The sequence below is a fragment of the Pseudophryne corroboree genome, chromosome 5 (genome assembly GCF_028390025.1).
Source record: "Pseudophryne corroboree isolate aPseCor3 chromosome 5, aPseCor3.hap2, whole genome shotgun sequence".
NCBI lineage: Eukaryota > Metazoa > Chordata > Amphibia > Anura > Myobatrachidae > Pseudophryne > Pseudophryne corroboree.
Genome location: NC_086448.1, coordinates 536,452,106 through 537,322,105, shown reverse-complemented (window position 1 = coordinate 537,322,105; position 870,000 = coordinate 536,452,106). Strand labels below are relative to the sequence as shown.

The 870,000-nt window shown below is 46.1% G+C and overlaps 1 protein-coding gene and 1 long non-coding RNA gene across 7 annotated transcripts; both read right to left on the bottom strand.

Annotated features, from left to right (window-relative positions):
- Positions 1-35,175: 35,175 nt before the first annotated feature.
- Positions 35,176-841,878, bottom strand: PHACTR1 (phosphatase and actin regulator 1). Of its 6 annotated transcripts, none has more exons than XM_063923183.1 (15): positions 841,787-841,878; positions 813,982-814,081; positions 724,363-724,509; positions 356,481-356,645; positions 212,722-212,802; positions 124,009-124,170; positions 115,607-115,804; positions 103,717-104,029; positions 94,213-94,445; positions 70,822-70,978; positions 58,083-58,138; positions 50,961-51,022; positions 46,128-46,268; positions 37,538-37,614; positions 35,176-36,291 (listed from the first exon to the last, which is right to left on the bottom strand). In XM_063923183.1, exons 2-15 carry the CDS (start codon positions 814,040-814,042, stop codon positions 36,276-36,278), a joined length of 1,869 nt encoding a protein of 622 aa, XP_063779253.1. In that variant the 5' UTR covers positions 814,043-814,081; positions 841,787-841,878; the 3' UTR covers positions 35,176-36,275. The 6 variants fall into 6 exon arrangements, with proteins under 6 accessions (XP_063779253.1, XP_063779252.1, XP_063779255.1 ...); XM_063923182.1 differs by lacking the exon at positions 841,787-841,878 and adding an exon at positions 840,839-840,955; XM_063923185.1 differs by lacking the exons at positions 115,607-115,804; positions 841,787-841,878 and adding an exon at positions 840,839-840,957.
- LOC134927994 (uncharacterized) lies at positions 477,253-477,614 on the bottom strand. Its single transcript, XR_010177800.1, has 2 exons — positions 477,538-477,614; positions 477,253-477,354 (listed from the first exon to the last, which is right to left on the bottom strand). It is a non-coding gene; the product is annotated as an uncharacterized LOC134927994 (long non-coding RNA).
- Positions 841,879-870,000: the final 28,122 nt, after the last annotated feature.

The window sequence follows — 870,000 nt, the reverse complement described above, 5'->3', positions numbered from 1 at the left end:
AAACAATAGCCATCAGCAGTGCATGTACAGGTGACAGTATATACAATAGCCATCAGCACTGCATGTACAGGCAGCAGTATATACAATTGCCATCAGCAGTGCATGTACAGATGGCAGCATATAAAATAGCCATCAGCGATGCATGTACAGGTGACAGTATATACAATAGCCATCAGCACTGCATGTACAGGCGGCAGTATATACAATAGCCATCAGCAGTGTATGTACAGGCGACAGTATATACAATATCCATCAGCAGTGCATATGCAGGTGGCAATATATACAATAGACATCAGCACTGCATGTACAGGTGGCAATATATACAATAGCCATCAGCAGTGCATGTACAGATGGCAGCATATACAATAGCTGTAAGCACTGCATGTACAGCCATGGCCAAAAGTTTTGAGAATGACACAAGTGTTGGTTTTTACAAAATTTGCTGCTTCAGTGTTTTAGACCTATTTGTCAGATGTTACCATGGTATACTGAAGTAAAATGATAAGCATTTCATAAGTGTCGAAGGCTTTTATTAACAATTACATTAAGTTTATGCAAAGAGCCAATATTTGCAGTAGGAAATAAATAATTAGAAACTGCTGCTGCAGGGACTGTATGAAATGTGAGCACATAATAAAATGTATAAACTATAACTTGTGTGGTGAAACCTGTGATGAGAACACAATACCTGTAAATAAAAAATTGTTAATAATGTTTAAGCTCTTTATTGCACATTTGAAGTAGTCAGGTCCTGCCGGTGGGTTCCGTTAACTGCCGCTGCGATGGTGGTGGGCGTTAGGTGTCCAGCACTAACTGTCCCTATTTTACCCACCTCGTGTCCGGTGCTCTCCATCTTTCACATACTCCGGCTGGTCCCCACTGTGGCCACGGCTGGCATACGCTGTTAGGCGTGCTGTGACAGTATCAGCCTCGGTCTCCTGTTTAATTATAGGTATTGCGTTCTCATCACAGGTTTCATCACACAAGTTATAGCTGATACATTTTAACAAGCGCTCTGCAACTATATATATATATATATATATATATATATATATATCAATATTTTCAGTGTTGACTCTTCTTTTTTAAGAACTCTGCAAATCGCCCTGGTATGCTTTCAATCAACTTCTGTGCCACACACTGACTAATGGCCACCCATTCTTGCCTAATCAATGCTTGGAGTTTCTCAGAAATTGTGGGTTTTTGTTTGTCCACCCGCCTCTTGAGGATTGATCACAAGTTCTCAATCGGATTAAGGTCTGAGGAGTTTCCTGGCCATGGACCCAAAATGTCTATGTTTTGATCCCCGAACCACTTAGTTATCACTTTTACCGTATGGCCAGGTGCTCCATCATGCTGGAAAAGGCATTGTTTGTCACCAAACTGTTCTTGGATGGTTGGGAGAAAATGCTCTGGGAGGATCTTTTGGTATTATTTGTTATTCATGGCTGTGTTCTTAGGTAAAATTGTGAATGAGCCCACTCCCTTGGCTGAGAAGCAATCCCACACATGAATGGTCCCAGGATGCTTTACTGTTGGCATGACACAGGACTGATGGTAGCGCTCACCTTTCCTTCTCTGGACAAGTGTTTTTCCAGATGCCCCAAACATTTTGAAAGGGGATTAATCAGAGAAAATTACTTTACCCCAGTCCTCAACAGTCCAATCCCTGTACTTTTTACAAAATATCAATCTGGCCCTGATGTTTTTCCTGGAGAGGAGTGGCTTCTTTGCTGCCCTTCTTGACACCAGGCCATCCTCCAAAAGTCCTCGCCTCACTGTGCGTGCAGATGCACTCACACCTGCCTGCTGTAATTCCTGAGCAAGCTCTGCACTGGTGGTGCCCCGATCCCGCAGCTGAATCAACCTTAGGAGACAATCCTGGCACTTGCTGGACGTTCTTGGGTGCCCTGATGCCTACTTCACAACTATTTAACCTCTCTCCTTGAAGTTCTTTATGATCCGCTAAATGGTTGATTTAGGGACAGTTTTACTAGCGGCAAAATCCTTGTCTGTGAATTCCTTTTTGTGCAAAACAATTATGACTGCACTTGTTTCCTTGCAGGTAACCATGGTTAGCAGAGGATGAACAATGATTTCAAGCACCCCTCCCCACTTTTAAAGCTTACAGTCTGTTATTCTACCTCAATCAGCATCACAGAATGATCTCCAGCCTTGTCCTTGTCAACACTCTCACCTGTGTTAACGAGAGAATCACTGACATGATGTCAGCTGGTCCTTTTGTGGCAGGGCAGAAATGCAGTGGAAATGTTGTTTTTGGGATTAAGGGGCTAATTCAGTAAGCCCTGCAGAAGTGTGGAAATCGCTATTTGCCGATGTCTGCTCTCTTTCGCATCTGCACATAGGAGTGAGCACAGGCACGAGGTCTTAACCTGCGATCGCAGTTTAAGAGCTGGGTGGGGGGTGGGGGGGTGCGGTCTGGACAACGGGCCATTTGCGGGGCGGCAGCACCGGCTGCGTGACATCACATGCAGCCGCTGCGACCCAAAGGATGGATTCACTCCGACTGCCTTTGTAGGAGGCAACCCTCATCATGTGAGTGCATCGCTGCATAGCAATGCGCTCGCATGTTAGCGCGGCGGGGGGGGCATGCCCTGTGCTGGGTGGCCCCCCGCATACTAGCAAAAAAACATTGCAATTTTGCTGCTTTTAGCAATACTACAACTCATGCTGAATTGGGCCCTAAATTCATTGTCAATGCAAAGAGGGACTTTGTAATTAATTGCAATTCACTAGATCACTCTTCATGACATTCTGGAGTATATGCAAATTGCCATCATAAAAACTGAAGCAGCAATTTATATTTATTTCATTCTCATGGCTATACAGGTGGCAATATATGCAATAGCTGGCAGCAGTGTACGTACAGGCGGCAATATATGCAATAGCTGGCAGTGGTGCATGTACAGGCGGCAATATATGCAATAGCTGGCAGTGGTGCATGTACAGGCGGCAATATATGCAATAGCTGGCAGTGGTGCATGTACAGGCGGCAATATATCCAATAGCTGGCAGTGGTGCATGTACAGGCGGCAATATATGCAATAGCTGGCAGTGGTGCATGTACAGGCGGCAGTATATGCAATAGCCATCAAAAGTGCAAGTACAGACAACCGTATATTCCTGACGTCAATTCTGGTCCCGAACAGGCTGATGTGATCGCAGCGGCTGAGTAAGTCCTGGGCTGCGCAGAGACTGCACAAAATCTGTTTGTGCAGCTCTACTACACACGCGATCGCACACTTGCACAGCTAAAATACACTCCCCCCATAGGCGGCGACTATCCGATCACAGGGCTGCAAATATCGCTGCCCAGCGATCAGGTCTGAATTACCCCCTATATGCAATAGCAGTCAGTAGTGCACGTACAGGCGGCAGTATACGCAGTAGCCGTCAACAGTGCATGTACAGGCGGCAGTATATACAATAGCCGCAGAGGTGTAACTTAATCCCAGGCACTCAGAGGCAAGATAGATTTTGGTGCCCACCCCCACACATGCACACTCGCAGGGGGACATGGAAAGGAGGGGATATGGTGGCATACACTGTGGGCTGGGGGGATGGGTGAGATGATGATAATCATACTGGGAATCCAGGGGATATGGAGACATACACCTTGGGGTCTGTGAAGACAAGGATACATATTTATTGGGGACTGGAGGGGACATGGAGATATACACATTGAAGCCTGGGGACAACATGGTGACACACACTGCAGCATGAGGGGAGGGACATGTAGACACACATTGGGGTGTGGGTGGAACATGATGACACGTACACTGGGACCTGGTGGAGACATAGTGATGCACACGCTGGTGCCTGAGGGGATATGGAGACATTCACACTGAGGCCTGGGGGCGACAGGGTGACACACACACTGTGGCCTGAGGAGTTCGGGGTGACATGGTGTCATTCAAACTGGGGTCTGGGAGGCCATAATGACACATATACTTGGTTGTGGGAGACACACTCTCTCTTTCTATACACTAAAGTTTGGGTGGGGAGCGGAAATCTAGATACCAGTATAAACACTGAGAAAGAAGGGCAGAGCAGGTGGAAGAGGGGGAGCAGAGCATTGGAGGTGCAGCATTTTCACAGGAAGAGCTGTACCTGGTATGGATAAAGAGATCAGGGCCCAGGGTCCTCTCTCCTCTGCCTGCAGAATCTGGCCACCTGTTTGTGCTGAATAGGGATGTGCCCGTTGGTGCTCCCCATCTGTTCTGACTCAGAGCTGTCCCGTTGTCTTGGATTGGAGAGAAAGATGATGAGTGGGCAGGGCAATCACTGCTAGCACCCGCCTCCACTCCCTGTAGACAATCCCGACTGCCACTCCACCCATAACATGCCCCCACATGCAGGCACCAATCACTATGGTGTTAATCCTGGGTGATCGGCACTGCAGTGCATCACACCTCCAATCTGCGCATTCCCAACAGGCTGCTGTATGACCCCTTAGCCGCTGCCCCTATGCCCTTTGATGTGGCATAGGGGGGCTGAGGAAGCCGGGACAATGGAGGTGCCCCCTTCAGTGCTGGAGCACAGTGACAACCAATTCCATTGTCTATGGTACTTCCACCCCTGATCTCCTATGATACCCCCCTCCTATTATTCTGGGTGCCAGGAGAAAATGCTTTCACTAAGGAGGAGTGCCGGGCCAAGGTACACTGCTTTACTATTATATCTATAGATATGTCAACTGGATTTCATTTAGAAGCACTGGAGGTGTACCTAATCTGTCATAAAGACATTATTACACTATCTTGCTCCTTAAATATATGACTCTGTCATGATATACAGTATTTAAAGCAAAAGATAGTGTATTAATATATTTATGATGGTATAGATGCACCTCCAGTGCTACCAAATTAAATACATTTAAATAAATAGCCATCAGCAGTGCATGTACAGGTGGCATTATATACAATAGCTGTCAGCAGTGCATGTACATACAGTAGCCATCAGCAGTGTATGTATATACTGCCGCAGTGCATCTACAGGCGGCAGTATATACAATAGTAAGCAGTGCAGGTACAGGCGGCAGTATTTACATTAGTAGTAAGCAGTGCAGGTACAGGCGGCAGTATTTACATTAGTAGTAAGCAGTGAAGTTACAGGCGGCAGTAGATGCAATAGCCATCAGCAGTGAATGTACAGGTAGCAGTATATACAATAGCCATCAGCAGTGAATGTACAGGTAGCAGTATATACAATAGCCATCAGCACTGAATGTACAGGTAGCAGTATATACAATAGCCATCAGCAGTGAATGTACAGGTAGCAGTATATACAATAGCCATCAGCAGTGAATGTACAGGTAGCAGTATATACAGTGCCTTGCTAAAGTATTCACTCCCCTTTGCATTTTTCATGTTTAGTTGCATCACAACCTGGAATTAAAATGGATTGTTAGAAGGTTTACATCATTTAATTCACAGAACATGGCTACAACTTTGAAGGTTTTTTTTTTATTTATTGTGAAGCAAACAACAAATAGGACAAAATAACAGAAAACGTCAGCGTGTATAACTATTCACCCCCCTAAAGTCAGTACTTTGTAGAGCCACCTTTTGCGCCAATTACAGCTGCAAGTCGCTTTGGATAAGTCTCTATGAGCTTGCCACTGGTATTTTGCCCATTTTTCAAGGCAAAACTGCTCCAGCTCCTTGATGGTTTCCGCTTGTAAACAACAATCTTCAAGTCTGTCCACATCTTCTTAATTGGATTGAGATCTGGGCTTTGATTAGGCCATTTCAACACATTTAAATGTTTCCCCTTAAACCACTCAAGTGTTGCTTTAGCAGTATGCTTCGGGTCATTGTCCTGCTGGAAGGTGAACCTCCGTCCCAGTCTCAAATCACAGGTAGACTGAAACAGGTTTTGCTCAAGAATATCCTTGTATTTAGCACCATCCATCTTTCCCTCGACTCTAAACAGTTTCCCAGTCCCTGCTGCTGAAAAACATCCCTACAGCATGATGCTGCCACCACCATGTTTCACTGTGGGGATGGTGTTCTTGGGGTGATGAGATGTGTTGGGTTTGCGCAAGACAAAGCATTTTCCTTGGTGTTTCATCTGACCAGAGCACCTTCCTCCATACATTTGGGGAGTCGTCCACATGCCTTTTGGCAAAATCAAAAATAAGATTTTACTTACCGGTAAATCTATTTCTCGTAGTCCGTAGAGGATGCTGGGACTCCGTAAGGACCATGGGGAATAGACGGGCTCCGCAGGAGATAGGGCACTTTAAGAAAGCTTTGGACTCTGGGTGTGCACTGGCTCCTCCCTCTATGCCCCTCCTCCAGACCTCAGTTAGGGAAACTGTGCTCAGAGGAGATGGACAGTACGAGGAAGGATTTTTGTAAATCTAAGGGCGAGATTCATACCAGCCACACCAATCACACCGTATAACTTGTGATAAACTTACCCAGTTAACAGTATGAACAACAACATAGCCACGGTTCCACCGAAAAACTATAACATAACCCTTATATAAGCAATAACTATATACAAGTCTTGCAGAAGCAGTCCGCACATGGGACGGGCGCCCAGCATCCTCTACGGACTACGAGAAATAGATTTACCGGTAAGTAAAATCTTATTTTCTCTAACGTCCTTGAGGATGCTGGGACTCCGTAAGGACCATGGGGATTATACCAAAGCTCCCAAACGGGCGGGAGAGTGCGGATGACTCTGCAGCACCGATTGAGCAAACAGGAGGTCCTCCTCAGCCAGGGTATCAAACTTATAGAACTTTGCAAAGGTGTTTGTCTCCGACCAAGTAGCTGCTCGGCACAACTGTAATGCCGAGACCCCTCGGGCAGCCGCCCAAGAAGAGCCCACTTTCCTAGTGGAGTGGGCCTTAACCGATTTCGGTAACGGCAATCCTGCCGTAGAATGCGCCTGCTGAATCGTGTTACAGATCCAGCGAGCAATAGTCTGCTTTGAAGCAGGAGCGCCAACCTTGTTGGCCGCATACAGAACGAACAAAGCTTCAGTCTTCCTGATTCTAGCCGTTCTGGTCACATAAATCTTCAAAGCCCTGACTACATCCAGGGACTCGGAATCCTCCAAGTCCCGTGTAGCCACAGGCACGACAATAGGTTGGTTCACATGAGACCACTTTTGGCAGAAAGTGAGGACGGGTCCTCAACTCTGCCCTATCCACGTGAAAAACCAAGTATGGGCTTTTATGTGATAAAGCCGCCAATTCGGAAACACGTCTTGCCGAAGCTAACGCCAACAACATGACCACTTTCCACGTGAGGTATTTCAACTCCACAGTTTTGAGTGGTTCAAACCAAGGTGACTTGAGGAAACATAACACCACGTTAAGATCCCAAGGCGCCACCGGAGGCACAAAGGGAGGCTGAAATTGAAGCACTCCCTTCAGAAAGGTCTGTACTTCAGGAATAGAGGCCAATTTTCTTTGAAAGAAAATGGATAAGGCTGAAATCTAGACCTTTATGGACCCTAATTTTAGGCCCAAAGCCACTCCTGTATGAAGGAAGTGAAGTAGACGGCCCAAATGGAACTCCTCCGTAGGAGCAGCTCTGACCTCACACCAAGAAACATATTTCCGCCATATACGGTGATAATGTTTTAACGTCACGTCTTTTCTAGCCTTGATCGGGGTAGGAATGACCTCCTCCGGAATCCCTTTTTCCGCTAGGATCCGGCGTTCAACCGCCATGCCGTCAAACGCAGCCGCGATAAGTCTTGGAACAGACAGGGCCCCTGCCGCAGCAGGTCCTGCCTTAGAGGAAGAGGCCACGGATCCCCTGCGAGCAACTCTTGCAGCTCCGGATACCAAGTCCTCCGTGGCCAATCCGGAACAATGAGTATTGTTCTGACCCTGCTTCTTCGTATTATTCTCAACACCTTGGGTATGAGAGGAAGAGGAGGAAACACATAGACCGATCTGAACACCCAAGGTGTCACCAGAGCGTCTACCGCTACTGCCTGAGGGTCCCTTGACCTGGCGCAATACCGCTTTAGCTTTTTGTTGAGACGGGATGCCATCATGTCGATTTGAGGCAGTCCCCAACGATCCGTGATCTGTGCGAAGACTTCTTGATGAAGTCCCCACTCTCCCGGATGCAGGTCGTGCCTGCTGAGGAAGTCCGCCTCCCAGTTGTCCACCCCAGGGATGAACACCGCTAACAGCGCGCTTACATGGCCTTCCGCCCAGCGTAGAATCCTGGCCGCTTCTGCCATGGCCATTCTGCTACTTGTTCCGCCTTGGCGGTTTATATGAGCCACTGCCGTGACATTGTCTGACTGAATCAGAACCGGTTTTCTCCGAAGCAATTCCTCCGCTTGACGCAGGGCGTTGTATATGGCCCTCAACTCCAGGACGTTGATGTGGAGACAAGACTCTAGGCTTGACCAGAGACCTTGGAAATTTCTTCCCAGTGTCACTGCTCCCAAGCCTCGGAGGCTTGCGTCCGTGGTCACCAGGACCCATTCCTGAATGCCGAACCTGCGACCTTCTAGTAGGTGAGCACTGTTCAGCCACCACAGGAGAGATACCCTGGTCCTGGGAGACAGGGTGATCCTTTGATGCATTTGTAAATGGGACCCGGACCATTTGTCCAAGACGTCCCATTGAAAAGTCCTCGCATGGAACCTGCCGAAAGGGATGGCCTTGTAGGAAGCCACCATCTTCCCCAGGACCCGCGTGCAATGATGCACTGAAACCTTTTTTTAGTTTTAATAGGTTCCTGACCATGGCTATGAGTTCCTGAACCTTTTCGATCGGAAGAAAAACCTTTTTCTGGTCTGTGTCTAGAATCAGCCCCAAAAAGGTCAGACGCGTTGTAGGGACTAGCTGGGACTTCGGTATATTGAGAATCCAGCCGTGTATCTGCAACGTCTTCATGGACAGAGACACGCTGTCCAGCAACCTCTCCCGAGATCTCGCCTTTATGAGGAGATCGTCCAAGTATGGGATAATTGTGACCCCCTGCCTGCGCAGGAGCACCATTATTTCCGCCATTACCTTGGTGAAAATTCTCGGGGCCGTGGAAAGCCCAAACGGCAACGTCTGAAATTGGTAGTGACAGTCCTGCACTGCAAATCTCAGGAACGCCTGATGCGGGGGGAATATCGGAACATGAAATTAAGCATCCTTTATGTCCAGGGACACCATCCAATCCCCCTCCTCCAGGCTGGCGATGACCGCCCTGAGTGATTCCAGTTTGAACTTGAACCTCTTCAAGTACAGGTTCAGAGAATTCAGGTTTAAAATAGGTCTGACCGAACCATCCGGTTTCGGGACCACAAACAGGGTTGAGTAATATCCCTCTCTTTGCTGGAGATGAGGAACTGTGACAATCACCTGTTGAATATACAATTTTTGGATTGCTGCCAACACTAGCTCCCTCTCTGACGGGGAAGCCGGCAGAGCCGATTTGAAAAATTGGCGAGGAGGCAAGTCTTCGAATTCCAGCCTGTTTCCCTGAGAAACAATCTCTAATGCCCAGGGATCCACCTGCGAGTGAACCCAGATGTGGCTGAAAAACCGAAGACGAGCCCTCCCCTCGGAAAGCCCCAGCGTCATGCGGTGGACTTTGCAGACGCAGGGGAGGACTTCTGCTCTTGGGAACTAGCTGTGTGCAGCTTTTTCCCCCTGCCTTTCCCTCTGGCAACAAAGGATGATCCACGTACCTTCTTGTTTTTATTGGAACGAAAGGACTGCATTTGATAATGAGGTGCCTTTTTTGTATGCTATGGGGGGACATAAGGTAAGAAATTTGACTTACCAGCCGTAGCCGTAGAGACAAGATCCGAGAGGCCGTCTCCAAACAACTCCACCCCTTTGTAAGGCAAGGACTCCATATGCCGCTTTGAATCGGCATCTCCCGTCCACTGTCGGGTCCACAAGAGCCGCCTAGCAGAAATAGAAATAGCATTTATTCTGGAGCTTAATAAACAAATGTCTCTCTGAGCATCCCTCATATACAAGGCAGCATCTCTGATATGCTCTATGGTCATTTGAATGGCGTCCCTATCTAAGGTGTCAATTTCCGTAGATAAGGAATCTGCCCATGCCACAACCGCACTACAAACCCAAGCCAACGCCATAGCCGGTCGAGCAATAGTACCGGAATGATTGTAAATGTGCTTTAAGGTAATTTCCTGCCTGCGATCAGCAGGTTCCTTGAGGGAAGCCGTATCCTGAGAAGGCAGTGCCACCTTTTTAGACAAACGTGTCAGCGCCTTGTCAACTTTTGGCGAAGATTCCCAGCGTATCCTATCAGTTTATGGAAAAGGATACGCCATGAGAATCCTTTTGGGAACTTGTGGTCTCCTATCCGGAGATTCCCAAGCCTTTTCGCACAAGTCACTTAATTCAAATGAGGATGGAAAAGTGACTACAGGCTTTTTCCCTTTATACAGGTGTACCCTCTTGTCAGGGACAGGGGGTTCCTCAGTAATATGCAAAACCTCTTTAATGGCAATAATCATGTACCGTATACCCTTAGCCACCTTCGGCTGTAATTTTGCATCTTCATAGTCGACACTAGAGTCAGTATCTGTGTCGGTATCTGTGTCATTGATCTGGGATATGGTGCGCTTCTGAGACCCTGAAGGACCTGGCGCCCCAGGGACAGGCATGGACTGGCTACCTGACTGATCCCTAGCTTCTGCCTTGTCTAATCTTTTATGCAATAGATTGACATTTGCATTCAAGACATTCAGCATTTCCACCCATTCCGGTGTCTGCGTTGCCGACGGCGACCTGACATTCAAGCACTCCCCCTCCACATTAAGCGAGCCTTCTTCGTCAAACATGTCGACACACGCGTACCGACACACTTCACACACACACAGGGAACCCCTTTCCTGAAGACAGTATCCCTGTCAAGGCCCTTCGGAGAGACAGAGAGAGAGTATGCCAGCACACACCCCAGCGCAACAACCCTGGAGACCAACACAAAAAGTTTTTCCCCAGCAGCGCTGTATAATATGTAAACCGCCAATTATGTGCCCCCCCCCCCTCTCTTTTAAGCACCCTTTCACCGTGTGTAAGCAGGGGAGAGTCCGGGGAGCTTCCTCTCAGCAGTGCTGTGGAGAGAAAATGGCGCTGGTGAGTGCTGAGGGAGAAGCCCCGCCCCCTCAGCGGCGGGCTTCTGTCCCGCTCAAACTTAGTAAAATATGGCGGGGGCTCTTTTATATACATGTACAGAGCCCGCCTGTACATGTATATAGTCTTGTTGCCATGCAGAGGTTTATATTGCTGCCCAGGGCGCCCCCCCCCCCCTGCGCCCTGCACCCTTACAGTGACCGGAGTATGTGAGGTGTATTGGAGCAATGACGCACAGCTGCAGTGCTGTGCGTTACCTCAGTGAAGCTGATGGCTTCTGCCACCTGACGACTTCTGTCTTCTGTACTTCTAGCTCTGTGAGGAGAACGGCTGCGCGGCTCCGGGGGTGGACGCCCAGTAAGAACCTGCGTTCACCCCCTCTGGAGCTAATGGTGTCCAGTAGCCGAGGAAGCAGAGCCTATCTTTGACAAGAAGGTCTGCTCCTCTCTCCCCAGTCCCTCGATGCAGGGAGCCTGTTGCCAGCAGTGCTCCCTGTGAAAAAGTAGTAAAAGGTAGAAAAAAAAAAAATCCAAACAAAAATGATTCTAGGCAGAGAACTCTGGAGAGCTCTCTGCAGTGCACCCATCTTGCTCTGGGCCCAGTGTAAAACTGAGATCTGGAGGAGGGGCATAGAGGGAGGAGCCAGTGCACACCCAGAGTCCAAAGCTTTCTTAAAGTGCCCTATCTCCTGCGGAGCCCGTCTATTCCCCATGGTCCTTACGGAGTCCCAGCATCCTCAAGGACGTTAGAGAAATGTGCCTTCTTATTTTTAACACTAAGTAATGTCTTTTTTCTGACCACTCTTCCATAAAGCCCAGCTCTATGGGGTGTACGGCTTATTGTGGTCACATGTGCAGATACACCAGTCTCTGCTGTGGAACTCTGTAGCTCCATCAGGGTTACCTTTGGTCTCTGTGCTGCCTCTCTGATTAATGCCCTCCATGCCCGGTCTGTGAGTTTTGGTGGCTGGCCCTCTCTTGGCAGGTTTGTTGTGGTACCATGTTCTTTCTATTTGAAGATGATGGATTTGATGGTGCTTCGGAGGATCATCAAAGATTTGGATTTTTTTTATAACCCGACCCTGGGGTATATTTACTAAGATTCGTAATTGTAGGGATTTGGTGAGAGATTAAACACGAATGACATCGGTAGTGTGAATTTGCAACTTTTTTTTTTTTTTTATTACGTGGCATTTACTATGCTGTAGTATTCTGCATTTTCTTTTTTCCCGATGTCGATGTCATTCGTAATGTCAGGCAGTGTTTTACGGGAGTGATTAGTAAAACACTGCCGACTTAACACAATGAATCCCAGCCGGACCAGTGTGATCCGTGCAGGGCTTCATTGTGTACCTTAAAAGAAGTCTCTAAAGTGTTAAAAATCCCCAAATTAACTCGCGGTTAACTGCAGACCGCAAAGTTCCCATCATTGGTTACAATGGAGCGCCGCTACGCTACATTGTAACCAGTGCGCTCCTCATGATTGACAATGCAGGAGCGCACAGCCAATCAGGAGAGTGCCATGACGTGGCGCTCCCTGATTGGCTGGCGGGACCTTCACTGACAGCAGTCACAGGGGGGCGCGCCAGTCGGGGAAAGGGCTTCTATGTGTAAACATGGGACCCCTTTCAGTTCGTGGGTCGGGTTGTTCGTTTTTTTTATTTTAACAAGTCCCTGGATTACAAACTTAAAGAAGAGGACCGATCTACACCGGATTGTTTGTAAGTATATTTTTTATTTACAGGTACCCCGTGGATTCTACTAGAGAAGAGGACCGAGGGGCTCCGTGTCAACATAGGTATGTGTGTATGTAAGTGTGAATGTATGTAAATTAAAGTTTTACTGTCATGGTGTGTGTGTTTTGTTTTTATATGGGTATTTTTTTGTAGAAGAACTACAGGTACCAACGGGCCCGTTTCCCCCCGCATGCTGGTACTTGTAGTTCTCCATGTACCAGCTTGCGGGGGAGGCTTGCTGGGACTTGTAGTTCTGCTACAAAAAAACAATATTCTTTTCTTACACAAAAGGCTATCAGCCCCCCAAAATAGCATCATTTGTGCTCGCCACGCTGTCGGTATGCCGGCGGTCGGGATTCCGATGCTGGTATGCTGGTCGCCGGGAGCCTGGCTGCCGGCATACAATACTACACCCGTGGCAGTATATATAATAGCTGTCAGAACTGCATGTACAGGTGGCAGTATATATATATATATATATATATAATAGCCGTCAGCAGTGCATGTATAGGTGGCAGTATATATATTAGCATTCAGCAGTGCATGTACAGGTGGCAGTATATACAGTAGTAGTCAGCAGTACATGTACAGGTGGCAATATATATAATAGCTGTCAGCAGTGTACGTACAGGCGACAGGATATACAGTAGTAGTCGGCAGTACATGTACAAGTGGCAGTATATATACACTGCTCAAAAAAATAAAGGGAACACTTAAACAACACATCCTAGATCTGAATGAATTAAATATTCTTATTAAATACTTTGTTCTTTACATAGTTGAATGTGCTGACAACAAAATCACACAAAAATTATCAATGGAAATCAAATTTATTAACCCATGGAGGTCTGGATTTGGAGTCACACTCAAAATTAAAGTGGAAAAACACACTACAGGCTGATCCAACTTTGATGTAATGTCCTTAAAACAAGTCAAAATGAGGCTCAGTAGTGTGTGTGGCCTCCACATGCCTGTATGACCTCCCTACAACGCCTGGGCATGCTCCTGATGAGGTGGCGGAGGGTCTCCTGAGGAATCTTCTCCCAGACCTGGACTAAAGCATCCGCCAACTCCTGGACAGTCTGTGGTGCAACGTGGCGTTGGTGGATGGAGCGAGACATGATGTCCCAGATGTGCTCAATTGGATTCAGGTCTGGGGAACGGGCGGGCCAGTCCATAGTATCAATGCCTTCGTCTTGTAGGAACTGCTGACACACTCCAGCCACATGAGGTCTAGCATTGTCTTGCATTAGGAGGAACCCAGGGCCAACCGCACCAGCATATGGTCTCACAAGGGGTCTGAGGATCTAATATCGGTACCTAATGGCAGTCAGGCTACCTCTGGCGAGCACATGGAGGGCTGTGCGGCCCCCCAAAGAAATGCCACCCCACACCATTACTGACCAACTGCCAAACCGGTCATGCTGGAGGATGTTGCAGGCAGCAGAACGTTCTCCTTGGCGTCTCCAGACTCTGTCATGTCTGTCACATGTGCTCAGTGAGAACCTGCTTTCATCTGTGAAGAGCACAGGGCGCTAGTGGCGAATTTGCCAATCTTGGTGTTCTCTGGCAAATGCCAAACGTCCTGCACGGTGTTGGGCTGTAAGCACAACCCCCACCTGTGGACGTCGGGCCCTCATACCACCCTCACAGGGGTATATTTACTAAAGTCACGATTTTGACCGATTTGGTGTTTTTTCTTCAAAGTGTCATCTCGGGAATTTACTAAACTAAAATCTCGCCAGTGATGAGGGCATTCGTATTTTTTTGGAAGTCAAAGAAAAAAAATACGAATGAATACACCATCGGTCAAATGCGCCTGTTATTTTATACAACTCGGTAATTTACTAAAAATTCTAATTCACAAACACTGCCGGTAATAGCCAAACACTGCCGTGAAAAAATACAAATCGTAAAAACAAACAGTTTTAAAATAGACCTGCTTTTTTTTTACCGTGTTCTGATAGGCATGCACGGATCCGTGAGATCCGTGCATGTTTATCAGTGGGAAGGGGTGTGAAAGGGTTAAAAATCAGAAAAAAAAATTGCGTGGGGACCCCCCTCCTTAGCATAACCAGCCTCGGGCTCTTTGAGCCGGTCCTGGTTGTAAAAATATGGGGGAAAAATTAACAGGGGTTCCCCATATTTTAACAACCAGCACCGGGCTCTGCGCCTTGTCTTGGTGCAAAAAATACGGGGGACCTCTACGCTTTTTGTCCCCCGTATTTTTTGAACCAGCACCGGGCTCCACTAGTCAGAGAGATAATGCCACAGCCGGGGGACACTTTTGTCTTGGTCCCTGCGGCCCTTGCATTAAATCACTAACTAGTCACCCCTGGCCGGGGTACCCTGGAGGAGTGGGAACCCCTTAAATCAAGGGGTCCCCCCCTCCAGCCACCCAAGGGCCAGGGGTGAAGCACGAGGCTGTCCCCCCATCCAAGGGCGGCGGATGGGGGGCTGATAGCCATAGTGTAAAAAAAAATAATAGTTTTTTGTAGCAGTACTACAAGTTCCAGCAAGCCTCTCTCGCAAGCTGTTACTTGGAGAACCACAAGTACCAGCATGCGGTGGAAAAACGGGCTCACTGGTACCTGTAGTTCTACTACAAAAAAATACCCCCCAAAAAACAGAACACACACACCGTGACAGTAAAACTTTATTACATACATGCACACCTACCTACACACATACTTACCTATGTTCACACGAGGCTCGGTCCACTTCTCCACGTAGAATCCATGGGGTACCTGTAAATAAAATTATACTCACACAATCCAGTGTAGCTCCGTCCTCTTTGTAATCCACGTACTTGGCAAAAAAACAAACCGAAAAACCCGATCCACGCACTGAAAGGGGTCCCATGTTTACACATGGGACCACTTTCCCTGACTGCCGGGACCACCCGTGACTCCTGTCAAAGAGGGTCCCTTCAGCCAATCAGGGAGCACCACGTCATGGCACTCTCCTGATTGGCTGTGCGCTCCTGAGCTGTCAGTCAGGCTGCGCACTGAAGATACAATGGAGCGCATAAGCGCTCCATTGTATCCAATGGTGGGAACTTTGCGGTCAGCGGTTGAGGTTACTCGTGGCAGTATATACAATAGCTGTCACCACTGCATGTACAGGCGGCAGTATATAAAGTAGTAGTCAGCAGTGCATGTACAGTTGGTAGTATATACAATAGCTGTCAGCAAGGCGGCAGTATATATAATAGCAGTCAGCAGTGCATGTACAGGCGGCAGTATATACAGTAGTATTCAGCAGTGCCTGTACAGGCGGCAGTATATACAGTAGTAGTCAGCAGTACATGTAGAGGTGGCAGTATATATAATAGCAGTCAGCAGTGCATGTACAGGAGGTAGTATATATAATAGCTGTCAGCACTGTATGTACAGGTGGCAGTATATATATATCATAGCAGTCAGCAGTGCACGTACAGGTGGCAGTATATATAATAGCAGTCAGCAGTGCATGTACAGGTGGCAGTATATATATAATAGCCGTCAGCAGTGCATGTACAGGTAATATCTAGGAAAGGAAGACGAACCTCTGGCGCTACTGGATAGTGTTCATAAAAATAAACTGAAGTTTTTCTTTCTGTGCAAAAAAGTGTCCTATTGTGAATTCATATATATGTCAATCATATATTAGAGTAAACAGTATATAAATAGTTATGCAAACAAATGAGTATGATGAATAAATGAATGAATGTACAGGTGGCAGCATATATAATAACAGTCAGCAGTGCATGTACAGGTGGCAATATATATAATAGCAGTCAGCAGTGCTTGTACAGTTGGTAGTATATACAATAGCTGTCAGCAAGGCGGCAGTATATATAATAGCAGTCAGCAGTGCATGTACAGTTGGTAGTACATACAATAGCTGTCAGCAAGGCGGCAGTATATATAATAGTCAGCACTGCATGTACAGGTGGCAGTATATATATATATATATATATATATAATAGCAGTCAGCAGTGCTTGTACAGGTGGCAGTATATATAATAGCAGTCAGCACTGCATGTACAGGTGGCAGTGTATATATATATATATATATATATATATATAATAGCAGTCAGCAGTGCTTGTACAGGTGGCAGTATATATATATATATATATATATATATATATAATAGCAGTCAGCAGTGCTTGTACAGGTGGCAGTATATGTGTATATATATATATATATATATATATATAGCAGTCAGCAGTGCTTGTGCAGGTGGCAGTATATATAATAGCAGTCAGCAGTGCTTGTACAGGTGGCAGTATATATAATAGCAGTCAGCACTGCATGTACAGGTGGCAGTATATATATATATATATATAATAGCAGTCAGCAGTGCTTGTACAGGTGGCAGTATATATATATATAATAGCAGTCAGCAGTGCTTGTACAGGTGGCAGTATATATAATAGCAGTCAGCAGTGCATGTACAGGTGGCAGTCATCACTGCATGTACAGGTGCCAGTATATACCGTAGTCAGCATGTACACAATGCACCTGATTCAGAGTTGCATGTGAATACGCCCTGCAGATTTAGCTTGTGATTTCTAGCAACCACTTCTGCATTGTAGCCTGCACACATATCTATTAGCAACTATGGGCTGACTGGATTTGTACACTTGCAGCTGATTGGCTTTCACTGGGCGGAAATGGATTGTTTGGATAAGTGTACAGAGGTTATGTGATGGACATATACTGTAGACAGAGAAGGTGTAAAAGTTGCAACTGCCCCGGTGCCACTACTGGACCTGCTAATAATGGAGTGTGGTTTGAAGAGGCCCTGTCCCCACATACAAGCTTCATGTGGCATAATCTTCTCACATGGGGCGGCTGTTTGACAAGCTGACAGAATGCACTGCTTTCATTTAAAAAGTAAATAAGTTAGTCAACCCATAACGTTCTTACAGATGAGTCCTTATATACTGTGGCTTCAGTGTTGCCAAATAACACTTCTCAGTGCGCCCGATTTTTTTTAAAGCAGCAATCATTTACAAGGCAATCCCAACCTGTGGTAAATGACTGATGCTTTAAAAAAAATGGGCAGACACACAAAATTCTGGCACATCCAGAATTCGGAGGCTATTACATATAGCCGCATGAGTCTCTATCTGAATGCAAATTGCTATGAAGCAGTAGCCGCAACGTTTCCTCATGCCAAGTTCCATTCTGCTTTACACCTCTAGTGGTGTTTCGCTGTGTCTGTGATACAGTACGCTACACCTTTCGAATCAGCTGAGTCGTACTGGGGGTCTCATTCCATATGGCACATAGACACTACGAGAACACATCTGTACATAGTAAAATTAAAATGTTTATTTATTTTTCAGAAATCACTATTCATTTGAAAATAAAATAATGTATCAATGTAAAATAAAATATGATAAAATTCAAATTCACAAAAGGAAAAAATACAGTATGTTATTCCTTGATAACTACAGTAGTTAAAAACATTCTATCATTTATATTCAACATTAAAAACCTTTTTTGAATATTTAACTTGACTAAATTTAAATTGATCCAAGCTGCAGGCAGTCTTGCGGTAATGCAAAATGCCGATAGCACGCTGTATCCTGAGATGGCATGGCGGGAGAATGGTTAGTAATGTTAGCGTCTATGGATTCTTGCCAAGGGCTAAATATTCTCCCTAGATTACGGTTGGATTTCTAGCAGGTGTGTCAGTTTTCTCCCAAAGTCTAAAAACATGAAAAGGATCATCGTGTTTGGACTACATTAGCCTTGTTTGTTTGCGTTTGGTAGGGAAATCAGATTGTAAGAGCCAATGGTACAGGGACTGAAATGCCTAAATGCATTTCTATGAATACAGTACTGTGAAATGCATTGGTACTATTTAAATAAAAATAGGATTTTATATACCTACCGGTAAATCCTTTTCTCATAGTGCGCAGTGGATGCTAGGGTACAATTTAGTACCATGGGGTGTAGACGGGTCCACTAGGAGCCACTGGCACTTTAAGAGTTTAATAGTGTAGGCTGGCCCCTCCCTCTATGCCCCTCCTACCAGACTCAGTCTAGAAACTGTGCCCGAGGAGAGAGACATACTTCGAGAGAAGGAAATACACAGACAGTGGTGAGATTCACACCAGCTCACACATGACAAAAGGAAAACCAAGCTAACCAACGTGAAATGATTCAGCAGCGGCTGAACTAACAATACTTAACCAAGTAACAATGCAGGAAATTGAAGCACTGGGCGGGCGCCCAGCATCCTCTACGGACTACGAGAAAAGGATTTACCGGTAGGTATATAAAATCCTATTTTCTCTTACGTCCTAGAGGATGCTGGGGTCCAATTTAGTACCATGGGAATGTACCAAAGCTCCCAGTACGGGAGGGAGAGTGCTGAGGTTACTGCAGAACAGATTGACCAAACTTTAGGTCCTCAGAGGCCAAAGTATCGAACTTGTAGAACTTAGCAAACGTGTTCGACCCAGACCAAGTAGCCGCTTGGCAAAGCTGAAGAGCCGAGATACCCCAGGCTGCCGCCCAGGAAGAACCCACTTTACGGGTAGAGTGGGCCTGAACAGATTTTGGAATCGGCAATCCTGCCGTAGAATAAGCATGCTGGATAGTAAGGCTGATCCAGCGAGAAATAGTCTGCTTAGAAGCAGGACACCCAATCTTGTTGGGATCATAAAGGACAAACAGTGCATCCGACTTCCTGTGACGAGAGGTTCTCTTCACATATAATTTCAAAGCCTGTACAACATCCAAGAACTTTGAGGTAATCGAGGTGTCAGTAGCCACTGGCACCACAATAGGTTGGTTGATATAAAAAGCTGACACAACCTTTGGAAGAAATTGGTGAGGCGTTCGGAGCTCAGCTCTATCCTCATGGAAAATAAAGTAGGGGCTCTTGTGCGACAATGCACCCAATTCTGACACACGTCTTGCCGATGCCAGTGCCAACAGCGTGACCGCCTTCCAAGTAAGAAACTTTACGTCTACCTCCTGTAAAAGTTCAAACCAATCTGACTGCAGGAACTGCAACACCACGTTAAGATCCCAAGGTGCCGTGGGATGCACAATAGGTGGTTGGATGTGCAGAACTCGTTTCAAGAATGTCTGAACCTCAGGGAGAGCAGCCAGTTGTTTCTGGAAGAAAATGGACAAGGCCGAAATCTGGACCATTATGGAGCCCAAGCGTAGGCCCACATCCACACCCGCTTGCAGAAAGAGGAGAAAACGTCCTAGTTGAAACTCCACCGTTGGAAACTTCTTGGATTCACACCAAGACAAATACTTCTTCCAAATCTGATGGTAATGTTTAGACGTTACTCCCTTCCTACCTTGGATTAGAGTAGCAATTACCTTGTTTGGAATGCCCTTCCGAGCTAAGATCTGGTGTTCAACCTCCATGCCGCCAAACGTAGCCGCGGTAAGTCTTCATAGGCGAACGGCCCCTGTTGTTGAAGGTCCTCGCAAAGAGGAAGGGGCCTCGGATCCTCGAGCAGTAATTTTAGAAGATCCGCGTACCAAGATGGTCTTGGCCAGTCTGGAGTGATGAGGATTGCCTGAACTCCTGTACGCTTTTTATTAGTTTGAGAATCTTTGGGATGAGCGGAAGTGGAGGAAATACATACACCGACCAGAACACCCACGGAGATACCAGGGCATCCACCGCCACTGCTTGTGGGTCTCGTGACCTGGAACAGTACCTCCGAAGCCTCTTGTTGAGGCGAGAGGCCATCATGTCTAATTGAGGTATGCCCCATCGGCTTGCTCTCTCTGCGAATACCTCCGGATGGAGGGCCCATTCTCATGGATGGAGATCGTGTCTGCTGAGGAAGTCCGCTTCCCAGTTATCCACTCCCGGAATGAAGATCGCCGACAACGCCACTGCGTGTCTTTCCGCCCAGAAGAGGATTCTTGTTACCTCTGATATCGCAACTTTGCTCTTTGTTCCGCCCTGCCTGTTTATGTAGGACACCGCTGTGTCCGACTGAACTTGAATGGCCTGAGAAGATGTGCCGCTTGTAGAAGGCCCTCCGTTCCAGAACGTTTATTGGAATGAGAGATTCCTGACTGGACCACCTTCCTTGGAAGCTTTCCCCTTTGGTGACTGCTCCCCAACCTCTGAGACTTGCATCCGTGGTTAGAAGAATCCAATTCTAAATCCTGAACCTGCAGCCCTCTAGTAGGTGAGAAGTTTGGAACCACCAGAGGAGTGAAATCCTGGCTTTCGGCGACAGGCGCATCCGCTGGTGCGTGTGAAGATGTAATCCTGACCACTTGTCCAGGAGATTCAGCTGGAAGAACCGTGCATGGAATCTTCCGTACTGGAAAGCCTCGTAGGAGGCTACCATCTTTCCCAGAAGGCGAATGCATTGATGAACCGATACCCGGGCCGGCCTCAAGACATCCCGGACCATTGATTGGATCACCAATGCTTTCTCCATTGGTAGAAACACCCTCTACACTTTCGTGTCGAGTATCATCCCCAGGAAGGGCAGTCTCCTTGTCGGTTCCAAATGTGACTTTGGAAGGTTCAGGATCCACCCATGAGCCTGGAGTTAGTTGAACTGAGAGAGCAATACTCTGCAACGCCTTTATCAGTAAATCGTCCAGATACGGAATTATCTTCACTCCCTGTTTGCGGAGGAGGAGCATCATCTCTGCCATGACCTTGGTAAACACCCTCGGTGCAGTGGAGAGGCCAAATGGCAATGTCTGGAACTGATAGTGACAGTCCTGTAGTGCAAACCTTATATAGACCTGGTGAGGCGGCCAGATCGGAATGTGAAGGTACGCATCCTTGATATCCAGGGATACCAGGAATACCCCCTACTCCAGACTTGAAACCACCGTTCTCAGAGACTCCATCTTGAACTTGAATACTTGCGAGAATGGGTTCAAGGACTTTAGGTTCAATATTGGCCTTACCGAACCGTCCGCTTTCGGTACCACAAACAGGTTTGAATAATAACCCGATTCTTAGATGAGGTGGAACTGGAACAATGACATTTGTTTGTACCAATTTGTGAATGGCTTCCTGTAGGATAGCTCTTTCTGTCAGCGAAGCTGGTAAGCCTGATGTAAAGAATCTGTGAGGCGGGAGTTCCTGAAACTCCAGTCTGTACCCCTGGGTAACAATATCTTTCACCCAGGGGTCTAGGCATGATGATGCCCAGACGTGACTGAAATCTTTTAGTCTCTCTTCCACCTGACCCGAAGCCCAGGCTGGGAGGTCCACCATCATGCTGAAGACTTGGAGGAAGCAGAACCTGGTTTCTGTTCCTGGGAACCTGTGGTGCAGGTTTTCTGGGTTTACCCCGACCTCCTCTAAAGAAGGTTGTGGGGCTCTTGGAGTTTTAAAATTTTGCAGTCCGAAAGGACTGCAGTGTAGACGTAGGATAAGATTTCTGAGCCGGTGCAGCTGCGGAGGGAAGCAAGGTCGACTTACCCGCAGTTGCCGTGGATATCCACACATTCAGTGCTTCCCCAAACAGGGCCTGACCTGTGAAGGGTAGATTCTCCACGCTCCTCGTGGATTCTGCATCCGCAGTCCATTGGCGTAGCCAGAGTCCTCTGCGTGCCGAGACTGCCATGGAAGTAGCCCTCGCATTAAGCAGGCCAATGTCCTTCATGGCTTCCACCATGAAACCTGCCAAATCCAGTATGAGACGTACAAACAAGTCAATGTCACTCCTATCCATTGTATCGAATTCCTCTAGTAATGTGCCTGACCACTTTAATATGGCTTTAGACATCCACTCACAAGCAATAGTGGGCCTTAAGGCCACGCCTGCAGCAGTGTATAGTGATTTGAGCGTAGTCTCAATTTTGCGGTCAGCCGGTTCCTTTATGGCGGTTGAATCAGGGACAGGTAAAACCACCTTTTTTGATAACCTAGATACAGAAGCGTCGACTATAGGTGGATTTTCCCACTTTTTCCTGTCCTCTTCCGGGAAAGGAAAAGCAATGAGAATTATTTTAAGAATTTGGAATTTTTTCTCTGGGTTTTCCAAGGATTTCTCAAACAAGGAATTTAACTCCTTAGAAGCAGGGAAGGTAATCGAGGATTTCTTATTTACAGTAATATAAGAATCCTCTTCCTGTTCAGGTACCTTTTCAGTAATGTGCAAAACATCCCTAATTGCTTCAATCATCAGCTGCACCCCCTTAGCAAGGGATGCATCCCCCCCGTGCATATCCCCATCACCGTCCCCTGTAACAGAGTCGGTATCAGTGTCAACTTGCATTATCTGGGCAAGTGTACACTTTTGAGGGTATGTAGATGGGTCTTTTGATGAAGTAGTGGGGGTTGAATATTGTAAACCCTCCACAGATTTCCTCAAAAACTACGTCTTTTTCTCATTATGTGACATCCTGGTAGAAATCTGGGATATCATTCCCCTTAAAGAATCCACCCATGCAGGTTTGGATTCGGAAGGCTGAGAAAGTATATTGCAGTCCTGAGTACATGGAATAGACTCCTCAGGAGAAGATAAACACTCTGCAGCACAGGACACAGAGTCCTTAGACATGGTAATGTGGAATATACACACACACAGGAAAATGTCAGACAGTTTCCCCTAGAGCACCTTCAGAGAGTCACAGAGTATAAGGAGCCAGCCACACAGCACCTCTGAGCCATTATTATGATAAAAGCCTAGCGCTGACTAACTATCCTTAATAGTGTCTATAACACCCTGGTACCGCAGAGTACTTGTGGAGTTATGTGGAGGGCAGCGCTCCCAGTCAGCGTTTCTGTACGATCTGCAGGGAGAAAATGGCGCTGGTGAGTGCTGGATCCGCTCTGAGAGGAAGCCCCGCCCCCTGTAATGGCGTGCGGCTTCCCGCACCAAGTGATTATACTGGCTTGAGGCTTTTGTAGTGTTAACAGTGGGATTAGCCGCTGTTAACTAGCGTGACCAGTGTAAGGTAATATGCTGGCCCAGGGCGCCCCTCAAGCGCCGACATAATGCATGTCGCTGGACCTTCCAGGAGCACAGCCCCTCAGAGCTGCGATCCAACCCTTGTGCCGCCATACCCATGGCGACTCGCTAACAGGGACGTTGGCGCTGTACTCACCACTCTTCTATCTTCTGGCTGTTAGGGGGTGGCAGCCGTGCTGCGGGAGTGTGCGGTTGCCTCGTGGGCTTGCGATCATCACCCTCAGGAGCTCAGTGTCCTGTCAGCGGAGTAGAGAACCATTAACTCTTCAGGAAGTTGGTTCCTACTACCCCCCTAAGTCCCACAAAGTAGGGAGGCTGTTGCCAGCAGCCTTCCTGTAAAATAACAAACTCTAAACATTTTAAAAATAAAATAAAACTAAGAAAACGCCTAGTAGCTCCCCTAGCTGTGACCGGCTCCTCCGGGTACATTTTCTAAACTGAGTCTGGTAGGAGGGGCATAGAGGGAGGAGCCAGCCCACACTCTCAAACTCTTAAAGTGCCAATGGCTCCTAGTGGACTCGTCTATACCCCATGGTACTAAATTGGACCCTAGCATCCTCTAGGGCGTAACAGAAAAAAAGAATATTAACTCATAATAGTGTTTTATTGCATCCAACAAGGCTGTTATCAATATGAGGTACAGTAGAAAATATCACACCTGGGAAATTAAATAACCAATATTAAAGAGAGAATGTTAGATAAGTAACATTTTGGACTGAATATAACAGTGCCAAGCCTACCATTAAATAAAGCTTAGTGCAGGGAGCAGAAATTGGGTTATGTAAGGGATATTGGGGGTCATTCCGAGTTGATCACTAGCTGCCGTTGTTCGCAGCGCAGCGATCAGGCTAAAAATCGGCATTTCTGCGCATGCGTATGGGGCGCAGTGTGCACGCGTGACGTACTTTCACAAAAGTTTCACACAAGGCCGAGCGACTCTTTTCAGTTGACCGGTGAGTGATTGACAGGAATGGGGTGTTTCTGGGTGGTAACTGACCGTTTTCCGGGAGTGTGCTAAAAAACACAGGCATGTCAGATAAAAACGCAGGCGTGCCTGGGGAAACGGGGGAGTGGCTGGCCGGACGCAGGGTGTGTTTGTGACGTCAAAACAGGAAATAAATAGACTGAAGTGATCGCAAGGTAGGAGTAGGTCTGCAGCTACTCTGAAACTGCCTGAAAAAATTTCAGCACTGTTCTGCTAACCTTTCGTCCGTACTTCTGCTAAGATAAGATACACTCCCAGAGGGCGGCGGCTTAGCGTTTGCACTACTGCTAAAAGCAGCTAGCGAGCGATCAACTCGGAATGAGGGCCATTGCTAGAAGTAGAAATAAGCTCTTGGGTAGAAAGAAGTTTTAGTCTAGAATTCATTTTCAATACTTGCAACATATCATTCATTACACTTTAGAGCAAGTGGTCCCTTCATTCTACCACTTACCACCTGATGTTGTTCGTGTGTCTATTCACACTGTAGAACTGTATGTACTTGATATTTTAGCATATATAAATATATATACTTTTATATTGTACTTATACAGCGTGAGGTAAAACCCCCCCAGATTTTAAAGGTTAACAAAAAAGGCATGGTAAATGCTATTCATACTGTTAGTACATAATCTAATAGTGCATGGAATACACTTTATTTTCTTTTGGTTTTGAATATGATATTGGGGGTAATTCAGAGTTGATCGCAGCATCAAATTTGTTAGCAGTTGGGCAAAACCATTTGCACTGCAGGTGTGGCAGATATAACATTTGCAGAGAGAGTTAGATTTGGGTGGGGTGTGTTCAAACTGAAATCTAAATTGCAGTGTAAAAATAAAGCAGCCAGTATTTACCCTGCACAGAAACAAAATAACCCACCCAAATCTAACTCTCTCTGCAAATGTTATATCTGCCCCCCCCTGCAGTGCACGTGGGGGTAATTCCAAGTTGATCGCAGCAGGAAATTTTTTAGCAGTTGGGCAAAACCATGTGCACTGCAGGGGGGGCAGATATAACATGTGCAGAGAGAGATAGATTTGGGTGTGGTGAGTTCAATCTGCAATCTAAATTGCAGTGTAAAAATAAAGCAGCCAGTATTTACCCTGCACAGAAACAAAATAACCCGTCCAAATCTAACTCTCTCTGCAAATGTTATATCTGCCCCCCCCTGCAGTGCACATGGTTTTGCCCAACTGCTAAAAAAATTCCTGCTGCGATCAACTTGGAATTACCCCCATGGTTTTGCCCAATTGCTAACAAAATTCTTGCTGCAATCAACTCAGAATTACCCCCATTGTCCAGATGGTGGCCTTCATTCATGATAGACATTTGTAGCACATTTCTGAAGTTTTGCATCACTCTGCGGGTCATTTCCTACATTATCCCTGCCATTTCCTGATGAAGATCACTTTCATTTGTCTGGCTACATTTTCATTGCTAGGCATAAAACAATCCTCATCAGCTTCATGAAAGGCCTCTACGCAGCCACCATCTGAGAGCTGAGGTCTACAAACATCAACCAAGAACCATTAATGAACTGAAGGCTGCTATATGCCAAGAAATGACTATATTATATTCAAAACCGATTGAAAATAAACTGTATTCCATGCACTTTTAGATTATGGGGGTAATTCCACGTTGATCGCAGCAGGATTTTTTTTAGCAATTGGGCAAAACCATGTGCACTGCAGGGGAGGCAGATATAACATGTGCAGAAAGAGTTAGGTTTGGGTGGGTTATTTTGTTTCTGTGCAGGGTAAATACTGGCTGCTTTATTTTTACACTGCAAATTAGATTGCAGATTGAACACACCACACCCAAATCTAACTCTCTCTGCACATGTTATATCTGCCTCCCCTGCAGTGCACATGGTTTTGCCCAATTGCTAACAAAAATCCTGCTGCGATCAACTTGAAATTACCCCCTATGTTCTAAAAATAAGATTTTACTTACCGATAAATCTATTTCTCGTAGTCCGTAGTGGATGCTGGGGACTCCGTCAGGACCATGGGGATTAGAGGCTCCGCAGGAGACAGGGCACAAAAATAAAGCTTTAGGATCAGGTGGTGTGCACTGGCTCCTCCCCCTATGACCCTCCTCCAAGCCTCAGTTAGGATACTGTGCCCGGACGAGCGTACACAATAAGGAAGGATATTGAATCCCGGGGAAGACTCATACCAGCCACACCAATCACACCGTACAACTTGTGATCTGAACCCAGTTAACAGTATGACAACGTAGGAGCTTCTGAACAGACGGCTCACAACAAGAACAACCCGATTTTTTTGTAACAATAACTATGTACAAGTAATGCAGACAATCCGCACTTGGGATGGGCGCCCAGCATCCACTACGGACTACGAGAAATAGATTTATCGGTAAGTAAAATCTTATTTTCTCTAAACGTCCTAGTGGATGCTGGGGACTCCGTCAGGACCATGGGGATTATACCAAAGCTCCCAAACGGGCGGGAGAGTGCGGATGACTCTGCAGCACCGAATGAGAGAACTCCAGGTCCTCTTTAGCCAGGGTATCAAATTTGTAGAATTTTACAAACGTGTTCTCCCCCGACCACGTAGCTGCTCGGCAGAGTTGTAATGCCGAGACCCCTCGGGCAGCCGCCCAGGATGAGCCCACCTTCCTTGTGGAATGGGCCTTGACAGATTTAGGCTGTGGCAGGCCTGCCACAGAATGTGCAAGTTGAATTGTGCTACAAATCCAACGAGCAATCGTCTGCTTAGAAGCAGGAGCACCCAGCTTGTTGGGTGCATACAGTATAAACAGCGAGTCAGATTTTCTGACTCCAGCCGTCCTTGAAATATATATTTTCAATGCCCTGACAACGTCCAGCAACTTGGAATCCTCCAAATCGCTAGTAGCCGCAGGCACCACAATAGGCTGGTTCAGGTGAAACGCTGACACCACCTTAGGCAGAAAATGAGGACGCGTCCGCAGTTCTGCCCTGTCCGAATGGAAAATCAGATATGGGCTTTTATACGATAAAGCCGCCAATTCTGACACTCTCCTGGCTGAAGCCAGGGCCAGTAGCATGGTTACTTTCCATGTAAGATATTTCAAATCCGCCGATTTGAGTGGCTCAAACCAATGGGATTTGAGAAAATCCAAAACTACATTAAGGTCCCACGGAGCCACTGGGGGCACAATCGGGGGCTGTATATGTAGTACTCCTTTTACAAAAGTCTGGACTTCAGGAACTGAAGCCAATTCTTTCTGGAAGAAAATCGACAGGGCCGAAATTTGAACCTTAATGGACCCCAACTTGAGGCCCATAGACAATCCTGTTTGCAGGAAATGTAGGAATCGACCCAATTGAAATTCCTCCGTGGGGGCCTTCCTGGCCTCGCACCACGCAACATATTTTCTCCAAATGCGGTGATAATGTTGTGCAGTCACCTCCTTCCTGGCTTTAACCAGTGTAGGGATGACCTCTTCCGGAATGCCTTTTTCCCTTAGAATTCGGCGTTCAACCGCCACGCCGTCAAACGCAGCCGCGGTAAGTCTTGGAATAGACACGGTCCCTGCTGAATCAGGTCCCGTCTTAGAGGTAGAGGCCACGGATTTTCCGTGAGCATCTCCTGAAGTTCCGGGTACCAAGTTCTTCTTGGCCAATCCGGAGCCACGAGTATCGTTCTTACTCCCCTTTGCCGTATAATTCTCAGTACTTTGGGTATGAGAGGCAGAGGAGGAAACACATACACTGACTGGAACACCCACGGTGTTACCAGAGCGTCCACAGCTATTGCCTGAGGGTCTCTTGACCTGGCGCAATACCTGTCCAGTTTTTTGTTGAGGCGAGACGCCATCATATCCACCTTTGGTTTTTCCCAACGGTTCACAATCATGTGGAAGACTTCTGGATGAAGTCCCCACTCTCCCGGGTGTAGATCGTGTCTGCTGAGGAAGTCTGCTTCCCAGTTGTCCACTCCCGGAATGAACACTGCTGACAGTGCTATCACATGATCTTCCGCCCAGCGAAGAATCCTTGCAGCTTCTGCCATTGCTCTCCTGCTTCTTGTGCCGCCCTGTCTGTTTACGTGGGCGACTGCCGTGATGTTGTCCGACTGGATCAACACCGGCCGACCCTGAAGCAGGGGTTTTGCCAGGCTTAGAGCATTGTAAATCGCTCTTAGCTCCAGTATATTTATGTGAAGAGACATCTCCAGGCTTGACCATACTCCCTGGAAGTTTCTTCCCTGTGTGACCGCTCCCCAGCCTCTCAGACTGGCATCCGTGGTCACCAGGACCCAGTCCTGTATGCCGAATCTGCGGCCTTGTAACAGATGAGCACTCTGTAACCACCACAGAAGAGACACCCTTGTCCGTGGCGATAAGGTTATCCGCTGATGCATCTGCAGATGCGATCCGGACCATTTGTCCAGCAGATCCCACTGAAAAGTTCGTGCGTGGAATCTGCTTCGTAAGAAGCCACCATCTTTCCCAGGACTCTTGTGCATTGATGCACAGACACTTTTCCTGGTTTTAGGAGGTTCCTGACAAGTTCGGATAACTCCCTGGCTTTCTCCTCCGGAAGAAACACCTTTTTCTGAACCGTGTCCAGAATCATTCCCAGGAACAGCAGACGTGTTGTCGGGGTCAACTGAGATTTTGGGAAATTCAGAATCCACCCGTGTTGTTGCAGCACTACTTGGGTTAGTGCTACTCCGTCCTCCAGCTGTTCTCTGGACCTTGCCCTTATCAGGAGATCGTCCAAGTAAGGGATAATTAATACGCCTTTTCTTCGTAGAAGAAACATCATTTCGGCCATTACCTTGGTAAAGACCCGAGGTGCCGTGGACAATCCAAACGGCAGCGTCTGAAACTGATAATGACAGTTTTGCACCACGAACCTGAGGTACCCTTGATGTGAAGGGCAAATTGGGACATGCAGGTAAGCATCCTTGATGTCCAGGGACACCATAAAGTCCCCTTCTTCCAGATTCGCTATCACTGCTCTGAGTGACTCCATCTTGAACTTGAATTTTTGTATGTACAGGTTCAAAGATTTCAGATTTAGAATAGGTCTTACCGAGCCGTCCGGCTTCGGTACCACAAATAGTGTGAAATAATACCCCTTTCCCTGTTGTAGGAGGGGTACCTTGACTATCACCTGCTGAGAATACAGCTTGTGAATGGCTTCCAATACCGTCGCCCTGTCTGAGGGAGACGTTGGCAGAGCAGACTTTAGGAACCGGCGAGGGGGAGACTTCTCGAATTCCAACCTGTAACCCTGAGATATTATCTGCAGGATCCAGGGGTCCACCTGTGAGCAAGCCCACTGCGCGCTGAAATTCTTGAGTCGACCCCCCACCGTTTCTGAGTCCGCTTGTAAAGCCCCAGCGTCATGCTGAGGGCTTTGCAGAACCCGCGGAGGGCTTCTGTTCCTGGGAAGGAGCTGCTTGCTGCCCTCTCTTACCCTTTCCTCTGCCTCGGGGCAGATATGACTGTCCTTTTGCCCGCTTGTTCTTATAGGACCGAAAGGACTGCGGCTGAAAAGACGGTGTCTTTTTCTGTTGGGAGGGGGTCTGAGGTAAAAAGGTGGATTTCCCGGCCGTTGCCGTGGTCACCAGATCCGATAGACCGACGCCAAATAATTCCTCCCCTTTATACGGCAATACTTCCATATGCCGTTTGGAATCCGCATCACCTGACCACTGTCGTGTCCATAAACTTCTTCTGGCAGATATGGACATCGCACTTACTCTCGATGCCAGAGTGCAAATATCCCTCTGAGCATCTCGCATATAAAGAAAAGCATCCTTTAATTGCTCTAAAGTCTGTAAAATACTGTCCCTATCCAGGGTATCAATATTTTCAGTCAGGGAATCCGACCAGATCACCCCAGCACTGCACATCCAGGCTGAGGCGATGGCTGGTCGCAGTATAACACCAGTATGTGTGTATATACTTTTTAGGGTAGTTTCCAGCCTCCTATCAGCTGGATCCTTGAGGGCGGCCGTATCAGGAGACGGTAACGCCACTTGTTTTGATAAGCGTGTGAGCGCCTTATCCACCTTAGGGGGTGTTTCCCAGCGCGCCCTAACCTCTGGCGGGAAAGGGTATAATGCCAATAACTTTTTTTGAAATTAGCACTTTTCTATCTGGGTTAACCCACGCTTCATCACATACATCATTTAATTCCTCTGATTCAGGAAAAACTACAGGTAGTTTTTTCACCCCCCACATAATACCCCTTTTTGTGGTACTTGCAGTATCAGAGATATGCAAAGCCTCCTTCATTGCCGTGATCATATAACGTGTGGCCCTACTTGAAAATACGTTTGTTTCTTCACCGTCGACACTAGATTCAGTGTCCGTGTCTGGGTCGACCGACTGAGGTAAAGGGCGTTTTACAGCCCCTGACGGTGTCTGAGACGCCTGGGCAGGTACCAACTGGTTTTCCGGCCGTCTCATGTCGTCAACTGATTTTTGTAATGTGCTGACATTATCACGTAATTCCATAAACAAAGCCATCCATTCCGGTGTCGACTCCCTGGGGGGTGACATCACCATTATCGGCAATTGCTCTGCCTCCACACCAACATCGTCCTCATACATGTCGACACACACGTACCGACACACAGCAGACACACAGGGAATGCTCTATTGAAGACAGGACCCCACTAGCCCTTTGGGGAGACAGAGGGAGAGTTTGCCAGCACACACCCAAGCGCTATAATATATATGGGAACAACCTTATATAAGTGTTGTATCCTTATAGCAGCTTAAATATATAAAATATTGCCCAAAAAAGTGCCCCCCCTCTCTGTTTTACCCTGTTTCTGTAGTGCAGTGCAGGGGAGAGTCCTGGGAGCCTTCCTCACAGCGGAGCTGAGCAGGAAAATGGCGCTGTGTGCTGAGGAGAATAAGCCCCGCCCCCTATTCCGGCGGGCTTTTCTCCCGGAGTTTGAGATATCTGGCAGGGGTTAAATACATCCATATAGCCTCAAGGGCTATATGTGATGTATTTTTTTAGCCATAAAAAGTATTATACATTGCTGCCCAGGGCGCCCCCAGCAGCGCCCTGCACCCTCCGTGACCTAATGGTGTGAAGTGTGTGACAACAATGGCGCACAGCTGCAGTGCTGTGCGCTACCTTCATGAAGACTGAAAAGCCTTCTGCCGCCGGTTTCTGGACCTTCAATCTTCAGCATCTGCAAGGGGGGTCGGCGGCGCGGCTCCGGGACGAACCCCAGGGTGAGACCTGTGTTCCGACTCCCTCTGGAGCTAATGGTGTCCAGTAGCCTAAGAAGCCAATCCATCCTGCACGCAGGTGAGTTGAACTTCTCTCCCCTAAGTCCCTCGATGCAGTGAGCCTGTTGCCAGCAGGACTCACTGAAAATAAAAAACCTAAAACTTTTTCTAAGCAGCTCCTTAAGAGAGCCACCTAGATTGCACCCTGCTCGGACGGGCACAAAAACCTAACTGAGGCTTGGAGGAGGGTCATAGGGGGAGGAGCCAGTGCACACCACCTGATCCTAAAGCTTTATTTTTGTGCCCTGTCTCCTGCGGAGCCGCTAATCCCCATGGTCCTGACGGAGTCCCCAGCATCCACTAGGACGTTTAGAGAAAGTTTGAATAGCATTTAACATGTCATTTTTGTTAACCGTTAAAATCTGGGCAATTTTTTTTTTTTTTGCCTCACCCTGTATTTATAAATTATATAAATCTTTGATTTAATGTTTTTGTGTTTTATTGGTACATTTACATTTATGCGGATTATCTTGACATAATATAACAGATTGATAACAGGCGCTGAGAGTATTCTGTGTATTACTAATGGTGAGAAGACCTGCTCAGATATCACAGGCACGTTGGTAAAGGCAGTTGAAGAAGACCACAAATTATCACATTTTTCCCTCTTTGTTCTGACTAACCAGACTTACAGGCCTCAGTTATGTTGATGGTGGACCAGTCTCTCAGCCTGAGTAACCAAACTGCTGGATCTCATCCTATTTTTCCACCTATGTTTATGACCAAATTTCCCAGCTCCTGCTGTTTGGCATAAGGAGCAACCAGTGAATCAGCTCCACGCAGTCAGTCTTAGCTACTCGTCCCTTTTATTCAGCGTCGGACTGGACCACAGTTGTAACAGTGAAACCTCTGGTGGTCTCCACTGCCTGAGAGTCCCAGCAGCTACTATTGAGATGGAGCAGGATTATGGATGAACTTGGGTGCTTGGTCTGTTTCTCTGAAACACCAAAATTAGTCATGCTGCCTATCAAAGTCGATGGTCCTGACACACCCCTGCCATCTCTATTATAAAGGGTCCCTGTTCTTTGCATGCTCTCTCTACTAACTGGCCAAGTCCCTCTGTGGTGGCTGATACCCCGTAAACTTGGGCCCCTACCACTGGGGGGCTCTTTATGCTCCAGATATTAGTATCATTTCTCTGCTTAGGTAACAGTCCCTCTCTTTTACCAGTGTCATTTTAAGAAAGACAGAACTACACCTTTGTTTCTGTATGTATTCTGGATGTTCCTAGCAACTAGGATGCTGGCTGTTACATGCAGCAGCACACTTGTTTGGAATGCCTTGCAACCCGACGTCTCTTGTGATTGGTATTGCTCCATTTCATTAGGGATTCTGACCAGTTCCTGTTGCTGGTGATATTCCCTAGCTCCTATTACCTGTTCTCAAGCTACAATTTAGCCACTGTGTGTTATTTCAAACTGCAGCCAGTCAAGCAGTTCATCTAGCAAGTCTCTCTGCTTCTAGGTTAACGCTCTTAGAACTCTGCTTTCAATCAGTACACACCCAGCACCCGACTCTTCCAGCAGTTAACCACCACCTGGCTAAGTTTCCTGCAACTTACACCTCATTGCTTCAGTTACCATAGTCCTTCAAAGAATCCTGCACACTCCTTGTTCAGTAGTCTTCAGTCAGCATATTCTGTTAAGTCGGCCTACCATTAACTCCTGCTTTGCTGTGTATTCGGTTTTCATCAAGTCCTGCTGTCTTCAGTTACACAAGCTTAGTCTGCATAACCTAGCCAAAGTCTGTTGGTGGTTAACCCCAGCCTTGCCAAGTCATCCTGCTGCTACACTCCAGATTATTACCTTGTGGTCACCAGCCTATTATGTGAGCCCCTACTGCTAGAGGTTTAAGCCCAGGCGGCCCCCTAAGTACCTGTGTGTATGTCATGCCCTAAGGGAACAGCGGGGGGCTGTTATTGGCAGAAAACCCTACCACTGGCTCTAGGGATCTCACACAGATAGCGCTAGAGTTCCCTAACAGCTTTATTTATCACGTTTTTCAATTTTAAAGAAAGATATCTGTGTTATTTCTAGTAGACAAAAAAAGGCACTTGTCATCAACAGGGTCTAAGGCTGTGAAGTAATATCTTACCTGAATTTTCAAGTGTTTTTTCTTCATGTTGAGCAGAAGAGGACATTATTTATGTGAAGCTGATACTGTAAGGATAACATGTAAGCACATTTTGGTAGGATACTTGTGTGGTGATGTTATGTATATCCAATGGTCAGCAGAGAGATACAAGATACCTACGCATTGCTATTATCATAGCACAGCAACTGTGTCAACTGGCACCGAGAGCGGTGGGTACTAATTACTCAGGGTCGGGCTGGCTGGAGGGGCCTGGATCAAACCCCCCCCCCCTCCCCCCTTCCCCCGTCCTCCTCCTGAGTGTACTCTCCTTTGACCCGGGAAGCAGAAACCCTCCTCCTTAACAGTGTCATCATCCCAGTGACAACTTTGGGAAGATGGCACTGCACAGTGAAAGCAAAGACTCTGGCACTGTGCCACAGTGTTTGCTCCCTAGTGCACATGCGCCACCTTCCCGAAAATCAATGGGGAGATGGCACCAGATGACAAGGAGGGACCCGTTTCTCAGAAGGTAAGATGCCTACCCCTGCTCTGCCTCCTGACCTGAAAGGTGACCCACTGTGGAGCACAGAAGTGGTCCCGCAGTTAAGGTTTTTTTTATATGTATTTTTTATAGGGACCGTGGACATGCCATCTATTAAGGCCACAACCCCTTGCTGTACTAGGGCCCGCCGCTGCTCTCTATGGCCTTGACTGTGTGTTCTAATATAGAAGGACCTATCCCTGCTGCCCTGCAGTAAGGTGGTCATCCATCTTTTGATTAAAGTATATAATATTTTTGTAATGACTTCTTGTATGAAATAATTAAGCAGTCTCAGCATACAGATTGTTGCTTTATAATAATGCACCTGTGATTGTGAAGTGTTGTTTGATGAAAAGCATTAACTAAATTTGCAGAACTCTTTTGTGGTTCTCCCATTCCAGTATGTCATTAAATTAACCTTGAATCCAAATTATGGTCAGACATAATCACAAGCATCCTAACCAATATTATGATTTTCCCGGTTGAAACCATGAATAACACTGCAGTCTGCCAGAGCTATATGTATAAATACAAGGAAGATTTTAAAAAATATTCTTGTTTATTTCTTCATTTCATTTACAAGAAAACTCCATGTTAATATTCACAGGTTCAATCAATGGAGATTTCTAACCTGGCATAACGGTTGAGTTTGTCTTCACCAATCCATTCCTACTCTATACAGAACAGGCACAATATAATGACACCACATTCCCAAAGACAAACACAATCAATATCTGCCTTTAGGAAAATATTTTCCTTGATGTAGAATGAAAGTAGGACTGATCAAGACTGTACCTGCTGATCCAGAACTGTAATGAGTGGTGGCCCATTTATCTGAAGAACTGTACACTGAGAGATCAGACAATGAAATGCACAGTGCAACTTACACGGAACCATGTATGTAGAATCCCAGCCTAAGTACATATAGGCCACATTACTTTGGAATTTATAGAAATGTTTTGTTTGTTCAAATGGGTAGCTGTCTCTGTATTGTTTTACTAACTGATCTAAGATAATGTGTAAAAAAAACTAATGGTGGTGTTGGTGCCACGAACCAGTTGCAAAGCTACATGACGCTGGCCATTCCAGCCCTGTCTATACATCTCACAGAGTGAGCGCATAATCCGTTTTGTATTCGGAAAACAACAACCAGTGGCTTGCATGGAAGATATGACACGTAACTCGGAATGCTTTACAAAGAAAAAGTAGTGCAGGTCTCTCTCCTTTGCTTACACATCCCATATAGATTTGGCTGAAATGCATCAAGCTGCTCTGACATAGGCTTTAGAGGTCTCCATACTTGGGATCTCCTCGCACGGTCGTCCAAGTGGACCCCCACTGACACTGAGCTGTACCATGTTCACACCCGAGCACTTGAGGAAGAACAAGCACGGCTCAGTCTGTACATTCAGGACAGGTCCACACATTGTTTGCTGACATTTTTCTTTGCACAAACTTCACATTTTAAGGTCTAGTGATGATGGAGATCATCTATGAAGATTATGCAAATGACATTTTCTTCTCTTGAAAAAACAAGGCAGTTCCAAAGATTTACATTTAAGTATAAGAGAAAATAAAATATCCCAGCACTTGTGGTTCCCTTTTTGAAAACAGTAAAGTATTCAAGTAGAACTTTAATGCTAGGGTCTGTGAAACCTGCAGGAGAGAGAAATGTCATGAATGAAAGAACACTGTACTACATGTATGAATTATATCATTCTCTTGGGTATTCTTATACCTATTCTGTTACTAGCAAATAATAGCATTTTATTTTAATGTAAGCATTTGTCATGATCACCAAATAATGAAGTACATATTAATGAGCACATAATATTATTATTATTATTATTATTTATGTCCAATTATTTTGGAAACAACAGCATTAAGTCATTAAATAAATTGATAACTATACCACAAAAATCTGTACTGCATTAAAAAGGTAGCTGGCCCAAATTTAATTGTTTGGTCAGAAACTTTCCCCATTAGTCTGTACATCACCATCAACACTACAATTGCAACTATTTGTTCTCCCTCCAGGGGTGTCGTGGACACACTGCGCGGCTGGATCCCGACAGCCGGGATATCGAATGCTTCCCGATACAGCCAGTATTTTGCTGCAGAAAGCGGGGAATACAGCCAGCATCTTGCAGCAATGGGAGGATCCAGTCAGCATCTTGCAGCAAGGTGGGGGGACACAGCCAGTATCTTGCAGAACTGGGGGGTAGATACAGCCAGTATCAAGCAGCAAGGGAGGACGGGGCAATACAGTCAGTATCATGAAGCAAGGGGGAAGGGGACAGCCAGTATATTGCAGGGGGGGGGGGGAGGGGGGGAAGGGGGCAATACAGTAATTATCTTGCAGCAAGGGGAGGATACAGCATGTATCTTGCAGCAAGGAGGAGGGTGGGTGGTACAGTCAGCATCTTACACCAAGGGCGGAGGGAGAAAGTGGAGAAAGCCAGTAGCTTGCTGCAAGGGGGGTGAAGCCAGTATCTTGCAGCAAAGGTGGGAATGCAGTAGAGATGAGCGTGTTCGGATTTACCCGGATCTCAAAATGGAATCTTATAGGCTCTCGGATGTCACATGTTTTGGTTAGACAATAAAAAAAATCCAGATAAATCCAAACTTGCGTCAATTCTGGCGTTAAGAACCGAGTAAATCCAATTCTGCACATCTCTAGAATGCAGCCAGTATCTTACAGCAAGGGGGGATACAACCTCAACAGTTGGGTCTCCTCAGGTGCACAAATAAACTCTTACTGTACTTGGGAAATGTCAGCCTGCCCCATTTCTCCCCCGCAACATGGAGAAGCGTCTTAGTCTACATACAGACTAAGACATACGTCATTTTATTGAACACTATAATACTAAACCAAGTCAGCAGAAACACTGTATATACAAACCTTGTTAAATGCCTACTTAATTCATGGACCTCCATTTCTGTACTTTTAAACTCGTTCAGCTCTTTACGTATAGCTGCCTGGAAAAATAACACATGACAAATGAAATTACATCTTACTATATGGTTGACATACTGCTATATGGTTAACATACGGAATAAAACCACACTAGAGACAATTAGACTGTTTTATTTAAAATAATAATCTACTACATTTAGGGGGTCATTCCGAGTTGATCGCACGCTGCCGATTTTCGCAGTGCAGCGATCAGGTAAAAAAATGGCAAAACTGCGCATGCGTATGCACCACAATGCGCATGGGTACAAACAGCATCGTTGCTGTGCAATGCTTCTAGCGACGAATCCATTCGCACAGCCGATCGCAAGGAGATTGACAGGAAAGGGCATTTGTGGGTGTCAACTGACCGTTTTCTGGGAGTGGTAGGGAAAACGCAGGCGTGTCCAAACGTTTGCAGGGCGGGTATCTGACGTAAATTCCGGTACCTCCGTTGCTGGAATCATCGCACAGGATAAGTAACTACAGAGCTGGTCTTGTTTTGCACAAAATGTTTTTGTACCGCTCGGCTGCACATGCGATCGCACACTTGCAAAGCGAAAATACACTCCCCGTGGGCGGCGACTATGCGTTTGCACGGCTGCTAAAAGTGGCTAGCGAGCGATCAACTCGGAATGAGGGCCTTAATATCTATTACTGCTGATGTGTAAAACAGAGAAACCAACCTTGCTATGTGGCTGAAATATTGGGTCCTAATAAAACACAATTTCTTTTTTTGTATAACCCCCTTTAGTGCACTCATTACTATGCAATGGCTAGGATAATTTGCTTTCATTAGGCCTCAATTACAAAGTGTTCTATGGGGGTAATGTAATACAGAAAAATGCAAAAATCATAATCAAAGCAAAATCTTCCTTATTACTGATTGCTGCTTTCAATTTAATGATGAACTCACCTAAATAACACCAGCTCCTTCATCTCGGAACCTATTACAGGACCCCTGAGAGACCACTCAGTACATTAGATGTGTAACTACAGTAGGTGGTGAAGAGGTGTGCTGTGTTACATCAAAGTCCAACCTCCTATAGCACGCTTTTTATTAAAATAAGATTTTACTCACCGGTAAATCTATTTCTCGTAGTCCGTAGTGGATGCTGGGGACTCCGTAAGGACCATGGGGAATAGCGGCTCCGCAGGAGACTAGGCACAGCTAAGAAAGATTTAGGACTACCTGGTGTGCACTGGATCCTCCCACTATGACCCTCCTCCAGACTTCAGTAAGGATACTGTGCCCGGAAGAGCTGACACAATAAGGAAGGATTTTGAATCCCGGGTAAGACTCATACCAGCCACACCAATCACACCGTATAACTCGTGATAATATACCCAGTTAACAGTATGAACACAACAGAGCCTCTCAAAAGATGGCTCAACAATAACCCTTGTAGTTAACAATAACTATATACAAGTATTGCAGACAGTCCGCACTTGGGACGGGCGCCCAGCATCCACTACGGACTACGAGAAATAGATTTACCGGTGAGTAAAATCTTATTTTCTCTGACGTCCTAGTGGATGCTGGGGACTCCGTAAGGACCATGGGGATTATACCAAAGCTCCCAAACGGGCGGGAGAGTGCGGATGACTCTGCAGCACCGAATGAGAGAACTCCAGGTCCTCCTCAGCCAGGGTATCAAATTTGTAGAATTTTGCAAACGTGTTTGCCCCTGACCAAGTAGCAGCTCGGCAAAGTTGTAAAGCCGAGACCCCTCGGGCAGCCGCCCAAGAAGAGCCCACTTTCCTCGTGGAATGGGCTTTTACAGATTTAGGGTGCGGCAGTCCAGCCGCAGAATGTGCAAGTTGAATCGTGCTACAGATCCAGCGAGCAATCGTCTGCTTAGAAGCAGGAGCACCCAGCTTGTTGGGTGCGTACAGGATAAATAGCGAGTCAGTCTTCCTGACTCCAGCTGTCCTGGAAACATATACTTTTCAGGGCCCTGACTACGTCCAGTAACTTGGAATCCTCCAAGTCCCAAGTAGCCGCAGGCACCACAATAGGTTGGTTCACATGAAAAACTGATACCACCTTAGGAAGGAATTGGGAACGAGTCCTCAATTTCGCCTTTCCCATATAAAATACAGATAAGGGCTTTTGCCAATTCTGATACACGCCTGGCCGACGCCAAGGCCCACAGAATGACCACTTTCCACGTGAGGTATTATAGCTCCACGGATTTAAGTGGCTCAACCCAATGCGACTGCAGGAAATCCAACACCACGTTGAGATCCCACGGTGCCACTGGAGGCACAAACGGGGGCTGACTATGCAGCCCTCCCTTAACAAAAGTCTGAACTTCAGGCAGTGAAGCCAGTTCCATTTTGGAAGAAAATCGACAGAGCCGAAATCTGGACCTTAATGGAACCCAATTGTAGGCCCATAGTCACCTCTGACTGTAGGAAATGCAGAAATCGACCTAGCTGAAATTTCCTTCGGGGCCTTCCTGGCCTCACAGTACGCAACATATTTCCGCCATATGCGGTGATAATGGTTAGCGTTCACTTCTTTCCTAGCTTTACATAGCTTTACATAGTGTAGGGATAACTTCCTCCGGAATTCCCTTTTCCTTCAGGATCCGGCGTTCAACCGCCATGCCGTCCAACGCAGCCGCGGTACGTCTTGGAACAGACAGGCCCCCTGCTGCAGCAGGTCCCGTCTGAGCGGCAGAGGCCATGGGTCCTCTGAGATCTTTGTAACTTTTAGTTGAGGCGGGATGCCATAATGTCCACCTGTGGCCTTTCCCAACGGTGTACAATCATTTGGAAGACTTCTGGATGAAGTTCCCACTCTCCCGGGTGGAGGTCGTGTCTTCTGAGAAAGTCTGCTTCTCAGTTGTCCACCCTGGGAATGAACACTGCTGACAGTGCTAACACAAGATTTTCCGCCCATCGGAGAATCCTTGTGGCTTCTGCCATCGCCATCCTGCTTCTTGTGCCGCCCTGTCGTTTACATGAGCGACCGCCGTGATGTTGTCTGACTGGATCAGCACTGGCCGGTGTTGAAGCAGGGGTCTAGCCTGACTTAGGGCATTGTAAATGGCCCTTAGTTCCAGAATATTTATGTGTAGGGAAGTCTCCTGACTTTTCCATAGCCTTGGAAGTTTCTTCCCTGTGTGACTGCCCCCCAGCCTCGAAGGCTGGAATCCGTGGTCACCAGGACCCAGTCCTGTATGCCGAATCTGCGGCCCCCTAGAAGATGAGCACTCTGCAGCCACCACCACAGCGACACCCTGGCCCTTGGAGACAGGGTTATCCGCAGATGCATCTGAAGATGCGACCCGGACCACATATCCAACAGATCCCACTGGAAAATCCTTGTATGGGACCTGGCGAATGGAATTTCTTCGTAAGAAGCTACCATCCTTCCCAGGGCTTGCGTGCATTGATGCACCGACACCTGTATACGTATTAGGAGGTCTCTGTCTAGAGACGACAACTCCTTGGACTTCTCCTCCGGGAGAAACCCTTTTTATCCTGTTCTGTGTCCAGAACCATACTCAGGAACAGTAGACGCGTCGTAGGAACCAGCTGCGACTTTGGATATTCAGAATCCAGCCGTGCTGTTGTAGCACTTCCCGAGATAGTGCTACTCCGCCGAACAACTGCTCCCTGGACCTCGCCTTTATAAGGAGATCGTCCAAGTACGGGATAATTATTTCGGCCATTACCTTGGTAAATACCTCGGTGCCGGGGACAGACCAACGGCAACGTCTGGAATTGGTAATGACAATCCTGTACCACAATTTTGAGGTACTCCTGGTGAAGAGGGTAAATAGGGACATGCAGGTAAGCATCCTTGATGTCCAGTGATACCATGAAATTCTCCAGGGTTGCAATAATCGCCCTGAGCGATTCCATTTCGAACTTGAACCTTCGTATATAAGTGTTCAAGGCTTTCAATTTTAGAATGGGTCTCACCGAACCGTCTGGTTTCGGTAGCACAACATTTTGGAATAGTAACCCCGGCCTTGAAGGAGGGGTACCTTGATTTCACCTGCTGGAAGTGCAGCTTGTGAATTGCCGCCAGTACTACCTTTCTCCGAGGGCAGCAGGCAAGGCTGAGGTGAGGTAACGGCGAGGGGGAGTCGCCTCGAACTCCAGCCTGTATCCCTGTGATACTATTTGCAGAACCTAGGGATCCACCTGTGGGCAAACCCACTGGTCCCTGAAGTTCCCGAGACGCGCCCCTACCGCACCTGTCTCCACCTGTGGAGCCCCAACGTCAAGCGGTGGACTCAGAGGAAGCGGGGGAAGATTTTTGATCCTAGGAACTGGCTGCTGGTGCAGCTTTTTCCTTCTTCCCTTGTCTCTGTGCAGAAAGGAAGCGCCTTTGACCCGCTTGCTTTTCTGAAGCCGAAAGGACTGTACCTGAAAATACGGTGCTTTCTTAGGCTGTGAGGAAACCTGAGGTAAAAATTTTTTCCTTCCCAGCTGTTGCTGTGGATACGAGGTCCCAGAGACCATCCCCAAACAATTCCTCACCCTTATAAGGCAGAATCTCCATGTGCCTTTTATAGGCAGCATCACCTGTCCACTGCCGGGTTTCTAATACCCTCCTTGCAGAATGGACATTGCATTTATTCTGGATGCCAGCCGGCAAATATCCCTCTGTGCATCCTTTATATATAAGATGACGTCTTTAATATGCTCTATGTTAGCAAACTATTATCCCTGTCTTAGAGTATTAATATTATCTGACAGGGTATCAGACCACGCTGCAGCAGCACTATTTATGCTGAGGCAATTGCAGGTCTCAGTATATAACCTGAGTGTGTATATACAGACTTCAGGATAGCCTCCTGTTTTTTATCAGCAGGCTCCTTCAAGGTGGCCGTATCCTAAGACGGCAGTGCCACCTTTTTTGACAAACGTGTGAGCGCCTTATCCACCCTAAGGGATATCTCCCAACGTGACCTATCCTCTGGCGGGAAAGGGTACGCCATCAGTAACTTTTTAGAAATTACCAGTTTCTTATTGGGGGAACCCATGCTACTTTACACACTTCATTCATTCATCTGATGGGGGAACAAAACACTGGCTGTTTTTTCTCCCCAAAAATAAAACCTCTTTTATGTGGTACTTGGGTTCATGGCAGAAATGCGTAACACATTTTTCATTGCCGAGATCATGTAACGGATGTTCCTAGTGGATTGTGTATATGTCTCAACCTCGTCGACACTGGAGTCAGACTCCGTGTCGACATCTGTGTCTGCCATCTGAGGTAACGGGCGCTTTTTTGAGCCCCTGATGGCCTTTGAGACGCCTGGGCAGGCGCGGGCTGAGAAGCCGGCTGTCCCACAGCTGTTTTACGTCATCCAGCCTTGTAAGGAGTTGACATTGTCGGTTAATACCTTCCACCTATCCATCCACTCTGGTGTCGGCCCCACAGGGGGCGACATCCCATTTATCGGCCTCTGCTCCACCTCCACGTAACCTTCCTCATCCCACATGTCGACACAGCCGTACCGACACACAGCACACACACAGGGAATGCTCTGACTGAGGACAGGACCCCACAAAGTCCTTTGGGGAGACAGAGAGAGAGTATGCCAGCACACACCAGAGCGCTATATAATGCAGGGATTAACACTATAACTGAGTGATTTTTCCCCCAATAGCTGCTTGTATAAACAAGATTGCGCCTAAATTTAGTGCCCCCCCTCTATTTTTAACCCTTTGAGCCTGAAAACTACAGGGGAGAGCCTGGGGAGCTGTCTTCCAGCTGCACTGTGAAGAGAAAATGGCGCCAGTGTGCTGAGGGAGATAGCTCCGCCCCTTTTTCGCGGACTTTTCTCCCGCTTTTTTATGGATTCTGGCAGGGGTATTTATCACATATATAGCCTCTGGGGCTATATATTGTGATATATTTGCCAGCCAAGGTGTTTTTATTGCTGCTCAGGGCGCCCCCCCCCCAGCGCCCTGCACCCTCAGTGACCGGAGTGTGAAGTGTGTATGAGGAGCAATGGCGCACAGCTGCAGTGCTGTGCGCTACCTTGGTGAAGACTGATGTCTTCTGCCGCCGATTTTCCGGATTCTTCTTGCTTCTGGCTCTGTAAGGGGGCCGGCGGCGCGGCTCCGGGACCGAACACCAATGGCCGGTTCCATGCGGTCGATCCCTCTGGAGCTAATGGTGTCCAGTAGCCTAAGAAGCCCAAGCTACCACCAGTTAGGTAGGTTCGCTTCTTCTCCCCTTAGTCCCTCGCTGCAGTGAGTCTGTTGCCAGCAGATCTCACTGTAAAATAAAAAACCTAAAATATACTTTCTCTCTAGGAGCTCAGGAGAGCCCCTAGTGTGCATCCAGCTCAGCCGGGCACAGGATTCTAACTGAAGTCTGGAGGAGGGTCATAGTGGGAGGAGCCAGTGCACACCAGGTAGTCCTAAATCTTTCTTAGCTGTGCCCAGTCTCCTGCGGAGCCGCTATTCCCCATGGTCCTTACGGAGTCCCCAGCATCCACTAGGACGTCAGAGAAATTAACCTTAAAGGGTTGGGTATGATATGATGACAGTTGTAATATCATCATGTAACTGTCGATATTGTTATTGTTGACTACATACCCATCTTAAATACATTTCAGTTTAGCCTCATTTGGTGTATGGTTTAAATCCGTGGTTACAAAAATTGGATTGTGTAGTGCTATGAGGCAATGGGGTAAATTTGATGTTTAGGGGAAGATGTATGAAGCAGTGAAAAGAGTGGAGAAATGAGCCAGTGGAGAAGTTGCCAATGGCAGCCAATCAATTGCTACGTATAGTTTTATAGCATGCACTTGATAAATGTTACCTCAAAGCTGATTGGTTGCCATGGGCAACTTCTCCACTGGATCACTTCTCCACTCTTTTTGCTGCTTTATACATTTCCCCCTTACTGTTTTATGTTATCTTCAAAACAACGGGTCAGGGTGCCACTGGGAACCACTGGTTTCAATTATGAGGGTAAGAGGACATAAGGACAGTTTTCATTATGTGTCACTTTGTGTGTGTTGCACTTGCAATGGGCCTGATTCAGATATGGTCACAATGCTGATGCAACAGCAATCTTTTTTAGTGGCAGAACTGCAATGCATCAAAAGTGTAGCAGCTGCCCACAAGTGAACAAAGATGCCCACAGAATAGCTGCGGGAGCTGCAAGGGTGGCACCATATTTTATGTATATGAGATCGCAGTTGCACCCCGCAAGTGGCCACGATACATTTGCGTTTTTGCAGACACTCCCTGTTACCTTCCCCAAATGGCCTCTTCCTGCCAATCACTCTGCACATGATTCCTCACTGCGAGCAGCATCGCAAGGTACCTTGGCGCATGCACACTGTCGCTCCGACGCATGTGCAGTCTGTCAATAATCACTCAGTTGCGACACCATCGAAGCTGAGACTGCATCTGAATCAGCCCCCATGTGCCTAAAATGTACTTCTCCACCATACTACTATGTGAAAGGAATAAAATGTAGGACGACACACAGAGATCACCAGCTCTGAGCAGGTCCAAAACTCGGCCAAAATCTTTTTTTTTAAATGGCTGTATGCTCTTCCAAAGTCAAGGGACATCGGGCCTAATTCAAACCTGATCGCTGTTGTGCCAAATTGCAAAGCGGACGATTATCAAACGACTGCGCATGCGTACGGATTGTAATGCGCAGGCGCGAGGCCAAACTGCGAAAAAATCCTGTGTCTTTTTGGATCGCTAATCGTACGCAGATTGATTGACAGGAAGAGGACGTTTGGGTGTAGTAACTGTTTTCTGGGAGTGTCAGGAAAAACGCAGGAGTTCCAAAGTGTTTTCAGGGAGGGTGTGTGACGTCAGCTCCGGCCCAATCAGTCTGATTTTATTGTACTGCAGGAGTAAGTCCTGGGCTGCGCACAGACTGCACACACTGGAAAAACCATTCGATGGTGAGTGAGTTGTGGACGGATTTGCAGCTGACAGGCGTACGAACACTTGCACATGGGGGATTTTCACTCTGGCTGGGCGGCGACTATCCAATCGCAAACGTCTGCAAATTTGCAGAGGTGCGATCAGGTCTGAATTAGGCCCATCACTCAGTGCTTAGTAATCAACATGTGCATCCATTTGTGAGCAGTGTACTTTGCACTGAGATAGTGTACTTTGCACTGAGATATTACAGCTCTCTAGTGCAGTGTGACCCTAAATAGCCTGCTCTGTGGTGATATCATTATGATTACGGAAGGTAGCGCTAATGTATATAATGTCTCATCCTACTAACAAAATGAAATGTGAGCAGACATTTGTCATCACAGTGTTTATAAAAGCTCAGCGCAGTACAAAGCTCTTAGACAACACAGAATAGGTCTGAAGACAAATTGGTGCCGTTGTGTAACAAATGGCTTTGTTAACAAACAAGTCCAAGGGTAATGCTGCCAGGTTTACCTTGGAGACTACAGTCATTATATTTTATAGGCTGCACTGCTGAATAGTTTCCTCTTATCCCTATGGCAATTTTCTGTTATGCAAAAAACTCTACGCCTTGTTAATGTAAAATAATTAATATGCCAAATTTACAAACTTTGTCAGCGGCTGTAAGACGAGTCCACGGTTTGTCTGCTCTCCTGTCGTAGTCCTGTGCATCAGCCAACTCCACGTAATCACTGAAGCGAATTAGGATTTTCTTTTCACGCAGCTCCTCAACAGTGGGTCTTTGACTGAGCTGTGCACAAATTCAAGAAGAAAATAAGACACTACAGCACAAAGCTGGTCTGTGAAAGCTGTAAATGAACAGAGACTAGCTTATCAAATCTAGCAGTATGACCTGGAACAGCTTCCTCAATCTGACAGGCTGCAACATCATCTACTGTACGGTGTGCAATAAGTTTCCGGATGCAGTTGTTTTATATTTACAAACAAGGTGAACATTATATTTTTTAAAGTATTCGCCAGAAGAGTCTATGCAAAGTTGCGTGCGCTCAAACCACTTGGTGAAGCAGCTGGACCAGTATGTCTTCTACTGTACATGAGTGAAGCAGCTGGACCAGTATGTCTTCTACTGTACATGCTGGATGAGGTCTCCACTCCAGCTTCCGGTGACTCAAAATGAATCCCACACATCTTGCGCTTGATTTGTGGGAACACGAAAAAGTCGCAGGGTGCCAGGTCTGGACTGTATGGTGGATGACCAAGATCCTGGATGATTCATGAAAATCCACCACTTTCCTTGACTTGTGGACAGATGCATTGTCATGATGGAAAAATGCACCATGAGCGCGAGTTCATAGCCACCATCTGCTTGCCCACGCTGCACTCACATTGGAACTTCTGTGACGGCGCACCTCCAATTGTGGTCCGCTGGGCCGACTGTTGTTTGGTAGTTTAAGCAACCGCCATCAAACCTGGCCAGCATGTTGCGGCACTAAGTCACTCGAGCCTCCGTCTGTTCTCGAGTCAGCTGATGGGGCATCTAGTGTGTAGAAACCTTGCTCATGCCAAGCTTTTCATGGAGTTTCAAGTGGATGGATCCCGTAGAGATGCCTACCTCTATCTCTAACTGGACCACGGTCAACCAGGTGTCCACCTCAACTATGACCCCCACGGCAGCAACACTGTCCTATGTGACGGTAGACACAGGTTGGCCGCTGCACTCCTTGTCTTCTAAGGACCGTCTCCTGTACCGAAATTCTGCAACCCACTCAAACACAGTGGTTCGGGGCGGTGCTTTCGCCCCAAAAGCAGCTTGCAGTTGGTCAAAACTCTCCTGCCTGCACAGACCACTGTTATAGATGTAGAAGATCATGGCTCTCCAGTGGCCTCTGTTGAGCTCCATAACGAGTTTGTGAAGGAAGTGAACATGCAGACTTATTTGGAGTGGTGCTTATGGGGGTAATTCCAAGTTGATCGCAGCAGGAATTCTGTTAGCAATTGGGCAAAACCATGTGCACTGCAGGGGAGGCAGATATAACATGTGCAGAGAGAGATAGATTTGGGTGGGGTGTGTTCAATCTGCAATCTAATTTGCAGTGTAAAAATAAAGCAGCCAGTATTTACCCTGCACAGAAATAAAATAACCCACCCAAATCTAACTCTTTCTGCACATGTTATATCTGCCTCCCCTGCAGTGCACATGGTTTTACCCAACTGCTAAAAAATTTCCTGCTGCGATCAACTTGGAATTACCCCCCATATACGGTTCGGTGCGTTGATATTTCACAAGAACTTTAGTCAAAGACTACAGCTCACAACCAGACTGTCAGATTGTGTCTACTCTACCTATGCACTGCACATCTGGAAACTTATTGCACACCCCTATTATGGCGCACACTCACGTTTGTATCATCATTATTATTATTATTATTATTGTGTGGCACAAGCGATATTTAGCCCTCTAAAGTATATGAAATAATATTTACTGTTTCTGTTTATGATGCTTTACTTTTACCTGATTATATGTAGAACAGGACTGAAACAAGTATCATATCTGTGTGAAGTACAGTATGTTCGACAAAGAAGAAATATTAAGGGTGTCGTACGGTATGCCGGCGCTCGGGCTCCCGGCGACCAGCATACCGGCGCCGGGAGGCCGACCGCCGGCATACCGACAGCGTGGCGAGCGCAAAGGAGCCCCTTGCGGGCTCGCTGTGCTCGCAACGCTGTGCTCGCAACACTGCAGGCACGGTGGCGCGATGCGCGCGCCACACTATTTTATTCTCCCTTCAGGGGGTCGTGGACCCCCACGAGGGAGAATAGTTGTCGGTATGCCGGGTGTCGGGATTCCGGCGCCGGTATACTGTGCGCCGGTATCCCGACATTCGGCATACAGAAGATCACCCAATATTAACACCCCATTATGTCTGTGTACAGCGAACTTAATCATGCTGTGGCTCTTGTGCTGCCAAACATGCTGGAACTTGGGTCTACATTCAGTAATCAACACCTTTCAAAGCCACCACGTGTTTGGCGGTTTTGGATGCTGGATTTAAGAAGAGTAAAAATATTAAATAAAAAGCAGGTAATTTAATATTATTACCCCATGACATCTAGCACTACTTAGTTAATTTACACCTTGGAGTATGGTATTAGAAACTTGGGGGTCTGTGTACTAAGCCTCAGAGAGAGTTAAAGTGAACAGAGACAAAGTACCAGCCAATCAGCTCATAACTGCCATGTTATAGGCTGTGTTTGAAAAATGACAGTAAAGCTCCGTACACACGGGGAGAGATGTGTGCTGAGCGATCTAGCACAGACCGCTCAGCACACATCTCTCCCCTGCTCAGCACTCAGCCTGTGAAATGAGCGACCTGCTAGATTGTGCCTGCATGCAGGCCAATCTAGTACCAGCGATAGCGATGCGCGGGGCCGCGCATTGCTATCACTGTGGGGCACAGACAGTGTAATGGTTAGGATTACTGCCTCACAGCACTGGGGTCATGGGTTTGATTCCCACCATGGCCCTAACTGTGTGGAGTTTGTATATTCTCCCTGTGCTTGCGTGGGTTTCCTCCGAGTGCTCCGGTTTCCTCCCACAATCCAAAAATATACTGGTAGGTTAATTGGATCCCTATAAATTAACCCTAGAGTGAGTGTGTGTGTGTACATGTGGTAGGGAATATAGATTGTAAGCTCCACTGGGGCAGGAACTGATGTGAATGGGCAAATATTCTCTGTAAAGCGCTGCGGAATATGTGTGTGCGTTATATAAATAACTGGTAATAAATAATAATACACACGGAGAGATCCGTGCTTAACTTCTAAGCAATCTAGTCAGACTGCTTATAATTTAAGCACGAATCTCTCTGTGTGTAACCACCTTAAGTAGCTGGTTGGTTGGTACTTTTTCTCCATCCACTTTATTACTCTCCAAAGCGTAGTATATAGACTTCTAAAGGGGCATCAGCAATCAATTGGAACAATCTGACGTTTTGCAGATGATTGTGTCAATAAATCTGCAATGTATGGAGTTCACAGATCGCAGATTTCGGCCACAAATCCATTGGGATTGTTAAATCAGATTTTCCAACATGTTCAATGTCACAGATCAATAGGGACTGTAGACTGCTAGTATATGGGTAACAATCAGCAGATCTGCAGACTGTTTCTAGTAAACTGATGAGTCTTTCAAGATTGGCAGATCTGTTTATCTGAAAATGATCTGCAAATTATTGAAACATATCTGTAATGGGGTATGGGTCATTAGGTCGACAGCCATTAGGTCGACCACTGTTGGTCGACATGCATTAGGTCGACATGAACAAGGTCGACATGGAAATAGGTCGACATGAGTTTTTTCAGCTTTTTTTGGTGTTGTTTTCTTTGTAAAGTGACGGGGAACCCCAATTAGTGCACCGTGTCCCCTCGCAGGTGCCTCGCTCCGCTACCGCAGCGCTCAGCAAAGGTTACTATTCCCAATCGTAGTCCACGTGGATCGTAAAGTAAGAAAAGGTTCAAAAAATAAAGAAAAAAGAAAAAACACTGAAAAACGAATGTCGACCTACTACATGTCTACCTAGTGACCATGTCGACCTAATGACTGTTGACCTAAGTGATGTCGACCTAATGACCGTATCCCCTGTAATGTATGGGCAAAGTCAGATAGATTGAGGGAACAATATATATGGGGGGAAAACATCACAGGATCTGTAAAACAATAAATTGTGATTGCTGATGCATGAGGGCCTTTTAGTTCCATGATCACCTGATGCTTTCTTACATTTTTCTGTTTAGACTTATATGGTATTGTCCTTCCATACAGGGTAAGTATTCTGTATGGGATTATACATTTCTGTCCAAGTTTACTGATTTGTTTAAATTTTTTGTACTTCACATGTTAAGTATTATATTTAGAGCTAAATTTATCTTCACATGTATAGTTTGGAGCAGAGAAGGGAAAGGGAGGACTTGATAGAAACTTTCAAATATATCAAGGGTCTTAACAAGGTCCAGGAGGGAGACATTCTTCAAAGGAGGAGACGTATACGAGGACATGCACTGAGACTGGAGGGGGGGAGGTTCAGGGGAAACTTGAGGAAAAATTACTTCACAGAAAGGGTAGTGGATAAGTGGAATAGCCTCCCATCAGATGTGGTAGAGTAAGACTGTAGAGCAATTTAAACATACATGGGATAGACATAAGGATATCGTTACAAAGAATAAGGATCTAATAGGGATTGAGGCTACAATATGGTTAACAAAGGAGCAGACTAGCTGGGTCAAGTGGTTCTTATCTTCCGTCACATTCTGTTTCTATGTTTATTATTTCCCATAATGATCAAGGCTGATATAACTATCCTTCCTTCCCCCCTCCTGTTTTAGAGTCTCAGAAATATGGCTAATGACTGATAACGGTTTGTTGGTCTTTATAACTGTTTTAGTTCAACCCCTTTCCTATGCACATGAGCAGCTGCAGTCTCACCTTACGTGTAAGTCTCCGTTTAATCTCTCGTTTTTCCTCCTGCTCTTCTTGTTCATTGCGAGCTGTTAATTACAAAACGTTTTAACAAGGTCAACAATGTTACTGCCTTCTAAAATAAAACTTTCTATTGTAGCTTAAATAATTGCTGTTTTAGGTTTATTAGTAGTTGTAGAGAGCTGCTGGCTATCTGCTTGGAGCCATTGCTCTGTAATAGGGGAGTGGGTTGGACTCTATGAAAGCCCAGAATTATCACTGGGTGGCTTTTAGGTATATAGGGCCTAATTTAGCACGGATCACTATTGCTACTAAAACTGTGATTTTTTTTTTTGCAAACTCAATTGCAAAGAATCGCACAGGTAGTTGCCGCCCAGAAATGGAAATAGACGCCCACTGCAGTTTTGCAATGCATACGCAGTTTTACGTATACATCGCAATCCATCCGCCAAAATTGGGAACATCGAAGCAGTATATTCTATCTGCACCAAGCCTGAGCATCCACAAATCTTCACATGCTGTTGCATTCAAGTGATCGTAGATGATGTCAGAGACCCACCCGGCAAACGGCCATGACACGCCAAAGTTTTGCCATCACTCCCACAAAACACCATGTTACCACCCCTAAACGCTTGCTTCCTGTCAATCACTTTAAAATTGTGAATGCAACGCAATCTGTACCAGGGATTACTACATTGATGTTTGAACAATAGGCTTCCCCAACATGGGTTACCTTTGGTAGCACCCCATTAAAATATAAACTAGTGCAAATAATAAGAATTTACTTACCGATAATTCTATTTCTCGTAGTCCGTAGTGGATGCTGGGGACTCCGTAAGGACCATGGGGAATAGCGGCTCCGCAGGAGACTGGGCACAAAAGTAAAGCTTTAGAACTACCTGGTGTGCACTGGCTCCTCCCCCTATGACCCTCCTCCAAGCCTCAGTTAGGATACTGTGCCCGGACGAGCGTACACAATAAGGAAGGATTTTGAATCCCGGGTAAGACTCATACCAGCCACACCTATCACACCGTACAACTCGTGATCTAAACCCAGTTAACAGCATGATAACAGAGGAGCCTCTAGAAAAGATGGCTCACTACAGCAATAACCCGATTTTTTGGTAACAATAACTATGTACCAGTATTGCAGACAATCCGCACTTGGGATGGGCGCCCAGCATCCACTACGGACTTCGAGAAATAGAATTATCGGTAAGTAAATTCTTATTTTCTCTAACGTCCTAAGTGGATGCTGGGGACTCCGTAAGGACCATGGGGATTATACCAAAGCTCCCAAACGGGCGGGAGAGTGCGGATGACTCTGCAGCACCAAATGAGAGAATTCCAGGTCCTCCTCAGCCAGGGTATCAATTTTGTAGAATTTTACAAACGTATTTGCTCCTGACCAAGTAGCTGCTCGGCAAAGTTGTAAAGCCGAGACCCCTCGGGCAGCCGCCCAAGATGAGCCCATCTTCCTTGTGGAGTGGGCATTTACAGATTTTTGGCTGTGGCAGGCCTGCCACAGAATGTGCAAGCTGAATTGTACTACAAATCCAACGAGCAATAGTCTGCTTAGAAGCAGGAGCACCCAGCTTGTTGGGTGCATACAGGATAAACAGCGAGTCAGATTTTCTGACTCCAGCCGTCCTGGAAACATATATTTTCAGGGCCCTGATAACGTCTAGCAACTTGGAGTCCTCCAAGTCCCTAGTAGCCGCAGGCACCACAATAGGTTGGTTCAGGTGAAACGCTGAAACCACCTTAGGGAGAAACTGAGGACGAGTCCTCAATTCCGCCCTGTCCGAATGGAAAATCAGATAAGGGCTTTTACAGGATAAAGCCGCCAATTCTGACACGCGCCTGGCCCAGGCCAGGGCCAACAGCATGACCACTTTCCATGTGAGATATTTTAACTCCACAGATTTAAGTGGTTCAAACCAATGTGACTTTTGGAACCCAAAAACTACATTGAGATCTCAAGGTGCCACTGGAGGCACAAAAGGAGGCTGTATATGCAGTACCCCTTTTACAACATCTGAACTTCAGGGACTGAAGCTAGTTCTTTTTGGAAGAAAATTGACAGGGCCGAAATTTGAACCTTAATGGACCCCAATTTCAGGCCCATAGACACTCCTGTTTGCAGGAAATGTAGGAATCGACCCAGTTGAATTTCCTCCGTCGGGCCTTACTGGCCTCGCACCACGCAACATATTTTCGCCAAATGCGGTGATAATGTTTTGCGGTTACATCCTTCCTGGCTTTGATCAGGATAGGGATGACTTCATCCGGAATGCCTTTTTTCCTTCAGGATCCGGCGTTCAACCGCCATGCCGTCAAACGCAGCCGCGGTAAGTCTTGGAACAGACAGGGTCCTTGCTGGAGCAGGTCCCTTCTTAGAGGTAGAGGCCACAGATCCTCCGTGAGCATCTCTTGAAGTTCCGGTTACCAAGTCCTTCTTGGCCAATCCGGAGCCACGAATATAGTGCTTACTCCTCTCCATCTTATCAATCTCAGTACCTTGGGTATGAGAGGCAGATGAGGGAACACATACACTGACTGGTACACCCACGGTGTTACCAGAGCGTCTACAGCTATTGCCTGAGGGTCCCTTGACCTGGCGCAATACCTGTCGAGTTTTTCCCAACGGTTTATAATCATGTGGAAGACTTCTGGGTGAAGTCCCCACTCTCCCGGGTGGAGGTCGTGTCTGCTGAGGAAGTCTCCTTCCCAGTTGTCCACTCCCGGAATTGCTGACAGTGCTATCACATGATTTTCCGCCCAGCGAAGAATCCTTGCAGCTTCTGCCATTGCCCTCCTGCTTCTTGCGCCACCCTGTCTGTTTACGTGGGTGACTGCCGTGATGTTGTCCGACTGGATCAACACCGGCTGACCTTGAAGCAGAGGTCTTGCTAAGCTTAGAGCATTGTACATGGCCCTTAGCTTCAGGATATTTATGTGAAGTGATGTCTCCAGGCTTGACCATAAGCCCTGGATATTCCTTCCCTGTGTGACTGCTCCCCAGCCTCGCAGGCTGGCATCCGTGGTCACCAGGACCCAGTCCTGAATGCCGAATCTGCGGCCCTCTAGAAGATGAGCACTCTGCAACCAACACAGGAGGGACACCCTTGTTCTTGGTGACAGGGTTATCCGCTGATGCATCTGAAGATGCGACCCGGACCATTTGTCCAGCAGGTCCCACTGGAAAGTTCTTGCGTGGAATCTGCCGAATGGGATTGCTTCGTAGGAAGCCACCATTTTACCCAGAACCCTTGTGCATTGATGCACTGAGACTTGGCTCGGTTTTAGGAGGTTCCTGACTAGCTCGGATAACTCCCTGGCTTTCTCCTCCGGGAGAAACACCTTTTTCTGGACTGTGTCCAGGATCATCCCTAGGAACAGAAGACGAGTCGTCGGAACCAGCTGCGATTTTGGAATATTGAGAATCCAATCGTGCTGCCGCAACACTACCTGAGATAGTGCTACACCGACCTCCAACTGTTCCCTGGATCTTACCCTTATCAGGGAATCGTCCAAGTAAGGGATAACTAAAATTCCCTTCCTTCGAAGGAATATCATCATTTCGGCCATTACCTTGGTAAAGACCCGGGGTGCCGTGGACCATCCATACGGCAGCGTCTGAACTGATAGTGACAGTTCTGTACCATAAACCTGAGGTACCCTTGGTGAGAAGGGTAAATTTGGACATGAAGGTAAGCATCCTCGATGTCCTGAGACATCATGTAGTCCCCTTCTTCCAGGTTCGCAATCACTGCTCTGAGTGACTCAATCTTGACTTTGAACCTCTGTATGTAAGTGTTCAAAGATTTTAGATTTAGAATCGGTCTCACCGAGCCGTCCGGCTTCGGTACCACCACAGTGTGGAATAATACCCCGTTCCCTGTTGCAGGAGGGGTACCTTGATTATCACCTGCTGGGAATACATCTTGTGAATGGCTTCCAAAACTGTCTCCCTGTCAGAAGGAGACATCGGTAAAGCCGACTTTAGGAAACGGCGAGGGGGAGACGTCTCGAATTCCAATTTGTACCCCTGAGATATCACCTGAAGGATCCAGGGGTCTACTTGCGAGTGAGCCCACTGCGCGCTGAAATTCATTGAGACGGGCCCCCCACCGTGCCTGATTCTGCTTGTAAAGCCCCAGCGTCATACTGAGGGCTTGGCAGAGGCGGGAAAGAGTTTCTGTTCCTGGGAACTGGCTGATTTCTGCAGCCTTTTTCCTCTCCCTCTGTCACGGGGCAGAAATGAGGAACCTTTTGCCCGCTTGTCCGCGAAAAGACTGCGCCTGATAATACGGCGTCTTCTCATGTTGCTTCCAAATGCCGTTTGAAATCCGCATCACCTGACCACTGTCGTGTCCATAACCCTCTACTGGTAGAAATGGACAACGCACTTAGACTTGATGCCAGTCGGCAAATATTCCGCTGTGCATCACGCATATATAGAAATGCATCTTTTAAATGCTCTATAGGCAAAAATATACTGTCCCTATCTAGGGTATCAATATTTTCAGTCAGGGAATCCGACCACGCCAACCCAGCACTGCACATCCAGGCTGAGGCGATTGCTGGTCGCAGTATAACACCAGTATGTGTGTAAATACATTTTAGGATACCCTCCTGCTTTCTATCAGCAGGATCCTTAAGGGCGGCCATCTCAGGAGAGGGTAGAGCCCTTACAAGCGTGTGAGCGCTTTATCCACCCTAGGGGGTGTTTCCCAACGCACCCTAACCTCTGGCGGGAAAGGATATAATGCCAATAACATTTTAGAAATTATCAGTTGTTATCGGGGGAAACCCACGCATCATCACACACCTCATTTAATTTCTCAGATTCAGGAAAACTACAGGTAGTTTTTCCTCACCGAACATAATACCCCTTTTTGCTGGTACTCGTATTATCAGAAATGTGTAAAACATTTTTCATTGCCTCCATCATGTAACGTGTGGCCCTACTGGAAGTCACATTTGTCTCTTCACCGTCGACACTGGAGTCAGTATCCGTGTCGGCGTCTATATCTGCCATCTGAGGTAACGGGCGCTTTAGAGCCCCTGACGGCCTATGAGACGTCTGGACAGGCACAAGCTGAGTAGCCGGCTGTCTCATGTCAACCACTCTCTTTTATACAGAGCTGACACTGTCACGTAATTCCTTCCAACAGTTCATCCACTCAGGTGTCGACCCCCTAGGGGGTGACATCACTATTACAGGCAATCTGCTCCGTCTCCACATCATTTTTCTCCTCATACATGTCGACACAAACGTACCGACATACAGCACACACACAGGGAATGCTCTGATAGAGGACAGGACCCCACTAGCCCTTTGGGGAGACAGAGGGAGAGTTTGCCAGCACACACCAGAGCGCTATATATATACAGGGATAACCTTATATAAGTGTTTTTCCCCTTATAGCTGCTGTATCTTTAATACTGCGCGTAATTAGTGCCCCCCCTCTCTTTTTTAACCCTTTCTGTAGTGTAGTGACTGCAGGGGAGAGCCAGGGAGCTTCCCTCCAACGGAGCTGTGAGGGAAAATGGCGCCAGTGTGCTGAGGAGATAGGCTCCGCCCCCTTATCGGCGGCCTTATCTCCCGTTTTTCTATGTATTCTGGCAGGGGTTAAATGCATCCATATAGCCCAGGAGCTATATGTGATGCATTTTTTGCCATCCAAGGTGTTTTTATTGCGTCTCAGGGCGCCCCCCCCCAGCGCCCTGCACCCTCAGTGACCGGAGTGTGAAGTGTGCTGAGAGCAATGGCGCACAGCTGCAGTGCTGTGCGCTACCTTGTTGAAGACAGGACGTCTTCTGCCGCCGATTTTCCGGACCTCTTCTGTCTTCTGGCTCTGTAAGGGGGCCGGCGGCGCGGCTCTGGGACCCATCCATGGCTGGGCCTGTGATCGTCCCTCTGGAGCTAATGTCCAGTAGCCTAAGAAGCCCAATCCACTCTGCACGCAGGTGAGTTCGCTTCTTCTCCCCTTAGTCCCTCGATGCAGTGAGCCTGTTGCCAGCAGGTCTCACTGAAAATAAAAAACCTAAAACTAAACTTTTCACTAAGCAGCTCAGGAGAGCCACCTAGTGTGCACCCTTCTCGTTCGGGCACAAAATCTTAACTGAGGCTTGGAGGAGGGTCATAGGGGGAGGAGCCAGTGCACACCAGGTAGTTCTAAAGCTTTACTTTTGTGCCCAGTCTCCTGCGGAGCCGCTATTCCCCATGGTCCTTACGGAGTCCCCAGCATCCACTTAGGACGTTAGAGAAACAAGTTTTCTCCTGCATAAGAGCATTGCACTCTATGATAAAGGACTGAGACTACATTTAAATGCAGGGAAGATACTTACAGACCAGTGCCTTGTGCTTGCCCCCAGGCTAAAACTTTCCAGCCAATCCCTGCACATATACATAGGGGAAGTTGTATCAAACCTTGGAGAGATAATGTGGAAAGAGATACAGTACTAATCATTTAACAGGCTGTGTTTGAAAAATGACAGCTATACTCTATTCAGACCCAGGTCTGAGCTGGGTTAATGAACGCGATTTCAACCCACGTTACAGCTGCTGAAACCCCTTATACACCACACATTAGACTTGGCTTATACCCGGGTCCTCGCCTTTCACACTGCATCCGTGTCGGCCCTGCAAAACTGTGTGAGTTATTAAAAGTGGACGTAACAGACTCATAAAGATGATTAATGAAAACCAATGAGCACCTTTTAAACATAACCGGGTCGAGTAACCTGGGTCCCCCATTTCACACCGCAGCGTTATCAGCTCGGACCTGGAAATACCCCATGGTCATGGACCTGGGGACATTTAACCAGCCCTTTCACACCGACACATGCCCCAGGTTTACCTGGCAATTTCCTGGGTCAAATGCTTGGTATGAAAGGGGTATTAGAAGCTGATTTGTTGGTACTTTATCTCTCTCCAAACGTTGATACATCTTCCCATAGTATATATAAGTACATATACACACATATGTACATACTGTATATACACACACATATGCATTTTGTATTATCACTGACATCTGACAGATTCCATGACACAAATGCTGCTAAGTTGCCCATCAAAAATGACATACATTTAGGAGCCAAGTATTATAAACTTACGTTTCAGGATATTTCTTTGTTCCAACTCTTCAGCTGTTGGCCTTTGGCTCAATCGTCTGCGAAAAAAGATTGTGATCGTTTGAACTACTGTACATTTTGCTCAGAATATAACTTCTGGAATCATTATTAGACTTATGTGTAATCGGTGCTTTTACAAAATCCATTGTAGCACCCTCAAGATATGGCCACCAGGCAGGCAGTTGACAACATTAACAAATCAGAAAGAAAGCAGGACTTGTTCTTTGAGCCACTATGAGAATACTGTTTTACGTTATTTCCCTTCAATGACACAGGCTCTCTGACTTTCCCAAGTACTGCAATGCTAGAACTGTGCTGCACAAAATAAATTGGTATATTGGCACACTGCAACACCGACCTATGAGTATAAATACGACACAGCTCCTATAATGTGCAATAGATGTGTTACAGAGAATGGTGACAACCAGTGGCATAACCACTGAGGGTGCAGCTGCTATGGGGGCCGAGATACTTCCAGGGTCCGCAGCTGCCCCTGCACCCTATGCTCTCTATGTAGGCACGCAGGGTCAGGGGGGGTGGGGGTGGCTTACGGTGTGTGTGCTCCCTATGCAGGTACGCAGGGGAGGAGGGGGGGAAGGTGGTGGTGGTGGAATTAACTCCCTATGCCATGTGTGTTCCACTACCATGAAAGATGAAGAGTCAGCAGTAATTCAATGTGTAATAGTATAATTAATGTATTATTTAACATGATTGTCTGGACCATATCTATAATTATAAAACAGATATATACACTCCCTGCTGCCTCTTTCTCTGTCCCTATGTCCCTGCTGCCTCTCTTTCTCCCTACGTCCTTGCTGTCTCTCTCTGTCCCTACATCATTGCTGCCTCCCTCTTTCCCTACATCCTTGATGCCTCTCTCTGTTCCTTTGTCCCTGCTGCCTTTCTCTGTCCCTACATCCGTGCTGTGACGTCATGCAGCCGCTGCGGCCCGCCCCCGCATGGTCCGGCCATGCCTGCTTTGGCCGGGCTGCGCCAACAAAACGGCGGGCAAACGCCGCCATGCCGCCCCCTCCCACCCAGCGATCACCTCTACCTGTCAATCAGTCAGAGGAGATCGCTTGGCAACGACAGCCATCGGCTGTCAGCCATGCGCCGACGCCACAGTGGCTCCGGTGCATGTGCAGTTCTGACCTGATCGCTGCGCTGCGATAAACTGCAGTGAGCGATCAGGTCAGAATGACCCCCTATGTCCCTTCCGCCACTCTCTCTGTCTCTATGTCCCTGCTGCCCATCTCTATCTGGAGACCTGAGTTGGAAGGCCCCTTAAAAATGTTACTATGGGGCCCATAAAGTTCTAGTTACGCCCCTGGTGACAACACTGTCATGCAAGTAACATGCAAGTACATGCAAGTAACATTTATAAACAGTTCTTACTGTGTTTTGAGATTAATATCAGTAGTACAGCCCAACCTGATCCTACAGCGGCCTATCACACATATTGAATACATATTCTTTTGACAGTGTTAAATGAGGACAGCAATGTTTGGAGGAGGCAAGGAATAACAACTGTACTGAAACATTATAGAGTATTGCAGCAGCATGCAAGCCAATTTGCAAGCAGACGTGTTAAAGTACAAATTTAATATATTATGTAATTTATTTATTTTACCAACGGAAACAAGACTATACTAAAGAACATTTCAAATAAACATTAGAAATTTATTTATAGTGCAGGACAATAAGCAGACAGGCTAAATGGGCTTGGGTGTCTGTAACTGTTGCCATCTGTACATTGGTTTTCACTGCCCTACTTTTACTCTCATTAGTTTATTTTATGGATTTTTATGGATCTATTGCTTTTGTGGCACCAAAGAGTATGTCAGTCTCTTTTTATTGCTGTAATCTTTAGAGTTCTGTTATATCTGAGAAGCACATGGTCGACACCCAAAAAAGGTCAACATGACAAAAAGGTCGACACACAAAAGGTCGACAAAGTACAAGGTAGACATGAGATTTGTAGGTTTGTTTTTCTTGGTGTTGTTTACTCCATAAAGTGACCGGGAACCACAATTAGTGCACCGCGAGCGAGCTCGGGCAAGGTTACTATTCCCAATCGTAGTCCACGTGGATCGTAAAGTATGAGAAAGGTCAAAAACATTTTTAACAAATAATAATAATAATAAAAAAAAAATAGGATTTTAATACCTACCAGTAAATCCTTTTCTCTTAGTCCGTAGAGGATGCTGGGGACTCCGCAAGGACCATGGGGTATAGATGGGATCCGCAGGATCTTGGGCACACTAAAAAGACTTTGACTGGGTGTGAACTGGCTCCTCCCTCTATGCCCTCCCCCAGACCTCAGTTTTAGCAACTGTGCCCAGGAGAGACGGACATTTCGAGGAAAGAATTTATTGTTTAAACATAGTGAGTGTCATACCAGCTCACACCACGAACATACCGCAAAACGTGGCATTCAATAGAATACCAGCGAACGGCATGAACAATGTACACAGCCACATGCTGAGAGAAGATGCAACACAACCTGTGTGTCAACACAACCAATAATAAGACACCGCATGCCATGACATGCACAACATCAGCAACAGGCTGACAGAAAAGAAACACCACAAGAGTGTAACCATAACCAATAACTGCAGACACAGTACGCACTGGGACGGGCGCCCAGCATCCTCTACGGACTAAGAGAAAAGGATTTACCAGTAGGTATTAAAATCATATTTTCTCAAACGTCCTAGAGGATGCTGGGGACTCCGTAAGGACCATGGGGTTTATACCAAAGCTCCAGACCAGGCGGGAGAGTGCGTACGACTCTGCAGCACCGAATGAGCAAACATGAGGTCCCCATCAGCCAGGGTATCAAACCTGTATAGCTTAGCCAAAATGTTTGAACCCGCCCAAATATCCACTCGGCAAAGATGAACCAACGAGACTCCCCGGGCATCCGCCCAAGAAAAGCCCATCAACCTAGTAGAATGGGTCACCACCGACTTCGGTAACGGCAACCAGCCGTAGAACGAGCACGCCGAATCGTAACACAGATCTAGCGTGTAACAAACTGCAGAGACGCAGGCGCCCCAATCACACTGGGGCCTACCGGACAAACAGAATCTCTGAGTCCCCAATCTGAGCCAACTTGGCGACATAAATATTCAAATCCCTAACTACATCAAGAGACCTTGAATCAGCCAATGCTTAAGCAACCACAGGCATCAAGTAGGCAGGTTTCTGCGAAACACCGAAACCACATTTGGCAGAACTATTATCCAAGTTCTCAATTCCACACTATCCACCTGGAAGATCAAACAGGGCTCTTGCGAGACCCAGCCGCTATTTCCGACATCCGCCTTGCGGACACCAAAGCCAGAAGCATGACCACTCTTCAAGAGAGAAACTTTAACACAACCTGTCATAAAAGGTTCCAAACCTTTTGACACAAGAAACCGCAACACCACGTCATGGTCCAACGGTGCCAATGGAGCACAAATTGAGATTGGATGTGCAGTACTCCTTCCACTAAGGTCCGAATTTCCGGAAAGGTTGTCAATACTTTCCCGAAAGAAATATTTACAAGGCCAAAGCCGCACTGAAATGGAGCCTAACTTTAGGCCTGAACCCACATCTGCTTGCAAAGAATGGAAAAGAACGACCCAGTTGAAAAACTTCCCTAGTAGCCTACTAGGAGTCACCAATACCCACATTTTCTCCAAACATGGTGTTGAGGCTTCACCGTTACTCCTTTTCTAGCCCGAAGAAATGTGGAGATGACTTCACTGGGAATATCTTTTCTGGTTAGGGTATGGTGTTCGACCACCACGCCGTCAAACGCAGCCGCGGTAAATATAGATACACGCCCAGATCTTGTTGTAACAGTTCCTCACGTAGAGGAAAAAAGGCCAGGGATCTTCTATGAGTAAATCCTGAAAAACTGGATACCAAGCCCTCCTCGTTCAGACCAGAACAATGAGAATCACCTGAACCTTTGTTCTTCTTACGTTTATCACCTTTCCGAAGAGTTAAACCGGAGGGAACATATAGACCGATTGAGAACACCCAAGGTGTCCTGAGAACGGTCCCTGCTATAGCTTGAGTGTCCCCTGACACGAAACAATATCCCTGAGAAGTCTCGCGGTGAGATTCCAACATGTCCACTTGAAACACTCCTCAAAGACTTGTCACTTCAGTGAAAACTTCTCGACGACGACGACCGTATTTCTCCCGGATGGCGGTCGCGTCTGCAGAGGAATCTATTTCCCTGTCATTCACATCCGGAACGAAGACTGATAATATAGAGTTCACCAGTCCTTCCACCTAGCTGAAACCGTTTTCGGCTTCTGCCATTGTCGCTTTGCTCCTAGTTCCGCCATAGCGGCTTACTTACACCACTGCTGTCAAGTCTTCCGACAGAATTAACACGGGCAGATCACGAAGCATAAGTTCATTGAAAATAGCTCTTAAGTCAAGAAAGCTTATTGCAGACAAGCTTCCCAGCTTGACCTTTTCCTCTGGAAATACCTCCCTTGCAAGGACTGCTCCCCAGTCCCGGAGAACTGCATGTATGAACACCAGGAACTCATCCTGGATTCCGAACCTTCGTCCCTCTAGGAGGTGAGAACTGAGCAGACACCACAGGAGTGATATCCGTGCCATTAGGATTATATTCCGGCGCATGTGCAAGTGAGACCCGGACCACATTTCCAACTGGCCCCGTGAAAACCACTCTGGCATTTGACCTGCTCACCGAAAAAGCCTCATAGTCCGCCCCCGTCTTCTTCATCAACGGAACATATTGATGGATTGTTACTGCAAAGCTGATCCGACTCCGGATCCCCAGAACTCTGTCCACAGGAACACACAGAGCTTCAACCATTCCGTATCTACTCTGATACCCACCTCCGACGATTGCGGAGCCTTCCCCTTTGTTGAAGAACGGTCAGGGAGAAAACAACAATTTTCACCATTTGTGTCTTGACCTCGCCTTAACCAGGAGAGTGTCCCAGTACAGAATAACAATGGCTCTTAAATTGAAAGAATACCATCATACTGCCATCACTCCGCTGCAATGGTAAAGACAATCCTGGGTATCAACCCAGGTAAGCTGAACGCGGGGAAAAACACATTTAACCCCTTTTCTACCCTTACGTGCTGGAGCTCCCATCGTAAGTAGAAATCTTTTTTTTTTTTTTTAGGGACTGCAGGACGAAGTCCTGAACCTGACACAACTCTGGTATGGCGTCGCTCACTACCTCCCCTTCCAGAGGGGAATCGGAGGAACTATTCAAAAAATTAGTGAGGGGAATCTGTAAACTCCAGCATGTCCCCTTTATTTTTGATTCCATTATTAACTCACAGTGCCAAGGCCTTTCTCGGACAGACTGAAGAGTAGAAGACGAGCTTCCACCGAAGTGGGCTCCAGCCAGAAAGACCCTGCGACCTGCGGTGGATGTGGTAAAACAGAAAACGACATCTTGTTCCGCAAACCTAACAAGGCTGCAAAACTCTTACCTTTTCACCTTCCACGATCTGCACCGAAAGGGAAAAAAGAACAGTATCAAAACGGTTAAAACGACTGCATCCCACAACAGAATGCGTCACCAACCGTTATGAGGAAATCCAACTCACGAAGTTAGACCCATCAGTGGTATCCACCGAGAGTGACTGAACAGAGGCCTCCCCACCCAGCGGTACACCGTCCCAGGGAAACACTCCAGTATCTCTCGGAGTCCTCCTTAGCATTCCTTGCCATGTTATAGAGAAGACTCAATATAAGGAACCTCCCATTCTCTTTAGGGTAATACTATCGGATACTTTTCCGAATATCAACACTCCCCCATGTGCATATAATGCAAATAACGCCAAAGCATAGAAATAAAATATCACTTAGCTTCCTGTGTACGATACTTTGTGACAGGGCCCCGTGTTGACCAGGAGTTGACTTTCACCCTATTCTATCTGCAGCGGGAAAAGAATAAACATTCGGACTCCTTGTGAGGAACTGCTCTTCACGGCCGACCTAGGGCTTTATCAACAGAGCGACCAGTACATGAGAAAGAATAGTTTTATTTCCATAGTCATTATAAGTCATAATGTAATACACAAATACACACATATCCCATATCTATCTATCTATCTATCTATCTATCTATCTATCTATCTATCTATCTATCTATCTATCTATCTAAAACATACATATAAGAGGACTGTCCCGAACTTATTGTGTTCTGAATGTGTATGACCATGTACAGAAAACCCTAGTTGTGGATTAAACAGGAAACCTTATGGTCGACAGAAAACCTAGTATTCGTCGACAAACCGGGAGTAGTAACCAGGCAAATAACCATCTGGTGTACCCCGAGAGGTCCGAGGGGAGTATACCTATATAATCTTTATAACACTCTCCCACACCCACTACCATATCTGTGCTCGAGCTACAGGGACAAGGAACCGTACCATACATATACATACGAATATATATATACATATATATAAATACAGGCATAATGCAGTTACAGCATGTTAAGTTACTCTCAGTAATAACAGTTGGTGCCGACAGGGTCACCCGCATACGACTGTGTCACCCATACAGTGTATACCTTAGACAAGCAAACCACTACCGACCTGCTGACACTGCATCAACTGCATCAAGGACCAACAGGCATCGGCGATGCCGACAGCGATCCCCGTTTGTGACAGAGCACTGATGCCTGTCGACATATGTCGACTAAAAAGCTATAGTGGGTATTCCGACCAGGGAAACACAGGGTATATGCACAACACCCTGTATTAGAAGCCCATTTAACCAACTCAGAGTTATATAGTCTGTATCCACTAACCCTGTGCCCCCCCACGATTGCTTACATTGCTATGGCGGGGACATGTAGGAAAATGGCGCTGAAAGCTTCGTGAGGGCTAAGCCCCGCCCCTTCTCAGCGCGCTTCAGCCCGCTATAAATACATATTTCTCTAAACCAGCGGGGGTCCCTATACAGTGTATACACACTGTATAGTACATAATCACCCTTAAAAAAGTTATACATTGCTGCCCAGGGCGCCCCCCCTGCGCCCTGCACTCTTGTAAGCCGACGGTGCGGGAGCAAATGGCGCGCAGCGCGCCTCGTTATGCTGGCGGGGATATGGGACACGGTGCCGAGGCACCGAAAATGCTTTTATGCCAGCCGTTTAAAAAGACCAGTAACTTTCTGCCCAGGGCGCTCCCCCCCAGCGCCCTGCACCCTGAGAGTGCCGTTGGTGTGTGGGAGCACGGAGCGCAGCGCTACCGCTGCGCTTACCTCTGTTACTGAAGTCTTCTGCCGTCACTGAAGTCTTCTGTTCTTCACATACTCACCCGACTTCTGTGAGGGGGGTGACGGCGCGGCTCCGGGAACAAGCAGCTAGGTGAACCAAGTGATCGAACCCTCTGGAGCTAATGGTGTCCAGTAGCCTAAGAAGCAGAGCCCTTGAACTAAGAAGAAGTAGGTCTGACTTCTCTCTCCTCAGTCCCACGATGCAGGGAGCCTGTAGCCAGCAGGTCTGCCTGAAATAAAAAACCTAACATAAAGTCTTTAGAGCTCCCCTAGTGTGTGTCCATTCACTCCTGGGCACAAAGTCTAACTGAGGTCTGGGGGAGAGGCATAGAGGGAGGAGCCAGTTCACACCCAGTCAAAGTCTTTTTAGTGTGCCCAAGCTCCTGCGGATCCCGTCTATACCCCATGGTCCTTACGGAGTCCCCAGCATCCTCTAGGACATTTGAGAAAAGAAAAAAAATAATAATAATATATATATATATATATATATATATATATATATATATATATATATACCAACAACTCTAATCCATGCAGCGGCACTCGGAGGCTTGAGCAAACTTGTAAAAAATGCTTTTAATGAATCATACTAACAATTTGCAAATTGTTCGTATGATCCATTAAAAGCATTTTTTACAAGTTTGCTCAAGCCTCCGGGTGCCGCTGCATGGATTAGAGTTGTTGGTAAAAATGGATTTCCAGAGGGCACCGGAGCATGATATCACCAGTTAGGTGAGTGCCGATCCGTTTGTAGCAACTATATATATATATATATATAAGTAATGTCGACTTTTTCCTATGTCAACTATTCACATGTCGACCACTAGTGGTTGACCTATTTACTGTCTACCTTAGCCATGTCGACCTAGCAACCGGATACCCTGAGCGGTTGGTTTAATGGTTAGCATTACTACCTTATAGCACTGAGGTTGTGGTTCAATTCCCACCATGTCCCTAACTGTGTGGAGTTTGTATATTCTCCCCGTGCTTGCATAGGTTTCCTCCTGTTTCTCTGGTTTTCTCCCACAATCCAAAATATACTGGTACAGAAGCTTAACCCTATTATGTATGTGCGTGTACATGTGATAGGAAATATAGATTGTAAGCTCTACTGGGGCAGGGACTGATGTGAATGGCAAAATGTTCTCTGTAAAGTGCTGCAGAATATGTGTGTGCTATATAAATAATAATAATAATCTACTATATAGTAGCCCAGGTCTGTGACTCTGTGACTGTGTTTATAACGCCGGGTGGAGTCACAATGCTGGGCGTAGTCACAGTCATAAAGTTACCGATCTCGGCAAATACCTCTCCGCCATCTTCCCAGCCGGACGCGTCGTCCTCCCCGCCGTTCCCGGGTCCTGTGCTGGGGTTAGGAGGGCGGCTGAGCCTGGCCACGAGGCGTAGGATGAGGCTGCCTCCTGCCGTTGCTGAGGCGGCCACGGAGGATCCCCGGACCCCCTCTCCCGAGTCTCTGTCACCCGCCAGGGCCGCGCCATGCACGTGTCACTGTCCGGCGCGCTCCCGCCTGTCACCTGCTGCTGCTGCAGCCTAGGCACGACCCCGACTCCGAGCCCCCGCTACCCGGACAGCAGGAGCAGCAAGTGTCTGGGAGAGCGCATGCGGTTCACTACAGCACTGCTGCTGCTCCAGCAGATTGTGTGTGTGGTATATTGTGTATAGTGTGTACATGGGGTATGTGTACAGTGTATCATGTGTGAATGGTATGATGTATATACAGTGCCCCTCCCCCACCCGCGGCACCACCGCACCTGCCCCTCCACCACCCGCAGGACCCCCGCACCCACCCCTCCACCACCCTCTGCGCCCCCTCCCCCATCCGTGGCAACCCCGCACCCACCCCTCCCCCACCCACGCCGCCTCCGGACCACCTACCCCACCAGCGGCACTCCCACACCCGCCTCTCCACCACCCGTAGCACCTCCGGACCCCCTCCCCCGTCCGCAGCACCCCCTACCTGCCCCTCCCCCACCCGCGGCACCCCGCCCCTCCCACACCCGTGGCGCTTCCGGGACCCCCTACCCCACCTGCGGTGCACCTACCCCTTCCCCATCCCCAGTGCCTCCGGACCCCTCCCCCATCCTCCGCAGCCCCGCACCTACCCCTCCCCCACCCACCCACGTCACGCCCGCCCCTTCCCCACCTGCAGCCTCTCCGGACCTCTTCCCCCGACCCTATCCCACCCGCAGCACCTTCCGCCCCCATCCGGACACCCTCCCCCATCTGCAACACCCCCACAACCGCCCCTTCCCCATCAGCGTCTCCCCCGCACCTGCCACTCCTCCAACCACAGCACCTACTAGGTGATTCATCGTGCCCTGTTCACTCCGTCGCAAACGCCCTTTGTCCATGCAATATTTCACCACTCACAAAATTATGATTGGCGGTAATACTCCATATAATAAAAATGTTGCAAGCCCCACGGGCGTGAAAGGGTTAAGGGGGCGTAGTCCCTTCCGACAGTGTGAAGAGCGTCCGTAGGGCGCGATGAGTCACCTAGTAATAATAATAATAACAACAACAAACTGTCTGTGGTTCTATAGAGTAAGCTGTAACTCATTAAGCTCTACAAACACTTTCATTTTTGTCAACGCATCTGCTTGAAAGGAAGATAAGAACGTCAGTGTAAATGGTCCAAGCACAGAACAATGGGGGTCATTCCGAGTTGTTCGCTCGCAAGCTGCTTTTAGCAGCTTTGCACACGCTAAGCCGCCGCCTACTGGGAGTGAATCTTAGCTTATCAAAATTGCGAACGAAAGATTAGCAGAATTGCGAATAGTCACTTCTTAGCAGTTTCTGAGTAGCTCCAGACTTACTCGGCATCTGCGATCAGTTCAGTCAGTTTCGTTCCTGGTTTGACGTCACAAACACACCCAGCGTTCGGCCAGACACTCCTCCGTTTCTCCAGCCACTCCCGCGTTTTTCCCAGAAACGGTAGCGTTTTTTCGCACACACCCATAAAATGGCCAGTTTCCGCCCAGAAACACCCACTTCCTGTCAATCACATTACGATCACCAGAACGAAGAAAAAACCTCGTAATGCCGTGAGTAAAATTCCTAACTGCATAGCAAATTTACTTGGCGCAGTCGCACTGCGGACATTGCGCATGCGCAGTAGCGACTAATCGCTCCGTTGCGAGAAAAAAATAAAGAGCGAACAACTCGGAATGACCCCCCATATCCACATTGGTGGCTCTGTGTGCCTCTATCTGCACAGGCACACCCTGATTTCCACCGCAGCACACGGGAGTGGCAGCAATAATGAAGGAGCACCAGAGGTGTTGGGTGGATGAAGCAGACGCATTGTTGCTCCTAGTTGTTTGGGTCAGTGTTATAATGAAATTTCATCTTGCTGAACTAGATTCCCAAGATGAAATAATAGAGGGGAGGGGATACTTATTTACGATGCTCCTTACTTTGTGGGACGGTGCACAGCTGTTTTCTCCCCACAAAAAAACCCCTAGAACTTTATATCAGCTGTGTGCTGAACTTTACAGCGATGTAGTTTGTTCCTACAGCTGCACTTTGGTGGAGAAGAACATTTCTAGGCACCCAAACTAAAAATGGCGCCTACACATGATGCACGAGTCCACACTGCAGTGTGGGATGAGTTGTTGTCGGCTCCATGTGCTGAACTCTCTCCAAGTCTTCCCCTCCTTTGTTATTAGGGGGCAGATCTAGTATTGGGCACTGATACTGCTGGTAATTTATTACTTATAGTTACTGCTGATATATTACTACTATTCATGATTGGTCAGTGAGCATTACTATGTGTTACTGTAGACATTGTGAGGGACTGATGTACAGGTGTAGTGTTTCTATAATCATTACCAAGAAACCTAGGCAATAACTCTTTCAAACTGCTCTTACTACTAGCATACTGCTATACACTACTTATATAGTGGTGTATACTCCATAGTTGGTGGGATGTAGCGGGATTTCCTGCTCTACTGCTACAGCAGTTACGAACCCCCAGGCCCCACCCCCGGCCAACATTCAGGAGACTCATGGACATTCTGGAAGAGCAGACAAGTGTGCTATTACTGCTGGCTTATTACTGAGCAGATTAGTACTGTTGTAGGAAATAGATTCTTTTAGTCAGTATGCCAGCAGCTGGTTAGAGAGGGAGAAGACAGAAATATGTAAGGGGGCAGAGATGAGAGAGAGAGACAGAGGGAACAGATGAGAGAGAGAAGGAAACAGACAAGGTGGGAGACGTGACAGATATGGCGAGAGAAAGGAAGATGGGGGAGAAGGACAGATAAGCAAGAGACAAAGGGCCTAATTCAAACCTGTTCGCTCGGTAGGGTTTTTTTGCAGTCCTGTGTTTGCATAGTCGCCGCCCATAGAAGAGTGTATTTTCGCTTTGTAAGTGTGCGAACGCATGTGTAGCAGAGCTGTACAAACAGATTTTGTGCAGTCTCTGCACAGCCCAGGACTTACTCAGGCGCTGCGATCGCTTCAGCCTGTTCAGAACCGGAATTGACGTCAGGAACCCTCCCTGAAAACGCTTGGACACGCCTGCGTTTTTCCAACCACTCCCAGAAAACGGTCAGTTGACACCAACAAATGGCTTCTTCCTGTCAATCTCCTTGTGAATGCCCGTGCAAATGGATTCTTCGCACAAATCCATCGTTAAGCGGCGATCCACTCTGTACGCATGCAACGCGCCTGCACACTGCAGGGCATACGCATGCGCAGTTTAGACCTGATCGCAGGCTGTACGAAAACACAACCTAGCGATCAGGTCTGAATTAGGCCCAAAGACAGGGAGAGGGACAGAGATGAGAGAGAAAGACAAATGGGGTGGTGTTGGGGGTGGAGATGGGACAGATATGGTAAGGTTGCTGAAAAGAGACAAAACCACAATGCCAGACACAACTGCTTAGCAAACTGGCAAAGTTAAAAATACTGGTATATAGGGCCTAATTCAGCATGGAACGCTGCTGCGGCAACTCACATCAGCGAACGCCTCTGCCTGATTGATAGGCAAAGTCGTTCATGGGGCGGGATGGGGTGGTCGCGGAGGTGTTGGGGGGGGGGGGGGGGAGGGGGCCTGGTCTGGACAACGCAGGCGTGTTCGGACCACTGACGTCATGAAGCCGCCACAACCCAACACATGGCGGGCAGCCGTCTGCCTTCTCAGTTAGGCTGCAAAGACAGAGGGCTACCCTAAACATGCGGAAGCATCGCCGCCGTGCGATGCTTTGTCATGTGAGCGGAGGGGCTGGATTCAGCATGCAGGGCGGGCTTGCACTGTGCTGGCCGTCCCTCCGCTAGTGTAATGGATTGTAGATGTGGGATTTTTCGCACATCTACGATCCATGCTAAGTCGGGCCCATACCACGGTAATTCAATCATATTACTTGTCATAACACATTACTTTAAAATAAGAATAGCAGTATTGACTGTATATACCTAGTAAGTTTAGTCCCAATCTGTTGCCTCAGTTCCAGCCTCTCTTCATCCGTCTGCCTGGGGAGGATGTTCTTCTCCTCCAATTCTCTCTTGGATGGTCTGTTGCTTAACTTTATCGCCAAGGAATCCTTCCGGAGGACTTTTAATGTTAGGGAGCCTTGGAAAATACAATACAATACAATACACTTTTATTGTCATTACCTAAACAACAACAAACAACGAAAATCAAATGAAACACTCTAACACATTAAAACAAGCAAATACATATTTCCATCAGACTCAGATCGGTGCATTTTGACAATTCCTATGAACAGCTGCATGTATGTACACTCCTAAAATGTTTATTAGATGGTAATCTCAAAAAATCATAAAATTTGGATGACTAGGATCAGCTAGGATATCTCCAGCGCTCTTTAATACTCTACTCTCATAAAGATCCTGAATTTGAGGCAGTTTCACAACGACCACACGTTCAAGAGCAACCCACAACCCACTGCCATACAATAAGTGAATAATCCCAAAGGTCAGGACACTCTATTATGCAACAATAATAGCTTAAGAGCGTCTCCTTACACAAACTAGCTGCCCTTAGGGGGTAATTCAGAGTTTATCGCAGCAGCAAATTTGTTAGCACTTGGGCAAAACCATGGGGGTAATTCTGAGTTGATCGCAGCAGGAACTTTGGGGATCATTCAGAGTTGTTCGCTCGTTATTTTTTTGTCGCAACGGAGCGATTAGTCGTTAATGCGCATGCGCAATGTCCGCAGTGCGACTGCGCCAAGTAAATTTGCTATGCAGTTAGGTATTTTACTCACGGCATTACGAGGTTTTTTCTTCGTTCTGGTGATCGTAATGTGATTGACAGGAAGTGGGTGTTTCTGGGCGGAAACAGGCCGTTTTATGGGTGTGTGCGAAAAAACGCTACCGTTTCTGGGAAAAACGCGGGAGTGGCTGGAGAAACAGAGGAGTGTCTGGCCGAACGCTGGGTGTGTTTGTGACGTCAAACCAGGAACGAAACTGACTGAACTGATCGCAGATGCCGAGTAAGTGTGGAGCTACTCAGAAACTGCTAAGAAGTGTCTATTCGCAATTTTGCTAATCTTTCGTTCGCAATTTTGATAAGCTAAGATTCACTCCCAGTAGGCGGCGGCTTAGCGTGTGCAAAGCTGCTAAAAGCAGCTTGCGAGCGAACAACTTGGAATGAGGGCCTTTGTTAGCAGTTGGGCAAAACCATGTGCACTGCAGGGGGGGGCAGATATAACATGTGCAGAGAGAGTTAGATTTGGTGGGTTATTTTGTTTCTGTGCAGGGTAAATACTGGCTGCTTAATTTTTACACTGCAATTTAGATTGCAGATTGGACACACCACACCCAAATCTAACTCTCTCTGAACATGTTATATCTGCCTCCCCAGCAGTGCACATGGGGGGTAATTCCAAGTTGATCGCAGCAGGAAATTTTTTTAGCAATTGGGCAAAACCATGTGCACTGCAGGGGGGGCAGATATAACATGTGCAGAGAGTTAGATTTGGGTGGGTTATTTTATTTCTGTGCAGGGTAAATACTGGCTGCTTTATTTTTACACTGCAAATTAGATTGCAGATTGGACACACCACACCCAAATCTAACTCTCTCTGAACATGTTATATCTGCCTCCCCTGCAGTGCACATGGGGGGTAATTCCAAGTTGATCGTAGCAGGAAATTTTTTAGCAGTTGGGCAAAACCATGTGCACTGCAGGGGAGGCAGATATAACATGTGCAGAGAGAGATAGATTTGGGTGTGGTGAGTTCAATCTGAAATCTAAATTGCAATGTAAAAATAAAGCAGCCAGTATTTACCCTGCACAGAAACAAAATAATCCGCCCAAATCTTACTCTCTCTGCAAATGTTATATCTGCCCCCCCTGCAGTGCACATGGTTTTGCCCAACTGCTAAAAAATTTCCTGCTGCGATCAACTTGGAATTACCCCCATGTGCACTGCAGGGGGAGCAGATTAACATGTGCAGAGAGAGTTAGGGTGTGTACACACGGTGAGATTCGGGCTATGCCCGATTCTCACCATGCGACAGGGGCCGGGTCGGCACTTAGCCAGTATCGCAAGCACATAATGAGTGTGCTTGCGATACTTGCTATGTGCGATTTTGGCTAAGTCCCGATTTTGACTATCTCTTCTATAGAGATAGCCAACATTGACTTGCCTGCACAGTCTATTTTTTCTTTCGATGCCGACCGCGCGGGACCGCGCATCGGCATCGAATCGGGATCGCAAGGTGACTGTCACCTTGCGATCTGCACTAACTTTTCTTCCGATTCTGACTATATAGTCAGAATCGGAAGAAAAAATCTCACCGTGTGTACACACCCTTAGATTTGGGTAGGTTATTTTGTTTCTGTGCAGGGTAAATACTGACTGCTTTATTTTTACATCGCAATTTAGATTTCAGTTTGAACTCCCCACACCCAAATCTATCTCTCTCTGCACATATTATATCTGCCCCCCTGAAGTGCACATGGGCCCTCATTCCGAGTTGTTCGCTAGCAAGCTGCTTTTAGCAGCTTTGCACACGCTAAGCCGCCGCCTACTGGGAGTGAATCTTAGCTTATCAAATTGCGAACGAAAGATTCGCAATATTGCAAAAAGACTTCTCTGTGCAGTTTCTGAGTAGCTCGAGACTTACTCTTCCAGTGCGATCAGTTCAGTGCTTGTCGTTCCTGGTTTGACGTCACAAACACACCCAGCGTTCGCCCAGACACTCCTCCGTTTCTCCAGCCACTCCCGCGTTTTTCCCAGAAACGGTAGCGTTTTTTCAAACACTTCCATAAAACGTCCAGTTTCCGCCCAGAAACACCCACTTCCTGTCAATCACACTCCGATCTCCAGAACAAAGAAAAAACCTCATAATGCCGTGAGTAAAATACCAATCTTCATAGCAAATTTACTTGGCGCAGTCGCAGTGCGAACATTGCGCATGCGCAATTAGCGGAAAATCGCTGCGATGCGAAGAAAATTACCGAGCGAACAACTCAGAATGACCACCATGGGGGGTAATTCTGAGTTGATCGCAGCAGCAAGTTTGTTAGCAAATGGGCAAAACCATGTGCACTGCAGGGGGGGGGGGGGGGGGGGGGCAGATGTAACATGTGCAGAGAGAGTTAGATGTGTGCGGGTTATTTCGTTTCTGTGCAGGGTAAATACTAACTGCTTTATTTTTACACTGCAATTTAGATTTCAGTTTGAACACACCACACCCAAATCTAACTCTCTCTGCACATGTTATATCTGTGCCCCCTGCAGTGCACATAGTTTTGCCCAACTGTTAACAAATCTGTTGCTGCGATCAACTCAGAATTAGGCCCATGGGCCCTCATTCCGGGTTGATCACACAAAGCAACTTTTTGCTGCTGATGCGATCAACTAATCTCCCCGGCTATGGGGGAGTGTATTTTAGCATAGCAGGGCGAACGCTTGTGCAGCCCTGTTATGCTAAAAGTTTCACACAAAACAAGACTAGCCCTAGACCTACTTACCCTGTGTGAAGGATCTAGCGATGCAGGTCCAGGCTTTGACGTCAGACATCCGCCCTCCGTTCGCCTGGATACGCCTGCGTTTTTCTTACCACTCCCCGAAAACGGCTGGAAACGATGAGTATCCGTCCTCGAACGCCTCCAGCCTGTCCATCTTCTTGCGATCGCCGCTGCGACTACATTTGTCGCTGGTGGCGTCGCTGCGCTTGCACAAAGCGTCCGCCACGTATGCGCATTTCCGACTCGTTCGCACCGCAGCGAAGAACTGCTGCATGAGAACGGGTCGGAATGACCCCCATGGTTTTGCCCAACTGCTAACAAATGTGCTGCTGCGATCAACTCTGAACTACCCCCTTAGTCTCCTCAAAATGAAAAGGTGTTGTTGCACCAGAGACCATGTCAAATCCCTCAAAATTTGAATTCCCCAAAATTTAAAGGATCCCACCTCCTCAATAATCATACCATTTAAAACCCTTGGTGACTTGGGTCCTGTTTTTCTTCCTAAAATCAATTACCAGCTCTTTAGTTTTAGACATATTTAGCAGTACGCTTTACTCCACTTAGCTAATTTTAAAACCTCACACCTGTATGCTTCCTCGTCTTCATTACTTATCAGGCCAAGAACAGCAGTACTAACGGTAAATTGCACAATCTTAACCGACAGTGAGGTTGATTACAATTGTAAGTAAGAAATGACTATAATAGCAAGCTCAGGGCCTTATTCAGCTTCAGTTGCAAAATCGCAAATCATTCGATTATCGGACGACTGCGCATGCGGCCGCATTGTGCAGATATGAAGGCCAAAATGCGTTAACAATGCAACTGCAGGGCCAGCAAAGTGTAATCGCATAGTGATTGCCAGGAAATGACCGTTAGAGGGTGGTAACATGGCGTTTGTGGGAAGTGGTTTGGAAAACGCAGGCATGTCATTGCCATTTTCAGGGCGTGCATTTGACATCAGCTGCGACTTAAAACATGGCGCCCAGTGTGACAGCATTCTTATTATTCTGAGCAGCCTTGGGTCATCAGCAAGTGTCGATGGTGCTCGATTTCTACGTATGCATAGCATTTATGTGACTCCATATGCAATTTTACGTTTGCAATTGTGACCATCTTTTAACTTTCTGGGCGGCTCTTCACATCTGATTTTTAGCTGAAGCAGGATTGAGAAAATTGCTCAATAGCGATCCACGCTGAATAAGGCCCTCAGAACGCACCCCTGAGGTGCACCTGTTTTAGCAAAACTTCTCCTGAAATAAGTTCCTGCAACTTGAAAACTTTGGGGCCTATCTGTCAAGAAGTTTAAAACATATTGCACAGTCATATACTTATTTAAGCCTAAATAAAACAGCTTGGAATCCAAAGAAAATAGGATTTTAATACCTACCGGTAAATCCTTTTCTCTTAGTCCGTAGAGGATGCTGGGGTCACTTAAAGAACCATGGGGTATAGACGGGATCCGCAGGAGACATGAGCACTTTAAGACTTTCAAAGGGGTGTGAACTGGCTCCTCCCTCTATGCCCCTCCTCCAGACTCCAGTTATAGGAACTGTGCCCAGGGAGACGGACATTTCGAGGAAAAGGATTTATTGTTAAACTAAGGTGGGATACATACCAGCTCACACCTCAAGCACGCCGTACAACATGGCATTCAACACAACGCAAGTCAACGGCATGAACAACATTAGCAACAGGCTGACTATAAACGTAACACAACATGTGTGTAACCATAACTAATAACTGCAGATACAGTACGCACTGGGACGGGCGCCCAGCATCCTCTACGGACTAAGAGAAAAGGATTTACCGGTAGGTATTAAAATCCTATTTTCTCATACGTCCTAGAGGATGCTGGGGTCACTTCAAGAACCATGGAATTTATACCAAAGCTCTAGAACGGGCAGGAAAGTGCGGATGACTCTGCAGCACCGATTGACCAAACATGAGGTACTCTTCAGCCAGGGTATCAAACTTGTAGAACTTCGCAAAGGTGTTTGAACCCGACCAAGTAGCCGCTCAGCAAAGTTGTAATGCCGAGACCCCCCGGGCAGCCGCCCAGGATGAGCCCACCTTTCTGGTAGAATGGGCCTTCACCGATTTCGGTAACGGCCATACAGCCGTAGAATGAGCCTGCTGAATCGTATGACAGATCCAGCGCGCAATAGTCTGCTTGGAAGCAGGAACCCCAATTTTGTTGTGAGCATACAGGACAAACAGAGCCTCCGTTTTCCTAAACTGAGCCGTTCTGGCCACATAAATTTTCAAAGCTCTGACTACGTTGAGAAACTTCGATTCCAGCAAGGCGTCAGTAGCCACTGGCACCACAATAGGTTGGTTCAAGTGGAACGACGAAACCACTTTCGACAGAAACTGCTGAAGAGTCCTCAACTCTGCTTTATCTTCATGGAAGATCAAATAAGGGCTCTTGTGAGACAAGGCCGCCAATTCAGACACCCGCCTGGCGGATGCCAAGGCCAACAGCATGACCACTTTCCAAGTGAGGAATTTCAACTCCACCTTTTGTAAAGGTTCAAACCAATGAGATTGAAGGAATTGCAACACCACGTTAAGATCCCACGGTGCCACAGGGGGCACAAAGGGAGGTTGGATGTGCAACACGCCTTTCACAAAAGTCTGAACTTCTGGAAGGGAGGCCAATTGTTTTTGGAAGAAAACCGATAAGGCTGAAATTTGTACTTTAATGGAGCCCAACTTTAGGCCCGCATCCACACCGGCTTGTAGAAAATTAAGAAAACGTCCTAACTGAAATTCTTCCGTAGGAGCCTTCTTGGATTCACACCAAGACACGTATTTTCTCCAAATACGGTGGTAATGTTTAGACGTTACCCCTTTTCTGTCCTGAATAAGAGTTGGGATGACTTCCTTGGGAATACCCTTTCGGCTTAGGATCCGGCGTTCAACCTCCAAGCTGTCAAACGAAGTTGCGGTAAGTCTTGGAACACGCACGGCCCCTGCTGTAACAGATCCTCCCTTAGAGGAAGAGGCCAGGGATCTCCTATGAGTAATTCCTGAAGATCTGGATACCAAGCCCTCCTTGGCCAGTCTGGAACAATGAGGATCGCTTGAACCTTTGTTCTTCTTATGATCTTTATCACTTTTGGAATGAGTGGAAGCGGAGGAAACACGTACACCGACTGAAACACCCACGGTGTCACTAGGGCGTCCACTGCTATTGCTTGAGGGTACCTCGACCTGGACCAATATCTCTGAAGTTTCTTGTTGAGGCGAGATGCCATCATGTCTATTTGAGGAATTCCCCAAAGACTTGTCACTTCTACAAAGACCTCTTGATGAAGACCCCACTCTCCTGGATGGAGATTGTGTCTGCTGAGGAAGTCTGCTTCCCAGTTGTCCACTCCTGGAATGAAGATCGCTGACAGAGCGCTTGTATGCCTTTCCGCCCAAAGGAGCACCTTTGTGGCTTCTGCCATTGCCGCCCTGCTCTTATTCCGCCCTGGCGGTTTATGTACGCTACTGCTGTTATGTTGTCCGACTGAATCAAGACGGTCCGATTGCGAAGAAGATGCTCCGCTTGCAAAAGGCCGTTGTGAATGGCCCTTGACTCCAGAACGTTTATGTGTAGACAAATTTCCTGGCTTGACCATCTTCCCTGGAAGCTTTCCCCTGCGTGACTGCTCCCCAGCCTCGGAGACTCGCATCCGTGGTCACCAAGATCCAGTCCTGGATCACGAACCTGCGTCCCTCTAGGAGGTGAGAGCTGTGCAGCCACCACAGGAGTGAGATTCTGGTCTTGGAAGGAAGGGTTATCCTTCGGTGTATGTGCAGATGGGACCCGGACCACTTGTCCAACAGGTCCCACTGAAACACTCTGGCATGGAATCTGCCAAACTGAATGGCCTCGTAGGCCGCCACCATCTTCCCCAGCAACCGAGTGCATTGAAGGATCGATACTCTTGCTGGTTTCAGCATTTGTTTGACCAGGTTCTGAATTTCCAGAGCCTTTTCCACTGGAAGAAAAACGCTCTGTAATTCTGTATCCAGAATCATTCCCAAAAACGACAGCCATCTCGTCGGAACCAACTGTGATTTTGGCAAGTTTAGGAGCCAACCATGTTGCTGCAGAATTGTCAGGGAGACCGTAATGTTCTGCATTAATTGGTCCCTGGATTTCGCCTTCATCAGGAGTTCGTCCAAGTACGGGATAATTGTGACTCCTTGCTTGCGTAGGAGAACCATCATTTTAGCCATTACTTTGGCGAAAACCCTCGGAGCCGTGGACAGACCATACGGCAACGTCTGAAATTGGTAATGTCAATCCTGAACTGCAAACCTCAGGTAAGCCTGATGCGGGGGATAAATGGGAACATGTAAGTAGGCATCCTTTATGTCTACCGACACCATAAAATCCCCCTCCTCCAGACTGGAGATCACTGCCCGGAGAGATTCCATCTTGAATTTGAATTTTTTTAGGTAGAAGTTGAGGGATTTGAGGTTCAGGATCGGTCTGACTGAGCCGTCTGGCTTCTGGACCACGAACAGGCTTGAGTAAAAGCCTTCTCCCTGTTGCGACGGGGGAACCCTGACAATGACTTGATTGTGACACAATTTTTGTATTGTGGCGCATACCACCTCCCTGTACGGAAGAGAAGCTGGTAAGGCGGATTTGAAAAAATCGGTGAGGGGGAACGTCTTGAAACTCCAGTTTGTACCCCTGGGACACTATTTCTAAAACCCATGGGTCCAGGGCTGAACGAGCCCAAAACTGACTGAAGAGCTTGAGACGTGCCCCCACCGGTGCGGACTCCCGCAGAGGAGCCCCAGCGTCATGCGGTGGATTTGGCTGAAGCCGACGAGGACTTCTGCTCCTGGGAACCGGCCACGGCCGGTTATAGTTTACCTTTTCCCTTTCCTCTAGTAGCAAGGAAGGAAGACCCTCGGCCCTTTCTGTATTTATAGGGCCGAAAGGACTGCATCTGATAGTGGTGTGCTTTCTTTTGTGGTGCAGGCACATAAGGTAAAAATGATGACTTACCCGCGGCAGCCGTAGATACCAAATCAGCGAGGCCGTCACCAAACAATACACCACCTTTATACGGTAGAGACTCCATAGCTTTCTTAGAGTCAGAATCAGCATTCCATTGATGAATCCACAATGCTCTCCTAGCTGAGACTGCCATGGCATTGGCCCGTGATCCCAAGAGGCCAATATCCCTCGCAGCTTCCTTTAGGTAGACTGCAGCGTCCCTGATATGACCTAGTGTCAAAAGAATGCTATCCCTATCCAGGGTATCCATTTCAGATGACAAGTTATCTGCCCAGTTTTCGATAGCACTACTCACCCACGCCGATGCAATGGCTGGTCTGAGTATCGTACCCGTGGTCACATAAATGGATTTCAATGTATTTTCCTGTCTACGATCCGCATGATCCTTTAGGGCTGCCGTGTCAGGGGACGGAAGAGCCACCTTTTTGGACAGCCGTGACAGAGCTTTATCCACAATGTGGGGTGACTCCCATTTTTCCCTATCCCCGGAGGGAAACGGATACGCCACTACAATCCTTTTGGGAATCTGAAACTTTTTGTCAGGATTTTCCCAAACCTTTTCACAGAGCGTGTTCAGTTCATGAGAGGGAGGAAACGTTACCTCAGGTTTCTTCCCCTTATACATACAGACCCTAGTATCAGGAACAGCAGGGTCCTCAGTGATACAGTTGTGCTCATAAGTTTACATACCCTAGCAGAATTTGTGATTTTCTGGCCATTTGTCAGAGAATATGAATGATAACTCACAAACTTTTCTTTCACTCATGGTTAGTGGTTGGGTGAAGCCATTTATTGTCAAACAACTGTGTTTACTCTTTTTAAATCATAATGACAACAGAAACTACCCAAATGACCCTGATCAAAAGTTTACATACCCTGGAGATTTTGGCCTGATAACATGCACACAAGTTGACACAAACGGGTTTGAATGGCTACTAAAGGTAACCATCCTCACCTGTGATCTGTTTGCTTGTAATCAGTGTGTGTGTATAAAAGGTCAGTGAGTTTCTGGACTCCTGAAAGACCCTTGCATCTTTCATCCAGTGCTGCACTAACGTGTCTGGATTCTGAGTCATGGGGAAAGCAAAAGAATTGTCAAAGGATCTGCGGGAAAAGGTAATTGAACTGTATAAAACAGGAAAGGGATATAAAAAAATATCCAAGCAATTGAGAATGCCGATCAGCAGTGTTCAAACTCTAATTAAGAAGTGGAAAATGAGGGATTCTGTGGAAACCAAATCACGGTCAGGTAGACCAACAAAAATTTCAGCCACAACTGCCAGGAAAATTGTTCGGGATGCAAAGAAAAATCCACAAATAACTTCAGCTGAAATACAGTACTCTCTGTAAAAAGGGGTGTGGTTGTTTCAAGATGCACAGTAAGGAGGCATTTGAAGAAAAATGGGCTGCATGGTCGAGTCGCCAGAAGAAAGCCATTACAACGCAAATGCCACAAAGCATCCCACTTACAATACTCCAAACAGCACAGAGACAAGCCTCAAAACTTCTGGAACAAAGTCATTTGGAGTGATGAAACCAAAATTGAACTTTTTGACCACAACCATAAACGTTACATTTGGAGAGGAGTCAACAAGGCCTATGATGAAAGGTACACCATTCCTACTGTGAAACACGGAGGTGGATCGCTGATGTTTTGGGGATGTGTGAGCTACAAAGGCACTGGAAACTTGGTCAAAATTGATGGCAAGATGAATGCAGCATGTTATCAGAAAATACTGGAGGAAAATTTGCACTCATCAGCCCGGAAGCTGCGCATGGGACGTACTTGGACGTTACAACATTGACAATGATCCAAAACACAAGGCCAAGTCGACCTGTCATTGGCTACAGCAGAATAAAGTGAAGGTTCTGGAGTGGCCATTTCAGTCTCCTGACCTTAATATCATTGAGCCACTCTGGGGAGATCTCAAACGTGCAGTTCCTGCAAGACAGCCCAAGAATTTACAGGAACTGGAGGCATTTTGCCAAGAAGAATAGGCAGCTTTACCACCTGAGAAAATAAAGAGCCTCATCCACAACTACCACAAAAGACTTCAAGCTGTCATTGATGTTAAAGGGGGCAATACACGTTATTAAGAACTGGGGTATGTAAACTTTTGATCAGGGTCATTTGGGTAGTTTCTGTTGTCATTATGATTTATAAAGAGTAAACACAGTTGTTTGACAATAAATGGCTTCACCCAACCACTAACCATGAGTGAAAGAAAAGTTTGTGAGTTATCATTCATATTCTCTGACAAATGGCCAGAAAATCACAAATTCTGCTAGGGTATGTAAACTTATGAGCACAACTGTATGTAATACGTCTTTTATTGCCACAATCATGGCGCGCTTCAGATCCGCTCTTTTTAAACACATTTTTATACTGGCGGGGGTCCGGACAGTGCCCTGGCACTTAGTCCGCTCTTGCCAGGTAGTTATTGAGGCTAGATATGCTGCCCAGGGCGCCCCCTCCCCCCCCCCCCCCCAAGCCCTGCACCCTGTAGTGCCGCTGTGTAGTGGGAGCATGGCGCGCAGCGTGCGATCGCTGTGCGGTACCTCAAAGCCGCCACTGAAGTCTTCTGATCTTCTTCTACTCACCTGTCTTCTGACTTCTGGCTCTGCAAGGGGGGTGACGTCTATACCCCATGGTTCTTGAAGTGACACCATCATCCTCTAGGACGTATGAGAAACTGGGATTATAGTGTTAAAAGCAGAACTAAAATCAGCAAATATAATTAACATAGGAACTCTGCTGTTCTAAGTGAGTCTGCACCTGGTGTAGAACAGTTAAAACAGCGTCATCTGTAGAATGATTCGCCCTGTAAGCAAACTGAAAGGGATCGAAGTCAGTAGCACAATAAGATTTGATATGTCTTGTTTAAGCATTTAGGCACACCACTCTTTGGGACAGGTAGAAAGGTTGTTGCCTTAAAACATTTAGGGACCAGATAGTCAGCAAGGGACACGTTAATTATCAACATAAAGATCCCGAGATCAGAACACTCTGTAAGAACTTTCCCTTGGATCCCATCTCGGGGTATAGTAGGGTATGCCGGCGGCCGGGCTCCCGGCGGCCAGCATACTGGCAACGGAATCCCGACTGCCGGCATTACGACAGCTGGGTGAGCGCAAATGAGCCCCTTGCGGGCTCGCTGCGCTCGCCACGCTGCGGGCACGGTGGCACGCTATATGCGCCACGCTATCTATTCTCCCTCCAGGGGGGTCGTGGACCCCCAAGAGGGAAAAAAAGTGTTGGTATGCCGGCTGTCGGGATTCCGGCGCTGGTATACTGTGCGCCGGGATCTCGACAGCCAGCAAACTGAAGACCACCCCCCATCTGGACCTGCAGCTTTACCATGATTAACACTACGCAGACATTCCAGGACTGTTAATCCATCCTACACTAAGGGGTCTATTTACTAAGCCTTGAATGGAGATAAAGTGTATGGAGATAAAGTACCAGCCAATCAGCTCCTAACTGCCATGTCACAGGCTGTGTTTGAAAAAATAAGAATTTACTTACCGATAATTCTATTTCTCATAGTCCGTAGTGGATGCTGGGGACTCCGTAACGACCATGGGGAATAGCGGCTCCGCAGGAGACTGGGCACATCTAAAGAAAGCTTTAGGACTATCTGGTGTGCACTGGCTCCTCCCCCTATGACCCTCCTCCAAGCCTCAGTTAGGATACTGTGCCCGGACGAGCGTACACAATAAGGAAGGATTTTGAATCCCGGGTAAGACTCATACCAGCCACACCAATCACACCGTATAACCTGTGATCTAAACCCAGTTAACAGCATGATAACAGAGGAGCCTCTGAAAGATGGCTCACAACAATAATAACCCGATTTTTGTAACAATAACTATGTACAAGTATTGCAGACAATCCGCACTTGGGATGGGCGCCCAGCATCCACTACGGACTATGAGAAATAGAATTATCGGTAAGTAAATTCTTATTTTCTCTAACGTCCTAAGTGGATGCTGGGGACTCCGTAAGGACCATGGGGATTATACCAAAGCTCCCAAACGGGCGGGAGAGTGCGGATGACTCTGCAGCACCAAATGAGAGAACTCCAGGTCCTCCTCAGCCAGGATATCAATTTTGTAGAATTTTACAAACGTATTTGCTCCTGACCAAGTAGCTGCTCGGCAAAGTTGTAAAGCCGAGACTCCTCGACCAAGATGAGCCCACCTTCCTTGTGGAGTGGGCATTTACAGATTTTTGGCTGTGGCAGGCCTGCCACAGAATGTGCAAGCTGAATTGTACTACAAATCCAACGAGCAATAGTCTGCTTAGAAGCAGGAGCACCCAGCTTGTTGGGTGCACACAGGATAAACAGCGAGTCAGATTTCCTGACTCCAGCCGTCCTGGAAACATATATTTTCAGGGCACTGACAACGTCTAGCAACTTGGAGGCCTCCAAGTCCCTAGTAGCCGCAGGCACCACCAATAGGTTGGTTCAGGTGAGACGCTGAAACCACCTTGGGGAGAAACTGAGGACGAGTCCTCAATTCCGCCCTGTCCGAATGGAAAATCAGATAAGGGCTTTTTCAGGATAAAGCCGCCAATTCGGACACGCGCCTGGCCCAGGCCAGGGCCAACAGCATGACCACTTTCCATGTGAGATATTTTAACTCCACAGATTTAAGTGGTTCAAACCAATGTGACTTTTGGAACCCAAAACTACATTGAGATCCCAAAGTGCCACTGGAGGCACAAAAGGAGGCTGTATATGCAGTACCCCTTTTACAAACGTCTGAACTTCAGGGACTGAAGCCAGTTCTTTTTGGAAGAAAATTGACAGGGCCGAAATTTGAACCTTAATGGACCCCAATTTCAGGCCCATAGACACTCCTGTTTGCAGGAAATGTAGGAATCGACCCAGTTGAATTTCCTCCGTCGGGCCTTACTGGCCTCGCACCACGCAACATATTTTCGCCAATTGCGGTGATAATGTTTTTGCGGTTACATCCTTCCTGGCTTTGATCAGGATAGGGATGACTTCATCCGGAATGCCTTTTTTCCTTCAGGATCCGGCGTTCAACCGCCATGCCGTCAAACGCAGCCGCGGTAAGTCTTGGAACAGACAGGGTCCTTGCTGGAGCAGGTCCCTTCTTAGAGGTAGAGGCCACGGATCCTCCGTGAGCATCTCTTGAAGTTCCGGTTACCAAGTCCTTCTTGGCCAATCCGGAACCACGAATATAGTGCTTACTCCTCTCCATCTTATCAATCTCAGTACCTTGGGTATGAGAGGCAGAGGAGGGAACACATACCCTGACTGGTACACCCACGGTGTTACCAGAGCGTCTACAGCTTATTGCCTGAGGGTCCCTGGACCTGGCGCAATACCTGTCGAGTTTTTAATCATGTGGAAGACTTCTGGGTGAAGTCCCCACTCTCCCGGGTGGAGGTCGTGCTGAGGAAGTCTGCTTCCCAGTTGTCCACTCCCGGAATGAATACTGCTGACAGTGCTATCACATGATTTTCCGCCCAGCGAAGAATCCTTGCAGCTTCTGCCATTGCCCTCCTGCTTCTTGTGCCACCCTGTCTGTTTACGTGGGTGACTGCCGTGATGTTGTCCGATTGGATCAACACCGGCTGACCTTGAAGCAGAGGTCTTGCTAAGCTTAGAGCATTGTAAATGTCCCTTAGCTTCAGGATATTTATGTGAAGTGATGTCTCCAGGCTTGACCATAAGCCCTGGATATTCCTTCCCTGTGTGACTGCTCCCCAGCCTCGCAGGCTGGCATCAGTGGTCACCAGGACCCAGTCCTGAATGCCTAATCTGCGGCCCTCTAGAAGATGAGCACTCTGCAACCACCACAGGAGGGACACCCTTGTCCTTGGTGACAGGGTTATCCGCTGATGCATCTGAAGATGCGATCCGGACCATTTGTCCAGCAGGTCCCACTGGAAAGTTCTTGCGTGGAATCTGCCGAATAGGATTGCTTCGTAGGAAGCCACCATTTTACCCAGAACCCTTGTGCATTGATGCACTGAGACTTGGCTCGGTTTTAGGAGGTTCCTGACTAGCTCGGATAACTCCCTGGCTTTCTCCTCCGGGAGAAACACCTTTTTCTGGACTGTGTCCAGGATCATCCCTAGGAACAGAAGACACGTCGTCGGAACCAGCTGCGATTTTGGAATATTGAGAATCCAATCGTGCTGCCGCAACACTACCTGAGATAGTGCTACACCGACCTCCAACTGTTCCCTGGATCTTACCCTTATCAGGGAATTGTCCAAGGAAGGGATAACTAAAATTCACTTCCTTCGAAGGAATATCATCATTTCGGCCATTACCTTGGTAAAGACCCGGGGTGCCGTGTACCATCCATACGGCAGCGTCTGAACTGATAGTGACAGTTCTGTACCATAAACCTGAGGTACCCTTGGTGAGAAGGGTAAATTTTGACATGAAGGTAAGCATCCTTGATGTCCCGAGACATCATGTAGTCCCCTTCTTCCAGGTTCGCAATCACTGCTCTGAGTGACTCAATCTTGAATTTGAACCTCTGTACGTAAGTGTTCAAAGATTTTAGATTTAGAATCGGTCTCACCGAGCCGTCCGGCTTCGGTACCACAACAGTGTGGAATAATACCCCGTTCCCTGTTGCAGGTGGGGTATCTTGATTATCACCTGCTGGGAATACAGCTTGTGAATGGCTTCCAAAACTGTCTCCCTGTCAGAAGGAGACATCGGTAAAGCCGACTTTAGGAAACGGCGAGGGGGAGACGTCTCGAATTCTAATTTGTACCCCTGAGATATCACCTGAAGGATCCAGGGGTCTACTTGCGAGTGAGCCCACTGCGCGCTGAAATTCATTGAGACGGGCCCCCCACCGTGCCTGATTCTGCTTGTAAAGCCCCAGCGTATACTGAGGGCTTGGCAGAGGCGGGAGAGGGTTTCTGTTCCTGGGAACTGGCTGATTTCTGCAGCCTTTTTCCTCTCCCTCTGTCACGGGGCAGAAATGAGGAACCTTTTGCCCGCTTGTCCACGAAAAGACTGCGCCTGATAATACGGCGTCTTCTCATGTTGAGAGGCGACCTGGGGTACAAACGTGGAATTCCCAGCTGTTGCCGTGGCCACCAGGTCTGAAAGACCGACCCCAAATAACTCCTCCCTTAATAAAGCAATACTTCCAAATGCCGTTTGGAATACGCATCACCTGACCACTGACGTGTCCATAACCTTCTACTGGTAGAAATGGACAACGCGCTTAGACTTGATGCCAGTCGGCAAATATTCCGCTGTGCATCACGCATATATAAAAATGCATCTTTTAAATGCTCTATAGACAAAAATATACTGTCCCTATCTAGGGTATCAATATTTTCAGTCAGGGAATCCGACCACGCCAACCCAGCACTGCACATCCAGGCTGAGGCGATTGCTGGTCGCAGTATAACACCAGTATGTGTGTAAATACCTTTTAGGATACCCTCCTGCTTTCTATCAGCAGGATCCTTAAGGGCGGCCATCTCAGGCGAAGGTAGAGCCCTTACAAGCGTGTGAGCGCTTTATCCCCCCTAGGGGGTGTTTCCCAACGCACCCTAACCTCTGGCGGGAAAGGATATAATGCCAATAACATTTTAGAAATTATCCGTTGTTATCGGGGGAAACCCACGCATCATCACACACCTCATTTAATTTCTCAGATTCAGGAAAACTACAGGTAGTTTTTCCTCACCGAACATAATACCCCTTTTTTGGTGGTACTCGTATTATCAGAAATGTGTAAAACATTTTTCATTGCCTCAATCATGTAACGTGTGGCCCTACTGGAAGTCACATTCGTCTCTTCACCGTCGACACTGGAGTCAGTATCCGTGTCGGCGTCTATATCTGCCATCTGAGGTAACGGGCGCTTTAGAGCCCCTGACGGCCTATGAGACGTCTGGACAGGCACAAGCTGAGTAGCCGGCTGTCTCATGTCAACCACTGTCTTTTATACAGAGCTGACACTGTCACGTAATTCCTTCCAACAGTTCATCCACTCAGGTGTCGACCCCCTAGGGGGTGACATCACTATTACAGGCAATCTGCTCCGTCTCCACATCATTTTTCTCCTCATACATGTCGACACAAAAGTACCGACATACAGCACACACACAGGGAATGCTCTGATAGAGGACAGGACCCCACTAGCCCTTTGGGGAGACAGAGGGAGAGTTTGCCAGCACACACCAGAGCGCTATATATATACAGGGATAACCTTATATAAGTGTTTTTCCCCTTATAGCTGCTGTATAGTTAATACTGCACCTAATTAGTGCCCCCCTCTCTTTTTTTAACCCTTTCTGTAGTGTAGTGACTGCAGGGGAGAGACAGGGAGCTTCCCTCCAACGGAGCTGTGAGGGAAAATGGCGCCAGTGTGCTGAGGAGATAGGCTCCGCCCCTTTTTCGCGGACTTTTCTCCTGCTTTTTTATGGATTCTGGCAGGGGTTAAATGCATCCATATAGCCCAGGAGCTATATGTGATGCATTTTTTTTGCCATCCAAGGTGTTTTTATTGCGTCTCAGGGCGCCCCCCCCCCAGCGCCCTGCACCCTCAGTGACCGAAGTGTGCTGAGAGCAATGGCGCACAGCTGCAGTGCTGTGCGCTACCTTGTTGAAGACAGGACGTCTTCTGCCGCCGATTTTCCGGACCTCTTCTGCCTTCTGGCTCTGTAAGGGGGCCGGCGGCGCGGCTCTGGGACCCATCCAAGCTGGGCCTGTGATCGTCCCTCTGGAGCTAATGTCCAGTAGCCTAAGAAGCCCAATCCACTCTGCACGCAGGTGAGTTCGCTTCTTCTCCCCTTAGTCCCTCGATGCAGTGAGCCTGTTGCCAGCAGGTCTCACTGAAAATAAAAAAACCTAATCTAAAACTTTCACTAAGAAGCTCAGGAGAGCCCCTAGTGTGCACCCTTCTCGTTCGGGCACAGAGATCTAACTGAGGCTTGGAGGAGGGTCATAGGGGGAGGAGCCAGTGCACACCAGATAGTCCTAAAGCTTTCTTTAGATGTGCCCAGTTTCCTGCGGAGCCGCTATTCCCCATGGTCCTTACGGAGTCCCCAGCATCCACTTAGGACGTTAGAGAAATGACAGTTAGGAGCTGATTGGCTGGTACTGTAACTCCGTCCACTTTATCTCCATCCAAGGCTTAGTAAATAGACCCCTAAGTGTTATTCCCCAGGCCAAGTCTCCAAGGTCTTAATACTTGACGGACTTTCTTTATCAAACGGAGAATAAAATGTATTTAGGTCTTCCACCAGGGCACTATTTATTACTCCACCTAAACTCTACCTTTTGGGGTTTATAATCAGTAATATCTTGCCACATACTCTCCAGATCCTTACACCGATTGAAGTAATCCTCCATCCTAACTGAAAACTCCATTTTACCCCTTCTAATACATTTCCTCAATTCAGACCTAGCTAATTTATATACTTCTTTATTTACAGATTGAATACAGCACCTTATATAGCTTAGAACTATAGTGGCAAGAAGATAAACATTAATATATAGTTCTTGCATCGATTAACATGTCCCAGTTCATAAATAAACTGTTCTGCTACCTCTCCATAGCCGCTTCAGGCCAAACTAAGACAAATCTACTAGTAGGCCTAACACTATGTTTATGATACCTACATATAGGAATATATGTGCCCCGCCCAGGAGCCCTGCCACAAGCAACATACATAGCCGCAGTCACATGACCACCTAAGTTGCGGCCCGGAAGGACCAGGAGACAGACTCCAGCAGCGGCATGCAGTGTGGAATTCTAGCTGCAGACGAGGAATCAAGAAACAACAGGACAACCTGGGAGAGGAAGACTGAAGTAAGACTCTGTAGTGGAGGGGATGATCAGCAGCAGGTTTTACAAAACCTTAAGCTGGTAACATCCCCTCCCCAGACTATGACTGCATCCAGGCAGGTATAGACACCAGGGAACTCCTGTACCAGGGCGGACCTTGGGAGCTTACCCTAAAAGGAGGGCAGATAGTCCCACTAGATATTCCAACCAGTGACTTGCCAGCCACTTGCACAGCCAGGGGTACCCCACTATTACAACTTTTACCAACATCAGGAGTTAATTTCTCCCTGTGCAGCCTGCATTTCCATATTTAAAAGGCATTTTATCGACTTTGCAATAGAGTTGCGGGACGCCGCTCTCTAGGGTCAATTGAGTATAGATTTAGACCTTCTTGCGCACATATACCAATACTGCCATGTATTCAGTATGTATCATTTTAATTATATCGATATACTAATAGCAGAAGGAAGACTTTTATGAATGACACATTTCTATGATGCTGTTGCTGAGCTGGGTACATCATATAACAAATTAAATGTCTTGGTCTAAAGATTTGCAGAAAAATCTTGGCGTTGTAATTGGCTGCTTCGTTTCGGAGTTATATGGCAAATCGTTCTCCTGCCATTTAAAAAATGCATCACCGTTGTACTCTGGAAAATGTGCCAGTTGGTGAACTCTCCCTGTGCACCTGCTGGGTAACCTGGAACATGTGACCTGCTGGGTGGTCTGGAAACTGTGACAGATATTTGCAGCCACCCACTAGCAAGGATTGAAATTCTACTCCTAAGAGGTGAAAAGGGGTAAAATGTTCCACCCAGCAAACCTTTGCCGGGTTGAAACCTGGGCACATCAGCTAGTTTCAATTATTTTTGCTTTATTATTATTATTTTTTTATTTAGGTTTGTTTGACTTTGGCTCTTTAATTATACTCATTTTCTATGCATCTCCCTGATTGTGACACATGGTTTTAGCATAACCAGAGATTCTCTGATACTGTAATTTATTTAACTGCTCTCAGAAATTAAGTAAAAACCTTTATTTTTATATACATTCTATGATAATGTCAACTTAGTTGACTGCTGCTACACAAATTCAGTCACAGATTACACATCCTTTGTTGTATTATACTGTAAGGTCACTGGGGACCCTTTTTATTGTAATCCTGTTGCACTGGTAATTCCTGGTGAGTGCGAGTTTATCCATTGATATAAACCCTTGCAAGCTGGTTAGAAGAACAGCTGCGGAAGACAGAATACCCCCATCGCAGCTGCTGCTGATTGCACCGACCCCACCGCTGGAAGATGGGTATGAGCCCCAGTGCATTGCTTTGCCCATGGGCCTACACTGCTGTTAAGACGGCCCTGGATCACATCAGTGGTTTCTAACTTATACTGTGACACATCTGCTGATGTCTTCTACAGAAATATTGTTTTATGTATTAATGTAGTGCAATTCATATAATCATAATCGACAAATATTTGAAAAGCAAAAACAAATCGTGGCTGAATATTATTATGATCAATTGGTTTGGATATTATGGTATTATTATTATGTGTTTATTCACTTTTCTTTTCTTTTGTGCGGCTCACTGCTGTATACAGTTAGGTATATATTAGTGTCTCGTCCGAGTAACAGTTTCTATGTATATTAGATCCACTGATAGCGCTGCTCTTCCATTCAATATTTGCTTGTTGCTAGGTAACAAATCAATTACAGTGGTGTTGTCACTTGCACATGCTGTAGGATTCAATGGGGTAAATTTACTAAGGTCCCGATTTTGACCGAGATGCCGTTTTTTCTTCAAAGTGTCATCTCGGTAATTTACTAAACTCAAATCACGGCAGAGATGAGGGCATTCGTATTTTTTTGGAAGTAGTTGTAAAAAAATACGAATGAATACACCATCGGTCAAAATACACCAGCAAATTAGTAGAACTCGGTCATTTACTAAAAAGTGCAAATCTCCAAAGAGGAAAACACTGCCGTGAAAAATTACAAATCGCAAAAAAGTGCTAAAAAAAAGCAGACCTGCTTTTTTGAGCCGTGATTGCATAGGCATGCAGGGATCCATGAGATCCGTGCATGTCTATCAGTGGGAAGGGGTGGGAAAGTGGTTATTTTCACAAAAAAAAATGCGTGGGGTCCCCCCTCCTAAGCATAACCAGCCTCGGGCTCTTTGAGCCGATCCTGGTTGCAAAAATATGGGGGGAAAAATGACAGGGGTTCCCCCATATTTAAGCAACCAGCATCGGGCTCTGCGCCTGGTCCTGGTTCCAAAAATACGGGGGACAAAAAGAGTAGGGGTCCCCCGTATTTTTAAAACCAGCACCGGGCTCCACTAGCTGGACAGATAATGCCACAGCCGGGGGTCACTTTTATATAGTGCCCTGCGGCCGTGGCATCAAAAATCCAACTAGTTACCCCTGGCCGGGGTACCCTGGGGGAGTGGGGACCCCTTCAATCAAGGGGTCCCCCCCCCCAGCCACCCAAGGGCCAGGGGTGAAGCCCGAGGCTGTCCCCCCCCCATCCAATGGGCTGCGGATGGGGGGGCTGATAGCCTTTGTTGTAAATGAAAAGATATTGTTTTTAGTAGCAGTACTACAAGTCCCAGCAAGCCTCCCCCGCATGCTGGTACTTGGAGAACCACAAGTACCAGCATGCGGCGGAAAAACGGGCCCGCTGGTACCTGTAGTACTATTACTAAAAAAATACCCAAATAAACACAAGACACACACACCTTGAAAGTAAAGATTTATTACATACATGCACACAAACATACATACATACTTACCTTATGTTCACACGCAGGTCGGTCCTCTTGTCCAGTAGAATCCATGGGGTACCTGTAGAAAAAATTATACTCACAAAATCCAGTGTAGATCGGTCCTCTTCAAATCCATTTGTAATCCAGGTACTTGATTAAAATAAAAAAACGGACACACGAGCCACGAACTGAAAGGGGCCCCATGTTTTCACATGGGACTCCTTTCCCCGAATGCCAGAAACCCACTCTGACTTCTGTCTAAGTGGGTTTCCTCAGCCAATCAGGGAGCGCCACGTTGTAGCACTCTCCTGATCGGCTGTGTGCTCCTGTACTGAGTGACAGGCGGCACACGGCAGTGTTACAATGTAGCGCCTATGCGCTCCATTGTAACCAATGGTGGGAACTTTCTGCCCTGCGGTTGACCTAAAGTGACGTCACCGCTGAGCAGAAAGTTCCCAGCATTGGTTACAATGGAGCGCATAGGCGCTACATTGTAACACTGCCGTGTGCCGCCTGTCACTCAGTACAGGAGCACACAGCCGATCAGGAGAGTGCTACAACGTAGCACTCCCTGATTGGCTGAAGAAACCCACTTAGACATCAGTCAGAGTGGGTTTCTGGCATTCGGGGAAAGGAGTCCCATGTGAAAACATGGGGCCCCTTTCAGTTCGTGGTCGGGACTCCGTTTTTTTATTTTCACAAGTACGTGGATTACAAATGGATTTGAAGAGGACCGATCTACACTGGATTTTGTGAGTATAATTTTTTCTACAGGTACCCCATGGATTCTACTGGACAAGAGGACCGACCTGCGTGTGAACATAAGGTAAGTATGTATGTATGTTTGTGTGCATGTATGTAATAAATCTTTACTTTCAAGGTGTGTGTGTCTTGTGTTTATTTGGGTATTTTTTTAGTAATAGTACTACAGGTACCAGCGGGCCCGTTTTTCCGCCGCATGCTGGTACTTGTGGTTCTCCAAGTACCAGCATGCGGGGGAGGCTTGCTGGGACTTGTAGTACTGCTACTAAAAACAATATCTTTTCATTTACAACAAAGGCTATCAGCCCCCCCATCCGCAGCCCATTGGATGGGGGGGGGGACAGCCTCGGGCTTCACCCCTGGCCCTTGGGTGGCTGGGGGGGGGACCCCTTGATTGAAGGGGTCCCCACTCCCCCAGGGTACCCCGGCCAGGGGTGACTAGTTGGATTTTTGATGCCACGGCCGCAGGGCACTATATAAAAGTGACCCCCGGCTGTGGCATTATCTGTCCAGCTAGTGGAGCCCGGTGCTGGTTTTAAAAATACGGGGGACCCCTACTCTTTTTGTCCCCCGTATTTTTGGAACCAGGACCAGGCGCAGAGCCCGATGCTGGTTGCTTAAATATGGGGGAACCCCTGTCATTTTTCCCCCCATATTTCTGCAACCAGGATCGGCTCAAAGAGCCCGAGGCTGGTTATGCTTAGGAGGGGGGACCCCACGCAATTTTTTTTTAAATTTTACACTGTTTAATTTAAAAAAAAAAAAAAAAAAATGAACCCCAGCACGGATCACACTGATCCGGCCGAGATTCATTTTTAAAAAGTTGGCAGTGTTTTGCTAATCACTGCCGTAAAAATAGAAAAAAAAACACGAATGACATCGACATCGGAACAAAAGAAAAACCCGAATACGACAGCTTAGTAAATTAGTCGTAATCAATTCAAAAAGTTGCAGTTTTACACTTTCGATGTCATTCGTGATTGAACTTTGACCTTTTTCCGAAAATTACGAATGTTAGTAAATTTACCCCAATATGTCTGTCTTAAGGTGGATACACACTTTGTGATAAATTAAACGATTTCGCTCATTTTGACCCTTCCTGAGCGACATTATTTAATTTATTGCTAAGTGTGTATGTCCCCGCCGCCGCCGAGCGATGCTCGCCCCCACGGGATGTTGACGAAACTCGTTGTCGGCCATGCATGCAGCTCAGTTTGGACTGTTGTCCATAAACTGCATGCACGGCCCCGCAGCGGCGTGATGTCACTGAGCGATATGGTTTGCATATCGCTCAGTGTGTACGCGCTGCTGACGACCGCCCTGGCCCGGGAGGGGAAACCCGAGGCGGCAGCGCTCATAGAGCACATCGTCTAGTGTGTACCCACCTTCACAGTTCTCATTCCTGTCATTTACATTCTGGATACAAGACCAAGGATTAGTCTGCAAGCGATATAAAGTATACATGATTTAACAGATTGCAGATGCAATTATCAGACTGCATACTTGTGTATAGTGAACTATCATCATCATCATCTTCATCATCATCATCGTCGTCATCATCATCATCATCATCATCGTCATCATCTCTGGAGTAGCGGCATGAAGAGTCTTCATAATTTGTATCATGAGGCACATTTTCTTTATCATCTTCACATTCAATAACAACAGTTGGCACTTGTCTCATGTCAGAATATCCACCAAGCTTTGACATGCTGTCTCCTCCATGCAACCCCGAGCTTAAAAACAAAACAGAAACAAATCAACTTTCATCTTGTCTTAGTGAGATATTGTAACACATAATGATTGATGATCTAGGTAGACTTGAGGAATGGTCAAGAACGTGGCAACTACAGAAAGTGCAAGATCACGCACTTGGGTCTCAAAATCCCAAAGGCTAAATATAGTATCAAGAATACTATTATGGAAGCTACTGAGGAGGAAAGGGAACTAGGAGTAATTATTTCAAGTGACTTAAAGGCAGGGAAGCAATGCAACAAAGCAATGAGAAAGGCAAGTCAGATGCTTAGCTGTATATGGAGAGGAATCAGTAGCAGGAAGAAAGAAGTAATAATGCCACTGTATAGGTCATTGGTACGGCCTCATCTGGAATACAGTTCTGTAGACATTATCTTCAGAAGAATATGAATACATTAGGGACTGTACAAAGAAGGGCATCTACAGTAAAATGGTGCATGACCTACATCACAAAACTTACCTGGAAAGACCAGTGTACGCAAATAGCGCGTATTTTACCCAGTTCTGTGGTCCGGGGACTCACTTTTCTAAACTGTGTGGGTCCCCGGGGACGTGCTCCGCTGAAGCTGGTTGTACTGGCTGTCTTAAGTTTAAGCTTCCTGTAACAGAAGACGGAGGCGGAGCCTTACCAGTCCTCTTGCGGCCTCCCCCCCCTGCCGATCACCTGCTGCAGCTTTACGGGGGCCGGACAGAGAGTGAGGACGGCTCTGCGGCGCGCTACACACTGTGCTGCGGGGGGAAGTGAACGCCGGTGACCGCAGACTGTAAGTGCTGTGAGGAAGGGTGAGCTGGACTTGCGGTGGCGGCTGGGGGGCTGCTCATATCGGTGGGAAGGCGGAGATGGGGGCTGTATGGTGCCGGCAAACAGGTGTTAAACGCCACAAAAATGTTGCATGGGGTGGGGGTGAGGCAAGAGGGTGACAGTGCTGCTGGTCTGCGCACCATACAGGACACTTGGTACAACCACTGGATTCGAGTCTTGCTTCCTGTAATTTATGTGCTGAGTGATCAACTTCAGTGACACTCACTGTGCTGGCTGTCTTTGTTGGTTACTGCTGGTTACTGTTGGTTGCTGCTGGTTACTGTAAAGACAGCCAGCACAGTGAGTGTCACTGAAGTTGATCACTCAGCACATAAATTACAGGACTCGAATCCAGTGGTTGTACCAAGTGTCCGAAGTCGGCGGTCAGGATGTCAGCATTCAGTATACCGACACCAGCATCCCGATCGCAGCAATGGGTGCAGAGAGTACCCTAACCTGCCCTAACCTCCCACTCCTAACCCTCCGTTTCCCGCAGCCTAAACCTAAACCTCCCCCTTAGTGCCTAACACTTATCCCCCTCTCTGCAGCCTAATGCGCCCTACACACTGGGCAATAACACTGAGATACCGTTCATATCTTTCAGTGTGGAGGCACAAGCGATGAACGATGCGCGGCCCCGCGCTCGTTCATCGCTGGTGCCCCGTCGCCTGTGCATGCAGGCCAATGTGGACGATCTCGTCCATATTTGCCTGCATTGCTATGGAGCCGGGTGACGGGGGGGTGCCCCGTCGCCTGTGCATGCAGGCCAATATGCCTGCATTGCTATGGAGCCGGGTGACGGGGGGAGTGAAGAAACTTCACTCCCCCCGTCACTGCCCCCCTGCCGCCGGGTCGCCCATCTGCCGTATCGGTGGCGTATCGCCGTGTCTGTAGGGCCTATAACCCTAACCTCCCCAACACCATATCCTAACTCCCCCCCCCCCCCCCCCCCCTACACACACACACTCCCCACACGCTAAACCTGTGGTGGGACTGTCAGGATATCTTTGCTGGGATCCTGATCTCCTCGGGATGCCAGCGTCGGTATTCTGGCGGCTGTCAGGATTTCGGCGTCGGTATTACGGCTGCTGGGATCCCGACACCTGGGATCTTGAACGCATACTTCCGATATGATAACAGCCCAGCAGCATTGTCACCCTCTCGCCCCTCCCTCCCCCACAACACTTTTGTAGTGTCTAAATCCAGTCTGGGGCTCCTATTATAGCGGCACCATAAACCCATTACATATATAAAATGTATTATTTAATAATGTTGTCCTGTTTTTTAATCATATAATTATTAAGTACTCTACCTGGCGCAATGTGCATAATGTGCTCTGCCTGGCGCAATGTGTATAATGTGCACTGCCTGGTGCAATGTGTATAACGTACTCTACCTGGCGCAATGTGTATAACGTGCTCTACCTGGCGCAATGTGTATAACGTGCTCTACCTGGTGCAATGTGTGGCGCAATGTGTATAACGTGCTCTGCCTGGTGCAATGTGTATAACGTGCTCTCCTTGGCTCAGTGTGTAAAGGAGGTTCTACCTGGTGCAATGTGTATAAGCGGCACTACTGTGTGTAGTAATGTGAATTGGTACTATTATGTGACCAAGCCCCTTCCCCATAAAAAAATTTGGCGCGCACTGTCGCAATTTTCAGTGTTAGTGGGGGAGCACCAATTCCCTTTCTGCCACAAGGGCACCAAAATGTCTAGTTACATCTATAGTGCGGGGTGTCCTGTATGCTACACACCCCATCCTCCCACTTGCACCACTTTTGTAGTGTCCAAATCAAGTTTGTGTTTTTATATTTGAATCATTAATAAGACTAATTAAAACTTTCATTCCGATGGGACCCAGAAAAGGACAGGTAGAACCCCAATTTTTAAAAGTGAGGGGTCCCTGGGACCCACTTTTTTTTGGTCTCAGCGCGATCACTGAAGACTAAAATATATTAACATGTATAGTTTGGAGCAGAGAACAGAAAGGGGGGACATGATACAAACTTTCAGATATATCAAAGGTTTTAACAAGGTACAGGGGAGAGACATTCTTCAAAGGAAGAGAAGTATTAGTGTGACAGGGGAGGAACAGGGAAATGTCTCTTCCCCAGGAAAGGAAGTCAGATATCGTGTGGCCATACACTGTGAGATATCTGACATTTTATCTGACAATATATGTCCAGCATTAATAACACATCAATGTATTAAGAATTGTCCAGGCATTTCAGGTAGCTTCATACAGTACATGTAACCTGTAACTGATGACTTGCTGGAGGAAGAATCTGTTTGTTAGGTCTGGTAAAGGTTGGATGGTGCACATACCTCCAGTATATGAGAGGACAAAACCATAACACAGCTCCCACCTACCACTATACGACTGGCTGCTAACACCTGTCACTCAGAACATACAGTAGTTTCCTGTATATGTAGCTAGGATACAGTTGCTTAAATCCCAGAGTCTAAACACTGCTGCCAAACATTCCGCCGTAACACAACAAAATGAATGGAAATATTTCCAAGGAGAGACACAAATTCATCATATGATTCATATACAATATGTTTATACATATCTGTATAATCTACAGCCTGCTATTTCTGAAAGTGCATACATTTCTGGCCTAAATTCACAAAACCAGACAGACTTACCGTACTATTATAGGTTTGTGCCATCTGGGGCAGCAGTACAGTATGTTTCCATGTAACAGAACTTCAATTACAACCTTAAGATTACTGCACTGTAATGTATAACTTGCTCACCACACACACTGCACACCACATTTTAGAACTATATTAAGGATCTATATAAATGTAACAGCTTTGTTCATAGAATCAGCTTCATAACAGGCAAGACTATCACTGTAGTGTTATCTTTGCGGAAGCCCAATACTCATCAAGTTACTGCACACAGACCATAAATGATTTTCTGATATTCTGAATACATCTGCTTCATCTTTCTTTCTGAATATCATTGCTAAATGAAAGGGTAGATTCAGCTACATTTCTATTGCTACAAATAGTTCAACAAGGCACGCTAAGGCAGGGGAATGGTAATTGGTCAGCAGCACTTGCTAGAGGCATATATAAAAGAAGTGCTGACACAATCCAATTCAACACACTGGCAATGCGACAAATGGATAGAAGGCACGCTGATTGCTTCATAATTCACATCTCCGTCACCCCCTAAACTCACATAGAAAGCTGGGGAAATTGTAGAGGAGCACTCTCGACTGAAAGCCATAATACAAAATGCCTTGTTATAGAAATCTACTTGTGACGTATTCACTGAGGAAAAGGTCTGCCACTCTTCCTGTAAAACTGGCCAGCTTTAAAGAAGTATAAAATGGTTTTGAAACGTATATATGTTAGGAACATATGTTAGATACTGTACATATTATTTTCCTATGTAGAATATAATCGCTGCCTGATAACAGGACACCTTTTCCAAGTGACCCATGAAATGTAAATGCAGCATAAAGAATATAAAGTTTTTTCATGTGAATATTTACATATAACGTACTGTATACCTGTAACTGTATTTCCATATTGCACCAATGTGTAAATTAGGCTCACTGGACTGAAGGACTCAGTTAACATGATTTATAGTGTCTTTTGTCTCTAGAAATCGTCATACTCCATTTTAGTTTTTATACCGACTAGTGTGAGTTCACAGAGGATGACAAACCATAGACAATAGTCACACAATGTTGATGTTATAGCACTGCTCATTGCTGGGGTAACGGTACAACCAGCATTCGTGGTGTCGGGTATAATCCGTAATAGACTTGCCTTAACAGCTAAAAGGCAGAAAGGAGAAAAAGAGCACACTTTTGTGTAGTAATCTCTGCATTCAAATGGGAAATATCGTGTCCTACTGTACTATGAATATGTTTTAACATTGTACGTTATTCAATAAACGTATCTTACTGCACTATGAGGAGAACCTTTTACTTTGTTTGAGGCATACCTGTATTGGGACTGGAGATTAAAGACCCTTATTAGCCTCTGATATGCTATGATGGAAGAGATGCTGTTACCAGACTGCATTGTGTTACTATATTTTCTAGTGGTGAAGGTGATCACCAAGTGGTATCAGCAGCAACTGAATTGCAAGCGCAGGATTACTACCTTTCTCCCAACATACATTCTATTCGTTTTACTGATGGTTATGGAACAGTACCTGCTGTCACTTCCAGAATGAATTTGTTTTAAATAGGATTATATAGGATATAATAAAATATTTTGGAATAGGCAACAAAAAAACTTACAATATTGTATGTTAATTAATTTTACCATGTAATATTCTGTTTGAAGGACAGTAGGGCACTTTTTACCATGCTGGGTAAACTGCGTGTAGGAATGCCCCAGGGGTATAAAGCAATAATGCATATTCACACATGTAAGGTATTTTATTTATAGTATGTAACATGTGTGCATGTTATGGTATATTATTTACATTATATATAGGTGCGGGCAAGCAGTGCCTGCGCCCGGGGCGCTGCGGCCTGGGGGCGCGGCCACAGTCACCCCGCAGGTGCCCGCCACCTACCCACATCCCACTCCCTGGCTGCAGCAGACGCCATAACACTTACAAATGAACTGATGGTTACACTGAGGACTGAGTCCTAGCCAGAAGCGGTACACAGTTTACCTATTGAGTGGGATTTATGTGGTTATTCATGTGATATTGTTTTTAGTACAGTTGGAGAGTCACAATACCTTTTTATCTATATTATTTTTTATATGTGGAATAAATTGCTGAATATTTTATTCAAATTGTTTTACTGTACCCCTGATTTGGATTAACAGCCAGCACCAGTATATCCTTTATCTTTAGGCTTACATATTTCCAGGAGTTGACCTCCCCTATACAGGCTGCCGTTGACCGTGCACTCATAAAATGTATTTAAATGTATCCATGCTTGGCCACAGGTGACTTAATTAGCACCTAAGTCAATTTGATTTAACTGTCTTTTCTGAGCCATGGCTATACCTAAATCCTGGACTGTTGGGGTGCCGTTTGGGAACCTCTGCCCTAGAGGTAGAAAATTCCTCAAAGGTCTGCCATGACCTCACACATTTCCAGACAACAAACATATATAGAAATCAGTCCCAATATATAGAAATTGCTGCCTGTATGGGTAACTTTAGCGACTGGTCAATTGCTGAAGTTAAGTAATTATATTATTTCCTTTCCACGAGGATAAAACTCCATTAATGTCCCCAAAACACCACATGGTATGAATTGAGAAATATCTCTGAGGACCCTCCAGTTCCACTATCCTGCCTATAGGCCACTTACTTGGCTGGTTGCCCTCTCCGTAGCCTTTACCTTGGCTTATGGTGGGAAGGTTGGTCCTGTGTGGTCAGATAGGATAATACTAATTTAGATCTGTGTCTACATTTTGAAACCAACAGATTTAGTGATGATTTAACATGGTTTAATAGATATTAATGGGCCTGATTCATAGTTGTACGCTACTGCACAGCCACAGAGAAGCAGCTGTGCAATACGAGCACCCGTTTCCAGGAATGCAGGCCAACCCTCCCTCCCCGCTATTCCACCCCTTTAAATGACGGCAGCATGGCAAACCTGCTGTGACTTGGGGGAACTGCGAGTGACAATGCAGGACACGTTCTGTGAATACACAGACCCACAACAATCGGAGTAGTGCACAAACCATCGGGTTTATGTACTTCTCTGAATCAGGCCCACTCTGAATATTGCTATTTCTCTAGTTAGTGTGGTCCGTTTGCAGTGCTTTGGAACTACTGTATAGTAAAAAAAATATATAAAATATAACTTTTATTAGAATGTGTTTAAAAACATGTTGTTTGTGAAATAGAACAGTCATACATATAGTGATGTGAAATAAAGTTATAATTAAAACCTTGTGCCTCACTGTATTTTTATTTTATATTTATTATATATATGATTATATTTGTTTGTACCTTTGTGTATATATATATATATATATATATATATATTGTATTGTTTTATAGTACAATATAGGGTAATATATTGTACTATAAAACAATATAAAATATATATATATATGCATATATATATATGAACAACAAATATAATCATATATAATAAATATAAAATAAAAATACAGTGAGGCACAAGGTTTTAATTATCACTTTATTTCACATCACTATAGGTATGACTGTTCTATTTCACAAACAACATTTTTTTAAACAAAATGTAATAAAAGTTATATTTTATTTACACTCAGGTCCATATATATTGGGACATCGACACAATTCTCATATTTTGGGCTCTGTACACCACCGCAATGGATTTGAAATGAAACAAACAAGATGTGCTTTAACTGCAGACTTTCCGCTTTAATTTGAGGGTATTTACATCCAAATCTGGTGAACGTTGTAGGAATTACAATGGTTTCTATATGTGCCTCCCACTTTTTAAGGGACCAAAAGTAATGGGACAAACTAAACATTCCTAAATCAAACTTTCACTTTTTAATACTTTGTTGCAAATCCTTTGCAGTCAATTACAGCCTGAAGTCTGGAACGCATAGACATCACCAGACGCTGGGTTTCATCCCTGGTGATGCTCTGCCAGGCCTCTACTGCAAATGTCTTCAGTTCCTGCTTGTTCTTGGGGCATTTTCCCTTCAGTTTTGTCTTCATCAAGTGAAATGCGTGCTCAATCGGATCCAGGTCAGGTGATTGACTTGGCCATTGCATAACATTCCACTTATTTGTCTTAAAAAAACTCTTTGGTTGCTTTCGCAGTATGCTTCGGGTCATTGTCCATCTGCACTGTGAAGCGCCGTCCAATCAGTTCTGAAGCATTTGACTGAATATGAGGAGATAATACTGCCCGAAACACTTCAGAATTCATACTGCTGCTTTTGTCAGCAGTCACATTATCAATAAATACAAGGGAACCAGTTCCATTGGCAGCCATACATGCCCACGCCATGACACTACCACCCCCATGCTTCACTGATGAGGTGGTATGTTTTGGATCATGAGCAGTTCCTTTCCTTCTCCATACTCTTCGCTTCCCATCACTCTGGTACAAGTTAATCTTTGTCTCATCTGTCCATAGGATGCTGTTCCAGAACTGTAAAGGCTTTTTTAGATGTTGTTTGGCAAACTGTAATATGGTCTTCATGTTTTTGTGGCTCACCAAAGGTTTACATCTTGTGGTGAACCCTCTATATTCACTCTTGTGAAGTCTTCTCTCGATTGTTGACTTGGACACATATACACCTACCTCCTGGAGAGTGTTCTTGATCTGGGCAACTGTTGTTAAAGGGGTTTTTCTTCACCAGGTAAATAATTCTTCTGTCATCCACCACAGTTGTTTTCCGTGGTCTTCCGTGTCTTCTGGTGTTGCTGAGCTCTCCGGTGTGTTCTTTCTTTTTAATAATGTTCCAAACAGTTGATTTGGCCACACCTAATGTTTTTGCTATCTCTCTGATGGGTTTTTTATTTATTTTTCAGCCTAATGATGGCTTGCTTCACTGATAGTGGCAGCTCTTTGGATCTCATATAGGGCCAGATGTACTAAGCTTGAAAAGTGATAAATATCACTGTGATAAAGCACAAGCCAATCGGCTCCTAATTGTCATTTTTCAAACACAGCCTGTGACATGGCAGTTAGGAGCCGATTGGCTGGTGCTTTATCACAGTGATATTTATCACTTTTCAGGCTTAGTACATCTCCCCCATTGAGAATCGACAGCAACAGATTCCAAATGCAAATGTCACACCTGGAATCTACTCCAGACTTTTACCTGCTTAATTGATGATGAAATAATGAGGGAATAGCCCACTCCTGTCCATGAAATAGCTTTTGAGTCGATTGTCCCATTACTTTTGGTACCTTAAAAAGTGGGAGGCACATATAGAAACCATTGTAATTCCTACACCGTTCACCTGATTCGGATATAAATACCCTCAAATTAAAGCGGAAAGTCTGCAGTTATAGCACATCTTGTTTGTTTCATTTCAAATCCATTGTGGTGGTGTATAGAGCCCAAAATATGAGGATTGTGTCGATGTCCCAATATTTATGGACCTGACTGTATATATTTTTTTATTAGTGCGCCATCATAAAAGACAACTCTTTTCCTATTCTCTTTTGTATTCTGGCATACATGTTATCTAGGGCAGCATCCCCGTTGTGCAAACAGACTAAAATATGTCTCTATAAATAATTGGGGTTATTCAAACAGACGGAAGAATATTTACTGGTGCAGAAGAATTGCCCCTATCCCCTATTTCCCTTTGTTCTTCATGAACTACTGCATAGCCATACTTGTTGATGTATGTACTCTGTGTTTGCATCTTAAATACAGTACATTTAAAATAAACACGTGAGAACATATGAATATATTTAAATAAAGAACACATATTTATCATCATCTAGCCATATGTAAAGTGCAGCATACTACACAGCTCTGTACAGTACCTTTCCAATCTTTGCATGGTCATGGCAAATGTCTTGTTTAGCTCCTCAATTACCCTGCATCCTGGGGGTATGGACGGATGAATGGGCACTGAGCTGGATCCAGTTGACAGGTGCTGGCTGCCATACTGAAGTTGATGCTGGTGGACGGCTAATTGGGAAGGTAGGATGGTGTGGTGATGCTGGGAGTTTTTCTGATTAGAGTAGGAGTGGGAGTAATCTGCTCCCAATGGCATGCATATCATGACTTTCTTTGGAGGTAGTGGAGGAGACATCTTCCCTGGCATACAAGGCAGTTTCATAGGTACTCCGGAGTCTAGAGAAGAAGAACACACATCAAATCTTGTACTGTAAATGGAAACTATTTTGTAAGGTTTTAAAAAAATTGACGTAGGGCAATGATAGTGTATTGACAATGATAATGTACCGGTATGAATGGTCGACAATGTTAAGGTCGACACTCATTAGGTCGCCCACTATTGGCCGACATTGACATGGTCGACGTGGACTAATGGTCGACACATGAAAATGGTCGACACATGAAAGGGTCGACATGCGTTTTTTTACTTTTTTGGTGTTGTTTTCTGCGTAAGGTGACGGGGAACCCCAATTAGTGCACCGCTTTGCTCGCCATGCTTCGGGCAGGTTACCGTTCCCAATCGTAGTCCACGTGGATAGTAAAGTATGAAAAAGTTCCCAAAAAGATTTTCTTTAAAAAAAACAACCCATGTCGACCTTTTCATGTGTCGACCATTTGTCCATGTCGACCAATAGTGGTCGACCTAATGAGTGTTGACCTTAACATTGTCAACCATCTGACCGGATACCGTACTGGCATAGTGCATATGTGTAGGACTCATAAATACAAGTTTTAAAATCATAGCTTTATGATCAGTGAGGAGGGAAACAAAATATTATACATCTGAAATTGTTGAAAGATATTCTATATATTTCATTACCCAAAGAGACCAAAAATAGGTAACATGTTATTAACCCCTGAAGTGCAGGTCCTATGCTACTGCAGTTATTTCAGACTTTACTAGTTTTTAATTGCCTGTGATGCCTGCATAAGAAATGCAGAGGGTAAAGTAATCTAGACAACAGATTCATCTTTGGTTGAGATTTATCCAATCAAGTAAACAAAATCTGCTCGAGAGAACTCATCTTCAAAGCTGTCCAACAAGCACTCCAAGGTACTGCATAGCATAGCATGTTGCACGATACACAGGAGATCCCTCCAATGGAACACTATACACAAAAAAGTGTACACACACAATAGTGAACATACTGTAGGACCTCATTCAGATCTGATCGCTGAGCTGCGATTTTTGCTGTCCTGCATCCAGATAGTCGCCGCCTCCAAGGGGAGTGTATTTTCGTCGTGCAAGTGTGCGATGATATGTGTATGCAGAGCTGCTAAAATTCAGTCTGTGCAGTCTCTGCGCAGCCCAGGACTTACTCCTCCAGTGCGACAGAATCAGGCTGATCGGGGGCCGGAGCTGACATCAGACACCGTTCCTGAAAATGCTTGGGAAAGCCTGCATTTTCCCGAACACTCCCAGTAAATGGTCAGTTACCACCCAAAAGCGGCTTCCTCCTGTCAATCACCTTGCGAACGCCCGTGCAATCTGATTTTTCACACCATCCCGTCGCTGATCGCTATGCCCGTTGTTGTTGTCCGACGCACATGCGCATTGCAGTGCATACGCATGCACTGTTACGACCTGATCGCCCGCTGAGCGAAAACGCACAGCAGCGATCAGATGAATGATCCCCATAATAAGGCAAATGCATTAAACTGTGGATCATGTGACATGCACCCATAAGATATAGGGTAAATCTGAAGACAAAAGAAGCATTGTGTTGAAAGATCAGTATAATGTGTTCAGATTTGCATAATCTGTATCTAGAGTACTTTAGGAGAAACATACACTTGTACAGTATATACAGATGATGGCACATACAGAGCTGTAGAGATCAATGACAGGCCTGGATATTGGGAGAGGCATGGGCAATTCCTTAGTGCATGGCCATGCCCACCCAAAAGAAAAACAAAGACTGCACAGCTGGCCTGGATCCCTGCTGGGCCCTTTAAACAAACCTGGGCTTGTTTAAGGGTCTGGCCAATGGGCTCCCACCCCTCTCTGCACCACTGAGCACGCACTGTATATACTTTACTCATTTATAGACACACATGGCGCTGTCTGGTTGCTTAGTGGGTTCCTAGCTCTTATATATACTTTGGACCATAGAACTATCATTAAGCAGGGACGGAACTGCCGGAGACAACGGAGCCAGTTGCTGCTGGGCACCAGCCCTGAAGGGTGCACCTCCTCCATTGTCCACTGTTCCGTGCCCTTTCTGCTGTAAAAGAGGAGCCTTTGAGTGAAGAGCGGCATTGGCAGTTACCCGGACTCGGAACATGACTGAGGAGCCAGTCAGGAGCCAGTGCGGGCGTGCAGAGAGAAGAGCGGTGCGGCTGTCACCGAGTCTGATTAACTTTCTGGACAGTGCAAGCCGAATTGGGGGAAGGGATGCTGAAATGCTGGGGGATTCCATATTCCTGGTCACTTTTGAAGAGTGAGTGATATATAAAAAGCACAGTACAGTGTATATCACTCTGTCATGATATATTTAAAGATAGTGTATTAAGGTCTTTAAGATACACTTCCAATGATATATATATATATATATAAATAATCTAACTAGTCTCTGGGTGACTAAGATGAACTTACACCACTGTCATTAGGTAGGGCAGAGTTTAGTACATAGCATGTTTAAAGTAGAGAATACATTTAGCTGTTTAAAAGATCCCACAGCCCATAGTTCATCTGCTACAGTGACTGTCTAAAGAGTCATAGGGGTATATGCAATTGTGGTCGAATTCCCGAAATTGGCGAATTTCGGGTCATTTTCGACCAAAAAAAAAAATTCGCCTATGCAATGCAGTGCTTTCCGACCAAAAAACGGACTTTCAAAATTCGACTTTTTGAAATTCGACTTTTTGCAAATTCGACTTTTCTGCAATGATACAAGTGCTGCAATTCGACCAAAGCATATTCAATTCAAGTTTGGAAATTCGACAGCAGTGCTTTTAGACAGCAAATTCGTCATTTTCAATCCGCCACACTTTGGAGGGTGAAAACAAATAAAAAAAATTTAAACATGTTTTTTTTGGTGTTTTTTTTTGGGGGAATAGCAGATCTATTTATATTAGAAGGGATTAGGTACTTTTTTTTGGGGGGGGGGGAGGCACAAATATTATTTATATATTTTTTAAAATATTATTTTTTTTTTTTTTTTTTTTTTTATTGCTGGAACGGTGCCCCCTCCAAAGCATAACCAGCCTCGGGCTCATTGAGCTGGTCCTGGTTCTAAAAATGCGGGGGGAAAAATTGACAGGGGATCCCCCGTATTTTTAAAACCAGCACCGGGCTCTGCGCCTGGTGCTGGTGCCAAAAATACGGGGGACAAAAAGAGTAGGGGTCCCCCGTATTTTTAACACCAGCATCGGGCTCCACTAGCTGGACAGATAATGCCACAGCCGGGGGTCACTTTTATGCCGTGCCCTGCGGCCGTGGCATCAAATATCCAACTAGTCACCCCTGGCCGGGGTACCCTGGGGGAGTGGGGACCCCTTCAATCAAGGGGTCCCCCCCCCCCCAGCCACCCAAGGGCCAGGGGTGAAGCCCGAGGCTGTCCCCCCCCATCCAATGGGCTGCGGATGGGGGGGCTGATAGCCTTTGTGATAAAAAAAAGATATTGTTTTTTCCATTAGTACTACAAGTCCCAGCAAGCCTCCCCCGCAAGCTGGTACTTGGAGAACCACAAGTACCAGCATGCGGGAGAAAAGCGGGCCCGCTGGTACCTGTAGTACTACTGGGAAAAAAATACCCAAATAAAAACAGGACACACACACCGTCGACAGTAAAACTTTATTTCACACTACCGACACACACATACTTACCTATGTTCACACGCCGACATCGGTCCTCTTCTCCATGTAGAATCCACGGATACCTGAAAAGCAAAGTTCAATATACTCACCTCAGGGTCCAGAGATAAATCCACGTACTTGGCAAAAAAAGAAAACGCAAATACCCGCTCCAGAACGGACTGAAAGGGGTCCCATGCTGACACATGGGACACCTTTCCACGATTGAGACCTGTCAGTGACAGCTGTCACTGACAGGTCTCTAAGCCAATCAGGAAGCGCAACTTCGTTGCGCTCACCTGATTGGCTGATCGCTGTGACAGCGCATCGCACAGCTCCCTCCATTATATTCAATGGTGGGAACTTAGCGGCTAGCGGTGAGGTCACCCGCCGGTCAGCGGCTGACCGGCGGGTGACCCCACCGCTAGCCGCAAAGTTCCCACCATTGAAAGTAATGGAGCGGCTTTGCGAGGCGCTGTCAGAGTACAGACGGCGTCCAGCCAATCAGGTGAGCGCCACGGCAGTAGCGCTTCCTGATTGGCTGAAGGGACATCAGTGACAGGAGTCACGTGATGTCCCGGCATTCGGGGAAAGGAGTCTAATGTGAAAACATTGGACCCCTTTCATTAGTCCGGTGGATCGTGTTCGGTTTGTTTTTTTACAAAGTACGTGGATTTACCTCTGGACCTGGACCTCTGGACGCTGGAAGGTGAGTATAATTTTTTGACAGGTACCCTCGGATCGTCGGAGATCGTTGCAGTCGGCGTGTCAACACAGGTAAGTATGTGTGTGTCGGCGTATGAAATAAAGTTTTACTATCAAGGTGTGTGTGTCCTGTTTTTATTTGGGTATTTTTTTCCCAGTAGTACTACAGGTACCAGCGGGCCCGTTTTTCTCCCGCATGCTGGTACTTGTGGTTCTCCAAGTACCAGCTTGCGGGGGAGGCTTGCTGGGACTTGTAGTACTAATGGAAAAAACAATATCTTTTTTTTTATCACAAAGGCTATCAGCCCCCCCATCCGCAGCCCATTGGATGGGGGGGGACAGCCTCGGGCTTCACCCCTGGCCCTTGGGTGGCTGGGGGGGGGGGACCCCTTGATTGAAGGGGTCCCCACTCCCCCAGGGTACCCCGGCCAGGGGTGACTAGTTGGATATTTGATGCCACGGCCGCAGGGCACGGCATAAAAGTGACCCCCGGCTGTGGCATTATCTGTCCAGCTAGTGGAGCCCGATGCTGGTGTTAAAAATACGGGGGACCCCTACTCTTTTTGTCCCCCGTATTTTTGGCACCAGCATCAGGCGCAGAGCCCGGTGCTGGTTTTAAAAATACGGGGGATCCCTGGCCGATTTTTCCCCTGCATTTTTAGAACCAGGACCAGCTCGATGAGCCCGAGGCTGGTTATGCTTTGGAGGGGGGACCCCACGCCATTTTTTTTTCGGGTTTTTCCCCGTTTTTTCCCGTTTTTTAAAATCGCGGCAAAATCCGCCAAATCGGCCGATTTTCGCCCGCGACTCTGGCGAATCCGTTTTTCATTGCATATGGTGAATTCCGGAAGCCACCTTCCGGAATTCACCTGGCGAATTTGGTCGAATTGAAAAAACGGCGATAATTGCCGCGAATTCGCCCGCTATTGCATATACCCCAAAGTGTTTTCAACAAAGGAAGGTTTTTTTTTCAACTTTTGTAAATTTAACAGCAGGTTAACCAGAGGCACCTAATGGAGCCAGGGATTGCTGAATATGGGCGCAGCTTAAAACTGTACTGGTGCGGAAAGCGGCGATACATATTTACAGTATGCACAGGATCTACATAAACAGACATCTAAGTTAGCAAATAACATGCATTATGGAACAGGTACATATGCTTCATTATCATTTCTAGATGTATGGTACTTATTGTACAGGGTAGTGCATATAGAACCAATAAAAAATAAGAATTTACTCACCGGTAATTCTATTTCTCGTAGTCCGTAGTGGATGCTGGGGACTCCGTCAGGACCATGGGGATTAGCGGCTCCGCAGGAGACAGGGCACAAAATTTAAAAGTTTGACCACTAGGTGGTGTGCACTGGCTCCTCCCCCTATGACCCTCCTCCAAGCCTCAGTTAGGATACTGTGCCCGGACGAGCGTACACAATAAGGAAGGATTTTGAATCCCGGGTAAGACTCAAACCAGCCACACCAATCACACCGTACAACTTGTGATCTGAACCCAGTTAACAGTATGATAAACGTAGGAGCCTCTGAAAAGATGGCTCACAACAATAAACAACCCGATTTTTTTGTAACAATAACTATGTACAAGTATTGCAGACAATCCGCACTTGGGATGGGCGCCCAGCATCCACTACGGACTACGAGAAATAGAATTACCGGTGAGTAAATTCTTATTTTCTCTGACGTCCTAGTGGATGCTGGGGACTCCGTCAGGACCATGGGGATTATACCAAAGCTCCCAAACGGACGGGAGAGTGCGGATGACTCTGCAGCACCGAATGAGAGAACTCCAGGTCCTCCTTAGCCAGGGTATCAAATTTGTAGAATTTTACAAACGTGTTCTCCCCTGACCACGTAGCTGCTCGGCAGAGTTGTAATGCCGAGACCCCTCGGGCAGCCGCCCAAGATGAGCCCACCTTCCTTGTGGAGTGGGCATTGACAGATTTAGGCTGTGGCAGGCCTGCCAGTTGAATTGTGCTACAAATCCAACGAGCAATCGTCTGCTTAGAAGCAGGAGCACCCAGCTTGTTGGGTGCATACAGTATAAACAGCGAGTCAGATTTTCTGACTCCAGCCGTCCTTGAAATATATATTTTCAATGCTCTGACAACGTCCAGCAACTTGGAATCCTCCAAATCGCTAGTAGCCGCAGGCACCACAATAGGCTGGTTCAGGTGAAACGCTGATACTACCTTAGGAAGAAACTGAGGACGCGTCCTCAATTCTGCCCTGTCCGAATGGAAAATCAGATATGGGCTTTTATACGATAAAGCCGCCAATTCCGACACTCTCCTGGCTGAAGCCAGGGCCAGTAGCATGGTTACTTTCCATGTAAGATATTTCAAATCCACCGATTTGAGTGGCTCAAACCAATGGGATTTGAAAAAATCCAAAACTACATTGAGATCCCACGGTGCCACTGGGGGCACAACCGGGGGCTGTATATGTAGTACTCCTTTTACAAAAGTCTGGACTTCAGGAACTGAAGCCAATTCTTTTTGGAAGAAAATCGACAGGGCCGAAATTTGAACCTTAATGGACCCTAATTTGAGGCCCATAGACAATCCTGTTTGCAGGAAATGTAGGAATCGACCCAGTTGAAATTCCTCCGTCGGGGCCCTCCTGGCCTCACACCACGCAACATATTTTCTCCAAATGCGGTGATAATGTTGTGCAGTCACCTCCTTCCTGGCTTTGACCAGGGTAGGGATGACCTCTTCCGGAATGCCTTTTTCCCTTAGGATCCGGCGTTCAACCGTCATGCCGTCAAACGCAGCCGCGGTAAGTCTTGGAATAGACACGGTCCCTGCTGAAGCAGATCCCTTCTTAGAGGTAGAGGCCACGGATCTTCCGTGAGCATCTCCTGAAGTTCCGGGTACCAAGTCCTTCTTGGCCAGTCCGGAGCCACTAGTATCGTTCTTACTCCCCTTTGCCGTATAATTCTCAGTACCTTGGGTATGAGAGGCAGAGGAGGGAACACATACACTGACTGGTACACCCATGGTGTTACCAGAGCGTCCACAGCTATTGCCTGAGGGTCTCTTGACCTGGCGCAATACCTGTCCAGTTTTTTGTTGAGGCGGGACGCCATCATGTCCACCATTGGTCTTTCCCAATGGACCACAATCATGTGGAAGACTTCTGGATGAAGTCCCCACTCTCCCGGGTGAAGATCGTGTCTGCTGAGGAAGTCTGCTTCCCAGTTGTCCACTCCCGGGATGAACACTGCTGACAGTGCTATCACATGATTTTCTGCCCAGCGAAGAATCCTTGCAGCTTCTGCCATTGCCCTCCTGCTTCTTGTGCCGCCCTGTCTGTTTACGTGGGCGACTGCCGTGATGTTGTCCTACTGGATCAACACCGGCTGACCCTGAAGCAGAGGTTTTGCCAGGCTTAGAGCATTGTAGATTGCTCTTAGTTCCAGTATATTTATGTGAAGAGACGTTTCCAGGCTTGACCACACGCCCTGGAAGTTTCTTCCCTGTGTGACCGCTCCCCAGCCTCTCAGGCTGGCATCCGTGGTCACTAGGACCCAGTTCTGTATACCGAATCTGCGGCCCTCTAACAGATGAGCACTCTGCAACCACCATAGCAGAGACACCCTTGTCCTTGTCGACAATTTTATCCGCTGATGCATCTGCAGATGCGATCCGGACCATTTGTCCAGCAGATCCCACTGAAAAATTTGTGCATGGAATCTGCCGAATGGAATCGCTTCGTAAGAAGCCACCATTTTTCCCAGGACTCTTGTGCATTGATGCACAGACACTCTCCCTGGTTTTAGGAGGTTCCTGACGAGTTCGGATAACTCCCTGGCTTTCTCCTCCGGAAGAAATACCTTTTTCTGAACAGTGTCCAGAATCATCCCTAGGAACAGCAGACGTGTCGTCGGGATCAGTTGGGATTTTGGAAAATTCAGAATCCACCCGTGCTGTTGGAGCACTACTTGGGTTAGTGCTACTCCGACCTCCAGCTGTTCTCTGGATCTTGCCCTTATCAGGAGATCGTCCAAGTAAGGGATAATTAATACGCCTTTTCTTCGAAGAAGGATCATCATTTCGGCCATTACCTTGGTAAAGACCCGGGGTGCCGTGGACAATCCAAACGGCAGCGTCTGAAACTGATAATGACAGTTTTGTACCACGAACCTGAGGTACCCTTGGTGTGAAGGGCAAATTGGGACATGAAGGTAAGCATCCTTGATGTCCAAGGACACCATAAAGTCCCCTTCTTCCAGATTCGCTATCACTGCTCTGAGTGACTCCATCTTGAACTTGAATTTTTGTATGTACAGGTTCAGAGATTTCAGATTTAGAATAGGTCTTACCGAGCCGTCCGGCTTCGGTACCACAAATAGCGTGGAGTAATACCCCTTTCCCTGTTGTAGAAGGGGTACCTTGACTATCACCTGCTGAGAATACAGCTTGTGAATGGCTTCCAATACCGTCGCCCTGTCGGAGGGTGACGTTGGCAAAGCAGACTTTAGGAACCGGCGAGGGGGAGACTTCTCGAATTCCAACCTGTAACCCTGAGATACTACCTGCAGGATCCAGGGGTCCACCTGAGAGTGAGCCCACTGTGCGCTGAAATTCTTGAGGCGACCCCCCACCGCCCCTGAGTCCGCTTGTAAGGTCCCAGCGTCATGCTGAGGCCTTTGCAGAAGCCGGGGAGGACTTCTGCTCCTGGGAAGGAGCTGCTTGCTGCAGTCTCTTACCCTTTCCTTTGCCTCGGGGCAAATATGAATGTCGTTTTGCTCGCTTGTTCTTATAGGAACGAAAGGACTGCGGCTGAAAAGACTGCGTCTTTTTCTGCTGGGAGGTGACCTGAGGTAAAAAGGTGGATTTTCCGGCTGTTGCCGTGGCCACCAGATCCGATAGACCGACCCCAAATAATTCCTCCTCCTTATACGGCAATACTTCCATATGCCGTTTGGAATCCGCATCACCTGACCACTGTCGCGTCCATAAACTTCTTCTGGCAGATATGGACATCGCACTTACTCTTGATGCCAGAGTGCAAATATCTCTCTGTGCATCTCGCATATATAGAAATGCATCCTTTAAATGCTCTATAGTCAGTAAAATACTGTCCCTATCCAGGGTATCAATATTTTCAGTCAGTGACTCTGACCAAGCCACCCCAGCACTGCACATCCAGGCTGAGGCGATTGCTGGTCGCAGTATAACACCCGTATGTGTGTATATACTTTTTAGTGTATTCTCCAGCCTCCTATCAGCTGGATCCTTGAGGGCGGCCGTCTCTGGCGACGGTAACGCCACTTGCTTTGATAAGCGTGTGAGCGCCTTATCTACCCTAGGGGGTGTTTCCCAGCGCGCCCTAACCTCTGGCGGGAAAGGGTATAATGCCAATAACTTCTTTGAAATTAGCAGTTTTCTATCGGGGGTAACCCACGCTTCATCACACACTTCATTCAATTCCTCTGATTCAGGAAAAACTACCGGTAGTTTTTTCACACCCCACATAATACCCCTTTTTGTGGTACTTGCAGTATCAGAGATATGCAAAACCTCCTTCATTGCCGTGATCATATAACGTGTGGCCCTACTGGAAAATACGTTTGTTTCTTCACCGTCGACACTGGATTCGGTGTCCGTGTCTGGGTCTGTGTCGACCGACTGAGGTAAAGGGCGTTTTACAGCCCCTGACGGTGTTTGAGACGCCTGGACAGGTACTAACTGGTTTGCCGGCCGTCTCATGTCGTCCACCGACCTTTGCAGCGTGCTGACAGTATCACGTAATTCCATAAATAAAGCCATCCATTCTGGTGTCGACTCCCTAGGGGGTGACATCACCATTACAGGCAATTGCTCCGCCTCCACACCAACATCGTCCTCATACATGTCGACACACGCGTACCGACACACAGCAGACACACAGGGAATGCTCTGATAGAAGACAGGACCCCACTAGCCCTTTGGGGAGACAGAGGGAGAGTTTGCCAGCACACACCCAAGCGCTATAAATATATAGGGACAACCTTAAATAAGTGTGTTCCCCTTATAGCAGCTCAAATATTGTTAATATCGCCAAATAAGTGCCCCCCCCTCTCTGTTTTTACCCTGTTTCTGTAGTGCAGTGCAGGGGAGAGCCTGGGAGCCTTCCTAGCAGCGGAGCTGTGTAGGAAAATGGCGCTGTGTGCTGAGGAGAATAGGCCCCGCCCCCTTTTCGGCGGGCTTCTTCTCCCGGTTTTTCTGAAAACCTGGCAGGGGTTAAATACATCCATATAGCCCCAGGGGCTATATGTGATGTATTTTAGCCAGAATAGGTATTTCTCATTGCTGCCCAGGGCGCCCCCCCCAGCGCCCTGCACCCTCAGTGACCGTTGGTGTGAAGTGTGACGAGAGCAATGGCGCACAGCTGCAGTGCTGTGCGCTACCTCATGAAGACTGAGAAGTCTTCAGCCGCCGGTTTCTGGACCTCTTCTCTTTTCGGCATCTGCAAGGGGGTCGGCGGCGCGGCTCCGGTGACCCATCCAGGCTGTACCTGTGATCGTCCCTCTGGAGCTAGTGTCCAGTAGCCTAAGAAGCCAATCCATCCTGCACGCAGGTGAGTTCACTTCTTCTCCCCTAAGTCCCTCGTTGCAGTGAGCCTGTTGCCAGCAGGACTCACTGAAAATAAAAAACCTAATAAAACTTTTTCTAAGCAGCTCTTTAGGAGAGCCACCTAGATTGCACCCTGCTCGGACGGGCACAAAAACCTAACTGAGGCTTGGAGGAGGGTCATAGGGGGAGGAGCCAGTGCACACCACCTAGTGGTCAAACTTTTAAATTTTGTGCCCTGTCTCCTGCGGAGCCGCTAATCCCCATGGTCCTGACGGAGTCCCCAGCATCCACTAGGACGTCAGAGAAATAATGTATACTGTAAATGAGTGGTTTATTGCCATGATGTCGAACATCTAACCCTAACCCTAGTCCCTAAATCTAACCTTGATGGTAATGTCGACATTTTTACTATGTTATATGTCAATGTCAACATTTTCCAGATTTCAAAATGTGAATCGACTTAATAAAGCACGTGGCCGAATGCAGATGCAGTTGTTTATCGCTTAGGCCAAACACCTACATCTGCCCATGAGTGGGCAGATGTCTCCTCAGTACATCCATGTACTGTATTGTAATACTTCCTAACAAACTGTAATGCTATTCATAAGCTAAGTCTGGCTGGTACACCTGCAGAACTCAGGAAGGAAGAGGCAAACAAGGTTCATTCACTGTCTCTTACCTGCTATATGATTGGCAATTCTGGAAATAGGTTTAGGAGGCAGGGCAGGGGGCTGCTTGAGGAGAGTTAGTGGTTTCACAGGGGTGTCCTCATGGTCTACGGGGAAAGCGGATGATTTTTTTGGGGGAAGTAGCAGGGTTGGCTTGTAGGATGGATCCTGGGATAATAATCCTGGCTCAGACGGGAGATCTTCAGACACTGAGGAACATAAACCACATGACAGACATAACACTGTTACATGTGAAGTAGCAAACAAACGTGTGGCAACAGCATGAAAAGCAATGGGTTATTTCACAGACTTGCTACAAATATGGCACGGACAGATCAGAATGTAATTCCCATACTTGTCTCAAACTTGTACTATTACAGCTGTACATTTTTAAACAAATAATTGCTCATTTATTGTAAATTTCAGCAGAAATGTGCTATTCAGTTGAAAGTAACTAACGTGTGTTTTCCCACCTGGTACAATATTCTCTACAAGTCATTTGTATTGTAGAATCTGATAAATACAGTGAATAATCAAAGTGATATAGTTTAGCTGTTATATGACGAGTACTACTTCAATGTATTTAGTAGAATTACCATAAATGTAAAACTGAGCATTTTCACTCTGTACTCCTGGCACATTTGATATTTAAACATACTGTATCCTTTAAAAATAATTTTTAGGAACAAAATATAAATGATGATCATTTGGAAGGCACTGGGGTAGACTCAATTAACCGCAATCTAGGTCACGCAACTTTAACCATGGGTAAAAGATGGGGTCAATACTTTTTGTTATTCAATTAGAATCTACATTAACATATGGGATTTAATGCGACTTTTACTTTGCACCTCCAGAGCAAGTGAAAAGTAGGGAAAGATCCTTGTTTTAATGAAATGTCAGGGGGCAGTGCAGCACCCCTGGGATAGTTCTCCCAATGAATAATTAGACTTTTTAAATGTGAAAATATGGACAATAAAGACATGTCGTTTTTCATGTATGTGATTGTCCCGTAAGACACATCTCACTGCGTCATTTTAGTCACCCCCTGTTACCTTCCAACCACTGTCCAGGATCCCCCTTACATTTCTGCTACTGTGTGTCTACATCACTGCTGCGACTCAGTACATACAAATTCAGGATGCATGCGCTGTGCGACTCAGACGCACATACAGATGAAAAACATGGCTCTACTACGTCCAACATCGCTGAATGAGGCCCTTGGATTGAACATGTGTAAGGCACTGACAACACAGGCATTTCTCCACATGACATTTTACATGCTAGTAGCTGCATCTAACTCATTATGTAGTTAAATGGGATTTAAATACCTACATGACCTGATTTAAAGTTAGGAGCAAACAAAATAAGAGCAATTTGCTCCTGGAGCAGATGCATTTATTTATTTATTTGCATGCATGGAAAAAGGGGCTGATTTTTCATACAGTAAACAAATGTCAGACTTTGCTTTTACAATGAGATTTAGGGGTCAATCCAGTTACCTGCTAAGGGTATGAGTTGCCGTTGCTGCGGCGTTAAAACGCCAGCAACGGCACCACATCTCGCACCTCTCGCAGCCCGAATTTGTAAAAAATTGCTCGCAGACCTATGGGGCTGCATGCAGTTTTGTGAGAGTTCAGACTTCCGTAAAGTGCAGCTGTTTCCACGTTAATTCGCAGTCCAACATGATTTTACCTTTTTCTATTTGCTTTTTCTACTTCCTTGCAGACTTGAACTGCTCATGAATAGCTCCAGAAGGGATCATTACACTGATAAATTATCTAACACAAAATTAAACCCTAGGAGGTTTTCATGATGTCTGCCCCCGTACTGCGCTGGAAATGTAAGACAGTTATTACTGTATTGCACTGAATCAACCTAGACCCCATGCAAGAGGTTGTTTTCTTAGGGGGTCATTCCGACCTGGTCGCACGCAGGCTATTTTTTGCACTGCTGCAACCAGGTAATCGCCGCCTACAAGGAAAAGGGTTAGGGCTGTGCAGGGCTGCAATTGCTTGTGCAGAGAGCTGCACAAACAAAAAGTTTGTGCAGTCTCTGCACAGCTCAGGATTTACTCACCCGCTGCGATGATCCAGCTTGGAGCTGACGTCAATGGCTGGGCATGCCTGCATTTTTCCGGACACTCCCCAAAAACGGTGAGTTGCCGCCCAGGTCCGCCTTCTGCCTGTCAATCTTCTTGCGTTCGCCGCTGCGAACGGCTTCTTCGTAAGGTCCATCGCTCCGTGGCGATGCCTGGCGACCGAAGCATCTGCGCATTGCCGTCCACGTGCATTTCACACCCGTTCGCACGGCTGCGAGAAATTGCAGCATGCGAGCGGGTCGGAATGACCCCCTTAGTCTTGTCTTACGTCATCCTAAACTAGTATGTGTTCCAGGTAAACCTACAATATGCTTATGATACGGAAGCCGGGATCCTGACTGCTTCTCTATGATACAATATATAATTGAATATTGTCTAAACCTTTGAAATGTGGCATTGCATACAGATAACAGTTCTACTTAATTACAAATTAAGCAAGTATGAAATTGGAACATATGCTTTCAGACACCAAATACTTGGGATAGCAAGCATAGAAAAATCACAGCTGATTCTGGTATTACTCACAGGCTGTGGGACACCTTCCGAGGCCAGGCTTTGTACATTAGTACCACTTATACCTCCCTGCATATAGACATCCTCTAGTGGAGAAAGCGGTGCTGGAGAAAAAGGCCAGCAGTGACTTTTCTGTTTAGTAATACCTGCATTGTTTTTGCTTCTTATCTCCACTTAGAACATGTACACCATTATTTCCAGTTACTGAGGGAAACAGCTGTGTTGCAGGAGTGCTTCTGCCATGGCCCCTTCATCACCAAGCTTTCTTCATAATTCAGCTCCCATTTCCACATTCTGAACTGCTGACTCAAACTGCCAGTGCACGCTGCTTTCTCTCTCCTCTGCCCAATTATTGTAATCTTCCTTTCTGCCCTGTGGCCCACCTTACATCAGGGAGATGAGAGTGATCAGAAACCAGGGTCTGGAACATTTCCACCCAGATAGATCTATGCCTGCTCCACCTTAACTTGGTGGCTACTCCTGGAGCTGCATTGCATCGTGGAGGGATGGGCTGAGATGACGCAATTTGTAGCATCTCATATCCACCCATCCAACCTTGACCTGACCCTCCATGGACCAATCGGAGGACGGTGGATAAAAGTTGGTATGTCTTAGTGTTTTATACTAACTTATAGTCACTTCAGAAATTAGTGGTGTTTGTTGTACATTGGTTTGTAGCCACTAGCTGCTAAACAAGGTGCACTACAAAACTCTTATTTGTTGCTTTAGCTAAGTGCTTCCCAACTGTGGGGGGTATCCAATTAGGTACAATAAAACATCGGGTGAGAAAAACGTCCACGGTTTTTCACCAATATTTTTTTACAGGCTATCCAATTAGATCGCCCGTAAAAAAACCCACACATTTTCTCACGAAAACACACAGGTTCAGTGAATCCTCTAAAGGAGCAACAGACAGTGGTTAAAGTATATACAGCAAAGAATACTACACAATATACACCCATGTTCCCAAATGACTAAAGCGGCCTACACACTTTGCGATTCTGCCTAAACACCGATTTTGACTTTGCGTTTTCCCTTGAACTCCCCGGAGCCCAGAACCACCGACTATACACACGGTGCAATTTTGGCTATGTACAATTTTGACTATATACAATTTTGACTATACTAGAAACTAGATTGTACACTTTCTAGTCAAAATTGATCTGCCTGCACAGTCTATTTTTTCTTGCGATGCCGACCCTGCAGGACCGCGCATCAGCATCGCAAGATGTATACACACGGTGCGATATGCACTATGTTTTCTACCGATTTGGACTATATAGTCCATATCGGTAGTTATATCACACTGTGTGTATGCGGCTTAAAGCAGCTATGATTGTGCCTGTTTAATTAAGGTGGGTACACACTGATAGATATATCTGCAGATCAAGTGATCTGCAGATATATCTATGGACAGATCGGGCAGTGTGCTCTGCATACACACTGCCCATCGGGGACTGACGTCATGCACTGGGCGGGCGTGTACACACGCCCGCCCAGTTCAGCTGTCAATCACCGCCGTCAGCCACAGCATGTGTACGGGGGGGGCGGCTGGTCTACCGTACACACACAGCGATGCGCCAATATTTTGGTAGATATATTGGCTGTCGGCTGTGCTGCGGGGCCGACGCGATATGTCTGTGAACGACGGAGTTCACAGACATATTGCCTGTACACACTGGCCGACAGACCCGCGATATATCGGCCGTACAATAGAACGGCCGATATATCGGCCTGTGTATACCCACCTTTAGACTGCAGGTACTGTACATTATTTCTTTTTATGAGTAAAGTAACTGGATATAGAGTTTCATTTAGAGTTATAAATAATTCTTGTTAGAGCAGATTACTGAGAATCACACACAAGTCACCTGCAGATGTGCCACATTGTGCGCTTGTAATTAAATGTGTCTCTCCCTCTGCATCTGGCCACATGTGAAAGTAGCCACTATCACTATCAATGCACAACTGTGGCAGCGATATCCTTGATGCCAGTGATCATACTATAATTGGATATATTTCTGCCTAAACTCACCTGTAACCGCCAGTCCATCTACATGCCAATGACATGTCCTCTAAACACTTAGCCTATGTGTACGCCCAATTGTTGCCCTGTTACTCCCACTCAAGTGGAGATATGGCTGAGATGCGTACAACTCTGACCTGCTCAACGTTACATATGTTTGGCCAGTGCTAAAATTCTCAAATGTCATCCACAAAACAGACTCTGTATAAACCCCAGAAGGTGCAGCTTTCCACCTTGGTAAAAGCATGTGTTTATGAGAATGCAACATATTTAAAATATGTAGATATGGAGTAAGGAGGGGCAGCATCTTATACTTGTGACTCCTCTTATGGCAAGATGGGTCAGACCAGCATAGTCCAAGTAGAGTAAGAGCAGGTTCATGTAATAGCGATGAGGTAGACATCAGTGCAGATGAAAATACACTTGCCAAGAGCTTGTGGGAGCTGGACGGCTGGTACACTGGTATGCAATGATAATGATTTTCAGTTGATAGTACTTAATTCATTATGTGAAGATCCGTCGGTCTATCTACATTACTTAATTCATATTTATTTATTTTAAGGAGAAAATAACAGATGTTTGTATTTCATTCCATTCCCCCTAATTTAACTGAATTTAAATTTGATTACTTGTGTACTGTAATCCTAACAGGCATTACTATCACTGTATATCATTTTGCAAGCTATGTGTAATTCCAAAGCTGTACACCAGATGTCCACACTGATTTAAACAAATGCAGAACATTATTGATTGCTTTTCTAAAACTAACATAATAAAAAAATCAATGTTTGCATGCTGAATAATAGTGATTGTTGCGCAAAGTAACATAAATTGTAATATATAATATAAATTGTAATATATATATATATATATATATATATACGAAACAAAAACAAAATCGTTGTTATAATTTTTTCGTACCATTCTCTTTATGATCTACATGTTCATTTGTACACAAAATATTAATCACCATATTGAGGGTGAAGGAGAGAGAGAATTCAATTAGCCGCAGTAAACTACAGTGGGCTAATTGATCCCCAGCTCTATCCAATTAGCCCCGAAGCCAGCATCCATCAGGGTTTAGTTTCACCTGCTGGAGACAGGAGAAAAAATCCCTGATAACTCTTCACAGATTATGTGAGTTAACGCCGATTAACACATTGGAAGGGATGCCGGCCAAACTCAGACATTTTTTTTAAAGGGGCAATCACTTACAAGACAAAACCATGCTTTGTAAGTGATTGCCCTTTTAAAAAAATATCCGATTTCGGCCAGCATCCCGCAGGGCATCCTGAACTTGGCATTACATCCAGCCCCTTAAGTTATGGTGCCCACACACGGTGAGATGTGTGCTAGGTGCGATTTAAACTTATACAATGTGTGCTATACGATTTGGACTAAGTGGGTATGCTATTTAACTACATGCGATTTGAACTACACTACAATATGTAATGTATATGATGTAGTACAAAAATACCTGATTGCACATACTATTTTGCCTTGCAATATTGACTACGCGGGAGCGCGCATCGCATCGCAAGGAAAAATAAATACGGTGCGATTTGAACTAGACGTGATGCGATTTTAATTAAATTGCATGCTATAATCGCACCGTGTGTGGGCACCATTAACTGGCATTAACAAGCCTATAGGGTTAAGTCGGGAGGCTAATTGAATAGCCTTGGCTATCTCCCATTATTACCCACGGTAACGAATTGTGGGAAATTAAACCAAGTCAAGTGGCTAAGTGGTAACCACTCTGATAGAACTGATAGCCCAACCAGGGCCTCAGCAATGATGATTATCACACATGTATCGTTGGGCCAACACTTACACCAATAGTTACTGTGTCCTATCACCCAACTAAAATAATAGAACAATATACAAAATTCAATTAGTCCACTGTGCTGTCATGTGATATCATTATTACTTTCATTTGTAAAACACCATAGTGCTCACAGTCCAGACAGTGGGGAAACCAGGGCATACATAAAACAGGGACATACAAGGTAGACAAAATAAGTTTTAACATGAAAACAAGGGTTGGGAGGGCCCTGGGAGCTTACAATCTAATAGATACGGGAGATCTGAGATAAGTGAACTGTATATGAATGAGGATTCAGACAACAGAAAGGCTTCACCTGTGAGTAAGGCAGACTTTACTAGAGATGTGGGTTTTCAGACAGCATTTAAAGATCTGATATAGGGCCTAATCCAGCATGATAGGAAAACCCTTAACGGTTAGCGGCAGAGCAAAACGATGTAGGTGGGAGTGAGCGGTGGTTACTAGAGAGAAGGCAACCCTCAGCTCAGACACAGATCTAAGAGGATCTAAGAGGACATGAGGAAGAGTCTTTAAGGTGGGATTTGAGATGCATGATGTGGTAGTGTAGTTTATAGGTTAGGATAAGTTGAGTTGGATTCTGGACAATATAGTGAGTTAGAGTGGTGTGAAGTATGCGGTCATCCATTCCACTGCTCTGGGTCCCGGAAGCTCAAGGGGCCCATGTATATTAGCCTAGGGTTCATTGCACTCTAAGGGGGGAATTCAAATGTTTGAAAAGTCGGTTGGGTGTCTGTTTTTTCCTGTCTATTAGATAGGGAAAAAAACAGACACCCAACTGACTTTTCAAACAATTGAATACCCCCCTTAGACTATACTTTCCTGTACATACTGTAGCAAGCAGCTTACGTGCTAGATTCCTGATACACAAGCACTGTTTCCTCTGTGGACACTACCAATATGACTCATAGAAAGGATAAGGGTTCATGTGTTAAGAAATAAGAGCTTACGCGTCCTGCTGTGTATACATTTATGTGGTTCACTTCCTTTTTCTGTACAAGCTTTATGCTACAGGCAGGAACATAGCATATAGTAACTGAGTTACCTAGGTTAAAAACCATATCCACTCAAAGTTCCCGGATGCTGTTAAACTACGCAATAAGCACTCTGTGGAAATGGTTCCTGCCATTTTCAGGTTCTCTGGACCAGCTGACTGTTTGGGACTTTTTCTGGGTGTCATGTGGTGTTGAAGTAGCTTAGTAGTCCCTAGTTATGCCAATGGATACAGACATTCTGTTGCCTTAACCGCTACTCATGAAAATGCGTCATGTTCATTCGCTAGGATATCATTGTGATGGTTTATGGTTCACGGTGCTCAATTTATCAGTAATATCACAACTACAAATAAGATTCATAGGGGGAATTTAATTGTTATCGCCCCCGATCTCCCATCTAAGATCACAGGGAGATCACAGGGCGATATTCAATTGATGTCCCCTATCCCACTGATCGCGCCCATTAGTGTCTGGTTTTAGCCACGTAAAGAGGCTAAACCCGACTAAACTAATTGGCACGATCGGGAAAAGTGCAGTTTAGGTGCCCAAGCGGATCATTTTTCACACATTTCAGCTCACCACCCCTGGGGGTGCGGGCTGAAATGCAGATGCCGGCAGCCGATCGCACTCGGAGCTACAACTGAATATTCCAATTGTAAAGCGCAACGGAATATGCTGCGCTATATAAGAAACTGTAAATAAATAACTGCTCTGTTCGGCGCCATCTAGTGGCTGCCGGCGGCAGTAACATTTGAATCTCGCCCATAGGGTGCATTTTCTGACTGCAAAATATATACATCCACTTTGTCTGGACCACTGCTGAACTTAATTCTTCTTAATGAACTTATATGTATCACATTATCACTAACGCTATGACTCCAGCATATAGCATTCCATAGACATGGAGTATCAATATATCAGATGATAATAGTCACCTGTCCCATCCATGAGCTCAGAGGTTGGAAGTACTTCATATGCACAAGTGTCACCTGAAACAGAATTGGATTCTAGTTCGGTTATAACTGGAAGTGAGGATGACCCAGTTCCAATTGGCTGCCCATTTTCCATCATTCCTTCTTCATTTTGTAAATCACCATCTGGAAGTATAAGAAGGTATAGAATTTAGAAAGACATATTTTAGCCAACTAGTCTTATATATTAAAACGGTAGAGGTACAGAATCAATTATTCCTAGGACAACCTTTTGTTTTTCACACATAGGTCACCATCAGGGGTGGCCAGACTCTAGGGGCATTCAGTTATGTTTGGCCACATGGCCAGTTCTGCCTTGGAGATATGTAATGTTTTCATTTTATTTTAAAAACAAAAAGTCAGACATTTGCCATTAAGTAAACTGTTATTCATGAAGACGCCATCTGACTAACTAGCACAACAACATAATCTCCATTCTTGGATTCCAATGCTTAAAGCCTGCTCAATTCCAATTTAATGACTAATCTTCCAGGTGTGATCTTGGAGAATTTTGAATACAACTGTCAGGTTGTCAGAAAAAAGGACATGACCTCTCTACTAGTCAAGTAGTGCTTGGTATTCCTCCTTAACTAATGTACTAATCCAGTATGAAAGAGGACCCAAACAGCTGAAGGCTTACTATCTATTGAAAGCTATTGCATGTACCGATCACCTACAATAAATGACAGCATTTTGTGGGTTAGATATATTCAATGAGAATGAAGCTTCATGACTTTATGGTGTCACTAGTTCCTAGCTAATTGTTTTGCTGCATTCTTCTGAACATTGGTTCATCTCTCAAAATGGCTACATCCATATTGCACAGGAGGCACATATATTTTTAAATGTTCAGTGACTCACAATGGGTTGTCCAATGTGGTGTCATTTAAGCTGTAGCTCCTTTGTCATCTCCTGTACCTCTGTTGCTGTACTTGGTGTTCCTAAGCTTGGGTCTAATAGAAATGCAGTTGATCTACATCCAGAGATCTGACTCATCACCTCCCCTCTACAAGCTGGTGTTACCAAATGGGAATAAGTCAAGTCCTGAGCTTCAAGACTTAAGAGTGCCATTCTGGAAGGTAGAGTCCAACAAGCTCATTTCACAACAGCACAGCGGCGATGCTTTTGTACTTGAAGAGTAACTCCCAGCCATTGCAGCTCCTGTGGCTTACCGGGAGTTACTCGTCGCTGCCCTGGTCGCAACGGTTGCGTGTGACGTCACGCAGCCGAAGCGGGCGCCCCCCCTCACGGTCCGGCCACGCCTGCGTTGGCCAGACCATGCCCACAAAACGGCGTCCAAACGCCGCCGTGCCGCCCCCTGCCGCCCAGGCAGAGGCACCTGTTAATCAGGCCGAGGCGATCGCTAGGCAACGACAGCTGTCGACTGTCAGCCATGCGCCGGCGCATGCGCAGTTCTGACCTGATCGCTGCGCTGCAATGACCTGCAGCGAGCGATCAGGTCAGAATGACCCCCATAGGATGCTGCAGTAAAAATATTTTTTTTCCCTATCTACAGCACAGAGACTTGCTGCAGATGCAGTGGCATACCCCCCAGCTGTACCTTTTTGGCAGGTACAGTACCTTTTTTTATGGTCTGTACTGATTTTTGGCTCTCCAAACTTCCATTGAAAGTATAGGAAGAGGGGCGTGGCCACACCACTGTACCCATGGCTACGTTCCCTTTTCGAATTTGACCCAATTTTTAAGTGTAAATTGTTGGAGGGTATGTTGCTGCAGATGCAGTGGGCCTATTTTGGGGTGTGGACCTGGAGCTGCAGCTCCATCAGCCCCATTGTTAATCCTGCTCTGGGAACACACAGCAGCCAAAGGACAGAGCCTCCCATTGGATGTAACCTGTGTGGGAGGGCGTTTCTCGCCCAATGAGCTATGGACTGGGTGTGATAGACCTGCTGCTAACTGTCACGATCCGGGTATCTGGACGCCATTTCTTACCCATCAGATGCCTCCCAAGGCTGGCTCAGCGCTCCAGGACCGGATCCCATCTGTTATCCTGATGTGTACATTCCTGTATCCTCTCCTGTCACTCTGGGACGCTGTCACAGTAAACGCCATATTACACCTGGCATGGCGTCTCCCGCGGCCTCCGCCGCCGTCCCTGAACTTCTGCATGCAGAGTGTCTGAGTGGCGATTGCGTCAGCCGCGGCCTCCGCTGTGTCCGCGTGGTTGGATGTGCATCTGTCGGCCTGGCGCCTCCTGTCTCCGGTGGTCGGCGCCGCCATTACTGTTTTCATTACCACATGGATTACAAACCAAACTTCCCTCCAAGTGTCTGCATGGGCGCAGCCATCTTGGATTCTGTCAGCTGATCATTTCCACCAATCTGTTCTCAGTATTGATAATCTGCATAATTGCCTAGCCAATCCCTTCCTTGCTGCAGGTATAAATACACTGTGCCTGAGCAAGGAAGGCGTCAGTGCTTTGGTTGTCAAACCTAGTTCCTGTTTGTCTCTCTCCTGTGATTGTCTTCCAGGTTCCAGCTCCTGTCTCAAGACTTCCACCATAGAGACCCGCACCAGCATTCCACCTGCGGTGTAGCCTGACTCTCCAATCCATTGTGGATTCATCTGTTTCCAGCTACAACATTACCTGCTTCCAGCTCAGCTTCCAGCAGAGTACAGCTTCCCTTAAAGGGCCGGTGTCCTTTCTACACTTTACCACTCTCCACCGGTATTATTATTTCTCCGCTCTCAAGTTCTACATTTCAGTTCATATTTCATCGCTCCCAAGTTCATTTATTATTTAACTGGTTCCAGCCAGTATCCACTCCGTGCTAACAACAGTCTGGTTCCAGCCAGTATCCACAGCAGCTGTTTTATCTTCAGCAACCCAGCTTTTCCTGGAACACCAGCTGGCACAATCCTGGGTTATCTCCATTGCTACAGTCGGGCCTGGTAAGGACTTTCCATCTAGAAGATCATAAGAACTATCTCACACTACCAGTGCCCTGTGGCTCCTGCCATCCTGTAGTACCCAGGAACTGTATTTATTCTTTGCTGACTTTTACGTTTTCTTTTACTGCTGCTGTGTTGCGGAGTTGTCATAATAAACATCATTGACTTTTATCCAAGTTGTCGTGGTCACGCCTTCGGGCAGTTATTATTCATGTTACTTACATGTCCAGGGGTCTGATACAACCTCCCAGGTTCCGGTACATCTCAGCCCCTACAACTGAGGCTGCCTCCCGTCAGCTCAGGCCCTCAGTTGTGACACTAACCCAATGAGAGCTCCTAGCCACTCCCAGCATTATACACACAGGCACAGAGTCACAGATCTGGCCTATTATATAGGAGATTTTCATCGCATATCTACAAGTATTTTAGTAAATAGACTACCAAAATAAGGATACTATATGTACATATGTTACCATTGCAGACCCAGTAGAACTGGTAATATTGAGTTACCTGATTTAAATTAATCATCAATGTTTGCATCCAGAAGTCACTGTCCATTAGACAAGCTCATATGGAACAGGTGGTCTTGATGAGTTATTCATTTCAGTGAATCAAGGTCATAGCTTGGACTATTTTTTTTTTTTATTATTATTATTATTATTATTATTATTATTACTACAACAGAGTATATAAACAAATAAGCAAAACAAGAAGACAGTGGCTTATAGTTCAAGACAATATAGGACAAGTACAGTGAATATTAACATAACCGCATCAGCAGACAACACTGAAATAAGTATCAGAGTGGTAGAAAACCAAGGGATTTGCTGCCATGCTCATGAGAGCTTACATTCTAAAGGGGAGGGGCAGGCAGGGATGACAGATGGGGTAGACAGTTGAGTGTGGGACAGAGGGTTAGGATGAGAGTTTTCTGGGATTGGTGAAGAAGTGGGTCTTGAGAGCCTGTTTGAAGTTTTGTAGAGAGGTGGAGAGTCTGAGGGGAAGAGGTAGAGCATTTTAGAGAAAGGGAGCAGCATGTGCAAAAGAGGTAGGAGTGGGAGGAGGTCAGTAGTCAGGAGAGGTGTCATACATTAGCAGAGCACGGGCAGGAGTGTAAAGGGAGCTAAGGTCAAAGATGTAAATGGAAGAGGCGTGGGTGAGGGCTTTGTAAGTGAGTGTGAGAAGCTTGAATTGTATTCTCAAGGGGAGCCAGTGAAGGTCTTGTAAGAGAGGGGAGGTAGATGTATTACGTTTGGTGAAGAAAATGAGCCAGGCAGTGGACTGATTGGAGTGAAGAGAGGGATTTGTCAGGAATGCCAGAAGAAGATTACAGTAGTCCAGTCTGGAGATGACCGGTGAGTGGATGAGGGTCTTAATGGCATTCTGGGTGAAAACAGATCTGATCCTGGAAATATTTTTGAGATGAAAATGGCAGGTTTGTGAGAGGTATTGGATGTGTGGTTTGAAGGAGAGGGAGGAGTCAAGGATTATTCCAAGACAGTGCCCTTGGGGGCTAGAGGAGAGAGTAGTGCCATGAATAGATAATGAAATTGTGGGAGTTGAGGTTGTGTAGGAGGAAGGGAAGATGATCAGCTTAGCCTTAGACAAGTGCTGGGACATCCAGGAAGAGATAGCAGAGAGACGGTTAAAGATACGAGTGAGGAGAGCAGGGGAGAGGTCAGGGGAGGAAAAGTAGATATGAGTATCAGCAGCATAGAGATGGTATTGTACAAGAACCCGCCATACACATAAAACACCCTGTGCTGGCTCCTAATAGTAGCGGCCAGCGTCAGAACCGCTTCATGCTACTTATGATGGCTGCCCCCCACTTGGTGCATATACTGGTAGCGGTACACAATGGCACGCCATGCCGCGATCTATAGCCCATAGGTGTAAAGGGATACATCTGTAAATGGTTGAAAGAAAGAAAAAAAGTGTGTAGCTTACGCGGAGTCAGGTAAGCACTGTGTATAACATATATATATATATATGAGTGTATCAAGCAGATACACTCTAAGATTTACAGTATGATATACTGTACATATCCACTCTGCTCTACTTCATCCACATTTAGGCGTTTATTCTGGCTTGTTAGCAAACTAAAAGCGTCAGCAACTGGGCAAAACTATGTTGCACTGTAGGTGGGGCAGATGTAACATGTGCAGAGAGTTAGATTTGGGTGGGTTATATTTTTTCTGTGCATGTTAAATACTTGCTGCTTAACTTTTACACTGCAATTTAGATTTCAGTTTGACCACACCCCACCCAAATCTCACTGCACGTTATATCTGCCGTAACTGCAGTTCAACACGGTTTTTTTGTTTGCTAACAAACCTGAAAAACCTACTTAGACTTCAGTACCATGCACCACACCTAACAAAGACCAAGCAGGAGGGACTATCCTGCAATGCCTGTAAAATAAGGTGAGCAGATACATATTGGAAGTATTTATACCTTGTAGCTATGTGTGAATGGATTACACTATTTTCTGCTTTTGTCTTTTTATCTACAACGAGGGATAAACTGTCTTTTCACATCTAACCATCAAGCAGGGTATACATCTGATATAAATGTCATGACAGAGATATGAATTAGTAAATTTTAAAAGTCCCTATCAGCTGTGTGACGGGTCTCACACAGTTGTTTCTTCCTATGACAATTGCTGGCTTATAGGCCCTACACACTGGGCGATTTTCTGAAAGATATGAACGATCTCGTTCATAAATGAACGAGAACTCGTTCATATCTTTCAGTGTGGAGACTCCAGCGATGAACGATGCGCGTCCCCGCGCTCGTTCATCGCTGGTCTCCCGTCGGCTGTGCATGCAGGCCAATATGGACGATCTCGTCCATATTTGCCTGCACTTCAATGCAGCCGCGTGACGGGGGGAGTGAAGAAACTTCACTCCCCCCGTCACTGCCCCCCCGCCGCCGGGTCGCTCGTCGGCCGTATCCGCCGTCGGGCAGCTCGGCGGCGGGTCGGCCAGTGAGTAGGGCCCCTTAGACTCAAGAGTCAACTAATTAATGATGGGTCTGCTTTAAGGAGATGTGAGAATCAGCCAAAATGTGCACCATATCATGCGAATACTTTCCCAATTTCTCCTCCTGGATGCTGAGGCAAGACCTAATAAAAAACTGTCTACTTTTATACTGCTGTGAAATAATTCTGTAGCTATAGGGGTAAATGTATGAAGCAGTGATAAGAGTGGAGAAGTGTGCCAATGGAGAAGTTGCCCATGGCAACCAATCAGCATTGAAGTAACATTTATAATTTGCATACTATAAAATTATACAGAGCAGCTGATTGGTTGCCATGGGCAAATTCTCCTCTTGCTCACTTCTCCACTCTTATCACTGCTTCATACATTTACCATAGTGTCTAGGAGAGCAGAGAGCGGGCATATGTGATGCATGCCCAGGTTCAGCTGGAAGAGCAAGTATGGTAGCCTTGTGTGTTGACCTGGGCGTGTAAGATGATCAAGAAAAACTGTCAAATGACTGAATCAAATTATTTTGCTGTAAGCCAGGATGTCAATATAAAACTCAATTAGCCAGAGATTTCATGAGAAAATTCTAATGGTGCCCATACACTAGGGCGATATCGGTTTCAATCATGCGATTGCGACTGCACTGGTGCAATATATTGCATGTCAACTGCATGTGTCCCCCGACGCGATGCGCGGGCACGATGGTTGAATCTCACATCTCAAGATATTATGTGCTACACTTAATATTTATCGCATCGCATGTGCGATTGCATGTTTTTTTAAGCACTGCGATTTGCGATCTGTGTTGTTTCGAGCTCACTTCCTGGACACTCCCCTCCACCCATTGTGATTGCGACTTCAGGTCGCAAGGGGCATGCAATTTATTGCATGATCGCACGCACATCGAATGTTCCCCCCCCCCCCCCCCAAAAAAAGCACTTCAAATGCAAATTATCGCAGCCTTGCCTGTCGGGGAAATTGCAGCGCGGCCAATCGCACAAGTGTAAGGGCACCATACTGTCCTATTATACCAATCTAGTATTTATTGCTGAGTATCTTCCAGTGTCAAATCTCATTTGGTCGGGCTTTATAACACAGCCTGTTCAGGTGCATGCATTACATTTCGGTATGTTTTTATACTTCGATACTGAGCAAAGAAATTGGTCTCTAAGTAGTAGAGAGATGCGGACTAGCCGAAGCTTGAGAAGTAAAACTATCAACGCTTTAGGGCCCTACACACTGGCCGATTTTTTGAAAGATATGAACGATCTCGTTCATAAATGAACGAGAACTCGTTCATATCTTTCAGTGTGGAGACTCCTGCGATGAACGATGCGCGGCCCCGCGCTCGTTCATCGCTGGTCTCCCGTCGGCTGTGCATGCAGGCCAATATGGACGATCTCGTCCATATTTGCCTGCACTTCAATGCAGCCGCGTGACGGGGGGAGTGAAGAAACTTCACTCCCCCCCCGCCGCCGGGTCGCTCGTCGGCCGTATCCGCCGTCGGGCAGCTCGGCGGCGGGTCGGCCAGTGAGTAGGGCCCTTTTGCCGAATGCAAAGGGAAACTATCTACCCATCTTCTATATTTCTTAGGGGTAAATTAACTTGTATTATTTAGATGAATTCAAGTAAGTGATCCAGTAAATAATAAGAAATGGTCCAGAGTGCTGCAACATCGCACATATTTAAAAATAAAACTATTTTTTTTAAAGATAATAAAGCGGATTCCACTAGTTTCAAACAATAAAAACAAAACAATGAACTGATCAAACCAATATTTTCTCACCCGTTCTTATTGTGTGCAGTTTGATATGTGTAGTTATTACACTGGCTGTTATTTATTTATGTGCTCAAGCTGTGTTGAAACTGTAGACGCTGCATTGAATGATGTCTCACAGAGGTCAGACAAGGCTAATTACATTTCTTCAATCAAAATAACTACACACAAATATACACACAAAGCTTGCATCGTGTTGTCTGACCTTGCTTAGGTGCAGAATCATTATGTGTTAATTAATAAGAGCAGCATATGAGTGCATACAGTCATACACTATAAAGTAATTACAGCTTGTTATGTGATCAATGACATGCAAAATTATGAAGTGAGGAGCCTGCAGAGATGGCTAATCAATACAAATGGAACAAGTAACCCGAGGACAGCAGTGTGCTGTCAGGATACACTGGGTCCGTCATGGACATTCCACACAATACACCCACACCTCATTCATCATACAGCCATGTGGGCCCACCATCACACAGGCAAGCATTTCAACCATCACAAAATATTTGTAGCATCTCCCAATAGATTTGGCTAACACAAACAACTCAATACATTAGAGCATACATTGAGAAAACACATTGATGACAAATAATTTCCAGGTACAATTCCAGATTTACAAAAATAATAAATATATATGTAGCTAAATTAATATAAATATACGTGAATGTAAAGCTGGGTACACACTGGAGCGATGGGCATTAATTCCGCTATCAGAACGAATGCCCTTGAGCCCAGTTTGAGTGTATTCACTGTAACGAGTTTCTTCATTAGCATACACAAGATCCTTCATTAGCATAAACAAGGTCGCTAGCGATATCGCTATGTTTGATGTGCATTACATCAAACCCAGGTTCTACCACTAGCATCTGCGGGAGCGTGCAATCACCCGATCACACGGAGCGTTGGAGACGATTTATTGTTCCGAAACGGCAAATCGAACCGACATCGCTCCAGTGTGTACCCAGCTTAATGTTTTTATATACTTTTTAGATTGGTCTCGATATGGATTATTTTTTTCGTTTAGTTAATACCACAGTGTCTGTTTAGCAAGCCAAAATTATTTCTGTTTCTCTATGTACGTTTAAAAATCTGACATTACAAATGTCTCCAATTTTTACCACTGACCATCTGTACAGTAAAATGTATCCTCTCCTACCGAATGCGATTTTCTCAATTCGTTATTACGGTATTACAGCTTGGACTTTTTTTAAAATAAAATTATTGAAGACTATTTCAAATGGAAAAACAATGTAAATGTAAAATAATTAAGTTAAGCTAGTGTGTTAGGGTCGCAGTACATGAAGGTCCATATAGACAACATAGCGTAACATGCATTTCCTGTACGCACCTGTCCTGATCTAATGTAAAACAACCTGGTGATATACTATTAAATAGGGACACTAGACACAGTGGGCGGTATTCAAATGATATATCACGCCGAAACTCCTTTCTAAAGTGATCCCCGTTATCGCGCATATTGCTCCCATAGTGATCAGGTTTAGCTGCATAAAGGGTTGGGCGCCCTCGCTACCCCAGTGGTAGTAAGCTGAAATGATTATACCATGCCCATCAGCAGAAACAAAGTGGGTGTGAAAGGGGGTGAAAAGAATTAAAAACTGCCCATAGACTCTTATAGGGGCTCCTCCCTGCTTTTAGAATGTATCTAAAGGAGCATAAGCCGGTCCCCAGTTCCCTTCCACTAGGTTCTTGGTCTCAGAGCATCCTACACATTTACATGATCTTTATAAAGAATTCCCTGTCTCAGTCTATCAGATTCTGCTGCTCTTCCACACAGGAAGTGGAGGATGTTGCTGACAGACTGAGGAGGGTATACTATTACCCACGATAAAACATTGGGCACGAAAAACTTAAGTTTTTTGCGATTTTTCCCGGTGTTTCGCCATTTATTTATTTTTTACAGGTTATGCTATTAGATCGCCTATAAAAAAAAATGCCCTTTCTCCCGAAAAAACGCACAGGTTCAGTGAAAACTGTGTGTTTTCGTGAGAAGCAGCCCGTTTTCTTTTGAAAACGGGGCTGTTTCTGGGGATTTGGTTTCACCTGCCTCAAAATCCCCGATGACCGCAGACAACCTGCAGTGCAGCAGCAGTAGGCTGGGACTGCAGGCATGGCGCCGCGGCCCGGAAGCTGCCACTCAGCCGGTGACCACCGGCGGGGAAGTCGGAGCAGCTCCGTGACCCGCATCCCCCCACTCTCCCCCGGCAGTGGTCACATGACGGGGGAGCAGCCATGTGACCAAGGGGAGCCGGAGGAGCAGCACTACACCTGGAGCTGTCAGCAGGCAGCACCCGATGCAGCAACAGGTAACCCCTGAAAAGCCACCGCTCGTGCTGTCTCACCGGGGCTAATTGGATATCCCCCTGAATCGTACAATACTGAAATATGGAATATAAACTAGACAAAACAGCTCAGACTGGTGTTGGAACGATAGTCGGCCCCAGGTGCTGCATATACTGTATACTCTGAGATTACAAGAGCAAACAGTTTAAAATAATTTGTTCTTCCAGATTATTTTATAGTGTGTATCTAGCTTCACAGAGAAAAACGCTTATCTTTACCACATTCCTGCCCTTTCACTAACTGCTGTCTTGCAACCCCAACTCAAACCCCAAAATTCCACAATGAGATTATTTTCATTTGGAAGTATGAAGATTAATGTAATGCTAAAAGATACATAAAACAAAAAAAATGTACAGAAACAAAGAAAAATGTATGTAATCTATTTTAAATGTTTCCCTAAGAATTTAGGAATGAGTAGGAAGTAGACTATAACAAATCCTTCCTATTCTGTCTGATTTATATATACAAATTAGCTGTTCTACATATTCTTCGTACAGGATTTTCTAACGGTTGTAAATATAAATGAGTGTTAAAAATTTGGTAAATCCATAGAGATGCAAATTTGAGACGTCTTAATGTAAGTAAATATTAATCCATGGTTCTTGGCGTTACCCGAGGAGCACCCATAGCAGATACGGTAAAAAGTGGCAGGACCATTTATGTAGTTTATTAATTTCTACCCACTAGAGATGCAATCCAAATTTTGATCCGATTGTCCGTTTGGGCGTTATCGTTCACGCAACGCAAGCCATGCAGAGACTGCACTGGTGGGTAGAATTAGCTATGAAAAAACAATGCCACATGTTATGTACAAGAAAATTAGGAATCCCTTCTGCGCTCATCCAACAATAATAAACAGTAATGAAGTATTGTAAGTTCTCAATCAATCAGTCTATGATAAAGTTCTGGTCTCTGCTTCAGTTCTTTTTCAAAACGGAAGTGCTAGGTACAAGAAGACTCGATGCGTACCGTACTCACATAGAGTCGTGGTATGTCCCTCGTATAATGGTATCTTTGATTTCTTAGTTCTTTTTTCTCCCACTTCTCCGAGGTAGGAAGTTCTTATCCTCGCGGTTGGAGAAAGGAAAAAAATGGGACAGAGGAGCAACTGATAGTGTAATAAGTTCGTGAAGGCAGGAGATCACTGGACAAAAATAAGTGATGGAGTATATTCAACGTGGCTCTAGGGGTTAGTGATCCGGAATTTTCATCCTTTCTACAGGTAATGGTGTAGGAGTGGAGGTGCTCGGAATGGGTGGTGATTTGACGTGTACCTTACTCACGTTAAGTCAGGGTCGTCTTGCATGTAAAGGTATCTTTGATCCTTCGTTGTTCGTCCTCCTTCTTTCTTCCTTTTATCACAGAGATAGCGCTGGATCGGTGTTTTATTCTCAGCGATGAGGAAAAAGAGAACGACTGATAGTGTAGTACGTAGGTAACAACACGTGGTCATGTGACTGTTAGAATGATGAGTGACCTTTATGCTAAACTGATAACTTGGTGCGTACCATACTCACATCCATACAAGGAAGGCAAAAGTGCATAAAGGTATCTTTCCTTTGGACTGGTATTTTTATGAATCCAGTTATATCACTCAGAGTCACTCACACTTAAACGAGACAGATGATACATGAGAAATGGGAGTACCCAACTCACACTCAAAGGTGTTGAGACCTGTATATAAAGGTATCTTTGGGATGGTCCTAGATGTCCCGAATCCCCAATTCCACTCCTCTCGTGGGTGGCGGTGTACGTGTGGGGAGGAAAGCCGAGTGTCAATAATTCAGAAATGAAGTATTAACACACAAAAAATTTTATTGAACACAAAAAATTAAAAAAACTGGCAAAGGACCTGTGTTCAAAACAGGGGAGGTTTTTGCAAAGATGAGTGCAAGATGTAAAAAAGGCCGGATTATCCTCACCTTAGCTAATACCGTCCTGATTGATCACTGGTGGTCCTGGCCCTCACATCAACGTGTTTCGACAGAAATGTCTTTTTCAAGGTGTGTAGTGAGGGCACTAGTACAGATATTTATACCCCCCAACAGGAAGTCATGTGGTGGGGGTGGGGTTACATCATTGTACAATTACATACATAAAACCGATTCTAATAACCTGTATATAACATACAAAAATAAATTCTTAGCAAGTAAGCATTAATATGATAATAATATACCGTGTTTAAAACTTATTTAAAACGTTTTGAAAGGTTTGGAAAGGTAGATGAGTCACTTCCTGTCCAGTGGAACGCATGAAGTGCCGGAAGTGACGCTCATGCGTTCCACCCCGGACAAAGGAACCCACTGAACCGTATAAAAACATGGCTAAGAATCCCTACACAGCCCACGTTGGCTACCTTAAACTGACATTATGCACATTAAGTGTTTTAGTATGTATGAGAACGCAAGCAAGCAGCAGTCCTCTATCGTCCCTTTTCATAAATGCCACATGTTAGAATGCTCTGTACTTTACTCATAATAAAAAAATAATAATTACTGGAACAATTCAAAGTGTAGGAGACATCACAGTGATTTTCAGCTGGGAACATTACCACTTATTAGGCAATCTACACTCATGTGCACCTCTATAGGGTCAGAGGAAAGTGAGCGGAGATGTGGGCTGCGGAGTGTTTTTTGCCTAACCACTGCGTAGGTGCGCAGCACACATATTGTGTTAGACTGAACCAGGGCCTAAGGGGAAGCTGGCCTTAGCATTGCTGTGTTTCCTGGTGGCTGCCTCCTCCCCAAGTCCAGCCACCTGACTATATGCGCCACAGGTCACCCCCTTGCCATGACTGGTAGGGGAAATGGTTGATCCTTTCCTCAGTTCCCTTTCATTTCCTCTACAACCCGCCCCTCTGTGCATGTGGGGTTGGTGCTAGCTCTCTACATGGGCAAAGACCACAATAGAGGACCATAGGGGAGTCTGCCTCCCACATCATGAATGCGATGATTACAGCCTAATTAAGCTTATTATGAAATGAATGATAATTTGTCAAGATCTATTCTAACATCTTAAGTTACTTTAGTCAAAAAAAAGTCAGCAAATCACACATTAATGAACTCTTCTAAAGCAAGCTTCCTATCACCTTACCCTAATTATTTACTCACAGATGTGCTGTTATCACAGATGAGCAATCAACTTTATATAGCCTTTATATAGCCTTGTTCAGAGTTGTGACTAAATGTCCTTTTTCCTTGAAAAATCATATTTGGATCAATCTAAGTTCAATGTATGTTCCTTCTAAGAGACAAAATGGATAGAAACTAAAGGGCCCTATACACTAGAACGATAATGCCCGATTTCATCTGATTTCGGCCATTCAGGCCTATATATCGGATGAAATCGGGCATTTCGGATGTGTTTTACATCCGATCCGACGCGTGGTCCCGTGAGCATCGGATCGGATCCCCTAGATCGTTAGTGCTGCACTCGTGATATGTCGGACCTCGCAGGCATGGCTGGGATCACACAAGATACATCATAAGCAAAAGGACTGCATACAATGTATCTTATGCGATCCTGCCCCCCGGGAGGCTGCCGGGACAATCGCCTGTAACATGAGGGTCCGACATGTCGCATTAGTGTATGGGGCCCTTAAATATTGAATTTTTTATGATGGTGAAGACCAGTGTATAAATTTGTGACCTCTGGAAGTCATACTGCATAACATGTTTCAATGACAGGCCGTATAAGTAACCTATAGGGATAACACATCTACCATAGGATTCAATATAAAAATCAAGTTTCATACGAGTATTTGTTCAGACATTTATACCATGTATAGTGGAATTAATGTCATATCTCTCCCTCTGGTCCAGAAGAGAGCTGTGGTATAGCTATTACTACAACTTTTTTTGTACAGTAGGGCAATACATTGGTTGTAAAACAAATTAGCATACCTGCATACTTCATCATGTGATGTCACAGTGTGTGTGTGTGTGTGTGTGTGTGTGTGGGCAGGGCAGTTGAGAGCAGGGCTGGGCCCAGGTACTTTTCAAGGGGTGTGGCCTGACCACAGGAGGTGTGGTCATGTACCCTTAGAAAAAAAATACTGGAAAAAAAAAAGTATTTTAAGTACCTTCATTGCCACACTGCAGCCCAGTACACAGCAGCGTGTGCTGGGCTGAGAAGAAGAGCTGCAGATGCTGGTGAGAGGTAAGGGGGAGGGGGCCTCAGAACCTAATGGCCCCTCAATGGGCCCCTCCATCAGACCTGGGCCTGGGTAATTTGTACCCTCTCCCCCTCTCTCAGCACCACTGTGTGTGTGGGGGAGGGGGAGAGAGAATAGGTAAGAAAGGAATAAAATGAGACCTTTAGTTTTTGGGGATCACTCTGCCCTCTGGTCTTTCCTCAAGTGACAGATCACGTGAAGGGGTATGTGAGTCAGGAGGTGTGTCCTGCTTTGAGGTTCTCTGTTTGTGGAAGGAGAGCCATGTCCTCCTGATAGTTGTGAACGCAGCAATGCCAGTGTGTTTAAAGAGAAATGGGTATGAGAGGATAGCGGTTGCAGGGCAGCCTAGTGCTATCTAATAAGAAAGGCCTGCCTACACATACCTCCCAACTGTCCTGATCTTGGTGGTACAGCAACGTTATCCCAGCGGCGGTCCGCAATGTCCCATGGTGGTGGGGTGAGAGTTGGGAGGCCCCCCCAGTGAACAGATGCTGTTCACATGCGTCTATTCCATTGAGAGAGGTACTTGGGGCATGTCCAGCAGCTCCCAAAGTGCTCACAATCACTGCTTTTCTTGTACAGCCACTCCCCAGGACATAGGACCACTACCCCCTTTTTGGGTGCGCGGCAGGGTCCCTATTTCAAGTTTAAAGAAGTTGTGAGGTATGCCTACAGTATACGGACCAATTTCACACCTACATGCATTGTCATGCTTATTTAACCCTATCTACTGACACTTTCAAATACAACATGAGGTTATTTGTGTCATTTTTTTCGACTAACTTCCCAATCAGCACCTGGTAAGAACAATTTAGTATCTAATATTAACTTGTTGAACTACACTAAAATGTAAATGATCTTCTAATATTTGTCTACAAAAGACAGTCCGTCATATAACAACTGGAAACTATTTGAACATAAACATAATGCAGAGATGCGGTAGTTATGAGAATGAAGCAATATTATGTATTATTACGTGAGAACAGATACAAATTCCAATTTCCACTACAGAATTCTTGCTGGTGAGTAATTTATAATGTTGCATCTTTCACTCTTCCTGCATTTTACATGGTAATACAGTATTGTTTTTATGGAAATATATTTGCATCATCTTCTCTACTACAATCAGCAAAGAATGTGGATAAAACACTACTAAGGACAACAATTGAGATAAGAAGGCAATCACAGCCTCAAGCTGTTGTGGAGGTTTAAGTTCTCGCATGTCATGCCAGCTACAGGAAACATCTGGAGAGTGACAGGTTGCCTATGGAACATGACAGCTTACACAGAAATGACAACACATGTTCAGAATATTTCCCATAATTCCTCCTTTCTGGGGAGCAGTTCTCTTTTTGAGAAGCACCTGTGGATGTGTGTATGCATTAGGGTTCCAAAACATAAATCCTCAATGTATAGCCTATTATGCAATTGATCATATTATCCAATGTAAGATGAAATGAAGCAAAACACTAATTTAGTCAAACAAATTAAGTTTTACTTTTTGAAGAACGAATGACCAGAATACTCTAATGATTTCTCGATAAGCAAAAGAGAAAACAGAATGTGTACTTTATGCCAGCTCTCCAGTTATGCCACAGCAATGCCAAGCCATACACCACAGCAATGCCAAGCCACGCACTACCACAATGTCTCAGGAGACATCTGACTGACTTTTACCAAATCTAACTCCCTCTGCATATTATATCTGACCCCCCTGCAGTGCACATGGTTTTGCCCATTATAGCAAAAATGTGCTGCTGCGATCAGGTCTGAATTAGGCCCCTAGTGTGTACACACTGGACGATATTGTGAATGGTGTGTCGGAATTGGGCATATTATCTAGGCTGGGTACATACTAGGATGACGGGCATTCGTTCCAACATCAGAACAAATGCCCATCATCGGGGACTGCCCGTACACACTGCAGCAATGTAAGGAAGGCACACCTATGTTCCGTCCTACATTAGCATAAACAAGGACTTGGCGATATCGCTAGGTTTGACGTGCAGCACAAATGACAAGCGACAGTCGCTAGCGACCGGTGGGAGCGCACAATCATGCATACACACTGAGCAATGTAGGCAGGGGCGTTCACCTCAGTCGCCCGGGGAGTATGGTGCCCCCTCCCCTCCTTAATAAAAAATGGAAAACAAAAACGGTGTCTGTGTTTTGGTTTACAGACCGGAACCTACAGTGAATTGGCAGGGCTCCAGCTACAGTACTCTGTCATTTAGTCAGCAGTGGTGTGTTAACCATCACTTGTTGCAGAGCAGGCTGAGCGGTACCAAGCAGGGGCCGTTCCTGTCCCCTACTGCAGGTGTTAGCAGGGCTCTTGGGACAGAGCCTAGTAACTCTGCAGCAGCAGGTGCACCACAGAGCTCCATTGGAAGAGCAGCAGTCACACTTAGATCCTGCTGTGAACCACACAGGTGCTGATGTACATGCAGGTGCCCATTCAGAGCTTACACCCCTGGATGTAGGGGATAATGTCGATACAAAATGGCATACAAGCTCCACAACGCTCCACGGTGTACCCAGCTTAAGATTCTATTTTACTTCTTAATTCTATACTTTTTTAGCGTTGTTTTTTAATTTCGTTTTAACCCGTTATAGTGTTATGTCTAGACACCATGTTTATGCAGTACATAATTAACAAGACACGCTAAGCGCCCTCAGAGCTGTAAGAGTTTTACACCATTTTTCACATAGTATACACACCGTCCGCTTCTATACTTATGACGATTGCATATTATTAACTATTACCTTAGCAATCCTCATATTTTCAATAAAAATACCTTACTTAGGAGGGTATCCAATTAGCTGTGATAACGTAGTTTCGCAATAAAAACAGGGCTTATTATCGCATTTGCGATAACTTGGTGTCCAATTAGCTACGAAGTCTCCATAGGGTTTATCGCAAATTTCACTTCACCATCTCTGAGCAGGTGATAAAGTAGTGCAAAAACGAGATTTCTGGTAAGAACTTACCTTTGTTAAATCTCTTTCTGCGAGGTACACTGGGCTCCACAAGGATAGACATTGGGATGTAGAGTAGGATCTTGATCCGAAGCACCAACAGGCTCAAAGCTTTGACTGTTCCCAGAATGCACAGCGCCACCTCCTCTATAACCCCGCCTCCCTGCACAGGAGCTCAGTTTTTAGTTAACCAGCCCAATGCAGTAGCAGGAAAAGAGACAACAACGGTTAGTAGCCACATACACCACACTCTCACGACAGGAAAAGTGTCAGCGGCTAATGCCATACCAACCCAAAGAAGCTAAGTGCGTCAGGGTGGGCGCCTTGTGGAGCCCAGTGTACCTCGCAGAAAGAGATTTAACAAAGGAAAGTTCTTACCATAAATCTCATTTTCTGCTGCGGGGTACACTGGGCTCCACAAGGATAGACATTAGGGATTTCCTAAAGCAGTTCCTTATGGGAGGGGAAGCACTGTAGCGAGCACAAGAACCCGGCGTCCAAAGGAAGCATCCTGGGAAGCGGCAGTATCAAAGGCATAGAACCTTATGAACGTGTTCACTGAAGACCACGTAGCCGCCTTGCACAATTGTTCAAGGGTCGCACCACGTTGGGCCGCCCAAGAAGGTCCAACAGACCGAGTAGAATGGGCCGTAATGTGAGCAGGAGCCGACAGACCAGCCCTCACATAAGCATGTGCAATCACCATTCTAATCCATCTGGCCAAAGTCTGCTTGTGAGCAGGCCAGCCCCATTTGTGAAATCCAAATAGTACAAAGAGAGAATCAGATTTCCTAATAGAAGCAGTTCTCTTCATATAGATACGGAGAGCCCGTACCAGATCCAAAGACTTCTCTTTGGGAGACAGATCAGGAAAAACAAGTGCCGAAACCACAATCTCCTGGTTAAGGTGGAACGAGGAAACCACCTTAGGTAAATATCCGGGACGAGTCCTAAGAACCGCCCGGTCAGGGTGAAATATCAGATATGGGGAACTACAGGACAAGGCACCCAAATCCGCAGAAACACCACCTTAAGGGAAAGCCACTTAAGATCAGCTGAACCAAGAGGTTCAAACGGAGACTCTTGTAATGCCTCCAAAACCACCGACAAGTCCCAAGGAGCCACAGGCGGGACATAGGGAGGTTGGATACGCAACACACCCTGAGTAAAGGTATGCACATCAGGTAAGGTCACAATCTTTCTCTGAAACCACACCGACAAGGCAGAAATATCAACCTTGAGGGAGGCCAGACGTAGGCCTAAGTCCAGGCCCTGCTGAAGAAAAGCCAACAACTTGGCTATACTAAACTTGGAAGCGTCATAATCGTTAGATGCGCACCAAACAAAGTAAGAATGCCAGACCCTATAGTAAATCCGAGCCGAAGCCGGTTTCCGGGACCGCAACATAGTTTGAATGACCGTCTCAGAAAACCCTTTAGCCCTTAAGACGGAAGCTTCAAGAGCCACGCCGTCAAAGACAGCCAGGCTAGGTCCTGGTAGACACAGGGACCCTGAACGAGGGGGTCTGGGCGTTGTGGAAGTAGAATTGGATGCTCTGACGACAGGCCCTGCAGGTCTGAGAACCAGTGCCGTCTGGGCCACGCTGGAGCTATGAGAAGCAGAATTCCTTTTTCTTGCTTGAACTTCCGAATTACCCTGGCAGGAGTGACACTGGAGGGAACACGTACGGCAGCCGAAACCTCCACGGCACCGCCAGCGCATCCACGAATGCTGCTTGAGGATCCCTTGTCCTTGCTCCGAAGACTGGAACCTTGTGATTGTGTCGAGACGCCATCAGATCTACGTCTGGAAGACCCAACATTTCCACTAGGAGTTGAAACACTTCTGAATGGAGGCCCCGCTCGCTGGCATGTACGTCCTGACGACTGAGAAAGTCCGCTTCCCAATTCAGGACTCCCGGAATGAAGATTGCCGATATGGCCGGTAGATGGCGTTCCACCCAATGTAGAATCCGTGAGACTTCCTTCATTGCCAGACGGCTTCGAGTGCCGCCTTGATGATTTATGTAAGCCACTGTGGTGGCGTTGTCCGACTGCACTTGAACAGGACGGTTGTGAATTAAATGCTGGGCTAGGTTCAATGCATTGAAGACCGCCCACAATTCCAGAATGTTGATTGAGAGGAGGGACTCCACCATAGTCCACCGACCCTGAAGGGAGTGTTGCTCCAGCACCGCGCCTCAACCTCTTAGACTGGCATCTGTCATCAACAGGACCCAGTTGGATATCCAGAAGGGACGGCCCCTGCACAATTGTTGGTCCTGGAGCCACAAGAGCAGCGACAGACGGACCTCCGGAGTCAATGAGATCATTTGAGACCTGATCCGGTGAGGCAGGCCGTCCCACTTGGCTAGAATCAGCCTCTGGAGGGGGCGAGAATGGAATTGAGCATTCCACCATGTCGAATGCTGATACCATGAGGCCCAGCACCTGCATCGCCGAATGTATCGACACTTGCGGACGAGAAAGGAAGCAACGAATCCTGTCCTGAAGCTTCAGGACTTTCTCCAGACACAAGAACAACCTCTGCTTGTGAGTGTCCAATAGTGCTCCCAGATGCACCATGCTCTGAGCAGGGATCAGGGAGGATTTCTTCCAGTTGATGAGCCCCCCGTGGGCTTGTAGAAACCGGACCGTCATATCTAGATGACGTAGGAGAAGTTCTGGGGAATTTGCCAGGATCAACAAGTCGTCCAGATACGGCAGTATCCTGACCCCTTGATGGCCGAGTACCACCGTCATCACCGCCATAACTTTGGTGAAGACTCGCGGAGCCGTTGTTAAACCAAAAGGTAACGCCCGAAACTGGTAATGGAGGTTGCCAATAGTAAACCTCAGGTATTGCTGATGTGACGCTGCTATAGGAATATGCAGGTAAGCATCCTGTATGCCAAGGGAGACCATGTAGTCCCCAGGTTCCAAAGCCAGAACTATAGAGCGAAAGGTTTCCATACGGAACTTGGAAACCTTCACAAACCTGTTCAATGCCTTGAGGTTGAGAATGGGCCGGAAGTACCCATTCGGTTTCGGGACTAGAAACAGCGGAGAATAGTACCCCCGGCGCCTCTGCGCAAGAGGCACCTGTACTACGACTCCTGTATCCAGGAGGGTCTGTACCACCGAATGCAGTGTGTTTGCCTTTGTCTGGTCCAACGGGACGTCTGTCTGGCAAAATCGATGAGGGAGTCGGTTTTTGAAGGCTATGGCGTAACCTCGAGTGACGACTTCCCGTACCCAGGCATCTGAAGTGGTCTTTAACCATTGCTGGGTATACCCTAGAAGCCGGCCCCCCACCCTGGGATCCCCCAGGGGGAGGTCCGCCCGTCATGCGGCAGACTTATCGGCCTTGGTAGCTGGCTGATGGGCCGCCCAGGCTCTTTTTGGCTTTGGCTTACCAGGTTTGGAAGTGCGGGCCTGCTCGCCTGACCTTTTGCTTTACCTGAAGGACGAAAGCGGCGAAAGGAAGTACCTTTAGCCTTCGACACAGAAGGAGCGGTACTTGGCAGACAGGCAGTTTTGGCAGTAGCCAAGTCAGCCACTATCGTATGTAAGTCCTCCCCAAACAGAATATCTCCCTTGAAAGGGAGTACCTCCAGGGTTTTTCTAGAGTCCAGATCGACAGACCAGGATCTCAGCCACAATATCCGGCGAGCCAGGACTGACGTAGTAGAGGCCTTGGCTGCTAGGATACCGGCATCAGAAGCCGCCTCTTTAATATAGCGAGAAGCTGTGACAATATATGACAAGCATTGTCTAGCATGGTCAGAAGAGATTTCAGCTTCTAACTCCAAGGCCCATGCTTCAATAGCCTCTGCAGCTCATGTTACTGCAATAGTGGGCCTTTGTGCAGCACCTGTGAGGGTGTAAATCGCTTTAAGACAACCCTCCACACGTTTATCCATAGGCTCTTTTAGAGACGTGACGGTAGTGACAGGTAGAGCTGAGGAAACCACCATCCTAGCCACATGTGAGTCTACTGGAGGAGGCGTTTCCCAATTCTTAGACAGCTCTGGTGCGAGGGGATAGCAAGCCAACATCTTCTTTTGAGGCACAAACTTCGTACCCGGGTTTTCCCAGGGTTCCTGACGTATATCCACTAGGTGATCAGAGTGAGGTAAAACTTGTTTAACCACCTTCTGATGCTTGAACCTATCTGGTTTCTTAGGAGGGACGGATAGCTCGGGATCATCCGTAATCTGTAGAATTAACTTAATAGCCTCCAAAAGATCAGGAACATCCACATGTGAACTACACTCCCCATCAGCAGTATCTGAGTCAGAACCTGTGGGGTCAGTGTAAGTGCCGTCTTCATCAGACGAGGTGTCAGTGACAGCAGTGGATTGTGAGGAGACAAGCGCTCGCTTAGAGGACCCCTTGGACTTAGGCGAGCGATGGTCAGACTTTTTAGTAGTCAGGGACTGGTTCAACTTCTTCAATTGAGCAGATAAATCGTCCGCCCACGGCGGGTTAGCTGCAGGGACCACATACGGTTGTACCGGCATTGGGGGTCCCATAGGGGGTGTTAGTTTATTAACTAGCGTATGTAGAAGCGTGGAAAAAGCGGCCCACGGTGGGTCATTATGTACCTCCGTTGCCACAGTCCCACTGGGGGGCAAGGAGCCCCCAGAACCAGAGCCCACAGCTGCTATATTCTCCTCATAGGGATCTGTGGCTTCAGCAACACCGGCAGTGTGTTCAGCCCCAGAACCGTTACCCTCAGAAGCAGACATGATATAACTTGCAGTATCAGGTAACACAGTACAATTGGCAGCAGCACAATACCTCTTATCCAACCCCCTGCGCAGTGTATTCAGCATTAGCAGAGATAAAGGAGAGATATGGTGACTGAATCACAGAGAAAAATACGTATTAAAGTATATCTTTGTGAAAATCCTATATCAATATAAAACCTGACGCACCAAGCCCCCTCAGGTTATAGAATATAGGGATAGCAAGTTGAGTGAAAGACACGAAATGGACACCACTCAGCTATCTAATGCACACACAGATAGTCACAGTTTGTACAATGCAGAGGTTATTACTAACAATAATACTGCACTGGACTAGCTTATATATATAGCTATATAGTCAATAGATATAACACTGCACAGTAAGAACTGGATGTATATCACAGGGTAATTGTACTACGGCTTTACACAGGATGATTTGCCCAAGCAGTCCCAGGAACAGTGAAGCTGAGAGATAATGGCGCCCAGACACTGACAGGGAGTGAGGGAGAGACAGATATGCAGCTCCAGGGCGGGAACATTTGTGGGAAATGGCGCCCTGGGGCTGGGGGAGGGGCTTCAGGTCTAAGCCTTATCCCCCTGCTGGCAAAACCACCGGGTACTGTGGGCTACTGAAAATGGTTTAGAGAGAAAACCTGACCTGCACCCATGCCCTGGTGATCTAGTGGGATCGCCTGTACTGCCACAGTGTCTACCGCCAGCGCGCGCGGCCCGCCTCCCACTGACCGCGCCGGATCGCGATAAAGACCATGTCCCGCAAGCGGGACCCAATCACCACCCCCCGAAGCGCGGCCACTCGATCCTGGAGAGCCCCCGTCGTGTGTGCCTGACGTGAAGAAAACCGGAGCCTCCTGCTGTAGTTACCCGGCAACCAGGGCTCGGGAGTGTACAGCGCCGCTGGGGAGAGCTGGAGCTGCAGCAGTGAATGTCTTCTGACATTTACCACCGCTGCTGCCCTTGAAGTCTTCACTTTTTTCTTCAAAAAAAGCTCTTCTTAGGGCTGCCTGGAGCAGCCCCTCTGTTATGTGCCTGCTTACTGCAGCACCAACTACAAAACTGAGCTCCTGTGCAGGGAGGCTGGGTTATAGAGGAGGCGGCGCTGTGCATTCTGGGAGCAGTCAAAGCTTTGAGCCTGTTGGTGCCTCGGATCAAGATCCTACTCTACACCCCAATGTGTATCCTTGTGGAGCCCAGTGTACCCTGCAGCAGAAATCCCTATTTTAAGGTAAAAATATGGGTATTTGGTTCAGAACCCCTGGGACACCCTTACAAAGAACTAAGGTTCAAAAAGGGTTGAGATTGCCTAAAGGATAAAAAAGGGGCAGACTTGATGGGCCAAGTGGTTCTTATCTAACGTCAAATTCTATGATTCTGTGTTAAGAGGCAGGTAGGATCAGCGCTGTATAACCTGGCCCTGAGGAGAGGTATACAGGGAGACTGAACCCGATTCTCCTGAGACCTGCTGCAGCTGGAGCCTGTGAGAAAATGGCCACTGAGCATCTCACTGTGGGAGGAGGGTAAGGAGAGATCAGCATGGAGGGGTCATCGGGGGAAAGCTGATCTCCCCTGTGCTGATGTTATGCTCCGGGGCAAGCTGGCCTCAATAAAGTGCCTATGGTGTCCTGGTGGCCCAGTGGGGTTGCAGATGAACCGGACGCCCACATCAGCACCTCCTGTAGTCTCTGTCACCGGAGGTTAAGGCTGCAAAAGACACGATTCCCCGAATCGCCTAACCTGATCCCTCCGGTATCTGGCTGCAGCCTGGGTCCCCACAGGAGCTTGTGCTAGCAGAGCCCTGGTGGTGCCCACTGAAACATTGGACCACTTAACAGTGTGGCGGCATGGGAGGTTGGAAGAGCAGAAGCGTGGGTGCCCTATAGGACTGGCCAGTGCTGCTTGCTCTGAAGAAATATTCTAAAAAGAAAACAAATCATAAAAGAAAGCTTTGGGCTGTTTAAAAGCAGCAGCCCTGTATAAAGGTGCATCTGGCTCAAGCCGGCACCAAACTAAAACTGGCTAGCTTGGGTGTATAAAGGTGCATCCGGCTCCAGCCGGCACCAAACGAATACTGGCTAGCCTGGGGCAAGATGTAAGGGAGAAGGACCAGCGCATCCTGGGAGCAAAGGATTTAACTGTTTAGTGCCCGGTCAGTCTCCAACCACCTACACACCCAGGTCAGTCTCCGACCACCAACACCCCTGTGGACCCTTATGAAAGACTGTTAACAGTTATATACATCTTCTAACTCTGCAGCTGGGTATATTGGGACTTATTCAGTCATTCTTCAATGCATTTTGAGACTGTTTGCAGTCTCAAAATTGCTATTTAAATTACTTTGCTACACATCTTTTTACAATATGCGTCTTATTTCGACTCAAGTCTGAATTTAAACTCACTGCGACGGTATCCGTTTGTATGGTCGACCATGTTATGGTCGACAGTTATTAGGTCAACCACTATTGGTCGAAACTGACATGGTCGACATGGACACATGGTCGAGACATGAAAATGGTCGACACATGAAAGGTCGAGACGTGAAAAGGTCGACATGAGTTTTTCTATTTTTTTTCATTTGTGGAACTTTTCCATTCTTTACGATCCACGTGGACTACGTTTGGGAACGGTAATCTGGGAGCGAAGCGAGCCATGCGAGGGGACGCAGTGCACTAATTGGGGTTCCCAGTCACTTTACGCAAAAAATGACACCAAAAAAAGTAAAAAAAAAAAAATCATGTCGACCATTTTCACGTGTCTACCATGCCTATGTCAACCAATAGTGGTCGACCTAATGACTGTCGACCATAACATGGTTGACCATTCATACCGGAACCCACTGCGACTAGGGGGCTGAGAACAGAGCTGGAATTGGCGTGAACTTGCAGAAAGTGGGCACCAGTGAGCATGCAGTCACAACAAAAGTACAGAAAGGGCAAGTTCTGGGCATGTAGCCTCAAGCTGAGACAAATTTGACCACTGAAAAGTCACAAATGCAGCCTCCTGCATATATCAGCTGTGTCAGCTCTGATGCTGGGTACACACTTATAGATATATCTGCAGATCCATTTATCTGCAGATATATCTACAGGCGGATCGGGGTCCCGCCGCCATATTTCCATATGCAGGAAATACAGGCGACGTCATAGGCTGGCCCCGAAAATGGCCAAGACTCGTCTGCGTTTTCTGATCGCCGCTGCCCCTAATGCTGCATCACCTACCGGGATGCCTGTCAATCACCTATAGAGGCACTAAGCGCCATTAGGAGGATTTAGGACTAGTCGGACTGGAGCTGGAGCACTGTGTTGTACTTGTTGTAACTGCCAGTAAAGGCAGGGGCACTGTGTACTTTAACAACGCCATTAGGACCATTGTGTTTAATGTAATTTAGTTGCAGTGTTTAACTTAAAGGGGTCATTCTAAAAAAAAAAAAACCAAAGGTTGTCATTCAGCTTGGATCACTACTGAGACAATCCTGCTTCTGCTAAAAATCGCATGTGAAGAGCCCCCCAGAAAGGTAAAAGACACCCACCAATGCAGTCGCAAAATTGCGTATGCAATCGCAAAAATGGTATGCATCCACAGAAATCGAGTAGCATCGACAATCGTGGTTGACCAAGGGCTACTCAGAATATTGAGAATGCAGTCGCACCCACACCATGTTTTTAGTCGCAATCCATTGCAACTGTTGTCAGATACATGCCCCGAAAACGTCCATGCCACGCCTGTGTTGTTTCAACCACTCCCCACAAACGCCAAGTTACCACCCACAAACGGACACTTCCTACCAATCAAACTGCGTTCGCATTAGCCTACGGGCATGCGCAATGCATTCACAGCACATGCGCAGTCTGACAATAATCGCCTGATTCGCAATTTTGGAACTGAAGCTGAATAAGACCCAAAATACACAGAGGCGCTGTGTACTGTGGGCTGCATCACTGTGTTAAAAAATAATGTTCATTAGGTGCCACCATCACTAGAAGCGATGTGAGTCGCAGTGTGTAAAAATAAAAAAATAAAACTTTTGTGTGTTCAGGTTCAGGCACTGTGTTAAAAAATAACGTTCATTAGGTGCCAGGGGACACAAAGTTTAAGAAAGGGCATCCTAAATCTAAACAATATATTTTTTTTTTTTAAATATTTTTTATTGAATAGATCTTAGTGTACAACAGGGACCAACATATTCACATTGCAATATTACAGATAATAGAACAAGCGTCCGGTATGTATACAGTTAAACATTAATATGAACCATTTTTAAACCGTAATTCAATTACGGAAGAGAGAGAAAGTATGTCGGCCTTTGCAAAGGTAAGACAGGTTGGAGGAATGTAAAGAGAAAACATCTTGAAAGGAAAGAAACGGAAGAGAAGAGGTGAGAGAGAGGAGGTGAAGCTCTGGGATGGGTCTACAGACTTGACCAAGAAAAACAAGAAATCTATATGTAGAGTTGGCTATTACAATGCAAATGGGGACGCTGCATTTTGAGACACTAACCACGAGCTCCATATTTTATGAAATTATTTGGAGAAATTAATAATGATATTAGTCTTGTACTGCATGCGACAGACGTACCAGATGCGGGATAAAATAGACCATGAAACGGTAGAAATGTAAAAACATAGGGGGGAATACCAATCGTAAGGGTCTGAAAAAGATAGAGGACCAGAGGGAGTACCTTCACCTTTACTGAATTCACTCTGCCAATCCATGAGATGAAATGGGTAGACCAGGAGGTCAAGTCTGATTTAATTTGATCTAAAATAACGGTGGAAGTTAGATTGGAATAGCTGGTGATGATTGTGCATTAGGAAAATGCCTAAATATTAAATGTTTGTGCCACTTAAATGGGAAAGAGGCCTCCAGGGAAATCTAAACAATATTTCACAATGTTAAAGAAAACATCACCTCTAAAGGGAACATTTATTGACGAAAACTGTAAAATTGGCAACATGCCATACACCACACACAGTGGCAAGGAAAGGCCCAGGCCACGGCCTTTGTTTGCAAATGACGGTTCTGCTACTGCTGTTTCATGCACTAGAAGAATGCCTATTGCGAAAGCTGGGGCCAAACACAGTCAGGCATCTTCTTCTGTAACCTCATATGATAATGCAACACCTTCTTGCTCTGAGTCTAGTACAGTAAACAAGCAAATTTGTGCAGAAACCGCCCACTTTTGCTGAAGAAACTGTGTATTCGCAAAACTTCGCAAATCCCTGAGGAGAGTCTAAGGGTATACACAAGTGCTATGTGTGAGTATGACATTTCTGACACCTTATGACACCATTTCTGCAACCTCTGCAAATGTGGGAATGAGCAGCAGTAAAGATGATGACATAGTAATTGAGGATGCTACTGTAGAAAGTGCAACAGGATGAGGGGGATATTTGTGTTTCTGATGCTGAGGATGTTGATAATGTTGTTTGTGTCAAAGTATGTTAGTTCTTGTCCATGACAAAAAGAAGGCCATTGTCATGCTTTGGCATAAGACCAAAAAAGTCACCTCTTGTGTTTGGAATTCTTTTTACGCAAATCCTGACAACATTTGTGATGGCATTTGTACCATTTGTGAGGCCAAAGTTAGTAAAGGTAGTGACGTTAACCATCTAGGCAGCTCCTCCCTGTTATGTCATTTGCAGTGAATTCATGCAAGTTATCAAAATCTGAAAAAATCTGTAAAATAATAAGAAGCAGTATCAGCTAACAGCAGTTTGGATCACCACATGCAATCTCCACTGCAAACACCTTCATCATCAACCTCCTCATTAATGATCGAAGGTAGTCCTTCTAAAAAATTGTTTTGTGGGGGTCCAAACAAACCAAGCTACAAAAGTATTAGTTCATCACTGAAGTGCTTGGTTTGTTAAATGGTGCAAGTCCTTTTTAATGTACAACATAAGGGTGTGTGGAAGGGCCCAAGGATAATTCCATTTTGCACCATTTGTGAACTAAATTTAGGAGGAAATAATATGGTATCATCCCTCATAAACCTCATATATCGGATGTGTAATAAAATCAGGAAGGAAGATGGGGGATGGGGGAGGGGTGTATGGCATGCAGGTCAGCCTCCTAATATTCTTTTGTGTAAGATAGGCTTATTTGGAGTTTGCAGCTCTGCAGTGCAAATATTAATTGTATTGGCTTAGTTTTTTTCAACCCTTGGCTATTAATATTGTATTCTATTATGGCCTTTTCTTTTTTTTTTTAAATAAACACATTTTTTAAATTAAATTAATCAATTTCAATCTATGTGAATGAATCCACACTGCAACCGTTACTGCAAGACCATCACGGCAAATGCGCAGTGCGACTGCAACGCATGAGCAGTGGCAAAGAAACGCTACAGATTCTCTATAGTAGTTAGAAATCAGCCAATCTCAAAAAAAAAAAAAAGTTTTTTAAATCCCAGCATCTCCTTCAACATCGCAAAGATGAGGAGGGTTTTGTTGGTGTCACAACTGAGGGCCTGAGCTGACGGGAGGCAGCCTCAGTTGTAGGGGCTGAGATGTACCGGAACCTGGGAGGTTGTATCAGACCCCTGGACATGTAAGTAACATGGATAATAACTGCCCGAAGGCGTGACCACGACAACTTAGATAAAAGTCAATGATGTTTATTATGACAACTCCGCATCACAGCAGCAATAAAAGAAAACGTAAAAGTCAGCAAAGAATAAATACAGTTCCTGAGTACTACAGCATGGCAGGAGCCACAGGGCACTGGTAGTGTGAGATAGTTCTTATGATCTTCTAGATGGAAAGTCCTTACCAGGCCCGGCTGTAGCAATGGAGATAACCCAGGATTGTACCAGCTGGTGTTCCAGGAAGAGCTGGGTTGCTGAAGGTAAAACAGCTGCTGTGGATACTGGCTGGAACCAGACTGTTGTTAGCACGGAGTGGATACTGGCTGGAACCAGTTAAATAATAAATGAACTTTGGGAGCGATGAAATGTGAACTGAAATGTAGAACTTGAGAGCGGAGAAATAATAATTCCGGTGGAGAGTGGTAAAGTGTAGAAAGGACACCGGCCCTTTAAGGGAAGCTGTATTCTGCTGGAAGCTGAGGCTGGAAGCAGGTAGTGTTGTAGCTGGAAACAGATGAATCCACAATGGATTGGAGAGTCAGGCTACACCGCAGGTGGAATGCTGGTGCGGGTCTCTATGGTGGAAGTCTTGAGACAGGAGCTGGAACCTGGAAGACAATCATAGAAGAGAGACAAACAGGAACTAGGTTTGACAACCAAAGCACTGACGTCTTCCTTGCTCAGGCACAGCTTACTTATACCTGCAGCAAGGAAGGGGTTGGCTAGGCAATTATGCAAATCAACAATACAAACAGCAGATTGGTAGAAATGATCAGATGACAGAATCCAAGATGGCTGCGCCCATGCAGACACTTGGAGGGAAGTTTGGTTTGTAATCCATGTGGTCTGGGAAACAGTAATGGCGGCGCCGGCCACCGGAGACAGGAGACGCCAGGCTGATAGATGCACATTTAACCACGCGGGCACAGCGGAGGCCGCGGCTGATGAAAACACCACTCTGACACTCTGCATGTGGAAACTCAGGAACAGCGGAATCTGGTCCTGGAACGCTGAGCCCGCCTTAGGAGGCATCTGAAGGGTAAGTAATGGCGTCCAGATACCCGGATCGTGACAGCACCCCCCCCTTTAGGAGTGGCCCCAGGACACTTCTTAGGCTTTAAAGGAAACTTTGCGTGGAAATTTCGGACCAAGGCAGGAGCATGGACGTCAGAGGCATTGGTCCAAGAGCGTTCTTCAGGACCATAGCCCTTCCAGTCAATGAGATACTGAAGTTGACCGTAACGGTGACGTGAGTCCAGGATCTTGGCCACTTCATACTCAACGCCTCGTTGAGTTTGGACTTTCGGAGTTGGTGGAAGTGAGGAATGAAACCGATTCAAGATTAGCGGTTTCAACAGGGAAACATGGAATGTCCTGGGTATTTTTAAGAAGGGAGGTAACTGGAGTCTGTAAGCAACAGGATTGATGACTTGATCAATTTTAAAAGGACCGATGTAGCGAGGTGCAAACTTCATACTGGGAACTCTTAACCTCAAATTCTTCGTGGATAACCATACCCGATCACCCACCTTGAGAGCAGGAACTGCTCGACGCTTCTTATCCGCAAACTTCTTGTACCTGAACGATGCCTTGAGCAGAGCTGATCGTACGCTCTTCCAGATATTGGCAAACTGATGCAAGGTGATATCCACTGCGGGAACAGAAGTTGCTGGAAGCGGTTGGAACTCAGGGACTTTAGGGTGGAATCCAAAGTTGGTGAAGAATGGTGTTGAAGAAGATGAAGAATGATACTGGTTGTTATGACAGAACTCGGCCCAGGGAAGTAATTGAACCCAGTCATCTTGAGAGGAGGACACATAGATGCGGAGGAAGGCCTCCAAGTCCTGATTCACCCTCTCAGTTTGACCATTGGTCTGAGGATGGTAAGCCGTGGAAAACTTTAACTTGACTTGGAGGACTTGACATAAACTTCGCCAGAATTTGGCTGTGAATTGAACTCCTCGATCTGAGATAATTTCTTCTGGAAGACCGTGGAGTCGGAAGATCTCTTGTATGAATACTTGAGCCAACTTGGAAGCTGACGGAAGACCGGTGAGAGGAATGAAGTGTGCCATCTTGGTGAACCGGTCAACTACCACCCAGATGGTATTGAACTTGTTGCACATGGGCAAATCTGTAATAAAATCCATCGACAAATGGGTCCATGGTCGACGGGGAACAGATAGTGGAACCAGTTGCCCCGCAGGCGACTGGCGGGATACTTTATGTTGAGCACACTTTGGGCAAGATGCAATAAACTCCAAAACGTCCTTTTTCAGAGTTGGCCACCAATAGGACCTAGAGATAAACTCCAGGGTTTTTTGGATACCTGTATGTCCGGCAAAACGGGAAGCATGGGCCCAATGCATGAGCTTCTTCCTTAGTGTCGGCTTCACAAAACTTTTCCCTGATGGGGGCGTAGAGTCCATCCCTACCGTGGAGAATGCCAACGGATTTATAATAGGATGCTTGTCTGAAGACTCTGACTCATTTTCTTGCTCCCATGAGCGGGAAAGGGCATCGGCCTTGCGATTCTGAGAGCCCGGACAGAACTGGAGTTTAAAGTCGAACCTGGAAAAGAAAAGTGCCCATCTGGCCTGACGAGGGTTGAGACATTGTGCGCCTTTTAGATATAGAAGGTTCTTGTGGTCTGTAAGGATGGTGATTGAATGAGAAGCTCCCTCCAACAGATATCTCCACTCCTCTAGAGCGAGCTTGATGGCTAGCAACTCCTGGTCGCCAATGGCATAGTTGCGCTCCGCTGGGGAGAACTTCCGTGAGAAGAAACTGCAAGGATGTAAATGACCATCTTTAGCCCTCTGAGATAACACCGCTCCTACTCCAACGGAGGAGGCATCCACCTCTAAGATAAAAGGAGAGTCGACGTCAGGCTGTTTCAGGACAGGTGCAGAGATGAACCTCTGTTTTAAAAGATGAAAAGCTTGCATGGCTTCTTCAGACCACTTGGACGGGTTAGCACCCTTCTTGGTGAAAGCAGTAATAGGCGCCACAATGGTGGAAAAGTCTCGTATAAACTTTCGGTAATAATTGGCGAACCCTAAGAACCTCTGGACCCCTTTGAGGGTTAAGGGTACTGGCCAATTCTGGATTGCTTGTAGTTTCTCAGGATCCATCTCTAGTCCGGAACCGGACACAATGTACCCTAGAAACGGAATGGACTTGACTTCAAAGACGCATTTCTCTAATTTGCAGTAAAGATGATTGACACGGAGACGGGACAGAACCTCCTTTACCCAGAAACGATGTTCCTCTAAATTGTTGGCAAAAATGAGGATATCATCTAGATAGACCACGACATGACGGTATAGAATGTCTCTGAAGATCTCATTGACGAAATGCTGGAAGACAGCTGGAGCATTGCTCAATCCGAAGGGCATGACGAGGTACTCATAATGTCCGTCACGGGTGTTAAATGCGGTCTTCCACTCGTCACCCTCACGGATCCGGATGAGATTGTATGCACCTCTCAGGTCCAGCTTTGTAAAGATGGTAGCTCCGCTAACTCTGTCAAAGAGCTCAGTAATCAGGGGTAAAGGATAGCGGTTCTTGATGGTAATGTCGTTCAAACCTCTGTAGTCGATGCACGGCCGCAGACCACCATCTTTCTTCTTTACAAAAAAGAAGCCTGCACCGGCTGGAGAAGAAGAAGGTCGAATGAACCCCTTTGCTAGGTTCTCTTTTATGTATTCCTCCATAGAATGCGTCTCGGGGAGAGACAACGGATAAGTTCGGCCTCGAGGTGGAACCTTCCCTGGAACGAGATCAATCGGGCAGTCCCATTCTCTATGAGGGGGAAGGATATCAGCAGAAGCTTTACTGAACACATCCGTGAAATCTTGATATGGAGGAGGTGGAACATCAGACGACCTGGGGGAGGAGGAACAGACAGGCAACACTTTAAACAAACATGTCTTAGTACAGGAGGAACCCCATGCCAGGATTTGCGTAGTCGTCCAATCAATTGTAGGATTGTGAAGACGGAGCCATGGAAGGCCCAGGACCACAGGATGTGTGGCTCTTGGAATCACTAAAAGTGAAATAAGTTCGGAATGAAGAACTCCCACTCTCAGACGAACTGGTAGAGTCCTTAGAGAAATAACTGTATCAAAAATTTTACTGCCATCCACAGCAGTTAAGGAAAAGGACGAAGGAAGTCTCTCGGTGGGTAGGGACCACCGTTTAACATAGGCTTCGGTAATAAAGTTCCCAGCTGCTCCGGAATCCAGGAGGGCAATGACGTTCTGATAACGTTGAGCAACTTGAAGCGAGACTGGGAGGTTACAATCTTGAGGAGATGGAGAGGAGATCATTACTCCTAGCCGGCCCTCTCCTTGGCGAGCTAGGATTTGGAGTTTCCCGGACGTTTGGGACAGGCATTAATGGTGTGAGACGGAGCTGCACAGTACAAACAGAGAAACTCGGAGAGACGTCTTCGGCGCTCAGCAGGAGTTAAACGGGAACGGCCAATTTGCATGGGTTCATCTTTAGTTGGTGACAGTTGGCGAGGAGGAGGAGCAGAAGATTTTGGAGCAGATGATCTTCCACGCTCAGTTGCTCTCTCTCTGAAACGTAAGTCAACTTTCGTACAAAGTGAGATTAACTCATCTAACTTGGAGGGTAAGTCTCTGGTAGCTAACTCATCTTTAATACGCTCGGATAAACCATGCCAGAATGCAGCATACAGGGCCTCGTCGTTCCATGCCAGTTCGGATGCCAGGATCTGGAACTGTATAAGATATTGTCCTACAGTACGTGATCCCTGGCGTAAACGGAGAATCTCAGACGAAGCTGAAGTTACCCGGCCTGGCTCGTCGAAGATGCGCCTGAATGTTGACACGAATGCAGTGTAAGAAGATAGCAGGGTGTCGGACCTCTCCCATAACGGTGATGCCCAATCGAGGGCTGAGCCACTGAGAAGAGAAATAATGTAGGCAATTTTTGTACGGTCACTGGGGAAATTGCCAGGTTGTAGCTCAAACTGAATCTCACACTGGTTGAGAAATCCCCTGCAGAATCTTGGAGATCCGTCAAATTTTGCTGGCGTTGGAAGATGAAGACGTGGAGCAGGAATGGGTAAGGTGGGTGGGGTTATAGCTGGAGTCACTGTGGTTGACGTACCAGACGCGCCTGATCCACGGAGAGTGGTCTGAATCCCATCCAGCCGAGTAGAGAGATCCTGGAGACAGCGGATGATGTGGCCCTGTGCAGCCTCCTGATGTTCTAGTCGGGCTGCCAGTTCTTGCATCGGCCTAGCCGCTTGATCCTGGTCTCCGGCTGGATTCATTAGGTCAGTGCTTACTGTCACAACTGAGGGCCTGAGCTGACGGGAGGCAGCCTCAGTTGTAGGGGCTGAGATGTACCGGAACCTGGGAGGTTGTATCAGACCCCTGGACATGTAAGTAACATGGATAATAACTGCCCGAAGGCGTGACCACGACAACTTAGATAAAAGTCAATGATGTTTATTATGACAACTCCGCATCACAGCAGCAATAAAAGAAAACGTAAAAGTCAGCAAAGAATAAATACAGTTCCTGAGTACTACAGCATGGCAGGAGCCACAGGGCACTGGTAGTGTGAGATAGTTCTTATGATCTTCTAGATGGAAAGTCCTTACCAGGCCCGGCTGTAGCAATGGAGATAACCCAGGATTGTACCAGCTGGTGTTCCAGGAAGAGCTGGGTTGCTGAAGGTAAAACAGCTGCTGTGGATACTGGCTGGAACCAGACTGTTGTTAGCACGGAGTGGATACTGGCTGGAACCAGTTAAATAATAAATGAACTTTGGGAGCGATGAAATGTGAACTGAAATGTAGAACTTGAGAGCGGAGAAATAATAATTCCGGTGGAGAGTGGTAAAGTGTAGAAAGGACACCGGCCCTTTAAGGGAAGCTGTATTCTGCTGGAAGCTGAGGCTGGAAGCAGGTAGTGTTGTAGCTGGAAACAGATGAATCCACAATGGATTGGAGAGTCAGGCTACACCGCAGGTGGAATGCTGGTGCGGGTCTCTATGGTGGAAGTCTTGAGACAGGAGCTGGAACCTGGAAGACAATCATAGAAGAGAGACAAACAGGAACTAGGTTTGACAACCAAAGCACTGACGTCTTCCTTGCTCAGGCACAGCTTACTTATACCTGCAGCAAGGAAGGGGTTGGCTAGGCAATTATGCAAATCAACAATACAAACAGCAGATTGGTAGAAATGATCAGATGACAGAATCCAAGATGGCTGCGCCCATGCAGACACTTGGAGGGAAGTTTGGTTTGTAATCCATGTGGTCTGGGAAACAGTAATGGCGGCGCCGGCCACCGGAGACAGGAGACGCCAGGCTGATAGATGCACATTTAACCACGCGGGCACAGCGGAGGCCGCGGCTGATGAAAACACCACTCTGACACTCTGCATGTGGAAACTCAGGAACAGCGGAATCTGGTCCTGGAACGCTGAGCCCGCCTTAGGAGGCATCTGAAGGGTAAGTAATGGCGTCCAGATACCCGGATCGTGACAGCTGGATTTGAACCAGACATACTTTACCACCCATCGCTAAAGATGTTAGATTTTACCCTCCAAACCTCTAGATCAGTGTTTTTCAACCACTGTGCCGTGGCACACTACTGTGCCCTGAGCAGTCTCCAGGTGTGCCGCCATAGAAGCAGAGCCAGGCCCGTCAGTGTTTTGCCGCTACTGAGGCCCTGGAACGATCAATACTGGTGGGTTTAGTGGTTGCTGAGCCAGTTCTAATTTTGGGCCCGGGCAGTGTTGGGCTCTTCTGGCTTTCTCAGATGTGGCTCAGGCGTTACCTATGGAGAAGCTGCGACATGACACCCTAGGACACGCAACTGCACCATGCATCACCATTATATTTGAGTGTGCCTTGGCAATATTTAAATCTTGTTCAGTGTCCCACAAGTTGTAAGAGGTTGAAAATCTCTGCTCTAGATAATAAATTTGCAGTGAAATACAGCCATGTATGTTATGGTGCCCATACACTTGTGCAATACCCCGCAACGCAACATCACGGGGCATCGCACTGACAGTTCAGGTGCGATGAAATCGTGCCTGAACTGCCAAAGTGATTACCATGCGATCATGTGATAGATCACATGGTAATCACGTTATGGGCACGTCACCGCTGAGTGGGATCGGCGAGTGCCTATCGCGCATCGCAGTGCGCTATATCGCATGTTTTTTTAAAAACACATACGATCGCACTGCGATGCGATAAATATTAAGTGCAGCACATACTATTATGAGACACGATATTCAAGCGGCGTGCCCGCGCATCGCATGGTACGTTATATGTGCATACAATCTTTCTATTTCTCTCTCAGATGCGGTCGACATCGAAGGATTGTATGCCATATCTCACAAATGTATGGGCTACATTAGACTACAAACCGCACACAAAAAACACTGTTAGATAAATCTTGTCCTGGATCTTCATTTGGTGTAAAGGAGAGGAGCTATGAAGATTAGCTTCCAGGAGTGAGCTACTGTAGGTTAAGTCGGGTACACACTAGCCGATATGTGTACCCGGCGATATTGGCCGCGGCGGGAAGCCGGCATCGGCAAGTACATACACACTTGCTGATGCCGGCGTGAAGGGAGCGACGGCCGGGGCCATGCTGCAGCTACAGCATGGCCATCGTTAATGAGGCCCTCCCTCTGCTGGACTGTTCAGACGAGGAAGGGGGTCATTAACGATGCACGGGAGAATAGCCCTTCTGGGCAATGTCTTTTACTTTCTCGTCTAGTGTGTATGGGGCTTCAGAATAGAAAAGCTGTACCAGTCTTTCACACGTAGAGAAATGATACAGTTCAGAAAAGAAGTGCAAGGAAAGGAAACACTGGAGGGTTTATGAATAGCAGTACTTTAATACCCCTTCTTTCTCCTGTTGCTGCCGCTAGTGAAAGCTTTGCAAAACCAATCAATAGTCTTGTGTAGTTGCTATTTATAATTCCAAAATACAAAGCGCCCAGAAAGATGTTTGCTTACAGACCATACTTCAATGAATAGCTTCCTTTTGTGTTGGAACAGAAGAGACTGTGAGCGCTGAGTCACACATAACAATGAAAGGCTTAGCAATGAATGTTAACACTGCGTGACAAACTAGGGTTCATTTTCTTCCACACCAGCGGAGTGGCCATATTTACTACAGCACTCACATTTACCATACATTCCTATAATGTTAATGCAGTAAAAAAAAATGTTTATCATAAACCTTATCTGTCTTCATCTTACGCTTCTGCATTGATGTTAAGAACAAGTAACATCACAGTTTGACATATATGTATATGAAAAGTATAGAGCATAGTGTATGAGTGCTTATAAGGTAAAGTACTGTATTACCCACACTACAGGAGAACATATCTACACGTGATATACAGTATTAATGGGTACATTATACAGATATACTGTATATTCTTGCACAATTGCAAAATAATAATTGTAAAAATGCAGTGTCGGACTGGGGAATGTAAGGTCCACCGGGGGAATGCAGTGGTAGGGGCCCATGTTAGGGGTGTGGCCAGTCTGCAGAGGGGGTGTGGCCTGCCACCTCATTGATATGACTAACCATTAGAGAGTGCAACGTCTGGGCCCCTTCATAAATATATACAGTAAATTCAGCGGCTGCATGCATGATAATATCAGTGACGTGCGGTGGGGTGAGGCAGAGCCTTTCCTGTCATACTAACGTTTGTGCCAGAGTTTTGACTGCGTAAAGTATATGAAAAATACAAAAAATATGTATGAAATATCTTCTTTGCATTATTCTAATCATTTTTATAGCCAAAACTCTGGTGTAAAAAGTCTATGGCAGGTGAGTCAGTGCCTCACCTGGCTAACTGTTCCGCACATCTCTGATCAAAACCTACCAAATTTCCAGGAGTTTATACTGCTGCACCTGTGTATAATGCCCAGATGTACGTTTTGGCTCATATATTGCATGTAAATCTGGCTCTGGTGCTAGTCAGTGCCTCCTGAGCTATTTAGCTCACTGCACATCCCTGGATAATATACCAGATTAATAACATATTAATAACAGCAATGCACTGTAGAAAATACACCATAGTCCAGTATAAGGTAACATATGTATAATGTATAATTCAAGTGCACAGTCTGGAACCTGATCCTTAGAGCAGGAGGTGGGCCCCCAGGCAGTAGGGCCCACCGGTGGTTCCCCCCTGTATCCTGTAGGCCAGTCCAAGCCTGTAAAAATGTATTCATCACAAAACAACCATAAAAACACAGAAATAACATGATATTAGACTTCACTTGAAAAATGTCTTAAAAATATATGCCTCTTAAGATAGCACCTCTGCTGTGGGTGTGAGATAGGAGAAAACATACATATAAAATGAACATGTACAAATGACCTCAGTATATTGTAACTACAAAATATCACAGAAGTAGACAGTATGAAAATGTCCCACCAACTTATTCTATGGAGGACTCCTGGTGAATGAATGATGACAACACTGTATTTGTCAGTAACTGACAGAAAATCATTTGGTCTAATGCTGGGCACACACTGTAAAATGTCAGTGAGACAGACAGAAATGTTATCTGACAACCTGACACCCAGCAGATATGGAGTACGGACGGAGTAAGCGTAGCTTCCTTGGAAGCTGCAGCGATGTTAGCAGGGTTGGGTATGGGTGACCGGCGTTTGGGATCCCGCCGGTAACCATACCGATGCTGGAATCCCAATGTTCAGAATGCCGGGGGGGAGGGGGGGGGAGCACAGCGAAGCACCTTGCGGGCCACAGGTTCTATTCCCACTCTATGGGTATTATGGACACCCGCAAGTTGGACTGTTGGGATTTTGAGGGGTTGGGATGCTGGCGTCGGTATTGTGGCAGGCGTCGGTATTGTGAACTACATCCCATGCTAGCATATGCTAATGGTACAAGAAGATGCCTCCTGCATGCACATGTGATCCACTGTGGTGACCTCGGATGAAGCAACGGATTACTCTACAACACCATCGGCCAGCTAAGTAACCCTCATGATATGCAGACCTGCCGCCACTGCTCCATAATAGCGAAGGTTGGAAAATCTCCATCAGAGACCCTAGCCTTGGCACTCCCACAAAACAGAGGTTATCACCTGACATCTGCAGGCTCACTGTGTGCGATGACGCGGAACCCATACTGCACCTTTGCAGTATTAATCCTGCGTATGCGCGGTTTTCAGATTATCTAAGTTACTACACTAGCCGCACCTAAATTAGGCTCACTGAGAGATACATCACAGTGTATGGCCTAGATATCTGGGTTCCTCTCTTGGGGAGGAGAAGAAATATTGGGAGGTTGACTGTGGCAGTGCATACACTGCCAGATGCGTCTGACCAGTGATCGCATCAGATGGAAAAAGATAGGCTGAGGAGGCACTGCCTCACCCGCCATAGACTTTTTACTCCAGTTTTTACTATAAAAATTATTAGAATAATGCAAAGAAAATATTTCTAATATATTCTTTGTATTTTTCATATATTTTATATAGTCAAAATGCTGGCGTGTACATAAGTATGACAGGAAAGGCTCTGCCTCATCCCACTGCACTGCTAAGGGTAGATTCAGAAGCGTCACAAGGGGGAAGCCACACCCTGGTGTCACCCTTTAATTGGGTGACACCATAATGCTCCTCCACAGTGACAAGAGCCGGGTGCTGCAGCGTGATATTATCCTGCAGCACTTGGCTCCTATCACTGGGCATGCCCCCAGAGTGATGTAACTGTGTGTGTGTGTGTGTGTGTGTGTGTGTGTGTGTGTGTGTGTGGGGGGGGGGGTACTTCCCATGAGGCCATGCCCCCATAGTGACGCGATTGGGGGCTTCTGTGAGGCCATGGCAGCTATCTGCCATGCCTCGGGTGCGCGCAGGGGGGCTCTTGGCCTCCCGGCGTGCTCACTGACCCCGGGGCTGCCAGTGGTTAGGTTATCTCTGAAGATTACACACAATGAGATGATTATTATAAAATCTTGTTAACATCGATGACCTAGTAGAAACATATATCAGTCTTAAAATAGTTGTCAATAATAGGTGCGTATTTACTGTTGATAAATCCAATTCTCTATACTTTTGAAATAAATACGAGTCAAACAGTGGAGTCACTTGCTCTTAGCATCAATAAAGAACGCATAAGCTGAAGAAAACAAAGTTTATGATAAGATATACATTTGCTTTAATATTCTCTTGTTCTTTTCTTATCTAGATATATGCCTATTAGGAGCTGCAGTTAATCTGCATGGTATTTAGATAAATTAATTTAGGTTTATTCTTGCACCTAGCTTTTTTTTGCTTCATATTTATGTCAAATGCTGTGTATTTCTGGTGCCGAATGGTATAACTTCAAGACTAAGGGGTATATTCAATAAAAGTCGGGTCCATTCCGACATGCAGTTTTTGGGAGGAGACGGAGCGGACGGCGGAGGAGATGGGGGAGCAGCGGCTGCAGCAGTGGAGGCTCACGGCAGCGTCCAACCGGCTCCAGCAAGCGGGACGTCGCTTGCTGGAGCCGGGTGGACGCTGCCACTGGGTCCCTGCTCTCCCCGCTGCTCCCCCGTCTCCTTCTCTCAGATCACATATCTCAATCCGACTTTTTTTAAAGTCGGATTGAGATTGTCGGAAACAGGGCTAAAACCTGTCGGGTTTGGCCCCGTTTCCGACAATGCACGCTGATCTCAGCGTGCATTCCGACAGCATTCTGACAAGTCGAAAAAAATAGGGCCGTAATGAATAGGTCGGAACCCCTTCCGACCTAAAACTGTCGGAAGCTGCCGTCTTTCCGACAAGACGGCAGCTTCCGACAGTTATTGAATATACCCCTTAGAGGCAGGGGCGGATCCAGAAGAAAATGAAAGGGGGGGCACCTTGATAGGGTAACGGTAATAGCTATATTTACATGCACCTAAGGCACGCGTGCTCCCAGAGAAGATGTGTGGTATCACAGGGGGCGTGGCCTCACAGAATACGCCATCAGCTAATGATTGGTTGTAGGAGTGCATCCTGGTTTATTGCCAATGTTTCACCCTGATGAAAAGGCTGATTGGGCCTTGAAATGTTGGTCACCGGTTCCAGTAGTTATGGGAGGCTGGAAGGCACCCCAGCACAAAATAATTATTAAAGTTTTTAGTTGGTGGTGGCAGATGCAGCATACATTGTTTTTGGCACTGCACTGAGACTCAGACTGCAGGACACGAACTGCCCATCTTTGATTAGCAGAAGCAGCCAGCTGGATCTCCAAAAAGCAGCATAAGACATCTGCAGGACAGCCCTGTCACAATCACACGGGCCGCCTTCTCAAAGCTGAGGCTGAGTTTGACTGTACCTAGCATGGTGGTAAAGGAAGTGGAGGAGGAAGTGCTGGGAAACTGTGCGGTGCAGTGAGGGCTAATGAAGCCTTCTGCGCCGTCATAAGTAACAGTCTTACTCGATGCTGGCATTTGAACCCCGCGCCTGGGCTGGACTCTGGACAGCTGGCAGTGGGGGAGGTAGGTTACGGTGTGAGCAGCTCCAGCCTCCCCATTGGTTACCACACGGACTTGCTGTTAGAGCCGTGACGGGTCCTAGTGCCTGCCGCCTCTTTTATCAAATCTGACTGACGGAAATAGCAGTAGTGCTGCTGCTGTTCTCCTTTTGAAAAAAATAAGATTTTAAACCTACCGGTAAATCTATTTCTCGTAGTCCATAGAGGATGCTGGGACTCCGTAAGGACCACGGGGAATAGACGGGCTCCACAGGAGACATGGGCACTTTAAGAAAGAACTTGACTCTGGGTGTGCACTGGCTCCTCCCTCTATGCCCCTCCTCCAGACCTCAGTTAGAGAAACTGTGCCCAGAGGAGATGGACAGTACGAGGAAAGGATTTTTGTTAATCCAAGGGCAAGATTCATACCAGCCACACCAATCACACCGTATAACTCGTGATAAACTACCCAGTTAACAGTATGAAAACAACCACATAGCATCAGTCCAAGACCGATGAGCTTTAACAGAACCCTTATGTAAGCAATAACTATATACAAGTCTTGCAGAAGTAGTCCGCACTTGGGACGGGCGCCCAGCATCCTCTACGGACTACGAGAAATAGATTTACCGGTAGGTTTAAAATCTTATTTTCTCTAACGTCCTAGAGGATGCTGGGACTCCGTAAGGACCATGGGGATTATACCAAAGCTCCCAAACGGGCGAGAGAGTGCGGATGACTCTGCAGCACCGATTGAGCAAACAGGAGGTCCTCCTCAGCCAGGGTATCAAACTTATAGAATTTTGCAAAGGTGTTTGAACCCGACCAAGTAGCAGCTCAGCACAGCTGTAGTGCCGAGACCCCTCGGGCAGCCGCCCAAGAAGAGCCCACCTTCCTAGTGGAAGGGGCCTTAACCGATTTTTGTAACGGCAATCCTGCCGTAGAATGCGCCTGCTGAATCGTGTTACAGATCCAGCGAGCAATAGTTTGTTGGCTGCATACAGGACGACCAGTGCTTCTGTTTTACTGATCCTAGCCGTTCGGGCCACGTAAATTTTCAAAGCCCTGACCACATCAAGGGACTCGGAATCCTGCAAGTCACGTGTAGCCACCGGTACGACAATAGTTTGGTTCATTGACCACCTTCCAGGGGAGATATTTCAACTCCACTGTCTTAAGTGGTTCACACCAATGTGACTTAAGGAAACTTAACACCACGTTAAGGTCCCAAGGCGCCACCGGAGGTACAAAAGAAGGCTGAATATGCAGTACTCCCTTCACAAAAGTCTGTACTTCAGGTAATGAGGCCAATTCCTTTTGAAAGAAAATGGATAAGGCCGAAATCTGAACTTTTAATGGAGCCTAATTTTAGGTCCAAATTCACTCCAGTTTGTAGGAAGTGAAGAAAACGGCCCAGGTGGAATTCTTCCGTAGGAGCATTCCTGGCCTCACACCAAGAAACATATTTTCTCCATATTCGGTGATAATGTTTAGATGTCACGTCCTTCCTAGCCTTTATCAGCGTAGGAATGACCTCATCCGGAATACCTTTTTCCGCTAGGATCCGCCGTTCAACCGTCATGCCATCAAACGCAGCCGCGGTAAGTCTTGGAACAGACAGGGACCTTGTTGTAACAAGTCCTGCCTTAGAGGAAGAGGCCACGGATCTTCTGTGAGCATTTCTTGCAGATCCGGATACCAGGTTCTTCGTGGCCAATCTGGAACAATGAGAATTGTTCTCACTCCTCTTTTTCTTATTATCCTCTACACCTTGGGTATGAGAGGAAGAGGAGGAAACACATATACCGACTAGAACACCCACGGTGTCACTAGGGCGTCCACAGCTACCGCCTGAGGGTCTCTTGACCTGGCGCAATACCTTTGTAGCTTTTTGTTGAGACGGGATGCCATCATGTGTATTTGGGGTAGTCCCCACCGACTTGCAAACTGCGCGAAGACTTCCTGATGAAGTCCCCACTCTACCGAATGCAGAGCGGGTCTGCTGAGGAAGTCTGCTTCCCAGTTGTCCATTCCCGGAATGAACACTGCTGACAGAGCGCTTACATGATTCTCCGCCCAGCGAAGAACTCTGGTGGCTTCCGCCATTGCCACTCTGCTCCTTGTGCCGCCTTGGCGGTTTACATGAGCTACTGCGGTGATGTTGTCTGACTGGATCAGAACTGGTCGATTGCGAAGTAAGATCTCCGCTTGACGTAGGGCGTTGTATATGGCCCTTAGTTCCAGGATGTTGATGTGAAGACAAGTCTCTTGACTTGACCAAAGTCCTTGGAAATTTCTTCCCTGTGCGACCGCTCCCCAACCTCGGAGGCTCGCGTCCGTGGTCACCAGGATCCAGTCCTGAATGCCGAACCTGCGGCCCTCTAGAAGGTGAGCACTGTTTAGCCACCACAGGAGAGATACTCTGGCCCTGGGGGACAGGGTTATCCGCTGACGCAATTGCAGATACGACCCGGACCATTTGTCCAATAGGTCCCATTGGAAGGCCCTTGCCGTATGGAATGGCTTCGTATGTTGCCACCATCTTTCCCAGAACTTGAGTGCAATGATGTTGTTTTGGTTTCAACAAGTTCATGACTAGAGTCATGAGTTCCTGCGCTTTTCCCTTCGGAAGAAAAACCCTTTTCTGGTCTGTGTCCAGAATCATGCCCAAGAAGGGCAGACGTGTTGTAGGATTCAGCTGCGACTTTGGAATATTGAGAATCCAGCCGTGTCGCTGTAACACATTCAGTGAAAGTGATACGCTGCACTGCAACTTCTACCGTGATCTCGCTTTTATGAGGAGATCGTCCAAGTACGGGATAATTGTGACACCCTGCTTGCGCAGGAGCACCATCATTTCCGCCATTACCTTGGTGAAAATTCTCGGGGCCGTGGAAAGCCCAAACGGCAACGTCTGAAATTGGTAATGACAATCCTGTACCGCAAATCTCAGGTACGCCTGATGAGGAGGATATATGGGGACATGCAGATATGCATCCTTTGTGTCCAGAGATACCAAAAAATCTCCCCCTTCTAGGCTTGCGATGACCGCCCTGAGTGATTCCATCTTGAACTTGAACCGTTTTAAGTAAAGGTTCAGGGGTTTTAAATTTAAATGGTCTGACCGAACCGTCCGGTTTCGGAACCACAAACAGAGTTGAGTAGTACCCCTGCCCTCTTTGAAGCAGGGGAACCCCTACCACCACTTGTTGCAGACACAATTTTTGAACCGCATGTAACACTATCTCCCTTTTCAGGGGTTGTTTCGTTAGGGCCGATTTGAAAAACCGGCGAGGAGGCACTTCTTCGAATTCCAGCTTGTAACCCTGGGAAACAATTTCTATTGCCCATGGATCCACCTGTGAGTGGACCAAGACGTGGCTGAACAGTCGAAGACGTGCCCCCACAGGAGCTGACTCCCTCAGGGGAGCCCCAGCGTCATGCAGTGGATTTAGCAGAGGCCGGGGAGGACTTCTGTTCCTGGGAACTAGCTGTGTTGTGCAGCTTTTTCCCTCTGCCTTTACCTCTGGCAAGAAAGGACGAACCACGAGCTCTCTTGTTTTTATTGGAACAAAAGGACTGCATTTGATAATGAGGTGCTTTCTTAGATTGTGAGGTAATATATGGCAAAAAATTTGATTTACCTGCCGTAGCCGTGGAGACGAGATCAGAGAGGCCCTCTCCGAACAATTTCTCACCCTGTCTTGAGGAAGGCTCCTGCTGAGCCGAAACGCGTCGACAACTTTGGGCACTGTGCAACTCCTAAAAAAACAACCTTCAAGGTATTTTTTATCACTTGATGCACCTTATACAGAATACAAGACTTTTTAGAAAAAAAATAATTGTTTTTGTGGCTGCAAATTCTAGCTCTCATATTTTTATTCTCCTTCTGCGGAGTGTTTTTACTTGTATGTATCCTTCTCCCAGCTATGGGATTTTGTATCAATTAAAACCCTTTTTTTAAAAAAATGGATTGATTGGCACCATTTTTTTCTTTTTGGATTTATAACTGTTCAACTACGCACTGGCACCTTGAGGCCTGAAACAGCTGCGGATCCAAAAGATACCTTGATAGGAACATTTCCACACTTCATTCTGTGAGTGTGGTACGCACCTTTTATTTGACATAGAAATATATGTGAAAGATACCTTTACACACTTGTCTCATCTTCACTTTAAAGTGAGTTTAGGTATGCTCATCTATGCATACTTTTTGGTGGAGGACACACAGAAAGGGTGAAGAGTTTTAAAAGAAACCTTTATGTGCACACATTTGTTCTTCCCAGTGTGAGTTGGGGTACGCACTCTATACAGACCCCCCATTCATGTTACTGCTTTCCTGTTATGCTGATGGGATAAAAGGACTTTCTTTGAATACCATATAAAAAACAATAGTACACATTGTATGTTCTGTTTTTTTCCATGTAACAATGACTGGACACTAATTACATCAACTGAGAACTTTCGCTGAACTACTGAGGATCACCATTTTGAATACCCTCAAGGGACGTATATTTTATATTTTATTTTTCATTTGATATCTACATTGGGCGCTTATACTGAGAAAAAATTGTCTTCTTTCTGTATTGAATTCCTCACCCTTGTAAGGCAACAACTCCATATGCCTCCTTTAGTCGGCATCACCTGTCCATTGCATGTGCCACAGGACACGTCTAGCAGAAATCGACATAGCGTTGACTCTAGAACCCAGTAGACTAACGTCTCTTTGGGCATGTCTTATATATATATATATATATATATATATGAGACAACATCTTTTACATATAAATATATATACGTACATATATATATATATATATATATATATATATATATACTAGGGACAATAACATGGTATCCTTATCTAGGGTTTCAATCTCCGCTGATAAGATATCTGTCTACGCTGCTACAGCGCTATAAACCCATGCCGACACAATCGCCGGACTGAGTAGTGTACCAGAATGTGTGTAAATGGACTTCAAAGTACTTTTACTGCATGCTATCTGCAGGATCCCTGAGGATAGCTGTAAAGTCAGCGCTACCTTTGTGGGTAAACGTGTCAATGCCTTGTACACCCTAGGGGAAGATTCCCATCGTATCCTGGCCCCATTAGGGAAAGGACACTCCCTGAGAATTCTTTTTTGGGAAGCTGCAGCTTCTTGTCTGGAGATTCCCGCTCTTTTTCTTCATGAGAGGAGGGAAATTTACCTCAGCTTTCTTCCCCTTAAACATGTGTACTCTCGTGTCAGGGACAGAAGAGTCATCAGTGATAAGCAAAACATCTTTTATTACAATAACCATATATTGAATACTTTTCTGCCAGTTTGGCTGTACTTTGCATTATCGTAGTCGACACAGGAGTCAGACTCCGTGTCGATATCAGTGTCTATGATTTTGGATAGTGAGCGTTGTGAGACTCTGAAAATCTCTGTGACATAGGGACAGACATGGGTAGATTCCCTGTCTGTTCTCTAATCTTTTGTGTAATAATTCATCTTAGCCTTAATTTCACATATCCAATCAGGCGTCGGCGTTGTCGACGGAGACACCACACACACACACATTTGCTCCATCTCCTCCATAGGAGAGCCTTTTACCTCAGACATGTCGACACACATGTACCGACACACCACACACTCAGGGAATGCTCTTCTGAAGACAGTTCCCCCACAAGGCCCTTTGGAGAGACAGAGAGAGAGTATGCCAGCACACACCCCAGCGCAATATGACCCAGGAAAAACACAGCAATTTAATGTTTACCCCGTAGCGCTGTTATTATTATCTGCGCCGAATTATGTGCCCCCCCTCTTCTTTAAAACCCTCTCTTCTACCGTGGTATAAGCAGCGGAGAGTCCGGGGAGCTTCCTCTCAGCGGTTCGGTGGAGAAAAACATGGCGCTGGTGAGTGCTGAGGGAGAAGCCCCGCCCCCTCGGCGGCGGGCTTCAGTCCCGCTAAAAGTGTAAAATTGGCGGGGGCTCATGCATATATACAGTGTCCAGCTGTATATATGCTCTCTTTTGCCAAATAAGAGGATTATATTGCTGCCCAGGGCGCCCCCCCTGCGCCCTGCACCCTTACAGTGATCGGAGTATGTGAGGTGTATGGGAGCAATGGCGCACAGCTGCCGTGCTGTGCGTTACCTCAGTGAAGCTCACGAAGTCTTCTGCCGCCTATTGAAGCCTTCTTTCTTCTCATACTCACCCGGCTTCTTTCTTCTGGCTCTGTGAGGAGGACGGGGGCGCGGCTCTGGGACGAACGTCCAGGACGAACCTGTGTTCCGACTCCCTCTGGAGCTAATGGTGTCCAGTAGCCTAAGAAGCAGAGCCTATCATTTAAGTAGGTCTGCTTCTCTCCCCTCAGTCCCTCGATGCAGGGAGTCTGTTGCCAGCAGTGCTCCCTGAAAATAAAAAACCTAACAAATATACTTTCTTAGCAGGAAACTCAGGAGAGCTCCCTGCAGTGCACCCATCTGCCTCTGGGCACAGTCTCAAACTGAGGTCTGGAGGAGGGGCATAGAGGGAGGAGCCAGTGCACTCCTGTGGAGCCCGTCTATTCCCCATGGTCCTTACGGAGTCCCAGCATCCTCTAGGACGTTAGAGAAAAGAAGAAGTCAGAAACGACAGGGAGGGGGGAGGGGCACGGGCCCGAGTGCCCCCCACCCGGATCCGCCTATGCTTAGAGATAATGTGTCTGACTCTTAATGAGTGACACTAGTTTCAAAATTTTTGGGGTTTACTTATGCAGAAAAACTATTTTTTTTAATTTCTTAGTCTACACAGAATAATTATACTATAAAAGTATATAGAGTATCTGATTGGTTGCAATGGGCAACTTCTCCACTGGCTCGCTTCTCCACTTTTATCACTGCTTAGTCCATCTCCCCCTTAATCTCTGAAAGTGTTTTTGTTTTTTCTCTCTAAATATAGAGGTTGATGTATGAAGCAGGAAAAAGAGTGGGGAAATGAACCAATGAATTAGTTGTCCATAGAAACCAATAATCTTTAAGGTACAATTTATTGAGTCCATTCTATAAAATTATTGGTAGAAGCTGACTAGTTAGCTATGGGCAACTGCTTCACTCTTTTCATTGTTTGATTCATCAACTTCTTATATCCTTTTCATTAATTGTAACTTTCTAGATAATTCAGAGAAAGAGATCCTATACTTGTAGTTATATTATATGGATGTGATTCATTAGATCGAACATAATTAGGCCAACAGTCAATAAGTCGACAACATACGGTTGACATACATAAGATCGACATGGTCAAAAGATTGACAGAGTCAAAAGGTTGACATGGAAAATGTAGACAGTACAAAAGGTCGATAGGTACAAAAGGTTGACAAGGTGAAAAGGTCAACATGGAAATCGCCGACACAAGTTTCTTTTTGTGGCATCTTGTATTTTTAACCAAATGTAAGCCAACTTAGTGGAAACGTGTACCCTTGCGGCAAGATGCCTTGCTCCGGTGCCGATGCGCTTGGCACAGGTTACTATTCCCAACCGTAGGCCACATGGATCATGAATGAAAACCCCCAAACAAACTTGTGTTGAACATTGTCATGTTGGCCTTTTAAGCATGTCGACCGTAAGCACAGTCGACCTTTAACATGTTGACCTTTGCCCATGTCAACCTTTTGTACCTGTCGGCCTAATGCATGTCGACCATATGGTATTTTGACTGTTGATTTATCATTGGGAACACATATTATATATACAACAAAAGCACAGTACGTGGTAAAACAGACCATAAAATGCACCTCTCCATAATTCTCCCAAGTTGCTTCCATGTACTTTGTGTAAACTGAGAGATTTAAGATCTTTTGAGTATAGTAATCCCAAAATATATACAAATAATTGTAGGCCCGATGCAGTTATAGATAAAAACATAATCATAATAAATGTAATTATATGTTTTTACCCAATAGCACTTACATTTGCAGAATAAAAACACGATTCACATTAAACACATAAAAAATGAAACAGAATACAGAAAAGATACTTAGCATTAGGTATTATGAAAATAGAGGTGCAATAATTAAATATTTGAGTAAACACGCAAGTCTCAAATCTGTGTTTAAAGGTTTCTAGAGAGGAGGCCTCTTGGAATGTGCAAGACATCAAGTTCTAAAGAGCAAGAGCTTCGGGACCCATATGAAGTGTAATAGATTATAGGTACTGTTATTAATATTAATCTGAGAGACTGACAGCAAGGGAATCAGAAGCTGCTTCAAGTATTTTAGACAATTTTCTCAATAACCATCCGTAGATATTACAGATTTGATTCCGGCACCGACTGTACTGTAGTTAAGCCCCCCCACACATCTGAAAGACCATCGGGCCGAAGCCCCCAATAACGATATATTGGATCGATATATTGTTAGTGAAAGTGCAAATTGTTTGCACTTCACTAACGATGATGATCCGATGCGTGGTCCCGAAGGTCGTATGCTGGATCCTCTGATCTAATGTGCTGCACATAAGATCAGGCGATCTGGGTAGCGGTCATTTACAGGTTGTACGATAGATCGTTATGTACTTTTCCTGACCTAACGATCTATCGTACTCCTGGAGCTGCCGGTAGAGCTGTGGGGGAAATTGTAAGGTTGCTGGTCATCCTAATGTATGGCCACCCTTAGTTTTGAAGTTTGGGTTGGAAAATTTTTTATTTATAGAAGAGGTCTCCCAACTGCTTTATTTAGTGGTTATAATAAAATAATATAAAATGCCTGTCTGCAGACAGAATTATACTAATTTGGCCACACTGGAATAATTCATCCAGGAGGTCAAAGCTAGTCTGATGAGCAGTATAAAGGTTCCAGCTCATATGGAGGAAATCTTATCAACATGAAAGACTACCTGTACATACAAATTGAGCTTTGACTAGGATAGTGCCGCATCCGGCTGCAGACATTAGGTCCTGCAAAGTCTCTCCACCGTACACAAAGGCTGAGCTGGTTTGTTGTCTTCTGTCATAATCTCTCTTGGGGGGAGATGTATCAAGCTTTGCAGAGAGATGAAGAGGAGTAGTTTCCCAATGTAACCAATCAAAATCTAATTGTCATTCCAAAGACTGTGCTAGATAAATAACAGAAGCTGTTTGGTTGCTTTGCACAACTTCTTCACTTTATCTCTCTTCAAACTTTGATAAATCTCCCCCTAGGAAGCAAATCTTATGGGTGAATGTAGACTGGTGTACTTGCTTGATTCGTGTTGGATTATCTTGTATTATGCAAATCTTGTAGTTTTGCTTTCACTTTATTTTAAAGGCTGTAAACCCTTTGAGGGTACCCTTAGTTTCTATGTTTGTTTGTTGTTTTTGATTTTTTAAAGCAGACTGCCGCTCCACTTCCCACGTGGACATGCCTTGAACTGTGGATCACAGAGTAATTGGTTAAGACAGCAGCTTCCATAATAGGGGCTGCATTCTGTCTAGCCAGCTCACTGTATACATGCTAGATGTGATGTTTCAATAAGGTCAGAGTAGGACTAACTCACAGTGCTATGACCAGGATCTTCTGCCTGTCCGTTGTATGCCAGGACAATGGGGGTCATTCCGAGTTGATCGATCGCTCGCTAGCTAGTTTTAGCAGCCGTGCAAACGCTATGCCGCCGCCCACTGGGGAGTGTATTTTAGCTTAGCAGAAGTGCGAACGCATGTGCAGCCGAGCTCTACAAAAACAGTTTGTGCAGTTTCTGAGTAGCTCTGAATCTACTCAGTGCTTGCGATCACTTCAGCCTATTCGTGTCCGGATTTGACGTCATACACCCGCCCAGCGTACGCCCAGCCACGCCTGCATTTTTTCAGACACGCCTGCGTTTTTGCAAACACTCCCTGAAAACGGTCAGTTGACACCCAGAAACGCCCCTTCCTGTCAATCTTCTTGCGGCCGCCAGTGTGACTGAAAACTTCGCTAGAACCTGTGCACAACCACAACGGGCTTTGAACCTGTACGTCGCGCATGCGCATTGCGGCCCATACGCATGCGCAGAAATGCCGAATTTTAGCCTGATCGCTGCGCTGCGAACAACGGCAGCTAGCGATCAACTCGGAATGACCCCCAATGTCTCTGCACCAGCTCCCACACATACAATAGGCATCACTAGTGCAGAGAGCAGAGAAACACTGAATAGCCTTAACATACACGGACAAGCAAAAACCTCACAAATCCTTATAGAGCAAATCACATAAACTAAGTGAGCGATATTTATTTTAAAGTTTTAGATTTCATATTTTCTTCCACATTACTATTATTCATGAATTTATTATTTATGTATTTTTTTATTAGGGCAGTCCTTTGAGCTGCATCCAAAGCACCAACATGTTTTGAATTCTACTATCTCTATAAAAAAGGAGATTTATGGTACACTTACCGTTGTTAAATCTCTTTCTGCGCGGTACACTGGATTCCACAGGGAATAACATCGGGGATGTCCTAAAGCAGTTCCTCATGGGAGGGGACGCACTGTAGGGGGCACAAGAACCCTGCGTCCAAAGGAAGCATCCTAGGAGGCGGAAGTATCAAAGGCATAGAACCTGATGAACGTGTTCACCGAGGACCACATAGCCGCCTTGCACAATTGTTCAGCGGACGCGCCACGGCGGGCCGCCCAAGAAGGTCCAACAGACCGAGTAGAATGGGCCTTGATAGCAGCAGGAGCTGGGAGACCACCCTGCGCATAAGCTTGAGCAATCACCATTCTAATCCATCTAGCCAAAGTTTGCTTATTCGCAGGCTAGTCATGTTTGTGAAAACCAAAAAGGAAAAAAATAAGATTTTAAACCTACCGGTAAATCTTTTTCGCCTAGTCCGTAGAGGATGCTGGGGACTCCGTAAGGACCATGGGGTATAGATGGGCTCCGCAGGAGACATGGGCACTCTAAAGACTTTAGAATGGGTGTGCACTGGCTCCTCCCTCTATGCCCCTCCTCCAGACCTCAGTTAGAGAAACTGTGCCCAGAGGAGACGGACAGTACGAGGAAAGGATTTTTGTTAATCTAAGGGCAAGATTCATACCAGCCCACACCATCCACACCGTATAACCTGGAATATACGCAACCAGTTAACAGTATGAACAAAACAGCATCAGCCAAAGACTGATCTTAACTGTAACATAACCCTTATGTAAGCAACAACTAGATACAAGCCTTGCAGAAATATGTCCGCACTGGGACGGGCGCCCAGCATCCTCTACGGACTAGGAGAAAAAGATTTACCAGTAGGTTTAAAATCTTATTTTCTCTTACGTCCTAGAGGATGCTGGGGACTCCGTAAGGACCATGGGGTTTATACCAAAGCTCCAAACCGGGCGGGAGAGTGCGGATGACTTTGCAGCACCGATTGAGCAAACAAGAGGTCCTCATCAGCCAGGGTATCAAACTTGTAGAATTTTGCAAAGGTGTTTGAACCCGACCAAGAAGCTGCTCGGCAAAGCTGTAACGCCGAGACGCCTCGGGCAGCTGCCCAAGAAGAGCCCACCTTCCCAGTGGAATGGGCTTTTACCGAATTTGGTAACGGCAAAACGGCCGTAGAATGAGCCTGCTGAATCGTGTTACAGATCCAGCGAGCAATAGTCTGCTTAGAAGCAGGAGCGCCAACCTTGTTGGCCGCATACAGGACAAACAGTGCCTCTGTTTTCCTAATCGGAGCCGTCCTGACTACGTAAATTTTTAAGGCCCTGACTATATACAGGGACTTGGAGTCCTCCAAGTCTCCTGTAGCCGCCGGCACCACAATAGGTTGGTTCATATGAAACGATGAAACCACCTTAGGCAAAAATTGAGGACGCGTCCTCAACTCTGCTCTATCCACATGGAAAATCAAATAGGGGCTTTTGTGAGACAAAGCCGCCAATTCGGACACCCGCCTTGCAGATGCCAAGGCCAACAACATGACCTCCTTCCAAGTGAGAAATTTTAATTCAACTGTTTGAAGAGGCTCAAACCAGTGACATTTTAGGAACTGTAACACCACGTTAAGATCCCAAGGTGCCACTGGGGGCACAAAAGGAGGCTGGATGTGCAGCACTCCCTTTACAAAAGTATGGACTTCTGGGAGAGAAGCCAATTCCTTCTGAAAGAATATAGATAGGGCCGAAATCTGTACCTTAATGGATCCTAACTTCAGGCCCATATCCACTCCTGTCTGTAAAAAGTGGGGAAAACGGCCCAGATGGAAATCTTCCGTAGGAGCATTCTTGGCTTCACACCAAGAGACATACTTCCTCCAGATACGGTGATAATGTTTCGCCGTCACCTCCTTCCTAGCCTTTATCAGAGTAGGGATGACTTCCTCTGGAATACCTTTCCCAGCTAGGATTCGGTATTCAACCGCCATGCCGTCAAACGTAACCGCGGTAAGTCTTGGAATACGCAGGGCCCCTGCTGCAACAGGTCCTCCCTGAGAGGAAGAGGCCATGGATCTTCTGTGAGCATCTCCTGAAGATCTGAATACCAGGCCCTTCGAGGCCAATCTGGAACAATGAGTACTGTCCGAACTCTTTTTCGTCTTATGATTCTCAATATTTTTGAGATGAGAGGAAGAGGAGGGAACACATAGACTGACTGAAACACCCACGGTGTCACCAGGGCGTCTACCGCTACTGCCTGAGGGTCCCTTGACCTGGCACAATACCTCTGAATCTTCTTGTTGAGGCGTGACGCCATCATATCTATTTGAGGAAGTCCCCAAAGACTTGTTATCTCTGCAAAAACAACTTAATGAAGTCCCCACTCTCCTGGATGGAGATCGTGTCTGCTGAGGAAATCTGCTTCCCAGTTGTCCACTCCCGGAATGAAGACTGCTGACAGAACGCTTACGTGATTTTCCGCCCAGCGAAGAATCCTGGTGGCTTCCGCCATTGCCACTCTGCTCCTTGTCCCGCCTTGGCGGTTTACATGAGCCACGGCTGTGACGTTGTCTGATTGAATCAGAACCGTCGCGAAGAAGATTCTTCGCTTGTCGTAGGCCGTTGTATATGGCCCTTAATTCTAGAATGTTGATGTGTAGACAAGCCTCCTGGCTCGACCATAGTCCCTGAAAATTTCTTCCTTGTGTGACTGCTCCCCATCCTCGGAGGCTCGCGTCCGTGGTCACCAGAACCCAGTCCTGAATGCCAAACCTGCGACCCTCTAGAAGGTGAGCACTCTGCAGCCACCACAGGAGAGACACCCTGGCCCTGGGGGACAGACTTATTTTCTGATGAATTTGAAGATGGGACCCGGACCACTTGTCCAGAAGGTCCCACTGAAACGTCCTCGCATGAAACCTGCTGAAGGGGATCGCCTCGTAGGTCGCCACCATTTTTCCCATTACTCGAGTGCATTGATGAACTGACACTCTGTTCGGTTTTAACAGGCCTCTGACCATGTTCTGGAGTTCCTGGGCTTTCTCCATCGGGAGAAAAACCCTCTTTTGTTCTGTGTCCAGAATCATGCCTAAGAACTATAGCCGAGTCGTTGGAACCAACTGTGACTTTGGTAGATTTAGAATCCAGCCATGCTGCTGGAGCAATCTCAGGGAGAGCGACACGCTTTTCAGCAACTGATCTCTCGATCTCGCTTTTATCAGGAGATCGTCCAAGTATGGGATAATTGTGACTCCCTGCCTGCGCAGGAGCACCATCATTTCCGCCATTACCTTGGTGAAAATCCTCAGGGCCGTGGAAAGCCCAAACGGCAACGTCTGAAACTGGTAATGACAGCCCTGTACAGCGAATCTCAGGTATGCCTGATGAGGGGGATATATGGGGACATGAAGGTATGCATCCTTTATGTCCAGTGACACCATAAAATCCCCCCCTTCCAGCCTGGAGATAACTGCCCGGAGCGATTCCATCTTGAATTTGAACTTTTGCAAGTACAGGTTTAGGGATTTTAGATTTAGAATGGGTCTGACCGAACCATCCGGTTTCGGAACCACAAACAGGGTTTAATAGTACCCCTTCCCCTGTTGAACTAGGGGAACCCTGACAATCACTTGCTGTTGACACAGCTTTTGAATTGCAGCTAAAACTATCTCCCTTTCTGGGGGAGAAGCTGGTAAAGCCGATTTGAAAAATCGGCGCGGAGGCACCTCTTCGAATTCCAGCTTGCAGCCCTGGGATACAATTTCCATCGCCCAAGGATCCACGTCTGACTGAACCCAGACGTGGCTGAAGAGTCGAAGACGTGCCCCCACCGGCGCGGACTCCCTCAGTGGAGCCCCAGCGTCATGCGGTGGATTTAGTAGAAGCCGGGGAGGACTTCTGCTCCTGTGAATTAGCCGTGGCAGGCATTCTTTTCCCTTTACCCTTACCTCTGGCGAGGAAGGAAGAGCCCCGACCTCTTCTGGATTTATGCGACCGAAAGGACTGCATCTGATATTGTGGTGTTTTCTTTTGCTGTGGGGGTACATAAGGCAAAAAAGTAGATTTACCCGCGGTAGCTGTGGAAACCAGGTACGCGAGACCTTCCCCAAATAACACCTCACCCTTATAAGGCAAAACTTCCATATGCCTCTTTGAGTCGGCATCACCCGTCCATTGGCGGGTCCACAGGGCTCGCCTAGCAGAAATCGCCATGGCGTTGGCTCTTGAACCTAGTAGCCCAACGTCTCTCTGAAAGTCTCTCATATATAAGACTGCGTCTTTAATGTGACCTAAGGTCAATAAAATGGTATCCCTATCTGGGGTATCAATGTCAGCTGACAAGGTATCTGTCCAAGCTGCTACCACACTACAAACCCAAGCCGATGCTATTGCCGGTCTGAGCAAAGCACCCGTATGTGTATAAATTGATTTTAAGGTAATTTCCTGTCTGCGATCAGCAGGATCCTTGAGGGCCGCCGTGTCTGGAGACGGTAGCGCCACCTTCTTGGACAAGCGCGTTAAAGCCTTTTCCACCCTGGGTGAGGATTCCCACCGTACCCTGTCCTGTGCAGGGAAAGGATACGCCATAAGAATCCTCTTGGGAATCTGCAATTTTTTGTCTAGAGTTTCCCAAGCTTTTTCAAATAACGCGTTCAGCTCATGAGATTGGGGAAAGGTTACCTCAGGTTTCTTTTCCTTAAACATGCATACCCTCGTGTCAGGGACAGAGGGGTCATCTGTGATATGTAAAACATCTTTTATTGCAATAATCATATAATGAATACTTTTGGCCACCCTTGGGTGTAACCTCACATCATCGTAGTCGACACTGGAGTCAGAATCCGTGTCGGTATCAGTGTCTGCTACTTGGGACAGGGGACGTTTTTGAGACCCTGAAGGGCCCTGTGACACAGTCAAAGCCATTGATTGACTCCCTGTTTTATCCCTGGACTCTGCTTTGTCCAATCTCTTATGAAATAAAGCCACATTTGCATTTAAAACATTCCACATATCTAGCCAATCAGGTGTCGGCGTTGCCAACGGAGACACCACAATCATCTGCTCCACCTCCTCCTTAGATGAGCCTTCCGCTTCAGACATGCCGACACACATGTACCGACACTCCCACACACTCAGGGATATATCTATATGGAGACAGTCCCCCAATAAGGCCCTTTAGAGAGACAGAGAGAGAGAGAGTATGCCAGCACACACCCAGCGCCACCAGACACTGGAATAAAATCCCAGTTAGTACAGCGCTTTTATATAAATATATAAATACACTCACTGCGCCAATGAAATGTGCGCCCCCCCCTCTTTTTTGCCCTCTGTAACCTTGTTCAGCAGGGGAGAGTCCGGGGAGCCAGCTTCTCTGCAGTGTGCTGTGGAGAAAATGGCGCTGGTCAGTGCTGGAGGACCAAGCCCCGCCCCCTCACCGGCGGACTTCGGTCTCGCTCAAATTATTTATACTGGCGGGGGTTTATTAATATACTGCCTCCGCAGTATCTACTTTATATGCCAGTGTCCCTAGAGGTTTTTATTGCTGCCCAGGGCGCCCCCCCTGCGCCCTGCAGCCTTACAGTGCCCGCTGTGTGTGTCTTTGCGCGTTACCTCAGTGAAGATCTGAAGTCTTCCGCCGCCTGTGAAGTCTTCTTTTCTTCTTAATACTCACCCGGCTTCTATCTTCCGGCTCTGTGAGAAGGACGGCGGCGCAGCTCCGGGACAAACAGCGAGGGTGAGACCTGCGTTCCGGCCCTCTGGAGCTAATGGTGTCCAGTAGCCTAAGAAGCAGAGCCTATCATTCAAGTAGGTCTGCTTCTCTCCCCTCAGTCCCACGATGCAGGGAGCCTGTTGCCAGCAGTGCTCCCTGAAAATAAAAAACCTAACAAAAAGTCTTTTTCAGAGAAACTCAGGAGAGCTCCCCTGCAGTGCACCCAGTCTCCTCTGGGCATAGGATCTAACTGAGGTCTGGAGGAGGGGCTTAGAGGGAGGAGCCAGTGCACACCCATTCTAAAGTCTTTAGAGTGCCCATGTCTCCTGCGGAGCCCGTCTATACCCCATTGTCCTTAAGGAGTCCCCAGCATCCTCTAGGACGTAAGAGAAAAAGAGTCTGACATACTGATGGAGGCAGTCCTCTCCACATATTACGGAGAGCTCGTACCACATTCAAAGACCGCTCTTTGGAGGACAAACCAGGAGAGATAAAGGCCGGAACCACAATCTCTTGGTTAAGGTGGAAAGATGACACCACCTTAGGTAGATAACCAGGGCGTGTTCGAAGAACAGCCCGGTCACGGTGAAAAATCAGAAAGGGTGGACGACAGGACAAGGCACCTAAGTCCGAAACCCTCCTAGCAGAGGCAATAGCCAGCAGAAACACGACCTTAAGCGTAAGGCATTTAAGGTCCACAGACTCCAGAGGTTCAAATGGGGACTCTTGTAGGGCATTTAAAACAACAGACAGATCCCATGGAGCTACTGGAGGGACATAGGGAGGCTGAATCCGTAAAACACCCTGAGTGAAAGTATGAACGTCAGGAAGAGACGCAATTTTTCTCTGAAACCACACCGACAAGGCAGATATATGAACCTTGAGGGAGGCCAAACGAAGAACCAAATTCCAGGCCTTGTTCCAGAAAAACCAAAAGTCTGGCAGTGCTGAACTTGTATGCATTGTAATTTTTATTAGCACACCACTTGTATGCATTGTAATTCTTATTAGCACACCAGACCCTATAATAAATCCGAGCCGAAGACGGTTTACGGGCTTTCAACATAGTTTGAATGACCGCCTCAGAGAATCCCTTGGCCCTCAGGAGTGAAGGTTCAAGAGCCACGTCGAGTCAGATCCTGGTAGACACAAGGGCCCTGAACGAGGAGGTCTGGGTGTTGAGGAAGTAGAAGACGACGCTCTAGCGAGAGACCCTGCAGGTCTGAGAACCAATGCCGTCTGGGCCACGCTGGAGCGATTAGAAGTAGTATTCCTCCTTCATGTTTGAACTTCCGAATTACCCTGGGCAGGAGTGACACTGGAGGGAACATGTATGGCAGCCAAAAGTTCCATGGAATTGCCAGTGCATCCACGAACGCTGCTTGAGGATCCCTTGTCCTTGCTCCGACAACCGGAACCTTGTGATTGTGTCGAGACACCATCAGGTCTACACCCGGTAGTTCCCACTTGTCCACTAGGACTTGAAAGACTTCCGGATGAAGACTCCACTCCCTGGCATGTACGTCTCGACGACTGAGGAAGTCCGCTTCCCAGTTGAGGACCCCCGGAATGAACACTGCCGATATGGCTGGCAGATGGCGTTTCGCCCATTGAAGAATTTTTGACACTTCCATCATTGCCATGCGGCTTCGAGTGCCGACTTGATGATTTATGTACGCCACCATGGTGGCGTTGTCCGACTGTACTTGAACAGGCCTGTTCTGTACCAGAGGTAGGGCAAGTTTCAGAGCATTGAACACCACCTGCAATTTCAGAATATTTATCGGAAGGAGAGATTCCTCCCTGGTCCACCAACCCTGGAGAAAGTGTTGCTCCAACACCGCGCCCCAACACCGCAGACTGGCATCCGTCGTCAGGAGGACCCAGTTGGAGATCCAGAAGGGACGACCCCTGCTCAATTGTTGGTCCTGTGGCCACCAGGTCAGTGACAGACGAACCTCCGGAGTCAGGAGATCATGTGAGATATGATCCGGTGAGGCAGGCCGTCCCAATTGGAAAAGATTAACCTCTGCAGAGGGCAGGAATGAAATTGAGCGCACTCTACCATGTCGAAAGCCGACACCATGAGGCCTAGTACTTGCATCGCCGAGTGTATTGACACTCTTGGGCGAGAAAGGAAGTATCTTATCTTGTCCTGAAGCTTCAGGACCTTCTCTGGAGACAAGAACAAACGACGGTTGTATGTGTCCAGTAATGCCCCCAGGTGCACCATGCTCTGAGCAGGGACCAGCAAGGATTTCTTCCAATTGATGAGCCACCGGTGGGCTTGTACGAATTGGGCCGTCAGTTCCAGATGACGTATGAGAACCTCTGGGGAGTTCGCCAGGATCAGCAAGTCATCTAGATACGACAGGATCCTGATACCTTGATGACGGAGAATGGCTATAATGACTGTCATGACCTTGGTGAAAATCCGAGGAGCTGTAGTCAGTCCAAAGGGCAAGGCTTGGAATTGATAATGAAGGTTGCCAATAGCAAACCGCAGATACTGCTGATGCGACATAGCAATAGGTATGTGTAGGTAAGTATCCTGTATGTCCAGGGATACCATATACTCTTTGGGCTCCAAAGCCAGAACAATAGAGCGAAGAGTTTCCATACGGAATTTGAATACCTTCACAAATTTGTTTAAAGATTTGAGGTTGAGAATGGGCCGGGAGGATCCATTCGACTTCTGAACTAGGAACAGCGTTGAATAGTACCCCCTGCCTCTCTGAGACAGAGGCACCGGCACTATCACTCCTGTGTCCAGGAGGGATTGTACAACCAAATGTAGAGTTTGTGCTTTTAACAGATCCAAAGGGAAAATCGTAGAGCAAAACTGGCGAGAGGGACGTTTCTTGAAAGAGATGGCGTATCCGTGAGAGATCACTTCCCGCACCCAGGCGTCTGAAGTGGTCTTTAACCATACCTGGGTGAACTGTAGAAGTCGGCCTCCCACCCTGGGGTCCCCCAGGGGCTTGTCTGATTTGGAAGCAGGCTGATGTGCGACCCAAGAACGTTTAGATTTGGGCTTAGAGGTTTTGGTACGCCTCACCCTTCGCTTTACCTGGAGGTCGAAAGGAACGGAAGGTGGTACTCTTAGCCTTTGGAGCCGAATGATTAGTACTTGGGAGACACGCAGTCTAGGCAGACGCCAAGTCAGTCACAATCTTGTTCAAATCTTCCCCTAATAGTATATCTCCCTTAAAAGGGAGCACCTCCAAGGTCTTCTTAGAGTCTAGGTCCACTGACCAGGAACGTAACCACAGAATCCGTCGAGCCAGGATGGACGTAGTAGACGCTTTGGCCGCCATAACACCTGCATCAGAGGCCGCCTCCTGAATGTAATGGGAGGCTGTGGTAATATATGATAGACATTGTCTGGCATTGTCAAAAAAATTCAGAGGTAGCTCTGCCTCAACAGCTTGAACCCAGGCTTCAATACCTTTTGCGGCCCAAGAGGCTGCCATAGTGGGTCTATGTACAGCACCTGCAAGAGTGTAAATAGACTTCAAGCAGCCCTCCACACGCTTATCCGTCGGTTCATTCAGAGAGGTGACGGTGGTGACAGACAGAGTAGATGATACCACAAGACGGGCTACATGTGAGTCCACTGGTGGCGGGGTTTCCCACTTGTTACTTAACTCTGCAGAGATAGGATAACGAGCTAGCATCTTTATAGACAGGGAAAATTTCTTTCCTGAAGACTCACAGGATTCCTGACGTATGTCAATTAAATGGTCAGAACGTCGTAAGACTAATTTAGTAACCTTCTGACGTTTGAACTTATCAGGTTTCTTAGACGTATCTGGAGGGTCAGTCTCGTAATCAATCTGAAGAATCAGCTTGATAGCCTCCATTAGGTCAGGAATATCAACCTGTGTCATAGATTCCTCATCAGAAGCAGCTGTATCAGTGTCTGATGGATCACTATATTCCCAATCCTCATCGGATGAAGTATCCGAAACATGAGTGGATTGTGAAGAAGAAATGGCCCGCTTAGATGTCCCCTTGGTCCTAGTGGGGCCAGGGTTAGGCTTTTGTTTAACCAAGGACTGATTTAATTGCTGTAACTGAGTTGACAGAGTGTCCGCCCATGGCGGATTAACTACAGGGACAATATGTGGCTGTAATGGCACAGGAGGTCCCACAGGGGGCACAAGTCGTGTTACAAGCGTAGTCAGCATATTTGAAAATGCAGCCCAAGGTGGGTCTTGGTTTTCCGCCGGTGCTGCAAGCTGACTGGGGTATGCAGAACAAATATTTATATTTATACAAATATTTATTTTCCACAAGAATATACAAGTAAATTGTTTAAAAATCATACAATGGGATTTCCTGTTTATTTTTTTCAGATTCTGTCTCTCACAGTTGAAGTGCACCTATGATGGAAATGAAAGACCTCTCTCATCTGTTTAAGTGGGTCAACTTGCACAATCGGTGGCTGTCCAAATACTTTTTCCCCCCACTGTATATATATATATATATATATATATATATACATATATATGTACAATTCTGGTCGGCACTCTCCAATAAAGATATCAACATGCCCTGGTGCCCTCCTAGGTGTGTCACACCAATGATACGGAATGTAGGCTGGCGGCACTCACGGGACTTGTTACCACAAATTACACGGGACTGCCCCCGTAGATATCAACGTTTCGATTGTTTAATCGTCTTCAGGATAATAAGATTTTACTCACCGGTAAATCTATTTCTCGTAGTCCGTAGTGGATGCTGGGGACTCCGTAAGGACCATGGGGAATAGACGGCTCCGCAGGAGACTGGGCACATCTAAAGAAAGATTTAGGACTATCTGGTGTGCACTGGCTCCTCCCCCTATGACCCTCCTCCAAGCCTCAGTTAGGAACTGTGCCCGGAAGAGCTGACACAATAAGGAAGGATTTTGAATCCCGGGTAAGACTCATACCAGCCACACCAATCACACCATATAACACGTGACAGGAACCCCGGTTAACAGTATGATAACAATTGGAGCCTCTGAAGAGATGGCTCACAACAAAACCCGATTTTTGTAACAATAACTATGTACAAGTATTGCAGACAATCCGCACTTGGGATGGGCGCCCAGCATCCACTACGGACTACGAGAAATAGATTTATCGGTGAGTAAAATCTTATTTTCTCTGACGTCCTAGTGGATGCTGAGGACTCCGTAAGGACCATGGGGATTATACCAAAGCTCCCAAACGGGCGGGAGAGTGCGGATGACTCTGCAGCACCGAATGAGAGAACTCCAGGTCCTCCTCAGCCAGGGAATCAAATTTGTAGAATTTTGCAAACGTGTTTGCCCCTAACCAAGTAGCTGCTCGGCAAAGTTGTAAAGCCGAGACCCCTCGGGCAGCCGCCCAAGATGAGCCCACCTTCCTTGTGGAATGGGCTTTTATTGATTTAGGCTGCGGTAATCCTACCGCAGAATGCGCCAGCTGAATAGTGCTACAAATCCAGCGCGCAATAGACTGCTTAGAAGCAGGAGCACCCAGCTTGTTGGGTGCATACAAGATAAACAGCGAGTCAGTTTTTCTGACTCCAGCCGTCCTGGAAACATAAATTTTCAGGGCCCTGACTACGTCCAGCAACTTGGAATCCTCCAAGTCCCTAGTAGCCTCAGGCACCACAATAGGTTGGTTCAAGTGAAAAGCTGAGACCACCTTCGGGAGAAACTGAGGACGAGTCCTCAATTCTGCCCTATCCATCTGGAAAATCAGATAAGGGCTTTTTCAAGACAAAGCCGCCAAATCTGAAACCCGCCTGGCCGAAGCCAGGGCCAACAGTATGACCACTTTCCACGTGAGATATTTTAATTCCACAGTCTTAAGTGGTTCGAACCAATGTGATTTCAGGAATGCCAAAACCACATTGAGATCCCAAGGTGCCACTGGGGGCACAAAAGGAGGCTGAATATGCAGAACTCCTTTGACAAAAGTCTGAACTTCATGCAGTGAAGCCAGTTCTTTCTGGAAGAAAATCGACAGAGCCGAAATCTGGACCTTGATGGACCCCAATTTGAGGCCCAACGTCACCCCTGCTTGCAGGAAGTGTAGGAATCGACCCAGTTGAAATTCCTCCTTCGGGGCCTTCATGGCCTCACACCAAGCAACATATTTCCGCCAAATGTGGTAATAATGTCTTGCGGTGACATCCTTCCTGGCTTTGATCAGGGTAGGGATGACTTCCTCCGGAATACCCTTTTCCTTTAGGATCCGGTGTTCAACCGCCATGCCGTCAAACGCAGCCGCGGTAAGTCTTGGAACAGACAGGGTCCCTGCTGCAGCAGGTCTTGTCTGAGCGGCAGAGGCCAAGGGTCCTCTGCCAGCATCTCTTGAAGTTCCTGGTACCAAGCTCTTCTTGGCCAATCCGGAACCATGAGTATGGTTTTCACTCCTCGCATTCTTATTATTCTCAGCACCCTGGGTATGAGAGGTAGAGGAGGAAACACATAAACCGATTGGTACACCCACGGTGTCACTAGAGCGTCCACAGCGATCGCCTGAGGGTCCCTTGACCTGGCGCAATATCTTTTCAACTTTTTGTTGAGGCGGGACGCCATCATGTCCACCCGTGGTCATTCCCAACGGTTTACCCGCATTTGGAAAACTTCTGGAAGAAGTCCCCATTCTCCCGGGTGTAGGTCGCCCATCGGAGAATCCTTGTGGCTTCTGCCATCGCCATCCTGCTTCTTGTGCCGCCCTGTCTGTTTACATGGGCGACCGCCGTGATGTTGTCTGAATGGATCAGTACCGGCTGGTTCTGAAGCAGGGGCCTTGCTTGGCTTAGGGCATTGTAAATGGCCCTTAGCTCCAGAATAATTAAGTGAAGCGAAATCTCCTTGGAAATTTCTTCCCTGTGTGACTGCACCCCAGCCCCGAAGGCTGGCCTCCGTGGTCACCAGGACCCAGTCCTGTATTCCGAATCTGCGGCCCTCTAGTAGATGAGCCCTCTGCAGCCGCCACAGCAGCGACACCCTGTTTCTTGCCGACAGGGTTATCCGCTGTTGTATCTGTAGATGGGACCCGGACCATTTGTCCCACAGGTCCCACTGGAACGTCCTTGCGTGGAACCTTCCGAATGGAATTATGCTTCGTACGAAGCTACCATTTTTTTTTCAGAACTCGTGTGCTTCCACTGGAAGAAACACTCTTTTCTGGTCTGTGTCCAGAATCATTCCCAGGAACAGAAGACGTGTCGTCGGGACCAGCTGTGACTTTGGAATATTGAGAATCCAGTCGTGCTGTTGTAGCACTTCCCGAGAGAGTGCTACCCCTACTACCAACTGTTCTTTGGACCTCGCCTTTATCAGGAGATCGTCCAAGTACGGGATAATAAAAACTTCCTTCTTGCGAAGGAGTATCATCATTTCGGCCGTTACCTTGGTAAAGACCTTCGGTGCCGTGGACAACTCCAATGGCAGCGTCTGGAACTGATAGTGACAGTCCTGTACCACACATCTGAGGTACTCCTGGTGAGGAGGGTAAATGGGGACATGCAGGTACGCATCCTTGATGTCCAGGGAGACCCTGTAATCCCCCTCGTCCAGGCTCGTAATAACCGCCCTGAGCGATTCCATCTCGAACTTGAATCTTCTGATATAAAAGTTCAAGTATTTTAATTTTAAGATGGGTCTCACCGAACCGTTCTGTTTCGGTACCACAACCATTGTGGAATAGTAACCCCTTCCTTGCTGAAGGCGGGGCACCTTGACAATCACTTGTTGTGATTATAGTGTTGAATAGCCACCAACACCGCCTCCCTGGCAGAGGGAGGTGCCGGTAAGGCAGATTTTAGGAAACGGCGGGGGGAAGAACGTCTCGAACTCCAGCCTGTACCCCTGAGATACTACTTGAAGGACCCAGGGATCCATGTGAGAGAGCCCACTGGGCGCTGAAATTTCTGAGACGGGCCCCCACCGTACCCGGGTCCGCCTGAGCAGCCCCAGCGTCATGCTGTGGACTTACCGGACGCAGGGAGGACTTCTGCTCTTGGGAACTAGCTGTGCGCTGCAGCTTTTTCCTCTACCTTTGCCTCTCGGCAGAAAGGATGAGCCTCTAGCCCTCTTGCTTTTCTGGGGCCGAAAGGACTGTACTTGATGATACGGTGCTTTCCTTTGTTGTGGGGTAGCCTGTGGCAAAAAAGTCGATTTCCCAGCAGTAGCTGTGGAAACGAGGTCTGAAAGACCATCCCCAAACAGTTTTACCCCCTTATAGGGCAAAACTTCCATGTGCCGATTCGAGTCGGCATCGCCTGACCATTGCCGAGTCCATAACCCCCGTCTGGCGGCAATGGACCTAGCGCTTATATTTGATGCCAGCCGGCAAATATCCCTCTGTGCATCACGCATGTATAAGACCACGTCTTTTATATGCTCTATTGTCAGCAAAATATTGTCCCTATCCATAGTTATTTTCCGACAGGGAATCTGACCACGCAGCGGGAGCACTGCACATCCATGCCGAAGCAATGGCTGGTCGCAATATAATGCCCGAGTGTGTGACAATATCTTTCAGGGTAACCCCCTGCTTTTTATCAGCAGGTTCCTTCAGGGCGGCCGTATCCGGAGACGGTAGTGCCACCTTTTCTGATAAGCGTGTAAGCGCTGTATCTACCCTATGGGGTGTTTCCCAACGTGACCTATCCTCTGGCGGGAAAGGGTACGCTGCCAATAACCGTTTAGAAATTATCAATTTCTTACCGGGGGAAGACCACGCTTCCTCACACACCTCATTTAATTTCTCAGATGCAGGAAAAACTACTGGTAGTTTTCTGTCACCAAACATAATACCCTTTTATGTGGTACCTGGGGTATTATCATAAATGTGTAATACATTTTTCATTGCCTCAATCATGTAACGGGTGGACCTATTTGGAGGGTACACTAGTCTCATCGTCGTCGACACTGGAGTCGGTATCCGTGTCGACATCTGTTTCTGCCATCTCAGGTAGCGGGCGTTTTTAGAGCCCCCCATGACATTTGAGACGCTGGAACAGGCACGAGCTGAGTAGCCAGCTGTTCTGTGTCATCGACCTTTTGTGTAAGGAGTTGACACTTTCACGTAATTCTTCCATAAGTCCAACCACACCGGTGTCGATCCCGCAGGGGGTGACATCACATTTACAGGCATTCGCTCCGCCTCCACATCATTATCCTCCTCATACATGTCGACACAGCCGTACCGACACACAGCATACACACAGGGAATGCTCTGACAGAGGACAGGACCCCACAAAGCCCTTTGGGGAGACAGAGGGAGAGTATGCCAGCACACACCAGGGCGCTATATATCACAGGGATATCACATATAAAGAGTGTTTTCCCTTATAGCTGCCTATATATATTGTATACTGCGCCTAAATTGTGCCCCCCCTCTCTTTTTAACCCTTTCTGTAGTGTATTGACTGCAGGGGAGAGCCAGGGAGCTTCCCTCCAACGGAGCTGTCAGGGAAAAATGGCGCCAGTGTGCTGAAGGAGATAGCTCCGCCCCTTTTTCGCTGACTTTCTCTTGCATTTTTATGGATTCTGGCAGGGGTTAAAAAGCACCTATATAGCCTCTGGGGCTATATATGGTGCCAGTTTTGCCAGCCAAGGTGTCAGTATTGCTGCTCAGGTCGCCCCCCCCCAGCGCCCTGCACCCATCAGTGACCGGAGTGTGAGGTGTGCATGAGGAGCAATGGCGCACAGCTGCAGTGCTGTGCGCTACCTTGGAGAAGACAGAAGTCTTCAGCCGCCGATTTTCCGGACCACCTTCTTGCTTCTGGCTCTGTAAGGGGGACGGCGGCGCGGCTCCGGGAACGGACGACGAGGTCGGGTCCTGTGTTCGATCCCTCTGGAGCTAATGGTGTCCAGTAGCCTAAGAAGCCCAAGCTACCACCACTTAGGTAGGTTCGCTTCTTCTCCCCTTAGTCCCTCGATGCAGTGAGCCTGTTGCCAGCAGGTCTCACTGAAAATAAAAAACCTAACAAACACTTTTTTCCTAGGAGCTCAGGAGAGCCCCTAGTGTGCATCCAGCTCAGCCGGGCACAGAAATCTAACTGAGGCTTGGAGGAGGGTCATAGGGGGAGGAGCCAGTGCACACCAGATAGTCCTAAATCTTTCTTTAGATGTGCCCAGTCTCCTGCGGAGCCGTCTATTCCCCATGGTCCTTACGGAGTCCCCAGCATCCACTAGGACGTCAGAGAAAATACATAATACAAAAAAATAAGATTTTACTTACCGATAAATCTATTTCTCGGAGTCCGTAGTGGATGCTGGGGTTCCTGAAAGGACCATGGGGAATAGCGGCTCCGCAGGAGACAGGGCACAAAAAGTAAAGCTTTTCCAGATCAGGTGGTGTGCACTGGCTCCTCCCCCTATGACCCTCCTCCCGACTCCAGTTAGGTACTGTGCCCGGACGAGCGTACACAATAAGGGAGGATTTTGAATCCCGGGTAAGACTCATACCAGCCACACCAATCACACCGTACAACCTGTGATCTAAACCCAGTTAACAGTATGATAACAGCGGAGCCTCTGAAAGATGGCTTCCTTCAACAATAACCCGAATTAGTTAACAATAACTATGTACAATTTATGCAGATAATCCGCACTTGGGATGGGCGCCCAGCATCCACTACGGACTCAGAGAAATAGATTTATCGGTAAGTAAAATCTTATTTTCTCTATCGTCCTAGTGGATGCTGGGGTTCCTGAAAGGACCATGGGGATTATACCAAAGCTCCCAAACGGGCGGGAGAGTGCGGATGACTCTGCAGCACCGAATGAGAGAACTCCAGGTCCTCCTTAGCCAGAGTATCAAATTTGTAAAATTGTACAAACGTGTTCTCCCCTGACCACGTAGCTGCTCGGCAAAGTTGTAATGCCGAGACCCCTCGGGCAGCCGCCCAAGATGAGCCCACCTTCCTTGTGGAGTGGGCCTTTACAGATTTAGGCTGTGGCAGGCCTGCCACAGAATGTGCAAGTTGGATTGTGCTACAGATCCAACGAGCAATCGTCTGCTTAGACGCAGGAGCACCCATCTTGTTGGGTGCATACAATATAAACAACGAGTCAGATTTTCTGACTCCAGCTGTCCTTGCAATATATATTTTTAATGCTCTGACAACGTCCAGTAACTTGGAGTCCTCCAAGTCACTTGTAGCCGCAGGCACTACAATAGGCTGGTTCAGATGAAATGCTGACACCACCTTAGGGAGAAAATGCGGACGAGTCCGCAGTTCTGCCCTGTCCGAATGGAAAATCAGATATGGGCTTTTGTAAGATAAAGCTGCCAATTCTGATACTCTCCTGGCAGAAGCCAGGGCTAGAAGCATGGTCACTTTCCAAGTGAGATATTTCAAATCCACCTTTTTTAGTGGTTCAAACCAATGAGATTTTAGAAAGTCCAAAACCACATTGAGATCCCACGGTGCCACTGGAGGCACCACAGGAGGCTGTATATGCAGCACTCCCTTAACAAAGGTCTGGACTTCAGGGACTGAAGCCAATTCTTTTTGAAAGAAAATCGACAGGGCCGAAATTTGAACCTTAATAGATCCCAATTTGAGACCCATAGACAATCCTGATTGCAGGAAATGTAGGAATCGACCCAGTTGAAATTCCTCCGTCGGAGCACTCCGATCTTCGCACCACGCAACATATTTTCGCCAAATTCGGTGATAATGTTGCACGGTTACTTCCTTCCTTGCTTTAATCAAAGTAGGAATGACTTCTTCCGGCATGCCTTTTTCCTTTAGGATCCGGCGTTCAACCGCCATGCCGTCAAACGCAGCCGCGGTAAGTCTTGAAACAGACAGGGACCCTGCTGAAGCAAGTCCCTCCTTAGAGGTAGAGGCCACGGATCTTCCGTGATCATCTCTTGAAGTTCCGGGTACCAAGTCCTTCTTGGCCAATCCGGAACCACTAGTATCGTTCTTACGCCTCTTTGCCGTATAATTCTCAATACTTTTGGTATGAGAGGCAGAGGAGGAAACACATACACCGACTGGTACACCCAAGGCGTTACCAGCGCGTCCACAGCTATTGCCTGCGGATCTCTTGACCTGGCGCAATACCTGTCCAGTTTTTTGTTGAGGCGAGACGCCATCATGTCCACCATTGGTCTTTCCCAACGGGTTACCAGCATGTGGAAGACTTCTGGATGAAGTCCCCACTCTCCCGGGTGAAGATCGTGTCTGCTGAGGAAGTCTGCTTCCCAGTTGTCCACTCCCGGGATGAACACTGCTGACAGTGCTATCACATGATTCTCTGCCCAGCGAAGAATCCTTGCAGCTTCTGCCATTGCACTCCTGCTTCTTGTGCCGCCCTGTCTGTTCACATGGGCGACTGCCGTGATGTTGTCCGACTGGATCAACACCGGTTTTCCCTGAAGCAGAGGTTCTGCCTGGCTTAGAGCATTGTATATTGCTCTTAGTTCCAGAATGTTTATGTGAAGAGACGTTTCCAGACTCGTCCATACTCCCTGGAAGTTTCTTCCTTGTGTGACTGCTCCCCAGCCTCTCAGGCTGGCGTCCGTGGTCACCAGGATCCAATCCTGTATGCCGAATCTGCGGCCCTCCAATAGATGAGGACTCTGCAACCACCACAGAAGAGACACCCTTGTCCTTGGAGACAGGGTTATCCGTAGGTGCATCTGAAGATGCGACCCTGACCATTTGTCCAACAGATCCCTTTGGAAAATTCTTGCGTGGAATCTGCCGAATGGAATTTCTTCGTAAGAAGCCACCATTTTTCCCAGGACTCTTGTGCATTGATGTACAGACACCTTTCCTGGTTTTAGGAGGTTCCGGACAAGCTCGGATAACTCCTTGGCTTTTTCCTCCGGGAGAAAAACCTTTTTCTGAACCGTGTCCAGAATCATCCCTAGGAACAGCAGACGAGTTGTCGGCATTAACTGGGATTTTGGAATATTCAGAATCCACCCGTGCTGTTTTAGCACTTCTTGAGACAGTGCTAATCCCATCTCTAGCTGTTCTCTGGACCTTGCCCTTATTAGGAGATCGTCCAAGTATGGGATAATTAATATGCCTTTTCTTCGAAGAAGAATCATCATCTCGGCCATTACCTTTGTAAAGATCCGAGGTGCCGTGGACAATCCGAACGGCAGCGTCTGAAACTGATAGTGACAGTTTTGTACAACGAACCTGAGGTACCCCTGGTGTGAGGGGTAAATTGGAACGTGGAGATACGCATCCTTGATGTCCAAGGATACCATAAAGTCCCCCTCTTCCAGGTTCGCTATCACTGCTCTGAGTGACTCCATCTTGAACTTGAACTTCTTTATGTACAGGTTCAAGGACTTCAGATTTAGAATAGGCCTTACCGAGCCATCCGGCTTCGGTACCACAAAAAGAGTGGAATAATACCCCTTCCCTTGTTGTAGAAGAGGTACCTTGACTATCACCTGCTGAGAGTACAGCTTGTGAATGGCTTCCAAAACCGTCTCCCTTTCGGAGGGGGACGTTGGTAAAGCAGACTTCAGGAAACGGCGAGGTGGATCTGTCTCTAATTCCAACCTGTACCCTTGAGATATTATCTGCAGGATCCAGGGATCTACCTGCGAGTGAGCCCACTGCGCGCTGTAATTTTTGAGACGACCGCCCACCGTCCCCGAGTCCGCTTGAGAAGCCCCAGCGTCATGCTGAGGCTTTTGTAGAAGCCGGGGAGGGCTTCTGTTCCTGGGAAGGAGCTGCGTGTTGCTGTCTCTTCCCTCGACCTCTGCCTCGTGGCAGATATGAATAGCCCTTTGCTCTCTTATTTTTAAAGGAACGAAAGGGCTGCGGTTGAAAAGTCGGTGCCTTTTTCTGTTGGGGAGTGACTTGAGGTAGAAAGGTGGATTTCCCGGCTGTAGCCGTGGCCACCAAATCTGATAGACCGACTCCAAATAACTCCTCCCCTTTATACGGCAAAACTTCCATATGCCGTTTTGAATCCGCATCGCCTGTCCACTGTCGCGTCCATAAAGCTCTTCTGGCCGAAATGGACATAGCACTTACCCGTGATGCCAGTGTGCAGATATCCCTCTGTGCATCACGCATATAAAGAAATGCATCCTTTATTTGTTCTAACGACAGTAAAATATTGTCCCTGTCCAGGGTATCAATATTTTCAATCAGGGACTCTGACCAAACTACCCCAGCACTGCCCATCCAGGCAGTCGCTACAGCTGGTCGTAGTATAACACCTGCATGTGTGTATATACTTTTTTGGATATTTTCCATCCTCCTATCTGATGGATCTTTAAGTGCGGCCGTCTCAGGAGAGGGTAACGCCACTTGTTTAGATAAGCGTGTTAGCGCCTTGTCCACCCTAGGAGGTGTTTCCCAGCGCTCCCTAACCTCTGGCGGGAAAGGGTATAATGCCAATAATTTCTTTGAAATTATCAGCTTTTTATCAGGGGCAACCCACGCTTCATTACACACGTCATTTAATTCTTCTGATTCAGGAAAAACTATAGGTAGTTTTTTCACACCCCACATAATACCCTGTTTAGTGGTACCTGTAGTATCAGCTAAATGTAACGCCTCCTTCATTGCCAAAATCATATAACGTGTGGCCCTACTGGAAAATACGGTTGATTCGTCACCGTCACCACTGGAGTCAGTGCCTGCGTCTGGGTCTGTGTCGACCGACTGAGGCAAAGGGCGTTTCACAGCCCCTGACGGTGTTTGAGTCGCCTGGACAGGCACTAATTGATTGTCCGGCCGCCTCATGTCGTCAAACGACTGCTTTAGCGTGTTGACACTATCCCGTAGTTCCATAAATAAAGGCATCCATTCTGGTGTCGACTCCCTAGGGGGTGACATCCTCATATTTGGCAATTGCTCCGCCTCCACACCAATATCGTCCTCATACATGTCGACACACACGTACCGACACACAGCAGACACACAGGGAATGCTCCTAACGAAGACAGGACCCACTAGCCCTTTGGGGAGACAGAGGGAGAGTTTGCCAGCACACACCAAAAGCGCTATATATATATCAGGGATAGCCTTATAATAAGTGCTCCCTTATAGCTGCTTTGTTATATCAAAATATCGCCATAAATTTGCCCCCCCCTCTCTGTTTTACCCTGTTTCTGTAGTGCAGTGCAGGGGAGAGACTTGGGAGCCGTCCTGACCAGCGGAGCTGTGAGAGGAAATGGCGCCGTGTGCTGAGGAGATAGGCCCCGCCCCTTTTCTGGCGGGCTCGTCTCCCGCTATTTAGAGAAATCAGGCAGGGGTTAAATATCTCCATATAGCCTCTAGGGGCTATATGTGAGGTATTTTTAGCCTTTATATAGGTTACATTTGCCTCCCAGGGCGCCCCCCCCCAGCGCCCTGCACCCTCAGTGACCGCGTGTGAAGTGTGCTGAGAGGAAAATGGCGCACAGCTGCAGTGCTGTGCGCTACCTTTAGAAGACTGCAGGAGTCTTCAGCCGCCGATTCTGGACCTCTTCTGACTTCAGCATCTGCAAGGGGGCCGGCGGCGCGGCTCCGGTGACCATCCAGGCTGTACCTGTGATCGTCCCTCTGGAGCTTGATGTCCAGTAGCCAAGAAGCCAATCCATCCTGCACGCAGGTGAGTTGACTCCTTCTCCCCTCAGTCCCTCGCTGCAGTGATCCTGTTGCCAGCAGGAATCACTGTAAAATAAAAAACCTAGCTAAACTTTTTCTAAGCAGCTCTTTAGGAGAGCCACCTAGATTGCACCCTTCTCGGCCGGGCACAAAAATCTAACTGGAGTCTGGAGGAGGGTCATAGGGGGAGGAGCCAGTGCACACCACCTGATCTGGAAAAGCTTTACTTTTTGTGCCCTGTCTCCTGCGGAGCCGCTATTCCCCATGGTCCTTTCAGGAACCCCAGCATCCACTAGGACGATAGAGAAACAAACATTTATAACCCACCCGGTGAATAGACGCCGTCTCACGCTGCCGGGCTCCGGGCGTCCGTCGTCCCCTGATGACGTCACACATCGGCGACGTGCGCTCTCCAGCGCTCGCACCAAGTTCCGTGCTGGACTCCCGTTGCCTGGCGACAAGAAAGGGCATAATCATGTGACTTACATCCTCCACCACAATACATGTACACAGAAGTTTAAAAAGCAGTTTAACATGCCCACCAATCTGCATTAGGGTTTCATAATCGGACATATCAATAACTCATTAATATACTTGTATACATAAATGCCAAAGTATTTTGTTATAAGAACCGGAAAAAAGGACCCTATTCCTCTCACCTGTCATATACATTGCTTTTCTAATGGATGACCGATGCATATCCATCCGTTCCTTGAATTGCCTGGTGGTCTTCCCTACATAGAGAAGACCACACGGGCACCGGATGAGGTACACTACATGAGTACTTGTGCATGTTAATACTTTCTTTATGGGGATCCGTTTGCTGGTATGTGGGTGTGCAAATGTATCACCTTTTTCAGATATGTCATTTTTTACAAGCCACTGTTTGAGATTTTTACTTCGTTTGAAGCTAGGCATTAATCTCGCTTTTCGGAGTACCTTTACGGAACTTGGTGCGAGCGCTGGAGAGCGCACGTCGCCGATGTGTGACGTCATCAGGGGACGACGGACGCCCGGAGCCCGGCAGCGTGAGACGGCGTCTATTCACCGGGTGAGTTATGTTTGTTTTTTGTATTGTGTATTATCCTGAAGACGATTAAACAATCGAAACGTTGATATCTACTGGGGCAGTCCCGTGTAATTTGTGGTAACAAGTCCCGTGAGTGCCGCCAGCCAACATTCCGTATATACATATATATATATATATATATTTAAATACAGATATAACAATGCACAGTAAACACTGGATGTATACCACAGAATTCTTGTACTAAATATTCATATAGTTATGCACTTGTTCTTAACTAACGCTGTCTAAACGACATGTAGAATACTTAAGTGTCCTGTAAATGCACAGCGCTGATGAGACAGGCGGCTTTACAGAGGAGACAGTGCCCAGCAGTCCCAGGATCAGCGCAACTCTGTGAAATGATGCCCAAACACTGACAGGGAGTGAGGGAGAGAGAGTGATGCAGCTCCAGGGTGAGAACATCTGCTGTAGATGGCGCCTGGAACTGGGGGAGGGGCTACAGGTCAGCGCCTTATGCCCTCTGCTGGACTTCACCACCCGGTAACTATGGAGTCTATAGTAAACGGATTTTAGTAAATCCGACCTGTGCTCCTTGCCCTGGTGGATATAGTGGGGTCCCTGCACGGCCACAGTGTCCACGCCAGCGGCGCGGTCCGTCTCCTGGAGGACCCTCTTACCTCCTTCCTGAAGTGCGGCCACGCGATCCAGGAGAGCAGCAGCGGTATATGTGCCTTTGATAACTGGAGCGCCTCCGCTGCAAGTATCCGGCAACCAGGGCACGGGAGTATGCAGCGCCATTAGAGGAGGTGAGGGAGCCGCATTACAGAATGTCAGCATGACATCCAGGTCATCTAGCGCCCGTGTTACGGCCCTTGAAGTCTTCTTTCTTCTCAGAAAAACTCTTTTCAGGGCTGCCTAACGCAGCCCATCCTGTTTGCTGCCTGAACTGCAGGCACCAACTTACAAACTGAGCTCCAGTGCCTGGAGGCAGGGCTATAGAGGAGGCGGTGCAGTGCATCCTGGGAACAGTCATAGCTTTAGCCTGTTGGTGCCTCGGATCAAGATCCAACTCTACACCCCCGATGTTATTCCCTGTGGAATACCAGTGTACCCCGCTGCAGAAACACTGGCTTTAAAAGTAACTAATATCCATTTAGTATTTGATGCATGTGAGCATGTATCTGATATTAATGCCTGGTTGCAGGTCTCATGTGCAACTGCACAACTGCACTAATCCCACACTTAGTAGGTAGTGCTATTGAATGAAATGCTGGTGTTCTGCATTCCTTTTTATAGAGTTTTATAGTAACAACTTGAAGTGGGTATATTTCTTGCTACATAATTATAAATTTAAATAATTAACCAGCGATGAAACATTAACATTCACTGGCAATTTGGTAGTGTTATGGTGTCAGTTTTCACACTGCTACTTGGCTTTTGCCATGGTTACAATAAATGTAAAATAAAAAAAATGCTAGTAAAACGCATCTCATAGACTGGAGGGATTCTGTATTTTATGTTGGCATTCACCACGTCGACATGAGAATGTCAACACAGTCATAATGTCAACAGAGAACATGTCAACTTTCACCATGTTGACACCAATGAAATGTTGACATGGTTAGAATGTTGACTCTTTAACATAAGCCTAGCCCTACTGCTAACCCTAACACCTAAACCTAACAATTTTAGCTTAACAATTCCCCTTGAATTTACCCGGAGTCCAGAACCAATGATATTGACTATATACATGGAACAATTTTGGCTAAGAACAATTTTGACTATGTATAGTCTAGTCATGTCTAGTCATGTTTCTAGACAAAATTGTATGTGCATGCACAGTCTACTTTTACTAATATTGACGATCCGCAGGAGCATGCATCGTTCATTCTATTCACACGGAACAATATGCACTAGTTTTTCAAACGATATAGACTATATGGTCCATATCGTTAGCTCATATCGTTCCGTGTGTATGTCCCTTAAACCCTTTCCACATTTTGACATTTTCACAATATTGACATTTCATATGTTGAAATTCTGTCCAAGTGTAGACAGTTATGATGTTGACATTGTAACCATGTCAACATTCTGGTGTAAACACTGTGAATGTCGAGTTGGTGATTGCATACACTGGTAGAAAAGAGCAATAACTACAATGAATAACCATGGCTAATACTGCTCACTGCTGGGCCAGAATGAATATACTCTGCGTATACCCTAGAGAAATTTGAGGAGGGTGTGCAGAGATTTGCCTGGTAAAGAAGTATAAAGAGAGACCATGTGGGAATTGCACACTTCTCAGTTTGCTCTGCATGGAAAATGATATTGTACAGCACAAAATGTCAGCAAGGATCCTATCTCTTAGTTTGAGCTGCAACATCATCCTTCAGCACAAAATGATATTTAATGAAACTGGAATGGAAAGGCTGCAGGGCAAAAATGTAGTGACTCGTTTCAGTGGGAATTATCTTATTTAACATCGACATTAGAAAAGAAATGAAGATACTTATTCCCCCAGATCCCTGACCTACTTGATCAATTATAACATTTGAAAGACAGAAATTGGACCTTTTATAGGTCTAGCTATGATCTTGCTTAAAAAGAACACAGACTCACAAAACGCATCCATAGTATTAGCAATTGCCTTTTACTGAATGCTGCGTTGCAGAGTTTTCTAGAAAAACACTATAGCATAGAATTTTGTATGCAGATACAGGCACGGTCGCAAACAAAATATAGGCATGACACATATCATTTTAATCAGCATAAGCTGTGTATGCGTCTTGTTCTCATTGTTTTGCAAATAACAGGATTTTGGTACTTACCGATAAATCCCTTTCTCTGAGTCCATGGGGATGCTGGAGCTCAGTACCATGGGGTATACATGGGGTGATCAGCTGTGCCGGCACTTTAACATTGTCAATGTGTGTGACTGGCTCCTCCCCCTCTATACCCCTCCCCAGACCAGTTAAGAAACTGTGCCCGAGGAGAGATGGCAACCCGACCAATAGAGGAGGAGGCCAGCAAGACAGCCAGAAAGAGAGATCTCCGTAAAACAGGAACATCAGAAACACACATATATACCTATAACTATACAAAATGACAGTAACGCAAGGAAACCTTGCAACTAGGTCCTAAGGACGCCCAGCCATCCAGAACCACAGGGGCAACCAGGTATATAACTACACCGCCGGAAGAGAGCAGTGCAGGGTGGGCGTCCAGCGTCCCCTATGGACTCAGAGAAAGGGATTTATCGGTAAGTACCAAAATCCTGTTTTCTCTATCATCCATAGGGGACGCTGGAGTTCAGTACCATGGGGATGTCCCAGAGCTTCCTAAACGGGTGGGAGAGCGCTGAGAGTTCCGGAAAACTGCACAGTGAAGACGAGACTCAAGGCCACAACCAAGAGAGCTTTGGAATGTGACAAAAGGATGTCAGGCAACCTAAGACGCAGTATGACCCAGAGGCAACTGATACAGTGCCCCACTCAGACAACTGGGATACATATATCGTACCAAACACTGGGATACATATATTGTACCAAACACTGGGATACATATATCATACCAATAGCTCTGCCAACGAGCCAGACATCATGTCAAGACTGGCCAGACAGGAATCAAAATAAATGTGGAGCCATCATGGTTTCGCAAAGACTAAAGCCACAATCATGCCCTAAAAGACATAGAGACCGCAGGGGTTAGTAAGAAAGATTGCAACACTACAATATAGATCGAGATCCGAAGGATTTAGGCGGAACGTTGAAGACCAACAACGCCCTGAGCAAACAGCTGAGTGTCCGGTAGGATGCGTCATAGAGAAGACCGACAAGGAAGTCTTTACCTTAAAGAAGTGCATTAAGAGACCTGCTGTGCACCCCAGGCAACATATGCCGTCCGATAGGTGAGGGATACCTGGACTAAAGGCGGCATGCGTCCACAGATATGGCACAGTAAACACCACGGAATGCAATATGTCCGTCCCAGGAAAGTACTCCGGTATGTCGCATAAAATGAGAGACCCAACATATTGAGCCACCAGAGTATACACTGCGTGAGTAAACAGGGAAGGAGCCGAAAAGTCAGTTAACACCCAAGCTAACTGGCAAACTAAGGAGCAGACAAGGTCTCCCCAGATAAATAATATAAAATAAAAAAAAAGGAGGAGGACCCCACCAATCCACTACTATTATAAATTTTTGTATGGAAACCCCCTCTCACTTAAAATAAGAATTTACTTACCGATAATTCTATTTCTCGTAGTCCGTAGTGGATGCTGGGGACTCCGTAAGGACCATGGGGGATAGCGGCTCCGCAGGAGACTGGGCACATCTAAAGAAAGCTTTAGGACTAACTGGTGTGCACTGGCTCCTCCCCCTATGACCCTCCTCCAAGCCTCAGTTAGGATACTGTGCCCGGACGAGCGTACACAATAAGGAAGGATTTTGAATCCGGGTAAGACTCATACCAGCCACACCAATCACACCGTATAACTTGTGATCTGAAACCAGTTAACAGTATGACAACAGAGGAGCCTCTGAAAAGATGGCTCCCAACAATAATAACCCGATTTTTGTAACAATAACTATGTACAAGTATTGCAGACAATCCGCACTTGGGATGGGCGCCCAGCATCCACTACGGACTACGAGAAATAGAATTATCGGTAAGTAAATTCTTATTTTCTCTGACGTCCTAGTGGATGCTGGGGACTCCGTAAGGACCATGGGGATTATACCAAAGCTCCCAAACGGGCGGGAGAGTGCGGATGACTCTGCAGCACCGAATGAGAGAACTCCAGGTCCTCCTCAGCCAGGGTATCAAATTTGTAGAATTTAGCAAACGTGTTTGCCCCTGACCAAGTAGCTGCTCGGCAAAGTTGTAAAGCCGAGATCCCTCGGGCAGCCGCCCAAGATGAGCCCACTTTCCTTGTGGAAGGGGCTTTTACAGATTTTAGCTGTGGCAGGCCTGCCACAGAATGTGCAAGCTGAATTGTACTACAAATCCAACGAGCAATAGTCTGCTTAGAAGCAGGAGCACCCAGCATGTTGGGTGCATACAGGATAAACAGCGAGTCAGATTTCCTGACTCCAGCCATCCTGGAACATATTTTCAGGGCCCTGACAACATCCAGCAACTTGGATTCCTCCAAGTCCCTAGTAGCCGCAGGCACCACAAAAGGTTGGTTCAGGTGAAAACGCTGGAACCACCTTAGGGAGAAACTGAGGACGAGTCCTCAATTCCGCCCTGTCCGAATGGAAAATCAGATAAGGGCTTTTACAGGATAAAGCCGCCAATCCTGACACGCGCCTGGCCTAGGCCAGGGCCAACAGCATGACCACTTTCCATGTGAGATATTTTAACTCCACAGATTTAAGTGGTTCAAACCAATGTGACTTTTGGAACCCAAACTACATTGAGATCCCAAATTGCCACTGGAGGCACAAAAGGAGGCTGTATATGCAGTACCCCTTTTACAAACGTCTAAACTTCAGGGACTGAAGCTAGTTCTTTTTTGGAAGAAAATTGACAGGGCCGAAATCTGAACCTTAATGGACCCCAATTTCAGGCCCATAGACACTCCTGTTTGCAGGAAATGTAGGAATCGACCCAGTTGAATTTCCTCCGTCGGGCCTTACTGGCCTCGCACTACGCAACATATTTTCACCAATTGCGGTGATAATGTTTTTGCGGTTACATCCTTCCTGGCCTTTGATCAGGATAGGGATGACTTCATCCGGAATGCCTTTTTTCCTTCAGGATCCGGTGTTCCAACGCCATGCCGTCAAACGCAGCCGCGGTAAGTCTTGGAACAGACAGGGTCCTTGCTGGAGCAGGTCCCTTCTTAGAGGTAGAGGCCACGGATCCTCCGTGAGCCTCTCTTGAAGTTCCGGTTACCAAGTCCTTTTTGGCCCATCCGGAGCCACGAATATAGTGCTTACTCCTCTCCATCTTATCAATCTCAGTACCTTGGGTATGAGAGGCAGATGAGGGAACACATATATTGACTGGTACACCCACGGTGTTACCAGAGCGTCTACAACTATTGCCTGAGGGTCTCTTGACCTGGCACAATACCTGTCGAGTTTTTTAATCATGTGGACGACTTCTGGGTGAAGTCCCCACTCTCCCGGGTGGAGGTCGTGCTGAGGAAGTCTGCTTCCCAGTTGTCCACTCCCGGAATGAATACTGTTGACAGTGCTATTACATGATTTTCCGCCCAGCGGAGAATCCTTGCAGCTTCTGCCATTGCCCTCCTGCTTCTTGTGGCACCCTGCCTGTTTACGTGGGTGACTGCCGTAATGTTGTCCGACTGGATCAACACCGGCTGACCTTGAAGCAGAGGTCTTGTTAAGCTTAGAGCATTGTAAATGGCCCTTAGCTTCAGGATATTTATGTGAAGTGATGTCTCCAGGCTTGACCATAAGCCCTGGATATTCCTTCCCTGTGTGACTGCTCCCCAGCCTCGCAGGCTGGCATCCGTGGTCACCAGGACCCAGTCCTGAATGCCGAATCTGCGGCCCTCTAGAAGATGAGCACTCTGCAACCACCACAGGAGGGATACCCTTGTCCCTGGTGACAGGGTTATCCGCTGATGCATCTGAAGATGCGACCCGGACCATTTGTCCAGTAGGTTCCACTGGAAAGTCTTGCGTGGAATCTGCCGAATGGGATTGCTTCGTAGGAAGCCACCATTTTTACCCAGAACCCTTGTGCATTGATGCACTGAGACTTGGTTCGGTTTTAGGAGGTTCCTGACTAGCTCGGATAACTCCCTGGCTTTCTCCTCCGGGAGAAACACCTTCTTTCTGGACTGTGTCCAGGATCATCCCTAGGAACAGAAGACAAGTCGTCGGAACCAGCTGCGATTTTGGAACATTGAGAATCCAATCGTGCTGCCGCAACACTACCTGAGATAGTGCTACACCGATCTCCAGCTGTTCCCTGGATCTTACCCTTATCAGGGAATCGTCCAAGTAAAGGATAACTATAATTCCCTTCCTTCGAAGGAATATCATCATTTCGGTCATTACTTCAGTAAAGACCCGGGGTGCCGTGGCCCATCCCTACGGCAGCGTCTGAACTGATAGTGACAGTTCTGTACCATAACCTGAGATACCCTTGGTGAGAAGGGTAAATTTTTTGACATGAAGGTAAGCATCCTTGATGTCCCGAGACCTCATGTAGTCCCCTTCTTCCAGGTTTGCAATCACTGCTCTTAGTGACTCAATTTTGAATTTGAACCTCTGTATGTAAGAGTTCAAAGATTTTAGATTTTAGATTTTAAAATCGGTCTCACCGAGCCGTCTGGCTTCGGTACCACAATAGTGTGGAATAATACCCCGTTCCCTGTTGCAGGAGGGGTACCTTAATTATCACCTGCTGGGAATACAGCTTGTGAATGGCTTCCAAAACTGCCTCCCTGTCAGCGGGAGACGTCGGTAAAATAGACTTTTGGAAACGGCGAGGGGAATACGTCTCGAATTCCAATTTGTACCCCTGAAAATATTACCTGAAGGATCCAGGGGTCTACTTGCGAGTGAGCCCACTGCGCACTGAAATTCATTGAGAACGGGCCCCCACCGTGCCTGAACTTGTAAAGCCCTAGCGTCATACTGAGGGCTTGGCAGAGGCAGAAAAGGGTTTCTGTTCCTGGGAACTGGCTAATCTCTGCAGCCATTTTCCTCTCCCTCTGTCACGTGCAGAAAAGAGGAACCCTTTTGTCCGCTTGCCGACCAGGACTGCGCCTGATAATACGGCGTCTTATTTTGAGAGGCGACCAGGGGTACATCCCCTTTTTTTTGTAAGGCAATACTTCCAAATGCCGTTTGGAATCCGCATCACCTGACCATTTTACTGGTAGAATTGGACAACGCACCTATACTTGATGCCAGTCGGCAAATATTCCGCTGTGCATCATGCATATATAGAAATGCATCTTTTAATTGCTCTATAGGCAATAATATACTGTCCTTATCTAGGATATCAATATTTCCAGTCAGGGAATCCGACCACGCCAACCCAGCACTGCACATCCAGGCTGAGGCGATTGCTGGTCGCAGTATAACACCAGTATGTGTGTAAATACATTTTAGGATACCCTCCTGCTTTCTATCAGCAGGAACCTTAAGGGCGGCCATCTCAGGAGAGGATAGAGCCCTTGTTCTTACAAGCGTGTGAGCGCCTTATCCCCCCTAGGGGGTGTTTCCCAACGCACCCTAACCTCTGGCGGGAAAAGGTATACTGCCAATAACTTTTTAGAAATTATCAATTGTTATCGGGGGGAAACCCACGCATCATCACACACCTCATTTTATTTCTCAGATTCAGGAAAACTACAGGAAGTTTTTCCTCACCAAACATAATACCCCTTTTTTTTTTTTTTTTGGTGGTATTCATATTATCAGAAAAGTGTAAACATTTTCCATTGCCTCAATCATGCAATGTGTGGCACTATTGGAAATCACGGTTGTCTCTTCACCGTCGACACAGGAGTCAGTATCCGTGTCGGCGTCTGTATCTAAGGTAACGGGCGCTTTAGAGCCCCTGTATGAGACGTCTGGACATGCACAAGCTGAGTAGCCGGCTGTCTCATGTCAACCACTGTCTTTAATACAAAGTTGACACTGTCACGCAATTTCAACAGTACAGCCACTCAGGTGTCGACCCCCTAGGGGGTGACAACACTATTACAGACACTCTACTCCGTCTCCACATCATTTTTCTCCTCATACATGTCGACACAAACGTACCGACACACAGCACACACACAGGGAATGCTCTGATAGAGGACAGGACCCCACTAGCCCTTTGGGGAGACAGAGGGAGAGTTTGCCAGCACACACCAGAGCGCTATATATATACAGGGATAACCTTATATAAGTGTTTTTCCCTTTATAGCTGCTGTATTGTTTATACTGCGCCTAATTTGTGCCCCCCTCTCTTTTTTAACCCCTTTCTGTAGTGTAGTGACTGCAGGGGAGAGCCAGGGAGCTTCCCTCCAACTGAGCTGTGAGGGAAAATGGCGCCAGTGTGCTGAGGAGATAGGCTCCGCCCCTTTCTCGGCGTCCTTATCATCCGTTTTTCTGTATGTTTTGGCAGGGGTTAAATGCATCCATATATCCCAGGAGTTATATGTGATGCATTTATTTTAGCCATATAAGGTTTTTATCGATTTATTGCGTCTCAGGGCGCTGCCCCCCCAGCGCCCTGCACCCTCAGTGACCGGAGTGTGAAGTGTGCTGAGAGCAATGGCGCACAGCTGCGGTGCTGTGCGCTACCTTATCTGAAGACAGGATCGTCTTCTGCCGCCGATTTTCCGGACCTCTTCGCTCTTCTGGCTCTGTAAGGGGGCCGGCGGCGCGGCTCCGGGACCCATCCAGGCTGAACCTGTGATCGTCCCTCTGGAGCTAATGTCCAGTAGCCAAGAAGCCCAATCCACTCTGCACGCAGGTGAGTTCGCTTCTTCTCCCCTTAGTCCCTCGATGCAGTGAGCCTGTTGCCAGCAGGTCTCACTGAAAATAATAAAACCTAAACTAAAACTTTCACAAAGAGCTCAGGAGAGCCCCTAGTGTGCACCCTTCTCGTCGGGCACAGAAATCTAACTGAGGCTTGGAGGAGGGTCATAGGGGGAGGAGCCAGTGCACACCAGTTAGTCCTAAAGCTTTCTTTAGATGTGCCCAGTCTCCTGCGGAGCCGCTATCCCCCATGGTCCTTACGGAGTCCCCAGCATCCACTAGGACGTCAGAGAAAGTAAGATTTGTCTGCTGCAAGGACTATGGTCGATAAGACGTCCGGTGGATAAAAAGCTGAAGGTGGTATAGCACAATCTGTCGACTCCATACTTGATATGTGTGCAGCAGCTGCAAATCTGTCAAGTTTTGCTTTCAGCCTTAATCAGCACCTGGAAGCTGCTGCTGCTACTGTACCTTCTGCTGTTCATGCTGTTTCCTAGCAACTGATCACCTGGACCTCATTACCTGTAATCCAGCCTAATTCTCCTGTTATTGGTCAGCCGCCCAGTAAGACTGATGTCTGGGTACTCCACCTTGCCAGTGATAAGAGTTTCAGTATCAGAGATAGTCAGAATCTAGTCTGGACTTAGGCCCTCATTCCGAGTTGTTCGCACGCAAGCTGCTTTTAGCAGCTGTGCACACGCTAAGCCGCCGCCTACTGGGAGTGAATCTTAGCTTATCAAAATTGCGAACGAAAGATTAGCAAAATTGCGAATAGACACTTCTTAGCAGTTTCTGAGTAGCTCCACACTTACTCGGCATCTGCGATCAGTTCAGTCAGTTTCGTTCCTGGTTTGACGTCACAAACACACCCAGCGTTCGCCCAGACACTCCTCCGTTTCTCCAGCCACTCCCGCGTTTTTCCCAGAAACGGTAGCGTTTTTTCACACACACCCATAAAACGGCCAGTTTCCGCCCAGAAACACCCACTTCCTGTCAATCACATTACGATCTCCAGAACGAAGAAAAAACCTTGTAATGCCGTGAGTAAAATACCTAACTGCATAGCAAATTTACTTGGCGCAGTCGCACTGCGGACATTGCGCATGCGCATTAGCGACTAATCGCTCCGTTGCGAGAAAAAATAACGAGCGAACAACTCGGAATGACCCCCTTAGAGCCTGTTTCTGTGAGCTCAGCACGTGGCCACTGCATGCTGCGCAAGTTCCAGGTCTCTGTGTCCTGGTAACTGGTCCCAGTATTCCTGCCAGTCCTGCACCCAGTTCATTTTGGACCTGTATCTACTACAATTATATATCCAGTGTGTCCATCTGCCTTGGAATCCCTGCTTCAAGTTATCAGTGCACCATTCCAGCCAGTTCTGCACCTTGCCTCAGTAATCCAACACCTGTCCAGTTGTGCAAACAGCAGTCCAATTACACAGACCTTTTCTGCAAGATTATCTCCATTCAGTACCTGTAATTGTGTTTCCAGACTCCAAAAAAAATTCATGTGAATCCTGCCAAATTCCAGCTCTAATTTCCAGAATTTACAGCCTGCAAATTTAAGTTTTCCTCTGTAATCCAGCTCATCTCTCGTCAAACCTGTCTGCCATTATATATATAGATATATGTATATACAGTATATAGATATATACATACCAACACATCTGCACATACATACTGCATACTTATCCAGATGTTTGAAAAACGGGCGGTCCAGACAAACCTCCTTGTTGGACAGGAGACGGAATACTACCATAGCGTAGTCTTCCATCCATAAATAGGGGAGAAGACTGGAAACCAGCAATGGATGGCAGAACCCTGCAGAAGTTTCTGTCAACATTCTTCATTCTCCCTAACCTGTAGGAATAGGAGGTACACATATACATATATATTGTGCGGCGGCGGGACTGCCACACATGTGTGGGCGCCTGCACAGGCGCCCATGTGCGGTCTCCTTGCGGACAAGCAGGTTCGCTTGGCCGCTATGTGCGGCCATAGTCTAATACTGAGCTGCTGCTCTGCGGGCAGGACATACCCGCTGTGGTCCCTGCCTGTGCCCTGCACTGAGCAGTCCCGCTCCTGCATCTACATGTCTACGGAGCTTAGCTCCACCCCCACCCGCATGGCACCTAAATTTAAAAATGCTTTTGCCAAGGCACGTTGTTTTAAGGTACTGTCGGCTAGCAGCCGCGTGCGTCCATTATTCAAGACTGAACCGCCCCCGCTTGCAACCTGAGCTCCGACGCTCCTTGTACTAGGGGTGGGGACCCTCGGTGCTCAAAAAGGCGTGCTGCTTAATACCCCCTTGCTTTGAACAGCCGCCATGGCGCTGATGCCGCGCACTGCCCAGGCGGCAATAGGCGGGCGTCCACCAGAAGGGAGCCGATCCGGCGCCCCTCTTCAGCATGGGAAGTGGGTCCACCAGCCGTCCTCTGCTACAGTAGCAGTGTGCGGCTAAGACTTTTACATGCCGCACCCGAGCAGAACTGGAACAGCAGGGTATCTCACTAAGGTGCTGTGCTGCCACAGCTCTTTTGTAACAGTCACCGCTGCGGAGGAGAAATAGAGCACATAGCAGTGCCTTTTCTACTCTGTTGTAGACTAGCCAGTTGACCCGGGAACCCCGCTAACGGGGTCCCGGGCTATACATACCCAGCTTCGTTTTTCAGCCATGCTGCCGGTGGCGGCGGGCTGCTTGGGGCTACATTCCAGCAGTGAACTGTTGGACCTTAGACACCCAGGGACTGATGTCCCTGCAGCCGAGGACTCGGGCTCCAAACCCCGCAGGGTGAGACTGAGCCCCTCCCCCCCACGGGCAGCTCCCACGTAGGGGAAAACTGCCAGACTGTCTTTAAAAGATATAAATTAAATAAATAAATAAATATATATCTGGAGCTCCACAGGACGGCTCTCCCGGGCACATTTCTAAAACTGGTCTGGGGAGGGGTATAGAGGGGGAGCAGCCAGTACTGGCTCACCTGATCACCCCATCTATACCCCATGCTACTGAACTCCAGCGTCCCCTATGGATGATAGTGAAAAAACATTCTAATGGAAAAAGCCACATGAAAATACACTCAGCGCTACCAAGTGAAGCCACAACATGGCGTAACTAGAAGGGCTGTTTAACGTGCAGGAAGGTTAGATGTATGTGGACACATCTGTATGACCACATCCCAATTACCTGTACATTTTCATCAGATGGTAGTTATAGTGCATTAGCAGGGACTGATTGTTGCACAAACACACACATTGCTACATGACCAAACTGATAGACTGAATTTATCGTTAATCCCATCAGACAGATTTGTATGAGATCTTGATTGACAGTCTATATGTGCTCATACAAGCAGCAATTTATGGACAGTTCTATTTGTCTATAATGTGTAGAAGCACACTGTAGGAGATAAGAAAGACAAACAACATACAGATGTGTCCGCTTACGTTTTTTTATTTGCATTTTTTTTCTGTGAAAATGTGTCTTAGACGCAAAGTAATGTAATACTATGCACTGATTAAAATGATATGCAGCATGCCTATATTCTGTGTGTGACTGCGACTGTATTTGCATACAAAATGCAATGCTACAGTGTTTTCATGGAAAACTGTAACGCAGCATTTCTGAATCCTTTCAGTGTGGCACACCAGCAGCTGGTGTGTGCAATGCTGAAAGGATTTTGTAAGTGAGAGCAGGTGATGGAAGACGCTTTAGAAGATGTGACATGTCCTAAAAATGCACAAGTAATTCACTAAATGGCGGTACTTGTAAATTGACCTAAATCCCCACATGGAAAAGTGGTAATGTATGCTGACAAGAACCAATATGGAACATTCACAAGTGCAAACTAAACTAGTAACACCAATATATGTGTGTATGAATGCAATATGACATAAAGAATATAAAATGAGAGACATTACAGACAAGCCAACTTGTGGCACAACTACATCTTCAGAGGGGATGCAGTTAATTTGCCGGCGTTCAGGACACCGACGCCAGAATCCTAACCGCTGACAATACCGACAGCAGGAATCCCAGCTAACAGGGGCTATTCCCACTCGTGGGTGTCCACGACACCCATAGAGTGGAAACAGAACCTGTGGCGAGCGCAGCGAATTACCGAGCCCGCAGCGTGGCGAGCTCAGCGACCCTGCAAGGGGAGTCTTTGCACTCGGCCCGAGATGCCGTTGGCGGTATACTGACGGCCGGCATCCAGACCGTCGGTATATCATACTGATCCCCTTCAGAGGTCGTGGAAACTTGATTTCAGGGGTGTTCCAACTTAGGTTGGGTATAATAATGGTGTTTGTGGAGATTGCAAACAAATACAAACCTGAAGACAGAGGGATACTGGCCTTAGAAAGCAGTATTATTATGTGTAGGGACTGAGAGACAATCTTCTTATGTATGATAGGCTGCTTGGAAATACACCTTTGATGGCGATTGGTGCTTTCATTATAGTTCAGGCATATATTATGCTTTAGTGTTAAGAAAATGTTATTAGAATGTTTCACTTGCGTAGGAACAAGTTATTTCTGATGTATTAAACAAGTATTTACAATTGTATAGATACCGAATAGCAAACACATATTTAAAAAACAGAAAGTCTATAAACATGAGCCTATGTGTATATGATGTACAGATGTGTCCTCATACATCCTTGCTGCAGTCAAGCTAAACAGCCCTTCAAGTCGCACTATGAGGTGGCGAGACTCAGTAGCGCCTAGCGCCTTTCTTATGCATTTTCCCCCCGCAAAAAATGTGTCTTAGTCACAAAGTAATGCAATAGCATGCACAAGCAGATCTTGCTGATTAAAATGATATGCGGCATGCCCATATTCTGTGTGTAACTGCGGCTCTATCTGCATCCGAAATGCCACGTTACAGTTTTCCATGAAAACACTGTAGCATAGCATTTTGTATGCAAATACAATCGCAGTCACACACAGAATATAGGCATGCTGCATGTAATTTTAATCAGCAGAAGCTACTTGTTACTGTCACGGAAAAAAATGCAAAAAAGACACTCAGCGCTACCGAGTCAAATGGCACTCACCCGTTATGTGTAACGCGACTTGTAGCGTTCGGAGCAAAGATGTAAGAGGACACATCTGTATGCCTAACACTACTGATACTTATCTGCAGGCATACTATGATAGTTGCTGCTTTGAAATCACACACAATTCATTATACAAAAACAAGAACAGTATGGAGGGTAAGGAAGACAGGGGATAATGAACAAATTGATGATGGTCCACCCAAAATTGGAACATTTGGGAAATATTCTAATGGTGTTACATGGTTCCTGTATCTTCTATATTACTATTACGACTTTAGTAAATGCTGTTCCAGAATAGTTGAACATGGCCCTAGAGATTGTGGCACACAGGCCTGGGTCACACATGAATCAATTATAAATGCCCTGGACTTGGACACAAGGCCTATGTCAACTGTGACGTCGTCACCTGCTACATGACATTTGGAAATGTTAGTGGCAATATATAAAATACATTTTACCTTTGTCATAGATGTCCTTTAAGACTCCCCTCTTGATGAGCTCCTCTCTGCTCTGTCTCATTGAGATCTTTCTCTCCAGCGCTGTGATGACAAAGAGCACAGAAGATTTAGGACAAAGCAAACACATGATCATTCAGTTCATCATAACAAAAACAATGGTCAAAACATCATATAATGGATGGTTAAACTTCAATAATGAAGGAGGACGAATTAGATAGCTAAGAAATGGTCACTTTCGCATCTACAGATATGTCCTCATATATCTTTGCTACAGTCAACTCGAACAGCCCCATTTGGCACTCCAGGTTGTGCGAGAATCTTCTAGCGCCGGGTGTCGCATTTGCAAAAAAGACGCACAACGTTATCAGACTTGCACGGGACCTGGCGGCTCTCTCATGCCAGGCATCTCGCACTGCATGGCGTATTGGGGCTAGATGTATGAGTACGCATTTGTAGATAGCTATACAAACTTTAATGCGTATTAATGATCAAGATAAGGCCTTTCAATCATGTGGTTCAACAAAGAGGAATTAGTAATTTAGTGAAGGTAAAACAAGATGAAGTAGTGTGATATATAGCTATAGGGAAAGAACTTGCAGAGCAATAGAAAATAACTTTAGAGTACAAGCGGTTTATCCTAGTACAGTAACAAATAAACCTCTACTGCATTGCTTAGTGCTAAAAGGATACACTGCTTTGGCGTATTATGTGTTTTTACTTGCTATTTCAGTGACTCCGCTGCACTCTGGCAGTCATGGCTCTGTTATCCAGGGAAATGAATGACGGCAGCTGTAGCAGTATAGAGGTGTAATTGAATTACAAATAACTGTAACAACAGGGGTTCCTTGTGGAATAGCCAGTGGACCGTAGCTCAAAGTGCTGTGGTACTGTGGTAAACCCTGGAAGAACTAGAAGAACTGTGTTTTTATTGCATATATTCGGCGGGATGTAAAGTCGTACAAGATTGCCAGAGGTATGGGATGCCGGACGATCTTGGACTTTTGTAAAAAAGCGTCTGAGATTGGCCGGCATCCCGCACCTCAGGCAATCTCAGACCCGATTACTTATCGCCCCTTGGGTGTGGTGTCTCACAAAAGAAATATAGCAACTTTTGCAGCACACAGCTTCATCACATGATCATATTTTCCATAAGCTGACTACTTCAGTGATCCAAGGTCAACGTATTGTATCAGTGACTATATCTGACCAACCTCTACGCCATATTGGGCCAACCGATAAGCTCACTCATAAGTCTCATATTGATTTTTAAGGATTTTTGACAAGCTAAGGTGAAACTGAATTGTGTTGACTATAGCCAGCACTGCATAGTTAAATCATTTTAAAATTCAAGAGGGCTGATCCCCAGATCACCTGCCGAGGCTTCGTCCCTGAACCAATTAGGGGCAGTCATTCCCCCAAACACCCTTTGTCAGTTTATATTTTCCCTTGTTTTAGGCCCTGACTGGGCATGTCAGTGGTAAGGAAGTAAAATGCAGAGTAATTGCAACATGTTGCGTTCCAATTTAGTACTGAGTGACAAGAAGCGACGAATAGTAGAATGAGTGGATCAGCAAAACATTTTTCTTTCTTTGATTGCCTTGTTATATTTCAAAACCACTGAGCACTAATCAGAGCTATTTAAACCACCTCCTCCACTCACAGCTGTATCCAGTTACATACCATTGACTCATTAAGCAGACTGATTTAGCACACTGCTGCTACTATTGGGTTTACTACAATATGCTATAGATAATTGTAGCTTATTCATTCAGCTTCGCCTTAAGCCGGGTGCACACTATTCAAGTATCAGGCCGATCAGCTGATGATTGGATAGTGTATAGTGTATACAGGAACATTAGAGCGTTTGCAGCTGTTAGACGGCTACAAATGCTCCTGCAACAGATTGGGAGGACAAAATGCCACACACATTATATCGTTCCCGACCTCCCGATCCCATTAAGGAGATCAAATGAAAGCAAACACTGACCAAGAAATGACTCATTGGGGGAGATTCAAATGTTTGAAGTGTCGGTTGGGTTTCTGTTTTTCCTGTCTATTAGGAAAAAACAGACACCCAACTGACTTTTCAAACATTTGAATCTCCCCCATAGTGTACTGGTGCCCTCCGATCCGATAATCGCTCCGTCTAATTGGAGTGTTTATTGGATCGGGACACACTAACTGATGTGTATTCAGCTTTAGTCTTCTCATCTGTTTTTTTCCTCTTATAAATCACTCCCGCACACAATTTCTTTACCAAAACCATATAGATGACTATAGGTGTGGATTATTAGAGCTACACTAAAAAGGTCTACAGTCAATAGGTCCACTACTATTGTAGACATGCATAAGGGTGACAGGGTCAAAAGGTTGATAGGGTTAAAAGATCGACATGGAATAGGTAAGGGGGGTACACACGGAGAGATCAGTGCTTAAATTCTAAGCAATCTGGCTAGATTGCTTAGAATTTAAGCACGGATCTCTCCGTGTGTATGCCACACAGCGATAGCGATGCGCGGCCCTGCATGCAGGCACAGTCTAGCAGGTTGTTCCCCCTCCCCTCGCTCAGCACACATTGCACTGTGCTGAGTGGGGGGAGAGGTGTGTGCTGAGCAGTCACTGATAGATCGCTCAGCACACCTCTCCCCCCGTGTGAATGGGGCTGTAGACAGTAGAAAAGGTAGACAGAGTCAAAAAGTCGACATGGAAATAGTCGCCACAAAAAAGGTGCACACAATTAGTTTATTTGTTTTTGTTTTTTTTGGTCACTTTTCTGCCACAAATAAGCCCCATTACTGTACCGCATCTCCTCGCATGACTTGTTTCGCTCACCATGCTTCAGGCAGGTTACTATTTCCAGTTGTAGTCCATGTGGATGGTAAAGCATAAAAAAGTTTGTGTCGACCAGTCATGTTGACCTTTTGACCCTGTCGACCTTTTGAACTGTCTGCCTTTTATATGTCGACCTTTTGACCCTGTCATCCTAATGCATGTTGACTATTAGTGGTCTACCTATTGACTGTAGTCCTTTTTAGTACTGATGGCTACTATGGGCCTGATTGATGGTTGTTACAGTATTGCACAGCTGCAGAGAAGAGGCTGTGCAATACTGTGTAACTAATATGCTAATGCCGCAGAAGGCGTCTGAGGAGAAAAGACCCCTCTAGACAGCTTCACAGATCCAAATGTTTCCAGCATCTGCGTAACTCCTGTCTGCTAATGAGACCAGGGAATCTGTATCCTCCAATGAAGAGCTTGGCCTCGTCACTCCCACAAAACAGGGGTGACATGCCCCCATTCAAAGCCATGTCAAAGCCAACCACTTCCCCGCTCTGCTCTCAAACGGCTTGGGTGAACTGCAAGCGACGACACAGGACCTGTTCTGCACATGCGCAGAATGGGTCCAGTACATGTGCAAAACCACAACAATCAGAGAAGTACACAAACCATCAAGAGGTCTAAAAATGGGGACGGTATCGGGATCCCGGAACTTGAGATGCCGGTGGTCAAAATACCGACAGGGGCATCCCAAAGCGCAGAATCCCAACATCAGCTAGTTAGGTATTCTAACCATCCCCTTCTCCACCCCTAACCCCCCCCCCCCCCCACACACACAGCCTAACCCTCCCCACTTAGTGCCTAAACCTAACCCTCCCTCCCTGCAGCCTAACCCTCCCCCTTCTTTTTTAGTGACTAACCCTCTCCCTTCTTTTTTAGTGACTAACCCTCTCCCTTCTTTTTTAGTGCCTAACCCTAACCTTCTCCCCTCCCTTGCAGCCTAACCCTAACCCTCCCTGTAGTGCCTAAACCTAATCCCCCTCCAGCCTAAACCTAACCTTCCTCTGCATACTTACGAACATGGGCCCTCATTCCGAGTTGATCGGTCGCAAGGCGAATTTAGCAGAGTTACACACGCTAAGCCGCCGCCTACTGGGAGTGAATCTTAGCTTCTTAAAATTGCGACCGATGTATTCGCAATATTGCGATTACTAACTACTTAGCAGTTTCAGAGTAGCTTCAGACTTACTCTGCCTGTGCGATCAGTTCAGTGCTTGTCGTTCCTGTTTGACGTCACAAACACACCCAGCGTTCGCCCAGGCACTCCCACCGTTTCTCCGGCCACTCCTGCGTTTTTTCCGGAAACGGTAGCGTTTTCAGCCACACGCCCCTGAAACGCCGTGTTTCCGCCCAGTAACACCCATTTCCTGTCAATCACATTACGATCACCGGAGCGATGAAAAAGCCGTGAGTAAAATTACTTTCTACATAGCAAAGTTACTTGGCGCAGTCGCAGTGCGAACATTGCGCATGCGTACTAAGCGGATTTTCATTGCGATGCGATGAAAAATACCGAGCGAACAACTCGGAATGAGGGCCATGATGCCGTCAGTCAGGATTCTAACAGTGGCACTGTCATCCATGTTGGTCTGACCTGTGTTGGGATTCCGACTGCCGGCATCCTGAACGCCGGTATGCTGACCTGGGCACCTAAAAAGACCTCTAGAAAACCTACATTAAAAAAAACTAAATAAAAAATAAGTCATTTCACTACCTTTTAGAGTGAGAACCAACTACTGTATAAAATATCAAAGACACAAAACCTTTAATGCAAAGAAACAATATATAAATTATTCATTCATAGCCAACCTAAATCAATTGATGTTTTATCATTTTAAATGTTTGATTTGAACTTCTTGTGACGTTTTGATAACAAGACGACACTGACAAAAGTCCTCTGCAAGTTCTCTATGATCTTCTGTCCATGGAGAATTTGAATAATACATTTACTATTTTAAGACTTTAATGTGGGTTGTGCAGCTGTAGCTATTTTTCCATCCTACCAGCTTACACACTTGTAACAGCTTTCAGTGTTCAGAATTAAATGGTAGGAAGATTACTCCTTCACCTCATCTGTCATCCACTCTACAATATCTTAAGCAATCCCCATCATACCACTGTTGCAATCAGTCCAAGTCATACCCAGTTCCATTATAGAAACTTTATTTAAGGGCAGTTTCAACCACAGACTATAAAAAGAAAACTATGTACTGTGTTAAATCAAAGTGCCACCTAGAGCAACACAACACAACACAACACAACACAACACAACACATAGCTATTCTCCAGGGACCTTACACAGTCATGGTTTACCTGTTAACATAGGTTTAGCATACAACAAATTCAATGAATAAAGGTGGCATTTAATATGTGCAAAGTTACACTGAATGTCTACTTCATTAAACAAGTGGCTGCTGCTTACTGCTTTCTAAAATATTTGTATTTAGAATGGGGTGTGGATCATTAGATCGACAGTGTCTAGGTCGACAATATTTAAGTCGACCACTATAGGTCGACAGTCACTAGGTCGACAGGGTCAGAAGGTCGACAGATCAAAAGGTCGACATGAGTTTTTATGCTTTTTTGGTGTTGTTTTCTTCGTAGAGTGACCGGGAACCCCAATTAGTGCACCATGTCCCCTCACATGGCTCGCTACGCTCGCCATACTTCGGGCAAGGTGCCTCGTTTCGCTCGGCACAGATTACCGTTCCAATCGTAGTCCACGTGGATCGTTAAGTATGAAAAAGTAAAAAAAAAAGATTTTTTTTAAAAACTCATGTCGACCTTTTGACCTATCGACCTAGAACAAGTCGACCTTCTGACCCTATCAACCTTCTGCCCTGTCGACCTATAGTGGTCGACCTAAACATTGTCGACCTAGACACTGTCGATTTTCAGACCGGATCCCTTTAGAATGGATAATAATTTCACATAATGGATTTATAGTTATTACAATGCCTACAGTAAATATGGTAGAATTTTTTAATACAAAAGAAATTAATTCATATATTTTACAGGCAGAGAATCTGAGTCGCATACAAAAGTGCTCACAGCAGTGGACTGAGACATCCACAATCTGTAATACCCTATAGCAGGTGCAGTTTCTCTGTCTGACCACTGCAAGGCCCCTGTCCCTACCCCTTACAACGGGCATTCCCAACCACGGTCCTCGAGGCACACTAAAGGGCCCTACTCACTGGCCGACCCGCCGCCGAGCTGCCCGACGGCGGATACGGCCGACGAGCGGCCCGGCGGCGGGGGTGGGCAGTGACGGGGGGAGTGAAGTTTCTTCACTCCCCCCGTCACGCGGCTGCATTGAAGTGCAGGCAAATATGGACGAGATCGTCCATATTGGCCTGCATGCACAGCCGACGGGAGACCAGCGATGAACGAGCGCGGGGCCGCGCATCGTTCATCGCAGGAGTCTCCACACTGAAAGATATGAACGAGTTCTCGTTCATTTATGAACGAGATCGTTCATATCTTTCAAAAAATCGGCCAGTGTGTAGGGCCCTTAACAGTGCAGGTTTTAGTGATATCCAGGCTTCAGCACAGGTGATTTAATTAGTAGCTCAGTTATTTTGATTTAACCATCTGTGCTGCAACCTGGATATCACTAAAACCTGCACTGTTAGTGTCCCTCGAGGACCGTGTTTGGGAATGCCTGCCTTACAATGTAAGCTCTCATGAGCAGGGCCCTCTCACCTCCTGTGCTTAGTGTCTGTGTCACCCCTATTTGTCCCTCCCCTTTAGAATGGCCCTCTCCTCTCTCACCTTTCCTTCTCCTACTTATACTATCATTATTATTAACTATTATTATTACCAGTTATTTATATAGCACAAACATATTCCGAAGTACTTTACAGAGAATATTTGACCATTCATAACAGTCCCTGCCTCACTGGACTAACAATCCCTACCACATGTACACGCATACACACTAGGGTTAGTTTTTGTTGGGATCCAATTAACTTACCAGTATATTTTTGGATTGTGGGAGGAAAACAGAGTGCCTGGAGGAAACCCACGCAAACACGGGGAGAATATACAAACTCCACAGATAGGGCCATGACCCATGACCTCAGTGCAGTGAAGAAGTAATGCTAACCTTACACCATCCGTACTGCCTACTCCATCCTCTCTACAATGGCACCTAACCCTTGGTCATAAATCCCAACATGACCCTCTCCAGGGGGGACAGAATGCTCTGCTTCTGGACTTTTCTCTTAATTTATGATTGCCATCACCAGTGCTGAACAGGTTAATAGATAAGAAAGGTGTTTTCCCACAGGTGAGGGCAATCATACATTAGTTGGAAAGTCCAGAAGCAGAGCATCCTGTCCGTCCTGGAGAGGGTCATGTTGGGAGGTATGCTTGGTTGCTGCCGCCCTGCTGCTTGAGTGTTATGACCACTGATGCAGAAATGTTTATATACCATGTATATGTCCTGCACTGTCTTGTACTGTAAGTCACTGTTTTCTTGATCTGCTCATTTGTTTATGTACCTTGTTACGAGCTGTGGAACCCTAGTGACGACATATAAATAAAGTATAAATAATAGTAATTTCTATGGAGAGTGACCAGGTGTGACCCTGTCTTTCTACAGGGCATGTTTGTCATGTTGTTGTATTGCCAAGACCGTAGATGTACACGCACTAAAGAGGACCTGATTCCAGCATTTTGTAAGTAATAAAATGGTGAAAGAGGGATATACTGTACGTGTGTGTGGGGAGAGGGTTATTTAATAATATAATACAACATACACTGCATGTGTGTACTGTCTTTATTTGAAATATTTCACAGATGGAATACAAGTATCAGCTAGTTTTTTTTGTCCAGACAAGTGTCATCATGCCGGGGTAGACTTGCTGGGTCTTGTAGTCCACCTGTACAAAAACAATATTATGTAACTCTTGGTTGTCCTTGTGGACAGGGTGAACCCCTTTTTTGTGTGTGGGTATGTGGAGGAGGGGGGTAACCTTACTTCCCTAGGGATTCCAGACTGGGGGTGGACCAGTTTGGGGTTGGTTGCCATTATGGGTGGTGTCCCACTTCTATAGTATCATTCCCCTGGCCGGTTCATCTTGGTGCTGGCTATTGGAGAATAGGGTGAACCCCACACAGTTTGTTCCCCCTGTATTTCAATACCAGACTAGGCTCAGAGTTCCGGGGCTGGTTATGGAGCGGGACCACATGCTAAAGTTCTAAAGTCAGGTTTTTGGTCATTTTGCCATCTGTTCTGACTTCAGTAAATGGTTGTTTTGCAAAAGCAACCTTTAGTACATTCACCCCCAGGTCTTTGTAGGTAGCAAATGATTATATAGACAGACAAGACAGGAATCATAATCAAAATACAAGTCAGGGTTGGGGTAAGTAGAAACTGTTCAGAACAGGGGCGTTTTAAGAGAGGAGGGGTTCCGAATGCAGCCTCCATTGCGGACCCCCTCCACTCCGGCAGCAAGTTGACTCTGGCAACTGCGCATGCGCAGGTCTCCTGGAACATGGCGCCTGAGAACAGGCTAATTAGTAATTGTACCTGTAAGAGGCAAATAAAGTTTTCTTAGGGTTTTGACTCAGGGTCTCACTACATGGGTGAATAGGCAGCAGGTTTGTTCAGAAACACTGTGATCTACTGACCGTGAGTACTGTGCATATGCCCATGTTTGTGGTGGGGACATCAGGTCCTGCCACTCTGAGAGTATTCATTTATATTACTTTTTTGTTTTTGTACTGCACAATAAACCTAGCCATGGCTAGATTGCACAAAATCTCTGGACTGGTGTGCTGCTTCCTGGCTGCTGTTTGGAAGTGCCCATCTACCCCAAGAGAGAGCCCCACTATTTTGATCTCCTCATATCTCTCTCTCTTTATATAATATACATATATATATATACAAACAGAAAATTCAGCACTCACCAGAGCAAGCTCACTTATCCTCACAACATCAATAAATAAATAATGGTTTAATGTGCACCTGCCACATACCTTATGGCTTTTAAAGGTAAGGGGGGTACACACGGAGAGATCCGTGTTTAAAATCTAAGCAATCTGACTAGTGTCAGGTGACTAGTGTACCTTTAAAAGCCATAAGGTATGTGTCAGGTGCACATTAAACCAAGTAGGCATATTTGCAGTTATATTACATATGATACAGTTGCCAGGTTTTAATTTTTAAGACTCTCTGTGATAGTGTAGGACCTGAATGAAGGTGGGGTACCTTTATGATCGGTTTGCAGGCTTCCGTGCATTGGCCAATTCACTAACTAAACCCCCATCATTTATTTACCGATGCTGTGAGGATAAGTGAGATTGCTGTGGTGAGCGCTGAATTTTTTGTTTGTATATATTTAAGTAGGTGGCCATGGGCTACATGCACCCCACCCTATGAGTGGTGAGTGCAGATATTGTACCCCGCTCCTGGGGTGGCGAGTGCTGTGGTTTTATATTTCTTTTATTATAATAAGAATTTACTTACCGATAATTCTATTTCTCGGAGTCCGTAGTGGATGCTGGGGTTCCTGAAAGGACCATGGGGAATAGCGGCTCCGCAGGAGACAGGGCACAAAAAGTAAAGCTTTCCGATCAGGTGGTGTGCACTGGCTCCTCCCCCCATGACCCTCCTCCAGACTCCAGTTAGGTACTGTGCCCGGACGAGCGTACACAATAAGGGAGGAATTTTGAATCCCGGGTAAGACTCATACCAGCCACACCAATCACACTGTACAACCTGTGATCTGAACCCAGTTAACAGTATGATAACAGCGGAGCCTCTGAAAAGATGGCTCACAACAACAATAACCCGATTTAGTTAGCAATAACTATGTACAAGTATTGCAGATAATCCGCACTTGGGATGGGCGCCCAGCATCCACTACGGACTCCGAGAAATAGAATTATCGGTAAGTAAATTCTTATTTTCTCTATCGTCCTTGTGGATGCTGGGGTTCCTGAAAGGACCATGGGGATTATACCAAAGCTCCCAAACGGGCGGGAGAGTGCGGATGACTCTGCAGCACCGAATGAGAGAACTCCAGGTCCTCTTTTGCCAGGGTATCAAATTTGTAGAATTTTACAAACGTGTTCTCCCCCGACCACGTAGCTGCTCGGCAAAGTTGTAATGCCGAGACCCCTCGGGCAGCCGCCCAAGATGAGCCCACCTTCCTTGTGGAATGGGCCTTAACAGATTTAGACTGTGGCAGGCCTGCCACAGAATGTGCAAGTTGAATTGTGCTACCAATCCCACGAGCAATCGACTGCTTAGAAGCAGAAGCACCCAGCATTGTTGGGTGCATACAGGATAAACAGCAAGTCAGATTTCCTGACTCCAGCCAACCTGGAAACTATATTTTCAGGGCCCTGATAACATCCAGCAACTTGGAGTCCTCCAAGTCCCTAGTAGCCGCAGGTACCACAATAAGCTGGTTCAGGTGAAACGCTGACACCACCTTAAGGAGAAACTGGGGACGAGTCCGCAGCTTTGCTCTGTCCGAATGGACAATCAGATATGGCTTTGTGAGATAAAGCCGCCAATTCTGACACTCGCCTGGCCGAGGCCAGGACCAACAGCATGGTCATTTTCCATGTGAGATATATCAAATCCACAGATTTGAGTTGTTTAAACCAATGTGATTTTTTAGGAATCCCAAAACTACGTTGAGATCGCCCAGTGCCACTGGAGACATCAAAGGGGCTGTATATGCAGTACTCCCTTAACAACTTCTGGACTTCAGGAACTGAAGCCAATTTCTTTCTGGAAGAAAATCAACAGGCCGAAATTTGAACCTTAATGGACCCAATTTGAGACCCATAGACACTCCTGTTTGCAGGAAATGTAGAAATTAACCTAGTTGAAATTCTTCCGTGGAGCCTTCCTGGACTCACACCCTGGCACATATTTTCACCTAAGTGGTGATAATGTTGTGCGGTCACCTCCTTCCTGGCTCTGACCAGGGTAGGGATGACCTCTTCCGGAATGCCTCTTTCCCTTAGGATCCGGCGTTCACCCGCCTTGGCGTCAACGCAGCTGCGGTAAGTCCCGGAACAGACACGGTTCTTGCCGAATCAAGACCCTTCTTAGTATCTCTTGAAGTTCCGGGAACCAAGTCCTTCTTGGCCAAACCGGAGCCACGAGTATAGTTCTTACTCCTCTCCTTCCTATCATTTTCAATACATTGGGTATGAAAAGCAGAGGATGGAACACATACACCGACTGGTACACCGACGGTGTTACCAGAGCGTCCCAGCTATTGCCTGAGTGTCTCTTGACCTGGCGCTTCAGGTGGGACGCCATCATAACCACCTTTGGTCTTTCCCAACGGTTTACAATCATGTGGAAACTTCCAGATTAAGTTTCCACTTTTCCGGGTGGAATTCATTTATGCTGAGGAAATCTTCCCAGTTGCCCACTCCCGGAATGAACACTGCTGACAGTGTTATCACATGATTTTCCGCCCAGCGAAGAATCCTTGCTGTCATTGCCCTCCTGCTTCTTGTGTCGCCCCGTCTGATAACGTGGGCGACCGCCATGATGATGTCCTACTGGATCAGCACCGGTTGACTTTGAAGCAGGAGTCTTCCTAGGCTCAGAGCATTGTAAATTGCCCTTAGCTCCAGTATATTCATGTGGAGAGAAGTCTCCAGACTTGACCACACTTCCTTGGAAATTTTTTTCCTGTGTGACTACTCCCCAGCCTCTCAGGCTGGTATCCGTGGTCCCCAGAACACAGTCCTGAATGCTGAGTGTGCTGCCCTCTAAAAGATGAGCACTCTGCAGCCCCCACAGAAGAGACACCCTTGTCCTTGGAGACAGGATTATCCGCTGATGCATCTGAAAATGCGATCCGGACCATTCGTCCAGCAAATCCCCTGAGATCTGCCGAATGGAATCGCTTCGTAAGAAGCCACCATTTTTCCCAGGACTCCTGTGCATTGATGCACTGATACTTGGCCTGGTTTTAGGAGGTTTCTGACTAGGTCGAATAACTCCTTGGCTTTTTCCTCCCGGAGGAACACCTTTTTCTGGACTATGCCCAGAATCATTCCTAGGAACAGCAGACGTATCGTCGGAAAACAGCTGCGATTCTTGGAATATTTAGAATCCAGTCGTGCTGTCGTAGAACTACTTTAGATAGTGCTCTTCCGACCTCCAACTGTTCTCTGGAACTTGCCCTTTTCAGGATATCGTCCAAGTAAGGGATAATTTAGATGCCTTTTTTCTTTGAAGAAACATCTTTTCGGCCATTACCTTGGTAAAAGGCCCGGGGTGCCGTGGATAATTCAAACGGCATCGTCTGAAACTGATATTGACAGTTCTGTACCACGAACCAGAGGTACCCTTGTTGAGAAGGGCAAATTTGGACATGGAGGTAATCCTTGATGTCCAGGGACACCATATAGTCCCCTTTTTTCCGGTTCGCTATCACTGCTCTGAGTGACTCCATCTCGATTTGAACCTTTTATGTAAGTGTTCAAAGATTTCAGTTTAGACTATGTCTCACCAAGCCGTCTGGCGTCAGTACCACAATATAGTGTGGAAAAATAATACCCTTTTCCTTGTTGTAGGAGGGGTACTTTGATTTATCACCTGCTGGATATACAGCTTGTGAATTGTTTCCAATGCTGCCTCCCTGTCGGAGGGAGCCGTTGGTAAAGCAGACTTCAGAAACCTGCGAGGAGAAGATGTCTCGACTCTCCCATCTGTACCCCTGGGATAATACTTGTACTATCTAGGGGTCAACCTGCGAGTGATCCCACTGCGCGCTGAGACTCTTGAGACTACCCCCCCACCTTGAGTCCGCTTGCATGGCCCCAGCGTCATGCTGAGGACTTGGCAGACGCGGTGGAGGGCTTCTTTTCCTGGGAAGGGGCTGCCTGCTGCAGTCTACTTCCCTTACCTCTATGTCTGGGCAGATATGACTGGCCTTTTGCCTGCATGCCCTCATGGGAAAGGAAGGATTGAGGCTGAAAAGACGGTGTCTTTTTCAGCTGAGATGTAACTTGGGGTAAAAAGGTTGGATTTCCCAGCTGTTGCCGTCCGATGGACCGACCCCAACTAACTCCTTCCCTTTATACGGCAATACTTCCATGTGCCGTATGGGATCTGTATCACCTGACCACTGTCGTGTCCATGACATCTTCTGGGTGATATGGACAACGTACTTATCTTGATGCCAGAGAGCAAATATCCCTCTGTGCATCTCACGTACATATATATAGAATGCATCCTATTAAATGCTCTATATGAATAAAATATTTTCAGTCAGGGAATCCGACCAAGCCAACCCAGCACTGCATCTCCAGGCTGATGGCGATCGCTGGTCGCAGTATAACCACCGTATGTGTGTATATACTTTTTAGGATATCTTTCCAGCTTCCTATCAGCTGGCTCCTTGAGGGCGGCCGTATCTGGAGACGGTAACGCCACTTGATAAGCGTGTGAGCGCCTTATCACCCTAAGGGGTGTTTCCCAACGCGCCCTAATTTCTGGCGGGAAAGGGTATAACGCCAATATTTGCTATCGGGGTAACCCCACGCATCATCACACACTTCATTTTATTTTATCTGATTCAGGAAAAACTACAGGTAGTTTTTTCACTCCCACATAATACCCTTTTTTGTGGTACTTGTAGTATCAGAAATATGCAACACCTCCTTCATTGCCCTTAACGTGTGGCCCTAATGAGAAATACGTTTGTTTATTCACCGTCGACACTGGATTCAGTGTCCGTGTCTGTGTCTGTGTCGACCGACTGAGGTAAATGGGCGTTTTTAACGCCCCTGACGGTGTTTCTGAGACGCCTGGACCGGTACTAATAGTTTGTCGGCCGTCTCACGTCGTCAACCGACCTTGCAGCGTGTTGACATTCTCACGTAATTCCCTAAATAAGCCATCCATTCCGGTGTCGACTCCCTAGAGAGTGACATCACCATTACAGGCAATTTCTCCGCCTCCTCACCAACATCGTCCTCATACATGTCGACACACACGTACCGACACACAGCACACACACCGGGAATGCTCTGACAGAGGACAGGACCCACACTAGCCCTTTGGGGAGACAGAGGGAGAGTTTGCCAGCACACACCAAAACGCTATAATTATATAGGGACAACCTTATATAAGTGTTTTCCCTTATAGCATCTTTATATATATCTCAATATCGCCAAAATCAGTGCCCCCCCTCTCTGTTTTAACCCTGTTTCTGTAGTGCAGTGCAGGGGAGAGCCTGGGAGCCTTCTCTCCAGGCTTTCTGTGAGAGAAAATGGCGCTGTGTGCTGAGGAGATAGGCCCCGCCCCTTTTTCGGCGGGCTCGTCTCCCGCTATTTAGTGAATCTTGGCAGGGGTTAAATATCTCCATATAGCCTCTGGGGGCTATATGTGAGGTATTTTTCGCCAAAAAAGGTTTTCATTTGCCTCCCAGGGCGCCCCCCTCCCAGCGCCCTGCACCCTCAGTGACTGCCGTGTGAAGTGTGCTGAGAGGAAAATGGCGCACAGCTGCAGTGCTGTGCGCTACCTTTAGAAGACTGCAGGAGTCTTCAGCCGCCGATTCTGGACCTCTTCTTACTTCAGCATCTGCAAGGGGGCCGGCGGCGCGGCTCCGGTGACCATCCAGGCTGTACCTGTGATCGTCCCTCTGGAGCTGATGTCCAGTAGCCAAGAAGCCAATCCATCCTGCACGCAGGTGAGTTCACTCCTTCTCCCCTAAGTCCCTCGTTGCAGTGATCCTGTTGCCAGCAGGACTCACTGTAAAATAAAAAACCTAAGCTAAACTTTCTCTAAGCAGCTCTTTAGGAGAGCCACCTAGATTGCACCCTTCTCGGCCGGGCACAAAAATCTAACTGGAGTCTGGAGGAGGGTCATGGGGGGAGGAGCCAGTGCACACCACCTGATCGGAAAGCTTTACTTTTTGTGCCCTGTCTCCTGCGGAGCCGCTATTCCCCATGGTCCTTTCAGGAACCCCAGCATCCACAAGGACGATAGAGAAATATATATATATTTATATATATATATATATATATATATATATAGGTAGTACTTTATTTGCCTTCTTTAAAGAAAACCACTGCCTGCTTTCCCCCATGTTTCTGTGACAAATTGGCCACAACTTAGCAGTTACAGTAAGGAACACTGGCCCTCATTCCGAGTTGTTCGCTCGCTAGCCGCTTTTCGCAGCAGTGCACACGCTAAGCAGCCGCCCTCTGGGAGTGAATCTTAGCTTAGCAGAATTGCGAACGAAAGATTCGCAAAATTGCGAATAGACATTTCTTAGCAGTTTCTGAGTAGCTCGAGACTTACTCTGCCACTGCGATCAGTTCAGTCAGTTTCGTTCCTGGTTTGACGTCACAAACACACCCAGCGTTCGCCCAGACACTCCCCCATTTCTCCAGACACGCCTGCGTTTTTCCCGGAAACGGCAGCGTTTTTTCACACACACCCATAAAACGGACAGTTTCCGCCCAGAAACACCCACTTCCTGTCAATCACACACTTCCTGTCAATCACCAGAACGAAGAACAAACCTTGTAATGCCGTGAGTAAAATACCAAACTTCTTAGCAAATTTACTTGACGCAGCCGCAGTGCGAACATTGCGCATGCGCAGTTAGCGGAAAATCGCACCGATGCGAAGGAAAATAACGAGCGAACAACTCGGAATGAGGGCCATTATCCACAGCCTCTCGTAGCCTACAGCACAATGACTCCATGCACACAGCAGATAGAGAGCAATCCATCAACATGTCAGTATTTCCTAGAAAAAGGAAGAAATTCATTCTACATTGTTTAAACAGAAAATGCTGCCTAAGGAAATCATATTAGATTTTATTGCTTTAATATAGATTAAAAAAAACAAAATTAAGAAAGGATGCAAACACCTGTAGCAATGAGAACAAAGGACAATGTTGCAGATGCCCAGGTAGAACCTTCTGTTATCAATCATTTCTTTATAGAACAAAGGGTATGAAGACGAAACTACTGTGGTCTCTTTGTCACATGCTGCTGCTATATAAACAATCGCAAGTAAAATTCAGAAATACACATATAAGTTTCAGGACCTTAGTAGGGCTGACGTTATCTGAACTAAAACTGATCAGCTAAGACTCCCTAAGGCTGGGGCCACACATCGCGCTTTAGCAGACCCGCTTGGCAGGAAGGAGCCTGACAAGACATAGAGGGCCTGATTCAGAGATGGAGGCAGCTGCATTTGCTCTTGGGTCTGTAGCCAGAGTCGCGGCTGCAAGTATATGTAAATGCTAGTATCAGCCCTTCCTTTAGTGTACAAGCGTACGTCTGCATGTGTAAAGACTGATACGCCACTTTCAGTGTATCTGCACGCTGTAATGCTACTGGTGTTTCTATAGACACCACCATCGCTCGCGTCATCACCGCTTGCACAAGCCCTATGGCAGATGCAATTTCTCCGTCTCACCGTGGACTCCATTGTCTCTGGCTGTGTATCTGTGAATTCATCCACTTTCACTGACCCGCCTGCACAATCCCATTACACGCGTAGTGTTCACGCTAGGCTGTTTTAGCAGGGCGCCGCGCCCTGCCTGATTTTTTTAAAGGCAAAACCTGCCCTGCCCTTTCTGTGGCGCCCTGCTAAAGCAGCCTGCCCGCTTCCTGCTCTCCCAGCGTGTATAGATGCCGTGCGCATGCATCCATTCACGTTACGGGAGAGCGCTTGGGGGAAGCCCAGCACCTCCAAAGGTGCTAGGCACGCCCCCTTTAGTGACGCTGCCGGCCGCCCTATGATCCTTTTAGTGACGCTGCCGTCCGACCATGCCCCCTTTACTGACGCCGCCGGCCACCCACACCCCCTTTAGTGACGTCTGTTGGGGCCGCACTGCCCGCTCTACAGACGTCTTAGAGCCACGCCCCCAATTTGCATAGCCACGTCCAGTTTTCAAACGCACGCACAAGTGCTTCCACAGATCGGCACCCTGCCCTAAAAAATTCCTAGGGGAAACACTACACGCCCATGAGAAGGATACTTCTGGCCACTTCCCAGTCACCGCCCAGGGACAACTATCACTTTTCTGCACCAATTCTGATTCCATTGGTCTCAATTACAACAGTGCCGCTGGAAGGGGGGGCAAGGGGGCGACTTGCCCCCCCCAAATATTCGAGAGGCACCAGTCTTAGGTTGGAGAAGTGGCAGCCACAGATGGTCAGGGGTTGTGCATTATAGGAATAGGCTACACGGTCCCTGCACTGCACAGAGGAGGAGGTGTAATGTTCGTCCTTTTAACTTAATAGACCCCACATTACATTACCTCCTCTGTACAGTGCAGGTCTTGTGCAGCCTATTCTTATAATGCACACCACAGCCCCTGCCTCCTGCTCAAGTGTGGTGCCACCTACTCCTCCCTGATGATCCTGCCCTCCTCTTCTTCTGGGACAGCAGCCTCCTCCTCCCCTGTGGTATCACCTCCGCCTCCCCAGTAGTCCCATCCTCCTACTCATCCATGGCACTAGCCCCCTTCCCCCATGGTACCGCCTCAACAAGAGAGAAGACCCAGGACCAGGAGCGTCACCGTGACAACAGGCCAGTTGAAAATGGGGAGGAGTGCTAAAATGATATGATATCTTGCCCCATTAACATAAAAACGTTCTGACACCCCTGCGCCTATGTGCGAACACTCTGCACAATGCCTTTGCCGCAGATTTCAGATAGTTGCAAAAAAACAACTCAACTACGTGAACACTGGCATTGCATGTGGGTTGCATACAACTCAGAAATGTATGTGGCAAAGAGGGTACTTTACCACGTTTGGTATCTAGAAGAGGACTTGCACCTTAGAACAAGGGGCACACAGGGTTAAGGATCCTGCTGTCTCCTACAGGAAAGATTTCACACACAACTGCATTACCTGTGTGTGATTGCTCTGGAGTGTGTGAAGGGATCAAAAGATTGTGGGTTCCAGTGGGCGGCCTTTTCAACGCAGACAAGCAGCTGGATGATAGCTAGGAATGGTGGGGGAAATCTAGTGTCAGGAAGTCATCTCATGTATTCAAATGGGGATCCGGTCTGAAGATCGACAGTGTCTAGGTCGACAATGTTTAGGTCGACCACTATAGGTCGACAGTCACTAGGTCGACATGGATGGAAGGTCGACAGGGTTTCTAGGTCGACATGTGCTAGGTCGACAGGTCTAAAGGTCGACATGAGTTTTTCACATATTTTTTTTTTTTCATACTTAACGATCCACGTGGACTACGATTGGAATGGTAAAGTGTGTCGAGCGAAGCGAAGGCACCATGCCCGAAGCATGGCGAGCGAAGCGAGCCATGCGAGGGGACGCGGTGCACTAATTTGGGATCCCGGTCACTCTACGAAGAAAACGACACCAAAAAAACCCAAAAAAACCCTCATGTCGACCTTTAGACCTGTCGACCTAGCACATGTCAACCTAGAAACCCTGTCGACTTTCCATCCATGTCGACCTAGTGACTGTCGACCTATAGTGGTCGACCTAAACATTGTCGACCTAGACACTGTCGATTTGATGAACCACACCCATTCAAATGTGCTGTTATAACATTTGTGATGAGTAAAGAAGCCACCTGACTAAGCCAACCGATGCGTATAATGATTAGTTTGTAAGCAGATCTTTATTATTATTATTATTATTATTATTATTATTAACAGTCTCTTATATAGTGCAGCAAATTCCATTGCTACAACTACTTTTTGGATATTAACTATGTTGTAATGTCGCATCTCTATATTTTAACAGCTCATTATGCAAGGCAAAAATACCTGCTAGGTGTAAATTAAACTGGAAATATACTGTGGTTTTCTTTCAGTATACACGTCATCAATACCACAAGATCCCTATGTAATGATCCTACGGAAATTACAGAGCTTTTTTCCACCCTTCTTGTCTTCCAACCTTTACAGATAAGATCCATTTGTCACTGACAGGAACAAAGCAATTCTTAAGTTCTCTTGTTTTAACAAGTCTACAGTGGAGGAAACAAGCAGTATCAATTTTCTACCTGAGGCTTAACTTTATTGTTGACTTATTTTCTCTATCCACTATCCTGTATAAGGTATGCAGTCACATTCATAATGCTGACACCAGAATGTCAACATTGTTAAAATGTTAATATCATAAATATCAACAACTGGAAATGTCGACAAGGACAGAATGTCAACACTGAAAACATTGCGTTGTGACTATAGGGCCCCATACACTACGATATGTCTGAGGCTGAAGTCGGAGGCGATTTCCCTTGAACTCTCCCGGGAGCTTCCCAGGAGCGGTTCCATACGATTTGGTACATTTTGCATGCGATATATCTTATGCGATCCCAGCCATGCCTGCGGGAACCGACATATCACGAGGGCAGCACTAATGATCTAGGGGAGCTGATCCGACCCTCACAGGAACGCGCATCTGATCGGATTGGTTACACCTCCAAAATGCCCGATTTCACCCGATATATCGGCCTGAATGCCCTAAATTGGCTGAAATCGGGCATTATCGTCCTAGTGTATGGGGCCCTTAAGACATTTTTTAAGTGAAAAAGATGCAAAAAAGCTTGTGATGCTAGCAAAGTTGCCAGTTCACTTGTGCTAGGCATCTCACTCTGCATGGCATATTGAGGGTGGATGTATGAGGACATATCTGTATTGTGGAGGTGGAAACAGTAGGATTATGAAAGTTGATGTTTTTTTGAAACTTGTTCAGGAAACATTGGGCTATCCAGGGTGAGATAGCTGACAGACAGGAGGCGACAGGAAGGGAGAGATGAAGAGGGAGCTGGGGCAGAGATGGGAATGTGGGTATCATATATTATATAATTCAACAGAATAGAGAATTATATTGCAAAACAAGCACTAAACTTGTCCTACACTGAACCGTATAGGGTAAAAGCTGCACTTTATGTTTTCTTATTTTTTAATCATGTGTAATATCTGCTACAACAGATCCCAGCTACGGAAAACTAACCTTCTGAACTCATCAGGTCCAAAGACTTTCTGAACACAATTAACACGCCTGTCGGCATGTTTCACCAATGTTTGTGGACACAGTTGTTTTGCAGACTATATATAGGTATGGTTAGCCAGCTTGAAGCAGGATGGCCAAATACATCTAGAAATATTGCCAACAAGAGGCTAACATATTGTGTAAGTGTAATGACCACACAACAGGTGCAGCATTGTCACTGCTCAAGGATTCCGCAGATCACACACGTAATAACATGCAGGCTAATATATGTGCAATTAGTGAATAATTACAATAAACAGTTTAATTGCTGTATCCAAAAGAAGAGAAATATTTTTGTTTGTTATATATATTGAACATGAATTTTTAAACTAATAAAACAAAAATAATCTTCTCTTCTCAACTGGGTAAAGATGAAGGATGTCTTGTGGTTTGTATCATTTCTGTTTTTCTTGTAACGTCGGTATTACACAATAGATTTATATACATAACACCACCAGGGCCATTTTAAGAGAGGAGGATGCCCATGTGCAGCCTTCTCTGTCCAGGCTCTCTCTGCCGGGCGCCGGCAGCGGCACAGCCATGTAGAGTCTGAGCACCAGGGTGCTTAAACCCTAATACGTATGCGCCTATCTTAGGGAAAATAGCGCGGTGGACATAGTCCCAGTGATTTCTGCAGCGCTGCTGCCATTGACGCCGGAGTCCTGAGTGGTATTAAAAAATGGGTGCAGTTATAAATACACCAATGAACACCACTCTGTGATGGAAGAAAGGAAATAGAATTGTCTGTATTACTAGAAGAGAGTAAAGGTGACTTGTAACCAGGATTGACTGCTGGGAGGAAATTTACTAAGAATTCATTTAAGGTGAGATTACAAATCGCCCTTTATTGCACCTTATTGCCGGAACAAAATCAGACATTAACTAACAAGCGTTTTCACTTGTATGTTTGTCTTTCAATGGTGCATGTTGTTGCTTTTTGGCGTGAGCGATTTATGGCGATTTTGCCGCTTCGGCATGGGAAATCGCATATGAAAGCGCTATAAGTCGCACTACAATGCTTCAGATGTCACACCACAAGTCGCATTTAAGTGAATACATTTCCAAACGTATTCTGACCTGCTGGTTCCTCTGTTTTATGCTCCTGGACCCTTTCAGTCAGCTGGTGCAGGGCACATGAAATCACTGCCTGCATCCATGCTACTCCAAGACCTGCCTCTGCCATGGCTGAGAGCAGAAAGTGAGTGCTGCAGTTGACTTGGTGGGCTTTTATTAGCATTCTGATTAGTTTACCCATAATTAAATGGTTGCTTTTTGGAAGTCGTGCACTGTTGTGCAATTTTGGTGGAGCTTTTGATGGAACTTAGTGAAAACATGGAATTCACATGTCAAGACGCTCAAAAAAAACAGTGCGTTTATTTTGTGCAAATTTTATGTGATGTTGGTGCGATTTCATTTGCATAGACGATTCTTAGTTAATGTGTAATTTCCACTAATACCAATGTTATTTTGATGATGTTTGTACCAATGATGATTTGTTGTAATTTGGAGTGCAAATGAATCCTTAGTAAATGTAATACTCGCAAAATCGCAGCTTTTCACAAAAACGGCAAATCACACAAAGTTGACCTTTAGTAAACATCCACCCTGTTATCATTTTATTAAGGAATACATAATGAAGGTGCTGTTGCAATTGAAGCACACTGTATCCAAAGGGTCTTGGAAATATGCTGGCCGTATCACTGTACTCGTTGTGAACACATTACAACTTATACTCTGCACCTAGCATAGGGCTTGTGCAAGTTTAAAATGTTCAACCAATGGCTGCGTCTAAAGATTCACAGAGCAGTATTTCAGTTTCCAAAGATGAACCAAGTGGTATTTCAGCATCCAAAGATGCACCCAGCTGTATTTCAGTGTCTAAAGATGCACCCAGCTGTATTTCAGCGTCTAAAGATGCACGCAGCTGTATTTCAGTGTCTAAAGATGCACCCATCTGTATTTCAGTGTCCAAAGATGCACCCAGCTGTATTTCAGTGTCTAAAGATGCACCCAGCTGTATTTCAGCGGCTAAAGATGCACCAGCTGTATTTCAGTGTCCAAAGATGCACCCAGCTGTATTTCAGCGTCTAAAGATGCACCCAGCTGTATTTCAGTGTCCAAAGATGCACCCAGCTGTATTTCAGTGTCTAAAGATGCACCCAGCTGTATTTAAGTGTCTAAAGATGCACCAGCTGTATTTCAGTGTCTAAAGATGCACCCAGCTGTATTTCAGTGTCTAAAGATGCACCCAGCTGTATTTCAGCATCTAAAGATGCACCCAGCTGTATTTCAGTGTCTAAAGATGCACACAGCTGTATTTCAGCATCTAAAGATGCACCCAGCTGTATTTCAGTGTCTAAAGATGCACACAGCTGTATTTCAGTGTCCAAAGATGCACCCAGCTGTATTTCAGTGTCTAAAGATGCACCCAGCTGTATTTCAGTGTCTAAAGATGCACCAGCTGTATTTCAGTGTCTAAAGATGCACCCAGCTGTATTTCAGTGTCCAAAGATGCACCCAGCTGTATTTCAGTGTCTAAAGATGCACCAGCTGTATTTCAGTGTCTAAAGATGCACCCAGCTGTATTTTAGTGTCTAAAGATGCACCCAGCTGTATTTCAGTGTCTAAAGATGCACCAGCTGTATTTCAGTGTCTAAAGATGCACCCAGCTGTATTTCAGTGTGTAAAGATGCACCCAGCTGTATTTCAGTGTCTAAAGATGCACCAGCTGTATTTCAGTGTCTAAAGATGCAGCCAGCTGTATTTCAGTGTCTAAAGATGCACCCAGCTGTATTTCAGTGTCTAAAGATGCACCCAGCTGTATTTCAGTGTCTAAAGATGCACCCAGCTGTATTTCAACACCAAAAAACGCTCACAGAGGGCATCTTAGTCCTTCCGCATAAAGTCGCATACGTTACACTGGCAAATGACAGACAGAGTGTCATTTTAGTACTCTCAACTTGTCATATACATCTAACATAATTCTAGCTGTATTTCTGCATAAAAATCACTTCATAAAGCTATATTTTTCATAGAAAACAGATTTTAGTTTGTGCCTGTATCATTTCTACAACACAAGCTCCGAACATCAAGGCATATCAGAGACTCATCACTAGCAGACTTGGATGATATGAACAAGGCGATAATTGCCTGAATTCCTGGCCTGCAACTGTAAGCACTGTATACATTTCATTTTTAACTGTGCAAGTACTGAAATAGGAAGCCAAAAATAAGAATTTACTCACCGGTAATTCTATTTCTCGTAGTCCGTAGTGGATGCTGGGAACTCCGTAAGGACCATGGGGAATAGCGGGCTCCGAAGGAGGCTGGGCACTCTAGAAAGATTTATGACTACCTGGTGTGCACTGGCTCCTCCCACCATGACTCTCCTCCAAGCCTCAGTTAGGACACTGTGCCCGGACGAGCTGACATAATAAGGAAGGATTTAGAATCCAGGGTAAGACTCTTACCAGCCACACCAATCACACCGTACAACTCGTGATACTATATCCAGTTTGACAGTATGAAAACAACTGAGCCTCTCAACAGATGGCTCAACAATAACCCTTTAGTTAACAATAACTATTTACAAGTATTGCAGACAATCCGCACTTGGGATGGGCGCCCAGCATCCACTACGGACTACGAGAAATAGAATTACCGGTGAGTAAATTCTTATTTTCTCTGACGTCCTAGTGGATGCTGGGAACTCCGTAAGGACCATGGGGATTATACCAAAGCTCCCAAACGGGCGGGAGACTCTGCAGCACCGAATGAGAGAACTCCAGTTCCTCCTCAGCCAGGGTATCAAATTTGTAGAATTTTGCAAACGTGTTTGCCCCTGACCAAGTAGCTGCTCGGCAAAGTTGTAAAGCCGAGACCCCTCGGGCAGCCGCTCAAGATGAGCCCACCTTCCTTGTGGAATGGGCATTTACAGATTTTGGCTGTGGCAGGCCTGCCACAGAATGTGCAAGCTGAATTGAACTACAAATCCAGCGAGCAATAGACTGCTTAGAAGCAGGAGCACCCAGCTTGTTGGGTGCATACAGGATAAACAGCGAGTCAGATTTTCTGACTCCAGCCGTCCTGGAAACATATATTTTCAGGGCCCTGACAACGTCTAGCAACTTGGAGTCCTCCAAATCCTTAGTAGCCGCAGGCACCACAATAGGCTGGTTCAGGTGAAACGCTGACACCACCTTAGGGAGAAATTGGGGACGAGTCCTCAATTCTGCCCTATCCATATGGAAAATCAGATAAGGGCTTTTACATGATAAAGCCGCCAATTCTGACACTCGCCTGGCTGAAGCCAAGGCCAATAACATGACCACTTTCCACGTGAGATATTTCAGATCCACGGTTTTTAGTGGCTCAAACCAATGTGATTTTAAGAAACTCAACACCACGTTGAGATCCCAAGGTGCCACAGGAGGCACAAACGGGGGCTGAATATGCAGCACTCCTTTCACAAATGTCTGAACTTCAGGTACTGAAGCTAATTCTTTTTGAAAGAAAATCGACAGAGCCGAGATCTGTACTTTAATGGAGCCTAGTTTTAGGCCCATATTCACTCCTGCTTGCAGGAAATGCAGAAATCGACCTAGTTGAAATTTCTCTGTTGCGCCCTTTTTGGCCTCGCACCATGCAACATATTTCCGCCATATGCGGTGATAATGCTTTGCCGTAACATCTTTCCTGGCCTTAATAAGCGTAGGAATGACTTCTTCCGGAATACCCTTTTCCTTTAGGATCCGGTGTTCAACCGCCATGCCGTCAAACGCAGCCGCGGTAAGTCTTGGAACAGACAGGTCCCCTGCTGTAGCAGGTCCTGTCTGAGCGGTAGAGGCCACGGGTCCTCTGAGAGCATCTCTTGAAGTTCCGGGTACCACGCTCGTCTTGGCCAATCCGGAACCACGAGAATTGTGTTTACTCCTCGCTTTCTTATTATTCTCAATACCTTTGGTATGAGAGGCAGAGGAGGGAACACATAAACCGACTGGTACACCCACGGTGTCACTAGAGCGTCCACAGCTACCGCCTGAGGGTCCCTTGACCTGGCGCAATGTCTTTTTAACTTTTTGTTGAGGCGGGACGCCATCATGTCCACCTGTGGTTTTTCCCAACGGTTTACCAGCATCTGGAAGACTTCTGGATGAAGTCCCCACTCTCCCGGGTGGAGGTCGTGTCTGCTGAGGAAGTCTGCTTCCCAGTTGTCCACTCCCGGAATGAACACTGCTGACAGTGCTAGTACATGATTCTCCGCCCATCGGAGGATTCTTGTGGCTTCTGCCATCGCCATCCTGCTTCTTGTGCCGCCCTGTCGATTTACATGGGCGACTGCCGTGATGTTGTCTGACTGGATCAGCACCGGCTGGTGTAGGAGCAGGGATTTTGCTTGACTTAGGGCATTGTAGATGGCCCTTAGTTCCAGAATATTTATGTGAAGGGAAGTCTCCTGACTCGACCATAGTCCTTGGAAGTTTCTCCCCTGTGTGACTGCCCCCCAGCCTCGAAGGCTGGCATCCGTGGTCACCAGGACCCAGTCCTGTATGCCGAACCTGCGGCCCTCTAGAAGATGGGCACTCTGCAGCCACCACAGTAGAGACACCCTGGTTCTTGGAGACAGGGTTATTAAGCGATGCATCTGAAGATGCGATCCGGACCACTGGTCCAACAGGTCCCACTGAAAGATTCTGGCATGGAACCTGCCGAAGGGAATTGCTTCGTAAGAAGCCACCATCTTTCCCAGGACCCGCGTGCAGCGATGCACTGATACCTGTTTTGGTTTCAGGAGGTCTCTGACTAGAGATGACAACTCCCTGGCTTTCTCCTCCGGGAGAAACACTTTTTTCTGGACTGTATCCAGAATCATACCCAGGAACAGTAGCCGTGTCGTCGCAACCAGCTGTGACTTCGGGATATTCAGAATCCAGCCGTGCTGGTGCAGCACCTCCTGAGATAGTGCTACTCCCACCAACAACTGTTCCTTGGACCTCGCTTTTATTAGGAGATCGTCCAAGTACAGGATAATTAAAACTCCCTTTTTTCGAAGGAGTATAATCATTTCCGCCATCACCTTGGTAAATACCCTCGGTGCCGTGGACAGTCCAAACGGCAGCGTCTGGAATTGGTAATGGCAATCCTGTACCACAAATCTGAGGTACTCCTGGTGAGGATGGAAAATGGGGACATGCAAGTAAGCATCCTTGATGTCCAGGGATACCATGTAATCCCCCTCTTCCAGGCTCGCAATAACCGCCCTGAGCAATTCCATCTTGAACTTGAATTTTTTTAAGTATGTGTTCAAGGATTTCAAATTTAAAATGGGTCTCACCGAACCGTCCGGTTTCGGTACCACAAATAGTGTGGAATAGTAACCCCGGCCTTGTTGAAGTAGGGGTACCTTGATTATCACCTGCTGGGAATACAGCTTGTGAATTGCCGCTAGCACCGCCTCCCTGTCTGAGGGAGCAATCGGCAAGGCAGATTTTAGGAACCGGTGGGGTGGAGACGCCTCGAATTCCAGTTTGTACCCCTGAGATACTATTTGAAGGATCCAGGGATCCACCTGTGAGCGAGCCCACTGATCGCTGAAATTCTTGAGGCGGCCCCCCACCGTACCAGGCTCCGCCTGTGGAGCCCCACCGTCATGCGGCGGACTTGGCAGAAGAAGCGGGGGAGGACTTTTGCTCCTGGGAACCTGCTGTTTGTTGCAGCCTTTTTCCCCTACCTCTGCCTCTGGATAGAAAAGACCCGCCTTTTCCACGCCTGTTTTTCTGGGTCCGAAAGGACTGAACCTGATAAAACGGCGCCTTCTTAGGCTGTGAGGGGACATGGGGTAAAAATGCTGACTTCCCAGACGTTGCTGTGGAAGCTAGGTCCGAGAGACCATCCCCAAATAATTCCTCACCCTTATATGGCAACACTTCCATGTGCCTTTTAGAATCTGCATCTCCTGTCCACTGGCGAGTCCATAAGCCTCTCCTAGCAGAATGGACAATGCACTAACTTTAGATGCCAGTCGGCAGATTTCCCTCTGTGCATCTCTCATATATAAGACTGAGTCTTTTATATGGTCTATGGTTAACAGGATCGTGTCTCTGTCTAATGTGTCAATATTTTCTGACAGTTTATCTGACCACGCAGCGGCAGCACTGCACATCCAAGCTGACGCAATAGCTGGCCTAAGTATAATGCCTGAGTGTGTATATACAGACTTCAGGATCGCCTCCTGCTTTCTATCAGCAGGTTCCTTGAGGGCGGCCGTATCCGGTGACGGTAGTGCCACCTTTTTAGACAAACGTGTGAGCGCTTTATCCACCCTAGGAGGTGTTTCCCAACGTGACCTATCCTCTGGCGGGAAAGGGAACGCCATTAGTACCTTCTTAGGAATTACCAATTTTTTATCAGGGAAAGCCCACGCTTCTTCACACACTTCATTTAATTCATCTGATGGGGGAAAAACTACGGGTAGTTTTTTCTCCCCAAACATAATACCCTTTTTAGTGGTACCTGTATTTATATCAGAAATGTGTAACACCTCTTTCATTGCCTCAATCATGCAGTGAATGGCCTTAGTGGGCATCAGATTAGACTCATCGTCGTCGACACTGGTGTCAGTATCAGTGTCGACATCTGGGTCTGCGGTCTGAGGTAGCGGGCGTTTTAGAGCCCCTGATGACCTGTGCGACGCCTGGACAGGCACGAGCTGAGAAGTCGGCTGTCCCACATTTGGCATGTCGTCAAATTTCTTATGTAAGGAGTCTATACGTGCACTCATTTCTTTCCATAAGCTCAACCACTCAGGTGTCTGCCCCGCAGGGGGTGACATCCCTTCTAAAGGCACCTGCTCCATCTCCACATCATTATCCTCATCAAACATGTCGACACAGCCGTACCGACACACCGCACACACACAAGGAATGCTCCAACAGAGGACAGGACCCACAAAAGCCCTTTGGGGGGACAGAGTGAGAGTATGCCAGCACACACCAGAGCGCTATATAATGCAGGGACTAACTGAGTTATGTCCCCTATAGCTGCTTTTTCTATATAATTTATACAGCGCCTAAATTTAGTGCCCCCCCTCTCTGTTTTTACCCTTTTCTGTAGTGTAGACTGCAGGGGAGAGCCAGGGAGCTTCCTTCCAGCGGATCTGTGAAGGAGAAATGGCGCCAGTGTGCTGCAGGAGATAGCTCCGCCCCTTTTCAGCGGCCTATTCTCCCGCTTTTTTCTGGATTCTGGCAGGGGTATTTTCCACATATATAGCCTCTGGGGCTATATATTGTGGTATTTTTGCCAGCCAAGGTGTTATAATTGCTTCTCAGGGCGCCCCCCCCCCAGCGCCCTGCACCCTCAGTGACCGGAGTGTGAAGTGTGTGTGAGGAGCAATGGCGCACAGCTGCAGTGCTGTGCGCTACCTTGGTGAAGACTGATGTCTTCTGCCGCCGATTTTCCGGACCTCTTCTTGCTTCTGGCTCTGTAAGGGGGACGGCGGCGCGGCTCCGGGACCGAACACCAAGGACTGGGCCTGCGGTCGATCCCTCTGGAGCTAATGGTGTCCAGTAGCCTAAGAAGCCCAATCCGGCTGCAAGCAGGCGAGTTCGCTTCTTCTCCCCTTAGTCCCTCGCTGCAGTGAGCCTGTTGCCAGCAGGTCTCACTGAAAATAAAAACCTAAATCTATACTTTCTTTCTAAGGGCTCAGGAGAGCCCCTAGTGTGCATCCAACCTCGGCCGGGCACAAAATCTAACTGAGGCTTGGAGGAGGGTCATGGTGGGAGGAGCCAGTGCACACCAGGTAGTCATAAATCTTTCTAGAGTGCCCAGCCTCCTTCGGAGCCCGCTATTCCCCATGGTCCTTACGGAGTTCCCAGCATCCACTAGGACGTCAGAGAAATTATATTATAAAATGATAATAAATACATTATAATAATACCTCTGGAATCCTCCACCTCTCCCAATCAGACTGTCCATCTGTCTGCAAAACTTTAAATAGGCTCTGCAGACCCACTTCTTCATCAAACCCAACTGTCTGTCACATATTAATTTCTTCCCCGTCTGTGTCACCCCTGTCTATCAACCCCTCCCATTCATAATGTAAGATCTTAAACTAGGTACACACTATACAATTATCTGGCAGATAATCTGCCAGATCTAGCTGGTTGAAATGAAAATTTGGTAGCCGATGAGAGCAAATGACAATTGACCATTTGCTCCTAAATAATGGAAAACGAACAAAACCTGTTGTTCATATAAATTAGTTAAACACAAAAACTTGGATGATCAACAGTTTTTGTCCGTTTTCCACTGTTTGGGAGCAAATGGTTGATTGTCATTTGTTCTCATACATTACCAGATTTTCATTCCAACCTGCCAGATCTGGCAGATTATCTGCCAGATAATTGTATAGTGTGTACCTTACCTTATGGTGCCCATATACTTGTGCGATGCCCTGCAACGTGACATCGATGAAATCGCACCTGAACTGCCAAAGTGATTACCATGCGATCATGTGATAGATCACACGGTAATCACGTGATGGGCACGTCACCGCCGAGTGGGAGCGGCCTCTGACCGCTCCCAGCGGGTGCCCATCGCAGTGCGATATATTGCATGTGTTTTGAAAAACATGCGATCGCATTGCGATTCGATAAATATTAAGTGCAGCATATACTATCTTGAGATGCGAGATTCGACCGGCGTGCCTGAGCATCGCGTCGCGTCGCACGGTACCTAAAATGTGCACAGATCCGGTCGAAATCGAAGGATAGCACCGATTATTTCACAAGTGTATGGGCACCATTAGATGCAGGGCCCTCTCTCCTCATATGTGCTTTCCCTCTCTTAGAACATTTAATACACCATACTCCCTACAACGACACATAGCCCTCGATCTCTGCCACCTTGAAGATTATTTCAGTGTCATGTCCGCTGATGTAGCAATGTCTATATACCATGTACTTGTCCTACATTGTCTTGTACTGTAAGTCACTGTTTATTGTCTTGCTCATTTGTTTATGTACTTTGTTAGGTGCTGCGGAATCCTTGTGGAACCATATAAATAAAATATAATAATAATAACAATAATAATACAAGGAAATAGTTAAGACCACCAAGAAAAGGTTTTCTATACCGGTAAGGGGTGGTCTTCTGTTTGCCGGCGGTCGGGCTCCCGGCGCTCAGTATACCGGCGCCGGGAGCCCGACAGCCGGAATACCGACAATTATTTTCCCTCGTGGGGGTCCACGACCCCCATAGAGGGAGAATAAAATAGTGTGGCGCGCGTAGCGCGCCACCGTGCCCGTAGCGTGGCGAGCGCAGCGAGCCCGCAAGGGGCTCATTTTCGCTCACCAAGCTGTCGGTAAGCCGGCGGTCGGGCTCCCGGCGCCGGGATGCTGGTCGCCGGGAGCCCGACCGCCGGCCAGCCGTAGTGAACCCCCGGTAAGAGTACATGGGTTCAGGTGACTCAGAAATAACTATGCACTCTTTTACAAGGTCCATTTGTTTACAACTGATTTCAGAAATAGCCAATAAAGATAAATGTAAATATGATCATACACAGAGCCGGCCCTAACCAATATGATGCCCTAGGCAAGATTTTGGCTGGTGCCCCCAAGCACCACTGCTGGTTCCGCCTCTGACCTTGCACCTCTTTCCCAGCACCATTACCCCTCATCTATAGCAGTCCTTATTTTGGGGTTTGTGACCCCTATATTTTAAACAGGAACAGTTAGCACATTTGGTGCACAGCCCAAAAAGGGGTGTGTTTTTGCTGGCAAGGGGCATGGCCACACAATAGTAACCCCAATTCCAATTACGCCACACAGTACTACAACTTTATTCACATTTGATCATGCGATAGTGTCCATAATTCATATTACATCCCACAGTGGTATCACTTTACCTTATAAACGTTACTCCTCACAGTAGAGCCCCTTATTCACATTACATAATGTGCCTTAAACATTATGACAACCTTTATTAATGCCTTTTACACGTAATGTCCCTTACACATATGCCGCACATTATTAATGCCCTTATACACATAATGACACACATAGTACCCCCTACACATTTGCTGCACATTATTAGTACCCTTATACACATAATGACACACATACAGCAGTACCCTGTTACACATATGCCGCACATTATTAATGCCCTTATACACATAATGACACACATAGTTCCCCTTACACATATGTTGTACATTATTAATGCATTTTTACATGCATTACAATGCTCCTTACACATATTCCGAACACTACTGCACAATCAACCTACTCACATGCATACAACACTCACACTGCCACTAACACTGTGACCTCTGCCTCTGCTTGAATACAGATGTGTCCTCATAAATCTTGCCTCAATGCTAACGTCGGGCACTTTTTTTTATGAAAATGCATCTTATTTGCATTGCTATGTGGCTAGGATGCACAAGCGGCTTCTGCTGATTAAAATTATATGCGGCACGCCTATATACTGTGTGAGACTGTGACTGAATCTGCATACGAAATGCTACACACAGAATATAGGCATGCCGCATATCATTTTAATCAGCAGAAGCTGCTGATGCCCCTAGGCATATCAAATGCCCTAGGCAATTGCCTAGTTTGCCTATGCCTATGGCCGGCTCTGATCATACACCCTGGAGTTATGTTGCTGTGTGTGCAGGTTATGTCTACAGTATGTCCTGCCTGTTCTGTGTTAATAAGACATCTCACCACACATCAGCAGTCAGTCTTGGGCTTACAGCAGGCACAATGATTTATTTTCTGCACATGCAGCACCTACGCCATTAGGGTCGGATGGCGAGCGAGTGTTACGCCAGTTGGCATGCCCATAAAGCTGGTCGCATGCATATGAGCCCATGCGTGATTCCACTCCTTGTGACAGGACAGGCAGTACATGCACATTCTAACGATGGGTGAGTACAGTAAGCGTATGTTTACTGTAAACAGGGACATACCAGAAAAAAAACTCTCAGGGGGAGTTATTCCCACACATGAAAGAGCCATTAGAAAGAATGGAATCAGCTGCCTTGTCTCTGGAATAAATGTCTAATAGCCATATTGCTTATTTTTTTTCTTCAAATAATTACTTAATTTACTAATATTTTGTATATGTGAGAAAGATGTATGCTAGCTTTCTCTCTGTCAGATTGTACAGACTTCTACTGCTAATGGGCTGAGCGGGATCCGGTCTGAAGATCGACAGTGTCTAGGTCGACAATGTTTAGGTCGACCACTATAGGTCAACAGTCACTAGGTCGACAGGGTTTGAAGGTCGACAGGGTTTCTAGGTCGACATGTTATAAATCGACAGGTCAAAAGGTCGACATGAGTTTTTTAAAAAAATATATATTTTTTGAACTTTTTCATATTTAACGATCCATGCGGACTACGATTGGGAATAGTAACCTGTGCCGAGCGCAGCGGTAGCGGAGCGAGGCACCTTGCCCGAAGCATGGCGAGCGAAGCAAGCCATGCGAGGGGACACGGCGCACTAATTGGACTTCCCGGTCACTGTACGGAGAAAACGACACCAAAAAAACATGAAAAACTCATGTCGACCTTTTGACCTATCGACCTAGAACATGTCAACCTATAAACCCTGCCGACCTTCAAACCCTGTCGACCTAGTGACTGTCAACTTATAGTGGTCGACCTAGACACTGTGGATCTGATGATCCACCCCCGGGCTGAGCATCTTAAGGTGGGTACACACTGGCCGATATATCGGCCGTTCTATTGAACGGACGATATATCGCTGGTCCTTCGGCCAGTGTGTACGGGCGATATGTCTGTGAACTCCGTAGTTCACAGACATATTGCGTCGGCCCCGTGGCACTGCCAACGGCCAATATATCTACCGATATGTCGGCGCATCGCTGTGTGTGTATGGGTGACCGTACACATGCTGCGGCGTCCGGCGGTGATTGATAGCTGAACTGGGCGGGACGGATCGGGCAGTGTGTATGCAGAGCACACTGCCCGATCCGTCCATAGATATATCTGCAGATCAAATGATCTGCAGATATATCTATCAGTGTAGATATATCTATATCAGTGTTGCTATACCTATAGTAGATATAGCTATCAGTGTGACCTTTAGTCTCATTTTACAAGCCCAGATTCACCGACTCCTAACTCCTCACGCCAAACCATATGTATTCATATAGTTATCCAAGCTTTTTAATAAGTAAAATGGCATAGCTCCCAGCACTCTGAAATTAGCGAAAAGTGACCCACTTTTTGAGCTGCCAAACAGCATTTTGGTCTGGTTTAAACCCAGGCTGTCTAGGCAGGATCAGTGCGCCCCCCAACATTTTTTTGAATACCCTGCCACTCCCATCTCCTGTCACTTTATGGGAGATCGGGCGCAAGAAAGAATTGAATTCCACCATATAACTTTAAACGGTGTCCAGCAGATGTGCTTTCCGTAAAGCTGACAAAGTTGTTGGCAAACAATCTTAGTGCATGATGAATAATATTCAAAGAACTGTAGAGCAAATTGTACATTACAGTCTGCCAGTGCAAATCCTTGGTGATCACACCTAGCCACTCATCATTAACCATCCTGAAATTTTTTATGTATCTCAGCATTTTAAGAACATATGTAAAAAAATCCGCTGAGGTATGCTTTAAACCAGTGGTACTCAAACTCAGTCCTCAGGACTCTACACGGTTCACGTTTTCCATGTCACCCGGCAGGCGCACTGTGTATCACCAAATGTCACATTTGAAAAATCTACAGGTGACCTGCAAAACATGAACTGAATGGGGTCCTGAGGACCGAGTTTGAGAACCTGTGCTTTAAACAAAGAACTGCAACTATTTGTAAAACTACAACAACTTTATTTAAAAAAAGTTAATTAACATTTAACAAAAATGAATTTAACAAAAAGTGATATTGCTTACAAACATTTTAGTAATGGGTCTATACAACAGAAAATGCATCACTGGATATAAATTTTGGATTGTAAGAGGAAGTGTTAAAAACTCACTGCACAATGGCCCTCATTCCGAGTTGATCGCTCGCTGCCGTTTTTCGCAGCACAGCAATCAGCGAAAAAGCGGCAATTCTGCGCATGGTACGCAGCGCGCATGCGCTAAGTACTTTCACACAAAACGTTATAGTTTTACCCAAGCTCGAGCGACGTTATTCAGTCGCACGAGTGTTCGTAGTATGAATGACAGGAAGTGGGTGTTTCTGGGCGGCAACTCTGCGTTTTCAGGGAGTGTGCTAAAAAACGCAGGCGTGCCAGGCAAAAACGCAGGAGTGGCTGGAGAAACGGGGGAGTGGCTGGCCGAACGCAGGGCGTGTTTGTAATGTCAAACCAGGAACTAAACAGACTGCAGTCATCGCAAGATAGGAGTAGGTCTGGAGCTACTCAGAAACGGCATGACATTTTTCACGCGCAGTTCTGCTAATCTTTCGTTCGCACTTCTGCTAAGCTAAGATACACTCCCAGAGGGCGGCGGCTTAGCGTGTGAACTGCTGCTAAAAGCAGCTAGCGAGCGATCAACTCGGAATGAGGGCCTATATCAATAAGACTATTGTGTTGTACACACTAGGCTAACGGATTGGCCAGACCATATAATCAGTAAGTGCATATATATTTACCGATTGCCGGCTCGATGTGTTATGCCTGATGTCAACACTGGATGGGCATGTACATTTGCCTGCCAGTTGTGATGTCAGTTACCAGTGGCCTCTGCAGCAAGTGTAAGGGAGGTCTGCAGACCACCCATATACACAGCACGATGCGCCAATATATCTGCAGATATATAGGCTATGCTGCACAGCCGACGCAATGTCTGTGAAGGACGTCGTTCACAGACATATCAGGGGCACACACCGGCTGACGCGGTTACGATATGTCAGCCATTCAACTGAACAACCAATATATCGGCCAGTGTGTACCCAGCATAAGAACAGAGATAATAAAAGTTGTGGCAGAATGTTGCAAACTTTTCCTGATGGATTGCTTTTAATCAGCTTCACACTCATCTGAAGTTATAGATGTTCACAACCTATATCAGTTCAAGGATAATTATAAAACATAGAAGAAAATATAATTCATTTAAAATAAAACTTTTGCTAAGGCTTTATATGGGGCCTAATTTCTGTTTGTACACAGTAGCCGATGTTCACGCAATGGAGCGATAATCAGCAGACTGCGCACGTGTTGCGATAGCAATGCACACGCGCCAAGGAAAATTTGTGATCGCGCTCGCAGTAAGGATTTCTTCGCAGAGTGATTGATAGGAAGTGTACAAGGGCGTAGCTACCATAGATGCAGGGATTGCAGCTGCTATGGGGCCCAGAGCTGAGAGAGGCCCACTTTCCCTGTCAAAGTTACACGTATTATATACATTTTTCACTATTGTGAGGCACATAGAGGCCTTTACAAATGTTTTCCTTGTGGCCTATATTTGTTATGCCCCTGTACCTGCTCATTGTAATGTGGTATATAAATGAACAGAAGGGCATTATAATGTTACATAATATGAACTGGGGCACTGTGATGTGGCACAATATGAAGTGGAGGCACTATAGTATAGCATAATATGAACTGGGGGCACTGTAATATGACATAATATAAACTGGGGACACTGTCATAATGTAAATTGGGGTACTCTGTTGCATAATGTGTTCTAGCAGCCCTACAATTTGACATAACGTGAACTAGGGCACTACTATGGTTCATAAAATAAACAAGGGACACTATTATGGTTCATAGAATAAACTAGGGCACTATTATAGGGCATAAAATGAACAACTGCTGCAGAGTGGTGTCTCTCTAGAAGCATTGGGACAGGGGTCCTTCAAATGTTGCTATGGGGCCCACAAAGTTAAGGCTACGCCCCTGGAAGTGTCCTTTTGGGGGCGTTAACTGTGAGTAGCAGCAAAAATGTAGGCGAGTCATGGCCGTTTTGAGGGCATGTATTTCCATTCAGTTGCAATCATGTACTTATGCTAGCCATACATCAGACCAACTTTTCTCCAACACGCCAAACTTCCAACCATCCAACTTGTCTATTCAACTAAAACAGTGCTCCACACATCTAAACAACTTTTCATCAGTGCTCCAAACATCTAACCAACTTTTCATCAGACCAACCATCCTGCCAACTTCTGTCCAACTTGTGATGTCACCGAAGTAGGCGGAGAGTGCCTGCCTACAGTACTTCAGTTTTGTTTTGTTTTTCATTCAAAACATGCAGAAGTGTCTTTATTTCAGTGAAACTGGGCTTTTCTTTCACCACCATACAGTTATTAAATTGACTTATTCTTATAGTGCACTATGGATCCCAGCATGGTTGGGCTGCCAAGGCAAGTTGGAACTTGGAGAACCACAAGTACCAGCATGTGAGTCATTAATGGGCCCGCTGGTACTTGTAGTTCCACAGTAAAAGAAATACAGAAATAAACAAACACACACACACACACACACACACACACACACACACACACACACACCTTGAAAGTATAAGTTTATTTACACACTTACATATACTTACCTACATCCCACGCCTCCATTCATGTCCCCTTGTCCAGTAGAATCCATTAGGGTACCTGCAAAAATAATAATAATAATACAAAAAAATACCCATTTCCAGTGAATATCGGTTCTCTTCAGTCCATGTAGGCATCCAGGGGTTAAAAATAAGATTTTAAACCTACCGGTAAATCTTTTTCTCGTAGTCCGTAGAGGATGCTGGGGACTCCGTAAGGACCATGGGGATAGACGGGCTCCGCAGGAGACATGGGCACTTTAAGAAAGACTTTAGGTCTGGGTGTGCACTGGCTCCTCCCTCTATGCCCCTCCTCTAGACCTCAGTTAGAGAAACTGTGCCCAGAGGAGACGGACAGTACGCGGAAAGGATTTTTGTTAATCCAAGGGCAAGATTCATACCAGGCACACCAATCACACCGTATAACTAGTGTATCTACTAAACAGTTAACAGTATGAAAAAACAACTTAGCATCAGTCCAACCTGATGAAACTATAACATAACCCTTATGTAAGCAAAACTATATACAAGTCTCGCAGAAGTAGTCCGCACTTGGGAGGGGCGCCCAGCATCCTCTACGGACTACGAGAAAAAGATTTACCGGTAGGTTTAAAATCTTATTTTCTCTTACGTCCTAGAGGATGCTGGGGACTCCGTAAGGACCATGGGGATTATACCAAAGCTCCCAAACGGGCAGGAGAGTGCGGATGACTCTGCAGCACCGAATGAGAAAACCTTAGGTCCTCCTCAGCCAGGGTATCAAACTTATAGAACTTTGCAAAGGTGTTTGAACCCGACCAAGCAGCAGCTCGGCACAGTTGTAGTGCCGAGACCCCTCGGGCAGCCGCCCAAGACGAGCCCACCTTCCTAGTGGAATGGGCCTTGACCGATTTTGTTAACGGCAATCCAGCCGTAGAATGCGCCTGCTGAATCGTGTTACAGATCCAGCGAGCAATAGTCTGCTTCGAAGCAGGGGCACCAACCTTGTTGGCTGCATATAGGACAAACAGTGCTTCTGTTTTCCTGACTCTAGCTGTTCTGGCCACATAAATTTTCAAAGCCCTGACTACATCAAGGGACTCGGAATCCTCCAAATCTCGTGTAGCCACAGGCACCACAATAGCTTGGTTCATATGAAAAGGTGACACCACCTTAGGCAAGGACGGGTCCGCAATTCCGCCCTATCCATATGAAAAACCAGATAGGGGCTTTTATGAGACAAAGCCGCCAATTCCGACACTCGCCTAGCCGAAGCCAAGGCTAATAACATGACCACCTTCCAAGTGAGATATTTTAACTCCACCGTTTGAAGTGGGTCAAACCAGTGCGACTTAAGGAAACTCAACACCACGTTAAGGTCCCAAGGTGCCACCGGAGTTATAAAAGGAGGCTGAATATGCCGCACTCCCTTCACAAAAGTCTGTACTTCTGGGAGAGAAGCCAATTCCTTTTGAAAGAAAATGGATAAGGCCGAAATCTGAACCTTAATGGAGCCTAATTTTAGGCCCAAATTCACTCCAGTCTGTAGGAAGTGAAGGAAACGGCCCAGATGGAATTCTTCCGTAGGAGCATTCCTGGCCTCACACCAAGAAACATATTATCGCCATATACAGTGATAATGTTTCGCTGTCACGTCTTTCCTAGCCTTTATCAGAGTAGGAATGACCTCATCCGGAATTCCCTTTTCCGCTAGGATCCGGCGTTCAACCGCCATGCCGTCAAACGCAGCTGCGGTAAGTCTTGGAACAGACATGGGCCCTGTTGTAACAGGTACTGCCTTAGAGGAAGAGGCCACGGATCTTCTGTGAGCATTTCCAGCAGATCCGGATACCAGGTCCTTCGTGGCCAATCTGGAACAATGATAATTGTTCTCACTCCTCTTTTTCTTATTATTCTCAACACCTTGGGTATGAGAGGAAGAGGAGGAAACACATAGACCGACTGGAACACCCACGGTGTCACTAGGGCGTCTACTGAGGGTCTTTTGATTTGGCGCAATACCCCTGTAGCTTTTTGTTGAGGCGGGACGCCAACATGTCTATCTGGGGCAGTCCCCACTGACTTGCAGTCCCGTGGATGCAGGTCGTGTCTGCTGAGGAAGTCTGCTTCCCAGTTGCCCACTCCCGGAATGAACACTGCTGACAGTGCGCTTACATGATTTTCCGCCCAGCAAAGAATCCTGGTGGCTTCCGCCATTGCCACTCTGCTCCTTGTGCCGCCTTGGCGGTTTACATGAGCCACTGCGGTGATGTTGTCTGACTGGATCAGAACTGGTTGGTCGCAAAGTAAGTTCTCCGCTTGACGTAGGGCGTTGTATATGGCCCTCAGTTCCAGGATGTAGATGTGAAGACAAGTCTCTTGACTTGTCCAAAGTCCTTGGAAGTTTCTTCCCTGTGTGACTGCTCCCCACCCTCTGAGGCTCGCGTCCGTGGTCACCAGGATCCAATCCTGAATGCCGAACCTGCGGCCTTCCAAAAGGTGAGCACTCTGCAGCCACCAAAGGAGAGATACCCTGGCTCTGGGGGACAGGGTGATCAGCTGATGAGTTTGTAGATGTGACCCGGACCACTTGTCTAATAGGTCCTATTGGAAAGTCCTTGCATGGAACCTGCCGAAGGGAATGGCTTCGTATGTTGCCACCATCTTACCCAGGACTTGAGTGCAATGATGCACAGACACTTGTTTTGGCTTCAATAGGTTCTTGACTAGAGTCATGAGTTCCTGAGCTTTTTCTATCGGAAGAAAAACCCTTTTCTGGTCTGTGTCCAGAATCATGCCCAAGAAGGTCGTAGGATCCAGCTGTGACTTCGGGATATTGAGAATCCAGCCGTGCTGCTGTAACACCTTCAATGAAAGTGACACGCTGTTCAGTAACTTCTCTCGTGATCTCGCTTTTAGGAGGAGATCGTCCACGTATGCGATAATTGTGACACCCTGCTTTCGCAGGAGCACCATCATTTCCGCCATTACCTTGGTGAAAATCCTCGGGGCCGTGGAAAGCCCAAACGGCAACGTCTGAAATTGGTAATGACAATCCTGTACCGCAAATCTCAGGTACGCCTGGTGAGGTGGATAATTGGGGACATGAAGGTATGCCTCCTTTATGTCCAGAGATACCATAAAATCCAGGCTGGCGATGACCGCTCTGAGCGATTCCATCTTGAACTTGAACCGTTTTAAGTATAGGTTCAGGGATTTTAAATTCAATATGGGTCTGACCGAACCGTCCGGTTTCGGAACTACAAACAGGGTTGAGTAGTATCCCTTCCCTCTCTGAAGCAGGGGAACTTCAACCACCACTTGTTGAAGACACAATTTGTGAATAGCATTTAACACTATCTCCCTTTCTAGGGGAGAAGTCAGTAGAGCCGATTTGAAAAACCGGCGAGGAGGCACCTCTTCGAATTCCAGCTTGTATCCCTGAGAAACAATTTCTATTGCCCAGGGATCCACCTGTGAGTGAAGCCACATGTGGCTGAAAAGTCGAAGACGTGCCCCCACTGGGGCGGACTCCCTCAGCGGAGCCCCAGCGTCATGCGGTGGATTTTGCATAGGCCGGGGAGGACTTCTGTTCCTGGGAACTAGCTGTGCTGTGCAGCTTTTTACCTCTGCCCTTACCTCTGGCAAGAAAGGACGATCCACGTACTCTTTTGCTTTTATTTGAACGAAAGGACTGCATTTGATAATGTGGCGCTTTCTTAGGTTGTGAGGGAACACAAGCCAAAAAATTCGATTTACCTGCCGTAGCTGTGGAGACCAGGTCCGAGAGCCCTTCCCCAAACAATTCCTCACCCTTGTAAGGTAAGACCTCCATATGTCTTTTTGAGTCGGCATCACCTGTCCACTGCCGGGTCCAGAGGACTCGTCTAGCAGAAATTGACATAGCGTTTATTCTGGAACCCAGTAAACTAATGTCTCTTTGAGCATCTCTCATATATAAGACAGCATCCTTTATATGGCCTAGGGTCAATAAAATGGTATCCTTATCTAGGGTCTCAATTTCCGCTGATAAGGAATCAGTCCATGCTGCTAAAGCGCTACAAACCCAGGCCGACGCAATTACCGGTCTGAGTAACGTACCAGAATGTGTGTAAATGGATTTCAAGGTAACCTCCTGCTTGCGGTCAGCAGGATCCTTGAGGGTAGCTGTATCTTGGGATGGCAGCGCTATCTTTTTTGACAAGCGTGTCAACGCTTTGTCCACCTTAGGGGAGGATTCCCACCGTATCCTGTCCGTTGGCGGGAAAGGATACGCCATAAGAATCCTTTTGGGAATCTGCAGTTTTTTGTCTGGAGATTCCCACGCTTTTTCACATCATTCATTCAACTCATGTGAGGAGGGAAAAGTTACCTCAGGCTTCTTTCCCTTATACATGTGTACCCTCGTGTCAGGGACAGGGGGTTCCTCTGTGATATGCAACACTTCTTTTATTGCAATAATCATATATCGAATACATTTAGCCACTTTTGGCTGTAACTTTGCATCATCGTAGTCGACACTGGAGTCCGAATCCGTGTCAGTATCTGTGTCTCCTATCTGGGATAGTGGGCGCTTCTGAGACCCTGAAGGTCCCGGCAACATAGGGACAGACATGGGTTCACTCCCTGACTGTTCCTTAGCTTCAGCTTTGTCTAATCTTTTGTGCAATAAGTTCACACTAGCACTTAAAACATTCCACCCAGTCAGGTGTCGGCACCGCCGACGGAGACCTCACATTCATACGCTCCCCCTCCTCCCTAGGTGAGCCTTCTACCGCAGACATGTCGACACACGTGTACCGACACACCACACACACAGGGAACCTCTTATCTGAAGATAGTTTCCCCACCCGGCCCTTTGGAGAGACAGAGAGAGAGTATGCCAGCACACACCCCAGCGCTATATGACCCTGGAAAAAAACACTAAATGTTTATCCAGTAGCGCTGTTTATACTTTATATCCGCCAAATTTGTGCCCCCCCCCCCTCTTAAAACCCCTCTATCACCGTGTATTAGCAGGGGAGAGTCCGGGGAGCTTCCTCTCAGCGCTGTGCTGTGGAGAAAAATGGCGCTGGTGAGTGCTGAGGGAGAAGCCCTGCCCCCCTCGGCGGCGGGCTTCTGTCCCGCTTAAAATTCCTGAAAACTGGCGGGGGCTCTGTTATATACATGTACAGTGCCCATCTGTACATGTATATACTTATTTTGCCAATGGAGAGGTTTTATTGCTGCCCAGGGCGCCCCCCCTGCGCCCTGCACCCTTACAGTGACTGCGGTGTGTGAGGTGTATGGGAGCAATGGCGCACAGCTTTACTGCTGTGCGTTACCTCAGTGAAGATCATGAAGTCTTCTGCCGCCTCTGAAGTCTTCTTTTCTTCTCATACTCACCCGGCATCTATCTTCCGGCTCTGCGAGGAGGACGGCGGCGCGGCTCTGGGACGGACGGCGAGGGTGAGACCTGCGTACCAATCCCTCTGGAGCTAATGGTGTCCAGTAGCCTAAGAAACAGAGCCTTGAAACTCACAGAAGTAGGTCTGTTTCTCTCTCCTCAGTCCCTCGATGCAGGGAGTCTGTTGCCAGCAGGCTCCCTGAAAATAAAAAACCTAACAAATATACTTTCTGACAGGAAGCTCAGGAGAGCTCCCTGTAGTGCACCCATCTCCTCTGGGCACAGTATCAAACTGAGGTCTAGAGGAGGGGCATAGAGGGAGGAGCCAGTGCACACCCAGACCTAAAGTCTTTCTTAAAGTGCCCATGTCTCCTGCGGAGCCCGTCTATCCCCATGGTCCTTACGGAGTCCCCAGCATCCTCTAGGACGTTAAGAGAAAAAGGATTTTAATTACCTACCGGTAAATCCTTTTCTTGTAGTCCGTAGAGGATGCTGGGGTCCACGTTAGTACCATGGGGTATAGACAGGTCCCTTGGGAGCCATGGGCACTTTAAGAGTTTAATAGCGTGGGCTGGCTCCTCCCTCTATGCCCCTCCTACCAGACTCAGTCTAGAAACTGTGCCCGAGGAGACGGACATACTTCAAGAGAAGGAAATACACATATAGTGGTGAGAGTCGCACCAGTTCACACATAACAACGCATCCAAGCTAACCAGCAACAGCTGAACAACAGTACTTAACCAAGCAACAATGCAGTACTTAACCAAGTAACAAGGCAGTACTAAACCAAACAACAACTGCAGGATAACGAAGCTCTGGGCGGGCGCCCAGCATCCTCTACGGACTACGAGAAAAGGATTTACCGGTAGATAATTAAAATCCTATTTTCTCTTACGTCCTAGAGCAGAGATTTTCAACCTTTTACAACTCGCGGCACACTGAACAAGATTTAAATATTGCCAAGGCACATTCAAATATAATGGTGATGCATGGTGCGGTTGCTTGTCCTAGGATGTCATGTCGCAACTTCTCCATAGGTAACGCCTGAGCCACATCTGAGAAAGACAGAGGACCCCAACACTGCCCGGGCCCAAAATTAGAACTAGCTCTGTAACCACTAACCCCACCAGTATTGATCGTTCCAGGGCCTCAGTAGCGGCAAAACACTGACGGGCCTGGCTGTGCTTCTATGGCGGCACACCTGGGGACTGCTCAGGGCACACTAGTGTGCCACGGCACAGTGGTTGAAAAACACTGTCCTAGAGGATGCTGGGGTCCACATTAGTACCATGGGGATGTACCAAAGCTCCCAGTACGGGAGAGAGAGCGCGGAGGCTCCTGCAGAACCGATTGACCAAACTTTTTTTAGGTCCTCAGAGGCCAAAGTATCGAACTTGTAGAACTTAGCAAACGTGTTCCACCCGGACCAAGTAGCCGCTCGGCAAAGCTGTAAAGCTGAGACACCCCAGGCAGCCGCCCAGAAAGAACCCACCTTACGAGTAGAGTGGGCCGTAACAGATTTTGGACACGGCAAGCCTACAGTAGAATAAGCATGCTGAATAGTAAACCTGATCCTGCGATAAATTGTCTGCTTAGAAGCAGGATACCCAACCTTGTTGGGATCATAAAGGACAAACAAAGCGTCCGACTTCCCGTGACGCGGAGTACTCTTCACATATATCTTCAAAGCCCTCACAACATCCAAGGACTTAGAGTGAATTGAGGAATCAGTAGCTACTGGCAAAATAGGTTGGTTGATATGAAAAGTCGACACAACCTTTGGAAGAAAATGCTGACGCGTAATGAGCTCAGCTCTATCCTCATGGAAAATCAAGTAGGGGCTTTAAAAGCCCCCAAGCCTGACACAGGTCTAACAGATGCTAACGTCAACAGTGTGACAGCCTTCCACGTGAGAAACTTTACCTCCATCTCCTGTAAAGGCTTGAACCAATCCGATTGCAGGAACTGCAACACCACATTAAGATCCCAATGTGCCATAGGAGGCACAAAGGGAGGATTGGTGTGCAGAACCCCTTTCAAGAAAGTCTGAACCTCAGGGAGGGCAGCCAATTGTTTCTGGAAGAAAATGGATAAGGCCGAAATTTGGACCGTTATGGATCCCAAACGCAGGCCCACATCCACACCTTGTTACGTTCACTGTACTTGGTACTCCTGAAACCAGGCGGTTGAGCCCCAAGTACAGGAACGTGATGCTGGAGTGGGAACTGAGTTCAGCAGCAACCCCTACGGAAACCCTGACTCCGTTGTCTCACCCACGTGGTCAGTCTACGCCTGTGAGACTATGTTTGCTTGGGCCCACGGCAGCCGCGTTTGAAGGGCGGATTAGGTCTGCCCAACTCCGATGCCCCCGGTTTTAGTTGGAGACAAGGCGTAAACTGAGACGGGGCGAGAACAAGGGGAACCTCTAACTAAACAGAAACACTGAGTTAGGGGCTACTACAAAACTCTAACAAAAGGTATGTGCGGCGCGGCCGCCAAGACAAAAGGCAACAAAAGGCAATGCTGTCCACACTATATCAAATATAAAAAAGAGAAGAACAGAGAGGTGCGCTATCAATAGCAGCTGGTATGGGGATGGTAAGTCTTTCTTTTTAATGCTGTCCACACGCCTACACGACACCGTCGTATACCGGCGAGGACAGCTAACGCGGAGACCTCCGCAGAAAACACCAGAGCCAAAACAAAGAGAATAATATGGCCAAGGCCGTAAGGCGCGGCAAAGCCGCTACTCACAACACCGGTGTAGATACACACAGGTGGACAGAAACCTCAAGGCCGCAGACACTGGCACACAGGACAGGAAAGCTGGACAGATATCAATGACAGGCTCCAGACACCAGGACTCAGGACTCTGGACTCAGGGCTACTGGATCACAGGAACACACCAGGGTAGGAAGCAGCTCACAAGAAGCTGACAGGTTCTCACTGAAGGTAGGAATGCAGGTGGAGAGTAGTAAACTCCAGATTCTGCTAGAACTGAGTACGCAGGATTCCACTATCAAACAGGGCCTGGACACCGATACAATATTGGACATGAAACAAACCAGGAACATACAGGTATCTTAACAGAACGTCTATCACCAGCTCAGAACTGCAGAGCACGCTAGGTAATAAGGGAACATGCCCCAATCAGGATGGCTGGAAGCCAGGCACAAGATAATGACCAAAATAGCTGCAGGTGAGACTAACACATAGAAACAGGCTGCAGTAACACAGACTCACCACCGGCGGCCAACAAGAGTCTTCTAAAAAAATACAATGGAAATCCTGGCATGCGAACAGAACTATAATACAAAACACATAAACGGAAAGCAAACAGGAATGAACCACTGCTTGTGGTTCATAACACACCTGCTTGCAGAAAGAGTAGAAACCGTCCAAGTTGAAACTCCACTGTAGGAAACTTCTCGGATTCACACCAAGACACATACTTTGTCCAAAGCCGATGGTAATGTTTAGACGTTACTCCCTTCATAGCCTGTATCAGGGTAGGAATAACTTTGTTTTGAATGCCCTTCCGAGCTACGATCTGGCGTTCAACCTCCATGCCATCAAACATAGCCTCGGTAAGTCTTGATAAGCGAACAACCCTTGTTGCAGAAGGTCCTCTCGAAGAGGACGAGGCCTCGGGTCTTCCAGCAGTAACTCCAGAAGATCCGCGTACCAAGCTCTTCTTGGCCAGTCTGGAACAATGAGGATCGCCTGAACTCTTGCCTTCTTTATGAGCTTTAGAATTCTTGGGATGAGTGGCAGTGGAGGAAACACATACACTGACTTGAACACCCACGGAGTTACCAGGGCATCCACTGCCGCTTCCTGTGTATCCCGCGACCTGGAACAGTACCTCCGAAGCTTCTTGTTGAGGCGGGAGGCCATCATGTCTATTTGAGGTACACCCCAAAGATTTGTTACTTCCGTGAACACCTCTGGATGGAGGCCCTACTCTCCCGGATGGAGAGCGTGTCTGCTGAGGAAGTCTGCTTCCTAGTTGTCCACTCCCGGAATGAAGATTGCTGACAGCGCCACCGCATGCTTTTCTGTCCAAAGGAGGATCCTTGTTACCCCCGACATCGCCGCCCTGCTCTTCGTTCCGCACTGTTGGTTTATGTAAGCCACCATCGTTACATTGTCCGACTGCACCTGAATTGCCTGATCTTGTAGAAGATGTGCCTTTTGTAGAAAACCGTTGCACACGGCCCTTAGTTCCAGAATGTTTATTGGAAGAATGGATTCCAGACTTGACCACCTTCCCTGGAAGATTTCCCCTTGGGTGACAGCACCCCAACCACTGAGATTTGCATCCGTGGTTAGAATGATTCAGTTCTGAATCCCGAACCTGCAGCCCTCGAGAAGGTGCGGCATTTGTAGACACCACAGGAGCGAAATCCTGGCTTTCGGCGACAGCCATATTCTCTTACTTTGGAAGATTCAGGATCCATCCATGATCCCTGAGCAGTTGAGTCGTGAGAGCAATGGACTGATACAACCTCTCCCTGGATGACGCCTTTATCAGCACACCGTCCACATATGGAATTATGTTCACTTCCCATCTGCGGAGTAGCACCATCATCTCTGCCATCACCTTGGTGAACACCCTCGGTGCCGTGGAGAGGCCGAATGGCAGTGCCTGGAACTGATAACGACCGTCCAGCAGTGCAAATCTTACATAAGCCTGATGAGGTGGCCAGATTGGAATGTGAAGGTACGTATCCTTGATATCCAGGGATACCAGGAATTCACCCTCCTCCAGACCTGAGATCACCGCTCTCAGAGACTCCATTTTGAACTTGAATTCCCTCAAATAAGGGTTTAGCGACTTCAGGTTCAAAATTGGTCTGACCGAACCATCTGGTTTCGGAACCACAAATAGGTTTAAATAGGAACCCTTGCATTCCAGATGAGGTCCAACTGGAACAATGACATTTGCCTTTTCCAATTTTTGAATGGCTAACTGTAGGGTAGCCCTTTCTGTCAGCAAAGCTGGTAAGCCTGATTTGAAGAATTTGTGAGGTGGGAACTCTTGAAATTCCAGTCTGTACCCCTGGGACACAATATCCTGTACCCAGGGATCCAGGCCGGATGATACCCAGACTTGACTGAAAAGTCTGAGTCTCGCTCCCACCTGCCGGTTCTCCAGGCTGGGAGGTCCTCCGTCATTCTGAGGATTGTGAGGAAACAGAGCCAGGTTCTGTTCCTGGGAACCTGCAGGAGCAGGTTTTCTGGATTTTCCCCGACCATGTCTGACGAAAGTGGTAGGGGTCTTGGACATCTTAACCTTCGCGGTCTGAAAGGACTGCGTTGTAGATGTAGAAAAGGATTTCTTTGGTGTCTGAGAAAGGTTGACTTACCCGCGTTTGTCATGGAGATCCACGCATCCAAAGAGCCTGACCTGTGAAGGGTAGGTTCTCCACACTTCTCTTGGATTCCGCATCTGTAGACCATTGGCGCAGCCAGAGTCCCCTGCATGCTAAGACAGCCATGGAAGAAGTCCTTGCATTCAGATGACCCAGGTCCTTCATGGCCTCCACCATGAAACCCGCAGAATCCTGTATGTTACATAAAAACAATTCAATGTCACTTCTATCCATAGAATCTAATTCCTCTAGTAATGTGCCTGACCACTTTACTATGGCTTTAGATATCCATGCACAGGCAATAGTAGGCCTTAACGCCACGCCTGAAGCAGTGTATATGGATTTGAGCGTAGTTTCAATCTTGCGGTCGGCCGGTTCTTTCAAAGCGGTAGACCCAGGGATCGATAAAACCACCTTTTTTGACAGTATAGATACAGAAGTGTCAACTATAGGTGGGTTTTCCCACTTTTTCCTATCATCCTCAGGGAAAGGAAAAACAACGAGAACCCTTTTTGGGATCTGGAATTTTTTCTCTGGGTTTTCCCAGGATTTTTCAAAATGCGTTTAAGTCTTTAGATGCAGGGAAGGTCAGGGAGGCTTTCTTATGGTCTGTAAAGTAAGCCTCCTCAACCTGCTCAGGTGGTTTGCCAGTAATGCGTAACACATCCCTAATGGCCTCAATCTTGAGCTGCACCCCTCTTGCAAGGGAAGCCTCACCCCTCCGCATATCCCTATCACCGTCTGCCGTGCCAGAGTCGGTATCCGTGTTGACTTACATAATCTGGGCAAGCGCACGTTTCTTTGGGTATATACAAGGGGATTTTGAGGTAGTGAGAACAGAACCAGATAAAACCTCCACAGATTGTTTTAAAACCTGTGCTTCAGTCTTATAATGCGCAATCCTAGTAGAAATCTGGAATATCATTCCCATAATAGAAGCCACCCACTGGGGTTCGGATTCGGAAGGCTGAGATATGATATTACATTCCTGAGTACATGGAATGGATTTCTCTGGTGAAGATACATACTCTGCAGCACAAGATACAGAGTACCTGGACATAGTAATAATAAGATTTTAAACCTAAAGGTAAATCTTTTTCTCCTAGTCCGTAGAGGATGCTGGGTACTCCGTAAGGACCATGGGGTATAGACGGGCTCCGCAGGAGACATGGGCACTATAAAGAACTTTTAGTATGGGTGTGCACTGGCTCCTCCCTCTATGCCCCTCCTCCAGACCTCAGTTAGAGAAACTGTGCCCAGAGGAGATGGACAACATGAGGAAAGGATTTTGTTAATCTAAGGGCAAGATTCATACCAGCCCACACCAATCATACCATATAACCTGGAAAATACGCAACCAGTTAACAGTATGAACAAAAAACAGTATCAGTCAAAGACCGATTCCAACTGTAACATAACCCTTATGTAAGCAACAACTATATACAAGTCTTGCAGATTTAGTCCGCACTGGGACGGGCGCCCAGCATCCTCTACGGCCTAGGAGAAAAAGATTTACCGGTAGGTTTAAAATCTTATTTTCTCTTACGTCCTAGAGGATGCTGGGGACTCCGTAAGGACCATGGGGTTTATACCAAAGCTCCAAACCGGGCGGGAGAGTGCGGATGACTCTGCAGCACCGACTGAGCAAACGCAAGGTCCTCATCAGCCAGGGTATCAAACTTGTAGAATTTTGCAAACGTGTTTGAACCCGACCAAGTAGCTGCTCGGCAAAGCTGTAATGCCGAGACGCCTCGGGCAGCCGCCCAAGAAGAGCCCACCTTCCTAGTGGAATGGGCCTTTACCGAATTTGGTAACGGCAATCCAGCCGTAGACTGAGACTGCTGAATCGTGTTACAGATCCAGCGAGCAATAGTCTGCTTAGAAGCAGGAGCGCCAACTTTGTTGGCTGCATACAGGACAAACAGAGCCTCTGTTTTCCTAACCCTAGCCGTCCTGGCTACATAAATTTTTAAGGCCCTGACTACATCCAGGGACTTGGAGTCCTCCAAGTTCCCTGTAGCCACAGGCACCACAATAGGTTGGTTCATATGAAATGAAGAAACCACCTTAGGCAAAAATTGAGGACGAGTCCTCAACTCCGCTCTATCCACATGGAAAATCAAATAGGGGCTCTTGTGGGACAAGGCCGCCAATTCGGACACCCGCCTTGCAGATGCCAAGGCCAATAACATGACCACCTTCCACGTGAGAAATTTTAATTCAACCGTTTGAAGAGGTTTAAACCAGTGAGATTTTAGGAAACTTAACACCACGTTAAGGTCCCACGGTGCCACTGGGGGCACAAAGGGGTGCTGGAAGTGCAGCACTCCCTTCACAAACGTCTGGACTTCTGGGAGAGAAGACAATTCTTTCTGGAAGAATATAGATAGGGCCGAAATATGTACCTTAATGGAGCCTAACTTCAGGCCCAAATCCACTCCTGTCTGTAGAAAGTGGAGAAAACGGCCCAAGTGGAAATCTTCCGTAGGAGCATTCTTGGCTTCACACCAAGATACATACTTCCTCCAGATACGGTGATAATGTTTTGCCGTCACCTCCTTCCTAGCCTTTATCAGAGTAGGGATGACTTCCACCGGAATACCTTTCCCAGCTAGGATTCGGTATTCAACCGCCATGCCGTCAAACGTAACCGCGGTAAGTCTTGGAACACGCAGGGCCCCTGCTGTAACAGGTCCTCCCTGAGAGGAAGAGGCCACGGATCTTCTGTGAGCATTTCCTGAAGATCTGAGTACCAGGCCCTTCGAGGCCAATCTGGAACAATGAGTATTGTCTGCACTCTTTTTCGTCTTATGATTCTCAATATTTTTGAGATGAGAGGAAGAGGAGGGAACACATAGACTGACTGAAACACCCATGGTGTCACCAGGGCGTCCACCGCTACTGCCTGAGGGTCCCTTGACCTGGCACAATACCTCCAAAGCTTCTTGTTGAGGCGTGACGCCATCATGTCTATTTGAGGAATTCCCCAAAGACTTGTTATCTCTGCAAAAACTTCTTGAGGAAGTCCCCACTCTCCTGGATGGAGATCGTGTCTGCTGAGGAAGTCTGCTTCCCAGCTGTCCACTCCCAGAATGAAGACAGCTGACAGAGCGCTTACGTGATTTTCCGCCCAGCGAAGAATCCTGGTGGCTTCCGCCATCACCACTCTGCTCCTTGTCCCGCCTTGGCGGTTTACATGAGCCATGGCTGTGACGTTGTCTGATTGAATCATAACCGGTAGGTCGCGAAGAAGATTCTCCGCTTGTCGTAGGCCGTTGTATATGGCCCTTAATTCCAGTATGTTGATGTGTAGACAAGCCTCCTGGCTTGACCATAGTCCCTGAAAATTTCTTCCTTGTGTGACTGCTCCCCATCCTCGGAGGCTCGCGTCTGTGGTCACCAGAACCCAATCTTGAATGCCGAACCTGCGACCCTCTAGAAGGTGAGCACTCTGCAGCCACCACAGGAGAGACACCCTGGCCCTGGGGGACAGGGTTATTTTCTGATGTATTTGTAGATGGGACCAGGACCATTTGTCCAGAAGGTCCCACTGAAATGTCCTCGCATGGAACCTGCCGAAGGGGATGGCCTCGTAGGCTGCCACCATTTTTCCCAGAACTCGAGTGCATTGATGAACAGACACTCTTTTTGGTTTTAGCAGGTCTCTGACCATGTTCTGGAGGTCCTGGGCCTTTTCCAATGGGATAAAAACCCTATTTTGTTCCGTGTCCAGAATCATGCCTAGGAATGATAGCCGAGTCGTTGGAACCAATTGTAACTTTGGCAGATTGAGAAGCCAACCGTGCTGTTGCAGCACTCTCAGGGAGAGCACACGCTCTTCAGCAATTGATCTCTCGATCTCGCCTTTATCAGGAGATCGTCCAAGTATGGGATAATTGTGACTCCCTGCCTGCGCAGGAGCACCATCATCTCCGCCATCACCTTGGTGAAAATCCTCGGGGCCGTGGAAAGCCCAAATGGCAACGTCTGAAACTGGTAATGACAGTCCTGTATAGCGAATCTCAGGTACTCCTGATGAGGGGGATATATGGGGACATGAAGGTATGCATCCTTTATGTCCAGTGACACCATAAAATCCCTCCCTTCCAGGCTGGATATTACAGCTCGGAGCGATTCCATCTTGAATTTGAACTTTTTCAAGTACAGGTTTAGGGATTTTAGATTTAAAATGGGTCTGACCGAACCATCCGGCTTCGGGACCACGAACAGGGTTTAATAGTACCCTTTTCCCTGTTGGACCAGGGGAACCTTGACAATCACTTGCTGTTGACACAGCTTTTGAATTGCAGCTAACACTACTTCCCTCTCCGGGGGTGAAGCTGGCAAGGCCGACTTGAAAAATCGTCGAGGGGGCACCTCTTCGAATTCCAGCTTGTAGCCTTGGGAAACAATTTCCATCGCCCAAGGATCCACGTCTGAAAGAACCCAGATCTGGCTGAAAAGTCGAAGACGTGCCCCCACTGGTGCGGACTCCCTCAGTGGAGCCCCAGCGTCATGCGGTGGATTTTGTAGAAGCGGGGAGGACTTCTGCTCCTGGGAACTAGCCGAAGCAGGCGTTCTCTTTCCTCTACTCTTACCTCTGGCAAGGAAGGAGGAGCCCCACCCTCTTCTGGACTTATGCGACCGAAAGGACTGCATCTGATACTGTGGAGTTTTCTTTTGCTGTTGGGAAACAAAAGGTAAAAATAAGAATTTACTTACCGATAATTCTATTTCTCGTAGTCCGTAGTGGATGCTGGGAACTCCGTAAGGACCATGGGGAATAGCGGCTCCGCAGGAGACTGGGCACAAAAGTAAAGCTTTAGGACTACCTGGTGTGCACTGGCTCCTCCCCCTATGACCCTCCTCCAAGCCTCAGTTAGGATACTGTGCCCGGACGAGCGTACACAATAAGGAAGGATTTTGAATCCCGGGTAAGACTCATACCAGCCACACCAATCACACCGTACAACCTGTGATCTGAACCCAGTTAACAGCATGATAACAGAGGAGCCTCTGAAAAGATGGCTCACAACAATAATAACCCGATTTATGTAACAATAACTATGTACAAGTATTGCAGACAATCCGCACTTGGGATGGGCGCCCAGCATCCACTACGGACTACGAGAAATAGAATTATCGGTAAGTAAATTCTTATTTTCTCTGACGTCCTAGTGGATGCTGGGAACTCCGTAAGGACCATGGGGATTATACCAAAGCTCCCAAACGGGCGGGAGAGTGCGGATGACTCTGCAGCACCGAATGAGAGAACTCCAGGTCCTCCTCAGCCAGGGTATCAAATTTGTAGAATTTAGCAAACGTGTTTGCCCCTGACCAAGTAGCTGCTCGGCAAAGTTGTAAAGCCGAGACCCCTCGGGCAGCCGCCCAAAATGAGCCCACCTTCCTTGTGGAATGGGCTTTTACAGATTTTGGCTGTGGCAGGCCTGCCACAGAATGTGCAAGCTGAATTGTACTACAAATCCAACGAGCAATAGTCTGCTTAGAAGCAGGAGCACCCAGCTTGTTGGGTGCATACAGGATAAACAGCGAGTCAGATTTTCTGACTCCAGCCGTCCTGGAAACATATATTTTCAGGGCCCTGACAACGTCTAGCAACTTGGAGTCCTCCAAATCCTTAGTAGCCGCAGGTACCACAATAGGCTGGTTCAGGTGAAACGCTGAAACCACCTTAGGGAGAAATTGAGGACGAGTCCTCAATTCTGCCCTGTCCGTATGAAAAATTAGGTAAGGGCTTTTATAGGATAAAGCCGCCAATTCTGAGACACGCCTGGCTGAAGCCAGGGCCAACAGCATTACCACTTTCCATGTGAGATATTTTAAGTCCACAGTGGTGAGTGGTTCAAACCAATGTGATTTTAGGAACCCCAAAACTACATTGAGATCCCAAGGTGCCACTGGAGGCACAAAAGGAGGCTGTATATGCAGTACCCCCTTGACAAACGTCTGAACTTCAGGAACTGAAGCCAGTTCTTTCTGGAAGAAAATCGACAGGGCCGAAATTTGAACCTTAATGGACCCTAATTTTAGGCCCATAGACAGTCCTGTTTGCAGGAAATGCAGGAAACGACCCAGTTGAAATTCCTCTGTAGGGGCCTTCCTGGCCTCGCACCACGCAACATATTTACGCCAAATACGGTGATAATGCTGTACGGTTACATCCTTCCTGGCTTTGATCAGGGTAGGGATGACTTCATCCGGAATGCCTTTTTCCTTTAGGATCCGGCGTTCAACCGCCATGCCGTCAAACGCAGCCGCGGTAAGTCTTGGAACAGACAGGGTCCCTGCTGGAGCAGGTCCCTTCTTAGAGGTAGAGGCCACGGGTCCTCTGTGAGCATCTCTTGAAGTTCCGGGTACCAAGTCCTTCTTGGCCAATCCGGAGCCACGAGTATAGTCCTTACTCCTCTCCTTCTTATGATTCTCAGTACCTTGGGTATGAGAGGCAGAGGAGGGAACACATACACTGACTGGTACACCCACGGTGTTACCAGAGCGTCCACAGCTATTGCCTGAGGGTCCCTTGACCTGGCGCAATACCTGTCTAGTTTTTTGTTGAGGCGGGACGCCATCATGTCCACCTTTGGTTTTTCCCAACGGTTCACAATCATGTGGAAGACTTCTGGGTGAAGTCCCCACTCTCCCGGGTGGAGGTCGTGTCTGCTGAGGAAGTCTGCTTCCCAGTTGTCCACTCCCGGAATGAACACTGCTGACAGTGCTATCACATGATTTTCCGCCCAGCGAAGAATCCTTGCAGCTTCTGCCATTGCCCTCCTGCTTCTTGTGCCGCCCTGTCTGTTTACGTGGGCGACTGCCGTGATGTTGTCTGACTGGATCAGCACCGGCTGACCTTGAAGCAGAGGTCTTGCTAGGCTTAGAGCATTGTAGATGGCCCTTAGCTCCAGGATATTTATGTGAAGTGATGTCTCCAGGCTTGACCACAAGCCCTGGAAATTTCTTCCCTGTGTGACTGCTCCCCAGCCTCTCAGGCTGGCATCCGTGGTCACCAGGACCCAGTCCTGAATGCCGAATCTGCGGCCCTCTAGAAGATGAGCACTCTGCAACCACCACAGGAGAGACACCCTTGTCCTTGGTGACAAGATTATCCGCTGATGCATCTGAAGATGCGACCCGGACCATTTGTCTAGCAGATCCCACTGGAAGGTTCTTGCGTGGAATCTGCCGAATGGGATTGCTTCGTAAGAAGCCACCATCTTTCCCAGGACCCTTGTGCATTGATGCACTGAGACTTGGCCTGGTTTTAGGAGATTTCTGACTAGTTCGGATAACTCCCTGGCTTTCTCCTCCGGGAGAAACACCTTTTTCTGGACTGTGTCCAGGATCATCCCTAGGAATAGAAGGCGTGTCGTCGGGATCAGCTGCGATTTTGGAATATTGAGAATCCAACCGTGCTGGCGCAGCACTATCTGAGATAGTGCTACCCCGACTTCCAACTGTTCCCTGGATCTTGCCCTTATCAGGAGATCGTCCAAGTAAGGGATAACTAAAACTCCCTTCCTTCGAAGGAGTATCATCATTTCGGCCATTACCTTGGTAAAGACCCGGGGTGCCGTGGACAATCCAAACGGCAGCGTCTGAAACTGATAGTGACAGTTCTGTACCACAAACCTGAGGTACCCTTGGTGAGAAGGGTAAATTGGGACATGTAGGTAAGCATCTTTGATGTCCAGAGACACCATATAGTCCCCTTCTTCCAGGTTTGCAATCACTGCTCTGAGTGACTCCATCTTGAATTTGAACCTTTGTATGTAAGTGTTCAAGGATTTTAGATTTAAAATTGGTCTCACCGAGCCGTCCGGCTTCGGTACCACAAATAGTGTGGAATAGTACCCCTTTCCCTGTTGTAGGAGGGGTACCTTGATTATCACCTGCTGGGAATACAGCTTGTGAATGGCTTCCAATACTGCCTCCCTGTCTGAGGGAGACGTCGGTAAAGCAGACTTTAGAAAACGGCGAGGGGGAGACGTCTCGAATTCCAATTTGTACCCCTGAGATACCACCTGAAGGATCCAGGGGTCCACTTGCGAGTGGGCCCACTGCGCACTGAACTTCTTGAGACGGGCCCCCACCGTGCCTGAGTCCGCTTGTAAAGCCCCAGCGTCATGCTGAGGACTTTGCGGAGGCGGGAGAGGGCTTTTGTTCCTGGGAACTGGCTGTTTGCTGCAGCCTTTTTCCTCTCCCTCTGCCACGGGGCAGAAATGAGGCGCCTTTTGCCCGCTTGCCCTTATGGGACCGAAAGGACTGCGCCTGATAATACGGCGTCTTCTTAGGTTGAGAAGCTACCTGGGGTAAAAATGTGGATTTTCCAGCAGTTGCCGTGGCTACCAGGTCTGATAGACCTACCCCAAATAACTCCTCCCCCTTATAAGGCAATACTTCCATGTGCCTTTTAGAATCCGCATCACCTGACCACTGCCGCGTCCATAAACCTCTTCTTGCAGAAATGGACAGCGCGCTAACTCTTGATGCCAGTCGGCAAATATCCCTCTGTGCATCACGCATATATAGAAATGCATCCTTCAAATGCTCTATAGTCAGTAATATACTGTCCCTATCTAGGGTATCAATATTTTCAGTCAGGGAATCCGACCACGCCACGCCCGCACTGCACATCCAGGCTGAGGCGATTGCTGGTCGCAGTATAACACCCGTGTGAGTGTATATACATTTTAGGATATTCTCCAGCTTTCTATCGGCAGGTTACTTTAGGGCGGCCGTATCAGGAGAGGGTAGTGCTACCTATTTAGACAAGCGTGTGAGCGCTTTATCCACCCTAGGGGGTGTTTCCCAACGTGCCCTATCCTCTGGCGGGAAAGGGTATGATGCCAATAACCTTTTAGGAATTATCAGTTTTTTATCGGGGGAAACCCACGCCTAATCACACACTTCATTTAATTCCTCGGATACAGGAAAAACTACAGGCAGTTTTTTCTCACCAAACATAATACCCTTTTTAGTGGTACTTGTATTATCAGAGATATGCAATACATTTTTCATTGCTTCAATCATGTAACGTGTGGCCCTAGTGGAAGTCACGTTTGTCTCCTCATTATCGACACTGGAGTCAGTATCCGTGTCTGTGTCTGCCATTTGAGGTAACGGGCGTTTTAAAGCCCCTGATGGCGTTTGAGACCCCTGGACAGGCACAAGCTGAGTAGCCGGCTGTCTCATGTCGTCAACTGTCTTTCGTAAAGAGCTGACACTGTCACGCAATTCCTTCCATAAGCTCATCCACTCAGGTGTCGACTCCCTAGGGGGTGACAACTCTATAATAGGCAATTGCTCCGCCTCCATCTCATTTTCCTCCTCAAACATGTCGACACAATCGTACCGACACACCGCACACACACAGGGAATGCTCTGATAGAGGACAGGACCCCACTAGCCCTTTGGGGAGACAGAGGGAGAGTATGCCAGCACACACCAGAGCGCTATATATAGACAGGAATACCACTATAAAATGTGCTTTTCCCTTTATAGCTGCTGTTATTATTAAAACTGCGCCAAATTAGTGCCCCCCTCTCTTTTTTACCCTTTTCTGTAGTGCAGGACTGCAGGGGAGAGTCAGGGAGACGTCCTTCCAGCGGAGCTGTGATGGAAAATGGCGCCCGTGTGCTGAGGAGATAGGCTCCGCCCCCTTCTCGGCGGCCTTTTCTCCCGCTTTTTGGTGAGTTCTGGCAGGGGTTAAAATACATCCATATAGCCCTGGGGGTTATATGTGGTGTATTTTTGCCAGCCAAGGTGTTTACATTGCTGCTCAGGGCGCCCCCCCCTAGCGCCCTGCACCCTCAGTGACCGAAGTGTGAAGTGTGCCTGAGTAACAATGGCGCACAGCTGCAGTGCTGTGTGCTACCTTGTTGAAGACTGATGTCTTCTGCCGCCGATTTTTCCGGACCTCTTCTTGCTTCTGGCTCTGTAAGGGGGCCGGCGGCGCGGCTCTGGGACCGAGCTCCGAGGCTGGGCCTGTGTTCGGTCCCTCTGGAGCTAATGGTGTCCAGTAACCTAAGAAGCCCAAGCTGGCTGCAAGCAGGCAGGTTCGCTTCTTCTCCCCTTAGTCCCTCGATGCAGTGAGCCTGTTGCCAGCAGGTCTCACTGAAAATAAAAAACCTAAAACTAAACTTTCACTAAGAAGCTCAGGAGAGCCCCTAGTGTGCACCCTTCTCGGCCGGGCACAAAAATCTAACTGAGGCTTGGAGGAGGGTCATAGGGGGAGGAGCCAGTGCACACCAGGTAGTCCTAAAGCTTTACTTTTGTGCCCAGTCTCCTGCGGAGCCGCTATTCCCCATGGTCCTTACGGAGTTCCCAGCATCCACTAGGACGTCAGAGAAAAGGTAGATTTACCCGCAGTAGCTGTGGAAACCAGGTCCGCGAGCCCATCCCCAAACAACACTTCACCCTTGTAAGGTAAAACCTCCATATGCTTCTTTGAGTCTGCATCACCCGTCCATTGGCGGGTCCATAGAGCTCGTCTCACAGAAATAGCCATGGCATTGGCTCTGGAACCCAGCAGCCCAACGTCTCTTTGAGCGTCCCTCATATATAAGACTGCGTCTTTAATGTGGGCTAAGGTCAATAAAATGGTATCCCTGTCCAGGGTATCAAGGTCAGCTGACAAGGTATCTGTCCACGCTGCAACTGCACTACACACCCATGCCGATGCTATTGCCGGTCTGAGCAAAGCACCTGTATGCGCATAAATAGACTTTAAAGTAGTTTCCTGTCTGCAAAAACCAAAAGAACCTCTCTTCACTCAAAAGAGTGGGTGTACTGACGAAGCCTGCGCAGACAGGCGAAACTAGTTGATCTGAGAGCACCTTTACACGTCTGCCGGCAGACACGGAATGCTTTGGTTCCCTCTGACATATGGACTTATAAGGGTGATTTTTACAGAGAGCACTTACCTTTGATAAAGCTGCCCCCTGAAGACAGCGAAACGCGTAAGAACTTACCTGTTGGACACTGGGACATAGACCATCCAGTACCATTTGGACGGTGGACCTTTAAAGAAGCTTGGAACCATTTTTCCACAACCATCCTACTGCTAATGGAGGACTAACCCACTTCCCTCAACTGATGTGCTGCCATCCTCATTTGCTGAGAAATCATCAGGGAAGTCTGCAAGTGTACCTCCAGGATTGGTAACTATTTGTGGAGAGACGTACATCCTTTATGGTAAAAGGAAAATTGAGGTCCACCAACCACTGGATATTAGAAAATCCCTGTCCTGTTGCTGATTCTATTTGGCTGTCCTAAATGAGCCATGGCTTTTTAACTGCTCTCGATGTGTATTAATTGTCATTTAGACATTATTATACCCATTTTCTAATTTTAATTTATATTCAATTGTTGATTAATCCTTTCCACCTGTCTGCAACAATTATTCTCAGCGCTGTATTGGTACTTCTAGTACTATTGTGTTTTATTTTCCTGTCTGCGATCAGCAGGATCCTTGAGGGCTGCCGTGTCCGGAGACGGTAGCGCCACCTTCTTGGACAGGCGTGTTAAAGCCTTGTCTACCCTGGGAGAGGATTCCCAACGTACCCTGTCCTGTGCAGGGAAAGGATACGCCATAAGAACCCTTTGGGAATGTGCAGTTTTTTATCTGGAGTTTCCCAAGCCTTTTCAAATAACTCGTTAAGCTCATGGGATGGGGGAAAGGTTACCTCAGGTTTCTTTTCCTTATACATGCGCACCCTCATGTCAGGGACAGAAGGGTCATCAGTGATATGCAAAATTTATTTTATTGCAATAATCATATACTGAATACTTTTTGCCACCCTTGGGTGTAAATTTGCATCATCGTAGTCGACACTGGAGTCAGAATCTGTGTCGGTACCAGTATCTGTTATTTGGGATAGGGGACGTTTCTGAGACCCAGAAGGGCCCTGTAACCCAGTCCAATCCGTGGATTGACTCCCTGCTTTTTCCCTGGACTCTGCTTTGTCCATTTTCTTATGTAATGAGGTCAAACTTGCATTTAACATATGCCACATGTCCATCCAATCATGAATCGGCGTTGCCGACGGAGAGACACCACTCATCTGCTCCACCTCCTCCTTGGACGAGCCTTCCGCTTCAGACATGCCGACACGCACGTACCGAAACCCCCACACACACAGGGATATATCTATAAGGGGACAATTCCCCAACAAGGCCCTTTGGAAAGACAGAGAGAGAGTATGCCAGCACACACCCAGCGCCAACTGACACTGGAATAAATGCCCCCCTCTTTTCAGCCCTCTGTCACCGTGTTCAGCAGGGGAGAGTCCGGGGAGCCAGCTTCTCTGCAGCGTTCTGTGGAGAAAATGGCGCTGTTAGTGCTGAGGGATCAAGCTCCGCCCCCTCCAGCAGCGGGCTTCGGTCCCGCTCCAATATACAAAAAATGGCGGGGGATTTTTTCATTTACTGCCTCCGCAGCCTAATGTACCCTGTTGCCAGTCCAGAGGTTTATATTGCTGCCCAGGGCGCCCCCCCTGCGCCCTGCACCCATCAGTGCCTTCAGTGTGTGTGTAGTGTGTGGGAGCAATGGCGCGCAGCGTTACCACTGCGCGCTTACCTCAGTGAAGATCTGAAGTCTTCTGCCGCCTTGAAGTCTTTTTTTCTTCTTATACTCACCCGGCTTCTATCTTCCGGCTCTGCGAGGAGGACGGCGGCGCGGCTCTGGGACGAACGGCGGGGTGAGACCTGCGTTCCGACTCCCTCTGGAGCTAATGGTGTCCAGTAGCCTAAGAAGCAGAGCCTATCATTTAAGTAGGTCTGCATCTCTCTCCTCAGTCCCACGATGCAGGGAGCCTGTTGCCAGCAGTGCTCCCTGAAAATAAAAAACCTAACAAAATTCTTTTTCAGAGAAACTCAGGAGAGCTCCCCTGTAATGCACCCTATCTCCTCTGGGCACAAAATCTAACTGAGGTATGGAGGAGGGACATAGAGGGAGGAGCCAGTGCACACCCATACTAAAAGTTATTTATAGTGCCCATGTCTCCTGCGGAGCCCGTCTATACCCCATGGTACTTACGGAGTCCCCAGCATCCTCTAGGACGTAAGAGAAATGAGATTTGCATAAACACACACACAGGAAAATGTCAGACAGTTTCCCCAAGTACCTTCAGAGAGAGACAGAGTTAATGGAGCCAGCACACACAGCGCCCCACAAGACAGGTATAAAATAAATGTCTGGCGCTGACTGTGTACCCTTAATAGACTACACCAATATAATGCACTGATGCACTCTCGGGTGGACGCTGCTGTGAGCGGCGGCTGTGACATCCTCCGGCGACGTTGCCCGCTGCTGTAGCGCCGTTCTCCCCGTCTGCCCGCGGCTCTCCCCGTTTCCTCCCTCCGTCTCCTCCTCTCCCCCGTCTCTGCTTCCGCATCACAGCCGTCGCTCGCGGCAGCGTCCACCTGGCTCCAGCAAGCGAGATCTCGCTTGCTGGCGCCGGGTGGACGCTGCTGTGAGGGGCGGCTGTGACATCCTCCGGCGCTGCTCTCCCCCGTCTGCCCGCGGCTCTCCCCGTCTCTGCTCACGCATCTCACTTCGACTTTTTTTAAAGTCAAATTGAGATGGTAAAAAAGGGGGCCAAAACTTGTCGGTTCCACCGATCCACGTGCTTTTCGACAGGTCGAATTCCTCGACTTCTCCCCTCACTCTCCATCACGTCTCTCTCACACCCCCACATCTGGCTCTCCATCACGTCTCTCTCACACCCTCACATCTCGCTCTCCATCACGTCTCTCTCTTGTGATGTCACAGAAGTAGGCGGACAGTGTCTGCCTACTTCTGCATGTGGAAACAAAAAACTTTTGCATGTTTATTTTAATAAAACTGCGCTATTTTTTAAATAAAAGTAGAGGATTTGGCATGGGGGCAGGTAACTGTAAGGGTTAGGGGTGTTGGGTGATCGCAGTGAGTAGAATGCAGGAAGGGGACGCCATAGTGCTGCTGCCGGAGCTGGTGATCGCAGGGCGCTAGGGGTGCCGGGTGATAGTGGGGTGCAGGATGGGGGAAGGGGACACTATGGTGCTGCTGTTGGAGCTGGTGATCGCGGGGGGGCTAGAATACCGGGTGATAGTGGGGGGGCAGAATGGGTGAAGGGGACACTATAGTGCTGCTGCCGGAGCTGCTGCTGGGGGCAGAGGGCAGGAGAATCTGTGCTGCCACTCTGAGTTGGGTGCAGGCAGGTGAGACTGTTCTGGGGGATGCAGGCATGGGAGTCTATGCTGCGGTGGGTGATGCGGACAGGTGATTCTTGGTATTCTTGGGGTGGATGCAGGCAGAGAAGGAGCTAGATGTTACTCTATATATATATTTGCTGGCAGGTTGTGTCACTATTCTATGGGGGGGGGGGTAGAGGTGTGGGTGCCAGCAGGTGAGACAGGGTGCCACCTATTCCCCACGATTCAAAAATGTCCTCCACTTGATGGGCTGGATTCAGCTCCTGGTGGCCACCCCTGTGTCACAGCACACAGTGCAGGGGGGGGGGGGGGGGTGTACGGAGACGGTCACTGCCGTTATGTGACATATAGCTGCCCGCTGTGCCCTCACTCACTCATCCACCTCCTCAGTGACAGCCCCCTCACCCGCCATCTCTGTCCCTCCATTCTCATTGCGTGTGGGGTGCCGCGATCGCGCGTGGTGGGGCAGTGACCGCGGGTGGGGTGCCGCGATCGTGGGGGTGCAGTGATCTCAGGTGCGGGTAGGGAGCCGGCCACTGTCTTTATGTGACATATAGCTGCCCACTGCGCCCTCACTCACTCATCCACCTCCGCCTCCTCAGTGACAGCCCGCCTCGCCCCCGCCGTCTCTCCATTCTCATCGCGGGTGGGATGCGGGGGTACCGCCAATGCTGGGGTCCCGGTGTGACCCCTGAACCTGTTCCTGCTCCACAGTACCGCCGCCGCTGCCAGGATCCTGGGATGACAGAGTCAACCCAGCCGGCAGTGATTTTGACAGTAGCAGGCAGACACCTATCGTTCAGTTGGGGGGAAAGTTCCCCCTACACCTGAATTATTAGTTGGGAAAATCAAACAAGTTTGATTCTCCCAACTAGTTGGACCGTTTCTGGACATTTTTAGCGTGTGGAAGCAAACGGCTGATAATCGTTTGCTCCCACACACTGCCAGATTATCATTCCAACCAGCCAGCTAGTTGGCAGATTGGAACGATATCTCCCTGATGTATGGTTAGCAAAAGATGGCGCCAGAGTCGCTACTGCTGCGGCCAGCTCAGGAGTGAAGTATAAAATAAAGAAAGAGGTAATCTAAATGGAAATTGCTCTTTAAAAGAGCTATTTTATACAGTAGTCTATAATAATAAACATACTCATTAAAAGGCAGTAACACCATCCCCCAAACTCGTTGGGCACTCAAAGGAACCTGTCGGTAATGTTAAATGAAACCATCTGGCACTGCTTCCACTCACTAAAAATCTATTAAAGTGCAGTTTGGAGGGAGCAGTTTATAGTAAAAAAAATAAATAAAAAAAATTAATAAAATAACTTCCAAGTCATGCAAAATTGTCTTTTTAAAAAACACTAGCTTCAAAACATTTATGTAGATTCCACAAATTGTTACCATGTGTGGCAGTGAGCTGCCCTTGTCACAAGTGATTTTAAACAGCAAATAAACTGTCCAGTCCCATATCTGAAATGAGATAATTTCTTAGAAGGTAGTAGAGAGTAGAGGTGCCATGCAAACAAGCTCCCACTTATATACATTTGCAATTATTCTAATGTTTCCTACATTATATTAGGGAACATTCAATTAAGCACATTAACTAACTTTCTCATCTTTTCTGTGATTTCTTTTGACTGTGGCATACTGTGCTACTTGTTGGGACCTTCCAGCCAGCTTCACATTGCTGGAAAGGTTCTATTTTCTGCAGCAAAGGCCTGGCTAGTTTCGGCGGCAGCTGCTTCATTTTTGGGGGGTCCCGTGCCCTAGATTTGTACCCCCCAAAATGTTAGGGACTTGCCCGACTAATGAGGTCACCTGGACGCGGTGGGCAAGCCGTTACTTATGGCCATAACTATGCGAAGAACCTCGCTCAAAATGCAACATTTATTAATACATTGGTAATGTTTTAATTGTGCACCTGCAACCTTTTTCTTTGTATGCAGTTCTACTGAAAGGTCTCCGCAGGGTCGACCTCTCATTACCGGTGTGCACCCCAGGACCCCTCCCCTGTATACTGGATGACAATGGGGGTCATTCCGAGTTGATCGCACATAGCAACTTTTTGCTGCCCGTGCGATCAACTAGACGCCGCCTATGGGGGAGGGTTTTTTTGCATAGCAAGGTTGCTAACACTTTTGCAGCTGAGCTATGCAAAAACATTTTGTGCAGTTTCTGAGTAGCTCTGGAGTTACTTATCCGCTGTGATGTCTTCAGCCTGTCAGGTCCCGGAACTGACGTCAGACACCCGCCCTGCAAACGCCTGGACACGCCTGCATTCGCCGCACCACTCCCAGAAAACGGTTAGTTGACACCCCGGAACGCCTTCCTCCTGTCAATCTTCTTGCGATCGCAGCAGCGATCGCTTTCTTCGTTCTTCTTGTCGTTGCCCAGCGACGGCCGTCGCTGGACAATGGCGCGCCTGCACATTGCGGCCGCCGCGCATGTGCAGAACCCACCAGTTCGCACCGCTGTGAAAAACAGCAGCGTGTGAACGGGTTGGAATGACCCCCAATGTCACAGGGCTGCTTAATGCGGTATGGCCAAATGCGTAGACACACAGCTCAAAATACTGCCAATCCATGCGGACAGCACCACTGCGATTCCTATTGTGGTCGTTAACCTTGTGATATTGTTTCCTGAGTGCCTTCAACTTATTGACCACCTGCTGTTGGGACCTAATAAATCCAGATGCCGCAAGCATTTTACTGATGTTGCGATATGTTATCGCATCCCTGACTGTACCTGTTATCTGTCTACGTATTTCTTCTTCACCCCTTATCTGCAGCAACTCCCTGACTTCCTCATCACTCCAGTTTGCCATGGCTAATGAGGTCCAAAGGAGTAAAGAACTAGGGGGTTCATTCCGAGTTGATTGCTCACTAGCTACTTTTTGCAGCCGGCCAAACGCATAGTTGCCGCCCACTGGGGAGTGAATATTTGCTGTGCAAGGGTGCAATCGCATGTGCAGCTGAGCGGTACAAAAATAGTTTGTGCAGTTTCTGAGTAGCTCAGAACCTACTCAGCCCTTGCGATCACTTCAGCCTGTCCGGTCCCAGAATTGACGTCAGACACCCGCCCTGCAAACACTTAGACACGCCTGCGTTTTTCCAAATACTCCCAGAAAACGGTCAGTTGATACCCACAAACGCCTTCTTCCTGTCAATCTCCTTGCAATCGGCCGTGCAAATGGTTTCTTTGTTAAATACATCGCACAGCAACGATCCGCTTTGTACCTGTACGTTGCGCCTGCGCATTGCGGTGCATACACATGCGGAGTGGTGACCTGATCGCTGCGCTGCGATCAGGTCGGAATGACCTCCTAGGTCCAAAGGAGTGCAGGGAACTGTGCTGATTGCTTTCCAAACGTGTGCTCACAGTGCAGTACAGTAAACAGGCCTCAGCTGACTGAAAACAGCCAATCAGCACTATTTCTTCAGAGGCGGGTCGAATATCTGTGGACTGTAGCTTTTTAGTGCACAATAATCCGAGTCCGACACGTGTTTGACCCATCTTTTAACCTGGGTTGAAATACCGGGTTGGACGTCCCTGGATATTCACTTTGGCGTTTTCACTCCACACCTCGACCCGGGTCGACTCGGCAACAACACGGTAAAAAGCCGGGTTAATTTGGCGATGTTAAAGGGGTATAAGTGAAGTTTTTAGATCAACAAGGCTGGCAGCAGTAATCAAGTCTGATTGTGTCAAGTCTAATTGTATCCAATTGTCAATTGAATTTGGTTAATTGGTTGAATGAGTAAATAAGGAGGCAGTTAGTATTTCACACAGGGCCAGTTGGTAATGGATAACTTTTCCCCTTCAATAAATGAAATGATCGTATAAAAACTACATTTTGTGTTTACTCAGGCTTTGCCTTATATTCAGTTTTGTTTGAATATCTGAAACAATTGTGTGAAAAATATGCAAAAATATAGAAGAAATCAGTTAGGGGGCAAAAAGGTTTTCATGCTATTGTACAGCAGAAAAGATACTGCTGGCTGTCTATGGCGGTGTGAGCTGAATGTGCCAGTCACAGCTGGCAGATTTTGCGTAGCAAGTCTGAAGGCGCTTTCTCCATCCATGCTGCTGCCTCATCATAGTATGCTTAAACATATCTTGAAGTACTGTAACGTTTGTAACTTCTATAGGGAATATGTCCAGCTGTAAATGAGCCTCTCAGTGTACACCTAGGTGGGCAGGGCTTAATAACGCAAGATTCATAATTACAGCACAGCCCATGTCCGCGTATGTTTATGAATGAAACTTAATATGGTGATTGGGGTACCATTGATTTATTCAGTGAGGACACTTTAACAACAATGTTCATATGTTGAAAATACTACATCAAAAATAAGAATTTACTTACCGATAATTCTATTTCTCGTAGTCCGTAGTGGATGCTGGGGACTCCGTCAGGACCATGGGGAATAGCGGCTCCGCAGGAGACAGGGCACAAAAGTAAAAGCTTTAGGATCAGGTGGTGTGCACTGGCTCCTCCCCCTATGACCCTCCTCCAAGCCTCAGTTAGGATACTGTGCCCGAACGAGCTCACAACAATAATAACCCGATTTTTGTAACAATAACTATGTACAAGTATTGCAGACAATCCGCACTTGGGATGGGCGCCCAGCATCCACTACGGACTACGAGAAATAGAATTATCGGTAAGTAAATTCTTATTTTCTCTGACGTCCTAAGTGGATGCTGGGGACTCCGTCAGGACCATGGGGATTATACCAAAGCTCCCAAACGGGCGGGAGAGTGCGGATGACTCTGCAGCACCGAGTGATACCCCTTTCACACCGCAGCTTATACCCGGTATTTTGCCGTTTTAACTGGCTTCCTAAACGGGTCAAGCTGCGATGTGAAAGGGTCCCCTTCAATTTACCGTTTTCAAAATACCTGTATTTTGAAACGGTAAAAAAGAAGGGTCCTACCCGTTTCAGTCCCATTTCACTGTGCAGTGTGAAAGGGTCTGAAACGGTATTTGCAAGCCCCAGCAGGTCATAGGCTGTCTCCATGTGTGATGTCAGCAGCCACAACCAGGAAACAGCTTGGAAAACACAGGAGACACATGTGAGAGTGGCTTTATAAACGTTTAGACTGCAAAGCCATTATAAAATGTCTAATTGGAGTGATGAAGAGGTGAGGGAGCTGCTTTAGGATCAGAGGGGATGAGGAAATCTGCTGCCAAATTACTGGGACAGTCAAGGATACCCTCATATATAAAAACATAGCAAAAATGCTTCAAGCTGCTGGGTTCCATCGTACGACTATCCAAATTATTAATAATAAATTAATTAATAATTATTAATAATGTGTGGGCTAGAAAAGTCCATTTATAATGACAACCACTGTTTTCTATGGGTGAAACGGGTTCAGTGTGAAAGGTACCAAAACGGTAATGAAATGGTAATTTACTGGTTACAACATGAGATGTGAAAGGGGTTTAACTGCTCAGACCCGTTTTAAGAACCGTTTCAAATACCATTTCAAAAGCAGGTTTTGCAATGTGAAAGCAGCATGAGAGAACTCCAGGTCCTCCTCAGCCAGGGTGTGCCCCTGACCAAGTAGCAGCTCGGCAAAGTTGTAAAGCCGAGACCCCTCGGGCAGCCGCCCAAGATGAGCCCACCTTCCTTGTGGAATGGGCATTTACATATTTTGGCTGTGGCAGGCCTGCCACAGAATGTGCAAGCTGAATTGTACTACACATCCAACTAGCAATCGTCTGCTTAGAAGCAAGAGCACCCAGTTTGTTGGGTGCATACAGGATAACAGCAAGTCAGTTTTCCTGACTCCAGCCGTCCTGGAAACCTATATTTTCAGGGCCCTGACAACATCTAGCAAATTGGAGTCCTCCAAGTCCCTAGTATCCGCAGGTACCACAATAAGCTGGTTCAGGTGAAAACGCTGACACCACCTTAGGGAGAAACTGGGGACGAGTCCGCAGCTCTGCCCTGTCCGAATGGACAATCAGATATGGGCTTTTGTGAGACAAAGCCGCCAATTCTGACACTCGCCTGGCCGAGGCCAGGGCCAACAGCATGGTCACTTTCCATGTGAGATATTTCAAATCCACAGATTTGAGCGGTTTAAACCAATGTGATTTGAGGAATCCCAGAACTACGTTGAGATCCCACAGTGCCACTGGAGGCACAAAAGGGGGTTGTATATGCAGTACTCCCTTGACAAACTTCTGGACTTCAGGAAGAAATTCGACAGGGCCGAAATTTGAACCTTAATGGACCCCAATTTGAGGCACATAGACACTCCTGTTTGCAGGAAATGTAGGAATCGACCGAGTTGAAATTCCTCCGTGGGGGCCTTCCTGGCCTCTCACCATGCAACATATTTTCGCCAAATGCGGTGATAATGTTGTGTGGTCACCTCCTTCCTGGCTCTGACCAGGGTAGGGATGACCTCTTCCGGAATGCCTTTTTCCCTTAGGATCCGGCGTTCAACCGCCATGCCGTCAAACGCAGCCGCGGTAAGTCTTGGAACAGACATGATCCTTGCTGAAGCAAGTCCCTTCTTAGTATCTCTTGAAGTTCCGGGTACCAAGTCCTTCTTGGCCAATCCGGAGCCACGAGTATAGTTCTTACTCCTCTCCTTCTTATAATTCTCAGTACCTTGGGTATGAGAGGCAGAGGAGGGAACACATACACCGACTGGTACACCCACGGTGTTACCAGAGCGTCCCAGCTATTGCCTGAGGGTCTCTTGACCTGGCGCAATACCTGTCCAGTTTTTTGTTCAGACGGGACGCCATCATGTCCACCTTTGGTCTTTCCCAACGGTTCACAATCATGTGGAAGACTTCCAGATGAAGTCTCCACTCTCCCGGGTGGAGGTCGTGCCTGCTGAGGAAGTCTGCTTCCCAGTTGTCCACTCCCGGAATGAACACCGCTAACAGTGTTATCACATGATTTTTCGCCCAGCAAAGAATCCTTGCTGCCATTGCCCTCCTGCTTCTTGTGCCGCCCTGTCTGTTTACGTGGGCGACTGCCGTGATGTTGTCCGACTGGATCAGCACCGGTTGACTTTGAAGCAGAGGTCTTCCTAGGCTCAGAGCATTGCAAATTGCCCTTAGCTCCAGTATATTTATGTGGAGAGAAGTCTCCAGACTTGACCACACTCCTTGGAAATTTCTTCCCTGTGTGACTGCTCCCCAGCCTCTCAGGCTGGCATCCGTGGTCACCAGGACCCAGTCCTGAATGCCGAATCTGCTGCCCTCTAGTAGATGAGCACTCTGCAGCCACCACAGAAGAGACACCCTTGTCCTTGGAGACAGGATTATCCGCTGATGCATCTGAAGATGCGATCCGGACCATTCGTCCAGCAGATCCCACTGAAAAATTCTTTCGTGAAATCTGCCGAATGGAATCGCTTCGTAAGAAGCCACCATTTTTCCCAGGACTCTTGTGCATTGATGCACTGACACTTGGCCTGGTTCTAGGAGGTTCCTAACTAGCTCGGATAACTCCCAGGCTTTCTCCTCCGGGAGAAACACCTTTTTCTGGACTGTGTCCAGAATCATCCCTAGTAACAGCAGACGTGTCGTCGGAATCAGCAGCGATTTTGGAATATTTAGAATCCACCCGTGCTGTCGTAGAACTACTTGAGATAGTGCTACTCCGACCTCCAACTGTTCTCTGGACCTTGCCCTTATCAGGAGATCGTCCAAGTAAGGGATAATTAAGACGCCTTTTCTTTGAAGAAGAATCATCATTTCGGCCATTACCTTGGTAAAGACCCAGGGTGCCGTGGACAATCCAAACGGCAGCGTCTGAAACTGATAGTGACAGTTCTGTACCACGAACCTGAGGTACCCTTGGTGAGAAGGGCAATTTGGGACATGGAGGTAAGCATCCTTGATGTCCAGGGACACCATATAGTCCCCTTCTTCCTGGTTCGCTATCACTGCTCTGAGTGACTCCATCTTGATTTGAACCTTTGTATGTAAGTGTTCAAAGATTTCAGATTTAGAATAGATCTCACCGAGCCGTCTGGCTTCAGTACCACAAATAGTGTGGAATAATACCCTTTTCCTTGTTGTAGGAGGGGTACTTTGATTATCACCTGCTGGGAATACAGCTTGTGAATTGTTTCCAATAATGCCTCCCTGTCGGAGGGAGACGTTGGTAAAGCAGATTTCAGGAACCTGCGAGGGGGAGACGTCTCGAATTTCCAATCTGTACCCCTGGGATACTACTTGTAGGATCCAGGGGTCCACTTGCGAGTGAGCCCACTGCGCGCTGAAACTCTTGAGACGACCCCCCCCACCGCACCTGAGTCCGCTTGTACGGCCCCAGCGTCATGCTGAGGACTTGGCAGAAGCGGTGGAGGGCTTCTGTTCCTGGGAAGGGGCTGCCTGCTGCAGTCTTCTTCCGTTCCTCTACCCCTGGGCAGATATGACTGGCCTTTTGCCCGCTTGCCCTTATGGGGACGAAAGGACTGAGGCTGAAAAGACGGTGTCTTTTTCTGCTGAGATGTGACTTGGGGTAAAAAGGTGGATTTTCCAGCTGTTGCCGTGGCCACCAGGTCCGATGGACCGACCCCAAATAACTCCTCCCCTTTATACGGCAATACTTCCATGTGCCGTTTGGAATCTGCATCACCTGACCACTGTCGTGTCCATAAACATCTTCTGGCAGACATGGACATCGCACTTACTCATGATGCCAGAGTGCAAATATCCCTCTGTGCATCTCGTATATATAGAAATGCTCTATAGTCAATAAAATACTGTCCCTGTCAAGGGTATCAATATTTTCAGTCAGGGAATCCGACCAAGCCACCCCAGCGCTGCACATCCAGGCTGAGGCGATCGCTGGTCGTAGTATAACACCAGTATGTGTGTATATACTTTTTAGGATATTTTCCAGCCTCCTATTAGCTGGCTCCTTGAGGGCGGCCGTATCTGGAGACGGTAACGCCACTTGTTTTGATAAGCGTGTGAGCGCCTTTAATTTTCTATCGGGGGAAACCCACGCATCATTACACACTTCAATTAATTTATCTGATTCAGGAAAAACTACAGGCAGTTTTTTCACACCCCACATAATACCCTTTTTTGTGGTACTTGTAGTATCAGAAATATGTAACACCTCCTTCATTGCCCTTAACATGTAACGTGTGGCCCTAATGGAAAATACGTTTGTTTCTTCACCGTCGACACTGGAGTCAGTGTCCGTGTCTGTGTCGACCGACTGAGGTAATGGGCGTTTTAAAGCCCCTGACGGTGTTTGAGACGCCTGGACAGGTACTAATTGGTTTGCCGGCCGTCTCATGTCGTCAACCGACCTTGCAGCTTGTTGACATTATCACGTAATTATCTAAATAAGCCATCCATTCCGGTGTCGACTCCCTAGAGAGTGACATCACCATTACAGGCAATTGCTCCGTCTCCTCACCAACATCGTCCTCATACATGTCGACACACACGTACCGACACACAGCACACACACAGGGAATGCTCTGATAGAGGACAGGACCCCACTAGCCCTTTGGGGAGACAGAGGGAGAGTTTGCCAGCACACACCAAAATGCTATAATTTTACAGGGACAACCTTATATAAGTGTTTTCCCTTATAGCATCTTAATATGTAATAATATCGCCACAAAAATGCCCCCCCTCTCTGTTTTAACCCTGTTTCTGTAGTGCAGTGCAGGGGAGAGCCTGGGAGCCTTCCCACCAGCAGTTCTGTGAGGGAAAATGGCGCTGTGTGCTGAGGAGAATAGGGCCCGCCCCCTTTTCGGCGGGCTCCTTCTCCCGTTTTTCTGACAACCTGATGTGATGTATTTTTAGCCAGCATAGGTACTTTCATTGCTGCCCAGGGCGCCCCCCCAAGCGCCCTGCACCCTCAGTGACCGTTGGTGTGAAGTGTGCTGAGAGCAATGGCGCACAGCAGCAGTGCTGTGCGCTACCTTAAGAAGACTGGGAAGTCTTCAGCCGCCGATTTCTGGACCTCTTCTCTCTTCAGCATCTGCAAGGGGGTCGGCGGCGCGGCTCCGGTGACCCATCCAGGCTGTACCTGTGATCGTCCCTCTGGAGCTAGTGTCCAGTAGCCTAAGAAGCAAATCCATCCTGCACGCAGGTGAGTTCACTCCTTCTCCCCTAAGTCCCTCGATGCAGTGAGCCTGTTGCCAGCAGGACTCACTGAAAATAAAAAACCTAACAAAACTTTTACTCTAAGCAGCTCTTTAGGAGAGCCACCTAGATTGCACCCTTCTCGGCCGGGCACAAAGATCTAACTGAGGCTTGGAGGAGGGTCATAGGGGGAGGAGCCAGTGCACACCACCTGATCCTAAAGCTTTTACTTTTGTGCCCTGTCTCCTGCGGAGCCGCTATTCCCCATGGTCCTGACGGAGTCCCCAGCATCCACTTAGGACGTCAGAGAAATGGTGTTGTTACAAGCGTTTTCAGGATGACTATAGGACAGTGGTTTCCAAACTTTTTTGAATCACGGCACCCTAGAATTTCAGAATTGTTTTCACGGCACCCCTAGGCCAAAAATGTCCTGTTGCTGCAGGAATACAAGCAATCAACAGTACTCAACTGTGTATAGTATATACCTTTTTTTTGTCTTTTCAGATGTTTGACATTTATTACATATATGGTATGTTTTCTTAATGTTAGGAAAACGCTGCGGCTCCACAGCATAATTACTATAAATCAATGTAGTCTTGTGCTACGAGACTAAAACAGATGACACTTTATTGCTGAACAGACATGTGCATATCATTATTCTGAATATGTATTTTCTTCATAATCCTTACAAATTTCCTCTATTTGTTTTGTAGAATGAGTTTGCATATAAATAGTTGTAGCCCATAAAGGACATGGAAATTTGGCAAAATGTGAGAATCCATTAACTGCACTTCAAAATCAAATTACTTTGAATGCTATTTCCAAATGTACCTTATAAACTGTAACATAAACTTCCTACATCTGGATGGAAACATTGCAATGGTTAGAGATCTATATTTGCAATGTCAGTGTTGTTTTTCTACATATGTATTGGTATCCAGTCTCTAGGTCGACCACACTTAGGTCGACAATGTCTACGTCGACCACTATTGGTCGACAGTAACTAGGTCGATAGGATTTCTAGCTCGACAGGGTCTCTAGGTCAACATGTTCTAGGTCGACGTGAGTTTTCACAATTTTTTCTTTTTCTACTTAACGATCCACGTGGACTACGGTTGGGGACGGTAACTTGCCAGAAGCATGGCAAGCAAAGCGAGGGGACATGATACACTAACAGGGGTTCCCGCTCACTGTACGGAGAAAACGACAAAAACCAAATAAAAAAAACACACACTCATGCCGACCTTTTGACCTGTCAACCTAGAAACCCTGTCGACCTAGAAACCATGTCGACCTAGAAACCCTGTCGACCTAGCTACTGTCGAACAATAGTGGTCGACCTAGACACTGTCGACCTAAGTGTGGTTGACCTCTCATACCACACCCATGCAACTGTCTGCTGATAAGAATTATGTCATCACATTGGCATTCAATGACAGTTGGTTTGAACTCTGACCCCTCCCACCAGTGTTAATGTTGTTACTTTCCAGGAGTACCAGCATAGCACACATACTGTATACAGTCTCCTATACATCCTTTGTAGGGCGAAGAGACAGGAGGAAAAGAGAGGAAAAGAAATCCCAGACAGTGGTGGGGACAAAAGCTAGTATGGAATATTGGCAAAATGAGAGATTCCATTAACTGCGCTTCATCCTATCAGCACTTTATTTTATTATACAATACAGTATATACTAACGGAGGTTCAGCTGTCTGCATCATTTAGTATTAAAGGGCATATATATTATGGGGTCCTAGAACCAATAATTCTAAGTCATTATCTGTGCTATTTGCGGCAATAAGAAAATAAGATTTTAAACCAACCGGTAAATCTTTTTCACGTAGTCCGTAGAGGATGCTGGGGACTCCGTAAGGACCATGGGGATAGACGGGCTCCGCAGGAGACATGGGCACTAAGAAAAGACTTTAGACTATGGGTGTGCACTGGCTCCTCCGTCTATGCCCCTCCTCCAGACCTCAGTTAGAGAAACTGTGCCCAGAGGAGATGGACAGTACAAGGAAAGGATTTTAGCAATCCAAGGGCAAGATTCATACCAGCACACACCAAACACACCGTATAACATGGAACACAAGAACCAGTCAACAGTATGAAACAAACTTAGCATCGGGACAAAACCGATGAAACCATAACAGAACCCTATGTAAGCAAAACTATATACAAGTCTCGCAGAAGTAGTCCGCACTTGGGACGGGCGCCCAGCATCCTCTACGGACTATATGAAAAAGATTTACCGGTAGGTTTAAAATCTTATTTTCACTAACGTCCTAGAGGATGCTGGGGACTCCGTAAGGACCATGGGGATTATACCAAAGCTCCCAAACGGGCGGGAGAGTGCGGATGACTCTGCAGCACCGAATGAGCAAACCTTAGGTCCTCCTCAGCCAGGGTATCAAACTTGTAGAACTTAGCAAAAGTGTTTGAACCTGACCAAGTAGCAGCTCGGCACAGCTGTAATGCCGAGACCCCTCGGGCAGCCGCCAAAGAAGAGCCCACCTTCCTAGTGGAATGGGCCTTAACCGATTTAGGCAACGGCAATCCAGCCGAAGAATAAGCCTGCTGAATGGTGTTACAAATCCAGCGGGCAATAGTCTGCTTTGAAGCAGGAGCGCCAAGCTTGTTGGCAGCATACAGGACAAACAGTGATTCTGTTTTTCTGACTCTAGCCGTTCTGGCCACGTAAATTTTCAAAGCCCTGACCACATCAAGGGACTTGGAGTCCTCCAAGTTACGCGTAGCCACAGGCACCACAATAGTCTGGTTCATATGAAAGGATGATACCCCCTTTAGGCAGGAATTGAGGACGTGTCCGCAACTCCGCTCTATCGACATGGAAAACCAGATAGGGGCTTTTATGTGACACAGCCGCCAATTCCGATACTAGCCTAGCCGAAGCCAAGGCTAATAACATGACCACCTTCCAAGTGAGATATTTTAACTCTACCGTTTTAAGTGGTTCAAACCAGTGTGACTTAAGGAAACTTAACACCACGTTAAGGTCCCAGGGCTCCACCAGAGGTACAAAAGGAGGCTGAAAATGGAGCACTCCCTTCACAAAAGTCTGAACTTCTGGGAGAGAAGCCAATTCTTTTTGAAAGAAAATGGAAAGGGCCGAAATCTGAACCTTAATGGAGCCTAAGTTTTAGGCCCAAATTCACTCCAGTATGTAGGAAGTGAAGGAAACGGCCCAGATGGAATTCTTCCGTAGGAGCATTCCTGGCCTCACACCAAGAAACATATTTTCGCCATATATGGTGATAATGTTTAGATGTCACGTCCTTCCTAGCCTTTATCAGCGTAGGAATGACCTCATCCGGAATGCCTTTTTCCGCTAGGATCCGGCGTTCAACCGCCATGCCGTCAAATGCAGCCGCGGTAAGTCTTGGAACAGACATGGGCCCTGTTGCAACAGGTCCTGCCTTAGAGGAAGAGGCCACGGATCTTCTGTAAGCATTTCCTGCAGATCCGGATACCAGATCCTTCGTGGACAATCTGGAACAATGAGGATTGTTCTCACTCCTCTTTTTCTTATTATTCTCAACCCTTGGGTATGAGAGGAAGAGGAGGAAATACATAGACTGACTGGAACACCCACGGTGTCACTAGGGCATCTACCGCTACTGCCTGAGGGTCTCTTGACCAGGCGCAATAACTCTGCAGCTTTTTGTTGAGGCGGGACGCCATCATGTCTATCTGTGGCAGTCCCCACCAAACTGCAATCTGTGCGAAGACTTCCTGATGAAGTCCCCACTGTCCAGGACGTAGGTCGTGTCTGGTGAGGAAGTCTGCTTCCCAGTTGTCCACTTCCGGAATGAACACTGTTGACAGTGCTCTTACATGATTCTCCACGAGCGAAGAATTCTGGTGGCTTCCGCCACCGCCACTCTGCTCCTTGTGCCGCCTTGGCGGTTTACATGAGCTACTGCGGTGACGTTGTCCGACTGGATCAGAACCGCTTGGTCGCGAAGTAAGGTCTCCGCTTGACGTAGGGCGTCGTATATGGCCCTTAGTTCCAATATGTTGATGTGAAGACAAGTCTCATGACTTGACCAAAGACCTTGCAAATTTCTTCCCTGTGTGACTGCTCCCCAGCCTCGGAGGCTCGCGTCCGTGGTCACCAGGATCAAGTCCTGAATGCCGAATCTGCGGCCCTCTAGAAGGTGAGCACTCTGCAGCCACCACAGGAGAGATACCCTGGCCCTGGGGGATAGGGTGATCAGCTGATTAATCTGTAGATGTGACCCGGACCACTTGTCCAGTAGGTCCCATTTGAAGTCCTCGCATGGAACCTGCCGAAGGGAATGTTTTTCCCAGCACTCGAGTGCAGTGATGCACTGACACCTGTCTTGGTTTCAATAGGTCCCTAACTAGAGTCATGAGTTCCTGGGCCTTCTCTATCTGAAGGTAAACCCATTTCTGGTCCGTATCCAGAATCATACCCAAGAAGGGCAGACGAGTCATAGGAACCAACTGTGACCTCGGGAAATTGAGAATCCAGCCGTGTTGCTGTGACACCTTCAGCGAAAGTGACACGCTGTTCAACAACTGCTCTTTTGATCTCGCCCTTATTAGGAGATCGTCCAAGTATGGGATAACTGTGACTCCTTGCTTGCGTAGGAGCACCATTATTTCCGCCAATTACCCTGAAATTGGTAATGACAATACTGTACCGCAATTGTCAGGTACGCCTGATGGGGTGGATAAATGGGAACATGAAGGTATGCAGCCTTTATGTCTAGATACACCATCAAATTCACACCCTTCCAGGCTGGCGATGATCGCTCTGGGCGATTCCACTTTAAATTTGAACCTTTTCCCGTATAGGTTCAGAGATTTTAATTTTAAAATAGGTCTGACCGAACCGTACGGTTTCGGGACTACAGCCAAGGTTGAGTCATATCGCCTTCCTTGTTGCAGGAGGGGAACCTTGAGCACCACCTGTTGGAGATACAATGTGTGAATTGTATTTAATATTATCTCCCTTTCTGGGGGAGAAGCCGGTAGGTCCGATAAGGAAAAACCGGCGAGGAGGCACCTTTCGAATTCCAGCTTGTAACCCTGAGAAACAATTTTTATTGCCCCGGGATCCACCTGTGAGTGAACTCAGATGTTGCTGAAGAGTCGAAGACGTGCTACCACTGGGACGGACTCCCTTAGCGGAGCTCCAGCGTCATGCGGTGGATGTAGTAGAGGCCGGGGAGGACTTCTGTTCCTGGGAACTAGCTGTGCCTTGTGCCCTTACCTCTGGTAAGAAAGGACGCTCCTCGTACTTTCTTGTTATTCTGCGACCGAAAGGACTGCATTTGATAATGTCGTGCTTTCTTAGGTTGTGAGGGAATATAAGGCAAAAGATCAGAATTACCAGCTATAGCTGTGGAGACCAGGTCCGAGAGCCCTTCTCCACACAATTCCTCAGCCTTGTAAGGTAAACCTTCCATATGCCTCTTTTAGTCGGCATCACCTGTCCATTGCATGTTCCACAGGACACGTCTAGCAGAAATCGACATAGCGTTGACTCTAGAACCCAGTAGACTAATGTCTCTTTGGGCATGTCTTATATATATGACAGCATCTTTTATATATGTGTATATATATATATATATACTAGGGTCAATAACATGGTATCCTTATCTAGGGTTTCAATCTCCGCTGATAAGGTATCTGTCTACGCTGCTACAGCGCTATAAACTCATGCCGACACAATCGCCGGTCTGAGTAGTGTACCAGAATGTGTGTAAATGGACTTCAAAGTACTTTTACTGCATGCTATCTGCAGGATCCCTGAGGATAGCTGTTAAGTCAGCGCTACCTTTTGGGTAAACGTGACAATGCTTTGTCCACCCTAGGGGAAGATTCCCATCGTATCCTGGCCCTAGTAGGGAAAGGATACTCCCTGAGAATTCTTTGTGGGAATCTGCAGTCTCTTGTCTGGATATTCACGCTCTTTTTCTTCATGAGAGGAGGGAAATTTACCTCAGCTTTCTTCCCCTTAAACATGTGTACCCTCGTGTCAGGGACAGATGAGTCATCAGTGATATGCAAAACATCTTTTATTACAATAATCATATATTGAATACTTTTCTGCCAGTTTTGGCTGTACTTTGCATTATCGTAGTCGACACTGGAGTCAGACTCCGTGTCGATATCAGTGTCTATTATTTTGGATAGTGAGCGTTGTGAGACCCTGAAGGTCTCTGCGACATAGGGACAGACATGTGTAGATTCACTGTCTGTTCTCTAATCTTTTGTGCAATAAATTTACCTTAGCACTTAATTTAACATATCCAATCAGGTGTCGGCGTTGTCGACGGAAACACCACTCACACACACATTTGCTCCATCTCCTCCTTAGGAGAGCCTTTTACCTCAGACATGTCGACACACATGTACCGATACACCACACACTCAGGGAATGCTCATCTGAAGATAATTCCCCCACAAGGCCCTATGGAGAGACAGAGAGAGAGTATGCCAGCACACACCCCAGCGCTATATGACCCAGGAAAAAACACAGCAATTTAATGTTTACCCAGTAGCGCTGTTATTATCTGCGCCGAATTATGTGCCCCCCTCTTCTTTAAAACCCTCTCTTCTACCGTGGTATAAGCAGGGGAGAGTACGGGGAGCTTCCTCTCAGCGGTGCTGTGGAGAAAAACATGGCGCTGGTGAGTGCTGAGGGAGAAGGCCCGCCCCCTCGACGGCGGGCTTCTTTCCCGCTAAAAGTGTAAAATTGGCGGGGGCTCATGCATATATACAGTGTCCAGCTGTATATATGCTCCTTTTGCCAAATAAGAGGTTTATATTGCTGCCCAGGGCGCCCCCCCCCCCCTGCGCCCTGCACCCTTACAGTGACCGGAGTATGTGAGGTGTGTGGGAGCAATGGCGCACAGCTGCAGTGCTGTGCGTTACCTCAGTGAAGATCATGAAGTCTTCTGCCGCCTCTGAAGTCTTCTTTTCTTCTCATACTCACCCGGCTTCTATCTTCCGGCACTGCGAGGGGGACGGCGGCGCGGCTCTGGGACGGACGGCTAGGGTGAGATCCTGCGTACCAATCCCTCTGGAGCTAATAGTGTCCAGTAGTCTAAGAAGCAGGACCTAGCTTCAGAGAGTAGGGCTGCTTCTCTTCCCTCAGTCCCACGATGCAGGGAGTCTGTTGCCAGCAGTGCTCCCTGAACATAAAAAAAAATACTTTTCTCACAGAAACTCAGGAGAGCTCCTGTAATTGCACCCATCTCCTCTGGGCATAGTAATAAACTGAGGTCTGGAGGAGGGGCTTAGAGGGAGGAGCCAGTGCACACCCATAGTCTAAAGTCTTTTTTTAGTGCCCATGTCTCCTGCGGAGCCCATCTATAATGGCTAATGCCACCTTCAGATGATTGGTGAACTCTGCAAAAAAGCAGCCTCCATAGGTGGGCTGCAGCAAATATCTCCAAGAAGCAGCAGCGGCTGCAGATCAGTCAATTATCAGCCTTCTGATTAGCCCTATGGTGGAGGAGCATGGCCGCAGATAGTGAGATGCCAGACCTGCTATTATTGCGTACGGGACGCAGTCTGAAACACTCCCCAAAACTCTCTGTGATATGCTGCATTTTTACTGCCACTCCCTGTAACCATCCCCAAACTGCCCCTGACTGTCACTCACTATGCAAATAAATCCTCGCCCTCACTAGATTATTGTGGCACAAGCACAGTGTGACGTAAATCACTTGCGCTGTCGGGTGATACGTGCTTAACTGCAAAAACACTGGGTTTGTATACAACTCTGATTCTGGCCCCTAGTCCTTTGTCGTCCTAGTACTTAGTTATTGTGAAGAAAGCCACACAATAGGCCCAAACGCAGAGTGGCTGCATCGCTGTCAGATATTCCGTATTTATACATATATTTAAGGCCAAATCTGAAAGTTTCAGGGCCTTCCATCACACAAGCCGAGTTACTGGATCTGGCAGGTGTCATTAAGGTATTCTGATGATGAAGGCCATGAACTGTCTGCTCCAATGGAAATGGAATGTCTCCCTAACAAGGGCCCATTGGAATGGACGGTCTGTCCACCAGTTCTATGTCTAGAGCAGTCTACTTGCCATCCAAATAGCAGGGTTTATGGGTACCTTTGGCCTGTGGAGTAGCACACATATAAAAAAAAGTATCCAGTCACATGGTCGACAGAAACCATGCTGACATTCACAAGGTCAAACTGATGACTGTCAACATGCATACTGTCAACAAATGAACAATCAATCATTCTATTGGATAGTGACTTCTTTTTCTATTAACATCTGCACGAACTTCAAAAGAGTCAGACTATACAAGATATACTAATGTTACCAATAACTAGAGATTGACAATACCCTGTAGCAACTTGTTTAATTAGTTTTCACCACTAAAAGACCTTTTAAAAAGTCTCAAGTTAACGCCAAAACATTAGGCTGTCTCACTGCATCTCAACTTTCTGAGAAATCTTAGCAAACATGAAATGTCAAGTGTGCTCTACCATTCATGTGAAAAAGAAAGACAAATTGGAGAAGACGGTGAATTTAAACATTATAGAGATGCCTCAGTGACTATGATAATAATAATAATAATAATAATTTTATTTATATAGCGCTCTTTCTCCAATAGGACTCAAGGCGCTTAACAGATATATAGCATAATATAATACAGAAAATAATGAAGTACATTTTCATAAAATACAGAAGCATGAAGATGCTAAAAGGGACATTATGGAAATGCTTGAGTAAACAGGAAAGTCTTGAGTCTACTTTTGAAGGATTCTATAGTTGGGGCCTCTCGCACTGTGCGGGGAAGTGAGTTCCATAGAGTCGGAGCCGCATGACTAAAAGCTCGACCCCCAGATGAATTACGGTAGATTCTAGGTACAGCTAAAAGTCCTTCATCTACAGATCGCAGTAATCGAGTGGGGCAGTATGGGGTCAGAAGCTGTTTCAGGTACCTTGGGCCTTGGTCATGTAATGCTTTGAAACTCAGTAAGCCAATCTTGAAGATGATTCGCCATCTTACAGGCAGCCAGTGAAGGGAGTAGAGGATGGGTGTTATGTGGCTAGAACGGGGCTGGTTGGTTAACAGCCTGGCAGCTGTGTTTTGCACCAGCTGTAAGCGTTGCAATTCTTTTGCTGGTAGACCAAGGTAGAGGGCATTACAGTAGTCTAATCGAGATGATACAAATGTATGAATGACTTTTGGCATGTCATCTGAGGGAATTAAGTGCTTGATTCTGGCTATGTTCCTCAGGTGAAAGAATGAGGATTTGATTGTGGCTGATATCTGATGTTTAAGTGTCAAGCCACCATCCAGGACAACGCCAAGATTCCGCACACGATCACTGGTCTGTAATTCTGAATCCCCGAGTGTAAGTCCAGTTGGTTGGCTATGCTGCAGTCCTGTCCTTTGATGTTGCGGTCGTATTATAAGGACCTCTGTTTTATCCGGGTTCAGTCGCAGCCAGCTGGCGCTCATCCACTCCTGTAGTTCAGCTAGACAGCCATTTAGGGTTGCTATTGGGTTATCAGTGCCCGGAGCAAAGGACAAGTACAATTGTGTATCATCTGCATAGCAGTGGTAGACCAGGCCATGGCGCCTGATTATTTCGCCCAGTGGGAGCATGTATACTGCAAAAAGCATGGGGGATAGTATAGAACCTTGTGGGACACCACATGGCAATGGCACTGGTGGTGATGAGTATAATCCAGATGATACTCTCTGTGACCTGCCTGTGAGAAATGATTTGAACCAGCTTAGGACTGTGCCATCCAAACCACAGAAATGTATCAGTCGCTCAATCAGAAGCCCATGGTCCACGGTATCAAATGCTGCCGAGAGATCCAGAAGGATTAATATTGAACAGTCACCTCTGTCTTTTGCCATCAGAAGATCATTTAACACACACACCAGGGCTGTTTCAGTGCTATGTCTTCTCCTGAATCCTGATTGAAATGGATCATAAATATCATGGGTTGTCAGGCGGGTTTCCAGTTGATTTGCCACCACTTTCTCAATAACCTTTCCTAGGAAAGGAAGGTTTGATACCGGTCTGTAGTTGGTCATGCAGTCGGGATCTAAATTAGGTTTTTTAAGAAGCGGTCTAACAATTGCTTCCTTTAGGGGTCCAGGAAAAATGCCTGTCTGCAAAGAGCATTGAACAATTTTTGCAAAGACAGGACCAATTATATCCATACAACCTATTAGAAGCTTTGTTGAGGCTGGGTCCAGACCACAGGTGGTGGGACGCAAAATCCGAGCAATTTCAGCAGTGTCCTTTACATCCACTGGGTCAAAGCTGGTCCATGAAGGCAGGTAGCTTATATTGGCAGGCTTTGTAGTTTGGCACTCCTTTGATGGCACTGTGGAGATTCCAGCCCGGATGGTGGATATTTTATCTGCAAAGAAGTTTGCAAACTCGTTGCATCTTGCCTGGGAAAGGGTCTCATCAGTCTGCAGGCATGCTGGCTTGCAAAGCATCTCCACTGTGCGGAAAAGTTGAGCTGGCCTATTGTTTGCTGCTGTGATCTCATTTGACAGGAACTGTGATTTCTTACGAGTGATTGTCGATTGATATTCTTCGTTATGCTTTATTAGTTTTATTTTGTCATCCACTAGGTTAGTCTTCCTCCATCGTCTTTCCAGTCTACGCCCCATTTTCTTGAGCTCACTAACACTGTTGTCGAACCATGGAGCTTGACGTTGTGGTTTGCGAGGTCTTATACGCACAGGGGCGATAATATCAATTGCAGCCATAACATCCCTATTATAATAACGGACTAGGGAACAGGGATCTTCACAGGCACCCAGTATAGCAGAGAGATCCAGATTTGCTGCAAGAGCCTGGGGAGTCATACCCCTCCTTGGACGATACCTGGTCAACTCCACGGGCAGAGATCTTATTTGAGGGGTTGCAACTGAGAACCAGAGGGAGTAGTGGTCTGACCAGATGACTGGGTTTATTTTTAGGTCAGTGACTTCTAATCCAATCTGAAAGACAAGATCAAGAGTATGACCACTTTTATGTGTGGCAGAGGGAATGACCTGTGTGAAGCCCAGACCATTCATTGTGCACAGGAGGTCTTGGCCAAGGCGTGAGAGCTCATCATCCACCCATGCATTGAAATCCCCGAGGATGAGCCATCTTTGATGTTCCAGAACCAGGCCAGCAACAGTGGCCATTTTATTATACACCAATGAATGAAATGTTGAATGAAAAAGGCACTGTTCCAAACACTGACAGCCAGGTGCTGAAGGACCACCATTATAGTGGGGCATAGATCTACGTATTGTAAGACTAAATACATTCTTCATATGGCATACTGTACATAGGGGGCAGCCAGCATTTGCTGTGGCAACATGCAACCTCTTTTAACGTTTAAATAAAATGTGAAATTTTGTCTCAGTTGGAGATACTGACTAGGTAACTTATACATATGTTGAAAGCAGCATCATATTTGGGTGCCAGCCCGCCCTGTGCAACCCGCACCCAACCCCCTGAGCACATACTATCATAAATCTGTGCCTGTTAGGGTTGCTGGGCAGATCTGCCATCTACGGACCACTACTGCACTGCTTCAAGCATCCTTAGGATGCTCAGAGCTGCTGTACAGCCTGCAGGGTGTGTGGTCGGAATGCCAAAAGGACATGCCGACCGTCATTGTAGTATTGAAACTGGCTGCAGGGTGCTGAATGGCACCCTGCTAGTAAGATGCACAGTCAGCGAGGGTGCGCCCCCAGAGCATTCTGCTCCGCACCTCTTCCCTTACGGCCCTGGTTGAAAGCATGTATTCATGTAACTAAATGTGACTTGCACCATGTCACGACCACCGGACAATTCTCCAGATACACCAATCCGAGAATCGCCATCCGTGACTACTGGATTACTTTAAACCCAAATCTGCCACCAGCAAGAAGATTTTAGTGACTAAACGCAAGGCCGTCTTTGCTTTGGCCTACACACACAATTATTAATACGTCACAAAATAATAGCATGGACCATGAGGCCTTTGGGCATAAGAACACAGACCAGAGCTAAAAATTAGATGTTTAATTTCAAGAATATCTTCAGAGCTTCAGTTACAAAATAGAGTTACAAAGATTATGAGAACTATTTAAAAGTACACACCGATTAGGATACAATTTCAAATAAAACATACTGAGCAGTAGGTGAGCCTTCTGTGTGGAGGGATTTCACAATGTAAGATGTATGGTGCATTCCCAGCTCTTGGCTGTTCCCTCAGGAATGAACAACCCAGTGTGGGTGAGAGAAGTCTATGTCGATCCTTTTTCTTATGATTAACTTTAATAAACGTTAAGTTTTAACATATTTCATATTTCCAAAGTGTGCCCCAACACAGTCTTTCTTTTTCCTTCCAAAACTACCACTTGTATCACTGACTCTGGGAGCACCACCAACATATACATATACACAATAGATACCCATAATAGGGATCATTTATTTGTTACACATTGTTGGTCTCTGCGAAGGCATATGCAAAACCCTCCGCAAACAGAAATCCAGTGCGGTGTCCAACCCCACTAAGCCTATATTGTAAAAGTATACAGAGCAGCTGATTGGTTGCCATGGGCAACTTCTCCACAGGCTCGCTTCTCCACATTTATCACTGCTTAGTACATATCACCCAGTGTCTTATTCTAATGGCGCCACCTACTAAGACTACACCTCCCAACATGACCCATTCCAGGAGGGACACAATGCTCTGCTCCAGGGCTTCCCTCTAAATGTATGATTGCCATCACCTGTGGTGAACTACAGTAGTTACTTGATAAGAAAGGTGTTTCCCCACAGGTGATGCCAATCCTACATTAGGAGGGAAATCCGGGAACAGAGCATTGTGTCCCTCCTGGAATGGGCTATGTTGGGAGGTATACTGAGACACCCACTGGATGCAGCGGAATTCCACCTGGGTGCGTTTTTAGATGCACCATACTTGTACTGGCTCTATGGCAGGTGCAGTGACATCTGAACACGTGCTGCGGTGTGAGCGGCTCTGGATCTTTAGATGCAGCTCCAGTCAGCAACACGCCTACTTCTGGCTATCAACCCCTATGTTACCTCCCAAGGAATGCCCACTGAAATTCACTCTCTCTGCCCCCAAATTCGTTCTTCATCACCGAGCGGTAACCATGGTCGGGCGCATGCACAGACTGAGAACACTGGCTTCTTGCATCCGACATCGCCACTACGTACACCTCTGGAATCAAGCCCTTGAGCGTATATTTCCTGAAAGTCCATTTTGGACGATGTTTGATCGATTTTGTGTTTCAGGGTCTAATTTACACATTTACTAGATGATTTTTGACATTGTTTTAGCCCCTGAAATACAAAATCACCTAAACATCGCCCAAATCGATTTTTAGTAAATATACCCCTAAATCCCGCATTTACTAACAGATGATTTTTTACTTTTTTTTTTTTTTAAAGGCTGTCAAAAAACATCTGTTAGTAAATGTGTGATTTAGACCCTGAAACACAAAATCGATCAAAAACGACCCAACATTGACCAAAAATTGTTCCAAATCGACTTTAGTAAATATACCCCTTAGTGTAGATTTCCAGCATGTTGTACTGGAACCTGAAGATCAATTTCAAAGTTTAGGCAACATTTGGGTGTTTGCTCTGTTGTTATATTTATCAGTTATTTAAATTTATTGAATTAGAATGCACCCATACACCCTTGAATTAAGTAAATAGCGATCATAATCCTATATACTTGGAATACCACCTTAACTTAAATGAAACAAGTGTAAATCTGAAATGTATATAGGTTGCGGTGACGGGGAATGTTCCAGAAAACAGGAGCGCATCAGCCCCATTTTCTGGACGTGCCGAAGCCAGTGGATGTGTCCTTGGATTCAGCTTCACTCGCCCCGGCAGTGTGGTTTTGCCAGACATCCTAAGCAACCTGAGGGTTACTCAGATGTCTGATGGCCATGCAGATGATCCAATGCTGCGTCTTTGGACGCAACAGCAGATCACAAAAGCCAGCAGTAGGTGTCTTTTTATTTAAGATGCCTCCTGTAGCTTTGCGTAAGTCATACAAAAACGCAGCAGTGGGGCCATCAGCGTCCACCTCTGTATCAGCCCAATACCGTGTGCTTACATAGGTCTATAAAATCTGAAGAAAACAGAAATGACAGCTGATTGCTCTGAAGAGCTATTTTGTATCTGGAACACAAAAATCCTTAAAAGCAACCCTTCAGATGTGTAGTTGGAAATCAAAGCAATTTTGTGATGTGATGTTTTGTTTGTAGCACTTAAGGCAGATCTTGTTTTATTTCACACAGAGAAGAACAAAATAAGATGCTGTGCAGATTCTGATATTGAGACTGAGATTGGTTGGTTGAAATAAGAAAAAAAGGACCAAGTGAAAACAAGAGTTAAATGTGCGAAAGCAGAACATCAGCCTCTGTGAAAATCTTTCAAAAATAAGATTTTACTTACCGATAAATCTATTTCTCGTAGTCCGTAGTGGATGCTGGGACTCCGTAAGGACCATGGGGAACAGCGGCTCCGCAGGAGACAGGGCACAAGAATAAAAGCTTTAGGATCAGGTGGTGTGCACTGGCTCCTCCCCCTATGACCCTCCTCCAAGCCTCAGTTAGGATACTGTGCCCGGACGAGCGTACATAATAAGGAAGGATATTGAATCCCGGGTAAGACTCATACCAGCCACACCAATCACACCGTACAACTCGTGATCTGAACCCAGTTAACAGTATGATAAAACGAAAAGGAGCCTCTGAAAAGATGGCTCACAACAATAATAACCCGAATTTTTGTAACAATAACTATATACAAGTATTGCAGACAATCCGCACTTGGGATGGGCGCCCAGCATCCACTACGGACTACGAGAAATAGATTTATCGGTAAGTAAAATCTTATTTTCTCTGACGTCCTAGTGGATGCTGGGACTCCGTAAGGACCATGGGGATTATACCAAAGCTCCCAAACGGGCGGGAGAGTGCGGATGACTCTGCAGCACCGAATGAGAGAACTCCAGGTCCTCCTCAGCAAGGGTATCAAATTTGTAGAATTTAGCAAACGTGTTTGCCCCTGACCAAGTAGCTGCTCGGCAAAGTTGTAAAGCCGAGACCCCTCGGGCAGCCGCCCAAGATGAGCCCACTTTCCTTGTGGAATGGGCTTTTACCGATTTTGGCTGTGGCAGGCCTGCCACAGAATGTGCAAGCTGAATTGTACTACAAATCCAACGAGCAATCGTCTGCTTAGAAGCAGGAGCACCCAGCTTGTTGGGTGCATACAGGATAAACAGCGAGTCAGATTTTCTGACTCCAGCCGTCCTGGAAACATATATTTTCAGGGCCCTGACAACGTCAAGCAACTTGGAGTCCTCCAAGTCCCTAGTAGCCGCAGGTACCACAATAGGTTGGTTCATGTGAAATGCAGAAACCACCTTAGGTAGAAATTCTGCCCTGTCAGAATGAAAAATTAAGTAAGGGCTTTTATATGATAAAGCCGCCAATTCTGACACACGCCTGGCTGAAGCCAGGGCTAACAGCATCGTCACCTTCCATGTGAGATATTTTAAGTCCACAGTGGTGAGTGGTTCAAACCAATGTGACTTTAGGAAACTCAACACAACATTGAGATCCCAAGGTGCCACTGGAGGCACAAAAGGAGGCTGTATATGCAGTACCCCTTTTACAAATGTCTGAACTTCAGGCACTGAAGCCAGTTCTTTCTGGAAGAAAATCGACAGGGCCGAAATGTGAACCTTAATGGACCCTAATTTTAGGCCCATAGATAGTCCTGTTTGCAGGAAATGGAGGAAACGACCCAGTTGAAATTCCTCTGTAGGGGCCTTCTTGGCCTCACACCACGCAACATATTTTCGCCAAATGCGGTGATAATGTTTTGCGGTTACGTCCTTCCTGGCCTTGACCAGGGTAGGGATGACTTCATCTGGAATGCCTTTTTCCCTCAGGATCCGGCGTTCAACCGCCATGCCGTCAAACGCAGCCGCGGTAAGTCTTGGAACAGACAAGGCCCCTGCTGGAGCAGGTCCTTTCTCAGAGGTAGAGGCCACGGTTCGTCCGTGAGCATCTCTTGAAGTTCCGGGTACCAAGTCCTTCTTGGCCAATCCGGAACCACGAGTATAGTTCTTACTCCTCTCCTTCTTATGATTCTCAGTACTTTTGGTATGAGAGGCAGAGGAGGGAACACATACACTGACTGGTACACCCACGGCGTTACCAGAGCGTCCACCGCTATTGCCTGAGGGTCCCTTGACCTGGCGCAATATCTGTCTAGTTTTTTGTTTAGACGGGACGCCATCATGTCCACCTTTGGTTCTTCCCAACGGTTTACTATCAGGTGGAAGACTTCTGGGTGAAGTCCCCACTCTCCCGGGTGGAGGTCGTGTCTGCTGAGGAAGTCTGCTTCCCAGTTGTCCACTCCCGGAATGAACACTGCTGACAGTGCTATCACATGATTTTCCGCCCAGCGAAGAATCCTTGCAGCTTCTGCCATTGCCCTCCTGCTTCTCGTGCCGCCCTGTCTGTTTACGTGGGCGACTGACGTGATGTTGTCCGATTGGATCAATACCGCCTGACCCTGAAGCAGGGGTTTCGCTTGACTTAGGGCATTGTAAATGGCCCTTAGTTCCAGAATGTTTATATGAAGAGATGTTTCCATGCTTGACCACAAGCCCTGGAAATTTCTTCCCTGTGTGACTGCTCCCCAGCCTCTCAGGCTTGCATCCGTGGTCACCAGGATCCAATCCTGAATGCCAAATCTGCGGCCCTCTAGTAGATGAGCACTCTGCAGCCACCACAGAAGAGACACCCTTGTCCTTGGCGACAGGGTTATCCGCTGATGCATCTGAAGATGCGATCCGGACCATTTGTCCAGTAGATCCCACTGAAAAGTTCTTGCATGGAATCTTCCGAATGGAATCGCTTCGTAAGAAGCCACCATTTTTCCCAGGACCCTCGTGCACTGATGCACTGACACCTGGCCTGGTTTTAGGAGGTTCCTGACTAGCTCGGATAACTCCCTGGCCTTCTCCTCCGGGAGAAACACCTTCTTCTGGACTGTGTCCAGAATCATTTCTAGGAACAGTAGACGTGTCGTTGGAATCAGCTGCGATTTTGGAATATTTAGGATCCACCCGTGCTGACGTAACACTACCTGAGATAGGGCTACTCCGACTTCTAACTGTTCCCTGGACCTTGCCCTTATCAGGAGATCGTCCAAGTAAGGGATAATTAAGATGCCTTTTCTTCGAAGAAGAATCATCATTTCGGCCATTACCTTGGTAAAGACCCGAGGTGCCGTGGACAACCCAAACGGCAGCGTCTGAAACTGATAATGACAGTTTTGTACTACAAACCTGAGGTACCCTTGGTGAGAAGGGTAGATTGGGACGTGGAAATAAGCATCTTTGATGTCCAGAGACACCATATAGTCCCCTTCTTCCAGGTTTGCGATCACCGCTCTGAGTGATTCCATCTTGAATTTGAACCTTTTTATGTAAGTGTTCAAGGATTTCAGATTTAAAATTGGTCTCACCGAGCCGTCCGGCTTCGGTACCACAAACAGCGTGGAATAATACCCCTTTCCCTGTTGTAGGAGGGGTACCTTGATTATCACCTGCTGGGAATACAGCTTGTGAATGGCTTCCAAAACTGCCTCCCTGTCGGAGGGAGACTTTGGTAGAGCAGACTTCAGGAACCGGCAAGGGGGAAACGCCTCGAATTCCAGTTTGTACCCCTGCGATACTACCTGTAGAATCCAGGGGTCCACTTGCAAGTGAGCCCACTGCGCGTTGAAATTCTTGAGACGGGCCCCCACCATGTCTGAGTCTGCTTGTAAAGCCCCAGCGTCATGCTGAAGACTTGGCAGAAGCAGGGGAGGGCTTCTGCTCCTGGGAAGCGGCTGCATGGTGCAGTCTTTTTCCTCTTCCTCTGCCCCGGGGCAGAAAGGAGTGGCCTTTAGCTCGCTTGTACTTATGGGAACGAAAGGACTGAGTATGAAAAGACGGTGTCTTTTTCTGCTGATGTGAAGTGACCTGGGGTAAAAAGGTGGACTTTCCAGCCGTTGCCGTGGCCACCAGGTCCGATAGACCAGCCCCAAATAACTCCTCCCCTTTATACGGCAATACTTCCATATGTCGTTTGGAATCCGCATCCCCTGACCACTGTCGCGTCCATAACGCTCTTCTGGCAGAAATGGACATAGCACTTACTCTTGATGCCAGGGTGCAAATATCCCTCTGTGCATCACGCATATATAGTAATGCATCCTTCAAATGCTCTATAGTTAACAATATATTGTCCCTATCCAGGGTATCAATATTTTCAGTCAGGGAATCCGACCACGCGACTCCAGCACTGCACATCCAGGCTGAAGCGATTGCTGGTCGCAGTATAACACCAGTATGTGTGTATATACTTTTTAGGATATTTTCCAGCCTTCTATCAGCTGGTTCTTTGAGGGTGGCCGTATCAGGAGACGGTAACGCTACTTGTTTAGATAAACGTGTGAGCGCCTTATCTACCCTAGGGGGTGTTTCCCAACGCGTCCTAACCTCTGACGGGAAAGGATATAGTGCCAATAATTTTTTAGAAATTTTAGAAATTAGCAGTTTTTTGTCGGGGGAAAACCACGCTTTATCACACACCTCATTTAATTCATCTGACCCCACATAATACCCTTCTTTGTGGTACTTGTAGTGTCAGAAATGTTCAATGCCTCCTTCATTGCCGTGATCATGTAACGTGTGGCCCTACTGGACATTACGTTTGTCTCCTCACCGTCGACACTAGACTCAGTATCTGTGTCTGGGTCTGTGTCGACCCACTGAGGTAACGGGCGTTAAAGGGCCCCTGACGGTGTCTGAGACGCCTGGACAGGCACTAATTGATTTGCCGGCTGTCTCATGTCGTCAACCGTTTTTTGCAAAGTGCTGACATTATCACTTAATTCTTTTAAATACGATCATCCAGTCAGGTGTCGACTCCCTAGGGGGTGACATCACTAACCCAGGCAATTGCTCCGCCTCCACATCATTTTCCTCCTCATACATGTCGACACACACGTACCGACACACAGCACACACACCGGGAATGCTCTGATAGAGGACAGGACCCCACTAGCCCTTTGGAGAGACAGAGGGAGAGTCTGCCAGCACACACCAAGCGCTATATATATATACAGGGATAACCTTATATAAGTGTTATTCCCTTATAGCTGCTGTTTATATTATTTTTAGCTGCCAATAGATGCCCCCCCTTCTCTTTTTTACCCTGATTCTGTAGCAGGTCTGCAGGGGAGAGTCAGGGAGCCGTCCCTTCAGCGGAGCTGTGAGGGAAAATGGCGCTTGTGTGCTGAGGAGATAGGCTCCGCCCCTTCACGACGTCCTTATCTCCCGCTCTTTTCTGTAAAAATGGCAGGGGTTAAAATACATCCATATAGCCCAGGAGCTATATGTGATGTATTCTTTTGCCAACCTAAGGTATTATCTGTTTATATTGCGTCTCAGGGCGCTCCCCCCCCAGCGCCCTGCACCCTCAGTGACCGGAGTGTGAAGTGTGCTGAGAGCAATGGCGCACAGCTGCGGTGCTGTGCGCTACCTTAGTCTGAAGACAGGACCGTCTTCTGCCGCCGATTTCACATGACCTCTTCGCTCTTCTGGCTCTGTAAGGGGGCCGGCGGCGCGGCTCCGGGACCCATCCAGGCTGAACCTGTGATCGTCCCTCTGGAGCTAATGTCCAGTAGCCTAAGAAGCCCAATCCACTCTGCACGCAGGTGAGTTCGCTTCTTCTCCCCTTAGTCCCACGATGCAGTGAGCCTGTTGCCAGCAGGACTCACTGAAAATAAAAAACCTAAAATACACTTTTATTCTAAGCAGCTCAGGAGAGCCACCTAGCCTGCACCCTTCTCGTTCGGGCACAAAAATCTAACTGAGGCTTGGAGGAGGGTCATAGGGGGAGGAGCCAGTGCACACCACCTGATCCTAAAGCTTTTATTCTTGTGCCCTGTCTCCTGCGGAGCCGCTGTTCCCCATGGTCCTTACGGAGTCCCAGCATCCACTAGGACGTCAGAGAAAATATTATTGTTTTTTTTAACCACTTTTCTGTATTTTTTTATTTTAGGTGTATTTTAAGCCACACATATTGTATGTAGCGTAAAATAATTGGTTTTATGTGCTGCCTTCTTGTACACGGTTTGTATTAGTGATTACCTATTTTGTTACATTACAACCTATAATTACATTTTTTTTTTTATCTGAATTTTATGTGATGGATCTGCACATAATAGTCTAAGTTGGTGAAGTGAAATGAGAAAAATTGCCATGTGCATATGTATCCACCCCCTTTGTTATGAAGCCCCTCAAAAGTTCTGGTGCAACCAATTACCTTCAGAAGTCACATAATTAGTGAAATGAAGTCCACCTGTGTGCAATTTAAATGTCACATGATCTGTCAGTAAAAACACATCTTTTCTGAAAGGCCCCAGAGGCTGCAACACCACTAAGCAAGAGGCATCACACCATGAAGACCAAGGTGCTCTCCAAATAAGTCAGGGACAAAGTAGTTGAGAGGTACAAGTCAGGGTTGGGTTATAAAAAAATATCCAAATCTTTGATGATCCCCCGAAGCACCATCAAATCCATCATCTTCAAATGGAAAGAACATGGTACCACAACAAACCTGCCAAGAGTGGGCCAGCCACCAAAACTCACAGACCGGTCAAGGAGGGCATTAATCAGAGTGGCAGCACAGAGACCAAAGGAAACCCTGAAGTAGCTGCAGAGTTCCACAGTAGAGACTGGTGTATCTGCGCATGTGACCACAATAAGCCGTACACTTCATAGAGCTGGGCTTTATGGAAGAGTGGTCAGAAAAAAAGCCATTACTTAGTGATAAAAATAAGAAGGCACGTTTTGAGTTTGCCAAAAGGCATGTAGACGACTCCCCAAATGTATGGAGGAAGGTGCTCTGGTCATATGAGACTAAAATTTAACTTTCGCCCACCAAGGAATATGCTATGTCTGGCGCAAACCCAACACATCCCATCACCCCAAGAACACCATCCCCACAGTGAAACATGGTGGTGGCAACATCATGCTGTGGGGGGATGTTTTTCAGCAGCAGGAACTGGGAAACTGTTTTGAGTCGAGGGAAAGATGGATGGTGCTAAATACAGGGATATTCTTGCGGAAAACCTGTTTCAGTCTGCCTGTGATTTGAGACTGGGACGGAGGTTCACCTTCCAGCAAGACGATGACCCAAAGCATACTGCTAAAGCAACACTCGAGTGGTTTAAGGGGAAACATTTAAATGTGTTGGAATGGCCTAGTCAAAGCCCAGATCTCAATCCAATTGAGAATCTGTGGTCAGACTTGAAGATTGCTGTTCACAAGCGGAAACCATCCAACATGAAGGAGCTGGAGCACTTTTGCCTTTAGGAATGGGCAAAAATCCCAGTGGCAAGATGTGGCAAACTCATAGAGACTTATCCAAAGCGACTTGCAGCTGTAATTGCTTGCAGCTGTAATATATGGATGATATATTTGTAATATGGACAGGTACTAAGGATGTTTTCGAAACATTCATTCATGACCACAACAGTACCAATAGATCTATAAAATTAACGTATACCATCGATTCTAATAAGGTTAATTTGTTAGATGTGTGTATAAGTCTAGATCGGGGGATCATTAATACTGATTTGTTCTGCAAACCGACAGATAGGAACACACTCCTTCATGCGGGCAGCTTTCATGTGAAATCTTTGAAGTACGGACTTACGTACTTTCAATTTATCCGAGCGATCAGAATTTGTAGTGATAGAAAACAGGCTTTACTACATATTGATAATATGATTGTTAAATTCTTACACAGGGGATATACATTATCCAACCTTAAACAGGCCAAAGAACAAGCATTTATGGTACCACGTGATCAGCTATTAACTAAAACCCCAAAGAAACCCAAATCAAATCGTATACCTTGGGTCAATCACTTTAATAAAGCTAGTGGTACTATTAAGAAAATTACCACCAATCTGTGGCCAATTGTAAGTTTGGATCCTGATTTAAATTTAAAAGATAAGAGCATTATGTCATGTTACACCCGGGGTCGCAATATCCGTGACTGGTTGGTTCGCGCGGATATTAGTGATCAGGGTGATACAGAACACAAACACTTTCTCTCTACCAAGAAAGGTTGTTTCAAGTGTCTTGGCTGTGTGACTTGCAGCTATTTGGTACCGGGCAGAGCCGGATTATAGCAGGGGTGACAGGGGCGGTCATCCCGGGGCACCCACACATTAAGGGCCCCTGTATGCTGTTGTCCAGTATAACCCACTTGGCTGTCTCACTCTCTGCCTCCGGACCCCCCGATGCCACCTCTCACCAGAAGACATGGAACCTCTGTGACCGTGTCTTCTGGAAGCAGAGAGTCAGGCTGCCAAAGCGGGGTATACATCCCTAGACACAAACACACACAGGCACCGCCAGCTGGACTCCGGATGTGCGGCATCCTTCCTCAGCAGCCGCCAGGCCAAGCACTGCCCGGGGATCCTCCGTTCTATACAGTGTGTGCACAGGAGAAGAGGCCAGCTCCGCTCCGCTCTAACAATCACTTCAGCCAGTAAGTGAGATTAAGCAGGTGGGGGAAGCAAGGGGGGATGGCGGGCAGCAGTACTGTGTTGCATAAAAATTGATTGGGGGCCCCCACAAGTTTGTTGCCCAGGGGCCCCTCACAGACATTAATCCGGCCTTGGTACCGGGTAATTCATTTTTCCACCCCCATAGTGGGAAAAAATAAGAAATTACTTACCGATAATTCTATTTCTCGTAGTCCGTAGTGGATGCTGGGAACTCCGTAAGGACCATGGGGAATAGCGGCTCCGCAGGAGACTGGGCACAAAAGAAAAGCTTTAGGACTACCTGGTGTGCACTGGCTCCTCCCCCTATGACCCTCCTCCAAGCCTCAGTTAGGATACTGTGCCCGGACGAGCGTACACAATAAGGAAGGATTTATGAATCCCGGGTAAGACTCATACCAGCCACACCAATCACACCGTACAACTTGTGATCTGAACCCAGTTAACAGCATGATAACAGAGGAGCCTCTGGATAGATGGCTCACAACAACAATAACCCGATTAGTTAACAATAACTATATACAAGTATTGCAGATAATCCGCACTTGGGATGGGCGCCCAGCATCCACTACGGACTACGAGAAATAGAATTATCGGTAAGTAAATTCTTATTTTCTCTGACGTCCTAGTGGATGCTGGGAACTCCGTAAGGACCATGGGGATTATACCAAAGCTCCCAAACGGGCGGGAGAGTGCGGATGACTCTGCAGCACCGAGTGAGAAAACTCCAGGTCCTCCTCAGCCAGAGTGTCAAATTTGTAAAATTTCACAAAAGTATTTGACCCTGACCAAGTAGCAGCTTGGCAAAGTTGTAAAGCCGAGACCCCTCGGGCAGCCGCCCAAGATGAGCCCACCTTCCTTGTGGAGTGGGCTTTTACAGATTTTGGCTGTGGCAGGCCTGCCACAGAATGTGCAAGCTGGATTGTACTACAAATCCAGCGAGCAATAGTCTGCTTAGAAGCAGGAGCACCCAGTGTTATGATTCCCGTACTCCAGACCAGAAGAGATCTTATGGCAGAGGTCTGAGTACTGGGAAGATATGCTGGTTGTGGGAGCAGGAGAGCCTAGTAACCCCTGGCGCCCTAACTCCGTTGTCTCGCCCGTGTTATCAGAAATCCCTTGCGAGACTATGGTTGCTTGAGCCCATGGCAGCCGCGTTCGAAGGGCGGATTATGTCTGCCCAACCCCGATGCCCCCGCAGGTCTTAATGGGAGACAAAGGGAAATCCGAGACAGGTTGATAACAAGGGGCCCTCTGACTAAGCAACCAGGCCAGGGGTTACAAGCTAACTAACTTTAACCAAAGGTATGTGCGGACTAGCCGCCAGGGAAAAGGACAACCAAAGAACCACTGATCCGTTACTCCTATCCAGCACCGCTGGATACCAGAGTGGATCTGTGGGAGCGGAATCCTCCGCAAAAGCTCCAGAACACAAATTAACTAAATAATAAACAGTAAGCGGACAAGCCGCAACACACGGCTGAGCCGCGACTCACGAACACCACAGGATGTTAAAAGGTGTTCGGTCAGACTCCAGGAATAGATGGCAAACTTCCGAGTACAGGATCTCTGAGGACAGGAATAACCGGATTGAGCAGGACTGGAAACTCTCTGTAGCAGACACAGGCAAACAGGAAGCTATCACCGGCGTCTGTAAGAAGTCCTGAGGGTGCCTTTATTCAGGAACCCTCCAATCAAGATCCAGACAGGACAGGGTAATCAATGGAAATGCCGTGCAGCTTGCATGCTGCACGGCCAGCACATAATCAGGTAATTTAGGACAGGCCCAGCAACGGGGAACGCGGCTGAACGTGGCGTCCCCGTTGCTAAGGTCAGAGCGGCTCTGTGCGCCCGGCGTCTAGCGTTGCCAGGGAGCCGGCGGCTGAACGCGCACGGCGTCCCTGGTTGCTAGGCGCCGGGCCGCACCGACGAGCGGACCCCGGCGCCTAACAGTACCCCCCCCTTGAGGAGGGGTCAAGGAACCCCTAAAGCCAGGTTTCTGAGGAAATTCTCGAAAAAATGCCCTTTTGAGCCTTGGGGCATGAAGGTCCTCATCCAGGACCCAAGACCTTTCCTCTGGCCCATAACCTCTCCAATGTACCAAAAAATAAAGCCGACCCCGGGACAACTTGGAATCGAGAACCTTCTCCACCAAGAACTCCTGCTGACCCTGTACATTTACTGGAGATCTCCCCTGAGATATTCTACGAGGAAATCTACTGGACGAAACATAAGGTTTAAGCAATGAGCAATGGAAGGTATTTCCGATCCGTAAAGTTTTTGGTAAGCGTAACCGGAAAGCAACTGGATTGACTTTTTTGATAATGAGAAATGGTCCAATAAATCTAGGACCCAATCTGGCTGAGGTTTGTCGGAGTTTAATGTTGCGAGTCGACAACCACACCCTGTCTCCTACTTTAAAAGTGCACGGCCGCCGGAGTCTGTCAGAAAATTTTTTTTCCCGGAATGCTGCTTTTCTGAGAGCCAGGTGCACTTTTTTCCAAATAAGTTTAAGATGAGAGGTCAGGGCCAGAGAGGAGACAGAGGAATGTTGAAAAAATGAATTAGCTCTGGGGTGAAAACCAAAAACTGCAAAAAATGGAGACACATTGGTGGAGGAATGACAGGCATTATTATAAGCAAACTCCGCCAATGGAAGAAACTCAGACCAGTCATTTTGGAGTTTGGCCGAGTACAAACGCAAATATTGTTTAAGAGATTGGTTAACTCGCTCAGTCTGTCCATTGGATTGGGGATGATAGCCGGAGGTTAATGATAATTTCATCTTCAACGAAGCACAAAAGGACTTCCAAAATTGTGCAATGAATTGTGGACCCCTGTCAGAGACAATATCAGTGGGTAAGCCATGGAGTCTGAAAACATGGCGGAGGAACAAGACTGCCAATCCCTGGGCAGATGGCAATCGGGGAAGAGCAATGAAATGGGCCATTTTGCTAAAACGGTCCACTACCACCCATATGACTCGGCATCCGGCTGACAGAGGGAGGTCCACCACAAAATCCATGGAGATATGCGACCATGGCCTAAGGGGAACATTCAAGGGCATAAGTTGACCTATAGGCAAAGAACGGGGAACTTTATGCTGTGCACAGACCTGACAAGAAAAAACAAACTCTTTAATGTCTTTGGAAAGACCAGGCCACCATACTGAGCGGGAGACTAATTCCAAAGTCTTAGCGATTCCCGGATGCCCGGCAACCTTGCTATCATGAAACTCCGCCAAAACAGTAGCTCTCAAAAACTCAGGGACAAAAAGACGACCAGCAGGAGTATTTCCAGGAGCTTGATGTTGAAGCAGCTTTAACTGGGTAAATACATCCTGTGTGAGGCCTGCCCGAATGACTGAAGACGGAAGTATGGGAGTAACAGGACTGTTGTCTTGAACTGGAAGAAAACTGCGTGACAGGGCATCTGCCTTAGTATTCTTGGAACCTGGCCTGAAGGTGATAATGAATTTGAAACGAGTAAAAAATAAAGCCCAACGAGCCTGCCGGGCATTCAGTCGTTTGGCAGATTCAATGTATTGAAGATTTTTGTGATCAGTCAAAACTGAAATGGTATGGGTCGCTCCTTCAAGCCAATGCCTCCACTCCTCGAAAGCCCATTTAATAGCCAGCAATTCCCGGTTACCAACATCGTAGTTGGATTCTGCAGATGAGAATTTCCTGGACATAAAGGCACAAGGATGTAATTCAAGGGAATCTGGATCCTTCTGAGAAAGGATAGCCCCTACTCCAACCTCCGAGGCATCAACCTCAACAATGAAAGGCAATTCTGGGTTGGGATGTCTAAGGACAGGGGCTGAGACAAAGGCTTGTTTCAAGGCCTGAAAAGATAACTCAGCTTCACATGACCAATTGGTAGGATCTGCTCCCTTCTTAGTAAGTGCCACAATGGGAGCAACTAGGTCAGAGAAAGAGTGAATAAATCTTCTATAGTAGTTTGCAAACCCTAAAAAGCGCTGAATTGCTTTTAAATTGGTGGGTTGCGCCCAACTAAGGATGGCTTGGAGCTTCTTCGGTTCCATACGGAATCCCCGAGGGGAAATAATGTACCCTAAAAAGGATACCTCCGTGACATGAAATTCACACTTCTCCAGTTTGGCATATAGGTGATTTTCACGTAATTTCTTTAGCACCTGACGCACCTGGGTAACATGTTGTTCTTCAGAGTCAGAATATATCAAAATATCGTCTAAGTAGACTACAACGAATCTTCCAAGAAATTCACGGAGCACATCATTAATGAGATCCTGGAAAACTGCCGGAGCGTTTGACAGGCCGAATGGCATAACCAGATACTCATAATGGCCTGATTGAGTACTGAATGCCGTTTTCCACTCATCCCCTGACTTGATTCTGATGAGGTTATATGCTCCTCTAAGGTCAATTTTGGAAAAAATCACAGCCGAACGTAGCTGATCAAAGAGGACAGAGATCAGCGGCAGAGGGTAAGTATTCTTTACTGAGATTTTATTCAAAGCTCTAAAGTCAATGCAGGGTCTGAGTGAACCATCCTTCTTCTCTACGAAGAAGAAACCTGCACTTAATGGGGATTTAGATGGCCTGATAAAACCTTTCCCAAGGCTTTCTTTCACATACTCATTCATGGCCACAGTTTCAGGACCAGACAATGCATATAACCTTCCTTTAGGCAACGTGGCACCAGGAATTAGCTCAATGGCACAATCGTAAGGCCTATGGGGAGGCAGAATATCCGCATTGCCCTTGGAAAACACGTCGACAAAATCCTGATATTCCTCAGGAATGGGTGCAGGAACGGCGGCAGCTACTCGGATAGGAAGCGTAATACATTCTTTCCTACAGATGGTACCCCATTGTAAGATCTCCCCCGACTGCCAATCAATGATGGGATTATGAAAGGCCAGCCAAGGGTGACCCAGAACCACAGGAACTGCTGGACAATGAGTAAGGAAAAACTCAATCTTTTCAGAATGCAGGGCACCCACCGAGAGTAAAACAGGAGGTGTACCTAGAGAAATAACCCCATTGGACAAGGGACTCCCATCTAAACCATGCATGGTGACACACCTACCCAAGGTTAACTGAGGAATACCTAAGGCCTTGGCCCATGTTAAATCCATAAAGTTCCCTGCAGCTCCACTGTCCACAAAAGCAGAGACCGAGGAACAGAGGCTGCCAAAGGAAACTTTAGCAGGAACTAACAGTGAATTATTTGAGGAGATGAGCTGCAGACCAAAGTGAACGCCCTCACAACTCACTTGGTCAGGAAGTTTCCCGATTTGTTCGGACAACTACGGGCAAAATGTCCCTTACCTCCACAGTATAAACAAAGACCAGAATTTTGCCTCCTGGTTCTTTCTTCAGGAGACAATTTGGAGAGACCTATCTGCATAGGCTCCTCCATGTCTACAGGAATGGAAAGCACACAAGGAGAAGACCCGACAGATGCCCCTTTTTCAGCCCTCCGCTCTCTGAGCCGACGATCTATCTTAATAGAGAGCTCCATGAGTTTATCGAGAGTCTCAGGAGCGGGATACTGAAGGAGACTGTCTTTTATAGATTCAGATAAGCCGAGGCGAAACTGACTGCGCAGGGCTGGGTCATTCCATCCACAGTCGTTCGACCAACGGCGAAACTCCGTACAATAATTCTCTGCGGGATTCCTACCCTGTCTAAGAGCACGCAACTGACTCTCAGCGGACGCCTCTCTATCAGGGTCGTCATACAATAGCCCTAAAGATTTTAAAAAGGCGTCTACAGACGATAAGGCCGGATCGTCTGTCTTTAAACCAAAAGCCCAGGTCTGAGGATCCCCCTGAAGCAGAGAAATAATAATTCCAACCCGCTGAGCCTCCGTACCTGAGGAGACTGGTCTTAAACGAAAATAAAGTTTACAAGACTCTTTAAAATTAAAAAACTGTTTTCTATCCCCAGAAAAACGGTCAGGCAGATGCATTTTTGGTTCAGGGATGACCCTCGGGGAAGTCCGTAACAGATCTTCCTGTGACCTCACCCGGAGGGACAGATCCTGAACCATCTGAGTAAGTTCTTGAATCTGACTAACTAGAAGCTGGCCAGGATTTGGCCCAATACCGGCGGGATTCATGAGGCCGACAAAATCTCCCAACTGAATAAGTGAAAAAATTAACTCCTGTTAATTTAAATTTTTTCTTTTGTCTGGCCGGTGATAATGTTATGATTCCCGTACTCCAGACCAGAAGAGATCTTATGGCAGAGGTCTGAGTACTGGGAAGATATGCTGGTTGTGGGAGCAGGAGAGCCTAGTAACCCCTGGCGCCCTAACTCCGTTGTCTCGCCCGTGTTATCAGAAATCCCTTGCGAGACTATGGTTGCTTGAGCCCATGGCAGCCGCGTTCGAAGGGCGGATTATGTCTGCCCAACCCCGATGCCCCCGCAGGTCTTAATGGGAGACAAAGGGAAATCCGAGACAGGGTGATAACAAGGGGCCCTCTGACTAAGCAACCAGGCCAGGGGTTACAAGCTAACTAACTTTAACCAAAGGTATGTGCGGACTAGCCGCCAGGGAAAAGGACAACCAAAGAACCACTGATCCGTTACTCCTATCCAGCACCGCTGGATACCAGAGTGGATCTGTGGGAGCGGAATCCTCCGCAAAAGCTCCAGAACACAAATTAACTAAATAATAAACAGTAAGCGGACAAGCCGCAACACACGGCTGAGCCGCGACTCACAAACACCACAGGATGTTAAAAGGTGTTCGGTCAGACTCCAGGAATAGATGGCAAACTTCCGAGTACAGGATCTCTGAGGACAGGAACAACCGGATTGAGCAGGACTGGAAACTCTCTGTAGCAGACACAGGCAAACAGGAAGCTATCACCGGCGTCTGTAAGAAGTCCTGAGGGTGCCTTTATTCAGGAACCCTCCAATCAAGATCCAGACAGGGTAATCAATGGAAATGCCGTGCAGCTTGCATGCTGCACGGCCAGCACATAATCAGGTAATTTAGGACAGGCCCAGCAACGGGGAACGCGGCTGAACGTGGCGTCCCCGTTGCTAAGGTCAGAGCGGCTCTGTGCGCCCGGCGTCTAGCGTTGCCAGGGAGCCGGCGGCTGAACGCGCACGGCGTCCCTGGTTGCTAGGCGCCGGGCCGCACCGACGAGCGGACCCCGGCGCCTAACACCCAGCTTGTTGGGTGCGTACAGGATAAATAGCGAGTCAGATTTTCTGACTCCAGCCGTCCTGGAAACATATATTTTCAGGGCCCTGACATCGTCCAGCAACTTGGAGTCCTCCAAGTCCCTAGTAGCCGCAGGTACCACAATAGGCTGGTTCAGGTGAAACGCTGAAACCACCTTAGGGAGAAATTGAGGACGAGTCCTCAATTCTGCCCTGTCCGTATGAAAAATCAGGTAAGGGCTTTTACAGGATAAAGCCGCCAATTCTGACACACGCCTGGCCGAAGCCAGGGCCAACAGCATGACCACTTTCCATGTGAGATATTTTAAGTCCACAGTGTTGAGTGGTTCAAACCAATGTGATTTTAGGAAACCCAAAACAACATTCAGATCCCAGGGTGCCACTGAAGGCACAAAAGGAGGCTGTATATGTAGCACTCCCTTAACAAACGTCTGGACTTCAGGCACTGAAGCCAGTTCCCTTTGAAAGAAAATCGACAGGGCCGAAATCTGGACCTTAATGGATCCTAATTTTAGGCCCATAGACACTCCTGCTTGCAGGAAATGCAGGAATCGACCCAGTTGAAATTCCTCCGTCGGGGCCTTTTTGGCCTCGCACCACGCAACCTATTTCCGCCAGATGCGGTGATAATGCTTTGCGGTTACATCCTTTCTGGCTTTTATCAAAGTAGGGATGACTTCGTCTGGAATGCCTTTTTCCTTTAGGATCTGGCGTTCAACCGCCATGCCGTCAAACGCAGCCGCGGTAAGTCTTGGAACAGACAGGGTCCCTGCTGGAGCAGGTCCCTTCTCAGAGGTAGAGGCCACGGGTCCTCTGTGAGCATTTCTTGAAGTTCCGGGTACCAAGTCCTTCTTGGCCAATCCGGAGCCACGAGGGTTCTTACTCCTCCCCGCCGTATAATTCTCAGCACCTTGGGTATGAGAGGCAGAGGAGGGAACACATACACTGACTGGTACACCCACGGTGTTACCAGAGCGTCCACAGCTATTGCTTGAGGGTCCCTTGACCTGGCGCAATACCTGTCCAGTTTTTTGTTGAGGCGGGACGCCATCATGTCCACCTTTGGTTTTTCCCAACGGTTTACAATCATGTGGAAGACTTCTGGGTGAAGTCCCCACTCTCCCGGGTGGAGATCGTGCCTGCTGAGGAAGTCTGCTTCCCAGTTGTCCACTCCCGGAATGAACACTGCTGACAGTGCTATCACATGATTTTCCGCCCAGCGAAGAATCCTTGCAGCTTCTGCCATTGCCCTCCTGCTTCTTGTGCCGCCCTGTCTGTTTACGTGGGCGACTGCCGTGATGTTGTCCGACTGGATCAGCACCGGCTGACCTTGAAGCAGAGGTCTTGCTTGGCTTAGAGCATTGTAAATGGCCCTTAGCTCCAGGATATTTATGTGAAGTGATGTCTCCAGGCTTGACCACAAGCCCTGGAAATTTCTTCCCTGTGTGACTGCTCCCCAGCCTCGCAGGCTGGCATCTGTGGTCACCAGGACCCAGTCCTGAATGCCGAATCTGCGGCCCTCTAGAAGATGAGCACTCTGCAACCACCACAGGAGAGACACCCTTGTCCTTGGGGACAGGGTTATCCGCTGATGCATCTGAAGATGCGATCCGGACCATTTGTCCAGCAGGTCCCACTGGAATGTTCTTGCGTGGAATCTGCCGAATGGGATTGCTTCGTAGGAAGCCACCATTTTTCCCAGGACCCTTGTGCATTGATGCACTGATACTTGGCCTGGTTTTAGGAGGTTCCTGACTAGCTCGGATAACTCCCTGGCTTTCTCTTCCGGGAGAAACACCTTTTTCTGGACTGTGTCCAGGATCATCCCTAGGAATAGAAGACGTGTCGTCGGGATCAGCTGCGATTTTGGGATATTGAGAATCCAACCGTGCTGCCGCAGCACTACTTGAGATAGTGCTACTCCGACTACCAACTGTTCCCTGGATCTCGCCCTTATCAGGAGATCGTCCAAGTAAGGGATAATTAAAACTCCTTTCCTTCGAAGGAGTATCATCATTTCGGCCATTACTTTGGTAAAGACCCGGGGTGCCGTGGACAATCCAAACGGCAGCGTCTGAAACTGATAGTGGCAGTTCTGTACCACAAACCTGAGGTACCCTTGGTGAGAAGGGTAAATTGGGACATGGAGGTAAGCATCCTTGATGTCCTGAGACACCATATAATCCCCTTCTTCCAGGTTCGCGATCACCGCTCTGAGTGACTCCATCTTGAATTTGAACCTCTGTATGTAAGTGTTCAAAGATTTTAGATTTAAAATGGGTCTCACCGAGCCGTCCGGCTTCGGTACCACAAACAGCGTGGAATAATACCCCTTTCCCTGTTGCAGGAGGGGTACCTTGATTATCACCTGCTGGGAATACAGCTTGTGAATGGCTTCCAATACCGCCTCCCTGTCGGAGGGAGACGTCGGTAAGGCAGACTTTAGGAAACGGCGAGGGGGAGACGTCTCGAATTCCAATTTGTACCCCTGAGATACTATATGAAGGATCCAGGGGTCCACTTGTGAGTGAGCCCACTGTGCGCTGAAATTCTTGAGACGGGCCCCCACCGTGCCTGAGTCCGCTTGTATAGCCCCAGCGTCATGCTGAGGACTTGGCAGAAGCGGGAGAGGACTTCTGTTCCTGGGAACTGGCTGTTTGCTGCAGCCTTTTTCCTCTCCCTCTGCCACGGGGCAGAAATGAGGAGCCTTTTGTCCTCTTGCCCTTATGGGGCCGAAGGGACTGTGCCTGATAATACGGCGTCTTCTTATGTTGAGAGGCTACCTGGGGTAAAAATGTGGATTTCCCAGCAGTTGCCGTGGACACCAGGTCTGATAGACCTACCCCAAATAACTCCTCCCCTTTATAAGGCAATACTTCCATATGCCTTTTGGAATCAGCATCACCTGACCACTGCCGCGTCCATAACCCTCTTCTGGCGGATATGGACAGCGCACTTACTCTTGATGCCAGTCGGCAAATATCCCTCTGTGCATCACGCCTATATAAAAATGCATCTTTTAAATGCTCTATAGTCAGCAATATACTGTCCCTATCCAGGGTATCAATATTTTCAGTCAGGGAATCCGACCAAGCCACCCCAGCACTGCACTGCACATCCAGGCTGAGGCGATTGCTGGTCGCAGTATAACACCCGTGTGAGTGTATATACATTTTAGGATATTCTCCTGCTTTCTGTCAGCAGGTTCCTTAAGGGCGGCCGTATCAGGAGATGGCAGTGCCACCTGTTTAGACAAGCGTGTGAGCGCTTTATCCACCCTAGGGGGTGTTTCCCAACGTGCCCTATCCTCTGGCGGGAAAGGGTATGATGCCAATAACCTTTTAGGAATTATCAGTTTTTTATCGGGAGAAACCCACGCTTCATCACACACTTCATTTAATTCCTCAGATGCAGGAAAAACTACAGGTAGTTTTTTCTCACCAAACATAATACCCTTTTTAACGGTACTTGTACTATCAGAAATGTGTAAAACATTTTTCATTGCCTCAATCATGTAACGTGTGGCCCTACTGGAAGTCACATTCGTCTCTTCATCGTCGACACTGGAGTCAGTATCCGTGTCGGCGTCTGTATCTGCCATCTGTGATAGCGGGCGTTTAAGAGCCCCCGATGGTCTTTGAGACGCCTTGACAGGCACAAGCTGAGTAGCCGGCTGTCCCATGTCATCAAACTTCTTTTGTAAAGAGCTGACACTTTCACGTAATTCCTTCCATAAGCCCATCCACTCAGGTGTCGACCCCCTAGGGGGTGACATCTCCACTACAGGCAATTGCTCCGCCTCCACATCATTTTCCTCTTCATACATATCGACACAGCCGTACCGACACACAGCACACACAGGGAATGCTCTGATAGAGGACAGGACCCCACTAGCCCTTTGGGGAGACAGAGGGAGAGTATGCCAGCACACACCAGAGCGCTATATATATACCGGGATAACACTATACAAAGTGTTTTTCCCTTTATAGCTGCTGTTTATATTATACTGCGCCTAATTAGTGCCCCCCCCCCTCTCTTTTACCCTTTTCTGTAGTGCAGGACTGCAGGGGAGAGTCAGGGAGACGTCCTTCCAGCGGAGCTGTGAGGAAAAATGGCGCCAGTGTGCTGAGGAGATAGGCTCCGCCCCCTTCTCGGCGGACTTTTCTCCCGCTTTTTTCTGGAATCTGGCAGGGGTTAATATACATCCATATAGCCCTGGGGGTTATATGTGATGTATTTTTGCCAGCCAAGGTGTTTATATTGCTGCTCAGGGCGCCCCCCCCCCCCCAGCGCCCTGCACCCTCAGTGACCGGAGTGTGTGGTGTGCATGAGGAGCAATGGCGCACAGCTGCAGTGCTGTGCGCTACCTTGGCGAAGACTGATGTCTTCTGCCGCCGATTTTCCGGACCTCTTCTTGCTTCTGGCTCTGTAAGGGGGCCGGCGGCGCGGCTCTGGGACCGGACTTCGAGGCTGGGCCTGTGTTCGGTCCCTCTGGAGCTAATGGTGTCCAGTAGCCTAAGAAGCCCAAGCTGGCTGCAAGCAGGCAGGTTCGCTTCTTCTCCCCTTAGTCCCTCGATGCAGTGAGCCTGTTGCCAGCAGGTCTCACTGAAAATAAAAAACCTAAAACTAACTTTTTCTAAGAAGCTCAAGAGAGCCTCCTAGATTGCACCCTGCTCGGTCGGGCACAAAAATCTAACTGAGGCTTGGAGGAGGGTCATAGGGGGAGGAGCCAGTGCACACCAGGTAGTCCTAAAGCTTTTCTTTTGTGCCCAGTCTCCTGCGGAGCCGCTATTCCCCATGGTCCTTACGGAGTTCCCAGCATCCACTAGGACGTCAGAGAAAGTATGTTATCCATCACAGAGTTACCTGCACTACTAAGTTCATTATATATTTGATCACATGTCCCTGTGGACTTAGTTATGTAGGAAAGACAGATAGAACATTATGTAAGCGGATGGCTGGGCACTGATGTCTATCCGTGCAGCCATTGAAAATGGCAGGAGTGATCAACCAGTTGCCAGACACTTCTTTCAAGCAGGCCATAGTTTGGCCTCTCTGAGGTATAAAATAATAGATCACATTCCAGAAACACATAGGGGAGGTGATCGCTCTGTTAAATTATTTAAATGTGAATCTAAATGGATATTTAGATTAGGAACATTATCTCCTAAAGGACTTAATGAACATCTTGGCCTTCATTGTGTACTATAGATTCGTTCAATTCAAATGCAATATTTTTTTGTATTCTTTGTTTATGGTTTACTATTGCATCTGTGCTGCCATTGCGGGTAATTCTGAGTGGATCGCAGCAGCAAGTTTGTTAGCAATTGGGCAAAACCATGGCCCTCATTCCGAGTTGTTCGCTCGCAAGCCGTTTTTAGCAGCTTTGCACACGCTAAGCCTACGCCTACTGGGAGTGAATCTTAGCATCTTAAAATTGCGAACGATGTATTCGCAATATTGCGATTACACACCTCGTAGCAGTTTCTGAGTAACTTCAACCTTACTCGGCATCTGCGATCAGTTCAGTGCTTGTCGTTCCTGGTTTGACGTCACAAACACACCCAGCGTTCGCCCAGACACTCCCCCGTTTCTCCGGCCACTCCTGCGTTTTTTCCGGAAACGGTAGCGTTTCTTCCCACACGCCCATAAAACGGCCTGTTTCCGCCCAGTAACACCCATTTCCTGTCAATCACACTACGATCGTCAGAACGATGAAAAAGCCGTGATTAAAAATCCTAACAGCATAGCAAATTTACTTGGCGCAGTCGCAGTGCAGACATTGCGCATGCGCATTAAGCGGAAAATCGCTGCGATGCGATAAAACTTACCGAGCGAACAACTCGGAATGAGGGCCAATGTGCACTGCAGGGGGGGGGGGGGGGGCAGATATAACATTTGCAGAGAGAGTTAGATTTGGGTGGGTTATATTGTTTCTGTGCAGGGTAAATACTGGCTGCTTTATTTTTACACTGCAATTTAGATTTCAGTTTGAACAAACCCCACCCAAATATAACTCTCTCTGCACATGTTACATCTGCCCCCCTGCAGTACACATGGTTTTGCCCAATTGCTAACAAAGTTCCTGCTGCGATCAACTCAGAATTAGGCCCATTATGCGATAATGTAACGCTTTTGTTGCAATATATGCTGAACCTGTGATCCCTGTGTAATATCTTATTATGTAACAATATATTTCTTTATTATGATATTTATTGCTTTATTCCTGTAATCCATGTCTCCATAGGAATTTCAGATTATTTTCTATCTTGTTAAGTGTTATGGGTTTCCATGGTACCGGTCAGTAGGTGATGTTGTCATTTGTATGCATCTGATCCTGAGATCCGGTAGCCGTGTTTGCATGTGGGATGGTGAGAGTATAAAAGGGTGAGTGTGTTTTATACTTTTTATCCTGATGACGGGTTTTATAATAAACTCGAAACGTTGATTAATATACCTGTACTCCTACTACATTTATTTCTGAGTGCCGCTGCATCCGTATGCTATATATATATATATATAGAAGCATACACACAATATTAGACATAATGCTGAATTCAGTGACAGCTTATCGGTAGCTGCCCATGTACTGTAGCATGTTTATATCTTTTACAGGGAAAATACCCAGTTTCACTTAATTTGTATGCAACATGGCTCTGAGGTTTGTGTAGCTCCGTTGAAGACAATGACTAATGAGTGAATAGAAGGACTGATAAAAAAAAAGTCGACTAAAAGGAATCAAAATGAAACCAGTAACAAGAACAAAGAAATGTGAAGACCAAGTTTTCTAGTGACCCATATATAGAATTTCATATCCCTTGAATGATCCCTGAATAATCACTTTCTGTAAAAATACCACCTGTCGTCCCCATTCACACTTAGAGTTGCTTTAAACATGAAATAACAACTCAGTGCTCCATTATATTATATTATGGAAAGCAGCAATTATCTCAGACCAATGCATTCTATATAAAGCTGTGATACTTTACATATATTACCTAGTAAGATATAAAACTTTGTTCTAATTTTAAGTAACAACATCACAAGCAAAAATGAATATTGCCTGGTGTAAAAAAAATGTGTATCCTATAATTCATGCATTATAATTTCAGTTAGAAGACATAGTGACAGCAACCCAAAAATGTGAAGTGTTCAATTATGTATAATAATAGCTTTTATTTGCATTCACTAAAATCTGCAGTTAAAATTAAAGATTGTAGTATATTTAGACTTTAGCAGAAGTTTATATTTTGTTGCCAGTAACTCGGGAAAAGAAGGATGTATGCAACTAATCATGGCAATATAATTATCTAAAAATAATAACACTAACAAGACATCAAAATAAGTAACAAACACAATGTATTAACTAATATAACAAAAGAATCAACACAATGCATAAAAATGTCTGTAACAAACATATGACCCTAACAAATACATATAAAAATGACTTTCTAAAGTCGTGTTATGAGATAGCAGATGCCATTAGAAGGATTATGCTAAACAAGTAACCATTCACTATGTCAACAAGCTACAAATTAGAAATTACAATGATTTGTGATTTTCATGTCAGACACAAGTGAAGCCTCGTACCCACTGCCATGTATTCCATGGAATACATTTACTATACAAGCATTTTTAACACATCTTCTTAAATTCACATAAATTTACTATGAGTAAACGTATTCTGGAAACCTACAATAAGCTCTAAAAGGGCTATGCAACAGACATGTCACGAGCTGTTCTCTTCTGGCCAGAATGCAATTAGCCCCAACCATTTTTGTCACAAAAAAAAAAAAAATTAACCAATGGGTATTATCGGTCTACCCAATTGAAGCCTGTTTTTTTTTTTTTTTTTTTTTGGGGGGGGGGGGGGGGGATAAAAATGGGTCTAATTCAGATGTGGTTAGAGCAGTGCCCTGTGCCGCAAGTACCGATTATCAGTACTTTGGGGGTCATTCTGAGTTGTTCGCTCGTTGACGATTTTCGCTATGCTGCGATTTGTTGCTAATTGCGCATGCGCAGGGCATGCAGGGCGCATGCGCATGGTTATTTAACTAAAAACTTAGCAGTTTTGCTGTGGATCCTGCGGCGCTTTTCAGTCGCACTGCTGATCGGTGAATGACTGACAGGAAAGGGGCGTTTCTGGGTGGTAACTGAGCATTTTCCGGGAGTGTGCTAAAAAACGCAGGCGTGTCAGGGAGAAACGCGGGAGTGTCTGGAGAAATGGGGGAGTGGCTGGCCGAACGCAGGGCGTGTTTGTGACGTCAAACCAGGAACTAAACGGACTGAGCTGATCGCAATCTGTGAGTAGGTCTGGAGCTACTCAGAAACTGCAAGGAATTATTTAGTAGCAGTTCTGCTAATCTTTCGTTCGCTATTCTGCTAATCTAAGATACACTCCCAGAGGGCAGCGGCCTAGCGTGTGCATTGCTGCTAAAAGCAGCTAGCGAGCGAACAACTCGGAATGAGGGCCCTTGTGCATGCGCAGGATCTGTTCTGCACATGCACAAACGGGTTCTGCAACACAGGATGGTAGAAGATTGTCAGTGATTGACAGTTTGCTGCTGTCTGGGGGTCAGGGAGGCAACTGCCTATGTTTGTGAAAACAGAGCGCGTTGCTGCCAGTTAGGGTGAGGCCAGGAATCTCTGTTCATGGACGGAGATTTACTGGCCTCTGCGATAAACGGCTTGTGGGTGCCGCAAGCCGTCCGATGGTGAGTGATCCTATGCCTGTGTCCTAAGACGCAGGTCGGATCACTACTGCAGCAGGAGTCTGCTTGCAATAGACGCCTCTTGCTGCATCACCATACAGCACTATCACTGCTGCTTCGTGACAGCAACTCCAACCACTACTGAATCAGACCCAATGACCCGCTTTCATGCGATAACACATGGGATCAGGGATAAGTATCCGGACCCATGTTTTATCACAGCTTTGAGGTGTATTTAGGCCTTAGGCACCCAAAGCATAATCCCCAATAAGTGCCGGGTATCAGGGGTAATTTGATAGTCCTCAATAAACAATTAGCTGTGGTAAATTCACCAACTAACTGAATACCAGTCTCTGACTATTCTCTCAGCTGCTGTACAAATATTTTATATAAAACACTCTAAAACAGTATATGAAAGTATGCTAAAAATGTATTATCCAAACAGTAAGCAACCTCTTAACACTGCCCATTCACTACTCCGACTTTCATCTAACCATCCTACAACTAACTGTCCAACTTTCCAGTGCAACTAAAATGGTGGTCCATACACCAATCAACTTCATCAGACCAGTCAACTTCTCTCCAACTTGAGATGTCACCGAAGCAGTGGCTCCCTACTTGTCATGTCACAGAAGCAGTGGCTCCCTACTTGTCATGTCACAGAAGCAGTGGCTCCCTACTTGTCATGTCACAGAAGCAGTGGCTCCCTACTTGTCATGTCACAGAAGCAGTGGCTCCCTACTTGTCATGTCACAGAAGCAGTGGCTCCCTACTTTTGCATGTTTAAAATATATATTTGTTAAAAAAAGAAACAGAAGCTGTGCATTATTTTTATGACTTGTGCAGTGTCACTGACCTAGGTTGGAGGTGTTGTGAACTCGGGGGTTCTCCCGATGGTAGGGGAGAGGAACCACAGTTGGGTCGGAACAGGGATGGCTTAATATAGGTCTTCCTCATACAGGACTCTGACAGTAAAGCTTGGTGAAAATATTAAAGAACTTTATTGCAGGAAGAGAGCAACACAATGTCACATGGCAGAAAAGGAACGTATGGGGAAATGTCCAGGCCTATAGGAGAACTTGTAAGCAATGCTAAGGATTCCAGGAAAAGAAGTACTTGTGAGTGTTGGTACAAGATAATAATGACTGAAGAACTTGTAAGTGATGTTTTTAAAAATACAGATGATTTGAAGAACTGGTGAACGGTGGTTAAAGACTCTGACGATTTGAAACACTTGTGAGCGGTGGTTAAAGACACTGATGATTTGTAGAACTTGAGAACGGTGGTTAAAGACACTGATGATTTGTAGAACTTGAGAACGGTGGTTAAAGACACTGATGATTTGTAGAGCTTGTGAACGATGGTTAAAGACACTGATGATTTGTATGACTTGAGAGCGGTGATTAAAGACACTGATGATTTGTAGAACTTGAGAGCGGTGGTTAAAGACACTGGCAACTTGCAAAACTTGGGAGCGGTGGTTAAAGACACTGATGATTTGTATGACTTGAGAGCGGTGATTAAAGACACTGATGATTTGCAGAACTTGAGAGCGGTGATTAAAGACACTGATGATTTGTAGAACTTGAGAGCGGTGATTAGCCCGCAGCACACGCTGACTCCAAGAAGCACTGGTGACTGGATTGCAGAGAAACCCACCAGCCGCAATATACGCTGAACTGTGCAGCAACTGGCACCTGGAAGTGCCGGAGACACTGGGGTACGACTGCAGAGAGATACGTCGGGAACAAGAGCACTGGCATCCACGCCAGGGGAAAAGACGATACTCAGGCGCCGAGGCTCTGCCCACCGCTGGATCTCGCGCCACCGCTGGATTGGCGGAACAGTCCGATGACGTCACCTGCTCCCCGCCCACGTGATGCCGGGTGTCATGGCTGCGCCCCTGCCCCGGGGAACCGCCGGGAGCCGTGCCAGCCAGACGCCGGAGCCCGTGGACCACCGAAGGCGGAGGCCGCAACACAGACCAGCAGGCACGCAGGGGTAAGCGCGGTGAACGTGACATGAACAAAGTTTAATAAATAATTACCTTTGTTTTTAGATGGCTATGAATAGACGCTAGACAATAAACTCATGTTGGCAACATCAGCACTGTAACCACTCTCTCTTACTTGACACTCTCCCCTCCCATGGCATTGGAGACACCGCCCAGTCTTCGTTCATCTCCTATCTCTCTGATCACTCCGCCTGTGTCTCCATCTCTCACTCACCTGCTCTTTACCCCTCTTTCTGTTGTTACAAGTCTGTCCGGGCTTTATTCGTCTCTCTCTCTATACTACCTTTGCAAGCTCATTTGGCCTACAATACCGCCTATACAGTGACAGTGCTCATGTCTACCTTCTTCTCACATACATCCCTCTTTCTATTTTAATACATGACCTATAGGATCAAATACACATCATTGTCAATACCTCAAAAGATGAGCTCATCATCCACTTAACCTGCACTCCGCCACTGCCTCCCTTCTCCGTCACTGTAGACACCACTCTCTCCCAGTCATGTACACCCATTGCCTTGGTGTGCTTACTGACTCCACCCTCAGCTTCTCTCCACACATCCAGTCCCTAAATCTGTCCTGTCACCTCTTCCTCTTCAAAACGGCCAAAACCTAAATCCCTGGCCCATTCACTAATCACCTCTTGTCTTATTTTCATAAGTAAGTGGGCAGGTTTATAGAGGGTTTAAGATGGCATGAGGTTTTGCCAACTACTTTCATATACCTCAATTTACTTTGCTTTCATATCATCCTAACATTTTTTTCCATCAATAGTCATTCAGTTTATCATTATAACCATGATGCACATTGGGGCCCCATAGTGTGTGACTGGACAGGTTAGCTCCAATCAACCTGTATTATTATTTTTATTTTATTTTTTAAATGTATATGTGGCTCATTTTGTTTCCTTCTGATAAGTATAAAAATAACAGGTGTTCTGGAATCAAAAGTCCAAGCCAAATAAAAAATACTTGGAATATTCACCCCACAGACAATATTTAGTGGGTTAGTCCACTACAGGTGAGTGTCACAGGTGTCGTACACTGGAAACAGATCTCTTTCACTGCTTCTGGAAATGTCCATTGCTCTGTAACTTTTGATTGCAGGTCCGACGCTACACTACAGAACATTTAGTGAATTATTTGCCTTTTACCGAAGAATGGCCAATTTTGGGGATTATCCCACAAGCCAGAGGGTCGCCAAGGGTTGTAGGAAGTTGTTATTGGCCATTAGTGTGGCAGCCTGCAAGTCTATCTTACAGACAATGATCCTTCCTCACCCTCCTTCTCTAACTCTTTTCAAGGGGAAATTGCACAACCTCTACAGATGGACTGGTTGGCGACAACTTTAGAAAAGAAGAAAATGGTCTCAACATTTTTTGATACCTGGGAAAGCTATGTGACTACCCTCCCAGTACATTTTCAAAGGAGGATTACAGACACCCTCAGACATACGGAGTGGTATGAAATTAGGCTGCTGTTGGGAGATCCCCCTATAGTACTTAATGATTAACTTTCCTGGGATACTGGGGCCCCCCTGGACTCTGGACTCATCCTGTTCCTATTAGAGGGAATCTCATGACAACTGTTCGGACCTTGCGGGCTCTAGCTGATTTCTCAATGTGTGTTCCTGACATGTACACGGGTACTGCTGAGATTTGCATTAACTTGTGCTGCTCTTGCCTTTTGTGAACAGGACTTTGTTCTTATAAATGTACTGTTCTACTCCAAATCAATATAATTTATATATGTGATGCTTTAATAAAAAGTTTATAAAATAAAAAATCTTTGGAATAACAAGTTAATTTCATTTTTTTTTTTAAATATACAATTACTATCAATATGCAATCAAAATGCAAGTGCTGAATAATTATAGGACACTTTAACATCACAATCAAGAAGAAGTAGTATAACATTTGTAGGCTAATATCAGTAAGGACCACTGCATAAGAAATGCAAATGCTAAAGCCAGCAGGTAGCAATGTTTTGCATTGAGGTATTTCATGTACTATTCATTAAACATACTGCTAGCTCTGAAATCTTGTGTGAAAAATCATGTTTAGGATGCTGGCTGGTACTGGCTTATCCGGTCTATGTGATGTGCCAGTTGGGTAGGCAGATGAGTTACACCAGCCAAAATCACTAGCTATTCAAATAGAAATATTCTTTGTTTTCTCAGGCTGATCAAATAAATGATATTCCATGGTACTATTGGAGTGTACTGAATCAAATCTGACAGAGGATGCACCCAGAGACATCAGAAGCAGGTTCACGGTTCCTTTCCATTGTATCATAATTAGATGTGTAGTCCGTCCTGAAACCATTGTTTAAAGTTTTTATACAGTATGTCTCTATAAGCAGGTAAAGATATGTTTTGGATTTATAATTTACTTTATCATAGTGTGATGGTGAAGACCAATAAACCTAAAATATAAGACACTACAAGTATGTTATTCTGTAAGCACTTGCAGAAAAATGGGTGTGGAGGCTTACTTTCTCAGTTGCCTTCATTCAGACTGCACCCAGTTTGGGACCAGCACAATCTCACTGCAGTACTCATTCACATCTTATAATAACTTCAATACTCTTAAGAAACTAGTGATTTGTTACAAAGACTGGTTACAAAGTGCATCAGATTCATAGTGACTTGGTTCAGCTCATAAGCTGGCTCCCTCCACAAGGTTTAGGCAAATGCTGATCTATAATGGCCACATATTAATTGCTGACTCTTTATTGTATGTGACAAAGCAATAATTATTACAATCAGTAAAAATGAAAAGGTACAGGAGAATGAGTTGCAGAGTAGTAGGACAGACATATACTGTATATATTAGCAATGCCTTTAGTCTTACAGCATTACCTTGTAAATATTTTATTCAGGTAAATGCAAAATTTCATTATTGTATAGTGTTGATATGCCACTGTACACAAGCCCAAAGACTTTACATGCCAGGTATTAAGGGAATTTTAAATGGTCTGACAATGCTTGAGAAAACGAGATTTATGGTAAGAACTTACCTTTGTTAAATCTCTTTCTGCGAGGTACACTGGGCTCCACAAGGATAGACATTGGGGTGTACAGTAGGATCTTGATCCGAGGCACCAACAGGCTCAAAGCTTTGACTGTTCCCAGAATGCACAGCGCCGCCTCCTCTATAACCCCGCCTCCCTGCACCGGAGCTCAGTTTTTAGTTAACCAGCCAATGCAGTAGCAGGAAAAGAGACGACAACGGTTAGTAGCCACATACACCACACTCTCACGACAGGAGAAGTGTCAGCGGCTAATGCCATACCAACCCAAAGAAGCTAAGTGCGTCAGGGTGGGTGCCTTGTGGAGCCCAGTGTACCTCGCAGAAAGAGATTTAACAAAGGTAAGCTCTTACCATAAATCTCGTTTTCTGCTGCGGGATACACTGGGCTCCACAAGGATAGACATTGGGGATGTCCTAAAGCAGTTCCTTATGGGAGGGGACACACTGAAGCAGGCACAAGAAACCAGCGTCCAAAGGAAGCATCCTGGGAAGCGGCAGTATCGAAGGCATAGAACCTTATGAACGTGTTCACTGAGGACCTCGTAACCGCCTTGCACAATTGTTCAAGGGTTGCACCATGGCGGGCCGCCCAAGAAGGTCCAACAGACCGAGTAGAATGGGCCGTAATGTGAGCACGAGCCGACAGACCAGCCCTCACATAAGCATGTGCAATCACCATTCTAATCCATTTGGCCAAAGTCTGCTTGTGAGCAGGCCAGCCACGTTTGTGAAATCCAAACAGTACAAAGAGAGAATCAGATTTCCTAATGGAAGCAGTTCTCTTCACATAGATACGGAGAGCCCGTACCACATCCAAAGACTTCTCTGTGGGAGACAGATCAGGAGAAACAAATGGCGGAACCATAATCTCTTGGCTAAGGGGGAACGAGGAAACCACCTTAGGTAAATATCCGGGACGAGTCCTAATAACCGCCCGGTCACAGTGAAATATCAGATATAGAGAACTACAGGACAAGGCACCCAAATCCGACACTCTTCTAGCTGAAGCAATAGCCAGCAGAAACACCACTTAAGATCAGCTGAACCAAGAGGTTCAAACGAAGATTCTTGTAACGCCTCCAAAACCACCGACAAGTCCCAAGGAGCCACAGGCGGGACATAGGGGGTTGGATACGCAACACACCCTGAGTAAAGGTATGCACATCAGGTAAGGTCACAATTTTTCTCTGAAACCACACCGACAAGGCAGATATTTGAACCTTGAGGGAGGCCAGACGCAGGCCTAAGACCAGGCCCTGCTGAAGAAAAGCCAATAACTTGGCTATACTAAACTTGGAAGCGTCATAATCGTTAGGTGCGCACCAAAGTAAGAATGCCAGACCCTATAGTAAATCCGAGCCGAAGCCGGTTTCCGGGCCCGCAACATAGTTTGAATGACCGCCTCAGAAAACCCATTAGCCCTTAAGACGAAAGCTTCAAGAGCCACTCCGTCAAAGACAGCCGGGCTAGGTCCTGGTAGACACAGGGGCCCTGAACGAGGAGGTCTGGGCATTGTGGAATTAGAATTGGACGCTCTGACGATAGGCCTTGCAGGTCTGAGAACCAGTGCCGTCTGGGCCACGCTGGAGCTATGAGAAGCAGAATTCCTTTTTCTTGCTTGAACTTCCGAATTACCCTGGGCAGGAGTGACACCTGAGGGAACACGTACGGCAACCGAAACCTCCACGGCACCGCCAGCGCATCCATGAATACTGCTTGAGGATCCCTTGTCCTTGCTTCGAAGACCGGAACCTTGTGATTGTGTCGAGACGCCATCAGATCTACGTCTGTAAGACCCCACCTTTCCACTAGGAGCTGAAACACTTCTGGATGGAGGCCCCACTCGCCGGCATGTACGTCCTGACGACTGAGAAAGTCCGCTTCCCAATTCAGGACTCCCGGAATGAAGATTGCCGATATGGCCGGTAGATGGCGTTCCGCCCAGTGTAGAATCCGTGAGACTTCCTACATTGCCAGACGTCTTTGAGTGCCGCCTTGATGATTTATGTAAGCCACTGTGGTGGCGTTGTCCGACTGCACTTGAATAGGACGGTTCTGAATTAAATGCTGGGCTAGGTTCAATGCATTGAAGACCGCCCGCAATCCAGAATGTTGATTGAGAGGAGGGACTCCTCCTTGGTCCACCGACCCTGAAGGGAGTGTTGCTCCAGCATCGCGCCCCAATCTCTTAGACTGGCATCTGTCGTCAACAGGACCCAGTTGGATATCCAGAAGGGACGGCCCCTGCACAATTGTTGGTCCCGGAGCCACCAGAGCAGCGACAGACGGACCTCCGGAGTCAATGAGATCATTTGAGACCTGATCCGGTGAGGCAGGCAGTCCCACTTGGCTAGAATCAGCCTTTGGAGGGGGCGAGAATGGAATTGAGCATACTCCACCATGTCGAATGCTGATACCATGAGGCCCAGCACCTGCATCGCCGAATGCATCGACACTTGCGGACGAGAAAGGAAGCAACGAATCCTGTCCTGAAGCTTCAGAACTTTCTCCTGACACAAGAACAACCTCTGGTTGTGAGTGTCCAATAGCGCTCCCAGATGCACCATGCTCTGAGCAGGGATCAGGGAGGATTTCTTCCAGTTGATGAGCCACCTGTGGGATTGTAGAAACCAGACCGTCATATCTAGATGACGTAGGAGAAGTTCTGGGGAATTTGCCAGGATTAACAAGTCGTCCAGATACGGCAGTATCCTGACCCCTTGACAGTGGAGTACCACAGTCAGCACCGCCATAACTTTTGTGAAGACTCGCGGTGCCGTTGTTAAACCAAAAGGTAACGCCCGAAACTGGTAATGGAGGTTGCCAATAGCAAACCTCAGGTATTGCTGATGTGACGCTGCTATAGGAATATGCAGGTTAGCATTCGGTATGTCCAGGGAGACCATGTAGTCCCCAGGTTCCAAGGCCAGAACTATAGAGTGAAGGGTTTCCATACGGAACTTGGAAACCTTCACAAACCTGTTCAATGCCTTGAGGTTGAGAATGGGCCGGGAGGACCCATTCGGTTTCGGGACTAGAAACAGCGGAGAATAGTACCCCCAGCCCCTCTGCGCAAGAGGCACCTGTACTACGACTCCTGTATCCAAGAGGGTCTGTACCACCAAATGCAGAGTGTGTGCCTTTTTTCTGGTCCAACGGGACGTCTGTCTGGCAAACTCGATGAGGGGGTCGGTTTTTGAAGGCTATGGCGTAACCTCGAGTGACGACTTCCCGTACCCAGGCATCTGAAGTGGTCCTCAACCATTCCTGGGTATACCCTAGAAGCCGGCCCCCCACCCTGGTATCCCCCAGGGGGAGGTCCGCCCCATCATACGGCAGGCTTATCGGCCTTGGAAGCTGGCTGATGAGCCGCCCAGGCTCTTTTTGGCTTTGGCTCACCAGGTTTGGAAGTGCGGGACTGCTTGTTGTACGCCTGACCTTTTGCTTTACCTGAAGGACGAAAGGGGCGAAAGGAAATACCTTTAGCCTTCGACACAGAAGGAGCGGTACTTGGCAGACAGGCAGTTTTGGCAGTAGCCAAGTCAGCCACTATCTTATTTAAGTCCATCCCAAACAGAATATCTCCCTTGAAAGGGAGTACCTCCAGGGTTTTTCTAGAGTCCAGATCCACAGACCAGGATCTCAGCCACAATATCCGGCGAGCCAGGACTGACGTAGTAGAGGCCTTGGCTGCTAGGATACCGGCATCAGAAGCCGCCTCTTTAATATAGCGAGAAGCTGTGACAATATATGATAAGCATTGTCTAGCATGGTCAGAAGAGATTTCAGCTTCTAACTCCAAGGCCCATGCTTCAATAGCCTCTGCAGCCCATGTTGCTCCAATAGTGGGCCTTTGTGCAGCACCCGTGAGGGTGTAAATCGCTTTAAGACAACCCTCCACACGTTTATCCGTAGGCTCTTTTAGAGACGTGACGGTAGTGACAGGTAGAGCTGAGGAAACCACCATCCTAGCCACATGTGAGTCTACTGGAGGAGGCGTTTCCCAATTCAGAGACAGCTCTGGTGCGAGGGGATAGCGAACCAGCATCTTCTTTTGAGGCACAAACTACGTACCCGGGTTTTCCCAGGGTTCCTGACGTATATCCACTAGGTGATCAGAGTGAGGTAAAACTTGTTTAACCACCTTCTGACGCTTGAACCTATCTGGTTTCTTAGGAGGGACGGATGGCTCGGGATCATCCGTAATCTGTAGAATTAACTTAATAGCCTCCAAAAGATCAGGAACATCCACATGTGAACTACCCTCCCAATCAGCAGTATCTGAGTCAGAACCTGTGGGGTCAGTGTAAGTGCCATCTTCATCAGACGAGGTGTCAGTGACAGCAGTGGATTGTGAGGAGACAAGCGCTCGCTTAGAGGACCCCTTGGGCTTAGGCGAGCGATGGTCAGACTTTTTAGTAGTCAGGGACTGGTTCAACTTCTTCAGTTGAGCAGATAAATCGTCCGCCCACGGCGGGTTAGCTGCAGGGACCACATACGGTTGCACCGGCATTGGGGGTCCCATAGGGTGTGTTAGTTTATTAACTAGCGTATGTAGAAGCGTGGAAAAAGCAGCCCACGGTGGGTCATTATGTACCTCCGTTGCCACAGTCCCACTGGGGGGCAAGGAGCCCCCAGAACCAGATCCCACAGCGGCTATATTTTCCTCATAGGGATCTGTGGCTTCAGCAACACCGGCAGTGTGTTCAGCCCCGGAACCATTATCCTCAGAAGCAGACATGATATAACTTGCAGTATCAGGTAACACAGTACAATTGGCAGCAGCACAATACCTCTTACCCAAACCCCTGCGCAGTGTAGTCAGAACTAGCAGAGATAAAGGAGAGATATGGTGACTAAATCACAGAGAAAAAATAAGAATTTACTTACCGATAATTCTATTTCTCGTAGTCCGTAGTGGATGCTGGGAACTCCATAAGGACCATGGGGAATAGCGGCTCCGCAGGAGACTTGGCACAAAAAGAAAAGCTTTAGGACTACCTGGTGTGCACTGGCTCCTCCCACTATGACCCTCCTCCAAGCCTCAGTTAGGATACTGTGCCCGAACGAGCGTACACAATAAGGAAGGATTTTTGAATCCCGGGTAAGACTCATACCAGCCACACCAATCACACCGTACAACTTGTGATACAAAACCCAGTTAACAGCATGATAACAGAGGAGCCTCTGAATAGATGGCTCACAACAAGAACCCGATTAGTTAACAATAACTATGTACAAGTATTGCAGACAATCCGCACTTGGGATGGGCGCCCAGCATCCACTACGGACTACGAGAAATAGAATTATCGGTAAGTAAATTCTTATTTTCTCTGACGTCCTAGTGGATGCTGGGAACTCCGTAAGGACCATGGGGATTATACCAAAGCTCCCAAACGGGCGGGAGAGTGCGGATGACTCTGCAGCACCGAATGAGAAAACTCAAGGTCCTCCTCAGCCAGAGTGTCAAATTTGTAAAATTTTACAAAGGTATTTGACCCTGACCAAGTAGCAGCTCGGCAAAGTTGTAAAGCCGAGACCCCTCGGGCAGCCGCCCAGGATGAGCCCACCTTCCTTGTGGAGTGGGCTTTTACAGATTTTGGCTGTGGCAGGCCTGCCACAGAATGCGCAAGCTGAATTGTATTACAAATCCAGCGAGCAATAGTCTGCTTAGAAGCAGGAGCACCCAGCTTGTTGGGTGCGTACAGGATCAACAGCGAGTCAGATTTTCTGACTCCAGCCGTCCTGGAAATATATATTTTCAGGGCCCTGACAACGTCTAGCAACTTGGAGTCCTCCAAGTCCCTAGTAGCCGCAGGCACCACAATAGGCTGGTTCAGGTGAAACGCTGACACCACCTTAGGGAGAAACTGAGGACGAGTCCTCAATTCCGCCCTGTCCGAATGGAAAATCAGATAAGGGCTTTTACAGGATAAAGCCGCCAATTCCGACACGCGCCTGGCCGAAGCCAGGGCCAACAGCATGACCACTTTCCACGTGAGATATTTTAAATCCACAGATTTAAGTGGTTCAAACCAATGTGATTTTAGGAACCCCAAAACTACATTGAGATCCCAAGGTGCCACTGGAGGCACAAAAGGAGGCTGTATATGCAGCACCCCCTTGACAAACGTCTGAACTTCAGGAACTGAAGCCAGTTCTTTCTGGAAGAAAATCGACAGGGCCGAAATCTGAACCTTAATGGATCCCAATTTGAGGCCCATAGACACTCCTGTTTGCAGGAAATGCAGGAATCGACCCAGTTGAAATTCCTCCGTCGGGGGGCCTTCCTGGCCTCGCACCACGCAACATATTTTCGCCAAATGCGGTGATAATGCTTTGCGGTTACATCCTTTCTGGCTTTTATCAAAGTAGGGATGACTTCTTCTGGAATGCCTTTTTCCTTCAGGATCCGGCGTTCAACCGCCATGCCGTCAAACGCAGCCGCGGTAAGTCTTGGAACAGACAGGGTCCCTGCAGGAGCAGGTCCCTTCTTAGAGGTAGAGGCCACGGGTCCTCTGTGAGCATCTCTTGAAGTTCCGGGTACCAAGTCCTTCTTGGCCAATCCGGAGCCACGAGTATAGTTCTTACTCCTCTCCGTCTTATAATTCTCAGTACCTTGGGTATGAGCGGCAGAGAAGGGAACACATAAACCGACTGGTACACCCACGGCGTTACCAGGGCGTCCACAGCTATCGCCTGAGGGTCCCTTGACCTGGCGCAATAACTTTTTAGTCCTTCTTGGCCAATCCGGAGCTCTAGTTTTTTGTTGAGGCGGGACGCCATCATGTCCACCTTTGGTTTTTCCCAACGGCTTACAATCATGTGGAAAACCTCCGGGTGAAGTCCCCACTCTCCCGGGTGGAGGTCGTGTCTGCTGAGGAAGTCTGCTTCCCAGTTGTCCACTCCCGGAATAAACACTGCTGACAGTGCTATCACATGATTTTCCGCCCATCGGAGAATCCTTGCAGCTTCTGCCATTGCCCTCCTGCTTCTTGTGCCGCCCTGTCTGTTTACGTGGGCGACCGCCGTGATGTTGTCCGACTGGATCAACACCGGCTGGTCCTGAAGCAGAGGTCTCGCTTGGCTTAGGGCATTGTAAATGGCCCTTAGCTCCAGGATATTTATGTGAAGTGAGGTCTCCAGGTTTGACCACACTCCCTGGAAATTTCTTCCCTGTGTGACTGCTCCCCAGCCTGTCATCCGTGGTCTGGCATCCGTGGTCACCAGGACCCAGTCCTGAATGCCGAATCTGCGGCCCTCTAAAAGATGGGCACTCTGCAACCACCACAGGAGAGACACCCTTGTCCTTGGTGACAGGGTTATCCTCTGATGCATCTGAAGATGCGATCCGGACCATTTGTCCAGCAGGTCCCACTGGAAAGTTCTTGCGTGGAATCTGCCGAATGGAATTGCTTCGTAAGAAGCCACCATTTTTCCCAGGACCCTTGTGCATTGATGCACCGATACTTGACCTGGTTTTAGGAGGTTTCTGACTAGATCGGATAACTCCCTGGCTTTCTCCTCCGGGAGAAATACCTTTTTCTGGACTGTGTCCAGAATCATCCCTAGGAACAGAAGACGTGTCGTCGGGATCAGCTGCGATTTTGGAATATTGAGAATCCAACCGTGCTGTCGTAACACTTCTTGAGATAGTGCTACCCCGACTACCAACTGTTCCCTGGATCTCGCCCTTATCAGGAGATCGTCCAAGTACGGGATAATTAAAACTCCCTTCCTTCGAAGGAGTATCATCATTTCGGCCATTACCTTGGTAAAGACCCGCGGTGCCGTGGACAATCCAAACGGCAGCGTTTGGAACTGATAGTGGCAGTTCTGTACCACAAACCTGAGGTACCCTTGGTGAGAAGGGTAAATTGGGACATGCAGGTAAGCATCCTTGATGTCCAGAGACACCATATAATCCCCTTTCTCCAGGCTCGAGATAACCGCTCTGAGTGACTCCATCTTGAATTTGAACTTCTTTATGTAAGTGTTCAATGACTTTAGATTTAAAATGGGTCTCACCGAGCCGTCCGGCTTCGGTACCACAAACATTGTGGAATAATACCCCTTTCCTTGTTGCAGGAGGGGTACCTTGATTATCACCTGCTGGGAATACAGCTTGTGGATAGCTTCTAATACCGCCTCCCTGTCGGAAGGAGTCGTCGGTAAGGCAGACTTTAGGAAACGGCGAGGGGGAGACGTCTCGAATTCCAATTTGTACCCCTGAGATACTACCTGAAGGATCCAGGGATCTACTTGTGAGCGAGCCCACTGTGCGCTGAAATTCTTGAGACGGGCCCCCACCGTACCTGAGTCCGCCTGTAGAGCCCCAGCGTCATGCTGAGGACTTGGCGGAAGCGGGGGAGGACTTCTGTTCCTGGGAACTGGCTGTTTGCTGCAGCCTTTTTCCTCTCCCTCTGCCACGGGGCAGAAAAGAGGAGCCTTTTGCCCGCTTGCCCTTATGGGGCCGAAAGGACTGCGCATGATAATACGATGTCTTCTTTTGTTGAGAGGCGACCTGGGGTAAAAACGTGGATTTCCCAGCAGTTGCCGTGGAAACCAGGTCCGACAGACCTACCCCAAATAACTCCTCCCCTTTATAAGGCAATACTTCCATATGCCTTTTAGAATCGGCATCACCTGACCACTGCCGAGTCCATAACCCCCTTCTGGCGGAAATGGACATAGCACTTACTCGTGATGCCAGTCGGCAAATATCCCTCTGTGCATCACGCATGTATAAAAATGCATCTTTTAAATGCTCTACAGTCAGTAATATACTGTCCCTATCCAGGGTATCAATATTGTCTGTCAGGGAGTCTGACCAAGCCACCCCAGCACTGCACATCCAGGCTGAGGCGATTGCTGGTCGCAGTATAACACCAGTGTGTGTGTATATACACTTCAGGATAGTCTCCTGCTTTCTGTCAGCAGGATCCTTAAGGGCGGCCGTATCCGGAGACGATAGTGCCACCTGTTTGGACAAGCGTGTGAGCGCTTTATCTACCCTAGGGGGAGTTTCCCAACGCGCCCTATCCTCTGGCGGGAAAGGGTACATTGCCAATAACTTCCTAGGAATTATTTGTTTTTTATCAGGAGAAACCCACGCTTCATCACACACTTCATTTAATTCCTCAGATGCAGGAAAAACTACCGGTAGTTTTTTCTCACCAAACAGAATACCCTTTTTAGTGGTACCTGTGGTATTATCAGAAATGTGTAAAACATTTTTCATTGCCTCAATCATGTAACGTGTGGCCCTACTGGAAGTTACATTTGTCTCCTCGTCGTCGACACTAGAGTCAGTATCCGTGTCGACGTCTGTATCTGCCATCTGAGGTAGCGGGCGTTTTAGAGCCCCTGATGGCCTTTGAGACTCCTGGACAGGCACAAGCTGAGAAGCCGGCTGTCCCATGTCATCAAACTTCTTATGTAAAGAGTTGACACTTTCACGTAATTCCTTCCATAAGCCCATCCACTCAGGTGTCGACCCCCTAGGGGGTGACATCTCCACTACAGGCAATTGCTCCGCCTCCACATCATTTTCCTCTTCATACATGTCGACACAGCCGTACCGACACACAGCACACACACCGGGAATGCTCTGATAGAGGACAGGACCCCACTAGCCCTTTGGGGAGACAGAGGGAGAGTATGCCAGCACACACCAGAGCGCTATATATATACACAGGGATATCACTATATAGAGTGTTTTCCCTTATAGCTGCTGTTATCTGTAATACTGCGCCTAATTAGTGCCGCCCCTCTCTTTGTTACCCTTTTCTGTAGTGCAGGACTGCAGGGGAGAGTCAGGGAGACGTCCTTCCAGCGGAGCTGTGAGGGAAAATGGCGCCAGTGTGCTGAGAGAGATAGCTCCGCCCCCTTTTCGGCGGACTTTTCTCCCGCTTTTTTGTAAAATCTGGCAGGGGTTAATGTACATCCATATAGCCCTGGGGGCTATCTGTGATGCATTTTTGCCAGCCAAGGTGTTAATATTGCTGCTCAGGGCGCCCCCCCCCCCCCAGCGCCCTGCACCCATCAGTGACCGCAGTGTGAGGTGTGCATGAGGAGCAATGGCGCACAGCTGCAGTGCTGTGCGCTACCTTGATGAAGACTGATGTCTTCTGCCGCCGATTTTCCGGACCTCTTCTTGCTTCTGGCTCTGTAAGGGGGCCGGCGGCGCGGCTCTGGGACCGGACTCCGAGGCTGGGCCTGTGTTCGATCCCTCTGGAGCTAATGGTGTCCAGTAGCCTAAGAAGCCCAAGCTGGCTGCAAGCAGGCAGGTTCGCTTCTTCTCCCCTTAGTCCCTCGATGCAGTGAGCCTGTTGCCAGCAGGTCTCACTGAAAATAAAAAACCTAAAACTAACTTTTTTCTAAGAAGCTCAGGAGAGCCCCCTAGATTGCACCCTGCTCGGTCGGGCACAAAAATCTAACTGAGGCTTGGAGGAGGGTCATAGGGGGAGGAGCTAGTGCACACCAGGTAGTCCTAAAGCTTTTCTTTTTGTGCCCAGTCTCCTGCGGAGCCGCTATTCCCCATGGTCCTTACGGAGTTCCCAGCATCCACTAGGACGTCAGAGAAATACGTATTAAAGTATATCTTTGTGAAAATCCTATATCAATATAAAACCTGACGCACCAAGCCCCCTCAGGTTATAGAATATAGGGATAGCAAGTTGAGTGAAAGACACGAAATGGACACCACTCAGCTATCTAATGCACACACAGATAGTCACAGTTTGTACAATGCAGAGGTTATTACTAACAATAATACTGCACTGGACTAGCTTTTATATATATATATATATATATATATATATATATATATATATATATATAGCTATATAGTCAATAGATATAACACTGCACTGTAAGAACTGGATGTATATCACAGGGTAATTGTACTAGAAACCCTGACTAAATGCACTCTTTCTTAACTAGCACTGTCTAAAAATGCAGGTAGAATACTTAAGTGTCATGTAAAGTCACAGCACTGACAACCAGGCGGCTTTACACAGGAGGATTTGCCCAAGCAGTCCCAGGAACAGTGAAGCTGAGAGATAATGGCGCCCAGACACTGACAGGGAGTGAGGGAGAGACAGATATGCAGCTCCAGGGTGGGAACATTTGCAGGAAATGGCGCCCTGGGGCTGGGGGAGGGGCTTCAGGTCTAAGCCTTATCCCCCTGCTGGCAAAACCACCGGGTACTGTGGGCTACTGAAAATGGTTTAGAGAGAAAACCTGACCTGCACCCATGCCCTGGTGATCTAGTGGGATCGCCTGTACTGCCACAGTGTCCACCGCCAGCACGCGCGGCCTGCCTTCCACTGACCGCGCCGGATCGCGATAAAGACCGGGTCCCGCAAGCGGGACCCAATCACCACCTCCTGAGCGCGGCCACGCGATCCCGGAAAGCCCCCGTCATGTGTGCCTGACGTGAAGAAAACCGGAGCCTCCTGCTGTAGTTACCCGGCAACCAGGGCTCGGGAGTGTACAGCGCCGCTGGAGAGAGCTGGAGCTGCAGCAGTGAATGTCTTCTGACATTTACCACCGCTGCTGCCCTTGTAGTCTTCACTTTTTTCTTAAAAAAAAGCTCTTCTTAGGGCTGCCTGGAGCAGCCCCTCTGTTATGTACCTGCTTACTACAGCACCAACTACAAAACTGAGCTCCGGTGCAGGGAGGCGGGGTTATAGAGGAGGCGGCGTTGTGCATTCTGGGAACAGTCAAAGCTTTGAGCCTTTGGTGCCTCGGATCAAGATCCTACTCTACACCCCAATGTCTATCCTTGTGGAGCCCAGTGTACCCCGCAGCAGAAAATAACACTCTAGTGTTGCCTGTATTTGGTCCCTAGGTACATACTCAATAGCCTCTGGCAATAACTAACCTGGAATATGTGCAGTAGTTGGTATGATGACAGTGGACCATACCTGTCACATGCCATATAGGCATAACTACACACAAAAAATGAAGTTCTTCTAATGAAGTTACACAATGCAAGAAAGCTTCCCATGCCAAATGCTTTTTTATACATATACATTTATCCAAACTGAATCCCGCAATCCCACAATATATTATGACAAAGCACAGACCTAAACTTTTACCAGGATCCAACAAAGATGATGATATGGGGGGAAGGGGGTGGGCCACCTTGGACTGCACACCCGAATTCTAAACATAATGAGGTGCTACCATGCTGAGACTTGTAATTCCATTTAGTATTTAGAGTGTAGAGAAAATGCAGGTGCACACTCTAAATACTAAACACTGCTATTCCGAATAATTATAATAAACTCTGCAATGTATCATAGAGTAAATTTCAGATGCTTAGCACAATTTTGGCCAAAAATATGGGCCCATCAATCAAGATGTTGCTGATATATATATGCTCAGTTCTGATCAATTATATACAGATAATTGAAAATAATTTGAAGCAATGAAGTATTAAAAACAGACATATCCCTGGGACAATGACAGCAAATAAGCTATTTTGAAAATATAAAAGACAGCAATGTCCAAACTGTATAAGAATAATAGCTTTTACTCTTTGCAAGAAAAAAAAACCATAATAATTAGTGAGGGACACACATAAGAAAATGTTGTCACTACTAGGCTGCCCATCACATACCTTCTGATTTGTGAATTGGGTCAAGGTGCACCAACCCATACCACAAAGGGGCTATGGCACACTCTCAAGAGTGTATTGTTGCAAAGTACTAGTCTGTCCCGTACTGACCTCCAAACCTATTCATTGCTGCCCGCTGACAGGTAAGCACGCCATTTATTCAGTGACTGGTAGCTACCTCCCAGCTTTCTCACTGCGAGACAAAGCTGTCTTGACGGGAGGACACTGGGACAGTTGGAAGGTATGCTATGATATATATATATGTATAATATAAAAATGAAAATTTGTCCTTCTGTCTTTTTATACAAATCCACAGTTTACGAGCGTATTAAAACTCGGCGGAGGCAACTAAAACAATTTGAAATCCCTAGCACCCCTAGGGGGGCAGACAGCAGCACAGAGTATATCAGGAGACAGCATAACTCCGGAATTGCTGGAGCAATGTACTCAAAAATTGGTACACATATGCCTTACAATCTGGGAACAAACAATGTGGGGGGAAGACACCCCTAGCACCCCTAGGGGTGAGGCATCAGCACTGAGTATTTCAGCAGACAGTATAACTCTGGAATGCCCGGACCAATTTACAACAAACTTGGTACACATATGACTTACACTCTGGAAACAAACACTGTGGGGGTAACACACCACTAGCACCCCTAGGGGTGGGCCAGCAGCACAGACTATATCAGGACATGCATAATATGTCAGTGATGACAGGGCTGCATGTGACAGGGCTAGTGACATGATGTGAGGAGGGGAATGCAGGTAGCACAAACCCACACACTGAGAGTTATATAGTGGTAGTAGCACGGTCCCCCAGCAGCACATAGTATATCAGGAGATACATAATGTGCTGCGCTATATAACAAAATGTAAAAAAATGTATAATTTCACAGGGTCACTGACATGATGTGAGGAGGGGAATGGAGGCAGCAGGAAGCCACAGACTGAGAGCTGTATAGTGGAAATAGCAGGGGCCCTTGGGGGACTAAAAAGGGGTCCGGCCACTAAGTGCGTCAGGGAAGCAAGATATGTCTATATACTAGATCTCCAACAAACGTAAATTTACAAACAACTGTCATTCTAATTTACCATCCTCATCCCGTAGCGAAGCACGGGTATTCAGCTATCTACAATGTTATTTATACTGTGTGTCTAAGGTTTAAATTTATATTCGGAAACAGACATTCTTAAAATCCCGGGCAACGCCGGGTACTCTAGCTAGTATATATATATATATATATATATATATATATATATAGTGGTGAGACAGGGTTAGTTTCACCAGGAAATGCAGTATTTCCCTGGTCACAACTTCCCTGTAGAGGGTTAAAGAAAAGCCGTCCAGCCTCAGAGAAATTGCTTTGCAGCCAGGTAAAATAACCTGGTTCGGTGCAAAACCCAGATAGGTACTCTGATGTTTGGTTGAGGGAGGGAAGAGTGGGCTCTCAACCCACGGCTCTGGTCCAGGTTTTCGGACCTTCCCAGCCACAGCATGGAATTGGTCTAATTATACTGGCAGGGATTTAAACCCTGCTAAGTCTACAGCTCAACACACTGGTGCCAATAAGCGGCCAGCGAGTAGAGAACGTTTCCACTAGTGCTAGGGACTTGTACCATCAGTGCCCGGAGGCACTGAGAGACTGTGCATACGGTCAGCGGATTGGACAATGTAATTCTTTTGTTTGGTGCAAAGTTTGTTTGCTGCTGGTATGCCATTAAATACTCACACAAACTCTGTATACTGCCCGCTGTGTCCTGACTTTGACGGCGACCTTGTTACAATGCATGTATATATATATATATATATATATATATATATACACACTATGACTAATGAAACACAGGTCAGGTCACAAATAATTTGGTAACATGCTTCACAACATTTTGGACCTCCCCCGGGAGATCCTGCGGAAAGGATCAGAGCGCAATAAAGCTAGCGACCGCAGCATGTGTAATGAAGGAAGGAGCGATATGATGCTCCGACCTTCATTACATCAATCAAAGTACCCTTCAGGCCAACATATCGGCTGGGGACACATTGGGGCAGATGTACTAACCTGGATAAGGCATAAGGAAGTGATAAACCAGTGATATGTGCAAGGTGATAAAGGCACCAGCCAATCAGATCCTAACTGTTAATTTACATATTGGAGCTGATTGGCTGGTGGCTTTATCACCTTGCACATATCACTGGTTTATCACTTCCTTATGCCTTCTCCAGGTTAATACATCTGCCCCATTGTCCCAGTGTGTACCCAGCTTAAGATGCCCATTGTGACAATGAAATACCTCTCAGTATGTCTTCAGACGCAACCATCAGTCACTCCATGGAAGCTTGGAAAAAATACACTTAGCGCGCCTTGCTGATGAAAGGGCTGCTGGAATTAGAGGTGGATATCACCAATCCACAAAGACAAACAAGACAATATACAAGGATGATTTCTGCGCACTTTTCCAAAGGTAAATTTATACGTAGTAACTCCAATCCGGAATAAATTTAAATGCAGTTATGCAATAGCAGGCGAGTACACAGTTCCAAAAAACCCTGCTGGGTCAGAATCTTCCACCTTTGTTCTATCGACCTCTTAGGGTGAATTTATGCAAAACAAAAGGTGGAGAGACCATAGTGTATACCATAAAACATTTATTTTTTAAAAAGAGATATAAAATGCCAAAGACATGTGTACCAAAGGCAACCTTCTAGGGAAGGCACATAACAAAGCATACAGGGGTATTTTTAGAAGCTCCCCCCTACTAAGCTGTACCTCCTTCAGGTCCCAAGCAGTACTGGCAGTCAGAACACCAACGCGTTTCAACCTTAATAAGGTCTTTTTCAAGGTCTTTTTGTTTTGCATAAATTCACCCTAAGAGGTCGATAGAACAACGGTGGAAGATTCTGACCCAGTGGATGAATTATCAAGATTGAAGGAACCAGAAAATAGTGTGAATTAAGTGACTGCTACTGTCGGCTGACTGAACTGGCTTATGGACACAGCTAGTGGGGTTTTTTGGAACTGTGTACTCGCCTACTATTGCATAACTGCATTTAAATTTATTCCGGATTGGAGTAACTACGTTTAAATTTACCTTTGGAAAAGTGCGCAGGAATCATCCTTGTATATTGACTCCATGTAAGCTTGCTTAATCTACATGGTAGGAGCAGAATCTCTGTATCCAATGTGAGCAATTAAGTGCCTGAGATCACAAGCAGTTCAGTAACACTCCCATAACTCGGTACATCTCTGTGCATCTACATTGCCACCTCCCAGTCTCCACCCAGGAACACCCAATACATTTCCGAGAGCGTGCTTCTTCATAATTAATACGCTTCTCTGTGGCATTGCGGGCAAATCAGAATCAGGCCCTAAAGGCACTTTTGCTTTTATACTTTTAGAATGCTTTATTTCAATCATTATTATTTTATTTTATTAGATGAATTGGTAGCCCAAGTCCAGGCTTTCAGTTCCTGTGTGTATGCACAATATGGTCACACGTGCTCATATTCCCTGACCGATCTGTCAGTGGAGTTAAGTCTTACCGCTCCCGGACAGTATCGCCAAGGTAGCCGCATATCACTTTGCTCACCCACCAATAATCTTATATAATAAAAGGCTCACACTGCTCCTCAACTCTCGGGATTCAACTGTTTTGCAAGCCAGCGGCCACTAGATGGCGCCTGACAGAGCAATTCAGGTGTTGCTCCATTCAGTGGCTGTTATGTTGTTGCGTCATTTTGACAGGTTGGTAACAAGTTTGAAATATTACCAATAAGCGATTCTCTATCACTTATTGCTTATTTCTGAAACATTTTTCATTACTGCTGATTAATAGTCCCATAAGAGACAAAGCAATAGGCCTCTAAGATGTTTGAATAATTAAATAAAGTCAGGTCCATAAATATTGGGACATCGACACAATCCTCATATTTTGGACTCTATACACCACCACAATGGAAATGAAACAACAGACTTTCAGCTTTAATTTGAGGGTATTTACATCCAAATCAGGTGAACGGTGTAGGAATTACAACGGTTTCTATATGTGCCTCCCACTTTTTAAGGGACCAAAAGTAATGGGACAATCGACTCAAAAGCTATTTCATGGACAGGAGTGGGCTATTCCCTCATTATTTCATCATCAATTAAGCAGGTAAAAGGTCTGGAGTAGATTTCAGGTGTGACATTTGCATTTGGAATCTGTTGCTGTCGACTCTCAATATGAGATCCAAAGAGCTGCCACTATCAGTGAAGCAAGCCATCATTAGGCTGAAAAATCAAAACAAACCCATCAGAGAGATAGCAAAAACATTAGGTGTGGCCAAATCAACTGTTTGGAACATTCTTAAAAAGAAAGAACGCGCCGGAGAGCTCAGCAACACCAAAAGACCTGGAAGACCACGGAAAACAACTGTGGTGGATGACACAATAATTATTTCCCTGGTGAAGAAAAATCCCTTCTCAACAGTTGCCCAGATCAAGAACACTCTCCAGGAGGTAGGTGTATATGTGTCAAAGTCAACAATCAAGCGAAGACTTCACAAGAGTGAATATAGAGGGTTCACCACAAGATGTATAACATTAGTGAGCCACAAAATCAGGAAGACCAGATTAGAGTTTGTCAAACAACATCTAAAAAAGCCTTTACAGTTTGCCAAACAACATCCTATGGACAGATGAGGCAAAGATCAACTTGTACCAGAGTGATGGGAAGAGAAGAGTATGGAGAAGGAAAGGAACTGCTCATGATCAAAAACATACCACCTCATCAGTGAAGCATGGTGGTGGTAGTGTCATGGCGTGGGCATGAATGGCTGCCAATGGAACTGAAGAAAAATAAGTAATTGAAAATATCTTTGGCGCTACCACCTTTATATTAGTTAATGATGGAAAAGTCTATAGGATTGTCCCATAAGTTTTCTCTGTAACTGAATTTTGATCTTGCTGTCTTCCAAATTTCTTCAGATCTTACGATTCCTTATGGATAGGTATACATATAAACAGAGGAAAGAAGAATATATAGTGTAGTATTTTTTTTTTTTTTATTAAAATAAGTTCAAATTTATTTTAGATAACACAAATGATAAAAAGCATTTAAAAAGAATTTTTCTTCCATCCAATAAAATTCTGTGTTTTTTGTATATGATTGGAACCGTACCGTGTCAAGCTCCCAGCATGGAGCAATGGAAAGAGCACAAAGTTGGAGTCTCCGGAATTCCTCCTTACTCAATTCAATAGCCGCCAACGCGTTTCGAGTTCTAATAAACCCTTCCTCAAGGCAGATTCTGAGGAAGAGTTTATTAGAACTCGAAACGCGTTGGAGGCTATTGAATCCATCTACCTGCATCCAAATTTGGAAGGGAGCCTGCCTGGTCCAGCTGCCGGTGTTTTGCCTGGAGGGAGTAAGGAGGAATTCCGGAGACTCCAACTTTGTGCTCTTTCCATTGCTCCATGCTGGGAGCTTGACACGGTACGGTTCCAATCATATACAAAAAACACAGAATTTTATTGGATGGAAGAAAAATTCTTTTTAAATGCTTTTTATCATTTGTGTTATCTAAAATAAATTTGAACTTATTTTAATAAAAAAAAAAAAAATACTACACTATATATTCTTCTTTCCTCTGTTTATATGTATACCAATCCATAAGGAATCGTAAGATCTGAAGAAATTTGGAAGACAGCAAGATCATAATTCAGTTACAGAGAAAACTTATGGGACAATCCTATAGCCTTTTCCATCATTAACTAATATAAAGGTGGTAGCGCCAAAGATATTTTCTATTACTTATTTTTCTTTAGCATTATATTGGTGATTGGGAATCACTAGAATATATCTAGGCTGCTTTTTTCCATCAAGCGCTATTTTTTATTCCTTTCTGTTTTTGTTATTATTGCCAATGGAACTGGTTCCTTTGTATTTATTGATAATGTGACTGCTGACAAAAGCAGCAGGATGAATTCTGAAGTGTTTCGGGCAGTATTATCTGCTCATATTCAGTCAAATGCTTCAGAACTCATTGGACGGTGCTTCACAGTGCAGATGGACAATGACCCGAAGCATACTGCGAAAGCAACCAAAGAGTTTTTTAAGGCAAATAAGTGGAATGTTATGCAATGGCCAAGTCAATCACCTGACCTGAATCTGATTGAGCATGCAATTCACTTGATGAAGACAAAACTGAAGGGAAAATGCCCCAGGAACAAGCAGGAACTGAAGACATTTGCAGTAGAGGCCTGGCAGAGCATCACCAGGGATGAAACCCAGCGTCTGGTGATGTCTATGCGTTCCAGACTTCAGGCTGTAATTAACTGCAAAGGATTTGCAACAAAGTATTAAAAAGTGAAAGTTTGATTTAGGATTGTTTAGTTTGTCCCATTACTTTTGGTCCCTTAAAAAGTGGGAGGCACATATAGAAACCGTTGTAATTCCTACACCGTTCACCAGATTTGGATGTAAATACAGCAAAATCCCACATTTTTGGGTCCCCTACTGAGATAATGACATATATATGATATATTATGTGTATATATAGATATATTATATAGATATATAATATAATATACATATATATGTGTCATTATCTCAATAGGGGAACCAAAAATGTGGGATTTTGAATTTTGGATAAGGGATAATCAACCTGTACCCTCAAATTAAAGCGGAAAGTCTGCAGTTAAAGCACATCTTGTTTGTTTCATTTCAAATCCATTGTGGTGGTGTATAGAGCCCAAAATATGAGAATTGTGTCGATGTCCCAATATTTATGGACCTGACTGTATAAGATATAACAATGCACAGTAAAGACTGAATGTTTATCACAGGGTACTTGTACTAAATATCCCTGAAGTTATGCACTTGTTCTTAACTAACACTGTCTAAACGACATGTAGAATACTTAAGTGTTTTGTAAATGCACAGCGCTGATGAGGCAGGCGGATTTACAGAGGAGACATTGCCCAGCAGTCCCAGAATCAGCTCAGCATGTGTGTAATGGCACCCAAACGGGAGTGAGGGAGAGAGAGCGATGCAGCTCCAGGGCGGGAACATTTGCATTAAATGGCGCCTGAGACTGGGTGAGGGGCTACAGGTCAGAAATTCGACCTGTGCCCCTTGCCCTGGTGGTTTAGTGGGGTCCCTGTATGGCCACAGTGTCCACGCCACCGTGCCGGATCGCGATTTGAGCGGGTCCCGCCTGGGGGACCCTTTTACCTCCTCCCGAAGATGCGGCCACGCGAACCAGGAGAGTAGCGGCGAGTGTGTGCCTGAAGTGACCGGAGCCCTCCGCTGTAACTACCCGTCAACCAGGGCGCGGGAGTATACAGCACCGCTGGGGGAGATGAGGGAGCCGCAGCATGATATGTCAGACTGACATATAGCCCTTCTAAGTGCCTGTGCTGCGGCCCTTGAAGTCTTCTTTTCTTCAAAAAGTTCTTTTGAGGGCTCCCTGTTAGCTGCCTGCACTGCAGGCACCAACTTACAAACTGAGCTCCAGTGCCTGGAGGCGGGGCTATAGAGGAGGCGGTGCTATGCATCCTGGGAACAGTCAAAGCATTTAGCCTGTTGGTGCCTCGCAAGATCCAACTCTACACCACAATGTAATTCCTTGTGGATTCACAGTGTACCCCGCTGCAGAAATAGATGTTTTCTTGTTCCATCACTGCTAAAGAAATTATTATAATTTTTTTTCAGCTAAATGCTGTAGAAATCTAGTCTACAGATGGTGTATGGTTACAGGCTGCTTGTATAACTGCATTATTATCTCTGAGGGCTATGAGTTTTACAAACTCCTTTGAAGCACACTATCCCTTGGGCAGGATGCCCTATGCACACTTTACTTTGCCAAAAGCTAAGATACTTTCTTAAACATATCTCTGTTCAGCGTTTTAAACCTATTATTTAAAAAATATCAATGTATGTACTTTACAGATGTCAACAACTATTTTGTATTAGTGCAGAAACTTTGCCAAGACCTTTATAAAATGTGCACTTTTGTTCTTCAAATTGACTTTAAAAGTCTACAACAATTTCTAAAGAACAGTCCACAAAATAGATTTGTGTCCATTTCTGGCTATTGCTCAGTAACTGGTCTCATAAGAAACTTAATCACTTTCTTTTGCACACAACTTTCTGAGAAACAAAGCTAATAAGTTCACTTTCAATCAGAGCTATAGTAAAGGGCCCTACACACTTGGCGATTTCAGCGATTTTACATTGGCCGATTTTTTTTCTTCAACGATTTTTGCCTACACACTGGACGATATCGACGGCCGATTTGGATGATATGACAGTACATACATCTATATCGTCAAAATTGACTTGCATGTATAAATGAAGATAGATCAACGATGAACGACTGCGGGGCCACGCATTGTTCATCGTTGATGCTTACACATTGAACGATATGAACGATTTATCATTCATTTTTGAACGATATCGTACATATCTATCATCGTTATCGTCAAGTGTGTAGGGCCCTTAAGACTTTTGGAGGCTTGAGACACTTAAAACAGGAGAGCTCCCAAAGGTTGAATATTAAAAGCATAGTGTTATCATGCACAAGAATTTTAAAAGTAGTGGGTAATTATAATTTAAAAGGAATATATGATACCAATACAGATAATCCTCAGTGACCACCATATGGGATGTGTGCGTGGCAAAAAAAAATACAAATTCTTTACTACAGCAAAGCTGGTCATTGGAAAAGCTGGTTCAGTAATCAGTTTCCTGGGCTTTACATAGGTGAAGTGGCAGCTAATTTAGGAGCATATTTAATAGCAAGTAGCACTGCTAACAGGATACTGCCCGTAGTTGGGAGTCACAGCATGTAACAATAACAATAACCACAAGCAATGAGTGATAAAATACATTCTAAAACAGACTTGGTTTAGTTAATTATAGACTTGATGGCGGGAATTCAATTGTTTTCCCCCGCGGCTGTAACTAGATGACGCCCAAAAGAGCAATTTAATTGTTGCTCTGTTCGGGCATTACTGCTGTGGGGGAACACTCTTTTGCTGAGGTTGCTAGCAGAAATGTGCTATGGGGGAACACTTTTTCCTTGAGGTGGCTATCAGAAATGTGTGAAAACTCTGTGGTTTGGGTGCCCTAACCAAGAGTTTAGAGGGGCTGAGCCGCTAAACATGGCTATATCAAGTCTAATTGGGCGCAACTTGCAAGATGGCGAGTGGAACAACTGAATTGCTCCATCGGGTGCCCATTAATTATAGTGGCAACAATTGAATTTCCCCTGATATGACTTCTCCCTTTATTTTCTAACATCTACTCTCTAACACCCATTACCTGGCATTTTGTGAAAAACATATTCAGTATATATTCTAGATATGTAAAACCAGAAGTTCTGAAGTGGCGGTAAGGAAAATGCAAATTAATGGATTTTAGAAGTGGCAGTGTGTCATTCTAATATATAATAAGATTTTAAACCTACCAGTAAATCTATTTCTCCTAGTCCGTAGAGGATGCTGGGGACTCCGTTAGGACCATGGAGTATAGACGGGCTCCGCAGGAGATAGGGCAACTAAAAAGAACTTTGACTATGGGTGTGCACTGGCTCCTCCCTCTATGCCCCTCCTCCAGACCTCAGTTAGAGAACTGTGCCCAGAGGAGATGGACAATACAAGGCAGGATTTAGCAATCCAAGGGCAAGACTCATACCAGCCCATGTCCAGACTTTTGTAAAGGGAGTGCTGCACATCCAGCCTCCTTTTGTGCCCCCAGTGGCGCCATGGGGCCTTAACGTGGTGTTACAGTTCCTAAAATGTCACTGGTTTGAACCTCTTCAAACAGTGGAATTAAAATTTCTCACTTGGAAGGTGGTCATGTTGTTGGCCTTGGCATCTGCAAGGCGGGTGTCAGAATTGGCGGCTTTGTCTCACAAAAGCCCCTATCTGATTTTCCAATCATACCATGTAACCTGGAACATACATAACCAGTTAACAGTATGAACAAACGACAGTAACGGTCCAAGACCGATGTCAACTGTAACATAACCCTTATGTAAGCAACAACTATATACAAGTCTTGCAGAGTTTCCGCACTGGGACGGGCGCCCAGCATCCTCTACGGACTAGGAGAAATAGATTTACCGGTAGGTTTAAAATCTTATTTTCTCTTACGTCCTAGAGGATGCTGGGGACTCCATAAGGACCATGGGGATTATACCAAAGCTCCAAACCGGGCGGGAGAGTGCGGATGACTCTGCAGCACAAATTGAGCAGACATGAGGTCCCCATCAGCCAGGGTATCAAACTTGTAGAATTTTGCAAAGGTGTTTGAACACGAACAAGTAGCAGCTCGGCAAAGCTGTAAAGCCGAGACGCCTCAGGCAGCCGCCCAAGAAGAGCCCACCTTCCTAGTGGAATGGGCATTTACCGAATTTGGTAACAGCAATCCAGACGTAGAATGAGCCTGCTGAATCGTGTTACAGATCCAGCGAGCAATAGTCTGCTTAGAAGCAGGAGCGCCAACCTTGTTGGCTGCAAACAGGACAAACAGTGCCTCTGTTTTCTTAACCCGAGCCGTCCTGGCTACGTAAATTTTTAAGGCCCTGACTACATCAAGGGACTTGGAATCCTCCAAGTCACTCGTAGCCACCGGCACCACAATAGGTTGGTTCATATGAAACGATGAAACCACCTTAGGCAAAAATTGAGGACGAGTCCTCAACTCTGCTCTATCCTCATGGAAAATCAGATAGGGGCTTTTGTGAGACAAAGCCGCCAATTCTGACACCCGCCTTGCAGATGCCAAGGCCAACAACATGACCACCTTCCAAGTGAGAAATTTTAATTCCACTGTTTGAAGAGGTTCAAAACAGTGTGATTTTAGGAACTGTAACACCACGTTAAGGTCCCATGGCGCCACTAGGGGCACAAAAGGAGGCTGGATGTGCAGCACTCCCTTTACAAAAGTCTGGACTTCTGGGAGAGAAGCCAATTCCTTATGAAAGAATATAGATAGGGCCGAAATCTGTACCTTAATGGAGCCTAACTTCAGGCCCATATCCACTCCAGTCTGTAGAAAGTGGAGAAAACTGCCCAAGTGGAAATCTTCCGTAGGAGCATTCTTGGCTTCACACCAAGATACATACTTCCTCCAGATACGGTGATAATGTTTCGCCGTCACTTCCTTCCTAGCCTTTATCAGAGTAGGGATGACTTCCTCCGGAATACCTTTCCCAGCTAGGATTCGGTGTTCAACCACCATGCCGTCAAACGTAACCGCGGTAAGTCTTGGAACACGCAGGGCCCCTGCTGCAACAGGTCCTCCCTGAGAGGAAGAGGCCATGGATCTTCTGTGAGCATCTCCTGAAGATCTGAATACCAGGCCCTTCGAGGCCAATCTGGAACAATGAGTATTGTCTGCACTCTTTTTCCTCTTATGATTCTCAATATTTTTGAGATGAGAGGAAGAGGAGGGAACACATAGACCGACTGAAACACCCATGGTGTCACCAGGGCGTCTACCGCTACTGCCTGAGGGTCCCTTGACCTGGCACAATACCTCCGAAGCTTCTTGTTGAGGCGTGACGCCATCATGTCTATTTGAGGAAGTCCCCAAAGACTTGTTATCTCTGCAAAAACTTCTTCATGAAGTCCCCACTCTCCTGGATGGAGATCGTGTCTGCTGAGGAAGTCTGCTTCCCAGTTATCCACTCCCGGAATGAAGACTGCTGACAGAGCGCTTACGTGATTTTCTGCCCAGCGAAGAATCCTGGTGGCTTCCGCCATTGCCACTCTGCTCCTTGTCCCGCCTTGGCGGTTTACATGAGACACTGTTGTGACGTTGTCCTGTTGAATCAGTACCGGTAGGTCGCGAAGAAGATTCTCCGCTTGTCGTAGGCCGCTGTATATGGCCCTTAATTCTAGAATGTTGATGTGTAGACAAGCCTCCTGGCTTGACCATAATCCCTGAAAATGTCTTCCTTGTGTGACTGCTCCCCATCCTCGGAGGCTCGCGTCCGTGGTCACCAGAACCCAGTCTTGTATGCCGAACCTGCGACCCTCTAGAAGGTGAGCACTCTGTAGCCACCACAGGAGAGACACCCTGGCCCAGGGGAACAGGCTTATTTTCTGATGAATTTGAAGATGGGACCCGGACCACTTGTCCAGGAGGTCTCACTGAAATGTCCTCGCATGAAACCTGCCGAAGGGGATGGCCTCGTAGGTCGCCACCATTTTTCCCATTACTCGAGTGCATTGATGAACTGACACTCTGTTCGGTTTTAACAGGTCTCTGACCATGTTCTGGAGTTCCTGGGCTTTTTCCATTGGGAGAAAAACCCTCTTTTGTTCCGTGTCCAGAATCATGCCTAAGAACGACAGCCGAGTCGTTGGAACCAACGGTGACTTTGGTAGATTTAGAATCCAGCCATGCTGCTGGAGCACTCTCAGGGAGAGCGACACGCTTTTCAGCAACTGATCTCTCGATCTCGCTTTTATCAGGAGATCGTCCAAGTATGGGATAATTGTGACTCCCTGCCTGCGCAGGAGCACCATCATTTCCGCCATTACCTTGGTGAAAATCCTCTGGGCCGTGGAAAGCCCAAACGGCAACGTCTGAAACTGGTAATGACAGCCCTGTACAGCGAATCTCAGGTATGCCTGATGAGGGGGATATATGGGGACATGAAGGTATGCATCCTTTATGTCCAGTGACACCATAAAATCCCCCCATCCAGCCTGGAGATAACTGCCCGAAGCGATTCCATCTTGAATTTGAACTTTTGCAAGTACAGGTTTAGGGATTTTAGATTAAGAATGGGTCTGACCGAACCATCCGGTTTCGGAACCACAAACAGGGTTGAATAGTACCCCTTCCCCTGTTGAACTAGGGGAACCTTGACAACCACTTGCTGTTGACACAGCTTTTGAATTGCAGCTAAAACTATCTCCCTTTCTGGGGGAGAAGTTGGTAAAGCCGATTTGAAAAATCAGCGCGGAGGCACCCCTTCGAATTCCAGCTTGTAGCCCTGGGATACAATTTCCATCGCCCAAGGATCCACGTCTGACTGAACCCAGACGTGGCTGAAGAGTCGAAGACTTGCCCCCACCGGCGCGGACTCCCTCAGTGGAGCCCCAGCGTCATGCGGTGGATTTAGTAGAAGCCGGGGAGGACTTCTACTCCTGTGAACTAGCCGTGGCAGGCATTCTTTTCCCTTTACCCTTACCTCTGGCGATGAAGGAAGAGCCCCGACCTCTTCTGGATTTATGCGACCGAAAGGACTGCATCTGATATTGTGGTGTTTTCTTTTGCTGTGGAGGAACATAAGGCAAAAAAGTAGATTTACCCGCGGTAGCTGTGGAAACCAGGTCCGTGAGACCTTCCCCAAATAACACCTCACCCTTGTAAGGCAAAACTTCCATATGCCTCTTTGAGTCTGCATCACCCGTCCATTGGCGGGTCCATAGGGCTCGCCTAGTAGAAATCGCCATGGCGTTTGCTCTTGAACCTAGTAGCCCAACGTCTCTCTGAGCGTCTCTCATATATAAGACTGCGTCTTTAATGTGACCTAAGGTCAATAAAATGGTATCCCTATCTAGGGTATCAACATCAGCTGACAAGGTATCTGTCCAAGCTGCTACAGCACTACAAACTCAAGCCAATGCTATTGCCGGTCTGAGTAAAGCACCCGTATGTGAATAAATTGATTTTAAGGTAGTTTCCTGTCTGCGATCAGCAGGATCCTTGAGGGCCGCCGTGTCTGGAGACGGTAGCGCCACCTTTTTGGACAAGCGCGTTAAAGCCTTGTCCACCCTGGGCGAGGATTCCCACCGTATCCTGTCCTGTGCAGGGAAAGGATACGCCATAAGAATCCTCTTGGGAATATGCAGTTTTTTGTCTGGAGTTTCCCAAGCTTTTTCAAATAACGCGTTCAGCTCATGAGATGGGGGAAAGGTTACCTCAGGTTTCTTTCCCTTAAACATGCATACCCTCGTGTCAGGGACAGAGGGGTCATCTGTGATATGTAAAACATCTTTTATTGCAATAATCATATAATGAATACTTTTGGCCACCCTTGGGTGTAACCTCGCATCATCGTAGTCGACACTGGAGTCAGAATCCGTGTCGGTATCAGTGTCTGCTATTTGGGACAGTGGACGTTTTTGAGACCCTGAAGGGCCCTGTGACACAGTCAAAGCCATTGATTGACTCCCTGTTTTATCCCTGGACTCTGCTTTGTCCAATCTCTTATGTAATAAAGCCACATTTGCATTTAAAACATTCCACATATCTAACCAATCAGGTGTCGGCGTTGCCAACGGAGACACCACAATCATCTGCTCCACCTCCTCCTTAGATGAGCACACTCTCAGGGATATATTTATATGGAGACAGTCCCCCAATAAGGCCCTTTGGAGTGACAGAGAGAGAGTATGCCAGCACACACCCAGCGCCACCGGTCACTGGAATGAAATCCCAGGTAGTATTCAGCGCTTTTTAGATAAATACACTCACTGCGCCAATAAAATGTGCCCCCCCCCCTCTTTTTTGCCCTCTGTAACCTTGTTCAGCAGGGGACAGTCCGGGGAGCCAGCTTCTCTGCAGTGTGCTGTGGAGAAAATGGCGCTGGTTAGTGCTGGAGGACCCCCCCTCAACGGCGGGCTTCGGTCCCGCTCAAATTATTTATACTGGCGGGGTTTTATTAATTTACTGCCTCTGCAGTATCTACTGTACATGCCAGTGTCCCTAGAGGTTTTTATTGCTGCCCAGGGCGCCCCCCCCTGCGCCCTGCACCCTTACAGTGCCCGCTGTGTGCGTCTGTGTGGGAGCAATGGCGTTACCTGAGTAAAGATCTGAAGTCTTCTGCCGCCTGTGAAGTCTTCTTTCTTCTTAATACTCACCCAGCTTCTATCTTCCGGCTCTGTGAGGAGGACGGCGGCGCGGCTCCGGGACGAACGGCGAGGGTGAGACCTGCGTTCCAACCCTCTGGAGCTAATGGTGTCTAGTAGCCTAAGAAGCAGAGCCTATCACTTAAGTAGGTCTGCTTCTCTCTCCTCAGTCCCACGATGCAGGGAGCCTGTTGCCAGCAGTGCTCCCTGAAAATAAAAAACCTAACAATAAATCTTTTACAGAGAAACTCAGTAGAGCTCCCCTGTAGTGCACCCTATCTCCTCTGGGCACAGGATCTAACTGAGGTCTGGAGGAGGGGCATAGAGGGAGGAGCCAGTGCACACCCATTCTAAAGTCTTTAGAGTGCCCATGTCTCCTGCGGAGCCCGTATATACCCCATGGTCCTTACGAATTCCCCAGCATCCTCTAGGACGTAAGAGAAAAAGGGAGTACAAAAAGTCCCTCCGCAGTGACTGTGAGCTAAGCAAGTTTCCCTGCAAAGAATGTGTTCTAAATAATATGTCAACATAAATGTATTTAAACACTTCATTTACATGAAATAAAACAGAATTTAATATGTACTTATCTACATATACAGCAGGTTAAGGGGTCCATTTACTAAGCCTTGGATGGATATAAAGTGGGCGGAAATAAAGTACCAGCCAATCAGCTCCTAACTGTCATGTCACAGGTTGGGTTTGAAAAATGACAGTTAGGAGCCGATTGGCTGGTACTTTATCTCCGTCCACTTTATCTCCATCCAAGGCTTAGTAAATAGACCCCTAAGTACTTATCCATAGGCTTTGTGCCTCTCTGCCCTCCCACGGCTGCAGCCAGAGATGGTGCCCACAGCAGAAGGACTTTTTGAACTCCATGTATAATATGAACACTATGTAAGATCTTAAAAAATAGAAGGGAATAAGGTAATTTTCAGCGACCAATGGTGTCCTATAATTTGGCGGAGACTCAGTAAAAAAAAAAATTTTATATAAAAAATTAAAAATTTAATATACTGTAATTATCACCAACATAAAAATAAAAGCGAGTGGCCCTATACTAGGAGCCAGCAATTAAATGAGAAATCAATGTAACTAATTAAAAAGGTGTATAAAAAGTGCATACAATTAATAAAGGACAGGAGAATACATCCCTAACAATAAAAAATTGGAAGTAAGATCAACATAAAAAAAGTATGAAAAAATGGTTCTTAGCTTTTTTGAGAGGATATATATCGTAACACTTTCCCCTATTGCAATCACTATGTAAGATCTTACCTGCAGATGTTTGTTTAAATTTTTCACTTTTCTTCTTTCTCCATTTCCATGGCTTAAATAGTCTTCCTAGAGTGGCAAATTTACTTCTTCTTCTGATAGGTGGAGTGTGAGTACCAGGTACTAAAGACTCAGAGCGCATTGCAGCCAGTCTCTCCACTTCCTCAGCTGAAAAATACAATCATACAGTACTGTAAGTATGGCTCTCACATGATCAGATCCTGAACTAAATGGTAACAGAAGTAAGTAGTCAGACTTTAGAAGGAAAGCAAATTTTAATTGACACAATGAAAATCAAAATGAAGGCAACTCATCAGACACTGGCCCTCATTCCAAGTTGTTCGCTCAGTAAAAATCTTCGCATCGCAGCGATTTTCCGCTTAATGCGCATGCGCAATGTCCGCACTGCGACTGCGCCAAGTAAATTTGCTATGCAGTTAGAATTTTTACTCACGGCTTTTTCATCATTCTGGCGATCGTAATGTGATTGACAGGAAATGGGTGTTACTGGGCGGAAACAGGCCGTTTTATGGGCGTGTGTGAAAAAACGCTACCGTTTCCGGAAAAAACGCAGGAGTGGCTGGAGAAACGGGGGAGTGTCTGGGCGAACGCTGGGTGTGTTTGTGACGTCAAACCAGGAACGACAAGCACTGAACTGATCGCAGATGCCGAGTAAGTCTGAAGCTACTCAGAAACTGCTACGAGGTGTGTAATCGCAATATTGCGAATACATCGTTCGCAATTTTAAGATGCTAAGATTCACTCCCAGTAGGCGGCGGCTTAGCATGAGCAAATCTGCTAAAATTCACTTGCGAGCGAACAACTCGGAATGAGGGCCACTGTACTGATTTTGAAGACCAAAACTAATTTCCTCAAGGACACTGTACCTCCCGTGTCTTATTTATGCCAATGTGTCATCAGTCATGATAATAAGAAAAGGGGGTAAAACAGTGCTGACAGGTTAAGGAGTACAGGAGACAAAGGAATGCAGATATGCAGGCAGAATGATGGAAATGTATTTATGCAACCTAAAAACTGATGTGTTAGCAAAACCATGCAGTGGACAGGCAGCCAAGTAAGTCGTTTTCTATCTCACAATGTATTCAGCTGCAAGAGTAATGCACATGATTTAATAAACAGCACTCAGCAAAAAAATTATTATAATAATGTGTATTTTATCTGTTTTTTTTCTATAGCAGGTTTGATACATTTATGTTTACTGTGACATAAATTAAACGAGGACCCATACTTTTAATTTAATTTTTAAACACATAACATTGACTTTCTACCGTCTTCCGCAACCACTAGCCTAAAATCACTTTGGCTTCCCCAGCTGTTTTTTCTGGCTCGTAGGGTGATGCTGCCGCAAGCAGAATAAGAAGGTAACTGGACAGGTGTGGTTCTAGGTCGACATGAGTTTTTTATGTTTTTTTGGTGTCATTTTCTTCGTAGAGTGACCGGGAAACCCAATTAGTGCACCGTGTCCCCTCGCATGGCTCGCTTCGCTCGCCATGCTTCGGGCAAGGCAGATTACCGTTCCAATCGTAGTCCACGTGGATCGTTAAGTATGAAAAAGTAAAAAAAGTCAAACAAAAATCATGTCGACCTTTTGACCTGTCGACCTAGAACATGTTGACCTCCTGACCCTGTCGACCTAGTGACTGTCGACCTAGTGACTGTCGACCTATAGTGGTCGACCTAAACATTGTCGACCTAGACACTGTCGATCTTCAGACCGGATCCCAACTGGACAGCAATGGGAAATAAGTGGCCGATGAGGTCAAGGTTATTCCAATCATGTGAACCTTGCTTCACATCCAATACCTCTTTGGTGAGGTACATTTCACTAGGTGGTCTTCAGTTTGCCAGCTGTCGGGATCCCGGCGCACAGTATACCAGCGCCGGAATCCCGACAGCCACCATAGTACACCCCATTTCATTGTGTGCTATCTAGTCCACCATCTGCATTACAATGAGTGTTTTGCAGTAGATGGCAATTTCCTGCCTTTCTTTAAACATTTTTTTACAGCATTCAATGATAATGACATATTTTTTTAAAAGCCTCTACCAGCCATGTTTTGCAGTATAATCAACCACATTTTGCAGCATAATCCCTGCGTGTATTAGAAATCTATCCGTCGTCTATTGGGAATGGCAGTCTCAATTTGTGTACAGTCATTTAACAAGAGCACTAACTGCCCTAATTGTGCAATAATCAGTTAAAAAAGACAGCTACAGTACATGTCCTAGTAACCAAATTCTGTAATTAGAACCTTTTCCCATGTATCTGTCAGTGAAATGAATCTTTTCATAATACATTTAAATACATTTCCTGTAAGTAGGCATAGCTTTCCTTCTTACCACATCTCTCTCTATCTATCTATCTATCTATCTATCTATCTATCTATCTATCTATCTATCTATCTATCTTCCTGATTGAAATAACTGGTACTGTTTGTCATATGGGCCCTACATATAGCGCGATCCAGCGCCGAGCTGCCCGACGGCGGATACGACCGATGGGTGACCTGGCGGCGGGGGGGAGGGGCAGTGACAGGGGAGTGAAGTTTCTTCACTCCCCCCGTCACCCTGCTCCACAGCAGTGCAGGCAAATATGGACGACCTTGTCCATATTGGCCTGAATGCACAGGCGACGGGGCACCAGCGATGAACAAGCGCGGGGCCGTGCATCATTCATCGCTGTGGTGCCTCCACACTGAAAGATATGAACGGTATCTCGTTCATGTCACGCCGCCGCCCCGTCCGCCTTACTTACCTCTCCGGGCGCGCTGGTCCTCCCTGCGGCTGTCCTTGCTGGCGGCTCCCGGCTTCCGTCGCTCGGCCCGGCGTCTGGGCGGGTGACGTCATCAGGCACTTCCCACTAACCAGATGGTGGTGGGAAGTATAAATTCAGGCGTCAGGCACTGCATCAGTGCCTGAGTATCATCTATTCTGCCTACAGAAGTTGTGATCTCCAGTGCTCCCGCATTCCTGTGGTTTCCAAGCACCTCCGTGCCTTCAAGCACCTCCGTGCCTCCAAACACCTCCGTGCCTCCAAGCATCTCCGTGCCTCCAAGCCCCTCCGTGCCTCCAAGCATCTCCGTGCCTCCAAGCACCTCCGTGCCTCCAAGCACCTCCGTGCCTCCAAACACTTCCGTGCCTCCAAGCATCTCCGTGCCTCCAAGCGCCTCAGTGCCTCCAAGCACCTCAGTGTCTCCAAGCGCCTCAGCGCCTCCAAGCACCTCAATGCCTCCAAGCGCTTCAGCGCCTCCAAGCACTTCAGCGCCTCCCCGCACCTCAGTGCCTACAAGCACTTCAGCGCCTACAAGCACTTCAGTCTCTCCAAACCCCAGTGCACTTTAGCGCAGTTTGTGCCTCCAGCACCTGGTATTCCTCACTGATTCATCAGCACCTTTCAAGTTCTGTCTTTCAGGAGACCTTCAGCGTCCACGCGTGCCTCCTGTCTGCCGACCTGATCCTGCATGAGGAAAACTTACATTCGGCCATCTCTGCTGCGGCCCAGTTGCGGTTCCTCTTCCCGGTCACCGGAAGAAACCCCGAGTCCACAACACTCCCAAACCAGGTCAGTGATAGTATACTCAGGCCTCATGGACCCGGGGGATCGGAACACGGACTCAAGTGCCATCCAGAATCTGGCTTCCCGAGTACAAAGTCAGGAAGCGGCACAGGGTCAGGTGATGCAGTACCTCCAGGAGTTGTCTGGGCGTCTGGATCAGATTCAGTTGTCCCTAGCCTCGGTAATTCCAGCACCAGTTCCAGTAGCCGCACCAGTTGCCGCTTCCAGCAATGTTCAGCCATCGGCCGGTGCCACTCCGCGCCTTCAGCTGCCTACTCCGTCCCGTTATAATGGGAATCCTAAAAATTGTCGTGGTTTTTTAAACCAATGCGAGGTACATTTCGAGCTACTTGCACATAACTTTCCTAAGGTGGCATATATTATTTCTCTGCTGGAAGGATCTGCCTTGGATTGGGTGTCTCCATTATGGGAACGTTCTGATTCACTGGTTTCCAATTACTCCGAATTCATCACGTCTTTTCGACGAATTTTTGACGAGCCCGGCAGGATGACTTCGGCCTCTTCTGACTTGCTCCGCATCCGTCAAGGCTCCCGATCCGTGGGTCAGTATGTGGTTCATTTTCAAACCATTGCCTCTGAACTTCGCTGGAATAATGAGGCTCTGAGAGCTGCTCCCTGGAACGGTCTCTCTCTGATCGCCTGAAGGATGAGTTGGTCACTCGGAAGCTTCCGGATTCTTTAGAGGAATTGATCTCTCTCTGTGTCAAGGTAGATCTCCGGATGCAGGAACGTGGAGGTGAACGTAGTCGATCGGATCGTTCTAGGTTCCTGCTTCCCCCTGCAAGGCAAGCGGTGGTCCCAAGTCCGGACGAACTCATGCAGATTATCCAATCCCGATTGTTCCCGGAGGAGCGACAGCGTCGTCATGAAGGTAAACTCTGTCTGTACTGCGGAGCTGCGGGTCACTTCATCAAGTCCTGCAAATCCCGTCCAGGAAACGGGCAGGCCTAGCTTGTTCCGGAGGAGTCAAGTTGGGGGTTACGACCAAATCTTCTCCGACTTCGGACTGTTTGCTTCCTGTAACGTTAACCACCAAGGTTACTTCCAAGTCTTTTGAAGCCCTGTTGGACTCCGGGGCTGCGGGGAATTTCGTTTCTTCCCATCGAACGGCCTATTTCCTTGACAGCTATCAATGGTACTAGGATATCTAAGGGTATCATAACAGAGCGCACGGTTCCAGTTAAATTACAGGTCGGGGCTCTACATCAAGAATATTTGGCGTTCCTGGTGATTCCGGAAATGCATCACGATCTGGTTCTCGGAATGCCTTGGCTCAAAATTCACAATCCCCATATCGATTGGAAGACCGCACAGATTCGGTCTTGGAGTTCTTTTTGTCATGCTAACTGTCTCACCCCTGTCTGTCCGCTTCGTGTTTCTACTAAGGCGGAGGAAGAACTTATCCCGGAGGCGTACCAAGAGTTCAAGGATGTGTTCTCGGAACAGGCGGCTGACCAGTTACCACCCCATAGGTCTTAGGACTGCCCCATTGACCTCATCCCAGGGAAAATGCCGCCCCGGGGTCGCATTTATCCTCTGTCCCTTCCAGAGACACAAGCTATGTCAGACTATATCAAGTCCAATCTTCACAAGGGATTCATTCGCTCCTCTATCTCCCCGGCTGGAGCGGGCTTCTTCTTCGTGAAAAAGAAGGACGGGGGGTTAAGACCATGTATCGACTACCGCGGCCTAAATGATATTACCATCAAAAATAAATACCCCTTGCCTCTAATCACAGAGCTATTTGATAGAGTTCGTGGTGCCCACGTTTTTTCCAAGCTCGATTTGAGGGGGGCCTATAACCTTATACGCATCAGAGAGGGAGATGAATGGAAGACCGCCTTCAATACCCGGGATGGGCATTATGAGTATCTGGTGATGCCGTTCGGTCTTAGCAATGCTCCCGCTGTCTTCCAGGGATTCGTCAACGAAATCTTCCGAGACATGTTATACCTAAGTGTCGTGGTATATTTGGATGACATACTGATTTTTTCCAAAGACCTTGCTGAACACAGGATACAGGTCAAAGAGGTACTCCGCCGTCTACGTGAGAATCATCTCTATGCCAAGATATCCAAGTGTACCTTCGAAGTAACATCAATACCGTTCCTCGGTTATATCATCTCGGGGATGGAGCTTCGCATGGACCCGGAGAAACTTTCCGCCATTCGGGACTGGGCACAGCCACTCCTTGAAAGCAATACAAAGATTCCTGGGTTTTGCGAACTATTACAGAAAGTTCATTAGAAGTTTCTTCACCATTGTTGCACCCATTACCGCCTTGACGAGAAAGGGTTCCAACCCGGGTTTGTGGCCTACCGAAGCCATAGAGGCTTTTTCCCACTTGAAATCGGCTTTTATGTCCGCTCCAGTACTCCAACAACCAAATTTCGAGGAACCTTTCTTCCTAGAAGTTGACGCATCCTCGGTCGGAGTTGGGGCCGTTCTTTCTCAGTACTCCTCAGATAAGAGATTACATCCGTGTGGTTTCCACTCTCGTAAATTCTCTCCGTCTGAACGAAATTACACTATTGGAGACCAGGAACTCTTGGCAATTAAATCTGCCTTGGAAGAGTGGAGATATCTCTTAGAAGGGGCCAAACATGTCATTACCATTTACACTGATCACAAAAATTTGTTGTACATCAAAACCGCACAGTGCTTGAATCCTCGCCAAGCTAGATGGGCACTCTTCTTCACTCGATTCTCTTTTGTTATCAAGTACCGAGCCGGGACTTTCAATACTAAAGCGGATGCACTGTCCCGTTCACAAACTCCCACAGATGAAGAGGATTCTTTTGAGCGGAGTTTAATTCTGAATCCAATTTCTGTCTCCGCTGCCTCAACTACTCCAGGTCCTCCCCCTGGAAGAATGTCCGTACCAGCTAAATTCCGGTCGAGGATACTACAGTGGGCCCATATCTCCAAGTTTTCCGGTCATCCCGGCGCCCAGAAGATGTACAAGTTTCTGCAAAGATCCTACTGGTGGGATTCCATGAGGAAGGATGTACAGGATTACGTTAATTCTTGTCCACAGTGTACACAGCATAAATCTCCTCGCCTACCTCCTGCTGGGTTACTTCGTCCTCTGTCCATTCCTATGAAACCCTGGACTCACATTTCCAGGGACTTCGTCACCGACTTGCCCTGTTCCATAGGTTTCAACACTGTCTGGGTGATCGTCGACCGTTTTTCGAAGATGACACACTTCGTTCCATTGACTGGTCTGCCGACAGCTCCTAAATTAGCTCTAATATTTGTCCGAGAACATTTTCGGTTGCATGGGTTACCTCAAGAAATAGTCTCTGATCGAGGGGTACAGTTCACCGCAAGGTTTTGGAAAGCTCTCTGCTCGGCCTTACAAATTAAACTTAAGTTTTCGTCCGCTTATCACCCCCAAACTAATGGACAAACGGAACGAGTCAATCAAGACCTGGAGACTTTCCTCCGCCTGTATATCTCCCCTTCACAGGACAACTGGGTAGAGTTATTGCCTTGGGCAGAGTTTGCACATAACCATTCATTTCATTCCTCCACTGGCGAATCTCCGTTCTTCATCAACTATGGCTTCCACCCACAAGTTCCGGAATTACCAATTCTTCCAACAGGAGAGGTTCCAGCTGTGACTTCCACTCTACTACATTTCAGACAAATTTGGAGTAAGGTTCATGCTAGTCTTAAAAAGGTTTCTGTCCGATACAAGTTCTTCGCGGACAAGAAACGGCGAGCCGCTCCTCAATACAAGGTTGGTGACAGGGTATGGCTCTCCACACGTAACCTCCGGCTAAAGGTACCCACCATGAAGTTCGCCCCAAGGTTCATCGGTCCTTACCCTGTGCTACAAATCTTGAATCCTGTGGTCTGCAAATTGGGATTACCTTCTCATCTACGCATACCAAATGCCTTTCATGTTTCTCTCCTTCGTCCTCTCATCCTTAATCGTTTTCATTCTAAGCCCTCAAGCCCCACTTCGGTAGAAACTGAAACTGGGACAGACTTCGAGATCAAAACTATTCTGGACTCTCGTTATCTTCATAAGAACCTGCAATATCTGGTAGAATGGAAAGGTTATGGTCCTGAGGAGAGAAGTTGGATAGGAGCTTCTGAGGTCTCAGCTCCTCGACTAATCCGAATCTTCCATGCTAAGCACCCTCCGAAACCTGGGAAGTGTCCAGGGGCCACCCCTAGAGGAGGGGGTACTGTCACGCCGCCGCCCCGTCCGCCTTACTTACCTCTCCGGGCGCGCTGGTCCTCCCTGCGGCCGTCCTCGCTGGCGGCTCCCGGCTTCCGTCGCTCGGCCCGGCGTCTGGGCGGTTGACGTCATCAGGCACTTCCCACCAACCAGATGGTGGTGGGAAGTATAAATTCAGGCGTCAGGCACTGCATCAGTGCCTGAGTATCATCTAATCTGCCTACAGAAGTTGTGATCTCCAGTGCTCCCGCATTCCTGTGGTTTCCAAGCACCTCCGTGCCTCCAAGCACCTCCGTGTCTCCAAGCATCTCCGTGCCTCCAAGCCCCTCCGTGCCTCCAAGCATCTCCGTGCCTCCAAGCACCTCCGTGCCTCCAAGCACTTCCGTGCCTCCAAGCATCTCCGTGCCTCCAAGCACCTCAGTGCCTTCAAGCGCCTCAGTGCCTCCCAGCACCTCAGCGTCTCCAAGCGCCTCAGCGCCTCCAAGCGCCTCAGTGCCTCCAAGCGCCTCAGTGCCTCCAAGCGCCTCAGCGTCTCCAAGCACCTCAGCGCCTTCAAGCACCTCAGCGCCTCCAAGCGCTTCAGCGCCTCCCCGCACCTCAGTGCCTCCAAGCACTTCAGCGCCTACAAGCACTTCAGTCTCTCCAAACCCCAGTGCACTTTAGCGCAGTTTGTGCCTCCAGCACCTGGTATTCCTCACTGATTCATCAGCACCTTTCAAGTTCTGTCTTTCATGAGACCTTCAGCGTCCACGCGTGCCTCCTGTCTGCCGACCTGATCCTGCATGAGGAAAACTTACATTCGGCCATCTCTGCTGCGGCCCAGTTGCGGTTCCTCTTCCCGGTCACCGGAAGAAACCCCGAGTCCACAACACTCCCAAACCAGGTCAGTGATAGTTCATATCTTTCAGTATTATCTGCCAGTGTGTAGGGCACATTAGGCCACTAATGAGAGGAAAATTCACTGTTTCTCAGTATGAAAGAATGTGAAACCTTACATGAAATGAGAGGTAACAACTGTGAAGGCTGAACATATGACTTTGTCTGCTGATATGACAGCTCAGGGTCTAAGGCTGGGTACACACATGGCGTTATGCACCCAATATATCGTCCGATATGGCTGATCAGACGATATATTGGTCAGATCGTCCTGTGTGTATTCACTATATCGTTAACGATGCACGCTCCCGCGGGTCGTTAACGATGTACAATATCTTTAGTTTTTACTTTGAAATCTAAAGATATTGTACTGACAATATAGTAAACGATATTGTTCAGTGTGTATAAACGATATCGTTTGTGGGGGGAAATCTTGCACGATGTTAGATTTGTGTACATCAGCATGTGTGTACCCAGACTAAGGTAAGCTTGTTTTCACCTAAATGCATCACTGATGATTTTATTGAGTGGGGGCTGAAGCTTGAATTAAACCACCATGGCCGTCACAGAGTACAGTACCTACCTGATACACTATTTCCCTAGTGATACAAGCCAGCGCAACAAATAGTGAAAACTCGGTGAGATTTATCAAAGTTTGGAGAAAGATGAAGTGGTGAGAGATGGAGAACTGTAAAATGACAGTTAAGAACTGACTGATTGATACTTTATATCTCTCCACCTCATCTTCCTCTAAGCATTCATAAATACCCTTCTCAGTCAACTATCTTGTGGAATTGCTCAACTCTCTCAGCCCTACACTGGTAACAGGCAAGCAGGCTGAGATGAAAAATCGGAGTAGGCTGATCATGTGCCTGACTGACAGCCTTTGTGATGTCACTTGGTCCACTGATATGTCATCTCAAATCAGAACTACATATCGGCCAGATCATACAGTGTGTACCCATAATCTGCAAGCATGTGATAGTGTCCCCGCTAGGATTGTAAGCGGGCAGGGCACAGTTGTGGAGGTAGTGCTTTCGCACATGCCGAAGGGGGACATGGCCAGTCAGGGAGGGGGGTGCAGCCAAACCGGCATCACTACTGGGAGCGGGCCGGCCCCATCAACATCACTAATGGAGGCATGCCAGCACCTACGGAGGCCCCAAGCTCTCGATTTAACGTGAATAGATGCCGTCGTAGCAACACAGAGCGGGCAGGCTGTTTTAGCAGGGAATCAACAAAGTGGCAAAGTGAATTTTGCAGGGCACGGCTAGCGTGAACACTAAGTGATATCTTCTGGTCGGCCATGCTGCACGGCCAACCGGAAGATATCGCATGAGACCTGGTGCATATTAATTAAGCATAGAACAGTGATTGTTCCATCCTTCATTACATCAATCTGATGTGTACCACATATATGATATATTGGCCCGTCGGTAGGTACACATCGTGGTGATGTGTTGCTGACATAAGGCTGGGTACACACTTGCAGATATATTGTTTGTACATAGACGAAAGATATATTGGATAGACCTTCGGTCAGCGTGTATACCCAATATATCCATAAACCACGCCGTTTACAGATATGTCACATAGGCCAAGCAGTATGGCGGATGCAGATACATCATTACATCTGCTGTGACTGTGTTTGTTGACATGACATCGCAGAGTTTAAGGCAAGACTATTTTGACGTAAATGTAATATGAAATGTTAAAATTAATGTTAATCATACATGTGATACATGTGTGAGGGAATACTGAGCGCAGCACCCCGATGATCAGAATCCCGACAGGGTAAGGTAAGTACACTAATCTCCCCCCCCCCCGGCAACCTAACCCCACCTTCTAGCAGACTAAACCTAACCCCCCTTGCGCAGCTTACCTCTCCGAAGACCCGGCGGAGTCGGCATTCCGAGTGGTGTCGGTATTCTGACTGCAAGGATCCCAACCACCGGGATCCTGACCGTATCCCACGTGTGATAATGTAGTTGATACCTTCATCCTAATTGGGAAATTATCACATGACTAAGCTTAAACTGTTCTATTAAATATTGTGAAGTTTCTAACACCAAAGAATAAACCCTCAACGGTCAACACGGAATACCTGTATTTCCCTGGCCATGATGTACAAGCCAGGGCAATGAATGTTGAAGACACAGTCAACTATCTTGAGGCATTCCTCAACACTCTCAACACTCCAGATATACAGTACTGGTGACATGCAGAAAGGCTGAGGTATAACCGCTGAGTAGGCTGATTGATGACACCGACTGATATCATAAGCAGCCTTTGTGATGTCACTCAGCTGGTATAAAAATAACTGCTTGATCACAGTCACTTACCAGATGAGTATGAGCTGTATATTATACACATACTGTATGTACACATACATTATTAATTACTGTGACGGTTTATATGAAATCTTATAGTGTAATGTAAGCACATCTTAATCTACATGTTATATGAAAGTAATGTTAAAATTAACACCAGTCACACATTAGCAATAATTATGAAAATTGAATCTAATACCTTCATCCTGAAGAGAAGACTGCCAAATTATTAGGCTTAAGCCAGCGGTTTCCAAACTTTTTGAATCACGGCGACCTAGAGTATCAGAATTTTTTTCACGGCACCCCTAGGCCAAAAACTTCTTATTGAGAAATTTAGAAAGAAATATTAAACTAAATAGATCGCGTTTATATGTCATCCTTAGGGTCAGCTGTGTGGTGAGGGACAAGATTTGCTTCTGTTTGTCCCCATATTTTATGACTGGCAGCCACCAGCACTGGTTTTGCCTATTGACCATAAATAATTTGAATTGGTCCTGGACCACCAATCCAAGGCACCCCTGCAAGTGTCCCGAGACACCCCAGGGAGCCACGGCACACAGTTTGGGAACCACTGTCTTAAGCAATTCTATTAAATATTGTGAAGTTTTAAACACCAAAGAATCACCACACCACCACCACAGCAATAAATGGAAATCAGCAATGATAATCTCCGGCCGAGGTCAGTGCACATACATACAAGTCAGTGGACCAATCAACCAATGATGAAGACTCAGTAATAACCCAGTGTAATGTCTCAACTATCTCAACCCTACAGAAATACTTTCTAAATAACAAGCTCCACAACTCTGAGCTAAACAGAGCCTGACTGCAAGTGCATGCTTTGAAACCCTGCATCATAGTGACTTCTATACTGGCAGGTTGTGTCAAGGAACAGTGTATCTTTATACAACACATACCACTCAAGTCCACTGACTACCTTATTGATTTCAATCACCTGCAGCTCCTACCATCCCTGTACCCCTAGAACTGAGAGGAGACAGAAAGGAGCACTTGCAGACCAGACATTGGTATCTATTCATGAAACAATGAAAAATGTGGAGAAGCAAGCTAGTGGAGAAGTTGCCCAAGGCAACCAATCAGCATTGAAGTAACTTTTCAAATTTGCATACTATAAAATTATACAGAGGAGTTGATTGGTTGCCATGGAAAACTTTTCCACTGGCTCACTTCTCCACTCTTTTCACTGCTTCATGAATAGACCCCATAAGGGATCATTCTGACCCGATCGCACGCTGCTGTTTTTCGTAGCGTAGCGATCGGGTCAGATCTGCGCATGCGCCGGAGTGTGCTGGCGCATGGCCGCCCGTCGCTACACTACGATCGCCTCTGCCTGATTGACAGGCAGAGGCGGTCGATGGGCAGGAGGGGGCGAAACTACAGCGTTTGGCCGCCGTTTGGTGGGCGCGGTCCGGCCAATGCAGGCATGGCCGGACCGTGCAGGGAGTGGCCCGCAACGGCTGCGTGACATCACACGCAGCCACTGTGGGCCGGGGAGCGAAGAGTAGCTCCCGGACAGCACTCTAAAGCTGCGCTGGCCGGGAGTTACTCTTGAAGTGCAAAGGCATCGCCGCTGTGCGATGCCTTTGCACTTCTGCGGGGTGGCCGGCACTGACATGCGGGGCGGCCTAGCCCTGTACTGGACATCCCCCCGCATGTCTGAGTTCAGGATCGTAGCTGTGCTAAATTTAGCACAGCTACGATCAACTCGGAATGACCCCCATAGTCCAGTGGCTGCAGTGCTTAGGTGCATGGCAGGTTAACCCTTTGCACACAGTCGGTAAGAGGTGGAGCCCAGCGCTGAATGCTGAGCACTATGCAGGATATTATGTGTGCTGGGGTCTGGGAAAGTAGCTCCCAGCAACGCCAGCATGGCATAAGTTAAAGTCCCAGTGGGAATCAGCCGACACCACTCAGGATGTGTGGCAGCAGCATGTCGACGCATGCACAGAAGCAAGCAGTTCCAAGTGCTGATTGTAGGAGCAGTGGGTGGAGTAAGAAACAAACGTTTACTGATGGGAAGAAGGAAACCCCTAACAGCCCAAATCCTGTGGGAGCAAACACATATGTGATTGCCTGTCGCAGCAATGTGCATCTGGTCACACAAACGTAATATTATTTCTCTTTCTTGCATACAATCCATTATAGACATACTACAGATGTGTCCTCTTACATCCTTGCTGCAGTCACGCTAAACAGCTCTTCAAGTCACGCCATGACTTTGCAGGACTCGGCAGCGCCAAGCGTCGTTTTTGTGTTTTTTTTCTGTATAAATGCGTATTAGACGCAATGTAATGCAATAGGACGCACAAGCAGCTTCTGCTGATTAATATTAATATGCAGCATGCCAATATTCTGTGCGGAATTGCGTCTGTATCTGCATCTGAAATGTCACATACAAAAAGCATAGCATTTGTATGCAAATACAGTCGCAAGTAACACAGAATATAGGCATGCTGCATCTCATTTTAATCAGAAGCTGCTTGTGCGTCCTATTGCAATACATTACGTCTAAGACACATTTTTCGCGGTAAAAAACACAAAATAAGATGCGTGCGCTACCGAGTCACGCGGCACTCACGCGTTATGTGTAACGCCACTTATAGCGCACAGAGCAAAGATTTAAGAGGACACATCTGTATGTGGCAACATAACTTCCTGACTAGCCAGTAAAGCTAAGGTACTGGTGGCACAATTAGACAGGAAACTTTATTGTGAGGCAAACTGTATTGTGTGTAATATTGTCCTGTGTCTAAATGTTACCAACTGTATAGAAACTATTCTTAAGATATTGCAGAAGATTACCCTGTAAGACTAAAGTGCTGCTCCAGAGGTGTGGCTGCAGCACAGTCCAAAATTCAAATAGGGGGGACACACCAACTGCCAGTGAACCCCGACTGGCGATGTTTGGAGTGGCAGTTGGTGTGGCTCCCCATACAGCCCCACCTGTATAGCCACCACTGGACTCATCACCGTGCTATCTTTCCCTTCTCCATCTCAGTCCTACTGCTCTCTGACCACAACATCTTTTTCTCCTACCTCACTCTGGGGGAGCTGTACCAACCCTTGGAGGGAGATAAAGTGACGATAGATAAAGTACCAACCTATCAGCTCCTAAATGTCATTTATCAATCAGGCTGCAGGAGCTGATTGGCTGGTACTTTATCTCTCTCCAAGGATTGATACATCTCCCCATTGCCTCCTGCACATCCACCTGCACCCAAAACTATATGCATATACAGCCTTGACCCAATCTTTTTAACCGCTCCTCTTTTATTTCTATCCTGTCCTCCCTGATGCTAGTTCCTTCTTACTCTCTGTGGCGATAGATAAGTCACTCCACCACACATTTCAACAAGCAAACCGTCAGCACACTGACAGATGAAATGCATTGAAATCAAATGCCTATCCCTTTGCCAGCAGCTACTAGCACTAGCAGCTTCAGTTCTACTGCCAGTATGACAATGCAGCACACCACCTAGACATCACATCTACAATTATGGTAAAGCTTTCCAGACCAAGATTGTAATTACAGCTACAGACAGACGTGCTGAAGAGACACTCCTGATTCTTCAGACATTTATACCACGAAACTCCCAAGAACTATTCACCCTACTGATGGGCCGAACCAACCAGGAATCAAGACCTGCCACAGCATTGTTGAAGCGGATTTTTCAGCACTGAATATGCGACTTTAGTTTAGACATATTACACCTATAAAGTAAGAGTCACTTTTAGACCACAGAAGATTGTAACTGACTGGAGCATCTTTTATGTAATAATGGGGGTCATTCCGAGTTGATCGCTAGCAGATTTCAGGTCACTGTGCAGCGATCAGGCAAAAAAATCGTCACTTCTGCGCATGCGTATGTGTCGCAATGCGCACACGCGTCGTACTATTACAACGAACTATGTAGTTTCACACAAGGTCTACCGAAACTTTTCAGTCTCACTGCTGGCCGCAGAGTGATTGACAGGAAGAGGGCGTTTCTGGGTGTCAACTGACCGTTTTCAGGGAGTGTTCGGAAAAACGCAGGCGTGCCAGGAAAAACGCAGGCGTGGCTGGGAGAACACAGGGCGTTTGTGACGTCAAAACAGGAACTGAACAGTCTGAAGTGATCGCAAGCGCTGAGTAGGTCTGGATCTACTCTGAAACTGCACAACATTTTTTTGTAGCCGCTCTGCGATTTTTTTGTTCGCACTTCTGCTAAGCTAAAATACACTCCCAGTGGGAGGCGGCATAGCGATTGCACGGCTGCTAAAAACTGCTTGCAAGCGAACAACTCGGAATGACCCCCCATATTGTATGTTTCACACTCACGTTATAATGTGTACCCCCCAATGTGACAGACAATCCGAGGGCCGACATATCGGGCGGCCATACACACAGAGCGATCCGGGACACGACAGTCCGTATGAACCTCCCCGAGCGCATAGCGGTGCAATGGGATTGTCAGCCACACCCCGATCTTTTGAACATGCAGAAAAAATTTTGGGACGCAACGGACCACCCCACGGGAGTGCGCCATGATCAATACACGGAACAATTGGTCGTGCAATCGTTTGGGAACGCCCACATCGTATGACAAATCGTTCCATGTGTATGCACCTTAACAGCGACGGTTACTTTCATTATCAATTGTTTATAAAACGCTTTTTAATAAACAAAGAATTTATTATGACTGTATACTTTTCTTACCTCAACACTTTGTTTGTGCTTGCATCACCTACACTGTACATACATATGCAAATTTATTCCAATGTTAACCACATTTAGTTTCCCAATTTAACACTAATTACTGCTATATAACTCAGAGGGGCAGATATATTAAGCCTGGAGAAGTGATAAAGCAGTGATAGGTGCAAGGTGATAACGCACCAGCCAATCAGCTCCAAAATGTAAATCGACAGTTAGGAGCTGATTGGCTGGTGCGTTACCACCTTGCATTTATCACTGGTTTATCACTACTCCAGGCTTAATACATCTGCCCCTCAGTCTGCATCTTATGCTCAAAATAATTGTTGTCCCCAGTGCTAGTGTGACCCCATCATCCCAAAGTGCTAGATTAAATGTTTGTGCTTTAGTGTTGTGGGAATGCCTGAAACTACCACTTCATACTTTAAAGGTTACAAGATAAAGTAGACAAAAACATGTAAATGTATTAACCATCCCTAAATTTTCCTGTAAGTGAATTTTGTTTTCATTAAAACTGATTATTTCTTTGAAACCTTGATGTCATCATTTCTCTTACAAATCATTAGGAAGATACTAAACACTAAGCACTTCTTATCCTGAGAGCCATCCAATTTCCCATCATCTAATTGCCAGATTCATTTTTTAAATTAGACAATCAACATAATTTTTCATCATGTATCCAAAATGAAGTACAATAGTTAAAGTAGGAAATTGTTGTTCACAAGAACTCCTTTTAACTGCTAAATAATAATGATCTTTTCCATATAAATCCAAAAATAAAATAAAAACGAACAAAAAAAATCCTACAACAAATATTTATCTGAAAACCTGCTAAAATTGACAAAATTTAGATCAAAGTCTATAAAGAAATTGTTCTGTACAAGTGAATTAAATAACAAAATATCATGAGACATTCACCAATATTCACCAATTTTATGACAGTTTCTATGCCAAACAATTGGAGATAGTAGGTGGGGTACAATTTTCATCACTCCGGGGGCATACCCAGCATTCCTGAAGACTCATCTGTCTGCACTGCCAGCTCCTCCTCAGTGACAAGACCCGGATGCTGCATGAGAATGTCACAGTGTAGCACCCGCCTCCCTGTCACTGCGGAGGAACCAGCATTTTGGTGTTATCCCCTCTGAGGAGTAATGGGGCAGATGTATTAACCTGGAGAAGGCATAAGGAAGTGATAAACCAGTGATATGTGCAAGATGATAAAGGCAGCAGCCAATCAGATCCTAACTGTTAATTTACATCTTGGATCTGATTGGCTGGTGCCTTTATCACCTTGCACATATCACTGGTTTAGCACTTCCTTATGCCTTCTCCAGGTTAATACATCTGCCCCACTGTTCCCAAAGTCAGTATAGACAATGCTACTCCCAATGCCAATATAGGCAGTACTGCTCCCAATTTCAGTATACACATTACTGCTCCCAATGTAACCCCCCTGTGCATTGCAGTGCAAGGTACATTCGGAGTGATACGCCTTCTCACTGCTCCAGGCTAGCTCTCCAGAGGGTATGCAATACATGAGAAGGGGAGCCCTGCCCATGTGGGCTTTATAAAAGTCACAAATATAACCACAATTATAGACATATATATAGCACAAAAAAAATGGAAGCGCTGGTATTTACTTAAAATAGATTTTTATTTTTCTATTAATACTATTTTTTTATTATGTATATATGGATATATTTCTTACTATTTCACTAAAAAGAGAATAAGATTTCACATATACTCCACAGTAAATATTTTCCCATGACACAAAATTTACCATTTAAAATTTACAAATACAACAATCGAGAGAAATTAATTTGTGTGTGTGTGGTCACAGTTCTTTGGCCAATGGTGGTCATTCCAAGTTGATCGCTAGCTGCCGTTGGTCGCAGCGCATCGATCAGGCTAAAAATAGGCATTTCTGCGCATGCGTACGGGGCCGCAGTGCGCACGCGCGACGTACTTTCACAAAAAACTATGCCTTTTTACACAAGGCCAAGCAACGCTTTTCAGTCGCTCTGCTGATCGGTGAGTGATTGACATGAATGGGGCGTTTCTGGGAGGTAACTGACTGTTTTCCAGGAGTGTGCTTAAAAACGCAGGCGTGTCAGGTAAAAACGCAGGCATGCCTGGGGAAACGGGGGAGTGGATGGCCGGACGCAGGGCGTGTTTGTGACGTCAAAACAGGAACTAAACAGCCTGAAGTGATCGCAAGGTAGGAGTAGGTCTGCAGCTTCTCTGAAACTGCTGGAAAAAATGTCAGCACTATTCTGCTAACCTTTCATCCGCACTTCTGCTAAGCTAAGATACACTCCCAGAGGGCGACTGCCTAGCGTGTGCACTGCTGCTAAAAGCAGCTAGCGAGCGATCAACTCGGAATGAGGGCCAATATCTACGTATAGGAAGATTTTATATATGGTATTCACACACACCCAAATCAACAGCTCCTCCTTTAAGATCTTAAATCTCACATAAAAATATACAATCGCAATAGTTCTATATCATATAACAAAACATTTCTACATGCATGTGTAGTATTATTCTCTAGACAAAGTATCAATGCAGACACACACACAAATTCATTTCTCTCTTTTGTTGTTTTTTAACATTTTAAATTGTACATTTTGTGTCATGGGAAAATATTTACTGTGGAGTATATGTGAAATCTTATTCTCTCTTTAGTGAAATAGTAAGAAATATATCCATACAGTATATACATAATAAAAATTAAATAGTATTAATAGAAAAATAAAAATCTATTTTAAGTAAATACCAGTGCTTCCATTTTTTAAAATATTTTTTTCTGGTATATGAAAAGGGAGGTGAGTAACTCCCTATATTGGGAGCTGCAGGTAATTTACTAAAACGAGTATAAAGTCAGCGCCAGGTAAAAAGAAATTGTCTTTTCTTTTTCTGGTTTTTACATATATACCAAGTTTGAGTGCCAAACATTCTCTTATAGAGAGCCAATTAGAATATGATGATCTTTTGGATATAGGGGGTCATTCCGAGTTGATCGCTCGCCTGCAGTTTTAGGCAGCTGTGCAAACGAATTAACTTGCGGCCGTCAGTGCAACTGAAAACTTCGCTACAACCTGTGCACAACCACAACAGGCTTTGTACCCGTATGACTCGCGTGCGCATTGCGGCCCATGCGCAGAAATGCCGCTTTTTAGCCTGATCGCTGCGCTGCGAACAACGGCAGCTAGCGATCAACTCAGAATGACCCCCAATGTACAGAAAGGCTCACACTTCAGTCTGCCTTCCTCTGCTCCCTAAGGAACAGCAATACACAGATGGTCACATACACTTATGCCTCTCTTTGTCATGTAGTATGGTATGCCGGCTGCCGGGCTTCCTGCGACCAGCATACCAGCGCTGGAATGCCGACCACCGGGCGAGCGCAAATGAGCCCTTTGCGAGCTCGCTGCGCTCACAACGCTAACTATTCTCCCTCCAGGTGGGTCGTGGACCTCCAAGAGAGAGAAAAGGTGTCGGTACGCCGGGTGTCGGGATTCCGGTGCCGGTAAACTGTGCGCCGGGATCCCAACAGCCGGCAAACCGAAGACAACCCTCTCTTTGCACCCACTAAATCACATGGGACAGCAGTATACAGACTCCTACCACGAAGCTATCACCCTCTCAGCAGTACACGTTCAGCTGCAGCCCACCTCTCTCCTACAGAAATGCTTCCTCTTTCCACACTGCTCCAACAGTGACCCCCTTCACCCCCACCTTACAGCTACCGGTGTCTTTAACACAGGGGTGGGGAACCTCCGGCCCGTGGGCCGTACAAGGCCCACAAAGCCGTTTGTTCCAGCCTGCTGCTGTGTGTCAGCGAGACACGCCGCCCCTCATTCCAGTGGCACCGTTTCCCAGCTGTCAGGGCAGACAGGAGAGCGCAGCTATGTCCGGCGGCAGCGGCGAGTAGGATCTCAAACCAGCCGCCAGTTCATGAGCCAATCAGAGCTCGCAGACCGGCAGCCAATCAGGAGCCGCAGCTACCGGTCCGCGAACTCAGATTGGCTCACGAACCGGTAGCTGGTTTGAGGTCCTACACGCCGCCGCCCGACATAGCTGTGCTCTCCTCCCTGCCTGGTCCCTGACAGATGACACACGCCGCTGACGAACTGAGCACTAAGGGGCAGGAGAGGCGCACGCTGCGCTCTCCTCCCCAGACGCGCAGCAGCGGTGTGTAGCACAGTGGGGTGGGGGGGGCATGTGTGTGGCAATGTGTATCTGGCACTGTGGGCATAGGTGTGCGCAGGGTGGGTGCCTGGTGCGCACAGGCACCCCCTAATGTCTGGCACCCCGATCTCACATGTCTGATGCAGCGATCGCCGAGCAGGCTGATTACTGTCCACTCTGTCTACCCTGTCAGGACTGCATTATTGACCGGACGCCTGGGTTAATCAAAGATGCCACCGCCCACCCGCCACAAGCCCACCTCTCTCCTTCTATGCTATGCCAACGCCAGCCACTCATGAGAAGCAGCATGCAGCCAACATTCCTCTTAGGAAGACAAATTCAATACTGGCAGGCAGTTTTGACACGTCACTCGTGTTTCCAGCAGCAGCAGTACTAGTCTACGACTGTCAGAGTCAATGAGTGACTGACTAAGTAAGTTGCTGCAGCTTGCAGGGGAAAGAGAGGGGCAGCCAGACCAGGCTGAGGAGGAGCAGTGTAATTGCAGTGAGTGCCATCAGATGTGTTTGTTTGGTGCACGCCACAACATCTGACAATGTATCTGCTTTATTAGGATTGGCACAAGGGTGGATATTTTATATTGCATTGACGTCAATAGATGGTGCTAACACGCCCAAAAGGTGGTGCTAGACACACCCCTCCGACGGTGCACCCCCTAATAAAATGTGCTGCGCACGCCTATGACTGTGGGGCAATGTGTATCTGGCACTGTGGGGCATTTGTGTATCTGGCACTGTGGGGCATGGGCATTTGTGTATCTGGCACTGTGGGGCATTTGTGTATCTGGCACTGTGGGGCATTTGTGTATCTGGCACTGTGGCGGCATATGTGTATCTGGCACTGCACTGGCATATGTGTATCTGGCACTGCACTATTGGGGGCATATGTGTATCACGCCCCTTTTAATTGGCCACACACATTTATTGGCACGCGCGCGCCACTCAGTACCACTTAGGGGCATAACTACTGGGGGAATAACTACTGGGGAGCAGGCTAATTATTACATTGATAATTTTGTATGGCCCCCGTAGGATTTTATAAATATTGTGACAAGAACACTGGGATAGTGTTTGAGGGCAGGTATGTTTGTCCCAGGTTCTTGTCTTACATGTTTTAGAAAATGAAAACTTCTAGGAAAATGCTTTTGTTTTGTTAAAACCTTTTCAGTTTGCTGGAAAAGCTGGATAAGGGCCCTGAGAGAGAGATAAGGCGAGTTCCAGACATTGGGCTCAGTTTGGATCTTTGGCCTCACAGAGGGCTAATCAGGGCTTTCAGCTGTGCAAGAGCCTTATAGGGCTTCTAGCTTGATTAATGTGTGCAGACTGCCTGGGAAGACTGCAGGATCTCTGTGAGAGAAACACGCTTCCTGATACAAGTGAGCTATACAGTGTTACTGGAGAACTCTGTGTTTTTGTTTAGTGATAGTTAGGAACATCTTGTGTTTAGTTAGTGCCGGACAGGCAAGGTATTTTCTTTTGGTGTTTGTTTTATTTTCTGTATAATAAAACTGGCTGGGGCCAGTTGTACCAGAAACTGGACTTGTGTGGTTCCTCAGCTCCTGCGTGCTGCCATTTACCCCAGGAAACGGCACCTTGCACCCTTACAGTGTTACAATATCCAAATGGCCCTTGGTAGAAAAAAGGTTCCCCTCCCCTGCTTTAACGCATAGGGTACTCCTCTTCACCCTTAAAAGTAAAATTCTGGTACCCTCATCTTCTCCTTCTCACCAATACATACAGATTGTGGTTATGCTACATATGCTATGAGAGGGGAAGGTAGTTACATAACTGGCAGGGTCATAATACTGACGCTGAGTCCCAACAAACTTATGTCTGGGTGTCCACAACAGATGTGTCCATTTACAACATTGTAAATGGACACATCTGTATACTTGCAGCTCATACCATTCTAATGGGGGGATGCAGTCATGTGACTGGCACTCGGGATCCCGGCAGTCACCATGCCGACACTGGAATACTTAACAATCATAATGCCGCCCGACGGAATGCTGACACACAGGGTCTATTCCCACTCGAGTGTGTCCACGACACCCATAGAGTGGGTAATAGAACCTGTGGCGAAAACAGCAAGTCCCTAAGCCCGCTGCGTGGTGAGAGCAGGGAGCCCGCAAGGGTCTCTGTTGCACTCGGCCCCCCCGGCATTCTGTTACCAGGATCACTCTGGTCGGTATGCTGCCGCCGGGATCCCGGGCACCGTCAACGCGTAACCAACGCCTCATGGGTGCTCAATGATGGGGATTTCACTGGGCTGCTCCCACTGCTTCCAGCACTTTTTTTGTCTCTCACTTTCTTTATCTCTGTTGTCTCTCTCTCCTCGGGAATTAAATGAACATCGTGTCTAGCCCCATGACTCTGCCCTTCTTCCCTTTCAGCAGAGAGCAGGAGCTTCCAATCCATCCCCTTTTATATATTAAGATTCCACTCCCCCTTTGATGATGTTTCCTGCTTGGACACGTCCCTTTCCTGGGTCCCACAGTTTGGCCATGCACCTTTTCTGCAAAGCCCTCCCAGGGTCTCAAGCATGCAATATCTGCAATAGGCAGCTATATCTGACAATGAGAGGGGTGTTATTACAAATAGCATCCCCTAGAGAGTATTACACCAATACAGTACTACTCCTAGAGCCAGTATAAACAACACTGTTCCCAATACCAGTATTGCCTTTATTCAGAGGTTTAAATAGCATTTCTCATCAAGGGCAGGTTTAGGAGAGGGTCCGTGTGCAGGCTCCGTTTGGGCCCTCACCTGTATGACAGGGCCCTCACCTGTATGACAGATTTAGTTGGAAACAGCATCTCTGCAGCTTACTTGGAAGCAGCAGTGATGCTAACATATGTTAGTGCAGTAGGAAGCGTCTAGTATAATTTTATGTCTCCTGCATGCATGTGTGATCCCCTACTGCGTCTGAGGATACAACATCGGGTCTCTTGCGACACCGTCAGCCATCTGAGTAACTCATGAGGTTACAGATCGGCAACCACAGCTCCGTCGCGAAGGCCAGGAAGTCTCCATCTCTACTGCGCACGTGCAAAGCACTGGTAATATGGCTGCCCTGCCAAGCCATTGTCCCGGTGATTTCTGCTGCCGTACAGCGCTGGCCGAATCAGGACTCTGGAGAGGTAAGTGTAATTATATGGGTGCAGGGTGTACGGTGTGGGTCGTGCTGGAATCATAAGTCAGGGAAAAAATTATGTTGGAGTCCTCCGATTTTTCAGTTACCAGCATTAGGCTTGCCACCCAGAGTTATATAACCATAGAGAGGAGACTTGCAGTGTCCCCACCAGCCAATGGGGCCAAGTTGATTTGTTTCCTGGGGGAACTAGCTAGCTGGTACAGGCTGGTGGAATGATGGGGGGACTGGGCCCCCCACATTCTGGCTCTTTTCTCTATGGTTCCACTGACCCTGGCTGGTTGACCCTAGTGCTGGTTTTGGAAAAATCAGAGGGGCCATGTGCAATTCTTTCCCCCCATTTTTACCATATCAACTTAGGCACAAACACTAGGGCTACTAAGCTTAGAGGAGGGACCCCATGTTTTTATTTTTTAAAACTGTATTTCCTAATAAGGAGCAAAGCAACATTGCTCCATGTCTCTTCTCGGGATGCAGACATCCTCGCCAGGGCTATTGCCACTTGTGGGTGTCCACAACACCCACAGAGTGGGAATAGAACTTGTGGCGAGCGCAGTGAGCCACCGTGCCCACAGCGAGGCGAGCACGCATTCTGGTGGGCGGGATGCAGCTGTCGGGTTATTGACAGCCAGCATCCCGTCCGCCGGGATTTCCTATCCTACCTCTGCTCTCTCCATCTCCGATTTTGTATGTGCAGTACAGCAATGTCTCACTACCCCCTATCCTCCCTAATTATTGGTGTGCCTCTTATAGGTTCTTGTTCCATTTTGCTCTGGTAATGACTATGTTCATTCATTCTGAAAAGCTACAATTGCACCACCCAGGACATGCAGCTCTTTTCACATTTGGTAAAAGAAAAGAAAATCTAACACCATACAAGACAGAAACAAAACAAGTATGATTGTCATATAGCCATACTGATTGGGTATATAACTTCTGCAAAAGATCAATATTTTGGTTATGCACAGAGAGGACCAAAGTCATTGCAACTTTAATTGTGAACTTACATTAGTTTCTCATAATATACAACAACAAGATCTGTAACTGTTCTGTTATTGTAAGCTGTCCTTAAACTGAAATCTAAGTAATAATTTTTTATAAAACGATTTTCCTTTTGTATTTATTTCCATAATAACATTCTACTGAGAGCCAGTTAATATTTGGGTAGAAAGACAGAGTACACTTCATGATGTGGTGTTAACATTAATAAGCCACTCAGAGAACATAGGTCATCTCAGGATGAATTGTTTCATGGAAATGTGATTACAAATCTTTCCCACTACATACACTTACTTATTTCTCTGGATTTTAAGTGATTGAATTGTTATATCAAATTAAATGACTCATCACACTCATCTAATGGCTACCAAGATCCCATCAGTACAATAGTTATACCAGAATCAAGGCATTAACCATTGCTGGACTCTGTCAATGGTTGTTCCTGGTAAAATGTACCTTTAATGTCAGTAATATATTTGGGTCCATTAACAAATGTGAACATTATAGGGTGCTACATACTTTTAATGTTGACTTACAAAAGCTCATTGTTAAAACAGAAGGTTTTATGTAAAAATGTTGGAATTATAGCAGTAGTATTATAAGCTACCAGCAACAGATGATTATCCAAGACTAGTGGTATGGACAAGTATGACTATAATGGTGTGTACACACGGTGAGATATTTTCTTACGATTTTGACTGTATAGTCAAAATCGTAAGAAAAGTTAGTGCAGATCACAAGGTGAAAGTCACCTTGCGATCCCGATTTCATGCCGATGCGCGGTCGGCATCGCAAGCCTAGATAGACTGTGCAGGCAAGTCGATTTTGACTATCTCTATAGAAGAGATTGACACTTAGCCAAAATCACACATAGTCAGTATCGCAAGCACAGTCATTATGTGCTTGCGATGCCGACTTAGCCCCTGTCGCATAGTGAGAATCGGGCTTAGGCCGAATCTCACCGTGTGTATGCACCTTAACTTACAGTATGAGGTTTCCCAACTCCAGTCCTCAGGAACCTATAAAGCTAGCAACACATCTAAAGACTCTCTTTCCAAACAGCTAACTACAGATGTGTCCAGCTACGGCCTTGCTGCTTATAGCAGTGCACTGTAGTAGGATCGCGATGCATACATATCGTGACATGCCGCTACATACTGTACGTATCATTAGGCGGCTACCATTAGAATGAATGTGCGCTGGGAGCGTGCATATGCACGCCACCGACAGCTCCTATTCAAAAGCCGGCGTAGTGTACGCAAGCTATGCCAGGAGTTGTGAGCACCACAATGTTTAGGGACACATCTGTAGTTGAAAAGTTCTATTTATGTATAGCATACCATAATAAATGATCTGTTTCTTCATTCTCTCCACCCCCAACACATACATTGTCTAGTTCCAGCTAGTGGATTTGGCCAGGGCTATCCAATTAGCTCTGATACGCAGAACTTATCAGGAATTATGCTCTGGGTGCTTCAGGCTCCTAAAGCATAATCTGCAATAAGCAGCCAGGATACATGGGATCGGGATCTTATCCTGTTTCGGACGATAAAAACGGCATATAATTGGATAGCACGATAATGACCGTCGGCCTAAAAAGGATCGCACCAAATAGGATACTGGCCTATGTGTTGTACATAGTAATAATAAGATTTTACTCACCGGTAAATCTATTTCTCGTAGTCCGTAGTGGATGCTGGGGACTCCGTAAGGACCATGGGGATTAGCGGCTCCGCAGGAGACTGGGCACAACTAAAGAAAGCTTTAGGACTACCTGGTGTGCACTGGCTCCTCCCACTAAGACCCTCCTCCAGACCTCAGTTAGGATACTGTGCCCGGAAGAGCTGACACAAATAGGAAGTATTTTGAATCCCGGGTAAGACTCATACCAGCCACACCAATCACACCGTATAACTCGTGATACAATACCCAGTTAACAGTATGATAACAACTGAGCCTCTCAACAGATGGCTCATAACAATAACCCTTTAGTTAGGCAATAACTATATACAAGTATTGCAGACAATCCGCACTTGGGATGGGCGCCCAGCATCCACTACGGACTACGAGAAATAGATTTACCGGTGAGTAAAATCTTATTTTCTCTAACGTCCTAAGTGGATGCTGGGGACTCCGTAAGGACCATGGGGATTATACCAAAGCTCCCAAACGGGCGGGAGAGTGCAGATGACTCTGCAGCACCGACTGAGCAAACTCAAGGTCCTCCTCAGCCAGGGTATCAAACTTGTAGACTCTTGCAAGAGTGTTTGACCCCGACCAAGTAACAGCTCTGCAAATTTGTAAAGCCGAGACCCCTCGGGCAGCCGCCCAAGAAGAGCCCACTTTCCTCGTGGAATGAGCTTTTACAGATTTAGGGTGCGGCAGTCCAGCCGCAGAATGTGCAAGTTGAATCGTGCTACAGATCCAGCGAGCAATAGTCTGCTTAGAAGCAGGAGCACCCAGCTTGTTGGGTGCATACAGGATAAATAGGAGTCAGTCTTTCTGACTCCAGCCGTCCTGGAAACATATATTTTCCAGGGCCCTGACTACGTCCAGAAAACTTGGAATCCTCCAAGTCCCAAGTAGCCGCAGGCACCACAATAGGTTGGTTCACATGAAAAACTGATACCACCTTAGGAAGGAATTGGGAACGAGTCCTCAATTCCGCCTTATCCATATAAAATACAGATAAGGGCTTTTGCATGACAAAACCGCCAATTCTGATACACGCCTGGCCGACGCCAAGGCCCACAGCATGACCACTTTCCACGGGAGGTATTGTAGCTCCACGGATTTAAGTGGCTCAACTCAATGCGACTTCAGGAAATCCAACACTACGTTGAGATCCCACGGTGCCACTGGAGGCACAAACGGGGGCTGACTATGCAGCACTCCCTTAACAAAAGTCCGAACTTCAGGCAGTGAAGCCAGTTCTATTTTTGGGAGAAAATCGATAGAGCCGAAATCTGGACCTTCATGGAACCCAATTTTAGGCCCATAGTCACCTCTGACTGTAGGAAGTGCAGAAATCGACCTAGCTGACATTTCTCCTTTGGGGCCTTCCTGGCCTCACAGCACGCAACATATTTCCACCATATGCGGTGATAATGGTTTGCGTTCACTTCTTTCCTAGCTTTAAATAGCGTAGGGATAACTTCCTCCGGAATTCCCTTTTCCTTCAGGATCCGGCGTTCAACCGCCATGCCGTCAAACGCAGCCGCGGTACGTCTTGGAACAGACAGGCCCCCTGCTGCAGCAGGTCCTGTCTGAGCGGCAGAGGCCATGGGTCCTCTGAGATCATTTCTTGGAGTTCTGGTTACCAAGCTCTTCTTGGCCAACCCGGAACAATGAGTATAGTTCTTACTCCTCTCCTTCTTATTATTCTCATTACCCTGGGTAAGAGAGGCAGAGAAGGGAACACATACACCGACTGGTACACCCACGGTGTTACCAGAGCGTCCACAGCTATCGCCTGAGGGTCCCTTGACCTGGCGCAATATCTTTGTAGCTTTTTGTTGAGGCGGGACGCCATCATGTCCACCTGTAGCCTTTCCCAATGGTGTACAATCATTTGGAAAACTTCTGGATGAAGTCCCCACTCTCCCGGGTGGAGGTCGTGTCTTCTGAGAAAGTCTGCTTCTCAGTTGTCCACTCCGGGAATGAACACTGCTGACAGTGCTAACACATGATTTTCCGCCCATCGGAGAATCCTTGTGGCTTCTGCCATCGCCATCCTGCTTCTTGTGCCGCCCTGTCGGTTTACATGAGCGACCGCCGTGATGTTGTCTGACTGGATCAGCACCGGCCGGTGTTGAAGCAGGGGTCTAGCCTGACTTAGGGCATTGTAAATGGCCCTTAGTTCCAGAATATTTATGTGTAGGGAAGTCTCCTGACTTTTCCATAGCCTTGGAAGTTTCTCCCCGTGTGCGACTGCCCCCCAGCCTTGAAGGCTGGCATCCGTGGTCACCAGGACCCAGTCCTGTATGCCGAATCTGCGGCCCCCTAGAAGATGAGCACTCTGCAGCCACCACAACAGCGACACCCTGGCCCTTGGAGACAGGGTTATCCGCCGATGCATCTGAAGATGCGACCCGGACCACTTGTCCAACAGATCCCACTGGAAAATCCTTGCATGGGACCTGGCGAATGGAATTTCTTTGTAAGAAGCTACCATCCTTCCCAGGGCTCGCGTGCATTAATGCACCGACACCTGTATACGTATTAGGAGGTCTCTGTCTAGAGACGACAACTCCTTGGACTTCTCCTCCGGGAGAAACCCTTTTTATCCTGTTCTGTGTCCAGAACCATACCCAGGAACAGTAGACGCGTCGTAGGAACCAGCTGCGACTTTGGAATATTCAGAATCCAGCCGTGCTGTTGTAGCACTTCCCGAGATAGTGCTACTCCGCCGAACAACTGCTCCCTGGAACTCGCCTTTATAAGGAGATCGTCCAAGTACGGGATAATTATTTCGGCCATTACCTTGGTAAATACTTCTGTGCCGGGGACCGACCAACGGCAACGTCTGGAATTGGTAATGACAATCTTGTACCACAATTTTGAGGTACTCCTGGTGAAGAGGGTAAATAGGGACATGCAGGTAAGCATCCTTGATGTCCAGTGATACCATGAAATTCTCCAGGCTTGCAATAATCGCCCTGAGCGATTCCATTTTGAACTTGAACCTTCGTATATAAGTGTTCAAGGCATTCAATTTTAGAATGGGTCTCACCGAACCGTCTGGTTTCGGTACCACAACATTTTGGAATAGTAACCCCGGCCTTGTTGAAGGAGGGGTACCTTGATTTCACCTGCTGGAAGTACAGCTTGTGAATTGCCGCCAGTACTACCTTTCTCCGAGGGCAGCAGGCAAGGCTGATGTGAGGTAACGGCGAGGGGGAGTCGCCTCGAACTCCAGCCTGTATCCCTGTGATACTATTTGCAGAACCTAGGGATCCACCTGTGGGCAAGCCCACTGGTCCCTGAAGTTCCCGAGACGCGCCCCTACCGCACCTGTCTCCACCTGTGGAGCCCCAACGTCATGCGGTGGACTCAGAGGAAGCGGGGGAAGATTTTTTAATCCTGGGAACTGGCTGCTGGTGCAGCTTTTTCCTTCTTCCCTTGTCTCTGTGCAGAAAGGAAGCGCCTTTGACCCGCTTGCTTTTCTGAAGCCGAAAGGACTGTACCTGAAAATACAGTGCTTTCTTAGGCTGTGAGGAAACCTGAGGTAAAAAAAATTCTTCCCAGCTGTTGCTGTGGATACGAGGTCCCAGAGACCATCCCCAAACCATTCCTCACCCTTATAAGGCAGAATCTCCATGTGCCTTTTATAGGCAGCATCACCTGTCCACTGCCGGGTTTCTAATACCCTCCTGGCAGAATGGACATTGCATTAATTCTGGATGCCAGCCGGCAAATATCCCTCTGTGCATCCTTTATATCTAAGACGATGTCTTTAATATGCTCTATGTTAGCAAACTATTATCCCTGTCTTAGAGTTTTAATATTATCTGACTGGGTATCAGACCACGCTGCAGCAGCACTATTTATGCTGAGGCAATTGCAGGTCTCAGTATATAACCTGAGTGTGTATTTACAGACTTCAGGATAGCCTCCTGTTTTTTATCAGCAGGCTCCTTCAAGGTGGCCGTATCCTAAGACGGCAGTGCCACCTTTTTTGACAAACGTGTGAGCGCCTTATCCACCCTAAGGGATATCTCCCAACGTGACCTATCCTCTGGCGGGAAAGGGTACGCCATCAGTAACTTTTTTGAAATTACCAGTTTCTTATCGGGGGAACCCACGCTACTTTACACACTTCATTCATTCATCTGATGGGGGAACAAAACACTGGCTGCTTTTTCTCCCCAAAAATAAAACCCCTTTTATGTGGTACTTGGGTTCATGTCAGAAATGCGTAACACATTTTTCATTGCCGAGATCATGTAACGGATGTTCCTAGTGGATTGTGTATATGTCTCAACCTCGTCGACACTGGAGTCAGACTCCGTGTCGACATCTGTGTCTGCCATCTGAGGTAACGGGCGCTTTTTTGAGCCCCTGATGGCCTTTGAGACGCCTGGGCAGGCGCGGGCTGAGAAGCCGGCTGTCCCACCGCTGTTTTACGTCATCCAGCCTTCTATGTAAGGAGTTGACATTGTCGGTTAATACCTTCCACCTATCCATCCACTCTGGTGTCGGCCCCACAGGGGGCGACATCCCATTTATCGGCCTCTGCTCCACCTCCACGTAACCTTCCTCATCCCACATGTCGACACAGCCGTACCGACACACAGCACACACAAAGGGAATGCTCTGACTGAGGACAGGACCCCCCAAAGTCCTTTGGGGAGACAGAGAGAGAGTATGCCAGCACACACCAGAGCGCTATATAATGCAGGGATTAACACTATAACTGAGTGATTTTTCCCCAAATAGCTGCTTGTATAAACAATATTGCGCCTAAATTTAGTGCCCCCCCTCTCTTTTTAACCCTTTGAGCCTGAAAACTACAGGGGAGAGCCTGGGGAGCTGTCTTCCAGCTGCACTGTGAAGAGAAAATGGCGCCAGTGTGCTGAGGGAGATAGCTCCGCCCCTTTTTTGCAGACTTTTCTCCCGCTTTTTTATGGATTCTGGCAGGGGTATTTATCACATATATAGCCTCTGGGGCTATATATTGTGATATATTTGCCAGCCAAGGTGTTTTTATTGCTGCTCAGGGCGCCCCCCCCCCAGCGCCCTGCACCCTCAGTGAACGGAGTGTGAAGTGTGTATGAGGAGCAATGGCGCACAGCTGCAGTGCTGTGCGCTACCTTGGTGAAGACTGATGTCTTCTGCCGCCGATTTTCCGGACTCTTCTTGCTTCTGGCTCTGTAAGGGGGCCGGCGGTGCGGCTCCGGGACCGAACATCAATGGCCGGTTCCATGCGGTCGATCCCTCTGGAGCTAATGGTGTCCAGTAGCCTAAGAAGCCCAAGCTACCACCAGTTAGGTAGGTTCGCTTCTTCTCCCCTTAGTCCCTCGCTGCAGTGAGTCAGTTGCCAGCAGATCTCACTGTAAAATAAAAAACCTAAAATATACTTTCTTTCTAGGAGCTCAGGAGAGCCCCTAGTGTGCATCCAGCTCAGCCGGGCACAAGAATCTAACTGAGGTCTGGAGGAGGGTCTTAGTGGGAGGAGCCAGTGCACACCAGGTAGTCCTAAAGCTTTCTTTAGTTGTGCCCAGTCTCCTGCGGAGCCGCTAATCCCCATGGTCCTTACGGAGTCCCCAGCATCCACTTAGGACGTTAGAGAAATAATCATTAAAATAATAGTACAGACTACTTCCAAATTTTGTTGGCGGTTGTGTCACTCCGAAGGCACTATTTACCATGTTTTTTGGGATTGTCCAGCTCTACGTGCCTTTCGGAATAAAGTATTTGAGCTCATTCCGGAAGTTGTAGGACTTACTTTAACTCAGGATTCCTCATTAACTCATTTCAATTGCTATCCTAGTTCTGTCCCTAAACCCTCCTGCTATGTTCTTGGTCACATTTTAATATCAGCAAGAGCTACTATTGCTCAACACTGGAAATCTCCTCCCCTCCCCCTCCCCTTTAGAAAGTAATTTCCAGAACCCAATTATATTTTGAAATGTAGACCAGAGAGGCCGCATACTCCTCTGCCCCTTCTTCACCTATTATGAAGTAGCTTCCATGGCACTTACATATCACAGACGGTAAGGGTACCTAGTGTTCACTCTAGGCTGTTTTAGCAGGGCGCCGCGCCCTGCCCGTTTTTTAACAGGCAAAACCCGCCCTGCCCCTTTTGCGGCGCCCTGCTAGAACAGCCGCCCGCTCCCTGCCCTCCCGGCGTGTATAGATGCCGTGCGCATGCGCGCGACATCCATTCAAGCATTGGGAGAGGGCTGGGGGAAGCCCAGCACCGTCGGAGGTGCTGGGCACGCCCCCAACAGTGACGTCGCCGGCCACAGACGCTCTCTATAGTAGCGTCTGTGGGCCGCACCGCCCCCTAAAATGACGGATGCATGGCCACGCCCCCTAATTTGCGTGGCCGCGCCCCCATTTCGGACGCGCGCGCGCTCATGTGCCCCCGGAGTCCGGCGCCCTGCCCCTTTTCACTCCTAGAGTGAACACTAGGTACCCCCCTCCCCGTCCCCCTCACCTCTCTGAGCCCTCCTTTTGACCTTTCAATAGAGACTGGCATCCCATGCAGCTGCCATGGTTCACCTGTGGGACTAAGCAGTCTCTATTTCTCATACAAATTAATAGATTTGAGTTCAGAAAGTTTGTACAGTCCCAGAAATCAATGTTAAGGGATGGGAATAAAAGTTTGCTGATGTTTATATAATAACTAAATAAAGCAGGCATTTGACATGTTTCTCTACCAATCTGGTGATTTCTTCACAAATGTGTATCTAGAGATGTGGGTACTGGCAGTATTTAAAGTGATGGCACCCTTTAAGCATCCACATGGTTATCTAATAAATTGAAATCACCCTCTCTACATTGCAACTTTGCTCCTTCTAGCTGTATGAATCGATCCCATATTGGGGGTTATTCCGAGTTGTTCGTTCGCTAGCAGTTTTTAGCAGCCGTGCAAACGCATTGTTGCCGCCCACTGGGGAGTGTATTTTTGCTCTGTTGAAGTGCGAACTCTTGTGCAGCAAAGCGCATGCAAAATCTTTTTGTGCAAAACAAGCCCGGCCCTGTAGTTACTCTTCGTGTGCGTTGATTCTAATGATGGAGGGATGGCTTTTGACGTCACACACCCGCCCAGCGTTCGCCCAGCCACGCCTGCATTTTTACTGGCACGCCTGCGTTTTTTGAAACACTCCCAGAAAACGGACAGTTGCCACCCAGAAATGCCCTCTTCCTGTCAATCTCCTTGCGATCGGCTGTGTGATTGAATGCTTCGCTAGAACCTGTGCAAAACCACAATGTTATTTGTACCCGTACGTCGCGCGTGCGCATTGCATTGCATACGCATGCGCAGATTAGCCATTGTTTCACTGATCGCTACGCAGCGAATGGCAGCTAGTGATCAACTCGGAATGACCCCCATTGTCCTCTACTATATTTACAACTGAATATTTTAACATAAATTATTAAGACCTATAGTTTTAATGCAGTGACGTGCAGTGAGGTGAGGCAGAACCTTTCTTGTCATACTAACGTTTGCGCCAGACTTTTGACTGTATAAAGAAATATCTTATTTTTATTATTATTATTATCATTTTTATAGTCAAAACTGTGGAGTAAAAAGTCTATGGCGCCTACCTTGTCTGCAGATCTCTGATCAATTTTCACTAAATTTTCAGGAGTTTATACTGCTGCACCTGTGTATAATGCCCACATGTGCCCTTTGGCTCATATATTGTATATAAATCTGGCTTTGGTACTAGCCAGTGCTTCCTGAGCCATTTACATCAATGCACATCTCTGTTTTAATGAGACCATCTTGATATAAATAATAGGAAAAATCCAGTATGCCTCTGTTTAGTACTGTCTTAACCACTTAACTGACAATTTCCCCCCCAAAAAAACACTCAGAAATTGTTGTTTTTTGTTTTTTTATTTGACAAAGTTTAAAATATTTATATTTATACTGTATTTACCTAGGCTGATTTGCACCCCCCCCCCCCCCCTTCCCCAATGTCCATAAGCACCCATTATATAATCACTCCTTAAACCCCACTGTGATCGGGACAAATTGGGGGAGGAGCCACAGAAGCAGAGGGTCCGGGAGGTCCCTCTGAGATTGGCGGCTGTGGCAAGATTACTTTCCCACAGCTGCCCAGTGGACGTTCCCGAATGGTCGCATCAGATGTCAGGTAAAACGCAGCCTGGTGTGGTCGCATCTGATGTGACCATGCCAAGCAAGTGGTTAAAAATGAATCTTCTGCAAGGAAGGATCACCATTATGCAAAAAAGTGAAATATTTGGTGTGCTATGTTTCTTCTACACTATAAACAATGTATATTTTAAACTCCTTGTAGGTAGCCCACATATGGCAGGTGCCAAATACAATATTAAATATTTGCTCTTACAATATTTGATGACAAATTTGTGAAAAATAAAATGTGGAGGGTTAACATGATTCTTCCATTACTAACACAACCACAAGATTTAGACAATAAATTTGTATTCATACCAGTGCTTTATCCCTGGAGTTTTGTGGGCTTATGTAATAGCCTGCGAGCTACACGCTGTGCGGAAATTCCAGCCAGTCTGCCTGCATATTTCAAGTGCCAATCATTTAAAAGGCATTGGTTTTGCTTTTTAAATGATTGCCGCTTTAAAAATCTGAACAAACTCCCCGGAATTTCCACACAGCGTGCAACTCGCAGGCTATTACAGAACCCCCTTCAACTGTGTGTACACTCTGAGCTTCCATTTTGTGTAGGTATTTATTTATTTATTTTTGAAGGTTAATAATGATCTTTTTGGTAGTTAGTAAAGTATCTTGTCACAAAACAAAAGTGTTTCCCTGTTATGTTTTTTTTATATTCTATTGCAGGTATATTAAACATGGATATAGAGGACAGAGATTCATTGATTTTATTCTTTGTGGATTCCAAGGACTTTGTTGACTTGGCTTTTCTCTATTTAATGCCTCCTCTAAAAAGTCCTTCAGGATAACCCTCTAAAAGAAGAATCATGCATCTGTTTTGATTATTCTTCAAAGTCTTTTTCAAGTGAGCAATTGCATCTTATTCCTCCAAACTGACCCCAGGTTATACTATTTATCCATGGTTTATAACAATAACTTTTATCATGCAAATTACTAATTTATTTTACAGATTTATAAAATGTTTTGCAGAATAGTGTGGTCTGAAACTGATTGAGATATGTCCTAAAAATGGGGAAAAAAACAGTATATAAAATAGTGCTAATGAAAGAAATATTGTGGTAGTTTGTGCATCACCATCGGAAATAAACAATAAACTGTCAGTATAAGTAGCAATAGAGCATTAAATTAGCATCATATTATCTACAAATATACTCATATTATCTACTTACACCTGTGCCCTAAAAACACTGTGTGGTGGAGATTCAATTGTTTCAAATGTCATTTGGGTGTCTGTTTTTTCGTATCTCATAGACAGGAAAAAACAGACACCCAACCAACTTTTCAAACATTTGAATTCCCCCCTTTGAGTTGTTGTACTGGCGTAGAGCCTACAGTATAGTGAAAGATTTCGCTATCACTATAGTTCTGTGTACGGATACAGCCGGATTAATATTCATTAATCTAGCTACATGCATCCCTTTATAATATGTTAGTAGTGCTGCATTCAGGGATAAGATATAGGAGGAGCATGCAGCCTGTCTGGGAGGGATCAGAAAATCCCTCTCTTGCCGAGATTTCACTATAGAAGGAGTGGGTGAAGCTACCTTCATATGGGTTCAGTATGATTTACCGACGGTCATAATCCCAACAGCCATTGACCGACGGTCAAAATACTGACACGATCAAAATACAGACATTCATTATGCCGACATGTTCAAAATGGCGACATAGTCAGAATGCTGACATTTGAAATGCTGACATGTCAAAAGACCGACATGAGTTTTTCTGGGTTTATTTGGTGTCAATGTGGATATGGGTCGACATGGACACCGTGTAAGTGTACCACGCCCCGTAGCATGCTTCGGGCACGGTGCCTCGCTGCACTCGGCACACTATTATATTCCTCCTCCAGGTCAACTGGGATGGTGAAGTATGAACAAGTCTGTTTCGGGGCAAAAATTCTTTAAAAATGCATGTCGGCATTTTGACATGCCAGCATTTCAAATGTCAGTATTATGACTATGTCGGCATTTTGAACATGTTGGTATTTTGACAGTCGGTCAATGGCTGTCGGGATTATGACTGTCGGTATTGTGTATGTCGGTAAATCAACTGATACCCCTTCATATGGCATTAGCTATCAGAGATAAGCTGATAAATACTCCTCTTCTGCTGTCCATAGAGAAATATGGGGATGGCGGTACTGTATAAGCCATTTTGCACTGAGGGCTTTATTTCTTTATCTATCATCATTCAGCATTAGCTTATTTCTTATTATTTATTAACAGTTTCTAATATAGCGCAGCATATTCTGTTCTACTTTACAATTGGAACAACTTGAACAAAACTGGGTAATAGCAGACAGACAGACATAGAGGTAGGAAGGCCCTGCTCGCAAGCTTACAATCTGTAGGGAAATAAGCACTGATACACAAGGGTAGATGCTACCTATTACATAATGGTCCTTCCAGATTGCAAAGGTTCTTAAAGATATGGTCACTCAGCAATGTTAGCCAAGGGTCATATGATGTGAAAGTGAAGAAAGACAAAATATGAAAGGTTATCTGTGGACTGTACAGAGCGTATGTAATTAAGATAGGGAGGTATTGAAGATTATTTGGGTGGGTCCGGAATTTGATAAGCTTATCTGAAGAGGTGATTTTTCAAGGAACACTTGAAGGTTTGGAGACTAGGGGGTCTATTTATACCCTTTTCACATCACACAAATAACCCGGTATCGACACGGCATATTGCCGTGTCGACACGGCTCAGTGTGCAATGTGAAAGCACTTTCGGCGAATTAGCGGGTCGCCTGACCCGGTAATTCAACCCGGTATAAAAGAAGGATTATACCCGGGTTGAATACCGGGTCAGGCGCAGTGTGAATGGGAGCAGCGTCGATGCGACACTGTTCCCATTCACAGAATAGGGAGAGGCAGCGCAGGAGATGAGCTCATCTCCCAGCGCCGCCTCCATCCCTGCCCTGCTGCTGCTGCCCCCCCCCCCCCCCCGCTGCTATGGCAACCGACCCGGTATATTGCCGGGTCGGAAAGACATCAATGGAGAGCAAATGCCGGATCTCACCCGGTAAGGACACGTTTTTCTTACCGGGTGGGATCCGGCATTTGCGATCTGAAAGCGGTATTACTAAGCTTTGGATGGAGATGAATTGGACGGAGATAAAGTACCAGCCAATCAGCTCATAACTGTCATTTTTCAAACACAGCCTGTGCCATGGAAGTTAGGAGCTGATTGGCTGGTACTTTATCTCCATCGACTTTATATTCATCCAAGGCTTAGTAAATAGACCCCTATAGGTGAGTTGTATTGTGCGTGGGAGGGCATTCCACAGAGTGGGTGCAACCCGTAAATAGTCCTGTAACTTTGAGTGAGTGCGAGTAATGCGGATGTGGATGAGAGACGCAGATCTTGGGCAGAGCGGTGGAGATATTTTGAGATGAGCGAAGAGATGTATGTTGAGCATGAGTAGTCATGTTGCATCACATAATAATGCCACAATAGTGGCCTCATTTCAAAGCATCTCTCAGACTTGAGAACCCAGTAACTGGCTTTATGTGTTCTGCTCCCGGTTCAGAATCCACCTAATAGTTTTTTGCATGTAAAATGACATGGCTCTTTCCCTCTTCATACATAATAAATAATTAAGTAGAGGGTCCATAAAGTGTAGTTTAAAGGTGATGTGTCCATTTGGGAGAGATGTTGGTTTGTAAAAACCATTCCCCCTGACAATTAGGACAGACAATAAGGTCTTGCCCAGGAAGTCACCACCGCCCTAGTGGAATATGATAACATTCATTCTTGTGCCAATCACCCTGCACTAGTATAGGCTCGAGTGATGACAGAGCAGATCCAACACGCAATGGTCTGCTTTGTAGCCAGCCAAACGCATCTGTGTGCATTGTGAAGAACAAGCAGAGAATTACAAATAAAACATAAAATTAACTATCTATGAAAGTCTATGTAGCAGCCTCCCACACCGTCTCCTACTCCTTGAGGCACCTAAAGAACACCGCCATGATGGGGTTGCAGGGGGAGGAGCTCACAATTTAAAGCTACAGTAGTTTAAATGCCAAACTCCAGCCCAACCTGCAATCCCTTATTCCAGTGTCGCCCAGCTTTGCTGCAAGAGAAATCTCTTTTAGAATAATGTTTTGTGAACCATAATGACCCATCTTGCCACAGATACTGTATCACTAATCGAGTGGTCTTCAGTTTGCCGGATGTCGGGATACCCGCGCACAGTATACCGGCGCCGGAATCCCGACACCCGGCATACCGATGCCTTTTCTCCCTCTTGGGGGTCCACGACCCCCCTGGAGGGAGAATAGCGCAGCGAGCCCGCAAGGGGCTGATTTGCGCTCGCCCAGCTGTCGGTATGCCGGCGGTCGGGATTCTGGTGCCGGTATGCTGGCCGCCGGGAGCCCGGCCGCCAACATACCATACTACACCCTCACCAATCAGTACCATACAGTTAACTACATGAATTTGTACTGATAAACATAGCAATTAATTTAATGTACAGAAAGAAATGTCTGAAATTATTTTAACACAAAGATTTACAGTAAAGACATCTATATTGTTTCCATGTATTCTTTTTAACGTGATCAGATTATTTGAGTGACATACAGTATCAGAGAGGAATCCAAGCACTTCCCCTGCCTCTTAACAGAATGATATCCAAACAATGGGCCTAATTCTGAGTTGATCGCAGCATCACATTTGTTAGCAGTTGGGCAAAACCATGTGCACTGCAGGGGGGGCAGATATAACATGTGCAGAGAGAGTTAGATTTGGGTGGGGTGTGTTCAAACTGAAATCTAAATTGCAGTGTAAAAATAAAGTATTTACCCTGCACAGAAACAAAATAACCCACCAAATCTAACTCTCTCTGCAAATGTTGTATCTGCCCCCTCCCCACCCCCACCCCTGCAGTGCACATGGGCCCTCATTCCGAGTTGATCGGTCGCAAGGCGAATTTAGCAGAGTTACACACGCTAAGCCGCCGCCTACTGGGAGTGAATCTTAGCTTCTTAAAATTGCGACCGATGTATTCGCAATATTGCGATTACTAACTACTTAGCAGTTTCAGAGTAGCTCCAGACTTACTCTGCCTGTGCGATCAGTTCAGTGCTTGTCGTTCCTGGTTGACGTCACAAACACACCCAGCGTTCGCCCAGGCACTCCCACCGTTTCTCCGGCCACTCCTGCGTTTTTTCCGGAAACGGTAGCGTTTTCAGCCACACGCCCCTGAAACGCCGTGTTTCCGCCCAGTAACACCCATTTCCTGTCAATCACATTACGATCGCCGGAGCGAAGAAAAAGCCGTGAGTAAAAATACTTTCTTCATAGTAAAGTTACTTGGCGCAGTCGCAGTGCGAACTTTGCGCATGCGTACTAAGCGGATTTTCACTGCGATGCGATGAAAAAGAACGAGCGAACAACTCGGAATGAGGGCCATGGTTTTGCCCAGTTGCTAACAAACTTGCTGCTGCAATCAACTCAGAATTACCCCCAATATGTAAACTGCACCTGCTAAAATCCTGCTGGAATTAAGACTGTTGTAGTTATATGCTAGCATTCACTCAATTATTTTTACGTATTAATTATTCCAGCTGCAACCCTTTGTAATGTGTTACTATTGCTGCTTCCAAGTATAAATGAATCATTCTTAAAACTGCAAATCACTTATTGGCTGCTGTTCTGTAAATCTCTATTTAATTTCCTGAGAGCTGGCTGTCAGAAACAGTGGAGTCTACACACACCAGTAATAATAAACATACTGCGCAATTGATTAGCTACTTGGTTCTTCATGATTTCCACCTTCACTTGTGGCCTCTTACTTTGATAATGAGGGGATCCACAGCATGGACTGAGACCAGGTGACAATGTAGTCACTCTAATGGCAAATCGGAGCCAGATCCTGCAAACTTCATTTGCTCTGCAGAGGAAATTAAGCCTTCAAGATAGTGCTTTGTCAGAAATCAATTGCTATCTTGTAATTTTGACTTGCCAACATTGCACACAGTTGTAAGATCTCGAGGACTTCATCTATCATCCATCGCCAGACATAATTATGCCTGAAGCAGCTAGGACATAGAACACTATATAATATAAACAGATATGCTATTAGCAATCCAAAAAGAAAAAAAAAAAAACATTTTGTAAAAATTTTTTATTAGATCCCGCCAGCAAAGTGAGGCGGACTGAAAATGACGAAATTGCTGTCGAAAAGCACCGTTGTCGAATCGTCATTCTTCAATTGAATATACTTTTGTCGAAAAGCCGCATTTTGACCATTGCAGACATATCGAATTTTGAAAATGTCGATTTGCAAAAAGTCGAATCTGAAACGGAAGGTATTTTGTCGAAAAGTACTGTATTGCATAGACGAATCCAATTCGACATGTTTTTTTTGTCGAAAATGTCCCATTTTTCGACTTTCGCGTCAATTCGACCGCAATTGCATATACCCCTATGTTGGAGGTAAACCCCTGAGACACCTCCTTCTGACCTTTAAAACTCCCATCTCCAGGTCCATCCTCTCCCTATATACAACTGACACATAATAGTTCTACCTGTGCATGTCTCTGCACACAGCAATATACTAGTGTAACAGTACACTCTAGCTCAACTTCAGTCCTTATCTGATAAATACCCATGTCCCACAAATGAAGGGTGATGTACTCACTCTGCCCAGCAGAGTGGGCACTGGGCACACAAGCAGTAGAATCCTGAGGTGACAGAGTCCATGACATGGGGCACTGCCTGCATTCATAGTCACAACAATACAAACATACCCTAGGCAGTTTATAATAATGACATGTCTCATTCTAATATCACAGGCTATGGAGTCATACACATGTACACAGTATCACAGCAGCACTATAAGGTAACCTAGCCTTGTCACTATGTTACCCACACTGCCATCCCCTGTACCCACATTCCGTCCCTACTCTGTACCAACATTGCTCTCTCAGTCCATACTATGTAATTACACAGGATCCAGTCAAGATGCTGGCTGTCGTGATCCCAAACCTGTCAGAATACAGATGCCTGAATCCCAAAAAGGTCAGGATACTGACGCCGGAATCCCGTACGTGAATACAGCGGGAGTGTTGGATTTAGGGCCGGGGGCCGCCACTCCGGAAGGTTAGGGTTAGGCTGCGGAAAGGGAGAGGTTAGGGTTAGGCTGCGGGGAGGGGGGATTAGGGCTAAGCACTAAGGGGGAGGGTTAGGCTTATGCTGCGGGAAAGGGGGGGGGGGGGTTAGGTTTAGGCAACAATGGGGGGAGGTTAGGGTTAGGCACCAAAAGGGGAGGTTAAGGTTAGGCTGCTGGAAGGGGAAGGGGGGTTAAGGAAGAGGGGAGAACAAAGGCAGCTCACCTCTGTCGGGAGTTCAATTGTCAGGATGCTCGCGTCTGGACGCTGCAATCCCGACCACCAGAAACTACTTAACCCAACTACACTGCCCTCCCTCCTCTGTACCTACACTGCACCTATACTGGCCTCATTCCTCTGTACCTACACTGCACCTATGCTGGCCTCATTCCTCTGTACCTACACTGCACCTATACTGGCCTCATTCCTCTGTACCTACACTGCACCTATACTGGCCTCATTCCTCTGTACCTACACTGCACCTATACTGGCCTCATTCCTCTGTACCTACACTGCACCTATACTGGCCCCATTCCTCTGTACCTACACTGCACCTATACTGGCCTCATTCCTCTGTACCTACACTGCACCTATACTGGCCTCATTCCTCTGTACCTACACTGCACCTATACTGGCCTCATTCCTCTGTACCTACACAGCACCTATACTGGCCTCATTCCTCTGTACCTACACAGCACCTATACTGGCCTCATTCCTCTGTACCTACACTGCACCTATACTGGCCGCATTCCTCTGTACCTACACTGCACCTATACTGGCCTCATTCCTCTGTACCTACACTGCACCTATACTGGCCTCATTCCTCTGTACCTACACTGCACCTATACTGGCCTCATTCCTCTGTACCTACACAGCACCTATACTGGCCTCATTCCTCTGTACCTACACTGCACCTATACTGGCCGCATTCCTCTGTACCTACACTGCACCTATACTGGCCTCATTCCTCTGTACCTACACAGCACCTATACTGGCCTCATTCCTCTGTACCTACACAGCACCTATACTGGCCGCATTCCTCTGTACCTACACTGCACCTATACTGGCCTCATTCCTCTGTACCTACACAGCACCTATACTGGCCTCATTCCTCTGTATCTACACTGCACCTATACTGGCCGCATTCCTCTGTACCTACACTGCACATATACTGGCCTCATTCCTCTGTACCTACACAGCACCTATACTGGCCTCCCTTCTCAGTACCTACATTTTTCTCCCAGTCCATTCAATGTAACTACACTGACCTTCCTCCTCCTCTGTACCTAGACTGGCTTCATTCCTCTGTGCCTCCTCTAAACCTACTGTACACTGGACTCCCTCTGTACCCACAATAGCCTCAGTCATTTGTACCCACACTGGCCTCCCTCTGTACCCACACTGGCCTCCCTCCTCTGTACCCACACTGGCCTGCCGCTTCTGTACCCACACTGCCCTCCCTCCTCTGTACCTAAAGTACACTGGCATCCCTCCTATGTACCCTCACTGGCCTCCCTCCTCTGTACCTACAGTACACTGGCCTCCCTCCTCCTCTGTACCCACACTGGCCTCCCTCCTATGTACCCACACTGGCCTCCCTCCTCTGTACCTACAGTACACTGGCCTCCCTCCTCCTCTGTACCCACACTGCCCTCCCTCTGTACCTAAAGTACACTGGCCTCCCTCCTCTGTACCTACAGTACACTGGCCTCCCTCCTCCTCTGTACCCACACTGCCCTCCCTCTGTACCTAAAGTACACTGGCCTCCCTCCTCTGTACCTACAGTACACTGGCCTCCCTCCTCCTCTGTACCCACACTGGCCTCCCTCCTATGTACCCACAGTACACTGGCCTCCCTCTTATGTACTCACAGTACACTGGCCTCCCTCCTCCTCTGTACCCACACTGGCCTCCCTCCTATGTACCCACACTGGCCTCCCTTCTTCTCTATACTCACACTGGCCTCCCTCCATTGCTGCATTGCACGTTAATACATGCATAATACTGTTATGTTACATGAGCAGGTACCGCCCTGCCCGACACAGAGCCCCGTACCCCGAGCTCTCATTAGCAGGCAGAGTACCACGCAGCCCCCGGGCACAGAGCCGCCCCGCACTCACCCTCTCGAGCTTCCTCCCCGCGGCTGCAGTTGCTGCATATGTGCTTGATCTCCTTCCCTATGTGACAGTGGATGACAAAGGACACGTTGTTGTTCGTGGGCTCTTTCAGCGGCTTCATCCTGACTAAATATAAGGACTTCTTCCTCTGCTTGTCGCCTCTGCCAGTGCCAGCCAGTACAGAGCCCTCCCTGCAGCCGAAGGAAGGCAAAGAGAACATCCCAGGCTGCCTGATGCTGCTGCTGCTGGAGTGTGTGAGATCCGCCATCCGTCCCCGCTGCTCCCAGCAGCAGTCACCTCACACACACACACATTGCCAGGGCTGGAGGGAAGGAGAGCAGCCCCCTAAGCCTTGTGACCTCTGGAAACTGCTTTCATCAATGCAGACACATCTTCCCGTGTGGACGCCGGAGATGCTCTAGCACAGCATTCCTCTGCCTGTACCTGCCATGCCAGCATCCCATTCTCACATAAATCACAGCAGCAGCTCCCTCCCCCTCCCCTAGCAGTTTGTTGTCCTGTCTCCACCACTCACCAGCTGACCTTTCTCCTCATTACATTCATAAGGGCTGCTCGCACAGTTTGTGGCAGATCTACTGTAGAATGCACATGTCAAACATATTTAGGCTAGATTAAAATGAGTATTACTAAACTAGATATCACAACGTTGGTACAGTGGTACTATATTACACTGATGCTGTAAGCCCGATGTTGTTTTGAAAGTTGAGGTTGGAAAGAATTGAGGGACGTATACTGCTAATCAGCTTTTGCCAGAAATTGGCATTAGTTAAACTATATCTCCATCTGGACTACTGTCTTGATAGCCCATCGCCCGCCCACCTAGGGTCAAGTAGGTTTGTTGTTACACATGCTCATGGTAGGCCATTATTAATTATATCCAGGCAATATGGTGGACTCTTGTTAAAACCCCAGTGCAGTAGTCTACCCCTTTCACATCGCAAACCCGGGTCCGACCTGGTATTTTGAACCTGGGTCCGACCCAGGTCGGACACGGATCAGACCCTTTCGCACTACACTTTCAACCCGGATTATTGCAGGGTTGGCTCCTTTTAACTCACTTGTGTCAGCAATTAAAACACCATAGATGTAATTTTAAATTGACTTTTTTTGGCTCAGAAAAATGAGGTGTCAGCAGGGGACAAAAGGAGAGGGTGGGGACAGCTCACAGCATTGTAGGAATCATGGCTGACAGAGCTATGTTTTTATACACAATTGCATCTTTAACTGTTCCAGTAACATATCTCCCAACTGTCCCGTTTTTCACGGGACAGTCCCGTTTTTATGGGACTGTCCCGCTGTTCCATCCACGGGCCGCAGTGTCCCGTGGGGGGGGGGGGGGGGGGCAGTTTGGAGGCTCCTGTCACTGCTGCTCTGCACAGCGTCTATTCACAGGTGACAGAGGGGGCATGCCAGCAGCTTAGAGAGTGCTGGGCATGCCCCTTCAGTGATGGTACAAGATCACAGCTCTGCCACTAGACCACACCCCTTTCATATAGGTCACACCTCCTTTTCGGGCACGCATGCGCGTGGCACGCCCCAGGGTCCCTCTTTGTACTTTTAATAAGTTGGGAGGTATGCCGTAAGCTGCCTAGCAATCTCCGCCTCACCCCTAATTCTTAATGCTCTCTGTTCTCTCAGGCCGCTGACATCATCAAGCCACACAAAGAACAGTCAATCACCACTTTTACATGAATGAAGGGTTGAATAACCCGGGTTGGACACTTTAGAGTGCACATTGACCCGGGTCCAACCCGTGTATAACACTGCTTTTATACCGGGTTGAAATGCTGGCTCAGCCCGGCAATATCCAGGGATATATTTGCGGTGGGAAAGGGGTATTAGCTTGTGGTAGATTTATCCAAACTTTGAGTGGAAAGATATAAAGTACCAACTAATCAGCTTCTAACTGTTATTTTAAAGGCTGTTGCCCAGATTTATCGAGCCTTGGAGAGTGATAAATTGCACGGTGATAAAGTATCAACCAGCCAGCTCCTAACTGCCATGCTACAGGTTGTGTTTGAAAAATGTCAGTTAGGAGCTGATTGGTTGGTACTTTATCACCGTGCAATTTATCACTCTCCAAGGCTTGATAAATCGGGGCTTGTGTTTGAAAAATGACAGTTATGAGCTGCTTGCTTGGTACTTTGGGATCGATTTACTAACCCCTTCATGGAGATAAAGTGGATAGATATAAAGTACCAGCCAATCAGCTCCTAACTGCCATTTTTCAAACAGCCTGTAACATCGCAGTTCGGAGCTGATTGGCTGGGACTTTATCTCCGTCCAAGGCTTAGTAAATAGACCCCTTTATCTTTCTTCATGCCTTGATAAATTTGCTGCTCTAATTTCTGGGCACAGCCAGATCAAACACCGTTTTCTAAATAACAAGTGTCAACCGCTTGCTAAGTACAGCAAACTTCTTTTTACTTCATATTTATCAATTATTATTAATTATTATTATTATTATTATTATTATGATCCTTCCTTATATACCACATACATATTACACAGTGCCATAACAGATTATTTGACCACCATTTCATGTCACCTGCACTTACACTGTTGCTTAGCTACGCCACAATTTTTGAAGACAACACACTAATTATTTTCCATCCCTTCCACCACAATTATACTGTATATATTGCTTGCTTTACCACAAATACACAGCACTTGAATTTAGCTGACTGTCCCAGTCAACATTTTAATAATGTCAACATTATAATTGTTGAAATTCTGGTGTCGACATTGATAATGTCAGCATAATGACCCAATTTAGTTTATAGCCCTTTATAACTTTTCTACTTTGGATGACATCTTTGGACTTTTTACTTCATGTTCTGGTAGGCAGGACATACATTAAATTCTAAAACCAACTAACCCAGAGTTTTCTGTTACCTTATGTGAGAGAAGGGAATAGTATTAAACTAATGTAACAGGACTTTGCAATTTTCCTTTCCTTGATATTGTACTAATGTTCTTATTGAATTCTTAAAATAAATCACAGCATCCTTGTTATTGCAATTCCATTGTGCATACATGACACATTTTAGTATTTCAGGTCAGCGTAGTTTACTCCACATGGAAAATTATTCTCAAACTTTGAGTAGGATATATTTAGTAGACATATGTAGGGGTCCCGTACTGTACATATGTATTTTGTATCCCCTCAGTCCGTCAGCCAGATCAAAGTTCTGGAATACTACTGCCAGGGTGATGACTCAAACAGCCTTCCAGTTATTGTGGTATTTGAACAATGTAAAGATTAGTTACAGGAATGTAAAAGTAAACAATATGCAGTTGTAGCCAACAAATACTTTCCACGCTCTACCCAGAGAAACGTTGGACGATCTTAAGGAAATGGCTTAAATGGCTTTATATTTCTTGACACTTTCAATTACATTGCATTTATATGAATATAAATGTATGCCCTCTAAACTGTATCTGCCCACTTTTCTACAGATTACATTGTCTTGCTGTTAAGCGGAATGACATAAGGGACCTTATGGTTTATGCATTCTCAATTTAGAAATAAATCAGAATTAGAAGCTAATAAATTCATTTCTTGTATCTCTGTCAGTGACCTAAATGCATTAAAACACCCTCAACATAACAGACATTTACCCTGACTCCTATTAGCTTTCTGCATTTTAATTACCAGTACTTACAGTATTTTTACAATTCACTTTCAACCAGCCTGCAACTCACTTATATATAACTGTTGTCGTTCTGCCTTTTGATGGTAAGCTGACATTACTAGGGCACTCTACTCTCTTTACATTTGGTTTAAAGATACCCAAGCCTCAGGATTCCTTTCTAATATGCTGCAGATTATCCAATGGTAACATTGCTACGTTTGTGGAAAACAAAAGCAATCAGTCCCTTTTCGTGCAATGTTATTGTTATCTATGGTACAGATGTAGCCATGCTCATCTTAATGCGTTGCTGCACGCTGCATGGTGTGCCAGGCTGCAACTATTCGTAGCCGTCGATCGATGCATTAATTCCTTTAAGAATTTATGGAGTGATCAACACCTGCGAATAGTCGTAGCCATGCACGCCATGCAGCAAACAGTGTTACAGCAATGCTGCATTGCAGCAAAGGTAAGCATGGCTGCATCTGTATATAAAGCACCTTAGGTATTTGCAAATAATTGTAAACATTTGTAAAGAATTTGCAGGGACACATTCTTGTTGGGAAGATGAATTTGTACGGGGTACTGTATGTACGGGATACGATTACGTTGTCACCACCCGAAAACACTCACAATGCCGCCAGCCATAATCCCGGCACACAGGGCTATTCCCACTCGTGGGTGTCCACAACACCTATAGAGTGAGGATAGAATCTGTGGCAAGCGCAGTGAGGACGGGATCCCGGCTGCCGGCTACGTATACCCAATGTGTATGTACAAACACAATATGCTGGCTAGAAAACAACAGCTACAGATGTGTTCTCACACATCTTTGATCACATGCGCAGCATAGCATGGCGTTCGCGGGAATGAGCACCGCCACGCTTTCTATTGTCAACTATGCACACACCCGTGATTGCTGCTGTGGGAAACCTCATCCAACTTACAGGCAGCGGGAGCATATATTCCTGCTGCCCGTGCTCATGCTGTGCTGCGGACTCCCCCCCTCTCCCCCCCCCCCCCCCCACCACACACACTATGTAGGGCAGCAGGAGCGTCTTACTCCCACTGCCTGTCTGCCTTGCATTCGGTCACGGATGCATGCATATGCACACATCCGCGAACGCCACTCTATGTCAGGAATCCTTGCCTGCAATTCATTCGCATCTCAGGTAAGGATGTATGGAGACACATCTATATGCTACTTAATATAACCAGGTGATATACAGTAGTGTGCAAAAGTTTTAGGCAGGTGTGTAAAAAATGCAGCAAAGTAAGAATGCTTTCAAAATAATTTATGTTTATCAATTAACAAAATGCAAAGAGAAAGAACAAGAGAAATCTAAAACAAATCAATATTTGGTGTCACCACTCTTTGCATTTAAAACAGCATCAGTTCTTCTAGGTACACTTGCATACAGATTTTGAAGGAACTCGGCATCTTGGAGAACTAACCACAGATCTTCTGTGGATGCAGGCTTGCTCAAATCTTTCTGTCTCTTCATGTTATCCCAGACAGACTCGATAATGTTGAGATCAGGGCTTTGTGGGGCCATATCATCACTTACAGGACTCTGTGTTCTTTTTTATGCTGAAAATACCGTTTTTCTTAATGACATTGGCTGTATGTTTGGGGTCGTCGTCCTGCTGCAGAATAAATTTGGAGCCAATCAGACGCCTCCCTGATGGTATTGCATGATGGATAAGTACTGGGCCCCTCCAACATTCCAGTGTATTAGTACCCACTCCCCCTCTGAGTGTTGTACTGATATGGGGACAATTATGGCAGTGTTGGAAAGGGCAGTTATATTATTTATACAGCCTTAACACATTAATGGAAAAACACCATCATCTTAATTCAAAGGTTAAGATATATTTTTGTTATGAAGAGAGACTGCCAACACCTGAAATTGCCCCATGATCTTGCCTATGTTTCATGCACTAAAACTGTATTTTGCTTTTGTATAAAGTATTAATTAAGCTAAAAGATAGTAAGCATGACGCAGCAAGCATTGCATTTTGCTTGCGATGCATCCTGCCATTCTTCTCATGCAGATCAGTGTTTACTAACGCCATACGCATGAATAAAATCAAAAAGGGAAGCTTTTGCGGTAAGAGCTGTCCTTTGTGATGATATTATGACCTGGAGCCATATCTACGCATGCATCGGATGAGGTGCGTGCCGTGGGGGGTGCTGGGAAGGATCTGATTGGATCCCTCTCAGTGAGGAGGTGCGATAGAAGCCCATAGGTTTCTATTAGACAATGCCATTGCCCACCGCATCCAAGCCCCGGAATCTATCACATTCGGTGCTTGGTGAATATGTGATACATGGCCAAACCTCCAGAAACAGCATTTTCAGAGGTTTGGCCAAGATTTCTGCTTGCTTGCTGCATCTCACCCATTGTGATAAGACAGATACAGCATATCAAACAGTGCTGGAGTCAATTGACATAAAACTATAATATTGACATAATCAACGAGGTTGGGCCCAATTAGGTGAATTCATTTTATCCTCAATTGTATTAAAAATAACAAACTGAGCGAAGCAGCAGTATTTGAAGGGTTAAATATATCAAGCCGTGAAGGATGATTTTGCCAGCAGCCATTTTCATTAAATGAGATGTGCTACCTGCTAGGATTGTTTAATGGACAAAAATAGCTGATGCTGGCCTGGGGACAGTCAATGGTTTCCTTCTGAATATTATACGCACTATCCTGTGATTTTAATTAAGAGAATTAAGTATATATTATTGTTGCATTTACGTAAAATTTTGTAAGGAACATTATTATTAATTAGAGTTTAGCTGGCCTGACATGCATGTGAATCTTGTCATTGCACAGTATAAAACAATTTTCTAATGCAAAATTTCTTTTCAAATCCCTTTATACAGTATATGAGGAGTGAGGAGATGGTAATGTACAAATATAAAATAGAAATCTACACAAAGTGGCATTCTTAAAAGCACTAGAACATTGCTTTGGCCTGCAGACAAGATGAGTGGATGATGGACTTCTCATAGTTTAGTAAGCAGTAGCTGTGCTCTACTATGCAGCTGCTTTATAACAAGTGTAAGCAATTTATTCAGTGTTCCTACTTCTACATGCTAGAAACTGGCAAGCTGAATCAATTCAATAAGCTTTATTTGTATTACAGTAGCAGAAAATGCTAATTCATGGACACATACTGTATTACATTAGAAAAGAGAATAGTTGGGCTGAACTTGAACCCAAAGATGGGCAATGTGCACAGTGGAATGCTGGGAGAAATGAACTCATATTTACCTAGCCAGCAACTTGCAGCTCTGCACCACATCCAGCTCTAGGCTGACAGAATCATAGGCGCTGTAAAAACATATACATTTTTGTCTCCATGGTCTGCTGTGAACAAGCAAAATTACAGGGCTACATCAGGTTTGTTTTCTCGCTTGGCCTAGGCTTTAATTGGTGAATCAGGATTTGGGCAACATAATGGCTAGGAATAACATTATTATGTTAAAATAGAGCTTAAATCAAGCAAGTAATTTAGAAGAGGAAGCTCTCCACTTTGAATTACTGCATGTGTCTCTCATCTACAGTACTTAGGCCAACAATGTAGGGCTGAAATAGAAGATTTAGTACCTTCGGGACCAGACTCCATTGCTAAAAAGTCTAATGGTGGTCTCTTTTTCTTTCTGGCGGTCGTGATCCCGTCAGTCGAAATACAGACACCGGCATCCCAACACTACTCGGAATGCCGACACTGTCATCCCGAAGAGGATCACCTGTTTGGCCCCGGAATCCCGACCACCGGGAGCCTGAACGAACAAGTGTCCAGACTCTGAAAAGGTTAGCCACAGGAGGGATGGAAGGGTTAGTGTTAGGCTGCGGCCTGGGGGAGGGAGGGAGGGGGGTTAGGGTTAGGTACCCTCCCCCCCTTGGAGGGTTAGGCTGTGGGGGGGGGGGGGTAGGTTTAGGCTGCTAGAGTGGGGGATTAGGTTCCAAGGAGGGTTAGGGTCAAGAAGGGGGAAGATATGTTTAGGCTGCGGGGAGGGAGGGTTAGGGTTAGACATCCATGTGGGGAAGATCGGGATTCTGATTGTCGAGATGCCGCGGTCTGGATTCTGACCGCCGACATTCACTACCGAACCCCCTTACTGGGCCTAGGGTAAATGCCATTTTATTAGAACAGTCCTGTGTGGCACAGACACTGCTGGAAATGCTAGCCTGGTAAGTAGGATTAAAACTTAAATCATGTGGGAGGAGATTTTCAAATGATTGTTGGATTGGTGGAGGAAGATGATCATTCCCTTGTTTAGCAATTTTTAGCTCATTTATTTCCATATTGAGGGGGGAGGGGGGGGGGAGAAAACACACACATCAAATAGACAATATATACAAGAATATGACAACATCTACAAAACACAAAGCTCACTACACTTAGCAATCACTTTGTATCCTACTACATTCCTATACCTTCACTTAAATTCCTCACAAACCCACGAAGTGAAAGTAACTAGCTGTCTGTTTCTATGATGGCAATTGAATGTTGTTTCAAAAGCACAATTAACCCCTTCTGTGGTGACTTTATTTTTACCATGTCACACCTCCCAGGGTGGGTTTTTAAATTAATTAATTGCTCGTTTCCAGGGGTTTCATACGCTGGGTGTCATGCTCTTTGCCGGGGGTTTCAAGCGCTGGGTATCATGCTCGTTGCCAGGGGTTTAATGCTCTGGGATCTATGCTTGTTGCCAAGGGTAATGCTCGTTGCCAAGGGGAATGCTCGTTGCCATTGGGGTGTTTATTTGCTCTGGGGCACTGAAATCCCTTTCCCCTCCTCCATCGTACTCCGATTGCAGGGGAGGGCGGAGGTGGAGTTTCAACAAGGTCAACAAGCCCCTTCCGGTCTCAGTGGTGATCTGCGGTCCCCATGGGTTCTGTGGGTGTCGTGCATACCCACAAGTGGGAATAGTCCCTGTTGGTCAGCATACCGACCGTCGGGATTGTGAGGGCGCGGGATGTTGGGGGAGGTAATGTGACCAGCCGGTCACATAACTACATCCCAGTTGGTTTACCCTAGTTCAAGTGCAGCTATCTCGCAGGCCACAGACCATTCTTTTGTTTTGCTATTTAGTTTTTTTACATTTTAAAACTTGTACCCTATTACTGCACACCGGATGTCTTGTACCCTATTATTCCATACTGGGTTACTTGTACCCTATTACTGCACACTGGGTGACTTGTACCCTATTACTGCACACCCGATGTTTTGTACCCTATTATTCCATACTGGGTTACTTGTACCCTATTATTCCATACTGGGTTACTTGTACCCTATTATTCTATACTGGGTGACTTGTACCCTATTACTGCACACTGATTGACTTGTACCCTATTACTGCACACCGGATGACTTGTACCCTATTATTGCATACTGGGTGACTTGTACCCTAATACTGCACACCGGATGACTTGTACCCTATTATTGCATACTGGGTGACATGTACCATATTATTGCATACTGGGTGTCTTGTACCCTATTACTGCAAACTGGATGACTTGTACCCTATTACTGCATACTGGGTGACTTGTACCCTATTACTGCATACTGGGTGACTTGTACCCTATTACTGCACACCGGATGACTTGTACCCTATTACTGCACACTGGGTGACATGTACCATATTATTGCATACTGGGTGTCTTGTAGTCGTACCTTATTAATGCACACTGGTTGACTTGTACCCTATTATTGCACACTGGGGACTTATACCCTATTAGTGCATACTGGGTGACTTGTACCTTATTACTGCCCACTGGGTGCCTTATACCTTAAATATTTAAAAAGAAATGGAACAGTGTTTTGCAGCAACGCATTAATTACATTGGCTAGTCTCTGGCGATTCACACGCTTTTAAATACAGTGATTTGCAAATCACCGTCAAGTTGTCAGAAACCTGAGACTTTTACAAAATCAGAAGCTATTACATCTGGCCCTGGACTGGGATAGATAGTGCTTTCATAGATGCAAACACTGAACAAAACATGATCTGATATTCTATTCCAACAAACTTGCAAACAATGGTGGTCATTCCGAGTTGTTTGCTCATTGCTGATTTTCGCTATGCTGCGATTTGCTGCTAAATGCGCATGGTATGCAGCGCGCATGCGCTAAGTTATTTGACTAAAAACTTAGCAGTTTTGCTGGTGTTCTACGACGCTTTTCAGTCGCACTGCTGATCGGTAAATGATTGACAGGAAAGGGGCGTTTCTGGGAGGTAAATGAGCGTTTTCCGAGAGTGTGCTAAAAAACGCAGGCGTGTCAGGGAAAAATGCGGGAGTGTCTGGAGAGATGGGGGAGTGTCTGGGCGAACGCAGGGCGTGTTTGTGACGTCAAATCAGGAACTAGACAGACTGAGCTGATCGCAATCTGTGAGTAGGTCTGGAGCTACTCAGAAACTGCAAGGAATTATTTATTAGCAGTTCTGCTAATCTTTCGTTCGCACTTCTGCTAAGTTAAGATACACTCCCAGAGGGCGGCAGCCTAGCGTGTGCAATGCTGCTAAAAGCAGCTAGCGAGTGAACAACTCGGAATGAGGGCCTATGTTGCTAACTTCAGAGGCATAAGAAAAATTGTCATATACATTTTTTTAAGCTAGGTACAGACTATAAGATTTTCCCCAACGTAGACCGATTCAGTCTGATTCACACCAACCACAATGCTCCCGATGTACAGAGTACACATTACCCAGTAATGATTGTAAATGATCCCTTTAATTCCAATTATCATGCAAACTGCCCAATATCTATCAGGTCGGTCAAAAATTGTATAGTGTGTTCCCAGCTTAAAGCAGTGGGTTTGGATATATAATTCAGAGACTACAAATTATGGAACAACAACAAAAAAAGGAATCAGACGAGTCCTGATATAGATGAACCATTCTCTCTGTTGGTGGATAGTCAAAATTTTCTACTTTTGCTATATCACAAGCCTTTCTAGGACATACATTAGTGTCTTCATATAGAAATATATGACACAAACCTTTGCTCTGCTGTTTTTTTTTTTTTTAATGGGGATATCTCCACAATCCTCCCTTACTGACACGATCATCTCAACGTGCAAAGGCCATGCTCTAAAAAAGGTTCTAGATGTGCTAGAGATGGAACCCCCCCCCCCCCCCCCTTCCTCCCCCCAGATTTCATTTAATACCCTTGGACCAAATGCTTGGTACCATATGCTGTATCCCAAACACCTATAACCTCCCTTGGGCTTGCTTATGGATGACTCCTGGATAGTCATGTCTGTGTTGCCCGCTTAGTATTTTCATATTTTAATTCTATTAATTTGGAGGTGGCTTTATAGTGTTAGCATGTGAACCATAGCAGATTTCTCTCATAGAGTATTAGGAACAGCAGTGGGATTATACAATCCTTAATTATTTGCTTCCATCTGTTCACTAAAAGAACCTAGAATGCAAAACAAAACTACATCCTGACTTACAGTAAACTTTCTTATTTCCACTAATACCAATCTAACATGTCTGATTCATTGTACTTGTAGCAAACTGTCAGCTGAGGATTTACATCTCTCACCCCCACGTCCAGGACTATATAGCCATTCCACAAATGTACTGTAGTCCTGACAATTGTTTGCATCAGTAGGTCCTCAGTAAAGACCTTGGTTATGAGGTAAGTACAGTTATTGTGTATTATTCAAATAAGATGTTCTATAAAGGGAACTGTAAATGGGAACATAAAAAAATGGAAGCCATGTAAATCCCCACTTGCTTTTTGTGTATGTAAATAAAAATAAATAAAAATATCATCTAGAATCCCATTCCTCACCTATATCAGGTGTCAGAGTTCTGTGGAAATATCCATTTCAAATAACAGTTTTTCACTGTATAAAATCAGCACTCTCCTGGGAAAACAAGGACCCATGGGAAAGCTAAACATTTGCCCCAGAGAGAAAACTGCTCAGGAGTGATGTCCTCTAGTTACTGTTTGAAATAGTGATATTATTGCTTAAACGCCTGATGTCCACACAAATGTCTGGTAAAGGCATTAGTTTCAGAAGTTATGACATGATATATGGAGATCTGGAACTCCATTTGGAAAGTGATATAGTAATTTTAGCTCTGCCCGGCAGAGAAATATAATTGGGATCTCCAGCAATACATAAGGCACTAACATATTGGTAACTGACTCATAGATGTATGCAGTCTAGTACTGATATTTATGGAGCTAAGCGATTATTGGCTGACTGCGCATGTGTCACGGTCGCACTGCTCACCCACCAAGGTACCTTAGTGATGCCATTCACAGTGAGGATTTATTTGCAAATTGATTGACAGCTAGGGAGCATTTGGCGGTGGTAAGGGTGATGACAAAAACACAGGTGTGTCGAGACCATTTTTGGGGACGTCTCAGCCTACTCGCATGCAGAAAACATGGCGCCAGTGATTCAATCCCCCCCCCCCTGCAGTGCACATGGTTTTACCCATTAGAGAAAAATGTTGCTGCTGCAATCAGGTCTGAATAAGGCCCTGGGCCCACCGCGGCGTGTGTGTGTACGCAGCTGCTGAGATCTGTGATGTCATCTGTGAGCATCATAATACATTTCCAGGTGGCAGCAGCAATAGCATATTTTGGCACATCTGCTGTGTACGGGATCATAGCTGTGAATACATTAGCGTCTCTGAATCAGGCCAATAATTAGCAATTACAGCAATGGACTTGTAAGAGATAATGGGGCAGATGTATTAACCTGGAGGAGGCATAAGGAAGTGATACACCAGTGATATGTGCAAGGTGTTAAAGGCACCAGCCAATCAGTTCCAATATGTAAATTAACAGTTAGGATCTGATTGGCTGGTGCCTTTAGCACCTTACACATATCACTGGTTTATCACTTCCTTATGCCTTCTCCAGGTTAATACATCTGCCCCATTGTTAGCTGACTGTTCAGATTGGTGGAGGAGAGTACAACAGTTTAATGTGGAAACATTTTCAATAAAATGTATTATTTAATAAGGGAATTATTTATTTCTCTTAAATATGAGAGAAAGCCTCAGCATCATTTTCATGAACAGGAATTTACAAACTTTCTTTTTGACACTGTGTTGACCTGACCTTCAGATGTTACTGCAGATTGTACTGATACATTTGTATGGAAAGCAGTCAGGATCCTGGCTGTCGGAATCCAAACCCGATTTTGAATGCCGATACCAGACTTTAGAATGGGTGCACCATCCCGGCGTCGGGATCCTGACAGCCGGGATGCCGAACGAAGACACACCGTGGCATCGGAGAGGTAAGCCGCAGGTGGGGGGGAGTTTAGGTTTAGGCTGCGTACCGGGCACTAAGGGTTAGGCTGCTGGGAGGGGGGTGGGGGGTTAGATTTAGGCAGCGGGGACAGGAGGTTAGGTTTAGGCACCTCAGGGGGGTGGTTAGGGTTAGGCACCAAGGGGGAGGTTAGGGTTAGGCTGTGGGTAGGGAGGGATAGGGTTAGGGGGGTGAGGGGAGGGAAGAACACCCCTCACCCACCCCTGTCAGCTTTTTCATTAATAAGATCCCATGCGCCGGAGTTTCATACTGATCCCATCTGTGCAACATTATAGCATTGGTATTACTTGAAATACATTGATTATGCTCTGGGACGACCAGCACAAATTTGCTTGATATGGGGAGAACAAGGTGTAATTTGCATGTATATTGCATGCTTACTAACAACTAATTTGCATAGTAAAGCTTATTTAAACAGAAAGCAACGACAACACCATCACTAACAACAATAACAACAACAACAGTACCATGTCTATTCTCCATTGCTGTTTGTCATTGTCATGTCTGTAGAACTATACTGTGTATAGAACTGTAGCTTTGTACATTACCAGGGACACTTTCTATTGAATAGGTGCATTTAAGCATCTCACTTAAGTTACTTTCTCCAGAGACCTTGATTCCCCTACAACATAGTTGCCGACTTCCAGGCTGCTCTCTCAAGTAGAGAGCGGGCAGGTCGGTTCAGCCTGGGGGATGGGTATGGGATGTGACACTTCAAAGTGGGCAGTGTGGAGGTAGAACTATATAAAAGAGGCTGTATGGGGGGCGTGGTTGCAGTGACAGCGTCATTCTAGTCACGCTTTACAATGCAGAGAATTCTGGCATTATACAGCAGAGGGCATGGATATGATGACGCAATTGAGTGAGAATTGCTTAATTGGCTACCTGGAACCCCTACTTTACTCACTAAGTGGCTGGCTGGGCAGGAGGACTCTTCAGAAATCGATTTTCCGGCACTCCCGGCCGTTGCGGGAGAGTAGGTAAGTATGCCCTACAATTTGACTCCCCCAGCACACTGCAAACAGTCCAGCAAAAGAGACTTATATCCTACATGTTAACAGTAATACAGAGATCTCAGTTACATACTGTACATTTGTAAATATATGGCATTGTAAGCCACATGGCATGAAAAGGAGTCTCTGCTCTCTTGTACCCTACACTCCATGATAATTATTGCGTTATATATTTATGTATTTCTAAACTGAGAGCTAAGTTATCTCAGGATCCTCCAAAAAGGCTCTACAGGGACCGACATATTTATTATTAATTTAGACTGGGTGCAAAAGATCCATTTTTTTTTTTTAAGTTTAGCATCTGTTTCAAATGGGTATTAACACTGGGAGTAGTGTACCAGGGATGTGCAGTCAGGGGAGGCAGTGCCTCCCCTGCCATTAGTGATTCTATTGATGATTAAAATAATATAAAGAAGATACTTATGACACATTCTGTGTCATAAGTATCTGCTTCATGTTATTTAAAGCAATTTGGCTTTTAAATTGACTTTGGGAGGCACCGATAGTGGTGCCTCCCGCAGTCAATGGGACAGGGGACAAAGCGGGGGGCGGGGCCATGCTGCGAGCTGTAAAAGCTCGTTGGAAATCAATGTAGAAGCGGCACCATTAGAAGTGCCGCAGTGACACAGGGGCGTGCTTTCACCCATGAAAGCACGCCCCTGTCAGTGAGGAGGGATGTGATTGGCAAGCGGATCCGTCACTGGATCCGCTGTCAATCATCACTGGGTGGCTGCGGGGAGCAGAGCCGGCGCCACCATTAGAGGGAGGTGCTCATTGGAGTGTGCGCAGGGCTCGCTACCCCCCTTCCCTGGCGCTGCTGTGCTTGCTGTGAAGGAAGTGCACCATCTCCCTGCACAGCCAGTGTCATATCTGCCGGGCTGGAGCATCATGTCAGGAGCCTGTCCCCGCCTCCCCCTCCTGCTGTTGTTCGCACCCCTTTTCTCCGCCGCCCGGGTAGACATGCGTTGAAGAGGAGCTGCTGGAGCCTAAGAAAGAGGCTGCGGCCGGCACGTTCCTTCACCCGGGGTGACAAGAAGAAGAGCGGCCAGCGCTTCCCCAACAAACAGCTGATCCGCCCCCTACCAGCCAGCTCTACACTAAGGTATTGCATGCATATTTATTTATTATTTATTAACAGTTTCTTATATAGCGCAGCATATTCCGTTGCGCTTGAAATCCATTCACTTTGTTTTTTTAATTGTACTAGAACTATACTCATCTGACCTCAACACCTGCCGCTCACCGCCGCCAGCCACCTACCGCTCACCGCCGCCAGCCACCTACCGCTCACCGCCGCCAGCCACCTACCGCTCACTGCCGCCAGCCACCTACCGCTCACCGCCGCCAGCCACCTACCACTCACCGCCGCCAGCCACCAGCCGCCCGCCGCCACCTGCAACAAATGGAGGTCACCGTCAGAGGGACCTCACCGCCGCTGCCCATGGGTACCTCCGCCGACCATAGTCGGGTAATGTTCCCCTGCTGTCCCCCTCTCTCCCTGCCGTTACTGTCTCTGTCCATACTGTCACTCTCTCTCTCTCTCGTCACTCTCTCCCCACTGTCACTCTCGTCACTCTCTCTCCCTGCCGTCACTCTCTCTCTCCGTCGTTACTCTCTCCATGTCGTTACTCTCTCTCTCTCCCTGCTGTCACTGTCGTCACTCTCGTCACACTCTCTCTCCATGTCGTCACTCTCTGTCCCTGTCGTCACTCTCTGTTCCTGTCGTCACTCTCTGTCCCTGTCGTCACTCTCTCTCCCTGTCGTCACTCTCTGTTCCTGTCGTCACTCTCTCTCCCTGTCGTCACTCTGGCTGTCCCTTCTGTCACAATTTCGTCTCATTCAGTGTGCTACAATGTGACTTACAGCTCATTCAGTGTGTTATAATGTGAATGTCGGCTCATTCAGTGTGTTACAATGTGAATGTCGGCTCATTCAGTGTGCTACAATGTGAATTTCGTCTCATTCAGTGTGCTACAATGTGACTTACGGCTCATTCAGTGTGTTATAATGTGAATGTCGGCTCATTCAGTGTGTTACAATGTAAATGTCGGCTCATTCAGTGTGCTACAATGTGAATTTCGGCTCATTCAGTGTGCTACAATGTGACTTACGGCTCATTCAGTGTGTTATAATGTGAATGTCGGCTCATTCAGTGTGTTACAATGTGAATGTCGGCTCATTCAGTGTGTTACAATGTGAATGTCGGCTCATTCAGTGTGTTACAATGTGAATGTCGGCTCATTCAGTGTGCTACAATGTGAATGTCGGCTCATTCAGTGTGTTACAATGTGAATGTCGGCTCATTCAGTGTGTTACAATGTGAATGTCGGCTCATTCAGTGTGCTACAAGGTGAATTTTGGCTCATTCAGTGTGTTACAAGGTGAATTTCGGCTCATTCAGTGTGCTACAAGGTGAGTTTCGGTCATTCAGTGTGCTACAATGTGAATTTTGGCTCATTCAGTGTGTTACAATGTGAATGTCGGCTCATTCAGTGTGCTATAATGTGAGTTTTGGCTCATTCAGTGTGTTACAATGTGAATGTCGGCTCATTCAGTGTGTTACAATGTGAATTTTGGCTCACTCGGTGTGCTACAATGTGAATTTCGTCTCGTACCGTGTGCTATAATGTGAATTTCGGCTCGTACCGTGTGCTATAAGATGAAAGGGGCACCAGTACTAGATAGTATAAGGGGTTCTTTTACACTGGACATGCCCCCTTTTGGGTGACCACGTCCCCTTTTCTGGAGCGTGCGCGCAGCATAATTGCATCCTTGACTTTTGCATAGCCCCACTTCAAAATTTCCACTTCGACCACCGTTTATGTATGTGTATATATATATATATATATATATATATATATATATGTATATATAGTGTGTATGTGTATGTGCCTCCCCAGCCAATGACCTCACCGCACGCCACTGTAGTGTACGCTGTTATATTCACAAAAGCCCCAACCAATCTGTTGCAAGTTCTAAGAACCTCAGGTTGACCATGTGCCAATTAAATAGGCAAGGGGGAATTATATCAGTTATGGTAAATTATTGGATTGTTGAAAGTTTTTAATTAAAAACTTTATAGGATGTTTTGCTGTTTTCTGTGCAAATCTAGGGACAGAAAAGTATTTGTCTTTAACATAGCAAAAGATTTTGTAAGGAAGTTTATTAAAACCATTATGTGAAATCACCAGCAAATGCTGTTATGCAGACTAGATGTGTGTTTTTACTCTACTTACTGGAAAGCAAACAAAATAGTCACTTGGTGTTGTGCATTTTCCAGAAAGAGGTGAATATAATCGCTCACCCATACAGTACCAACACATTTCCACCAACACAATCAGAGAAGAAAAAAGATTTATTATACAATGTACATAAGAGGTATTGACCCAACTACTGTTAGGTTTTTCTAGGTATACACTTGTACAGTATATGTATTATTTTACAATGTTTCAGTGCCGTGCAATGTCTTATAGAAGGCATACTGTAGATTTCAGCACATACAATTTATTGGTACATTATAGGCCATTAAAATGATATAAGGTCAACAATGATCATGCTCTGTGGGAATCTGGCTTTGAAAAGGAGCTCTAGAATTGCCAAACATATGTGCATCATTGTCACAACGTATAATTGCTGGTAGGTCTGAGACCATATGGTTTCAGGTTATTAAGGGCAAATCATTAAGTCCAGCTTAAAATGAACTCATTCAGATGCAACTAAATAGAAGCTAAGCCAGTGTCATTATGTCTGTTCAGAATGTTTCTTTAGCAGCTATTGCAGTCATGATTCAAAACCCAAATTAATTAACATTGCAATCACTAGTACAATATCAACTATCCTTTATGCTCCAAGTAGTCTGTGATGTCTACTTAAAAATGGATATAAACATATTCAAATGCAATTCTTTTAATTGAACAGAATGTTATGAATTACATAAATGTCATATAAAAAGCTGACTACTGTACTAATTCTGTGCCTCAAGTAAAGCAAGCAAGCCTACCTAATATCTATATAGCGCATGTTCACTTTTGTGCTAGGAAATCCTTAGGTGGAAGTGTGGTCCAGATATTGAGTTGGAATTAGCAATTGTAAAGTTTACAATGAAGCAGTAATCAAGCATAAGCAAAATACAAGGAACGCATGCACTAAGTAGGAGCTAACATAGTAACATAGTTGGTGAGGTTGAAAAAAGACCAGTAGTCCATCGAGTTCAACCTGAATTATATTATATTGCCTATTCTATTCCGGTTAAAGGCAATATCCTCAGATATCTTTTTCTGTTACAAATTTATCTAACCCATTTTAAAACGCATTGACTGAGTCCGCCATTACAACCTTCTCTGGCAGTGAATTCCATATTCGCATACCTCCCAACTGTCCCGATTTTTGCGGGACAGTTGCATTTTTTGGGGACTGTCCCGCTGTCCCACCCGTGGGCTGCAGTGTCCAGCGGTGGGGGGCAGTTGGGAGGCTCCTGTCAGTCTCTACTCTGCCTAGCAGAGCAGCGGTGAATAAATGGGGGCGTGGCTCACGATTGTGGCACTCCCACAAAACCATGCCCCCTTTTATAGGCCACACCCCCTTTTGGGTCAGGTGCGGCGCTTTAGTGTCCCTCTACAGTGAAGAATCCCTTCCTGCGCTGAGTACGAAATTTCCTCTCCACAAGCCTTAGCGGGTGCCCCAGCGTTTTGTGTAGAGGTTTCTTAATAAACAAATCACCTGATAGCTCCACATATTGCTCCTTTATATATTTGTAAATATTAATCATATCTCCTCTTAGTTGTCTCATTTCTAGTGTAAACATATCTAACCTAGAAGAAAGCCTCTCCTCATAGTCCAGTGTCTCCAACCCCTTAATCAATTTGGTAGCTCACCTCTTAAACTTTTCAAGTTCAAATTCTAACATGTCTCTTATAGTGTGGTACCCAGAACTGTACATAATACTCAAGATGCGGTCGCACCAATGATTTATACAGTGGCAGGATTACACTCTCATCCCTTGATTCAATTCCCCTATTAATGCATGCTAACAGCTTATTTGCCTTTGTTGCTGCACTTTGACATTGTGTAGTGCTGCTAAATCTACTATCAAACTAATACTGTTTCCCCTTTATTTTCCCCATTTAATTGGTAATTTGCGTGTTTATTCTTAGTCCCAAAATGCATAACTTTACATTTTTCTGCATTAAACCTCATACACTTCATTTCATTGGCCAAACTTCCAGTTTAGATAAATCGATCAGAAGAGACTCCACATCCACATCTGACTTGATAACCCTACATATTTTAGTATCATCTGCAAAAATTAAAACTGTGCTTTCTAGTCCTTCTCCTAGATCATTTATAAATATGTTAAACATATGTTGAAAACACAGTATGTCAAAATAGTGTCCCCAGCACAGAACCCTGCGATATTCCACTGATTACTTTAGCCCAGGTGGAAAACATCCTATTAACGACCATTCGCTGTCCCTGTTATCAAGTCAATTACTCACCCATGTACAAATAGTAATAAAGCAGACAAATGCTTTATTGTAGGGACTGCCATTAAGGCTGGGTACACACTGAGCAATATGTAATTTGATAGAGATCACACCGACATATCGTTTAATTCAGCACATATCAGGCACTGTGCATCGTACTGATGCTATCACTAGCAACACCATGTATGCTAATGAAGGATGGAACATTGATCGTTCCATCCTTCATTAACATTGCTCAGTGTGTACCCAGATTCATATATCGGCTCGGTACACTTCGCTCCAGTGCGTATCCACCTCTAGACTTTGGGCATCAAGACTTTCAGTTGTAAAGGTACACCTTGCTGCAATGTGGCTCATGTTAGCTAATCCCGGTCTAATCCTGGTCTTCTATGTTTCTAAGCAGTTCTAAGTCTTGTTGGCTTTGTGGCAGTTTTGCAACCTATTGATTTACTAATTTCAAAACCACAGCAAAAGCTTTAGAATAGAATACAGTTGAATATCAAAGCACCATCAATGTTTTAGTCCATGGAAAGAATAGAATAAAAATTCCTTATTTATCATGTGACATGTTTAAAAACTGCCGTAAAACCGTAGGCACATCCACCCAAAATAATTACCAGGCTCAGACAGGCGTGATTGCTAAAACAGCAAGTAAATTAATTCAGACAGACAACATTGGTTGACAATAATAACATCCAATTGGGCTGTGGAGGATAATGATGTCTTTCCCCAGACATGACTGGTCTTTAACAGAAATGCACAAAAAAATAAATATATATATATACAGTATAAACACAATCACACCACACTCATACAGAAAAAAATATACATAGAAAAAATAAATCAAAACAGACTATATGGAAAACACACAACTTCTAAAAAAAAAATTTTTCAAAATCTCACCTCAATTACCAATCACTTCAGATTAGAATAGTTTCTAATCCACTGTGCCTGTTTCTATGATGTCTATGGAATGGTGCTTTCCAGTGGTGGTTTTTACCTATGGGCTGCAGAACTGCAGCCCCCCCAGATAAAACCCGCCACCCAGCTCACCGCAGTGAAGCCAGAGCAGTACGTGAGACTGCACTGGGTTCACTGTGACTGGCATTGACTTCCTATTGGAAATCCTACCTGCCAGTCACAGAAAGTGCAGGCATTACCATTGGGAGGTGTTTCCTCCCTCCGGGACTGCCAGACTGGGCTACCATTAGCAGAGAGCTGGCTTCCTGTAAAAAGCCAGCTCCCTGCCTCGTCAGCACTAGCCAACTTCTATGGGCTGCAGCCGATGCAGTCCATAAAAGCTGCAGTACCGTCACCACTCCGGGTCCCAGCATCTGTGTACTGCACATAGCACAGGCGCCGGGACCCAGGACAGGCGAGATAGCTCATAAAGTATACTGTTTGGGCTATTGTGTTAATTAGGAGAATCACTATATGCTTCTAATGAAGGCAATAATGATGTACTGAATATAATGAGGTAAATAACACTGATAATTTATTTGATGGGGAAATACTATTTTATTAATATATTAGGGGAGAAATTATTAATTTTCATATGAGATAAATATTATTTAATATTTATATTAAAGACCAATATTAATTAATTGTTCATTTGTGTTTACATTTTTATGACATTGACTATTGTATAGATATAAAAAAGGTTGCCACATCATAAAATAATAAATATTGCCCTTCATTAAAACATTTTATAACACCAATTAACAATTAATTAATTTTTACCCTTTAATACAATTAACCACTTAACTGACGATTTATTTTCGCCGAAAACCGCTCCGAAATTTTCGTGTTTTTTTTTATGAGTGAATTAGGTGAAGAACATGACTTTAACCCTATCCCAAATGATTTTAGTTAAAACATCGAAACATCGATTGGGAACATAGCGACCATCGGAACATTGGGAACATTGCGACCATCGCGGCTTTCATTATGAAAGCCGGACAGATTGCAGGTATAAAGGAGGGGGGGGGGAGGGTCTGGGGGTGGCTTGGGAGGGTTAATTTACTCTCCCCAGCGGCTGCCATTGCCTGCAGCCACTGAGGGGGGGGGGGGGATCAGCAGTGATAAGCAGCACGGCAGACACAGGGGGAGAGTGCAGGGAGGCAGAGGGACCTTCCTGTCCCTCTGACAGCAGCAGCGGAGGGAAGTTTATCTTCCCTGCTGCTGCTAACACTCTCTATCTGACTGGTCGCATCTTGTGCGACTAGGTCAGATAGAGCACTTGCAGGCATGGTCGCATCTGATGCGACCATGCCAGGCAAGTGGTTAATAAATAATATTAAACAATGTGTAGTAAATCTGTGTTAACACTTGTAATAATTAAATACGTATTGATGCCTTTTAAAGACTAAAGAGGATCCAAAGCGTACCCCACTCACACTTTAAGCGGGGATAATAAAACACATCAAGGTTTCTTTTATAGGAATGATGACTTCTACCACTTTTTTTTACACCCAGTGTGGATCTCAGAGGATTCAACCAAACAGAGCTGTGACTTTAATACTTCTTAGATGAGGGAAATTGATGCGTACCCCAACACTCACACTAGGAGGGCAGATGTAAAACTTATCAAGGTATCTTTTCCTCCTTAGGGTGGAAGTGGTGGTCCGGTGCAGCGTATTCCAACTCACAATTCGAACCACGAAATTTCCAGAAAAGATGACATGAAAGAAAAAATGGCAGGATACAACCAATGTGTAGTATGTTCTGTAAACACTATTAGTAGTTAGTGAGGTATATCTCAAATGCCTCTAACTAGCTAGAGTGATTCCAAAGCGTACCCCACTCACACTTTGAACAGGGATCACAATACACATCAGGGTTTATTTTTATGAAGATAATGACTTCTACCACTTGTATTACACCCGGTGTGGGACTCAAGGAATTCAACCAGACAGAGATGTGATGAGAAAAACTGATGTGTACCCCAACACACACTCAAAAGGCAGGTGCAAAACCCATCAAGGTATCTTTCTCTCCTTGAAATGAACAATAATGATCCAATATGGCGTACCCCAACTCACAATTTGAGATACTGGATGACTCCCATAAAGGTATCTTTAAGGTTCCAGAGGGGGAATGGTATTTCCAGCTTGAATCTAGTAGTTTTCCAATGTCCCCAAAAAATTTGTAACTCTCACAACAAAATAAAGGAAGGAGGTTACAGATGTTTATTCACAGTACATAAAAAATAAAGGGAGACATACGGAAGGATAAAGGCCCAGTGAGGGCTGAAACGCGTTGACAGCAGGAGTGTGAGTAGCTTGTCACTATCCGGATTTTTTAATTCTTGTTTTTTTATTTCGACAACTTTTTTGCAAGTGGTTTTTACCATTCCTCTTTGCCATTTTTTATCCTATTGTTTTATGTGCTGTTGCATATGTTTTTCCTTCCGTATGGTAGAAGTCATTATCTTCATAAAAAGAAACCCTGATGTGTTTTGTGATCCCTGTTCAAAGTGTGAGTGGGGTACGCTTTGGAATCACTCTAGCTAGTTAGAGGCATTTGAGATATACCTCACTAACTACTAATAGTGTTTACAGAACATACTACACATTGGTTGTCTCCTGCCATTTTTTCTTTCATGTCATCTTTTCTGGAAATTTCGTGGTTCGAATTGTGAGTTGGAATACGCTGCACCGGACCACCACTTCCACCCTAAGGAGGAAAAGATACCTTGATAGGTTTTACATCTGCCCTCCTAGTGTGAGTGTTGGGGTACGCATCAATTTCCCTCATCTAAGAACTATTAAAGTCACAGCTCTGTTTGGTTGAATCCTCTGAGATCCACACTGGGTGTAAAAAAAAGTGGTAGAAGTCATCATTCCTATAAAAGAAACCTTGATGTGTTTTATTATCCCCGCTTAAAGTGTGAGTGGGGTACGCTTTGGATCCTCTTTAGTCTTTAAAAGGCATCAATACGTATTTCATTATTACAAGTGTTAACACAGATTTACTACACATTGGTTTTTATTACGTCTGTTTTAATTCATATTATCTCTGCTGGAGACTTCATATCCAAATGGTCTGAACTAAAGAAAAAATTCAGATAAAGAAAACGCCTCATTCAACCCAAAAGGAACGTTTTGGTGATATTGTACTAACGGTTTTGAGCGCTTGTGATGTATTGCAGTTTTCAAAATTCTGGTTTCTGTTTGTATATCTGAATGTGGTGACATTTATTCGAAATCTGTTACATCTAAGCTGCTTAGCGCCAGTTCGGACTGCTCCCTAAACACATTTTTCTAAATAAATAATATTGCTTTCATACAATTCATAAGTTTCCCTCTAATATATTAATAAAATAGTATTCCCCTTTAGCGGCGTATATATAATGGGTGCACGGGGCCAACACCGCACACCCAGCACCCATTTCTAGAATACTTATCTCTCCGGAGTCCCATCGGCAGCAGTAGCACAGCACAAATTACCAGGAAGATGGTGTGGCGGCCATTTTTACAGCATTTTGCAGATGCACAGTAAGAAAATCAGTAGGAAAATGGCCACCACATAAGTTTCCCAGAGACCGGCACAGGTGCACTAGACTCTGTTAAAACGCTATGGTCTCCTAGTGACCCTAGTGCTGACTGAGTAACTGCGCTGCTGGCTAGAGAGAAGGAGGCCTAGGCGGAGACTGCACATGTGCCCCCTCCTCTCTTAATACACCCCTGTGTCCCTCATAAGACAATTATCAATGTTAATTACCTCCATATTCAATATATAATGGGTGGTATTCAAATGATATTTCACGCCCAATCTCCTTTCTAAAGTGATCCCCTTTCTTGCGTATATCGCGCCCATAGTAATCAGGATTAGCTGCATGAAGGGTTGGGCGCCTCGCTATCCCAGGGGGTAGCGAGCTGAAATTATGATACCACGCCGTCAGCAGAAACAGAACGAGTGTGGAAGGGGGTGAAAAGAATTGAATACAACCCACTGATTGCTCTCATTTTATGTGTATTGTGATTCCTCACCTTCTGTTTGGCCAGGTAGATGCAGTGGCTAAACCTAAACTACTGTGTTCTTCACCTAAAACTACTGTAAAACAGACAGACATTGACAGCGGCTTGCAAAATCTCATCAATATCGCTGAATAGTAAATTTAGTGTTTGATGCTTTAGTCTAATGGTAATTTGCAGGTATTTAGATGTACGCACCACTTTCATCTTTCACTAGACATTGGTCTGTTCCCATGTCCATATATGAGATTCCCTGATCACTGACCTGTCTTCTACATGACTCTGGACTAAATAAGATAATACTCTGAGTTACAAAGCATCTACTAACTCATACAGGAATTATCCTTTTATGTTACAGCTGCGTGGTAAAAATCTTTTTTTTTTCTTATACCAAATATATCCTACTGACAAAGGCGGAAGTTAATTGCTTATATTATAATTTTTAATACAGTACCTTAAAGTCTTTACAACCGGAAAGACAAAGGAATATTAAAGTGAATCCACAGTGATTATTCAACATATTGTAACTCATAAAATCTGCCAGATTGCATGTTCTTTTCCAAAATGCTTACAGTATATATTTTTTCTGTCCATTTCTATTCTAATTATTTCTTAGTAGCACTTCAACAAGATTTTTCAGCAGTAGCTTAAACCAAGGTTTCCCAAGCAGTAACTTTAGCAATCTGACACAGGATCTATGATTTATAATATTTCAACATTCTCTCAGAAAAGCAGATTGTTACCTGCACATCGTTCCCACGGCTAATCTATACATATTGTTTAATTCCATCATTCCCTACCTTTCTTTCACAACCAAAAAGTATTAACTTAAGGTGCTCAAACATGAGCAATCAATTGTGCCAATTCCTAGTTCTGCCAATGAGTCAGGTGATTGACAAAATGTAACTTGTTGGACAATCTCAATTTGCCAATTCTGGGCCAAAAATTATCAGAATTGACATGTATTTTGCAGATCCCCAAAAAATCTGCGATCATTGAATTCCACCGATCAGTGGATCAAATCGGTATTGATTTATTGGGATTTGACTGTTATATGGATGGGCCACATTACATGTCTACTGCAATTACATTTGCATAGATCATTTTCCTGGTTGAGTTTTTATGACCCCCTCAGTGTATCACAACATCCTCTACACTGCCACAGATTTAAGTGGCAACAATGTATATTACAGAGAAAGAAGCTGATTGATTTGCATGGAACGTACAAATGTGCTGTGTTATTTTATGAGTGTGTTTATTGTTTAATACATTTGAAACTTCATTTTATGTAACATTTTGTTTGTTATCCTCTGTTGTCTGTCAAGCAGAGACTTTTGCTGTGTCAGCTGAAATGATACCCGATTCACTCTCAGTGCCAGACATTCGTAGATGACCTTGCAAACTTTGCCATACAGATATGAACAGTATTACTAGCAATAAGTAATATCACATCTAAGTTACTGATATAACAACAAGAAAAAAAAGTATATATATTTTTTTATTAAGAAAATAACGAGTTTATAAAATGATTTCTGTACATTTTGCTGTCCCGCAAAACGTGTTGTATGAGATATCTTCCTCAGTTGACCTCTTTAACCACGTAACTGACTAATATTTTTTTTTTAACTCTCAGAAACTGTAGTTAAGAACATTTATTTAAAGTATATCCAATCCAGTTTTATATAATAACAAACACATTGTTTTAAAAAGAAAACATGTTCTTCTCTGCAGCCTCTGGGAGTTCCAAAGGGAAGGTAAGGGCTGTTTTTTTTAACATTTCCCCGACTGCTCATGTCTGCAGCTGCTGGGGGGGGGGGGGGGGGGGGGTGCTGCCCGGCTGACCAATCAGTAGTGATTGGCTGCACAGCAGTCACTGGGGGGGTGAGGTTAGGGGAGGGAACCAGCAAGAGCGGCAACTGCACAAAGCTTCTCTTCCTGTAGCCGCACAGTGAGCTTTCTTACAGGTCACATCTGAGGCAATGAGGCAACCATGCCAGACAAAGGGTTAAAGAGACCGTACTTTATCAAGGACATACTACTGTAATGAAGAGATGTTCATTGGCCAGCAGCTCAAATTATGACCACAATAGCAGCAGTATATCATACAATTACTTGAGCTGCCACTGCAACATGCAGTTTAAGAAACAGAGCGGAGCTGCTGCACATGGTGGCCAGTGGCGTTCTCTATAATGGGTGCAGTGTGTATGGTGTATGGTGCACTGCACACCCTGCACCCATTTTTTCAATACTCCCCTCTCCGGAGTAGCCTGCCAGCTGCAGCATCTATCAGAAATCTCTGGGTAAATGGTGCAGCAGCCATATTCCCTGAGTTTTGTGCATGTGCAGTAAGGAAATGTCTAGGAAAATGGCTGTCACACCATTTACCCAGAGATTTGCACATGCACAATAGTGTCAGTTCCCCTCTTGTGCTCAGACTCTACTGTGGATACCGGTCGCCGGCTGCAGATGAGGGGGCCTGGAGGGAGGAGGTTGCACATCTGTTAAAATGCCCCGGCTAGTGATAGCAGCTTTTTCTACCAGGTTTGCTGTGTGTGTGGATCTGAGCTCTCAATCAGTGCACTGGACCAGACAGTAGCTCCTAGGAAGAACAGACTTACCATGAGATGGGAGAGTGTGTACTTATAATAATACCTATTATCTATTTGTATCTATATATTATGGGATTGTTTAACCTTTTCCTGAACACTTATGTTATTTATATTAAATGTTTGATACAGCCTATACATTAGACCAGCTATATATTTAGTGTAGAATAACTAATGTATATATATATATATATATATATATATATAAAAATCGGTGGACAAGGCACTCCAAAAAGCTTATGCAAGTCAAAAGCCGGTGCCTCCATGGAAATAGAATAATAGCAAAGGAGAACAACGTGGCACTCACGGCAAATTTCAATGATCACAACCACTCTAATGCTGTGGTTGTGATCATTGAAATTTGCCGTGAGTGCCACGTTGTTCTCCTTTGCTCTATATATATATATATATATATATATATATACATACATATACTAGATGAATACTCGTGCTTCACTACAAAATGTAAAGAATAATGTCAATCTTTGTCAGGCCGCATCTCTGGGCTTCCAAAATGCTAATTTTGAGGAGAATAATCCGCCTCGTTCTCTGCCCCGTCCCGCCTCTGCTGCTGCCAAGTTCAGTGCTGTACATGCTGGGACGACAGGCCATCTCCGCCTGCTGTATGTTAAATATGTTAGGTTTGCAGGCTGACTCTTTGTCAAAGGGTCTAGGTCTCCTTGGTTAGCTTTGATACTAAAGTATGCTTCTGCCCCTACCCGTGTGTGCATCTGCTCTTACCCGTAGGTGCCTCTGCTCCTACCCATATGCCATTGCCCCTACCCATGTGTGCCTCTGCCCCTACCCATGTGTGCCTCTATCCCTACCTGTGGGCAGTGTCGGACTGGGACATGAACGGCCCACCGGGGGAATGCAGTGATACCGGCTCATACTTAAGGGTGTGGCCAGCCTTCAAAGGGGGTGTGCCCAACCTCCACAGAGGCTTGAAATACACAATAGTCTAGTGCAGTGTAATGCATCATATCTACCATGTATAATACAAGTGCACAGTCTGGAACCTGATCCCTAGAAGAAGGAGTGGGCACTCAGGCAGTGGGGCCTACCGGTGGTTTCCCTGGTACCCCTGTGGGCCAGTCCGATCCTGCCCATGGGTGCCTCTGCCCCTAACCGTGTGTGCCTCTGCCCCTACCTGTGCGTGCCTCTGCCCATACCTGTGGGTGCCTCTATCCTTACCTGTAGGTGCCTCTACCCCTACCCCTATTTGCCACTGCCCCTACATGTGTGTGCCTGTATCCTTACTAGTGATGTGCACCGGACATTTTTCGGGTTTTGTGTTTTGGTTTTGGATTCGGTTCCGCGGCCGTGTTTTGGATTCGGACGCGTTTTGGCAAAATCTCACTGAAATTTTTTTGTCGGGATTCGGGTGTGTTTTGGATTCGGGTGTTTTTTTACAAAAAAACCCTAAAATACAGCTTAAATCATAGAATTGGGGGTCATTTTGATCCCATAGTATTATTAACCTCAATAACCATAATTTCCACTCATTTCCAGTCTATTCTGAACACCTCACAATATTATTTTTAGTCCTAAAATTTACACCGAGGTCGCTGGATGGCTAAGCTAAGCGACACAAGTGGCCGACACAAACACCTGGCCCATCTAGGAGTGGCACTGCAGTGTCAGACAGGATGGCACTTCAAAAAAATAGTCCCCAAACAGCACATGATGCAAAGAAAAAAAGAGGCGCACCAAGGTCGCTGTGTGACTAAGCTAAGCGACACAAGTGGCCGACACAAACACCTGGCCCATCTAGGAGTGGCACAGCAGTGTCAGACAGGATGGCACTTCAAAAAAATTGTCCCCAAACAGCACATGATGCAAAGAAAAAAAGAGGCGCACCACAGGTATAGAATGTAGATGGATAGTATACTTAATGACAACACAGAGGTAGGTACAGCAGTGGCCTTCCGTACCGTACTGCTATATATAGTATACTGGTGGTCACTGTGTCACCAAACTGCAAAACTAAAATGCACCACATTATAGAATGTAGATGGATAGTATAATTAATGATGACACAGAGGTAGGTACAGCAGTGGCCTTCCGTACCGTACTGCTATATATAGTATACTGGTGGTCACTGTGTCAGCAAACGGCAAAAGTAAAATGCACCACAGGTATAGAATGTAGATGGATAGTATACTTAATGACGACACAGAGGTAGGTACAGCAGTGGCCTTCCGTACCGCACTGCTATATATAGTATACTGGTGGTCACTGTGTCAGCAAACTGCAAAACTAAAATGCACCACAGGTATAGAATGTAGATGGATAGTATACTTAATGACGACACAGAGGTAGGTACAGCAGTGGCCTTCTGTACCGTACTGCTATATATAGTATACTGGTGGTCACTGTGTCAGCAAACTGCAAAACTAAAATGCACCACAGGTATAGAATGTAGATGGATAGTATACTTAATGACGACACAGAGGTAGGTACAGCAGTGGCCTTCTGTACCGTACTGCTATATATAGTATACTGGTGGTCACTGTGTCAGCAAACTGCAAAACTAAAATGCACCACAGGTATAGAATGTAGATGGATAGTATACTTAATGACGACACAGAGGTAGGTACAGCAGTGGCCTTCCGTACCGTACTGCTATATATAGTATACTGGAGGTCACTGTGTCAGCAAACTGCAAAACTAAAATGCACCACAGGTATAGAATGTAGATGGATAGTATACTTAATGACGACACAGAGGTAGGTACAGCAGTGGCCTTCCGTACCGTACTGCTATATATAGTATACTGGTGGTCACTGTGTCAGCAAACTGCAAAACTAAAATGCACCACAGGTATAGAATGTAGATGGATAGTATACTTAATGACGACACAGAGGTAGGTACAGCAGTGGCCTTCCGTACCGCACTGCTATATATAGTATACTGGTGGTCACTGTGTCAGCAAACTGCAAAACTAAAATGGACCACAGGTATAGAATGTAGATGGATAGTATACTTAATGACGACACAGAGGTAGGTACAGCAGTGGCCTTCCGTACCGTACTGCTATATATAGTATACTGGTGGTCACTGTGTCAGCAAACTGCAAAACTAAAATGCACCACAGGTATAGAATGTAGATGGATAGTATACTTAATGACGACACAGAGGTAGGTACAGCAGTGGCCTTCCATACCGTACTGCTATATATACTGGTGGTCACTGTGTCAGCAAACTGCACAACTGAAATGCACCACAGGTATAGAATCTAGATGGATAGAATACTTAATGACGACACAGAGGTAGGTACAGCAGTGGCCTACTGTACCGTAATGCTATATATTATATACTGGTGGTCACTGGTCAGCAAAACTCTGCACTGTACTCCTCCTATATAATATTATACTGGTGGTCCCCAGTCCCCACAATAAAGCAGCACACTGAGCACAGATATGGAGTGTTTTTCAGGCAGACAACGTATACTGGTGGTCACTGTCAGCAAAACTCTGCACTGTACTCCTGCTATATAATACAGCTACAGTCAGGGGCGGATCTAGACTTCTCCTATAGGGGGGGCGGTTTTAAAATGAATCTGGACTCCTCCCCCTTCCAGTCCGCTAGGCCGTCGTGATACACAATACATACACTACTAACACACACACGCACCCACACAGACACTAGTGATACACCATACATACACTACTAACACACACGTGATACACACACACACACACACACACACACACACACACTAATGATACACTACTATAACACACACACACACACTATTGATACACCATACATACACTACTAACACACACACACACACACACACACACACACACACACACACACACACACACACTAGTGATACACTACATACACTACTATAACACACACACACACTATTGATACACCATACATACACTACTGACACACAGACACTAGTGATACACCATACATACACTACTAACACACACACACACACACACACACACACACACACACACACTAGTGATACACTACATACACTACTATAACACACACACACACACACACACACACACACACACACACACACACACACTATTGATACACCATACATACACTACTAACACACAGACACTAGTGATACACCATACATACACTAACACACAGACACTAGTGATACACCATACATACACTACTAACACACACACACACACACACACACACACACACACACACACACACACACACACTAGTGATACACGGCATACACAACCCCTAGTAACACTCCATGCACATAGACACTAGTGATGTACCATACAGTACATACAGAGACACAATAGGATACAGTAGAGTCCCGTCCACCCAGTGCTCCTCCATCTGCCGGGAAAGGCCGCCTGTCTCTGCTGCCCTGTCTCTCCGCAGGACAGAACTCCGGCCGCTCTCTCCACACCAGCCAATCGCCTCCCCCTCCTCTCCCCGCCCCTCACCTGTTGTGCGTCCTTGCAGTTCCCGATCTGCCACACATGGCGGCGGCAGCTCCTCCGCACCTGAAGGAGCGAACTAGGCTGCGGTGCGGGGAGTTGTGCTGCTGCTGCCACTGGTAGCTGGGGCACACTGGGTGGTCCAGCCCAGCGCCGTCTCAGTTGCCCTGTCAATGCGGCCAGATCCCGGCCGTCACACTCAACTTCCCCCATCTCTGCTGCCCGTGGGAACAAGTGGGCGGGTCTAGGTCGCTGAGTTACGGGGGGCGATCGCCCTCATCGCCCCCTGCTGGATCCGCCACTGGCTACAGTCCCCACAATTAAGCAGTGTGAGCACAGATATATGAAGCACACTGAGCACAGATATGGAGCGTTTTTTCAGGCAGAGAACGGATAACTGGTGGTCACTGATTAGCAAAACTCTGCACTGTACTCCTCCTATAGTATACAGCTGCTCCCCAGCCCTCCCCACAATTAAGCAATAGTGCACAATCAAGTTCAACAATAACAGAGAGGACGCCAGCCACGTCCTCTCCCTAACATTTCCAATGCACGAGTGAAAATGGCGGCGACGCGCGACTTCTTATATAGAATCCGAATCTCGCGAGAATCCGACAGCGGGATGATGACGTTCGGGCGCGCTCGGGTTACCCGAGCCATACGGGAGAATCCGAGTATGGCTCGGACCCGTGTAAAAAGGGTGAAGTTCGGGGGGGTTCGGTTTCCGAGAAACCGAACCCGCTCATCACTAATCCTTACCTGTGGATGCCTCTGCCCCTACCCATTTGTGCCTCTGCCCCTACCCATGGTGCCTCTGCCCTTACACGTGGGTGCCTCTGCCCCTACCCATGTGTAGCTCTGTGTAAATTGCTCCAGGCATTCCAGAGTTATGCTGAAAACTATAGATTTTTACATGTCATCCCAACCCCTAGGGGTGCTAGGGTTGTCTTACCACCACGGTATTTCTTTCCAGATTGTAAGACATATGTGTACCAAGTTTGGTGTAAATTGCTCCAGGCATTCCAGAGTTATGCTGGAACATATATACATACATACATAGCATATGGAGAGACTCGGCACTCTCTTGTGGGAAGCAATTACTTGCTGCGGTGCCATCCAGGGAATAAACACTCCTGTAACAACGTTTGATGATGGCGGCACTCAGCAGACTCATTTAAAGATGAAAAAAGCCTTTTATTTACGGTCCTACGCCGTTTCGGGGAAACCCCGTCTTCAGGGACAAACAGTACATACAGCAGTACAAATAGAGAATACTTATATACCCCCCTAACAAGTGCTAACAAGTGCTCATAATAATTAATGATTAAAATTGCTCACCTGTCCGGCGCTGTCATTCCCGCCGCGTCTGGCCGCTGCTCGAGCGGGTCTCCTGTAGATGACGTCAGTGGTCAGCGCCGGACAGCGTGAGCCATCATACATACATACATACATACATACAGGAGTGGATTGGGATGAAAAACCAGCACGAGAGATTTATGAAAGCAGCCCTAATGGAGGTGGGGTCTGATGAGGGGGTGGGGTCTGTTGAGGGGGCGGGTCCCTCATTTGGCCTGATTGTATGCAATTGCGGCCTTCCTAGTGTCTTTTACTGCAGACTAGGGCGAACTGGGAACTAAAAGTGGCCGTGTAACATTTTGTAGAAGCGGCCTGGCATGGGCAGTACAAGAGGTATAAAATACTGTGTAGCCATGGCAGCATCACTGGATGAATGGGGACAATGCAGTGTACTGAGTGCAGTGGGCTGCCAGATATATAGGTGGGGGGGGGGGGGGGAGGCATATGACAACACACAAAACAGGCCCACAGACATGTTGGCTTACCATGAATCTTCCTGGTGAGCCCTATGGCCAATCCACCCCTGCATACATACATATATACGATTTTATATGTATATATATATATATCCTATATAATAGCCCAACTCTGTGACTTTGTGCCTGTGTGTATAACGCATCTCTCATTGGGTTAGTGGCAGGTCTATCACACCCAGGCCACAGCTGATTGGGCGATAAACGCCCTCCCACACAGGTTACATCCAATGGGAGGTTCTGCCCTTTGCCTGCTGTGTTTTCACAGAGCAGGATTAGCAATGGGACTGATGGAGCTGCAGCTTCAGCCACACACCCCAAAATAGGCCCACTGCATCTGCAGCCCCATACCCTCCAACAATTTACACATAAAAATGTATACAAATTCGAAAAGGGGGCGTGCCACGGGTACAGGTACGTCCTAAATATTACTGCTTGTACACCACACAACAGAATGTAATATCCATCATAGCCACATCTCTATTCATAGCATATAAATTCTGCAAAATGCAAATGAGCAAATACAGGGCCTGATTCAGGTGCGGTCACAATTTAGTCGTTGCAGCAGAGTGATTATATGTAGACTGCGTATGCATCACAATGCAGATGCATCAAGGTACTTTTGCAGTGCTGCTTGCAGTGAGGAATCAGTTGCAGAGTGATTGACAGGAAAAGGCCATCTGGGGGAGGCAACGAGGTGTGTTTGCAAAAACACAGGCGTGCCATGACCATTTTCAGGGGAGTGTCTCAGTGTGCGATTGCGATCACATACGTGTAAAATATGGCACCAGGGCTGCAACTCTGGCTATTCTGCATGGCCATGGAAGCACTCAGGGAGTCAAAGTTCCATCACGGTTGCGATGGAGTACGCAGTTGCTGAGCATGTTGCGATGGCTTCAGTGGGTGTCTCTGTTCACCTGTGGGCGGCTGCTACACTTGCAATACCTCATAGTTGCATCACTGAAAAGGATTGATGCTGCGTCAGCATTTTGACAGCATCTGAATCCGGCCCCAGTGCTAAATAGCAAATTGACCTCTGTGCAACATTGTTAGTTCTTCCTCGCAACCCATAGAATAGCCCAGAAAGGCAATCTACAGGGCAGCCTGACTGACTGGACATATCCCAGGGGAGCTCGTGTTGCTACTAGCACAAAAACCCCCTTATTGGCAGCCTACCCGAGATTTCAACTCACCCAGTACCCTACTAATCCTTCCCTGAACCTTACCATTTGAAGAGGGAGAGCTGCGGAGCAGGTTTTTCCTGCTCTTGGAGGTTGCGGCCTTCCCCCTGCACTGAAGACGGGACCTGGATTTGGTCGTCCCCCGGCCGGACATCGGGAGCCTCCGGGAGCCGTGCGGGTGCGAACGGCCCCTGCTACCACCGCTTACCCCTTCTGCAAGTCGCTGCCGGGATTCGAGAAGCAGCAGCTGTGTCCCTGGAGCCGGGGGCCGAGGGCCGCGTGAAGCCACGGAGGCACCCACGAGTATCAGGTGCTGGCAGCCATCTTAGTAGAGGCAGTGGCGGGCGCGCAGACGCCGCGCTCGTACAAGCGGCTGATACTTTTTCAAAACCCCCTGCTGTGGATGCTGTGGTGTGGCCTGGGGGGTCAGCAACGTCTCCCAGGAGCGGGGACCCCTCGGCTGACATCCCCTAACACAGGAGCTCAGTGACGGTGGCCATATTGGAGGTGGCAAAGGAGATCTGGCTGCATAAAGCTGCTGCTGCTGCTGCTTGTTACACCTCCTGTAATCTAGCTATCCTCCAGCTAACTCACTCCCCAGTGCCACCCTGGATGTTTGTGAGCCCCTACACTGCAGACCCTGACTGCTGGCTGGTCCAAGCTGGGAGCTTTGAGGTGCGGAGCCGGGGAAGGATCATAACACCCGTGCCCCCACTTTGTTCTCTCGTACATATAATCTGATCTTCCAAGATAACGCCGTTTTGCGATTATTGCTAACAACTACAGTACTTATGGTGCGACTTCACCGCAAGGATATGTTCTTCTAACACCATGTCTACCTAACCGTCGCTTCCTGCCTGAGTAACCATTTGCCAAGGTCATCCTCCATTCACCTGTATGATCTACTAATCCCCCTTGGGGCATCTCGACATGCCTCCAAAGAAGACGAAGGGGTCTAAATCTGCTCCGCAAGCGAATTTCTTTGGATCCTCCTCCTCCGGTGCCAAGCCCCGCTCATCCCTTCCCTCGTCGACTCTGGCTCAACCGTCTCAAACAACTTAATCAACGTTATACAACCCGGCTAACGCCGCACAAGTGATGGCTCGGTCACGCTACGTTCTATCCATTCCTTGTTAGCCTCTTTCAAGTCTGACATTTCGGCCAAGCTTAAATCTAACATCCAATCTCTTCGCTCTGACATCTCTGAAATTGGTAACAGGACGGACCATATTGAGCATAAGATGGAGGAGCTGGTCGCATCGCACAATGATCTGATCCCCGCACACAACTCTCTCCTAGAGGAAGTCTCCTACATCCGTGAGAAAACTACGGATTTAGAGGACCGCTCACGTAGGAACAGCATCAAAATAAGAGGCATCCCTGATGCTGTTTCTACTGCTGACCTATATGGCTACGCCACTGATCTTTTCCATAAATTGTTACCAGATGCTCCGCTACCTGATCTTCTGATCGACAGGATTCATAGACTTCCAAAGTCAAGACAAGCACCTGCTCAGACCCCCCGTGACACCCTTCTCAGGGTTCACTTTTTTCACATTAAAGAGAAGATCTTGCGTGCAGCAATGCCCTCTTCACCTACGGCGACTTGTCTGGATTCTCTTCAACTTTTCCCGGACCTGTCCCCAGCGACTCTGGCCAAAAGGCGTTCATTTTCCACTATTACGTCAGCCTTACGGAAAGCTACAGTCCAATATAAGTGGGGATTCCCTACTAAGTTGATAGTACTACGTAATGGTACTACCACTATCATCAACACCCCTGAGGATGGGCCTAAAATCCTGAAAAAATGTATAGCCCATCCTTCTTGATATACAACCTACTCCCCCCGCTACATCACCGAAACGAATTGCCCAAGAATGGACATTGGCTCCGGGCTGAAGCTTGCCTTGGGCTATCCATAAGACAGCTATTATTTAACTTTTTTTCTTTACCGGTTTATCTGTGTTTACATGATTATTACCCTACAGGCCTTGCTATTTGCCTGATGTTCCAATGTTTTCGTTAATCTTATGCTAAGGTAGAATTGTTCTTGTTTCTTGTTTTAATTATGTAGCAAATGTTCATTTCTTCTCATTTTGGGATGACCTTGCTTATCTTTTTTATTTTTGTGGTTGATTATTACCTGCTAAGTATGCTCTGGTTTGGAAGCGACGGTGGGTATTTTTGGCCGACACGCCACCCACCCATATTTGCCCGTCACGATACCCGTGTGACGGTATCTCTAGCTTCTCTATGGATGCTATTTCTGTTTTTTTCCCGTTTTATTTTTTGTTCTGTTTCCTCTTCTTATGTCCTTTTTTTTACTGATGCTGACTTTGCTTCTTTTTTCTTGGAGAGCTATGTCGATATGTATTACATTTTGACACGACTGCTACTGATGCTTTTCGCTGTGCTGTGTACCACTCTGTCATACCCTCCCCCATGGCCACTTTTTTAAGTCTTAATGTCAAAGGGCTCAACTCACCCCACAAGAGGCGTTTGGCTCTGAAATATTTTGCTGATCAAAAGGCGGATGTAGTGGCTATACAGGAATCCCACTTTCCGTTGCACTCTTCCCCACAGTTCTCCAATACCAATTACACAGTTCACTATGTCTCTTGTGGACCATTTAAAAGAAATGGAGTTGCTTTTCTATTCCATAAATTGTGCTCTTTTGTAGGTGGGTGGATGGCAATGGCAGATATCTGATTATAGTGGGGAAGTTGCGAACTGGGTATGTCACTTTGGTTTCCCTTTATGCCCCTAAATCCAATCAACCCCGGTTCCTAAAATCCTTTTTTCAAAAGTTGTATAGTGTTAGGAAAGGTGCGACTTTTCTTATGGGTGACTTTAATTTGGCTCCTGACCCTAATTTAGACAAATCCTCGAAACAATCTGCCAACGTGGCCAAATCGCTAGCCTCCTCCTTCTCACACTTACTGACTGAATTCGATTTATATGACGCTTGGAGAGTCAGGAATATTGGTGCCAGAGACTACACATTTTATTCGGCAGTGCACAGATCCTATTCTAGGATCGATTTGCTCCTGACTGATAAATGGACATTGCAATCGATCCCTACCGTTAAAATATTGCCGATTTCGTGGTCAGACCATGCACCTTTAATTTGGTCCTGGTCATACAAACCGTCTACCTCTCCTCCATGCCCTTGGAGGCTGCGGGATTAAATTTTGAAAGATGAGGACGGAGTCTCTATATTACGAGAGGCCTTGCCTTCTTAACTGGACACCAATAGTCCTGCTGATACTTCTATTTCCAATCATTGGTGTTCCCTTAAGGCAGTCCTGAGAGGTGCAGCTATCCATGCTTCAGCTCATATAGTGCGCCGTGACCGGGAAGTCCAATTGGCCTATGAGTTGGAGGTGACGACTTTAGAAATTAAACATAAACAGTCCCCTGCAGACGATCTCATTCTCACGTCCCTGACTGAAGCGAAGAGGAAACTGAACAGTCTGTACCTTTCGCACGTACAAAGAGCGGTCTCCAACTTAAACCAAAATATTACACATTAGGCAATAGGGCTGGTAAATTATTGGCGCGGATACTTAGAGGGAAAAATCTTATCAATAGAATTAAAAATTTGACTAACCCGGATGGATCACTGTCCCTGAACCCTAAAGATATTGCAAACCAATTTGCTTCATACTATAGAAAACTATACAACCTTAAACATGACCCCCTCACCCCTCAACCTTCCTTATACGGTCTTTCCTGGATTCCATTAATTTACCTTCCATTTCCCCCGATGATGCCTCCATACTTTGCACACCCTGGACTGAGAACGAAATCCAGGCCTCTCTGAAAGCTCTCAAAAAGGACAAGGCCCCCGGCCCAGATGGGTTTATTAATCTCTTTTATATTACCTTCCAGGATTCACTTTCCCCACTTCTTCTTAATTTGTACAATGACGCCTCCTCTAACCCTTTCCCTGGAGAAATGTTGGAGGTACAGGTGATCACGATTCTCAAGCTTGGCAAGAACCCGTCTCTCTGCGCAAATTATAGACCCATAGCACTTTTAAACACAGATATTAAGCTGTATGCCAAACTGCTTGCAAATAGACTGAATCCGTTGATCCCCACTTTGATACATCGAGATCAAGTGGGTTTCACTATCGGTCGCCAAGCCCCTGATAATACTAGGAGAGTATTCTCTCTTCTAGAAGCTCACTCCACACTTCGGGAGCCCCTACTACTGCTCTCTCTTGACGCGGAGAAAGCTTTCAACAGGATTAATTGGCTATACATGTCCGAAGTTCTTGCCAGATTTGGGTTCTCGGGACAATTCTTACAAAATGTTCTACGTCTATACACACAACCCTCAGCGCGCGTTTTTAGTAATGGGTTTCTATCCGATCTTTTCCCTATCACCAACGGCACTCGCCAGGGATGCTCACTGTCGCCATTAATTTTCATCCTAGCAATAGAACCTTTGGCAGAGAAAATTAGATTCTTCTACCCTTGTTAGTGGAGTTTATATAGGTCCTACACAACATAAGACTTGCCTGTTTGCAGATGACATCCTGTTGTTTGTAACTAAACCTGAGTCCTCTCTCCCAGCTATTCACGATATTCTCCAGGCTTACTCTGAAGTCTCCTACTACAAACTGAACATGACTAAAACAGAGGCGCTCGCCTTCGATATCGATCCAATCCCACTTCACTCCCTACAATCTACATATACTTATACCTGGCAAGACTCTTCCCTTCAATATCTTGGGATCAGGATCCCCTCCAGATCTCATTCCGCGGTTGATTGTAACTACCTCCCTCTCTTAGACCAGTTCAAAACCCTCACTAAACAGTGGACGAATTATGAAATTTCTTGGTTAGGACGTCTTTCCACGATTAAAATGATGCTCCTCCCTAAAATTATTTATCTGCTCAGAGCCATACCTTACTTAGTCCCGCTTGCTCTACTTAACAAATTCTACTCTGTCATGTCTACTTTTATTTAGAAGGGTAAAAAACCCAGGCTAGCTAGAACTCGCTTGTTTAGATCCAAAGGTAGAGGCGGTCTTGCTTTCCCTAATCTTGAACTTTACCAGCATGCGTGTCTCCTTGATCAGTTGAAGGACTGGCTTCGGACAGATTCTGTAAAACCCTGGGTAGATATTGAAAGACATATATGCTCTGATTTTTCTCTCCCAGACTTAATTTGGGTCAAACCTTCACATAGACCCCCTTCTGCTAAAATGATGAGGAGCGTAATTCTAATTCTCTTAAAGTTTGGGACAGATTGGTTACTAATTTGGGTGACTGCCCTCTGCCCTCCTCACACCTATCCCTTTTAGTGGTTTCTAAATTGCTCCCAGATCTCTTTTTGCGGAACTGGCAGGAGCTTGGCATTCAACTGATCTGGGACTTATACGATAATTCAGGGCTTAAAACTTTCCAACAGCTACAATCCCAAACTTCGATACCGTCAAAGGACTTTTATAAATATCTACACATTCGACATTGGATAATGGCGAACATACCTGATCCTCTCTCCTCCCCTACTCCCCCTCCATATATCTTGGCTAAGTTTTCCTCCATAAACCACAAAGGTGGTATATCTCAGTGGTATGTTACTCTCCTCTCTCCGTACAATGATGTGAAATTACATATTCAAGTGCGTTGGGAGACAGAATTTAATACCCCTCTGACAGATCATGAATGGAACAAAATTTTCATGAATATTTTTAAAATGTCTCAGTGCATTAATCACACTGAAATGATGTTTAAGTTAATTCATGGCCTTTATCACACACCAGATAAACTCCATAGGATCTGGCCTGATTCCTCTAAATTCTGTTGGAGACATTGTGGGTTGGATGGTACCTTAATACATATATTCTGAACATGCCCGATTATTAGGCCACTTTGGACGGACGTTTTTGGACTGATTGAAAAGGTTACAAAGGTGCTCCTCCCTCCCCGTCCTTAGATTGTTTTTTTGCATTATTTCCCTCCCTCTGTACCCTCTGAACACTCTTATGTTATAGGACATATTCTCATAGCCACTAGGGCCGCCATTGCTCAATATTGGAAAAGAACAGACCCACCGCATATGTCCAAAATTATAGCGTCAATCCAGCGCAATTTCGAAATGGAAACTATGAGTGTTAAATATTAATTAGCTCCTCAATCCCCTCTACTCAAATGGTTGCCTTGGTCTGATTATTATTCCTCCTTTATTGCTCCCCGAAATGCCTTGTCTTGTATTGTGTGACTGTTTTACTTTTCTGTTGCTATGAACCTTTGAAACGCTGAGGTCGAGCCCTCTTGACATAGCCCGGGTAGGGCTAAATGTCAAAGGATGGATTATTTACATGAGCCTTTTCTGTTTTTTCTAAGTATCTGCCCACTGCTTAGTTCAGGTTATACATATATATTTGTAGGTTCTCTATACTTTCCCTGGAATACTGACTGTCAGCATCTCTCCTATTTTATGTTTCTCTCTTTCTCTATCTTCTCTCTTCCTCCTTTCCCCTATTCTCCTTTTGTTTCTGATTTTTATGCTTTCTAGTATTGTTACCTTGTTACCCTGTATCATGATTTACAGACGTACTACCACCATGATATTGGCTTTGTTTGTTTTCAAACTGTTGTGTATGCTCTGTACTGAAAACCTTCTCTAATAAAATCTCTTCAGTTAAAAAAAACTGGCAACATTCAGTGGGCCATAATAATAATAATAATAATAATAATAATTTTATTTATATAGCGCTCTTTCTCCAACAGGACTCAAGGCGCTTTACAGACATCAAAAACAATGCACATGATACAGAGGATTTGAGTAATACAACAATAGACAAGCAACACAGACATAAAAGAAAAACCTTAAGCCCACAGAAAGCATAACGCAGGATTGGTGCAGGCATTTTGGGTAATAACTTCCAAGGGTTGTGTATTCCACCCTCATAGGTACCAAGTGCAGCAGCCATCTTGGGCGCTCAGCGTAGGATTACCCAGGGTGGAATAGTCTACCCCTAGAAGAGATGACACAAAATGGGGGTAATTTCAGAGTCCTACAGTTTAGAGTAGGGTTCCAACAAAACCACAAGGTCCATGTATTTTTCATCCCATCCACAAGTGTACCATATAGGGCAGCCATGTTGGGCGCACTTTGAAGGTTACACTGTGGGAGGTGAGCCATACAAGGGCCAAGTTCATATATGGGAAAACTGATGCTTATGTAGTAGTATGATGTACCCTGCATGTAGGGCACAATGGAGAGGTGTGCAATCAGTGGAGGTAAACATTACAGGAAAAACACATGGTGGGTTGGAAGCGAGCAATGAAGAGAGAAAAAAAAAAAAACACAATAGCAGGTAACTAGTGGCAGAAGTAGGAGTGGGCTAACATTTTGATCGGATCTTAGTACGGGTGGGTAGGAGAATGTGGGGGGCATACTCAGACGCAATGGGGATGTCCCTGCTGATCCTGGTCCTGGTGCTCTTCCCTCACAGTTCCCTGTTCATCTTGATGGTTAGGCACAGGGGCAGACTTGAAGTTCTCAGCCAGAGAGGTGGTAAGCTTGGTCTTGGTGTTCTCATGTTTGAGGCGAGGAGAGGCCACATAAAGTTCCAGAGTTTTTAGGTTGTAATGCAGTCCGTTTGTTATCTTATTAGTTTGTTTACCTTCTGTTTTCCTTCGGTTTAACACAGGTATAACACTGCTATTGATATTAGCTGCCACTTAATAACTAGCCACAATAGGCTAGTTAACATGTGCAGCCAAACATTTTGGGATTAATAGAATTGGCCCCTATGATTGTATCACTGTAGCAACTTCTGCAGCAAACGCAGTTCATTTTAAATTTGTAGTATTCTCTCTCAAAACAAATTGCTATTAAACTTTTTAACATTACTATGGAAATTCAAGGATAAACTATAATAAATATCACAATTAAACTGCAAATCCCAGTCCTACCATTTGATCTAGTTTTGACATTAGCCAAATCCTCCTTTGAAATCCTGATTATGTATATTCTTAATTCTAGCTTTTCCAATAAACCTAGCCAATACTGGCCAAGCAGGTTTTTAATGATGTAACCAATTCTCAATATTAATATGCATGAATTGAATTGTGAAACATTCATATTTCGTGCTATAAGAGATGGGATTTATTATATGGAGTGCTTGGGAGTTAGGGTTTTCTAGGCAAGGTTTTTGCAAGAACCATGTCTAATTTCTAAATTGCATTTATTATTATCCTTTGTCATACAGTGTCCATGTCATTCCCTTCCTTATCCATTTATTCAGTAGTAATCCTCACGGTAACTATAGGAAGATGCTATAGATCAGTGATTCCCAAAATAAAACTTTTCTTTAGTCTCCAAACCTTCAAGCGTTCCCTGAAAAGTCACCTCTCCAGGCAAGCTTATCAAATTCCAGAACCGCCCTCATAACCTTCATAACCTTTCCTACCCAATTACATCCCCACTGTATAGAGGCGTCACCGGGTGTGGTGACACCCGGTGCGCACCACTGATCTCCCAGTGCGCTCTCGGCAAAAAGGGTGTGTGGTCTTATATTCAAGGGTCGTGGCCTCATGGGGATCCCGGAATTGTCACTCTGGGGGTGTGCCCAGCATCTCTGGAGATGATTGGCTGCCCCCGGAGACAGTCTCCACGCGCTGTCGGCTCTTCTTATATGTCAGGAGCCGAGTGCTGTAGGAGACTTTCACACTGCAGCACCTGGTTCCTGTCACTGTAGAGGAGCTGACACTTGGTATCACCCCCTCCAGGTGTCACACCCGGGTGCGGACCACATCCCCCGCACTCACCTTGTGACGCCACTGCCACTGTACACAGGGCCGGTGCAAGGTTTCTAGGCGACCGCTACACAAGACTGCCCCTCCCCCAGCTGCTCACACACTCAACTTTTCAAATTTATTAGCAATTAATCATCTCACACTCGATGATATTGTTCTGATGATATCGGCCAGATTGTATGCGATGTCGCCTAGTATGTATGCACCCTAACACTTTTCAGCAAAGGCGATTCAAGGGAGATGGGCACTGTCAAAGTAATAATGTAAATGGAGTGGTTGCTAATGAAGCTACAGCTACTGATACTACTTATTTTATTATTATTATTATTATTATTATTATTATTATTAATAGTTCCTTATATAGCGCAGCATATTCCTGTGTGTTTTACAATTGGATACAACAGTGATAGAACAAAACTGGGTAATAACAGACAAACATAGAGGTAGGAAGGCCCTGCTCACAAGCTTACAATCTATAGGGAAATAGGCATGGATACACAAGGAGAGGTGATATTAATATGAATATGTTATTTTTTTAGTAAATGCATTGTTTGAGTATTTTAATAAACGCACAGCAGTTTTTACAGTATATTGAGCTGGAAACATTGGCAGTTTATCGCAGCGGTGCGATCGGGTCAGAACTGAGCCGAAGGCCGTCGGGCCGCTACGATCGCCTCTGCCTGATTGACAGGCAGAAGCGGTCACTGGACAGGGAAGTCGGAATGGCGGCATTTAGCGGCCGTTTCGTGGGCGCGGTCCGGCCAATGCAGGCGTGACCGGACCGAACGGGGGACGGGCCGCAGCGGCTGCGTGACATCACACGCAGCCGCTGCGGGCCGGGGAGCGATGAGTAGCTCCCGGCCAGCACGCTAAAGCTGCGCTGGTTGGGAGCTACTCTTGAAGTGCAAAGGCATCGCCGCTGTGCGATGCCTTTGCACTTCTGCGGGCGGGAGGGGGGGGGGGGGATAGCCCTGTGCTGGGCGTCCCCCCGCATGTCAGTGTGAATGATCGTAGCTGTGCTAAATGTAGCACAGCTACGATCATCTCGGAATGACCCCATTATTCAGTTCCTTACAAAGTCAGCAGTTAAACATATGAAACTCTGCATCCCCTTCAGCCAGCTTCGGGAATAGACCGAACTCTGGATCTACGAGCTGCCTTTTGTTCTGACAAATTATTGATCTCATGTGCCCAAGCATGCTCAGTCTAAACTTCAAGCTGCTATAAGATATCTGGCTGGCGTTATTGCTCTTCATGCTCATTCTCATCTGTTTTCTACTTTACGTAATCCCCATGTGAATATCTCAGTGCCAAGATCAATTCTGCTGCAGTTTACATAAGCACAAAAACTAAACCCATGTTACTCGCCTATAAGTAATCACGGTTCACAATTGTTTTCTCAGTACTGGCCATCTCTGTCAGTATAACTAGAAGGACTACAGTTGCAGAGAAGTGGCATATTAATGTTTCACGACTTGCCCTGGGCACTTTTTATCTTCAAGCTATTTTGTTTTCTATTTCAAACCCTATGGCTGCCAAGGGATGTGAAAATGCCAAGCATTCCAGAGGGCAGAGTCGTCTGTAAACAGCACTATTATATCCCAAGGGACCCATTGGGTATAAAATCATAGTAATAATGATGTCAGTAAACAGAGGTGGTATAAGTGTCCTGGGTGCTGAGTGGCAGGTCCACAACGAGGTGCACCAAAGAATATATGGTGTGGGAAAATATAATAAAATGAATACTTCCCTTGATACAAGTTTTGGAATGTGTCGGATAATTCAGCAATATGTGGATAAAAGATAAACAAAATATCCACAATAGTGTGATACTTTCAAATCGAATAATGCAACTTTCAAATCATAAATAGTAGTAACAAATGTTAGATAATCTTCTAAGCAAGTGATAGGTAAAATTAATAGATGTATTTCCACTTTAGCTCATTCAGAGAATTAAAAAATAAAGTAAGTTTATTTAATGTAGAGCAAAACAACAAAGAGCTCATAACAAGCAAACAAATATCACAGTGAATTGAGCTCAAATAGGGGAAAAAACAATTAACAATAAATGATGAACAGTTGGACCCATACCAGAAACTGGACAGAAAAGGGCGGGATGTAGTGGTCGGTATTGTGACTGGCGGTCTCCTGACCGCTGTTCACATAACTACATCCCATTCCGAATGCGCTTTATGTCTAACTGGACCTGGCTGTGATGATGTAGTATGCGGTAACGCCAAATGCTTCTCAAACTTATTAACAGATCTCTTTCTCAAGGCTTTCTCACTGCCTGGGGAGATGGCAGGAGACTCTCCTTTATACAGGTAACTGACTCTTCTGTTTCTTGGCAGAGTTAGCTCTGCAGGCAGATGCCACCATTACCTTTCCATCTCTGGACTGAGGTTATTTCCCTTCCTTTTCATTCTCTGCCTGCATGCCTAGTTACCAGTATATTTATATTTTTACAATCATCCCACTTCAAAATTGCTCATGCTGCAGCTAAACTGGAACTTTGCGCCTGTTCCTCTACCCAGCAGGCATATTCTGTGGGTCATGCCCAGGGCCCTCCTATACTCTCTGCCTCTACTTTTTCACAAGACCTTGGACAATTTACACCTCCGGAGGTCGAACTGCAGCAGGCACTGGAGGCTGTCACCAGTAATGAGAAACACTTTTCTGAGAAAACTGAGAGAGTTCAATCTGACCTTTCAAGATTTACAGAGGGTCTGTGAGTGGGTTGGGGAGACTGAGACTTGAATTTCTGCTTTGGAGGACTCTCTCTCACCTTTAAAGACCCAAGTTGCGGCCTTCCTCACTGAAATGACCACTATGCAGAATAAAATTTCTGACATGGAGGCAGTGGTGCAAGTAGAAAAAAATGTGTTAGTGGTACTGTATGCGCGTCAAAAAATGGGTGTGGCCAAATGCCACATGGGGCGTTGTCAATGAAAATGGGGGCGTGATACACATATGGAGGGCCAGATACACATATGACCCTAATAGTGCCAGATACACATATTCCCCCTCAGTCCAGGATACACATATGCCCCCACTGTGCCAGATATGCTCCCACAGTGCCAGATACACATATGCCCCCACAGTGCCAGATACACCCCCACTGTGCCAGATACATATATGCCCGCAGTGCCAGATATGCTCCTACAGTGCCTGATATGCCCCCACAGTACCAGATACACATATGCCTCACAGTGCCAGATACACAAATGCCCCACAGTGCCAGATACACAAATGTCCCACAGTGGCAGATACACAAATACCCCCAGCAGTGCCATATATGCCCCCCATAGTGCCAGATACACTCCAACAGTGCCAGATACACATATGCCCCCACAGTGCCAGATACACCCCCACTGTGCCAGATACATATATGCCCCCAGTGCCAGATTTGCTCCTACAGTGCCTGATATGCCCCCACAGTACCAGATACACATATGCCTCACAGTGCCAGATACACAAATGCCCCACAGTGCCAGATACACAAATGCCCCACAGTGCCAGATACATAAACCCCCAGCATATATGCCATATATGCCCCCACAGTTCCAGATACACTCCCACAGTGCCAGATACACATATGCCCCCACAGTGCCAGATATGCCCCCACTGTGCCAGATACACATATCCCCCTAGTGACAGATATACTCTTACAGTGCCAGATACACATATGCCCCACAGTGCCAGATACACATATGCCCCACAGTGCCAGATACACATTACCCCACAGTGCCAGATATACATTGCCCCTCAGTGCCAGATACACATTGCCCCACAGTACCAGATACACATTGCCCTACAGTGCATATGTCCCCCCCCCCCACCCTGCTGCTCAATGCTGCCTCTCTTGTTGCTGCTGTGTGAGGGGAGGAGAACGCAGCGCCTCTCCTACCCCTCAATGCTCAGTGAAGTGAGTCCGGTCTCCAGCGGCAGGTTCCTTAACCCGCCGCCGGGTTAGCCAATCGGGTTCACTACGGCTGGCCGGCGGTCGGGCTCCCGGCGACCAGCATCCCGGCGCCGGGAGCCCGACCGCCGGCTTACCGACAGCTTGGCGAGCGCAAATGAGCCCCTTGCGGGCTCGCTACGCTACGGGCACGGTGGCGCGCACTATTTTATTCTCCCTCTATGGGGGTCGTGGACCCCCACGAGGGAAAATAAGTGTCGGTATGCCGGCTGTCGGGCTCCCGGCGCCGGTATACTGAGCGCCGGGAGCCCGACCGCCGGCAAACAGAAGACCACCCAGCCAATCAGAGCTCACGGACCGGCAGCCAATCAGGAGCCACGGCCACCGCTGGAGACCGGACTTCACTGAGCATTGAAGGGCAGGAGAGGCACTACGCTCTCCTCCCCTCACATATCAGTGGCTGCAGGTATGCGTACCGGCTGACAATTTTTTACCGATACGCAGTACCACCCCGTACCGCCATACTTGCAGCACTACATGGAGGGCAACCTACTACTCAGTGTGAGAAAAATAAGAGGGATCTTCTGCTGAGTACTTTTTGGAAACTTGGTTAATTGCTACTTATGGACGTGACTCCTTTACTTCCCAGTTTGCGGTGGAGTGGGCTCAAAGCATCTATTTCAGACTTTTGCTATCTGGTGCCTCATTGTACACTTTTTATTACCAAGCTTCCACACTACCAAGACTGGGATACAGTGCTTCACCTGGCTAGCCCAATTGAATGAGGGCAAAATCTGTGTGTACCCTGATTTTGCTGTGGAAGTCCAGAAAGACAGGGACAATTTTCTCCCTATGAAGTGCAAACTTAGAGACCGAATTTACCATATGCCATGCATTTTCCATCTGCAGTAATTTCAGAAATGCCTTTGGTCTAGTTCCTGTTTGGTTACCATATACTGTATTAGGAGACTCTTCAAATTGTGTCCATAAAAGTCCACTAACAGCAGCAAGGTTTAACGGATCATGATTAAGCAGTTCCCAGCAGTCTCTTAGCAGCTGAATTTGCAGATGTATAGGCCCCCACTGTGTATAGGGTTGAAGGGATAAACCACAACTAGGCAAACGCTACAAACGGGGTTCCAAAGGTTAGGTAGGATAGTCCAAAGTGTGTCCAGAAGGTTATAGTTGAGAAGTCCAGACGGCAAGGAGCTTGAGACTTAGGCCCTCATTCCGAGTTGATCGCTCGCTAGCTGTTTTTTGCAGCCGTGCAAACGCATAGTCGCCGCCCATGGGGGAGTGCATTTTCGCTTTGCAAGTGTGCGAATGCCTGTGCAGCCGAGCTCTGCAAAAACATTTTGTGCAGTTTCAGAGTAGGTCTGAACTTACTCAGCCCTTGCGATCACTTCAGTCTTTTTGGTGCAGGAATTGACGTTACACACCCGCCCTCCAAATGCCCGGACACGCCTGCGTTTTCCCTACCACTCCCAGAAAATGGTCAGTTAACACCCATAAACACGGGTGGTCTTCTGTATACCGGCGGTCGGGCTCCCGGCGCTCAGTATACCGGCGCCGGGAGCCCGACCGCCGGCATACCGACACTTATTTTCCCTCGTGGGGGTCCACGACCCCCATAGAGGGAGAATAAAATAGTGTGGCGCGCGTAGCGCGCCACCGTGCCCGTAGCGTGGCGAGCGCAGCGAGCCCGCAAGGGGCTCATTTGCGCTCGCCACACTGTCGGTCAGCCGGCGGTCGGGCTCCCGGCGCCGGTATGCTGGGCGCCGGGAGCCCGACCGCCGGCCAGCCGTAGTGAACCCCATAAACACCCTCTTTCTGTCAATCTTCTTGCGATTGGCTGTGCGAATGGATTCTTCGTTAAATCCATAGCTCAGCTACAATCCGCATTGTACCCGTATGACGTGCATGCGCATTGCGGTGCATACGCATGCGCAGTAGAGACCTGATCGCAGCGCAGCTAAAATCAGCAGTGTGCGATCAACTCAGAATGACCCCCCTTAATGCGTTACCAACTTCATCAGAAGCATGTACTGAGAGTGATTAAAAAAACACACATATATATTTCAGGTTGATAGTGGCACAATAAATTACACCTGTTTTGCAAGCATAATGAATCAAACAAATCCTCCATCAATTTAATAAATCCTTAATAATGAGGGAAACATACTATGTCACCATTATATGGGTATTAACACATAAGCCAGGATGTAATGAACTCCGAGTTCGGTGGCCATGCTGGATGCTGGCCGAACTCTGATTTTTTTTTAAAGGGGCAATCATGTTCAAAACTAAACCATGCTTTGTACATGATTGCACCTTTAAAAAAAAGTCTAAGTTCTGCCAGCATCCAGCACGGCCAGCATCCAGCAAACTCGGACTTCATTACATCTCGCCCATTATCATTATTACTTTTTGTAGATTACAGTTGTAACAAAAATGTCTCCATCTAAACTACGTGTAGTGGCTGATTGTAATGCAAAATTCTTCACAACACCATGGTAGGCTGCCCTGGTTGGATAATCGCATGTCCGAAGGCAGACAAATGACCATTGACTGACCCTATAGCACTGCCTCTTATTTCTACAGTAATTCTCAGTACTCCTACTAGCTAGTTGCCCTCAGGGCCACCTATAGTTTATTGATTCTTGATATTTTTTAGGGGTTACTTTTTCTTATATAGCATTAATAGCTACCGCACATCTTACTGCTTCGGGGTATTTTCACGTACACTGCCAGGCCTGTTTTTGCTGGAGAACATCCTTGCCTTGATGGTTATTGTCATTCTTGCCCTACAACACTGTAGAATTTACAATTAGTCCGGTATGGCCTTCACTTAAAATTTTTGTTAGTTGTTTAGAGATCTTGGTATGCCAAACTTTAAGTGGCGGGGTTTTTGTTTTTTTGTTACAACTGTGTTCTATTATACCTGTTTTGGGCTTTTCCCATAATCCTTCACATTTCACATGGTGCACTGCCAAGTAATGTATATAGCTTTCTATTTATGTCTCACTAGTATATATGGATGGAGCCCCCGGGATGCAGTGACCCTCATCTTGTTTGGTTCTACTGTATATTGCCTTGTTTTTTTGAGGTTACTCTGCTATACCTGTCAATTTGGCAGTACTTACATGGAATGTTCGGAGTGTTATTGGCTTTTTGACCTAGACTCATTTGATTGGGGGAATATCTCCCTCTTTTAAAAGGCCATGGATATGTTGGATGTCCCATGGCTCTCACACCCCAAAACAAAAGTATACTTTGTTAAAACTAGCTCCAGTGGGGGAATAAGTTTTCCTTGACTACAAAATAAATTGTGCTCATCTTTTACTCGTGGCCATTTATTCCCCCCCCCCCCCCCTTCCCACACACTTCTTATGATGTGCTAAAGAGAGCTGCTAAGTTTGGTGCTCAATCCCCTGCTCTTTCTGTGGGGTGGCTGGGTGATTTTAACAATAGAATAGTCTAATAGTTCAGGGGCTAATATGGTCTAATATGATCTCACAATGATACAATGAATACTGTGGATGCAAAATCCCAATATCTTTAATAAGTTACAGATACCCATGTGATGCCTGTGGACGCACCCCTCTTTGAAAAAAAGTTGTCGAAATGAATGGCAACTGATTTTCTCTAAGAATAAGAAAAATACGAATGGTACTGTCCTAATAAAAAACAGTGTGCTGTGGCCAATAAACTGCAATATAAAACCAACATACAGTATATATATATATATATATATATATATATGTATATTATGCACAAAAAGTCCCTGGCACTCCGGACTTACGTTCACCTTGCTCCGGTGCCCTCCCTGCAGATCTGAATCTGCATATAAAGTCCTTGTATGGGCGGCACTCAGAGACTGTAACAAGCAGTATATGTGAACAAAGCCCCGCAGGGCAAATCTCTTTTCACATATACTGTTTGTTACAGTCTCTGAGTGCCGCCCATACAAGGACTTATATATATATATATATATATATATATATATACAAAGATAAAATTTATTGTGAATTACTTCAAATAAGAATACATTATAAGCAATCAATTTCAATTCAATAAGATACGTACATAAACAATCGTTTGTGGAGGAATAGATACAAAATTCAATATCGTTACTGTATCAATCAACGTGACCAGTTGTACACACTGTAACTTCAGTACTGCTCTGTGCAAGAATGTCCCATTGATGGCCTTTTAGTAATGAACTTGCAATTTTACTTTTGGATTGCAGTTTATTCTGCCATAGAACACTGATTTTTTTATTAGCACAGTACCAATTGTATTTCTTTTGATTATAATAATGTTTTTGATCCAAATCTGGATAGATGGCAGTAATCGCACTGGTCACCATCTGCAAGAAGCTGGTTCACAAATTTTGTGGCGGATTTGGCCTGGGTTGATGCTTGTTTTATAAAACATACTGGAGTGTCTCAGTTTTCCTGGTTTTTTTTTTACATACTTATCACTCCTTTTTGAGAATTGACCTGGATCTGGTCTCTTGCACCTTGCTCATCAAATTGTCTTTAAATTAATATAAAACCTGAGGTATTTCCAATTATTCACAACTTATTTTAGATTTAGATCTGGCTGGCCCCCTACAGCAGGTGTTTTGGAAACTTAGGGGGTCATTCCGAGTTGATCGCTAGCTGAAAATGTTCACTGCGCAGTGATGAAGCAAAACAAAAAGCCGACACTTCTGCGCATGCGTATACGGCGCAATGCGCACGCGCAACGCGCACGCGCAACGTACTTTCACAAAGGCCGATGCATTTTTTAAACAAGGTCTAGCGAAGCTTTTCAGTCGCACTGCTGGCCGCAGAGTGATTGTCGTGAAGTGGGCGTTTCTGGGTGTCAACTGACCGTTTTCAGGGAGTGTTCGAAAAAACGCAGGTGTGCCAAGAAAAACGCAGGCGTGGTTGGGAGAACGCAGGGCGTGTTTGTGACGTCAAATCCGGAACTGAACAGTCTGAAGTGATCACAAGGTAGGAGTAGGTCTGGAGCTACTCTGAAACTGCACAATTTTTTTTGTAGCCGCTCTGCGATCCTTTCGTTCGCACTTCTGCTAAGCTAAAATACACTCCTAGAGGGAGGCGACTTAGTGTTTACATGACTGCTAAAAACTGCTAGCGAGCGATCAACTCGGAATGACCCCCTTAATCTCTCTTGGTTGCTACAGATGGGTACGGGGTCAGAATTAGAGGCACTTTGGATGTTTTTTTCTGACAATATAGGGTCGACCTCAAATTCTGTGGGTTGGGGTGCATTTAGAGTGTTCTTTCGTGGGACATTATTGAAAAGAGTGTGGGTGGTTTAAAACTTTTTTTTCCGGAAGACATACTGTATGCACAACTTGAGGCTAATTGTTGGAATCTTGAATTGGCTTACCATAGTTAAAGGCATAACAGCAGGGTGGCTACACAAGGTGAAGGAGGCCCACCCCAAAAACATTCACTGAATACTGTACACTAAATATGTCATTTGGCAATTCATTTCTGCGTACATGGTGCTATTAAGTTACTATTCACTTCAGTTAGAGTTGTGACTTCTAATAAAACCATATGATGGCCCTGAGGATTGGCAGTGCTGTCCTTCCTGTATAAGCCTGCTCCCAGACTCCTAATGTATCTAACCAATGGGAGTCTGGGGGTGGGCCTAGGAGAACTGAAGCTGAGTGGTGCGTTCCAAGGGCAACAGCATCTGCAAAACACATTCAAACATATTAAAGATATGCTTAGATGTTTAATACACCCCCTTCCCCATGTGGACAGCCCAGGTGCAGCATCCACCAATGATAACGACTAGCAGCTGGGTAAGCGGAGCTGATACACTATATTTTACCCTATCTTGCCACACAGCCGTACTGTTTTTCTTATAGGTATGGGACTCCAGGTCGACACCAAATAGGTCGACACCACTTTGGTCGACACAAATTGGTCGACACCTGATATAGGTCGACATGGACAAAAGGTCGACATGAACAAGATCGACATGGAAAAAGGTCGACATGAGTTTTTAATGTTTTTTTGGTGTCGTTTTCTCCGTAATGTGACCGGGAACCCCAATTAGTGCATCGTGTCCCCTCGCATGGCTTGCGCTTCGGGCAAGGTGCCTTGCTCCACTACCGCTGCACTCACCACAGGTTACCGTTCCCAACTGTAGTCCACGTGGATCGTAAAGTATGAAAAAGTTACAAAAATAATTTTTTTGTTGAAAAACTCTTGTCGACCTTTTTTCATGTCGACCTTTTGTCTATGTCTACCTATTTCAGGTGTCGACCTAAGGTGTGTCAACCAATTGGTGTACTACAGAGGAGCCGGGACTCGGGGACAGGTAGAGTGGAGCTGAACACACAACTAAAGTAACAGGCAGCGAGCGTCCAGCAACAGATTGTGACAACGGAAGCGGGTGAGAGCGGCGGGTTCCCACTGTGGGGCGGAACTGTAGTGGATGGCAATAGGTGAGAAAGCAAGTTCTGGCTGTGGGACAGTGACAGGGGTGGGGTTCATCAAATCGACAGTGTCTAGGTCGACAATGTTTAGGTCGACCACTATAGGTCGACAGTCACTAGGTCGACATGGATAGAAGGTCGACAGGGTTTCTAGGTCGACATGTGCTAGGTCGACAGGTCTAAAGGTCGACATGAGGATTTTTTTTTTGGTGTCATTTTCTTCGTAGAGTGACCGGGATCCCAAATTAGTGCACCGCGTCCCCTCGCATGGCTCGCTTCGCTCGCCATGCTTCGGGCATGGTGCCTTCGCTCCGCTACCGCTTCGCTCGGCACACTTTACTGTTCCAATCGTAGTCCACGTGGATCGTTAAGTATGAAAAAATTCAAACAAAGAAAAAAAATGTGAAAAACTCATGTCGACCTTTAGACCTGTCGACCTAGCACATGTCGACCTAGAAACCCTGTTGACCTTCCATCCATGTCGACCTAGTGACTGTCGACCTATAGTGGTCGACCTAAACATTGTCGACCTAGACACTGTCGATCTTCAGACCGGATCCCCAGTGACAGTGCCGCCCACAGAGATCTGCGCTGTGTGCGACGCACCATTCGCCCACACGTAGTTACAGCCCTGTTGGATATTATAAAACATATAGACTTAAGGGTCTATAGAAATCAAATAGGAAGCCCACCTTGAGAGTTTGACAGATGTCTCCAAGCTTCTAGCTACACCACTGACCTTAGTGATAGTCTAGGTTCCTCTACACTTAATTGGTAGACTTACAGTATCAGGCCTCTTGGACTGATCATCTTTTGGACAGAGCTAGTCAAAAGCTGATGTTTACATCCCATTCTCAATACACTTACGCTGACAGAATGGGTACTCATTTAGTTATGCTGACCATCAATCTGCCGCTATAACCAAACTTGATGCAGCAGATAGTTCAGTTGTTATGAGTGCACCTGCCATTGCTGAAGCTTTCATGTCCTCCCACAAATCTGTGTATGCAAGTCACTTGTCATGTAGCCATGCTGCCTTGAAGTCTAATGTTGCCACTGTTGACCTCCCTTCTTTATCTCCAGAAGCTCAGGCTTCCTTAGATGCCTCCTTGTCCTTAGAAGAGGTAGAAATTGCCATACAATCCTTCCCTGGAGGTAAGGCTCCAGGCATTAATGTTATTCCCATGGAAGTATATAGAAACATGCTTTTTTTATGTTCCTAAATTCTTGGAACTTGTTAATGATCTTTATGCTGAGGGCTCCTTTTCCTTTTCTATGTCTGAGGCAATGATTATTGTTTTACCAAAACCTGAGAAAGATAATAGGCTACCCGACTCATACCCCTACTGATGCAAAGATTTTAACTAAACTCCTTTCCATCGGAGTCAGTCAGGTTATTACTACTATAGTCTATTCAGACCAGATGTGATTTATGCCGGGGAAATCTACCTCAGTGAATATTAGATCTCTCTTTACCCATTTGCAGGTCTCCCACAGGTAGGAGTCCTTCTCAATTATTGTTTCTTTTGATGTTGCCAAGGGATCAGTACGTAATCCCGCTGGACGGGATCCCGGCGGTCGAAATACTGACGCCGGAATCCCGACTGCACAATCCCGACAGGGGTGGCGAGCGGAACGCAGCCCCTTGCGGGCTCGCTTCGCTCGCCATGCTCAGCACACTATTATATTCTCCCTCTATGGGTGTCGTGGACACCCACGGAGGGAGAATATGTCAGGATTGTGGCGGTCGGGATTCCGGCGTCGGTATTTCGCCTCCCGTTGCCAAAGTGTTTGATTCCACAGAGTGACATTTCCTGTGGGAGGTTATGTGCTGTTATGGGGTGAGACCTGTTTTTTTTTTTTTTTTAATTGGTTCAACTGTTAAATACTGAGCCATTAATGGGTTGTGTTCCCCCCAATTCCTTGTCTTGGGGTATGAGACAATGGTGTCCTTTTTTTCCATTTCTATTTGCATTAGCTAATGAGCCCCTGGCTTGTATTAGGTATGCCCATCCGGTATTAGAGGACTTCAGTTGGCTGTTAAGCAGGGGTTGCCGACAGCTCTCTTTGGCCCTGGTACTGAGAGGAGGCGTTCCCAATGGGGGAGCTGTGGCTAGCCTCTGTTGATTGTAAAACATTAAAAATACATGTTTGCTCCCCTTCCTCACATCACGCAGGTAGAGAGGACTGACAGCTGCTGCCTCTCTCCCCAGAACACAGCAGGGTAGTGGTGGTAGGATGGACACTGTGACTCTATATGTAAATGATCTTTAATTCTTATCAGATTATTTGGTGTCTGTGCCTGTTATCCTCCAGATAAAGGATGAGTTTGGCATATACTGTATTCTGGCCTTACATATGTTTGATATAAATATTATGTTCTTCCTCTTAGAGGTTCCTGTTCCATTTCTCCACTATTGCCTCTTCCCCTTCGGTGGGTTAACCGCTCCAAATATCTGGGTATTTGGATTACTAATTCCCCACAAGACTATATAACCGTAAATGTACAATCACTACTCATTTATCTAGGAAATAAAAAACATTCTTGATGTAAGCTTCCCCTTTCCGTTACTGGACATGTTAATTTGGTCAAAATGGTGTCTCGACCCAAACTCTATACATTTTTCATCCTTAATTTTCCTTCCAATCTCTATGGTTAGTTGATTAGGGAGCTCCTGGGCATACATCTCTGCAAGCTTTACTAAGTGGTAAAATGCATCGGTCGTGACCCTAATTAGTTATACATGCAATTAAAATTTGGGTTTTACAGTAGTCAATAACTTGGTGCATTTTCAGGGTATTGATCCCGACACTACCTTATGGAATTCTATGTGGCTGTGTGATCTCTCCTACTATCTTCAGTCTATGGTGGTATGGGGTGACTGTGGTATCTCTACAGTGGGGTAAAAGTATGATAACCACATTCTGCAATACTTTATTCAACTTTACAATGAATATCAACTTCTTTCAATGCACTTTTATTGATATTTTGCAACTTGGACATGCCCTGGCTGCCTATTTTTGTTAAAACCCCTCATATACAGGATTCCCCATTAAAAGAGTTTTACTCCTCTCTTGGTTCCTGTAGAACTATTTACTGCCTCTATTCCTTTATTTTGTCTGCTGAGCATTCAACAGATTTACCACACCTCAGGTTAAGTTGAAAGTCATATGGGGGTCCATTATGCAAGGATTTGTGAACTACTGTATAGCTCTTGAAAGTCCACAGGTATCCATTGCTTCCATTAGATTTCAACAAATACAACAGTTTTTCCTACATAGAAATATGTCACAATCCTGACTAAATTTCTCATGTTTTGTGTCTTACCTTTGCCATCACTCCAGCAGTTCAGCATACAAGCTGCAGTCTGTGGACCTTATTCAGAGATGGACACATATTGCTGCATATGCAGCCAGATCTGCGTCCATCTCCTCACATACTGGGGGCCGCCCAGCACAGGGCAAGGCCGCCCAGCATGTGAGAAGGGCCGCCTCCCGATGCGTCCGCGGTTAGATTGCGGATGCATCAAACTAAGGTTGACCCCCGGCAGTGCAGCCTGACTGTGCTGTCAGGCAGTCGACCTCTTTTAAAAATCGGATTGGCTGCATGTGACATCACGCAGCTGCCCTGAAAACGTCCGCCGCTGTCAGTCGTTGCAGCCGCAGTGTGTAAGGTCGTGTATGTGCACTGCAGCCAGTGCACATGCGTAGACCACTAGAATGCAGCCGCTGTGTACAGACGCGCGGCTGCGTTTAGGTCTGAATGACCACCTGTTTTACTCGTTGCTGAGAACTCCTGATTGGTCACCTGGGTCAGAATTACCTTATGAGACTTCCTGGTGTTTGTGCCTAACCTAAAGTTCCTTCCAAACTCAGTCATGGACGTCGCCATCTTGGTTCCAGTCAGTTGATTCTCTACTGACCAATCCTGTCCAGTCTGGTGCTCAGCTGACATTTCCAGCTAATCCAGAACAACCCAGGGGTATAAAGCTTCATGCTTTCCAGGGCACAGGTTGCCAGATCCATGAGTCACACAGTTCTGTGTGTGAGGGTTGCAGCTGTGCTCCCCTGCTGAACAAGACTGCTATTGAGGACACTTCCCGTGACCTATTATTTTCCAGTGTTAAACCTGGTGTCAGTGTATATTCCAGACCATCGGTGAATGTCCGATATTCCAGACAATCAGTGCAAGTTCTCAGTTTTCAGTCATCAGAACCAGTCCAATATCACTTGGACATCGGTCCCTAGACCGATTCCCATTCACACCTTCTAGTGCTAGCACAGGTGACCCAGACAGGGATCTGTGACCGGCAGCTGAGACCAAATTTCCTTGCGGGAATCCCTGGTGAAGACCATCGGTAGGGTAAGATTCTGTGCCCCTGCTCTGGGTCTTCGCCAACTACCCGTTGCTAGTTTTTATATCCATGGTATTGTACCTGCTCTGTTGTCCCAGCCACTACCACCTGAATGCGAAGAAGCTATATCAATTCCTTCAGCTTTACATACCATACTAGTTCTGAGACAGAGTCGGATACACAAATATCCCAGAACCTGACGTCTGACCCCTGTACAGTTAATGAAATTTGGAGGGCTGCTACTGATGAGTGTTCAGCCTCTCACTAAGCCCTTTCTGGCAAATTTGAAGCCTACAGTATAACCACCTTTACTTTTCAATAATCTGTTCAGAAGAGGTGTTTGTAGAACGGTGTTTTATTATTCAGTAAAGGGATCACAGATATGATGCGTTGATTTGATGTACAATACGATATGATGATGTGTGATAATGAGGTAAAACTGTTAATGAAACAAGAATATGCAATTATGATATGCATGTGAAAAGCAAAATGGATATACACAAGTACATATAACATGGGCTGTGCAAACATGTGATTACATGTGCAAGTATAAACTACAGTGCAGCTAACATTACTCACTGGCTAAACAGGTTGAGATGAGACATTTAATATACAAACTCACCATCGAATGCTATATGAGAGTTGGACTAGAGATGAGCGCCTGAAATTTTTCGGGTTTTGTGTTTTGGTTTTGGGTTCGGTTCCGCGGCCGTGTTTTGGGTTCGAACGCGTTTTGGCAAAACCTCACCGAATTATTTTTGTCGGATTCGGGTGTGTTTTGGATTCGGGTGTTTTTTTCCAAAAACACTAAAAAACAGCTTAAATCATAGAATTTGGGGGTCATTTTGATCCCAAAGTATTATTAACCTCAAAAACCATAATTTACACTCATTTTCAGTCTATTCTGAATACCTCACACCTCACAATATTATTTTTAGTCCTAAAATTTGCACCGAGGTCGCTGTGTGAGTAAGATAAGCGACCCTAGTGGCCGACACAAACACCGGGCCCATCTAGGAGTGGCACTGCAGTGTCACGCAGGATGTCCCTTCCAAAAAACCCTCCCCAAACAGCACATGACGCAAAGAAAAAAAGAGGCGCAATGAGGTAGCTGTGTGAGTAAGATTAGCGACCCTAGTGGCCGACACAAACACCGGGCCCATCTAGGAGTGGCACTGCAGTGTCACGCAGGATGGCCCTTCCAAAAAACCCTCCCCAAACAGCACATGACGCAAAGAAAAAAAGAGGCGCAATGAGGTAGCTGACTGTGTGAGTAAGATTAGCGACCCTAGTGGCCGACACAAACACCGGGCACATCTAGGAGTGGCACTGCAGTGTCACGCAGGATGTCCCTTCCAAAAAACCCTCCCCAAACAGCACATGACGCAAAGAAAAAAAGAGGCGCAATGAGGTAGCTGTGTGAGTAAGATTAGCGACCCTAGTGGCCGACACAAACACCGGGCACATCTAGGAGTGGCACTGCAGTGTCACGCAGGATGTCCCTTCCAAAAAACCCTCCCCAAACAGCACATGACGCAAAGAAAAAAAGAGGCGCAATGAGGTAGCTGTGTGAGTAAGATTAGCGACCCTAGTGGCCGACACAAACACCGGGCCCATCTAGGAGTGGCACTGCAGTGTCACGCAGGATGTCCCTTCCAAAAAACCCTCCCCAATCAGCACATGATGCAAAGAAAAAGAAAAGAAAAAAGAGGTGCAAGATGGAATTATCCTTGGGCCCTCCCACCCACCCTTATGTTGTATAAACAAAACAGGACATGCACACTTTAACCAACCCATCATTTCAGTGACAGGGTCTGCCACACGACTGTGACTGATATGACGGGTTGGTTTGGACCCCCCCCAAAAAAGAAGCAATTAATCTCTCCTTGCACAAACTGGCTCTACAGAGGCAAGATGTCCACCTCATCTTCACCCTCCGATATATCACCGTGTACATCCCCCTCCTCACAGATTATCAATTCGTCCCCACTGGAATCCACCATCTCAGCTCCCTGTGTACTTTGTGGAGGCAATTGCTGCTGGTCAATGTCTCCGCGGAGGAATTGATTATAATTCATTTTAATGAACATCATCTTCTCCACATTTTCTGGATGTAACCTCGTACGCCGATTGCTGACAAGGTGAGCGGCGGCACTAAACACTCTTTCGGAGTACACACTTGTGGGAGGGCAACTTAGGTAGAATAAAGCCAGTTTGTGCAAGGGCCTCCAAATTGCCTCTTTTTCCTGCCAGTATAAGTACGGACTGTGTGACGTGCCTACTTGGATGCGGTCACTCATATAATCCTCCACCATTCTATCAATGTTGAGAGAATCATATGCAGTGACAGTAGACGACATGTCCGTAATCGTTGTCAGGTCCTTCAGTCCGGACCAGATGTCAGCATCAGCAGTCGCTCCAGACTGCCCTGCATCACCGCCAGCGGGTGGGCTCGGAATTCTGAGCCTTTTCCTTGCACCCCCAGTTGCGGGAGAATGTGAAGGAGGAGATGTTGACAGGTCGCGTTCCGCTTGACTTGACAATTTTGTCACCAGCAGGTCTTTCAACCCCAGCAGACCTGTGTCTGCCGGAAAGAGAGATCCAAGGTAGGCTTTAAATCTAGGATCGAGCACGGTGGCCAAAATGTAGTGCTCTGATTTCAACAGATTGACCACCCGTGAATCCTTGTTAAGCGAATTAAGGGCTGCATCCACAAGTCCCACATGCCTAGCGGAATCGCTCCGTGTTAGCTCCTCCTTCAATGCCTCCAGCTTCTTCTGCAAAAGCCTGATGAGGGGAATGACCTGACTCAGGCTGGCAGTGTCTGAACTGACTTCACGTGTGGCAAGTTCAAAGGGCATCAGAACCTTGCACAACGTTGAAATCATTCTCCACTGCACTTGAGACAGGTGCATTCCACCTACTATATCGTGCTCAATTGTATAGGCTTGAATGGCCTTTTGCTGCTCCTCCAACCTCTGAAGCATATAGAGGGTTGAATTCCACCTCGTTACCACTTCTTGCTTCAGATGATGGCAGGGCAGGTTCAGTAGTTTTTGGTGGTGCTCCAGTTTTCTGTACGTGGTGCCTGTACGCCGAAAGTGTCCCGCAATTCTTCTGGCCACCGACAGCATCTCTTGCACGCCCCTGTCGTTTTTTAAAAAATTCTGCACCACCAAATTCAAGGTATGTGCAAAACATGGGACGTGCTGGAATTGGCCCAGATTTAATGCACACACAATATTGCTGGCGTTGTCCGATGCCACAAATCCACAGGAGAGTCCAATTGGGGTAAGCCATTCCGCGATGATCTTCCTCAGTTGCCGTAAGAGGTTTTCAGCTGTGTGCGTATTCTGGAAAGCGGTGATACAAAGCGTAGCCTGCCTAGGAAAGAGTTGGCGTTTGCGAGATGCTGCTACTGGTGCCGCCGCTGCTGTTCTTGCGGCGGGAGTCCATACATCTACCCAGTGGGCTGTCACAGTCATATAGTCCTGACCCTGCCCTGCTCCACTTGTCCACATGTCCGTGGTTAAGTGGACATTGGGTACAACTGCATTTTTTAGGAGACTGGTGAGTCTTTTTCTGACGTCCGTGTACATTCTCGGTATCGCCTGCCTAGAGAAGTGGAACCTAGATGGTATTTGGTAACGGGGGCACACTGCCTCAATAAATTGTCTAGTTCCCTGTGAACTAACGGCGGATACCGGACGCACGTCTAACACCAACATAGTTGTCAAGGACTCAGTTATCCGCTTTGCAGTAGGATGACTGCTGTGATATTTCATCTTCCTCGCAAAGGACTGTTGAACAGTCAATTGCTTACTGGAAGTAGTACAAGTGGGCTTACGACTTCCCCTCTGGGATGACCATCGACTCCCAGCGGCAACAACAGCAGCGCCAGCAGCAGTAGGCGTTACACGCAAGGATGCATCGGAGGAATCCCAGGCAGGAGAGGACTCGTCAGACTTGCCAGTGACATGGCCTGTAGGACTATTGGCATTCCTGGGGAAGGAGGAAATTGACACTGAGGGAGTTGGTGGGGTGGTTTGCGTGAGCTTGGTTACAAGAGGAAGGGATTTACTGGTCAGTGGACTGCTTCCGCTGTCACCCAAAGTTTTTGAACTTGTCACTGACTTATTATGAATGCGCTGCAGGTGACGTATAAGGGAGGATGTTCCGAGGTGGTTAACGTCCTTACCCCTACTTATTACAGCTTGACAAAGGGAACACACGGCTTGACACCTGTTGTCCGCATTTCTGGTGAAATACCTCCACACCGAAGAGCTGATTTTTTTGGTATTTTCACCTGGCATGTCAACGGCCATATTCCTCCCACGGACAACAGGTGTCTCCCCGGGTGCCTGACTTAAACAAACCACCTCACCATCAGAATCCTCCTGGTCAATTTCCTCCCCAGCGCCAGCAACACCCATATCCTCCTCATCCTGGTGTACTTCAACACTGACATCTTCAATCTGACTATCAGGAACTGGACTGCGGGTGCTCCTTCCAGCACTTGCAGGGGGCGTGCAAATGGTGGAAGGCGCATGCTCTTCACGTCCAGTGTTGGGAAGGTCAGGCATCGCAACCGACACAATTGGACTCTCCTTGTGGATTTGGGATTTCAAAGAACGCACAGTTCTTTGCGGTGCTTTTGCCAGCTTGAGTCTTTTCAGTTTTCTAGCGAGAGGCTGAGTGCTTCCATCCTCATGTGAAGCTGAACCACTAGCCATGAACATAGGCCAGGGCCTCAGCCGTTCCTTGCCACTCCGTGTGGTAAATGGCATATTGGCAAGTTTACGCTTCTCCTCCGACAATTTTATTTTAGGTTTTGGAGTCCTTTTTTTTCTGATATTTGGTGTTTTGGATTTGACATGCTCTGTACTATGACATTGGGCATCGGCCTTGGCAGACGACGTTGCTGGCATTTCATCGTCTCGGCCATGACTAGTGGCAGCAGCTTCAGCACGAGGTGGAAGTGGATCTTGATCTTTCCCTAATTTTGGAACCTCAACTTTTTTGTTCTCCATATTTTATAGGCAGAACTAAAAGGCACCTCAGGTAAACAATGGAGATGGATGGATTGGATACTAGTATACAATTATGGACGGACTGCCACGGTTAGGTGGTATAAAAAAACCACGGTTAGGTGGTATATAATACAATTATGGATGGACGGACTGCCTGCCGAGTGCCGACACAGAGGTAGCCACAGCCGTGAACTACCGCACTGTACACTGGTTGATAAAGAGATAGTAGTATACTCGTAACAACTAGTATGACGACGGTATAAAGAATGAAAAAAAAACCACGGTTAGGTGGTATATATTATAATACAATTATGGTTGGACGGACTGCCTGCCGAGTGCCGACACAGAGGTAGCCACAGCCGTGAACTACCGCACTGTACACTGGTTGATAAAGAGATAGTAGTATACTCGTAACAACTAGTATGACGACGGTATAAAGAATGAAAAAAAAACCACGGTTAGGTGGTATATATTATAATACAATTATGGTTGGACGGACTGCCTGCCGAGTGCCGACACAGAGGTAGCCACAGCCGTGAACTACCGCACTGTACACTGGTTGATAAAGAGATAGTAGTATACTCGTAACAACTAGTATGACGACGGTATAAAGAATGAAAAAAAAATAAGAATTTACTTACCGATAATTCTATTTCTCGGAGTCCGTAGTGGATGCTGGGGTTCCTGAAAGGACCATGGGGAATAGCGGCTCCGCAGGAGACAGGGCACAAAAAGTAAAGCTTTTCCAGATCAGGTGGTGTGCACTGGCTCCTCCCCCTATGACCCTCCTCCAGACTCCAGTTAGGTACTGTGCCCGGACGAGCGTACACAATAAGGGAGGAATTTTGAATCCCGGGTAAGACTCATACCAGCCACACCAATCACACTGTACAACCTGTGATCTGAACCCAGTTAACAGTATGATAACAGCGGAGCCTCTGAAAAGATGGCTCACAACAACAATAACCCGATTTAGTTAGCAATAACTATGTACAAGTATTGCAGATAATCCGCACTTGGGATGGGCGCCCAGCATCCACTACGGACTCCGAGAAATAGAATTATCGGTAAGTAAATTCTTATTTTCTCTATCGTCCTTGTGGATGCTGGGGTTCCTGAAAGGACCATGGGGATTATACCAAAGCTCCCAAACGGGCGGGAGAGTGCGGATGACTCTGCAGCACCGAATGAGAGAACTCCAGGTCCTCTTTTGCGAGGGTATCAAATTTGTAGAATTTTACAAACGTGTTCTCCCCCGACCACGTAGCTGCTCGGCAAAGTTGTAATGCCGAGACCCCTCGGGCAGCCGCCCAAGATGAGCCCACCTTCCTTGTGGAATGGGCCTTAACAGATTTAGACTGTGGCAGGCCTGCCACAGAATGTGCAAGTTGAATTGTGCTACCAATCCCACGAGCAATCGACTGCTTAGAAGCAGAAGCACCCAGCATTGTTGGGTGCATACAGGATAAACAGCAAGTCAGATTTCCTGACTCCAGCCAACCTGGAAACTATATTTTCAGGGCCCTGATAACATCCAGCAACTTGGAGTCCTCCAAGTCCCTAGTAGCCGCAGGTACCACAATAAGCTGGTTCAGGTGAAACGCTGACACCACCTTAAGGAGAAACTGGGGACGAGTCCGCAGCTTTGCTCTGTCCGAATGGACAATCAGATATGGCTTTGTGAGATAAAGCCGCCAATTCTGACACTCGCCTGGCCGAGGCCAGGACCAACAGCATGGTCATTTTCCATGTGAGATATATCAAATCCACAGATTTGAGTTGTTTAAACCAATGTGATTTTTTAGGAATCCCAAAACTACGTTGAGATCGCCCAGTGCCACTGGAGACATCAAAGGGACTGTATATGCAGTACTCCCTTAACAACTTCTGGACTTCAGGAACTGAAGCCAATTTCTTTCTGGAAGAAAATCAACAGGCCGAAATTTGAACCTTAATGGACCCAATTTGAGACCCATAGACACTCCTGTTTGCAGGAAATGTAGAAATTAACCTAGTTGAAATTCTTCCGTGGAGCCTTCCTGGACTCACACCCTGGCACATATTTTCACCTAAGTGGTGATAATGTTGTGCGGTCAACTCCTTCCTGGCTCTGACCAGGGTAGGGATGACCTCTTCCGGAATGCCTCTTTCCCTTAGGATCCGGCGTTCACCCGCCTTGGCGTCAACGCAGCTGCGGTAAGTCCCGGAACAGACACGGTTCTTGCCGAATCAAGACCCTTCTTAGTATCTCTTGAAGTTCCGGGAACCAAGTCCTTCTTGGCCAAACCGGAGCCACGAGTATAGTTCTTACTCCTCTCCTTCCTATCATTTTCAATACATTGGGTATGAAAAGCAGAGGATGGAACACATACACCGACTGGTACACCGACGGTGTTACCAGAGCGTCCCAGCTATTGCCTGAGTGTCTCTTGACCTGGCGCTTCAGGTGGGACGCCATCATAACCACCTTTGGTCTTTCCCAACGGTTTACAATCATGTGGAAACTTCCAGATTAAGTTTCCACTTTTCCGGGTGGAATTCATTTATGCTGAGGAAATCTTCCCAGTTGCCCACTCCCGGAATGAACACTGCTGACAGTGTTATCACATGATTTTCCGCCCAGCGAAGAATCCTTGCTGTCATTGCCCTCCTGCTTCTTGTGTCGCCCCGTCTGATAACGTGGGCGACCGCCATGATGATGTCCTACTGGATCAGCACCGGTTGACTTTGAAGCAGGAGTCTTCCTAGGCTCAGAGCATTGTAAATTGCCCTTAGCTCCAGTATATTCATGTGGAGAGAAGTCTCCAGACTTGACCACACTTCCTTGGAAATTTTTTCCCTGTGTGACTACTCCCCAGCCTCTCAGGCTGGTATCCGTGGTCCCCAGAACACAGTCCTGAATGCTGAGTGTGCTGCCCTCTAAAAGATGAGCACTCTGCAGCCCCCACAGAAGAGACACCCTTGTCCTTGGAGACAGGATTATCCGCTGATGCATCTGAAAATGCGATCCGGACCATTCGTCCAGCAAATCCCCTGAGATCTGCCGAATGGAATCGCTTTGTAAGAAGCCACCATTTTTCCCAGGACTCCTGTGCATTGATGCACTGATACTTGGCCTGGTTTTAGGAGGTTTCTGACTAGGTCGAATAACTCCTTGGCTTTTTCCTCCCGGAGGAACACCTTTTTCTGGACTATGCCCAGAATCATTCCTAGGAACAGCAGACGTATCGTCGGAAAACAGCTGCGATTCTTGGAATATTTAGAATCCAGTCGTGCTGTCGTAGAACTACTTTAGATAGTGCTCTTCCGACCTCCAACTGTTCTCTGGAACTTGCCCTTTTCAGGATATCGTCCAAGTAAGGGATAATTTAGATGCCTTTTTTCTTTGAAGAAACATCTTTTCGGCCATTACCTTGGTAAAAGGCCCGGGGTGCCGTGGATAATTCAAACGGCATCGTCTGAAACTGATATTGACAGTTCTGTACCACGAACCAGAGGTACCCTTGTTGAGAAGGGCAAATTTGGACATGGAGGTAATCCTTGATGTCCAGGGACACCATATAGTCCCCTTTTTTCCGGTTCGCTATCACTGCTCTGAGTGACTCCATCTCGATTTGAACCTTTTATGTAAGTGTTCAAAGATTTCAGTTTAGACTATGTCTCACCAAGCCGTCTGGCTTCAGTACCACAATATAGTGTGGAAAAATAATACCCTTTTCCTTGTTGTAGGAGGGGTACTTTGATTATCACCTGCTGGATATACAGCTTGTGAATTATTTCCAATGCTGCCTCCCTGTCGGAGGGAGCCGTTGGTAAAGCAGACTTCAGAAACCTGCGAGGAGAAGATGTCTCGACTCTCCAATCTGTACCCCTGGGATAATACTTGTACTATCTAGGGGTCAACCTGCGAGTGATCCCACTGCGCGCTGAGACTCTTGAGACTACCCCCCCACCTTGAGTCCGCTTGCATGGCCCCAGCGTCATGCTGAGGACTTGGCAGACGCGGTGGAGGGCTTCTTTTCCTGGGAAGGGGCTGCCTGCTGCAGTCTACTTCCCTTACCTCTATGTCTGGGCAGATATGACTGGCCTTTTGCCTGCATGCCCTCATGGGAAAGGAAGGATTGAGGCTGAAAAGACGGTGTCTTTTTCAGCTGAGATGTAACTTGGGGTAAAAAGGTTGGATTTCCCAGCTGTTGCCGTGGTCCCCAGGTCCGATGGACCGACCCCAACTAACTCCTTCCCTTTATACGGCAATACTTCCATGTGCCGTATGGGATCTGTATCACCTGACCACTGTCGTGTCCATGACATCTTCTGGGTGATATGGACAACGTACTTATCTTGATGCCAGAGAGCAAATATCCCTCTGTGCATCTCACGTACATATATATAGAATGCATCCTATTAAATGCTCTATATGAATAAAATATTTTCAGTCAGGGAATCCGACCAAGCCAACCCAGCACTGCATCTCCAGGCTGATGGCGATCGCTGGTCGCAGTATAACCACCGTATGTGTGTATATACTTTTTAGGATATCTTTCCAGCTTCCTATCAGCTGGCTCCTTGAGGGCGGCCGTATCTGGAGACGGTAACGCCACTTGATAAGCGTGTGAGCGCCTTATCACCCTAAGGGGTGTTTCCCAACGCGCCCTAATTTCTGGCGGGAAAGGGTATAACGCCAATATTTGCTATCGGGGTAACCCCACGCATCATCACACACTTCATTTTATTTTATCTGATTCAGGAAAAACTACAGGTAGTTTTTTCACTCCCACATAATACCCTTTTTTGTGGTACTTGTAGTATCAGAAATATGCAACACCTCCTTCATTGCCCTTAACGTGTGGCCCTAATGAGAAATACGTTTGTTTATTCACCGTCGACACTGGATTCAGTGTCCGTGTCTGTGTCTGTGTCGACCGACTGAGGTAAATGGGCGTTTTTAACGCCCCTGACGGTGTTTCTGAGACGCCTGGACCGGTACTAATAGTTTGTCGGCCGTCTCACATCGTCAACCGACCTTGCAGCGTGTTGACATTCTCACGTAATTCCCTAAATAAGCCATCCATTCCGGTGTCGACTCCCTAGAGAGTGACATCACCATTACAGGCAATTTCTCCGCCTCCTCACCAACATCGTCCTCATACATGTCGACACACACGTACCGACACACAGCACACACACCGGGAATGCTCTGACAGAGGACAGGACCCACACTAGCCCTTTGGGGAGACAGAGGGAGAGTTTGCCAGCACACACCAAAACGCTATAATTATATAGGGACAACCTTATATAAGTGTTTTCCCTTATAGCATCTTTATATATATCTCAATATCGCCAAAATCAGTGCCCCCCCTCTCTGTTTTAACCCTGTTTCTGTAGTGCAGTGCAGGGGAGAGCCTGGGAGCCTTCTCTCCAGGCTTTCTGTGAGAGAAAATGGCGCTGTGTGCTGAGGAGATAGGCCCCACCCCTTTTTCGGCGGGCTCGTCTCCCGCTATTTAGTGAATCTTGGCAGGGGTTAAATATCTCCATATAGCCTCTGGGGGCTATATGTGAGGTATTTTTCGCCAAAAAAGGTTTTCATTTGCCTCCCAGGGCGCCCCCCTCCCAGCGCCCTGCACCCTCAGTGACTGCCGTGTGAAGTGTGCTGAGAGGAAAATGGCGCACAGCTGCAGTGCTGTGCGCTACCTTTAGAAGACTGCAGGAGTCTTCAGCCGCCGATTCTGGACCTCTTCTTACTTCAGCATCTGCAAGGGGGCCGGCGGCGCGGCTCCGGTGACCATCCAGGCTGTACCTGTGATCGTCCCTCTGGAGCTGATGTCCAGTAGCCAAGAAGCCAATCCATCCTGCACGCAGGTGAGTTCACTCCTTCTCCCCTAAGTCCCTCGTTGCAGTGATCCTGTTGCCAGCAGGACTCACTGTAAAATAAAAAACCTAAGCTAAACTTTCTCTAAGCAGCTCTTTAGGAGAGCCACCTAGATTGCACCCTTCTCGGCCGGGCACAAAAATCTAACTGGAGTCTGGAGGAGGGTCATAGGGGGAGGAGCCAGTGCACACCACCTGATCTGGAAAAGCTTTACTTTTTGTGCCCTGTCTCCTGCGGAGCCGCTATTCCCCATGGTCCTTTCAGGAACCCCAGCATCCACAAGGACGATAGAGAAAACCACGGTTAGGTGGTATATATTATAATACAATTATGGATGGACGGACTGCCTGCCGAGTGCCGACACAGAGGTAGCCACAGCCGTGAACTACCGCACTGTACACTGGTTGATAAAGAGATAGTAGTATACTCGTAACAACTAGTATGACGACGGTATAAAGAATGAAAAAAAAACCACGGTTAGGTGGTATATATTATAATACAATTATGGTTGGACGGACTGCCTGCCGAGTGCCGACACAGAGGTAGCCACAGCCGTGAACTACCGCACTGTACACTGGTTGATAAAGAGATAGTAGTATACTCGTAACAACTAGTATGACGACGGTATAAAGAATGAAAAAAAAACCACGGTTAGGTGGTATATAATACAATTATGGTTGGACGGACTGCCTGCCGAGTGCCGACACAGAGGTAGCCACAGCCGTGAACTACCGCACTGTACACTGGTTGATAAAGAGATAGTAGTATACTCGTAACAACTAGTATGACGACGGTATAAAGAATGAAAAAAAAACCACGGTTAGGTGGTATATATTATAATACAATTATGGTTGGACGGACTGCCTGCCGAGTGCCGACACAGAGGTAGCCACAGCCGTGAACTACCGCACTGTACACTGGTTGATAAAGAGATAGTAGTATACTCGTAACAACTAGTATGACGACGGTATAAAGAATGAAAAAAAAACCACGGTTAGGTGGTATATATTATAATACAATTATGGATGGACGGACTGCCCGCCGAGTGCCGACACAGAGGTAGCCACAGCCGTGAACTACCGCACTGTACACTGGTTGATAAAGAGATAGTAGTATACTCGTAACAACTAGTATGACGACGGTATAAAGAATGAAAAAAAAACCACGGTTAGGTGGTATATAATACAATTATGGTTGGACGGACTGCCTGCCGAGTGCCGACACAGAGGTAGCCACAGCCGTGAACTACCGCACTGTACACTGGTTGATAAAGAGATAGTAGTATACTCGTAACAACTAGTATGACGACGGTATAAAGAATGAAAAAAAAACCACGGTTAGGTGGTATATATTATAATACAATTATGGATGGACGTACTGCCTGCCGAGTGCCGACACAGAGGTAGTCACAGCCGTGAACTACCGCACTGTACTGTGTCTGCTGCTAATATAGACTGGTTGATAAAGAGATAGTATACAATACTACTAATATACTGGTGGTCAGGCACTGGTCACCACTAGTCACACTGGCAGTGGCACTCCTGCAGCAAAAGTGTGCACTGTTTAATTTTAATATAATATTATTTATCATGTACTCCTGGCTCCTGCTATAACAACCTGCAGTGCTCCCCAGTCTCCCCCACAATTATAAGCTTTATATGCAATACATTGATGTGCAGCACACTGGGCTGAGCAGTGCACACAGACTGAGTCACTGTGTGACTGTGTATCGTTTTTTTCAGGCAGAGAACGGATATATTAAATAAAACAAACAACTGCACTGTCTCTGGTGGTCACTGGTCACTGTGGTCGTCAGTCACTAAACTCTGTCTGCACTCTCTTCTAATCTACAGTATCACAGCAATCTCTCTCTCTCTTCTAAATCTAATCTAAATGGAGAGGACGCCAGCCACGTCCTCTCCCTATCAATCTCAATGCACGTGTGAAAATGGCGGCGACGCGCGGCTCCTTATATAGAATCCGAGTCTCGCGAGAATCCGACAGCGTCATGATGACGTTCGGGCGCGCTCGGGTTAACCGAGCAAGGCGGGAAGATCCGAGTCGCTCGGACCCGTGAAAAAAAAAGTGAAGTTCGTGCGGGTTCGGATTCAAAGAAACCGAACCCGCTCATCTCTAAGTTGGACCCATGTAAAGCATGACTGTCTGGGACCATGAGGGAAGTAGAAAGGCTGATCCCAGCTTCTTCATCCCAGAATGCATTGCAAGACTGGCTACAAGAGGCTATGAGGGTCAAATTAATTGATGGGACTGACCACCAGATGGGGCAATAATACAACTTTCTGTAGTAAAAGTAATCAGATCTACACAAAGCAAATGCTGAAGGCATGACACTCCCCGTCTGGTATCACTGGTACCATATTTTAAACTCTAAACAGATAACAATAAGAATAGTTCAGTCACTGGTCTGAGGAACAACTTAGTCTCTCCTCGCTTACAGATCTTGACCTCAACCTTACGAACCTTCCCATCCTTGCTTGGGAACGTCTTGGTGACAAGACTTAAAGGCCATTCGTTGCGTTGTGACTGGCAATCTCTGACGAGCACAATGTCACCTGGTTTTAAGTTGGGTTTGGCAACTTGCCACTTGCGCCTTGACTGCAGGGTAGAAAGGTATTGTCTTTTCCATCTGTCCCAAAAGGTGTTTGCAAGGCTTTGAACTTGTCTCTATTGACGTTTGAACAGGTCTTTGGTATTGAATTCTCCAGGAGGAGCATAGGTAATCCCGGTCTTCTGTGTAAGAAGAGTGGCCGGAGTAAGTAGAAGTGGGTCTTCTGGGTCATTAGACACTGAAGTCAATGGTCTTCCGTTGACAATAGCTGAGACTTCAGCCATGAAGGTTGTTAAGCTCTCGTGAGTAAGTCTTGCAGTTCCCACTTGCAAGAATATGGAATCAAGGATTCTGCGTATCATGCCGATCATCCTTTCCCAGGCACCTCCCATATGAGAAGAATGAGGCGGGTTGAAGGTCCATGTACAACCTTGCTCACTGAGATATCTCTCTATGCTTTTAGTGTCAATGTTCGAATTAATTTGTAATTCTTTGGCTGCTCCAATGAAGTTGGTACCTCTGTCGGACCGGATGTGTTTTACTGGGCCACGGATAGCAATGAAGCGTCTAAAGGCATTGATGAAGCTTGAAGTGTCCATTGATTCTATAACTTCGATGTGAACAGCTCTGATGCTCATACAAGTGAATACAACCGCCCAGCGCTTGCTGTTCGCATTCGCACCTCTAGTATGTCGTGTGATGACAGTCCATGGACCAAATACATCAAGACCAACATTGGAGAAAGGAGGGTCTGTACTAAGTCTGTCTGTTGGAAGATTAGCCATCTTCTGAGTTTGGGAAGTACCACGAAGTCTACGGCAAATGATACATTTGAAGATTGTGCTGCTTACACACCTTTTCGCTCCAATAATCCAGAACCCAGCTGATCGTAGAGCTCCTTCGGTAAACAATCGTCCTTGGTGTTTGACTTCGTTGTGATAGTGTTGCACAATTAAAGAAGCTATGTGGTGACTCCCAGGAATGATTAAAGGATTTTTCTCATTTGTCTCCAAGTTTGCTTCTTGAAGACGGCCTCCTACTCTCAATAAATGATTTTCATCAAGAAAAGGGTCTAGCTTTTTTAAGGTGCTGTCTTTGGGAATAGGATTTCCACTGTTAATGCAGTCGATCTCTCCGGAAAAGATTTGGTGCTGCACAACACGGATGATAAGGTTCTTGGATCGTTGTGTTTCTTCTGGTGCGTAAACATTTTGACAGTGGTGCCAACCTTTACATCCATTCACACTTACAGATGCGTTGCGTTTAAATGAATGGACTATGTGAGTTAAGCAGGTAATGGCTCTGACAAGTGATTTCCAAGTTGAAAATCTTTGGAATCTGTGAGGCTGAAGTTGACAATCTGAAGTTACGGTATGGATTGTAGTTATTTGTGGACGAATTTCAACATCTGAGTCTGCGTCTACTAGCTTGAATATGCTACTTTCAGGATTGTTCGAATCTGCCTTGTACAGGAATTCAGGTCCTCTGAGCCATGTAGTGTCTTTGAGGATACTGGCTGGGACAGCTCTTGTAGCGTGATCTGCTGGATTGTGAGCAGTAGATACATAGTGCCACTGTTTTGGATTGGTGGATCTTCTGATTCTTAGCACACGATTGCTGACATAAACATGGAACCGTCTGGTCTCGTTGCATATGTAGCCTAATACTACCTTACTGTCTGTGTAGAAATCTGCTTCAGAGAGTCCAATTGGTAACTCAGATGAAATGAGCTCAGCTAATTCTACAGCTAGTACTGCAGCACAAAGTTCAAGTCTGGGCACTGTGTGTTCTGGACGTGGAGCTAACTTTGCTTTGCCCATGACAAATCCAATATGACATTGTCCCTTGATGTCCATGGTCTTAAGATATGCAACTGCAGCAATTGCTTGGGTTGAGGCATCAGAGAATACACATAGTCTCTGGTTTTGTACTGCTGTAGAAGGCACGGGGGCATATGGACGTGTAATGCGGAGGTTGGTTAAGGTAGATAGAGAATCTTTCCACTCTTGCCACAAGTTTCTTTTCTGGGGAGGCAGTGGGGCATCCCAGTCAATTGACTCACAGGTTAGGTCTCTGAGCAAAGCTTTACCTTGGATAGTGACAGGAGCTGCAAATCCTAAGGGGTCGTACAAGCTGTTTAGAGTAGAGAGAACACCTCTGCGAGTGAAGGGTCTTTCTTCGCTGTTTACTTGGAAGGTAAAGGTGTCAGATTTTAAGTCCCACAAGAGTCCAAGGCTACGTTGAGCTGGTGGGGAATCGGTTCCTAAATCCAAGTCTCTTAAATCGCTGGTATGATCTTGGGAAGGGAAGGCTTCCATCACTACTTTGCTGTTGGAAGCTATTTTGTGAAGCCTCAGGTTTGAACAAGCAAGCATTTCCTGAGCTCTTTTGAGGAGGCTGATTGCTGTCTCGGCTGTTGGCATAGATTTTAGGCAGTCATCCACGTAGAAGTCTTTATCTACAAGTTGTCTAACATCAGAACCATACTCTAGCTCACCCTCTTGAGCTGAACGTCTGAGTCCATAGATGGCAACTGCAGGTGAAGGGCTGTTACCAAAGATGTGTACCTTCATGCGATACTCCGTGATGTCTTTTGAGGGGTCATTGTCTCTGAACCAGAAGAATCTTAGGAAATTCCTGTCTTTTTCTCTCACAAGAAAGCAATGAAACATTTGTTGAATGTCAGCTGTGAAGGCAATAGAGTCTTTTCGGAAACGGATGAGTACTCCTAGGAGTTTGTTGTTAAGGTCTGGTCCTGTCAGGAGTACGTCATTTAAAGAAACACCTTCAAACTGGGCACTGGAATCGAACACCACTCTTATCTGACCTGGTTTCTTCGGGTGATATACTCCGAACATTGGCAGGTACCAGCATTCTTCTGTGTCTTTAAGAATGGGAGCTATCTCGGCGTGACCATTCTCAAATATTTTAGCCATAAAGGAGAAGAAATGATCTTTCATCTCTGGTTTCCTGTGAAAGTTGTGTTTAAGTGAAGAGAAGCATTTGAGTACTTGTTCTCTGTCATTAGGAAGGCGTTGTCTGGGTGTTCTAAAGGGTAGAGGAGCAACCCAGCTGTTGGCATCATCCTTGACTAGTCCTTTCTCCATTATTTCCAAGAATAGTTTGTCCTCTATGGACATTGCCACCTGGTCATCCTTCTTTGTTCTCTGGAAGACTGCGTGTCCCAGATGATCTTGATAGTTGTCACAGATATGGTTGTCACTAGTTGAGTCTATGAAGGTACAGTGTGGTAATTCCTTTATGAGGAAATGGTTATGACATGGCTGGAATAGAGAAGGGCGTCCATTTTCTAAAGTACAGGTAAGCATGCTGTTGACAGAATCTGGTTTATGCACATCTCCAAGACATACTTCTCCTATTATTACCCATCCCAGATCCAGTCTTTGAGCGTAAGGTGCGTTATGTGGACCATTAATCTGACTTCTGGCTTTGTGGACTTGTAGGATATCCCTCCCAATGAGTAGATTTATTTGGGCATGTGGATCCAGTTCTGGTATCAGATGTGCTATGCGTTTCAAATGTGTATGGTGTTTAGCTACATCTGGTGTAGGAATCTCACTCCTATTGTCTGGAATCTCGTCACACTCTGTGATAGTTGGTAAAGAGAGACATGTCTTCCCATCCAAGGACTCAATTTGATAGCCAGTTGCTCTCCTTCCTGTTGTCTCAAAACTCCCTGCGCAGGATCTTAAGGAGTAAGGAGTGCTGGGTCCTTTAACATTAAAGGTCTCAAAGAAGATTGATCTGGCTAGAGACCTGTTACTTTGGTCATCTAGGATTGCATAAAGTTTAACGGCTTTGTCTGGATGGCCTTTGGGGTAAACTTTGACTAAACATATTTTGGAGCAGGATCTACCGCTAATGGCATCTTTGCAGACTTCGGTACATTGTGAAGTTATTTCTGGTGTGACTGCAACAGTGTCTTTTTGTTCTACACTGTGCTCCCCGCCATGCTCTGTATCGGTATAACTGTGTTGCAAAGCCCATGGGGGAGGACCAGGGTGTAGAGCGGTATTGTGGTCTGTGTTGTGGCATTCTGTGCAGTTAGCACTAACCTTGCAGTCCTTGGCGAGGTGTGATGTGGAGGAACAGCACTTGTAGCAGATCCTATTCTCCTTTAAGAAGGCTTTGCGGTTCTCCAGGGACTTTTCTCTGAAGGTTCTGCATTTCAGGAGAGGATGCGGTTTGTGATGCAGAGGACATTGCTTGGCTGGATCTTTGTCTGTGGTCTCTTGGCGATTAAAGCTGGTAGACCTGCGGAAAGAATCTGAATAATGCACATTAGTCTTGTGAACTGCAACTGATGTTTTGCGGGGGTTAGGTACCATAGGTGCAGTATTTGTCAAGGTAAAGGCAAAACTAGGATCATTCCTGGTCATAGCTTGCTGGTGTACAAAGTCCACGAAAACTGAGAATGGTGGAAATTGCACTTTGTTCTGCCGCTTATATTTGGAGCCATGGTTGATCCATTGTTCCTGCAGATTATACGGTAGTTTCTGCACTATAGGGTTAACGCCTCTGGCTGTGTCAAGGAAGGCAAGTCCTGGTAAATCTCCCTCACATTTAGCTACTTGAAGTTCTTTTAGTAAGTCACTTAGTTCTCTGAGTCTCTGATAGCCTTTGTTGGGTAACCTGGGGAAATCGTCTATTCTTTTGAACAGAGCACTCTCTATTATCTCTGGTGAGCCATAGCACTCATTAAGTCTATCCCAGATCATCCTAAGTCCATTCTCAGGGTGGTTAATGTTAATCACTCTTATCCTTCTAGCATGTTCTGCAGATTCATTCCCAAGCCATTTAATTAAGAGGTCTATCTCTTCACTATGAGAAAGGTCTATTCCTCTGATAGCATTTTGAAAAGAGGACTGCCAGGCTCTGAAGTTCTCAGGGCGATCATTGAACTTTGAAATACTAATCGTGACTAATTCACGGCGGGTGAGAAATTTAGCAAAGTCTAATGTGTCCTGATTGGCTCTTGGAGATGTCGGTACATTAACACGGTAGGTATATGGTGTGTAGTCATACCTGTTAGTGTTGTCTGGTTCCCGACGGTTGGTATCACACCGCTTCTGTGTGAAGTAGGCTGTGTCTTTCTTGGAGTTTGCAGATTCAGACATCTGAGGTGGGGAAGAGTTGTCCCTCATAGGTTCACAGTGTCTAGGATTCTCTTGCTTGCAAATGTGTGGTCTGTTGTCCACTGGTGGTGGCGCTGTAGAGTGTACTTGATTTGTTTGCATGAAGTCTGAATGCGTACCTTGTAAAGATGGAGGGTTGCTACTCCTTTTTGAGACTTGACGTACGTATTCTGATGTGCGTTGCAGTGAATCCTGAGATCCATTCTCTGTGTCGAGTACATTGGTTCTTCTTATATCAGGGAGTTCTGCAGTCTCCAAGATTCAGCTATGGCAGCCGCTGCCTCCTTCTCTGCAGCGAGCTTCTCGCCGATTGCTTCTAAGCGTTTGCTCTCGATTTTTAATTGCATCTCCTGCTCGGCAAAGTTAGCCCTTACTTTTGCGGCTTCCGCTTTTGCACGTGCCATGATGGCTGCATTACTGACAGACAAGGATTTGGAGGAACCAGAGACTTGGGACCTTGTTTTGTATGAGGATATTGTTTTCTGTGACATGGTGATCTGGTAGAGATGTTTGATTGTGTAGAGACTGCTGTAATGCTGTCTGCAAGTAACTGTTCAGACTGTGTCGCAGATCTCTGAGGAGTCAGTATCTTTGAACTGTTATGAAGCTGCTTGACTGTGAAGAGACTGTTGTGTTGCCTTATAAGCGTGGCTGCACTGACTTGTACAGGTTTCTGTGTAGTCAAATGGCGGTACTCCTATTGCTGAGCTGCCATAGTTGGTAGACTGTATAGAAACTGTGTGGCTGTCATATGCAGATAGCTGTGGCTGGCAGTGTAACGGCTCTGTAAGTCAGTATATGTCCCCACTGCTGACAGGCAATGATTTACTGACGGAGTCAGTGTAAGAGAGTCCATCTGCTTGTAGCATTCGATGTTTTACTGTTCAGCCTCTCACTAAGCCCTTTCTGGCAAATTTGAAGCCTACAGTATAACCACCTTTACTTTTCAATAATCTGTTCAGAAGAGGTGTTTGTAGAACGGTGTTTTATTATTCAGTAAAGGGATCACAGATATGATGCGTTGATTTGATGTACAATACGATATGATGATGTGTGATAATGAGGTAAAACTGTTAATGAAACAAGAATATGCAATTATGATATGCATGTGAAAAGCAAAATGGATATACACAAGTACATATAACATGGGCTGTGCAAACATGTGATTACATGTGCAAGTATAAACTACAGTGCAGCTAACATTACTCACTGGCTAAACAGGTTGAGATGAGACATTTAATATACAAACTCACCATCGAATGCTATATGAGAGTTGGACCCATGTAAAGCATGACTGTCTGGGACCATGAGGGAAGTAGAAAGGCTGATCCCAGCTTCTTCATCCCAGAATGCATTGCAAGACTGGCTACAAGAGGCTATGAGGGTCAAATTAATTGATGGGACTGACCACCAGATGGGGCAATAATACAACTTTCTGTAGTAAAAGTAATCAGATCTACACAAAGCAAATGCTGAAGGCATGACAATGAGTGTTCTAAGTGTCAGAACTCCTGCGGCACCTTATGGCATTTCTTATGGGAATGCTCCCTGGTTAATGTTTTTTGGCATAAGGTTACAAGGGTAATCACTTTTAAATACATTTTCCGTTCTGTTCTTACATCTGTGGTGTGCTCTCTTGGGGCTTTAGCTATAGATGCCATAGATAGGTACAATAGACATCATATTATTACCCTGTGCATGTTGGCTAAGGTTTGTGTAGCTTGCTCATGAATGGCAACCTCAAGTCCTGTCTTCAGTGCTTGGGTCTCCCTGGTTAATGTCACACTTACCCATGATATTTCTCAAATTACAGAATCTAAATTTGACCGAATTTAGTGTGGATGGCAGGAATCTAGGTATGTTAACCCTCCTGTGTAATGCCAGTCCTCCCCTCCATCATCCTCACCATGATAGTCCTTTAGAATGGGGCAATGAGGAATTGATTTGCTAGTTATCGGTATACCCGTGCAGATGCTATATTTCTATTTTAGGGGTTGCTGTATTCCTAGGACTCCATGGAAGATGTTCCTATTCTTGTGCTATTGACACAAAATATTAGTATGCTTTACTTACTCATTGCTCCAATACTGTTTACGGCCCATGTACAGTATAAGACATTTGCATTTTACTTAATATACAGTATGTTATACATAAAGCCTATGTTTGTTTCTTTTTTCTTTTTTTTTTAATTCCTTCTATATGAAAACTTGATTAATTTGACCTCTTAGTTTTTAAAAAAAGATCACCTGAAACTTAAACTACTAATATCGGTTGAAGTTCACAAACATAAGATAACATCTGCAGTTGTACTTACCTAGGATGCACCATTCTCCCAAACCTCCCATCCTACTTTTATTATACTAGCAATGTTGTGCAAACAAAGATCCAGGTTTAAACATGAGGAACTCCTAACAGGCACACACTGACTGTGCTAAACAGTTTAGCTCAGTTTTTATGCACCTTTCACCTCTCCATAACCCATGTTCTATTGTTCATGCACAGTTCTGACATTTGTTTTTATGTAGGGGATGATACGCATTTGTATTCTACATTTGGCTTTCAAAATGGATTATACTAGATAACTAATTATACCACTGTGACTGGAACAGAAAGAGTACAGAAGGAAAAACAATTAAGTGAAATAATGTGGTTACAGACACGTTTCTTTTTAAGGCTATGGCAAAGACATTCATGCATGAAATACTATATTTGCTTTTATAGTGCACACTTGTTTTAGACACACAGAAAAAGACTTGCACGGCCCCGTGCTTGTTAATCGTTGGTGCCGGGTCGCTTATGCATGCAGGCCAATATGAACAATCTCGTCCATATTGGCATGCACTGCTATGAAGCCGGGTGACGGGGGAAGTGAAGAAACTTCCCTTCCCCCGTCACCTCCCCCCACCGCCGGGTCGCCCGTCGGCCGTATCCAGCATCGGGCAGCTCGGCGGTGGATCACCTAGTCTGTAGGGCCCTTAAATATCTTATTCACACACAATAGTTTTTTTGCATGTTGAAATATACAAGAGGCCTTCTTTCATCAGAGCCTTAACTAGACTTTTTGGTGCCCTGTGCCAGAAAGAGAATTGGCACCCCACACCCCATTTTTCCAATATATATATATATTATATATTATATGTAGACAGATAGATAAATCGATAGATAGATAGATAGATAGATAGATAGATAGATAGATAGAGAGATAGATAGATAGATAGATATTGGATCATTTTCCTCAATAAACAAAATGAGCAAGTCTATTTTTCTTGTCTCATTTGTTCATTTGGTTCTCTTTATATATTTTTAGGACTTGAGTAAAAATTTGAGGTAATTTTAGGCCAAATTTCAGCAGAAATATTGAAATTCTAAAGAGTTCATAAACTTTCATGCACCACTGTTTATGTTATACACACTGCTAGAAAATGGATGTGGACTGTAAGCTTCAAATACGTAATATTCTCTAGCTTTGTATGTAAGGGCAGATAGCTCCATGAATAGAGTGTCTGACTGTAATGCCACTGGCAGTGGGTTTGAATCCCAGGCATGTCAGCATCTTGAAATGTAATAAAGGACAGTGTGACTGAATAACAACGAGCTGTCAAGTTGAGTTCATTAATGCTGGTATTATCAATGGAAGGGGTGGAGGGAAGAAGACGGGAGGCCAGGAGATGCTGGGCTTCAAAAGCGGAGTGAGTTACAAGTGGAGTAATTAAAACAGATATTTGATAGTGCCAACAACAGTGCCCCCTATCCTGCAGTGCTATGTGCGGTGGCACACTCCGCATACACGTAGTTTCGTCCATGTTCACATTCCTTCTTTATAAATATATATCTACACACAGATGGAGCCTGCCAAGTCGCAGGCGTGCACTCCCGGCGTGACTAGGCGATCCGTCCCCCTAGTCACGCCGGGAGTGCACAGAGACGCTCCCATTCAGAGCGTCTCTGTCCGGGCATGCGGACGGAGACGTTCTCCATTCAAGTGAGACAGAGATGCAGAGTTCTAGGCGGACTCAGGGGAGTGACGACGGCTGGAGTCGAAATGGGCGTTGGGAGCGGCAGATGGGTTGGATATAAGTGCTCAGCATGGATGCTGTTTGTGAGAATATTCCTATTTTCTATTTCTAATATGCCATATGCTTATTTTGCACTATTCTTGTCTTGGATGACATTAAATAACTTTATGCTATAAATGGAGTGCTGGTCTCGTCTGCATCATAGCCTCTGCTGGAGCCTCTGGGTGTGGATTTAAATATACAGTATGTATATATATATATATATATATATATATATATGTGTGTGTAATATATATATATATATATATATATATATATTTTATATTATTATTATTATTATTTTCTCATACGTCTTAGAGGATGCTTTGGTCCACTTCATGACCATAGGGTATAGACGTTTCCGCAGGAGCCATGGGCACTCTTAAGACTTTTCAATGGGTGTGAACTGACTCCTCCCTCTATGCCCCTTCTCCAGACCTCAGTTTTAGAAATGTGCCCAGGTAGACTGGATGCACTCTGAGGAGCTCTACTGAGTTTCTCTGAAAAGACTTATGTTAGGTTTTTTATTTACAGGGAGAACTGCTGGCAACAGACTCCCTGCTTCGTGGGACTGAGGGGGCAGAAGTAGGAACCAACTTCCTGAAGAGTTTCATGGCTCTGCTTCTGGCTGACAGGACACCATTAGATCCTGAAGGGAACTGAACGCTAGCCGTACCTAGATGCTCACTCCCACAGCACGCCGTCACCTCCCTCACAGAGCCAGAAGTCAGATGACAGGTGAGTAGAAGAAGACAGATCTTCTATCAAGAAAAGTGACGGCTGAGGTACAGCACGGCTGGCGGGAGCGCAGCGCGCCATTGCTGCCCACTCAAACAGGCACTGCAGGGTGCAGGGCGTGGGGGGCGCCCTGGGCAGCAAAAACACCTCTATAAACTGGCAAAAAGGGGGCATAAGATGCCCAGCCACAGCCCTACCCCCGCCAGTATAAATATTCTGAAACGTTTCTGAGGTAAAAAGGGCGGAGCTTCTTAGGCAGCCAGCACACTGCTCAGTGCCATGTTCTCTCTCCTCAGGCTGCAGAGACATCGCTGGTCCTCCTTCACTTCTGACTACAAGTATCACGGTGCAAAACAGGGGGGGGGGGCACAAGCGAATCTGGTGCTTTACAAGTGTATATTACTGTGTAAAACGCGCTGCATGTCAGTGGGCATTCTGTGTTCACAGGCATTAGATACTGGTGCTGGGGTTGTGAACTGGCTGCTCCTAAACTGTGTCCCTCTGACAGATTTTACTGTGGGTCTGTCCCCTATAAGTCCCAGTGTGTCTGTGTGTGTGTTGTACACGTGTGTAAGACATGTCAGAGGCAGGGAGTTCCTCCCCGGAGGAAACCATTTTAGGGACACAGAAGTGTAATGTGGTGGCACTGCCGGCACACCAAGAGCCTGCATGGGTGAAAGAAATACGTGATAGTATGCATCATATCAATAGGAGATTAGATAAGTCTGAATCTCATGCTGAGTGCTGGAGAAAATCTGTGGAGGATGTGATTTTTCAGGGCTCTGTTCTTCCATCCGCAGGCGACCCCTCTGGGTCACATAAGAGACCATTTGCGAATATTGTGAATACTGATACCGACACGCACACTGATTCTTGTGTCGACGATAGTGACTCCAGAGAAGTAGATCATAAATTGGCAAAAAAAATATACAATATATGATTGTGGCTATAAGGGAAGTTCTGGAAGTCACGGAAGCCACTCCTGTACCTCAGGAGAAGGCTTATTTCTATAAAGAAAAGAAATCTAAGGTCACTTTCCCTCCTTCCCACGAGCTTAATACACTCTTTGAAGGGATGTGGGTGAATACCGAAAATAAATTTCGTATTCCCAAGAGAATTCCGATAGCTGATCCTTTCCCAGTGGAGGAAAGGAAAAAATGTGAGTCACCCCCTGTGTTAGACAGTGCACTGTCCAGGTTGACAAAGGAAGTAATTCTCCCTGCACCTGGCACGGCTTCACGAAAAGAGCCAGCAGACCGAAAGATGGAAACTACATTGAAATCCATTTATGTTGCCAATGGTACGCTGCTCAGGCCCACAATTGCTTGCGCGTGGGTGAGTCGGCCTATTGAAAAATGGTCAGAAAGCGTGTCATCAGAAATTGACATGATTGATAAAGATGAGATACTCTTTAAGTAAGGGAATATCAAAGACGCTGCCGCGAACATGCTAGAAGCGATGAAAGATATTGGACTCTTGAGTTCACAAGCCGCTACCATGGCAGTATCGGCTCGGCGAGCGTTGTGGATTCGCCAGTGGAACGCGGATGCAGATTCCAAAAGAAATATGGAGGCTCTCCCATATAAAGGTGAGGCCTTATTTGGCGAAGGACTGGATGCGTTAGTCTTGACGGCTACCGCAGGTAAGTCAACATTTTGCCCTCTGCGCCTGCATCGGCAAAAAAGACATATCACCCGCACATGCAGTCCTTACGGCCCAATAAATACAAAAAACAGCGTGACGCTGGGTCTCCTTTGCGGGAGGTCGCTCGGGTGGGGGCACGTCTCAAACTGTTCAGCCAAGGTTGGATTCTGTCTGGCCTGGATCCCTGGGTGTTGCAAATAGTATCCCAGGGATACAAGTTGGAGTTTTAAGACGTTCCCCCATGCCGATTTTTCAAATCGACCTTGCCAGCTTCTCTTCCAGAAAGGGAAGCAGTAACAGCGGCAATCTAAAAATTATGTCAGGATCAGGTCATAGTCCTGGTACCTTTGTCACAACAAGGGGAGGGGTTTTATTCAAGCCTTTTTGTAGTTCCGAAGCTGGACAGCTCGGTCAGACCGATCCTAAACCTAAAAAATGTACTTGAAACGATTCAATTCAAAATGGAATCACTGAGGGCAGTGATTTCCAGTCTGGAGGAGGGGGACTACATGGGGTCTATAGACATAAAAGAGGCTTACCTGCATGTTCCCATTTATCCTCCTCACCAGGCTTATCTGAGATTCGTGGTTCAGGATTGCCATTACCAATTCCAGACGTTACCTTTTGGTCTCTCCACGGCGCCGAGGGTATTCACCAAGGTGATGGCGGAGATGATGGTTCTTCTGCATCAAAAAGGAGTCAATATAATTCCTTATCTAGACGATCTCATGATAAAGGCGAGATCCAGGGAGCAGTTGTTACAAAACATCACACTCTCCCTGTCAATACTCCAACATCACGGTTGGATCATAAATTATCCAAAGTCACAGTTGGAACCGACGACAAGATTGTCTTTTCTCGGGATGATTCTGGACACAGAAGTTCAGAGAGTATTTCTTCCGGTGGAAAAGGCTCTGGAAATCCAGAAAATGGTAAAACAGATATTGAAACCATCAAGTGTGTCGATCCATCAGGGCATTCGGTTGTTGGGGAAGATGGTGGCGGCCTACAAGGCCATACAGTGTGACAGGTTCCATGCCAGGGTATTCCAGTGGGACCTGTTGGACAAGTGGTCGGGATCCCACCTACACATGCACCGGAAGATAATCCTGTTGTCAAAAGCCAGGATTTCACTCCTGTGGTGGCTACACAGTTCTCACCTACTAGAGGGATGCAGGTTCGGGATTCAGGACTGGCTCCTGGTAAACACGGATGCAAGTCTCCGAGGCTGGGGAGCTGCCACTCAGGGAGAAAGCTTCCAGGGAAAATGGTCAAGTCAAGAAGCCTGCCTTCACATAAATATGCTGGAATTGAAAGCCATTTACAACGGCCTTCAACAAGCGGTACATCTTCTTCAAGATCATCCCGTGCAGATCCAGTCGGACAATGTAACAGCAGTCGCGTACATAAACAGGCAGGGCGGAACGAAAAGCAGAGCGGCAATGGCAGAGGTGACAAAGATCCTCCTCTGGGCAGAAAGACATGTAAAGGCTCTGTCTGCAATTTTCATTCCGGGAGTAGACAACTGGGAAGCAGACTTCCTCAGCAGACACAATCTCCATCCAGGAGAGTGGGGCCTACACCAAGAAGTCTTCCCAGAGGTGACAAGTCTTTGGGGAGTTCCTCAAGTAGACATGATGGCATCTCGTCTCAGAAAGAAGTTTCAGAAATATTGTTCCATGTCGAAAGACCCTCAAGCAATAGAAGTGGATGCGCTGGTGGCCCAGTGGGTGTTCCGGTCAGTGTATGTCTTCCCTCCACTTCCGCTGATCCCAAAAGTGCTCAGGATCATAAGAAAAACAAGAGTTTGAGCAATCTTCATTGCCCCAGACTGTCCAAGGAGGGCTTGGTACCCAGATCTTCAGGAGTTGCTCATAGAAGATCCTTGGCCTCTTCCTCTTTGCGAGGACCTGCTGCCGCAGGGGCCGTGCGTGTATCAAGATCCTAGCCCGAAAGGGTGTTCCCAAGGAAGTCATCCCCACCCTTATTCAGGCCAGGAAAGGAGTAACGCCGAAACATTTCCACCGTATTTGGAGTAATATGTGTCTTGGTGTGAATCCAAGAAGGCTCCTATGGAAGAGTTTCAGTTGGGACGTTTTCTCCATTTTCTGCAGGCTGGTGTAGAGGCGGGCCTACGATTGGGATCAATCAAGGTCCAGATTTCGACCTTGTCAGTGTTCTTCCAAAACCAATTGACCTCTCTTCCAGAGGTTCAGACCTTCGTGAAAGGGGTTCTGCACATCCAGCTTCCATTTGTGCCTCCAGTGGCACCATGGGACCTTAACGTGGTGTTGCAGTTCCTTCAATCAGATTGGTTTGAGCCTCTACAAGAGATAGAGTTGAAGTTTCTCACTTGGAAAGTGGTGATGCTTTTGGCATTGGCATCCACGCGGCGGGTGTCTGAATTGGGGGCCTTGTCTCACAAGAGCCCTTACCTGATCCAGGGCCGGATTAAGGGCCACATGGTCCTGGAGCTGAAAACATTGAAGGGCCTACTGTGAGAAATGGGAGGTGTGATCAGTGGTGTGGCTGTGGCCAGAGCCATATGGGCATGTTCACCCACCATACGCGCACGCAGGGGGGGTTTCCGAGTACCTAGAAATCCCCCCTGGCCCCTGAACTGTCAGCGCTGCAGAGCATTTAATTTATTATTTTTACTCACGAGCAGCCAGTATCTGCGATGCCGCTGCAGTACTGTAGCTGCTTCCTAACATTGACAGTGATCCGCTGGCTGCCAGTAGAGGGAGCTGTAGCGGAAGCACGCAGCTTAGCTCCTCTCAGGCTGCAGGCAGTTCTTGAGAGCCCAACGAGGTGCAAGGTATCAGTGGAGGAAAAGAGGCTGAACCAGAGAGAGGCAGTGACTGACTCACTGACTGCAGCTGCCAGGTGTGTGTGCCTCATACATTGGGGAGACTCAGTGAGGTGAAGCAGTCTATAATAAATGAAGTGTGTGTGTGTGTGTGTGTGTGTGTGTGTGTGTGTGTGTGTGTGTGTGATGTGGTATGTGTGTGTCTGGTGTATACAGAATGTATATATGTATTCTGTGTGTATGTACTGTAAATGCTACATGTATGTATGCTGTGTGTATGTTTGATAGTATGCTGAATGTATGCCTATGTATATATACTGTGTGTGTGTGTGTGTGTGTGTGTGTGTGTGTGTGTGTGTGTGTGTGTGTGTGTATTTTTTAATATATTTTTTTTCTTTTTTTTTCTATTTATAGGGTCCTGATGAAAGAAAAAAGCAATGGGGCATACACAGGGTGCAATGCACTCAATGCCCAACATTGACTATGCGATGTGGCCGGAACCTGGCGCCACCAACATAGTCAATGTTGGGCTGCCTGCACAGTCTGTTTTTTCTTGTGATGCTGATCCCGCGTAACCGCGCATCGGCATCGCAAGCTGTGTACACACGGTGCGATATGCAATAACTCTCCTTTCGATTTTGACCTTATAGTCAAAATCGTAAGGAAAGTTAGTGCATATTACACCGTGAGTATGCACATTAAGAGTTCTGAAACGTTAATTACAACAGGACTGAGAGTCTTTTTATTGCAAGTCTCTGACTGCCGCCTCGATGCATACATGTTTTAAATGACCACCGGTAGGAGTTCAGTATTAGCTGTGCAATGGTGCAAAGTGACCATAAGGAAATCAGGAGTGCCGGCTTCCAATATATGTATATATATATATATATATGTATTCATGCATTATATACATGTATGGAAACCCCCCCCCCCCCTGAAAATCCTGCGTTTGCCACTGCCCACTACACTATCAGCTCCAATGTCTCCCTAAATATGTAAAAACATAAAAAAATTGCATAATTTTGTGAAAAATAGAAATACAATCTTAATAGTTATGATGATGGGCCTATTTCTATGTGGAGGCCTGGAGCTGTAGCTCCATCCGCCCCATTGTTAATCTGGCCCTGACCTGATCTTCCATGAAGATAGGGCAGAGTTGAGGACTCCGAATGTGGTTTCATCTTTCCACATAAACCAACCTATTGTGGTGCCAGTAGTTACTGACACGTTCACTGAGTCAAAGTCTTTAGATGTGGTTAGGGCTTTGAAGATTTATGTCGCTAGAACAGCTCGAATATGGAAAACAGAGTCTTTGTTTGTCCTGTATGCTCCCAACAGGATTGGGTGTCCTGCTTCCAAGCAGACTATTGCGCGTTGGTTCAGAAGTACGATTCAGCACGCTCATACTACGGTTGGATTGCCGTTACCGACGTCGGTGAAGGCCCATTCCACTAGGAGAGTGGGCTCATCCTGGGCGGCTGCCCGGGGGGTCTCGGCATTGCAACTTTGCCGAGCAGCTACTTGGTCAGGGTCAAACACAAGTTCTACAAGTTTGACACCTTGGCCGATGAAGACCTCAAGTTCAGTCAATCGGTTCTGCAGGGTCATCCGCACTCTCCCGCCCGTACTGGAGCTTTGGTATAAACTCCATGGTCATGAAGTGGACCCCAGCATCCTCTAGGACGTATGAGAAAACAGGATTTTGATACCTACCGGTAAATCCTTTTCTCCTAGTCCGTAGAGGATGCTGGGCGCCCGTCCCAGTGCGTACTTTACCTGCAGTTTTGTTATTAGAGTTACACAAGTTGTGTTATATTAGTTTCAGCATGTTGCTGTAATTGGTTCATGCCTGTTGGCGTGTGTTCTGTTGAATGCCATGTTGTGAGGCATGGTTGAGGTGTGAGCTGGAATGTATCTCACCACTAGTTTAAAGTAAATCCTTTCCTCAAAATGTCCGTCTCCCTGGGCACAACTCCTATAACTGAGGTCTGGAGGAGGGTCATAGAGGGAGGAGCCAGTTCACACCCATTGAAAAGTCTTACGAGTGCTCATGGCTCCTGCGGAACCGTCTGTACCCCATGGTCATGAAGTGGAACCCAGCATCCTCTACGGACTAGGAGAAAAGGATTTACCGGTAGGTATCAAAATCCTGTTATTATTATTATTATATTATATTATTGTATGTATTATGATTTTAATTTTATACCTTAGGGCCCCGCTGTCTTAAGTACCCTGGGCCACCCGAAGCCTTAATCCAGCTCTGGTTCCAACTTCGGTGTTCTGGCTGGTGTTTGGATTCTGGCATCAGTATTTTGGCTGCCGGTATCCCTACAGCTGGGATCTTGAACTTATACCTTCAAAAGTAGTAGGTAAGTCAGACTCAAAGTCGCTGGTGGCAGTCTGGAGTACAGAGGCGTACTGATGGCAAGGATAGTGCAAGGAGGAGAGTACAAGGGAATAGAGTTATGCCCATGAGGACCTAAAGTCTAATTAGGTGGGTGAATTGGAATAGTGCTAGTCAGAATTAGGGCTGGATTAACAATGTGGCGAATGGAGCTGCAGCTACAGGCCCCGCATTGAAAATAGGCCCACAGGATCCCTGCAGTGCAGCCAGTGTTGACAAGAACATTTATTTTCCTGTCAACACCAGCAGCTCACCTCACTTACCTCCCAGGTGCCCAACGTAGCACCAGCTGGCCGAAGTGACGTTCTCCCCTTGGCCTGTCTGATACTCTGCTGCCCGGCCACACGGACCCACCTGAAGCCCTGCTCCCAGTCCCGCCGAAGCTCCGCCACAGTCCAGTCAAAAGCGTATTCCTCATTTCAACCGAAGCCCCACCCTCAAACCAGTCTAAGCCCTGCCTCAAGACCCTCTGAAGCTCCGCCCACAGACAAGTCAGAAGCATCTTCACATTCCAACTGAAGCTCTGCCCCCATACCCATTTAAATTTTGGGCCCAGAGTTGACGAAGCTCCACCCCTGGACCAGTCTGAAGCTTTCTCCTTATACCAATGGTAGCATCGCTCTCTGGCCTCTTCTGAAGTATGTGATGAAGAATGAAAAAGGGGAAAGACCTGTCCTGGGGGAGTAGGCTGCTATCTGTGAGAAAAGCATGGTCGTGGATTTTGGAGGGGATGTATAACACCTTGCTAGGCACAGAACACACCAGGATCTCCCTCTCGCCCTATTTCAGTAAGTGGTCTGTGCAGCGGCGTAACAAGGCGGGAGCGGGGGGTGCGGCCTGCACCCGGGTGTGACACCTGGAGGGGGGTGACACCAAATGTCAGCTCCTCCGCAGTGACAGGAGCCAGGTGCTGCAGTGAGAAAGTCTCCTACAGCACCCGGCTCCTGTCATAGAAGAGGAGCCTACAGCGCACGGAGACTGTCTCTGGGGGAAGCATGGCACGCCCCCGGAGTGATGATTCCGGGATCCCCACTAAGCCACGCCCCCTAAGTGTAAGACTAAGTCCCTTTTTTGCCACGATCGCGACAGGAGATCAGGGGTGCGCACCGAGTGTCACCACACCCGGTGACGCCTCTGGGTCTGTGTCACTAAGTTATCTGTGTGTGTGTGTGTGTCTATAAGTAATGTCTATCAGTAAGTGGTCTGTGTTAGTAAGTTATCTGTGTGTGTGTGTGTGTGTGTCAGTTAGTAATGTCTGCCAGTAAGTGGTCTGTGTCAGTAAGTTTATCTGCTGTGTGTGTGTGTCAGTAAGTAATGTCTGACTGCAAGTGGTTTGTGTCAGTAAGTTCATTGTGTGTGTGTGTCAATGTTTTGTCAGTAAGAGGTGTCCGTGTTGGTAAGGGTGTCTGTCATTATAGGCGGTGTCAGTGAGTTGTATCTGTGTTAGTAAGTGGTGTTTGTCAGTAAGGGGTATTTGTCAGTGAGTGATGTGTGTGGTAGTGTCAGTGTGTATCAGTTAGTGGAATCTGTGTTAATATGTATCTGTCAATAAGTATTTGTGTCAGTTAGTTGAATGTGTGTAAGTGGTATCTGTCAGTAAATTTGGTCCGTGTCAGAAATACTGGGTACACACTGGACGATATATCGGCTATTCAGTTGAATGGACAATATATATCGTTTACTGATCGCCGCGTGTGTACCAGCGATATATCTGTGAACAATGTTGTTTACAGAGAAATCTCGTCGGACCTGCAGCACAGACGATGACCAAAATATATATATGCAGATATATTAGAGCAGGGCTGGCCAAACCGGTCCTCGAGATCTACCAACAGTTCATGTTTTCCAGGCCTCCTGGAGTTCTGTAGAAGTGTCAGTTAGTAATGAATGCAGCACATCTTAATTAGTAATGACTACACCTGAGCACCATCTAGGTGATCTGGAAAATGTGAACTGTTGGTAGATCTCGAGGACTGGTTTGGCCAGCTCTGTATTAGAGCATCGTGCTGTGTGTATGGCTGACCTGCCGATCACTCGATTGGTCGGCAGTTCAGTGCATCACCAGGATGGGCCGGATTATGCTAATGATGTCCTGAAGTCCGCATGGGAGCAGCAGATTCTGCACTACAAGACTGGATCCCGCTGCCACATAGCAGAGCCATCAGAAAGTCCACAGCAACTTTGGCAGTGGAGTTCACAGTCTGGGACACGGCAAGGGGGGGAAGTCGGATGGTTTTTGCATGTGCTGTGGCCATCAGAGAGTGTGGGGTGGGGGGTACGAAGTGCGTGTGTTGTGATCTTTGGTGTGGGGGGAGTGTGGATGCGGATGCTGTGACCAACTGTGGTTGCAGGGTGGATGGGTGCATGCAGATACTGTGACCATCAGGGATTGCGGGGTGGGAGGGGTGTGTGCTGGTGCTTTGACCATCGATGCTGGTGTGGATACTGTGGCCATCGGGGGTTGCAAGGGGGAAGGGATTTTGTGAATGCTGTGACCACTAGCGAGGAAAGAAAGGTCGAAGTGGTGCGAGTGCTGTGACCATTGGGGTGTGCTGGTGCTATGACCGTCGCTGCAGGAGTATACTCTCTATTTCAGCAAGGTTTTGCCATACAAAAAATATACAGTTTCTAATTGTTAATTATTTAAAAACTTTTTTTCAATTGTTCGTCGCTGCCGGCCAGGGACGCCTGATGCGTGCAGGTGCGTGGTCCTGTGATTGGACCTAGGTCTCGCTATACTCAGATATAGTTCACCTCCTGCAGCTAGGGGTAAACTGGGGATGCCTGTTAGAAAAAGTTGCTTGTGGATGGAGTGTAATAGGTCTTGGGAGTTCTATATATAATATGGTATTCATTGCAATGGAGGTCACTGTAATGATTGGTGTATTATATGGCAGTTACTGTGATGCTCTCTGTATTATAATTTGGTCACTGTAAATCTTCTCTCTTTATGGGGCAGCCACTGTGATGCTCTCTGTATTATATGACATTCACTGCAATGCTTTCTGTGTAACATGGCATTCACCGTGATGCAATTTGTATTATATGGTGGTCACTGCGATGCTCTATGTATCATATGGTGGTCACTGATTCTTTGTATTATATGGTGGTCACAAAATTTTCTTGTTATAGCTGCACTATTAAGTGGTTGAAGGTAGGCACTAGCTATGTATGTCACAGAGATAGCCATGCCCCTTATGTAGACCACACCCACACCACACTGGTCATGTCCCCACATCACTAATCATACCGCCACATCGCTTGTCCCGCATCCTGCCAAAGCACAAAATAGGCCCTTCATAAATTTCAGCTCCAGGCCCATGTGGACCTTAATCTGACACTGGTCAGAATGAGAATAGGCTTTCATGAAGTGTTGAGTGATGGATGTGTATTCTAGTAAAGAAACTGATCCAGAGTAGTAATACAGCACAGGAGAAATGTTGGATGGGGGGGGGGGGGGGGGGGAGATGACCAGAACAAAGGTGTGGCAGCGGTTGTTAGAGAAGTGCAGTGCGCAGGAGGAAGTGTGGTCAGAAATGGGGATAGAGATGGGGAGAGGAGGGGGGGGGGGGGGGGCAGAGTGTTTGCATGCTTTGTATGTGAGGGCGAGGAGTTTAAGTTGTATGCTAGGGCAGTTGGGGAGCCAGTGAGTTGACAGAGGAATGGTAATCGAGATGAGAGGCAGCATTGCGGATAGATAAAAGTGATGAGACTTCAATGCAGGGAATCATAAGTGCATTGATGATGGCTTGGTGACATCTATACTGAGAAAGGTTTGATGTTAAGGTGGAAGCAGCATGATTTTGAGATAGAGTTAATGAAGGAAAGGAAGAAGTCAAGATTGATCCCCAGGAGGGGACTTGCAGGACAGAGGACAAAAATGTCAGTTTTGAATAATTTTAGTTTGAGAAAAGTTTCCAAGGGAGATAAGAGAGAGACAGTGGCACAAGGGAGAATGGAGGGTGAGAAGTCAGAGAAGGAGATGTAAATTTGGGTGGTAGAAGTGTAGAGATGGAACTGGAGGTCGAAAGAGCTGATGCGAGAAGGCACAAACAGAGAAGAGAAAGTGCAAAACAGCAGCTTGGAGGCTTCCAATAGGTAGAGGAAGAGGTAGGGAGGAGAAGCCAGTGGAAAAGACAGAGGGGCAGATGTACTAAGCCTTGGTGAGTGATAAAGTGGAGAGAGCTAAAGTACTAACCAATCAGCTCCTTATGTAACTGCCATGTTACAGACTATTATGGGCCAGATGTAATAAGCCTAAAAATGTGATAAAGTGGAGAGTGCTAAAGTACACAGGCCCTGTTTGAAAAATGAACGTTATGGTAAGAACTTACCGTTGATAACGTGATTTCTCTTATGTCCACAGGTATCCACAGGATAACATTGGGATATTGTCAAGCGACAGCGAAAATGGCACCAACACGGTCACGAGCTTTCTGGCCTCCCAGGATGCATTGGGGCCTCCACTATATAGTCCCGCCCACTGACTCAGTCAGATCAGTTCTTTCCACAGCGATTATAGGCAGGAACATTAGGTAGAGACCTGTACAGGCGATAAGAACACACATGCACACCCTTCCATACAAGAAGGAAGAGGTTTTTAGTGTTTGTCTAGATCCTCAAATCAGATGCGTCCGGGTGGGATCCCTGTGGATACCTGTGGACATAAGAGAAATCACGTTATCAACGGTAAGTTCTTACCATAACGTTCATTCCTCTGGCTGGGTCCACAGGATTATCCACAGGATAACATTGGGATTCCCAAAGCCATTTTAGTGGTGGGGACGCTCCTGATTGCACAGGAGGACCTTTCACCCGAAGTCTGCATCATGAGAGGCAAAAGTATCCAAGGCATAATGTCTGATGAATGTGTTTATGGAAGACCATGTGGCTGCCTTACATATCTGTTCTGCTGATGCACCCTGTTGTGCTGCCCAAGAAGGACCTACCTTACGTGTAGAGTGTGCAGAGACATTAGCCGGAATAGGGAGATCTGTATGAGAATAAGCTTCAGATATTACCATTCGGAGCCATCTCGCCAGCGTCTGTTTACTAGCAGGCCAACCTCTCCTATGGAATCCGTAGAGGATGAAGAGGGAATCTGTTTTCCTGATGGCACTAGTACGATCTATGTAGATTTTTAAAGACCGGACCACGTCCAGTGACGCTTCTCCCGCAGATAGTCCCGATACCTGAAAAGCTGGGACTACAATCTCTTCATTCAGGTGAAACTTTGACACCACCTTTGGAAGATAACTAGATCTCGTTCTGAGAACTGCTCTGTCTGGAAAAAAACTTAGGAAAGGAGACTTACATGATAATGCTCCTAAATCTGACACTCTTCTGGCTGACGCCATTGCCAGTAAAAAAAGAACTTTAACCGTTAACCACTTAAGATCTGCTCTCTCAAGTGGTTCAAACAAAGGACCCTGGAGAAATTTAAGAACTAAATTCAAATCCCAGGGAGCTGCAGGAGGAACAAATGGAGGTTGAATATGTACTACTCCTTGGAAAAAAGTACGTACATCCTGTAGGTCAGCAATCTTCTGCTGAAACCATACAGTCAACGCTGAGACTTGCACCCTCAAGGAAGCAACCTTCAGCCCCTTATCCAATCCTGCCTGCAGAAAATCCAAAATTCTAGCTACTTTAAAGGCTCTTGGATTGTAATTTTTTCCAGAACACCAATGAATACAGGCTTGCCATATTCTATGATATACACGGGCCGAAGAAGGCTTTCTTGCTCTAAGCATGGTTTGGATTACTTGCTTTGAAAATCCTTTAGCCTCTAAGATAGAGGTTTCAACAGCCACGCCGTCAAAGACAGGCGATCCAGATGACTGTGACAACAAGGACCCTGCATTAACAGATCTGGACGTTGAGGGAGCAGTATCGGTGCTTCCACGGACATTCTCCACAGATCTGTGTACCAATGCCTTCTTGGCCAAGCTGGAGCTATTAGAATGATTGCTCCTTTTGCCTGTTTTATCTTTCTCACTACTCTGGGTAACAGAGATATTGGAGGGAACAGATATGCCAGCTGAAACCTCCATTCTACTGACAGTGCGTCTACCAGGACTGCTCCTGGGTCCCTTGTTCTTGATCCGTACCTCAGAACTTTGTTGTTTAGACGAGACGCCATAAGGTCTATCTCCGGTAGACCCCATCTGTTCACCAGTGTCTGAAACACTTCTGGGTGTAGTGCCCATTCGGTTTCCTGAATGGTGTGCCGACTGAGAAAATCCGCTTCCCAATTTAGTACACCCGGGACAAATACTGCTGACAATGCTGGGAGATGGAGTTCTGCCCACTTTAGAATGGGAGTTACTTCCTCCATCAGACTCTTGCTGTGAGTCCCTCCTTGATGATTTAGGTATGCTACTGCCGTCGCATTGTCTGAGCGGATCAGGACTGGTCTTCCTTGTAGATTGTCCTTTGCCTGAACTAGGGCCAAGTAAATGGCTCTTATTTCTAACAGATTTATCGGCAGGCGACTTTCCCTTGCGGTCCATTTTCCCTGGAACCATAGGCTTCCGAGTACCGCCCCCCAACCTTGCAGGCTGGCATCTGTCGTCAGGCTGCATGGACTGACATTGTCTGGGCTTGCAACGCTTTCTGAGCCATGACCTGCACCTTGACTATTTTCTTCTCTGGTAAGAGAACTCTCTGTAGGTCTGAATCCAATATGGCTCCCAAATGAACCATCCGCTGTGATGGATTCAGGGACGACTTCTCCCAATTTATGAGCCACCCGTGTCTCTGTAAACAAACTATCGTCTGTTGGAGATGGCTCAACAGTAAATCTTGCGACTGTGCTAAGATTAATAGGTCGTCTAGGTATGGGAATATCCTTATCCCTTGTTTGCGCAGACAAGCTGCCATAACCACCATGATCTTGGTAAACACCCTGGGTGCTGTAGCTAGCCCGAAGGGCAGAGCTTGGAACTGAAAGTGTTCCTTGAGGATGGCAAACCTGAGGTAACACTGATGTGATAGTGCTATAGGCACATGTAGGTAAGCATCCCGCACATCCAGAGATACCATATAGTCTCCCGGTTCCATAGCCAACATTATGGAGCGTAACATCTCCATGTGGAACTTCGGGATCCATATGTAATTGTTCAACATCTTCAGATTTAGAATTGGTCGATATGACCCATTTGGTTTCTGGATTAGAAACAGATTGGAGTAATACCCCTGTCCCTTTTGTGATGGAGGTACTGGGACAATCACACCTGACTGCAGTAATTTTTGGACTGCTTCTTGCAGGGCATTGGCCTTCGACTCTATACGAGACGGGCTGGTGCAAAAAAATCTTTGAGGAGGCTGCCTCCTGAATGGGAACCCATACCCCTGAGATACTACCTTCTGCACCCAGGTATCTGTTGTTGACTGTTGCCATGTGTGTGCAAATTGCAGGAGTCGGCCTCCAACCCTGGAATCCTCCAGGCGGAGGCCCGTCTCTTCAGGCTGAGGGCTTTTGTTCAGGTTTGGAAGCTGGCTTTTTGCTAGCCCACTGCTTCTTACCCCTGGATTTAAACTGGGGTTGTTTAGGCTCCTCTTTACCTTTCGCTTTGCTTTGCCAGCGAAATGAGCGAAATTTTAAACCCTTGGACTTAGGGTTGTAGGTAGCCGGAAATCTGACCTTCTTCGATTCAGCCTCTGACTCTAGGATATCCGATAAAGGTTTTCCAAATAATATATTACCCATGAAAGGCAATGCTTCCAATTCCTTCTTGGACTCCGCATCTGCCTTCCAGGTCCGTAGCCAGACTGCTCTGCGAGCGACTACTGCCAGGGCTGAAGCTTTAGAAGCAACAGTGCCTACATCAATGGCTGCTTCTTCTAAATACTGGGCAGATTGTCTTAAACGGCAAAGACGATCCTCTTGCTCCCTAGTAGGAGAGGGGATGTCATTCTCTAGTTCCTCTATCCATTCGCCCATTGCCTTTGCTACCCAGGCCGAAGCCATAGCAGGTCTTACCACTGCACCCACAAGAGAAAAAATATTTTTCAATAGGCTCTCTACCCTCCTGTCTGTGACATCATTCAAAGAGGTAGATGACAGTGGCAAAGCAGATTTGTGCACGAGTCGCAGAACATGTGCATCTACTTTTGGAGGAACTTCTCTCTTCGAACAATCTCCAGCAGGAAATGGATAATAAGAATCCCATCTCCTAGGAATCTTATACTTTTTACCGGGCGCTGCCCAAGACTCATCCATCATTTCCGTCAACTCCTCTGACGCTGGAAATTCAGCTTTCACTGACTTTGTTCGTTTGAATACAGGTGCTTTTGCTTTTAACGCCGTCTTGGCTGGTTCTTCCAGAGAAAGCACAGCCTTTACTGCATTAATGAGTTCAGCTACATCATCTGAACTAAAGCTCTGCGACTGATCATCATACGGAGTTGAATCTATTGTTTCCGCATCATCATCCGATGTATCCTCTTGTGTAGTCTGCCATACAGACGTATCTGTCTTAGTCTTACCTACCCCTTGGTTGCTTGTAGAGGCTACTGGAACCAAACCATAGGAAGGGAGCTGCATGTATGGGTTCATAGTGTAACCTAACCCCTGAGGTGGTGCTACTGGGGCTAACCTGTCCGCTATTGAAGACAGAGTCTTTGCAAACATATTCCATGGTGGCTCTACTGGAGGTTGAACTAACTCCTGTTTTTTACTTCGCTGAAAAGCGAAACAGTTTGCACACAAACCCTCATAAGTGACCAATTGAATCATATCAATTACCCCTGACTTACAAGATAAGCATGTTAGGGCTGTAGGAGTGCTTGACAAATTCTCCTCATCACTTTTGCCGCTCACAGACATTTTTTCTGATATTGACTACACAATTTTGTGACTGAACCACACCCTATAATCAGTATATAGAGGTGAAATCAATCTGACCACAGTGCACCTGATTTGAGGGTCAGAACAGGACTGACATTACACAGAAAAGTCAGCACACATACTAGCAGTCAGTCACATGTTAAAGCATTAGACATTGTCATATGAGAATACAACCTCCATAATAACTTATACATAAGTAGGAAATTTGTACTTCTGTTTAACTGGTTCTTTTTCAACATAACATGCAGAAAACACAGTAATATACAGGTCTCATATGCAATAGGTACTAAAAATTAACAGTGCACACTAAGAAGTAGAAGGAATTTTTAGTACTGTATACCCTGCCTCCAGGGAGCGGGATACAGGGAGACTCACCACACTTCCATATCCAAGCAAAGACGCTCGAAAGACGCTGAGTGGATTCAGACGCTACTGGTGTACACTGCCGCTCTTGGTAACTGATAACGGACACGGACGCTCACCAACGGACACGGACGCTGAGCGACTCCACGTGCATGCAGACACTAAAGGCCTGCGACTCGGTCTGGGCGGGTTTATATCCAGTGTACACAACCGCAGCGTCTAAGCTGCGACCGAGTACCCTCGTGGTAGCGTCTGAGCCGGAAGTGAGGTCATTCAGTTCATGAAACGAGAGACCCGCGGGAACTGGCCATGAACTCGGAGGAGGGACGGCCAGGAGAGCGTCTGAAACCCCCTGTTGACTTAAACTCCCAGGATCGCGGCCTCACCTAGTCCTGGCGCCTATGATCCCCGGAGCGTAGCGCTGTCACACTCGAGATGTTCGGCGCATCAACACGCTGTTTGTAGTCTCCACCAAATCAGCGTAGCTGTGTCCTGACCCCTCTAGTAAGAGGAAGTCCATATACTCACTGTCTCCCCATGCTCCGGCCACAGCCTGGTAACGTCTGCTGGACCTGCTAGAACATCCGACACAGACGCCCGTCGAGACAGCACTGTACCGCGAAGGTAAGCGTTGTTGCGACCCGGTGGGGAGTTGTTGGAGCGACTCTTTCTAATACACGTTTAAGACGCTGTTAAGAGAAGTCGCTCAAACCAAAACAGTAAGTCTATAAAAATAAAGTAATGAAAACTTGAGGCTGCTTTCACAGCAGCCCTGTGACCATGCGGCTTCCTGCCGCACCAAGCAAAAAACTGATCTGACTGAGTCAGTGGGCGGGACTATATAGTGGAGGCCCCAATGCATCCTGGGAGGCCAGAAAGCTCGTGACCGTGTTGGTGCCATTTTAGCTGTCGCTCGACAATATCCCAATGTTATCCTGTGGATAATCCTGTGGACCCAGCCAGAGAAATGACAGTTAAAAGCTGGTTGGCTGGTACTTTATCATTCTCCACTTTACCACTTTTCAAGGCTTAGTACATCTGTCCTTATGTTTGAAAAATGGCACCTAGGACTCAGGAGCTGATTGGCTGGTAGTTTATCTTTCTCCATTTTATCACTCTCCAAGACTTTGTACATCTGTCCCAGAGTAAGAGTGGTTAGAGAGGTAGAAAGTCAATCATAAGTGAAAACCGAAAGAGTGGAAAGTTTGAAGAAGGGGAGGGTGGTCCACAGTACCAAAATCAGCAATCAAGTTAAGAAGGACTCGTAGAAAAAAAAATGACCATTGTAGTTGGCTGTAATAAGAACTTTAGTGAGAGCAGGAAATGTGAGACTTACAGTTTAATAAGATTGTTTTTAGAGAGATAGTGCAGAGCTATTGGAAAAGAGCACGTACATGAACTGGAGGAAGTTGCAGATATAGCGCAATTTCCTCCAGTACTCCTTAGCAGTGCAGGAGCATTTGTGCATGTAGTGGGTGCATTTGGCAAGCCATGGTTAGAGTATGGACTGATGGAGGCAGCAGCTGGAGCAGTGGAGTCCATGACAGAGATAAGCCTGCTTATTTATTTGTTTGGAAAATTGAATAAGTTAAGTCTATTGTCTTTTTGGGGATCCGGTCTGAAGATCGACAGTGTCTAGGTCAACAATGTTTGGGTAGACCACTATTGGTCGACAATCACTATGTCATACTTGCCTACCTGACCCTCTCCATGAGGGAGAAAATGCTCTGTTCCTGGACTTTCTTGGTAATGTATGATTGCCATCACCTGTGGTGAGCTAGTTAATTGATAAGAAAGGTGTTTCACCACAGGTGATGGCAATCATACATTACCATGAAAGTCCAGGAACAGAGCATTTTCTTCCTTATGGAGAGGGTCAGGTAGGCAAGTTTACACTAGGTCGACATGTTTTCAAGGTTGACAGGGTTTCTAGGTCGACATGTTCTAGGTCAACAGGTCAAAAGGTCATGTACCTTGCTTTTGGGGTGGCAAGCACTGTGGTTTTATATCTGTTTATATATATATATATATATATTGCTGACACAGTTGTAGGGAAAAGTAGTCCATTTACTTTCACAGCACAGTAAACAGGTCATTATCACAGCAAGTTTACCGGATACCTTAACCAGACACAGGTCCACAGACGGCATATACACAAATCTCAGGCTCCCTGTCTCTAACCCACTGGTCCACCCTCTATCGCCTGGCCACTTGTTGGCATCAGGAGCCCTGAGCCGTTGCCCTAACAAGCTTTATAAAAGTATAGCACAGGTGCTGGGAGCGCTTGCTCCAAAACCTGGACCGGACCTACATGGATAGGATCTCATGTAGGAAATTGCAGGGTATTTCTTAGTATCAACAGCAATACAATAATATAATTTCCAACTGCCAGATAATCTTTGATACAATATTAAAGAGACAACCTGAATGTACCCAACACCCCCCCTGGGGCTTCCTCTTTGTCCAGTCCTAAACCCAGGTCGCTTTGGCATTGTCCTTCAAACAACCGGGATGGCATCCGGACTGGACTGCCACCATATATACAGTATATAAAAATATACGAATATCTATCTATCTATCTATCTATCTATCTATCTATCTATCTATCTATCTATCTATCTATCTATCTATCTATCTATCTATCTATCTATCCTAAGTTCATACCTCCCAATATGACCCTCTCCAGGAGGGACACAATGCTCTGCTTCTGGACTTTTCTCTTAATGTATGATTGCCGGCACCTGTTTTGAACAGGTTAATGGATAAGAAAGGTGTTTCAGCACAGGTGATGGCAATCATTGATTACGAGGGAAGTCCAGGAGCAGAGCATTCTGTCCCTCCTGGAGAGGGTCATGTTGGGAGGTATGTAAGTTTATACCATACTTGACTACCTGACCCTCTCCACGAGGGAGAAAATGCTCTGTTCCTGGACCTTCCTGGTAATGTATGATTGCCATCACCTGTGGTGAGCTAGGTAATTGATAATAAAGGTGTTTCACCACAGGTGATGGCAATTATACATTACCAGGAAAGTCCAGGAACAGAGCATTTTCTCCCTCATGGAAAGGGTCAGGTAGGCAAGTATGGTTTATACTTTAGATACAATAACAAATCTGTAACCAGTCAGTACACAACAGTAATACTTGGGAATCTTGAGTCTCTTGCAGAAGATTTGTTTCATACAGTATTAGTGGTAAAAATATGAAAACTGTTTTTATACTTTATGCATTATTTATGTTTTATGTGAGTTGTGTCCGTTGGAAAAAAAAAGTTTAAAATTGGAATAGGTACAAAGAGAATGAACAATTCTGGCTGGAGCTCTTCTGAACATGCACGCTTACACATTTAGACAGCTGGATTCGCTTGTAAGTGTATTGTCATTAAAGCTAATTGTGTATGCATTTGAGCTGGTCAAAAGAAATGCAATACTTTTAAACTACATGTGTTTACAGAGAAGGAAGATGATTACTTGCAATTATCCTCACAATGAGACGCATGTTGTGAATTTTTAAGTGCAATAATAAGATTTTACTTACCGATAAATCTATTTCTCGTAGTCCGTAGTGGATGCTGGGGACTCCGTCAGGACCATGGGGATTAGCGGCTCCGCAGGAGACAGGGCACAAAACTAAAGCTTTAGGATCAGGTGGTGTGTACTGGCTCCTCCCCCTATGACCCTCCTCCAAGCCTCAGTTAGGATACTGTGCCCGGACGAGCGTACACAATAAGGAAGGATATTGAATCCCGGGTAAGACTCATACCAGCCACACCAATCACACCGTATAACTTGTGATCTAAACCCAGTTAACAGTATGACAAACGTAGGAGCCTCTGAACAGACGGCTCACAACAATAACAACCCGATTTTTTTGTAACAATAACTATGTACAAGTATTGCAGACAATCCGCACTTGGGATGGGCGCCCAGCATCCACTACGGACTACGAGAAATAGATTTATCGGTAAGTAAAATCTTATTTTCTCTGACGTCCTAAGTGGATGCTGGGGACTCCGTCAGGACCATGGGGATTATACCAAAGCTCCCAAACGGGCGGGAGAGTGCGGATGACTCTGCAGCACCGAGTGAGAGAACTCCAGGTCCTCCTCAGCCAGGGTGTGCCCCTGACCAAGTAGCAGCTCGGCAAAGTTGTAAAGCCGAGACCCCTCGGGCAGTCGCCCAAGATGAGCCCACCTTCCTTGTGGAATGGGCATTTATATATTTTGGCTGTGGCAGTCCTGCCACAGAATGTGCAAGCTGAATTGTACTACACATTCAACTAGCAATCGTCTGCTTAGAAGCAAGAGCACCCAGTTTTTTGGGTGCATACAGGATAACAGCAAGTCAGTTTTCCTGACTCCAGCCGTCCTGGAAATCTATATTTTCAGGGCCCTGACAACATCTAGCAACTTGGAGTCCTCCAAGTCTCTAGTAGCCGCAGGTACCACAATAAGCTGGTTCAGATGAAACGCTGACACCACCTTAGGGAGAAACTGGGGACGAGTCCGCAGCTCTGCCCTGTCCGAATGGACAATCAGATATGGGCTTTTGTGAGACAAAGCCGCCAATTCTGACACTCGCCTGGCCGAGGCCAGGGCCAACATCATGGTCACTTTCCATGTGAGATATTTCAAATCCACAGATTTGAGCGGTTTAAACCAACGTGATTTGAGGAATCCCAGGACTACGTTGAGATCCCACAGTGCCACTGGAGGCACAAAAGGGGGTTGTATATGCAGTACTCCCTTGTCAAATTTCTGGACTTCAGGAACTGAAGCCAATTCTTTCTGGAAGAAAATCGACAGGGCCGAAATTTGAACCTTAATGGACCCCAATTTGAGGCCCATAGACACTCCTGTTTGCAGGAAATGCAGGAATCGACGAGTTGAAATTTCTTCGTGGGGCCTTCCTGGCCTCACACCACGCAACATATTTTCGCCACATGTGGTGATAATGTTGTGCGGTCACCTCCTTCCTGGCTTTGACCAGGGTAGGAATGACCTCTTCCGGAATGCCTTTTTTCCCTTAGGATCCGGCGTTCAACCGCCATGCCGTCAAACGCACCCGCGGTAAGTCTTGGAACAGACATGGTACTTGCTGAAGCAAGTCCCTTCTTATCGGCAGAGGCCCTGAGTCCTCTGTGAGCATCTCATGAAGTTCCGGGTACCAAGTCCTTCTTGGCCCATCCGGAGCCACGAGTATAGTTCTTACTCCTCTACGTCTTATAATTCTCAGTACCTTTGGTATGAGAAGCAGAGGAGGGAACACATACACCGACTGGTACACCCATGGTGTTACCAGAACGTCCACAGCTATTTCCTGAGGGTCTCTTGACCTGGCGCAATACCTGTCCAGTTTTTTGTTCAGGCGGGACGCCATCATGTCCACCTTTGGTCTTTCCCAACGGTGCACAATCATGTGGAAACAACTTCTCGATGAAGTCCCCACTCTCCCGGGTGGAGGTCGTGCTGAGGAAGTCTGCTTCCCAGTTGTCCACTCCCGGAATGAAAACTGCTGACAGTGCTATCACATGATTTTCCGCCCAGCGAAGAATCCTTGCAGTTTCTGCCATTGTCCTCCTGCTTCTTGTGCCGCCCTGTCTGTTTACGTGGGCGACTGCCGTGATGTTGTCCCACTGGATCAATACCGGCTGACCTTGAAGCAGAGGTCTTGCTAAGCTTAGAGCATTGTAAATTGCTCTTAGCTCCAGTATATTTATGCGGAGAGAAGTCTCCAGACTTGATCACACTCCCTGGAAATTTTTTTTTTTTTTCCCTGTGTGACTGCTCCCCAGCCTTTCAAGCTGGAATCCGTGGTCACCAGGACCCAGTCCTGAATGCATAACTGTGGCACTTTAGTAGATGAGCACTCTGCAGCCACCACAGAAGAGACACCCTTGTCCTTGGAGACAGGGTTATCCGCTGATGCATCTGAAGATGCGATCCGGACCATTTGTCCAGCAGATCCCACTGAAAAGTTCTTGCGTGAAATCTGCCGAATGGAATCGCTTCGTAAGAAGCCACCATTTTTCCCAGGACCCTTGTGCAATGATGCACTGACACTTTTCCTGGTTTTTGGAGGTTCCTGACTAGCTCGGATAACTCCCTGGCTTTCTCCTCCGGGAGAAACACCTTTTTCTAGACTGTGTCCAGAATCATCCCTAGGGACAGCAGACGTGTCGTCGGAGACAGCTGCGATTTTGGAATATTTAGAATCCACCCGTGCTGTCGTAGAACTACTTGTAGATAGTGCTACTCAGACCTCCAACTGTTCTCTGGACCTTGCCCTTATCAGGAGAACGTCCAAGTAAGGGATAATTAAGACGCCTTTTCTTTGAAGAAGAATCATCATTTCGGCCATTACCTTGGTAAAGACCCGGGGTGCCGTGGACAATCCAAACGGCAGCGTCTGAAACTGATAGTGACAGTTTTGTACCACGAACCTGAGGTACCCTTTGTGAGAAGGGCAAATTTGGACATGGAGGTAAGCATCCTTGATGTCCAGGGACACCATATAGTCCCCTTCTTCCTGGTTCGCTATCACTGCTCTGAGTGACTCCATTTAGAATAGGTCTCACCGAGCCGTCTGGCTTCAGTACCACAATATAGTGTGGAATAATACCCCTTTACTTGTTGTAGGAGGGGTACTTTGATTATCACCTGCTGGGAATACAGCTTGTGAATTGTTTCCAATACTGCCTCCCTGTCGGAGGTAGACGTTGGTAAAGCAAACTTCAGGAACCTGCGAGGGGGAGACGTCTCGAATTTCCAATCTGTACCCCTGGGATACTACTTGTAGGATCCAGGGGTCCACTTGCGAGTGAGCCCACTGCGTGCTGAAACTCTTGAGACGACCCCCCACCGCACCTGTTTGTACGGCCCCAGCGTCATGCTGAGGACTTGGCAGAAGCGGTGGAAGGCTTCTGTTCCTGGGAATGGGCTGCCTGCTGCAGTCTTCTTCCCTTACCTCTATCCCTGGGCAGATATTATGGGGACGAAAGGACTGAAGCTGAAAAGACTATGTCTTTTTCTGCTGAGATGTGACTTGGGGTAAAAAAGGTGGATTTTCTAGCTGTTGCCGTGGCCACCAGGTCCGATGGACCGACCCCAAATAACTCCTCCCCTTTATACGGCAATACTTCCATGTGCCGTTTGGAATCTGCATCACCTGACCACTGTCGTGTCCATAAACATCGTCTGGCAGATATGGACATCGCACTTACTCTTGATGCCAGAGTTTCGCATATATAGAAATGCATCTTTTAAATGCTCTATAGTCAATAAAATACTGTCCCTGTCAAGGGTATCAATATTTCCAGTCAGGGAATCCGACCAAGCCACCCCAGCGCTGCCCATCCAGGCTGAGGCGATCGCTGGTCGCAGTATAACACCAGTATGTGTGTATATACTTTTTAGGATATTTTCCAACCTCCTATCAGTTGGCTCCTTGAGGGCGTCCATATCTGGAGACGGTAACGCCACTTGTTTTTATAAGCGTGTGAGCGCCTTATCCACCCTAAGGTGTGTTTCACAACGCGCCATAACTTCTGGCGGGAAAGGGTATACCGCCAATAATTTTCTATCGGGGGAAACCCACGCATCATCACACACTTCATTTAATTTATCTGATTCAGGAAAAACCACATGTAGTTTTTTCACACTCCACATAATACCCTTTTTTGTGGTACTTGTAGTATCAGAAATATGTAACATCTCCTTCATTGCCCTTAACAAGTAACGTGTGGCCCTAAAGGAAAATACGTTTGTTTCTTCACCGTCGACACTGGAGTCAGTGTCCGTGTCTGTGTCGACCGACTGAGGTAAAAGGACGTTTTAACGCCCCTGACGGTGTTTTAGACGCCTGGACCAGTACTAATTGGTTTGCCGGCCGTCTCATGTCGTCAACCAACCTTGCAGCGTGTTGACATTATCACGTAATTCCTTAAATAAGCCATCCATTCCGGTGTCGACTCCCTAGAGAGTGACATCACCATTACCGGCAATTGCTCCGCCTCCTCACCAACATCGTCCTCATACATGTCGACACACAAGTACCGACACACAGCACACACACAGGGAATGCTCTGATAGAGGACAGGACCCCACTAGCCCTTTGGGGAGACAGAGGGAGAGTTTGCCAGCACACACCAAAAACGCTATATTATACAGGGACAACCTTTATATAAGTGTTTTTCCCTTATAGCATTTTAATATATATATACATATCGCCAAATAAGTGCCCCCCCTCTCTGTTTTGACCCTGTTTCTGTAGTGCAGTGCAGGGGAGAGCCTGGGAGCCTTCCCACCAGCCTTTCTGTGAGGGAAAATGGCGCTGTGTGCTGAGGAGAATAGGCCCCGCCCTTTTCGGCGGGCTTCTTCTCCCGTTTTTCTGAGACCTGGCAGGGGTTAAATACATCCATATAGCCTCCAGGGGCTATATGTGATGTATTTTTAGCCAGAATAAGGTATTATACATTGCTGCCCAGGGCGCCCCCAGCAACGCCCTGCACCCTCCGTGACCGTTGGTGTGAAGTGTGTGACAACAATGGCGCACAGCTGCAGTGCTGTGCGCTACCTTCATGAAGACTGAAAAGCCTTCTGCCGCCGGTTTCTGGACCTTCAATCTTCAGCATCTGCAAGGGGGGTCGGCGGCGCGGCTCCGGGACGAACCCCAGGGTGAGACCTGTGTTCCGACTCCCTCTGGAGCTAATGGTGTCCAGTAGCCTAAGAAGCCAATCCATCCTGCACGCAGGTGAGTTGAACTTCTCTCCCCTAAGTCCCTCGATGCAGTGAGCCTGTTGCCAGCAGGACTCACTGAAAATAAGAAACCTAAAAACTTTTTCTAAGCAGCTCCTTAAGAGAGCCACCTAGATTGCACCCTGCTCGGACGGGCACAAAAACCTAACTGAGGCTTGGAGGAGGGTCATAGGGGGAGGAGCCAGTACACACCACCTGATCCTAAAGCTTTAGTTTTGTGCCCTGTCTCCTGCGGAGCCGCTAATCCCCATGGTCCTGACGGAGTCCCCAGCATCCACTTAGGACGTCAGAGAAAAAAGCTTTCTGAGGTCATAGAGGAATTTAAAAACCCTTTAGTGACTGGAAAGTATTTTACATCTTAAAGGTACTCTAACCTCAAAAAGTGATTTGCTTAGTATAGGGCAGTGGTTCTCAAACTCGGTCCTCAGGACCCCACACGGTGCATGTTTTGCAGGTAACCCAGCAGGTGCACAGGTGTATTAATTACTCACAGACACATTTTAAAAGATCCACAGGTGGAGCTTATTATTTCACTTGTGATCTGTGAGGAGACCTGCAAAACATGCACTGTGTGGGGTCCTGAGGACCGAGTTTGAGAACCTGTGGTATAGGGGAAAGCACAGGTGAAAAAATAGCCTTATGCAGCAACTCTATGTAGTGTTTAGGCTGGAAATGTACAGAGTTTACCACCAAGTTATGTTTGTCTTCGTGCATACACATACTTGCCTACCTGACCCTCTCCTTGAGGGAGAAAATTCTCTGTTCCTGGACTTTCCTGGTAATGTATGATTGCCATCACCTGTGGTGAGCTAGTTAATTGATAAGAAAGGTGATGGCAATCATACATTACCAGGAAAGTCCAGGAACAGAGCATTTTCTCCCTCATGGAGAGGGTCAGGTAGGCAAGTATGTGCATACAGCATGCTTGATCCATGGCTTATTTTATTTATGTTATACTCTACTCCAAGGTGCCACCTTTGTAGGTTTTGTGAGCGGATTATCATATATAAGGTGGGTACAGACCTAAAGATTTATCTGTCCAATCTGTCTGGTGGGAACAAAAACCTGGAAACGGATAGGAGCAATAATTATCAACCATTTGCTACCAAACGCTGGAAAATGGACAAAAAAAACCCGATTGTTCAGATAAATGTATTAAATCAAACGGATTTAACGAATTTGTCTGAATGACCATTGTCTGTTTTCCAGTGTTTGGGAGTAAATGATCAATTGTTAATTGCTCCATATATTACCAGATTTTTGTTCCCACCAGACCGATTGGACAGATAAATCTTTAGGGCAGTACGGAGGATGTAATGGTTACATTACTCCCTCACAGCACTGAGGTCGTGGGTTTGATTCCCACCATGGCTCTAACTGTGTGGAGTTTGTATATTCTCCCTGTGCTTGCGTGGGTTTCCTCCGGGTACTCCGGTTTCTTCCCACAATCCAAAAATATACTGGTAGGGTAATTGGCTCCCATCAAAATGAACCCTAGTATGAATGTGTCTGTGTGTACATGTGATAGGGAATATAGATTGTAAGCTCCACTGGGGCAGGGACTGATGTGAATGGACAAATATTCTCTGTAAAGTACTGTGGAATATGTGTATGCTATATAAATAACGGGTAAATGAGACTAATACCTGAACAGAGGTAAATTAGAGAAGAATGGTGCTCTACTTAATCGTGAGCTCTGTAAGCACAGATATGAGTGTGCCTGTGAGTTGGGGGAAGGGGAGGAACCTGAAATGGAGTGGAGGACAGGTAGATTTAAAAGAAAAAAGAAAACTGGTATCTATATACTGTATATGAATGGCAAATACCACTGACTCATCACAAAATCTCCTGAACCATAAGGACTAGGAACTTGTCATTTGGACAGTAGCCTGCTTTTGTGATGCAGGCACCCACTAAGAAGGGATTTTTCAAAATTCCACCCACAAAGGGGTTAAAAGGGGTGAGATAATTCCCCCCTCACAGAGGAGAGTTAAGACAGCCCACCCAACTGGGGCTATAAAGAATGCATGGTGTAGACGATACCAAGTAGCAGAGTGAGGAGGACACAATGCTCTGTTCCTGGGCTTCCTTGCAGTGGCAGTTGCAGAGAACTCTATTTTTCAAATAGGGGAGCCACATCAACTGGCACCCCTAAACACTGTCAAACATCGTTCAGTATGGCTCCGCTATTTGAATAATGGACTGCTCTAAAACTGCCACTGGCAAGGAAGTGCAGCTTTATGGTTCAGGAGATTTTGTGATGAGTCAGTGGTATTTGCCTTTTTTATATATATATATATATATATATATATGAGAGAGAGAGATTTCCGACAGCTCTCCCAGTGACCTTAAGTGTTATGCGAAATCCTTTACCTTTTCACCTTAAAGGAGGAGCCCTAAGGCGAGTGAGAAGCTAAGCAGGGAGATCTAGGACCCTTTGGAATAGAGTCAGCCTATACAGCGGGCGGAGCTTGGCTTGTCATCCCAGCATTTACAGCACTGTGCAGTATAAGAGGTGGGACGGGGCAGAGAAGGAAGCAGATTATTCTCTTCAGTGCCAGCCTTTTGACAGCATGAATCTGGGAAAGGCCCACCTGGAGGTTAGGCCTGGTAAAGTTTGTCAGCGCCGGGTGGAGCATGTCCTGTTGTAAGTCTACCTAATATTGAAAACTTCCAGAGTACCAAATCTGCCTATTATTCTTGGGATTATTCATAATGTCAATTGTAGGCAGGGAAAAAACAACCAATAAGTATCTGAAAAGGGGTTCCTGTAATATGGCTGTGTCAGCGTTCTGAAGATAATTGCTGCACAAGGCTGACATGTAATGGTCTGTTTCTTATTAAAAATATAATGACTTAATATTAGAGGCAGAAAAATAAACTCCCTTTAGATGTGTTATTGTTCTTACCCAAGATAAAAGTGTATCCCAAATGCACTGAATTCATTGTTTGATGAATAATGTGGTTGCATTGTCCCATCTGATACACGGCAGATGGGATGATGTCACAGAAGATGCGTCATTGTTATATGAAGTATGTAAAGATATAGTGAATAGTCATACGGCAGATCAGGGAGTGAATATATTGATGCAATATATTGTTACATCACTTTGACGCGTTGCTGTGTTGCCACATTGCTGAGGTGTATACCCAGTTTAACTGATCTGGCGCATACAATATTGCAATAGTGCATACAATATTTTCCATGGCATTCCTGGAGGGTCAATAACAATTAGTCTGGATGGCGTGTTTCTCTAATAGCTAGTATTATGTATATACACATAATTTGACCGAATGTGCACAGCTACTCATGTATTCAAAACCATTTACATGTTCTATACTAATTTACAATACACTCAGACTGTAAATAATTTCTTGCCAATGGTAATTTCCACACTGCTGGAAACAGACTTTGTTCTCTTTCTGCTTCAAAAAGATAATTCATGCCCCTATGGAAAAAAAAACCCATCACATTGCAGCAATTACAGCAACATTACCAAACCATTAAGATATATTCCAACAAAAATAGCAAAGTCGTAATTTTGTACCACAATAGCTATTACAGCCACATTAGAGGTTATTTGAAGAAATGGTACCATGCTGGGTGATAGAAAGGGAAGCTGGACAGGGTTAATGCGGTTTCAGGAAGATAAATTAGTTTCGTGAAATTGAGCTGTGTGTGTTCTCGAATTTCCGTGTAAATGGAAAATGAACAGACTTGCATCTTAAGGGCCCTACAGCGGATACGGCTGACCCGGCGGCGGGGGGCAGTGACGGGGGAAGTGAAGTTACTTCACTCCCCCCGTCACACGGCTCCATAGAAGTGCAGGCAAATATGGACGAGATCGTCCATATTGGCCTGCATGCACAGCCGACGGGGCACCAGCGATGAACGAGCGCGGGGCCGCACATCGTTCATCGCTGGTGCCTCCACACTCAAAGATATGAACGGTATCGCGTGTGAGTGATATCGCCCAGTGTGTAGGGCCTACTATGTACTAAAACAAATTCCTTAATCTCAACGTTATGGATGAAATTTGTGCAGACGTGTTATAGGGTACACAGTGCATATTAATGTCAGTGCTTTCAGTAAAGATTTAGAGGCAGATTTATCACCATCTGCATCTGAGGGTGCGGATGTGTTGTGATAAAATATCCCCAATCCGCAATGCGATAATTGATTATATCACATGGATGTATCAATTATCACATGAAGCAACACAGCTTGGGAGAAAGCTCTGTCCCTGTAATGCCACGCTGCAGCCTTATCGGGGTATATTTAGAAAATACCCAGAGTAATGGCTGCACATGTGCCTCCTCTACTGTTGCTATTACTGCCGGGCACCTACCACCGTCGCTACTACCCCCACACAGCTACCCCCCTTCCCCATATACTTACCCAGTGATCGGTGTCCCGATGCTTTCCTTCGGCTCTGGTCATGTGATTGTCAGCTTCTTGCACTGTGATCCAGTCATCTAATGCAGTAAACTGCTGTAAATGCCAGTTTACAGCAGATGACCGGGGTCACAGTTCAGGAGACGGGGATCAGAAGACCAGAGCCGGAGGAGAGCACCGGGACACCAATCACTGTGGAACGTAAGTAAACATAGGGTTTTGTTTTTTTACACAGTGATCAGCTTGTGTGTCATAGCTGATCACGCTGCCGAGTACCTGCATAGTTTTCTCAACCGGCAGAGAAAGCTGTGCAGGAGTACAGGATCCGCAGTGAGCCCTCTGATAACGCATTTAATATGCTATTATAGTATATATATATATATATATATATATATATATATATATATATATAGTATATAATAGCATATTAAATGTGCAATAATCATATTATGGCAAAATTATTATCAATTTTTTTTATTTCAGTGCCAGATACACATGTCCCCACAGTGCCAGATACACATGTCCCCACAGTGCCAGATACACATGTCCCCACAGTGCCAGATATGCTCCCAGTGCCTGCTATGCTCCCAGTGCCTGCTATGCTCCCAGTGCCTGCTATGCCCCAGTGCCAGATATGCCCCCAGTGCCAGATACACATGTCCACACAGTGCCTGCTATGCTCCCAGTCCCTGCTATGCTCCCAGTGCCTATGCCCCAGTTCCAGATATGCCCCCAGTGCCAGATACACATATCCCCACAGTGCCAGATATGCCCCCAGTGCCTGCTATGCCCCCAGTGCCAGAAACACATGTCCACCCAGTGCCTGCTATGCCCCAGTGCCAGATATGCCCCCAGTGTAGATACCCATGTCCCCACAGTGCCAGATATGCCCCCCGTGCCATATATGCTCCCAGTTACAGATATGCCCCCAGTGCGTGCTATGCCCCCAGTGCTATATACGCCCCCCCAGTGCTATATACGCCCCCCCAGTGCTAGATATGCCCCAGTGCTAGATATGCCCCAGTGCTAGATATGCCCCCCAGTGCCAGATATGCCCCCCAGTGCCAGATATGCCCCCCAGTGCCAGATATGCCCCCAGTGCCAGATATGCCCCCAGTGCCAGATATGCCCCCAGTGCCTACTATGCCCCCCCAGTGCCTACTATGCCCCCCCCAGTGCCTACTATGCCCCCCCCAGTGCCTACTATGCCCCCCCCAGTGCCTGCTATGCCCCCCCAGTGCCTGCTATGCCCCCAGTGCCTGCTATGCACCCCCAGTGCCTGCTATGCACCCCCAGTGCCAGATATGCACCCCCAGTGCCAGATATGCACCCCCATTGCCTGCTATGCCCCCAGTGCCAGATATGCCCTCAGTGCTAGATATGCCCCCAGTGCCTGCTATGCCCCCAGTACAGATACACATGTCCCCACAGTGCTCACCAGACCCTGTTCCGCTCCCCTCCGCTCCCCGCACTGCTGCTGCTTCTCTACGGCGGCAGTGTCTCTCTTGAATTAGGCCCCAATCAGGAGCCTTAGCTGCCGGTCCGCGAGCACTGATTGGCTCATGGGCCAGCGCCGAATTGAAGGGAGACACCACTGCCGGAGAGGCGTGCATGTGTGTCTGGGGCTGGGGGCAGCGGTGGCCAGGAGCCGGCCGAGCCGCATGCAGCGCATGAAAGAGCCGCATGCGGCTTGAGAGCCGTGGGTTGGCCACCGCTGATATAGGTGCTATCGCTGCTGTACTCCAACCACATCTCACTCAGACCCAGAGTGCACAGTTGATGCAAGTCACCCACAAGGCATACTAGGTGGGTGGCATAACTGGTGATCCCGTTTCCAGGGCCCCCTGAGAGTGTCCCCTTAGTCTGGCTCTGCATTCTGTATATACCCAATATATTATATATAATATACTACATATTTATCAACCTAATTACCAATCTACTTAACACTGATTCAACTTCCTCTATGTTCCTACTCTTATGTTTTTTCCCCCCAGTCATCTACAAACAGTACAAATGAACAGGAGCTGTACGACCCATTAAGCTTAAGATATAAAAGATGAAAAAAGATGACTTTAATCCCAGTCCTTGTCTTTTCTAACTATCAGTAATGTGTTTTTTTGCAAAAGTAACCTACAGTACTGTATTTATAGGTTGACTGAGGGAGTTATGTAGGCAGACCCAGTATAAAAAGTGTTCTAGTTGCCCCTTTGTCCCTAATAATGACTATTCTGCTTCTGTGCCTCATGTATCAATTGTTGCCTATACCTCATAAACTGGAAGCTTATTTGAACAGGATCATCTTACTTTCTGTTTCATGTAACTATGGGGCAGATTTATTAAGCCTGGTGAAGTGATAAAGTGGAAGGTGATAAATGACCAGCCAATCAGCTCCTGTCATTTTACAAACCCAGCCTGTGACATGCCAGTTAGGAGCTGATTGGCTGGTCATTTATCACCTTCCACTTTATCACTTCACCAGGCTTAATAAATCTGCCCCTATGTAACTTGTTTGTTTCATGAGCCTCTCAATGTACAGTTCTACGTAATATTTTGGAACATCATAAATAATAATAACAACACAGCCCAACACGTGTTTTGGTGCAGAGGATATTTCAGCTGATATTATGTATATTTGGTGTGCTGATTTCAAATATAACATTAATTTTCGCCTATCAGCTCTAATTTTTGAGATATAAACATCATCTGATTTGTGTTACCCTATTTCATATTAGGCCTATGATTCACATAGTAAAACACAAAATGTTAAAAAACATAGGGGTATATTCAATTGCAGTCGAAAGCTGCCGTCTGTCGGAAAGACGGCAGTTTTCGACTGTTTTAGGTCGGAAGGGGTTCCGACCTATGCAATACACCCCAAAATTATCTGACAAGCCGGGAATTCTGACTTGTCGGAAAGCACGTGGGTCGGCGGAATAGCCGCCGATCCGCGTGCTTCTGACGAAAACGGGGCCAGGTTTTGGCCCCCTTTCCGACCATCTCAATCTGACTTTAAAAAAAGTTGGATTGAGATGAGGGACCTGAGAGGAGGAGACGGGGAGAGTCATGGGGAGACGGGGAGAGCAGCGGGGAGATGGGGGAGAGCAGCAGGGAGATGGGGGAGAGCAGCCGGGAGACGGGGGAGAGCAGCGGCTACAGTACAGCATAGCAGGAGGTTGGGGCACCGCCGCTGCTCACAGCAGCATCCACCCGGCTCCAGTAATCCTCCTGCTTTGGCGCTACACTGCTGTAGCCACTGCTCTCCCCCGTTTCCCAGCTGCTCTCCCAGTCTCCTCCTCTCAGGTCCCTCATCTCAATCTGACTTTTTTTAAAGTCGGATTGAGATGGTCAGGAATGGCCAAATCCTATCGGATTTGGCCGTTTAATGAATAGCCCTTGTCGGATCCATTCCGACAAATGCATGTCGGAATGGATCAGACTTTAATTGAATATACCACATAGTCTAAAAATATTTTCTAGAATATTTTAGTGACATCAATAAAACATACTAACATTACAGTAACACTATAGTGTCTCAAATAACAGTTTTTCTTCAAAATAATACAATTAAACCATACTGTAAATGAAAAGAAAATTAGTTTAGGAAGCTTCTTTTGAGGGACATTCTTGAATGGACTTTGGGGGTATTTCAGATCTGATCATAGATGTGCTAAATTTAGCAGCGATCCAGTCTGAATGATCCCCTTTGTTTGGAAAGTATCTTTGTAAATTCCAGCTGTAATCTGCCATCATATGTAGGGAGCGATCTTCCATTGTTTTGATGTCCTGGTGAAATCTTTCACCTTGCTCTTCGCTCATATCACCCGAATTTTCTGGGAAACGGTCCAAGTGGCTGTGTAAGTAATGAACTTTTATGCTCATATTACATCCAAGGTCTCTGAAATTAATGAGCATATTGTTTACTAGCTCAGCATAGTTTTGAGCTTTGTGGTTGCCCAGAAAGTTTCTGACAACCAGGACGAATGACGTCCATGCATTTTGCACCCTCACTCATGGAATCTACGAAGCCAGGATCGTTTATGAGCTGTCTTATTTGAGGTCCATCAAAAAATCCGGCTTTCAGTTTTTCTGTACTTAGCCCAGGCTTTTTTCGTGTTATATATCCAAAGCATTGTCCATCCTGATCAAGAGCCTTTACAAACTGTTATGATACATGTGCACATTCATAAATGTTTATTTCCCTTTTACACAGTGATGCCCCATATATAAATATATAATCACAGGCAGTTACATTAATGGGGTATCACACCACCGCAACACTTAGCTCAGACTGAAGGTCGCCCAGATTGCAATGTGCCGCACCCTGGGCATGCACAAAAAGTATAGCTGATAGAGAAAAACTGCTTTTGTATTTGGAATTAGCATGCATTCCGGGCACCAAACAAAAATATTTTTTTTTTGGGCAGTGTAATAATTCTTGAAGACAAACTGACAAATGCTGAATTACAATGTTTATCAAAATATTCTGGAATCTTAAGAAATTGCCAATTTGTGCCACACAGAGCACCATGGGCAGTACAGAAAATAATTGATGTTGGGGTTGACGACACTTCAAAATAACTTACTTAGGGTGGCATGTATATTAAAGTAACTTTCAGTTCTTTTTTTCTAAATTGTATACCTTACACTTGGAAGTGTAATTAAAACCGAAATGCCCTGTTGGCAGCTTATGTTACTATTCCTTAGTCAGTGCTGGCACAATGTGAATGTGTCAGAGCTCAGTCAGTATGTTGCCAGAAGAAAAGGTGCAGCGGGACATTAGCTATGATTTCTGTAATAGAACCAAGAAACACAACCTAGTATGACCTCTATGACAGTCTGATGTATGAGGGTACACTAATAAATCCACTTATTGGACACCAGGCTACCTTGTGTCTTTAATCTGAAATAAAGGCAGTGGTAGATTACACTGTTTATTAGCATTTACAAATGTAAATCTGGAAATTATTCACACCTGAAAGTAAAATACTTGATTATTAAATCAGGATGTTGAAACTTAAGTCTGAACTTCTATTTAGAGTAAATAAGCGACAGATGCAGTTTACTGACGGTATGACTAATAGATCCAGGGGCGGATTGGGAACAAAAAGCGGCCCTGGAAAAATTTGTACTAGTGGCCCCACATGGGCAGCACCAGAGGTGTAAGGTCTATCCATGGGCCATGGCAGCAGCACCCTCCCCCCAAAACTTTCCAGATATTGGGCATGTCCAGCATCAAGGGGGAAGTTAAAAAGAAATAAAATTAAATATTATGAGCACGTTATATGATACACCTTCAGAATTTAGGAAACTATATCATTCTTTAGAAATATATATTTTCTTGCTTATTACACCAACCGTATCCCAATCACTATTCACTCAATCTTATATGTCAGTCAAGCAGGCAGACAGAGCATACACTAGATCATCTGCAATCACAGGCTAAGTGGCAAAGTAATTTTCATATATGCAAATTATTTAGCATCTTATTCATTATGTCTATAAAAAGGACCACATGTCCTCAAACAAAACAGGCCCACCGGGAATCTTCCCTGTAGACCCTATGGCCAATCCGCCTCTGAATAGATCTGAGTTGTAATGTATTATCTGAGCGTCTGTTACCTCCTGACTGATTCAGAATTACACGTAAAGGGCGGTATTCAATTCTTTTCACCCCCTTCCACACCCGTTCTGTTTCTACTGATGGGCGTGGAATAATCATTTCAGCTTGTTACCCCCGTGGTAGCGAGGGCACCCAACACGTTACGCAGCTAAACGTGATTACTGTGGCGCGATATGTGCTTTAATGGAGATCACTATAGAAAGGAAATTGGGCATGATAAATCATTTGAATACTGACCAAAGTGTCCGCTTTCTGCAGTCATAGTGAGCTGCATCTATACATCTGCCCCCATCCATCCACTGGGGAAAGCAGTCATCATCATCAACAGCACTCATTTCTACCAGCCCTATCTTTGATGCTAAGTTCCAAATGAAGCCTGATGGACCTCTGCATTCACCCACTTTTGAATAGCACACAATTCCAGTCACGCCAAACTTATCCTACATGTGAATGACACATTGCCACCCAGGTACATCCACTGGGGGGAATTCAAATATTTGAAAAGTCGGTTGGGTGTCTGTTTTTTCCTGTCTATTAGATAGAAAAAAACAGACACCCAACTGACTATTCAAACATTTGAATTTTCCCAACTGAGTCACAGGTGGTGGTATACTGAGATTGGTATGACTCTGAATCACTGGTAATTGCTGTATGCACAAACCCTACACATACGCAGTGTGCTAATAAATAATGTGACATCTGCATGCAGACAGAATTGCATACAACTGTAGTATGTAAGTCAGGTTTTTTGTTTCTTGACTGTTCTAAATTTTTAATAAAACATATTTAAATAATTAATTCTTCCTACTGGATCTACATTTTTACCAGTTTGCTCTGCTGCTGTAAAACGGTGCATCACCCATACAGTTGTAAAAATGCCAGATTATAGTGAACGATATATTACAATGCGTTCTCTACTTTACCCAATTTATGTAATAGGGTGTTTATCAAGGCATGGAGCGAGATAAAGTGGACAGAGATAAAACCCCAACAAATCAGCTCCTGACATTTTTCAAACACAGCCTGTAACTTGAGAGTTAGATGATTGGTTAGTGTAACTTTTTTCCCCAAATTCCAGCGCCTGTCTGGTCTATCTGCCCACCCCCAGACTCCTGTGTCAACTAACCATTGGGAGTCTGGAGGCCGGTCAGATACAGGGGGAAGGCACTGATTGCTCTGTCCCAGCAGATGCGGCTGTGATACACGGTGCTCATCCCTAGTAAGCTTACGATCCCACTGACACCCACCAGTCTTCAAATAAAATGTAAAAATGTTTTAAGGTACAGTTAGTGCTCATGTTTTATCCAGCTCCACTATGCTAATTTTGGTCTGGGAAACAACAGTCACTGCATATCCTGTAACTCAAATTCACCTGTTGTTGTTCCAGTACAGAAAATGCGCAGTCCATGCAAAAATTGAATTGACCCATATTTACAGCGTTCTTTGGAAGAACAAATGTCTCATCGGTGAAGAATGGAAAATGTCATGTTTCTTAATACTAAAATGATTGCAAGATGATACATTAATTCTAGTCAAGTTTTCTGTATTATACTATAATTACATGCATTCCTTTCTAATACAACGGAAAAACCACATTTGTATGGACAGTGCTATTCTTAACCCAGCAAAATGTAGGTTAGTCAGATTTTCTATAATTGATTCAACGCAATCCAAGATGGATAGAGTGTTACTTTCCTATATTCCAGATGCTATTTGTGACTAGTGTACTATACTGTATATAGCACATCATAATGTCATGCAGGGCCGCCATCAGAAATTCTGGGGCCCGGGACTCGCAAAATAGGCAGCCCCCCCAAAAAAATAAAAAAATAAAAATAAAATAAAATAAAATAAAGTGTATATAATCAATTAAGAAAAGAAATTATATATATATATATATATATATATATATAAATAAAACCATGCAAAATATAATAAGAATTTACTTACCGATAATTCTATTTCTCGGAGTCCGTAGTGGATGCTGGGGTTCCTGAAAGGACCATGGGGAATAGCGGCTCCGCAGGAGACAGGGCACAAAAAGTAAAGCTTTAGGATCAGGTGGTGTGCACTGGCTCCTCCCCCTATGACCCTCCTCCAAGCCAGTTAGGTACTGTGCCCGGACGAGCGTACACAATAAGGGAGGAATTTTGAATCCCGGGTAAGACTCATACCAGCCACACCAATCACACCGTACAACTTGTGATCTAAACCCAGTTAACAGTATGATAACAGCGGAGCCTCTGAAAAGATGGCTCACAACAATAATAACCCGATTTTTGTAACTATGTACAAGTATTGCAGATAATCCGCACTTGGGATGGGCGCCCAGCATCCACTACGGACTCCGAGAAATAGAATTATCGGTAAGTAAATTCTTATTTTCTCTATCGTCCTAGTGGATGCTGGGGTTCCTGAAAGGACCATGGGGATTATACCAAAGCTCCCAAACGGGCGGGAGAGTGCGGATGACTCTGCAGCACCGAATGAGAGAACTCCAGGTCCTCTTTTGCCAGGATATCAAATTTGTAGAATTTTACAAACGTGTTCTCCCCTGACCACGTATCTGCTCGGCAGAGTTGTAATGCCGAGACCTCTCGGGCAGCCGCCCAAGATGAGCCCACCTTCCTTGTGGAATGGGCCTTAACCGATTTAGACTGTGGCAGGCCTGCCTCAGAATGTGCAAGTTGAATTGTGTTACAAAACCAACGAGCAATCGACTGCTTAGAAGCAGGCGCACCCAACTTGTTGGGTGCATACAGTATAAACAGCGAGTCAGATTTTCTGACTCCAGCTGTCCTGGAACATATTTTCAGGGCCCTGACAACTTCTAGCAACTTGGAGTCCTCCAAGTCCCTAGTAGGTGCAAGGCACCACAATAAGCTGGTTCAGGTGAAACACTGACACCACCTTAGGGAGAGAACTGGGGACGAGTCCGCAGCTCTGCCCTGTCCGAATGGACAAACAGATATGGGCTTTTTTGAGAAAAAACCACCAATTTGACACTCGCCTGGTCCAAGCCAGGGCCAAGAGCATGGTCACTTTTTATGTGAGATGCTTCAAATCCACATATTTGACTGGTTTTAAACCAATGTGATTTGAGGAATCCCAGAACAACGTTGAGATCCCACAGTGCCACTGGAGGCACAAAAAAGGGGTTTGTATATGCAATACTCCCTTGACAAACTTCTGGACTTCAGGAACTGAAGCCAATTCTTTCTGGAGGAAAATTTACAGGGCCGAATTTGAACCTTAATGGACCCCAATTTGAGGCCCATAGACACTCCTGTTTGCAGGAAATGCAGGAAACGACCGAGTTGAAATTTCTTTGTGGGGCCTTCCTGGCCTCACACCACGCAACATATTTTCGCCACACGTGGTGATAATGTTGTGCGGTCACCTCCTTTCTGGCTTTGACCAGGGTAGGAATGACCTCTTCCGGAATGCCTTTTTTCCCTTAGGATCCGGCTTTCCATCGCCATGCCGACAAACGCAGCTGCGGTAAGTCTTGGAACAGACATGGTACTTGCTGAAGCAAGTCCCTTCTTAGCGGCAGAGGCCATAAGACCTCTGTAAGCATCTCTTGAAGTTCCGGGTACCAAGTCCTTCTTGGCCAATCCGGAGCCATGAGTATAGTTCTTACTCCTCTACGTCTTATAATTCTCAGCACCTTAGGTATGAGAAGCAGAGGAGGGAACACATACACCGACTGGTACACCCACGGTGTTACCAGAACGTCCACATCTATTGCCTGAGAGTCTCTTGACCTGGCGCAATACCTGTCCCGTTTTTTGTTCAGACGGGACGCCATCATGTCCACCTTTGGTATTTCCCAACGGTTTACAATCATGTGGAAAAAACTTCTCAATGAAGTTTCCACTCTCCCGGGTGGAGGTCGTGCTGAGGAAGTCTGCTTCCCAGTTTCCATTCCCGGGATGAAAAACTGCTGACAGTGTTATCACATGATTTTCCGCCCAGCGAAAAGTCCTTGCAGTTTCTGCCATTGCCCTCCTGCTTCTTGTGTCGCCCTGTCTGTTTACGTGGGCGACTGCCGTGATGTTTTTCCCACTGGATCAATACCGGCTGACCTTGAAGCAGAGGTCTTGCTAAGCTTAGAGCATTATAAATTTACCCTTAGCTCCAGTATATTTATGTGGAGAAAAGTCTCCATACTTGATCACACTCCCTGGAAATTTTTCCCTTGTGTGACTGCTCCCCAGCCTCTCAGGCTGGGCTCCGTGGTTACCAGCATCCAATCCTGAATGCCGAATCTGCGGCCCTCTAGAAGATGAGCACTCTATAACCACCACAGGAGAGACACCCTTGTCCTTGGATATTGGGTTATCCGCTGATGCATCTGAAGATGCGATCCGGACCATTTGTCCAGCAGATCCCACTGAAAAGTTCTTACGTGAAATCTGCCGAATGGAATTGCTTCGTAGGAAGCCACCATTTTTACCAGGACCCTTGTGCAATGATGCACTGTTTTTAGGAGGTTCCTGACTTGCTCGGATAACTCCCTGGCTTTCTCTTCCGGGAGAAACACCTTTTTCTGGACTGTGTCCAGAATCATCCCTAGGCACAGCAGACGTGTCGTCGGGATCAGCTGCGATTTTGGAATATTTAGAATCCACCCGTGCTGATTGTAGCAGTATCCGAGATAGTGCTACTCCGACCTCCAACTGTTCCCTGGACTATGCCCCTATCAGGAGATCGTCCAAGTAAGGGATAATTAAGACGCCTTTTCTTCGAAGAAGAATCATCATTTCGGCCATTACCTTGGTAAAGACCCCGGGGTGCCGTGGACAATCCAAACGGCAGCGTCTGAAACTGATAGTGACAGTTCTGCACCACGAACCTGAGGTACCCTTAGTGAGAAGGGCAAATTTGGGACATAGAGGTAAGCATCCCTGATGTCCCGGGACACTATATAGTCCCCTTCTTCCTGGTTCGTTATCACTGCTCTGAGTGACTTCATCTTAATTTGAACCTTTGTAAGTGTTCAAAAAAAAATTTTTAGAATAAGTCTCACCTAGCCTTCTGGCTTCAGTACCACAATATAGTGTGGAATAATACCCCTTTTCTGTAGTAGGAGGGGTAATTTAATTATCACCTGCTGGGAATACAGCTTGTGAATTTTTTCCCATACTACCTCCTTGTCGGAGGGAGACTTGGTAAAGCAGACTTCAGGAGCCTGCGAAGGGGAAACGTCTCGACATTCCCATCTGTACCCCCGGGATACTACTTGTAGGATCCAGGGGTCCTGTACGGTCTCAGCGCCATGCTGAGAACTTGTCAGACGCGGTGGAACGCTTCTGTTCCTGGGAATGGGCTGCCTGCTGCAGTCTTCTTCCCTTTCCTCTATCCCTGGGCAGATATGATCTTATAGGGACGAGAGGACTGAGGCTGAAAAGACGGTGTCTTTTTCTGCAGAGATGTGACTTAGGGTAAAAAACGGTGGATTTTCCAGCAGTTGCCGTGACCACCAGGTCCGATGGACCGACCCCAAACAAGTCCTCTTCCTTTATACGGCCATACTGTGCCGTTTGGAATCTGCATCACCTGACCACTGTCGTGTCCATAACATCTTCTGGCAGTTATGGACATCGCGTTTATTCATGATGCCAGAGTGCAAATATCCCTCTGTGCATCTCGCATATATAGAAATGCTCTATAGTCAATAAAATACTGTCCCTGTCAAGGGTATCAATATTTTTAGTCAGGGAATCCGACCAAGCCACCCTAGCTCTGCACATCCAGGCTGAGGCGATCGCTGGCCGCAGTATAACACCAGTATGTGTGTATATACTTTTTATTATATTTTCCAGCCTTGTCAGCTGGTCCTTGAGGACGGCCCTATCTATAGACGGTACCGCCACTTGTTTTGATAAGCGTGTGAGCGCCTTATCCACCTTAAGGGGTGTTTCCCAACGCGCCCTAACTTCTGGCGGGAAAGGGTATACCGCCCATAATTTTCTATCGGGGGGAACCCACGCATCATCACACACTTTATTTAATTTATCTGATTCAGGAAAAACTATGGTAGTTTTTTCACATCCCACATAATACCCTCTTTTGTGGTACTTGTAGTATCAGAAATACGTAACACCTCCTTCATTGCCTTTAACGTGTGGCCCTAATAAGGAATACGTTTGTTTATTCACCGTCGACACTGGATTCAGTGTCCCTGTCTGTGTCTGTGTCGACCGACTAAAGTAAACGGGCGTTTTAAAAAACCCTTGACGGTGTTTTTGAGACGTCTGGACCGTACTAATTGTTTGTCGGCCGTCTCATGTCGTCAACCGACTTTGCAGCGTGTTGACATTATCACGTAATTTCCTAAATAAGCCATCCATTCCGGTGTCGACTCCCTAGAGAGTGACATCACCATTACAGGCAATTGCTCCGCCTCCACGCCAATATCGTCCTCATACATGTCGACACACACGTACCGACACACAGCAGACACACAGGGAATGCTCTATACGAAGACAGGACCCACTAGCCCTTTGGGGAGACAGAGGGAGAGTCTGCCAGCACACACCAAAAAGCGCTATATATGACAGGGATAGCCTTATGATTAAGTGCTCCCTTATAGCTGCTTTTATATTAATATATATATAGCCATTTATTTTGCCCCCCCTCTCTGTTATACCCTGTTTCTGTAGTGCAGTGCAGGGGAGAGACCTGGGAGCCTTCCTGACCAGCGGAGCTGTGACAGAAAATGGCGCCGTGTGCTGAGGAGATAGGCCCCGCCCCTTTTCCGGCGGGCTCGTCTCCCGCTATTTAGTACATTTAGGCAGGGGTAAATATCTCCATATAGCCTCTGGGGCTATATGTGAGGTATTTTTAGCCTTTTTAAAGGTTTTCATTTGCCTCCCAGGGCGCCCCCCCCCAGCGCCCTGCACCCTCAGTGACTGCCGTGTGAAGTGTGCTGAGAGGAAAATGGCGCACAGCTGCAGTGCTGTGCGCTACCTTAAGAAGACTGCAGGAGTCTTCAGCCGCCGATTCTGGACCTCTTCTTGCTTCAGCATCTGTGAGGGGGCCGGCGGCGTGGCTCCGGTGACCATCCAGGCTGTACCTGTGATCGTCCCTCTGGAGCTTCATGTCCAGTAGCCAAGAAGCCAATCCATCCTGCACGCAGGTGAGTTCACTTCTTCTCCCCTCTGTCCCTCGTTGCAGTGATCCTGTTGCCAGCAGGAATCACTGTAAAATAAAAAACCTAAGCTAAACTCTCTAAGCAGCTCTTTATGAGAGCCACCTAGAATTGCACCCTTCTCGGCCGGGCACAAAATCTAACTGGCTTGGAGGAGGGTCATAGGGGGAGGAGCCAGTGCACACCACCTGATCCTAAAGCTTTACTTTTTGTGCCCTGTCTCCTGCGGAGCCGCTATTCCCCATGGTCCTTTCAGGAACCCCAGCATCCACTAGGACGATAGAGAAATATATATATATATATATATACATACACACACACACACACACACACACACACACACACACACACACACACACACACACTTTCTCTCTCCCACTTACTCTCCCTCAACTTACCTATCACAGGCTGGCCGAAGATGTAGAAGCCTGGTCCCGTGTAGCCCCGCCCCCTCCATTTCGTGTAGCTCCGCCCCCTTCTGATGACCCAGATCTGGCACAGTCACAGGAGAGGGGAGAGTAGCTGCAAGCTTCTATTGAAAAGTCTGTACCAAAATGGCTGCCTCCTCAGAGGAGACGGTTATTAAAGATACTAGAGGAGCCTCCTCTAGTTTCTTTAATAACTGTCTCATCTGAGGTGGTGCCCATTTTTGGAGGGACGTTTACAATAGAAGCTTTCAGCGTCCTCTCCCCGTCCTTTGACAGCCAGAACTCAGTAATGAAAAGTGGGCGAAGCATTGCGGCGGCGGACGGCGGCATGAGCGGCCCATGCCCTCTCCCCTCTGTCAGAGAGGTCGGGCCTGGGACATCTGTGCCCGCAGCACCCCCCTTATGGCGGGCCTGATGTCATGCAAAGGTAACAAATATTTTTGAAGGTGGCATAAAGAGAATCTGTCAAAAACAAAAGGGTTTTTTTTGTGCACACCGACTGGTGTCAGAAGCTGTGTCTTGTTTGGACTCTGGACTGGGACCAGTGAGCAAGACTGGTTGGGCCTGGGGTGATGAGGTTTAGGAGGTCTTATGATACTCTTCCTCCAACAGAAATATTACATGAGCTACTCTTTTGCTGTGCACACAATGGGCAATATATTGCAGCACAGCCCATGAGTGACATATATATACAGATATATTGGCACATCTGGCTGTGTATACAGGTGGTCTGCCGACAACGCTTACACTTGCTGCAGGGATTGAAGTTAAAGCTGGGTGGGTAAATTCAAATACCCCTGCCCAGCTGTGATGCCAGGATGACACATTAAGTAACCGATCAGTAAGTGTCTATGCTTGTCTGGATCAGCCACTCTGTGTGATGGTGGGTTCACCAACATCTGCAGTATGTCTGGTGTGTAGCCAGCCTTGCAGTATCAGATCTGAACAGGAATGTAAGTAAGGATGAAGCAATAAGCTGAGAGTAACTGATATCCTGACCTGCAATGGAAGCAGACACTTTCTAGAGGAGCTTGCAATCAGGTGTACAGGAGTAGATTTTGCTGGTGATGGATGGTATTCACACATTGGTTAAATTGTGTACTCTGTAGGTGATAGTGTTAACTCTGTATGTTGAATGATAATGCACACATGTACTGGATATGGTAATGATAGCAGACTGGAATTGCACAGGACAGCAGTAGTAGTAGACTGCACAGGTTGTGCAAGCTGGCAATGATTATCAATATGAAATCTGATTCTGCAAAAGAGAGCAGTGTGTAACTGCACATGCTGTACTAGCTGGAGAGGATGTGCAGTGTGGAAACAGATCAGGACTGCAGTGGGTAACTGCACAGGCTATACTAGCTGGAGAGGATGTGCAGTGTGGAAACAGATCAGGACTGCAGTGGGTAACTGCACAGGCTATACAAGCTGGAGTTGCTGAGCAGCACAGGATTGCAGACAGACACAAGCTAGGAAAAGCTGGAACTGAACTCAGAACTTAAGTGTGCACCATAGAAATGTGCATCGGATGGCAGAAACAACAATCCGACCAGGAATCAGAAAGCAGAGCTGTTGATACTGGAGCCAGGAACTGGCAAGATACAAGTTGTATGGTCAACGAGCAGATTTGAGTAGTTTACTTTAAAAAGGGTGCTCTGATCTATATTTAGCACCTCTGGTCATGGGAAAGCTAGTCCCTCTGTGATTGGGAGAAACCGGAGTCAGTTGATCAATCCAACATGGCGGTGCCCATGTAGTACTGAAGCCAGAAATAGGTGCCAAATAACCAGCAGCTAACTGGATTCTTTATGTTTACTGTAGTGGCCAGCGGGAGCATCCCAGCAAATGAAGCAACAGCGGCGGAACCAGTAAGAGAGAGTCAGAATCTGTTGCATTACAGTTGGCAAATAGCTCTTCAGAAATTTGAAAGGTGGGAAGACCATTAGCATGTCTCCTTGGCTTGTATCAATGCATTTGTACATTTATGTTTCCCAATTGCAAATCCAGGCCAACTTACTGAAAGGTCTGCTTGACATGCTAGTTTTCTATTTATTTTTTATTTTTATCCTTTATTAGTTTAAGTACCTTGAAAGTTTTATTACTGACTGAAATTGTACAACAAAATAACATCAGAGCATAACCATTGTGTAACAAAAAATAAATAAATGGTTAAGTTGTTCCTTTTTTTATGGCATGCATTGATAGGAATTCTAATAACGGCCCTTTAACAAGATTCTCGTAACATTCAGAGAGATGAGTGTACCTGGTACAGCAGGTCTGCATGCTGTATCTTCAGCACATCTGTTCGTGTGAGCTTCACATCTGCTCTGGTGGCATGCAAACGGCATGGAATATCAAACAGCAGCCAAGCAGATCACTGTGTTAACATTAGGACTTCATGCCCCAGGAATAGTCTGTTTTGTTCTCCTCTGCAGCAATGTATAATTTAAGTCATATGCTTTGGTTTGTTTTGTATTTGGAACATTATGTATTCCATCTCTTCTTCTTAAGAAGGCTGAGAGTATTGCATGATTTCAGATTCGTTGACGGAGCCTGTTAACAATTTTACTGTACTAGTTCTGCATTCCAAATAATATGTTCCAGATTTTCTATTCTTCATGTTCAAAACAGTTTTTAGAGACGTCTGCTTTGGTAAGTAATCCAAATTCTCCTTCCAAAGGATGTTTTCTTTAAGAGATAAAGGCAGTTATTACAATCTTTTACATTTCTGACACCAAGTGGTTAGACCGAGTAACTGTAGAATAGGTATAATTGAGAATACTGTAGAATGTTACTGATGGAATGTAGAGCAATTTATAAAACAATCTTAATCAGATCACCAGTTTATCTAGCTTACATTGGCCAGCTGATCCTGTGGATTCCCCAATGCAGCAAACAGTATAGAGAAGGCAACACACTCATCGTATGTGTACAATTGTGTGGCAACTTGCAAGATTGTGACTCTCTGTTGTATACCAGGAACGTCTTTATTTATGTACAGATAACAGCATATGAATGTAAATCTATGTGTTTGTATTTCAGCTAATATTTCTGCTTTGTGTAGTAATAAACTGTATAAGTGTACAATAAGTGTATAACTCCTGTTGCTGTGTCTATGTAATTGTAATATGCTTTCTATAATAACAGATTAACACATATGATGCAGAACAATGCACTGATTAGACTTTTCTCTTAATCACAGATATAAGTTAAAACAATAAATGTGATCAAAGAGACGCCTATCGGTAACAAAAAATATCAGCAGGCGTCATGCAGTCAGTACATTAAAGTTCACTATGTTGCCACATTCATAATGTTGAGACCAAAATATATAAACCTATGATGTTGACATGATTAAAAAGTTGACATCTAAAAATGTAGGCATCCGGAAAATGTTGATATGGGCAAAATGTTGACATATCAAGGGTACTATAATAGAAACTACTGAGGAGGAAAGTGATTCAGGAGTCACTATGTCAAGTGACTTAAAGGCTAGAAAGCGATGCAACAATGTAATGTAGCAATGTAATCAGGAAGGCAAGTCAGATGCTTAGCTGTGTAGGAGAGGAATCAGTAGCAGAAAAAAAGAAGTAATAATGCCACTGTATAGGTCATTGGTACCGCCTCATCTGGAATACTGTGTCCAGTTCCGGAGACCATATCTTCAGAAAGATATAGATACATTAGAGAGCGAACAAAGAAGGGTAACTAAAATGGTGCAAGGCTTAAATCACAAACCTTACCTGGAAAGACTAAAATATCTTAACATGTATAGTTTGTACAGTTTGTAGCAGAGAAGGGAAAGGGGTGACATGCCAGAGACTTTCAAATAAGGGTTTTAACGGATATCCCAACAGCCGGAATACCGGCGGTGAGCACAGCGTGTCCCCTCACGGGCTCGCTGCGCTTGCCACGCTTTGGGCCCAGTGATGACCTTCGGTTGCCACAGGGTTACATTCCCCCTCGGGTGGTGGCGTGGACCACCACCCAAAGGGAGAGTATGGGCGGTGGTCGGGATTACAACTGCCGGTATTTCACGGTGTGTTGGGATTCCGGCATCGGTACACTGACCGTTGGGATCCCGGCAGCCGGCAACTTGAATGCCTCCTGTTTTAACGAAGTACAGGAGGTAAACATTTTTCAAAGCTAGAGAAGTATTAGAACACGAGGACATGCACATTAAATGGAGGGTGTCACGAACCGGTCTCTCACCTCTGCGGGTTCTGGGGTTCGTCCGTTGCCAGTGCGGTTCCTCGCGGTGCTGTGTGCCCGTGTGGGGACGCGGTGTATTCAGTGGCACAGGTAATGCAGAGTCTGGGAACTGGGAGTGCGGGGACCAAATGGCTTAAGGCACTGTGGTGTGTCTGCTGTATAGGAGGTCGCCATGTTGGAGACCAAATAGGTAATACAGAGCACTTGTGAAAACACCTGTGGGCAGGTGTAAGCCAATCCCGTGCTTGTGCTGCCTTTAAGTAGGCTGGGATTATGTTACTCTGGGCCAGTGCTTTGTTGTATCAACGCTGTGCTCTAGCTCTGAGCTCTCTCCGTGCATTCCTGTGTGATTCCCGTGGTCCAGATATCGCCTCCGTTCCCAGAGGTCCGTCTGCAGCCTTCACTGCTAAAGATCCACCGGCTCTCCGCTGTGCTGTCAGTTAATTGCACACCTACTGGAAACAGTTGGATTCCCAGAGTCTTGCATGAGGTTACCTTGTCTGCCTGCCTTCAACCATACAAAGTTTGGAGGATTCCACTACCCTCAGCTGTTCGTTTGTTCTACTCTGCATTTAACCCGTTCATCACCTTGTCATCTGCTACAGTTTTCACAGTGATCTCCGGAACCCGCAAGTAACCCAATTCAGTACTTTTATTTTTTATGTTACCATAACAAGGATAATTCTTCACAGCCTCTCAGTTAACGCTCAAAACTTCATTGCAAATCCTTACAGTTATTTCTTCATGTCTGCATTACCCAGTTAAACACATTCTGCAGTTCAGCATCAAAGCTTGTTTATATTTGGACAATTCAACATTTATTCATCAGCTTGTTTAATATACAGTTCCATGAACATTTCTTTTATTTGTTTTTGAGATTTATCCTGCATATTATTTCTGCCATTCCTGCAATACTTCAGTATAATATGATGATTAACAACTTGTCATTTAACTCTTTACTGAATTGTTATTTTTAATAAATATATGAAACGGAACTTTCTTCGTCCTCCCTGCTTTCTTCATACCCCAGCACCTACACCTGTGGTTGGTCCCGGGTTAACGGATTCACAAAAACACCCGGATCTGACAGTAAGCACTGGCCACATGGATCCGTCAAGTGACCAATTCGCAGGAGGCGGTGCTACGTCAGATATCCTTTCCCGTCTGGAAAACCAGGAGTCTATACAGACACAAATAGTGCAGTTTATGCAAACTATGGCAGACCGTTTAGAGACTCTTCATACGGCTATTAAAACGTCTCAAGTCCAGATTCCAACTTCGGTTGTCCCAGTTACCACTACAGCTTCTCCTGTGACGCTGCCTACGTCCCGCTTGCAGTTACCCTCTCCGAGTAAGTTTGACGGAACTCCAAAACTTTGCAGAGGATTCCTGAATCAATGCGAGATCCAGTTCGAACTGTTGTCCGCCAGTTTCCCATCAGCTCGTTCTAAGGTTGCATATATTATTGCCCTCCTCTCCGGACAGGCTCTGGAGTGGGCATCACCATTATGGGAAAGAGGTGATCCTATCCTCTCTAATTACAAGGAGTTCGTATCATCATACCGGAGAATCTTTGACGAACCAGGCAGGACCACCTCAGCATCTTTGGAGATTCTCCGTCTACGTCAAGGTTTACGTCCTGTCAGTCAATATATTATTCAGTTTCGCACGTTGTCTTCAGAGTTAAACTGGAATGAGGAGGCCCTGATCGCCGCGTTTTGGAATGGACTTTCAGAGAGAATCAAGGATGATTTAACTATCCGGGATGTGCCAACTAAACTGGATGAATTGATTTCTCTCTGTATCAAACTTGACCTACGCTACAGGGAGCGATGTTTAGAGAAATCCAGGGCAGAGCGATCCAGTCCACGTTATCATCCTAGCCCTCGACAAGATTCTTCATCACAGTCTCCGGTAACGACAGAAGAACCTATGCAGATTGGGCGCTCTCGCCTCACAGAGGAGGAACGACTTCGTCGTCGACAGGGTAACCTCTGCATGTACTGTGGGTCCTCCGAACATTTAGTTAAATTCTGCAAACTCCGACCGGGAAACTCTCGCTCCTAGCTTATTCAAGAGAGGTTAAGCTAGGAGTTACTTTAGAATCACGTTCTGGGAAAGAGCCGACCTTGTCTATTCAATTAGAAGTTCCAAGTTCTACAGTGAAAGTTTCAGCTCTCCTAGATTCCGGGGCAGCCGAGAACTTCATCTCCTCAGCCTTTGTCTTACGGTCTAAAGTTCAAACCATGCCTCTGGAAGCAGCAGTTGCTGTTACAGCAGTGGATGGAAGTCGAATTCCAGATGGTATAATTACTCATCGAACCGTATGGCTCAAGATGAAAGTTGGTGTGCTCCATTCCAAATACATCTCCTTCTACGTGATTCCCAAAGCCTCTCAAGATGTGATACTTGGTTTACCTTGGCTGCAGAAACATAATCCTCAACTTTTGAGAAGGGGTTTGGTAGAATGAAAAAGGCGCTCCTGATAAATGGAAAAATCCTGCTGCCTCCCCTTTACACCACTGGATTAATCCCAAGAATAATCCAAGGAAAAAAGAACTAAAGGGGGTGTGTGGGTGAAAGGAGTTGGCGCTGGAAAGGGGGTGGGGGAATGGAACTGATGATTCAGTTGGGAGGTTTTGGATTGGAATGATGGAAAAATGAATACTTATCTGTGGGATTTTTGATGAAATCCTGATTCTTAAAGAGGAGACGTTTTTCCTCCAGAAAGCGGTGAGATCATAAAACCTGTGGGATTTTTGATGAAATCCTGATTCTTAAAGAAGGGACGTTTTTCCTCCAGAAAGCGGTGGGATCATAAGACGTGATGGTATGAAAAACACAAATTAAAGGGTTTTTTTTTCAAGGTGGAAAATCTTCAAATGAATACAATGGATGTTTGATAGTAATGAATGTATAAATGAGTTTCAGGAAAGGTAATCATACCTCACTTACAATAAGTGAGCGAGGTTTTAAACATATAAAGGTTTCTTTAGCATGCATGTGCTGAATTGGTTGGCGTACCTAATTTACAATATAAGTTAAAGATAAAAACACATCAAGGTATCTTTATGGGCTGAGCTGCGTACCGGTACTCACTGGTAGAAGCGTGTTCCGTCTGCACATCAAGGTATCTTTATCCAAAAAGCATTCATATATGGCCACCCGTATAAAAAAGGGAATTTATTGGATAAAAACAAATAAAATAATTTTCTACAGGGGGAGTGTTGGCCACGAGGAAGGGGAGCTGCCAGGCAGGGGAAACTGCAGGACCATCGAAATGGAGTCCAACAAGGTCCGGTACCAATAGGACTTAAAAAATTAATTAAGAGGGTCGTACCTTTCCCCCGCCGTGCAGGTGACAGTCCAAGTGAGCAAGAATCCTCCTCCCAGCCAACGCGTTTCGAGATAACTCTCTTTATCAAGGCTGGTGCTGCATGTCTGATGATACATATTTATAGTGAATCTAGAAAGTCCTCCACGTGCGTCACTTCCGGTCCCAGAGCTGACCGGAAATGAAAGTCCGTTCGGTAAAACTATCTTTCCACTATAATATGGTGACCAAAAAGTGAATGCCAAGGTCTCCTAATCTCGGTGGTCTTCATCCTCTGTGAATAATGACAGTAGGAAGGTTAGAAAGCTCAGAAACAAAAATGTTCACGATCGCGACCGGAAGTGGCCGCAGGGCGTTGTGGGTGATGTAGTCCAGAGATATACACGGAAGTCTCGTCGGCGGCTTGGAGTGTGCCGCGGCCGGAAGTTGTCATCTAACTTTGTGGATGTAGCTGTGAGTAGCAGGAAGGCTCTTGACCGGAAGAAGCCGCATGGACTTGTGGGAAATGTAGTCTTGTAGCGAATGCTTTAGTTTAATGCTGTAAATGAATTCCTTATAAGCTTGACCGGAAAAGGCCCCGGAGACTTGTGGGAAATGTAGTCTCATGGCGGATTCTTTAGTTTAATGCTGTGAATAAATGGAAAAAAGGGTTTCTATGTGTCCTTTGTTAATGATCTTCAAAACATAACAATAAAGGGAGCTATAGAAAAAGGGAGAAGTGTGGATCATGGGGAAACATAAGAAACTGACAAAAATATGACAAATGGTGCTAAAATAAAGATATTTTTGAAGGATTGATGAATGGATTGGAAAGTGAATTTCAGAGAAACCATTTTAGTTCAAAATCATGGTTGAGTCCCTGTGGACTTAGCGTCTTTAATTCAAAGATGGTTCGCATTTCTGTTTGTGCCAGTTTTTTTTCTATATTTCTGTCTTTCCATGTTGTTTTCACATGTTTCAAACCAACAAATCTCTTTATGTGGTTGGTGGAGCAGTTGTGAACATTTTTAAAGTGATTGGAGAGATGGCAGGCGGTGAGTCCATTTTTTATGTTCCTTAAATGTTCCGATATTCGCGTTTTTAACGGTCTTGAAGTTCTTCCCACATATGCGAGACCACAGGAACATTCCACTAAGTAAATAACATTGGATGTGTTGCAAGTAATAAAGTCTCTGATCTTAATTTTATTGTTATTGATAGGTATTTCTGTATGTTTGCTGGTGGTGTCACTAATGTTTCTGCAACCCATGCACATCCCACATCTGTAGAACCCCTTACTGCGTACTAAATTCTTGGTGGGTATGGGTAGTGCACTTCTGACCAGTTGATTTTTTAGGTTTTTGGATTTGCGGTATATGAAGGTGGGTTTTACCGGGATGATCTCCTTCAGTATTGGATCTCGTTGTAATAGATGCCAGTTTTTCCGGATGATACGTTCTACCTGTGAGTGTTGGGCATCAAATTGGGTAATGAATGACCATTGGAGCCCTTCTTTGGTGTCGGTGGAGTGGGTCTTTGAAGTTAATAGAGTGTCTCTATCTCTATTATAGGTTTCTTCCATGATGTGGTCGAGGGCTTCTTCTTTATACCCTTTGTTCAAAAAATCTGATTTCATCTGTTCCATTTGTTCTTTGCAAATATCTTTCTGGCTGCAATTTCGTCGAACTCTCAAGAATTGACTTTTGGGTCTCCCCTCAGCCAAAGATGGTGATGTTGGCTATCAGTGGGTATATAGGTGTTACAATCCGTGGGTTTCTTGAAAGTTTTAGTTTGGATGGTGTCATTTTCAATATAAATGGTCAGGTCAAGAAAATTGATCTGTTTCTGACTGTAAAGTAATGAAAAATGTAGATTGAAAGCATTGATATTCAATTCTTGAAAGAAGATGTTAAGATCTTCTTCCCCTCCCGTCCATAGTAATAAAACATCATCGATATAACGATGCCACTCCATCAAGTTGGTTCCCCAAGCTACGCCATTAAAAATGTGGAATCTCTCCCAATAGCTCATATATAAATTAGCGTAGCTTGGGGCAAACTTGGTTCCCATTGCGGTCCCTTTGCATTGTAAAAAGAATTCTCCATTGAAAAAGAAAAAATTCTTTTCAAGAATGAACTTAATTCCATCGATGATGAAATTCTTCCTTTCCTGTGGGTATTCTGATTGGTTTAGAAACCATGTAATGGCTTCCAAACCTTTAGTATGGTCTATACAAGTGTAAAGGGAGGTTACATCTGCAGATGCTAGAAGCATGTTAGGTCCCCACTTGAAATTCTTTAGTTTTCTGAGGGTGTCTCCAGTGTCTTTAAGGTAGGATTGTGTCCGGATAACAAGCGGCTGAAGGAGAGAGTCTATGAATGCTGAGAGATTGGAAGTTAAACAATTAGTCCCGGCAATAATTGGTCGACCGGGAGGATCAATTAAGCTCTTATGTACTTTAGGAAGTAAATATATGGTGGGAGTGAGAGCATCTGGGATATTTACATAATCAAACTCATTTTGCGTGATTCCCCCACTCTCCAGATGTTTCTGCAGGAGTTGATGAAAATGTTCTGTGATGCCTTTAGATGGATCGTTCTTCAGTTTCTTATATGTTTTCACATCTTCTAACTGTCTATAGACTTCTTTAACATAGTTTTCCTTATTGAGGATGGCAATCCCGCCTCCCTTGTCACACGGTTTTATAATGATTTGATCATCCTCTGCAAGATTCTGCAATATTTCTTTTTCCTTTCTGGTCAAGTTGGATCTAATTTTGGGTTTTTTAAGGTGTTCTATTTCATCCAAGACAACTTTGGAAAAGGTTTCCAAGAAGTTGCCTTTAATATAGGTGGGATAGAAGACGGATTTTTTTCTTATTTTCTTTTTCTCTTCATTGTCTCCCTGGATGGTGTGTTCTTCGTTGGTGGTTTGATGGCCAGTTTCTTTCATAGCAAAGAATTTTCGCAATGTTATTTTTCTGATAAACTTCTGGATGTCAATGAACTTATCGAACTCTTTGGTATATGAAGTGGGGGCAAACTTGAGGCCCTTAATTAGTATACATTCCTCATCCTTGGTCAGAATCCTACTGCTCAGATTGAAAATCTGGCTTTTCACTTCCTCTGTGGTATCATTGTTTGTTGGTACAGGGTCTCCATTTGGAGTCGGCTTTTTGTTGTTCTTTTTTTTCTTCATAGATTTTTTCTTTTCCTTCTTTTTAATTCCTGCTCTACATCCTCTCTTTTTATAGGTGGCTTTATTGGAATTGGTTTGGGAACTGATGACCTCTATCTCCTGTGTGATCTCCTTCTTACGTCCCAATTCCGGTTGGTCCAATGTCTGTCCCTCCTTGGCCTTTCTCCTAAAAAAGGTGATCCTGAGGGCTGGTAGACATCATCCGATACAGGGATATTTCTTCTCTGATGGTCCTGATCCTTCGAAAATCCTGGGTTTCTCGCTCTACTAGGGGATCTTCTTCGATAAAAATCGTGCCTCTCATGTTGATGGTTTCTTGATGGTCGGTAGCGATCATCTGAATCGTACTTCCTGTATCGATGTCCCCTTCCGAAGTTAATGATAGGTCTTCGTGTATAATCAAATTTTCTTTTGGATTCCCACTGGTTTTGATCTTGCCGGTGAGTAATTCTTCCTTCCCTGTATTGATTTTGATTGTTAGGTCTTTTATCTTTAACAGGTGATCCTTCTCTTCGTTCTCTGGAACTTGGTCTATCCGATGTGTTGTGATTATTTTGCCATCTCTTTTTATTTCTAATTATGCCAAATTTATAATAGTCGAAATCCCTTTGTAATTTGTTTTGCTTTTTTAAAATCAGAAATTCTGTATTTTTCCGAATTTTTTCTGATATCTCTTTTTCCAAAATTTCATATATGGGGACTTGATTGGTTGAATGAGACTCTGCAGGATTTCTATTCTTTCACTGGTCTCTTTAAGTTTGGCTGTCCGTTCTTTTAAGATGATTTCCATTAGGGAAAATGAGCAGGTTTCAAGAGTTTTTTCCCACTCTGTCCAGAAGGAGTCCGAAGCATCCTGAAATGTAGCTGGTTTGTTCATCCTCAGTCCTTTCGGAATGATTTGTTCCGCTACGTACTTTTCTAGAGTGGCTACTTCCCACCAAAGAATTTAGTATGCAGTAAGGGGTTCTACAGATGTGGGATGTGCATGGGTTGCAGAAACATTAGTGACACCACCAGCAAACATACAGAAATACCTATCAATAACAATAAAATTAAGATCAGAGACTTTATTACTTGCAACACATCCAATGTTATTTACTTAGTGGAATGTTCCTGTGGTCTCGCATATGTGGGAAGAACTTCAAGACCGTTAAAAACGCGAATATGGGAACATTTAAGGAACATAAAAAATGGACTCACCACCCACTATCTCTCCAATCACTTTAAAAATGTTCACAACTGCTCCACCAACCACATAAAGAGATTTGTTGGTTTGAAACATGTGAAAACAACATGGAAAGACAGAAATATAGAAAAAAAACTGGCACAAACAGAAATGCGAACCATCTTTGAATTAAAGACGCTAAGTCCACAGGGACTCAACCATGATTTTGAACTAAAATGGTTTCTCTGAAATTCACTTTCCAATCCATTCATCAATCCTTCAAAAATATCTTTATTTTAGCACCATTTGTCATATTTTTGTCAGTTTCTTATGTTTCCCCATGATCCACACTTCTCCCTTTTTCTATAGCTCCCTTTATTGTTATGTTTTGAAGATCATTAACAAAGGACACATAGAAACCCTTTTTTCCATTTATTCACAGCATTAAACTAAAGAATCCGCCATGAGACTACATTTCCCACAAGTCTCCGGGGCCTTTTCCGGTCAAGCTTATACGGAATTCATTTACAGCATTAAACTAAAGCATTCGCTACAAGACTACATTTCCCACAAGTCCATGCGGCTTCTTCCGGTCAAGAGCCTTCCTGCTACTCACAGCTACATCCACAAAGTTAGATGACAACTTCCGACCGCGGCACACTCCAAGCCGCCGACGAGACTTCCGTGTATATCTCTGGACTACATCCCCCACAACGCCCGGCGGCCACTTCCGGTCGCGATCGTGAACATTTTTGTTTCTGGGCTTTCTAACCTTCCTACTGTCATTATTCACAGAGGATGAAGACCACCGAGATTAGGAGACCTTGGCATTCACTTTTTGGTCACCATATTATAGTGGAAAGATAGTTTTACCGAACGGACTTTAATTTCCGGTCAGCTCTGGGACCGGAAGTGACGCACGTGGAGGACTTTCTAGATTCACTATAAATATGTATCATCAGACATGCAGCACCAGCCTTGATAAAGAGAGTTATCTCGAAACGCGTTGGCTGGGAGGAGGATTCTTGCTCACTTGGACTGTCACCTGCACGGCGGGGGAAAGGTACGACCCTCTTAATTAATTTTTTAAGTCCTATTGGTACCGGACCTTGTTGGACTCCATTTCAATGGTCCTGCAGTTTCCCCTGCCTGGCAGCTCCCCTTCCTCGTGGCCAACACTCCCCCTGTAGAAAATTCTTTTATTTGTTTTTATCCAATAAATTCCCTTTTTTATACGGGTGGCCATATATGAATGCTTTTTGGATAAAGATACCTTGATGTGCAGACGGAACACGCTTCTACCAGTGAGTACCGGTACGCAGCTCAGCCCATAAAGATACCTTGATGTGTTTTTAGCTTTAACTTATATTGTAAGTTAGGTACGCCAACCAATTCAGCACATGCATGCTAAAGAAACCTTTATATGTTTCAAACCTCGCTCACTTATTGTAAGTGAGGTATGATTACCTTTCCTGAAACTCATTTATACATTCATTACTATCAAACATCTATTGTATTCATTTGAAGATTTTCCACCTTGAAAAAAAAACCCTTTAATTTGTGTTTTTCATACCATCACGTCTTATGATCCCACCGCTTTCTGGAGGAAAAACGTCCCTTCTTTAAGAATCAGGATTTCATAAAAAATCCCACAGGTTTTATGATCTCACCGCTTTCTGGAGGAAAAACGTCTCCTCTTTAAGAATCAGGATTTCATCAAAAATCGCACAGATAAGTATTCATTTTTCCATCATTCCAATCCAAAACCTCCCAACTGAATCATCAGTTCCATTCCCCCACCCCCTTTCCAGCGCCAACTCCTTTCACCCACACACCCCCTATAATCCTCAACTTAATTGGCAAACCATGGAAGTCCTTTCGTGGGGTAAATCTTGTACCAAGGACTGTTTAGCCTCAATTGTACCTCTCCGGTCAATTAGCCTTCCCGACCTACCTCCGGTGTATCAATCCTTTGCGGATGTTTTCAGTAAACAAGCAGCAGACTCTCTACCTCCTCATCGCGAATGGGACTGCCCAATCGTCCTGGTTCCGGGCAAAACCCCTCCTAGGGGACGAATTTATCCGCTATCCATCCCAGAGACGCAAGCTATGTCTGATTATATACAGGAAAATCTAACCAAAGGATTTATCAGACCATCTTCTTCACCTGCAGGAGCCGGATTCTTTTTCGTTAAGAAGAAGGACGGTGGGTTACGACCATGCATAGATTACCGTGGACTCAATGAGATCACTGTGAAAAACAAGTACCCATTACCCTTAATTCCAGAATTATTTGATCGGGTAAAGGGAGCTACTGTGTTTACAAAATTGGATCTCCGAGGGGCCTACAATTTAATCCGCATCCGGGCAGGGGACGAGTGGAAGACTGCTTTTAATACCCGGGATGGGCATTACGAATACCTTGTAATGCCTTTTGGTCTTTGTAATGCACCTGCAGTTTTTCAAAGCTATGTGAATGAACTTTTTCGTGATCTTCTCTACAAGTGTCTAGTAGTGTACCTGGATGATATCCTAATATTCTCTAAGGATCTAAAGTCTCACCGTCACCAAGTTAAAGAGGTACTGACACGTCTGAGGAAAAATCAACTTTATTGTAAGTTAGAGAAGTGCACCTTTGAAGTATCTTCCATACCGTTGCTTGGTTACATCATTTCTGGATCAGAGCTATGTATGGATCCCGGTAAGGTACAAGCTATCCGAGATTGGACCACTCCTACAACTCTCAAGGGGATTCAGCGATTTCTTGGCTTTGCTAATTTCTATAGGAGATTCATTAAGAATTATTCTACGTTAGCTGCTCCCATTACAGCCCTAACTCGCAAGGGAGCAAATCCTACGAACTGGTCTTCTGAAGCAATCAAAGCCTTCTCTGATTTAAAGCAAGCCTTTGTGTCAGCCCCCATTCTTCGACAGCCTGATTTGAATCGTCCCTTTCTACTAGAGGTGGATGCATCTACAGAAGCAGTAGGAGCTGTGTTGTCACAAGTCTTTGAAGATAAAAAGGTCCATCCCTGCGGATATTTCTCCCGTAAGTTCCTCCCGGCCGAACGTAATTATGCAATCGGTGAGCAAGAATTACTTGCCATCAAGCTGGCATTTGAGGAGTGGAGATACCTTCTAGAAGGAGCACAACATCGCATTACAGTTTATACTGATCATAAGAATCTTCTATATCTGCAGTCAGCTCAGTGCTTGAATCCACGACAAGCTAGATGGGCGCTTTTCTTCACACGATTCAATTTCAAGCTCACCTATCGACCAGGGTCTCAGAACAAAAAGGCAGATGCCCTTTCTCGGTCCTTTGCTTCTTCTGAATTAAATGATGCTACCACGAATCAAGCCATTGTGAATCCTACGTCCTTTTTAATGACTCGAACCTCTCCAGTTCCTCCGCCTGGTAAGACCTTTGTCGCCACAAATCTTCGTAAACGGCTGCTTACCTGGGCTCACTCCTCTTCCTTCATGGGTCATCCTGGGGTTCTAAAGACTCTCAAATTTATTCAACAGTCTTATTGGTGGCCACGTCTCAAAGCCGATGTCCAAGAGTTTATAGCAGCATGTCCTAAATGTGCCCAACATAAGAGTCCAAGAAGTTCCCCACCAGGTTTATTACATCCATTATCCATACCCAAACAACCATGGACTCATATCTCAATGGATTTCGTGACCGATCTACCTCCATCAAAAGGGCGAAATACCATTTGGGTGATAGTGGATCGATTTTCGAAAATGGCACATTTCATTCTGTTAACTGGATTACCATCAGCCCCTTTACTAGCCAGATTGTTCATCTCTGAAATCTTCAAGTTGCATGGCCTTCCTCGAGAGATCATCTCTGATCGGGGAACACAGTTTGTGGCCAAGTTCTGGAGGTCGCTTTGTTCATCTTTAAATGTCAAGTTGAATTTTTCTTCTGCATATCATCCTCAGACAGATGGACAAACTGAGAGAGTAAACCAAGACCTTGAAACATTTCTCCGGCTATATATATCGTCCTCACAGGATGACTGGGTTGACTACCTTCCATTGGCAGAATTTGCTCATAATAATCTCTTCCATTCGTCTTCAGAATCTACGCCCTTTTATATTAACTTCGGCTTTCATCCTCGTGTGCCAGAGTTCCATCCATTGCCAGCCCTAGAGGTTCCAGCAGCAGATCAAGAGCTTCAACGTCTATCTAGAATCTGGAGTTGTGTGCGTAAGTCGTTGGTCAAAACTTCCGCTCTTTATAAATCTTTTGCAGATAGAAAACGTAAAGCTGTACCGAATTACAAGGTGGGAGACCAAGTTTGGATTTCTACGCGCAATCTCAGGTTCAAAGTTCATTCTAAGAAATTTGCTCCCAAGTTTATTGGTCCATTTCCCATTGTAAAGGTACTCAATCCTGTGTCATACAAAGTCAAGTTGCCACCGTCTTTGAGAATTCCTAACGCCTTTCATACATCTTTATTGAAACCTTTGATTCTCAATAAATTCCGTACTACCCAGTCCAAATCTCCTAAAGTTCACTCTTTGCAGGATGAGGAATTTGAAGTTAAAGAGATTGTGGACTCACGTTCCCGATATGGACGTTTACAGTTTTTGGTCGACTGGAAGGGTTACGGTCCGTAGGAGAGATCCTGGGTTTTTTCTGAAGATGTTCATGCTCCAAGACTGGTACAGAAATACTTCTCCAAAAATCCTGACAAGGTTCAAAGGTGTTCGGAGACCACCCTTAGAAGAGGGGGTACTGTCACGAACCGGTCTCTCACCTCTGCGGGTTCTGGGGTTCGTCCCTTGCCAGTGCGGTTGCTCGCGGTGCTGTGTGCCCGTGTGGGGACGCGGCGTGATCAGTGGCACAGGTAATGCAGAGTCTGGGAACTGGGAGTGCGGGGACCAAATGGCCTAAGGCACTGCGGTGTGTCTGCTGTATAGGAGGTGGCCATGTTGGAGACCAAATAGGTAATACAGAGCACTTGTGAAAACACCTGTGGGCAGGTGTAAGCCAATCCCGTGCTTGTGCTGCCTTTAAGTAGGCTGGGATTATGTTACTCTGGGCCAGTGCTTTGTTGTATCAATGCTGTGCTCTAGCTCTAAGCTCTCTCCGTGCATTCCTGTGTGATTCCCGTGGTCCAGATATCGCCTCCGTTCCCAGAGGTCCGTCTGCAGCCTTTACTGCTAAAGATCCACCGGCTCTCCGCTGTGCTGTCAGTTAATTGCACACCTACTGGAAACAGTTGGATTCCCAGAGTCTTGCATGAGGTTACCTTGTCTGCCTGCCTTCAACCATACAAAGTTTGGAGGATTCCACTACCCTCAGCTGTTCGTTTGTTCTACTCTGCATTTAACCCGTTCATCACCTTGTCATCTGCTACAGTTTTCACAGTGATCTCCGGAACCCGCAAGTAACCCAATTCAGTACTTTTATTTTTTTTGTTACCATAACAAGGATAATTCTTCACAGCCTCTCAGTTAACTCTCAAAACTTCATTGCAAATCCTTACAGTTATTTCTTCATGTCTGCATTACCCAGTTAAACACATTCTGCAGTTCAGCATCAAAGCTTGTTTATATTTGGACAATTCAACATTTATTCATCAGCTTGTTTTATATACAGTTCCATGAACATTTCTTTTATTTGTTTTTGAGATTTATCCTGCATATTATTTCTGCCATTCCTGCAATACTTCAGTATAATATGATGATTAACAACTTGTCATTTAACTCTTTACTGAATTGTTATTTTTAATAAATATATGAAACGGAACTTTCTTCGTCCTCCCTGCTTTCTTCATACCCCAGCACCCACACCTGTGGTTGGTCCCGGGTTAACGGATTCACAAAAACACCCAGATCTGACAGAGGGAGGTAGGTTCAGGGGAAATGTAGAAAAAGATTACTTCACAGAAAGGGTAGTGGATAATAAGATTTTACTCACCGGTAAATCTATTTCTCGTAGTCCGTAGTGGATGCTGGGAACTCCGTAAGGACCATGGGGAATAGACGGGCTCCGCAGGAGACTGGGCACTCTAAAAGAAAGATTAGGTACTATCTGGTGTGCACTGGCTCCTCCCACTATGACCCTCCTCCAGACCTCAGTTAGGATACTGTGCCCGGAAGAGCTGACACAATAAGGAAGGATTTTGAATCCCGGGTAAGACTCATACCAGCCACACCAATCACACCGTATAACTCGTGATACTATACCCAGTTAACAGCATGAAATATAACTGAGCCTCTCAACAGATGGCTCAACAATAACCCTTAGTTAGGCAATAACTATATACAAGTATTGCAGACAATCCGCACTTGGGATGGGCGCCCAGCATCCACTACGGACTACGAGAAATAGATTTACCGGTGAGTAAAATCTTATTTTCTCTGACGTCCTAGTGGATGCTGGGAACTCCATAAGGACCATGGGGATTATACCAAAGCTCCCAAACGGGCGGGAGAGTGCGGATGACTCTGCAGCACCGAATGAGAGAACTCAAGGTCCTCCTCAGCCAGGGTATCAAATTTGTAGAATTTAGCAAACGTGTTTGCCCCTGACCAAGTTGCAGCTCGGCCAAGTTGTAAAGCCGAGACCCCTCGGGCAGCCGCCCAAGATGAGCCCACTTTCCTCGTGGAATGGGCTTTTACTGATTTAGGATGCGGCAATCCAGCCGCAGAATGCGCCAGCTGAATTGTGCTACAAATTCAGCAAGCAATAGTCTGCTTAGAAGCAGGAGCACCTATTTTGTTGGGTGCATACAGGATAAAAAGCGAGTCAGTTTTCCTGACTCCAGCCGTCCTGGAAATATAAATTTTTAAGGCCCTGACTACGTCCAGTAACTTGGAATCTTCCAAGTCCCTAGTAGCCGCAGGCACTACAATAGGTTGGTTCAAGTGAAAAGCTGATACCACCTTAGGGAGAAACTGGGGACGAGTCCTCAATTCTGCCCTATCCATATGGAAAATCAGATAAGGGCTTTTACATGACAAAGCCGCCAATTCTGACACATGCCTGGCCGAAGCCAAGGCCAATAACATGACCACTTTCCACGTGAGATATTTCAAATCCACAGTTTTAAGTGGCTCAAACCAATGTGATTTTAGGAAACTCAACACCACGTTGAGATCCCAAGGTGCCACAGGAGGCACAAAAGGGGGCTGAATATGTAGCACTCCCTTTACAAATGTCTGAACTTCAGGCAGTGAAGCCAGTTCTTTCTGGAAGAAAACCGACAGAGCCGAAATCTGGACCTTAATGGAACCCAATTTTAGGCCCATAGTCACTCCTGACTGTAGGAAGTGCAGAAAACGACCCAGCTGAAATTCCTCTGTTGCGGCCTTCCTGGCCTCACACCACGCAACATATTTTCGCCAAATACGGTGATAATGGTTTGCGGTTACGTCTTTCCTGGCTTTTATCAGCGTAGGAATGACTTCCTCCGGAATGCCCTTTTCCTTTAGGATCCGGAATTCAACCGCCATGCCGTCAAACGCAGCCGCGGTAAGTCTTGGAACAGACAGGGCCCCTGCTGTAGCAGATCCTGTCTGAGCGGTAGAGGCCATGGGTCCTCTGATATCATTTCTTGAAGTTCTGGGTACCAAGCTCTTCTTGGCCAATCCGGAACCACGAGTATCGTTCTTACTCCTCGTTTTCTTATTATTCTCAGTACCTTTGGTATGAGAGGCAGAGGAGGGAATACATAAACCGACTGGTACACCCACGGTGTCACTAGAGCGTCCACAGCTATTGCCTGAGGGTCCCTTGACCTGGCGCAATATCTAGTTTTTTGTTTAGGCGGGACGCCATCATGTCCACCTGTGGCCTTTCCCAACGGTTTACCAACAGTTGGAAGACTTCTGGATGAAGTCCCCACTCTCCCGGGTGTAGGTCGTGTCTGCTGAGGAAGTCTGCTTCCCAGTTGTCCACTCCCGGAATGAACACTGCTGACAGTGCTAAGACGTGATTTTCCGCCCATCGGAGAATCCTTGTGGCTTCTGCCATCGCCATCCTGCTTCTTGTACCGCCCTGTCGGTTTACATGGGCGACTGCCGTGATGTTGTCTGATTGGATCAGTACCGGCTGGTTTTGAAGCAGAGGCCTTGCCAGACTTAGGGCATTGTAAATGGCCCTCAGTTCCAGAATATTTATGTGTAGGGACGACTCCTGACTTGACCAAAGTCCTTGGAAATTTCTTCCCTGTGTGACTGCCCCCCAGCCTCGAAGGCTGGCATCCGTGGCTACCAGGACCCAGTCCTGTATGCCGAATCTGCGGCCCTCTTGAAGATGAGCACTCTGCAGCCACCACAGTAGAGATACCCTGGTCCTTGGAGACAGGGTTATCAGCCGATGCATCTGAAGATGCGATCCCGACCACTTGTCCAAGAGGTCCCACTGAAAGGTTCTTGCATGGAACCTGCCGAATGGAATTGCTTCGTAAGAAGCTACCATTTTTCCCAGGACTCGTGTGCAGTGATGCACCGATACCTGTTTTGGTTTCAGGAGGTCTCTGACTAGAGATGACAGCTCCTTGGCTTTCTCCTGCGGGAGAAACACTTTTTTCTGTTCTGTGTCCAGAACCATCCCCAGGAACAGTAGGCGTGTGGTAGGAACCAGCTGTGACTTTGGAATGTTTAGAATCCATCTGTGCTGCTGTAGCACTTCCCGAGATAGTGCTACTCCGACCAACAACTGCTCCTTAGACCTCGCCTTTATAAGGAGATCGTCCAAGTACGGGATAATTAAAACTCCCTTTTTTCGAAGGAGTATCATCATTTCTGCCATTACCTTGGTAAAGACCCTCGGTGCCGTGGACAGTCCAAACGGCAGTGTTTGGAATTGGTAATGGCAATCCTGTACCACAAATCTGAGGTACTCCTGGTGAGGATGGTAAATGGGGACATGTAGGTAAGCATCCTTGATGTCCAGGGATACCATGTAATCCCCCTCCTCCAGGCTTGCAATAACCGCCCTGAGCGATTCCATCTTGATGTTGAATTTTTTTATGTATGTGTTCAAGGATTTCAAATTTAAAATGGGTCTCACCGAACCGTCCGGTTTCGGTACCACAAACAGTGTGGAATAGTAACCCCGTCCTTGTTGAAGTAGGGGCACCTTGACTATCACCTGCTGGGAATACAGCTTGTGAATTGCCTCTAGCACAGCCTCCCTGCCTGAGGGAGTTGTCGGCAAGGCATATTTGAGGAAACGGCGGGGGGGAGACGCCTCGAATTCCAGCTTGTACCCCTGAGATACTACTTGAAGGATCCAGGGATCCACCTGTGAGCGAGCCCACTGATCGCTGAAATTTTTGAGGTGGCCCCCCATCGTACCTGGCTATGCCTGTGGAGCCCCCGCGTCATGCGGTGGACTCAGAGGAAGCGGGGGAAGAATTTTGATTCTGGGAACTGGCTGACTGGTGCAGCTTTTTCCCTCTTCCCTCGTCTCTGTGCAGAAAGGAAGCGCCTTTGACCCGCTTGCTTTTCTGAAGCCGAAAGGACTGTACCTGATAATACAGTGCTTTCTTAGGCTGTGAGGAAACCGGAGGTAAAAATTTTTCTTCCCAGCTGTTGCTGTGGATACGAGGTCCAAGAGACCATCCCCAAACAATTCCTCACCCTTATAAGGCAGAATCTCTATGTGCCTTTTAAAGTCAGCATCACCTGTCCAGTGTCGGGTCTCTAATACCCTCCTGACAGAATGGACATTGCATTAATTCTGGATGCCAGCCGGCAAAATATCCCTCTGTGCATCCCTCATATATAAGACGACGTCTTTAATATGCTCTTATCGCAAAATAGTATCCCTGTTTGACAGGGTCACAGACCACGCTGCAGCAGCACTATCTGCAGGTCTCAGTCTAGTACCTGAGTGTGTAAATACAGACTTCAGGATAGCCTCCTGCTTTTTATCAGCAGGTACCTTCAAAGTGGCCGTATCCTAAGACGGCAGTGCCACCTTTTTTGACAAACGTGTGAGCGCCTTATCCACCCTAGGGGATATCTCCCAGCGTAACTTATCCTCTGGCGGGAAAGGGTACGCCATCAGTAACTTTTTAGAAATTACCAGTTTCTTATCGGGGGAACCCACGCTTTTTCACACACTTCATTCACTCATTTGATTGGGGAGAAAAAGCAGGCAGTGTTTTGTTCCCCCAACATAAAACCCTTTTTTTTTTAGTGGTACTTGGGTTAATGTCAGAAATGTGTAACACATTTTTTATTGCCGGGATCATGTAACGGATGTTCCTAGTGGATTTTGTATATGTCTCAACCTCGTCGACACTGGAGTCCGACTCCGTGTCGACATCTGAGAGCGGGCGTTTTTGAGCCCTTGATGGCCTTTGAGACGCCTGGGCAGGCGCGGGCTGAGAAGCCGGCTGTCCCACAGCTGTTACGTCATCCAGCCTTTTATGTAAGGAGTTGACACTGTCGGTTTATACCTTCCACCTATCCATCCACTCTGGTGTCGGCCCCACAGAGGGCGACATCACATTTATCGGCATCTGCTCTGCCACCACATAAGCCTCCTCATCAAACGTGTCGACACAGCCGTACCGACACACCGCACACACCCAGGGAATGCTCTGACTGAGGACAGGACCCCACAAAGCCCTTTGGGGAGACAGAGAGAGAGTATGCCAGCACACACCAGAGCGCTATATAATGTAGGGATTAACACTATATTGAGTGAATTTTTCCCAATAGCTGCTTGTATATACAATATTGCGCCTAAATTTAGTGCCCCCCCCTCTCTTTTTAACCCTTTGAGCCTGAAAACTACAGGGGAGAGCCTAGGGAGCTGTCTTCCAGCTGCACTGTGAAGAGAAAATGGCGCCAGTGTGCTGAGGGAGATAGCTCCGCCCCTTTTTCGCTGACTTTTCTCCCGCTTTTTTATGGATTCTGGCAGGGGTATTTATCACATATATAGCCTCTGGGGCTATATATTGTGATTATTTTGCCAGCCAAGGTGTTTTTTAATTGCTGCTCAGGGCGCCCCCCCCCCAGCGCCCTGCACCCATCAGTGACCGGAGTGTGAGGTGTACATGAGGAGCAATGGCGCACAGCTGCAGTGCTGTGCGCTACCTTGGTGAAGACTGAAGTCTTCTGCCGACGATTTTCCGGACCATCTTTGTGCTTCTGGCTCTGTAAGGGGGACGGCGGCGCGGCTCCGGGAACGAACACCAAGGACGGGTCCTGCGGTCGATCCCTCTGGAGCTAATGGTGTCCAGTAGCCTAAGAAGCCCAAGCTAGCTGCAAGCAGGTAGGTTCACTTCTTCTCCCCTTAGTCCCTTGATGCAGTGAGCCTGTTGCCAGCAGGTCTCACTGTAAAATAAAAAACCTAAAATAAACTTTCTTTCTAGGAGCTCAGGAGAGCCCCTAGTGTGCATCCAGCTCGGCCGGGCACAGAAATCTAACTGAGGTCTGGAGGAGGGTCATAGTGGGAGGAGCCAGTGCACACCAGATAGTACCTAATCTTTCTTTTAGAGTGCCCAGTCTCCTGCGGAGCCCGTCTATTCCCCATGGTCCTTACGGAGTTCCCAGCATCCACTAGGACGTCAGAGAAAAGTGGAATAGCCTCCCATCAGAGGTGGTAGTGGCTAAGATAGTAGAGCAATTTAAACATGCTTTGGATAGGCATGTCGACCTAGAAACCCTGTCGACCTTCCATCCATGTGGACCTAGTGACTGTCGACCTATAGTGATCGACCTAAACATTGTCGACCTAGACACTGTCGATTTGATGAACCACACCCGTCAAGGAGCAGACTTGGACTTCCAGTTACAGATTCCATCCACAAAAAGTGGATAATAAAAAACGAAAAGAAAAAAATTATACCAGCCACCTTCACCGGTATAAAACGCAGCTCCATACATACATACATACATACATACATACATACATACGTACATACATACATTCAGGGACACCCAGCTTAATAAAGGATTGCTTATGTTGCAGTGCAAATACGTCATGTCATCACATTGTTTCGTCTGGCTGACAGTGTAGAGGGCCATGAATAGGAGCTGCACCGTCTACTAAGGCTTATAATCATTTGGTCAGTGTCAGTGTCAAAGACAATTTAGTATAATTTTTATTTCAACTATGGGCCCATAAAATTCCAAAGTTATGCATTTTTAATGTTTTAATGTCAGTGAGAACTGTATTACCGTAATTTGTATTTCCATTGGCTTATTTGATTATCTATTTTATATGTAATAAATGTGATTGATATTTATGTCAAAAATAGTATGGTTGAATGTGCAGTCAATTTTTTTTGTTAGAATTTTTTTGCAGATTTGGCCTTCTTCCATTGGCAGCTGCATCGTGAGCTCTAGTGTCTATCGTTATTTTCTACTTGAATAGGAGTGGTCTGACCATACAGGAGAGAAAGCGCCCCAGTGCAAATCAGATAAACCTTTTTTTGTCAAAAAGGTGGCAAAAAAAAAGTATATACAGTGCATCCGGAAGTATTCACAGCGCTTCACTTTTTCCAAATTTTGTTATGTTACAGCCTAATTGCAAAATGGAATAAATTCATTTTTGTCCTCAAAATTCTACACACAATACCCCATAAAGACAACATGAAAAAAGTTTTTTGAGATTTTTGCAAAAAAATAAAAATCTTCGAAATCACATATACATGAGGATTCACAGCCCTTGCGCAATACTTTGTTGACGCACCTTTGGCAACAATTACTGCCTCAAGTCTTTTTTTAATATGATCCCACAAGCTTGGCACACCTATCTTTGGGCAGTTTTGCCCATTTCTCTTTGCAGCACCTCTCAAGCTCCATCAAGTTGGATGGGAAGCGTCGGTGCACAGCCATTTTCAGATCTCCCCAGAGATGTTCAATCGGATTCAAGTGTGGGCTCAGGCTGGGCCACTCAAGGACATTCACAGAGTTGTCCTGAAGCCACTCCTTTGATATCTTGGCTGTGTGCTTAGGGTCGTTGTCCTGCTGAAAGATGAACCATCGCCCCAGTCTGAGGTCAAGAGCGCTCTGGAGCAGGTTTTCATCCAGGATGTATCTGTACAGTGTTGCATTAATCTTTTCCTCTAGCCTGGCTAGTCTCCCAGGTCCTGCCGCTGAAAAACATCCCCACATCATGATGCTGCCACCACCATGCTTCACTGTAGGGATGGTATTGGCCTGATGATGAGCGGTGCCTGGTTTCCACTAAACATAACGCCTGGCATTCACACAAAAGAATTCAATCTTTGTCTAATCAGACCAGAGAAGTTTGTCTCTCCACAGAGGAATACTGTAGCTCTGACAGAGTGACCATTGGGTTCTTGGTCACCTCCCTGACTAGGGTCCTTCTCCCCCTGATCGCTCAGTTTAGACGGCCCGATAGCTCCAGGAAGAGTCCTGGTGGTTCCGAACTTCTTCCATTTATGGATGATGGAGGTTACTGTGCTCATTGGGACGTTCAAAGCAGCAGATATTTTTCTGTGCCCTTCCCCAGATTACTGCCTCGAGACAACCCTGTCTTGGAGGTCTACAGACAATTCCTTTGACTTCATGCCTGATTTGTGCTCAGACATGCACTGTCAAGTGTGGGACCTTATATAGACAGGTGTGTGCCTTTCAAAATCATGTCCAATCAACTGAATTTACCACAGGTGGACTCCAATTATGCTGTAGGAACATCTCAAGGATGAGCAGTGGAAACAGGACGCACCTGAGCTCAATTTTGAGCTTCATGGCAAAGGTCGTAAATACTTATGTGATTTCTTTATTTTTTATTTTTAATAAATTTGCAAAAATCTAAAAAAAACTTTTTTCACGTTGTCATTAAGGGGTATTATGTGTCGAATTTTGAGGACAAAATACTGTGAATACATTACAGATGCACTGTATATGTATATTATAATTTATGCTCGGACATTGAGGCAGAACATGATAAAAAAGTATTAAATAGGGGGAGGCACGATATGAAATACTATAGGGCATGTTCCATACCAACAGCTCCCACACTATGGGGAACAAAGAGAAGGGGTGGCTCAATGATGACACTACCTGGGTGAGTGCAGGGAAGGAGAGGGGAACATTCGCTGGGTAAAATATGGTAGTTTTCAATAACGGACTTTCCTTAGCAACATTTGGTATAGCCATGAAAACAATGTTGCAGACAAGTCTGCTTCCATAGGTACATGTGCTGATAAGGAAGGTCAGTTATTCAGAATCACTGTGTGAAATACAGTAGCAGCAACAATGTGGTTTTTCAGTTTTCAACAGGCAATTTAAGGCATACTGTAAATGCTGCTTTACACACCATCATGCGTTCTAGTAGGTTATAGCACACACTATAACAAATTTAATTATGCACATTGTTTTAGTAAAGCTGTGTTTCCTTCTAAAATTACGAACATGCTTGTTCATCACTTTTAATATGACTACAGGGGTGTGAGTGGGGTGTCCATTGAAAAGTAATTATATCCACATTTGCGTTTTTTTAAAAATTGGTTTTCCTGCTCATGCAGTATTCCTCCTGAGCAACAGAGACATTGTCTATGGTCTGCCATTGGTTTCTTCATTGCCCTACATAATAGTATTGACAATTTTAAGAAGCTTTGAGCAGTTACTTTTTGGATGGACAATCATCTGGTAGTCTGGTAAACGTCTGAGAGCTTCACTCCCTGCTTCCCTATAGCAACTTTATGCATGGTTTTGCAGCCTATATTAATCAAGGTAACATGGAGTTTTATGGGGAATAGACAACTGTGACTGTAAAGATGGGTATACACATATACAATCATCGACCCATTCTCTCGATTCCTGACCCATTCATGTGATGTCTCAAGAGTGTGTATGCACCTTCAACCATAGTTTATTGGAAGAAAACTGGTTGAATCTAAAAATCTGGTTTTATGTGTAGTTTAATTTTCATCAGGCTGGATGAGACAATATCGATCAAAAGGTGCGGTGTTTAAGCACATTTCACCGTTCTGTCTGATCATTCTTCCAATGCTCCACAAGCAAGAGCCTGATATCTGGAGAGTGTGTACAGTAGTTCAGTCTTTTCTTCTGAGGGGGTGGGGGTTGGATATTGGGGCGTTGGAGGGTGTGTGGGCGGGTGTAAGCAGGTTCCAGAAGACTTGGCCACTTTTCTGAGTGCCACACAATCTTCAGGAGCCTCCCAGCCGTTCCAGGAGAGTAGGCAAGTATGGTTAACACTAATAGTATAAAGAGCGGCAATATGAATTGCTACATCACAAATTAAAATTATTTTCCTCTATTAGCATAACAGAGCACTTCAAATGATCAATAATGCCAGCATCTTATACCTGTGTTGACTTTTATGTTATAGGCTCAATGATTTTGATGGAATTGCCCAGAAGTCTGACTATGCAGATCAGTGATACAGACAATTACCAATTACTGGAGGCTTCTTCTGCACCTTTTGTGTCCCAGCCCGGTTAATAATAATTCAAATGTATGTGACTGATGGCCTGATTCAGAGCTGTATACTAATGCATTCGCAGCTTAGACCCTGTACACAGCAGATGTGCAGAAATACTGTATGCTAATGCTGCCATCCCCAAAGTCATCGCAGCTGTCCGCATCTGCATACACATAGACATCATTGGACGCAGATCATGCAAACACTGACTAACCCTATGGCCGATGGATCTGAGACACCTGCTCCATTTATCTGCATATGTGGTAGTCTGAGACACACCCTGAAAATGGCTACAACATGCCTGCATTTTTGCCACCGATCCCACAAAACGGCCTCCTCCTGTCAATCACTTGACATGATTCCTCACTGTGAGCGACTATGGTAATGGACAGCAAATAGTTGCTCCACTCCATAAATATCAGCTTAGCGTACAACTCTGCATTGGGACCAGATGTGTTGTTTCTTAGTGTCAGGAGCACAGAGCCTGTCAGACACCCCCACCAGTAGGGTACTGTATATGGCAATGGAGAGAGCCTTTCTTTAACTTCTTTGTATACATTTGACAGCATAATCAATAACATCCACCACTTACATTCATGTTATGGTGTAAAACATGAACAAGACAAAGATTGATTGTAAGCCTTCATAAGCAAGCCCTCTCTATAGTCTCAGGTCTGCAGCTTCTATGTATTTGTGTTTTTGTATGAATTGTGATACCACTGATTGGTGGGGTACTTTATAAATAAACAATGATGATGATAATGAGTTATGTAAACTGACTATGCAGCTATTTAAGATGCTGCTCATTAGACTTTACATACATTTAATTAGAGATGAGCGGGTTTGGTTCTCAGAGAACCGAACCCCAACGAACATCCCATTCTAAGCCCGGATCCGAGTCCAGCTCGGGACTTCCCACCAGACTCGGAAACCAAAACCAGGCAAAATGTCATCATCCCACTGTTGGATTCTCACAGGTTTTGGATTCCATATAAACAGCCACGCATTGCCACCATTTTCACTCCAGACTTGGAGAGTAAGGGAGACAGACCTCTGTATGAAATGAGTTTCGCTGTAGTGTGGTAAGCTCCACTAGGGCAGGGGCTCAATAACAAAAAAACTCACTGCACAGTCGTGCTGAGTACTTTACCGAACCCACCCGAACTCAACTTGCCCCATCCGGGGCTGCTGTAGTGGCTCAGGAGGGGCTGCTAAAACATCTAAGGGGCTGCTTTGTTTAAAAATAAAATAGGAATAAAATAAACAAGATACACAGGTATGCTTACATGCGTGTAACTGGGACACACAGGTATGCTCACATGTGTAACTGGGAGCTGTGAAAAAAAAATAAGACGCCTGCCACAAAATATGTAAATAAAAATGCAATAAACAAATGGAAAAAAAAGAAACGCAGAAGATTTTCACAAAATAAGCCTCCAGACTCCGTGGAGGGGAAAATATCCAATCTTGAGACCAGTGCTGTAACTAGGCATTTTAGCGCTGTGTGCAAGAAACGGCATTGGCACCCCCCCGTTCATGCAAAATATGGGCAGTGCGCTTGAAAAAAAATTAGGGGCGTGGCTTCACTGGGAAGGGGTGTGGCCACAAAATAAAACCAATTCATACTACGGTGCACAGTAGTCTACATTATTCAAATTACGTCGCACAGTAGCGCCACTACAACAGGTAGATCCCTTTTACACATTACGGCAGCCAGTCCCCCTTTTTACACATTACGGCAGCCAGTCCCCCTTTTTACACATTACGGCAAACAGCGTCACCCTTTTTACACATTACGGCAGACAGCTTCCCCCATTTTACACATTACGGCAGACAGCGTCCCCTTTTTACACATTATGGCAGACAGCGTCCCCCTTTTTACACATTACGGCAGACAGCATCCCCCTTTGTACACATTAAGGCAAACAGCATCCCCCTTTGTACACATTACGGCAGACAGCGTCCCCCTTTTTTACACATTACGGCAGACAGCATCCCCTTTTTACACATTACGGCACACAGGGTCCTCCTTTTTACACATTACGGCAGACAGCGTCCCCATTTTACATACAGTATTATGACAGACGGCGTCACAGTCAGCAGCACAGGCTCTTCCACAGGCTCTGGATCTCTTCTCCTTCCTCAACCACACTAGCTCGGCAGCTCCTCGCTGTGCAGCAGTAGGGGCAGGGCAGTGTGGGAGAGACGTCTGACGTCATCACGTGACGTCTCTCCCGAATTGCAGGGGAGGGGGGACGAGCCGGCGTTCAGGCCAGGGCTGCCGCTGCGCCAATGAGAAGAGCAGTGCCTTGACACACATCTCAGCCGCAGTGCTGCCAGGACCTTACAGCAGCAGCGGCTGCTTCAGCGGAACACAGGCGGGCAGGCGGCTTCAGCGGGACACAGGCGGGTGGGCAGCGGTGGCTTCAGCGGGACACAGGCAGGTGGGTGGCGGCGGCTTCAGCAGGACACAGGCAGGCGGGCGGCGTCGGCTTCAGCGGGACACAGGCAGGCAGGCTGGTGGGAGGCATCTTCAGCGGGACACAGGCGGCGCCGCCTTCAGCAGTGAGTCTGGACCCGGAGCTAGCGGCCGTGCGGATGTGATGCCCGATGGTGCGCCCTCAGTGCATTTGCGCTGTGGGCAAGGCACCATCGGCACACACCTAGTTACGGCTCTGCTTGATCCTGTGGTATACACCAGTTTATTTGCTTCCCAGCATTAAATCCGAGATTATCTTTATCCCTGAACATGGAGAAGGGATACAATTTTGGAGGCTTTGTCCCCTAGTTTTTAAGTTTGTCCAGTTATGTGGTAATTAATAATTATATACTGTATTTGCTTGGTTGAATTCCTTTCTGTCCACACCAACATAGGAGTGGAGGTGAAAGCCTGTGTGTTGTTCCTGATTGCGTATGCCTCTCTAATTTTTAATCACCTTCTTGACACTGTCCTCTTCCTTTTGCCTCTTCTCATAATGTGAAAAGTCATCAAAGAAGGAGGTGGTATGTTTGTAGCTAGCTATGATTCGGAGAACTTGGCAAGCTTTTTCCAGGGGGACCACCTGTCGCTGAAATGATGGGTTTATTAAATTGTGCATGTCCTGTTTAAACAACATATGAGTGGGTAGGAGGGCCAAAGACATTTCCATCTTGCACCTCTTTTTTTCTTTGCACTATGTGCTCTTTGGGGCCTAGTTTTTAATACGGCCATCCTGTCTGCAACTGCAGTGCCACTCCTAGATGGGCCAGGTGCTTGTTCTGCCCACTTGTGTCGCTTAGCTTAGTCATCCAGCGACCTCATTGCACCTCTTTTTTTCTTCTTTGTATTATGTGCTCTTTGGGGCCTAGTTTTTAAAACTGCCATCCTGCCTGCAACTGCAGTGCCACTCCTAGATGGGCCAGGTGTTTGTGCTGTCCATTAGTGTCGCTTAGCTTAGTCATCCAGCAACCTCGGTGCACCTCTTTTTTTTTCTTTGCATTTTGTGCTCTTTGGGGTTTAGTTTTTAAATCTACCATCCTGTCTACCACTGCAGTGCCACTCCTAGATGTGCCAGGTATTTGTGCCGCCCACTTATGTCGCTGAGCTTAGTCATCCAGTGACCTCAGTGCAACCTTTTGGCCTAAAAACAATATTGTGAGGTATGAGGTGTTCAGAATAGACTGGAAATGAGTGGAAATTAATGTTATTGAGGTTAATAATACCGTAGGATCAAAATTAACCCCAAATTCTGTGGTTTTAGCTGTTTTTATGGTTTTTTTTAAAAAAATCATCCAAAACCAACACCCGAAAGTGTGGGTTTGTCAAAACCAATCCAGATCAACAACACGAGCGGGGATCCAAAACCAAAACACAAAACACGAAAAGTGTCTGCCACACATCTCTACATTAAAATTTTACAAAATGTGCTTTCTTGTTAGGCTCAAACGTATATAGCTATAGTGTACTGTTACTGTTAGAAGCTTAAACTCACATAACAGCCTGGAGTGATGCAAGATTAATATACTGACACCACCATGATAAGAAAGGCAGAAATCATTTAACCTCTTTTTGTTAGATAGAGGAGCTGCTATAACAACAGCCAGACAGCAAGCATAGGTCTTATTCGTACTAAATACATCATGAACACCTATCGCTATCTCTAGAAAAGTCGTAAAAGGGGTAATTCCATCAATTTCTTTTTAGATTTTGATTGACAGTGAGTGTTAGCATAATAAAAAAATAATATATATATATATATTATCTGAGGAGCTCTGCACAGCTGAAATGTTACACCTTACGAGACAGGACTCTCCCACTCCTCCACATACCTCCCAGCATTTTAAAGACCCAAGTCGGTACACCCATGCAAAAGGGGACTTGGTATCGTACCTGTGAGACTATAACCCTTGGCGGATGATGATTCTCGTCACACTGGTGGCTTGCCCGGCACTCTGGGAGCTGCTTGGGCAGCCCCCAGCCTCTCCCCACACAGTGTGACAGATGGCTCACCCCGGTCCATTCACCGGTGCTCTACTATGCAAAGCAGTGTGTAACAGTGTCTGCCCAATCTTCCCGCAACCCCCAGGGACACTGTGGCCAATGGGTGGGACAGTGCCCAGTATTGACACTGACAGTCATTTGTCTTCCTTGGACTCCTCTGTTGAAAGATCCAATCCAACTTGCTTGATTGATTGAATTGTATTACATGAATACAGGAGTATACCAAACAAATGAGAAATAGGAAGGGAAGAACAACCCCACAAATACACATTTTGGGGGAGATTCAAATGTTTGAAAAGTCGGTAGGGTGTCTTTTTTTCCCTGTCTATTAGATATGAAAAAACAGGCTCCCAACTGACTTTTCAAACATTTGAATCTCCCCCATAGAAGGCACTTGTAACTAAAACAACTTACAGTATACCATACCTCTCAACCTTCCCGTTTCAGTAGGACTTTCCTGCTTTTTTGGCACCACCACGCTGCATCACCCACGTGGTGCGGTGTGCCACGGGCATCCATTCACCACAACACAGCAGAGCGGTGGTGAATGGATGATGCGTGAGTCATCTACTCTGTGTCAATAGATGCTGAGGGCTTCCCCAGCCTGATGAGAAAGGGAGCATGACACATGGTGACAATGACAAAATGTCATCCCAAGGGCATGGCCTTGTGGGTACAATGCCATTTGTCCTTTCGTGTATGCACAATGTTGGGCGATATTCTTATATTACCTATGGCACTAACCATCATATTAGTAGTGTTTTTATTTATTGCCTTTACAACCCCTTTAAAATATGTTGTGCACTATCTATCAGCATAGTTTTCACTCACTAGATTACAGAAGAAAATAAGCACATCTATAGGTAAATAGGACTCCCAACACTGCCATGAGATATTGCTTTGCTTTTGTTTGCAAAAAGCTAGGAATATTGACCATCCAATGGGCATTTGACATATTTGTATGCAGTATAGGTCGATGCCTTCTCTTAATTATACAAGAAGACAACAAACAAACAAACAAACAAACATTTTACTAGTATTAGTATAAAAACAACTGTTACTAAAATTAATTTGAGAAAGGATTTATAATTTTTGGATGGCACAAATACACTAATACTTTTATACACATATACTGTAGTTTCATCTTAAAATTGTGTAAGCATGTGAGCAGGGCCCTCATACCTTTTTGTGTGTCTGTTATTACCCTTCTTACTGTTGTGTTCAAAAATGTAACTCGCAACTGAATATGCTGGTGCTATATAAGTAAATGTTAACAAAATAATAAATACAAATATGGCTGGCAAATAATTAACCTAAAGTGACATCTAAATATGCCTGCTGGCCACTAGATGGCAGAGCAAGTTAACGTTAAAGCTGAGATTAATTAACTGACTCATTTGTTCAGTCAGTCACAGTTGTTGAATTGTAAAGCTAAACCATTCCATTAAAGATGTACCAAGTATAGGATTTTGTGCTTTTTAAGATCCAAAAGTTTTATGTATCAGGATGTAGAGACAGGTTAAGTCCTCACTTGGCCCTAGGGAGAATACTAGTCCAGGTGTTCCCACCTTCAACACACAATACACAATAGGCTTTAATCCATGGCATTCAACTATCTGCCGTGCCTGAGTTGTGCGACAACACTATTTTAATAAAATATATATATATATATAGTTATATTTTTTAGAATAAAATGTTGTGGACACTTTAACTCTTGAACCCCATTTTCCCATATGTAAGCCAATTCTTGTTAGCCAATTTCCCAGGTGCCCTTTAATTCATATATTTAGGGGAGGTTTTGTGTCTTTAACCACTTAACTGACGATATTTTTCCCCAAAAACTGCTCAGAAAATTGTGTTGCTTTTTTTTGGAATGAGTGAATTAGGTCAAGAACATGAATTTAACCTTATCCAAAATGATTTTAGTTAAAAAAAGGAAAATGATTATTTTTTTAAGTCGTTTTGCCCCTAAACATTGGAACATTGGGCAGCACCATCAAAACATTGGGAACATCGGAAACATTGCAACTTTCCTTTTAACAGCGGGGACAGTCGCCAGGTACGCAGGGGGGTGCTGGGGGGTTGATTTACACTTCCCCAGCGACTGCAATTGTCTGCAGCAGCTGGGTAGGGGGTCCTGCCGTGCTTATCGATCAGCCACTGCTGATTGGCTACTAGTCCACAAACTCCAATTGGCTTGAGCTGGGCTGTAACTAGGTGTGGGTGGATGGTCCTTCGCACACAGCGCATTTGCACTGTGGGCGCACATCTACCATCCGTAATGTGTAAAATGGGTCTCTACCTGCCGTAATGTGTAAAAGGGAGCTCTCCCTGCCGTAATGTGTAAAAGGGAGCTCTGCCTGCCGTAATGTGTAAAAGGGGACTCTACCTGCTGTAATGTGTAAAAGGGGACTCTACCATCCGTAATGTGTAAAAGGGGCTCTGCATGCCGTAATGTGTAAAAGGGGACTCTACCTGCCGTAATGTGGACTCTACCTGCCGTACTGTGTAAAAGGGGACTCTATCCGCCATACAGTGTAAAAGGGGCTCTACTTGGCGTAATGTGTGACAGAGGCTCTACCTGGTCTAATGTGTTAAAGGGGCTCTACCTGGTGTAATGTATGTAAGTGGCACTACTGTGTGGCATAATTTGAATTATGGAGACTACTGTGCAGTGTAATATGAATTGGTATTATTTTGTGGCCATCCCCCTTCCTTTGAAGCCATGTCCCTATATTTTTGGCGCGCGCCTTCAGCGCGCACTGGCCCTATTTTACACATGGGGGGCCGATGCTGTTTCTTGCGCACAGCGCTAAAATGTCTAGTTACGACACTGGGCTTGAGACTGGCATTGTTGAATGACGGCGGCGTTGTTTAAGGAATACGGCTGCCTGTGCACTGACATCCCAGAGGTTCCAAATCCATTTTACACTGCTGCACCTACCACCTAGGCCCCCCTCAGTGGCAGTGGCTGCACCGACCCACCTGGCCATCGGCCCTTCTGGCATTTTCCAAAACTGCCACATGACCAGTCCAGCCCTGGATGCAAGGTATTAGAAATTACTTGGAAAAGTGCTGGGTGTTCCTGGTAGGCGGCTAAGCAGACACAGGGAGATGGTCCATATTATGGGAGTGTTATTGGAGTGTCACTGGCATATCATGGAGTATTTGCATATACACTTAAGTGGTCACTTTGGAGGCCATAATCAGATGGAAAATCACACAAGTGGAGATGCGTTTAAAATGCATATAACTCACCAGTACATGGTAAATAAAAACAAATGGAGAATGCAATTGCGCCCTTGGTATAAGCAGACTAGATGTGTTCTGGTGGAACCCAACCACCATATAGAGATAACCAAAGAAATACTGAAAACACCTTGAATGCTACCAATATAAAATAAGAGTCTTTAGCTTAAGAATATACCAGAGCTTGAGCAAACCTAACGAATGTACCATATATATTATTCAGGATAGTGATTGTTCACATCACCTATAATATGTCTGTTCTTCTCCAAAGATCTGACATTCAGTCACAAAGTAAATGTAGTACTTAGGGGGGTATTCAATTGTTTGAAAAGTCAGCTGGGTGTCTGTTTATTCCTAACTAATAGACAGGAAAAAACAGACACCCAACTGACTTTTCATACAATTGAATTCAGCCCCTTAGAGTCGCCTGATATGTCCAATCGCAGGAATGTTCCTTTGTACCTCTTGAGAGATACTGTATCATTTCCATTCCAAAACGCTCATGCACACAATGAGTGCAGATCAGGGCCGGATTAAGCACTGGGCACATAAGACGGGGGGCCCAGTGGAAGGGAGGTGGGTTTATATTACATTATGCATACCGAGTCCCAACATGACCCATTCCAGGAAGGATAAAATGCTCTCTACCTGGATTCCCCTCTTAATATACTGTATGATTGGTGTCACTTGTGTTGAACTATTTAACTGATAAGAAAGGCATTTCAACACAGGTGATGGCAGTCATAACTTAAGAGGGAAGTCCAGGTAGATAGGATTGTGTATATTAAATTTGACCAATGGTGCATATTAGATTTAAACTAATAGTTTTATAGCTCTACCTAATTGAGAGACAACTATTTTCTTAAATGTTCTTGTTGTAGAACAAAGAAAACTTAAACAACCTTAAATACCAATAGAAAAATAAAATCTATAATTTATCTTGTCACATGCAAGAATAGCAGCAACCTCTGTACTACTAACACACTAGGACAGGACTCAGGAGAAGGTGGGATCCTTGTGTCACTTACAGCTCTCTCCACCCTCCTATCTCTCCTCTGGTCGGAAAGCTCTGTTGGTAGCTCATTAACCCTGATACTCCTGTGTCTGACTCTGCCTGCACCGCATACTGTCCTGCTCGCATTCTGGCTGCCTGGCTCTGCTGCTGCATAAGAAGGAAAACTAGTGATTTCAGTGTGCTTTGCTGGGGGTGGGGGGGGGGGGGGGGGTGTTGCCTGACAAAGGTCCCGGGGTACCCCTTAATCTGGCTATGGTGCAGATAATGCTTGCAGTCACCAATATGGAACAAAATGGAAAAATAAGAATTTACTTACCGATAATTCTATTTCTCGTAGTCCGTAGTGGATGCTGGGGACTCCGTCAGGACCATGGGGTTTAGCGGCTCCGCAGGAGACAGGGCACAATAATAAAAGCTTTAGGATCAGGTGGTGTGCACTGGCTCCTCCCCCTATGACCCTCCTCCAAGCCTCAGTTAGGATACTGTGCCCGGACGAGCGTGCATAATAAGGAAGGATATTGAATCCCGGGTAAGACTCATACCAGCCACACCAATCACACCGTACAACCTGTGATCTGAACCCAGTTAACAGTATGATCACAACGAAGGAGCCTCTGAAAAGATGGCTCACAACAAGAATAACCCGATTTTTGTAACAATAACTATGTACAAGTATTGCAGACAATCCGCACTTGGGATGGGCGCCCAGCATCCACTACGGACTACGAGAAATAGAATTATCGGTAAGTAAATTCTTATTTTCTCTAACGTCCTAAGTGGATGCTGGGGACTCCGTCAGGACCATGGGGATTATACCAAAGCTCCCAAACGGGCGGGAGAGTGCGGATGACTCTGCAGCACCGAATGAGAGAACTCCAGGTCCTCCTCAGTCAGGGTGTGCCCCTGACCAAGTAGCAGCTCGGCAAAGTTGTAAAGCCGAGACACCTCGGGCAGCCGCCCAAGATGAGCCCACTTCCTTGTGGAATGGGCTTTTACTGATTTTGGCTGTGGCAAGCCTGCCACAGAATGTGCAAGCTGAATTGTACCACAAATCCAGCGAGCAATCGTCTGCTTAGAAGCAGGAACACCCATCTTGTTGGGTGCATACAGGCTAAACAGCGAGTCAGATTTTCTGACTCCAGTCGTCCTGGAAACATATATTTTCAGGGCCCTGACAACGTCAAGTAACTTGGAGTCCTCCAAGTCCCTAGTAGCCGCAGGTACCACAATAGGTTGGTTCATGTGAAAAACAGAAAACACCTTAAGGAGAAATTGAGGACGAGTCCTCAATTCTGCCCTGTCAGAATGAAAAATTAAGTAAGGGCTTTTATATGATAAAGCCGCCCATTCTGACACACGCCTGGCTGAAGCCAGGGCTAATAGAATCTTCACCTTCCATGTGAAATATTTTAATTCCACAGTGGTGAGTGGATCACCAATGTGACTTTAGGAAACTCAAAACAACATTGAGATCCCAAGGTGCCACTGGGGGCACAAAAGGAGGCTGTATATGCAGTACCCCTTTTACAAACGTCTGAACTTCAGGCACTGAAGCCAGTTCTTTCTGGAAGAAATTTGACAGGGTCGAAATTTGAACCTTAATGGACCCTAATTTTAGGCCCATAGACAGTCCTGTTTTCAGGAAATGTAGAAAACGACCCAGTTGGAATTCCTCTGTAGGGACCTTCTTGGCCTCACACCACGCAACATATTTTCGCCAAATGCGGTGAAAATGTTTTGCGGTTACATCCTTCCTGGCTTCGACCAGGGTAGGGATGACTTCATCTGGAATGCCCTTTCAGGATCCGGCGTTCAACTGCCATGCCGTCAAACGCAGCCGCGGTAAGTCTTGGAACAGACAAGGCCCCTGCTGGAGCAGGTCCTTTCTTAAAGGTAGAGGCCACGGTTCTTCCGTGAGCATCTCTTGAAGTTCCGGGAACCAAGTCCTTCTTGACCCATCCGGAACCACGAGTATCGTTCTTACTCATCTCCTTCTTATGATTCTCAGTACTTTTGGTATGAGATGCATAGGAGGGAACACATACCCTGACTGGTACACCCACAGTGTTACCAGAGCGTCCACCGCTAATGCCTGAGGGTCCCTTGACCTGGCGCAATATTTGTCTAGTTTTTTGTTCAGGCGGGACGCCATCATGTCCACCTTTGGTTTTTCCCAACGGTTTACAATCATGTGGAAGACTTCCCGCTGAAGTCCCCACTCTCCCGGGTGGAGGTTATGCCTGCTGAGGAAGTTTGCTTCCCAGTTTTCCACTCCCGGAATTAACACTGCTGAGAGTGTTATCACATGATTTTTCGCCCAGCGAAGAATCCTTGCAGTTTCTGCCATTTCCCTCCTGCTTCATGTGCCGCCCTGTCTGTTTACGTGGGCGACTGCCGTGATGTTGTCCCACTGGATCAATACCGGCTGACCTTGAAGCAGAGGTCTTGCTAAGCTTAGAGCCTTGTAAATTGCCCTTAGCTCCAGTATATTTATGTGGAGAGAAGTCTCCAGACTTGATCACACTCCCTGGAAATTTTTTCCTTGTGTGACTGCTCCCCAGCCACTCAGGCTGGCATCCGTGGTCACCAGGACCCAGTCCTGAATGTCGAATCTGCGGCCCTTTCATAGATGAGCACTCTGCAGCCACCGCAGAAGAAAACACCCTTGTCCTTGGAGACAGGGTTGTCCGCTGATGCATCTGAAGATGCGATCCGGACCATTTTCCCAGCAGATTCCACTGAAAGGTTCTTGCGTGAAATCTACCGAATGGGATCGCTTTGTAAGAAACCACCATTTTTCACAGGACCCTTGTGCAATGATGCACTGATACTTTTCCTGGTTTTAGGAGGTTCCTGACTAGCTCGGATAACTCCCTGGTCTTCTTCTCCGGGAGAAAACATCCTTTTCTGGACTGTGTCCAGAATCATTCCTAGGAACATTAGACGTGTCGTCGGAAAAAGCTGCGATTTTGGAATATTTAGAATCCACTCGTGCTGTCGTAGAACTACTTGAGATAGTGCTACTCCGACCGCCAACTGTTCTCTGGACCTTGCCCTTATCAGGAAAGCGTCCATATTTCTTTTAGGAAGAATCATCATTTCGGCCATTACCATGGTAAAGACCCGGGGTGCCGTGGGCAATCCAAACGGCAGCGTCTGAACTGATAGTGACAGTTCTGTACCACGAACCTGAGATACCCTTGGTGAGAAGGGCAAAATTTGGACATGTAGGTAAGCGTCCCTGATATCCAGTGACACCATATCGTCCTGGTTCGCTATCACTGCTCTGAGTGACTCCATCTTGATTTGAACCCTTGTATGTAATTGTTCAAATCTTTTAGATCTCACCGAGCCGTTTGGCTTCAGTACCACAATATAGTGTGGAATAATACCCCTTCCCTTGTTGTAGGAGGGGTACTTTGATTATCACCTGCTGGGAATACAGCCTGTGAATTTTTTTCCAATACTGCCTCCCTGTCGGAGGGAGACGTTGGTAAAGCAGACTTCAGGAACTTGTGAGGGGAAGACGTCTCGAATTTCCAATGTACACCTGGGATACTACGTGTAGGATCCAGGAGTCCACTTGCGAGTGAGCCCACTGCGTGCTGAAACTCTTGAGATGACCCCCTACCGCACCTGAGTCCGCTTGTATGGCCCCAGCGTCATGCTGCGGACTTGGCAGAAGCTGTGGAGGACTTCTGTTCCTGGGAATGGGCTGCCTGCTGCAGTCTTCTTCCCTTTCCTCTAACCCTGGGCAGATATGACTGGCCTTTTGCCCGCCTGCCTTTATGGGTACGGAAGGACTGAGACTGAAAAGACTGTGTCCTTTTCTGCTGAGATGTGACTTGGGGTAACAAAAGTGGATTTTCCAGCTGTTGCCATGGCCACCAGGTCCGATGGACCGCCCCTTTATACGGCAATACTTCCATGTGCCGTCTGGAATCTGCATCACCTGACCACTGTCGTGTCTATAAACATCGTCTGGCAGATATGGACATCACATCTACTCTTGATGCCAGAATGCAAATATCCCTCTGCGCATCTCGCATATATAGAAATGCATCCTTAAAATGCTCTATAGTCAATAAAATATTGTTCCTGTCAAGGGTATCAATATTTTCAGTCAGGAAATCCGACCAAGCCCCCCCAGCGCTGCACATCCAGGCTGAGGCGATTGCTGGTCGTAGTATAACACCAGTATGTGTGTATATACTTTTTAGGATATTTTTCAGCTTCCTATCAGCTGGCTCTTTGAGGGCGGCCGTATCTGGAGACGGTAACGCCACTTGTTTTTATAAGCGTGTGAGCGCCTTATCCACCCTAAGGTGTGTTTCCCAACTCGCCCTCACTTCTGGCGGGAAAAGGTATACCTCCAATAATTTTCTATCGGAGGAAACCCACGTATCATCACACACTTTAATTTATCTGATTCAGGAAAAACTACAAGTAGATTATTCCCACCCTACATAATACCCTTATTTGTGGTACTTGTAGTATCAGAAATATGTAACACCTCCTTCATTGCCCTTAACATGTAACGTGTGGCCCTAAAGGAAAATACGTTTGTTTCTTCACCGTCGACACTGAAGTCAGTGTCCGTGTCTGTGTCGACCAACTGAGGTAAATGGGCGTTTTTACAAGCCCCTGACGGTGTCTGAGACGCCTGGACAGGTACTAATTTGTTTGCCGGCCGTCTCATGTCGTCAACCGACCTTGCATCGTGTTGACATTATCACGTAATTCCTAAATAAGCCATCCATTCCGGTGTCGACTCCCTAGAGAGTGACATCACCAATACAGGCAATTTGCTCCGCCTCCTCACCAACATCGTCCTCCTACATGTCGACACACACGTACCGACACACAGCACACACACAGGGAATGCTCTGATAGAGGACAGGACCCCACTAGCCCTTTGGGGAGACAGAGGGAGAGTTTGCCAGCACACACCAAAAACGCTATAATTATACAGGGACAACCCCTTATACAAGTGTTTTCCCTTATAGCATTTTCACATATGTAATCATATCGCCAAATAAGTGCCCCCCCTCTCTGTTTTAACCCTGTTTCTGTAGTGCAGTGCAGGGGAGAGCCTGGGAGCCTTCCTCACAGCAGAGCTGAGCAGGAAAATGGCGCCGTGTGCTGAGGAGAATAGGCCCCGCCCCCTAAAACGGCGGGCTCTTCTCCCGGAGTTTGTGAGATCTGGCAGGGGTTAAATACATCCATATAGCCTCAAGGGCTATATGTGATGTATTTTAGCCATAAAAAAGGTATAATACATTGCTGCCCAGGGCGCCCCCCCCAGCGCCCTGCACCCTCAGTGACCGCTGGTATGAAGTGTGCTGACAACAATGGCGCACAGCTGCAGTGCTGTGCGCTACCTTATGAAGACTGAAAGTCTTCTGCCGCCTGTTTCCGGACCTCTGGACCTCTTCAACTTCGGCATCTGCAAGGGGGGTCGGCGGCACGGCTCCGGGACGAACCCCAGGGTGAGACCTGTGTTCCGACTCCCTCTGGAGCTAATGGTGTCCAGTAGCCTAAGAAGCAAATCCATCCTGCACGCAGGTGAGTTTACTTCTCTCCCCTAAGTCCCTCGTAGCAGTGAGCCTGTTGCCAGCAGGACTCACTGAAAATAAAAAACCTAACTTAAACTTTTATTCTAAGCAGCTCAGGAGAGCCACCTAGATTGCACCCTTCTCGGCCGGGCACAAAGATCTAACTGAGGCTTGGAGGAGGGTCATAGGGGGAGGAGCCAGCGCACACCACCTGATCCTAAAGCTTTTATTATTGTGCCCTGTCTCCTGCGGAGCCGCTAAACCCCATGGTCCTGACGGAGTCCCCAGCATCCACTTAGGACGTTAGAGAAATATATATATTATGCAGATGTTTTTTTTTTAATATCAATTTATTCAAAAACAAAAATCTTTGCAATCTCTGTTCAGTGCAAAAACATGCTCTGCAAATGGACAAACACTGCACCCTGATCAGTGGTGTAACTAAGGGGAGTCGAGCAGGGCACGTGCCCTGGGCGCCTTGGCAGGCCCAGCAGAGGGGGGCGCTGCTGGCGGCCAGGGCATCATGCCCACTCGCCCTCGCTGTTGCTCTGCCTGCCCCCGGGCCGTTCCCTATCCCGCGGCTATGTAAGAGGAGGAGAGCGCAGCGCCTCTCCTGCCAATTAAAGTGCTGTGTCCGGTCTCCGTTTTGTTTGTTAGCCAATCATAGCTCGCGGACCAGCTCCTGATTGGCTGCCGGTCCGCGAGCTCTGATTGGCTAATGAACCGGCGCCAAGAAGATACCCGTCACCGGAGACCAGAGTCGGACTTCATGGAGCAGTATTGAGGGGCAGGAGAGGCGCTGCGCTCCCCTCCCCTCACATAGCAGAGGCAGCGGTGAGCAGGGGGCTCTATGTGTATCTTTTCACTGTATCTATCTGTATCTTGGGGCTATGTGTATCTGTCACTGTGTGGGGCAATACGTATCTGGCACTGTGGGGTAATGTGTATCAGGCACCGTGGGGTAATATGTATCTTGCACTGTGGGGCAATGTGTATCTCTCACTGTGTGGGGCAATATGTATCTGGCACTGTGGGGCGATGTGTATCTGGCACTGTGGGGCAATGTGTATCTGGCACTGTGGGGCAATGTGTATCTGGTACTGTGGGGCAATGTGTATCTGGCACTGTGGGGCAATATGTATCTGGCACTGTGTGGGGCAATGTGTATCTGGCTCTGTGTGGGGCAATGTGTATCTCACTGTGGGGCAATGTGTATCTGGCAGTGTGGGATAATATGTATCTGGCACTGTGGGGTAATATGTATCTGGCACTGTGGGACAATGTGTATCTGGCACTGTGTTGGGCAATGTGTATCTCATTGTGGGGCAATGTGTATCTGGCACTGTGGGGTAATATGTATCTGGCACTGTGGGGCAATGTGTATCTGGCACTGTGGGGCAATGTGTATCTGGCACTGTGGGGCAATGTGTATCTGGCACTGTGGGGCAATGTGTATCTGGCACTGTGGGGTAATGTGTATCTGGCACTGTGTGTACTGTGTAAAAAGGGGACTCTTCCTGCATACTGTGTAAAAAGGGGACTCTGCCTGTGTACTGTGTGAAAAGAGGACTCTGCCTGCGTACTGTGTAACTAGGGAACTCTACTGCCATAATGTGCAAAAATTGAATGAAGGTGTGCTGAGAGACAACACAAGAGGTAGGTGATAGTGTGCTGAAAGGCGACACAGGGGGTAGGTGATAGTCATGTTGGCACACCCCATTTTCAGTAGCCATGCCCCTTCTGGTATGTTGCCACCCCCTTCCGGAGTGTGGCCATGGCCATTTTTTCGGCGCGCACGCACACACATAGTTGATTTTATGTTTTTTTTTTTTGTGTTTTTTTTTTTGGGGGGGGGGGGGGGGGGTTTGCCTCTCTTCATCTAGCCCTGGGCTCCGAAAGCTCGAGTTACGCCTCTGACCCTGATATACTGTACTGTATATGACGGTATGAAGTGTGCACAGTACAAAAAGCTCTTAAAATATGCTGTCAATGAAATTCAGTATTTATTTTGCAGCAATACCAAGTAAGATATTCTCGATATAATCGATATAAGAACATGTTCTTATGACCAGAACAGTGTCTCACTTTAATCAATCTGTTCTTATCCTGTATGCAGTATATGTTATCCATTCATTATAGATTAGTTTCCAAAAAATTGCACTGTGTGGTGTCCTATCAGCAGGGTGTTCTGACACACGGGTTGGGTTTGTGTGACCGGCGGTTGGGAGAGCGGTATCCCACCGTCGGTATAGCGACCATATAACTGCATCCCCTGACACACTACAAGTGATAATCACCTGCCAATTGCGCAGTGCGACATTTTCACATTATGGCAAGTACTGTAAATGTATGTTTTATTTTCTGCAGTAATGTAGATTGGGTGGTAGTTGTTTAAGTGGGATGCGGTTAATTTACTGGCTGTCGGGATCCTGGCAGTCAGGATACCGATGCCAGAATCCTGACTGTTGGGGAAATGCTGGCAGTTGGAATCCCGACAGAAGCCAGGTATTACCATTCGGGTGCTGGCCCACGCCTCCACCCAACGGGGAATATAATAGTGTGGCGAGGGCCCGAAGCTCTGCTCGCTGCCAGATCCCGACCGCCAGTATCTCATACCGAATCCGTTTAAGTCGTCTGTATTTCATTTAATGTCAATAAAAGTCTTAACATTTTGTTTTTATATAAAACCAGATATAAACAAAGTATATTTTTAGGGATGTAATCCATATGCCTGATTAGTTGAAAATGTAATAATAATTATGATAAAAATGATTTATAAAATGAATTGTCATTTTTCATACACGCACAGTAACACTGAAGTAGCTGGTGCGTCCTGATTTCTTTTAAACACTATAACATGTCTAAATCCCAGGGGTCTGATATATCACCCTCACTATGCTAAGGCTGTCCCATAATTGGCTTGCCAGACAGAAGTAGAAACTTGTAACACCTGGTGACTGTAATTATTCACTATGGAGTCCATGATTTGGGTCTCATGTGTTTTAATAATGACATACAGTACTTGCAGGCCTGATTAAAAAACCGATCTCACACAGTTGAGGCTGTGCTCCTTCTGATCTAAGCTCAGAGTCATGGTAAATTCAAGGAGGGCTCAATCCAGATTGGCTTTGTACTCATACTCTTGGTAATATGACTCAGTCAGAACCCTTGGGTGACACACATACACAGTATAGCTATTAGCTAATTGAAAGCTAAGCTCGGAATACACTGTTTCAAATGTTAGAAGACTGGTGGTTTGTGGCATTTGGTGGTGACATGTATCTTGAAATTGCAGTGATCTTCCAGTCACAGTGGCTGCCAAATTAAGGTAATTGATAAGAATAAAAAAGAGGGATTTCTGGTCTGACATCAACCCCACCCATATGGTATGGTGGGACTTCTTATATGCTTCTTTAGGATCCTGGTACACAGGGGTGTTTTAATAAAGGAGGGGGCCCGTGTGCACACTCTTCTCTGTGGGCCCCCACCTCTCTGTAGCACAGTGGACTCTGCGCATGCACTGGTTTCCAGAAACATGGCTCCTGCCATGTTCCCGACAACTAATCTCTATTGCGCATGCACACTTCTCTGGAAACATGGCGTTTGCAATGTTCCAGAAGACAAACCTCTACTTCGAATGCGTGAATCACCGGGAAAATGGCTGACTCGCCATTGTTCGAGTGATTTCTGCTGTAGCAGCAGCACCGACGAAGAAACATGTAATTGAATATGGGTGCAGGGTGCGCAGTGTGGACCCCTCTATACCCAGGGACCCACATGCACTGTACACACTGCACCCATTATAAATCAAAATTATTATTCAATCAATCAATCAATCAATCAATCAATCAATCAATCATTCTTCTAATAAACCAATATCCCTTAGGAAAAATGACTGATTCAATATTAATTAAGATTTTACATCTTAAACAAGGATTAATTAGTGTGCATATATCCTAACCAGAAGTATACCCCTTTCACACAGAGGTTTCTACCCGGTAATTTGCCAGGTCAACCCGGTTCGTTTTCTGTGTGAAAGGGTCCAGCCGGGTTGAAGTTCTCAGGACTTTGACCCAGGAATTTACCAGGGACGGAGACCCGGCAATTTAGGCCCAGGTTGACCCTTTCACATAGAAGAAATACTCATGTTGATCTGCAAATTATCGGGTAGACCTGCTTCACATGGTAATTTGCTTCCCTGTGTGAAAGGTGGGTCAGGCTGTGTCTGGCAAAGCAACGTTGCACTGAAATGCTGGGTAGAAGCTGGGAATTTCAGACGTTTCTGTGTGAAAAGGGTATAAGATGTATATTAAAAAATGTTTGCATTTATAGGAAAATTATTGCTATATTATATTCTTATAATAAAGGCTACAAGGTTAGAGATTGAGACAGAATAACTACTACAAAAACCTCACATCACATGATTATACTAAAATTTGTGCACTACAGTGAGTACACCGCACCAACATTCGTTGTCCCTGAGTCAGTGACATTTATTAAAGGCTGCACCACTGGGGGGAATCCGGCCAAGCTGCCAGCGCTGCTGAGGTTGTCCGAGCTGTGAGTAAAATGGCGCCTCACTCAGCAGCTACGTCACAGTATCCTAGTAGGCGGTTCTGTGAAAGTAATAGTGCTTTCACACCACACGTCGACCCGTGTCGACCCGGCAATATGCCGGGTCGATACCGGGTTATTTGTGCAATGTGAAAGGGGTATAAGTGTACCCTTGTTGTAAGGTTCACTATTGGTATTTGGGATTTAGTTTTCCACGCCTGCACACAGACTGCAGACAGAGAATAGCAGGCAGTGGCTTCCATCTTTAACCTCTTTACTTTAACCTGGGAGAGGGAGTCAAAATCATGGCAACTGCTACCTGTGGAGAAGAGCAGAATGGTTTTGAAGAAGAAAGAGGCACGCTGCCCAGGATGCATCTGTACTGTAATCTGTTAGGAGCACCAATGGCATCCTCGACCCAGGGGCAACTATCCAGGGCTGACAGCTGCATCAGGACTTTCAGGTGAGTAGTGTACTGTAAGTAGTGTTTTCCATTGAAATTTGTGTTTGGAGCTGTATATATCCACTTGTTACATATTAATTATAAATTCCTACAATTAGAGTCTCCCAGTTGTAATTAGTCATGTCATCATAGGGGTGCATCTGTTTAGGGTTCCCTCTAGGGGTGCTGTTAGGGGTGTTGTACTTACACTGGGCTGTTATGGGTGCTGTCTTGTCACTCACTGTGTTGTCATGTGCTGTTAGGGGTGCTGCAGCTGTACATTAGTGTTGCTGTTCTGGCTGTCACTGTGCTGTACAGGGGCACTGTCCTCCTGTATGCTGTGAAAATACAGGGGTGCTATGAAAATAAATGTACACTGGCCCTGCCTTTTATGCTGTAAAATTACAGGGGTGCTGGCCCAGTCCTGTAAGCTTTAAAAGTTCAGGGGTGCTGTGAAAATAAATGTACACTGTCCCTGTCTTGTATGCTGTAATAATTCAGGGGTGCTATGAAAATAAATGTAGACTGGCCCTGTCTTGTATGCTGTAAAATTACAGGGGTTTTAAAATACAGAATTGCTGGCCCGGTCCTGTATGCTGTAAAAATTCAGGGGTGCTGTAAAAATAAATGTACACTGGCCCTATCCTGTATGCTGTAAAAATACAGGGGTGCTGTGAAAATAAATGTACACTGGCCCTGTCTTGTATGCTGTAAAAATACAGGGTGCTGTGAAAATAAAGGGGCACTGTTCTGTGTGCTGTAATAATAAAGGGGTGCTGTCCAATGAAATGGAGAACAAAAATTTGGAGGAAAAAATTGTGAAAGATCAGGAACCATTTCCAGTCCCTAGTACCAGTGCTGAAGCTGCTGCTGTCACCAGTCATGATATTGACTATGTAATTCCATTAACGTCGTCTGCTAAGGCCGATGCCCAATGTCATAGAGGGCATGTAAAATCCAAGAAGCAAACATTAAGAACCAAAAAAAAAAAAAAATGACCTGACAAGAAATGTAAAATTGACAATATGACATTCACAACACGAAGTGGCAAGGAAAGGCTAAGGCCTTGGCCACTGTTCATGACTGTTGGTGTAGCTGGCGCTGAGGAGGAAGTTGACAATGAGGATTCTGATGGTGATGTGGTTTGTTTGAATAAGGAACCAGTGTAGACAGTTATTAGCCATAAGATGAAAAAGCCCTATATGGGATGCTGCCCCTCTGCCCTATCAGTCCAGGGGTGCTGCCCCACTACCATTTAAGTCCAGGGGGGCTGTTGCCTGTCTGCTGTGCTGTGTAATTCTCCAGGGGTGATGCCTATCTGCTGTATAAATCCAGAGACGCTGCCGTATAATTCCAGAGGTGCTACTGTGCTTGATTCTAGGTTTAAATTAGAGCATAGAGCAGAATATGAAACACGCTTCAACATCACAAGCATATTTGTGAAAACATGTAACACAAAGATGAAAATGGAAATTGCAATTTTGACGAAGTGTTTTCCAATGAGACCACGTTTGTGACCAAAGTTAGTCAAACTCAGAAGAGACAGAATCATAATCCAGCGCAACTGCCGGAGAAAACAAGATTTTCCTAACACCTATGTCTATACTGTATGTCTGCCATATAATTCCAGGGGTGCCCTGTCTGAACCCGCTTATCTACATCTTCTAGTGTGCACTGTGTACCCAGCATTAGAGAGAGGTTCTTCTCAATTATTTCATGTTAGGGACTCACTCAAATGAATGGCTCCAATTAGTCAACCTTAATTTTGATTTATTATTAATGTTCCACATTTTGGGATTATTTACAAGATGCGCATTTGTTGTACAGGGTTCATTTCCTAAGGGCTGTGTAGGGTTATTGCAAGACTTCACTGTGTTAGAAGAAAAGAATTTCAGTGATCTTGCATTGCATCAGCTTTCCATTGCACTGCAGCACTATTTGGGCCAGGAGCTCCTGTGAGGCACAAACAGTTACTGAATAAGACCCAGTATGGAGTCTCATGGTGGCTTACAGCCAGGAAGATGTCTGGCTTGCCAGGATGAGGCATGCTGTTGGCACAGAGGTTAGCATTGCTTCCTCCCACAGTCTTATAGTATGAAATGAGTTTCGACTGTAAAGTGGGAAGCTCCACTAGGGCAGGGGCTCAATAACAAAAAAATTCACTGCACAGTCGTGCTTAATACTTTACCGAACCCACCCAAACTCAACTTGCCCCATCCGGGGCTGCTATGAGTGCTCAGGAGGGGCTGCTAAAACATCTAAGGGGCTGGTTTGTTTAAAAATAAAATAGGAATAAAATAAACAAGACACACAGGTATGCTTACATGCGTGTAACTGGGACACACAGGTATGCTCACATGTGTAACTGGGAGCTGTGAAAAATTTAAATAAGGCATCTGCCACAAAATATGTAATTAAAAATGCAATAAAAAAATGGAAATAAAGAAACCTACGAGATTTTCACAAAATAAGTCTCCAGACTCCGTGGAGCGGGAAATATCTAATCTTGATCCTGTGGTATACACCAGTTTATTTGCATCAAAGCATTAAATCCAAGGTTATCTTATTCCTGAAAATGGAGAAGAGGGTACAAATTTGGAGGCTTTGGACCCTAGTTTTTCAGTTTGTCCAGTAATATGGCAATTATATATTTGCTTGGTTAAAGTCCTTTCCGTTCCACACCAATATAGGAGTAGAGGTGAAAGCCTGTGTGTTGTTCCTGATTGCATGTGCATCTCTAATTTTTAATCACCTTCTTGACACTATCCTCTTCCTCTTGCCTCTTCTCATAATGGGAAAAGTCATCAAAGATGGAGGTGGTATGTTTGTAGCTAGCTATGATTCGGAGAACTTGGCAAGCTTTTTCCAGGGGGACCACATGTCGCTGAACTGATGGGTTTATTAAACTGTACATGTCCTGCTTAAACAACATAAGGGTGGGTGGGATGGCCCAATGACAATTCCATCTTGCACCTCTTTTGTTTCTTTGCATTATGTGCTCTTTGGGGCCTAGTTTTTAAAACTGCCATCCTGTCTGCCACTGCAGTGCCACTCCTAGATGGGCCAGGTGTTTGTGCTGTCCACTAGTGTCGCTTAGCTTAGTCATCCAGCTACTTCGGTGCAATCTTTTGGCCTAAAAACAATATTGTGAGGTGTGGGTTGTTCAGAATAGACTGGAAATGAGTGGAATTAAAATGGTAATAATACCGTAGGATTTAAAAAAAAAAAAATTTAGATCCAAAACCCGAAATGGTGGTTATGGCAAAACCAATCCAGATCCAAAACACAAATGGAGATCCAGATCCAAAACACAAAACCCGAAAAATGTCCGCGGCACATATCTACTAGAGATGAGCGGGTTCGGTTTCTCTGAATCCGAACCCGCCAGAACTTCATGTTTTTTTTCACGGGTCCGAGCGACTCGGATCTTCCCGCCTTGCTCGGTTAACCCGAGCGCGCCCGAACGTCATCATGACGCTGTCGGATTCTCGCGAGGCTCGGATTCTATCGCGAGACTCGGATTCTATATAAGGAGCCGCGCGTCGCCGCCATTTTCACACGTGCATTGAGATTGATAGGGAGAGGACGTGGCTGGCGTCCTCTCCATTTAGATTACAAGAGACTGAGAGAGATTTACTGGAGCTGACTAGGAGGAGTACTGTTACTGTAGAAGTGTAGAGACTGAGTGGAGAGAGTTTACTAGTGAGGACAGTGCAGTTTACTTTATAATCCGTTCTCTGCCTGAAAAAAGCGATACACAGCACACAGTGACTCAGTCACATACCATATCTGTGTGCACTGCTCAGGCTCAGGCCAGTGTGCTGCATCATCTATTATCTATATATAATATTATATATATCTGTCTGACTGCTCAGCTCACACAGCTTATAATTGTGGGGGAGACTGGGGAGCACTACTGCAGTGCCAGTTATAGGTTATAGCAGGAGCCAGGAGTACATAATATATTATATAGTGAGTGACCACCAGACACACAGTGCAGTTTATTTAATATATCCGTTCTCTGCCTGAAAAAAGCGATACACACAGTGACTCAGTCAGTCACATACCATATCTGTGTGCACTGCTCAGGCTCAGGCCAGTGTGCTGCATCATCTATTATCTATATATAATATTATATATATCTGTCTGACTGCTCAGCTCACACAGCTTATAATTGTGGGGGAGACTGGGGAGCACTACTGCAGTGCCAGTTATAGGTTATAGCAGGAGCCAGGAGTACATAATATATTATATAGTGAGTGACCACCAGACACACAGTGCAGTTTATTTAATATATCCGTTCTCTGCCTGAAAAAAGCGATACACACAGTGACTCAGTCAGTCACATACCATATCTGTGTGCACTGCTCAGGCTCAGGCCAGTGTGCTGCATCATCTATTATCTATATATAATATTATATATATCTGTCTGACTGCTCAGCTCACACAGCTTATAATTGTGGGGGAGACTGGGGAGCACTACTGCAGTGCCAGTTATAGGTTATAGCAGGAGCCAGGAGTACATAATATATTATATAGTGAGTGACCACCAGACACACAGTGCAGTTTATTTAATAATATATCCGTTCTCTGCCTGAAAAAAGCGATACACACAGTGACTCAGTCAGTCACATACCATATCTGTGTGCACTGCTCAGGCTCAGGCCAGTGTGCTGCATCATCTATTATCTATATATAATATTATATATATCTGTCTGACTGCTCAGCTCACACAGCTTATAATTGTGGGGGAGACTGGGGAGCACTACTGCAGTGCCAGTTATAGGTTATAGCAGGAGCCAGGAGTACATAATATATTATATAGTGAGTGACCACCAGACACACAGTGCAGTTTATTTAATATATCCGTTCTCTGCCTGAAAAAAGCGATACACACAGTGACTCAGTCAGTCACATACCATATCTGTGTGCACTGCTCAGGCTCAGGCCAGTGTGCTGCATCATCTATATATATTATATATCTGTCTGACTGCTCAGCTCACACAGCTTATAATTGTGGGGGAGACTGGGGAGCACTACTGCAGTGCCAGTTATAGGTTATAGCAGGAGCCAGGAGTACATATTACATTAAAATTAAACAGTGCACACTTTTGCTGCAGGAGTGCCACTGCCAGTGTGACTGACCAGTGACCTGACCACACTGACCACCAGTATAGTTAGTAGTATACTTATATTGTGATTGCCTGAAAAAGTTAAACACTCGTCGTGTGACTTCACTTGTGTGTTTTTTTTTTTTTTTTATTCTATAAAAATAAAACTCATTCTGCTGACAGACAGTGTCCAGCAGGTCCGTCATTATATAATATATAATATATACCTGTCCGGCTGCAGTAGTGATATATATATATTTTTTATATCATTTATCATCCAGTCGCAGCAGACACAGTACGGTAGTTCACGGCTGTGGCTACCTCTGTGTCTCTGCACTCGGCAGGCAGTCCGTCCATAATTGTAATACCACCTAACCGTGGATTTTTTTCATTCTTCTTTATACATACATAGTTACATAGACATCTTCTCTTTATCAACCAGTCTATATTAGCTGCAGACACAGTACAGTACGGTAGTTCACGGCTGTGGCTACCTCTGTGTCTGCACTCGGCAGGCAGTCCGTCCATAATTGTATACCACCTAACCGTGGTTTTTTTTCATTCTTCTTTATACATACATAGTTACATAGACATCTCTTTATCAACCAGTCTATATTAGCTGCAGACACAGTACAGTACGGTAGTTCACGGCTGTGGCTACCTCTGTGTCTGCACTCGGCAGGCAGTCCGTCCATAATTGTATACCACCTAACCGTGGATTTTTTTCAGTCTTCTTTATACATACATAGTTACATAGACATCTTCTCTTTATCAACCAGTCTATATTAGCTGCAGACACAGTACAGTACGGTAGTTCACGGCTGTGGCTACCTCTGTGTCTGCAGTCGGCAGGCAGTCCATAATTGTATACTAGTATCCATCTCCATTGTTTACCTGAGGTGCCTTTTAGTTGTGCCTATTAAAATATGGAGAACAAAAATGTTGAGGTTCCAAAATTAGGGAAAGATCAAGATCCACTTCCACCTCGTGCTGAAGCTGCTGCCACTAGTCATGGCCGAGACGATGAAATGCCAGCAACGTCGTCTGCCAAGGCCGATGCCCAATGTCATAGTACAGAGCATGTCAAATCCAAAACACCAAATATCAGAAAAAAAAAGACTCCAAAACCTAAAATAAAATTGTCGGAGGAGAAGCGTAAACTTGCCAATATGCCATTTACCACACGGAGTGGCAAGGAACGGCTGAGGCCCTGGCCTATGTTCATGGCTAGTGGTTCAGCTTCACATGAGGATGGAAGCACTCAGCCTCTCGCTAGAAAAATGAAAAGACTCAAGCTGGCAAAAGCAGCACAGCAAAGAACTGTGCATTCTTCGAAATCCCAAATCCACAAGGAGAGTCCAATTGTGTCGGTTGCGATGCCTGACCTTCCCAACACTGGACGTGAAGAGCATGCGCCTTCCACCATTTGCACGCCCCCTGCAAGTGCTGGAAGGAGCACCCGCAGTCCAGTTCCTGATAGTCAGATTGAAGATGTCAGTGTTGAAGTACACCAGGATGAGGAGGATATGGGTGTTGCTGGCGCTGGGGAGGAAATTGACCAGGAGGATTCTGATGGTGAGGTGGTTTGTTTAAGTCAGGCACCCGGGGAGACACCTGTTGTCCGTGGGAGGAATATGGCCGTTGACATGCCAGGTGAAAATACCAAAAAAATCAGCTCTTCGGTGTGGAGGTATTTCACCAGAAATGCGGACAACAGGTGTCAAGCCGTGTGTTCCCTTTGTCAAGCTGTAATAAGTAGGGGTAAGGACGTTAACCACCTCGGAACATCCTCCCTTATACGTCACCTGCAGCGCATTCATAATAAGTCAGTGACAAGTTCAAAAACTTTGGGTGACAGCGGAAGCAGTCCACTGACCAGTAAATCCCTTCCTCTTGTAACCAAGCTCACGCAAACCACCCCACCAACTCCCTCAGTGTCAATTTCCTCCTTCCCCAGGAATGCCAATAGTCCTGCAGGCCATGTCACTGGCAATTCTGACGAGTCCTCTCCTGCCTGGGATTCCTCCGATGCATCCTTGCGTGTAACGCCTACTGCTGCTGGCGCTGCTGTTGTTGCCGCTGGGAGTCGATGGTCATCCCAGAGGGGAAGTCGTAAGCCCACTTGTACTACTTCCAGTAAGCAATTGACTGTTCAACAGTCCTTTGCGAGGAAGATGAAATATCACAGCAGTCATCCTACTGCAAAGCGGATAACTGAGGCCTTGACAACTATGTTGGTGTTAGACGTGCGTCCGGTATCCGCCGTTAGTTCACAGGGAACTAGACAATTTATTGAGGCAGTGTGCCCCCGTTACCAAATACCATCTAGGTTCCACTTCTCTAGGCAGGCGATACCGAGAATGTACACGGACGTCAGAAAAAGACTCACCAGTGTCCTAAAAAATGCAGTTGTACCCAATGTCCACTTAACCACGGACATGTGGACAAGTGGAGCAGGGCAGGGTCAGGACTATATGACTGTGACAGCCCACTGGGTAGATGTATGGACTCCCGCCGCAAGAACAGCAGCGGCGGCACCAGTAGCAGCATCTCGCAAACGCCAACTCTTTCCTAGGCAGGCTACGCTTTGTATCACCGCTTTCCAGAATACGCACACAGCTGAAAACCTCTTACGGCAACTGAGGAAGATCATCGCGGAATGGCTTACCCCAATTGGACTCTCCTGTGGATTTGTGGCATCGGACAACGCCAGCAATATTGTGTGTGCATTAAATATGGGCAAATTCCAGCACGTCCCATGTTTTGCACATACCTTGAATTTGGTGGTGCAGAATTTTTTAAAAAACGACAGGGGCGTGCAAGAGATGCTGTCGGTGGCCAGAAGAATTGCGGGACACTTTCGGCGTACAGGCACCACGTACAGAAGACTGGAGCACCACCAAAAACTACTGAACCTGCCCTGCCATCATCTGAAGCAAGAAGTGGTAACGAGGTGGAATTCAACCCTCTATATGCTTCAGAGGTTGGAGGAGCAGCAAAAGGCCATTCAAGCCTATACAATTGAGCACGATATAGGAGGTGGAATGCACCTGTCTCAAGTGCAGTGGAGAATGATTTCAACGTTGTGCAAGGTTCTGATGCCCTTTGAACTTGCCACACGTGAAGTCAGTTCAGACACTGCCAGCCTGAGTCAGGTCATTCCCCTCATCAGGCTTTTGCAGAAGAAGCTGGAGGCATTGAAGAAGGAGCTAAAAGGGAGCGATTCCGCTAGGCATGTGGGACTTGTGGATGCAGCCCTTAATTCGCTTAACAAGGATTCACGGGTGGTCAATCTGTTGAAATCAGAGCACTACATTTTGGCCACCGTGCTCGATCCTAGATTTAAAGCCTACCTTGGATCTCTCTTTCCGGCAGACACAAGTCTGCTGGGGTTGAAAGACCTGCTGGTGACAAAATTGTCAAGTCAAGCGGAACGCGACCTGTCAACATCTCCTCCTTCACATTCTCCCGCAACTGGGGGTGCGAGGAAAAGGCTCAGAATTCCGAGCCCACCCGCTGGCGGTGATGCAGGGCAGTCTGGAGCGACTGCTGATGCTCAGTGCCAGATAAAGGTAAACGTGGGCCTGGAGCTGACAATTGTGAAAGGCCTATTGTGTGCTGCCGCAAGGGGTGTGACCAGAGCCATGGGGATGTGACTAGTGATTTGGGAGGTTTGAACAGTGTTGTGAATGTGTGGTCTGCAGATGGGATATATTATTAGTGCAATGTGAGAGTATTTGAACAAAAGGAAAAACGAAGGGGTATAACTAGAACTTTGTCGGCCCCATAGTAAAATTTTGAAGATGCTTCTAGGATTATACAGTATCTGCAGAGTTTATATTCTAAGGTTTCTCAATCTCCCCTCTGGATGACCCCAGCAGTACTGGGGCAGTTTAAGATTGGAAGGGGGCACAGTAGGAGAGTAGACTCTGGTACTATGCCATGTGCAGGTCCCTGGAAACATGGTGCCTGTGCCATGTTCCTGACGATTTCTCTACTGAGCATGTGCAAATCTTTCTCAAAAATGGCTACCATGTCATCTTCCTGGTGCCGGACAGTGCCGGACTGTGGTGAGGGTAGTATAATGCACGGGTACAGGGTGTGGGCCACTCTGGATTCAGGGGCGCATGTGCAGTGCACTAAGCTGCAACGAACCCATTATAGATACGCCCTTGCAGCAGTACTGTAGGATGTAAAATGATGCAGCCTGTGTCTCATGACCTCAGACAAGACAGAAAGCGCTGGGCAGCATGACCAGAGTATGTGTGCCTCTATGAGCTCCTCCATGAGTACTACAGAGCGGCTGCCTGTGATAAGATGGGGCACAGAGGAGCAGGATGCGCTATGCGAGACTGACACTGGTGGGGAGAGAAAGGGGAGGTGGAACAATCTTATGCAAGGATCCAATGCAACATAGTGTTCACTTTAGCAGTTTATGGAACAGCTGGTACACTAGTATATAAACTGTGACATTACTCAAGTCTACACAAATACTGCTATGAGCCACTAAATATTTTTAAAGGCAATTTAATCAAGACAATAGAATCCCTTTCTCTTCACCATAACTAAATGATTTGGAATTGCAATCATTAGGAAAATAAAGTCAATAGTACTAGTCAAATGGAAATTCAATAATAGGCGGCATACTATGATATACCAAAAATAATAAAAAATAACTGGGAAACATTGAAAGTACTGCACAAAACATTCATATATAATAGCCAAAATGGTATGCCATTATTAACAGACATTGGTGGTCATTCCGAGTTGATCGCTAACTGCATTCGTTCGCTGTGCAGCGATGAGGTAAAAAAACAGCACTTCTGCGCATGCGGCGCAATGCGCACGCGCAACGTACTTTTACACAGGCCGATGTAGTTTTACACAGGGTCTAGCAAAGCTTTTCAGTCGCACTGCTGACCGCAGACTGAATGACATGAAGTGGGCGTTTCTGGGTGTATACTGACCGTTTTCAGGGAGTGATCGTAAAAACGCAGGCGTGCCAGGAAAAACGCAGGCATGGCTGGGCGAACGCAGGGCGTGTTTGTGACGTCAAAGCAGGAACTGAACAGTAAAGTGATCGCAAGCGCTGAGTAGGTTTAGAGCTACTCAGAAACTGCACAAAAAAAATTGTAGCTGCTCTGCGATCCTTTCGTTCGCACTTTGCTAAGCTAAAATACACTCCCAGTGGGCGGCGGCATAGCGTTTGCACGGCTGCTAAAAACTGCTAGCGAGCGAACAACTCGGAATGACCACCACCACTGATAGATTTAGCTCTGCTGATCTTCCAGAAACACAGATACAAATACAGTGCCACGTGCAGTGGTGGATTGGGAACTAAACTTGTCCCTGAAATTATTTTGGGAAGTGGCCTCATGTGAACAGCACCAAGAGAGAGTGATGGCCAGAGGCAATGAGTGATGCCAGGAAGAGGCAGAGGGTGACAGGGAGAAGGTGACAGGGAGAGTCAGTGGGTAACGGGGAGAGGGTGACAGGCAGTGGGCGACAGGGAAAGGCAGTGGGTGGCGTAAGGGAGAGGCAGTGGATGACAGAGAGAGAGCGTGATGAGGAGAGGCAGTGTAGACAGGGAAAGGGTGACAGGGAGAGGGTAACAGGCAGTGGGTGATGCAACGGAGAAGCAATGGGTGACAGGGAGAGGGTGAGGTAGAGGGTGATGGGGAGAAGCAGAGGGTGGTTGGGAGGGTATGGGGAGACACTGAGCTGGCTAGGTGGGAGACATTGGGATGTTAGTGAGTTGGTGGGAACAATGGGTTAGATGGGAAGGAGGAACAGTGAGTTAGGGGTGGGAGGGGGGAACACTAGGCAGGAGAAGGGGGTACACCAGGCTTATTAGGGGACACACTGTGATTGGACTGACTAGGGGGTTCTAGCAGAGAGATGGGGATAGTGGGCTGGTTGGGGAGGAAGTGAGGAGACACTGGGCTGGCAGGGTGTAAGACACTGGGATGGAGGGGTCAGTAATGGTGGGGGGCACTGGCCTGGAGAAGAGGACACTGGGATGGGAGCACTGACCTGGGGTTGTGCTGGTGATCCTTTCCTGGTCTGCAGACTTGTTGCAGCACCACACTCTCACACAGCAGTTTCCTGAGCAGACCCTCAGCTCTGGCTGATGCTGCTGCTGGGATCAGGATTGTCGTCTTCATGGCTGCTGAGAGCGATCTCTACCTCACCCTGGCAATGCAGTGCGGCCTGTTTGGTGGGAGGAGAAGATAATTGTTGTAACCAGCCCCGGCGTCCGTTTCAAGCAGCCACCATCTATGAGAGGCTGAGCAATGAGGACAGGAGGTGGGGCCTCTCTGCAGCTCTGACTCTGTGATGAGGCCGGTGCCGGCTCCCGATAAGCGCTGTCTGCATTCCCCTATGTGACCCCCCACAACTGTACAGTGTGTGTGTTGGGGGGGTCACAGTGCTACAGTGCAGCTACATGTGAGTGACAGGATGGGTGCTGGGCAGCACGGAGGAGCGCTGCATTGGGCTACTAGCATGGGGGGGTGGGAGGTAGACAGATCAGCCCTAGACTTATGGAAGGGACTAGTCTCTACCATAGACTTATCCAAGCAGTACAAATAATAAAGTGGGGAAGGAGGAACCAGTTATCCAGCAGTCGGGGTAGGGAGCTGCTAGAGGGAGGGGTGCTTTCAGTCACACTGTGTGGAGGCTCTGTCCGAGTACTCCTCACTGAGAATGGCCTAGCGCAGGGAACTTTCGGCAACAGCACCGACAGTTGTTATATCCCTGTGCAGACCCAGTATAGTATACTCGGCGTATGAACACTAAGTGGGCGGCAGTGATGGGAGGAGTGGGAGTGTTTCAGTGGGCAGAACCTTTGTAATATGGGCACTGGCAGGCTGCTTTTAAAGGGAAAAAAATTCTGTCTACAGAAGCGCAGCAGATGCAGTGGGCCTATTTTGATGGAGGGCCTGGAGCTGCAGCTCCATCCGCCCCATTGTTAATCCGGCCCTGCTGATGCTGACATCTGGTCCGGACTGAAGGACCTGACAACGATTACGGACATGTCGTCTACTGTCACTGCATATGATTCTCTCAACATTGATAGAATGGTGGAGGATTATATGAGTGACCGCATCCAAGTAGGCACGTCACACAGTCCGTACTTATACTGGCAGGAAAAAGAGGCAATTTGGAGGCCCTTGCACAAACTGGCTTTATTCTACCTAAGTTGCCCTCCCACAAGTGTGTACTCCGAAAGAGTGTTTAGTGCCGCCGCTCACCTTGTCAGCAATCGGCGTACGAGGTTACATCCAGAAAATGTGGAGAAGATGATGTTCATTAAAATGAATTATAATCAATTCCTCCGCGGAGACATTGACCAGCAGCAATTGCCTCCACAAAGTACACAGGGAGCTGAGATGGTGGATTCCAGTGGGGACGAATTGATAATCTGTGAGGAGGGGGATGTACACGGTCATATATCGGAGGGTGAAGATGAGGTGGACATCTTGCCTCTGTAGAGCCAGTTTGTGCAAGGAGTGATTAATTGCTTCTTTTTTGGGGGGGGTCCAAACCAACCCGTCATATCAGTCACAGTCGTGTGGCAGACCCTGTCACTGAAATGATGGGTTGGTTAAAGTGTGCATGTCCTGTTTTGTTTATACAACATAAGGGTGGGTGGGAGGGCCCAAGGACAATTCCATCTTGCACCTCTTTTTTCTTTTCTTTTTCTTTGCATCATGTGCTGATTGGGGAGGGTTTTTTGGAAGGGACATCCTGCGTGACACTGCAGTGCCACTCCTAGATGGGCCCGGTGTTTGTGTCGGCCACTAGGGTCGCTAATCTTACTCACACAGTCAGCTACCTCATTGCGCCTCTTTTTTTCTTTGCGTCATGTGCTGTTTGGGGAGGGTTTTTTGGAAGGGACATCCTGCGTGACACTGCAGTGCCACTCCTAGATGGGCCCGGTGTTTGTGTCGGCCACTAGGGTCGCTAATCTTACTCACACAGCTACCTCATTGCGCCTCTTTTTTTCTTTGCGTCATGTGCTGTTTGGGGAGGGTTTTTTGGAAGGGACATCCTGCGTGACACTGCAGTGCCACTCCTAGATGGGCCCGGTGTTTGTGTCGGCCACTAGGGTCGCTAATCTTACTCACACAGCTACCTCATTGAGCCTCTTTTTTTCTTTGCGTCATGTGCTGTTTGGGGAGGGTTTTTTGGAAGGGCCATCCTGCGTGACACTGCAGTGCCACTCCTAGATGGGCCCGGTGTTTGTGTCGGCCACTAGGGTCGCTAATCTTACTCACACAGCTACCTCATTGCGCCTCTTTTTTTCTTTGCGTCATGTGCTGTTTGGGGAGGGTTTTTTGGAAGGGACATCCTGCGTGACACTGCAGTGCCACTCCTAGATGGGCCCGGTGTTTGTGTCGGCCACTAGGGTCGCTTATCTTACTCACACAGCGACCTCGGTGCAAATTTTAGGACTAAAAATAATATTGTGAGGTGTGAGGTATTCAGAATAGACTGAAAATGAGTGTAAATTATGGTTTTTGAGGTTAATAATACTTTGGGATCAAAATGACCCCCAAATTCTATGATTTAAGCTGTTTTTTAGTGTTTTTTGAAAAAAACACCCGAATCCAAAACACACCCGAATCCGACAAAAAAAATTCGGTGAGGTTTTGCCAAAACGCGTTCGAACCCAAAACACGGCCGCGGAACCGAACCCAAAACCAAAACACAAAACCCGAAAAATTTCAGGCGCTCATCTCTAATATCTACTCTATGTAATGTATGGCGAGAACTATGATACTCAATGTAATATATGGAGAGAACTGTGATGCTCAGTGTAATGTATGGCGAGAACTGTGATGCTCAATGTAATGTATAGCGAGAACTATGATACTCAATGTAACGTATGGCGAGAACTGTGATGCTCAATGTAATGTATGGCGAGAACTGTGATGCTCAATGTAATGTATGGCGAGAACTGTGATGCTCAATGTAATGTATGGCGAGAACTGTGATGCTCAATGTAATGTATGGCGAGAACTGTGATGCTCAATGTAATGTATGGCAAGGACTGTGATGCTCAATGTAATGTATGGCGAGAACTGTGATGCTCAATCTAATGTATGGCGAGAACTGTGATGCTTAATGTAATGTATGGCGAGAACTGTGATGCTCATTGTAGTGTAAGGCGAGAACTGTGATGCTCAATGTAATATATGGCAGCATCGGTTGCAGATTATTTGAATGTCATGAGTAACTCTACAGTCGTGCAAAATTGCAGGGTAAACTGAGATGCTGGTGCCATATTTCTGCATACACTATCGCAGTCACAGACTGAGACACACCCCGAAAATGCTTATGACATGCCTGCATTTGTGGCTGATATTCCATGTTATCCCCCCATAAACAGTCCCAGCCGGCCAATCACTTTGCGAATAAATCTCCACACGTGTGCATTGCAACAGTGACACATGCACCCTCGGCCGATAATCACTCAGCTCCATGAATATTGGCATTTTGTAAAACTATAATTTCATAATATAGAGCAAGCTGTATCATAAATGTCCTCTCCCCCATAAATATAAATGTAATAATGTGTTTAATAGACGAGATATACTTCACTATCACGCAAACCACAGTAAGAAAAAGCCACATTAAAAACCATCTAATAATACATCTCTAACAGCAGTGCACATAAAACAGACCAATAATAACACATAATATATCAACTTATATGGCTGTAGACACGCACTGGCAGCTAATTGATTGTATTAAGTGCAAAGCTATTACACTAACTCACAAGAAAATGAATAGTAATATTGTGTCAATGACAGATGTTTACTTGCCTACAATAACTTAACACAACAAAAAAATAAGATTTTACTTACCGATAAATCTATTTCTCGGAGTCCGTAGTGGATGCTGGGGTTCCTGAAAGGACCATGGGGAATAGCGGCTCCGCAGGAGACAGGGCACAAAAAGTAAAGCTTTTCCAGATCAGGTGGTGTGCACTGGCTCCTCCCCCTATGACCCTCCTCCAGACTCCAGTTAGGTACTGTGCCCGGACGAGCGTACACAATAAGGGAGGATTTTGAATCCCGGGTAAGACTCATACCAGCCACACCAATCACACCGTACAACTTGTGATCTAAACCCAGTTAACAGTATGATAACAGCGGAGCCTCTGAAAGATGGCTTCCTTCAACAATAACCCGAATTAGTTAACAATAACTATGTACAATTATTGCAGATAATCCGCACTTGGGATGGGCGCCCAGCATCCACTACGGACTCCGAGAAATAGATTTATCGGTAAGTAAAATCTTATTTTCTCTATCGTCCTAGTGGATGCTGGGGTTCCTGAAAGGACCATGGGGATTATACCAAAGCTCCCAAACGGGCGGGAGAGTGCGGATGACTCTGCAGCACCGAATGAGAGAACTCCAGGTCCTCCTTAGCCAGAGTATCAAATTTGTAAAATTTTACAAACGTGTTCTCCCCTGACCACGTAGCTGCTCGGCAAAGTTGTAATGCCGAGACCCCTCGGGCAGCCGCCCAAGATGAGCCCACCTTCCTTGTGGAGTGGGCCTTTACAGATTTAGGCTGTGGCAGGCCTGCCACAGAATGTGCAAGTTGGATTGTGCTACAGATCCAACGAGCAATCGTCTGCTTAGACGCAGGAGCACCCATCTTGTTGGGTGCATACAATATAAACAACGAGTCAGATTTTCTGACTCCAGCTGTCCTTGCAATATATATTTTTAATGCTCTGACAACGTCCAGTAACTTGGAGTCCTCCAAGTCACTTGTAGCCGCAGGCACTACAATAGGCTGGTTCAGATGAAATGCTGACACCACCTTAGGGAGAAAATGCGGACGAGTCCGCAGTTCTGCCCTGTCCGAATGGAAAATCAGATATGGGCTTTTGTAAGATAAAGCTGCCAGTTCTGACACTCTCCTGGCCGAAGCCAGGGCTAGAAGCATGGTCACTTTCCATGTGAGATATTTCAAATCCACCTTCTTTAGTGGTTCAAACCAATGAGATTTTAGAAAGTCCAAAACCACATTGAGATCCCACGGTGCCACTGGAGGCACCACAGGAGGCTGTATATGTAGCACTCCCTTAACAAAGGTCTGGACTTCAGGGACTGAAGCCAATTCTTTTTGAAAGAAAATCGACAGGGCCGAAATTTGAACCTTAATAGATCCCAATTTGAGACCCATAGACAATCCTGATTGCAGGAAATGTAGGAATCGACCCAGTTGAAATTCCTCCGTCGGAGCACTCCGATCTTCGCACCACGCAACATATTTTCGCCAAATTCGGTGATAATGTTGCACGGTTACTTCCTTCCTTGCTTTAATCAAAGTAGGAATGACTTCTTCCGGCATGCCTTTTTCCTTTAGGATCCGGCGTTCAACCGCCATGCCGTCAAACGCAGCCGCGGTAAGTCTTGAAACAGACAGGGACCCTGCTGAAGCAAGTCCCTCCTTAGAGGTAGAGGCCACGGATCTTCCGTGATCATCTCTTGAAGTTCCGGGTACCAAGTCCTTCTTGGCCAATCCGGAACCACTAGTATCGTCCTTACGCCTCTTTGCCGTATAATTCTCAATACTTTTGGTATGAGAGGCAGAGGAGGAAACACATACACCGACTGGTACACCCAAGGCGTTACCAGCGCGTCCACAGCTATTGCCTGCGGATCTCTTGACCTGGCGCAATACCTGTCCAGTTTTTTGTTGAGGCGAGACGCCATCATGTCCACCATTGGTCTTTCCCAACGGGTTACCAGCAAGTGGAAGACTTCTGGATGAAGTCCCCACTCTCCCGGGTGAAGATCGTGTCTGCTGAGGAAGTCTGCTTCCCAGTTGTCCACTCCCGGGATGAACACTGCTGACAGTGCTATCACATGATTCTCTGCCCAGCGAAGAATCCTTGCAGCTTCTGCCATTGCACTCCTGCTTCTTGTGCCGCCCTGTCTGTTCACATGGGCGACTGCCGTGATGTTGTCCGACTGGATCAACACCGGTTTTCCCTGAAGCAGAGGTTCTGCCTGGCTTAGAGCATTGTATATTGCTCTTAGTTCCAGAATGTTTATGTGAAGAGACGTTTCCAGGCTCGTCCATACTCCCTGGAAGTTTCTTCCTTGTGTGACTGCTCCCCAGCCTCTCAGGCTGGCGTCCGTGGTCACCAGGATCCAATCCTGTATGCCGAATCTGCGGCCCTCCAATAGATGAGCACTCTGCAACCACCACAGAAGAGACACCCTTGTCCTTGGAGACAGGGTTATCCGCAGGTGCATCTGAAGATGCGACCCTGACCATTTGTCCAACAGATCCCTTTGGAAAATTCTTGCGTGGAATCTGCCGAATGGAATTGCTTCGTAAGAAGCCACCATTTTTCCCAGGACTCTTGTGCATTGATGTACAGACACCTTTCCTGGTTTTAGGAGGTTCCTGACAAGCTCGGATAACTCCTTGGCTTTTTCCTCCGGGAGAAAAACCTTTTTCTGAACCGTGTCCAGAATCATCCCTAGGAACAGCAGACGAGTTGTCGGCATTAACTGGGATTTTGGAATATTCAGAATCCACCCGTGCTGTTTTAGCACTTCTTGAGACAGTGCTAATCCCATCTCTAGCTGTTCTCTGGACCTTGCCCTTATTAGGAGATCGTCCAAGTATGGGATAATTAATATGCCTTTTCTTCGAAGAAGAATCATCATCTCGGCCATTACCTTTGTAAAGACCCGAGGTGCCGTGGACAATCCGAACGGCAGCGTCTGAAACTGATAGTGACAGTTTTGTACAACGAACCTGAGGTACCCCTGGTGTGAGGGGTAAATTGGAACGTGGAGATACGCATCCTTGATGTCCAAGGATACCATAAAGTCCCCCTCTTCCAGGTTCGCTATCACTGCTCTGAGTGACTCCATCTTGAACTTGAACTTCTTTATGTACAGGTTCAAGGACTTCAGATTTAGAATAGGCCTTACCGAGCCATCCGGCTTCGGTACCACAAAAAGAGTGGAATAATACCCCTTCCCTTGTTGTAGAAGAGGTACCTTGACTATCACCTGCTGAGAGTACAGCTTGTGAATGGCTTCCAAAACCGTCTCCCTTTCGGAGGGGGACGTTGGTAAAGCAGACTTCAGGAAACGGCGAGGTGGATCTGTCTCTAATTCCAACCTGTACCCCTGAGATATTATCTGCAGGATCCAGGGATCTACCTGCGAGTGAGCCCACTGCGCGCTGTAATTTTTGAGACGACCACCCACCGTCCCCGAGTCCGCTTGAGAAGCCCCAGCGTCATGCTGAGGCTTTTGTAGAAGCCGGGGAAGGCTTCTGTTCCTGGGAAGGAGCTGCCTGTTGCTGTCTCTTCCCTCGACCTCTGCCTCGTGGCAGATATGAATAGCCCTTTGCTCTCTTATTTTTAAAGGAACGAAAGGGCTGCGGTTGAAAAGTCGGTGCCTTTTTCTGTTGGGGAGTGACTTGAGGTAGAAAGGTGGATTTCCCGGCTGTAGCCGTGGCCACCAAATCTGATAGACCGACTCCAAATAACTCCTCCCCTTTATACGGCAAAACTTCCATATGTCGTTTTGAATCCGCATCGCCTGTCCACTGTCGCGTCCATAAAGCTCTTCTGGCCGAAATGGACATAGCACTTACCCGTGATGCCAGTGTGCAGATATCCCTCTGTGCATCACGCATATAAAGAAATGCATCCTTTATTTGTTCTAACGACAGTAAAATATTGTCCCTGTCCAGGGTATCAATATTTTCAATCAGGGACTCTGACCAAACTACCCCAGCACTGCACATCCAGGCAGTCGCTATAGCTGGTCGTAGTATAACACCTGCATGTGTGTATATACTTTTTTGGATATTTTCCATCCTCCTATCTGATGGATCTTTAAGTGCGGCCGTCTCAGGAGAGGGTAACGCCACTTGTTTAGATAAGCGTGTTAGCGCCTTGTCCACCCTAGGAGGTGTTTCCCAGCGCTCCCTAACCTCTGGCGGGAAAGGGTATAATGCCAATAATTTCTTTGAAATTATCAGCTTTTTATCAGGGGCAACCCACGCTTCATTACACACGTCATTTAATTCTTCTGATTCAGGAAAAACTATAGGTAGTTTTTTCACACCCCACATAATACCCTGTTTAGTGGTACCTGTAGTATCAGCTAAATGTAACGCCTCCTTCATTGCCAAAATCATATAACGTGTGGCCCTACTGGAAAATACGGTTGATTCGTCACCGTCACCACTGGAGTCAGTGCCTGTGTCTGGGTCTGTGTCGACCGACTGAGGCAAAGGGCGTTTCACAGCCCCTGACGGTGTTTGAGTCGCCTGGACAGGCACTAATTGATTGTCCGGCCGTCTCATGTCGTCAAACGACTGCTTTAGCGTGTTGACACTATCCCGTAGTTCCATAAATAAAGGCATCCATTCTGGTGTCGACTCCCTAGGGGGTGACATCCTCATATTTGGCAATTGCTCCGCCTCCACACCAATATCGTCCTCATACATGTCGACACACACGTACCGACACACAGCAGACACACAGGGAATGCTCCTAACGAAGACAGGACCCACTAGCCCTTTGGGGAGACAGAGGGAGAGTTTGCCAGCACACACCAAAAGCGCTATATATAACAGGGATAGCCTTATAATAAGTGCTCCCTTATAGCTGCTTTATATATATCAAAATATCGCCATAAATTTGCCCCCCCTCTCTGTTTTACCCTGTTTCTGTAGTGCAGTGCAGGGGAGAGACCTGGGAGCCGTCCTGACCAGCGGAGCTGTGAGAGGAAATGGCGCCGTGTGCTGAGGAGATAGGCCCCGCCACTTTTCCGGCGGGCTCGTCTCCCGCTATTTAGTGAATCCAGGCAGGGGTTAAATATCTCCATATAGCCTCTGGGGGCTATATGTGAGGTATTTTTAGCCTTTATATAGGTTACATTTGCCTCCCAGGGCGCCCCCCCCCAGCGCCCTGCACCCTCAGTGACTGCGTGTGAAGTGTGCTGAGAGGAAAATGGCGCACAGCTGCAGTGCTGTGCGCTACCTTTAGAAGACTGCAGGAGTCTTCAGCCGCCGATTCTGGACCTCTTCTGACTTCAGCATCTGCAAGGGGGCCGGCGGCGCGGCTCCGGTGACCATCCAGGCTGTACCTGTGATCGTCCCTCTGGAGCTGATGTCCAGTAGCCAAGAAGCCAATCCATCCTGCACGCAGGTGAGTTCACTTCTTCTCCCCTCAGTCCCTCGTTGCAGTGATCCTGTTGCCAGCAGGACTCACTGTAAAATAAAAAACCTAAGCTAAACTTTTTCTAAGCAGCTCTTTAGGAGAGCCACCTAGATTGCACCCTTCTCGGCCGGGCACAAAAATCTAACTGGAGTCTGGAGGAGGGTCATAGGGGGAGGAGCCAGTGCACACCACCTGATCTGGAAAAGCTTTACTTTTTGTGCCCTGTCTCCTGCGGAGCCGCTATTCCCCATGGTCCTTTCAGGAACCCCAGCATCCACTAGGACGATAGAGAAATGGTAATGTTCCTTGATTTTATATTGCTTCTGTCATCATGTGACCAGTACATCTGGCTGCCATATACATATTTTAACAAAGACCAAAAACCCCAGTTTGCTTCATTATTTCCTGACATTGCTAATTACTCCTTCTGTATATCCATTATCCATATTATCACTTGGCGGTAACGGAAAGCTTGTTGTGTAAATCACTGTTTACATTTTAGTAAGAGAATCTAATTTAAAGAGGTATTATGCAGTCTGGAGTTTAATATTCATTTGTCAACTGCCCTGTGCTATATGTTTATGCTCGTATTTATGCCAGGCTGAATATGAGCCATTTGATGTATTTCTTGTTTCTGCCATGGACTTTCATGCGATAAAGGGCCTAATTTGGAGTGAAGAACAAAAGCGAACACAGCATTGTGTATTGGTGGTCGCCTGTCTGTGAGTTTATGCAAATGGCATACATACTCCTTCCCTTATGTACATCACTGCGGCCGAATGTGACTGAGACACCAACTGCTAGCGTCTGTACATGCTGTAATACCAATTATTGTGTCCTTATATACCATCATCAGTCACACCACCACCAATATGGCAGGTAAAGTTTCTCCATCTGGCCTCGGCCTGCTATGCTTGCGGATGTACGTCTGGGACGCTTGCTCTGACACATCCACGACACTCCCATAATAAGCCCACTGAATTGCCCATGTTTGCGTGCACTAGTCGCCAACTTCCAGTCACCGCCTGGGAGTGCCCATCACTATGCTGCCATCTTTCTGATACTGTATTACACGATCGCAATAGCACCTTTGCGATCACTTCAGACTGTTCAGTTCCTGTTTTGACTTCACAAACACGCCCTGCGTCCGCCCAGCCACGCCTGTGCTTTTTTTCGAACACTCCCTGAAAACGGTTAGTTGACACCCAGAAACGCCCACTTCATGTCAATCACTCTGCGGCCAGCAGTGTGACTGAAAAGCTTCGCTAGACCTTGTGTGAAACTACATCGTTCGTTGGGAAAGTACGTTACGCGTGCGCATTGCGCCGCATACGCATGTGTAGAAGTGCTGTTTTTTTGCCTCATCGCTGCACAGCAAACATTTTCAGCTAGCGATCAACCCGTAATGACCTCCATAGACTTATAAGCATGCACAGGTCTCCAAAAACATGGTTTTCATGCATTCCCAGTGGCCTCTCTACAGAGCATGTGAAAATCTCTAGGAAAATCGCCATAACACCATTTTTCCAGTAATTTATGCTGCTGATGCTGCTGGGTGCAGGGTGTGCACCACAAACCCTGCAGCTATTATATATACACCAATGATTGTCCATATTACAATCTATTAACATGCCTCCCAACATCGGGAGATGGGGAATCGGGACTCCCAGGTGCGGCACAGCCACACCACGTCCGAAAGGGGGTGTAACCTATAGAAAAGGGAGCATGGCTTTGCAGAAGTGCCGAGCTGGCGAGCCACGCCTCCCGTTTTTCGTCACTGGGGGGCATGCCCAGTGCTCTGTGAGCTGCTGGCATGCCCCCAGACCTTCTGTCTCCCGTGAATAGATGCTGTGCGCATTCGCACAGCGTCTATTCACCGCTTCACTGCTAGGCAGTGCAGCGAGTGACAGGAGCCTCCCAACTGCCCCCCCACCTCCACCGCGGGACACTGCCGAACGCGGGGGGGACAGCATTACAGTCCCAGAAAAAACGGGATCGTCCTGCGAAAAACCGGGACAGTTGGGAAGTATGTATTAATCCTGAACATTTCAGATAGATTGCTGATATATTTGAAATGTCTTCTGGAAATACAGACGTATGTTAATTACATACCAGTGTCGGATAGTATTCTTATTCTTTGCATAGGATGTTCAATTTGTAATGAGGATTTTAAAATTATTTTATTTCTTAATGGCAATGCTCATGTCAGATTTATAGGTCTATTTACTAAGCCTCGGATGGAGATAAAGTAGCTGGAGATAAAGTACTAGCCAATTGGCTCGTAACTGTAATTTATCAAACCCAGCCTGTGACATAGCAGTTAGGAGCTGATTGGCTGGTAATTTATCTCCGTCCACTTTATCTCCATCCAAGGCTTAGTAAATAGGGGGTCATTCCGAGTTGATCGCTAGATAAAAATGTTCGCAGCGCAGCGATTAAGTGAAAAAGCGGCACTTCTGCGCATGCGTATGCGGCGCAATGTGCACGTGCTATGTATTTTCACAACAGCCGATGTATTTTTACACAAGGTCTAGCGAAGCTTTTCAGTAGCAATGGCCGCCGCAGAGTGATTGACATGAAGTGGGCGTTTCTGGGTGTCAACTGACCGTTTTCATGGAGTGCTCGAAAAAACGCAGGCGTGCCAGGAAAAACGCAGGCGTGGCTGGCCGAACGCAGGGCATGTTTGTGACGTCAAATCCGGAACTGGACAGTCTGAAGTGATCGCAAGCGCTGAGTAGGTCTGGAGCTACTCTAAAACTGCACAATTTTTTTTGTAGCCGCTCTGCGATCCTTTTGTTCGCACTTCTGCTAAGCTAAAATACACTCCCAGAGGGTGGCGGCTTAGCGTTTGCACGACTGCTAAAATCTGCTAGCGAGCGATCAACTCGGAGTGACCCCCATAAACCCTATAGTCACATGTACAGATGGACTGTTCTGTAAATTTTTTCCAAATAATGTTACTAATGAATATAGTAATCTAGTACTGTACACATACAGTTCCCAATTTTTCAGAGCCCTGAAAAAGACCTGTACCCTGATCTGCCCCCGAGAGTCTGTTTGGGGATGATTATATGTTCCAGTACAGTACTTCTTGTCCAAGCCCATTAATATATGCTTGGTGACTGCTGCAGTGTTGATTCAGGTGTGATAATGAGGACAATGAGATTTAGTTGCACTCAAAAGTTTAGCTGGTTATAATTCCTAATGGAGAACCATTGAAAGCCTGTGTAAAATTGCAGAGGCATTGAGGTATGCAGGCTTGCTGGGACTAATAGTGCAGATTCAGTTTTCCTAGAGAGTAAAAATGGTGAGGGCATATTACCTGAGCATATTGACTGGGTTCATATAAGCTAATTCCTATCCAAATGTCTAGTAAGAAGGGCCTAGGGAAAACCGCCATTTATGGAGCTTTCCATAGCTAATAAAATCGTCTACTTACTGTATGTAATACTATGACATTAGTACAGCATACTAGAAGTGACTAGTGTACTTGTAATGACATGAAAAGCCATGCGACTGAACATGGAGAGACTGCAGGAGTGGTAGATGACTGCTACTGATATGGGAGATGAATTAAGCAGTGTATAGAGTGGCAAAGTGGATAAGTTGCCCATAGCAACCAAACAACTTCTACCTATTTCAAGAATTAACTTGATAAATGCTACCTTGAAGCTCATTGGTTGCTATGCCTATGTCAAGCATGAAGAAGTGAAAAGTTGCTCACAGCCTATGGTCAGCTTGATAAATCTGTCCCTAAATGAACGAATGACTAGATGAGGCATATTCACAAAATACACCATTCGGTTCCATAGAAACATAGACTTTGATGGCAGATAAGTACCTCTTGACCCACCTAGTCTGCCCTAATATACATATACTGTATAACAAAAATCTCTGGAAAAGTGGACCCTTATTTTAAAACGACAATCCAATTAAACATTAGATGTGTTTTCTGCAAACCATTGGCAATTACACTTTTCCCTTGTTTTCTGTCTACATACTACCATTAAAATTGGTTTTCTACATCACTGTGGTGCTTTGCAGCCAAAGCTTTCTACTTACTGCATACTTGCCTACGCTCCCTCATTCTGCAGGAGACTCCCTGAAATAGACGCAATCTCGCTGACTCCCTGAATAGTCCAGCAATCTCCCTGATTGCACCTTAACCCCATTGTGCAGCTGTTACATTCTTGAGGAGAAAAAATAAATCACAGATACATACATTCAAATAGGAACATCAGTGTCATTTCCCTGCATTGGTTATAACTTAAGACACAATGATCCCTATTGCTACATGCATTTTAAATAGTTTCTCGTGGCCACTTACAGCATATGGAACCTCTTGTAAAGCACAATACACAAACAAATTCTGCAAAATATAAATCATATCTTCAACAAGTAGATCTTACTAACGGGTGTGGTTCGTTTTATCGACAGTGTCTAGGTCGACAATGTTTAGGTCGACCACTATAGGTCGACAGTCACTAGGTCGACATGGATGGAAGGTCGACAGGGTTTCTAGGTCGACATGTGCTAGGTCGACAGGTCTAAAGGTCGACATGAGGATTTTTTTTTCTTTGGTGTCATTTTCTTCGTAAAGTGACCGGGATCCCAAATTAGTGCACCGCGTCCCCTCGCATGGCTCGCTTCGCTTGCCATGCTTCGGGCATGGTGCCTTCGCTCCGCTGCCGCTTCGCTCGGCACTTTTTCCAATCGTAGTCCACGTGGATCGTTAAGTATGAAAAAAAAAATGTGAAAAACTCATGTCGACCTTTAGACCTGTCAACCTAGCACATGTCGACCTAGAAACCCTGTCGACCTTCCATCCATGTCGACCTAGTGACTGTCGACCTATAGTGGTCGACCTAAACATTGTCGACCTAGACACTGTCGATCTTCAGATCGGATCCCCTTACTAATTTGGTGCTCATTTACATTTGGATGTATGTCATATTTAGGACACGCCTCTCAGATGTAGCAGTACACGTCTGCACTGATAGGTGTTACTGTCACAATCTCCCTGAAATGCTTTTTCAAAGTAGGCCAGTACAGTATGACTTACTGTAAGGTGCTTCTATTTTTGCATCTGCCCAAAAGAGAATGGTCACTAATCTCTATGCTGCTCCAGCTTAATCTGATACATTCCAGTTTTTACCCTAGCCTGGTCAATGATTCCATAAGAGCTTCTGTGGCTGTTGGCTAATTAGTTATTTCAAAGTGAAAATGTTTGTATCAAATGATCCAAAAATTTGTATTAATGAAACAACATAAAAGCTATTTCTTAAAGGCAATGCTATGAACAGTGGGTCTGATTCATAGTTATATACTATGCCAATGTTTTTGTAAGTGAGTGAATATCAGTGGGCTGCGCATGTGTCACTGACCCAATGTGTACGCACAGTGCTTGAATTGCGCTTGCAGTGAGGATTCATTCGCATGCGATTGACAGGGACAGGCTGATTTGTGGAAGGTAATGGGGAGTGGTGGCAAAAACTTGGGGGACTATCAACCGTCGACTGTGGTCATGTATCAGCTACCGACTGCCATCCTGTATCAGCTGCCGACTCTGCTCACATACTCAGGAATCACGTCTCCAGCGTCTCAGTTGCGGCAGCCTTTCTGAGTGACTATAGACTCAGTCGGGGAGTCGATGTTTCCTTGATCTGCGAATGTGTACATACTTGCGGTCAGCTGCGAGGGCTCCAGTGGCTTGTTAAAACAAATCCCGGTGGCTGTTACATAAGCATATTATCACATCTGCGGCAGCATTAGCGTACAACTAGGATCAGTCCCAGTATATTTTTTGGACCAAACTGCAATATTTACTACTTGATTACAGTGGCTGAGCTTTTGTATACTGCTATTCAAAGTACAGTAGTACTATAATAGTAGAATTCTATTTCTGTATCTCTTCTCTTACATTCTCTACATTTGAGGTCCATGCATTACGCCTCTACCAACCAACTAATCTTCAAGTTGCTGTAATTTACCGTCCACCTGGCATTTCCTCCAAATTCCTTGACAACTTTGCTTCCTGGCTACCTCACTTCCTCTCTTCTGACATTCCCTCCATTATTCTAGGTGATTTCAACATCCCTATCGATAACCCCACAAAATCACCTGCCTCTAAACTCCTTAACCTCACCTCTTCACTTGGTCTCTCCCAGTGGACCACCTCACCCTCCCATGTGAACGGGAGCTCACTGGATCTGGTTTTCACTCACCGCTGTGATATTTCTGATTTCTCCAATTCCCCTTTTCCCCTCTCTGACCACCATTTGCTCTCTTTCAACTTATCTATCTCTGCTTCCCCATCTCTCCCTCCTAAGGCTACCATCACGAAGCGTAACATTGAGGCTATTGACACCTCATCCCTGTCCTCCCTGTTTGACTCCCTTCTCTCTCCTCTTCTCTCTCTCACATGCCTTGAACAAGCCACATCCCTATACAATGCATCTCTTACTTCTGCCCTTGACTCTGTTGCTCCGCCAACCACTATTCACCCTCGCAGATCAACACCTCAACCCTGGCACACCAAATGCACCAGATACCTACAAAAATGCTCACGTACTGCCGAGCGACAGTGGAGGAAATCACGCTCTAAAGCAGACTTCCTCCATTTCAAATTCATGCTCTCATCCTTCAGTACTGCCCTTTCCCTTGCTAAACAATCATACTTCAAAATCCTCATTTCTACACAGTCTTCCAACCCCCGGCGCCTCTTTGCCACTGTTAACTCCCTCCTCTGCCCACCACCACCTCCTCTCCCTTCCTCATTGTCTGCTCTTGACTTTGCCACTTATTTCACATCCAAGATTGACTCCATACGTCAGGATATCACTTCCCACCAGACCAGCAACCAGCCACCACCCATCCCTTGCCACCCCTCCCCTTCCCTCTTACCAACTCTGACATCTTTCTCCCATGTATCTGGCGAGGAAGTCATGGCCCTCATCCGTTCCTCCCCCCCCACAACCTCCCCGCTCGACCCTATCCCCTCCCACCTCCTCCGTTACCTCTCCCCTTCTGCCTGTTCCCATCTTGCCCACCTTCTCAATCTCTCCCTTTCATCAGGCACTGTCCCCTCTGCCTTCAAGCATGCTCTTGTCTCCCCTATTCTTAAAAAACCTACCCTTGATCCTAACACTCTCTCCAACTATCGACCCATCTCTCTCCTCCCCTTTGCCTCCAAACTTCTTGAGCGTATTGTCTATAATCGCCTCACTGCCTTTCTTTCCTCTCACTCACTGCTTGACCCATTCCAGTCTGGTTTCCGTTCTCTCCACTCCACTGAAACTGCCCTCACAAAAGTCTGCAATGACCTCCATGCAGCCAAATCTAAGGGCCACTACTCTCTGCTTATTCTTCTTGACCTCTCTGCTGCTTTTGACACTGTGGACCATCCTCTCCTTCTGCAAATCCTTCACTCTCTTGGTCTGCGTGATACTGCCCTCTCCTGGCTGTCCTCCTACCTCTCTGATCGTTCCTTCTCTGTCTCCTCTCATGATGCTACCTCCCCCCCACTTCCACTAACTGTTGGTGTCCCCCAAGGCTCTGTTCTTGGTCCTCTCCTTTTCTCTCTCTATACGTCCTCTTTAGGTGAACTCATTAGTTCTTTTAACTTCCAATATCACCTCTATGCTGATGACACTCAAATCTACCTCTCCTCCCCTGATCTCTCCACGGCTCTCCTCACTCGTACCTCAAACTGTCTTTCTGCTATCTCTTCCTGGATGTCTCAGCGCTTTCTTAAACTCAACATGTCTAAGACTGAGCTGATCATCTTCCCACCCTCCCGCACAGCCTCACCTCCCACAATCTCATTATCCATTGATGGCACAACTATCTCCCCTAGCCCCCAAGTACGCTGTCTTGGCGTAATCCTTGACTCCTCCCTCTCCTTCAAACCACACATTCAGCACCTCTCACAAACCTGTCATTTTCATCTCAAAAACATTTCTAGAATCAGACCTTTTCTCACACAGGATGCCACTAAGATCATTATTCACTCACTGATTATTTCCAGACTGGACTACTGTAATCTCCTCTTAACTGGCCTCCCTGACAATCACCTCTCTCCACTCCAATCTATCCTCAATGCTGCTGCCCGGCTCATCTTCCTCACCAAACGCACTACGTCTACCTCCCCCCTCCTACAGGCCCTCCACTGGCTTCCCTTCCCTTTCACAATCCAATTCAAACTTCTCACACTCACTTACAAAGCACTCACCCACTCCTCTCCCATCTACATCTCTGACCTTATCTCCCTTTACTCTCCCACCCGTCCTCTTCGCTCTGCTAATGCACGCCGTCTCTCCTGTCTTCTGATTACTTCCTCCCACTCCTATCTCCAAGATTTTTCACGTGCTGCTCCATTTCTCTGGAATTCTTTACCTCTCCCCCTCAGACTCTCCACCTCTCTACAAAACTTCAAACGGGCTCTTAAGACCCATTTCTTTACCAAACGTAGCCAAATCTCAACATAACCCTCTGTTCCACGCTCTCTATGTACCCCATCTGTGTCATCCCTGTCTGTCTACCCCTCCCCTTAGAATGTAAGCTCTCACGAGTAGGGCCCTCTTCCCTCATGTGCTTATACTTTTCTTACTTTAATAATCCTCAACCGCCCAGATCCCACAGTTTTTTGACCACCTGGAACTTATCTCTATGTTTACTGGTGTAGTTATGCTTAGCTGCCCTGTACTTGTCCTATATTGTATTCAACTGTAAGTCACTGTTTTCCTATTTTTTATGTGCATTTGTACTCTGTAATCGGGCGCTGCGGAACCCTTGTGGCGCCATATAAATAAAGGATAATAATAATAATAATAATAATATACTAGGACATTACAATACTTAGCCTGAATCTGAGTTGGGTTTAATGCAAACAAGAGTAAGTAACTGTGTACCTGGACAGGCCGTGCTGCAATGCAAGAGGTACAAGCAGGGCCGGAATCAGGTGGTCATTCCGAGTTGTTAGCTCGCTAGCAGGTTTTAGCAGCCGTGCAAGCGCTATGCCGCCTCCCACTGGGAGTGTATTTTAGCTTAGCAGAAGTGCGAACAAAAGGATCGCAGAGCGGCTACAAAATAATTTTGTGCAGTTTCAGAGTAGCTCCAGACCTACTCAGCGCTTGCGATCACTTCAGACTATTCAGTTCCTGTTTTGACGTCACAAACATGCCCTGCGTTCGCCCAGCCACGCCTGCGTTTTTACTGGCACGCCTGTGTTTTTCTGAACACTCCCTGAAAGCGGTCAGTTGACACCCAGAGACGCCCACTTCATGTCAATCACTCTGCGGCCAGCAGTGCGACTGAAATGCTTCGCTAGACCTTTTGTGAAACTACATCGTTCGTTGTAATAGTATGACGCGCGTGCGCATTGCACCGCATACACAGAAGTGCCGTTTTTTTTTGCCTGATCGCTGCGCAGCGACCGAAAGCAGCTAGTGATAAACTCGGAATGAACCCCTAAGGCAGGTGGGGGCCCAGGGCGATGGAGGTTGTAGAGTCCCCACTATCGCTGGCAAAGCCACCCTCCCGATGTACACATGCATGCGCACACTCACAACACACACACACACACGGACAGCGTACCAGAGCGCACTCACATACGCACACCACCCATCTACCCACATCTGGTCGCCTGTAGTGGAGCAGCAGCAGGGATAGTACGCCGGAGCAGACAGACACTGTCTTGCGGAATTTCCCTGCATAACCCCGTGAGACTGCCTGTGCACAGAGGACCTCTTCGGCGGCTGCTGTTAATGAACAGCTGAGCTGCTGGAGGGAGACTCCTGCAATTCAACAACGGAATGTGTGGGGGCCCTGGGACGGCCATCCCTGTTGCCCCTCCCTTAATCCGGTCCTGGGTGCAAGCACAAACATTTTTTTTGCATGCAGGGGAAATATCTGCTGCTTTGCATGTAGCTAATAAATGCACAACTTTATTTTTACACTGCAATATAGATTTGAGTTTGGACACAACCCTCTCAAATCTAAAGCTAAGTACACACCTGGACAATGGGGCGACTCAGCTTTGCAATGTAACGCTATATTGCATCACTGTACACACTGCTTGATCCACTGTGCGATGACACAATATAGTGTTATATTCTTCATGTAATGATACCATATCATCTGTGGAATCCTCCCATTGGATGTGCAGCATCTGACTGGTTTCTGTTATACAATAGTAATGGGTCAAGATGAGTCTAAATAGGCACACTTGGAGAAGGGTAGCTAATGTTCTTACAGTTACGTACTGTAGTTTATCAGATGGTTATATAGAATTTCTCTATGGTACCCTCTAAATCAATTTTAAACCATAACATTTATTATTCACTAATAAAATGGCATAATAACCAATACATTAACACATAGTAAAACATACAAGTTAAAAGTACAAAAATTGTGATACAAATATATCACTGGATATAAATATTAAATAAATACACATTGACACCTGCACAGCAGACAATTCGTTTTAAACACTTTTTTTATACTTTTGTATTCACTATATATGTACTTTTAACTTTTATATTTCACTATGGTAGTTCTGCCGTAGCTGTGCAATAAATATATTTTGTCATTTTATAATTGTCTTATAACCTTATATCCAGTCCTGCATTCCATTTACAGTGTTGAGTAATTAAGAATCTTGCCTGGAGTAATATATATCCATTAATGAATGGATTCACTGCTGCTGACTGCGTGTGCTTGATTCTTAGTGCTGCTAAGTGTGATAGATAGCGAAGTGCACTACTGTACATTGCTTATGTAGATTTGCTACCCACCTTATTAACCACATGGCCTCTACACCTTAGTTCAGTGGTTCTCAAACTGTGTGCCTTGGCACCCAGGGGTACCTCGGGACCAGAGCTGGCCCTAACCAATATGGTGCCCTAGGCAAGATTTTGGCTGGTGTCCCCTAGCACCGATGCCAGTTCGGCCTCTGACCTTGCACCCCATTCCCAGCACTATCACCCCTCACCCATAGCAGTCCACATTTTATTGCTCTTCCCCCCTATATTTTAAATAGGAACAGTGCACGCATTCGGCGCGCAACCCAAAACGGGGAGTGTTTTTTGGAAGGCCACACAATAGTACTCCCAATTGAAATTACGCCACAGAGTAGTGCAACTTTATTCACATTATGTCATGCGATAGTGTCCCTTATTCACGTTACATTACACAGTAGTATCACTTTACTTTATATATGTTACTCCTCACACTAATGCCCCTTTTTCACATTACCCAAACCGTATTGTTCTTTATTCACACTAGACCAAACAGTAGTGCCCATTCTATACATTACGCCAAACAGTAGTGTACCTTATACACATAATGCCATACATTAGTAATGCCTTTATACACATAATACCACACAGTAATGCCGCTTACACATATGACACACATTATTAATGTCCTCATAAATATAATGCACCTTACACATTATGCCAACCTTATTAATGCCCTTATACACATAATGTCCCTTACACATACAGTATGTCAAACATTATTAATGCCCTTATACACATAATGACACACATAATGTCCCTTACACACATGCAGCACATTATTAATTCCTTTATACATATAAAGACACACACAATGCCCCTTACACATATGCCGCACATTATTAATTAATTTATACACATGACACACATAATGCCCCTTACACATATGCAAACACTATTGCACAACCAACCCACCCGCACACAGCACTCACACAGCCGCTAACAATGTGACCTCTGCCTCTGCTTGGATACACGTGTCCTCATAGATCTTCAATACACCATGTAGAAGGAGATGCCTGGCATGAGTCAGCTGGCAGCTGTACTAAAGATGGGTGCATTTTTTTTGGCAGAAAATGCATCCTAATTTCATTGCTATGTGACTAGGATGCAGAAGCTGATTAAAATGATATGTGGCATGCCTATATTCTGCGTGTGACTTTGGTTGTATCTGCATATGAAATGCTACGTTACAGTGATTTCAAGAAATAAACTGTAACGTAGCATTTTGTATGCAGATAGAGCTGCAGTCACTCACAGAATATAGGCATGCTGCATATCATTTTAATCAACATAAGCTGCTTGTGCCCCTAGGCATTCCAAATGCCCTAGGCATTTGCCTAGTTTGCCTATGCCTAGTTCCGGCTCTGCTCGGGACACTTGCAGGGGTGCCCTGAGTTGGTGGTCCAAGACCAGTACAAATTATGTATGATCATTGTAATAGACAAAACTAGTGCTTGTGGCTTCCAGTTATAAACTATGTTAACAAACAAGTGAATCCTGTCAATGACCACATAACTGCACCTAAGGATGAAATATAAACAAAATTAACTTAATTCTATATTTTTTCTACATTTCTCAATAAGAAACTTTTGGCCTAGGGGTTCTGTGAAAAAAATTCTAATACTCTAGGGCGCTGTGATTCAAAAAAGTTTGGGAACCACTGCCTTAGTCCATCTTCCCTTTGCCTTTACTACTAATATTATAATACTCCTCCTTTGGACTTTCTCAATGGACCTCCACCCCTACTCACAATCTTGGCCACTCCCTTGACCTTGTCTTCACCCACCGATCTGATCTCTCTGATTTCTCTAACTCTTCCTTCCCTCTCTCTGAACACCATCTGCTTTCTATCACCCTCTCATCTTCCCCTTTCCTCTCCATGCCCAGACCCACCATCACCAGACGCAATCTCGGGTCTCTCGACCCCGCTATCTGTCTTCCCTAGAGACTTTCCTCTCTCCTCTTTCCACCATGACCTGTCCCAACCAGGCAGCCTCCTTCTATAACTCTTCCCTAACCTCTGCTCTCGACTCTGTGGCCCCCCTCTCTTCTGTCCCCCTCCGCCGCTCTAAACCCCATCCCTGGCACACCAAAGTAACACGATTCTTACAAAACTGTTCACGCTCCGCTGAACACTTCTGGAGGAAATCTCACTGTCTGGCGGACTTCCTCTATGTCAAGTTTATTCTCTCCTCCTACAACTCTGTTCTTTCCCTTGCCAAGCAATCCTTTTCCAAGTACTCATCTCTTCTCAGTCCTCCAGTCCACGCCGTCTCTTTGAAACTTTCAACACTCTCCTCCTCTTCCATCCTCCCTCACTGCCACTGACTTTGCCTCCTTCTTCATCTCCAAAATTGAGGAAATACGACATGATATCTCCTCCGTGGTATCCGGACTCCATGTCGACAGCAATTAAGTCGACACCCATTGGTCAACAGTGGGTATGTTGACACTACAAATAGGTCGACATGGCCATTAGGTCAACATGCACAAGGTTGACATAAGTTTTTCACAATTTTTTGGGGGGACTTTTTTATACTTTACAATCCACGTGGGCTACGATTGGGAACGGTAACCTGTGCCGAATGCAGTGGTAGCGGAGTAAGGACGCGGTGCACTAACTGGGGTTTCTGGTCACTTGCCGGAGAAACCAACAGCAAAAAACATAACAGACTCATGTCGACCTTGTGCATGTCGACCTAATGGTCATGTTGACCTATTTCCAGTGTCGACCTACCCTGTGTCAACCAACGGGTGTCGACCATGAGTCCCATACCCTCCCCCCGTCACCCCTCTGCTGCCTCCCTGCCCCATCATCCTTCCCCTCCATCTATCCCACCCGGTCTTCCTTCCTTCCCACTACAGACAAGGAAGACCACTCCCACATCTTATTCTCCCCCCCCAACCTGCCCCCTGGACCGCACCCTCCCGACTTCTCCGCTCCCTCTCCCCGACTGCCTGCTTCCACCTTGCTCACCTCTTCAACCTATCACTCTCTACCGGCATCTTTCCGTCACCATTTAAACATGCTCTGGTCTCACCTATTCTCAAAAAGCTCAACCTCGACCCTTCATCACCCACTAGCTACCGCCCCATCTCTCTTCTTCCATTCACCTCCAAACTACTTGAACAACTGGTCTACAGCCATCTCACAAGTTACCTCTCTGACAACTCCATCCTTGATCCACTACAATCTGGCTTTCGTCCATTCCACTCCACTGAGACTGCCTTGGTGAAAGTCACCAATGACCTGCTTTTGGCCAAATCCAGGGGCCACTTCTCTCTGCTTATCCTTCTGGACCTCTCTGCTGCCTTTGACACCGTGAATCATCCTCTCCTCCTCTGCACATTCCAAAACATTGGCCTCTCTAACACTGTCCTTGACTGGTTTTCCTCTTACCTCACTAACCGCTCCTTCTCTGTGTCTGCCACCGGCACCACCTCATACCCTTCCATCATTCCTGTTGGTGTCCCTCGGAGTTCTGTCCTCAGCCCCCTTCTGTTCTCCCTGTACACCTCTTACCTGGATGCGCTCATTAACTCCTTTTGCCTTCAATACCACCTCTATGCTGATGACACACAACTCTACCTCTCCTCTCCTGATCTGTCCCCCTCTGTCCTCTCTCAGCTTTCCTGCTGCCTCTCCGCCATCTCCTCCTGGATGGCTGAGCGCTCTCTGAGGCTCAACATGGACAAAACTAAACTCATTATCCCCCAGCCAGAGTATCACCCCCTACCAATATCTCTATCACTGTTGACAACACCATCATCTCCCCCATTCCCCAACTCCGCTGCTTGGGCATCACTTTTGACTCCTCTCTCTCCTTTGCACCCCATATCCAAGCTCTGGCATAATCCTGTCGGTTCCAGCTATGCAACACTGCTTGCATCAGGCCATTTCTCTCCCAGAGTGCAACTAAACTTATCATCCACTCAATGGTCATCTCACGGCTTGACTACTGCAATGTTCTCCTCACTGACCTCACTTACTCCCATCTTGCTCCCCTCCAATCTGTCCTCAACTCCACAGCTAGGCTTATCTTCCTCTCCCGCCGATCTGCCACTCCCCTTCGATAAAATCTGCATTGGCTCCCATTCCCCTACAGAATCCTCTTCAAACTCCTCACCCTCACATACAAGGCCATCTCTAATTCCACTGCTCCCTACATCTCCATCCTCCTCTCCCTTCATACTCCCTCCTGCCCCCTACGGTCGGCCAATGACCATTGCCTCTCCTCTACCCTGGTCACTGCTTCCCATGCTCGAGTTCAAGATTTTGTCCGTGCTGCACCCCTTCAGTGGAATGCGCTCCCCCACTCCATTAGACTCTCCAACCTTGCAAAGCTTCAAACGGGCACTGAAAACCCACCTATTCATCAAAGCGTATACTTCTGATGCATAACCTAGTCCTGAGCCTGCTCCTCCATCCCCCTGTCTCATGCCTTGACCATCTCTGCTTTGCTTACATTCTGCCATCAGGCTACCTCCCACCTGCTTGCACCTCATGTCATCTGTCTGTTGCCCCTTTCTACTAGATTGTTAGCTCCTCAGAGCAGGGCTCTCTTTCCTCTCATTGTCAAAACCCTCTTCTTGACACATTTCACTCACAGCCTTCTCCTACTCAGCAATCATCTTTACCTGCTTTTTCTCCTGCTGGTAAAGGCTCATCTCTATCTATGGCCACCAACTCCTAGTAGTGCCCTGATCACTCACTCACTACTTGCATCTAAGCTGTATTATGTTTTGAGAATTGTGGTGCTCTTTGTTACCTGTACTCTATTTTTGTTATTTATTTACTGTAATGCTAAGTTTTGTCTCCCTGTACTGTCCTTTGTACGGTGCTGTGAAACACTTGTGGCGCCTTATTAATAAAATGTAATAATAATAATAATAATAATAATAATAATAATAATACTGTAATATTACATGTTAATATTTTTTTTTTAATCTTTTTTGTTTAAGTTGGAGGATTAGTTAGAATTTCTCACAATAGCCCTATATTTGTCCTATAATACATAATATACCATATTATTAATTTGTAATAGCAGTGATCCGTTTTCAATAAAAACTACATTGTAGATTTAAGCAAATGACATATGTTTTTCCTACAGGTAAATAAAGATGATTTAACACTGCACATTTTGTATATTACAATGTCCTAAATCTACAGTTCTGATGATTTATAAAGCATACTTTCTTTTTACAGTGGGGAAAAAACGAAAATAGGAACATGGATTTTTGATGCTTGCTCCAGGCATGGTTACAGTACATACATGTCCTCTTGCTGACATTTCTTTTTCTAAGCGTGGCTCCATCTTTTCATTATACAAAGTTGAAGCCAATTTATCAAGGTCGCTGCAGTGCACTAATAGGTTTATGTGACTTGGAACAGATGCAAGTTTATCACAAAAGGAATTTATATTCATTATACAGTTAATGTTTTGGTTGCCTGATCCAACAAACATTTGGCTAAATAAAAAAAAAAAAAAAAAAAAAGAGAAGGAAAGGCAAATACCTGTTTTTGACTTAACCTACATATCTTATTTGCTAAGCATAGAGCCAGGGCCGAAACTAGGAGTTTTGTCACCCGGGGCGAGACATTAACTCCCCCCCCCCCCGCGCATTCAACTGTGAGTGTGTGTGTGTGTGTGTGTGTGTGTGTATATATATATATATATATATATATATATATATATATATATAATCATAAATTCCATAAGGGCAAAGGGGATAGCTAGACATTTTCACACTTTTTATTTTTACATTTTTTATTTATTTGGGCTACAGATAAAGACAAAAATAGAATAACTCACACATTGATACATAAAATCACACCCCTAAACACATACACGCACACATACATTCACTTACATGCATACGTACATATAATCACACACCTGTATAAATACATATGGATCGGGGCTGTTTCTCCGACAGTCAGCAGCCCGACACTGGGATCCCAGCCGTAAAATGGTGCTGGCGGGGTGGGGGTGGGGGGTGGGGAGTGCAATGACGATTCTGTTCCCACAGGTTCTACTCCCTCGCCACAGGTTCTATTCCCATCCTATGGGTGTCGTGGACACCCACGAGTGGGAATAGTCCCTGTTAGTCAGCATGCCGACTGTCGGGATGTTCAGGGGGCGGGATGTAGGTGTTGGTATTGTGACCGGCGGACAGGACACATAACTACATCCCATACATATATAGTGACACATATACATACAATGACACACGAGCACACATACACCTATTCACATAGTCACACGCAAGCACACATTCATACACACATACTGTATATAGTAGTCACACACACATACACTGCCCCTTCCTTAAGTCATACTCACTATTTAGGCTGTGCTGCTGCTCTCTTCTCCTCTCTCCCATGCTGAGGGCTGGCTGGCATGACACTGTCTACAGTGCCATTTAGCCACGCCCCCTTTTCGGACCACAGGGTGCATATTTTCCAGTGCAGCACTGCAATGCACTGGCAGGGAGGGAGTGGAGGGGGTAACTTGTCCCCTGTGCCCACTCTTAATCCTGCTCTGCCGATCACATGCTGCAAAGATGAAACTGAAAGTAAACTACAGCTCCCGGCAGCAAGTACTGCTGGGAGATGTAGTTTATTTTCAGTTTCAGCGATGCGGTGTGCTCGGCTTCATAGACGGCAAGGTAGCGTCTAGCTTCCCACCTAGGCGGCACTGGCTCTAATTCAGAAAATGCTGCCGCATAGGGAGGGGGCGTTAGGGGGGATTGAAGTGTCAGTCCCGGCGCCCTCTCCAATGCGGCGCCCAGGTCACATGCCCCCCTAGCCCCCCCCCCCCCCCCCAGTTTCGGCCATGCGCAGAGCAGTTGTTCAAGTAAGGTGATACAGGGCAGTACAGTGTACCATCAATAAATTAGTAGCCAATACGCTACCACCTTGCCGCCGGCAGGACACACTGGGCACAGGCAGAGAGAGAAAAAGGTGGAGCACAGTCAGCAGCCGGCACAATTCCATTTGTTTTGGGCATACTCCAGACGCAGCGAGCGTGATATTATGATGTCAAACCACTAGACACTGCTGAGGAGCCGAACTGCCCCGGATGACAGAGCAGCAGCCTCGTCCTGCAGCATGAGGCACATGTGGGGTTGTGAGTCTTTGAGATACACTGGAATGATGAGGCTCAGAGACACAGGGAGATGGTGAGGCTGAGAGACACAGGGGGCTGGAGGCCGGAGAGATAGAGAGGGCAGGAGGCTGGAAAGACAGAAGGCTAGAGTGAAGGGACAGGAGGCTGGAGTAACACAGTGGCCTGGAGGTTGGAGGGGATACAGGGGGCAGAAGGTGACACAGGAGGTACAAGTCTGGTTAAACCTCTGTTGTATGATTATGACACTGGTGATATTCCTACACAGACAGGCATCTTCCGGACCATGTAATCTCCTACATGAATAGTAAATACTGACTGAAGACACTATTTGTCCAGGAAGAATCAATTTCTTCAGAGGTTTTCCGTTGCAAAGAAACCACCATATAAGTAAGGTGTATTTTGAATGGAATGGAGAAGAATGTTCCAAGAATGACGACAGACAGGTGGCATGTCATCCTGACACGCCCGGTTTTGATTGGCCAGACCCCTCATGAGGTATGGCCACTGCCCTCGTGACACATCGCCATAACCCTTGTGACATGTGATCACACCCAGTTTTTAGAGTACCACTAAGAAATTGAATCTACTTGCACCACTACAAGGTGTTCATGATAAATGAAAATGTTGCATTATTCTACTTGTCCACAATATAATGTAATAATGTGCTACATAAACCAAAGAGAATAGAAAACCTCCCAAAATTATGGCTCCAGGACCTCAGATATGTGTGCCCAAAAAGAGGTGGAGCCTCGCAGAAACCCCATTCGCTTCACAGTGGGGTTGTGCCCACGACTCTCAGAGATGCTGGGCAGCCCCCAGACCCTACCTGCTGTGCGCACAGTAACCTCTGCTCTGCAAAGTGACAGTGTTCCCCAAAAATGTTCCCACCACTGGACACGCCCAGAAAAACAGGACTGTCTCGCCGAATGCAGGACAGTTGGGAGGCATGGAATAGTGTCTTGACAGTGGGCCTGATTCTGAGTTGGGAGCAACTAACTGTGCCCATTGGCAAGATGTGCAGAAATTTATATTTGCAAGGGGTGTGTCCAAACGCAAATCTGAATTGCAGTGTAAAATATAATCTTTCCAGCAATTGTGGCCTGCATGCAAAAGCAGCCAGTATTTATCCTGCATTCAAGGAAATGTCCGTATTTGCATTCTTGGTTTGTCCATGTACACACTACACAGTTACTTTCTCTTTCTTTATTCCTAACTCAGAATCCGGGCCAGTGTTAACTAAAATATGTGAATATTGCATTTTGCTAATAAAATGTTATAAAATACAAATAACCCCACAGCAACCGTTCAATGCCTTAAAAAAATCAAGTGGAGAGTTTCTTTACTACATTAGTCTAAATGGAAATAACAAAGTAGTCTGAATAGATGGGCACAGTTTAGCATATTGGACCTTATGTAATAGCCTGCAAGTTGAAGGAAGTACCTCAGTTCTGGTGATGTACTGTAGCACATACTGTAGATTTAAAGCAGCAATAATTTAAAGGTTGGTTTTGGTGTTATAAATCTACGTACTAAGGGATTTGTAAGTAAAGCAATAAAAAGAAGCAAGTATCTTTGTGTCTGGAACAAACCATGTTGCCATGCAAGGGGAACAAATACATATATATTTTTTCTGTGCAGGGTAAATACTGGCTGCTTTTGCATGTAGCACACAATAATAAACAGCTTTATTTTTATATTACAATTTAGATTTCAGTTTGGACACACCACCCAAATCTAACTCTCTCTGCACATATTACATCTGCCTCACCAGCAGTGCAACATGGTTTTGCCCAGTTGCTTGCTTTTTTTGCTTTGCTTGCAAATCAGAATCAGGCTTTAATTCGCCAGAATTATGCCAGTTCTTGAAACTCCTAGGCTTTTATATAAGACATAATAAAGTTGCAATGCTAATGAGTGATGCTTATATCTTAAATTTATCATGACTCCGTGAACATCAGATTTGTTTTATTTACTTTTGTTAAGTTTATTTGTATATTTTTATTTTACAAGTATTTGTGTGCATATAAACCCTCACCACATGTGCCTGTATGGTATAAGAGCTGTTTTATTGGTAACACCGGATGGGTCCTGATTACTTATCACTCATAAAAGTTGCACGGTGTCTCTTTAATATTTAAAAAAATGTGTTCCTTGAAATATCATATAGGTGGGTTTTTATATAAGTGATTACATAGGTGACGTTAACATTGAACATCTATTTGAAACAAAACGTGCTAGTGTAAGAAGCATATTCTCTCATTTAATTTTCATGGTCGAACTACAATGAAACATCATGGCAGGGGTTGTTTTGAGAAAGATGGAAGGACAATTTGCCCTGAAGCGATGTAGCTATAATTTGCTCTGCCATGGTGCAATATCTGTATTATAATGTTATTGGATTTTTTAGTGACACTGGTCCCCAAGGCAAACAACCTCTGCTATGCTCTAGTAAACAGAATAAAACACACAACCCTGTCCCTCGGGAATAATGAGTCAAATACATATTCATTTCTAACCAGTATTAAATCAGCTGTGGCCTATGTTTGCTGGCCAAAATTATGATTATGCTACTTTATATGTTATGTAGAAAACACAATCTTAAATCCCCCAAATCAGAAGATCAACCAACTGACCAAGATCAAGATCAAGCAAGAGACCCAGGTGGCAGTGACGTGCGCCAAGATCAATGGCTGGGGAGGCAGTGGCTAGTGTGTGTGTGTGTGTGTGTGTGTGTGTGTATTTTACACACACACATATATATATATAGATAGATAGATAGATAGATATTATTATTTTTTCTTCTTACCAACTAAATAACATGAGAACAGTTTGTTGCAGAAAGTTTATAATAAGACTGGCCACAAACAGTCAGACAGAGAACACTAAAAAGTTTTTAAAACCCACTATACTGCACCAACCCTTTTGTCCTCTAGGTTCTTACTTATGGTACAAACATTGAATTTACCTTAGGGGGTTATTCAGAGATGGACGCAGATTGCTGCATACGCAGCAATATCTGTGTCCATCTCTTCACATGCTAGGGGCTGCCCAGCACAATGCAAGGCATATGTGGCGCTGCCTCACGGTGCGTCCACAATTAAATTGCGGATGCATCGATTTAAGGTTGACCCCTGCCAGTGCAGCCTGGCTGCGCTGTCAGGTGGTCCGTCACCTTTTTTTTAATCGGACATCACGCAGCCTCCCCAAAAACGCTATCGGTGAGCCCCCTTTCAGCCCGCCACGCCCATGAAACGCTGCGTCACCGCCCACCCAACTCCCGCCGATGTCAATCATGTTGCTGATGCATCCTTCGGGGATCCGCCCACAATCTGAATGGCCACTCAGGCGTGAGGCGGCCAATGCGCATGTGCAGTTTGCTGATGTATGGCAAACTGCGAATGTGGCCATTTCTGAATTAGGCCCCTAGAGCGGATATCTCTATATTTAAGAATGCCAGCACCAAACCACTCCCCTCCCAGGTCTTATAGCTGCCTTCCCTTATCCCTTTTTTTTTTTGCAGTATTATTGGTCACAGTGCAGCCCCGCCCTCCAGGCAGTTTCTGAAAATGACTCAGGGGAGGCTGAGCTCATAAACTGGGTACACACTAGGCGATACTGTATGTTATTGGATCCGGCAGATCGGACAGACATATCGTTCACATTGACCAGTGTGTACACACTATAGCACGCTCACATGCGTTGTTTGTCAGATCTGAAGATATCGTCAGTGACACAATGCTCCAGGATGTGGCCAGTGAACTATATAGAGGGGTAAATTTACTAAGATGGGAGTTCTGTTTAAGATGGGATGTTGCCCATAGCAACCAATCAGATTCTACTTCTCATTTATATAGCACCTTCTAGAAGATAATTCCTGGAATCTGGTTGCTATGGGCAACATCCCATCTTAAATAGAACTCCCAAAATTTTGTTTAGTTTGTATGGCCAACTGATCCAGGATCGTCTAGTGCAGAGGTTCTCAAACTCGGTCCTCGGGAGCCCACACAGTGCATGTTTTGCAGGTAACCCAGCAGGTGCACAGGTGTATTAATTACTCACTGACACATTTTTAAAGGTCCACAGGTGGAGCTAATTATTTCACTTGCGATTCTGTGAGGAGACCTGCAAAACATGCACTGTGTGTGCCCCCGAGGACCGAGTTTGAGAACCTCTGGTCTAGTGCATACCCAGCTATAGCTGCCTCACCTCTGGTCTTTCCTTGACAGTCTCTGTATTACCAGCACAGCGCTGTAAATGTGGTGAGTTTTGACTATAAAATAGATTTGAATAATACAAAGATTATATTTATAAGTTATAATTATCCTCTTCGTATTATTCTAATCCTTTATGTAGTCAAAACTGTGGAGTATAGTGCAGTATGACAGGTGAGGCTCTACTTACTCTGATTGCACGTCACTGCCAGGTGGATGTAAAGAAAGAAAGTCTTGTTTGAATGAGTAACAACATGGGATGTGACCGCAGCCAGCTGGGATGCAACCTTGTCTGCTGCTCTGTCCCCAAGTGTCCTCCGCTCCCCTGTCATCTGCTCTGCTGCGCTCTGCATGGGGGGGGGGGGGGATATTGACTTGAGGGAATGGTCACTCATTGTCAGTAGAGGTTAACTGCGGGCACCGGGGGGGGGGGGGGGGGGGGGCACAAATACTGTCTTTCGGCCATGAGGGTTGGAGGTGATTTTGACATTGCTGCCATTTGGGTGGATGGTGAGGTGTGGGGGTTATTCTTCAATGGGGCCCTTCAATATGGGGGTTGAGGGGTAATATAATTGAGTGCTCAAGTACCGCTGGGGGGGGGGGGGGGGGGATGTTCTTGCAGCATTTGTCACTGGGGAATTTATTGCCGCTGGGTGGAGTGTGATATTAAAATGGCTATCAATTGGCATGGGGTGGGAAGGCAGGGAGGCTTTGACTGGTTGGAGCCTCTCCCTACTTACAGTGGTTTCTATTGGAAGGGACTGTACTGCCAGGGAAAGAGGCCTATGGAACTCCATTTCCTCCACATACAGACGAGGACACAGCTTAAAGGGAGATTTACTATCAGCTATTGAAAGTTAATGATGATCAGCAGCTTTGTTCAATGGATTTCAAAGGACAATGGTAATTACTATTGCCCTTTGAAATCCACAGGTCAAAGCTGCTCATCATCAGTGGCTTTGAACATCCAACACATACAGTACTAACTCTGCCCCTTAGTGTTGGTGTCATTATTCACTCAGTCACTGGCCTCAATGTACTTATAGCTAAAAGAAGTCACTGACATGGTAGATCCAGCTGAGGGCGCAGGGTACCAATACAGGCAGGAAATTTAAGTACATCCCCTGAAAATAAAGCAAAACAGATATACTAAACTGACTTGGCATAACTGCTGACGGTCCCTATTTTCCAGGGAATCTCCCAAGTTTTAAAGATGTCTTCCTGGAATTACACTGATATCAAAATGTAACTTTTTTCTTCTGCCCAGGAACTTTAAATGAATTTGGGGTATATCAGCAGTGTTGATTTCAAAAATGCTATCTGTTTTTCGCAATTGGCTATGGTCCTTGAGATATGTGAGGTACTATTCTAGAAGCTAAGCGCTTTTTCCGCAACATTTGCATTGCTGTGGATAATTTTTGGGTTGTCTTTTTCAATTAATGCTATTTTTAACATAACATGTTTTGCAGCTTATTACACTTTGGTAAAACATATAACTAATGTCAATTTATTTAACTTTGTTTTTTTTGTTTTCAGAAAAAATTAATTCCTCCCATAGAAGCTGTTTGAATGACCCAGACGTATTCTGATACATATGTGGTACCTATAATCTGTTGAAACAAAGAAAACCCATCACCAACTTTGTGATACATGTTTATTTGGCATATTTTGGGATCATATTAGAAGACCAGGACAAGTCTTGGGCACCACCATGTGTGGTTTGCAAACCATGTGTAGAGGACCTACGACACTGGAAAAATGGTAAATGGAAAAGCTTAAGCTTTGGTGTGCCCATGGTTTGGAGAGAGCCAAAAAAATCACTATGATGACTGCTATTTCTGTGCTTTCAATATTCAAGGTTTTTTAACTGGAACAAGAAGCTCAAGTATGATTAACCTGACTTGGAATCAGCCAGAAGACCTATACAGCATGGGGAAGATGTTCCTGTGCCAGTGTTTACCACCCTGCCATCATGTTCCGATGATGAAAAAATTAATTACTTTGGTACTGCTGGAGACAACAGTGGAAATGAATATGAAGGATGTATCTCTACACCTCAGCCTTAAGGAAATTGATGATTGAATATTTGCTTTACAAAAGATTTTTACAGGATTTCCTAAATTGTTAGTTGTAATTATTGTAAGGAATTTTGTGTGTGCTTTCGAAAAAAATAAAATGTGTTAATTTTGTGCACTTATCTATTTATTATTTAAGATCATACCCATGTGATCATGCTAAATCGTTGCTTTTCACCGTTTTAGCATGACCCCTCATATCTCCAAAACTGTAGCCAATCTGGGAAATCTGATAACATATTTGGAATCAGCACCAAAAACTGGTCCTAAAACAACTTTAACATGTTGGGCAGCAAAAATGCTGTTGACCAGTGTTATCGCTAAGAAATAAGTGTACATTACTATTACCTAATTCTGTATGTGAGGTTCAATTCCTATCATCTTTTCTTTACAAGTTGAAACTGCATTTAAAATAACAATCACATTACAAATATTGAAACAACCATAATGGTTATTGTAGTGCCAGGGCAAGCTCTAACATTAATCAGCTTTAGGCAGCTACATAGGGCTCCTGGATCTGGGGGGCACCACTGAGTCTGCCTATCGCTGTCTCAGGAAGGCACATTCTTGTTGTACTTAATGCAAGTGCTGGCTGTGGAATAAGTCACTCTTTCATCTGAAGGGCTGGGAAGTGGGTATTGGTAGAAGGAGATGCAGATAATATACCAACTGTCGGGATCACGGCGTTCAGGAGACTGACGCGTGGGGACTTGCTGCCTTGCTGCAGCGATTCCGACTGACAGGATTCCGCTGTTGCTGTACTGCCGGTAAAACATACGTATTCTAGTTGGGGGCAGTAGGCTGAGGTGTTGACTAAGGTGCAGAGAAATCTTGCACCGGCCCTGTATAGTGCATGTTCGTCCTTCTGAGTAGTTGTTCAAATGGATCTTACTAAAATAATTTCTTTGATTTTGAACGCTTATTATTTCATTAAATGAATCCCTGCAGATAACAATGTATAACCCACTAAAATACATGTTTATCAAATGTATAAGAATGTATAGCTTTAGCAGTTCACTGTAATCTAAATTATGCACAATATACTGTACTTTACTTAAAGACCAAGGGCCTAATTCAGACCTGGTCGCACGCAGGCTATTACACTGCTGCGACCAGGTAATCGCCGCCTACAGGGGAGGGGGTAAGCGCTTTGCAAGGATGCGATTGGCTGTCCAGTGAGCTGCACAAATAAAAGTTTGTGCACTTTCTGCACAGCCCAGGACTTACTCAACCGCTGCAACGATCCAGACAGGTGGTGATGACAGAAATCCGCCTCCGGAACGGCTGGGCACGCCTGCGTTTTTCCAGACACTCCCAGAAAATGGTGAGTTGCCGCCCACAAACGCCTTCTGCCTGTCAATCTTCTTGCGATCACCGGTGCAATCGCTTTCTTCATTAGATTCATCGGTGGCTGGTGCGCCTGCGCATTGCGGGCCATTGCGGGCCACACGCATGCGCTGTTCAGACCCGAGCGCACGGCTGTAAAAAAATGCAGCGTGCGATTGGGTCTGAATGATCCCCCAATTGCAGTTTTCAATGCAGAGCTCATTGTTTTGGAGAGGAACGAATAACTGGTGGAGATTCATTTCTATTGTGCATCTGCCTTGACATTTTTATTTTTAATGAGATTGAGTTATGGAGGCTTTCCTGAGACGCCTGCTTACAGCAGATGATACTCAGGTCAGGATCTATCCAAATACTATAGCGAGCTAGCTACATTATGTCCACAACATTATTTATTAGCCTACAGACAAAACATTTTATTAATTAGTTGAAAATTATAATTTGGTTTAAGAATTAATAGTTAGACTTCAGTATGTATTGTTAGCAATCTACTTTAAATAATGGACTATAAAATAATAGAACACAACGTGTTTTGTGTGTATATATCTAGTCACTACTCAATTATAAATGAGAAGACACATGTTGTAGCAGATGCTCTGGATTGATGTTTGGGCACATGAAAGTGAAAGACCCGTGCTGCCTGCAAACAGCAGCTATAAAATGCCACCACATTAGTCGTCACTGGCACAAACACTGGCAGTTGCTGGCTATGAGCACCAGTAATGGACTACAGAAGTTATTAAAGGAGAAACACACAATACTATACTGTACCTCCATGTATGGGTGTAATTTAGGATTTGTGGAGTTTGAATCTGATATGGTAAACCACTAGTTGGTAGTAACATACTGATTGCAGGACTACAGACTATGGGGGTGATTCAGATCTGATCGTAGATGTACTAAATTTAGCACAGCTACGATTACTCAGACATGTGGGGGGACGCCCAGCACAGGGCTAGTCCGTCACACATGTCAGGCCCTGCCCCCCCCCCCCCCCCCCCCCCCCCGCTATGCACGCAGCTGCCACAGCCCGCCCCCGCTATGGTCCGGACACGCCTGCGTTGTCCGGATAGCACCCCCACCAACGGCGTTCTAACACTGTTGGCACACCCCCTCCCACCCCGCGACCTCCTCTGACTGTCAATCGGGCAGAGATGATCGCGGCCCTGAGATGCTTTTACCATCTCACTGGGCCTCCTGGGGTGCGGACGCGCAATGCACCCGCTTTGCGAGCGCACTCCCCAAAGGTCACACTCCCCAAAGGTCTTCAGATTGTGATCGCTGGATCGCTGCCGCGATCCAGTGTGAATTAGGCCCTATTCTTATTATACAATATTACAAACTGCTGAGTTTTGAATGAAGTGCTAGTAGGCCAATATTACCGGCCATATGACTACTTTCTTGGTGTTACCCTGGTAGAATTTTTGGGCTATCCTCTAGCAGGCAGCTGTATTAAGATTGACTATATGTTTTGAACCCATTAACACATTTATTGATATGTTTGAATGTAACTCATTAAGGTGGAGATGTATCAAGCCTTGGAGAGAAATCAAGTGGGGAAGTTGCTCAAAGCAACAAATCAACTTTTACCTCATGTCTTCTATATCCTGTAAACCGTAATTTGTTTTTTGAGCCTCTAGGCCTTCCTTAGTTTGGGATAGTACACTGTCTTTACCATTAGTTGCTAAGTACGGGTCACTGGACACAGAAGCACTGTGCAATACTCACTAAATGACGTCGAGGGGGGGGGAAGGAGGGAGTACTAATTACCCATACCAGGGCTGCTGGAAAGTGCCAGGCGGGGGCCTGGACCCACTGCCCCCATCCTTCGTATACCTATACAGGCCGGTGCCGTCTTCCCAGTGATACCTATCCCCAATACACACAGAATGAAAGTGGTACAGTGCAGCAAGCACAAGATGTAGTTTGAATCCACTTCATGTTCATTTATTTCCCTTGTTAGGCAGTGACATTTTAACTAATTCATTCCCTGACCTGGACCACATAAGTATCAACCCTCACTCTGTGTATATTGGGATGCTTTTGTAGGCAGAAATCAATACTTACAGTTTGTTCAACCATAAAATACAGTTGTGTAAGGTCACTGAGCATAATGTGGCTGGCAACACAGCTATTTCATTGGAAAAAAAATCATGAAAGGAAAGAACTTTGTTTCATCCAGAAACATCCTATAAATGTTCACTAATACCCCTTTTAGACATACGACCGGGGAATTTTCCTGCTCAAACCCGGGATTTTCTCATCTGCAAAAACGTAGGTTTTGGTTAGAGACCCCCTTTCACACTGTTCCACAGACCCGGAAAATCCCGGGTTGGCCCCTTTCAGACATAAGCTGTTTTTTCCAGTTTTGAAGGCAGTGTCATAATTTTAAGGGGACGGTTCAGGACCTTCTCCTCTTTCCAATGAGACATGATAAACAGAATGGCAGTCTTTTCACTGGCACCCTCTGGCACTGGCACACTTCTCTGCACAGCTCTGTGTTCCTCTCATGTGTGGCGTCTGTACCTCTCCGGCTACCGCTGATGATGTCATCAGCAGGCATCAGACGGCCCTTCCTGGCCAATTAAAACTGTTTACATGTGGCCAGAGAGCAAATTCCCCAGTTGCGTCATTCAGACTTAAGAAAGAAAGAAAGACCTGGTAAAAACCCAGGTCAATTGCAGGATCGGTGAACCCGGGAACATATTCCCGGGTTGGTGCCTTTCAGACATACCAATATCCCGGGTTGATGCACGTTCATGCACTGTCAGTATACCATACAGAGCTCCAATATTAATATTATGTCCCATTGCCTCCCCAGTATGCCACCGACTGCACCCAGTATGCTACACAGACTCCCATATTAATTCTCTGTCTCAGTGACTCCCCAGTATATCACACATTGCCCTCCAGTATGCCACACAGAGCCCCCATATCAATATTATGTTCCAGTGCCCTCCCCCCCAGTATGCCACAAGGAGACCCCCATAGTGCCTTTATAGTCAGGTCTAAATAGATGCATTCATTAGCACCCCACATTCATGTCCACCCTTCCCAACACCCATTAATTGTTGCGCATGCATCAGTGTCAGATGATATACCCAGGAGAGTGTAGGAGCTGCAGGGTCCTCCCCTGTTGGCTCTTTGTATTCAACAGAGTAATGGTTAAAAGACATACAAGCGCCGGCCGCATGGCAGACGAGCCCCCTATTTACTATAAGCAAATTTGTATGTGGTTACGATTCCACAAATATTGTAAATTATTATATAGCTACAAGTCACTAACCATGGCAGCAGTCTTGCCATATGGTGTAAAAAGTATATAAAAAGTTAATGGGCACAAATCTATACAGTGTACAAGTTACATACTGTATATTATATGCCTTTTGGTGATGTTTGGCCACTATACAGTACACTGTGGTGAGTTTTCTTGCTAAAGAATCCTGGAATATGTAGTTCAACAACTGTTTTATGTATACATGGCGCAAACAATACTCGTGTTTCTAAAATGTATTGATAGTGCACAGGGGTTGCAGTTAAAATGCCGGCTGTCGGGGATCGCAGCTTTCAGGATATCGACACTGAAATCCCGACAGCCAACAATTCCGACAGCTGGAATCCCGGCGCACCAGAGCTATTCCCACTCATGGGTGTCCGTGACACCCATAGAGTGGGAATAGATCGAGAAGCGAGCGCAGCGAACCCGCAAGGGGAGTCTTAGCGCTTGCCCTGCTGCCGACATTCTGGCGGCGGTATGCCGCTGTCAGGATATTGACAATCGGCATCCCACCCGCCGGAAAATCGTATGTAGTCCACGCACAGTAATTCAATATACCAGGTGGGGACCTCTACCTGTCTCATGCATGGTCTGAAGTGGACTTGCTCAGAATTAAGATTGGGATAGTTATGAGGTTGGCTTACTATGTGTAGTATAGGCAGCCCTGCAAGTGTGGCGGTACGCTCAGGTACGGAGTACAATCAAGAAACTGTCCGCCGGTACGCCGTATCCACGCCCACACTATAGCTGCTGTTAGGGGTATCAATATATAGTAGATAAAATGTATAATTGCGCTTACACTGTACAGAGATGCAAATTTCTGGATACGAAGCTTTCATACAATCAAATGAATGAAACAATGGACCATAAGGGAATTGGATCCCTTGAATGGTGTAACTAAAAAAGAAAAAGAGCAATAGTGCAAGTACACCAATACAGTGTATAATTTCCTTTAATGATCTGTATATTGAACTCACAAACGCAGGTTTTTTGAAAGCATATCACAGTAAAGGTGGTTCACGATTAGGAACAATTGATGAATCCCATACTTCTTTCTTATAGCAAGGTTGAGAAGACTGCTGGAGAAAGCGGCAATACCCTCAGCTACAAAGGGGTATTAATGGCAAACTCTGCCCGCCGAGCACCAAGGAGGACTTGCTTGGCGGCACCTCTACTATCTTCTGGTCGCGTGTGGTTGACAGCCACAGACCAGTTTTTCTCAGCTCGGGATATGATTGTGTCATGTAGCCACTCCCCCTAGCATCTCCACATGACACGTGACCATGGCCATTTTTCAGAGTGCATCTCAGTACCACTAATAAAGTATTTATACTTGCACCACTGAGTATAGGTAATAATAGTACAGTAAACTGTAATATAAAGATGGGTTTTTTAGGGAGTGTTTAAAGATATGAAGGCGACTCATTTTTCTCTCCAAATGCTCAGCATCTACCTAACATCTACTTCCCGTTTCCGCCTCCAAGATTTTACCCATGCTGCTTTCCACCACTGGAACTAAAACCAGTCAGAGTATCTACCTTCCTGCAAAGCTTCCACCGGGCTCACAAACCCTACAGTATTTCTTTACCAAAGCAATCAAATCTCATCCAAAACCGCCGCTTTCTGTCCTAGCACACTGACCTGCATCGCTGTGCCACCCTTGTCTGCATCCTACATACTAATAGATTGTAAGTTTACTATTATCCCTTTAGATTGTAAGCTTGCGAGCAGGGCCTTTCTACCTCTATGACTGTTTTTTATTACCCAGTTTTGTTTTATCAATTTGTCCAATTGTAAAGTGCAACGGAATTTGCTGCGCTATATAAGAAACTGTTAATAAATAAATAAATAATAAATAATTATCACACGCATGCTTACAGTGGCCTTGAACTTACATCCATCAGTTAAGGTTTAAGCTACCACTGACTTGTGTGTATCATGTTTTGCAGTTTATATCCTGTTATAGTTGCACATTATATGCAAGTGTACTCAGTAAACCCTATAAATAAAGGTTGAAAATAATAATAATAATAATAATAATAATAATAATAATAATAATATTGTTATTAAGGACTATTGAAGCCTAGGGAGGGATGAAAACGTGGACTTTATTACATCCGGACCCTAATTTGAGGATAAAACAGACGGCCTGATTCAGAGATGGACACAACATCGATGCTGGATGTAGTGCCACTGCGCCTGAATCGAAGTCGCACTACACATGTGCCACAAAGGTCTTGGGTTACATATTCATAAAGAAGCTGACAGGGAGCATTTGTAAGAGGTAATGGGAGGGGGGGGGAGGGCATCCACTTGATAGTTTCGGAGGGGGGGGGGCTTGTGACATCTTGCGACTGTGATCCCGTATACAGTTAATATGGTTCCTGCGTCTTAATTCCTACGCGGCCATAGCATTATTGAAAAGTTCTGTTATAGTCCCATGTGTGTCCGATGACTGTGTCTTTGTACACGATCTGAGACTCCGGTATCGGCAATGTGAGCACACCAGACATCCTGAGTGACCTGAGGGTAACTTAGATGACCAATGTTCATGTAGGTGATCCGATGGTGCGTCCTCGGCTTCAGCAGCGGATGACAGAAGCCAACAGGAGGGGTCTATGTACACAAGATGCCCCTATTTACTGTTGCTGCATATGGGATCACAGCTGTGAAGGCATTTGCATCCATCTCTGATTCAGGCCCAGAGATCTGTCATCTCTCCTGTTGTCCTTCTCCCACTTTTCTCTGAATTAATTTCTTCCTCATAAAACTGTGTACTGGAATTAATTGCTTTAAATGTTACATCTCATTGTGCACTCCAATCAGTATTGTTAAATAAAGAATACACAAAAATAAATCTCACTGCAATGTCTAAATTGATGTATCCCTTTGTTATCTTTCATGCATGCTGCTATCCTACTTCACTGACACTGTGTCTCAGGTTTCCATAATGTAACTTACCATTTAAGCGGTTAATAAACAGAATGTTTCTGTCTACCGAATCTAAAGTGCAGTATCTTGTCACCAGACGTGCAAATGAATCTGTGCAAATTCAGGTCACAAACTGAGAGATAACGATAAATGAGCAATTCATTGTGATTTATTTTGTGTCAGACAGTACAAGAAGGCAGAACACAGTGACTATGACATAAACAAGAGGGATATGTTTAGTGACAAGACTGGAGAAGTGAGCCAGTGGAGAAGCTGCTCTATATAATTTTATAGTATGCAAAGTATAAATGTGACTTCAATCGTGATTGGTTGCCATGGGCAACTTCTCCACTGGCTCACTTTTCCACTCTTTTCACTGCTTAGTACATTTCCTCCAAAGAGCCTAATTCAGAGATGTAAGCAAACCTGAAGCTTTGCGTACATCTCCGATGTTTGTAATCCTGCACATGTCTCTGCATACAGTGCCCTCTAAGCTGCTGCCCATTTGGAGTAGGGGAGGGGGTGGTGTAGTATATGGGTCACCCCTGTTTTGTAGTGTCTTCCAAAGCAGATTTCCTGCTACTGGCAATGTGAACACACCTGAGGGTAACTCACAGAGCCGGCCCTAACCAATATGATGCCCTAGGCAAGATTTTGGCTGGTGTTCCCTAGCACCGCCACTATTTCCACCTCTGACCCAGCAGCTCTTTCCCAGCACCATCACTTCTCACCCATAACAGTCCTCATTTTGGTGCTCCTACCCCCTATATTTTTAATAGGAACAGTGCGCACGAAAGGAACGTGTTCTTGCTGGAAAGGGGCATTGCCACACCATAGTATCCCCAATTCAAATTGCGCCACACAGTATTGCAACTTTATTCACATTATATTATGCAATAGTGTCCTTTATTCACGTTACATCACACTGTACTACCGCTTTACCTTATGTACGTTACTCCTCACAGTATTGCCCCTTATTCACATTACACCACACCATATTGCTCTTTATTCACATGAGACCACACAATAGTGCCCTTCCTATATATTACACCACACAGTAGAGCACCTTATACACATAATGCCACACATAAGTAATTCCTTTATACACCTAATACCACAAAGTAATGCCCCTTACACATGTGACACAAAGGGTGAGACTCAAATCATATATCAAGCCCAATTTCCTTTCTAAAATGATCTCCGTTATTGCACATATTGCGCCCATAGTAATCAGGTTTAGCTGTGTAAAGGGTTGGGTGCCTCGCTACTCCAGGGGTAGCGAGCTGAAATAATGATACAATGTCCCTGAGGGCAGAAACAGAACGAGTGTGGAAAGGGGTGAAAAGAATTGAATCCCGCCCATATTATTAATGTCCTTATAAACATAATGCACCTTACACATTTGCCAACCTTTATTAATGCCCTTATACCCATAACGGCCCTTACACATATGCAGCACATTATTAATGCCCTAGTACACATAATGAAACACATAATGCTCTTTACACATATGCCGCACATTATTAATGCCCTTCTACACATAATGACACACATACTGCCTTTTACACATATGCCACACATTATTAATGCATATATACACATGACACACATAATGCCCCTTGCACAACCAACCCGCATGCAGCACTCATATGGACAATAACACTGTGACTTCTGCCTCTGCTTGGATACATATGTGTCCTCATAAATCTTGCTTCAATATGCCATGCAGCAGGAGATGCCTGGCATGAGTCAGCTGCAGCTCCCGGCCAGCTCTGCTAATGTTGGGAGCCTTTTTTTGCTTTAAATGCATATTATTAGTACTGCTATGTGACTAGGATGCACAAGCAGCTCCTGCTGATTAAAATGATATGCGGCATGCCTATATTCTGTGTGCGACTGTGGCTGTTTCTGCATACAAAATTCTACGTTACAGTGATTTCCAGGAATACACTGCAATGTAGCATTTCGTATACAGATACAGCTGCAGTCACACTCAGAATATAGGCATGACGCATATCATTTTAATCAGCAGAAGCTGCTTGTGCCCCTAGGCATTCCAAATGCCCTAGGCATTTGCCTAGTTTGCCTATGCCTAGGACCGGCTCTGGTCGGTAATGTTCACACAATGATCCAATGCTTTTGGCCGCAACAGGGGATCACAGAAGCCTGCAGAAAACATCTATTTACACAAGACACCTTCTGCTGCTTTTAAATATTTTCATAACAGCTGCATCCAGAGCCATATGAAAGGGGGGGGGGGGGGGCAAATGGTAAGTACCCCGGGGCCCTCCTGTTTTAGACCCCGACGGAACAGCTGTGCCACAGCGCGGGGACTCACTAATTCTGTAATCTCCAGCGGAGGCTGAGATTACAGAATCAGTGAATCTCCGCGCTGCCTGAGAGCCTCCTCTCAGGCAGCGCTGAGATTCACTGAAATGCCGCACACACTGCAGCGCAGCAGAGACGGGATGGAGCGGGTACTAATTACCCGGGTCCACTGCCGACCCCTGTCTCCCCCCCTTCTCCTCGTTCTGCCAGCAGCAGTATTGTGCTCCAGCCAGCACACACTGCTGTGTGCTGGCTGGTCTGTAATGGTGCAGGGAGGCTGCTGCCGCTTACCAGCAGCAGCCTCTTCTGCCTGTGCAGGGGGAAGTGATCACAATGATCGCTCCCTCCTGTGGATTTGACCCTGGCAGGGGGGCCAAATCTATGATTTTTTTTTAGTTTCCAGTAATTTGCATAAGGGGCGTGGTCGTGACGGTCCGCGATTAGGCCATGCTTTTGAAACTTTTAGCTATATGTGCTAGTCACTGGCAAAGGGGGGAGGGACCCCCTGTTTTAAGTGCCCTGGGCCCCCCAAAGCCATAATCTGGCCCTGGTTGAATCCATCTCTGAATCAGGCCCAACCACCGTAGTAAAGATGAAGTAAAAATATTCAGATCTGAATTCTCTTGAACTAGTCATAATTTCCAAACCACTTACAGAATACCTGTATCCAAAGCGTTGTTGTTCTTGGTGTGCACTGTATTTTGTTCTACCTACCCAGTTTAAGCGGCATCCTATTAGCCCCGATGCTTCGTCCGATAAAAATGGGCGGATATCGTGATGTACTGTATGACCAATGGTCATTATCATGGTATCCAATTAAGGCCGTTTTGATCAGCCGAAATTGGACCCGCGATCGCACGAAAACACATGGGATTAAGGATAAGTCCCCGATCCCATGTGTTTTTGCTGCTTCAGTGGCCCCTTATCACAAATTATGCTCCAGGGGCCTGAGGCAATCGAAGCAAAATCCCTGATAAGTGTTGGCATCAGGAGAAAACGATGCCGGCTTGGGCGGGTAATAGGATCGCCCTCCCACCGATCCAATTAGCAGCCATTTATGTAGTTAAAGACTCACCATCTGTGGAGTCAACCTCAGCAGCCTGTGTCTCACCCACTATTCTGGCCCCCCCATCCAAGTCCACTCTCCGCAACCTCCCTCCTGCTTTCATCCCTCTACCTCCTGCTCTCTGCCCTTCTCCCACCCCGCTCCTCGCCCCTTGCACCCTGATACTAGCCCAGATTTATCAATCCTTGGAGAGTGATAAATTGCATGGCGATAAAGTATCAACTAACCAGCCTTCATCCCTCTTCCTCCCGCTCTCTGCCCTTCTCCCGCCCTGCTCCTCGCCCCTTGCACCCTGATACTAGCCCAGATTTATCAAGCCTCGGAGAGTGATAAATTGCATGGTGATAAAGTATCAACTAACCAGCCTTCATCCCTCTTCCTCCCGCTCTCTGCCCTTCTCCCGCCCTGCTCCTCGCCCCTTGCACCCTGATACTAGCCCAGATTTATCAAGCCTTGGAGAGTGATAAATTGCATGGTGATAAAGTATAAACTAACCAGTCTTCATCCGTTTTACCTCCTGCTCTCTGCCCTTCTCCCGCCCTGCTCCTCGCCCCTTGCACCCTGATACTAGCCCAGATTTATCAAGTCTTGGAGAGTGATAAATTGCATGGTGATAAAGTATAAACTAACCAGTCTTCATCCGTTTTACCTCCTGCTCTCTGCCCTTCTCCCGCCCCGCTCCTCGCCCCTTGCACCCTGATACTAGCCCAGATTTATCAAGTCTTGGAGAGTGATAAATTGCACAGCGATAAAGTACCAACCAACCAGCTCCTAACTGTCATTTTTAAAACACAACCTGTAACATGGCAGTTAGGAGCTGGGGCGTCAACTGACCGGTTTCAAGGCGTGGTGAGGCGAACGCAGGCGGATCCAGGCGTTTGGAGGGCAGATGTCTGACGTCAATACCGGGACCTTTGTTGCTGGATCTGTCGCACAGGGTAAGTAGGTCTGACCCTGGTCTTGTTTTGCAGGAAACTTTTTTAGCATAGCAGGGCTGCACAAGTGATCACAACCCTGCTATGCTAAAATACACTCCCCCATAGGCGGCGTCAAGTTGATCGCACGAGCAGCAAAAAGTTGCTGCGTGCGATCAACTTGGAATAACCCCAAAATCTTGGTAATTTTAAGTAGTGAAAACCTAGTGAGTAAGAATGGAAACCATCCAGGAAAATTCATGTTAGGTAGTGTTTCATATATGCATACAGTAATTCCTGACATTTAGACATACAATGTATGTCCTACACCAAACTCAAGGCCATGAGTTACTGGGGAGCGGGGGTCTGGTCCAGAGGCGTAACAAGGGTAGGGCGAGTGGGGCACGTGCCCTGGGCGCCTTGGCAGGCCCAGGAGAGGGGGGCGCCGCCGGCGGCCAGGGCATCATGCCCCACTCGCCCCCATCATGCCGAAATGTGAGGGGAGGAGAGCGCAGCGTCTCTCCCTCCCCTCACCGCCGCCAGAGCACTAACAGTGCTGCCAGCAGTGCTGCGTGTGTCCGGTCTCCAGCGTTAGCCAATCAGAGCTTGCGGACCGGCTCCTGATTGGCTGCCGGTCCGCGAGCTCTGATTGGCTGGCGAACCGGCGCCACACAGCCGCCGGAGACCGGGAGCGGTGAGGGGAAGGAGAGGCGCTGCGCTCTCCTCCCCTCACAGACACAACAGCAGGTGAGTGACCGGGGGGTGGGAGGCGCACAGTGGGGCATGTATCTGGCACAGTGGGGCATGTATCTGGCACAGTGGGGCACAGTGGGTCATGTATCTGGCACAGTGGGGCACAGTGGGGCATGTATCTGGCACAGTGGGGCATGTATCTGGCACAGTGGGGCAATGTATCTGGCACAGTGGGGCAATGTATCTGGCACAGTGGGGCAATGTATCTGGCACAGTGGGGCAATGTAACTGGCACTGAGGGGCATGTATCTGGCACTGTGGGGCATGTATCTGGCACTGTGGGGCAATGTATCTGGCACAGTGGGGCATGTATCTGGCACTGTGGGGCAATGTATCTGGCACAGTGGGGCATGTATCTGGCACAGTGGGGCATGTATCTGGCACAGTGGGGCATGTATCTAGCACAGTGGGGCACAGTGGGGCATGTATCTGGCACAGTGGGGCACAGTGGGGCATGTATCTGGCACAGTGGGGCATGTATCTGGCACAGTGGGGCATGTATCTGGCACAGTGGGGCAATGTATCTGGCACAGTGGGGCAATGTAACTGGCACTAAGGGGCATGTATCTGGCACTGTGGGGCATGTATCTGGCACTGTGGGGCAATGTATCTGGCACAGTGGGGCATGTATCTGGCACTGTGGGGCATGTATCTGGCACTGTGGGGCAATGTATCTGGCACAGTGGGGCATGTATCTGGCACTGTGGGGCAATGTATCTGGCACAGTGGGGCACAGTGGGGCATGTATCTGACACAGTGGGGCATGTATCTGGCACAGTGGGGCAATGTATCTGGCACAGTGGGGCAATGTATCTGGCACAGTGGGGCAATGTATCTGGCATTGTGGGGCAATGTAACTGGCACTGTGGGGCATGTATCTGGCACTGTGGGGCATGTATCTGGCACTGTAGGGCAATGTATCTGCACTGTGGGGCAATGTAACTGGCACTGTGGGGCAATGTATCTGGCAATGTAACTGGCACTGTGGGGCAATGTAACTGGCACTGTGGGGCAATGTATCTGGCACTGTGGGGCATGTATCTGGCACTGTGGGGCATGTATCTGGCACTGTGGGGCAATGTAACTGGCATCGTGGGGCAATGTAACTGGCACTGTGGGGCATGTATCTGGCACTGTGGGGCATGTATCTGGCACTGTGGGGCATGTATCTGGCACTGTGGGGCAATGTATCTGCACTGTGGGGCAATGTAACTGGCACTGTGGGGCAATGTAACTGGCACTGTGGGGCAATGTATATGGCACTGTGGGGCATGTATCTGGCACTGTGGGGCAATGTATCTGGCACAGTGGGGCATGTATCTGGCACTGTGGGGCAATGTATCTGACACAGTGGGGCATGTATCTGACACAGTGGGGCATGTATCTGGCACAGTGGGGCAATGTATCTGGCACAGTGGGGCAATGTATCTGGCACTGTGGGGCAATGTAACTGGCATTGTGGGGCAATGTAACTGGCACTGTGGGGCATGTATCTGGCACTGTGGGGCATGTATCTGGCACTGTGGGGCATGTATCTAGCACTGTGGGGCAATGTATCTGCACTGTGGGGCAATGTAACTGGCACTGTGGGGCAATGTATCTGGCAATGTAACTGGCACTGTGGGGCAATGTATCTGGCACTGTGGGGCATGTATCTGGCACTGTGGGGCATGTATCTGGCACTGTAGGGCATGTATCGGGCACTGTGGAGCATTGTATCTGACACTGTGGGGCAATGTAACTGGCACTGTGGGCCATTTTCAGTGGCCACACCCCTTCTGGGGCGTGGCCACACCCCTTTTTTCGGCGCGCGCACATGCTTCTTTTGCTGTGTTTTTTTTTTTGGGGGGGGGGGGGGAAGCGCCATTCTCCATCTTGCCCTGGGCTCCAAAAACCCTAGCTACGCCTCTGGTTTGGTCACATGCTTAGATTGTTCACACAGGCCTGATAACAACTAGTAATTTCACAGCAGGTGTCTTGTGTAAATAGATGCCCTCCTTCTGGCTTCTCTGATCTGCTGCTGTGTCTGAGGAACACATAAGGAACATTGGTCACACATCAAACTTTTGAAGAAACCAATAGTTGCTCAGAATGTCCGAACCCAACTAAGATGCCGAGGCCAGTACAACTGGGAATTAATTTGTAGTGGTTGACTACGACACGCCTAGAAAACAGTGGCGACATGCCGCAAATTTGGTAGCCCCCTATTATCTCACCCAAATGATCACTACCTGTGATCCTCATTGCACCCACTGTCCTTAATACATCTGCATCACAGCCGCACATGCGAGGTACGAATGTAATTCATGCATTGAGGCAAACACTCCACTGCATCTGACATCGACATGCATCCACCCATGAATCCAAACCATATTTACTAAGATCCAAAAAGTTTCAGATTGTATTAGCCCATATTAGTGTATTGGCTACCCTATCATGATTTTTTTCATAGATGGAACCTTTGATCCCTCTCCATCAGCCCATACTGGTGCATGAACAGCCTGCGTCTGCACATTAGTTTCCCCAGGTCCATACCCAGAAGCAAAGTGATAGCATAAATGATCACTACTCCTAACTCTTCATTGGGACAGGATCTCATCAGAGCCTGTTTCCAGGTAAGAGACATCTGGAAAATACCATATCAATATAATTTATCATTGCTGTGATATAAGTCACAACTGTGACACAGACCAAATACACTTGTATACAAACCTTAAATATGTATAGTTTGGGAAAAGTGCACTGATTTGTTTTGCAATTTTTTTCCTCTTATTTTGTCATAAGAAACATATTAAACGTTACAGCATCTAAAACCTGTCTGCAACTTCCAGTATTACAAGGGCCACAGTGCCACCATAAAATAAAGGGGGCTATTCAGAGTGGTTGCAGATTTTGCTGCGAGAGCAAAATCTGGGAGCATATACTCACATGCTGGGGGCTGCTCAGCACAGGGCAAGGCCACCCAGCATATGTGGCGCAGCCCCACAATGCGATCTCAAATCAACTGCATTGAATTTAGGGTATCCCCTGCCTTCGTAGCCTGTCTGCATAGGCAGGGGTCCCTCCGCCATGGTCCCTATCACAGAAAACGAAGGCAATGTTATCGTCCGGCACCGAAAACGGCCATGACACACCTGCTTTTCCCAATCTCCTCCTCCCCAATGCCACGTCACTACCCCGGACGTCTGTCGCCTGTCAATCACCTTGTGATCGCAGAGTTAGATTTGGGTGGGTTATATTGTTTCTGAGCAAGGTAAATATTGGCTACTTTATTTTGACACTGCAATTTAGATTTCAGTTTGATCACACAAATCTAAATCTCTGCAAATGTTACATCTGCCCCACCTGCAGTGCCACATGGTTTTGCCCAATTACTAACTTTTTTGGTTTGCTAATAACTCTGAATAACCCCCTAAGACTAAAACTTAATTGAAAATCCTTGTCAAAATGAACACTGTTTGGGTGGTCTGATGGGCATGTGGGGAGGACTGAGGGAAAGTAAGGGGCATGTGGGTAGCATGTGGGGAATTCTGATGGCATGACCTGTGGTCCACCCATCTCTCTGCAAACCTAAATAAGCAAAGAGAGATGAGAATGAATTGGCTGTTGGATCATTTGATATATTTTTTCTTTCTGTCAAGTCACTCATACTGTACAGCTACTGAAATTTAGGAATAAGTCAGCATTATACAGTGAGTTATGAGTATGCAATGCATATCATCATGGAATATCTATGTACATGAGCAATTCAACTGTTAGGGGTAGTGGTGAGCTGACAGCATTCAAACTATTGGCATATCTATCAAGGGTGCTAGGTATGTAGTGCAGGGGGCCCACACTGCACACCCTGTACCCATATAAATATACTTAACCCTCTGCAGACAGAAATCACTGATAAAATGTCCCAGGAAACAAGATTTTGGCGCCATGTTCCCGGAGACTTGTACATGCCACCGTCTACTGTGCTGCGAAAGAGGAGGAGGCCCGCATGAAACCTGCACACGGTCCCCTTCCTCCTGCAAGCCACACCACCAACTCCCTCAATGTCCTCCGGAGGATCCTTGAGTGGTACGCCTACAGCTGCTATTGCTGCCGCTGCTGCTGTTGCTGCTGGGAGTCGATCGTCATCCCAGAGGGGAATTCGGAAGACCACTTGTACTACTTTAACTAAGCAATTGACTGTCCAACAGTTCTTTGTGAGAAAGATGAATTATGACAGCAGTCATCCTGTTGCAAAGCGGATAACTGAGGCCTTGACAGCTATGTTGGTGTTAGACGTGCGTCCGTTATCCGCCATTAGTTCAGTGGGACTTAGAGAATTGTTTGAGGTAGTGTGTTCCCGGTGCCAAATCCCATCTAGGTTACACTTCACTAGGTAGGCGATACCGAGAATGTACAGAGAAGTCAGAAAATGTGTCCTCAGTGTCCTAAAAAATGCAGTTGTACCCACTGTCCACTTAAAAATGGACATGTGGACAAGTGGAACAGGGCAGACTAAGGACTATATGACTGTGACAGCCCACTGGGTAGATGTATTGCCTCCCGCAGCAACAACAACAGCAGCGGCACCAGTAGCAGCATCTCGCAAATGGCAACTCGTTCCTAGGCAGGCTACGCTATGTATCACCGCTTTCCGTAAGAGGCACACCGTTGACAACCTCTTACGGAAACTGAGGGACATCATCGCACAATGGGGATCATTCCGAGTTGATCGCACGTAGCAACTTTTTGCTGCTCGTGCAATCAACTAGATGCCGCCTATGGGGGAGTGTATTTTAGCATAGCAAGGCTGCGATCGCTTGTGCAGCCCCGCTATGCTAAAAAAGTTTTGTGTAAAAGAAGACTAGCCCTGCAGTTACTTACCCTGTGTGATGAATCCAGCAATGAAGGTCCTGGATTTGACGTCAGACAATCGCCCTCTAAACGCCTCGACACGCCTGCACTAGGATGTCCACGCCCGGAAAACGGTGAGTAGATGCCTCGATCCGCATCCCACCTGTCAATCTTCTTGTGATCTGCGCTGCGACCGCTTTCTTCGTTCCCGCTGCCGTTGCCCAGCGACTGCCATCGCTGAGCAACGAAGCGCCTGTGCATTGCGTCCACTGCGCATGCGCAGAACCGACCCGTTCGCACCGCTGCAATGAACCGCAGCGTGCGAACGGGTCGGAATGACCCCCAATTGCTTACCCCAAGTAGACTCTCCTGGTGGTGCAGAATTTTTTTAAAAATGACAGGGGCTTGCAGGAGATGCTGTCGGTGGCCCGAAAAATCGTGGGCCACTTTCGACATTCAGCCACCACATGCCGAAGATTGGAGCACCAGCAAACACTCCTGAACCTGCACTGCCATCACCTGAAGCAAGAGGTGGTAACGAGGTGGAATTCAACACTCTATATGCTTGAGGATGGAGGAGCAGCAAAAGGCCATTCAAGCCTATACATCCAACTACGACATAGGCAAAGGGAGAATGATTTCCGTCTTGTGCAAGGTTCTCCAACCCTTCGAACTTGCCACACGTGAAGTCAGGTCAGACACTGCCATCTTGAGTCAGGTCATTCCCCTCATCAGGCTTTTGCAGAAGCAGCTGGAGAAATTTAAGGAGGAGCTGAGACGGAGCGATTCCGCAAAGTATGTGGGACTTGTGGATGGAGCCCTTCATTCGCTTTGCCAGGATTCAAGGGTGGTCAATCTGTTGAAATCAGAGCACTACATTTTGGCCACCGTGCTCGATCCTAGGTTTAAAGCCTACGTTGTATCTCTCTTTCTGGCAGACACAAGTCTGCAGAGGTTCAAAGACCTGCTGGTGAGAAAATTGTCAACTCAAGCGGAACGTGACCCGTCAACAGCTACTCCTTTACTTTCTCCTGCAACTGGGGCTGCGAGGAAAAGGATAAGATTTCCTAGCCCACCCACTGGTGGTGATGCAGGGCAGTCAGGAGCGAGTCATCTGGTCCGGACCGAAGGACCTGCCAACGATTTCTGACATGTCTACTCTCAATGCATATGATTCTGTCACCATTGAAAGAATGGTGGAGGATTATATGAGTGACAGCATCCAAGTAGGCATGTCAGACAGTCCGTATGTATTCTGGCAGGAAAAAGAGGCAATTTGGATGCCCTTGCACAAACTGGCTTTATTTTACCTAAGTTGCCCCCCCTCCAGTGTGTACCCCGAAAGAGTGTTTAGTGCAGCCGGTAACCTTGTCAGCGATCGGTGTAGAAGATGATGTTTATCAAAATAAATTATAAATTCCTTCGGGAAGACCTTTACCAGCAATTGCCTACTGAAAGTACACAGGGACCTGTGATGGTGGATTCCAGTGGGGACAAATTAATACTCTGTGAGGAGGAGGATGTACACACTGAAAGGGGTGAGGAATCGGAGGATGAGGATGAATCTTGCCTCTGTAGAGCCAGTTTGTGCAAGGAGAGATTGATTGCTTCTTTTTTAATGGGGGCCCAAAGAAACCAGTCATTTCAGCCACAGTCGTGTGGCAGACCCTGTCGCTAAAATGATTGGTTTGTTAAAGTGTGCATGTCCTGTTTATACAACATAAGGGTGGGTGGGAGGGCCCAAGCACAATTTCACCTTGCACCTCTTTTTCTTCTTTGCATAATGTGCCTTTTGGGGACTAGTTTTTTAAAGTGCCATCCTGTCTGACACTGCCGTACAACTCCAGGGGTACTGCCGTATAAGTCCAGGGGTACTGCCGTGTAAGTCCAGTCCAGTGGTGCTGTCTTGTGCTGCATCTGTCCAGTGGTGGTGTCTTGTGCTGCCATAAGTTCAGTGGTGGTGTCCTGTGTGGTATATTATTTACTCCATATAAAAGGGTTATATACATTACTTATATTATTATCCAAATAATTTTTACAGGGTTTGCTGTGTGTGTGTGTGTGTGTGTGTGTGTGTGTGTGTGTGTGTGTGTGGTTTAGGGGTACGCTCTCCTGTGCCACCAATATTGTGCGTGAATTACATCTGGGCAAATTCCAGCACGTCCCATGTTGTTTGTGCCGCACACATGTGTCGCTTAACTTAGTCATACAGCTACCTCATTGCACCTCTTTTTCTTCTTTGCATCATGTGCTGTTTGGGGCCTATTTTTTAAATCTGCCATCCTGTCTTCCACTGCAGTACCACTCCTAGATGGGCCAGGTGTTTGTGCCGAACACTTGTGTAGCTTAGCTTAGCCATCCAGCTACCTAATTGCACCTCTTTTTCTTCTTTGCATCATGTGCTGTTTGGGGCCTATTTTTTAAATCTGCCATCCTGTCTGCCACTGCAGTGCCACTCCTAGATAGGCCAGGTGTTTGTGCCGCACACTTGTGTCGCTTAGCTTAGTCATCCAGCCACCTCGGTGCAACCTTTTGGCCTAAAAACAATATTGTGAGGTGTGAAGTGTTTAGAATAGACTGGAAATGAGTGGAAATTAATGTTATTGAGGTTAATAATACCGTAGGATCAAAATTACCCCAAATTATGTGATTTTAGCGGTTTTTATGTTTTTTTCGAATATCATCCAGATCTAAAACCAAAACACGAAAGGGTGGTTTTAGCAAAACTCCAGATCCAAAACACGAGCATGGAACCAAAACCAAAACACAAAAAGTGCCCGCCGCACATCTCTAGTATGTATGTGGTTGTGTGAGTGCATATTTGGCTGTGTGAGCACATATGTGGCTGTGGGGTCTACTACGGCTGGCCAGCTGTTGAGAACTCGGCACCCAGCATACCGGCGCCGGGATCCTGATCGCTGGAATGCCGGCAGCGGGGCGAACACAAAATAGCCCCTTGCGGGTTCGCTGCGCTCGCCATGCTGCGGGCATGGTGGTGTGCGTTTATTCTCCCTCCAGGGGTGTCGTGGACACCCCAAGAGGGAAAATAGTTGTTGGTATCCCGGTGGTCGGGATACCGGCGCCGGTATGCTGAGCGCCGGGATCCTGACAGCCGGGATATCGAGTGCCACCTGTGGCTGTCTGTGCACATGTGGCTGTGTGCTTGTGCGCACATGTGGCTGTGGGCATATGTGACTGTGTGTGTGCGCATACGTGGTTGTGTATGTAGTTGTACGCATATGTGGCTGTGTGTATGCATATGTGGCCAGGGACGAACTGGGGACGCTTTAATCTCTGGCATCCGTGTGCACATCTGGGCAGATGGGCAGTCTGGCCCTTTATGTGGCTGTGTGAGTGCATATGTGGTTATTTGTGTATATGTGGCTGAGTTTGAGCAGGGAGAGGGGTGGCAAAACATTATTTATTTCTTCATTTAAGAGACATGAGGATGGGGGGAAGTATATTCCTGCTTTAATTGATTCACTATGGTGCTTGTCTGCTCATTGTTTATATGTGTTTGTCTCATTTACAGATGATTAATGAATGAGTCTTCACAGCAGACTGTGTATATTAGTTTTCATGCTGCCTACTGACTCTCACATGGCTACTGACACACAGAGTAATTGTGCAAGAAATTACTTACAGCAGACCTGAATAAAAATTTTTGTACTTATTAACAACCTTACACAACACGTTATGGTGGTCATTCCGAGTTGATCGCTAGCTGAAAATGTTCGATGCGATTAAGTAAAAAAACGGTACTTCTGCACATGCGTATGCGGCGCAGTGCGCACGCGCGACGTACTTTCGCAACGGCCGATGGATTTTTACACAAGGTCTAGCGAAGCTTTTCAGTCGCAATGGCCACTGCAGAGTGATTGACATGAAGTGGGCGTTTCTGGGTGTCAACTGACCGTTTTCACGGAGTGCTCTAAAAAACACAGGCGTGCCAGGAAAAACGCAGGCGTGGCTGGCCGAACGCAGGGCATGTTTGTGACGTCAAATCCGGAACTGAATGGTCTGAAGAGATCGCAAGCGCTGAGTAGGTCTGGAGCTACTCTAAAACTGCACAATTTTTTTTTGTAGCCACTCTGCGATCCTTTCGTTCGCACTTCTGCTAAGCTAAAATACACTCCCAGAGGGCGGCGGCTTAGTGTTTGCATGACTGCTAAAAACTGCTAGCGAGCGATCAACTCGGAATGACCCCCTATATTGCCACAGCATCAGAAGGCTCTAGAACTCTATATTTATATTTGCTGAGTTTTTCTCAAAATGTACTTACAAATACAGCTACAGTGATTAATATAAACATAGAAATTGCCCATGAACATTGTTTTTGCACTATTTTAATACAATAAAAACCATTTGATTAATCTCTAGATTAAAATTAATGTTGGAAATAATTAGAGATACCCGTGTCAGATTAATATTAGGGCTGATGGAAATGCAACCACAGGCTTCCATATAAACATCTGGATGATGTTTCAACTGTCCTGCTTATAACCCAACTGTTGGGGGTAACTTGGGTAATGAATATATAAGGTAGGTGCGATTTTTGTACAAGGTTTGGCATTTTCTAAGAAGGATATTGATCATCAGTTATTGGACTGGATGATCTATAATTTACTTGATGAAGATCCAACTGACCTATTTAATAGAGCACATGTTCTCAAACTCGGTCCTCAGAACCCCACACGGTTCATATTTTGCAGGTCACCTGTAGATTTTTAAAATGTGACAGTTGGTGATACACAGTGCACCTGCTGGGTGACATGGAAAACGGGAACCGTGTGGGGTCCTGAGGACCGAGTTTGAGAACCACTGTAATAGAGTAATTGTCAATAGACTTAAAGTGACAGTTAATGAAGGTGACATTGTGTGATATGCTTATTCCTAAATTTCTAGTGGAGTCCCTACTATACACGCTGCCTAAGATACACAAAAGTATGCAGAATCTTCTCGGGCATCCAATTATTGCTGCCTGTGGATCGCTCTTTCAGCCCACATCTGTATATTTGGATTCCATACTGCAACCATGTATAGTGGGGCATCTGATTATATTCTTGATACCACTGCATTTTTGAATAGATTAATGACTGTTCAGAATATACCATGTGGTAGTTTTCTTTACATCATTGACATTTCCAGCCTATACACAATCATTCCCAATGCTGAGGGTCTTCAAGCCGTACAAAGGTTAATTTCTAATAAAACTCTGTATAATGGCCCTTATATATACAGCTTATTTTGGATTTTTCCATTATTCTTACTAAGATATAACCTTTTTTTACGATGGCAGTTTCTTTTTACAGCCGTGTGTGTGATGGCATCAAATGTGGCCCAATGGTACGCAAATGCATACATGTTCCGTGGCAAAAAGGATATCTTTTTTAGTGATTGTCAAGTTTCTGGCATGATTGCCTTTTATGCTAGATACATTGACGACCTGTTCTTGATTTGGACCGACACCAAAGAACAATTTTTGTCATTTGTGGAGGCCTATAATAGTTCTGATAGCCCCATCAAGTTTACCTATCATATTGATTTTGTTTTAATTTAAGTGCGGTGAGTCACATTCCGTGCTGGCTACTCTGTTATATCCGAGTACTGAGTGTCTGTTTGACATCACTGGATTCCCCGGACCAGCCACCTTTCGTCTTTGCCCTCTGTGATGGAGGTAACAGCTGGAGATTTAACATATCTTTTTCTGGATACACCACCCAATTCAGTTTAGGTGGCAAAGTGTGAGTAACATTGCTAACTGTGTACATTGATTCTTAAATGGACTGGACAATTTGATGATTTAAAATCACTTAACTGGCATGGTCAGATTTCATGCAACTGCGTCGTCCCACCCTGTCCCCCCGTTTTTTACGAGGAGATCCGTTCTGCAGATGTACATAATATAATGTTTAAATATTTTAAAAAATACTTTTTCAACTTAATTAAATAAAATAAATTTTAAAAAACAATGGGGTATATTTACTAAGCTCCCGATTTTGACCGAGATGCCGTTTTTTCTTCAAAGTGTCATCTCGGTTAATCTCGGTCATTTACTAAACACTAATCACGGCAGTGATGAGGGCATTCGTAATTTTTTGCTAGTTCAGGTAAAAAATTACGAATGAATACACCATCGGTCAAATTACGCCTGTTTAGATATGAATCTCGGTCATTTACTAAGAAGTGCAAAGCAAAAAAACACAAAACACTGCCGTGAAAAATTACAACTCGTAAAAAAGTCCTAAAAAAAAACAGACCTGCTTTTTTTTTCCGTGATTTGAGATGCATGCAGGGATCCATGAGATCCGTGCATGTATATCAGTGGGAAGGGGTGGGAAAGTGCTTATTTTTGCCAAAAAAATTGCGTGGGGTGCCCCCTCCTAAGCATAACCAGCCTCGGGCTCTTTGAGCCGATCCTGGTTGCAGAAATATGGGGAAAAAAATGACAGGGGTTCCCCCATATTTAAGCAACCAGCATCGGGCTCTGCGCCTGGTCCTGGTCCCAAAAATACGGGGGTCAAAAAGAGTAGGGGTCCCCCGTATTTTTAAAACCAGCACCGGGCTCCACTAGCTGGACAGATAATGCCACAGCCGGGGGTCACTTTTATACAGCGCCCTGCGGCCGTGGCATCAAAAATCCAACTAGTCACCCCTGGCCGGGGTACCCTGGGGGAGTGGGAACCCCTTCAATCAAGGGGTCCCCCCCCCCCAGCCACCCAAGGGCCAGGGGTGAAGCCCGAGGCTGTCCCCCCCCATCCAATGGGCTGCGGATGGGAGGGCTGATAGCCTTTGTTGTAAAATAAAAGATATTGTTTTTAGTAGCAGTACTACAAGTCCCAGCAAGCCTCCCCCGCATGCTGGTACTTGGAGAACCACAAGTACCAGCATGCGGCGGAAAAACGGGCCCGCTGGTACCTGTAGTACTACCACTAAAAAAATACCCAAAAAAACACAAGACACACACACCGTGAAAGTATAATTTTATTACATACATACACACATACATACATACTTACCTTATGTTCCCACGCAGGTCGGTCCTCTTCTCCAGTAGAATCCAAGGGGTACCTGTTGAAGAAATTCTACTCACCAGATCCAGTGGTCCAGGCTCCTCGGCAAATCCAGGGATAATCCACGTACTTGAATAAAACAAAAAAACGGTTGCCCGACCACGAACTGAAAGGTGACCCATGTTTGCACATGGGTCACCTTTCCACGAATGCCAGAAACCCACTTTGCCTTCTGGCTAAGTGGGTTTCTTCAGCCAATCAGGGAGTGCCACGTTGTAGCACTCTCCTGATCAGCTGTGTGCTGCTGTCCTCACTGACAGGCGGCACACGGCAGTGTTACAATGTAGCGCCTATGCGCTACATTGTAACCAATGATGGGAACTTTCTGCTCAGCGGTGACGTCACTTTAGGTCAACCGCAGGGCAGAAAGTTCCCATCATTGGTTACAATGTAGCGCATAGGCGCTACATTGTAACACTGCCGTGTGCCGCCTGTCAGTGAGGACAGCAGCACACAGCTGATCAGGAGAGTGCTACAACGTGGCACTCCCTGATTGGCTGAAGAAACCCACTTAGCCAGAAGGCAAAGTGGGTTTCTGGCATTCGTGGAAAGGTGACCCATGTGCAAACATGGGTCACCTTTCAGTTCGTGGTCGGGCAACCGTTTTTTTGTTTTATTCAAGTACGTGGATTATCCCTGGATTTGCCGAGGAGCCTGGACCACTGGATCTGGTGAGTAGAATTTCTTCAACAGGTACCCCTTGGATTCTACTGGAGAAGAGGACCGACCTGCGTGGGAACATAAGGTAAGTATGTATGTATGTGTGTATGTATGTAATAAAATCATACTTTCACGGTGTGTGTGTCTTGTGTTTTTTTGGGTATTTTTTTAGTGGTAGTACTACAGGTACCAGCGGGCCCGTTTTTCCGCCGCATGCTGGTACTTGTGGTTCTCCAAGTACAAGCATGCGGGGGAGGCTTGCTGGGACTTGTAGTACTGCTACTAAAAACAATATCTTTTATTTTACAACAAAGGCTATCAGCCCTCCCATCCGCAGCCCATTGGATGGGGGGGGACAGCCTCGGGCTTCACCCCTGGCCCTTGGGTGGCTGGGGGGGGGGGACCCCTTGATTGAAGGGGTCCCCACTCCCCCAGGGTACCCCGGCCAGGGGTGACTAGTTGGATTTTTGATGCCACGGCCGCAGGGCGCTGTATAAAAGTGACCCCCGGCTGTGGCATTATCTGTCCAGCTAGTGGAGCCCGGTGCTGGTTTTAAAAATACGGGGGACCCCTACTCTTTTTGTCCCCCGTATTTTTGGGACCAGGACCAGGCGCAGAGCCCGATGCTGGTTGCTTAAATATGGGGGAACCCCTGTCATTTTTTTCCCCATATTTCTGCAACCAGGATCGGCTCAAAGAGCCCGAGGCTGGTTATGCTTAGGAGGGGGGACCCCACGCAATTTTTTTTAGGATTTTACTTTGTTTAATTTAAAAAAAAAAAAAAAATACGAACCCCAGCACGGATCACACAGATCCGGCCGAGATTGATTGTAAAAAAAAACGGCAGTGTTTTGCTAATCACTGCCGTCAAATTAGGTAAAAAAACACGAATGACATCGACATCGGAAGCAAAGAAAAATACGAATACGACAGCTTAGTAAATTAGTCGTAATCAATTCAAAAAGTTGCAGTTTTACACTGCCGATGTCATTCGTGATTGAACTTTGACCTATTTTCGGAAATTACGAATCTTAGTAAATATACCCCAATGTTTTTAATGCTTTTGAAGGGAAAAATCGTCAGTTAAGTGGTAAGCTCTCATATATGTTTAAAATGACTGTGGAGATTTACATTTATTTGGCAGCATTTATGCATTACTAATTGTCTATAAGGATCATTAAAATCATAGAGTCCTGACATCTGTTCGTTCATTCATTCATTCATTCATTCATTCATTCAACTGCAGTGGTGATTATATTTCACTGAGTACCTTTTTAAAGATTTATTATCCATGTTTTTATTGGTATACTGTGTGTGCTTAATATTGATTGAGGTGTTTATTTGGTTCTAAAAAATACCTACAGTATATTCTTTATTATATATGGTATTTAGTTTGGATTGTATGTGCTCCCAATGCTGATAATTTAATCACATTTTTTCTCCTTTTTACCTCACTGCCCACTAACTGTCCAACTGATATAATGATATCCTGATATAATCACTCACTGCCCACTAACTGTCTAGATGATATAATGATATAATCACTTACTGCCCACTAACTGTCCAGATGATATAATGATATAAAGATATAATCATCTGGAGCTTCTATATAAAATACTTTATAGGTTATACTTTACACCAGCTCGGTTGTAATGTGGCCTGCATAATCGAAATCTTGTTGACACAATGGTATGGCTACGCGTGGTATATGTAATATTTTCTGGGGGTGTCCTTCAATTGAGGTCTTGTGTCATGAGGTTTTTGACTTAGGTTACCACCATCCTTTTCCTTAGCCTTCCTTCATGAAAGAGCAGACATGATGCTTAGGGATGTGGTCACATGTTCCTAGGTATTTGTTGCTTTATGCTCTTGTATATTCTTTTTCTATATATATTTATGATGCTTTAATATTGTATTCTGTTTCTTGTTTATAGCTTTGTGCAAATTGTGTAAATGTAATAGTGGACTGTGGTTCCCCCCTTCCCATTCCCTCCCCTGTTTTTCTTCTGTGCCTTCACCTTTTAATTTTATTTTTTTGGGAAAAATTTGATAAAAACTACTAATATTACAATGTAGAAGTACTACAGAGAAATAAAAATATGCTCTAATCACTGGGTATCTATATTGGGTGCAAGGTGTACGGTGCCTAGTAGAGATGAGCGGGTTCGGTTCCTCGGAATCCGAACCCGCCCGAACTTCATGTTTTTTTTCACGGGTCCGAGCGACTCGGATCTTCCCGCCTTGCTCGGTTAACCCGAGCGCGCCCGAACGTCATCATGACGCTGTCGGATTCTCGCGAGACTCGGATTCTATATAAGGAGCCGCGCGTCGCCGCCATTTTCACACGTGCATTGAGATTGATAGGGAGAGGACGTGGCTGGCGTCCTCTCCATTTAGATTAGAAGAGAGAGAGTGAGATTGATTTGAGACAGAGACACTTGATTTACTGGAGCTTAGGAGTACTGTAGAGAGTGCAGAGTTTAGTAGTGACTGACCACAGTGACCACCAGACAGTGCAGTTTTATTTAATATAATCCGTTCTCTGCCTGAAAAAAACGATACACAGTGACTCAGTCACATACCATATCTGTGTGCACTGCTCAGCCCAGTGTGCTGCATCATCTATGTATATATCTGACTGTGCTCACACAGCTTATAATTGTGGGGGAGACTGGGGAGCAGTGCCAGTTATAGGTTATAGCAGGAGCCAGGAGTACATATTATTAAAATTAAACAGTGCACACTTTTGCTGCAGGAGTGCCACTGCCAGTGTGACTGACCAGTGACCTGACCACACTGACCACCAGTATAGTTAGTAGTATACTATATTGTGATTGCCTGAAAAAGTTAAACACTCGTCGTGTGACTTGTGTGGTGTTTTTTTTTTTATTCTATAAAAAACTCATTCTGCTGACAGACAGTGTCCAGCAGGTCCGTCATTATATAATATATACCTGTCCGGCTGCAGTAGTGATATATATATATTTTTTATATCATTATTTATCATCCAGTCGCAGCAGACACAGTACGGTAGTTCACGGCTGTAGCTACCTCTGTGTCGGCACTCGGCAGTCCGTCCATAATTGTATACCACCTACCCGTGGTTTTTTTTTCTTTCTTCTTTATACATACATACTACATCTCTTTATCAACCAGTCTATATTAGCAGCAGACACAGTACAGTAGTCCACGGCTGTAGCTACCTCTGTGTCGGCACTCGGCAGTCCATCCATAATTGTATACCACCTACCCGTGGTTTTTTTTTCTTTCTTCTTTATACATACATACTACATCTCTTTATCAACCAGTCTATATTAGCAGCAGACACAGTACAGTACGGTAGTCCACGGCTGTAGCTACCTCTGTGTCGGCACTCGGCAGTCCGTCCATAATTGTATACCACCTACCCGTGGTTTTTTTTTCTTTCTTCTTTATACATACATACTACATCTCTTTATCAACCAGTCTATATTAGCAGCAGACACAGTACAGTAGTCCACGGCTGTAGCTACCTCTGTGTCGGCACTCGGCAGTCCATCCATAATTGTATACCACCTACCCGTGGTTTTTTTTTCTTTCTTCTTTATACATACATACTACATCTCTTTATCAACCAGTCTATATTAGCAGCAGACACAGTACAGTAGTCCACGGCTGTAGCTACCTCTGTGTCGGCACTCGGCAGTCCATCCATAACTGTATACCACCTACCCGTGGTTTTTTTTTCTTTCTTCTTTATACATACATACTACATCTCTTTATCAACCAGTCTATATTAGCAGCAGACACAGTACAGTAGTCCACGGCTGTAGCTACCTCTGTGTCGGCACTCGGCAGTCCATCCATAATTGTATACCACCTACCCGTGGTTTTTTTTTCTTTCTTCTTTATACATACATACTACATCTCTTTATCAACCAGTCTATATTAGCAGCAGACACAGTACAGTACGGTAGTCCACAGCTGTAGCTACCTCTGTGTCGGCACTCGGCAGTCCGTCTATAATTGTATACCACCTACCCGTGGTTTTTTTTTCTTTCTTCTTTATACATACTACATCTCATTATCATCCAGTCTATATTAGCAGCAGACACAGTACAGTACGGTAGTCCACGGCTGTAGCTACCTCTGTGTCGGCACTCGGCAGTCCGTCCATAATTGTATACCACCTACCCGTGTTTTTTTTTCTTTCTTCTTTATACATACTACATCTCATTATCAACCAGTCTATATTAGCAGCAGACACAGTACGGTAGTCCACGGCTGTAGCTACCTCTGTGTCGGCACTCGGCAGTCCGTCCATAATTGTATACCACCTACCCGTGGTTTTTTTTTTCTTTCTTCTTTATACATACTACATCTCATTATCAACCAGTCTATATTAGCAGCAGACACAGTACGGTAGTCCACGGCTGTAGCTACCTCTGTGTCGGCACTCGGCAGTCCATCCATAATTGTATACCACCTACCCGTGGTTTTTTTTCTTTCTTCTTTATACATACATACTACATCTCATTATCATCCAGTCTATATTAGCAGCAGACACAGTACAGTACAATAGTCCACGGCTGTAGCTACCTCTGTGTCGGCACTCGGCAGTCCATCCATAATTGTATACTAGTATCCATCCATCTCCATTGTTTACCTGAGGTGCCTTTTAGTTGTGCCTATTAAAATATGGAGAACAAAAATGTTGAGGTTCCAAAATTAGGGAAAGATCAAGATCCACTTCCACCTCGTGCTGAAGCTGCTGCCACTAGTCATGGCCGAGACGATGAAATGCCAGCAACGTCGTCTGCCAAGGCCGATGCCCAATGTCATAGTACAGAGCATGTCAAATCCAAAACACCAAATATCAGTAAAAAAAGGACTCCAAAACCTAAAATAAAATTGTCGGAGGAGAAGCGTAAACTTGCCAATATGCCATTTACCACACGGAGTGGCAAGGAACGGCTGAGGCCCTGGCCTATGTTCATGGCTAGTGGTTCAGCTTCACATGAGGATGGAAGCACTCAGCCTCTCGCTAGAAAACTGAAAAGACTCAAGCTGGCAAAAGCACCGCAAAGAACTGTGCGTTCTTCGAAATCCCAAATCCACAAGGAGAGTCCAATTGTGTCGGTTGCGATGCCTGACCTTCCCAACACTGGACGTGAAGAGCATGCGCCTTCCACCATTTGCACGCCCCCTGCAAGTGCTGGAAGGAGCACCCGCAGTCCAGTTCCTGATAGTCAGATTGAAGATGTCAGTGTTGAAGTACACCAGGATGAGGAGGATATGGGTGTTGCTGGCGCTGGGGAGGAAATTGACCAGGAGGATTCTGATGGTGAGGTGGTTTGTTTAAGTCAGGCACCCGGGGAGACACCTGTTGTCTGTGGGAGGAATATGGCCGTTGACATGCCTGGTGAAAATACCAAAAAAATCAGCTCTTCGGTGTGGAAGTATTTCACCAGAAATGCGGACAACATTTGTCAAGTCGTGTGTTCCCTTTGTCAAGCTGTAATAAGTAGGGGTAAGGACGTTAACCACCTCGGAACATCCTCCCTTATACGTCACCTGCAGCGCATTCATAATAAGTCAGTGACAAGTTCAAAAACTTTGGGCGACAGCGGAAGCAGTCCACTGACCAGTAAATCCCTTCCTCTTGTAACCAAGCTCACGCAAACCACCCCACCAACTCCCTCAGTGTCAATTTCCTCCTTCCCCAGGAATGCCAATAGTCCTGCAGGCCATGTCACTGGCAATTCTGACGAGTCCTCTCCTGCCTGGGATTCCTCCGATGCATCCTTGCGTGTAACGCCTACTGCTGCTGGCGCTGCTGTTGTTGCTGCTGGGAGTCGATGGTCATCCCAGAGGGGAAGTCGTAAGCCCACTTGTACTACTTCCAGTAAGCAATTGACTGTCCAACAGTCCTTTGCGAGGAAGATGAAATATCACAGCAGTCATCCTGCTGCAAAGCGGATAACTGAGGCCTTGACAACTATGTTGGTGTTAGACGTGCGTCCGGTATCCGCCGTTAGTTCACAGGGAACTAGACAATTTATTGAGGCAGTGTGCCCCCGTTACCAAATACCATCTAGGTTCCACTTCTGTAGGCAGGCGATACCGAGAATGTACACGGACGTCAGAAAAAGACTCACCAGTGTCCTAAAAAATGCAGTTGTACCCAATGTCCACTTAACCACGGACATGTGGACAAGTGGAGCAGGGCAGGGTCAGGACTATATGACTGTGACAGCCCACTGGGTAGATGTATGGACTCCCGCCGCAAGAACAGCAGCGGCGGCACCAGTAGCAGCATCTCGCAAACGCCAACTCTTTCCTAGGCAGGCTACGCTTTGTATCACCGCTTTCCAGAATACGCACACAGCTAAAAACCTCTTACGGCAACTGAGGAAGATCATCGCAGAATGGCTTACCCCAATTGGACTCTCCTGTGGATTTGTGGCATCGGACAACGCCAGCAATATTGTGTGTGCATTAAATATGGGCAAATTCCAGCACGTCCCATGTTTTGCACATACCTTGAATTTGGTGGTGCAGAATTTTTAAAAAAACGACAGGGGCGTGCAAGAGATGCTGTCGGTGGCCAGAAGAATTGCGGGACACTTTCGGCGTACAGGCACCACGTACAGAAGACTGGAGCACCACCAAAAACTACTGAACCTGCCCTGCCATCATCTGAAGCAAGAAGTGGTAACGAGGTGGAATTCAACCCTCTATATGCTTCAGAGGTTGGAGGAGCAGCAAAAGGCCATTCAAGCCTATACAATTGAGCACGATATAGGAGGTGGAATGCACCTGTCTCAAGTGCAGTGGAGAATGATTTCAACGTTGTGCAAGGTTCTGATGCCCTTTGAACTTGCCACACGTGAAGTCAGTTCAGACACTGCCAGCCTGAGTCAGGTCATTCCCCTCATCAGGCTTTTGCAGAAGAAGCTGGAGACATTGAAGGAGGAGCTAACACGGAGCGATTCCGCTAGGCATGTGGGACTTGTGGATGGAGCCCTTAATTCGCTTAACAAGGATTCACGGGTGGTCAATCTGTTGAAATCAGAGCACTACATTTTGGCCACCGTGCTCGATCCTAGATTTAAAACCTACCTTGGATCTCTCTTTCCGGCAGACACAAGTCTGCTGGGGTTGAAAGACCTGCTGGTGAGAAAATTGTCAAGTCAAGCGGAACGCGACCTGTCAACATCTCCTCCTTCACATTCTCCCGCAACTGGGGGTGCGAGGAAAAGGCTCAGAATTCCGAGCCCACCCGCTGGCGGTGATGCAGGGCAGTCTGGAGCGACTGCTGATGCTGACATCTGGTCCGGACTGAAGGACCTGACAACGATTACGGACATGTCGTCTACTGTCACTGCATATGATTCTCTCAACATTGAAAGAATGGTGGAGGATTATATGAGTGACCGCATCCAAGTAGGCACGTCACACAGTCCGTACTTATACTGGCAGGAAAAAGAGGCAATTTGGAGGCCCTTGCACAAACTGGCTTTATTCTACCTAAGTTGCCCTCCCACAAGTGTGTACTCCGAAAGAGTGTTTAGTGCCGCCGCTCACCTTGTCAGCAATTGGCGTACGAGGTTACATCCAGAAAATGTGGAGAAGATGATGTTCATTAAAATGAATTATAATCAATTCCTCCGCGGAGACATTGACCAGCAGCAATTGCCTCCACAAAGTACACAGGGAGCTGAGATGGTGGATTCCAGTGGGGACGAATTGATAATCTGTGAGGAGGGGGATGTACACGGTGATATATGGGAGGATGATGATGAGGTGGACATCTTGCCTCTGTAGAGCCAGTTTGTGCAAGGAGAGATTAATTGCTTCTTTTTTGGGGGGGTCCAAACCAACCCGTCATATCAGTCACAGTCGTGTGGCAGACCCTGTCACTGAAATGATGGGTTGGTTAAAGTGTGCATGTCCTGTTTATACAACATAAGGGTGGGTGGGAGGGCCCAAGGACAATTCCATCTTGCACCTCTTTTTTCTTTTCTTTTTCTTTGCGTCATGTGCTGTTTGGGGAGGGTTTTTTGGAAGGGCCATCCTGCGTGACACTGCAGTGCCACTCCTAGATGGGCCCGGTGTCTGTGTCGGCCACTAGGGTCGCTTATCTTACTCACACAGTCAGCTACCTCATTGCGCCTCTTTTTTTCTTTGCGTCATGTGCTGTTTGGGGAGGGTTTTTTGGAAGGGCCATCCTGCGTGACACTGCAGTGCCACTCCTAGATGGGCCCGGTGTTTGTGTCGGCCACTAGGGTCGCTTATCTTACTCACACAGTCAGCTACCTCATTGCGCCTCTTTTTTTCTTTGCGTCATGTGCTGTTTGGGGAGGGTTTTTTGGAAGGGACATCCTGCGTGACACTGCAGTGCCACTCCTAGATGGGCCCGGTGTTTGTGTCGGCCACTAGGGTCGCTTATCTTACTCACACAGCTACCTCACTGCGCCTCTTTTTTTCTTTGCGTCATGTGCTGTTTGGGGAGGGTTTTTTGGAAGGGACATCCTGCGTGACACTGCAGTGCCACTCCTAGATGGGCCCGGTGTTTGTGTCGGCCACTAGGGTCGCTTATCTTACTCACACAGCGACCTCGGTGCAAATTTTAGGACTAAAAATAATATTGTGAGGTGTGAGGTATTCAGAATAGACTGAAAATGAGTGTAAATTATGGTTTTTGAGGTTAATAATACTTTGGGATCAAAATGACCCCCAAATTCTATGATTTAAGCTGTTTTTTAGGGTTTTTTGAAAAAAACACCCGAATCCAAAACACACCCGAATCCGAAAAAAAAAATTCGGTGAGGTTTTGCCAAAACGCGGTCGAACCCAAAACACGGCCGCGGAACCGAACCCAAAACCAAAACACAAAACCCGAAAAATTTCCGGCGCTCATCTCTAGTGCCTAGGGGGCCCACAGACCGCATACCCTGAATCCATTTAATTATACATACTACTCTGTCGTCCCAGTGCTGGCTGCAATGCTGCAAATATCATTGGGAAAATGGCTGCCGACGCTGATGCCATTTTCTGGTGATTTACCCATGCGCAATAGAGATGTCTCCAGTAATGCGGAGCAGGCACCATGTTCCCTGAGACCTGTGAATGCCAGAGTCTACAGCACCACTGTAGAGGATGGGGCCAATTCAGAGCCTGCACACAGGCCCCCTCCTCTCTTAGGGTGTGTACACACAGTGAGATCCTTGCTATGGCTGGGCGCATCGGGATCGAATCAGGATCGCAAGGTGACTTTCACCTTGCGATCTGCACTAACTTTTCTTGCGATTTTGACTATATTGTCAAAATCGAAAGAAAATATCTCACCGTGTGTACACACCCTTAAACCGCATCTGCCTCTAACATTTCCTGTCCATAAATAACAAAACTGAGTTGCTCTTTTTTTTTTTACATATTCCCATTAAATGATACTCTTTTTGTTGGATTGTTGATAGATTTGCTTTTTCACTAGGAGAGAGTTTTGAGATTACAATTTGATGAATATTACATTTCTTACCACTGACATGAGATTATTTATGAAATAATTACTTTTTTTCCTGTATGAATAACTTTAGACACCTTTTTGGCACTTTTCTGTTTGTATTGTTTTGACAGATACAGTGGTTAACAACGATATATATTGCCTAGGAAGCTAGGAAGATAATAACGTGTCAACTGGATTTCAAAAACTTCCATGTACAACAAAAGAAAAGACATATACTTAAACTATTTGTAGTTTTGGTAGTCAAAGACATAACGAAAATATGCCCAAATACACAGGCCCTAAGAGTGAATTATAACCAGGCATATTAATAAATAATGTTCAGAGTGTTAGAACCCGTGGGAGGGGATGTGTAATTCAGGACACTGTGGCCCAGAATGAATCATTAGGTTGTATGTGTTGTACTACACCCTTGTGCAATGCATTGTTTGCCATGGTTACCTGGAACTTTTGTTATGGGCGTACCCATTGGTCTGTTTTCTCTGGTATTAAGAAAGGGCTGGTATTAAGAAAGGGCTTTTCTCAACTTAATAAGTAGACACCAAAGTCAAAGGTATAGACATATGACAGGCTGCAAAATAGTTGTATTGTATCAAGTTGACACTCTTAAATTATAAAGTTTCTTGTTTTGCAAAATATAAAGTACATGGGGCCTAATTCATGTTGGATCGCAGTAAGCGATCCAACCGCAAATATTGTGAAAAAGATGCAAGCGCATGCACAGCGCCCATCCTACACATGCGCCTGCATTTTCTGCGGGGGGTGCAGAAAATGCGATTGTCTCTGCCTGTCAATCAGGCAGAGGCGGTCATGGGGCAGGGGGAGGGGGATTTGCGGTTACCGGTCCGTTTTCAGGGGGGGGGGGGGGTGCGGCATGAACGGGGGGTGGAGGTGGCCAAACGGGGGCATGTCGGCGGAGTGATCACGGTGGCTGCGTGAAGTCACATGCAGCCGCCACGATCGCAAACGTGGTGACGGGACTCCTGCGGGGGCAGCTAAGCTGTCCCGGCAGGAGCCACCCTTAGATTTTGCTAACAAGCAGAAATTGCAAAGCGTACACAATTTCTGTTTGTGAAACTGGGGGAGGTGGCGTTTTTTAAAGGGGCAATCATGTAAAAAGCATGGTTTTGCCTTGTAAATGATTGCCCCTTTAAATAAACAATCAAATTTAGCCGACATCCCACCCTGCCGCTGAACTTGGGCGGCATTACATCCCGCACTATGGGGGTAATTCAGAGTTGTTCACAGCAGCAAATTTATTAGCAGTTGGGCAAAACCATGTGCACTGCAGGGGGGTGCAGATATAAAATGTGCAGAGAGAGCTAGATTTGGGTGGGGTGTGTTCAAACTGACATCTAAAATGCAGTGTAAAAATAAAGCAGCTGGTATTTACCCTGACCAGAAACAAAATAACCCACCCAAATCTAACTCTCTCTGCAAATGTTATATCTGCCACACCTGCAGTGCACATGGGCCCTCATTCCGAGTCGTTCGCTCGGTAATTTTCATCGCATCGCAGTGAAATTCCGCATAGTACGCATGCGCAATATTCGCACTGCGACTGCGCCAAGTAATTTAACAATGAAGATAGTATTTTTACTCACGGCTTTTTCTTCGCTCCGGCGATCGTAGTGTGATTGACAGGAAATGGGTGTTACTGGGCGGAAACACGGCGTTTTATGGGCGTGTGGATAAAAACGCTACCGTTTCCGGAAAAAACGCAGGAGTGGCCGGAGAAACGGGGGAGTGTCTGAGCGAACGTTGGGTGTGTTTGTGACGTCAAACCAGGAACGACAAGCACTGAACTGATCGCAGATGCCGAGTAAGTCTGAAGCTACTCTGAAACTGCTAAGTAGTTTGTAATCGCAATATTGCGAATACATCGGTCGCAATTTTAAGAAGCTAAGATTCATTCCCAGTAGGCGGCGGCTTAGCGTGTGTAACTCTGCTAAAATCGCCTTGCGAGCGATCAACTCGGAATGAGGGCCCTGGTTTTGTCCAACTGTTAACAAATTTGCTGCTGCGATCAACTTTGAATCACCCCCTATGTGTTTACAGAAGCGCCACAATTTTTATTGTACTTAATTTACAGTCCCTTATAGAACTAATTAAAAGGAAATACATTATTAAAAAAAAACCAGAACCATGGCTTACTGAGCTAATTCAAATATATCATTATGTCCCAGCCAAATAGGAATCCTGCTCCACAGCTAAGTGACTTAAGCAGTATGCATTACTGCACTGACTACTGCAATGCAGGCACTCAGTTATCTTTCACATAGAGAATATAATATATTAGAGGTATTCAAATGCTGCGGTTGAATATTAACTGCCTGGAGTTGGGGTGCAAGAACTGTCAGACTGAGCTTCTTTCCTCTTTTAAACACATGACCACAGCAACAATGTAAATCTGTCTGCCTAACTTTACATTCACTATATAAACAGGGCTGTTTCTAGCCAATTTGGCTCCCAGTGAGAGATTTAAAAATGCGCCCCCCCATGACATTAAAAAAATGTGCCCCCCCCCCCCACACCTAGATAAAAAAAGAAAACTTGTGCGCGCACCCGGCAAGGGGGCGTGGCCTCATCTAAATGGATGTGGCCTTGTCTGAAAAGACTACCTCACAATCCAGTTTTTGACCCTGCTCCAACAGATCACGACCGGAAAAAAAATTCTACCATATTAAGCCCCACACAGTAATGCCCCCTGCACCATATTATGCCACACACCGCAATGCCCTTGATACATTAAATCCCACACTACGGCAGGCAAGAGTCCCCATTTCACACATTACGGCAGGTGTCCCCATTTTACACAGAGAGAGAGAATACTTACAGAGGCGATTACCGCTCTTCGGCTCGCCTCACCAGTTGCTCCTCCCGCCGGCCTTTCCCTCTTCCTAACTTGGATCCCCCTCTGTACTCCGCTCGGGGGGGGGGGGGGGAGTTTTGCGGAGTGACGGGGTTGCGTTGTGACGTAACGAAGCAACCGCGTCATTCCGTGAAACTCCGTCCCCCGAGCGGGTTACTCGGGGAGAAATAGGAGGGGGGAGCAGGGAGCCACAGTTAGTGCCGCGGCGGGCGCCCAGTGCGGTTGCACTGCTCGCCTGCCCCAAGAAACGGCCCTGTATATAAAGAATGTTTGCACTACAAGCACACATTAATTAGTGGATATGAGTATTGAATGCAGTTTCTGGTCACGTTACTTATTATCTGTGTCGTAATGCTAACAGCCAATTGTTCTTAATTGCAATAAAGAATATAATCAAATCCATCTATCTCAAGAAAGCTTTCCACTGCTTAAGCTAATGACTCATGTGGTAACAATACATCCCTGTCTCGTTTACTATTCAACAGATCAAACATTCCAAGTGAGAGTAAGTATAGCTTTTGTAGTTGCCAGTGATGCTTGATTTAGTACAATCAAGCAATTCCATCTTGTGCATGCCTTAGCAGTTGTGACACCAAGTACAGCCCTGCATAGTGATAACCTGCAAAGATAATCTCAGCACCAAAGCCTGTGTAATGTATATTGGGCACAACATTTCAAGCAATGCCTTGGAATGAGCAAACCTGATTGGCAGCTCCTTAGCAATGTGTTCCTTCTCACTGAGCTATGACGCACAGAACTAAGGCATTAGTTATTTTTAACCATTACTGTAAGAAAAGAATCAGTCTGTCACAGATTAGTCATCAAGCTGATTAGTTCTCAAGTGTAGCCCAATGCTATTGTGTGATGTTTCAACAAAATACCTTTGTAGGCGTTAAGCATTAAAAAGTTAATATAGTTTATATGTCTACATTCCTGAAACAAATATACATTTATGGCCATATCAGTATGACACAGCAAAACAAATATATTTTGCACAGCACTGCAGCACACAAGAGTTATTTGAGAGATTAATGGAATGATACTAGGCATTTACCTGAGGTGATCTCCCAACAAGCCTCTAGTCATATCTGGTGCCCAGTCACCTGCACCAGGATGAGGAGGAGGAGGAGGAGGAGGAAGCAGAAGCTGAGAGGAGAGGGATGTGGTAAACTCTGTCTCAGCAATGCTTTTATCTTTCTGCAATTCCTACAGAGCTGCAGCCTTCTGACTGACTGGCACTGGACTCATTCAGTCTGCACAAGCAGAAGCTATCCACTAGCTAAGATACTGCTGAGGTTTCACAAAGCCTAAATTGGGACCATTACAGTATGTTAATCACTATACACAAAGTATTTAACATTCAGTAGTTGTCAGATTAGATGTTGTGCCAGGAAAATAGGAGAGAATATCTATATAAATAAAGCTTCTTGCAGGTTTCTAATCATTAAATGACAGTAATATTTTATCCAAGCTGTGTAGTTAGCAAGTTGTTTCAACATCCACTGTACAGTACCTCTAATCTCTAGGTTTTGTTTACAGATTAGATTACTGATAGGGTGTGTACACACGGTGAGATATTTTCTTTCGATTTTGACTATAGTCAAAATCGCAAGAAAAGTTAGTGCAGATCGCAAGGTGAAAGTCACCTTGCGATCCTGATTCGATCCCGATGTGCGGTCCCGCCAGGTCGGCATCGCAAGAAAAGATAGACTGTGCAGGCAAGTCAATCCTTGCTAGATCGGTGTACTATCTAGTTCATCTCACATGTCAATGACATCTCACATAAGCCAAAATCTCACATAAGCCAAAATCGTAAGCACACATAGGGGTATATGCAATTGCGGTCGAATTCCCGAAATTGTCGAATTTCGGGTCATTTTCGACCAAAAAAAAAATTCGCCTATGCAATTCAGTGCTTTCCGACCAAAAAACGGACTTTCAAAATTCGACTTTTTGAAATTCGAATTTTTTCAAATTCGACTTTTCTGCAATGATATAAGTGCTGCAATTCGACCAAAGCATATTCAATTCAAGTTTGGAAATTCGACAGCAGTGCTTTTAGACAGCAAATTCGTCATTTTCAATCCGCCACACTTTGGAGGGTGAAAACAAATAAAAAAAATTTAAACATGTTTTTTTTTGTGTTTTTTTTTTGGGGAATAGCAGATCTATTTATATTAGAAGGGATTAGGTTCTTTTTTTTTTTTTTTGGAGGCACAAATATTTATATATTTTTTAAAATATTATTTTTTTTAAATTTTTTATTTATTGCTGGAACGGTAAAATCCTAAAAAAAAATGGCGTGGGGTCCCCCCTCCAAAGCATAACCAGCCTCGGGCTCTTCGAGCTGGTCCTGGTTCTAAAAATGCGGGGGAAAAATTGACAGGGGATCCCCCGTATTTTTAAAACCAGCACCGGGCTCTGCGCCTGGTGCTGGTGCCAAAAATACGGGGGACAAAAAGCGTAGGGGTCCCCCGTATTTTTAACACCAGCATCGGGCTCCACTAGCTGGACAGATAATGCCACAGCCGGGGGTCACTTTTATGCCGTGCCCTGCGGCCGTGGCATTAAATATCCAACTAGTCACCCCTGGCCGGGGTACCCTGGGGGAGTGGGGACCCCTTCAATCAAGGGGTCCCCCCCCCAGCCACCCAAGGGCCAGGGGTGAAGCCCGAGGCTGTCCCCCCCCATCCAATGGGCTGCGGATGGGGGGGCTGATAGCCTTTTGTGATCATGAAAAGAATATTGTTTTTTCCAGCAGTACTACAAGTCCCAGCAAGCCTCCCCCGCAAGCTGGTACTTGGAGAACCACAAGTACCAGCATGCGGGAGAAAAGCGGGCCCGCTGGTACCTGTAGTACTACTGGAAAAAAAATACCCAAATAAAAACAGGACACACACACCGTCGACAGTAAAACTTTATTTCATACGTCGACACACACATACTTACCTATGTTCACACGCCGACATCGGTCCTCTTCTCCATGTAGAATCCACGGATACCTGAAAATAAAAGATCAATATACTCACCTCAACCAGGGTCCAGAGATAAATCCACGTACTTGTAGAAAATAACAAACCGGACACCCGACCAAACGGACTGAAAGGGGTCCCATGCTGACACATGGGACCCCTATCCCCGAATGCAGAGAGACCTCTCAGTGACAGCTGTCACTGAAAGGTCTCTAAAGCCAATCAGGAAGCACAACTTCGTTGCGCTCACCTGATTGGCTGTGCGCTGTCTGAACTCAGACAGCGCATCGCACAGCCCCGTCCATTATATTCAATGGTGGGAACTTAGCGGCTAGCGGTGAGGTCACCCGCCGGTCAGCCGCTGACCGCGGGTTAACCCCCTCCGCTACCCGCAAAGTTCCCACCATTGAAAGTAATGGAGCGGCTTTGCGATGCGCTGTCTGACAGCACAGACAGCGCACAGCCAATCAGGTGAGCGCCACGGAAGTAGCGCTTCCTGATTGGCTGAAGGGACTTCAGTGACAGGAGTCACGTGATGTCCCGGCATTCGGGAGAAAGGGGTCTGATGTGTCAGCATGGGACCCCTTTCAGTCCGGTATGGAGCGGGTATTTGCGTTTTGTTTTTTTTACAAGTACGTGGATTTATCTCTCTGGACGTGGATTTATCTCTGGACGCTGGAAGGTGAGTTTAATTTTTTCACAGGTACCTCGGATCGTCGGAGACCGTGGCAGTCGGCGTGTCAACATAGGTAAGTATGTGTGTGTCGGTAGTGTGTAATAAAGTTTTACTTTCACGGTGTGTGTGTACTGTTTTTATTTGGGTATTTTTTTTCCAGTAGTACTACAGGTACCAGCGGGCCCGTTTTTCTCCCGCATGCTGGTACTTGTGGTTCTCCAAGTACCAGCTTGCGGGGGAGGCTTGCTGGGACTTGTAGTACTACTGGAAAAAACAATATCTTTTTATTATCACAAAAGGCTATCAGCCCCCCCATCCGCAGCCCATTGGATGGGGGGACAGCCTCGGGCTTCACCCCTGGCCCTTGGGTGGCTGGGGGGGGACCCCTTGATTGAAGGGGTCCCCACTCCCCCAGGGTACCCCGGCCAGGGGTGACTAGTTGGGTAGTTAATGCCACGGCCGCAGGGCACGGCATAAAAGTGACCCCCGGCTGTGGCATTATCTGTCCAGCTAGTGGAGCCCGATGCTGGTGTTAAAAATACGGGGGACCCCTACTCTTTTTGTCCCCCGTATTTTTGGCACCAGCACCAGGCGCAGAGCCCGGTGCTGGTTTTAAAAATACGGGGGATCCCTGCCCAATTTTTCCCCTGCATTTTTAGAACCAGGACCAGCTCGAAGAGCCCGAGGCTGGTTATGCTTTGGAGGGGGGACCCCACGCCATTTTTTTTTCGGGTTTTTCCCGTTTTTTAAAATCGCGGCAAAATCCGCCAAATCGGCCGATTTTCGCCCGCGATTCTGGCGAATCCGTTTTTCATTGAATATGGTGAATTCCGGCAGCCACCTGCCGGAATTCACCTGGCGAATTTAGTCGAATTAAAAAACGGCGAAAAATTGCCGCGATTCGCCGTGAATTGCATATACCCCTTAGTCCATATCTCAAGAAAAGTTAGTCAAAATCTGTGCTATCTGGGCTCCAGGGAGTTCAAGGGAAATCGCAAAGTGAAAATCGGGCATAGCAAGGATCTCACTGTGTGTGTACACACCCATAGTTTAAATTACAATCCTGTTTAGGAATGGCGTACGGGAACCATGACAAAACACAATCAAGTAACTAAGCAAAGTAGACACCAAAACAGATATACTATACACAGAAAATAGAGGGAATAAAACATGAAAATACATTTTATCTATATTACATCAGTGGCTGTTTAAAAAAAAATGTATTACACGTATTACATGACAGGACTGGGAACCACTGATCTACCCACTTGTCAGGTACCTGTTGCATTGTTAACTTTATCACCAAGGTCATTATTGTCAGTATTGTTTTGAGAGTAAAACCATTGTAAAATATGAGGTTGGCAGGTGTAGGTACCTTGATCATCCCAAGGGATACTGTATAATTTCGGGAGACTTGAGGTTTCTGGTTAATTCTTCTCTTCATTTAAAAACATATAGGTACTATCGCAACCAGGCAGTACACATTATTTTATCACATATAATAGATACATAGGAGACCACAATTAGTTTAAGACAGATACTGTAACCACACCATATTTTATCAGATTTATCTGGGAGACATGTACGAAGGTGAGGTGGTGAGCAGTTCTAGTCTTGGGTTATAAACTGGGTTTCATTACTATTACAATAGTAAATCCTATATCTAAATAAGAATAACTTTCTATTATGTACATGTTGGTTGGTATGGGCTGACTACGCTTTTTAATTAATACTATAAGCAGCATCCACAGTATAAACCCAAAACACTTCAGAATATCATCACTTAATCATACAGCAGAGCATTTAATAAAGTAACACTGGATACACTGATAATGCAACCACAGAAGACATTTCATCAGCACTATTAAGCCATTTTCTTGTGAATTATGAGCTGATACTAATTAAGCTGATAATTCAGACTTAAAATAACACAGTAAACACTTAATGACCATATTCACTTTTATAGGCAAGACTTCCAGAGGAAAAGAGTTATTATGAGGAAGGTGTTTGTGCGCAGTTATGGTGATACAGGATGCAGTCAAAATGTTGACAATAACAATGTTGAAATTCATAATGTTGACACCACAATATCGGCAGCTATGCTGTTGACATTGTTAAAATTACAACAAGCAAGATGTCGACATTCTCAGAGTGTCGACAGGTAAAATGTCAACATTGTCAGAATGTTGACAATAGGGTTAGGCTGCAGGAGGGTTATGGTTAGACGGTGAGCGTTATGCACTAGAGGGAGGGTTTGGGGGTAGGAATTAGGGTTAGTTATAGTCAAGAAGCACTTACCGTAACGCCAAAGTATCGGTGGTCTGATCTGGAGCTGACAGTCACATGACTGCCAGGACCTTGAAGGTGCCACTGGAGCCATTAGGAACAGGTAGGTCACAGCTGGACCATTATTGTGGAATGTTGACATTCTAACATGTTGACATTTCTTCACTGTCTAAATGATGAATGTTGACATTCTGAAAACCAACTTGGTTTTGCCTTGTAAATGATTGCTGCTTTAAAAATATGGGCAGACTGCATAAAGTCCCACACCTCCGGCAGCTCGCAGGCTATTACATTTAGCCCCATAAGTCTAGAAGGTATGATATATTTTATCAGCAGTTAGAACGTTTTAAAAACCAAAGACAAAACATTAAATAATTGTTACTGCTATACTATTAGATAATGCAGACACAGAGACAACAGCAAGAAGCTCCTCCTTCTGCAGTCATTTTGTGGATGATACTATAGATCAGCAGAGACCAAACTTTTGGACTCGGTGATCTACTTTAAACGCTGAAAATCCTTTGTGATCTACATTTGCCTGAAAAAGGGTGAATGTTCTCACTGCAAGGGGCGTGGGAATTGTCCCACTGAAACCAGACATTGTCCCCCACAGGGTGAAAAAACAAACACATTGTCCCCCACAGGAAAAATCCCGAACACATTGTCCCCAACAGCAAACAACCAAAACACATTGTCACCCACAGGAAAAAAGCCTAAACACACTGTCCCCACAGGAAAAAAAAACTCCAAACACTTTGTCCCCCACAGAAAAAAAGCCCAGGCACACTATCCCCCACTGGATAAACGCCAAAACATATGGTCTCCCACAGAAAAAAAGCCCAAACATATTATCCCTCACTGGAAAATCTCCCAAAAACATTATTACCCACAGGAAGAAAATAAATACAGTAAGTTGCCCCAAACCCAACAGAAGACTGACCTGACATCCCAGATTTTTGGATTATACCCTCAGAAAAAGTCAGACAGAACTGGAAATATCTGGCCATGAAGGGCAATTAACTGAGACAGGTGCCAATGCTTTGAAGTTAGATATTTCCAGTTTACTGCGGTCGATTTTCAAACATCTGGTACCCCTAGAAAGAGGGGACCCTCAGTTAACAGAATAGGGGCCCTAGTCTCCTGGGCCCTTGGGCAACTGACCATTAAGCCAATGGAAAAGGCAGCACTTTTCATAGCCCCTCTCATATAAGAGGCCTAAGGCCAGATAAAAGACACTTCTTACAAATACCACAATTGCTGAAGAAGCCCCAAGCAACTTCAATGAAATGGGTGTGAAAATTGGACAAAAGCATATAGTGAGCCTTTTGCTAGCTCTAAGAGCAGGATATACTAACCCCAAAAATGTGGTAAAACCTCTGACAACTGCAGTTTTTGCTGGTTTGCTGCAATCCCTATATGCATTATAGTGGTCGCAGTGGATATCAGAGATATTCCCTGCAGCTAGATTTCTATGGGAAAGTGATGTGCTGGTATTCACGTAGCTTACAAATAAAACTTCCTGGAGCTTGTGTCTGACAGACAACCCCATGTATACTTAAGATGCCCATGGGCTTCTTACCGTAGAACTCCCCAGAGAGGCATCCGGAGGTTCCCTGTCTGTCCTCCCGTGATGTGCACATTATTACAAAAGCATATTTATTCATGCATATGGTGATAACAAATGCTGGTATACATGCAATCAGAGCTGGATTAACACAGGGGCGACAGGGGCGGGCCCACAGGTTTGTTGCACAGGGCCCCCCACAGAGCTTAATCCGGCCCTGATTGCCATAAGGGGCTGACTGTAAGTGAGATGAAAGACTGGGGGAGATATTAAAGGGCTTTTCAGGTTTTTTGTTTTTTTATAATCACCTTCAGTATCTGCCAATTCCTTATGCAGAAGTTCTAGAGTTCCCTCTGGATACATTTTATTCAGGTTATTGAAGTGGAATGGACAGACTGGAGATCCAGAAGAGGGGTTCTCCAGTACAGTATACAGTATGATACATGAAGTTGCAAGGTATAAAGTGCATGGGAAAGCATCATAACTGTATCCTCTAACTGTACTGCACCTCTTACTGTAAAGTGATTGTTTTCGTCGCAATTCAACGTAAAATAGAAACAGGGCCCTTGGGACAATACGCTCCTGTTTTATAGAATAGTCCTGGTCGCCGCCCCCACTGTGCCCTCCAAATGCCGCAGCATGTCAGTCATGCTGTAGTTAAGAGGGGCTGTGAGCTATCACTCAAGGCTCATTCTGCACATGTGCAGTGCACCCACCATCGGATTTGTACAGATCTGAACTAGGCTCTCTGTGCACTGTTCTGTGTTCCCTACAATCCATCATGTTTCTCAGCTAGCCTTACCGTGGCATTGCCGGCAGCCTACCGTGAAATAGAAGTGATCCTTTATTTAATGCAATCCATGCCGTGGATAATATACATCAATTAAAATGTAGTCAGGTCTGAGGTTAAAAAAATCAGAAAAAGCAATGAAACACTACAAAACATAAGCCTGATATTCGTATTCAGTGGCAGAATAAATGTGACAATACTGTACAGGTAAATGCACATTACACTAAAATTACATGGAACCTTTCTATTACCTAAAAATACATTTTACACTCTGAATTTAAGACCAATTGTTCCATCTTGCTGTGAAAAAACAAATCTGAAGTGATGTACTGAGTGCAAGACATTGCTAGCAATCATCACAAACTGTAATTAAATATTTTGAAGATTCCCAAATGACTAAACATGGAAATTATCCATGCGATTTACCTTCATATTCTATTAATACAATCAGCATCCTTATTAAGTAAGCATTTGAAAATTACAACTGGCTAATCATAGTAATCAGAGTAATAGAGAATGCTATTTATTCAAAGTTAATGAAAGAAGACATAATTAATAACATCTATGCATGTTTTGGGGGGATTAACACTCAATAAACAGTAATGTGTTTAGTGTTATTCAAGCATGTTCTTCATCTGGTTAATACTCCTCATTGGTTTGTTTTGTTCGTTGAATCTACATTTGTACTGTAGCTCACTTTTATACGACTTACTGAGCAGTGTTTTAGTTTTTCTAGACTGTTATCTGACCATGTTTTCCAGAATAGAGCTGAATGTTGGGCATTCATATTCATACTCTCTTTACCGTAGGCATCTAAAACAGTGATCATCAAGCTTTCTGTACTGAGATTGCATGTGTCAATATTCTCTATTTCTGGAATACCAAAAGGTTAGGTTCCCAACTTACTATACTCCTGGTAATTAGGGGTCCAAAATAAGGTTTCTGGAACCCCACTGTAAAGTTTCTTAACCTTTTGTACCCCAGTGCACCGGCCAGGGTTGGACTGGCCCACAGGAGAAATCAGGGCCCCACACCCTCCTCTAGAAGTTAGGTTCCAGACTGTGCAATGGAATTATACATGGTTATTCTATTAGAAGATCAGTTTCCTGATGGAGCAGTATAACTGATAAACATGTATGCTTGATTTGCTTCTAAAGAAACTACACCAGGATTGGCTAGCCAAATGTATGTGGTGGCTGGCCACACCCCTTTTGGCAGACGACTACACTGTTTAAGCATGGGTTCCTACCACTGCATTCCCCCGGTTGGCCATTCACGGCCCAGTCCTACCCTGGCCCTGGCTCAGTCTGGGAGTAAAGTTTCTAAAGACATATATATTTTTTTTACATTTTAATAAGTAACTCTATTTTAACAACTATCTGTAATGCCCAGTGTTTTTTAAGAATGCATAAAATACAGGAGATAGGGATGGAGATTGGGAACTGATGGAAATGTTTTATTCATTCCAACACTGAGATTGTGATAGTTGCCACCACTGAATGCTTGTTTCCAATGCTCATCCAATGTTTACTTAAGTCCATTCAGCTGTGGTCACACGGAAGTGGTGTCCTCAGCACAGCTCCTTTATGCATGCGCGTATTTACTGCTATCACTGCGAATGCACACTAAATAACCACTGAGTGTTAAACTATCGAATGGTTACCTTGTGATGGCTTTATGACATCATCAGGCAAGTTCGATGGCGGTCCTACCAACACAGCCATCTTGGCCATACGTAGCAGATGGCAGTGTGTGGCCTGAGGGAGCTTGGTCATGGGTGAAGGTAGAGGGTTTATGAGCAGATGAGGCATAGTTATGGGATGGGGCATGTTCATGGGCAGATGGGGCGTGCATATCCAATTTCAAATGCATCCCGGGGCAATGTTTCTGCTGTTGTACTGAAGTACAGTAGATTGAGAAGCAATCACTGAGTGAGGTATGCTTTGCTAAAGACTTGCATAGTACTGGCCAGAATTAATGTAAGATGTGTATGTCGGAGACAGTACAGTATGTGTGGATGTGAGTAATAAGGATGGGCATTGGAATCCGATGGTTGGCAAACAATCAATGTTTTCATTCTAAGAATTTTTTTCCCATTAGATGTCAGGATAGCGATGGTCACCATCATCGCATGCTTGTTTCCAATGCTCATCTGATGTTTCTTTTTTTTTTTTGCACAATCGATTTTTATTAAAGATTTTCAAAGACGTAAACAATAAAGAAGAACACAGACATATTCAAATTTAGAAACAGTGATACAAATAAAGTATGTAGGCACAGATCTAAATGTAAAAATGCTTAGTGCAAGGATAGCAAGCCAGCAGAGAAGTAAAGAACCTTCAAAGGCAGCATCAGCTAAGTGGGCTGGCAGATAGAGCGCAACATCTAAGGAGCGGGAGATACTGTAATGCAATATCGTAGAGGCCATGGTGTGCCTGCTGTGGACTGCACTGTACGTCAACAATAAAATTTGTTATTTATAATAAGAAATATAAAAACTAAAAGAGAACCAGGGAAAGGTTGAGGAAAGAAGCAAGGAAAAGTGGGAAGGAAGAAAAGGAGAGAAGGGGACAAGAGAAAGTAAGAGGTACCACTTATTAAGGTATACAATCAGAGCTACAGGGATATTAACTGCTATCCAAGGGAGTGGCTAAGTAGGCCTGGGAGGTCTTGTATTCCAACCAAGGGAGCCAAGTAGAATCGAATCCACTAGACTTGCCTATCGATGAGAGAAACAAGTCTTCCATTCTCATAAAATAGTCCAGTTTAGCAAACCATGCACGACGTGTAGGGGGGAGGTGGGACCTCCACATAGCCGGGATTACAGCACGTGCTGCGTTGCTGAGATGACGCAGTAATGAGTGTTTGTATTGGGACACTGGAGTATTAGAGTGATTAATAAGCCAAAATGCAGGGTCAGAGGGAATCTGAATCTTAAGAATGTCCTGAGAAATGAGCATAACCTCCCGCCAAAATGGTTGGATCATGGAGCAAGTCCACCAAAAGTGTAAGAGGGAGCCAGTTGTGGAGGAGCAACGCCAGCAGTGAGTTGGCGAGGAGGGATACATAGCGTGGAGGAGGGAGGGGTGTCTATACCACCTTGTCACAACTTTGTATTGTGTCTCCCAGACCTGGACACAGACAGAGCTCAATTTAGTTTTTAAGAAAATTCTTTCCCAATCTATAGGTGATAAGGAAATGCCCAAGTCCCTCTCCCAGGCCACAGCAAAGGGCGGGGTATCGACAGGTCGGGAATGGCAAACAATTTTATATAGCGTGGAAATAGTGTGGGTCGGGTCTAGGGTCGCAACGCAAAGCCTCTCAAATAGGGTCAACTCCCTGGTGGCGCTGTGAAGTCTAGCATTAGATGTCAAGAAGTGCCTTATTTGTAGAAACTTCCAAAAGTCCTGTTGGGGGATGTCCCACCTCGCCCTCAAATCCGCAAACTGTTTGACTCCAGTCGCTGACACCATCTGGCCGACCCTGAACAATCCTGTTATAGCCCATTGTGAAAAGTGGGCGGGGTTAACACCCGGTATAAAATCAGGGTTGGCCAGGAAGGATGTCAAGGGGCCAAATTTAGATGAGATGTAGGGAAGACTCCATAGTGTTTTCCAGGCGGCTAGCGTGGGAGTAATAGTGGGGTGGGGGAGGAGTAACCTCGGAAAGGAGGGGAGCCAAGGGAATATTTCAGGGAATTGCTGCACGTACAGGCCCTCCAATACCACCCATTGTTTGAGCTTGCGACTTCTCGTCCAGTCTATAATTCTACTTAGAAGAATGGCATGGTAATAATGTTTTATATCAGGGAGTTTGAAGCCGCCATTTTCGATTGATTTAGTCAAGTGGGAGCGTTTAAGTCTAGGTCTCCTCCGTTGCCAGATAAACTGTTGGATCGGAACCAGGACTCTGGGATGCATATCGGGAGGGCCTGCATTACATACAATAGTTTAGGAAGGGTATTCATCTTAACTATATTTATCCTCCCAAACCAAGATAAATATTTAATATTCCATCTAGAGTAGTCATTCCGAATTGTTTGCAAGAGAGGCAAATAATTTAACAGGAACAGCTGGGACTCACTAGCAGACAGCTTAACACCAAGATATGTTATATGAGAAGATCGCCATGAAAAGGGGAAAGAACGTTTAAGGTCCACTATGGACTCTGCAGGGGTGGAAATTTTAAGAGCGCTAGATTTAGAGTAATTCATTTTGAAGTTGGAAAGTTGTCCAAAGAGGTCGAGCTCATTCATCAGGTGCGGTAAGGAGTCAGTGGGGTGGGATACTATGGCTAAGAGGTCGTCGGCAAACAGTGCTACTTTGTACTCCCCGTCTCCCACGACAAAACCCCTGATGTCATGATTAGCTCGTATAGCTCTAGCTAGCGCTTCAATACAGAGCACAAAGATCAACGGAGATAATGGGCAGCCTTGCCTAGTGCCGTTGCTTATGGTGAATGGTTCAGATAGGGTGCCATTTATGCGTACTTTTGCAGTCGGAGAGTCATAGAGGGTTAGTATCCAAGTAAGTGCGTTGGGACCTAAGCCAATGTGCTCTAAAATTGATTTAATAAATTTCCAACTGACCCTATGAAATGCCTTTTCGGCATCAGTAGAGAGTAGGATAGTGGGAGTAGAACTGTGGGAAGCTAAGTGGATGAGGTTAAGAATTTTGGTCGTATTGTCTTTAGCCTCTCGGCCCATAACAAAACCATTGTGAACTAAGAGAGGGATCAGCGTCTTTAATCTATTGGGCAGAATCTTTGCGTAGATCTTAAGATCCACATTCAGGAGGGAAATGGGCCTATAACTGGAGCAAACCGAAGGGTCTTTGCCCTGTTTCGGTATCACTGAGACATGGGCCTCCAGAGAGTCATGGGAAAAATGAGAGCCAGATGAAATTGAGTTAAATGCTCTAAGGAGTAGGGGAATCAGTCTATCCTTAAACACCTTGTAGTATGCAATTGTAAAATCATCAGGGCCAGGGCTTTTTCCCGACGGCATAGAGGAAATGGCTTGATCCAGTTCTTGGGCAGTGAAAGGGGCTTCTAGCAAGTTGAGTTTCGAGGGTGGGAGGACGGGATACTCTATGGACCGCAGATAGTTCCTTATTTTTTGCAGTGAAAGGTGGGAGTCTGCACCTGGGGGGGCACTTTCTAAGTTATAGAGCAAGGCGTAAAACCGTGCAAAGCAAGTGCCAATCTCAGGTGATTTAAATTTGGGGACTCCACTGGCATCCTTCACAGAGCTAATAAACGAAGCCGAGTGTTGAGCACGTATAGCCTGAGCCAGGACTCGGCCAGGTTTATTGCCCCACTGATAATATATCCGTCTACATTTACGGATGGAGAGAATTATATTATCAGACAGGAGTTTATTCAGCTGTGAGCGGGCTTCCGTCAATTCTGCGAGGGTCCTATCTGACCATGATGCCTTGTGAGAGGTCTCGAGGGCGTGAATCCTAATTAGAAGACCTGAGAGCAGAGACTGCCTCTGCTTCTTCTTGTAAGTGCCTAGTTGGATCAGCTTGCCCCGGAGTACGCACTTATATGCCTCCCACACAGTTAGGTGGGAGACATCGCCTGTGTCATTCGTGGCAATATAATCGTCTATAGCCTTTTCTAAGTGTGTCGTAGAGAAGAGACTCATTGAGTCTCCAGGTCCATTGTTTATGGGGACTGTGAGGGAGCTCCAAAGTCAATGTCACCGGAGCATGGTCCAACCAGGTGATAGAGCCAATAGTGGCATCTAGGAGAAGCGGGAGGTGTCTATGGCTAAGGAACAAGTAATCTATACGGGAATAAACCCGGTGGGGGTGTGAATAGAAGGAATAATCACGTCCCGAGGGGTTGAGGGTCCTCCAGGAGTCAGCTAGATGTTGTGTATGAAGTAAACGTTTGACATGGCGATATTTAGATGCAATAAATCTAGAGGTTTGGGATGATGTGTCAGTACTGGGGTCCAATGTCCAGTTGAAGTCACCACCCAGAACAGTAATGCCTTGGAACAGAGAGTCTAATCTCGGGAGATGGGAATTGAAAAAAGATAATTGGGCCTGGCTTGGGGCGTACATCACTGCAAAAGTGAACAGTTTTTCAAAGAGTTTACAAGTCAAGAGGAGGAGCCTACCCGGCACCACCCTATGTGTGGATACATCAGAAATGCGTAAATCCTTGGAGAAAATCATAGCCACTCCCTTGGACTTGCTACCTGGGGTATTGCTGTAGTATGCTGTGGGGAAGTAGCGATTGGTAAGAAAGGGATTACGAATTCCAACCTTAAAATGGGTCTCTTGTACTAACGCGACATCTGCCCTCTCAGACCTCAGTAAACGTAAAAGGCTAGATCTCTTCTCCGGTGTGTTAAGACCACGCGCGTTAAGGGACAGCACTTTAATCCTCCCAGGGGTGCTCATGGTGGAGTGAAATAGAGCGAATTTCCATAAACCTGAAAGTGGAAGGAGAGAGAAGGGGGAGGAAGAAGAGTAGGCGTGGTAAAAGAGACAAAGAAAAAGGAAATACAACAACAATGTAATAACATCAGAAAAAGACCCGCAGGAGAGAGACTGAACCGTATTACTTTCAGCCTCCCCACCGGCATTGAGCCAAAGGCGGGTTCAGTGGGGGGAAAGGAAGTGAACCGCGCCAGAACCATGCTAAAAAAATATGTCCGAAACTGACACAAAAAGAAAGGAAAAAATTCTGCAATAACAGGACTAGACGGCGGGCTGCAAGGGCAGTAGAACAATCCCCAACCCCCGCCTCCAACCAGCCAGCCCAAGTAAGCAAACTAGCTAGTTAGTAACAACATCCCTCAACAGTCAGGAATTTAACAAAAAGCGTATGCAGGAACTCTTATAGAGGAGAAAATACCCTCCAACACTATAGTAGTAGCATGAGTCTCTTGAAATAAGCAAAAACAATAACACTAAACAGAGGAGTCCTCAGAGCAAAGCAGACTTGGAGGGGGAAGCGGTCGGCTGGATTCTCTTCTTGGCGCCTCGTACCTTGTGCCACGATTGTAGTCAGGAGCCCTTGCAGGCCTTTGCAGGGAGAGAGAACTCCCAATCTGGAATGTCTAACGGAGGTAGACCTAGTGAAGAGCAGAACGAGGAGAGGTCTGCATGAGAGGACAGGGTGAACCATTTTCCAGAGGAACAAGCCTGGAGATTAAAGGGGAAACCCCATCGATACCGCAGCTGACGTTTCCGCAGTTCGTCTGTTAGGGGTTTCAGGGATTTCCGTTGCTGGAGCGTGTACCAGGAAAGATCCTGATAGAGGATTATATCGGAGCCGTTGAAATCAATTTCGGCCAGTTGACGGGCTTTGGACATGATTTCCTCTTTCTGGGAGAAATAATGAAGCCGGCAAATGACGTTTTGAGGCCTGTCGTGGAGAGGCCTCTTGGTCTGAGGGCTCTGTGGGCTCTGTCAAAAGTGATAACGTTGTCTGAATCTTTATTCAATAGTTCGTTAAATATCTTGGTCAGAGCATCCACTAACCCAGACTGTGAAACGTCTTCCGGGAGACCACGGATGCGGATATTATTCCGTCTGCCTCTGTTGTCGATATCCGTCATTCTAGACTGTAAGGCACGGATTTCCTTGGATTGAGCAAAGATGGAGTCTCTCAACAAGGACATACAGGAGACATTGGCCTCTTGGTCTTCTTCCAGATTCACTAAGCGATCAGACAGGCGAGAGATTTCGCTTTTAATGGAGGCGAGCTCATTCCTAATGGTGTCTTGAAGGTCTTGCTTAGTAGGGAGTGACTTCATGAAGGTCAGAATTTCCCGGAGGTCCCGGCCTCCCGCCGTTACAGGGTCAGCCATGTCAACAGCCAGTTTTGAGATCGAGGAGGCAGAGGGAGACATCGGGGGGCGGGGTGAGGAACGGCTCTCCATCTGTGGGTGGTGTCGTTGGATGAAGGAAAGGTCTCAGGTCTTTTTGAGATTTCGTGAGTTTTTGAGATCGGTTGTTGTTGTTGTTGCTCCGTTTAGAGGATTTCGAGGTACGCCTCATACTCCAGAGAGATAGCAAGGAGGGCGTTTGCAATAAGCTCAAGATGTGTCAGAATCAAGAAGATACACAGAACAGCATGGCTCCCAGGGAGCGGTCACTCCCCGCGGCCTGGTCTCAGGCGATCATCAGGTGGCTTCACGCAGAATAATGGAGGACGAGAGCACAAGGTCTTGCATCACTGCGTGGAGCAGCAACACCGGTAGCCCGTGGCAAAGCTACAGGGAGCACTGAAGAAGGGGGCGTCAATTGGTGGAGGGATACAACGAGGGCCTCTTCAGAGGGGAGAGAGGGATACGGAGTAGGCACTCCAAGTGGGATTCACCTGGCGGGGAGGAGATCTGCGTAGCACTCCCAGGAGGCCCACCGGCCCGACACAGGGCGCACCGCGAGGACACCAGCGAATCACCCCCGCTCAGTCCCAGATAGGGCCGTTACAGTGCCGCATGGGCTGCGGCTGATGGGCCCTTATGAGAACGATTTCCGCTCCAGGGGGCGAGGAGGGGCCGTGCAGGGTGCGTTGGGGGGTAATAGGGCATCAGGTGGAGTCGTCCAGAGTACGGGGCTACAACCCCAGGGGACGGCAACACGTGGACAGAGGACAGAGGGCCGCTGCGGGTCTGGCGGCCTATCTGCAGCAGGTGAGAGAGCGCTCTGACAGGAGGTAATGGCTGTTGTAGCAGCAGCAGCAGATTAGGTAGGCTGGGGAGAAAAGGCAATGCAGCTCTCATAGGTAGCGATCTAGGACAGTCACAAGTATGAGGCCTGAAGCAGCAGGTGTATGAAAGGTCACTCAGCTTAGGGGTTACCTGGGTGGTGCAAAGATGTCACAGTGTGTATGCAATCAGGAATTTCCAGCATGGGCACAAGGGTCTCAGCAGGGAACAGCTGGTCCAGTGACAAGGGTGAGTGAGGCAGTAAGTATCCCAACCTCGGGACTCCCGGAGCTCCCTCCAGGCAGGCCTGGAAATGTAGGCCCCGGTCCCGGGGAGTAAATAGGCCGCAGTGCAGCGGGTCTGGCGGTGTTGGCGTCCGCGGTGTCTCCGTCAGGCACGCCGCGGGTGGATGTCTCCGTCAGGGGTGCCGAGGGGGCAGAGGCTTAGCGGTATGCAGCGGGTCCGGCGGTGCGGGCGGCCGCGTCAGAATATCCCCGTCAGACGCGCCGCGGACCGCAATGCAAGTTGACGTCTCTGCCGGGGGTGCCAGGGGTGTGGAAGGCAAGCGGTATGCAGTGGGTCTGGTGTTGCCGGCGGTATCCCCGTCAGATGCGCCTCGGTGAGCGTCCACGGGATTCAGGCCCACCGGTTCTCTCCCTGGGCAGGCCTGAAAATCGAGATCCCGGCCTCAGAGTGGTGGTAGGCCGCAACCTGCAGGAGTGCTATACAGCACTCCCCGGCTCCGCGGCGCCGACCTATCCACAGCGGGGGATAAATAAAGGTGAGAGGGGGGTGGATGGGGCAAAAGGGTTGGGAGGAGAGGGCAGGGAGAGTAATTTTTATGAAGAAGGTGCTGGAGCTCGGGAATATTGCTTCCACTCTCCTCTGCCGTCAGGCCACGCCCCCGCTCATCTGATGTTTCAGTAAGTGCAATCTGTTGCAGACACAACCAAAAGTGATGTGGTGCAAGCACAAATTAACTGCTTCCACTGTTTATGCGCTCTATGGGCCTGATTCAGAGTTGAACGCTATGCCAATATTCTAGCAATTGAGCAATTATCGTCAGACTGCGCACACGCTGCAATTACACTGCACATGCACATAGGTACCTTTGTGATTGCATTCGCAATGATGATTCAGTCGCAAAGTGATTGACAGGAAGCGTCAGTTTGGGGGTGGTAACATGATGGTTGTAAAAACGGAGGCGTGTCATGGCCATTTATGGGGAGTGTATGTGAAGTCAGCTGCGAGCTCCTGCATACAAAAACATGGTCCCCGCGTGACTACTGCTGTATCTAGTCTGCAAAGTCATAGACCTACTTGAGCAGTCAATGTTTAATGTTCTTGCGTACAGGCTGCATAAGTGTACGTAAATCGTGAATGAGTTGCGTTCACCCCAGTTGGCTCCTTTTTTCATTTCTGGCTGGCAGCTTCATTTGCCAACATTAGCAGCTGCTTAGCGTAGAAAATAGCAAATGCATTAGTGTACAACTTTGAAGTAGGCCCTAAGCAACTACATGCCATCACTAGGCATTTTAAGAGAGTGGCAATATTGGCACTATTCAGTGGCCATTCCTAGTTTGTATAAAAAGTAGAGATGAGCGGGTTCGGTTTCTTTGAATCCGAACCCGCACGAACTTCACTTTTTTTTTCACGGGTCCGAGCGACTCGGATCTTCCCGCCTTGCTCGGTTAACCCGAGCGCGCCCGAACGTCATCATGACGCTGTCGGATTCTCGCGAGACTCGGATTCTATATAAGGAGCCGCGCGTCGCCGCCATTTTCACACGTGCATTGAGATTGATAGGGAGAGGACGTGGCTGGCGTCCTCTCCATTTAGATTAGATTTAGAAGAGAGAGAGAGAGAGATTGCTGTGATACTGTAGATTAGAAGAGAGTGCAGAGTGCAGACAGAGTTTAGTGACTGACGACCACAGTGACCAGTGACCACCAGAGACAGTGCAGTTGTTTGTTTTATTTAATATATCCGTTCTCTGCCTGAAAAAAACGATACACAGTCACACAGTGACTCAGTCTGTGTGCACTGCTCAGCCCAGTGTGCTGCACATCAATGTATTGTATATAAAGCTTATAATTGTGGGGGAGACTGGGGAGCACTGCAGGTTGTTATAGCAGGAGCCAGGAGTACATGATAAATAATATTATATTAAAATTAAACAGTGCACACTTTTGCTGCAGGAGTGCCACTGCCAGTGTGACTAGTGGTGACCAGTGCCTGACCACCAGTATATTAGTAGTATTGTATACTATCTCTTTATCAACCAGTCTATATTAGCAGCAGACACAGTACAGTGCGGTAGTTCACGGCTGTGGCTACCTCTGTGTCGGCACTCGGCAGGCAGTCCGTCCATCCATAATTGTATTATATACCACCTAACCGTGGTTTTTTTTTTCTTTCTTTATACCGTCGTCATAGTCATACTAGTTGTTACGAGTATACTACTATCTCTTTATCAACCAGTGTACAGTGCGGTAGTTCACGGCTGTGGCTACCTCTGTGTCGGAACTCGGCAGGCAGTCCGTCCATCCATAATTGTATTATAATATATACCACCTAACCGTGGTTTTTTTTTCGTTCTTTATACCGTCGTCATACTAGTTGTTACGAGTATACTACTATCTCTTTATCAACCAGTGTACAGTGCGGTAGTTCACGGCTGTGGCTACCTCTGTGTCGGAACTCGGCAGGCAGTCCGTCCATCCATAATTGTATTATAATATATACCACCTAACCGTGGTTTTTTTTTCGTTCTTTATACCGTCGTCATACTAGTTGTTACGAGTATACTACTATCTCTTTATCAACCAGTGTACAGTGCGGTAGTTCACGGCTGTGGCTACCTCTGTGTCGGCACTCGGCAGGCAGTCCGTCCAACCATAATTGTATTATATACCACCTAACCGTGGTTTTTTTTTCATTCTTTATACCGTCGTCATACTAGTTGTTACGAGTATACTACTATCTCTTTATCAACCAGTGTACAGTGCGGTAGTTCACGGCTGTGGCTACCTCTGTGTCGGCACTCGGCAGCCCGTCCATAATTGTATATACCAGTGACCTAACCGTGGTTTTTTTTTCTTTCTTTATACATACATACTAGTTACGAGTATACTATCTCTTTATCAACCAGTCTATATATTAGCAGCAGACACAGTACAGTGCGGTAGTTCACGGCTGTGGCTACCTCTGTGTCGGCACTCGGCAGGCAGTCCGTCCATCCATAATTGTATTATATACCACCTAACCGTGGTTTTTTTTTTCTTTCTTTATACCGTCGTCATAGTCATACTAGTTGTTACGAGTATACTACTATCTCTTTATCAACCAGTGTACAGTGCGGTAGTTCACGGCTGTGGCTACCTCTGTGTCGGAACTCGGCAGGCAGTCCGTCCATCCATAATTGTATTATAATATATACCACCTAACCGTGGGTTTTTTTTCGTTCTTTATACCGTCGTCATACTAGTTGTTACGAGTATACTACTATCTCTTTATCAACCAGTGTACAGTGCGGTAGTTCACGGCTGTGGCTACCTCTGTGTCGGAACTCGGCAGGCAGTCCGTCCATCCATAATTGTATTATAATATATACCACCTAACCGTGGTTTTTTTTTTCGTTCTTTATACCGTCGTCATACTAGTTGTTACGAGTATACTACTATCTCTTTATCAACCAGTGTACAGTGCGGTAGTTCACGGCTGTGGCTACCTCTGTGTCGGCACTCGGCAGGCAGTCCGTCCAACCATAATTGTATTATATACCACCTAACCGTGGTTTTTTTTTCATTCTTTATACCGTCGTCATACTAGTTGTTACGAGTATACTACTATCTCTTTATCAACCAGTGTACAGTGCGGTAGTTCACGGCTGTGGCTACCTCTGTGTCGGCACTCGGCAGGCAGTCCGTCCAACCATAATTGTATTATATACCACCTAACCGTGGTTTTTTTTTCATTCTTTATACCGTCGTCATACTAGTTGTTACGAGTATACTACTATCTCTTTATCAACCAGTGTACAGTGCGGTAGTTCACGGCTGTGGCTACCTCTGTGTCGGCACTCGGCAGCCCGTCCATAATTGTATATACCAGTGACCTAACCGTGGTTTTTTTTTCTTTCTTTATACATACATACTAGTTACGAGTATACTATCTCTTTATCAACCAGTCTATATATTAGCAGCAGACACAGTACAGTGCGGTAGTTCACGGCTGTGGCTACCTCTGTGTCGGCACTCGGCAGCCCGTCCATAATTGTATATACCAGTGACCTAACCGTGGTTTTTTTTTCTTTCTTTATACATACATACTAGTTACGAGTATACTATCTCTTTATCAACCAGTCTATATATTAGCAGCAGACACAGTACAGTGCGGTAGTTCACGGCTGTGGCTACCTCTGTGTCGGCACTCGGCAGCCCGTCCATAATTGTATATACCAGTGACCTAACCGTGGTTTTTTTTTCTTTCTTTATACATACATACTAGTTACGAGTATACTATCTCTTTATCAACCAGTCTATATATTAGCAGCAGACACAGTACAGTGCGGTAGTTCACGGCTGTGGCTACCTCTGTGTCGGCACTCGGCAGCCCGTCCATAATTGTATACTAGTATCCAATCCATCCATCTGCATTGTTTACCTGAGGTGCCTTTTAGTTGTGCCTATTAAAATATGGAGAACAAAAATGTTGAGGTTCCAAAATTAGGGAAAGATCAAGATCCACTTCCACCTCGTGCTGAAGCTGCTGCCACTAGTCATGGCCGAGACGATGAAATGCCAGCAACGTCGTCTGCCAAGGCCGATGCCCAATGGCATAGTACAGAGCATGTCAAAACCAAAACACCAAATATCAGTAAAAAAAGGACTCCAAAACCTAAAATAAAATTGTCTTAATCTTACTCACACAGTCAGCTACCTCATTGCGCCTCTTTTTTTCTTTGCGTCATGTGCTGTTTGGGGAGGGTTTTTTGGAAGGGACATCCTGCGTGACACTGCAGTGCCACTCCTAGATGGGCCCGGTGTTTGTGTCGGCCACTAGGGTCGCTAATCTTACTCACACAGCTACCTCATTGCGCCTCTTTTTTTCTTTGCGTCATGTGCTGTTTGGGGAGGGTTTTTTGGAAGGGACATCCTGCGTGACACTGCAGTGCCACTCCTAGATGGGCCCGGTGTTTGTGTCGGCCACTAGGGTCGCTAATCTTACTCACACAGTCAGCTACCTCATTGCGCCTCTTTTTTTCTTTGCGTCATGTGCTGTTTGGGGAGGGTTTTTTGGAAGGGCCATCCTGCGTGACACTGCAGTGCCACTCCTAGATGGGCCCGGTGTTTGTGTCGGCCACTAGGGTCGCTAATCTTACTCACACAGTCAGCTACCTCATTGCGCCTCTTTTTTTCTTTGCGTCATGTGCTGTTTGGGGAGGGTTTTTTGGAAGGGCCATCCTGCGTGACACTGCAGTGCCACTCCTAGATGGGCCCGGTGTTTGTGTCGGCCACTAGGGTCGCTAATCTTACTCACACAGCTACCTCATTGCGCCTCTTTTTTTCTTTGCGTCATGTGCTGTTTGGGGAGGGTTTTTTGGAAGGGACATCCTGCGTGACACTGCAGTGCCACTCCTAGATGGGCCCGGTGTTTGTGTCGGCCACTAGGGTCGCTTATCTTACTCACACAGCGACCTCGGTGCAAATTTTAGGACTAAAAATAATATTGTGAGGTGTGAGGTATTCAGAATAGACTGAAAATGAGTGTAAATTATGGTTTTTGAGGTTAATAATACTTTGGGATCAAAATGACCCCCAAATTCTATGATTTAAGCTGTTTTTTAGTGTTTTTGGAAAAAAACACCCGAATCCAAAACACACCCGAATCCGACAAAAATAATTCGGTGAGGTTTTGCCAAAACGCGTTCGAACCCAAAACACGGCCGCGGAACCGAACCCAAAACCAAAACACAAAACCCGAAAAATTTCAGGCGCTCATCTCTAATAAAAAGTCACCAGTGGCATTTACAGTGCAGGAGGGAGTCGCATGTCTAACTCCGCTGTAATCCTCTCATTTGTTAGACATGCGGCAGCAGTGATGAAGTGTCTGAGGAGAGTGGAGACTATGAGGGCAGCGGGCACAGTGGGTGATTTTTTGAAATTAAGTCTTAAGTGGGAGGCACGTGCTGTGCACATTAGTTCCGACATGCACGCATACGCCAAAATGGTGACATACTTAAAAAAAAATTTTATTGATTCATTTTTATTAATTTTGTTACAATAAATAGGAAAAAAGGGGCGCAGAAATAAATAGAAAAAGGGAGTGGAGGGGAAACAAGGAGGCTCATAGGCCCAGGTACATCAACATTGTTCAAGAAAAAGACAAAGAAAACACAATATGGTGACATACTTTTTTTTTTTTTTATCACCAGTTAGTTTTATTATGTTCTTTGGTTGCAAGTGAGGTATGTTACTTTTTAAAATATAACCGTGACAAGAATCACATAGACCAGATAAACTTCACCAGTTTCTTTATTTCTTTGTTAGGCAGGAGAGTACAGGGATCTTTCAGCATAGCAGCACAGGTTTACATTAGAGATGAGCGGGTTCGGTTCGTCGAGATACGAACCCCCCCAAACTTCACCTATTTTACACGGGTCCGAGGCAGCCTTGGATCTTCCCGCCTTGCTCGGTTAACCCGAACGCAGCCGAACGTCATTATCCCGCTGTCGGATTCTCGCGAGATTCATATTCTATATAAAAAGCCGCGCGTCACCGCCATTTTCACTCGTGCATTGGAGATTGAACGGAGAGGACGTGGCTACGTTCTCTCCCTGAAAAGCTCCATATCTGTGCTCAGTGTGCTGCAAATATCTGTGCTCAGTGTGCTGCAAATATCTGTGCTCAGTGTGCTGCAAATATCTAAGTTCTCTGCCTGAAATGCTCAATACCTGTGCTCAGTGTGCTGCAAATATCTGTGCTCAGTGTGCTGCATAGACCAACAGTATATAGTTGTACAGTACAGTAGGCCATTGGTGTATCTTGCAGCTCTGTGTCACTGCAAGTATCCATTCCATATCTGTGCTGCATTTTTGTGAGCAGTATATATAGTAGTACAGTGCAGCATTTTGGTGACCAACATTATATAGTTGTGCAGTACAGTAGGCCATTGCTGTATCTTGCAGCTCGGTGTCACTGCAAGTATCCATTCCATATCTGTGCTGCATTTTTGTGAGCAGTATATATAGTAGTACAGTGCAGCATTTTTGTGACCAACAGTATATAGTTGTACAGTACAGTAGGACATTGCTGTATCTTGCAGCTCTGTGTCACTGCAAGTATCCGTTCCATATCTGTGCTGCATTTTTGTGAGCATTATATATAGTAGTACAGTGCAGCATTTTTGTGACCAACAGTATATAGTTGTACAGTACAGTAGGCCATTGCTGTATCTTGCAGCTCCGTGTCACTGCAAGTATCCATTCCATATCTGTGCTGCATTTTTGTGAGCAGTATATATAGTAGTACAGTGCAGCATTTTGGTGACCAACAGTATATAGTTGTACAGTACAGTAGGCCATTGCTGTATCTTGCAGCTCTGTGTCACTGCAAGTATCCATTTCATATCTGTGCTGTATTTTTGTAAGCAGTATATATAGTAGTACAGTGCAGCATTTTGTTGACCAACAGTATATAGTTGTACAGTACAGTAGGACATTGCTGTATCTTGCAGCTCTGTGTCACTGCAAGTATCCATTCCATATCTGTGCTGCATTTTTGTGAGCAGTATAAATAGTAGTATAGTGCAGCATTTTGGTGACCAACAGTATATAGTTGTACAGTACAGTAGGCCATTGCTATTGATATAATAATATTACTGGCATTATAATTCCACACATTAAAAAATGGAGAACAAAAATGTGGAGGGTGAAATAGGGAAAGATCAAGATCCACTTCCACCTAGTGCTGAAGCTGCTGCCACTAGTCATGGCAGAGACAATTCAATGCCATCAATGTCGTCTGCCAAGGCCAATGCCCAATGTCATAGTAGAGAGCATGTAAAATCCAAAAAACTAAAGTTCAGTAAAATGACCCAAAAATCTAAATTAAAAGCGTCTGAGGAGAAGCGTAAACTTGCCAATATGCCATTTACGACACTGAGTTTCAAGGAACGGCTGAGGCCTATGTTCATGGCTAGTGGTTCAGCTTCACATGAGGATGGAAGCACTCATCCTCCCACTAGAAAAATGAAAAGACTTCAGCTGGCAAAAGCACAGCAAAGAACTGTGCATCCTTCTAAATCTCAAATACCCAAGGAGAGTCCAATTGTGTCGGTTGCGATGCCTGACCCTCTAAACACTGGACGGGAAGAGGTGGCTCCTTCCACCATTTGCACGCCCCCTGGAAGTGCTGGAAGGAGCACCCTCAGTCCAGTTCCTGATAGTCAAATTGAAGATGTCACTGTTGAAGTACACCAGGATGAGGATATGGGTGTTGCTGGCGCTGAGGAGGAAATTGACAAGGAGGAGTCTGATGGTGAGGTGGTTTGTTTAAGTCAGGCACCCAGGGAGACACCTGTTGTTCGTGGGATGAATATGGCCATTGACATGCCTGGTCAAGTTACATAAAAAAACACCTCTTCAGTGTGGAATTATTTTAACAGAAATGCGGACAACTGGTGTCAAGCCGTGTGTGCCTTTGTCAAGCTGTAATAAGTAGGGGAAAGGACTTTAACCACCTAGGAACATCCTCCCTTATACGTCACTTGGAGCGCATTCATCAGAAGTCATTGACATGTTCAAAAACTTTGGGTGAAAGCGGAAGCAGTCCACTGACAACTAAATCCCTTCCTCTTGTACACAAGCTCCTGCAAACCACACCACCAACTCCCTCAGTGTCAATTTCCTCCTTAGACAGGAAAGCCAATAGTCCTGCAGGCCATGTCACTGGCAAGTCTGACGAATCCTCTCCTGACTGGGTTTCCTCCGATGGATCCTTGAGTGTAACATCTACTGCTGCTGGCGCTGCTGTTGTTGCTGCTGGGAGTCGATCATCATCCCAGAGGGGAAGTCGGAAGACCACTTGTACTACTTCCAGTAAGCAATTGACTGTCCAACAGTCCTTTGTGAGGAAGATGAAATATCACAGCAGTCATCCTGTTGCAAAGCGGATAACTCAGGCCTTGGCAGCTGTGTTGGTGTCAGATGTGCATCCGGTAACCGGCGTTAGTTCACAGGGACTTACAGTACTATATGACTGTGACAGCCCACTGGGTAGATGTATTGCCTCCCGCAGCAAGAACAGCAGCGGTGGCACCAGTAGCAGCATCTCGCAAACGCCAACTCGTTCCTAGGCAGGCTACGCTTTGTATCACCACTTTCCATAAGAGGCACACAGCTGACAACCTCTTATGGCAACTGAGGAACATCATCGCAGAATGGTTTACCCCAATTGGACTCTCCTGGGGATTTGTGACATCGGACAACGCCACCAATATTGTGCGTGCATTACATGTGGACAAATTCCAGCACGTCCCATGTTTTGTACATACATTGAATTTGGTGGTGCAGAATTTTTTTTTAAATGACAGGAGCGTGCAAGAGATGCTGTCGGTGGCCCGATGAATTGCGGGCCACTTTTGGCATTCAGCCACCGTGTGCAGAAGACTGGAGCACCAGCAAACACTCCTGAACCTGCCCCGCCATCATCTGAAGCAAGAGGTGGTAACGAGGTGGAATTCAAACCTCTATATGCTTCAGAGAATGGAGGAGCAGCAAAAGGCCATTCAAGCCTATGCATCTGCCTATGATATAGGCAAAGGAGGGGGAATGCACCTGACTCAAGCGCAGTGGAGAATGATTTCAACATTGTGCAAGGTTCTGCAACCCTTTGAACTTGCCACACGTGAAGTCAGTTCAGACACTGTCAGCCTGAATAAATTCATTCCCCTCATCAGGCTTTTGCAGAAGCAGCTGGAGAGATTGAAGGAGAAGCTAAAATGGAGCGATTCCGCTAGGCATGTGGGACTTGTGGATGGAGCCCTTCATTCGCTTAACCAGGATTCACGTGTGGTCAATCTGTTGAAATCAGAGCACTACATTTTGGCAACCGTGCTCGATCCTAGGTTTAAAGCCTACGTTGTATCTCTCTTTCCGGCAGACACAAGTCTGCACATGTTCAAAGACCTGCTGCTGAGACATTTGTCAAGTCAAGCGGAACGTGACCCGCCAACAGCTTCTCCTTCATTTTCTCCCGCCACTGGAGCTGCCAGGAAAAGGATCATATTTCCAAAACCACCCACTGGCGGTAATGCAGGGCAGTCAGGAGCGAAAACGGACATCTGGTCCGGACTGAAGGACATGCCAACGATTACTGACATGTCGTCTACTGTCACTGCATATGATTCTCTCAACATTGAAAGAATGGTGGAGGATTATATGAGTGACAGCATCCAAGTAGGCACGTCAGACAGTCCGTACGTATACTGGCAGGAAAAAGAGGCAATTTGGAGGCCCTTGCACAAACTGGCTTTATTTTACCTAAGTTGCCCCCCCTCCAGTGTGTACTCCGAATGAGTGTTTAGTGCAGGCGTTCACCTTGTCAGCGATCGGCGTACGAGGTTACTTCCACAAAATGTGGAGAAAATGATGTTCATCAAAATGAATTATAATCAATTTCTCCGTGGAGACATTCACCAGCAATTGCTTCCAGAAAGTACACAGGGACCTGAGATGGTGGATTCCAGTGGGGACGAATTAATTCTCTGTGAGGAGGGGGATGTACACAGTGAAAGGGGTGATGAATCGGAGGAGGATGATGATGAGGTCGACATCTTTCCTCTGTAGAGCCAGTTTGAGCAAGGAGAGCTTGATTGCTTCTTTTTTTGGTGGGGGCCCAAACCAACCAGTCATTTCAGCCACAGTCGTGTGGCAGACCCTGTCGCTGAAATGATGGGTTTGTGTGCATGTCCTGTTTATACAACATAAGGGTGGGTGGGAGGACCCAAGGACAATTCCATCTTGCACCTCTTTTTTTATTTATCTTTGCATCATGTGATGTTTGGGGCCACTTTTTTTAAGTGCCATCCTGTCTGACACTGCAGTGCCACTCCTAGATGGGCCAGGTCTTTGTGCCGCCCACTTGGGTCGCTTAGCTTAGTCATCCAGCGACCTTGGTGCAAATTTTAGGACTAAAAATAATATTGTTAGGTGTGAGGTGTTCAGAATAGACTGGAAATGAGTGGAAATTATGGTTATTGAGGTTAATAATACTATAGGATCAAAATTACCCCCAAATTCTATGATTTAAGCTGTTTTTGAGGGGGTTTTGAAAAAAAAACACCCGAATCCAAAACACACCCGAATCCGACAAAAAATTTTCAGGGAGGTTTTGCCAAAACGTGTCCGAATCCAAAACACGGCCGCGGAACCGAATCCAAAACCAAAACACAAAAAATCTCCGGTGCACATCTCTAGTTTACATTAGTACACGTGCATAGGAGTACAGGATCACATCAGCACAAGTTCATAGCAGTACAGTATCACATCACATCAGTACAAGTCCATAGTAATACAGGTTCATCTTAGTACATGTCCAGTGGCCCTATCGTCCCTGCACCCCTTTCTGGATGCTAGTCACCATCAGAAGCATTGTTGCCTTGTGTTTGGAACCCTTTTAAAACACTCTTACAGGTGTCTGTAACCAACTGAACTACAGTAACACCTGACCTGGATTCTCATTAGCCATAAATGCTGCAATTCTAAATCCACGTCCGAACTGTGCTGTCTCTGCCACAAACTGTTATGCAATAAGGTTTTGTTTTTTTCACACATTCATTTTAAAGAATAGATTTGCTAAAACAGTGAAGAGACCTATTATAAACAGCAAAGAGCTAATTTTTGGGTCACGATCCCAACTCAGTAGGAACTCAATTCAAACACAACATCAAGTTGTACAACTGCATTCTATAAAATAGACTAGAATCTTTCACTTCGTATCAGTAAGACCTTAAAAATAAGAATTTACTTACCGATAATTCTATTTCTCGGAGTCCGTAGTGGATGCTGGGGTTCCTGAAAGGACCATGGGGAATAGCGGCTCCGCAGGAGACAGGGCACAAAAAGTAAAGCTTTACGATCAGGTGGTGTGTACTGGCTCCTCCCCCCATGACCCTCCTCCAAGCCTCAGTTAGGTACTGTGCCCGGACGAGCGTACACAATAAGGAAGGATTTTGAATCCCGGGTAAGACTCATACCAGCCACACCAATCACACTGTACAACCTGTGATCTGAACCCAGTTAACAGTATGATAACAGCGGAGCCTCTGAAAAGATGGCTCACAACAATAATAACCCGATTTTTGTAACTATGTACAAGTATTGCAGACAATCCGCACTTGGGATGGGCGCCCAGCATCCACTACGGACTCCGAGAAATAGAATTATCGGTAAGTAAATTCTTATTTTCTCTATCGTCCTAGTGGATGCTGGGGTTCCTGAAAGGACCATGGGGATAATACCAAAGCTCCCAAACGGGCGGGAGAGTGCGGATGACTCTGCAGCACCGAATGAGAGAACTCCAGGTCCTCCTTAGCCAGGGTATCAAATTTGTAGGATTTTACAAACGTGTTTGCCCCTGACTAAATAACCGCTCGGCAAAGTTGTAAAGCCGAGACCCCTCGGGCAGCCGCCCAAGATGAGCCCACCTTCCTTGTGGAATGGGCATTTACATATTTTGGCTGTGGCAGGCCTGCCACAGAATGTGCAAGCTGAATTGTATTACACATCCAACTAGAAATAGTCTGCTTAGAAGCAAGAGCACCCAGTTTGTTGGGTGCATACAGGATAACAGCAAGTCAGTTTTCCTGACTCCAGCCGTCCTGGAACATATTTTCAGGGCCCTGACAACATCTAGCAACTTGGAGTCCTCCAAGTCCCTAGTAGGTGCAAGGCACCACAATAAGCTGGTTCAGGTGAAACACTGACACCACCTTAGGGAGAGAACTGGGGACGAGTCCGCAGCTCTGCCCTGTCCGAATGGACAAACAGATATGGGCTTTTTTGAGAAAAAACCACCAATTTGACACTCGCCTGGTCCAGGCCAGGGCCAAGAGCATGGTCACTTTTCATGTGAGATGCTTCAAATCCACAGATTTGACTGGTTTTAAACCAATGTGATTTGAGGAATCCCAGAACTACGTTGAGATCCCACAGTGCCACTGGAGGCACAAAAGGGGGTTGTATATGCAATACTCCCTTGACAAACTTCTGGACTTCAGGAACTGAAGCCAATTCTTTCTGGAAGAAAATCGACAGGGCCGAAATTTGAACCTTAATGGACCCCAATTTGAGGCCCATAGACACTCCTGTTTGCAGGAAATGCAGGAAACGACCGAGTTGAAATTTCTTTGTGGGGCCTTCCTGGCCTCACACCACGCAACATATTTTCGCCACATGTGGTGATAATGTTGTGTGGTCACCTCCTTTCTGGCTTTGACCAGGGTAGGAATGACCTCTTCCGAAATGCCTTTTTCCCTTAGGATCCGGCGTTCCACCGCCATGCCGACAAACGCAGCTGCGGTAAGTCTTGGAACAGACATGGTACTTGCTGAAGCAAGTCCCTTCTTAGCGGCAGAGGCCATAAGACCTCTGTAAGCATCTCTTGAAGTTCCGGGTACCAAGTCCTTCTTGGCCAATCCGGAGCCATGAGTATAGTTCTTACTCCTCTACGTCTTATAATTCTCAGCACCTTAGGTATGAGAAGCAGAGGAGGGAACACATACACCGACTGGTACACCCACGGTGTTACCAGAACGTCCACAGCTATTGCCTGAGGGTCTCTTGACCTGGCGCAATACCTGTCCCGTTTTTTGTTCAGACGGGACGCCATCATGTCCACCTTTGGTATTTCCCAACGGTTTACAATCATGTGGAAAAAACTTCCCGATGAAGTTTCCACTCTCCCGGGTGGAGGTCGTGCCTGCTGAGGAAGTCTGCTTCCCAGTTTCCATTCCCGGGATGAAACACTGCTGACAGTGCTATCACATGATTTTCCGCCCAGCGAAAAGTCCTTGCAGTTTTTGCCATTGCCCTCCTGCTTCTTGTGTCGCCCTGTCTGTTTACGTGGGCGACTGCCGTGATGTTTTTCCCACTGGATCAATACCGGCTGACCTTGAAGCAGAGGTCTTGCTAAGCTTAGAGCATTATAAATTTACCCTTAGCTCCAGTATATTTATGTGGAGAAAAGTCTCCAGACTTGATCACACTCCCTGGAAATTTTTTCCTTGTGTGACTGCTCCCCAGCCTCTCGGGCTGGGCTCCGTGGTCACCAGCATCCAATCCTGAATGCCGAATCTGCGGCCCTCTAGAAGATGAGCACTCTATAACCACCACAGGAGAGACACCCTTGTCCTTGGATATAGGGTTATCCGCTGATGCATCTGAAGATGCGATCCGGACCATTTGTCCAGCAGATCCCACTGAAAAGTTCTTGCGTGAAATCTGCCGAATGGACTTGCTTCGTAAGAAGCCACCATTTTTACCAGGACCCTTGTGCAATGATGCACTGTTTTTAGGAGGTTCCTGACTAGCTCGGATAACTCCCTGGCTTTCTCTTCCGGGAGAAACACCTTTTTCTGGACTGTGTCCAGAATCATCCCTAGGCACAGCAGACGTGTCGTCGGGATCAGCTGCGATTTTGGAATATTTAGAATCCACCCGTGCTGTTGTAGCAGTATCCGAGATAGTGCTACTCCGACCTCCAACTGTTCCCTGGACTATGCCCTTATCAGGAGATCGTCCAAGTAAGGGATAATTAAGACGCCTTTTCTTCGAAGAAGAATCATCATTTCGGCCATTACCTTGGTAAAGACCCGGGGTGCCGTGGACAATCCAAACGGCAGCGTCTGAAACTGATAGTGACAGTTCTGCACCACGAACCTGAGGTACCCTTAGTGAGAAGGGCAAATTTGGGACATAGAGGTAAGCATCCCTGATGTCCCGGGACACTATATAGTCCCCTTCTTCCTGGTTCGTTATCACTGCTCTGAGTGACTCCATCTTGATTTGAACCTTTGTAAGTGTTCAAAAAAATTTTTTTTAGAATAAGTCTCACCTAGCCTTCTGGCTTCAGTACCACAATATAGTGTGGAATAGTACCCCTTTTCTTGTAGTAGGAGGGGTAATTTAATTATCACCTGCTGGGAATACAGCTTGTGAATTTTTTCCCATACTGCCTCCTTGTCGGAGGGAGACCTTGGTAAAGCAGACTTCAGGAGCCTGCGAAGGGGAAACGTCTCGACATTCCAATCTGTGCCCCTGGGATACTACTTGTAGGATCCAGGGGTCCTGTACAGTCTCAGCGCCATGCTGAGAACTTGTCAGAAGCGGTGGAACGCTTCTGTTCCTGGGAATGGGCTGCCTGCTGCAGTCTTCTTCCCTTTCCTCTATCCCTGGGCAGATATGATCTTATAGGGACGAAAGGACTGAGGCTGAAAAGACGGTGTCTTTTTCTGCAGAGATGTGACTTAGGGTAAAAACGGTGGATTTTCCAGCAGTTGCCGTGGCCACCAGGTCCGATGGACCGACCCCAAATAACTCCTCTTCCTTTATACGGCGATACACCTTTGTGCCGTTTGGAATCTGCATCACCTGACCACTGTCGTGTCCATAACATCTTCTGGCAGATATGGACATCGCATTTACTCTTGATGCCAGAGTGCAAATATCCCTCTGTGCATCTCGCATATATAGAAATGCATCCTTTAAATGCTCTATAGTCAATAAAATACTGTCCCTGTCAAGGGTATCAATATTTTTAGTCAGGGAATCCGACCAAGCCACCCCAGCTCTGCACATCCAGGCTGAGGCGATCGCTGGTCGCAGTATAACACCAGTATGTGTGTATATACTTTTTATGATATTTTCCAGCCTCCTGTCAGCTGGTCCTTGAGGACGGCCCTATCTATAGACGGTACCGCCACTTGTTTTGATAAGCGTGTGAGCGCCTTATCCACCCTAAGGGGTGTTTCCCAACGCGCCCTAACTTCTGGCGGGAAAGGGTATACCGCCCATAATTTTCTATCGGGGGGAACCTCACACACTTTATTTAATTTATCTGATTCAGGAAAAACTACGGTAGTTTTTTCACATCCCACATAATACCCTCTTTTGTGGTACTTGTAGTATCAGAAATATGTAACACCTCCTTCATTGCCTTTAACGTGTGGCCCTAATAAGGAATACGTTTGTTTATTCACCGTCGACACTGGATTCAGTGTCCCTGTCTGTGTCTGTGTCGACCGACTAAAGTAAACGGGCGTTTTAAAACCCCTGACGGTGTTTTTGAGACGTCTGGACCGGTACTAATTGTTTGTCGGCCGTCTCATGTCGTCAACCGACCTTGCAGCGTGTTGACATTATCACGTAATTCCCTAAATAAGCCATCCATTCCGGTGTCGACTCCCTAGAGAGTGACATCACCATTACAGGCAATTGCTCCGCCTCCTCACCAACATCGTCCTCATACATGTCGACACACACGTACCGACACACAGCACACACACAGGGAATGCTCTGATAGAGGACAGGACCCACTAGCCCTTTGGAGAGACAGAGGGAGAGTTTGCCAGCACACACCAAAAACGCTATAATTATATAGGGACAACCTTATATAAGTGTTTTCCCTTATAGCATCTTTTTTATATATTTCTAACGCCAAATTAGTGCCCCCCCTCTCTGTTTTAACCCTGTTTCTGTAGTGCAGTGCAGGGGAGAGCCTGGGAGCCTTCCCTCCAGCCTTTCTGTGAGGGAAAATGGCGCTGTGTGCTGAGGAGATAGGCCCCGCCCCTTTTTCGGCGGCCTCGTCTCCCGCTCTTAACGGATTCTGGCAGGGGTTAAATATCTCCATATAGCCTCCGGAGGCTATATGTGAGGTATTTTTAGCCAAAATAGGTTTTCATTTGCCTCCCAGGGCGCCCCCCTCCCAGCGCCCTGCACCCTCAGTGACTGCCGTGTGAAGTGTGCTGAGAGGAAAATGGCGCACAGCTGCAGTGCTGTGCGCTACCTTTAGAAGACTGAGGAGTCTTCTGCCGCCGATTCTGGACCTCTTCTTACTTCAGCATCTGCAAGGGGGCCGGCGGCAAGGCTCCGGTGACCATCCAGGCTGTACCTGTGATCGTCCCTCTGGAGCTGATGTCCAGTAGCCAAGAAGCCAATCCATCCTGCACGCAGGTGAGTTCACTTCTTCTCCCCTAAGTCCCTCGTTGCAGTGATCCTGTTGCCAGCAGGACTCACTGTAAAATAAAAAACCTAAGCTAAACTTTTCTAAGCAGCTCTTTAGGAGAGCCACCTAGATTGCACCCTTCTCGGCCGGGCACAAAAATCTAACTGAGGCTTGGAGGAGGGTCATGGGGGGAGGAGCCAGTACACACCACCTGATCGTAAAGCTTTACTTTTTGTGCCCTGTCTCCTGCGGAGCCGCTATTCCCCATGGTCCTTTCAGGAACCCCAGCATCCACTAGGACGATAGAGAAATAATTAAAAAAATATTTTCAACAGAGTCACCACAAATCTATCCTCACTTATCACATATAAATATAATTTGCAGTAGACATTAATTTACAAACAGTAGAAAAGCCATACTATAGTTGCAATGGTTCATAAAATAAATAAGATGCTGAGAAGATGTTTGACAAAATCTTATTGTCATATGTTATTCAGATAATAAAATTCCAGGGTGAGTAAAATAGTAGTTTTAGTTTCAGTCTCAATACCCACCTGGAAGAACCCTTCTTTCTCCCCAGGTAAACATCCATCCTGTTTTACATCTATTATTATAAGGTGAGCAAATGTTCAATGATCGTGCTTCATCTTAGGCTTTCTGATTCCTTGCAGTTCATTTACCAATACCTCCACCTGCAAAGTTTCCATCAGTCAGGGTCGACAATAATTACTATAAGGTCTACTTCTGACAGTTTAGGAAAATACAACACTTAGCAGAGGTGTGCAGATGGGCTGTCCATGATTAAAGCAGCTATGGGCCTAATTCAGACCTGATTGCAGCAGCAAAATTGTTCTCTAATGGGCAAAACCATGTGCATTGCAGGTGGGGCACATATAACATGTGCAGAATGAGTTAGATTTGGGTGGGGTGTGTTCAAACTGAAATCTAAATTGCAGTGTAAAAATAAAGCAGCCAGTATTTACTCTGCACAGAAACAAAATAACCCCCCCCAAATCTAAATTTCTCTGCACATGTTATATCTGCCCCCCCCCCCCCTGCAATGCACATGGCTTTGCCCATTAGAGAACAATTTTGCAGCTGCGATCAGGTCTGAATTAGGCCCTACATTTGCAGATGATGCTCATATCCATCTCACATGTAGACCACAAACATATACAAACTAAATGACAATGCTTCCAACAAAATAGGCTATGCGATTAATTTAGTGTAAACCATAAGCGTAGCTATCAATCAGATGCATCAGAAATATAGAACCACCCTTTCTCTTATTGGGGGTCATTCCGAGTTGTTCGCTCGCAAGCTGCTTTTAGCAGCTTTGCACACGCTAAGCCGCCGCCTACTGGGAGTGAATCTTAGCATAGTAAAATTGCGAACGAAAGATTAGCAGAATTGCGAATAGACACTTCTTAGCAGTTTCTGAGTAGCTCAAAACTTACTCGGCATCTGCGATCAGTTCAGTGCTTGTCGTTCCTGGTTTGACGTCACAAACACACCCAGCATTCGCCCAGACACTCCTCCGTTTCTCCAGCCACTCCCGCGTTTTTCCCAGAAACGGTAGCGTTTTTTCACACACACCCATAAAACGGCCAGTTTCCGACCAGAAACACCCACTTCCTGTCAATCACATTACGATCACCAGAACGAAGAAAAAACCTCGTAATGCCGTGAGTAAAATTCCTAATTGCATAGCAAATTTACTTGGCGCAGTTGCACTGCGGACATTGCGCATGCGCAGTAGCGACTATTCGCTCCGTTGCGACAAAAAAATAATGAGCGAACAACTCGAAATGACCCCCATAGTCAATGTCAAATATTTCCGCAGGTATTAGTAAAATAGCAATGGAAATGAAAACATAGAAAGCATTCAATGTGTCCTTTAAAATACACATACATAATTAAAATTACGAATTAAAATTACAAATAGGACATTCAAAAGCTGCTGCTTAGAAAAGACAATATTAAAATATTTTCAAAACATTTGTAAGGGTGAGAAAACAATCACAGCCTAAATATTCTTACCTCTTGTTTGTCGGTTATTACCAATACCCCTTTCACATCGCACAAATAACCCGGTACCGACACGGCATATTGCCGTGTCGAACCGGGTCAGTGTGCGATGTGAAAGCACACTGGGCGATTTAGCGGGTCGCCTGACCCGGTAAATCAACCCGGTAAAAAAGAAGGGTTTTACCCGGGTTGATTACCGGGTCAGGAGCGGTGTGAATGGGAGCCGTGTCGATGCGACACGGTTCCCATTCACAAGATAGGGAGAGGCGGCGCTGGAGATGAGCTCATCTCCCGACGCCGCCTCCACCCCCGCCCCTGCTGCTGCTGCGGCCTCCGTTGTCATGGCAACCGACCCGGTATATTGCCGGGTCGGGAAGCCTGCAACGGAGCGCAAATGCCGGATCCCACCCGGTAAGTACACGTTTGTCTTACCGGGTAGGACCCGGCATTTGCGGTGTGAATGCAGCACAAGTCTCTTTTACAATAGTATTGTTCCCATTTTAAAAGCACGTTGTAACTTTACTGCACGTTATGTTGTAACTTTACTGCAAATACAGTACATATATTTAGTAACAGTTTCTTATATAGCACAGCAAATTGCTTTGCGCTTTACAACTGGAAACAACAGTGATAGAACAAAACTGGGTAATTACAGACAGTAATAAAGGTAGGAAGGCCCTGCTCGCAAGCTTACAATCTATAAGGAAATAGGATTTGATACACAAGGATAGGTGTTATCTTTTACACCAGATTACAAAGGTTCTTGGTGGACTGTATGATATGGTCACCCAGCAATGTTGGCCAGGTTCAGGGGGGTGTGAAAGTGAAGAAAGAGTAAATATGTGAGGATATAGGTGGACTGTACTGAGGGGATGTAATTGGATAGGAAAGTTTATAAAAATTATGTGGAAGTTAGTTTTCAGATATCTATTGAAGGTTTGGAGACTAGAGGAGAGTCTTATTGTGCGTGGGAGGGCATTTGTGGGAGCAGCCTGAAGAAAGTCCTGCAATTGTTAATGAGAACAAATAATGAGTGTGGATGAGAGACGTCGATCTTGGGAAGAGCGAAGAGATCAGGTTGGGAGATATTTGGATATAAGCGAAGAGATGTACCTTGGTGTAGTTTAGTTAATAACCTTTTGTATATACAGTATAACCAAAACTGGATAAAGCAAAGGTAATCCATTCACTTGCAACCACTTGCAACAAAGCCACATTTACAATTAAAATTCTTGCAATAAAGTATTAATTTGTGCCACATTGTTTTCAAATTGACACACCCTTCACATATTGTATAAACAGCAGCAAGTTGGTCTATAGTTCAACTGCTCTTCATTAAAATAAAACCCTGATCTCCTTTAGCTTCATTTAATTAATTTAAAAACACTCCAGAGAGAATATCTATTTCCCAAATGGAGTAATTTAGCAACATTTTCGCAGACCAGTAAAGTAAATAGGCGTGTGACTTCATAGGGAAGGGGCGTGACAACAATTATGTCCAATGTAGTTGTGCACCCAGTAGAGTTTGCCCCCTGTAGCTGTGCCCCCAGTAGATTTGCCACCTGTTGCTGTGCCCTCAGTAGTTTTTCCCCCTGTTGCTGTGCCCTCAGTAGTTGCGACCCTGTAGTTTTGCCCCCTGTTGCCGTGCCCTCAGTAGTTTTGCCCCTGTTGCTGTGCCCTCAGTAGTTGTGCCCTGTTGCTGTGCTCTCAGTAGCTGTGCCCTCAGTAGATGTGCCCCCTGTTGCTCTGCTCTCAGTAGTTGTGCCCTGTTGCTGTGCCCCAGGTAGCTGTGCTTACAAAAAAATAAAACATACTCACCAGCCCTGCTCCTGCTTCCAGACCACTGCTGCTGTGCTCCGTCTTCAGCTGCCGTTCCTCAGATCTATGGGAGAGACGTCATGACACAGACACTAGAGGTCAATTATGACCTCTAGCGTCTGACGCCGCTCCCACAATTCCGTGCAGTGTTCAATGACGTCAGACGCACCGCACGGCACCAGTGGGAAGGGACAGGCGGCGGTGGTAGTGGCGGCGGCGATAACGGCACCCCCAGGATTGTGGCGCCCTGGCAAAAATCATGTTTGCCCGCGGCAAGAACCGCTACTGATTAGATATATAACATTGTCTAAAGGAATGCGATCATGATAAAATGTTTTGGCTTATTATATAACATTACAGCATATATATAATTGCATACCCAGATACCCCAGGCAAAAACATACTGTAGTGTACGTCCATATAGACTGCTTGCTTATTCAAAGTGGACTGGATCAATATAATGAGCCAGTGACACTGTGGTGGAATTCAATTGTAAGCAAGGTAAAACCCCTCGCTTACATTAGTTTCGGATTATCGCAGGTATGCGCTCTCCCGATACCTGCGGTATCCAATGGAAAAAAAAAATGGTTGTATGTTTTTCAGTGCTGAAAACCCCATGTGGCGTAAAAAATAAAATAACTTAAAAAAAAATACTCACTTGTACGGAGCTCTCCGGTGGTCTCCCCTCCATCTTTTCACTCGAGAGGGGGCTGCTGGGAGTCCACAGGGGTGCTGGGAAGCACAAGGGCTGCTGGGAGATGTAAAAAAATGCCCCCCCCCCCTTCATAGACATACAGTACTAAAATGTAAATATTAGCATGTGTCCAAAAAAAGGGGCATGGTCTTGCTACAATGGACGCGACTTCACTGCAATGGGGCATGGCCTTGTAGCAAAAACTACCTTACACCCGGTATTTGACCTTGCACCCCCTCACATTGGCCAACAAAAGGAAAAAAAATTCCACCATATTATGCTCCACACAATAATGCCCCTTGCACCATGTTATGCCCCACACAGTAATGCCCCTTGGACCATCTTATGCCCCACACAGTAATGTCCCACACAGAAATGCCCCTTGCACCATATGCCCCAAACAGTAATGCCTCTTGCACCATATTATGTCCCATAGTTATGCCATGCCCTGTGACTTTAATATATGCCTCGCATAATAATGCCACACTATTACCTGCTCATTGTCAGGGGTTTCATGCCACTGCCTTCCTCTAGCTGCAGCCGTAATTTGCACTCCCCCGCCATGTCTCAGCGGTCCTGCGGTTTGGCACTTTCGGGGACGGCTGTTTGCTTGTGTCTCTAGTAAATGTCCCTCCCAAAATGGCCAACTCCTCCTCTAGCATCCTTCATATAGTAACTGTCTCCTCTGAGGTGGCAGACATTTTAGGAGGGACATTTTAAACAGTATGCCATGCGGACGGTCAAACCACATGTAATACTGTGCAGACACTGGCCGCAGGTGTCCATGTGATTGCACGGCTCACCCAGCCCTAAAAATGACCCTGCTTAGACACACACATACTGTACATAATCACACACATACATAATACAGTTACCTTCATACAGACAATATAGTGTTCCCCCTCCCTCTCACCTTACATGGTAGGTACGCTCACTGTCTGTAATAACTCTTCCGTTCCCTTCTCTCTCTTCCCATGCTGCTGGCTAGCACTGACTCTGAGTGCTGTATAGCCCTGCCCCCTGTTTCGACTCCACCTCCCTTTCAGTCTCCATTCAGTTTAAAGTCTTGCAGTGCAGTACTGATACACTGCAGCTGTAATTAATGGGCAGGGGGGCCTCTGAGGTGACATGCCCCCTGTGGTCCCCTTAATATGACTATGTGCTCCAGAGTCAGGTATATGCAACTACGGGCAATGCAGTCGAATCACCACTTGCGGATAAAGGTGATAATTGGGTGTAGGGAAAGTTTAGCAAGAAAGTGTCAAGGACATGTTGAAGAAATTGCAGGCTATGCAGATTTGCACATAGGCAGAATTAGGTCTGTTTGCAGATGGATCTCTTGCATGGGCCACTCCAGCCATTTGAAGGACTCACCAAGCAGCTCCAACTTTTCGTATTCTGCTCAGCCGGCATGTTTAGACAGGGCATACTGCAAGGTTACACCTCTGTGATGCGTGTCCACTCCCCTGTGACACGTGGTCATGTCCCCTTTTTCGTGCACACACATGCCCACATGGCAACAGTGATGGGGACAGTTTTTAGTCCTAGTACATCCCTGACAACAGCTATGAAACCAAGTGTAAAGATTAGATATCTGAATTTAGTTCATGCACACAATCTGGGTACATTTACAGCCAACTTCCATTCAATTAGACCAGGCCTGGCCAACCTGTGGCTCTCCAGCTGCTGTGAAACTACAAGTCCCAGCATGCACTGCCACAGTTTTGCTCTTAATCAATGCTAGAAATGTGGCAGGGCATGCTGGGATGTGTAGTTTCACAACATCTGGAGAGCCACAGGTTGGCCAGGCCTGAATTAGACCTTTGGGAATTTGATTATTTTTAAATTATTTTAACTCCTACATGTTTATTAACAAACCACTGACCTTCTACATTCATGTACTATGCTAGTTACAGTACATTCACTTAATAAACACTGAAGTGCTATTTTTTGCATAAGAAGACTTTGACAGTGTGTTGATGACAGTTTGTTAAATTCATAATCCTTTTTAATTGCTGAGAATACATTCCTCATCAGATAATAATATATACAGTTCATTTGGCATTTTAAAAGTTTTACCTATGCAGTGTTGCACCTCCAGCTAATGTATACATGTCAACAGGGCCTGAATCAACGGGGGTTGGGGGAGTAAGTTAAAATGCTTGAGATGATGATTTGAATGTCTGTATAGCTATTTATGTATGTATACTGTATGTATATAAATAAATTACATGAAAAAAATACTGTGTCATGATTTGTTCATAAACTTGGAAATTAGCAAACCAGCAGTGATGCTTTCCACATCTGGCTCGACTCAAAATTAAGCCACTCTTACTTTCCAAATCCACTACGGGGTAAATTTACTAAGCTCTGTGTTTGTCCAAGTTGGCAAACACTGGAGCATTTGTTCAAACAGAAATACAAAACATGGATGGATATTGACATACGATCAAATACATCAATGGCTAAACTTGGATGTCTTTTCCATAGACAACAGTGATATTTACTAAGAATCATTTCTGCAAACAAACCCGTGAATTGTGCAAACTTGGATCAAAATGCACTTTTCAATTAGACGCACCCCTCAGCAGTGTGTTCAGTGAGATCCGTGCAGAATTCTCTGATTAAATGTGTACAAGGATAACCACATAGGATACAATGTAGCAGTTCTCACCATAGACTTCAATGGCACGATCCCTCATTAAAGTCTATGGGAGTGGTTTGATTGACAGTGCAGCTGATCACAGCCAATCACCGGGCGACTTTTATAGACGCGTCCTCTGATTGGCTTTTAATGACAGAAGTCACCCGTGGAAGTCACGTAGTGCAAGTGTATGTGGACATGTCCACATGTCCATCTGGTTCAGGTTTGCGCTTTGTTATTTTTTTAACCACTGGGATGCCTATATGGACTGAAGAGGACCTGATCTACGCTAGGAATAGCTGAATATGGGATTTTTTTTTACAGGTTACATGGTTACGACTTGGAGATGAATGAACATGAATGGCAACAGGGATTGTAGGTAAGTAAGTACTGTATGTAAGGGTGGGGACTATAGTAAACAGCGGTCCCCTCAATGCTCTGCATGCTGGTACTTGTGGCTGTCCAAGTACCAGCATGTGGGGGAGGCTTGCTTGGAACTGTAGTCCATCCTGCAAAAGACAATATTAGTTCTATTGTTTACACTCTCTAATGGACTATCAACTCAGCACTCACCATCCAGGGGTGCCGGGGATAGCTCCAATCTTCAGACCTGGCCTCGGGTGTCTTGAGGGGGAGTGACATTCTCCCTGGGAACCCCCTGACCAGGGCTGACTAGTTGGGTGGGTTACGTCCAGGGGACTAATATAAGGGTGACCCCTGGCTGTAGCATTACCTCTCTGACTAGTGAAGCCGAGTGCTGGTTTAGAAAATAAGGATTATCCCTATGTCCCCCCCCCCCCCCCCCCCGTATTTTTAGCACCAGTCCCGGACCAAGAGCCTGGTGCTATTACTTAAAATGGAGGGGCACCTAAGCAGGTGATGCTGACTTTCGTGGCTAATTGGCCCCCAGGGGATCAATTATCTGTAATAATTTACCACGGATAATTGAATTCCCCACAATGAGCCAGATATACTAAGCCTTGAAAAGTGATTAAGTGGACAGTGATAAACTACCAACCAACCACCTCCTGTAATTTTTCAAACAGGGCCTGTGACATGGATGTTAAGAGTTGGTTGGCTGGTACTTTACCACTCTCCACTTTATCACTTTTTAAGGCTTAGTAAATTTGCCTATTCATCAAAGCATACCCTCCCGACGTATAACCTAGTCCTAAGGCCGCTCCTCCAACCCCTGCCTCATGCCTTGAACATCTCGGCTTTGCTTAAATACTGCCATCAGGCTACCTCCTGCTTGCTTGCACCTCAAGTTATCTGTCTGTCGACCCTTCCCACTAGATTGTTAGCTCTTCAGAGCAGGGCCCTCTTTCCTCTTGTTATCTAAGCCCTCTTCTCGACACATTTCACTTGCAGCTCTCCCCTACTCAGCAACCATCTTTACCCGCTTTTTCTCCGGCTGGTAAATTCTCATCTCCATCTATGGCCATCAGCTCCTAGTAGTACGATGATCACTCCTTCACTACTTACATCTGAGCTGCATTATGTCTTGAGAATTGTGGTGCTCCTTGTTACCTGTATTGTATTTCTGTTATTTATCTACTGTAATGCTAAGTTTAGTCTCCCTGTGCTGTCCTTTGTACGGCGCTGAGAAACACCTGTGGCGCCTTATAAATAAAATGTAGTAATAATAATAATAATAATAATAATAATAATCTGGCCCAATATGTTGTTGATTGTCGTTTCCTACATTTTGGACTCTGGATGTATTCCATTTTTGTTTGCTAGAATCATCTGTGTTATGTGTTTGTGATTGATTTAAGCTGGGTACACACTGGACAATATATCGTCCGGGCTATTGATCGGTCGGAGATCAACTGGTGTGTACACCTGATATGTCTGTGAACGTGAACACAGCAGAGCCAATCCTGCTATATCTCTAGATACAGATGGAGGCATGCTCATCTATCCCTTTAATAAGATTAACTGAGTCAGAGCAGTGGGACTTAATCCCCTGCTGTATTGTTCTCTCTGTATTGTATTGCAGCTGAGAACAATAGATAAAAGGATTATGCTAATGAGCCATGGTGCACATAGGCGCAGCAGAGAAGCCAAGATGAGCATGGCTCCATCTGTATATCAGTGCATCTGGCTGTGTACGGGCGACCCAATGACTGCCCAGACACTTGCTGCAGGGACTGATGTCACAACAGGCAGCCAAATTCAAATGCCTGCCCTGCTGTGATGTAAGGACCGACATATCGAATGGTTGATTGATAAGTGTTACCTAATCAACTGCTTAGTTGGCATGATGGCGGGTTGTGGGACAAGTTACTCCAGTATGTACCCAACTGTAATTTAGTCACCTGACTCTTAATAGTTTTTTTTTTTTACTAATATTGAAATGAAGGAGGCACTGAAAATAATCAATAGCAAATATATGAGAAACATCAATAAGTATGTTTAAAGAAAAAAACATTCTAGTATTGTTTGCATCTAAAGCAGCAATCTCATGAACAGGAGAGCTTTCTCAATACAGCACTTAATGGAAGACTTTAACAAAAATCTAATCACCATTCATTATTGTTTTGTATCTTCAGGCTGAGAGACTATGGGTCACTGAGCTCTGTCTGTACTGAGCTATCCCCAGGGTCGGATAAAGGGTCACATGGACCTGGGGCTGAAAATGATCAAAGACCTATTATGAGAAGCAGAAGAGGTGTGACCAGTGATGTGTGGGTGTGGTCAGTGCCATGTAGACATGTACTCCCCCTACACTATCAGCCCCATTGTCTCCCTAAAATATGTAAAAGTATTAAAATTGCAATACATTGTGAGGAAAATATAAATACCACTTTAATACCTATGATTTGTGGGCAGCCATGTCGACAGATGGTGACTGGTAATTATCGTGTTGTCATGACCTTGGGCCTATTTTATGTGGAGCCCCAAAAATGAACTAAACTAGTAAGTCTGATACAAGAGATTCTTATGTCCACAAAGTTTCCATGTGGACAGATAAAAAGAGATAAAAAGAGACAACATAGTGCAATCTTGTCAAATATACAAATTCCCCAGGCTTAAAAATAAGCAGAAACATGATCAAGACCTCATATATTTCAATAACAAAACACACCTGAAAGTGTGCCAGTCTCCCCTTTATACACACTCTAGAGCAGGACCATGGACAGACAATGGGTATATTCAATTTATGTCGGATCCTTTCTGACTGAAAGGACCCGACATCTCAGTATTCAATGAGCGGCCAAATCCGACAGGACTAGGGAAACAGTCGGCCAAATCCGACAGGATTTGGCCATTCCCGACAATGCCAATCCGACTTTTTTTCAAGTCGGATTGGCATTGTTGGAAACGGGGCTAAATAAAACCTGTCTGATTTGGCCGCATTTCTGATAAAACACGTGGATCCACGGCTATTCCGCCAATCCACGTGTTTTCCGACAAGTCGGGATTGCCGACCTAAAAAAGTTTCCGACAGGACAACAGTTTCCAATTACAATTGAATACACCCCTATATGCACAGATCTGGGGGATCCCTAGAGAGAACCAGAACCATTCAGGTGTTTTTTTTTTTTAATACCTCAAAAATATTTTTTCCCATTATTTACTGTTTCCCTAGTCTGATGCTAAGTGGAAGGGGTGGGGCTTGAGATTTGCTCATAAGGGTGGGACTGCCTGGTCATAACAGACATCCTCGCAACCAATCAGATTAGCTGCCACACTGTGCATCTTTTTAGAGCTGCAGCCAGGGAGCTCCCTCAGTTTCCTCTCAGTCAGAGGTGTCGGAATGAGGAGGGGCAAGGTATCAGCTCACCCCTTCCAAACATTTATGAGGGGTGCCAGTCAATGAATTGGGCCGCCCACAGGATGACAAATATATTTTCTTATTTGCCTGCAATATTGTTTTGACTGCTTGGCCAGATAGAATTTAGGAACCTGGGACACATAAAGTAGGCTGGTGGGCAACGTGTTTGGATGAAGTAAAGGACATTAATGTGAGCAGAGCCGGATTAAGGGGGGGGCCCGGGGGATACGTACCCCGGGCCCCCCTTTCCAAAAGGGCCCCCTGCCACACCGCAGATCGGATCTCTCTTCCGATCCGATCTGCGGTGCTGTGCTCCCCGGCTCCCGTCCTCACTGCACAGCTGCACACAGACAGGACAGCTGAGCTGAACGACGGCTCAGCTGTCCAATAATGTATCAATGAAACAGCCTGCGTGCCCAGCCAATGACTGAGTGGCAGGCTGCTTCATTCATACTTTATTGGACAGCTGAGCCGTCGCTCAGCTCAGCTGTCCTGTCCTGTCTGTGTGCAGCTGCTGCAGTGAGGACGGGAGCTGGGGAGCACAGCATCGCAGATCGGATCAGAAGAGAGATCCGATCTGCGGTGTGGCAGGGGGTGTGCTGCTTGGGGAGGCAAATATATATATATATATGTGTGTGTGTGTGTGTATATATATATATACACACACATATATATATTTTTTCTTTCTTTCTGCCTTCTCTATTAGGGGCCCCACTCTCTTAAGTGCCCCGGGCCCCCCATGGTCTTAATCCGGCTCTGAATGTGAGTAAGCCTCAGGGGTGCATGTGTGTGTTGGCATTGCCTTTATGGTGGTGGGGGATAATGGACAGTATGCAGTGACAGTGCAGGAGGATGTGTTGTTGTTTGATTGTGATTGCTGCAATAGGGGAACAAGTGCAATGTGTTGAAGCATGGAATGGCCACACCAGTGGTGCAAGTAGATTTTTTTTCTTACGGATAGATTTTTTTTCTTACTGATAGTAAAAATGGGTGTGGTCACATGTCATGGGGGGGCGCGGTCACACAAAACTAGGGGAATGGCTACATGACAATAGGGGCATGGCCACATTATGCCACACACCGTAATGCCCCTTACACATTATGCCAAACACCGTAATGCCCATTACACATTATGCTACACACCATAAAGCTTATTACACATGCCAGACACTGTAATGCCCATTTCACATTATGCCACACTGTAATCCCTATTACATATTATACCACACACCGTAATGCCTGTTACATATTATAGCACACACAGTTATGCCACTGACACCATTTTATGTCCCACACACAAAAAGGCCCCTTACAAATTATGCCCCACACTTCTATTTACTTGCTGCCAGGGGTTTCATGGCAAAAGATGCAGTTTCTGCATCTTCTCCTGGTGGCACCAGCATTCCCTTCTGGGTAACGCTATACATGCAATGACGTAATTATACATGTTGCGCCCCCAAATAGCATTTTAGTGCTGCTCCCATGCATAATGCCCTTTGTAGTGCCACTTACACGCATAATGCTCCCTGCAGTCCTGCTTACAAGTATAATACCCCCTGTAGTGCCGCTTACACATACAATGCCTCCTGCTGTGCTGCTTACATGCATAATGCCCCACTAGTGTCAGTTACACACATAATGCCCCCTGCAGTTTCGCTTACACACATAATGCCTCTAGTAGGACATACCGCCCTACATGCTCGTCGCCAGGGGTTTCTTGCTCATTGCCAGGTGTTCCATGTTCATTGTCAGGGGTTTCTTGCTTGTTGCCAAGGGTTGCATGCTCCTTGTGGAGACACAGCACCCTGCGGTGCTGGCGGTGGGCTGGTGGTACTGCGTACCACCACCATATTTCTTAATGGTACTCCGTACTACCCTAAACCACCCTACTATCAGCACCGGGCCACACCCACAGTAGTAACACACTGCTTCCACATCTCTGGTGTTAGCAATGCTGCACTAGTAATTGTATGCAACTTTCATGAGTAAGCAATTAATGTGCTCTAGTGTGATTACCCACTAAGAGTTGATTGCTTACTATAGCATACGTAAAAGGTGATATGATGAGTGTATCATCTGCTATTTTGCTGGTAACCGTGAGATATACAGTAAATAACATAAATGGTTAAACGGTGTAAAATAGTAGAAGAAGCCCATTTGTACTAACGCTAATCCAGACCCTTTATGTAAATAACTTAGACAAAATTATGCTTCATTTCATGCTAAAAAAAAAAAATCAAAACATAAAGCACATACTTTATTTTTCTTTTATTGTCCTTTCTCTTAAAACAGCTATTTCATTTCTTGTTGTTTTATGAAATGGCCTCTTTAAAAATGAGAAAAGCAGAACAGACTGTGCCCATTTTGTACCAATTACCGTCTGAGAAATCTGATCACAACTAGTTACTGATAGGTTTGCGAATGAATCTACATTTCATCAGATAAGAGAAAACAAGCCATTCTTTATCTTTCAGTAGATTAATAGTATATGCACTCAACTGTGCAAAGACAGCATGTTCTGCTGTGATTTTATTAAACAGAGCATTTGAAAGAGATTTTGCCAATTAACTATAAAACTACAATAAATGTGGTCTCCAAACTAAAAAGTAGTCAAATAAGAGAAGTACTGTACAACAAATTAATGTTTGACACTAGTAAATAGCCAGCATATAATACTCTGGCTTTACTTGGGTCTAGGTGTCAAGGCAAAGAGAAAAAAATTGAATGATTATCTTCAGCGAACATCTAGTATTAAATACATTGGACTTTTGGGGTTTAGGTATTACGGCAAATAATAAATAATGACATATTTAACCCTAGTACATAGCCAGTATAAAATACAGTGGATTAATTGGGGTCTAGGCTGGGAGGCAAAGAGGAAAGAACATTACATTCCCTGTCTTTCCTCCATATTCGGCTATCCCGCATGGTCATATGGTGATGTGCATACATGGGGGAGAAGTTGGATCTGAGTGAGGATTAATACTCATATGCATCAACAATCTCTTCCCCATCTCCCTGCACCAAAATCCTCCATCATCACTGCTCCATTTTCAAACCAAGCTGTGTTATATGTAACTAAATATTCCATATGACACTGTTCTGCTCCAGAAACCAACCACTTCGGACTCTGTGGGGTAAATTTACTAAGGTGGGAGTTTTACTTTAGAACTTGTGATGTTGCCCATAGCAACCAATCAGATTCTATTATCTTCTAGAAGCAGCTAGATAAATGTTAAGCATAGTTGCCGACATTCTGGCTGCCTCCTCCGGTAGGAGGTAGCCAGGTCGGCTCAGCAGGGGGCGTGGTGCGGAAGAGGGAGGCATAATGGGGATGAGCAGGGAGCGTGGACATGGGATCACATCATTGTGGCCCCACCCCGAGATTACTGGCATAGTGGGGGGCACGGGGTGGGGTCATGATGATGCGAATCACGTCATTGGCACACCTGCTGCGGGGGATACTTGAGTGTTTCCCCAGGGGGTGCGGAGGCTCAGCTGCTGACCGGGAGACTTGCCAACTCTTCCGGGTGGACGGGAGCGCTCCCCGATTTTCGGGAGAGTAGGTAAGGATTATGTTCAGTAGAATCTGATTGGTTGCTATGAGCAACATCACCAGTTCTAAAAAACTGCCACTTTAGTAAATTTACTCTGTATCCTAGTTTAAAAAGAAACAAAACAATTCTTTTAAAATACCAAGCATGAGATGAAGTTATCTTGTTATAATCTGCTAAATGAAATCATTGGAAATGTTCTTGAATGGAAATGTGTGTCCAAGATGGCAATTAAAGTATATTTTTGAAATCTATCTATTAATGCATTGGATGCCCACAAAGCCCTAGGGCTGGAGAGATACTTGGCATGATGTTTTACAATCTGCCTCAACTGTACAGTTCATCATTATAATGATGTAGAAGGCTTGCCTATAAGAGAAACACAGCATTGTCCTCATTAAAAAAACAGACCTCTAACATTAATTAATTCACATTTCACACCAAAGCAACTGATCATGTCTGATGCATACATATACAGTATGTGTAAAATTGGCTTGCTCTTCATCCATAGATCTTGCACTATATGGTATACAGTCAGCGAGGTAAAATTGAGACTGTCAGTAAGTAGGTATAACAGTTACTGGGTGCAATGTATTGGGTGAAATGGGTCAAATTTAAAATAGAGATGACTGAAATGACAGTGCAGTTTTACAGAAACAGAGTATCACAGTGGAACTGGATGAGTTGCAGTAGGTTCCATAGTCTAGCAATTCTATAGCCAAGTTGAGGTTTAATGCTATTCTGTACTGTGGGCCAGATTCATGTTTGCAACTAACGCAAAAAAGCAAGCAACTGGGCAAACCATGCTGCACTGCAGGTAGAGCAAATGTAACATATACAGAGAGATTTAGGGGTCTATTTACTAAACCTTGGATCGAGATAAAGTGGACAGAGATAAAGTCCCAGTCAATCAGCTCCTAACTTTTATGTCATAGGCTGGGTTTGAAAAATGACAGTTAGGAGCCGGTTGGCTAGTACTGTATCTCCGTTCCCTTTATCTCCATCCAGTGCTTAGTAAATAGATCCCTTAGATTTGGGTGGGTATGTTCAAACTGACATATAAAATGCAATGTAAAAATAAAGCTGTCCAGTATTTGTGGGCTACATACAAAAGTAATAAATGCGTACAGCATGGGCGTATAAAGAGAGGAAGTGGCCTGTGTGCAGGATCAGTCTGGGCCCCTCCTCTCTTGCCAGCAGCGCTGCACACTCTGGGCACTAGGGAACCCTAGCGCTGTCCCAGAGTCTAATGCACCTACCATCTTACCAGAAATGTTATTACTGTGCATGCGCAAAACGCCAGGAAAATAGCCGCCTTGACATTTTCCTAGTGATTTCTGCAAAGCTGCTGCTGACGTGGCGTAAGTATTGAACAAAATGAGTGCAGGGTTTGAAGTGTGGACACAGGGGCCCGTGCGCACTGCACACACTGCACCCAGTATAAATATGCCAGTGGCTACAGACCATCCTTCTTACAGCCATAGGATAATTACCTTTTGCGTGGATTCCTACAAAACAGTTGTTTTAAGGGGATTTCCCACAATTTAACTTTCCAAAATGGTATCCGATCTCTAGGTCGACCACACTTAGGTTGACATGCATTAGGTTGACATGGTTTCTAGGTCGACGTGACAAAAAGTCGACAAGAGTTTTTCACAATTTTTAATTTTTTTTTTAACTGTTTCATACTTTACGATCCACGTGGACTACAATTGGGAACGGTAACCTGTGCCGAGAGCAGCAGTAGCGGAGCGAGGGGACACGGTGCACTAATTGGGGTTCCCAGTCACTCCACGAAGAAAACGACACCCAAAAAATAAAAAAAAACTCATGTCGACCTTTTGTCATGTTGACCTTGCTCATGTCGACCTAATGCTTGTGTCAACCTATTTTAGTGGTCGACCTAGACACAAGTGTGGTTGACCCTATGATCCACACCCTTCAGAAATATGCCCCTATGTCCAGGGACGGACTGGCCCACAGGGGTACCAGGGAAACCACCGGTAGGCCCCAATGCCTGAGTGCCCAATCTTTCCTCGAGGGATCAGGTTCAAGACTGTGCACTTGTATTATACATGGTAGATATGTTGCATTACACTGCACTAAACTATTGTGTATTTCAAGCCTCTGTAGAGGCTGGCCACACCCCCTTTGTAGGCTGGCCACACCCCTAAGTATGGGTCCCTATCACTGCATTCCCCTGTTGGGCCCATCATGCCCCAGTCCGACACTGCTTATGTCATATAACAGAAGGTTTTTTCAGAGAGGCTTTTCATCTACATGTATTGCAAATACACAGAGATAGCGGAGATTATTGCAGTCAGCTGGGCCCTGGGCTATGGAATAAGTGGGGAATTCATCTTTTTTAACATCTCTGATTAGTCACACTAAAAACAGCTTGAGATATTCAAGTAAATTGAAAATACAACATAATGCTCTCATCTGTTTTACTGATAAGGACCAGGTAGCACATTTTCTCACAGAGTTACAGAGGCCCTCATTCCGAGTTGTTCGCTCGTTCTTTTTCATCGCATCGCAGTGAAAATCCGCTTAGTACGCATGCGCAAAGTTCGCACTGCGACTGCGCCAAGTAACTTTACTATGAAGAAAGTATTTTTACTCACGGCTTTTTCTTCGCTCCGGCGATCGTAATGTGATTGACAGGAAATGGGTGTTACTGGGCGGAAACACGGCGTTTCAGGGGCGTGTGGCTGAAAACGCTACCGTTTCCGGAAAAAACGCAGGAGTGGCCGGAGAAACGGTGGGAGTGCCTGGGCGAACGCTGGGTGTGTTTGTGACGTCAACCAGGAACGACAAGCACTGAACTGATCGCACAGGCAGAGTAAGTCTGGAGCTACTCTGAAACTGCTAAGTAGTTAGTAATCGCAATATTGCGAATACATCGGTCGCAATTTTAAGAAGCTAAGATTCACTCCCAGTAGGCGGCGGCTTAGCGTGTGTAACTCTGCTAAATTCGCCTTGCGACCGATCAACTCGGAATGAGGGCCAGAGTACTTGTGGCAGAAGGATGAGTGTTGCATGCTGCATTGAAAGATAGCCATTTATGTATTGCAGAAGCAGGACCCTGCATAAACAGTGTTTCAAATGACTATACCACATCGTACTGTTGTAGATCTGCCATTCAGTAAACATTTGAATAGTTCATACAAACACAGATTTATAATTCTCTGTATCTCTTGCACATGGCGGAGGGTGATCCCAGGGGGCAAGAAGCGTGCATGTTCAGTGATCCCTTATTGTTTATAAAATGTATGTGTATGGACCTGAAATTGAAACCTTCTTTTATGCAAAGGAACATTGTATTTTTCTTTTTTATTATTGTTTCCCCATGGTTTTTGGATGACATTGCAACCTTCTGTCAAGATATGTACAGTTATATACTTATCTCCTCTGTCTCCTGGAATGTTTTATAATATTCTCTAAACTGTTACTCGATTACTTATTGTATTTTCTACTGTGTGTTCAACTTGGACATATTGGGACCTAATGGAAATGTCTATTTCTATGTATGATACCTTATTGCATTTCTACTATTGTAATGTATCACTCATTGCTTCAATAAAAATATTATTGAAAAAAGTTTGTATTTAATGTAGCTTAAAGTTAAAAACTATCCCACATAACGCAATAGAATCATTTTTAAATACTGTACTAACTTTTCTGAAGTTAAAAACCATACCACATAATGCAATAGAAGGGTTGAGTTTGATTTGACGGTGGTCGATAAGATAAGTATACTTACCTACCCCCCCCCCGGCCCCCTAACTCACCCTTCTCACAGTCTAACCCTAACCCTCCCCGGTGGTTCCTAAACCTAACCTCCCTCCCCACAGCCTACACTTAACCCTCCAACATGCAGCCTAACCCCAACCATCCCTGGGAAGTGCCTAACCCCCCCTCCCCGCAACCTAAACCTAACCTCCCTGGGGCGCAGCCTAACCCTCCCCCCGCAGCCTATACCTAACCTCCACCCCTCCCCCTTGGGCTTACCTTCCTGACGGCCGGTGTCTTCTCGCTCGGCATTCTGGCACCAGGATGTGTACCTATGCGGTATGCTGGTGTTGGCATTACGAATAGTTGGGGTCATTCAGACCCGAACGCAGCTGCACATCTGTATGCAGTGGCTGCATTCAGGTGGTCTGCGCACGTGCACTAGCTGCAGTGTGCGTGCATGACCTTACACATTGCGGCTGCATCCTCGCCTCAGTGTGATTCACAGCAGTGGACGTTGATGTCGATTGCGGCATTGGTGGGGCATGGCGGACCGAACGAGGGAGGTCCAGGAGAATTTTCAGGCCTGCTGTGTGATGTCACACGCAGATGCTCCAATTAAAGAAATAGCGCCGACCGCCTGACAGCGCAGTCAGACTGCACTGCCAGGGGTCAACCTTAATTCGATGCGTCTGCAATGTCAAATTATGATATAATAGATATTACAAGAATCTAAACTACATCTTTAACAGACTAGATATCTGTAATACGGAAAATGATTGAATGTAGATGTGTAGGGAATTACAGTTTAATAATTGTGAAATTCATGTTTAAAATGCACAAACTTATTTTTATTATACTTTATCATCAAGCATTTTGATACAGGTTGTAAAGTACAATTATCATGCAAAGCCTAAAATGTTTCAAAAGAAATTACAATATGAGTAAAAAAAAAAATTAGATTATAATCATAGGGGGATATTCAATTGTTAGAAAAGTCAGTTGGGTGTCTGTTTTTTCCTGTCTGTTAGACTTTTCAAACAATTATATATCCCCCATTGAATATGTTCTACAGTACATCCCTTAGCCTGCAATTGGACATTAATTAATTAACTAAAACATATCCCCTTTATGTAGTTATGTAGAAACATGTAATCACCTGGCTTCATCAGCCTGGTGTGCTGCCCCTCAGCAAGTGCCGCCCCCTAGGCATGTACCTCACATGCTAGGATTCCAGCTCCGGGATTTCAACTGCCAGCATCTTGACCACTGGCATGCTGAAGTATCCCATTATGTATGTATTAAGCCCAAGTCACAAATAACTGACTTTTTTTATTATTTTATTTAGCAGCACCTGTAATTTTGTACCACCACTATTTGCTTCCATTGTTATACAGTGGATGTTGCTAAGGTAGTTCAGGGGCAAATGGCAGCGTCACTATATTTCTGAGCTTTGAATTTGATATAAGGCTAATTTCAAATAATGCAGTAAGCTGTCGCACCCATCCTAGTTGTTATAATTAGGTAAAATACAGTAGTTTGTGTATGGTGTTAATGTACAGTATGCTACAATATGATTAGATTTTATTTAAAACATTATTTTCTATTTCACTTATTTTCTCAATTGTCACCACAACAAAACATAATAGTTTTAGCAAATTTACATATCATAGTAGGTAGGTTAATCTAAATTAGTACAGTGTCATATGTAATGTATTGATCAAGCAGCTCACAACTAGCATTCTGGCTAATGATATGCAAATGAGCACACAAAGTGATACAATATTAATGTGTATTCCCTATGTGAAAGTTTGCATCTGACTTGTACATACATTTACTGCTAGTATTACTATAGATAATAGTGTATAGTGTGGCATAATTGTACCCATAGTTAGTATTTCTTATGCAAACAATGTCATTATGTCTGGAAACAGATGTCTAGGCTGTAATAAAAAACTACATAGAGGAAAATCATTATAAAATGTCTTTACATGAATCCTAGCTGAGTGGAAGCAACAAAGAACACGAGAAGCTATACCTTTGTAAATAGGTTTCTAGTTTAAATGATGCCCCTACTTAGGAAACACACAGTATATATTGCAGTTAATTTGCATTATTTACATACACTATAAAATAGGTATCTCACACAATGTAATGCGTAAATAGCTTGAGTTGAGAACTCTGCCAAATCTATACAAAGCTCTTATGAAATTTGGAGATGGCTTTGGATCTAGATGTAATAATACTACATTTATAGCACTGAATATTTCCCTAGTGAACATACCAATATAATTACACATCCACTCATAGAGTGATGCAATCAAAATATTGTTACTTACTGTATTTGAGGCTTGATTCTCCTCAGAATAAACAAGTCAATATGAATACCCAATGATCGATAGGGGAAATGGAAGTCCCCACCTTAATTTAATATTATCAAGCAGCAAATAATGCACAGTTTATGGTACTATATATTATGGTGGAAAATGTCATATGGATCATCCTAAAAAATCCATCATCCCCTGACAACTGATACATTGTTATGCAGTATTCCTCCCACTCACCCAATAACCTAACACACTGTGATAACACCTACAGCTTACCTACTAGACACAGAAGACCTCAGATAAAATGAAGCAAAAGTACATGTTATTGGCAAACACATAATGATTGATGAAACTCTCACTTTCATGTACCAAACTGGAATCATTGGGAAAGTAAGTTAGACTTCTGCTGAACTAAAGAAATCGAGATAGGAATATAAACACATATGTAAACGTGAGTGTGGTACACTAGTACACTTAGGGGCAGATGTGTTATCCTGGAGAAGGCATAAGAAAGTGATAAACCAGTGATATGTGCAAGGTGATAAAGGCACCAGCCAATCAGCTCCAATATGTAAATTAACAGTTAGGATGTGATTGGCTGGTGCCTTTATCGCCTTGCACATATCACTCGTTTATCACTTCCTTATGCCTTCTCCAGGATAACACATCTGCCCCTTAGTCACTCTACCTCTGACTTGTGCAATAAAAGAAACCTTTATACAGTACATCTGGTTCTGCCCTCCTTTCAGTGAGTACACTGTATTCCTTCCTTTTGGTGGAGGATTCAAACATGAATAGATGAAAAATAATCTTTTATACACATTAAAACAGGTGTTTAATTGTGAGTTGGGTGCGTCACCCTATGTTATCCTGTGCTATCTAAATTCTCACTGGAGTTTCTTATATAGACATTGACTTCTGCAACTTTTTCGTTATTTGATGATCTAATGACATTACTACACATTGGTGTTTTATTTATTTTCTATGTTACATGGAACAAACGATAAAGTGGAGTTCTTCACACCAAGGATAAGACAACATAAGGAGACAGTGGCCATCGAACAGGGAACGTATAGTGTTCTTTTATTTACCATATACAGTATTAATTATTTTTCCTGTATTTTACCCCTCAGCGCCCATACCTGTGTTATTTTCCAAATTGTTGTATTCAGTAAAAAGGACAAATAACGTGTTACTTTACAAATAATGGATTATATTACAAACTGTTCTGATATTATTTTATATTCTGATTTTTTCCCTTTCTCCACTCAGTATGAATGGAGCCCAATTGGGCCTAGTTATTAGCTCTCAACAACTTTCAATGAATGCTCTGTTAAATTGTTGTGTACTCAATTGTACATTACTTTTTTATTACTGTAATACTATTTTCTTTTTTCTTTGTTCTGATTTTCAATGGGTTCTCTTCCCTGTATCTTTTGTAATAATCTTAAAATCAATAAAATATATATAATTTTGAAAAAGTGATAAATGGGTAAACTGTACTTATTCCAATTAGATTTAAAATGACTACCATCTTGAGCTCTTTCAGTGTATGTGATGATGTGTTGCATAATGTGAGCAAAAAAAATGTGATAATGAAAATGCATAGCTCTGATTGTTTATAGCAATGGTTCCCAAACTTTTTTGAATAACAGCGCCCTAGAGTATCAGAATTTTTTTCATGGCACCCCTAGGCCAAAAGTTTCTTATTGAGAAAGAAATATGAAATTAAGCAAATTGTGTTTATATGTCATCCTTAGGTTCAGTTGTGTGGTGAAGAACAGGATTTGCTTTTGTTTCTCCACATATTTTATGACTGACAGCCACCGGCACTGGTTTTGCCTATTACACTGACCATAAATAATTTAAATTGGACAACCAACCCAGGGTACCGCTGCAAGTGTCCTGAGGCACCCCAGGGTGCCACAGCACACAGTTTGAGAACCACTAGTCTGCAGTATATATATATATATATATATATATCAATCCTTCGGCAGCACTCCCAATCTCAGCGCATAACGGTCCGGTGCCCTCCTACACCCGTATGGCAACGGGTCACAAATAACATGCAGTCGGCGGCACTCAAGTGGTAATGAAGCACATAGGCAGGTTCAACCTGCCTATGTGCTTCATTACCACTTGAGTGCCGCCGACTGCATGTTATATATATATATATATATACTGTATATATATGGGAAGCAGTTAGCTTCCCGACAGATGGGATCCCGGTGGTCGATATACCGACTCTGGGATCCCAAAATAGGATGCAATGCCAGCATCTACATACCGACGGCGCTAGAGATGCCGGCGTCACATTACCGACAGCCAGCATCCCGATCGCCCTAACAATGGGACACCCTGGTATCCTGCTTGGGGGGGGGGGGAGATTAGGTATAGGCAGGAGATGGGGGGTTAGGGACTGTGGAAGGATGGTTAGAGTTAGGCACATAGAAGCTGAGGTTAGGGTTAGGCATCAATCGGGGAGGGTTAGGTTTAGGCAGTGGGGAAGGGAAGGTTAGGCACCAAGGGGGGAGGGTTAGGATTAGGCACCACCGGGGAGGGTTAGGCACCCACAAGGGAGGAAACAAGACAATAAGTAGTCTTAGGCGCTGTACTGAATAGCGCTTATACAATAATGTATATCAGCAGCCACCTGGGAAAGAGGATTGCCAATCTCTTAAAATGAAAAGCACAATGTATATAATACCCAGGTAGCGCTTAACAATACATATGACAACAGTGAGTATAGATGAATGATATCTAATGAAAATGTATTAACGCAACGGGGGTATATATATATATATATATATATATATATAAGACGCACTTAACAGACATGTAAAAATGCCATGGTATATCTCACAGAATAAATTCAAGAAATACAGAATTAAATAAAACGAAACAGCCTATTCACTGTTTCGCAGGGAGGGTCAGGGTAGGGGGCAGAGGAGGGTTAGGAGGCTTACTGGTGGCCTGTCAGGATTATGATGGATGGGATGCCGCTGTCGGTATACTAATAGCCGACATCCTGTCCATCGGCAAATCATACTGAACCTATATATATATATATATATATATATATATATATATATATATATATATAAAAGACTCAGATTGGTTGGCACTCCGTGTTAACAGAGTCAACTGCCCCGGTGCCCTCCTATATAAATTGTACAGTCACTATGGTCCCTAGGGAGAGTTGGCACACTCCCAAACAATAAAAGAACCAGGCGGCACTCTGGGGACTTGATGCAAAAGATGTGAAGATTTAGTGAAAAAAAATCACATATCAAAGTGGCATAGCTTTGCCAACGTTTCAGCGCCACGCAGGACGCTTTTGTCAAGACTGCATGCTGTGAAAAGAACCAGCATACAGCCTTGACAAAAGCGTCCTGCGCGGCGCTGAAATGTTGGCAAAGCTATGCCACTTTGATATGTGATTTTTTTCACTAAATCTTCACATCTTTTGCATGAAGTCCCCAGAGTGCCGCCTAGTTCTTTTATTGTTTGGGAGTGTGCCAACTCTCCCTAGGGACCATAGTGACTGTATATATATATATATATATATATATATATATATATATATTTATAACTGTTTATTGAAAAGTATTTCAACAAGTTCAACGAAAATGGGGTTGTATCCAGAAAGGAAGAGAGGGGAAGGGTAGAGAGAGCTAAATTCATAGCAAATATACCTACTGCAATTAACAGTTACAGTAGAAATCAGTACATATTGCAAGTGAAATAATAATAATAATAATAATAATAATAATAATAATAATAAAAGGTGTCTAAACAAATCAAGAGCAATAAGCAAAAGAGTGGGGAGGCCCTAAACCAGAGCACAGGACAATGATCAGTTGGGCTGATCATAGGCCATGGCAAAATGGATGAGAAGCATTGTAATAATCCAACCAAGGGGTCCAAATTTAAAAGAATGTATTTGTGGAGTTAGAGATAATACAAGATACAGTATGTACTTCATTCGATATACAAACAATACTTATTATTTTCTAGGAAGAGGTGATAAAGCAATGCATGGCAGCAAGAATGTGCCATATCAAGCATTGGATATGTTTGGGTATATTACTGATTAGTCGAGGAAAGAGAAAGTATGAGGGACAGTATGGAATCTGAATCTGTGTTATGTTTGACATAAGATAATGTACACTTTTTCATAAAGGAGCTATCTGTGGATATTTCCAAAATATGTGGAGCAGTCGTGCCATCAGTGTGACAATGGACACCAAGTACCACCAGAAATAACATCTTGGATGAATTTTACTGAATCCATATACAAGAAGAAGAGAATACAACATTGGACCTGATACAGGGCAAAACCTCGGGATCAAGGATCTCCCCCATGTCACCCTCCCAGGCTAACTCATAAGGATCTTTTTCCGAAGAATGGACCACTAACAACAGGGGTTAAATTTAGGACAGTAAGCCTTTTGACAGAACTGAAGCCAACTAAAAGATTCCAGGACAAGCATTTAAGGCGAGCCCAATGTCAATACCGGGTGTTGAACAAATGATGTACTGTATCTGCAGATATTGATACATTCCCACATTAAAAATCAGATACAGTAGTTCTCCTGATATGCAAAGTAGAGGAAGCCTTGGAGGGGGCGTGAGGAAGATGAGACCCCTATAGATTCATGGGGAGAATTAAGAGTGGCCAAAGCTGGGTGGAAATGCCTGGTTGTAACAGATAGGTACCAGAGCAGGGCGACTGGAAATAAGATTACATTTGGGTCTGTCTATCACAGATTTTGAGTGAGAATGCCACCATGGGGATCCATCGTAACTCTGGAGACCTGCACTGTGGAGGAACCCACAGAGAAGAGGGGACAGAAATTGAGTTTATTAAACTAGAGGCAAAAATCTCATATAAGGTGGGGATAAATAGTCAATGCAAATTTGCGTGAATGCAAGTTGCAATCCAATTGCAAACTCACATTTCATTCACCCTGAAAAATCGTGTTCTTTGTGCGCACCCAACTGAGCAGGTAAAAAGGTAGAGATAATTATTTTTGAAGGTAAAAATATCAGGACTTGCTCAGAGCCCCTTGGAACCCCCAAAATGACTAATTTGGCAATTGGAAGTTTTCAATTAGCTAAATTGGGCCAATAATTATGTCATTATTGTGATTAAAATATGGCCTGAAATTAACCCAAAACCAGCTTTATTTTATGCATCCTAAATTTTATTAAAGGATAGTATTTGTTGAAATGAAAAATAATTTATTCTATAATTTTTTTCTTTCAAAATATTTTTTATTGTAGCATTGTTGAAAGTGCACAGTCAAGCAAGTCATGTACAAAAAAATGACATACTATAAATTATCCATCCAGATGATGTACAAAGATCACAGTTGATGATTTTAAACTTGTTTTTTTAAATGTGGTCTCATATTACCCCCAAATCACCTTTTTCTACTTTTTTTTTTGCATTTTTTACTTTTAAATTAATTGTATTTAAATGAAAAAGTTAGCTTTTTAGCATTTTTATACCCATTAACAGTCTTCTATGTGGCTCTGCTATCTCAGTTGTCAATTTTTTGGTGTCGAGGGTGGTTTAAACACTTTTTCATGCTCTTCTCCCAACTTTTTTTATTATTTTCCACGCAAATTGTTATCTCTAATTGGAGTGCGCATTTCTCAAATGCACGCATTAGCATGAAGTTTGCGAGTTTTAATTGGATTGAGTCCACTGAGTAAGCTATTCTGAGGCCAATCAATGGCAGATTTATATCAAGAGTCTCACCCTTGGACGTTGTCCTGTCCAAACAAATGTAGAGAATTGGAGTTGGAGTGAGAAGAGAGCTCTAGAAGGGATCTCAATCGGAAGCGCCTGAAATACATACTGCAGTCTCCGTTAGGTATTCATTTTAATCATATTCACTCGCCTTGTCCAGGAGATGAACAACAAGTTTGAATTTTAAAGGTCTAAAATAATGCTTTTAAAAATGCTGGATAGTTTGCCGAATATAGTTGATAATACTTTCTGGTCAGAAGGACCCCCAGATACAGTATTTTAGACTGCAGACTTTTTCTGTATATTTTGTAAATCTTATTTTTAGTTTATTATCATTTTTGTTAACAAAGGGAAGTTTTAAAAAGTCGGATAGGTCTTTCCTAGCCAGGGCCTTAGGCTGATCGGGCTACAGCCTGGAGCGCTGGGTCCTGGGGGGGGGGGGGGGGGGGAGCACAGCGGGTGCGGCGGATGCCACGCGCCGAACCCGCCCGCGCTCCCACAGCCACTGCAACCATTAAAGAGTACAGTGGCCCTGCCCAGGAAGAGGATCAGTGACTGTTATACGAAAGTTCCGCTCCCCAACCAGAGCCTCGGTTCAACTCTAACCAGGTATGGACTGTCACTGTGGAGGCCATCTGTTGTTGAACACAAGCAGGACGTCTGCAGGAGAAGAGAGGGCATCCATGTGTACTAGAGGGGAGCAGGTGTGAGGGGAGCAGGTAGGGGTCAGACACACAGTGTGAGGGCAAGCAGTGTGTGCTGTATAGGGGGACAGGCAGCTGGGTTTTTTTTTTAACTCAAGAGCCTTGACATTGTTAAAAAACTGTAATGTAGAATCAATGTTCCCAAACGTTGAAATAGTACTGCGCCTCTTTTTAAGTATGGCAGTCACTAACTGTAGCAGCAAAATATATTTTTCTGCTTTAAAGAGGGTAAAAAACTACCTGCGGTCAACTTTACACATCAAGAAAAACTCACAGCTCTTGCACTGTTATTCATTGAAAGTGACTTCCTGCGGAACTTGAAGTTTGATGATATAATCAAAACGTTTGCAGCTTCTAAAGCAAGAAAAAGGAGCTTGATGTAAACTGTTGATATAAAAGGTGAGTTTGAGGACTATATTTAATGTTCATTTCATATTATTGTATTAGTCTAGGGCGGCTGGAACCCTTAAACAGGCCATTTTCCTAGCACTTGTATATTTAAAGTAACCTGTATGTAAAAATAACTGACATGCCAGTGGCTGATAGATCCAGGTTACTAGGACATTATACTGCTAGATTGTAGAGAAAACTTTACTGCAATCCTGCCATTGTAACTTATTCAGGTTTATAGGAATCATTCTCAAATAGGAGCCTGGATTGAGCTAAGAGAAGTATGTAAGTAGAAACAGGGATAATGACACTGTCTTGTCTATCAATAATTATGTACTAATGGACAAAAAACTGCAAATATTTTGAAATCAATTACTATGTCTTTAGAATGGGGCATACGTATTATATTTATCACAATTCGCGTTTTAAATGTAATTGTGATGTGATAATATTGCATTGCGATATTAGTTGTTATCAAAGTGATTTATCGTGATAAAGGTGTTGGGACAGAGCTTGTGAGAAAGCTCACAGGTTTCCCAGTATAATGGATGGTCTGAATCTTACCTAGGAGGGCTGTACAATTGGGGGAAATGATAAACCAAAAAAAGTAATTTCAATTTTCAAACTTTCCGAAGTGGAATTATATCCCCATCATTGAAAAGTCTGCCCAAGTTTTAAAACAGGTGAGAGGCCACAAGTCATACTGTATATAAATCTATTTAACTGCCTATGGTAATATATTTGAAAGGATGCAAAACCTCACCTAGCACATAAGTAGAAGCCTGCAGCACTTTTAGTAATGATGGTGAAGAAATGAGTTTCCGCATCATGAACAATGGAAGCATTACATCACTGAATAGATCTGGCAACCATGTACCACACACACACACACACACACACACACACACACACACACACACACACACACACACACACACACACACACACACACACACACTCTCTCTCTACACACTATTTCAATTAGCAACATGGCTTACCCCTCAGCTAATTGCCAGCTAAATCCCTGCAGGGCAGGGAAAGGCTATTCAATAAAATAGCCTTTTCCCCCAACTAAAATTTGTGATTCAGGCGCAGAAACCTGCTGATTTCAATGGGGTTTTCCTGCATGTGAACCTGATTTTGCTGTTTTTATGTTTACTTTACCTCGCAACTCATGTGCAAGGCAATCCACGCCAATTGTATTGCTCTGGCACATAACCCCCACAGCTATTTGAATTCCTCTCAAAAACTATATTTTCTATTATTAATCTGGCTATTAAAATACCACCTTTCACCAACCTCCAATGTCTAGCTTACTCATTATCCTTATTTCACTGATTTGTGCCTTATCTTTAAAAAAAAATTACAATTGTATATAATGGAAAAAGTGAATAGTCTGTGTCTTAACACTACCGGAAATGTAGCCATTTATTTCCAAGTTGTTGGCTATCCAGAGATCAGTAGAGGTCAGTGACCAATGTAATTCCCTGGCCTCAGCCTTACAGAGCTACGCTGAACAGATGGACATTTAAATTATATATATATATTTATATATAGACTGTTTAGAGCTTAGCAGTGAAAGCCACTCAGATTTTCCAAATCCAATCAGCAGAGCTAATAATGCTTACTAAGTTTAAATAATCTTTTACTATACTATGGTCTATTGCTGATATTTGGTGTTCTTGAACTATGACAGTAATTACGGTATGCAGTATAATGTAGGTTCCGTATAGCTGAAACTATACTTTTACCTGTGAAAAGGTTTGCAACCCTAAGGATAACAATTGTGCAGCAGTAGCTATTACATACACAATTTAATATAATCCTGACTAATTGAATGAAAAATAAAATGTCTGATTGTATTCTCTCACCCATTCTCTACTCACAATTGTGAGCATGGCTCCATTTCTTCATTCTTCATACGGGATCAGTATGAAATGCCGGTGGACGAGATCCCGGCTGTCATGATCCTGACAGCGGGATCCCGTCCGCCATAATGCCAGCAGCGAGGTGAGCACTAGAAAGCCCCTTGTGTGCTCACTGCGCCCGCCACGTTGGTTCTATTCTCCCTCTATGGGTGTCATGAACACCCACAGAGGGAGAATAGGCTGTGGTGCCGGTATTCCGAAGGTGGCATTTCACTGCTAGTCGGGATCATTGCGTTGGCTTTGCAACTGCTGGAATACCGTCTAGCGGAATGTTAACCGCTTCCCTTTCATACAGATGTGTCCTCATACACTGTCTAGTGTCGCCAAATAGCCCCCTGAGTGCGCCAGGTCCCGGGTAACTTGGCCACGCTGAGCGGCTTTACACTTAAAATATACATCCTATACGCACAAATAAAACTACTGAAAGTGACAAAACTGTTTGCTAATGTACACAGACCACTGGAATGTATAACATTTGCACATCTGTGTGCGACTCAGTTTGAATCTCTGTACAAAGGGCTCCGATGCGAATAGCTTTCTTCACACCAAGTTCCATTGTACTTAATGTGTGACTTTGTACGTGTGCAATTTTTGTGGGGTTACAGTTGCAGGCCAGTATTTCTATTGCACTCTGGGTCTGATTGTGATGTAGTTGGTGTTGCATAGCCACAAGGGAGTGGCTGTAATGCTGCCGGAGGCGATTTTAGGAAAAAGATGCCTCCTAACAACTTCTGCGATTCGAGTGCTGCGTCCGAAGATGCAATATCGGATCACCATCGTGACCATTGGTCAGTCTGCGTAAGCTGAAGCTTACTCAGACTCGCCATTGCATTCCCTGTGATGGGTGCAGGAAGTCTGCAGCCGAAAACGCAGACCCTGGGCCCGGCACGCTTACAAAATGGAGATAACACTCCCTAGTATTGTAGAACGGTCTCGTCACCGCCCCCCCACTCCACCCCCCAAATGTAACAGCAAGTCAATCATGCAGTGGCTAATGGGGGACTGCAAGTAATGACAAGGGGCCTGTTCTGCACATGCACAGACCCCAAACTTTTGGATTTGTATGTAAACCATTGGGTTTCTGCACAAATCCAAATTAGGCCCTGTGTGCGGCTTTTTGCAGATTCTGACATGCGTATCATATGCAAAATGTTAAGAAATATATGGTACACTACTCTTCTCGGATGGTCTCAGTCGCACCAGGTGTCTCGCGCCATATGGCATATAAATGCTAGGTATATGAGGCTACATCTGTAATCTTACATGCACCATTAACTACAGCAGATAGCACAAACGCATCACAAAGTGTTTCTTTCTCACAAGAAAACAGCATGAATAGGTTTTTTAGTTTCTGTTGACCTGGGACTGGTTCAGCACTAGATGTGCAGAACACGTGGAAAAGTCCTTCTGCTCTATACTGCAAGTGGTGACCAGGGATTGCTTTACAGGCTGCATGTCCTACAGTATACAGTCTAAAATGTTCAGAGAGTCGATCTGTTGTTTCCCTTACTATGAAGTCACCTGTCAGAAGAGAGAAGAGTTGTAGATGTGGATAAACAAACTGTAGACCCAAAGAGGCCATAATATATATATATATATATATTAGAATGGTGCCGTGTCCTCTCCTTATCAGTATGATTAGTACTTTATAGAGTGCCATCAGAAATCCACATTTCAAATTTTAGTCCCAGATAACCCTAGAACCAGCTGCCAGCTAACAATAGATAAAGCATAGCAGAAAACTGATACACTGTAGCAGTCATTAGAAAAGTGATAAAAAGTCTGCTTAGGTCTTCAAAAGAACAGAATATTTTTACATTTTCTGTATATCCTTAAACTTACAAGATCTATCAAATTTTTGTCATTATCATTTCAACATCTGGAAATGCTGACACTCAGTACTCGTACTGGCTTCAACTGAATGGAGGAAAATGCAGATATTCGCCCATATGCAGAGTTACATGCATACATACAACATTTATCTGACCACATCACCCGTAACCATACGCTTGTCTTCATACAGTAGTTGTCAGCATTATCAGTGTGTACTTGCCCCAAGCCCCCAGCCCTATCTTTGGTTGAAAGAGAGCCATCTGAAAAAGACAAGTCTTTGCCTACATGCAGGTGTGTATAATCAGCAATTCTGTTGACGCACCGTTGACATTTTTTCGGCTACAAAAAAAAATTGTTTTTGTTTTTTTTTGGGGGGGGGATTGTTTTTAGTTTTTTAATGATTGTTTTCTCCCTATTCAATTATATGATATATCCCATTTTTATCGGTTGAAAAATGTTCTGTTTTTGGGTGAAAACACATAGGATCTGGGATAAGTTCCCGGACCCATGAGTTTTTGAAAAAAAAAAAGGTCTGATAGAGGATTTTGTTTTGCGTGCCAATTTTGCTAACTGCCGGCATCGGTGACAACTGAATGGCATGGCTAATTAAATATGCCCTTATGTATGAGTGTCCAATTACCATCCAGTTAGGACCCTTCAGTGGAGACAAGTCACCAGTAAGTGCATGCACTCTTCTACAAAGCATGCGCAAATCCGCAAGCTCCGTCCTCAAGCCGGACTTGTGCTCAACTTTAAAAATATACTACATGGAATCAGAGAGCAGAATAATACAATACTATGAACTAGAATTATTTTTAAGCGCTAACAGACTAATGTTCAAGTGGTTTCCAGACAGTTAGAATGGTTTCTATTTGCTGTAAATGACAGCATCATGGTACACAGCAGAGGAAGCATAAAGATTAAAAATGGATAGTTATGCTGACATTTATCATATTTTTCTTTAAACTTGGATCCAAATAGTACATTTTAAAAGCATACTATTCATATTTAAGTGTTTTTGTTGCCTTTGTTGCTTTTTTTTTTTTTTTACTGGCAACAGATTTAATTGTGAAATAGGGAAAATAATGATTATATTTAGTAGGAGACTGATGGCACAAGATGTGTGATTCTGCATCAGATGTCTTTCATATCTCATATTTCAGTATACATACTAACATACATATTGTGGTGGTTTGTTGCTTTTCACACTTGGAAGCGCAGTTGCTGGGTTCTTTTTTGTTTAACTACTTAACTGACGATTTATATAGCCAAAAACCGCTCCAAAATTGTCATTTTTTTTAAGGAGTGAATTAGGTGAAGCACATGAATTTAACCCTATCCCAAATTAATTTAGTAAAAAAAAATAAAAAAATATTTGTTTAATTAAATCCCCCCCCCAAACATCGAAACATCGTTTGGGAACATCGCGACCGTCAGAACATCAGGAACATCACGGCTTTCATTTTGAAAGCCGGGACAGTCTCCAGGTATACAGGAGGGGGGGGGGGGAGATCTGGGGGTGGCTTGGGAGGGTTAATTTACACTCCCCAGCAGCTGCCATTGTCTGCAGCCGCTGGAGGGGGAGGGGATCCTGCCGTGCTGACCGATCAGCAGTGATCGGCAGCACGGCAATCAGTAGGGGAGAGTGCAGGGAGGCAGAGGGACCTTCCGGTCCCTCTGACAGCAGCAACGGAGGGAAGTTTCTCTTCCCTTCTGCTGCTAGCACTCTTTATCTGACTGGTCGCATCCTGTGCGACCAGGTCAGATAGAGCACTTGCAGGCATGGTCGCATCTGATGCGACCATGCCAGGCAAGTGGTTAAATAAGATAGCAACTACAAAATGTCTAACTATACTGTATGTGAATTAACATTGAGTGTACACCCTTTACATGAAAGGGGAAGCTGTACTTAGAATGTACTCATCTAGATGTTACAGCATTCATAGCCGGGAAGTAATAAAGTCCGAGCTCAGCGGCCATGCGGGATGCCGGATGAACTCAGATGTTTTTTTAAAGGAGCAATCATTTACAAGGCATGATTTAGCCATGTAAATGATTGCCCCTTTAAAAAACCATCCGAGTTCGGCTGCCACCCCGAACTTGGACTTTGTTACATCCCGCCCCAAATGTTCCATCCTGTATACTGTATGTTATATTTGGGATAATGTATTTCCTACTGCAATTATTAGGATATTATTAGTCATATACAGTTCCGCTTTTTGTACAGGTTATGGATTTCTGATATACCTTCTATTATAAATTACAGGTTACAGTAAGTAGTTGTTTTATTCCTTATAATACACAAGTTTCCTAATGAGCAACGTAATGATTATATTAGAAGTCACTGTTTTTACTAATCTTATTTACAAGAATGTATATATACATATATTAGCATCATGTGTGTATTACGCAGGGTCAGACTGTCTCAAAGGGGTACAGGGGAAATACGTGGTGGGCCCCACTGCCTAAGAGCCCCCACCATCCTCTAGGGGTCATGTTCTAGACCTTATACTCAAACTATATTAGTACACTGTTGCTCTATTAGTAGGTCAGTGCACTTACACAGATAACAGAGCTTCTTGGTTCATTTCTATGGAGACTACACCAAGATCCATCCTCCTGCCAATCAAAGTGAATGGTCCCAACACACCCCAATTCCCATCTCTAGTTTGCTGTCGGCCTTGGTATAATGAACTTGGTTCCTATCAGTGATTGGAAAGGCAGTGCACTTCTGCACTCATTCACTAGCAGGGAAAAAATTACTGCCGATGGGGAGAGGGCTTGGCCTAACATCTGCTATATATCTATAGGAGTCATCTAAGCCTAGCTGCTGCGTGGTCCATAGTGAAGATGTACAAGGGTTGAATGTGCCCCATCAGTGTATGCAGAGCTGACCACACCTGCCTGTCCTGTCTGAACTGCCCAGCTGGCTAGAATTTGCATAGTGATCATCTACCCTCACCCAATGGTGAAGGAAAGATGAATGTCTCAGCTGAGCATAGCCTGGATATTGTTGTTACACAAGCCACAAGCATATGGAATGGCACAGCAAATTTCAGTGCAGTTCACCTAGTAATATGAACAGTTGCACCTTTACTTACTGTATTCTTCAGTTGGCAATGTGGGACCTGGAGTTGGTAGCTATAAATGAAAGAAAACCTGAGAGCAATGATGAATAACAGACAAGACAGCACATTAGCCCAGCAGGTCACACTGGGGTTTAGAGGGTTCACTACGGCTGGCCGGCGGTCGGGCTCCCGGCGCCCAGCATACCGGCGCCGGGAGCCCGACCGCCGGCTGACCGACAGTGTGGCGAGCGCAAATGAGCCCCTTGCGGGCTCGCTGCGCTCGCCACGCTACGGGCACGGTGGCGCGCTACGCGCGCCACACTATTTTATTCTCCCTCTATGGGGGTCGTGGACCCCCACGAGGGAAAATAAGTGTCGGTATGCCGGCGGTCGGGCTCCCGGCGCCGGTATACTGAGCGCCGGGAGCCCGACCGCCGGTATACAGAAGACCACCCGGTTTAGATGACTGCATATCCTCTAATGCATTGCCTGCAGACCTCATCCTCTACTACAATTTACAATATAAATGGGGCCCCCAAACAATCTGACATCACTCTGCTTTGGTTAATCATCATTTAGAAGTTGGGTTAGTAGATATATTTTCTTGTGTGAAACATTTAAAATATCCCATACTGTATTGCAGGCTATGAATATACTTGTAAAAATGCAACCTACAATTAAGCCATCCCAGTGGAATTAGTTTATATAATTGAATCATTTGCTTACAGTTGCACATACTTGGCCTTTACTAGATCTAACGGAGTTTTTATTGAGTTTTAGGGAATTATTTACCAAGGGAGTTTTGCAGGAAGTCCTTCCAAACCCGCTATATCTCTAGGATTTTAGAAGGGGGCCCTATCTCTAAAATCTGCTGTGGTCCATCCAAAATGATGTCAGTACTTATCACTTTCTTTCCAACTCTTGGCCAGGAAAGGGCTTTCTCCGGAGCTCTGTCCTAGCACTTGGATAATGATACACTCTGGCTGTAATTTGCATTGTCACGTTATGATTAATGGCAATATTTTCACATCACAACTGCAATTTAAATGCAGATTGTGGTAAATATGCCCAATAGAAGCAAGCTGGTAAGTATGTGGTTTTCCTATCACATGTATTGTGCATTAATGTGGCCTGGGTCACCTTCATGCACTTTACTATTATACAGATTTATTTGTTATTTATATATTAACAGTTTCTTATATAGTGCAGCACATTCCATTGTGTTTTACAATTGGAACAAAAGTTATAGAACAAAACTGGGTAATAACAGACAGTCATAGAGGTAGGAAGGCCCTGCTCGCAAGCTTACAATCTATAGGGTATTACATTATAGTGCATTCTCCGGACTATGTGGTATTTACTACAGAAAATTGTTGTTATCAATATGCTACGTTATTATGCACTACCAGTATTTACCATATATATTTACAAAGGGGCCCAGGCAAGGCACTGTTATATCCATAGTTGGCCAAGCCTCTGTGGTGTCTGGCCAAACTTCCTAAGCATGGGCCCCTACCACTAAATTGTCCTGGTGTGCCGTCCATGTCCCCATCCAACACTGGAATTACATATGGAATACTTCACTCCCTATAGTAATTTATGTAAATATAAGAAGTAACAGAGGATTCTCTATAATATTAAAACAATATAAAAGCATGAGACTGTAGATCAAATACTATTATACAGGTTGCAGGAATTTGAAGAGACTTCTAATAATCATATAATAACTCACAATAGGCGATGGGCTATTTCTTATAGAACACACATAACACACAACATAATATGTGTACTATAATAAAGTACTGTAGGCTAAAATATAGCAACTTAAAAAATGTAAGCTTTAATTTATTATGTTATGCCAAGCCATGTAAATGCACACTTGTGATGTTTATGTGTAACCAAATGACATGTTGCTGAAAAAGATATTCTGTAGTAATCGACACATCGTTTAGAAGTCATGCAGATTACACGGGATGTAGTTATGTGACCGCTGCTCACGTGTTACACACCCGATTACACAGCTATAATTGAAATACATATAGGAAAACACATTTAGGAAAACACAACAGGAAAATACTTTTTTTTAAGGAACTGAGGGGGGACATTTACTAAGCAGTGATAAGAGCAGAGAAGTGAGCCAGTGGAGAAGTTGCCCATGGTAACCAATCAGCACTGAAGTAACATCTATAATTTGCATACTATAAAATGATACAGCGCTGCTGATTGGTTGATGGGGCCACTTCTCCACTGGCTCACTTCTACACTCTTAATCACTGCTTAGTAAATGTCCCCCTTAATGAGTACACTTCCCATCTTGCATTGGATCTTAACTATTTAAAAGCAGCGTCCCTGTCTGTAGTATAATGTACTGTATGAACAATATAAACATACACATGCAAAACTCCAGGTTTGATTGACTGTTCTTTGAGCAATTGTGTCCTAGCCACAGCACTCCAATCACCATGGCAACACATCCTTTCATTCAATCCAGCAAATTTAAAAATAGTTTTATGATAAAATTAACCTTTTCACGTAGCTTATTTTTATATTCTGATCTCACAAAACATATGTGTCTCTAAAATAAAATGACCAGTATTTAAAAATCAAAACATTAAAACATATACATTTTCAGATATCCTAAAAGAAACAAAAATATGTAAGCATCGGTTAATATGGTGGATACTCTCATGGGTAATAATGTCCATGCTTATTAACATTATCTCGTTAATCTGTTGTATGTGCATTTAGTTTACAAGCAAGTGATATGAAATATTAAGTATAAATTGCACATTGAATTATAATACAAAGTAATAAAAAGACACAACAGTCTATATAGTATTTTTCATATAGCATATGGAATTATCTTTTCATTTCTAAACTGTGGCAATGAAAGTGATGGATAGAAGACAATATATATTACTGTATACTGTAAGCAAGGAATTGTTGAATTGGGTAGTAGTAAGCTGCGTTATTTGTAAATATACAAAGTGTCTTCTTAACAATACCTACTGTACTTCCATCAAAAAGAAAGTACTGTACTAATATAAGCCATGATAATGTCTAAATAAACCCACACAACAGAACACAGGGATTTAGCTGTCACTGATACCAATGTATTCTGTGTTCAGTGCTAGCAGCTGATCTATTGGTTTAACAATGACATACAGTAAGTAATATAATGACACATCTCAGACTGCATTTTAACACTTCATTTACATTCTCAAAGCACTTCAGTTCAGCACCTACTGAAATCACAGCAGTGTCCATTCATGATATATCACAAAGCTTGTTGAAATGTCCCTTTCATAGTGTTCTAAACATATTATTCCAGCTAATGCCTTATTGCATTAATTGCTCAGTATCGTAAGACAGACATGTGACCTGCAGCCTGGGGAATTATTCTTGCCTCTTACTCATTGTAAATATAGCAAGCGAATCATGTTTAGCACAGACTAATTCTAGGCAGGACAAGTTTGTTTCATCAAATGTAAAAGAAATATCTGGAAAGAAAATGCTTTTCTGTATAGACTGTGTACATGTCAGCAGACACATGTCAATGGATACCGTAAGAAGGCTTTGGGACATTTCACAAATTTGGTTCCAAGAGGTGAACTGTCAAAGCTGACACAAAGAAGCATTGACACAGTGTGTGAGAGGGTACAGTATGTCAGCACTGGCAGAGTGGACAGCTCCAAAAAGGCATGGGTGGGAGGCTCTTCTTACCTGTCTCCAGGTTCAGAGATATCCTTGCCTCTGCCAGATAAGGGGTGTCACTTTTTGACCGAACTCTCCTGATGGGTCGCCGATCAGTCTCCTCCTCTGAAGATGCCGCCATTAAGGGGTGAGCAGTGAACAAGGTTGCCCGGCGAGCTAATGCAGAGGGTAAATCAAAACCAAAAAAGGAGGACGGAATTGAAGAGGGAAGAAGGTGCCAAAAAGGAGGGGGGAGATGGAGGGAAGAGTAAGAATGGCAAATACAAACACATAGGAAGGGAAAGAGAGAACACCGGGGGGAGGGGAGAAGGAAAAAGGCAGAAAGAGAAAGGAGAAGGGGAGGAGGGAAAAAAAAGAAAATACGTTAAGGATTCAAATATAGATGGGAACAGGAGGAGAGAGCAGCAGTGAGCAGGAGGTGAGGCAGTCCCTCCCCCACCTCAGCTGCAGCAGCAGACACACTTGTCAACGTTCACAGAAACATAGAGACAATTACATTCACTGAAAGGCGAGGGACATCCCCTTATTGTGTGCTGGTAATGTGCAAGTGTGAATGGTTATTAACCACTTTAGCTGTATGGCAGAAAGGGTTAAAGCAGAAACCCTGTTACATGACAAAGCTGAGCTGGGGTGATTTACCACACAGATAAACTGCATGAATGGACATATTCTGACAGCAAGGGATGCTACTGGACATAATAAATATACTCTAGTTTAATGAGTACAGTATATACATCGGAGGCAATGTAAAAATAATATTTTCATATGCAGATTTTTATTTAGTTAAATAACTTGCTAATTTTTATGCTAAAAATAATATTTTCATGTGCAGATTTATATTTACTTAGATTACTTGCTAACTATGCAGTGTATAACTGTCTTTTCAAAGCAATATAATAAAAAAATACTGTTCACATTTTGTATCACATATTTAGGTTTATGTGCGGAATATTTCACATATGATATTGTGTATGGTACATAATCAGTTATAAAGATCAATTGCACATGTAATGTGCATGTTGAATTTGTCTGCCATAATATTATACTGCCCTCATTGACAGCATAGTACAGTGCAGTTCAGTGCAGTTCACAGCAAGCCGGCTGCCAGAAGAAGGAGTTGTCAGAAATGAAAAGTACATTATATGATAGAATTAAATAATTAAAAAAAACCTTTATGTCAGCACTAGCATATTATGAAAAAAGATTATTCATTTTGAACAATAAAGTATTAACTTTATTCTAGCAAGCCACCTGCTGTAATAATAAACTGCTATTAGAAGTGATCTAACATTGTTGATGAGATGGGGAGCACACAGATATACTTCCTTCTGCTCTTATATAATCCCATTGTACAAAATAAAATCAATGTAAAATAAATAAATAAAATAGTAAATATTAAAAATGAAAAGCCACCTATTTAACTTCTTTTCCAGCTCACCCAGCTCTACTAATGCTGCTTGCATGAGGCAGATGCATTTTCATGAGTGTCATGGACTCATATGAGTCACCTACTCCTCACCCTACTTACACTCCCCAGGTCAACCTACTTCAGCCACCTACAGACCCTTACCCAAGGGTTACATATCCTCACCTGACACGCATAGATTATACTACACTGTAACTCTCCACATTTTAGCGAACAATACATTATTATTACATCTAATGTCACACTGATATTAATGGTACGCTACACCACACTGACCCGGTAAATATACAAAAGGATACATCTACAGTATACCTGAGGAGAAGCGCTCCAGCATAAATATGTATCTATTTGCCCCAATAGTAGACAGAACATCTCCAGCCAGATAAGTTCTCCACCCATCAACCCACCACCACAGAGCACAGGATCCACTTACCCCACTCTTTGCTATCGGCAGTCACTCAAAAGTCCAACCGGATATATAATGTCATAGTGCTTGGAATTAAATTCCCCCTGTGAGCACTATATAATCACAGATATCTGTATACAAGGCGTAAGTGTGATCATCAGCCTCTGTGCTACTTCCTCCTCAGAGGTAACTGGTCTGTCCCTAATGATCTGCATGTTACAGACTGCACTGCACACTGCATGTATATGTAAGGGGGAAACTAATACTACAGTGGCATCTATGGGCAATGAGGTATGGTCTGGGTTCAATGTTACACAGAGATTTATGATCTTCTAGACAAATCTCCAGGTTGTTGCTAAACTATTTTAGGTAAGCATTTGATGAAACATTTAATAATAACCGAACTCAACAACCATTTTGCATCTGACATAATATATATTCATTTCCATGTAAATTTGTACATAAAATCCAAATAAACCATCAGAAATTTGATATTAAATTATACATTTTTGGAGATATTTTGACAAAATTGAATTTGAAAATTAAAGTAAGCCTCCCTTCTGCCTGCAGTATGGCGTACACATCGTGCCCAGACTCCTCATCCTCTATGTTAACAACATGCCCCTCCTCGTCTTCCTCATTCTCCTCCATGTACTGGTCCTGAGGCAGAACCCTCCTCTTAGCACTGAATGCCATGTTGCTTGATGGCTCCTGTCCCACTATATCACAAAGAAGTGCCCAGAGAGAAACCTATGTTGCTAGAAAGAAAAACATCAAGTACACATTGTTGGTTGAGCTGCATAAAATCATTTTACGTCTGCTACACATTAATAAGGGGTCTATTCATGAAGCAGTGAAAAGTGTGATGAGCCAGTGAAGTTGCCAATGGCAACCAATCAGCTGCTACGTGTAAATTTTAGAAAGCACTATATAAATGTTCCCTCACCACTGATTGGTTGCCATGCCATGGGCAAATTTTCCTCTGGCTCACTTCCGCATTCCTTTTACTGCTTCATGAATAGTCCCATAGCCAGATTAAGGGGGGAGGGGGGGGTCATAGGGCATACAGTACCCTGGGCCCCCCTTTGTAAGGGGGGCCCCCAGACAGAGCACACCAACATCACTAGCTTTCCCTCTCACAAAGTAGCAGAACCAGACAGCCAGAATGCGAGGAGGGCAGTATGCATTGCAGGCAGAGTATCAGGTTTTATTAGCTACCGATTGAGCTTTCTGACCAGAGGAGAAATAGGAGGGTGGAGAGAGCTGTAAGTGACACAGGGATCCCATCTTCTCCTCTTCCCTGCCTGGGTGTCCGGGTCCTATGTAACATGGCATTATTCAACATTAGTTTAAATGTAATATACCCCATTGGATTAAATTTAATATACACAATCCATACATCCTAACATGACTCAGTCCTGGAGGGATAACATGCTATATTAAGTTATGATTGCAATCACCTGTGTTGAAACACCTTTCATATCTATGAAATAGTTCAACACAGGTGACACCAATCATATATTAAGAGGGAAGTCCAGGTAAACAGCATTTTATCCCTCCTGGAATGGGTAATGTTGGGGGGTATGCACAATCTAAAATACACTCCCCCGCCTTACACCGGGGTCCCCCTTGTCTTAAGTGCCCGGGCAACCCCAAGGCTTAATCCAGCCCTGAATAGACCCCTAACTTGGGCCTAATGAAGAATTTCATGAAACTCTGGATAAAGGACAGGTTTTCAATTACCTGAAGGAAAAGTTTCAGAAGTTAAACAAAGCAAAGCTAAAAGAAGGCATATTGTTGGCCCTAAAAAGAAAGCATATTTGTTGACCCCCCAAATAAGGAAACTGCTTGCGGATGTAATATTTTATGCTAAATCGATGGAAATTAAGTCTGCCGCTTGGTCCCCCTTCAAGTAGAAGATCAGAAAAATGAAATGAAAAAAATGAAGAAAAAAAAATGAAAAAATGAAGGGGTGAACTAGAATATAGTGAAAGAGATACTTTGTACTTAATGATGTTATTGCTCTGTTTAAGCTCACATTTGGCAGCTGTTGCTGTTAATAGTGTATATTTAAAAAAAATAATTCTGATCTCTTCTGTAAATATCTCTTTCCATACTATCCCAATTACATATAACGAGAAAGCAAATGAATAAAGAACTAAACAAAAAAACCGAGATTTATGGTAAGATCTTACCGTTGTTAAATCTCTTTCTGCGAGGTACACTGGGCTCCACAGGGAATGACATTGGGATGTAGAGTAGGATCTTGATCCAAGGCACCAACAGGCTCAAAGCTTTGACCTTCTTCCCAGAATGCCTAGCGCCGCCTCCTCTATAACCCCGCCTCCGTGCACAGGAGCTCAGTTTTTGTTAACCAGTCCAATGCAGTAGCAGGCAAAAGAAATGACAACTGATAGTAGCCACATATACCACATTCTCATGACAGGAGAAAGTGTCAGCGGCTAATGCCATACCAACCCAAGGAAGCTAAGTGCGTCATGGTGGATGCCCTGTGGAGCCCAGTGTACCTCGCAGAAAGAGATTTAACAATGGTAAGTTCTTACCATAAAATAGGATTTTAAATACCTACCGGAAAATCCTTTTCTATGAGTCCGTAGAGGATGTTGGGCACTCTCAAAAGATCATGGGGTATAGACAGGATCCGCAGGAGACATGGGCACTTTAAGACTTTCAAAGGGGCGTGACCTGGCTCCTCCCTCTATATCCCTCCCCAGACTCAGTTTGGAACTGTGCCTGGCGAGACGGACATTACGAGGAAAGGACTTAACAAACAAGGTGAGCCAACACCAGCTCACGCCATAAGCATGCCGTATAACATGGCAGATAACTGAACACATGTCAACGGACATGGACAAAACCTCAGCAACAAGCTGAAGAAAAAACCAAAAACACAACCTGTGTGTAACCAGAACTAAACTGCAGATACAGTACGCACTGGGACGGGCGCCCAACATCCTCTACGGACTCATAGAAAAGGATTTACTAGTAGGTAAATCCTATTTTCTATTTCGTCCTAGAGGATGTTGGGCACTCTCAAAAGACCATGGGGTTTATACCAAAGCTCAATAGCGGGCGGGAGAGTGCGGATGACTCTGCAGCACCGATTGACCAAATTTAAGGTCTTCATCGGCCAAGGTATCAAACTTGTAGAATTTAGCAAACGTGTTCGACCCCGACCAAGTAGCAGCTCGGCAAAGTTGCAATGCCGAGACACCCCGGGCAGCCGCCCAGGATGAACCCACCTTCCTAGTGGAATGGGCCTTCACTGATTTCGGCAACGGCAAGCCTGCCGTTGAATAAGCCTGCTGAATCGTCTGACATATTCAGTGGGCAATGGTCTGCTTGGAAGCAGGAACCCCAATCTTATTTGGAGCATACAAAATAAACAGAGACTCTGTTTTCCTCAATGGAGCCATCCTGGCTACATAAATCTTTAAAGCTCTGACCACATCCAGAGACTTATTCTCAGCCAAAGCGCCAGTAGCCACTGGAACCACAATAGGTTGGTTGATATGAAAAGAGGAAACCACCTTTGGCAGAAATTGTTGCCGAGTTCGCAACTCTGCTCTATCTTCATGGAAAATTAAATAAGGGCTCATGTGAGACAAGGCCGCCAACTCAGACACCCGCCTTGCGGATGCCAACGCCAACAAAATGACAACTTTCCAAGTGAGGAATTTTAGCTCCACTTTACGCAAAGGTTCAAACCAATGTGACTGAAGGAACGATAATACGACGTTAAGGTCCCAAGGTGCCACAGAGGGCACAAAAGGAGGTTGGATGTGCAACACCCCTTTCACAAAGGTCTGCACTTCAGGAAGTGAGGCCAATTGTTTCTGAAAGAAAATGGACAAGGCAGAAATCTGCACTGTAATGGAGCCTAATTTAAGGCCCGCATCCACTCCATTCTGTAGAAAATGGAGAAAACGTCCAAGGTCAAATTTCTCCACTGGAACTCTCTTGGACTCGCACAAGGAAATATATTTCCTCCAAATACAGTGATAGTGCTTTGACGTCACAGCCTTCCTGGCAAGAATAAGAGTAGGTACAGTATGACTTCACTGGGAATACCCTTCCGGGCTAAAATCTGGCGTTCAACCGCCATACCGTCAAACGTAGCCGCTGTAAGTCTTGGTGGACGAACTGCCCCTGCCGCAGCAGGTCCTCGCGAAGAGGAAGAGGCCAGAGATCGTCGACTAGTAACGTCTGAAGATCCGGGTACCACGTTCTCTTTGGCCAATCTGGGGCTACAAGGAGCGCTGGAATGTTTGTTCTTTTTAGAAGTCTCAACACCTTTGGGATGAGAGGAAGCGGAGGGAAAATGTACACCGACGGAAACACCCAGGGTGTTGTCAGCGCATCCACTGCCTCCGCCTGAGGGTCCCTGGACCTGGAACAATACCTCAGAAGTTTTCTGTTGAGGCGAGATGCCATCATTCTATATGGGGAACCCCCCATCGAACTGTTATCAGTGCGAAGACCTCCTGATGGAGGCTCCACTCTCCTGGATGAAGGTCGTGTCTGCTGAGGAAGTCTGCTTCCCAGTTGTCCACTCCCGGAATGAATATTGCCGACAGAGCGCTTGTATGTTTTTCCGCCCAACGAAGAATTTTCGTGGCTTCTGCCATTGCTGCTCTGCTTCTCGTGCCTCCTTGGCGGTTGATGTAAGCCACTGCCGTGACATTGTCCGATTGGATCAGAACCGGCAGGTTCCGAAGAAGATGTTCCGCTTGTAGGAGGTTGTTGTAAATGGCTCTCAGTTCCAGAACGTTTATGTGAAGATGCGTTTCCGGACTTGACCATCTTCCTTGGAAGCTCACCCCCAGAGTGACTGCCCCCCAACCTCGGAGACTTGCATCCGTGGTTACCAGGATCCAGTCCTGGATCCCGAACCGGCGTCCCGCAAGGAGGTGAGAGCTGTGGAGCCACCACAGAAGTGAGACTCTGGTGTTGGGAGATAGAATTATCCTCCGGTGCATATGAAGGTGGGATCCGGACCATTTGTCCAACAGGTCCCACTGGAACACAATGGCATGGAACCTCCCAAACTGGAGGGCCTTGTATGCCGCCACCATTTTTCCCAGCAATTGAATGCATTGATGAATGGAGACCGTTTTCGGTTTTAGCAAGAGTTTTACCAGACTCTGAATTTCCCGAGCTTTCTCCATGGGGAGGAACACTCTCTGTTGGACTGTGTCCAGTATCATGCCCAAAAACGCCAACTGGGTTGTCGGGATTAACTGTGATTTCGGCAAGTTCAGGAGCCAGCCGTGCTGTTGTAGAATTGACAGAGATAGTGCAATGTCCTGCAACAATTTGTCCTTGGACCTCGCCTTTATCAGGAGATCGTCCAAGTACGGGATAATTGTAACCCCTTGCTTGCGCAGGAGAACCATCATTTCCACCATTACTTTGGTGAAAATCCTCGGAGCCGTGGATAGACCAAACGGCAACGTCTGAAACTGGTAGTGCGTATCCTGGATAGCAAACCTCAGGAAACTTTGATGAGGAGGATAAATTGGGACATGAAGGTAGGCGTCCTTGATGTCCAATGAGACCATGAATTCCCCCTCCTCCAGACTGGAGATCACCGCTCTGAGAGACTCCATCTTGAATTTGAATTTCACCAGGAAGAAATTGAGAGATTTCAGGTTGAGGATTGGTCTTACCGAGCCATCCGGCTTCGGCACCACAAACAGGCTTGAATAAAACCCCTGCCCCTGCTGTGCCAGGGGTACCGGGACCACAACCTGATTTTGACACAAGTTTTGTACTGCACCGCAGACCAGAGCCCTGTCCGGAAGCGAAGCTGGTAAGGCTGATCTGAAAAAACGGTGAGGGGAAACGTCTTGAAACTCCATTTTGTACCCTTGGGACACAATACTCAATACCCAAGGGTCTAGGCCCGAGCGAACCCAGACCTGACTGAAAAGCTTTAGGCATGTCCCCACTGGTGTGGGCCCCTGTAAGGGAGACCTGGCGTCATGCGGAGGATTTGGCAGAAGCCGGGGAGGACTTCTGCTCCTGGGAACCCGAGGATGCGGGTACCCTCTTGCCTCTTCCTCTACCTCTGGTAGCCAGGAAGAAGTTTCCTCGGCCTCTTCTATACTTGTTGGGCCGAAAGGACTGCATTTGATAATGTGGCGGTTTCTTCTGTTTCGTAGGAACAGAAGGTAAAAAGGTAGATTTACCTGCGGTAGCTGCTGATACTATATCAGTAAGACCGTCACCGAAAAGTTCACCTCCCTTAAAAGGAAGAGACTCCATATTTCTCTTGGAATCAGCATCAGCATTCCACTGGTGAGTCCAGAGCGCTCGCCTAACCGCAACGGACATAGCATTCGCCTTAGCACCTAGCAGGCCAGCATCCCTTGCAGCCTCTTTCAAGTATGCAGCTGCATCTCTGATATAACCAAGCGTTACCTGGATGTTATCTCTATCCAGAGTATCCCAATCAGAAGACAAAGTGTCTGGACCACTTTTCAATAGCACTACTGACCACGCAGACGCAATAAGAGGCCTGAGCAGCGTCCCTGTAGTAGTGAAAATAGCCTTTAGGGTAGCCTCCTGCTTACGGTTCGCCGGCTCCTTAAGGGCCGTCGATTGGGCTGCCGGGAGGGCTACCTGTTTTGACAAACGCGCCAGGGCTTTGTCTACTGAGGGGGGATTTTCCCACGTATCCCTATCAGACTCGGGAAAGGGGTATGCCACCCTGATCCTTTTAGGAATCAGACATTTTTTTATCAGGGCTCTTCCTAAAGCTATCAAAGAGAGCGTTCAGCTCGAAACAAGGAGGAAAGGTAACTGAGCGCTTCTTTTCCTTGTAAATAAGGACCCTGGTTTCAGGTGTAATAGGGTCCTCATTAATATTCAAGATATCTTTGACAGCAACAATCATATACTGAATACTCTTAGCCAATTTAGGGTCCAACCTAGAATCAGCATAATCGACATCGGCCTCCGAGTCCGTGTTGGTACCCGTGTCAACTAACTGGTCAAAACTATGCTTGTGCGACCCCGCAGGGTCTTGCATTTGTAATAAAGCATCCTCCACTGATCTTTTCCACACCTGGGATTGAGATTCAGACTGATAAAATTTTTGATTTAATGACGTGACACTAGCATGCAAGGCATTCAATGTAGTTAACCAATCTGCAGTCGGCGATGCCGACCGGGCCACCCCCAAAACATTTGGTGTCCCTGATAAATGATCCCCCGAAGAGGAATAATCTGCGTCCGACATGTCGACTACCCAGAGACAGCACACACACCAAGCCTGTGAGGGAACACAAAGGGAAATAGCCAGCTCACACCCCAGCGCCAAATAAGCCACACTAATAAATGTCCCAGAGCTGCTGCGCTTTACTTATAATAAATAAATATGCCCCCCTTCTGTTTTGAGCCCCCTGGTACTTGCTGCGGGTGAGGAAGGACCAGTGACTTCACTGAGGAGGAGGAAAATGGCGCCAGTGAGCAGTGAGGAAGAAGCCCCGCCCCCAACATGGCACGCTCCGTCCCGCTTAATTTTATATATTTATCCTGGCGGGGGTATTGCGGACAGTGCCTGGGCACTGAATATCATTGCCAGACAGTTTATATAGGTAACAAGCTCCACAGGGCGCCCCCCCCCCCCCACCCAGCGCATTGCACCCAGCGGTGTGACCTGAACGGGAGCCTGGCGCGCACTGAGCAAGCCACTGTGCGGTACTTCTTATATGCCGTCTTTTTGTAGAAGATGTCTTTTCCTCAATACTCACCTGTCTTCTGACTTCTGGCTAAAGAGGGGGGACGGCAAGCTGTGGGAGGGAGCATCCAGGAGAGCCCGGTGTTCATCTCCCCTCAGAAGCTGAAGGCATCCTGTCAGCAGCAGCAGAGCCCTGAAACTCATTAGAAGTGGGTCTAGACTGCTCTCCCCTCTTTCCCACGAAGCAGGGAGTCTGTAGCCAGCAGATCTCCCCAAAATAAAAAACCTAACATTAAGTCTTTTCAGAGAAACTCTAAGAGCTCCCCGAGTGCCCTGTGTCTCGTCCGGGCACATTTCTAAAACTGAGTCTGGGGAGGGATATAGAGGGAGGAGCCAGGTCACGCCCCTTTGAAAGTCTTAAAGTGCCCATGTCTCCTGCAGATCCTGTCTATAACCCATGGTCTTTTGAGAGTGCCCAACATCCTCTAGGACGAAATAGAAATCTCGTTTTCTGCTGCGGGGTACACTGGGCTCCACAGGGAATGACATTGGGGATGTCCTAAAGCAGTTCCTTATGGGAGGGGACGCACTGTAGCGGGCACAAGAACCCGGCGTCCAAAGGAAGCATCCTGTGAGGCGGAAATATCGAAGGCATAGAACCTTATGCTTGCGTTCACTGAGGACCACGTAGCCGCCTTGCACGATTGTTCAAGGGTCGCACCACGGCAGGTCGCCCAAGAAGGTCCAGCCGACTGAGTAGAATGGGCCTTTATGGTAGCAGGAGCTGGAAGGCCAGCCTATACATAAGCATGTGCAATCACCATTCTAATCCATCTGGCCAGGGTCTGCTTGTGAGCAGGCCAGCCACGTTTGTGATAACCAAACAGAACAAAAAGAGAGAATCCGACTTCCTGATGTAGGCAGTTCTCTTCACATAGATACGGAGAGCCCGTACCACATCCAAAGACCGCTCTTTGGAAGACAATTCAGGAGATGCAAAGGCCGGAACCACAATCTCCTGATTAAGGTGGAAAGAAGACACCACCTTAGATAAATACCCGGGACGTGTTCTAGGAACCGCCCGATCATGGTGAAAAATCAGATTTGGTGACCTACAAGACAAGGCACCCAGATCCGACACTCCTTCTAGCAGAGGCAATAGCCAACAGAAACAATACCTTAAGGGAAAGCCACTTAAGGTCTGCAGATACAAGAGGTTCAAACGGAGACCCTTGCAACGCCTCCAAAATCACAACATGTCCCAAGGGGCCACAGGCGGGATATAGGGAGGCTGAATCCGCAACACACCCTGAGTGAACATATGTACATCAGGTAAAGTCGCAATTTTCCTCTGGAACCAAACCGACAAGGCAGAAATATGAACCTTGATGGAGGCCAGACGAAGGCCCAAGTCCAGGCCCTGTTGTAGAAAGGCCAAACGTTTGGCCATACTAAACTTGTAAGCATCATGATTGTTAGATGTGCACCAAGCAAAGTAAGAATCCAGACCCTATGGTAAATCTGAGCATAAGCCGGTTTCCGGGCCTTCAACATGGTTTGAATGACCGCCTCAGAAAATCCTTTGGCCCTCAAGACGGAAGCTTCAAGAGCCACGCCGTAAAAGCCAACCGGGCTAAATCCTGATATACACAGGGGCCCTGAACGAGGAGATCTGGGTGCTGTGGAAATAGAAGAGGACGCTCTATCGAGAGACCCGAAGATCTGAGAACCAACACCGTCTGGGCCACGTGGGAGTGATCAGAAGTAGGATTCCTCCTTCTTGTTCGAACTTCCTTATTACTCTGGGCAGGAGTGACACCGGAGGGAACACGTATCGCAGCTGAAAGTTTCATGGAATTGCCAGTGCGTCCACGAATGCTGCTTGAGGATCCCTTGTCCTTGCTCCAACGACCGGAACCTTGTGACAGTGTTGAGACGCCATCAGGTCCACATCTGGAAGGCCTCACCTGTCCACGAGGAGTTGAAACACTTCTGGATGGAGGCTCCATTCAACAGGTTGTTCGTCCTGATGACTGAGAAAGTCCGCTTCCCAGTTTAGGACCCCCGGAATGAACACTGCCGATATGGCTGGCAGATGGCGTTCCACCCACTGAAGAATTCGTGATACTTCCCTCATTGCCATGCGGTTTCAAGTGCCGCCTTGATGATTGATGTACGCCACCATGGTGGCGTTGACTGACTGTACTTGAACAGGTCTGTTCTGTATTAAATGCTTGGCCAAGTTCAGAGCATTGAATACCGCCCACAGTTCCAGAATATTTATCAGGAGGAGAGACTCCTCCTTGGTCCACCGACCCTGAAGGGAGTGTTGCTCCAACACCGCGCCCCAACCTCTCAGACTGGCATCCGTCGTCAGAAGGACACAGTTGGAGATCCAGAAGGGACGACCCCTGCTCAATCGTTGGTCCTGAAGCCACCAGCTCAGTGACAGATGGACCTCTGGAGACAAGGAGATCATTTGAGACCTGATCCAGTGAGGCAGGCCGTCCCACTTGGCAAGAATCAGCTTCTGCAGAGGGCGGGAATGGAATGGAGCGTACTCCACCATGTCTAAAGCCGACACCATGAGACCTAGTACTTGAATTGCCAAATGTATCGACACTTGCGGACGAGATAGGAAGCATCGAATCCTGTCCTGAAGCTTCAGGACTTTCTCCTGAGACAAGAACAACTGCTGGTTGTGAGTGTCCAATAACGCTCCCAGGTGCACCATGCTCCGAGCAGGGACCAGGGAAGAGTTCTTCCAGTTGATGAGCCACCCGTGGGCTTGCAGAAACTGGAGAGTCAGATCCAGATGGCGTAGGAGAATTTCTGGGGAATTTGCCAGGATCAACAAATCGTCCAGGTACGGTAGGATCCTGACCCCTTGACGGCGGAGTACAGCCGCCATTACCACCATGAACTTGGTGAAAACTTGCGGAGCCATGGTCAAACCAAAAGGTAATGCCCAAAATTGGTAATGCAGGTTGCCAACCGCAAACCTCAGGTACTGCTGATGCGACACTGCAATGGGAATATGCAGGTAAGCATCCTGTATGTCCAGGGAGACCATATAATCCCCAGGTTCCAATGCCAGAACAATAGAGCGAAGGGTTTCCATACGAAACTTGGAGACCCTCACAAATTTGTTCAAGGACTTGAGGTTGAGAATGGGCCGGGAGGACCCATTCGGTTCCGGGACTAGGAACAGCGGTGAATAGTACCCCTTGCCTCTCTGAGCCAGAGGCACCTGTACTACCACCCCTGTGTTCAGGAGGGACTGTACCACCGAATGAAGAGTTTTTGCCTTCACCTGATCCGAAGGGACATCTGTCAGGCAAAATTGATGAGGGGGACGATTCTTGAAGGACACGGCGTAACCTCGAGTGACGACTTCCCATACCCAGGCATCGGTCTTCAACCATTCCTGGGTATACCCTAGAAGTCGCCCCCCCCCCAGGATCCCCCAGAGGGAGGCCCGCCCCGTCATGTGGCAGGCTTGTCAGTTTTGGAAGCAGGCTAATGGGCAGCCCAGGCCCGCTTGTGTTTGGGCTTAATGGGCTTGGAAGTGCAAACCTGTTTCGGGTACACCTGTTTTCCCTGAAGGACGAAAGGAGCAAAAGGGAGTACTCTTAGCCTTCGGCACCGAAGGAGCAGTACTAGGTAGATATGCTGTTTTACCAGAAGCTAAGTCAGCTACTATCTTGTTGAGGTCTTCTCTGAAAAGAATGTCTCTCCTAAAAGGGAGTACCTCCAGGATTTTCTTAGAGTCCAGATCCACAGACCAGGACCGTAACCAGAGAATCCGGCGAGCCAAAGTGAACGTAGTAGAAGTCTTGGCTGCCAGAATACCGGCATCAGAAGCCGCCTCCTTCTGACAGACATTGGCTAGCATGATCAGAAGCGTTGGAAGGCAACTCCGCCTCCAGCTCCTGAGCCCACGCTTCAACAGCCTCTGCAGCCCATGTCGCTGCATTGGTGGGCCTATGTGCAGCACCAGTTAGGGAGTAAATTGCCTTTAAACAACCCTCCACACACTTACCCGTCGGTTCTTTTAGACGTGATGGTAGTTACAGGCAGAGCCAAGGATACCACCAGCCTTTCCACCTGCGAATCCACTGGCGGAGGTGTTTCCCAATTTTAACTTAGCTCAGCTGCAAGGGGGTAGCGAGCCAGCATCTTCTTGTGAGGCGTGAATTTCTTTCCTGGATTTTCCCAGGACTCCTGTCGTATGTCAACTAAATGGTCAGAATGAGGTAAAACTTGTTTAACCACTTTCTGACGTTTAAACCTGTCTGGTTTCTTAGGGGCAGCATCAGGCTCCGGGTCATCAGTAATTTGAAGAATGAGCCTGATAGCCTCCAACAAGTCAGGGACATCCACCTGTGAAACAGCTTCCCCATCAGATTCGTTGGAATCAGAATCTGTGGGGTCAGTATAGAATCTGTGGGGTCAGTATAAACGCCATCCTCATCAGCCGAGGTGTCTGGTACGTTGGTGGATTGTGAGGAAGTAATGGCCCACTTAGAGGACCCCTTGGTCTTAGGCGGGTGAGGGTTAGACTTCTGAGTAGTCAGTGATTGGTTTAATTGCTGTAACTGAGCGGACAGTTGATCTGCCCATGGCGGGTTAACCGTGGGGACCATAAGCGGTTGTACCGGCACAGGAGGTCCCATAGGGGGCGTTAGTCTAGTTACCAGCGTATTCAATAGTGTGAAGAAGGTAGCCCAAGGTGGGTCATTTTGAACCCCCGTTGCTACAGATCCCCCAGAACCTGAACCCTCAGCTGCTGCTGTTTTACTCAAATATGTCTGCAGCGTCACCACCACGCAATGTGGGATCAGCCTCAGCACCATTGCCCTGTGTAGCTGACATATCCGAAAGCTCATGCAAGGCAACACAGTACAATATCAGCAGCACAATACCTGACAAGAACCCCCTGTGCAGTGTATCAGCACAAACAGGGAATTCAAGAGGTATATGGTGACTAAGAATCACAGAGAAAAATACACACTGAGTATATCCTGTGAACTACCTATATTAAATTATAAACCTGACGCACTTAGGGGGTCATTCTGACCCGTTCGCTCGCTGCATTTTAATGCAGCAGAGCGAAAAAGTCCCTGCTTCGCATGCGCCGGCGTTGTAGTGCGCCGGCGCATGCCAGATGGCCATAGCAGGGATACGATCGCCTCTACCTGATTGACAGGCAGAGGCGATCGCTGGACGGGAGGGGGCGGATCGGCGGCGTTTGGCCGCAGTTTCGTGGGTTTGGTCCGGCCAATGCAGGCATGGCTGGACCGAACGGGGGGTGGGCCGCAGCGGCTGCGTGACATCACACGCAGCCGCTGCGGGCCGGGGACCGATGAATAGCTCCCGGCCAGCACGCTAAAGCTGCGCTGGCCGGGAGCTACTCTTGAAGTGCAAAGGCATTGCCGCTGTGCGATGCCTTTGCACTTCTGCGAATGGGTGCCGGACTGACATGCGGGGCGGACTAGCCCTATGCTGGGCGTCTCCCCGCTTGTCAGGGAAGAAGATCGTAGCTGTGCTAAATTTAGCACAGCTACGATCAACTCGGAATGACCCCCATAGCTCCCTCAGGTTATAGAGTATAGGGATAGCAATCTGAGTGAGATACACGAAATGGAGGTCACACAGCAGCTATATGCACACACACATAGTCACAATGTACAATGCAGAAATTATGACAAGCAATAAAACTGCACTGGACTAGCAATACAGAGTATTACTACAGTATGTATAGCTATACACTCAGTAGATATAACAATGCACAGTAAAGACTGGATGTATATCACAGGGTACTTGTACTACATAGCCCTGACTAAATTCACTCTTTCTTAACTAACACTGTCAGCAGACATGTAGAATATTTAAGTGTCCTGTAAAATGCACAGCGCTGACATGCAGGTGGCTTTACAGAGGAGGATTTGCCTAAACAGTCCCAGCATCAGCTCAGCTTGTCCTAATGGTGCCCAAATGCTGATAGGGAGTGAGGGAGAGAGAGATATGCCGCTCCAGGGCGGGAACATTTACTCTAAATGGCGCCCTGGGGCTGGGGGAGGGGCTACAGGTCAAAGCCTTATCCCCCTGTTGGACTTCACTACCGGGTACTGTAGGCTTATATAAATGGTTTATGAGAGAAAACAGACCCGTGCCCTTGCCCTGGTGGTCTAGTGGGGTCCCTGTACTACCACAGTGTCCACGCGGGATCTCGATTTACAGCGGGTCCCGCCGGGGGGACCCACTTACGTGCGGCCACGTGATCCAGGAGACAGCGGTCATGTGTGTGACTAATTGGAAGAAAACCGGAGCCTCCGCTGTAGGTACCCGGCAACCAGGGCGCGGGAGTGTACAGTGCCGCTGGGGGAGGTGATGGAGCTGCAGCAGGAGATGTCTGACTGACATCTAACACAGTCAGTGTCTCTGCTGCAGCCATTGAAGTCTTCATTTTTCTTAAAAAGCTTCTTCTCAGTGCTGCTGGAGCAGCCCCCCTGTTTTATGCCTACTTACTGCATGGCACCAACTACAAAACTTAGCTCCTGTGCACAGAGGCGGGGTTATAGAGGAGGCGGCGCTAGGCATTCTTGGAAGAAGGTCAAAGCTTTGAGCCTGTTGGTGCCTCGGATCAAGATCCTATTCTACACCCCAATGTAATTCCCTGTGGAGCCCAATGTACCCCGCAGCAGAAAGATTACTCCGTGATATATATATCTTAAACTGACAGCTATAACTTCAAACTGAAGTTGTCTGAACCAACTAAGACACCTGGTTAGAGTGTCATGATTGACAGACAGCAGACTGGTCATATGTGACTGACAGCTGCAACATCAAATCAGTTCACCAACAAGCTTAACCAATCAAAGGAAACAGAACACTATTGTATATGAACATACTAGGACACACTTCACCCAAAAGTCCGTGACGAAGCACGGCATTGCAAAGACGAGTGAAACGCGTTGGCCCCCCCGCCTCAGCTCCGGAAACCGTGACTCTTTGGAAGACGCCGGTATACACTTCACATAGATCCGAACACACAGACGCCTGTGTAACACCGCTGTTCCTGGGGAGAATACGCCGCTCTGACCTACATCAATCAGGATCCGGAGACCAGAACCGCAGACAGCTGGACCCCGAACAGGGGGTGAAGACCCCTAAGTGCACAGCCGCAGCAATACTTTTCCTTTGAATGTGTGAACTGAGACTTTGCATTATTCCAGCTAATACTACCAATGTTCGAACGATTCTTCACATAATAAGAACTTTGCTCACTAACGAACATTTCCAATTCTTTAAGAGGACTTGATCACTTTTTAATTTTATACATCAAATGCATTTCTGTTCTTTTCTTTTTAACTTAGTCCTTGTAAAGGTGAACCATATCGTTTTACTTACTATTTACTATTTGCTATTATTTATGGGGATCAGTACTAAATCCCGCTGGATGGGATCCCGGCGGTTGAAATACCGACGCTGGAATCCCGACCACACAATCCTGACAGGGGTGGCGAGTGGAATGCAGCCCCTTGCGGGCTCAATTTGCTCGCCACGCTGCGGGCACGGTGCCTCGCTAAGCTCGGCACACTATTATATTCTCCCTCTATGGGTGTCGTGGACACCCACGGAGGGGGAATATGTCGGGATTGTGCCGGTCGGGATTCCGGCATCGGTATTTCGACCGCCGGGATTCCGTCCGGCGGGATCTTGACCGCATCCCTATTTATGTATCTTATGCACATAGCGTAAAAGTATTTTTACTTTACAAAATATAGCCGCATAATAAATATATTCTATACACTCATCCACTTAATTTCTTATTTTTTTTACTGATTCATTATCCTGCTGTGCCAAAGGTTTTCTTTATCTATTGTCAATTACAGATGTGTATCAGAACTCTGCCCTTGTATCTGCCTGCAGTACCTCTGTATTTCCAGAGGTGCTACTGTGTCCTTTGGACATTCTCTCCTCTCAGGTATTTTAGGAGTTAAACAGGTTTGCCCTGCAATCATCTACACTTGTAGCCAGGGCCGTCTTTTCATATGGGCTCAGTGGGCACTTGTCCAAGGGGCCCAGGAGTATAAGGGCCCTTGGCTGATAGCTGAGGGTCCCCTCTTTCCAGAGGTACCAGATTTTTGAAAATCGGCTCTAGGGAACCGGAGATATCCGACTTCAAAGCAGTGGTCCTCATTCGAGCCTGTTAATCGTTCTACCCAGCCAGATCTCTCGGGCTCTGTCTGACTTAGAGTTTTTCTAAGGGTATACTCCAAAAGCTGGAACTCTCCCCTTTCAGTTAACACTGGCAGCTTGTCTCTACTATGCCGAGAACCAGAGATATCAGCCTTCCAGCAGCTGGTCCCTGCTCCAGCTCCACACGCCTAATATGCAGCTTTATATATTCGTTGGTGGATTGCTCTGGCTCCTGCGCTCTGATCCCCAAGTCCCCAGAACCTCCTAAAAGGTGGGACTCTCTAGTTTGTTATCCCATTCAAAGCTAAGAAATCTTTTTCCAGGAACTTGAGATATCTGCAGTCAAGCACACTGCCCTCTCACCAGAAAATTATGAATTTTAAGCCCACTCCACTACATATTAAACACCCCATACCACCATGGAAGTCATGTACTGGGGCCCCTTCATTCAGCCCAATGCCCCCTTCTACAGTTTAGTGCTCTCCCTTCTGCCCCATCTCCGACCATCTGTGCAGTAAAGGAGTAATAAGCAGAAGTTACTGCTCCAAGGCCTACATGCTGAGAAGAAAATAGAACACCCCCTACCGCCTGTGGGACATCAAAGCTGCCACTGATAGCACCTCCCCACCCTTGCAGCTGGAGGATGGGTAGGGGCCCCAGTGCATTGCTGTGCCCAGGGGCCCACACTGCTGTTAAGACAGCCCTGCTTGTAGCACTGCTAGATAACCCTGCCGCTAGCCAGACATCTTGCTGGTCATTGTTTGTTTCCCAGGGTTCCTGTCATGTTCCAGTCATCCTAGTCTATGTGCTGTATTTTGGAATTCTTGTATCCAGCAATCCTGTTTGTCTAGATCATGACTATACCAACATTATTCATGTACACATTTGTTTGTATCTTCCTGCATCTGATTGCAGCACCCATCTGTATCTGCTGAACATCTGATTGCTCAGCTCCTGCCATTGAGTCATTTCCAGAGACATGCAAGTGTACTACCAGAGACATGCAAATCATGCTGTGCTTGGGTTATGCTAAGAAATGCATGTATCTTTCTGCCCTGTTTTAGTGTTGTGTTGTCCTTGCATTTCTAATGTATTCTGGACCTAGGAGCTGATGTACTAAGCCTTGGGGAGATAAAGTGGAGAGAGATAAAGTACCAGCCAATCAGCTCCTTCCTGCCATTTTTCAAACACAGCCTGTAACATGGCAGTTATGTGCTAATTGTCTGGCACTTTATCACTCTCCAAGGCATCTCTCCCTTAATTCTATGATTATTTTGCTGTGTTTCACCTGAAGACTGAAGGCTTCACTATTCCTTACTATTGTATATTTGCTGAAATAAAACATCATATTGCATTCACTACAACCAACTTGAACTTGTGGTTCTGCTTCACTTCTAGGGAGTTTATAACAATGAGTCCACATACACCGTTTCACAATTGAATCTGCAACTTGGCCATGCCTTGTGATTTTTCTTAAGATATGCTACTTTATACGAATTCTTTTACGGCAAAAAAAATTGTCAATCCATCCAATCACTACTTGTGCTGGAGTGTTTTAGCCATGCAAAGCATTTAGTGCCAAATGTAGCAAAACGGGAAAGGTGTATGAGGACACATCTGTACATGTCCATCGTGAATGAACTACTGGACAACTACAAGAATACAGTATGGGTTGTAGAATTCACTGTATACATTCCCATCTAGGCTTTTTCCCTGACAACCTGGGTGTCACGGCGCCGCGGTCTTCATACATACCTCTCCGGGCGCGCTGGGTCTCCGTGCGGCCGTCCTCGCTGGCGGGTCCCGGCGTCCGGCGCTCCGTCTAGCAGGCCTCCACGTCCAACGTCCTCGGGAGCTGCGGGTGACGTCATCGGTCCGTCCTCCAATCAGGCCCTGGCGGGAAGTTTAAATTCAGACGCCGGGCAGTGCTCCGGCGCCTGAGTATCATCGTTCAACTGTACCTGTGATCTCCAGTGCTCCGTGCCTCCAAGCACCTCCGTGCCTCCAGCACCTCCGTGCCTCCAAGCACCTCCGTGCCTCCAGCACCTCCGTGCCTCTAAGCACATCCGTGCCTCCAGCACATCCGTGCCTCCAGCACATCCGTGCCTCCAAGCACCTCCGTGCCTCCAAGCACCTCCGTGCCTCCAGCACATCCGTGCCTCCAAGCACATCCGTGCCTCCAAGCACCTCCGTGCCTCCAAGCACCTCCGTGCCTCCAAGCACCCCCGTGCCTCCAGCACCTCCGTGCCTCCAGCACATCCGTGCCTCCAAGCACCTCCGTGCCTCCAAGCACCTCCGTGATTTACCAGCACCTGTCAAGTTCTCTCTTTCAGGAGACCTTCAGCGTCCGCACGTGCCTCCTGTCCGCCGATCAGATCCTGCATGAGGAAGACTTACATCCGGCCATCTCTGCTGTGGCCCAGTTGCGGTTCCACTTCCCGGTCATCGGAAGAAACCCCGAGTCCACAACCTCCTCAAACCAGGTCAGTGATAGTATACTCAGGCCACATGGACCCGGGGAATCGGAACACGGACTCAAGTGCCATCCAGGACCTGGCTTCCCGTGTACAAAGTCAGGAAGCGGCACAAGGTCAGGTGATGCAGTACCTCCAGGAGTTGTCCGGGCGTCTGGATCAGATTCAGGCGTCTCTAGCCTCAGTAATTCCGGCACCAGTTCCGGTAGCTGCACCACTTGCCACCTCCAGCAATGTCCAACCATCGGCCGGTGCCACTCCGCGCCTTCAGCTGCCTACGCCATCCCGTTACAATGGGAATCCTAAGAATTGTCGTGGTTTCTTAAACCAATGCGAGGTACATTTCGAGCTACTAGCTCACAACTTTCCTACAGATCGGTCCAAGGTAGCATATATTATTTCTCTGCTGGAAGGATCTGCCTTGGACTGGGTGTCTCCATTATGGGAACGTTCTGATTCACTGGTTTCCAATTACTCCGAATTCATCACGTCTTTTCGACGAATTTTTGACGAGCCTGGCAGGATGACCTCGGCCTCTTCTGACTTACTCCGCATCCGTCAAGGCTCCCGATCCGTGGGTCAGTATGTGGTTCATTTCCAAACCATTGCCTCTGAACTTCGTTGGAGTAATGAGGCTCTGAGAGCTGCTTTCTGGAACGGTCTTTCTGATCGCCTGAAGGACGAGTTGGTCACTCGAGAGCTTCCGGATTCTTTAGAGGAATTGATCTCCCTCTGTGTCAAGGTACATCTCCGGATGCAGGAACATGGAGGAGAACGTAGTCGATCGGATCGTTCTAGGTTCCAGCTTCCTCCTGCAAGGCAAGCGGTGGGTCCAAGTCCAGACGAACCCATGCAGATTAACCGATCCCGATTGTCCCCGGAGGAGCGGCAACGTCGTCATGAGGGTAAGCTCTGCCTGTACTGCGGAGCTGCGGGTCACTTCATCAAGTCCTGCAAATCCCGTCCGGGAAACGAGAAGGCCTAGCTTGTTCCGGAGGAGTCAAGTTGGGGGTTACGACCAAATCTTCTCCCACTTCGGACTGTTTGCTTCCTGTAACGTTAATCACCAAGGCCACTTCCAAGTCTTTTGAAGCCCTGTTGGACTCTGGAGCTGCGGGGAATTTAGTTTCTTCCCTCTGTGTTCAAAGCCTGAATTTGGAAGCACGGTCCATCGAACGGCCTATTCCCTTGACAGCCATCAATGGTACTAGGATATCCAAGGGTATCATAACAGAACGCACGGTTCCAGTTAAACTACAGGTCGGGGCTCTACATCAAGAATACTTGGAGTTCCTGGTGATCCCGGAAATGCATCACGATCTGGTTCTCGGAATACCTTGGCTCAAAAGTCACAATCCCCATATCGATTGGAAGACCGCACAGATTCGGTCTTGGGGTTCTTTTTGTCACGTTAACTGTCTCACCCCTATTTGTCCGCTTCGTGTTTCTTCTAAGGCGGAGGAGGAACCTATTCCAGAGGCATACCAAGAATTTAGAGATGTGTTTTCGGAACAAGCAGCCGACCAGTTACCACCCCATAGAGCTTGGGACTGCCCCATTGACCTTATCCCTGGAAAAATGCCGCCTCGGGGTCGCATTTATCCTCTGTCCCTCCCAGAGACACAGGCTATGTCTGACTATATCAAAACCAATCTTCACAAGGGATTCATCCGCCCCTCTACTTCCCCGGCTGGAGCGGGCTTTTTCTTCGTGAAAAAAAAAGGACGGAGGGTTAAGACCATGTATCGACTACCGCGGCTTAAATGATATTACCATCAAAAATAAATACCCCTTGCCTCTAATCACAGAGTTATTTGATAGAGTTCGTGGTGCCCATGTTTTTTCCAAGCTCGATTTGAGGGGGGCCTATAACCTTATACGCATCAGAGAGGGAGATGAATGGAAGACCGCCTTCAATACCCGGGATGGGCATTATGAGTACCTGGTGATGCCGTTCGGTCTTAGCAATGCTCCTGCAGTCTTCCAGGGATTCGTCAACGAAATATTCCGAGACATGTTATATCTAAGTGTCGTGGTGTATTTGGATGACATCCTGATTTTTTCAAAAGACCTTGCTGAACACAGATTACAAGTCAAAGAGGTACTCCGCCGTCTACGTGAGAATCATCTCTATGCCAAGATGTCCAAGTGTACCTTTGAAGTAACATCAATACCGTTCCTCGGTTATATTATCTCGGGGAAGGAGCTTCGCATGGATCCGGAGAAACTCTCTGCCATTCGGGACTGGGCACAGCCACTCTCCTTGAAAGCAATACAAAGGTTCCTGGGTTTTGCGAACTATTATAGAAAGTTCATTAGAGGTTTCTCCACCATTGTTGCACCCATTACCGCATTAACGAGAAAGGGTTCCAACCCGGGGTTGTGGCCTCCCGAAGCCATAGAGGCCTTTTCCCACTTGAAATCAGCTTTTATGTCCGCTCCAGTACTCCAACAACCAAATTTCGAGGAACCTTTCTTCCTAGAAGTCGACGCATCCTCGGTCGGAGTTGGGGCCGTTCTCTCTCAGTATGCCTCAGATAAGAAATTACATCCGTGCGGCTTTCACTCTCGTAAATTCTCTCCAGCTGAACGGAATTACACTATTGGAGACCAGGAACTCTTGGCGATTAAATCTGCCTTGGAAGAGTGGAGATATCTCTAAGAGGGGGCCAAACATGTGACTACCATTTACACTGATCACAAAAATTTGTTGTATATCAAAACCGCACAGTGCTTGAATCCTCGCCAAGCTAGATGGGCACTCTTCTTCACTCGATTTTCTTTCATTATCAAATACCGAGCCGGGACTTTCAATACCAAAGCGGATGCACTGTCCCGTTCACAAACTCCCACAGATGATGAGGATTCCTTTGAACGGAGTTTAATTCTAAATCCAATTTCTGTCTCTGCTGCCTCGACTACTTCAGGTCCTCTTCCTGGAAGAATGTCCGTACCGGTCAAATTCCGGTCGAGGATACTTCAGTGGGCCCATATCTCCAAATTCTCCGGTCATCCCGGCGCCCAGAAGATGTACAAGTTTCTGCAAAGATCTTACTGGTGGGACTCCATGAGGAAGGATGTACAGGATTACGTTAATTCCTGTCCCCAGTGTACACAGCATAAATCTCCCCGTTTACCTCCTGCTGGGTTGCTTCGTCCTCTGTCCATTCCTATGAAACCCTGGACTCATATTTCCATGGACTTCATCACTGACTTGCCCCATTCCAAGGGTTGCAACACCGTTTGGGTAATCGTCGACCGTTTTTCAAAGATGGCACACTTCGTTCCTTTGACTGGTCTACCAATAGCCCCGAAACTAGCTCTACTGTTCATCCAAGAACATTTTCGGTTGCATGGGTTGCCACAGGAAATAGTCTCTGATTGTGGGGTACAGTTCACCGCAAGGTTTTGGAAAGCCCTCTGTTCGACTCTACATATTAAACTTAAGTTTTCCTCCGCTTATCATCCCCAAACGAATGGACAAACGGAACGAGTCAATCAAAATCTAGAGACTTTCCTCCGTCTTTATCTCTCCCCTTCACAGGACAACTGGGTGGAGTTGTTACCTTGGGCAGAGTTTGCCCATAATCATTCGTTTCATTCTTCCACTGGTGAATCTCCATTTTTCATCAACTATGGGTTCCATCCAAGTGTTCCAGAATTACTAAGCCTTCCGATGGAAGAGGTTCCAGCCGTAACGTCCACTCTACTACACTTCAGACAAATTTGGAGTAAGGTTCATGCTAATCTTAAGAAGGTTTCAGTCCGGTACAAGTTCTTTGCGGATAAGAAACGGCGAGCCGCTCCACAATACAAGGTTGGCGACAGGGTATGGCTGTCCACACGTAATCTCCGGTTGAAGGTGCCCACCATGAAGTTTGCTCCAAGATTCATCGGTCCTTACCCTGTGCTACAAGTCCTGAATCCTGTGGTCTGCAAGCTGGGTTTACCTTCGCACCTACGTATACCGAACGCCTTCCATGTTTCTCTTCTTCGTCCTCTCGTCCTTAATCGTTTCCATTCAAAGACCTCTAGCCCCACCTCAGTGGAGACTGAAACAGGAACAGACTTCGAGATCAAAAATATTCTAGACTCGCATTACCTTCACAAGAATCTGCAATATCTGGTGGAATGGAAAGGATATGGTCCTAAGGAGAGAAGTTGGATAAAGGCTTCTGAGGTCTCGGCTCCTCGACTAGTCCGGATCTTCCATGCTAGACATCCTACGAAGCCGGGAAAGTGTCCAGGGGCCACTCCTAGAGGAGGGGGTACTGTCACGGCGCCGCGGTCTTCATACTTACCTCTCCGGGCGCGCTGGGTCTCCGTGCGGCCGTCCTTGCTGGCGGGTCTCGGCGTCCGGCGCTCCGTCTAGCAGGCCTCCACGTCCGACGTCCTCGGGAGCTGCGGGTGACGTCATCGGCCCGTACTCCAATCAGGCCCTGGCGGGAAGTTTAAATTCAGACGCCGGGCAGTGCTCCGGCGCCTGAGTATCATCGTTCAACTGTACCTGTGATCTCCAGTGCTCTGTGCCTCCAAGCACCTCCGTGCCTCCAGCACATCCGTGCCTCCAAGCACCTCCGTGCCTCCAGCACCTCCGTGCCTCCAGCACATCCGTGCCTCCAAGCACATCCGTGCCTCCAAGCACCTCCGTGCCTCCAGCACATCCGTGCCTCCAGCACATCCGTGCCTCCAGCACATCCATGCCTCCAAGCACCTCTGTGCCTCCAGCACATTCGTGCCTCCAAGCACCTCCGTGCCTCCAAGCACCTCCGTGCCTTCAGCACATCCGTGCCTCCAAGCACCTCCGTGCCTCCAAGCACCTCCGTGCCTCCAAGCACCCCCGTGCCTCCAGCACCTCCGTGCCTCCAGCACATCCGTGCCTCCAAGCACCTCCGTGCCTCCAAACACCTCCGTGATTTACCAGCACCTGTCAAGTTCTCTCTTTCAGGAGACCTTCAGCGTCCGCATGTGCCTCCTGTCCGCCGATCAGATCCTGCATGAGGAAGACTTACATCCGGCCATCTCTGCTGCGGCCCAGTTGCGGTTCCACTTCCTGGTCATCGGAAGAAACCTCGAGTCCACAACCTCCTCAAACCAGGTCAGTGATAGTGGGTAGTGTAAGTGATGAACATTCTGACAATGGAGCACCTCTACCAAGGATGCTTGGACCCTGCAATGAGGGGGGACTACTGCTGGCTCCTGTACAAATGTAAAGGCTCAACATCCTTAGCAAAAAGACTTTACATTATATCTTTTATTTACAATTACATTACGGCTAATTTGGATTCTTATGAGTTTCTGAAGTTTAGTTTCTGCAGTTTTAAGCACTTCTGTAGTTATATTAGTATTTTGTAAATGAATATAATATAGCTATTACCACTTTTGTTATTTGTATGTATCTAATAAATGTGGCATGCTAGAGAAAATCTGATTTCCCCCCTGAATTCAGCATCCCTAAATTAGGCAAAAACATATATTCACATGCCAGATGCAGAAAATATTTTAAAATTTGTTCAGTAGGATAATTATCAAAACCCAGAAAGGGTTGGGTTGCCTTGATATCAGGTTGTTCTGGATTGCTCTTATTTTAATTTGATCTATCTCTATTTCTGTAGTGGACACCACATGACCCAGACATTCTATATTTTCAGCTTCACCCAGAAATTCTATTTTTTCAGCTTCAAAAATACATTTATCTATCTTGGCATACAGCCCAGATGTTCTCAGTTGCTCCAGTCTGAGGTTGTTCTAGATTCTGTGAATAAATGAGTATAGTACTGTATATTTCCCAAGTGGATGACAACAAACTAATCAAGAATATGTCTGTAGATATAATACTAAAAAATGTTGAAATGCTGCAGGGGCATTGACCAGGCAAAATGGCATTACTATATACTCAAAATGACCATATCAAGTTCAGTAAACTACTGTATCTTCCACTGATCTCAAGGCCAAATTATGACTAGTTTTTAAGCACCTTTATAGGTGCTTCAGCAGGAGTGGTTGAAGGACAGATGGAACTTCAGTTTAAATTGTCATCTATCTATCTATCTATATTTATATATATTTATTCAAATCTTCAGTTCTGGCTCTGTCAAGGTCTATATTCATCAAATTCAATTAGACAGTTGTATATTTGGTATGGTGGCAAATTTATCCTTGTCTTATATCAAATACATCAACAAAGTCCATGTAACACTGTAGCAAATAAGTCTCAAATTTAAGGGTGGTGAGCTTAGTACTGAAGGCACACAGGATTAGATTTTAGTTCATTGGGAAAAGAGAGTTCTTGGGTCTTACAATTCACAGAATTTTTTTTAACATTTACCACGGCGTTCCAAAGACAATAGAAAATGTTGACGTATGTACAATATCAAAGAAAAGCTTTGGGCTCTTGATTGTCTGGACTTGATACAATAAGGGGACTATCAATATTTTCAAGGGGAAACCTGGTTTCCTTGTCTACTATGGGTACTGAATGTCTTTGCAAAAGGCCTTTAGCAGTATAATTCCCCATAGATTCTAAGTCATTAATATTCACTGGGACAATGTAATGTTTCTGTAGCACACCAGAATGGTGCACTTTTGTAGCCCGCAGGAGTCTGATACATAAAAAACTCAGCAGGCAGCCTAAAAAAGAGACAGAGACAGGTCCAGTAGGCAGTCCAAGGGTCAGATTCACAGGTGAGCACACAGACAAGTCCAAAACACTTAGGGCCCTACTTACCACAATCTACATTTTTAAATCCTACCTTGCTTGACCCGGAAAGCAGGTCCCTCCCCCTCAGCCGGCGCCATCTTACCAGTGACATTCAGGAATATGGCACATGTGCACTAGAGAGCAAAAACTCTGGCACAGTGCTAGAGTCTTTCCTTTTACTGTACAGTGCCATGTTTCTGAAGCTGTCAATGGGTAGATGGACCTTCTTCCTGGATCAAGGTAAGTTTACTCAGCAAGGGAGGGTTGCTGCAGACTCGAGTTCCTGATGGGTCCCTCTGGCAAGCCTGGGCCTGGGTAACTAGATCCCCCCATGTCTCGGCACCAGTGTGTGTCCCCAACAGCTAATGTGCATGTGCGGATGACATCTAGTATGTGTCATAGGAGGCCAACGGAGATACATCTGGAATATCCTTCTCCAGTAAAATTTGTATAAAGATGTAGCCATGCTCATCTTTGCTGCGATGCAGCATGCTGCAAAACGGCTTGCTGCATGGCATGCCAGGCAGCTGCTTATAGCCGCAGACTGGCACACCATGCAGCACGCCGTAATGCAACATGCCGCATCACAATAAGATGAGCATGGCTACATCTGTAATAGTCTATAGGCGGATGGTAGCGCGTGAGGGTGAGCTTCGCATTCCAGAGCTTGTTACATGCGACTCCATGGCAGCCACCATAGATATGCTATTCACTTGCAAATGGATATGTATGAACTGTATCAGATATTGGAGATATCTGCCGCGGCCCCTCCATCATACATCCTGGGTATTCTTAATATTTGCAGGTTTACTTCAGTATATCCATATTAGAAGCTACTGCATTGTCTGTCACTGAGTGCTATAACCTTACATTTATATTCAACTTCATGAGTCATTTTCTGTCCAACTTTCAATTTACCTAAATCAAATTGCACTATCATCTTCTTTGTTTATAACCCTTTGTAGTGTAGAGTCATTTACAATTGTTTAGTAAAATATAGAAAAGGGCAGAGTGCAAAATTGGCACAACTGATCCACCAGTAAACCCAGGATTCTTAGGTTCTAACATATTCTAATCCTATTGCATTACACTCAAAATTACAGTTTCCTTTTATGTTTTATGTACCAGGGAATAACATTCTTAATTTCTACAGGACCTAAAATTACCTATTTTGACTGTTAGAACCTAATAAGACCTAATTCTGTAACTTAAGTTGAAACTATATAAATTTACTATGGAAATGTGTGGAATGAGTAGTTTTCATATGTAATTCATGTATACAGATGTGTCCTGTTACAGCATTGCTGCATAGCATATGCAGTATGACCGCCAGCTCCCGAGATTAGCGGGTGCGAGTGTACGCACACACAAGCGATCCATTCGACTCTATGGGAAAGCAGCGGATGCAAATAGATCGCAGAGTCTGCAGCATAGCGTATGTTCAGAGCAAACGCTGCAAGAAGTTGTAGGACACATCTGTAATAAAGGCACAGTGTTTGATACACATAATGATATGTTGCATGGCTTTGTTTTATTTTCATACAACGTATAAATTCCTAATCTAAAATTTTGAAAACCTATAAAATCCTAAAACATGGATTGAAAAAAAAAAATATTTTTAGTTTTTTAGATCCTAAAAATCCAGGGCCTAGTTATAAGTGTAACCCAGTGTTATAAGTATAGCCATAAGCTAGTATCTATATTCATACCTTTCCACTGAGTCCTGGTGTTCTCATCTAATGAGAAAAATCCAAATATATCACATCAGATGTTCTCTCGTCAATGCAAACTCAACCTCTCAAAATCTGGGATAATGATCTTTTGAATCAGTTAACAGAAGCTACCAACATGATATATCTATTTCTATTGTCCACATGACAATATACCCTACTCTTCAAGCTTGCTGGCTATGTGTCATCCTTGGCTCACAGTCGTCCTTTGTTCCCATATCCAATCAGTATCAAAATACTGTTATTTTAAGAAATATCTCCAGATACATAGATAGCACTGCAAAAAAGTATACAGTCATAATCTCACACACTGGCTATTGCAGTTCCTTTGTTATTGGGCCCCTCTTCACCATACTGTACTGCCACCCCTATCAATCTATTCTGAATGCAGTGCAAAATGTTCCTCTACGGCTGCCCTGCTCTGTCAGCTCTATATTGGTACTGAATCCTATATAAAATATTTCTATTAAATACAATATTGTTATGATAAGCTCCATCCATCCACATACATATGTTTACTTGTTTCAAAATATACCTCTCAATTTAACCACTCTGCTTTGCCCAATATCTGTATTTCTCATCCTCTTTACAGTAACATAACTTTTTGTGGGCCACATCACTCATACAACAATCCTATGAGTTCCCTAAAAAGACATTTTGTTTAGAAAAGCTTATCACATTTCCAAACCACTTTCCCTAGGCTATTCTACCTGATTACCACCCCACGTTCCTCTGAAAACATACACTCATTCTATTTCTATACTCTATAGTACCAATTGCAAAGCTCGGCAGATTTTGTTGGCATTATAGCGATAAAAAATAAATTAATAGAATTAAAATTGACTGAACTATAAAAATCTAGTTAGCATTTTAACTCCACATAAAAATGAACTAGATTGGTTTGGCACGGCTGGTCCATCACATACTCATGGTATTATGAATTTATTGTCTGTTACACATTTCTACAAATATTTTACTAACAGCTGACAGTAGGTTATTGGCCTATAATGTTCTAGTTCTAATCATGGTGCATTTTTAAATACTGGTATCACATGTGCCCTATGCCAGCCATCAGGACCTGCTCACCCCACTGCACATCACTGCCAGCCATGTGGTATAAAGGAATCCATAAAAATAAGAAACAGTATATTACTGACCTTCCTTTGAAACACATGGATGATATATTGTTACTGCATTTTGATTTAAACAAATAATATCTAATTGGGGTGTGGTATATTTTGTTAACATCAAGTCAACATGGTTATAATGTCAACACGCTTGGCATTTTTACAATGACCACGTTGAGAATCATCATGCCGACACTGATGAAATGTGTACATGATTAAAATGTTGACAAAATGTTCCTGGTGGTCTAGTGGTGATTTACCTGGAACCAAGGGCGTAGCAACCAAAGGTGCAGGCAGTGCAGCTGCTATGGGGCACAGAGCTGAGAGGGGCCCACCTTCCCTGTCAAAGTTACATTTGTTATATAAATTTTTTGCCATTGGGTGGCACGTAGGGGTCCTTTCAAACTATTTACTTGGGGCCTGCAATATATCTAGGTATGACCTGCTCATTGTAGTGTGGTATAAAATGAACTGGAGGGCATTTTAATGTTATATAATATGAACCAAGGCTCTGTAATAAGGTACAATACAGTATGAATGGGGAGCACTATATGTCATAATGTGAATTGGGGATACTGTGCGGCATAATGTGTACTGGCAGCTCTGAAATGTCACATACTGTAGGGTGAACTTAAGCACTACTGCGATTCATAAAAGAAACTAGGGTACTACTAAGGGGCATAACATTAAATAAGGCTCTACTATGGTTCAGAAAAAGAACTAGGGCACTATTATAGGGCATAAAATTAACAACTGCTGCAGAGAAGTGTCTCTCTAGAAGCATTGGGACGGGGGCCCCATCAAAATGTTGCTATGGGGCCCACAAAGTTTTGGCTATGCACCTGCCTGGACCAGGGGTCCAGCGGTGTCTCCATGACCAGCTGTGATGTAAAGATGATTTTCCGACTTCCACTGGTGAGTAATCCTAATCCTAACCCATAATCCCTAACCTTCCCCCAGGTTCCTAACCCTAACCTCAACATTATGACTACATCCCATCTAATTCCGTGAATGGGTTAACACTATTTAATACAGTATCTTGCATTTTTGCTGGTTTTGTGAACACTATTGAAAGAAATACATGTAAGAGGCCAGTTAGTTCTTCATAACACTTAAACAATCTTCCTTGTCTATATTGACATTTTACAACACAACCGGTTTTATTTTACAATTTATGTACGTTCTGTGTGTGCTGTATACTATTTGTATGAATATATTTCGTTCCTGGAGATGTGACCACTAGAGGGAGCTTCTGCATCTACGATATTTCATTTAGCCATTACTATTAGCATCTTTGATCATTGAGTGGAAGTTGGAAGAATACTGAATACAGGAAATGCACCACCTGCTGGCTTTATCTTCCGTTGTATAAATAAAATACAATTTTTTTTATTAATTTAAATAACAAAAACAGAATTTGTCATGATTAGAGAACTATACATGCATATTTAAAATATATACTACATAAAAAAAAAATCACTGAAATAGCTTACTGCACTGCTGATAGGTTTCATATATTAACTAATTTGTATATTACAGTACTTGTACTGTGGCATGAATGAAACCATTCACAAGTATGCCATCTGTAAAACTAAAAATAGATATTTTTTGATTCCACTTACAGATCACTTACTAACTGTAGAATATGCAGGCGTGTATTATAATACAAATACTTTTTGTTAATTGTCTGCCAAGCCTGGTAGCGAGAAGTACACTCACAGCACACTTAGAGCACACCAACAGCACAACTTCATTACATTTGGCCTCATAAAAACGCAACTGTTTGTAGGGTTGTGGAATCAGATTGAAATACCTATTTGAGAAAAATATAAAACACGTCACCAGTTTAGATCAACTCTTCATTTCAATGCATACTACTGTAGCTTCTATTGTGCTTCTAGTCATTAGGCCTCACCCACCTATCATATTGCCACGAATCATGAGTCTATGAAGGGGGAGTGGTGCCAAAACTATGTGATTCTCATAAAACATTGGTAGCCTAAAGGTTGATTGTGATCGACTGCTCAACTGCAGACATGCGACCAGTCAACTGCGGTGGATGCAGTGTGCAGCAGCCAACCCAGCAATAGCCAATAGAAATAAGGCTGATACTTATTGGCTGAGGCTGTCATATGTGATGCAGCTGGAGAGCCAGGTTGATAGGTGCAGGGCCAGCTAGGGGGGAAGTGCGGCCAAGGCTGGGTCCAAAACTGGGACCAAGGCTGGTGGTCTTAAGAGCTCTTCTCTGACAGGTCAGTCTCGCTGGGGCAACTTAATATAGGTTTTATATTTTTTTGTAGTGTACAATGTTTTGTTTTTTTCTTTTGTTGGGCATTGTGTTTTACTCCTGTCGTAGTAATGCGTTTTACTGCTGTGGGTGAAATGTGTTTTACTCCTGTGTGGGGCAATGTGTTTTACTCCTGTGTAGGGTAATGTGTTTTACTCCTGTGTGGAGCAATGTGTTTTACACCTGTGGACACAAGGTGTTTCACTCCTGTATGGGGCAATATGTTTGAAGCTTTTTCCTGTATGGGGCAATGTGTTTGAAATTTATCCTATGGGGATCAATGAGCTTGAGTTTTTCTTCTGTGTGTAATGTGTTTAATACTGTGACTTCGGGCGAGACAGTCCTTGCACCCTGTGCAGTGAGACCACACCCCTTTTGTTACACCACGTCCCTTTTTAAGTCGTGCGCTGTCCTGCTTAGTTAGAATACGAATGCTTTTCAGCTTTCAACGTAGATCATAGACTACCCATCATAGAATCACATCATATTGGCACCATTCCCTTACCATGGACCTGCAATTCTGGGCATTATGCTCCCCATCCTGCCCATTTCACTAGGAAGCAAGGGGGTGATTCCGGCCTGATTGCTCGCTACAGTTTATCGCAGCGCAGCAATCGGGTCAGAACTGCGCAAGAGCTGGCACCGCAGTGCGCCGGCGCATGCCTGACGGCCGAAGGCTTTCATTGCCTAGCGATTGCCTCTGCCTGATTGATAGGCAGAGGCGGTCGCTGGGCGGGAGGGGGCTGGCCAACGCAGGCGTGGCCGGATTTTGGGCGGGCGGGGGGGGGGGCGGCCCGCACGGCTGTGAGACGTCACATGCAGCCGCTGCGACCCGGGCAGCAAAGAGGTTCTCCCAGCCAGCCGCAGGAGCTGCGCTGGCCGGGAGTTACTCCTCAAAAGCATCTCTGCAAGGGGGAGGGGGGGGGGGGCACCACTGACATGCGGGGGGGGCAAGCCCTGTGCTGGGCATCCCCCCGCATGTCTGAGTGCCTGATCGTAGCTGTGCTAAATTTAGCATAGCTACGATCAACTCGGAATGACCCCCCCAAGTTGGATGCAGAAGGGTTACCTACTCTTCCATGAGTGTCAAGGACATTTTTTGTGAGAGTGAGTAAGTATGTTTTAATACTTTTATTTTTATCCTTAAATACTACGTTGTTTAGATTTGTCTGAGATAATCACAAGTGTCAAGGGGCATCAGAAATATTTATTTTATTTTTTGTGATTTTTTTGTTTGTTTGATTTTACATTGGTTGAAGTTAGCCTATGAAAGCACTGCCTCACAAAACAGATATCCTATAACAATACTGTCACTTAGGACCTGATTTTGAGTTGGAAGCAAAGCAAAAAAGAGCAATTAACTGTGCACCTGGACACACCCATGTTGCACTGCAGGTGGGGCAGATTTAACATATGCAGAGAGATTTAGATTTGGGATTGGTGTGTCTAATCTGAAATGTAAATTGCTGAGTAAAGAGCAGATTATTTACCCTACATGCAAAACGAATACATTTATTTGCACCCTTACATTGCAACGTGGTTTGTTCAAGACATAAAGTTACGTCATACTTGCCTACCTGACCCTCTCCATGAGGGAGAACATGCTCTGTTCCTGGACTTTCCTGGTAATGTATGATTGCCATCACCTGTGGTGAGCTAGTTAATTGATAAGAAAGGTGTTTCACCACAGGTGATGGCAATCATATATTACCAGGAAAGTCCAGGAACAGAGCATGTTCTCCCTCATAGAGAGGGTCAGGTAGGCAAGTATGGTATGAGTTACGTGCTTTTTTCTTGCTTTGCTCCCAAGTTGTCATAGGATTGGAGAAACAATAAAGGCAGACTGTAGTTGATTAAATGTTTATTTAGTTTCTGAAGTCCATTCCTTTGTTTGAGACCACTTAGCAATTAGGGAGTAATAGGAGCAACTACAGTGGAATAAAGGCGGGTAAACACGTGACGAACGAACATTGTTCCTAATTCACACCTGATCGCTCGCTAGGGGTTTTTTGCATTGCGAAATTGATGTCAGACACCTGCCCTGCAAACGCTTGGACACGCCTGCGTTTTTCCAAACACTCCCAGAAAACGGTCAGCTGCCACCCACTAACGTCCTCTTCCTGTCAATCTCCTTGCAATCGGCTGTGCGAATGGATTCTTCGTATAATCCATCGCCCAGCAATAATCCGCTTTGTACCAGTATGATGTGCCTGCGCATTGCGGTGCATACGCATGCGCAATTCTGACCTGATCGCAGCGCAGCGAAAAATCCTAGCGTGCGATCAGGTCTGAATGACCCCCATTGCCCATGAATGGACCGGGCGGCGGCGTCAGCATCGGCAAGTGCATACACACTTGGTGATGCCAGCGGCAACGAACGATGGTGTGGAGGGGGGAGAGGGGACCATGCTGCATTCGGCAGCATGGCATCGCTAGCGACAGCCTCAGATCTTCACGCATCAGCATCGTTCTCTTGCATACACATGTAATGATGTAAACGATTGGCCGTTCCATTCGATCGGGAATGCCTACATCGTTTGATCTATTGTTCCGTGTGTATGCACCTTAAGCAGGTGAATTGCACTTCCTGCTGAACACTCTTTCCAAGTGTTTCTTTCTTCTGCCATGGACATTGAAAAACTGTTCCTCAGGAGGGATCTTCCCTGGCAGTAGATCAATAGGTCAGTCCCAATCATGACTGAGAGCAAGCTCTTCAGCTTTTTGTTTGCTAAAGATGTCCTGTAAAGTGAATAACTGTGGAAGTAGTGCAAGTTTAGCAGTGATCTCAATTATATTGGTGGTCCTCACTTTAATAATGGAATACAGTTGGACTGACAGGAGGAACCACAGAACAAGATCTCTTCAGTGTACCAGTCAAGTGAGGGGTTATGTGTCTGTAGCGAAGAAGATGGATTGATGTGTGGATCACTAGAAATGATATACTGCATGTTCCTTATGCAGGGCTCCAATGTTTAGCTCCAATGGTTCCATGCAATATTGTATAAATGCATTGATAATGTTCTCACTATTGACTGTGATAAAGGCCTAGTGAGTAGTCTTAACTTAGGTACAACTGAGAAATAAAATACTCTTTGGCACAGGAATCAATGAAACTGCTTGCTGAGTCACAAGGAGGTACAGGTTATACATGTTTTTACACAGAGATTAGGTTTATAAAGGGGCCCAGACCATGCATTGTACTAGGCTAAGTCCTCTCTAATGATTGACTAGCCTGTGGAAAGGCTGGTTACACTCCCTGTGGTGGCTGGACACACCCCTTAAGCATGGGCCCTGCCACTGATTTCCCCCCAGTGGTTACTTCAAGCCCCAATCTGATGCTGAGAGAGGTCAGGAACAAGCTACTGTATCATATACAGAAATCATCAAATCAACATACAGAACCAGTGGAGACTAGCAGAGTGAAGCCTAATGCAGTGGCTACTTCCTATAGCCAGAGTGAGGTTTACATAGGCTGTATGTCTTCACTGACAGCAAATTATTGCAGGTATAAGGAAGATCAGAGGACCTGATTCATAGGTGGATGCAAATCATGCGTGGCTGCAATTTCTCATGGATTCACATGTGGAAAAATATGCAAATGTCATCTTAAACATCCTTTTGTGTACTGTACTTCCGTGTGTTGGTCTGAGAAAACACTCTGATGCCCAATTTGCATATCTGGGCAATACTCAACTGCGCTGGTAGATCCAATCACTCCACCATCGGTCACAACATCGACTCCATGAACAACCCTTGAATGGCAGACAGGCTTCTGTGATGTTAGTGTATTAGAATGCTTAATATTTGTAGACACTCCCTTACTAATATGTGTAAGCCTGAATCTTCAGTGATGGTCCCTGGGACCAGGGGGATGCTGGGAAGTGGGTGGTCCAGTGTGCAGTGTGCCTGGAGTTGGTGATGGAATAAAACAACACAGCAGTGAACTCACATGTCTCTGTGTCCTTATGACTGGATTTACAAACATATGAACAAAACAGCTTCCTTGTAACTTTTTCAAAATATGGCCACTGTGGCTACAGTGCTGCGAAAGAGCCACATGTTGAAACACGCCCATGACACTCACATAACACATTCCCATAACACCTCCTCTTTTTATGATCATTTTAGGTCACCACCCAGTTTCCCATGGATTGCAAATGCCATCTCAAGTTATCATACGTAAATGCATATATCATCGCACTCATTGGTTTGTGTGTTCAGAGTAAGGGTTTACTATACTCTTCGCGCATGCAGACCCAGGAGAGTCATCCCTATAGAGGAAATTGTATTGCAAACAGACAATGCCAGATAATCACTTTCTCGTGGTTGGGTATACCCATTATCCTTAAGAGAAACCCATGCCATGTCTGAATATATCCAAGGGAACTTCGAATGAGGATTTATTTTGCCTTCCTTCTCTGCAGTAGGGGTTGGGATCTTTTTCATAGAGAAAAAAAGATGAAGGCCATTGTCCATGTACTGAATACTGGTGGCTGAGTTGCTTTACCATACCATAAAAAAACAAATACCTTCTTCTATTGATTTCTGAATTCTTCAAGTGGATTAAGTGAGCCACTGTCTTCACTATTCTGGATAATTGTGGGGCGTATAACTTTATCTGTATCAAAGCAGGTGATTAGAGGAAGGTGGTATTCAATACCTAGGATAGTCACTATAGGTACCTTGTGATGCACTTTGTGTTAAGCCAGTGTTTCCAAAGCTGGGTGCCATGTCACCGTAGGGTGCTGCTGGCCACTGGCAGGGGTATCACGGGTTGGTGGTCCAAGACCAATCAAATTATTTAAGGTCAATGTGATAGGCAAAACCAGTGCTGGTGGCTGCCAATCATAAAATGTGTGGATATACAGAAGCGTAATCCTGTTCACCCTCACATAACTGACCCTAAGGATGACAGGTAAGACCAGTTTACTTAATTTAATAATTTTTGCAGACTTTCGTAATTAGAAACTTTGGGCCTAAGAGTGATGTGAATAAAATGTTGACACTATAGAGCACCGTGATTCAAGAAGGTTTGGGAACCACTGGGTTAAGCAATGCACCAGCTATATTTCAGAATTTAAACTAGATTTTCCCAGACCTTCTATACAATTTCATAGTCATCTACCTACTGTAGATGACACTCTGATTTTCTCTCAGTCCTTGTCTGACCGCAGAAACCATGTAAAACAAGTTATCACTCATCTCTAGGAGAAACAATTGTACTGTAAAATCCAGAAATGCCCGTTTTAACAAACCACTGTACCTGGGGTATAGCCTCTCTGGTACTTGTTGTTGGACCCTGAGAGACTAAATGCCATTGAGAATTGGCCACAAACCACTGGTTTAAAAGTAACTCAGAGCTTTCTCTGGTTCACTAATTATTACAAGCAATTTATAAAGGGTTACCCTAACCTGGCATCAGCTCTTACCTCTCTTACTCAAAAGTCTAATAACCCTAAAGTATGTACTGTAAAAGCGGTGCAAGCTTTTGAAAGATTAAAAAAAGGCTTTGTATCCACACCAATCCTCAGTCAACCAGATCCTTCCTTGCCCTTTTATTTAAAAAGTTGACAACTTTTGGTCTTGAATTGTTTCTTAAATCCTTCCTCACCAGAAGCTCCAGTTCAAGTTCACCAACCGGAACAGTAAAAATTAGATGAAAGGACTCCATGCATCCTCCATGCTGCATGCACTACACCTCTTGAAGAAATTTCACCTTAAATTTCCTGATAAGCTTTTCATCAGGGGTTTGGAGCTCACCCATTAGGATGGGGAGATTATGGGCGGTATCCAATTAGCCCTGTAAATGTTGGGCCGATGCAAAATGTTGCCAAATTTTTTTTTTAAACTGTATCCAGTTGAAACGCGTTTTTCATGCAAAAATACATAAAGTCTGCGAAAAGCTGCAGAGCTAAGTATTATTTTGTGGCTATGATCGCTGAAATAAAGCCCGCTTATCGCGGATTCAGCAGGCAAAACTAAACCCCTGATAAGCGCCGGCATTGAGGGATAAGCGTTATTTGGACAACCCCTGAGAATCCGTTATCAGTGTTAAATCACCACCGATAATTGGATACCCCCCTATGTCAGAAAGCACTGATTATCACGTACTTACGCTTGCTGTGTATTCCCAGATGTTCATTCCCCTGCTTCAACTTGCCTAGTGGATTCTTCAGTGTCTTACTCTGTATCCTGCCACTATTTTGGGTCAAAGGTCCCCTTTAAGGGTGCGCACTCAGCACTTAAAGGATCCGTCAGTTGACCTCAGACATCTTGGGGGCATGAAGCTCTAATGAGAGTTGTCTACTTAATCCTCAATCTTGCTCTAAGATGCTGCTAGAGTATTAAGGGGTCTATTTAATAAGCCTCGGATGGAGATAAAGTGGATGGAGATAAAGTACCAGCCAATCAGCTCCTAACTGTCATTTTTCAAACACAGTCTGTAACATGGCATTTAGAAGCCGATTGGCTGGTACTCTATCTCCTTCGACTTTATCTCCACCCAAGGCTTAGTAAATAGACTCCCAAGTCCATTTGCCTTGCTCTAGTGTTCCGGTTACTGTGTTTATCTCCTATGTACCAAATCCTGCTTGTTTCTGACCGTTGCATTTCTGCCTGTTTCCCTGACCTGTTTGCCTGTCTCTTTGTTCATGAAACAATTTGTTACCTCGGCCCTCAGCTTCCCAGACCATTCCCTTGGATTTAATTTTGTACTGTGGCCCTCATTCCGAGTTGTTCGCTCGTTGCCGAGTTTCGCTACATTGCGATTAGTCGCTTACTGCGCATGCGCAAGGTTCACAGAGCGCATGCGCTTAGTTATTTTACTCAAAAGTTAGGTATTTTACTCACGGCATAACAAGGATTTTTCATCGTTCTGGTGATCGGAGTGTGATTGACAGGAAGTGGGTGTTTCTGGGTGGAAACTGGCCGTTTTATGGGAGTGTGCGAAAAAACGCTGGCGTTTCTGGGAAAAACGCGGGAGTGTCTGAAGAAATGGGGGAGTGTCTGGGCGAACGCTGGGTGTGTTTGTGACGTCAAACCAGGAACGAAACTGACTGAACTGATCGCAATGGCTGAGTAAGTCTGGAGCTACTCAGAAACTGCTAAAAAAATTTCTATTCGCAATTCTGCTAATCTTTCGTTCGCAATTCTGCTATGCTAAGATACACTGCCAGAGGGCGGCGGCTTAGCGTGTGCAATGCTGCTAAAAGCAGCTAGCGAGCGAACAACTCGGAATGAGGGCCAGTGTCTCTTATGTCTCATCAACTAGTCCCAGCTAGGATCCTGGCAACAAAATCCATTCAGCCAAGCATGGACCATGGTGAAAAAATCAGGGGAGCTGTCAGATCTGACACCTTGACACTGGTAGTGCAAATCCCTCACTAGCTAAAATGAGTCCTTAGGTGTGTCAGTAGGGAGGAGAAGAGTGGTTGGCAGCAGAAAAGTGTATCTAATCACTTACTGATTTTATCATAAGCAGCATAAAGTATATTTTTAGGTTATTCTTTAGCTCTGTGCAGTGATATGCCCATACCCTCCAACTGTACCTTTTTAATAGGTACAGTACCTTTTTTTCATGGTCTGTACCGATTTTTGGCTCTCCATACTTCCATTGAAAGTATAGGAAAAGGGACGTGGCCACGCCCCCTTTACCCGCGACCACGCCCCTTTTTCGGATTTGTACCGATTTTTCTGTGTACAATGGCCCTCATTCCGAGTTGATCGGTCGCAAGGCGAATTTAGCAGAGTTACACACGCTTAGTCTACGCCTACTGGGAGTGTATCTTAGCATCTTAAAAGTGCGAACGAAGTTTACGCAATATTGCGAACAAAAAAAACTTAGCAGTTTTAGAGTAGCTCCAGACTTACTCTGCCTGTGCGATCAGTTCAGTGCTTGTCGTTCCTGGTTTGACGTCACAAACACTCCCAGCGTTCGCCCAGACACTCCCCCGTTTCTCCGGCCACTCCTGCGTTTTTTCCGGAAACGGTAGCGTTTTCAGCCACACGCCCATAAAACGCCGTGTTTCCGCCCAGTAACACCCATTTCCTGTCAATCACACTACGTTCGCCGGTGCGAACAAAAAGCCGTGAGTAAAAATCCTTTCTTCATAGCAGAATTACTTAGCGCAGTCGCAGTGCGAACATTGCGCATGCGCTCTAAGCTGATTTTCATTGCGATGCGAAAAAAAAGAACGAGGGAACGACTCGGAATGAGGGCCAATGTTGGAGGGTATGTATGCCTGCATAGTCTATCATTAGGATTTAGTTTGCATGCCAGCACATAACCTTGTTCCAGAGACAGTCACATGAACCATCTACATGACAGTATGCTAGCTGTGGGGGGGGCATGCAGATAAAAGGGACAACCCAAAGCCTCCCTGTTCTCTACAGCATATGTCATTAATGATGGTTGCCATGGTAAATACTTGTCACTTGCCAATTTGTAAACTGTTCACAGCAGCTTCAACAAAACAGGTAAGGGAAAGAAATCACTATAGTTTATCTTTTATCAGTACACCAAAGTAATTTATGTTAAAAATACATTTGTAATAGGTTTGCAGGTTTAAGCATACATAACGCATTATTCTGCCTGTTCTTAAAAAAATATTCTCCCAAATGACCCTTATATGTTTAACAAATGTAAGTTATTACATTGTAGGTGCTATTTAGCATGGATACTTTGAAATACTTTTTTTCTTTCTGCATAGTCTTATGCATTTTATAGCATTTAAATAGTGAGGAACCAGTCATAATATTTAGTGGTTCAGACAGAGCTGGATAAAGGGGGGAGACAAGGGTCATGTGCCCTTTGTCCCCTCTCTGACAGGGCTTCCTGGGCATGCCACCCACTGCTGATAACTGAAAAGCTTTTTTGTCTCCCACCAGCTTCAGGATTGACCTGTCCCCTACCATGGTGGGTAGGACTCGAATGTCAATGCATCACTTCAAAGGTGCCCGGTTTACTGAACTTTAATGTGTCTTGGACATCAAGGAGTGAAGTCACAGTGCTGTCAGCGGAAGCATGAAACCATTACGGTTAATACTGCCGTTCACAGACAGATGTAAGGTTCATAGATTAGCTATTATGTGGAAAAGTTTGACTGGCATGTGGGGAGGTCTGGATGGCATGTGGGGGGCATGTGTTGAGGTATGAGTGCCCTGGGTGGGGTATATGCAGAGATCCTCAACTACCCAAATCCTGCAGTTTTCGACCACCTTGATACTTATCTCAGTCCTGCAGTTTTCGACCACCTTGATACTTATCTCAGTGTCATCTGCTGATGTAGTTATATTTAGTTACCCTGTACTTGTCCTATATTGTCTTCAACTGTAAGTCACTGTTTTCCTGTTTTAATTATGTGCATATGTACTTTGTAATTGGGTGCTGCGGAACCCTTGTGGCGAACATATAAATAAAGAATAATAATAATAATAGTAATAATTTGAGTTGCACGTGGGGAGCATGTGTTGAGGTCTTAGTGGCATATGGGGTGCATGAGCTGAGGTCTGAGTTGCATGTGGGTGGTATGTGAGAAGGTCTGGGTGGTATGTGGGGGGTATGTGAGTAGGTCTGAGTGGCATGTGGATCACATGTGAAGAAGTCTGAGTGGCATGTGGGGTTATGTGCACATGTTTGAGTGCTACAGTATGTGGGTGGCATGTGGGTTGGACTATATGGTATGTGGGGGGGTGGTCTTCAGTATGCCGAATGTCGGCATCCCGGCGCACAGTATACCGGCGCCGGAATCCCGACACCCAGCATACCGACAGCTATTCTCCCTCGTGGGGGTCCACGAACCCCCTGGAGGGAGAATAAAATAGTGTGGCGCGCAGCGAGCCCGCAAGAGGCTCCTTTGCGCTCGCCACACTGTCGGTATGCCGGCGGTCGGGCTCCCGGCACCGGTATGCTGGTCACCGGGAGCCCGAGCGCCAGCATACCGTACTACACCCATGTGGGGAGGTCTGAGTTGCATGTGCAAAGGTCTGAGTGGCATGAGAGGGAGTATTAGATCATGTAGGATCTTAGGGCATGTGGAGGCACTTTCTGTTTAGTGGGGATCTGGGAGCTAGAAGGAGTATTTTATGGCAAGCAAAGGTTCTGGTGTGTGGTGACAGAGAACAGCAGCAGAGAACATCACCATTTCGAGCAAGCCAAAGACACATCAAACTTTTGGTAAGCTGATGCTATTCAAATTTCTTTTAAATGCATTTAGAATTTCATATTTTTATTTATTTGCCTATTTAATAAATTGAACCTATTAGTAACTCTCACTCTCTCTCTCTCTCTGGGGTAAATTTACTAAGATGGGAGGTCTATTTAAGATGGGATGTTACCCATAGCAACCAATCAGATACTACTTCTCATTTATCTAGCACCTTCTAGAACATAGGGAGTCATTCCGAGTTGATCGTAGCTGTGCTAAATTTAGCACAGCTACGATCATTCACACTGACATGCGGGGGGACGCCCAGCACAGGGCTAATCCGCCCTGCATGTCAGTGCCGGCCCCCCTGGCAGAAGTGCAAAGGCATCGCACAGCGGCGATGCCTTTGCACTTCAAGAGTAGCTCCCAACTAGCGCAGCTTTAACGTGCTGGCCGGGAGCTACTCGTCGCTCCCCGGCCCGTAGCGGCTGCGTGTGACGTCACGCAGCCGCCGCGGCCGACCCCTTAATGGTCCGGCCACGCCTGCGTTGGCCGAACCGTGCCCCCTAAACGGTGGCTTAACGCTGCCGTACAGCCCCCTCCCGCCCAGCGACCGCCTCTGCCTCAGAGGCGATCATTAGGCAACGACGGCTGGCATGTGCCAATGCACTGCGGCGCTGGCGCATGCGCAGTTACGACCCAATCGCTGCGCTGCGAGAAACTGCAGCGAGCGATCGGGTCGGAATGATACCTAGAATTGGATTGGTTGCTATTTGCAACGGGTGTGGATTATTAGATCGACAATGTCTAGGTCAACAATGTTTAGGTCGACCACTATAGGTCGACAGTCACTAGGTTGACAGGGTTGGAAAGTCGACAGGGTTTCTGGGTCGACATGTACTAGGTCGACAGGTGGAAAGGTCGACATGAGTGGGTTTTTTGTGTTGTTTTCTTCGTAGAGTGACCGGGAACACCAATTAGTGAACCGTGTCCCCTCGAATGGCTCGCTTCGCTCGCCATGCTTCGGCCAAGGTGCCTCGCTGCACTACCGCTTTGCTCGGCACAGATTACCGTTCCAATCGTAGTCCACGTGGATCATTAAGTATGAAGAAGTTCAAAAAAAGAAGAAAAAAATTAAAAACTCATGTTGACCTTTTGACCTGTCGACCTAGCACATGACGACCTAGAATCCCCGTCGACCTTCCAACCCTGTCGACCTAGTGACTGTTGACCTATAGTGGTGGACATAAACATTGTCGACCTAGACAGTGTCGATCTTCAGACCGAATCCCATTTGCAACATCCCATCTTAAATAGAACTCCCATCTTAGTAAATTTACCCCTCTCTCTTTCATGATAACCAATCTGAGCTATTGTCAATTAATGAATATGAGACCAGTATACAAAACAAACTCTTCTTGTTGGAAAATACAAATAGTTTACTGATTTTTTTTTTTTTTTTCAGTTTGGGAACCACTGACATAGGGCTAGATTTACCAATGCTTCTAAAATTGAAAAATGAAGATGTTGTACATATGTTTTTCTAGAAGACTCAGCATTAGGACATTCTGGCTGCCTCCGGAGGTCGGCGCAGCATGGGGCGTGGCTCGGCACAGGTGGAGAGATGGGGAGAAATATGATGCTCTATTGGGGGCGGAGTGGAGGCATGACTGCGGGATCGTGTCATCGTGGCCCAACCCCACTACACTATGCAGAGATTACCGGCATAGGGGAGTAGGAGGCACGGCTAGGATGACGTGATTCAGTGTGAGTCGTGTCATCGGCACCCCCTGCTGCGAGGAATATGTGTGCTGCTCCTGACGGGTGCGGGGGAGACTTGTAAACTTTTCCAGGTGTCCGGGAGTGCCATACAATTTTAGTGAGCCTCCCGGCCATTTCGGTAGAGTAGGCAAGTATGCATTAGGTGTTTGGATCCTTGTTGATACAGACCTTTACTAACAGTTCCCTGAAATCATATCCTGCTATCAATTTTTATCCAAAAAGTTTCCTATGCTCTGAAATCCCCACTCTGTATGCAGTGCTCCCCCCTTAAAGTCACAACAATTTTCCAAAATGTCAAAGGGGTATATTTACTAATGCTCGATTTACGTTTTTTGGTGATATTTCATTCAGTTTGCATTCGATTTTGCATTTGGAGATTTACTAAAGGCAAAATCAGCACCTCAACCCATACCCCCCCCCCCCCCCCCCCACCACCATGCTGTCAAAATGCAACAATGAACATAAAGTACATAATAAGAAAGTTATATTGTTGTTATTACTATTAATCTTCTTAATAATAATAATAATAATAATAATAATAATGTGTGTGTGTGTACGCCTGCAACTTTCACTGTTTGCTGTTAGCCAAAGGTGTTCAAGCTTCTCTACATCAGTAGACGCACAGTCAGCATACAAAGGCTAAATACAGTATTAATGGCACTATACTGGAAACTACTGCGGAGAAAAGGGATCTATGAGTCACTATTCCAGGTGACTTAAAGGCAGGTAAGCAATGTAACAAAGCAATGAGGAAGGCTAGTCAGATGCTTTGCTGCAATGGGAGAGGAATCAGCAGCAGAAAGAAAGAAGTAATAATGCCACTGTATAGGTCATTGGTACGGCCTCATCTAGAATACTGTGTTCATTTCTGGAGGCCATATCTTCAAAAGGATATTAATACATTAGAGACAGTACAAAGAATAAGAATTTACTCACCGGTAATTCTATTTCTCGTAGTCCGTAGTGGATGCTGGGAACTCCGTAAGGACCATGGGGAATAGACGGGCTCCGCAGGAGACTGGGCACTCTAAAAGAAAGATTAGGTACCATCTGGTGTGCACTGGCTCCTCCCTCTATGCCCCTCCTCCAGACCTCAGTTAAGGAAACTGTGCCCGGAAGAGCTGACACAACAAGGAAAGGATTTGGAATCCAGGGTAAGACTCATACCAGCCACACCAATCACACCGTACAACTTGTGATAACCATACCCAGTTAACAGTATGAACAACAACTGAGCCTCAGTAACAGATGGCTCATAACAATAACCCTTTAGTTAAGCAATAACTATATACATGTATTGCAGAGAGTCCGCACTTGGGACGGGTGCCCAGCATCCACTACGGACTACGAGAAATAGAATTACCGGTGAGTAAATTCTTATTTTCTCTGACGTCCTAGTGGATGCTGGGAACTCCGTAAGGACCATGGGGATTATACCAAAGCTCCCAAACGGGCGGGAGAGTGCGGATGACTCTGCAGCACCGAATGAGCAAAGGCAAGGTCCTCCTCAGCCAGGGTATCAAACTTGTAGAACTTAGCAAATGTGTTTGAACCCGACCAAGTAGCAGCTCAGCAAAGCTGTAAAGCCGAGACCCCTCGGGCAGCCGCCCAAGAAGAGCCCACCTTCCTTGTGGAATGGGCTTTTACTGATTTTGGATGCGGCAATCCTGCCGCAGATTGAGCTTGCTGAATCGTGTTACAGATCCAGCGCGCAATAGTTTGCTTTGAAGCAGGAGCACCCAGCTTGTTGGGTGCATGCAGGATAAACAGCGAGTCAGTTTTCCTGACTCCAGCCGTCCTGGCTACATAGATTTTCAAAGCCCTGACTACATCTAGTAACTTGGAGTCCTCCAAGTCCCGAGTAGCCGCAGGCACCACAATAGGTTGGTTCAAATGAAACGCTGATACCACCTTAGGGAGAAATAGGGGACGAGTCCACAATTCTGCCCTGTCTATATGGAAGATCAGATAAGGGCTTTTACATGACAAAGCCGCCAATTCTGACACACGCCTAGCCGAAGCTAAGGCCAATAGCATGACCACTTTCCACGTGAGATATTTTAGCTCCACGGTCTTAAGTGGCTCAAACCAGTGGGATTTCAGGAAATCCAACACAACGTTAAGATCCCAAGGTGCCACTGGAGGCACAAAAGGGGGCTGAATATGCAGCACTCCCTTAACAAACGTCTGAACTTCAGGCAGGGAAGCCAGTTCTTTTTGAAAGAAAATAGATAGGGCCGAAATCTGGACCTTTATGGATCCTAATTTTATGCCCATAGTCACTCCTGACTGTAGGAAGTGCAGGAATCGACCCAGCTGGAATTCCTCTATAGGGGCCTTCCTGGCCTCACACCAAGCAACATATTTTCGCCATATACGGTGATAATGTTGTGCTGTCACGTCTTTCCTAGCCTTTATCAGCGTAGGAATCACTTCATCTGGAATGCCCTTTTCCGTTAGGATCCGGCGTTCAACCGCCATGCCGTCAAACGCAGCCGCGGTAAGTCTTGGAACAGACAGGGCCCCTGCTGTAACAGGTCCTGTCTGAGAGGCAGAGGCCATGGATCCTCTGAGATCATTTCTTGCAGTTCTGGGTACCAAGTTCTTCTTGGCCAATCCGGAACGATGAGTATAGTTCTTACTCCTCTCTTTCTTACTATCCTCAGTACCTTGGGTATGAGAGGAAGAGGAGGGAACACATAAACCGACTGGTACACCCACGGTGTCACTAGTGCGTCCACAGCTATCGCCTGAGGGTCCCTTGACCTGGCGCAATATTTTTTTAGCTTTTTGTTGAGGCGGGACGCCATCATGTCCACTTGTGGCCGTTCCCAACGGTTTACAATCTGCGTGAAGACTTCTGGATGAAGTCCCCACTCTCCCGGGTGGAGGTCGTGCCTGCTGAGGAAGTCTGCTTCCCAGTTGTCCACTCCCGGAATGAACACTGCTGACAGTGCTAGCACGTGATTTTCCACCCATCGGAGAATCCTTGTGGCTTCTGCCATCGCCATCCTGCTTCTTGTGCCGCCCTGGCGGTTTACATGGGCGACCGCCGTGATGTTGTCTGATTGAATCAGCACTGGTTGGTTTTGAAGCAGGGGCTCTGCTTGACTCAGGGCGTTGTAAATGGCCCTTAGTTCCAGTATATTTATGTGTAGTGAAGTCTCCTGACTTGACCACTGTCCTTGGAAGTTCCTTCCCTGAGTGACTGCCCCCCATCCTCGGAGGCTTGCGTCCGTGGTCACCAGGACCCAGTCCTGTATGCCGAATCTGCGGCCCTCGAGAAGATGAGCACTCTGCAGCCACCACAGCAGAGACACCCTGGCCCTTGGGGACAGGGTGATCAACCGATGCATCTGAAGATGCGATCCGGACCATTTGTCTAACAGATCCCACTGAAAGATCCTTGCATGGAACCTGCCGAAGGGAATTGCTTCGTAAGAAGCCACCATCTTTCCCAGGACTCGCGTGCAGTGATGCACCGACACCTGTTTTGGTTTCAGGAGGTCCCTGACCAGAGATGACAATTCCTGGGCCTTCTCCACCGGGAGAAACACCTTCTTCTGTTCAGTGTCCAGAATCATGCCCAGGAAGAGCAGACGCGTCGCAGGAATCAGCTGCGACTTTGGGATATTCAGAATCCAGCCGTGCTGTTGCAACACTTCCCGAGAGAGTGCTACGCTGACTAACAACTGCTCTCTGGACCTCGCCTTTATAAGGAGATCGTCCAAGTATGGGATAATTATAACTCCCTTCTTCCGAAGGAGTATCATCATTTCGGCCATTACCTTGGTAAATACTCTCGGTGCCGTGGACAGACCAAACGGCAACGTCTGGAATTGGTAATGACAATCCTGTACCACAAACCTGAGGTACTCCTGGTGAGGTGAGTAAATGGGGACATGCAAGTAAGCATCCTTGATGTCCAGCGACACCATAAAATCCCCCTCTTCCAGGCTTGCAATAACCGCCCTGAGCGATTCCATTTTGAACTTGAACTTCCTTATATAAGTGTTCAAGGATTTTAAATTCAGAATGGGTCTCACCGAACCATCTGGTTTCGGTACCACAAACATTGTGGAATAGTAACCCCGTCCCTGTTGAAGGAGGGGAACCTTGATTATCACCTGCTGGAGGTACAGCTTGTGAATTGCCGCCAGTACTACCTCCCTTTCCCTGGGAGCAGCTGGCAAGGCTGATTTGAGGTAACGGCGAGGGGGAGTCGCCTCGAACTCCAGCTTGTATCCCTGAGATACAATTTGTACAGCCCAGAGATCCACTTGTGAGCAAACCCACTGGTTGCTGAAGTTTCGGAGATGCGCCCCCACCGCACCCGGCTCCGCCTGTGGAGCCCCAGCGTCATGCGGTGGACTTAGAGGAAGCGGGGGAGGATTTTTGTTCCTGGGAACTGGCTGCCTGGTGCAGCTTCTTTCCTCTACCCCTGCCTCTGGGCAGAAAAGATGCGCCTCTGATCCGCTTGCCTTTCTGAGGCCGAAAGGACTGTACATGATAATACGGTGCTTTCTTAGGCTGTGAGGGAACCTAAGGTAAAAAAGTTGACTTCCCGGCTGTTGCCGTGGATACGAGGTCCGAGAGACCGTCCCCAAACAATTCCTCACCCTTATAAGGCAAAACCTCCATGTGTCTTTTAGAATCAGCATCACCTGTCCACTGCCGAGTCCATAATACTCTCCTGGCAGAAATGGACATTGCATTAATTCTAGATGCCAGCAGGCAAATGTCCCTCTGTGCATCCCGCATATATAAGACGACGTCTTTTATATGTTCTATGGTTAGCAAAATAGTATCCCTGTCGAGGGAATCAATGTTGTCTGACAGGGAATCAGACCATGCGGCTGCAGCACTGCACATCCATGCTGAAGCAATAGCAGGTCTCGGTATAGTACCTGAGTGTGTATACACAGACTTCAGGATAGCTTCCTGCTTTCTATCCGCAGGCTCCTTTAAGGCGGCCGTATCCTGAGACGGCAGTGCCACCTTTTTTGATAAGCGTGTGAGCGCCTTGTCCACCCTAGGGGATGTTTCCCAACGTAACCTGTCCGTTGGCGGGAAAGGGTACGCCATCAGTAACCTCTTAGAAATCACTAGTTTCTTATCGGGGGAACTCCACGCTTCCTCACACAATTCATTTAATTCATCAGATGGGGGAAAAGTCACTGGCTGCTTTTTCTCCCCAAACATAATACCCTTCTTGGTAGTAACTGGGTTAATATCAGAAATGTGCAATACATTTTTCATTGCAGTAATCATGCATCAGATGGCTTTTGTAGACTGTGCATTTGTCTCATCCTCATCTACACTGGAGTCAGACTCCGTGTCGACATCTGTGTCTACCATCTGAGCTAGCGGGCGTTTATGAGCCCCTGATGGCCTCTGAGACGCCTGGGCAGGCGCGGGCTGAGATCCCGGCTGTCCCAAGGCTGCTGCGTCATCGAACCTTTTATGTAAGGAGTTGACACTGTCTGTTAAGACCTTCCACATATCCATCCAATCCGGTGTCGGCCCCGTCGGGGGCGACACCACACTAATCTGCCCTTGCTCCGCCTCCACGTAACCCTCCTCATCAAACATGTTGACACAGCCGTACCGACACACCGCACACACACAGGGAATGCTCTGACTGAGGACAGGACCCCACAAAGTCCTTTGGGGAGACAGAGAGAGAGTATGCCAGCACACACCACAGTGCTATATAACACAGGGATTTACACTATAATGAGTGATTTTTCCCAATAGCTGCTTATTATCTTAATTTGCGCCTAAATTTATGTGCCCCCCCCCCCCCTCTCTTTTTTTACCCTTCTTGTACAGGATACTGCAGGGGAGAGCCTGGGGAGCGTCCTTCCAGCGGAGCTGTGAAGAGAAAATGGCGCTGGTGTGCTGAGGAAGAAGGCCCCGCCCCCTCAGCGGCGGGCTTCTCCCGCGTTTTGTATATCTTAATGGCGGGGGTTTTTGCACATATACAGTTTTCCAGACTGTATTATGTGCATAATGTGCCAAAAGGTATTCTTATTGCTGCCCAGGGCGCCCCTCCCCAGCGCCCTGCACCCATCAGTGACCGGAGTGTGTGGTGTGCAGTGGGAGCAATGGCGCACAGCTGCAGTGCTGTGCGCTACCTTAATGAAGACCGGAGTCTTCTGCCGCCGATTTCATCTTCTTCTTCTGTCTTCTGGCTCTGCAAGGGGGACGGCGGCGCGGCTCTGGGAACGGACGATCGAGGTCAGGCCCTGTGTTCGAACCCTCTGGAGCTAATGGTGTCCAGTAGCCTAAGAAGCACAAGCTAGCTGCACGCAGGTAGGTTTGCTTCTCTCCCCTCAGTCCCACGTAGCAGTGAGTCTGTTGCCAGCAGATCTCACTGAAAATAAAAAACCTAACAAATACTTTCTTTCTAGCAAGCTCAGGAGAGCCCACTAGGAGCACCCAGCTCTGGCCGGGCACAGATTCTAACTGAGGTCTGGAGGAGGGGCATAGAGGGAGGAGCCAGTGCACACCAGATAGTACCTAATCTTTCTTTTAGAGTGCCCAGTCTCCTGCGGAGCCCGTCTATTCCCCATGGTCCTTACGGAGTTCCCAGCATCCACTAGGACGTCAGAGAAAAGGGCAACGAAAATGGTGCATGGCCTACATCACAAAACATACCCTGAAAGACTAAAAAATCTCAATATGTATAGTTTGGAGTAGAGAAGGAAAAGGGGGGACATGATAGAAACTTTCAAATATATAAAGGGTTTTAACCAAGTCCAGGAGGGAAACATTCTTCAAATGAAGAGAAGCAATAGGACACGAGGACATGCACTGAGACTGGAGGGGGGGGGGGGGGGGAAGGGTCAAGCGAAAATTTGAGGAAAAATTACTTCACAGAAAGGGTAGTGGACAAGTGGAATAGCCTCCCATCAGAGGTGGTAGACACTAAGACAATAGAGCAATTTAAACATGCATGGGATAGACATAAGGATATCCTTACAAATTAATAGGGATCAAATAAGGTTCGAGATAAAAATATGGTAAAAAAAAGGGGCAGACTAGATGGGCCAAGTGGTTCTTATCTGTCGTAAAATTCTATGTTTCTATGTTTAAATTGTTTTGTCTTTAAGGGAATCAAACCTAAGTTCAAGGGTATGCTAGGCATTGACGTTACCAATAGGCCAAGACAGATGTCACTGATTATATTGGTTGGTACTTTTAGATGTCATTGTCAGTGGGTCTGGGACTCCAGGTCGAACACAAAAAGGTCGACACACCTTAGGTCGACACCAATTGGTCGGCACACCTTAGGTCGACATGGACAAAGGTCGACAGGAACAAGGTGGACATGTAAAAAGGTCGACATGAGTTTTTTATGTTTTTTTGGTGTCATTTTCTTAGTAGAGTGACCGGGAACCCCAATTAGTGCACCGCGTCCCCTCGCATGCATGGTGCCTGCGCTCCGCTACCGCTTCGCTCGGCACAGATTACCGTTCCAATCGTAGTCCACGTGGATCGTTAAGTATGAAAAGGTTCCAAAAAAGAAAAAAAATCATGAAAAATCCATGTCGACCTTGTTCCTGTCGACCTTTTGTCCATGTCGACCTAAGGTGTGTCAACCAATTGGCGTTGACCTAAGGTGTGTCGACCTTTTTGTTGTCAACCTGGAGTCCGGATACCATTGTCAGTTGGGTCCCTTCCAGCTGTTTGCTGTTAGCCAAAGGCCCCTTCCAGCAACCAAAGCCAGTATGAGCCATTCATTTACATACTTCAGAAAATGCCATGTTTGTTAGTCATTTAAGAAGTACACCCACGTCTCACAGGGGCGTGGGGGGTGGGGCTGCCTATGAATTCAAAGGAGAATAAAAGTAAAAGTTTCAGGACTTACTGTAACACTTCCTTTAATTAAGGACGGCTCATATTGCTTGAATGAGGTAGAGGAGCTTCAGGGCCTTTGAAATCATCACTTTACTTCAGTACAAGCTTCGGCACAGAAAAAGGTATTTTTACATTAAGCTAACTGTACCTCTTTTTCCCAACTGAAAATGGCAATGGAAAGTACCAACTATTTCAATCACTGACATCACTATATATATATATATATATATATATACATATATATATATATATATTTTTTTTTTTTTTTTTACTTTGCTCTGACTCGCAAAGTAATTTTCAATATCATTTTCAGATGGGCAAAAGTGGCAGTCAGCTCAATGCCAAAAGATCTTTTTCTGTGCTCATACGTACTTGTAGTTACTGTAAGTGATCTCGAGTGTCCCAACCATGGGGGTCATTCCGAGTTAATCGCATGTAGCAACTTTTTGCTGCCCCTGCGATCAACTCGTCGCCACCTATGGGGGAGGGCTTTTTTGCATAGCAAGGCTGTGAACGCTTGTGCAGCCCTGCTATGCAAAAAAAGTTTTGTGTAGAAGTAGACCAGGGTAATAGTTACTTACCCTGTGCGATCGATCCAGCGATGCGTGTCCCGGAATTGACGTCAGGCTTCCGCCCTCCAACCGCCTGGACACGCCTGCGTTCACTGCACCACTCCCAGAAAATGGTCAGTTGACGCCCCGGAATGCCTTCCTCCTGTCAATCTTCTTCCGGTCGCTTCTGCGACCGCTTTCTTAATTCGCGGCATCACTGCCCGGCGATGTCTGTCGCCAGGGCAATGATGCGCCTACACAATGTGGCCACCGCGCATGCACAGTTCCGACCCGATCGCATGGCTACGAAGAAGTGCAGCGTGCGATCGGGTCGGAATGACCCCCCATATACAGTATAAACGGTGCCTGCTTCATGACATAGAAAGATGCACAGTCAGCTATTCCTACAAGCGGACTTTTTTCTGTCCTGCGACTAAGAGATTGTTTCCTAGAGCACCCCTGGAGCCCACTGTTCATTTGTAAGGCATGCTGTCGTGTGTCACTACCGCTCATCACTGCCTAAAGTACAAGGACCATATGCACGGTACAAGTCTAAGGGGCCTATTTATTAACATTATTTTTACTAAAATATTGTGAAAAAGGGTGTTTTCAAGCCCTTTACACATTATTTTAGTATCACCTGAATGTATTAAAGGGCCTTTTGTAGCAGTTTTCAAGAAAAACTGCTCCAAACCCTTTAATTCACTTTTTTTTAGTTAGCCACATCGCATTCCACATACTTATAAAGGGAAATGCGATCTGACCAGATTTACTAAAAAAAAAAATGTGGAAAAATACCGCGGTGTGCCCTCTGATAATCTCACAGCTCAGGCTGACGAGATCACAGGGCAGCACTGCAATAAGCACCCTTTTGCCCAGCTTTCTCTGCCCCTGGCAAAGAAAGCTGAGCGGGACCAGGCTCCAGTGATCAGCTCTGTGTGTCCGATGGACACACAAGCTGATTACAGTGTAAAAAAAAAAGTAAAAAAAACAAAAACTTACTCACCTGTCCAGGGCGCCGGGACCCCCATATGCTGCAATGTGACCCCGGTGCAGTAAAGTGACGCTGCAAAACGGCAGCGCAGGAGAAGGACCCGGCGCCCCGCAGCCTCCTGAAGCAGCGCGGACCAACTCCCTGGACATGTGAGTATATTTTCCTGCTGGGGGGGCCGCGGCACGCGGGGGTAGTCGCGACCGGCAAGGTCGACCAGGCAGCGGGGGCAACGGCAATGTCGGCAGGGGCGATGCATGCGCAGCAGGACAACGGGGTATTTTTTACGAAAAAATACCCCGATGATGCTGCGAAGAGGCATCGCAGGGACAGAGCTTGACCGCAAACTCTGTTCCTGCATGCGATAATTGATACATCCCTGCGATGCGGATGGTGATAAATAGGCCCCTTAGTGTGTAATAAAATAACTGTTGTTGTGGTAAAGGCTTGCAGATGTTAAAAATATATCCACCATAAAATAACATGCTATATTTATAATGTACATTTGAAATGGAAATAAAAAAGCATCTAAAAAAAAAGTTCTTGCACTGCAACCATTATTTGACTTTTTATTGGAGACTTCATGCATTTGCAATGGGGGTTTCAAAAGCAAAACCTGGTGGACAAACACCAGTTATGCACTTGCCGGAGACTCAGTTCTTTATACTGCAACTGCATCCGCCACCCTGTGACCGAAAACGCCTTCCTGCAACCAGGCCCAGGTATGGTATATATAGCGTGACTAGTTTTCCTACTACACGCCATAAGGACGATACATGAGCATGGCTACGTCTGTAACTGTCTATTTTCCAGACCAGCATACCTTAACCTTCTCATCCTCTGATTGTTTACATGTATTTGATCTCTGGCTTTAGATGACTACCTTTTTGGCTCTTGATCCCTGACCACTCTCTGCACTATTCTGCTGTCCCCAAACTCTCACTTTAATTTGAAAATAGAGTGCTTTTGTGGAGCTATTATTTTTTGGGAATTATTTTTCTTTCGTGATACAGGAATTTACAGGTTAATATTTTCTATCACAAAATATCTAAATCTTCACACTAGTCAATTAACTCCAGCAGTGGTGACCACTATTAACCCTGGTACAGAGTATCTGTGAAAAGGTCCAGCAATGGGAATGGTAGGGGTACCACATTTAATATACTTGATTATGTGATTATAATAGGGGATCCTATTTGACCTTTAATTATTGTACAATATGATGTGGCCCCATATGAATTTTAACTTTTGGAACTATTTAATACATACAGTACTGTACATGCTGTTCGATTTTATCAAATTGGTGATTGGTGAGCTTTAACTTTATTATAGTTATATTCCCCCTATTTCACGCAATTTACATTAGTAATAATATGTCACTTGTTATCACAGGCAATATGCTGCACTACATAAAATCATACTCACCTACTCTCCCTGATTATCTGGGGCAGACACCAGAATTTCATATAGCTCTCTTGGACTAGGTAGAGTAGACCTGGATCTATCCCGCTTTACTGGGAATGTAAATTCCAACAATGTGTGCACCCACCGCTGCAGAACTACATGTCTCAGCATGTCCGTGACTGGAAGTCACTGGAGACATGCAGCCCACAGTACACAGACTTTGCCACACAAGCTGCAGGGATAACAGGGGTTAACCAAGCTAGGGGATTATACACTGTTGCCAGTAACAAGCTTCATACCTGCACCTGATTGATTGTTACAAGAGCGGGAATCCCTGGGAATGGAATGTTGCCCTGGATCCAGAAAATAATAAATATACCCTGCACAGAATAGGAAGCTGTGAATTTCAGATTGGCAGTACAGAGAAAGTGTTACTATGAGGTATGGAGAGAGTAAGAGAGGTGTGCCAGAGTGAAGAGAGCAAGCGCAGCTGCCGTGGAAAGTAGAGAGTGCTGTCTAGCTCAAAAGGGATGGCCACAGAGTCAGGGGCCACAGGTCACAGCAGCTCGGCATGTGTGCAGACCTCAGCCAGGAGTGAGCAGCGGGAACGCATGGGGACAGCCATTGGGAGCCGTGACAGTAGCAGCCTGACCCGTGTGGAGGCAGGCCAGCATTAGCAGAGACCCAGAGTGTCTGACTGGCCCAAGCGTACGGGTGAAGAAGCCGCAGGAGGTACTGCAGGGTCAGAGAGTGGGCCCAGCAGCATCCAGAAGAATGGTGGGGTAAGCAAACAGTGCCCTAAGCAAACAGTAAGCAAAACAGTAAGCAAACAGTGCCCAAACAGTGCCCTAGGAGATCACAGTGCCCTGTACACCAGTCAGCCCAAAGTCTGTTTACAGCAACCCCGTCTCTGACAGATAACAGTCAGCAAGGTCCCCCTTACACTAACAGGAATAAGAGTGCCCCAACTAAGTAGAGACTATTCCCTCTATGGTCTGTGAGCCTATGCCAGGGCTAATCACTCGCCACAGTGACTCCACAGACATTTAGAGAGACCAAGGGCATGGAAGTACTAACTTTACCAGGACCTAGTCTACACATTTCCAGTTAAGATGGATCTTTACTACCCAAACTGTAGTGCTAATTGCCCAACACTGATAGTGTTAAAGTGAGCAACACCTTTTGCTATTCAGTAGTACATTTACTACCTTGTTCATTTAAGGGACTGAGTACAGGTCCAAGGGTTTTATGTATATGCATATACATCCCTGCTTACATTGGGATCCTGAACTCTGAGCTCAGGTACCCTGAAACTATCTTCCGGAAACATTGCTACCATGAACTGTGTTAGAATTATATTATACAGTACTTATTGCATGCATATTGATTTTTGCCAATACATTTGAAAATTGTCTCTTTATTGCATAGAGTAATTGAAAGTGCTTTATATCTTGAATAGTTGAGAATATTTAATGGTATCTGATGGAATCACAGATATTAGTAGGAAGTGATTTGTGATGTATATTTAAAGACTATTTATATAGTCAGAATATTGTTGATGTGATTACTGTTGATCTTGACTAATTTTCATAGCAGGTGTCTATATTACCTGATATTGTGTTGGTCCCTTCCTGCGGGCAGTGTTTCTGTTGCTTAGCCTTAACCTCGTTAGTTTAATAAAGCAACCTCACTGAGGTTTTGCATGACATCCCAGAGACTGGTCCAGTACTGTCATCTCTCCATCATCACCCTCGAACCTGTAGCAGAAGCAACTTGGCTGAAGAATTTAATGAGGTTAGTGAAATTTGCATACACTGTGAATTAGCCCTACCAGGGTATTACACGAACAGGATAGGGATAAAGAAAAATATCGACAGAACAAACCATCCCAGCGGGGGAGAGACAGGAAGGTGGACCCAAGTGCAACAGAACATGCACCACAGGAAATACATCACGCACAAGTGAAACAGGATATGTGCCACCCACACCTGCACCACCCGCAATGGTACAGACCAACCAACTTATGATGCCGTACTATGCCAGGGCCCCATGGCTCCCTACCTATAGTGGCAACCCTTACAGTCAAGATGGAAGCATCTTCACAGATTTCAAAAGTAGGATGAAATCGATGTTTACTGTGTATACGCTGAACGACCAAAAACAGGTTGAAATTCTAGTGGGGCAGTTGAAAGGCCCAGCTTGCAGAGAAGTCACCTCATGGCCACCAGATAAAAAGGAAACGATCGATCAAATGATGAAATGGCTGGCTGCCACCTTCAAGACACAAACCGTGTTTGAATAGAAGATGAAGTTCTACGGATGTAGCCAACGTTCTGGAGAGACCTTGCGGGACTACGCACTAAACCTACAAGAGGCGTTACACGCAATAACAGCCAGTGATACACAAAAGATCAGGAACACTGATGAGGCCCTAATTGACAAACTAGTCAAAGGATCTCTGGGAGAGAACACTCAAGCCCAATTGCGACTCCTAAGAAAACAGATGCCAAAATGCTTGTTCTTAGAATTCATAGAGGCAGTTGAAATTGTGGAACCAGGCACTAACCGAAATGTAGGATTCACTGAAATGTCTAAATTCCAAGAGCAATCAAGTCTTTGTGGACTGACGCAAGCCACTGGTAGAAACACAGAGACTGCGAGTCAAGGGGCCCAGACCCCAGCCACAGATCCCATACAGGCAATAAAGAAACAATTGGAAGAATTGACTATGGGAATGGTGGACATAAAGAGGGGAATGCAAGATCAAGCAAGACCATGACATCCTGAACAAACTGAACCAGGATGGTGGTCGAGACAGAGAAGACAACCATCTGATTGGTGGGAGCCGCCGCAAGGAGACCCATCGACCAGTTTGACAGCCAAGAGCAACCTATAGGCAAGCACTGCCAGATAGCCGGCCATGTAGAAAGAAGCTGTAACCGCCCAGAGAATTTAAACTCGACCACCCCAGGGATGAGGGTCAATACTCGGGGAGAACAAGGGGAGTAGATCCAGAGAATGGTGGCCCCAGTATATTGGAAGGTGCCCAACATTCCCGATAGTCATCGATGAAGTTTAAACTCTGGAAATGCTAGACACCGGATCACAAGTAACGACTATCCAGTTGTCTGTCTTTCAACAAATTTGTGGAGATAGCCAACTGTTGTCACCACCACCTATGTGGCTACAACTCATTGCAAGTAATGGTCTGGGAATATTATGTGTAGGCTACTGGGTGGCGGACGTGAAGATAGGAAAAACACTCTTTCTGTGACAGAGATGCCTAGTGACGGAAACCAGATATGTCAAAGTTACACCAATCATACTGGGGAAGAACATCCTCCAAAATTGTCCCAAAGAGTTAGTGTCAACATTGAATGGGGAGCTGACTAAGATAGTGCCAAATAACCAACGGGTTCTACAAAAGACCATCAAAACTCTACAGGGGCACCAAAGATTTGTTCAGAATAACAGAGAAATCAGGAAGGTACGGCTTACAAATGGCAAGCCTGTCAGGTTGCAGCCCAAGTAAGAGACAATCTTGTGGGGGGAAACCCGCTGCTGAACCAGCAGCCGAACTTATGAAGCTTTTATCGAACTTTGCATATCAACCAAACGACATGTAGTGGTGGCCAGTGCACTAGTGACGATGGAGAATGGGCATGTCCCAGTACGCATACTTAACCACCATATCCACATGGTCAAGATATACCAAAGCCAGACTTTAGCGAAACTCCTGTGGACCATGTTCCAAGATGTTGTCCACCCTTCACTGCAGATCGAACAGTAGGTCACAACAGCGGGAGACGGCCGGGAATACGGAGGCATTCCTGAGTGGTGGACGGAGATACAAGTAGGAGACGCCCAGACACCAGAAAGTCAGAAACAGGATGTCCTACAAGTAGTTAAGGAGCATATGGAAGTCTTTAGCCAATGAGCATGTGGAAGCCTTTAGCCAATGAGCAGCTGACCTAGGGGCGGTGGAAGACATACAACACATAATCTTTACCGGAACAACAGCGCCTATCAAAGAAAGACACTGACCGTTAGCACCGACTCTGTACCAGCCTGTCTGGCAGATGTTAGAGGACATGAAAGTTACAGGAATTATCAGAGAGAGCCACAGCCTGTGGGCTGCACACATGGTGCTGGTCCAAAAGAAAGATGGGCATTTTTCGTTTTTGTGTGGATTATCGCAAGTTGAACAACGCCACCCACAAAGACGCATGTCCCCTATTGCAGATTGAAGAATCACTCACTGCACTCAATTCCGCCCGCTACTTCTCCACGTTAGACCTGACCAGCGGTTATTGGCAAATTCTCATGGCTGAAGAAGACAAAGAGAAGACCGCTTTACCACCCCAATGGGGTTTTACGAGTTTTACCGTATGCCCTTTGGGCTATGAATTGCACCAGCTACATTTCAGAGGATAATGGAACATTGTCTTGGACACAGAAATTTCGAAACAGTTTTCCTCTACCTTGATGACATCATAATATTCCCAGGACCTACGCCGAGCATCTCCAGCATTTATGAGAAGTCTTCTGACAGTTGACAAAATACAAGCTAAAGTTGAAACCAGCCAAGTGTCACCTGTTAAAGCCTAAAGTCCAATACTTGGGTCACGTTGTGAGTGTCGAGGGTACAGCTCCAGACCCAGAAAAGGTTGCAGCTGTGTTAGAATGGCCGGTTCCAAAGACAGTCAAAGATATCAGTAGGTTCATGTGATTCGTGGGGTACTATAGGAGGTTTCTTAAGGACTTTACCAAAATAGCTGCTCCCCTGATGGAACAATTACGCGCCATCCCCAAGGATGAGTACAAGAAACCACAGCCCATTGAATGGATGACTGAGCAGCAGACGGCTTTCGATGCCTTGAAGAAGGTTCTCACTGAAGCCTCACTCTTAGCGTATCCCAAATATAACGTCCCCTTCCGCCTGTACACTGATGCCAGTAAATGAGGGCTCAGAGCAGTCCTCACCCAGAAACAGAACAGTCAAGAAGGCGTGATCGCGTATGCCAGCAGGAGTCTTCATAGTACAGAAAGAAATGATGCTAATTATAGCGCCTTCAAACTCGATTTCCTGGCACTGGTGTGGGCAGTGACTGAGAAAATCAAGGATTACCTGGCTGTGACCCCATTCATAGCTGTTACCAATTGCAACCCACTAGCTCACCAGTCGACTGGCCAACTAGGGGCGTTAGAACAGAGATGGGCCTCCAGACTCGCCAACTACAACTACAAGGTGGAATACAGAAGTGGGCGTAGTAACGCTAACATGGATGTGTTATCCTGGTTACCTTGTTCGGATGAAGATCCGATAGAAGATGACAAGTGGGAACAGGTCGAGATACCCAGTTTTGGTCCTCACCCTAAAGTACCTGCGTAGCACACTATAATTGCAGCTGCCTAAGAATATGATGCCACTGAAGAATGGGAAGCGGCAAGTGAATGGGTACAGTAGCAAAAAGAAAGTCTTTGCTTCCGCCAGTTAAAGAGGTGGATAACCAGTCCCTATGGCCCATCTCGTGCGGAGAGGCAGGTGGGTGACCCAGAAGTAACCCAGTGGTGGCGTCAACGTGACCGACTCAAATTACAAGATGGACTGCTGATTCAGCATAGTATTAACCCAAAGACGCACCAGCCAGTTAAGCAAGCAGGGTGGATACGGTTTTGCAGGCTTACCATGATCAGTCTGGTCACTTCGGATGTCAGAAGGCAGAATCCAACATCCAGAGGAGGTTCTACTGGAACAATCTATGTCACAATGTGGAACACTGGGGTAATAATAGCTTAACTTGTGCTACTCACCAACCAGCACCGTCAGAACAGATCGCTCCGCTGCACCCCATCGTCAGTCACCAGCCTCTAGAACTTATCTCGATTGACCATGTAAAGCTGGAGCTAAGTCGGGTGGGATATACCTATGCCATCCTCGCTCGTGTTTTGGATCTGGATTGGTTTTGCCAAAACCACCCTTTTGGGTTTTGGGTTTGGATGTGGATGATTTTTGAAAAAAAAAACACAAAAACAGCTGAAATCACAGAATTTGGGGGTCATTTTGATCCTATGGTGTTATTAACCTCAATAACATTCATTTCCACTCATTTCCAGTCTATTCTGAACACCTCAAACCTCACAATATTGTTTTTAGGCCAAAAGGTTGCACCAAGGTAGCTGGATGACTTTGCTAAGCGACACATGTGCGGCACACACACCTGGCCCATCTAGGAGTGGCACTTCAGTGTCAGACAGGATGGCACTTTAAAAACTAGGCCCCTAACAGCAAATCACGCAAAGAATAAAAAGAGGTGCAATGAGGTAGCTGGATGACTAAGCTAAGCGACACAAGTGTGTGGCACAAACACCTGTCTCATCTAGGAGTGGCACCCAGTCGCTGAATGTCCAAAGTGGCCCGCAATTTTTCGGGCCACCGACAGAATCTTCTGCACGCCCCTGTAATTTTTCAAAAAATTCTGCACCACCAAATTAATTGTATGTGCAAACCATGGGACTTGCTGGAATTTGCCCAGATGTAATGCACGCACAATATTGGTGGACTTATACGGCAGTACCCCATAACTTATATGGCTGCACCACTGGACTGGACTTATATTGCAGTACCCCGGACTTTTATGGCAGTACCCCTGGACTTATACGGCAGTACCCCTGGACTTATACGACTACACCACTGGACTGGACTTATACGGCAGTACCCCTGGACTTCTACGGCAGTACCCCTGGACTTATACGGCAGTACCCCTGAACTTATATGGCTGCTCCATTGGACTGGACTTATACGGCAGTACCACTGGACTTATGCGGCAGTACCCCATGACTTATACAGTCGTACTCCTGGATTTATAAGGCTGCACCACTGGACTGGACTTATACGGCAGTACCCCTGGACTTATACGGCAGTACCACTGGACGTATACGGCAGTACCCCTGGATTTATACGGTAGTACCCCTGAACTTATACGGCTGCACCACTGGACTGGACTTATATGGCAGTACCCCTGGACTTATACGGCAGTACCCCTGAACTTTTATGGCTGCACCACTGGAGTTTACTTATACGGCAGTACCCCTGAACTTATATGGCTGCACCACTCGACTGGACCTATACAGCAGTACCCCTGGACTTATACGGATGTACCACTGGACTGGACTTATACGGCAGTACCCCTGGACTTATACAGCAGTACCCCTGAACTTATACAGCAGTACCCCTGAACTTATATGGCTGCACCACTGGACTGGACTTATACGGCAGTACCCCTGAACTTATACGGCAGTACGCCTGAACTTATATGGCTGCACCACTGGACAGGACTTATACGGCAGTACCCCTGAACTTATACGGCAGTACGCCTGAACTTATATGGCTGCACCACTGGACTGGACTTATATGGCAGTACCCCTGAACTTATATGGCTGCGCTACTGGACAGGACGTAGACTGGTCTGAAGGCGGGGCTTCGGTTGAAATTAGGAATACGCTTTTGACTGGACTGTGCAGAGCATCAGATAGGCCAAGGGGAGAACGGCACTTCGGCCAGCTGGTGCTACGTTGGGCACCTGGGAGGTAAGTGAGGTGATCTGCTGGCGTTGACAGGAATTTTTTTTTTCTTGTCAACACTGGCTGCACTGGAGGGGTTCTGCTGTTGTGATTTTGACATTTGGGATCCTGACTGCCGTTTCAATACCAACCCCTAAATGAGGGATAGCTTTTCTTAATTTGGCACAAATTGGGGGTGATCTGGGCTTTAGATCTCACTCATCTGTGGAAAATTAATTTTTTATGTACTGTTGCAGTTACTGCAGAGCCGTAACTAGGCTTTTTGGTGCGCTCTGCTAGAAAGAGAAGTGGCCTAGTTAAGGCCCTGTGTTAAGGGCCCCATACACTAGAGCGATAATGCCCGATTTCATCCGATTTCGGGCATTCGGCCTGATATATCGGATGAAATCGGCATTTCGGATGTGTTTTACATCTGATCCGATGCGCGGTCCCGTGAGCATCAGATCGGATTCCCTAGATCGTTAGTGCTGCACTCGTGATATGTCGGACCCCGCGGCTAGGCATGGGATCACCCAAGATACATTGTAAGCAAAAGGACAGCATACAATGTATCTTGGGCGATCCTGCCCTCCGGGAGGCTGCCGGAGTGATCGCCTGCGACATATGGTAGCATAAGTGTATGAGGCCCTTTACTGTCAGGTGCTTACCAGACAATAACTATTAAAGGGGCACAACATTCGAAATAGGAGACTCCCCTGTGTGTGGGCCAGTACTAGGGGAGACAAGGCACAATATACAATATACCTTCACCCATCTATGGAAAACTATTTTTTTCTCCGAAGCACTACTAATACTACCAAGACATTAGCTGCTATGTGAACCACATAATTTTAAAGAGGTGACTTACTTCTTTCATATGTGAGGGACCCCACATTTACAGGTGTAATTATGGGTGTGATGTAGCATATTATGCCTATTTTGATCACCAGATAATAGCTACTAGATGGCCTCTTTCAAATATAGGTGCCCACAAAGTTGCCAATGTCATTATTGGGGTAAGAGGCCACATAATGCCCTCTGCCTCATATACGCAAAGCATACTGTACATTTTTCCAAGCACAGCATAACATTGTCTGGTGAGCACTTATGATCACCAGACAATGGGGGTCATTCCGAGTTGTTCGCTCGTTGACGATTTTCGCAACGGAGCGATTAAGGCAAAAATGCGCATGCGCATGGTACGCAGTGCGCATGCGGTTAGTATTTTAGCTCAAAACTTAGTAGATTTACTCACGTCCGAACGAAGATTTTTCATCGTTGAAGTGATCGGAGTGTGATTGACAGGAAGTGGGTGTTTCTGGGCGGAAACTGGCCGTTTTCTGGGAGTGTGCGGAAAAACGCAGGCGTGTCAGGGAAAAATGCGGGAGTGTCTGGCCGAACGCTGGGCGTGTGTGTGACGTCAAACCAGGAACGAAAGTGACTGAACTGATCGCTATTTGTGAGTAAGTCTCGAGCTACTCAGGAACTGCTAAGAAATTTCTAATCGTAATTCTGCTAATCTTTCGTTCGCAATTCTGCTAAGCTAAGATACACTCCCAGAGGGCGGCGGCCTAGCGTGTGCAATGCTGCTAAAAGCAGCTAGCGAGCGAAAAACTCGGAATCACCCCCAATGGGCCTAATTCAGAGTTGATCGCAGCAGCAAATTTGTTAGCAGTTGGGCAAAACCATGTGCACTGTAGGTGGGGCAGATATAACATGTGCAGAGAGAGTTAGATTTGGGTTGGGTTTATTCAATCTGAAATCTAAATAGCAGTGTAAAAATAAAGCAGCCAGTATTTACCCTGCACAGAAACAAAATAACCCACCCAAATCTAACTCTCTCTGCACATGTTACATCTGCCCCCCCCCCCCCCCCCCCCCCCTGCAGTGCACATGGTTTTGCCCAATTGCTAACAAACTTGCTGCTGCAATCAATTCAGAATTACCCCATGGTTTCCCCCAACTGCTAACAAATTTGCTGCTGCGATCAACTCTAAATTACCACCAACATAGGCGCTGATTCCATGGGTACTCCCGGGCCCTAGCAACCACGGACCGCGAGGAGCATCCACGGAACCAGCCGCTGCCCCAGTAGAGCTAGCCGCCGCTGCCTCTGCAGTAGATTGAGATGTGCTGGGAGCTGCGGAAGCGCTTCTGTACCATAGCAATGTAATAAAAAAAAACAAAAAAACGTCCACCGCCGAGGAGGAGATAGACGCTAAAGGTCACATTTGACCTCTAGCGCCTGTCTCCTAGGCGGCGTGCATTTTAAGAGGGTGTTTTTTTTACACTGCTAAGGTACAGAAGCGCTTCTGCAGCCCCCAGCGTGTCTCAATCTACTGCGGGGGCTAGCAGTAACCACTGATGCCCGCACCCACCCTCCCTAACTTTACTGGGGCAGCGGCCAGGAGATACCTGGCAACACGCAGGAAACCCCTGGCAATGCACAGGAGACCCCTAGCAACGCGCATGAAACCCCTGGCAATGCACCAGAGATTCCTAGCAATGCGCATGAAACCCCTGGCAATGCATAGGAGACCCCTAGCAATGTAAGTGGCATTATTGTGTGTGGGTATAAAATGGTGTTAGGGCCATAAACTGTGTGTATCATAATATGTAATTGGCGTTATAGTGTTTGGTATAATGCATAATGGGCATTACAGTGTGTAGCATAATGTGTAATAGACATTACGGTGTGTGTCATATTGCGTAATTGGCATTACTGTGTGGCATATTGTGTAATTGGCATTACAGTGTGTGGCATATTGTGTAATAGGCATTACGGTGTGTGGCATAATGTGTAATGGGCATTACGGTGTTGCATAACGTGTAATGGGCATTATGGTGTGTTGCATAATGTGTAATGGGCATTAGTCACTGCCATGGCCGCCCGTTCATTCCCGCTGCCTCCTCCTGTCGAGCACCAACCAGCAAAAATATAAATCGGCACCTATGACCCCCAATGTTACGCTGTGCTAGGGAAAAAGTAATAAGTACTAAGAATCCCCATCATTTGAAAGAGGGGACTCCCTCTTTCTAAAATGGGTTGGGTGCTCCCGAATTCATGGATGCCAGCTTGAGGGAGACATTTTTACTACTCTATACTACTTTGGCTTTGTGAGTGGGAGGAAGAGGCTGAAGGTATTATAAAAGAGAAGGGAACATCCTCTCCTTCTGATTGATTTATTTCTTATCTATTAACAGTTATTTATATAGCGCCAGCATATTCCTTTGCAATGAGGAAAAAAGACAAAAGCATGGACAGTTATGTGTAGACTGTATAAAACGGGAACTAGCTGGGTAGAATAGTCTATGGAAGTTAAGGAGCACATTTATCACATTACACATTTTTTGGGGGGAATTCAAATGTTTGAAAAGTTGGTTGGCTGTCTATTTTTTCCTGTCTATTAGATAGGAAAAAACAGACAACCAACTGACTTTTCAAACATTTGAATTCCCCCCTTAATGTGGATGTGATAAATCTTTTATGCGGAAAGTTTCAACATGAAAATGTATGTTTTTAATACAAATTTAATATTCTGCTCTTGCCAGGAGACGGGCTGTTACTGGAAGAAGAGTGAAGAGCTGGAAGCAGTGTTATATGCCGCTTTCACATTGCAATGCCGAATCGCACACGGAAATTGGAAACGGGTCTTTCCTGGGTGCAACCCGGCATTGGCCCCTTTGAGACTGGCTTCCCATCCCGCTAATGGGGGTCATTCCGACCCGATCGCTCGCTGCAGTTTATCGCGCATCCCGAAGACCGACCCGATCGTTCGCTGCAGTTTATTGCGCATGCCGAAGGCTGTCGTTCAGTAGCGATTGCCTCTGCCTGATTGACAGGCAGAGGCGGTCGCAGGGCAGGAGGGGACGGGAGGGGGATGGACGGTGGCGTTAAGCCGCCGTTTAGGGGGCGCGGTCCAGCCAACGCAGGCGTGGCTGGACCATTGGGGGGTCGTGCCGCGGCAGCTGCATGATGTCTCAGCCGCTGTGGCCAGTGGCAGCGACGATCAACTCCCGGTCAGCCGCAGGAGCTGCGCTGGCCGGGAGTTACTCCACAAATACAAAAGTATCGCCGCTGTGCGATGCTTTTGTATTTGTGCGGGGTGGGGGGGCGGACTAACATGCGGGGCAGACTAGCCCTGTGCTGGGCATCCCCCCGCATGTCAGGGAAGATGATCGTAGCTGGGCTAAATTTAGCACAGCTACGATCAACTCGGAATGACCTCCAATATGACATGTTGGGTTGCCATCGGGGGCAGGGACAGAGGCGGCATTGGAGGCAGGTGCGAAGGCGGCGCTGGGAGATGAGATCATCTCCATGCCGCCTCTGCCTATATTATGAACGGGTCCAGGGTCGAATCGACCCGGCAATCCGTTCACACTGCACCTGGTCTAGTAATAACCCTTCTTTATTCCCGGGTTGAAATACTGGGTCAGGTGACCCGGGAATTCGGGAGTGACCCCTTTCACATCGCACAGCGACCCGCGTCGACCCGGCAATATACCAGGTCAATACCGGGTTATTTGTGCGGTGTGAAAGGGTAATAGTGTATCGCTATGACACTGCTTCCTGGTTTGGGTCCTCGGTACACACTGTACATGCGCAGTGTGCACTGGGGGCCTGCAGGGAGAGAAAAATAGCAAAATACTAGCAAATGGGATGTAGTTACGTTGCCGGTGGTCAGGATCCCAGCAGTCAGGATATCGACGCTGGAATCCCGACTGCTAGAAATACCAACAGCCAGAATGCCGATTTACAGGGGCTAGTCCCACTCGTATTCACCTTCGTTGCGCTCGCCCCCTGCTGCCATTCTGTCAGCCGGGATCACGGCTGCCGGCATACCATACCCAACCATAGCAAATAGTAGCAAAATAGTAGCCCATACTGTAGCCCAGGCTTTCCCAACCACGGTCCTCAAGGCACACTAACAGTGCATGTTTTAGAGATATCCAGGCTTCAGCACAGGTGACTTAATTAGTAGCTCAGTTATTTTGAGTTAACCATCTGTGCTGCGGCCTGGATATCACTAAAACCTGCACTGTTGGTGTGCCTTGAGGACCGTGGTTGGGAAAGCCTGCTGTAGCCTATGGCAGGATAAAGCTATCTGTAAATGGCGTTAACTATGGGGCCAAGTTCCAGAATACTTCACATTCCAGAACATTGTAAGTCCAGCAGCACAACAGTCACCACAGAAATCACCACAGAAAATAAGAATTTACTCACCGGTAATTCTATTTCTCGTAGTCCGTAGTGGATGCTGGGGACTCCGTAAGGACCATGGGGAATAGACGGCTCCGCAGGAGACTGGGCACATCTAAAGAAAGATTTAGGTCTATCTGGTGTGCACTGGCTCCTCCCCCTATGACCCTCCTCCAAGCCTCAGTTAGGACACTGTGCCCGGAAGAGCTGACACAATAAGGAAGGATTTTGAATCCCGGGTAAGACTCATACCAGCCACACCAATCACACCATATAACTCGTGATAGGAACCCCGGTTAACAGTATGATAACAACGGAGCCTCTGAACAGATGGCTCGCAATAACAACCCGATTTGCGTAACAATAACTATTTACAAGTATTGCAGACAATCCGCACTTGGGATGGGCGCCCAGCATCCACTACGGACTACGAGAAATAGAATTACCGGTGAGTAAATTCTTATTTTCTCGGACGTCCTAGTGGATGCTGGGGACTCCGTAAGGACCATGGGGATTATACCAAAGCTCCCAAACGGGCGGGAGAGTGCGGACGACTCTGCAACACCGAATGAGAGAACTCCAGGTCCTCCTCAGCCAGGGTATCAAATTTGTAGAATTTTGCAAACGTGTTTGCCCCTGACCAAGTAGCAGCTCGGCAAAGTTGTAAAGCCGAGACCCCTCGGGCAGCCGCCCAAGATGAGCCCACCTTCCTTGTGGAATGGGCTTTTACAGATTTAGGCTGCGGTAGTCCCACCGCAGAATGCGCCAGCTGAATAGTGCTACAAATCCAGCGCGCGATAGTCTGCTTAGAAGCAGGAGCACCCAGTTTGTTGGGTGCATACAGGATAAACAGCGAGTCAGTTTTCCTGACTCCAGCCATCCTGGAAACATAAATTTTCAGGGCACTGACTGCGTCCAGTAACGTGGAATCCTCCAAGTTCCTAGTAGCCGCAGGCACCACAATAGGCTGGTTCAAGTGAAACGCTGATACCACCTTCGGGAGAAACTGAGGACGAGTCCTCAACTCTGCCCTATCCATATGGAAAATCAGATAAGGGCTTTTATAGGACAAAGCCGCCAATTCTGACACACGCCTGGCCGAAGCCAGAGCCAACAGCATGACCACTTTCCACGTGAGATATTTCAAATCCACAGTCTTAAGTGGTTCAAACCAATGTGATTTCAGGAACTCCAAAACCACATTGAGATCCCAAGGTGCCACTGGGGGCACAAAGGGAGGCTGAATACGCAGAACTCCTTTGACAAAAGTCTGAACTTCAGGCAGTGAAGCCAGTTCTTTCTGGAAGAAAATCGACAGGGCCGAAATCTGGACCTTAATGGACCCAAATTTGAGGCCCAACGTCACCCCTGCTTGTAGGAAATGCAGGAATCGCCCCAGTTGAAATTCCTCCGTTGGGGCCTTCCTGGCCTCACACCAAGCAACATATTTTCGCCAATGCGGTGATAATGTTTTGCGGTGACATCCTTCCTGACTTTGATCAGGGTAGGGATGACTTCCTCCGGAATGCCCTTTTCCTTCAGGATCCGGTGTTCAACCGCCATGCCGTCAAACGCAGCCGCGGTAAGTCTTGGAACAGACAGGGCCCCAGCTGCAGGAGGTCCTGTCTGAGCGGCAGAGGCCAAGGGTCCTCTGAAAGCATCTCTTGAAGTTCCGGGTACCAAGTTCTTCTTGGCCAATCCGGAACCACGAGTATAGTTTTTACTCCTCGCCTTCGTATTACCTTGGGAATGAGAGGCAGAGGAGGAAACACATAAACCAACTGGTACACCCACGGTGTTACTAGAGCGTCCACAGCGATCGCCTGAGGGTCCCTTTACCTGGCGCAATTCCACCTGTGGTCTTTCCCACCGGTTTACCAGTATTTGGAAGACTTCTGGATGAAGTCCCCATTCTCCCGGGTGGAGGTTGTGCCTGCTGAGGAAGTCTGTTTCCCAGTTGTCCACTCCCGGAATGAACACTGCTGTCAGTGCTAACACATGATTTTCCGCCCATCGGAGAATCCTTGTGGCTTCTGCCATTGCCCTCCTGCTTCTTGTGCCGCCCTGTCTGTTTACATGGGCGACCGCCGTGATGTTGTCTGATTGGATCAGTACCGGCTGGTTCTGAAGCAGGGGCCTTGCTTGGCTTAGGGCATTGTAAATGGCCCTTAGCTCCAGAATATTTATGTGAAGCGAAATCTCCTGATTTGACCACAGTCCTTGGAAATTTCTTCCCTGTGTGACTGCCCCCCAGCCCCGAAGGCTGGCATCCGTGGTCACCAGGACCCAGTCCTGTATTCCGAATCTGCGGCCCTCTAGTAGATGAGCCCTCTGCAGCCACCACAGCAGCGACACCCTCGTCCTTGCCGACAGGGTTATCCGCTGTTGCATCTGGAGATGGGACCCGGACCATTTGTCCAACAGGTCCCACTGGAAAGTCCTTGCGTGGAACCTTCCGAATGGAATTGCTTCGTACGAAGCTACCATTTTTCCCAGGACTCGTGTGCATTGATGTACCGACACCTGTCCCGGTTTTAGGAGGTCTCTGACTAGAGATGACAACTCCTCGGCTTTTTCCACTGGAAGAAACACTTTTTTCTGGTCTGTGTCCAGAATCATTCCCAGGAACAGAAGACGTGTCGTCGGGACCAGCTGTGACTTTGGAATATTGAGAATCCAGCCGTGCTGTTGTAGCACTTCCCGAGAAAGTGCTACCCCCACTACCAACTGTTCCTTGGACCTCGCCTTTATCAGGAGATCGTCCAAGTACGGGATAATTAAAACTCCCTTCTTGCGAAGGAGTATCATCATTTCGGCCATTACCTTGGTAAAGACCTTCGGTGCCGTGGATAACCCAAACGGCAGCGTCTGGAACTGATAGTGACAGTCCTGTACCACAAATCTGAGGTACTCCTGGTGAGGGGGGTAAATGGGGACATGTAGGTACGCATCCTTGATGTCCAGGGCGACCATGTAATCCCCCTCGACCAGGCTCGCAATAACCGCCCTGAGCGATTCCATCTTGAACTTGAACCTTTTGATATGTGTTCAAGGATTTTAAATTTAAGATGGGCCTCACCGAACCGTCCGTTTCGGTACCACAAACATTGTGGAATAGTAACCCTTTCCTTGCTGAAGGAGGGGTACCTTGACAATCACTTGCTGTGAATACAGTTTCTGGATAGCCACCAACACTGCCTCCCTGACAGAGGGAGTTGCTGGTAAGGCAGATTTTAGAAAACGGCGGGGGAGGGGACGTCTCGAATTCCAGCCTGTACCCCTGAGATACTACTTGAAGGATCCAGGGATCCACCTGTGAGAGAGCCCACTGTGTGCTGAAATTTCTGAGACGGGCCCCCACCGTACCCGGGTCCGCCTGTGAAGCCCCAGCGTCATGCTGTGGACTTACCGGACGTGGGGGAGGACTTTTGCTCTTGGGAACTGGCTGTATGCTGTAGCTTTTTCCCTCTACCTTTGCCTCTCGGCAGAAAGGATGCGCCTCGAGCCCTCTTGTGTTTATGGGGCCGAAAGGACTGTACTTGATAATACGGTGCTTTCTTTTGCTGTGGGGTAGCCTGTGGCAAAATGACGATTTCCCAGCCCGTAGCTGTGGAAACGAGGTCTGAAAGACCATCCCCAACAGTTCCACCCCTCAGCAAAATATTGTCCCTATCCAGGGTATCAATATTATCCGACAGGGAATCTGACCACGCAGCAGCAGCACTGCACATCCATGCTGATGCAATCGCTGGTCGCAATATAATGCCCGTGTGTGTATATATAGCTTTTAGGGTAGCCTCCTGCTTTCTATCAGCAGGATCCTTTATGGCGGCCGTATCCGGAGACGGTAGTGCCACCTGTTTTGATAAACGTGTAAGCGCTTTATCTACCCTAGGGGACGTTTCCCAACGTGACCTATCCTCTGGCGGGAAAGGGTACGCTGCCAATAACCATTTAGAAATTATCAATTTCTTATCGGGGGAAGTCCAGGCTTCCTCACACACCTCATTTAATTCCTCAGATGCAGGAAAAACTACTGGTAGTTTTTTCTCACCGAACATAATACCCTTTTTTGTGGTACCTGGGGTACTATCAGAAATGTGTAATACATTTTTCATTGCCTCAATCATGTAACGGGTGGACCTATCGGAGGGTACACTAGTCTCATCGTCGTCGACACTGGAGTCGGTATCCGTGTCGACATCTGTGTCTGCCATCTGAGGTAGCGGGCGTTTTAAAGCCCCTGATGACATTTGAGACGCTGGAACAGTCACAAGCTGAGTAGCCGGCTGCCCTATGTCGTCAAACCTTTTATGTAAGGAGCTGACACTGTCACGTATTCCTTCCATAAGTCCATCCACACAGGTGTCGACCCCTCAGGGGGTGACAACACATTTACAGGCATTTGCTCTGCCTCCACATCATTTTCCTCATCATACATGTCGACACAGCGGTACCGACACACAGCACACACACAGGGAATGCTCTGACAGAGGACAGGACCCCACAAAGCCCTTTGGGGAGACAGAGGGAGAGTATGCCAGCACACACCAGAGCGCTATATACCACAGGGATATCACCTATAAAGAGTGTTTTCCCCATATAGCTGCATTATATTATACTGCGCCTAAATTTGTGCCCCCCCTCTCTTTTTTACCCTTTCTGTAGTGCAGGACTGCAGGGGAGAGCCAGGGAGCGATCCTTCCAGCGAAGCTGTGAGGGAAAATGGCGCCAGTGTGCTGAGGGAGATGGCTCCGCCCCTTTTTCGGCGGGCTTTCTCCCGCTATTTTAATATTTCTGGCAGGGGTTAATATACACCTATATAGCCTCTGGGGCTATATATGGTGTCAGTTTGCCAGCCAAGGTGTTATTTATTGCTGCTCAGGGCGCCCCCCCCAGCGCCCTGCACCCATCAGTGACCGAAGTGTGTGGTGTGCATGAGGAGCAATGGCGCACAGCTGCAGTGCTGTGCGCTACCTTGGAGAAGACAGAAGTCTTCAGCCGCCGATTTTCCGGACCTTCTTGCTTCTGGCTCTGTAAGGGGGACGGCGGCGCGGCTCTGGGAACGGACGACGAGGTCGGGTCCTGTGTGCGATCCCTCTGGAGCTAATGGTGTCCAGTAGCCTAAGAAGCCCAAGCTACCACCACTTAGGTAGGTTCGCTTCTTCTCCCCTTAGTCCCTCGCTGCAGTGAGCCTGTTGCCAGCAGGTCTCACTGTAAAATAAAAAACCTAAACTATACTTTCTTTCTAGGAGCTCAGGAGAGCCCCTAGTGTGCATCCAGCTCGGCCGGGCACAGAAATCTAACTGGGGCTTGGAGGAGGGTCATAGGGGGAGGAGCCAGTGCACACCAGATAGACCTAAATCTTTCTTTAGATGTGCCCAGTCTCCTGCGGAGCCGTCTATTCCCCATGGTCCTTACGGAGTCCCCAGCATCCACTAGGACGTCAGAGAAAATAGGATTTTAATTACCTACAGGTAAATCCTTTTCTCGTAGTCTGTAGAGGATACTGGGGAACCATTTAGTACCATGGGGTATAGACAGGTCCACTAGGAGCCATGGGCACTTTAAGAATTTGATAGTGTGGGCTGGCTCCTCCCTCTATGCCCCTCCTACCAGATTCAGTCTAGGAAACTGTGCCCGAGGAGACGGACATACTTTGAAAAAATGATATAAAGGATAGTGGTGAGATTCCGAACCAGCACACACAAACCAGAGGAAAGCTATGCTAACCCAACTTTAAACAGGAACAGCAACAGCTGAATCAACAATATTTAACCAAGTAACAGTGCAGGAAGAACGAAGCACCGGGCGGGCGCCCAGTATCCTCTACGGACTACGAGAAACGGATTTACCGTTAGGTAATTAAAATCCTATTTTCGCTTATGTCCTAGAGGATACTGGGGTTCCATTTAGTACCATGGGGATGTACCAAAGCTCCCAAACCGGGTGTGAGAGTGCTGAGGTTTCTGCAGAACTGATTGACCAAACTGAAGGTCCTCAGAGGCCAAAGTATCGAACTTGTAGAACTTAGCAAACGTGTTCGATCCAGACCAAGTAGCTGCTCGGCAGAGCTGTAAAGCCGAGACACCCCGAGCAGCCGCCCAGGAAGAACTCACCGACCTAGTAGAGTGGGCCTGTACAGATTTTGGGACCGGCAAACCTGCCGTGGAATAAGCATGCTGGATAGTGAGCCTGATCCAGCGTGCAATTTTCTGCTTTGAAGCATAACACCCAATTTTATTGGGATCATAGAGAATGAACAGTGAGTCGGGTTTCCTGTGACGAGCTGTCCTCTTTACGTATACCTTCAAAGTCCTCACAACATCCAAAGACTTTGAAGTAGTAGAAGTGTCGGTGATAACCAGAACCACAATAGGTTGGTTAATGTGAAACTCAGACACCACTTTAGGAAGAAATTGCTGATGAGTTCTCAGTTCAGCTCTGTCCTCATGGAAAGTTAAATAGGGGCTCTTGTGAGACAAAGCCCCCGGCTCCGAGACACGTCTTGCTGACACCAAGGCCAACAGTGTGACGGTCTTCCACGTAAGATACTACATCTACCTCCTGTAATGGTTCAAACCAGTCCTATTGGAGGAACTGCAGCACCAAATTAAGATCCCAAGGTGCCATGGGAGGCCCAAAGGGAGGTTGGATGTGCAGAACACCTTTCAAGATTGTCTAGACCTTAGGGAGAGAAGCCAATTGTTTTTAAAAAGAAAATGGACAAGGCCGAAAACTGGACTTTTATGGAACTCTGACGTAAGCCAACATCCACACCTGCCTGCAGAAAAAGCATGAAACGACCCAGATAAAATTCCACCGCAGAAAAAAAAAGAGACGTATTTCTTCCAAATACAGTGGTAATGCTTAGACGTTACCCTCTTCCTGGGTTGGATCATAGTTGGGATAACTTTGTTAGGGATCCCTCTTCTGGCTAGAATCAGCCGTTCAACTTCCATGCCGTCAAACGTAGCCGCGGTGAGTCCTGATAGACGAACGGACCCTGTTGCAGAAGATCCTTGCGAAAAGGTAGAGGCCACGGATCTTCGGGGAGCATCTCCAGAAGGTCCACGTACCAGGGCCTACTTGGCCAGTCCGGAGCTATGAGTATTGTTTGAACCTTTTCCCTTTTTACTCTTTTTAGAATTCTTGGGATCAGAGGAAGCGAAGGAAATATGTACACCATCTGATAGACCTATGGAGTCGTCAGAGCATCTACCGCCACTGCCTGTAAGTCTCTCGACCTGGAACAATACCGCTTGAGCTTCTTGGGGCTAACCCCATCGACGTGTCAAGCACCTGAACACTTCCGGATGAAGGTCCCATTCTCCCAGGTGCAGGTCGTGTCTGCTGAGGAAGTCTGCTTCCCAGTTGTCTACTCCCGGAATGAAGACCGCTAACAGCACCACAGCGTTTTTTTCTGCCCGAGGAGAATTCTTGACACCTCTGACATTGTTGCTCTGCTTTTCGTTCCGCCCTGTCAGTTCATGTACATCATTGCCGTCACATTGTCCGACTGGACCTGAATGACCCGATCTTGAAGAAGTATGAGGCTTGCAGAAGGGCATTGTATATGGCCCTGAGTTCCAGAATGTTGATCGGAAGGATGACTTCCTGACTTGACCATCTTCCTTGAAACTGCACCCCCTGGTTGACTGCTCCCCAACCTCTGAGGCTTGCGTCCGTGGTTAACTGGATCCAGTCCTAAATTCCGAACCTCCAACCCTCGACGAGGTGAGAAATCTGTAGCCACCACAGAAGGGAGATCCCGGCTTTTGGCGACAGACGGTTCCTCTGGTGCATGTGAAGATGCGATCCGGACCATTTATCCAACAGATTGAGCTGGAAGGGTCTTGCGTGAAACCTTCCGTATTGAAGCACCTCGTAAGAGGCTACCATCTTCCCCAGAAGGCGACTGCATAGATGCACCGATATCTGGGTTGGCTTCAGGACATCCCGAACCATCGACTGGATTAGCAGTGCATTTTCCAATGGAAGGAACACTTTCTGTGACTCCGTGTCCAGTATCATTCCCAGGAATAGGAGCCTCCGTGTTGGCTCTAGGTGAGATTTCGGAAGGTTCAGAATCGACACGTGATCCTGGAGAAGTTTGGTTGAGAGACCAATGCTGTCCAGCAACCTCTCCCTGGACGGCGCCTTTATCAGAAGATCGTCCAGGTACGGAATTATATTCACTCCCTGTTTGCGGAGTATATACATCATCTCTGCCATCAATTTGGTGAATGCCCTCAGTGCCGTGGAGAGACCAAATAGCAGGGCCTGGAACTGGTAGTTACAGTCCTGCAGTGCAAACCGTAGATAAGCCTGATGAGAGACAGAGACACTAGGAATTCTCCTTCCTCCAAACCTTAGATCACCGCTCTCAGAGATTTCATCTTGAACTTGAACACTCTCAAGAACGGGTTCAAGGACTTGAGGTTCAGAATCGGTCGTACCGAACCATCGTTTTGGTGCTACAAACAAGTTGGAATAGTACCCCTTGTTGTGCAGATGAGGTGGAACTGGAACAATGACTTGAGTCTGTACCAGTTTTTAGATAGCATTCTGTAAAGTTATACTTGCCTCTTGTGAAGCTGGTAAGCCTTATTTGAAGAATCTGTGAGGTGGGAGCTCTTGGAACTCCAGTCTGTAGCCCTGGGAAATAAGATCTATGACCCAGGGATCCCGGCACGAACTTGACCAGATGTGACTGAAGAATTTTAGTCAGGCTCCCACCTGACAGTCCTCCAGGCATCGCGGTCCACCGTCATGCTGAAGGCTTTGAGGAACCAGAGCCTGAGCTCTATTCCTGAGCACCTGCAGTTGCTGGTTTACCTCTTGCGCCTCTGGAGGCTGTAGAAGCACCTCTGGATTTATCTTTAAACTTGGCCGTCTGAAAGGACTGTAAATTTGAAGCTGAATAAGCTTTCCTGGCTGGGGGAGCTGCGGAAGGAAGATACGTAGACTTACCCGCAGTAGCTTTGGAGATCTCCAAACAATGCTTCTCCTGTGTAGGGTAGGCCTTCCACGTCTTTCCTGGAGTCCGCCTCGGCAGTCCACTGGCATAGCCAAAAGCCTCTGCGTGCTGACACTGCCATAGCGGTGGTGCGTGCATTAAGCAAACCTATCTCTTTTATGGCTTCCACCAGAAAGTTTTCAGAGTCCTGTATATGCTGCAGGAGTAAAACAACATCCCCCCTAGACAAGGAATCTAACTCCTCAATTAGGTTACCTGACAATTTAGCAATGGCTTTTGTGATCCACGCACATGCAATAGTGGGTCTCTGGGCCACCCCAGCAGCTGTATACAATGATTTGAGTGTAGTCTCAATTTTACGATCAGCCGTGTCTTTTAGGGAGGCTGCACCAGGCACACGCAATACAATTTTCTGTGACAGCCCAGAGACTGATGCGCCCACTATCGGTGGATTTTCCCATTTTTTCCTATCCTCCAAAGGAAAAGGAAAAGATGAGAGCAACCTTTTAGGGATTTGAAATTTCTTATCAGGATTAACCCACGGTTCTTCAAACAGGGTATTCAATTCCTTTGACGCAGGAAAAGTGACTGAGGACTTCTTTTTTACATTAAAATAAGATTCCTCACACTCCTCTGACACCTCAACAGGAATTTGCAGAACATCTCTGATAGCCTCTATAAGAGCATCTATTCCCTGTGACAGAGTAGCATACCCCCACTCCAAATCCACCTCGCCCTCCTCTATGTCTGACCCGTTAGCATCAGACTCAGACTGCAATATATGGGCCAGAGCTCGTTTTTACGGACAAATGGGAGGGGATTGAGACGCTGGTTTGGGGACTGAGTTTCTATTCATAAACTCATCCACAGTCTGTCTTAAGTATTGCGTCTCTTTCTCATTGCGGGATAATTTCGTTGAAATATTGGAGATAATTCCCTTAATGGAATTTACCCACTCCGGTTTAGCCCCGCTATTCTGGGAAGGTGCACTGCCCTGAGTACCCAGTAGTGAGAACCCCGGTAAAGAGGAACACTCTGCTGTACAAGAAACATGCTCTTTACCTGACATAATGGAAATGTGACAGCACACACACACAGGAAAACACAATTAACCCACAAAGAGCCCTTCAGGGAGACACAGAGTTATTTGGAGCCAGCCCCCACCGCGCCCCCAAGCTTAGCCGGGTCGCGGACTAAGTACCCTGATAGGGGACTTAGTACACTAATAATCGCTTCCCCCCTGCTATGACCCTCTGGTACCGCTGAGGTAATCTGGAAGAGCTACGCGTCCATGTCAGTCAGCATCTGTGTCCACTGCAGAGGGAAAATGGCACTGGTGAGCTGCTGGATCCGCACATAGTGAAGGCCACGCCCCTTCAATGGTGCACGGTCTACGCACTTTTTTTTATACTGGCTGAAGTAACCTGGTGCTTAAAATGGAGAGAAAACCGTTTTGAGGCTGTTTTTGCCAGTGTAGGTACTGTGTACATTGGCCCTCATTCCGAGTTGTTCACTCGCAAGCCGCTTTTCGCAGCAGTGCACACGCTAAGCCGTCGCCCTCTGGGAGTGAATCTTAGCTTAGCAGATTTGTGAACGAAAGATTCGCAATATTGCGAAAAGATTTTTCTGTGCAGTTTCTGAGTAGTTCGAGACTTACTCTGCCAGTGCAATCAGTTTAGTGCTTGTCGTTCCTGGTTTGACGTCACAAACACACCCAGCGTTCGCCCAGACACTCCCCCGTTTCTCCAGCCACTCCCGCGTTTTTCCCAGAAACGGCAGCGTTTCTTCACACACACCCAGAAAACGGCCAGTTTCCGCCCAGAAACACCCACTTCCTGTCAATCACACTCCGATCACCAGAACGAAGAAAAAACCTCGTAATGCCGTGAGTAAAATACCAAACTTCTAAGCAAATTTACTTGGCGCAGCCGCAGTGCGAACATTGCGCATGCGCAGTTAGCGGAAAATCGCTGCGATGCAAAAAAAATTAACGAGCGAACAACTCGGAATGAGGGCCATTGTACTGAGATGCACCTGTGTACTGTGTCTGGAGACGCATTCCACCCTGGTTAGAAGCCGTGCGTCTCCGTACCCTCATGCCGCCATAATGGCCGGCACCCCGCTAACCAGGAAGCCGGCTTAGTGCTCACCACTCACCACTTTTTCTGGCTCTGTTAGGGGTGGCGGCGTGCTGTGAGAATGTACGCTCGCTCTGGTGGGGCTTGCGAATAGTTCCCTCAGGAGCTCAGTGTCCTGTCAGCAGGGAATGGGACCATTAACCCTTCAAGAGGTTGGGCCGTTCGCCCCCTAAAGGGCCCCATACACTAGAACGATATGTCTAGAGGCTGAAGTTGGTGCGATTTCCTTTGAACTCTCCCGGGAGCTTTCCGGGAGTGGTTCCATACAATTCCGAATTATTTGGTACATTTTGCATGCGATATATCGTATGCGATCCCAGCCATGCCTGCGGGAACCGATATATCACAAGCAGTGCTTAATGTGGTCCTAGAGAGGTGGTGGAACTCGCCCCCCCTCCCACGGTGCCCATGCAATAAAATAATTGTGCGCACCGTAGGGGCGCCCCCAAAAAAAGGGGCGTGGTCTCAAAACGCAAGGGGCGTGGTCACACAATAGTAATAATGCCCACAGTAGTAGCACCCCTAATACACATAATGCCAACAGTGTTAGCATCCAGTAATACACAATGCCCACAGCAGTAGCGTCCCTTTTACAATGACCACAGTAGTAGTGCTCCTTATGCAATGTCCACTGTACTGGTAGTGCCCCGTAGTGGTGCCCCTTATGTCCCCAGGAGTGATGCCTCTTATGAAGTGCCCCCTTTACAATGCCCTCATTAGTAGTGCCCCCATTAGTAGTGCCCTTAATGGTAATGTCCCTGTGTAGTATTGCTCCCAGTAGTAATGTTGCCTGTAGTAATTCCCCCAGTCATTTAGCCCCTGTAGTTTAGCCCCAGTAGTTATGCCCCCAGTAGTTTATCCCCCAGTAGTAATGCCCCTGCAGTTATGACCCCAGTAGTTTACCCCCACTTTAGTTTAGCCTCCCAGTGGTAATGCCCCCAGTACTTTAGCCCCATGTAGTTTAGTCCCCAGTGGTAATGCCCCCCTGTAGTTTATCCCCCAGTAGTAATGCCCCTGCAGTTATGCCCCCAGTAGTTTAGCCCCCCAGTAGTAATGCCCCCAGTAGTTTAGCCTCATGTAGTTTGCCCCAAGTAGGAATGCCCCCAGTAGTTTAGCCCCTGTAGTTATGCCCCCTGTAGTTTACCCCCTTGTAGTTTAGCACTCCTGTAGTTATGCCCCCAGTAGTAATGTGCCCCTGTAGTTATGCCCCCAGTAGTAATGCGCCCCTGTAGTTTGCCCCCAGTAGTTAGCCCCATGTAGCTTGCCCCAAGTAGTAATGCCCCCAGTAGTAATTAGTAATGCCCCCTTGTAGTTTAGCCCCACTGCAGTAATGCCCCTGTAGTTATGCCCCCAGTAGTAATGCGCCCCTGTAATATTGCACCCCTGTAGTTATGCCCCAGTAGTAATGCACCCCTGTAGTTATGCCCCAAGTAGTAATGCACCCCTGTAGTTTGCCCCTAGTAGCTTGCCCCCAGTAGTTAGCCCCATGTAGCTTGCCCCAAGTAGTAATGCCCCCAGAAGTAATGCCCTCTGTCATTTGCACCCTTGTAGTTTAGCCCCCCTGTAGTAATGCCCCTTGTAGTTTAGCCCCCCTGTAGTTTAGCCCCCCTGTAGTGTAGTCCCCAAATAGTAATGCCCCCAGTAGCTTAGCCCCTGTAGTTATGCCCCTAGTAGTGTGCCCCAAGTAGTAATGCCCCCAGTAGTAATGTGCTCCTGTAGTTTGCCCCCAGTAGACGTGTCTTAAAAAACAAACAAAAAAAAACACCATACTTACCAAGCTCCGCTCCCGCGTCCGACCGCTGTGATCTCCTGGCGTCCGGCTCCCTGCACTATGAGAGAGACGTCATGACATCTCTCTCTCAGCGCACACTAGAGCCGGAAGCCGGAGCTCAGTAGTGAGTTCCTACCGCCGGGCTTCCACTGTGCGGGTAGAGCTGGGCGCCGCTGGTAACAGTGGGCACCCGGCATCTCCCTGCAGCGCTTGCACACATCGGGCTCACTTTAACCCCTGATCACGAGTGCAACACTAGCGATCTAGGGGATCCGATCCGACCCTCACGGGAACGCGCATCGGATCGGATACACAGCCAAAAGGCCCGATTTCACCCAATATATTGGCCCGAATGCCCGAATTGGGCTGAAATCGGGTATTATCGTTCTAGTGTATGGGGCCCTTTAGTCCCAGGAAGCAGGCAGGCTGGTGCCATCCAGCCCTGCCTGAAAATAACAAACACATTAAAGAAATGCAGAAAACTCTTCAGGACCTTCCATAAGCGTGACCGGCTCGTCTGGACACATTTTCTAAACTGAGTCTGGTAGGAGGGGCATAGAGGGAGGAGCCAGCCCACACTATCACATTCTTAAAGTGCCCATGGCTTCTAGTGGACCCGTCTATACCCCATGGGACTAAATGGAACCCCAGTATCCTCTAGGACGTAAGAGAAACTAAAAATAGAGGGCCCACGGCATATACAGTGTATTGTAGATATCTGCCATGATCCCTTCATAGTATATCTGGGAAATCATTAATATTTGCAGGTACTAATATCCCACTAATATTTAATGATACATAGGACCACATGTGAGTAGGTCTGGAATTTGAGTGGGTAGAGGCCAAAAAAAGTCCAGTAACTGTTAATGCAAGCAGGTAATGGGGGTAATTCCAAGTTGATCGCGGCAGGAAATTTTTTTAGCAGTTGGGCAAAACCATGTGCACTGCAGGGGGGCAGATATAACATATGCAGAGAGAGTTAGATTTGGGTGGGTTATTTTGTTTCTGTGCAGGGTAAATACTGGCTGCTTTACTTTTACACTGCAATTTAGATTGCAGATTTAACTCACCACACCCAAATCTATCTCTCTCTGCACATGTTATATCTGCCCCCCCCCCCCCCACCCTGCAGTGCACATGGTTTTGCCCAATTGCGAACTAAATTCCTGCTGCGATCAACTTGGAATTACCCTCATGGTTTTGCCCAACTGCTAAAAAATTTCCTGCTGCGATCAACTTGGAAATACCCCCCAATGTGTGGAATCGAGGTGCAGATCTCAGGCATTTTGTGATAAGCTGTATGTTGGTGTAGTGTAGTTTATGGCCTAGTAATTGTGGGAAAAAGTATTTTATATTAGATTCAATAAGACAATTTAAGAACAGATAGAGCAAAGCAGTAGCATCAAAATGTTTTGCGATGAAAATTATTCTTGCCGCTACATTCAAAACAGATTGTATGGGTGAAAGTCTGGTTAATGGAAGACCAGTGAGGAGGCTATTGAAATAGTTAATGCAGGAGATTCAATGGGCGGTATTCAAATGATATATCATGCCCAATCTTCTTTATAAAGTGATCCCCGTTATCACACATATTGCATCCATAGTACTCAGATTTAGCTGCGTAAAGGGTTGGGTGCCCTTTTGCAGAGTTGTAAGGTATTTACTGAAAGAAAACAACAAACCTACCTTTCTTTCACACTAATAAAGGTAATGGGGGTAATTCCAAGTTGATCGCAGCAGGAAATTTTTTAGCAGTTGGGCAAAACCATGTGCACTGCAGGGGGGCAGATATAACATTTGCAGAGAGAGTTAGATTTGGGTGGCTTATTTTGTTTCCGTGCAGGATAAATACTGGCTGCTTTATTTTTACACTGCAATTTAGATTGCAGATTTAACTCACCACACCCAAATCTATCTCTCTCTGCACGTGTTATATCTGCCCCCCCTGCAGTGCACATGGTTTTGCCCAACTGCTAAAAAAATTCCTGCTGCGATCAACTTGGAATTACCCCCAATGTTTTCTTTTACAAAAACAAAAATGGGTGTGTGTGTTTACACATATATTTTGAAATGTGACTATTTGACATTTGCAGGCCAACACAAAATATACGTTACTATTTGGAAAGTACTATGCAATTTGGGTAAAATACGGATTTGTTCCAAGCCAAATTTGCAAACACACAGAGCACATTAAACTAACACGCGAAAGGTTAGTATTAGCATATCACTCACCCTGTCATTGTGGGGCAGCTGTTCCCTGCACATGGAGCACCTGAACCACTTCTGGGGGAATTATGGCCCACAGTGGCTTTTCATACTCCAGCCACTGCTGCTGGAAGGTGGAGCCAGCACCACTCTGTCTATTCAGCCTGGACTCTGTGGCCATCTTATGCTTCACGCAATGTTTTATGCTTTTGGAAACTTTTTGGCCTCCTCCACAGTTCACTTCAATGTGCCGGAGCAGTTAACCTCCTCAATGATCTGGTGCCACTGAGAAGTCTTCTGGCTACTGGTCCCGGAGGAGTAGCAACCATACGGGTAGTCATAATGGTACATGACTCCCCTGACCAAGAACACATTCTCCTAATATGTAGAGTGCACACTCTTTGTCTTGCTCACAGCCACAGACACCTCACAATCATTCTCATCCTACTCCTCCTCCCATTCTGTGTCAGCCACAGGCTGCTGCACAGACACCTGCGACCCCATTTCCTCAGCCCTACTGCTCCCACCCTCCTACTCCAATGCAACAAAAAATACAACACTGATAAATCAAAGAAAATAATAAACCTCTCCACACACACAACACAATCCCACACAACAGACACTCACAAATAATGACAAGATAAAACTTAAAATGATACAGGACAAAAACAAGTCAGACTTTAAAAATTGCCAAGACTACACAAAAACCCAACTTCCACTCCCAGGTAACAGTCGCAAAATAGATATAGAATTCTCCTCTCCAACAACTGTGCAACCAACTCAACCACACTCCACCATAAAACGCCACCAATGCCGGCGATTTGTGAGCGTATTTATGGCAACATGGTGATGTCACTGTAGCATGTTCATTTTCTGACCAACTGTGTTGTTGCTGAGGCGTCACATACTGCACTGACAACCGGTGCGCTGCCGTGCAAATGGGGGAGGGGGGGGGGGGCTCTTCATGAGAAGGGATGGGGCTTTATGGGAGGAGTGTGGCTTCGTGGGTTTGGGAGATGTGAGCTGCCCATGGGGAGTGCTGCACACAATGTTACAGTGCAGCACCCGGCTCCTGTCACTGAGCAGGAGCTGGCATTTTGGTGTCACCCTTCAGCGGGCGACACCCAGGTGCGGGCCGCACTCCCCTTGTGACACCACTGTGTTGAGGTAACTTGTCGCTTTATGGTGACTGGTGGTGTGAATTAAGGTGCATCTTGTGTGGGATTTGAGGTGTGACTCGTGGTGCGACTTGTGGTGAAAATTGAGGTGTGTTTAGCTTTGTGTTGACATGCATCTTCTGAGGCATTCTACTGTAAATTATAGCACATTCAAATGCAACTTCTGAAGCAACTTCCCAGCAAAAATCTGCAAAACGGACACAAATCACACACTCCGCAAAGTGACAACATGCACCATAAAAAAAAAGACGCAAGTGAAAACGCTTACTAGAAAATGTGCAATTTCTGTTCTGGCGATTAAAGGCGATTTGTAATCTCACTCAAAATTGATTCTTAGTAAATTTCACCCTGAACTCTAAATGAGCTTATTAGTTTTCCAAGAGACATAGTATAGATAGAGTAGAGGACCTAGGTCTGAGCCTTGTGGTACTTCAACTTGTAACTTGTGAACACTGAAGGAACGATTTGATAAGTAGGATGAGAACCAGGATAGGATGGTGTAGCATTTGTATGAGGAGAGAGTAGTTTACAGTAGAGAGATCCAGAAGAGTTAGCAGTGAGTAGTGGCCTTTTGCTTTAGCCTTAATGAAATCATTAACCACGTTTGTCAGTTCAATCTCAGAGTTGGGAACAAAGGGGGTCATTCCGAGTTGATCGCACGTAGCAACTTTTTGCTGCACGTGCGATTAACTAGATGCCGCCTATGGGGGAGTGTATTTCTGCATAGCAGGGCTGCGAACGCTTGTGCAGCCCTGCTATGCAAAAAAAGTTTAGTGTAAAAGAAGATCAGGGTAAGACTTACTTACCCTGTGCCAGTGCCGTAACTAGACATTTTAGCGCTGTGTGCAAGAAACAGCATCGGCGCCCCCCCCCCCACGCATTTAAAACAGGCCAGTGCGCCAAAAATATAGGGACGTGGCTTCATTGGGAAGGGGCGTTGCCACAAAATAATACCAATTCATATTACGCTGTACAGTAGTCTCCATTATACAAATCGCACAGTAGCGCCACTTACACACATTACACCAGGTAGAGCACCTTTTACACATTACGGCAGGTAGAGTCAGATTTTACATAGTATGGCAGGTAGAGTCCCCTTTTACACAGTACTGCAGGTAGAGTCCAGTATTATACATTACAGCAAGTGGTGTCCCCTTTTACACAGTATGCCAGGTAAAGTCACATTTTACACAGCATGGCAGGTAGAGCCCCCTTTATTGTTAATTTTTTTCTTTAACACATTACAAGTGAAGTCCCTTTTTACACATTACCAGTACACTACCTGCCGAGTCCGTCACCATTTACACATTACAGTATATCTGTCACCCCCCCCCCCCCTCCCCCAGATATCCTGCGTTTGCCCCTGTGCCTGCCTGCCCACCTTCCCCCATGCTGTGCTAATTGCCAAGTTTACCTTCAGACTGCAGGAGTCGGCGGTTCTCATCTTACACAGTACGGGCACTGCAGCACAGATCCGTCTGCACACAGATGGGCTAGACACCCAGCGCTGCTGAAAGATTCCGCAGGTGGGGGGCCGGGCATCACTGCTCGCGGCTCGGCGTTACCACGATGGGGACGGGGCATTCCGCGTAGCTCAGCGTCAGCATACCATGAGGGGGGGGGCATTCCGCACAGCTCAGTGTTAGGGGGGGCATTACGCGCGGCTCAGAGTCAGCATACCACGAGGGGGGGGGGACCTCAGTGTTACTAGGAGGGAGAGAGGGTCGGGCATTAGTGCTCACGGCTCACTTTTACCACGAGGGAGGGGGTGGGGGCGGATCGACCAATACTGCCCGCAGCTGCACTGTAAGCTCCGGCTTGGGGGAGAGGGGAGGCGGAGCTGACACACAGTGCACTTACCTAGTTACGGCTCTACCCTGTGCGATCAATCCAGGGTTGCAGGTCCCGGAACTGACGTCAGACATCCGCCCTCCAAACGCCTGGATACGCCTGCATTGGACTCACCACTCCCCAAAAACGGTGAGTTGCTGCCCGGTTCTGCCTTCCTCCTGTCAATCTTCTTGTGGTCGCTGCTGCGACCACTTTCTTTGTTCGTGGCGTTGCTGCCCGGCGATGGGCGTCGCCAGGCAACGACGCGCCTGCGCAATGTGGCTGCCGCGCACGCGCAGTTCCGACCGATCGCACGGCTGCGATGAAGTGCAGCGTGCTATCGGGTTGGAATGACCCCCAAAAGCCTTGGCGTATTCTAGCACTTTAGAAGAAGACTCAGGTAAGACTGAGTTGGTCATTGTCACACTCAGAGCTCAGGCAGATAGCTAATCACTGAAATATGCTATTTGTTTTATGAAGAGTATCAAATTAATGCCTGGACTTTTTTTTACTTTAGTTTCTGTTTGGTCATCCTTTGTACTGCTAATGTTTTCAGGAGATAACTTGCAGTAGTTATGCCTTTCAGATCCTGTAAACCCACACACACAACAAGCCTATCAATAAAATATTAGGAAGGTCAAAACATTTATCCTAGTGTATCAAAGCAAGGATTTATAGGTAGGGAGCACACTAGTCCCAGTGCTATAGTTTCAATACGTTTTCCTCAATTAAATGTATTAAAGCAAGAACAGGTAGAACAAGTTTATTTTAGATAAATGAAGCCCATCTCAATCTGCATGCTGATCGGGCCATTTAATTTGCCTCTGGCTGTGCCATGCTGCCCTTTTTAATCAAGGACTGAACAGTTACTGTACCAACAGAGCCATAGAATAGGATGTGGAGCAATCAGGCAAATACACTGATTTAAAGAGCAAATGTCTAGCCTGTCAAACAAACATGTTCCATCTGCATGACCTTGACAAGAGTGAGATTGGCTTTATAGGTTATAATAATCCAGTAAACTTGGAGTAACGATTCATTATAAAATGATAGCGGATTCAGTTGCTATGGTATATATGCTGAAACACTAAGAAAAAGGGGTTTTCTGTGATTTCTAATGAACATAGGGGCTTATTCAGAGATGGTCGCAGATTTTGCTGTCGCAGCAAAATCTACGACCATACTACTCACATGCTGGGTGGCAAGGCTCCGCTCTGTGATGTGATCGTAATTCACTTGCAATTGCTCCGAATAGAGGTAGACACCTTACGTACACAGCATGGCTGTGTATACAGGCGGTCCAACGTCATGTTTCTACTTGCAGGAAATGCAAGAGTCAACATCAGGCCATCCCGAAAATAGCCATGACGCGTCTGCATTTCCTGCGCTCCTCCCTCCGAACACTGTATCATCACCCCCGGATGCCCATCATCTGTCAATCACCATGCGATCGCATCCTTTCGGGGTGTGATCGCATGATGAAGTGTTGCGCACACACACTGCAGCAACTGCGTGTGCGCAGACCTTATGAATGCGGCTGCTGTGTTCAAGTCTGAATAAGGCCCTTACTGTATGTAGACCATTTATTTTCTGTGCTGCCAGTGATAATAGAAAGAAATGGACAAGCCAGCTTGTTACATTAAATTGAACTATCATTGTAAACCCCGTTTTCAATGTCATTGTACATTGATGGCTGTAAAAACCCCTGATGGCTGTAGTTCAGCAAAAGAGATAAGTTGTGACAGAAGCTATATTTTTTACATTTTTTAAGCACCCACCCACAAGCACATGGGGCCTGATTCAGACCTGCTCACTAGGCTGCGTGTAATCGGAGCCTAGCGAGCAGGTAAACGCCACCGTGCTGAACACACGCCCCCCCACCGTCCGAATCCCCCCGCATTGCTGCGAGGTTATGTACAGTATACGCTTATACATCCACTCGCAAGCGCCCGCACACAGGAGAAATCTTTCGATGTGTACTCACCATTGAAGGATTTCTTCCTGTGTTCCCAGCACTCACAGCCGCTGAGTGAGCCAGGACTCACTCCGCGGCTGCCCGTAGACTTCCGAATTGGGGGCAAACACAGACGTCATATGGCGGTCAGCGTCCTAGCAAATGGATTGCAAATTCTGCAATTCACAGAATTTGCAATCCTTACTGAATTAGGCCCATGATGCGCCTCTGCTCAGGATACATGCATATCTGGATAATGGATATTCTGTTGTATATTATATTCTCTGTGTCATAGTGATGAGCGGATTCGGTTTTACTCGGTTTTACTCGGTTCTCAAAACCGAATCTTATTGGCTCACTGATGTCACGTGTTTTGGATAGCCAATAAGATTCGGTTTTGAGAACCGAGTAAAACCGAGTAAAACCGAATCCGCTCATACTTGTTTTTTTCCCTGTAATTGTATGGATTTCATTAGTCTGGTGAGATTCAAGCACTAATGTAACTGTTTGTTTGTTTGCTTGTTATAAGAAAATATAATAAAAATGTACTCAATAAAAAAAAAAGACAGATCAGCTTAAGTTATCATTAGACATGGAAAATGTAAAACAAAATGCTTAAAACAAATGAGCAAACATCAGACCTGATCGTAGCAGCAAATTTTTTAGCAGATGTGCAAAACCATGGGCACTGCAGGTGGGGCAGATGTAACATGTGCAGAGAGAGTTAGATTTGAGTAGGGTGTGTTTAAACTGAAATCTAAATTGCAGTGTAAAAATAAAGCAGCCAGTATTTACTCTGCACAGAAACAAAATAACCGACCCAAATCTAACTCTCTCTGCACGTTATATTTGGCCCCCCCCCCCCCTGCAGTGCACATGGGCTCTCATTCCGAGTTGTTCGCTCGCTAGCTGCTTTTAGCAGCATTGCAAACGCTAGGCCGCCGCCCTCTGGGAGTGTATCTTAGCTTAGCAGAATAGCGAACGAAAGAGTAGCAGAATTGCTACTAAATATTTTCTTGCAGTTTCTGAGTAGCTCCAGACCTACTCCTAGATTGCGATCAGCTCGGTCCGTTTAGTTCCTGGTTTGACGTCACAAACACGCCCTGCGTTCGGCCAGCCACTCCCCCGTTTCTCCAGAAACTCCCGCGTTTTTCCCTGACACGCCTGCGTTTTTTAGCACACTCCCGGAAAACGCTCAGTTACCGCCCACAAATGCCCCTTTCCTGTCAATCACTCACCGATCAGCAGTGCGACTGAAAAGCGCCGCAGGATCAACAGCAAAACTGATAAGTTTTTAGTTAAATAACTAAGCGCATGCGTGCTGCGTACAATGCGCATGCGCATTTAGCAACAAATCGCAGCATATCGAAAATCGGCAACGAGCGAACAACTCGGAATGACCACCATGGTTTTGCCCATCTGCTAACAAATTTGCTGCTAAGATCAACTCTGAATTACCCCCATAATTGCTAATATGCCATCTTGATGCTAAAGAGGCTCATGCAGTGTTCTAAATGAACATCTATCTTATTTTTTCCTATTTCACACATTTGTGCAAGGAGTGAACGAAAGACAGATTCTCAAAAAAATACATTTTGTCATTTTATGGTTTTTTTTTTGCATATGACAGGTTTGTTTTTGCAGCATTTGAATACTGACAATGTTCCACTACTTCTCTTACACCCACATATTGTCAGTGTGTAGAAAAACAGCAATGTATTTCCTGGCAATGTATTCTCTGAATGTGTTGGTATAATTACTTTCTTGGACAACCAGATAATTACACTAAATAAATTTGAAAATTGCAATACTAGAATAGTAATCAATGAGCGTACATATTTTCTAATAAGAAAAACCACATGAAGTTGTCTGTATTTTAAAGCATGTACACTAAAGGTTACATGGGAATCAGCAGAACTACCTGGCAGGTGGATATCAACAATTAAATTGGTTTATAAGAATACCAACATTTAAAAAAAAAAAATGTAAGTCAGCTAAAAGCAATGTTACCTTGAGCTCCTTGGCTGAATAAAAGCCTTGGTATATAATCCACATCCAAAAAGTTTGTCATCTTTAGGTATCTAAATGCAGTCAATTTATCATCAAAACCCTATATAAAAAGAATAAATCCATTAACAAGCATTCCATCAACAAGCAAGTTAGGCAGTATCTAATTAGTCCAGAAACTTTTTGGGCATGAAAAACGTTCAAGGGTTTCACAATTTTTTTTATCATCGCCGACTTTTATTCAGCTTATCCAATTATGTCCCTGTTTTTTGTGTCCGAAAAATGTATCGTTATCTTAAGAAAATACATAAGATCCGTGAAAGGTCACGGACCTATTTTGTTTTGCAGCCGTAATTGTGGAAACAAAAGCTAGTTTTCGGGGCTTTGGTTTTACCTGCCTACAAAGTCCCCGATAAGCGCCGCATTGGAGCTAAATGGATTGCTCCACACACGGTAATTAGCCATGGAAAATTACTACGGCTAATTGAATACCGCCTTAATGTTTTAAGAGAGAAAATATTTGTGTTTATTGTTATTGGAAAACTCAGAGTGTTTTAGAACCATGTACAGATGAAGAACTTTTCATTGAGACATATGGCAGAGATCAGGTGAATGCCAAATCATTCAGTATGCTCCCTATGGCAACATCTGCTGTGCTCCTTGAAGTTGATGGCCCAAGGGACAAACACTTGATATTGCAGTTTGACACAAAGAATAAATGGCATTTGTAGAATGTGTGATACAGTAACTGTACGTAAAAGTCTGTGAAGAACACACAGGGGATGATTTACAAAGCAAGTATTACAGTACACTATTTCCATGTTTGCATTCTACTCATTGGGGGTCATTCCGAGTTGTTCGCTCGTTGCCGATTTTCGCTATGCTGCGATTTGTTGCAAATTGCGCATGCGCAAGGCACGCAGGGGCGCATGCGCTTAGTTATTTAACTAAAAACTTAGCAGTTTTGCTGTGGATCCTGCAGCGCTTTTCAGTCGCACTGCTGATCGGTGAATGATTGACAGGAAAGGGGCGTTTCTGGGTGGTAACTGAGTGTTTTCTGGGAGTGTGCTAAAAAAACGCAGGCGTGTCAGGGAAAAACGCGGGAGTGTCTGGAGAAACGGGGGAGTGGCTGGCCGAACGCAGGGCGTGTTTGTGACGTCAAACCAGGAACTAAACGGACCGAGCTGATCGCAATCTGTGAGTAGGTCTGGAGCTACTCAGAAACTGCAAATAATTATTTAGTAGCAATTCTGCTAATCATTCGTTCGCTATTCTGCTAAACTAAGATACACTCCCAGAGGGCGGCAGCCTAGCGTGTGCTATGCTGCTAAAAGCAGCTAGTGAGCGAACAACTCGGAATGAGGGCCATTGTCCATATGTTCTGACACTCCTGTACCCTGGTTAGCCACCACCGATAGCAACCTCTACATACCAAGACCACTCACATCACACCTGCTATAATATATACATTTTTCCTGTTATGTGTACTGGGGGTTTTCGCAAATCTGCTTTTTTTCCATGTGCGCCCCTCTCATGCCTACTTCTCTTTATCGCTTGTGTTTCCCACCCCTCTAACACTGTAAAAATAAGATTTTAAACCTACCGGTAAATCTTTTTCTCGTAGTCCGTAGAGGATGCTGGGGACTCCCCATGGTCCTTACGGAGTCCCCAGCATCCACTAGGACGTTAGAGAAATATTGCAGTACACACGTCACGTACTTTTCTATTTGCCACAACTCCGAGGTTGAGTCCTTTTCATTCAGAGCTATTGAACAGCTATAGTCACCATGGGCCCCAGGGTAGGGGACCTACAAAAAAAAAATACGATTTTAAACCTACCGGTAAATCTTTTTCTCGTAGTCCATAGAGGATGCTGGGACTCCGTAAGGACCATGGGGATAGACGGGCTCCGCAGGAGACATGGACACTTTAAGAAAGATTTTGGATCTGGGTGTGCACTGGCTCCTCCCTCTATGCCCCTCCTCCAGACCTCAGTTAGAGAAACTGTGCCCAGAGGAGACGGACAGTACGAGGAAAGGATTTTTGTTAATCCAAGGGCAAGATTCATACCAGCCACACCAATCACACCGTATAACTTGTGATATACTACCCAGTTAACAGTATGAGACCGATTAAAACTATAACATAACCCTTATGTAAGCAATAACTATATACAAGTTTTGCAGTAGTAGTCCGCACTTGGGACGGGCGCCCAGCATCTTCTACGGACTACGAGAAAAAGATTTACCGGTAGGTTTAAAGCATCCTGCTGGGAACTCCGTAAGGACCATGGGGATTATACCAAAGCTTCCAAACGGGCGGGAGAGTGCGGATGACTCTGCAGCACTGATTGAGCAAACAGGAGGTCCTCCTCAGCCAGGGTATCAAACTTTATAGAACTTTGCAAAGGTGTTTGAACCCGACCAAGTAGCAGCTCGGCACAGCTGTAGTGCCGAGACCCCTCGGGCAGCCGCCCAAGAAGAGCCCACCTTCCTAGTGGAATAGGCCTTGACCGATTTAGGTAACGGCAATCCCGCCGTAGAATGTGCCTGCTGAATCGTGTTACAGATCCAGCGAGCAATAGTTTGCTTTGAAGCAGGGGCGCCAATCTTATTGGCTGCATACAGGACAAACAGCGCTTCTGTTTTTCTGACTCTAGCCGTTCTGGCCACGTAAATTTTCAAAGCCCTGACCACATCAAGGGACTCGGAATCCTCCAAGTCACGCGTAGCCACAGGCACCACAATAGGTTGGTTCATATGAAAAGATGAGACCACTTTTGGCAGGAATTGAGGACGGGTCCGCAATTCCACTCTATCCATATGGAAAACCAGATAGGGGCTTTTATGTGATAAAGCCGCTAATTCCGATACTCGCCTAGCCGAAGCCAAGGCTAATAACATGACCACCTTCCAAGTGAGATATTTTAACTCCACCGTTTTAAGTGGTTCAAACCTGTGTGACTTAAGGAAACTTAACACCACGTTAAGGTCCCAAGGCGCCACCGGAGGTACAAAAGGAGGCTGAATATGCAGCACTCCCTTCACAAAAGTTTGTACTTCAGGGAGAGAGGCCAATTCCTTTTGAAAGAAAATGGATAAGGCCGAAATCTGAACCTTAATAGAGCCTAATTTTAGGCCCAAATACCCTCCAGTTTGTAGGAAGTGAAGGAAGCGGCCCAGATGGAATTCTTCCGTAGGAGCATTCCTGGCCTCACACCAAGAAACATATTTTCGCCATATACGGTGATAATGTTTAGATGTCACGTCCTTCTTAGCCTTTATCAGCGTAGAAATGACCTCATCCGGAATACCCTTTTCCGCTAGGATCCGGCGTTCAACCGCCATGCCGTCAAACGCAGCCGCGGTAAGTCTTGGAACAGACAGGGCCCCTGTTGCAACAGGTCCTGTCTTAGAGGAAGAAGCCACGGATCTTCTGTGAGCATTTCCTGCAGATCCGGATACCAGGTCCTTCGTGGCCAATCTGGAACAATGAGGATTGTTCTCACTCCTCTTTTTCTTACTATTCTCAACACCTTGGGTATGAGAGGAAGAGGAGGAAATACATAAACCGACCGGAATACCCACGGTGTCACTAGGGCGTCTACAGCTACTGCCTGAGGGTCTCTTGACCTGGCGCAATACCTCTGTAGCTTTTTGTTGAGGCGGGACGCCATCATGTCTATCTGGGGCAGTCCCCACCGACCTGTAATCTGTGCGAAGACTTCCTGATGAAGTCCCCACTCCCCTGGATGCAAGTCGTGTCTGCTGAGGAAGTCTGCTTCCCAGTTGTCCACTCCCGGAATGAACACTGCTGACAGTGCGCTTACATGATTTTCCGCCCAGCGAAGAATTCTGGTGGTTTCCGCCATCGCCACTCTGCTCCTTGTTCCGCCTTGCGGTTTACATGAGCTAGTGTGGTGACGTTGTCTGACTGGATCAGAACTGGTTGGTCGCGAAGTAAGGTCTCAGCTTGACGTAGGGCGTTGTATATGGCCCTCAGTTCCAGGATGTTGATGTGAAGACAAGTCTCCTGACTTGACCAAAGACCTTGGAAATTTCTTCCCTGTGTGACTGCTGCCCAACCTCGGAGGCTCGCGTCGTGGTCACCAGGATTCAGTCCTGAATGCCGAATCTGCGGCCCTCTAGAAGGTGAGCACTCTGCAGCCACCACAGGAGAGATACCCTGGCCCTGGGGGACAGGGTGATCAACTGATGAATCTGTAGATGAGACCCGGACCACTTGTCCAGTAGGTCCCATTGGAAGGTCCTCGCATGGAACCTGCCAAAGGGAATGGCCTCGTATGATGCCACCATCTTTCCCAGGACTCGAGTGCAGTGATGCACTGACACCTGTTTTGGTTTCAATAGGTTCCTGACCAGAGTCATGAGTTCCTGGGCCTTTTCTATCGGAAGATAAACTCTTTTCTGGTCCGTATCCAGAATCATGCCCAAGAAAGTCAGACGAGTCGTAGGAACCAACTGCGACTTCGGGATATTGAGAATCCAACCGTGTTGCAGTAACACCTTCCGTGAAAGTGATACGTTGTTCAGCAACTGCTCTCTTGATCTCGCTTTTATGAGGAGATCGTCCAAGTACGGGATAATTGTGACACCTTGCTTTCGCAGGAGCACCATAATTTCCGCCATTACCTTGGTGAAAATTCCCGGGCCGTGGAGAGACCAAACGGCAACGTCTGAAATTGGTAATGACAATCCTGTACCGCAAATCTTAGGTACGCCTGATGAGGTGGATAAATGGGAACATGAAGGTATGCATCCTTTATGTCCAGAATTACCATAAAATCCCCCCCTTCCAGGCTGGCGATGACCGCTCTTAGCGATTCCATCTTTAAACTTGAACCTTTTCAAGTATAGGTTCAGGGATTTTAAAATTAATATGGGTCTGACCGAGCCGTCCGGTTTCGGGACTACAACAGGGTCGAGTAATATCCCCTTCCTTGTTGAAGCAGGGGAACCTTGACCACCACCTGTTGAAGATACAATTTGTGAATTGCATTTAACACTATCTCCCTTTCCTGGGGAGAAGATGGTAGAGCCGATTTGAAAAACCGGCGAGGAGGCACCTCTTCGAATTCCAGTTTGTAACCTTGAGAAACAATTTCTATTGCCCAGGGATCCACCTGTGAGTGAACCCAGATGTGGCTGAAAATTCGAAGACGTGCCCTCACTGGGGCGGACTCCCTTAGCGGAGCCCCAGCGTCATGCGGTGGATTTTGTAGAGGCCGGGGAGGACTTCTGTTCCTGGGAACTAGCTGTGTTGTGCAGCTTTTTTACTCTGCCCTTACCTCTGGCAAGAAAGGACGCACCTCGTACTTTCTTGTTTCTCTGTGATCGAAAGGACTGCATTTGATAATGTGGTGCTTTCTTAGGCTGTGAGAGAATATAAGGCAAAAAATTAGATTTACCAGCTGTAGCTGTGGAGACCAGGTCCGAGAGACCGTCTCCAAACAATTCCTCACCCTTGTAAGGTAAAACCTCCATATGCCTTTTTGAGTCGGCATCACCTGTCCATTGCCGGGTCCATAGGACTCGTCTAGCAGAAATTGACATAGCGTTGATTCTAGAACCCAGTAGACTAATTTCTCTTTGAGCATCTCTCATATATAGGACAGCATCTTTTATATGCCCTAGGGTCAATATAATGGTATCCTTATCTAGGGTCTCAATCTCCGCTGATAAGGCATCTGTCCATGCTGCTACAGCGCTACAAACCCAGGCCGACGCAATTGCCGGTCTGAGTAAGGTACCAGAATGTGTGTAAATGGACTTTAGGGTAACCTCCTGCTTGCGGTCAGCAGGATCCCTGAGGGTAGCCGTATCCTGGGATGGCAGCGCTACCTTCTTGGATAAGCGTGTCAATGCTTTGTCCACCCTAGGGGAGGATTCCCACCGTATCCTGTCCGTTGGCGGGAAAGGATACGCCATAAGAATCCTTTTGGGAATCTGCAGTTTTTTATCTGGAGATTCCCAAGCTTTTTCACATAATTCGTTCTACTCATGTGAGGGGGGAAAGGTTACCTCAGGTTTCTTTCCCTTATACATGTGTACCCTCGTGTCAGGGACAGGGGGTTCCTCTGTGATGTGCAAAACATCTTTTATTGCAATAATCATATATCGAATACATTTTGCCACTTTTGGCTGTAACTTTGCATCATCGTAGTCGACACTGGAGTCAGAATCCGTGTCGTATCTGTGTCAACTATTTGGGATAGTGGGCGCTTTTGAGACCCCGAAGGTCCCTGCGACATAGGGACAGGCATGGGTTGACTCCCTGACTGTTCCCTTGCAATAAGTTTACATTAGCACTTAAAACATTCCACATATCCATCCAGTCATGTGTCGACGTTGTTGACGGAGACACCACATTCATTTTCACCTCCTCCTCCTCCTGAAAGCCTTCTACCTCAGACATGTCGACACACGCGTTCCGACACACCACACACTCAGGGAATCCTCTTATCTGAAGACAGTTCCCCCACAAGGCCCTTTGGGGAGACAGAGAGAGAGTATGCCAGCACACACCGCGGCGCTATATGACCCAGGAAAAAACACACAATAATTTTATGTTTACGCAGATAGCGCTGTTTTATACAATATGCGCCTAATTATGTGCCCCGCCTCTTCTTTAAAACCCTCTTTCTACCGTGGTATAAGCAGGGGAGAGTCCGGGGAGCTTCCTCTCAGCGGTGCTGTGGAGAAAATGGCGTTGGTGAGTGCAGAGAAGCCCCGCCCCCTCGGCGGCGGGCTTCTGTCCCGCTTAAAACAGTAAAATTTGGCGGCGGCTCATATATATATATATATATATATATATATACAGTGCCCAGCTGTATATATACTTATTTGTGCCAAAAGAGGTCTATATGCTGCCCAGGGCGCCCCCCCTGCGCCCTGCACCCTTACAGTGACTGCCGTGTGTGAGGTGTATGGGAGCAATGGCGCACAGCTTTACTGCTGTGCGTTACCTCAGTGAAGATCATGAAGTCTTCTGCCGCCTCTGAAGTCTTCTTTTCTTCTCATACTCACCCGGCTTCTATCTTCCGGCTCTGTGAGGGGGACGGCGGCGCGGCTCTGGGACGGACGGCGAGGGTGAGACCTGCGTACCAATCCCTCTGGAGCTAATGTTGTCCAGTAGCCTAAGAAGCAGAGCCTTGAAACTCACAGAAGTAGGTCTGCTTCTCTCCCCTCAGTCCCTCGATGCAGGGAGTCTGTTGCCAGCAGGCTCCCTGAAAATAAAAAACCTAACAAATATACTTTCTGTCAGGAAGCTCAGGAGAGCTCCCTGTAGTGCACCCATCTCCTCTGGGCACCGTATCAAACTGAGGTCTGGAGGAGGGGCATAGAGGGAGGAGCCAGTGCACACCCAGATCTAAAGTCTTTCTTTTTTTTAAAATTGTGTTTATTGAAACGAAGCAAAAAGAGGCACACACATTCAACGTTATTAACATATAGAATAAAAGATAAACAGACTAATCTATCATCCGAGTCTTATAGTGATATGTTAAATTGTGGAGTATTGGAAAAAACAAATTGCCAAATCCCTAATTATCTTGAAATACAGTATTACAAAATAAATCAATTGCACACATATATGGCTGAATTTAGAAGTGGCGTGGTAGATATCCAATGGCAAAAGACCTATGTGAAAAGGCTCAAAACGGTGGTAACCCATCAGTGAGAATTGCCATATTATACCAAGTAGACAGTCTTACTACTTTACGAATGCTTTCTTTGGTGTTAACAGGTAATGTTATTATATAGGGAAGCCATATCGAAAAAAATTTGGTAGCCCGGGATTCAACATCTAAAGAGCATTCTGTCCAATCCATTTGGAATAGGAACGATAGCCGGGGTAACATAAGAGACACGGAAATATGATCTTTTTGTATCCACTGAGATAATATTGTTTTTTTCGCTGCTGCTGAGATGCGAGCCAGAAGTAATCTTTTGCCCTTGGGTAGAGCTGGGGTTTGAGGTTCTATGAAATTCCAAAATGCCCATGCCATTGTAAATGATATACCCAGGTTAACTTTGATGTATGTCTGTATTAGGTCCCAGAATGATTGTATAATTGGGCAAGACCATAGGCAGTGTATAATATCGGCATCAGGGGCCCTACATTTAAAGCATTGAGAGTCGTCTGCAGCCCCTGTAAGGAATCGCAGACGAGGGGTGTAATAAGCTCTATGTAGAATTTTTAAATGCATCTCTGCATATGAGGAAGATACCAATTGCTTATCAAGCAAATTAGACCATCTAATAATAGTGTGTAAATCCACTCCCGTAAAGACATCTTTCCATTTAGCTATGCCCGTGGTGAGTTTGGTGTAGTCAATCTTCCGTCTGATATAGGAGTAAATCAATGATGTAGAATGGGGAGAGTCCAAACGTCGTCGTACAATACCATCTAGTGGAAAAGTAAGATCAATAGGCTGCAGATGAGTAATAACATGTGTGGCAAAGCTGCGTATCTGGAAATATGCAAAAAATGGGAAATTTAAGGTCGGGTATCTAGCTTGTAATTGGGACAAAGATAATATCGTTGAACAATCGTCATTCAAAAATTGAAATAAGGACCGAAGACCCCCGAGGTGCCAACTGTGAACGACCTCATCCGCCTCTCCTCCCTGAAAGGCTGGATTCCCTAACAAGGGCTGAAATAAGGAATGTGCCAGAATGAGTTTAGAACGTTTTCTAATTTGATGCCACGCCTTGTAAGGAGCATATAGCAATGGATTTAATTTAATATCCTGTAGCATCGAGGAGTTCGGGAAATGTAATATTTGTAGCAGATCATGACTAGGCAGTAAGGCCTGTTCTAGTGCCTTATCAACGAAATTGTCTCCCCCACCTATCCAATCTAAGGCACATCTATAATTAGCCGCTAATGAGTAGTCCTCCGGACAGGGAAGATTGACTCCTCCAAGTGAGGGTGGTTGTTTTAATTTAAATAAAGCTATACGAGGACGCTTATTCGCCCATATAAATTTCGTAATGGCTTTGTTTATTGTATGAATATCTTTTTTCAATAGTAAAAACGGAAGCATCTGCATCGGGTAGAGTAAGCGAGGAAAAGACACCATTTTATACAGATGACACCTACCCAAATAAGAAATTGGCAGGTGTTGCCATCTCGCAAAGTCCTCAACCATCTTATTAATATAGTGAGAGAAGTTTAATGAATACATTTCTGAGGGGTTAGCTGACACCCGTATACCTAGATATTGTATATAATTATGCGCCCATTTAAATGGGAACTTATCGTTCCAACCCTTGCTCGCATCATCTCCCAATGCCAGTGCCTCCGTCTTGTCAAAATTAATTAAAAATCCTGATATTAAATTGAAGGTCTCTAATGCGGTCAGTAGTGAGGGAAAGGATGTTATAGGTTCACTGAAATACAGTAGTAGATCATCCGCAAATGCGGAGACCCTTACGGTGTGTGATCCCACCTGGATACCCTTCCAAGCCATATCATTTGCGAACGTGCGTATGAGTGGGTCCAGAGCTAAATTGAACAGCAAGGGGGAAAGGGGGCATCCCTGTCTTGTTCCCCTAAATAGCTGAAATGGTTTGGTGTTTAATCCATTAATCGTGATAAAAGCTTGTGGCGTGGCATACAATGTTTTAAAAATATCAATAAACTGAGTACCAAAGTGTTGGGCATGTAAGACTCGCAGTATATGTGCCCAGGAGACACGATCAAATGCCTTGTCTGCATCACAACTGACTATAAGGGCATTTTTATATTTTGATTGTTTTGAGCTATGTATCGCCGCCAATAAGGTACGGACGTTGTGTACAGAAGTTCTATTTCTAACAAACCCATTTTGGGCTGGGTGTAAAATTCGCTGTAGAATGGGTTGGAGTCGAAACGCTAATAATTTGGTAAATAATTTTAGGTCCTGATTCAATAGGGAGATCGGCCTATAAGATTGGACACGTGTGGGACCTTTTCCCGGTTTCGGGAATACTACTATTCTCGCTTCATCGAACCCAGTCGGGGCTGGATTCCCTAGTAATAATGAATTAAAAAGAGCTAGCATGTAAGGCATCAAGTGAGGAGCCAGCATTCGGTAATACTCTGCCCCAAAACCATCCGGTCCAGGAGATTTCCCTTTTTTCAATAATTTAATCAGGGATAATAATTCAGGTTCCTGAATTGGCGTCGTCAGAGATTCCCTCTCTTCCTCCGTCAAAACCGGAAGTCCCGACGCATCCAGAAATCTCAGGCCTTCTAGTGGATGATCAGGAGGCGATTCATACAAAGTTTGGTAGTAACGTAGGAATAGCGGGAGTATCCGTAACGTTAGAGGTGGGGTCAATAGACAATTGGGTGATACGTGAGGGAGCAGAGTACGACCGAACCAAATTTGCCAACAACCTGCCTGATTTATTGCCAGTCCTAAAAAATTTGTTTCTACAAATGTCATGAGAAAAACTCGCCCGTTCAGTACATAGGGCATCATATTGTTGTTTAGCTGTAAGATAGGCCTGGCGATTTTCAAGTGAATAATGTGATGAGAGTAGATTATAAGTTCTAGTCAAATTTTGTCTAAGATCACCTAGCTGATTATTAAGTGCCTTGCGTCTCCTGGAGACATACTCCATGATCTGACCACGTAGTACGGGTTTCGAGGCGGACCAAAATAAATTAATATCTTCGACATGTTCCATATTATCAGTTTTATAATTTTAAAATGATTGTTCAAGATGTAAACGGAAGTCCGAGGAGTTTTCCATATAAGATGGAAACTTCCAATTATAAGAGCGTGGTATTGGAGTGTTGAATTTTAAAGTAAACCACACCGGGGCATGATCAGAAAGGAGGATTGGGTCTATCTGTGAGTGTACTACCTGTTGCAGAAGGGTATCCGCGATCAGCCAATAATCTAGTCTGGACGAGGTATGATGAGGGTGCGAGTAAAATGTATACTCGCGAGAATCGGGATGTTGGCACCTCCAGGGGTCACTTAGTCTCAACGTGTTAGTCAATAACGATAGCGATGGGGGAGCAACCGAGCCATGGGAATTAGCAGATGTGGATCTGTCCAATCCAGTCAACTGGACACAGTTAAAGTCCCCGCCCAGAATTATAGCGCCCTCTGCCCAGTCTTGTAACTTTGCGTAAATCTCTGTGAAAAATTGGGCATTAGGTCCCGTGGGAGCATAAATGTTAGCAATTGTGTAGGATATATCATGTATAGTCAGTTTTACAAATAGATACCTTCCTTCTAGGTCTATCAAGCAGTCATTAATACTGTAAACAAGAAATTTGCTAAAAATTATCATAACCCCTCTTTGTTTAGAAGTGTAAGATGCTGTTTTAAAGTCTCCTATCCATGTATCTCTTACCACATTGGGATCCGAAATCTTCCAATGTGTTTCTTGTAATAAGACTATATCCGGTCGCAGACGTTTTAGGTGGGTCAGGATTTTTTTCCGTTTTATGGGGGAGTTCAGGCCCTCCACATTCCATGTTACTAATTTAAGGGCCGTTTTTAACTCTTTGGGGGGATTAACCATTGCTGCCATTTAACCGATGCCTACCCTAGGCCAAAGAATAACCTTTTCAACTTTCTTTGGAAAACCCTTATCCGTCCCAGCAAGCGGACAAGGGGGAGGCAAATATCGGCCCAATAAGGGGAGATGTAAACATATCACATGTAGGCGGAATATACCATGTGTGTTAGCCACAATTAACCTTTCAACAATTATCAAGAACCATTTTAAACTTATACGAACCCAATAGTATGTCCAACCGGGTGGCATCCCCGCAGGAACTTGCAGGGCACCATCATACCAGTGTAACAATAATAATTTCAAACCAGATGGACATCTAAAACTAGAGCATTTTGAAAGCTGGGTAGATAAAAGAAGAAGAAGAAGAAGGAAATTCAGTAGGATGCAGAAAGAGAATAAAAAAAAAAGAGGGCAAGCGAGCCAAGGAAGAGAAAAGTAAACAAAAACAAAAACATGAGACTTTCCATAATGAGTTTGGTCCCTAAAGGACTCCAGTTAGAACTATGAAATGTTACATCATAGCTGGGCATTAAACAACCTGTAAGAAGCCAATAACGGTTTAAGCAAAAAATAACCATCCATGACCTGAATGTTCAATAAATTTGAAGATTTTAACATAGTGATATTCTGTAATGTCAATCCGCATCATCCATCCTAGACGAACATGAAGAAGCCATTGAGTCCACAAAGTTTTTTGCGGCTTGTGGAGTATCAAAGAAGTAGGATTTTCCTGAGTACGTGACCCTCAGCTTGGCAGGATACAATAGAGCAAATCGAAGTTCCATCTCGAACAGGCGTTTACATATAGGGGAAAACTCTCGTCTCTTTGCCGCCACCATGTATGAGAAGTCTTGAAAAAGTAGAATCTTGGACTCTTGATATTTGAGAATGGAACGTTTCCTGTAAGCATCTAGTAGACGGACCTTATCAGCGTAATTTAAGAACTTCATCATAACTGGTCTAGGCCTGTCCTTGGTAGGATGTCGATCTGGGCCAATGCGGTGGACGCGCTCAATCACCAAGGAGTCAGTATCAGATACGCATCCCAACTCTCTCGGCAACCATTGGGAGACCAAGTTCATGAGTTCGTAAGGTTTTACCGTTTCCGGGAGTCCTATGAGGCGCACATTACTTCTTCTGTTTCTGTTCTCTAAATCTTCAAGTTTCTCCTGCATGGACATCACAAGTTTATCCTGTTCAGTTAGTGCTGCTTTAGCCGTTGTTAGATCGTCCTCGAGGTCAGAGATTCTTTGCTCCGCCTCTGATATACGTTGGTCATGATGGTTCAATTGGGTAAGAGCGGAATCCAATGAATCCTTCAAAGGCGCCAATTTTTGATCCAAGAGTGAAGCCAATATGTCAGTGATCTCATGCGTAGTAAAGGATTTAGTTGGATCAGTTGTTGTAGTAAGTGATGAGCGTCCCAATGGGCTGTTGGTGAGACCAGATGCCGGTGACTGAGGGCTGTCTGCAGGAATATTGTCTCGACCCCGGCCTTTATTCGCTTGTGAGCCGCGGGGATTTCTGGAGGTTTTAGCCATGTACTTATCCATTGCCAGGAATTGTCGTACAGGCAATAACGTTTGAGGTGTGTATGAGTCAGGTGACCTATAATGTCCAGCACCCAGTAGTGATGATTATTTATGTATAGGTATGGAGTAATAGAAATAATAAAAAATAAGAAAAAGTAATAGTAAAAAAATAAATAAAAATAAAATAAAAAAAATAAAATATATATATATATATATATATATGTAAATAAAAATAGACAAATAAAAGTCCAGATAGTGAGGTAAATCTCAGTTATATTCAGTCTTGCTTACCCCTGTCGTCAGGTAGACAAGGTAGCTGACTATTATCTCCCTCTGTGTGGAGAGTGGTCACGGTCCAGCCAGCAACCACTGCCATCCACTCTGTGCTAGCTTGTGTGCAGCCTGTGACATCCAAGATGGCCGCCAGGTGAGGGATTCTCCAGAGCAGAAGGGCTCTGGCAGCTTCTGCAGGGTCAGGTGAGCCGTTTCTGGCCGTCAGGCCGGGAGCCCGCGGTCAGGTCGTCCGGTCCCCGGGGAGCAGGGGGAGATTAAGTAGTGCCGCTGCCTCGGACGGAATAGAAGCCTCCGTTCCGCCGCCCTGGAAGTCAGCAGCGGCTCCCAGACGAAATCGAGGCCCCGGCTTTTGCTGGTCTCGTAGGCCGGAAGTCACGGAGCCGTTTATAGTGGCTCTTCTGACCCGCTGATGGGTCTTTTTGTAGCCAGCCAGTGTGGAGAGTCAGATGAGGTGGGGAACGAGGGTCCAGTGGGCTAAATAAATTATTTATGCTGTTTTACAGCAGACGCCGGGATAGAGCTCATCCAGGGCACGTCTTACTCCCTAGCCCAGCAAGCCACGCCCATCTAAAGTCTTTCTTAAAGTGCCCATGTCTCCTGCGGAGCCCGTCTATCCCCATGGTCCTTAAGGAGTCCCCAGCATCCTCTAGGACGTATGAGAAATATCTGGGCAGCATTGGCACCATCAAGCCAGGTAATGGTTACCATTCTGTATAATGCTTTGTATTGCTATCGGGCATGATTTGAAAAGACAATAAAGTAATGTATATCTGCTGCTTCTTACACATTTACAACTACATATTTATTATGCATATTTGTGAGGTACGCAAAAATATTAAGCATCCGCATGATCCCTTCATTTCCGCCCATAAAGCAGCCACCATACTGTAGATTTTAAGTGGGCTGTTATGCTATTGGATTTAGCAGTCATTACAAAGCCTGCCATCTGAAGTCGGTGCTAGCTAATAGCAGCCAATGGCCAGGGGCATAGCTAGAACTATATGGGCCCCATAGCAATATTTTGACGGGGGCCCCCGTTCCAATGCTTCTAGAGAGACAATTCTCTGCAGCAGTTGTTAATTTTATGCCCTATAATAGTGCCCTAGTTAATTTTCTGAACCATAGTAGAGTCTTATTTAATGTTATGCCCCATAGTAGTGCCCCAGGTTCTTTTATGAATCGCAGTAGTGCTTAAGCTCACCCTATGTCACATTTCAGAGCTGCCAGTACACATTATGCCGCACAATGCCCCCAATTCACATTATGATATATAGTGCTCCCCGTTCATATTGTGCCTCATTATAGTGCCGTGGTTCATATTATATAACATTAAAATGCCCTCCAGTTCATTTTATACCACACTACAATGAGAAGGTCCAGGGGCATACCTAGATATATTGCAGACGCCAAGGAAAAAGTTTGAAAGGAACCCTATGTACCACTCTCAGCTTTGAGCCCCATAGCAGCTGCATTGCCTGCACCAATGATAGCTACGCCCTTGCCAATGGCTACTGTTTGGCAAAATGTACCCAATGTGTCATTGTCCGGGATCTTATTGTGACGCCGGGGCCGCGTGCTTTGGCAAGCGGGTGGCTGGTGGACAGTGGGGGTGGAGGGCTGCTGCGCCGGGTCCACCCGCAGCAGTAAGGTGGCTGTGGTGGGTTCGCTCACAGTGGGATAATGCTGCTGCAGCGGATCCGGTCACGCTGGATGCGCTTGCTGGGAGGCCAGGGACGGGAGGCTGTTCATAGCACTGCTGAATGTGTCTGCCATACAGGGAGCCGCCATGTTGGAAACCAAAGTTCTGAACAAATGGTGCAGGCTCCTTGTTGTGTCCAGCCAATCCAGGGAGATCTCTCCTTATAAAAGGGGTTGGTTCATGACAGGGGTGCCAGTGCTTCAGGTTAGGTGTAGGTGCTACAGCTCTATGCTCCCAGGATTACTTTGGTGTCTAGGTTACTCCCTGGCTCTGCTCTGCATTCGTTTACAAGTTACAGCAGTCCTGCCATTCCTAACCTACTGCTGCTTGTGAGAGCGCACCTGGGAACCTCGACCCGGCAAGAGTCTCTGGTCACGGACAGCCCCCGTGCCCTTCAGCCTCATTTTCAAACCACAGTTCACAAGTCCGTAGTCCATTATCTTCAGTATTCCTCAGCAGTGGTGTCAGAAGGCAGGTGCAGGGGGGTGCGACCCACACCCAGGTGTCACCCATGGAAAGGGTGACACCAAGTGCTGGCTCTTCTGCAGTGACAGGAGCTGAGTGCTGCAGTATGATAATCCTCTGCAGCACTCAGCTCCTGTCACAGAAAAGGAGTCGGCACTGCCTAGTCTCCAGGGGGCAGCCAGCATTTCTGAGGAAGCTGGATACACCCCCCCCCCCCCCCCCGGAGTGAAGAAGAGGAGACATGCGAGGCCACACCACCTTTAAATTAGACCACGCCCCCTTTTTGGACGGCCGCGGCTCCAGCGGGGTAAGTGTGGGAAGAGGGTGTGTGTGTGTAGTAATGCAGAGTGCGCACCGGGTGTACCCACACCTGGTGAGGCCTCTGTTCCTCAGCATCGTCTTTCAAGCCACAGTTCACAAGTCCACAGTTCATTATCTTCAGTATTCTTTAGCCATGTCTTTCAAGCTACAGTTCACAAGTCCGCAATTCATTATCTTCAGTATTCTTCAGCCTTGTCTTTCAAGCTACAGTTCACAAGTCCGCAATTTATTATCTTCAGTATTCTTCAGCCTTGTCTTTCAAGCCACAGCTCACAAGTCTGCAGTTCATTATCTTCAGTATTCTTTAGCTTCATCTTTCATGCCACAGTTCACAAGTCCACAGTTCATCTTAAGTATTCTTCTGTTTCACCTTTCTAACCACAATTCAATGATTGCAGTTCATTCTCTTCAGTGCCGCTCAGTCTCTTTTCTCAAGTTACAGCTCACATGTTACAACTCACAACTCCTAGCTCTGCCTACGTCCTCCATTGATCTCCTGTCTCATGAGAAGGAACTATATCCAGCCCTCTCGTCTTCTTCATCCGCAGGCCATCGCTTCCTTGGGCAAATCTCAGTCACTGAATCCTCAATTCTAGCCGAGCGTGACACAATGATCCCTCTCCACTAGCCTCACTGCAGTAGATGCACTAACGCTGAGTCCAGAAGAGAGTGATATAGCTGTCTTTTATCAGAAGCTCTGACCTGACACCCAAACTTTGTTAAATGCTAGTGGTCATTTTGAAGTCGGCATTGCGAGTTGGTGAGAATTTTTTATACCACAACCACATTATATATGCAGTTATAGCTAAATATACCCATTATTAACTTGGAACTTTCGTGGGTTCCTTTCAAAATAATCTTCTCATTCATTTTAATTTAGCTTATTATTAGATATAAAATATATTGCCATTCCCCGTTACACTAGACACTTGCTTTATAGCTATGCAGCAAGCAATGACGCATATAAAGTAGTGAATACCTTAAATGTTTCGTGAGTCACCATTTTTAACTAGTTTGAATAATAAAATCACATTATCCTTTCTCACCACACAGCCTGACATATATAATTGCAGCTAGACTGCTATCTGTAGGAATGTATATTTCTGACCAAATCATCTCATCATCCCTAGTGATACAGTAATTGCTTCTTCACAAAAGACATGATATTACCATCATATAGGCATAGGGTTTTCATGCTGCATCTCTTTAATGTCTCTGTTGTAAGTATAGGATTATATCACTTATATATGAAACTTCTACAGGTATTATATTTCTTTTTCCAATAAATGCTATACATTATGTCCATGAAATATTAATAAGTTACTGATACTAACGGTTCCCTTGGCCCGAGACTTACTAAACTAATTCCTTTACTCACGGTGATTGCAAAAAAAATGATCCTAATACATTGGACCACTAAATCTGTCCCTTCACTAGCTGAGGTTTCCCGAAACTTTGTCAGCTCTTCCTATTCGACAGGAAATCTTTATTCTCTAATCCTGAAAAAAAATCTCACAAAATTTTTAGGGAATGGGAATATTATCTAGACTCACTCCCCCGAGGATAAATTATCTTTAGTCAGACTATTTGAGACCGTCAATTGGGTTGTTATTAGGCCTGACATTTAATCCTTTCCTATTTTCTCTGCTTTGCAAGGCATAGGTGGAATATCCTCCTGCTAAATATTTAACACCTTCTCATAGACCTCCACCTTCAGAGAGTCCCTCCTAGTAAATGTCTAATATGTCCCCCCTTTTTTTAAATTATTTTATATATGTGACTGAGAGAAAAATCTATACCAGACCTGAGTGAATTATACTGTCAATGAAACGTATACCTCATCTAAATACTAAAACATGCTGCATCCTTAACTTCCCTTCTCCCCTCACTCCTTATTACAATAAGCCCTTTTTTCTTTCTCCCCTTTTCCTCCTTTTTATGTCTTCTCTCATCCTTTCTCTTTCTTTGGTCTTCTTACATTGTCTTGTGGCCTCTCTCTAACCTGGAGATATCAACTGACTTGTTGTTGCTCTTTCCTATGTATACTCAGGTTAGCCTATATGTTTATTATACTAATGTCCGTGGTATTAATTGTTGATTTGAGCGATTTCTAGCTCCACGCCGACTCATGATTAATCTGACTTGCCGTTATATTACCTATTGTTTTTGTTAAAATCTCTTTTCAAGATTTATCTTGTACTGGCTTATGCTATGTATGCTCAAGTTATACATCGTTGATCCTTATATTATTAAGATTGGCCTCTCAACATTTGTAACATCTGTATTCTTGTATTATTGACATGTTAAACTCAATAAAATATTTATTTAAAAAAATAAGATACTGATAAAATATATAGGTATTCGATTCACTTTATTTATCAATAATAGGATTTTGATAACCTACCGGTAAATCCTTTTCTCCTAGTCCGTAGAGGATGCTGGGGACGACATCAAGACCATGGGGTATAGACGGGATCCGCAGGAGACATGGGCACTCTAAAGACTTTTCATTGGGTGTGAACTGGCTCCTCCCTCTATGCCCCTCCTCCAGACCTCAGTTGTAGGAACTGTGCCCAGGGAGACTGACATTTCGAGGAAAGGAATTACTTAACTAGTGGTGAGATATCTACCAACTCACACCTTCAACCATGCCGCACACATGGCATTCAACATAACACACGCCAACAGGCATGAACTAATTGCAGCAACATGCTGAAACCAAGATAACACAACTTGTGTAACTGTAATAACTAAACTGCAGGTAAAGTACTGGGACGGGCACCCAGCATCCTCTACGGCAGTGATTTTCAACCTTTTTTCACTCGTGGCATACAGAACAATGGCCCTCATTCCGAGTTGTTCGCTCTGTAATTTTCTTCGCATCGCAGCGATTTTCCGCTAATTGCGCATGCGCAATGTTCGCACTGCGACTGCGCCAAGTAAATTTGCTAAGAAGTTTGGTATTTTACTCACGGCATTACGAGGTTTTTTCTTCGTTCTGGTGATCGTAGTGTGATTGACAGGAAGTGGGTGTTTCTGGGCGGAAACTGGACGTTTTATGGGTGTGTGTGAAAAAAACGCTACAGTTTCTGGGAAAAACGCGGGAGTGGCTGGAGAAACGGGGGAGTGTCTGGGCGAACGCTGGGTGTGTTTGTGACGTCAAACCAGGAACGAAACTGACTGAACTGATCGCAGTGGCAGAGTAAGTATCGAGCTACTCAGAAACTGCAAAGAAATTTCTATTCGCAATTTTGAGAATCTTTCGTTCACAATTTTGCTAAGCTAAGATACACTCCCAGTAAGCGGCGGCTTAGCGTGTGCAATGCTGCTAAAAGCAGCTTGCGAGCGAACAACTCGGAATGAGGGCCCATATTTTAATATTGCCAAGGCACACCATCAGTTCCCCACTGAAAAAAAACAAGCACGCACATTGGCCCTCACAGTAAAAAAAAATCCACACATACATTGGCCTACACAGAAAAAACAATCACATTGCTCCCCACATAAATCATGTTGCTCAATACATAAATCCTATTGCTTCCCACATAAATCAATCACATTGCTCCCCACATAAATCATGTTGCTCACACATAAATCAATCACAATTCTCCCCACATAAATCCTATTGCTCTCCACATGAATTATTCACATTGTTTCCCCCATAAATCCTTATACTCCCCACATAAATCCTATTGTCCCCCACAGGAGAAAAAAATAAATAAATATCAGCCCATACCAGTCAGCTGTCCTCCTTCCTGTCCCTCATTGGCGGGATTGTTCATAGTGGAGTGCTGAGAATACTGAACAGCGGGCGGTCGGGCAGGTGTGGATGTGGGTGGGCAAAGAAAGCTGTGTATGCAGGCAGGAACTGGAAGAAGTGTATGTAGGCGGGTGGGCTGGCTGGGTGATGAGACGCGGCGGCTGTGACCTATGATATCACACCGCCGCATCTTCAAGGCATAGGTCACGGCCGGAGCACGACTGATCCTCTAAGAAGATCCCGGGCTAACAGTTCACTCTGAAGGTGCAGAAAGCTGCTCTGGCTCCGCGGCACACCTTGCAACTGGTCGCGGCACACTAGTGTGCCACGGCACACTGGTTGAAAAAGCCTGCTCTACGGACTAGGAGAAAAGGATTTACCGGTAGGTTATCAAAATCCTATTTTCTCATACGTCCTAGAGGATGCTGGGGACGACATCAAGACCATGGGGTCTATACCAAAGCTCCAGTACGGGCGGGAGAGTGCGGATGACCCTGCAGCACCGATTGACCAAACTTTAGGTCCTCATCGGCCAAGGTGTCAAACTTGTAGAATTTAGCAAATGTGTTTGACCCTGACCAAGTAGCTGCTCGGCAAAGTTGTAATGCCGAGACCCCCCGGGCAGCTGCCCAGGATGAGCCCACCTTCCTAGTGGAGTGGGCCTTTACCGACGTCGGTAACGGCAATCCAGACGTAGTATGAGCTTGCTGGATCGTATTTCTAATCCAACGTGCGATAGTCTGCTTGGAAGCAGGACAGCCAATCTTGTTGTGATTATACAGGGCAAACAGAGCCTCTGTTTTCCGTATACGAGCTGTTCTAGCAACATAGATTTTCAAAGCTCTAACCACACCTAGAGACTTTGAATCAGTGAATGTGTCAGTAACTACTGGCACTACAATAGGTTGGTTTATGTTAAAAGCAGAAACCACCTTTGGAAGAAAATGTTGGCGAGTTCGCAACTCTGCCCTATCTTCATGGAAAATCAGGTAAGGGCTCTTGTGAGACAAGGCCCCCAATTCCGACACCCGCCTAGCGGATGCCAATGCCAAAAGCATCACCACTTTCCAAGTGAGAAACTTCAACTCTATCTTTTGTAGAGGCTCAAACCAATCCGATTGAAGGAACTGCAAGACCACGATAAGGTCCCATGGTGCCACTGGAGGCACGAATGGAGGCTGGATGTGCAGAACCCCTTTCACAAAGGTCTGAACCTCTGGAAGAGAGGCCAATTGTTTTTGGAAAAACACTGACATGGCCGAAATCTGGACCTTGATTGATCCCAATCGTAGGTCCGTCTCCACACCATCCTGCAAAAAATGGAGAAAACTTAACTCTTCCGTAGGAGCTTTCTTGGATTCACACCAAGACACATATTTTCTCCAAATACGGTGGTAATGTTTTGACGTTACTCCCTTTCTGGCCTGAATAAGGGTGGGGATGACCTCCTTAGGAATACCCTTCCAGGCTAGGATACAGCACCCAACAGCCATGCCGTCAAATGTAGCCGCGGTAAGTCTTGGTACACACACGGCCCCTGCTGCAGCAGGTCCTCCTGAGGAGGAAGAGGCCAAGGATCTGCTATGAGTAACTGCTGAAGATCTGGGTACCAAGCCCTTCTTGGCCAGTCTGGGGCAATGAAGATTGCTCGAACCCTTGTCTTTCTTATGATCCTGAGTACTTTTGGGATCAGCAGAAGTGGAGGGAAAACATGCACTGACGGAAACACCCACTGGGTCACCAGTGCATCCACTGCTACTGCTTGAGGGTCTCTTGACCTGGAACAGTATCTCTGTAGCTTCTTGTTGAGATGAGATGCAATCATGTCTATTTGAGTAACTCCCCAAAGACTTGTCACCTCTGTGAAGACTTCTTGGTGGAGGCCCCACTCTCCTGGATGGAGACCGTGTCTGCTGAGGAAGTCTGCTTCCCAGTTGTCTACTCCTGGAATGAATATTGCCGATAGAGCTTGTAGATGTTTTTCTAACCAGCGGAGGATTTTTGTCGCCTCTGCCATTGCCGCTCTGCTTTTCGTTCCGCCCTGCCTGTTTATGTACGCGACTGCTGTTACATTGTCCGCCTGGATCTGCACGGGACGGTCTTGAAGAAGATGTACTGCTTGTTGAAGGCCATTGTAAATGGCTCTTAGGTCCTGAATTTTTTCGTGAAGGCAGGCTTCCTGTTGTGACCAACGTCCCTGGAAGTTTTCTCCCTGAGAGACTGCTCCCCAGCCTCGGAGACTTGCATCCATGGTTACTAGGACCCAGTCCTGAATCCCGAACCTGCGTCCCTCTAGCAGGTGAGAGCTGTGCAACCACCACAGGAGCGAAATCCTGGTTTTTGACGACAGGATTATCTTTCTGTGCATGTGTAGGTGTAACCCCGACCACTTGTCCAACAGGTCCCACTGGAATACTCTGGCATGGAACCTGCCAAACTGTATGGCCTCGTAGGCCGCCACCATCTTCCCCAACAACCGAATGCACTGATGGATCGACACACTTGATGGTTTCAATATCTGTTTTACCATTTTCTGGATTTCCAGAGCCTTTTCCAGCGGAAGAAATACTCTCTGAACTTCTGTGTCCAGAATCATCCCGAGGAAAGACAACCTTGTCGTCGGTTCCAACTGTGACTTTGGGTAATTTATGATCCACCCGTGTTGTTGGAGTATTGACAGGGAGAGGGATATGTTTTGTAATAACTGCTCCCTGGATCTCGCCTTTATCAGGAGGTCATCCAGATAAGGGATTATATTGACTCCTTTCTGACGAAGGAGGACCATCATCTCCGCCATCACCTTGGTGAATACCTTCGGCGCCTTGGAGAGACCGAAAGGTAACGTCTGGAATTGGTAATGGCAATCCTGAATCGCGATTCTCAGATAAGCCTCGTGAGGAGGATAAATGGGAACATGCAGGTAAGCATCCTTTATGTCCACCGACACTAAGTAGTCCCCCTCCTCCAGACTGGCAATCACCGCCCGAAGTGATTCCATCTTGAACTTGAACCTTTTCAGGAAGAATTTCAGATCTTTTAGATTTAGGATCGGTCTGACCGAGCCGTCCGGCTCCGGAACAACAAAGAGGCTTGAATAAAAACCCCGGCTTTGTTGTGACAACGGTACCAGGACTATAACCTGGTCTTGACATAATTTCTGGATTGCCGCTGTTACTGCTTCTCTCTCTGGCGGAGAAGCTGGCAAGGTCGATTTGAAAAATCGGCATGGGGAACGTCTTGAAACTCTAGTTTGTATCCCTGGGAAACTATTTGCAACACCCAGGGATCCAGGCCAGACAGAATCCAATCCTGGCTGAAGAGTTTGAGACGTGCCACCACCCGGGAGTTCCAGCGTCATGCTGGGGATTTGGCAGAATTAGGGGTAGACTTCTGCTCTTGGGAACCTGGAGCTGGTGTGGGCTTCTTTCCCATTCCCCTACGTGCAAAGAAGGGGGAACCTCTCGCCTTTTTGTATTTATTGGGCCGAAAGGACTGCATTTGCGAGTGATAGGTCTTTTTTGCCGGTGCAGGCGCAGAGGGCAAAAATGTTGACTTACCTGCGGTAGCCACCGAGACTAACACATCCAGGCCATCGCCAAATAAGGCCTCACCTTTTTATGGGAGAGCCTCCATGTTTCTTTTGGAATCTGCATCCGCGTTCCACTGGCGAATCTATAACGCCCGCCTAGCCGATACTACCATGGTAGCGGCTTGTGAACTCAAGAGTCCAATATCCCTCATTGCTTCCAGCATGTAGGCGGCAGCGTCCTTGATATTCCCTAACTTAAGGAGTATCTCATCTTTATCAAGCGTGTCAATTTCTGATGACACGCTTTCTGACCATTTTTCAATAGCGCGACTCACCCATGCGCAGGCAATAGTGGGCCTGAGCAGTGTACCATTGGTAACATAAATGGATTTCAATGTCGTTTCCATTTTGCGGTCTGCCGTCTCTTTAAGAGAAGCCGAGTCAGGAGCAGGGAGAATTACCTTCTTTGTCAACCTGGAAAGTGCACTGTCTAACACAGGGGGTGACTCCCATTTTTTCCTGTCTTCAACCGGGAAAGGATAAGCTATGTGAATCCTTTTGGGAATACAAATTTTTTTTATCAGGATTCACCCACATCCCTTCAAACAGAGCACTTAGTTTGTGTGAAGGAGGGAACGTGACTTTGGATTTCTTTTCCTTACATAAATAAGCTTTCTCCTGAGGTACAGGAGTGCTTTCTGTAACCTCCAACACGTCCTTTATAGCCACAATCCTATATTGTATACTTTTTGCCAATTTATGATCTATCTCTCTGAATTCACTATTGTCGACACAAGAATCAGAATCCGTGTCGGTATCAGTGTTTACAGCATTTGCAAATGTTTGCTTATGTGACACAGAGGGGCCGCCTGCATAAGGAATAACAGCATCCTGAAAAATCACATCTTCCACAGTTTTTCTCCAGCATGCAGCCTTAGATTCAGACTTATCCAATCTACGGTTAATCAGATGCATACTGTCACGTAGCTCTTTCACCCATGCAGGCTCTTGGTGTGCCGGTAACGCCACCACATTACAACTCTGTGTCCCTAAAATGGCTTCCTCCGGGGAGGAACTCCCTGCCTCAGACATGCCTCACACGTGTACACCACACTCACAGGACTTATTTTGGGGACAGACCCACAGTAAAATCTGTCAGAGGGACACAGGATAGGAGCAGCCAGTTCACAAACCCAGCGCCAGTATTGCCTGTGAACACAGTATGTCCACAACCCAAAAGCGCTTTTAAATAGTAATATACACTATCAAATGCACCACAATCGCTTTGTGCCCCCCTTTATAGCACCCTGTACTTGTCAGAAGTGGAGGAGAGGACCAGCGTGTTCTCTGCAGCCTGAGGAGAGAGAGAAAATGGCGCTGAGTAGTGTGCTGGTTGCCTGAGGAAGAAGCTCCGCTCCCACAATGGCGCATCCTTACACTCAGTATATTGACTTATTATTTATACTGGCGGGGATACGGCTGTGCCAGCGGCATCTTATGCCCCCTTTTAGCCAGTTTGAGGTATTTTTCCTGCTGCCCAGGGCGCCCCCTCCCTGCGCCCTGCACCCTGCAGTGCCTGTGTGTGTGGGCAGCAATGGCGCGCTGCGCTCCCGCCAGCCGCGCCGCAACTTAGCCGTCACTTACTTGATTGAAGATCATTCTTCTCATACTCACCTGTCTTCTGACTTCTGGCTCTGTGAGGGGGGTGACGGCGTGCTGTGGGAGTGAGCATCTAGACATGGCTAGCGTTCAGTTCCCTTCAGGAGCTAATGGTGTCCTGTCAGCCAGAAGCAGAGCCATGAAACTCTGAGGAAGTTGGGTCTGCTTCTGCCCCCTCAGTCCCACGAAGCAGGGAGTCTGATGCCAGCAGATCTCCCTGAAAATAAAAAACCTAACATAAGTCTTTTCAGAGAAACTCAGTAGAGCTCCTCAGAGTGCATCCAGTCGACCTGGGCACATTTCTAAAACTGAGGTCTGGAGGACGGGCATAGAGGGAGGAGCCAGTTCACACCCAATGAAAAGTCTTTAGAGTGCCCATGTCTCCTGCGGATCCCGTCTATACCCCATGGTCTTGATGTCGTCCCCAGCATCCTCTAGGATTATTATTTTTTATACTAAGAAACACCAATATAGGTGTGGAGTTTGTGTGTTCTCATAGTATGTGCATGGGTTTAGATGATCAGAATCCTGACGCTCGCAATACCGATGGATGCCCAAGGTTAGTATTAGGGTTAGATTTAAGGTTAGGGTTAGGCACTAGGGGAAAGGTTAGGGCTAGGCTGCGGGAGGGGATGGTTAGGGTTAGGCTGTGCGAGGGCATGGTTACGGTTAAAATACTCACTGGGATCCAGCGGCATTCTGAGCATCGGGATTCCAACCATCGGGGTTTCATACCCAACCCCCTCCTGGTATTCTGCTCACAATCCCAAAACATATTAGCAAGTTAATAGACTTACAGCAACAAAAAAAGATCTGTGTGTGTGTGTATCTGTATCTGTCGCCATTTGGCAAGGATTGTAAGATCCACTGGTGTAGGGACTGTTGTGAATGACAAAATATTCTCTGTAATGTGCTGTGTAATATATATGCACTATATAAATGTTAGTAATAATAATAATAATAATAATAATAATAATAATTTCCCCCACTTTATTAATTCCAATTAACAGTGATTTCTCCTTATCATGCCACAACCATGGAAAAGCTGCTTGTATTATAAGCTATCTAGCTGCAGTCTGTCACAATATAGTAACATTTGGTTATTAACACTCATTTTCTAGTGTGCATATGTTTAAACAAATGGAAAATGTTGTGTAACAGTAACCATATTGTTTTAATCTTATTAAACATAAAACAAATCAATCGTTTATAATTTTCTCTTGGTCTTGTTGGAACGTAAGAGGATTAATGATTCAGTAAACGATTCGCAGCAGTAAGTGCTGGTACAGGGTCTGAAAGATGTCAGCACAATGAAATACTGCTGGGAGAAGCACTGATCTCCCCATGAAGCAATCTACCTGTGTATTAATCTACTGACACAAGTGCACCACTGCAGTCACTCCTACTGTAATTGTGTCAGTTATGTAAAATGGCATTCTGGTATGCTGTACATATCTCAGTACGTCTGAACACACACACACACACACACACGAGCATATTTGACTACCTGACCCTCTCCATGAGGGGGAAAATGCTCTGTTCCTGGACTTTCCTGGTAATGTATGATTGCCATCACCTGTGGTGACCTAGTTAATTGATAAGAAATGTGTTTCACCACAGGTGATGGCAATCATACATTACCAGGAAAGTCCAGGAACAGAGCATTTTCTCCCTCATGGAGAGGTTCAGGTAGGCAAGTATGTACAAGAGGTAACAGACCACAGTGCAACCGTGTTTACATAAAAGTATCATTTTAGCGCTAATGTGTTGGTCATCTTAATATATTAATACTGATCGACACACACACCTTGTAAATACAAGTCTATTATCCAGAGTAGGTGTTATCCACTAGTATATAGTTAATACAAGTTAGAATACATAAGGCATAGAATACATAAGGCAAAGTGGGTAAAAGAATAATGAAGGCATACTAAATATTCCCCATGCATCTTGGTGTAGTTCTGTTCTAGAGCTGCAATGGTAATGTGTAAACAACTTCTTACAGTATTTCCTATGACAATCCTTAAAAAAAAAGGCTTGAAAACAAACAACACTTACTGTCAAATATCATGAGGCGATGACAAGCCCTGTAAACTGCTCCAAAGCTAGGCTTCTTCAGTCATTGAAACATTTCTCAGCATAAGGAACAATTTTGACTCTATGACTGGGACCGAGATGAATAATGCATAGCATCAGACAAACTTCCTGTGATCAACTGATAAAAATGGCTAGTAGGTGTAACCATGGCAACAGAGTCCCTTTAGCGCCATTGCTTCTGTGTCTCTCCCCTTACAAGGAGAAAATCACCGCCCCACTTCAGATAAACTTATTTAGGATTTTAAATTGAAGAGGCTCTGTATAAATGTCATTCAAGCTTCATTACTACTCATTGTTTTGTTTCAGTTACCATGCAAAAATTCCTTTATATACTTTAGTTTGCAAATATGGGGGTATATTTACTAAAGGTCGAATTCAGATCGATCTTATTCGATGTTGGACTTCCAGGCTTAAATCACACATTTGCTAACATTTAAAAATGAATTAAAATCATAATCTGCAAGTAAATGTGTGTTTTAACCCTGGAATCCCAACATCGAATAAGATCTATCTGAAATCAACCAAAATTGCCTCCATGATGAATAACTCCATCTTATAGGTAGTTATATCTATTTGCAGCTGAAATAATTTAGTTATTAATTCCCTACCTGCTTAGCTGACACTTATCTTTTCTTTGAAGGGTCTTGCAGAAACACACAAGATATATTATGCTGTACAAGTGGAGAGCTCAGCATCAGTGAATTCAATTGCAATTAAATACGTGCTTATATTATAATTGCTTGTCAATGTACAACCTACCTTAGTGCAACGGTGATCTTTCAGTAATCAACCCCCAAAGGAAAATGCAAGTATATACTTATAGACTTCTTTGCTTGCTTAAAATAAATATTTTTGATTGCCAGAGTTATTTTGTGAATAATAAATTGCAAAATCAATTCCAGTACTCACCTACAGAATATTGTTAACCTTTTTCCAGTCCTCTGCCAAATAGTGGGATAGTGTAGTGGGTTCTTCCAGGTAAAGAACTCACAGCACTTCATCTGTCGATAAAGATTATGAAGGAACATTAGTTCCAGTACTGTAATGTGATGATGTAAAACCTCCCCTGATTCTGAGTGATGCAGTTTATTATTAACATGCATTACCTGCTAATTTAAGAAAAATGAAAAGGTTTTTTTGTCATTGAATATTTTGTGTGTTCTTTATCTGCCCCCTCACATTTCATTAGCATAGAAATTACTTGTCTGCAGGTCTGTGGAAGGTGAGCAGAAAAACACATTCAATCTTTACCTTTCCTACTGTAGCACTTTCATTTTTCCAAAAGCCTCCTGTGCTATTATTGTGATCTGACAGAAGTGGGAGAATAATTATAACATCTGTTTGTTTTCCTAGGGAACAGTCATCCAATTGGTTGCCCGCAGGCTTTGTATGGTCACTATGGGGTTTTAATCTAGACCCAACACTAGCGATGACTCAGACTAGTCATTAGCTAAAATCAATGATAATAATGTACACTGAAGAGGTGGCAAACAAAAGAGGGACTAAACAGTTTCAACACAGAATGCGCACAAGGGAACAGATTTTATTTGTATGCTGAAGCAATGGTTTTTATTCAGACCTATGCATCACACAGGAATATAATAGCTATGTGGCATGGTGCAGAGAACTGTATCTAGACACTACCCATATATATTGTCCATATGTCCATACAATGCCTCCAGCTACACTAAGAATCAAATTAGGATTTATACCACACATTACTTAAACTAAAAAAAAATGAGGTGGCTTTACACTTACATGGGGTAACCCCAATGGCGGATTTTACCTAGGGGCTGCAGGACTGCAGCCCGCCCAGGTAAAATCCACCACCCCTATCAGTGTCAGCGAAGCCAGATGTAGTCTGTGACTGCACTGGCTTCACTGTGACTGGCAGTGACTTCCTATTGGAAGTTCTACCTGTCAGTCACAGACACACAAGGAAGTCCCATTGGGAGGTGTTTCCTCCCTCTGGGACTGCCAGACCGGGCTGCATTAGCAGAAAGCTGGCATCTATTAGGAAGCCACTCCTTACCTTTGGCGCAGTCCAATCCAGCTTCTATGGGCAGCAGCCGATGCAGTCCATAGAAGCCAGGGGTTTGTGCATGCACAGTTACACCACGGCATCTGCGCATGCGCCGATCCTGGCACCTGCCAAATTCATTGTGCAGGTGTCGGGACCAGGCTGACAGGGCATGGCTCTCTTCTCCTCCTCTCCTAGCAGCAGCAGACCACTTACTAAACGGAAGTAGTAGCCACTGCTGGGTAACCCTATCGGACTACAGTGTGAGTAAAAAAATACAGCATAGGTTTATGATACGTAATGTACCCACAATTGGTAGACATAATTTAGAATTCTGATGCAGATGGGTAGCATTTCTGAATAAATTTAGTATGGATTTAAACCTTTTGGTGGTAGTGAAATGTGGCAGTGTACTTAGGGCCTAATTCAGACTAGACTTCTGACTTGATCATAGATGTGAGAGAAAACGCACATCTACGATCACTTTCTCTGACATGCAGGGGGACGCCCAGCACAGGGGGAGTCCGTCCCACATGCCGGATCCAGATGCCCCCCAGCAGACATGCGAAAGTATTGCACGGCGGCGATGCTTTCACATGTTTCGAGTAGCCCTCTGCCTGCGCAGCCGATCTGAGAAGGCAGATAGCTATACAAACAAAAATATCAGCGCTAATCCAAAACATATGTGTTCCTTTATTATAAACAATTTAAAAACAATTTATACATATAAATACCATATTCCTCGGTACCTGATTACTCCTGCAAGCATAAAATATTCCACATGAGTAGTACTATGCAGTCTAGAAGAGAATTAGTGATAATTTAGACCATAAATAGTTAATCATATCATATGAGTGTGATCACTCTAGCCTGACAGTCTCTTCCAGCAATGATGAAACGGCTTAGTATAAATCAGTCAATTAATAGCAGCTGTAGGTAATTGTAACAATTCCCACTAAGACAAATTTAATAGTGGGTTCCGTATTTCAAATTGAGTGATGATAATTCAATGCTTGTAAATCAAGCTATCACAAAACCGTGTAAATGTCCGTGTAGCTACTGCATACAACCTGCCTTTATAGGTTAGAATTCAACCTTTGTGGTCCGATGCGTTGGTATCTCCCGACTCCTGGTGCATAAATGGCCGTTTTGAATGAGTCTTATCCGGAGTGTCCAACCAAGGGTCCAATTCAGAGCAGGTGAAGTAAGCTGAGGCAGGCTTAGATAACCGGTACCGGGTGGGTGAATAGCTCTTACGCGTTTCTCCGCCTATCGATTGTTCAGCGGCTTCCTCAGAGAAATTTCTCTGAGGAAGCCGCTGAACAATCGATAGGCGGAGAAACGCGTAAGAGCTATTCACCCACCCGGTACCGGTTATCTAAGCCTGCCTCAGCTTACTTCACCTGCTCTGAATTGGACCCTTGGTTGGACACTCCGGATAAGACTCATTCAAAACGGCCATTTATGCACCAGGAGTCGGGAGATACCAACGCATCGGACCACAAAGGTTGAATTCTAACCTATAAAGGCAGGTTGTATGCAGTAGCTACACGGACATTTACACGGTTTTGTGATAGCTTGATTTACAAGCATTGAATTATCATCACTCAATTTGAAATACGGAACCCACTATTAAATTTGTCTTAGTGGGAATTGTTACAATTACCTACAGCTGCTATTAATTGACTGATTTATACTAAGCCGTTTCATCATTGCTGGAAGAGACTGTCAGGCTAGAGTGATCACACTCATATGATATGATTAACTATTTATGGTCTAAATTATCACTAATTCTCTTCTAGACTGCATAGTACTACTCATGTGGAATATTTTATGCTTGCAGGAGTAATCAGGTACCGAGGAATATGGTATTTATATGTATAAATTGTTTTTAAATTGTTTATAATAAAGGAACACATATGTTTTGGATTAGCGCTGATATTTTTGTTTGTATGGTTTGTTCAGTTAGAGGGTAGTGTACTTTCCCTCTGTAACAGCTGCCATCTAAACCAAGAGTGTTCCTTTATGGTAATTTATGCACACACTATCTAATTAACAATTAGCGCCAAGCTGTTGTTTGTTTAAGGCAGATAGCTACCCGCCACAGTAAGGGTCGCAGCAGCTGTGTGTGATGTCACGCAGCTGCCGCGGCCTGCCCTGCAAATAATATGGATGCATGTGCATTGTCTGGTCCGCGCCCCTAAAAGGGAGCATCGACGCCCACAAAAGGCAGCCCCTTCCAGGTCTTAAACTGCGTTTTGAAGAGAATGCAGCTTAGGACCTTGCACATGCGCGTACCGGCGTAGATGTGCATGTGCAGAATGCAGATGTGCAGAAATCGCTTCATATCGATTTTTGCACATCAGCATCAGGGTCTGAATTGGCCCCCTAGTGCCTACCTCTAAGTCAGACACAGCACAATGGGCCTAATTCAGACCTAGGCTAGGCTTTTTTGCACTGCTGCAAGTGTGCGAAAGCATGTGTAGCAGAGATGTACGAACAGATCTTGTGCAGTCTCTGAGTAGCCCAGGACTTACTCAGCCGCTGCGATCACTTCAGCCTGTCCGGGACCGGAACTGACGTCAGGAACCATCCCTGCAAACGCTTGGCCTCGCTTACATTTTTCCAACCACTGCCAGACAACGGTCAGTTGCCACCCACAAACGGCTTCTTCCTGTCAATCTCCTTGCGATCGCCCGCGCGAATGGAGTCTTCGCACAAACCCATCACTGAGCGGCGATCCGTTTTGTACCTTTGCGGTGCGCCTGCGCATCGCAGTGCATACGCATGTGCAGTTCTGACCTGATTGCAGCGCTGCAAAAAACGGTAGCGAGCGATCAGGTCTGAATTACCCCCAATGTTGGATGCAGTGGAGCAATGATTTTTATCTGCACATGCATCTGCGTTGCACCGTGCATGTATCCCAATTTTGGGGGTAATTCAGACCTGACTGCTGCTACAAATCGCATCTCAAGCGTCGCTTTTTTGCTGAATGCGCACACGCAAAGTCACAAGTGCGCATGTGCCGGCCTCACCGTGCAACAAATGTGCAGGCACACACATGAAATTTGTGAACGCAGACAGGCAAACGACAAAGAGGCGTGGTGAAGGTGGTGCGGGGGCATGGCTTCGCAGGCTAGCGAAAAGGGGCGTGAAGGTGGATGTGTAGCAGGGAAGTGTGCTATGGGCTGCAGGCATGGTTTTTGCATGGCTGCAAAGCAAATCGCTGTCAGTGCACACTGGGCATTTGCAGATGTCGAGTAATAGGCCCTACACACTGGCCGATATTCCTCAAAGATATGAACGATCTTGTTCATTATTGAACGAGATACCATTCACATCTTTGAGTGTGGAGTCACCAGCGATGAACGATGCGCGGCCCCGTGCTCGTTCATCGCTGGTGCCCCGTCGGCTGTGCATGCAGGCCAATATGGACGATCTCGTCCATATTTGCCGGCACTTCAATGGAGCCGGGTGACGGGGGGAGTGAAGAAACTTCACTCCCGCCGTCACTGCCCCCCCGCCGCCGGGTCACCCATCGGCCGTATCCGACGTCGGGCAGCTCGGCGGCGAATCTTTATATGTGTAGGGCCCATATGTCTAAGGCTGCGCAGGTGTCCTGTCAGAACTCTCCCAGCAAATAATTGCCAATCAAACACACCTGTTTGCAATGCAAATGTCTCAACATCTCATTGCATCTCTAGCACTCTCTGAAATGGTATGTAAGTCTCACACTCCCTGGATATGTGCAACACACAATCTACACACGTTTGTTTACAAATATTAAGAGATGAGCGGGTTCGGCTTGTCGAGATCCGAACCCCCCCGAACTTCACGTGGTTTATACAGGTCCGGGGCAGCCTCGGTTCTTCCCGCCTAAGACGCAAAACCCAGACGGGGGAAAACGTCATCATCCCGCTGTTGGTTTCTCGCGAGATACGGATCCCATATAAAGAGCCGCGCGTCGCCGCCATTTTCACTCGATTGAGTGGAGAGGACGTGGCTACGTTCTCTACCTGAAAAGATCAATATCTGTGCTCAGTATATAGTAGTACAGTGCTGCATTGTGGTGACCACCAGTATATAGTAGTACAGTACAGTAGGCCATAGCGTTATCTTGCAGTTCCGTGTCAGACTCAGTTCTATTCTCCGGATCAGTGCTCAATATCTGTGCTGCATTGTGGGGACCAGTATAAAGTAGTACAGTGCTGCATTGTGGTGACCACCAGTATATAGTAGTACAGTACAGTTGTCCATTGCTGTATCTTGCAGCTCCGTGTCAGACTCAGTTCTATTCTCCAGATCAGTGCTCAATATCTGTGCTGCATTGTGGGGACCAGTATATATAGTAGTACAGTGCTGCATTGTGGTGACCACCAGTAAATAGTAGTACAGTACAGTTGTCCATTGCTGTATCTTGCAGCTCTGTGTCAGACTCAGTTCTATTCTCCGGATCAGTGCTCAATATCTTTGCTGCATTGTGGGGACCAGTATAGTAGTACAGTGCTGCATTGTGACCACCAGTATATAGTTGTACAGTACAGTTGTCCATTGCTGTATCTTGCAGCTCTGTGTCAGACTCAGTTCTATTCTCCGGATCAGTGCTCAATATCTTTGCTGCATTGTGGGGACCAGTATATAGTAGTACAGTGCTGCATTGTGACCACCAGTATATAGTAGTATAGTACAGTTGTCCATTGCTGTATCTTGCAGCTCCATGTCAGACTCAGTTCTATTCTCCGGATCAGTGCTCAATATCTTTGTTGCATTGTGAGGACCAGTATATAGTAGTACAGTGCTGCATTGTGACCACCAGTATATAGTAGTACAGTACAGTTGTCCATTGCTGTATCTTGCAGCTCTGTGTCAGACTCAGTTCTATTCTCCGGATCAGTGCTCAATATCTTTGCTGCATTGTGGGGACCAGTATATAGTAGTACAGTGCTGCATTGTGGTGACCACCAGTATATAGTAGTACAGTACAGTTGTCCATTGCTGTATCTTGCAGCTCTGTGTCAGACTCAGTTCTTTTCTCCGGATCAGTGCTCAATATCTTTGCTGCATTGTGAGGACCAGTATATAGTAGTACAGTGCTGCATTGTGACCACCAGTATATAGTAGTACAGTACAGTTGTCCATTGCTGTATCTTGCAGCTCTGTGTCAGACTCAGTTCTTTTCTCCGGATCAGTGCTCAATATCTTTGCTGCATTGTGGGGACCAGTATATAGTAGTACAGTGCTGCATTGTGACCACCAGTATGTAGTAGTACAGTACAGTTTTCCATTGCTGTATCTTGCAGCTCCGTGTCAGACTCAGTTTTATTCTCTGGATTAGTGCTCAATATCTGTGCTGCATTGTGGGGACCAGTATATATAGTAGTACAGTGCTGCATTGTGGTGACCACCAGTATATAGTAGTACAGTACAGTTGTCCATTGCTGTATCTTGCAGCTCCGTGTCAGACTCATTTCTATTCTCTGGATCAGTGCTCAATATCTGTGCTGCATTGTGGGGACCAGTATATATAGTAGTACAGTGCTGCATTGTGGTGACCACCAGAATAAAGTAGTACAGTACAGTAGTCTATTGCTGTATCTTGCAGCTGGCATATAATTCCACACATTAAAAAATGGAGAACAAAAATGTGGAGGGTAAAATAGGGAAAGATCAAGATCCACTTCTACCTAGTGCTGAAGCTGCTGCCACTAGTCATGGCAGAGACGATGAAATGCCATCAACGTCGTCTGCCAAGGCCGATGCCCAATGTCATAGTAGAAAGCATGTAAAATCCAAAAAGCAAAAGTTCAGTAAAATTACCCAAAAATCTAAATTAAAAGCATCTGAGGAGAAGCGTAAACTTGCCAATATGCCATTTATGACACGGAGTGGCTAGGAAAGGCTAAGGCCCTATCCTATGTTCCTCATGACTAGTGTGTCAGCTTCACATGAGGATGGAAGCACTCATCCTCCCGCTAAAAAAATGAAAAGAGTTAAGCTGGCAAAAGCACAGCAAAGAACTGTGCATTCTTCTAAATCACAAATCCCCAAGGAGAGTCCAATTGTGTAGGTTGCGATGCCTGACCTTCCCAACACTGGACGGGAAGAGGTGGCTCCTTCTAGCATTTGCACGCCCCCTGCAAGTGCTGGAAGGAGCACCCACAGTACAGTTCCTGATATTCAAATTCAAGATGTCACTGTTGAAGTACACCAGAATGAGGATATGGGTGTTGCTGGCGCTGAGGGGGAAATTGACAAGGAGGATTCTGATGGTGAGGTGGTTTGTTTAATTCAGGCACCAGTGGGATGAATAAGGCCATTGACATGCCTGGTCAAAATACCAAACAAATCACCTCTTCGGTGTGGAATTATTTCAACAGAAATGCGGACAACTGGTGTTAAGCCATGTGTTGTCTTTGTCAAGCTGCAATAAGTATGGGCAAGGACGTTAACCACCTAGGAACATCCTCCTTTATATGTCACCTGGAGCGCATTCATCAGAAGTCATTGACAAGATCAAACACTTTGGGTGACAGCGGAAGCAGTCCACTGACAACTAAATCCCTTCTTCCTCTTGTACCCAAGCTCCCAGTGCAAACCACACCACCAACTACCTCAGTGTCAATTTCCTCCTTAGACAGGAACGCCAATAGTCCTGCAGCCCAGGTCACTGGCAAGTCTGACGAGTCCTCTCCTGACTGGGATTCCTCCAATGGATCCTTGAGTGTAACACCTACTGCTGCTGGCGCTGCTGTTGTTGCTGCTGGGAGTCGATCATCATCCCAGCAGGGAAGTCGGAAGACCACTTGTACTACTTCCATTAAGAAATTGACTGTCCAAAAGTCCTTTGCGAGGAAGATGAAATATCACAGCAGTCATCCTGTTGCAGAGCAGATAACTCAGGCCTTGGCAGCTGTGTTAGTGTTAGACGTGCGTCCGGTATCCGGCATCTTGAGGTAGTGTGTCCCCGGTACCAAATACCATCTAGGTTCCACTTCTCTAGGCAGGCGATACCGAGAATGTACACAGACGTCAGAAAAAGAGTCACCAGTGTCCTAAAAAATGCAGTTGTACCCAATGTCCACTTAACCACGGACATGTGGACAAGTGGAGCAGGGCAGACTAAGTACTATATGACTGTGACAGCCCACTGGGTAGATGTATTGCCTCCCGCAGCAAGAACAGCAGTGGCGGCACCAGTAGCAGCATCTCGCAAATGCCAACTCGTTCCTAGGCAGGCTACGCTTTGTATCACCACTTTCCATAAGAGGCACACAGCTGACAACCTCTTACGGAAACTGAGGAACATCATCGCAGACTCTCCTGGGGATTTGTGACATCGGACAACGCCACCAATATTTTGCGTGCATTACATGTGGGCAAATTCCAGCACGTCCCATGCTTTGCACATACAATGAATTTGGTGGTGCAGAATTTTTTTAAAAATGACAGGGGCGTGCAAGAGATGCTGTCGGTGGCCTGAAGAATTGTGGGCCACTTTCGGCATTCAGCCACCGCGTGCCGAAGACTGGAGCACCAGCAAACACTCTTGAACATTCCCCGCCATCAGCTGAAGCAAGAGATGGTAACGAGGTGGAATTCAACCCTCTACATGCTTCAGAGGAAGGAGGAGCAGCAAAAGGCGATTCAAGCCTATACATCTGCCTACGATATAGGCAAAGGAGGGGGAATGCACTTGACTCAAGCGCAGTGGAGAATGATTTCAACGTTGTACAAGGTTCTGCAACCCTTTGAACTTGCCACACGTGAAGTCAGTTCAGACACTGCAAGCCTGAGTCGGGTCATTCCCCTCATCAGGCTTTTGCAGAAGCAGCTGGAGAGATTGAAGGATGAGCTAAAACGGAGCGATTCTGCTAGGCATGTGGGACTTGTGGATGGAGCCCTTCATTCGCTTAACCAGGATTCACGTGTGGTCAATCTGTTGAAATCAGAGCACTACATTATGGCCACCGTGCTCGATCCTAGGTTTAAAGCCTGCGTTGTATCTCTCTTTCCGGCAGACACAAGTCTGCAGATGTTCAAAGACTTGCTGGTGAGACAATTGTCCAGTCAAGTGGAACGTGACCCGCCAACAGCTCCTCCTTCATTTTCTATCGCCACTGGAGCTGCCAGGAAAAGGATCAAATTTCTAAAACCACCCGCTGGCGGTGATGCAGGGCAGTCAGGAGCGAAAACTGACATCTGGTCCGGACTGAAGGACCTGCCAGTGGTTACTGACATGTCGTCTACTGTCACTGCATATGATTCTGTCACCATTGAAAGAATGGTGGAGGATTATATGAGTGACAGCATCCAAGTAGGCACGTCAGACAGTCCGTACGTATACTGGCAGGAAAAAGAGGCAATTTGGAGGCCCTTGCACAAACTGGCTTTATTTTACCTAAGTTGCCCCCCATCCAGCGTGTACTCCGAAAGAGTGTTTAGTGCAGCAGGTCACCTTGTCAGCGATCGGCGTACGAGGTTACTTCCACAAAATGTGGAGAAGATGATGTTCATCAAAATGAATTATAATCAATTCCTCTGTGGAGACATTTACCAGCAATTGCCTCCAGAAAGTACACAGGGACCTGTGATGGTGGATTCCAGTGGGGCTGAATTAATACTCTGTGAGGAGGGGGATGTACACAGTGAAGGGGTGAGGAATCGGTGGATGATGATGAGGTCGATATCTTGCCTCTGTAGAGCCAGTTTGTGCAAGGAGAGATTGATTGCTTCTTTTTTGGTGGGGGCCCAAACAAACCAGTCATTTCAGCCACAGTCGTGTGGCAGACCCTGTCGCTGAAATGATGGGTTTGTTAAAGTGTGCATGTCCTGTTTATACAACATAAGGGTGGGTGGGCCCAAGGACAATTCCATCTTGCACCTCTTTTTTTAATTTATTTATCTTTGCATCATGTGATGTTTGGGGCCAATTTTTTGAAGTTCCATCCTGTCTGACACTGCAGTGCCACTCCTGGATGGGCCAGGTGTTCGTGCCGCCCACTTGGGTCGCTTAGCTTAGTCATCCAGCGACCTCAGTGCAAATTTTAGGACTAAAAATAATATTGTGAGGTACGAGGTGTTCAGAATAGACTGGAAATGAGTGGAAATTATGGTTATTGAGGTTAATAATACTATGGGATCAAAATTACCCCCAAATTCTATGATTTAAGCTATTTTTGAGGGTTTTTTGAAAAAAACAAAAAAACACCCGAATTCAAAACACACCCGAATCCGACGAAAAATTTTAAGGGAGGTTTTGCCAAAACGCGTCCGAATCCAAAACACGGCTACGGAACTGAATCCAAAACCAAAACCCGAAAAATTTCCGGTGCACATCACTACAAATATTACATGTGTACTGCACATGTACTACAGTACATGTGTTGTTTGTCAAGCAGTTGTACACATTGCACACAACAGATTTTAGGCTGACCATATTATTCTTTTAACCTGGGACACTCGTGAATTACGCAGGTTCTGTGGCTGGCTGACTACAAGCCTGCATTTCACCTGGTTTTCAGCAGCCACAGAAGCTGTGTAATTCATGAGTGTCCCAGGTTAAAGGGATAATATGGTCAACCTAGGTTAATTCATTTTAAAGGCCCTCTTTCTGTGTTCACATTGCTTTGAGTTGAAAATCAAGCTGCATTGTGCTATCAAAATACACATACAGTATTCATATACATGCCATGTTTTCTTGAATACATGCCACATACATGCCATGTTTTATTGAGGAATACATTTGTTGTGTGTTTCATATTACAACATTCCCACCATAATGCAAGTTTACATATAATGTTCAGTAATGATGCTTCAGGTGTTACATTCATAGTATGCTTTTTTGTTGTAACCCTAAAATCACTCATAGCATTATGTTTTTTTTATCAGCCACTACCATGCATAACAATAAAAAAAACACTATTTTAGGACAAAGTGTAAGGGGTTGAAATAATTTTACTCATAATTCCAAATAAATATATTCAAGACCCAAAGACAAAGAAAAGAAAGACTACGGCAAATGACACAGCAACAAGCACCTGGCTGTGCAGAAAAGAGGATTACAGAACCCAGTAGTCAGTTACCCCCATCTCTGCAACAAACACAACAAAGATGTGGGACAAATTGAGGAAGATTCTGGGCCCACTGCCTAAACACAACAATCAGGCCCACCACCTGAAGAGGAAGGTGGGACAAGTTCACAGGCTAATGCCTCACAGGCAGGGAAAGAAAAGAGAAGATGCCAACCCCCATTTGGCAGGAGGGAGTTGGACATTGTCTCACAAGCCATTGTCAAAATTCATTTTGGGAAACAGAACATGGGCGCTTGAACCAAGGACTGCACCTGGAGAGAAATCACCGTTTGCCCCTTTTTTTGGCCAGCTGATGGGGTTGTTCCTCTGGGTTGGGTCTGCACGTGGATCTGCGAGGGGGGTTGCCCAGTGCGATCTTGTTTCTGGGCAGGGCTAGGGGATGGGGCAGGTGTTGTAGCCTCCCGGAAAGACTGGCCAAGGAGGGCTGCGATGGTCTGCATGCCTTGGCCAATAGTGGTGGATATGTCACGCATGGCTTCCACAACTGAGGAGATCTCACACATGTCTTGTTGCACAGTGGAGGTCAGCTCACGGACCTCCAGGAGCATCTGGTAATGGAAGTATGTGTTAATTCTCCCTTGACACACAATTAAAGCCAGAAGCTCCTGGAGACTGGGGGGTGGGTGCCTCAGTGTGTTCCCTCGAGCTGTCATTGCTAGCACCCTCCCCAGCCTCAGTGAGCTGCACCTCCTGTGCTGTGATTGGAAAAATAGACAAAAGGAAAAAAAAAACATTAGTAACCCCAAATTATTTTTTCAAATAAAAAAACAAATACAAAATGTACCTGGCAAGGCATGTGGACATTCAAGGGCAGGCATGTCAGTGTCCATTTCGGACACACCTGCCACCTCCTCATCAGGGGCGTAGCTATGCCAATGGGGGCCTCATAACATAATTTCTTCAGGCCCCCCTGGCTGACTTCTCAAAGGCACATCCACGCCTCCCGTGGATTACTAAAAGATCCCCTTCACCCCCCATGACTACTTAAAGACCTCCCTGGTGGATTACCCACAGTGGATGGGCACTCACCACTGGGGCCCCATTTGCAGCTTGAGACGTGTTAGCAGCGTGCTGCTGCTCTACGGACACTTCTGAACTTCCGGTCAGCTCCATATCATCTCTCCTCACAGTCGCTGGAAGGAGGCGTGCCAGTGGTCCGTGGCGTTCCTGCAGACTCAGCCACGCCTCCTCCCAGCATCAGTTAGTACTCAGGAGAGGCAGTGTGAGTTGGTGTGGCTACAGATACAAGCAGCCATGGCCGGGGTTCAGCAATTAGGTTCAGGGAAGTGTAGGACATGGGTCCCAGAGACGGCCTGGACCCCATAGCAGCCACATCCCCTGCACCTATTGTAGCTACGCCTTTGTATATACTGTATGTTGTTCTGAATAATGCCAGGTGGGGTGGTGGATGGGCATTTATTAACTATTTCTTTTTTATTTACATGTAAACACAGGCAACACAGAATTATTAGGACAGTGCTTGAACTCACAGCTCACCTTCAGTCAGTTTTCTGTCTGTATATTCGTTTTTTCAATTTCTACTCAGTCCACCAGTCTTCAAATCCTTCTTTTAAAGTACATTGACTGTCTCACACTGGTGCTGCTAGGACTGCTGGGAGGCCTGGCTGGCTTCCCATAAGGTTTGCAGAAATTTGGGGCAGGGCTGGACAGTGACTACAGGGATGTTGGGAGGAGCTGTGACATCATTGCCCCTCACAGCATGTCTATCAGAGAAGGGGCTATGCTGCACTTTCACACGGAAAGACTGCTGGCTCAGGTATGCTGGGAGGAGGCATGACATCATCGCCCCTCCCAGTAGGCGGGCAGAAACTGGTAGTGGTGGGCTGGGTGGTGCTGGATGAGGGGAGTAAATGGAAGGCTGAAGGGTTTCCTGGTAGGAGGAGTGACCATCTCTCCCAGCATGCAGGAAGCACTGGCTGGCTGGAAGCTGTTTCTGTGATAAATGACTCGGGAGGCCGTGAGTCTGAGGTGAGAGCTTGGTGCAGTGGAGCCAAGCCCAGGGGCGTGGCCAGACACTACTGGGCCCCATAGCAGCTGCACACCCTGCACCTATGGTCAGGGCCGTAACTAGGTGTGTGCAGAGTGTGCGTTGCACACAGCGCACTTACAGAGGGAGCGCATCTTGCGCAGAGTCCCCGTTTGGCCGCTGGTGTGAGTGATTCAATGGAGAATCCCCCGCAGCGCTACGGGGTTAGCCGGGACACTGAAGGGAGCGACAGCGGGCACAGGACAGCGCTGTCTGCTCTCTGCTGTGGAAAGGAGAGCAGGCAGCGCTGATGATGGAGAATCCCACGCTGCGCTGCGGGGTCAGCGTCAGCCGGGACACTGGAGGCGGAGGGAAAGGCAGCAGGCACAGGACAGTGCTGTCTACAGTAGAGAAGAGCAGGCAGCGCTGAAGATGGAGAATCCCGCGCTGCGCTGCGGGGTCAGCGTCAGCCGGGACACTGGAGGTGGAGGGAGAGGCAGCGGGCACAGGACAGCGCTGTCTGCAGTAGAGGAGAGCAGGCAGCACTGACGATGGAGAGTACACTGCTGCGATACAGAGAGAATGTGGAGACAGGAAACAAGGAAATGTGTAAAGTGTAAAAAGGGTATCTGGACTCCAGGTCGACAGCACAAAGGACAACATGGACAAAAGGTCGACATGGACAAAAGGTCGACAGGAACAAGGTCGACATGGAAAAAGGTCAACATGAGTTTTTCACGATTTTTTTCTTTTTTTGAACCTTTTCATACTTAACGATCCACGTGGACTACGATTGGAACGGTAAAGTGTGCCGAGCGAAGCGGTAGCGGAGCGAAGGCACCATGCCCGAAGCATGGCGAGTGAACGCGGTGCACTAATTGGGGTTCCCGGTCACTATACGAAGAAAACGACAACTAAAAAACTCATGTCGACCTTTTTCCATGTCGACCTTGTTCCTGTCGACCTTTTGTCCATGTCGACCTTTTGTCCATGTTGACCTAAGGTGTGTCGACCTAAGGTGTGTCGACCTTTGTGCTGTCGACCCTCAGTCCCAGACCCGTAAAAAGGGGGACGCTGTCTGCTGTAATGTGTAAAAAGGGGACTCTGTCTGCCGTAATGTGTAAAAAGGGGGATGCTGTCTGCCGTAATGTGTAAAATAAGATTTTAAACCTACCGGTAAATCTATTTCTCCTAGTCCGTAGAGGATGCTGGGGACTCTGTAAGGACCATGGGGTATAGACGGGCTCCGCAGGAGATAGGGCACCTAAAAAGAACTTTGACTATGGGTGTGCACTGGCTCCTCCCTCTATTCCCCTCCTCCAGACCTCAGTTAGAGAACTGTGCCCAGAGGAGATGGACAATACAAGGCAGGATTTAGCAATCCAAGGGCAAGATACATACCAGCCCACACCAATCATACCATGTAACCTGGAACATACATAACCAGTTAACAGTATGAACAAACGACAGTAACGGTCCAAGACCTATTCCAACTGTAACATAACCCTTATGTAAGCAAGTCTTGCAGATTTTCCGCACTGGGACAGGCGCCCAGCATCCTCTACGGACTAGGAGAAATAGATTTACCGGTAGGTTTAAAATCTTATTTTCTCTTACGTCCTAGAGGATGCTGGGGACTCCGTAAGGACCATGGGGTTTATACCAAAGCATCCAATCGGGCGGGAGAGTGCGTATGACTCTGCAGCACCGACTGAGCTAACGCTAGGTCCTCATCAGCCAGGATATCAAACTTGTAGAATTTAGCAAAAGTGTTTGACCCCGACCAAGTAGCCGCTCGGCAAAGCTGTAATGCCGAGACGCCTCGGGCAGCCGCCCATGAAGAGCCCACCTTCCTAGTGATATGGGCTTTAACCGAATTTGGTACCGGCAATCCAGCCGTAGAATGAGCCTGCTGAATCGTATTACAGATCCAGCGAGCAATAGTCTGCTTCGAAGCAGGTGCGCCAATCTTATTTGCAGCATACAGGACAAACAGAGCCTCTGTTTTCCTAATTTTAGCCGTACTGGCTACATAAATCTTTAAGGCCCAGACTACATCCAGGGATCTGGAACCCTCCAGGTCACTTGTAGCCACAGGCACCACAATAGGTTGATTCATATGGAACGAAGAAACCACTTTAGGCAAAAATTGCGGACGTGTCCTCAATTCAGCTCGATCCACATGAAAAATCAAGTAGGGGCTCTTGTGTGACAAGGCCGCCAATTCAGACACTCGCCTTGCTGATGCCAAGGCCAACAGCATGACCACCTTCCAGGTAAGAAATTTCAACTCAACCTTGTTAAGCGGTTCAAACCAGTGTGATTTTAGGATCTGCAACACCACGTTCAGGTCCCATGGTGCCACTGGAGGCACAAAAGGGGGCTGGATATGCAGCACTCCCTTTACAAACGTCTGGACTTCTGGAAGAGAAGCCAATTCCTTCTGAAAGAAAATCGAGAGGGCCGAAATCTGTACCTTAACAGAGCCTAATTTGAGGCCCATATCCACTCCTGTCTGTAGGAAGTGGAGAAAACGACCCAGATGAAAATCTTCCGTAGGTGCATTCTTGGTCTTACTTTCGCCAGATACGGTGATAATGCTTAACCGTCACCTCCTTCCTAGCCCTTATTAAGGTAGGGATGACCTCTTCCGGAATCCCCTTTTTCACTAGGATTCGGCGTTCAACCGCCATGCCGTCAAACGTAGCCGCGGTAAGTCTTGAAATACACAGGGCCCCTGTTGCAACAGGTCTTCCCTCAGAGGAAGAGGCCAGGGATCTCCTGTGAGCATCTCTTGTAGATCTGAGTACCAGGCCCTTCGAGGCCAGTCTGGGACAACGAGTATTGTCTGTACGTTTCTTTGCCTTATGATCCTCAACACTTTTGTGATGAGAGGAAGAGGAGGAAACACGTAGACCGATTTGAACAGCCACGGTGTTATCAGAGCATCTACTGCCACTGCCTGAGGGTCCCGAGACCTGGCACAGTACCTCCGAAGCTTTTTGTTGAGGCGTGACGCCATCATGTCTATTTGAGGAGTTCCCCAAAGACGTGTTATGTCTGCAAAGACTTCTTGATGAAGACCCCACTCTCCTGGATGGAGATCGTGTCTGCTGAGGAAGTCTGGTTCCCAGTTGTCCACTCCCGGAATGAAGACAGCCGACAGAGCGCTTACATGATTTTCCGCCCAGCGAAGAATCCTTGTGGCTTCCGCCATCGCGACTCTGCTTCTTGTCCCACCTTGGCGGTTCACATGAGCCACTGCTGTGACATTGTCTGATTGAATCAGAACCGGTAGGTTTTGAAGAAGACTCTCCGCTTGTCAAAGGCCATTGTAAATGGCCCTGAGTTCCAACACATTGATGTGTAGACAGGACTCCTGGTCTGACCAAAGACCCTGAAATTTTTTTCCCTGTGTGACCGCTCCCCATCCTCGGAGGCTCGCGTCCGTGGTAACCAGGATCCAATCCTGAATTCCGAACCTGCGACCCTCCAGCAGGTGAGCACTTTGCAACCACCACAGGAGAGACACTCTGGCCCCTGGGGACAGAGTTATTTTCCGATGTAAGTGCAAATGGGACCCGGACCACTTGTCCAGAAGGTCCCATTGAAAAGTCCTTGCATGGAACCTTCCGAAGGGAATGGCCTCGTAGGCCGCCACCATTTTTCCCAGAACTCGCGTGCATTGGTGAACTGACACCATTTTCGGTTTTAGCAGGTCTCTGACCATATTCTGGATGTCCTGGGCTTTCTCTATTGGGAGGAAGACCTTCATTTGTTCCGTATCCAGTATCATACCTAGGAACGGTAGTCGAGTTGTCGGAATCAACTGTGACTTCGGTAGATTTAGAATCCAACCGTGTTGCTGGAGCACTCTCAGAGAGAGCGCCACACTGCTCAGCAATTTCTCCCTTGATCTCGCTTTTATCAGGAGATCGTCCAAGTATGGGATAATTGTGACTCCATGCTTGCGCAGGACCACCATCATTTCCGCCATTATCTTGGTGAAAATCCTCGGGGCCGTGGAAAGTCCAAACGGCAACGTCTGAAATTGGTAATGACAATCCTGTACAGCGAATCTCAGGTATTCCTGATGGGGGGCATAAATGGGGACATGAAGGTACGCATCCTTTATGTCCAGAGACACCATAAACTCCCCCTCCTCCATGTTGGCTATTATCGCTCTGAGTGATTCCATTTTGAATTTGAATCTTTTTATGTACAGGTTTAGGGATTTCAGATTCAAAATAGGTCTGACCGAACCGTCCGGTTTCGGGACCACAAATAGGGTTGAGTAGTAACCTCTTCCCTGCTGGTGCTGGGGAACCTTGATTACCACTTGCTGTATACACAGCGTTTGAATTGCAGCTAACACTATATCCCTTTCCGATGTGGAAGCTGGTAGGGCCGATTTGAAAAATCGGCGCGGGGGCACCTCCTCGAATACCAATTTGTAACCCTGGGAAACTATTTCCAACACCCAGGGATTCAGGTCTGAACTGACCCAGGCCTGACTGAAAAGTCGAAGACGTGCCCCCACCGGTGCGGACTCCCTCAGGGGAGCCCCAGCCTCATGCTGTGGGTTTTGGAGCAGCCAGGGAGGACTTTTGTTCCTGGGCACCTGCCGAAGCAGGTGCTCTTTTGCCTCTGCCCTTACCTCTGGCGAGGAAAGAGGATCCCCGACCTCTTCTGGACTTGTGCGACCGAAAGGACTGCATCTGATAGGGTGTTACTTTCTTTTGCTGTTGGGGAATATATGGTAAAAAATTTGATTTACCTGCTGTAGCTGTGGAAACCAGGTCCGTCAGCCCATCCCCAAACAATACATCACCCTTATAGGGTAGTACTTCCATATGTTTCTTGGAATCCGCATCACCCGTCCATTGGCGAGTCCATAAGGATCTTCTCGCTGAGATAGACATGGCATTGGCCCTAGAAGCTAGCAATCCAATGTCCCTTTGAGCATCCCTAATAAATAAGACTGCGTCTTTTATGTGGGCTAGAGTTAAGAATATAGTATCCTTATCCATATTATCAAATTGGTCTGTCAGCTCATCTGTCCAAGCTGCAATTGCGCTACACACCCATGCCGACGCAATTGTCGGTCTTAGCACAGCCCCTGTATGAGAATAAATACACTTTAAGGTAGTTTCTTGCCTGCGATCTGCAGGGTCCTTAAGGGCCGCTGTGTCAGGAGACGGTAGCGCCACTTTCTTGGACAAGCGCGTCAGGGCCTTGTCCACAGTGGGGGATGATTCCCAAATCTCCCTGTCCTGCTTAGGGAAGGGGTATGCCATATAAATTCTTTTGGGGATCTGCGGTCTCTTTTCCGGAGTCTCCCAAGCTTTTCCAAAGAAATCATTTAATTCATGAGATGCGGGAAAATTAATAATCTGTTTCTTTTCCTTAAACATGTGTACCCTTGTGTCGGGGACCGAGGGTTCATCCTCAATATGTAACACATCCCTTATTGCCACAATCATACACTGAATGGTTTTAGTCACCCTAGGGTGCAATTTTACTTCGTCGTAGTCGACACTGGAGTCAGAATCCATGTCGGTAGTAGTGTCTTGTGTTAAGGGACGCTTTTGAGACCCCGACGGGCCCTGTGAGTCCGTCCAATCCGAGGATTGACCCCTTGATGTCCCCCCTAATTCAGCCTTATCAAGCCTTTTATGTAAAGATGCCACACTTGCATTCAACATATGCCACATGTCCATCCAATCCGGAGTCGGCACAACCGACGGGGACACACCACTCATTTGCTCCACCGCCTCCTTGGAGAATCCTTCCGCCTCAGACATGTCGACACACACGTACCGACACCCCCCACACACACACAGGGATTAACCTATAAGGGGACAAAACCCCAACCAGGCCCTTTGGAGAGACAGAGAGAGAGTATGCCAGCACACACCAGCGCTTAAAACCACTGGAAAAAATATGACCAGAAAGCGCTTTTTTATATATAATATATCAATTCCCACTCACTGCGTCGCTAATGTGCCCCCCTCCTCTTTTTTCCAGCCTGTGAAGTTCAGCAGGGGAGAGACCAGGGAGCCAGCGTTCATGCATGCAGCTTCTGTAGAGAAAATGGCGCTGGTTAGTGCTGAGGATCAAGCCCCGCCCACCCAACGGCGGGCTTCGGTCCCAGTGACTTTTCTATTAAAATGGCGGGGGATCTTAGATTTACTGCCTCCGCAGCCTAATCTATCTGAATTATGCCCAAAAGTGAGGAATATTGCTGCCCAGGGCCCCCCCCCCCCCCCGTGCCCTGCTCCCTTCAGTGCTGCTGTGTGTGACTGGGAGCAATGCCTCATGAAGATCTGATGTCTTCTGCCGCCTAAGATGTCTTCTGGCTTCTCATCCGGCTTCTATCTATCTTCGGCATCTGTGAGGACGGCGGCGCGGCTTCGGGACGAACCCCAGGTGAAACCTGTGTTCCGACTCCCTCTGGAGCTAATGGTGTCCAGTAGCCTTAGAAGCAGTGCTCAACTTGACAAGCCAGCTCTGCTTCTCTCTCCTCGGTCCCACGATGCCAGGGAGCCTGTTGCCAACAGGACTCCCTGAAAATAAAAAACCTAACAAAATTCTTTATCAACAGAAAACTCTGGAGAGCTCTCTGCAGTGCACCCATTCTCCTCTGGGCACAAGATCTAACTGAGGTCTGGAGGAGGGGCATAGAGGGAGGAGCCAGTGCACACCCATAGTCAAAGTTCTTTTTAGGTGCCCTATCTCCTGCGGAGCCCGTCTATACCCCATGGTCCTTACGGAGTCCCCAGCATTCTCTAGGACGTAAGAGAAAAATGGGACGCTTTCTGCCATAATGTGTAAAAAGGGGGACGCTGTCTGCCGTAATGTGTAAAAAGGGGACGCTGTCTGCCGTAAGGTGTATAAGGGGGACGTTGTCTGACGTAATGTGTAAAAAGGGGGACGCTGTCTGCCGTAATGTGTAAAAAGGGGACGCTGTCTGCCGTAATGTGTAAAAAGGGGACGCTGTCTGCCGTAATGTGTAAAAATAAGATTTTACTTACCGATAAATCTATTTCTCGTAGTCCGTAGTGGATGCTGGGGACTCCGTCAGGACCATGGGGAATAGCGGCTCCGCAGGAGACAGGGCACAAAAGTAAAAGCTTTAGGATCAGGTGGTGTGCACTGGCTCCTCCCCCTATGACCCTCCTCTAAGCCTCAGTTAGGATACTGTGCCCGGACGAGCGTACACAATAAGGAAGGATTTTGAATCCCGGGTAAGACTCATACCAGCCACACCAATCACACTGTACAACCTGTGATCTGAACCCAGTTAACAGCATGATAACAGCGGAGCCTCTGAAAAGATGGCTCACAACAATAATAACCCGATTTTTTGTACCAATAACTATGTACAAGTATTGCAGACAATCCGCACTTGGGATGGGCGCCCAGCATCCACTACGGACTACGAGAAATAGATTTATCGGTAAGTAAAATCTTATTTTCTCTAACGTCCTAGTGGATGCTGGGGACTCCGTCAGGACCATGGGGATTATACCAAAGCTCCCAAACGGGCGGGAGAGTGCGGATGACTCTGCAGCACCGAATGAGAGAACTCCAGGTCCTCTTTAGCCAGGGTATCAAATTTGTAGAATTTTACAAACGTGTTCTCCCCCCGACCACGTAGCTGCTCGGCAGAGTTGTAATGCCGAGACCCCTCGGGCAGCCGCCCAGGATGAGCCCACCTTCCTTGTGGAATGGGCATTTACATATTTTGGCTGTGGCAGGCCTGCCACAGAATGTGCAAGCTGAATTGTACTACACATCCAACTAGCAATCGTCTGCTTAGAAGCAAGAGCACCCAGTTTTTTGGGTGCCTACAGGATAACAGCAAGTCAGTTTTCCTGACTCCAGCCGTCCTGGAACCGATATTTTCAGGGCCCTGACAACATCTAGCAACTTGGAGTCCTCCAAGTCCCTAGTAGCCGCAGGTACCACAATAAGCTGGTTCAGGTGAAACGCTGACCCCACCTTAGGGAGAAACTGGGGACGAGTCCGCAGCTCTGCCCTGTCCGAATGGACAATCAGATATGGGCTTTTGTGAGACAAAGCCGCCAATGCTGACACTCGCCTGGCCGAGGCCAGGGCCAACATCATGGTCACTTTCCATGTGAGATATTTCAAATCCACAGATTTGAGCGGTTTAAACCAATGTGATTTGAGGAATCCCAGCACTACGTTGAGATCCCACAGTGCCACTGGAGGCACAAAAGGGGGTTGTATATGCAGTACTCCCTTGACAAACTTCTGGACTTCAGGAACTGAAGCCAATTCTTTCTGGAAGAAAATCGACAGGGCCGAAATTTGAACCTTAATGGACCCCAATCTGAGGCCCATAGACACTCCTGTTTGCAGGAAATGCAGGAATCGACCGAGTTGAAATTTCTTCGTGGAGCTTTCCTGGCCTCACACCACGCAACATATTTTCGCCACATGTGGTGATAATGTTGTGCGGTCACGTCCTTCCTGGCTTTGACCAGGGTAGGAATGACCTCTTCCGGAATGCCTTTTTCCCTTAGGATCCGGCGTTCAACCGCCATGCCGTCAAACGCAGCCGCGGTAAGTCTTGGAACAGACATGGTACGTGCTGAAGCAAGTCCCTTCTTAGCGGCAGAGGTCATGAGTCCTCTGTGAGTATATCTTGAAGTTCCGGGTACCAAGTCCTTCTTGGCCAATCCGGAGCCACGAGTATAGTTCTTACTCCTCTACGTCTTATAATTCTCAATACCTTGGGTATGAGAAGCAGAGGAGGAAACACATACACCGACTGGTACGCCCACGGTGTTACCAGAACGTCCACAGCTATTGCCTGAAAGTCTCTTGACCTGGCGCAATACCTGTCCAGTTTATTGTTCAGGCGGGACGCCATCATGTACACCTTTGGTCTTTCCCAACGGTTCACAATCATGTGGAAAACTTCCCGATGAAGTCCCCACTCTCCCGGGTGGAGGTCGTGCCTGCTGAGGAAGTCTGCTTCCCAGTTGTCCACTCCCGGAATGAACACTGCTGACAGTGCTATCACATGATTTTCCGCCCAGCGAAAAATCCTTGCAGTTTTTGCCATTGCACTCCTGCTTCTTGTGCCGCCCTGTCTGTTTACGTGGGCGACTGCCGTGATGTTGTCCCACTGGATCAATACCGGCTGACCTTGAAGCAGAGGTCTTGCTAAGCTTAGAGCATTATAAATTGCCCTTAGCTCCAGTATATTTATGTGGAGAAAAGTCTCCAGACTTGATCACACTCCCTGGAAATTTTTTCCCTGTGTGACTGCTCCCCAGCCTCTCAGGCTGGCCTCCGTGGTCACCAGCATCCAATCCTGAATGCCGAATCTGCGGCCCTCTAGAAGATGAGCACTCTGTAACCACCACAGGAGAGACACCCTTGTCCTTGGAGATAGGGTTATCCGCTGATGCATCTGAAGATGCGATCCGGACCATTTGTCCAGCAGATCCCACTGAAAAGTTCTTGCGTGGAATCTGCCGAATGGAATCGCTTCGTAATAAGCCACCATTTTTCCCAGGACTCTTGTGCAATGATGCACTGACACTTTTCCTGGTTTAGGAGGTTCCTGACTAGCTCGGATAACTCCCTGGCTTTCTCCTCCGGGAGAAACACCTTTTTCTGGACTGTGTCCAGAATCATCCCTAGGAACAGCAGACGTGTCGTCGGAAAAAACTGCGGTTTTGGAATATTTAGAATCCACCCGTGCTGTCGTAGAACTACTTGAGATAGTGCTACTCCGACCTCCAACTGTTCTCTGGACCTTGCGCTTATCAGGAGGTCGTCCATTTTCTTCGAAGAAGAATCATCATTTCGGGCATTACCTTGGTAAAGACCCGGAGTGCCGTGGACAATCCAAACGGCAGCGTCTGAAACTGATAGTGACAGTTCTGTACCACGAACCTGAGATACCCTTGGTGAGAAGGGCAAATTGGGACATGGAGGTAAGCATCCCTGATGTCCCGGGACACCATATAGTCCCCTTCTACCTGGTTCGCTATCACTGCTCTGAGTGACTCCATCTTGATTTGAACCTTTTTAAGTGTTCAAATATTTCAGATTTAGAATAGGTCTCACCGAGCCTTCTGGTTTCAGTACCACAATATAGTGTGGAATAATACCCCTTTCCTTGTTGTAGGAGGGGTACTTTGATTATCACCTGCTGGGAATACAGCTTGTGAATTGTTTCCAATACTGCCTCCCTGTCGGAGGGAGACGTTGGTAAAGCAGACTTCAGGAACCTGCGAGGGGAAACGTCTCGACTTTCCAATCTGTACCCCTGGGATACTACTTGTAGGATCCAGGGGTCCTGTACGGCTCCAGCGTCATGCTGAGAACTTGGCAGAAGCGGTGGAAGGCTTCTGTTCCTGGGAATGGGCTGCCTGCTGCAGTCTTCTTCCCTTTCCTCTATCCCTGGGAAGATATGCTTATGGGGACGAAAGGACTGAGGCTGAAAAGACGGTGTCTTTTTCTGCATAGATGTGACTTAGGGTAAAAACAGTGGATTTCCCAGCAGTTGCCGTGGCCACCAGGTCCGATGGACCGACCCCAAATAACTCCTCCCCTTTATACGGCAATACATCTTTGTGCCGTTTGGAATCTGCATCACCTGACCACTGTCGTGTCCATAAACATCTTTTGGCAGATATGGACATCGCACTTACTCTTGATGCCAGAGTGCAAATATCCCTCTGTGCATCTCGCATATATAGAAATGCATTCTTTAAATGCTCTATAGTAAATAAAATACTGTCCCTGTCAAGGGTATCAATATTTTCAGTCAGGGAATCCGACCAAGCCACCCCCGCGCTGCACATCCAGGCTGAGGCGATCGCTGGTCGCAGTATAACACCAGTACGTGTGTATATACTTTTTAGGATATTTTCCAGCCTCCTATCAGCTGGCTCCTTGAGGGCGGCCGTATCTGGAGACGGTACCGCCACTTGTTTTGATAAGCGTGTGAGCGCCTTATCCACCCTAAGGGGTGTTTCCCAACGCGCCCTAACTTCTGGCGGGAAAGGGTATACCGCCAATAATTTTCTATCGGGGGAACCCCGCGCCTCATCACACACTTCATTTAATTTATCTGATTCAGGAAAAACTATAGGTAGTTTTTCCACACCCCACATAATACCCTTTTTTGTGGTACTTGTAGTATCAGAAATATGTAACACCTCCTTCATTGCCCTTAACAAGTAACGTGTGGCCCTAAAGGAAAATACGTTTGTTTCTTCACCGTCGACACTGGAGTCAGTGTCCGTGTCTGTGTCGACCGACTGAGGTAAAATGGGCATTATAACGTCCCTGACGGTGTTTTAGACGCCTGGACAGATACTAATATGTTTGCCGGCCGTCTCATGTCGTCAACCGACTTGCAGCGTGTTGACATTATCACGTAATTCCTTAAATAAGCCATCTATTCCGGTGTCGACTCCCTAGAGAGTGACATCACCATTACAGGCAATTTGCTCCGCCTCCCAACATCGTCCTCATACATGTCGACACACACGTACCGACACACAGCACACACACAGGGAATGCTCTGATAGAGGACAGGACCCACTAGCCCTTTGGGGAGACAGAGGGAGAGTTTGCCAGCACACACCAAAAATGCTATAATTATACAGGGACAACCTTTATATAAGTGCTTTTCCCTTATAGCATTTTAATATATGTAGTCATATCGCCAAATCAGTACCCCCCCCTCTCTGTTTTAACCCTGTTTCTGTAGTGCAGTGCAGGGGAGAGCCTGGGAGCCTTCCCACCAGCATTTCTGTGAGGGAAAATGGCGCTGTGTGCTGAGGAGAATAGGCCCCGCCCCCTTTTCGGCGGGCTTCTTCTCCCGTTTTTCTGAGACCTGGCAGGGATTAAATACATCCATATAGCCCCCAGGGGCTATATGTGATGTATTTTTAGCCAGAATAAGGTACTATCATTGCTGCCCAGGGCGCCCCCCCCCAGCGCCCTGCACCCTCAGTGACCGCTGCTATGAAGTGTGCTGACAACAATGGCGCACAGCTGCAGTGCTGTGCGCTACCTTATGAAGACTGAAGAGTCTTCTGCCGCCGTTTCTGGACCTTCACTTTTCGGCATCTGCAAGGGGGGTCGGCGGCGCGGCTCCGGGACGAACCCCAGGGTGAGACCTGTGTTCCGACTCCCTCTGGAGCTAATGGTGTCCAGTAGCCTAAGAAGCCAATCCATCCTGCACGCAGGTGAGTTCACTTCTCTCCCCTAAGTCCCTCGTAGCAGTGAGCCTGTTGCCAGCAGGACTCACTGAAAATAAAAAACCTAACAAACTTTTACTCTAAGCAGCTCTTTAGGAGAGCCACCTAGATTGCACCCTTCTCGGCCGGGCACAAAAATCTAACTGAGGCTTGGAGGAGGGTCATAGGGGGAGGAGCCAGTGCACACCACCTGATCCTAAAGCTTTTACTTTTGTGCCCTGTCTCCTGCGGAGCCGCTATTCCCCATGGTCCTGACGGAGTCCCCAGCATCCACTAGGACGTTAGAGAAAAGGGGACGCTGTCTGCCGTAAGGTGTAAAAGGGGACGTTGTCTGACGTAATGTGTAAAAACGGGGACTGTCTGCCGTAATGTGTAAAAAGGGGGACGCTGTCTGCCGTAATGTGTAAAAAGGGGATGCTGTCTGCCGTAATGTGTAAAAAGGGGGACGCTGTCTGTCGTATTGTGTAAAAGGGGGACGCTGTCTGCTGTAATGTGTAAAAGGGGGACGCTGTCTGCCGTAATGTGTAAAAGGGGCTCTACCTGGTGTAGTGGCGATATTGTGCAGAGTAATTTGATAATGGAGACTACTGTGCACCGTAGTATGAATTGGTATTATTTTGTGGCCACGCCCCTTCCCCATGGAGCCATGCCCCTATATATTTTTTGCGCGACTACAGCGCGCACTGCCCCTATTTTGCATAGGGGGGCACCAATGCCGTTTCTTGCACACAGCGCTAAAATGTCTAGTTACGGCACTGCCTATGGTAGCTACACCCTTGCTCCTCATACGCCACACAGACCAAGGCTTGCTCCTCCAAGACCGTGTATTCTAGACTCTCAGGGATTTGTCCTCCCCTTGTCTCCCTCGCAGATCTCCACTGCGCAGACATCTTGATCTTCAGCAGGCACTTGAAGTCAGCCCAACTACAGATGTTTTGGGGTAAAAAAACACAAATTTTATTATTTCAATATGACTTTACATTTTAAACATTCTGTCAAGTTTTTTTTAGTTATTGGTGCAATTGTATACATAAAACAATCACAAATATCATACCCTACATTACTTTGAACAACTTCTACTTGTAAACATACATAGCAGTAAATATTGTAATAAGTAATTTGTACTTCAAGATAGATTTTGAAACATAGCAAACAAACATTAAACTGCTCATTTATCTTGCACCTTCTAGAAGGTTCCATATGTAATAGTCTTGGTTGCTATAGGCAATATCACATCTAAAAACGAGCTACCATCTTAGTAAATGCAGACAATAGTTTTTAGAGTGTGCTTCAGTATGTACATACTGTCTCCTCACTTCTTGGGGTGTGCGGACAATTGGTCCCACCGCGTCGGTGATCTCTCTCCAGATACGGTCCTTGGTCCCAGCACCCATGTTCTTATTTCCAAAATGAATTTTCTCAATAGCTTGTGGGACCAGAATGGCTAACTCCCTCCTGGTAAATGGGGGTTGGCATCTTCTCTTTTGTTTCCTTGGCTGCGATGCAGTAGCCTGTGAACTTGCCCCAGCTTCATCTTCAGTTTGTGGGCCTGATTGTTGCGTTTGGGTAGTTAGCCCAGAATCTTCCTCAGTTTGGCCCACATCTTCCTCAGCCAGGGAACTGACACCAGCCTCTTGTGTTTGTTGACCAGTAGATGGGGTTACTTCACTACTGGATCTTGCTCCTCTCTCCTCTGCACAGCCAGGTTCTTGTTCCTGTGCCATTTGGTGTAGTCTTTCTTGTATATGTCTTTGTCTTTCCTTTATTGCTGCATATTGGCCCTCATTCCGAGTTGTTCGCAGCAGATCATCGCATCGCAAACGGCAAAAAATCTCAAACTGCGCATGCACAAAAGCGGAAATACGCATGTGCAAAGCTAGCGATACGACACTTGTGCAGAATTCCTATACGAAAATCTACTCGTAATACACAAATGAAAACAGGGAGTGACGGAGGCGTGGCAGAGGCACGGATTCGCAATCCTACGAAATGGGCGTGAAAGTGGGCGGCTAGTGTGGGAGTATGCATCCAGCAGTAGGCGTGTTTTTGGCAAAAATGCGTATCCTATGGTAAAAGTACATAACAAATGTTCGCTATCTTGACGCAGCCGAAGAGTAAGTCTGCAGCTACTCAGCACTTGCGAAGTACTGTTACAAGTGTGTGTCTGCTCTAATTAGCAATTCATTAGCAACTGAATTCACCTGTTGAGCAATTACTCGCCAAACACTGCTCTTACAAAATAATACAAACAGCAATTATATGGCCACTTAATATTTGTATTGTTACCACAAATAAATCTGACACACTCACAAATAATGCACTGTATTTTTTGGACAAATAAAAATTAACTGATATTAAGTGCATGTTTTAATTATTTGGTTAATAATCTCAAATGTGACTAAACAAACTTATAAACTACATCAGCTAAATCTTCTCGACATAGACATATTCCTTTGTACATACCAAATAACATGAGCACCATAATGCAGCCTACATTTAATGTGACTTAATATGTTTGTGGGTTTTTGGGGGGGGAATATGTGTCCATATCTAATACTATGGCATGTTGTCCCTAGTAACCCAAGTTCCTTTTTTTTTTATATGGCCAATTAAGTATTGTACAAGGCATACAGATTTTAAATTACACTATGCAATGTTTGTCTTAATATTCTGATTGTTCCCTTGTTCCACAAATGTCAATATGCCATGTTCAAGTTTACAGGGCACAGTTTTCCTGAGTGCATAACCTTTAATACAACACACAAACA

Coding starts and splice junctions, on each gene's coding strand:
- PHACTR1 (XM_063923180.1), bottom strand. CDS start 399,901: ATGGCGGATCTCACACACTCCAGCAGCAGCAGCATCAGGCAGCCTGGG. Junction 94,446..103,716: donor ACCATGCAAAGATTGGAAAG/GTACTGTACAGA, acceptor TTTGTTTTTAAG/CTCGGGGTTGCATGGAGGAG. Junction 58,139..70,821: donor ATTGGGACTAAACTTACTAG/GTATATACAGTC, acceptor CTTTTTTCGCAG/ACGATTGAGCCAAAGGCCAA.